The 1,086,779-nt window shown below is 37.2% G+C and overlaps 9 protein-coding genes, 5 long non-coding RNA genes and 2 pseudogenes across 90 annotated transcripts; 7 read left to right on the top strand and 9 right to left on the bottom strand.

Moving 5' to 3' along the window:
• Positions 1 to 10,681: 10,681 nt before the first annotated feature.
• Positions 10,682 to 31,345, bottom strand: LOC144295684 (uncharacterized). Its single transcript, XR_013362762.1, has 3 exons — positions 31,156 to 31,345; positions 15,449 to 15,530; positions 10,682 to 12,043 (listed from the first exon to the last, which is right to left on the bottom strand). It is a non-coding gene; the product is annotated as an uncharacterized LOC144295684 (long non-coding RNA).
• A 229-nt stretch (positions 31,346 to 31,574) lies between these two features.
• Positions 31,575 to 40,913, top strand: CCNA1 (cyclin A1). 6 transcript variants are annotated; one of them, XM_077868060.1, is made up of 9 exons: positions 31,575 to 31,699; positions 32,833 to 33,021; positions 35,541 to 35,787; positions 35,974 to 36,098; positions 36,717 to 36,958; positions 38,111 to 38,315; positions 39,230 to 39,343; positions 40,238 to 40,371; positions 40,648 to 40,913. In XM_077868060.1, the coding sequence occupies exons 2-9, from the start codon at positions 32,857 to 32,859 to the stop codon at positions 40,697 to 40,699; spliced, it is 1,284 nt and encodes a 427-aa protein (XP_077724186.1). In that variant the 5' UTR covers positions 31,575 to 31,699; positions 32,833 to 32,856; the 3' UTR covers positions 40,700 to 40,913. The 6 variants fall into 6 exon arrangements, with proteins under 6 accessions (XP_077724186.1, XP_077724187.1, XP_077724185.1 ...); XM_077868061.1 differs by lacking the exon at positions 31,575 to 31,699 and adding an exon at positions 32,141 to 32,158; XM_077868059.1 differs by lacking the exon at positions 31,575 to 31,699 and adding an exon at positions 32,176 to 32,331.
• Positions 40,914 to 59,204: 18,291 nt separating this feature from the next.
• LOC144295685 (uncharacterized) lies at positions 59,205 to 89,858 on the bottom strand. Its single transcript, XR_013362763.1, has 3 exons — positions 89,774 to 89,858; positions 62,179 to 62,248; positions 59,205 to 59,338 (listed from the first exon to the last, which is right to left on the bottom strand). It is a non-coding gene; the product is annotated as an uncharacterized LOC144295685 (long non-coding RNA).
• Positions 89,859 to 136,056: 46,198 nt separating this feature from the next.
• Positions 136,057 to 273,898, bottom strand: LOC144295682 (uncharacterized). Its single transcript, XR_013362761.1, has 3 exons — positions 273,659 to 273,898; positions 158,876 to 158,993; positions 136,057 to 136,304 (listed from the first exon to the last, which is right to left on the bottom strand). It is a non-coding gene; the product is annotated as an uncharacterized LOC144295682 (long non-coding RNA).
• Positions 239,401 to 276,980, top strand: SERTM1 (serine rich and transmembrane domain containing 1). Of its 32 annotated transcripts, XR_013362750.1 has the most exons (9): positions 239,401 to 239,538; positions 241,162 to 241,407; positions 252,971 to 253,071; positions 254,206 to 254,263; positions 254,480 to 254,503; positions 269,377 to 269,501; positions 270,911 to 271,049; positions 272,465 to 272,563; positions 274,103 to 274,306. XR_013362750.1 is itself a non-coding variant. In XM_077868055.1 (7 exons), exons 2-6 carry the CDS (start codon positions 241,385 to 241,387, stop codon positions 273,898 to 273,900), a joined length of 231 nt encoding a protein of 76 aa, XP_077724181.1. In that variant the 5' UTR covers positions 239,401 to 239,538; positions 241,162 to 241,384; the 3' UTR covers positions 273,901 to 273,911; positions 274,103 to 274,306. The 32 variants fall into 32 exon arrangements, 22 of the variants coding, with proteins under 22 accessions (XP_077724181.1, XP_077724177.1, XP_077724180.1 ...); XR_013362755.1 differs by lacking the exon at positions 254,480 to 254,503; XR_013362759.1 differs by lacking the exons at positions 269,377 to 269,501; positions 270,911 to 271,049 and adding an exon at positions 273,876 to 273,911.
• LOC144295681 (uncharacterized) lies at positions 249,169 to 252,281 on the bottom strand. Its single transcript, XR_013362760.1, has 2 exons — positions 251,768 to 252,281; positions 249,169 to 251,635 (listed from the first exon to the last, which is right to left on the bottom strand). It is a non-coding gene; the product is annotated as an uncharacterized LOC144295681 (long non-coding RNA).
• A 69,071-nt stretch (positions 276,981 to 346,051) lies between the features above and the next one.
• On the top strand, positions 346,052 to 381,188 carry RFXAP (regulatory factor X associated protein). Its single transcript, XM_077869692.1, has 5 exons — positions 346,052 to 346,081; positions 370,390 to 370,528; positions 370,617 to 371,416; positions 376,901 to 377,008; positions 379,161 to 381,188. Exons 1-5 carry the CDS (start codon positions 346,052 to 346,054, stop codon positions 379,269 to 379,271), a joined length of 1,188 nt encoding a protein of 395 aa, XP_077725818.1. The 3' UTR covers positions 379,272 to 381,188.
• A 16,222-nt stretch (positions 381,189 to 397,410) lies between these two features.
• SMAD9 (SMAD family member 9) lies at positions 397,411 to 473,070 on the bottom strand. Of its 15 annotated transcripts, none has more exons than XM_077868003.1 (11): positions 472,798 to 472,884; positions 462,381 to 462,588; positions 455,372 to 455,458; positions 437,671 to 437,756; positions 437,364 to 437,552; positions 424,949 to 425,741; positions 418,492 to 418,755; positions 415,056 to 415,166; positions 413,306 to 413,527; positions 406,213 to 406,469; positions 397,411 to 400,877 (listed from the first exon to the last, which is right to left on the bottom strand). In XM_077868003.1, the coding sequence occupies exons 6-11, from the start codon at positions 425,358 to 425,360 to the stop codon at positions 400,734 to 400,736; spliced, it is 1,410 nt and encodes a 469-aa protein (XP_077724129.1). In that variant the 5' UTR covers positions 425,361 to 425,741; positions 437,364 to 437,552; positions 437,671 to 437,756; positions 455,372 to 455,458; positions 462,381 to 462,588; positions 472,798 to 472,884; the 3' UTR covers positions 397,411 to 400,733. The 15 variants fall into 15 exon arrangements, with proteins under 15 accessions (XP_077724129.1, XP_077724132.1, XP_077724131.1 ...); XM_077868006.1 differs by having other exon boundaries at positions 437,382 to 437,552; XM_077868005.1 differs by lacking the exon at positions 437,364 to 437,552 and having other exon boundaries at positions 437,629 to 437,756.
• Positions 473,071 to 487,855: 14,785 nt separating this feature from the next.
• On the bottom strand, positions 487,856 to 536,510 carry ALG5 (ALG5 dolichyl-phosphate beta-glucosyltransferase). 4 transcript variants are annotated; one of them, XM_077868017.1, is made up of 10 exons: positions 536,302 to 536,510; positions 533,496 to 533,667; positions 533,064 to 533,110; positions 531,994 to 532,062; positions 530,079 to 530,171; positions 525,597 to 525,710; positions 507,813 to 507,872; positions 499,443 to 499,594; positions 490,170 to 490,255; positions 487,856 to 488,058 (listed from the first exon to the last, which is right to left on the bottom strand). In XM_077868017.1, the coding sequence occupies exons 2-10, from the start codon at positions 533,632 to 533,634 to the stop codon at positions 487,943 to 487,945; spliced, it is 876 nt and encodes a 291-aa protein (XP_077724143.1). In that variant the 5' UTR covers positions 533,635 to 533,667; positions 536,302 to 536,510; the 3' UTR covers positions 487,856 to 487,942. The 4 variants fall into 4 exon arrangements, with proteins under 4 accessions (XP_077724143.1, XP_077724142.1, XP_077724141.1 ...); XM_077868016.1 differs by lacking the exon at positions 536,302 to 536,510 and adding an exon at positions 536,052 to 536,295; XM_077868015.1 differs by lacking the exon at positions 536,302 to 536,510 and adding an exon at positions 535,371 to 535,528.
• LOC144295670 (stress-induced-phosphoprotein 1 pseudogene) lies at positions 504,957 to 506,792 on the top strand (annotated as a pseudogene).
• Positions 533,564 to 543,557, top strand: EXOSC8 (exosome component 8). 2 transcript variants are annotated; one of them, XM_077868019.1, is made up of 11 exons: positions 533,564 to 533,677; positions 537,752 to 537,788; positions 537,936 to 537,999; positions 538,746 to 538,819; positions 540,034 to 540,079; positions 540,783 to 540,888; positions 540,976 to 541,021; positions 541,838 to 541,934; positions 542,181 to 542,301; positions 542,888 to 542,994; positions 543,341 to 543,557. In XM_077868019.1, exons 1-11 carry the CDS (start codon positions 533,652 to 533,654, stop codon positions 543,454 to 543,456), a joined length of 840 nt encoding a protein of 279 aa, XP_077724145.1. In that variant the 5' UTR covers positions 533,564 to 533,651; the 3' UTR covers positions 543,457 to 543,557. The 2 variants fall into 2 exon arrangements, with proteins under 2 accessions (XP_077724145.1, XP_077724147.1); XM_077868021.1 differs by lacking the exon at positions 533,564 to 533,677 and adding an exon at positions 536,526 to 536,629.
• SUPT20H (SPT20 homolog, SAGA complex component) lies at positions 543,469 to 583,444 on the bottom strand. Of its 20 annotated transcripts, XM_077867977.1 has the most exons (27): positions 583,011 to 583,196; positions 582,060 to 582,184; positions 580,879 to 580,976; positions 577,640 to 577,675; positions 576,930 to 576,988; positions 576,596 to 576,662; positions 573,652 to 573,781; positions 572,572 to 572,675; positions 569,722 to 569,838; positions 569,433 to 569,486; positions 566,344 to 566,483; positions 564,267 to 564,423; positions 564,116 to 564,172; positions 562,126 to 562,197; positions 561,334 to 561,491; positions 560,151 to 560,177; positions 559,569 to 559,601; positions 558,964 to 559,081; positions 557,687 to 557,789; positions 557,390 to 557,548; positions 555,367 to 555,673; positions 554,672 to 554,826; positions 551,949 to 552,004; positions 549,236 to 549,355; positions 546,328 to 546,433; positions 544,738 to 544,841; positions 543,469 to 543,973 (listed from the first exon to the last, which is right to left on the bottom strand). In XM_077867977.1, the coding sequence occupies exons 3-27, from the start codon at positions 580,879 to 580,881 to the stop codon at positions 543,836 to 543,838; spliced, it is 2,580 nt and encodes an 859-aa protein (XP_077724103.1). In that variant the 5' UTR covers positions 580,882 to 580,976; positions 582,060 to 582,184; positions 583,011 to 583,196; the 3' UTR covers positions 543,469 to 543,835. The 20 variants fall into 20 exon arrangements, 18 of the variants coding, with proteins under 18 accessions (XP_077724103.1, XP_077724104.1, XP_077724105.1 ...); XM_077867978.1 differs by lacking the exons at positions 582,060 to 582,184; positions 583,011 to 583,196 and adding an exon at positions 583,307 to 583,444; XM_077867979.1 differs by lacking the exons at positions 582,060 to 582,184; positions 583,011 to 583,196 and adding an exon at positions 583,210 to 583,228.
• On the top strand, positions 582,939 to 1,012,643 carry LOC144296591 (uncharacterized). Its single transcript, XM_077869690.1, has 11 exons — positions 582,939 to 583,677; positions 685,667 to 686,059; positions 703,536 to 703,644; positions 705,145 to 705,217; positions 705,603 to 705,651; positions 777,869 to 777,979; positions 808,101 to 808,207; positions 920,796 to 920,937; positions 995,695 to 995,814; positions 996,686 to 996,997; positions 1,011,286 to 1,012,643. Exons 1-2 carry the CDS (start codon positions 582,939 to 582,941, stop codon positions 685,882 to 685,884), a joined length of 957 nt encoding a protein of 318 aa, XP_077725816.1. The 3' UTR covers positions 685,885 to 686,059; positions 703,536 to 703,644; positions 705,145 to 705,217; positions 705,603 to 705,651; positions 777,869 to 777,979; positions 808,101 to 808,207; positions 920,796 to 920,937; positions 995,695 to 995,814; positions 996,686 to 996,997; positions 1,011,286 to 1,012,643.
• LOC144295677 (rRNA-processing protein FCF1 homolog) lies at positions 708,694 to 710,481 on the top strand (annotated as a pseudogene).
• Positions 880,926 to 903,453, bottom strand: LOC144296421 (uncharacterized). The gene is made up of 3 exons (XR_013363542.1): positions 903,314 to 903,453; positions 901,419 to 901,537; positions 880,926 to 881,185 (listed from the first exon to the last, which is right to left on the bottom strand). It is a non-coding gene; the product is annotated as an uncharacterized LOC144296421 (long non-coding RNA).
• A 32,372-nt stretch (positions 1,012,644 to 1,045,015) lies between the features above and the next one.
• Positions 1,045,016 to 1,086,577, bottom strand: POSTN (periostin). Of its 4 annotated transcripts, XM_077867994.1 has the most exons (23): positions 1,086,406 to 1,086,577; positions 1,084,978 to 1,085,076; positions 1,080,268 to 1,080,332; positions 1,072,372 to 1,072,529; positions 1,069,839 to 1,070,003; positions 1,068,787 to 1,068,933; positions 1,068,129 to 1,068,270; positions 1,066,717 to 1,066,929; positions 1,066,187 to 1,066,321; positions 1,064,903 to 1,065,051; positions 1,063,211 to 1,063,347; positions 1,062,699 to 1,062,829; positions 1,062,053 to 1,062,183; positions 1,061,846 to 1,061,948; positions 1,061,671 to 1,061,738; positions 1,060,978 to 1,061,023; positions 1,057,326 to 1,057,406; positions 1,053,829 to 1,053,918; positions 1,053,036 to 1,053,125; positions 1,052,224 to 1,052,301; positions 1,051,762 to 1,051,845; positions 1,046,923 to 1,046,964; positions 1,045,016 to 1,045,866 (listed from the first exon to the last, which is right to left on the bottom strand). In XM_077867994.1, the coding sequence occupies exons 1-23, from the start codon at positions 1,086,522 to 1,086,524 to the stop codon at positions 1,045,829 to 1,045,831; spliced, it is 2,511 nt and encodes an 836-aa protein (XP_077724120.1). In that variant the 5' UTR covers positions 1,086,525 to 1,086,577; the 3' UTR covers positions 1,045,016 to 1,045,828. The 4 variants fall into 4 exon arrangements, with proteins under 4 accessions (XP_077724120.1, XP_077724122.1, XP_077724121.1 ...); XM_077867996.1 differs by lacking the exon at positions 1,051,762 to 1,051,845; XM_077867995.1 differs by lacking the exon at positions 1,057,326 to 1,057,406.
• Positions 1,086,578 to 1,086,779: the final 202 nt, after the last annotated feature.

Here is a 1,086,779-nt window from a genome sequence, read left to right as displayed (position 1 = left end):
TGAAGTCCTCGAGGTGCCTTTAAGAACTGGATCCCTTCAAGGCTGAAACTGCTGTTTTCATCAGTGTGGTAAATCTAGATTAGACATTTTGTGATTTGTGATGTAGTTGTATACACTTACTGTGGAGCTGCTGAGACAATAAACATTAACGATGGCCCCTCTACACGATGATATACCTGCCAGAGGGGCCAGAGAAAGTGGCTTGGGGAGAGAACAGCTGTCAAGTCCTTGCCTTGCCTTTGCTTCTCATGAAAACATCAGCATACTACAGAAGCATCCCTTTCCCCCAAAGATTAAGTGAGTCCCATCACCAGCAAGCCCAGACATACTCAGGTTTCTGGGGAGAGGATACTTGATGACTGGTGTACCTCAACAAGCTGGAGCCCCTGGTGCATCAGACGACCAGGGTACTCCCTTTCTAAAGGGAGTCAGATCGGTATAAACCAGAATATTCTTTCTAAATAGAGAAATGCTATTAGTCATGAAAATGATTTCACCCCTCAATCTCAAGTCTATGAATAAATATGTGATAATAATAATAAAGATGGTGACAATGGCTCAATTCTTATTCATCTAGGGATCCACATTGCTTATTCGCAAAGTCACATTCCAGTGGCAGAATTCAGCAGCCACGAGTTTTACAAAGTGTTTACTTTCTTTATTGTGACTCACTGAAGAGCATTAGAGGGATATGATTCATAATGTAGGCCAACACCTTTTAAATGTCCCTTCCTCCACTCTCCGAGTTCTCTGTATGCTCCAGGGTCTCTCCCAAATCAATGTTTCTTCTTACACTGAACTCTTCCTCTTCTTTCCTGTTCTTAACTGTGCTAGATACCTTGACTTCTATTCCAGCACCCTCTTTAAGAGAAAAAGAAATGGGGATAGCTGGATAGGCACTGTGTTTACTGTGTTACTGGACAGGGTTTTGGAAGTGGAGGATCAGGAAAGGTATCCTACTTAATTAATCATTTTTAAAGTTAACAACTTTTGTTGCAACACAGTAGCGGCCTTTCATTATGCTATTATCACACTGCCACCACATAGTAGATGTAGTATTTGTGTTTTGTCATTGAAGTCTTACCAGCCCCATTATAAAGGAGACACATCTGAGATTCAGAGAGGATTATTAATATTCCCACAGGCACGCTGCCTAAAAGTGAAAAAGTCTGGCTCCAAATTAAAATCTTTCTTCCTCTAGAGTCTACACATCTGCCACATCTGTCACTATGCCTGTTATCCTAAAGAAGTAATTCAAGGGAAAAAAGTCATTTGTACGCATCATTTAGATTACACACTGGCCAAAGGGTCAAGGTACAAAACTATGAATATGATTAAGTAAATTATTATCCAGCAACTTAATAGACTCATGTGGCCATTGAAGCATTATAAAGTAGATTGATAAAAATTAAGTTTCGTATACATATAATTACAATAATTTAAAACTAAGCATACACAGGATTAAAAATCATAAAAGTCATAAAGATGGCGAGATATGTCTATTAAAGTGAAGGGAAAGGGGTCATATGTTTCTCCAAGATTAAACTTTAAAAGACTTCTGTTTGTCTTTTGAAGGGAAGGTTGTCATTCCTGGGTGTACTGATTCTGTTGCCCACAAACTTTAAGAGCTAAACTCCCATTAAACTGATAGATTGAGACATTTCATATTTTTCATCTTCATAGCTACCCACAAAGAACTTAACGGTGAAATAACCAAAAACAAAACCAGCCAAACCTCTGCTCTCCTCCCTGCAGGGGGCACTGTGGGCTTGTTTGAACAGAAGACTGGCACTGGTTGCTCCAAACAAAGTGGTCAGTTAGCAATTTGACTTTCCTGCTCCGGCTACAATCAGGACTGTTCTCTGATACCCGCACTGAGCATTCCTATCGTCCCTTTTCCTGCTCCACTAGAACACTCTGCTAGTCATCCAAGGATAAAAGAGCTCGTATATAGAAGTGTAACTTGGAGAGACTTATGTCAAACCTTGAAGCCTTGCTCCTAAGGGAAGTAGAGCCCCCAAGCTGATGGGAATTTGAGGTGCTGTGAAGCAGCAAGGAAGATACATTTAAAGCTAGGTTCTCCCTGCAGCTCAAAATCACCATTCTGCTGGTGGAAAGACTGCCTTCCTAAGGGGCTGTATCCTCAGAGGAAGATCTTTTTTTTCTTTTTCTTTTAAATAATCATTCCGGTGTTTATCACTTTCATGAAACAGCAGATGTTGAAAAGGAGACTTACCACTGTATATAAAATAGCCTGTTGTGTTCGCAGGTCAATTCATGCATTCTCTCTAAAGAAGTACCTCTTTATTCTAGAGGTGCATGTTAGACAACTGGCTTGAAAGTTGAGGATTATTTAACAACTCTACCATTCTCTTTGGCAGGTTTACTTTTTTTTTTTTTTTTGATTGTATCTATCCATTCATGAGAGATGGAGACATAGGCAGAGGGAGAGAAGCAGGCTCCCCTTGAGATCCCCTTGAGCAGGACCCCAGGATCATCTCCTGAGCTGAAGGGAGATGCTTAACACTGAGCCACCCAGGTGCCCTGACAGGTTTACTTTAAATTCAGTTTTTTTCTTTTATAGTTCATCATAAGAGGCCTCACTCTGCTCCAAATGTTAGACTTTGTTTCTGACTCTAAGGTCCCACAAGGTAAGGCATTCTATGTGTCTGGGCAAGGGCTTGTGGTTGATGGTTGATGGTGTGTGATTCATCCATCCATAGACACTTAGGCTGCTTCCATATCTTGACTATTGTGAAAAATCCTGCAGTAAACATAGGGGTGCATATATCTTTTTGAATTAATGTTTTTGTTTTCTTCAGACAGATACTGAGAAGTGGAATTGCTGGATCACATGATATTTCCATTTGTAATTTTTTTTGGCACTTTCATACTGCTTTCTGTAGTGCTAAACCAATTTATATTCCCAGCAACAGTGCACAACATTCCCTTCTCTCTACATCCTCACCAACACACTTATTTCTTCTTTTTGGTTATAGCTATCTTAATAGGTGTGAGGTCCTCTTTAATTGCTGTTTTGATTAGCATTTTCCTGATGACTAGTGATGTTGAACACCTTTTCACATGCCCGTTGTCCATTTGTATGTCTTTTTTGCAAAAATTTCTACTCACATTTTCTGCCGATTTTAATCAGATTTTATTATTTTTCTTTTTTTATTATTTATTTATTCATGAGAGACACAGAGAGAGGGAGAGGCAGAGATGTAGGCAGAGGGAGAAGCAGGCTCCTAGCAGGGAGTCCTGATGCAGGACTCCATCCCCAGACCTGGATCATGCCCTGAGCCGAAGACAGATGCATCCCTGATTTTTTTTTTATTTGAGTTGTATGAGTTCTTTATATATTTTGGATATTAACCCTTCATCAGATATATGATTTAAAGATATTTTCTCCCATTAGATAGGCTGCTTTTTCATTTTGTTGATGGTTTCCTTCGCTGTGCTTTTAGTGCTTTTTAGTTTGACGTAGACCCACTTGTTTTTGTTTTGGTTGCCTTTGCTTTTGGTGTCAAATGACTGTGAATATTCTTAATGCTACTAAGATCAACTTTGACTATGTCTTCCTATAGATCAGCTTGCCACTTCCAAACCTAAAATGCCTGTCCTGATATTTGTTCCTAACCAATTTCCTTGCCTCGTTCTTAAACTCCACATAGGCACCCTACCCATGCTTATGCCAGAAGCACCTGACCAGTCAGGCTCCCTTCTTTTTCATCTGGCTTCACCCGGCAACCTGAAATATTACCTTGCCTGAGATTTTCACCCTCCGTTCATGCAAGGACTGTCCCTCCAGCTGTGACTGGGAGATTGTATATCTTGCTTTACTGTCTCCCTTTGGCTTAGATTCTTTCCTGTAGGGGCTCAACTTTGCTGCTCCGTTTGTTTGAGGGATGACAGAACAGATGCATGTGCCACACACTTCCTCTGCCTTATTACTGTCCCCAAATCCCAGTACACATGTGTTACATCTGTGAAATTAGGCTGGTGGCACTGCTTGAAATAGCATTCTCTTCTTTTCAATAGATTCAGACTTTTGTGAAAAAATTGATACTTATGATTTAGGAGGAAGTGATGTATTTACCATATTCATCTGTATCAAATGCTAATCAAAAACCTCAGTTCAAGGCAGCCTGGGGGCTCAGCGGTTTAGCACCACCTTCAGCCCAGGGCCTGAACCTGGAGACCCGGAATCGAGTCCCACTTCAGGCTCCCTGCATGGAGCCTGCTTCTCCCTCTGCCTGTGTCTCTGCCTCTCTCTCTCTCTCTCTCATGAATAAATAATCTTTAAAACAAAAACAAAAACAAAAAAACACCTCAGTTCACTTATGATGAAGAACATTACATGGCATATATTGGTTGGAGATGACTACATCCTCATCCTGGTGACATGTCTCTATTTCAGGGGTAAAAACTGCTAGATCCAAGTGTCCTGCTCTCTCTTCCCTTAGACCACTGAGTCTGCAATGCAGCTTCAAAAACAACTAGTTGTTATGAAATATATCAAACCATAATAGGATTCTTCATTACTTAAGAACAATAAACTGTTATATGCTCAGTTGGAGAAGGTATTGCTTTCAGAGGAAAATATTCTGATAATGAAAGTATGCTTGACTTGATAAGATATATTATACACCCTGCCATCACAAATATTTGTTGAGAGTGATGGTGATTCCAGTAGGTGTAAATAAGCTTGGTGCCATTTAGACTTGTCATTAGCTACTATAAAAATATTCAGGGACGCAACTGATTTTATATTTATTCATTCAGGCACTCATGCATGGATTCCACAAACACTATTGAGTGTCTGCTGTGCGTCAAGCACTCTAGGACCTGATTCTGGTGGTAAACACAAGAGGGTGAGTCTGAGGTTCTCTTTCTTTACTTTCTATTCTTGGAGTTTACATTTGAAATATTCTTGGTCCCAGCCACCTCTAAAAGCCAACGTTCTGGCTCACAGTTAGGCCAGACACACTGGGAACTGTCCTATTCTCAGCCCAAACATTCTCAGTCCTATTTCTCTTTCTTACATGATTTCTCTGGCTCCTGACACAAATTCCTACCTTTATCCAAAATAATGCCCATGGATGAAGTCTTGTAAAAAAAAAAATCACCTTTGAACTGTAATACCACTTGTCTGCCCTGAAATAGGATAAAGTGTTCTTTTTTTCTCTTTCTGAAACTCTTTCAGGAAACCTAAGTCATCACTAGAATTCTGAAATTTGAATATGTATAATCTTTTAAGTTTGGCTGATGTGAATCATAGAGCATTAGAGAAATTAGCTTTACAATCTTTCTTGCTAAAAGTAAATTCAATTTTCTTTTAGTCTCTGCCATATAAATTGCAAAATGGCTGAAGGGATTTTTGGCAAAAGGCAAATCTATTATTATCACATTAGGATTTATTGAAGGCAAAAATGGGACCATTAGTTAGAAACTATGATATGGACTATAATTTGGTGTTTAACCTTTCATTGAAACTGTAAAACAGACAATCCCTGTTGGAAAGAAGATTTTAGAGTAGCAGGACAATTTTAAGATCTATTGAATCCATCCCATTTGAGAACTTTTTACAAAAAAGATAGTTTTTATGAAATTCTAGTCATCCTTAATGGAAGAATGCTAATTACTCAAGGAGTAATTAAAAACTTGTACAAGCCCCAAGAGATTGCTTATGTGGACAACTGAAAAAAGTAGAAATTTCCTTCACAGCTATAATTTGGGAAGAAAATTTCTAAACCATAAAATTTACAAAGGCTTCTTGCTTCCTCTTTGGAAAAGAGTTGGACTTTATAGAACACCTACCTGGTGATGTGGGATTTTGAAAAGTTTCAGCAAGACATGAACATCACCAGCACTATAAGTTGGTTAACAAGCATCCCCTGGCACTGGAAACACAAGCATTTCTTGGTTTCACTAGTAATCTTGTTGCTACTAGGACACACTCCCACAAATTTAGTGTTTTAAAACACACATTTATTCTCTCACAGTTCTGGAGCTTAAAAGCCCAAAATGAGCCTTACAGAGCTACAGTGAAGGTGCCCTTCTGGACCCTCCAGGGTCTCCGTTCCTTGCCTCTTCCAGGTTCTAGAAGCTCCTACATTCCTTGGCTCATAACCATTTCTTCCCCACACTCCAATCTTTTCCTTCCCTCATGGAATTTTCTACTGCTCTCTCTTATAAGGACCCTGGTGATTCCCAACCAGATAATCCAGGATCATCTCTCCATCTCAAGATCTTTACCTTAAACACATCTATAAAGTCCCTTTTACCATGTAAGATAATATTCACAGGTGCCAGGGACTAGGATGTGGTTATTTTTAGGGCACCATTATTCAGCCTATCAACTGAGCAACCAGAGTCATTAACTTCTGCAAACCTCTCAAATGGAGGGAAAAAAACCATATTTTGTAAACTCTAGGAGGATGATACCCATGTTAATATTTATGCCATCTCTAACTCTGTGGATCTACGAAAATCTCACCCCAACCAAAAGAGTCTGCATCACTGATTTTTTTCAGCTTTATTTAGGCATAATTGACAAATTGTACATATGTGTAGTGTACAATATAATGTATATGACATACATATACTTTGTGAAATGATTACTACAATTAGGTTAACATATCTATCAATCTATATAAAGCTACTTTTTTCTGTGATAATGTTTAAGGTCTACTCTCTTAGCAAAGTTCAAGTACACAATACAGTATTATTAACTAATCACCATGCTGTACATTAAATCCCCAGACCTTATTCATCTTCTAACTGAATGACCGTACCTTTCACCAGCATCTCCTACTCTTCCACTGTTCTATGAGTTCAACCTTTTATTTTTTTTTAAGATTCCATGGTTAAGTGAAATCATATAGCATTTGTCTTTGGCTAATTTCACTTAGCATAATGTCCTCCAGATTCATTCATGTTGTTGCAAAGGCAGGTGTTACTTGCACAGCAATTCCTTCCCAGCTGGAGACTCTCCTAAAACTCTTATTGGTTTTAACCAAAAAAAAAAAAAAATGGGTTGAGTTGGGCCAGGGGAGGCGGTGACTCTTATGTTTGATCTTAAAAAAAGAACCCAGCATCTCATTGCCCATAATGCTGGGACAAGCTGTACAGAGGGTAGGGCTCAATAAACACCTGCAGCTGAATGGAACTGCACACCATTATACTATCATCTGGTTCTTTTTGATCAAGCCCTGTCCCATGGGCGAGTCAAGGTATGTTGGATGAGTGAGAAATTATACCGGGATTATAAAATGTGGTTGGGGAGGAAAAATATCCTTTGGCTTCTACCTAACCCACAAGTTCAGATATCCCAGAGCAAATTTTTATTCTTACCATCACAATATGCCGCCAGTTCTAAAATCAGCAGTAGTTGATCCAGTTTGGAAATGTGAGGATGGATGTAACAGAATGGAACAAAGGGACATGGTGGTAAGGCAGTGAGTGTTGAGAATGGTATGTGGATTGGAGAAAGAATTAGAGGACAGTTGAAGTTCCGATCAATGACACAGCTGGGGGATCCCTGGGTGGCGCAGCGGTTTGGCGCCTGCCTTTGGCCCAGGGCGCGATCCTGGAGACCCGGGATCGAATCCCACGTCAGGCTCCCAGTGCATGGAGCCTGCTTCTCCCTCTGCCTATGTCTCTGCCTCTCTCTCTCTCTCTCTCTCTCTGTGGGACTATCATAAATAAATAAAAATTAAAAAAAAATGACACAGCTGGTATTTGCTAATTAATACTATAGCTGTGAAATAAGAAAAAAAGAAGACATAGCAAGTTAGTGATTATTTCAGGATGACTTACCAGTACAATAATTATTTAAGCATTGGTTTTTACAGAATATCATGCTCATTAACAACTTTAAAAAGTGACAAGATTTAGGACAGTCTGAAGCTGATTATTAATTAGTACCATATATATTTTATAATGTAACTAAGAAGAAACATAAATTTAGTAACAAAAATGTAATTATACACAAAGGTTACAACTTCTTTTTGGGAGGTTGATTGATGGTGTTTGAAATGCTTCCAATTGGGGATCTCTGGGTGGCTCAGCGATTTGGTGCCTGCCTAGAGTCTTGGGATCGAGTCCCATGTCGGGCTCTTTGCATGGGGCCTGCCTTCTGCCTGTGTCTCTACCCCTCCTTCTCCCTCTCTCTCTCTCTGTGTCTCTCGTGAATAAACGAAAAAATGAAATGGCTCCAATTATTTTTAAAATCTGTTTTTTTGTTATGATAAACCTAAGGATATTTAAAAGTAAGCATTAGGGGTGCCTGGGTGGCTTAGTTGGTTGAGGGACTGACTCTTGATTTCAGTTCCAGTCATGATCTTGGGTTTCTGGGATGGAGCCCTGCCAGTGTGGGGGCTCCACTCTCAGGTTGAGATTCTTTCCCTCTGTCCTTCCCCCCACTTGCACTCTCCCTCTCTCTCAAATAAATAAATAAAATCTTTAAAAAAACAGCATTGATATTTTTGAAAGTACAAATCCATGGAAATTTTAAAACTGCTTCATAAACATTTTATTAAAATCTGTGGAATGCTAATGTACAGAATTCCAGACCATTGCCAATGAACAGAAGTTATCGGGATGAAGCTGGTTCTATTTATTTTAAAGCCTTCAGATCCAAAACCCATAAATCCAAAATATGTATCTGTAAAATTCTCTCAGTGAGTTATAAAATGTTACCATTGGTTCATGGAGTAAAAGGCAACTAGCTGTTCAACGAATCAAAACTTGAGGAATGTACTCCAGGAACAAAATTCAGAGATTTACAACTTCATGCCGCATAGCTGGATATAGGGTGGAGGAGCTAAGAGGAGGATGGGTATTTTTTAGGACATTTAGATAATCATATCTATTATCACAATAGAGATATTGCCAAGGAGAAACTTTCTGGCAGGTGAGGATTATCTTGGGTAAATTCAGAGTTCTCAGTTTTGTTAGGCTCAGAAAAATAAATATTACTGGTTTGTTTGAAATTGATTAAATTCTGGGGGGTTGATTCATTCAAACCAAAAAAGAGACTAATAAACTTGAAAAATGTTATTTATACTGGGAATAATAGCTGGCAGAATAATTTGGTACCTGCCGTTTGCTCAGAGCACTCCGTCCTGGTATATGCTCTGAAGAGTGAAGCAAAGGCTAAGCACAGAGATGAAATGAAGGGGGTGAGTTACTGACCGATGATGAATGCTCTTTGCAACTCTGGACATGCTGGACCCTCCTCAGTAGTCTGCTAATATCTCAGGTAGTTGAGGGCCTGTCTAGTCTCCTTGAGAGCTTTATGTTAGACCTCTACCAAGCGTATCTGGCTGATGCATATTTATGATTAGATTATTTTGAGGTTGGTTAACATGATCAGCACTTCATTAATTCTCTGGTTTTTGTGTTAGGTGGTCATATTTTCTGAACTTACCCTTAAATTTTCAGATATTTTCTTGCATTGCTCTACAGATTGGCTATATATCTTAGTATTCAAATGGAAATCCTGTCTTAAAAAAAAAAAAAAAAAGAAGAAAAAAAAGGAAATCTTATGGTCTACCTTCCACACCAATGGCTCATGATAGATCTTAAAGGCACTAACTATATAACTTCTCAGCTTAAAAAGCCCTTCAATGATTTCCTGCTGTCCATGCAGGAAGGCCTAAACTTCTTAGGGTGGTAGACAAGGGCTTCATGGGCTGAAACCTGCCTTTCTCCCCAGTCTTATCTTTTGCTATGGACTCAACTCTTCCTTTTTCATGCTAAGGCCATGTGAAACTTATTTGACCAACATGTCATATGATTCACATCAATCCTCCCTTCACACACATGCATACTTCTACCAAACATGTCCTTGATTTTCCCTGCTGGCTTGGAAATACTTTTTCTTTTTTTAAAGATTTTATTTGTTTATTCATGAGAGACACAGAGGAGGCAGAGACCTAGGCCGAGAGAGAAGCAGGCTCCATCCTAGGACCCTGGGATCATGACCTGAGCTGAAGGCAGATGTTCAACTACTGAGCCACTCAGGCATCCCGGAAATACTCTTTCTATGAAGTTTTTTCAGTCTCCTCAAGTTTCAGAATCAGTCATTCCTTTCCTTGATCTGATTATTTCCATCAGAGCATCTCTGGTGCTGTCTTCCATATACTTATTCATACGTGTGTCTAGACAGCAAGATGTTTTGTATCTTCACTGCCTGAAACAGCTCTGGCTTATAGCAAGCATTCAATGAATATTTGTTGAAAACATGAATAAGAGTCCTGAATCTATAAATTGTCAGTCTACAGCACTGAAAGGAGAGAGGAGAAAAAAGGAGAAAGAGGGAGGCTACATGTTAAAATATTTGAAAGATGAAGCCAAAGATGGCTCAGATACTGGAGAATTCCCATGGCTAAAGAAAGGAATATGATGGAGGAAAAATTTCTGAAGCAGTTTAAATGCTCTGATGATCCTACCATATTTTATCTCCCAAATTATGATGTCATAATTGTGTATATTTATCCACATTTGCAAATTTCTTTTATCTCAGTTCTGCCTTCTAGAACTTTACTTCTTTCTGAATTATATCCTTAAGAAAATGTCTTTTTTAAAAAATGTACATTCTCTTTTCTTTATTATTTGTAAGAAATTTAGTATAGTTGACACACAACACTACATTAGTTTCAGGGATACAGCACAGTGATTCGACAAGCTCATGTTATGCTATGTTCCCCACAAGTGTGGCTACTATTGGCCCCCAGACATCACTACTACAATGTCCCTGACTATTTATGTTGTTCCTTTTGTTCCCATGACTTACTCATTCCATAACTGGAAGCCTGTATCTCTCTGTCCCCACTCTCTCCACCTACTTTTTCCAACTTCCCATCCTTCTCCTCCTGGCAACCATTAGTTCTCCGCATTTATATGTCTGCTTCTACTTTTTGTTTGTTTATATTCCACATATGAACAAAATAATGGTATTTGTCTCTCTCTATAGGACTTATTTCACTTAACATTATACCTTGTAGTTCCACCCATGTTGCCTCAAATGGCATGATCTCATCCCCTATCTATGACTGTGGAATATTGTACTGCCCATATATACATCACATCTTTATGGTCTATTGATGGACACTTAAATTGCTTCCATATCTCGGCTATTGTAAATAATGCTGCAATAATCATAGTGGTGCACATATCTTTTCAAATTAGTGTTTTTGTTTTCTTTGGGTAAATACCCACTAGTGGAATTATATCATATGATATTTCTATTTTTAATTCTTTGAGGAACCTCCATACTATTTTCCACAGTGGCTGCACCAACTTACATTCCCACCAACAGTGCATAAGGGTTCCTTTTTCTCCACAGCCTCGCCAACACTTGTTATTTCTTCTCTTTTTTTATTTTAACCATCCTAACAGGTGTAAGGTAATATTTCTTTCACTGTGGTTTTGATTTGCATTTCCCTGATGATTAGGGATGTTGAAATCTTTTAATATATCTGTTGGCTATCTGTATGTATTCTTTGGAAAAATGTCTATTCAGGTCCTAAGCCCAGAAAATATTTTTCTTTTGCTCATATTCTTGACTCAAAGTTTAGCTAGGTAAATTATTCTACCTTGGTGTTATTATCACTCAACATCTTGTGGAAATTTTTCTGATTTCCATTGATGGATGCCTGCCTTTAATCAATCCTGGAAATTTATATATATACATGTAAATATATATCATATATGTTAAGTTCCTTATGTAAAAATAAGAAATACATATGTTATGAAATGCATATCAAAATAACATTGAGGTAAGATCCATATAACAAAATCAACCATTTTAAGGTGAACAATTCAGTGACTTCTTTTATTTTGGAGTATTGTCTCTGTCCTCTTCTATTTTTTCTGTCAGGAACTCCAAGTTACATTAGATTTTCATATTCTACTCTCTATGACTCTTATTTCTTTTACATTTTCTGTTTCTTTGTGGTATGTGTAATTTCTTCAGTTTTATCTTTGACTTCAGTAAATCTCTCTTCAGCCGTGACTATTCAGTTGTCTAATCCACCTACAGAATGAATAATAATATTTTCTTGTGATGAGAACTTTTAAGATTTTTTAGATTGGCAGCTTCCAACTATACAATACAGTATTATTAACTATAGTCACTATGCTATATATACATCCCAGAATTTATTTTATAACTGGAAGTTTGTGCATTTTAACCCCTCCTCACCCATTTTGCCCACCAACCCCCCCTCCCACCCTAGGCTCCGGCAACCACCAATCTGTTCTCTGTATCTAGGAGTTAAGGGTTGGTTGGTTGGTTTTCGATTCTACATACAAAGTTAAGGGTTGGTTGGTTGGTTTTCAATTCTACATACAAATGAGATCACACATTAGTATGAATATTGTATGAATATTTGTCTTTTTTCTGACTTCATCCATTGATGGACACTTAGGTTGTATCCATCAATAAATTTTTGCTGTTTAGAAGTTATATTTGTTTTTTTCCCCAAAAAACTTCCTAGTCATTTACAATACTATTATTCTTTACTCATATTTTTGATTCCTTTAAAGGAAGTAAAATGGGGCACTTGGGTGGCTCAGTGGTGGAGTGTCTGCCTTCAGCTCAGGTCGTGATCCCAGGGTCCTGGGATCGAGTCCTGCATCAGGCTCCCCATAGGGAGCCTGCTTCTCCCTCTGTCTGTGTCTCTGCCTCTCTCTCTCTGTGTGTCTCTCATGAATAAATAAATAAAATCTTAAAAAAAAATAAAAGAACTACAATGAAACTGACAGCTGGCCTCTGTAAATATTTATTTCATATTATCCGTGTGATAATTTCAGTATTTGACATTCTTTCATGTCTTATTCAGCCATTTTAGTTTCTGATGACTTTGGCCCATGGTGGTTTATTTGCTCATGTGTTTCGTCATTTCATAGTGGGAGCTGTGTTTGGCTGATATGGGGTGTCCTGAGTTCTGAGCTGAGGGCCTCCTTTTCCACAGAGGACTGGTATTTGATTCTGCCAGGTGCTCTCATTCACTACCAACCTGATACCCCTTCAAAAGCTTAGTGTTTCCTGGATGCTGTTGGTAGTGTAATTTGAACCATAAATCCAAGTAAAAGGGTCATGTGGCTCTGACACATGAGTGGATGGGTGTACACTGAGAGCAGTTCACAGAAAAACTGTAGTTTAAATTATGTGATGTCAACACATCTTCTTTGAAAAAGAATCCACTTAAAAGGAGCTGACTGTCCCTGAAAGGTAATTTGATATAAAATCCACATAATATCTAATCTGTCATGTTTCATACAAATTCTCTTAATAGATAATAGATACTCTTTACCAGAATATGCCACTTTTTATTTTTTTATTTTTTTAAAGATGTTATTTATTTGAGAGAGAGCATGTGCACATAAGTGCATAAGGAAGGTGAGCAGCAGAAGGAGAAGGAGAAGCAGACACCTTGGTGGGCAGGGAGTCTGATGGGGGACCCTGAGATCATGACCTGAAATGAAGGTAGACGCTTAAGTGACTGAGCCACTCAGGTGGCCCTGGTATGCCACTTCTTAGATGCTAAAACTTTTTTTTCCAGATTGCGATTAAATGGGAATAAGCCAGCCACTTTTCACGTAAAGATTTTGGTAAAGATTATGGATCTCTGCAGGAGTTCCTTGTTTTCCAGGATAGAGAGCAGCTGGAGATTAACCAAAAGAATCTCCTAAGGATATCTAGTTTAGATTTACTTTGGGGTCTGTGGAAGGAGCCTTGGTGTCCATCGAAAGATGAATGGATAAAGAAGATGTGGTTTATGTATACAATGGAATATTACTCAGCCATTAGAAACGACAAATACCCACCATTTGCTTTGACGTGGATGGGACTGGAGGGTATTATACTGAGTGAAATAAGTCAATCGGAGAAGGACAAACATTATGTGATCTCATTCATTTGGGGAATATAAATAATAGTGAAAGGGAATAGAGGGGAAGGGAGAAGAAATGGGTAGGAAATATCAGAAAAGGAGACAGAACATGAAGACTCCTAACTCTGGGAAACGAACTAGGAGTGGTGGAAGGGGAGGAGGGCGGGGGGTGGGGGTGACTGGGTGGCAGGCACTGAGTGGGGCACTTGACGGGATGAGCAGTGGGTGTTATTCTGTATGTTGGCAAATTGAACACCAATAAAAAATAAATTTGCTATTAAAAAAATAGATTTACTTTGGGGAACCACTAACTCATGCATATTGGGACAAAAGGAAGTGAGGCTCCCTTGAGGCAGCTTCTCTATTTCAGTATTTGTAGAACCCACCAAGGAGTTGGGAATCCTAGCACATCATGGTAAAAGGCTCCCTCTCTGTAAATGTGAAAGTTGCAACATATGTAGATTTTCAGGGTACTTATTAATAAACTGACTCTATGGAAGAAGGAAGAGGTGGAGGAGGAAAATGGAGAAAGAAGGGGGTGGGGGAGGAAGAAGAGGGAGGAAGAAGAGACAAGGCTCTAGTTTGCCGCTGTTCTGATACCTTGAGGTCAGCTGAAACCTCATCACCAGGTTATTACTCAGATATTAGTCTTTTCTTCATGTAAGATCCCTAGGCATTCTCTTGCTTTTGTATGATCTCAGCTACACATTTTTTGTGAAATATATCTGGCATCTGGTGCTCTGTTGCAGGAGGATTAAAAAAAAAACAACAACAAAACACCTGTCTGCTCTACCGCTAGAAAGCAGACTACCTTATTCTTGATTCTTAGTAGGTAAGTGTGGTGCTTTGTTAAATTCAAAAATAAGCACATTCATGGTGCCTGGATGGCTCAGGCGGTTAAGTGTCTGCCTTTGGCTCAGGTCATGATCCCAGGGTCCTGGGATTGAACCCTGTGTCAGGTTCCCTGCTCAGTGGGGAGTCTGCTTCTCCTTCTGCCTCCATCCCCCACTTGTGCTGTCAAATAAATAAATAAAATCTTTCAAAAAAACCCCACAAAAACAAAAATAAGTACATTCATCATATCATTGTTAAAAATAAAAGTTTGAAAGATACTGTCAGCTTCATTTCTGAGCAGTGGTTTGTCCTAAATACAAGCATTTCATCCACTGACCTTTTTGTTCATTGTATGGCTTTGGAATTTCAAGAAAACCACTTAAGAGAAATAGCATCAAGTAATTCCACATGCTCTTTTAATTTTCCTTCTAAAGCAATTTAGATAACATACTGCTGTTTGTAACTTGGCACCTTTTCTAGAATGCTTTTGTCTTAGCAAACAAATTTTTAAAAAATCTCTGAAGCCTCCAAAACTCTGAAATATTTTTCTTAGAGCTTCTATGGTAAATCCTTAGTGTAAGTAAATCTGAAAAGCTTTGCAGACAAATGTTGGAAAATGAATTTTATATCATTTCTACAATCTCACAAGGGAAATTATCTCTAAAGAGATCAATCTCATTGACTTGGCAGCTTTATTAAACCTTAATCACCTTTTCAAGATTTTGAAGATAAAGATTTTGAAGATGTTGAAGAGTACATATTCCCATAAGGTAAAGATTCAGTCACCTAGAGCTTGAAAGATAAATATATAATATTCATAAAGGTCATGTAATCCTTACACAGTGGTCGAATAATAACAATTAAATTAGTACTGTCAGCACTGAATCTATCAGTGAGACCAAGAGTTGTAGCGAGTGACTTATTTCAACAAACTGTACCAGCAGAGTATCATAAGAAAACTGACTCAGATTAGTTGGGAAGACAAAGCTTCAAATCTAATTAATCCTGATATACTATTTAATTACTCAAATCAACTGTCATGTCATACTAATTCACATCCCTTCTATCACAGGAAAAAGACCAAAAAAACCCCAAAAAACAAAAAACCCCACCAGTTTATTTAAGTATAAATTGACATACAAAAAACTTTACATATTTGATGTAGTCAGCTTAATTAATTTGGGAATAAGTATACAATAGTGAAACCATCACCACAATCAATGCCAAAACATATGTATCACTTCCAAAAGTTTAAGAATACAGATGTTTAAGAATACAAAACAGTATTGTTAGCTATAGAAACTATGGTGCATAGTAGATGTCTAGGACTTACTCATCTTGTATAACTGAAACTTTGTACCCTTTGACCAACACCTCCCCATTTTGAAGGGATCTTAATTTGACCTGATTTTAAAATCACCCTCATTCAGAAAAGGTATTCAATCTTAATTTAATTCTTCATCTAAAAGAGAAACAATGATGTCTACCTATTTTGAAAAGTAAATTGTTGTATGTAATTTCTAAGTGAAAACCAATTAGTGAGTCAATAGTCCTATTTAACCACAAGAGAATACACACATCTTTCTGTTCTTAGAAGTAAGTAACTGATTTGGGACACCTAGCTGGTTCAGTTGGTTAAGTGTCTGACTCTTGATTTTGGCTCAGAGCACAGTCTCAGGGTCATGAGATTGAGCCTTGCCCTGAGTTCCACACTCAGTGTTGAGTCGGCTTGAGATTCTTTCTCTCCGGTTCCCTCTGCCATTCCCCCACTCTCTATCTCTCTCTAAATGAATAAATAAACTCTTTAGAAACAAGTAACTGCCTTTATCACTCTACAGAGGCTGTTGAGCTCCTGCTCTTCCTAACATTCTGGGCATGGTGGAGAACAACCCCATGTTGGCCTGACATCTCAAGAATCCAAGTATCCCATGTTGGCCTGACATCTCAAGAATCCAAGTACTGGACAAATGAAACATGAGATATAACTACTACCTATAAGCCAAAAGGTGTACTTAAAAAAAAAAGTCTAAGATTATGATGGAAAAGAAAAAATTAATATTTCTCCTTAACGCCATTATAATAGATACAGAATAATATACATTATTAAAATGCATACAATGTATAATAACCCTATTTAATTCAGTGTAAGAAAACGTCAGTCTACACAGAGGAGCTTATGGTGTTACCTGACTTTGCATAGATGCGTGAGCCCTAGATCTCTTCCAACAGATGAAAGTATGTGCTGGATCCAGGCCTTTCCAGCTCTGAACATGGCCTAGCACATCTACTGTCAGGCTCTCATCCCCTCAGAGACTGAGAAGAGAGCCTTCTCTGCCAAAGGTCCTATCACTTTTTTGTGCTGCTCACTGGGACAATCTCAATTAGACCTTCTTTTATTATTATTATTATTTTTTAAAGATTTTATTTATTCATTCATAACAGACACAGAGAGAAAGAGAGAGGCAGAGACACAGGCAGAGGGAGAAGCAGGCTCCATGCAGGGAGCCAGACATGGGACTGGATCCAGGTCTCCGGGATCACACCCTGGGCTGAAGGCGGCGCTAAACCGCTGGGCCACCGGAGCTGCCCATCGATTAGACCTGAATTACTTCAGGGAACTCTGTGTTGAATGGGCCTTTATATATACGGTACTGTATTGGATTGCTTATGTTCAAAGATTAATCATATTGATAATGACTTTACTCCATAAAAATATGTATTAGTGCTCACATAATATCAAAGTGAAGTTAAATCCATTTAGCTGGGGATCCCTGGGTGGCTCAGCGGTTTGGCGCCTGCCTTTGGCCTGGGGCTCGGTCCTGGGGTCCCGGGATCAAGTCCCACGTGGGGCTTCCTGCATGGAGTCTGCTTCTCCCTCTGCCTGTGTCTCTGCCTCTCTCTCTCTCTGTCTATCATGAATAAATAAATAAATAAATCTTTAAAAAAATAATAAAAAATCCATTTAGCAAAAACACAGACTATGTGTTTATTTATGGATTTGAAAATAATAAATTAATGAGTGTTAATATTTAAAAATCTATATGTTGATTAAAAAGAAACCACCGTAAATGTGAGCTGATCCTCTGTCTTCATAATGAAAAGGTACAGAGAAGCTTTTTGGTTAACATGAATATATAAGCATAATGGAAGTTAATTAAGATAGTCAATGTTTACTTGAACTATGTAATAATGAATTTGGTTACATAATCATATCTAAAATAATCTTATAAAATATGTCCCTTTAGAAATATTCTCATTGGGGCACCTGGGTCGCTCAGTGGTTGAGCGTCTGCCTTCAGCTCAGAGTGTGATCCCAGGGTCCTGGAATCGAGTCCCACATCAGGCTCCCCACAGGGAGCCTGCTTCTCCCTCTGCCTGTGTCTCTGCCTCTGTGTGTCTCTCATCAGTAAATAAATAAAAGCATAAAAAAAGAGAAATATTCTCATTTCAGAAACAATTTTGCTCAAATTCTTTACTTGCATTTTGACACGAGTCGTCACCTTCAGAAGAATCACTTTCTAAGCCACCTAACAGTTTCCCAGCTGTAGGTCCATTGAAATAAAACAATCTTTAAGTGGAGATAAAAACTGAATTGGCATCTGATGCTATAGTTGGGAATTTTATCCTCGGCAAAACAGCCAATTTTTAAGTAGTAAGAAGGTTGTTTTTCATTATCATGTTTGTTATTTCCACAAGATAAACAACTTATTAAGTTGCTTTTAAAAAACGTGATCTTGGTCATCTCTTTACATCCACATGCCAACACTTAAAATCAGAAGGTCCTGACTGCAATAATGACTAGGTCTGTACTAAAAGCCTTTGTCTCCATTTCCTGGTTCCATTAGAAGACCTTAGAAAACTCCCAATACAACATCGCTTCAGACCTTTCCAGGTTAACGCGTCTTTATAAATAGCTTTCTGTAATTTAACTAGAGTAATTGAAAGAATACCACCCCATCATATGAGAGTTTTTAAAAGGACTTTGAATATTCAGTAACTCCCTTTTCTTTGAGGACTAATTTTGCAAAAACACAAAACAAACAAAACATGCTTCACAAAAAACTTGCCTTATATTCTAACTCAGATAGTATTTATTCATCTTCTGTGCTAGTTTTGACTTTGATACTCCTTATCACACCTTGGGGGAGGACTTTTCAGTCATCAAAGTCCCAGAAATTGTCTCTGCTGTTTAACATGTACATGGGGTGGTAGTTTTAAAACACAGTCATACATTCTCTGACACTTTTCCCAAAGATAGAATCTAATTCCCCTCCTTCTGAATATGGACCAACCTAAGTGACTCACTTTTCATACATAAAATGTTATGAAAGTGACACTGTGGGGCTTCTGAGGCTAACTAGAAAGGTGACATAGTCTTTGCCTGGTTTCTGTCTCTATCTCTAACCTCTCTTTGAACCAGTCACCACGTTGTGAAGAAGCTCAACCCATGCGAAGAGGCCTTGCACGTATGCTCTTTTGGCCAACAGCTCAGCTAAGGTCCCAAACAACAGCTAGCATTACCTGCCAGGTATGTGAGTGAAGGAACCATCAGATGAGTCCAGCTTTTGAGCTGTTCCAGCCAACACCAAGTACAGCCCTGCCCAAGTTGTAGATTTGAGAGCAAAATAAATCTTGTTGTTTTAAGTCACTAGGTTCTGGTGTGGCTTGTTCTACCACCGTGGATAACCAAAATGGGTTATGAAATAGTACACATCTTGCTCCAAAGAAAATGATGCTGATAAAATAAGTATCAAGGCAACAAAATTTCTTCTAAAGGCTCTCTAGGGAGGGGTACCTGGGTGGCTCAATTGGTTAGGCATCTGCCTTCGGATCAGGTCATGATTCCAGGAGTCCTGTATCGGGCTCTCTGGCTCTCTCTCTCTCTCTCTCTCTCAAATAAATAAATAAATAAATAAATAAATAAATAAATAAATAAAATCTTTTTTAAAAAAGGCGCTAGGGATAAAAATAAAATGTCTTTCTTCTGAAAAGTGTTTCTGATCAGGACAAGTAAAACTGTTCTTATTCTGCAATGAGTATAACTAAACAATAATTCCATGAAAAAGAGCAGTGTAAGAAAGAAAACAAAACAAAGGCAAGGTTAAGGATATCAAATTAAAAACTGACCCAATCTCTTCTTCTTGTGAGTCACACTTACCTGATGTCTTACAGTACTCAGTGTGTTGGCACCACATCTCCCACTCCCCAGCAATTTCTTCGTGTTTAAGACCAAGACTGTATCTCCCAGTCCTAAACGTAGTATCTCACACAGAGCAAATGCTTAATCAAAAATTCCTAAATAAACACATGAACATGAGCTGTAATAAATCAAATGTCCTTTTTTTGGATGGCAATGCTGATACATATTTTTTTTTCTGGCATCATTGTTTCTCAAACGCTCTGTATGAACTGAGTTGTGTCCCCCTAAAATTCGTATGTTGAAGCGCTAACCCAGCATGTGACTATATTCGGAGAGAAGGACTTTGAAAAGGTAATTTTGGTTCAATGTCATTATAAAGATGAAGCCTTAATTCAACCGGTTAGCCCTATAAAAAGAAGGAGAAACTACAGGAGTGCATGCATGCCAAAAAGGCTATGTGAGGATACAGGGAGAACATGGACATCTCTCAGGAGACACCAAACCTGCCTGCACCTTGGTCTCAGACTTCCGGGACTAGGAGAAAATGAATTTTTGTTGTTTCAGCCCCCCAGCCCTAGCAAACTAACGCAGGTGCCCAGCAGGTTCCCTCTCAGGGTCTCTATACTTGCAGGTTCCTCTGCCTAGAGCTGTTTCTAGATAGCCAAGGGTTTGTTCTTTATTCAGATCTCTGCTGATAATGTCACCTCATCAGAAGTCTTTCCAGGCCACCCTATAAAAGGTGGATTCTCCTCTTTTTCATCTCTCACCCTGTTTTAGATTTTCTTCCTAGCACTTATTGTTCTCATTATATAGTTATCTGTTTTTGTTTTCCGGAATGAAAAGTAAAGGCCTCGACAGCAAGAACTTTGCCTATTCTGTCTTACTATGCTATCCTTGTCCCAGTAACAGCTTCTGGCACAACACAGCAGCTCAATAATGTCGAATAAATAAAAGAAAAAAATGCACAATTTGAGACTGATGAAGAAAACAGGATCTGGTTTCAGAAATAACATCCTCATAAACTTAAAGTTAAAAAAAAATACATATTTTGTGAGGTTGCAAAAGTGTTCTAAATTTTACCAAAAACATTCTAAGCACTACAGGGAGATCAGCAGGGGGCAGCAGAGAGCTACAGCCTGAAGCTGCTGGAGGAGGAAGGACAACCGGAGGCAAGGAGCCCAAAAAGTGAAGAACCAACAACCCTAGAGTCCTGTTCTCATAGAGGACATGGTTGCACTAGAATTGTGGTTGCAAGAGCGCCTAGGTGCAACCACAGGCGCTCTTGCCCATTAAGGGTGGCCAGCCCATTAAGCATCTGCCTTCAGCTCAGGTCATGATCTCGGTCCTGGGACAGAGACTCACATCGGGCTCCTTGCTCATTGGAGTCTGCTTCTCCCTCTGTCCTTCTCCTCCCCCTAACCCCACTTGTGCTCTCTCTCAAATAAATAAAATCTTAAATAAAACGTAAATAAAATGAAATTCCGGTTAGAACACTGGCCTTGGGTGCTCTATCATGTCTTTAATATCCACAGCTAATTCTGGCCAGAGAGACCAGGAGAGGAAGAGAGAGAATCTCAAGCCGACTGGGCTCTGAGCGTGGAGCCCAACCAGGGCTCCACCTGGGGACCAACCCCAGGACCCTGAGATAACAAACTGAGCCACCCAGGCACCTCTCATCCAAACTTTTTTATTTTATTTTATTTTATTTATTTATTTTATGATAGTCACACAGAGAGAGAGAAAGAGAGGCAGAGACACAGGCAGAGGAAGAAGCAGGCTCCATGTACCGGGATCCCGACGTGGGACTCGATCCCGGGTCTCCAGGATCGCGCCCTGGGCCAAAGGCAGGCACCAAACCCACTGCGCCACCCACGGATCCCTCATCCAAACTTTTTAAAAGGTCTACATATAAACTAAACACATCAAAGATAGTAGTAGAAGCTAGATTTGAGGGTATTTTAGAAGCATCATGGAAATCAAAATTTGGGGAGGCTTATGCTTATTTTAGTTCTGAAAAACAGTATTTAATAACAGCAAAATAGTTCCTATTTAATACACATATAGAATATAATAGATTTCAATTCTTAAATTACAAAATTTCCCAGATAACATGCAATATACATTTTTCCCCCCAAAGGAACATAATGGTCAGAAACAAACTGGTGTTCAATTTTGCATCAAAAAAAAAAAAAAATTTTGCATCTATGTAACTGCCCAAAAGTGCAGTTTCAAAGTAGAAAATTAAGGTGAAATATAGTTTATAGAAAAAATGATTAAGTCTTTCTGATTAATGACTTAAATAAAATTTTAAACACTATGTTTAAATCCATTCTACCCTGAAACACTCTTGTATACATTGCTACAGATTATTAATTCATTTCTATGTGTTAGAATTTCCATTTTACTCATTGCATAAAAAGCACTGCTACTGTTGAACTGACAGATGGATGGTTAATCCTCAACAGATTAAAGTTTGTCAACACTGGCAGTTAAGGCAGAGCAATGTATGTGGGGAACATGGCTTGCCTATTCCTCCCGGATTCAGAAGCTTCTCTCCTTTATTTCTCCCTCTGGGATTCAATTCTTGTCGAGTGTTTCTCCCTCAATATTGCTTTGGTCTTTGCTTGAAATCAACAGAAAAGAAGTTTCCATATTGGCTATTCCTCTTGATTTACCAACAAAAAATTGGACCCCCCCCCCCATATTCCTTTAGTAAGAGGATCAAAAGCTAACTTTTTACAAAACAAAGACAACTTAAAAATGGTTCAATTCTAGTGGGATAAAATGTTGACTGTGGTTTCAAAGCAAGCAAACAGAAACAAAGTATCTGTTATTTTCATCACCCCAGATATTGCTCAGAATATTCTCTTATTGCCAAATCTCATTTATAAAGTACATATAACTTCACCACTGTTTATTTGAACTTGTTTTCATTTACTGGGTAAATAAGTTTTTGATTATTTTCCCAAAGAATTGGCACAGCAACATGCTGGTAGACTGATCTCTCTATCTTACTAGCTGCCTTTCCTTCCCTCCACCCTAAATTACAAACTTTCCATTTCTCTTCTTTTTTAGCAACTGTTTCTGCCATCTTCAGTAAAAATTTGTAATTTGTTCTAAATGAATTATCTTGGATTTGAAATCCAAAGAAACTCATAATTATAGCTGTATATCTTCTATGTTCATTGTAATTAAAAAGATTTCTCCAAGAAAATTTGTAGCCAAAAAACACATCTTAATAACGTTCCAAATGTATTCCCAGCACATCTCTAGAATTTTTAATCAGTATAGTGATTTAAATGCTTTATCAAGTACATGAACATGAGGGGAACCACTATGGAATTTATAAAAAATCAACCCCACAATCAAGGGAACCCATGATAAAAATTATTTGTTTCCAGCAATATCAAGAAGTAGAATTGTGAGCATGAGGCTGCTGCATAAATTAACTACTTATTTTCTGGAAAACAGAAGTGTGTTCTGTTCCTATAGATAAAATGTCTCCTCAGTTAGGAAGCAAGAAACAAAACAATAGATCCCAAATAAGGACAGATCTTGGGTGCTGATAAGGTGTTGGTGAAGAGATTAAGACTTCACAAACACTGGTATTAGTCACAAAAGTGAATTCTTAAAGTAGGGAAGGAGAGTATGAATTGAGAGTATGAATTCTTAAATTAGGGAAAGAGAGTATTGAACTTGAGTACAAAAATGAAGCTTAAGCTTTAAGTTACACGAACTGTTACACCAGCATTCAGCAAACCTAAGTAAATAGTTATATCTATAAAATTAAAGAAAGTTTGATTAGTTCACCAGATTAACAGGATCTGAACTGATCTTTCAGTTGTTCCAGTTCTATCTCCGAACAATTGCCTGACTCGGAAGAAGGATAAGCATGTCGTTTTTAACAAGGAACATGTAATTTCTGGATAAACTCTCCTTGTTCATTTATAAATGGGTCTTCTTTATAAACTGCATGAACTCAATGTTTCTCAATAATGATTACGTGGTCTTATCTCATTATTTGTTGGTGCACTTTATCCCAAGGTATGTGAAATACAAGAATAACCTATAGAAGAAATACAACTTAAGCTAGTCAAGAAAACCATTCATATTTGCAAATACTGTAGAATGAGTCTATTTAATGCACTGTGACTGCTCCCAACCACCAAATATTTTATACTGCCTTGGCCAATATGGTAACTGCATGTGTCTATGTAAATTAAATTAAAAATTCAGTTCTTCAGTCTCACTGACAAATCAAATGCTCAATAGCTACATCTGACCACTCATCATACTGGACAGTGCAGATAGAAAACATTTCCATCACTGTAGAGTTTTATTGGACAGTACTGTTGGTCTAATCCTGTAATTTGCCATGATAATTTACCTCTTTAATAATGTCTTTTTTTCTTATTGAGCGATTAGTATTGTTTATGACAGGAAACAGAAATATAGAGAAACCAAATGAATTACACTATAATCCTATGATACACAGATAACTACTTAATATTTGGTATGTGTTATTGGTGCTTTTTAAAAAAGATTTTAATTTATTTATTAGAGAGAGCAAGCCAAACAGGGGAAGGGGCAGACAGAGAAGGAGAAACAGGGAGCCAGATGCAGGGATCCAGACGCAGGGCTCAATCCCAGAACCCTAGATCATGACCTGAGCCAAAGGCAGATGCTTAACCAACTGAGCCACCCAGGCGCCCCCTTGGTGCTTTTTCTAAGCACATAAAAATTTCAAACAAAAATGCAACATGCTAAACTTACTAGTTTTTACCTTATGTCATAAAATATATTATGAACATTTCTGTATGCTATTTTAAAAATCTGCATTGGGGATCCCTGGGTGGCTCAGTGGTTTGGCACCTGCCTTTGGCCCAGGGCACGATCCTGGACACCTGGGATCGAGTCCCGTGTCCGGCTCCCGGCGTGGAGCCTGCTTCTCCCTCTGCCTGTGTCTCTGCCTCTCTCTATGTCTATCATGAATAAATAAATAAATCTTTTTTAAAAAATCTGCATTATTTTACATGGCTATATACATAATACTTATTCAGATTATTGCCATTTTTGAAGCTATTTATGATCACTTCCTTGGTATAAGCCCTGGATTTAGGATTCATGGTTGTTAATTTCTGTAACTTCACTTTCAGGAGTTGAATTTTGAAAGAGAAGTCTGAACCCAAGTGTCCTTACCTATATAGGGCAAGGATTAATGAAATGACTTCCAAGGATTCATCTTGCTTGCCAGGTCTAAGAATTTTTTTCAGTAAGTGCCCAAGTCTGAACTTACTAAAAGGGAGAAAAAAAGATCCCATACAGTCTTGAGAAAGCAGTTTAAAGAAATTAATGTTTCCCTCCTTGTACACCTACAGTATGGTGGGTTCAGGGACTTGGGAGTCCATCAGGGGAAAAGATATGACCACAAGGTGGCAGTAGCACACAATAAGCTTCATTTGGGTGTGTTTTGAAAGGTTTGCATGGGGAATGGGGGGTAGAGGAGTGGATGGGAAAGGTTTCTCCAACTATGAAACCTTCCAGAGACAGTGGCGTGGGGCCACCACCCAAGAGTAGAAGAAAGCAAGGGAACTCTGGTGGGAGAGAGGAATCAGAGATGGGAGGTTACTTGCCTAGGTGATATCACTCTGCAGCATAAAGGGGGAGTCTCTCAGTCAGACCGCTGGAATGGCAGCAGTGACTTGGGGGCTTTAATAATCCCAGGGCTTGTTTATCTAAGGCTAACAGATGTTGGGTGCAGTTTAATGGGATATGTAAAGCAGACAGGCTCCAAATATTTAAAAAACATTTAAAATAATTGCATGTGCCAGAATTCGAGTTTGGTGCTAATAGACTTTTGAGGGAATGGTCCTGGCCTGCTATAGACAACATAGGGCCAATATACAGGGGTCACTATTGGCTCATTGATGCAACAAGTGTAAAGTAAATCTTATGACTCAGTTATTCAATCAACAAACATTTACTAAGTGCTTGCTGTGTTCTGGGCACTGTGCAGGAAATGATCTTACAAAGAAGATTCAGTCCCTGAATTCAAGGAGCTTATGGTCCTGGAAGAGGACCTCTTGAATAGAATAGTGGGATCCTGAAACAGGAGATAGGAAGCTTTTGATCTTTTATTCTTCCTGGTTTTTCCTGGAATAAGTATCTAAATACTAATAATTACTTTTTGCTGGGAATACTAGATCAACGATTGAAAACTGTGTTACTATCTACCTCTACCTCCAATCCCATCATCAACCCTTGAAAACAACTACAATATTCAACACCATCATAACTCATACATACACAGGGTTGGAGGTAGAGGGAAACAGTAGTGGTTCTGGACAGTTATTAGAAAAGACTCCTTTCATTATGATGTCCAAAATTAAACTCATTCTTCACATCCTTTTTTCTCTGAATCCAGTTAATCTGGCATTGTATCTTATTCTGTCCACCCTGCTATTTCTCCATCAACCTGACCTAGAAAGTGTAAAATTATTTGCCCGCATCTTCTTCAAACCCAACATACAATCAGTTGCTAAGTCATGTAAACTCCATGGTCATTATGGCTTTCTTGAGTCTTTTTTCTTTTATGTTCCCACATCATGGTCCTGACTCAGGTCCTCATTTCCTCTAGCAATTGTTTTCCAAAGCATCTCCTAGCTAAAATATTGAGCTATTCATTGGTCTCAGATTGTTTTCCTATAAATATAGTTCTAACACCATCATTTCTCTGTTCAAATGTTCCACAGCAAACTCCTTACTCTGGAATTCAGGACTCTACAAGATGTTATCTCAATGTTCTTTTTATTTTTTTAAAGATTTTATTTATTTATTCATGAGAGAGAGAGAGAGAGAGGCAGAGACACGGGCAGAGGAAGAAGCAGGCTCCATGCGGGGAGCCCGACGTGGGACTTGATCCCAGGTCTCCAGGGTCAGGCCCTGGGCCGAAGGTGGCACTAAACCACTGAGCCACCCGGGCTGCCCTATCTCAATGTTCTGAACTGTCCACTATCATCAAACTATACCGTATAGTATAACCTCAGTTGACAGAACCATCAGCATTCCCCAGATTATATTTTGCAATGTCTTCCTGTTGTTACTTACACAGAATTCTCCCTCTTATTGAAATAGACTCCCCAAACGAGGCCTATCCAAAACCATATTCAAATTTCAAGACTAAACACAAAAGGCCATCTTTAAGAAACCTTAATTAACTGAAAATGTACCTGGATTTTAGCCAGAACTTCCTTTGGACTTCTTAGACAATAGCCTTACTCTATCTTGTGGCAAATCATTTGTGTGTATTTCTTCTTCTATAAGCCTGAACTTAATTTAAGTAAGACTGTTTCTTACTCATTTGTGTAACCCCTATGTCTCTCACAACTAAAATGTGTTGTGCTCTTCATATACAGAACACAATGCACTTCAGATGGATACAGTGGTTTTGACTGCCTGCTGACTAGATAAATGGTTCATTAATGATAATAAACAATTTTGGTAAATATGAACAAACCACCAAGCTGCCTCATTGAGTCAGAAAATATATCAAATGCCTAAAAAAGAACACATATACATGCAGACAACTTGATGACTCATTGTTGCTATAGGAAAAGTTTTATGCATTTGAGATTTCTTCTACCCAGATAGAATTTTCACAAGTGAGGACTATATAAATTCTTAAGGCTAGATAGTTCTTATAGTAATCAAAATGTTTTAATAGTTCGGCAATAAGGTTTGCATTTTTTGTTTGTTTTTTTGTCTCTAGCATGGAAAACCTTGTTTTTCTAACAAAGTTTACAGTAGGAACTAATGTCATTTCCTGTGACCATTGATACTATTATAGATGAACAATAAAAGGACTGAGTCGATACAAAACAAGTTTTATAAATATTCTGTGATTTAGTGGCAGTAGGATTTAATTAACAAAAATATTAACAAGCAGACAATATTACTAAATGGCTGATGGAGTTAACAGGGCATGAGCCTGTCCTCAGATACAGTATTTATCTGAAAAATAAAAGACACAGGCAGCTGACAAGGAAATTTTATAACATTTTCAAATTAGAGACTGAGACAGAGATAGACATGAAACACAGGAAACCTATTTTGTGTAATCCACTGTGTCACAGAACTGATGGTACAATAATTAATTGATTTTCACAGAAAAACTGGTATAAATAGGGCTGTTAATCAAAGGACATAACCAGTAAATGACAGCTAACTTTAAGTATGCAATGACCTCATATTAACATGAGTTACCAAATGAATTTTAGACCTATGAAAGACTGTGCAAAATCCAGGTTCTTGACTTCTTCTAACAGATTTTCACTAAAGATCTGGCAACTAATGATTTAAACTACAATGGCTCTATCATCCCCCTGAAACTTATTTTCTCTCTTGATGCAGAGTCTTGGAGAGGATACTGTCTGAGAACCCACCTCTGCACTCACAGGTATCTGATTTTAATTGTGCACATTATTAAGGACTGTGTCTTGGTGACTAGAATCACCAGAACCTTCTCCCTTTTACCCAAGTTCCTGGGGAGGTTGACTTCATGAGATAGTTGCTGTGGAGTCTGTCCCAGAGCCAGGAGAGACATACTTGAGGGATATTTTTGGACATCACAGTTTATTGCTCTCTCTTGGAAGGTACTGGATAAACACAGCTGAAAATTCTTGTTCTTTGGGCTCCCCCTTTCTAGGATATATGTAGACTATGCCATCTGCCCTGCCAATTTTTTTTTTTACTCTAATCATCTTTATTGTCAGTTCTAGATACTGCTTCCAAATCTCCACAGAATGCATTATTCCTTTTCTCTAAGCTCCAACTGCTCCCTGTTTATACATCTATGTCCCCCATGGTGAAATAAACACTAATTATGCTGCACCATAACTATCTGTTCACCATCTCATTGCCTGGAATAAAAAGCTCCTTGAGGGCAGGAATCCTTTTTAATTGCTGTTCTATACCCAAGCTACTCCCTAGTACAAAATGGATACTCAAAAAATATTTGTAAATGAGTGAATGAATAGTAGACTTTGGTTATTCTTGCGTATGAAGGGATCCACTTCGTACCATCTGAGGCTATAGGCTTCCTAAGGTTATATATTTGGGGTTGCTTCTCAAATTGGACTTCCTTGATCCTTTGGTCATCTTCCCTGGAACTATGGGCTAAAATGTCACAAATTGCCCACCGGCCCCAACATCTGTCCCTCACCTTACTATGTAGCTATTTTCTGATATTAAATCTATAGAATGGCAGTGGTATGCCCACAAACAGGCAAAATACGTCCCTAAACAGACCTCAGTCCTGGGGAAAAAAAGGGTGCTCTTCTACTTTTTCATCTCTTTTTTTCAGCCTTATGCTGAAAATCAACTTGATTTCATACAAATTAATGAAAACTGAAATGTTTGAACAGGAGGTTAATTACTAGCTACCATGAGCAAATGTAATAGAAGTAATAACAGCTTCTGAAATGCCAGGTAATTACTGGCAAACAGAAAAGATTGTCTTTGAATTGTAATTTAGAGGGGAGAGGAAGTGATTTTAACAGGACCCTTGGGTTTTCAAAATTCCTAGTAAAGAATTCAGCTGTCATCCTCATTACGGAAATTAATCCCAGTGTCAAAGCTAGCTGAGTACGGAATATCAGGCAGAAGTGCCGACCCATTGTTTTTAAGCTAAGAAAGTGTTATATCGGTAACTTTCCCCAAATATTTTAGACATTAAAGATTTATAATTAAATGTATGGTTCACTTCTCAATACCTTAACATGCAGAGATTTAAAATTGACCTTTGAGTTCTAATCCTGATTTTGCTGTAACAGCTAAATTAAACCTGTGCAGCTCACTAAAAGTGCACAGTCTATGAGAAAGTCTGTTCTATCCTCTCTGCTATTTTTCTAAATGATAAGGCTGTTTCTCGTTTAAATGTTTAATGAAAATTGTGCACCTATTTATCAGTTGTTTGTTTTTTATGACATACATCATTACTTGTTCAAATACTTAAGAAAGCCATAATATTGCATGTTATACAAATATTTGGATTTATATGCATACACATAAACATATATATAAATATCAGTTCATCTGAATTACTCTCCAATTTAAGATCTGACCGGAGGACTGCAATGATTTAATACTTCTAAGATAGCACAGTAAAATAAGCCATTATCACTTTCCTTTGCCAAGTTTAACAAAGTGGAAGGAGAGGATAGTAAGATGTAGTGATAATATTTCATATGTATTAAGGGAAAAGAACTATGAAATGATGGTAGGATCTCATCTTGTTAAAAAAGTTATTTTCAAAAAAAAAAAAAGTTATTTTCTTTTTTAAAGGTAGTTTTCAGACTCAAGACAGCTGAGTGAGACTATACACCTTAGTAGCCTGGTCTTCTCGTCCTGACTAGGTTAAGGTCGGAACACTGAACTTCAGCCGGCTGCCTCTGCTGCCTCTGCAGGAACCCAGGGCTACCCTTTCCCCTTCCCTGCTCAAGCTTCAAGCACAGAGAAGAGAACCAAAACCACAGGTGCAGTAACAAACATTGCACTAGCTCCTTTGTTTCGGAAGAAAGGCAGAGTGGGGTTTCCCATCATTTTTTTGTTGAGGAAGCCAGATCAAAAAGGACGTAGTGGAATGTTGGGTCACATGAATGCAGAGAATTCTTGAACCTGCCAAGGCCACCAAGGCTCTAGGCCAGACTTGCTCCCTCCCTGATGGAGCTCACCACTTGAGGCCTTCATCGTCCTCAGAAGCCACAACAGTGTCGCCAGGTGGGGAGGGCTCTTGGAAGACTTCCAAAACCCCTGCCAGGCGAGTGCAGAAAGCTGCTTTTCTTCCATTAGGCAGAGGCACCCTGCGAAGCAGAGCTTTTGGTCGCTGCCTGCACCTGACTCCTCTGTTGCCAAAATCAGGATGTTACCGGGGACCCTGTGTTGCCTTCAATTTCAAAGGCACAGGAATTCCGGGGTGCAGGAGGACTGCTGCTCCCCACTGAGGTCAAGACGTGATAAACGTGATAAAAGTTAGTTTCATCCTAAGCAAGATCAATTTCTGTGCTCCTCCAGCACTTGGCACTGATTTCTAAGATGCTTCCCAACTTCCTTGACAGCTAACTGATCAGACGCTTTCATCGCACTTTCTGTAGAATACTTCCATTTTCCCACGAAATAACGGCATCCCAAGCTCACTAATGAACACTTAAGATTTTGGGGGGGGGGGGGTAAGACTGACAATCATTTCCATTCGGAATCAGGAAGAAGGCGGTAACTAACCATTCCTTAGAGTGGACATTTAAACGGCCTTTGGGGGTCTGCTTTAGAAATTTAGGAATGCGTGTTTTAAGAAGACTCAGAAAACAAAACGCAGAGCGCGCACGCAATATATTGTGTGTGTACACACACGTTCATGAAACCGTAACGACGATTATTTGACCACGAGGCCCTGCGCCGTCTGCGCACCCGGGGCCGCCGCCAGGCCCCCACGGCCGCCGCCGCCCCCTCGACGGCCCGGCCCGGCCCGGCGCTGCCGCCCGCGTTCCTTCCCCTTCCGGGCCCACCTCGCTGCCCCCGCCCGCTTCACGCCTCGGCGGGGGCGGCCTCCCACGCACTGCATCGCGCCGGCCAGGGGCGGCCTCGGGCGCACGAGGGCCCAGGATGGGCGGGGCCGAGGCGCCGCCGCCGACCGGGAGGCGCGGGCTCGGGGCGGGGGCCGCGGCGCGGCTGCTCGGCCGCCCTGGGGGCGCAGGTGTGAGCCGCGGCCGGGAGCGAGCGCGGCCTGCGCAGCCCCGAGGGCCCCGCGTCGCCCTCCCGAGCCAAGGTTCTCAGGAGCGGGCCGGGGGGCGGGGGGCGGGGGGCGGGGGCCGGCGCCGGGGCCGGGGAGACGTTAGGGCTGTTGGGGGAACCGGCCCGGGGGAGCCCCTTCCAGAGCCCGGGCCGTCGCGGGGCGGCCGCCTCCCTCCCCGCCCGGCGGCGGCCTCCAGGGGCGCGCGTGTGCCGACGGCGCCCCCCTGCCCCGGCACGCCCGGGCCGCCCCGCCCCGCCCCGCCCCGCCCCGCCCCGCTCCGCCCCGCGCAGGGGGAGCCGGGGCCGCCGCCCGTTGGCCCCGCCCGGCCCTGAGCCCCCGGGGGCGCGGCGCCGCGGCCCGCAGCGCGTCGGGTGAGGGGGTCGTCATGGCGAGGCGGCCCCGGGGCGCGCCCGCCCGCTGCGGTTGGCATGGAAGCGGCCCCGCGAGGCCTGGCCGCGCCGCCGATTGGCGGGTTCAACAGACGCGGGGGAGGTGATTAGCTGAGCGCCGCGGCCACCGCCGCTGGGAGCCCGGCGCCCCCGCTGGCACGTGTCGGCGCCGCGTCCCCGCCCCCTCCGGCGGCCCCGCAGCCCCGGCCCTCGTGTGCACTTGCTAATTGTCGGAGACTCTGTAAAGACGCCCAGCGGAGGGGAGCGAGGCCCGCGGTAGTTCCAGTCGGGGTTTGGGGCCTTGTGTCTGGTGGAAGGAGGGCCGCGGAGGAGGACCCTGCTTGTCATTTGGGAAGGGGACGTACCTTCCCGCAGTGATGTATACACCGGGTCTTTTGTTTGCAAGGGGGGGGGGGGGCGGGTAGAAAGGATGAGAGAAGCACCGCCGCGGTGGGCGAAGGCTCGGGCTTGTAGCTGTAGGCTCCCCAGTGAACGCCGGACTCCGTATCCTTGCTTGGAGGTTGTCAAGATTAATCTCTCCCTCCAGCCTCAGTCAGGTCTTAGAAGAAAGCCTTGAGAGATTCAAATCGCTGTTTGGGTTCAAAGGCGCTTGGATCCCTTGCAGCGTGGCTCTTGCCCTTCCTTTCAGCAGTAACAATTGCAGAGAAGATGATACGCTTTAGTGTTCTCCCTCCTAGACATTCATTGCATGCTTGGAGCCCATGATGGAAGAGCGTGGACTAACCATTGGGTTGTCTCTTTTTCCTTACCTAATAGTTGCATTCTGTGGCGACGGAGGGTATGCATCGCAGCAGCTCCAAGAGTGGAGTAGCCCTAGCTCCGGTGTCTCGAGGTCCCGATGCCTGTCAGATGATAACCAGAGCCCAACTCGGCCAGGATCCCCCGCAAAGAACAGTGCTAGGGGTGCTAACTGAGAATGGGCAGTACGGGAGGACCTGTGGCCAGGTAATGAGTGACAAGGGCCATCACGTCATGGTAGGAGGTGGGTTTCTCTTGGAGTCGGACCTAGAATACCCTGGAGTATTGCAGCCCTGGAATCTGGACTGTAGGGACACTGACTTTGGTCCCCTTTTTCAGCTAGAAAGAGTGAATAATTTATTATTTTTCCAATGATATCAAGGAAACAGGTCTAGGAACTATTTGAATTAAGTATATGTAAAGCCATGTAAGTGCTGGGCCAAGAGCAAGTGTTAACACACCAAAATAAACTATGGAACTGGGGGTTCCTCCAGAGCAGAGTGGCGTTCAGACTGATCTAGACTGCCTGAAGCAAACCTGAATTTGCTATGCTTTACTATGTTCGTTGCAAGTGGTGTTAGACTACAGATTGGGTAAGGCTAGATGAAATTACTTCTGAAAGTGTGTTTTGAAAGTAGACATCTCCCCAGTCCGTGAAAAAAGGCAGGTGGGCAAATGGATAATAGATATTAGTTGCTTTTGCTGGACTCATCATAGGTAGGTGAATAGACTCCCTGAATAGATTAGAAACAAAATCAGACACCTAAAATGCAAAACAAGGGGTTTGGATCCTTAAGACTGAATTTTGGGGTAGAAAAAAGCTTCCCTTAGTCTGTTATTAGGCCCCTCAGAATGATGCCTTAAGCTTATATTTTACACCTGTAATGGAATCATGCTGGCAATAGTCTAGTGAAGTAGGTAGGTCAAGAATTCTTCCCATTTAATAGGTAAGAAAATTTCAAAGATTTAAGAAAGGTCAGAAAGAAAGAAAGAAAAAAAAAGGGTAGAGGCCAGATTGGAGCCCTTCATCCACTGACCACTCAAGGTATCTGCCTTTTGGTGGCATCTGATCAGTGGGAGAAAAATACCCAAAGTGATCTCTTCAAAGCTTTCGGAGGAGGGGGGTGAAATTAAGTGAAAGTGGTTTTAACAAACTTAATTTGCTTAGCAATACTTACTTTTTTAAAACGGAAAATCTGAAACCTGGTTCTTACGAATCATCAGTTCTGCCCAGTGAGCCCGGGCTTAACTTAAATTCAGAACTATTAGTTAACCTTTTATGTTGCCTAGCACTACTTCTCCATTCCCCTGCTCTATTCCTTTACCAACTTCTCAGAAATCTGTTTTATAGATTTCTTTTTAATCCTCCCAAACCTCTACCTTCCTTCCTTACTCTCAGTTGATGGCCTTGTGATCCTGTTATCTTAAAAATATAAAAGGAACCAAAAGGGAATTTCTGCACGTTCCCACGTGCCATATACCCTACCATCCCCACCCTGCTACATGACTTACACTTCCTGCTCTCAGGCAGGGTGACTCTCACACATGTAGTATACCTCATGTCCTCTTGCTTCTTCAGGGATGCTGAGAACTCTCCTTTCTCAGCCTTGTCTACTGGTCAAACTCATAAGCATATAAATATATTGTATTCTTTTTTTTCCATCTTTAAAACCTTTAAACTACAAAGCAGTGACTGTTCATTTTACAGCCAATAATTCGAGAGTTTATCCTGCTAGATCATAAACTCCCATCAGGATGAGGATTGGGATTTGAGGCTCACTGCTGTATTCTCAGTGCTTCGAACAGTGTTTGGCCAGGGTAGCTTGTGAAGATTTGTTGAGCGAATACTCTCTTGTCTTTAATTCTTCTCTTATTCTCTTTTGACTCCTTTTTTTGTCCATTCCTTACTTGACTAATCCAGCAGCCTTTGACACATTTGATTATTCTTTATTCCTTGAAATCCTTTCTTCTCGCTCGGCCTGGAGAACCATACTCTCTTGGTTTTCCACCTTGCTCATTGGCCACTCTTCCTCAATATCTAAAAGAGTGCTCCAGGACTTGGTATTTGATCTGAATATGCACTCACTCCCTTTCAAACTTTCAAGCCTCTTAGCATTAAATACCATCTACCTGTGCTCATACTTTTATCTCTGATAGATTTCCTCAAGGGACATTATGTCATACAAGAGATTCTGTGGCTTTGTAAGAGAAGTTAATGGTAGGAGTTTCTAAAACAATCATGTTTCTAAATATCTGAGTATAAAATGGAAACTTTATAGGCACTTACTTACTGAAAGCTGTTTAAGGAGGAAGACTGTAGGAACTCAGTGACTATATATCAAGAGGTACTTATAAAATCCTATAGGCTAGAAGTATGAAAGCCAATTAACAATCTCCCTCTACCCACTCACCCATGCAATACCTATCCTCATTTTGGAGGATAGCTATGGTTTCTTTTTTTTTCTATAATCTTGAGTTTCCTTTGATAGATATATGAGGAAGATGACAAATTATAGGTAGGTCTTTTCCCAAATGTCAGATGTAGACAAAGATAAGGGAGAAGTCATATTTCAGAAGCTTCATTTTCTGAAATTAAATTGCAGACCTAGATATTTCAATTTAAGCCTGTTCGCATCTTTCTGGCTTGCTGGCTTGGGTCACACAAGCTCATATCACCTATACTGTCTTCAGGGTGGCCTCTCACAAAAAACTTAATCCTCTTCCAGGGGATCACAACAATCCGGTGCTTCTCTGGATCAGAAAATGTCGTCCCTCCAGCTGGAAAGAAAGTGTTCTCTGACTGCAGGGTCCAGGTGCCAGCCAAACAAGGATTTCATATCTACATGGATGAGGCTGAGCAAGGAGACAGAGACAGCTGCACTGGGAGAGAGGGGATGGCATTTGAGGATGTGTGTGGGGTAGACACCAGCACACTCAAGTCAGACCTTCACTTCCTGCTGGATTTCAACACAGGTAATCTGACTCACCTATGGCTGGTGGTACTCTGTACTCATAATCGCCTGCAGCATTCAATAGCATGTAACTAGCAGGAGAAAACCATGAAGTAATGCCTTATTTTCACAACTGCCTGTGGAGGGTTAGTGAATGCAATGAATTTTTAAACTGAATGTCTTACCTGATAATGTTGAACCCCTGCAGTTTCCCCTATGCTGGTAGATTCATCTCTCCATTCCCAGTCTGAAGATGCATCAGATTTTGGTACAGATGTGATAAATGTGACTGAATATGCTGAAGAAATTCATCAGTACCTTAGAGAAGCTGAAGTGAGTTTTCCCAAATTCTATTTCAATTTCTAGCACTCAAAACACTTAATAACAAGATAGCTATAAACTTCTGGCCAAATCCACTAGTGAATAGCATTTTTATGGCATCCAAATGTAGGAATATCTATGAAAAAGAATAGGTGTGGGGTGCCTGGGTGGCTCAGTCAGTTGAGCATCCAAATCTTGATTTCGGCTCAGGTCATGATCTCAGGGCCTTGGGATGGAGCCCTGTGTTGGGCTCCTCAGTCAGTGGGGAGTCTGGTGGAGATTCTCTCTTTCTCCCTCCCTGCCCCCCAAGTAAATAAATCTTAAAAAATAATAATAGTTGTGAGGCAAGTAGCAATTACTTGGACTATTTCTCCACAACTCAAAGGGTTTATGTATTCAGTATTTCACTCTTAGGAATAACCCATATTGCTATTCCCTGCCCCTCCTCCTTTAAGTTATTTGTTGTTACCTAATTGCCTTACAGAACCAGAATTTCATACGTTCTTCCACATAGTAAAGATGTGTTTGGCTCTTGATCAGTTTCTTCCTAACCTTTGATCAGAGATTATTTGTTAAATAGCCACTGTACCATGGAGCGATCTTTCTGATATACAACTATTTAAGTATTAGAACTCTTTTCCCAAACAGATAAGACACAGGCCCAAAGCACACTACATGAGAAAGCAACCAGACATCACAGAAAGCATGCGAACAATTCTGGTGGACTGGCTGGTTGAGGTCGGCGAAGAGTATAAGCTTCGAGCAGAGACTCTGTACCTGGCTGTCAACTTCCTGGATAGGTTTCTTTCTTGCATGTCTGTTCTAAGAGGGAAATTGCAGCTTGTAGGAACAGCAGCTATTCTTCTGGCTTCGTAAGTATTCTTTCAGCTTAAATAATGTAAAACTGCAGCCTGTCAAAACACTTGATTTTCTTTCCCATTTGTTGAAGAAATGCTCAATAATTAAGGCTTACTCATGCCTCCCTTGATAAAGTATCATTTTTGCAGTATTTACTGAGAAACTGAATCTTAACATGCAATCTTAACACGTGTTCACTCTTCAATTCCGATGTTTAAGATTTATAGCAACAAGTTCAATATCATGAACAGATAACCATCAGCTCAAATTCAAGATCCAGTTTAACTATTTTGCAGTGTGGTCTTTTGACTGCATTCTAATACAAAAAGATTGTGGTTATAGAAAATATTTTGATTATACAAAAGCCATCGTCATGATCTAGCAAATGACCTGTAGTAACACAGTTTATTTGGTTCCAGTGAATAAACTATCCCTGTGTACAAAAAGAGCTGGCTTCTGCCTGAACTGTCTTAAATTCAGTGACCTGTTGGTAGATGGCAGTGTCTTCAATTCTTCTGGTCTTGGACATTCTACTTATTAATGCCCAGAAACTTGCCAAAATTCCCCCATAGAAAGCAGAAACTAAAGCAAAAGAGTTGATAATAATGAAATTATATCATTATCTTACTCTTGGATACATAGCATCATTTGCTAATCCAATTGAGAAAAATTCTGAACATGATCTTTTTATTTTTATTATTTATTTATTTTGAACATGATCTTTTTAAAGATCTACGATCTAAGGAGCTTTTATTCTACCCTTGTGTTCAATATAACATTCTTTTCCAAAAAAAAAAAAAAAAAAAAACATTCTTTTCCACAAGATGAGTGAGGTATATAGAATTAAGAGCAATTTATCTGTATGTCTGTCATTCAGAATCTTTCAGCATATCAGAGGCCACAACCTAAAATTCTCAGTTGGAAATTGTCTCTGTTACTACTCCTAGCAGTAAGTACAACATATCCTTGCAATACTCATGCTCTTGTTCTGGCATCAAGATCTGAATATTTTCAAGGTCGGTACCATTTAGTAATATTTAAGTGGATATGTGGATGCAGAGGAAAGAAGTCTTCAAGGGCCATGCAAAAGGCATGGTTGTGATAGCAGAGGAAGGAGCTCCACAGCTTCCAAGATTTACTTCCGAAAAACTCTTTACCTTTCATAGGAAATATGAAGAAATATATCCACCTGAAGTAGATGAGTTTGTCTATATAACTGATGACACTTACACGAAACGACAACTGTTAAGAATGGAACACCTGCTCCTGAAAGTCCTAGCTTTTGATCTGACAGTGCCAACCACCAACCAGTTTCTCCTTCAGTACTTAAGGAGACAAGGAGTGTGCATCAGAACTGAGAATCTGGCCAAGGTATGCTACCTGACTTCCAGGAACTTGGGAACCAAGGAGAATAAAATTAGCCTTTCCCCATCATCCTTCAGTTCTTTCTTCCTTATCAGTTCTTTGTCCTGGGTCCAGAAAAACTTTTTTAGCAATGGAAGAGAGCTAATTTTAGGATCATGATTTCTGGTTATGAGACATCACTGTCCATCACATTTGGTAGGCATGGGTTATCTGATCACCCAGCTCTTAAAAGAAGTTTAAGTTTGGAAACCGTTCCCTTGTCAAATACAGACTACATGTAGGCAAATACCTCTTCTTAGTTAACAGAATGGAAATAAAGTAAATGCAGTTTGATTTGGCTCTCATCTTACCCTAACTATGAAGTAATAAAGCATTATTTGGTCATCTGGGGTTAGTGTACTTTAGTTGAAGGCACTGAAGTATTAGTTTGGAAGACTTGGTTTCCGTCACTGTGATCCTAGCATATCTGGAATGTATATGCTATGCAAAGAGTAATGAGGATCTATGTATAAATTTCCCAGTATGTTTCTTCTAATCTCGCAGGGACTGTTCTAGCCTCTGAACTACATGCATTTGCCTGACAAATCCGTAGCTTCTTACGGTCGTATTTTGCTACTTTATGTGACTGGTATACACCTGTACCCACTAGTAGAAGACAAGAAAAGTAACCTATCATATATACTGTGTAGGTGGGCCAAATCCTTGTATATTGGCCCGTACTACAACACCAGTGCTATTCTGGTTATGGATAGGCATAGCAATTATTAACCCAGTGAATATTTTGAACATCCGTTTCTGTCCACACATCACTAGATACAGGATGGACAAAGATAAGACAATTTTTTCCCTTCACATTTCTAGGTTTACTTGTAACCTTAGTCAGATTCTAATTCCACTGGGATTTTCTCTCTTGTGCTTAGTATGTAGCAGAACTGAGTCTGTTGGAAGCTGACCCATTCTTGAAATATCTCCCTTCACTGAGAGCTGCAGCAGCTTATTGCCTGGCGAACTATACTGTGAACAGGCACTTCTGGGTAAGATTCCAATGAGTTCTCTACACGAAATGCAAAGCCTATCTAAGAATCTGTCCAGTAACTCTCAAGGCTTAGTATGGACTGGCCTCTCATGAGGGAAAGTTAGTTTAATAAGGAACTGGTTGTCTTGCCAGCAGATGACAACATGTCACTGAGTGTTGCAGGTCAGCTTTTATGGCTTTGACTCAGTGGCCTTGGGGTAGAGATTGCAGGAAGGCAAGGAGATGGTGTTTGCATGCTTATTCAAAAGAAGCAGGCCTGGAAACCTCAATGCCCACCTTATGCCAGGAATGTCCTTGTGGTGCAAGCATTGAGCACTTCAGGCAAAATTTGTTGACTTTTGTTCTATGTGTGTAAAACAATCTGGATCCGTTTAGGATGGTCGGAAATTTGCATCAAGTTTTCGAGGAAAGGGAGCAATTAGTGCTGCCTCTTGGTCCAAAAAGAGGCGAGTTTAGAAACGGACCCTTCGATTGGGTTCTGAAGGCTCACTTTTATGCTAAAAGAAGTAGAGTATCTACTTTTATATTCTAGAATTCTTATTTATTATTATATATTCTGCATCCACTAAGAATCTTTCATATGTAAGATGTAAATAGGGTGTTTAGATAAGAAGAGGCTCTTTAGGGACCAGTAAAAATCCTGCTCATGACAGAATACATAAAAGTAACCTGCCCCCAAATTGAGCATTATAAATACACAGTATGAACAAATTGAGAACTCTGGCTGTTCTTCCTAATATTTCATTTCTAAAGTCACTGAAGGAGGATTACAGTTTCTCTTGAAATGAATGTGGATACTTCCTAAGTAATTAACTTCCTTGATTTCAGATTTGTCTTCAGCTTTCTGATATAAAGTTATATGATGCAGTTTTTTTCTTTTTGTCTTGATTAGCCAGAAACTCTTGCTGCATTTACAGGCTATTCATTAAATGAAATTGTGCCTTGCCTGAGTGAGTTACATAAAGCATGCCTTGATATACCCCATCGACCTCAGCAAGCAATTAGGGAGAAGTATAAGGCTTCAAAGTAAGTTTCTGAAATTTTCTTCTCTGAGCTTACTAATTTAAGGCTTTAATAGGTTATAGTAATGTCAGCATTAAAAATAGAACAAATTGGAAATCTCAGTGCTAGGCTCGCATGTTAAATCAGGAAAATCGGTTTAGAGAGGCCTAGATTTATAATATGTCAGCTTGGAATACATAGAGTCAGAAAGCGTTCTTCCTTTCTGTTTAAACTACTGGAAAGTTCTCTGTGGCCTGAGATTTTATAAAACCGAAGTCCTTTGTTTGGGTCTCATTGCAGGTACATGCACGTGTCTCTCATGGAACCACCTGCAGTTCTCCCTCTACAATAAGTCTCTTGCTGAAGTAGTTCCAGAACTTAACCTCCATATCAACAGAATTCATCTTAACTTTTATAGGTTTCTGCAGGTTGGGTCAACTAGTGTTGCTACAATATAGATGACATATTTTTTAAAATGTAAATGTAGTCAAGTTCCCTTAGATTTTAGTAGTTTGTAATATCATCTAACATTTTTTAAAGAATAAACAACTTGCCTTGTGACCACATGTTAGACTTGTTTACTAATTAGGATGGCCCATATGCTTGCCTGGAATTGTAGTGGGGAGCATTATAAATGTCGTCTCTGTTTCAAGAATTCTCCTAAACTGGTTTCATAAATCTGGTATGCCATTGGGATTAAGTGTTTTGAGGAATTCAGAGATTTTCATGTTTGGTGTCAGTGGCTCCCCTGAGACTTTTTTCTTCCCATTGGTTTACTTTTTACACAGCTCTCCATAAATTGGCGAAGGAGGGAACTCCAAGCTTAGACTCATTAGTGAAGGGATATAAACAAGTACAATCTCTTCTAGTTTCCCTTCAGGACCCTAGGGAATAAAGGAAGTGAGTTGAGGACTAGATGTGATCAGGTACCCCTGAGCAGTGACCGACATGTAATTTTAATCCAGGGATGTGATGCTCATTTTGTAGATACCATGATGTCAATGTTCAGTTTTCACTTAGTCACCCATCAAGCATATATTTCAGCCTTAGAAGATGCTCAGAGCGGTAGAAAAAGCAAATTTCACCACAGGATGGGACTTCAGATTTTAATGAAGCTAACCCCTCCTATTTGTCCTCTGTAAGATATCCAAACTAAGCTCTCCTCTAGCTCAAATTATTCATGATCCTACAGATCACTATACGTCCATACAGGACCCTTTGCAACAGCAGTTACAGAGTTTGCAAGGTGAAGAGAACTGAATAACCAATCAACCAACCAAACACTTGTTTTAACTTTTTTTTAAAGCTTGGAAGGAAATTCCAGAGTACACTTGGCCTGATGCAAAGTGGTGCTTATTGGGGATTGAATATAAATTGTGTAAATCTCAAACCAGTAGTCCCTGGAGGCACATAAGCTTCCTGTGCTGTTTGTCCTGCCTCCAGGCCTGCCCTGGGGCTCAGCCCAGATGGCTCCATGGAGGTAAGAACAACAGGAACCGTGTTTTCTAGATTCCTTTACATAGAAAAAATTAGACCCAGATAGGTTTTGGTAAAATGATAGTAGATGAAATTAACTCCAAATTTTATGTTTGTTTCAAGCTTTAATGAAATTATTAATATGGAAATATAGCTGTATTTTACATATTTTGTGAAAACTTTTTCTTTAAGTACCCATAAACTCTTAAAAGGTTTAGCAATGCCTTCTTTTTCCCTCTGCAGATAAACATTCTCAAGGTGTCTTCATTTCTGGTTCCACTGAAGAAATCAACATTTCCTTAAGTATTCTGTGATTTATTTTGCATAAGTTTCACAAAGGGGATATAGGACCTATATCACTACTGAATTCTCTGTTTTTATGTTATATAATCGGCAATTTGTAATCACATTCTAACTTAGGACTGGTTGTATTTCTGTTCACTGCATACATAGGCTTACCTTTCCAAGTATTCTTTTGCTCTTGACAGCATAACAGACATGCATGCTGTATGTTTGCCATAAAATGACCCCCTCCTGAGAAGACAGTGGGAGAGGGCGATTCTGGCTAAGACTTTGATGGTAGAAGTGCTGTTTATCCATTTTGGGCCTTAAAGATTTGAGGGACCAGGCCAGGGAAGCTTCCTCTCGATCTCTGCCAGTTTCCATGGGCTAACCACCGCCTTGTGAAATTTGCCTATCTCAAACTGCAGTTTGGATTCTGACAAAATAACATTTTCTGTCACTAGCAATATTTTTATTTTAGAATGTTTTGCTTCATCTAGAAAGGACCTGAGAGATAGTCCTTCATTATGAATTATTTTGCAAAGGAGGATTTTGTTGCTAACCTGAATCCAAAATTTAACCTTGACTTTAGGTCACAAAACCACACTATAGGACATAGAGGTCTAAACTCATAATTCTTATGTTCTTTGCTATCAGCAATTTGCACACACTTCCCAACACCCAACACACATACCTACCAGTTGCAAAGAACTGGTCTTCAGCTTAGACTTGCTTGTCTTATTTTGTGTTCTTGAAATACTTTATTTAGAACTAGAATATAACTGTCACCTCTGGACCTCTCAGTCAGCTTGAGACAGAATAGCAGCCTTCGTTCAGTGTGTCCCTCCTTTCATCCTGTTCTTTTTCTTCCCGGAATCTGGTGTTGATCACATGGTTTTTAAACTTCATAAGCACCTGTCTATAAACATTAATGCTTACTTCTAAAATTTAATGGTTGTTGACTATCTTGCATATCCTTCAGTGATATGTGTTTTAGGCAGCACTGAATTTTGAGATGATCTGTGTTGAATAAGTAGAGTCCTTGGTATTTATAGTATTGTGGAATGTTAAATGAATGTACTATGATTTATCTGTTCTCTTGATTTTTTCACCTCTTTCTCCCTGCCCCACCCCACCTGCTACTTGCCAGCCAGTGTGGAGACTGGTTGGGACAGGGCTATGGATGTGGGAGTACCACACCTAGCTGTCTCTAGTCTCTTTGGCCAGTGGCTTCAGGCAGATTCAGGCCCTTGATGAAGTGGGCCATGAGAAAGGACTATGGGAACAGCATTTTCCCACCCATCATCAGGAGCCCGAGAAAGAAGCTGAATATACCCAAGCTGTTGTTTCTGTCATCCTAGTAAGCTTTCAGCACCAAAGAAGTAAAACATTTAGACCTGATTTACCACTAAAACCTTGAAACTGAAGCCCACACTTGGGCTGAGAGTGCTCTTGCCCCAGCTACTGTTAGGCTTTCTGTTTCCTGTGTCCAGATTGGAGGGATGGGATTTACTCCTCAGGACTCACGGCTATGCCCCCATTTAGCCTCCTGCCTGCTGGGCAAGGCCTAGCATGGAAAACCCTAAGACCCCAGTTATAGTTATTACTTCAGGGAGGACTTTCCCTCAGAAATAATAACTTTTATTAGTGATTGTTGGACTTGATGGCCAATGCTTAATTAACGAGCATAACAATGAAAGAGGCACAAGTGGAAAAGCATGAGGTAAAGGGGCTATGGGAGGGAGATTGTAGGTGACATAAGTTAAAACCAGTCAAACCAGGACCTGTGGATAGAGGGTCTGTCATGAGAGGAAGCTTACCAGGGCACGTAGTCAACTGACTGAGCATATATGGTCCCATTTACCTTCTAGGGTAGGTGTTTACCCAGGCTACACATGTTAGCTTCTCTTTAGTTGTCTCCTCTCCTTCACTCTGTCTAGATTTTCCAATTATATCAGTCAAGATATTATTTGCTACCTTTAAACTTGATTAACTAGGTAACTGGTGTGGCTGTTGACCCACTATAGTGAACATAGTGGAATGTTGGCTGGTCACTATGTAGTTTCAGCCACACACTACAAATACATAAATACTCTCATAAATGTCTTTCCACATCCTCCATGGTTGGTCTTCACATTGGTTGTTCGCATCATCAAGAGTTACTTGCAGAAGCATCCTCCATGTAACTCCCATTTTTATGCCCAGTGCACAGGCTATCACATTCAACGACAAAACCAACCCTTTCCCCCCCTGGTTGGTAGGCAAAGGGAGAAAGAGGATACCAAAGTCACAATCCCAGCAGGGAATCTACTGTTGGGCTGCAGTTGTTAATGCATATGCCCATCCCCCTGTGCCGGATGGAATTCCTTTTCATTACATGGACAATTCATCTAGTACATAAAACTGAGAAGACAGCTGAGCTTACTCTTTACCAAGCCCAGACTCAGCTCATGGAGGCAGTCAGCCAGGTCTGTCATCACATTCAAATCCCACAGTGGTAGCCTGGACTCTAGAACTACCAGCTGCAGGAGCTGTACTATCTTCTGGCCCACCTGTTTCTCTAGGCTGCTGATGCTGTGGTTACAGACTCAAGAATAAAAGGAAGGTGCTATCAGGATGCATGCTCTGCTGCCCGGGTCTCACACTGAACTAGAGATAAGCTGTCAGGAAAATGTCTGGATCGGGTGCTGGAGGGAGGGAATGGGGCCGGTTTGGGCTCATCTGATTAAGCTCAACCTATTGGGAAGGGTTTTCTCTCCTTAGTTTAATCAACAATGAGAAAAAACTACATCCAAATATCAGTTTGTGGAGTTGAGTGTGTCAGTCTTCAGAGAACTCATTTCAAAGTTGTGTCACCTAAAATGTGCTTTCTACTATTCTGGTGACTATTGGCAGCTCACTGTTTTATGAGATTGAAACTTAGAGGCAGATGCATGCGGTGGAAGGCCAGTACAGGCCTTCTTTTCTCATCCAGGAATTTATCCTTAACAAAGACCCTTAAGAGATCAGAGTCCTAATTCCAACTTGGCTATTAAATGAGTCATGCTGGTGGTACTGGGTAAGTCGATTGCTTTAGCCACTCCCAAATCTGTGTGGCATGTCACATTAAAGGTTTATCTCTTGTGTCACTCTCCAGCATGTATTAGGAAAAGGGAGCTGTTGTTTTCATATGACCATCCTTCCCTAGGCATCCCCCGCTGAATTCTTGTTTGCAGCAGGTGAGGGAAGAGAATAAACAGGGAGAAGACATCCCCATTATTACTGCAAGGGCCTGGGAAATGTAGTTGGGCTGTGAGCTCTGGGAGCAGAGGGGCATTCAGTATGGATAAACAATCAGTCCTTGACAGTGGGCATCTCACTTAGTGCCCTGATATTAATCCCATCATGAATTTTGAGTTTGATTAGATCAATCTTTGTTGATTTTGAGCTACTTATCCATTTTTATGATTTCTCTTACATCTAAGTATCTCCTTTAAAATGACTGACCTTTTAAACCAACCTTTTCCGAACAGTAACGTTCCTTAAATAATGGATGTGATATGCTTGTTACATATTTTCTAATACATATTCCAATATATGATTACTGAACGTAAGTCACTTAAAATTCTGTGTGGTATGTCACCCCTTGGGAAATACCAGATTCAATTATCTGAGATTCTGTCCAGTTCTGTTGAAAATTTGTAATGCTTCAAAAAAGTAAATGCCAACAAGAATTTACTTTTTAAATGTGTCTTAAACTTGAGGGTAACTTGGATAGGAAATTTGAAGGTTGGTCATGAACTACATTGAGTATGGCACTATCTTAGATGATTAAGGGCCACAGAGAGGGGTGATGGGGATTCACGCCTTCAAAATAATGGGACAGCATCTCATTTCAGCCTTACTTCTTTGTCCTTTCCCTCTTCCTCAAGCACTAAAAGCAAAAGCCAAGGAAGATGGAAGATTGACATATCTGTTGAGAATGGACACTTTGATGTAGCAGTTCTGACATTTAGGGGAAGAAAAGGGCTGGGAAAGGTGCCTAAATTTGAGATCATACATCACACTTGAGTTTCTCCCAGAAATAAAACATAATAGGGGTTATTTTCCTGATGCCAGCATCCATCTCTGTCCTCCTCCTGCTGTCACTGCCTCAGCTGAGACCCCATCATTTCTCATCTGCATCAATCACTACAGTGACTTCCTCATTGCTTTTCAGTTTCCTTTTCCATTTCCAGAGTTTTCTGAAGTAAAACTGATATCTCTTTATTGCATCTAATTCTTCAATGTTTCATCACCAGGGGGATAAAAATAGGGGGCATACAGAGGCCCTTCATTAGCCAGACCCTGCCCACCCTCAACAAACAGCTTCTGCTTTAGTTAACCCCACCAAAAGTTACTTGTGGTTCCCTGAATAGGCCATGTTCTCCCTTCCCTTATTCTCTCCCACAGACTACTCTCTCTGAAAAATATTTCACACTTTCCAATACCTTTTGGCTACTTCTGAAGTGATTCTTCAGAACCAGTCTTTGGCTTCACCTCCCCATTAGCCTCAGGGTAAGTGTCTCTTACTACAACTGGCTGTTACTTGTCTGGTTGCCCTTGTCTGTCTCCCCCCTAGAGTACGTATTTAATCCCTGTACCTCTAGCATTGGGCTTTATGCTAGAGATTCTGTTATATTTTATTGAATGAATGCATTATACTTTTTATAGACAATTGCTAACCCTCAATCAATTATAAAGTGATATTACTGAAAAGTATAAAGCTTTTCAAAGTACATTCAGATAAAATGAAGTTAAAAAGAGAAGTTGAGAGGTGCTTGGGTGGCTCAGTCAGTTAAGTGTCTTGACTCTTGATTTCAGCTTGGGTCATGATCTTAAGGTTGTGAGACCTAGCCCCTTGTCAGGCTTCATGCAGGACGTGGAGCCTGGTTAAGATTCTCTCTCTCCCTCTCCCTTTGCACTGCCCTGCCCTCCCCAGCCCCTGCCAAATGCACATGTACACACACTCTCTCTTTCACTCTAAAAGAAAAAAAAAGAAGTCATGATTGAAGGCAAAAGTAGATGGTATCAATGTACTCTTGTACAACATTCATTCTTTTCATAGTTCTTAAATTTACTATAGCATAAGAAACTAAAAAACAAAAGGAAAACTTTCATTAGGGTCTTGAAACAAAAGGCATTTCTTAGATGAGAAGTGGGAATACAGTGGCTTTTTGAGAGATCTAGGGTTTTGGTGTCTTTTTGGCCTTTACATATTTCTTCATTTGCCTTAAAGGGAAGATTTTTGCCTTCGAAAGAGGTCTTCCTGAGCTGCCACTTAATGAGAAGCAACAGCTTTATTTTGCATGTGCTCTGATCTATCTTAAATCATACTTGCTTTTGAAATGCATACAGAAAAGCCCTTTTAAAGGAATGATTTATTCTTTGATGCCTTAAAAAAAAAAAGAAAAGAAAAGCTTTGGCTTTGTGGCAGAAGGGTAGGGCTTTGTGGCAGAAGGGTAGAACTGCTTATGGAGCAAGCAGTTAAGTAGCAAAGGCCACAGCAACCAGTATGAGCTCAGCCTGGGGAGCAAGGGTGCTGAGGACAGTGATTTGGTGGGTAGTGGATAGTGGGTGGGCAGGAAATAGGTGCAGAGAAAGGGGCTTTTAAGTTGTAAGGAAGACTCTTCTAGGGCTCATTTATCATGAAAGATACTTCTTCCTTAAATTCTGGTAGATGGACAAGGACCTTCTTGTCATAACAGCCTGGAGCTAAGCTTTTAGCTTTTTGAAAGAAGCTTTGCAGAATTCATGTCTTCCTATGAATCCTGTATTGTATGGATTGTGATACTAGTCAGCTTAGGCTAAACTGTGCTGAAAAAGCAAAGAAGGCCCAGATTTCATTGGCTTGAAACAAGCTGGCCAGTCTGCCTGTGTACTTGCTTTACACAGTGACCCAAGCCCCAAGTAGCTTCCATCTTTCAGCTCTGCCACCTGGAGATCTTTGTTTTCAGATGCATCTGTGGATAAGAGAAGATGGAGAAAACACACAGGAACTTAACTACCCTCAGGCTGGAACTGCACATATTTCTGCCTCCACAAGGGCTGAAAAAAGTAGTTTGACTTTTTGCCCCGAGGAATGGAAATGGTTAGAGGAATACATACCAAGGGCTGCAACAGTTAAATATCTCTGTAGATTCTCTGTTGAATTTGAGACTTAGGAATTAGGAACAGAAATAGCCTGGGCAGTAAAACTGGATTCTGAACTGCAATGAAAGTAAAAAGGTTCTTCAACCATTGAACAATTACAGTCAAGGATGGTAGGCAAGAACAACAAAAGAATCAAAACAAGAATGGAATCGTTACCCGGGTGTAGTGTTTCCCAGGCTGTATTCTGGGGGACCCTAGTGCTCCTTGAGATGCTGATGAGTGCTCTTTCGTGGAGGCTGACAGGGAAGGCAGGTGCACGTGAGTAGCAGTGAGGCATTTTGTAGCCAGATAAGCCTGATGGTTAAACAGTTTAAATGATTTCTCTATTATTGGAATTCTCACACAGCCTTTAACTGGCTAATGAGCTGTGGTGGCCATGATAATGCACCCCACACCATTTCCTTTTGTGAGGAACATAACTGACCAAGGATCCAGCTATTGTGCTCTGTAGGCCCTTGCTATGTTTGCATGGAGGAGGCCTACTTCCCTATAGCTGCTCCTGATGACTGGGGACAGCAGGGGTACTAATGGAAGATCATTTCCAAAGAGATACGGGATTCTGACTGGTGACTCTGGCTCCAGGACTCATGACAGTCTCCTGAATACTTTCTTAGCACTGTACCACAGTGAGTCTTGTCATTTCCAACCCTCTGTTCTTCCTTCTCCTTCATGGGGCCTGCACTGTGGTCTGAAGGCTTACCCTGCTTCCCTCCAGCTCCATCCTCTTTTTTGTCTCACAGGCAATTACCCCAGTAAATCTCTTGCACATCTACTGTCTTGGTGTCTGCTTTTGGGAGGCCCCAAACTAGCACAGGAGTCTTGTAAACCTGAGAAGGGGGTATAGACAGTGTTTCCCAAATGTACTTGGCTAGAGAAAACGTTCTTTACACACACCTGCCATGTAAAAAAAAGACACTAATATTTCAAGGAACATGGATTGGAAATGCTGCCCCAGAGAAAAGGGATTAATTAATAATTAAGCCAATCTACACTTTAATTTGTATGTTATTTATAATTTGATTTGTACACATATATTTAAATTATCTGTGAATTTGTGTAATTCTTTCATAGTCATCTAATTTCAGTTTTCTGGATTAAAACAGTCCTTCAGATGTTATTAGGAACCCAACCACCATTATAGTTATTGTCCTGGTGCCCAGGGCAGGACCAATGCAGCAACCTTGTACCTTCTGTCCCTTGGGGGTATTCTGTTGAATGCTGGTAATGCAAATCACCAAGTTAGTGACTATATATTAAGTATCGATGCAAGAGGGATTTCTGGAATCCCTAAGACTGTCTAATATGTTATTAGGCACTTGGAGATTTTAATATAATGTCACATTCAGGAGAAATAAAGTTTTGGCTTCTAACATCTGACAGTATGGAATGCTAAAAATTTATAACTCCATGGCATTGGCTTTTTGAAAAGAACTGAGCCCCCACAGCACATATTAATATTGCATCTAGGAGAATCCTTCCAGCGTTATGTTTGAAAATTATTCAAAGATTCTTATACTTATCTAAAAAGCAGCATCCCAAAGAATTATTTATACATGCATATTGATAGTAGCATTATTCATAGTAAAAAGAGGTGGAAGCAATCCAAGCATCAATCAGTGGATAACTGGATAAACAAATTGTGGCCTCTACATACAATGCTTTATTATTTAGCCTTAAAAAGGGAGGGAATTCTAACTTAGGCTACAACATGGATTAACTTTGAGAACATTTTGTAAGTGAAATAAACTAGTCACAAGAAGACAAATACTGCATGATTCCACTTTTATGAGGTATCTAAAGTAGTCAAAATCAGACACAAAGTAGAATGATGATTGCTAGGGGCCAGGCGAAGGGAAAGCAGGAAGTCATTGTTTAATGGATATAGTTTCAGTTCTGCAAGATGAGAAAGTTCTAAGAACTTTTCTCACAATATTGATATTGGAGGATCTAGGCAAGAATGGTCTGTATCCATGGATATGTGTTCCATGGTTGAAGAAGTCAACAGTTAGTATAGCCTCAGTGTGTTAAACATGCTACACTATCACACAGAGCTTCTGTAGCTCGGGCTGGGAAAAATAGTCATTGCATGTGCTGATGGGGCAACAGTACCTGGTAATTCAGTGCTACTGTGGTTGGAGAAAGAATTAGTATCTCGTACGTTTATTGGACATACACTTATCAAAGCACTTTCAATTACGTTATCTCATTTGATCCTCAACAAGGCTTTGCAACATCAAATAGGACAGGCACTATTAGCCCCATTTTATAGAAAACTAATCTAAATCTTGGCAAGTTTAGGATTTCCAGTGGTAGTTAACAACATTGGCTCAGATTCACTTATTTCACTCATTCCTTGACGATGAGCAAGTAATTTAGTGTCTCTGGGATGCAGTTTCTTCATCTGCAAATGGGAAGGAAAATAATTGGGTCTTGCCCACAAGCTAGATGGTACATGTGAAGACTATAGCACAGTGGCTGCCTGCACACAATAAGAGGTAACACTTATTAGCTAACTATGCTTACTGACAGATCACATAGCTAATATGTCATCACATTAGACCTAGGACTCAAACCATCTTCAGGTTCTAAGTCCAATGGTCTTTTCATTATGCATCAGTGTGAGTGATTTTAGATACATTTCCAGCATCATCTCCTTCAGGAAGCATTTTCTGATCCCATCCCATTCCTGACTCTGTGCCCCAACTCTCTTCTTAATTGCATTCTGTATATGTATAATTGCATTCTCCACACTGTGTATGAATCCACTGATTCTAAGCTCCCTCAGAGCTGGGATTATGCCTCCTTATTGATCTTGGTATCACCAGAGTTGGATCATTGCCAGCACATAGTAAGCACAATGAGTGTTTGTTAACCTGAACTCCAGTATGGTGTACCGATCCAAATTTTGATAGGAAGAAGTCTTGCTTTCAACCTTTGCAGCCGAGACCACGCTGTATCCTCCTTTCATTGTTTCTTTGCCCTTTAGTCTTTTATCTCTTCTCCTAGAGGCCTATTTATTATCTATGTCTATAATTCTCCAATTCTCACGCAGAGTTTGAATAAAATCACAGTTTAGCTCCAGCTGTGTAGATTTCTACAACCCAACATGAATCTCTTGCCTGCTACTGAGAAAACACACAGATGCAATTTATAATCAGATTTCAGGGGAATGTGGCACATTGTTAAGGTTTCATTTCTGGCCAAACAGGTGGGAGGAACTAAAAATGGGGCTGCCAGAACAAGATGAAAATGTCAGGTGCTTAAAAGGAAGTACGAAAGTCAGACTTTAAACAACTAGATGATACCACAACAGCCTTTTGTTTATTTTTGCTTTGTCTGTCTGATTTTGGGAAAGTGAATTATATTTCAGCAAATCAAATTAACTGCAGATTATACATATATGAATGCACAGAGATACCTACATATATATGGACATAGATGTACATATGCCTTTGTTTTCTGGAATTAGAAATGTTCATCCTATGTAGCAAAGCCTGATATATAAGCCCATATTGGCTATATATAAATAAATTAGTCAAAACTCTTATTGTGATATAGCAAAGATCATAATCATAACCCATTGTCAAGCATTAGATATTGCTATTATATACAACACATTGAAAGATGTGACCATTAAGCCATTTATAAATGGATTTAAACAATGGATCCCCATTGTTTAAATAGTTTTAAGGAGGGATTTCATCAGCTTAGGGGAGTATTCCAGGGCAACAATTCATTAACCAAATATCAGCAATCTTTTTCTTCCATACTAGAAATCTTGTTGCTTTGGACAACATATTAAAAAAATAGTTCTACTATTTTTGCAAGTCATCCATGAGAAAGGAAAAAAAAAAAACAACAGTGATTGCTCAATTTGAAACTTCCAAAAGGATGGAATATAATATTTAGAGCTACTTTAATATATGAAATACAAATAAAGGCTTTCTGGATTGGTACAACTATTTTTAAGTTCTATCCTTATGGGAATAACAATCTTGCTTAATTTAAAACATCACACCCCCTGAAATTCCTTAGTTTGAGAAAATATAAGCAGATTTGACTTCACATTATTTGGCAAGAGCATGGTTAGCTGATGAAAGGTGGGATGTGACATGTTAGTCAATGACAGCCCAAGATAACCATGAGATCATCTGAGTAGTTTTAAAATCAATTGGTAACACAGTCCCATGGAAAGTCAAGGGATAATTTTCTCAGACACCTAATGTTTCAAAAAATGTTACGCTCTTAATTTTGATTATGGTTCTAATTTAAACTGGCTCTCCAATTTAAAAATGATTACATAAAAGCATTGATTTGGTGCCTGAGACACATTTGCTCAGAAAGCACATTCAGGTGAAATGAGCAGTTTTTAAAAGTGTAGTGTATGTTGTTTTCACTTTATTTTTATTTTTTTAAATTTTTACTTATTTATGATAGTCACAGAGAGAGAGGCAGAGACACAGGCAGAGGGAGAAGCAGGCTCCATGCAGGGAGCCCGACGTGGGACTCGATCCTGGGCCTCCAGGATCACGCCCTGGGCCAAAGACAGGCGCTAAACCGCTGTGCCACCCAGGGATCCCTGTCTTCACTTTAGAAAATAACTAGATACATATTCTTTTCTTATGGATTCTAGCAACCCAAAGCTTTATTTTAAGATTTTATTTATTTATTCATGGTAGACATAGAGAGAGAGAGGCAGAGACACGGCAGAGGGAGAAGCAGGCTCCATGCAGGGAGCCCGAAGTGGGACTTGATCTCGGGACTCCAGGATCATGCCCTGGGCCAAAGACAGGCGCTAAACCGCTGTGCCACCCAGGGATCCCTGTCTTCACTTTAGAAAATAACTAGATACATATTCTTTTCTTATGGATTCTAGCAACCCAAAGCTTTATTTTAAGATTTTATTTATTTATTCATGGTAGACATAGAGAGAGAGAGGCAGAGACATGGCAGAGGGAGAAGCAGGCTCCATGCAGGGAGCCCGAAGTGGGACTTGATCTCGGGACTCCAGGATCACGCCCTGGGCCAAAGGCAGGCGCTAAACTGCTGCGCCACCCAGGGATCCCAACCCAAAGCTTTAAATGCATTTGTCTCTACATCAATAATCATCATCTAATTTCTGATACTGGATTAGCTACACTACAAGAAAAAAGAGTTTATTTTCTGTGAGCGACTCTAACAACCCTCCATCTCAGAAGAAATGCTGAAAGCATTAACACCCCCTGAGTTCTGCCATCAGGCCTTGAACATGCTCTTCTTTCACTGTGTGATTAGAGAATTTTGCGATGAGAGCAAGAACTATTGCTTGTTTGATACCCTTCTGGTTGTCTTTTACTTAATGTTTGCCCAGAGCCAGATTTAGTTTGACTGATAGCTCCTGGGGTCTCAGTTTATATAACTTTGATTGAGGTAAGGGAAGGATGGAGGAAGCACCCCATCAGGCAGGTTTAAGAGATGTCCAAGCTTTTAAGTCACCTGGGCGACTACCAAAAGAGTTCTATGTTTCAGGGGTCCTGGAAGGCAGGATTCCAGGCCAATTTGGAGAAAGGAGAACAAAGAATGAAAAAAAAAAAAAAAAAAAAAGAATTCCAAATGAAAATAAAGCCAAAACTCTTTTTTTAAAATAAATTTATTTTTTATTGGTGTTCAATTTGCCAACATACAGAATAACACCCACTGCTCATCCCGTCAAGTGCCCTCCTCAGTGCCCGCCACCCAGTCACCCCCACCCCCCTCCCTCCTCCCCTTCCACCACCCCTAGTTCGTTTCCCAGAGTTAGGAGTCTTCACGTTCTGTCTCCCTTCCTGAAATTTCCTACCCATTTCTTCTCCCTTCCCCTCTATTCCCTTTCACTATTATTTATATTCCCCAAATGAATGAGACCATATAATGTTTGTCCTTCTCCGATTGACTTATTTCACTCAGCATAATACCCTCCAGTTCCATTACGTCAAAGCAAATGGTGGGTATTTGTCATTTCTAATTAAAGCCAAAATTCTTGATGGGAAGTCAAGGGTACAGTTCAGGAAATCTGTTTGAAGTATGAGTAATAGATTGTTGTTTTTTAAAAAAGATGTATTTATTTGAGAGAGAGAGAGAGAGCACACGTGCACAGAGGGAAAGTGAGAGGGAGAAACAGAGTCCCCACTGAGCAGAGAGCCTGACATGGGACTTGATCCCACGCCCTGAGATCACAACCTGAGACAAAGGCAGACGCTTAACTGAACCACCCAGGTGCCCCTATAGGTTATTGTTACGCTTGGTCTCAGAGGAGCCCTGATCCAATCTTCATTTTAGCCTAATCCTGTCCCTGCACTCCTGACTTGTCACTGTAGAATACCAGACTGATCACTGCTACAGCTCACTAAATCAACTGGGATTTTCCCACCATTTCCTAGGAGAGGTAAGAATGTGAGGAGGTGCGAAAAGGATGTGCTACTTAGTATTTAACAACTAGGTCTGTGAGATGGGGTTGAGGAGTGGGGAATATACCTATGTTTACATACATAAGTTTATTATAAATTATACTAGTATAAATAAAGGATATATAGCACACAATTTATTAACAATAATAAAATACATAATACTCTTTGTTATAAATCCCATACAGCTAATTGATTCTTACAGAATATTGTTGATTTTTGCCAAACTGTTGTTCTCTATGGTTGCCATTGAGAACCAGATATAGTTCTTACATGAATGTTAGTGGATGCTTTCATTTAAGTCAGCAAGACTAAATAAAACAAGAAAGATGATGTTGGAACTCACTTATTTGTTTGTTGATGACTTTGACTACTGGAAAAATACTGGAAGAATATTTCCTCATTTTTTTATTCACAATGTAATAAACATGTGATGAATTTAAAAAGTTTAATCTGCATTATTTCATTTTTCTCTACCACTTTCTTAAACCTAAACCAGGGATTAGGCAGTGTTTTCTGCTAAGGGCCAGATAATAACTTTTTAGGTTTATAGGCCATAAGGTGTCTATCTTAACTTTCTCTCTCTGTACCATGCTGCCATCAGTATGAAAGCAGCCATAAGCTGCATGTAAACAGATAAGCATGGCTATATTCAACTCAAACTTTATTTGTGGACACTAAACTTTGAATTTAATGTAATTTTTATATATCAGGAAATATTCTTTTTCTTTTGATTTTTTTCAACAATTAAAGATATAAAAAACATTTTTAGTTCATAAGCCATACAAAAACAAGCAGTGGGCTAGATTTGGTTTATGAGCTGTAGTTTGTCATTCCCTTATCTTGTTCGTCAACAAAGCAGTAAATCGAGCCTAAATTTGTAGCATTTGGCAATCCCATGATTTAAAGATTACCACTGTCGCTGATTTTAAGCTACCAGTGTGACACCATTGAATGTTGGGAAAAGATGAAGAGTAGGACAACATTAGATAGTATTTCCACCCGATAGATACAACAGGTAAGAATAAGCTCGAGTGCATAGTTAATAGTAAGATAATTAGAAATTCTGAGTTTCGGTATTTATTATCTTTTGTATTATTTACTTATTTGTAAGATTATATAATTTCATTTTTTAAAAGATTTTATTTTATTCATTCATGACAGGCACACAGAGGCAGAGACATAGGCAGAGGGAGAAGCAGGCTCCCTGCAGGGAGCCCGATGTGGGACTAGATCCCGGGACTCCTGGATCACGCCCTGGGCCAAAGGCAGACGCTCAACCCCTGAGCCACCCAGGCATCCCTATATAATTTCATTTTTAATAATGGCAACACCAACTTGCAAAATTCTTAAAAACTTAACAATTGGCTTTTGCAAGTTGGTACCAAGCTGGCCTCACCAAACCACTACATTAAGCATTTATTCTAGGGTACACTGCAACTCTTGACTCTGAGATTCCCCCACCAACACTGATTCTTCTACCATAGAGACAGATTTATCTTTCAGAACTGACAACAAAGTAGAGAGACTGTCAGGAATCCTAGACCCTGAGTCCATCTAAGAAGCTTTGGCTGATTCTGCCTCCCACATAGAAATGAAATGATGGGGGCACCTAGGTGGCTCAGTGGTTGAGTATCTGCCTTCAGTTTAGGTCATGATCCTGGGATCCTGGGATCTAGTTCTGCATTGGGCTCCCCACGGGGAGCCTGCATCTCCCTCTGCCTCTCTCTCTCATGAATGAATGAATGAATGAATAAATAAATAAATAAATAAATAAATAAATAAATAAATAAATAAATAAATTCCATAAATGAAATGATGGAAACGTTCACTGCCATAGGTGACTTAGGTTTTGACATAGGTCTTGACTTATCTCCCAAATGGGAAAATTGTTATAATAGTCATAATAGCTGGCATTTCTTGAGTATTTACTCTGGACCAGGCACTGTTCTCAACTTTTATCTGTACCAATTCATTGGATTGCCACTCAACCCCAAGAGGGAGTTTCCATCATTATCATTTTACATTTGAGGATATTGAGACCCAGAGATGTGAGGCTGCTTGCCAAGGTTACAGATGCAGAAAATAAAAAGTTCCAACTTCCCTAAACACTAGCTCATTTTCTCACTAAGTTGCATTTGGGAATATCAAGTATCTGTATGTATTTATTTATTTATTTATAAAATTTATCAATCAATCCAAAAAAATTATCAGTAAAATTCAGTAGGTCCCAAACTGGGACCTCCCCAAATCTGTGTCCACTATTCTCTTTTCTGTGTGTTTGCTGTTGTTCCTGGTACCAACATGGCGCACTGGCATCTTGGACTCTTTCCTCCTCATGCTACACAGCTGCCAATCCTGTCAGGAAACCTCTAATAGTACTTCCTGTGCCGCCTTCTCCTTTTTATTTTCATTCTCCTTCTAGTTCATGACTCCAGTACCTCTCATTCATATGATTACAGAAGTCCCCTCACCATCACCCAGTTCCAAGTTACATACTGTGTTGCTAGATGAAACTTCTGAATATGATATCTGTCTCTTGCTCACAAGCTGTAATGATTGCCCACTGCCTACTCCTCAAAGCTTTCCCCTTCCTCCTCCTCTTCACTCATTTTAAGCTGCAAGCTTACAGAACTTTTCACAATTTTTCACAGACACTCAATGCTTGACCCACCTCCACGCCTTTGCTCAAGCTGTTGCCTCTGCCTGGAGTGCCCTTCTCCATAACTTTGTATGTCTGCTCTCTATTCTTTTTTTTTTTCAATTTAAATGACCCAAAATTTCTTTGGTCTCCCAGCCAGAAAAAGCTTCTCCCTCTGCTGAAACTCCATAGCATTTAATCTATCAAAAGTGTTTTTCTATGGCACTTTTAGCTTTTCTCATCCTAATATTCTTTTTGTTTTTAAGATTTTATTTATTTGTTTGTTTATTTATTTATTTATTTATTTATTTATTTATTTTAGGGGAGGGGATAGAGAGAGGGACAAGCAAACTCTGCACTGAGCATGAAGCCTGATGCAGGGCTCAATCTCATGACCCCGAGATCATGACCTGAGCTGAAATCAAGTGCAATGATTAACCATCTGAGCCACCCAGGCACTCCCTAATTATTCTATTTGTTCTCTTATTTCTCCTGCTTGACTCGAAATTCCCTGAGAGTATGATTAGTTTTCCATCTATCCCCTATAGTTGCTTATGCACTAGGTGTTTAGCCAATATCAGATGGGTGAATGAGTAAAATATGGCAAAGGCAACCTCTTACAACCTTCTATTGTTGTTGTTTAACATTCCTTTTGTGCAATATACCATGCACATCGTAGAGCTGCATTGTCCAACGTGACAACCACTAACCACATGTGTCTGTTGAGCACTTGAAATGTGTCACTGGTCCAAATTGAAATATGCTCTACATGTAAAATATACTCTGAAATCTTAGGATGAAAACAAATCTCAGTCCTTGTTTTACATGTTGAAATTATGACTGTGATATACTGAGTTAAATAAAATATAAAAATTATCACCCGTTTATTTTTCCTTTTTAAAATGTGACTACTGGAAAGTTTAAAATTATGTATGTGGCTTGCATTATATTTCTATTGGAAGCTCTGTTACAGTGTGTGCTCATGATACCTTTGAAATGTCTGTTTTCTAGACTGACAGTGTGTTGTCAAGGAAAGTATTCTGAGAGCTTGTCTCAGTTCCTTAAATTTTTGGAGTCTGTTTCCTTGATTTTAAAATGGGGGTAGCTTGTGTTTTCCTTACACAGTGGTTTTGAGTGTTTAATAAGGTAGTACACATTAAGTTGCCTGACACTTTGTATGTATTTGGTAAGTACTAGTTTCTTTGACTTTCTGAACCAGAACAAACATACTGCATACATCATTCCTACCTGTCATTATCAGTATATTAACATCATTGCACTGACCAGCACTGATCATTGTTTTAGGTCAGCTCCATATATCTTTCTATTATCTCTTACTGCTGCTTTAAGTCTCATAAACCTAGCAAGAATACATGGGAAGTGCAATTATTACCTTGAAAACATGGAGAGTTTGTAGTTCTTCTCCTGCTTACATTTTCAGAGTCTGGTTCCAAATTACAACATAAGCAGCTTGAGGCTTACCTCCCTGGAGGAAAGATATGTTCCCATCTGCCACATTGTTCAATTTGAGGGGGTCAATTTATGTTATACAGTATACTATGTTGTACACCAACAGTACCATGTAATGATCCTTTCTGGACCCGTGCAACACTGGAATATTGAATACCATGCTGCTGTTCTCATTGGTATAATATGATTGATAGGGTGGGCGAGGTAGGGAGGAATCATGTACAATTCATTCTCCATTTTAGGCAAGACCATGAACCGAGTTTCTGAGGTCCTTAAAGATTACAGGGTTATTATCAAAAAAGTAAAAGAATTATCAATGCTATATATAAATGTCAATGTTATTTTCAGAACAGATATTACCATTGCAATATACTGATTTTAATACTAACCAAAGATTTCTGGGCAAATTCTCCTTCATCAATAAAGGATAGAGTTGTCATTGCTGTCATTTTCTACGGGGTAAGCACGTCCTGCATCTGCTTGTCTCCTCCACAAATGGCTCATATATCTAGAAAAGGTGAGGTCTTCACTATGGGAATAGGAAGATTGTAAGTCTTCATTATCAATGTAGGACAGGTAATTTTAGATCCCAAGATAATCTAACAATAGAGAGATGATGGTGTTTATCGTCTTAGGCTGTTGGTGCATGAATATTTTTAATCATAAACCTAATCCTGAATATCTTGGGACTGCAGCAGAGTTCCAGGATTTCATTTCCTAATGTCTTAGTTACAGCTATAAATCTCAAATAAATACAGTAATTACAAAGAAACATCAGCAGCTGGGGTAATTAAATACTATTTGCCTCTGCTATGCTGAGACTTACATTAAGCAAAATGTGTGCTCTTCATTACAAAAGAATTCTTTACAGGTAAATGTTCTATAGTAGCAATGAGAGATGTTGCTCCTTCTGCCAAAAGGAGCAACTTACCAGGGAAGATACCATCCCTGGGGTCTCTGGATATCCAAATAGAGATGCTCAAGCTCAAATGCGAAAGATAAATGGGACATGAAATTTTCCTGCCCCTGGGGCTCCACTAATCAGATGATTGGGCACAAAGATGGGTCTTCTCTTCTCAGACTGAAAACGTATTTGCAGAAAATCAACCAAGTAATAAAAAAATATTTATTGGAGACAAACCACCACCATCATCATCAACTACAAATACTTATTTTAAAAATGTGTGTAACACATATATTACCAGGATTAGGCCACAGAAGAGCAAAACTCTAGATTGTAATAAGGGAAACTAAATATGATACAAAGATAGTAACACATGCATTTCAACAGAAAGTACTATACAGTAAGAGGTAAAGGGATAGCCACGTTAGTGGGTATTACTCTAGAGTCATGATACATTTAATGAGAGTATAAGAACTGATCTCTGTGCTTAGGGAATCACAATTTACTTGGGGGATGAACTAAACATAAAATAATAAGAGGACAATAGGAAACTATAAAGAGCCTAGTTACAGATGTGGAATGAAGACCTGTGAAGACTGGAAAGAAAGAGAGCAGGCAACATGATGTCAATGGTCAGGGATGGTTCCATGGAGAAGAGAGGATGCTTTATGAATCCTTTAAAGTCAGAGACCATTTGAATAAGTGAAAAGGATAGGGAGAGTTCAAGTTTTCAGGTAAAAATCTCTTCAGTTCTGGTAAACTTTGGAGAGTTGGTCAGCAAATCACTTAATCAACACCAGCATTCTGATGGAGGAATTGGACTATTTTGAATGGGAAATGAACAGGTCATTATGTCTATAACTTCAGGTTCTACTGATGGGCACACTCTTGGGTTTGGCAGTTATCCTTTTGTTCGTTCAGTAAACACTGACTAAATACCTGGTATATGCTAATATTATGCTAGGCTACATAGGCAAGACAAAATACATATCAAGGATATGGAAAAGTTAATAGGTTTAATTACATACAATGTGATCCATGTTCTCACAAGGGCAAATATAGAATGTTAGAGGAACATAGAGAAGAAACCCCAAACTCAGACTTGGGAAGTCAGGAAAAGTTGGGTTGTGGAAGATAAACAGTGTTTATCTGGGACAAGGGACATGGGATTGTAGGAAGCATGGGCATGAATAATTTGGGTAAAAAGCCTACTTGGCTAGGTTTCAGAATCCAAAGTTGTTCTTTTTGGCTGGAATGAAATCAATGAGACCAGTGATATAGGCCAATCCCAAATGGTAAAATACTTTTAAGCAATGATAAGGAATTTAAACTTTGTCCTGAGGACAGTGGAGAGTCCATGAATAAACTGGGGATGGACATGATTGCATCTGTTTTGAAACATCATCCAGGCTGCAGTGTGGAGAATGGATTGGATGCTCCAGGGTCAAAGCTGATGTTATCATAGCATTTTCATAACCACCAAAAATGAGAAAAGGAAAAACATGTGTTGTCCAGTCTCCTCTGTCCCTGCCTATTGTCTGCCTCTTGACTCAAGATTGCAAACTTTATCCTTAGAGGCATGAGATTCTGATCCTCAATATCTACAAAAAGGTTTTTCTGATTCTATCTGGTTCCACCCAGCAATTGATAGGTGACTGCTCAAATTTCTGTCTGCTCAAGTACTAGCCTGATCCAAAAGGAGGCTACTTGCTAACACATATAGCAGTCATATAATTCAGCACAATTATGTTGTGGAGGGCAAAACATTAGGGAATTAAAGTGATTCAATTTAATATCTGCTGAAAGCTTTGATAAAGGTTTATGTGGCTGTTCAGAGAAATCACATGTAGTAAGATTGCCATTGCCATAACCACTGAAGAACACTTGGTATTTTGACAAAATTAAAATGCCCTCTCAGGAAAGGCTCTATTCTTCCCCTGAATAACTTTTTAGGTCTTGAGGTAAAGGCAAAGGATATGTGTGGTGAGAGATTATGTTCATATTATACACAGCTCTTAGCTTGTATTCCAAATTTCTTTTTTCTTTTCTTTTTTCATTTCAGTCAGTGTAAGAACAAAATTGATCTAACTTCACAAATTGTGCTTCTAGCAAATTTTAAAAGTACTTAAAACGTTATCTTTGAAAATGAGATAATAAAATGGGACATCTGCACATTATTTTTATTCTAGGTTTCTGAAATAGTAAGCATCCCAGCAGCCTTCCAGGTTAATAGAATCTATGTGTGATTGCAGCTACTTAATATGCATAATTAATTAAGAGCTGATCCCAATCATCATGCTGCCAGATATAAATACTATCTGGGAAGGGTTGTTTTATAAGATGACAAGTCTAATAGTGCAAATGTTGCAACATCATTCAGAGGAGGAAGGAACCCATTCTGGAGTTTTACTAAAAATAAGATGCTTGCACCAAGAAAGGAAATTATAAATGCATATTCTACCCACCTAAGTTGGCCATCCATTCCATTCCAAAGAGGAGCACTCATTTCCAAACCACTCTCTGAGATAAAAGGAGCTGCAATTGAGTAAGAATAAGAAATTGATAGATCTTCTGTTATTTGGATAAATGATCCTTTCTCCTTTCCTTTCATATAATTGCACTACTTAAATTGAATAAACAAGAAGTTAGTGGATTAAACATTAATAAGAGGGCCTATGAAACAAAGGTTACATCCTGCAATATTTAATATGTATTTCTTAAAACAGACATACACACTTAATTTTACTCTATGAACAGATTATTTTCAGTGCATTTTGGGAGCTGTATTATTGTTTTGATCCATTACTTTGAGGTTCTTATCCTAACTACATGGAACTATCTAAACAGAAAGAAACATCATCTTGAAAAGAGAAGATAGTAAAAGTTTATATCTGCTATTTAGACACAAGAAAAAGCTGTTTATTGGAGGGTATATCCCATGAAAAGCAATTTATTTCTAGCATGGCAAGGATACTAAACTTCCTTATTTTTGGCACATTTAATCCATGTTTGGAAGCTAGACCAAAAATGGAATACTTTCAGGGGAAGAGGAATTGAAGTGGATAAATCACTTTTGAGAATTTTGCAGCAATACAGGTGAGAGATGGTGGTGGGAGAATAGGAGATGGTGAGAAGTAGGTTGATTCCAGATACACTAAGAAAGTCATGGTGCAAGAAAAAGAGAGGACTCAAGGATGATTCCAGCATTTCTTAAGCAGTTGGATAGTAGTGGTGCTAATTAAAGAGTTGGGGAGGGGCACCTGGTGGCTCAGTTGGTGAAGGGTCTGACTCTTGATTTCGATTTCGGCTCAGGTTGTGATCTCAGGATCTGTGCGATCAAGCCCGGGTCAGGCTCCGCACTCAGTGGGGAGTCTGCTTGACACTCTCTCCCTCTCCCTCTGCTCCCTCCCCTGCTCAAAGGCATGTGTGTGTCCTTTCTCTTCTCTCACCCTCTCTGTCTCCAAAATAAGACTTGAGAGAGAGAGAGAGATGGGGAATATTTGTGGATGGGATAAAGGCTGGAGGAGAGAACACTTGAATTCTGCCCTGCCATCCCTGCCTTTCTCTTGTTCTCCCTCCCTACTTCGTTCTTAGCCTTCCTTCCTTCCTTTTTTCCTTCCAAGCAGCAAGGGAAGGCAATTGGGCAGTCAGGAGCCTTCATGGCTGAGTATCTTAGGGGGTAAGAGGCCTTACTGGGCTGAGGTTTACCTTAGGAGGTTGTGCAGAGGCAGCCTGGTGGGATCAAGAGTTTGGCTACATGAGCAGGATTGAGCCCATGAGTAAATATACTGGTGACACGAGGAGCCAGGTTTCTTACTGTTGGAGAATTTACAAATATGGAAAAGAGGAGAGCTAAGTGGACCCTGTGGTGTTGGGAATGCAATCAGAGGTGCCTGTGTGAGCTCATGGCTTCTGTGCCTGTACACACACACATATCTACACACATCATATGTATACACCCAAATGTATATATGTGTATGTATTTACATATGTGTGTGTATATGTACATATATTTCCTAGATCTGCCCAATGCCCGCACTAAAAAAATACAAATAAAAGCCACACATTTTCCCCACATACAGCTATATTGTGTAGTAACTGGAATACTGTTCAGAGCAGCGGCTAGGTTTAAACACTACAACAATATACAAAGAAAGAACCTAGTTAGCAATGATGCCCCAGTAGCAATGGACATATCTTTGTTTCTAAATATCACTCTTCACTAAAACACTAAAACATTCCTTAAAGAACTGACTCTCTCTAGGGCTGGACAGGGAAAAGAGTAAGACGAACTTAGAACACCCTTTTGTATCAGAAAGTAAGGAAGTGCTCATAGAATAATGGGGCTATGTCAAAGAGACACAAAGACCTTCCTGAAGAGGCTTCCTGTGGTCAAGTCTGAGTCAACTTGAACATCAAAATAAGTAAGGACAACAGTGGATTATAATTCATTAAATAATAGAGGAATACATGAATTCACACTGATATAAGTAAATGGCCAAAAAAGGAAAAAGCCTCTTCACAGGGGAATGCCAAGTAATAAATGTAAAAATAATAACAAAATTAAAGAAACACCATTTGTTAACCATCATCATAATAATTGATTCAGGAAAAAAAAAACATGGATGATGCTAAAGCTAGTGGGCAAAAGTGGGATGGGGAAGGGGATTTTATCATAGTCTTAAAATATCTCTTTGTGATACATAATTACTAAGAGGGAAGTATAATTTCACAGTGGGGAAACCTAATAGAACCTTCTTCATCAATAAATCAAAGTTAAAATATGAGGAAATGTCAGACAGACTCATATGCAAACTCATTCTACAAAATGACCTACCTGTAACCTTACAGGTCATAAAGGGAGGAAGGTCAGAATCACTGAGGAGAATACAGAAATGTATGCGGCAACAGAATTCAACATGTGATCCCAACTGGGTCCTTCTGCTATCAGATGCTATCAACATCACTGGGATAGTTGGAGAAATCTGAATGGGATTTTTGGTGAAGGGTATTCAGTTCTTTACACTCTTCAACTATTCTATTCTTTAAGTTTGAAATTATTTCAGTATTAAAAGTTAAAAAAAGTTATGTTTTGATAGGTATGTGTGTGGTAGATAATGAGTGGGAAAGTCATTTTTTTAAAATTATTTCTAGTTTTCTGGATTTTTGTGTGTGTGTGTGTGTGTTTTGTTTTGTTTTGTTTTGTTTTGTTTTTTAGGCCTCATATATTTTACACAAGGCAGTCTAAAAGTGGATGGTGTTTTCTCAGTTTATTTTCCCTCAACACCACTAAATGAGATCTGCAGACCAGAAGCAAGGCCATCACTAGGGAACCTATGAGAAATGCAAATCCAAGGGCCCCAGTCCATTCCTGCTGGCTGAGATTCTTTGGGGACTGATTGGGGTCTGTGTTTCACCAAGCTCTCCAGGTCACCGATGCTTACTGCAATTTGAGAAGCCCTACTTAACACTGGATAGGGAATAGCTTTTCATTAAAAACAAACAAACTTCTAGCTTTATTTACTTATTCTTGTTTTTAAGCTGATACCTACATAAAGAAAAATATTCTAAGGGAGATTATATATATATATATATATATATATAATTTTTTTTTAAGATTTTATTTATTTATTCATGTGAGACACAGAGAGAGAGAGAGGCAGAGACACAGGCCAAGGCAGAAGCAGGCTCCATGCAGGGACCCCGACGTGGGACGTGATCACAGGTCTACAGAATTAGGCCCTGGGCTGAAGGCAGTGCTAAACCACTGAGCCACCCAGGCTGCCAGGATATTTTTATTCAATATTTTTTATTTTAATAGTTCTATATATTAAAAAATAGTTCTACATACATAGTCTTCCTAATATATATTGAAATAGATAGCACATCAAACCTGCAATTTCACAGATAAAACTGGTTGAAGAAATTATTTACATTTAAGAGTGAGTCCATTTAAATAAAAATATTAGGGGGATGCCTGGGTGGCTCAGTGGTTGATTGTCTGCCTTTGGCTCAGAGCATGATCCCAAGGTCCTGGGATCAAGTCCAACACCGGGCTCCCCTTGGGGGCCTGCTTCTCTCTCTGCCTGTGTCTCTCTCTGTGTTGCTCATAAATAAATAAATAAATAAATAAATAAATAAATAAATAAATACATAAATCTTTAAAAAATAAAAATATTAGATAAATAATAGGACAGGTGGTTCACAGACAACGAAACAATCGTGAGGGTGGCTGACAAATGACAAAAGCTTGGGGGATGCCAATTTTATTAATCAGATTAACTAGTTATTTGAAAGAGAAAGTATGTAGGAAAGACATATTAGCACGGTAGTGGGAGGAGAGTTGGGAAGACTTGGGGTTGGGGGGGTGCCATTGAGTCTCTAGGTCCCTGAAATCTGATACAACATGTTAGTAAGTGGGGGATAGAAGATGAGGAGGGCCACAACATGGGATATGGAAGAAAAGAACTTTCTTTCTTCTTGGAGCTGTGCAGGCCTGGCCTGGCTTTGGGGAGATAGTGGTCAGCTTTCTTCTCGGCGGTGGACAGCGAGCTTGCACGAGGAAGGGACAGATCTTTGTAGATGTCTCTGCAGCTAAGACAGACGCTCATTAGAGGATTGATTTGGGTACCTACTATTGCAAATGCTGCCCAGGCATCCCCAAAGACATGATGGCATCCCCAAAGACTGACAGATGAGAATTAAATGACAAGCAGGGCCGGCAGGTAGGAATCCTGTTTTTCTGCAATAATAGCTTAAAGATTTAGCAAACAAAAGCATTTCCCTGGCTTCCATTTTACATCACAAGTGTTCATAACACCTTTGAAGATGAAATGCCCCAAGTCTGCAGAAGAGCTGGCCCTTCCTGAAAGTGATGCCATCAGTGCCTTTGAAGCCCTGTCTTTTCCAGGGCCTTACCATTCTGGGTTTCATGCAAACAAAAGCTTTCATAAAGTTCTCCCAAACCTCCCTGGAGCCATCCTTATTACTCTGTGTGCTGAACAATAATCTCAGCTCGGAAAGCAATCTTTTGCTGAGGCAGGAATCACGTGTCACGAGTGCTTCTGAGCTCCAGACAGAGCAGGGGGACTTCCGACCTCCCACTGCAATGTGTGGACTGAATATGGAAAAACAGAAACCGTGACTTGACTGTTGTAAGGCCAGTTCATTTTAAGGTTCAGATGTTTCTCCCACCCCGACTCCCCAATAACAAGACCCAAAAACCCAAGCTGCTCACTTGAAAATTAACTGCTCCAATTTGGCTAATGTATCTGAATGCCCTTTAGAGGAGTGGCATTTTTATTCCTCAAGGTCAGCTAAACTGTGTAATTAGAGTTTCAGGTTTGTGACTACACCAAGAACCGCCAGGCTGGGTCAGGCACAGCCACTAACTAGCTGCGAGGCTTAGGTGGATGCTGTCTATCTTTTCTGGGCCTCGGTTTCATCCTTTTCAAGACAGAAGTTTCAACCAGATAATTGATGACTGCCCTCCCACCGTAAGAAGCTGTGTGCCAGCACCTTTCCAGAGGTGCTGTCAACTTGTCTAGTGTGTCAGGTGCAAGAAACTGGGGCTCAGGGAAGGAAATGGAGAAGATATTTATGTCTCACACACACAGAGGAAGGATTTATGCATGTCTGGTGGTAACTGTCCAAAGTCAAACTGTACAGAGTCCTCTGATACAGCAGGCACTTCCTTGTGAGCAATGAATAAATGAATGTTAACAAAATGGAAGAATAATTCTGGTCATAGAAGTGGCCTCTGACAATGTGCAGGTGGATAATAGCATCTTATTATCCAAGGCATTATTCAAAATAGTAACCTGAAAGCTTTTTTTGTCTTGTTTTCTTTCTTAAAGCTTCTTTGATTTGTCCTTGTATCTAAAAAGACTCAGCCAGTATCTGCCTGTTTACTTTGTACCCTAAGGAAATGTGAGTTTGTGTTCATTCTGCTTAAACACATTGACATTTTGTGTTTGCTGACTGCTCATTCTCATGAGGGGTCAAGGTGTATGCAGTCTTTAAGGAATCAAGTGCAAGGCCCTCCTTCCTTGAAAGAACTTGAAGCCTGAGTAAGGAACACAAATCCTGTTTGTAAGCCTTTTCTACAATTTCAGGAATTAATCTCTTCCTGCCTATTATTTTGGAATTGGTATTCCCTGCTTTTAGCTCTTTAAAGAATATGTATTTATTCATCTATCCATTCATTTGTAAATAATTAGTTCCAGTTTGGTGCCAGCCCCTGGGCAGCATCATGGGTATAAAAGTGACTCTGCCACAGACCCTGACTCTGAGAAATCACTGTTGAGTTTGGGAAGAAGTCATGTAAACAACTCATTAAAGAACTATATTAGTCAGGATTCTTGGTTTGCTTATGACAGAAACTCAACTTCAAACAGCTCAGGCATACGGAGGAATTTATTACATCAAGAAAAGAAAGAGGGGCAACCAACATTCAGATTTTTTATTTTAACATAAAAGTCAGAATTTTTGTCTTTTTTTTTTTTTAATAGGGTATTCTAGAAAGACTGGCTTGCATTTCTGGAAGAAAACTATAAGTTATAGCTGAGGAGTGGGTCCCCTTATATATGGCACAAGTGCTTTCTCCCTGGCCCCAACCCACCACTTGTACTGTGTTTGCATATGTAATTATACTCAGCCCTGGTCACTCATTTGTGCCTCTTCTTTCTTCTCCATAAACATCTGAATTATCAGACCCTTGGATCAGAAGGTCAAACTGGAGGTGGGACGACTAGTTGGTAAGTTATTGCAACACTGCCTTGAAGAAAAGATGATAGCAAAGCAGATGGAGAGTCAAGAATAGTGGCAAGATATTTTGGTCATGGTGACAGAACTTGGTCACTGGAGGATTACATATTTTTACTTCTTCAAAAATATTTTTGGAATCTTCTGGATTTATTTCTTTTATGTATTTATTTCACACTGTTTATAGAAATCGTTCAGACATTATGTATTATTTTTTTCTCAAGGAATAAACCAGGATCCTGGACAAAATCAGTCACAGGTGGTCCAGAGGGGGACTGGCTAAGCATCCTTCAAACAGTAAGCTGGTCTAGGCCCAGGTCCAGTCCAGGGAGACTTGCTAAAGGAGGTGGAGGCAGCTTTTCTGACTTAGGGAAGCAAAGTCAGATCCAGAGACTCAGATGTCAGGCACAGTATCAGGGGTTCAGGTAACAACAATCCAAGGCCTTGGCTTTAAGGTCAGTGACACATCAGAATCTGTTGAAGAGTCTAAGTAATTAATATTCATGATATAGTGTGTGTGTGTGTGTGTGTGTGTGTGTGTGTGTGAAATGAACTGACCTTCCCTTTTCACCTATTCCTGCTCCCATTTTGACCCCCGTTCCTACAACCTCTACACTTCTCTTAGGACTGTCTAATAGAGACTTTGGCATTACTGCTATTTGGTTTCCAGACATATTTTCTCTTGATTTCTCTGTTCTAGCTAGATTTGGGCCCATGGATTCCCACTATCTTGTATGTATTCTGTTTCCCTCTAGTATATTGTCTCCTGGGATCTTGCTGGGTCTTGGACCCAGACAGTTCCAAAATGTGGATATGAGTAACTTTGTCTTGAGCAATCAGAAAAGACTTCACGTAGGTTGAGGTGACATGCGATGGGGGCTCTGAAGATGAGAACAATTCAAGGTAGAGATGAGAGAGGACACAAGGTACTTTAAAGAAAGAAAAAAAGTATGTGTATAAGGCATAGTTTATTTGGGGAACTGTGAGAAGCTTATGTCAGTGGAGCAAATGGTGAGTAAAAGGTGAAGTCCAGGTTTAGTCTGCAGTGGGGCGATTTCTCTTCTATTAATTGTTTCACATGTAAATGACTCTCCCTGGTTGATGTCCAGACCCATTGGAAGATAACTGTAATAGTAGAAAAGAATGTCTCAGTTCTGATAGGACCACATGAAAGAGTCTTGAATCCTCTTCAAGAGTATTTCCTGAAGAGCAGGTCTCCTCAAAAATTTTGGGGGGTGGGAGAGGGGGAGAGCGAGAGAGAGACAGAGGGAGAAGGAGAGAGAGAATCTTAAGCAAGCAGGTTCCACACTCAGCATAGAGCCCCACTCAGGGCTCGATCTCACAGTCTGAGATCATGACCTGAGCTGAAATCAAGAGTTAGTCATTTAACCAACTATGTAGTCCTCCCCCACCCAAGACTTTTTATGATTCTTTCCACTGTTTTCTGAATCTATTGGTCAAAGATTTCTTCTTTCCAGCAAATATCTGATTTTAAAAAACATTTTAGGTAGAATAAAAAAAGTTTCCAAAAAGTTTAGAGGGTCCTTTAAGGGTTTAAATATTTTAAACTTATTTTAAATCTATACATTAATTTCAGAACATGGGAAATTACCAATAATAGTCCCACCATCTTAATATACTACTTAAGGTTGTAGAGTATTTCCAGTCTTTTTTGCATGCTCAGTGATTTTTTTTCTGAACTAAAATGAAATCATTTTCTATATGTGATATTTTTATCACTTATATTCTTAAATTTTTAATTGACAGTAATGTAAACATCTGAGAAAAAAAAAACTTTGGCTCCATTGTACATTTTTTTTCTCAAGTATTTGAACAAAAAATGCTTGGATTTTTAAAGTTGGACTTCTGGAAAAGTCATGGGAAATGGTGTAATGTTCCAAGTGGTTCAGAATAAAATATACCTGAAGCTTAATATCAATTTTTGTCAATTTTAGATTTTTAAAAGAGATTAGCTGGCACTAGAATTTAATTTATCCTGGCTGTACCACCCATTATCTGCGTGATTTTGGACAAATCATTTAACCTGTTGTGCCTCAGTTCTCTCATTATTAAAATGAAAATATAATAATCATCATCATAATAATAATATAAGAATTTAGTAAATTAATAGTGTTTGGAACAATGCCTATCACATAGTAAATATCAAGGTTAGTTACATGTATTTTAAAAAGTTTTACCTCAGACATCTCAGGAACTATTATGTGTATTACACTATTGCTGAAAGTAATTAAGTTTCAGAGTAAAAATGTGTATTACACTATTGCTGAAAGTAGTTAAGTTTCAGAGTAAAAATTTGAATCTACTTTTCAGTGTAATAAGATTCAGAAATACTCTGAGTATTAAATTTTAAATAATTTGTTAAAAATATATTAACGTTTTCTATGTCTCTCTGAGAGGGAGAAAACTTTCACCTCAGTTGACAGGGTCAAAGAACATTCTCCCTTCCATTAACATACAGGCAAGTTTGCAGCATTTTAATCCAATCTGAAGAGACAAGAAATACATTCATGTTCTCTCACATCCACATTCCCAAGAAATGAAATGTAGCAAAATCTAGCACCACTGGCATCTCCTCATTAAATTTAGGAACAGAACTCATCTTTAATTGAATTCTTATCTAATGACTCAGAGCTTTAAGTCAACCTGAGAACTTTAATTTTGAAGTTTATTATCTCTGTTAATTAGGACAGAAATTGCAATTATCTTGTTCTTGTCTGCCTTCTTTCACCTTGTCCCTTATATACCACATCACTTCTCACACCAAATATGTTTACTGCTGATTAATGAGAGTGAGCATTTTTTCTGAGAAGGACATATTAGAGCTAGAGGTATCATTTATCCTTCCTTCTTTCTCAAAGGATTGGTGGTGATTTAGCTCTTGGGTTGATCAGGTTGAGAGCAGAAGCCATGGTAAGGTATACAAACAGCAGTGATTTGGGGGATCTAAAGGCACTAGTGTTCAGGGAGAAGGTTGCACTCTGACAGGGAATAAATAAATGTTTACATAATTCTACACCTCTCAGACCTTAAGTGATAACAAGAGACCTTAAGTAGCAATGTTTCAGTGAAACTTTCCATGGTTGGGTGTAACAGGAAAAAATGCTGACAAGCAAAAAAGCATATCTGTACAAGAGACTGAAGAAAGGAAGGAAACTATATGTCAAAATGATAAATCCAGAAATCCAGATTTATCACTTATACATCGAAAGACTGGGCTATTCCTGGTCTTTCAGCATGTCAGTTTGTTGCTAAGTGCTACGTGGCAGGAAGTCTTTGAAACTTGGGAATTTTGTTTAGGTAGTGTGTGAGTGTTTTCCTGCCAGTATACAATTACAGTGCTAATGGCAACAGTTTCTTAAGCTGTATCTTCTAAGACTGTCAATTCGTGGAGTTTAATTCTCTCCTTAGATCTCAGGATCCTACATTCTTCCTGTACCCATCTTATAACCTTTGAAGTAATGGAGTTTTACTTAAATAAATCTTGCCTAGTTAGTTCTGCAGTGGTTGTGATAGCTGTACTTTTAGCTACTGAGAGACCAAGAGTATTTGTTATGAATGTTGATTTGTGGGTTCTAAGAAATTATAGAAGAAACCAGAAGTCCTGAAGCTGACTTACCATAACTCATGTTACTCAGCTGAGTTACATAAGGTTGCCAAGCTGTACAACCTCTGTTTGCAGATATGGATTTCCCTCTTCTCAGGTTCCCTTCTTTACCTGCTATACTCTTCCAAGATCCTAGGGGAGCACGATCCAACCGAACCTTCTGCCGCACTGAAAACATTCTACATCAGCACTAATATGGAAACTACTAGCTACATGTAACTACTGAGAGCTTGCAATATGGGTTGTGTAACTGAGGAACTAACTTTTGCAAAACAATTTTATTGAAGTATAATAGGCACACAATAAATGACACATACTTAAACATATATATAATTTGGTAAGTTTTGACGTATGAATACACACATGAAAATATGACCTAATTAAGATAATGAATATATGCATCACCTCTAAAAGTTCCCTTGTAATCTTTTTGTTTTGTTTTAATATTTTATTTATTTGTTCATGAGAGACACAGAGAGGCAGAGACTCAGGCAGAGGGAGAAGCAGGCTCCATGTAGGGAGTCTGATGTGGGGCTTGATCCTTTTCCAGGATCACACCTTGGGCTGAAGGCCCCTTTGTAATCTTTTTAAATCCTTCCATCCTCTTCCCCTATCTTCAGGCCACCACTAATCTGCTTAATAAGTTAAAGGTTAGTTTATGTCTTTTAGAATTTTATGTAAATGGAATAATAATGGATATACTTTTTAGGGGGGGATCTGGGTTCTATTTTTAGATTCATCCATGTTGTAATATATGTCAAGGGTTAATTTATTTTATGGCAGAGTAGTATTCCATTGTATGGATTTACCACAGTTCATCTCTTCACCTATTGATGGACACCTGGACTTTTTCCAGTGTCTATTACATATAAAGCCATGAACATTCATGTTCATGCACAAGTTATTGAATGGACAGATGTTTTCTCTTGAGTAAAAGTCTAGGACTGGAATGGCAACACCATGTAATAGATATATACTTAAATTTCAAAGAAATTGGCAATCTGTTTTTTACTTGCTGTTTATGAGACTTCCAATCTCTTCACATTCTCACTTTATTTATTTTTTTTATTTTTATTTTTATTTTTTTTTCACATTCTCACTTTACTTGGTGTTTCCAATCTTTTTAACTTTGGTCATTCTAATAGATATGCAATGGTATCTCATTGTGGCTTTAATTTGCATTTAACCTAATGAATGATGGTGCTGAGCACCTTTTCATGTATTTACCTACCATTTGTATATCTTTGATGAAGTGTCTATTTGGATCTTTTCCCCATTACTTTCTGGGTTATTTTCTTATTGTTAAGTTTTGAGAGTTCTTTACTCTGATATAAGTACTTTATCCAATATGGTCTTCAAAAACTTATCTTAGCTAATTAAATGTCTTTTCATTTCTTAATGCACCTTTTAAAGAACAGAAGTTTTTAATTTGCAAAAAGCCCAATTAAAGAAGATTTTTAATAGATTATGTTTTTATTGTTCTAAGAAATCATTGCTAACTTAAACTTGAAAATATTTTCTCTTAATGCATTTTCTAGAAATTTTTAGGTTTTAGATTTTACATTTAAACCTATGACACATTTTATATTAATTTTTGTATATGGTGCAAAATACAGATCCAAGTTGTTGTTTTTTTTTTAATTTGGATATCCAATTTTCCCAGCACCATTTGTTGAAAGACTATTCATTCTCTACTGCATTGGTTTTGAAACTTCGTAAAAAAAAAATCAGTTTTATATATGTGTATGGATTTATTTCTGGATTCTATTCTGTTTCATTGATTTGCCTGTGCCAAAACCATGCTGTTCCGATAACTGTAGCTTTATAATATTCTTGAAATCTTGTGCTGTTAGCTCTCCAACTTTGCTCTTCAACATTATTGATTATTCTCGGTCATTTGCATTTCCACATGAATTTTAGAAAGTATGTCAATTTCTATTTCTAAAAACCCTCCTGAGATTTTTATTGTTAATTGTGTTGACTTTATATGCCAATCAACTTAATATATCAATATATATAATTATTATTAAGAATATACATCTTAAAATTTAACCTCCTGATACATAGATACAGTATCATTCCATTTATTTTGGTCTTCTTTATTTTCTTTTAGTAATACTTTGTAGTTCTCAGTGTCATTCATATTCTTTGGCAAATTTATCTTAAATATTTTTTGGTGCAACTGTAAATAGCTTTGTATTTTTTATTTCAATTTTGGATTATTCATTGCTAGACTAGATATATATTTAGTTGTTGTAAATTGATCCTATATCCTGCAAGACTGTTTAGACACTCCATTAGGTTTTCTACATATTCATGTTTCTGCAAATCAAAATAGGTTAATTCTTCCTTTCCAATCTTGATGCCTTTTATTTCTTTTGCTTGTATTAGTGCAATGACTAGAACATTCAGTTCAAAGTAGAAGTGATGAGAGTAGAATGTTTGTCTTATTCTTAATCTTAAGGGGAAAATAGTTTTTCTCCATTAATATGTTACTAGTTATACATTTTTCACAAATGCCCCTTTTAATGAGAAAATTCCTTTCCATTCTTAGTTTCCTGAGAGTTTTATCAGGAATGGATGTTGAATTTTGCAAAATGTTTATATGCATCTATTAAAATAATCATGTGATTTTTTTTTTCTTTTAGCTAGTTTGCTTATTAAAGGGGGAGTGAGGAGCAGAGGGAGAGGGAGAGAGAGAATCTTAAGCATGCTCCACACCCAGCACAATCTGAAGTGAGGCTTGATCTCACAACCCTGAGATCATAACCTGAGCTGAAGTCATATTCTGACTGGGCCACTCAAGTACCCTTAGTTTATAAATATATGAATTACATTGATTTTGAATGTTAAAATACACCCCACCTGGTCATAGTGTATTTTTAATAAATTTTACTTGCTATATTTTGTTTAGAATTTTTGTATTTGTGTTCATGAGGGTTTTTTTTTTTTTTTTTGGTGTTGTTATTGTTTTATAATTCTTTGCCTGAGATTGGTATTAGGGTAATGCTGGCCTTATAAAATGAGTTGGGAAGTAGTTTATCCTCAAATTTGAAAAAAAATATTGTGCAGAATTGATATTATTTCTTCTTTAAAGGTTTGGTGGAATTTACCAGTGAAACTATCAAGGCCTAAAGCTTTCTTTGTGGGGTGGTTTTAAATTATAAATTGAATTTCTCTAATAGATATTGAGCCATTCATGTTGTTTATTCTTGAATAAACCTTGAAGGTTTGTGTCTTTCAAGAGATTTGTCAATTTTATCTAAATTGTTAAATTTATTAGCACAAATTTGTACAAAATATTCTTCTAGTTGAGTCACTTTATTGTACACCTAAAACTAATATAATATTGTATGTTAATTGTAATTAAAATAAAATACTTAAAGAATTTTAAAACCCCAAATATTCTTCTATTATCCTTTTAGTATCTGTAGAATCTGTAGTGATGTCACCATTCTTATTCCTATATTAGTAATTTCTTGTCTTCTTTTTTTCCTGATCAATTTGGCTAAGCATTCATCAATTTTATTGGTCTTCTAGAAGAATCTTGTGGTTTTGTTGATTTTTTTCTTGTTTTGTTGCTTTCATCTCCAACTATAACTGTGAATTTCTTCAATTCTCCTTCCAGTTCTATCAGTTCATGTATTTTGGAGTTCTGTTATTAGGTACATAGACATTTAGGATTTTTATGTTATCTTAATGAATTGATCATTTGTTTTTTATGAAGAGACCATCTTTATTTCTGATAATGTTCTTTGTTCCAAAATCTACTTTTTTTTTGTTTTGTTTTGTTTTTTGTTTTGTTTTGTTTTTGTTTTGTTTTGTTTTGTTTTTGTTTTTGTTTTTTTTTGCTGCAAAATCTACTTTATCTGATATTACTGTAGCCACCCTAGGTTTCATTTGATTAGTATAAAATAATATGTCTTTTCACATTCTTTTGCTTTTAACTTATCTGTTTTTATATATTTAAAGCATTTTTCTGGTAAACAACATATAGTGAGGTCTTGCTTTCTTATTTTGGTAATCTTGGTAGCTTAGTTGGGATGTTCAGACCATTTCCATTTAATAATGTTATTATAGATTTGATTAGGAGTGCATCTATTATTTTGCTATTTATTTTCTGTTTGTTTTATCTGCTGTTTTTTCTCTTTTTCTTTCCTTTTTTGGATTAATAGTTTATACTTTTATTATTTAATTTTCTCTCCATTGTCTTAGTAGTGGTTACTCTTCGTTTTTGTTTTGTTTTTCTAGTTGTTTCCTTGTAACCTATAGTATACACAGTCTACTTGTCACATTCTAGCCTCATGTAAGATTATATGACTAATCACAATAGTAAAAGAGACTTACTATATATGCTTCATTTCCCACCTATACTTTGTGTATTGTTGTTATACATTTTTAAATTATATATATTAACCTTGCACTGCCTCCTTATTATTTTTATTTAGAAAGCCAATTTTCTTTAAGAATATTTAAATAATAAGAAAAAAACATATATTTACTCTGTAGTTACCATTTCTAGTGTTCTTCATTCCTTTGTGTACATTTAATTTCAATCTAGTATCATTTTCCTTCTGAATAATAATGTGGGTGTGCCAAGGATGAATTCATTCATCTTTCAAGTTTGAAGAAGACTTTATTTTGCCTTCAGTTTTTGAAAGGTATTCTTGCTGAGTATAAAACTCTATGTTGGCCATTCTTTCTTCTTTTAGCACTTTAAAGATGTTACTTTGTTGTCTTCTCACTTGAATTTTCCAGTGTCTTAAAAATCACTGGACAATGACCTCTGTGGGAGCTTTCAAGGATTGTTTCTAATTGACTGACAGGTCAGTACAATGCTGCCATGATTTTATAGTTATGAAATGAAAGCTCATTTCTTCCAACATGTTAAGGAGTTAAGAATTGACACTAGTAAGTGAGACACTGAGCATTTTTGCATTCACAAAATGCTCAAAATGCTAGCCCTAAACAACTTAAAACTTTTTTTAAAGAGAGAGAGAGAAAGAGAGAGACAGAGGCTTTTATTTCTAAAATCAATTATTCTCTAGTCAGGAATGCAAGTTACACTTGCCTGCTTAATTCATTTCATTTAAGACAGCTCAGGCTGTCTGTCAACTTATACTGAGTATCAGTTTATTGTCTAGTATTAAAAGGATATCATGTGCTTTGATGTGATAGCTTCTCTGAATCATAAGTCTGGCAATAGCTTTTTATTACAATTGAGTATACCAGAAGGATTGATTCTATTTTTTGAAGCCTCCATCAAAATAGAAGACATGTTTGAGACTGATTCATCCAAAAACTATTTATTGATTCTTTACTATGTTCCAGACATTGGAGATAAAATAATGAACAAAACAGATGAAAGTCCCTCACTTCATAAAAATATATATTCTAATCAGAGGAAATGGTCAACAAATAAATATTAAACAAATAAATTAAATATATACAGTGTGAGATTATAATAAAACCAAAAGGGGAAGCAGAGAGTTCCAGATGGCTGCAATTTCTAGTAGTGTGGTCTAGAAAGGCCTACTGAGGAAGTGACATTTGAATAGAGGATTGAAGGAAGTGAAGGAGTAAGCCATTAAGATATTTGGGGAAGGACGTTTCAGGTAGAAGAACAGCAAGAGTAAATGTCCTCAAGCAGGATTGTACATGGCATGTGTATATGCAAGCCACAGCAAGGGAGCATTTCAAACAGAGGGGCACACCTTTAATTTTCCAAATGTGTAACAACAGATTCTGATAACCTCATCATTCACCTTCTATTATCATATAGGCATGCACAGAGTCTTTAATTTATGTATTACTTTAGGTATTTATGGGTTTATTTTTTATACTGTGTTATTCTAAAAATGTCTATGTAATTTGTAGTTAGACCTTTTGGTTTCTGTTTCTTTTCCCTTGAACACAACTATTAGAGTAGTTTTCCTCAAACAATGTTTTAATCATGTTCTTCTATTTCTCAGGAACCTAAAACTTCTTCTTGAATCAAATCCAAAATTTTAATTTTGCTTATCAAAGTCCCATGTCAACTGGTACAATTTATTTTCACACAGCCTACCTTTGTATTGTTTCTCTATATGTCATATTTATTCCCACCCGTGCACAAGATCATTCTGGTCACCTTGCCTTGAGATCCTCCATTTCTCATTGCTAATTAATTTTCCACATATCCTTGTGAACAAAACTCATATATGCCTCACTTATTTATTCAACAAGGCATTTATTGATTATCTTCCATATACCAGGCATAATGAAACTTAATGTGATTAACATCAACCCCAAATGATTAGTTTTTTCCCTCTACTCCTACAGCAGTCTAAGCTATACAAAAGCACACTGTGTTTCATGAACTACAATTTCTTGCTAAGTTTCTATTTTCTTGCTAAGTTTCATCTGTTCTCCACAGGTAAGTCATAAATTCCTCAAGGGAGTAGCTTTGTCTTTTGTTACTTTGCATTTTCCACAATACATGGTATAGTAGAAACAAATTAAATATTTGTTCATAGCCTGATTTAACTCCAAAGGGTTTTTAGAAGCTGTCATAGCAATCCTCTGAGGTATTCTTTTAAAATTATATATAATTACTCTTCTATCTTATTAAGTAAAAATGGCACCTTATGCAAAACTGTGATAAGTGGAGGATATTTCATTGGCCAGAGAGTCTCTTATAACAGTAAATGAAAGATATATTCACTTTCTCTTTTCAGTTGATGCTATTTTGATCTGTACAGAAAATACAGGATATCAGCTGCTTTAACAGTGATAAATGTGGGCTAATGCATATAATGTAGAGTGCTGTGCTCCAGATGAACCCATTCATCAGTGTCTGTCTCTGTGGGTGGGTGAACAAATCCCTAGGCCCCCATTGTTCATGATAGGACAAAACATTTCTATGTCTTTCACAGTGCAGTATGATTGCTATTGAAATTTTCATGGCATCTGTGAGATATCCACAAAACTGTCCCTTACAAAATGATTATATGCTGCAACTAGACTCCAGCCACACTGAGCCCCTTTCTGTTTCTCAACTATGTGAAGTCCTTTCCTAACCTCATGCCTTCTAAATTTGCTGTTCTCTCTGCCTGAAATGTTCTACCCTCAGTTCTGCAAAGGTGCATTTTCATTCTTCAGCTCTCAGCTCAAATACTGTTTCTTCTAGGCAGTCTCCCCTGACCACTTTTATTTTTAAAAAATGTCCTCCCCTGACCTCTACCAACACCCTCCACTATTATCTCTCTCTCTTTCTTTCTTTCTTTCTTTCTTTCTTTCTTTCTTTCTTTCTTTCTTTCTTTCTTTCTTTCTTTCTTTTCTTTCTTCTTTTACAGTTTTTATCCCAATATAGCCTAGCAGAGGTCCAGTGCTTGGTAGGTCCTCAGTAAAAATTTGTTGAGTGAAAAAAAAAAAAGTTCGTTGAGTGAAAGAACAACCAACTTTTAAAAATAGCCATATGGTATTTAACAGCATTGTTTATCACATCATGATTCATACTAAGACTGAAGTACACAAACCATCTATATAGTGTTTGATTCTCAATTTATAGCTTTAATAAATACTATTGCTTTCGTGTCAATAAGAGTAAAATAAAATTAAAAAAAGAAGTACCCTATCTATCCATATCACTACTCTGTCCTGTTTTTGCTCTCTAAATAGTCTTAGCTTTCCATCTTACTAATGTCCTGGTTATCTCTCAGCTCTGTGTGTTTAACTCTGATTAAACTAGTTTAATATTTCTCTCATATACAAGGTGAGTGCTATATGAATCAGAATTCTTCATTTGTGTTGTGCTTTACTGCACAGAAAGCATTTGTATCTTTATAACAGCTTTGTGAGTTGGGCAGAGTGATGTTCTCCATTGTATAGATATGGAAGAGGTTCAAAAAAGTAAATGATTGAAGTAAGGTCACACAGGTAGAAAATGAGAGTGAAGGCACAGATGCGGCAAATGAAACTCTTGCTGGATCCAGAAGTATGATTTCATGGCACTCTGCAAACCTTGTCTGTGTCTTCCTGGATGGTTAACACTGAGAACAGACCACTAAGAAGAGGAGCTTCTATATTGTGTGGAATAAAATCATCATCACCCTCCATGCTCGTCATGATCACAAAACCGGTGGTTAGTTTAGAAAAGCAGAACTGTTTCCATGCTGTCTGCTATGTCTGTTTGGTTTTCTGTCCTTCCCTCTGCTGCCCACTATCCCTTTTGTCAGTTGGCTTGTATTTCTCTTAAGTTAATTTGGGCATTCTGCCATCAGCCTATCTTTCTGGATGTTCTTTTATTATTAATTTAAGAGTACATAATATTATATCAAAAGCTGTACTTCCAAATGGAAACAAAGTTTCACTTAAGTGAAAAAAACCTTCCAAATTACAATTGTCCTCAGTAAGGTTTTGAGATTTTTTTCTAAAGCAGAATTACCTAAAAGAAAGGGAGAAAGTGGGAGGGGAGTCTAAGAGCATGTCCTAGTTAAAATATTAGGCTCACCAGGAAGATGTATTATGTCTGTGATTGCATGGACATGGACATCCACATTTCTGGTCCTGGTCTATGGATGGCAACACTGAAGGTGTTATTAAAAGAATGCTGAGTAGGATTGAGAGGAATGCTCTAAGGCTGCTGAGCCTGCCAGGAAAGGGATCCTTTGGCTTCTTTAATGCCTACCTGAGATTGGTATGTGTTTGGGGCTCTGCCTTTCAGGGTATGTAACTGCTGTGCCCAGAAATCACATGAGGGGTGGCTAGTCCCAGCCCCTTCACTGACCACGTTCTGAAGTCAATCGCCTTTCCTTTCTGGGTCCCAGTTTCCTCTCCTGAGGAAATATCATCACTGCCTATACTATTTGCATAGTGGTGGGGGAATCAAGTAAGAAACATGAGGGACAGAATTTTGGCATTCATTAAAATCTGCACAGGAATAGGTTTTCTTCATGTTATTCATTCAGATAGAGATTACTTCCTGCTAGTTCTGCTAATGACTTCAATGTGTCCTTTTGGCGTTTCTTCAGCTCTGCCTTTTAATGGTGACATTATTTCAGTTCAGGATATGAAATCTGCTTAAGGATCCTGCTCATCTGTTCCTTCCTATGTCTAGACTGGTGAGGCAGACTTGCATTAAATATAATTTTGACACTGACAGGCCAGCTGCTGTTGAAGATATCATAGAATGAGACCTTACATTGCTTACAGATGTTAAATACTGTTTGCAGGTGACCCAGCAATTCTGTCCATGTCTCTAGTCTGCATACTAAGTCTCTCCATCCCTCAGAAGCAAGCATGCAGGGTAATCTGTTTTGCTAAGGGTCCCATGGGAATTGCTGCTTATTGCTGACATAAGAAAAAGGCAAAAAAGAAAGGCCAATTTATTTCCAGGCTTTTGCAGAGTAGCAGATGTTTCTTGTGCAAAAGTAATATCATAGCAGCATGTTATATTTACAAAGGATCATATGGTTTTAAAAAACAAACTTTTGTTTAATAATTATACAAGGAATCATGAATATATCCTCATTGAAAAAAATTCAAACAATATAGAAATAAATATAGGAAATGGCTTTTTCTGGGAAAAGAAGGGGAACTTCAGGTGATATTGGTGATATTGGTTGAAAGAGGCTCTGCATTTTGCCTTTATATTGAAATTTTGGCATGTATTCTTTTATAGTTTTTATAAGCATCTGTATACATGTATGTACAGATAAAAATATATAAAGAAAAAATCTTTAACATCAATGGAATAATACTAAACATATTGTTCAGCAATTTTTTTCCTTAGTATGACTTAAAGTGCTTTCTAATTCATTACAAGTACATTTGCTGCATTAAAAAATGTATAGCTAAATGGTATTCCTAAGATATGCCATTAATTAATAATTATAACATGCCACTAATCACTTTTTTTTTTAAGATTTTATTTTTATTTATTCATGAGAGACACACAGAGAGAGAAAGAGAGGCAGAGACAGGCAGAGGGAGAGGCAGGCTCCAGGCAGGGAGCCGGACATGGGACACGATCCTGGGGCTCCAGGATCACACGTTGGGCTGAAGGCGGCGCTAAACCGCTCAGCCACCCGAGGTGCCCCCATTAATCACTTTCTTAGAGATGGAAATTTATTTTATTTTTTTATATAATAATGTTGCCATAAGCATCCTTGTACATATGTACCATGTCCCCATGGTTTTCCTTGTGGCACTCAGTGCTTTCCATATGGATGCCCCTTAAATGCTGAGACACAGAGGAAGCAGGGATCTCCAGGCAGGCTCTTAAAGACAGATGATCTAAGCTGCTACTAAGGACTTTAGATGCGAGCACCCACTCTCTGCCTTGTGTCTTCACATGACTACATAATTTTCTCTTCATTCATCTGTTCTATTGTCTGAGTAGGCTAGTGTCATCTCTATAGACTGCAAGTCCAGAAGGGAAGGACTTCATGGGTCAGTTTGCCTTGCCCTGACCCTAAGAAGCACTTGATGTGTTTACTAGATACTTTTCAATTTAAACAGTGAGGAAAAGGAAATGTGACAGACCCAAACTTAGCCCTTTGATCTCTCAATTCTTCCCTGAAAACCTCTGCAAACGAATCCATGCTGTTCATTATGCTCGCCCAAGAACACGATGAGCTGTTCTCTGAGGCCAGATTTTCAACCTACGATTCTCTGAGAATAGTTCCCATATTGTGGAAGAGATGACTATCTGGTCCAATGAGTCAAGAAGGATAAAAGCACAATCTATTTGGAAAAAAAAAAAAAAAAGACATGGCTTGGTGGCTAAAGAATGAGAATCCAGCTTTTATCCTGGATATGACATTTAACTCAGTGCCTTAGGCACACCATTTTATGTTACAAAAAACTTAGGAAATGTTACAGCTGCTTAGGTGCTGGGTTGCTCCCAAGAGTTATGCCTTCAATATGCTTTAGATTTCAATTCAGAGTATGAAATCACATAGCTGCAAATGCTGATGTAAGTCTTGGCTTTTTGGTTGAATTTAGGATCTTTGAGATTTCCTTACGTTTCATTTCTAGGCTATCCTTAGAATCAACGTGTGCTCCTGTGCATCTCTTTCTGATCGCACAAAGAACTCTCTCAACATTATCCCTGACCCCTTTGCCTCTTTTGTCCCAGGAGAACAATGTTTTGAGTCCCTGCTTCTGTCTCCTTCTTCTTGCCTTATTTCAGTATCTGTGAAAACACCAGTCCTTATACCCAGAGAATTCTCCTACTTTTTCCCTAATAATAACTCCTCTTACCTCTAATTTTCCCGTCTTATTCCACTTTTCAGATTTCCTTCACTCATTTTTTAAAATATTTTATTTATTCATGAGAAATACAGAGAGAGGCAGAGACTTAAGCAGAGGAAGAAGCAGGCTCCCTCTGGGAGAGCCCGATGTAGGACTCAATCCCGGAACTCTGGAATCACCACCTGAGCCAAAGGCAGACGTTCAACCACCGAGTCACTCATCGAAATGATTTGTAAATCATTTCAAATATTTACATTTATGGACTTAGGCATGAGTTCTTTCACCAGCCATGACAAAAACATCTCCTTTTGCTTTCAGCACTTAGCACATTGTCCACTATATACTACACGCTCTGTAAATATTTTTTGAATAAATTAACGAATACCTGCCACTTCACCAATATAACTTGATTATAAAATGTGAAATGGGGGATCCCTGGGTGGCTCAGCAGTTTGGCGCCTGCCTTTGGCCCAGGGTGCGATCCTGGAGTCCCGGGATCGAGTCCCGGAGTCTGCTTCTCCCTCTGCCTGTGTCTCTGCCTCTCTATCTCTATCTCTATGTCTATCATGAATAAATAAATAAATCTTTAAAAAAATGTGAAATGTGAATGACAGATGCATGCCTGTTTATTGGGACAATAATGATATCACATCCAAGGGGCATAGGACTCTCTGCTGTGCAAGAAGCACATTGTTGCTTCTCTCTGGAATGACCTCACCTCACTCAGGAGCTCCCCAATTCCTCACTCCTCAGCACTTCTTATCAGTCTTTCAGAACTTAGTGTAGGGTTGCCCTTCGGAAAGCTTTCCCTAGCTGCTAAGGCTGAATGAAGCTTTCTCCTATGTGTTTCCAGAACAGACACTGCACATCTCTATTTAGCCCTTATCTACTGGGACTGGTGTTAACTTTTGTCTCTCCTCATCTCAGTAGACCAATTTACTCTTTCTTCACTGAAGAACAGAAAAATAAGCAATGCGAGTTTGTAGAATAGGTAAATGAACCTGGTAGGGATGACTTTTGAGAAGTGGGAGCAAGGAAGGAGATAGGAAACCTTTTAGAAGAGGACAAAGAGATGGGAAAATGGTTATCAGGGTGGGAGTAAGACCACAACTGAAGGCCTGGAGAATTTTCAGGAGATGGGGGAAGCTCTCTCAAACAAAGTCAGATACTGACAGGTGAGGGCTGCAGAGAGCAAAGCCCATTTCTTCAGGTTATGCTAGAGGATGTTGCCTTGGTGTTTCTTCCCTACTTGGGTGTTTCTGTCCTCACTACATATTGCAGTGTGGAATTGTCTTCTCTTTTCCTGCTTTTGGAACTATCCACAATATCTTAAGCTCCTTCAGGCAGGAAAGAACAATGTCCTGGAGTTGTGTTATGCATGGTTCTGTGGGCCAAGTGCTCAGCAAAGACCTTCTTTCTCCTTGACCAGTGTTTCCTGATTGGCTTCCTTTAGGGATAGGGGGGCATCTATTGTAGGCCCAGGACTTATGTTCCAGAGGTAAATTTTCCTGGCAAATGATTTTTACAATTATGCTTGTCATGAGTATTTTACAATTAAAGCCCCAATTCTGTTCTCTAATTGGTGAAGGTTCAGGTGGCTTGGCTTACATATACCCTGACTGGGCTACCCCCTGATTTCTTTCTTTTACTCTCATTTTCTTTCTTTATGAGTTAAAGAACCCCCAGTAGCTGCTGAGGACCAACATTGCTGTCATGTGTCCACACAGCTTTCATAAAATACTTGCTTAATCCATCAGGGAGAGAGGCTGTATTTGGCCACATAGAAACTCCATCACTTTAATATTCAGAGTGTACCTTCTTTTGGGTTAATGAATAATTTCAAATTTTCATCTCATCTGTATATTAAATAGCTACTTGTTTTCAAAAGCTTTAAATGACACCAGCTCCAGACATCTTATCCTCCGTGGCAGGCCTCTGAGACAGTGTATTCAGAGAAACATGGTTTGGAGCCCCACTGACTTTTCTGACATTTAAAACAACAAACAACAACAACAACAAAAGCTGCCACAACCTCCTCTCCAGTTTTTTTTTTTTTTTTTTTTGAAGTTCAGGGAACTTGAAATGCTAAAAGCAGATGCCCAGAAACACACAGACTATAGGACTTAGAATTTTAAAAGGCATTCCAAAGCTTCTAAGAGACAAATCTGGCTTTAGAGTAGACGATTCTTACTTTTCATAAACCATGTATCCAGTCCCTAGTCACAATCAAAAATGATTTGTATTAAAAAATACAAAGTCAAATATGAAGTCATGAAATAATCAATTCCCTTTCAACCTGTATTCTTGCTTCTGGTATAAGACGTTGGGCTGGTGCTCCAGTCACTGTGGTCTTGACTAACTCAGAATGAAAATTTCCCTAGTGCTTATCTTGATTATTCTAAGAGTAATTATACCATAAGGAGCCAATGATACAGAGTATTTGAGTTTGTGTTTCCTAACTTTGCTGCTATGTAGAGAATTTTTATGTATGGACACAAATTTGGATTCATCTAGATCGGTAGTTCCTTAGGACCCACATTGATGGTAGTTGTGTGTGTGTGTGTGTGTGTGTGTGTGTGTGTGTTTTGGGGAGTGGTATGAGTATTATTTTCGAGACTTCAAAAAGCTTGATGGAAACATCTCATGTGTGTGAAATCAAATTATACAGTCTAACTAAACAATGTGTTTCTTGGCTGTGGACTAGAATTCTATTTGGAGAAGCAAGATATAGAAAGGATGAATACATTTTAAAGCCAGAAAGATGTGGGTTCAACTTGCCATTCAGTCATGTTCCCACTGTGTGATGTTGTGCAAGTTATTAACCTCTCTGATTCTAAGTTTTCCCACTGGGAAAATGGGAATTATACCCACCAGGCTGAACCATTACAAGATTAAATAGAATTCTATTTGTAGAATGTCCAGTACACATTAGCCACTAAACAAATGGCAGTTATGGTTATTTTGATGACCATTGTTCAAAACAGTGCAGTAATGCACCACATTCTGATCAGAAGCTTTACTAACAAATAGCACTACCTTTTATGGTTCTCTCTGTTCTAGGTCCCATGGTAAGAGATTATTATAAGTTATCCCATTGAATCCTCCTAACAACTCTGCAAGATAGGCACTATTGTTATCCTCATTTTCTAGAAAAGAAAACAGAGGCTTAGGAAGATTTATAATTTTCCCATCACAGAGGTAGTAAATAGTACTGTCAATATTCAAATCCAGCTGATCTGACTTCAGAACCATAGGCTTAACTAGTGTAATTAACTGAGGTCCAGTCATATATGTCTTTAGAAATATACCCAAAATGTGGGGGGAGAGGGAGCTATTGTTTCTTTTTTAAAAAATATTTTATTTATTTATTTATTTGATTGAAAGAGAGTGAGCGAGAGCGAGCATGAGTGGAAGAGGGGTAGAGGGAGAAGCAGACTCCCTGCTGAGCAGGGAGCCCAGCATGGGATTAGATCCCAGGACCCTGGGATTACAACCTGAGCCAAAGGCAGACACTCAACCAACTAAGCCACCGAGGTGCTCCAGGGAGCTATTGTTTCTTAAGATGTACACTTTACTATTTAAATTCCTTTAGGAGCATCTGGGTAGCACAATTGGTTAAGCATCTGACTCTTGATTTCAACTCTGATCATGATCTCAGAGTTGTGAGATTGATCCCCACATCAGGCTTCACACTAAGCATGGGGCCTGCTTAAGATTCTCTTCCTCTCTCTCCTTCTGCCCCTCCCCACTCTCTCTCTCTCTCAAATAGATACTTTTTTTTTTTTTTTTTTCCAGAGAGGGAGAGACTGAGAAAAAGGAAAAAATTTTAAGCAAGCTCCACACCCAGTATGGAGCCCAGCATGGGGTTCCATCTCATGACCTTGAGGTCATAACCTGAGTTGAAATAAAGAGTTGGATGCTTAACTGACTCAGCCACCCAGATGCTCTAATAAATAAATATTTTTTTTAAAGATTTTATTTATTTATTTATTCATGAGAGACACACCGAGGAGAGGTGCAGAGACACAGGCAGAGGGAGAAGCAGGCCCCATGCAGGGAGCCCGATGTGGGACTCGATCCCAGGTCTCCAGGATCAGGCCCTGAGCTGAAGGTGGCGCTAAACTGCTGAGCCACCCGGGCTGCCCCAATAAATAAATCTTTAAGAAAAATTTGTTTTAAACCACAAGGGCCACAAAGTAAAGAATAATGCATTGGTCTTAGGTGATGAAGAGGTTGTGAACAGAAATGCTCTTTTCTCTAGACTAGTTTGAAATAGGCTGTGAAAAACCCAGGGCATAAAATAGGTTCAGATCAAGTCTTCTGAAGAAGAGAAAAATGAGAGCAACAGAGCCTCCAATGTAAAACATATTTCTGGGAAATGTAAAACCTGAGACTGGAGGAGCTTGATGTAAACCATGCTCTATGACATGGAAAGTAGGGCATCTTCTAAAATCGAAGCTGAGGATGTTCACTTATAGTAGTCAACTGTCTGCCAGATTCTTAATAAGCCACACATTAGTTAGATGTTAAAGAAGTATCACAGAATTATTATTTATTAAATACTCCACAGCCTGAAATGTATGGGTAATTGATGTATGTAACTAAACATTCCGGGAGAATAATTACTCATGAATGATTCAGTCGACGTCAAAGTCACTAGGTCTCTCTTGGTGTGACAAGCAACTGTTCCAGGCTGTTGCATTATTACAGATGTATAGCATTAGGTCATCAAAACTGACATACAAAGAGGTGGACATTATTATTTTTTGTTAAGATTTTATTTATTCATGAGGGACACACAGAGAGAGGTAGAGACATAGGCAGAGGGAGAAGCAGGCTCCCTGCAGGGAGCTGGATGTGGAACTCGATCCCCAGACCCAGGATCACGCCCTGAGCCAAAGGCAGATGCTCAACCTCTGAGCCACCTTAGCGTCCCAGAGGTGAGCATTATTATTAATTTAAAATCTCATTTATTGAGGTTTTATTTATGTACAGTAGATGACATTCAAGTGTAGATTTGATGGTTCTTGATATTTGGATACAGCACCAAATTATTGTTTCAATAAAAATACAGAACATCTCCATTACTCCCAGAAATTTCCTTGTGTCCCTTTGTGGTCCTTCTATCTCTCCACTCCTGGCCATGGGCAACCACTGATTTACTTTCTGTCACTACAGGTTAGTTTGCATTTTCTAAAGCTTTATGTAAATAGAGTAAAACAATATGAATTCCTTTTTCCTCTGTTTTTTTTTTCTTACCCAACCTAATTATTCTGAGATTTATTTATGTTTATTGCTTATAACAAGGATTAATTCCTTTTAATTTTTGAGTAGTATTTGAGGTATAAATATACTTTGTTGTTATTGCTGTTATGAACAATCATGTACAACTCTGTGCATGGACATTTTTTTTTCATTTCTCTTGAATAAATACCATAAGAATGGGTCACATGATATACACGTTTAACATTTTAAGAGAATGTCCAATGGTTGTTCAAAGCAGTGTTACATGAGACTTCCAGTTGCTTCACATCTCATCAATACTTGTATCATCAGTCTTTTAAATTTTAGCCAGTCTAGTAGGTGTAAGAGGTCTCTTGTGTTTTAGTTTACATTTCCTTAATAACTGATGATGTTGAGAACTTTTTATGTGCTTGTAAACTATTCATATATCTTCTTTCTAAGGTGTCTGTTCAAATCTTTTGCACATTTAAAACATTCCATGTTCATGGATTGGAAGAACAAATATTATTAAAATGCCTATGCTACCCAAAGCAATCTACACATTCAGTGCAATCCCTATGAAAATACCATTGACATTTTTCACAGAACTGGAACAAAGAATCCTAAAATTTGTATGGAACCAGAAGAGATCCCATATAGTAAAGGAACGCTGAAAAAGAAAACCAAAGCTGGAAGCATTACAATTCTGGACTTCAAGCTGTATTACAAAGCTGTAATCATCAAGATAGTATGGTACTGGGATGCCTGGGCAGCTCAGCAGTTGAGCGTCTGCCTTCAGCTCAGGGAGTGATCCCAAGGTCCAGGGTCAAGTCCCCACATCAGGCTCCTTGCAGGGAGCCTGCTTCTCCAACTCTTCCTGTGTCTCTGCCTCTCTCAATGTGTATCTCGCATAAATAAATAAATAAATAAATAAATAAATAAATAAATAAAATCTTAAAAAAAAAAAGATAGTATGGTACTGACATAAAAACAGATACATAGATCAGTGGAACAGAATAGAGACCCAGATATAGACCCTAAACTATATGGTCAACTAATCTTTGACAAAGCAGGAAAGAATAGCTAAAGGAATAAAGATGGTCTCTTTAACAAATGGTTTTGGGAAAATTGGACAGCAACATGCAGAAGAATAAAACCAGGCGACTGTCTTAAAATATACACAAAAATAAATTAAAAATGGATGAAAGACTTACATGTGATACAGGATCAAAATCCTAGAGAACACAGGCAGTAACCTCTTTGACCGTTGCCACAGCAACTTCTTGATAGACATATCTTTAAAGGCAAGGGAAACAAAAGCAAAAATGAACTATTGGGACATACAAATGGTCAACAGACACATGAAAAAATGCTCAACATCACTTGTCATCAGGAAAATACAAATCAAAATCACAATGAGATACCACCTCACACCAGTCAGAATGGCTAAAATTAACAACTCAGGAAACAACAGATATTGGCAAACATGCAGAGAAAGAGGAACCTTCTTACACTGTCGGTGGGAATGCAAACTGGAGCAGCCATTCTGGAAAACAGAATGGAGATTCCTCAAAAAGTTAAAAATAGAGCTACCTTACAAGTCAGCAATTGCACTACTAGGTATTTTTCCAAAGGATACAAACATAGTGATCCGAAGGGGGTACCTGTATCCCAATGTTAAAAGCAACAATGTCCACAATAAGCAAACTATGGAAAGAGCACATATGTCTATTGACAGATGAATGGATAAAGAAGATATACTCAGCCATCAAAAAGAATGAAATCTTGCCATTTGCAACAACGTGGATGGAACAAGAGAGAATTATACTAAGTGAAATAAGTCAGAGAAAAGGCAAATATCATATGATTTCACTCATATGTAGAATTTAAGAAACAAAAAGATGAATGTAGGGAAAAAGAAGGAAAAATAAAATAAGATGAAAACAGAAAGGGAGACAAACTATGAGACTCTTAACCATAGGAAACAAACTGAGGGTTCCTGGAGGGGAGGTAGGTGGGGGTTAGGGTACTTGCTGATGGGCATTAAGGAGGGCAAGTAATGGAATAAGTACTTGGTGTTATACGCAACTGACAAATCACTAAATTCTACCACTAAAACCAATAATACAGTATATGTTAATTTAATTGAATTTAAATAAAAAAATTTTTAATTGAGATGTTTTACTTCTTATTACTGAGTTGTAAGAGTTCTTTATATATTCTAGATACAAGTTCTTTATATATTCTAGATAGATACAAAATATATATATTATATTTTTGAAAAAAATATTTTATACTAATCTGTGGCTTGTCTTTATTTTTAATGGTGTCTTTTAAGGAGTATATGTTATTAATTTTAATAAAGTCCAATTTATGAATGTTTTCTTTTATAGTTCATGTTTTCTGTATTCTAAGAAATCTTTGCCTATTCCAAGATTATGCAGATTTCTTCTTTTTTTATTTTGTAAGTCTTACAGTTTTAACTCTTACATTTTGGTTTATGATTCATTTTGATTTATTTTTATGTATATTATGAGTATATTAGCTATCTTTCTATTGCTTTATAACAAATTACTCTAAAATTTAGCAGCTAAAACAATAAACACTATTTCACACAGTTCATGAGTCAGAAATCTGAGCCTGGCTTACTTGGGTGATTCTGGCTCAGGGTTTCTCCTGAGGTTGCTGGTAAACTATTGGTCATGACTGCAGTCATCAGGAGCCTGACCAGAGCAGAAGGATGTGCTTTCAGGATGGTTCACTCACATGGCTATTGGCAGAAGGCCTCAGTTCCTCACCAAATAAGACTTTGCAGGGTTGTCTGGGGGTCCTGACAGCATTGCTGATGGTTTCCCATAGAGTAAATGATCTAAGCAAGAATGAGTGAGGAGGAAAATAATTTATCTTTTACAACCTAGTATCCAAAGCTACACACCATCATTCTACTTAATTCTATTAATTATAAGTCAGTTTCTAAGTCCACCCCACAGGGCAGCCCCAGTGGCTCAGCATTCTGCCCAGGGCATGATCCTGGAGATCCGGGATCAAGTCCCATGCCGGGCTCCCTGCAGGGAGCCTGCTTCCCCCTCTGCCTGTTTCTCTCTCTCTGTCTCCAATAAATAAAAAATAAATAAATAAAACATTTTAAAAAATCTTTAAGTCCACTCCACATTCAAAGGAAGTAGAATTAATTTACACTTTTAAAAATGGAGGAGTACCAAAGAATTGTGGACATATTTTGAACTACCATATGAGGTGAGGTTTAAAGTTCATTTCTTTACTATTTAGATATCCAGTTGTTTTACTACCATTTGTTGAAAAGATTCTCTTTTCCCTATGGTTGGCATTATCTGTCCTACTTTCTTTTCTGGATGAGTATCATTAATGGTTATAATTCAAACCGAATTTTTCTAAAAAGTCAAACTTCTAGCAAAAATGATTAAAAATAAAGTTTATACATATATAAACCTTATATAATATAAAGTTCCTATATGTATGGAAAGATTCAAATGATGGCATTAATTTCTAATGTAATTTCTGCAAGTTTGCATTTTTACTTTGCAATTGCAGTAATTAGTACAATCTTGGGACATCGATGTTGGAAGACCTTAGAGACATTAGCTAATTTATCTCAGTTGTATTAATGATAACAGAAGCAGGAGTGCTGGGAGATGAAATGCATGGCTGAGCACATATTGCAAAACAAAGGCAAATCTGAAATTATTGGCTCTTTTGTCTCCAGGACCCATAATCTTCCTAATACAGAAAAACTTGAAAAGTCCTTGATATGAAAAGTCAAAGCCTTAGTCTCTGAAACTATCACATCAAAATCCATAAAAGGCACATTTAATCTCACTTTATTAATTACATTCCTGTCAGTCTTTTTTCCTCCATTCCTTCCCTTATTCATTTGGTTTCACCCTCCCACTCATCCAACCAGCCACTCTCTTACTGTTTAATTCATAATATTTGTTGAATATCTCCTATGGGCCAAGCATTCATCCAAATACTCATTATTCTATAAGCACATTGTCTTTGCCCTTAAGAAACACAGTCTAGCTTTCTCCTGTGAGCACAAATGTGTCATTTCTCTCTCTGAGATTAGCTTTTGGACTTCAAGGTCATTTGTCTATCAGGTTATCACTTAGTGTATTAGTCTCTTTGGGCTGCCATAACAAAATACACTAGACTGGATGACTTAAACCATAAAAGTGTACTTTCTCACAGCTCTGGAAGCTAGAAGTCCAAGATCAGGGTGCCTGAATGGTTGAGTTCTGGTGAGGGCCCTCTGCCTGACTAGGAGATGGCTGTCTTCTCACTGTGCTCTCATGCAGGAGAGAGACTGATCTCTCTTTCTTTCCTGATAAGGTCACTAATCCCATCAGGTGTATCTTACCTTCATAAACTCATCTAACCATAATTACTTCCCTAAGGCCCCATCTCCAAATACCATCAGATGAGGCTAAGGTTTCCACATGTGAATTTCACAGTGATATAAACATTTAGTCCATAATACTGAGAAACCAAAACCTCTGAGAGAAATAGTATTTCTTAGAATTATGAGGATTGCAGATGCTTGCCAGTACTCTGTGTGAAGGAATGAGAGAAAGACAGAAGCCTTCTGTCACCAGAGTATATTTTCCCCCTGCTTTCACCAAACTTCCTAAAGAAATCTGCAAAAGAAAAAAGCTAGGAAAAAAAAAAAAGCTAGGATTTTGGGGGATTAATCACAGGGATATTACTTGCAGCTGGCATAACTGGGGTGAGTATCATCTATATTGCGTGCTTGAGTATGTGTTAGTATTTGAGTTACATATGGGTGATTCACTCTGACACTCGAATTAAGGTGCTTTGGTGGGATGCAAGCATAAAAATTCCCCTATGCATGATGAAATTCTGCTTTCTCAGAGGAATTGTACTTTATGAAGCTTTATTCCATGCCTTTTATGTTTCAGCCATCATCAGAGTGTGCATGGAGGAAGACTTGGAGATAAACCATATGATAGTAACTTCCCTTTGAACTTCACTTCAGGCTGCTGCTCATAATTATCCTGAATGGGTATCCACTAACAGAAACCCTGTGAAGCAGTTACATGTCATTTCTTCTTTCTCTCAGCTAATGTGAATAAAGAGTATTAGTAAATCCCATCCATTGTTTTAGAAGAGAGGTCTACTTCCAGAGTTGGTACTGTTTAGTCATGGTATAAAGTCTAGGAAATAAGGTTGCTGTTTTTTTTTTTTTAATTTTTATTTATTTATGATAGTCACAGAGAGAGAGAGAGAGAGAGAGAGAGAGGCAGAGACACAGGCAGAGGGAGAAGCAGGCTCCATGCACCGGGAGCCCGATGTGGGATTCGATCCCGGGTCTCCAGGATCGCACCCTGGGCCAAAGGCAGGCGCCAAACCGCTGCGCCACCCAGGGATCCCAAGGTTGCTGTTTTGATGATACAGCTGCCCTGTGCCCCACCAGGGACAGCTCAGTGGAGGGCATAAAGGCAGAGGCCACTCTAGAGGAGGCTTAACCTGAGTTCTACTATGGATGGAGAAAAAAAAAATGAAAGTTAATTGGCCAAACTGTCCTTTAATAGAACTAGAAGGAAAAATGGAAATTAAGCCAATGGAAATAGAAAGTATCAAACCCAATCTCTGGACTTGTGTCAGAAGGCTAGGGAATACAACTTCCATTCCAAAGGAGGCGATTTTTCCTCTGAGAATAGTTTGTGACATCCCTTACAGAAGGATAAGAGGGTTTTGAGTTATAACCAGAGAGTAAGTCTGGCAAGAAATTTGTCAGAGGGGTAGTGCATGCTCACAGAATCATGGAGAGAACTGGGCTTAAGAATGTAGCCATGAAAGACCGAAAGTCACACTATGCAGCAAGCTAGGTGAGAACACTGCCCTGCAACTGCCGAACGCTGGAGGGAGCAGCTTGCACTGTTACCAATGGCCCTGGATTTTGGGCACCTACTCCTACTGTCACCAGAAGACTCTGAATCCTTCCTCCTTTGCCTTAAGGGCTCCCAAGTCAAAGGCTAGGGTCTGACTGATGAAGCCTAGGTCGCCTGACTGTGCTTGACCATAAGGGAGGCTGGGAGAATGACTGTACAGCATTTCAGATTCCATGTGGAAGGTAAGCCCTGATTCTCCAAAATTTATACAGGATAATGGAGAGAGGATTCACAAGACAAAGGTATAGGTTTCAAACACTGGGCAACTCTCTTAAGACAAAAGTCATTGATTTGAAAAGTTCTAGTTTCTGATGAGGAAGAAGAGGGTAGTGGTGGCATTTCAAGTGTAGCTGATGACTTGGTGGGACAGGACTAAGTAGAAGAAAGTTCAGTACCCCAGAAAAGAATTTGGGAAGGATAACAATCAGTGCTTCTCAATCTTGGCTTCAATTAGGATCACCTTGAGAGCTCTCAAAAACTATTGCTGGGGCTCCATTCTAGACCAATTGAGTGGAAATTCCTGGAAGTGAATTGTATTTTAAAATCTCCATAGTGATTCTAATGCGTGGGTAGGGTCAAGAACCACTGAATTACACCTAAGGCACCTGGGAAGAGAGACAGATGCCCCCTAAGAGATCATGGTGAGCAGATGTTGAGAGGTGTCCCTTTCAGCAAGTTTGGTATTTTTGTGATCTCGTGCTGATGAGTAACAGCAGGAATCATCTTGTAACTCACAGGCATTTTTAAAGGCCTAATATGACACAGGCATGTGAGGCTTTTTCAAACTGCAAAACATTGTTGCATGATTAATAAAACCTCTCTTCTCCAGGCAGTGGAGGAGGGGGAGCTGTGTAGGTTGAATCTCAGCTCTGCGCAGCTGTGGGATTGGAAACCAGAGCCAGAGCCCCCCACCCAAACTTTTTCATTTGTCCTGGAATGACTCATTCTATGTGGAGGTACGTGGGTGGAGAGTGAGCCAAACCTGGGTTTGGTCCTTACAAGAGATTCCCTAGTGTGCACAGCTGGGCAAAATCCTCCAAGCAGCCCAGGTAGCCTGTTCAGGAAATTCAGAGGGAGGCAACAGTAGGTAGGGGAAGCCATCTCTAAACTGAATGCCTTTGTGAATCACACAGACTTCCTGGCTCAGTGCAGCCTTTGCCTCAGCCAGGAAAGATCTGGAATACCACATGCCTCCAGATTCACTTAAGAACAGTACCTGGGCAAGAGGGAGCTTTGGAATCAAAGTGAATTTCCACACGGATAAATTTGCTCTCTAATTTCACATGGAAGAGAAGGAAAGTTATTAAGGAAAGAATGTGTATCAAGGAGCCAAGCATTTAATGAAAAAGCCAGTAGCAGCAAGGATCAATATTTGCCTTCCAAAGCAAATATCTCAGAGGAGATGTTTGCAGCAAGATGGGAGAGGCACTGAGCACAGCAAGCAGAGTGTGAACAGCCCTGCCCTATGCGCTGAGATCCCTCATCAGTCTGTATTTGCTGGTTAGGAGTGTGATGGATGAAGCCACTGTGTGCAAAGCTGCCATCTCTGCCCTTTCGTGATGGCCCATTAAAGTGGTTTGGATGTAACCTTGGAAGGTAGATTCTGAAGGGCACCATGCTGATGGATGCTCCCAATTCAGCTACCTGACAGCCACTGCCAGTGAAACCACCCAACTGCTCACATGTCAATGCCTGTTTAAGTCCTCTTTTGAAATGTAACAATGCTGCTGGAATTAATAAGGACAATAGAAGCCTTCCTAGTGCTGGTATATGTTTTGGAAGAGAACTAGTGGCTCCAAGAGGAAACAAACAAACAAAGACCATTAGGAAGATCAGTAGAAATGCATGGTAATAATTAGGCTGTGATGGTACAGAGCACAGAGATTTTCTAGACCTTTTGAATGACTTTAATTTGACAGTGACATTATTTAATGTCATAAATTTGAGTAGGAAAAATAGACCTTCAAAGGGTGGGTGATTTTCTTTGATATTTATGGTAAGGTTGAGTTTGGCACATAATTTAACAAACATATATTGTCTATGCTATGCACTGTTGGTGCAGGATGAACTTCAAAGTTCCTGTTCTTGCAAAACTAACATTCTATTATGAAAGAGCAAAGCACAAAAAGTTAATTTCAATCAAATAGAGTTAGTAATAGGATTGAGGAAGCAGTGAGAGCTGAGATGCTATGAGAGATTTTAGAGACAGGGAGCAGGTGATATGTAAGCTGAAGTCTAATCTGATACCTTCTTTGACAAAGGAAGGCAAAGACATCTGGGCGCTGCGTGTTCACGTGCATGCACACAAAGGGTAGGTTTATTACAAGCAGTTTGTTACTTATGCACCCTAAAGTGCAAGTCAGGAATTTGGAGATGAAGATCAAGGAGGGGTGCATCTCTGAGGGCTCTCCATGTCTCGCTAAGCAGTTTGAATCCTTCCTGGTACATCAGAGGATCTTAAAATGTATTTTCATTAGGATCATTTAAAACCTGACAAACACTACCTCAGCCGTGTGATCCATGTGATCAAGGTCAATATCAAAAGTGAGAAACCATGTTGGCAGTAGGTACCCTTGGTATGATGTGATGAAAATGGCACTTTGTCTGTGGTCTTCCTCTCTAAAACCCATAACCTCTGTCTAATCATGAGAAGACACCAGGCAAATCCAAACTGAGGGACATTCTGCCAAGCTTTTGCCGAGCACACCTGTAAACTGCCAAGGTCACCAAAAACAAGGGGGAAAAAGAATCCCTTAGGATTCTGCCACTGAGTGTTGTTCCCAGACCAAGAAACCATTAGAAATACAGAATCTCACCCCATTTGCCACACAAGTAGAATATGCATTTTAATCAAGTGATTTCATATGTAGAGTTTGAGAAGCATTCACTGAAACAGCTTATTGGAAAATAAAGATTCTGTGATTCTTAGTTTGGTTCACTGGACTTGGGGTATGGCCCTGGCACCTGCATTTTTTCTCTTTCTTTTTCTTTCTTTCTTTCTTTCTTTCTTTCTTTCTTTCTTTCTTTCTTTCTTTCTTTCTCTTTCTTTCTTTCTCTTTCTTTCTTTCTTTCTTTCTTTCTTTCTTTCTTTCTTTCTTTCTTTCTTTCTTTCTCTTTCTTTCTTTCTTTCTTCTTTCTCTTTCTTTCCTCTCTTTTCTTTTTCTTTTTCTCTTTCTTTTTTTTCTTTTTTCTTTTCTTTTCTTTTTTCTTTTTTTCTTTTCTTTAAAGTATTTATTTGAGAGAGAAAGAGAAAGACCACAAGAGAGCACAAGCAGGGGGAGTGGGAGAGGAAGAAGCTGGCTCCCTGCTGAGCAGAATCTCAGGACTCTGCAATCATGATGGGCGCCGAAGGCAGGTGCTTAACTCACTGAGCCACCCAGGCACCCTTGGAGCCTGCATTTCTAACAAGCATGCCAAGTGATCCTACTGCAGGTGGCCCAGGATTTTAAAGACCTATATACCCAGGCCTTACCTAACCAACTAAATCAGAACCTCAGATGTAAAATCCAGGAATTAGTATTTTTTTAAGTTTCCTGGGTGAGTTGTAGGTACAACTGAGAACCACTGAATTAAAAAGTTGTAAGCAAGGATGTGACAGGGCCAGATTTTCATTTCTGGTACTGTTTACAAATAAAATTCAACAGAGTAAATTTAAATACCTAATTGGTGTTGTTCAGGGATTCATGAATAGGGGCAAAATCCCATAACAAGTAAAAGGAGCTCTGAGAAGCTGTATAAACTGAAAGGTTTTTATAGAGGAAGGCAGGTGAGGGGAGGAAGTTCTTAACAAAAGAGAAGAAGGGATTATTTCAGACAAATTCACTTTCCCTTAGGCGAAGATAGAGGGTCTTAACAAACAGGCTATCTCCCTAGTGATGATCAGAAAAATTCCAGACTGATTAGTTTAAAATTCCACTCCTCGGAGAGGCTGAAACTGCCATTAAGGTTAGTATTAAGTCTTGGTGGGGATTAACAAAAATGACTCCATTTTGGTCCTTTCTTTTTAACAACAGATGTTTTTAGTTTTTCTAACCTTTCACATCTATTATCTCAATATTCCTTAATGCTTTGTACATGTGATATTGTGATTTCTAATCTAACAAGATATGTATATTTGATCTTTATCTACTGTCTCTTGCACACCGCTCCTAAAGCCACTGCAACTTCCAAGGGGCATCCTTGGCATAATATTTAGTTTTGTTCCTAGTTCCTGAAATAGCTCCAGAGAGATAAAGGTGAAATGAGAGTTTTTTGTCATTCATACAAGCCTTTTTCAATAACACTTGAGTTTATGTCAATTAGGTGACTTTTGGAAAGCCCCTAGGGATGAGGAAGGGGTGGTTGCCCGGGAATCAACCATGTGATTAGAGGGTTGGAGCTTTCAGCCCACCTCTGACATCTAGGGCCAGAAAAGGGACTGGAGCTCAACTTAATCACCAATTGCCAATAAATTAATCAATAGTACCAATGTAATGATGCCCCCATAAATTCTCAAAAGGAGAGTGTCCAGAATGGTGAACAGGAGAAGGTGCTGAAAGAGTGGTACCCCCAGACAGTATATGGAAAATCCATGCCATTCCTTACATGCTTTGCCTTATGCATCTCTTCCACTTAGCTGTTCTTGAATTATGTCCTTTTATGATAAACTAGTGTAGGGTTCAGAAAGAGTCAACCCAAGATGTGCTATTTTGGTATGTCGGTTATTTTGAGCTGAAAACAATCAAAGCCCAAAAGACTCAGGAAGAAACTTTAAGCTTCCACCTCATTTCCTAAAAGAATTTAGATAGAGGACCTACTCCAGGAAAAGAACCATCACTGTAGAGAACTACATTATGATATGAGCTAGGTGTGGTAGACAGGAGAAACCTAGCAAGGCCTGTTTGATAAAAAGTCCTCTCTATGTCCCATTGTTTCTGGATGGCCCAGCATACATTTGTTTTTTGTTTTGTTTTGTTTTTTCAAACATTTGTTTACAAAACATTTACTCTTTCCATTTTTCCTGTGAATTGTCTTCCTTTCCTTTGAAGCTCCAGACCCCTACACCCTTCTCCTTAGTTGAGTAAAACATATACTTAATTTTGCCCTTTTATAAAATCTCATAAATTTACATGCAGGTTCCCTGTAAGTTTGTAATTAAATTTGATTTTCTCCTATTAATCTGTCTTATGCCAAAGTTAATTCTTAGACCAGCCAGAAGTATCTTGAAGGGTATAGGAAAACTCCCCCCACCTCAACATTGTAATCTAGTAAGTAAAGTACCTTAGTTCTGTGAGCCCCTGTCTAGTAAATTAATCAAACCTCAGGAGAGGATTATGGGAACCATAGTCAGTTGGTCAAAGGCACAGGTGACAACCTGGACTTGTCACTGGATAAAGTGAGTGTGTGGGTGAGAGGGGCAGTCTTGTAGGGCTGAGCCCTCAACCTGTGGGGTCTACATCAACTTCATGTAGACAGCATCAGAATTGAGTTACATTGCTAGACACCCAGTTAGTGTCACTGAATTGCTTGGTGGAAAAAAAACCTCCCACATATTTGGGAACCAGAAGTATCAGAAGTGAAGCAGTGTTATAGTAGAGTATTGAGAAAACACACAGAACACACAGGAAGCATTTTCCTTAACTATGTGGAAATAATTCTATCAGGCTGCAAAATTTTGCCAAGAAAACTTATTAATTATAGGGACATTAATTATCTTCAAAAGGTGATTTCATATACCACCATCATCTGCAGTAATTTAAATTCTAAATAGAGATAGCTCTGGAGAAAATTAAAAATTATTTCTAGGACTCCTATTACACAAGTATTAGGCCACTTGTCTTTTATACTCCAAGTGAGGTATTGTTACAGGATTTCTTTTCCCTTATTAATTGCGGTTCTTGGTCACACTGCTTTGAAGAGTGAAGAGGTAAATCAGACCAAGAGTGGTGAGCAGCAAAGCAAAGTTTATTGAAAGTACAAACCTCTCAAAGAGTGGGGGGACCTGAGAGGTTGTCACCAGTTTCTAAGTGTAGGGCTTTTTACAGGCTTATTGGCAGGTTGTTTTAATCTGATTAATCCTCCCTGTGCCTGTCCCCCAATCAGGTTTTTGTCATCTACCTCACACAAAGGAAAGGATGGAGGGGAGGGCTCCTGGTAAAATCCTTTTAAGGGTGGTTTCCTCTTACAGCAGGGGGCCCCTTCTCCCTGCCTGCCTTTCTTCTGACTATACTGCATTGGTATCATGAATAGAATTCAGCCAGCTGCAGGACTAGTCCCATTTCTGCCAAGTCTGTGTGATTGGGGATGGGATAAATTCCTGACTTCAGTTAATTCATCTCTAAGATGAGGATAATAAAACTTTACCACATTGTGTAGTTGTGAGGACAAAATATTACTGTACATGAGAAAATATATTACTGTTCTCATTACATCAAGAATTTTAAATATTTTTGTATGAAACAGGCAAAGTTCAAAAATACTATACAAAGGTCCTAACTCAGGGCACCTGGGTGGCTCAGTGGTTGTGCATCTGCCTTTGGCTCAGGTCATGATCCTCTGGGGTCCTGGGATCAAGTCCTGCACCAGGCTCTCTGCAGAGAGCCTGCTTCTGTCTCTGGCTCTCTATGTGTGTCTCTCATGAATAAATAAATAAAATCTTAAAAACAACAACAACAAAGGTCCTAACTCTAACAAAAATAATCTTGATATTGAGAATTAAGATAACCACAAAGTCTTATGATGTGTCTGGCACTGGACTAAGAATTTTACTCTCTTTACCTCATTTAGTCCTTGGAATGACTAAGAAGGCAGTTCTTTTCATTATTCCAATTTTACTGAGAATATAAGTAACTTTTCCATGCTCACACAGCTAGAAATAGTGGAACAAGGATTTGAGTCCAAGTATTTGATTCCAAATCCTACATGTTTAAGCAATTTTCTATAATGTCTCTGAGTTTCATCTGAATTTAAGCTTTATGTTTGGGATGGTATACATCACCATATAGTCCTTCACTTAGGATAAATATTGAATGGTAATCCCACTTAACATTGGCTAAAACAAAAGCTTAGTCCATAAACTCTCTACCCAAGGACCTGAAAGGCAGCTCTGACCATGGAAAGTCTGGCTAGAACCTGAAACCCAAAAGTTAATGGAAACAAGCAGGAAAGTGGGTCTAGATCCACATTACTTCACACTCTAGCTGATTACAAGTAATCTAGAAGCAATGCATATGTTATTTAATTCATTCAAGTACATTTGTGGACAGATGTACTGACCTACTCTGAATGTTGGCAGGGAAATTGGAGTTTCAAGTAGTAGAGGCCCATTAGCAGCCAAGGAGCTTGTGGCCAGAGCCAGAAGTCATCCAGGAATGGATTGATGAGGGTAGAGATGGTCTTCCCAAAGAGATTACAGAGGCTCTGAGAATAGGCCTGGAGAAAAATAGCAAGATTCTAGGGACTACCCAAGAGAGAATTAGAGGTAGTCAACCAGACAAATAACACTAACACTCTCATGTTGGGGGAAATGGATTATTCAATTTGTGTACTCCTCCAGACTTCAGCCAGATTGATGCTTAAGCAACAAGTTTTCATCTCTGGGAGAAAAAGTACAGCATATAAGGACTATACTTATGGTTCTGAGTATAATAGATGGGGCACCTATTGTTATGGTAATATCACATATACTGTCTCTGGGGCCACCCTGGGAGTCAAACAGGGCAGCTGCTTTTTCCATGTTAATCAATTAGTCAGCAAATCAATGAAGAGTTAAGATGGCAGAATAGTAGGGGGACCCTATGCTTGTCTCCTCCCTTGAACACAGCTAGAAAAATATTAAATCATTCCAAACACCCAGGGAATCAATCTGAGGACTGTGAGAACAAACTGCACAACTAGAGGAAAAAAGAGGTTACATTGTGGAAGGTAGAAGGTGAAAGGGAGAGAGGGAGAGAGAGAGTAGCATACAGGGGATTGCATAAGAAAAATACTTCCCCAAAACCATTGACTGGGAAAACAAGAGAAGCTGATTACTGTGAGCTTTAATAACCAGTAAAGCACAAAGACTGAAGTTTTGGACTGGCTTATGTGGAGCCCAGCAGGCATAGCAGTGCTCCTGTGGAAAAGGAGGGCAGAGGTCTGGAAGCAGATAGTATGGATCTGCTGGGTCATACTGGGAGAGACAGTTCCCCTTCTTGGAGTTACATTTGGGACAGGTGGTACAAATTCTCAGGTGACAAAAGAGCCAGCAGTCACCATTATACTGCCCTGCTCCCTAGCATAGGGGCAGAGACACCTGCTGAGGGCAAATTAACCTGGATGCTGGCTTTTTGCTGTTTTACTCTAAACTCCAAGCTCCTGCACCTTTGTGTGACTTCCCTTCTGGGACAAAATAGCAACAGCCCGAGCACAGTGAGACCCTTCTCCAGAGGATCAGCATGGGTCTGTGCTGTGCCAGGTCACTCAAATTTGGAGTTTTGAAACTCAGATGGCATGCCTGACATCAAAAACTATGCTGCTGAGTGGGCAGACACCCAGACAGAGACAGAGTAAAGGCAGAGATCTGAGGGATGCCTGGGACACGTGAGGGGAGATTGTTAATTCTTCTGTGAGGGATTCACGGGCATGGGCATGAACTCTCCTTCCTCTCCAGGGAGGAGAGAGCAGGCTGGTACCATTTTTATCCACTTACTAGTATGGAGGCATTTCAGTAAGCAGCACAGCACCCACAGCACTCAAGTGGATGCTTGAGGCGCTTATACCCAGCCCCATCCCCCTGCACTCTATAGCTGCTCTTTTATTGCGCAAAGGGTGCCTGAGAGCCAGAGCAGCCACAGGACCCTCTCCCAGAAGACCATCACAAACCTCCTCCAGCCCCCACATGCAAACTAGATTTAGACAAACTATATTTTAAACCAAAAACTATAACATAAGGGCAGCCTGGGTGGCTCAGAAGTTTAGCACCGCCTTCAGCCCAGGGCCTGATCTGGGAGACCCGGGATTAAGTCTCACATCAGGCTCCCTACATGGAGCCTGCTTCTCCCTCTGCCTGTGTCTCTGCCTCTCTCTCTCTCTCTCTCTGTCTCTCTTGAATAAATAAATTAAAAATCTTAAAAAAACAAAAAACAAAACAAAACAAAAACCCCCCAAACTGTAACATGAGATGACAAGGAAAACTATATGATAATAACAGGGTCTGTACAACAAGAAGATCTAACAATTGTAAATATTTATGCTCCTAACTTGGAAGCACCCAAATATATAAATAAATTAATACCAAACATAAAGAAACTCATTGGCAATAATACAATAATAGTATTGTATAATACAATAATAATACTAATAATTGTATTATAAGACTTTACAATAGAAGACTTTAACACCCCACTTACAGCAATGGACAGATCATCTAAGCAGAAAATCAACAAAGAAATAATGGCTTTAAGTGACACACTGGACTAGATGGACTTAACTGATACATTCAGAACATTTCATCCTAAAGTAGCAAAAGATGCATTCTTTTTGAGTAAACATGGAACATTCTCCAGAAGAGATTGAATACTGGGTTATAAATCAGGTCTCAACAAATACAAAAAGACAAATCATACCATGCATGTTTTCCAACCACAAATGCTATGAAACTTGAAGTCAACCACAAGAAAAAATTTGGAAAGATTACAAATACATGGAGGTTAAGCAACATCCTACTAAAAAAATGAATGAGTTAAACAGAATATTAAAGAAGAAATTTTAAAAATACATGGAAGCAAATAAAAATGAAAATATAGCAGTCCAAAATCTTTCAGATGAAGCAAAAGTAGTCATAAGAGAGAAGTATTAAGCAATAGAGACCTACCTCAGGAAGCAAGACAAATCTTAAATACATAACCTAACCTTATACCTAAAGGAGCTAGAAAAAGAACAACAAAGCCTAAAGCCAGAAGAAGAAGGGAGATAATAAAGATTACAGCAGAAATAAATAATGTAGAAACAAACAAAAAACCAATAGAATGGATCAATGAAACTAGGAGCTAGTTCTTTGAAAGAATTAATAAAACTGGTAAACCCTTAGTCAAATTTACCGAAATGAAAAAAGATCCAAATAAATAAAATCATAAACGAAAGAGGAGAGATCACAACCAACACTCCAGAAACACAATTATATATGAGAATATTATGAAAAATTATATGTCAGCAAATTGGGCATTCTGGAAGAAATAGATAAATTCCTAGAAACATGAACTACCAAAACTGAAACACAAAGAAATAGAAAATTTGAATAGACCCATAATTAACAAAGAAATTGAATGAGTAATGAAAAATCTCCCAACAAGCAAATCTCTGGACCAGATGGCTTCTCAGGGGAATTCTACTAGACATTGAAAGAAGAGTTAATATATATTCTTCTCAAATTGTTCCAAAAAATAGAAATGGAAGGAAAAGTTCCAAACTCATTCTATGAGTTAGCATTATGTTGATTCCCAAACCAGACAAAGACCTCACTAAAAAGGAGAATTACAGACCAATATCCCTCATGAAAATGGATGCCAAAATTCTCAACAAGATAATAGCAAATTGAATCCAACTGTACATTAAAAGAATTATTTGCCAGAATCAAGTGGAATTTATTCCTGGCCTGCAAGAATCAATCAACATGATATATTTGCAAATCAATCAACATGAGATATTACATTAATAAAAGAGAGGATAAGAACCATTATGATCCTCTCCATAGATGAAGAAAAACCATTTGATGAAGTACAACATCCATTCATGATAAAAATCCTCAACAAAATAGGGATAGAGGGACCATACCTCAACATCATAAAGGCCATATATATAACATGAAAAGATGCTCAGCATCACTCATCATCAGGAAAATACAAATCAAAACCACAATGAGATGTCACCTCACACCAGTCAGAATGGCTAAAATCAGAAACACAGAAAACAACAGATGTTGGCAAAGATGTAGAGAAAGGGAAACTCTCTTACACTGTTGGTAGGAATGCAAACTGGTGCGGTCACTCTGGAAAACAGTGTGGAGGTTCCCTGAAAAGTTAAAAATAGAACTACCCTACAATCCAGCAATTGCACTCCTAGGTATCTACCCAAAGGATACAAAAATACTGATTTGAAGGGATACATGCACCCTGATGTTTATAGCAGCATTATTAACAATAGCCAAACTATGGAAAGGGCCCAAATTCCACAACTGATAGATGCATAAAGAGGATGTGGTATATATACACACAATGGAATATTACTCAGCCATCAAAAAAGAATGAAATCTTGCCATTAGCAACTATGTGTATGGAGCTAGAGAGTATTATGCTAAATGAAATAATTCAGTCAGAGAAAGACAACATATGATTTCCCTCAACATATGTGGAATTTAAGAAACAAAACAGATGAACATATAAGAAAAAGAGAGAAGTAAAGCAAGAAACAGATTCCTAACTATAGAGAACAAACTGAGGGTTGCTAGAGGGGAGGTGGATGGGGGATAGGCTAAGTGAATGATGGGTATTAAGGAGGGCATTTGTTGTGATGAATTGCTAAATTCTACTCCTGATACCAATATTACATTATATGTCAACTAACTAGATTTAAATACAAACTTGAAACATATGCAAAAAATCAGTCAGCAAATCGTCTATGCATTCCAACTGGCATACCACCATCTCCTTCTCATACCCTACCTAGTGTGCTTCAGAGTCCCCCTGACAGTTTATCACTTCTGGTCTCACCCCTAGAGTATGCGCTTCACTAGATTGAGGTATAATTTGCATTTCTCTCAAGTTACTAGGTGATGCAGATATTGCTGGTCTGGGGGCCACACTGAGGATTACTAGTGAAGTAGTTACTGTTTTGCCCAGATGCCTTTTGGGACTGAAGGATTTATTCCCCCAGCTTCTGGGGATGTGGCTAACTGCAGCTTTCAGTCCCTCCACAAATTATCCATAGGTGACTTTGCCTAAAGTCATACCCCTCCCTGGGCAGCCTGCATACAAGGATGGATACATGCAGGCCCCCTCATCTCAGGTTGAAGACTCAGAAGGGCCATCCTAGTGTCAGAGTCTCTGAGTGGTTAACTATAGCCCTTGTCATAAGTGCACTGAAACTCAACTTTTCCCTGGGCTCATTTCTCTGGTCACATAGGAGCTCCCTTACAACCATTATTAAGAAAGGACAAACAACTGACCTTGGTTCATGGACAGTGTTAAAAGATAAAATGAGGCATATTAAACATTTTAAAATAATTTTTAAGTTTGAGAAAATTGACTCTAATTTTTAAGTTTGAAAAAAAATTTTTTTAATAAATACAATTCAGGGTTTATTAAAAACCAGGGGTCCCCTGGCACTGAGTAAATTAATAACTGGAGAGGGCACAGCTGGGGAAAGGGGAAGAAATCAGATCTCAAGACAGACTCTTTGAACTACCCCTCACTTTCCCAACTCCCACCCTCCACTATGGCTCTTGGGACATAGCACCAGCAGGTATCTCAGTCCTGGGTAGAGTGTGGCTGGCACCAAGGCATGTCTTCCCTGCCCAGGAGAGGAGACAGACCCTGGGATCACTTGTTTCCAAGCCCTTGGTGACCCCAAGACCTGCTCCACCCAGGGGCCAGGGCTGAAGCACCAATAGGAGGCCCCTGAGGGTAGGAGGGAAGGGGGGAGGGGGAACAGAGGCACAGAACCTAGGCAGCAGAAGAGGCTGAAAGGGAGTCTAGCCCCCTCTCCAGGTCCAGCCAGTTCCCAACTGAGGTCAGTTCCATCCTCCCTTTCTCCTGAGCCCTGTCTGCACTCAGCTGAGGATCTTGCGGGGCAATTCAACAGAGGCACGGATGGAAGACGGCATCATCCCGCACACAGTTTCGCTTGCGGATATCCTGGTGGGAGATGAACTTGGGATAACCAAGTTAGGCAGAGCCAAACTGAAAGTCATTAGCACTCTACCACCAGGAGCTAGGGGTCAAGACTTACACGGAGAAGATGCAGAAGTAATGAAAGGAAATAGTGTGGGATCCCTGGTGGCGCAGCGGTTTGGCGCCTGCCTTTGGCCCAGGGCGTGATCCTGGAGACCCGGGATCGAATCCCACATCGGGCTCCCGGTGCATGGAGCCTGCTTCTCCCTCTGCCTGTGTCTCTGCCTCTCTCTCTCTCTCTCTGTAACTATCATAAATAAATAAAAATTTAAAAAAAAAAAAAAAAAAAAAAAAAAAAAGAAAGGAAATAGTGTGACTGGCTATAGTTTAAAGTCTAGTTCCTGTTTGTGATTAATTTTCCTTAGGTTTCCGGGCTTCTTTCTTTCTTCTTTCTTCTTTCTTTCTTTCTTTTTCTTTCTTTCTTTCTTTCTTTCTTTCTTTCTTTCTTTCTTTCTTTCTTTCTTTCTTTTTCTTTCTTTCTTTCTTTCTTTCTCTTTCTTTCTTTCTTTCTTTCTTTCTTTCTTTCTTTCTTTTTCTTTCTTTCTTCTTTCTTTCTTTCTTTCTTTCTTCTTTTCTTTCTTCTTTCTTTCTTCTTTCTTTCTTTCTTCTTTCTTTCTTTCTCTTTTCTTCTTTCTTTCTTTCTTTCTTTCTTTCTTTCTTTCTTTCTTTCTTTCTTTCTTTCTTTCCTTCCTTCCTTCCTTCCTTCCTTCCTTCCTTCCTTCCTTCCTTCCTTCCTTCCTTTTTAGAGACAGAGTCTGTGCCCAGAAGCAGAGATGGGATGTGAGGGTGTGGGGGTGGGGAGGGGCAGAGGGAGAAAGAGAATCTTAAATCTTAAGTAAGTTTCACATACAACAAGGAACTGGAGGCAGGGCTCAGTCTCACAACCCTGGGATCAGGACCTGAGCCGAAATCAACAGTCAGATGCATAACTGACTGAGCCACCCAGGCTCCCTGGCTTTTAGTGTTTTAACTTTCAGTAATTTACAGACTTAGGTTGCAGTTTGCTTATGTAGGCCACCAGAGCATTAGAGCCACTTCAGTCTAAGGGGCTCCTTTTTATTTAATTTAACAATGGGTTTATTTGGTTGGAGGGAGCAAGACAACAAACAAGCATAGGTGCAGGACTCCCACTCAGGGGTTACATTGAAACACAGTGGCAGGAGGAAATCCCCACAATGAGCAGACTCCATTGACATAGCTAAGCCCCAAGTCAATGGGACAGGGCTATAGACTCTGCTTCTATGGAGGCACTACAAGCTATAAGCAATCAGGTGCATAATTTTATTATAGGAAAGTAGTGAAGGATTGGGAACAACCTAATCTATCACAGGTTGAGTGGACAATACGGATACGTAAATATTTTTAATAGTGTATGAGAAGCATGACAAAGTAGATTTGTAGAGGGTATCATAGGGATACAGCCATCTACTCCAGTCTGGAGTGAGTGGCAGAACTCCAGGAAAATTATGGTGGAGGAGGGAGATCGGGAGAGGTAAAAAATGAAGTTAGAAAGATAGGGAAATGACTGGGTCATGGTATACTCTGAAGGCCTCACAAAGAATTCAAAATTTGTTCCAAGATATTGGAGAGCTACTGAGAGGTGTTAAGCAAAGTTCATGATTAGATATAGGTTTAGAAGTAATTTTTCTGGCAATGAGGTGGGAAATCGGTTGAAGAGGAAAGACTGGTAAACAAAGAGAGAAACAAATCTGCAACTTCTAGCAATATTCCAGGCAGTAGATAGAGCAAATAGGTCTTTACCCTTAAGAGCTTAGGCTTCCTGAGATGGACTGATTGGACCTCAATTCCAGCTCTGCCATCAAGGTTGTAGGACCACAGGTGAGTTAGCCACCAAGCTAAACCTTGGTTTCCTCATCTGTAAAATCAGTATAGTAGCACCTATTGATGGAGTTTTTGTAATGATTAAAACTGAATGCCTAGAATGGGATTAGTTCAGTGTCTGAAACTAATAAACCCTTCCATGTTAAATGTCATTAGTATTCTTGGAGGGTGTGAACTAGTCTAGAAGTCAAAGGGCTGGGAAGGAGGGAAACTACTACTTTCTAAGAATATACCCAGTGTATTGAAAAAGGAGGTTATAGGATGGTCCAGAGCATGAGTAAGAGGTACAGTTGGTTCAGGCTCCTAACTTGGCTCTGCTTTTAGGAACATCAATCCCTTGATTAAGTAAATATTCCCTGAGCATTTACACTGTGCTGTGAAGTGGGATGGAGTTGTGACTCACACATGAACACAAGACTCTTGTGCTAAGTGGTCTCTCTTCAGGGACTTGTAAACTTACTCAAGACTGACATTACATGTTTAGTAATGTCTTCATTTCCATCTAGTGGGAGCTTTACTATCCCAATTCATGTTTTCTTGAAAATTAACAGAGAAAAGACAAATATATTTCTTCCTCCTTCAAAAATCACCAGTGGGAGGGTTGTAACTATTTGAGGATGCAAAAGTGTTGCTTGGGATTCAAAGCCTTTCAGCTGTTTGTACTGACAGGTAGTTCAAATCTTAAAAGCAACTGTGGAAGTAATTGCAATGAAGTGATCTGCTATTGATCTACATGTATTTACAAAGCCCAATCCATTTAAATTGTCATGGTTCATCCAGTGTAATTCCAAGTGGTTTTGCATTCTGTATAATCAGGTACACTGTTGTATCTTGGCAGTTGTACTTGTAGAAAATAGATAGGCTGACAAGATCTACAGCAAAACCTTTCTCATTTAGGAGGGTTTCTTATTATATCAGTTCTATAATCTTTCCTCAGGAGCCAAGTATTGCTCTCTACTGGTATAAATATGGGTTCCTTTATCTGTACTATGGAAATCTATGAGATGCTAATGACATCAAATTTAATTGTGGGTATTAAAACCCTTCAATTACCATGTTACTTGTCTGACAACACATTATGTTACAATAATTCTGTAACCAGTAAGCTGGTTGGAAATGTGCAAAGTAGATTATATCTCTACACTTAGCCCAGCTTTTTTTCCCAGTGAGGAAAAGTTTTGGGAGACTAAGGGCACATAGAAACTTCTTTTGCCTCTGCACACAGCATTCTCTCTGCGTGGTCATTCCACCCTTCTACCCAGCTTTTAAAATCTTGCTTACCTGCAAAGCACAGCTCAGATTCCATCATCCCTGTGCAGATTGCTGTGATTCTTTCTCTTCCTGCAATACTCTGTTAAACTATCTGTATACTAGAGAGGGAAAGTATGGAGACAGGACTGGAGGTCAGTGTGAAATAAACAAAGACCAATGAAAAGAGAACAACAGGCAAAGGCTATTTATTCAGAGCTTGCTCTAGCAAGGGAGTCAGCCATCACTCTTTGCAGACACAAAGGCAGGAAGAAGAGTGGGAAAGCTTCATGGTGAAAGAAAGAGAAGACTTCAGTTATCCCTTATTGGAGGCTCTTGGTACAGGGAAGCTGTAGGTGGACTAACAAGAAGTGGGTGTTCCTCTGTGATTGGGTATAGGGTGTGTATTTGGCTTTCTCTGTTTGGTTGTAAGTTGGAAGTGAGACAAAAACTACAGAAACCTTCAATTATTTATTAAGTCTTGGTTGTTTGGGGCCAATTGTTACAGAAGTTACTGTTAGGCTTCCTGGACTGTAACTAGAGATAATGTTTTGACTTCCTACAAGTGTGACTTGCAGATAGTAGACCATCTTTCTGGGCTGGTTAGTGAAGTTCATGGGTTGCTTTTCTGGTCTGATTGTTGCAGACTGTGAGTCAGAGTTCTGTCTTTACATATATTCTGTCCATTTTCTGTTTGTAAATTTAGTCTCTCACCATGAAGGAAGTTCACAAGGGATTTACTGAGATCACTGAGAATATAGAAGAAGAAATAAAAGGACAAGATCTGATAACACATGAGGGTGAGGGAAGACTTCAAAGACCAGAATAGTGGTTAAAACTCTATTGCTACCACACTACCTGGATGTAAATCCTAGCTCTGCCAGTCACCCACTGAACATGAAGATAATAATAGTACCTAAAGCATAGTGTACTATTAGTGCTAAATAGAAATTAAGTTAGCTATTTATGTAAAGTGATTAGAACAGTTTCTGACCCAAAGTAAATGTTAGCTGTTCTTAAAAAAAAAAAAAAAAAAAAAATGTTAGCTGTTCTTAATACCCTGGAACAAGTCATTAGCTAACAGCCTATCAGGAGGAAGAGCAGGCTTTGAAGCAAACTTTAGAAATGGTTAGACGTTTAGGTGGCATTTAGGAGTGAGACTGTTTTTTCCCAGGATCTTGAATGTTAAGGATTGAATGTGTCCCCTCAATATTCATATGTTGAAGCCCCAATCCCCGGTGTAATGGTATTAGAAGAGAGGCCTTTGGGAGGTAATTAGGCTTAAATGAGGTCATGAGGGCTTTGAGATTAGTGCTCTTGGAGACCAGAGAGCTTTTTCTCTCTGAGTATACGCACCAAGGAAAGACCATATGAGGACATAACAAGAAGGTGACTATCTGTAAACCAGGAATTGGGTTTTCACCAGACACTGGAATCTGCCAGCACCTTAATCTTGGGTTTCTCGTCTTCCAGAACTATGAGAAATAAATTTTTGTTGTTGAAGTCACCCTGACTATGGTATTTTGTTATAGCAGTTTGAAGTAAGATAGTATTTTCTTCTGTTTTGGTTAAGCTGTCTCCTTTAATTATAATAGCTATTGGTCTGTGGTTTTTGTTGTTTTTTTCCTTCCCCCAAGGAATTAGCAATACTCGGCCTCAGACAAACAGAATTATTGGTCTGAAAAACTAAATTGCCGGAATGATGAGTAAAATGTAAAATATGTGGAAAAAGAAAAAGATTGACAATTTTAATCATAAAGACATCTTACATGTGTTTAGTGCTTTACAGTATACCAATCATTTTCTGTTAGTGATCTCAGGCAAATAAAAATAATTACTTTTGACTGATAAGCATGCAGCACAAAGATACTAAATTACAAAATCATTCCATTCCCTCTGATACCTGGCTTTCAGTTAATTAGCACTTCAAATTTACACTGGTATTCTTGACTGCCATTTTTATGTAGAAACTGATTTACTTTTCAAGTATGATTCATAAGCATACATTAATGCTAATAAGTTATTTACTAGCCTTGAATCTTATTAAGACATCTTGTCTCATCTATATTTATTTGTTTACAAAGATCTATTTTGATAAAATGAAAGGCAAAGATTCTGTGTAAACATGGTCTTTCTTAAAGTATTATCTTCTACATGTGCTGAAGGGGCAGGGTTTTTAGGAGACTTCTCCAAGAACAAAAGAGCTGACGGTTGCCATTTCTCCACACACAGGACCCCCCCGCCTCTCCCTCCAAAAAAACCTAAAGAGGCAGACATCTACTGGAATCAGTGGAGCCAGACATCTGTTGGAATCAGTGCAGTTGAACATACCTTGCTAACACAACATACCCTGCCCCTGCATTCTTCTGCAGATCCTTCTCATCCAACCTGCCCTACTTGGCAGGAGTCTCTCAAAACTGGCTCTTGCCACATCTCATCTTGCAAGCAGGCCTGGCCGAGGCCAGCACCACTCCAAAACCACTCCTGTCCTGGAAAGAGGGGAAGATAACCACACACACTAGCACACTAGCAGTCCCAGCAGCCAAACCTTATAACTGGCAGTGCAGAGAGTGCCCTGCTGATCAGTATGTCTGCAACCCCAGCAGAAGGACTGGGGGTAGGCACCTGGTGTCTGCTGGCCCCACTCATCAAGGAAAGCCTCTCAGTGCAGGAAGAGTACACAGCAGCTCAGTGTAAGCAAAGCTCTAAGAAATGGGCTGAGGACAGGCATGTGGTCTGACTATTGACACTGCTCAGCTTTAATGGCCTACAATGGCTCCAGACTGGCCCCTTAACAGCACAAGGACCAAATCTGACCCATAACAGACAAAGTGGGCCATTGCAGTCAACAGAACTGAAGGCAAAATTAGGCTTAGCCAAAACAGTAGGGCACATGCAATCCACATAGGAGACACCCCTGAAGTGTATCATTCTAATGAATAGGGGAGATCGTACTACCAGACACCACAGGAACTATTCTTCATAAGTCAATTACTTTCAAGGTCAAGATACATAACTGACTTTCCTGACACATAGAAACAAACACAGAGAGTTAGACACAATGAGGAAATAGAGGAATATGCTCTAAATGAAAGAACAGGACAAAATCACAGCAAAAGAGCTAAATAAAATGGAAATAAACAATATGCATTATAAGAAATTCAAAGTAATGTTCATAAAGGTACTTAATGGACTTGAGAAAAAAGTGGAGAAACTCAGTGAAACCTTCAACAAAGAGGTATCAAATATAAAAAAAAAGAACTGATCAGAGATGAAGAACTCAATAACTGAAATAAAAAATACACTAGGTGAAATAAATAGCAGATTAGAGGAGGCAAAATGATGGGTCAGTGAGCTGGAAGACAGAGTAATGGAAAGCAACCAAGCTGAACAACAAAAAATAAAAAAAATAATAAATAATGAGAATATATTAAGGGAACTCAGCAACATCATCAAACATAATATTTGCAATATAGGAATAACAGGGGGAGAACACAAGGAAAAGGGAGCAGAAAATTTATTTGAAGAAATAAAAACTGAAAAATTTTCCTAACTTGGGGAATGAAACAGACATCCGGGTCCAGAAGGCACAAAAAGCCACCAACAAAATTAAACCAAGGAAGTCCACTCCAAGGTATATAATTAATATGGCAAAAAGCAGTGATAAAGAATTTTTAAAATAACAAGAGTTATTACATACAAAGGAAACCCTGTACAGCTACTGGTTGATTTTTCAGCAGAAACTTTGCAGGTCAGAAGAGAGAGGCATGATATATTCAAAGTGCCAAAAGGAAAAACAACAACAACAAACCTGCAACCAAGAATTCTCCATCCAGCAAGGCTATCATTCAGGATAGAATGACAGATAAAGAGCTTCCCAGACAAACAGAAATTAAAAAGAAAATTCATCACCACTAAACCAGCCTTGTAAGAAAAATTAAAGGAAATTATCTGAGTGGAAATAAAAGGCCATAACCAGGAATAAGAAAATTAGGAAAGGAAAAAAAAATCACAGATAAATACGAACACAATAAAACTAGTAGATTTATCTTTTACAAAACTAGTATGGATGTTAGAGCCCCAAAACAGCAAAACCTGTAAAAGTTTATATCTGTAAAAGTGAATCAAGGGATTCACAAAACAAAAGGATGTAAAGCATGAGAGACAAACAAAAATACAGACTCAAATATAGAGAACAAACTGGTGGTTACCAGAAGGAAGGTAGATGGGGAGATGAGTGAAATAGATGAAGGAGATTAAGAGTATAATTATCATGATAAGTACTGAGTAATGTAAGAATTGCTGAATCACAATATTGTACACCTGAAACTAATATAACACTGTACATTAATTATACAAAAATTTAAACATAAATTAATTAAAAATAATAAATAAATATTTTTTTAAAAAAGGATGTAAGGTATGACATCATACTTTGGGTGGGAGGTGGGAGTAAAACTTTAGTGCTTTTATTTTTAAAAATTTTTTAAAGATTTTACTTATTTGCGAGAGAGAAAAAAAAAGTGTGAGTGGGAGCAGGGCAGAGAGAGAGAATATTCAAGCAGACTCCCTGCTGAGCATGAGCCCAACGTGGGGCTTGATCCCATGATTCTGAGATCATGACCTGAGCTGAAACCAAGAGTTGGATGCCTAACCAACTGAGCCACCCAGGTGCCAAAAATTTAATACTTTTAGAATGAGTTCAAACTTAAGCGACCATCAACTTAATATAGACTGCTATTTGTATAAGATATTATATATGAGCCTAATAGTAACTACAAATAAAAAAACTTATACTAGATACACAAAATTTTTTTTTAAAAAATCCAAGCATATCACTAACAAAAGCCATCAAACTACAAGGGAAGAGAGAAAGAGAAGAAAGGAACAGATTAAGACAAAAAACAGCTGTAAAACAAGTACATACTTATTACTAAGTACACACCTATCAATAACTACTTCAAATGTAAATGGACTCAATGTTCCAATGAAAAGAGACAGGGTAACAGAATGAATGGATAAAAATGCAAGACCCATCTATATGCTGCCTATAAGAAACTCATTTCAGACTTAAGGACACATACAGGTTGAAAGTGAAGGATCAGACAAACATTTACCATGCAAATAGAAGCAAAAGAAAGCTGGAAAAGCAATAGTTATATCCAACTTTAAAAGTAAGACTAATAAAAGACAAAGGAGGATATTACATAATGATAAAGGAAGCAATTCAGCAAGAGGATATAAAAATTGTGAATATTTATGTATCTGGCATGAGAGCACCTAAATACATAGAGCAACTTTTAACAGACATAAAAGAAGAGATTTATAGTAATATGATAATAGTAGAGGACTTTAACACTCAATTTACATCAATGAATAGATTATTCAGACAGAAAATCAACAGGGAAACAGTGGCTATGAATAACACATTGGACCAGAAATCATAACAGATAATTTCAGAATATTCCAACCCCAAACAGAAGAATACACATTCTTTTCAAGTGAACATGGAACATTCTCCAGAACAAATCCTATGTTAATCCACAAAACAAGTTTCAATTCAAAAAGACTGAAATCATATCATGCTTCTTTTCTGACCACAATGGTATGAAACTAGAAATCAATCACAGGAAAAAACCTGGAATGAACATAAATACATGAAGGCTAAATAAAATGCTACTAAATAATGAATGGGTCAACAAAGAAATCATAGAGGAAATTTTTTAAAAAACATGATGAAAGAAATTGAAGATGACACAAACAGATGGAAAGACATTCCAAGCTCATAAATTGAAGAACCAATATTGTTAAAATGTCTATATTAGCCAGGGCACCTGGCTGGCTCAGTGGTTGAGCATCTACTTTCAGCTCAGGTTGTGATCCCGGGGACCTGTGATTGAGTCCCACAGTCAGGCTCCCTGCAGGGAGCCTGCTTCTCCCTCTGCCTATGTCTCTGCCTCTCTCTGTGTGTCTCTTATGAATAAATTTTTTTAAATGTCTATAGTAGAGATCCTTGGGTGGCTCAGCGATTGAGCGACTTTCTTCAGCCCAGGGCTCATGTCCCAGGATCGGGTCCCACATTGGGCTCCTTGCGAGGAGCCTGCTTCTCCCTCTGCCTGTGTCTCCACCTCTCTCTTGCTATGTCATGAATAAATAAATAAAATCTTAAAAAAAAAAGTCTATATTACCCAAAGCTATCTATATACTTAATGTAATCCCTATCAAAATACCAACAATATTTTTCACAGAACTAGAACAAACAATCCTAAAATTTGTATGGAACCATAAAAGACCTCCAATAGCCAAGGCAATCTTAAAAAAGAAGAACAAAGCTGAATGCATCACAATCCCAGATTCAAGATATACTACAAATCTGTAGTAATTAAAATGGTATGGTACTGACATAAAAACAGATACATAGATCAACAGAACATAATAGAAATCTCAGAAATAAACCTGTTCTTTTATGGTCAGTTAATATATGACAAAGGAGGCAAGAATATACAATAGGAAAAAGACAAATGGTGTTGGGAAAACTGGATAGCTATATGCAAAAGAATGAAACTGAACCACTTTTTTACACCATGCACAAGAATAAACCTCAAAATGTATTGAAGAACTAAATCTGAGACCCCAAACCATAAAATTCTTAGTAGGTAGTAATTTCTTTGTCATCAGCTACAGAAACTTTTTCCCAGCACATCTCCTCTGTCAAGAGAAATAAAAACAAAGTTAAACTGCTCAGATTACATCAAAATAAAAACCCTTTGCATAGCAAAGGAAACCATCAACAACACAAAAAGCAACCTACTGAAAAGATATTTCCAAATGCCATGTCCAGTAACTGGTTAATATCCCAAATATAGGAAGAACTTATGCAACTCTTCACCAAAAATACCCCCTAATAATTCAATTAAAAATGGGGCAGAGGACTTGAATGGACATCTTTCCAAAGAAGACATACAGATGGTCAACAGACAAATGAAAAGATGCTTAACATCACTAATCATCAGGGAAATGCAAATTAACACAACAATGAGATAGAACTTGATAGCTAAAAAACAAAGAAACCCCACAAGAAATAATAAGTGTTAGCAAGAATATGGAGATAAAGATGCCCTTATACACTATTTGTAGGAGTGAAAATTGGTGCAGCCACTGTGGAAAACAGTATGGAGTTTCTTCAAAAAACTAAAAATACAACTACCATATGATCCAATAATTCCACTGCTGGGTATTTACACAAAGAAAATGAAAACACTAATTCAAGAAGATACATGCAACCAATGTTTACTGCAGCATTATTTAAAATAGCAATTATATGGAAACCACCCAAATGTTCATCAGTAGATGAATGGATAAAGAAGAGATGGTATATATATATACATACACAATGGAATATTACTCAGCCATACAAAAGAATTAAATCTTGGCATTTGCAACATGTATGGACCTAGAGGCTATAATGCCAGGTGAAATAAGTCAGTCAGAGGAAGACAAATACTATATGATTTCACTCATATGTGGAATTTAAGAAATAAAACAAATGAACAAACAAAAAAAGAGACCAAAAAGAAAAAAACCCAGACTCTTAAATACAGAGAATAAACTGGTGGTTGCCAGAGGGGAGGTTGTTCAGGGGATGGGTGAAAGATAAAGGGAATTAAGAGTACCCTTATCTCGATGAGCACTAAGAAATGTATTGAGGGACATCTGGGTGGCTCAGTGGTTGGGCGCCTGCCTTGGGCTCAGGTTGTGATCCTGGGATCCGGGATCGAGTTCCGCATTGGGCTCCCTGCGAGGAGCCTGCTTCTCCCTCTACCTGTGTCTCTGCCTCTCTCTCCTCTCTCTCTCTCTCTCTCTATCTATCTCAGTCTGTGCCTCTCATGAATAAATAAGTAAATCTTTTAAAAAAAGTATTGAATTGTTGAATCAGTATACTGTATATACCCATGGAACTAATATAACACCATATGCTAATTATACTTCAATAAATAAATAAGCAAAAAGAAAAAGAAAAAACACTATCTCCTATCCTTACATCATTTTACTATAGATGAGGAAAAGGAAAGGATGTAGTAAAACTCTGAGAATCTTAAAATTCAAACCTCTTTGTATCCATATGAATTTCACCTTTTTTTTTTAAAGATTTTATTTATTTATTCATGAGAGACACACAGAGAAAGAGAGAGGCAGAGACACAGGCAGAGGGAGAAGCAGGCTCCATGCAGGGACCCTGATGTGGGACTCGATCCTGGGACTCCAGGATCACTCCCTGAGCCAAAGGCAGTTGCTAAACTGCTGAGCCACCCAGGGATCCCCCAAATTGCAGCCTTTTATATAAAAGAGATTCAAGAAGCCTAATAATTTATTCTATGCATGTATGGTTGAATTATCATCCATAGTATGGATAGCCTTGCTCAGAAAATAAACAAACATTAAGTACTAGCTAGTGTTATTAATTTTCCCAACAGCCATATGCATACATTATAGATTCAATGAACGGGAATTTGTTTTACCATCATTATATAAAACAAGAAAGACAAGAAAACAAGAAAGAGGAGTTTAAATACCTACTGGATAAAGGCAAAAAGTAGGTTCTGTTTTTCTTTTAGAATTTCTATTAGGCTAAAGAACACATGGCAACTAATCATTCAATTTGCTTTACTACTAATGAAAGGGAAGCAAGATAAATTCTAAAAAATATTTTCGTGGTGACTTAATACATTTGCAGTAATACATCTCATCCTTACATGTCTTAAAAAATAATCCAATGGAAAAAAATAATCCAATGCACCTGTGGTTTGAAAGTGCTATATTTTCCAGAATGTTAGCCAATAATGCAGTTAACTTGCCAGGCTATTTCACTATGGAGTTTGATGACCTCTGTCTCTGGACCCTTACCCAACCATTTGAAGCCACCGTTTCTGTGATTGTGACCATTCAGCTAGATAATTTCATAATTAAAAAGAAATTTCCTATGAAATGAGTTCTTTTTTCATTTACAAATGTCACAAAACCCTTATTAAGTGGTAACCTGTATGTGCAGGTATCTTAATAACAAGGCAAATAAATATTGCTTGAATCACCTGCTGGTTAAATGAATCTGTCTCAATCCTGTTGCTCCTTTCATGGCTACCAGTGAAATTAGCTGGTTTCTAGATAGATTTAAATTTCCAGCCAATATTTTCCAGGGTGACTTAACTTTGCTTAACAATATGAGACACACTAATTTTGATGGGGTTGCTAGCTCTGGATAAAAGGAATAGCTTAGCTCTCCTTAGCCCTTTGGGATTTTGCCCAAATTTGTAATGTTTGCCCTTTTATGTCGAAAGATGATTGGTTTTAGGAAAACTCACTGAAACCTTTGACTAAACTCCATAAATATTTGTAGTTTCCAAGGACCCACAGCACTTTCTTCTCCATGTGTTTCCAGATTATGTTCTTTCCTCTCCTGTGATTTTTTTTTCCTGCAGTTTATCTTTGGCCCAGAGTGGATGACACTGAATATATGTGTCCCTCCAAAATGCATATGTTGAAATGCTTCCCCCTAGATGATGAGTTTAGGAGGGGAGCCTTTGGGAGGTGATTAGGTCTGGAGAGTGGAGCCATCATGCTGGGATGAGTGTATAAAAGAAGCCCTAGAGGACCCCTTTTCTCATCTGCCATGTGCTGTTACAGTGAAAAAAAAAAATAGTGATCTAGGAAATGGGCTCTCACCAGACACTGAATTGGTGAATTGGCCAAATCAGCTAGTGCCTTGGTAGCCCAGTCTCTAGACTGCGGGAAATAAATTTCTATCATTTATAAGCCATCCAGTCTCTGGTATTTTGTTATAACAGCCCAGATGAACTAAGACATGGGTTGAGAAGAGCTCTGGTAAGGATACAATGGAGGCAGCTGACACTGTTGTCTGGGTTAAGTTTCCTGAGCCCCTTGTGTTTTACATTCCCAGTTTTCCCAGCTCTAGGATTCCATGAAAAATGAGAGGGCTTATCATACACAGGAAGGAATTTGTCATACACTGGATTTTAATGAGTGTGCACAGCTTTATCGGACTTTCTATTAGATGTGTTTAGCCATGCTTGATTTCAATAGCAGAGTTTCTGATATAGTCTGATGGCCAATTGAATTTTAGAAAACTCAGGCCTCACAAAAGTGGTGGCACAGGACCTAATTCTACAAAATGAACACTAATAACTGATAGTAGCTCTGATTATTAAATTTTGTGAGTCATGGAACTGAGCTTCCATCTAAATGTATTTTCTCATGACTGTTATTTTACATAAGTCAGGTAGATAGGGGGATAGAGAGACAAATAAGTAGATAGAGATAGAGAGAGTGTGTGTACATGTGTACATGCAATCCAAAAGAATACCATGCCATCTCAACCAGGATCCTTTGCCTTTATCAGGAAGAGATTAAAAACTGTCAATAATCTGGGTAAACGATAGGGACTCTGGATTCATGAAATTAGTGAATTAGTGATGGACATTTGATTCTCCTAGATCAGTAAACAGTAGCTCTGTGCACATACCTTTCTCTTGCTATTAGAAGAGGCAGCTTGTTCAGGTAGCAAGCACGAACCAAGAGCCTGAGATGGTAAGACAAAGGTGACAGAGGCTCTACCCAAAGCAGACCAGAGTTTGAATCCCACAACAACCTCATATTAACTGTGGGGTACTTGGCCCAGAAATTAAACCTTACCATGCTTCAAGGTTTTTTTTAATCTTATTTAGAAAGTGTAGATATAAAAATAACCATCTGTAGGATAGTTCTGAGTATTAAATGAGATATTACTGTATAAGTAAGCAACCAAAAGATACTTGTTTTTATTTTTTTAAAGATTTTATTTACTTATTCATGAGAGTCACACAGAGAGAGAGAGGCAGAGACACAGGCAGAGGGAGAAGCAGGCTCCATGCAGGAAGCCCAACTGAGACTTGATCCTGGGACTCCAGGATCACACCCTGAGCAGGCACTGAACTGCTGAGCCATCCAGGCATCCCAAGAGACTTGTTTTTAAAAGGTGGATTCCAATCTCTATCTTCCAAAAAACATCTATCTTCTAAACAGCTTATAATTGTTGCATCTTCTTTTCTTGCCTGGCAGTCTGGGTAGGAGTGTGCCCACACTTGCTACAAGGGTAGCAGAGGAGTTGGAATTGGGAGGGTGTGTATTATTCATACATGAACATTATTTCCCAGGGAGTAGGAAGCCAGGCGGCAGCTGGCTGATTCCTTAGCTTCCCTGGAAAAGGAGAAAAGTACAAAGGGTGGTCTTTCTGCATCAGTTTTCTGGTAAGAGAACCTCACCCGAAGTCTCACAGACATGGAGAATGAAATTAAGCAGAGCCCAACAAAATGCTAGGCCACTCAATTTTCTTCCAATTGCCTTAACAGTCCATGCATAATGAATTAGTCCAACTGACGATAATGTCTCCCTTCTTAAGTCGCAAAATATGCTGAAATTTGAAAAAGGAGAATAGCAGATAGCAGCACTCAGGCTCTTCAACTTGCAGCAGCTGTTTTGGCTTTCCAAATACCTTCCAATGTTAATTGATTAATCACTCTTACAAATTTATCATCTTTCTAAGCAGTTTTGAAGACAATAAACAGTAAGGTTGTGCTCCTTCCACCTAATACAGGAAGATACAGATACAGCACAATCATAGTAAATTTGTGGCAGAGAGAAGAACCTGTTTTGATTCCCAGTCCTCTCTAGTAAGCGCCAAAGTCTGCTTCCCATGAGACAGACAATATCTACCCTCATATTTAGAAATAAGAAGATTGCATTTAGACCATTTGATAACAGTGCTTTCAGCACTCATACACACTCCCACTTGCCACTTTGGAGACTCATAACTCATCTGGATTATTTGTTCTTGGAAGAAACTAAGCACAAAAAGGCAGAAGACATATCATAGGGACATGGATAAATACATCTAATTATAGACTGCGCTATTAGCATGACATGTATTGCTGTTTCTGAAAATGATCTGACAGCCAGCAAAAGCTCGCCTGTCACCAGCTAGCCTGTCTGTTAGCAAACAGGGCTCTGCAAAGAGCAGTCACTGCTATGACACTCTCCTCAGCTGGGTCTATGGTTCTGTGCTTCTATGTCTCTCTCTCTGCATTGCTCATGAAAATGAGTTCATATTTCAAGCCATTTCTTCTTTTTTTTTTTATGGATAAAACATAGCCTTCCTAGATATTATTGATGTTTCTCAGTTTACTTAGTCAACAGTTAAAACCCAGCTAGACACAGGCTAAAGGCAGAGCCCATATATTTAAAGCCCTTGGCTCACCCTGAATGGAGAATTTACAAATCCACTCTGCAGCACCTCCTACATAGGGATACCTCCATGTCCTTTATTTGTTTGACCCTCACAATCCATTTAGATCAAATGAAACACTAGTTTATGCCAAAATTCCCTGTGTTTAGTGACTACCAAGTGAACACATATTTGTCTTCTTTGGATTCTATTTTGTAGCATTGAGACCAATGATAAGATTTCCCTCCTCTGTTTACAAAATATCAACCCATCCAGGAAAAGAGGTAAATGATTTTGGTGCTTGGGCTAAGACCTGGTGTGTGTTAACAGATGTACATGGCATACAGGACTTTTCACAAAAGTCCAATGGGTGCTCAGCCTCTGGTTGAGTTTATTTGGGAAAGAGGCTCTCAAAATATTTAGGCATAATTTTGGAAACAAATATGGAGCATATAGAATTGGTGGGAGTGAGGGTTTTATCTCCAACAGGGGTAGTATTTAAAATTCATTAATGTGCTTTTTTTTTGCCTACTGAACTCTTCACCTTGGTCTTGGTTGGCCCAAGGTATCTATCTATATGCAGGGATGGGGAATGGTTCGGGAAATATTACAGAAAGACTTCAAAGAGAAAGCTGGACATAATATTTGACTGCTCCCATGCAAATTAGGATTTTGCAACAGAGCAGTAGCCCTGAAAACCAGATGACTCTAGAATGATCTTTAGTATGTCAGTAGCCATGCCTGAAAGACTCATATTATTGGGTTTCCTTCTAGTAAGAAGACAGCAAAGCCAGGAGGCCTGATAGCTAATGACATAAAACCTTCTTAGAATTTGGGCTTGGAGATGGACAGGTTCACTGGCTAACAGATGATACCATTAACAACTCAGGAAAGACCTCTAGGGCAGCCCGGGTGGCTCAGTGGTTTAGCGCCGCCTTCAGCCCAGGGCGCGATCCTGGAGACCCGGGATCGAGTCCCACGTCGGGCTCCCTGCATGGAGCCTGCTTCGCCCTCTGCCTGTGTCTCTGCCTCTCTCTCTCTCTCTCTCTGAAATAAATAAATAAATAAATAAATAAATAAATAAATAAATAAATGGAAAGGAGCTTGTAGTAAAGTTAAAAAAAAAAAAAAAGCTCAGATGTTTAAAAAAAAAAAAAAAGGAAAGAACACCTGTTAGGATGTCCTACTAGCAGCAACAACTTAAGTTAGGCTGCAGGGTCAGACAGAACAGAGGTCTCAGGTTTAGCTTAGCTGGCTACTGCCGGTGCCCACAGGCCATGGCTACCAAACTGATAGCCAGTGAACCTGCCAGTCAGTCTGCTGTGACTGCAAGGTGACGCTGTGGTGTGCTGGACCAAAGTTGTAGCAGATGCTCAAGGGTCTACAGATAGCTGGAGTCAAGGAGAGTCCACTTCATCTGGGGAGAGCTTCTGGGCCTTCCCCAAGCTAAAAGAGACCATATTATAAGTTAATTCAGCCAGTCTAGGGGTCAGTAATACCCATGAGGGATAGGTACATCAATCTGGAGAAGGGAGACACCAACTAGCCATACTCAAGGACTACGCAAGTCTCTTCTCCAAAGTAATTGAAAAAAGAAATAAGAGTCTTTTACACAAAACTATACTCTATCTATTGTAGGTAGAGAAGCAGTGAAAGTGGGAGAAGGAAGGCTATCTAAGGGACTAAGTATTTTTCCTAAAGTGCCCAAAGATTATCTGAAGGGATGCACATGCACACAATGGAGCAGATTAAATTTAAACAAGATTGGACATTTACTTAACAGAATTCTTGCCAATTAGTGGGTAGAGGCTTGGAAGAAATGCTGGTTCAGAGTTCTGCTAAAGGATTTGGCAAACAGGCAGAATTATATTCCTCATTTGCTAAAAAGATGCCACTATCTTTGGGATGAGCTGAGACATTCTACCTCTTTGCCAAATTTGAGTACCTCTGAGATTTTTTCTTTTCTATTTTCTTTTGTGTGATTTGCTTTTAATTTCTTTACTTTTCAACCTTTTTAAAATTTTATTTACTTTTTTATGTTTAAAGATTCATCCTAAATCTTCTCAAGGAAAAAGAAATCTCATATTTAGCCAAATTAAGCTTTACTATAAATAACCCAGGATGCTCTATCAAGTTAGACAAAGGCTCGCAATTATTTGGGTAATAAATTGGTTTGCTCAGAAGCAGCTTTGGGCTGAGTTTATTTGGGAAAGAGGCTCTCTTGAAATTTCTAGAAATGACTTTGGAAATAAATACAGAATATGTGAAATAGGTGCTTACTTATGGAGCTTACACAAGCAAACTCATGTAATTTGTTGAAAGATGACAGTGACATGTTTCCCTGATGCCTAAGAGCATGATCTTGAGGTCCTGTGGATTCTGGTTCTCAAGTACTCCTTCCGTTGGAAGGAGGCAGTTACTCAGTTCAGAGTCAAAGGGACCTGCATTTGTTATTAGCCCCTCATTTCATTGCACTGATATATTAAATGAGATAATGCACGTAGAATCAAACCTTCCACAAATGGAAGCTGTTATCATTGTGATCATTTTTTTAATATGCTACCTGATTATTGATGAAAGGTGATTTGAGTTTTACTCAAACAGCAAAGGTAGAAAGAAGCAAATTTCTCTTGCTAACTTGCTTGTAAGCATCCATCCTATCCTAGGGAACTCTTGGGATCCCAGGCTCAAAGTCCAGGAAAATGGTAGACTTTATATCCATATATAAGACAAAGTGATGATAAAAGAATCATAATTGCTAGTGTTACTGAGTAGTTAGTACGTGTGAATGTCTAGGCGCTTTATAAGAATTATTTCATTCAATCTTCAGAGTGACTCTGAGTTGGGTGCTGTTTATGATCCCCACTTTATAAATTAGAAAACAGAGATTTGGAGATATCAAATAACATGCTCAGGACTAGCAGCTCAAAAACCCAGGAGAGTAGAGTGATAGCTGAGTGTAACACCAGTCAACAATCCCAGGAAAGTCAAAGCAACAATCTTCTGTCTCATGCTAGGCAGAAACCTGTTGTCCTGTCCCCCTCCACCATATTATATGCAACAGGACCCTAAATTTAACTCTGCTACATATTAGATGTACAGCGAAAATATGTCCTTATTGTGTCTACAATCTGGTCTTCCCACTGGTGAGCAAGGACACTATAAACTAAGGGTTCCAGGCAGGGGCGGGGGGGGAAATATATATATATATATGACAGAAGGAAAGGAGAAGGTAGACTTGGAAGGGTCTCCTGGAGGACAGGAGGACTTTTGAGTCACCAGAGAAAAAGCCCATGAATCCTATGTACCTGTCAGGAGAAGGAGAGAAACCTTCAGAATGGATGAGGGCCAGAGAGAGAAAAGTGACAGATTTAAGAGCTTCCCTCACATAGGGATCCCTGGGTGGTGCAGCGGTTTGACGCCTGCCTTTGGCCCAGGGCGCGATCCTGGAGACTCAGGATCGAGTCCCACATCGGGCTCCCGGTGCATGGAGCCTGCTTCTCCCTCTGCCTGTGTCTCTGCCTCTCTCTCTCTCTCTCTCTCTCTCTCTCTCTGTGACTATCATAAAAAAAAAAAAAAAAAAAGAGCTTCCCTCACATAATCTAGAGACACCTGCCTATGTGCGTTTGTGCTGTTAGATAAAGGCTATGCAATCAGAGAGAGAGGAAAGATCTAGGAGGGAAGGAGTATGCAGGATAGTTCCTATTATTACTATAAATAACCACTCACATTTGTATACCACTGTACAGTCTTTGCACTTTACAGTCTATGATACATTTTCATATACATAATCTCACTAGATACTCCACTAATAATTATTCCAACTTATTGGTCTTTTCTGTGTGTGGGGCCAGTGGAAAGCAATTAGCATGTGCATGAAACTAACACTGTTTACACTTCATGCTTCAAAGCTAATAATTTCCGGGTAGTTTTCTTCATTCATTTATTTTAATGTAAACTGTACATTGTGAATAGACTTGGGGACAGCAAGGGTTACAGCATATCAAAATGTCCTCAATTACTCTAAAATGCTGATATTTATCCTTTGGGTAGCCCTGCCTGAGACATCGCTTACTCTTACCAAGGCTTGTGAGTCACAAGACCTGATTTTAACACGTCATTCACTTTGATAAGGGAAGCACAAACAGACCCCAATTAAGAGTTTTCTCACTGTTCTTTCAAGCTCTGTACAAATTCTAACAGGTTTTTGTCATGGATGATACTGGGTAGCTGTAACATATTCTATTTTGCAAAGAGTGGGTACAGTTAACCACCAACTTTCTGCACATGGATTACCCAGATGGCAAGGATCATGCTTTCACTTCCATCTGCTGGATCACCCTGAAGTCAGGGCTGTGCGGTTTTCCCAGCCCGGCTCCTCCACCCTAAACTGGTGGGAAGATTATCTGGTTCTCAGTTACCCACTAACATGCTTCCTTCCTTGGGAATTATCTGTTTATATTCCTCCTAACCCCCACCTCATATCAGATTAATGACAAGGCAGTAAAAGATATGAAACGATTATTATTTCACTGAGATTCAAAGAGAACAGTGGACAGAGAGTATCACTTCATTTATATTGGCAGATTTCCACTTGGGGCTTCATTTACTAAATGTTGGCATGGGCACAGTTGGCTGCCAATGTGAGCTGAGTTCCTATCAGTTCCTATCATGGTTGACTGGTGGGAGCGGCACATCCCACAGGGGACTCCAGCCGCAGCAGACTGTATGCTTCCCACTGGGGCAGACCACAGCCTTTCAGAGAGCAGGTGGGCCCTTCATGGGACCAAATGCAATGCTACCTCTCCCACTTTTTCCATACTCCCTCACGGGTGCAGTGTGGTTTTAGGGGTTCTCCTACCACCATGCACAATTGTCCTGATTGATGTTTAAAAACAAAATATGCAAATGTATATCTATCTAGCTATATGAATATATGCATAAATATATGTATGAATCACAAAAATAATCTTGTCAAAAGTGAGACTATGAGCCATAATTAAAATCTCATTTTAAAAATTGTTGGTGCTGTTATTCTATTTTGGTTCCTAACAAATGAAATATTTGTCCTTCTTACTTTTGCCCATTTCTACTTGAGCAAACATACCTTTTCCCAGGGGACCAGAAAGATAGCCTCTTAGATTCACTCCTGTAGGTGGTAAGGTTTTCTCAGAGAGGAGGTAGAGGCACTGCATGGTATTTTCCAGGGACTTGGAGGAAAGCATTCTTAAAGCAAAATTGTTCATGCAAAATAGTTTCAATATATTGGGAGGGGACACATAACCATCAGATCTAAATGCTGATTTACATGTATTTATTCATTTGTTCATTCAATGCATATTTATTCAGAGGTTCTATATTCCCTCTGAGGACACAGACAAATCTGTGTGAGATATTTCCTCCAAAGTAACTTATGATATACATGGAGGAAAGAATTCCTCTACTGGTATCACCTTAAACCACCCCCAGGAACATGTATCCATACAAAAGCAGATTTACAGTAAATGTAGGAGGACTCAATAAACCTGATCCCTGTGGCCTGGCTGACTTGAGGTGGGAGAAGGAAGCCAGCAGAGCAAGGAGGACAAGGGCAGGAGTGTCTGCATCTGCCTTTGTTTGCTGGCTCCCAGAAAAATGCTGGAGATTAGTGGGCTATGCTTTGTAGAAGAAAAAATTTCAGGATTTTCAAAGTGAAAAGATGTGAGTGTGGATTGATAGGGGAAGGTTAAGGGCTTTGGGAGTTGTTCTTAAGTAGCTTCTGTGGAAATAATGGTGATGAACAAGGTCATGCTATTTGCCAAGGAGTCTTGGAGATGGCAGGAGAGAATTCCTGACACAACCTCCATCGATTGCTCAACTCTGAACCTAGCAACTATCTTTCACTCATTTGCTTGGAATTTGGCAAAGAAGCCATTTTCAGCTCCACTCAACAAATATTTACAAAGCACTTACTCTATGCCAGATGTGGTGCTATTTATAAGGATACAGTACTGAGTGATGCATATAGAGCCTCAACCGCATGGAGCTCACAGTCTAGAGGAAGATAGAAATTGAACCAAAATCAAAGTAGGATGAGTGTTATAAAAGGTTACAAAAAATATAAAAAAGAAACACACACCCAGGAGCAGCTAGAGACTGTATGAGCTCTAGAGCCAGATAGTCACCACGTGAACCCAGCTCTGCCATTTACGAATTATATACTTAGCCTTGCTTAGCTTCATCTGTAAAATAGGATGTTAATAAGAACACTTACTTCATAGGGTGCTGTGAGAGCTAAATGGGTTCATATGCATATAAAACAATTAGTGTGTGGCATATAGTAAATTCCTAACAGATATGAATTTTTATATAAGTTCTTCCTTGGTCTTGTGGGTCATTCTTAAAGAATCATATCCTATTCATTCTTTGTGGGGTGTTAACTTTAGGAGAGAAAGATAAACTACTTTCTGCCTCTGCTACAGCTAATTTTATTCTTGACAATCTTCTTGAAGAATAGATTTGGGTTGAGGTTGGAACAAAATCCCCAGTTGCTATCTTTTATGCAGAAATGAAGCAAAGCACGTCCAGTTTTCTGAGGGTTGAGAAAGAAATATGACCCAAGGCTGGCCCCCAGTCAGAGTACAAACAGATAACTAGAGAGCAGAGGTCTTAAGTCATTAAATGAGCAAGCATGATGAGTGAGACTCTAGAAATTGGCCTCAAGGGTAGCACTGATTAAATTCTCATCTTAAAGGTGACCAAAGACATTTTTTAGAGAGAATAAAGGTTAATTAATAAAGGTTGACTGTTGTTCCTGGTAATGAGAGTTTTAGGGCATGCACTGGGGGAAAATAGAGTGATATTGACTTAGACTTGAAGCCAGATGTTGATGGGGTGCCTGAGGCCATCCATACAACACAAGCACTCTCCTGTCATTTCCCTCTCAATAGAAAGAGCAGAAATCTGCCCACATTTTATTCAAAGATCTTGAAAGACTTTAAAAGGACACATCAGAAATGTTTCTGATGATGATGCAGCCTCTGAGAACAAGGAGTTCAAGTGTGTTTTCTGGTCACTCACAGAACCTCACACCAGCCAGGAGAGCTGTCTTTGAGATGAGAGCCCAAGGCTCAATCCTCGAATTCAAAGACCTTTCTACTCCTTTTGTTTGCATAAATTAAACATTCTGATGTTGTCTTAGTCATTCACACTGCTGTAACAAAGTGCCACAGACTGTGTGGCTTACACAACAAACGTATTCCTCATAGTTCTGGAGGCTGGGAAGTCCAAGATCAAGCAGATTTGGTACGTGGTGAAGTTCTACTTCCTGTTTCATAGATGCTGTTTTCTGTTTATATCCTCACCTGGTGAAGAGAAGGGAACAGCAAGCTCCCTTAACAACTCGATCTCATTAGGGCATTAATTCCACTCATGAGGGTACCACCCTATGACCTTATCTACACCTCATTTTCTCCCAAAGGCCCACCTCCACAAGGCTAGGGTTTCAACATGAATTTTGAGGAGCCACAAATATTTAGCCCATAACAGATAAATTCATTCAGAGGTTGTCCAGAGTTTGGATTTGGAAGGACCTTAGGAATACCATTAATCCAAACCCTTTGTTTTACAGAGGAGGCAACTGAGGTCCAGAGAGGGGATGACATGTCCAAAGCTCCAACTGGTAAATGCCAAGGCAAAGGCTAGGACCCAGATGCCATTAGTGGTCCGTAGCCGGTTCTGACTTCTTGGGTATTGTTTGCCATCTGTGGGCTGGTTCTCTGGCCATTGTTTATAAGCAACTGGAAGGCAAGGATGATGCCATGGGGTGATGGTTGCCACCAACTGATGGTCTCAGACTCACAGAGTTAGCACTCTCTGGGAGGTTATTACTTTTAGCTGCTTGATGGCTCACGGTGGGCAATGTCTAAGATTGCATGGTTTTAATAATTAGGCTTTCCTCCAAGAGAACTTTCTGCCTTCTCACATACAGTTCCCTCACTTCTGTAGCACTTCTCCCCAGCATGGTGGCTTCTCCTTCAGGTCAACTCAACAGTGCCTGCCTTGTGCCTCTGTCTAGGTAGGTTCCTTCTTTTGGGCTTTGTCTGATGTTTAGATCTGTCCCTCAGGAAGCATGAATCTCATTCTTTTTTTCTTTTTTTTTCTTTCATGTTTTCCCATTAGATCATATGCTCCAGGGATCAGAGGCCACAACTTTCAATTTTGTTTCCCTGGAGCCCAGTCTGTTGGCTGAAGGACAGTTCATCCACCAGAGCAAGAGGAGAGACAAAGAGTCTGGCCACTGGCTCAGAAAAGCAGATAAGATGGTAGGAAAATGTAGATGTTTCCTTCTGGTTTCCTCTGCTCACTCTGTGGAATAGAAAGCAGTTATCTTCATCTGAGAGTGAAGATGGGTAGGGGGAAAGTCTGGAGGTTAGGGGAGAGTGTGGAGGCTGAGAAAATTAAGGCCGTTCCACTTTAAGTTCAGCGTTATCACAAGTACAGCCATCCCAGGCCCCGGTGAAGAAGAGCTGAACTTTACCTTACTTCAGTTACAGGAAGAAAACAGCTTACAGCTTGAAGTCCTAGAAAGCCCCATATTAGAATAAAAACAGAGCCCAAGCCAAGGGCTGGAAGCCCTTTTAGAATGAGAACAGAGTCCAAGCCAGTGGCAGGAAGCCCCTGTTAGAATAAGAACAGAGCTCAATGCCCTTGAAGGCCCCATACCAAAATGTAAACAGAACTTGAGGAATTGCTCCAGCCCTTCTGGAGGTCCCCAGACCAGTCCTTAAAACTAAGCTGAAACCCACCTCGGGGTCCAAGTCCCTGCTCCGCTGTGTCGGGTACACTTGGACCCAAGCTCGAGCTTGTAAATAAACCCTCGTGTGTTTGCATCGGTGTTGGCTCCTCGGTGGTTTCTCAGATTCACAATCTTGGGCACAACAGAGAGAAGAGAAAGTATTAGGGAGGACAGGGACTAGACCAGGGATGTATAACAGTATCTCTAAGCAGCATGAAGGCCCACTTGAGGTTAAAAGTCAGAAGTTTCAAGTGAGACCACAGACAAGGCTGGATGTGTTTTCCAGATGTACTGACTTGTGCAGATGGAGATTCAGAGTTGATAGAGGGGGTGTACTTTACAAGGGTTAGGGTTTTGCCAAGCACCAGCCACAGTGGAGAGAGAGACAAGGATGCAGAGTAATGCCAATGAGTAATTATAGTGATGGACCACACAATCTCAGCTGGGTGGGAAGCAAGGTAAGACACGAGGAGGTGGAGAACAATGGTTAGTCCCTATGAGGATCAATTACTGAGATCAGTCTGCTACTGGGGAGATAGAGCAGATGCCTGCGAGGATACTGGAGAATGGCTAGAGGATTCAGTCTATGGAGGCTAAAGAAGAAGCAAATTCTCCTTTTTAAATGCTGTCACTGAAAGCAATTCAAACGGTCTGGAGCCATATTGTAGGAAGCAGAAGAATGATTCCCATAGGCACTTGCCTAAAGAGTATGGGGTTCTCCTTCTTTCCACATTCTTTTGTTCATCCTTTGTTCATTACACAAATACCTATTGAGACCAGGTCAAAGTCCTGAGATGAGTTAGGGTAGATGAGTCAAAGCAGGTAGGAGGAGGATGGGGAAGCTCACAAGGAGCCAAGCATTGTTCCCTCACTTGCTCACTTTCGTATAGGGTATTATTCCCCCTATTTTACAGATGAGGAAACCGAGGTTCAAGGAAGTTACATTATATGCTAAAGTTCATTTCACACAGCAAATACATGTGCAGGGTGCTTGGCCTCATACTCAGCTCTGTTAGTCTCTTTGTGCTAGGCTAGAGAGAACTGGGCCACTGCACAAATACCCTAATTCCACTTGAATTTATCCCATACGTTCCTCCAAGTTGGAATTTTTTTGCTATCTCCCAAGATTCAGAAAGAGTAGCAGATCTGAATGGTTTACAGAGATAGAGAACACTGGTTTCCAAGAGTTTGGCTGATAGCATTGGTTTGTGACAAAACTCAGAACATGGAGAAAATGTAATGTTTTTGTATATAGGACAGGACTGACTGCCTCTTGTGCTAACCTTGTTCTTTGACTTTACAACACTTTGGTATGAAGATATCCCTTAGCTTAATTCCTTTTTGGTATTAAAACATCCTTCTTATTATGATATGTGGGCAAATGGTAGATCAGCGTTTGTTGATTTGCTTGTTTTAATGTCCATATGAGGCAGAAGAAATAGTTGATACTAGATCAGTCCTATATTGTTTTTAGCCATTTTGCCAGTCCATGAAGTTAGAAGTCTGGGAACTACTTGTCTAGAGCAAACAGAGCTTGTGAGCCCATCCTGAAGTGATCCAGCACCAGGCTCTGCTGGGGGGGGAGGGGGGGGGGCTTCTCTGTCTTCTCTGAGCAGACAGAAGTCATGGAGACACTAATAGGCTTGAGGACCATTCACTTTCCCTTAGCATGTGTACAAATCGGTGCCTGAGTTCTCTTTTCTGGATCATTTACCCTACAAGCAGATTTGAAGTTAGTGTGTTTTCTCTTTTGTATCTGAGTGATCTGAGGATGAAATGTCCACACAGTCTGACATCAGGACAAAATTTCTCCGGCTGTCTCCGGCTGGGGCTGCCAGAAAGCTTCAAGGGAGGGGTGTGGAAATCAGAGCTCCCAGCAGTTGCTGCCTGGGGACCAGTGAATGCTGGTATGCCTTTCCTATCAGAGGTTTGTTTCCTGATGTGCCACACTGGATATGATGGCAAGTGTTTTCTTGGTCTTGTGGTAATCAGCAAGGAGACCCATAATAACTACAACTCAGACAGTGAGGAGCTCAAGGTCAAGGAAACAATGTTTTACTGGATCAGCTGTGGCACATTACCTTAGTTTTACTCGTTTGGGCTCAGGGAGGGCTATCCATCACATCCTAATGAGAAAAGATGAGAAGATCAGAGGACAATGAATGACTTCTGCTCAGAAATGGCCACTGACTAATGGCTGTCATGACGGTTTCCTTAAACCAAGTTGCAACAGGACACAGAAATTGCTAGGCTTGAAAGAAAAGGCTTTGTCACATTTCAGTTTCATCCTTTGTTTCTCTCATATTCTCTCCTTCACTAAAACCTATGTCATCATCTTCTCCTCCTTCCTTGCTTAATTTATAGACTTTTCATTTAGAGCAGTGTGTGTCCTGAGTATAGGATCTGGATTTCTGGGGTTTTCCTACTGTTGCTATTACATACCAATGTTTTGATGTGGGGCATGTTGTTTAGTCTCTCAGGGCACATTTCCTCATCTGTAAAAGGGGATAACGACAATAGCATTCATTTCTCTGGTATTGATGTGGATATTAAATAAGAAAATGCCTACAAAACACCATAAGTGCCTACCACAGAATAAGCATGCAATGTTAGCCATATGATTATCTCTAAAGCTACACAATATATAAGGAATGGGTTGTACAGACTCATGGCAGCAAGCATTTATTGAACACATACAATTGTCTGGCATTTGGGAGAGAATAGCAGGACTGCAGATATTCTTATTTCCTTGTGTCATGCTATCTGTTCCACTGGTTTAGGTTATTAAAATATAACTAACTGCCTCCCTAGAATCCTGCCTTTGGTTCTCAGTTGTGAGGACAACCTCTAGATTATTATCCTCTCTTGCTTTACTGTCCTAAACCATCAACCATGCAGATTTCCAGGTTTAGTACCAAATGAGAGCTTTTGGGAAACCATTTTATACATCCACATCAAAAAGTAACTCAGAGACTTTAAAAATAAATCAATGTAGCTTTCAAAACTATCTACCTTGTTTTGGTGACAAAAACAGAAAATCTGGGGGATCCCTGGGTGGTGCAGCGGTTTGGCGCCTGCCTTTGGCCCAGGGCGCGATCCTGGAGACCCGGGATCAAATCCCACGTCAGGCTCCCGGTGCATGGAGCCTGCTTCTCCCTCTGCCTATGTCTCTGCCTCTCTCTCTCTCTCTCTATCATAAATAAAATAAAAATTAAAAAAAAAAAAAACAGAAAATCTGACTGAATAATTTTTTTCTAAAATATATGAGTCTATCTTATAGAATAATTTGGTTCTCAGCTTAGATCCAGCAGCCCTGTTTCCCTTGGGACAGAAATGGGTGTACTTAGAAGGGATGTTATATTTGCTAAATAAGTAAACACTGCTCTAACTCCAGTAGCATGTGAAGCCTAAGACACTCGAGAATATATATCATGCTGGCTCTGTGAAGTGTTCAAGGACTGAGATGAAATACACTTGGAAAGCTTCAGTGTATTGGGTGATCCTGAGCAGGGACTGTGTATTGGGTGATCCTGAGCAGGGATTCCTAATGCACATCCTTATTAACAAAATGGCTTACTAATTTGGAAACACTTCACTGCTTTAATTTCATCAAAGTTTACCAGGAGAGTTCGTATTGCATTACAGATGTAGTTTTTTCTTTCATTAATTTAAATACATAACATTTGTTCACAAATGCAAAAGGAGTCAAAATTTTAATTTACCCTCAAATGCTCAGTAGCATGGCCATCTTTGAATAAATTGATTTTAACTTTGTTTTATAGCAAGATGATTTTGCTCTCATGAAATCATTAGAGATGTGGTGCTCCAATCGATAAGCTTTTACTGTGAAGAAACACTTTCATTCCAGAGTCAGTGCAACAGCTGCACTTCAGTGAAGCCCTGATAAAACAACCCTTTCAATTGATACAAACTTTAGACTTATTCTTTGATTTGAAAAACCTTTACAAGAAAAGAAAACCAAGTGAAAAGATCAAGTAAACAAGATTTCAAACATTTTATCCTGAATTCTACGTGGTTAAAGAGGATTCTGTTTGTGATCCACAGGGAAGAATATAGGGCTTTTTTGATCAGCCATGAAAATAAAACTCAACAAATCATGTGTTCTTTCAGGGTTTAAAAAAAAAAAAAACCCGGGAACTCTGTAAAAAGTGGAAGTATTTTAATCATGGTATACAAAATATCTAAGTTTTGTGAATTTTGTACCATGTATTTTTATTTATAATTATATAAAAATTAATGTAATCTAAGTATCCGAACTTGTTTTTCTTAATTTTTACTGTTTTAACAAGGATCAGCCTTCCTCATCCTCCAAAAATGCCCAGGACTTCATAAACAAGGATCTTTTTTAGAAAAGTATTTTTCAAGTTTCATATAGAAAAATGTACTCTTTGTGGTATGAAGTTTTATGGGTGTTTAATAACATACAGAGTCATGTATTCAACATGACAGAGATAAATTTCATCACTTACAAAAATTCCCTCTGCTGTTGCTTGGTGGTCAGCTCCCCACTGATTTGTAACTGATTTGTTTTCTGTCTGTATAGATCTGCCTTTTCCAGAATGTCACTTAAAGGGAATCACCTAGTACACAGCCTTTTGGGTCTGGACTCTTTTACTTAGCAAAATGCACGTGAGATTCATCCGTGTCGTTTATTGTATGAATATTCCATACTGGCCATTGCTAAGTGGTATTCCATTACATGCTCATACTGCAATTTGATCTTCCATTCACCTGTTGATAGAAACTTAGGTTGTTTTAGTCAGCTATGAGTAAAGCTAATTATAAACTATCACAAATGGGTTTTTATGTGAAAATAAGTTTTCATTTCCTTTAGGTAAATGCCTAGAAGTAAGGAATCTGGATTACTTGGTAATTGCATGTTTGACATTATAAGAAGCTGCCAAACTACTTTCTAAGATAGCTGTACAATTTTGCATTCCCTCCAACTATATATGAGAATTCTGTTTGCTCTGCATCCTTGTCAGCACTTGGCAATGTCCAGTTCTTTGCACTTTAGCCTTTCTGACTGAAGTACAGTGGTATCTCATCGTGGTTTTAATCTGTATTTGTATTTCCTTATCACTAACAATAATTGAGCATCTTTCCCTATGTTCATGTGCCTCCTGTATGTCTTTTTTTGTAAAATATCTGTTCAGATTTTTGTCTATTTTTTTTATTGGATTGTTGTTTTCTTATTGTTGAGTTTTGAGGGTTCTTTATATATTCTGGATACAAGTCTTGTCAGATATGTGATGAGCAAATATTTTCCTCCCAGTCTGTAGTTTGTTTTTTCATTTTATTAAAAGCATCCTTTACAGAGAAAGAAGTTTTAATTTTGGTTAAAGTTCAATTTGTTGCTTTTTTCAAACTCTTTTATGTATCGATCATGTTTTTGGTGTTGCATAAAAATTTGTTCTGACTCAAGTCAAGAATTTCTTTTTAAAGTAAAAATTTGTACAACTCTTCAGAGAGTTGTAGTTGAGCTCTTTAGTATCCATTAATTTAAAAAATACATAATGACAATTTTATTTTATTACAATTTTATTTTATTTATATTCCAGGTTCTCTATGGTTTTGAAGAACATGATTATCTCTCCACATCTCATAGATTTGAACCTTCAGTTTCACATGCAAATCCAGAACGCTCATCATTCTAATTGTGAATGCCCCATTCAACCTCCTCCTGTCTCCCTGCATCAGTTAGGATTCTTTGGTAGCAACAGAATCAGGATCTGGTCTAGCTTAAGTTTATCTGGCGTTCATGGTATATTAGTGAGAAGGATAGAGAACAATGCTAGAAAATAGGCAGGAATTAAAGTGGTTCTAGCAGTTTCAGGAAGCTATAACTATGGCTAATAAAACAGGATATTAGTTTTGTTCCGCCACTATATGTTCAGGCCAATGTGGTTTTCACTAATTAACTCCTGACATTTTTAGACTTTTTACTCATTGACTCAATATTCAAATTCCAAACGGGGATGTGACAAATTGCCCTTGTAGCTGTTCCTGTGCTATTAGAATTTGGCACTCAATTATAGATGCCTAGGTAGTTGTCTTATTTGTAAAGTGTAGCCCTAGTATCAGACACTATGAGAACAGAAACATCCTTTGTTCATTGAACCAGGAAGCTGAAAATTCCTATCAATATTCGATTCAAAAAACACTGATTAAGGGTGTACCACTGTATGAGCAGGGATAATATAAGTATTATACAGTTGGTATATACCATGAAAATACTCAAAATGTTGTGATTCTTCTGGCACTGTGACTCTTCCTAGGAAAGTCAGGGTAGATGGAGTTCATAGATGATGTGACATTTAGAAGAATAAGTAGGGGTTACCAGGGGCAGAAGAGAAAGAAAAGGTATTTCAGGAAGAAAAGGATGAATATGTTGCTGTAGCATCGGGAGAGGGGTAGGGGGACTGGATGGTTGAGGGAGAAGGCTGGAATAACAGGAAAGAGTCAACTTTAAGAGGCCCAAGTTTGGACTTGCTGCTATCAGCAAGATGGAGAAAATCTCCAACCTGTTCTCTTGAGGGTAACACATAGAGTGAAGCAATCATAGAAATTGCTACAGGAATAAGAAAGCCTAAATTTTCTTATGTGTTGTCCTTGAGATATTAAAAAAAATGCTATTGTTTTGATGATGCCTTCTTGCCAAAGTTCAGGATGGAATATCACAGAACTACAGAACAGATGCAACTTTAGATACTGTCCAGAGGTATCTAACTTCTTTATGTTTCAAAAAGAGAAACTGAAGAGAGGTGCAGTGATTCACCTGACATCATCTATAGTAATGATGCAAGGTCTGTTCTATGGCCATGGCTCACAGCAGCCTGCATCAGTCCCAGTGGCAGAGCTGGGCTCATAAGAGAATGTCTGACTTGAAGCTCCTGACTCCCACTTTCCAGGAAATCCCAAAGTGAGCTATACAGGACATTATTTTTAGGAGATATCTGCAAGGGAGGGGTTCTGATGTCACATAAGTTGAGAAATAACTATGTATCAACTCTCCAGAGTACACTAACATATTAAAGATTCTAAGGAGGTCCATAGTAAAGATATTTGTTTAGCTTTGTTTCAGTGAGATTTCCCAAATTTATTTACCTGTGGGATCACATAGTCTAACACCTATGAATACAAAAAAATGGCCTGTCTGATGGTCTGAGTCATAGTCCAGAATTGGGAGATGATAAATCTACAAGCTGGAAGCAGAAGTCCTAGGTGGTTACCACTCCTGGAGGAAGAATGAAGCTCTTGAAGGCTCACATTCACCAGGCTATAAAAATGAACAAAACTCCTGTTTTCTCAGGATCCAAACATAACTGATTAGTTTCTTTTTCTTTTTATGAAACACATGGAAGATGGTTATCAATAGAGTTAATATTGAATATATACATATGGCTTAATCAGGGCATAACCTTATATAAGATATTATCTAAGGCCACACACCATGTGTACTTATGGCATATGGACTTTGCTCCTGTCACTTCATGTTGAAGATAACTATGAGTAAGAAATGGTGCCCCCAGTAAGAATCTTAGGGCCTGATATTCTCAGGATCAACTGGAGAGAGGATCATCATTTTCTTGGTTCTAATGCCCATCTAATGTCCAGAATCCAGGTTCCTGGAGAGCCCAGGGCTCCTCTGCTTGCAAACATACTAGTCACAAGGTATGAAAGAAACATCTAATATTAAGCAAAAAGCAGAGATGGAGTCTGATGCCTTTCTTTTAAGGTTTTCAATGTCCTCCCAGTTCTGGCTCAGCCTCTCCTGCTGTCATCTGTGGGTCTCTCCTGGGGGTTCTGCTGCCCATTCTTCTGGCAGGAGCTTCTCTCAGGTGGGTCTCTGGATGTAGCTTCCTGCCAGCACACCTCCTGGCTGGCTGCCTTCTTCATGCTGAGCAGCAGTCTGGAGCTCTTTCCGGACATTACTAAAAGAGTCTCTCATTTCTAGTGGAGCTACTGCCAGGCTTGTTCAGAGGAATAAAAGGCTAGATCAATGGCCTTCTCTTCTGTTTGATTGAGTATCTAATAGGCACTATGCCAGGTGGTAGATACAAAGGTGGATAAATTACTGTTCCTGACTTGAAGGAATTTATGGTCTATGGGGTAGTAAGTCATATTCACATATCACTTAAATTATTTGGCATGTACTACAGTAGAGATACAAATAGTATTATGAACACTGGACCTAGTCTTGGAGTTATAGATGGATGCCTTCTGCCTCTCATACAATTTCTTCTGCTGGAATATGGCTGTGCACCTAGCATACAAAAGGTTGCTAAAAGGTAAGACTTATTTTCTTAAAGAGAAATAATGTCAGATATAGATTTCCTTTTTCTCTGATTTCACTGTCACAAACCCCATCCCCATTAAGGGTATCTCCTTCTCCAGAGGAGTGGTGTTCTTTCAAACCTAGAATTCTGGTTTTAAAGGATCACATCTGCTGTGTCTGAGGGTTGGCTTAGCTCTCCTGCTGTTTGTCTGTTCCTTCTCTTGAAGCACAAGAACAAAAACACTTACACTCTCAAATCCACCATTGTTTATACTGCAAAAAAGATTAAGTAACCTTCAGCATAATTGCAGTATAAAATTCAGGTTTATACTGTGCTCTAAGTTTGTAAAATAGTCATCAGAATATAATGCTCAGGACACTATCAAAGTGATGAGTTTTTTAGAAACAAACATCAGAAGCTACATAAGCAAATAATTGTCACTTTTTAAAAAATAGTTATGCAGGGCAGTTATAATCATTAAAATTATGCTATTAGAGTTTTATACAAATCTCATAAAAATCAATTTTACTTTTATAACATTTTATCCCATTTTTGATGCAGTGTCACTTACTATGATCATCCAAATTATTTCTCTGACTTTGTCTTTTTCTTTTAAAAATGTTTTTTTTTCTTTTTAAAGATTTTATTTATTTATTCATAGAGACACAGAGAGAGAGAGAGAGGCAGAGACACAGGCAGAGGGAGAAGCAAGCTCCATGCAACAAGCCTGATGTGGGACTCGATCCCAGGTCTCCAGGATCACACTCTGGGCTGCAAGCGGCGCTAAACCGCTGTGCCACCGGGGCTGCCCTAAAAAAGGTTTTTCTTAAAAAAAGACTATTCTTAGCAAATACAGTGATAAATCTTATACTTAACATTCATCTGAAGATGATTTTTCACTGTTCTTCAGATAAAGATTAAATACTTAGCATTCTTAAGTAGATTGTATTATTGTTACCAAATATTTGCTCTTCCTGCCATCCCATTGATATTAGGCTCAGCCATAATACTTATATTGTCCAATGCAGTGTGAGTGGAAGTAAATATGCCAGTTTCAGACAGATGATATGAAAGCTATATGGTGGCTCACCAAGATTCTTTTGTTTCTGCCATGAGGGTGGTATGTTCCAGTTAGGAGTTATTCCTTTGGTCCTGAATGAAGATGTAGAGAGGGTCACAGTCACCCTCCTATGAATATGTGACATGAGCAGGGATAATCTTTTATTGTTCTAAGCCACTGAGTTATGGGACATGTTTGTTATCATAGTATAATGTAGCCTAGTGCTGACTGAGACACATGCTTAGAAGACCTTGTATCATCTGCTGCCCCATTCTTCCCACCTTTCTCTCTTCCTCTCTTCACAATTCTGACCCATTCAATACATTCTGACCTTCTCTATATTTCTTAAAAATTCCAAACTCCTTTCTGATTGAGGGCCTTTACACATGCTATTTATTCTGCCTGGAATCTGACTTTTTTTTTTTTTTTTTTGGCTGCATTCTCCTGCTCTTCTACCTCCCTCATATGGCAAATGTTTACTCATTTTGTAGGTCTCAGGGAAGCTGTCTTTACCTTCTCCAGAAAAAAAGTGTGAAAATAGTTATTATATAGTCCATATGTTCAAAAACTGAGAGACATGTAGGAAAAAAAGGCCCACATAGAATTTCTAGAAATGTAAGCTACAATGTCTAAAGTAAAGTGAAAATATATCAAATAGCATCAAATTGATTATCTCTTGCAGAATAAGAGGGTATTGAACAGAAAATCAGCAAGGATATAGATGAGTTAAGCAATATGATCAACAAACTTGACCTAATTCATAGAACACTGTACTCAACAACAACAGAATACACATTTTTTTCAAGTGTACACAGAACATTTACTAAAATAGACCATATTCTAGGCCATAGAACAAATTAATCCATTTAAAATAATTCAAGTCATACAAAATATGTACTCCAACATAGCAATTAAGCTGGAAATCAAAACAGAAAAATTCTGAAAAATTCTCAAATATTTGTAAACTTAAAATATATTTCTAAATAACTCATAGATCAAAGAAGAAATAAAGAAGGAAATTAGAAGCTATTTTGAACTGAATGAACATGAAAACACAGCACATCAGATTTTGTGGAGTGCTACTAAAACAGCACTCAGGGGAAATTTCAGTACCAAATACTTACATTGGAATAGACAACTGCTTCAGATCAATGACTTCAGCTTCCACTTTAAGAAACAAAGAAAGGAAGAGCAAATGATAATCAAAGTAAGCATAAGAGAGGAAATAATAAAGATCAAAGGGAAAAATAAATGAAAACAAATAACAGAAAAACCATAAAGAAGATCAATACAATCAAATGTTGGTTTTTGAGAAGGTCAATAAAGTTGAAAAACCTCTAGCCAGAGTAATCAGGAAAAAGAGAGAGAAGACACAAATCACAAATATCAGGAATAAAGGTATTTTACAGATATTTACACTACACATTCTACCAGTATTAAAAGTGTAATAAAGGAATATAATGAATAACTTTATGCCAATAAACTTAAAAACTTAGAATGAACAAATTTTAGAAAGATAAAAATTAACAAAACTCTAACAAGAAGAAATATATAACTTAAATAGCTCTATTATATATAGAAGAATTTTTAATTAACCTACCACAAAGAAGACAGTAAGTCCATATGATAACATTGATGGATTATGCCAAAAACTTAAGGAAGAAAAAATCAATTCTATACAATATTTTCAAAAATTAAAGACCACAGAATGATTCCCAACCCATTCTATGGGGTCAGCATTACTCTGATACCAAAACTACATAAATACATCACAAAAAAGCAAACTATAGACCAATATCCCTCATGAACAAAAATAAAAATCATTTAAAATTTTTAGCAAATCAAATCCAACAAAATATAAAAACAGATACATACCATGACCAAGTGGGGTTTATGCCAGGCATGCAAGATTGACTTATACAAAAACAATTGATATAATTCACCATGTTAACTAAGAAACGATACAAAACTGTATGATTATTTAAATAGACACAGAAAAACCATTTGACAAAACCCAACATCCATTCTTCTCAGCAAATGTGGAATAGAAATGAACTTCCTGACACTATAAAGGTCATCTACGAAAAACATACAAGTGGGGCACCTGAGTAGCTTAGGCTGTTAAACATCAAACTCTTGATTTTGGCTCAGGTCTTAATCTCAGAATCACAATATTGAGTCCCATATTGGGCTCCCTGCTCAGCATGGAGTCTGTTTAATATCTCTCTGTCTCCTTCTCTGTCTTCCCCTCAAATAAATAAATAAATAGATAAAATCTTTTTGTTTTTTTTTTTTTAGATAAAATCTTTAAAAAACAAAAACAAAAACGCACACATGAAACAACATACAAGTAATATCATACTTAATGGTAAAAGACAGAATATTTTACCACCAAGATCAGGAATAAGGAAAGGATGGCCATTCTTACCATTTCTATTCAACATTACTGAATTTAACATTCAACTGCAGGTTCTGGCCAGTACTATTAAGCAGGTATTAAAAAAAAAGGCATGCCAATGGGAAAGGAAGAAGTAAAACTGTCTGCAGCCAAAATGATCATCTATATAAAATCCCTATGGAATTGACCTAAAAAGCTGCAAAAACTGGTAAGTGGATTTAGCAATATTACAGGATATGAGATCAATATACAGAAATCAATTATATTTCTATGTGGTAGCAATAAAATATACTGGAAATTAAAATTTAAAATGTCATTTATAATAGCATCAATCAGCATGAAATATTTAAGGATAAATCTGAAAAAAAAATAATGTGAATAATCTGTACACCGAAAAAATGCAAAACATAGTAGAGATAAATTAAAGATCTAAATCTAAATAAATACTTATATTCTTGTTCATGGGTCAGAAGACTTAATATTGTAAAAACGTCAATTCTCTCTAGGCTTATAGTTTTTTTCTTTTTAAAGATTTATTTATTTATTTATTTATTTACTTACTTATTTATTCATTTATTTATTTATTTATTTATTTATTCATTCATTCATGAAAGACAGAGAGAGAGAGAGAGAGAGGCAGAGACACAGGCAGAGGGAGAAGCAGGCTCCATGCAGGGAGCCTGATGTGGGACTTGATCCTGGAACTCTATCCTGGGACTCCAGGATCATGTCCTGGGCGGAAGGCAGGTGCTAAACTGCTAAGCCACCCAGGGATCCCCTTATTTCTAGTTTCAATGCAATCTTCGCCAAAATCTCAGCAGGTTTCTTTTGGTAAAAATTGACAAGCCAATTCTAAAATTTGTATGAAATGCAAAAACCAAGAAAAGCTAAAGAAATCTTGAAAAAAAATCTTGCAGGATTTAAAATACCTGATTTCATTACCTACTATAAAGCTAATTAAGCATTTCTGCACGACCACAATTTTTTGGCCTTGAGTTTTTGGGCTTCTCCCCCGAACTATGCCTAAAGTAGTGTCCCGGTCGGTAGTGTGCTCCGACACCAGGGACCGGGAGGAGTATGACGACGGCGAGAAGCCCCTCCATGTCTACTACTGCTTGTGTGGCCAGATGGTGCTGGTGCTGGACTGTCAGAGAAATTGCCCATGAGGCCCCGGGATCGGTCCCGTGTGATTGATGTTGCCAGACATGCCCACAAGTTTTGTAACACAGAAGATGAGGACACCATGTATCTTCGGAAGGACACCACTCACAGTGGATTAAGGGCACATTCTGCCTATCTACATGACCTCATCATAACAACGACCCTCTTTCCAAATAAGGTCACATTCTGAGGTTCCTGGAAGGACATGGCTTTAAGGGATACCATCCAACCCAGTACAACCAGTAAACAAGCAAAGAACCCTGCCTGTATGGAGCTTGTATTCTACTATTGAGCTAGGAAAAGTGACAGGCTGACATGGTACTATATTAAGAAACCAAACTCTTGTCAACCCATACTAAAGAAAAGAATCAGAAGTACCGCTAGGTGACATTCAATAGCAAATCAGGCCTTGAGCACCATTTTGACAACTGGGCTTCTAGAATTGTGCAGCAGAAGAGAAAGTTGGTTATATACAAGATACAACTTTAGGCTGATAATACAACCAGATCATAAAATTTGATGAAATCTACAAAGGAATATCCTTTGGGATACATGGGGAAACCCTTCATTATGATATATAGGAAGTTTACAAGTAAGATGTTCAATCTAAAAAAAAAAAAAAAAAAAGCTAATTAAGACACTGTAGTACTACATAAAACTAGGTTAATAAGCCAAATGAACATAACAGAGTCCAGAAAGAGGCCCACACATATGAACGACTGATTTTCCACAATGATGCATATAGACAATTCAGTGGAGAAAGTACTGCTTTCAACAAATGGTACTGAACAACTGAATATCCATACAGAAAAAACCAACTTCAATCCATAATTTGCACCATCTACAAAAATTAATTCAACAAGGATCGTAAACCTAAATGTAACCCCCAAAACTTTATAACTTTTAGACAAAGACAAAAGAAAATATCTGTCATCTTGGATTAGACAGGGGTTTCTCAGATATGATACAAAAAGCACAATACATAAAATTTTAAAAATTAACAAATCTGACATTATCAACATTGAAGTCTTCATTTATCAAAAGATATATACTAGGAGAATTAATCAGCAAGCTACCTAGTGGGTAAGATATTTATAAACTACATACCTGGAAAGGATCTATATCCAGAATCTATTTTTAAAAGCCTTAAAAGCCAAAAGAAAACAAACTGGGATGCCTGGGTGGCTAAGTAGTTGAGAGTCTGTCTTTGGCTCAGGGCATAATCCTGCGGTCACGGGATCGAGTTCCTCATTGGGCTGCCTCCATAGAGCCTGCTTCCCCTCTGCCTGTGTCTCTGTCTCTGTCTCTCTCTGTGTGTCCCTTATGAATAAATAAATAAAATCTTTAAAAAAGAAAACAAACTGAGTTGTTAACTGAGTTATAAAAATAGGTAAAATTTTTGAACAGATACTTCATCGAAGAGGATATATAGGTGGTAAATACATATTAGCACATGAAAAAATGCTTTGACATCCCATTGACCATTAGAAAATGCAAACAAAGCCCACAAGATGCCATACACACTTGCTGGAATGGCTAAAATTAAAGACTTACCAATGACCTAACAATTTTACTCCTAGGTTTTACCCAAAAGAAATTAAGGCATACATTCACACAAGGACATGTACACATATTTTTGGAACAGCTTATATGCTGTCACCAAAAAACTGAAAATACTTAAATGTCTTTCAACAAATGAATTGTAAACAAATTGTGATATAACCACACAATAGACTACTGCTCAGCAGGAAAGAGGAATTAACTACTGATACATGCAGTAACATAGATAAATCTCAAAATAATTACAATGAGTTAAAAAATTATGATAGGGATCCCTGGGTGGTGCAGCGGTTTAGCGCCTGCCTTTGGCCCGGGGCGTGATCCTGGAGACCCGGGATCGAATCCCTCATCGGACTCCCGGTGCATGGAGCCTGCTTCTCCCTCTGCCTATGTCTCTGCCTCTCTCTCTCTCTGTGTGACTATCATAAATAAATAAAAATTTTTAAAAAAAGTTAAAAAAAAGAAATTATGATAAGTTAAGCAAAAAAATGTACATACCATATAATTCCATTAGTATAAAACTGGAGAAAATGCAAACTACGCTATAGTGACCTTAAGCAGATCATTGGTTTCTTAGAGGGTTCAGAAAAGAAGCCAGTGGAAAGCAAGAAAATAGAGAAACTAAGCTTTTAACTTTGTATTCCCAGTGCCTAGTATTAGGTCTAGCACAGAGTGTGTGTGCATCATATATAAATGTAATAAATTTTTGAGAGAATAAATATTCATGTACAGAAATATTCTTTGATTGGCATAATGCTTAAGAATGTAGATTCTAGGGTGCCTGGGTAGCTCAGTGGTTGAGCATCTGCCGTCAGCTCAAGTTGTGATCCAGGGGTCCTGCATTGGGCTCCCTGCTCAGTGGGGACTCTGCTTCTTCCTTTGCCTCTCCCCTTACTTGTGGACTCTGTTTCCATCAGATAAAGAAATAAAATCTTAACAACAACAAAAAGACTGTAGATTCTAAAATCAGACGCATGATTCTGGCCTGCCAGCTGTGCAAAATTGGGAGTGTAATTTAACCACACCATGCTTTAAAAAAAAAAAGTTATTAAAAAGGGGAAAAATAGGGATGCCTGGGTGGCTCAATGGTTTAGCGCCTGCCTTTGGCCCAGGTCCTGATCCTGGAGTCACAGGATTGAGTCCCACATGGGGCTCCCTGCATCGAGCCTCCTTCTCCCTCTGCCTGTGTCTCTGCCCCCCTCTCTCTCTGTGTGTCTCTCATGAATAATAAATAAATAAATAAATAAATAAATAAATAAATAAAGCATTTAAAAAAGGGGGAGAAATATTATCTACCTCTCACAGGTATTATGAGGATTAAATGTAATAATTCATTTATAAGTGCTTGGTACAGGGTGGTTCAACATAAGAAAATCAATCAATATAATACATCACAGTAACAGGATGAAGGAAAAAACTATATGATCTCAGTTCTCACAGAAGAAAAAGCATGTGACAAAATTCAATACCCTTTTATGATAAAAACACTCATAAAACTAGGAATAGAGGAGAACATTCTCAACATGATAAAGACCATATATGAAAAACTCACAGCACCACATTCAAAGGCAAAATACTGAAATATTTTCCCCTAAGTTGAGAAACAAGGAAACTATGCCCAATTTTACCACTGGTATTCAACATGAAATTAGAAGTCATATCCAAAGAAATTAGGTAGGGAAAAAAAGGCATCCATCCAAATTGTAAAGAAAGAAGTAAAAATATCTTTATTCACAGATAACATAATCCAATATATAGAAAACACCAAAGAAGCTGCAAAAAACTATATGCACTAATAAATAGATTGAGCGAAGTTACAGAATACAAGGTCAACACATAATCAGTTAAGTTTCTATACACCAGCAATAAATAATTTGAAAAGAAAATTAACAATTCCATTTATAATAGTATCCAAAATAATAAAATACTTAGGGATACATTCAATCAAGTTGGTGAAAGAATTGTCCACCAGAAACTATAAAGCACCACTGAAAAATATTAAGGAAGACTGAAATAAATGGAAAGACATCTCATGTTCATGGATTAAAACACTTAATGTTACTAATATAGAAATCTACCTAAAGTAATCTACAGACTCAAAACAATCTCTATCAAAATCCTAATAGACTTTTTTTTTTTTGGAGAAATGAATAAACTAATCCTCAAATTCATATGGATTTAAAAGGGGTTCTGAATACCTTAAACCATCTTGAAATAGAAAACAGAGAACTCTTATTCTCTAATTTCAAAACCTATGTCAAAGCTACAGTCATTAAAAGAAGGTGGTACTGGCATATAGACAAATAGTTCAAAAGAACAGAAGAGAATTGAGAGTTCAGAAACAAACGCATGCATCTAGGTCAACTTAATTTTTGACAAGGGTAGTGAGATCATTCAAGGGAGAAGTAACAGTTTCTTTAACAAATGGTACTGGGACAACTGGCTATCCATATTGAAACAAATCCCTATCTCACAGTTTATAGAAAATCAATTGAAAATGAATCAACAATAAAAATATAAGAGTTGGGGCACATGGGTGGCTCAGTCAATCAAGCATCTGATTCTTGATTTTGGCTCAGGTCATGATCTCAAGGTTGTGAGATGAAGCTCTGTATCTGACTGCATGCTCAGTGGGAAGTCTGACTGAGATTCTCTCTCTCTCTCTGTTTGCCCCTCCTTCCCAGTCACGCACACTGTCTCTCTCTCAAATAAATAAATAATTTTTAAAAAAAATATAAGAGCTATAAAACTATTAAAAGAAAAGATAGGAGTAAATCTACTTCAGGTTTGGCTATGGATTCTTAGATATAAGTGAGCAATAAAAAAAAGAATTGGACTTTGTCTAAATTAAAAACTTTTGCATCAAGGGTATCATAAAGAAAGTAAAAAGACAATCTACAGAATTGAGAAAATATTTGTAAATCATATAGCTGATAAGATCTAGCATCCAGAATATCTAAAAAAAACTCTTACAACTTAGTAATAAAACACATAAATAACCTAATTAAAAAATGGGTAAGGGACTTAAATAGACATTTCTCCAGAGAATGTATACAAATGGCCAAGAAGCACATGAAAAGATGTTTAGCATCATTAGTCGTTGGGGAAATGAAAATCAAACAAGATACTACTTCATACTCACTAGGGTGGCAATAGCCAGAGAGAGAGAATAACTAGGTTATCAAGGATATGGAGAATCTGGAACACTAATACATCACTGGTATGGATATAAAAATGTTCTGGCTGCTGTAGAAAGCAGTTGGGAGTTTCCTCAAAAAGTTAAATGTAAAATTACCATATGACCCAATAAAAATCAACAATTCTGTGAAGTATATAACCCAGAGAACTGTGAACTGTAAACAAATACATGAACAGCTGAAAACAAATAGCACAAATACATGCAAGTTCATAATAGCACAATTTACAAAATGCCAAAAACTGGGAAAAAAAAAAAAACACCCAAATCCATAATTAGATGAATGAATAAACAATCATGGTAATATATATTCAATGGAATATTATTTAGCCATAAAAAGAAATGAAGTACTAATACATGCTGCAACATGGATGAATTTCAAAACATTAGGCCGGTGGGAGGGGCAAGACGGCAGAAGAGGAGGGTCCCCAAATCACCTGTCTCCACCAAATTACCTAGAAAACCTTCAAATTTTCCTGAAAATCTATGAATTCGGCCTGAGAATTAAAGAGAGAACCCCTGGAATGCTACAGTGAGAAGAGTTCGCGCTTCTCTCAAGGTAGGAAGACGGGGAAAAAGGAATAAAGGAACAAAGGCCTCCAAGGGGGAGGGGCCCCGCGAGGAGCCGGGCTGAGGCCGGGGCGAGTGTCCCCAGGACAGGAGAGCCCCGTCCCGGAGACGCAGGAGCTGCACCGACCTTCCCGGGCGGAAAGGGGCTCGCAGGGAGTTGGAGCAGGACCCAGGAGGGCGGGGATGCCCTCGGGCTCCCGGGGACAGTAACAGACACCTGCGCCCCGGGAGAGTGCGCCGAGCTCCCTAAGGGCTGCAGCGCGCACGGCGGGACCGGAGCAGCTCGGGGGGCTCGGGGGCGGCTCCGCGGAGGGGGCTGCGCGGCCCCGGGAGCAGCTCGGAGGGGCTCGGGCAGAGGAAGAGGCTCCGTGCGGAGGGGGCTGCGCGGTTCCAGGAGCAGCTCGGAGGGGCTCGGGCGGCAGCTCCGCGGAGGGGGTTGCGCGGCCCGGGAGCGCGAATCCACCAGCGCAGGCTCCGGAGCACAGGGCGCCGGGACACAGCCCAGGATCCCGCCTCCCCCGGGACAGGCAGAGGCCGGGAGGGCCCAGGACAGCGAGGACGCTCCTGCCCCAGCTGAGCAGATCAGCGGCCCCGCCCCGGAGCCTCCAGGCCCTGCAGACGGAGAGCTCCGGAGCTACTGCGGGGGCTGACTCCAGGGCTCAGAGCTGGCCCCGCCACTGGGGCTGTTGCTCCTGGGGCCTCACGGGGTAAACAACCCCCACTGAGCCCTGCACCAGGCAGGGGCACAGCAGCTCCCCCAACTGCTAACACCTGAAAATCAGCACAGCAGGCCCCTCCCCCAGAAGACCAGCTAGACGGACAAGTTCCAGGGGAAGTCAAGGGACTTAAAGTACACAGAATCAGAAAATACTCCCCCGTGGTTCTTTTTTTGTTTTTTTGTTTTTTTTTGTTTTGCTTTTTGATTTGTTTCCTTCCCCACCCTCCTTTTTTCTCCTTTCTTTCTTTTTCTTTCTCTTTTTCTTCTTTTTTTTTCGTTTTTTTTTTCTTCCTTTTTTTTCCTCTTTCTCTTTTCTTTCCTTCTTTCTCTCCTCTCTTTTTCTCCTTTTCCCAATACAACTTGCTTTTGGCCACTCTGCACTGAGCAAAATGACTAGAAGGAAAACCTCACCTCAAAAGAAAGAATCAGAAACAGTCCTCTCTCCCACAGAGTTACAAAATCTGGATTACAATTCAATGTCAGAAAGCCAATTCAGAAGCACCATTATACAGCTACTGGTGGCTCTAGAAAAAAGCATAAAGGACTCAAGAGACTTCATGACTGCAGAATTTAGAGCTAATCAGGCAGAAATTAAAAATCAATTGAATGAGATGCAATCCAAACTAGAAGTCCTAACGACGAGGGTTAACGAGGTGGAAGAACGAGTGAGTGACATAGAAGACAAGTTGATGGCAAAGAGGGAAACTGAGGAAAAAAGAGACAAACAATTAAAAGACCATGAAGATAGATTAAGGGAAATAAACGACAGCCTGAGGAAGAAAAACCTACGTTTAATTGGTGTTCCCGAGGGTGCCGAAAGGGACAGAGGGCCAGAATATGTATTTGAACAAATCATAGCTGAAAACTTTCCTAATCTGGGAAGGGAAACAGGCATTCAGATCCAGGAAATAGAGAGATCCCCCCCTAAAATCAATAAAAACCGTTGAACACCTCGACATTTAATAGTGAAGCTTGCAAATTCCAAAGATAAAGAGAAGATCCTTAAAGCAGCAAGAGACAAGAAATCCCTGACTTTTATGGGGAGGAGTATTAGGGTAACAGCAGACCTCTCCACAGAGACCTGGCAGGCCAGAAAGGGCTGGCAGGATATATTCAGGGTCCTAAATGAGAAGAACATGCAACCAAGAATACTTTATCCAGCAAGGCTCTCATTCAAAATGGAAGGAGAGATAAAGAGCTTCCAAGACAGGCAGCAACTAAAAGAATATGTGACCTCCAAACCAGCTCTGCAAGAAATTTTAAGGGGGACTCTTAAAATTCCCCTTTAAGAAGAAGTTCAGTGGAACATTCCACAAAAACAAGGACTGAATAGTTATCATGATGACACTAAATTCATATTTCTCAATAGTAACTCTGAATGTGAACGGGCTTAATGACCCCATCAAAAGGTGCAGGGTTTCAGACTGGATAAAAAAGCAGGACCCATCTATTTGCTGTCTACAAGAGACTCATTTTAGACAGAAGGACACCTACAGCCTGAAAATAAAAGGTTGGAGAACCATTTACCATTCAAATGGTCCTCAAAAGAAAGCAGGGGTAGCCATCCTTATATCAGATAAACTAAAATTTACCCCAAAGACTGTAGTGAGAGATGAAGAGGGACACTATATCATACTTAAAGGATCTATTCAACAAGAGGACTTAACAATCCTCAATATATATGCCCCGAATGTGGGAGCTGCCAAATATATAAATCAATTATTAACCAAAGTGAAGAAATACTTCGATAATAATACACTTATAGTTGGTGACTTCAATCTAGCTCTTCCTACACTCGATAGGTCTTCTAAGCACAACATCTCCAAAGAAACGAGAGCTTTAAATGATACACTGGACCAGATGGATTTCACAGATATCTACAGAACTTTACATCCAAACTCAACTGAATACACATTCTTCTCAAGTGCACATAGAACTTTCTCCAGAATAGACCACATATTGGGTCACAAATCGGGTCTGAACCGATACCAAAAGATTGGGATTGTCCCCTGCATATTCTCAGACCATAATGCCTTGAAATTAGAACTAAATCACAACAAGAAGTTTGGAAGGACCTCAAACATGTGGAGGTTAAGGACCATCCTGCTAAAAGATGAAAGGGTCAACCAGGAAATTAAGGAAGAATTAAAAAGATTCATGGAAACTAATGAGAATGAAGATACAACCGTCCAAAATCTTTGGGATGCAGCAAAAGCAGTCCTAAGGGGGAAATACATCGCAATACAAGCATCCATTCAAAAACTGGAAAGAACTCAAATACAAAAGCTAACCTTACACATAAAGGAGCTAGAGAAAAAACACCAAATAGATCCTACACCCAGCAGAAGAAGAGAGTTAATAAAGATTCGAGCAGAACTCAACGAAATCTAGACCAGAAGAACTGTGGAATAGATCAACAGAACCAGGAGTTGGTTCTTTGAAAGAATTAACAAGATAGATAAACCATTAGCCAGCCTTATTAAAAAGAAGAGAGAGAAGACTCAAATTAATAAAATCATGAATGAGAAAGGAGAGATCACTACCAACACCAAGGAAATACAAACGATTTTAAAAACATATTATGAACAGCTATACGCCAATAAATTAGGCAATCTAGGAGAAATGGACGCATTCCTGGAAAGCCAGAAACTACCAAAACTGGAACAGGAAGAAATAGAAAACCTGAACAGGCCAATAACCAGGGAGGAAATTGAAGCAGTCATCAAAAACCTCCCAAGACACAAGAGTCCAGGGCCAGATGGCTTCCCAGGGGAATTTTATCAAACGTTTAAAGAAGAAACCATACCTATTCTCCTAAAGCTGTTTGGAAAGATAGAAAGAGATGGAGTACTTCCAAATTCGTTCTATGAGGCCAGCATCACCTTAATTCCAAAACCAGACAAAGACCCCACCAAAAAGGAGAATTATAGATCAATATCCCTGATGAACATGGATGCAAAAATTCTCAACAAGATACTAGCCAATAGGATCCAACAGTACATAAGAAAATTATTCACCATGACCAAGTAGGATTTATTCCCGGGACACAAGGCCTGTTCAACACTCATAAAACAATCAATGTGATTCATCATATCAGCAAGAGAAAAACCAAGAAGCATATGATCCTCTCATTGGATGCAGAGAAAGCATTTGACAAAATACAGCATCCATTCCTGATCAAAACTCTTCAGAGTGTAGGGATAGAGGGAACATTCCTCCACATCTTAAAAGCCATCTACGAAAAGCCCACAGCAAATATCATTCTCAATGGGGAAGCACTGGGAGCCTTTCCCCTAAAATCAGGAACAAGACAGGGATGTCCACTCTCACCACTGCTATTCAACATAGTACTGGAAGTCCTAGCCTCAGCAACCAGACAACAAAAAGACATTAAAGGCATTCAAATTGGCAAAGAAGAAGTCAAACTCTCCCTCTTCGCCGATGACATGATACTCTACATAGAAAACCCAAAAGTCTCCACCCCAAGATTGCTAGAACTCATACAGCAATTCGGTAGTGTGGCAGGATACAAAATCAATGCCCAGAAATCAGTGGCATTTCTATACACTAACAATGAGACCGAAGAAAAAGAAATTAAGGAGTCAATCCCATTTACAATTGCACCCAAAAGCATAAGATACCTAGGAATAAACCTAACCAAAGATGTAAAGGATCTATACCCTCAAAACTATAGAACACTTCTGAAAGAAATTGAGGAAGACACAAAGAGATGGAAAAATATTCCATGCTCATGGATTGGCAGAATTAATACTGTGAAAATGTCAATGTTACCCAGGGCAATATACACGTTTAATGCAATCCCTATCAAAATACCATGGACTTTCTTCAGAGAGTTAGAACAAATTATTTTAAGATTTGTGTGGAATCAGAAAAGACCCCGAATAGCCAGGGGAATTTTAAAAAAGAAAACCATATCTGGGGGCCTCACAATGCCAGATTTCAGGTTGTACTACAAAGCTGTGGTCATCAAGACAGTGTGGTACTGGCACAAAAACAGACACATAGATCAATGGAACAGAATAGAGAATCCAGAAGTGGACCCTGAACTTTATGGGCAACTAATATTCGATAAAGGAGGAAAGACTATCCACTGGAAGAAAGACAGTCTCTTCAATAAATGGTGCGGGAAAATTGGACATCCACATGCAGAAGAATGAAACTAGACCACTCTCTTGCACCATACACAAAGATAAACTCAAAATGGATGAAAGATCTAAATGTGAGACAAGATTCCATCAAAATCCTAGAGGAGAACACAGGCAACACCCTTTTTGAACTCAGCCACAGTAACTTCTTGCAAGATACATCCACGAAGGCAAAAGAAACAAAAGCAAAAATGAACTATTGGGACTTCATCAAGATAAGAAGCTTTTGCACAGCAAAGGATACAGTCAACAAAACTAAAAGACAACCTACAGAATGGGAGAAGATATTTGCAAATGACGTATCAGATAAAGGGCTAGTTTCCAAGATCTATAAAGAACTTACTAAACTCAACACCAAAGAAACAAACAATCCAATCATGAAATGGGCAAAAGACATGAAGAGACATCTCACAGAGGAAGACATAGACATGGCTAAGATGCATATGAGAAAATGCTCTGCATCACTTGCCATCAGGGAAATACAAATCAAAACCACAATGAGATCCCACCTCACACCAGTGAGAATGGGGAAAATTAACAAGGCAGGAAACCACAAATGTTGGAGAGGATGCGGAGAAAAGGGAACCCTCATACACTGTTGGTGGGAATGTGAACTGGTGCAGCCACTCTGGAAAACTGTGTGGAGGTTCCTCAAACAGTTAAAAATATACCTGCCCTACGACCCAGCAATTGCACTGTTGGGGATTTACCCCAAAGATACAAATGCAATGAAACGCCGGGACACCTGAACCCTTCATGTTTATAGCAGCTATGGCCACGATAGCCAAACTGTGGAAGGAGCCTCGGTGTCCAACGAAAGATGAATGGATAAAGAAGATGTGGTTTATGTATACAATGGAATATTCCTCAGCTATTAGAAATGACAAATACCCACCATTTGCTTCAACGTGGATGGAACTGGAGGGTATTATGCTGAGTGAAGTAAGTCAGTCGGAGAAGGACAAACATTATATGTTCTCATTCCTTTGGGGAATATAAATAATAGTGAAAGGGAATATAAGGGAAGGGAGAAGAAATGTGTGGGAAATATCAGAAAGGGAGACAGAACGTAAAGACTGCTAACTCTGGGAAACGAACTAGGGGTGGTAGAAGGGGAGGAGGGCGGGGGGTGGGAGTGAATGGGTGACGGGCACTGGGGGTTATTCTGTATGTTAGTAAATTGTACACCAATAAAAAATAAATTAAAAAAAAACATTATGCCAAGTGGAAGAAGCCAGACACGGAAGGCAGAATTCTATTATATGATTCCTTTTATGTGAAAAATTCAGAACTGGTAAGTCCATCAATATAATGCAAGTTAGTGGCTGCCAGGAGCTGGAGGAGGGAATTAGGAGTAACTGCTCAATGGGTACAGCTTTATTTTGAGGCGATAAAATGGTTTTGAACTGTTTTAGAACTAGATGGAGCTGATAGATGCACAACATTGTGAATGAAAAAAAAAAAACATTGTGAATGAGCTAAATGTCACTGAATTGTTCACTTTAAAACAGTTAATTTTATGTTACATGGATTTCACCTGAATTTTTTTAAAAAGTGACATACTGCCTAGCACATTATAAGCACTAAAGAAAAACTAACCATTAGAGTTTTTATTATAGTTTTACTTATAATAACAATATTAGAAGCAATATAAAAATGAAACAATAGGAAATTAAATTTAAAAATTGAGGTACATCCACATGTCGAAATATTTTGCAGTCATTCAAAAACATTTAAGGGCATTTAGTGATAATGGAAAACACTCAGGATGTTAAGTTCAGCATTTATAACCAGAAAATCTCGGTAAGTATTATGTTTAAAATGTAAAAGCTTGTTCACCATATTTCACGTTCATCTCAAGTTTGATTTTAACTGTCCAAAAAGCCGAAATATTCAATTTTGCAAAATTAGAATACTCAGAATCCACATCAATTCAAGATTAAATGTATTTTTGTATTTTTGTATCGAATTAAAGTCCAGAAGCCAAGACCTGGCATCTGATTTCCACTTTGTAGCTGAACTTGACTCTCCAGCTTTATTTCTTAGATTCTCTACTCATCTCTATGTACCACTCTATGTCCTGCCTACTCTCAACTGCAACTATTTCCTCTTCTCTCTCCTGCCAGAAATATCCTTACTTACAGTGCTATCACTTCCTGGAGGAACCTTCTTTAATCCCAGCTGCCGGCTGTCCCTATTTGTTCAAGGCTCTCTAGAGATCATGCAGACTTCTCATTCTGTCTGGTGTTGTGATTATTCCTGCACACGTTTCACTTCCTCTGCCAGGCCAGGCCTGTGACTTACTCATATTTATAATGACTAAGGCATCTGGCAGAGCACTGTGCTGTGAACGTAGTAGGTGTTCAATAAATGTTTATGAAATTGAATGGAATTTCTGGAACAGATGGGTAACGATTCAGATGTCAGGATATAATGCAAACTGTTTCCTGTAGTGCCTACGTTTAAGCAGACAGTGCTCTGCTCTCTGCATTGTAAATGCTGCCACATGCTTATTCAATATAGCATTCATCAACACTACACGGTAATGTTACAGAGACATGTAATAGGCCAACTGGGGATGATTTAGATAATTTATAGGCAAATCACCATTAGCATTTACCACTTTTCACTTCAAATCCCCATCAAGATCCCTTTTGCTCTCTAGTGTGCATGCATACAGAGGGCTCTTCTCATAGTCACATAATCTACCCCTCAGATTACTAGACACATTGATCAAGTTACCTTCCTATGTATGGAATATAGAGGGTGTAATCCACAAATTTGACATTAGTAATGCTTCCTGGTTTGCTTTATTGATTTTTCAGGTTGACATTTGGATAATGAAGCATCTCATTAGGGACTAGAAAGATGAGTTTTTTCTCATTTGTTAAATCTGTGCAGAGCTAGATTAAGGGCAGACCACTGGGGCAGGTTTGCTGGGGTGCCAAAACACTACTGTGTTTTAAAATGGTGCCTGTTAACTTGTGTTTCTGGTGAACTCTAGCTTATTTTGTTCCCCCTAAGTTAGATAGTACGCTGTAGGTGAAATAATAATAGAAAATAATAATAAATAGAATAACAGTAGACCTAGCACTAATGCAGAAGAAGTAATAATACTCCTCTGCTGACCTACTTCCATGCAAGTTGCATTTATATCTATAGGAGACACCACTAGCCCTGATGTCAGCATGTTGACAGTTGATTCTTACAGGCAATTATGGTCAACAGAATTCTGAAGCCAACTAGTGCTTCACTTAATGCTGTTTACTGGACATGAGGTATTTATTTTAATATGTGAAGCAAAAAACTTTTAATATGCCTCCCAAGACATTCATTGATTCCAAAACTAGCAAAAGAAAACTGAAAAGGGGTTTACTGGCAAGAGAGCCAGAAAGTATGTTTAAATATAATTTGAATTAGACTTTTTCCTCTAATCATGTGACTGCTCCACTTAGTAATCATGGGGGACTATTGTTACAAAGAAGCAGGGGGTTCTAGGGAGAAAATATGTGGGTTCTGAAGTCAGACCAGACTCAATCCAATCTCATTTCTACCACTTAGTAGAAACTATGTGTCTTTCAGCACGTCACAAAACCTAGGTCTCAGTTTCATCATTTTGAAATTGGGGATGATAATGGTGTCTCACACAGGACTGTTGTGAGCATTAAATAAGATAAATCATACAAAGGAATCCGTACCAGAAAATAATAAGCACTCAGAAAATATTAGTCTCTTATTATTCAGCTATGAACTGAAAAATTATGAAATGAAAGATAACTGTAAATAAGATGTTATGCTCTCTATCTTTAATATGTTTTTTTCTTTTATGATAGAAAAGTAGTTTTTTTTCTGCACCACTAAATCAGTGTTAACCAAATATTTAAAGGAGTTCGGTTTTTTTAAAGGCACCAAATTGGTAGCTTTCCTGAGGTATACACAATGCCTCAGCCCAACCCTGAATGTATATAATATGGCTCACTGAAAAATATATATTAAAGGAAATAAACTGTAAAGACAATAACTTGCCAAACAAAACAACAGTCCTGAACAATTTTGTATGTTAATTCTACATGACCTCCAGTTTACTAAATCTCCAGCAGGATGTACCATTTCACCCATTGGAAATGACTAAACCCTAACAAAACAGTTCCTATTCCACATTATCGATCCATCATTTTTCACTTCAATTCTTACCTGTTTATGACAATGAATCTTTATAGGCCAGGGATCCCAAGCCCAGGCAATACAGAAAGACAACTTTTTGGTTGTTGTAGATCTCTTGAAGTGCTATGTAAGACAACTTTCATGAGACCTGCACAGAAGAGGATATCAATTAGACCATATTATTTCATTCCTCAATGTGTGCTCATGACATCCTGCAGATGATTCATAGGTACCCAGGTTTGTTTTGTTTTGTTTTGTTTTGTTTTTTTAATACTTATTTATTTATTCATGATAGACAGAGAGAGGCAGAGACAGAAGCAGGCTCCATGCCGGGAGCCCGACGCGGAACTTGATCCCGGGACGCCAGGATCGGGCCCTGGGCCAAAGGCAGGCACTAAACCGCTGAGCCACCCAGGGATCCCCCCAGGTTTGTCTTAGAAGCCTGGGGGAGCAGAGGGTAAGAAGGAAGGATACTGCCAATGCTGCCTATGTGATCTTGGACCAATTACAACTGGTCAAATTTCTCACCTGGATAACAATTTTAATTTACATACTTGGCACTTGGTTTAACTAAAATGTATACAAAGTGTTTTTGAAACTGTTAAACTTATGAATGTTAGTTACTCCTGGAGAGAGTGTAACTCTCTGCCCCTTTCCTCTCTCTTACCCTCTAACACCCACACCCATGCATACACACAAACTAGCTCCAAACTTTTTCTCAAGGCTATGAATCTTTCACCAGCACCCACATGACTTGGTCTTCTCCCACCTTTAGGGCAGTCAGAATCCAAGATGGATGCAAAAGAAGGAGCTGAGTTCATCCTCAGTTATCTTGGTCAAGATTTTGGCATAAAAAGAAATCTAGCTCTTGGGTGTTTTGTTTGGACGATTTTAAAAGGGTTTTATTGTGCCTGTCACCACTCTTCTTTCTCAGGATTATGGTTAATAATGTACCACCCCAGAGAACAAATAACAAATGGGACCCAAAGCATTTATGTTATTTATCCCATAATCTCCTATACTCTCTGAAGAAGAACTCCATGAAAAAGCAGGAGACATGGCTTGAAACCTGAAGTCATATTGGGGCTTCCTACTTCTTCCAATGAATGGAAACCCTGAGGCTCATGAGGGAGGTGTAAACTGTCCACCCAGTCAGGCACAATGACTGCTAGACTATTCATGAGGAACACACAGAGGAGTTCTGTGCTTTCCATATAGGATGAGACAACATAGGAGAACCCAATTTTCCTACCAGGAAGGCACATGTCTTCGTGTGTTTTCCAGGAAGGAATGGATATGGGTTATGGCTGGCTGCTCCACCTCCATTCTCCTCCTTGATACCTCTATGAGCAAGGGCACTGGCAGGATAAATCCTGGGACCATGTTTATAATATGTAGCCATAGGATAGAGTAGCCAGTAGATAACCATTGCTATCATATATAATTAAAGGAAAAGTAAGGGTTTGAGGCTCTATTTTTAAAACCTCTTCATTGAATATAAGTATTTGAAAAAAAATCTTTTTAGTTTTAAATCTAAATTTCAAAATTTTCCCTTTGGATGAAAGGTACTATATCATGGTTCTCCAAGAAAAGCAGAACGAATTGGAGATTTTGGCAATTTCTAGCAATTCCCAAGATTGGCAAGGTGAGTTGGCAAGCTAGAGACCCATGAGAGAGTCATTGATTTAGTTCCAGTCTGAATCTGAAGGCATGAGAACCAGGAGAGCCAGTGGTGTAGCTCCAGTCCAAAGTAAGCATGAGACCTGGGAAGAGCTGATATCTCAGTTCAAAGATCACCAGGCATGAAGAATTCTCTCTTACTTCAGTAAGTCGGCCTTATTGTTCTATATGGACCTTTAACTGGTTGGATGATACCCACACACAGAAGAGCAACTGCTTTGCTCAGTCTACCAATTCAAATGTTAATCTCATCCAGAAACACCCTCACAGACACATCCAGAATAATGTTTGGTGAAATGTCTGGGTACTTGATGGCTCAATCAACCTAACATAAAATTAACTGTCAAAGATAATAATTAATATTTACAACTTAAATTTCTTATCTAAGAGCCTTAAGTATTATGACTCCATTAGCCCTACAAGTTTCTTAATATTCATATTTTCTTATTTCAAAATTGAGGAGAAACTACTTGATTACTTCCTAAATTATTAAAGGATCAAAGTAACTTTCTCCTATTTTAATTACAGAAGTTTTTATATTTGCACTTTATTACTTTTCCACTCTGCTAACTCCCTTTCCTTCAGAGAACACCTCTTACAGGAACTGATGACTGAGTAGTCAAGCTTTTTTAATACTTTCTGTGCCAGATAATATTTCAATGGAAGATCTGCAAGTAGATCAACTTATTGCCTCATCATAATTCTGGATACAATAAACTCTTTTCAATGGTCTCTCAAGAGGTGATAATTAGCTTTCATTAAACATAATAAATATTAATGCAAGCCAGAAACAAAGTACAGACAGAATTGTACTATGCACATTAATAATGCAAAGATTCAGTCTTTGGATTATATGGAGCTCCCTGGGAATGACAGGCAGTCTAAGACAACACTGAAGATGACTGATTTACACAAAGAAAGTTCCCTTTTCATGTGGCAACACTGAAGACTGACTTTTCTTGAGTTTTGAATTCAAAAGGAATTGAGACATGTACGTATTTTTTAAGCTCTTTAACTCTGTGTCTATAGCACTGCTTTTTTCTTAAAAAAAGAAAAAAGTCTATATTATGACATCAGGGGCTTATATCAAGCAATATCAATATCTACTTAAATAGCAATAAGTATAAGAATGGCACTGAGAGGAGGAGGGATGGGTATCCCCATTGAGTATACAAAACTCATGTTAAAGTTTAAAAAAAATCTAACCCACAGTTAGTTATCAATGTACTGGGATGGATGAAATTAAAATGACTGACCACATTAAATGTTGATGAGGATGTGGAGGAATTGGAACTGAAGAGTGCACTGTTTAAGGAAAGGTGGGTATAGGGATCCCTGGGTGGCTCAGCAGTGCCTGCCTTTGGCCCAGGGCATGATCCTGCAGTCTCAGGATAAGGAGTCCCACATCAGGCTCCCTGCATGGAGACTGCTTCTCCCTCTGCCTGTGTCTCTTAGGCTGCTATATATATATATAGCATATACAATGGAATATTACTCAGCCATCAGAAACAATACCCACCATTTGCTTCGATGTGGATGGAACTGATTATGCTGAGTGAAGTAAGTCAATCGGAGAAGGACAAACATTATATGGTTTCACTCACATGGGGAATATAAAAAATAGTGAAAGGGATTATAGGGGAAAGAAGAGAAAATGACTGGGAAAAATCAGAGAGGGTGACAGACCATGAGAGACTCCCAACACTGGGAAACGAACAAGGGGTAGGAAGGGGAGGTGGGCAGGAGGATGGGGTGACTGGGTGATGGGCACGGAGGGGGGCACTTGACGGGATGAGCACTGGGTATTATACTATAAGTTGGCAAATCGAACTCTAATAAAAAAAAAGAAAAGAATGTGAGAAAACAAAAACAGAAAGAAAAACCAAAAAAAAAAAAAAAAAAAAAAAAAAAGGAAAGGCTGAACCCAGGCACCTGGTTCTCTCCGGAGTGGAAAGTCAGAGCGGGAGTGGTCAACATCAGTTTGCCTTGAGTTAGACTGTCAGTAACTAATTGTAAAATCCCTCACACCCCATCTAACTGAAGGAGAGATAACTTAAACTTTCATGTTGTGAGCATGATTACTCAACAGAGGAGCATTAACATTTCTAATAATCTGCTCTGTTTACTTAAGTGCTTTAATCTACAAAAGGATTCCACACTGAGAGTTTATGTTGAAACATTTTTAAAAAATCCAGTGGGAACTTTCAACAAATTGTGCGTAACTGGGAAAAAGTGAACCTGGATGCTTACTTCAAACAATACATGAAAATGAACTCAAAATGCATTGTACACCTAAATGTGATAGGTAAAATGGCCAAACTTGCAAAAGAAAACTTTGAGGTAAAAAAAAAAAAAAAAGAAAAGAAAAGAAAAGAAAAGAAAACTTTGAGGTAGGCAATGATTTTTTAAACAGGATATAAAAGCACAAATCAAAAAATTAAAATAGATAAGTTATACTTCACCAAAATGAAAAACTGTTCATCAAAAGCCACCATTGAGAAAGTAAAAAGATATGTTAGAAGCTGGAAGAAGATAGTCTTAATAATATGTCTAATAGAGGATTCATATCCAAAATGCATTTTAAAATTAGACCACAACACTATAAGGGAAAAGACAAAAAACCTAACTAAAAACAGGTTAAATACATTTAAATCACAATTAGTTACCACTCTATAATAGAATGGCTAATAATTAAAATGACTGACTACATTAAATGTTGGCAAGGATGTAGAGGGATTAGAACTCTCATAAACTGCCCATTGGAATGTAAAATGTTACAACCACTTTGGAAAACTGCTTGGAGTTTCTTATAAAGTTAAATATAAAAAAAGTAAAATGAAATCCACACTACCATATGACATGTTCCAGCAATTCTACTCGAGTATTTAGCTAAGAGAAATAAAAACATATGTGTATACAAAGATATACCTACACAAATGTTCATAAGAGCTCTATTCAGTTGTTACTTATGATAGCAAAAAATTGGAAATAACCTGAATGTCTATCAACAGATGAATTAATAACCAAATTGTGTAACATCAGTACAACAGTTCAGTGATAAAAAGGAATGAACTATTACAGACATGCCTCAAGAGCATGGTCAGTGAAAGAAGCCAGACATGGGACACCTGGGTGGCTTAGCAGTTGAGCATCTGCCTTCAGCTCAGGGCCTGATCCAGGGTTTGGGGATTGAGTCCCTCATCGGGCTTGCTGCAAAGAGCCTGCTTCTCCCTCTGTCTGTGTCTCTGCCTCTTTCTCTCTGTGTCTCTCATGAATAAATAAATAAAATCTTTTAAAAAACGAAAGAAAGAAAGAAAAGAAAGAAAGAAAGAAAAGAAAGAAAGAAAGAAAGAAAGAAAGAAAGAAAGAAAGAAAGAAAGAAAGAAAGAAAGAAAGAAAGAAAGAAAGAGAAACAAGGGGGAGGAGCAAGATGGCGGAAGAGGAGGGTCCCCAAACCACCTGTCTCCACCAAACTACCTAGAAAACCTTCAAATTATCCTGAAAATCTATGAATTCGGCCTGAGATTTAAAGAGAGACCAGCTGGAATGCTACAGTGAGAAGAGTTCGCGCATCTATCAAGGTACGAAGACGGGGAAAAAGAAATAAAGGAACAAAGGCCTCCAAGGGGGAGGGGCCCGCGAGGAGCCGGGCTGAGGCCGGGGCGAGTGTCCCCAGGACAGGAGAGCCCCGTCCCGGAGACGCAGGAGCTGCACCGACCTTCCCGGGCGGAAAGGGGCTCGCGGGGAGGTGGAGCAGGACCCAGGAGGGCGAGGATGCCCTCGGGTTCCCTGAGACAGTAACAGAGCAACTGCGCGCCCAGGAGAGTGCGCCGAGCTCCCTAAGGGCTGCAGCGCACGGCGGGACCCGGCGGGACCCGGAGCAGCTGAAGGGGCTCGGGGGCGGCTCCGCGGAGGGGGCTGCGGGGGGGGAGCAGCTCGGGGGGCTCGGGCAGAAGAAGAGGCTCCGTGCAGAGGGGGCTGCGCGGTTCCAGGAGCAGCTCGGAGGGGCTCGGGCGGCGGCTCCGCGGAGGGGGTTGCGCGGCCCGGGAGCGCGAATCCACCAGCGCAGGCTCCGGAGCACAGGGCGCCGGGACACAGCCCAGGATCCCGCCTCCCCCGGGACAGGCAGAGGCCGGGAGGGCCCAGGACAGCAAGGACGCTCCTGCCCCAGCTGAGCAGAGCAGCGGCCCCGCCCGGAGCCTCCAGGCCCTGCAGACGGAGTTCCTGCCGGAGCTGACTCCAGGTTTCCAGAGCTGCCCCGCCACTGGGGCTGTTCCTCCTGCGGCCTCACGGGGTAAACAACCCCCACCGAGCCCTGCACCAGGCAGGGGCACAGCAGCTCCCCCAACTGCTAACACCTGAAAATCAGCACAACAGGCCCCTCCCCCAGAACACCAGCTAGACGGACAACTTCCAGGAGAAGCCAAGGGACTTAAAGAACACAGAATCAGAAGATACTCCCCGGTGGTTCTTTTTTTGTTTGTTTGTTTTTCTTTTTGTTTTTGTTTTTGTTTTGTTTTGCTTTTTGATTTGTTTCCTTCCCCCACCCCCTTTTTTTCTCCTTTCTTTTTCTTTCTCTTTTTCTTTTTTTTTTTTTTTCGTTTTTTTTTTTCTTTTTCTTCCCTTTTTTTTTCTCTTTCTCTTTTCTTTCCTTCTTTCTCTCCTCTCTTTTTCTCTTTTTCCCAATACAACTTGCTTTTGGCCACTCTGCACTGAGCAAAATGACTAGAAGGAAAACCTCACCTCAAAAGAAAGAATCAGAAACAGTCCTCTCTCCCACAGAGTTACAAAATCTGGATTACAATTCAATGTCAGAAAGCCAATTCAGAAGGACTATTATACAGCTACTGGTGGCTCTAGAAAAAAGTATAAAGGACTCAAGAGACTTCATGACTGCAGAATTTAGAGCTAATCAGGCAGAAATTAAAAACCAATTGAATGAGATGCAATCCAAACTAGAAGTCCTAACGACGAGGGTTAACGAGGTGGAAGAACGAGTGAGTGACCTAGAAGACAAGTTGACGGCAAAGAGGGAAACTGAGGAAAAAAGAGACAAACAATTAAAAGACCATGAAGATAGATTAAGGGAAATAAACGACAGCCTGAGGAAGAAAAACCTACGTTTAATTGGGGTTCCCGAGGACGCCGAAAGGGACAGAAGGCCAGAATATGTATTTGAACAAATTCTAGCTGAAAACTTTCCTAATCTGGGAAGGGAAACAGGCATTCAGATCCAGGAAATAGAGAGATCCCCCTCTAAAATCAATAAAAACCATTCAACACCTCGACATTTAATTGTGAAGCTTGCAAATTCCAAAGATAAGGAGAAGATCCTTAAAGCAGCAAGAGACAAGAAATCCCTGACTTTTATGGGGAGGAGTATTAGGGTAACAGCAGACCTCTCCACAGAGACCTGGCAGGCCAGAAAGGGCTGGCAGGATATATTCAGGGTCCTAAATGAAAAGAACATGCAACCAAGAATACTTTATCCAGCAAGGCTCTCATTCAAAATGGAAGGAGAGATAAAGAGCTTCCAAGACAGGCAGCAACTAAAAGAATATGTGACCTCCAAACCAGCTCTGCAAGAAATTTTAAGGGGGCCTCTTAAAATTCCCCTTTAAGAAGAAGTTCAGTGGAACAGTCCACAAAAACAAAGACTGAATAGATATCATGATGACACTAAACTCATATCTCTCAATAGTAACTCTAAATGTGAACGGGCTTAATGACCCCATCAAAAGGCGCAGGGTTTCAGACTGGATAAAAAAGCAGGACCCATCTATTTGCTGTCTACAAGAGACTCATTATAGACAGAAGGACACCTACAGCCTGAAAATAAAAGGTTGGAGAACCATTTACCATTCGAATGGTCCTCAAAAGAAAGCAGGGGTAGCCATCCTTATATCAGATAAACTAAAATTTACCCCAAAGACTGTAGTGAGAGATGAAGAGGGACACTATATCATACTTAAAGGATCTATTCAACAAGAGGACTTAACAATCCTCAATATATATGCTCCAAATGTGGGAGCTGCCAAATATATAAATCAATTATTAACCAAAGTGAAGAAATACTTAGATAATAATACACTTATACTTGGTGACTTCAATCTAGCTCTTTCTATACTCGATAGGTCTTCTAAGCAAAACATCTCCAAAGAAACGAGAGCTTTAAATGATACACTGGACCAGATGGATTTCACAGATATCTACAGAACTTTACATCCAAACTCAACTGAATACACATTCTTCTCAAGCGCACATGGAACTTTCTCCAGAATAGACCACATATTGGGTCACAAATCGGGTCTGAACCGATACCAAAAGATTGGGATTGTCCCCTGCATATTCTCGGACCATAATGCCTTGAAATTAGAACTAAATCACAACAAGAAGTTTGGAAGGACCTCAAACACATGGAGGTTAAGGACCATCCTGCTAAAAGATAAAAGGGTCAACCAGGAAATTAAGGAAGAATTAAAAAGATTCATGGAAACTAATGAGAATGAAGATACAACCGTTCAAAATCTTTGGGATGCAGCAAAAGCAGTCCTAAGGGGGAAATACATCGCAATACAAGCATCCATTCAAAAACTGGAAAGAACTCAAATACAAAAGCTAACCTTACACATAAAGGAGCTAGAGAAAAAACAGCAAATAGATCCTACACCCAAGAGAAGAAGGGAGCTAATAAAGATTCGAGCAGAACTCAACGAAATCGAGACCAGAAGAACTGTGGAACAGATCAACAGAACCAGGAGTTGGTTCTTTGAAAGAATTAATAAGATAGATAAACCATTAGCCAGCCTTATTAAAAAGAAGAGAGAGAAGACTCAAATTAATAAAATCATGAATGAGAAAGGAGAGATCACTACCAACACCAAGGAAATACAAAAGATTTTAAAAACCTATTATGAACAGCTATACGCCAATAAATTAGGCAATCTAGAAGAAATGGACGCATTCCTGGAAAGCCACAAACTACCAAAACTGGAACAGGAAGAAATAGAAAACCTGAACAGGCCAATAACCAGGGAGGAAATTGAAGCAGTCATCAAAAACCTCCCAAGACACAAGAGTCCAGGGCCAGATGGCTTCCCAGGAGAATTTTATCAAACGTTTAAAGAAGAAATCATACCTATTCTCCTAAAGCTGTTTGGAAAGATAGAAAGAGATGGAGTACTTCCAAATTCGTTCTATGAAGCCAGCATCACCTTAATTCCAAAGCCAGACAAAGACCCCGCCAAAAAGGAGAATTACAGACCAATATCCCTGATGAACATGGATGCAAAAATTCTCAACAAGATACTGGCCAATAGGATCCAACAGTACATTAAGAAAATTATTCACCATGACCAAGTAGGATTTATCCCTGGGACACAAGGCTGGTTCAACACCCGTAAAACAATCAATGTGATTCATCATATCAGCAAGAGAAAAAACAAGAACCATATGATCCTCTCATTGGATGCAGAGAAAGCATTTGACAAAATACAGCATCCATTCCTGATCAAAACTCTTCAGAGTGTAGGGATAGAGGGAACATTCCTCGACATCTTAAAAGCCATCTATGAAAAGCCCACAGCAAATATCATTCTCAATGGGGAAGCACTGGGAGCCTTTCCCCTAAGATCAGGAACAAGACAGGGATGTCCACTCTCACCACTGCTATTCAACATAGTACTGGAAGTCCTAGCCTCAGCAATCAGACAACAAAAAGACATTAAAGGCATTCAAATTGGCAAAGAAGAAGTCAAACTCTCCCTCTTCGCCGATGACATGATACTCTACATAGAAAACCCAAAAGTCTCCACCCCAAGATTGCTAGAACTCATACAGCAATTCGGTAGCGTGGCAGGATACAAAATCAATGCCCAGAAGTCAGTGGCATTTCTATACACTAACAATGAGACTGAAGAAAGAGAAATTAAGGAGTCAATCCCATTTACAATTGCACCCAAAAGCATAAGATACCTAGGAATAAACCTCACCAAAGATGTAAAGGATCTATACCCTCAAAACTATAGAACACTTCTGAAAGAAATTGAGGAAGACACAAAGAGATGGAAAAATATTCCATGCTCATGGATTGGCAGAATTAATATTGTGAAAATGTCAATGTTACCCAGGGCAATATACACGTTTAATGCAATCCCTATCAAAATACCATGGACTTTCTTCAGAGAGTTAGAACAAATTATTTTAAGATTTGTGTGGAATCAGAAAAGACCCCGAATAGCCAGGGGAATTTTAAAAAAGAAAACCATATCTGGGGGCATCACAATGCCAGATTTCAGGTTGTACTACAAAGCTGTGGTCATCAAGACAGTGTGGTACTGGCACAAAAACAGACACATAGATCAGTGGAACAGAATAGAGAATCCAGAAGTGGACCCTGAACTTTATGGGCAACTAATATTCGATAAAGGAGGAAAGACTATCCATTGGAAGAAAGACAGTCTCTTCAATAAATGGTGCTGGGAAAATTGGACATCCACATGCAGAAGAATGAAACTAGACCACTCTCTTTCACCATACACAAAGATAAACTCAAAATGGATGAAAGATCTAAATGTGAGACAAGATTCCATCAAAATCCTAGAGAAGAACACAGGCAACACCCTTTTTGAACTCGGCCATAGTAACTTCTTGCAAGATACATCCACGAAGGCAAAAGAAACAAAAGCAAAAATGAACTATTGGGACTTCATCAAGATAAGAAGCTTTTGCACAGCAAAGGATACAGTCAACAAAACTCAAAGACAACCTACAGAATGGGAGAAGATATTTGCAAATGACATATCAGATAAAGGGCTAGTTTCCAAGATCTATAAAGAACTTATTAAACTCAACACCAAAGAAACAAACAATCCAATCATGAAATGGGCAAAAGACATGAACAGAAATCTCACGGAAGAAGACATAGACATGGCCAACATGCACATGAGAAAATGCTCTACATCACTTGCCATCAGGGAAATACAAATCAAAACCACAATGAGATACCACCTCACACCAGTGAGAATGGGAAAAATTAACAAGGCAGGAAACAACAAATGTTGGAGAGGATGTGGAGAAAAGGGAACCCTCTTACACTGTTGGTGGGAATGTGAACTGGTGCAGCCACTGTGGAAAACTGTGTGGAGGTTCCTCAAACAGTTAAAAATATACCTGCCCTACGACCCAGCAATTGCACTGTTGGGGATTTACCCCAAAGATACAAATGCAATGAAACGCTGGGACACCTGCACCCCGATGTTTCTAGCAGCAATGGCCACGATAGCCAAACTGTGGAAGGAGCCTCGGTGTCCAACGAAAGATGAATGGATAAAGAAGATGTGGTTTATGTATACAATGGAATATTCCTCAGCTATTAGAAATGACAAATACCCACCATTTGCTTCAACGTGGATGGAACTGGAGGGTATTATGCTGAGTGAAGTAAGTCAGTCGGAGAAGGACAAACATTATATGTTCTCATTCATTTGGGGAATATAAATAATAGTGAAAGGGAAAATAAGGGAAGGGAGAAGAAATGTGTGGGAAATATCAGAAAGGGAGACAGAACATAAAGACTGCTAACTCTGGGAAACGAACTAGGGGTGGTAGAAGGGGAGGAGGGCGGGGGGTGGGAGTGAATGGGTGACGGGCACTGGGTGTTATTCTGTATGTTAGTAAATTGAACACCAATAAAAAAAAAAAAAAAAAAAAAAAAAAAAAAAAAAAAGAAAGAGAAACAAGCCAGACAGAAGAATACATACTGTATAATTCTATTTATATAAAATTCTACAGCAAGTAAAAGTAATCTATACTAACAGAAAGCAGATTAGCATTTGGCTAGAACTATGGATGTGGACATAGACTGCAAATAGGCACAGGCACAAGGGAGCCTTTTGGGCTTATGTCTTGATTGTGGTGGCAGTCACATAAATACATATACGTGTCGAAATTCATCAAACTGTACACTTAACATGAGAAGGTTTATTATATGTAAATTACATATCATTAAAGTTGATTTGTTTTTTATAAATTCGTCTTTTGCAAATTGGCTAATGACTTGAACAGGCACTTCACCAAAGAAGATATCCAAATGGCCAATAAGCATATGAAAATATGCTCAATATCATTACTTATCAAGGAATTGCAGATTAAAACCACAATGGGATGTCACTACATATCCACTAAAATGGACAAATTTTAAGCTTTTGACAAATTCTGGCAAGGATGTGAAGTAACTGGGATGCTCATACATAGCTAGTAGGAGTATAAAATGGCACAACAACTTCAAAAAACTGTTTGGAAATTTCCACTAACACTAAACACTGCTTGTCCTATGAACCAGCAATTCCACCAGTAGATACATGCACAAAAGAAATGAGTGCCATCATCCACCACAAGACAGACACTAGGATGTTCACAGTTGCTTTATTCCTAATAAACAAAAACTGGGAACAATCTAAATGCAAATCAACAGAATGAATAAATAAGTTGTGGCATATTCTTATAATGAAATACTATAAGAATAATGCAAATGTGTGAGCTGGTTAGCCACCATGAATGAATCTTATAGATACTATGCTGAATAACAGAATCTGACAACAAAAATTCTGTATGGTCTCATTTAGTTCAAGAACAGGCTAAATTAAAACTCTTCTCCAAGATGAGAAGTGAAAAACTAATCAATAATGATAAAACTCAGAATATGGGTTACCGCTAGAGTGGTTTAGCCTGGAAAGGACACAAAACAAACATCTGAGGTACTGAAAAAATCCTGTATCTTGCTCTAGATAGGGGTATAAGACTGTATGCATATTTTAAAGTACCATCAAACTTTAAAAAAAAAATCACCAAACTGTACATTTAACATTAGTGAACTTTACACACTTTACTATGTGGATATATATGCATCAATCTAAAAAATCCATTGGGACCTCTTAATACTTGAGTATCTTCTCTTATAAAAGTAAAGATATCACTGGTGATAGGAAGAAAGGTGAAACACTTGATTTGTTAATATGAGACTCCTTTTTACTAAAGGGACACATAGTGCACAAGACACACAGTGCACAAAAATATATAATAAAAATTCGTTTTTTTAATGAAGCAAAGTTTTATCTCAAATTCAAGTAGAAGGATTCTGAAGGGGATCCCTGGGTGGCGCAGCGGTTTGGCGCCTGCCTTTGGCCCAGGGCGCGATCCTGGAGACCTGGGATCGAATCCCACGTCGGGTTCCCGGTGCATGGAGCCTGCTTCTCCCTCTGCCTGTGTCTCTGCCTCTATGTGTGTGTGTGTGTGTGTGTGTGTGTGTGTGACTATCATAAATAAAAAAAAGAAAAAGAAAGATTCTGAAGTAATATTTGAAGTCCAAAAGTCCCTTGCAGTGACTAAAATTATTAAACATTTTCTTACTACAATCACTTTGTTCTACTTATGCTCCTACAACACTCTTCCTTTATTTTTTTTCCTTGATAAGCTTAAAATATTTTCTTCAAGGTGACAGGAACCTTGCCCTGAAATAACTGGCGTCTCTCCAGGGAGGTGAAAGATCACTTTTAAGCAAAGGCTGAGAGATGTGAATAGCAATATTAACCTACAAAAAGATCGTGGATATTTGGGAATTCAATCTCCAGTCTTGTTAAAACCCGACAGAGCCTGGGGAAGGAATGCAGATTGGAAGAGAACAGATTTCTGCCCATCAAGAAAACCAAAGGAGGAGTTCATGAATATGGATTCTGGGCCTGCCTTCTTGCTATGGAGAGAATTGCAGACACAGGGCAATCCATATCTCAGTGCCTAGATCCAGTCCAACAGCACACTGCTGTAGGTTATAAACAACTCATCAAACTGCAATCTAGACCTATTTCTTCACATGAAAGTGAAAGAAATCATGTTTCTGAGGATAGAATCCATTTTGCAAAATTGTTGATAAGTCCTATTCTGGGAACTTTAAGTTAGAGCCCAAGCAAATTAGAGTCTGCTATATACAAAGTGCTCAAAAAAATGCTCACTACATTGGTGAGCAACAGGGCAGAATTTCCAAGCCAATATATTTTGCAGGTGGAAGATGGTGGATGGAAATGATTTAGGAAGAGATCAATAGAAAGGGGGCAGAGCAAAGAGTTGTTGGCTAGTTATACTTTTAACTTTTTTTTTTTTAAGATTTTATTTATTAATGAGAGACACACACACAGAGAGGTAGAGACACAAGCAGAGACACAGGCAGAGGGAGAAGCAGGCTCCATGCAGGGAGCCTGATGTGGGACTCTATCCCAGGTCTCCAGGATCACGCTCTGGGCGGAAGGTGGCGCTAAACCGCTAAGCCACCTGGGCTGCCCTAACTTTTTCATCATGTATCAGAGTTCTTTTGTGGAACATGTAATCTGTCCTTAAAGAAAATGGCAGATTTCATAATTAGATTTTTTTTCTTGTTTTTTTTTTTTCCCCAGGAAAGGTACAATCTAATTGGTACTATATCCAGTTTACCAAGGACTGAGTTAGACATTTCTCTTTAAATATGCCTGCTGAATAGAAGCCAGGACTCAAACAGCACACATGGTGAGTGTTTCAAGGCATACTGTTGGTGATGAGTTATTAGCAACTTATTATGTTGAAAAAAATTCAGTTGATTCACAACAAAAAGGAAGAAACCCTAGATGGAGATTTTTACTGTTATAAAAGAAAGTAGTCAAGTGGTCTTTCTGATTTCTTTGCTCAAAAACTGCCATTTGTTACTCCCTGTATTTTAGCAACCATAGTGTTTCAGAGGGTAAAACGATAGTGAACAAATCTTGTCTTTTTTGTATAAAATTGCTTTTCAAGTATTTGAAGGCAGCTAATGTGTCTCCCATTAAAACTTCTACAGGCCAAAGACTCATGGTTTTTTTAATTGTCTCTTGAAGAACACTTCCCTTCTTGGCCATCTTATCCTGGAGGCTTTTTGTTTGCCAGTATCCACCTTAAATTGGGGTGTTCAAAATTGAAAGCAATATTCTACCTTTAATCAGACCAGTGAGAAACCCAGTGGGATTATATTGGCTGTGATCTGGACACACCACTAGCCTATTAATGCAATTGGGAATTTTTTTGTTTTTTTGGTTTAGCAGCTACATCTGATTGTTGGCTTATGCTATGGACAAGCAGAATACTCATATCTTTTTTCACATAAACTGCTGCCAAACCACATCTCCCTGTTTTGTACTAAGGCATTTCAAAAGTAAATACAGAAGAAAACATTTGGATTTTCCATATCACTCCAACCTGTCAAGACTATTTTGAATCTTTATTTTATCATAAATCATATTCACTCCCTTTTCCAGCTTCTGTCATCTTCTAACTTGATAAGGATATCTTCTATGACTTTAACAAGTCACTTACAAAAAATCTCTAACAGGGGTGCCTGGGTGGCTCAGCCTGTTGGATGTCTACTTTTGGTTCAGGTCATGATCCCAGGGTCCTATGATTGAGCCCCGAGTCAGACTCTCTGCTTAGCAGGGAGTCTGTTTCTCTCTCTCTCTCTCTCTCTCTTTTTCTCTCTCTCTCCCTCTCTCATGCACATGCTCTCTAAAATAAATAAATATGTCTTTAAAAATACAATTTTAAAAAGTCTCTAACAATGCAGAGCTCTGTAGTTTGACTCTAGAGATTTATCTGCGAATTAATGAGCTTTTCCACCAAGTATTTCTGAGCACCAGAAATACTGTGTATTCTGTGTATTCTGTGTACCAGAAACCATGTCAAAGCACCCCCCAACCAAAAAAAAATTATCTGAAAAAAAAATATGATATCTGGGCTTAGAGAATGTTTTTCATTTGATAGATTGTAAAGTGCTATCAATATTTTTAGGGTGAAGATTTTTAAGCAACAACTATTCCATGAAATTTTGATGTTTTTGCATTATATCACACAGGGCTTGTGCCCTGAGAGACATGGTCAAACACCTAACTAAACCATACATACTAGATCTCTATACTTAGAATATTACTGAAAGATAAAGTAAAATTATTTTGAGCAACATTATCTTAGTAAAACGCTTACTGATCCCCACATTCTTTGTAAAATGGGCAGGAAGTATAGACTAGTATTAGAATTCTAGTTCCAGCATCTACCAGCTATATGACCTGAACAGGACTGATTTCTCAGACACTAAGTTTCTTCATCTGCATTGTGGTAAGGGCAATGAATACATTACACAATTATAATGGGGATCAAATTACAAAAATACATGCATTATCATTAAACATTAGCTTTCTTGGGGCACCTGGGTGGCTCAGTTGATTAAGCATCTGACTCTTTTTTTTGTTTAAGTGAATGTGTTTAATGTGTATAAAGACATAAAAGACATATTTAATGTGTATAAATACATAAAAGGAAGAATGACAATTTAAGGAGTTAAGAGACCATTGAGAAAGTGAAAAGCAGCCTCGGACATCCAAGAGCTGGCTTAACACTCACTGCTGGGCCATATAGTTGTGTTGAACATAAACAATTTCACAGAACATTAACGTTAGATAAAGTCAATCTGTGACCAGGATGGATGTAGATAAAGGCAAGGCCCTATCATAAATGTGTATAACAAAATATGGAATTGTCCTAATAGAACAATGACCAAACATCCCCCACCTTGGCTGAGTGACTGCTATTGTAACTTTAGTCTTGGTCTCATCTATATTCCTTCTATTTTTTTTTTTTTTTTAATTATTTTATTTTTTTTTTTTTTTTAAATTTTTATTTATTTATGATAGAGAGAGAGAGAGAGAGAGAGGCAGAGACACAGGCAGAGGGAGAAGCAGGCTCCATGCACCGGGAGCCCGACGTGGGATTCGATCCCGGGTCTCCAGGATCACGCCCTGGGCCAAAGGCAGGCGCCAAACCGCTGCGCCACCCAGGGATCCCTATTCCTTCTAGATAAGATTTACTGATATCTAGAATTATCCTACTTCCTGACAGCATCCTCCCCTCCACTAACCCTCAATTTGTTTCCTATAGTTATGAGTCTCTCATGGTTTGTCTCCCTCTCTGATTTCTTTCCACTCTGTTTTCCCTCCCTGTCACTATGATCCTCTGGGCTGTTTCTTATATTCCACATAGCAGTGAAACCATAAAATAATAGTCTTTTTCTGACTGACTTATTTCACTTAGTGTAATACCTCCAGTTCCAATCATGTCAACATAAATGGTAAGTATTCATCCTTCATGATAGCCAAGTAATACTCCATTGTATATGTATATACAATATGCATATATATGATATGCATATTTATATTATATCTTCTTTATTCATTCATCTGTTGATGGACATCTTGGCTCTCTGCATAGTTTGGCTATTGTGGGCATTGCTGATATGAACACTGGGGTGCAGGTGCTTCTTCAGACCATCACATTTCAATCTTTTGAGTAAATGCCCAGTAGTGCAGTTGCTGGGTCATAGGGTAGCTCTGTTTTTAACTTCTTGAGGAAGCTTCACACTGTTTTATAGAGTGGCTGTACTGGCTTGCATTCCCACCAACAGTGCAAGAGGGTTCCCCTTTCTCCCCTAAGCATGCAACCCTTGATTTCAGCTCAGGTCATGATCTCAGGGTTGTGAGATAGAGCCCTGAAGCAGGCTTTGTGCTCATTGGAGAGTCTGCTGGAGAATCCCTCCCTCCCTCTCCCCTCTACCCACTCAATCTCTCTCTCTCTTGCAAATAAATAAAAAGTTTTTAAAAATTAGTTTTATTTTTCCTAAAAGTCCATTCACCATTTGACAGTCTTTTCTTTTTTAAAAATGTATTTATTTATTTATTTATTTATTTATTTATTTACTTATTTTTTACATATTTTTTTAATTGGAGTTCAATTTGCCAACATATAGAATAACACCCAGTGCTCATCCCATCAAGTGCCCCCCTCAGTGCCCATCACCCAGTCACCCCCACCTCCCACCCACCTCCCTTTCCACCACCCCTTGTTCGTTTCCCAGAGTTAGGAGTCTCTCATGTTCTCTCTCCCTTTCTGATATTTTCCACTCATTTTTTCTCCTTTCCCCTTTATTCCCTTTCACCATTTTTTATATTTCCCAAGTGAATGAGACCATATAATGTTTGTCCTTCTCTGATTGACTTATTTCACTCAGCATAATACCCTCCAGTTCCATCCATGTCGAAGCAAATGGTGGGTATTTTGACAGTCTTTTCAAGAATTTTTCCAGAACTTAAAAAAAATAAAATAAAATAAAATAAAAAAAAAAGAATTTTTCCAGAACTTAATCTTGTTAGTTTTTTTTTTGGGGGGGGGGGGTGTTTTGTTATTTATTTTTTTATTGGAGTTCAATTTGCCAACATATAGAATCTTGTTAGTTTCTATTCTGAATTCAACCATTTCTGGATTCATCCATCTTTTGCAAAGTAGGATAACATATCTCCATCTTCAGTTTTTCATCCCTTCCCCATTCTCCATGATTGTGCCATAAGATCTTAGAGACCATATCTGAGATCACATCTGTGGTTCCTTCTGGGCTCTGGTATGTTCTTCTCTGGCTCTAGAAATGAGAATGCTTCTTCTAAGTAACCTTTATACAACTTCTCAGTTATGTTGGGCTATAGTTTCTTTGTTGTATGTTTTTCTTCACTTTTCTATTTGAATTCCCCTCTCCTCCTTGAAGACCATGGAAGTAAAAACAGGAGCTTAGTGGTTCAACCTTCTTTCTGCAATGGACTAACTCAGAATAGCCATGTTAACTTTAAAAGCTTATGGATCCATTAACATTTCTAATCCTAAAAGATTATGGACATGTTAGTCTTGTGAACTCCAAAAACAAATGGATCTATACTTATGGATTCGACTTGCAGCTACTTGTCAGAGAATAAAGTCTCACCATTGGCGCCGCCCAGTGCTTTCCAAAAGTTTGGTTGAGAGAAATAATATTTGTAATGTTTTGCCTGAATGGTTTGCAATCCATCCATTCCTCTAATACTCTATACTTCCATTTCCCTGCCCTACTCTGAAATTTTGTTTATTCTTATTTAACATTGTTCAGGTTGATAATACTTACTGTCTATTCAAAAAATATAATTTCCATAATGATCAGTAATCATTCAACAACTAAACAAATTCATTGCTCATTATGAGCCCCCTCCTCCTATCTCTTTATTCCTGAGTTCTTCATTTTGAGTCTTTTCATTGTCTGGATTTCTTGTCTAGTTGTTTTTCCAAGAAAATCCTCTATGTACTAAACTCTGAGATGCTATTCTCCTGAGAAAACTGTTTCTTTTATACTTGAATGACATTTTCATTTTATATGATATTCTTTGGTCACACCACTTTTCATATGTCTTATAAACTGTTCTACTGTCCCCATTACAAAAAAGTCTACGGCCAGTCTGATTTATTTCTTCCTATAGGGTAACTTCTTTTTTCCTCTCTTTCTCTCTCCTTCCTCCCTCCCTCCCTCCCTCCCTTCCTTCCTTCCTTCCTTCCTTCCTTCCTTCCTTCCTTCCTTCCATCCTTCCTTCCTTCTTTCCTTTCTTCCTTTTCTCTCTCTCCCTCTCTCCCTTTCTCTTTCACTCTCTCTTTCTCTCCTTTAATAGATATATTAAGAATTCTTTAGCTATGATATGTATCCCCCCACTGAACATACTGTATCAAAGTTTCTAGAATCTAGTAATATTCTGATCTATAAAGTTTTTGTTTGGGTACATTGTCTTCTATTTATCTTCGAATACATTTTTTGTTCTTTTTTTCGCTTCTTTACTTCAAATTTATCAATTATCCTTATGTAGGACCCTTGTCTGTATCAGTTTCTTACTTGGTTTACTCTGTGTATCTTTCATCTTAATTTATTGTGATATCTCAAGTCTCTCCTCTAATTGTCAGGATTTAATTTTAATGGAGTCTATTCTCTCTTTTAGTGTTTTAATTTAATTTATTAGTCATTTTAATACTCTATTTCCTTAGTTTTACAATATTTTCTTAATCTCATTCAGTTACTTTAACATCCTTGTTTTTCAGCGTATTAATGCTTTTATTAAATTATTTTACAGTATGAAGCAATTATCTTACATTTCCTATTGTATCTTGACTTGACCTGTGTTTTCTTCTAGGTCTAGTGCTGTCCTTTGTGTGTGTGATTTAGTCGTTGATGTTTTGTATATTTGCTTTGCTGTTCCTTTCCACCCAGTTCATTTTAGAGTGATTCTGTCTAGACATTCTATTGCTCTTATCCCTCCTCCTATTCAATCCAACTAAAATGTTTTCTGCTTCCAATCTTGTTAAGGACTTAACAAATCATATTCTAGCTACTTTTCTAAAGCCTGAGGAAATTGTGGGAAGAAGAGAAACTATGGTCTACATTCTCCTTTGAGAGTTTGTTAGAAGTCCTATACCTGAGTTTACTATACTTAACCTGAGAATTTATCTGATTCCCAAGGAGAATATCCCCAAACTTTTCATCCTGTGTGGCTCCAGTGCCTTTATTTCTTTTAGAGTCTGCCCCTAAAATTTCTTCTGTTTCTCTTTAGCTATTATACCCACTATTCCTCATTCAAGAAAGTAAAAAGATAAAAGATAAGAATACATGTTCATTCTGCTTCTCTCTGGATTTGGGGGTATTTGTGCATAATCTCAGCATTCTCTCAACATATCAATGTGCCATCTGGAAAAAGGGGCATGTTAGGAATCTAGCTGCCCTTATATACTGTACTCCAAAATCTGTATCTTTCCTTAGCTTCCAGGTTTTAAAGTTTATTGCATTAGATTTTCCCATTCCTTATTAGAATGCTCTTGGGAAATTTTTTTGTTGTTAGTTTTTACTATATTTTGCTCATCACATTAGATATTGGGGAAGGAAAAATCTAGGGTGTCATTTCAGCCCTGCATTTACTTGAAAGCCCTAATGCCATCGTTTTGAAAATGCAGAGCAGAAATTTCTCTTCCTCAAGACAGGGAAAGCTGCACTTCCAAGCAAAAGGTTTCTTTATCTCATGGATTCAAATAAACTGAGTAACCAATTATGCTTGTCACTTAGAAACTAATTTGAGACCCATTTTTAGCAAAGTGAATAGTATCCTAGCACATGTATTTTGGTACTTTCGGTATACTCGACTTCATCTTATTTCTTTATCCTTATTTCCCTTTCTCACTTTTTAAAAGATCTTGCTTTACTCTAAGAGCCTTTATTTTTGTTTGTTTTTAGAGAGAGACAGTTTGCTTGAGCATGTGTGCAAGAGAGAAACATCAGGGGATGGGCAGAGGGAAAGGGAGAGGGAGAGAGAATTTCCATGACCAGCCTCAGCGTGGAACCCAACTTGGGGCTCAATCTCATAACCCTGACTGAGATCATGACCAGCAGAAATCAAGAGTTGGATGCTTCACCCACTGAGCTACCCAGGCACCCCAACTCTAAGTGTCTTTGTAAATAACCTCTGATCCTTTATGGAAGGCTGTGAAGTATAAGTATATAAATAAACAGTGTGTACCAACATTCTCTCCAAGGTGCTAGATCTATTTCCTTGTTGTTCTATCTTTGACAAAAGTCAAAAACAAATGCTTTGTTATTATCATCATTATGCATTGGGAACCAAGGTTACTTTAGCTCTTCTGACATTAGTCTTAAGGCTGATGCCAAAATTATGTTTGTTCTTGGTTATGTGCCCTTCCTTCCATCTGCATTGAAATACAATTTGCTTCTGCTTCTCTTAAAATATCTGGTTCTCTTTGCACCCTAATACAGTTTAAAGATCCATAAGCAGCTTAGGTATAAGGTGGACAAGATACCTGGATATTAATAAAGTCTCTAACAATATCTAACAATATAGTAGCACAAAATTTTGAGTCTTGAAATTATTGGTCTTTAAGAAGAAAAGCTATGTAAGTGTTTGATATGCCATCTGAAACTTTGGTAATAAATAAAGCCAGAAATATTTTAAAATCCTAACATGTTTTATCTTTTAAAAATAAAATAAAACATTGTGGAAAAAGTTGCAATCTCTTTGACCCTACCCTTACCGCAGTCCCTTCCTTGCTTTAGACTCTCATTATCATGAATTTGGTGAATTTATTTGTGTCAATATTTAACAGTCTTATATACATAAATGTGTCCCTAATTAATACAAACCTACATACTAGGGTTTCCTTTTTGTTACTATGGATAGATTATTGTGCTCCAACCTAGGGTCATTCCTCACCCTGGGCACTGGATCTGGGTCTTCATCAAAAATACCACTCCACCAATTATTCCTGTGTCTTCAGTATCATAAAATTTCCCCCTCTCTATTGAATCATTATGAATGACATACAAATATGCTTAAAAATGTCTATCTTTCTATCTAACCCACGTTCCTCCCCTAGCTCCCATCATGACCCTCTCTTCTCATTTACTACAGCACCTCAAATTATGTAGACACATCTGTATTCAATTCCTCCTTTCTCACATACCCACTGTAGATTTTCCTATTTATCCCTGCACCAAAACAGCTCTCATCAGTGGCAGCTTCCTGCTGCCAGATCCAGCTATCAGTTATCAGTCCTTATTTTACTTAATCATTCTGAGTAATTTTACAAAGCTAATTAGTCTTTGCTTTTTAAATATTTCCTTCACTTGGCTTTCAAAACTCCACTTATCCTTGACTCTTGTTTTAGTGGCCTTGCTTTCTGTTTCCCCAACTTCTAAATAATAGAACTCTGAGGGCTCATTTTCTTCTCTTCTTTCTCTATACTTATTCCCTAAGTGATCCTACACAATTTGCTGGCATCGTTACCATTGACACACCAATAACTCCCCAAATCTGCACTTAATTATCCATCTCCCACTCCATCCCTGCTTTTTGTTTTGTTTTGTTTTGTTTTTCCTGCTAGAAGTGGAAATCTCCTCTCAAAACATTCCAGCACACCAGATACCTAATAAGTTTCTTCTGGGAGATAGTCTTGTACTGGTCTTTTGTTCTGGCCATATTTCTCCCTAACCCACTGTACATTTTCACCCCAAGATCTTCTTTCAGCTCTCTTCTGTCTTGGATTTCTTGTCTCATGGACCACAAAGATTTCACTTTCATGTTTTATTTTCCTCCTTTCGTAGAGCAGTCCCCAACTACACCTGTAAAGGCAGGTAAAATGTTTGAGATCTTTGCATGTCTGAATACACCTTCATTCTCATTTCATCTGGTTTGAATATTTGACTTAGCATAGATTTTAGTTTAGAAAGTATATTCATCAGAATGTTTTAAAAATTTCTTATAGTGTAGCTATTTTCCTTTGTATATGACCTTTTGTGGAGTAGTTTTAATATAGTTTTTTTTGTTTGTTTGTTTTTTGTTTTTGTTTTTGTTTTTTTACTCTTTAGAAGTCCTAAAATTTCTCCTTGAGCCCAGTTCTAAAATTTAATGAGGGTATATCCTGGTGTGGATCTTTATTCTGCCATTACTCTGGGCACTAGGTGGGCTCTGTCAGTCTGAGGACATGTATCTTCTGGCTCTGGAGAATGCTCTTTAATTATAAAAATTAATTTCCTCCTTCATTTTCTTTCTTTCTATTTCTGTACTATTATTCAAGTGTTGGACCATCTAGATTGGCCTCTAATTTTATCTTTTATATTCATCCTTTTACCTATTTTCTACTTTCTTAGAGATTCTTCTTCCTTTATTTTCCAAACCTTCTATTTGACTTTTCATTTCCGTCATATTATTAATTGCCAAGTGTTCTTTTCTGGTCTCCAAATATTGTTTTTAAAGAAATTCTGATTTTGCTTCATGGTTGCAATATCTTACCTAGTTGTTGTTGTTATTATTGTTGTTGTTTTTAAACATTTCTTTTCCAATCTTGTCTCCATCTTCTTTAATTTCTTTTTCTAGTTTTTGTTAGTTATTTGGAGGAGGGGAGCATTTGTGTTTTTCATGTTGGGAACTTTCCTCTGCTGGTGATCAGTGGCTCTCTCATCATATTAAAGAGTTATGCAGTCAAAGGTGATTAGAACCTTTGAATAAATCAGTGAATCTGTAGGTGATCTGACCAGGCTGTTTTACTCTGGGACACATCAATGTCAGATCTTTACTCTCAGCAAGTCAGAACTCCTAGGGAAGAATTTTTCAATTTCTGCTTTGATGATGTAAATTTGGCTGCTATAAGCAAAGGAAGGAAGGGTCCACTCTTGTTTCAGAATGTGAATTTCTTCCCATTTCCAGTATTGTATCTTTTCCTTCCACTGGGCCTTGTGTCCCCTAGTCTAGTGTCCTTCTGGTTTACCTCCTCCAAAGTGTCAAACTTCTAGTCTTCTTCTAGGGTAATGAAAGGTCCTTCTCCCAGTTGCTAATAGGGATTATGAAGACCAAGAAGCTCTCTTAGACTTTCAACCACTCTCACCTTTTGGGCCTCCAAGTTTCCTTCTTCTCTCGTTATCTGGTACTACAAATCCCTGGGTCTTTCTGTGATACCAAAATATTGTTGCTGTGCACTTCTCTCCTTATTTTTTTGTCCTTGTGAAGTTTCTACTTTTTTTTTTTATCCTTAAAGTGTTATTTAGTGAGATTCAGAGAGGTAGTAGAGGTAAAGATGTGCTTTCATTTTCTTTATTTTTAATTATTATTATTAACTTTTTTTGCAGAAGGAAAGACATTGCTTTATTGGTTAGGGTGGTTAATAGAAGAGAGACTTACATGCCAAGAAGATAAACAATTTGGCAAAAACAAGATTGGAAAATCTAACTTTCTCCATATTTTTTCTTTTAATAATTAAAATATTTTCACAGGTAGATTTTCTAATCCTCTGGATTTACTATTTAAATATGGTGTATTTAAAAATATTTTTTTCTGTATAAGAATCTAGCTGTTCCAATACCATCAATTGAATGATTCCCCTTTCTTTCACTGATTTTTAATGCTACTTCTATTATAGTCTACTTATATTATATTATATGATTGGCTCTGTTTCTGACCTTTCTGAACTCTCATTTTGATCTGTTTGTTTCTACATCACTATCACACTATTTTATTACAGTTATGCAATGTGTTTAATATCTGGAGTAACAAACTCCCCCTCCTTGTTTATTATTCTAGGTTTCCTATTAATTATGATAGAACTTTCAATCTATCCACCATTCTTCTTAATTTATCTCCAATATTTTCTATCGCTTAATTCTTCTCTGTTGTGTACTTTTCTTCTGTCTTATTAGGTTGATTTTCTCTTCAACTGTATTAAATCAACTGTTAATCATGTGTCTTTTCTTTTTAAAAATTTTATTAAAATTTTCAAGATTTCCAATGGTGCTTTTTGTTTATATCTGCATGTTTGTGCTACATAACTTTTCTTTTTCATTGAAAAGATGGTACTAGCTTTTTAAAACATCTCTACACACTCTCTCAGTATGCATATTTTATAACCCTTTTTAACTTTTTTTTATTTCTACCTCATTAGGTATGAATTCTTCCATTTGTTACATCAGCTGACCGCCTCTCTTAATGATACATTTCCTCCTGTGTTTATCACTTTTGTCTGAGATCTCTTATAGAGGAGCTTATAAAGGAACTTTTCTTCTCATGCAAATTCCTCATTTCATGTGGTTTTTTTCAGTTGCCTCAAGAAGGTCCTCCATGTTGAACAAATCAATCCTTATTTGGAGGCTTTTTGGAGGCTTCATTCACATGAGTAAAACAAGTTTGGACCTCATGCCCACATGCTATCTTGGATAAGGTGTTCTGATGGATGCTTTTCTGTTCTTTTAAGATCACAGGAAAGTGGCACATTGTTGCCATGTCCTAAGGGTTCAAATAAAATTAATTCAGGCCATTTCAATGTTAGTAGAGCTATCTGGCACCCAGCTTCATTCCACTCTTTGGCCATAAAAAGGCTATGGCCATCAACTATTTCTGTCTGAGAATTTTAACATTCAAATCCATTTTCTGCATCTATTCACTCTTTTCTGTGGGGTCCCATTTTTAATCCCCACTATGCCCTTTTTAGTGTTCCTGGAACATGGAAATTCCTCTACTATTCCTTTTTTTTAAAAAAGCTATTTATTTTAAATATTTTAATATATTTCACATTTAATTTGTATATTTTAATATTTAAAAATATATTTCATTGAAATTTCTGTTCTTTGAGAGCAAAAACGGATGATTTTGTATTTGCTCACTCAGGCATATTAATTGATGTCCAAATCCACTTACCAAATATCTTTCCTTTAAGAGTATTATATGTGCCAAATTATTCCTCTTTACAATGATAAGAAGCCAATAAAGCCATTCTTTGGAATAAGAACCAAACTCCCACAAGACAAAAGTAAAAACAAACAAAAAGAAAGATCTGAAGAATCACTACTCTACTTTTTATTTTTTGAAATTTTGAAATATCATAAGATCATATGCATCACATAAAAATAAGAATAGTGATTTCTTTTTGTCCTATTTGGAAACTATTAAATATAGATTTCTTTTTTCATGAATATTTTCATGTATCTTTCTTTGCAGTATACTGTCAAAGTAATTTAAACAATAGATATAATTCTAGTATTTTGAAACTATTCTTCACTTAATAATTACCGGATATAGACTTACAGTTATTTGGTTAATTATTTGATTGATTTTTGTTAAGAATATTTTCCCCTTGGGGATCCCTGGGTGGCGCAGCGGTTTGGCGCCTGCCTTTGGCCCAGGGCGCGATCCTGGAGACCCGGGATCGAATCCCACATCGGGCTCCCGGTGCATGGAGCCTGCTTCTCCCTCTGCCTGTGTCTCTGCCTCTCTCTCTCTCTGTAACTATCATAAATAAATTAAAAAAAAAAAATTAAAAAAAAAAAGAATATTTTCCCCTTGGGACCCTGGGTGGCTCAGCGGTTAAGCATGTCTGCCTTTGGCTCAGGGCCTGATCCTGGAGTACCAGAATCAAGTCCCACATCGGGCTTCCTGCATGGAGCCTGCTTCTCCTTCTGCCTATATCTCTGCCTCTCTTTCTGTGTCTCTCATGAATAAATAAATTAAATCTTAAAAAAAAAAAAGAACATTTTCCTCTTGCTCTAAAACTTCACGTGTATGTACACAGGGAAGTTGTACTTGGAACAACTCCCTCCTACAATAAAGGTTTTGTTACAGAAACACACATAGAATTCTGCTATGAACTTTGAACTTTATAGTAGATGATAGTGCATAAGGTAACGCTGATCTTAATGAAGATTAGGATAAAAAATCTTAATTTTCTTGCTTTATGACTGGCTTACCTAAAAAAAAAAAAAAATACAATCCCTTTGCTCCCTTAAAATCTAGACATTATAGTTTAAATACATTTATAGTTTAGTTTCACGGTTTAAATTTTAAGCACATAGCAGAATAAAAATCTTATGACTCAATAAAGGATCTATAGAGTATTCCCTATTTGTTTTGCTGAATATGACTGATCTCCATCTATTTGTGAGTTCCCAGATACAAAATGAAATTCTAAAAATGGTTTGAGGCCTTTCATTTATTATCTTTTTAGTCTGTAGCCTCTGAAAGAATAACCTGTCTTTCATTTCTAGTCTCAATGACTAATGTTCTCTCTCTTTTCTCTTGCTTGGTCCAGCTAAGCATTTGTTGAATTTAATCTTTTCAAATAATTATTATTTGACTTTGTTGGTTTTCTGTTTCTTTATTTCTACCTTTTTTGTTGTTGTTTAAGCTTTGTCCCTATCTTTATTATTTCCTCTCTTTGGTTTACTTTTGGTTTAATTTATTCTTCTCTAACTTCATAAGGTGAAACATTAGGTGACTGGTTTTATATTTTTCTTTTTTAGAAAATATAGTCACTTAAAATTATTTTTCCCTTCAGTCATTTCTTCAGCTGCATTCCACATGTTTTGAGAGTCACCTTATCATTATCATTCAATTCAAAATATTTTCTAATTTCTCTTATATTTCTCCTTTGATCTATGATTAATTTAAGACTTATTTTTAATTTCCAAATATTTATAGTTTCCTCTGAAACAAAATTATTCTTACCGATTGATTTATGATTTGTTTCATACTAAAATTACAGTTCCACTTCCTATAGTATGTAGAAATCCTGCAACTATGTAAGTAAGGCCTTTTAACCTTTCCATCCCCTTTCTCTTTTATGGATCTATTGTCATATGCATCATATCTACAAACACTAAAAACTGCATAAGTCAATGTTATAATATTTTGTTTAAACAGTTATATGTATTTTTAGAGAATTCGAGAAAAAAAGTTACCTATATTTACTCAGATTTTGTAATTTCTGATGTTTTTTATCCATTTCTAAAGATCCAGATTTATTTCTGGGACCATTTCCCTTCAGCCTGAAGAATTCCTTTAGCATTTCTTTTAGAGTAGCTTAGCTGGTTTTCATTAGAAGACTCCATAGGGTGATTCACAATGAAAAGCAAAAATTGATGCTAGAGATCTTTTTTTCTTCTAAAATTTATTACATGTAAGTAAAATGCTAAACACAGTGCTGCGACTTTTTTAATGTTATGTGATTGGTTGCCTTTAGATGATACATGATGAAGACATACGTACAATCACCTGAAACAGGAAAATTTAAAGCTCAGCCCACGCACAGGTAGCAGTTTCTTTTAACTAATAAGTATCTATTTAAGATTTAATTAACAATAGGGGATCCCTGGGTGGTTCAGTGGTTTAGCGCCTGCCTTTGACCCAGGGCGCGGTCCTGGAGTCCCGGGATCGAGTCCTACGTCGGGCTCCCGGCATGGAGCCTGCTTCTCCCTCTGCCTGTGTCTCTGCCTGCCTCTCTCTCTCTCTCTCTCTCTGTGTGTCTATCATAAATAAAAAAAAAAATCTTTAAAAAAATTTTAAAAGAAAGATTTAATTAACAATAAAACTTAAAATTCAGTTTCTCCATCTCATGAGTCTCATGTCAAGTGTTCAATAGTCAACATGTGGCCAGTAGCTGTCATACTGGAAAGTGCAGATGTGAGGAGTTTCCTCGGGGCAAAGAGTTTTATTTGACAACATCACAGAGAGCCAGCACTATCAAGAGCCACAGTGTTTCAGGAACAAAGATATGGGACACCCTACTAGATAAGAAGTACCAATTAGATGAGGTATTGGCTTTCATTTCGGAATGATTCAATGTCTAAAGTGTTGATAATAAAATCCTGGTTCATGCTCATGAGTAAAGTGTCCACCAGCATCTAGAATTTGAAGGATTTGAAAGTAAGAATTATCTTCGTAACCACCCACCGGGATTTATGGATGGCAAAGACATAAATGAGAAACTTGCTCTCAGAGGCCTGGGGGGTTTGTCATGAAGCTTTTCTTCACCTTTCTATGCTTTGCTTTTGTGCAGTTAATCCTTTCCTCACGCATCTTCTTCCCTCGTAATCCCAAAATGGCTCTGGCAATTCTCAAGGCTCTAGGCTTTCTTCAAGTCAAGAAGGGAAAACGGCATCCATGGCCCAGCATTCCAAACAAAAGTCTTGGTACTCTAACAAGACTACAGCTTTTCGACTTCCCATTCCAAACCCATTCCCTGTTAAAATTTGTAGTTTAATGTGCTGATTGGTTTAAACTATTCAAGGTCATTTCTAGGAGCTGAATGTGATATCAATCTCATAACCATAACATTGACAACATGTCTGTGATACCTTTTCTGATGCTACTCTAATGCAAAGATGCACTGACTTCTGGGTGTTTTTTTTGTCAGCATATTACATAAAAGAGTTAAGAAAGTTGGAGAAACGACAGGTTACAGATAATAGTTGGGGTTATGCCAGGTTACACCAAAAGACAAGATGCTGTGAGAAGGCAGAATGGAGACAGAAACACCCCTCTTCATTTCATAAGGTGGCATCAAAGACAAAATTATGGGCCCTGAAATTAATGTAAGACAAAGCTTAATATGTCATTCATGATGCTATCAATATTCCCTGAATATTCAGGGAATATCCAATGGGATACCCCATTTTCTCAGATAGGCTGAGAAGGAAGAAAGAATAAGCATATGTCCACACAAACACTTGTACATAAATGTTTATAGCAACTTTACTTGTAACAGTCAGAAACTGGAAATGACCCAGTTGTACATATTGTATATGTGAATACACATGTGTATAGGTGAATGGATAAGAAATTGTGGTACATATATCGGAAGGACTATTAACATATAATATTAATATATAATATTATATTATGAAATATATAATACATATATGGAATGTTACTCAACAATGCTTTTTTAGCGAGCAACTTTTATTTAGTCTTTTCAAAGCACTTAATTTGGTTTTCATAGAAAAAAATCTTTTTATTTACTCCCATAAGAAATAGGGGCTTATATATTATTTAATTAAATCATAAATAACATGACCAGTAACATCGCCATGAATAGATTTTGAAAGAAACATAGCTGACCTATGCTGAGCAGAGAATTCAACAAGTGGAAGTGAGAATATGCAAGCAGACCAGGGAATAGCCTCCTAGGTGCTCCTCATGAGGTAGGCATCTGTCAGGAAGTTTTACAGAAGAGGATGGCTAAATCTGACAAGTTGCTTAATTGGTGGTCAGTTGAAAGAGCCTCTGCTATATTGCTAAATTGCCCTTCAGAAAGAGGTATAGATTTACACTTTCACAATGAGATTATGAAAGTCCTCATTTCTTACAACCACTAAATGTTTTTTAAATCTTCGGTTATTTTAAAATAATTAAAAATAGTATCCCACTGTTATATCAATTTGCATTAGATTCCTAGTGGTCATTTTTAGTACTTGTCAGCCATTTCCTGTACAATTGGGACATGCAGATTGTTCACAGCAAGGCATCTTGGGTCTTCTGCATCTCCTGGTGGGGCTGTAGGCAGAGGCAGCCATAAAAAAATAAGGATGGAAAGAGGCCTGGAGTCTCTGTGATTTGGGCATTGTAAGGCTCAGTAGTCAATCATGCAGGTTTGTGTAACTTTCTCTCGTTTTATAATGAAGTATTAATTCTAGTTCAGCTGATAAAAAAAAATCATTATTTAAATTTGGACTCTACTAATTTTTAAGTTCTGAACTAAAAGAAAAAAAAAATCGGGTCTCTCACATGTTCCAGTTTTCTTATCCTGAAGCCTGTCATTATTCTATTATTATGAGTTTTTGCTGAGGAGAGGAGAAAAAATAGATTATAGTTATCTCACATTTATTCCTTATAAACCTTAATTAGAAAGGTTTCATGGTAATGCTTTCAGCTTACCTAATCCATTTCTTCCTTATAAACCTTTTAATCTTTGCACAGGAATGGCTTTTATCTGGTGCACAAATAAAATCAAAATAAAAATGCAGATTGAGCTATCAGCTTCCTAATACCAGTAATCCTAGTAGTGCAGAGCAGTGGGTGAATAATGATAGACCCCAAAACTGGCAGAAAAGGAAAAACAAGCTGTATGTAATTCACCAAACTTTCCAGGATTCTTGACAACAAATCAATTCACTCTCTGAAATATTTTCTTGTGGCTTATTTTCTTCATGTCACTAAGGAATTTTAAAAAATCCTGTCCTTAAGCATATAATTTAAATTTTATACTGTACGTAAAGACTGATACATTATCATCTAGTAGCATTTTGGAGGTAGAACAACATGTTACCTACCATACAATACATGGATATTTGTGGGTGTTTTAAAATGTAGTGTGTTAATAGAAAAAGTGAGGTATAGTAAGGCTAACAGATCTGGAGATGCTTGCCATTGAAAAGACAGTTTGTTATACCCACAGTTCTCCAAAGAAGGGGGCATGCCACATCATGGTGGCCCCACAGGGAAGCACTCGGGTTTGTCAGGAGACAGAGAAAGGGAGGAACTGTGGGGAAGAGTCTTTACTATGATTTCCATGAGAAGGAAGAGGTAAGGCAGGGCAGCAGTTTAAGATTGGTTAGTTTGAGTAATTTCAGCAGGTTCCAGGGTGTAAAGGCTGTCCCTAGTTGCCTGGTCCTGAGGTGACAGGAGAAGGGAGGTAGTGGCCCAGTATGAGAACCGAGAGAGGAGATGGTTGGGGTGTAGGCTCTGGATTGGTTGGTTTGTATTTGGTAAGCATGCTTTTGGGCCAGTTGTTCACTGTCTCTAGGAACTGGCCCACCCTGGGAGGGACAGCCCCTCCAGGGTCAGCAAAATCCAAGATGTCTAAACATCAGAATACAGAACACAAAAGACGTAGCTAATATGGTAGATGTTCAGTATTCATAATCCCACTCATCTCTGTATCACTTTGTAATTCTGTTACTCCTAGCACAAGACAGATTTCTACATTTCAGTGTGTGCACTATTTATTCAGCCCTCTGGGTCTCAGAGATACAAACAAGGAAAGCTTTCTGTTAACTTAAGCTGGATAAAAATAATAGCAGCTCTGGAAAAAAAAGTTAATTCTCTACATTTTCATGACACTACACTTGTGCTAGAGTAGAAATTGCATAAAATAGAATATCACTGACGTAAATGCTTAAGATACATCCAGAAAACCACAACTACACACAGCAAAAAGAGATGGGAGAATTTTCACGTTATCTATCATTTGCTTCCAATATCAAGAACAGCTACATCTTCGTATCTTCAAAGTCAAGTAAAATCCTAAGCATTTTGAGAAATACACAGGAATATTAATCTTAGGATTCACATGGTCCATGGTAATATATATAGTAGACTACAGAGAAGCTTAACACCCAAGAAATAAACTGGACAATTCCCGGTTCACCTCAGACCAAATACATGTCACTCAAGTCACAACCTTAATTTCCAAGAGTGTTGTCTAAAACCCTGACTTTTGGGGAAGGGAACCAGGGTGGAGATGGGCGGGGTGGTCCATGCAAGGATACTGCCTCATTAGTAGCCGGGCCCTCAGAACGGAGTCTCAATAACATAATAAGACCTGGTTTAATAGCCAGGTTTCAGGAGTTTTGAAATATGTCTTGTCCTTTCAGTCACGCTTTTACACGACAGGAGATTAAAAAAAAAAAAAAAGCTGGAGTTTAGAATAGTGGCACTGGGCACCTTCCTCAGAGGCTCATGGAGCTGACATGTGACCAGTGGCTTTTTGAAATCCCTGACTGACAGTATTATGAATGCCAACCAGATCCAAATGTGGCTCTGGTAACTGTGGTTACAGGGTTGGGAGAAATGAAAAAAAAAAAAAATACTGTGATAAGACAGACTGGGCTGCCTTATTCAAATGAGAAAGAGAATTATAAGTTTCCTGTAATTTGCAACATCATGATGTTGGGCTGCTCCTGTGCAATCAGAAGGGGAAATCTGATACATTGGGCAGGTTGGGAACATGTTCCTCCCCTCTCTAAGTGCTGTGGTACTGGCTGATTTCCTCCCTATTTGCTAATTCCCCAAAAATAGACAGAATGCTACCATCTCCATCACATGGAGGGAACAAAGGCTCATGGAGGTTAATGACTCAAGGACTCAGTGTACAACAAGAAAGTCAAACAGATCTCATTTCATATCAGATTCTTCTTACTGTACCTTAATTGTCTTCCTGGCCATCAGTTAGCCTATTAGAAATACCATTCCACTAAAAAACAGAAGGTAGTGTCAACTGAGATATTTAACACCCAAAGCAAGCATACTCAGAAAATACCTTAGAACTTATGAAATAGTTTTATACTGGTAAAAGCACAGGACTTAACAAAGAAACATAGAAGCAAGAAATATAGAACTTTGGCTTCCATTACCAAACTTCTGTTATCAAAGGATTTAAAATATTTATGGGGGACTTAAAAATACATTGTAGAATGAAAACTCAGGCAGCTATTTGAATAAAGGGTCTTTTTATATAATGACAGTAATTCTTTGGCTTTCAATTTTTGTTCCAGCACAATTCTCAGTCCTCCTCTTTACAGATTTTACAAAAAGCAAGAAAATTCCCAGTAAAGTCAATTATTGATCATAAAGTTGATAGCCTCTTTCCTTTATCTTTGGTCTTATAAAATAATGAACAGAAAGCCAAAATACATACTTTAGATTTGAAGTCTAAGCTTACGAATTCTTTTTACATTTTTTCTTTCTCCCAATTTCTTCTTTCTTCTAATCTTTCTCCACCACAGCCATCAGGATATTCTTTTTGCAATATCCTCACTATCTCAAGAACCTATAAATTCTTCTGTCTAAGAAAAATCCACACAGCCCATCAAAATGGAAGAGGAGGCACAAGTGGTAGGTCAGAGATAAATTTTGAAATGCACACATATTTTGAAATGCACAATCTACTCCTCCACTCACCCAGGCTCTCCCAGCCACATTGCAGACAAGCAACACTGCTCTCTTAGGTCACCATTTGAAATCCCAATACAAAAGGCAAAATGCAACTTCAAAATGCTTTCTACATTTTCTTTGCCTTTCTTTCTCCACAATTTTTGAGGATTTAATTCTGACAAGGAAATGTAATGAAAGAACTGATTATGGTTGAACACATCTAGGAAATATATTTTGTAGAATCCAATCTTCTCAGGGATTGCATGGCTCAGTTCTTTTTCATCAGTCATCTTATTTATCTAAAAAATTTTCTAAATTGACATATTTGTCTTATTTTTACTGTAAACTACACTAAAATTCCTAAGTTTTAAATACTAGCATTAAAAGATATTTTAAATATTAGCATTTATGTTCTCATATTCAAAATATCAAATAGTCTTCAGATTACAGGAAAAAAAAACTGGTAAAAGCTAGACAGTACATAAAGACACTACCACAGAATGCAGACTCATACCCAGAGAAAATCTGTGATGGCTCAAAAGTACATTACTTAATCTCCTTATCCTAAACAAAAAAAAAAATCTCTGTTCTGTTATTAGAAGTCAGTTCTTAAAGGGCTCAGAAATCAAGAAAGAAAATTGATAAATTAAGGCTAACCAAAAAAGGGCCCTTAAAAATATGGTTAAATTTTTGGGGAGAAAGTATATACTCAATGTCAAGGAAGATGCCCTAGCTCCTTTAGATTATTATAGAATTACTTAACAGGACAGCTAGAGGCTTTTGCAACTAGAATAGATTTCCAGACAGTATGTTGTAAGAAACCATGCTATTCTGGCACATACAAGGACCAGATGATCTGTTAAGTCTTCCCACCATTTAACATCTCTAATACCATGATGTGCAGGTGTATAAAACCCTTATATAAACTTCTGGGCATTCCGAAAGATGGGGGAGACAGAAGCACTTCGTTGATCTTAAGGAAACTCAGGTCTGCACATATTTCAACACCAAAGCAATTTCTAGCTTTATGCCAAAATGGATTAGGTTTTAGTCACATCTATAAATTCTCTGAAGAGGCTGGGGATTACAGTGGTTTAGAGTCCTTTAAAATTACTGAGAGTGATTTTAAATTTTACCCTCAGTAATTTTAAAGGAGTAAAGGAGAGAGAAACAGATTTTGGGGGTGTATGCCACCACAGCCCCTGGGGTTCTGACTCAGCCCTGCTGGTCAGGCAGGTTATGAAATTGGCTATAGTGGGTTGATTAAAAATTAATTCTGCATTATTCCATTAATGAATCTTGATCTCATGTGTATTTTGTATGCATTTGAGGAAGAAAGACATCATTTTCTGAAAAACTGTTTACAGGAAATCAAGAGTAAGCCAAATACATTTTTAAATCAGATTCACCCTAATACCCCAAATCATTTTGGGCTCTCTAAGAAGATGAAGGCCTTATCCATTTCAGGGCTGGACTTCAGCTTACTGTCCCATTGTAAATCCTTTTGTGATGCCCCATCCAGAAGTCACTTTTCCATCTGAAATCTCAGTACTTGGGTTTATTCTTGTAAGGTCATCAGGCTATTGGTAAGCTCTTTAACTGTCTCAATATTTAGCTTTTGAAAATCACTTTTAAATCACCTATCACCACTGATTATGAAGGAACACAGAAAGGGGACTGGCCTGACCTCAGGTCAGCATCAAAGCTATAAGGGGTCAGGGCAGGCCAATGGCCCTACAAACTCTAATCCCAGAAGGTTATTTCTTTAAAGCCAATTCCACAGATATTATTTGGACAGACTTGAGTTTCCTCATCTCTCTCTTTTTTTTTTAACAGATTTTTGGGATTTAAATGTAAAACAGGTTAATTTCTTGGCTTGTATTGGGATCATACCAGTGAATACAGCTAAATACATGATTATTCCAAACCAGAGTTTTTTTCCAAGTGCATAACTTAAAAACAATGACAAATATGTTTTAGGGCTTGTCCCATGGTTCTAAAGTAATGTATTATCAATGTATTTCAGAAGTCATGAGCTCACTAAAATTGTACTTGAAATTTTATACATATCGACTACGTGCAATTTTCATCAGAAACTCAGAGTTCTCTGGCCCAAAACAGAGTTAAGAACCACTTAAGTGTGGTGCTGTGAGGAAACACTATTTTCCCAAACAATGATATAACTGAATTCATTTCTTCAAATAATTTAGTCATATCTTTGCTGGATACTTTACTACCTACTGGAGATACATGAATAGGAAGGGAAAATAGTTTATTAAACTCCTACTGTGTGCCACACCTAGGCCCATGGCATTTCTTGTACTTACCTCCTTTAGTGCTCACACAAGTGTTAGGGGTTAATTATAATTATATGGAATTTACAGATATGGAAGTCGCCTGCTCAAAGTCACAGAGTATAAGAGGTGGAGTGAGACCAGTGAGAATGGGGACAATTAACAAGGCAGGAAACCACAAATGTTGGAGAGGATGCGGAGAAAAGGGAACCCTCTTGCACTGTTGGTGGGAATGTGAACTGGTGCAGCCACTCTGGAAAACTGTGTGGAAGTTCCTCAAAGGGTTAAAAATAGACCTGCCCTACGACCCAGCAATTGCACTGCTGGGGATTTACCCCAAAGATACAGATGCAATGAAATGTCGGGACACCTGCACCCCGATGTTTCCAGCAGCAATGTCCACAATAGCCAAACTGTGGAAGGAGCCTCGGTGTCCATCGACAGATGAATGGATAAAGAAGCTGTGGTTTATGTATACAATGGAATATTACTCAGCCATTAGAAATGACAAATACCCACCATTTGCTTCGATGTGGATGGAACTGGAGGGTATTATGCTGAGTGAAATGAGTCAATCGGAGAAGGACAAACATTATATGTTCTCATTCATTTGGGGAATATAAGTAATAGTGAAAGGGAATATAAGGGAAGGGAGAAGAAATGTGTGGGAAATATCAGAAAGGGAAACAGAACATAAAGACTCCTAACTCTGGGAAACGAACTAGGGGTGGTGGAAGGGAAGGAGGGCGGGGGGTGAGGGTGAATGGGTGACGGACCCTGAAGGGGGCACTTGACGGGATGAGCACTGGGTGTTATTCTGTATGTTGGCAAATTGAACACCAATAAAAAATAAATTTATTATTTAAAAAAAAAGGAGGTGGAGTGAGGATTCAAAGAAGTTACTTTGATCTGAATCATCCATGCTTGCTCCTTCCATGCTGCCTCCCTGATGATATAATACAAGGCAGAATGAATGCATTAAGTGCCGAATAAATGCAAGCAACATGCTACTCCAAAAAGATTTCTCTTTTCTCCACCCTTTCCAACTCTGCCTCTATCACCCTAAATGGAATCATTATATATATCCCCTGGATGAAGGCAGCAGTGCTTTTATGTGGTTTCCTTGATTCCACCCTTGGTTTGGTCTGGCGTCATTCTTCACACAGCAGCCAAGGTGATAACACATCATGTTACATCCTGGCTTAAAACCTGCAGGGGGTTCCTACCGAGGATAGCAGTGATCATTTATCATATGCCATACCATCCTTAGACCAGACAAGTGAGATACTCAGAGGACCTCTACACGTTGAGGTGCCTTCCCTGAAAGTTTCTAAGAACCTCCCAAGTTTCTGAGACCAGTGGGGGCCAACAGAGATGTCAGGGTGGGGTAATCCTAGCCCAGAGACTTATGTGGGCACTGGTCCCATTTTCTCTCCCTTGGGAGTACTCTCCAACACACCTATATGAGTATCCTGAGCTGGTGCTGATTAGATTCCAAGAGGGGGACCTGGAGTGAGAAGATCCTCCTACTGGCCAGAATGGTATTTTTTTAAGAGATCTTTTTTTTTTTTTTTTTTAATTCTTTTTTTTTTTTTTTTTTAAGAGATCTTAAAAGACTGGACTGTGCTATGAGCAACTGCTCTCAGGTAAACACCCCCTTCCCTGCCCCAAGAGTTGCCTTACAGAATATGAGTTCTGGAAAAAGGGTTATTCCAGACCGTTGGAGCAAAGTATTTTCTCTATTCCCTCATAGCTCAATGAGCAGCACCAACAAAAAGTGAGAAAGAGGAGTCCATTGACTAATTCTTCATCTCTTAGAACAAACTTCAGTGTGCATAAGAATCACCTGGGGAGCTTGTTAAAAAGTATAGATTTCCAATGAAATTGAATCTATGAGACCAGGTGCTTATATTTATAGACTCTTTGTATATTTCTAAAGCATAGCAGGGTATGAGAACCTGGCTTAGGAGCCAGAGGCAATTTGGGTCTTGAATGCACAGGACTTCCCAGGCCCTGCCACTCTTGAACCTCAAGAAGAAGCAGTCTTCTCTTTCCCAGCCCTCACTGCTCTCTACTGCAAAGATTCATGTGGAGAAGGGGCTACTGTCATACCTGGCCATGCTTCTATCACCCTGAAATTGCATGACTGTGTGTGTCCAGGTTGGTGAGCAACCGCCTGAGTGCTGGGAACCTGTCTTGTTTGCCTCTGCATTCCCAGTGCCAACCCCAGACTTAAACTCTGTAAATGCTTATTGGATAATTTAATCAATCTCATTAGTGATCCCTATCTATCTGCGGCAGTAGTTCTCAACCTTCAACATGCGAAGAATCAGCTCAAGTACTTGTTAACAGATCACTGGCTTCACCTCCAGAATTCCTGGTTCACTAGATCTGGGCAGGAGTCAAGAACTTGGACTTCTAACAAGCTCCAGGTGGTGGCCATGCTGTCACTAGTGATGCAGTGATGCAGGCTCCTACCTGGAGAACCCCTGTATCAAAGTTCTTCAGCTTTTTTATTTTTTTTTGTCTATAAAATTAGAAAAACAGAACCTGCTCAAAAGGCTTAAGAATAACTTGCAGAATCATACAAAACTGTCATAGCTCTAAGTGTCCAATCACATCAGTCCACAAATTTGTATGTAACAATATCCATCTTTAGTACTCTATTACTGAATTCATTTTAGTTCAAAAGGTCCCCAAGGGCAAGAATCTTTTGTCCCTGCTGTATCCCAAGAATAGTCTTGGCACATAGTTGGTTGCCTTATAAATGTTCATTAAATAGATGAACAAGAGATGCCAGCAGTATCCTCTGGTCTTCATACCTTACTTGTTTCAGGGGTCAGGCTATGCCCTGTTGCTCCTGTCACCAATGATCATAAAGGGTGCGATTTCTGATATATTCTTTTGGCAAGAGTGAGACCACACTCTTGTTCTCCCCAGCCTGGCACACAGCCCTCAGTAGAAAGATGGTGGTTCTCTGCTCTCAGAAATCATGGTGGAAAATCTCTAATTCTCCAGCCTTTTTTTTTTTTTTTGGAAGAGAGAAGAAAGAAAGAGAGAAAGAAAGAAAGAAAGAAAGAAAGAAAGCAAGCAAGCAAGCTTACAATTCAAAAGTCTTTGCTTTTAATTCATTTTTTTTGGCTTTGAATTTCATGCACTTAGTTTGGAACTCAAAGCCAAAAATTGGCCCTTGGTTAACAATAGATATTTCTCTATCCTTTTAGAGCAAGGAGACTAACTTTTATAAGTAAAGGTTTTTTTAAAATAATTAAATGGCCTTAGGCCTGTTTAAGGGCTATAATAAGTAAAGGGAATGAAAGAAGAATCCATCAATTAGTATTTCAAAATATTATCCAACTACACTTTATTTTGATATTACATAAGCACATAAGATAGTATCATAATATTTTATGACCATATTATCATTACAACAAAACAAAATCCCATAGAAAACTTTTTTGTGTACATAACTTACACACCGTTGAAAAAGATACGGTAACATCATCTAGCACCAGAGAGGATCCACCCCATTCTCTGCCAAGCTTTCCTGGTGCAGCCTGAGATTGGAAGGAAAGCTCACAATTTTTTTTTTTCTGTCACAATTTCTTCAATGGTACAAACAGTTCATTTCTTTTCAAGGAATTCCTCAAGGAAATATCATTTCAAGAAGCCCTCCAGTCATAGCCTTCTCTGTGGCAGCTCATTACGAATAAGTAACATGGTCAAAAACAGGTTTGCTCTGATGTCAGGAAAAATGAAAATTGGCAACAATAGCACTTGCAAAGGAACATACCTCCTGTTACCATCTCTCTCCTGTTATTATTAACTCAGACAAAAGAAATCAGAGCATAGACCAGGAGAACTTGAAAGAAATGGATTGAAAGAGGTGCTATGAACTATGGGTCCACTGGTGTGGCCGGCTTCTGCTCCTCCCCCAGAATGCCCAACCTGCAGGCTTTGGGAGGACTGTGCAGCTCTGTAAAGACAGATGTAAGATGATGGAAGAAGAGACTATTTAGGATCTATCACATACCACAAGTATTTAAGCGCTCTGCAGACATTATCCTACTTCATTAAAGCAGCTCAAATGCAAAACCAATAATTCAGGGACACATTTTACAGATGAGAAAATTGAAGTTTGTGGAGATTATGTAAGTTGCCTCAGCCTACACAAAGCAAAATCTAAACTCTGGTTTGCAACATCAAGCCTTTGCTTTTTCCATGACAGCATGAGGTTTCTGCCTTCAGTAGTCATGATTTGGTTCAGATGAAAGAGTACAGAGTAGTCAAGGCTGTTAAGTGGCAACAAGGAAACTGAGCCCTTGTCAGAGGCCACAGTTTGTGCTGGGCTTTTGTGTGAGGACACGTCTCGTTTTTTTTCCCCCCTGTGATGCAACTGAGTGCAGGACAAGGAGGAGGAGCCTGGGCATAGTCAGAGAAAGAACCAGGATTCTGTTTTGTGGTGACCTTTTCTGTCAGAGGTGTGAAGAGGAGGCCACACCCACCAAGGGAGAAGAGCCAGCAAAGGAGCTCTCCTTGGTCTCTCCCACAATTTCTGAGATTGGCTTTGCACCACTCCCACCTACCACCCACCCTACAACTCCCCAAGCATGGAGATCTTTAAAGTGAGCTCAACATTGTTGATTCTCCAGGTATGGGAATAAGAGGGCAGGATATTCTTTTTATATCCAGTTGTAGAAGGGAGTTTCCTATGGCACTGAAAAAACCAAACCAGAACAAAACGCTTCAGCTTACTTGGAGATTCGTTCAAGTGTACAGGGACAGTTTAAGGATAAACATTCCTTAAATTCCATTTGAGGAAATGTATTCCTTCAGACTCTCCATACTGTGACCTCAGGGGACCTCCCTGACTTGGGTGGGTTTCACCAAGGACCCATTTGGGGAAGGGTGACAGCCTTGAAATCTTGCCCAAGCTCTGAGACAGCCTGTCTGAGTGCTTCTCCAGACTTTCTCACTTGACTTTCACAATGCACCCTAAAGGTCATCCTGGGCAAGGAGGGGTGAACTCACCTACTGACAGGTAGAGAAACTGCAAAGTCTTCCTGCCGATGTGAGGACAGATGATGCTTCTCAGAGGTGCTCACGCTCAAGAGCTGTGCTCCTTCTAATAGCAACCTCTGCTTCAGGTATCTTTTCTGTTCCTATTGCTCTGTTTTATGCCAGCCTTGTCTGTACCTTTCTACATCTCCCCTTCCTCAGGTTCAGCACAGTTGGATTTAGTTGTGAGAGCTCTCATACACTGTTTGCATTCCTCCAAAATTACCTGAAGATCATATTGCCTTTAGTTGTTCTTTTCTTCCCTTCAAGGAAAACTCATCTCTCTTACAAGATTTCATAATAATAAACTCTGCTGTGATTTGTTAATGATCTGTTTAGTAACTGCTATTAGTCTGTTTCTCTTGAAGTTGAGTATGATGATGTTCACATTCTCTTCCTCAACTTCTGGTAATGCCATGTGGTAGAAACAGAATGGCTACTGAATCAAATACATTTATTAACCAGAGGAGTTTGAGAAAATTCCATAACCTTCCTGAGACTAACTTCCCCATCTTCAAAATGAGTGTATGAATAATTACTTGATATGGTTGTAGGAAAGATTAAATAAGATAAAGTGCTTATTGCAGTGCTAGGTTGCCAAGTATCTGAGGTAAATATAAACTCTATGCCCTTTTCTTTTCCTCTTTAAAATATATATTTTTTCCAGAAAATGTCATGGTTCTTTCTCTGAAATCTGTCTTCACAAGCCAACAACTCATAGCACATTGCTATCAAGTAGAGTTTGCAAAGCTTGTCTTCCCAAAGAACTCTGTGAAGGGAGCACAAACTCTTCAATTTATCTCTTCCTAGGGCATATCCGAGAGCTAGGAGAAAAAAATTTCAATGACTGGTCTGTCAATAAAGCCTTTTCTATAGAAAAATCCTATTAAAGTAACATTTACTGGTTTTTCAAATGGGTTTAATCAATAGGGTAAAACCACAAATGCTTTTATATTTGCACTTTCAAATTTTCTCTCCCTGTCCATCCCTTGATAATAGCTGATGCAGACCCCACAGCCTTCCTATCACTTCCAGCTATTTAAAGGGAAAAAGAAAAGTTTTATTCAGGTGCCTCATTGACTTTTGCATAATTAAAAGATCTGATCCCATCTTTATCAAACTTGAACCTCATAGCCACTTCAAGGCTTCTCCCTCCACCCTTACCAACTCAGGGCTTACCCTCAGCTGAAAACTTTATGGTAAGGAAGAGGTGATGCAGGAACTTTTGTTCCTTCTCCATCTAATCTTCTGGCTCTTTCAAACTAGGGAAAGGGAGGGGTTTCGAGAAAAGCAGGCAAAGGCTAATGTCACCAGTGCTCTCTCCTGGCTAGTTGTCTGTCATCTCTCTCATCTGGCAGGCACACAAATGCTGATTTTGTCATGGCATCATTTAGAGTTCTTTGGAGCCCTCCCCTCATTCCTACACCATAGCTCTAGTACATTTGCATTCTCTGCCATGGGTAATAAACTCTTCAGCAGACCTTTAGTGACTTCTTTCTCTCTTGGCTCCAGCCCCTGGCAGCCCACCCCAAACCCCACCAGGGTTGCAGCTGCTCAGCTCAGCAGTCAATCCTTTAAGCAAGGCCCATCAAGACATCTTGAGCCTGGTAGCTGTTGGCAACTGCCATATTTTTTTAACTTGAGGAGCTCTTGCATCTTTCCACAACAAATGGGGAAGACCTAGGTCTTTTACTGCCCTACGTCCACAGGTTAAACTACTTCTCCAGCTGTCTTCTAATTGTCAGAGCATTCCAGGCAGAAATCAATAGCCTTTATGTTTATGCCCCTAGTCCATGGGAAACCCATGCCAATCTCTTACTGCAACCCACTTCCTCCACTCCAGGGCACTTGAGAGTGCCTACGGCTCAGTGACTGGAGAGCCAGGAGATGCCAAATGTCTCTCCTTGCCATACCCTACTCCAGGTGAACATGTCTCTCAGACCCAGTTACTTGGCTTGAAGGGTCAGAAATGCTTTGCTAATCCCACAAGGCTAAGAGTTCTCTTTCCTGGGTAACCAACTATCTTTCCTTACAATAGGCTGATGGTGGCTAGAGGTGGGGGATAGTTTAAATGGTTACCAGACCAGATCTAATATCTTTGAGTAGTTCTAGCCTAGATGTGCTCACTTCATTTAGAATGCAGAGGCATCTTTTGCCTACTTTCTCTGCTTTAGGGTTTCAACTAAAATTCCAAGAAAATAGAAGGAACAGTCCCATTCAACATCCCATTATAAATTCATACAGTAAATGACATCATAATTACTACTTATGTACAATATACAAACCACATTTTAATTGTTTTAGGATACAACAAAGGCACGATTTTAAGACAGAACCCAACTATCTCTCTCAATTCAATCTTTTAAAATCACTGCTTTATGAAAACTTGCCTGTAATTTCAGCTTTAAATAATTTAAAGCTTCAAGTATGTGGTGCCAGGAAAGAGTCACCTAGCTGCTGCAGGCCAATCATAACAGTAACCCCTTTTATTCAGCAGCACATGTCAAGTGTATATTAGATGCTTGGCAATGTCTAATTTTTTTTTTAAATTTATTTATTCATGATAGTCACACGGAGAGAGAGAGAGAGAGAGAGGCAGAGACACAGGCAGAGGGAGAAGCAGGCTCCAAGCACCGGGAGCCCGATGTGGGATTCGATCCCGAGTCTCCAGGATCACGCCCTGGGCCAAAGGCAGGCGCCAAACCGCTGCGCCACCCAGGGATCCCGGCAATGTCTAATTATTAAACCAGTCTTGCAAAATGGGTATTCTCCCTCCATTTCTTTCATTCTACAGATGAGGAAAATGAGACTCTGAGTAAATAACTGGATCAAGGTCACACAGCTTAGTAAATACTCAGCACTGGAATTCTGCTTGTCTAATTCTAACAGGTATAATCTTTCCATATATGTTTTATAGCCCAAATGGCTGCTTACAGCTTAAAGCCTATAGAATAACAGCTTTTAAAGAGTTTTCCCAAACTGCAATGCACCAAACATTGTTCAACAACAGGTAAAAAAGGGTACTGGGGAGAGGGGAAGGTATACCTGGAAGGTATTCCAGGGCCAGATAAATTTGAGAAATGTGGGTTAATAAAGTAAAATAATTTATTTATTCATTTATTTTTTAAAAGATCTATCCATTTTTTTTAAAAAAAGAGAAACAGAGAGCATAGCAGGGAGGAGCAGAGGGAGAGAAAAACTCAAGCAGACTCCATGCTCAGAATGGAGCCTGATGTGGGGCTTAATTCCACGACTCCAATTAAATAAATTTTTTAATTGTACCATTTCTTAGAGGATTTATTTTTTAACAACTTTGCTGAAATATCTTGAGATATATTTTCTATATAATAATTATATATATTGAGACACCTGGGTGGCTCAATCAGTTAAGTGACCAACTCTTAGTTTTGCCTCAGGTCATGATCTCATGGGTTGTGAGATCAAGCTGCTAGTTGGGCTCTGTGCTTGAAGATTCTCTCCCTCTGTCCCTCTCTCCACTCGTGTGCTCTCTCTCTTTCAAATAAATAAATAAATCTTTTAAAAAATTGTATATACTTAAGGTATAAAACTTGATTATTTTTACATATGTATACATTTTTAAAAAATCACAACCAAGCTAAATAACTTATTTATTGCCTCTACATTGTGTTTGTGTGAGCTGAGAAAATTTAAGATCCATCTTCTTAGCAAATTTCAAGTGTACAATATTATTAACTATAGTCACCATGCTGTACTTTAGATTTTCAAAACTTGTTCATCCTGCATAACCGAAACTTTGTACCCTTTACAAACATCTTCTTTACTCCCCCTGTCTTAGAGATTTTTCTTTTTTAAAAAAGATCTATTTGAGGGAATAAATGTGGGGGGAGGGGCAGAAGGAAAGGGAGAGAGAAACTTAAACAGACTCCCCACTGAGTGCAGAGCCCCAAGCAGGGCTTGGTCTCACAACCCTGAGATCAAAACCTGAGTCAAAACTAGGAGTTGACACTTAACCAACTGCACCACCCAGGCACTCCTAGACTCTTTTAATACATAGATAAATATTCTGACTGGTTGCAGGAGGTGACGGGGAGATAAGCAGTAACTTATAATTTTAGAACAATCCTATTGACCTAATTCTCCATCTCTAAAGAAAAATTTCTTTAAAGTGAAGTTGATAATCTGGCTTTCATTCGGAGCTCCTTTAGAGGCCTCACTTTTTGTTTTTCTCTTTGTGTGTATTTGGAGACATTTTTTCTGACATGCAGAACAAATTAGTTTTAAAGCATAATTATATAAGCATTTTTTACTCTGATCTTCCACAGCATTTTCTTCTTTGGCCACAGTGCCCACCTGTCATCCTTTCCTTCTGGGAATCTATCCCACTCACTCCTCTGGCCCTAGCCTGTCCTCTTTAGAGGCCAGTAACTTGAACCACATCAATTCCACTTACAATTCATGATGCTCAAATTTGTATTTAAATAAACTTATTATTTTATTTTTTTAAGTATTTATTTATTTGTTTATTATTTGAGAGACAGAAAGAGAGTGCGCATGAGCAGGTGGAGGAGCAGAACAGACGGAGAGAGAATCTCAAGCAGATTTCCTACTGAGCATGGAGGCTGATGCAGGGCTCAATCTCACAACACTGAGAAATCAAGAGTTAGACACTTAACCGACTGAGCTACTCAGGCACCCCAAATAAACTTTTAATTTTAGAATAATTTTAGATTTATAGAGAAGCTGTAAGAATAGTACAGAATTCTCATATACGCCACACCTACTAGCTTCCCCTACTGTTATTTTACATTAGGAAGGTATATTTGCCACAATTAATAAACCAACTTTGATTCATTATTACTAACAGAAGTCCCTATTTTATTCAGATTTCCTTAGTTTTTATTTAATGTCATTTCTCCACTCCAGGATCCCATATTACATTTAGTCATCGTGTCTCCTCAGACTCTTCTTGGCTGTGACCTTCCTTGTGTTTGATGATCTTAATAGTTTTGAGGAGTGGGGTTCAGGTGTTTTGTAAAATGTCCCTCAATTGGAATTTGTATGATGTTTTTCTCATGATTAGACTGGAGTTATGAGTTTCTCAGAGTAAGATCATAGGGAAAAGGTACTATTTTTATCATAACATATCAAGGATATGAAAGTACTATTGGTACTAAAAAAATGACTCATTACTGTTGATGTTGAATTTGACAATCTGGCTGAGGTGTTTGTCAATCTTCTCCACTGGAACATTTCCTTTTTCCTCTTTCCATACAATATTTTTTGAAAAGAAATCACTATGTGCAGCCCACACTTACGGAGGAGAGTTATGCTTCCTTGAAGGAAAAGCATCCACACAAATTATTTGGAATTCTGCGTGGGAGATGTATCTCTTCTCTCCTATTTATTTATTCATCACTTATAATAATATGGACTTATTTAACACTTTAATTGATAAATCTAATACTACTCCCATTGCTCAAATTGTTCTAGCATTGCCCATTGGGACCTCTTTCAGTTGGCTCCTGTGTGTCTCTTTTATTTACTCCCTCATTCTGTGTTTTTTCTTTTTCTCTTCCTTCCTTGCTTCCTCCCTTTCTTCCTTTGAGTGCTTCCTTGCTTCCTGACACTATAAGTTGCTCCAAGCTCATCTTCTGTATTCTCTGATACCATGCTCTAATTTGCTGTCACTTTTCTCCAGATTCTGTGCCCGCATCTCATAGTGCTTAAGTTAGGAACACAAATCCTAGAGTAATTAGTATGTTTTTGAATTAGTACAATGATTTGATATGACAGACTGCTCCAGTAATCTTTAATGTTAATGAAACTGCATTTAGAAAAGATAGGAATTAGATTCATTATGAGTTATTTACTTATACAGCCAATTATGAATGGTATGCATGAATGCAGGGAAGAAAAGATAATGGAAAAAAGAGATAAGCTAAAGAAATTTCTATTTCGCTTGAAATAGTCAGACTTCCACAAGTAGATACCTGCCTACTCCTTCCTTAAAAACTTAAAAACAAAGTGGTAGGTCCATCTATCTCTATCCTGAGATCTGGCTGAACAGAAATTGAGGAAGGCCTCAGTTGCTCCAAAAACTGTATAAAATAAATATTCAAGAATTGCTAAGAAATGACACATCAAAAAATAAAGCTATTGTAGAAATACAGCACATTTTATCTGGTTTATTTATTTATTTTTAAAAGATTTTTAATTTATTTATTCATGAGAGATAGTGAGAGAAAGAAGCAGAGACATAGGCAGATGGGGAAGCAGGTTCCCCTCAAGGAGTCCAATGCAGGACTCAATCCCAGACCCCGGCCTGAGCCAAAGGCAGATACTCAACCGCTGAGCCACCCAGGCGTCCCTTATCTGGTTTATTTAAAAATAAATATCTGGTGTCAGGCTAGGGACTCTTTAGTATGATGCATAACATTTACAATGGACCATTCGTTACTGTCTCTACCCCAATCCAAAACTTTCTCACTCAAACTCCAATTTTCATAAAATGGTTAATGATGATGGTGAGCAAAGGGATTCTCAGTATCATGAAATCTGATGATCAGCAGTTAAAAGAAGACTGTAACTGTCTTGGTGAATTAATATGTATGGCAAATTAAGGAAATGTTAATTGCCAAATTATATTGAAAGAAAAGAAATATAAGATTTTCTTAATAGCTCCATTTTCTAAGAAAACAGAATTATATGTAATATTGTGCTTCCATTAGCAAGAAAAAGCCAATAAACTGACAATATGGAGTAGTCTCTAAAGAAAAATAATCAGCTCACTAACTATGGTCTGAAAAACAAATTAGCCTTAACTCTTATAAAACCACAGACATTACTGTAAGCAGATATTCCCCTACATTTTATTAGTTTATAGAATTGTTACCTATGCCCAGTTAATATTTTGAGTTTCCTGGGAATATCTCTTACAACTAACTGATACTGTCTGAATCATCAGGAAGCTCCTTATGCTTCAAACAAGATTGTCTTGGTGGACAGGATCACAAAACAACTTAATTCTACTCACTATCACTTCAATTTTATTCACCTGAGACAGGTTTTTTCCCCCCTCTTTATGAAATCTCTAGCAATCTCACAATATTTTGGTTACTTTCAATATTACAAAGTCCTATAATCCGGGATCCCTGGCTGGCTCAGCGGTTTGGCGCCTGCCTTTGGCCCAGGGCGCGGTCCTGGAGACCCAGGATCGAGTCCCGCATCGGGCTCCCGGCATGGGACCTGCTTCTCCCTCCCTCTGCCTCTCATTCTCTCTCTGTCTATAATAAATAAATAAATCTTAAAAAAAAAAAAAAAAAGTCCTATAATCCCTCTAAGGCGCAAAACAAAATTTCAGTTCAGAAATTAGAAAATTCACACTCATGTATTAATCAAAACCTCAACCTTATTCAAGCAACCAGTTTCCCCTCTCCATGTTGAATCATGTTCTGTGGAGGCCAAGAAAAATTAAGGCCATTCCACCTCAAGTTTAGCATTAGCGCAAGTACAGCCATCTTAGGCCCTGCGAATAAGAGCTGAACTTTACAGGAAAAACTGCAGAATGTCCTCAATGTCCTTGGCAGGGAATCCCATATCAGAAAGACAACAGAGCCCACACCCGTGGTAGAAATTCCCATATTAGAATGAGAACAGAGCTCAATGCCCTTGAAAGCCCCATATCAGAATGTAAACAGAACTTGAGAAATTCCTCCACCCCTTCTGAAAACCCCCTAGACCAGCCTATAAAAAACCCAGCTGTAACCCACTTCGGGGTCCAAGTCCCTGCTCTGTTGTGTCGGGTATACTTGGACCCAAGCTCGAGCTTGCTAATAAACCCTCATGCGCTTACATCAGTGTCGCCTCCTCGGATTCGCAATCTTGCGCACAACATTCACCAACTCCCCCAGCTTCAATTTCCATGAATACACTGAGGACTACCAATTTGTATATCCAGCCAGCCCAGATCTCTTTCCTAGACTCCAGATTCATCTATCCAACTATCTCCTGATGACTTCACTGGGGGATAGAAAGGTAGCTTTAATGATTTCATTATATTTTTCTGTATTTTCTAAATTGTCTAAAATGAGAATGTATTTCCACAGTAATTATAAAAAAATGTTATTAAAAGCTACAGTGTACAAAATATAGTCAATGGTATTATAATAGCATTGTATGGTGACAGATGGTAGCTACACTTATGGTGAGCACAGCATAGCATATAGACTTGGAAATCACTACGTTGTACAGCTGAAACTAATGTAACATGGGCATCAACCAGATTTCAATTTAAAAAAGAATATACTTTGAAAATGAATGCAATCATACTGGGGATTTAATGTAGAACACTGTTAACAGTAGTTAACACTGCTATATGGTATATTTGAAAGTTGTTGAGAATAGATCCTAATAGTTCTTAGCACACACACACACACACACACACAAATCCCACATTTTTTTCTTTTGTATCTATATCAGGTGATGGATGTTAACTTATTGTGGTAATAATTTTCACAATATATGTATGTCACCTAACTATGCCGTACATCTTAAGTTTATACAGTGCTGTATGTCAATTACATATCAATAGAACTGGAAAAAAATTTTAAAAAAACTAAAACTATGAACTAAATTATTTAAGGTAATGTGATAAGAATTGTTCTGTCCCTTACACCAAAAACAACAACAAAATGTTAGTTGAAAAATAAAATAGCAGGCATGAGAGAATGTTAAGTTACTCCTTATTGTCTGGCTGTTCTATGACAGTTATAGTGCTAACATATTGTATTTATTCTGGTATGTAATCCCCTCTACAACTGTAAAAGTGGGAATTATTATCTTCATGTAACAGAAGAAACTGAGGCTTAGAGAAGTCAGGGTATAGCTAACAAATTAAAGAGCTTGAATTGGAACCTAGAACTGTCTGGCTTCAGAAGCTTTGCTCTTTCTCATGCATGTCCTTTCTCAGCAACAGTGCAGACTCAGTGGGGAAGAAAACAAAAACAAAATTTTTAAAAGATCCAATTTATGCATATTTTTCTAAAGTCTTTTACTTAACCTTATATTTAGCATCCTTCTTTGCCATTTATTCTCAAGTGTTAGTCTTCTAACCTTCTCTAAATATTTGACAAAATGAGCTGGAAGACCACTTTACAACCCCTTGCTCTTTTCAAGGAAGTTGTAGACTATTAATCCCTACTGTTCAATCTGAAATTCTCTATTATTTTTATCTTAAAAATAATCTGCTCTATCATTCCAATGCATAGATTAACATTTCAAAAATATTTACTGAGCATCTGCTTTATGTTAGGCACAGTGCATGGGGTGTGGTTACAAAGATGGATAAGACAAAACACATGTTCTTTACCACAGAAGGGGGCACATAAGCAAATAATCGTGATATAATTCAGTAGGTGATTTAACTTAAGTAGGCCCTGAGGAAAAGACATCTAGATACCTGATGTTCAGTAAGAAATGACAGCCAAGCCAAATTCTGAAAGATAAGCAAACTAAGGATGTGCATTTGGGAGTCATCAGTAGACAGGCCATGAATAGATGAGATGGCCCAGATAAGGCTATGTGAATAGAGAAGTCCAGGAGTTGAGGAAGGAGCTCTGGGGAGATCAAGAAATTGGAGATAGCCAAGAGAACTATGGAAGGAGGGATTAAAGAAAAGTAAGAGAGGTAGTAGAATTGGTAAGAGATTTTCCCCAGAAACCATGAGAGTAGAAAATTCTAGGGAAGTAGGGAATAGCCAACAGTATCAAAGACAGCAGAGATATTTAATAACAAAACTGAAAATTATTGTTCAGATTGGACATTATGACATTCATTGATGATCTTTGCCAAAGACCTTTCAGTCAGGAGGCACAGACAAGAGGCAGATTACAGACAGTGTAATGCAGAAATCAAGAAATAGACCTAACCATTGTAGATTAACCTTTCAAGAAGCTTGGATGAAGGGAAAAAGAGGTGGGGCAGTAAAGGGACAATGCAAGCCCAAGGGAGGGAGTTTTTTGGGTTTGATAAACTTGACTTAAACCCAATTTTATAAATTTTATTTTTAAAAAAGCCAATGATGAGGGGATCCCTGGGTGGCTCAGCAGTTGAGTGCCTTCCTTTGGTCCAGGACGTGGTCCTGGAGTCTCAGGATCGAGTCCCACATCGGGCTCCCTGCGTGGAGCCTGCTTCTGCCTCTGCCTGTACCTCTGCCGCTCTCTCTCTCTCTCTCTCTCTCTCTCTGTCTCTCATAAATAAATAAATAAATAAATAAATAAATAAATAAATAAAATCTTTTTTAAAAAGCCAATGACGAAAACAAATTTGAAAATATAAGCTCCAAAAAGTAATTGATAGAATAATGACATTTGAAGAGCAAGTGGTGGAGTCTGGCTTTGTCCAGGAGCAAGGATAAATCCTTTGAAACTAGAATTCAAGGATAAATACAGGTACAGTAGGTAAGTTTTTAGGTGGGAATGGGGACAGCAAGTAGTTAATAGGATAATATACAAAGAATGAGAAATCTGAAGGTCAGGGACTAGGGAGGGAGCTGGAGGACTGAGGAGGTTTCAAGGGTAATAAGTAGGAGAACAAGGCTGACTCTAGGGAAAACTTCAGATGAATGATGGCAAAAATCTCCAAAGTTCAGTGATTTATTTTTATTTTTATTTTTTTAGCAGTTTTCAGTAGCCCTAAGGTAAGAGTAGAAGATTGTGGGAATGATCTGGGGCTACCTCAAAAAAAAAAGGCTGGTCTGAACAGGGACATAAATGAGACTAGATGGGGCTGATGATCAGCTATCAGGTGACTATTCACAGGGAATTTAATCAAGAACCAGGTGCAATGCATCTATGATACCCAAACCTTATTACAATAATTACTCCTCCTAATTGTTAAAGTCACCAGAAATCCCCCAAGATCCATCTTAATCAATCCTAAGCATACATTAGAGTCACCTTTGGAGCTTCTTAAAAATATAAAATGTATATCCCAATAACAATAATCTGGGATAAGGCGAGAGCAAAAGCATTTTTTAAAATATCCCAATGTTTCTAATGTATATCCAGAATTTGGAGCAAATGGTTTGGATAGCCAGTCTTTGATTATCCCTGTCAAGGGCAAGTGGGTAGAGAATTGAGGTGTGGGAAGAACGTAGATAACTGAATTCTATAGACATCCTCAAATCTCATTTTCACTAATGGCTTCAGCCTTTTTATTTTTTAACTAAGTGGTAATTAGTACCAAAAATTGACTGCCATGATTTTCTTCCTTTATTTCTGTCACTCATGATAACATAGAGGTGCTAATTAACAGTGAAATGGCCTGAAGGCCGACAAAAGGCAAGAGAAAAAAAGAAAAGAGAAAGGGTGTGGTCCCATAAATTGGATCTTCTTCACTGTAATAGTAGAGCTAAAGTGCATATGGTACTAAGCCAGGTTCTATCCCTAGAGTTCCACAAATAACTTAGTTCTTACAACAGTTCTATGAAGCAGACTCTTTTACTGTGTTCATCTTACAGTTGAGGGAACTGTAGCACAAAGATGATACCGCACGAAGTCATAAAGCCAGCCATGGGGGCAGGGGATAAAACTGTACCCAGGTTCTCAGTTCTCTGATTCCACAGTCCTCTCTTAACCACAGCACATATGAATTTAAGAAGCTAGTAAACTCATTGAAAGAAAGAGGTGAATATATTTAAGAAAGGGAAAAGTGAGAGAATGATGTAGTTATTGTTCAGAAAGTCTAAGAAATATATTTCTGAATGAATCTTGAATGGCTAAGATTTTTCTAGCCATATTGCTGATTCACAACATGGCACTGCTGTCTGAACTAACACTTAAAAGAAATTACTTTTTCCGATGCAAAGCTAGTTTTTTTTTTTTTTTAATTAAATATTTTAGTCCCCTGAAAGGTAACACAATTTACCCTAAAACTAAATCCCTGGGTGAAGTGGTTGATAGATTATTGTCATTGTACTAAACATACCTACTTAAATGAAAATTAAAAGTAATCTTTCCACATTCCCCACTTGTACAATTTTCCTCAATAATAAAAATCCCATCTTGTCTACCTCATTTGTATTCATTGCACCTATCAGGTAACCTTGATTCAATTAGGGTTTTATTAAACCTTCATCATGTAGTTAATTTTATATCTCTCAAAATGTCAGTATCTACTGTCTTATCGTGAGCTGTCGATAGTTTATTAGCGACCTGGGTGTTCATGGTGTGCTTTGCTTTCCTTCATGTTACTTAAGTTACTTGTATAAATTATTGCAGATTGTCCCAGATAATAGAGATCTGGCAAATGTCTGAATGCTCATTAATATTTTTTCAACACTTATGGGAAGAAAAGCATTGTCATTTTCTCCATGGTCCTCTCTTTCTCTTAAGTGGTCCCTAACCTTGGATGCACAACAGAATTGCCTATAGAGTTTAAAAAAAAAAAAATACTGATGTCTGGATCTCCCCTCCCCATTCCCCTGCCCAGAGATTCTGATATCATTTCTCTGAGCATAATCCTGGGCATAAGGATTTTTAAGAGCTCTCCAGGTGATTCCAGTGTGTAGCCTGAATCAGGAATCCATTTCTCAAGTGCTAAGACTGTAGATAAGAGTAATAAATGAGACTATCTTCCAAAGTTACTCACAATTTCTTTTTATATTACCTGAGTCTGTCAAAAATCTCTGGGTCTGCCACCCAGAGGTTATGAACTGTTTTTTTTAATGGGTATAACCTTAGTATTTTATCTGTATTTAGTTCCCTTGGGTAATTGTACTATCTACTTATAAAATAACTCAATATTTTACTTGAGTCATTGAGCCATTGCCTAGACCAGTAATTCATTAGGATTAACTTGTACATGCTAGGAGCTCTGAAGCATTTTGATTGAGAGATTTTGCTTATGGTCTAGTGCTCCAAAAGTCAGAGAACCACAGTGACAAGCAAGCTGCCATAAGTGTTCTTGCAATGATATGAAGTTATGAACCTGTACTTATTTGATAGCACATATCCATTTTACTTAACATAAGTAACTGATTTAATAGATTTTGAAGAGGAAAAATACAATGTCTTTCCCTCAAACAATCACTAAAAGACATGCATGTGTTCCTTCTCTAGTTCCACAATCCACCTTCAGAAAGAATATGGAACACATTCCATAGGGAAATGACACAGCATCCAGGAGACTGTTTACTGACCATAAGATCTTTCACATTCATTCTTTTCCCTGCCCGTCTCCTGCAACCTTAATAATTGGGTGACCGTGAACTAGTACTAGAAGCCATCAACTTCACCCAACAATTTAGTTGCCTCTAATTAAAGCAGGACTCTAGAAAATGTGGGAGAACTGGCCTTGGTAGGCATAAGGGGCAGGGGATTCAAAGATCCATAGCAGGAGTCCTTGGTCTTCTTCCTACTAATATTTAAAGGGATTAAAGAGGCATCTTCTCCACCTACTGGTCCCATTCCATTTCTTGAAACTCATTTACCTCATTCTTCAGAAGTGTAAACTCCATGAAAGCAGGGATAATGTGTATTATATTCAACAATATACATTCACAATAATAAACCCAGAGTCTGGCACCCAAGAAGTGAGCAACAAAATATTGGTTAATCTGGAAGTCCCAGGGGAGGGGTAAAACACTCTCAGTTAGTAACACTGTAGCTTAAATTAGACCATCCAGTTTAGTTCTGTTGCCTAGTAGTTCTCAGTTGTGTATAGAGAATGAAGAAACTGTGATGGGGGCAAAGGATACAATAAGCTTGGGGGCTGCATGGTGTCCCATCCACAGGGAAAATAGCCTTCCACAAAAAGAAAAGATAGCATGGGGTTATGGGTCACCCAGGAGCAGCCAAATTAGTAAAGACCTAGTCAAATGACTATAAATGCCCAGAAGAGGATGGAAACCAAGAGAGTAGAGACAAACAGGTGAGATTAGTGTGTCAGCTGTGGAGAAGTTTTAAGAGAGGAGTGCAGAAAACAAAAGAAAAATACTATCATCAATTAACTAAAAATTTCATTAACTAGGTTTATTAGTCTGCTCAGGGTTCCATAACAAAGTATCACAGACTAGGTGTCTTAACAACAGAAATTTACTTTCTTACAGTTCTGAGGGCTGGGAGCCCAAGACCAAGGTGTCAGCAGAGTTAGTTTATCCTGAGGCCTCTCTGGTTTGCAGATGGCCATCTTCTCTCTGTATCCTCACATGGCCCTTTCTCTCTGTGAGCACATCCCTGGTATGAATCTCTCATTTTGTAAAGACACCAGGCCCATTGGATAAGGCCCCCAATTCACTAGGACCTCATGTAGTCTTAATTAACTCCTTAAAATTCCTATATCTAAATACAGTCACATTGAGAGTTAAGGCTTCCACATATCGTTTGGGGCAGGAACACAACTCAGCCGATAACACCAAAGTTTGCTGAAGACTTGTCTATGTGAAAACAAGCTCTAGAGTAGCAGTTCTCATAGTGTGGTCTCCTGTCCAAAGGCATCAGCATCATCTGGGAACTTAGAAATAAAAATAGGGGGGCCTGCTCCATATCTAATGAATCAGATATATGGGTTGGGGGCTGACAATATGTTTCAACAAGTCTTCTAGGTGATTTTGATACAGACTAAAGCTTGAATACTACAATCTAGAGTAAAATATCTACTCAAATACATGGGCACAATGAAATTGGTTCTGTATCCTAGTGAATGTGCTGTGGTGGGGAAAAAGTACTGAAAAAAATCTTCACAGCAACCATGCGAGGGGTAATAACATGAAATCCATTTTATGTATGAAGAAACATGGGCACAGTTCCATAACTGAGTTACCCAACACCATACAGTATTGCACTATAGAGGCAGCAGCAGGGGGATGCCAGGTTGGCTCAGTTATTGAGCATCTGCCTTTGGCTCAGGGTGTGATCCCAGAGTCCTGGGATCGAGTCCCACATGAGGCTTCCTGCATGGAGCCTGCTTCTCCCGCTACCTGTGTCTCTGCCTCTCTCTCTCTCTCTCTCTCTCTCTGTGTCCTTCATGAATAAATAAATAAAATCTTTAAAAAATAAAAAATAAATAGAGGCAGCAATAGGACTCAGGTCTTCTGATTTAGTGCCAAGACAGTCAATGCTTTCTATCAATCTCCTCTGATACATCCAGTTCTTTTTTTTTTTTAATTTAAATTCAATTTCCCAACATATAGTATAACACCCAGTGCTCATCACATCACATGTCCTCCTTAATGCTTGTCATCCAGTTACCCCATCACCCCACCCACCTCCCCTTCTGCAATGCTTTGTTTGTTTCCCAGAGTTAGGAGTCTCTTATGGTTTGTCTTCCCCTCTAATTTTTCCCCATTCAGTTCCCCCCCCATTCCTTTATGGTCCCTTTCACTATTTCTTATATTCCACATATGAGTGAAGCCATATGATAACTGTCTTTCTCCAACTGACTCGGCATAATTTCACTCGGCATAATATCCTCTAGGTCCATCCACATCAATGTAAATGGTGGGTATTCATCCTTTCTGATAGCTGAGTAATATTCCATTGTATATATAGACCGCATCTTCTTTTTTTTTTTTTTTTGGTATATTTTTTTATTGGAGTTCGATTTGCCAACATATAGTATAACACGCGGTGCTCATCCCGTCAAGAGCCCCCTCAGTGCCCATCACCCAGTCACCCCATCCTCCCACCCACCTCCCCTTCCACTACCCCTTGTTCATTTCTCAGAGTTAGGAGTCTCTCATGCTCTGTCTCCCTCTCTGATATTTCCCACTCATTTTCTCTCCTTCACTATTTTTTATGTTCCTTGAATGAATGAAACCATATAATGTTTGTTCTTCTCCGATTGACTTACTTCACTCAGCATAAGACCCTCTAGTTCTATCCACATTGAAGCAACTGGTGGGTATTCGTCATTTCCAATGGCCAAATAATATTGAATTGTATATATAGACCACATATTCTTTATCCATTCATCTTTCAATGGACACTGATGCTCTTTCCACAGTTTGGCTATTGTGGACATTGTTGCTATAAACATCGGGGTGCAGGTGTCTCAGTCTTTCACTGCATCTGTATCTTTGGGGTAAATCCCCAGTGGTGCAATTGCTGAGTCATAGGGTAGCTCTATTTCTAACTCTTTGAGGAACCTCCACACAGTTTTCCAGAGTGGCTGCACCAGTTCACATTCCCACCAACAGTGCAAGAGGGTTTCCCTTTCTCCACATCCTCTCCAACAATTGTTGTTTCCTATCTTGTTAATTTTCCCCATTCTCACTGGTGTGAGGTGGGATCTCATTGTGGTTTTGATTTGTATTTCCCTGATGGCAAGTGATACAGAGCATTTTCTCCATTTTCTCATGTGCTTGTTGGCCATGTCTATGTCTTCTTTGGTGAAATTTCTGTTCTTTTTTTTGCCCGTTTCATGATTGGATTGTTTGTTTTTTTGCTGTTGAGTTTAATAAGTTCTTTATAGATCTTGGATACTAGCCCTTTATCTGATATGTCATTTGCAAATATCTTCTCCCATTCTGTAGGTTGTCTTTTAGTTTTGTTGACTGTTTCTTTTGCTGTGCAGAAGCTTCTTATCTTGATTAAGTCCCAATAGTTCATTTTTGCTTTTGTTTCTCTTGCCTTCATGGATGTATCTTGCAAGTAGTTGCTGTGGCCAAGTTCAAAAAAGGTGTTGCCTGTGTTCTCCTCTAGGATTTTGATGGATTCCTGTCTCACATTTAGGTCTTTCATCCATTTTGAGTTTATCTTTGTGTCTAGTGTAAGAGAATGGTTTAGCTTCATTCTTCTGCATGTTGCTGTCCAATTTTTCCAACGCCATTTACTGAAGAGACTCTTTTTTCCACTGGATATTCATTCCTGCTTTGTCAAAGATGAGTTGACCATAGAGTTGAGGGTCCATTTCTGGGTTCTCTATTCTGCTCCATTGATCTATGTGTCTATTTTTGTGCCAGTACCATGCTATCTTGATGATCATAACTTTGTAATATAGCTTGAAGTAATGCATTGTGATGTCCCCAGTTTTGGTGTTCTTTTTCAACATCCCTCTGGCTATTCGGGGTTCTTTTTGTTCCATACAAGTCTTAGAATTATTTGTTCTAACTCTGTGAAAAAAGTCCATGGTATTTTGATAGAGATCACATTGAATGTGTAGATTTCTCTGGGTAGCATAGACATTTTCACAATATTTATTTTTCCAATCCATCAGCATGGAATGCTTTTCTATCTCTTTGTGTCTTCCTCAATTTCTTTCATAAATGTTCTGTAGTTTTTAGAGTACAGATCCTTTACCTCCTTGGTTAGGTTCTTTCCTAGGTATCTTATGGTTTTTGGTGTAATTGATACATCCAGTTTTATATATCACACTTGTGGTCTCCCTAGGGCAACTCTTTTGACTTTTACATCAATTATCAATCAAATTATTATCTTATTTTAAATGAAAATTTCTATCTAGTCATGACTTCATGATCAAAACAGTAATTAATAAGTAGAGCACAAGTTATTACAATTAATTTAGGACTTCATGTTTATAGTTGAGAATTGGATGCAGAGAAATTTGACTACATCCTAGAACACCATGGATGGAAAAAAAATCAATGAACATAAATTTAGCAAAACAAAAGTAATATTAGAGCTACGGAGGGTGGGGATTTTGTGAAAGAAGAGAGGGACAGGACAGTTGAAGACAGTCAGCACTTAAAAAGATGCATTTAAATGTGGTCCTTTTCTACCGGGAACATCATTTGGCTTTTGTTTTCTTCTGAGAAAATCTCCACCTCCATCAGCAGTGTGCTCCAGGAAGTCTATGATATGTGAGAGCTCAATTCAAACCCTGGGGAAATAAACATTTAGGGAAGCCAAACGTTGTCTTGAAAACTGGCAAGGGTAAGAAAATTTGGGGGCAGTGCAAAACAGTAAAACCATCTCCTAATTGCTTCCAAGTCCTTTCCATGTGATGCCTTTTTTGGCATGCCAGCGGTTGTGCTGGCTACATTCATAAAACAAAACAAAACAAACTGTAAAATGTACTTTTATTCCCAGAATTTTTACTGAGATTAAATGCCCATCCCCTAAATTTCTGCCTTGCTGATTTAATTAAGGTAGAACAAATCAACTATTTTTACATATGTCAGTTTTAATGTACTTTAAGGTAGTGGTTATCAACATTTACTGCACATCTGAATCAAGTAAGGAGCTTTTAATAATCCATCACCCAGGTTGCACCTCAAGCTAATCAAATCAGTTTCTGGGATGAGCTTCAGAGATTGGTATCTTGTAAACTTTCTAGGTAATTCCAGCACACAAAATCTACAACCTCTGCTCAAAAGTCATATTTCTTTTTCCCCAACTCTCTCATGACAATTACAAGAAAGAAACGAGAAAAGAATTTAATTGACAAAGATAAAATTAGAAAAATTCACCCTATAGAGAATACAAAGAAACTGAGTAGTAATTATATCATTTTCAGCCCTTGCCAGATTAATGACTATATCAAATCTAACTTCTTTAACTAGTATAGCCCTTACTGTTTTATTCCCTGGCAGCTGGCTAGAGTCTAATCTAGGAAAAAAAATTATAAAAATCTTTCCATAAGATGTATCTCCTAGCATGGGAGGAGGGACACTGCAATCAATTAAACCTTAAGAAGAAAACAGAGCAGTCTTCAATGTAGCTGGAATGGTTTCTTTTAGACATACACTCTCATTCGGGCTCAAAGTCTTCATTCTAATCATCAAAGAGTTTTGATCATTCCTAAAATACTGGTTTTTTTCCAGGCCAATCAGTGAAAAACAAAAACAAAAACAAAAACAAACAAACAAAAAACCCTGACTAGTTTCACTGTGTCATTCCTCCACATCCTCCTGAAGAAAGACCAGCATTATGTGGGAGATTATGCAGGATAATCCTAGAGGAGGAGAGGACGGAGAGGATAATCCTAGAGGAGGTAATGTCACTGGCAACAGGAAGACCTGAAGGAGATTCCAAGAGTTCCTTCTGCTCCTATACTCAAAAAGGCAATTGAACAGGGAAGAGTTAGCCAGTCCCTCCACTCCCTTGGAGTAGAGATGCTAGCAGGTGCCAGAACTTCTAATGGATTTCTGCTCTGGTCATGGAGGTGTGACTAAAGACTCAGTGCTTGGCCTTGGTCCAGAGCAGCAGAGCTGCCCACCCTCTGGAACCATGTGATTTTGGACACAGTACAGTAAAAAATGAGAAAGGCTCTTTCTTAGATGTTGAAATGTTTTGTCCACCTAAACATAAAGGAAGGGGACTCCAGTATAACTAGGATGGAATTTGATTGTATTCTGGTGGGATAGAGGCCTGAAGAAGATTAATATTGACTTATGGTTTTTAAAAAATGTGAAATTTTTACACTCAAAATTGTAGAGTAAAATTCACACCATTATTCTGGTATTTCAAAGACTGACCCAGTCTCAAGAGTTGAGGGCTGTACCCATCAGAGCATATTTAATTCCAGTTTCAAGATCAAATCACCAATATAAAAGGAATGGACTCCTAAACAGAGTTGCCTACTTTCAGAGACATTACCAGATTTTTCAGGAGAGGCTTGAGACACAAAGATTAATCATCAAACCTAGAAACCTATGTACTTGATAGACATAGTTTCACTTTCACCTCTGGCAGTTTACAAAGCACAGCTAAGCAAGAAATACGGACATAATTTGTAGCTTCCTCTCTATAAGCAGTTCTCATTTATTCTTCCAATAAACTTTTCTGGGTATCTACTAAAGGCCAGGGGCTGGGGAATAAAACTGAGGGCTATACTGGCTAAGGAAATTGGATTTAACACAAGCCTTCACATCTCTTCCCTCTTTAGTTCCTATTAATGACAACTATTGATATAAACCACAGGGCAAAGAGCATTGGAGCTGAAGGACTGCCATGAGCACACGGAAGCTAAAAATCAAATAGAGAAGCACTTGATACCTTAGACAGATAAAATCTATGCTAGCAGAAGTGGAACTAGGAAGCAATGTGATTTGTACCACAAATAAGGAATTGACAGTACCAGCTACCTCTAAAAAGAGGGGTAAAAGCAAGGCTGAAAATGGAAAAATTGGTTAAAAGAACATTTAAGAAGCAGCTTAACCAAAGACTAAAGACAGAAGGGGTGGTATTCTGGACTGTACAGCTGACAATGGGTGGGATTATCACAGTGAATAGGAATTAGGTGAAAGTGTACTAAATGTCAAGACCCCTTCCCAGCTCACAACCTCTGGGAGCCAAGGCCCAGGTAGGAGAGTAGAAGATAGTTCTAGGGGAAGAATCTGACCAGCCCATGGAGAAGAATTGGGGGTCCCTAGTGAAAGGGGACCAGCAAGATCACTAGAGTCAAGCCCAACAGACCTTAAACCCTAAACTTGCATTTAGAGCCTCCAATTAACAACTGGATAGCCTCATTCTTAAATATGACCAGAAAGCCAAATCTTTAAGATTTGTATGTTTGAGATATAAAGCAAATATACAGGGAGAAGAAGGTACTTAGAAGAAATAAGAACAACACAAGGACAAGGTAATTTTAAAAAGATCTATCATCAATATCTCAGAGATATAAGAGATTACATTGATGAAGTAAGAACAGAAGGAAATACTCAGAGAACTAAAAACAAAATTTCAATAAAAAATAAATGCAGGGATCCCTGGGTGGCGCAGCGGTTTGGCGCCTGCCTTTGGCCCAGGGTGCGATCCTGGAGACCCGGGATCGAATCCCACATCAGGCTCTCGGTGCATGGAGCCTGCTTCTCCCTCTGCCTGTGTCTCTGCCTCTCTCTCTCTCTCTCTCTGTGACTATCATAAATAAATAAAAATTAAAAAAAAATTTTTAAAAATGCAAAGAGAGTGCTTTAAAAAAAATTTTAAATAATAGAAATGGAAACTTGATTAGTAGGGGTACAAAATAAAATTCCGAAACTCTCCAGGAAATAGAACAAAATCAAGAGAAGGAAAAAGGAAAAGAAAGGATAACAACAACAACCAGAGCCTCTTCAAATAATAAAAGTTCCAAAAAGGTTAAACAGAATGAAGTTAAATGCAAAAATTTTCCCACAAGAGGAATATGAATTTGCATATTATTTGCTACTCACAATGGATTAATGTAGAACCAAATCAAGACATAGCATTATAAAATTTCTGAATATTGGGCTTAAAGAGAAAATTCTAATGCTTTCCAGAAAAAGAAAAAAGAACAGGAAACATACAAAGCAGTGGGAATCATACGGCTATCAGACTTCTCAACAGCAACACTGGGACCTGGAAGTGGTGCCTGCCTTTAAAAACTAAGGGGGAAATATTTCCTTTCAGAGTTCTATGCCCTGAAAAGCTTTTATCAAGTGATTGTCTAAAATATTTTATTACCATGTGCATTTATTTAGGAAACAACCGAATGATGCGGTACTACAAAATGGAACAAGAGACCAAATAAAAAAACCCATAAAACCCAACAACAAAAACTGACGAGTCGGTAGAAAAGAATATGGACTCCAAGAAATGGGGCATCGTAGAAAGGCAAAGGGAATTTCCAGAATGCCAGTGAAGTGAGGGCCAAGCCTAGACCAGGCTAAGCAAGAAACCAGTCCAGACTGGAATAAGACAATATAAGCCGTGTCTTCAGGAAGATGGAACCAAAACTGTGATATGGCTGTGTTGGAGAAATGGGGACAGTATAAGTTTAGAGGGGAACAACTGAAAGAATTAAACCCTTATCTTCCAGAAAACAGTGTCAATAGAGAAAAATCTAAAATGTAAAAACCAAGACATAGAAGTATAGGCACTTCTATGTTTTCTGTAACTGCAGAAAACAAACAGCCAAAGCATTAAAGTGACTGCCTGCTAGGTGGAGAAGGAAATGGAAAGGATCAGGGAGACAGGACACCTCTCTCTTATTAAAGTATAGTTAAACTGACAAATTTTAGAAAATCCCACTCTTACCTCAGACATCTCTGTCCCTCTGTCTTTGCAGAGGTGCATTCAGTGTTACACAAAATTATTCCATGGCATTATCAGAGCAATCAGAAAGAATTCATGCTAAAATATGATGGGTTACTGTCAACAAGGCACAGATATGCAACAGGCTCTGTTTTAAAGTTAGGTGGTACATTACTTTTTGGATGAGAAGCTAAGGCAGTAACTCAAGAACAACACTGAGAAACTCTGTGTTCTAGACCTAATTTAAGTAGCATGCAGTATAACCTGGGACAAATCATTCTTCCTCGGAAACCAGAGTTCTAAAATAAGGATTATAATAATATTGACCCTGTTCACAGGAAGGTTATTAGGATAAACTTAGAAATAATTATAAAATGGCTTTGCAAATATTGTATTAGATGAGAATACCTAACCCCAGGCAATATATCTGTGCAGTTGAAATAAAGTTGAAATATCTTTGACTGTTCATCATGGCCATAAAAGAGAATGGAATACAAACCCATTAGCAAATATTAAAGTTGCCCCTAATGAGTTCATTTGTATTAATGGACTACATTGCTCATGGCACTACACAAATCAACAAGATCTCAGTTGAGTGTATCAGGTCAATGGCCAAATCCAGACAATTTTTTTCAAAGATGATTGATGGCTTTTGTCAAATAAATTATTAATTTTAGAAATTCAGATCTAAAAATAGTGTATTGGACAGAATTCTGGGAGAAAACAAAGAATCCATCTTGGGTGGATTCATTTAAATGTGGGCTAAGATAAGGAACTGACTTGAGGTATTGATGCCTTTAGAAACTAAGCACAGAAGCATGGTTACCACCCTTACACCTCAGGGGCAACAGTAGGTAAGCTATGTTGGGAACTCAGGGATTTTGAGCACGTGGAAGCTGAGGGGTGGTAATGGGAGTGCGGTTGAAGAATCCAGACTTTGCCAGAGAATTCTGTTCAAAGTGGGAGAGAGAAGAGAAGACACAGCCCAACTTCACTCTCCCACCACTTATCACACTTTATTCAACATTTTTATTGGGTTGTAAAATCTTTGCTGATTCAGATCACAAAATTCTAGTCCTTCTGCCTTTGTAAGACAATCCATAAGTCAGGTTTTAGAGTTGATGCACAATTAGATTAGATATGTTTGGGAACTAAACACACATTCAAGTTAACAGCATAATTTTTTTTTAAAGATTTTATTTATTTATTCATGAGAGACACAGTGAGAGAGGCAGAGACATAGGCAGAGGGAGAAACAGGCTCCTCGCAGGGAGCTTGATGCAGGACTTGATCCTAGGACTGCAGAATCACGACTTGAGCCAAAGACAGGTGCTCAACCACTGAGCCACCCAGGTGCCCTTGGGCTAACTTTGAAAAGCAAAAATATTAGTTTTAAACATTGGTACTAACTCTAGTCACTAGATTCAGGAACACAGAATAGTTATTCTAAAAAGGAAAATCTAGTTCTTGTTAAGATATTATTTTCTGTACCTCCCAATCTTCTTCTCCTATTGGTACTTACCACTGGTTGAAACAGAAGCCAGAGGATCAGGAGATACAATTCATAGGTCAGCCTCTCAGGGCACAGAGGAGGCCAGAGGGGACAGAGAATGTATCTCAGGGGTGGTAATGGAGAATAACCAGCATAATAAATTCAACTCCCAGAATTCTGAATATACCCTATCAGCCCAGCTTTAAAGATAAGGTTTGTATCCTGGTACAGCCTCTTTGAAAAACAGTATGGGGATCCCTGGGTGGCGCAGCGGTTTGGCGCCTGCCTTTGGCCCAGGGCGCGATCCTGGAGACCCGGGATAGAATCCCACATCAGGCTCCCGGTGCATGGAGCCTGCTTCTCCCTCTGCCTGTGTCTCTGCCTCTCTCTCTCTCTCTGTGACTATCATAAATAAAAAAAAATAAAAAAATAAAAAAAAAAAGAAAAACAGTATGGAGTTTCCTCAGAATGTTAAAAATAAAACTACCCTATAATCCAGTAATTGCACTACTAGGTATTTATCCAAAGCATGCAAAAATGCTGACTTGAAGGGGCACATGAACCCAATGTTTATAGCAGCCCTATCAACAATAGCCAAAATACGGAAAGAGCCCAAATTTCCATTAACTGATGAATGGATAAAGAAGATGTGGTATATATACACAACAGAATATTACTCAGCTATCAAAAAGAATGTGATCTTGGCATTTGCAATGACATGGATGGAACTAGAGAGTATTACACTAGGCTAAGTAAGTCAGTCAGAGAAAGACAAATAGCATACGATTTCACCGATATGTGGAATTTAAGAAAGAAAACAGATGAACATAGGAGAAGGGAAGGAAAAAGAAAAGAAAAAAACAGAGGGAAGCAAACCAAAAAGACCCTTAACTACAGAGAACAAACTGAAGGTTTCTGGAGGGGAGGTAGGATGGGGGGTTGGGCTATGTGGGTAATGGATATTAAGGAGGGCACTTATACAGAGCATTGGGTGTTATATGTAAGTGATGAATCATTAAATTCTACTCCTGAAACTAACACTACACTATATATATTAACTAACTTGAATTTAAATAAAATAGAAAGACTGAAGAAAATAAGGTTTGTGTCTTCCTTTTAACTTATTCATAAGCCATTGAAATATTCTACTCTACATTATTCTTGGCAGCAAGCAACAAATTCTATATGAGCCTGGGTTTTGATTAGGTACACACTTTGATAGGGATGTTACATGACTAAGTAACAGAAAACCCAATTCCAGTGACTTAAATAAATGGGATTCACCCATGAGATGTTTGGAGGCAGTAGGCTGTGGCATTGTCTACTCTCAGAGACATCAAAGCCAGACTCAGTTATTCTCTGGGCTTTTACCTTATGCATTTCACCTCAAAGTTGTAAAACAGCTATTGCAGCTTCGGACATCAAGGTTTCAAGGAAGGAAAAAGGCCGAATGGAATGGAGAGCAATGCCAGCTGCGTCTGTCTATTTTTATCACGAGAACAAATGCTTTCCTAGAAAACTCAGCCAAATTCCACCTTTGTTTCATTGACCACAACTCCAACACACTTCTAACTGCAAAACAAGCTATGTAAGCATAGATTTAGGTGAATGTTCCTACCCTTCATAGAATCTGGATTCTGGCAGCAAGAAGGAAGTGAAAAGATATTTAACAGGTAACTAAAAGTGTCTTCCACAGTTAAATATCACTTATATATTTTATAATTTGTTACATTAGATACTCAAAAGAAGCTCATTAAAAACTCTTTAAACGTTAGATAAGAAAAAGCAATGTCCACTTACTCTTTTGCTTCTCTAGTGAATGAACCAAAGGGGTAGTGAGTCTATCATCTGAAAGTTGTTATCCTGCCTACCTCCATCAGCCTATTTCTTATAGCAGTTAGGAGAGAACTGATTTAAAAAAAATATCTCAAATGAAGAACATGATTCTGTTGTTTTTAGGTTCCTGTATCTTAGTCATTGCTAGGGCTTATATTTAGTACTGATAGTGCTAACATATTTGCTTGTCAAAATTAGCCCAATTATACTGTTATAAAATCTTATTTAGTTCACAAATACACCCAGTCTTGCATCAACTCTATAAGACTGTGTTCTACTGATTGGCATGAAAAGGCAGCAACACAAGGATTTATAAAACTGAATTGGCAGAGGCTTTACTGTAATTAAAAATATTGAGTAAGATGTCCCTAGATACAGCATTTTGATCAGTTACAAAGCAGAACATGCCACAGACCAAGAGATCCTACACTCCAATTATTGCCTTATACCCAGTAATCCTACTGCTTGTCACAAGAAATAGCTGCCAAGTAAGTCATTTAACAGAGCAAGGAGACACAGAAACCACATTTCAGACTTCCCTATGGCAGTAATTCATCCTGCTTGTACATCTCTAGTGTGATGTGTGACCTTGAGGTGCTATCATTTCAGTGGGTTTTTAATTTTTTTTTACCATTGTTTTATTCTGTATTACACTGCATCTATTATTCATGTGAATCTTGGAACAAAGCTAATCTTCCTGCCACATCACCTTGTTTTCTGTCACACTTCCTTCCTTGGCCACTTCTGCCCCAGAGCATTCTTGATGGAAGCATTTTGTTATACAATCTGCCTACAATGTAAACCTCGCCCTATGGGCTTAACTCTGCACTGACTTGCAAAGGGGACGGAAATTCATATTTTGCAGTGTAGACTAAAATCTGAACAATTCTGGTATATCCACAACACCGACACAACAGTATTTCAAAGGTAGCCTTATGCAAAACACCGAGTGATATTCAATTTAGTAATATTGTTCTGTGTTTTAGTTAATCAGTATTGTTGAACCATAACAGAAAAAAGATTTCATAATCATAGAGAGCCATAGCAGACTATAGGTTATAACTTTAATGATGCTTGAAAAATTAAGTTTGAAATGGGGTTGTATGATAATGAAGGTCAGTCCTGCATTTAGTGTGTGGACAAAATTACCTCAGGTATCCCCTGAGATGTTTCCTTTAAGACAGCTAATAGGACATGCCACTATTTTGACCTTTTTTTCTTTATTATTTCCTCCATCCTGCTGCTGAGAACATGGTTGGAGCTCTTGACACCATCTTGGATCATGAGGAGGAAAGTCATATCTTAGGAATGGTGGAGTAGTGAACTGGAAAGGGTTTGGGTCCCTCAAGACCTTGAGGTCCAGCTCTGGGGTTTCTACTTGGAGATCTCTACATGAAAAGGAAATAAGCTTCTATTTTGTTTAAGCCATTCCTGTTGTGGGTCTTTAGGGTTCACTGCTAACAGATATTAGCCAAGTAATAGTACTAACTTTGTCAGATACTGTGCTAAGTACTTTATTTATGCTATCATCTTTAATTTGCATAACACTTCTATGAGGCAGGTACTATTATTTTACAAAGGAGAAAATGAGAATTTGAGGAAGTTAACCCACTTACAAGGTGATGCAGCCAGTAAGTAGTGGAAATGGGATTGGAGCTCAGGCATCTGACTCCAGCACCCATGCTTAAGACACTAACCATGGGGGAAAATATCTCTGTGACTTTGACTCATGTCTCCTCTATATAGTTCCTCTTTATCATTTCAAGCACTGTTCTGTGCTTTTCCTTTCCTTTTATCATTTCAAGCACAGTTTTTTAGCCTTTCCTTTCTCCAAACGTCCTACCTATTAAGCAAATACTTTAATAGGTTACAATACTCCATGTTATCTAAGGTTAAGGAAGGGAGGGATGGCATTTATTCTGATAGAGCATATATATAATTGGCTTGTGCTTTGCAGCAAAAACAATTTAATTTTCCTTACTGCTCTACAGTGGGGAAAAATAAGTAGAAGGCAGAGAAAACATCCTGAAGGGTGATTCAGTAAGTTCTCTGTGGTCAGAGAACAATCTGCAGCCAGTAATGTTCCAAAGCAACCCTCCACAACATAATATTTAAAGTTCTTTTTAGGTCAGAATCTAGAGAAAGAAAGAAAAATAAGCTTTAAAAGTGTGAAAAGAGAAGTGTCTTGCCAAGAAAAAGTTAAGAATAAGCTTTGGTAGACTAGACCACAATACCTTTGTTTCTCCATTATTATAATGAATTCTTTAGAGTGTCTAGTCTGGGATAACTTTCTTTCAGCCTCTACTTGGATTGTTGACAAAAATCTCAAAGATTTTCCACCAAATTCATGTTTTCCCTTCATTCATTATTTTTAGTAAATATTTATTGGTCCCCTATAAAGCGCTAGGCTTTGTGTTGGGCTCAAAGATGAGTATGAAAATAAAGAAGACATTGCCACTGCTCTACTCTGCTTGGGGAGAGAGAGAACATAGTGTGGGCTAGGGGCCAAGAAAGGGATGACCTGCAGGGGGGTAACACAATGGGCTATTCTGGCTGGCTGAGAGGTCTGGACACCATCCAATGTCATGGAGAGCCACCAAAGGATTTTAGGCAGAGGATTAACAACAGTTTTGTTTTAAAACTCTAATTCCACACAAAAGCATGAAAGATAGGTAAAATGAGATGAGTTTGGAGGCAGACATTCCAGCTAGGAAGATAAACTACAATAATCCAAGAGAAAAATGATTAAGGCCCAAACCAAGGCAGTGAAATACGATTTAACAAAAAAAAAAAAAAAAAAAAAGGGACTGAATTCAGAGAGATCTCATAAAGAAAATCACCAGGCTTAGGATTTGAAGAGATGAGAGTGGGGACTGGAGAAGGAGGGGAGGAATCTATGAAGATTTTCAGATGTATGGCTTGTTGGATTGATTCTGATATTTAATAGGTAGCTGAAGTAGAAAATAGAGCATCTACAAACTGTGGTTGCTGAGAATATTTTTTCCTTGCCTCTAGCAGCAGCTTAAACCTCTGTTTACTCATCTGTATAATGAAAATAATTTTTTCTTAGAATTTTAAAATGAGAATTAAATAAGATAATATAAGAGAAGAACAAGCAAAATAGGCCCTAGAACAAAACAGGACCTATGTCAGTCAAGATTCAATTCAGGAAAGAGAAACCGCACAAGGTGTATCAAGCATAAAGGCATTTAGTAAAGGAAACAAGGTGTTTGCAAAATAATTACAAAGACTAGAGGAATGACTGATATAACCAAGAGACATTTTAGGTACACCAATGCAGCTATAATCTGGAGGTCAGAAAGCTGGTGTTGCTGCCACCGAGAAGTCCGGAGGCTTCAACAGCTGTCAATGACATAGGTGCTGTGTCACCACCAAACTGATAATTGGCAGTGAAATGTAAAGCCCAGTCACTGTTTACATCTGCGATGGGCCATGTGTCAACCGCCACTGTAACTGGAGGGAGAATGGCTCTCCCTCCCTCCCTTTCATCTCCCAAACACATGCAAGTGCATTTGTTTTGATAGAAGATCAACTGCAACCAGAACCCTACATGCAATTCCCAGGTCTGTATCCTCAAATATAAGGCCAAGTATAGAAGATAGTGGAACTGAAAAATTACCAATAAACAACACCTGACTCAGTTTGAGAATGCCTGGCATTACTTGTTTAAATATTTGGTAAAATTCACCGTGGATGCCATCTGGTCCTGGGCTTCTCTTTGTCAGAAGTTTTTTGATTACTGACTTAACCTCTTTACTCATTATTACTCTTTACTCAGATTTTCTATTTCTTCATGATTCAGTCTTGATAGGTTGTATTTATCTAGGTAGGAATTTATCCATTATTCTGGTTGTCCAGTTTGTTGGCATTTAGCTATTCCTAGTAGTCTCTCATGATGCTTTTGTATTTCCGTAGTATCTTCCATTTATATTTGGTTTGAGCCCTCCCTTTTTTCTTCTTGGTAAATCTTGCAGAGGTTTGCCAATTTTATCTTTCCAAAAAACCAACTGTTTTGTTAATCTGTGTTATTGTTTCTCTATTATTTATTTTAATTACTTCTCTGATCTTTATTATCTCCTTCCTCTGTTAATTTTGGGGCTAGTTCGCTCTCCTTTTTCTGGTTCCTTGAGGTATAAAGTTAGGTTATTTATTTGAGATCCTCTTTTTTGTTAATATATGCAATTATCATCATAAACTTCCCTCTTAGAAATGCTTTGGTAGCATCTCCTTAGTTTTGGTATTTTGTGTTTCCATTTTCATTTGTTTTTAGATTTTTTACAATTTCATTGTTCATTTATCCTTTGAATTGATTGTTCAGAAGTATATAGTTTAATTTAGACATATTTGTGAATCTTGCAGTTCTTCTCCTGTTATTGATTTCTAGTTTCATACCATTATGGTCAGAAAAGATACTTGTATGACTAATCTTTTTAGGTTTGCTAAGATTTGTTTTGTGACTTAATATGTAATCTATCCTAGAGAATGTTCCATATGTACTTGAGAAGAATGTATTCTGATGCTGTTACAAATGGAATGTTCTGTGTATGTCTGTTAGGTTCATTTGTTCTAACATGTAGTTCAAATCCAATGTTTCTGTATTGCTTTTCTGTGGATAACCTGTCCATTGTTGAAACTAGGGCATTAAAGTCCTATTGTATTGTTGTCTACTCTTTCCCTTAGATCTGTTCATATTTGCTTAATATATCTAGGAGCTCCACTCCTGGGTGTATATACATTTACAATTATTATATCCTCTTGGTGAACTGAACTCTTTATCATCATGTGATAAACTCTGTCTCTGGTTACTTTGACTAAAAGTCTCTACTGCCTTGGGACACACCTGAGTGTCTCAGTGGTTAACTGTCTGCCTTTGGCCCAGGGCGTGACCCTGGAGTCCCAGGATTAAGTCCCGCATCAGGCTCCCTGCATGCTTCTCCCTCTGCCTTTGTCTCTGCCCCTCTTTTTGAGTTTAATTAAATAAGTATAGCTACTCTTACTTTCTTTTGGTTTCCACTTGCATGGAATATCTTTTTCCATCCCTTTACTTTAAGCCTCTGTGTCATTAAAGCTGAATTAAGTTTCTTATCAGCAGCATGTAGCTGGGTCCTGTTTTCTAATTCATTCACCCACTTGGTGCTTTTTCACTGCCAGAGGAATTAGGCAAGAAAAAGAAATAACAGTATCCAAATCAGTAATAAAGAAGTAAAGTTATCCCTGTTTACAGATATTATGATATTACATATAGAAAATCCTAAAGAGGAGTGCCTGGGTGGCTCGATGGTTTGGTGCCTGCCTTTGGCCCAGGGCGTGATCCTGGAGACCCAGGATGGAGTCCCGCGTTGGGCTCCCTGCATGGAGCCTGCTTCTCCCTCTGCCCATGTCTCTGCCTCTCTCTGTGTCTCTCATGAATAAATAAATAAAATCTTAAAAAAAAAATCCTAAAGACTCCATCAAAAAAACATGAGAATTAGAAACAAATTCAGTAAAGTTACAGGACATAAAATCAACATACAAAAATCAGTTGCATTTCTATACACTAACAATGAACTATCTGGAAAAAGAAATAAAGAAACAATACCATTTACAACATTAGTAAAAACAATAAAATACTTAGAAATAAATTAAACTGAGGAAGTAAAAGATCTGCACACAGAGAACCGTAAGACACTGATTAAAGAAATTGGAGAAGACACAAATGGAAAAATATCCTGTGTTCATGAGTCATATGAACTCAGGATATATGTATCTATATATCTATGTGGTATTGACATAAAAACAAATACACAGACCAAAGGAACAAAAGCAGAGTCCAGAAATAAGTCCAAGCATATACAGTCAACTAGTATTTGATGCAAAGACAAGAATATTCAATGGGGAAAAGATAGTTTCTTATATAAATGGTGTTCGGAACCCTGGATATCCACACTCAAAAGAATAAAACTGGGTGGGAGAAATGGGTGAAAGTGCTCCAAAGGTACAAACTTCCAGTTATAAGACAAATAAGTTCCGAGAATGTAATGTACAGCAATGTGACTATAGATAACAATACTGTATTGTAATATAGACCTCTTTCAAATCATTATGTTATACACCTTAAACTAATATAATATTACATGTTAGTTATTTAATAGACCTCAGGGAAGCACATCAATTAACACATGTGCACATGCATACACAAACACACACATACACAAACAAAAGAAAAGAAACTGGACCCCTCTCTTAAACCATTAACAAATATTAACTGAAAAAATATTAAGAATTTAAAGATAAGGCCTGAAACTCTAAAACTCTCAGAAGAAAACATAGGGACAAAATCTTTGACATTGGTCCTATCAATGATTTTTTGAATATGGCACCAAAAGCCCAAGCAATGAAAGCAAAGATAGATAAGTGGGACTACATTAGACTAAAAACCTTCTGTACAGCAAAAGAAACAATCAACAAAATGAAAAAGCAATGATGGAAGAAATTATTGACAAATCATATATCTGATAATGAGTTATATTCAAAATATATAAGGAACTCATATAACCCAATAGCAAACAAATAAATAATCCAATTTAAAAATGGGTGAGGGACTTAATGACATTTTTCCAAAGAAGACATACAAATGGCCAATGGATATATGAAAAGGTGCTCAACATTAATATTCATCAGGGAAATGCAAATCAAAACCACAATGACATTATCACCTCACACTTGTTAGCATGGCTAGTATCACAAAGACAAAAATACAACAAATGCTCTGAGAAAGTGGAGAAAAGGGACCCCCTTGTGCACTGCTGGTAGGAATATAAATTGGTGAACCTTGAGGTTATTATGCTAAATGAAATAAGTCAGACAGAGAGAGACAAATACTATATGATCTCACTTAATGTGGAATAAAAAAATAAACTCAAAGAAACAGTAGATTGGTGGTTGCCAGGGGCTATTATGCATGCAAAATGAGATGTTCATCAAAGGGTGTGAACTTTCAGTTATATGATGAATAAGTTCTGGAGATGTAATGCACAGCATGGTGACTACAGTTAACACTATATTGTATACTTGAAATATACTGAGTAGATCTTAGAAGTTCTCACCACAACAATAGCAATAACAAAAATATGGTAATTGTGTGAGATGGAGAATGGGTTGGCTAACTTTATTATGGTAACCATTTTGCAATATATACACTTATCAAATCCAATATGTTATACACCTTAAACTTACACAATGTTACATGTCAACTTTATCTCAATAAAACTGGAAAAAAAAGTGCTAACCAACAGTCAAACAAAGAAAAGAACTAAAAAGTTTCCATTAGCTTTATCAACGTGATGTCATCGTTTACCTTAGTATTAATGACAGAGGCAAAATTAGGCTTCATGTTGTAGGGACTGGGAGACTTTGAAATGGACTCTTTCAAGAAGTATATCCACAGAGGAAAGAGATGAGACAGGAGGAAAAAAATATGTTTTAAAAAAATAGCTCTGCCTCATAAAAAAGAACTCCTAAGATGTTAATAAAGTCTTTTTGGCTTCTAACTATCTTTGGTAGTTATGTTTCTATGTTATGTATTCTAAAAATACTTCCTTAAGTCTGGGATGATGATCACCCAACCTTATAATGGCTATTCTGGATGGTATCATCTTCTTTCACTTATCTCTTAGCTTGAATTCTTTATAATGAGCATAAATTGTTTAAACAAAAGCAAGTGTTATTATCCTTTAAAGAAAAATACATTTTTTCCATACTTAGGGTAAGTTTGTATTTATGGTCATTTTATACAAATGGTATTTTGTTGATAAAGTCTAGGATAAGGAAACCCAGTTTTTATGTAGGTATCAACATTTTTCTTGGACTCAGAGGTTTTTTTTAATATTTATTTTTTTTATAAATTTACTTTTTATTGGTGTTCAATTTGCCAAATTATAGAATAACACCCAGTGCTCATCCCATCAAGTGCCCCTCTCAGTGCCCGTCACCCAGTCACCCCCACCCCCCGCCCACCTCCCCTTCCACCACTCCTTGTTCGTTTCCCAGAGTTAGGAGTCTCTCATATTCTGTCTCCCTCCCTGATATTTCCCACTCATTTTTTCTCCTTTCCCCTTTATTCCCTTTCAATATTTTTATATTCCCCAAATGAATGAGACCATATAATGTTTGTCCTTCTCTGATTGACTTATTTCACTCAGCATAATACCCTCCAGACATGATCAGAAACCTCACAGAGGAAGACATAGACATGGCCAACAAGCACATGAGAAAATGCTCCGCATCACTTGCCATCAGGGAAATACAAATCAAAACCACAATGAGATACCACTTCACACCAGTGAGCATGGGGAAAATTAACAAGGCAGGAAACCACAAATGTTGGAGAGGATGTGGAGAAAGGGGGACCCTCTTGCACTGTTGGTGGGAATGTGAACTGATGCAGCCACTCTGGAAAACTGTGTGGAGGTTCCTCAAAGAGTTAAAAATAGATCTGCCCTAAGACCCAGCAATTGCACTGCTGGGGATTGACCCCAAAGATACAGATGCGATGAAACGCCAGGATACCTACACCCCGATGTTTCTAGCAGCAATGTCCACAATAGCCAAACTTTGGAAGGAGCCTCGGTGTCCATCAAAAGATGAATGGATAAAGAAGATGTGGTCTATGCATACAATGGAATATTAGCCACTGGAGGACTCGGTTTTTAAAGGTAATTATGCTATTAGAATATCTAAAGAGAAATACAGGATGAAGGATATTGGAAATTAACCCTAAAACTTATTCCACATGGCTAGAACCTTGCATCCAATACTAGTTTCACAATTTAATATTCAGAATTTTGAAATGGAGGGAAATAAAGAGACCATAATTCAGAGCCTTAAATTACAAATGGAAACTGAGGCCCAGGAAAGACCTGGCCATAATCACACAGTTAGAAGAATGAGAAGTCAGATCTTCCAGCCTCTGACCAACTTCACACATTAGGCCAAAGGGCTTATGAATGATGTAGAGAGTTTGAAGAACCTCAGAAAGGGCTGAGGACTAGAAAACAGGTGTAGAATGAAAAGTCGGAGAATTTGGGATTATTTATATTGGAAAAGGAAAGACTGAAGGAATGCTTAATAAGTTCCTAGTACAAAAGGAACAATCTTTTTTATCTCTACTAGTGAAATAAATACCAAAGTTTTCTCTACACTTTGCCCATGCTGTTCTTTCCATTTAAAATAATGCTTTCCTTAAAAAAATTTTTATATGTAATTTATATGTATATAATTTTTACATTTATATATATTTATAATTTATAAATTATATATAATTTATATATATGTATATGTATATATATATATATATATATATATATATATATTTCTTTGCTTTACTCCCCACCTACCCAAATACAACCATTTCCCTCCAATGCCACCCAATGTCATTCAATGAGTCCCACTCTTTCTGAGCCTCCCCCAGATGAACTTTATCTTCTCAGGTCTCCTCATTTATGATGGCTGGCATGGAACCACAAAGGCTGACATGCACATTGACATTATGCGTAACTGTTTCACTAGAGTATCCCTTTCTTCTTCTGAGAGATTTATCCCAATCCTTCAATCTGTAACCCTCCTGACTTCAGTCATGACCTAACAGAACTTTATAGTAGTAGATAATAAATATTTGCAGAATTTAATTAGACCATGATGTTGTAATTTATATTAAATATAAAATATATCCTTCCAATGGCAAATATTAAGTAGGATACAAATACTCTGCCCATTTCTCAAAAAAAAAAAAGATATATTATTTATCTAGGAAATTTAAGGATGGAGGCACAAGGTTACACAGATGAACTGCAATCCTTTTTCAAGTTTGAGCCTTATGATTCTGTCATTTTCTACATTGAATTACAAAGTATGCTTATCTCAAATATACTTCATCAAGAGATGAATGCAGAAGTTTCAGCTCTCTGTAAGACTGATTCAAACCACTGCAAAATCAAACTGATGAATCACTCAATTGATGATATATTTGTAATGATTTTCCATAACATATAAAGAAAACAAATCATCTGAATGATTGATTCAATCATCATATTATCAGAATGTTCTAGTTTTATCCCAGTAATGAGAACCACATATGAAAGCCACCTGTATTGCTCTAATGTTAAAAAAGGTGATCAACCATAGATGTTTATATATAAACACTGTTTATGAATGGCTAATCTATTTATTACATCTAATATTTGTAAAATGTAATTTTTTCACAAGTTTCACAAGTCTGTAGGCTATTTTTTTTTTTTTTTTACATTTTCTTATTTCTACTCATGCATTTACTGAATTCAGTGACACAATGAAGACAGGCTATCACTAAGTAACCTTGGCAGATGGAAAGAAAAAAATCACTTATAAGATACTGCCTAAGACTATTGTTTTAACTAAAGCCATTCTAATTTCATGCTTCTAAGGTCTTACTTTCACTATAAAACATATGCCTGGGGCTTGCCCTTTTATTAGGATGTAAATCAATTAATATAATAAACATGAAATTTGGGATAATGAATTACCTGCTCTCCAACAGAGCTCACTAAAATGTTGCTTGTAAAATTGCCTTCCTGAGAGGCAGACCTTCTTAAAAAATTAATGGGAGTCATGAATCAAGTTTTTTAAATCTGTAGTATTTCCTTTTAGTAATGGCTACAACTTTCCTATAGATAAACATGGCATTTGGTGCCCTCTGGGATGTTTCCATGTCTAATAATATTAAATATAATTTTAGAATACGTAGAGCTTTTAAATGTCATTTGAAGTATGACACAGCTTAATGAAAGAAACAACCAAATTGTCTTTGTCACTTCAACATATTTCAGGCTTCAACTTTGTATAACTTAAGGTCACTTGAAAAATAGCCATGCTCTACAGCAGGATTTGAGAGGTGGCTATGTTTAGAACAGAAAGTTCTCCCAACATAAAGATATATCTCCAGTGAAGCTAATGAAGCTGCCCCTTCAGGGACCTCCTTTGCCTCGTGCTATGAATGTCACAGCTGCTGGGATTTAGTGTCCTGGAAGGGAATATAAACTGGCTTCTAATTAGGAAGCATTCCGATGTGCTCATTTCTGGAAATAAGCCTGAAGAGATCTCGGAATCTTTAAGCCTTCCATAATTTGTTGTGTTTTCTCATTTTAACTAAGATCATTTTTGTAACTCCATATATTTTTTTCCTAGAGGGATTCCCAAATCATGTAAGTTTCAGGCCCTTTAAAACAGCATGAAAAATTTCTTTGCAAAGAAAATAAATCTTAAAGAATCTTTTCAGTTGACATTTCTGAGTTTCATTAGCTTCACCAAAGCCAGGCAAGTAGTCTGCATAAATCATCCTTGGGATATCAGCAGTTAAACCCCAATTGCCAAAGGCAACTAAGTTGCAGAGGCAAATAAAAGCCCTACTTCAGATGTAGCAGCACAGACCTTTATAATAACAGGTGGATCAGTGCAACAAAAGTGCCCTGGCAGGATGTTAATTCCAACCTCGCTACTAGGTAGGGTACTCTCACAGGGTCTGCATGAAGTTCTGAAGCATCAAGTAAATCAGGGGGCATCCCAAAGTTTATAGCAGCAATGCCCATACTAGCCAAACTAGGAAAAGAGCTGAGATGTCCGTCAACAGATGAATAAAGAAGATGTGGTATATTACTCAGCCATCAGAAAGGATGAATACTTAGCATTTACATTGACATGGACAGAACTAGAGGGTATTATGCTGAGCGAAGCAAGTCAGAGAAATACAATTATCATACGTGGAATGTAAGAAGCAGCCCAGAGGATCATAGGGCAGGGAGGGAAAATGTAACAGAAAGAAATCAGATGGGGAGATAAACCCTGCGAGACTTTTAACTCTAGAAGACAAACTGAGAGGGTTGCTGAAAAGGAGGTAGGTGGGGGGATGGGGTAATTAGGCAATGGGCATTAAGAAGGGTACATGATGTGATAAGCACTGGGTGTTATTTCCAACTGATGAATCAATGAACTCTACATCTGAAACTAATTATGTACGATATGTTGGCTACTTGAATTTAAAAAATAGATAAATAAATAAAAGTCAGGGGGAAAAGTATGATCTACCCTGAAATCTGTCAGCAAAAACTGCATTCAGTGACACAGAAAATTTAGAAGCCAGGGCATCCCATAATGGATAATGTGACAAAGAGATTCAAACCAGTATGGGAAAAAAGATATCAAAGAATTGCAGGGTCCTCTGAACACCATCTATCCGATTGACTCTATTCTGCTGAGCTGAAGATCACAACTTGAACATGGATCCAATTCTGATGTATTGATTCTTGTCAATTATCCTGTAAGAGGGGGGCTAAGAACACATAAACAGCATCTAGTAAGGAAAAAAAATTCTGTTAATTTCATGACTTACTAGCATATCTGGCACTGCAGAAAATTCACCAACTATAAGAACAATGATAGTCCTCCACTGTAGTTAAGATACGGAGCATGTTATTTTTTAAAACGAATTAATTTTTATCATCTGCAAGAAATAAACTTTCAATATTTAAAAATAAATCTTCTAAAATTTTTCACAAAACCAAAGCCAGAAGAAGAAAATCTCCCCACAGAAAAAAATTATAACTGCTCATTCTAATCCTTAAAAGGCATTGGTGGTAGGAGATGTTGGGGGTGGGGATCCAGGAGCAAGAATGGAAAAGGGAAAGGGGGTATGGAGATGGGAGATAAAGATCAAGGTTAAATCTTATGAGAAGACTTTTTCAGAAGAAACTGCCTTCCAGCCAATGCCCAGTACTCTACACAAAGGCCACAGAACTCTGAGGGTCTCTGAGGAATGTTCAGAGTATTTAAAAACTCAGAACTATTTTTATAATAATACTAAGACATTATTTCACTTTTTCATTGCATTTTGCATCAGTGATGCAAAAGCAATAGTGGGTAGAACTCTTGGCTTAGCACGAAGCAAGGCAGTGGCCCCAAACTGTAACTGGTAAAATGTACCAGTTTAATGTTAAATTATTGTACTAGTATAATATACATTGTACTTCACTGCCACTCACTGGCAGGAAAAAAAAAACAGAAAGGAGTTTCACTTTAAATATCTAGTATAAAACAATACAAATATTTAATATGTATAAATATCAGCCCTTTAATAGACATGTTTTTAATATTCTCTTTGATGAAATGGGAAGTATGAAAAAATAAATACTGAACTATAACTCTTTCAAGGAAAAGCACTTGTAAGATTGAGTTGTGAACTGAACTAGCCACTTTTTTGAGAGAATATCATTTTACTTGAAGAACCATGTTTATTCAGACTTGGGTATTTAGTTGACATTTTCTTAATAATGAACCAAGTAAGACTATCACTTCAAGGAAAACAACTGACAGTTTTGTTGCCAATGATAAAATTCAAGCTTCAAAATAAAAATTAGAATTTTAGACAAATTGTACCTGCCAATGTAAGCTTGACAGTTTTCCAGTACTCAGAGACTTTTCTGATGACATAGTAGTGATATTAATGAATATAAAATTTTATAGTGTACGGTGAAATATGCCAGCATTTGAAAGATCTATATAACTCGGTGAATCAACATTATAATGACTAGTGTATCATGTAACAAAATCATACATGGGTAAAACGTCCATTCAAAGTATAAATAAATCAGATAAATCAATACATTTTAATATATCTTCAAGGTTCAACAACTTCCCAATACAGCATCAGGCTTCTTGTGGATCACAGATCATGTATTACACCAGAATTTGGCTAAATCTGCCCAAAAGGCAATCTGCCAATTTATAAATAAAGTTTCTCTGGAACACAGCAAGGCCTATCTGTTACACATTGTCTGTAGTCGCTGTAGGCTACAATAGCACAAGGTAAAGTTGTCACAGATACCATATGGCATATGACTCCAAAAAACTTAAAATAGGTACTATTTGGTCATTTACAGAATAAGTTTTCTTACCCTTGTATTCAACTGACATTCTACCTGTCTCATAAGGACACCAGATATACTGAATTAAGGGTCTCCTCTCTTCTATTATGACCTCATCTTAAATCTTGATTACATCTGCAATAAACCTATTTCCAAATAAGGTCATATTCTCAGGTACTAGGGGTTAGGACTTCAACATATCTTTTTGAAACATGTAATTGAACTCATACACTCACAAATTTAAAAATTAGCTTTAAAAAGAAAAACTGAAATGGGACAAAGAACTAGGAACAGAGAAATTGACAAACGTGAGTAAAACTAAAAAAAAAAAAAATTTACTACATAGAACCATGAAGAAAATCTAAATTGATCATTAAAAATAAAATTAAAATAGGAAAAAATTTAAATATAAGATAGGGTAGCTATCAAAGCTTAAGTTATCTAAGATATTTAGGGGAAGAATAAGGGTATCAAATCGTTTTAGTCTTTCAGTGGAATGTCTAGTTTAAGATTTGAAGAGCAACCTCTGAGAGAACAGAGAGTATATATTCCAAACAGAGGTTGAGAAAAAGTGTCATTAAAAAAACAAATCATTCCAAACAAACAAACAAACAAACAAACAAATCATTCCAAAAGTAGTCAAGAAAGGAGGAAAAAACAGGTAGTATTAAACATACACACACACACACACACACATAAATAATTAAGTGATAGCAATAATTCCAAATATATCAGTAATCATATTAAATGTAAGTGCACTAAACTCTCCAGTTGAAAGGCAAAGATTGTCAACTAGACAAGAGGTGTTACAAGAGAAATACCTAAAATATAAAGATATAGAAACATCCAAAGTAGAAGGATAGAATAAATGTTATTAAGTCAGTCTTGATGCAGATATATTAGTATTGGAGAAAATACTTTAAGGCAAAATCATTATTTAGAGATAAGAAGAGATACTATAAAATTATAAACAGTTAAAATTCACCTTGTGATAGACAATTCTAAATTATATATGCCTAACAATGTGGTCTCAAATATACAAAAGCTGAAACTACTGGATTTATCTTAAGATAGTTCACTTATAGCATTTTAAAACTCATCTCAAAAACTGATTAAGACAAAAAATTAGTAAGAACATAGAAGATTTTACTTGAAAATATAATTAATAAACTTGATCTTATGAACATCCTACCAATAAGAACGCACACTCTTCATAAGTATCTACAAAGCATTTTCAAAAACTAACCAATTAATAGACCACAAAGCAACTCTCAACACATTAAAAGAATCAGCATGGATATATTTTGAAGATTTAGAAGATGGATTTTTTTTTTTCTGGGTGGATTGGACATAATAATAAGAAAAAGAGGGATCCCTGGGTGGTGCAGCAGTTTGGCACCTGCCTTTGGCCCAGGGCGCGATCCTGGAGACCCGGGATTGAATCCCACATCGGGCTCCCGGTGCATGGAGCCTGCTTCTCCCTCTGCCTGTGTCTCTGCCTCTCTCTCTCTCTCTGTGACTATCATGAATAAATAAATAAAATCTTTAAAAAAAAAGAAAAGAAAAAGAAAAAGAGAGGTATCAAGGGTAACTGCTCAATTTTGGTTTAAAACCTGAGCAAATGATTACTCCATCAATTGAGACTGAGAATATGGGACAGAATACAGGTATGGGGTTAGGAGTGGGGGTAGGGATTTAGAAATCCAGAATTCCATGCTGACCAGTTCCATGGTAGACTGAAGATATCCTGTTGGATATAAAAATGAAGATGCCAAATAGGTCCTTCTGGAAAGAAATCAAATTTGATATGTAGATTAGAAAATCATTAGCATAAAATTGGTGTTTTAACTACCAGATAAAGTACTCAAAGAAGGTGTCTGTTGATAAGAAAGAGGAATTAAGATTTAATCAGAGAGAACTCCAAACTTAAGGTAAAGATGAGCAGAAGAAAGGCAAGAGATTAAGAGGGAGTGGCCAGTGAAGTGCAAGGAAAACCAGTGGAGCGTAGAGTCCTAAACACCAGGATAAGCTCTCCGGAAGGAAGAACTGATAAATGGATCAGTTAGATAAGAAGAGAGAAGTAGCCGTTGGATTTGGCATCATTGTCCTTAATGAAATATCTCCAGGGAGTGGTATGGAAGAAGTCTCTTTGGAATGGACTGGGTGGAGAATGTAAGGTAAGGAAGTGAAATGGTAACATAGGGAACTCTTTTCAGAAGTTTATCTATGAAGGAAAGTAGAGATATGGGGAGGATTAGTCAGGGACATAAAGTGAAGGGAGAGGTTTTTTAAGACAGGATATGTGAAAGCACAGTTTTTTTTTTTTAATTTATTTTTTATTGGTGTTCAATTTACTAACATACAGAATAACCCCCAGTGCCCGTCACCCATTCACTCCCACCCCCCGCCCTCCTCCCCTTCTACCACCCCTAGTTCATTTCCCAGAGTTAGCAGTCTTTACGTTCTGTCTCCCTTTCTGATATTTCCCACACATTTCTTCTCCCTTCCCTTATATTCCCTTTCACTATTATTTATATTCTCCAAATGAATGAGAACATATAATGTTTGTCCTTCTCCGACTGGCTTACTTCACTCAGCATAATACCCTCCAGTTCCATCCACGTTGAAGCAAATGGTGGGTATTTGTCACTTCTAATAGCTGAGTAATATTCCATTGTATACATAAACCACATCTTCTTTATCCATTCATCTGAAAGCACAGTATTAAGTTGATGGGAATAATGTGACATAAAGAGGTATTGGTAATGATATAGGTAGTAGGAGGTAACTGCAGGGACAGTATCCTCAAGGAGATGAGAGAGGATGGGGGACCAGGTCTTAAGAGGAATGCAGACTTCCACAGGAGCAATGTCACCACAGTAGTAAGTGGGGAAGCAAAGCATGGATACAAATGCAGCTTGCTGGAGAGAGGATGAGGAAGTTCTTATTTTATTTTTTTATTTCAACTATTTTCTCAAGGAGCTATGAGTTAAAGTTCCAAGTTGCTAGTTGAGATGTGGAGGCAGTGATACAGGAATTTTGAGGAAAGAAAAGAACGTGTGAAATAATTGTTTTAAAGTAGAAACTTGAACATGCCAGACTAGTAGGATTGCTAGGCAATGTAGTACATCCTTTAGAGTGTTGTAATCATGGATTGAATGTGAAACCATCAGCATGATCTCATGTTTCTCTTCAGTAACAGTGAACTGCCTGAGTACAGATATGGAATTGGTAAATAGTTGGGTTGAACCAGGTTAGATTTATGCCTGATGAATACAATGACAGGAGAGAGGGACAAAGGACTTAAAGGAGTTTGGAAGAGAATAACTACAGCATTGCATGGCCTTCCAACTCTTTTGCTTGAAACCCCCGTAAGAGGAATTTTGAAAAAGTATGTATCCTCCATACATTTTTTAAAAAAATTTTATTTATTTATGATAGTCACACAGAGAGAGAGAAAGAGAGAGAGGCAGAGACACAGGCAGAGGGAGAAGCAGGCTCCATGCACTGGGAGCCTGACGTGGGACTCGATTCCGGGTCTCCAGGATCACACCCTGGGCCAAAGGCAGGCGCCAAACTGCTGCGCCACCCAGGGATCCCCATCCTCCATATATTTTTTAAGGTAACATCTAAATTTCACATTATAAGTTGAAATATGACACACTTTTTGACACTGAATGCACTTCAATATATAATTTTTCAGAAAATGTAAGTGTCGAGGCCATTGGTAATGCTATAACCATTCGTAATGCTGTAGAATACTACAGACTGGGTGGCTTACAAACAACAGCATTTATTTCTCACAGTTATGGAAGCTGGGAAGTCCAAGATCAAGTCATTTGTAGATTTGATGTTTAGTGAGAACCCACTTCCTGGTTCAGGGATGGCCATCTACTTTCTGTGTCCTCACACAGAGGAAGGACTTGGGAGTTCTCTGGGTCTTTTTATAAGAGCACTAATTTCACTCATTAAAGCTCCACCCTCATCACCTAATCATCTCTCAAAGGCTTCACCTTCTAATGTCATTACATTGAGAACTAGGTTTCAGCTTATGAATTTTAAGAGGATGAAGACATTCAATTTATAGCAGTAACCAATGAATTATAATACCATATAAATTTGGTGTCCATCACCATTAAAAATACATTGAAAAATGCTTCCTAGAGGTACCTGGGTGTTTCAGTTGGTTAAATGTCTGTCTTCAGCTCAGGTCATGATCCCAGTGTCCTGGGATAGAGCCCCACATCAGCCCCACACATCTGGCTCAGCAAGGAGTCTGCTTCTCCCTATCCCTCTGGTTTGTGCTCTCTCTCTCTCTCTCTCTCTATCAAATAAATAAGTACATCTTTTTAAAAAATGAAATAAAGTAAAAGGGCTTCCTAAATTGAAATTTTACATCATTTTCCTTCTACTTGAACTTATACTTTCAGTATGCTTACTCTCCCTGACAACTGAATTTTATAACATATTTTTGTACTCACAAGTTTTTTATTTATCACCTTCACACATTTCTCTGCAATAAACATGTATAGAAATTGAAGCTTAATGTAATTTTTAAATTTTCTTTGAGTATAAGGCTCTAAGTGTTGAAATTTTTCTTCCAGATTAATTACCATTATAGTTATTAATACTAATATACAATGAACCAAAATAATTTTCATATATTAACTTTTTACCAAAACATAAATATATTTTAAAATTTGATAAATAACTATTAAACATACAAACACTTCCTGAAAATGAAAACACTTTTTGCCAATTAATTATTTTTACCCATAGGCAAATGTTACTTATTTCTAGATTAAATTGTAGAAAATATAGGCCATTTATTATATTTTTATTTTTATTGTTATACATATGTACTGAGAAACTTTTTTCTCATAACTAAGTAGATTGAAAGGGAAGAGTTTATAGAAATGCCACTCATCTCTTAGAACTTCTGAGTTGAAAAGCAAATTTAAAAAAAGTCATACAAAGATCTATCATAAGAAACATAATAATCTATCTTCTCACAACTCAGTTTATTGAAAGCAAAGAATTGGAAATCCCCAAACTTGCAAAGTGATTTGTTATCTGGTTATTAGAAGCATTTTTTTTCTCTTCAATTTCTGGGAAGTATACCAAAAGAGCTTTACCAAAGCTTATCTGAATATAAATCATACTTGCTATTCTTTCACTAAGAGGGACTTTGTTTAATCCAAAGTACTCAGAATGAAATTTAGAAAAGTGGATATTATTAATTTCATTACACCTTTGTCCATGCAGTTTGGTTGATGAAATGCTGTTTAATTATGCTTTTTTCATTAAACTTATTTTGAGGTAACTATAGTTTCGTATGCAATTGTAAAAAATAATACAAGGTGTCCCCCAATTTTCTGTATTTGGTTGCCCCCTCTAATCACATGTTTTTATATATTTTCATCAGTCACCCAAGCCATAGATCTAGGTCGTTCAGTATATGGACAAAGTCTCTCACACAATCCAACTGACAAAGCCAGTACTCAATGTCAAATCAAGCAGCAATATCAGAATTAGTTGCTTTCAGAAAGAGGTTGACTTCACTTTAAAATCATGCTACATATGTATTTTTAGGATATTAAAATATTGAGAAAAAATTGCTGAATATGTTTTGCCAACTATATTACTTGTTCTGCAGATAAGATTTAAATGATATAGAATCAATATAATTATTTCATAATCATTTCTAATCAGCTATAATAAAAACAAGACAATAATAATATTGTTTCTTGATACTTATTTTGTAATAATGCAGTGTGATGGCTAGCTGAAATGGTTAGTTTTTTTTATGACATGAGGCATGTGATAAGAACACATGGCTCTATTTTGGTAAGTAAATTGTATATGTGTATCAAGTTTTGTTTTATATGCTTTAGCAGTGTTTAAAGGAAAATTAATATAAAATCAGAAATAATAATTAATTTTGTTATACATAGTGATCAGAGGAAAGTCTGAATTTATTAAAGGAAAAAAAAATACGTATTACTCAAACTTCACCAGTCCAGTAGTCAACATATAGCATTATTTTTTGTTAATAGGAGGTAGAAATTATTGAACATTTTATAAGATGAAATAAGATGAATATTAATAGTAATTGGAACACATATTTCATGATTTAGTAAAAAAAATATTTTTAACTATCTTATTGAAAGGTGCAAATGCACTTACATCACAAATTTTCTGCCTTAACTATCTAAAGAATCAGTAGTCTTGAAAAGCATTCCATTGATATTTATAAAAATCAACACCATAAATCTATTCTCCTTGGGCAGTTCAAAGATTCTTTTTGTTTTGGCTAATAAAAAGTCCCAGAAATGGGGAAAAAAAGAGTAGCTTTACAGGAGCGAGACCTGACAAACACTACCTGAGGTAGGTGATCAGGTCAACATCAACAGTGGTAAATCATGTTGAGTGTTTGTTCCCTGGATATGTGTTGAAAATGATACTTTACCCATACAGTCTTCCTCCCCAAGCCTTATAATTCCAGTCTAATTATGGGAAAAACATCAGACAAATCCCAACTGAGACATATTCTACAAAATAGCTGACCAGTCTTCTCAAAACTCTCAAGACATCAAAACCAAGAAAGCTGGAGAGACTTTAGCCCAGAGGAGACTAGGGAGACATGATGATTAAATGTAATGTGGGATTCAGGAACAGAAAAAGAGTATTAGGTAAAACACACAAAATATGAATGAAATATGGGTTATAGTTAATAATATTGTAACAATATTGGTTCATTAATTATAAAAATATACCATAATAATGTAAGATATTAATAACAGGAGAAACTGGGTATGCAGTATATGAGAATTCTGTACTGTCTTCACAATTTTTCTGCAAATATAAAATTGTTCTAAAATTTAAAAACTTTGGTTCTTAAAAAAAGTACGAGATAAGTATCTTGAATACCTAAAGTAAAAAAAAAAAAAGAATATAAAAAATGTTTTTAATCTTCAGCACTTTTTCCCTTGCTTTTCTCTCAAAAAATTCTCCTTTCACACTGATACCAGATCAGAAATAAAAGAGGCAGAATCATTAAACAAAAATTGTTAAAGCCACCATTCCATTTCTATCCAATATCTGAATTCAGAACATTCTAACATGTCATATTGTTTATACTTACACTGTCTATAAGATCATGTTTCCCCTTAACCAAACTACACGGAAAGCAGGGAAACCAGGAAAATCTTAAGTGTTTCACTTAATTATTTTTTTAACTTTCCCAAAATTAATATTTTGATTTATTACTTTATTTGGCACTCTGAGGTTTTATACTCCAGTTGAACACACCCTAGCAAGATTTGGAGTTAGCGAGGATATGCCTTTCTCATGTGTAGCAGAAGCAGTATTATAAATGCCTGTGAGTTCTCACTCAGATCGATCTAAGAAAAATAATTGACATGAAGGTTGATGGGTTCCTTAAAACTATCTCTGCACAAGTCCTCCTTTGGAAAGTCTTCCTATACCTTATGGCCACCTGGTTGGAAGACCACTAGAATGACGAACTATGGAATCTCAGATGGGTAAGGAGAAAAAGCACCCAATATGGGGCTTGAACTCATGACTCCAAGATCAAGAGTCACATGTTCTACCAACTGAGCTAGCCATACTGCTGGGTTTTTAATAGTTTTTCCTCAAGAGCGAATATATTTTAGTCATGCTGAAGGTTCTTGCCTAGGTAGACTTTCCCAATAGTATTTGAGGGCTAGCCTGAGAAATGGATAACAAAACTGTCTTGCCAACCACTGGGAATTCCTAGAACTAGATATTATGGGGTAGAATTCAGCCTAAATATTTCATATCCCTTTAACTCCTTCACAATTCAACACCCCCCTCCCCAATTTCTTGTTAATTCATTCAAAGTTAGCTTTTCTATCCTAATACCTCCAGTTGCCATTTTGCTGTTATGAAATTCTAATCCATGTCAAGGAAAACCTATCTTTGAGAAGTACCTAAGTGGCACATTATGAACTGCAAAGCTCCCACAGAGCAATTTAAAATGATGAATATCCTTTTCAAACATCTTTTTCCAAATTGCACATGGACTTCAGCCAGTCACAAGACGGAGATGTGGAGGATGCATTAAACTCCCCATCTGCTCTTCACATTGCTCAACATTGATTTATAACCCACAGTAAGTCATTTGGCCACACAAACAGAGCTGATGGGCAAGTACAGCACCTAGCGGCTAAAGCACACCCTATGAAAAGTGGTGTCCGTGGCATTAATATTTTTCTTCTCCCTTCACCCTGATGTGACTCACGGCCATTCCAAGTATAGTTCTACCCACTGTTCTCAGAAAAACAAACAAACTCTGAGGTACATTTTAGACTTTGAGAACATAAATCTCTTTAGGGATAACTTCAGACTCTTGCTTTCATTAAAACAGCTTCAATGCATTTTCTCTCCTTTCAAACACAGCAGCATGTGTAAATTCCTTCCTACTTGTGTCATGTCCTTTTAAGAGAATTACTTTTTTGCTTTCTAGACTGTGTGTCATTCGCTGATTAGGTCAGACATACAGATTTTTCTTTTTTTCACAAGCCATGAGAGGGCACTGTATGTTACGGAAGATAAAACAAAGGCCATGGACTCATGCAAGTAACCCCAAGGTATAATTAATGTTGGTATCATTTCCGAGTATTATCTCAAGATGGGCATATACGATAGTCATCTTTCTCTGCCGCTTCAGCCCAGCCCCATCTCCCATAAAAGCTGAAGCAGAACAAAAATTATGCAAGGTCATACTCTGGAACTGGCAGAAGGTAGACTGCGAAGTGAGAATGTTTGGTGTTAGTGTCCACCTTGTTGTATGGCTGCCATTTTGGCCCTACTGTTCCCTGGCACTCTTTACATTGGCTGCCACCAGGACCTTCCCTTATAGGAATATTCCATAGGATAGTTCTTTATAATGTTCCAGGGACTCTCATGGGCATTTTCTATTATATCTGCTCTCCACTCTTCCCTGTCAGTGCCCAATTTTTCTGCTCTATACCTAGCTGAACCCCTAAGTATCAGGCCCTTAAGAGTTCAAATTTAAGAATGAACTCATATGATCTGCTCACATGCTAATGGCTAATGTAGAGAGAAACACCTCTGGCTTTTCATTCCCACAAGAAACTTGAGTACATTTTAAACAGGGGCTTCTGATAAACCATTAATTTTTCAGCCCAGAGGAAGGTCCTCTTGGAAATTTCAAGTAAGATATGAAAAAAAGAAAATACATTTTTGAAGAGGAAGACCAGTGACTTTTAAGATACACTATTTGACTGTTGTTTCCTGGGTCCTAGCCATATCATGCCTGCAATCTTCAGAATGCTTTGGTCATATAAAATAGAGTCTTATCCTGGTTACTTCAAGGAATAAGGGAGTTTCTATAAAGGTATACATCACAATAAGAACAACTGGAATTTCAAAATTTCTGATTAACTCAGAAATAGCCAGGGTTAATCAGAAAAGGAAAACTAGTTTGGAAATTGGAAAATAGTACAGGATTCAAGGCAAATCTAGGGATTGGGTTAGCCTGGAGTCCCCTTGAGAGCAGGGTTCACTTATTCCCTCACCATCATGTGGACTCAGTTCCTCTTGCTTCTGTTTCCTTGCTGCTCTCAGCCAACCACCTCTTCCTCTCCTCTGCATGTATGTAGATTTCTGCTAACTCATAACTTTTGCTTATTCATAACTTCTGCTTACTCATAATTCCAGCCTACACATAGTCCTTGCTGTCTCATAGTCCATGGGTTGTGTTTTTAGCTTCTGCTCTGGATTTCAATTGACCAACTGTAATATTTCCAATTTGAATGTCCTAGCAGGAGAAGTTACCTAAATTAGTTAATTAACATTCTTCTTATTGAGGTAGAGCCTTTATACCGAGTATATACAGAGTATTCTTAGTAGCTAAGAATTCATTTGGCTAGTTTAAGCAAAAATTGAATTTAATGAAAGGATACTGGACCAGAGAGAAGCTCAAAGAATGAACAGAAACAGGGAACATCCAGAAGCCCAGCCAATCATACCTCCAAATTAGACACGTGAGATCACTGAGCAGCAGAAGCCATAACTTGCAACTGACACCTGGGCACTGGAAACCCAAGCTCATTGCTCCTCCCCTTGCTGGCCCTAGAAACTGGACATTGTTGCAGTCACTGCTATAGAGAGCTCTTCTCATCTCGGCTCCCTTGTATGACCAATTCCCAATTCTAGGTCTAAGGAAGGCATTTTATTGGCCAAATTGAAGTTACATGCTCTCACCCTAGCTGCAATTGGGGTTGGAGTGGACATGGGAAAAATGAGAATGTGTATATGGTCTTTTTGGCTTCACCAATTAAGCCCATTTTGAGTAATGAGCTCCGCTCAGGCATAGAACATGGATCCTCACTCAGCAGGGGACTGTGGGCAGGGTGGGAATTTTGATTGGCTGGTCCAAGACAACCTCATAATTGAAAAAGTAAAGGAAATTCTTTCATGGGCACTATTGGCTTAAAGCCCTACAAGGCACGCTTATATTCAATTTAGGTATTTATATATCTGCCAGCCTGATTGGACTATAAGCATTTTAGGGCAGAGACTTTGTCTTCTTTATTTTTATCTCCCTAGTGCCTGGGGCACTGCTTGGCATATAGCAGATGCTCCAAAAATGTCTGTTGAATTTAATAGTACTTGTGGCTCTAGGAATTTTTCCATAGCATTAGATAACATAAATTTCTCCATGTTTTCAGGAGGACCATGATTTAAACAAACAAAAAGGACTTATTGACACATCATGAAAATGTAAAAGTATTAAGAATTTTTATGACCTACTCTCTTCTTAGAGTAAATCTCACTTTCTCTACAGGGCACAGAGCTCTGACATTGTGGCAGATGGAATGTGAGAACTGCTGGAAAGAAGAGAGATTAAGCCATGAGAGATAGGATAGAGTTTGGAGAGGGAGCATCACAACAGGGCAGAGATGAAGGAATCAGGGAAAGGGAGCAGAGAACTAGTCTAGGGAGTGTTAGGAACAGAACACAAGCTTCCTGATAACCTAGATGGAAATTAGAGAATGGACAAAGTAATTCTAAACGTTGCTTTGATGACAGCAAAGAAGGAAAGACAGAACTAATAATTTTATGCACTTATTACATGCCAGACAATAGCTAGGAACTCGGTGTGTGTGTATGCATGTATGTGTATTTAAACTTTAAAACAACCTATTAATGTGGATACTATTATTGCCATTTTGTACATAAGGAAAATGAGACCCAGAGAGATGAAGTGATTGGCTTAGTTACAAAGATCATAAGTGACAGGATCAGAATTTAATGATTCTGACTCCAAATACCACAGTTAAAACAAACAAACAAACAAAACACAAAACCAATCTATCCATCTCTGATAAGACAGAAAAGGACTGGAAGTGGGATGATCATGCTCATTAGAAGCTAGAACTATTTCTCCAAACTGCCTGTGAACTCCTAGGAACTTGAGTGGTGAGACTGACCTACTTTTGAAGACACTCTATGTAAGTGAATTTGACAATTAACATTCTCTAGATCATTTATATACGAAATCAAGAATAAAGATGAAAGCAGCTTTGTCTCTCATATTAGTTTTTTTTTTTTTTTTTAACAGGTCATGGTCATTTTTCACAGCAGTCCTAGGCAATTAAGCTCAGGAAATGTCAAGAAAAGACTAAACAGATTACTTATTTATTACTTACTTATTTTGCACTGAAATACAATTGGTATATAACAAACCAATGATTTCATGGATATTACTATTAGAGAGGAGGCTCAGTATAAATCTAAGGTAAAACACGGAGGGATAGACAAATGTAACAAACTCATGAAAGTGACATGTGAACGTGTCAAACGGAAATGTGTTGGAAGAGAAGCAGGTCTCTGTCCGCCCTCTTCTCCATGCCGCTCATTCTATGGCCCTGCATTTTAGAAGATACAAAAAGATTCACGTAGAAAAGATGAACACAAACCCACAATTCCCCTGGAGGAGGAAGAGGGAGAGAGAGAGAGAGCCTTTGCTCACTTACTAAGGGGGCCTCAGAATCTGTCTCTATCTGGAGAACCCCTGACATGAGCACAACTAGCATAATCCCAGGAGATGGGCGCTGGTAAGTAGGAGTGTTTGTACAAGTTTACATGGTCACTAAAACGTGAGCATCATCCTTCTATACTGATTTACATGATTCATTTTCGTAGCCACAGGTGGACGGTCTCCGGGTGGATGCAGCAGGAGGGAGCAGATGGAGGGAAAGGAGCCGCACCAGCACCTCGCGGGAGCTCAGCCCTTCCCCAGGCCAACAGGCCGGAAAGCCCATTGGATCATGGAATGTCAGAGTAGAAGAGGCCACAGACATCGAATGATCAGTTGAAATAACAGTTTTTCAGCTGAAAAAAAGAGGAATTCCAGAGTCTTTCAGTGAAGCTCACGGGTCCCACTGGTCCCTTGGCGGCGCCCTTCCCAGAGTTCTTTCAAGGTCTGTGACCCTCTCGAAGCCGGGTTCCGCGAGGGGTTTTTACCTTTGCCCGGTCCCTGGCAGTGCTGGGAACTGCCGTCCGATTCATTTCATCTCTCGATTTGGCGGAGTATTCGGAAGGGGCGAGAGATGAGGCGTGAAGGGAGGGACGCGCGCGACCACGCTCCCCGCAGGACGCGGCTCCGGACCCGGCGTCGGGGCTCCGCGGGACCCAGGTGTTCCCGAGGGGAAGAAACTGGCAGAAAGTGGATGCCTCCGCCCGCTGCCCCCCCCCGCCCCCCCCCCCCCCCACACACACACAGGTAACGGCACCACAGCTGCCTTCCGCACACGCGGCTCCCGGCGCCAACGCCAACGCCTCCGCGCCCTCCGGGACCCTCCGACCCCGGCTCAAGCTCCTCCCCGCCCGCGGGCCCCGGCGGCGGCGGCGGCGGGGAGCGGGGAGCGGGGAGCGGGGAGCGGGGAGCGGGCCGCGCTCGCTGCCATTGGCTGTGCGGCCCGAGGGGCGGGGGGCCCCGCAGTCCCGCCGGCTCCGCGGCCCCGGCTCCCGCCCGCCCTCCCGCAGCCGGTGCGCTCGAGCCCAGCGCTCCCCGGACGGCCGCGCGGGGGCGGGGCGCCGAGGCGGGGGCGGGGGCGGGGCGCGGCGGGGCGCGGGCGGGGAGCTCAGCGCTGCTCCAGTCCGGGCCGGGCCGGCGCGCCGCGGGAGGGGAGGTCGCCGCGCGCGGGCTCGCAGGTCAGTGCGAGGCTCCCGGCGCCGCCTCGAGCGGGGCGGGGCGTGGGGGCCGGGGCCGGGGCCGGGGCGGGGGCCGGGGCGCCGGGCCCTGGGGGCGGGCTCGCCCTCCGCGGGGAGCGCCCTGCCTCCTCTCCTGGGGCGGCCTCCGCTCCCTCCGAGCGCCCCCCCCGCCGGCTCTCCGCGGCTCCCAGGGGTGTGGCTCCGTCCTGGGAGCCCCCTGAGTGCATCCCCTCGGCGGCCAGCAGGCTCCGCGGGTCGGCGGTCGCGATCCTCGGGAGGACCCGGCGGGGCTGCGCAGGGCCGCGGCCCCGGGACGACCCGCTCCTGTCCCGGACACAGCCGGGAGGATCTGCCCTCGCGAGCGCTGCTGCGATTGATTGATTGATTGATTCCGCCGTCAAGTGTAGGCAGTTCCACACTTTGCGGAACGCGCTTCTAGGTGCATCTGTTTGCTTTTGCCTTTGTGGTGTGTGCGGTCACCTCTGTTTGTTTTGCTTCTATCTGGGTTTACAGGGTCGTCTGTCCCCTCCGGGCACTCCCCGCGTGCACTGCCGGCCTTGCACCTTCGCGCGCCCGCAGAGCCTTTGCACCCGTCTTAGGTGCTTCAAATCCGGGTAAGTTTTACCTGGCGGTGAACACTTGCGTTCCCCAGCGGTGGTTTCTGAGTTCCCGAAAAACCTACTAGACCCCCCCCCCCCCCCCCCCCCAGCTCCCGGAATGCTGTCTCCCTGCCGAGGTGCTGGATTACGGGCGCGCTGAGCTCTGCTTAGCCGAGGGGAGTCCCTGCGGCCCGCGCCGGGCAGCGCTCGCAGAAGCCGCGGGTTGAGGACCGGGCTTGCGGGCTCCGCCGCGGGGCCGCCCGGCTCGGCTCTGTCCGCCTCCGGAGGCACGGCTTGTTTCTTAACCTCCTTCATTTCCTCTGCCTGTTAAATTTCCTTTGGAAAATTCTTTGCTGAAGTGTTGAAGTAGTTAGGTGGTTCTTTGCGGCCGATAGTGTATTCCGAAGGCTCTGGACATTCTCAAAGGCATCGCATTTGTTGGGGCCCACGCTACAGGTGCAAAGGGCGCAGAACGGGCAGTTACGGTGTCCCGGGGCCAAGCTGAGGGACCACCTCTTACAGGGTTGCTCCTCAGGAGCTTTTTGCTTTAGATATTTGTAGATTCATTGTCAGACAGCAGCCCATCAACAGGAAAAAAGGCAAGTGATACCTTTCTCTTAAAAGGTTTACTTCTTAACGCAGCCTTGCTGCCCAATGCACCCACCTTAAAAACAAAACAAAACCAACCAAAAAAACCCAACGGGTATTTAATTAGTTTAAGGTATGCAACTAATCTGAGTGTTCTAGGTTATTTGTAATCTAGCTCCTACAGATTCTTGCCTCTATTTTGTAACTGAAATGCTTCATTTCTCCAAGTATGGAGGCGTCTTACCCCTATCCCCACCTCTCGAACACGTACATACTTTATAAGCAGCACCTAGTCGATCCCTTAATCACGTTGCTTTTTTGAAGCGTATATTGGTGAGTCTGCCTTGTAACCGAGTTGCAGTGCCACCACTCCCACAGGACATGTCCTTCAAATGCTGGGCATTGTGGGGATGGAGAACCATCTGCCAACCTCCAAAGTATTCTGGGAATACGGAATTCCAGAAAACGGGTGGGGTATTACATTTTTGTGTTTTGATTTTGAGGCTTATTATTTATTTGGCTTATGTATTTATTATTTTTGATTCCTTTTACATAAGGCAGAATGCTCTGAAGAGATTGACACATGTTCATGGTTCTCATTAAAGAAGCTTCATGTAAGGTAAGATCCATTCCATTTTCCCTGCTGTTAGTTCAATTCAACAGATTTTATTGGATGTCTATGATGTGCACAAGCTTGTCAGGAGTTAAGGGATAAATAATGGTGTGATGACATGTGGCATCAAATCCATCAGAGGATTTATTTGCAGGTTTCCTAAGAGGTTTCTTTTCATTTTTTTTTCTTTCTCTTTTTCTTTCTTTTTTTTTTTTAATGAAGGCAGATGAAGGAGGACAGCGATTGGTAAGAATGTTTAATCATACTAATCATTAAGTAATGTCATACATCTATTCTAAGAATGAAAGATTAACCCATCCCAAGCAAAACTCTCTGATTTGGCCTCTATTTAGATCTAGTCTCAGCCCATTTGATAATATTCCTTCTTCTCTAGGCTTGCTCTTTTCCCTGCACTTTATTTTAATATCCTTTTTAAAAAAATTGTAGACTTTATTTAAACACTTTTATATTTAATTTGTTATTAGGGAGAAGCAAAATGTAAAATTATGACTGAATTTTTGTGTTTTGCTCCTTTGAGTTTATTATTTATTTATTTATTTTGAAAGATTTTTATTTATTTCTTTATGAGAGACACAGAGAGAGGTAGAGACACACACAGGCCGAGGGAGAAGCAGGCTCCCTGCGGGGGACTGGATCCTGGGACGTGATCCAGTATCACAACCTGAGCCCAAGGCAGACTCTCAACCACTGAGTCCAATCCAAGTGTCCCTCATTTGAGTTTTTTTAAACAGTAATTTAAGAACCTGGAAAAATACATTCTTAAAAGGCCCTTGACATCAGGTACTGTGGTAGGTCCCACTTGCCTGGCTCTTGGCAACCATGAGCCATTCAGTAAACATCTGTTAAATGAAGCTAGAAGTCAAAAAGTACTGTTACAGAAGAATGCCATTTTCTTCAAATACATATGTGGAGCATATTGTATTATTATATTGCTATGTTAATATAAAGCATCACAGGCTTAACTTTTATTATTATATATTATTCCTGATGACAGCTAAAAAAATTTTTTTAAAAACCTTTAGTTAATAGAATAGGGAACCTAATAAAGAAGAAACTGAACTAAGTGCATGAGTTGGCAGGATTCCTTCTAGCTAACGGATGTACCTCAAGAAATTAAGCCACAAGTTAGGCACAGAAGTCTATGATACATGCACATGTGGACCAGCCTTTGATTTAGAACTCAGGAAGTCTATCTATGCATTTACTGATCATTTCAGATACACGGTAGCAGGCAATGAGCCAAGTTCTGGGACCTCTTCAGTTTTGATTCGGATTTGTGGCAGATTCATTCATGGGATATAGTGTTCTGAGTTGCTCTGTCATAGGACACAGAATGCCTCCTTCAGCAGTTCTTTATGTATAGTATCTATGCTCATGTTCACATTTGGAGCCAGGAAATCATCACTATTTAGTCTAAGTTTTTTTGGCAACAGCAACAACAAAAAATGGAGATTTCTGAATAGTTAAGTAGCCCTATACAAGTTAACAGTATCTCTAAGCATGAAACACACAACCAAGCCAAAACAGTGCCAATATTTCAAAGCTCTGAATTTGTATCAGGAATAGGATAGACTATCATTAGTTCCTAACTTTTAAATTTTCATCTACTAAGTTATATTAAGATAGGAGATCAGTCAGTCCAGACTTAATAATTTGCATTACGGGCTTGATTGTTGATGCCATGATATTGTTGATTCTTTGATATTGCTAAGGATAATAGTGAAAGGGTCTGGAAGCTGTAAGCTTCTAATACTTGTTAAACAGGATAACTTATGGTAATAGGCCTGAATACAATTTTTGATAAGGATAAGATGGCTATAAGGACCTGTTTCAAATTCAGAGAGACAGAAAGATGACTTACACCACAGTTAAAACACTAAGGCCATTCATTCAACATACAGATTCACTCCTCAGGGAAAGCCAAAATAGCAGCTTTCCTGATTAATTTGCCACACTACTCTGGCACTGATTAGAACTGCCTGGGAATCTATTAACCATTGCCAATTAAACTGGTATTGTTCTTACCCACTTTCAATTTCCCCATGACCAGGACTATAGCAACTGGATCTATTCTCTTCTTAGATAAAACATTCACAATATCCTATGAAATGCAACTATAATACAAAAAGCATTTAAGCCCCACTAGGCAGATTGACTTTCTTGTCTCAGCCAGAGAATCTTAAACTTTGAAAGAAAAGGTACCTATGAACCATTTCAAATGTTTTGTATAATATATGCTGGTAGTATATGTAAGTATATGCAGTACAATAAAAGGAGGAGGAGGAGTGGGGATGGGAGAGGGAAAAAAGAGGAGGAGGGGAAAGAGTTCTGGGCTTAAAAAAACCACTCAAATAATTCATCCAACAAGTAGTAGACATTCCTTGCTATGACCCAGAATATCTTTTATATACCTGGCACATGATTTCTCTACATATGCTGTCATTAAATTTTATTTCTATTTTTTCTAATGAAAACACCTTTATTGTTTTTTTTCTGATTATAAAACAATATATTTTCTTTGTATCAAAATTTAGATACATGCACAAAATAGGATGTAAACAAACATACATCACCTGCTAAAAAAAATGTTAACAACTTGGTGCATAACCTTGTTTAGTTTATTTTTGCATGCCTTTGGCTATACATGAATTAAAGCCAACCATTGTGTATGTGTGCCTAGTAGTAGTAGCAGTACTAGTAGTTGTTGTTTTACAAAAATGGAATCATACTATACACTATTCTGAAGCTTACTTTTTGACTTAGCCATACATGTCCAGCATCTTTCCATATAAGAAAATGTAGTCATTTTTATAATATTAGAGTCCTACATTACATGATTCTTCTATCATGTATTTAACCAATCCTTGACTGATGGATATCTTCGTGGCTCCAATGTTTAGCTACAGAATATGTCTTTGTGCATGTGCCTTTTAAACTTACCTAGTCTTCTCCCATGGGGTAAATTATCAGAATGTATTATTTGTATTATTAGCCTACAATACCATACATTTTTGTTTTTTTTTGTTTGTTTGTTTGTTTTTGTTGTTGTTGTTGTTGTTTTTTTAATTTATTTTTTATTGGTGTTCAATTTACTAACATACAGAATAACACCCAGTGCCCGTCACCCATTCACTCCCACCCCCCGCCCTCCTCCCCTTCTACCACCCCTAGTTCGTTTCCCAGAGTTAGCAGTCTTTACGTTCTGTCTCCCTTTCTGATATTTCCCACACATTTCTTCTCCCTTCCCTTATATTCCCTTTCACTATTATTTATATTCCCCAAATGAATGAGAACATATAATGTTTGTCCTTCTCCGACTGACTGACTTCACTCAGCATAATACCCTCCAGTTCCATCCACGTTGAAGCAAATGGTGGGTATTTGTCATTTCTAATAGCTGAGTAATATCCCATTGTATACATAAACCACATCTTCTTTATCCATTCATCTTTTGTTGGACACCGAGGCTCCTTCCACAGTTTGGCTATCGTGGCTACCATACATTTTTGGATGAAAAAGGAAGCACTCAAATAATTCATCCAACAAGTAGTAGACATTCCTTGCTGTGACCCAGAGTATCTTTTATATACCTGGCACATGATATTTTCTGCCCTTAAAAAGTACATTTTTAAATTCATATTTAACAGTCATATAGAGAAGTACACACAAAGTCATAAGTATATAATTTATGATTCATGTATTCAACTTGAAAATACCCTTGTAAATGGAACCCAGGCCAAAAAATATATATTTACTAATACTCTCCTTAATGGCCTTCACATACCTTGGCAACCTGTCATTTTAACTATTCCTCATGAGAAAGTCCTTGGTGAGCTTGCTGACCTCAATTTCCATGAGTCAGGTCCAAGGTTAGGGGGCACTGTGACTTTTAGAGTGACCAGGAAATATTAATGGGTTCTCAGGCCTTCAAAAGGTCTACTTTTGTTTACTTGCCAACAAAGTTGGTCTGGTTTACTGGAATCACTTTTTGAGATCTTTCCTCTGTTCCCTCTTTATTATCCCTATATGTTTTGGTCTCATATTTGGACCCTGTATGGCAAATATTTTGATTCATATGATGAATTAACCTCTGAATAACAAAAGAACCCAAATAACATGTTTTTCATCTAATTTCTTGTTGGCCACCTGGCTTAGCTCTGAATCTAGAGTAGATTTGGAGCCAGAAAAAGAATTCTGGGTTCCTTATTTGTGATTTCAATCACCAGCTATCTCCTTCTGCCATCGTTTTCCAGAAGGCATATAAACAATGACCTTCAAAATTTAATTTACTTAACTTTTGGAGACTTCAGTTTTCTGATATTTAAGGACTTATAGCTACCCAATTCAATGAAAAATGATTTCCTTTTGTGGTTGCTTGGTTGATTTTTGTTTTGGTATTGTTTACTTTTTTTTTTTTTTTTTTTAAATAGAGGAAAGTTAATATTGAGAGAGGCCATAGGAAAAGAAGGAATAACTTAGATACATGATAAATATTTTAAATCAGTTCCAGAACAAATGAAAAGAAAAAAGTTTGCATCTTTTGTGCTCATGTGTTTTTATTGCTTTTATTATTTTTCCAGGAAGCTGAGGTCTGGATTAGTTTCCTAGCACCATACTGCTTAGGATATCACTGCTCACAACACCATGGCTATGATCTAAATGAAGTGCATACAGTCCATGTACCTAATTAATGCCAGCCCTTGAATTGTTAGTTACTCACCCTGAGATATGGAACTTGAGCCAGAATATAAATCAAATAAAGCACTAAGCACACTTTGTAGTTTAGCTGATTTTTTTTTTTTTTTTTTTTTTAAGCAAGACATTCTGGATGCAGGAAGCAGTGCTTTACAAGTTCCTCATCTCACAAGGACTCATAACCCACATAATTCCTAAGGGAGGCATGTGGCTACTTTGAGTAGCAATGATCTCCAGTGTGGAGCTTTGTAGTTAAATTGTGAAATTTATAAAAATATAAACATTTCCCCTTTCTGTGCTGATTTTCTATTGAATTTTGTTTTTTGTTCTGTTTTGATTTTGTTTTTTTTTTGTTTTTTTGTTTTTTTTTTTTGGAGGTGAGGGTGAATTAATCCTTGAGATCGAGTGACTAACAGAGTACATGGCATATAATGTTCCTGAATGTACTGAATTATAATAGCCTTCCTCTGTGGGTATTGGAAATTGGGTATTGTCCTTGACCCTTTTTATCTCCCCAGATGAACACAGTGCTAAGGGTTGTGATTATAAGGGATTTAGTAATTTTCAAAGGATGGGATTATCATGAAGTTTAACTTAAAGAACATTTGAAATTAAAAACAATGTATTCTGGGGCACCTGGGTGGCTCAGTCAGTTGATCACCTGACTCTTGATTTAGGTTCAGGGTCCTGATATCAAGCCCCACGTCAGGCTCTATGCTTAGCACAGAGTCTTCTTGTCCTTCTCCTTCCCCCTGCTTACAGTCTCTGTCCACCCCCTCTCAAATAAATAAATAAAATCTTAAAAAACAAAACAATGTATTCTGTTTCACATCCAGTCAGGTCTTCATTGACTCACTATGGTAAACTCTTGTAATTTTTATTGTGCTCTTCAGAATACATTTGTTACAACTCCTCAGCTATGTTCACAGTAGTGAATTTAATATTTATAGTGGATTCTTATATCCTTTCCTTGGTTATCCCAGTAGATACTTGACTAAATAAAATTTTTGTTGAAAGAGACAACTGCTTGATAAAAAGTATGCTGAGTTTGCTCTGGAACCTAAAATGATAAATTTTATTGCCATAATTAAAATACTTATAAAATTTAGGGTGTGTTCACAATTATTCTTTAATATTGAGTACTTTGAGTAATTGATATGATTTTATATGAGATCATTTATTCATTCATTCAATAAATATTATGTTGCATTCCAAAATAAAACAAACATGGAATACCTCTCCCAGAAGCTTTAAATTTCTTCATTCCTTTACTCTTTTATTCATGCAACTATCCTACAGATGCTTATTGAGCATCTTTATATAAATAGACACTGTGCTGGTTCATGGTTATAAAGATGAGTAAAATGGTAGTCCTCTGTTTTAGGAGTTCATAGCCCATCAAAGCTTTAGGCCAACGGGTAAACAAATATAAGAAGTATAATAAAATGTGAGAAATGCTAGTGTAAAGAGATACAGAAATTATCACAAGGATACAGAAGAAAGATCCAGAATTTGTGTAGAGAAAGTAGGTGGGGATTTGTATTATGAGTGAATAACTAGATGAGACAGAGGAGGGAAAGTTTGAGTGAAGTCTTGAAGAATCAATCAGCAAACTGGGTTTTGGGTGGAATTAGCAAGAAAGACATGTGCAAATATAAGGATTAAGCATACATATTTTAAAAAATAAAACTATGAAAAATCAAGAATAGTTTGATTTACTTGGACCACCAATCTTAAGAACGATGGGAAAAAAATTGAGACTGGAAAGGCAGCACATGGCCAGATAAAAATGAACATATAATATAACACAGATAATATAGGAAAGGTCTTTTAGATTTCTTACTCAAGATGGTCACTATAAAAATTGTATGGGCAATAGACTCTTGCATATAAGATGATATTTTATCACCTTCCTATACATAGTTAACAAGTATTTGTTGAATAAATAAATGAATGCATTAAAAAATATAGTTTTTCTTAACCAAAGGCAATACCACTGTCCATTACTTGTATAATAGAACAGTACTGCTTGTTTTTTCCCATTAGGAGTAACGAGTTAGTCTTAATATCTTTACTATCTCTCACCTATTCCCGCTTGAAGTTGTGTATGTTAAGTGACAGCTGCTCAGGACTATCCTTATACAGTAGTGTACATCATGCCCTGGCTTTTAGGCAATATGTTTTGACTATACCAGTGGCTAATTCTCATCTCTTTAAACCTCACTCTTACATGAATTAAAGCTAATCAAAATGTCCTCTACAACCTTCTTTCTCACCAGTGCTATAAGGGGGTTTTAATATATCACATAGACAATTCATGCAACTCTCAATTATATTCAGAATTTGATTTCTTTATAGTCAGTTTCTTGAATATCCAGCATAACCTCTGCTGTCATAGTACAGTAAGATCTTAGTCAGTAGAAGATAGATTATGGCTTAAAACAACAAGTGCATTCAGTTTTTACACTAAGTATTAAAAAGGCCAGCAAGGAATGAAGGTGCTCACCCAGTTTACCTGGGACAGAAGCTGCCCCATACTTAATATACAGTTATTGCATCTCACACTTATATTTCTTACATTTTCTACACAGAATGACATGTCACTTTTCCCAAATTTCATCAGCCAAAACACAGGGGATGGAAACATACAATCTTACAACATGCCTGGAAGGAAGAAGAAACAGCAGAAACACACGAACAGCACGTATGGCCACAAGTCTTGAAATTATCTCTCATTTAACCTCAGGCTCCCCAGAGAGAAGAGATGTAATGAGCATGGAGCATCTGGAGACATAGGGATATAGATTTGAATTCCAGTCCTGCCTCTAAGTGGCTGGATGACTTTGGGGTAATCTTTTAAATTCTCTGATCCTTAATTTTCTCTTCTGTTAAAGAAAGGTGAAGGATAATAATAACTATCTTAAAGACCTGTGAAGATTAGAAAAAATACACATGCACCGTGTGTGCACATGAACACACATGTAAAATTAGTATATGCTTTTATTTAACAAATATTGGCCACTGTCGTTCATGTTGATATTACTGTTTTCCCAAACTATTGTGCTGGACATTCTCCTACATAATATCCTGGGTGTACCTTCTGCCTATGATGTTCTGAAGATGTTCCCATTCCACAATGATACAGGGACGTTTCTCTCACCTTCTTTCTTTCCCTCTACTTTCCACAACTTTTCTGGCAAGATTACCCCCTACATCCCAGCCCACACCATTGAAATAAAAGAGAACTAGATATAAGAGTAGTGAGTGACGTGTGAACATGTGTTTCTGACCAAAGCTATTCCGACAAGTGAATAAAAAACACAGAGCCTACCACCTTAAGGGTAAAGTACAGAGCTCCATTCTGATAAAGGACAAAGCCAGTTAAATCTCATTTAAAAGATACTCATGGTTTCCTTGAATAAAACCATATTTATTTATATTTTTAAAAGAATACATAACTATTTCAGTGATCTGTTTTCTTTAAGTAATTCCTAGTTGTTTTTTTTTTTCAATTTTACCTCCTTATATATATATTTTTTGAAGATTCTATTTATTTGAGAAGGAGGGAGAGAGAGTGCAGGGTTGGGGGTGGGCAGAGGGAGAGGGAAAGCAAGAATCTGAAGCTGACTCCCTGCTGAGTGCAAAGCCCAATGTGGGGCTCCATATCAGGACCCTGAAAACATGACCTGAGCTGAAATCAAAGTTGGATGATGCATAACTGACTGAGCCACTCAGGCGCCCCCACCTCCTTACATTTTTAAGTTTAACACATTTTGGGAGAATTTGAGCCTACACTTGTTTATTGCTTCCCTATTGTCTCTGACAGATTCTCGTCTTGAGTTATCTAAAATGACAACAAACTGCTGAGGACTTGATTTCCTCCCACACTTGATAGCCTGCCATATCATTTTGTTCCATGTTACGAGGAACATGTAGACATTTTCTTTGTTAGCCAGACGTTTGAGTTCACTGTACTGCCTGAGAGAGAAACAAAAAGAGAGAGCATTGAGACAAGCTCTGCTCTTTGGTTCACACCAAGAATTAGCAGGACCATGGGAAATCCCACATGGGAACATGCTCTCCTGATGAAGGACATAATGTCCTTTTCTGTCCCCTGCCCTCCCTGGTATACCTGGAAATCCTGGTAGATGAATAGTTTCAGAGCCATAAGAGAGGACTTTGTCTCCTTATAGGATTGGTGTTTTATATAACCTCTGTCTAAAATCTGACTCATCTAGTACTCATCATTTTAGGGTACCTAGCTATATTTGCAGTCATATGATTGATGATGACTGGCAAAAGCACCATTAATATCAGTATCCTCTATTTTTTTCATTTGTAGCTGCATTTTGCATGATGATTCAATTTCTAAATTGTTTATTGGCTCCTATTTCAAAAAACATAGATCCTGGACTATAAGAGGGTTCTTGTGGTCAGACTTAGCATCTTGCCACCCTGGAGGACTCACCAAAACAGGGTGATCAGGGAAGTGGCGGCTGGGTTAAGAGTTGTAAGGAGTAGGAGTTCTTTGATCTGTGGAACTTACTGTTTGAAGCCTGTTTGACATTTGCTGCCTAAAGAGTCTCCCACTTGTACTTAAGTTTCTTTGCTGCTATTGTTTCCTGCAGTCCCTGTGTAGAATCTGGGCCTCACTGACTACTGTGGGCTCCCACTGGGCTTCCCAGGAGTCCAACTCATTTGTCTTTGTTAGAAAACTACTCTTTCTTGCACCTGAGGGCATTATGCTAAGTAAAATAAGTCAGAGAAATACAAATACCATAGATGTCACTTATATGTGGAATCTTAACAAAACAAACCTAAAGTGAGACAGGGGGAACAGACTAGTAGTGGTTGCTGGAGGCCGGTGGTGGGGGGCTGGGTGAAATAGGTGAAGGTGTTCAAAAGGTACAAACTTCCAGTTGCATATTAAATAAGTCATGGGGATAAAGGGTACAGAATAGTGACTATAGTCAATAATACTGTATTATTTATTGGAAGTTGCTAAAAGAATAGATCTTAAAAGTTCTCATCACAAGAAAAAAAAACTATGTGAGGTGATAGATGTTAACTAGATTTAGTGTGGTGATCATTTTGCAACATACACAAATATCAAATCATTGTGGTGTGCACCTATGTAATACTGTGATTTATAATAAATATATATTTGGTCTTCCTCCCCATTTCTGGCACCCTAGAAATTTCCTACATGATGAATGCCACAAAGGTGTCTTTTGTTATGTTAATGAGGTGACTCTTGAACCACACCTAATGGTTGGGGGCTGGTTACTAAAGGAACCCACCCCTGTAATTAGAGGGTTGGAGCTTTCAGTTCAAGGGAAGGGAAGGAGAGAAGGGCAAGAGGTTGAATCAATCTCCAGTCATTGATGATTTAATCAAATGTGCCTATGTAAAAAAAACAAAAGGACAGAGTTCAGAGAGCTTCTGGGTAAGCTTAGAACATGGACATGCTGGGAGAATGGCATACTTAGCAGAGAAGCTCTATGCCCTTTCCCCATCGCTTGCCCTATGCATCTCCTCTGTCTGGTTATTCCTGAGTTATATCTTTTTATAATATACCGGTAACCTAATGAGTAAAATGTTTCTCTGAGTTCTGCGAGCTACCCTAGCAATTTAATTGAACCTGAGAGAGGGGCTTGGGAACCTCTGATTTATTGCCAGTCAGAAACACAGGTAACAACCTGGGCTTAGGATTGATGTCTGAAGTGTGTATGTTGTGTGGGAGGATCTTGTAGGATCGAACCCTTGACCTTATGGCATCTGATGCTATCTCTCAATAGATAGTATTAAAATTTAGTTGAATTGTAGGGCACTCAGCTAATGTTCCTAGAATTGCTTGTTGGTGTAGAGAATGGCTCCCAGTCCCACCTCACAAGTTGGAACTGGTATCAGAACCTATTTATTTAACCTGAAACTAATATAATGTTATATGTCAATTATATCTCAATTAAAAACAAAAAAAAAGGGAAAAGAAAACTATTCTCTTTTGACCCAGTATACCTCCAAAGTCCTTATCTTTGGGTGTTTACACTATAGGAGAGGTATCTGTGGCCGCTTCTGAAGATGACTTGATGATATAAGATGAACATAATTAGATTCCATGATTCTGGAGGTCCAGACTGAGTTTCAGACCAGTGGTTGATAGCAGCAGTGAAGTCATGAGTTAGGCTGGCTAGCGAGTCACCATTCCTGGTCTTTAGGCAGCATCTCCCACCACCATGGATCCAGTTTCCTGGGCATATTAAATTTCCTCTAACTCATCCTCTCATGCTTCACTTCTAGTACCCATGGCTAATTGGGCATAAGGAGCTCATGATAGCGGCAAATAATTGAGCTTTTCTAATGCAATTGGAAAGCTTCCTTTGAAGAACCAGGTTCTATCATTGTGTTTCTTTAGAAGCTTCTAACATTTTAGCTGATTTACTGCATATTATGCCAAGCATATTTTCTTTTCTTAGATTTATTTATGTGTTTATTTGAGAGAGAGTCTATGTGGGGGGTGGGCAGAGGAGAGGAAGAGAGTGCAGAGCCCAAAGCAGGACTCCATCTTATGACCCTGAGATCATGACCTGAGCCAAAACCAAAAATTAGACACTTAACTGAACCACCCCAGCACCCAAAGCATATTTTCTTAATATCTTCAGGGATAAGTCATTTTTTCCCCAACTCATATGCTGAGAAATTCCAAATCTATTGAAAAGTTGTAAAAATAGTAATAGACATTTATATATTCTTTTACTAGTTTAACCAATTGTTAACATTTTGACATATTTACTTCATCATCTTTCTGTATGTATATATAAATGTCTGTACTGTTTTTTTCTTTTGGCTGAAATAGCTGAGTGTTAGTTGCTGACATGACATTTATGGCCACAAAGTTTGACATGCATTTGCTAATAGTAACATTCTCCTATATCCAACTTAGAGAATTTAATTTTACATAATACAGTTATCTAATGTGCAGTCTATATTTAGATTTTCCCAGTTGTCCTAATAATGTCCTTTATAATGAAGCTGTTTTTTCTTTTAATTGGTCCAAGGATCTGGCACTGCATTAAGGGGCTAGATCTTGAAATCGGCCTTCTATTTCTTTTTCTTAGTATTCATTTGACTCCTAAATCATGTAATATGGCCAAAACTGGATGTATCCAAAACAGCCTGCCTAAGCTGCCAATTACTACTCATTCTTTCTAAAATATCCACTTTACTGTGGAAAGCATCATCATACTTTGACTGTCAGCCATTGAAGACTGAAAAAACAAGACAACTTATTTAGCAAAATTCCTACATATATTATGCTAAACACTGGGCTAATACCCAGAAGAGATGGGTAATTCACACACTATGTAATCAACTAAGGTTCTATTTGTAGTTATATTATGAGGGACAATGGTTCATTAATTCAAGTAAATGCTGTGCCTTGATTAAAAATGTCATCACATAGAAAACTTTGTGAGCTGCAGACTTAAAATGCAAGACCTAAAACATTTATATACATTTGTGATATTCCAATCTATTTTTAAGGAATAAACTATAAAGCACCTTAGCTGAAACAAATACATGACTGTAGTTGTCAATAAAGATAGACATGAATAGGGGCTTGCTTAATTAATTTGCTAATACTGAAGTTCTTTTCAGACAAACTATGTCATCACTATTTTTTTAAACTGTATTTGTGCATGTGATTTTATGAATAGAGGATGGCTATTAGTCTTTGACATATTCCTGTGTGCAAAAATAGAGAATTGGATACATCATATAATTTATATTCCTCTCTTCCCTCTACCTCAATTATCAAAATATTTTAAGTAGAGATGAAGCTTGGAGTTTAATTTATGGAATGAATGAAATATTTACTATATATCCATTCTTATAAATTGGAAGTTTATGAGATGAGAAGAAGTTACAAGAAAATGTATACAAAACAATGACAGGCATTTATAGAAACATGCAAACAGAAAGGTCCTCATTAAACACATTAGCTTGGATACCCATGGGAGATGGAAGGAACTGGAATGAGAAATCAAGATAAAGAGGAATCAGTGATGACAATGAGCTATGAAGTGAGGAATACATGTATTTAAAGAGGAAGGCAGCAGTAGAAATAAAAATATTGTTAGGGAGTAATATAATATCATGTTTTCCTCTGATTATTGTGAGGGGCATTATGGCCCATGGCTGCCCACTTCTGAGGAATCTGCTTAGATTTAGAGTGGACTTCATCAAATGGCTATTGAGAAACCAAATTTCCAAGCTCTACCCTGTTCTCTTAAAGCAGCTTTAGAGGAACCCAAAGTTCCCTGGAGCCTGAGAGAGTAGACTGGAGATACCTAGAGGTCTACAATGTGAAGGTTTAAAGAAAATTGTGACAATCACAAAATTACATTTATAAGAACAAACTCTTTCCCAGTGTCATACTGTATAAAGGGACTGTTATGAGCAATTTCTGATTAGACCAAAAATATATTGGATATAAATTATTTTAATTCTAAAGGGAGAATGAGAGACAGTGGAAAAGGGGAAAACACCATTCCATTCTTCTACCAGAGCATAGTTTAATGAGAATTTTTTTAAATGTATCTAGACTTACTAAAGTAAGTCAGATTTTTTTGGTATACTAATGCTCTGATTTAACCAATTCTAGCTGCTCCAAAACAAATGTTTTTCGTATTATATTTCTAAAATACTGGAAATGATCAGATCTGGGTGGAGGGAGAGAAATGACCTGAAAGCCCTTACTAAAAATACTTTAACATCTTGAAAGGCCAGTCTTCTTACCTTCTTTCTTCCCACTGATTCATTTTGACCTTGCCTATGATCTTCAAGTCATTATTCCTCTGGCTGTTTGCTTTTTCTTTAAATCAAGTGTTTAAACCAGTGACCTTTTCTCTCCTCCCTAAAAGAAACTTTCATTGTTTTGCTGCTGCTTAAACAGCTCCTGCTTCCTTCAGCCTTCAAGCTGCTACTTTTCTCATTTTGATTTAGACTAATAATGTTAGCCAAGAGGGGTCCAGTATCCCCAAAAGGTAGGACAGAGCCCTCCCTGGTCTTCTCTAAATGTCATAAAAGAATCATGAAAATGCTACCCCTAGACCGTGGCTTTGTATTTGACCTATGTTTTTAACAGGAAATTATCCATTTAAATTATCTTATTCTAAAGGAGTGTCATTCTTAAATAATCATTCTTACTAAGGCAGTGTTTTGGACATAAAATCTTCAAATGGAATATAAATATAACACCAATTTATTAAGAATAATACTTTGATTTTTCCAGGAAAGCAGTGATATATAAATGCAAGAGAGGTCTTATCTACAATTACATGTGAGGTTGTACAAGGAGGATGGTCAAATAGTCACGTTCATATCCCTTTTTGAAATACTTTCTTGTGTGTGTGTGGTTTTTTTTTTTAATTTTTTTATTTATTTATGATAGTCACACACGCACAGAGAAAGAGAGGCAGAGACATAGGCAGAGGGAGAAGCAGACTCCATGCACCGGAAGCCCGACGTGGGATTCGATCCCGGGTCTCCAGGATCGCACCCTGGGCCAAAGGCAGGCGCTAAACCGCTGTGCCACCCAGGGATCCCTTGTGTGTGTTTTTTTAACTTCACTCAGTACATCATTTTATCTATTAAGAAAGGTATATTCTGAATATATTGTAAATTGTACTTTATGTGGATAACTAATTTTTAAAGAAATTAGGACAAAAATAATTGATCTAGCTTTTTTTTTTTTTTTTTTTAGATTTATTTATTTATTCATAGAGATGCAGAGGGAGAGAGAGAGAGGCAGAGACACAGGCAGAGGGAGAAGCAGGCCCCATGCAGAGAGCCCGACGTGGGACTCGGTCCCGGGACTCCAGGATCACGCCCTGGGCTGCAGGCGGCGCTAAACCGCTGTGCCATCAGGGCTGTCCTGATCTAGCTTAAAAGTATTCTGAGTATATTTTTTTTGCTAAGGAAGTCTTTTACTGAGCCCAAAAGTAATCCAAATAGACAAAAGTCATCACCAGGGTAGAAAAATACAGGAGACTGGTCTGAATCCAAAGCAACTTAATGACCTATCCTAGAAATCAATTATTAAAATATTTTAAAATAAATTTTTATCTGATATGAAACTATTACTTTGTCATTTTTAAAAAGTTTTTACCAAAGTACTATGAAAAAACTCTCTGTTTTCTGATCATTCATTTGAACAGTGGGTAAAGAGAAATGTTAGTTTTAAATTTTTGTCTTACATTATCCAGTTTAGATCCATGAATTCCAGTGTATTATTCAGACTCTTCATCTACATTTCGTCTCATAAGATGGTACTCTGATTCAATATTTGATAAGAGAAAGACTCAGTTTATTTCCTTACTTAATTTTATTTTTTTATTGGATAGTTACATGGAACCAGAAACAGAATTCACATACAATTCTACCCTCCTAAAACAGTATACCAATAAGTAAGAACAGTTATCAGATATATGGATGGATGAATCATCTTTGAATAAGGATAGCACATAAGGTAATAAACTTTATTTGCATTATAGCGAGTCCAGTGGGTAAGTGTTTGCCATTGACTGCAAGTGACAATTTATATTTAGGAAAGAGTAGATGGGGAGTATGTATGTCAGCACCAACCTTCTCTCATCTAACATGACCTAAAAGGCCATCAACCAAAGAAAAAGCATTAAGAGAGAAGATAATTGTGCAAATGGGAGAGAATGGCTCTAGGTCTCATACAAAGCATACTATTTTCTAAGTAGAACTGAAAACAGCTTTGCTTCAACATGATAAGGTCGCTACTCGGTTTTGGAAATGGTAGTTTCTATGTGTTCTATAGAGAAAGAGATCCAGTATATCATTACATTATAATATCAAAGTTTGTATTTGTAGACAGAAACAGGCATTTTGCCATGTCATGTTAATACTTTATCAAATCTATCAAATCGTTACTAATGGTTTGAGAGGACTGCCTTTTGGAGAATGACATAGCAGGACTTGATAATGATAAAATTTTGATTCGACATCCTAACAGCCAGGGCACTCTTTATATCTGCAAAGCAACAAAGCATCTTATCCCAGTTTTCTACAACAAAAAACCTCTCAAATAGTTGTTACTCCCATAGACATGTATTTGAATAAAGTTCAGAAACTCAGAAATTGCAGTGCCAGATTTGAGGCTGACTGTAGGCTGAGTTCCATAGCCATTATTTTACAGAAGTCAAAGCCATGGCCTAGGCTTCGCCCTCCTGCTGGCCACCAGAGGTCTCTCACTGATTAATTGTGTGAGCAGACTCAGAGATTGGGGTCTGTTGGCTCTTTTTCTTTTTACCAGGCATGAAGGTACATGTCAGAGTGTACGTTTTTGTTCGTCTAAAACTTTATGATTCTCATAATCACTCCGTGGGAAGGAAAGCTTCCATCCTTCCAGAGGAGGCACAGAGGCATGCTGCTGAGTGTCATGGAACCAGAGACCCTCAGGTCTGTCTGTTATCTGCTGTCTCTCCATCTCCCCACCTCACTGGGCTCATAATGACATTACAGTTCCACTCTTCCTCACTTCCATCGGTGACTGACTGCCTTTTGCAGATTTCTTCCCAGCACAGATTTTTATTACAAGAGACAAAGGGAAAGAAGCTATGAACCAGAGCATTTACACAGATCTTCATTTATAATGTTATGATCCAGCTGTCTCATTTTCCTTTCTCCAAAGTCACATTCTGAGGATGGCTCAGAAAAGAAGCATCATAATGCCCATGTGGCTTTAGGTGCCACCAAAATGACAGTACGCTGGTGCTGCCCTGAGACAGGTCAAGGCTACACACTTAAGATGAAGTCTCTCTCTTCTTTTCTTTAAACCTGATCTGTTTGCGGAGAAACAGCCCAAGACGCATCATCTTGAAACATACTTGTTCGATTTCATTTTCACAGTGCCACCTTTGACCTCATTCACATGGTCACAAGTCCTGAACACATACAACTGGCTTCATCCTGAACATTATAGATAGACTATCAAAACATTCACCAGAGAGAAAAAGGATTTATCAATTTTGAAGACTTCAATAAGAGAGTAAGAATCAATGCCATCAAATTAAAATGATCTTTAACGGTGCATATGTTCTGTTGTTTCAGAGTAGAACAGTGAAATGAAATTTTTGTGTCTGTCATTTAAAATTACAAAGTATTCTGGAAATGATATTAAATCTGAAATACTGGGAGAACACTTAAAGGAGAATATATTTAATTGAGAAATGTCAAATAGTGACACAAGATTTCATTTGTTCATGTCCACCATTCTACCAAGAGCACTTGGAAGATGAGGTGCTTTCCCCAAATTCTTAAGTCTCATGTCCTATAAACTATTCCATAGATAGCTGAAGTTCACAGTGGGACTTTTGTCTGAAAGAAGGAGATCTTCAGGATATGAAATGTATTCTTGGAATATTTACATATAACAAAATGCCTTTGTTTTAACAAGTCATCTGGTAGCCAGTCATGAGCTCTGTCTCTAAATTGCTGATACGCTAGTGACGCTGTCTGCACCTCTGGCCCCACCCCCAGAAAATGATTTGGGTAGTGAGTCCAATTCCAGCTGAATCTGTGACCTGCACATGACAGAAATGTAAGGCTAGCAGAGACTTTGAAGGTTCCTTTAGCCTTTCTAGGCATTCAGAAGGAATTACCTGTCTGCTGGGACTTTACTTGGGATAGCCTTTTATAATTTCCTAAGGATGGTTATGGAATGTTCTCACAGCCTACCTCAGGACCTCTTGGCAAGGTAGGAAAGGTGAACGTTATTGCACAAATGGGAAAACTGAAAAGACTAAACTGTGAGCTCGCTCAGGGTAAGTGGCAGATAGGAACTAATGGCACAAGTCTTCATAATTTTCCTCTTTCCGTTGCAGTTGAGAAAACTAAGAACATAGTTAAAGCATGGAGTCTAGTCCCTCCTCTGTCACTGTCTAGCTGTGTACCCTGAGCAAATCATATCTTTGTGCCTCAGTTTCCTCATCCACAAAGTAAGAAGAATAATTCCTACTCTATCTGCTCTACCAAGGGTCTGTGAGAAACACAAAACGCATAGTCCCTTCACCTATGCTAGGAAGAGAGGATGTAAAATCCTTACAACTCAAATGATAGGAAAATTGAGACCAGATGGCATAAAGAATTGGGATAAGCAAAAGCCCAAAGTCCTGGCTTATTTTCTAATGAGATGTTTCTTTTGTCAAATCAATTAGCTTTTTGTCTCTCAGTTTCCTTCCTGAAGACTTGGGAGGTCTTTCCAGAACAAAGAATATTTCTTCCTATTCAGCCCATAAGGTTTCTATCCTAGTTTTCTTTCCTATACTTCATGTTGCCTCTGAAGCTCTATTTTCCCTAAAGATGAATGGCTAAGACATTTACATGCTATAAAAAGGCAAGGGATTGCCAAATCAGTGTGACACATTTGAGTCCCACTGTGATTCTCTCTCTTTTTTTTTAAAGGATCGTTAGGAGCTTGTAGCAGCCTAATGGAATTAAAATCACCAAGCAAAGCATAATGAGGAGTAGGAGTCAAATTATTTTAGGAACTACTAAGACACGGTATGTGGCCTACTCTGAGGAACTCACTAAGATCATTAGCCTGCATGGTATCACAGCCTTCTCAGAAGTGTCTCCTCCTTTCCGGAGATCATTAATGCTGCTCAGCTCTGGCCACAGCAGCCAATGTCAACCCCTCAAAGAATCAGTACTTAATTAGATCTGGAGAACAGAAGGGAAAGGCAAGCTTTCAAGACAAAGTGCAGGGTAGAGTTTAGGGAAAGGGAAAGCCAGGGGGGCAGAGTGGATCTTTTCATGTTAGCATTTCACTACCTCTGATACATGAAGATTTAAAAATTTACAACAAAAGGATCCAATGCCATAAAGAGCTAGGGAGAACATCTTTTCTGGACTTGAGTCATCTGCCCGGAGGGATCATCCTCCCTCAGGCTGTATTCCTCACCCCCAGGTGGACTTAAGTGGGCTGGAGGCCCAGGCAGAAACCGGCTGTGACTTTTCCAGTCATAGAGGAGAAGGTGTCTGAGACACATTGCACCCACAATGGAAGCCTGGGGAGTCATGTGGTATCCCACTCGCTACCTACCTGTCTGCTTTGCTTCTGGTGTTCCTCACAGGGACCGCATTAGGAGGGAGTATATGGTGAAGAGCATTCTTTGCCTCCTGGCCGAGAGAAAACTGTTCCTTCTCCACACCCATTAACACACACACACACACACACACACACACACACACCATAACTTTTCTTTGGGCCCAACTCTTTACAATTTACAAAGTGCTTCCATGCCTATTTTCTTGATCCCTGAAAAACATAGTGAGATTATGGGGCAAATGCTATACATTTTGCAGATGAGAAAAGTGAAACTCAGAAAATGTAGGCCATTTGCCCAACTCCCCAAAGGTAAGGGGGAATTCAGGCCTCAAACCTACATCTCTTGACAGGGAACCTTTTACTTTCTACCATTCAGAGGGAATCTGATCTTTTTTCTAAATTAATCTGAAGTTTTTTACTCAGTACTGAAGTATGCAGAACGTGCACAGGAAGAATGAAAAGAAATATGAAGAAATGACCCCTCATTTCAAAAGATGAATTTTTCTGAACAAATCAAATTATAAATGCTCAACAAAAAGCAAACTTACATTACATGCGTGGCGTGATTCTTCAAAGTGTGGTAGAGATAAATACTGGCTGGGAAGGTGCTCATGGGCTGGAGGTGTACAGAGTTAATTTTCTGGAGAAGGAAGGCTTGGCACTGACTTTTTGGGTCCTATTCTCAGAGTATCCACTTGGAGCATCTGTTGAAATCACAGCAGATGGAGCACATCAGAAATGTATTTTCCTTTTTATTTATTTTAGTTCCTTGGAGAATCCTGGCACCTAGGTACTGTGGAGGTAAAATAAAATAAAAATTCATTTTTATATCATCATTTGTAATATTATGACATAAACATTATCTGTTTCTGGAGAAGTAATTTCATTCTCTTCCCTTCTTGAAGTGAAAACTAGAAACGAGACTTAAATGTGATATTTTGTGAATAATGCACTCAGCTGTTCTTTTGTTGCTTATTTGTTTGTTTTCACAGTGACAAAGGACACCTGATCCCCTGCTGCCTTTGTTGGAAAACGAAGAAGTTTTGTTGTGCTGATTTAACTGCCTGCAATCTTTGCTGATGCGATCATAAAAAAAAAAAAAAAATGCTGATTCTGTCCTTTTTAACCCCTGTGTGAAACTGACTTTTAACATACTTGTGCATTCTTTGATCCTCCATAAAGATGTCTGAACCTGACTCTTCATCTGTATTTTCGGGTAACGTGGAGAATGGAACTTTCCTTGAGCTATTTCCCACATCCCTCTCCACATCAGTGGACCCTTCCTCAGGCCACCTGTCAAATGTCTACATCTATGTGTCCATATTCCTCAGCCTTTTAGCATTTCTGCTTCTGCTTTTAATCATTGCCCTCCAGAGGCTCAAAAATATCATCTCCTCCAGCTCCTCCTACCCGGAGTATCCAAGCGATGCTGGAAGTTCTTTCACCAACTTGGAAGTCTGTAGTATTTCCTCTCAAAGGTCCACTTTCTCAAACCTTTCCTCATGAAGATGATGGAAGGATTCCTGAATGCTGCAGCAGCCTAGGTTTTCCCTTGCAGGAAGTGTCATATCAAGCAGTTGCTTCATGAAAGAAATAACCCCTTTCTTTTCCAACCAATTAGAGCTATTTCTTCTCCTCCACCCCTCATTTCTTGTTCCATTCATGATGCTTTTCATTTGTGAATGTAGGAGTTGATGCGGACTCAGAGATATGTGTGCAAACCTCAAGGGGCAGAATTTCACACAAACCACTTGACAAGTCGGAGTGGACCTCTTCAAGGTGGATATCAGTTCATTTCACTCTGCTGGACGCTTGAGGTAGAACTCAACTGAGGCAGCCTCACAGTGGGTGCTGAATATGGACTCTTGTGCTTCATTTCTCTTACAAAACCGTGACACCAACCAAGCTAGCAGAAACTGGCAAAATTAAGTCTGATCTCCTTAGAAGATAGTCTCCATATTTAAAAGATAAAGTGGAAACACCAAATTAAAAAAAAGAAAAAGGAGTCAATTTAGATTTAATATATAATATTCCTAAAACCGGAGGCAAAATATGCTAAATGTTTTATTTTCAATATAAAAAATGAAAATCACATTTATTGATGAATTAAGTCATGGAAAAGTTTTGGAAGAGTTTAACTTTTAATAGCAAGGCAAATATGCGTTATGATGCAGTCTGTGATGTATTTTTGCCTCTTGAGGTTTTTTTTCCTACTTATGTTATAGTCATAATACCCCTACAGTTGTATAATTCTTTGTGATAATTGCTGTTACGAAGAGAAACACCCTAAGAGACACCAAGGAGTTTTATATCTATACTTTCCATTAGTGGAAATTAAGCATAAGGAAAATATTCACTTAGTTCTGTTTTCTGCAGTAATAACTCCTAGCAGTCATGTAAGCATGTTCCTTTATTCAGTTTCATAGTTTTTATAATTTTAGTGCAGAATTCTGTTAAGGCTCCCAGATGTCAGATGCTTGTTCACTCATTAGGTTGCAAAACTTAATTGACTAAATTACTAATATACATGTTATTATATACTCCACGAATGTTACATGTCTCTGATAATTAGTTGTTCTATGTCAACATAAGACTTTGCATTAGAATTCTAGGATGTATGTTTTTATTAAAAATCATAGACAGTCAAGTTATATCACTGCTGGGAGCTTAGTGATCCTGGGAGCCACCATACTGTGGTTGCCCATGCCCTGAGCTTGGGGGCTTTGTCCATGAAATGAAGCATATATGTGAGCACAGACTTGGAATATGGAAGAAATCAAGTTTCCCCTAAAAACAAAACAAAGCAAATAAACTACAGCTTCTTCAGAGTAAGAATTTTAATTTAATTTTAAAAATAAATGGCCCACAGCATAAACACTGAACTTCGTCAGCCTACAGAGCCCACTGCATCACTATGCCCTGTTTTCCCATGGCAACTGGATCATTCTTGTTCAAAACATTTTCTAATCTTAAGTAGTGGAGCTTCAGTAAACCCTGTGGATTGACTGTGCAGGTGATACTCTCTAGTAACTCAAACAGAATAAAGAATTCAACATTTTTACAAGGTATATCTTTGTCAGGCTAACATGCTAAGAGAGATGAGGACTGGTAATGAGGATCCAAAGGTTTCTTTTTCTTAATCCAGAAGCTTCACTTAAATCAGACCACTTATATCAAAAATGTCCCCAGACACTGTAAGACCTGCACAGAGTTGCTGCCCTAAAACGTGTAGTTAGTGAAAAATTTGCCTTTGCTGCCATTTAAAGTATGGCAGTACGTTGCAGTGTTATGTAGTATAAATGCTGGACTAGAAGAACTCCACTATTTTAGATCATTATCAGCAGTGTCTCAATATGTGTGTGTGTGTGTGTATGTATGTGTATGTACTAATGTATATATATTTTTCACACACTCCCAATTAAAAGTTGTGTGAAAGCTACAGAATTACAGAGGCATCTGTGTTATCACTTTTGCTTTTTGATTAATAATTTTGCGCTATTTTGGTTATTAAGGAAGAAAGGATATGGATACAGTGATTTAAAAAATAATAATAAAGGAACAAGTTTGCCACACAATAGGACAATCTGAGTATGATGTGTTCTAAGGGGTAACTTTATACTCTTTCCTTCTGAAAGTAAAACTGCTTTTTAAAAACTGCAGGCATACCCCTGCCTGCCCCCCACTGCCGCAATGGTTCTTGCTCTCCAGGTTAAGCAATGTAATTAGAAACAACATTCATGAATAAAAATTAGGACTTGTCAGGTTGACCAAGATAAAAGATTGTACAGTTTGAGATGAATTTATGTTGTCTAAGAAGTTCAGAAAGGTTGGAAGACTGGTTTATAAATAAAGAAGTAGAGTCCGTTGAAATTCTGGTTCTTCTCTTACTGTGTTCAGTGAGGTGGTCTACAATCTGCTCTCCTAAGGAGGTTTTTCTGTCATTCTCTCTGAAGAGAGAATCCTCTCTGAAGCAGGGTCACTAATGAGTGACCCCAATGTCAGCTTCCCTCTGCCCCTGCAAGAGTGCCCTAGCCTTGGAGCACTGAGTCCCATACTTCCCTGATCAGAGGATTCACTTGGATGCTTGGAAAATATCCTGGTTCCCAGGCCACAGCCCAGACCTCCTGAGTGGAGCTGGAGAACTAATAGTTGTAACAAGGACCTCAGGTGATGCTTATGATCAGTGTGACACATGGTGGCAAAGGAAGGGTCACATATATTGCTCTAGGGTATTTGTGGAGACAGGTCTTACCTCTCGTCCACTGCCTAAGCAATTGCTGTTTCTCCAAGCTAAGTTCCCCTTCCGTGCGCAGCTCACAGCATCTCCCACCCCAATCTTACTCACTTTCCTGTAAGACTGAATTCCAGCCCACCCCCCCTCAGTGGAAAACTGCCGCAATCATACTCGGCTCAGTATAAGAGGGACATGAGGAAAGTTACCTCCCTTCTTTCTCACAACACCACTTTCATGAGACCATGCACATATAACAGATGACGTTAGAGGACTAGGGGCAAACTGATGGGATTTATAAAATCAGAGAAGACATTTTATACTGTATTAGTATACCAGATTGTTCTCACAATCCAAAGGCAACAGTAGCACATCTAAAAAATGAATCATTCTTGGGCTGCCTGGGTGGCTCAGTCGGTTAAGCCTCCAACTTTTGGTTTCAGGTCATGATCTCAAGATCATGAAAAGGAGCCCTGTGTTGGGCTTCAAGCTCAGCATGAAATCTGCTTGGGATTCTTTCCCCTCTTTCCCCTCTGCCCTCCCCCTGCTCACACAGGTATGTGCACACAGTCTCTCTCTAAAATAAATGCACAAATAAAATCTTTAAAAAAAAGAAAGAAAGAGAAAGAAAGAAAGAAAGAAAGAAAGAAAGAAAGAAAGAAAGAAAGAAAGAAAGAAAGAAAGAAGAAAGAAAGAAACATTCTCAGGGAGAAATGCCAGCTTCTAGAATTGGCTCTGCCTGAGGTCTGCCTTTCCCTGTTGGAGAGGCTGCCACTTCAAGTCAATGCCAGGTCTCACTTTGCTTTGGAAAGTCCACCAGGATCCATCCCAGGTGGTATAACACAGAGAACCAAGCCTTTAGTACCACATTTCCCAGAGCCTGCATTACTCAGGGTAGAATGCTCCAAGGGTGTGTGTGTGGAGGGGGTGAGTGTGGGTGGGTGTTGGAGGGAAGGCTGTGGGGGAGGAGTTCAAGGGAAGCTCCAAGTCTCCCAGGACTTGGAATCTCTCCATCTGTGAGAGAATAACTGTGCTTCTCTTTCTTCTGGTTATCCAGTGGGCAGCTCTTAAATCCCACATGTGTCTGTGTGCATGTACATAGACTCAAACACAGAGAAACTCACGCACATACACTTTCTTCCATACACATACAGCACTCCCATGAACAAACAAGAGTTCTCGAGGTTTAAAGACCATACCTCAATTTTCAGAGTCCATTTACCTCAATTTCACCCTGCCTTTAATGGCAAGCAGAGTACAGTAGTTCCTATGCTCATCCTTCTACTTTAAAACTGTGCCTATATGTCCACCTTTTCAAAGGAATAATCACTCCTTTTTTGTTGCAACAGAGCTCACTGACCCCCCTAGTCACATATGACTATATAAAGACTTCCTTAAAGCATTGCAAGCACTGTCTGCTTTTCTTTATCTCAGAAAAGATCCATTTTGAAGTAGGGTCTTTGCCATGCTGAACACTGTAAGGAGACATAAGTCCCTTGGCACTGGACATAGCAAGCAGATATGGTACGTGCCCTCAAGCTAGCTTACAATCTAGTGAAAAAGACACAAAACAAATGAATAAACAAGATGCATAATTACAGTTAGCATTAGGAAGAGAATAAAATGGTGAAATGATAGACAACAAGGGAAAGTTATTTAAGATAGGGTGGTACGGGAGGACCTTTTTGATGAGATCATACATATTGAAGTATGTTGGGAAGAATATTCTCCCAAAAGAAGTAGAATGTACAAAGGCCCTATGGCAGGAAATGTCTCAGCTTATGGGAATAGAGAAGTCACAGTGCTGTGGTGCAGAGAAGGGAGTTAGAGGTGCACCAGGATGGAACATGTAAGGCTTGGTAGGTTATAGTAAGAGTTTGGGATTTATTCTGAGTGCAGTGGGAATCCACAGAAGGATTTTAAGCAGAGCCATTAAATAATTGAATTTATGTTTAAGAAATATTACTCTAGCTGTTTTGTGGAAAATATGCTAGAGATAGACAAAAAGCCCTATTCAGATCCAACCTGGATGGGGTATGGGAGTGGGTGGAGACTTATTCTCCCTGCTACAAATATCATATCTGCTCATCTTCTAGCCATGGAAACGGTCTTAGCTTAGAATTAGTGTTAGCACACAACTCTCTTCCCTTCCTCCTCCACCACACATTCACCTCCCTTCCTCCTTTCCTCTATCTCTCTCTTATACACACACACACACACACACACACACACACACACACACGCACCTCTCCCAGTCCCTTCCTCTCCTCCCTTTACTTGTCCCCATTTGGCCCTTGCTATACTCTCTGAATCATTTTTAGTCCATGATAACTCTTATTCCAGTATTTTCAACATCATGTGTGACTAATGTTCCAATAAAACTCTAATACTTGAGTAAAGTTGAAGCATTAAAGCATTTAAAATTTTACTCCTTTAAAAAATCCATTCCCGAGAAAGCTATCATTCTTTATGCACTATATGGCTTATCCCTTATGATTCTAGCCTCTTGTGAATAGGTGACATTTTTGAATAGTTCCTCAACTACCTGCCTGCCTTATTTAACTAACTCTACATGCCACAGAACACAGGGTACGGATTCAGAGCTTTGTTCAAATCCCTAAGCCCTAAATATTACCTCTGTGACCATCGGCAACTTCTCTGAGCCTCCAGATCTTAGTAACCTAAAGAGATTAGTTATTTCCTTATAAGTTGTGAGGATTAAGTAGAAATTGTATGTAAGCTGACGCTATATTGCTCATTATGTAGTGAGTAAATACTGTCTATGCAAACATCAAGCAAACATAATTTAGAACTTTTGGCACCTGAAGGTTCAAATCCCCCCACCCCTTTTTTTTTCTGCTTACCATCTACTTTCCTAGCCTTCATGAATTTAATCTCTTTTCTATTCTTCTTTATTCAACCTCTACTATTCTGCTTTCATTTACTCCCTATATGAGTCTCTCCCCACAACCTCAGTGAAGACCCATGAAGGGAAGAACTCAACAGCAGTATTTACTTATTTCAGCCTATCCCCTTCCCAAGGACTGTGCATGTTAGGGACAGAGTAATGTGTCATAATGCAAGCAATAATGGTAGAGAGATCAAGAACCAAAACTGCTGGTGAGCACCATTTGATTTATGAAGCATAATAAATATGCTGGAGGGATTTGTGGTTACAGTCCAATGAATGATCTAGGAAAGTCAGATTGAGATGAGTCAAGCAACATGGACACCTCTATCTATTTGCCCAAATCATCCAGCGTTGGCCTAATTGACCAGCACCTCTGAACTCCCAGTATGAGCTGTTTGGCTGCACAGAATATTGTTGATTTCCAGACTGTCCTTATTTCCTTATATTTAGAGTAGTCTTCGTACTAATTATCCCTTGCATTCAAGAATATAAACTTATTAAAGCATTTTTGCACATTGCTACCTATGGATTACTACTTTTCACAAAAGTAGCTTCTAGTTTCTTTTGACCATAAAATTCACTCAACCCCAGAGCTGTAGTAACCCTGATAATTCAGAAGATAATTCAAGATGTCCCGGGGACCCAGACATATAACATTATAAACATAATTTTTTAAAAAAGATTTTATTTATTTATTCATGAGACACACACACACAGAGGCAAAGACATAGGCAGAGGGAAAAGTAGGTTCCCTGTGAAGAGCCTGATGTGGGGGGGTCTCGATCCCAGGACCCCAGGATCACAACCTAAGCCAAAGGCAGACGCTCAACCACTGAGCCAACCATGTGCCCCTAAACATTATTTTTGTGGTCTACATGCATAAATACCAGTCCAGAGGGAATACTGGTTAATAAAATGCCAGATTTGAGACGCCTGGGTGGCTCAGCGGTTGGGCTTCTGCTTTTGGCTCAGGGTGTGATCCTGGAATGCCTGGATCTAGGCTTCCTGCAGAGAGCCTGCTTCTCCCTCTGCCTGTGTCTCTGCCTCTCTCTGTGTGTCTCTCATGAATAAATAAATAAAATCTTTTTAAAAAATAAAATGCCAGATTCATTTACTATAATATCAGTTGTAATAAAATTAAAAATATCTAAACATGTTTACCACTAGTAATAAAAGTAAACTGGTTTAGTTCAAGGCCATTATTCAAGCAGGAATAATACATAGTATTAATAGCCAACACTTACAGAGTCAAAATCTTTTAAGAGTTTTATGTGTTCACTCATAACACTCTATGAGGTAGGTATCATTCTTATTCCCATTTTACAGATGAGGAAACTAAGGAAATCACAAAAGTAGTAAGTGGCAGAATCAGAGCTTCAACTAAAAAGAAATTGGGCTTTAAGTTCTACAATTTCATTATTATGCTTTACTCCTCTCTTCCTTTCATTCAGAAATAGCCATTTTTAATATAAATATTTGGGAAAATGTTTACTCACAAAGGCAGGTTGAGGAAGAAATAACTAAACATTTAAAGTTTATAGTACGCCCCAGACCAGTATGAACACGTGGTCAATGAAAATGGAGAAAAGAGCACCAGGTGTTGTTCTCCTACCTAACTATGGACCTAGGTTCCACATGGCCCCCTTTGTCATTGACGTGCTTGAGGCTGAACCTGTGCATACTAAGAAAGAGCCCTGCTTCTGGAGTGTGAACACACATCTCAGACCCATGGACAGCCTGGGAGCATGGGGACAAACATGCAAGAGCCACAGGGTACCCCTTCTTGCAGCAGATTCATTTCTGATGAAAAGAAGGTGTCCATTCATTTAGCAAATATTTCTTGACCACCTATATACCAGTCATTGTTTTTTGTTCTTGGGATCCAAAAGTAAACAAAACACAAAAATCCTTCAAGAAATTTACATTTTAATGAAGGACAGACAATAATAAGATAAACAAGTAAAATATATAGTAGGTTTGATAATTTAAGTGAATAGGAGAAAAAATAAAGTAGGAAAAGGAGATAGAAAGAATTAAATGTGATTGAAAGTTTAGACAGGAGTAGAAAGTGAGACTTTTCTGAGGAGATGCTATTTGAGTTACAAAGAAGTCCATCTTCCTCCAAATTAAATTTTAAATTATTATCTAAAGGATGATCATCTGAAGATTACAGAGTAAAAATGGTTATTGAACCTCTATAATTTCAATCACTCAGATTCAGCCAACAAATCTATAAACCAAGACAAAGCTTTCACAGATTTATGTGGGAGGAAAAGAGAACAGGAAAAAAAAAAAGATTCCTTACGCAGCGAATTGACTTCTTGCTCTGTCTTCCATCTACTGATGTGATCTACATGCTCTCCTTACTCACACAAAGGATATATGTATGAAAACAACTGGTTGGCAACTTAAAAATAATATTAACCACTTGCTTTTGCTATCCAATTCCAAATGTTTTGGTGGTTGTTTTCACTTAATAGAAATGAATGCATGGTGTCATGCCAACCCAGACTCAGCTGAATGACTACAAGTGAAGACAAACTGCTATTAGAACTTAGTAGTTGTAAAAAAAAAAAAAAAAAAAAAAAAAGGAACTTAGTAGTTGTAAAACTAGCTCTAAAGGAAGTAAGGTTCAGCAGACACACAAACAAGGAAGTCTGTTCCCAAGTGGAGGATGCTTGAGTCAGCTGTTTGCTACATGGATGGGTGCTGAAGAAAGTATTCCAGTAGCAACACCGAGTCCAAAGACATGGAGGTCTGAGTGGGCTTACTTAGCATGTTTGGGAATTGTATAGTGTTCCACGTCATTAGCACATAACACACAGGCAGGAAAGCAGACCATCACAGGACCACCTTTCAAAGTGTCTCAGCCTTCTACTCCTGGTATGACACCTTAATTCTTGGTGTCCTGGTCTCTGAACAGCACCTTAGAGGCTGTAGCTAGATACCCTCCAGGGCACTTTTACTGGGTAGAGAGAAGGAACCTGAAATACAAGATCAAGAGCAAAGAGTTTATGTGAAGAGGTCACTCCTTTCCATCTTACCCCCATACACCTCCATTTCTGAGGATCTGAGGGTAAGCCTCCTGCTGATGACCCTGGGATGACAAAATTGCTAGTTATGGCACTTCCAAGGACTGGTGGGAGACAGTTTCAGACAGCCAGGGCTTAAATCTAATGCCATATTAGGTTCAGGCATTATCTTATAGCTGGGGATTGCTGCTGAGCACTCATAAGCAGGAGAATGACATGATCATCTGCTTCACACATTTATTTTAGAGTTGGAATAATAATACATTTGAAAGTGCTTTGCAAACCTTAAAGTCTTACTTTTTTCCCCCAGTTCTTGGCACATAAGATGGCTTAGTAACATTTGTAGAATGAATGAGGGAGTGAAAGACCAACCACGCAGAAAACAAATTCACTCTACTCCCAAAAGAAGACCAGCTTTAGGGCCCTTAAACCTGTGAGGAAAACTGATCCACAATGATTTCATAGGCACCATCTACAAATTTGATAGAAACTACTTGAATTGGAGGGTTTCTAAGGATCGTTCCAATGTTCTATTTCATCATGGAAATTATAACAAATATTCTCTTGCTTAGAAAAGTGAGCGGAAAGAAGTCAAACTGGAAGATAGGTAACCATGGCTTGGATCACTGAGTTTTTGAATTGAGAAGTAGTTTGATAAAGTAGGGCATACCATATGTCATGAAAATGTTCATGAGGACACAAGGAAAGTAGGAATAAGCCAAAGAACCCAACAAATTGTAGAATGGGAAAAAGGATCCTATTCAGTTCAATAAACCTGGCATTTATGAGACTTAAAATTTTTCTGTCTGTACTATTGATGCTCTCAATCAGCCCTTCCATATAAATATCAAAGTATTTCAAGCTTATTTGTACTCTTTGCTTCAGTGACCGTGCAGACAGTTTATCCTATACCCCTTACAGAGCTGAATGAAATCCACAGTTCTGCCTGAATTCCTTTTCCCTTTTAGAAATTTTGCTGCCTCCTGGTTTGGGTTCCTTCCAACTTATGAGAATAATGTGTTCCACCACATGATCTCCCCCCTCCTTCGGACGCTATCCTTCATTAATTGCAAAGTTTCCTCTTCTCCATGGATTCCACTGACTTCTTCAACTTTTCCCAGGGACAAAAAGCCATCTCACTTAGAGACTTGTCTACCTTGTGCTCAGAATCAGCAACATCTGTGAGCTTGTTCTCCTGTACTTGGACTACTCACAACTGTCCTGACTTGTAATCCCAGCAGAACTAAAGTTCAAGGGGACATTTATGTTCCAATCTTCCAAAAGCTTCTCCATACAATTTGATTTATGATTACAATGCCATGAGAAAGCATTGATGGAAGAAATTGATTTATGAAATCAGTATGCAGGATCCAATCATTTGTGACAGAGCTCACTACCTCATGATAAAAAACATTTAGAATGATTAGATTTGCTTTGGTGATGGAATGGCTTTTTCTTACTCTCAGTACTACTTCTATTCTAAAATATAGCTAAAATATCTTAATAACACTCTCTGTTCCCACATTTATGCCACTTTCAGTATATCAGATTTGACACAACAGTTTAGCCAAAGAATCTCATCATATATGAAGAGCAGTGTTTTTAAAAGTGCTCATTTCCTTATAATACACTGTTATTCTCTGGATGGGACTCCCTTGTCCTAAATTAACTCAGGAGGGAGAGAGCAAGTAGGAAAAATGATAAGACCTTGGGAGCATCACTCAGGAATTAGGAGGAGACCAAGGTTGCCAGGAACAGTCAGAGCAGTTGTGGAGGGAAATTATCCAGTCAATAAAGGCTGGTCTTTAAGAAGGTCCTTGAGTGAGTCAATGCAAATTGTCCAAGGCAGCAATTGGGATCCCAGCTCTCACTCTTTTTCCTCCTATCATCTAGATTTTCTGAAAGAGTTGCTTCCACTTCTTGGCTTCGTTCACTCCTTTTTTACCACAGTCTGGGTTTTGCATTCACATACACCTTTGACTGAAATTGTAGTGCTGACAGTCACCAACTTTTTTGTTATTAAGTCCAGTAGACAAGTCTCTGTTGCTCCATTGTCTGAACTCCCTGCAGCATGTGACACACTGAGATGGGAGGTTGAACATCCCCACCTCAAATCTCTCTCTTCTCCTTGCATGATAACCCCATATTCCCCAGGCAGTCCTCTGGTCACTGAGTTCCAATACCTTTCTCTGCATTTTTTTTCCTTGACTCTTAAATTATTAGTGTCCCCCAGATATTTGCCATTGATCTTTTTTTTTCTTTTCATTCTACATAATTATACCCACTCCCATGGAATTCATTTCCATTTTCCTGCTGATGACTCTCAGCCAACCTATAATTCAACTACCTCCTGACCTAAAGTCAGCAACCTAAAACTAAATTCTTCATCTTCCTGACAATGCCCCCCAATCTGTTCCCTCTTATATCTACCATGCTGACTCTTCCTATTGCCTCAGTGGCCCTTAGTCACAAAATCCTGACCATCAGACCTACTAAGATCTAGAAGTCAGTCACTTCTCCCTTAATCCCACTGTTCTCTTTCAAGCTACTTTTCTCCATTGGGTCTTCAGCTTCCACTCTCATTTCCCTCCCATCCATTCTACAGTCTGCAGCCAAAGTAATCTTAAGAAAATGCAAATCTAATCCATCATTTACCATTCTTAAGTGACTTTCCATTAAACTCAGAATAAAGATAAATTTTTTTCTACTGATTATAAGGCCTTCAGGCATGCCCTTCATTCCTTATCTCTTACTATCCCAGCCTTTTCTCTGGGTCCTCCCACTCAGTCCTGCCCACATGTTCCTCCCACTTCAATATGGAAGGAAGGAAAGACTTGCAATCTCAATTTATCAATCTCTCTGTTTTTTATTTTTATTTTTTTTTTCTTTTCTGCCTCTTCCTCAGATCTTTGCACATGCAGCTTCTTTTGTCTGGAAACACCAATTCCTCTCCCTATCCCTAATGTCGGTGAGATATATATATATATATATATATATATATATATATATATAATCACTGTGTTGGTTCGTGTGTCTCCCCTCCTTGTAGGCAAAGCTGCAGGTTATTATCAAACCCTGAGGCTGGCACATAAGATACTCTCAATCAAGAGTCCACAAATAAACAAGTAATAATCTAATAAAAACAGAAAAATTTTCCTCATGCAATTAATACTTCAATATTGAATTCATTTAGAGTAACCAAATAAAATTTACCTTTACATGTTTGTTTGTTTTTATAAACTACACAATAACTCATAAGACAAGTGAAAACAAAACAAAACAAAATCTAAGTTTAAATGGCTTTTCCAAGTCATTTAACTGCAAAAAGCTCAGGGTAGTCCTTTTCAGTTTTTGCACTTCTGACCTGTAAGCTGCCCAAGGCTTTGGACCTATTCCTTTTAGCTTCTTTTGAGGCTATAAGCTCCATTCCATGCCCTTGCTATTGACTGTATGTGCCCCCAACTATCACTAATTCTCTACTGGACCTACTTTCTCTTTGTCAAAGGAAGCTCTGTAACTCACCAGCTTACAGCCTGCCTTCTTAAACAAGTAGATCTTTTTGCTCAAAGCGGATGAACACAAATAACCACTACATACCATACAACAATTAAATTAGGAAAACACTAAATAGATGTCTGCGTAATCAGATAAAATCTGCTTATAAGCTGGAGGTATCTAGGATCATTATTTTTTTCTCAGTGCAAGGTCACAATCCAGCCACACTTGTCCCTATTGTCATAATGAATGCTAAAATACAACAAATAATTCTTCATAAAGAAAGTATGCTCTTAAAAAAAAAAAAGAAAGTATGCTCTTAGTCCTCAGTGCTCTGATTTTTCCTCCCACAGGAAAATGATATTTTACCAAAAATAATTTATACCTTGGCATCCGAAGTAATGCAAATTGATGAAAATATAAGACTTCATTAAAATTAAGGATATGAAATCCTTTGGCTCACACAATGTGCAGATTGAGAATTCTGGTGAATGTTAGAAATGTGGGCTGCGCATTGTGTTCTGAATACACTAGTAGAGGTTACATAGGTGGTCTGTTCCCAAAACAAGTGAAAATACACCCTCAGAAAAACCCTTAATGAATATTTACTGCAATGACTGTACAGAATTTATCCTAAATTCGTACTTCTTTGTACTTCTGACAGTAGGAATACAGAAGACTAAAAGACTGGCAGCCTCAAAGATTTTTAAACCTGGATTTAAAGGGTCTATTTTTAAGGTCTTAATTATATAGATTCTGTGATTCACTAAACAATTACACTTCATCAAAAATAAGGAAATTGCAGACCCTGTCCTCAGGTTGCTCACAGTCTGATGGGGAAAGGAGGAAAAGGAGAGAAAAAGAAAAAGAAGAAACAAATATATGCTGAGTGTCTGCTTCAGGTCAGGTATTCTGTAATATGTTATTTATTATTTCATTTAATCTTCACAATAACTCTGTGTGGTTGGGATTATTAGCTCTGTCACAGAAAGAGATTCTCCAAGATTGTCCTGCTGTAAACTTGCTCTGATCTAATGTGATAAGAGCTATACAGTCCAGAGAAGGAGGCAGCCCCATGTAACTGAGTGGTTGATAAGAAATAAGAGGGTGGGAAGGAGAGTTGCATGGTTAGACATTAAGAATTTGGAGATCCCCATATTTTGATGTCTCTGTTCTGAGAAGACAGCCAGAAATATGGGCCTGGAGTTCAGGGGAATTCTAGGCTGAAGGCATGAAAGAAATACTTAGGGATTAGGTACAAATCCAGCAGAGAAAAGGCTGAGGATGGAACTTTGGGTTTAAAAACAAAACAAAACAGCAACAACAACAAAAACATTGCTTAAGAAAGAAGAATTCATCAAAAAGGCTAAGATGGAATTGTCTGAAATGCGAAAAACAGAACAGGAGAACACAGTGTCATGGAATAAGGACTGCAAAGTGGAAGCCTATGTCAAAGGAGGGCTACATAGATGTTTACGTTTCATGTTGGGGGGTCTGGTTGAGTTATGGGCTGAGGGGGAGTCTGCTGATATGGAGGGGCAGAAGATGGACCAGAAAGCAGGTAATGTGTTGGTTTGCAAACTGGCCCCTATACAGGGAGGGCAAGGAAAGACCAAAGAAAGAGGCAGACCATTCCAGATTGGTAGATAGCAGCTCTCATAAGTAGTAAGAAGTAAGTAAGTGAACTTCTGAGGATTGTCATGGAGGCTGCAGGATGAGTAGATCTGCACACCTGCCTGTCAGAGATTAAACAGGGGCCTTAACTGGGTTCAGTCATGTATATCATCCAGATGGTCTCAACAACATCTTACTATCTTAAGGCTGTGACCTTGAGGCAGCATCAGTGTGAAGAAAGCAGGCAGAATGCACACTCCAAGGACAGGTGAAGAAGTTAGGGTCCTTTGATTACCTAGGTCCAACTCTCAGGCAACTAAAGGTCACATCCTCCTCTTGATGACCTCCTCCAACACAGTTTTCTCCCACTCGGTGGCACACCCCAGACCTAGCAAAGGGCTGTGTATAGAGTCTCATAAATGTTTGTTTAAATGACTGAATGGATTTAATTAATTAATCCTTGGAGGACCCCAGAGAAGATGGGAGGAAATGAGATCCAGAGCACAGGACTGAAATCAGCCTTGTACAAGAGGGATGTCACCTCTTCTTTTGAAGCTGTCATTCACTAACAGTAAGTATACTGAATAGAGGAGACACTCAAATGTTTGTGGATAAAAGGAAGGAAATGATATTAAGGGTGTCATCAAAATATAGGTTATCAATGTTCCTTAATTTGTTAGAAAATTTGATTTTAAAAAAGTCTACCAAAGTTGAATTTTGGTAATCAATGACAATTTTGTAGTAGGCATGCTAAAATGGCCTTCTCTTGATTTTTCACCATGAATGATACAGCCTTTCACTGTTGATGGTTTCATACTATGCTTGAAAAAGGAATATTGGGTACTGTAGAAATTGTTATGCTTAATAATGATGAAGATTCTCATGCTGTTATAATATAGAATATGTTCATGGATAAAGAATATGAGATGCATAAAAATAAGAATGAAATGTGGAAATTTGCTCTTCTAATTTGGTGTTTATCCAACAAGTAAAGACAGAGGCCTAAGAAAATATGTTAAGAATTCTTTAAAAAAATATAACCTACAGTGGGCTTAAAATCCTATGGCTATGTCAAAAGAAATGTAAACCTGAAGAGAATTTAGATATTGCTTAGCAGGGCTTATCTTTTTTATTTGTGTCCTTCAAGTGCCATCTGAGACAGCACTTACTGGGACCCCACCCCAGGTAAGAGCAGATTCTGCAACGCATAGCTCTCTGTCATAGAAATGCTAGCTATCTCATTTCCCTCTGGATTGAAGTTTTCTTCTCTGACTTGGAAAGTCTGCATTCCACAAATACTGGCTTCTATGCACCGTGTCTAGGCTTCCACTGACAAGAATGCGAGAAGTCAGACATTTTTAAATGACGCAGGTTATGGAACACTGGAGGATCATGTTACCTTCCCAACTGTTCACCGGAAAACTTGTTTAGCTATTCTCTGAGATTCCTAATGAGACCCCAATTTTCCCGATCCCCCCCCACCAATGTTTTCAAGGAGTGATATTTGGATAATGAGCGGTAATAACCTAATTTCCTTTCCTCCCCATTCTCATTGTTACCACATGGTCAGCTGGAATTGAAGAACTGCAAAAATTTCAAAAATTGCTACAATCTGCAAGTTGCTTTCTTCCATGTCTCATTTATTCTCTACAATGCTGCCAGATCAATCTTTCAAACACATACATAATTTACCATGTTGAGGTCCTGTTGAAGAACCTACAACGGCTCCTATCGTCCACTACATTAAGTCTTAATTCCTTTGTGCAGCTTTTAAGACCTTCAGAATTTGGCTCTATTCCTACTTATATTTCTTATATTTATATTACTTAAACTCCTGTACTCCAAGGCACCCTCCTCCTGAGCAGAACCGTCTCCTTTCTGTTCAGGGCCATTCTTATATTTGGCCCATCCTATCCCTTCCTGTTCTCCAACTCTCTGGAGGGTGTAGAGCTTACCCTGGCCTTAGAGGGTTGGAGAAGGAATTGGGAGGAGGTTGGAGGGGGAAGGAAAGCATTCCATCTGGTAGGGAAATAGGAACCAGAGGTAAACCATTGTGGCCTCAGAGCTAAAGGGCAGGTGCCTATTCTACAGTCAAGGCCTCAGTAAGTAGTTAGGTCTCTTACTTGCTTTGCCCTTTCCCAGAATGCGTAGGTAATACAGAAAGAAACTTAAGATGTATTTCCAAAGAGGTCCCCAAAAAAGAGCAATTGTGTGTGCTATCTCCTTCCCAAATGTTACTTAGTTTTGACTTTGTTTGCCACTGGCAGGAAGGGTTACCTCTGGTTGAAGGTCAGTAGCTGGAGAACTAGTTACTAACATTCTTACTACAAACCCAAGTCTCACATTACATCTTTAGAAAATGCAAAACTATAACTAGTTCAAAGAGAGCTTTTATGACTTCATTCAGTATTAACCAGAATGAAATGTTTGCCTCAATGGTTCTCATTGCTATCTCAGAGAGGTGCTGTTGGTTTGGAATTTCTGCCCTATTTTAAGTGTGATAAGAAGCTAAAGAGAAGAAATATGTGGGAACTTCTAGCTGTGGAAACTTCAAGCTTTAGTCATCCCCAACTCTTTCATGTCATCTGCTAGCCTGGTCATGTTGCCTGCAAGAATTTCCATGACTGCAATTGGCACCATTTCAGGGCTACCGAAATTTAGTGCCTGTTTTAATACTTTCGACTCATTTAGGAAAGACATGGCTGATGTAGAATGAAATGGAACTTGGGATTCTTGGTTGAACTCATCCTATTCATCGATGCTTAAAGAAGATGTAGGCCTTCCCTAGACTTTCCTCAATCTGTTTCCTCAATCATTTCAAATATTAGAATTAGCTTCCCCCTGGATTTTTATTTTAAATGTTAATTATAGATTAACAGAAGAATCAGAATAAAAAGCATTTATATTTTTGGTTTTCTGTGATTATTTATGTCTCTGCTTTCAGAATGAAATCATTTCCTTCCTGACTAATCAGAAGGCTGAATTTAGGTAACAGAATATAGTTGTGGACTGAAGCTGGATTTCTAAAAAGAAAAATAATTTCATAGCTGACTAGGCATGTCTTAATTGAATGCCATTCTATACTCCCTGGTAACCACATATTCATTCTTCAAGACCCAGTTTGAATGTCTTTCTCTCTGTGAAGCCTTCTCTAGCTTCCCCAAGCAAAGTTTGGCATCTCTCCTTCATATTCCAACAGCACAGTCTTTGATTCCTTGAAGTCACAAATATTTACTGAGCACCTACTTTCTATTACTCAGTGTCTTATACCCTTGCCACAATATACTTTATGGAATTTATCAGTTCGCCCATCTGTCTCCCCCTCCCACTCAACTTCCAAAGGGTGAGTAGTATGTTTTACTCATTTTCCTATCCTTCTGCAAAATGCTTGCACACAGTACATGCTCAATGGGGATGATTTACACCATAAAATATAGGAGGCGGTGGTTCCTAAGCAGCTACATGAGTAACATCAGAGACAAGAAGACCAATTCATTAGGTCTGAGGTTTTAAGTAGAAGAGTTTGTCTGGGCTTTTAGCCTTGGTCACCTGAGGGAAAGGTTGGGAAGATGGAGGTTAGCCCTGAAAGTCCGAGCTGTCAACAGAAATCATCTAAATAGCTCCTGGATTTGCCTCCTACAACCTATTACCCTGCCTATGGCTTCTTCAGACATTCCTCATTTCTTGCCTGAATGTACTGATGACATTCTAAATTGGTCCCCCTAACTCCATAGTATTCTTTTCCTCCCTAGTTTCTTCTAATCCATTTTTATCATACCATTAGCCTGATCTTTCTAAAAACAAATACTTGTTTGCTTAAAATTCTTTTAGCACTTAAAATCCTTCAGTGATCATACACACACACACATGCACACACACACATGTACACACATTGCCTTCAGTTTAAAATCCAGATGCCTTGTTGTGATGTTCAACTCCATCCATGGTTCAGCCCTTCCTTCCTCACTACTGTTATTCCTCCATACACACACTGTTCTCCAATTATACTCAGCTACTGAAGTTCCCTGAAAGTTCCAAACCATCACACCTTTACACCTTGGCATATGATGCTTCTTTTTCCTAGATTGAAAACTTTCATCCTTTGTCTCACCAACTAACTCTCACTCAAATTTCAGGTTATAGCTAAGGTGGTACGTCATCTGAGATGCTTTCTTTAACCATCCCCCCATATCCCAACTGGGTTAGGTGCCCAATGCATGGGCTTCCATAACACTCTGTGCATTCTCCTAATACAGAATGCCTCACAATGGTACAGCACTTGCCTGATTTGTCCAGGACACTGAGTTTCTTGGAGATAGGCACACTTTCTTAGCTGCATCTGTCACTGTCTCAGTGGTTCTTCCCTAATCAGCCTTCTTCACATAGTACACAGGCACGCAAGCATGCATGTGGGTGCACATGCGCGAACACACTCGCACGTCTTATTTGTATTCCCTGCTCTATATTTCTCTCTGTAAAACGTATCACCTTATAATAAACTACATAATGTACTGACTCATTTTGTTTATCATCTATTTATGCACTAGAAGTAATTTCATAAGAGCAAGAATTTGAAAGACTGTATTTTGTAAAACTATCTTAAATTTCTCCGGTCTCATGTTGGCTTTTCCCTTCCACTTGGTTACATTATGGTTACATTACTAAGAAATAATCATTTATACCTTTCTGAGAGGAATTATGGGAGTCTTTTTGTTCTTTCACATGCCCACATATATCACCAACATCCTATTTTGCTAACATTTGAATGCCAGGATGCTTGATATTTTGCTCTGGTTTTTATTGTCAGAATTTCAGTTACCTATTCACAGACTGACTCCTTTTAACAATATAAAAAATTCTGTCCCTGCTTAGTCACTTCAAAGCAGCTGTTTGAGAAGGCATGGCCCCTGCTTCCAGTCAAGTTAATAAAGAGAAACATTTACTCTTCCATTTTGTGTATTTTTTTTTTGCTTGTCTCAAAAGATTTTGTGCTTCCTTCATTGCTAGATTCTAAGAGTCTAGAACAGTGCTTGACCATAGAGCAGGGGCCAATGCAATATGTTAAATAAATGAATTTGTATCTTCTGTGTTTGGTATGACATCTAGCACATAATAGACCCCCAATACATGTTAATCGAATAAATTAATGTTGGATTTTAAGAAACAGTGATGCAGAATCACATTAAGGGCAAAGTGGATAAAAATGCCACCCTAGACTTCTCCTTCCCCATGTTCTGTACCTAATCAACTGCCACACTGTGATTTACTTCTTAAGAGCCTTCCTAATATTTTCTATTCTTTTCCTGCCACTTCCACTACTTCATTCATGTCCCTGTTATCTCCATTACGGACTATTACAGTATTCTAGCTAGTTTCCACACCTTCAGTCTTGCTCCTCCAGTTGATCCTACTCCTTCCCATCCTTACCTTCTACCCTACTCTACCCTACCCCACATCTGCTCTGCACTCCTCCCTTTCCAAATGATTGCAATTTTCTAAGCACTTCTTTCATGTTTCTGTGATTCTGTTCTCTTTGCTTGGGGCAGCCCTCATCTACTTTGTACACTTGATAAAATTTATCTTCCAAAATTTCCCTTAATGTTGCTTCCTCTCTGAAATCCTCTTTGGCCCCCAAGTACAACTGTTGCTCCTTCCTCTGCCTTCCAAAGCATTCATCACCCAGTAAACTGTCACAGCCCATTCATTATCACTCTTGGCTGTGACTCCCAAAGCCTTCCTGAGTTTCTCAGAATTCATAGGTCTCGAGAAAAACCTCTTGTTTGGATCCATCAAAGGCTTCCTTCTCCATGAGCAAAATCATCTAAGTGATCCATTTAAAGTTTTCAACATGGGGATCCCTGGGTGGCTCAGCGCTTTAGCACCTGCCTTTGACCCAGGGCGTGATCCTGGAGTCCCAGGATCGAGTCCCATGTCAGACTCTCGGCATGGAGCCTGCTTCTCTCTCCTCCTGTTTCTCTGCCTCTCTCTCTATGTCTATCATAAATAAATAAATCTTAAAAAAAAGTAAAGTTTTCAACACGAATTAGACATTCTTTCTGAGAAGGCACAAAGAAATCTAAATGATTTTAGATTTTAGAAATCTAAAAGATTAGCGTGAACCTTACTAAAACTGGAAAGAGAAAATGATGCCTTGCTTTGAGATTGTGCAAGAGTCTTATTTAACTGCCCAGAGCAGTTATCAAAGGGTTTAAGAAACATGTCAAGAAGTCCAGTGTAATATGGGTGCTGAGCGATAACTGATTATAAAACTGGGCAGAGGGCAGCCCAGGTGGCTCAGCGGTTTAGCACTGCCTTCAGCCCAGGGTGTGATCCTAGAGACCGGGGATCGAGTCCCATGTCGGGCTCTCTGCATGGAGCCTGCTTCTCTGCCTCTCTCTCTCTCTGTGTGTCTCATGAATAAATAAAATCTTAAAAAAATAAAAATAAAAAATAAAACTGGGCAGAATTTTTATTTCCCTGAGCCACTCAATATAAAAATATTTAAGTAATCTCTTCAAAGAATAAATTATGATGGAATAAATAAATTGCAACTGCAGTAAGTATACAGGTTTTGGCACTTTGTTTTTTTTTAACTGAACACTACTTATTCCTATAGATGGCCTTAGAAAATACTCTCAAGGGATCCCTGGGTGGCGCAGCGGTTTGGCACCTGCCTTTGGCCCAGGGCGTGATCCTGGAGACCCAGGATCGAATCCCACGTCGGGCTCCCGGTGCATGGAGCCTGCTTCTCCCTCAGCCTGTGTCTCTGACTCTCTCTCTCTCTCTCTCTGTGTGACTATCATAAATAAATAAAAATTTAAAAAAAAAAAAAAAAAAGAAAATACTCTCAAATAAGTATGGCTTCTCTTCCCTAGCATAATCACTATCAGGGAGAATATGTGCTACCCCTCCAAAAGTATTGTCAGTATTTTTCCTCACTTCCTTTTAAAACAATGCTGTTGCTAAAGTTTGCTGAATAAAGAAAATATGCCCTATTGGGTAACCATTTGCAAATAGTGTACTTTCTTCTCTTAAAGCTATTAAATTAAATCTATTTATATACTATAATTAGGATTTCACACAATGAAATAATTACTTTGGGCCTTGGATTCCCAAGAAATTCCATTGCTGAGAAGAACAGTGCCTGGTCAAGAGATGAAGGGGTAGGTTTTAAAAAATTATCTTATCTCCTTATTCCCAGAGTTTAAAAAAGAATGATCAGAATAGAAAATTATATCCTGATTTCCAGATCAAGAAATGCCAGTGTAACCAACACCACTATGTAATGGCAAGTAAGAACCCACTATGAACAGAGCAGGGCGTGGTGGTGGGATGCAAAGAAATTTCAGGGATGGGCAATGCCATCAGGGAGTTTACAACTTCTTCCTATCACTTCAGTCAGCCTAGCTCTTTCTGCCTCTAGACCTTTGCCTAGGCCATTGCTTTTACCTTCAGTAGCTGTCCCAAACCTCTGACCTGGCAGACTTTAGCCTGTCATTGATCGTCAGCTTAAACACCACTTTACCAGAGTGGGGGATGGGGTTGGAGTTATTCCCTATCTCTCTAAGATGAGATCCTTCATTTCTAGCATGCATCTACCATGATTGTTATTTTTTTCAAAGATTTTATTTATTTATTCATGAGAGACACACAGAGAGTGAGAGAGAGAGAGGCAGAGACATAGGCAGAGGGAGAAGCAAGCTCCATGCAGGGAACCCGATGTGGGACTTGTTCCCGGGATGCCAGGATCATGCCCCGGGCCAAAGGCAGGTGCTAAAATGCTGAGTGTTATAATATACAGATATTTGTGAGGATTTTTTTTTTTACTAGTGTCATTTACTGATTATCTCTCCAGATAGAGACTGCAAAGTCCATGAGAACAAATAATTGTGCTCACTACTCTACCCTCAGCCCTCACACCATTGCATGGTACATAGTGGGGTCTCAGTAAATATTTGTAGAGTAACTTCATTAATGATATGAATACAAATTGCTAAAAAGCACTTCAAGGTAGCATGGCTGAGGTTCAGATGATAGCTGCATTGTGAGATTAAGGGAGGGAATATCCAACCTGAAGCTGAAATGGTCACTATCAAGAGAAGAGCTGAGATGGATCTAGAAGAAAGAATAAGGTTTGTTCCAGAGAAGATATGGGGAAGTGTCTCTGGATGGAGGAACAGAATAGTGCATATGGCAAATGATGGGGGAACATGAAAACACTGGTATGGTTGAATGGGAGGGTCTATAGGAAAGTGGTGGGATTAAGAAGTTGATTAAAGCTTTTCGGCAATGGATTTGCTGCCAGAACACAGGTGACATGAACACCACCACTAAACCTAAACCAAAATGGGAAAGGAAAAGACTCACATCAACATTGTCATCATTGGACACATGGATTTGGGCAAATCTATCCCTACTGGTCATCTGATCTACAAATGTGGTGGGATCAACAAAAAATCTATCGAAAAATCTGAGAAGGAGGCTGCTGAGATGGGAAAGGTCTCCTTCAAATATGCCTGAATCTTGGATAAACTGAAGATGAACGTGAACATGGTATCATTGATATGTCCCTGTGGAAATTCAAGACCAGCAAGTATTATGTGACCAGCACTGATGCCCCAGGACACAAAGACTTTATCAAAAACATGATTACAGGCACATCTCAGGCTGACGGTGCTGTCCTGATTGTTGCTGCTGGTGTTGGTGAATTTGAAGCAGTATCTCCAAGAATGGGCAGACCTGTGAGCATGCCCTTCTGGCTTACACACTGGGTATAAAACAATTAATTGTTGGTGTTAACAAAATGGATTCCACTGAGCCACCCTACAGCCTCATATATTGAAGAGATATGAGAATATCGTCAAAAAGTCAGCACCTACGTTAAGAAAATTGGCTACAACCCCGACACAGTAGCATTTGTGCCAATTTCTGGTTGAATAGTGGCAACATGCTGGAGCCAAATGTTAATATGCCTTGGTTCAAGAGATATAAAGTCACTCGTAAAGATGGGAATGCCAGTGGAACCACACTGCTTGAGGCTCTGGATTGCATTCTGCCACCAACTTGTCCAACTGATAAGCCCTTGCGTCTGCCTCTCCAGGACGTCTACAAAATTGGTGGTATTGGTACTGTCCCTGTGGGCCAAGTGGAGACTGGTATTCTTAAACCTGGCATGATGGTCACCCTTACTCCAGTCAAAATTCGACTGAAGTAAAGTCTGTCGGAATGCACCATGAAGCTTTGAGTGAGGCTCTTTCTGAGGACAATGTGGGCTTCAATGTTAAGAATATATGTGTTGGGCAGCCCGGGTGGCTCAGCGGTTAGCACCGCCTTCTGCCCAGGACGTGATCCTGGAGACCTGGGATCGAGTCCCATGTCAGGCTTCCCGCATGGAGCCTGCTTCTCCCTCTGCCTGTGTCTCTGCCTCTCTGTGTGTGTCTCTCATGAATAAATAAATAAAATCTATAAATAAATAAATAAATAAATAAATAAATAAATAAATAATAAATAAATAAATAAAATCTTTAAAAAAATGTGTCAAAGATGTTCATCGTGGCAATGTGGCTGGTGACAGTAAAAATGACCCACCAATGGAAGCAGCTGGCTTCATGGCTCAGGTGATTATCCTGAACCATCCAGGCCAAATCAATGCTGGATATGCACCTGTGCTGGATTGTCATGTAGCTCACATTGCTTGCAGTTTTCTGAGCTGAAGAAGATAGATCGTTGTTCTGGGAAAAGACTGGAAGATAGTCCTAAATTCTTGAAATCTGGCGATACTGTCATTGTTGAAATGGTTCCTGGCAAGCCTACGTGTGTTGAGAGCTTCTCTATCCTCCTCTGGGGTGTTTTGCTGTTCGTGACATGAGACAGATGGTTGCTGTGGGTGTCATCAAAGCAGTGGACAAGAAGGCAGATGGAGCTTGTAAGGTTACCAAGTCTGCCCAGAAATCTCAGATGGCTAAATGAATATTATCCCCAACACCTGGCACCCCAGTCTTAATGAGTGGTTGAAGAATGGTCTCAGAACTGTTTGTGTCAATTGGCCATTTAAGTTTAATAGTAAAAGACTAGTTAATGATAACAATGCATTATAAAACCTTCAGAAGGAAAGAATGTTTTCTGGACCATTTGGGTTTTGTGTGTTTGTGTGGCAGTTTTAAGTCATTAGTTTTCAAAATCAGTAATTTTTTAATGGAAACAACTTGACCAAAAATCTGTCACAGAATTTTGAGACCCATTAAACGAAAGTTTAATGAGAGGGGGGAAAAAAGAAGTTGATTAAATTTAGGCAAATCTAGGCTTTGATGGTCCCATTAAAGGTTTTGAGCAAAGTGATTACTATATAAACCTAATATTTTGACATCTAAATTACAAAGCAGATAAAATAAAGGGTTTAATTTCCATTATAAAGATCTTTTAGCAAAGCTAAAAGATTATGGAAGTATTATTTTAGACAAAATCACTTTGGATAGATTGAAATATTTGTTTACAACTAAAAGAGTTGTGAGAGATTAATAATTAATGAGCAGAGTGACTGTTAGTAACCACTGCTAGTTAAAGATCATTTAAAAATTAAGGTAATATTTCAATTCTAATTGAAAATTGACATTTGTTATTTAATTTACACAATTTTTATTTATGTAAAACTTCAAAATCATATCTACTGCATTTGGCAAAGTATCTTTCAGATTCTAAAATATCACTTGCTGAAGAAAATTCCAGAATATTTTCAAAAATATAGTCAATCAGTTACTCTGCTAATTACAGAAAAATAGAAATGCAGCTCAGATGCCAGCCAAGGCACCCTGCCTTCATATAAAATTGACAGTAAAATACCTGCTTCTTCTCAGCTTCCCTAGGGATGACAGGGCTGGCTTTTGCCTAGAGACTTCTCTCTTGAGTCTCTTGTATTAAAATAAGTTGTCCATTTTAAAAATACTACATCTCCCCAAATGTGGAACAGGCGGCCAACTTTTTTAAGGGATTGATGAATATAAAATAAACTATGTAAAGGAAATAAATGTTTAACATCCACCCAACTCTTGATTCTTAGACCAGTGCCCCTGAAGTACAGTTCCCTCTTTCAACTTCCATAGAACATGTCTCCACCCACCACTGGAGACTTATAGTTTCATATGGCTCAAACTAATATTGTCCTTCCCTGATAAGCCATGTATCTGAAAAATGCCTCGATGTGGTCAGAGGTTCCAGAGAAATTCAGAGACCTATTACATGCTATTACATGCTATTTCTTATTCTCAACTAATGGCATAACTTCAGTGATCCCACAGCAAATCTAAAACATCTGACCCATGAAATATACTTCTGAAATATTGTCCCTTTTTCAAGATTTAAGTAGGACCTAAAAACTTACAAAGTACAACTATTTTGTTACAGAACCTAAACACTTGGCTGTGGAGAGACAAAATGAAAATGATTTTCAAGCTGAGATGTTTACAAAAGTGGTTAAAGGACCTTTTGAGTAGAGATGAATATAACTGACTAAAACAAGTTTCGGTATTGTCGGAATACAATTGGGGGATTTAGACTGAGCATTTTCATTAATTTAGTATTCAATCACATCCACTGTGGAAATCTCTAGGGTTAGTAGGCTTTTTCATCCCAGGCATTGTCTTCCTAGGTATGAGCACTAGAGGCCACAGTATGGGAAAAAAGCTGAATTGGGAGATGGTGATTCTAATTTACATACATGGCGATTTGCCTGGAGATTTCTATTCAAAATGCTCTCCTAGAGTCTCTCCTAGGAAGAAGGAAAAGCAGCTCATTCATTACTCCTAGACTTGACTGGAATATCAGATTGATGTGTATGCTGTGAATTTAACTTCAAGGAAGAAAAGGTAATTTTGGAAATATGAATATTTTAGAAGCATCATAACAGATCCCTAAGGACAGTTTCTTTGCTTGGTGAAACATATGACTTTCTGTTACAATTCCAGACCCAGGCCTTCCAGTGTGTCACAAAACAGCGCCTGGCCTTTTATGAGGTTGTGCTACTCCTATGACAGGAGAATCTATAGCACAAAGAGCCCAGTACACTCTAAGAACACATATGGGACAATCTGGATCTCTCCCACTCACAAATACTCTAAAACTTGTGCCACCTAGTGTAGCAGCCACTAGCCACATGTGGCTACTGAGCACTTGAAATGCAGCTAGTCTGAACTGAGATGTGCTGGAAATGTAAAACACACACCAGGTTTCTAAGGCTTAGTACAAAAAACATACATACACATACATATATATGTAAAATATCTCAATATTTTGCATCGATAAAATGTTAATATAACAATATCCTATCATATGATGATAGTTTATGTTAAATATACTACTAAAATTACTTTTACCTTCTTAAAATGTGGCTACTAGAAAATTTTAAATCATATATATATATCATGCATTATATTTCTACTAGACAGTGTTCCTTGAAAACTGAAAATCCATTCTCTTCCTAACTACTAGGGCTGGACAGAACCCAGCAGGCATGCCAGATTTGGAAGCCTGAGCTGTAACTTTTGATGGTAGATGCTGTAATGAAGGCTTGTGTGACAGTGCAATAGAATTTACCCTGGTAAGCAAGGTGATGGGCAAAGAAATGGTCTAATGACTGTTTCCATGACTGTTTCAGAAAGGAAGCTATAGTTCTCAAATTGTGGTCCTCAGACTAGCAGCAGCAACAGCATCACCTTGAAACCTGGTAGATATGTAATTCCTCAAGCCCATCCTTGAACTCTGAGGATGGGACCAACTAATTTCTGTTTTAACAAGCCCTCCCAGGTGATTCTGATGCACTCTCAAATTTAGAACCAAATTTTAGTTGTAGCTCATTTAACACCTCACCTGCTTCAGCAGTTGCAATTAGTTACTATCTCACTTAATAAGTAAACTGTGTGACAAAAAAGAAATGTACCCTAATTACATAGCTATTAAGTGGCAAAAAAAAAAAAAAAATCAGGATTTCAACTCCTGTGTTTTTAATCCTAGAATGGATGATCTTAATCAGATGTCCTCAAATCAGGACAGGGAAGGAGAGGAGGAGAAGAGAAATAAGGAATCTAGAGGAGTGATGATTAAATATTTTGGAGTAATCAACCCAAGAACCTGATGAAACTCTGGTGGGTCTTCCACAAGAAGCAACAAGTGTTGGTGAGAATGTAGAGAAAAGAGAACTCTCCTACACTGTTGATAGGAATACAAACTGGTGCGATCACTATAGGAAAACAGTATGGAGGTTCCTCAAAAAATAAAAAAATAGGGGTATCTGGATGGCTCAGTCAGTTAAGCATTTGCCTTCAGCTCAGGTCATGATCCCAGGGTCCTGGGATCGAGCCCCATGTCAGCCTCCCTGCTCAACCAGGAGTCTGCTTCTCCCGCTGCCACTCCCCCTTTCTCATGCTAGCTCTCTCAAATAAATAAAAATCTTCAAAAAATTAAAAAATAGAAATACCATATGATCCAGTAATTGCTCTACCGGTTATTTACCCAAAGGAAACAAAAACAGTAATTCGAAAAGATACAGGTACCTATGTTTATTGTGGCATTATTTACAATAGCCAAGATATAGATATAGAAACAACTTAAGCATCCATCAATAGAGAAGAGGTCAGTCTCTCTCTCTCTCTCTCTCTCTCTCTCACACACACACACACACACGACGTAGGATGTTACTCAACCATAAAAAGGAATGAAATCTCTCATTTGTGACAACATGGATGTACCTAGAGGGTATTATGTTAAGTGAAATAAGTCAGACAGAGTAAGACAAATACCATATTATTTCACTTATGTGTGGAATTTTAAAAAATTGAACAAACAGTTAAAATACAGAGAACAAACCGGTGGTAGGGGAGAGAGATAGGTAGGGAGATGAAGGGGATTAAGAGGTACAAACTCCAATCATAAATAAATAGGAAAAATACAGCATAGAGAATGCAGTCAATAATATTGTAATAACTTTGTATGGTGACTACATTTATCAGGGTGGGCAATGAGTAATGCAGAATTGTCCAATCACTATGTCATACACCTGAGATGAATATAACATAGTATGTCAAGTGTACTTCAATAAAACAGTGTTTTCTCCATTGGCTTAACTAGGAACAAATCTTCATTAGTGATTTATAATCCCAACTGCCTTTTAGCAGAGGGAGTAGCAAGCATTGAACTGATCTTGAAATCTGAAAGGGGCACGGTCCTGAGGAATAAGGCAGGCCACAGACCTTGATCACATTTGGCTGTAATGTCAGAGCACTGCTACAAAACAAGTAAAAAACTTTGCTAATAGTATCTGTCTTTCCCACTTGAACATAATGTTAATGACAGGAATTTCTACCTGTGTTGGCATTAGGAACAAATTAGGCTGAAAAATGGATGTACAATGAACATGCCTTTGTATTTGTGATGCAGAGGGTATTTGCAGAGTCTGAAGCTCTTTGATAAGCACAGTACAGCTCATTTTTAACCTAACCTGGAACTTTTATAATTTATTTCCAGACAATGGTGATCAAGTGCTTAGGGATGGTGAAGGAGGGGAGGCTTGTCTCTTTTTATCAACCTGCAAAAATAAAGCTGAACATTTTATTCTTTCATAAAACAGAAAGCAGGTTATCTTGAATTGTATTGGTAAATCCTTATTGTTTCTTTAATAAGTAAGTCTACATTTCAGAAGATAGGAAAATATTAAGGGTGAATACATAACCTCTGTTCATTTGGCATTTGTTTAATGACTTGGAGTAATAGGCAGTCACTGATTTAAATGAACTAAGTTCCAAAATTCTATGCTGGGGAAACTTTTCCATAAAAATTATAAATACTAATACAATTGAAAAAATATATACACACAAAAAATACATATATACACACTATTATAATCATATATAATTATATATAATTACATTAATAGTTTTATATTTGTTTTTCTAACTACATCAAAAATTAGTTAAAATATATGCTTTTGGAATCAATCTGCAAAATCTAACCATTATTTATGGCACTATTTCTGTGGTGAAATGCAAATTATGTTAGAATCCTATTTAAACCTACCATTGGCTAAAAGAGGGACTTTTAATGCTTCCTGTGACTGGAAAACAGATCAGGGATTTTTCTTTCGCTTGGCTCCTGTGGAAGCACTTTCCCCTCTTTGGCAGCTCATACTGCAAAAAAGAAGGAAATGCGCCCCCTGGTGGTGACCACATACATGCATGAAATATTCATAAACAGGTGTTTATATATTATAAACTGTTTATGCATTCCTTTTCTTTCCCACCATGAGATTTTAAAGTACATCCTTAATATCCACTACCTGCCCCTGCTCCACTGCCTTTACTTACAGTTTTTCTTTGGCTCCTTTTTCTTTCTATATTGTATTAAATTTCATGGTCTAACACTCCTCTCCGGCAATATGAACAGTCACTCTTTATCTCCTGAATATTGAAAACCTAGAACATGCAATGATATAGGGGCTGTGATCTCCCTTGTGTTCAAAAACAAAAGCAAAAAAAACAACTAAAAAACCCTTTCTGTCTGAATTACCTTACCTGGACTATATAATTAGCACCTTCTTATATATTACCTTACCTCTAATTTTTTACCCACACAATTCAAAACATTATGTCATGTTCAGATGTTTCTAAATTATATCATAAGTTTCTGGGTAGAAAACTTTTTTTATACTTCTACATTTATTCATTCACCTCAGGAATTATCACATTTGTTCATTCATTCACATACTCCACTCATTCAAATAATGACTATCTATGAAACATGAATGAGACACTTTTGGTGATGTCACTGGTTTCACGGAGCCTAGTATAGGGCTATCCTACATCATCTATGAGTTGGAAAGCTTGTTGCTATAAAACAAAAACAAAAAAAGTCACTGCAAAAAGATGTTTCCCAGTATTCTGATATAATGACCCTCTTTTCTGCCCCTGTTTAATATAATCTTATGTCTAGCTGAGATCTTATTTTGTGTGTCAGCCAAGTGGCATAAGTGGTGGGAAAACATAGACTCTGAGGAAAAAAAATTTGGAGAAAACTCCTGAAAAGTTCCAACTTCTCACTGTGAAACATGGGGGAATGTCATCTGCTGAGAAAGGAGGTCAGTGCTTAAGGAAAAGTACCCATGAAGTAAGTGAGAATCTACTTCCTAGAATCACTTTGAGTGTCTCACTGAGATTTGAGGACCAAAATTATATAGTAATAACAAGCTGTGATTTCCTCCAGCAATATTCAACACTAGGTGTAGGGCAGAAAAGGTCAGTTTTACCTTTTAGCCAAGGTCAGGACTTGGGAGGCTGATATCACTGGAGGAAAGTAAGGCCCAGGAAAGAGAATAGTCAGAGAAATATTTCTAGCCAGGAAAGGGGGAGAAATAATGAAGGTCTAGGAGCTTGAGGGCCTAGGAAACTCAACGGGGCATGGTAGGTGAAAGTTGGATGACTAAGAAGCTATGGTCAGAGACAATGCTTTGTTTTTTTAAGATTTTATTTATTCATGAGAGACATACAGAGAGGCAGAGACATAGGCAGAGGGAGAAGCAGGCTCCTTGCAGGGAGCCTGCTGCAGGACTTGATCCCAGGACCCCAGGATCATGCCCTGAGCCGAAGGCAGATGCTCAACCACTAAGCCACCCAGGCGTCCCTAGACAATGTTTATACTGGAGTTTCCAACTTCAGAAATGATTGGGGAAGATGAAGTTGAGGATGGGTTGCTCGTATAGAATGGAAGTTGTTTTGTTAAGGGAGTCAAGTTGAAGCTTGATGGATTTCCTCACCAGAATGATGATATTATCTATGATTATGTCAAGAGTTCTGGAAGTCACGACTCCTGTGAGTTGGTGCCAAAATCTTCAACGAATGAAGGCTTATGGAAGGGAGAGTGTTAGAACTACATGGTACAAAACTCAAAGAAGAGTCATCAGAAAAATGCAAAAGGGAATTTTGCCTGTTAGTGAAGTTTAACTGGTTTACAGTTTGTTTCATTCTATGAAGCTGCTTATTTTTCCTATATAACAAGCCAGAAAACATAAATGTGGTTGATAAGAATATGAGAAGTATACAAATTCAGAAGTAAATACTTGGAAAGAACTTACGGTTTTATTTTGTGATTTTTTTTTTTTTAATGAAAGGTAATTTGCCGGTCATCATACATTTCCTATCTCATTTAAAAGTCACACAAACTGACATTTTATTAATACATTATGCCTGATCAAAATCATATTTTGTTTAATCTAAGATCCAGGTAGAGTTTTAAGTGTTATAACTGGGAAACTTGTTTAAAAGGATTAAGCCTAAGATTAAATTTTTAAACGATTAGATGGGAGGATGTTCTCTTTCTGCATCACTTCTCACCCAACTTAGGATAGAAAGTACAAAACTTATTGCAACATAACAAAGGTCCCTGAGCATTACAGTCTTATTTCAAAACTGAGAAAATGTCATACTAAGTTCTTTAAACTCAGATTAAAAGAACAGTATGGGAACTCAAAGTGATAATGTTAAATGCTAAGCATAAATCTTTATTTCTTCATCAAATAAATGAGGAAGTACAATCTATTGGTTAGAACATTATAAATGATCTCTATTTTGTGAGACAGCCCATGGACAGGGTTGTCACTTCTATAGTTTATACTCTTTTAAATTCTCAAGACTATCACTTGACTTGCCTAAATAATAACCAGGTTACTATTGAGAATTGTTTGTCCTCAGCTAAGCAATGACCCAGGAAAGATCATGGCATATAGTTACAATTCCAAGTGTATAAGATACAAGAGGGAGGCAGTGAACTTCCTTGATATCAAGTCAGGCATTTTCATAGGGATGGGCAAGTTTGGGAGGAATGGGAGCAGGCAAGAGAAAAGGCGGCAAGTTAGTGGAGTTGGAATGGTGACTTGGTTCTGGCTAGTTCTCAAAAATCTATAGGCCTACCCTGATATAAACTTGAGCTTCTTGCTAGGCCTTTGAACTATGCAAGAACACTTAGAAGAAACTTGGCCAGCCAAATATCCCCATGTGGTTGTACTCTAATGCCTCAACCACATCCCCAACTCTCTACTTGTTCCTCTGTTCAATTCTCCTCATCCATCACATACCAATGAAGTCATCATTGTGAGTAACTTCATGGAGCACATTAATTATGTCCTATGCATACAAATTTAAAACTATCAGGCCTTACCCCCCACCAACATGAAATGGGGGTGATGTTGGTGTAAAGTCTCTTAATATCTTTGCTATCTTTGAGAAAGCTGAGGTTTACTTGAAGATGAAGCCACAAAGGTCCTCATCTTTGTCCCTTCTGTTGATCCCCCCTGTGTGCAATGGGAATTCCCATGTGCAAGGAGAAACATGAGAATTCTCAAGATTGTCATCAATGTCATCTAAACTACCAAATGCATGGCCCTCTTGCCTATGATCATCCAGAAATTTTCAAATCATGGAGGAACTCATAATCACAGTGCATGCCATCAATGCCACCCACAGGCTGTGGGTGTCCCCTCTGGCAAACCATGATATATATCATGGTCATGTGATGGTCATGGTGCTGTCCAGAGTATCATCCTTGTAATCAACAACACTGCCAAGAGTCTGTCATGGATCTGACCTGCTGTTTAAAGAAAGCTTCAAAGTTTTACATCAAGAATGTGGTAGAGCAAGTGATGGGAAGTCCCACAAGAGAATCCTGAGCAACACTGAAGACTAGATTGTCTCCCATGACTTTAACAGAGTCATCAACTCCTCCACCTTGATGCAGGGCCTGGCATTGCCCTCAGTGATCTCTTTGGTAAGCTTATTTGTAGGTAGGGATTTGAGTACAGCAACCAGGTCGTAGACCCTCATTGTCCATGTGGTTCCACAGAGTAAGATTCCCCTGGACAATAAGTCCAAAAGCCTTGAGGTAGAGAGCAACTCTCAGCTGCTGGGAAGTTGTTGCCTTATCTCTAGCCCCTAATACACCGAGAAACTCCCAACCATTCACAGCTCCCATTACAAGCCCCTGAAGAACCCTACCTTGGCATGTACCATCAGCACAATCAGTACCATACACTGTGCCCAGAGAAGGAAAATCTACAAGGGTTCCCCACTGAGAATCACATCCAAGCTCTTTAGTATGGCCTTTTGCTTCCTTATTAAGCTCTCAGATTACTTTTCTGTGCTCATGTCTAACCATTCATTCAACCCAATATCCCATATTCTTCAGCCATACTGGCCTTTGTGCTGCATTTTATTAACTCTGTTTTTGGTGAATATTGTTTTCTTTTCTTGAATGTTCTTTCTATGATCGCTGTATACCTGACAAATGATAGATCATCTTGAGGTATTTGGTTTAACAGTGCCAAAGAAAAGTCAGAAAGGGCTATGGAGAAAGGTCTTGATAATAAAGAGTTAGCGCCATGTTATTACTTTTTGATGAAGCAAATCACTGATGACTGTTGGTTGTGAAATAGCTAGACACATGATGCTACTGAAGAGGCATGACCCAAATGTCCCCTATTCTCCATTGCTTCCCCTAGCCCCACTCCCCATCTCCCAATAAAATGCCTTCCTGCTAGAATTACTTTCCCCTGTACTTTAATGAGAAACCATTTATGAGTTCCTTCATTTCTAAGATTCTAATGAAGAAATCTAGTTTCTTCATTTCTAAGGTTTACTTGGAAAAATCCCATGCCTTCCAGACTGTTCTCTAAGTCCTTCTTGTAACATTATATTCATCTTTTCCCTCTTTATTGGGGTCTTTCAGTTTATCCACAAATATGCACAGATGCCTGTATCCTAAATCACTTGATTTTAGTGCCCTTCTAGGTAATATCATACTTCTTTTTTTTAATTTATTTATTCATGATAATCACAGAAAGAGAGAGAGAGAGAGAGAGAGAGGCAGCGACACAGGCAAAGGGAGAAGCAGGCTCCATGCAGGGAGCCCGATGTGGGATTCGATCCCGGGTCTCCAGGATCGCGCCCTGGGCCAAAGGCAGGTGCCAAACCGCTGCGCCACCCAGGGATCCCTAATATCATACTTCTAACCTTCCACATCCAACACCTCCGGTGAGCAATATATTAGTACTGCCTCCATTTTGTTATAAGCCATTTCTCCACTGCCCTATTTAGCTTCCTTCTTTGTCTTCTTCACAATTACCCCAGCTCTCTCAAGGTTATCTGATGACAACAATAATAACGACAAAAAAAAAAAAAAATCAAGATACCAAATGCAGTGCCTTATTTTCAGTTTCCATTCAATATAGGTGATCTATCCTAGATCTTGAAATGCTTTCCTCTTAGTCTTTCAGGACACCACAACTCTTTACTTACCTCCTACCTTTCTAAGCCTACCCTTTCAGACTCACATAGGTTCCTCCTCTTCCTCCTCCTTCACCATAGGATGTCCTTGATTCTCTTCTCATTCATCAGATATTTCACTTTCACCTTGACTACCATTCCTGCATGGTCCTATATACAAGTCTTGACTCCTCTACCATGCTCTGGTTCTGATTTCTGTCTGCCTGTGGACAATGTCCACCTATAGAGACCACCAACACCTGGAAAACATCCCTACAACTAATTTTCATCATCTCTTTTCCAAAGATACCTTTATGTCTATCGCTTACATATCCCTTCTAGAACCATATTAAAATTATAAAGGAGATAAAAGGTCTCTTTTACTTTAAAGGCTTTCAGAAACTATAACTTCCTAAAACATCTTTAGCAAACAAACTTTATAAACCAGGCTACAGAGAACTAAGGGGAAAATGACATTTTTTTGCACCTCAAGCTAGATACAGTTCTGCAATTTAAGGCTCTAGACCAAAAAAAGTCTCATTTTACAAAGAAAATCACTTCTAGGGAAGCACATAAAGAGGGATGGATGGATTCTTAAAAGACTAGAGAGGCTTAGGAGTACTTACCTTAGAATTATTTGTTTAAGACATAAGGCAAAAAAGAGATCTTAGAAAAAATAAGATGCTATATGAATGCAAAGATTGTTTCTATTCTAATTATGCTAATTTAATTCATTTACTCCATGGTTATAATGCCATTAAAGAGTTCAGAAGATTTAGTCATCTTCCTCTGTTATAGAACTACTTTAAATCTTTATTTTTTTCAGCCATCTACCTTTTGGTGTAGTATCCTTTTGTACAAAATATTCCCATTAGAAGAAATATTTCTGACTAACCCTTTAAAATATGAACAAAATAGCATCTATTCTGGATTGCTAGCTGCTCTTTGAATAATAAGTGTTCCTACAGTTAAAAATGGATAATTAAGGCCTGTTTTAGAGACTTGTTTTCAGAGAAAGGAAGCTCAGTAATTAAAATGAAAATGGAAATGGAAACTGATCAGGAGTGAATAACAATTTTCCATTTCCATTTAACAGAATCTCTCAGGCACTAAGTTTTATTCAAATTACCCAGGAGGCTACTCAAACTATTTGCTTTCCAAATAACCTCAGACTTTGACTAAAGAAAATGTAAGCTATGTTATTTTGGTTCTATAACAGAAATAGGAATGAAATGTAATTCAAAGTTCATGTTTGCAGTGGAGGTTGAGAAAGATGAAAAAAAGAGAAAAAAAAGAGCAAAGATGTGTTGATCAGAAGTAACTGGCCAAGCCCCTCTGCTCCCTCCCCACCACAGCCTCTTCCTGGGAGAATCCCAGCCAGGAAAGGTCACCAAGCAGTTTTCAGGTTGCTATGCCTTCAAAGCCCATCTGCCTCTCAACCTCCACAGCTGGCAAGGAACTGCTGCCCATTAAGGGACCACTGCAGTTCTCCAGGATGGCCTCTTCTGGCTAAAGGCCACAGACATAACCAGCATCAAAGATGCCCTTTATCTACTCTCATAGTGTGATGGTCAAATATGTTCAGCCTCAACAACAAATGAGAATCACTGAACACCATAGGCCTGGGAGAGAACCCCCAAACACCTGAAACATCCTCTCCAAGAAAATCTCAGAATCTCATAGACATGAACAGGAGAGGGCAATGAAAGTAAATCTCACTTCTTGTTTTCTAGACTAATAATGTTACATTTCTAATTACAATCCACAACATTCACACCAGCTAAAGTGATTAATTTATCTTACTTGTCACCTTCATAAAATTAAAGTCATCTCTCTACCTGAGATGATTGGAGAACAGCTTAGCAAAAATCAAACAAACAAAAACCAAAAACAGTAATTGCCTAGTATTATTTGAAGGAGCTTCATTTTTCATATAACCTTTATTCCCAAAATCCTGTTTAATGAAGAAAGTAAAGTATTACAGACATCAATCCTTATAGGCTTCAGACCCTATTAAAAATCTAGAGATAATCAGAAAAAAACTATTATTAAATGTCACGCATGGGAGGCTACATGTCTGTGCAGTGTTTAATCTGTTGGCTGATCTTGCACACGCTATGTTTAACCATTATCTTTTTATTAACATTTTTTCCCAGATAGCTTTGAGTGTTATAAAGAGGTATCTTTCCAAATGATTTTCATATAATAGAAAAATTGTGCTCAAAACATTGGATGGTTTATTTTTGTTCCATTATTTTCCCCCATATATGCATAAACTCAATTGGATTAACATACTTGAAACTTCTCATAATAACAATTCATTTCAAAAAATATCTTAGCATTGTAAGTTACAGAACAGTATAGTGTGACAAGTAGAAGGCACAATCCTTGATGTGAAGAAAGTTTTATTTGGATATACAATCAGTCTTGAGCAAAGCAAACAATTAGGAGATAACTACACAATTTGAATTATATAAGTCTTAACATAAGCAAGTATATTTGACTTAAAATTAACATTTTTAAGGTCACTGTCATGTTTTGTTGGATATACTTCTAATTCTTAATATTTTTTGATATTTTAAATGGCAAGTTTTATTTAACCATAGGTCTTAAATATTTCTGGTATACAGAATGCAATTTATCTTTTTTATAGAAAGTGTATCTAGTGAACTTGCTGATGTCCCTTATTAATTTTTTCCCATTATCTTTACAAAGCTTTATTGGAACCTGTATGTCATGATGACAATAATTCAGTGTCTGGAAAACAGTGACAAAAAATGGGTATCCCAGACCCAGGTTTACCCAAATAAATACTGGAAACCAGAGAGCTCCTTCCTCCATCTCCCAGCAGGAACACAGGGCATAACAGCAGCTTCTGCTGACTTGGGGATAGGAACCTGCCATTATTTGAGGTCTGTTATTAGTGATAATAATGTGCCACTATTTTCTCTTTTTTAACATAGACAATCATTATCTATGAGTAACTCCAACTCGATTCTTTCTTATCCTTATATCTTAAAAATTTTTTTAAAAAAGATTTTATTTATTTATTCATGAGACACACAGGAGAGAGGAAGAGACTTAGGCAGAGGGAGAAGCAGGCTCCCCACGGGAAGCCCTAGACCTCCAGGATCAAGCCTTAAGCTGAAGGCAGTCGTCCAACCGCTGAGCCACCCAGGCGTCCCTTATCTTGATATCTTTTATATCATTTTCTCTTTCCTTATTTATCAGTTGGGACCTCCAATTCAATGCTGACTTGATGCTGTTGTAGCAGGCATCTTTGTCTCATGCTGATTTTAAAGGATATGATGTTTCTAGTGATCTATCAGTAAAGATGATATTTGCTATAAATTTTTGGTAGGTACTTTTTAAGTTATTTGTTATATTTTTTTATTCACTGTGATAATTTTCAGTAACTTAGTATTCATAGATAGCTTGAAATCAAAATGAATATGTGCGCCCTCCTCTAACAAAAAGATCTTAGAAAGCTTCACCTAAAATTACTCACCTCACCAGTTATTCCTACCCCAATTCCAATTCTTTTTCTGTTACCCGCAAAATTAAATATATTTGTCATAGACACAATAGTTTACATTTATCCATATGTTAAACTTTGCTCATCATTTCTTCTTACATTTCACCCACATTCTTCTTTTTTCTTCTTCCTAAAGTCCTTTAGTAACTCCTTTAAAGAGGGTCTATTGGTAATAAACTCTCAATATTTATTTGTTGAAAATGCCTTTATTTTGCCCTTTATTTTCATTTAGTGAATGAAATTTTAACTAGGTATGTATTACCATATAGACAATTCTTTTTTTTTCAGCATTTTGAAAATAATTTTCTCCATCCTAAGACCTCTTTCTATTGTTGATGTTGAAAAGTCTGGGATACCTGGGTGGCTCAGTGGTTGAGCACCTGCCTTCGGCCCAGGGCGTGATCCTGGAATAGAGTCCCACATCAGGCTTCCTGCGTGGAGCCTGCTTCTCCTTCTGCCTATGTCTCTGCCTCTCTCTCTCTCCCTCTCTCTCTCTGTGTGTGTGTGTCTCTCATGAATAAATAAATAAAATCTTAAATTAAAAAAAAAGTCAGCTCTCACACTAAGTACCTCTCAAAAGTCTGTGGAGCTTGTTAGAAAGGTAGATCTCAGATCCCTACAATGACCAATTGGATAAGAACTTTAAAGTGGTAGGGACATGTCTACATACTTATTTACTAACTTTGCAGATGATTCTGGGGCATATTAGAAGTTGAGAGCCTAACAGTAATTTATGTATAGAGAACTTAATCTCCTCCTACTTTTAAAATCTTCAGGATATTATGATATGTCTAGATATAGATTTATTTTATTTATTGTGCTTGAGAATTTTTATTATTCTTGCATCTAAAGATGCATGCCTTTCATTAATTCTTGGAAATCCTCAGCTATTATTTTACCAAATACTATCTGTCCGACATTTTCGCCTTCAATAACTCCAATAACATGTGTTCTAAACATTTTCATTTTTCCTTCCCTATAGTTTTTCATGTAGATCTCTACACATTAATATTCCTGATGTTTTCATAGGAAAATAATTTTTGGAGAATCTGTAAATGACTACATCTGCATAAATTTAATTCAACAATTTACCCAGCAAATACTGAGTGACTTGTACACACACTTCTAATCCCAGAGTCAGAAAAGAACTTTCCACTAAAATTATATAGCATTTTATTATTACTGTAGTACCTTAAAGCTTAACGAGAGGAGCATCACCAAAAAATATACTGTAAAATGGAATGAGACCTTTCTAGTGTATATTCATGAAGTAAAATCTTTTAGAAGACATTCAAGGCAAGCTTACACTATCTATATTTTCACATCTCAATGTGTTCTTTCACAAAAAGGTCCCTATGTATCATATCTTTGTTAAAATGCAGTAACTTATGTTTAAAATACTTCTCAGAGAAGAAACAGCTAAGCTGAAAAAATACAAGATATTTTCCTTTGACTTTAAAATTCATTCAATTAATAGTTGTATTCATCGACTTCACAGAAAATCTGTTTCTTGATATTTCAGGGACCTTTCATCATATTTGGTGATTCAATTATTTTCACAGAAAAGAATGTCAGCAGTTTTAGAATGCCAGAACAATAGCTTCATCTGAACCTCTGGGTGTTTCCCCTCCACTTGAAAATATGAAAAGGACAAAGAGCTTCAGTAGAAATAAAATCAGACATAGAACCTAATGGGGGAGAGGGCATATGGTTCCTTAAAATGCTGATGGATGAAATGAGAGATTTAAAACTTAATTGTTTTAAAAGCTAATGCTTTTGAGGCTAATTATCTGTAATGACAACATGTCTGTGAGCTATGTAAATAAGAACCTACAATGAGACACATCTGTCATAATGAAATTGTGACATAGGAGAGATTAGACTAAAGCTTTCCCTACAGTGAGTTTTTAGATAAACTTTTTCTCTGATTAATAAAATGACCATTGTTTGAGATGCTTGCAGTGAGACTTGGAAAGAAATAGGATTGGATTGTTACAGGAATTCTTTATGGATGAATTATGCAGATTCAACCTGATTATTTCATTTATGCTCAGCAGAGGCTATGATTGCTCCATCTGAATCAGCCATTGCCAGATTCTTTGTAGACACACAGGATCTTCTGAGAACTGAAGACTAGTACCTGACATTATTATATGAGCTTATTTACATAGAGAAGCTCATTCAGAAGAAATTCTTTTCTCTCTCTCTCTCTTTCTTCATCAATAGACCATCATAAAACAGACAGAAACTACTTTGATCTGAGTCTTACCCTGTCTCACATTCTTCTCTCACCTTAACTCCCACCTGTCCCTTTCTGCTGGCTCTTTCCCATTAGCCTAAAAATGTGCACATGTCTCAGTCATCTAAAAAAAAATTAATTAACAAAAAAATAAAGAAAGCCCTCTTTAAATTCTGCCTATCCACTCACACTCCACTCGCTGAAAGAAGAGCATATCTCCATCTTTGCTTTTAAACTTCCCTTTCATTCTACAACCCCATAGTCATCTGGCTTTTGCCTGGATTAGAAATCTTGTTAAGACCTCTAATAGCAACAAGGACTGAGAAATAGACAATAGAATGTCCTTACCTTGTTTGACCACTCCAGTGCACCCAACATTATTAATGACTCTTTCTCTTCATGAGGTTCTTTACATTCTTGGCATCTAGGACTGCTTTTCCTGCTACATCTCAGTTCTACTCTCTTCCCTGGTCTCCTTTTTTTTTTTTTTTTTAATTTTTATTTATTTATGATAGTCACACAGAGAGAGAGAGACAGAGAGAGAAAGAGAGGCAGAGACACAGGCAGAGGGAGAAGCAGGCTCCATGCACCGGGAGCCCGACGTGGGATTCGATCCCGGGTCTCCAGGATCGTGCCCTGGGCCAAACGCAGGCGCTAAACCGCTGTGCCACCCAGGGATCCCTTCCCTGGTCTCCTTATCAACAATCCTCCCACTAAACACTGGTGAGCCTCAGACTTCTATCATGAGGCCCCTTCTCTTCATATTCTACCTGGGCAATTTCATCCTTGCTCACAGTTTTTCCATAAGGCTGAGAATTCCAAAATCTCCATCTGCTATTCAAACTCTCTCTTCAGCTCCTGAGCTCTGAATCTATACATCCCACAGCTCACATGGATGTGAAATAGACACCTCAACTCAATGTACCAGAAAAGCTTTACTTTAAAACAATAAAAGGTGTTTCCTGCTATATTCTTTATCCTCTCAGCTCTTCAACCAGTTGCCAAAGAATCAGCTTGTCTCTTCTCTTTCCCCATTGTCTGATCTCAATATAAATCTTGTTGATTCCCCCTACCTCCTTCTTCCATTCTCAGTGTCTTACCTATTCCCCTGTCTTCTTTCTCAATGTCGCTGCTGTAATGCACACACTCATTATCCCTCGCTTAGAATATTGTCTCCTAACCAATCTCCCCGTCATTACATTTACTACTTTCCAGTCCATTCAATTCACTGCCACAACGAACTGCCTAAAATTGCAAATCTCATTCTGTTGTCAAAAACTCTCTACATTGGATATATCTTATGCTCCCCCTCAGACCTTCCAACCTCCCTGTTTCCCAGGCCTCTGTCACTTGCTCTGTCTTAACTATAGCTACTCTACACATCTCAATGCATGCCTATAAATATCTTCTGCCTGAGGCCAAAGCCTGGAGCTTCTAGCTCCCCACCACCAGTTCCAGGCTCAGATGGAAGCACCACACTGGTGGGCCAGGTTCTCCAAGAAGCAAATACCAAGATTCAATTAAACATGTGTTACAGATCTGATTCTGATTGAAGGAGAAAGGGAAGGAAGGAAAGTTGGATAGAAGCATCTTAGACTCTAGTGCAGTTCTAATGAAATTCTGGCAGGACCACCTCAAGCTAAAATCTGTTAGAGACATCCCTGTCTCCTAGGAATAGACCTGCCTTATTATCTCTGCTATGATCAATCGCTGGGACATACAGAAGAAGTGTGGACTCTGTACAACACAGCATGGTCTCAGATCCTCCAAATCATACTGTTGGATAGACACAGCAGCAATCTACTACTGTATGATGGAAGTGGCACATTTGTGATGGGGCTGGCGCAGGTCCAAAATTATGAGTAAATTATTGTCAGCTGCTGGCTGAGACTGCCTGCCACCTACTTCTACTACATCAAGGCCTCTCCTTCAACCCATGAATTTCTGGGCTGACCAAGTCTTAGAGGAAAAAGACACAGGACTGGCTCATAGTTGTTAGAATGCTATGTTGGTGTAGCTAAAAATGGATAGCTACTGCATTATAGTTCAAAGTGTGGGTGACTCTGAAAGATGGTCTGACAAAATGACCCTAAATAGTCTCCTTGACCAGCCCAGTGCTTACACAATAAGCCACAAACAGAGTAGATAGGGTAGCAGGGATGAAGATTATGCATGGGCCTAATAACAAGGGCCTCTTATCATCATGGCCAATCTAGCAACTGCCACTTATGAGTGACCAATGTGCCAGCATCAGATGGCCCTCAACATGTCATCATCCCTTTAGGTGTCAGCCAATAATTTATCTAGTGGTGAATCAATTTTTCCATGTTGGAGGGGACAGTAATTATTAATCTGTATCAAAATTGATACATATTCTGGATATGTGGTTGCTTTTCCTACCTGTCGTGACTCTATCTGCATCACCATCAAAGCACTTATAGAATGCTTTATCCCTCAGCATATTTTCCACACAATGTTAGCTCCATTGCGGGATGTTTGTCCACAGCCAAAGAGGTGCAAAAGTGGACTTGTTACCAGGAGACACAATGATAAGGAAATGAGGGAGGAGGGGCAAGATGGCAGAGGAGTAGGGTCCCCAAGTCACCTAGGTCCCCACCAACTTACCTAGATAACTTTCAAATCATCCCAAAAACCTACGAATTTGGCCTGAGATTTAAAGAGAGAACAGCTGGAATGCTACAGTGAGAAGAGTTTGTGCTTCTATCAAGGTAGGAAGACGGGGAAAAAATTAAAAAATAAAAAGCATCCAAGGGGGAGGGGCCCCGCACAGAGCCGGGCTCGGGCCACCCGGGAGCACCCCCAGGACAGGTAAGGCCCATCCTGGAGAAGCAGGAGCTTCACCAACCTTCCCAGATGGAAAGGCATGCACAGGGAGCTCAGGCAGGATCCCAGGAGGGGCGGGGATGTCCTCAGGCTCCCGGGGGCACTAACAGAGGACCCGGGCCCCGGGGGAGAGTGCGCCACACCCTGCAGCCGAGCTCCCTAAAGGGCTGCAGCGCGGGCACGGCGGGGCCGGGAGCAGCTCGGTGGCGGCAGCTCAGGCGGTGGCTCGCATGGAGGGGGCTGCGCGGCCCCGGGAGCGGGATTCCAGCGGTGCAGGCCCAGGAGCCCAGGGTGCCAGGGGACATACCCCAGGATCCGGTGCTTCCCCCGGGACAGGTGGAGGCCAGGAGGACACAGGACAGCAAGGACGATCCTGCTGCCGGGCAGCCCTGAGCTGTGCAGATCCGCACCCCCCGACCCCGGAACATCCAGGCCCTTGAGGACTGGGAGCTGCAGTAGTTACTGCTGGAGCTGACTCCAGGGCTGCAGAGCTGGCTGCCACCACTGTTGTTGTTCCTCCCGGGGCCTCACGGGATAAACAACCCCCACTGAGCCTCACAGTGGCCTCACAGGATAAACAAGATAAACAGCTCCCACTGAGCTGAGCACCAGGCAGGGGGCTGAGCAGCTCCCCCAGGTGCTCACACCTGAGAATCAGCACAGCAGGCCCTCCCCCAGAAGACCAGTTAGAAGGAGAGAAGAAAAGCAAGTTATTGACCAAAGAGCACTGGAAAGTTCCAGGGGAAGTCCAGGGATTTATAGTATATAGAATCAGAGGATACTCCCCCTTGTTTTTTGTTTTCTGTTTGCTTCCGCCCCTTTTTTCTCTTTTTTTTCTTTTTATTTTTCTTTTCTTTTTTCTCTTCTCTCTTTTTCTCCTTTTCCCAGTACAACTTGTTTTTGGCCACTTTGCACTGAGCAAAATGACTAGAAGGAAAAACTCACCTCAAAAGAAAATCAGAAACAGTACTTTCTCCCACAGAGTTACAAAATTTGGGTTACAATTCAATGTCAGAAAGCCAATTCAGAAGCACAATTATAAAGCTACTGGTGGCTCTAGAAAAAAGCATAAAGGACTCAAGAGACTTCATGACTGCAGAATTTAGATCTAATCAGGCAGAAATTAAAAATCAATTACATGAGATGCAATCCAAACTAGAGGTCCTAATGACGATGGTTAATGAGGTAGAAGAACGAGTGAGTGACATACAAGTTGATGGCAAAGAGGGAAACTGAGGAAAAAAGAGAAAAATAATTAAAAGATCATGAGGATAGGTTAAGGGAAATAAATGACAGCCTCATAAAGAAAAATCTACGTTTAAATTTTTATTTATTTATTTATTTATTTATTTATTTATTTATTTATTTATTTATGATAGTCACACACAGAGAGAGGTAGAGACATAGGCAGAGGGAGAAGCAGGCTCCATGCACCGGGAGCCCGATGTGGGACTTGATCCAGGGTCTCCAGGATCCCGCCCTGGGCCAAAGGCAGGCGCTAAACTGCTGCGCCACCCAGGGATCCCGAAAAATCTACATTTAATTGGGGGTTCCCGAGGGCGCTGAAAGGGACAGAGGTCCAGAATATGTATTTGAACAAATCATAGCTGAAAACTTTCCTAATCTGGGAAGGGAAACAGGCATTCAGATCCAGGAAATAGAGATTCCCCCCCCCGCCCAAAATCAATAAAAACTGCTCAACACCTCGACATTTAATAGTGAAGCTTGCAAATACCAAAGATAAAGAGAAGATACTTAAAGCAGCAAGAGACAAGAAATTCCTAACTTTTATGGGGAGAAATATTAGATTAACAGCAGACCTCTCCACAGAGACCTGGCAGGCCAGAAAGGGCTGGCAGGATATATTCAGGGTCCTAAATGAGAAGAACATGCAGCCAAGAATACTTTATCTAGCAAGGCTCTCATTCAGAATAGAAGGAGAGATAAAGAGCTTCCAAGATAGGCAGAAACTGAAAGAATATGTGACCACCAAACCAACTCTGCAAGAAATATTAAGGGGGACTCTGTAAAAGAAAGAGGAAGTTCAAGGGAACAATCCACAAAAACAGGGACTGAAAAGGTATCATGATGACACTAAATTCATATCTTTCAATAGTAACTCTGAACGTGAATGGGCTTAAAGACCCCATCAAAAGGCGCAGGGTTTTAGACTGATAAAAAAGCAAGACCCATCTAATTGCTGTCTACAAGAGACTCATTTTAGACATAAGCAGCCTGAAAATAAAAGGTTGGAGAACCATTTACCATTCAAATGGCCCCAAAAGAAAGCAGGGGTAGCCATCCTTGTATTAGATAAACTAAAGTTTACCCCGAAGACTGTAGTAAGAGATAAAGAGGGACACTATATCATACTTAAAGGATCTATCCAACAAGAGGACTTAGCAATCATAAATATTTATGCCCCGAATGTGGGAGCTGCCAAGTATATCAATCAATTAATAACCAAAGTTAAGACATACTTAGATAATAATACACTTATACTTGGTGACTTGAATGTAGCACTTTCTATAATCGACAGGTATTCTAAGCACAACATCTCCAAAGAAACAAGAGCTTTAAATGATACACTGGACCAGATGGATTTCACAGATATTTACAGAACTTTACATCCAAACGCAACTGAATACACATTCTTCTCAAGTGCACATGGAACTTTCTCCAGAATAGACCACATACTGGGTCACGAATCAGGTCTTAACCAATACCAAAAGACCGGGATCATCCCCTGCATATTTTCAGACCATGATGCTTTGAAATTAGAACTAAACCACAAGAAGAAGTTTGGAAGGATTTCAAACACGTGGAGGTTAAGGACCATCCTGCTAAAAGATGAAAGGGTCAATCAGGAAATTAGAGAAGAATTAAAAAGAATGATGGAAACTAATGAGAATGAAGATAGAACCATTCAAAATCTTTGGGATACAGCAAAAGCTTTCCTGAGGGGGAAATACATCACAATACAAGCATCCATCCAAAAACTGGAAAGAACTCAAATACAAAAGCTAACCTTGCACCTAAAGGAGCTGAAGAAAAAAACAGCAAATAGATCCTACACCCAGCAGAAGAAGAGAGTTAATAAAGATTCGAACAGAACTCAATGAAATAGAGACCAGAAGAACTTGGAACAGATCAACAAAACCAGGAGTTGGTTCTTTGAAAGAATTAATAAGATAGATAAACCACTAGCCAGCCTTATTAAAAAGAAGAGAGAAAATACTCAAGTTAATAAAATCATGAATGAGAAAGGAGAGATCACTACCAACACCAAGGAAATACAAACGATTTTAAAAACATATTATGAGCAGTTATACGCCAATAAATTAGGCAATCTAGAAGAAATGGACACATTTCTGGAAAACCACAAACTACCAAAACTGGAACTGGAAGAAATAGAAACCCTGAACAGGCCAATAACTAGGGAGGAAATTGTAGCAGTCATCAAAAATCTCCCAAGACACAAAAGTCCAGGGCCAGATAGCTTCCCAGGGGAATTCTGTCAAACGTTTAAAGAAGAACCATACCTATTCTACTAAAACTGTTCAGAAAATTAGAAACAGATGGAGCACTTCCAAACTCATTCTATGGGGCCAGCATCCCCTTAATTCCAAAACCAGACAAAGACCCCACCAAAAAGGAGAATTATAGACCAATATCCCTGATGAACACGGATGCAAAAATTCTCAACAAGATACTAGCCAGTAGGATCCAACGATACATTAAGAAGATTATTCACCATGACCAAGTGGGATTTATCCCTGGGATGCAAGGCTGGTTCAACATTCGTAAAGCAATCAATGTGATTGATCATATCAGCAAGAGAAAGAACAAGAACCATATGATCCTCTCAATAGATGCAGAGAAAGCATTTGACAAAATACAGCATCCATTCCTGATCAAAACTCTTCAGAGTGTAGGGATAGAGGGAACATTCCTCAGCATCTTAAAAGCCATCTACAAAAAGCCCACAGCAAATATCATTCTCAATGGGGAAACACCGGGAGCCTTTCCCCTAAGATCAGGAACAAGACAGGGATGTTCACTCTCACCACAGCTATTCAACATAGTACTAGAAGTCCTAGCCTCAGAAATCAGGCAACAAAAAGAAATAAAAGGCATTCAAATTGGCAAAGAAGAAGTCAAACTCTCCCTCTTTGCAGATGACGTGATTTTGTACATAGAAAACCCAAAAGACTCTACTCCTAGATTGCTAGAACTCATACAGCAATTTGGTAGCGTGGCAGGATACAAAATCAATGCCCAGAAGTCAGTGGCATTTCTATACACTAACAATGAGACTGAAGAAAGAGAAATTAAGGAGTCAATCCCATTTACAATTGCACCCAAAAGCATAAGATACCTAGGAATAAACCTAACCAAAGAGGTAAAGGATCTATACCCTAAGAACTATAGAACACTTCTGAAAGAAATTGAGGAAGACAGAAAGAGATGCAAAAATATTCCATGCTCATGGATTGGAAGAATTAATATTGTGAAAATGTAAATGCTACCCAGGGCAATTTACACATTCAATGCAATCCCTATCAAAATACCATGGACTTTCTTCAGAGAGTTGGAACAAATCATCTTAAGATTTGTGTGGAATCAGAAAAGACCCCAAATAGCCAGGGGAATTTTAAAAAAGAAAACCACAGCTGGGGGCCTCACAATGCCAGATTTCAGGTTGTACTACAAAGCTGTGGTCATCAAGACAGTGTGGTACTGGCACAAAAACAGACACATAGATCAATGGAACGGAATAGAGAATCCAGAAGTGGACCCTCAACTTTATGGTCACCTAATATTCAACAAAGGAGGAAAGACTATCCACTGGAAAGAAAGAAAGTCTCTTCAATAAATGGTGCTGGGAAAATTGGACATCCACATGCAGAAGAATGAAACTAGACCATTCTCTTACACCAGACACAAAGATAAACTCAAAATGGATGAAAGATCTAAATGTGAGACAAGATTCCATCAAAATCCTAGAGGAGAACACAGGCAACACCCTTTTTGAACTTGGCCACAGTAACTTCTTGCAAGATACATCCATGAAGGCAAGAGAAACAAAAGCAAAAATGAACTATTGGGACTTCATCAAGATAAAAAGCTTCTGCACAGCAAAAGAAACAGTCAACAGAATTAAAAGACAACCTACAGAATGGGAGAAGATATTTGCAAATGACCTATCAGATTAAGGACTAGTATTCAAGATATATAAAGAACTTATTAAACTCAACAGCAAAGAAATAATCCAATCATGAAATGGGCAAAAGACATGAACAGAAATTTCACAGAGGAAGACACAGACATGGCCAACAAGCACATGAGAAAATGCTCCACATCACTTGCCATCAGGGAAATACAAATCAAAACCACGAGATACCACCTCACACCAGTGAGAATGGGGAAAATTAACAAGACAGGAAACAACAAATGTGGGAGAGGATGTGGAGAAAGGGGAACCCTCCTGCACTGTTGGTGGGAATGTGAACTGGTACAGCCACTCTGGAAAACTGGGTGGAGGTTAAAAATAGATCTGCCCTACGACCCAGCAATTGCACTGCTGGGGATTTACCCCAAAGATACAGATGCATTGAAATGCCGGGACACTGGCACCGATGTTTTAGCAGCAATGTCCACAATAGCCAAACTGTGGAAGGAGCCTCGGTGTCCATCGAAAGATGAATGGATAAAGAAGCTGTGGTCTATGTATACAATGGATTATTACTCAGCCATTAGAAACGACAAATACCCACCATTTGCTTCGATGTGGGTGGAACTGGAGGGTATTATGCTGAGTGAAGTAAGTCAATCGGAGAAGGACGAATATTATATGGTCTCATTCTTTTGGGGAATAAAAAAATAGTGAAAGAGAATAAAGATGAAAGGAGAAAAAATGAGTGGGAAATATCAGAAAAGGAGATAGAACCTGAGAGACTCCTTATTCTGGGAAACGAGCAAGGGGTGGTGGAAAGGGAGGTGGGCGGGGTGTGGGGGTGACTGGGTGACGGGCACTGAAGGGGGCACTTGATGGGCTGAGCACTGGGTGTTATGCTATACGTTGGCAAATTGAACTCCAATAAAAAATAATAAAAAAACAGATAAGGAAATGATTTATTGTCTTACTGAATTAATTAAAGAGTTGGTGTTACCACCCAGAATGGCATGGCTTCAAAGGGGATAATGTCTGAAACCCAAGGGATCCACTGGGTCTTTCTCAGTACTTACATACCCACTATAATGGCTAATGGAAAAATGCAGCATCCATGACCTAAAAAGTACAGGGCAAACAAAAGGTCAGATCACTTGAAGTTCTAAGTCACCTCATCAAAAAAGCAACATGGACCAGCTAAAGTTGGCCCAGGATGAGGGAAGTATAGAATGTGTGATAGAGGAGAGAGATGTTAAATATCAATTAGAGCCTCAGAACCAGCCCCAGTACAGAGATTAGAGCTCATTTCACTAACCCACTTATCTTCTTTCTGGAAACCATAAGTTACCTTCCTGAGAGGAATTCTGTGACTGACTTGTTCCTCCTTTCAGGAGGGAAGCAGTAAGGGCAATTTGTTCTCATAACAACAGAAGCCCAATATTATATCAGAGAAGCCACACATAGTAGAAGGTCACAAGCATATCCAAGGAGCACAAGAGGTCATCTGTACTGCTTCAGATTCTCTCAGTCTCACCTGTCAATCAGTCCTTGGCTATTTGTTCTCCCTCAACCACTGCCACAATGACCAATTCCAGATTCAAATGGAGTACCACACTGCAAGGCATATACAGTCTGGCTCTCTAGAAAGTCCCAGTGATGCATTCTGAAAGTAGAACGTAGTTAATACCCCAGGGGTGAGCTCTGTTCAATGGGAGACAGAAGGGAAAATGCTAGCAAATGAATTCTCTTTCCATACATCCTCTGATAGAATGCTCTGAGACACAACTTTTTTGTGTAGCCTATTTGGAGCTGTTTCATGTGGCTGAGAAACTGGCTCTGTTTGTGAAGTGATGGCCAGCTTCGTAATGAAGACCTTGTGCTACCTCCTATCCTTCTCTGATTTATTGTACTTTCCCTCAAGTCTCATTGCTTTCAGATGATCTCTCCAGGGAAGCATTAGCATTTAGCCCTCACCTCAGGTTCTGTTGGATAAAGAACCTGGGCTAAGTTTCATTTCATCACTTGTTCCGCCTAAAGAAAACCTCAGATCTGGCTCCTGCTGTCATTTTCAATCTCATTACCTATGGTCCCCTTACACTCATCTGTTGGTGATCAAGCAGAGTTATTCACAAGTTTCCAAGCTGCCCACCTTTTTCACAGAATCACATATCTGCATCTGCTCCTTCCTCTGCCTGGAGAATGCTCTCCCACTCACTCCTTCCAATGAACTCCCCCAGTGCTGGGGGTGAAGTCACACAATAATCACTTCACAAAACTTCACTACAATTAATGAAAATGTTTAGAAGCCTTCTTTGAGGAGGTTGCATAATACTGCATAATACTGAAAGGTTAAAAAGAAAAAAAAAGTCACAGATGATTGAATAAATACTTATTCTTCCTATTATGGTAAAAAAAAAAAAAAAGAAAAGAAAAACTTGAAATACAAGAAAATCACTATGGAAACCAGCTGAAATGCATTCCTATACCACCAAATGTAACTCCAAGATTCTCAGCAAACATTGCTGAAGACGTAAAGAAATAAATATCCAAATAAGTTATATACTACAGGTTTTCTGTATAGACAGAAAAAAGTCAAGCTCTTGCTAATAAATCAGCTTATGATATTATTCATCTGGTTTAAAAAAAGAAAGACAAGATAACTCATTTTCTTATGAACAACTAAAGGAAAACATATACCAAAGAAGATATATTCTCAATGGTAGCTTCTTTTTTTTTTCTTAAAGATTTATTTATTTATTCAGAAAGAGAGAGAGAGAGAGAGAGAGAGAAGGAGGGAGAAGCAGGCTCCATGCAGGGAGCCCGACGCGGGACTCGATCCCGGGCCTCCAGTATCACACCCAGGGCTGCAGGCGGCGCTAAACCGCTGGGCTACCAGGGCTGCCCCTGGTAGCTTCTTTAATAGAAACAATGATTTATGAAAATTTTTGCTTTATGAAATGGCTACTTTAAGGAGAATAAAAAATATCCTGGGATGAAGTCATGGAAACTTTCACATATGAAATCCTGCACTGCATCATTCATAATCAAGATGTTACAGCAAAGAAGTTAAACCCAGAAGAGCACCAAGTGCTAGAGATGTCAAAAATGTAGTTAACTTTCCCTGGAGATAAGATCTTTAAAATAAAGACTCCTGTACAATACTTTGTAATGACACGAGGAATAACCTTGGTAATCTTTTGAATGACACAGAAGGGTTTTTTTTTTTCTATTTGTGGTAAAATACATAAACGATTTGTTAAATATAAAGGTATTACACATCTTTATTATATAAAACACCATGCTCCAAATTTGTCATCTTTTTCGGGGTTGACAAGTGGCTGTAAGAATACGTTGTTTGGAAGATATTTTGAAAGACATGAATGAATACCCTTAATCACTTCCTTCCGAGATGGCAGGGTGAAGCTGCCATTTCGATAATTTTTTTTTTTTTTTGCCATTTCGATAATTTTAATTTTGATAATGAGTGAGAAAATAACAGTTTCTTGAAAGAAACATACTCTGGGGAGAGTATTTTGAACAACGGATGTTTGAAATTATTTCCATTATTATATGATCATATGATCATACAACTGACAATGATATATGCCACCTATCACAAATCTCTCATTTACTCACGTTTTAAAAGTTGACAATTTTTCAAATTTTCCACATGTGAAATTTCAGTGAATCTATACCCACTTACAAAAATACATAAAATTCAGGACTTTTTTTATGAGTTTGCATAAATTACTAATTAATATCATGAAACATGGACATCTGATGGGTGATTTTTTAACTAAAATTTTGCATAATTGGTGAATGGAGTTGAAAACCAGCATCTTGATCGAGCAGGCATAACCAACAATGTACATCTTTAATTTGGATAGATGTGTCTTTGTGGGGTATTTTTTTACTATGACCACCATTAGAAACAACTATGGAAAGAAACTGAGATTTTGCTTGTCTGTTTGTTTGTTTGTTTGTTTGTTTGTTTTGAGAGAGAGAGATCGAGCATGAGTAGGGGGATGAGCAGAGCCTGATACAGGTCTCCATCCCATGACATCAAGATCATGACCTGAGCCAAAATCAAGAGTTGGATGCCTAACTGACTGAACCACTCAGGCACCCAGAAACTGAGTTTAGATTCAGAACTTAAAACCAAGTTTTTTCAAAAATAATGCACATATCCAATCACATGTTTTCAATAACTTTTTAAAAATGTAATTGCTTATTTCATCTTTGTCTAATCCTTTTATTAAAGTTCAATTTGTTTTGGTTTGGTATATAATTCATGTATATAATAAATATACATTAAGGGGATCCCTGGGTGGCTCAGCAGTTTAGCGCCTTCCTTCAGCCCAGGGCGTGATCCTGGAGTCCCAGGATTGAGTCCCACGTCAGGCTCCCTGCATGGAGCCTGCTTCTCCCTCTGCCTGTGTCTCTGCCTCTCTGTGTGTGTCTCTCATGAATAAATAAATAAAATCTCGGGCAGCCCCAGTGGCGCAGCAGTTTAGCGCTGCCTTCAGCCCAGGGCCTGATCCTGGAGACCGGGATCAAGTCACACGTCAGGCTCCTTGCATGGAGCTTGCTTTTCCCTCTGCCTGTGTCTCTGCCCAACCACCCCCCCCCCCCCCGTTTCTCATGAATAAATAAATAAAATATTTTCAAATAAATAAATAAATAAAATCTTTAAAAATAAATAAATAAATATTAATTAAGAGTACATTAAGTACATTAAGACTATTTGGCAATGATTTCCTGGATATAAAATTAAAAGTGTAGGCAACAAAAGAAAAAAAGTAGATAAATTAAACTTCCCTAAAATTACAAACTTTTGTGCATCAAAAGACACTATCAACAGAGTAAAAAGACAACCTATAAAATGGGAAAAATATTTCAAATCCTGTATTTGATAAGGCATTAATATCCAGAATACATTTTTTAAACATCTATAACTCAACAACAGAAAACAAACAACCCATTTCAAAACTTGGCAAAGGACTTAGATTAACATTTCTCCAAAGAAAATATACAAATGATCATTAAGCATAAGACGCTCAAAATCACTAGTTACTAGGGTAACACAATGAGATACCATATTCATTAGGATGATTATTATTAAAGACAAAACAAAACCAGAAAATAACAGATGTTGGTGAGGATGTGGAAAAATTTGAACTCTCATTTGCTGCTGGTGGGAATGTATCACGGTGCAGCCACTGTGGAAAACAGTATGGCAGTGCTTCATAAAGGTAAATATAGAATTACCATATGATGCAGCAAGTCCACTTCTAGGTATATGCCCAAAGAAACTGAAAGCAGGGACTCGAACAAATAATTGTACACCAATGTTCATATCAGCATCATTCATAATAAACATATATATAAATATTTATTCTATTACTAATATATATTAATAATAATACAATTATTTTGTTATATATTAGGTTATATTTTTGTGTATATTTTATATAAACACATAGACACACACAATGGAACATTATTCAGCCTTAAAAAGGAAGGAAATGCTGAACAAGCTACAATAAGAATGTACCTTAAAGACATTATGTGAAGTGACACAGAAGGACAGATATTATATCATTCCACTTATTTGAAGTACCTGGAGTAGTCAAATTCATAGAGACAGGAAGAATGTTGATTGCCAGGGCCTGGGGCTAGAGGAGAATGAGTAGCTGTTGCTGAAATGGATACAGAGTTTCAGTTTGAGAAGATGAAAAATTCGGGAGATGGTTGTACAACAATGTAGATGGACTTCATGCCACTGAACTGTGAACCTTGAAGTGGTTGACTTCTACATTATATCTATTTTACCACAATAAAAATAGTAATAAAAAAGAGTATATGACTAAAATGTCTGTACATCTGAATGACAGACAATAAGGGTCGATGATGGAGCATTCTTCATCCTGAGCACAATTGCACATGTTCAATCAAATGATTGTGAAAAGAGAAAAGCGGGAGGAAAGGAAGTCTACCTTGGAATTAGGGACGTGGAGGCATTATGTCCTTTGTATCTCTTTGAAGGATACAAACATTGGGTGCCCTGGAAGATTCCAGCAATATGTTCTCCTGGAACATGGAGACTTTTCTCAACATCTAATCTGCCCTTCTCCATCTTCCTAAATTCTGTCCCCACAGTGTTTTCAACTTCACAACAGCTGCCAAATTCGTAAAAGCTAAGTGGAATTTCTGATAACCGAGAAGCATGCCTCAGTGAATACAGTAGGAAAATTCATACCACCTTTCCTAAGCATACAAAAAGAGCTGCATTCAGGCAAAAGCCTCCATTGGTATCACTTAGAGAAGAGAAGGAAAGTGTGCCCACATGCCTAACACCATTCACAGACAAGCTCAATGTATTAAGTATCTCAAATTTTCTGAGCCATGATCCAGGGCTCATCATTATGATGAATTAAAAAAAGAAAACTTTGCTCATTTTTGTTCTCCCAAATTCTATGTTTAGAACCTTATTCTAATTAAAACCTTTGGAATTAAATGCTATTAACATTGATACATACAATATGTGATAATTCTTTTAAAAGATAATGAAGTTTAAAAACCCCATAATGCTCTCAATTTAAAATATTTTTCTATGCCTAGGGCAAACATCAAAGAACAGTCTCCTTTTATTAAAGATCACCTGGAAGATAGAAAATACTTAATATGTGTGATGGTAAATCTATAAAGAAAAAGAAACATCAAAAGGCTGCTGTTAGAATCTATGGCATTCCGGTATTAAACACTGAAAAACCAATAAAGTGTCATTTCATATTTAAAGCAAGCATGCTAACCTCCAGATACAGAAGTTATAGGGATGCATTCTTCCTTTAGAAGAAAAATGATATTCTGACAGAAACTTCTTATATTAATGCATTTTCCTTTACAAACAAAATTGATATTGGCAGCTCTGCTGGCTGGGCAACAAAATTTAAAAGCAAAGGGAGGAAATAAAATAGGAATGTGAAATGGAAGAACCCTTGTTTTGTCATTATTTTATAATTTCCTCATTAGAAAGTAAGGAGGGCAGAAACCATATCATTTTGCCCATTTCTATGTCTTCGTAGGTAGTAGTCCTAGTAGGTATTTCATAAATACTTATTAAATGGATAGGTAAAAGTACAAAGTTAGGCATTCATTAAATGTATTTCAAAGAAAAATTGCCAAAAATAGGCCAAAAACTTGGTTAGTTACAGAACTGAAACCTCATCTCACTAGGATTGGCATATGACTTATTTGTGGCAGAATTTCAACTTAGACTACTGTCTTTATTCCTTTCCCCTAAAATTTGTGCTACAGCTTACAGGAACAGAGTGAAGACTGCCCCTTATGTTGCTATACCAAACTCTTCTCTATCTGTTCCCCAACAGCTGAGACAGGAAATGAGACAAGGAAGGATGAATGTCCAGCTTTCTTCAACCACCAAGAATAAAAGGAAAAAGCAAAATGTCAACAGGAGTGCAAGCAGATCTTGAAAGAAAAGGGGAGAAGAGGAAAGAGCCAGAAAAGTACCACCCTTACTAGATCTGAAGATTTAGCATCATTTCACAATTCCCTGATTCCAATTCCAATTGGTCTTAATATTCTCTGGGGTCCTTCTCAGTACTAGCCTTGAACATCAAAGAACTGATTACAGTACTAAATGTCTTTTCCTCCACCAAATGTGTGCCATTTGAACCTAAAGGTGATGTACCACTATACACCAGGTCAAAGTAATATTTCACATAATTAGGATTTTATTTTTCTGACTACATACTTTTCGGGTAACAGATATAGTTACATCCCAAGGCTTACTAAAATGTCTAAATATTTCTATTGTATTGAAAAAAATAGAAGTTTCATTTTTATTTTTAAAAATGTCAGGGTTTTTCTTTCGAAAAACAATTGTAAGGCACAGACAATATTTAGATGTCAAAGAAAATAGGAACATCGCATTTGCTTTTATTTTTTTTTTCACTTTTTTTAAGATTTTATTTTATTTATTCATGAGAGGCACAGAGAGAGAGAGGCAGAGACACAGGCAGAGGGAGAAGCAGACTCCATGCAGGAAGCCCGACATGGGACTCGATCCCAGGTCTCTAGGACACGCTCCGGCTGAAGGCGTCGCTAAACCTCTGGGCCACCAGGGCTGCCCTGCATTTGCTTTTGAATAAATTATAAAAAGAGATGATCTAGTTAGAAAGCACTGGTCAGTACATATGGTAGAAAAGCAGTACCTGTCCTCTGTCCTGCCATCTTTTCAGTTTTAGTAGAGCTAATGCTGAGATTTATCATCAGTCATTATCCAAACCCATCTGTAGGATTTCCTAATTCAGTCATGAATATAAGCATAGACTTCAGGTACCAGGGAGGAATACAGTTCTAATTCCTTCTTCCTCTATGTTGTAATTATTTAGTTTTCACAGCAATCTTTTTAGAAGGATTGGTTGTAAGTGAAAATGAAATTTGTTTCCAAGGAAATGCCTCACAGTACACTCAATATAAAACAAAGTGCCCTTCTCCCAACATATACTTAATAAGTGCTGGTTGATACCTTCTTTACCTGGAGTAGATGGTTCTGATTCTCTTTCTACACAGCAGAGACTGTTATACTGGCCAGTTGTTTCCAAATTCTACCCCTTGAGAATTACAAAAAATGTTAGTAAATGCTACAAGAAAAACAAAATCTGTTTTAAAAAGTTTAAAAGACCCTGGCTTAGAGAAAATAAGAATGATTTGTTAGCTACCAGCTTTTAACACTCCCTTATAGCTAATACAAATAGAGAATCTCCGAAACAGGGTTCTAATACAAACTATTTTCCAAACTTTTTTTGGCACCTTTTTTTCTCAAAACATCTTGGGGACAAAATGTCTTTTTCTCTTTACCTGTGTCAGAAAAGGCACTTTAAGCCATTCTTAGCTTTAATTTCCTAGTGGAAATCAATTCTCATATTATTTCTCTATTCAAAATCTGCCAGCAGTTTAAAATACTTCAGGTTAATTTAAGGATATAACAAAAAATCCTTATTTTAGCTTGTAAATCTGACCCTTTCCAAGGAATGGCACCTCCTGGTGCCCAGTCTGGTCTGAGTTCCTCATGCCTGTGCTTCCACCATGCCACAGTTCCAGTGACTGTTCACTTCTGTCTTTCACAAGCCTTCTGCATAACAGGTACTGTATAAATATTTGTTGAAATGGATGGGTGAATGAAGAGTCCTCGTCTAACACAAGTGATGGGGATACAGGGTGGAATTTAATGTCAACAGATTATTAAAGAACACTCCACTACTAAACTCTTGGTTTTCCATGTGACATACTGTACAGCTTATTTAAATCACTAAGGAACTGGCCAAAACTCTACCCATTTATGGTAAAGAGAAAATTTCACTTTTATTTTTAACCATATCAGACATATAAACATCCTATAGTATAAAATCTACACACATCTATTCTTCCATCCACTGGTGGTTAGTCATTCATCTATGATTCTACTTTTCTATTACTACTAGATTCCCTTTCTTGACATTTGAGAATTCTAATTAACAAGAAGCTGGTATTTTTGAGTATCATAGAAATGTTTTTTAAGGAGAAGGAAAAATATGATTCCAAATAAATATCAGACCACTGGTAGAGTGGTACATTTGTGCCTTATGAAGCAGGACATAGAGGTCCCAGTGGGTTCAGGATATACTCATTGGGAGTATATCAGGATAACTGGGATATTATCCTATGCAAATGAACTAACATTGCCAAAAGTCTATGACTTCATGCTTGCATGAAGCCTCCAAATCCTAATGAGCTCCATCGCTGCAGCCAAGAGCTGCAATCTGACAGGGCTGCCAACAGCCCTACCAAACTGCTAATGGATTTTCCTGCTTCTCTGCTCAAGTACAACAGAAATGTTGTGTGCTAAAACTTCCAATTAGGAAGAGGGAAGAAAAAAGAACTGCAATAATTTTCTGAAATCATAAACTAGGAAATTTACTTTTTACTTCCTTATTCTGTTGCTTTTGTTTCCCTTTTCAGTTTAATACAGTCCTGAAGTCTAAGACATGTTCTAACTTGTTATTTATATGGATTATGGTAATCAGAATCAGGATTGCATTTATGCATGGAGGGAGTAACCACCTATTTGGTGTGATCACCTATATGGTGTGCTTCCTTTCTCAAAAATAATACCCCTTCTACATATTCTGAAAGCCTGAAAAACTGAGAGCTATAATATAAGATAGTAAAGACCTGTCTTCTGGAAGAAGTCCTTTGGGGTGGCCTTATGCCATATAATACTTTATGTTAACATTATATTTGACACTCCTCTTATATACACAGTCACATAAGTATGAAGGCACTAGATACCTAAAGGGTAAAAATACAGCTATGCCCCTAAAGTCTTCATCTACTTCATAGTTTTGCTTAGTGATAGAATTAGTTTAAATTACATATGTACATAATTCATTTTTGTCTGTCCATTTAATCTATCATAGTGCTAAGCACTCTATAACTATGTGCTTAACTGAATAAATCAATGTTTTTGACACAAACAGGATTAAAAATATTTAAAAACAAAATGAAGCAAAATCAGAACATTCTTCTGCAAAAGTGTTAGAATTGATTAGTGTTAAATGTGTCAGAAAGAAGGATAGCCCTTGGAGTTATGGGATGAGTATGTCCTGAACCTGGGATAATATAGATTCACTGCACTGAAAGAAGCAGGTCTGGTTTGATTCTGCTCTGAAAAAATAGATAGTACCTGGATGGTATGTCTCTATCTCTACACTAGTTACTGAACAGAATATTGAATTAGGTATGATCTTTGCTTTGTACACACTGATTTAACACTAATTATCTCTTTCTAGTTTACCAATCCTGAGGCAAATCGAAATATTTCAAGTTCAAAATATTACTTATGACTCTTAAGAACACTTATTCTAAGATGCTGTGGTAGATCAAAAAAAAACAGCTTCCCAAAAGATGTCCATGTCCTAGCTCCTGGAACCCGTCAATGTTACCTTATTCGGGAAGATAGTCTTCGCAGATGAATTAAATTCAAGATTTTGAGATGGGGAGGTTATGCTGGATTATCTGCATTATGCCATTACATGTATCCTTGTAAGAAACAGATGACAGACAGACACAGAGAGGAGAAAGTAATGTGAAGACAGAGCAGAGCCTGGAATGATGTGGCCATTAGCCAAGGACTGCCAGCTGCCTCCAGAAGTCAGGAGGGCCAAGGGAGGGTTCTTCCCTAGAGCTGTCAGAGGGAGTGTAGTCTTGCTAACATTTTGATTTCAGACTTCTAACTCCAGAACCATGAGAGAATTTCACAGTTGTTTTAAGTTGTGTTGAGCCACCAACTTCCTGACAATTTGCTGTAGCAGGCACGGTAAACTATGGTGCAATTTTCCTTCAAGGAAATGACAGATGAGGAAGGGCAATAATGCAGATTCGTACATAACAAGAGTATGAAGTAGCATGTCACAAGTACCCCAAGAAAGTGCAGAGAGCTATTCTTGGAAGTTTCTCTTGTAGAAATTTATAACATAAGATAGGGGGACCCTAACTGGCAATAGGAAGATCTCTTTGAAAAGTATGGTTTTACTGCAACATACTAGATAAGTGCCTAAAACTTATTATCTACCCTCAGTTTGAAACATACTAACTGTAAAATGTTGGCAAGACATGTACATGATAATGAAATTCAGGAAGCACGAAATTTAGAATAGCCCAAGAGAGACATTGGGGCTGGATGTGTAGGTGCAGACATCATCCATAGATGTGATAATTACAGCCAAGAGATGGGGTAAAATTTATAAGAGATAGGGTGTAGAATACTCAAGTAGAGAGAGAAGTGTGGAGAATGTCTCTCTGGAAAATGTAATAGAATTACCCAGGAGTTTTCAAAGATATGCCATTGTGAGTCAAGATGTTACTGAAGCATCCATCAGGTATACTGAGGAGGAACAAAACTGAGAAGAAATGGTATAGAGAGAGCTCCCAATCAGCATGCCCATGACACTGTGCCTTAAATGGGCTGCAGGTCTGTGGCAAGAAATTGATACTCTCAAGCTTCATTATAGCTAGTAGGGTTTTTTTTTTTTCAGTAGATTCTTAAGGGGTCAGAGCTATCCAGTTTTCTTCAGCCACAAACAGCTTCAATGTGAAACTCCTTGCAGAGTGGCCAAAGCAGAGCAGGATCTGATAATGTGCCCTGTGGAACTCGCACTGTCCCGTTGTGGCCATCAAGAATTTGAAGAGATAATTATTTTAAAAGTCTTGGTTAGGGGGACATAAACCATAGGAGACTCTTAACTATAAGAAATAAACTGAGGTTTGCTGGAGGAGAGGTAGGTGAGGGGATGGGGTAACTAGGTAATAGGTCTTATGGAGGGCATGTGATGTAATGAGCACTGGATGTTGTAAGCAACTGATGAATTACTGAACTCTGTATCTAAAACTAATGATACACTATATGTTAACTGATTGAATTTAAATAAGATAAGTTATATAAAAAAGGTCTTGTTTAGGAATTGCAAGCCATCCAAATTTATTCTATGAGGTCAGCATTACCCTGATACTAAAATCAAATAGAGACTCCACTAAATAGAGAACTACGAGCCAATATCCCTGATGAACATGGATGCAAAAATTCTCAGTAAGATACAAGCAAACCAAATCCAACAGTACATTAAAAAAGTCATTCACTACAATCAAATAGGACTTATTCCCGGACTGCAAGCATGATTCAATATTCACAAGTCAATCAATGTGATGCCCCACATTAATAAAAGAAAGGATAAGCACCATATGATCCTTTCAATTGATGTAGAAAAAGCATTTGACAAAGTACAACATCCATTCATAATAAAAACCCTCAACAAAGTAGGAATAGAGAGAACATACCTCAACACTATGAAGGCCATATATTAAAAAACTCACAGCTAATATCATCCTCAGTGGGGAAAAACTGGGGGCTTTCTCTCTGCGGTCAGGATTAAGACAGAGATGTCCAATCTTGCCACTATTATTACTATGGGAAGTCCTAGCCATAGCAATCAGATGACACAAAGAGATAAAAGATATCCAAATCAGCAAGGAAGAAGTCAAATTTTCACTATTTGCAGATGGCATGATACTCTCTATTAAAAACCTAAAAGACTCCATCCAAAACCTATTAGAACTGATACACGAATTCAGTAAATTCGCAGGATACAAAATCAATGCACAGAAATCTGGTGCATTTCTAAACACCAACAATGAAAGAGCAGAAATCAAGGAATCAATCCAATTTAGAACTGCACCAAAACCATAAGGTACCTAGGAATAAACTTAATCAAAAAGGTAAAAGATCTGTACTCTGAAAACTATAGAACTGATGAAAGAAACTGAAGATAAAACCAATAAATGGAAAAACATTCCATGCTCATGGTTGGAAGAACAAATATTAATAAGATACCTATATTGCCCAAAGCAATCTACACATTTAATGTAATTCTTATTAAAATACCAATAGCATTTTTCACAGAGCTAGAATAAACAATCCCAAAATTTGTATGAAACTACAAAAGACCCTGAATAGCCAAGGCAATCTTGAAAAAGAAAAGCAAAACTGGAGGCATCACAATTCTAGGCTTCAAGTTATATAACAAAGCTGTTGTGATCAAGACAGAATGGTACTGGCATAAAAATGGACACATAGATCAATGGAACAGAATAGGGAATCCAGAAATGAATCCTCAACTATATGGTCAATTAATCTATGACAAGTCAGGAATGAAAATCCAATAGAAAAAAGACAATGTCGGGACACCTGGGCGGTTCAGTGGTTGAGCATCTGCCTTTGGCTCAGGGCTTGATCGCAGGGTCCTGAGAACGAGTCCCACATCAGGCTCCCCACAGGGAGCCTGCTTCTCTCTCTGCCTGTGTCTATGCCTCTCTCTCTCTGTCTCTCTTGAGTAAATAAATTATTTTTTAAAAAAGAAAAAAAGACAATGTCTTCAATAAATGGTGTTAGGAAAACTGGACAGCAACATGCAAAAGAATGAAACTGGACCACTTTCTTACACCATACACAAATTCAAAATGGATGAAAGACCTAAATGTGAGACAGAAAACCATTATAATCCTAGGGAAGAACACAGGCAATAAATAAACTCTTTCATATTGACTGTAGCAACTTCTTACTACATATGTCTCCTGAGGCAATGGAAACAAAAGCAAAAATAAACTATTGGGAATACATCAAAATAAAAAGCAGGAAACTATATACAAAACTAAAAGGCAACCTATGGAATGGAAGAATATATTTGCAAATGATATATCCGATAAAGGATTAGTATCCAAATTTTTTAAAGAGCTTATCAAATTAAACACCCCCCATAATGAATAATCCAGTTACAAAATGGGCAGATGACATGAATAGACATTTTTCCAAAGAAGACATGCAGATGGCCAACAAATGTATGAAAAGATGCTCAACATCACTCAAGGAAATACAAATCAAAACTATGATGAAATCTCATCTACCACAAATCAGAATGGCTAAAATTAACAACATGGGAAACAGTAGGTGTTGGTTGAGGATGTGGAGAAAGGGGAAGTTGCTTATACTATTGGTGGGAAAGCAAACTGGTGCAGCTACTCTGGAAAACAGTATGGAGGTTCCTCAAAAAGTTAAAAATAGAATTATCCTACAATCCAGGAATTACACTATTTACCCAAAGGATACGAAAACACTAATTCAAAGGGATACATGCATCCAGTGAACATACCAATGTTCATAACAGCATTATCAACAATAGCCAAATTATGGAAAGAGCCCAAATGCCCATCAACTGATGAATGGATAAAGAGGATGTGATACACACACAGACACACATACACAGGGATATTACTCAGCCATAAAAAATGAAATCTTGCCATTTGCAATGATGTGTCCATCTGTCCTATTACCTGGGCTCAATTTCGTTTCCTCCAACTCCTTCAGGAACTTTCTCTATCAAGTGTATGCCTTCATCTGCAGTTACAAATATCTCATCTTTAAACTTGCCTCTGCACTGGCTATTTACCTTAGAAATACACTCAAGTCTGACATCCCCTGATCCAGCTAGAGAATATTATGTGTCTAGCTAGAGAATATTATGCTAAGCAAAATGTTGCTTGGAGATTTTACTCATATGTGGTATTTAAGAAATAAAACAAACTAACATGGGGAAAAAAGAGAGGAAACCCAAGAAACAGACTCTTTTTTTATATATAGGAAGAATTCTTTTTTCTTAAGATTTTATTTATTTATTCACAAGAGACAGAGAGAGGCAGAGACACAGACAGAGGAGGAGCAGGCTCCATGCAGGAAGCCTGATGTGGGACTCGATCCCGGGACTCCAGGATCACGCCCTGGGCCAAAGACAGGCGCCAAACCGCTGAGCCACCCAGGGATACCCAAGAAACAGACTCTTAACTATAGAGATTATTATTTTATGGTGTGGCCCATGATATGAAAAAGGTTGAGAAGCACTGAGATAGACAAGGGGTATAAAATCAGATCCTTCTGAAATATCTACATTACAGAAGAAGAGATAGTGAGGAAAAGACACAAAGAGAGTAGGTATCCAACATTTGGGAGCCAACCCCTGCCTCAAAAGGTATAAAATTCTCCAAAAGAAATGGATGTAGATGCTGGGCCACCAAAACAGGTAACACTTGTCCAAAACAGCTGAGCAAAGCCAAATGTCACAGAAAAGTGAAATAAAGACTGAAAAATATCTACTGGATTTGATAATTAGAAAGCACTAGAAATTCTAGTAAGGTCAGTGACAGGACAGGTAAGGACAACTCTCTCTTCCACACCATAGAGAGATGGTGGGGCAAATGGGAGAAGATGTGGACAGAAAGAATAAACTGTTCTTTTAAGAAGGTGATTTTGAGAAAAGTGGTGGAAGTGGAGAGGGCCAAGATCAGGGGATGTTAGACTTGAGTATATTTCTAAGGTAAATAGCCAGTGCAGAGGCAAGTTTAAAGATGTGATATTTGTAACTGCAGACGAAGGCATACACTTGATAGAAAAAGTTCCTGAAGAAATTGGAGGAAACAAAATTGAGCCCAGGTAAAAGAACAGATGGATAGATGTTCACTGGCTGAAGAGAAGGCAGGCAAGGATATTGCAAATAATTTTACCAATGGGAAATTAGGAAGTTGAGGTGGCTGTGCCTGGGATATCTCTTTTCTCTGTTTTCCAGGGATATAGACAAAGACATATTAGAAATGTAAAAACTGGGTTTGGCAATCAGAAGGTCACTTGTGACCTTTGCAAAGGCAGTTTTATTGCTTTATTGAGCCAACAGGTATTTATTATACAGGTGAATAGGGTACTAGACTGGAGGTCCTGAGATAGGAGTCCTAAATTTTAGATTTAGCTTTTCACTAAATTAGTTCTTCATAAGTGAAGGTATCTTTGGGGACTTACTTCCCCAGAATGAAAGAACTGGAGAATATGATGACTTCAGCCATGTTCAACACTTAAAATATTGTCTACTATATACAAGGCGCAGGACTGGCCAAGTTTGAAATACAAAGATGCAATAAGAGGCAGTGTTAGGACCTCAAGGGCATTGTTACCTCCAAAAGCAAATTTTACTAATAAGAAGTCATTTTGTTCTAGGAAGTGTTCCTTCCTGGGTAAAGGTCAGTTGTCAGGGGAAAAGCATTGGAATTTACATTTGAAAAGGAAAAGTGTGACCAATTACTAGTATGATTTTTAGAACTCCTCAGTATCAAACCTGGATTAAACATTTCAAGAGCTGGGATGCCTGGGTGGCCCAGGGGTTTAGTGCCTGCCTTTGGCCCCAGGGGTTATCCTGGAGACCTGGGATTAAATCCCACATCAGGCTCCCTGCATGGAGCCTGCTTCTCCCTCTGCCCAAGTCTCTGCCTCTGTGTGTGTGTGTGTGTGTGTGTGTGTCTCATGAATAAATAAATAAAATCTTAAAAACAAACTTCAAGAGCTTTGGCAACCTAATAATGTTATTTCTCAACATGAGAAATCTGAGAAAGAAACGAGTCACAGATTTAGGGGTCTTAATAAGTGGGAAAATTGGGTATTACTTTGAACACCACAATTATTTTCTGACTCTGTCCCTTGGATATTTAGCACAATACACTAAATGGAAAGTTGTGACTGCATATGTTCTATTTTTTAACACAATATAGATTCTGCCAACTTCTGAGCTAAAGGAACAGAAAATATAGGCATACATAATGAGGACTGTCGAAATTTGGTATTAAAAAAGATGTATTATGTTATCTGATACATCTTCCCATCAACATTTTCATTATAATGCATTCTTTTGTTCTATCCTATTGAGAATTTCTAGCTGTCTGTTTGTACATTGATTTTGTACCTCCCACCACAAATCTTAGGAACATTGACAAGCACCTTCCCATACTCTAAAATGCTGCAGTATGAGGAGGAGGACATTTCTATTGCTATAATCTTCATAAAAAATGCTCACGTGGCTAATGCATTCAGTCTTTCCTATCTTGTCACCCCTTTTGAATGTAAGGATGTCGAGGCTGAGTTCTTTCTCCCAAAAAGGATCCATAGTACAGCTCTGATTAGATTCAAAGTGCTACCGAGCTCTTTATGGAAGAAAGAGTATGTTAGGAGTACAGATTATTCCCGAGGTGTGTCCATACTATTTTAATCGATCATTATCAAGATGTGCAAATCACCCACCATTGATAATTAATTCTCTGTGGCAAATTAGTTTGTGATCGCTTACCTCACCTCCTCCCAAAGTTCCAGTTTCTATGTCAAACATCACTGAAATTCTCCCTAAGGGGATGGAGTTGCTTCCTTGTTTCATGTCTTAACACATGACTGTTGAATGAGAGGCAGTTGGGCAGCCAACTGACTGCAGAACTGAATTCAGAAAACCTAACTACAAGCTCCTCTCCTGCTACTTATAAGCTGTGTAATGTTTAGCAATTACTTAATCAGAAGTTCAATTTATTCCTCTGTAAAAGAAAGATTAATAAAACCCACCTAATCTATAACATGGGGCTGCTGTGAAGAAAAAAAGGAAATAGCTGACATAGAACATTTTATAACCTACTCTTATGACTTGACTTGTTACGGTGGGACAGCAAAGACAAGTAACCTGAGTGCTGGTTTTCTTTCAAGTAGGCCAGACCTTTCCTTGTGCCTGGACTGCTTCCTCCTCTGAGCAAGGCCACCTGGGACCACCCCTTGAAGGTTAATGGATGCAAGGGCCAACCCCGCTTCCTACACACCTGTCCCCATATTCTGGTGTCTCAGGGACATTAGGGCTGGTTTTTTTTTTTGGGGGGGGGGGTAATTTCAAATCTCTGTTCTGGAGCCCTATTCTTCAGAATTAGAGAAGTAAGAATAGTAATTTGAAGTAGATTTTTATATTTTATTTTATTTTATTTTATTTTAATTAATTAATTTATTTATGATAGTCACACAGAGAGAGAGAGAGAGAGAGAGGCAGAGAAATAGGCAGAGGGAGAAGCAGGCTCCATGCATTGGGAGCCCAACGTGGGATTCGATCCCGGGTCTCCAGGATCGCGCCCTGGGCCAAAGGCAGGCGCTAAACCGCTGCGCCACCCAGGGATCCCGATTTTTATCTTTTATATAACAAAAAACACTATTCAACAAGGAATCATTGGTGTTCACATCAAACAAAATTATGACACTTAAATTTATCTAAAGCTTCCTGTTTCTGTTCAACATACTTACCAAATCAGTGCACAGCTCCATCCTATTTTGGAATCTGGGATGGGGCCCAACCTGGTCTAAGAGTAGCAGAGCACAATAGACTATTGGATTTTTTCCCACCAAAAGTCACTGCTGTTATATTTATATAATGTGATGAGCTTCAATTAAAACTCCTGAAGTAAATTTTCAAATATTCTGAACCCACAGCTATCCTCTTAGTCAAATTAGGATCCCAATGATAGACAAATTCCCTATGTTAGTGAAGATCAGTTATGACTGTGTATCTGTTCCTAGAGTAAAAGCTGAACCATTGACTTCAGAAAATAGCATCCAGTATCACTAACATGAATTGCCCTATGAATATGTCTAACTTCCAAAGAAAGAGATATCTCCTCAAAAATCAATGTTTTAAAAAACAGTTATCTTATATTAATCTCTTGAAATAATATGACATTTTATGATACCACGTTAGTATCCAATCACTTCTTTTAGAAAGTATTTATATTTCTCTTAATTTCATTTTCACCACATGATTCAAAATAAATAGCATTCAATTATAAACAATGTTGTCACATGTATTACCTCATTTTAATCTCAATTACTGTCCCTATCTCACAGATAAGGTCTCCATGTCATAGCATAATGCTCATGCAAAATATATATCTGAATGAATGAATTAATAAATCAATCAATTTTAAGTGACTTGCCCAATCTTTAATAGCTAGAAAGATCAGACTTGAACCTATAATTTTGACACACTGTTCTTTTCCACTGCATCTTACCCCCCCCCCCCCGCTCTTGCTAACAAAAACGTTTAAGGTAATTGTCATATATAATACAGATTTACAATCACCTGATTATACTTCCTCTCAAGCACATATGGAAGTGCTGATTCCAGATTCCAAGGATATACTGAAATGGAGTTCATTATGATTAATTTTAGTATATGTGCTGCCGAAGCGAGCACTCATTATGATTAAGAACTAGAAATTCTCTTGCCTTTCTCTCTTCCCTGGATACTCCAAAGAAAGTGTAAATTTTACATTTCAAAACAGATTGTTCCCTTATTCCAATCCTAGAACTCTTACCATTGTTGAGAATCCTAGTAAGTCACATGTAAACATGTAGTTGCAGGCTAAGGATTAGGTAGGAATGTAATTCGGCAATAACTGCTTTAGAAATCAGCTAGATATGTTATGTAGATTGTGCATCCCTTTCCCAGTAAGATCTAGGAAGGAAACACAGCAATCATGCAATAAAGAGATTTCAATTTCCTTCCTACAGAGCAAAATTTCTTTAAAAATCTGAAGGTCATAATTGAGAGGACTCCTTTATCAGGCTACTGCTAGATATCATGTTATAATATCATCACACTGAACAGAGAGAGAACAGAGTGTAAAGTGTGATGAGGAATTGAATGACCACTAAAGAGGCCAGGTGTCCTGATCTTAGCCCTTTCCATAATATTTTAAATATAATCACAGGGGCGCCTGGGTGCTCAGCAGTTGAGCATCTGCCTTTGACTCAGGGCGTGATCCCGGAGTTCCGGGATCAAGTCCCACATCAGGCTCCCTGCATGGAGCCTGCTTCTGCCTTTGCCTGTGTCTCTGCCTCTCTGTGTGTGTCTCTCATGAATAAATAAATAAAATCAAGGGGCAGCCCAGGTGCCTCAGTGGTTTAGCGCCACCTTCGGCCCAGGGCGTGATCCTGGAGACCCGGGATGAGTCCCACACGTCAGGAACCCTGCGTGGAGCCTGCTTCTCCCTCTGCTGGTGTCTCTGCCTCTCTGTGTGTGTGTGTGTGTCATAAATAAATAAATAAATAAATAAATAAGTAAATAAATAAATAAATAGTCTTTAAAAAATATATATCACAAAGCAAGTTCTGGGCAAACGCCAATGTAAAATACAGTATACCTCATACCTCATTACATATCTTTCACAAAATAATGATCCATTTTCTCCTGCATTAAAGACAGGATAAATCAAATAGTACTACATTACCTGATGAGATTATACCCTGACGAACATAACTCTAAGCATATCCCATTTATTGACTGGCATTGAAAGGCAGGTAAGATTTTACCCACTGAAAAAAAAGATAATCAACAGCCTGTATGTGCTATATTCATTTTTCAAAGTAATTGAAGGGCTGAGATCAATTTCCAAGTTTTTACTCACACATTCATAGACTCGGAGTGAGGGTTAGGACTCACAACCAATTCTTGAAACATATGGGTGAAATGGGATATTAATGAATCCTTGATATGACCTTGATATTCTTTATAACCAGTCGCCAAACACATTGGATCCACTGCAGTGCGGTGGAACATGTGTGCTGTGCCATTTTTGCCTTTGTGGTTGTTATTCAAGACATTCAAGAGTGGAAATGTACAATTTCATTTTGTCAGAGAACTTACAAGAAATGTATCCTCCATCTCACCCTCTCTGCCCCAATAAAACGCAAAGAAATCCTGCATACTTCTGTTGCTCACTTCCATGTGATGTGGCACTGAGCATTGCAAAGCCTTAGGCTGTGCATATACTTTCCTAGTTCCTCTAGGGGGTGGGGTGTGCTGGGAGAATGCATGAGAATCACAGATGTATATGGTCTCCAACTGCAAATCCCCTTGGCAGCTTCCTGGATTGGGGGTGTGTATGGCCCTGTAGTAAATGAGTGAAAGGGCTATGGCAAGTCTAAACTTGATCCTTGCTTCCATATGGAGTCTTCCTCCCCCTGTCCCCCCACACACAGAAAAAAGGAATAGACATCATTAAGTCATATACCTTTTAGCAGAAGCAAGTGTAAAATATGCTATGACCTAACTGAGCAAATTAAAAAAAGAAAAACATTTAGGTGATGAATTACTTTGGTTATGGTATTTTCCTGCTAATTAAAGATTTAGCAAAAAAGTTTCTGTTTAAATGCTTGTTATTTTACGTATTTCTACATTATATTAGTTGATTTCCTACCTTAATATGTACAGCATATTCAAACTGTTCTATGACAGGATTACATAGTTCACAGGAAGAGTAGAAGATGGTACCATGATGAGTATTACACAAAGTGTTATGAGAGTATAGATTAGAAGCATAGGATGCTTATCGAACTCAAAGGGGTAAAAGGTACAGGGAGAGAGAGGGAATGTCTCTGTTTTTAGGCAGTGGTTCTTAATGTTCTGATGGCCATAAATCCCTTCTCTGACAAACTATATACACAGATGAAATTCTGTATATAATTCCGCCTGAAGCTATCTATGGAAACTGGGTCATATATTCTTAACTCTTAAAGTTCCTTTATTTATTAAATGTATAAAAACTAATTTACTTCGGATACCTAGGTGGCTCAGTGGTGGCTCAGTGGTTGAGCATCTGCCTTTGGCTCAGGTCGTGATCTCGGGGTCCTGGGATTGAGTCCTGCATCAGGCTCCCCGCAGGGAGCTTCTCCCTCTGCCTATGTCTCTGTCTCTCTCTATGTCTCTTGTGAATAAATAGATAAAATTTTTAAAAAACAAAACTAGGGATCCCTGGGTGGCACAGCGGTTTAGCGCCTGCCTTTGGCCCAGGGCGTGATCCTGGAGACCCGGGATCGAATCCCATGTCGGGCTCCCGGTGCATGGAGCCTGCTTCTCCCTCTGCCTGTGTCTCTGCCTCTCTCTCTCTCTCTCTCTGTGTGACTATCATAAAAAAAATAAAAAATAAAAAAAGTCTTAAAAAAAATAAAAAACAAAACTAATTTACTTTCAATTTACTTTTTCCCATTTCTCCAAAGGGTGACACACAGGAAATAAAAACAAAAACAACTTTTCATCTTCATTTCTAATTAATAAAGCATTACTTTTAGCCTTACATTTACCTAGTTATTTTTCTTCATAAGATATTTATTCAAATATGTTTTTTAAAACTCCTCTAGGACCCCAAAAAGCAAGTAGGGAAAATAGTGTTAATTTATACTTCATAGATCAGACAACAGAGCGCATGGAGTTAAGTTTCAGAGATAAGACTAAAACTCTTTGCCCTCTGGCTTGGCTTTCTTTCTACCAAGTCAGCATTCAAACTACCCTCTGAGCACCCTTTTGGGAATCCATGGAGATAGGGAAACTCAGCGTTTGGGTTTTACCCATGATATCCACTTGTTTCTTATTTCTACATGTTGGGTTTCTATGTTAGTATTTGAATAAAGAGTTACATTTATTTGGTTACATTAAACATTTTTTAATTAATGCACTTATTTCTTCTTTATTCCATATAGTATTTATTATTTACTGTATAATGTGAAAAATGTAAATACTTGGGTAAATGTCAAATCTATGATATAAAAACTATACAAAGTGTCATCATAAAACCCTAGATTAAAAGAAGCTAGGCCCCTTCCTTGGTAAGACTTCTGAACTTGGTAGGAATGAACAAGTTGAAATGAAACAAGTCCAAGGACTGATCCCAGTCTCTGGAATAGTAGGTGCTGAAGTAATGGGCTACATCTCAAGTAAGAGCTTAGCTCTCTTTCCTGGATATAGCAGACCAAGCCTACAAAAGGCAGCAACTGAACCAAAACTGAATAAAAAGTTATTAGAAAAAAAAGGAATAGTGAGGGAGCACTTAGGCTGCGGTTGGGAGGATGGGGGAGTGTGGGAAAACAGTTCACAAAATTGATGAGAAGGAAGAGAGTTGAAGAAAAAACAGAAAAATACATGAGAAGGAAAACATGATAGCTTTATGATTCATTGTTTATCAGGAGAAGGAAAAATAAAGGAAAAGAACAATTTCCAGATTTTCAGTTCCATGGAATAGGTATATGCTAAGCCTGAAAATAGCAAGAAGCAGTGAGTCTGGGGAGGACGATGAAGAATTTAGTGTGGGATATGCTTAAGGTGAGTGGCTGTAGGATATCCATGGAAAGATGTAGATCTGACAGTGCGTGTATGAGTACCTAATGGAAAGGTCTACGTGAGCTGAAGATATTTAGGAGTCACCAGCATCCACATGCCTATTAGAGCTATGAGAGCAGAAGAGAAAAGCCAAAGAGTACACGACCTGGAAAGAAAGGAAGCCAGGGAACACCATGAAAGGGCCTGTGACAGAAATGATAAGGGGAAGCTGAAAAGATGGGGGTGGGGGGAAGCAACTAAGTAGTATAAAGAAAAGGGAGTTTCAAGAGGAAGACATTCACATTCAGCAGAAAGGGCTTCTACACATTGAAAAGAATCCTTTGAATTTAGTAATTAAGCTGTTGGTAAACTTACTGGGGGCAGATTGATAGTGTGAGATGCTGGAGTTTAAGAAATTTGAATTGGAAAATTCAAATGACAATAAAATCCAGTGGGAGGCGGGGTGCCAAAGTAGTAGGACTCTAGAATAGAAAGAAATTAAAATCAATAGAGTTAAAGGCACAGAACTAGATGTTCTGTTGAAATATTCCAAGATGGCTAGTTGGGAGTGAATAAATAAGGTGCCAGTCTCCAGTGGAGGTTGCAGATAACTGGCCCACTTATTGAAAGAGTGTGGAGGAAAGGACAGGGTGTAGTATGGTCACATTGCCTAAGCGTTAAAAGAGGACAGGAACTGACATGAGAAGTGGAGTAAGATAATAAGAATCAGCAAATGGGGATCTCAGTTGATGCTGAACAATCATACTCTCCACTAGCAGCAAGCCTGAAATTTCTTGGGTATGGGAAAATAATAATTCCTCCCACTGGAGCTGGAAAAGATATGGTATCTTGTAGGGATGACAGGTAAAGAGAATGTTCTATGAAGATGTCAAAGAAATAGAGGGTGTTCCTTAGAACATGATTCCCCAGTCCCTACTTGGAGTAATTGTGATCCATTAAAGTGTAACAAGGAGATGGGGTGCTGAGTTGAAGAGTAGTGGGTATCTATATAAGAGATGATAGGTGATGAGGATGAGATGTGAAGGAACTTGACAGGAAGCAGGGATGGAACTGATTGGCCTCAACTTCCCAACACAGGCTGTTTGGGTGTCCAAGTGGACCTAGCATCCCTCATGGCAACTGGGCTTAGATAGGGTGGGAGGGATGGTGTGCCCCTTCTAGCTGCCTGACTGAATCTGTTTGCTTCTGACCCTGAGAGAAAATGATTAGAAAGAGAAATGAGATTTAGCAATTCAGAGTTTTGTCTCTAGGATGGTTAAGTCAAGAATAGGATAAATAGAGACGAAAAGTTCATCTCAGCATTTGCACCTTTCTATTCCCTCAGGGTTACTTTTTTCCTCCTTGAATCACCATCATGACACTTTTTCAAAAAACTGGTTTTCATTTGCCAACATGGCTTCTCTGAAGTCAACAGAAGAAATATCAGGTATCCATCCCACCTTGATGCCCAGAAACCAAGGAACAGTAACTGACAGGGGTGGAGAAGGGGAAAGTCAGGGGATTCCTGGGGGGATGGTCTAGATGGGGAGATGTCATTATTAGAGGAGGTGCAAGTGTTTTTCCTTCATTCCAAACTTTTCATATTTTATTGCTACAAGGATCAAGAAAGAGTTCTCACTACTCTTAAAAGTTCTATGTGCTTTTTTTCACCATGCCCTTTTCTTCCAGAGTCATAAACAGTCACCCACCATCCCCCTTCCTTCACAAATACCTTTATACTCACTGGGTATTTCTGTCTGAGCACCTCACTGAGCTCGAGACTTAAGGGAGCATATCAAAATGTCCTTAGTATAAAGGGGCAATGATGGCTGAGAGGTAGTGGGGAAATAAAGCCCTGGAGATGGAGTAAGAAAGCCTGGGTGTGAGCCTTAGCTATTCCATTTAGTAACTTCATGGACTCAGGCAAGATATCTAACCTGATTACTTCAATTTTCTCATTTGTGTAATGGAGATAATAATGTGTACTTCAGAAGGATTTTATGATAATTACATGTCATGTGTCAAATTGCTTTTGAAATTATAAAATCCCTACAATGAAATATGGTAGGTGGAGGAATAAAAGTCCCAATAGAATTATTTGGATATTTGTAGAAGACAGCGCACTCCCCACCATATGTTATAGCTGATACTTGACTTATGGTTTTACTATTTAACAGATATAGAAAGACCTTAAATCACAGTTCCATGTAAACAGTCTCAGAATTTCTTCTCAGGTAAAGTAGGCCAACAGTCTGCTCAGTAGTATTTTGTAGGCTAAAACTGCAAGTCACAAATACTTACTCTTTATTCCTTGTAAAGGGCTTCCTTAAGTCAGGCAAGATTCAAATAAATAACTTCATTTATTGAACCATGGGAAAGACAGACCAAACACCTCCTATAGAGATAGGAAAGTCTTACATTTTGTTAGCCTCAAAGAACTTTTGGTTGTAACCATATAGATGTCACTGTGAGAGTTGAACTTTTTCATGTATTGCTATCCTAAGCCCCCTTATACCATTGTAAAGTCCTTTCCAACACTAAAAATCTGAATACATGAATAATTTTTGAATTGCAGCAAGTTTTCACACTTGTGAGTAAAAGCCAACCTCATTAAAAAATTACAAAGGAATACTGATTCCAGTCCAAGAAAGGCATTTTATCTGAATTGCTTAGAGCACTCCTTATTCATACTGTGAATCATGGGTGTAAAAATACAGATTAAAAAAAAAACTGTCAGAAAATGCGAATGTCTTTAAAAACATCTTTATGTGAGAAATTATTAATATACGATGGTGAGACATCAAGTAAAAATGAACTGCAGAGATAAGCATAAGCAGACATTACTCTTAAAGCAATTTACATAGGATTTGTATTTATTTAAATTTCAATGATTACTAACATGTATCAAATATTTGCTTTGTAGAAGGTATAATTATAGCCATTATACCTTTATTAATTCACTTAATCCTCACAACAACCTTCTGGGTTTGAGGAACCACCAAGCTGTTTTCCACAGTGGCCACAATCATTTTTTTTTTTTTACTTCCTTTTTTTTTTTTTTTTTTTAATTTTTATTTCTTTATGATAGTCACAGAGAGAGAGAGAGAAGAGAGAGAGGCAGAGACATAGGCAGAGGGAGAAGCAGGCTCCAAGCACCAGGAGCCCGACGTGGGATTCGATCCCGGGTCTCCAGGATCGCGCCCTGGGCCAAAGGCAGGCGCCAAACCGCTGCGCCACCCAGGGATCCCTTTTTACTTCCTTTTAAGGTATTCAGTTTGAACATTATAAATAATACAACATAGTATTTTGTTACTATAGTATTATCATAGTGCTTGATTAAAAGTCTGCAAATCTTTGTAGTAACATATTTTAAGTTGAAAAATTACCTCAAAAAAGTATATATGAAATTGTCAAACTCACAGAAGCAGAGAGGAGAATAATTGTTGCCACAGGTTGGGAGGATATCATACAACATAGTGCCTATAGTTAACAATATAGCATATTATATACTTAAAATTTTACTAAGAGGATAGATCTTATGTTAAGTGGTCTTTTTATACATACATACAAAATATATTAATAGTAAATAACAAGGGCAGGAGAAAATTTTTGGAAGTGATGGATATGTTTATGGCATAAATTATAGTGGTGGTTTTTTTTTTAATTTTTATTTATTTATGATAGCCACAGAGAGAGAGGCAGAGACACAGGCAGAGGGAGAAGCAGGCTCCATGCACCAGAAACCCAACATGGGATTCGATCCCAGGTCTCCAGGATCGCACCCTGGGCCAAAGGCAGGCGCCAAACCACTGCCCCACCCAGGGATCCCATAGTGGTGGTTTTTAAGAGTATATACTTATCTCCAAACTCATCCAGTTGTATGCATTAAATGTATACAGCGTTTTTATATTTTTTATTTTTTTAAAAGATTTTATTTATTTATTCATGAGAGACACAGAGATAGAGAGGCAGAGACACAGGTAGAGAGAGAAGCAGGCTTCTTTCAAGGAGCCCAATGCGGGACCCAATCCCTGGACTCTGGGATCACGCCCTGAGCCAAAGGCAGATGCTCAATCACTGAGCCACCCAGGCGTCCCTATACAGCTTTTTAAAAAAGATTTTATTTATTTATTTGAGAGAGAAAGAGAGTGCATTCAAGTGGGGCAGGGGCAGAAGGAGAAGCAGACTCCTTGCTGAGCAAGGACCTCAGGATCACAACCTAAGCTGAAAGCAGATTCCCAACCAACTGAGCTACTCAGGTGCCCCTGTCTAAAGCTTTTTGTATGTCAATCACACTCAATAAAATCATGGGTTTGCACTAAAGGAAGCAAATGACCACAATAATTTCAGGCATCTAAATATTCCAAATGTGAAATATCTTTTAAAAAATCAGCAAGTTGCAATATGCAATCTTAATTTTTTTGAAGGGTAGAGATGCTTCTAGTTACTTAACAATCCATTTTATCTCCTGTCTTGATTGTTGATATCTCCTGGTCCTTCCAAGAGAACACTTGTTAGAGGTGAAATAAAATGACTCTTTTAAGGATCTGAGGGCCTCATTACTACCTGAGTCTGGTGTACATGACTGCTGTGGGAGTTTTGATAAAAATTCCAGATCTCAGCAGGTGAGTGTATGTGGGGAGAGTGTTGCCTGTTTCTTTCTCTTTCTGAATCTGGTATTCTTGCCCTTTCACTGCTTCTATGAAATCCCAACATCCTTCCCATACACTGTTTTCTGTAATCTCAGCCAGGGTGGGTTTCTTTTGTTGTCACCAGAGAAGCCACCATTCTCCTGGCCAGCTCCTACTGTTCTTTCAGGCCCCAGCACATATGCTGTTATTTTTATCCTGTCCTTTACTTCTGTCCCTTTCTTCCCCTACTTCAAATGGTTAATGAGAGGAGTGAACTCATATTACTTATATATTATTATTCATTCTCATAACTCTGTTTCCTTATTTTCAACAGTTTTGTTTTATGTTGAATTTTTTGATTATAGTTACACAGTAGCTATATATGCTTAAGACCCTATACTTCATTGATTTTGGTTTTCTACTCTTCGGTTCTTAATTTTGAACCCCTCAGTCAACAGGGTATCCACAAGCAGTTTCTAGGCCTCTGTCTTTGCACAGAAACATACTTTGTCTGAGAATGGAATTTTTCATTACATTTCCTCATCTTAAAATATTTACAAATTTTCCATTATATTTAGGAATTCAGTATTGCAAAGAAGTCTGAAAAAAGCAACTTAATTTTGTTCTCTTTTAAGGACAGCTATTCCTCCTCCTTGGAAAAAAATATATGCAGGATTTTATAAATATTCTTGAATTTTTTTTGACAAGGCATGTCTATTCTGGATATTTAGAATTAATTTAGAATTTGCTTGGACTCTAATGAGCCATTTTGCCAAATTGACTGCTTTTTATTTTTTTAGCATATGGAGTTATTCTATTTCCTGTATTAATCAGGGTATAATCAAGGATACAAATTCAGAGGGAATACTATTTATTACCAGGAGAGAAGCTTTAGAGTTTCAGGAAAAGTCTTTCCTTAAAAGAGGCAGAGTTTTAGCTGCACTATTTCTCTGCTTCTACTATGTTTTTTCACCTAAATTGGCAAAGATAGTAAAGTTCAATGTGTATTTCACAAAGCAATGGCATATGAGATTTCAGCTTTAAATTGTTAATGTCAGGCTCACATAGGTAGTACCAGATCTCTCACCTCTTGAATTCTATTCTACATTCAGAGCAAAAGAGGATTTTTTAGAGAGGTTAATTTTAGACTCATGAGGATTGTCAACAGTCTTGAGTCACCCAACAATGCAGAATCAAGTTGGCTTCAAATTTAATTCCATGAGCTCAAACCCAGGCTTTAGGATTCATTCTAAAATTATGGACTCAACCATAAAAGGATGATAGATTTTATTAATAAAACAATAAGGACAAATGGGCATTTATTGAAAAATATGCCATCTTCTTATATTACACTAGAGAAATAACTGAAAGAAATTCTTGCTGACCCAAAGAAAACAAAAATGCTGACAGGTTTAGAATACTGTCTCTAGGGAACATGATTGCTCCAAATACCACAGGAAAGCAGAAGAGAATTAAAATAAAGGAAGAGACAGGTTACGGTAGAGAGAAAATATTTCCTTAGAGTAGGGTTGAATCTTAGGGGACATATTAAAGAGAAATTAAACTAAAAAGGAGATCTTAATGGCCTTCAGATATAAAAAAGAAAGGAAAATGCAATAAGGTCTAACTGGTTTTAAAGAGGATATCAGATTTAGGGAAGATGTTTAGTTATCATTAGGTCAGAAACAATGAGTCAAAAAGTTTCAAAATTATCCTAAAAAAATCTATTATAGACTGAACTGTGTCCCTTGAAAATTTATATGTTGAAGTCTTAACTTCCATTGTGACTGTATTAAGATAAAAGGTCTTTAAAGAGAATAATTAAGGTTAAATGGGGTTATAAGGGAGGGTCACTGATCCAATAGGAGTAGTATTCTTGTAAGAAGAGGAAGAGATACCAGGGATGTGGACACAGAGAAAAGACCATGTGAGGACACAATAAGAAGAGACACCTGGAAACTCAGGGGCTCTCGCTCTCTCTATCCCTGTGTGCACAAAGAATAGGCTATGTGAGAACAGAGCAAGATGGTGGGCACCTATAAACCAAGAGAAAAGGCCTCGGAATGAAATCTACCTTGCTGGTACCTTGATCTTGGACTTCCCAGTATCCAAAACTTTAAATAATAAATTTCTTTGTAAAAGCCACCCAATATGTGATATCTTGTTATGGTAGCTCTAGCAGATTAATACAAAACTGAGACCAAAAAAAAGTCCACTAAAATAACACATGAGAGAGCTAGGGTGCAGGAAAGTATTAAAAGGTAGATTCTTAAAATTGCTAATTGAGAATCTATAGTAAAATTAATTGATTTCCTAGCCTTCCATTCTATACCCCTCTAATCCACTCATTTCTAAGAATCTAATTGTGACAGTTCCTTACTCCAAAGCCCCCCCCCCACACACACATACAAAAGCCCAAACTAATTAGCTTAAAAGACAAGCCTTTCCAATACCTTGCTCATCACAAGTGCCCTCCTTTATGCCCTTCACCCATCTATCCCAGCCCCCCACCCACTTCCTCCATCAACCCTCAGTTTATTCTCTATTGTTAGAGTCTCTTATGGTTTATTTTCCTCTTTTCCTTCTCTCCGCTTTCCCAAATGGTCATCTGTTTTCTTTCTAAAATACCACATATGAATGAGATCTTATGATATTTGTCTTTGACCTGTTTCATATAGTATAATACATTCCAGCTCCATCCATGCATGGCAAATGATAAGATTTCATTCTTTTTGATGGCTGAGTAATATTCCTCTGTGTGTGTGTGTGTGTGTGTGTGTGTGTGTGTGTGTGTACACATATCTTCTTTATCCATTCATCAGTCAATGGACATTTGGCCTCTCTCCATAGTTTGGCTATTGTTGATAATACTGCTATAAACATCAGGTGCATGTAACCCCTTCAAATCTGTATTTTTGTATCCTTTGGTTAAATGCCTAGTAGTGCAATTGCTGGGTTGTAGGATAGCTCTATTTTTAACTTTCTGAGGAACTTCCATACTGTTCTCCAGAGTGGTTATACCAGTTTGCATTCTCACAAACAGTACAAGAGGATTCCTATAAGGGGCATTTTTGGTTATCACAAGATTGGGGGTTTGGAGGAGCACTATAAACATACAATGGGCTGTTCCAGGGATGCTAAATACCTTGCAATATGCAGACAGTCCTTTATAAAAAAAAAGGCATCATGTCCAACTTTTGAATGTTCCACTAGACTTTCATGTAGGTGAAAAACTTATTTATAACTGAGTTGAGATTCAAACTCTGGTTTATATATCACCCAAAATATGATTGCATGCTGTTATATAATGAATTCACAGGAATATAACTACTATCTAAATTGAGGAAAGAATGTACTTGGTTTTTGTTCAGAACTTTACCAAGTTATTCCCATTTCAGAAAGTCCGGTTACCAACAATAGCACTGTGAGGGGTATTTGAGTCAGTCTGTATTTGTCACTAGAGAATCATGGTGATTATAAGTAAATGTACAAATTTCCTTGTTTGGATCTTATTTCAAATGTCATACATAAATTTAAAATGTAGGCAAATATTCAGTTAAGTATTTGAAATTGAATTTTATAGCTATTTGAACAAATGAAGTCACCAATGTACCTACTTTGCCAATTCATTTTTCTAACCAAGCTAACGAACCCATTCATATTAAGTGACTGTTTTACAAAGGAACATGTTGATCAAATTGGAAAAGAAACATACATATTTAATACATACATATTGGAAAATACCGAAAACTGCAATACCATCACTGGAATGTATGACAATGTTCCTTGCAAAAGAAGATAGATCTCGTTTCCTTCAGAGCAATGTAAATGATCACAAAATATACTATGCTACACAATATTCAAGAAAAATTAATCTTAACAGCTGTCTAAAAGACTACTACAAAATGATGAAAATAAATCCTATTAAATGATTTCCTCTATTCCAATGTACTATTGCCTTAAGAAAGTTACAAAAGTTGAAACCAACTGAACAATAAATCTTTATTACAAGTAGATGAAAAGCATCCTGTCTCACAGAGAGGCTTTACCATTTGCATATGTCAAGTTAGAAAGGGCAGAAAAAATTGTAGAGAAAGTGTTATTTTCAAAATTACTGACAGTGAATAAGAAAGAATTATCAATTTTGAAACCCTCAAAATTATTTAAAAGAAAAAAACACTTTCCAACATCATAGCTTATTTAACAGAGCATTAGCAATGATAGTTTAGAGCCAGGACACCTGCACCCCAATGTTTATAGCAGCAATGTCCACCATAGCCACACTGTGGAAGGAGCCTCAGTGTCCATCGAAAGATGAATGGATAAAGAAGTTGTGGTCTATGCATACAATGGAATATTACTCAACCATTAGAAACGACAAATACCCACCATTTGCTTTGACATGGATGGAACTGAAGGGTATTATGCTGAGTGAAGTAAGTCAATCGGAGAAGGACAATCATTATATGGTCTCATTCATTTGGGGAATATAAAAAATAGTGAAAGGGAATAAAGATGAAAGGAGAGAAAATGAGTGGGAAATATCAGTAAGGGTGACAGAACATGAGAGACAAGGGGTAGTGGAAGGGGAGGTGGGAAAGGAACAAGGGATAGTGGAAGGGGAGGTGGGCGGGGGGATGGTGTGACTGGGTAAAGGGCACTGAGGGGGGCACTTGACGGGATCAGCACCAGGTGATATGTTATATGTTGGCAAATTGAACTTCAATAAAAAAATATATACAAACAGAAAAAAAAAGTGTGTGCATTTATTTCATTAGTAAACAATACTTTCCATCTCCACACATTTAACCCTTAACAAAAGATAGAATTACATTAAATCTGCATCTGTAGAGAAGATGAGTTCAGAAAATGAGCTTAAGAACATAAAGCAGTGGGATCCCTGGGTGGCACAGCGGTTTAGCGCCTGCCTTTGGCCGAGGGCGCGATTCTGGAGACCTGAGATCGAGTCCCACGTCGGGCTCCCGGTGCATGGAGCCTGCTTCTCCCTCTGCCTATGTCTCTGCCTCTCTCTCAATGTGTGACTATCATAAATTAAAAAAAAAAAAAAAAAAAAGAACACAAAGCAGTGTGTTTTCTTTGGGAATAAATAAAATGATATATGAAAAAATGTTCTGTTACTCTTACTTTCCTCAACACAGTACTGAGCTTTGCCTACCTGTTAGGAATACAAATGAAAATGATTTTAATATCCGAGGTATTTCCTCATCTTCAGTTATTCTCATACATTGCCACGATGTATACCTTCTTGGGCTACCACCTGAAAGTATTTTTAAATTCAACTCATGTTTAACTCAGCATTTATGTTAAAAAGCAATAGTCATGAGATCATGAATTTGATATGCTAAACATACACTACTCATCAAAATACAACTATTAGTATTAAAGTAAAATAAAAAAATATATATAGGTTAAAAAACTCAACTGAAATGATAAATAAAAGACAGACATTACTTGGGGTAATGACATTTATAAATTTGTTCATTTTCTAGTAAATTCACATTAAAATAAATGCCAATTTTGAATGCCAATATTAGCAAAATTAAAAATATATATATTGATATATAGCTGTCTAAAAACTAAACACAATTTTTCTTGCAAATGTTCCTTACTTCTCATATAACTACAGTAAAATTCTTAATTTAGTAGTGTAATTATATGTCAGATTTTTAAAATTATATAATTCTATAATAAATATGTTTCACAAATGCATGTAGAAATAATTAATTTCAGAAATATATTTCTACTGTCTAATTGGTTCTGATTTGAGTTATTATGTATCATTAATATTCCCTATAAAATCACAGTTTGCAAATAATAGCTGAGATGCATCATATATACCTAATACTTAATCTGAAGTACTGATTTTTCACAAAATGTATGTTCTTAATAGAAGGGAAAAGTATGTATTTTGAATATATATATAGCTTATACTAAGTGATAACTATATTTGCAAATGTGAATATTAAAGGAAATCAGGAAGAAAGAAGCACCAAATGTTTTTAAAAAGTCATTTTGTTATTCATCGGTAATAATTACTAAGAATTTTTGAGATAGAGTCCACGGATCAATGAATGTTCAAAAGTAATCCCTTCAATGGTAGATCATCCATAATCTATCAAATGTCAATAAGGAATCTGAATGTCTTATCCAAAGAAGATGGTTCTCGACAAATTTTTTAAAGAAGATTTGGATCACATTATGGACTTCTGTGGAATTTTTTGATGTAGTCAATGAAAAAATAAATATCAAATTTGAAATAATGCAAAAGAGTGAGGTACATCCTCCAAGCCATATTTGAAAAGGTCCTTCTCTTTATTCAATTTATAATTATTTTAATTTACATATTATATTTTAATATGTATATTTTTAAATAGACAGAAAAGCTGAAAAACCAGGACAATAAACACCTATATCCCCACTACCTGGATTCAAGAATTTTAAGTGTTTTGCCTTAATTGGCTCCTATTTGTATGTATGTATATTTTGGCTAAAACGTTTTAAGAAATATGTAGATATCATGCTGCTTTAACCCCTAAATTCTCAAACATAAATCTCCTACATATATGGATATTCCCTTATATGGCCACAACAGCATTACCACATCTACAACAATTTGGAATAATTTACCATATCATTTTCAAATGTCTCCAATTGTCCTCAAAATACCTTTTATAATTTTTTGTTTTTAACAGGGACCTAATCAAGGTTCACACTTTGAATTTGTTTTGTTACACAATTCTTCCAGTCTCTTTTAATCTAGAACATTTCTTGAACCTATCTTTATTTTTTATAAAAGATTTTATTTATTTATTCATTAAACATACAGAGAGAGAGGCAGAGACATACGCAGAGGCTCCTCGCAGGGAGCCCGATGTGGAACTCAATCCCAGGACCCAGGATCATGCCCTGAGCTGAAGGCAGACACTCAACCACTGAGCCACCCAGGCGTCCCTTGAACCCATCTTTAAAAAATAAATTGTAGCATTGACTTTTTTCCAGTAGGCCACTTGTTTTTTACAATTCCACATTCTGGATGTTTCTGATTGTCTCCTTGTGATGTAGTTTAACTTATTCCTCCCTCTCTCCCCTGTAAATAGGAAATTCGTTCTACAGGCTTAATTAGATTCATGTTTAACGTTTTTGGCAGAATACATTATATGCGATGCTTATCTTTCATAGGAGGTAGGAAAGAGCAATTCTTCCCATATTAAACTAATGCTATTACATGGGTAAAGAGGGACAGTCAGATGTCTCCACTGGAAAGATTTTTATAGCATCAATGAGCTCCTTCTTAAATTTTAAGGAAAGGGGACCAATCTTATTAAAGTTGAAGGGAATTCTCATGGCTTTTTCAACAAATGAAGTAAAAAATAACCTGGCTCACTGAGGACTTTCACAGTTTTCAGCTTTGCAGTATAATCTATCTCACATGAAGACAGATTAAAAGATACTTGACTCAGAAAGATATTGCTCTCATTTGGATGCAATGATAATTAGACTTAAAAACAGTTAACATTTTACAATAGCAGAGAGGGCAGTTTTAAACAGATATAGAATATGTCAGCCAGCATTTTCAAAAGAAATGAATTTATCTTCAAAAGGACTTGAAGACAAACTAGGACTTAATAAATCTAATTAAAAGGTTTAGGATCCACCTAAGACTTTCACACCCATCTGTCTGAAAATAACCCAAATTATGGCAAGCACTTCCTGCTGTCTATATAGTTGAGAGTGGTTTCAGTCAGTATGCTCATTGCAAAGATGTGACAGGACATTTTAAACTAACTTTAATAGACTCAGTACAAAATATTAAAACACAGACATCTCATTGAATTTCAATGAAATTTTTCAAATATTTCATACTTACATATGTTAAAAATTTTTAAGTACTCTTATAAGACATACATGTTATAAACTTATATTTTGAAACTATGTGCTTATTTTTTGGTTACTTGTTTTGTTTTGTTTTCTATTTAACTCTGATACTGAGGTCCCAGAGAGAGGCTTAATCTCTCCATAGCCTCTTATATGACTACTTCTTTTACTAGTCTATTTTTTTTACTAGTCTATTTTTATTCATTGTTGCTTATTAAAAAGTAGTCTTTGACATATTTTTAACTTTTAGAAGCTGAGTGTATAACTTAATAAATTATAGAATTTTTAATAGAATAAATGTTTTCTGAAATGTCTTATTTATCTTGGTATTCCCAAGGCTTATACCACTGTGTAAATAATAGAAGTTTAATAAATGTTGCTAAAAACAAAACCACACACCATAAATGGCATCACTTAAGATAGGCATCACAAGGTCCCAAGTCAGTAAGCCAAGACTTTTTTTATATATTTTTTTTAATTTTTATTTATTTATGATAGTCACAGAGAGAGAGAGAGAAAGGCAGAGACACAGGCAGAGGGAGAAGCAGGCTCCATGCACCGGGAGTCTGATGTGGGATTCGATCCTGGGTCTCCAGGATCGCGCCCTGGGCCAAAGGCAGGCGCCAAACCGCTGCGCCACCCAGGGATCCCCAAGAGTTTCAACCCACCAGAAATATAACCTTTAACCAGTCAACCTGGGGATTTCCTGGTCAGTACTAGGAAATTTACTGACCACTTTGGTTTCCCCTTAGGAGGGTAACTTTGCCTAAAACAATGGTTTTTTTGCTAATAATTTCTTCTTTTCCATTACCTCTACCATTAAAAACCTTTCCTTTTCTGTAGCCCCTTACATAACTCTAAATATACTAAAAAAAAAAAAAAAAGTTGAAATGTATACTGAAAATAGGTGAACTTATGGTATGTAAGTATCTCAAAGTTTTTTTTTTTTTTTAAAGAATTATTGACTGATTAAATAAATCACATAACTTGTAGTTCCTAACCTTGACAAGTCATCTAGGACTTTATCAAAAGTCTGGCCAATTATGATTTTATTTTTTAAAAGATACTATTTTTTTAAAGATTTTATTTATTTGACAGAGAGAGAGAGAAAGAGTGCGCATGCACAAGTAGGCAAAGCAGCAGGCACAGGGAGAGGGAGGGCAGGCTCTCTGCTTAGCAGAGATGGAGGCTTGATCCCAGGACCCTGGGATCATGACTTGAGCTGAAGGCAGACACTTATGGACGGAGCCACCCAGGTGCTTCCAATTATGATTTTGTAATTTCATTTGAAATGTTAAGTATTCTCAGATTATCAGATACATTTTATATCCAAAGCAAAATATAAATTACAATTTTACTTTACTTAACCATTCAGAACAAACTTTATTCAGTGCACCAATTCAGCAGCATAATATAAATTCAAGAGAAAGGAAATACGGAGTCATTTTCTCCTATATCAATAACTTACATGAAGCTCAAACAAGAAAATTATACTTAAGAAGTAAGGAATAACTTGTTCAAGGCAGGTGCCTTGTGGGCACAGCTCCACAGAAACCTGTTATAGTGAACATAAGGAATATGCCTCTGATATCACCTCAGGAGGAGTTGGTGTGTTTCCTGAGCTGGAGCCAAGGTTCTGTTGAATCACACTACCACTGGATCTTAGATCCTTACCATGCCAGGGGAGGAGCTGGTGCCCTCTGCTTGCAATTTAAAGCCCCATAACCCAAGGGCCTTGGATGGATCCCTCTCCTAGTATCTGGGAGGTTAAATAACATGCTATTAATCAATGAATGGGTCAACCCGGAAATCAAAACATACTTTGAAACAAATGAAAATGAAAACAACAGTTCAAAATTTCTGGGATATAGGAAAAGCTGTCCCAAGAGGAAAATTTATAGCAATACAAGCCTACCTGAAGAAGCAAGAAAAATCTCAAATAAACAACCTAATCTTATAACTAAAGGAGCTCGAAAAATAACAAAATCCAAAACCAGTAGAAGAAAGGAAATAATAAAGATTGAAGCAGAAATAAACAAAATAGAAAAAAAAAAAAAAAGAACAGAACAATGTAATCAGGAGCTGGTTCTTTGAAAAGATCATCAAAATTGAGAAACCTTTAGCTAGACTATCAAAAAAAAAAAAGAGAGAGGAGATAAAAGAAAAATTAGAGAGAGAGAATTCAAAATCAGAAATGCAAGAGGAGAAATAACAAACAACACCACAGAAATACAAAAGATTACAAGAAAATATGAATAGATGCCAACACACTGGACAACCTTGAAATGGATACATTCCTAGAAACATATAACCTACCAAAACTAAAGGAGGAAGAAATAGAAGATTTGAAAAGACATAATCACCAGAATTAAATTGAATCAGCAACCAAAAAACTCCCAGAAAGGTCCAGAACCAGATGGTTTCACAGGTGAATTGTACCAAATCTTTAAAGAAGCATTAATATCTATTCCCAAACTATTCCAACAAAAAAAAGAGGAGGAAGGAAAGCTTCCAAATTCATTCTGTGAAGTCAGCATTACCCTGATATCAACACCAGATAAAGACATGACAAAAAAATAACTGTAGGCCAATATATCTGATGAACATAGATGCAAAAATCTTCAATAAAATATTCTCAAAACAAATGAACAATATATTTTAAAAAATCATTTACCACAATCAAGTAGGATTTATTCCTGGAATCCTGGAATACAAGGGCGGTTTAATATTTGCAAATCAATCAATGTGATACATCACATCATTAAGAGAAAGAATAAAAACCATATGATCATTTCAATACATATGCATAAAAAGCATTTGACAACATCCATTCATTGATAAAAAGTCTCAGTAGTAGGTTTAGAAGTCATTTATGAAAAATCCACAGCTGGGGCACCTGGGTGGCTCAGTGGTTGAGCGTCTGCCTTTGGCTCAAGTTGTGATCCCAGGTTCCTGGGATGGAGTCCTGTATCAGGATCCCCATAGGGATCCTGCTTCTCCCTCTGCCTGTGTCTCTGCTTATCTCTCTGTGTGTCTCATGAACAAATAAATAAAATCTTAAAAAAAAATAAATCCACAGCTAACATCATACTCAATAGTGAAAGAAACTGAGAGGTTCAGGAACAACACAAGGATGTCCATTCACACCACTTTTATTCAGCATAGTACTAGAAGTCCTGGTTATTGGAATTAGATACAAAAAGAAATAAAAGGCATCCAAATTGGTAAGGAAGAAGTCAAACTTTTACTCTTTGCAGATGACATGATACCATATGTAGAAAATCCTAAAGATTCCAAAAAGAACTACTATAACTGGTAAGTGAATTCATTAAGCTTACATGATACAAAATCAATATACCGAAATCCATTCTATTTCTCTATACTAATAATGAAGTAGCAGGAAGAGAAATTAAGAAAATATTCCCATTTACAACTGTACCTAAAATAATTTTTATTATTTAGGTATTTGTACCTAATAAAAATATCTAGGAATAAACTCAACCAAAGAGGTGAAAGACCTATATTCTTTTTTTTTAAGATTTTATTTATTTATTCATGAGAGACACAGCGAGAGAGAGAGAGAGAGAGAGAGAGGCAGAGACACAGGCAGAGGGAGAAGCAGGCTCCATGCAGGGAGCCTGATGTGGGACTCGATCCCGAGACCCCAGGATCACGCCCTGGGCCGAAGGCAGGCGCTAAACCACTGAGCTACCCAGGGATCCCCAAGACCTATACTCTTAAAACTATAAATCACTGATGAAAGAAATTAAAGATGACATAAACAAATGGAAAGATATTCCATGCTCATGGATTGCAAGAATATTGGTAAAATGTCCATATTACCCAAAGTAATCTACAGATTTAACGTAATCCCTATCAAAATACCAACAGCATTTTTCACAGAACTAGAACAAATAATCCAAAAGTTTGTATAGAACCAAAAAGACCTGAATAGACAACACAATCTTGAAAAAGAACTAAACTGGTATACTGAAATTTCAAGATATACTACAAAGTTGTAGTAATTTCAAGATATACTACAAAGACTTCAAAGACATACTACAAAGCAATAGTAATCAAAACAGTATGATACTAGCACAAAAACAGACATATGGATCAATAGAACAGAACAGAAAGCCCATAGCTAAACCCACAATTATATGGTCAATTAATGTGCAACAAAGGAGGCAAAAATATACAATGGGAAAGACAGTCTCTTCAACAAGCGGTGTTGGAAAAACTGGATAGCTACATGCAAAACAATGATACTGGACCACTTCCTTACACTATACACAAAAATACACTCAAAATGATTTAAAAACCTAAATGTGAGATCTGAAACCATAAAAATACTAGAAGAGAACACAAGCAGTAATTTTTCTGACATTGGCCATAGCAATATTTTTCTAGATATGTTTTCTGAGGCAAGGGAAACAAATGCAAAATAAAATATTGGGACTACATCAAAATGAAAAGCTTCTTCACAGCAAAGAAAACAATCAACAAAACTAAAAGATAACCTGATGAACAGGAGAAGATATTTGCAAATGACATATCTGAAAAAAAAGGTTTGTATCCAAGATATATAAAGAACTTATACAACTGGACACCAAAAAAACAAATAATCCAATTTAAGAATGGGCAGAAGATATGAACAGACATTTCTCCAAAGAAGACATACAGATGGCCAACAGACATATGAAAAGATGCTCAACATCAGTCATCACCAGGAAATGCAAATCAAAACCACAGTGAGACATTACCTCATACCAGTCAGAATGGCTAAAATAAGAAACACAAGAAAGAATGTTAACAAGGATGTGGAGAAAAAAAAGAATCCTCTTGCATTGCACTGTTGGTGGGAATGCAAAATGGTGCAGCCACGGTGGAAAACAGTATGGAATTCCTCAAAAAATTAAAAATAGAACTACCATATGATCCAGTAATCCCCCTACTGGGTATTCACCCAAAGAATATGAAAACCCTATCTGAAAAGACATATGACTCATGTTTATTGTAGCATTATTTACAATAGCCAAATTATGGAAGTAATTCAGGTGTCCATCAATATATGAATAGATAAAGAAGAGGTGGCACATATATACAATGTAATATTATGTAGCCATAAAAAGAATGAAATCTTGCCATTTGCAACAACATGGATGGAGCTAGAAGGTAGGATGCTAATGAAATAAGACAGTAAGAGAAAGACAAATATCATATGATTTCATTCATATGTGGAATTTAATAAACAAAAAAATGAAATAAAAAAGAAACAAACCAAAAAAAAACCCAACTCTTAAATATAAAGAACAAACTGATCGAGACCAGAGGGAAGGTGTGGGGAGATGGGCAAAATAAGTGAAGGGGATTAAGAGTACACTCATTGTGATGAGCACTTAGCAATATATAGAATTGCTGAATCAGTATATTGTACTGCTGAAAGTAATACAATGCTGTATGTTAATTACAGTGAAACTAAAATTTAAAAAATAAAATATAATTTCCCAAGATTGGACACCAGCCATTCATCATCCATAAACATACTAATGCTGCCTACCTGTTTGTCTCTGTTATCTGGCCTTCCCTCACCAAGAGGCTGTGACATTTGCCTAGTTTGAAGACTGGCCCCATACAAAGTTCCAACAGAATGCAAGATTGGTTTTCAGTACCCTACTTGTCACATAAAGTCCCCTAGAATTTTGAAGGCAGAACCTCTGATCCACAGGATAAAGAAGTTTCCCTTACCTTGCAGGAACATTAGAGTTATATTTAGACTGAAACCAGGTCTGTGAGTCAGTGTTTTGGCTTGGGTATCTGAAGACCAATCCTTTTATATGCTAGATGGATTCATATTCTCAGCTTTTCTCTTGGAATCAATGTATTCATTGCCTACTGCTTTATAATAGTAGACCATAAAAAAATATATGAACAATCTAAGTGGCACAAGATAGGATTTCCAAAATTACAACGACTTTCCTTCCTGTTGTCTCACAGTTCCTGCCGAGCCTCCAAAGATGAGAACAACAGGTATTAAGTGCTCACACATAGGCGCCAGGATATCAATGTGGTTCCAAGCTGGTTCTGTAATCTGAAACCCATTCCCGACTGTCATCCTCCCTTTGCATGTAAGAGAATTTAAGAGTATGACAAGAATGAAAAGGATTGAAGAGGATTTTTGGAAGGGAGTTGCACGTGAACTGTGTGTTTTCCCGTTGCATCTTTCAAGATGAATGTTCTGAGCTTAGAATATTTCAGAGAAATTGAACATATACCCTAGAGTTCAGGGGATAACAAGGATTGTTAACTGAATCTTCCTTAAAAGTGGCTGAAGCTGTCTTCATAACACAGTGAAAAGGTAGGAACAAGAACCAGTACTCTTCCATCCATCAAGGTAGCTGACCTTGAGTTATCCTGAAAGGACCATGTCCTGTGTTTTGAGGTATACCGATCTGTTAGCAGAAAGATGCTACAGAAATGATATCACCAAAATCAGGAGAACAGAACTCACTAAAGCACCCACCAGAAATAAGGCCAGCATTAGCGCCTCTATCACATGAAGGACTCTACCTGTGGATTACAATAACACCTGCCACATAAGCTTTTGTTCTTCAAAAGCTCCCCTTATTCCTATGCCTGACTTGGAGGGGTCAGAAATAGCAATTATAAATAGGGAAGAAAGTGGAGGGTGGGAGAAATGAAGTTTTGATATTATACTTTATCTGGGGTTAAAATCTGAAAATGAGACTGTTCATTAATCTGTGAAAGTGAACAGAAAACAATGGGATATTCCCAAAACATTGTCCAGGGGTGGAAAAGAAAGCAGATACATGAGGTTTAAAAACGGCAGCAGAATATGTAAGTACTTTCCAAATCCTACAATTCAGCTCATTTAACAAACTGCTTAGCCTGCTGTTATCCTTAATTGAGCACTTATTAAGTGCCAGAATCTTTTATTTTTTAATGCTTATAGTAAACATATGAGACAGGCTAGTTCTCACAGTCTCCTGCTAATTTAGGAATAATATTCTTTTGGGGTTTATTAAAAAGAAATTTTAAAGGGATTTCATAAAGAAAAAAAGAAAATATAAAGATGAGCTCCATTGATGAGGAGCCAGCACAACCATGTTTTCAAATGCTTGGATAACAGGTAATCCTCTCCCTAAGATAATTCCAAACCCGATCCTCCCAAGTGGGTCCTTAAATAAAACATTTCTTCTCTGAGAGGCAAAGCCTCCAGTTCACCTCTTATCTGGACAAAGTACTTATGAATTGAGGTGGATTTACACACAAATGATGATGATTAAGCTCTGTATTTCTCTTTCTTCCTGTCAAAGGCTGGGAGTGGAGCAGCAATGTGTTCACATGGGCATATGTTTTTGTAAAATTTGCAGAAGTAAGTGATTTAATCCTAATTGAGACCCCTGTCTTTTTCTACTTGGACTTCCCTCCTGTCACATTTCTTCTTTTGCTGGGTGGTATTGAATAGGCTCTAGGCATGTGGGGATCTGATTGGGGGAAGTTGAGTTGTAATACAATTAATTTGGGTTTAGTGGGATATATTTATGTGGTTCATAGTTAAGGGATTGCTAACTCACTTTCTCTCGTAACTCTTCATGTAGTAGAGTTTTCAGGAATGTTCCTACTGACTCTTTGGGCACCAAGACAAGAAAGTGTAGGATCAGAGGTCGAGTCACAATAATGATGTGACAAATGTGTCCTATGGCTCCTAACATGAGACACTGGAAGACAAAAAGGGTTTGAAATGTATGGATCCAGGTACCAATTGGAAAATTATTCCAAGTGCAGCAATTTTCCACCAAGTGGAAAATTATTCTAGTCAGCAAACCTGTAATATCATAAGCCCAAGATTTGGCTTCTATCAATAGCTAGTCAAACAGAAGTTCTCTCCTGTTATGAATATGGCATATGCAATTATAAATATAACATGTATTTCCCCCCATTTTTTATGGGAACTGTACAAAGTAGAATTTACCAGAATGCTGTGTTTTTAGGCATAAACCTAGCAGTACAACCAACAATAAGTACATCAATAGGTGAAATACATGTTTTATGTATCATACGATTGTGAGTCTTTCCCTGGCTTCCTATTCTCTTTCATGTGTCCTTTCAAATCACCTGATATTCCCTTGGTGAAGCTGTCATGCTAAGGCTGATGCCAAAACAGAGCTTAAGGCCATCAAACTGAGGTGTCTCAGAACAAACGTTACTTCATACATTGTGCTACCAGAGTTTGTCTCTTTAATCTGTCATTAGCATGATGTTTGTTTGTTTTGTCTAAAAATTATCTACTAAGATGGACCATTGATAAAGTAACCCATTCACACTTTTGGAAAAAGTAATGCTTCTATAAATTGATGGGGTATAATGTCTTATTTCAGTTAATCTTAAAAAATCCTGATTACAAAAACAATTTAGTTGTATAATTTAAACTAAATCATGAAGCCCCCAGGAGTTTTTCATGTTCTCCCTGTCTCCACACACAGCTCAAGCAGGATGAGAAGATAACCTGTTTTTCAATGGAACCCAGACTTTTACCGCCATACTAGATGGGTCCAGTTGCCAGCTCTATGTTCATATAGTCAAGTGCTGCCTCTCATTATTCTTCCTGGGACCAAACTTAACTGAATCACTTAGAAATAGTTTTTTAAATGTTTCCCTGTTTATGTTCAAATGAGGACTCAGTTTGGTAGTATATCTGATAACATCACAAATGCTATGAATATACATCATATGGTGATAGAAGAACTCTCTGTTTAAAGAACCAGAGGAGGTCATCTTTTTTTTTAAAAAAAAGAAGATTTTATTTATTTATTTGAGAGACAGAACACGATGGGGGGCTCAATGGCAGGATTCCAGAATCACAACCTGAGCCGAAGGCAGATGCTCAACCACTGATCATTGAGCCACCCAGGTGCCCCTAGAGGAGGTCATCTTGTAGAGATTCCCCTGCTCTTCTGTATTTTACTAATATTTAGGTAATATATTTTGTGACATTTGTGTTAGGCTAGATTCAAGGATGATTTAGGGTATGAAAGATCAAATACATAGGCATGTAACCTCTGACTAAAGTCAAAACATCAGGCACTAACAGGAATATTTCCTCTCCTAAAAGTCCTCTACTCTTACACTCCTAACATAAATATCAAAGTATTACATACCCAGCAACTCTTTGAAGTCCTTTTTCTTTCTTTTTTTTTTAATTTTTATTTATTTATGATAGTCACACACACAGAGAGAGAGAGAGAGAGAGACAGAGGCAGAGACACAGGCAGAGGGAGAAGCAGGCTCCATGCACTGGGAGCCCGAAGTGGGACTCGATCCCGGGTCTCCAGGATAGCACCCTGGGCCAAAGGCAGGCGCTAAACCGCTGCGCTACCCAGGGATCCCTGAAGTCTTTTTTCAAAGGAGGTTATCTCCTAGCTCTCCTAAACAAAATGCACACAATGTATCGAGAAGTCTAAGCATAGTCTGTTTTTTGCTATGGTCATGCATTTATCTATGGACTGATAGATACAGGAAATATAAATATGGTCTTAATAAGCCTTTTGCTTATTCTAGTTGGCTAACAAATAGGGTAATATTAGTGTGAGGTGTAAAATTTAGTGATTCATCACTTACATATAACACCCAGTGCTCATCACAAATGCCCTCCTTAATACCCATCACCATAAATCATTTTCTTAAGCAAAGGAAGAAGCCTAAATCAGAGTTAAGTTATATTAACACTGAGAATGGACGATTAAAGCAGTGCAGGAGTCAATTGGTCCCTGCTGGCCCATATCATTAAGTTGCATGCTTACCATGGGTTGGGTTTATGATACGTAAATTATCTCAATAAAATTAAAAAAAAAACCTGCTGTCATTTATTGAATACCATAACAGGAATTTATACTACGATTTAAATAAAACTGCCCTCAGTGATACGCTTTGTAAAATTTTTAAAAGGAGTTAACTGATAGAAAAATGTTTAGCGTATGTTTTACAAATGATAAAAATCACAAGGCTCTTTATTGTAAATTCCATACACCCACACTTCAGTGTGACTTGCTACTTCTTGCAAAATCCACTATCAGTTTTTATAATTATTTCACCACAGCAGTGTCATGAATTCAAACTATAAATAAATGCTTGATTTTTATCCAATACAGCAAAGAAGTTGTTCACATTACTGACAGAGTGTAGTTCTGAGATGAATGTTGGCTGATATTTTTGCTTATATGAGTAAAACAAAAGTGAAACAATGATGATGTGTTCCAGAACTTATTCTTCAATGATGTAATAAGCAACTTCTTTGCTGAAAACATAATAGTTTCTAAATACTGAAAGAATATTTCCTTAATTTTGGGAGGCTACTGACAATGTGACAGCCACAGACATCAAACATTTTAAGTTGAATCTTCATTAACATTTTCACTATCACTTTAAGTCTGAAGACACTCGACAGGGAGTTAAGTTCTGCTTTGTGCATCATTTGACAGTTTCGATAGTACCAAATACTCTTAACCATAGGTAGTTTCAAGCAAGCAATGTGACATCCCTGAATGCAGAGTTGGGACGAGATGCACAGTGTCGCATCACTAGATTTGGGATCCCGGGGTGGCTCAGCCGTGGAGCGTCTGCCTTCCGCTCAGGGCTCAGGGCTCAGGGCTCAGGGCTCAGGGCGTGATCCCCGAGTTCCGCAACCGAGTCCCACATCGGGCTCCCTGCAGGCAGCCTGCTTCTCCCTCTGCCTGTGTCTCTGCCTCTCTGTGTCTCTCATGAACAAATAAAATCTTAAAAAAAAAAAAAGTGATGAGTTTTGAGATTTTAAGCTTTTAAAAATAATTTGTTTATGTAATTTAATTTTTAATAATGACAGTGTTTAACTTCCGGCTCATTAAATTCCTGATATTTTAACAACTGGTTCTCATCGATTTGGTCTAGCACACCACTGCCTGACCCTTTCACCACTGAGAAAGCCAAAGCTCAGAGGCTGTCACTAACTAGACCTGGTCACACAGGGCAGTGCCACCCAGGTCTGTCTAAGGCCACACTTTCTTCTACCCGCCGTACCTCTCTTGGAAATGCAGCTGCTGATCTACTCACACATCAGCATCTAAACGCCTTAATGTGCGCGCACTTATCACTGGTTGGATAGTCATCGCTTTCCTTGGCAAAAGGTGGAGTGCAAAACCCGACGAGGCAAGGAGCAAGGGATAAATGGAAGGAGCACAACCCCTTGACAGTTTCGTTCAAGACCTGTCAGGATCATTTCCCCCCCGTGAGATTTGGCTAATTTAAGATTTAGCAACCAGCAAGTGGGCAACAACTGGCAAAAATGACAGATCATTTATTGTTCTCTTTTTTAACATTTGTCATCCACGGTTGCCTTTCACGCATTTTCACTGCTATGAATGAAAACGTCATTAAAAGACCTACCCTAGCAGTCACAGCAAATGACAGTAAATGTCAAGAGAAAAAACAAATTTATCAGGAACAAATCATGTCGGATCTCAACACAAATTGAACTTGGGCCCCAAGTGTCCTTCTCCACTATCCCATTTTCAAACGGGCCGCCTCTGCCGTCCTGGACTGATGCCCCGAGCCCCGGGTTGGGACACCGCCCACCACACCCCAGCTTCGCATCCCCGACTCCAGGCAGCGTGGGGCGAACGATGGTCAGTAGCGTCCGAACGCCGCAGACATGAAATCGCTCAGGAACAAACTCTGCACCGTGGAGTTCCAGCTCACAAGTGTTCTGAAACTTTTTAAACACAATAGGTTGCAGCAAAAAAGCGCCGTCTTACCGGGCGCCCAGGAGCTTCGCGTCCACACACAGCGGGCGGCGCGGCCGCTGCGGCGCCGACCAACCCGCCGCCGCCGCCGCCGCCGCCGCCGCCGCCAGCGCCGCGCTTGCGCAGTCAGTTCCTGCGCGGGGGACTGAGCCCCGCCCGTCAGAGACGCCGCGTTCCCAGAAAGGCCCCTGGCGTGGGAACGCTCCCGCGCAGGCGCAGGCCCAGGCGCAGGCGCAGGCGCAGTCGGGGCTGCCCGGCGGAGCCGACCTGTTTCCCGCCGGCTTGCGCGGACTCTGGGGTGCGGAGAGCCGTTGGGCCCTGCGGGTGCTGAGGGGCTGGGGTCGTGGACCCCGCAAGGTGTCAGCAGCACGGAGGTGCAGGGTGTGGTCGACGGTGCGGGGCCGGGCGCAGCCTGCGGCGCGCTCCGCCCCGGGGCCCCCACCCCCGCCCCCGCCCCCGCCCCTGCTCCGGGCCAGGCCCTGGCTCCGGCCCCTGTCCCGGCCGCCGCCTCGCAGTTCGCCCTCCTGGTGATGCACCCCTGCGGCGGGCAGGACGACTCCGCGGCCGAGGGCGTCCCGAGGCGGGCTCCGGCCCTGGGGGACGGCGCCGGGGCGGGCAAGCCCATTCGGTACCTGTGCGAGGTGGCGGGGGCCGGCGAGGAGGAGGCGGGGGACGACGAGGCCGACCTGCTGGACGCTTCTGACGCCCCGGGGGGAGGCGAGAGCACGGCTAGTTTGGAGGACCTGGAGGACGAGGAGACCCACTCCGGGGGCGAGGGTGGCAGCGGCGGAGCCCGGCGACGGGGCGGCGGCGGGGGCAGCACGAGCAAGACCTGCACCTTCGAGGGTTGCAGCGAGACCACGAGCCAGGTGGCCAAGCAGCGCAAGCCTTGGATGTGCAAGAAACACCGCAACAAGATGTACAAGGACAAGTACAAAAAGAAGAAAAGTGACCAGGCCCTGAACTGCAGTGGGGCCGCCCAGGCCGGCAGCACAGGAAACGTCAGACTGGAGGTATCAGACCTTAGCCGGGGCCTTGGGCTTGGGGGAGTGGGAGGTGGTTAGAAGAAACTCCACTCTTAGCCGCCGCCCCAGATGGGCCGGGTTGCTGTAGCTGGACTTGTGGCTGAGAGTGAGTGAGTACTTGTCCTAAATTAAAGTTTATACAGACATGTGCAAAAGCCTTAGCAGTTCTGTTGCATCCTTGTGAGAGATGAATAGATGTCCGCGGAAATGATGTGACACATCAGCAGCTCCGGCATTTCAAACATCTGGGATATGGGCTGGAAGGACAGATAGTAAGTGATTGATCTGGTTCATCGTTAAAGGAGCAAAGAGACAGGAACCTCGATGAAATCGTACTTTGGAGAAGGTGATCTTTTTCTGATTTCATTACCCTATTCACAGCATCCTGTTGTCAGTATCCCTATTCTTAAGCAAGCTGTTCTAGTACCCCTGTGCTTGGTATTCTGTTCTTGGTGTCCTGTTCTCAGTTAATCTTATTCTTTGTACTGTGTTCTCAGTAAATCTGGTCTCGGTAGCCTTATACTTAATAGACGTGTTCTCAGTACTCCCATGCTTAGTACCCTGTACTTTATACCTTGTTCTCAGTATCCTTGTTCTTAGTACCCTATTCTCACCTTTTTTTAAAGGTAATAATTACAGAATTTTTATTTCTTTTAAGTTTTTTTTTAAGATTTTATTTATTTATTCCCGAGAGACAGAGAGAGGGACAGAGAGAGAGAGAGAGAAAGGCAGAGAGAGAAACAGCCTCCATGCAGGGAGCACAATGTGGGATTCGATTCCGGGACTCCAGGATCAGGCCCTGAACTAAAGGCAGACACTCAACCACTGAGCCACCCAGGTCGTCTCTGTCCCTTACTAGATCTTTTCTTAGTGCTCTTAGAAAAGAAAATGGAATAATAATAATGAGGTGTAAATCTCAGAAAGATTTTTGGAGTGTTTGATTTGAACTGTGTTGAAGGTTAAAGCCAATGCTTTACAAAGCATTGCTTTTTTTTTTTGTTGTTGTTTACATGCATTTATTTTATTCTATTCACATTGTACAATTGTTATACAACCTACAAAAAGTACAAAAACCTAATCCATTTTCCAATGCCAAGTCAGAGCAAAGTTACAAGGAGAATTTGGATGTCCTGCACAATTCATACTGCCTGTCACATGATGTATTTAAAGCTGTAAGTATTGCCACAGGAGAATCTCTTGTCTTTGCAGCGACCGCACAGATCCTGTCGATGAGGCCTCCTTAGATCAATTATGTCTTTTCTTTTGAGGACAGGAACAAGACTTTGAACAGGTCTGACATTGGATTGCTTCTACTCGATAAGGGTTAAAACTCTTTTGGCATTTGCAACATGGTTGTTTGAAATAAACCTTATTAGTTCCAGACATCTCCATTCTATCATTTGCTGGTTGTGTGACCTTGAACAGGCTATTAAACTCTTAAGCTCAGCTTCGTCTGTAAAATGGGTATTAAAATGGTATGTGGTTCATAACATTGCATCGGATATTTCACATTGAGGGTTCACACAGTATCTAACAGAAAGTAAAAGTCAGTAAACCTTAGCCACTATTATTGTCATTATTAGTGGTATACTTAGAAGTTATAGATAAGCAGGTATTTCATCCTGTGTGCTTTCCTCCTTTTAATAAAAGCTATAGTTCCTCAGTACATTTTCATTAAAATATTTAATTTTGTTAAAAATGATCCAGAAAATTTTTTAAACTGATAGCTATCCTACGATGTATTTTCAAACTCTTTAAATTTCTTAGTTTTTGCTAGACTTGAACAGCTGCCACATTGCTAAAATTTTAGACTTTGGAATAGTTTATAAATGTGATGTTCTAAAGATTTTTAAAATCTATAGTCATCAGTATGTCACAGTTCCCACTGATTAGAGTCCGAGTGACATCTCTTTCCTTTTCATCCCATTGAGTCTTAATCTGTTTAGGGTAAAATGACTTATTTGAGAATCTGATGAAACCTAATGGACCCTTTTCCCAGAAAAATACACATAGGTAGGCACTTAATTTTGCATACACATTATAGAGTTCAGGACCCCTGTGGATCTTAGGTTTAAAACCTGTATCCACATCCTTGTAAAATATATTTTAGCAAATCTTGGATTACACGTAATTATGGAAATAAGCATTTCACTTACTACAGACTTAGTAAGGGCCATTGTTTGCCCTCTACACATTCCAAATTCACTTCAGAATTCTTCACAGAAAGAAAAGATAATGCACTTCTTTTCAAGAAAGAAGTATTTTATTTATAGCTACCTTCTCCTTCTAACTATCCAGCTTTTACATCTACTGTTTGAGGAAAATGTATTAAAGGCAAATAGATACTGAATTAAGTCTCCCTCACCACCTCCCACAAAAAGAACCCTAATAATTTTCCTATTCTAAAATAATTTATATGAGTTTTTTTTTAGGAAAGAAAAGTAACTGCTATAAGCAAAAATTAATACCCTGTTATACCATTTGTCTTATGTTATGGGACACTCTACCAGTTCTGAAGAGATGTCAAGAGCTATAAGTCTTTGTTGAACTGGGTTGTAAACACAATAACCAGCAGAGACCATCAGGATAGTTAATAAGGGCCAACTATGTAGTATTACTTTAATAGTGGAGAGGATAGATCATTATAGGCTGGGATACTCTGGAAAGGCTGCAGAGAAAATATAACTCAGTGTACACCAGAAAGGGTGGCTAATAGTTTATGCTTAATCAGCTAAGTTTCTTATGTGCCAGGCACTGTGCTAAGCTATAAATGGAGTCTCATACCCTTTAGCAATGCTACATAGATGCTATATATTTTTTTCTCTTTTTTAAAAGATTTTATTTATTTATTCATGAAATACACAGAGAGACAGGTAGAGACATAGGCAGAGGGAGAAGCAGGCTTCCCGCAGGACTTAAATCCCTGGACCCCAGGATCATGACCTGAGCCAAAGGCAGACGCTCAGCCACTGAGCCACCCAGGTGTCCCTAGGTGCTATATTTTATGGAAACTAAGGTACAGAGATTAAGTAACTTGGCCTAGGTCATATGGCCAGCAGGTATTCAAACCCAAGCAATCTGATTCTAGATCCTTCGCTCTATACTATATTGCTTCCCTCAAATTTTTTTTTTTAATTTTTATTTATTTATGATAGTCACACAGAGAGAGAGAGAGGCAGAGACACAGGCAGAGGGAGAAGCAGGCTCCATGCACCGGGAGCCCGAAGTGGGATTTGATCCTAGGTCTCCAGGATCGCGCCCTGGGCCTAAGGCAGGTGCTAAACCGCTGCGCCACCCAGGGATCCCGCTCCCCTCAAATTTTGATAGATGAAAGAGATACACCTCTTAGTAAAGAAAGGGAAGTGGGAATACAGAAGACACTTTTGGGAAGAAGCAAGGAGACCATTCTAACTAAAGCAGAATATTTATGTGGAAAACTCATGAAAAATAAATTTGGAAAGAGAATTTGAGGCTAGTTTTTGTATAGTATTGAATGCCAGACCATGAGATTTGGGTTTGGAGTCTTCAAATGAAGTTTCTAATTAGGAAGTAACAGGGGATCTACTCTAATAGGGTAGATTAAAGTCAAGGCCTATATATTTATAGATTCTTTAGGAGATTATTGTAGTAAGACTGATAAGTGGTGATAGGGATCTTCTGTAGTGTGAAAAGCAAGATTAGAAATTAAGGTTTTAAAGTCATTTACATAAATCAAGTTTAATAAGGAACAAATATATATGACATTTAGTCCATGCATGTAAAAGTTATGTTATAGAAGAGACACATAAAGGAACTGGGGTTAGAAGAATAGAGTTAGGAGAGTGATCATTATCCTTAAATATCTAAAAGGCTATCATTTGGAAGAAGCAGTAGGTTTATTTTGCATAGTTCTATGTAACTAGTACTTTTAGGTGAAAATCACCAGTTCAGTCTACCCAAATGTTGGAGTTATTTAAAACTAAATGGGATGCCTCAAAAGTTGCTGAGCTCCTTAGGACAAAAAGTGTTGAAAATTTTTGAAAAGAGAATCCCAACATTGTAGAAATTTGGACTAGCTGACTCAAGGTTATTTCTGTGATTTTGTGACATTAATATTGTGAAGCTACATCATGCTTTGAGGTTGTAAGAATATAGGGTACTCTGCCATCAAGTCAGTTTCATGATTCCATTTCTTCTCCACATAAAAATGAAACTGCCACACATAGTTAATCCAGTGGAGAGAGAGGAAGAAATTATTTTTGTTTTTATCTGGTTATCAGAATGATAAACTTCCCAGACTAAAAGAGAGAAAGTAGAACTTAGAGGCCAGTCGAGAGAGGTCAAGAGAAGAACAGAGCTTCAGTAACCACCTAAATGAAGAGCAAAGGGAGAAGAATAAATTTACGTATGGAATTGCTTGATGGTAAAACACTTATAGTTTTAGACTTGTTTAGATGTTCGTTTATTTATTTATTTATTTATTTATTTATTTATTTATTTATTTATTTATTTATTTATTTATGATAGACACAGAGAGAGAGAGAGAGGCAGAGACACAGGAGCCAGGAGCCTGACGCGGGACTCAATCCCAGGACTCCAGGATCACGCCCTGGGCCAAAGGCAGGCGCCAAACCGCTGAGCCACCCAGGGATCCCCAGTTTTAGACTTGTTTAGTCAGAATTTTTGGATGTGGTCAGTATTTTATGGTTTTATAAGAATCAGAATATCTCCATTAACTACAGTATTTAGTTATGCCAGGAAAACTGTAAGTATTTAAAATTCTGTCAAGTAGCGGGATACAATAATTAGGGCTGCTGATTTTGTTTGGGTAAGCATGTCTTCAGAGAATGGTTTTCATTTTAGGACTTGGCTATTTTGTCTATACTAGTGGCAGGAGATTATTTGTACCAGTGCTTTCCAGTCTTTTCAAATCCAGTTTGTCATTTTTTTCCTAATGACTTCCAAATTTTGAAAGCTTTGTATCGTGTTTCTTTACTATTTTACTGCCCCCCCCCACCCCATTTAATTGTCCTTAACTGGACAGAAAAATTATCAGTGTCTCTAGCAATATGTAAATTGCCTTTGAGTTTATGTATTCCATCCAAAGGCAGGCAAACTTTGTTTTGGCCTGGATAGCTTTATCAGAAGGGAATGTTCAGTTTCCACCTGGCATTTTTAGTGGTACTGAAAATGGCTCACAAATAACTCTTTGGTCCTCCCACTTTTGCCTCAAAATCTATTGATTTTGAGACCTTCAAGAGACTGGAGATCTGTGGTTGGAAATAGTGGAGGGAGATGGAGTGAGGAGTATTCTGTAAGATTAATTGCCAACATTTTATCTATGACTTAGTGAGGGATTTTCCCAAAGTTTTACAGGGACCGGGCAAGAAGGAAGAGAAGCTGAGGACCCATTCATTACATCATTAAAAGTGTACAGTCATGGATTATTATGTTGACTGTTAATCTTATTTACATTTTTATGATTTATTCCAGGAAAGTACAGATAACATACTCTCCATTGTTAAACAAAGAACAGGAACCTTTGGGGATCGTCCTGCAAGACCTACTCTTTTAGAACAAGTGTTAAATCAAAAAAGACTGGTGAGTATCTGTAAAGTACTTACAAATTTATTAACAAAAGTTGTTAGAATTATTTAGGTTTTTGGGATTTTAAAACTTGTTAAACTGGTCATCAGAAGAATTGTTCCTCTGCTAGTACACACTGGAATCTCCTAATGCTTTCTCAAAACTATATGAGCAGAAACACCTTTATTCCTATATCTTCATTGACTAAACCTTGAATATTTGAGCAAGATGGAGTTTTTTGTTTTTTTTTTTTAATTTTTATTTATTTATGATAGTCACGAGAGAGAGAGAGAGGCAGAGACATAGGTAGAGGGAGAAGCAGGCTCCATGCACCGGGAGCCTGATGTGGGATTCGATCCCGGGTCTCCAGGATCGCGCCCTGGGCCAAAGGCAGGCGCCAAACAGCTGTGCCACCCAGGGATCCCCAAGATGGAGTTTTAAAACAGACTTTGTTCTGAATTCTGTGGTTTATGGAATAATGCTTTAGTGGTATGGAAGTAGAATGAGACCAACATTTGATAAAGATCTCTATTAGAAATTTGCTAGAAGGCATCAGAATTCAATCAGAAAAGGAGAGATTTTTTTCAATAAATATGGAAATAATTGGGTAATAATTTAAAGACAAAAAAGAATTTAGCCATATCACTATACAGCAAACTAAATTCCTGATAAAGATTTTAAAATAAAAAAATAGAATTGAGACTTAATCTTAAAACTTTTTCTAGCTTGAAAGAAATAGACGAAATTATAAAGAAATGAATACTGTAGTCAAAAATGGTGGTGAAAATACAAACTCCAATATAGCATACAGGAAAAATATTTGCAACACATATAAGACACTATGGTTAATATGGTTGACATTTTTAGCTTACAAAAAATATTCATATAAATTGATAAAAAATTTTTGGCTTCAATACATTGCAAAAAATATATACAGAAAAAAAGCAGAAATGCTCTCATTAAATGATATAAAAAGGTATTCAGTGTCAGTAAAAATCACAATAAACAATACCACAAATGAAAATTATTTAAATGATCGCAAACAGTGATGTTAGGGTCTTCATGAAATGGACACTGTTGATGGTATTGTACATTCATATCAGACTTCTAGAAAGCAGGTGTTATCAGGAGTCTCTAAAATGGTCATCCCTTTAGCTCAGCAGGAAATAAATCCTGTATATGGATAAAGTTAAGCATAAAGATGATGCCAGAAATGTAATTATCACAAATAGAAATAGTTGAAACAACTAGCTGAGTATACTATCACACTTTTACTTAATAGAATATTGGTACATCTTTACAAATAACTTTTTTATTGAAGTATAGGTGACTATAAGTTTTAAACAAAACAAGTAACTAAAAAATGTACTGTGCTGTAATGTTAAATTTTTAAATCAGTGTTTAATGATAGTTTTTCCACCTTGCTTGGTTTATCTTTTTTAATTTTGGGGAACCAAATTTTCTTTTCCTCATCAATATATATAAGTATTTTATTATAGTAAAAGCATATTAATCACAGTCTGTTATATTTGTTATATGACTATATTTAAAAATGGTAGGTGTACAAAACTATATTTTTTAGATCATTGTCTTTTCTGAAATTTTTGTGATATGCTAATACTGCTTTTATTAATACCTGTATACCCATACACACACACACACACACACACACACACACACACACTCTTTAATTTCTTCAGAAAGACTTAATAGGCTAAGTCAGTGAAATTGAATCCTTAAATGGGTCTCCAAACTGTCATCTAACTGCCATTTTCACAAGTGGCCCCTTTTCATAACCTTGTTTTTCTTTGCTGTAATCCTGGGCCAGTGCTATTTTTGGCTGTTTGCTCTTATGCTTCATAGATAATATATATGCTGGCATCACATAAAAAGCATTTCCTTTGTATACAGAGTCACTGATAAGATTAGGCTTTACCCATTACTCTTAGGTTTTAGTATTTGATGTATGACATCAAATTTTATTATCATTAGCTTGCAGTTTAATACAGTGCATTGGGTGCAAGTGTGAGTTCATTTCAGGCACAATTTGTTTTATAAGCGTATTGTGCCTTGGTAGAGAGACCTAGCAGAGTAATTTTATAGCATGAAGACAATCTAAGCCTGTAAGAATGATGTTAATAAGTATATTTTCTTTCTTCTTTTCAAGTCATTACTAAGAAGTCCAGAAGTGGTGCAATTTTTACAGAAACAGCAACAACTATTAAATCAGCAAGTTTTGGAGCAAAGACAGCAGCAGTTTCCAGGAACATCAGTGTGAAAGAATTTATCAAGAAGATTCACATGTTTTTTATTTTGTATAGTAGATGGACATATTTTTATACTAAAGATAAATGGGATAAGATATTCTAGTAAAGCATAAACAGTCGTTTTCCTATAAATGTATGTGTGCATTTGGGGATAAATAAGTATTGCACTTTGTGCATCTAATCCTTCCATATTGCCATGAATTTGAAGAAACAGCCTATCTTTCCAAAGTAACATTTAATTACACTTGTTTTTATAAGCATAGTGTTTCACTTCAGTCATTGTTACTGAAGGTAATGAAGCAGTTACTTTCTGTGGAAGTCACAAAATTAGTACATATTAATCTTTGATCATTAGTTCAGTGGTTCTTATTAAGGGCAGTCAGAAAGGATGGATATGTTTTTGGTAGTCACAGTGACCTTGAAACTCCTAGTTTTTAGTGAATGGATCAGGAATCCTAAATGTCCTACCATGTCTGGAATGACCGTTCACAACTAATGATTATCTCACGCACAATGCCAGTAATCCTCCTCTTAAGAAACACTGATAGTTTGAAAATGAGTGGGAAATATCAGTGAGGGTGACAGAACATGAGACACTCCTAACTCTAGGAAACGAACAAGGGGTGGTAGAAAGGCAGGTGGGCGGGGGGATGGGGTGACTGGGTGATGGGCACTGAGGGGGCACTTGACAGGATGAGCACTGGGTATTATGCTATATGTTGGCAAATTGAACTCCAATAAAAAATATACAAAAAAACCCTACTGATAGTTGTGATACTACTTGTGGTAATAAAATGTAGTTGGGGTACCTAGAATTGGGTTCTTGAAATAACTTTTTCTTCACAGTTAAGACTGGAGCTGTCAAAGAGGTAAGTGTATTTTAAATATATAAGGAAAATGATCATTGTTAGTTATCTGTGAAATTAGGATGTGTATTTCTTTCCCAGAGATGTGCTGGTAAAACCTAGGAGAGGAGTTTAATAAGTACACTGGAATGAAAGCCTCTCTCCTAAAGTTGGCTTCTCGCTTCATATTAACTACTTGTGTTACTCTTTTAAAGCAGACTTGTTGAATTTGTGAACAGGTATAGATGTATCTCATTCTACCAATGTCAAGACGAAAACCATTTTTTAAAACTCATTTCCTTTTCAAAGTAAGAATAACACTCCCGCATTTTTTCAGGAGCTTTCAAAATTGAGCTAATTTAAGACCATGTTATTCCTGAAGTAATGTTCAAAGAATGATGGGTCATCTGGATAGATACTTTTTTCTTGCATTGTCTCCTAGGAAAACTTTTAAAAGGCAAACCTATCAATAAGAGTCAAAAATCAAATGTCAAGAGAGTATTTCCGGGCAGCCTGGGTGGCTCAGCGGTTTAGCGCTGCCTTCGGCCCAGGGCATGATCCCACGTCGGGCTCCCTGCATGGAGCCTGCTTCTCCCTCTGCCTGTGTTGCTACCTCTCTGTTTCTCATGGGTAAATAAATAAAATCTTTTTTAAAAAAGCATTTCCAATGTTAGATAATTTATGTTTTTTAAGTTTGTGCAAAAGTGTGTTGGTTTCTTAGGTTTAAAGCCCTAAAATGTATATTAAAAATTTATTTATTTATTTATTTATTTATTTATTTATTTATTTATTTATTTATTTATTTATTTATAGATTTTTATTTATTTATCCATGAGACACACACACACACACAGAGAGAGGCAGAGACACAGGCATAGGGAGAAGCAGGCCCCACAAAGGGAACCTGACGTGGGACTCGATCCCAGGGTCCAGGATCAGGCCCTGGACTGAAGGTGGCACTAAACTGCTGAGCCACCAGGCTGCCCTCTATTTATTTTTTATGTGTGTTTTGTGTCTGTATATATGTGCAAAAACACAGATTTTACCAAAATTATTCATTAAAATCTAGTTGTAGACCTTTAAGTTGTCTGATTCACTTATTCTGTTCTTTAGTTTTTTTCATCCTGGGTGCAGAGGAATTCATTTACACTTGTTATTAACTATTCTCTTAGTTCTAGTGTTGGAGCTTAATTGAATCCCTACAGTGTAAGTTAACTTTTATAGTGGCAAAAAAAAATAAGCTTATCCTTCAAATAGAATAGGAGGGTTAGGAAAGAAGGGACAGTAGTAGGCCAGGGAATGCTGAATTAATACAAGAGCGATTGAATTTATGTGTACATAAATCCTTATCTCTGTATATGCTTACAGATAGATCTTTAAAGCAGTACAGTTTTTACTTATTTTGGGTAGATTTATTGCAGTATGTCTCTAATTACTTACCCTTCCTATACTCCAGACTTGTGCAAAATGACTTTGCCACTTCTCCCACCAAGAAGTTGACTTTATTCATCTACCGTTTAAATCTGAAGGACTGGCCTTGTGAGTAGGTTTAGCCAATAGAATGTGGAAGAAATAATACATGCCAGCTTTGAGTAGATTTCCAAAGATTTTGAACACTTCCACTTGATCTTTTAGAAACCTACTGAGCTGCCGTGGTAAAGAGCCAGACATGTGAGTGAGGCTGTGCTAGACTAGCTGTCCCCCAACTAATCTGCCACCTGACAGTAGATGCATTTGATCTCAGCCCAGATCAACCATATCTAGCCCAGATTTGCAGAACCACCCAGCTGCCCTGAGGACTTGTAAGGAATAATAAATATTTACGATTGTAAGCCACAGTGTTTGGGGGTCATTGGTTTTGCAGCATTCTTGAGAGTAGGTAACCGATATACCTAGCTATATAGTTCTTGCTGCTTTAACAATGGTGTAAAACAAAAATTTGTTACCTCCCATAGTTCTGTATATAATTCTTAGAGTTTTAAAATCTGTACAAATGCTTTCAAGCTAGGTGTGGTATAGACTGTACTTCCTAAAGATGGCTACCACTAGGTCTCCCACTCCACATGCTCTTACGTGATATGGCCCAATAAGAATCGGATTTTATTTTCTACCCCCTTGAATGTGGGCAGGCCCTGTGACCGTGTTAACAGAATATAGCAGAAGGAATGCTGTGCTAGTTCATTTGAGGCTAAAGGAAAGGAGATATTATAAATATAGATGTGGTATATTTGTAGCAATAAGAGCATAAAGGAATTCACAGCTCCCATTTTCCAACAAAGTCAGAAGTCAACTGCCAAGGTGGAGTGGGGAAAGCTTTAGGAAAAAGGGGAAAATTAGGAATATACATTGAAGTCAATGAGAGAGATGGCTAATAACTAGTAGCCTGCTAATAATCCCCTGATACCTGTTTTTCCTTTCTTTCATACTAATAGAATTTTGTGTTGGGAATATAGCAGCCACACAACAACATAGCTGATTCTCACATAATACCATACCAAAGAATCCAGACACAAACGATGTGTGGATGATTCCATTTATGTAAAGTACAAATGCAAGTGAAGCTTACTGTCAGAATGCAGGCATGGTTAGCCTTAGGAGGGGTCAGGGCCCAGGAGGAGACAGGGACCAGGAGGAGGCATGAAGAGGCTTCTGGGGTTTCTAGTATTCTTCTTGTCCTAGATGCCAGGTATGCATGTGTATTCTGTTAATGAAAGTTCAGCAAGCTAAACATTTTATATATCTATATATCTGTGTGATTTTTACATTTTCCAGTATATATTTTGTATGGCAAATTTTTTTGAAAGGTTTTCATATCTTCATTTTTATTTGATTCTTTTTTTTAATTTATTTTTTATTGGTGTTCAATTTACTAACATACAGAATAACCCCCAGTGCCCATCACCCATTCACTCCCACCCCCCGCCCTCCTCCCCTTCTACCACCCCTAGTTCGTTTCCCAGAATTAGCAGTCTTTACGTTCTGTCTCCCTTTCTGATATTTCCCACACATTTCTTCTCCCTTCCCTTATATTCCCTTTCACTATTATTTATATTCCCCAAAGGAATGAGAACATATAATGTTTGTCCTTCTCCGACTGACTTACTTCACTCAGCATAATACCCTCCAGTTCCATCCACGTTGAAGCAAATGGTGGGTATTTGTCATTTCTAATAGCTGAGTAATATTCCATTGTATACATAAACCACATCTTCTTTATCCATTCATCTTTTGTTGGACACCGAGGCTCCTTCCACAGTTTGGCTATCGTGGCCATTGCTGCTATAAACATCGGGGTGCAGGTGTCCCAGCGTTTCACCGCATGTGTATCTTTGGGGTAAATCCCCAGCAGTGCAATTGCTGGGTCGTAAGGCAGGTCTATTTTTAACTCTTTGAGGAACCTCCACACAGTTTTCCAGAGTGGCTGCACCAGTTCATATTCCCACCAACAGTGTAAGAAGGTTCCCTTTTCTCCGCATCCTCTCCAACATTTGTTGTTTCCTGCCTTGTTAATTTGCCCCATTCTCACTGGTGTGAGGTGGGATCTCATTGTGGTTTTGATTTGTATTTCCCTGATGGCAAGTGATGCAGAGCATTTTCTCATATGCATCTTGGCCATGTCTATGTCTTCCTCTGTGAGATTTCTCTTCATGTCTTTTGCCCATTTCATGATTGGATTGTTTGTTTCTTTGGTGTTGAGTTTAATAAGTTCTTTATAGATCTTGGAAACTAGCCCTTTATCTGATATGTCATTTGCAAATATCTTCTCCCATTCTGTAGGTTGTCTTTTAGTTTTGTTGACTGTATCCTTTGCTGTGCAAAAGCTTCTTATCTTGATGAAGTCCCAATAGTTCATTTTTGCTTTTGTTTCTTTTGCCTTCGTGGATGTATCTTGCAAGAAGTTACTGTGTCCGAGTTCAAAAAGGATGTTGCCTGTGTTCTCCTCTAGGATTTTGATGGAATCTTGTCTCACATTTAGATCTTTCATCCATTTTGAGTTTATCTTTGTGTCTGGTGAAAGAGAGTGGTCTAGTTTCATTCTTCTGCATGTGGATGTCCAATTTTCCCAGCACCATTTATTGAAGAGACTGTCTTTCTTCCAATGGATAGTCTTTCCTCCTTTATCGAATATTAGTTGACCATAAAGTTCAGGGTCCACTTCTGGGTTCTCTATTCTGTTCCACTGATCTATGTGTCTGTTTTTGTGCCAGTACCACACTGTCTTGATGACCACAGCTTTGTAGTACAACCTGAAATCTGGCATTGTGATGCCCCCAGATATGGTTTTCTTTTTTAAAATTCCCCTGGCTATTCGGGGTCTTTTCTGATTCCACACAAATCTTAAGATGATTTGTTCTAACTCTCTGAAGAAAGTCCATGGTATTTTGATAGGGATTGCATTAAACGTGTATATTGCCCTGGGTAACATTGACATTTTCACAATATTAATTCTTCCAATCCATGAGCATGGAATATTTTTCCATCTCTTTGTGTCTTCCTCAATTTCTTTCAGAAGTGTTCTATAGTTTTGAGGGTATAGATCCTTTACCTCTTTGGTTAGGTTTATTCCTAGGTATCTTATGCTTTTGGGTGCAATTGTAAATGGGACTGACTCCTTAATTTCTCTTTCTTCAGTCTCATTGTTAGTGTATAGAAATGCCACTGATTTCTGGGCATTGATTTTGTATCCTGCCACGCTACCGAATTGCTGTATGAGTTCTAGCAATTTTGGGGTGGAGACTTTTGGGTTTTCTACGTAGAGTATCATGTCATCGGCGAAGAGGGAGAGTTTGACTTCTTCTTTGCCAATTTGAATGCCTTTAATGTCTTTTTGTTGTCTGATTGCTAAGGCTAGGACTTCTAGTACTATGTTGAATAGCAGTGGTGAGAGTGGACATCCCTGTCTTGTTCCTGATCTTAGGGGAAAGGCTCCCAGTGCTTCCCCATTGAGAATGATATTTGCTGTGGGCTTTTAGTAGATGGCTTTTAAGATGTCGAGGAAGGTTCCCTCTATCCCTACACTCTGAAGAGTTTTGATCAGGAATGGATGCTGTATTTTGTCAAATGCTTTCTCTGCATCTAATGAGAGGATCATATGGTTCTTGGTTTTTCTCTTGCTGATATGATGAATCACATTGATTGTTTTACGGGTGTTGAACCAGCCTTGTGTCCCAGGGATAAATCCTACTTGGTCATGGTGAATAATTTTCTTAATGTACTGTTGGATCCTATTGGCCAGTATCTTGTTGAGAATTTTTGCATCCATGTTCATCAGGGATATTGGTCTGTAATTCTCCTTTTTGGTGGGGTCTTTGGTTTTGGAATTAAGGTGATGCTGGCCTCATAGAACAAATTTGGAAGTACTCCATCTCTTTCTATCTTTCCAAACAGCTTTAGGAGAATAGGTATGGTTTCTTCTTTAAACGTTTGATAGAATTCCCCTGGGAAGCCATCTGGCCCTGGACTCTTGTGTCTTGGGAGGTTTTTGATGACTGCTTCAATTTCCTCCCTGGTTATTGGCCTGTTCAGGTTTTCTATTTCTTCCTGTTCCAGTTTTGGTAGTTTGTGGCTTTCCGGGAATGCGTCCATTTCTCCTAGATTGCCTAATTTATTGGCGTATAGCTGTTCATAATATGTTTTTAAAATCGTTTGTATTTCCTTGGTGTTGGTAGTGATCTCTCCTTTCTCATTCATGATTTTATTAATTTGAGTCTTCTCTCTCTTCTTTTTAATAAGGCTGGCTAATGGTTTATCTATCTTATTAATTCTTTCAAAGAACCAACTCCTGGTTCTGTTGATCTGTTTCACAGTTCTTCTGGTCTCAATTTCGTTGAGTTCTGCTCGAATCTTTAACAACTCCCTTCTTCTCTTGGGTGTAGGATCTATTTGCTGTTTTTTCTCTAGCTCCTTTATGTGTAAGGTTAGCTTTTGTATTTGAGTTCTTTCCAGTTTTTGAATGGATGCTTGTATTGCGATGTATTTCCCCCTTAGGACTGCTTTTGCTGCATCCCAAAGATTTTGAACGGTTGTATCTTCATTCTCATTAGTTTCCATGAATCTTTTCAATTCTTCCTTAATTTCCTGGTTGACCCTTTCATCTTTTAGCAGGATGGTCCTTAACCTCCACGTGTTTGAGGTCCTTCCAAACTTCTTGTTGTGATTTAGTTCTAATTTCAAGGCATTATGGTCTGAGAATATGCAGGGGACGATCCCAATCTTTTGGTATCGGTTCAGACCCGATTTGTGACCCAATATGTGGTCTATTCTGGAGAAAGTTCCATGTGCACTTGAGAAGAATGTGTATTCAGTTGAGTTTGGATGTAAAGTTCTGTAGATATCTGTGAAATCCATCTGGTCAGTGTATCATTTAAAGCTCTCGTTTCTTTGGAGATGTTGTGCTTAGAAGACCTATCGAGTATAGAAAGAGCTAGATTGAAGTCACCAAGTATAAGTGTATTATTATCTAAGTATTTCTTCACTTTGGTTAATAATTGATTTATATATTTGGCAGCTCCCACATTTGGGGCATATATATTGAGGATTGTTAAGTCCTCTTGTTGAATAGATCCTTTAAGTATGATATAGTGTCCCTCTTCATCTCTCACTACAGTCTTTGGGGTAAATTTTAGTTTATCTGATATAAGGATGGCTACCCCTGCTTTCTTTTGAGGACCATTCGAATGGTAAATGGTTCTCCAACCTTTTATTTTCAGGCTGTAGGTGTCCTTCTGTCTCAAATGAGTCTCTTGTAGACAGCAAATAGATGGGTCCTGCTTTTTTATCCAGTCTGAAACCCTGCGCCTTTTGATGGGGTCATTAAGCCCGTTCACATTCAGAGTTACTATTGAGAGATATGAGTTTAGTGTCATCATGATATCTATTCAGTCCTTGTTTTTGTGGACTGTTCCACTGAACTTCTTCTTAAAGGGGAATTTTAAGAGGCCCCCTTAAAATTTCTTGCAGAGCTGGTTTGGAGGTCACATATTCTTTTAGTTGCTGCCTGTCTTGGTCGCTCTTTATCTCTCCTTCCATTTTGAATGAGAGCCTTGCTGGATAAAGTATTCTTGGTTGCATGTTCTTCTCATTTAGGACCCTGGATATATCCTGCCAGCCCTTTCTGGCCTGCCAGGTCTCTGTGGAGAGGTCTGCTGTTACCCTAATACTCCTCCCCATAAAAGTCAGGGATTTCTTGTCTCTTGCTGCTTTAAGGATCTTCTCTTTATCTTTGGAATTTGCAAGCTTCACTATTAAATGTCGAGGTGTTCAACGGTTTTTATTGATTTTAGGGGGGGGCGGATCTCTCTATTTCCTGGATCTGAATGCCTGTTTCCCTTCCCAGATTAGGAAAGTTTTCAGCTATGATTTGTTCAAATACATATTCTGGCCCTCTGGCCCTTTCGGCGCCATCAGGAACCCCAATTAAGCGTAGGTTTTTCTTCCTCAGGCTGTCGTTTATTTCCCTTAATCTATCTTCATGGTCTTTTAATTGTTTGTCTTTTTTCCTCAGTTTCCCTCTTTGCCATCAACTTGTCTTCCATGTCACTCACTCGTTCTTCCACCTTGTTAACCCTCGTCGTTAGGACTTCCAGTTTGGATTGCATCTCATTCAATTGATTTTTAATTTCTGCCTGATTAGCTCTAAATTCTGCAGTCATGAAGTCTCTTGAGTCCTTTATGCTTTTTTCTAGAGCCACCAGTAGCTGTATAATAGTGCTTCTGAATTGGCTTTCTGACATTGAATTGTAATCCAGATTTTGTAACTCTGTGGGAGAGAGGACTGTTTCTGATTCTTTCTTTTGAGGTGAGGTTTTCCTTCTAGTCATTTTGCTCAGTGCAGAGTGGCCAAAAGCAAGTTGTATTGGGAAAAGGAGAAAGAGGAGAGAAAGAAGGAAAGAAAAGAGAAAGAGAAAAAAAAGGAAGAAAAAAAAAACAAAAAAAAGAGAAAGGAAAAGAAAGAAAGGAGAAAAAGGGGTGGGGGAAGGAAAATCAAATAGCAAAACAAAACAAAACAAAACAAAGAACCACGGGGGAGTATCTTCTGATTCTGTGTACTTTAAGTCCCTTGGCTTCTCCTGGAACTTGTCCGTCTAGCTGGTCTTCTGGGGGAGGGGCCTGCTGTGCTGATTTTCAGGTGTTAGCACTTGGGGGAGCTGCTGTGCCCCTGCCTGGTGCAGGGCTCAGTGGGGGTTGTTTACCCCGTGAGGCCGCAGGAGGAACAGCCCCAGTGGCGGGGCCAGCTCTGAGCCCTGGATTCAGCCCCCGCAGTAGCTCCGGAGCTCTCCGTCTGCAGGGCCTGGAGGCTCCGGGGCGGGGCCGCTGATCTGCTCAGCTGGGGCAGGAGCGTCCTCGCTGTCCTGGGCCCTCCCGGCCTCTGCCTGTCCCGGGGGAGGCCGGATCCTGGGCTGTGTCCCGGCGCCCTGTGCTCCGGGGCCTGCGCTGTTGGATTAGCGCTCCCGCCCCGCAGCCCCCTCCGCGGAGCCGCCCCCGAGCCCCCCGAGCTGCTCCCGCCCCGCAGCCCCCTCCGCGGAGCCGCCCCCGAGCCCCCCGAGCTGCTCCCGCCCCGCAGCCCCCTCCGCGGAGCCGCCCCCGAGCCCCCCGAGCTGCTCCGGGTCCCGCCGTGCGCGCTGCAGCCCTTAGGGAGCTCGGCGCACTCTCCTGGGCGCGCAGTTGCTCTGTTAGTGTCCCGGGGAGCCCGAGGGCATCCCCGCCCTCCTGGGTCCTGCTCCACCTCCCTGCGAGCCCCTTTCCGCCCGGGAAGGTCGGTGCAGCTCCTGCGTCTCCGGGACGGGGCTCTCCTGTCCTGGGGACCCTCGCCCCGGCCTCAGCCCGGCTCCTCGCGGGCCCCTCCCCCTTGGAGGCCTTTGTTTCTTTATTTCTTTTTCCCCGTCCTCCTACCTTGAGAGAAGCGCGAACTCTTCTCACTGTAGCATTCCAGCTGGTCTCTCTTTAATTCTCAGGCCGAATTCATAGATTTTCAGGATAATTTGAAGGTTTTCTAGGTAATTTGGTGGAGACAGGTGATTTGGGGACCTTACTCTTCCGCCGTCTTGCCCCTCCTCTGTATGGCAAATTTTAAAGTGGTGTTTTTTTTTTTTAAAAAAGACTATTTGTTAGCTGTCATTGAAATTCACTGAGACCGCGTGAGTAAATTATGGCCAGTGAGGTAGAAGCAGAAGTGATGTGTGTAACTTCTAGCTAGTGCCCTGTAAAAGAAAGCAGGCAGCCCACTTTCCTCTTCCCCCTATCTTGCTGTTTAGAGTGTGGACAAAGCAGCAGATCACCTGTAAGCCAAATGAGGATAATTCACTAGGAATAGGGAACAAGGTAGGAGGAGCCTATGTCCTTGGATGGCCTCGAGGAGCGGAGCTATCATCCTAGCCTGAAACCCCTTGTTTTTGGAGGACTACCTGAAAGAGAAATGGAATATCCCAGGTCTGCCATGATTATTATGTTTCCGTTATATTTAGCCAAACTATATCTTAATACTGTAGGTAAAAGGATTACTGAACAGCATTAAAGATTTGGCATACTGGAAACCAGGAATCTGTAATGTCATTCTGCAGTCATGTGACGCTATTTCATAGGGCTCAACCAGCCATCATAGGAAAGATATATTGCAGGCTTGATCTTGGATTCATTTAATGGAAGAAGAGCACAAGGAGTTTAGGATGCTTTTGAGAGAGTGCTTTCAGTAACAGAGTTCAGGCTGAGCAGAGAAGAAATGAGGCCAACAAGGAAGGGGTTCTCAATGAAATTGCCAAGCCAAGTTTCAGAAGAATGAGAGAACACAAGATATTTAAGCTAGGAAACTAGCAGTATCCCTTACAATGGATTAGTGATGTTATTATATTCTATAACAATACATTTCAGTAAATCAAGCTCTTTGAAATCCTTGTAAGACTATTCCCAGGCTTCCACTTGAGCTTGATTTGGAGGGGTGGATAAACAAGCCTGTAGGATTTCATGACAGAAACATCATTCCAGGAGGGGTCACTTCAAGGAGAAACCCAGAGTGATCTATTTCAGCTCATCAACCAGCAGCTCTAGAGAATTACAAAAACTTGCTTAAAAGTAATAATAAAAGAAAAAAGAGAAAACTATAGATTTTTTGCTTCAGAATAGTTCATCCAAACTACTGTGAAGAAAAAGACAACCAACCAGATGGCCTCAAAAGAACAGTCAAAGGCAATATTGGCCAAAAATTATGTGTATTTTAAGTAATTATAATTAATAAGACTTAATTATGAATAGACAAATGCAAAGGATTCTAACCAATCTTACCAAAAGTAATATATAAAGATATATTTGTACACAGAGAATTTGTATTCAAAACTGGGAGTTGCTTCCATAAAGGAAATTTGGGGCACTGGTGGTACGGAGTAGAAGAATGGAGATGGAGATTCAGTGGTTAGGAGACCAGCTTTTATCAAAATAATTCTTTGTGCTACTTAAATTTTTACCAGTGCATGGAGGACTTTTCAAATATGTTTTTATTGCAAACTGAAATCCTGTTACAAATTAAGAAGAATATGCTGTTTATGCTTTTTCCTTTGCTTTCTGAAGAAATGTTCTTAGTAATCTACATTTCCATATACTTAGCACTTATTTATAGTGCAGTTTCCCCCTGGAGTTACCTACCATCCGTTCAGAGGCCCAAATGTAAGCTTCCCTCCTGGAGGTGCATAAAGAAAGGAGATTATAATCTAAAGACAGCATGACAGAATGATACCATTTTCTAGCATTTTACACTTTTCAAAAACAATTCTGGCTACTAAGTCTTCACAACAACCCTGTAGTGTATGCACAAGGGTTATTTTGTAGATGCAGAAGCAAGCTTGCAGAGGTTGTCACTTGCTCAAGATTGCATAACTAGCTGGATTCAAATCCAGGACTTGTGACTCTGAGTTACTTACTGCACACTGTTGTAAGTACTGTGAGCTGTGCACATAACCACGGGGAGACCAGTGCAGTTTGAACCTGGATTTGACAATGGATGCACTATCAAATAAATAAAGCTTTTGTATATTAATCCTTGAGTTTTGGAATGTGTTAGAAGACAAATATAACTTCCACCTGGTTAAATATAGATATATTTTAAGGATTTATTTATTCATAAGAGACACAGAGAAGCAGAGACAGAGAGGGAGCAGCAGGCTCCCAGCGGGGAGCCCGGCAGAGGACTCAATCCTGGGACCTTGGGATCATGACCTGAGCCAAAGGCAGATGCTAAACCACTGAGCCACCCAGGCGTCCCTTCATCCCAATTATATTACTTTATTTTTTAAAAAATATTTTATCTATTTATTCATGAGAGACAGAGAGAGACAGAGAGAGAGGCAGAGACACAGGCAGAGGGAGAAGCAGGCTCCACACAGGGAGCCTGACGTGGGACTTGATCCCAGGTCTCCAGGATCACACCAGGCAGTGCTAAACTGCTGGGCCACCGGGGCTGCCCCCAATTATATTACTTTAGAAAGTACTTTATGTGTTGATTCATTTGAACCTCAAAACATGGCAAGTCTCGTCCCTGTTTTTGGATGAGGAAAGAAATTCAGAGAAGTTAAGTGACTTATAGAACAGGTCTGACTGTTGGTTGCAGAGCCAAGACTTGAACTTAAATCTTGTCTCCAAAAGTGATGCTCTGCCCACAATAGAATGTTGTTGCTAAAGTAGGAGCTAACACTTCTAAGTGCCTAGTTTCAAACACGGAAGGCACTTCAATCTACGCTAAATGTTTTCAAGTTTCTGTATGCACACACATACATAATTTTATACAAGTACATGAATCATATTGCATATACTGAGGATTTCTGGATTAGGCTCTCCCTTTTGTTTCATTTTTTGGTTCCCCACTCTTATCCTTCCATGTATTGTCCAACTTCAGATAACCTATGTCCACAACCTAGCATGTATTCTTCCTTTTCTATATTTTGTAAGACACATAGGTACACATATAGCAACTGTTGGTTACATAAAAATGTGAGCATATTATACACATCAGCATATTACTTTTTTATGTCCCAGTACTGTGTAGATAGAAGTCCTCCTGAGTCTCTGCTAGAGTTCTGATTCATTCCTTTACATGGCTTCAGAGCATCTCATGATGAGAATGTATCATCACGTTCAATCATTCTATTGTCAATGGCATTCACTTGCCCAGTTTTCTGCCACTATGAATAATGCCACCTCCCTGTAATGTATCCTTATGTACTGGTATGTACTGGTAGTTCGATAGCCTTGGAATAGATTCTCATAATTGGGATTGTTGGGTGGAGGGAATATATAGATTCATGTTTAGATGATATATTTCTTTCCCCCTAAAAAGGCTCTATTACTGCAAATGTCTACTAGCAACAAGGGAGCATTTCTTTTCCTATCTTTGCCAGCAGGAATTACTGTTCTTTTTTAACCCTTCCTTGATAGATATGGACTGCTCGTTGTTACATTTATTAGCATTTCTCTGAATAGTGGAAGATTTGAGTACCTTTTCCTATGTGCTTGTTGGTTATATAGATTTGTTCTTCTGTGAATCACCTAGTCCTATCTTTTGTCTATTTTTTCATTAGGCTCCCTTTGTCTACTCAGTATGCAAAAGTCTGGTGAATATTATCAAAACTCTGTCATTTTTAAAAAAGATTTTATTTATTTGAGATAGAGAGCCAGCACATGAGTGGAGGGTGGTGCAGAGAGAAAGGGAGAAGCAGGCTCCCCACTGCGCAGGGAGCCCAATGCGGGGCTCCATCCCAGAACTCTGGGGTCATGACCTGAGCCAAAGGCAGACACTTAACCGACTGAGCCACCCAGGCAGACACCCAAATTTTTATTTTTCATTTTTTCCCCAAATTTAAAATTTGCCTATTTACTTCTTTTGTAGTATTTTTGCTATAAGGTTTTAGTTTTTGTATATTTCAATATATCTTTTGTGGCTTTTGGTTTCCAGTGTTGGTTTAAAAGATCCAATTTCGGACCTTTCAAATGATTGTTGATTTATAATTTCCTGTTTCTTTTTCTAGAATTAGAAAAAATAATTAGTACAGGTATGTCAAATTGTCTTCATTTATTTTCTGTAACTAATTAACATGGAAAATTTAATACTCTTTTTCTTTTACCTTTGTGACTCCTTCAGCTTCTCATTTTCTTTCATTCATCTAAAAATATTATAGTCATGACAACAGATGCTGTTGAATGGCATCTACATTTACCCATGTTCAGATAGCAATTTATTAAAAAAAGAGCAATTTATTTTAAAATGGGCTGAACTGCCCCACTATAGAAAAAAGGTCTGATTAAAATGCTGTTTTTATTGAGTTTAAAGTTACCATGCTTTTAAAACTATTTTAGTGAAGATATTTGAACTATTTAATAGATGAGTTGATCTCATCTTCTACTCAGGACATGGACTACTTTCCTCTATTAACATTTATTACTTCCCTTCCAAATAATCACTTGTATTATTCTAAAGCATTAGAGATGAACAGTTTTTGTTATTGTATACTGCAGCAAAATAAGTCTTTCATCTTTACAGCTTTACCCTAGTGATATAGAAACGCCTTTCTTAAGATGTGAAAAACAACCATAAGAGAAGTTATGGCTAGTGAGATTTTGTCTTCCTCTCTTGTAATTGCACCTTGTATCATTTGCTGTCCTCAAATTGGAGACCACAGCACTAATAAGATTACTATAGGTAGCAAATGTCTGTGACTAGTGAGTAAAGGGTGATTTTGATTGTTGCTGGCACAAAAGAGGTGAACAAAAGATAGAAGGGACACAGGAAACATGTAAGGAAAAGAAAAGGGAATCTTGATATGAGAGGAATGCTTGGCTTTCCTCAGGCACATTCCTGGACACAAGGATCTACTCCTGAGCACAAAAGGCAGGGTGTTCATGCCACAAAGTCTATTTTATTGTAGGTTTTTTTTTAAGATTTTATTTATTTATTTAAAGAGAGGATGTGCTCGTGCAGGGGGAGAAGCAGAAGACGAGAAGGGGGAAAGACTCTCAGGCAAACTCCCCACTGAGTGCAGAGCCTGACACTGGCTCAATCTCATGACCCTCAGAGATCAAGACCTGAGCTGAAATCAGGAGTCAGTTGCTTAACCGACTGAGCCACTCAGGGACCCCCCCCCCACCCCGAAATCTCTTTTAGAAAGAAAAGGCCGGCTTTTAAAGTATAATAGCCTGGAAAAAAAAAAAAGTTCTCTGAGCACAACCCTGCTAAAAGCAAACTTGAGTTTTCATAGTAGCAGACAACTTTTGAGGATCTTAGAAAAATACGGGTTTCTCTAAGACTGTTTCACTTTCTGAAGGAAATAATGCTTGTCTTAGTTACAGTCCCCCTACAGATGATTCTAATCAATGTGACAGAGAAGTTTAGGTATGTATGTGTATTTTTATATAATTATAAGTAGTAATACATTTTTGTGCAAATGTTTAATATTAATATAATACTATTAATATATCCTGTTTATTAGATCTTCAAAGGCAACTGGTATAAAATCATATTAGTGCTGACTGTGGTCTCCAATTTGAGGACAGTAAATGGTACAAGGTGCAATTACAAGAGAGGAAGACAGAAAATCTCACTAGTCATAACTTTTCTGGTTGTTTTTCACATCTTAAGAAAGACTGTATACGTTTCTATATCACCAGGGTAAAGTTATGAAGAGGAAAGATTTGTTTGTAGGTACTTTCAAATAGGCATGCCTGCATTTTGTGAGAAGAAGCTACTCTCCCCTGAGGCCTCCTGATGAATCAAAGACAAAGTTCCATCAACATTCCAAACATAAGAACGATGGTTATGACCACTGTTTCCATTATTCAACACACCACCCCAAAGCATGATGGCTTAAAATAACCACCTTTTTTGTTGTGTTACTTACATGCTGTGGGGCGGCTGAGCTCAGCTGAAGGGTTCTGGTGATCAGGCTTGGGGTCCCTCATGAGGCTGCATTGAGATGGGAGCATGGCTGTGATTGGAATGTCCTCTCAATCCTCCAAGTAAGACTTGGCAAACCATTACACTCTGCCCTAGGCCAAATCCGACACGCAGCCTATTTCTGTTCTGCCGCAGGCTAAGAATACTTTTTACATTTTTAAATGGTTGGGAAAAATCAAAGGGAAAATGTTTCATGATGTGAAAAATACTGAAATTCAAATTTTGGTGTTCATAAAATTATATTGGAGCCCAGTCATGCTCACTGTTTACATCTTGTTTACAGCTGCTTCTGCACTGCAGTGGTGGAGCTGAGCAGTTGCAACTTTTGGTTGCCACATCAGAATTCCTTATACTTCTTTCTAGTCTTTACCAAAATTCACATTTTAAAAATAAGTGCTTGGAATGAAAATAATTGTAACTGTTTAACTGTCAGAACTACCTTTCTTTGCTACTGCAGTGCAGCTAGTATCTATTTCCAAACCAAATTATAAGCATGCGGCTCATACCCACCAACTCCAGCTCCAGCATGGTCACTGGGCATACAATTGGAGGGCTGCCATTATTTTATTTCAAAGAGGAGAAAAAAGGGGCGCCTGGGTGTCTGTCAGTTAGGTATCTGCCTTCAGCTTAGGTCACGATCTCGGGGCCCTGGGATGGAGCCCGACTCATTGTGTGTGGGGGTGGAATCCCTGCTCAGTGGCGAGTCTGCCTCTTCCTCTCCCTGCCCCCCTGCTCATGTACTCTCTCCTTTGTGCACAGTCTCTCAAATAAGTAAATAAAATCTTAAAAAAAAAAAAGGAGAAATGAAATATTTGCTGATGTTTAAAAAGGGGAACTGGAAACAAATATCAATTCTGCCTTTACAATGTGAACCCCAAATGCCTTTCTAAACAGTAGCTGGAAAATGATGAACATGAATAGATACAATCCTTGCCCTTAAAGAGCTCCCAATCTGGCAGACAGTTGGACAAGAAAATAGTTTGATGCAGGAATTAGTAACTGACATTTGATGAGCACAAGTATGATGGCAGCACAAAAAGGAGGCATCCAACCTGGTTAGGAAGGTCTTGGATGACTTGCTAAGGGAACTGATGGTAAGGAAGACAAATTGGATTGGTCCAGAAGCCTTCCCAGGTGCCTACCTTGGGCCTGATGGAGATGTCACTGCTTGTTCCCCCAGCAACCTGCCACAGTTGATAATGCAGTGACCTTTATTGGCATACTCGTTCATCTTCCTCCCCAAACTGGGAAATTCCTTTCAAGGCATAAACTGTGTTGTTATTGCATCTACAGTGCCTGCTGTACATTTATAGTGGCTCTGCATAAGAACGATCTGATAAATGAATATGCACAGGTTTCTAGGATGATGAAAAGATCCCTTCTCTAAGATAGGTTAATGTTTAAAGACTGTCACGTAGGTCTATGCCACGATATATTACCAAAAAAACCTGTACTGGTTAGTGTTTCAAGTGCCAATACCAAGCATTAGAGGCAGGAACAGGGTCAGGAACCATGAGGATGCAAAAGCAGATAAGACATAATCACTGTTCTCTATAAACTCAGTTTAAACTGGAGGTCTCATAATCCCTGTCTACATCTAAACCAGAATAGCCTTTCCTTTGCTTACAGTTTGGAAGTCTACAAATCTCTTTTGAATAAAGGCCATACTTAAAAAAATAAAAAAAGGAAAACCTTGATCAAGTTAGTAAGAAGGCTAATCTTTCGAAATATTTACGTGTTTTCCCCTTCATTTTAAAACTAGAGGGAGGGCAGCCTGGGTGGCTCGGCGGTTTAGCGCCGCCTTCAGCCCAGGGCCTGATCCTGGAGACCTGGGATCAAGTCCTGCATTGGGCTCCCTGCATGAGCCTGCTTCTCCCTCTGCCTGTGTGTCTCTGCCTCTCTGTCTCTCAAGAATAAATAAATAAAATGTTAAAAAAAAAAAAAAAAAAAAAAACCAAAACAGAGGGAAATGGAAGGAAGAGAATTTCTTCCTGAATTTTATCTTACCTTTTCCTCACTAGTCATCCTTAGCACCTTTCCTGGTATGTAATATATGTATAATGAACAGATGTTTACAATAATAAAATTGTTCTTTCCTATATATAGCAGTATCACTTAATATTTGCCACTATCCAGGAAAAAAAAGCTTCTATGCATATCCTCTAAAATCACCACAAAGTATCTTCAAGATTCTATATTTAATGCCAGGGATGCCAAGATGTTTAATTTAAAACCATTACCTAATTTCTCTATAGCATGTTGGATTTTAAAAATATCTCATTTTCAAAGTAAGATGGTTTAAGATCATCTTAAGGACCCATATGCAGTGACGCTTCTATGATGTTTGTAGGGAAAAATGAACCAGAAACTATATAGGTACAGTATTGTTTATTATAAACAATCATATAACAGTATATAAGTGCATCTGAAGGATAACTGAAGCCTAGATATGATCATCAAAAGCATTACTTGAATCGAAAATAGTTCCTTTTTTGTTGGTTTGTGTTACATTAATTTGAACATGTGCCAGGATCCTCTAGCCTTGTCATACAGTTCAACTGCTAAATCATAACAGGGGAAGACAAATTTGGAATGCATGTTATATTTTGCTTTAGTTGTTGAATATATATACCAGATATTCAGGACATATTCAAAGTTAAGCAGGTGTTTAAATTCTAGCAGGTTATATTTACAAAATGCTGTTTGTGTTGCTTCTAATCCCTTTGTTATTGCTTCTAATCCCTTAGAAGACAATGAAAGGGGGGATTCTAAGTGCTAGTGCTATGTTGTTCAATTTTCCTGATTTATACTGAATGTAAAAAAACAAAAACAAGTGACATCTTTATAGTTCCAAAGCACTGGCAGATAGTAAAATATCGTTTAAAACAAACTTCTCACATCTCAGTTTTTAAACAGGAAAGAACAACACAACAAATGTTCTGGGGTTAAGAGCAGGCCAAAACGTCATTCTCTATTGCACAACCCTTGTCCATGGCAATCTTAAAAATGTTTGGCATTGTTGGTGCCTTTAAATGGCTTAGCATGTCCACTTTGCTAGTTATCCTATAAAAGAATGCTATTACATTTTTTTTGATTGTCCATCTCAAGGAATGAATGCTAAATGAGCAAATGTAGAAGTCTGAAGGCAAACGCTGCATTACAACTTTGGACAATTCTTGCCAGCAAAAATGTTAAAAGGCTGAAGAGAATGTGACTAGTTACGGTGACTGAACGGTTAACTTTTTTGAATTTCACTGTAGCCTAATGTGGACTTTTTGTGAGATAGGACTGGTGATGATGCAAATGTACCACTTTAATCATTTGTTTTTCAAAGGAGTAACACAGGCTTGCTGGAATATTTTGTCTTGGTTTCCCAAACCTGCATGAACATCAGGTTTGTTTATTTTTTTAATGTAATTTATAACTAATCAGTTACAATTAATTCTGCAAAGGTATAAGGTTATCAGAAATTTGAGCATTTGTGAAGAGATCAAGAAAGCTATGTTAGGTCTCTGGAGCAAAAACCATGTGTCCTTGATATTCTCACAGACCTGTACTCATATGAGGAAGACTCACCATATTTATGCCTTTTCCAAGAAAAGGGGAAATGGGCAAAAATTGGAAAATAAGGGAGTAAGGGGAGAAAACAAACAATTTTGAAGCACTGAAGAAAAGTAGCGTCTATCCGAGGAAGACTTCATCCCTTACCTGATTGCTGAGAAGAGAAGGGAAGTAAGTTTCAAAATACAGACAATTAAGAAATCAGTTATATTTTTTTCAAGCAAAAATAAAGATCGTAGGTTTGGCTTTGTATGAAAAGTTCTGAAACATGAAGATGTTTACTAACAGGTTTACTAACAGACTCTCCAGAATCTGGGACTGTCTCTGGTTTACACTTGATTCCACAGTACCTAACACTGTTCCCCGCCATATAGGGGCACAGTACATAGTTGATGAACCAATGGACTACAGGATTTTCTAAACACTAAACGGACCACCTAGTTTTAATGTAGGCTGTACTATTTTCTATTGCATATAGGAAAGTTTCTATTAGATAACACTAGTCCTTACAAGAGGCAACCGTAGGAGCTCACGCAAATATATCTTTTTCACAGGATCATTTCTACCTTGAATACAATTTAATGAGAAGCAACTACTGTGTGCACTAATGCTAAAAAGAGCGGAGATAGGATGCATAAATGAAGAAACCTCTTGGATTACTGAAGTACCATCTGTTACAAGTATAATTACCTTCTTAAGCTATACATTTTCGAGAGGGTGTGAAATATTTCTCGAAGCAGTGCAGTGTTTAGTGGGTAGGGATTTTATATATATATATAAAATTATATATATATAAATATATATTTATATGTAAAAGTACCTAGAAATGTGGGGAATGTTCCTCTCCTCTCTTATCATCCAAGAGTAAATAAGAACAGGTTTTTAATACGTATATATATATATGTATATATATGTATATATATTTATTTATTTAAATGTCCCACTCTTCAGTACCACTGTTCCCCAGAAATTCTAGGGGTTATGAAATTATTATTTCATTTGGGAAGTTATTTCCAGGTATGAGGCTTCAGCTTTATAAGAGCCTACCAGATGTGCTCAGCAGACCGAGACACTAAGTTAAATAACTCCTACATTTGACCCCAGCAATGTGTCCAGATTTTCTCAAGGCTTCACCACGGTTTTAGTCATCTGTAAATAGTATGTGCCAACATGTAGGGGAAATGTGCCCTTGCTTCATAAAGTCTTTTAATGGGAATGTGAGAAGGTGTGAATAAACATAGGATGCTTTTGTCCAACCGTCTTATTTTACTGCTTCGTCCCCATCCAGAAATTACGCACACGGTCCTCCAGCTCCCTGTGCAGACTCAGAAGTCTGCCAGACTGCCTGACTGGAAGAACCAGGAAAGCAGGGCCCTGGTTCTCCTACGTGGAAAGCAAGTGTCTCCCTGGGTGATTCTTGGACTATGTTCTGGTCTTATTCTGTAATTTGAGAATATACCTCATTTCATGTTATTTTCATATGAATCTTCCCATGTATTAGACTCTTTTCTTTTTATAGTGGCAGATCTTGAAACAACATTGACTCCCAGCTTCACAGTCTCTTTTCCAATCACAGTTTAAATTTATCTTAAATGTACCATTAATATTAGCACAATAGTCCAGCTATAGGTATTTCAACTTGAGAAATAAAATAATTTATGTGACTCATCTTACATAATTGATTTTACAAGCTTGGGTTTTTTCCCCTTCTTGCCAATAGCACTGAAAGTGAGATTGTTTAAGTGATATGGGTTTGGTTGCTTTCTTTTATCCAGAAGTGTTACTTGCTTTAGTGCTGCTAGTACCCTGATTTGCAATAAACAGTTTTGATATTTTTCTGGTAGGCCACACAACATGCCTTATAATGACATGGCTGACTAATGCTGCCTTTTATTCTGCCAACATTTTTCAAATTCTATTGACACAGTTGCCTTTTCTAATCACGTTGTACTGGCACCGGGTTAACTAAAAATTCTAGCACAAAAAAACTGGTGATAAAAATATGAACAGTATATATTATATGTATTTACATATGTACTTAGAAACTTCTGTTAGTTGCAAATCTGAAATGGTATAAGCCACTGCCTGCAATAGCATCTATTCTATAGAAATGTAGATTAAGACATAACGGGCTGTTAAGACACTGAAGAAATCGGGTTATGTGGAGAACCCATCTGAGTGAGAACTTTGTCCAACCACTGCAGTGGTCCGTGAAGATGAATCTCAATCCAGCAGGGGGTGCTTGTGACATCCTGGCGATGATACTCCGCTCCCCAGCCCTGAAAAGGAAGAACAGAGCCTAGAGTGATGGTGTCTGACTTTCCTGTCAACCTCCAGAGATGTGAGCCAAGCATCAGTGCACACAGAGCCCATGCACCAGAGCAGCTCCTGAAATCTGAGAGGGCATGCACTCTGCCCTCCTGTAAGTACAGGACAATTTTTGCATTGAGACATCCTAAGATGAGTCCAAATCAGAAGATTCCCTCTGGGCTCACAGCTAAATACATGGACATAAAGATGGTCTGGTCTCTAATCACATCAGAAACACTGGCAAATCATTTTTCTCTTCTACAAGGAAAGGAGCCTGACCTTATGTTCAACCCCTTACTGCTGAAGACAGTGTTTTACACAAAACAGATGCTCACTACAGACCAGTGACTGGATCTGAAAGGCGTAAAGACAGAGTGAGGGTGCTTTTGATTATTCAGGGTTGGTTAACAAAACTTGTTTCTTCTCTATCTCTTTCTGGCTCACTTTTATTACCATTCATAGGAGAGGCTATAAAAATAAAAAAAATTGTCTATCTTTTTTCTCTATTATACATCAGTGACAAATTACTTTAAAGATGAAGAGAGAGGGATGCCTGGGTGGCTCAGTGGTTGAGCGTCTGCCTTTGGCTCAGGGTGTAATCCCAGAGTCCTGGAATGGAGTCCTGCACTAGGCTCCCCGCAGGGAGCCTGCTTCTCCATCCTCTGCCTATGTCTCTGCCTCTCTCTGTGTGCCTCTCATGAATAAATAAATAAAATCTTTTAGAAAAATGAAGAGAGATCACAAATCACTGTTATTGGGAACAGTGATTATCAGTAGTACAGAAAAAATTGGATCTCAACACAACCATGCTGCCTGATGATACCTTACATTCGTGACTGCAAGCCTCAAGGGCACCTCTGATGCCACCTGCAATTGAATGACACTCCCCCAGTCCCTGTGCTCTCCAACTACCCCCCCCCATGCCCCAAATGACTGCTCACTCCTGCTCCTTTTCCCTAAAACCTCTAACACCTACTCCCCAGTCTGTTTGTGAATGATAATATTTATTTTTAAACTTTATTTGAATTCAATTTAGTTAACATATTGTGTATTATCAGTTTCAGGGGTAGAATTTAGTGATTCATCAGTTGCATATAACAGCCAGTGCTCATCACATTGCGTGCCCTCCTTAATGCCCATCACCCAGTTACCCCATTCCCCCACCCACCTCCCCTCTAGCAACCTGTTTGTTTTTAAAGTTCAGTGTCTCTTATGATTTGCCTCCCTCTCAATTTTCATCTTATTTTAACGAAGCATGAAGCAATCAGAAGAGTTTCTATAGCATCTGCACCAAAACACTCAGCCTTTTTTACTTCTCACTACAGATTATCTGTGCTTCCAAATAAGCCAGTCCATCTAGTGGTGCATAAGACTCAACTGCCTTCCCAAGGACATAATTCCAGCAAATCTCCCCACTCTCTCCTACAATATTTTTTTTTCTGCTGGATCATTCCCATCAACATAGGAACATGCTGAAATATCTCTCATCTTCAAAATACTTCTTTTGGCTCTAACACTCCCACTACTTACTGCCCTATATCTTTGACCCCTTTTCTAGCAAAAACTCTCAAACGAGTTGTCCAAACAGGCTGTATCAATTCCTCTCCTTCCATTCCTTCTTAATTCCATTTTGATCAGCATTTCAACCCCAGCCTTTAACAAAACTATTCCTGCTAAGATAAAAAGTGACCTCTATATGCTAAAACTAATGATCCACTCTCTCAGTCTTCGTGTTACTTGGGCAGTATGTGATTTAGTCCATCCCCTCTCCTCACCATACTTCCTTCTTTTGGTTTAACGAGCACCTAACTTTCTAAGTTTTACTTCGGCATTGGTTACTTTTTCTCAGTGTTCTTTGCCAGTTTTCTCTTTTCCCCCATCTTTTAAGGTTGAAGTGTCCTAGGGCTCCGTCCTAGAACCCCTGATCTTCTCTGTTAAACTCAAACTGTTGGCAATTCCACCCCAGCTCACAGATAAATACTGTGCAGATGCTGACAATTTCTAAATTGACATCGTCAGCCCAGTCCTTCTCTCTCCCTAAATCCAGACTCGTACATCTAACTGCTCAGCATCTCGACTTGGATGTGTGTTGGACATCACAAAGTTATTCTAAGACTGAAGTCTTAATCTTCTATCTATACCTGACCCACCTGCATTTTCTCCATCCCAGGTGGAGGTAACTTCATCTCTCTCACTCCTTTCTTATACCCCACATGGAATAACCTGCACAACTCAGAATCGCTCCCCTTCTTACAACTTCTGTAAGAACGCTCCTAGTGGGAGCAACCATTATCTCTCATCTGTACACTGCAATGGCCTTCTAGCTGGTTTCTCTGCTTTCCTCCTTGCCTGCATAATACCTGCAATCCATGTAGCAGCTACAGTGATCCTTTAAAAATGAGTCAGATCATGAAATTCTCTGCTCAAATCCCTGCAGGTGCTCCCCATTTTGTTAGAGTAAAAGCCGAAATCCTTGTGGTGAATCTCACCCTCCACCCCCACTCTCAGCTCCCTGGCTCACACTCCAGGGACCCTGGCCACCCTGCTCTTACAAATGTCAAGGGTATGCTCTTGCAGTATTGTTTGCCCTTCCCTCTGCACCTACTGCTTCCCCTCCAGATACTCTTATGACTTAACTCCCTTGTCTCCTTCAAGTCCCTGAGGCCCACTCTGCCCATCGTTTTAAAACTTGCAACCTACCCCTCCCCCAGCACTCTAATTCCCCACAGCCTGCTCTAAGTTTCTCTTTCCATTCACGTTCTTTGTTATAGCTGTTGTTTAACATCTGTCTCTCCCTCCTGGAATATTGATTCCATTAGGGCAGAGATGTTGACTGATCACTGATGTACCTCAATGTCTAGAATGGTGCCTGGTGTGACACATGGTAGGTGCTCAATAGTATCTTATTGACTGAGTCCTAGACTCAGTTAAAAATCAAAGCTAAAAGATGCCTTAAAGATGATCTAGTCCATCACCCCTCAGTCGTAGCCACCAGTGTTTAGTCTTGTAATTTCTTTTTTAATTTTAGTAATGTATTTTATTCAATTTGATATATCTAAAATATTATATCAATACATAATTGATATGATATTACTAATGAGATATTTTACATTATTTTTATTTGTACTGCCTCCCCCCACCAGCCCTGGTTTAGTTGAGATATATTGATAGACACTGTGTTAGTTTTAGGTGTACACATAATGAGTGGATATATGCATACATTGCAAGATGATCACCACAATACGTTTAGTTAACTTCTATCACCTCATATACTTACACATTTTTTCCTCCGTGATGAGAACTTTTAAATTTCTTTTAAACTAATCAGTTGTGTTTTCTGTAAATTATATAGCTTTATGAAATAGATCTAGCTGATCTTAGGGCAATCATATATGCTGGGTTATATGACAGTGAAATAATTACTTCTGATGTATTGGCATTTCATCCTCATTTTAAAAACATGGACCTGGAAAAAATAACTGTTGAAGCGAATGATTGTTCATTAATGGCAATTCAATGCCCTCTGCTGGCTGCAAAGCATCAGAACATTTAAAATGATTTCTAGGTATTTGCTAATTGCTTTACAATATAAAAATGCTTTTAAAGCCTAACAGTAAATTTGAGTAAAGCTGCTTTGTCATCATGAAAGAAATGGTTTCAAAAAGCCATTTTTAAGTTGGAAACTATATTCTTGATTGCTATTTTTACAATAATTACTAGAATTAGAAATACAATAAAAATAAGAGTATAGGGGATCCCTGGGTGGCTCCGCAGTTTAGCGCCTGCCTTTGGCCCAGGGCGTGATCCTGGAGTCTGGGGATCAAGTCCCGCATGGGGCTCCCTGCACGAAGCCTGCTTCTTCCTCTACCTGTGTCTCTGCTTCTCTCTCTCTGTGTGTCTCTCACGAATAAATAAATAAATCTTTAAGAAAAAAATAAGAGTATAGAAAAATAGGACAATTATTTTTTTTAATTTTTTAAAAAATTTACTTATGATAGTCACAGAGAGAGAGAGAGAGAGAGAGGCAGAGACATAGGCAGAGGGAGAAGCAGGCTCCATGCACCGGGAGCCCGATGTGGGATTCGATCCCGGGTCTCCAGGATCGCGCCCTGGGCCAAAGGCAGGCGCCAAACTGCTGCGTCACCCAGGGATCCCAGGACAATTATTTTTCATGGTAATTTCAAAGGATTAATAAATCTTACATTGAAAACAACCCGGAAGGGATCCCTGGGTGGCGCAGCGGTTTGGCGCCTGCCTTTGGCCCAGGGCGCGATCCTGGAGACCCGGGATCGAATCCCACATCGGGCTCCCAGTGCATGGAGCCTGCTTCTCCCTCTGCCTGTGTCTCTGCCTCTCTCTCTCTCTCTCTCTCTGTGACTATCATAAATAAATTAAAAAAAAAATGTGTTTAAAAAAAAAAAAAAAAAAAGAAAACAACCCAGAACAAGCCATACTGACTTCTTGGATGGATATGCGACAATGTGAAAACTGTCACATGTAACCAGATAGTTTGATAAATAAACTCAGATATTCAAATATTAGAATTATCTGCAATTATCTGCTTTGCAAGAGATAAAACAGCCAAAGACTTCAGCATGCAAATCCAGTTGGTTGTCTTTCCCACTAACTTCCTCAGTTCTCCAAAGCCTTAAGATCCACGTCAGTAAGATCTAATTTGAGAAATTCAACAAATATTCATAAAGAGAACATCTACTAGTCTCTCAGAGTTAATCACACTCACCCTAATATTTCTATCCCAATTTGTTTGTGCCTCATAACAGCACTTAATGTACACTACATTGTATTAGAGCCACTACTGTCTATTTTGTAGCTTATTTATAAATATTATCTCTCTGTCAGCCTGTATGCTTGCTAAGAGAAAGGGCAATGTTTTAATTCAGATAAATTTAGCCACATTTATTAAGAGACAACAGTGCTCTTAACAATGTGAGAGATTAAAAAAAAGCCTCTGTGGCATGAAATCCTATAAAATTATCATTGTCACTTTATCTTCTGCATAAAAAAATCAGATTACTACCTTAACTGGTTATTTCTTCAAAAGTGAAATGTTTAAGAGTGTTTTTGTAACTGCTAAACAAGAGAGCTGACCCTCACGGAGGAGCTCTTCCCAAAAACAACTATGGAGTTCCAAAGGAAAATCCCAAAACAACAATAAGAAAAACACCCTGTTGCCTACTTATACTGGCTGTATAGCTGCCACATCACCCAAAGAATGCTTTTTGGTTCGTCTTATTTTGTTTTTTACACTTTCTGTCTTAATATCTGAAAGCAAGCACTCCTTACCTTAACAAAGCTCATGCGGATAGTGCACATCTTGGTTAACTCATACACGACTTCGAATCCGTGGTGAACTGACTGAGCGAGCAGCTGTGCGAAGAGCTGGTTGTTGAAGATCTTCAGACTGCAGCCACTGGGGATCTTGCACACAGTGGCTGGGTGGAAGCCATGCTGATAGTTGCAGTTCCGGCTCTGCACAAAGATGCTGCTGTCACTCACACACTCGGCGTACACCTCTCCCCCAACGTAGTACAAATGCACACCTACGAGGTACAAACAGGATCCTCAAGCACCAGCACCGTATTTAGTTTTAGGTTAACACCATTCCCTTGTCATTGCGACCTCAAGGTGTGTGACTGATTACTGGGAAGTTAATTTTAATTTCACCAATCATGGTAAGAAGTGATCTACATGCCAACTTGTTCTAATTTCAGTCTGTTGAGTTTTTTCCCATGAGTCCATTTAAAAGTGAACTGTAACCCATGTTTACAATGGTTGCCAAGGCTCTTGTGTGCCACTCCTTCCATCACTCTTGAATTCCTGTTAATTCACTCTAAAAGTAGGCTCTCGGAGGGCCTGGGTGGCTCAGTGTGAGCATCTGCCTTTAGCTCAGGTCGTGATCCCAGGGTCCTGGGATCGAGTTCCGCATCAGGCTTCCCCAGGGGAGCCAGCTTCTCCCTCTGCCTGTGTCTCTGCCCCTCTCTCTCTCTCTCTCTGTGTGACTATCATAAATAAATAAATAAAAATTAAAAAAAGGCTCTCATAATATTAGATGCAAAGTAAATACACAATTCAGAAAACATCACAGAGTCCTTCAAGTATGTGTATCAATAAAAAAATAAAAATTGGGCACCAATAGTATCATGGAAATGTCACTGGAGTGCATACACTAAACCTGCTTCAGAGGAAACAATAAATGCAGTTTACATTTTATTTTAACAATTATGAATCCATTCCTCTTAACAAATACCTTAAAGAGATTAATTCCATTTAAAAACTTGCCCCCTACTATGATAGATAACAGAAATAATGCCTGTATTTTACTTATGAACAACAAAATTCTTGCCACCGTTTTAGCTGTAAAGACTCACAATCAAAATGTAGCTTATGCTACTTTATCTCACCCTCTGGGACTTAAAAAGCAAAACACCATCCTGAGATTAGTGCTGCCCACACTAATTTTCATTCCAGATTAAATCTGAGTTGATTCTCTTCCTCCAAGTGTCTGGGTTTAAGACCTAACATGCACTATGGCAAGGGACTGGAAATAGATAAAATGAAGAAATTCTAGCCTAGTAAATATTAAATACCAGCACAATTTTCACTAGTTCTAGCCTCGTGAATATTAAATACCAGCACAGTTTTCCTCAGTAGAGGAAAACTCCACAGTTAACCTTTCTGCAGAAACAAAATTCTCCAGCATCATGTGTGAACGTGACTATAAACACAATCACCATGTGGTCACAAGGGGTTCACAGAAATAATCCAGAATATACTTCGAGTGATGTGTTTTGGATCTCCTCAAACTGCAAATACTCATTTTTCAATAACAGAATTTACAGACCTCCAAGGGGTCCTGCAGAACTGTGCATGTAGGAAACCAGAGCTGGCCAGCTGCTCAGGTTCTAAGGGGCACTTGTAGCGACTAGGCATTAGCTCTGACTGCCTCCCAGCATATTGTTTCCTTTTCCCATCTCCTCTGCCTTAACACAATTTAAGAAACGAATGGTTCTCAGCACTCCGTATTCCAGCCACATGGCTGAAGAAACCGCTCAGGAGTCACAAAGCTAAAAGCCCAGCACGTGATGCTCAGTCCCAGGTTCCCCTTTCACCACCTACTCTGGACGGGCCTCCCTCCTCTTTTTTTCCTTAGCTTTCAGATTCCTCTTTTTTCTCGTGTCCCTTCTCACTCTCCCTGAATAGCCTGGGGTCTGGCACCCAGGGCCCCAGCTGTGAGGAGTAGGCGTGATGATGGTCCTCTTGGGCTAGGCCGTAGTCACCTGGCTGCAGGGACGTGGTGGGGGGGAGGCAGGGGCAAACACAAGCAGACCTCCTTTGCCAGGCTCTGCGAGCTCCCAGGGAAGGCCTGCCTCTGCAGTGGTTGTGGTTTTTCAAAAGAGGGTGAGCCAGGAAGGGAGTCAGAGAATGAGATTGCCAAGGGTTCAGTATGTATTTGAACTGAATGACTTTCAAATTTATAAACCTCCTAGAACCTACTAAGGAGAATGGATAGGATTTTTGTTATCTGACTCTGGTCTTTACTCCGAGGATGATTTTCAATCCTATTGAAGTGTTATCCACAACCACAGCACAGTTGGCAGTGTAAGGAAAGCAAAGAAGAGCAGGGGCCGGCAGGCAGTAGTTTGGTGTTCTGAGTGAAGAGAGAGGGCAGAGCGAACAGGATGAGCACCCAGAGGCCTGAGTTGGCTCAGAACAGCAAGACGAGGGTGGAATTGAACCCCAGGGTGAAGGAGGCTGGGCTCTGGCATCTAAAGAAGGCAAGTAGGTAAATGATTTAATTTACATCCACTTGATAGGCCAAAAACAGTGGCTTTAAAGGACTTGTATTTTAGATTCAAAATCTCCATAGAGAACAATGAGCAATAAGGATGTCCAAAGAAAGTGCTTCCTGAGATGCCAGAGAGGACCGGGGCAGTGTGGTCCTCAGGCAAGCCCTTCTCATATCTCTTGGGCTGCATCCCTCTATATCTGGCCTTCCCATTGGCGGTGAATGCTGCTCACGTTTTATGGGATGAGGGATGAGGTTACTTAGGACCAGAGACATTGTCAGTTTGATTTGGATCTGCTAAGTAAGGAAGCAAGCGTGGTCCCCTTTGGTCCTCTCCTATAGACTTGAAAGACAGAGAAATGACAGGAAACACTGGGAAGAATGTGGGTTGCTTAGTTTGGAGAGCCAGTTCTGCGGCTCTGGACCCTAACGGGGGAAAGAGAAAGTCGGAGTCCAAGAGTGTTAGAAATGCACGTGGGTCCCCTGCTGACTGGGAGGGATGGGCAAATACCAGCACAGCAAGTCAATCTCATTACCCCACTGTCCTGCTCAGAGACTCCAATGCCTCTTCATTCCCCTTAGGATAACCCCAAACTGACTGGCACAAACTCAAACCCTCATTATAGGTTTGTAACTGACCTTCCCCCTGCCTTTGGTGCTCTGTCTTCTGCATACCATTTTAAAAACCTGGCTGAATAACTGGAATCATCAAGAGCTTTAAGAAAGTGTGTATTTCTGGGTATAATAACGGTACTTTTAGAAATTCCTTATGTAGCTATATACATACTTAAATCTATGAAGAAAGGATATGAAGTCTAAGATTTACTTTAAAACACTCATGCAAAAAATCTTGTGGAGGCACAGAGGAAAAAGAATGCACAGAACGTGAATCATCACTGAAGCTGGAGTTGGTGATATGAATAGTCATTACGTGATTCTGTCTACTTCTGTATATGGCTAAAATTTTCCAAATTAAAAAATGTTTTGGGTAGCCCGGGTGGCTCAGCAGTTTAGTGCCGCCTTCAGCCCAGGGTGTGATCCTGGAGACCTGAGATCGAGTCCCATGCCGGGCTCCCTGCATGGAGCCTGCTTCTCCCTCTGCCTGTGTCTCTGCCTCTCTCTGTGTTTCTCTCATGAATAAATAAATACAATCTTTTTTAAAAAATGTTTTAATGTGTGATCAAAAAAGCAACAACATAAAAGCACTGACTTCCAGATCCATGCCAGGGCTTTGGTTCAGAGGACAGGGCCTCCACAGGATGGTGCCTGCAGCTGTGCACTGCAAGACTTCGGGATGTACTTCGGCCTTCCAAGATTTCTATCATCGTTATGAAGCTTCTCCAGAAGATGGCAGTAACTTCTCTAGAGAAAGGGACTCCTAATTCATTCACACAAAGCCATCTCTGGGCTGGTGGCAAGGTCAGTCCCCTAAATCTGAATCTGAAAACTTTAAGTCTGTTTGGACAATATGATGAACAAACAGGTTTGGGTCCAATTGACTACACTCAACAGCCTGCCTCAGTCCTCATGCTCAGCTGCTCTCCTGGGCCGGGCTGCACCGTGATACTTCTCTCTCAGCACAGCTACAGCAATCCCGGCCTGTCCTTACAGACCACGTCCCATCCCTCTCCCACCCTTACATGAGCAAGAAAGCCCACTACAGAGAATTTAGAAAATACAGAGAAGGGCAGCCCCGGTGGCGCAGTGGTTTAGCGCTGCCTGCAGCCCAGGGCGTGATCCTGGAGACCCTGGATCAAGTCCCACATCGGGTTCTCTGTATGATGCCTGCTTCTCCCTCTGCCTGTGTCTCTGCCTCTCTCTCTGTCTCTATGAATAAATAAATAAAAATCTTTAAAAAAAAGAAAAATACAGAGAAAATTCAGAGACTTAAACTCAGTCACAGTGCACAGACCAGAAATAATCAAAGCTAACATGTTATATATACCTTTCAGTCTTCTTTCTTTTTTTTTTTTTTAAGATTTTTAATTTATTGATTCATGAAAGATACAGAAAGAGAGGCCGAAACACAGGCAGAGGGAGAAGCAGGCTCCTCGCAGTGAGCCCGATTGGGGACTCAATCCCAGGACCCTGGGATCATGACCTGAGCCAAAGGCAGACGCTCAACCACTGAGCCACCCAGGTGCCCCTCAGTCTTCTCTTTCATGGGTGTGTTTTAAACCTTTCACCCTTCCCCTACTAACAATTTAATTTTATTGTAATAGCCAGGGGATCCTTTTAAATGGAACATTCAGATCTGTAAACTCCCATGATCTGGTCTTGTCTTCTCTTCTAGACTTTCCCATTCCCTTACTCATTTTATTCCACTCACCCTGGCTCCCCTGCTGTTCTTATAGTATACCAGACAGGCTTCTAAGTGTCTCAATTAATTAACTCCAAGAACAAGTTAACTTATTCACTCATCTAGGAGGGCATTTTGCTGCAAACTTATTCAGGCAGGTGTTCCAGGAAGCCATGCTGCTCAGAACCAAATGATCCAAGGTCAGTCCCTTGATCTCATAAAAGACTGATAGGTCTTCCTTTAAAAATATTCTAAGCCGGGGATCCCTGGGTGGCGCAGCGGTTTGGCGCCTGCCTTTGGCCCAGGGCGCGATCCTGGAGACCCGGGATTGAATCCCACGTCGGGCTCCCGGTGCATGGAGCCTGCTTCTCCCTCTGCCTGTGTCTCTGCCTCTCTCTCTCTCTGTGTGACTATCATAAATAAATAAAAATTTAAAAAAAATTCTAAGCCGGGCGCCTGGGTAGTTCAGTCGGCTAAATGTCTGCCTTTAGTTTGGGTCATGATCCCTGGGTCCTGGGATCTAGCCCCACATTAGGCTCCCTGCTTAGCGGGGAGTCTGCTTCTCCCTCTCCCTCTGCCACTCCCCCTACTTGTGCACATTCTCTCTCTTTCTCTGTGTCAAATAAATAAAATCTTAAAAAAAAATATTCTAAGCCAACTTTTTTTTTTTTTTTTGCCATGCTTTATGGTATGGCTTGTAAGCTCCCCTAAAATTTTTTTTTCCAAATTAAAGCACTTCCAAAACAGCTTTCTGAGAAAACTGTGACTTTGCCTTGGGGACCACACGGGGGTGGAGTGCCCTTCCATCCAGCGCGCACTTAGGTGGACCTCAGGGTTTTCACGAAGGGCCGTCAAATCCTAGCCCTTGTTGTTCCTATGGTTTCTTAACTTGGGGATTAGCTCTCGGCCAGTAATGCAGAACCTCCACTCCCCATGTACTCAGCAGCAGCACTTTCAACAAGCTACCTGCAGAAAGATTCCCAGAAGGCATTCAATACTCTTCATATTTGAATTCCATCTTTGGATCAAGTGGCATCAGCAGAAGTCCAAACACAGAACGATGTGGAGAGCAAAATTTTTATCACAACCACAAAGCTGACCTTCAGTTGTATTCTCCTTCCCTGCTCCCCCCAACCCCCAATTTCTGATTTTCTATTTCTCATTTATCATTTCACTGCAAAGGTTTCCTATAAGCTACTTCAAAGTCACTATGGAAAAATATAGGATAAAAATAAACAGAAATATCACCAGTAGAGTCAACACCAATCAATGGCTGGTAGGTCTCCTACCAAAGGAGACATTTAAGAGGTATTTTAGGAAGAATATTAGAATGTATTACCAAGTGCAACAATGAATCTCCCCTGGAAATTTGAAATAAAAGGTTTGCAGGGCCACCTGAGTGGCTCAGTGGTTGAGCATCTGCCGTCAGCTCAGGTCCTGGGATCGAGTCCCACATTGGGCTCCCCGCAGGGAGTCTGCTTCTCCCTCTGCCTATGTCTCTGCCTTTCTCTGTCTCTCTCATGAATAAATAAATAAAATCATTTTAAAAAAAAGAAAGAAAAGATTTGCAGCTATCTTCCTGAGGTGGTCGAAGGGCTGGATGGGGAGAGAAAAGATAAAATGACTCTAAAGGTTCTGTACACCGATGATTCCACCACAGTCATCTGACATAAGAGTGGACAACCAGGTATCAGACACTACCAATTACTCTAATATAAAGAAAATGATTTAAAGATCAACAATGAGGCCTCACACTCAGCTGGGATTTATTACTGTTGGTCACGCTGATGAGACAGGATTCAAAGCTTCATTGGCCAGACCTCAGTGAGGCCTATGCCCATCTGGCTTCCTAATAATGTCTGACCACAGGAGAAGCAAATTACTATCAGAGGTTTCCATTCAGAAATAAGTCATGATTTTCACTACCCAGCTTCTATGTCTCCAAAGGTCACTTTACCTGATATATATACCCAGCCAGAATTCTTCTTCTGAAGTTATCTTATTTAGCATCTTTAAGGCAATTTGAAAGTCATTCATGATACTTCTATTTAATAATTTCATCCTGCTTTCATATTTATCATCTGGTTTGTTTTCATAATACTCATCCTACGCCACCCTCCAGAAGACGCTATGCTGACCCCAGAAGCAGGAAGACCAAGACCCTGAAAGCCTATATGCTCTCTGCAGGTCTGCGACCATCCTTCTAGGTTATGCAGCCAATACGTGGCTGGTTTCTCTCCCCACGTTTTAGTTCAGAAGAATATAGAAAGGAATTATGTATTTGTTTTTACCCTTTCCTATGTGTCTCCTGGTGTTTTCTATTGTTGAGTTTCTGTTTACGTTAGAAAGAAGTCCAAGGCAGAATCTGTTCCTGTTATTTGAAGGGTCTGTGAATCCATCTATAAGCACACTTCGGGAGGATGCCTGGAACGTCTCCCCAACTCGGTTGTTCAGTTCATAGTAGGCAACCGAGCACCAGTGCTGAGGTTCCTCATAGCAAACTGGTCGAAAGTCTGAAAGAAAGAGAGCCGATAGCACATCACTACCATCATGCGGGGCTTCCCATCTCACGATCCCACCTGGATGCTTATATTAATGCTGTTAACCAGACAAGGATGCTCTCTGTGATCTTTTCAAACCTGTCACTTGATGGAAGCTATGTGCAGTTAGCTCATCTGGTTAACACACTTGTGGCATACACATGAGGCATAGAGGCCACGGTGCTGTGACTCTGCCATGCTTAGAGCACTTGTGATCATACTTAGTATTGAGGGGGTCTGACAAACAATGATATGAACAGATCAGCATAGATTCCATCACCCCTAAAGGAGACAGCTCCAAGGAAGGTGGCATGTCATCTTCCTCTCTACATGTGAAAGATGGCATATTACTGTCACTGTACCAAACAGGAGTCGCTGTGACAAGAGTATGTACCATTTTCTAACAAACTAAGGATGAAAAGTAAAAGTTTATGTATGATAAAAGCCAAATCAAAAGCACTGGATAGGACTTTAAATTATTAAACAAAGGGAAAAACTTCTATGTAGACTCCCATTCTCCACTGTATACATATGGAGTATGTATGTGGCATAAAACATTTTTCAAGACAGCTGTATCTGCCATTAGGAAATCCTAATGGATTTCCATTTCCTAATGGAAATCCTAATTTTCACCTCGATTTTTCAAAGCTAAGTAAGTTGCCAGTAACCAAAGTTCAGAATTCTTTCTTTGCCATGCACACTCTTTCTCTTTTTATTGATTATATTAACTCTCTTTTCTTTGAATATCCTAGTAATTCTTATATCTAGAGTGTGTTCCTATGTGCACTAAAACAGAAACTTGTGAAACATAAATTAGAGGGTTATCATTTGATTTACAAAAGGAACTTTACTTATAAAAGACTTCACCCTGGCAGACTTTAAATCATAAGTTCCGTTAGACCCTCTCTATTCAATGTGGTTCCTGGAAGGGTAGCCCCTGCATCACCCGGAAGCTTGTGAGGAATGCAGATTCTTGGATCCCACCCTAGATCCAAGGAATCAAAATCTGCATTTACATAAGATCGCCTTGCGGTGTATGTGAACGTTAAAACTGAGCAGTATTTATTTATCTAGCCTATTTAAAGAAACAGGTAAAATTCTGTAGAAACCCTACTTATATGTTTGCATATATTTCTAAGAGCACCCCTCTAAGCTAAATCAAAGACAGCACCACAAAACTATAGTATAAACACAACTGGACAAAATTTCTAACTTAAATACCTATTTCTGTACTAGACATCAAGAACTACAAGTATCTAAACATTGAGGTTGAAATTAAAAAATAACTTATTCTAGTAACCAGGATGATAAACATTCACTCTATGGTGCTGAGGAATGCCAAAGTTAAAATGCAAAGCCATGCTATGTGCCCCTTCAAACACATGTGAAATAGCAGGCTGGCTACCTTTTGTTTTATTTTTTTAATTTGTTTTGTTTGGGGTAATGGGAGATGCACTTCAAAAGCTGCTACACTGAGCTAGCTGTTCATCTACAAATTTACCTCTTTTAGACACTGACAGCACTAAATGACTATCAGTTGTGGCATCTACTGGCTGGCCATTCTGGGTCCCTGGGGCTCCTGTGGCATGATAAGGCAGGGGTGGTGTGTCAACTAAAAGAAAGCAGTAAAACAGAGGCATGTCAAACTGATAAACTACACGAAGAGAGTCAGATCCAACCTTTCTTGCTGTGAAACTACTGGGCTGGGTGGATAGTGTTATTGTTCAAGAGAGGCCTGTAATGTAATAAGGCTATTCTGCAGTGACTTTGTGAGTGTCACACAGAAGAAACTGGTTATCCTGACATCCTCACTCAATGGTTGATTAGTTTTGCCCTCTGACTTATGAGTTATCTAAGTTCCAATGACCTGCATGATAAGATTTTCAAATCGAGGAGCTATTCTAGCTTTCTCAACAGCACAGGCGTCTGTTTGTCTGGCTTTCAAAACAGAAAGCTAAATCTTCTTTGAAGTCAGCTTAATTTTTTGATTCCTCTATTGCTATGGATTGTACAATGGCCACAGAGATGCTCTGTCTCTGAGATGTTCTAAATATGCCCCCAAAAATGCCTTGATTATAACCTTGTGCCCAAGGTATACGAAGGGCTCCTCTCCCCAAATGTCAGTTCCTGTAATTGGACAGTGATCATGGTTAGGCACATGCTGTGCATTCTGTAGATAATATCTTATCAGAAAGCAATTCACAACACAATAAAAACTCCCACAGCAGAGGAAAAACTCTTGAGTGAGAGTCTCAGAATAGCTGATTCCTCTTGTATACGTTCCTAAATGTCAGTTCAGAATAGTCTTGTTAACGTTAGTGGTGGATGGAGTTCAGTGGCATGAAAAGTTGAATTGGTCTAACTTTGTTGAATTGAATTTTATCCATTCAAGTAGTTCCCACACTTAAGTGTGCATAAAAGTCACCAGTGAAACTTGTTAAAGATGCAGATTCCTGGTCCCACCCCTCAGAGAGTCTGAGCCTGGAGATCAGTGGTTAGATGTAGTCACATACATTTAACAGGCACTGCTGTCAATTCTAATGCACACCACTTTGTACAACCATGGATAAGGCATTTCCTCCTGAGAAAATAAATTATGACCTTGGTAGAAAAGTTATAAAGCAAGGTCGCTTTTTCTGCAGGTCCTTGAGTAAGTCTATCTATAAAATTCAGGGGTTGAACCATAACACCGTATCTACTCCTAGGCATATGCCCAAAGGAGCTGAAAGCAGGAACTCAAGTAGATGCTTGCAAGCCAGTGTTTATAGCAGAATTATCCACATTAGCCAAAAGGTGGAGGGAAAAAACCCAAATATCCATCACCCAATGAATGGATTGTTTTTAAATGTGGTATACCCATACAGTGGAATATTGTTCAGTCACAAAAATGAAGTAACTGACACAGGCTTCCACATAGTTGAACTATGAAAACACTATCCTAACTGAAATAAGCCAGACACAAAAGGACATATATTATATGATTCCACTTCTTTGAGGTACCTAGAATAAACTAATTCATAGAGACCATAAGTGGATTGGAGGTTATCAGGGCTGGAACAAGGGGGAGGGAAAGAATCAGGAGCTACTGCCTAATGGGTAGAGTTCTGGTTAGGATGAAAAAATTTTGGAAATAGATGGTGGGGATGGTTGCACAGATCTGTGAATGTGCTTAATGCCACTGGATTGTACACTTAAACATGGTCAAAATGGTAAATTTTACATATCTTCCCACAACTAAAAGGTCAACATATGAAAAATTACTACATTGCACACTTTCAGTGTGTGAACTGTATGATTTGTCAATTATATCTCAATAAAGCTGGTAAAAAAAATTAAGGGGCTGAACCAGTTAATTTCAAAATCTCCTATTAGTCTCACCTATCTATGGGTCTGTTACTCAGGTTGCATTTTGCTGTTAATCATTCAGAAAAGAATTAATTTTCTTTGAAATTAAAAGAGCCATTCCCTCAATGAAAATGAACCAGCTTCTGCATAAGATATTGAGTATACTTCCTCAAATTCTTTGTCTTCTTTGCCCATCTGCACATCCCTTCCTTAGTTCACTCCTTATCATTACTTGCCCGGACTGTGACAGCCTCGTTGCTTTTTTGCATGATTGTTCTCAACAGTTATTACCTTTTGAGGGTCAGAGGCTATTGTCAGAATGAATCATCACTGTACCCCTAGCAGTAGCACACTGCTTGGTGCTTCATCAGGGCTCAGTCATTACTTATGGACTCAATCAAATCTGTATCTATAACCCTGCGTTCCAAATGCCCGTGTGGTGAGTCATTTACTCTGCAATCACCTAATGAGTAACTACTGTGTTTTAGGGTCTGCATTACACAAATAAAAGATGACTGGCAGTTGAATGGGGGAAATACATAATGAGGAATATTATCATGTAGTGTGATAAATGCAATAGCAGATGTGTATGGAAACAGGAGCTGTTATTGCTGAGGCAGCAAAAGGAAGACCTGAATAACTTAGAAAGGAAGGGGCAACTCCTATCTTCCCACATTTTATAAGGTCTGTGAGGACAGGGGCAACTTTTACCAATCTTTTAAGCCTCCTTTCAGCTGCCTAAGGCAGTACTTGAATGTGATAAAAGTTCCATAAATATCTGTTAAATAAAAGAATATATGAACACATGAATGAAGCAGATTATAATGTCTAGCACCAAATGGGTTTATGCATGCCTTCAAGAAATTGTCACTCAGGATATAATTTATTTCACACTCACAAGGTGCATATAAATCTCTTCTTCATCATCTAACTTAGACCTACTTTATAGGCATGGCAGCCCGTGCAATTACGACAATGTCCTTAATCTCCCTTTTGCACAGGATATTCCTTCCATAGGCTTTCTCATTCAGCACACGTTTACTGAATAGGTCTGTCTTCAAGATGCTGTGCTGGCTTCACACAACGCAAAAGGAGAATGCAATGACTAGGTGAGGCCTGCCCCTGCCCCAGTGAAGCTATGCATACTTCTTTTGGAGGCAGGGACTCCCTGTGTTTACTGAAAGAGACAGCCAAAGAAAAGGCCAAGTACGGACCCCTGGACCCCTCACGTTGCTCGCTCTCAGGCCAAGTCTTCCTGCTTGGGGTTAAAAGAAGCATTTTATAATCTTATTTCTGCTACCTTAAAAAAAAAAAATTCCTGGAAATTCCCAGAGATGTTCAAATCCATTTAGTTTCTTCCAGAGGATTAGAACCAGAAACCACATCAAAGATATGTTGTAGCTCCAGAAAAACTGTTCCCAGATGGCCCCGATCTTAGAGGTGGCAGGGTCCAAAGGCCCACAGGACCTTGCCATATAAACTGTAAAGTTCCACGTGAATCCTAGTAACAGGGATTGTAATTATGATGGTTCCACCATAAATATTTGAGTTGGGTCATATGCCACGGAGACAGACAGTGAGCTTTTACTGACCTGAGTGTTGATAGGGGCTCTCTGGCTCGGAGGGGCTTCCTGGGGAGTGAGGGTAGCCAGCAGTGCATGGGGACTGTGAGAACACGTGCCCGGGCCCCGGCGAGGGAGGGAACGCACTGCACGGAGGCTGCTGGAAAGAGTCAGGATAGGTGGCGTTGTGCGGCATGAGAGGCTCACTGTGGAGGGAGGTGCTGCGGAACTTGGCTAGCAGGCTGAGCTGGGGGTTATATTCACTGTGCCTTGGCACGAGTACAGGCGGCAGCACTAGGATGAGAAAGGAACCAGTGGATTAGAACTGAACATTGGCTCGTTGGCACAAAATCCGGCAGACGCTTGCTATTTGTGTCTGTCCATTTTTTGATAATAAAACCCTGATTTCTGGGAACTACCCATCCACCATTCTTTGTGCTTATTGTAAAATTGTCAATTAAGGTCCCATCGTTTCCCAGAAAGTGATTTTGGGAAGCGAGCTAAACACCAATGTTTAACATTTAAACACTCTTTTTGCAAACTGCATATTAAACAGGGTATCGAAGAAAAAAGTTTAGAGGAGAACCATTCCACTGTCAGCACTCTAAAGAGACTGCCTATTCAATCTTACCACAGAAATGACCAGAGCTGCCCTATTATCTGGCTTTCTGCAAACCTAATTGTGTCTTCCTTTGATTCTGCCAATAAAGTGGTTTGTATTTTTTATAAAGGCAAAATCGGTTTCTAAGTGATGCCCAAAATATTTTTCTTTCTTTTTTTTTTAAAGATTTTATTTATTTATTCATAGAAACAGAGAGAGAAAGAGAGAGGCAGAGGGAGAAGCAGGCATCATGCAGGGGGCCCGATGCGGGACTCAATCCCAGGTCTCCAGGATCACACCCCAGGCTGCAGGCAGCACCAAACCGCTGCGCCACCGGGGCTGCCCCCAAAATATTTTTCTTTTACAGACCATGTTGAATTATTCAGACGGCCAACCTGGATTTTGGGCTCAGTAGTGCTGCTAGAGTTCAAAACAAACAAACAAACAAACAAACAAACAAACAAACAATTTGTCTTTACCAGAAAGATTTAAAGGTACCTAAAAATGTTAAGTAAAAGAAAAACAGAGTAATAAAAAATAAGTAAAAGATAAGCAGTAATAAAAAAACATAAATAGGGGGTCCCTGGGTGGCTTAGTGGTTTGACGCCTGCTTTTGGCTCAGGGCATGATCCTGGAGTCCCGCATCGGGCTCCCTGCATGGAGCCTGCTTCTCCCTCTGCTGTGTCTCCGCCCCTCTTCTCTCTGCGTCTCTCATGAATAAATAAATAAATAATCTTAAAAAAAAAAGAAAAAGAAAATATAAATAAAGCCTACACTATGTAGTGTTTTTTTTAAATCATAATTCTATACAAAAAGTCAACAATGGATGCAATTCTCAAGGGCAAGTATTATCCAGCTATTCCTAGTTCCTATTGACTTCTAAAGTGTCACAGTGCCTGGCAGAAAGAAGATACTCAATAAATGTTGTTATGGTATAACCTGTGACCAATGTAAGTTCTAGAAAGAGGAGCAGGGAAAACAGAGAGAGGAGGTGGTCAAAGGCAATTGCAAAGCTCTTCTAAGGGAAAATAATTCTTACCGCCAGCTCCCACGATAGAAACCAACAAGAGCCAAAAAATAACATAAACTGTAAACTAAAATATAGTTATCAGAGATTTAAAAAGAAGAAGGAATTTAATATAAATTAGCTAAATTCTCATCTTTTTTATTAGTAAAATTATCTAAAGGTGCAAAGTCTGGAAACAGATCTGTAAGGCATATTATATGTAGGGTTATCTCCAAAATTTTTAGCAATTAATGTATAAACATTGTCTAGGTATGTAAGTGTATTACCTAGAGTTATTTCCATAATTTTTAGTAATAATGGAGGAAACAAGGAAAGGAACTAACCAAGAATGATTAAAAGAGGCTGTTCTTAATTATACTACTGATGTGTTACCACACGCAAGTATTGATGAAAACTTTCATAAAAAGTAAATGCTGGGGATCCCTGGGTGGCTCAGTGGTTTGGCACCTGCCTTCATGCCCAGGGCGTGATCCTGGAGACCTGGGATCGAGTCCCGCATCAGGCTCCCTGCATGGAGCCTGCTGCTCCCTCTGCCTGTGTCTCTGCTTCTCTCTCTCTCTCTGTGTCTCTCATGAATAAATAAATAGAATCTTAAAAAAAAAAAAAGTAAACGTTTTGGAATAAACAGACAAAAACAGTAATAAAATAACAGTAACATCAATCACAAAGGCTTCCCTACCATCATACCTTTATGTCTTTCTTAATAAGCAACAGTTTTTTGTTCTGTTCTTCTTTATTTTCTACCTTTCTTAAGGTAGAAAACATCCAAACATTTAAATGAAAAGTTTTAAACTAAACCACCACAGTTGAGGGCAAAGAAACAAATTATTTCTTCCCCCTTTATTTTTAAGAATATTTTTAAAATTTATTTATGGGACTCAATCCCAGGACCCCAGGGTCATGACCTGAGCTGAAGGCAGATGCTCAACCACTGAGCCACCCAGGTGTCCCTTCTTCCCCCTTTAAAAGCCAGTATGTGCATATACACGTGTAATGAATGACATTACAGAACACTCAACATCATCATGCAAAAATGAGCTGGATGATAAGCCATTAAATTTCCTTTTATGTGTTCCATGAATATGCAGCATTAAAAAGATGACTCTCTCTGTGGATAGTCTGAAAGTGAAGGCCTAGCAAAGTAAACGGTATATGGTTTCTTTTGCAATGATGCTTCATCACAATGCTAACAAGTTTCAAATAAACATTCATTTTTCTTTTCTGGGTGATGAAGAATTGGAATAATCTCTGTGATTTCAGTTGTAATGTAAAATACCTACAATGTATTCCTAACATTAATAAACATAAAGCCTCACACTGAGTGGAGACTTCTGTTTCTTTATGGGCTGAAGATCTGAGACACCAAAAGAAAGAAAAAGGGTTTGTTTTCTTTTCTTGAAACAAATGTCTTGATAATGTATTTTTACCATCCATGTAAAACCAAAGGCAGTGATTTTTGTAAAGAAAACCGATGGTGTCATCCTGGTTTTTACTCAGCTTGACTGGCTAGTTTACCTTACATTTACACTGATCATATTTTTAAATACTTCCACTCAAAACATAGCTGTCCTAGTCCATTTGGGCTGTTATAACAGAAATACCATAGAGCGGGTGCTTTATAAACAATAGAAATTTCTTTCTCCCAGTTCCAGGGGCTGGAAAGTCCAAGACTGGGGTGCAGCATGGTCAGATTCTGGGGAAAGCCCCCTTTCAGGCTGCAGATTCCAATCTTTCATGTCCTCATGTGGTGGAAACGGATGAGGGATCTCTGCGGGCTCTTTTAGGAGGGCACTAACCCCATTCATAAGGGTCTGTCCTCATGACTGAATCACCTCCTAAAGCCTTCACCTCCTAGTACCATCACCTTAAACATTAGGTTTTCACAACAAGTAAATTTGGAGGAGAGGACATAAAACGTTCGACCCATAGCAATAGCTATCCCTAATCACTAAATTCTATTTCTAGTTCAAAACTACTGCTTACCAATATAACATAGTGAGATTACAGACATTGGTTTTGATTTTATGCCACCTTCTAAATACAACACTATCTTAACAACAAAGCATTATATGGGTGAGAACAGTAGCAGGAGTTACTGCCCATATGGGGTGCAACTTAGAGCTGAAAAGCTTTTGTATCTCTTTCAAAAGTCATGTGGTTTTGAAATACAGGTATTTTATGTAAAGAAGAAATTATACTTCATTTTGAAATAAGCTCCACTTGCATGGAGTAAAATCAGCATATGCTGTGAAAACACTTTTTGCATAGAAGCTAGGCCGAAGCCATTCAAAGTGAGATTCCAGGACTGGTAACACTTTACCAGCTGCTGGGTACCAGTCAAGGAAGAAATTGAAATTGAGAGTAAACATTTAGAAACTTTAATAGCAATTTGACAGAGTAATTTTATTCTGTTGAAATGCAGATATTTTTAAAGTAAAAACAACAACAGCAACAAACTGGGCTTGCATTTGTAAGTATTTTTAAAATTTCATTTGCTAGTAATCATTTGTATTACAAAAATATTGATATTTGAAGGATTGGAAATTTAAGAATGAAAACTGGTCCTACAGAGAGTTAGAAAAGAACTTAAATAGATAACTTAAGTGGTTGTGTGAGTAAAAATAAAATCAGAGTGCAGCCTTCAATGTTCCTAAAATGGGGGTAGGAGTGTCAGAAAAATAGATTTCAAATGCAAAACTTAATTAAGCTTTATGAAAACTAGGAACTCAGTAAACTTGCTTAACATTCTCATCCTCAGTGTTTTCAAAATATTTACTTTAAACATGGCCAGAAAGTTAAATATAAATTTACCTTTCCTGACAAAAAAATCAAAGTTAGGAATAAAAAATCCTGGGGTAGCCTAACTATTAAACTTAAAATTAATACAATCTCCACCCATCTTTCATTTCAGAAACTCAATAAAACATAATGATATGAGATCTATTGGCCATATGTAAAAATATTCACATTGTCATTTCTAAAAAAAACCTTATATAAACTAAAATACCAAATAAACCTTTAAAATTATGTTTTCTAGAGGTGCCGGGGTGGTGCAGTCAGTTAAGCGTCTAACTCTTGCTTTCAGCTCAGGTCATGATCTCAGGGTCATGAGATCAAGCCCCATGTTGGGCTCTGCGCTCAGCCTAGAATCTGCTTGAGATCCTCTCTCCTGTGCCCCTCCTCCACTCGTTCTCATGCTCTCTCTCTCTCTCAAATAAGTCTTTTAAAAAATTAGAAAATAAAAGTAGGTTTTCTAGTATTCATAAAGAAAACCAGAGACACTTAACAAAATATTTGCAATGTACATTCCTCAGGAAGAGAGAAATTATTACTTAATGAACACTTTTTTCCCTGGGGTACATTGTAAATGCTTAATATTCAAATTTTTGAAACAAAAAGATGTCAAGTCATTGTCATAAACTCGGACCTGAATGACTTTTTTTTAGTATGCAGAGAGAGCCCAGAGAGAAGCAGGAAAGAAAGGAAGAAAGCTAAGACCTATACAATCTAGTGAAAACTTTTATCTGTTTTATCTGTTCCAATGGATTGACAATTTCTCCTGCTTTCAACTGCCTGGCTTGGCCTGTAAGAGGCATCTCTTTGCATGTACTTGAGACACAGAACTACATTCACATAGTCCTGTAAGATGCTCTGCAAAAAAATTTGTGAAAATGCATCATCCCGCTGACAAAAATCATTCCACTAATGTCCCTTTGCTCCCCACCTATCAAATTTTGTGCCTTGCTACATACACAATAAATTTTTTGCTTTCATGCTGGGGAAAAAAAAACCCCCAAAACCTTGCCAGGACTTTCTCAACAGTCTAATACAGGGACTCAATCCTGGGATGAAGTGACCATGAGAAGTATCCATACCCAGGCAGTGTTACAATACAAGAGCAAGATTTGGGAGCCTGAAAGGTCGCCTCCCTAAGATCACAGGCAGCTAGGAATGACTTCTCCAGTACTGCTGTCAGGTTAAGTGAACCCTGGAGCCAGGCAGCCGGCTGGACTCCCACCATGGCCTGCCTGCTTGACAGAGCCATCTCTTCATGGACACAGGCCATCTCCCAGAGCTCATGTGCCAGCCTCTGGTCTCCTGGAATGAGGCAGATGGCCAAATAGGGAGACAATGCTCCTATTAGAACTGTATCCGTGTAGCTAGTGAGTGGGGAACACTCAATCCAAAGAGAAATGTCCTCAAACCGTTACAGCCAGTGTGAAGGCCAAAAGTAAACACCAGACTTCAAAAAGGGGGTGAAATGTGTGTCCACACACACATATATGGGCCTGTAAAGAGTTACAGAACCATACTTTCTTATATTTAAAGCCACATTTAAGAACGATTGCCAATCTCACCTAACCCCTGTTGCTTTCATTCCTAGGAGGATTTCCAGCAGTTCTTTCACTGTTCAGCCCCAGATATGAGATACTTCCCGTACCTGAGCCTGGGAAATGACAGCAAAAACCTTCTTTAGCTTACTTCGGTTTCAGTGAGGGAGAGGGGATGGGAAGGAGGATGCTCCTTTTTTACAGTTAATCATATCAAGGCCATATTAAGACCTTCTAAGACCCTAAGAACTGGAAAGACCATGACAATGGTAACTCCAAAATACATCAAAGCATCATTTTTTCAAAATCACACAAAACTTCCAGGTATACCAAAAGTAATTTCTTTATAGATTTTTCTGACTACAAAAGTTTGGATTACTTCCTCAAAACTGCACCCTCTTCTCTTCCTTTTCTTTTGGTGGTGGTGAGCAGAAGGGGTCTTTGTCTTGCTGATGCCCCCTCAGTCATCAACTGGGACTTAGCTCCTTAACTTTTAAAATAAACCGTGATATCGGGAAGAAAACTCACCTGGAGTCTCCACCCGCCGGTAGTGATAGGGGTTAATGCACACCTCTTTCTGCTTGGAGCCGAAAGGGAACTCACAGCATTCCAGTGGCTTCAGCTCATGGTGAGACTGGAGATCAGGCCAGCGCCACACTCGGCAGTAAATGACATGGGGCAAACCCTTGCGGTGGGACACCTGAAGCCGCCCGTCCAGGGACCGGGGAATTGTCACACATTTACTGGGCTGCCCGGGACAGCTGAGGGCCCTCTCCAGTTCATCCATGGCTCCTTTCTTTTTCTTTAACTTTTTCACTAAAGAGTCTACCGCCTTCTCTGCCCACTTTTCCTCTTCATCTCCCTGCTTCCAGCCTAGCAGTCTCTTCACTGCTGGGCTGGTGAAGGAGAAGAGGGAGCTGATGGGGGTGCTGGAGTGCATAAGAGGTGCACTGTGGGCGTCCAGGGCAAACACAAACTGGACAGACAGCCCTTTAGGGGCTCCGGGGCCTGCAGGAGGTACGAGGCAAGTAATTCTGCAGGGATGTCATAGGTACAAGCTCCCTAGGGATGTCACAGGTACAAACTCTCCAGGGATGTCACAGGTGCAAGCTCTCCAGGGATGTCACAGGTACAAGCTCTCCAGGGATGTCACAGGTACAAACTCTCCAGGGATGTCACAGGTACAAGCTCTCTAAGGATGTCACAGGTACAAACTCTCCAGGGATATCACAGGTCTTCCTTTTCTTCTGGAAGTAACTGACCGATTCAGGTTGGGAACTGTGTCAACTTTCTCCTAGGCCCTAAAATGGGCCGGCCAACTCTGAAAACAACAAGACAAAACTAATCAGCTTCATCAGGATAATTTTCAGAAAGAATGAAAGGTTGGATATGAGGGAGAAAAGACTTCAAATGGTTCAGACTTGAAAACTCTTAGTCGTCTTTGGCTCTTCCCTCTCTGCTATGCCCCTTACCCAAGTCTTGGTAATTCTACCTTTAAATGTCTTTCAGATTTTGAAACTTCCTCTCTGTTCCCACCAATATCTGAGGCCTAGCCCACCTCACCATGCCCCAGATTACTGCAACAACCTCTGAAGTAGCTCTTCTCTTCTAATTCTAATCCATTTACTCCCAAATACAATTTTTAATGAATCATTTTACTATTTGAGAAATTACAGTGGCTCCTTAATTTTCCAACTATAAACTTCTCTGCCTGGATTTTGAGAGCCCTATAATCTTTCCTCAACATGCTCATGCTTCTTCCTTTCTCAATTATAGTTTTTGCAAGTAATCCATCTTCACTGTTGGAAAAACATATAAATGGAATGGGAAAAAATTAGAATACTAATCATCTCACAACTCATGTATATTCTTCTGAACTATTTTATAGTACACTGGTTTTCAAAGGACCAGAGTTCCCATCGGGGGGCCTCAAGGTCTTTTCCAACTACATATCTGTGTGTGCTAGATTTTCTTCATGTGTTTCAACTTAAAAAAAATATATCACAACAGATTATATGCAAAAACAGGTATGACAATCCAAGTATCATCTATTAACCAGGCATTAAAGGAGGTTTGCAGAGATGTAAAACAATAATAGTCTTTTCAATAATTTTAAAATAATTTTTGTTACCATATAATGGGTTTATCATTCTCTTTTAATGCATCAATAAATATATTTTTTAAAGATTATTTATTTATTCATGAGAGATACAGAGAGGGGCAGAAATACAGGCATACGGAGAAGCAGGCTCCCTGTGGGGAGCTCGATATGGGGACTCGATCCCAGGACCCTAGAATCATGATCTGAGCCAAAGGCAGATAGATGCTCAACCACTGAGCCACCCAGGTGCCCCATGAATCAATAAATATTTTTAAGTTTCTCAGTCTTAATTCCCAATGTGGCAAAGATTGATAGATATAAGCCACGTAAATGAAGGTTCTTTGGAGTTCTTAATAATTCTTATGAGTAGAAAGGAGTAATAAGACCAGAAAGTCTGAGAACTGTTTTTTGAAAAGTTACACAGTCATGGTACATATGTACCATACAGCAGCAGGTACTGCTGTCACATTTGTTATTGCCTGAAAATCAGGTGAATTCTTCTTTGCCCTATTATCCAAAGGAGACACTCTTTCCCAGTTATTCAACAGTCCCATTTAAATTTCCTGAGGTAGAACCAAACTTCCTCCTCTGTGAAAGAGTTGGCTTAAATAAAATTCTTTTCTTCTTCCATATTTCAGAAACCAGCTACCTTATTAACGTTTAAAGTGTCTGTTGGTAACATTGTGGAGCAAGTGAACTCATTTTAGTATTTTAGAATCAATCTAGCTCAAAATCTCCAACAAGTGCTTGTTTAGTATGCATTAAATATCATTTTCTCCTCTACTTCTCTGGAGAGAAAGTTGCACCTTTCCGAGTACAATTATATAAACTTCTCCCAATAAAGGTGCTACATAACCCCCTGCTGTCGTGATAGTTGTTAGGCACCCCGATGAGAAGGATATCAGCCTGGTTACACAGAAATTGATGAATTTAATAAATATAAAGCAACACCTGTATCACTTTATTCTTTGTACAGACTTTATTTAGCATCCCAGAGAGAGGTAAACTGATGGAAAGGAGACTTGAGGGCTTGATAGCTGGGTTTTTTTGCCCTTGGCAGTTTGACTTATACTCAAAGGAAAGGTTGATTTTGTGGCTTAACGATCATGAATTTATAGTTAAGTTACTGTGTTCAAGTTCTGTTTATTTAATCAAGACAGGCTGCTTTAAAGCAATGAAGAGGATTAGAAGCTTTAAAGAGAACACGACGCAGAATAACCTGGACCCTCAAAGAGCTTTGAATTCTGCTTAGTTTTACATAGGACTTCTAGAAGTAAATTGTGACATGAATATTTGTTTAGGTCAAGGATAGACAAAAGCTTTTTTTTTTTTTTTTTGACAAAAGCTTTTTATAAAATGTTCAGCAGAGTTAAGCCAAATATACCCTTTAAAACAACATTTGTTCCATGAAATAGTAACAGTTCTCTAAACCGGAGTTCGTTGTTGTTGTTTTAAACTATGGGTTCCTATGTATTAATGCATGTGAAATCAATGTATTCAAATAAAATAGTTTTGTAAAAACAACAAGACGGACTATATTGTGGTGCAGCACACAAAGAAAGAGCATTATTTCATTAAAACCTTCATTCAGAAGTATGTGCTCTGTGTGCGTAGATGTACACGTGCATATGCAGAGGGTCACCATGCAATTTGCAATGCACAGTGAAATGCAATTTGGTGTTGCGTATTACAATCAAGAAAGCTTAAAAAAAAAAAGAAAGCTTGAAAAGCACCACCCTTAAACCAGAGACCTTCAAACCATGTCTGTTCGAGGTTCACCTTGATGAGTGACTTTCTGGGCCACTATCTCTCCTCATCCCTTGGGGCAACACCGACTAGTCAAGAGCATAAGGTCTGAGGAACCCTGACTCGGTAGTCTGATCTCACTGCCACATTCTGAATCTTTATAACAGTCTCATGGTGCCTCCAAAACTATGCTTTTATTGATACAAGACCCAGCATCTGTTGCATTACACAGAGGATCTGGCATGGAGGAGGACCCCAAAGACTCAAATTTAGAATCTCAGGATATTTAACACCAAATTTGTAATAAAAGCCTCTGGGGTAGGGGAAAAAGAGGACAGAAAATATCAAAAAGTCAAGGTTTATTAAAGCTGCCTGGTGGGTACCCAGATGTTCAAATAATATTCTCTACACTTGCTCCTCTGTTTGATATATTTTTTAACAGAAAAAGTTAAAGTGAATCAGACTTGGACTCTCACTAACACTAAGGCTTCAGTTCCTCTTTGTCCATGGTGCCACTTAAAGCTCATTAAGGCTATTCCATTCTCACTCATATAAAGTTTTTGTCACTAACAGAACAAAGAGCCCCTTGTTTATTTCCAGCTGGCCATCACACTGACATCAACAGTGGAGCCACCCCACCCCCCACCTCATGCAAGCTTGTTCAGGAGTGTCAACCTGGCTCAGAACAGCTTTCCACTGTCAGATAATTTAGATGCCCATAGACTATCTGCTCAAACTTACCACGACCTCCTGAAACCACCACTGCCCTGGCTCACCATAATAATTAAAAGAGAGCACTCCCAGGGAGGCTATTAAAAAACTGTTCTACAAATAGAAGGGAGGGTTGTTAATACTGCTTATAGTTACTATAGTTCCTGTAAGGTACAAAGAAGAATAAAACAAAATAGACTATAAAGATGAATGTATGTGAAGGATTTATAAACAAAAATCTGACCAGATAATTTCTGCAAATCTAACAAGAGCTATGGCAGAGAGATGCCAGAGGTGGTTACAAGAAGAGTCCTTGGCCCTACACTGGGGGTTCTGGAAGGATTTTGGAGATGATAATTGAGCTGCACTTAGGATTTAGCTCACAGTTAAAAAAAATAAGCTAACTTGGCAGATTAGGATAATTTTTTCCTAATTCTTTTTGTGGTTAAATTCTCACTTTCCTAAAAAATCTGTCTGTCCCTTGTCACAAACCAACTCTGTAGTTTCTCTGGGCCACCTCATTTCCTCATCTGCAGATGAAGCGGGGGGGGCTCATCCTCGCAGTAAGGGTCTGTCTGGGCAATGGTTCCATGACTCCATGATTATTGGCTGTACCTGCCACATGGGACTGTATGACTCATTCTACTATTAACACTCTGTTATCCCTCCCTGCACCCACTTCAGGATAGTCCAGTCTGAGACTGAACTGAAACCTTCACTCATGGAACTATACTGCATACAGCAGGGCAAAACAAGAGTTTTTTTCCCCACAGTTGTCAAATTGACCCTTTTTATAGCAAATGTCACCTACCAACACAACATGATCTTTACTCTTCTTTCCAGAATTTTGTTTCTTTCTAGCATTGTTTTTTATTACCACTAAGGAATAAGAGTGAAAATGTATGCTTGGCATTACTGTGTTTGACATCACTTGTTGCACCTCCATCAAGGCCTTCATCACACCAGATCTCCACAAATGCCATCTGTTGGCCATGAGAGCTTTCCTTCTGTGGGCGGAAGGATAAAAGCACCATGCCCATCCCTCATCTGGTTACTCATGGTCCACTTCATGCACAGCACGAAAGAGTACTTTCTTTTTCAGGCATATGAGTATTACCCAACTGAGGGAGCAAAAAACTCATTTTCAAGTGTTTAAAATAAACAGGACCACTTAAAAGAAGAGCAGCACTGAACACACGCACACACCATGAGATTTAATGGTACATAATTCTAGAATCCAATTTGTCAGGCTGGATAAAAGTTTGGGAGATGTGAACCTTTCATTTTTAAGTTGTCATTTTAAATCAAACTCCTGTTAGCAGTTACTCAAGGTTATTTTTACTTACTGCCTCCTTGGAAGATTCAATTGGTGATTTTAATTCTGAAGAAACAAAAATTCAAGAAATTACCATTTAAGAAGAATATGTTGGCTACCTACCCTGGAGCATGCCTAAGCTCTGCATACACAAAGAACCTCTGAACAATCCTGCATGGGCACTGCTTCTTGGTCAGTGTCGCCAAGAAAAGTCTACATCATCTATCAGGCCATATGCCATAGTCAACCCAGGGGATCAGGAGGCAATCGTCTATTCTGCAAGGGACCACTCCAGAAACACTCACCATGACAAAATGTTGTTTCACCATGTGTTTTGTTTTCCTATTTTTCAATCTTATCAATTTTGACCCTCTAATCCATGGTATCTCTTCAAAAAAACAGTACACTAACCAAATTCAGAACTTGGACAACACTTGCCAAAGGAACATTCCCTTAAAGGAAAAGACTGTTTCCTTGACTACTTTTATAGCACTTTTTGTATAGTAGTAATTAATATGGTGATAACAAGTGCTTTTAAAGTGTAAAAACAGATCCAAAAAAAAAGTCTACCTAGAAAATAGTTGGTTGTTATCATCCCTATTGGTACATATATCATGTGTTATTATTCGGTACACCTGAGGAGAAATCAGGCTTCAAACCACACACACACACACACACACACACACACACACACACAGGATGTATATTTCATTAATTTGACTTTATCTTCACTTAAATTAGCCTGTCATCCCTATGTGTTTCAAATGAGTGGCAATTACAAGTTTGCATTGTAAAGTGTAAATAACTACCACATACATATACCAGTTTAGTGTCACTGGATAAACCTACCAGTTGTGTATAAATGGAAATGGTATCATGATCTCATATTCTGGGAAAGAGGCTTTTCTAGCTGTGTTTTGAGCTTTCCTACAAATCCGTGAGGGGCAATTCCTGTTCACAGCCTGCTAGTTAGCATCTTGTTGTAGTATAGAACATCTTCCGACCACAATACCAAAGAAAGATGACAGAGATGCATCTTTATAATAAAGACTCTATTCAAGAGGGCCATGGTGGGGCTTCAAGTCATCTACTGGATATCTGAATTGTCTTCTCATTTTGAGTGATTGTTCATATATGGATTTTTCTAGGGAGACGATCCATAGGAATTTTCCCGCAAATTCTAAAAAGAACCTGTGACCTCTGAAAGGTTAAAAAAAAAAAAAAAAAAGCACGGAGTTAGAAAAAATGAGGAAAAGAAAAAAGTAAGAGAGAATAACAAGCTGAAGAGACTAAAAAGAACTGTTGATTAGTCTAAGATGGAGTACAGCCTTCAAAAGACTAGAGTCAGAGGGTTTTAAAAAGACGGCAGAGTATGAAGCACCAGAAATCTGTCTCCCCATCTAGATGATGATTATTACACTAGCAGGATCTGTATAACATAGCTACTTTGGAACTCTAGAACCAACTGAAGTATTGTAGCTTCCAGGGGAAGCGTCTGATGGTAAATGTGGCTCTTTTGGGTCAATTTCAGTTCTTAGCCCAGGAGCAATGACCAAACCCCTGCTGATTGGCAGACAGCTGTGCACGTGGTCCTGTAGCAATTTTGCACTCACTTTGTAGAAGGCAAAATGGACCTTGTCCTCCAAACATCACGGATCTATGTTCTGTGACCACTGACTGACTGCTGTTTTTGATTATAGAGATATAAATGGGAGGGCAGCCACTATAGTTGTACTTTCCCCCACTGTTGCAAGTCTCTCCTCCTCTGGATAAATGTGGCATTTAGAGCCAGCACCTTTTTTCCACCTCTTCCCTCCTTTTTTTCTTTTTCTTCTTTCATAAGCCAGACATTAAAGGCTAGGATATTCAAAAGCAACTCCGTATATGGGGAAAATTAGAAAGTGACTATGCATCTCTAGGGAAAGGAGCAGGCTCAGAGAAGACTTGAAAAGGAAGACCTTGAGTTTTACACCTCAGGCTGATCTTCAGCACAGAAACAGCTTACAACATTAAAAAAAAACAAAACAAAACAAACCCAAAGGCAATGACAAAAACCCTGGCAAAGGGAGAGAACTCTGATTTCCAGATTTTCCACATCATCAGATTCAGATGTTCAGGCTTCAATAACAAATCACAGGCATACAGAGAAATAGGAAAGCATGACCTATTCAAATTGAACTGTTCCTGAGAAAGACCCTATGGCAGATCTATTAGACAAATATGTCAACCCAACCATCTTAAAGATGCTTAAAGAACTAAAGGAAGACATAGAGAAATTCAAGAAAATAATGTATGAGGAAATGGAAGTATCAATAGAGATAGAAAACCTAAACAGAAACCAACATGAAATTCTGGAGCTGAAAAGTACAATAACAGAAATGAAAAATTCACTAGAGGGATGCAAAGTGGGCCAGTAATATTCAAAGTGCTCAAAGCGAAAAACTATTAACCAAGAATCCTATATCAGGAAAAACTGTTCTTCATCAGTGAAGGGGAAAATAAGACATTCCCAATCAACATTCCCAACTAAGCGAGTTCATTACCACTAGACTTGTCCTACAAGAAGAAGAAATGATCAAGGGAGTCCTGCAAGGTGAAATGATGGACATTAGACACTAATGTGAAGCCATATGAAGAAGTAAAGATCTAAATAAAGGTGAATGATGCATGGGCAATTGTAAAAGCTAGCATTACTATAACAAAGGTTTGTAACTCCACTTTTTGTTTTCTATATGATTTGAGACTAATATATATTTAAAAAATATTAGTCTAAAAGCTAGCACTACTGTAACTTTGTTTTGCAATTCCCTTATGTTGCTTTCTGTATAATTTAAAAGACCAATGCACTTAAATATTAGTTTCCTTCTTGAGGTATACAATGTATAAAGATGTAATTTTGTGAACAACTGAAAGGGATGGGCCTGGAGCAGTAAAAAAGCAGAATTTTGTATGTACTTCAAGTTAACCTGGCATGAACTCAAATTAGTATTATAACTTCAAGATGTTTAATGCAATTCCAACGGTAACCAAAAACAAAACAGCTGAATATATACAAAAGGAAATGAGAAAGAAATTTAAATATTTCACTTAACAGCAAAATGAACATAACACAAGAGAAGACAGTAATGCAGGAAATGAGGAACCAAAAAAGCTATCAGGCATATATAAAACAAACAGCAAAATGGCAGAAGGATGTCTCTCATTATCATTAATTAATTGTAAATGGGTTAAACTCTCCAACCAAAAGAGAGAGACTGGCAGGAGAGTAGAGTAAGAACACATGATCCAACTACATTCTGTATACAAGAGAGTCACTTTTGATCCAAAGACACAAATAGATTGAAAATGAAAGGTTGAAAAAAAGATATTTCATGCAAACATCAACCAAAAAATAGGGATTATTGTATAATATCAGACTAAATAGATTTAAATAAAAAGTGCCTACAAGAAAAAAAAAAGGCCTACAAGAGATAAGCAAGAACTTTATATAATTAATAAAAGGCTCAATGTGGCAAGAAGATATAACTATAAACTTTTATAAACAAATAATGGCAGTCCAGCAAAATTTATGAAGTAAAAACTGATAGAACTGAAGGGAGAACAAGAACAGTGCTACAATTAGAGTTGGAGACATTAATACCCTACTTTCAATAATGGATAGAACCATCACACAGGGTAAGTAAGGAAACAGAACTTAACATTTACAGAACAATCAACCCAACATCAATAGCACATCTACTCTTCTCAAGTGCACATGGGACATCTCCCAGGATAGACCATGTGTTAGGGAAAAAATTAAATAGATATAAAAAATGTAGTTTTCATACAAAATATCTTCTCCGACCCCAACCGGATGAAGTTAGAAATCAACAGCAGAAATAAAACTGGAAAATTCACAAGTTTGTGGAAGTTAAACAACATACTCATAAGCAATGGATCAGAGAAGAAATCACAAGGGAAATCAGAAAATACTTACAAATCAATGAAAAAGAAAATGCAAACACCAAAACTTATGAGATTCAACAAAAGCAGTGTTAAAAGGGAAGTTTATAGCTATAAACACATTAAAAAATAAGATATCTCAAATCAACAATCTAACTTAAAATTTAAGGAACTAGAAAATGAAAAACAAACTAAACCCAAAGCTACTACAAGGTACAAAGCTGTGATCATCAACACAGTATGGTACTGGCACAAAAACAGACACATAGATCAATGCAACGGAATAGAGAACCCAGAAATGGGCCCTCAACTTTTTGGTCAAGTAATATTCGACGAAGCAGAAAAGACTATCCACCGGAAAAAGGACAGTCTCTTCAATAAATGGTGCTAGGAAAATTGGACAGCCACGTGCAGAAGAATGAAACTAGACCATTCTCTTACACCAGACACAAAGATAAACTCAAAATGGTGGAAAGATCTAAATGTGAGAGAAGAATCCATCAAAATCCTAGAGGAGAACACAGGCAATACTCTTTTTGAACTTGGCCACAGCAACTTCTTGCAAGATACATCTATGAAGGCAAGGGAAACAAAAGCAAAAATGAACTAACAGGACTTAATCAAGATAAAAAGCTTCTGCACAGCAAAAGAAACAGTCAACAAAACTAAAAGACAACCTACAGAATGGGAGAAGATATTTGCAAATGTCCTATCAGATAAAGGGCTAGTATTCAAGATCTATAAAGAACTTATTAAACTCAACAGCAAAGAAACAAACAATCCAATCATGAAATGGGCAAAAGACATGAACAGAAATTTCACCAACGAAGACCTAGACATGGCCAACAAGCACATGAGAACATGTTCTGCATCACTTGCCATCAGGGAAGTACAAATCAAAACCACAAAGAGATACCACCTCACACCAGTGAGAATGGGGAAAATTAACAAGACAGGAAACAACAAATGTTGGAGAGGATGCGGAGAAAGGGGAACCTTCCTGCACTGTTGGTGGGAATGTGAACTGGTACAGCCACTTTGGAAAACTGTGTGGAGGTTCTTGAAAGAGTTAAAAATAGAACTGCCCTACGACCCAGCAATTGCACTGTTGGGGATTTACCCCAAAGATACAGATGCAATGAAAAGGCAGACACCTGAACCCCAATGTTTATAGCAGCAATGTCCACCATAGCCACACTGTGGAAGGAGCCTCGGTGTCCATCGAAAGATGAATGGATAAAGAAGATGTGGTCTAGGTATACAATGGAATATTACTCAGCCATTAGAAACGACAAATACCCACCATTTGCTTTGACGTGGATGGAACTGAAGGGTATTATGCTGAGTGAAGTCAATCGGAGAAGGACCAACATTGTAGGATTTAATTCATTCGGGGAATATAAAAAATAGTGAAAGGGATTAAAGGGGAAAGGAGAGAAAATGAAGAAATATCAGAGGGTGACAGAACATGAGAGACTCCTAACTCTGGGAAATGAGCAAGGGGTAGTGGAAGGGGAGGTGGGCGGGGGGATGGGGTGACAGGCACTGAGGGGGCACTTGACGGATAAGCACTGGGTGTTATACTATACGTTGGCAAATCAAACTCCAATCAAAAATATACAAAAAAAAAAAAACAAGCTAGTACAAGGAAGGAAATAATAAAGATTAGAGCAGATATGAAGAAATAGAGACCATGATTCAGCCAATAGAAAAAATATTCAATGAAACCAAGAGTTGGTTCTCAGAAAAGATCAACAAAATTGAGAAACCCCTTAGTTAGATGGACTAAAAAAAAAGAAAAGAAAGAGAAGACTACTCAAACTACTGAAATACAAAATGAAGGTGTGGACATTACAATTGATTCTACAAAAATTAAGAAGAGTGTAAGAGAATACTACAAACAACTGTATGCCAACAAATTTGATAGCCTAGATGAAATGGACAAATTCCTAGGAACACAAAAGCTATGACTAAATGAAGATTTTTTTAAAAATCTGAATAGATCTACAGGAGACTGAATTAATACTCAGGGATTTCCCAACAAAGAAAAGCCCAGGACCTGTTGGCTTCACTGGGGACTTCTACCAAACATTTAAAGAAAAACTAATACCAATCCTTCCCAAATTTTTCCAAAAAACTGAAGAAATGGGAACATTTCCTAATTCATTCTATATGGCCAGCATTATCCTGACACCAAAGACAGACAAAGGCATTACCAGAAAAGAAAACTATCGGGGCACCTGGGTGGCTCAGTCAATTAAATGTCTGCCTTCTAAACATCTGCCTTTGGCTCAGGTCATGATCTCAGGGTCCTGGGATCAAGCCCCTCATTAGGCTCCCTGCTCAGTGGGGAGTCTGCTTCTCCCTCTCCCTATGTCTACCACTCCTTCTGTTTGTGTTCTCCCTCTCTCTGTCAAATAAATAAATAAAATCTCTAAAAAGAAAGAAAAGAAAACTATACCCTTTACAAGCATTGATGTAGAAATTCTCAACAAAATATTAACAAACTAAAGTCAGTATAGTAAAAGGATTATACACCATGATTAAGTGAGATTTATTCCTGCAATGGAAAGATGATCCAACATACCAAAATCAATCACAGTAACAGAATAAAGGGGGGAAAAACATGATCATCTTAATTGATGCAGAAAAAACATTTGACAACATTCAACATCTTTTTGTGATAAAAAAAAAAACTCAGTAAACTAGGATAGAAAAAACTACTTCAACATAATAAAAACCATCTATGAAAAATCTACAGCAAACATACTCAACAGTGAAAGACTGTCGAAAGCCTTCCTCTGAGGTTAGGAACAAGGCAAGGATGTCCACTTTTGTCATTTCTATTCAACATCATACTGAAAGTTCTAGCCAGAACAATTAGGCAAGAAAAAAATAAAAGGCGACCACATCTCAAAGGAAGAAGTCAAATGATCTGTACTTGCAGATGATTTGATCTTCTACGTAGAAAACCCTAATGATTTCACATACACATAACAAGAAACAAATAAACATGTTAGAATAAATTCAGCAAAGTAGAAGGATACAAAGTCAACACACATTTCTGAGCACTCACAATGAACAATCTGAAAAGGAAATTACAGTACCACAAAGAATACAATACTTACAGGCCTCAGAGCCCTCACCAGAAGCTTGCTGCTTGTATCTCCTCTGCTGTGTTTCTTCCATCCTTCCCAAGTGCCTAGTTGTCTGCAGAATTTCCAAGAGTAGGATGAAGACTTTCCTCTTGAAAATTATTAGGAAAATATTTTTCCCTTAGCTAGATGCTGTGCAGCAGGTAGAGGAGGCCCTGGAAGCTGTCAAAAATGCTACAGATGAGCGAGACCTTGCAACCCCTTTAAAGAGCTGGGGAAAGAGAAGGTGAAACTTAACTATGTAGTAGCAAGAAGACAACAGGAACAGAAGGGTCCTCACTGGTGGGATGAGATGGTAGCCAGGATAGAAGAATACCACAATGCTGCACACGGCCTCCGAAGTGTTTCTCCACCACCCAGATGTTGCTGGAAAAAGAGCCAATTGAGATTAGGTGTTTATAAAGGTCTAGGAGGCCACTGCTGGCATCTCCAAAGTTGCTCAAGCCACCTTGCCCACTGATGAAGCCAAAGGCTACAGGGCCATTGATGAGCTGAATGAGGCTATGAATGAGTTTGATATTAATGGTAATCCTGGACTCCATGACGTTCAATGAGGCCAGGTTCCAGTCTTTGCTTTCGGAGATGCTGAAGAGCATCATCAGCACACCTGGGGCTCATGGCCCACTAATTCCTCATGTGGTAAAGGGCACGAGGGGATCATAGCTGAGTGTAAGACCCTCCAACAGGCCCTGGACCTGGCTCAGTGAGTACATTAATAACCATTACAGAATGTAGAGATATAAGCATCTGAAGATCTCCAACAACACAGTCACAGATCAAGATATGGATTCTTCATAAAAGAATGATATTCTTAGGAACTTACTGTGTTCTCAACCCTGATATAAATATCATTATGGTACAGACTCTAGGGAATCTTTGATTTCACACATAGCCTAACTGGGGAGAGATACTCATACAATTGGATTGAGAAGAATTTGAAGCCTGTGTATTAGTATGGGCTAAAGAGAATATGGTACTTTTAAACACGTAGGGAAGATCCTTGTATTTGTAAAATGCTATCACATCACATTCAATGTTTTTTTTTAATAAACTATGATTAGTTTTGAAATTCAAGGGAAAAAAAGGAATAAAATATTTAGGAATTAACCAAGGAAGTAGAAAACTTATACATATGAAAACTATAAAACATTGTTGGGAGAAATGAAAGAATACATAAATAAATGGAAACACATCCCATATTCATGGACTAGAAGGCTTAGTATTGTCAAGATGTCAATACTTTGTAATCTACTGATTCAATGCAATCCTGACCCAAATCCCAAAGTTTATTGTAGAAATAGAAAAACTCATCCTAGAATTCATATGGTATCTCAAGGGACCTTGATTATTGAATAGTCAGAATAATCATGAAAAACAGGAACAAAACTGGAGGCCTCACACTTCCTGATTTCAAAAATTACTACAGAGCTACAGAAGTCAAAATGTGTGGTACTGGCAGAAAGACAGACGTACTGATCAATAGAATGGAATAGAGGGTCCAGGAATAAATTGTTGCATATACGGTCAACTAATTTTTGACAAAGTCAAGATCATTTAATGGGAAAGAATAATCTTGTAAACAAATGGTTCTGGGAAACCTGAATATCCATATGTAAAAGAACGAAGTTGGGCCTCTATCTTATACCACATACAATAATCACATGAAATGGATCAATGACTTAAATGTAAGACTTAAAACTATAAACAACTTTTAGAAGAAAACATAGGGCAAAAACCTCCTGACACTGGATTTGGAAACAATTTCCTGGACATGATACCAAAGGCACAGGCAACAAAGAAAAAAACACACAAACTGCATTTAATAAAAATTTTAAAAATTTGTGCATCAGAATAAAAAGGCGACCCACAGAATGGGAGAAAATATTTGAAATCATATGTCTAATAAGGGATTAATATCCAGAATAAGGAGTTTTTAAAACTCAACAAAAATCCAAACAACCTAATTTAAAAAAAGAGGACCCAAAGAAGATAGACATGCCTAATAAACACATAAGAAGATGCCTGGGGTGCCCACATGGCTCAGTCAGTTAAGCATCTGCCTTCAGCTCAGGTCATGATCTTCGAGTTCTGGAATTGAGCCCTGGTCGAGCTCCCTGCTCAGGACAGCTACTTCTCCCTCTTCCTCTCCCTGGTCCCCACTCATGCTCTCTCTCATTCAAATAAATAAATAAAATCTTTAAAGAAAAAAGATGCTCGACATCATTAATCATTGGGGGAATGCAAGCCATAACTACAATGAGATACCACCTCACACCCATTAGAACCACTCAAAAAAAGAAAAGAAAAGAAAAGAAAAGAGAAAAGAAAAGAAAAGAAAGAAAGAAAGAAGAAAGAAAGAAAGAAAGAAAGAAAGAAAGAAAGAAAGAAAGAAAAAGAAAGAAAAAAGAAAGAAAAAGAAAAGAAAGAAAAGAAAGGGATCCCTGGGTGGCGCAGCGGTTTGGCGCCTGCCTTTGGCCCAGGGCGCGATCCTGGAGACCCGGGATCGAATCCCACATCGGGCTCCCAGTGCATGGAGCCTGCTTCTCCCTCTGCCTGTGTCTCTGCCTCTCTCTCTCTGTGTGTGACTATCATAAATAAATAAAAAATTAAAAAAAAATAAAACCCATAAGAAAAGAAAGAAAAAAAGAAAAGAAAAGAAAAGAAAAGAAAAGAAAAGAAAAGAAAAGAAAAAAGAAAGGAAAGAAAGGAAAGGAAAAGTCGAAATGTTGTTGAGATTGTAGAGAATTCAGAACCATTGTGCACTGCTGGTGGGAATGTAAAAATAATACAGACACTGTGGAAAATAGTATGGCAATTGCTCAAATATTTTAAATATAAGTACCATATGATCCAGTAATTCTACTTCTGAGTATATACCCCCCAAAAATGGAAAGCAGTGATCTGAGGAGATACTTGTAAACCAATGTTAACAGCAGCATTTTCACAATAACCAAAAGATGGCAATAACTCAAATATCCATCAATGGATGAATGTGATATTCATCAATCAAATGTGATATTACACATCATGGAATATTATTCAGCCTTTAAGAGGAAAGATTCTAAGACATGCTACAATATGAATGAACTTTGAAGACATCATGCAAAGTAAAGTAAGCTAGACACAAAAGGACAAATATATGATTCCATTTATTTGAGGCTTCTAGAGTAGTCAAATTCATAGACAGAAAGTAGAATAGTGGTTGCCAGAGTTTGCAGGAGATGGTAGGGAGGAATGGCAAGTTATTTTAAGAGGTACAGATTTTTAGTTTTACAAAATGAAAAGAGTTATACAGATGAATAATGGTGGGACGCCTGGGTAGCTCAGTGGTTGAGTGTATGCCTTCGGCTCAGGGTGTGATCCTGGAGTCCCGGGATGGAGTCCCACATTGGACTCCCTGCTTGGAGCCTGCTTCTCCCTCTGCCTATGTCTCTGCCTCTCTCTCTCATGAATAAATACATAAAATCTTTAAAAAAACAATGGTGATGGTTGCATAGTAATATGAACATCATCATGAAGGTGTACAATATTATGAATGTATGTAATACCACCGAACTATTAATTTAAAAATGGCTAAGATGGTACATTTTGTGATATGTGTACCTTATTACAATATATATATTTTTAAAAGACTAGAGTTAATGGAAATAATGAAAACAAAGCTGAGGCTATGGTAGGCTTATGGCTAACACACTGAGTATTATATTAAGTTTTCACATGCATTTCCTTATTGAATCACTGCAACTGCTGTGTGTGGTTATTATAACTCTACTTTATATTTCAGAAAACTGAGGCACAATAAAATTAAGTAACTTCTCCAAGATCACAGAACTACTAAGTTGTAGAGCCCAAAGGAGATGGGAGGAAAGCAACAATGGGTGTCTCCACCACCATGTTTAGACTGGGAGCAAGAGAGTACATGAACCCAAGGCCGAGTCTGAACTCTGTACTGAAATAGAAGACGATGACAGAAGGGGCATGCATGATAGGAAGGTAGGATAGAGGCCTTCCAAGGACCCCTCAATCTCCAAAATAATGCAACTCTAAAGGGACATGCAGTTCAAGTAAAGGATTGGCTTTCTGTTGTAAAAGAACAAGCTCTGTATCTAAAAGATATAAAACCAGAGCCAAGCTTCATTTGTTAACCAGCATTCACGCATTTGCATATTTCAAGAAAAATACTTACCATCAATGCTTACTTTGTGCCAGGCACTGCCCAGTGGTGGAAAAGCAGACAGGGTGCTTACCCTCACACAGCTTAGAGTCTTGTCTGAATATTAAACAAGGAAATATTAATGAACCATAAAGTACTATGCAGTAAACGAACACAGTGTTGGGATAGAGAAAAGCAGAGGCGAGAGCCCTCCTTGGACTCACTGGGGAAGACTTCACTGAGGAAATAATAATTAAACCAAGAGGAAGAGGAAGTGTCAGCCTCTCTAGAAGCTGTGGAACACTCATTCCAGGCAAAAGCTCTAAAAGGATGACATAGGCATGAGTAGGACTGGTGCCCTTGAGAAACTGTAGGGAAATCTGTGTAGCCAAGGAGGAGTGGGCAAAGGGGGTGCTCAGCTAAAGGTGAGGCAGGGGCTCAGAGCTGGAGGCCGCTGGGCTGGACCTTGAAGACAATATATGGAAAATGGATTTTATCCTAAGTACAAAGGGGAGCCTTGAATGGATTTAAAAACAAATATGTTTAGTGATTTAACGTATTTTTAAATGATCACAATGGCTGCTCATGTGGAGAACAAATCGCATGGGAGGCAAAGCATAGAAATCAACTAGAAGATGTCAGTAAAGTATGGGTGAGAGACCGTGGGCGCTCTAACAGGGTGGTAGCCATGGAGGAAGGTGAATTACTGGACTATTGTTTTTGCTTTGTTTTAAGATGGGGCTTCTAAAGAGCATCTTACATATTAAGAAGAATTAATCAGTAAAAGGGAGACAATCATGTTGCAGAAGATAAAGAGGAAGTGCAACCATGGACAGAAGAGGAGAGAAAGAACAGTATGGTCTCGGACCATCTGGTCATGGGAAGAATGAAGAGTATTCCCTCTGAAAGATTTTAATGTCTTGATGAAGTCTGAGTAAGATTGAGAGGAGCAGGGGTGATCAATCTGAGGAGCAAGGAAAAGGTGGGAAGTGGGGAGAGAATGGGAAGGCAGGCGAGCGTTCTGAATTATGAGATAGAAAACAAAAGGCAAGCTCCTATAGAGGACAGCCAGCTAGCATGACTGACAACAAAGCCTTTCTAGGTTCTTACTCTGAAGAACTTCAGGAAAAAAGAAATCTACTCTTGGAAAATGAACACTGCTCATTGCTCAGTCTCAGTGCTCCTCTAATCCCTGGGGTCTTTCCCCTTTATGACACAAGAAGGTGACCAGAGCCGAGAAAGAAGCAGGACAGCCAAGCAGGTTCTTGGGCACTTATCTATGAGAGTCCCAAAAATATCACTACAATAAACTCTCAAGGTATAAGTTGGTCATGTTCCTAAAGTAGGCAGTACCTTCAGGTGGAGAAAAAAATAATACATTATAAACACTTTTTTTCTGGAATGTGCATGCTACTAATCAATCAGCACTTGAAAGTTAGGAAGACAGAAAAAATTCTGTAATGGTGATATACAGTATTTGTGCTCCTCACGGAAAGATAGGATTAACTTGATTTTCTTTTGAACACTTCAATAGAATAGCTTAGAGGAAGGGGCTGAAGATGAATATTTTCATTACTCATGAAACTGACATTAGTTGCTTTTGGGAAAGAACTACTGGTGCCTAGAGAGAAGAGTGAAAGATATTACTTCTCTATTTCTCTGCATTTTGTGTATACTGAAAAATAGCTCGAGTCAGAAAGATCCCGGCAGAAAACAGAAGTGAACAGTAGAAAAATGGAAAGTATTTTGCCCATTGTTATTCCAAGAATTGATTTTTCATACTTGAATCTCTTTCTGTATAAATTTTTCATTCATCAAGATGGGTATTTCCCACCCTTCCTCAACACATTTTTGAAGCAGTACCATGCAATTAGTCTCTCTGAAGTACTCCCCTATTTTGGTTCTGCTCTGGTTAAAACCACAGGAAGATTGGATTTCCCATATCTGTTCAGAAAGTGGTGTGCTACCACTCTGAAATATGGTTCCATGTTTCCCTCACTCCCAAAATAAGTCTTGCATTCCCAGTTAGACAGACAGTAGGTAGCAATCTTATAAATAGGGATGACCCTTTTTATATCCTATCAGGAGCTCTCATTAGTCCTAAAACTGTAACTGCATAGCCAGAACTCAGCAAAGAACCAAGATTATAAAAGCAAAGTAGGCCTTTATCTCACAGTAGGATCCAAACAGGGTATAACAACAGAGACTGTATGTTACTTAGAGCCTATTCTTAATGTATACCCAATTCCAACAGGCTTTATTATGTGCATTAGAATACTTTGACCGAAATTTCACTAAGCAGATATGTGTATCATCACATTACTGATAGTGCAATTACTTATTCTCTCTATATTTGTAACCCTTACTGTGTTTATAAAACATTCCACATTCTCAAGGAGAGTAAGAATCAAGGCCAACTAACTCAGCATGAATGATTTATCAATTACAAATTGAAGATCCTTAGAGATCTATTTTTACTGAATTGTTTATAAGTGGTGAGTAACTGCTGCCTTAAAAAAAAAAAAAAAAAACTTTCTGTCCCTTAGCAACCCCAGAAAGAATAAATCAGATCTTAAGCAATACAAGGCATCTTAAAGGTGTCCTTACTCCTTGCAATCCTGACCATGAAAATCTGCGTTTACCACAAATATAAATTTGAGAGAGACTACTGGTCTTACCAAATGGATCATAATAAATGTAGAAGTATTAGTCAATTTAGAAAATTCTCATTTGTATATAGCTTTTTTCAGGAATACATATCCTTCCATTTCATACATATTTACCAAGTCATGTTGCAGTTCCTAGAGTTAACTGCTAAACTTCACAAAGTTGACTTCTAAAGGTATCTAATTCTTTTTCTTTAAGATTTTATTTATTTATTCTTGAGAGAGAGAGAGAGAGAGAGAGGCAGAGACTTCAGCAGAGCGAGAAGCAGGCTCCCTGCAGGGAGCCCGAAGTGGGACTCAATCCCAGGACCCCGGGATCACACCCTGAGCCAAAGGCAGACATGCCACTGTTGAGCCACCCAGGTGCCCCTGGATGTTACTTTTTAACCCTGAGGAGTGTTTAGGAACAACAGAAATGAGCTTCTCTTCAACAGATACAAACATCCAGGCGGCCTGGACAGCTCAATCAGTTACGCGTCTGCCTTCGGCTCAGATCATGATCCCGGGGTCCTGGGATGGACCTCCGCGCTGGGCTCCCTGCTCAGGTGGAGCCTGCCTCTCCCTCTTCTCCCTGGTCATGCTCTCTCTTGCTATCTCTGTTTCTCTCTCTCAAATAAATAAATAAAATCTTAAAAAAAAAAAAAAACCGACATTCATTCTCAAGTTCTCTTTCTCCCCACACCCCCTCCCTCCTCACCTCCTGCCATCCCCCTCCTCCCCTCCCTCTCATTTTCTCTAAAAAAAAAAAAAAATGCAGTTTAGTCCAAATATGGGGAATGTGATCAGGCGGCAAGGCAGGAATAGTACATCACCGTCATATTATGCAGAGGACAGAAACACGTATTTCAAGACTTCCCCTATTTTTCATTCAGAGACTCTCATATGTCAACACATAGGTAATGTATATGAGGCATACTAAAAATTTTTTTAATTAATCTCCATAATTCCAGTCTACAATTATCTTAAACACAAAAAATGATATCACTTTTCCTCTTTCTCACTTTGGTCCTTTGAGAAATACAAATCTACAGAAGAACGAATGGCTTACCAAAAACATTTCACTACCCTCCCTTGGGCTTAGGTGCACTACAAAAAGTAGGAATTATTTCTAAAAAGCCCTTAAAAATATCCTCCGTGAAGCCATTCTGAAGTAATTCTCAAAGTTTTTAGATTTAGCCTCTACTACGCACTGGGCGCTGTGCTGTGTGTAGTGTATGCTAAAACTGCACAGTAACATCCCAGATTAAAAACTTTCATTACCTAAGGAATTAAAAGAATTTAAGTCAGGACACAATGCCATTAAACTGCTTCAAAATATTTAGTCTTAAACGAGTAATAAAGAATATTTGTGTGGCTATTTTTGGCTTTACTAAATGGCTTATGGGAAGGTATTATTTTTATTTTATCTTTATTTGAAGCGTAGGTGGCAACAGAGTGATTTCCATCATAGAGGGTCTAAAACTCTGGCCCAGCCCAGAAGCATGTGTTTTCTTCATTGTACTGGTCTGGTGAGATTCACAATTGAAAAACTGGTACCCAAAGGACTGTTTCCCTGTTTCCTAGACCAAAGCTGGATGGACTCTAGGGCATGAACTTGAGCTGCTCCAACTTGTTCCATTTCTCCAGGTGGAATGCTTTGCAAATGCAGACATTGTATAACTGAGGACATGACGCCAACTAGAGTCCTAATGTTTCTGCATGTCAATTCATTTACTACTTCCACTCCACATCACATCTGCTAACCACTACTTTCCCACTATGCAAGCAAGTGCTTCTTTAGACATATAGTGGATTCTTACCATTGAGAAGGAATTCTAGAAACTAAACACAAAACCAAAAATTGAATATTTGCTAGAGAAAAAGAGAGCACATCCACTGTGATGTGATCTGTATATTCTCAACCCAGAAAAACACACATCCCAGAGAATGACAGAGTGCAAGACCACACTGCAAGAATATCTGTCAATGATGTTGACGATTTTGTTGAAATCTACACAAAATGGCATTAGTGGGTGACTAAGCTTGACTGTACCACTGACTTGAAAGATTAAGCTGTAGGGAAGCCAGCTGCATCTGATAGGCATAAGACAAGTGCCTTACAAGGTTACAGCTGACCACCCATTAACCAAGAGGATAGCCATGAATAATGAAATTAGTCACTGTGCAGAGCAAAAATTCTTCTTATGTAGACATAGTTAATGCACCCAGGCTACCAAGTAGATTTTTACATGCTAAGGAGTCATGAAACACAGCAAAAGTCAGGAGAGAATCCACCCACACACAGATGCAAAGAAGGAAAGACATTCTCTACCTTAAAAAAGATGACAGGGCCTATAGACAAGCTACATAAAGTTCTTACTAGTGCAGTCTTAGATTTCAGGCTGGGAGTATAAAAGGCCATATTTTGGCAAAATTGAACCAAAACTGCTCATCAAACAGCCTGCTTATATACATTTAACCAACCCTTTGAGCTTTAAAATTGACATCATCAACTGTCCATAAAAATTTCAGTCTTTTTTGAATGAAATATGTCATACTATTCAGGGACAACATAGCTATTTTCTCAATAAGTTTAGAGTTTACTTAGCAGACAATTTCTCAGTAATGTTTAATTATAAAATAATCAAGCACAAGGCCATGGCTGAGATAGATCAATAATTGCATATCTGAGCATCAGAGCAAACAGAATAACAAGGAAGATATACTTTTAAGCAAAGAAAATGTGAGACATCCTTAAGCAAACTCTCAGAATACAGGACAACTCCGTATTCTCCAGTCTCTTAGAAGTCCTGGCACTTTGTTCAGTAAGAAATTTTTAGTTGTAAAATTAGAACATATGTAAAAATAATATATCTTCATTTGGTTTACTAAGTTAATAGACTTCTTGCTGAAAACCTAATTTTGTCTGAAATATAAGTGTTGATAAGAATATGATTAACCAAATTGGTACGAATGGATGGATCACGCACTTTGGAAACAATCTGCCATCAATTTTTAAAGTTAAAAATTTCGTATCATGAGATCTAACAAATTTCACAGCCCACTATATGTACTAGAGTAGTTTTCAATCCTCAGAGAGAAACGATTAGTGAAATTTATTTATTTATTGAGTTTATTGAGTCTTTTTTAGCATTTTTTAAAACAGGCTGGATTTTATCAGAGACTGCTCAGAGTAGGGGAGAATATATCAAGTTTTTAAAGAGACAGACACATAGAGAGATAGAGATATTTATGTCCTGTTGGATTACAGTTAAAAACAAAACAGCTCGAACGTCACTACCCTAATGACACTATTGGACATACTATAATATTCATAGCAGTATTATTCAAAATAGCAAAAATGCAGAAATAACCCAAACATCCATCAACTAGACATGTAAATCTCACAGTAGAATATTATATAGTAATAAAATACATTAACTATACCCACAAGGATTAATCTTAGAAACATAATGTTAAGTGAAAAAGAAAGTATAGCCTAAAAGACTACACAGAGTATGGAATCATTTTTATAAAGTTTAAAAACAAATATTAACTATCTTGGAGATACATATATATGTGAATAAATTATAGTTAAAACAGGGTAATGAAGACACAAAATTCAAGATATTAATACTTGAGGCAAAGGAGTAGCACAACAGGAAAATATAGCATCAGTAATGTTAATGTTGAATCTTATATTATTATATTACCATATATTATAATAATGTTCCTAATTTTTATGTATGCATCATATATTCTTTTGAAAGTACTATTATATAATAAAATATTTAATTAACTTAAAACAAAATATCAGAGGACATGTATAACATGGTCCGTCTTTGTTAATTAACAGTATTTCTTAGTAAATCAAAATTTAAGAACCAAAGTCCAATCAAAGATTAAGAATAAGAAAAGATTCTACTCTACAATCAGAAGAGCCTCAGAACAATGAATAAAAAGATGAAGAACAAGTATTTCTTAAGCATCCACTGAACACAAGTTATAAACTTACAAGCCACACATGGAACACTGAGTGAGCCTCTAAGAGTTCATTATTTGTTATGGATCATAGCCCGTCCCACCACTCATGCCCTCTGTACTTCAAGACCTCCAGAGAGTCTTCTTATCCCCTACCTGAATATGATCCCTACCATCGCTGGTGATGCTCCACACTTCCCATGTGTCCCTGACCCTGTGTGGCCTCCCACTGATTCAGGTCCCAGCAGAGAACTTGACCTCCTCTGAGGCTATGATCCCTTTCACCTCCACATGAAGTCGCCCTGGAAATTCTGAGGCAATCCATTAAAAGATGGCAGTGAGGGCTCCTGGGTGGCTCAGTTGGTTAAGTTTCAGACTCTTGATTTCAACGCAGATCATGACCTGAGACTGAGCCTAGCCTGGAGCTTGCATAAGATTGGATTCTCTCTCTCCTTCTCCTTCTGCCCTTCCCTGCCCCCGCCTCCACCTCGCACTCTCTCTTACTGAAAATATATAAATAAATAAAAAATAAAAAGATGGCAGTGATCCACGCCCTTGATAGATTTGCCACCCGAAGAATACTCCTTGGCTGTGATTTATAATCAGTTCATCTACATCACTCTCTCCTTCACATTCCTGATAATGATGGCTGTCGGCTTTCTCTGCATGATCTGGTAGTGAGGGACTCCGAACTGCCCAGCAGCCACCCACCCCGTCTCCTGCAGTCAGTTCCAGCCAGCACTTGTTGGCCTTAGATTAACCAGCTAGATCTCTCTACCACTCCATCAACCTTAAGTCCTCAAAAATCTACATCTTCCTCAGTTTCCCAGGTCATCCTTTTTCTAATGAGTCCCAATGCTCTATATCCACACAGACCAACCATTCCTCTACTATAAACAATATTCCAATTATCTGGATATATATCCCCTTACTAAAGCTCCTCTAAGGGTCTAACAGAGGTTTCTCAATCTCAACACTACTTCATTTTCTCCCTTTGATTTTAAAGATTTGGGGTGAGGGATCCTGCCCATTACAGGCTGTTTAACAGCATCTCTGGTCTCTATCCACTATATGCCAGTAGCACACCCTCTGCAAGATGTGACAACTAAAAACGTCTCCTGATATTGTCAAGTGTTTCCTGAAGGGTGGGGGGGTGTAAAAATCACCACTGGTTTAACATAAACCATAATTCTGCTCAATAATCACAAGATCTTTAAAAATTTAATTTTAGATTATTATCAAGTGAAAATGAAATAGAATTCCAGAGAAAGATGTGTTTACTGTGGTTTAAATAATCAGAGGGAGAGAACTTGTTCTGCAAATGGTTCCACGTTAAGTTTTGAAATCTGGGCACCGCAAATTTAGTGCTTTATTTTTTTTTTTTTTTAAGTTATCCTAGGGAATGTTACCCAGTAAAGTTGTTTAGGCTGAAGATAATAGAAAGGTATGGATCATGGTTTCTGTACTCAGATATTAATCCATTTAAAAGAAATAGTAGGGCAGCCTGGATGGCTCAGTGGTTTAGGGCTGCCTTCAGCCCAGGGCTTGATGCTGGAGACCCGGGATCGAGTCCCACATCGGGCTCCCTGTGTGGAGCCTGCTTCTCCCTCTGCCTGTGTCTCTGCCTCTCTCTCTCTCTCTCTCTGTGTCTCTCATGAATAAGTAAAATATTAAAAAAAAATAAATAGTATTTTCCTGGGCAGCTTGAAAGTTTGTGATTTAGTGTTATTTTGAACCACACTGGCAAAATCCAAAGGGTGCAGACATGAGTTTTTGTCACAGAAAGAGAAGAATCACAGTTGTACTTCCATCAAAAGAGTAATGCAATTACAAAATAGATTTGAAATGACTTTGTTTTAAATTGACAAATATAAAAAAGAGAAAACTGACCTCTTCCTCATTCTCTTGTTCCAATCCTACCAATCTTACCAATCCTGTGCATTGTTTACTTTCTAAACATCCTTCAAAGCCATCTCTTCCTCTCTATCCCTCTCAGTTCCCTCCATTCCTCCCAAAAGTCTTCTACAAAACATCAGGTTTCTAACACACATCTTACTAACATTCTCATTTAAAAATGTACCAGAACTCTCTGCAGCATGTTTGCAAATGTTAAGAATTTCATATCTTCTCTTCCCTTTCCTATCTTGTCCAGTCTTTCCTTCTTTTTTTCTCCTTTCCTTCCCTCTTTAATTGGGATAGAAAGGGCATTTTCTCTCGATTTAAAATACAATTTGTGGGCAGCCCCGGTGGCGCAGTGGTTTAGCGCCGCCTGCAGCCCAGGGCATGATCCTGGAGACTCTGGATCGAGTCCCGCGTCAGGCTCTCTGCATCGAGCCTGCTTCTCCCTCTGCCTGTGTCTCTGCTACTCTCTCTCTCTGCATCTCTATGAATGAATAAATAAATAAAATCTTAAAAAAAAAATGCAATTTGTGTTCATGAAAAAAACTGGATATGGAAAAAGAAAGTTCAAACAGCCACTCTTCATCAACACAGAGATAATAATCACTGTTAACATTTTTGTGACTTTTCAAATCTTTTTTTTGTAAATAAACATATTTTTAAAAGAGCATTTGTTTATAGATATGTCTCATATTCTTGTTCAATGAGAGATACATTGTAAGCATTTTCATGTTAGTAAATATTTTCTTTTTAAAGTTTTGTGGTAGTCAGAGTAATATTCAACTTTTAATTCTAAGTTGCATTTTTACTTCACTTGCAATACTTTCATGTGCCATAATTTGGAAAAACAAAACAGAACAGATTTAGAGCACTCCTTGTACAGATTTTCTGAGCCTGCTTTCTAGAGTTTCAGAGTAATTGCTAAAACAAAAACAAACCCAGATGCATTTTGCCTCTAGTCCTATGTAAATCAGTCAAGTCACTTTATAGTTCTAATTACATAAGTCCCACATCAAACTACTATTATTACAAAAATTAAAACATTATAGATAAGGTTAAGTTTCATCTGATCATCAACCACAATGCTCAAATCTTCATGTACTTCTTGATGTGACTACTGTTAGAAGTTTGAACTTATTTTTAGGTATTTTACTTGCATATTCATCTACAGATAGATACAAAAAATATAGCATCAGTTTGAATTTTTAAAATGTTTAATCATTCTGCAATTTGGCTGAGGGTATTTTCTATGTTAGTAGTATATAAATCTACTTCATTCTCTTTAATTGCTGCAGAGTATTCTATCTTATGACAAAGTCATTTTCTGCTTAAGCACAAACTGCCATTCAAATAAATCTACTACAGTGCAAGAAATCTAAAATATATTCATGTCTGCCTGTTTTAAAGCTGGCATCAATTTAAGGAATGTGGGGTATCCTGAGAAGAAATTCTAAAACAAATTTGACTCTTTAGAAAACAAACTGAGAGTTGCTGGAGGGGAGGTGGGTGGGAATGGGCTAGATGGGGGATGGGCATTAAGGAGGGCATTTGTGATGAGCATTGGGTGTTATACGTAAGCGATGAATCACTAAATTCTACTCCTAAAACCGATATTATACTATATGTTAGCTAACTAGAATTTAAATAAAAACTTAAATAGATAAGTAAAATAAAATAAATAGCAACATATAATAAAATTTATCATACATTTTTGACGCTAACAGATGTATACAGTATGTATGTATTTGGTTGCACTGCAATTGATTCACAATTTTGGTTTTTAGATTATTTCCCATTTATCTTTATTTTAAATAATGTTACAATAAAAATTGTTTACTTGTCAAAAAATGCAGAATTTGATAATCTATTTTGGTAACCTAGAAGAATGTCTATTATTTATTTTAATTTCTACTTTTTGGGACACCTGGATGGCTCAGTGGTTGAGTATCTGCCTTTGACTCAGGTCATCATCCCAGGGTCCTGGGAAAGAGTCCTACATCAGGATACCTGCAGGAAGTTTGCTTCTCTCTTTGCCTATGTCTCTGCCTTTCTGCGTGTCTCTCATGAATAAATAAATAAATATTCTTTAAAAATTAAAAAATAAAAATAAAAAAATTATATTTTTCCTATTTTTGATAAATGTTAATGAAAAAAGCTACCATGTAATTGGTTTTAAAAATAGGTGTATTACATTTGCATTTTCAGTTATAATTGCTTAATTTATACAGAGCCTGAATTACAAAGAGGTATTTATACAAAGTTCATTAGTGGGAACATTTGGGGGTGATGGAAATGTCCTATGTCTTAATAAAGGTGTGGTTTACATGGACATATACAACATAGTTAATTTTTGATCTTACAGAGAAAGAAATTGAAGTTTTTTTTTTTTAAGATTGAAATTCTGAAGTGCCTATATCTATTAAAGAAATTGAATTCGTAACTAAAAACTTTTCCTGAGCCTAAATTCCTTCATTGGCAAATTCTATCAAACAATTAAAGAAAAAATAATAGAAAGACAAATTTTTCAGAGTATTGAGGAGGAGGGAAACTTCCCAACTCATATTATAAGACCAGCAGATCGACGTGGATGGAACTGGAGGGTATTATGCTGAGTGAAATAAGTCAATCGGAGAAGGACAAACATTATATGTTCTCATTCATTTGGGGACTATAAATAATAGTGAAAGGGAATAGAGGGGAAGGGAGAAAAAATGGGTAGGAAATATCAGAAAGGGAGACAAAACATGGAAGACTCCTAACTCTGGGAAATGAACTAGGGGTGGTGGAAGGGGAGGAGGGCAGGGGGTGGAGGTGACTGGGTGGCGGGCACTTGACGGGATGAGCACTGGGTGTTATTCTGTATGTTGGCAAATTGAACAACAATAAAAAATAAATTTATTATTAAAAAAAAAAGTAAGACCAGCAGAATCCTGAAACAAAATCTGATTAGGATATCACAGGAAAACACAAATATTACTCAGGAACACAGATGTAAATATCCTTAACAAAACATAAGCAAATCACATCCAGCAGTATTAAAAAGTCTAATACCTCATGACCAATTAGTATCTAACAGAGAAATCCAAGATTGGCATTACATTTGAAAATAAATCAATATGCTTCACCACATAAACAGAATAAAGGAAATATGCCACATTATCATCTTATTTTTAAAAGACATATTTATTTGAGAGAGAGTACGTGTGCACAAAGCGGGGAGGCGTAGACTGAGAGGGAGAGAAAAATGCAAGCTGACGCCTGCTGAGCACAGAGCCCAACGTGGTGTGCGTGTGTGTGTATGTGTAATCATACATAATACAACAATTAGTTCATCAATTCAACCATTAGTTACTCTGAATTGTTTTTACTTTTGGACTATTATAAATAGTGCTGCTATGAACATTTACATTCAAGTATTTGTTTGAACCCCTCTTTTCAATTCTTTTGGGTATAAACCTAGGAGAATTGCTGGATCATATGGTAATATTACAGTTAACATTTTGAGAAACTGTCAAGCTATTTAGAAAATAGCAGCTCAACCATTTTACATTCCCAATAGAAATGCATGTGTTCCAACTTCTCCACATCCTCATCAATACTTGTTATTTTCCATTTTTTTGTGTATTACAGCCACGCTAGTAGGTACGAATTGGTATTTCATTGTGTTTTGATTTCCATTTCCCTAATGATTAATGGAGTTGAGCATCTTTTCACATGCTTATTGGCCATTTGTATATCTTCTTTGGAGAAATGTCTGCTCAAGTCCTTTTCTCATTTTATTTTATTTTTTATTTTTTTCAAACAGGGCTTGAACTCACAACCCTGAGATCAAGACTTGAGCTGAAATCAAGAGTCAGATGCTGGGACACCTAGGTGGCTCAGTTGGTTGAGTGTCCGCCTTCAGCTCAGGGCATGATCCTAGAGTCCTGAGATAACCTCCCAGGATCAAATCCCAGGACTGAGTCCCAGGACCACATCCCACATCGGGCTCCCTGCAGGGAGTCTGCTTCTCCCTCTGCCTATGTCTCTGCCTCTCTCTGTGTCCCTTATGAATAAATAAATAAGATCTTAAAAAAAAAAAGTCAGATGCTTAACTAAGCCACTCGGGGTCCCCTCTTTACCCATTTTTAAATTGTATTTTTTATGTGCATTCTACGAGGTTTTTTTTTTCAATATATTCTGGATTTATAGATACTGAGATAGATGATTTGCAAATATTTACCCCTTTCTGTATACTGCCTTTTTGCTCTCATGATAATGCTCCTTTACATGTAAAATTTTAATTCTGATGATGTCCAATTTATTTACTTTTTCTTCTGTTACTCATGCTTTAGTATCATATTTAAGCATCCACTGCCAAATCCAAGGTTATGAAGATCTATCCCTATGTTTTCTTCAAATAATGTTATGGTTTCAGTTCTTAAATTTAGATCATTGATCATTTTCATTTAATGTCTGTATATAGTGTATATAGTGTTTGTATAGGGGTCCAACTTCATTGTTTTGCATGTGGCTATCCAGTTGTCCCAGCACCATTTGTTGGAGACTATTCTTTCCCTAATGAATGGTTTTAAGACCTATGTCAAAAATCTACTGAGCACAAATGCTTTGGTTTATTTCCAGACTTTCAATTCTATTCCAATGATCTCTATGTCTATCCTTTGCAAATTCCACAGTTTTGATTACTATACCTTTCTAGGATGTTCCAAACTGGGAAGTGTGAGCCCTCCAACTCTGTTCTCCCTTTTCAAGATTGGTTTGCATTTTACTTCTTTTTATTGTTTATTGTCTCTTTTTCCTCCCCACAATATAGACTCTATTAGGATGTGAATTTTTTGTCCACTGCTGCACACAGAATAGAGCCTAGTATATAGTAGGTGTTCAATATTTGCTAAATGAATGAATGGGTTCTTGAGAAGATAAGAGTCATTTAGAGCTCCCAGAGAAGAATGGAGGTGGGAGGAGGAGAAGAAAGGGAAGGAGAGGAAAGAAGAGAAAACCATGGTTGAGCAATTCCTGTCAAAGAAGAGTTGAAATGGCAGGAAGGAGCGGCGATATAAGGCCTGAGGCCCCAGCACCAAGGGACCTTTCACAACCATACTGGCAGGAAGGCATAAGCAGCAGTAGCCACTCTGGTGTGTAAGTCAGTCTTTGGCAATTCAAATGTGCTACAACTAAAATTCATGTAGTTACTATCAGGTTGAACACTTTATATTAGTCAAAAACAAAACATCAGATAAATTAAACAATAACTACGAGTTGTTTTCTGTGAACTGAAAGGGCAAACAGCTTTTGCATCTTACCTCAAGGGTCTCCACAGCTTTCAGTATATGTAAATAATTATTCTTGATAAGTTAATGTAATTTTACAATCGGATCACACAACATTCCCTGCAATGTAAAAGTACCATACTGACCATTAAAAAAATTCTGAACAAAATCTTAAATAAATACATCTATCACATTTAGTCAAATTAAGTAACTGGGTAGTGTCATTAGCAAGTCTGAACACTACTGTACTAATGGGACCAAAGCCAGTGAAGAAATAGCAGAGCTAGAGTACATGTAGAGCAGTTTATAATAAATGCATTGGCAAATTTTCTTTGGTGTTCATTATTTTCTTTTTCAATTTTCCAAATTTCAAAAATGTAGATCATTAAGGAAGAATGAAGAGATCACTCCTGTCAAATATATATTATATAAACTTCCAATGAATAATTGTATTTTTCTTACATAATAGCAAAATTGCTACCATGAGATTAAACAATATATTGCTACTCCACAAATACAGCCATATGGTTCCATATGTTTCTAGGTTCCATTACAGTACACTTACCAGTTAATAAAGAAACTGCTAACCACAGGATGCAAATATGCCTCTTATTTAACTTTTTCAAAATCAATGAAGTGTTACTGATATAATTTGGCAGAATCTGACTTATTACAGGATTTAGATATGCATCTTCTTATCCTCTTGGCACTGATGATGATTTAACACAGTATGTGAAATATATAAACTAGCACTAAAACTGCACAGCTCTGGGATTTGCCAGGTGCTAATTGCTCTACTTAAGCCTCAGGGAAAATGCACAATTGCCCTGGGCAGTCATCCTAGGTTTAATTATGGTCTGGGAGTTCTATTCCCTGGACAAAGGTGACAGCCTGGAGAGAGCTTTGTCTCAACTTGGTCTTCATCTCAGCAACTACAAAAAAGACCACAGGCAGTTCACCACTTCCCCTGCAAATTCCACTCCAGCGAGCAAAACTGTTATTTATCCTTCAAATTCAGCTCAGGTAACATAGGCCTCTGTGACTTCCCCAGGTGGAATTCTCTTCTCAGTCAATACCTTATGCACATTACTATTTTCACTTTTGGATCATAATTTATTTGTTCATAGATCTCTCTTCTTTTAGATGACGAAGTCTTTAAGAACTTGACCATCTCGTTCATCTCTGCAGCTCCAGTACTTTGCATAAGATTGGCACTTAATAAATATTTATTACTAATTACATTAAATGACTATGTCACCTAGTGCTGGTGCCTGGGAAATAGTCGACACTTAATAAATTTTAACTATCAGATATTTTCTTCCTCTCCTCTACTCAAAATTTCACTTTTTTCTCCCCTTATCCCCAGTCTGCTGTTAGAACTCAGCTCAGGCTCTCATCACCTTAGACCAGTGTGGTTCTCAATGAGGGATGACTTTGCTGCCACTTTTTTTGGAGATATTTTTGGCCGCCACAAGTGGGATGAAGGGAATATTTGGTATTTGGTGCATAGAGGCCAGAGACGTTGTTAAACATCCTATAACTCAGAGAACAGTGCTCATTACAAAGAATTATCCTGTCCCCACTGCCTTCTAGACTTTAACTTCTTGAAATTGACTCCTGGTCATTTCCCTCTAGCCCTATTCTTTCTCTCCTCTAATCTATCCTTCCTAAAATCTCCTTTGATTGAGATATAATTGACATAAAGCATTATATTTGTTTCAGACGTATGACATAATAACTCAGTATTTACATATAGTACCAAATGATCACCACAATAAGTCTAGTTGACATCCATCACCATCTTTTTCTTGTGATGTAAACTTTTAAGATCTACTCTCTTGGCAAGATTCAAATGTACAATGCAGCATTATTATTATTACCTATCTCACTATTCCATTCCATTCTTGGTTTGTCTATTTTATAACTGGAAGTTTGTACGTTTGGTTCCCCCTTCACCCATTTTGCCCACACCACATCCCCAGCCTCTGGAAACCACCTATCTATTCTGTAAATATCTATGAGTTTGTTTTGTTTTTTTTTTTTTTTAAGATTCTACGTGTAAGTGAGACTAAAAATAAAAATATTTATCATCCTTTTCCTGTTCAAAAGGTCTTACACTTTTTTTTTAAATGTCTTTGGTTTTTGGCTTAGTTGCTGATGGATTTTCAACGCTATCAGTATGTCAAAAGTGGAACTGGAACCAAGTCTTAAAAATTCCTATTCCTAATTTGGGTGCTTTACAACTCTCATGAAAACTTTTAAACGAGAAGGACACAGAGGGGAAAAAACAGACTCTAAGGGATGGCAGCTAATTTTTCTTCAGTGATCCAAATTTCTAAACCTTGTACAAAGGCCAAATGTCCCTTCAAATTTCATTTGCAGTTTAAATTCTGTGTCACTGAAAGTTACATCACACACTGAACTGCTATCTCTTATGCTGGCTAACTATCCCCTAATCTAACCATGGTTTTGCTCAAAATTAATGTGATCTAAGACTGGTGGGCTTTAAAAACAAAGAATTTTTAAAAAATATGTGATTCCATTTATATGACCACATTATATGAAATTCCACAGAATTATTTTTTTCCCACAGAATTAATTCTTAAACATGAAAAATCACATACAGAAGTAGATGGAAAATATATACACAAAATTTTTTTAGAAATTTTCCATTAAAAATAACACTCCATGTAAATCAATAGCAGATCAGGGATTCATATCCTGAATATATAAAGAACACCTATAACTCAGCAACCAACCAACAAACAATTCAAAAGTGGACAAAGCACATAAACAGACATTTCTCCAAAGAAGATATATAAATGGTCAACAATAGGATTGCATGATAACATCATAACATCAAGAGTCATTAGGGAAATGCAAATGCAAACCACTATGAGATACCACTTCACAATCATTAGGATTGCTCTTGTCAACAAAACAGAAACTTACAAGTGTTGGCAAAGATATGGAAAAATGACAACTTTGTGCACTGAATATAAAATGGCTTAGCCACTGTGGCAAACAGTTTGGCAGCTTCTCAAAAATTAAATGTCGGATTACCAAATGACCCTAACTGTACTCCTAGATACACACACAAAGGAACTGAAAACAGGTACGCAGATACCATATACCAATACTCCCATTAGTATTATTCACAACAGCCAAAAGGAGAAAAACCACCTAAGTTCCATCAAGAAGTGACTAGATAAACAAAATGTGGTATGTATGCACAATGCGATATTATTCAGCCTTAAAAAGGAAGAAAATTCTGATATAGGCTATCTAATAATAAAACTTGATGATGTTATATTAATTAAGTTAGCTAGGCACAAAAAAGCAAATTTTGTTTGATTCCACTTATATGAGGTAGCTAGGATAGGCAAATTTTGTAAAGATAGAAAGTAGAACAGAGGTTAACAGGACTTGGGAGAAAGGAGAATGGGGAATTCTGTTTAATGGAGACAGATTTATAACTTGGGAGGGTGAAAAAGTTCTGGAGAAGGGTGGTAGTGATAGCTCACAATAATGTGATGAATTTAATGCTACTAAACTGCACACCTATGGTAAAAATGGTAAATTTAATGTATTTTTACCACAATAAAGAAAAATTTTACTCTAAATGTTATAATAATTTGCTTTATCACTAACTTGAAGGGATTTTACAAATAGTCTCCCTCTACCAAGATTTGAGGTTTTGTTTTTTTTTTTAAAGTCTAACTTTGAGATGGAAAATGTCATTGGTACATGGAAGCCTTGGAAGAAATTAGAATCCCTGATAACATAAAACGCAAGGAAATCATACACATCCCAGGCCCTATTATATAGGATAATCTCCTTCCAAAAGCCCATACTCATTGAAGGACAGGCATAGTTTCATGTAATACCTGGCACTCTCTGCCTGCCTTTCAGATCCTTTCTTCCACTTAATGTTGATACTCATAAACATACCAATTTTCTATGATGGTCATAGCTTAGGAGAGAAAAGAAGTACTATTTTAAAAATCCCATTTGCTTCTACATAAAGAAAAAGGGAAAAATATGGAACAATGTCCAGAAAGATTATTTTTTCAAATGAGATCTATTTTCTATCCCAGAACCAACCAATAGCAATTTTACATACTGTCAGTCAATGTTATTGAGCTTTATTTTCCTAGAATCAGTTATTTTTATAATATGAACTATAAAATTCCTTCAGTCAAAGCAAATAATTATATTCAATATCCATAGATTCAAGGACTGTGAGCATTCTGAAAGAAAACAGAAATATAAATCTTTTCATGCTTACACATCTGATATTCATTTAGTTATTAAAGATTTTATTTATTTGAAAGAGAGAGAGCTTGGGGGGGATGGGAGGAGGGGTGCAGGGAGAGGCAGAGGGAGAAGCAGACTATACTCATCAGGGAGGCTGAGGCGGGGGCTTGATCTCAGGACACTGACATCATGGCTTGAGCTAAAATTAGGAGTTGAATGCTTAACCAACTGAGCCACCTAGGTGCCCCACATTTGATACTTAAAGTTGTATTAAAATCTACTAATATTCCAAAATCCATATGCCTTCAAATCCATTAGAAGGTCTACAGATTTATGGGATGCCTGGGTGGCTCAGTGGTTGAGCGTCTGCATTCAGCCCAGGGCCTTATCCTGGAGACCAGGAATCGAGTCCCACATTAGGCTCCCTGCATGGAGCCTGCTTCTCCCTCTGCCTGTATCTTTGCCTCCTCTTTCAGTGTCTCTCATGAATAAATAAATAAATCTTAAAAAAAAAAGATTCGCTCTAAAAAAAATAATAATAATAGGCAGCCTTGCGCTCATAACATGAGGTGCTGAGGTTAACTGATGTCGTTGGCATTTATTCTTTTTTTTTTAAAGATTTATTTATTTATTTATTTACTTATTTATTCATGATAGACACAGAGAGAGACAGGCAGAGATACAGGCAGAGGGAGAAGCAGGCTCCATGCAGGGAGCCCGATGCGGGACTCGATCCCGGAACTCCAGGATTGCGCCGTGGGCCAAAGGCATGCGCCAAACCACTGAGCCACCCAGGGATCCCTGGCATTTATTCTTAGTAAGCCACTGGGAAAGTCTTGACTTACATTCACTTAAATCCCTGGGAAATGGTTCTCTTGACAACTTGTCTAGTTTGATTTTTCAGCTAGAATGTCAGTGTTGATTGGACATTATTTCTTAGGTTTCAGTGAGGATTTAGAATTATTTTTAAAAATAAAGAGCTGAGATAAATTTTTAATTTTTTTTATTTATTTATGATAGTCAGAGAGAGAGAGAGAGAGAAGCAGAGACATAGGCAGAGGGAGAAGCAGGCTCCATGCACCGGGAGCCCGACGTGGGATTCGATCCCGGATCTCCAGGATCACGCCCTGGGCCAAAGGCAGGCGCCAAACCGCTGCACCACCCAGGGATCCCCTGGGATAAATTTTTTATTGTTGCTCAGTATCACTTCTTTTGGAGACAGAATTATTATTCTCTTGCCTGTTTGATATTTTGTTTATGCCAAATGTAGTGAAAGGGAAGAACAGGCAATAGAGCAACAAAGAGCGTTTCTAACAAACATGCCTAATAATTTGGGCCATTTTTAAGGTAGATTCAGAATATTATACATGTTTTTCCATGTATATTGTGAATATTAAGAGCACGATTGAAAATTTTAAGGATAAGTAACTCATAAAACTGTTGTAAGAGAATGTCAACACCATCTTGGGAAGATTACAGCATAAGTTTCTAGCATTTCCCACTATATTCTTCACATTATCAAGATATGCTTGGAGATGTTATACACCACCCCACAAGTGTGCTATTTTAATATTCTAGTTATCTCCACCCCACAAGTTTGGTATTTTAATATTCTAGTTTAGTATATGTGCTGCCAAAGTGAGCACAATATTCTAGTTTAAAATGGCCCATAATGTAAGCAGTGCCTCCACAAACAAGAGGCAACATGATATATTGAATATTTGGAGGAAGAAAACTTGAGTCTGAATGCTAGAACCATCTCTGAGTGTGACCTTTAAGTAATTAACCACTTTGGTCCTGTTTCCTCTTCTGAAAAACTGAAACAAAAATCATCACTTTTCATACTGAGAGGAAATGTGCAAAAGCAGTTTGAAAACTGTACACTAATATAAAGATACTATATTTCATTATTAACAAGTAGTTCTATTCCTTATTCCCCCTGTACACCTCATCGTACAAGTAAAAGGTGCCGAAAAAGAAGAAAAAAGAAGGAAAAAGTAAAACAATCTCAGAAAAAGAGCAGAGGCAAAAAAAAGGAAAAAAAGGGGGGGATAATTGTTGATATAAAAGGAAAAATAGTATGTCAACTATCTCAACATATTAGCATCACATTAGAAATCAAAATTATGACATCATTTTCTTCCTACTCAGCATGCAATGCTACTCTTCACCCAGCAGAGCTGGTGGACAGATATTTCAGAGGCCGTAAAACATACTTTCTATATGATTCCAGGACCAGTCAGAAAGAAGGAGAAGGCTGAGAAGATAAACAGACCCCGACAGAAATGAGGTGGTCACTGTGTAAAATTCGACTATCCAGCAGTTCCATCTGTAGGAAACCTAATTGTGAACAAGCCACAAGCAAGAAAGGGTTCTACCTGCCAAAACAGGTGTTACCAAGTCTGTACAGAAAAGATCACATGGAAGCCTTGGAAGAAATTAGAATCCCTGATAACATAAAATGCAAGGAAATCATACACATATGGACCTATTTGCAACTATTTTGGGCTACGTTTAAAAAAGCATGCTTTTACAATTTCCAAGTTTACAGCATATCAGAGCAGCACACTGGGAGAAAGATGAGGAGATGCTAGTAGGGGGCACAGGACAGCAAAGGGTAACCAAAAAGGGGAGCTGTATCCCAAGTAAAGGGACCCAAACAAGCCAAACCAAACCAAGCAAACAAACTACTAAAAAACAGCAGGTCTCAAAGGCACAAGAATTTGAAGTCCCTGCTTCTGGGAGAACAGGACCAGCCCTTCCTTCCAGCTCTAGACTTCCTTACCATGCAGTTTGTAAACGGAGTTCTTCAGGATTCTGGAGACAGTGGAGAGACTCGGTGAGATGCAGCAACCAGAGAACAGCCGAACGGAGCTGGGCACCAGCGGGGTGGCGGATAGATTAGACTCTAGCTCTCTGCAGATGCCACCTTCCACCCAAGCAGCTCGTCTTCATTCAGCTTTACTTAATGTGGCCCCTTGGATGAAAGGGCCCTGTTGGTTTAAAAATAAAATTTTTTCATTAAAATTTGACCACTACTAACCCTCACACTCCAGGATCCTTAAATGCAATTGGTTCCAATGTAGCAATGGAATCTGTGCCAGGAGTTGGGGAGAGGGAGGCATGGGTGGGTAGAGCAGAGAGGACTTTTAGCGCAGTAGGAACTATTCTGTATGCTACTACAGTGGTTGATTCTATCATCTGCACATTACACATTTGTGCAAATCCATAGAATGTACAACACCCTATGGACTTTGAGTGATAATGATGGGCCAGGGTAGGTTTATCAGTTGTAACAAATTAACTACTCTAGGCAAGGTTGGGGGGGCAGGAAGTATATGGGAACTCTCTGTACTTTTCACTCAATTTTTTCTGTGAATCTAAAACTGCTCTAAAAAAAAGGTTTACTTTTTTTATTTTTTAAAGAGAAAAAAATGTAACCTATGGAACCTGTAAGCTTTCTTAAACCAGGTTTTCTTCCTGCGTTCCATATTTTCTGTTAACACCACTCTGCATCCACTTGCTCAAGCTAGAAAGAGAAAAATCCCATGGAAATTTTATTCCTCTTCTTCCTCAATCACACATTCGATAGGTCATTAAATCCTGTGGATGGACCCTCCCACATATTTCATTGCTATGCCTAATCCCAGGCATCCCTAATGAGTCTGCTCCTCACAGGCAGCTGTGCCCTACTGAGCCTCCCCTTATCCACCCCTGTCCCCCAAAGAAAGTACCCCCTTTTGGGCCACTAATGCCCTGTCATTCCAAGTCCAGAGCAGATCCTGTCATGCTTTTTAGGGACACACCTTTCTGTGAGACTGAAGCAGAATGGGACATTAACTCTTTGCCGGGGATAAGATGAAAAGTATTTTATTTGTGCATTAAAATGTTTGTTATCATAAAAAATCACACACACAAATTTGTCACCAAATTTCTCTTTTTTAAAGATTTTTATTTTCTTTTAGTTTTGTCTCCAAGTTTCTTTTCTTTCTTTTTTTTTTTTTTTTTTTTTAAAGATTTTATTTTCTTTGAACTAATCTCTGTATTCAGTGTGAGGCCCAAACTCACAACCCCCGAGACCAAGAGTTGCATGCTCTGCCAACTAAACCAGCCAGGCAACACCCTCCCCTCATCTCCAGATTTTTACTATGGGCATGCATTTATATATTTTACATGAAAAAAAAAAGGAAACAAAAAAACAAAAACAGTATCCTGGGTAAGACTTAATGCTTTAGCATCACTTTCAAACTGGGCTCTTCACAATCTTTCTCCTCAGATTACATTCCCAGTCTCATCAATCCTCACTCCTTTTGTACTTCACAGCCTCCCCTCTGCCCTGAGACCTGTGTGCAGCTACATCCTGGAAACCTTCCCCGCAGCCCAAGGCAGTAGCATTAATCAGCTCTCCACAGCTCCTCTGGCTTCCACAGCACCTACCATATACGTTCAGGAGAGCACAATGACACTTGGCTTCCTTACATTGGTTATTTGTTTTCCCCAGAGACACACTCAGCTCCTTACGAAAGCCACAGGCCACGCCACAGAGTGGTCTGAATTGCCTAACACTATGTCTGGCATGCAATAAATGTTGGATGAATGAAGGTAAAATCCAGTTTCATCAATAACGTTCACTACTGTATTATTAAGCCCTATATAATTAGGCTACCTTTTGACCTACAGCCCATCGCTTTGCTGATGTAGTATAACAAATCCCTTTGACAAGTAGAAGCATATAATGCACTCCCTCCTTCCTGTGCATTTAGCAATCTTTCTACTTACAGCATTGTTATATAGAACACTAACCTGTATATGAATACCTGCAAAGTGCTAAACAGCTATAAATAATATTTAAAATTTTTAAAAAATGGTGTGTGGGTAACTTCTAAAGTTTTACTGATGTGTGTGTATTGTGGGAGGTTGAATTTCCTGGCCAAGGGCTGCTTGAGTGGTGGTGATTATAAACTGATGGAGGAGAATCACTCATAACTGTGTTATGAATCACTGTTTAGGGAAGTTCAGCTTTTTATTTATTTTTTTTAATTTTTATTTATTTATGATAGTCACAGAGAGAGAGAGAGAGAGAGGCAGAGACACAGGCAGAGGGAGAAGCAGGCTCCATGCACCGGGAGCCCGATGTGGGATTCGATCCCGGGTCTCCAGGATCGTGCCCTGGGCCAAAGACAGGCGCCAAACTGCTGCGCCACCCAGGGATCCCAGTTCAGCTTTTTAATTGTCAAAAGCATTCGTGAAGCAGTGGAGATGGTGTGTCAACCACCATCTCACCAACTTCCCTAGGTGTTGATGTGGCCATTTAGAAGCACCATGCCACTTCAATCTTTCTTCAATCTCTTTTTTAAATTTAAATTCAATTAGCCAACATATAGTAACATCATTAGTTTTAGATGTAGAGTTCAGTGATTTAGCAGTTGCATAGAACACCCAGGGCCTGTTACATCACGTGCCCTCCTTAATCTAACCATCTGTCTTCGATCTCTTTCAAACTCACCTTTGATGATGTGATTCTCCTGTTCAAATCCTTTAGTATTTCTCTTTTGACCACAGGCTAAAATTTAAGTTTTCTCTTGCCTACAGATTAAAATCCAAGCTCCTTATCCTTTCCTCTGCCTTATCCTACAAAACACCAAAGTATCTTAGGGAAGAAACAGGATGGTGGTTGAAGGGAGAAACTAAATGTAACAAGTATCAATGATGAGCCAGACACCAATGCCAGGTACTGGTATTTTAAGATAAGACACAGTCCCGTCCCTCTCTGATATCACAGTCTACAGGGGAGACAGAAATCTAAACACATTATTGCCAGACAGGTGATAGATTATTATAACTGATATTAAAATGGTCAGGGGTGGTTTTTTTGCGGGGGGAGCCATGCACACTCACTCTTGAACCAGTAGAAGGTAAGGGGAAAAACCAGAGAAGCAAAGGCTCTCCTCTTGACAGACACAGTAGTACAATTTTAGGCCCAGGGACGTCTTCAGCATCCTTCAGTTCTAAACAAGGATTTACTGCAGGAACCTTTATTCCCATTTTGTATTTCACTTTTATTTAGAGCCCTAAGCTCCAAATGGGACTATTGTAATTATCCTTGTCAAGGGTGACTCAAAACTCACATGCAGTAAAAATGGAATTCTAACCAGGAAAAATACAGAGAAATCCAAACAGATTACTTTTTTTTGCATAAATAATATTGGATACATATTCTGATATTTGCTTTCCTGACCTCTCTTTCTAATTAGGCTATGAAATCCCGGAGATCAAGATTTTGTTTCCTTTGGTACTTTATTTTGTTATATGGTCCTTAAAGTTTGGGGCCTCATAGGCAGTGTAAGTATAATAGGCACAGAATAAACAATTATTGAATGAGTGACCTATATAAGACCTCCAAATTTGTAAGTCTTACTTTCTAGCACAATTACTACATGCACAAAATCACATTTTAAAACCCCAAACGTAATCCAGACAATATTTTGAAAAAAATTAAAAATGTGTATTTGCAATCAACTTAGATCAATGACAACAGAAAGGAAGTGCCACTCTTTGAAATAACACCTAGGCACCGACCTGCCATTATTTGCAAACACTGCCAACACCTAATGACTGCTTTGTGTAAAACAACCAACAAGCTCTAAGGGAAGCATTTATGAACACAAGGGTTCTCTTTGACAAACACCTGATCTAACTCTTGCTCCTAAAAATGAAATTCTACTACCACCAAGAAATAGGGAAAGAATGATATAAATGCATCAACAAGTGAAAGAAAACCACAGAAGAACTAAAATCTTTTTTAGCTTTAACACATTTTCTCATCTTCCACATTCACAGGCTTCTAATAGTCATTCACATCATTAATCACAGCCATTAATCATAACTGTAACAATAATCACTCATATTATTAATCATAACCATTAATCACTGGCAGTACCACTTTATGAGCCAGTTGTGCCAATTTTTTTTTAAATATTTTATTTATTTATTCTTGAGAGACACAGAGAGAGAGGCAGAGATGCAAGCAGAGGGAGAAGCAGGCTCCATGCAGGGAGCCCGACGTGGGACTCGATCCCGGGTCTCCAGGATCACACCCCAGGCCAAAGGCAGCGCTAAACCGCTGGGCCACCACGGCTGCCCCAGTTGTGCCAATTTCTGGGTAGTCATTTGGAAACTGGAATTCATTTTCCCAGAAAAACAGTGCCCTGAGGGCTGATATATTCCCCGGCCAGGCCACTGAGGTCCTCTGAGCTCCTGATACAGGCAGCTTCTTTTTTTTTTTTTTTTGATACAGGCAGCTTCTAATACTGCTAACACCAGCCCAAATAAGCAATGTAAGCGTTTGGCACAGGTAAGCTTGCCCAAGCTAAGGTGTCTCGAACCCTCGCAACTGCCCCAATGCACAAAGTTTTCAATGAACTCTTCCTCCTTCCTACTCCAGCCAAACTCCAGTTCCCTCCTGTGTGATTCCCAGCAAAGACAAAGAACAATATGGATCAATGAATTTATAATGAAGCATAAACAGAAGTCCAATATTCTACCATGAGATGGGAAACTCCGTTAGAATCTGTGAATCCTTTTCCGAGTTATTTTCTAAAGTGTGTGGCTCCCAAGTCGGTTAAATTTAGATACAAGAATTCAGAAAGTAACTCCCAGCACTTCAGTTGAACTTTTCCATCCATCAAACTCTCCCGGAAAAAACAAAATCTGCAAATCTGATCTTAGAGCCTCCACAGCCCACAAGTACTTAGAACAAATCCTTCTAGGCTTCTGATCAATTGTCCCAAACTACAGTTCTGGATCTATCTCTCACCCTACCCATGTCGCAATTTCTGCATGTCATCAAATCAAATCAAATCAAATCATAGTCATACACACTACCAAAGCAAATCTCCGTGTGATCAGCTTCCGAGCAATTTAAGAGATTAGAAATGAAAAATTTTAGGCCACGTGGAAGATGATATTCCTGGAGTTAAAGCGGGTTGGGATAAAGTGGACTCATGGCCCACTCCAGCAGAGGAAGCACTCTCAGGATCAGTGAGTGAATCTAAGCTGTTGCTACTTACAGAGTGTTTATACTTCCACTTCTCCCAAAGCCTCTCTCTAGGTTGTTTCAGAAGGAATCTCCAGTGTCAACACGTCTGGGTGGCTCCCAAAGCACACGTACACTTTACAGATAATTTGTCTAATGGTAGAAAACTAGAGTTTTCTCCAGTTCACTGGAGTTCTGGGATGAATGCTCATCCCTAGTAATCTCAGTGTTTATAAACCAAAGACTGCTTTGCACTAAACCCATTTCATGACTGAGGAATCCATGCTTTCCATTTAGAGTCCTTCAAAATTAAATTTGAAAAGGGGAAAAGAAAGTGTTCAAATATTAAATTTCCCCAAGAGGCAATTCATATACCAAAGCAATTCCACCAATGATATTATGTAATCAGAATACAGAGACAGAAAAAATCTGATATTTAGTATTTCCCCCCCCAGAAAGAGAATCAAAATTGTCTTTACAGGAAAAATCAGAACTTTGTAGGACTTCCTTACATTTATTTTATGGGTTAAATTTTTATCTTTGAATTAAATATGAGTTAGAACATGAAGGGGAAGAACCAAAATCTTTTATGTGTTTATGTTTTTAAGATTTTATTTACTTGAGAGATGGAGCACGAGAGAGAGACAGAGACAGAGAGACAGAGAGAGAGAGAGAAAGAAAATGAGCAGGGGGGAGGAGCAAAGGAAGAGGGAGAAGCAGTCCCTCCAGTGAGCAGAGAGCCCCTTACAACACAAAGGGCTCAGTCCCAGTACCTCAGGATCTGACCTGAGCCAAAGGCAGACACTTAATCAACTGACCCACCCAGGAGCCCCCTTTTCAGTGTTTATGACTTCTTAAATGATAACAAAGCTCTACACACACATTTATAATTCATTTCTTACTATTTCTGCATTTCATTTTAAGTTTTGAATTTAAATTTTATGTCAGAGTCTCTTTGATTCTTAGAAAACTGGTTTTGAGTTGATCATACTTCCCAATTAAAACTGTAAAATTCAACGTATTATAGAGGCATGATATTTATACACAAATTATATTTTTACATTATACTATCCCTATTAATTATGAGTCACTTAACAGAATATGACGCATTTTAAGAAATGATTTAGTATTGTTTGGTAACACAATGAGCAAGGCACAGAGGGAGATTCAGCTCTCTGAAAAGGCTGATAAGAAGACCCTTTATACATCCAACCTGACCAAAACACCTCATCTCAGTAGCAGTCTTTTTTTCTTTTGTGAGCGTAGTTTGAAATATATACACTAAAAACAGTATCAATTTTTATCTGGCTGGGGTGGGGGAGAGGGATCAGCATATCATGTTAGCAATTTTCGGTGGAATCACATTAGAGTTTCATTGTGGTAGCCGTATCACATTAAAATCTGTTTTTTTTTTTTCTAAATGCTTTCCATTGTGTATTTAGTGAATCTGATATGGAAAATTGCTAATGCAATAAGAGTATCATATAAGCTTTCCTGACTGTAATGCTCAGCCACAATATTCAGGAGAAGACGTTCAACTAGACTGGAGGCATTTCAGAGCTAGCTCTCCACAGTCTCTGAACAAAGACCTCAGCTTAAGTTCAACATTGGCTTCTGGAAAGATGGGCCGCTGAGACCTACTGTATGGGGGAAACTCTTTTACAGATTTTATTTCTGGAAAAACCATGGGTTCAGTGAAAGATGTGTCATTTAATTAATATTTATTGACTGAGCACTAGGCTGGACACTGCGATTGGCATTACAGAAATGAAAAAGATAGATGAAACATGGTCCCTTCCTTCACAGATCTTGAAAGCACTGACTGATGAGAAGAAATAAATGAGCACATGAGTAACTTAAGATGAGATGTGGCAAGAGTGGAAGATACAAAGAGCCATAGCAGCTGAAAGGAGAACACACCAAAGCCAGGGTCATCAGAGAAAGTTCTGTGAAGGCAGCACCTGGACAGGGCCATAGAATGTGAGGAAGACACAGATAATCTAAGGATCTGATGCTAGGTTGGGAAGCAGGGGATGGCATTCTAGGCCTTAGCATGAGTAAAGATGCAGAGAAAAGGAAGCCTGGGCATGTGTAGGAAACTATAATTCATTATTTTAATGACAGCATAAAATATGGAAGGAGTGGGAAGATAAATCCGGAAAAGTTGTCTGGGGTCAGCCTGAGGCTGCCACCAAAGGAGAGTAGTGCAGAGTGTTTGGGATGGTTTGGGGTGGAAGTGACAGGATGCAGTCCACTGGCAAGATTAACACCCAGCTTTCACGGGTATGATGGCTTTTAATGCTAACAGATCTTGTGAAATCTTAACAACTTTAGTTAGCACACGTTTCTTGAGACACAATTTACAGGAATATTTATTTTAAAAAGTTAGTTTATTGCCAAGGGGTAATTGTTTATTTTTTGTTATGGGACTACTCATAACATGGACCTTCACCAGCTTAACAGAAAAAAATATCTATAAAGCATGCTCAAACTATTAGAACTACTTATGAATTTACCGTTTGCTTTTTTTTTTTTTTTGCTTTAGAATAACTTTTCAACTCACTAGCAACAGTAACCAAGGAAATATAAATCCAACAGCCTAGAATTACAACTATTTGAAGAGATTCATGCTTTCAATGTACTGCTATATTTATTCTTTTATTCTGGAAGCTTCTCTGTTTCTGAATTCCCCTCCAAATGTTAGAAGCAATAAACAAAATCTGCACTCAGGTTTAAAATGTAATTAGTATGTTTTGCAAATTAAAAAAAAAAAAAAAGGTCTTAATTTTCCATAACCTTTACTTTCCCTTAAAGCAAAGTACAGTCTGCGGGTAAGTACTATTTCTGACTTACTAAAGGCGAATATGATGAAATTGCTGTTTTATTTACTGCAAAAGGAATGTGAGATATAAACTAGTTAGTTGCCTAAGTGCCATAGTGACCACTCCTGAAACATCAGCTCTCCCAATCTGGCAAAGGAAACTGAACTCTCATTAATCGGAATTAAACTATCCACAACACCTAAAACGAATATTTCAATCTTTATGAAATAATTTCTCGACAGATTTCTTTTCTCCTTCAACTGGCCACATGGACAGAAAGGATAAACAAATTTGCCTGCTGTTTATTACTGATAGATATCCTTGGCAAGGTTTCGTTAAAAACAACAACAACAACAAAGCTCTTCTTTCTCATACCATGTCTTGAGCAATCAGGGATGTAGTAGTTGACATCTGTGAACATTCTCTGATTAGCCATTAACTGAAGATATAGAAATAAGAGAAAAATATTTTAGAGGGAGAAAAGTCATATAGTTCATGCTGACGTTAAGACACTGATGATGATATCTCACAAAGATGTGAGAATCATAAAGTTCTTAGGCGTTTAACCTAAAATTTGCTTATACCTTTGATCTTCAGTAAACACTGTACTGATAAAAATGAGTTTGTTCAGATTAAGAATATGTTGGCACTCTCTTAAACATAGCTTAAAACCACAGAGCTGAAGCATAAAACAACTGGGACAAAGATAGCCAGTCAAGCATAAAAATGGGAGTTGGTTGTGTCAGAATAGATTAAGAGGCTGAGGGCTGTCTGCTAAAGACAGTTGTCTTGCCATCAATGAAGGCAATTATTATCACTAAATGTTATTTTTCTGATATATTATTATTTTAAACTTTTGTCATATTACATTTAAAAATGCCCCTTATTTATAAACTATTACATCATTTTCTTATCTGCAGTGTCCGTCTTGGAAAACCACAAACTTGAAAACAGTCCAAAATCTTGTTCATGGTTTCCTACAAGCATAGAAAGATTCACTTACTGAATTTGGAGTTAGGAGAATGTATTTGGGTTTTACTTTTACTTCCTTTTTAAACATAGATCGCTATTTTAAAATATAAACATCCGATGGCATTCCCTCACACCGACAGGACTCCTGAGGCAGAAGATAGATTTGTAGCGTGAACATTTCACTCACTCAGAGGGGTGCCCCAAAAGCTCTGCTTAGTAATGGCCAAGGAGGTGGCACTATTAAATGCCTTATGACTTTACAGTTATCCTTATGTATCCTTACAGTTATTCCTGCAAAAACCACACTTGCAAAAGATCATCCGAGAAATTCGGCAAACCACTGAAATGCACTTGTAAACTGGATCCATTAAAAGCAGCCCACAGCATCTTGCGCGTGTGCATCCCGCTGTTAACTACCGGGTAGATCATTCACAAGCAATTTTATTCTGAAACTAGATTTGCATTCTTTGCAGGCTCTGTCTCAGGAGTGCCCCTCCCAACCCAGAAACGAGTCAACGCAGTATTTCTAAATTATCGTCTGAAATTTCCACTGTCAAGGGTGGGAGGAGGAAGGAATAGGAAGGGAAGAGGGTCGGCGATTAGCCACCCGTGAAAGTGTTTTCCCCTCGCGCTCCTCCCTGCGCTCACAAGGCTGGCGTCAGGGAGTCTCCCGTCTGTCCCCCGCCTCGCCCCCTCCTCTCCCCGCGGCGGGCACCGAATGGGGGCGGAGGAAGGGAACCTCGCAGCTCCCCACACGATCCAAGCGCCGGCCCGAGACACTCCAACAACATTCCGGGCTTTTTTTTTCTTCCCGCTTCGCGTGTCTCAAAGGTAAGCAGAGCAAGAGAGCCCAGGACACGGAGGCCAGCGAGGCCGGCTGAGTCACAGTCACCGCCCCCACTCCGGTTGCTCCACTGCCCCCCGCTCTTGCTCAGCTCCGAGTCTGGGCGTCCACGGCGCCTGTCCCCGGCGCCCGTCCCCGGCGCTCGACCGCCGCGCGGTGCCCGGCCCGGCCGCCCGGGGCCAGCGCGCATCCCTGCCCCCGCCCCGGCCCCACGCCCCCGCCCCCGCCCCCGCCGCGGGACGAGCATCTGCCGCAGGTCCCAGGTGCCCGCGGCCCGGGCGCGCCGCCAAGGCTCCGAGCTGCCCCCTGCGGCCCCACCCGGCCCCACCCGGCCCCACCCGGCCCCACACAGGCTCCACCGAGAACCGCGGGGATGCAGAGTACAAAGAACCGAGTCACACACCGAAGGGCCTCGAGACGTCCCCGGGGAACGACGCAGCCGCACACGCGCGCACACACGCGCGCACACACGCACACACACACCACAAGCGCGCGCTCGCCCGGAGCGGGCCGGGAGGGCATCGCTTACCTGTCCCCGCGGTGCCACTGCTCCCTCCCCCCCCCCCCAGGCCTGGCTGCCCCCCGCCCCCGCCGTGGGTCCCCAGCCGCCCGCTCCGAGCGCCGCGCACTCACTGCGAGGCTGCGCGCGCCCAGCGGCTGCAGGGCCCGGCGGCGGCGGCGGCGGCGGCGGCGGCGGCGGCGGCGGCGGGGACCGAGACAGCGGCTGCGGCGGCGGCGGCCCCAGCCGGCGTCAGTCAGACTGGAGCCGCGAAGCCTCATCGCCCGTATTAGTGCGCCGACCTGGAAAGCGGCCAGCAGCCCTGCGCACGGGCCCGCCCCGCCTGCCGCCGCGCGCCCCGCCGCCGCCCCGGGAGCCCGCGAGGCGGGGGGAGCGCGGCCTGCCCCGCGGCCACGTGCGCGGAAACTTGCTGCGGCGGCGCTCGGCGCGGCCCCGCGCTGCCCCCCCCCCCCCCCCCCCCCGCCCCGGCCCCGGCCCCGGCCCCGGCCCCTGCGGGACCCCGGGCTAGCCTCGGCGGCTGATGGAGGCCCCGGCCGCCCCGCCTCTCGCCGCCCCGCCAGTCCCGAGATGTCTTGTGTCCGCCTGGAGCCTGGGGCCGGGAGGGCCGTTGCCAGAACTGGAGGCACAGAACAGCAGATCGCGGTGGACCTCCCTCCCCCACCAGCCACCCTTTCTGACACGTGCCGGGCCCCGACGGTTACCGTTACCTGCCGTTCGTTCCTTACCCGCTTTTCACGCTAAAGGGATCATTGCCCCCATCCGCAGCACCAAGCAACTGGTTTTGCACCGGCACGGGCAGAAGAAAACCTAATCACTGTAAGTGGTTAGTGGTGGTAAAAACTAGTCATGTAGTTATGTGGATTCTCATTTCTTTATTTATTTGCTTAACACCCTAGCATATGATATATAATATTATTTAATAAAGATACACCCTGTGGGCGCTGAGCAACGTTAATGCACCAGCTTCTTGCCTCAGGGCCTGGCTACGCCCTAGGCAGCTTGCTCTTTGAGGTCGCTGTGGACTCCGGGAACCTACTCAATACATTTAGGAAAAGCCCTCAACATACTGATGTTCCCCATCAGCCAGTAGCCCTTCACGGAAAACATAGCATTGAGCATCAAGAGGACAGTATTCCTTTTGCTCCTATGTATAGAAAAATCATACCTCCAAAAGGCCCTGATGCCTGAAATGTAAATGCAAGGCTTCCAATTTAACTGCTTTTTCTACTTCTGAAAGCACTGTGCTTTCTTCCCCTGGCAGATGCCATTTTTGCATTATCATACTGTTGTGATTGACCAATGACCTTGTATGAAAAGGCATTTGTGTTTGAACCTTAAACTCGAATTTAATTAAGTCCTACACCTGACCCATTTACCTCTATCTCTGCTCCAGGTCGGGTGTTAGGATTGAAACTGCTATGGGTGTGAAACACCAGGAAACGTTTGGACTGCTAAATGCTCCAGATAGGGCTTGATGTGCACTTTATGACAAGTAAACTGATTAGGTCCTCAGAATTAATACCTTGTGGCTCACAAGGTTGATTTTGTTTTGTTTTTAATGTTATTGAGAAAAGAAATGGCCAGTCACTATTTCAGCTTCCGTATGTGCATTAGATGATGTAGAGGACACAATGCAGAGCAAGAAATTATAACCTCTGCAATGCTGGCTCATGCTTCTGGCATGGAATCTTTTTAAGTTCACAGAATTCTCTTGGCTCTTGGCAGGACTTGGATTTGCAGATTCTTTGTGTGTCGTCTGTTTGTTTGCTTTTTTTTTTTTTTTCTGTACGTTATCATTTACATACCAAGAAATTTTGGCACCTAAAAGTTAGCTTGTCACTTATGCAGTTCCTATCATTTACTCCTGAAACCTAGTATAGAAAGTTCATCCATTGTATACAAGAACAATAAGATCTGATAAGCTCCAAGGAGAAAAGACCCACTCCTGGAAAGAAGGCCCAGTGTTGACACTCCATTTTTCAGAAGCTAACTATCCTTGTGATAAGAAATCCAGACCCTGCTGAATTTTTTTCCTCTTGATTTCTTGATTAGCTGCAATGTTACACTTGTTAGAAATTTTACCAAACAACTATGTAATGGGAATCATATGAGGGGTGAGACTCAGTCACAGGTTGTGATTTGGTGGAACCTTCAATAAAATTTTGGTGCAAGACCTGAAAATCACAGTGAAACTAAGCTCTCCCTTTTCTGAATTGCAAGGACTTGGTGCAGCATGAGCAACTATAGCCTAGAGAACAGTATTAGGAGGTGTGTCCTTACCCATGAGAGAGTATCTGTCCTTTTCACTTGTTATATATGCTCAACATAGGACATGATTATGATAAAGGCTGTAGTCATCCATCCATACAAAGATTCTGCTCTGTGCATCTGCTGTGCCTGATGTTTGTTCTAGCATTATAATTGTTTCACTCAGAACCACAACTACGAATTGTTGCCTACACATCCCTTTCACTTCTAGTTTCTTTCATATATTTCATCTGTAGTTCTGCCCTAACTTGGCCCTTTTTCTGACTCCCTCTTGAACTTTTCTTCAAGCCATCATTCAGTCATTAACCAGTATTAAACCCTTTCCTGAGCACAGGTGCCTGGGCAAGTCACGTGGACACAGAGCACTGGTCTTAAGGAAACTAGGTCTCATTAGGAAAGACACGTATCAATGATTATCATACAACTTCAGTGTGTCACTTAGGGGTGAAGGCACAAGGGAGGTGTCAGGGAATCGCCACAGAAGCAAAATTCAGCTACATCCTTGGGAAGTGAATATGAATGACCACTGTCTCATAGCCAGAGAACCCCTCCCATACTCACAGTCTGGGTAGATGCAGCCCTGTGGGTGCCAGCTTTGTAGCAGAGTGCAGCTGCATTTTAGCCCCCTTGGCCAGGAGCTCTGATGGAGGCACGCAATGCAAAGGCAGTCCAGAATGCCTACTATGTGCAGAATACTTGAGGTTTTTATGTATGAAAACCTGAGTTCCTAAGAAAACTGTCAAACTAGTTGGATAAATAGAAAAGTAATGTTGTTAAGTCAAACGAGATCGGGCACGTTCAGGTTGGTATGGCCGTAGACAAAATAACATTATTAGATAAGAATATCACCAAATAAGCATTCTGGGATTGCAACGAGGGAGTCATAAAGCATCTTGATTTGGTGGTAAAGAGTGAAAGCTAGTTCTTATTGTGAGATTCTCCCTGCCAGGACCAGGTTAGGCTTTATGCACATCATCTTGTTTCACCTTCATGATGTCTTGGGATGGGAATTATCCTGTTTTGCAGTTGAGACATCTGAGGCATAACCAAATGTCCCCAAGTAACTGACTCAGAACTCAAACTCCAGTCTGCCCGACTCCAAAGCCCAGACGTTTAACCTGTGACTACACCTCACTGTCTTCCTGGAACTTGAAGTTGAATTGAAAAGTGAGCAGATACGATATGGGTGCAAGTTAATATTGGAACTAATCAGATTCATCCATTCAATTCAATTGTTGCTTAGTAACATATTATTTAGTGACTAGGTAAGACTGAAAAATTTTTGTCTTCTTAACCATTTTAAGTATACAGTTAAGTAAAGTATATTCACGTTGTTGTACAAGAGATCTTTATAACTTTTCATTTTGTGGATTTGGTGTTCCACAGTCATAGCCATTAAACACTAAATCCCCTCCCTAACCCTTGCCAACCACTTTTCTACATTCTATGATTTTGACTATTTCAAATACTTCATATAAGTGGTATATTATTGTACTTGTCTTTCTGTGATTGACTTATTCACTTAGCATTACGTCCTCCAGGTTCATCTACATTGTAGGATTTCCTTCTTTTTTAAGGCTTCATAATATTCCGTTGTATGTATATACCACATCTTCTTTACCCAGTTCATCAGTCAGTGGACATTTGGGTTGCTTCCACCTGTTGGGTAATGTGAATAATGCTGCAGTGAACATGGGTGTGCAAATACCTCTTTGAGATCCTGTTTTGAATTATTTTGGGTGTATACCCAGAAGTGGGGCTGCTGGATCATATGATAATTCTGAGTTTAATCATTGATGACCATTTTACATTCCCACCAATAATATACACAGGTGTTTCAATTTCTCTGCATCCTTACAAGCACTTGTTATTTTCTTTTAATAGTGGTCATTCTGATGAGTGTGACAGGATATCTTATTGTGGTTTTGATTCGTCTTACTCTTAATTTTACTAATGTTGAATATCTTTTCATATGTTTGCTGGCCATTTGTATATTTTCTTTGGCGAATTGTCTATTCAAGTCTTTTGCCCATTTTTTAATAAGGCTATTTGGGCTTTTTTGATGGGTTGTGGGAGTTCCTTATATAGTCTAGATGTTAATCCTTTATCAGATATGTGATTTGCAAATATTTTCTCCCTTTCTGTAGGTTGCCTTTGCACTCTTTTGATTATTTCCTTTGATGACAGAAACTTTAAAGTTTGATGTAGACATATTTTCTGTTTTGCTTTTCTTGTCTGTACTTTCAGTGTCCATATGTTCACTGCTAGTATATATAAATAAATTGTTAATAAATGTTTATCTTATATCCTGTGACCTTGCTGAACTCACTTATTAGTTGTAGGATGCTATTTTTAAAGATTCTCTGGAGTGTTTTTATATAAACAATTGATCATATAATCTACAAATATACACAGTTTTATTTCCTACTTTCTCACTTACATTCCTTTTTCTTGCCTTATTGCATTGACTAGAACTTTCAGCATTATATTTAATAAGAGTGGTGAAAGGGCATCCTTGCCTTGTCCCTGACCTTAGAGCAAAGTATTAATTTTTTCCCTATTACATTTAATGTTATCTGTAGATGCAGATTCACTTTATCAAGTTGTGGAAGTTCCCTTCTAGTCCTGTTTTTCTGAGAGTTTTTATCATGAATGGATGTCAAACTTTCCATTTTTTTCTGAAATAATTGACAAATATTTTTTCTTTTTTATCCCATTAACATGATGTATTATATTAATTTTTTTTCTTAAGATTTATTTATTTATTTATTCATGAGAGATATATAGAGAGAGGCAGAGACATAGGCAGAGGGAGAAGCAGGCTCCCTGCAGGAAACCGGATTCGGGACTTGATCCCAGCACCCTGGGATCACGTCCTGAGCTGAAGGCAGACACTCAACCACTGAGCCACCCAGATGCTCCTATATTGATTAATTTTCAAATATTGATCCATCCTTGCATCCTATAATAAGGCACACTTGATCATAGAGCGTAATTATTTTTACATACAAAGTAATTTTGTTAATGTCTTATTAAGGATTTTTGTGTCTATATTCAAGAAGAATACTGTTCTGTAGGGTTTTTTTTTTTTTTTGCATTTTCTTTGTCTGGTTTTGATATCAAGGTAATCTTTCATGAAATGAATTGGGAAGTGTTTCCCTCTTTTCTATTTTCTAGACCAGAGTATGTAGACTTGGTGTTAATTTTTTAATGTTTGGTAGAATTTTCTAGTGAAATTATAGAAGTCTAAAGATTTTTCTTTTAAATTTCATATCCAATTCCTTTTAGTGTGGGGCTATAACTAATCAAATGATCTGTTTCATTGGTGCATTATATTATGTGTTTTTCCAAGGAAGTGGTCTGTTTTATCTTAGTTGCCAAATTTATGTGTATGGAGTTGTTTGTAGTATTCTCTTATTATCTTTTTGATGTCTGTAGGGTCACTACAGCATTATATTTAATAAGAGCGGTATCTCATTAAATAATTATTAAATATCAAATATTATTCAATTAAATGTTAAATATTAATAGTGATATTAAAGTATAACCACAGTGATACTTTCTCTTTCACTCCTGATACTCATAGCTGTGTCTTCTCTCTGTTTCTGTCATTCTTGCCAGTGGCTTGCCAATTTTATTGATCCTTTCAGAGAAGATCTTTGTTTCGTTGATATTCTCTATTTTTTTTTCTGTTTTCAATTCCATTGATTTTTGATCTTTATTCTTTCCTTCCTTCTGCTTACTATGTTTTGTTTTTTGTTTTTTGTTTCTGCTTTTATATTAGGTTGTTGAGGTGGGAACTTAGATTATCAGTTTGAGACTTTCCCTCTTTCCTAATGTATTCATTGAATGCTTTAAATTTATCTCTTAGCACTTCTTTGCCTGTGTCTCACAGATTTTATTATGTTCTATTTTCATTTTCATTCACATATATATTAAAATTTCCCTTGAGACCTCCTTTTTGGCCCATGCGTTATTTGGAAGTGTGCTGTTTAGTTTCCAAATGTTTGGGCAGAGATTCTCCTGTTCTGTTTCTGCTATTAACTTCTGGTTTCATGTGTTGTATTGTTGAGTACACTCTATATGATTTCAATTCTTTCATTTGTTGAAGTTTCCTTTATGGTCCAAGATATGATTAACTTGATATATGTTCAATATCAGCATTAGAAGAGAATATATAGCTGCTGTTTCTGGGTGAAGTTTTCTATAAATATCTGTTAGATCCTGTTAGTTGGTGGTGGTGTTTTCTATATTCTTGCTGATTTTATGTGTAGTTTTTGAAAAATCATTTATTGAGAGAGGAATATTGAAGCCTCTAAGTATAATTTATTTGTTTTCCCTTTCAGTTCTATCAATTTTTGCTTCATATATTTTGTTACTCTGTTGTTTGGGGCATACACATTTAATATTTGTATATCTTCTTGGTATGTTGAATCTTTTTATTATTTTTATATAATGTTCCTTTATGTTTCTGGTAATTTTTGATTTAAAGTCACTTTATCTGATATGATACTCACTCCTGCTTTCCTCTTTGATTCAGTTTTATATGATATATGTATTCCTATTATTTTAGTTCAGCTATGTCTAAATTGTTATATTTGCTGTGAGTATCTTGTATATAGTATACAGTAGGGTCATGTTTTATAAATCCTCTCTGCAATCTCTGTCTTTTATTTGTTGAATTGAGACCATTTGTATTTAATGTAACATATTATTGATATGTTAGAACTTGTCTGTTATTATATTTTTTGTTGTATGGTTGTTCTGTTTTGTTTTCTCTGTTTCCTTTTACTGCTATCCTATAGGTTACTTGAACAATTTTTAAAATTCCATTTTGATTTATTTGTAGTCTTTTTGAATATATGTATGTATAGCTTTTTTAGTGATTGCTGTAGATATTACATTGTATATGCATAATTTTTCACAACCCACTGGTGTTATTTTACCAGTTAGAAGGAAATACAGAAATCTAATCTCTGTTCTTAGTCCCTCTATACTCCTTTATGTATAATTATATAATTGTGTTATATATTCTTCTACATACATTTACAACATCAGATAGTTATAATATTTGTCTTTGTCACCAAACATAATTTTAAAAGTCTAGGGGAAAAGGAAAATCTTTGTATTTACCAGTATTTTGCTTACCATAATCTTCCTTCCTTCCTTCCTAATGTTCCAGGTTTCTTTCTTTTGATGCTTTCTTTCTGTTTAGAGAACTTTGTGTAGCCATTGTTTTGGTAGGTCTGTGGGTGCCAAATTCTCTAAGCTTTCGTTCTTCATCTGAGATTGTCTTAATTTCCCCTTTATACTGGAAGGATTTTTTTCCCCTAAGTATAAGAAACTATGTTGATAGTTCCTTTCTTTTAGCATTCAGAAAATATTGTGCCACATCCTTCTGACCTCTCCATGATGTCTGATGGTGAATTCTGTAATTCTGATTGCTTCCTCACTACAGGTAATATGCCATCTTTTTCTCTGGTGGTTTTCAAGATTTCAAGAGTTTTTCTGTCTGTAGTTTTCAGAAGTTTAATTATGTGTCTTTGAGGAGTTTATCCAATAAGGAATCAGAATCTGTAGGTTTATGTTTCTTGCCAAGTTTGAATTTTTGGCCATCATTTCCTCAAGTACTTTCTCAGCCCTTGCAGGGACTCTGATGATACAAATGTTAGATCTTTTTATAGTTTCACAGGTTCCTGAGGCTTTTTTTTTTTTCATTTTAGTGTCTTTCTTTTGATCAGATTGAATAATTTCTATTTATCTTTCAGGTTACTGCCTCCTTCCTTCATCGCCTTCATTCTACTGTTGAGCCATCCACTAAGCCTTTTATTTTATTGTGTTTTTCAATTCTAAAATTTCCATTTAGTTTTTGATAACTTCTTTTACTCCACTGAGATTTTCTTTTCTTTTCTTTCTTTTTTTTCCTAAGGCTTTCTGTTTTTTCATACGTTTCAAGCATGCTTGTAATTGCATTGTAGCATTTTTATGATGGCTACTTTAAAAACATTGTCAGATAATTCTAGCATTTCTGTAATCTCAGTGTTGGCATCTATTGATTGTTTTTATTCAAGTTAAGATTTTTCTGGTCCTTGTTTGACATATGATTTTCTCTTGAAACCTGGACATTTAAAAAAAAAATTGTTTTTGTAGACCCTGGATCTCATTTAAACCTTTCTTTTTTAAAAAAATTTTTTTTTAATTTATGCATGAGAGACAGAGAGACAGAGGCAGAGACACAGGCAGAGGGAGAAGCAGGCTCCATGTAGGGAGCCCGATGTGGGACTCGATCCCAGGTCCCCAGGATCACACCCTGGGCTGTAAGGCGGCCCTAAACCGCTGAGCCACTGGGCTGCCCCTCATTTAAACCTTTCTTATTAGCTAGCTTTTTCTGACACTACTCTGACAAGGGAAGGGGGAGCATGTCTTATTATATTGTCAGGTGGAGGTAGAAGTACAGATTCCCCACTTGGCCCCTATTGATACCAAAGGGAAGAGAGGCTATTTTTTACTATTGGAGGAATGGGAGTTCTGGCTACATGGTCTTCATTGTGAGGGTTCCTTTATTACTGCTGGATCACTAGAGTTAATGATGCCTTCTCTGACACCATGTCAGTGAGGAGGAGGTAAAGCAGCTTGTTACCCTGTGAGGAGGGTGTGGGAGTGGAAGAGAGGCTCCTCTGGTGATCTCCACTATGTCATAAGGTAGAGGACTCATTACTGGCTGGTGGGAATGAAAGTCCTGCTCCTTACGTGGCATTCTCTGACTTCACCCTGCTAAGGGTGTTTGGGTGCCTTATTATAGCCTCATGAGGGTACCAGTCTAGGCTCCCCATTTAGCCTTTGCTATTGTCAGCAAGGTTAGGGTCACCATTTGTTTTCTGTAGTGTTTGATTGGAAGGGAGCAGTTACTGTCTGAAGGTTTTCTGTTTTGCTGACCTTGCTCCTTTCATGGTCTTTTGGCAAGAGAGAGAGGCATTTTAGGATTTTTTTTTTTTTTTTTTTTTTGCCTGTGCCCATTAGCATTTTTAGTGACTGCTTCTCCTACAAGTCTGAGATATATGAGACAAAAAGAAAACGTAAGGAAGTCACCACTGTGTCCTTCTGTATGTCTCAAGGTCCCTAGACAGTCTGCCTTCTTCTTGCATCTTTCAGAATCTACTTCTGTTTCTTTTATATATAATGTCCAGGGGTTTTATTTGTGCTTAGCAAGAGAGAATAGAGTACATTTATTTCACCTTGCTACTTTAATTTTTTTTTTTTTTGGTCGTAGAACAATTATCCTGCTTTAGCTTTAGCTGTCCCTTCCACTAAAGCTTTTAAGAAAATATTTCTTTAGATCTCAAGGAATACAGTTAACACTATAAATGAGTGGGACTGCTATTCTAAGTTTATTTCGGAAGAATGACAAAGAGCAAAAGGAACTGGGAGGATATAAAGTATCTTCCCAGATGGAGGTGTATTTACTTCTATCGAAGCTGTACATCATGCATGGAGAGTCCTATAGAAATATAATAATTTAGGGAAAATTTTCCTAATTTTCAACTGCAAAGATTTAATTTTCCTCAGAACATATCTGGCCCCTTGATTTTTACATTACTTGAATTGCTATGTAAATGCTTCACACTTTCTTTCCAAGTAGATTGTTCGAGATTAGACACCTTTAAATGTGATTTCCTCCGAATTACATAATAAATCCATCCAATAATGCTTGGGAGCTAGGCATTCAATATGTATGTACTCACTGAGTAAATGATAGAATGAATGAGTTATTTATAAAAGATATATATATTTTTAAGGATTTATTTATTTATTTGAAAGAGAGCACTGTGGGAGGGGCAGAGAGAGAAGGAGCCAGAATCCCAACCAGGCTCCCCACTGGTTGGACCCTGAGATCATTATCTGAGTAAAAACCAAGAGCCACACATTCAACCAATTGCACCACCCAAGCTTCCCCCAAAATAATCTTTTTCTTTTTAATTTTTATTTATTTATGATAGTCAGAGAGAGAGAGAGAGGCGCAGAGACACAGGCAGAGGGAGAAGCAGGCTCCATGCGCCAGGAGCCCGATGTGGGATTCGATCCCGGGTCTCCAGGATCGCGCCCTGGGCCAAAGGCAGACACCAAACCGCTGCACCACCCAGGGATCCCATCTTTTTCTAAAGATTTGGTAGTGTACACATTGTTAGTTTAAGGACTTGTAGTTTCTCTTCAATTTTATTTTGGAGGATTCAAATTTAAATTCATATACTAGTGTGTGTTTGGGGCATATTTATGGGCACTATGTATTTTGAGGCCTAGGTTTTCCTGTTCCTGCACTCATAGTGGAATGAGTTGCATTGACAATCACCTACCCTCTACCTTCATCACATACACACATATATTACACACACAATTGCATATGCATGCCCATTTTCTTGTTAATGTAAACATTTGTGGGTCAGAGGTAGTATACATAACTTCACTTTCCAGGAGTATTTCTGAGGTGCATTGTGATACTTTTCAGATAAAGATCACCGCTGTCACTCTTGGTCCTTTCTCTGCCCTCAGTCCTTTCTGTAGGACTAATGTAGTCTTTTCTATAGGACTACCTTTTGATGGAAGAAACCTGGAGGCAGGTTTCTGCTGATTACCATGGAAGCCCTTGCTCTACCCCGACCCTCCTAGGTGGGGGAAGTTGCCCAGTGTCTGCAGAAGCTTCAGTGAGGTTTAAACCCACTGCTGATGTGCCTGACTTTTCATTGGGATTCCTAGAGGCTGTGGGAAGAGACAGTTTCTGGCATTTCCACTTGGAAAATGGAAAACAATTTCTCCACAGAAATAGCATTGCAAAACACAGTCAGGTATTACTGCAGACTAGTACAGAGTAGTTCAGGTATATTATAGACTTATTATACATGTTTCAGACTGCTGTAAGGACTTAACCATACTTTTCTAATATTGTTTTCATGGGAAACAACTTATGAGTTCCAAACAACTGACTTATGAGCAGGCGTGGGTTTATAAATAGAAGACAGGCTGAGTGCCTCCAGGCATGTGGTTCTACAGGTGGGATTGGCAGGCATCGTGCCCTTAAAATGCAAAGTTCTCAGAAGGCAAGGATAGGATCTGTTTTGCTTGCACATGTAGTGCACTCTATCACTGTATTAAGTGATCCTGGGATGAGTTTTTTTTTTTTAAATCTATGTATTTATACATCTATCTGTTCGTATTGTGTACAGAAAGAACACCTACATGGGTTCAAATCTGCTTTTTTGTGACCATCAAAATACTACCTGGAGTTTTACTTAAAATCAGTGAATTAGGGGATCCCTGGGTGGCTCAGCGGTTTGGTGCCTGCCTTCCGCCCAGGGTGTGATCCTGGAGTCCCGGGATCAAGTCCCATGATTGAGTCCCATGTTAGGCTCCCTGCATGGAGCCTGCTTCTCCCTCTGCCTGTGTCTCTGCCTCTCTCCCTCTCTCTCTCTGTCTCTCATGAATAAATAAGATCTTTTAAAAAAATAAAATCAGTGAATTATAAATGTATCACTTCATAGAGTCCTTTATTGGATTAACATAATGAAATAATTAATTTGTAGATTTGATGGATTTTGAGATTGCACAAAAAACAAAGCATCCTACCAGACTACTATTTCAGGGGACTTAGCTGTCAATAAAGTGGATAAACTCACTCATATATTTTTTTTTTGACAAATAAATTGAAATGGTGGCATTATCTGTTTACTTTGGGAAACTTTATTGAATAATCACAATTTAGAATGTGTGTAGACACAAATTAAAGGCAAGGTGTCTGCTGTGAAGGAAATTATAACAATAAAGAAAGTGGAAAATAGAACTGGAAAATCAACCATGAATGGCAGAAGTGCATAACTATGGAGAGAATGGAATTACAGATGTCAACACATTATCATCCAGATGGAATCTGAAGTCAAACAAACTCTGTATTAAAATATTCTGTAAGAATAAGTCAGAAGGTAGAAAATAAATGGTCAAGTTCTGATTATAATAAGATTGTCCTCTCATTTTTAATCATGTCCCACTATCCTTTATACTTTCTTTTATTTAGAAGTACAACTATTGGCTACTTGTGGGACCTTGGGCAAATTACTTGCCTAAGCCTAATTATTCATTTCTGAAGTGTGGGTAATTATTCCTATAGGATACATTTGTTTGATCAGACTAAACTAATGCATGTAAAATTCTTATCAAACTTTCTTATACATAGGTAAAATAATAGTAGCCGATATTTTCACTTTTGCTATGGCTGCTTGTTATATTGTTAGCAGGTTCTGTAATGTCAACAAGTCAAACTACATTTTTTTTCTCACAGAGTGCTTCAGATTCTACACTATGCTGTTAACCTAGGTGAAATGAGTTTAGAAAGGTGAATTTGCATCAAGGATACCAGAACCCTATCTTAATAGTATTCATGGATGAACTACATAAAAGTATTGATACTTCCCCCTCAGAATTCCTATATGCTTCAAATATGCATTTTTATGCTAGCTTGCAAAGAGCAAGCTAGCAGGCATATGTCGAATATATCATGGGTTTGATTCCAAACCACTGCAATAAGCCAAAATTGCAATAAAGTCCATTGATTTTTTGGTTTCCCAGTGCATATAATAGTTGTGTTTACACTACTCTGTAGTCTGTTAAGTGTGCAATAGCATTGAATCTAAAAAAGTTATACACACCTTAAAGATTGCTTCACACTGGGTGTTATTCTGTATGTTGGCAAATTGAACACCAATAAAAAATAAATTTATTATTAAAAAAAAAAGATTGCTTCATTGCTAAGAAATGCTGACCATCATCTGAGCTTTCATTGAGTCATGATCACTGATCACCATAATAAATAATGACAAATTTTGAGGTATTGTGCGAATTACCAAAATGTGATGGAGACATGGATTGAGCAAATGCTGTTGAAAAAATGGCACTGAACCTTGCTCGACACAGGGTGACCAAACCTTTCATTTGTAAAAACTATGTGAAATGCAATAAAATGAAGTATGCCTGTAAATTATTTTATTTTTAGTATAGTTTCATTAAGGATCTTATTTTTGGCTTGGGTTTGTACTTTAAACTCTTGTAAATGTTCATGATCATTCTTCTACTCTTGGCTTTCTATCATTTCTACTTGCATAAGCCTTGCTTTGTTCTTTTCATTTAAGTGACTTTAAATGCTCTTAAAATCTGGTAATAGGGCAGACTGGGTGGCTCAGCAGTTTACTGCTGCCTTTAGCCCAGGGCGTGATCCTGGAGACCCAGGATCGAGTCCCACATCGGGCTCCCTGCATGGAGCCTGCTTCTCCCTCTGCCTATTTCTCTGCCTTTTTCTCTCTCTGTGTGTCTCTCGTGAGTAAATAAATAAAATCTTAAAAAAAAATAATCTGGTAGTAAATTAAGTTTGTTTATTCAGTTAATCACCAGTCAGTATCTACTATAGGCTAAGCACTGTGCTAGGGATTCTAATTTGAGTAAGAAATGGTTTCTGTATTCAAGGTTCTTATTGTCTATTGCAGATATGATCATATTACTGTTGTTGAAACCAGGGAGGAATCACTTTTCAGCTTATTTACTTTTTCACTTGAGTTTTGTCTTTAAAATGTTTTAAGGTACTTCTGAAACTTTTTGATATTTCCAATTTTCATAGCTTCAGAATCTCAAGTAGCATAGTCCTTAGAGCGTAGGCTTTGGATCCAGACAGACTACATGGACTAGAATCATGACTCTTACTATTTCCTAGCTGTGTGACCTTGGGTTAAGTAACCACTTTATGCCTCAGTTTCCTCTTCTATTGTAATGAATTATTATATACTAAGTGCATAGAACAGTGGCAGGCACACAGTAAGCATTGAATAAATGTTAGGTATTATTATTAGTTTCTTTAAAACATCAGGAAATCTAATTCTGAATTTTAGGGGTAAATTATTTTATAATTGCTATTTTATTAGTCTTTTTTTTTTTTTTTTTAATATGTTATCCATCCATTCAACAGAGAGAGAGCAAGCACAAGCAGGGGAAGCAACAGAGGGAGGAGAAGCAGGCTCCCCACCAAACACAGAGCCTGATGTGGGGCTCGATCTGAAGACCCTGAGATCATGATCTGAGCCAAAGGGCAGACACAACCAACTGAGCCACCCAGGCGCCCCATATTAGTCTTTATAGTATCTCAGAAACAGGCTTCTGATGTTAAGTGTATACAATTATTAATATTACAAGAACTTTCTCTTTTTTAAAAGTAATCTCTATACATAGTAGGAGGCTCGAACTCACAGCCCTGAGATCAAGAGTCACATGCTTTACAGATTGAGCCAGTCAGGTGCCCCCAAAACTTTCTTTTTAATAAAGGATTTTTAGTTTCTAATAACATGAACTCAAGAGCAAGGTGTTGCCAAGAGAGAGACCATTTAAGCAAGTGAAGGCCTTTGTGACAGAACCTATGTCCTTTAATATATAATTTCTTAGAATTTTTTAAGTTGAAATATGGACTTAATATTGATAAATTTATATATATTTAAACATGTTAATTTGATTTTTAAATCTCTGAGCACAGATATATGATTTTGGTTTATATTTAAGTTCGGGAGAATTATGCAGGTACTTTAGAGTAAGATTCTCTCTTCTGTTTAAAAGTTGTATTTCTCAGAATCACAATGAGAGTTAATCTAAATACATAAAATTGCTATAGCAAAAGAAAATCTGACTTACAAATACCTTATATTTTTTTGGTCCAAAAGAGGTATAAGCATTTTGAGTTATGGCATTTAATTATTTAAAATTACCAAAAGGCAGACAATGTTTATTCCAGGTTTATTTAAAATTTTAATTTCAAATGAAATGTGAGACACTGATACATAAGAATACAAAGATGGCAAATAACCTAATTCATCTTCCCGGTTTGTTCAAGCCTCCAGGCACCAGTCAAATACCGAAGTCGTATAAAAAGTAGATCCTTGCCCATTTGTAGCCAGCTCCAAAATGGAACTAATTTAGAACCTATGATTAAAAAATAATTAAAAACGAATTAACTTAAACTCTGGAGAAAATATATTAATTAAAATTATATTTTATATTCAGTCTTACATGACCTTTGTGACCTTCCGGTTACCTTAATTTACTTTTTATATTATGTATGTATGCATATATTTATGTATATATTTAATTCCATCTGTACATTTAAAAATGACTTTTTAGGAAAATTTTCATGTTTCACATGCTACTTTTCAGTTTCATGTACTGCAGAGAAGTAGGTACATTTCCATACATAATATAAATTAATAATCTGGGATAAGAAATCCAAGACAAAAACCCAATTTTTATTCTAATTCTACTAAAGACTCTCAATCAGCTAAAAGAAAAACAATTTTAGCTAAGACATCTTGTCCAGTGGTTGCGAAATGGCAGTGTGCCAAGCCCAGTTGACTACAGGAGATCTGCCTCCTGGAGCATGTTTTAAAAGCTTGTATTCCTTGATTTTATCCTGTGGAACTGTTTTTTTTAATTAAGTCAAGGGTAGACTGCAGGTCGGGTAACTGGGGTGCTGGATGGTAAAGTGTCATGGCGAAGATCAAAATACCAACAATTTTCTAGATTTAAACCCAAATATGCTAGCTTCTTCCTCTTCTCTCTTTTCTTCCCCAACTTTATTGAGGTAGAATTGACAAATAAAATTGAAATAAATGTAAAGTGCAGAATGTAAGGATATATATATCCACATATATATACTTATGTACATATACTGTAAAATGATTACCTCAGTCAAGTTAATTAACTCATCCATCTTAATTTTATTTGCATCATTTTTTTTTTTTATTTGCATCATTTACAAAAGAATTAAACATCTTCAAAGCTGAAGTGAGTGGTTTCACTAATGACAAAAACAAAACATCTTGGAAGTTAAATGAAATTGGGAATGATCTAAATTGTGGAGATTTCATATGGTCCTATTATAGGGAGGAGGGACTGAGTATATATGGGCAAGGATTCTAGAATGACTAACAGAAAACTACACATTGAGTGTCCATTAACAAAAAGTAATACACAACTGTCTCTGAAATGCACATGAGAAAATGATGTAAATACGAAACACATTTTTACTTTTTCCCATTTCAACTTCCCATAGAGTCTACGCTGGGCGCAGATCAACACATCAGATCCTTACAAGTCTGAGCAATCCTTTACCAGCTTCTGAATCCCCTTTGACCTAGGCCGCTACTGTGGAGAGTAGTTAGATTTTTCTAAGTTAAACTGATTCAGCAAGATTCCAAGAGGTTTGAATTTGTTTTAGACTCTATAGTTTGTATGATTCCCAGACTAGTTCTTAATCTTCTCCTGTCCCTAAACATTCATGGTTCCAGAACAATAATGGCATACTATAAGAACTACTTTCTAAGTGGAAGCCATGCTCAGCTGGGGAGGGGTGACTCTGAAAGTCTCCAGTTGACTGTTAACTGCTTCCATACTATGAATTAATTTTGATGCATTCTAAGGTAAGCAAAGGGGAAAACTAGAATATATTTTCAGTTCTATAAATTATAAGCTAAGCTTTTTCAAACAGGAATTATTAAGAATTATGATAGATTTCACATTATTAGAGATCTTAGAGATTTTCACATTTTTTGGATATATGTACAGGTACCAGTTAAAGATTGGCTCTGAACAGACTATGGACATTTGGAGTAAAAACAACTATAATTCCTTATTTTGCTCTGCATGGTGGCTTATAGGTACTCAATACCTACTGAGTAATGAAATAAGACAATAAATGAAAGGTGATACAAACAAAATTTATCTCAAAAGACTTAATCAAGCTTGTTTCTAGCCTCAGATTGCCATGATCCTGTCCGTTGTAGAAGTTTTACTGAATTTCATGGGCCGGGTAGGAGGCCTATTGAAGACCCCAGGAAGAGACTGCATGGATAGAGAAGGCAGGATGCCATCTAGAGGATGGAGGGGATTAGGAGGCAGAACTCTCTATGGAACTGCCCCTTCTCAGTCAAGTCAGTTGAGTAGGCCCTGATGGGGGCAGCCAGCTAACTTTACAACTGTATTGTTACCTACCTCCACCACCACTTAGTATCAGCTGCCACATGAACAAATATACTCACCTTCAATTTCAGTCCAGTTCACAGCAATCTCTGCTATTGGAATTTTAAAGAATTGTGCTATGTAAAGTAATTCTACATCAAAAGCCCTGAAACAGAAAATATATTGATTTTTATTCTTAAAAAGAGAAATAGAATGTAATTAAATCTCTACCTGGACATGTTTTAAAGAAACTTATAAAGCAGATATATAGCTTATATAGTAAAACTGAAAGTCAGATTCTTAGAAGGTCAAATAAAAGGTTAAGTAGTTCAGGAGCTTCAAGGTAAATAATTTAGTGTGTCACTGCATAACATTTAAATGAGAAATATGGTGTCCCTATCATAACTCAGAAGCTCCCAGGGGTAAAATTGGGCTGTAAGAGAAGATTTAATCATGCAAATTTTCAAGATTGATGGTTTTCAATCCCAGGCTTAACTAGCTGAAGGTATAGAATTGATAGCATTTTCAACTGATTTAGAGAGCTGATAAAACAGAACTCTAAGCAGCTCTTGGAGAAATGTCAGTCACTTTAGAGTAACTTGATTACATTCTCTACCATCAAAGGATCAAGGATTCTTTTTTAAATACAGGGTTGCTTAGGGCCTTGCCTTTTCCTTTTCCTTTCCCCATGCCATTCTGGGCAAGACAGTACTGCCAGCTGTGGAAAGTGAAAAGCCACCTTAGATTAGTCTGAAATGCTCTTTGGGTATAAGCAAATATATACATGGGAATAGATATATTGTCTCATTTTAACTTAATCATTAAAAGAATTTCTAGTCTGAATTCCCAGTTCATCCTTCCTTCTCCCAGTAGAAAGCTCTGAAAGCTCCTCCTCAGTTACCCCTTGGTTTAGGTGAAATCTGCTTCCCCTAAAGTTTCTGAATCCTGACTTAGAAGTTCTCCTGGATTCCACTTACAAATTCTCTGAAGCCAGTTTCTTTCTCTCACTGGCAGTGAGCTCAGGGAGAGAAGCCCCACTACCTGTTAAATCTCCTTCATGCTCTTCAAACCAAAAGCGCTGGGGTCCTTTACTGTTTTGCTTTCATCTTGTGCCCGTTAAGCAAGCCCCAACCCTCACTTTCTAGACTGCAAGGGAATACACTTCAGACTTCCAGGGGTTGGTTTCAAAGTATTAGCACAAACAAAAAAATACCTAAAATCCATTTCTATTTGATTTTCCTCCCAGAAAACTTGAATTTGGGAGCTTTGTTTTCTTGGCCACAAAACTACTACTATGCACTCTGTGACTAGTTTAAATCCCAAGTATTTATATAATTCACTATGAAAACTATTTTTTTAAAGCACTTAATTCTTTTTCTTATCCTAATAAAATATTTACTTAAGATGATAAAACAATCTACAAAAGCTTTCTTTGTGTTATTAAAAAGATTGCATATAAGTTCTGTTAACTAGCATGGGACACTCAAGAAAGGAGGAAATTATTTGAATATTAAGCCTGGTTAACCCTTAACCCTCTCCTTTAACACAAAACAAAACAATACCTAAAAGGCTGAATTAGTTCTAATGATATTCAATAATCTAAACAAGATTATTAAGTATTCTAAGGATATCAGCATATAGAGTGACTTATCAAAGACGTAAAACAACACAAGGAGTGGGGGGAAGAAAAGCACTAATTAATTGAATTTACTTTATATTAACAAAAAACTGAAAGGGCTATTCACCTTCTACTTCTACTATTACTTTTACTCTATCCTCTTTTAACATTTTAAAACAGACATGAAGATGTTTACTTAAAAAAAAATGTATCGTTCACATCATCATATTATAAGAGACCAATCTGTTACCAAAGCAAACATAAGTAACATACCAAGTATTTCTGCATAGAGCCTTATACTATTGTACAGAAACAGTGTAAGGGTTAATTTCCAAATCAGATGCCTTAGTGTTTTGTTTTGTTTTTTTTTTAAAGATTTTATCTATTTATTCATGAGAGATATACAGACATAGGCAGAGGAAAAAGCAGGCTCCATGCAGGGAGCCCAATGTGAGACTTGATCCCAGGACTACAGGATCACGCCCTGAGCCAAAGGCAGGTGCTAAACCACTGAGCCACCCAGGCGTCTCAACCTTTGTGTGTTTTTGCAGATGTGGGGAAGGCAGAGCCACTGTTTTCTTTTGTTACTCAGTTCCTGGTATAGCTGTGACCTCACAGATACATTCCTTAAGAACAAAGAGTGTGTTGATACTCTGTTAAACATAGCAGACATACACATATCCTACTGCTCCCTCCTGAAACCCCCCTAAAATTAAAACAACAGTGATGGAATAAACACATAAGAACAAAGAAGAAATGAAAATAATTTTAAAAAATTGGGAAAAAAAATCTGAAACTTGGAAAGTAGTTGGTCAACCAGCAACTAAGAAAAGTAGATTGTGACAATGGGAGAAGCCTAGAAGCAGATGAATGGGTACTGCAGAGTGCCCCTCAAGGCTTAGGCATCACTAGCTTCTCTGCAAGTGATGTCTGCAAGTGGTGCAGGTGGGGCATTACAAGGGAGGGCCCACAGAAAATCTCTATGAGATTTTCCTTTGCTCAAGTTGGTTCTGTAAATGCTGGCAGCCGGGCTCATACTTCCCTGGCAGGAAATCGAGAGATCCACTTTAGTGAAAACAACCAGTCCAAAGATAATGATAGTTGGGATTTTACCGCACAAAGTGGCCCCACTACTTAGTCTGCAGTAAAATCTACCAGTTGATCAGAGTTCTCTGACCATGCACACTGCTTCTGATGAAGCTATACTATACTATACACATGTGAGGATAGATTTTAATGACTGAAAATATGGAAAAAAATTGGAGCAACAGAAACAATGTAGAAAGAAAAAATGTCCAAGTTTTAAATAATACATTAAGTAATGGAAGATGCTGTTGTCATGAAACAAGAACAGGTTAAAAGATTAATACTGGAAAACAAAAGAGTTGTAGAAAATTATAATTTCTGATAACAGAAATACAAATTTAATCAGGATAGAGTTTCCACATCTGTTTTATAAGAGGGAAGAGAAAAAAGAGAGAGAAATATTTAATGATTAAAGGACATTTCCCAGAACTAGAGTATGGACTTGCAGATTTAGAGTGGCTACTGCAAACTTAACAAGATGCATGATAAAGAGCCACATTAAGTCCCCAAAATCATGGTATTTTGAAACACTGTGGAGAAAAAGCTTCCAAAGGGGGATGGGAATAACACCAAACAAAGAATTGAGATTTAGATTATTGTCGGAATTGGACTTCTCCACAGAAACACCGAGTGCCAAAGACAATACAGCAATGCTTTCAAAATCCAGAAGAAAAATGATTTCCAACCTAGAATGCTTTCTCCAGCTAACTATTAGGCAAATGTGAGGGAAGACTAAAGGTGTGTTTCACACACAATATCTCCAGGTTTCTTTCTTAAATGCTTTGGCAGTTTAACAGAGGATGTAATCTACTGCAATGGGGTGCAAACCAAGGAAAAGGAAGAACAGGGACTGTGCAGCAGGCCAGAGAACTAGAAAGGTGAGAGCTGACGAGACGTCTTCAAGAAAAAGGTGACACTGATGCATAATCTGGTGCATCAGAACGTATAGGGAGATATTTTCTACTCCTCACAGAGTGGGAGCCTAAGTGACATGTCCATAGTAAAGGAGTGGATAGAAACTCCAGATATTTATTATCTTCAGGAAAACAGAAAGTACAATAATCATATTGCACAGTATGTCTCAAATATGAATTATCTTTACACAGCTATACCAATCAGTAGTGATCCAACCACAAATTATTTAGAAACTGTATTAGCAGGGTGTGGAGCGTGTACAGGCGTTTAAGAGAACTAATTACATATCTATCAGTTGATTTATTTTGGAAGGTAATATCTAAAACTGAAGAGAGACAGGACTATGCAAACCCATTATTCTGAAGATGAAAGCAAATTCCACAAAGAAACAGTGGAGAGTTCAAAGTGGCTGTAGTTAGGGAGAAGGAACTGGGGACAGAAGGGAGATGGGGGAAGGGACAATGATTTTTTTAGTATAAGCCTTATGGAACTGACTTTAAATTATTAACATGCATAACACTGATTTAAAAAAAAAGCATTCTTGGAACGAATAATCATAAGATTTGTGTGGAATCAGAAAAGACCCCAAATAGCCAGGGTACTATTGAAAAAGAAAACCAGAGCCGGGGGCATCACAATGCCAGATTTCAGGTTGTACTACAAAGCTGTGGTCATCAAGACAGTGTGGTACTGGCACAAAAACAGACACATAGATCAATGCAATGGAATAGAGAACCCAGAAATGGGCCCTCAACTCTTTGGTCAACTAATATTTGACAAAGCAGGAAAGACTATCCACTGGAAAAAAGACAGTCTCTTCAATAAATGGTGCTGGGAAAATTGGACAACCACATGCAGAAGAATGAAACTAGACCATTCTCTTACACCAGACACAAAGATAAACTCAAAATGGTGGAAAGATCTAAATGTGAGAGAAGAATCCATCAAAATCCTAGAGGAGAACATAGGCAACACCCTTTTTGAACTTGGCCACAGCAACTTCTTGCAAGATACATCTATGAAGGCAAGGGAAACAAAAGCAAAAATGAACTATTGGGACTTAATCAAGATAAAAAGCTTCTGCACAGCAAAAGAAAGAGTCAACAAAACTACAAGACAACCTACAGAATGGGAGAAGATATTTGCAAATGACCTATCAGATAAAGGGCTAGTATCCAAGATCTATAAAGAACTTATTAAACTCAACAGCAAAGAAACAATCAATCCAATCATGAAATGGCCAAAAGACATGAACAGAAATTTCACCAAAGAGGACACACACATGGCCAACAATCACATGAGAACATGCTCCGCATCACTTGCCATCAGGGAAATACAAATTAAAACCACAATGAGATCCCACCTCACACTAGTGAGAATGGCAAAAATTAACAAGACAGGAAACAACAAATGTTGGAGAGGATGAGGAGAAAGGGGGACCCTCTTGCACTGTTGGTGGGAATGTGAACTGGTGCAGCCACTCTGGAAAACTGTGTGGAGGTTCCTCAAAGAGTTAAAAATAGAACTGCCCTATGACCCAGCAATTGTACTGCTGGGGATTTACTCCAAAGATACAGATACAGTGAAAAGGCAGGACACCTGCACCCCAATGTTTATAGCAGCAATGTCCACCATAGCCACACTGTGGAAGGAGCCTTGGTGTCCATCGAAAGATGAATGGATAAAGATGATGTGGTTTATGTATACAATGGAATATTCCTCAGCCATTAGAAACGACAAATACCCACCATTTGCTTCGATGTGGATGGAACTGGAGGGTATTAAGCTGAGTGAAGTAAGTCAATCGGAGAAGGACAAACATTGTAGGGTTTAATTCATTCGGGGAATATAAAAAACAGTGAAAGGGATTAAAGGGGAAAAGAGAGAAAATGAGTGGGAAATATCAGTGAGGATGACAGAACATGAGAGACTCCTAACTCTGGGAAATGAGCAAGGGGTAGTGGAAGGGGAGGTGGGCAGGGGGGATGGGGTGATGGGGTGACGGGCACTGAGCAGGGCACTTGATGGGACGAGCACTGGGTGTTATGCTACATGTTGGCAAATCGAACTCCAATAAAACAAACAAATAAAAAAGCATTCATCAGAGAAAGTACATTTTAAGGAATCCATTTTTAAAATTACCGTAAATTCAGTCCAATTATACTTTAATATTAAAAGGAAAGAATTTAGATGGGATACAGTTCTGAGGATGGAGATTATATATATACTTATATGTAACATTACATATATCTTTATTGTTTACCAGAACCCATACTCAGGTCTGTTATTTTGAATCAGAGATGCCTGCCCAGTCTTTCTACTGTAGCTTAATGTTTTCTAATACCTAGCAACTCTACTTGATTTGAATTTCCTGAAAGTTATGAGAAAAATGACAATGAATTTTTGGGATAAATCCTTAAAATGCCAGTCTGAGGTGACACATGGAGATAAAGAAGAGATGTGCAACTTGCTTTCTATAAGTTATGCTGCATAAGAAAGAAATACATTTGTTCTTTAGTCTTTCTTGATTCTAAGTCCAGGACAAAGATGCTTGAATAAAAGTCAGTGATGAAACATTAATATAGTGAAGGGTATACTGCTAATCAAGTTGATATATGCATATTTGGTGGTTCTCATTACACAAAATAAACATATTTGGACCCCAAAGAGAGATGTAAGAGGCTGAATTTTAAATTAGGTCAATACTATTGTTAATCAAATCCAAATAAATATTAAAAAGGCATGCACACAAACATCACATTTATTTATTTTTTTTTTAATTTTTTTTTATTTATTTATGATAGGCACACAGTGAGAGAGAGAGAGGCAGAGACATAGGCAGAGGGAGAAGCAGGCTCCATGCACCGGGAGCCCGATGTGGGATTCGATCCTGGGTCTCCAGGATCGCGCCCTGGGCCAAAGGCAGGCGCCAAACCGCTGCGCCACCCAGGGATCCCCAAACATCACATTTAAAAGAGAAAGTATGAGCATGTTCTTTAACTTAAAAAACCCCCCAAAACTCTAGAATTATGATATCCAATACTGTAACCAGTAGCCAAGTGTGGCTACTGAGTGAGCACTTGAAATGTGGTTAGTGTGATTGGAGGTGTACTTTAGTTTGAAGACATAGTACAAAGAAAAATATGTGAAATACCAGATTATTTTTTCATACTGAGGGCATGCCAAAATGAATTTTTTTTCTATAAAGATTTTAGTTACTTATTTGAGAGAGAGTATGCCCAGGCACACATTAGCAATGGGGAGGGGCAGAGGGAAAGGGAAACACAGAGAATCTGAGAGGGAGAATCTCCGTTGAACAGGGAGCCCAACACAGGGCTGGATCCCAGGAACCTGAGATCATGACCTCAGCCAAAGGCAGATGCTTAACCAACTGAGCCACTCAGGTGCTCTGAAATGACATTTTTATATTGTGTTAAAGTACACTATTAAAATAAATTTCATGTGTTTCTTTTTATTTTTTTTAATGTGGCTACTAGAATATTTAAAATTATATAAATGTCTCAGATTATATTATAATGGCCATTATATTACAGAACAGACATTATATTGCTAGAACAATTCTGACAAGAGAAGCTTTATGAGGGGAGCCGGGGTGGCTCAATAAGCATCTGCCTTCGGGTCAGGTCATAATCTCGGGGTCCTCGGATCAAGCTCAGCATCAGGCTCTCTGCTTAGTGGGTTGTATGCTTCTCCCTCTCCCTCTACTGCTCCCTCTGCGTCAAATAAATAAATAAAACCTTAAAATAAAAAAAAAAAAGAAAAAAAAAACTTCATGATTTTTAAGTTATCAACCCTAATTATCAACTCTAACCCTAAATGTCCTCAACCCTCAGTCCCCAACTTCCTTTCAAACTACAGAGAACCTAGTACTTTGACTCTAGTTCTGGACCAAAAGCTGATTGAAAAATATCTAATGTAGAGGGAGGGCTTTATTTCTAGAGTGGCTTCTTCAATTAGATTCTCTGATTGTGGAGTCAATTAACTATCAATCTATTTTATTTTTTAACATAACAGAAACATGTATCTGAATTTGAAGATCAAATATACATTACTTAAAAATTTTCAATCTATGAAAAAAAGATTAAAAACCATGTATGAGAATTTTAATTCTGAAATGATAGTTTCTTACAGTTATGGGGGGGTGGTCATATGACACCTATTTCTAGGGAGATAATAGATCTTTGCAAACAGATGCACAAAAGTTATAGAAACTATAAAAGTGAACATCCATTGGAATAATTATTCAGATTCTCACCATGAACACAACTCCCACAGAACCAATGGGTAATACTAAGTATTAACTTTCCAACAATATTTATTGAGCAGCTGTAATGTGCCAGGTACTGTTAGATAGTGGGATATACTAGCAAGCAAAATCAGATGGGATTCTTGTCCTTTTGGAGCTTGTTTTAATAGAGAAAAAGAAAATTCTGCAAATAAAAAGAAAACTACAGGTGTGACCTGTGAAGAAGGGCTATGGTACTGCAACAGCACACAATTAGGGGTGTCTGATTTGTTTGGAAAGAGAGGATTGGTTGCTCTAAGGAAGAGCTGAAGAAGTTGGGAAGGGAAGGGTCCCATGTGGAGACACAGGTAGGCTGGATTATGCAGCATCTCTCAAGGCCACGGGAAGGCACGGAAGGATTTTAAGAAAAGAGGTGCATTTGATTGATCACTTTTAAGTTTTGAAAAGACTCCTTGGGCAGCATAGGCAATGATGGGTGTGCTGGATGCTGATGGGGAAGATGAAGAGAAACAAAGGGACACAAAAGCTAAAATCAAGAGGCCTGGGCCATGAACTGGGGAATGTCAGAGCTGACTGCAAGGTTTCAAGCTTCTGTGTATCAGTGTTATTCACTAAACAGGCAGAGAGCTGAGGCGAGGTCTGGGATAAAGATAGGCCGGAGGACCAGGATATGTCAAGAGAGTGCTCAGAAGTATGGAACACTGCTGATGGGTTAATTAAGACAGTAAGTGGTCATATCACATGACCTCTCGGTTTCATGACAGGAGGTCCCTAGATGCTAAGATGGAGGGATGGGGAAAAATCCATATTGAGGTGGGGTGAGACATGAGTGGGAAGAGAGAAAACAGAAGACACAGGGCACTCTTTCAATAAAAGGCTGGCTGTAAAAGAGGTCTGGAGCTGGAGGGGCACTAAGCGGGTGGTCAATGGAGAGAGGTTTTGTTTGTTTTTAATGGTAAGAGAAATTGAAGCTTGTTTTGAAAACGGATGGGAAAGACAAGAAAAGATGGTTGACAGGAAAAGACAAGACAAGTAAGTGAACAGGATGAAGTTCTTAAGAAGGCAGAAGGGGATGCAGAGGTTGGTCACAGGCAGGAGAAGGAACTTACTACTAAAAAGGAAAGAATGAAAAGAAAACAGGTGCCCTCTTCTGTTTTGATATTTATGGGCTTTTTTTTTCTTTACAGGAAGATATAGACGCCTAAGGAAACAGGATGTTTCCAGGCCTTTTGATCTATACGGTCCACAATTAAAGTGAATAAATTAACTTTATACCATGTGTTTAGTTTGAGATTTTGAAAACAAGATCCAACTCAGGAAAAGAATAAAGGCATAGATTAACTTTACATATGTAAGTGTCAATTTTGTTTAAACCTCAATGTTCCTTCTGAGAATGTAGGGCTGCTTCTTATGACCTGGAATAGCTGCTGTGTAAGACATGCCCAATACATCTGGTTAGGAACTTACCATCGTTCAATGTGTAGAGATGAAAACGTCCGTGAAGCTGCTTCTCGAGTAAATAATTTGAACCCACACTGTGTGTCTCTGATTCCTTTGACACAAAGGAACCATACCAGAAAGTGGAACCCATACATGAGCAGAGTACGGAAGTAAGAACGCTGAAACAAAACCAAAATATAAATGACTTTTCCATTAATCTATAAAGGACAATTGAAAACACCTGGCTGCAGACAACTGCATTTTAATATTTAATTGGCTGTGTAGACCTTACATATGACACCACTGTTTCATTAGCTTCACTGGCAAAGTATAGTGAAGAAACTCTGAGGATGCCTACTCCTTACCACAGGGCAGAGGGACCAGGGAAGTAGCTATTCATTTTGCGAAGATTCAAGAAGAAACAGACAAGAAGAATCACAGTACATGTGAGAGGCCAGGGCTTTAATCTACCAGGAGATTATCATAACTCTTTTGGGCTGCTAAGAACCCGGAGAGCATCTCATTTGTCTACATACTTTGTGCTTTGGATATATTTCAGTTTCAAAAACGGTGAGAGAGAGAGTTGGGACACCTGAGTGACTCAATTAAGTGGGTGCCTGAGGCTCAAGTCATGATCTCAGGGTCCTGGGATGGAGAACCAGGCTGGGCTTCCCATTCAGCAGGGAGCCTGCTTCTCCCTCTCCCTCTGCCCACCCCTGCCCCACCTCACTCATGCTCCAGTGCTCGCTTTTTCTCAAATAAATACTTAAAAAAAAAAGAAAAAAAAAAAAGAAAAAAAGGTGACACCTACTGGAACATCTTGGAAAAACGAAACACTATGATTTAAACCTAGAGTTCTATGCCTAGTTAATGAGAATACTGATCAAAGAAGTGCAGCAGAATATCACAAAAGTCAGAGTAAGAAGGAGTCTGAAACGAGTCTTTCTAACTAGAAATAGATAATGGATATTCAACTTAAGTAGTCTTTAATTCTACTTGAGTGTTCATATTATTAGTAATTAATTTTGTTATGAGTAGTAGCATGACTTAATATTCCATTATTTATTAAATATTGCAAACTTTAAAACTAAGAATAATGAAGCATTATTATCATTGTATTCAAGACTCTCCTAGTTAGGATTAAAAGGATCTCTTAAAATTTTCTATAATGTAATAGATCCATGGAATGATATACTATATATGCACACTGGGAACCTAATAAGAGTCTATGTAGAACATTTACCATTTCATTTTATTATTTCCCTTCCTTCTTTTGGTTCTTGCTTTTTATAACTGTAATCTTTAGTATCATTCTTCATTTATATGGCTTTTTCTATCATTATCAAATGGAACCATGACTAACCAGTGATAACACAACAAAGCAGAGAAAGCTACTGACCTGAGCAGACCTCAGGTCTATATTTGAATCTTGGCTGCAATAATATTTAGCAGGGTGACCTTGAGCAAATTATTTCAACTCTTTCCAGCCTACTTTCCTCATCTATCAAATGGGAAAGAAAATGCCCACCCCACAATGTTATTGTAAAGATTAAATGAGATAATATTCAAGCCTTTAGCCAACTGTTTGGCACAGACAGTAACAGGAACTCAATAAATGTTTTTAATAAAGGAAGAAGGCTTGAAAGCTCACTTTAACCTCCTGACCACAATTTCACTTGTGCATTATATAGGGCAGGAAGGGAAGGAAAAATAAAATAATTATCTGTAAGGTATGTGAAACACAGTTTTTAAGCATGTGTGTATTTCTCTATGTTTTTATTATATTTCATATCAAAGAGGAAAAAGTCAAATAACACAGTGAAACAAGATATCTGCAGTACATGTAACTGAAAATGAGTAGTATCCATTCTTTCTATGTTAGAAAAATAAAATTTTAGAATTCTCTAGAAATAAAAAATAAAAACGAGTACAATCCTAAAGCAGACTGGACACAACCTAAGAGTAGCTCATAGAAAAGTAGCCTTATAAACATATTAAACAATGGTCATTCTCATTAGTGACCAATAAAACCAAATTTTAACTACAGCATGACACCATATTATACCAATCAAACTGGCCAACTCTATAAAGAATCACAGCATTAAATCTTTTGTTAGAATATGGAGTGTTGGGGATACTCCACTAGTGGGAGTATAAATTGATCATCACTTTGGAGAAGAATTATGCAAAATGTTTGTAAACTGTAAAATAAACTTTTTGGAAGGATCTAGCACTTCTCATTTATCACCTAGAATTATTAGTTATGTTCTGATATAAATAGGTCTTACCTCTCTAAGCAGATAGGGCAGAAACCTCATCTTAAAATACTTTGGTAATCTCACAACAGCTTGCTCAGTGCCTTCCATATAAAATATTTCCAATAAATGCTGGTTGACTGATTAAACCTCCAAAAGAGCATTTATGCTTAGGAAAGGAAAAATTGAAATCGAAAGATAGAAAAATTAAAATTAAAAGGTAGAAAAAATAATGCCTATAAACTATTCTTGAATGATTTTTAATGCGATTTAGGTGTGCTTACTAGTTACCAGATGAAAATATTCTATGACTACTTTTGCTTGGATCTTAATAGAAGATTTTTATTTGCTTTAGGATAATGGTTATTTTTTAAAAATCAGAAACACATGGAGATCACATGAGGACCTTATTTGATTTCTAACATATTGAAAGCACAACAAGGTAAACGACAAACAATAAGATCTCCCTTTACTTTTTATAACCTTGCAAAATATCTTAAAATTTACAAGATATCTAAAATATATTATGGAACAGACTTAGTTCAATAAAACTAACAAAGTCATAGAGTAATATTATATAAACCTCTGAAGTAGACATTTAAAAATATGAAAAAAATTCACTGCTTTAATATTAATAATAATCTGATGTGGATAAAATGAAAACAAGGAATTCAGGTGAAATTTAAAGCTGACTGGTACTTTCAATATCTTAAAATAAATTCAAAGAAGTCCCAAGACTTAAGCTAAGACTTTAAAGAAAATCTGAAGACATCAAATAAACACTAATGGATTCTATTCTGAATCCTTTAAAAATGATAAGTGCAAGAATACTCAGACAATATAAACATCCCTGGTATAACTGTTATAAAGAACATGTGGCATACAGATTCACTGAAGATGGTAAGGACTCCAGAGAAGCTGTATCATGTTTGTCTTCCAAGGGAGCAGTAGAACAGATGGTAGGATTAACAGAGAATATGTCTAAAAGTATTCAGGATAGAGAGATCTGAAAACTATGCAATTAAGCTATTGAAGTTGCTGTTCACTATCTTCATTAATTCTTTTATAATTTCCTCACTGTCCACAGACTAATCACCATGCAAAGGTTTATACTGTGTATAGCACCTTAAGAGAAACCTGGAGTGGTTCAGGAAGAGAACACCATACTGCACTTTCTTCCACATGTGGCAGGTGGAGATGACCTTTTCTAAGGTAGGCAGGGTTCTATGACAGTAAGCAGGACTACTTGAACTACAAACCTACAGAGCAGCAGTCATGTGTAACATCTGCAGTAGACAACTGCTGGTTTCTCACCAGTGGATCAGTTTTCCTTCCTTTCTATAGTGTAGCAGCTGATTCTGTGGGCTTCAAGATTTTTTTTTTTTTTAAGATTTTATTTATTTATTCAGAGAGAGAGAGAGAGAGAGAGAGGCAGAGATACAGGCAGAGGGAGAAACAGGCATCATACAGAGAGCCTGACGTGGGACTCGATCCAGGGTCTCCAGGATCATGCCCTGGGCTGCAGGCGGTGCTAAACCACTGCACCACCAGGGCTGCCCTGATTCTGTGGGCTTCAAAGGCTCTAAATCAATCACTAAGTTTTACAGATGGAGGAACAGATGAACGGATGACAAAATAAATGATAAATACAAAGATCCTGGGATAGTTCCCTTGAGGTCTAGCTAAAAGCAGCACTAGATAAAAAGGAAATATAGACCACAGCACAGCCTTATTTAACTACTATCACTAGGAAAAATTCAGAGTTTTCAACTAATGGAAGTTCTAAGTGAAAAGAATTTACACCATTAAAAACAAAACCAAAAACGTGGTTCCTTTCTACTGCCGCCATATAAATATTTGGAACCTAAATATAGGTCCCAGCTATCTCTTGCCTAGAGATTATTTCATTAACTTTCTAATTACTAAAAAAAAAAAAAAAACAAAAAAAAAAAACAAAAACTTTCTAATTACTCTCTTGCTTCCTATTTTGTCGTATCCTTTTTTTCCTTTACCAAATATATTATCTTTTTTCCTCCTATTATGTTTTTTTAAAAGAAAAAAAATTATTCATAAAACCATTAAATACCAGCCTAGTCTTAAGTGTTTTTGTTTACAGATATTTTTGCATAAATAATTATGCTGTATTTATTCTTTTTTTCTCATACAACTTAATATTTTGGGTATTGAATGGGTATTGAACAGCAAGTTGAATGGTTCACAAATGCATAATTTGGAAAAGTTTGTCTTATATTAAGAACTGAATGGGGACTCTAGTATCTTAAAAAATAAATAAATAAGAGCTGTTTGCATCTTAAGTCAAAGTAAAGTCTACATACTTTTTGTATACTTATTTAAAAAAACCCAATGTGGGGATCCCTGGGTGGCTCAGCGGTTTAGTGCCTGTCTTTGGCCCAAGGCGCGATCCTGGAGTCCCGGGATCGGGTCCTGCGTCGGGCTCCCTGCATGGAGCCTGCTTCTCCCTCTGCCTGTGTCTCTGCCTCTCTCTCTATGTCTATCATCAATCAATCAATCAATCAATCAATCTTTAAAAAACAACAACAACAACAACAAAAAAACACCAATGTTATTATATAGTCTCCACGGTCATCTGTTTTATTGGCTGCATGGTATTCCATCCAGGAGAAATATCTATTTATATTTTCTATATTTAAAATTTAGTATTTTATAGTTTATTGTTTTATAATTACAAAATAATGTAAACATCTTGGACATATACTTTTCCTTTCCTTATCCCTTGTTTATCAGCAAACTGATGAAGTTGGACTAGCTAATCTCTAAGCAATCTTTCAATTTTAGATTTCTAGGAATATGATATTCTCTATGGTTAATAGCTTACCTTTTTCAAATATCACTAAGAGTCTACAGAGGCAGAGAACACTGGATTACATTAGAAGACATTAAAATAACTGATTTTTTAAGAGTCTAGGTTTCCACACTTGAGTATAATCCTTAAGAGGTTCTATGACCCTGCCATCAGTGTATGTTAAAAAAAATTGTAATTTCTTCACATCTTATTTCAGAATCATTGAGGGAAAGATTTAGCCTTTTATTCTGTTAGTTCTCAAACTCTGGTATGCATAAGGTTGGCCTGGGAAATTATTAAAAATATAGATTCCTGGTTCATCCCTATAATCTGATTCAGTGTGTCTAGGACTGGCTAGAAATATGCATGTTAAAACTAAACAAAACTCCCCAGGTAATTTTGACCTTGCATTAAAAAATACTGCCTTATTTTTTTTATCTATTTGACCACTCTAGTAGATGAACTATTAAGAATATAATGGACAGGTTGGGAAGGCGTAGCGGACGGAGTCGATTCAACGGGGTTCCGGGCTGGGCTATGGAGCAAGTAAATGAGCTGAAAGAGAAGGGCAATAAGGCCCTGAGTGTGGGCAACATCGATGACGCACTGCAGTGCTACTCTGAGGCCATTAAGTTAGATCCCCAAAACCATGTGCTCTGTAGCAATTGCTCCGCAGCATACGCCAAGAAAGGAGACTACCAGAAGGCTTATGAGGATGGCTGCAAAACAGAGGACTTAAGGCCCAACTAGGGCAAGGGCTATTTGAGGAAGGCTGCAGCCCTTGAGTTCTTAAACCGATTTGAAGAAGCCAAGCAAATCTACGAAGAGGGTTTAAAACATGAAGCAAAAGCAAATAATCCTCAGCTCAAAGAGGGCTTATAGAATATGGAGGCTCGGGTGGCAGAATGGAAATTCATGAACCCTTTCAACATGCCCAATCTGTAACAGAAATTGGAGAGTGATCGCAGGACAAGGACACTGCTCGCTGATCCTACCTACCGGGAGCTGATAGAGCAACTACGAAACAAGCCATCTGACTTGGGCACGAAACTGCAAGATCCCCGGATTATGACTAGACTACTCTGAGCGTCCTGCTGGGTGTGGATCTGGGCAGTATGGATGAGGAAGAGGAAGTTGGAACACCTCCCCCACCTCCTCCTCCCAGGAAGGACACCAAGCCAGAGCCAATGGAAGAAGATCTTCCAGAGAATAAGAAGCAGGTGCTGAAAGAGCAAGAGCTAGGGAACGAAGCCTACAAGAAGAAAGACTTTGACACAGCCTTGAAGCACTATGACAGAACCAAGAACCTGGACCCCACCAAAATGACTTACATGACCAATCAAGTAGCTGTGTACTTCGAGAAGGGCAACTACTGTAAATGCGGGGAGCTTTGTGAGAAGGCCATCGAAGTGGGGCGAGAAAACTGGGACTATCACAGATTGCCAAAGCTTATGCTCGAATTGGCAACTCCTACTTCAAGGAAGAAAAGTACAAGGCTGCCATCCATTTCTATAACAAGTCTTTGGCAGAGCACCGGACCCCAGATGTGCTCAAGAAATGTCAACAGGCAGAGAAAATTCTGAAGGAGCAAGAGCGGCTGGCTTACATAAACCCAGATCTGGCCTTGAAGGAGAAGAACAAAGGCAATGAATGTTTTCAGAAAGGGGACTATCCCCAGGCCATGAAGCATTATACAGAAGCCATCAGACGGAATCCAAAAGATGCCAAATTGTACAGCAATCGAGCTGCCTGCTACACCAAACTCCTGGAGTTTCAGCTGGCGCTCAAGGACTGTGAGGAATGTATCCAGCTAGAGCCGGCCTTCATCAAGGGGTACACTCGGAAAGCAGCTGCCCTGGAGGCAATGAAGGACTACAGAAAAGCCATGGATGTCTACCAGAAGGCGTTAGATCTGGACTCCAACTGTAAGGAAGCAGCAGACAGTTACCAGCACTGTATGATGGCCCAGTACAACCGCCACAAGAGCCCCAAAGACGTGAAGCGACGGGCCATGGCTGACCCTGAGGTGCAGCAGATAATGAGTGACCCGGCCATGTGGCTTATCCTGGAGCAGATGCAGAAGGACCCTCAGGCACTCAGCGAACACTTAAAAAATCCTGTAATAACACAGAAGATCCAGAAGCTGATGGATGTGGGTCTGACTGCAATTCGGTGATGACTTGCTCATCATTCCCTTCTCTTCGCCCTCATGTGGAAAGAGGAGCTGGGATGGCGGCAAGTCCCACGGAGCATAGGGGAGAGCAGGGGAAAGTGAACAACTTCTCTCTATATATTTATATAGACCTATGTGGAAGACACAGAGACTCGTACTCATGTTACACTGCCGCTGCCTCTGGGCCCTCCCAGCACACGCATGGTCTCTTCCGCTGTCCCCTGGGTTCCCTGTTCCCTTCCCCAACTTCAGTCACTGTCTAAGCTGCTCTCCCATAGTTGGTTATTTTTTATTTGGGGCAGTGGGCATGTATGGGGAGGGGATGCTATTCTTCCCCGACCTCAGGTCCCAATTGTCCTCATGTTGTTAACTCCACATGCCCTTCTCCAATAAAACAAACCAGTTGGGTGTGGTTATATATATATATATATATATATATAAAAAAAAAAAAGAATATAATGGACAATTACTGGGCTTGACACACTGGACCCAGATATTTAACCCAGATATTTAAGTGAAAATATAAATAAAATAATTTTTTAAAAATTATACATAATAATTCCTTAATATATTTTTTCCTCCCAATATATTCCAGCTTTTCTAGCCTAATATACAAATAACAAAATGAAGAATTTAAGGCCTATGGTGAAGGTAGTCACAATTTCTTTAGTTTTAAAGTACAGCACTTTTCTAAGAGGAATAAAGTTAAAAAAAAAAAAAGATAACAAAATACTTTAAATGAAACCCAAAATATAGTACTTGAAGTATGCCAATGTCAGAAAAACTATAGGCAAGTCGAATGGCTCACAAATCCATCATTTAGAAAAGTTTGTTTTATATTAGAACTGAATGGGGACTCTTGTATTTTAAAAAATAAATAAATAAATAAATAAATAAATAAATAAATAAATAAATAAAGAGCTGTTTGCATCTGAAGTCAAAGTCTACATACGTTTTGTATACTTATTAAAAAAACCCAAAAACTCAATTCCTAAACATGCTAATCTTTCACAAACTTTCCAATAAAAAAATTCCTTTGAAAGGAAACTCATTTTTATAAGATTAAATATGAAAGCTTATTTTTTGCTAATAAGTATTAAAAGAAAAATAATCTGCTGATCCATGCCAGTTAGTGAAAGCCTTACCTGAGCAATTGATTCTTTTTCCAAATGAGCTCGAGATCCACATGCAATAGCCATTTGTTCCTGAAGAAAAATAAAATGATTTTTCAGTATTTGAATATTGTATTTGAATATCAGTATTAAATATCATTAATAAAAATATTTTCAATCCAAGTCATCTCATTTTTTAGATACTATTTTTTTAAGGTCACATTAAAATCTTTATTTATTTTTAAAAGATTTTTATTAATCTATTCATGAGAGACAGAGAGAGAGAGAGAGGCAGAGACCCAGGCAGAGGGAGAAGCAGGCTCCAAACCATTGAGCCACCCAGGGATCCCACAGTAAAATCTTTCAAGGTTTACTTAGATGTTCAGAGTATGTACAGCTTCAAGAAGCCAATTATACTTAATAAGAGGATAATATTCAGGGCTAAATATCAGGGACATGTACTACTTTAAATTCATATTTTTAAATGATTTTTCTGATTAAAAATATATTAAGGTCATTAGAAGGAAAAGGTAGTGGTATTAGAAAAATGGTATCTTTCTTGGGTGTTGACTTAATAAGTTTTTTTTTTTAATTTATTTTTTATTGGTGTTCAATTTGCCAACATAGAGAATAACACCCAGTGCTCATCCGATAAAGTGCCCCCATCAGTGCCCGGCACTCAGTCACCCCCACCCCCCACCCACCTCCCTTTCTACCACCCTTGGTACATTTCCCAGAGTTGTAGAGAAAGCAGAACCCTCTTGCACTGTTGGTGGGAATGTGAACTGGTGCAGCCACCTGGAAAACTGTGTGGAGGGTCCTCAAAGAGTTAAACATAGATCTGCCCTACGACCCAGCAATTGCACTGCTGGGGATTTACTCCAAAGATACAGATGCAGTGAAACGCCGGGACACCTGCACCCCAATGTTTATAGCAGCAATGTCCACAATAGCCAAACTGTGGAAGGAGCTCGGTGTCCATCAAAAGATGAATGGATAAAGAAGATGTGGTCTACGTATACAATGGAATATTACTCAGCCATTAGAAACGACAAATACCCACCATTTGCTTCGATGTGGATGGAACTGGAGGATATTATGCTGAGTGAAATAAGTCAATTGGAGAAGGACAAACATTATATAGTCTCATTCATTTGGGGAATATAGAAAATAGTGAAAGGGACTAAAGGGGAAAGGAGAGAAAATGAGTGGGAAATATCAGAGAGGGAGACAGAGCATGAGAGACTCCTAACTCTGGGAAACGAACAAGGGGTGGTGGAAAGGGAGGGGGGTGGGGGGGAGGGTGGAGTGACTGGGTGCCGGGCACTGATGGGGGCACTTTATCGGATGAGCACTGGGTGTTATTCTATATGTTGGCAAATTGAACTCCAATAAAAATAAATTAAAAAAAAAAAAAGAAAGAAAAATGGTATCTGTAAATGGTATGATTATACATAACCATTACATTCTGGAAAACCCAAGATTATCAACTGAAAAACTACAAACATTAAGGAAATTTAAGATGATGAGTGGGCATAAAATGAATATATGAATATATATATATATATATACACACATATATATAAAATTAGTCTTCATATATACAAACAATAATCAGAAAACATAATGGAGACAGTATTTGTAACATCCATAAGAAAGAAAAATCTTAGAAATAAACTTTACAAAAATGTGGCAATATCTTAAGTAAAGAAAACATGTACATGCTACCAAGAGAAACAAAAGAATCCAGAACAAAGAAAGGCATACCATGATCATGAATGAGAAGATGTGATGATGGTATCAAAAATCAATTCTCCTTAAAATTAATATTTAAGTCCATACTAATAGAAATGTCAAAATAATTTTTCACTGAACTAGATAAGCAATTTGTAAGACTTAATATTGAAAAATAAAGAATCAGAAGAGCCAGGAAAAATCTAATAATGAGGAAGGACCAGCCTTAAGGGATTTAATATATAGTATAAGCTATAATAATTAAAACTAAAGTACTAGAATGTTAATAGATAAATTCATGGACCAGAATAGAATGCAAAGACTAGAAACACACACACACACACACACACACACACACACACACACACACACATACACGGATAACTAGATACAATAAAGATGACATTTTCAATCAGTGGGGAAAAGATGAACTGATAAATGCTGTGGGACATTGGGTAGCTTCTTGGAAACCAAATTAAGTTTTATGAACCTGAGCCTCATACTGAATAGTATTTAAGTGTAAAATATCAGGAATGATTTTTAAAATGATCTCAAGGACAACATAAGTACATGAAATCTATAAGAAAAGGTAAATCAATTTGATAATAAATTTTTTGAAAATTACATGGCAAAACAAAAATCCAAGCACATTCAAAGTTAAAAGACATATAAATTGGGGGTAATTCTGGTAATTTATATTACAGACAAGAGGATAATTTCCAAAATGCTAAAGTACCCCTATGAATTATTTAAAAAGTACCCTGAGAACTCAGTTGGAAAAGAGGCAAAGTTTATAAACAGAGTGTTCATAAAAGAGGAAGTGAAAATAGCTCTTAAACAACTGAAAACATCCTTAATCACATGTATCCCAAAAGCAATGCAAATAAAACCTATCAGTGTTTACAATATGGTGCCTACACACTCTGCAGACAGCAATGTGAAAACTATCAAAATTACAAATATACTTATGGTCTGACTCAGCAATTCCACAACTAGGAATTCTTCAGGTAAAAACTTGGAGATGTGTGAAAGGACTTTCACACAGGGTTAATCATTTCAGTGTTGTCTTAAGTGGGAAACCTGTATATCTATCCAAAGGCATTAGTTATGACTCTGTGAAAGAATGAGGAAGCAGTTTGCTGTATAAATATGACTCAATCCCCATGTTACATTTTTTTTAAAGATTTAATTTATTTATTCATGAGAGACACAGAGAGAGGCAGAGACATAGGCAAAGGGAGAAGCAGATTCCCCACTGAGCATGGAGCCTGATGCAAGCATTGATCCCAGGACCCAGGGATCATGACCCGAGCCAAAGGCAGACACTGAACAAGTGTCCCAAGAGTACATTGTTAAATGGAACAATAGAACAGTAAATAGTGTTACAATTTGCATTTTTTAAAAAGATTTTATTTATTTATTCATGAGAGACAGAGAGAGAGAGAGAGGCAGAGACACAGGCAAAGGGAGAAGCAGGCTCCATGCAGGGAGCCCGATGTGGAACTTGATCACAGGACTCCAGGATCACACCCTGAGCCAAAAACAGACACTCAACTGCTGAGCCATCCATGGTTAGAGTCAGGCGTCCCTCAATTTGCATTTTTAAATAAAGAATACAAATACACATCTTCTAGAAGGATACACAAGAAATAAATACACTGGTTACTTCTGAGAGTAATTGGGTGATTCAGAAATGAAGGGCTTGCCTCCTTTCACTGTTTATCTTCTTGTACCATTTGACTTTTGAACTATTCAACAAAATGAACAAAATTAAAAAGTGCATACTGTAAAAAAAAAAAAAAAGGCAAGCATCTAAATTTGCATATAACTTTACTATAAAAAGTCACGTATAATCTCCCTACCTAAAAGAAGGCACTGATAGTATTTTATTTTTCCCTTGAGTTTTTTCCCCTCTGCATTTAAAACTGTAGCTGAAATTCACCTACGTATCAGCTCTTTTTCACTTAAAATAATCTAAAAATTTCTTTATTCAAGTTCATTGTTTTTCAACTTTTTATTATGGGTATTTTCAAACAATACATAAAAGCAGAAAAAGGGCTGCCCAGGTAGCACAGCGGTTTAGCGCCACCTTCAGCCTAGGGCGTGATTCTGGAGACCCGGGATCTAGTCCCACATCAGGCTTCCTGCATGGAGCCTGCTTCTCCATCTGCCTGTGTCTCTGCCTCTCTGTCTCTGATGAATAAATAAATAAAATCTTAAAAAAAAAAAAAAAAAACCAGAGAGAATAGAAAAATGAAGCCCCCATGTATCCATAGTCTGGCTCAATAATTATCAATAGATTAAAAAAAAGATAAAATGAAAAATAAAAACAATACATGGCCAATCTTGCTTCCTTTTAAAGCCCCTCATCACTATTCCACCTAACAAATTCTGGGCATCACATACTATAAATTGCTGTATATGTCAGTCACAAAAGTACCATCAAAACTAAAACATTAATAATTCTTTAATATCATCAGATACAGTTTTCAAATTTGTCCAATTATCTCTTAAATGCATTCAGTTTATTTGAATCAAACCAAGTAAAATTCTTACAAGTTGGCTGATGTTTCTTTTACCTGTGGATTCCCCCCTACTTCTGTTTATTTTTTTTCTTATAAACTATTTGTTGAATAAACTATGTAACTTGTTTTGTAAACCTTCCTAGACTTTGGATTTTGCTGACTGTACCCACCCTGGTGACATTTACCATGCTTCTCTGTCCCTTGTATTTCCTGTAAACTGGTTGTTAGAAGCTTGATAAAATTCAGGTTTACTTTTCAAGAACTTATCATAGCAGTGTTGCATGTCTATCTTTCTTTTTTGTGTCAATGGTCAGGGCAATATTATATTTCATCATAAAGATGTACCATATTTTCACTAGTTTGTCTGTGTTTACTATTTCTAATTTCATGATTTTAGAAAGGTACCCAAAAGAATATCTTTGAATATAATAAAACTCTATTTGGATTTCCTTCTTTGGAAAAAGTCATAGAAGTAGAATACTAAATTGAAAGCATGAATGTTTTAAATGTATATGGCCAAATTATTCTTTAAAAGGCTCTATATATTCCCATTAAATGGGCATAATATTGACTACTTCATCAAATCTTTGCCAGTTCTAATTATTCTCATTTTCAATTTCCTAATTTTATAAGGGGAAAATATAACCATATGTGATCTCATTTCCTTTTCTTTTTAATAAAAAGAAACTTTGGGGAAATTTTAGTGTCTATTATATTTTCTTTTGGAAATTATGTGTTACCTACTTTCCCTACTATTTAGTAGTAGAATAATTTCTTCCCTTTTTCTGGCAGAGGTACTTTGCTCAGGAAGAGAGAGAATACTTTTCTTAAGAACCATGTAAAAAGTTCAGACAGTGTATGGCAAATAAGATTCAACTTTAAATCCAAAAAGAGCAGTAATGTTACTATTAAAAAAAAAAAATAAAGGACCTCCTCCCACCTTTCAGACACTGAGTAGAATTAAAATGTCACTTAATTAAAATATAAAAATAAAGTGTCACTTCATTAAACTAAAAACAAACAAATGAAAGCTTTCATTTAAAATCTTTTTCTCTCAGTCTAAGTCCCTAAAAGCTTTTAGAAGAAGTTTGTATTTCTGCAGTTCGTATATAAGAATTGAATCCCTGGTACTGTCCTCAATATTGCAAGGAATACATCTAAATAGCTTTTAGAACAGTTAGCTGTTTTTTTTTTTGTTTTTTTTTTTTGTTTTTTTTTTTTTTTTTTAGTTAGCTGTTCTTTAGGAAAAGATATTCTTGTTTTTAAAATTGCTCATATTAGAAAATGTAAACATGGAGTCTCTTTTAAGCTGCTTTTAGAGTATTGCTAATTTTTTGTGGGTATTGAAAAATGAATACTTCAATTACTGTGACAGCTTTTATTTTTTTTTTTAAAGATTTTATTTATTTATTCGAGAGAGAGAGAGAGAGAGAAAGAGAGAGAGATGGGACACCTGGGTGGCTCAGTGGTTGAGCATCTGCCTTCGGCTCAGGGTGTGATCCTGGAGACCTGGGATCGAGTCCCACGTCGGGCTCCCTACATGGAGCCTGCTTCTCCCTCTGTCTGTGTCTCTTCCTCTCTCTCTGTGTCTCTCATGAATAAATAAATAAAATCCTTAAAAAAAAATTAAAAGAGAGAGAGAGAGAGAGAGAGGCAAAGACACATGCAGAGGGAGAAGCAGCAGGCTCCATGTAGGGAGCCTGATGTGGGACTCAATCCCGGGCCTCAAGGATCACGCCCTGGGCCAGAGGCAGGCGCTAAACCGCTGAGCCACCCAGGGATCCCCAACAGCTAGCTTTTAAAAGTGGCAAAAAGTGGTACTGTATTGTCTTCTAGAAAGAAATGCTCAATCAGAATTTCTCTCACCTAGTACTTCTCCATTTAAGTATTTCCACACAATTCATGGGAGAGAAGGAACGGACTAGAAGAACTAGGTAGATCTAATTTATATGAACAATTACAAACAATGACGTAAGAATCCTCTCTGAAAATCAAGCACAAAGACTAATGTTAATAATTAGAGATAATGGTTATTGAGTGCTGAACACATGCTAAACACCTGACCACATATCTTAAAACATTTTAATAATTCTCTCAGGATTATGAACTTAGGCTCATTGTCCCTATGTCAGTGATGAGGAAAATGAGGTGGATGGATTAACTTGCCCAAGGTCACATGCAATTTGAACCTAGATGCATTTGAATCCCACACCCAAAGTTAAGAAACATAAATGAAGTGGAAATGGAAATTGACACAGGTACTCCATAAGGCAAACCTGACTCCAAATGAGGTAGATATATAAAGTTGCAACAATTTAGAAATTGGTAAAAGAATACTCAGATAGTGGAATTAGTCCTATTTAGCCAATGTGGGCAGAAATGGAAAACTTAGAATATAAAGTGAAGTAGTGAATTTTTTTTTTTTAAGATTTTATTTATTTGTTCATGAGAGAGAGAGAGAGAGAGAGGCAGAGACACAAGCAGAGGGAAAAGCAGGCTCTAGTCAGGGAGCCTGATGTGGGACTCCATCCTGGGACTCCAGGATCATGCCCTGGGCCAAAAGCAGGCGCTAAACCACTGAGCCACCCAGGGATTCCCTGAAGTAGTGAATTAAGAAAAAGTTTTATGGGATCCCTGGGTGGCGCAGCAGTTTAGCGCCTGCCTTTGGCCCAGGGCGCGATCCTGGAGACCCGGGATCGAATCCCACGTCGGGCTCCCAGTGCATGGAGCCTGCTTCTCCCTCTGCCTATGTCTCTGCCTCTCTCTCTCTCTGTGACTATCATAAATAAATAAAAATTAAAAAAAAAAGTTTTATTAAAAAATTGTTTTGACTTAAAAAAAATCTTATCCCCATTTTTTCCTCAAAAGCAATAAATATTCATAGTTAAAAACAAACAAGGCATGCCTTGCTGGCTCAGTTGGAAGAGCATGCAATTCCTGATCTTATTCTCATGAGTTTGAGCCCCATGCTGGGTACAGAGATAACTTTTTTTTAAAAAAAGATTTATTTATTTATGAGAGACAGAGAGAGAGAAAGAGAGACAGAGACAGAGACAAAGGCAGAGGGAGAAGCAGGCTCCTCACAGGGAGCCTGATGTGGGACTTGATCCTGGATCCCGGAATCACAACCTGAGCCCAAGGCAGGCGCCCAACTGCTGAGCCACCCAGGCATCCCGGATGCAGAGATAACTTAAGAAACAATTAAAGAAAAACAAAAATTTGAAAAGATATTCACAGTCCCACAATCCAGAGACAACTGATGTTATTATTTCATACATAGATAACTAGATACAGCTCTAGCTACCTATCTGTATATATCTAGATGTTTAAAATTTATTTTTTCTTGCAAGAAGTTACTGTGGCCAAGTTCAAAAGGGTGTTGACTGTGTTCTCCTCTAGGATTTTGATGGAATCTTGTCTCACATTTAGATCTTTCATCCATTTCCATTTTGAGTTTATCTTTGTGTTTGGTGCAAGAGAGTGGTCTAATTTCATTCTTCTGCATGTGGATGTCCAATTTTCCCAGCACCATTTATTGAAGAGACTGTCTTTTTTCCAGTGGATAGTCTTTCCTCCTTTGTCAATTATTAGTTGACCATAAAGTTGAGGGTCCACTTCTGGATTCTTTATTCTGTTCCACTGATCTGTGTCTGTTTTTGTGCCAGTACCACACTGTCTTGATGACCACAGCTTTGTAGTACAACCTGAAATCTGGCATTGTGATGCCCCCGGCTCTGGTTTTCTTTTTCAATAGTACCCTGGCTATTCAGGGTCTTTTCTGATTCCACACAAATCTTAAAATAATTTGTTCCAACTCTCTGAAGAAAGTCCATGGTATTTTGATAGGGATTGCATTAAACGTGTAAATTGCCCTGGGTAGCATGGACATTTTCACAATATTAATTCTGCCAATCCATGAGCATGGAATATTTTTCCATCTCTTTGTGTCTTCCTCAATTTCTTTCAGAAGTGGTCTGTAGTTTTTAGGGTATAGATCCTTTACCTCTTTGGTTAGGTTTATTCCTAGGTATCTTACGCTTTCGGGTGCAATTGTAAATGAGATTGACTCCTTAATTTCTCTTTCTTCAGTCTCATTGTTAGTGTATAGAAATGCCACTGATTTCTGGGTATTGATTTTGTATCCTGCCACACTGCCAAATTGCTGTATGAGTTCTAGCAATCTTGGGGTGGAGTCTTTTGGGTTTTCTACATAGAGTATCATGTCATAGGCAAAGAGGGAGAGTTTGACTTCTTCTTTGCCAGTTTGAATGCCTTTTATTTCTTTTTGTTGTCTGATTGCTGAGGCTAGGACTTCCAGTACTATGTTGAATAGCATTGGTGAGAGTGGACATCCCTGTCTTGGTCCTGATCTTAGGGGAAAGGCTCCCAGTGCTTCCCCATTGAGAATGATATTTGCTGTGGGCTTTTCGTAGATGGCTTTTAAGATGTTGAGGAATCTTCCCTCTAACCCTACACTCTGGAGAGTTTTGATCAGGAATGGATGCTGTATTTTGTCAAATGCTTTCTCTGCATCTATTGAGAGGATCATATGGGTCTTGTTTTTTCTCTTGCTGATGTGATGAATCACACTGATTGTTTTACGAGTGTTGAACCAGCCTTGCATCCAGGGGATAAATCCTACTTGGTCATGGTGAATAATCTTCTTAATGTATTGTTGGATCCTATTGGCTAGTATCTTGTTGAGAATTTTTCATCCATGTTCATCAGGGATATTGGTCTATAATTCTCCTTTATGGTGGGGTTTTTGTCTGGTTTTGGAATTAAGGTGATGCTGGCCTCATAGAATGAGTTTGGAAGTATTCCCTCTCTTTCTATCTTTCCGAACAGCTTTAGTAGAATACGTATGGTTTCTTCTTTAAACGTTTGATGGAATTCCCCAGGGAAGCCATCTACCCTGGACTCTTGTGTCTTGGGAGGTTTTTGATGACTGCTTCAATTTCCTCCCTGGTTATTGGCCTGTTCAGGTTTTCTATTTCTTCCTGTTCCAGTTTTGGTAGTTTGTGGTTTTCCAGAAATGCATCCATTTCTTCTAGATTGCCTAATTTATTGGCGTATAGCTGTTCATAATATGTTTTTAAAATTGTTTGTATTTCCTTGGTGTTGGTAGTGATCTCTCCTTTCTCATTCATGATATTTGCAAATGACCTATCAGATAAAGGGCTAGTTTCCAAGATCTATAAAGAACTTATTAAACTCAACACCAAAGAAACAAACAATCCATCATGGGAAAAGACATGAACAGAAGTCTCACAGAGGAAGACATACACATGGCCAACAAGCACATGAGAAAATGCTCCGCATCACTTGCCATCAGGGAAATACAAATCAAAACCACAATGAGATACCACCTCACACCAGTGAGAATGGGGAAAATTAACAAGGCAGGAAACCACAAATGTTGGAGAGGATGCGGAGAAAAGGGAACCCTCTTACACTGTTGGTGAGAATGTGAAATGGTGCAGCCACTCTGGAAAACTGGAGGTTTTCCAAAAAGAGTTAAAAGAGTGGAGGTTCCTCAAAGAGTTAAAAATAGATGTGCCCTACTACCCAGCAATTGCAGTGCTGGGGATTTACCCTAAAGATACAGATGCAATGAAACGCCAGGACACCTGCACCTCGATGTTTATAGCAGCAATGTCCACAATAGCCAAACTGTGGAAGGAGCTCGGTGTCCATTGAAAGATGAATGGATAAAGAAGATGTGGTTTATGTATACAATGGAATATTACTCAGCCATTAGAAACGACAAATACCCACCATTTGCTTCGATGTGGATGGAACTGGAGGGTATTATGCTGACTGAAATTAAGTCAATCGGAGAAGGACAAACATTATATGGTCTCATTCATTTGGGGAATATAAAACATAGTGAAAGGGACTAAAGGGGAAAGGAGAAAAAATGAGTGGGAAATATCAGAAAGGGAGACAGAACATAAGAGACTCCTACTCTGGGAAATGAACTAGGGGTAGTGGAAGGGGTAGGTGGGCGGGGCTGGGGGTGACTGGGTGATGGGCACTGGGGGGGGCACTTGATGGGATGAGCACTGGGTGTTATTCTATATGTTGGCAAATTGAACACCAATAAAAAATAAATTTATAAAAAAAAATAAATAAAACGCAGCACCAAAAAAAATATTTTTTCACTTAATTATATTTAATGAATAGCATTTTATATAATAATGAATTTAACCTTTGTAAATGAGTATTTAAAATTTCAAATGATTTCTAATTTTTTCCTTTTACTAAAAAACATTGCTATTAAAAAAAAGAAAGCAGCAAAAAATCCTTGAAAATGGACACACCTGGGTGGTTCAGTGATTGAGCATCTGCCTTGGGACGCATGGCATAATCCTGGAGTCCCAGAATGTAGTCCTGCATCAGGCTCCCCATAGGGAGCCTGCTTTTTCCTCTACCTGTGTCTCTGCCCCTCTCTCTGTCTCATGAATAAATAAAATCTTTAAAAAAAAATTAAAAGAAAATTTACTTTTATATACATTCTCATTATTTCCTTAAGAAAAATTTCTCAAAGCCAGGTTAAGGGATATGTATTATTAGATCAACGGATGTGAATTAAACCTTTTCTTATTTTCAACTTGTTCCATAAAAATATTGTATGAATCTACAGACTCAACAGATAAATTTGGCAACATTTACTTTTTCTTCCTTTTATTTGATCAAAGATGCCTTATTATTTACCTGCCTTTTATTTTTATTTTTTAATGATTTATTTAAGAGAGAGAGCACGCATGAGAGAGCCTGCATGCATGTGCGTGCATGGGCAGGAGGGAGGGGCAAAGGGAGAAGGAAAAAATCCTCAAGTGGACCTCCCCACCTGAGTAGGGAGACTGATGAGAGGCTGGATCTCATGACCCTGAGATCACAACTAGAGACAAAATCAATTCTGACAGTCAAATGACTGAGCCACCCAGATGTTGATCCCTGCCTTTTAAAATTAAGAGTTTTCTCTTCACAATTATGAGGACATTAAATTTATGAACATTTTCATGGTCATATCAAGGTTTCAATCTTCTATAACAAGGTTGTAAATGATGGCCTGTGGGCCAAAGCCTGCCTGCTGCCTTTTTTTTTTGAATGACCTATGAGCAAGAATGGTTTTTCAAGTGTTGTTAAAAAAAAGGCGGGGGGGTGGGGTGGAGACCATATGTGGTCCACAGAGCCTAAAATATTTACTCTCTGGCCCTTCAGACAAGTTTGCTTTCCCTGTTCTTAAGAAATATCCACTTTCAAACCATGTTTGTTGGCTTTATACACATGCTTGGTAGGCAGCTCGTGTTGTTCAAAGATCTGGGAAACACACTTCATGATCTGCTGAGACAGACTGTCCTGAAAGTTTCATTGAATATCATCTACCTCTTTTTACATTTTCAAGACTATCTTCTTAATTTGTGTATTCTGCCTTGATTTTCATAGAGAGCTCAGCAAAATGCTTGTGTAACTGCCAGGTCTATAAAACAAATGATTTGGGAAGTCAAGGGATCTTTTTTTGGATGCTTGGCCATCTGAGAAGGTGACACAAATATACCTGGCTCTTAGACCTGCCCATGGTCCACAAGAAAAGGGGAAACAGCAAATTGTCACATTCTCATTTATGGAAAAAATAAACCACTCCTACGTGTATGAAGTGTTGGTATACCAAAACCACACTTGGCCCAAGGTTACTATACTGAAGACAAAGGAACATTCAGGGATGTCAGCTAGCAATCACTGTAGACTCAGGGGTATGTGTGTTGAAGGTGGGGTGGCTAGTATTTATTTCCTATAGTTTTTCTCAATGCAATTTTGCTCCATATATGTTACTTTTCATCATGTGTGGCCTTCAAAACCTAAAAACTAAGTTTACTGAACTATGTCTAAGTGAGAATTCAAGATCCCAGTCACGGCCAGAGGAATTACTCTACGGTTATGGAGTGCAGACTTCTTGTCAGCTATTTTGCTGTTTAGGGAATTTTAATTCTATTTGAATAGTTAAGCCACTAAACAAGTGATCATCATATATTTTGCTTAGAAAAATTACTGTAAAATTAAGCATATTTTATTAAAAGAGGTAGCATAAGTATTGGTTAAGAAATTGGGAAGCTGGGAGAAAAGTTTTCCACTTAAAGAAAAAAGATGACACAGATAACAATATTCAGAACTAAACACAAATCCCTATTTTATTTGTGTGTCATAAAATCTCTACTTAAATTACATATGTTTAGTTTAAAACCTTAAAAGGTCTTCAGAGAAGAAATTGCAAACAACTTTTCTAAATTCGATAAGAATAATCTGACCAGAACTCTAAGTGAAAATACAAGCACAAAGTAGGAGTACATTTCTTTTTGCTGCATTTAAAAATAAAGTCAGCTGAGAAAACATTAGAAACCATTACAAACTTTCTGGAGAGTCAACACACTACTGTAAAAGATATTTAAGTTAAAGTTAACTACTGCCATCTAGTGAGTTAGTCATGTAGTCATTACAGAACTTGACTACTAGAAACCCACGTTGTTGTTTCACTATTTTCAGAATGGTTCTAATCAACTTTTATTAGGTCTTAAGGGAATATATATAAGCCATGCTTATCAAATTTGTGACTTAAATGAATTGAGAACGGAATGGCAATTGCATAAAAGATAGAAAAAGAGTCCTACACTTTGAGAAATGGAAATCGACCATGGTAACGTTTAATACAGTCACACTTCCATTCCTAAATAAACCAAGGCAAAAGATACATAGTTTGAGGATGTGTTTGTGCCAGCTGGAGGACTGGGGAGACAGGGTGCAATGGCAATGCATCCAAAAGAGTTGGTCATATGTGGTAGCTATGTAAATGTGCTAACCAGATCCACACTAACTGAAGCACCTTTAGGGAAAAATGATCAGGATAAGAAAAAGAAATACGCTGCTTTATAAGCTGAAAGAACTATTGACAGCCTAAAATAAAGACACATGGAAAGCAGTTTTAACTGCCTAAAGGGCCGTTACAAAAAAAGTACAAGACCATTTTTTATAGCTCTAAAAAACAGAACCAACCAAAGGGGTTCTGGAGTGATTAAAAGGAGGCATTTTTGCATTTACCGTAAAGAGGAACTTTGTTACTGAGATGGATGGGCTGTTTGGGTTCCACTACAGCTATGCAAACAGAGACTGAAAGATCACTGGGTAGTTATAAAAAGTTTCCAATACTGGATAAATAATTGAATTAGGGTCTGTAATCTATAGCCCATGGCCCAAATCTGGCCTGCTGCTTGGTTTTGTGAATAAATTTTTATTGGAACATAGGCATGGTCATTCAGTTATGTATAATCTGTCTGCTTTTGTGCTACAACTGGTTTGAGTAGTTGCAAGAGACTATATGGCTTTAAAGATGAAAATCTTTACTCTGTGGTCCTTTACAGAAAAAATTTGCCACTATCTGAATTAGATAATTAAGAAGATTTCTTCTATTTCCTCTGTGAATGTTAGCTTTGTAGTGCAAGTCTTCTGAGAGCAATAACTGGCTATTTAAGGCTTTGTCAGGATGATGAGTAGACAGTGGTCCCAATTCAAAAATAATTATTACTGAGTTGATCCACAACGGATTTTGTAACTTTATCACTTATGTGCATCCTTCCCACCTCCTTCAAAGAGGTGAGATGCATATAAAAAGAGTCATGAGACTCTTAAATAATTAGGCATACCTTGAGGTGCTGTAGACCAAGGCTGTAAATTAGATGTTTAATCATAATCAAATGCTTTAGTTCTTTATAACTCAACATTTACAGTAAAAGGCAGTAAATTAGATTATGATAAGGAAAAAAGATGGCATCAGAACTTCTTTCCCTTACAGAGTTGTATAAAGGAAATTAGATTCACAAGAAAGTTCAGATTTTTCTCCTGTTTATTGTTTGGTTTACCCTATAACTTTGGCTACATCATTTAATTTTTCTTTGCCCTTGACATAAAGTCAGCTGCAAACAATCTGACACCGTCCACCCTCCTCCTACTCATGGCTCCCCTAAGCCAGAGGCATAATGCAGAAGAAATATTGATAATCTTTGTGGGTTCTCTGGGAAGAACTAGGATATCAAGCCCAACAATTGTACTAGTTAGATTTTCTTTTAGCATATCATGATTCACTAAGAGGTGGAAGAAGAAATATTTTTTTAGTAAGAGTGAATATGTAACATATCCAATAATAACTTCATATTATATAATATAAAGTAGTAATGTCCAACATACCTTTGTGGTGATGCAAATGCTTTATATCTCTGTTAGCCAATAAGACAGCTACTAGCCACAGGCATTTGAAATGTGGCCAGCGAGAATATTTAAAATTTAGTAAGGAACTAAAATTTTATTTAATTTTGATTAATTTAAATAGCCCCATGTGGCAGGTAGCTACTTTTTTTTTTTTTTTTAAAGATTATTTATTTGAGAGAGAGTGAGAGCAAGAGCAAGAAGGAGAAGTAGACTCCCCGATGAGGAGGGAGCCTGACACAGAGCTTGATCCCATGACCCTGGGATCATGACCTGAGCTTAAGGTAGACGCTTAAACCACTAAACCACCAAAGTGCCCCAGAAGTCGCTGCTTTGAAGAGTGCGGGTAAAAGGGATATTTTCAGAGAGAATTCTTTTAAGAATTATATTAGTTAATTCATTTAGTGTCTTTTTTTTTTTTTTAAAGATTTTATTTATTTGAGAGGGACTGAAGAGGGAGAGTGCGTGCATGCGCGCAAAGGTGCGGGCCGAGGGAGGAGAAGCAGGCTCTCCATTGAGCAGGGAGCCAGATGTGGGGCTTAATCCCAAGACCCTGGGATCATAACCTGAGCCAAAGGCAGATGTTGAACTGAATGAGCCACCCAGGTGCCCCATTTAGTGTCTTTAAAGAAAAACTGCTAGACAGAAAAGAGAGGTGGGTGGTGGTAGAAAGAGAAAGGGAACACTTGTAAAAAGCCATGAAATTAAATAAATATATGATTATTTTTAGGAAGGAGATGAGGTTTTTTTAATTATTAAATTTTCTGCTTTTGGGTGTTTTGCTTTTTTTATTGCTCAGTTTTTGCTATAATAAATAGGTATTATTTTAACAAATCTAACAATAATTAGTTCTAAATTATTCATGAATAACTATTTCATTCATGGATAGTCCTATTCATTGACCTTATGTTGGCCTTCAATTTGTTTCTTGGCTTCTGTAATTTCTCTTTTAATACCATTCTGTTGTTCTGTCATCCCTCCTTCAAATGCCTCTGTTGAATTATCTTATTTCTTCAGCAAAAATACTTTCATACAATTTTATACTGTTTCTTGGATTATATCGGGTTTCATTTGGAGTCTTTCTTTTGTATGAAACTTCAGTTCTTTTTCTACGGTAACAGGTCAGTGTTTTGTTGTGACTAACATAGGTGGCTCTTGTACAATAGAAGGAATTCTCCTTGATATACAGGTATCCCCTAGTCTTCAAAAATTCACGTTAGGCCACACAGCTTTTACAAAAGACCAACATTAGTACCTGCTCTTGCTAAATGAAAGAGATATAAAGAGGATTTTTGCTTTTACAAAAACAAACACCAGAAAGCACAAATAGTGTTCCACATTTGCTTTGTGGCAAACTGTTAGACAGGCAGTGCACTGAGCAGTGAGAGCCACCCTGGTAAGCTCCCTTCCCAGAACTACACTCAGCATTTCAGCGGCAAGCTGCCACTGCTTTGAATGGTGTAAGCATGTCTACTTTATCTTTTTTTTTTTTTTTTTAAGATTTATTTATTTATTTATTCATGAGAGACAGAGAGAAAGAGAGAGGCAGAGACACAGGCGAGGGAGAAGCAGGCTCCATGCAGGGAGCCCAACGTGGGACTCTATCCCGCGTCTCCAGATCACACCCCAGGCCGAAGGCGGCGCCAAACAGCTGGGCCACCGGGGCTGCCCATGTCTGCTTTATCTTGATTTACTTTGTGTATCTGTTAGCAAGATGTGTCTTAAGGTGTCAGAAAAGCCTGACAGAGGTTATTTTTTGGGTCTGGGAACACTCAAAGAACTTGCCATGTAAATTGATGGCAATTGCTTCTTTGCTTTATGCCATTTGGTTTAGGAATGAGAATGTTCTACTTTTGGATAGCAGGGGTAACTTGAACTTTTACCTTTTGTAGACCCTGTTTGTCCTCTCTGAACTAGAGATTCAAGGCCTGAATATTATACCTGGGGGAAGGAGGGAGCACATCTAAAGTTCAATAAAGCTTTGTTGGGGTATTTGGGTTCCTTGCTGTTGTGAGATTTTGTCATGTCCTATACAAGGATACATGTCACTGAGAATAGATTTAATCAACATGGATCTGTGCCCTAAACTTAGCCTGAAGCCCTGAAAATAGCAAGCTCTAGCAATTTTTCTTGCTTCTGTTGAAATTCTGAAATACTATGTGATGATAGGTAGGTGTAATATTTAATGTTCTCCAATGGTGCTTACTCATTCTCTTAGTCTGATACTCTCCAGGTTGGAATTATTTGGTAAAAAGCTCAGAATCTGGTAAATTTGTCTATTCTAAATGGCCTTTATTTATTTATTTATTTTTTAATTTTTATTTATTTATGATAGTCACAGAGAGAGAGAGAGAGGCAGAGACACAGGCAGAGGGAGAAGCAGGCTCCATGCACTGGGAGCCTGATGTGGGATTCGATCCCGGGTCTCCAGGATCGCGCCCTGGGCCAAAGGCAGGCGCCAAACCGCTGCGCCACCCAGGGATCCCCTAAATGGCCTTTAAAAAGTGGAAATGGCAGGCAGCCCAGGTGGCTCAGCAGTTTGGCGCTGCCTTCAGCTCAGGGCCTGATCCTGGAGACCCAGGATTGAGTCCCACATCAGGCTCCCTGCATGGAGCCTGTTTCTCCCTCTGCCTGTGTCTCTGCCTCTCTCTCTGTGTCTCTCATGAATAAATAAATAAAATCTTAAAAAAAAAAAAAAATTTTTTTAAAGAAAAATGTTGATATAGACTTTATGCCTAATTGTCCAATCCTGGAAATAACCTGAATGCCCTTCAACATTGAATGGATAAACAAACTGTCATACTCTCATACAAAGACAGCAGTATGGATGAATCTCAAATGCATTATGCTGAGTCAAAGTCAATCTCCATTTTCTGAAATTATTGCATGAAGTTGCATATAATCTTTTCTGAGTGGTTGGTGCTTGGGTTTGTTTCATCAAAAACAAGCATAGTGTGATCCAGTTTCATTTCACACCTTTACTTGGGAGGTCCAGTCTATGCTTTTAAATAAAAGCCTAAGCTGAATATATATAATAAACATTAAAACTCTGGTAGAAGTGATTGAAAATTGAGAGAGATGGCTAGCTAGAATGTTAAATAAATAATTGTCAAGTAAATCTCAGATCATCAGTAAGTGTTTATAATAAAATGATTAGCTTTTCTGTGGAGGAATTTCTGTACAGGAATTTCACACCAAAAAAGCACCAATTTTTTAAACTTGTATGCAAATCCCATTTTCATGTTAAGACTACCTGTTTTCTTGATTGAAGATCATTTAATCTATATCTTATACTCACAGGCCAAGGCTGTAGATCATTCAGTCCCTTTTCTAATTTCTCAATATCTGGAAACTGTGTGGCTCCATCAGCATCTGCCATAAGGATCTTTTCTCCTCGAGAACTGAATATACCCTGTATTTAAACATTTCAATTAAAAGAAAGTCACTTAAAATTAAGGTTAAATTTGTTTTGCTTTACTTAAAATAGCTAATGTTAGACAGTCTAATACCTAATATTAGGTGTGAAATGGCCTAAGGAGACCAAAGTTCCTTGGAAACCCATTATATTGATAAGATTCTTCCAAATGCATCTAATGCTTATTTAATGATTTTAAAAACTGTGAGATAATACCACTAATACTTTGTAAAATATGCTAAGAAAATAGATTTGGACAAATAAAAGATATCCTACATCAATAAGAACAAAAACCATAAAATATATATTATATATGTATTGTCTATGTATCTATTTTAGGGCAGCATCTGAAGAACATATTTATGGGTGGGTTGCACAAACATATACAAATTTGCTGTGAAACACATCCTAAGATGATAGATCTTTAGTATTTGTTATATGGAAATTAGTTTTTTTTAAGATTTTATTTATTTATTTGAGAGAGCAAGCGAGTGAGCATGAGCAGGGGGGAGGGGCAGAGGGAGAAGCAGATTCTGTGCTGAGCAGGGAGCCCAATGTGGGGCTCAATCCCAGGACCCTGAGATCATGACTTGAGCCAAAGGCAGACATTTAACAGACTAAGCTACTCAGGCATCCCTGGAATCTAAAGTAGTATAAAATAATTACTAAATAAGGAAAAATGGAATGTCACTAAAATTTGGGAAATGTGGATATATCCAAATACTATTTTATGTTATTTGAGGAATCTGATACTTAGCAAAATTACGCCTCTCAATATTGAACTTTTTCCCTGGTCTTTTGTACAAAATCGGGCTCTACGAGTGTGTATTTTACATGGTAATAAATTATATATCAACTCTTAATTCATGGTCCATTTGAGTGAATTCATTGTTTCTTAAGTATAAATATATGTATGGTTTGATAGAGAATACAGTTCGTGATGTCACTTAACAGTATGAATATAGATAAGATATATACAAATGTAGATAAAACTTTAATCATTTATTCTAAGGGATAAACCCGCTAATTAGTTTCTGTAATTTTTTAAATCATATCAATTAGAATGCAGGTAAAAAGGGCAGAATAAAAATATTTTATTTAACATCTAGACAAAAAGCCAAAAAAACCCTCAAAAACCAAAAACCAAAAACCAAAACCCTAAAAACCAAAGGATTATTTCAGTGATACATGTTAAGGGTGAGCTGGAGGTTAATTACTTAGCATTATGGAAAAATGCCTTTCGCTTTTGATCTTACTTAAGCCACTTTATTATTATTTTTAAAGGAGGGTCTTTAATGACTGCTCTCCATTCTACCAATGATGGCCTTCACTTCACTGCCAAACTTGTTGAAAACAGTCTATGTTAATGCCTCCCATCTTTATCCATTCAATCACACCCTATCCTCTCTCACTGCTTGGACTGTTCTTCCTTATGTGCTTCATTTGCCCAAAGCTTGGTTTCTGGCTGTCTTTTTTCTCTCTACCTTTTTCCTTGCCAACCTAATGGTTCAACTATCATCTGATGCACGTGGATTATTCACTCACACTCACTACCAGGCTACTCTGGATAGTTGGTATCTCAAACTTAATATGGCTCAACCTCAATTAAAGATACTGTCTTTTATTTAAGATTTTATTTATTTGACAGAGAGAGAGAGAGAGAGAGAGTGCTCAAGCAGGGGAAGTGGCAGGCAGAAGGACAGGGAGAAGCAGGCTCACCACAGAGCAGGGAGCCTGACATGGAGCTGGATCCCAGGATCCTGGGATCACGACCTGAGCCCGAGGCAGACATTTAACTTTCCGAGCCACTCAGGCTCCCCAAAGATACGGTCTTTTAAACCAGCTCCTTCTGCAGTGTTTCATTCCTTCTATAAATGACATCCTCCTCCTCTCAGTCACCCAAGGCCATAAATTATTCCTCTCCCTGAGCACCTGATACAATTCTACCTCATTTTTAATCCATTTCCCCTCCACATTTGTCCTCTCCTCTTCTGCTGTGTCACCATCATGATCCAAATAATAATTTACTGTACCTTGCTTATGCTACTGCACTGGCTGCTGTCACTCTGTCAAAAGTCTGAAAGTTCCTAACCTAAAAGTTCAGGATCTGAACCCACCTAACCCTCTGACCTTTTCCCTATAAAGCCAACCACATGTACCACTAACAGTTCCTCATTGTGACACTTTCTTTCCTATCTTTGGTCATGTCCCTCCTCTGCAAGCTCCCTACCCCAACTTTTGCCTGGGTAATTCCTAGTCTTCCTTGAAGATCCAGCGGAGAATTTACCTCTTATGGGAAGTCTCTGCTGCTGCTCCTCCCAGACGGAAGGTGGTGCCAATATTCTGCATATACTTCTATTACAACGTTTACAACACTACTAAACTATGATATCCTTAAGGATAGGATGGTTATCTGTCTTTCATTTATTTATTTGCGAGAGAGATAGAGAAAGAGAAAAAGAATATGCACATGCAAGTGGGGATAGGGGCAGAGAAAGCAATCTTCAAGCCTCCTGAGTGAGGAGCCCCATGTGGGGCTTAATGTGGGTCTCAATTCAAGACCGATGAGATCACGACCTGAGCCAAAACCAAGAGTTGGACACTCAACTGGCTAAGCCACCTAGGTGCTCTGGTTATTCTTCATCTAAGTATCTCTAATAAAGTTGTAGACACTTATATTAGGCTGAATTAAGTGAATGGATGGATTCAAAGGCCATCATGATACTGCATCTATTTTCTTTTTCTCCTTTTTGCATATCCTATGCTCCAGTCAGAGCAAACTCACTGCTCCTGATACATACTCTAAGAGTTCTGACTTCTGTCTTTTCTTACTTTGGCATGCTCTTCTCTCAACTTTTCCCGCATACTATCAGCAAGATTCATTTAAGAGCATGGATTTCAAGATACTAACCTAATCTAAATCTTCATTCTACCTATTATTAGTAACTATGTGACCTTGGGTAAGTTACTTTACCTACCTAAACATCACTTCCCTCATCCAGTAATTGAAATAATAGGACCTAACTCACGAGACAACATGAGGATGGATTAAATGTGATAATTATGCTGAAGTGGTTAATTGACTCAAAATAACCAACTGAGTGGAATAACCAAGTGGAAGCCAGTGTTCATCACTGTGGGAGGCTTGACTTCAGTGATTTCTACTTTGTTAAGTCTGCTAACACAGGCCTGAGACTGCTAGTTACTTACTCAATATCTATTCTTTCCTTCTTTTTTATTAATGGATCTCTGATTAGGTCAGGAATGGAAATGTTAGAAGAAACATTTCTCAGCCACCCTTGGAAATAGGGGTGGCCTTGTGACATTATTCTGGCCAATGAGAATTAAGTCATTGGGTAGAGCTTCTAGGAAAGCTCTCTAAAAGGGGCCAAATCAGCCAGCATAGATCTTCTGCCTCTGTCCTGCTCCTTCCTGTCTGGAATGCGGACACTCCAGGAGTCATCCTGTATGCATGAGGAAGAAGAAGTGCAAAGTTAGGCAGCAGGGTTTCTGGTAACACCATGGAATTGCTGAACAAGGCCTGGGCTGCCAATACTTAGACTTTCTTCAAATGGGGGTAGGGCGGGGGCGGGGGCGGGGGTGGAGGGCATAAAATAAACCTCTAAATCATGTAAGGCACTCTTTGTATTTTCTTTCACATTAACTATCTTGATTTGTGGTTTTTCTTCCAAGTATCTTGACTCTGAAAGTAATCTATTCCTTTTGGAATTTCTATAGCACTTCATATGTACTTTTTATAAGTACAATCATTTTTTCTAGTAGACCACAAATTTCATCAGGATAGACCCACATCAGATTTTATAAACTGCCAAAAAAATCATTTAACCTTATTATCCAGTGACTATATCAAAGACACACAAAGGCACATGGTAACATTTTAAACTTTGATTTAGATAAGCATATTCTCCTGAATTACCCAGTATGTTATAAATATGGTATAGTTTTTAAGATTTGATGTTATATATACATAAGTGTATGAAGTTCTTATTAAAACTAATTTACCACTAACTTCAAAGGGTAGTATTCAACTAGCCAGCTATAGAATACAAATGTACTATAATCTGCAAAAGAAGTCATTAAAAAATGTTCATATTTTAAGGTTTTTTTTTTTTAAATTTATTTATTCATGAAAGATACACACACACACACACACAGAGAGAGAGAGAGAGAGACAGGCAGAGGGAGAAGCAGGCTCCATGCAGGGAGCCCAATCCCGATGCGGGACTCAATCCCGAGACTCCAGGACCATGCCCTGGGCTGAAGGCAGACACTAAACCACTGAGCCACCCAGGGATCCCCCAAAATGTTTATATTTTAGATAAAAATGTCAAAATTATGCATTACCATCTTAATAGCTCCGCCTTTCCCACGATTCTTCACCAGTGTTATCACTCGTACCTTGTCACTTCCATACTTCTGGCAATATTTAAAAGCTACCTGTCAAATTATATAAAAGTCAGAATAATATTAACTTGGATTCCAAGACAGTAACATAAACTGGGTTTCTGAGTTTGACTTAAATATTGCTATTTTAGTTGCCTTCTTCTTGTGACTAGATTATACTTACTGTACATTTTAGTGTCCAGAGTTGTTGAATTCCTGGTGCCAAGAACCAACAATGACCCTCCAAGTTGAAATCACAATTCATTTCCCTGTAGAGGTCCCAACCAGAATAGGCAGTGGCTCTGTCTTATTCTGACTCTTTTATTTAAGCTAATGAGTTGCTAGAGAAAATAAAATCCATGCGCTGACAGATACACACTTGTGATTGCCACCTGCTTATTTGTCAGCAACTGATCTTACTCCCCAGAGTTGTTCATATCTTAGACCATTTTCCCCAAATCTTTTCACTCAACTGCCATTATTATTATTATTATTATTTAAGATTATTTGGGGATGCCTACATGGCTCAGTCCACTAAGCATCTACCTTTGGCTCAGGTCATGATCCCAGGGTTCAGTGGGGAGCCTGCTTTTCCCTCTCCCTCTGCTGCACTCCCTGCTTGTGCGCTCTGTCAAATAAATCACTAAAATCTTAAAAAAAAAAAAAAAAAAAAAGAATCAGTTGATTATTTGAGAGACAGTGTGTGAACAGGGGGGAGGAGCAGAGGGAGAGAGGAAGCAGACTTTCCATTGAGTATATATACTGATGTGGGTCTCCATCTCACGACCCCGAGATCATGACCTGAGCTGAAACCAAGTCAGATGCTTAACCCACAGAGACACCCAGGCATCTCTGCCAGTTCTTTTTGATTTATACTCAAAGCCATGAAACAGTGATACGTATTTGCTGTGTTCATCTCTTCAGCACTGTCATCAGTCCACTGTACTATGGTCCATACCCTTTGCTTTTCCACATTGCTTTTCTATATTATCTCTCTTCATCAACAGCACCCTCTTTATTTTTTATTTTATTTTGATGTAGGTTCCACACCCAGTGTGGAGCCCAACATGGGGCTTGAACTCACAACCCTGAGATCAAGACCTGAACTGAGATCAAGAGCTGGATGCTTAACCAACTGAGCGACCCAGGCGTCCTACCCGCCCCCCCCCCCTTTTTTTTAAGTAGGCCCCATGCTCAATGTGGGGCTTAAACTCACACTCTAAGATCAAGAGTCACATGCTCTGCTGACTGAGGCAGCCAGGCACCCAATAACTTTCTCCTTTGGACCCTAATTTCCATAGGGAATGTGACATTATTCTCATCTGGTGTTTGCATTCCTGACAGACCAGCTTTTATTTTTTTCTAGCAGCTCAGTAGCTATAGGTCTAAGAACGCAAGAATGTGAGAGGATGATACTCTAAGACACTTGTTACCTTCCATAGGTAAATCTGGATGGAAGTATGCTAAAGGACATATCTGATACCCAGTGCCAGATATGAAGGCATCCTATATTTGCATATTACTTTAGAAACTGTAAGGCAAGGTGGAGCATAAAGAAAAAAAATTGTGTTTAGGAAAAAGGAACCAAATATTGATAGGCAAAGAAGGTTCCCAGTGGCCATGGTGAATTGTTGTGCATGTTTTCTCCTGACTTGGTGATCTTCAAAGCTTCCCTGGTCTTAAGGAGTGAGGAAATAGCAGGTATATTTTCCAGCTTTCCATTGATGAAATTTCTGTTTTGGCTACTCATGCTGTAAAGTAGAGGGTGCTGACAACAGCTTTAGCATTCTCTGATGAGTTGAAGTAAGACTTAACAACTGCAAATTATTCTATTTCTTTTCTACCTAGTAGCAATCCTAAAAGCAAGTTTACTTACTTTTGAAGTCTGGTCTTTGCTGCCATCATCAACTACTATCACCTCATAAGTGAACGTAGGATCTTGCTTCTGCAAGAAACAAAAATAAAACACCACAATTTGGCATAAGTGGCATCAAGAATTCTGATAAAATTGTAAGGAGTTTAAATAACAATTGTTTTAGTGTGATGCATATTAACATGAATATAAATAAGTATGCAAACCACATAAAATAAAAAGGCCAACAACTAAAAGGAGGAGAGTGGTGGGACAGGAGGAGAGGGCAAACACTGACTCTTGCTCCCCCCTTGACTGCCTACCCACACCGCATCTGTGGAGTAGCCAGGTGCTTGTGGTGCTGAGCACTTATGAGAGAGGATACAAATATGTATGAGAAAAAAAGCCCATGAGGTTAGAATGTGCAATTCTAATCTGGCCACACTATTTCTAACCTTATGATATTGGATGAGTTAGAGTTTTAGCCTGTTTTCTCATTTAAAAACCCCCGCCAGACCAAAAAAAAAAAACAAAAAAACGGACCAGCCACAAAGCTCATTTTGTTTCCTTAAACTCTCCAAGAAGATTCCAGCAGCAGCTGATGATACAAAACAAGGACACATACTATTTTTCTTCTATTTATGCAGGGAAAGTAGAGAAAATAAATGAGCGGAACTCCTCTGAATAATAAAGAAAAACAATTTCACTCTAAGTCTTTTTCAAATAAATGTTTTAAAAAGTCACTAAAGTAAAAACAGCATCGTGTTGCCACACAGTCTGCAGACATACTTAATTTTAAATATATCATCAGGCAAGAGCATACAAAGTGGTTGGGAGGGTACATAAGAAATTTCTGCTTTCCGTTTGTTCTGGGTTCACCCACCTGCGTGCGTCTGGAGGTAGCGTGTCATGTGCTGGGCTTGCATGCTAACCCGTGATGGAAGGGGACAAGCTGAGCACAGGAGGCCCGGTGACCTCGACGGCTTGGGCATGGCTGGCACTGCCTCTCTCAACAGATCTAGCCTGGGATCTCTAAATTGGTGATTTAGTCTAGTTTTAACTAGGGACATCATATTGAAAGAGAAATATGGTACCTGTCTCTTTTCCAGATAGCCCAAAGCTTCATCCATCATTACAGGCACTTAAAGAAAAAAAAATACATCTCTGAAAAATTGTTTTCGAAAATGATTTGCCAAGCCCCCACTCAGTTTACATATGGAAAAAGTCTGAATAGTCTAACAGAGCCCTCTCGGACCTCTTCCAGCGGCCCTTCCCAACTAGAAGGCCTGTTTTCTGTCCACAACTAGCTTAATGTCTCTCTAGAACACTTCAGTCCTATGACTTCATGATGCTGACCGCATTCTTTATAGCTGGCATTTGTTTCCGCTCTCATGAACTACAACTACCAACTATGCACTCATCAGAGCCCACATCTACTAATGTTCTCACAAAGATAGTAAAGTTCATACTTTAAATTTCCTTTTTTTCCCAATGGCCCCATATCCCAAAAATGAAATTGGGCTTACACCGTTTTTCTTCATTGTATGAAGGCACAACAACGGAGAGCTGTTTGGTAGGCGAGTCCCATACGCTGGGCAAAGTTTCCTTCTGTCCTTTGGCATTTAAGAAGAACTTCTCCTCTTCATGTTGATGGAGATGTGGCATTTTTGTAGCAGTTATAAATGCAACAAAGGAAATCTAAAAGTAGGTATGTTAACAAGAAACTATATTATGTAAGATTACATCATTTATGTGATTTTTATTGTTGTTGTTAAATGTTCACTCTCAGTTTTTAGTCCATTAAGAATGGTCTGGAGGTGACACCAAATTCAAATCCCTTACTTATGAACTAATAATTGTCCTTCTTCCATTGGTAGGAACTAATGCCTTAGGAGCTGTGTCTTCCCACCTGTCATCCCTAGGCCTCTGTCATCCCAGATTTAATAGGGAATAGTCACCAGAGAAGTGCAATCCACTTTAAGATGCCCTGAATCTCCAACCCCTGGCTAATGATGACAACATTCATTTAGCATTGTTTTAAAGATCACACAACATAAAACATTGAATACAATACCCCCAAATTATAAGTCCTCTATAAATGTTAGCTTTTTAAAAAATTATTTTATTTTCATTTATTCATGAGACAAAGAGAAAGGCAGAGAGACATAAGCAGAGGGAGAAGCTGCCTCCCTGCGGGAAGCCCAATGTGGGACTCGATCCCAGGACCCCGAGATCACGACCTGAGCCCAAGACAGATGCTCAACTGCTGAACCACCCAGGTGCCCTAAATAGTAGCTCTTATAATCACAAGCTGGTAGGATCAAATACTTCCAGTTCATCCTCAAAATGCACCCATTTAATTCTATAAAACAGATAGATCAAATAAACAGAGTCAATTTAGGATTCTGTCAAAACTCTGCCCCCACCAAAAACCTGAGAAAACCTTGAAATCTCCATCTACCCCTAACGGAGAGAGAGGACTCCTTTCTGACCCCGACACAAATCACCGAAGAAGTCAGGACACGTTGCTTTTTCTCTATAAGTTATTTCTAAACTGTGAAGTGTGCAAACCCGGCAAGGCGGAAGAACGGCCTTCCCAGCAGTGCTGTCAGGGGGGCTAATCTGGGTGTCAAGGAAGCTGGAACCTCTCCACGTACTAACTGGATGGCAGGCTCGTTCCAAATTATAAGGGAGAAAGCTCACTTGGCAAACCATTACTAATGAACCAGCAAGTGCTTACAATGTTTGTTTCCAGAGTGATGGCAAAGAAAATCCGAGTCTCAATTCTACTGTGCCCTCCTTTAGAGGCAGCGAATTTAGGGTGTTTAATCCTGGGACATAGGGACTGCCAGACAACGGTAACAGCAGGCCTGCGTGCCTCGGCCTTACTGTGTCCCTCCTGGGTCTTCTTGATCCACTGATTCACCCCAATCTCTAGCAGATGGCTCTCGTCAAAGCTGTCACCACCTTCTAGTTGCTTCCCCGCATCAGGAGGGTCAGTCCAGGGAGCGCAAACCTCCTGGGGGGCTCGAGACCTTCCCGGGTGCAGCCGGAACTGCACAGGCTGCAGATGCAGGAGGAAGGGGTGGAGAGGTCGGGACTGACAGGGCAGAGGTCGGGGGCGGCGGGGCCGGTGGAGGCTGACGGGGGCGCACGTCCCCCGGGGAACCAACGTTACAAGGGCCTGGCCGCAGAGGGAGGTAACGCTCCAAAATAAAGACAAAGAAGGGAAGAAAGGGGCTGTGAAGTTCTAGGAGAGGAAATCCTGGTCAAGTTTCGGGGGAGAGCGTGGGGGGAAAGGGACGCGTCGAAGCGTGCGGGGCAGAGGACAGGCTGCGTGGCGGCCGAGTCTCTGAGAGGACGGAGCCCAGGCCCGCGTCGGTCCCCAGCCCTCTGCTCACCAGCGTCAGGGCGGCGGCCGCCAGCGCCACGCCGAGCACAGCCAGCTGCAGCAGGAGCGCAATCATCGTCCATACCCGGCTGCCGCGCGCCCTCCCCAGCGCCTACACACACGCGGAAGCGCCGCCGCGCAGCTCCGCCTCCCGCCGGCAGAGCGGCCGAGCCCGCCCGCCGCCCGCCGCCCGCCGCCCACAGCGCCCCTCGCGGCCAGGCGGCGCACACGCCGTCCCTGGCGGCCAGGCTCGCGCGCAGAGGCGGGCGCCGGGTTCCCCGCAGGGCTGACAGAACCCGCAGGCACACACAGGATTCCACCCAGTCGGAATTTCAGGTAGGCAGTGAGCGGCTGTTCGACAGCCGTCTTAAGACAGCACTCACGCACCGTGCAATCCACCCATTAAAAAGGTTTTATTGTATTCCATGAGTCTTTAAAAACTGAGACAGCATAAAATTTGCCATTTTAACCATTTTAAGGGTACAATACGGTGGTATTGGTTACATTCACAATTTCCTGCACCCATTATCTATTTCTAAAACATTCTTCGCTCCCAGCCGCCCCCGCCCCCCGCCCCGTAACAACTAATAACATGTACTATTTGGGGTATACTCATAGTGGGGAAAAATTAGCTTGTGTATCTGACATTAAAAATTAATTGGATGTTCTGTATTCCGTCTGGCAAACCCACCTAGGAGGGAGGTGACGGCTTTGAGAACAAACGCAGCCCACGGCACAAGCTGCTCCTCAGGAGCCCCTCCGGGACCCGCAGAGTGTACCGCGGGGCGATCACCAGCGCGCCCAGAGTTTACGTGATTGCTCAGCAACTGGAGCTCCAGGGAGCCCTTCCCTTGGGGTGAGGCACGCCCAGGGCCCAGCCTGAGACAGAGGCGGGAAAGGACGCAGGAGCTCTGGAATAATGCCCCACACTTAATACTCACTCAATTCCTGGCAATAAGGTCGGCTTTCCCTTAAACTCCTGAGCTAGCATACCGTTTTTCTAAAGAGACACACCCGTCTCTTTCCCAATAGCAGATTCGACAAAACGCGTCCGAGGCCAAGAAGCCTAGAGGCGCGCTGGGCTCCTCCGAGCGGAGGCGGAACGAGAACCCCCTCGCGGCCACCAGCCCTCGGCCTCTGCAGCAGCGGACGAAGGGCGCAGGCGCGTCTGTCGAAAGTTTGGAGGCGGGGTAGGCGCGCGGCCCGGGGGCGCGGCCTCGCCTGGCGCAGGCGCACGCGCGCGGGCGGGAAGATGGCGGCCGGGTTCAAGTGAGTGTGGGCGGCCGGCGGGCGCGTGTTTGTACTCTGGCGGTTGGAGGCTCCCTTTAACCCTTCGCTGGGATTTTTTTTTCACCTGGAGGCCACCCTGCCAGATTCCGGTTTGTTTCCGTCACGGCAGTAGGCGACGGGCAGAAGGACCTGGAGGTGGTCGTGGCGAAAGGAACGGGGGCTTTTTCTCCGCAGTCCGACGGAAGATGGAAGGGACCGTGTGCGGAGCTCGGGGCCGAGGCGAGCGCCGCTGGCGTGTGTGGCGGCCGTGCGGCCCCAGGAGCCCGCGTCGTAGCCTTCTCATAGGTGTTCTGGCAGAACCACGTGCCGCTCTGTTCTCCCTCTCCCTGACGTCCTTCTAAAAGGATTGTGCCTTGTTGGGAAGGTTTTACTTGAGCCTTTTTTTGGTGTCACTCTGGGGAAGCCCGTAAATTTTTGTCCTCACAAATTTTTCATTGGGTAAACTACATAAGATTCCACAGGAAGACCGTCGTATTGACGCAGTTATCTATTTGCAGAAACTCTCGAGTTATCGATACAGTGATATACATGTGCTCCTTTAAAAATTAGCATTCTTAAACAAGCTCTAGCTAGTGGGGAGTCTAGGAACTCCTGAATTCCAGAGTAACGCGTCTGCACGTGACCTTCGACAACTATAAAGTAAAAACGAAAACATTTAACCTCTGTGGTTGTTAAGTTGCAGGTACTAATATAAAGGCTTCTTTCCTTGGTCATAATTAAAGAATATGCTAAGTTTCAGTTACAGGACACTGAAAATAAAGATGTAATTTTTCCTCATGTTGAGATAATCCCTGCTTCAGAGCGAAAGTGACATCATTATTTTGTAATAATTGGATTAATTCTTCCAAAGATGTCCAAAGGCTCGGGCTCCAGCCTGTGTTTGTTTAAGGTAGCGTTAAGGACAGCAGTTGAGTCTGATTACGACTGCAAGAGCACCTTTTAATAGTTGTATGGGGCAGCATAAACATCAGAATTCATGAAAGGAAGTCACAAATTGGGGAAATTTATGCTGCATCCTCACACTCCTAAGATCTTTGCCAGTTTCTGGATTTATGTTAAGATGTACTAACTTACCTCAGATACGTTTTTAACATGTTTCAGGACTGTGGAACCTCTGGAGTATTACAGGAGATTTTTGGTGAGTAAAGGTTATGTGTATTGTACCTTTTGAGAACAGTATCATGTGCATCTTTTCAAATTATGTGAATTAACGAGGTTTAATGTGTTTTTCTCTGGTGTGTGTAAAGTATAAATGTAATCCATTTTCATGTAAATGTCTATTTAGAAAGAGAACTGCCGTCCTGATGGAAGAGAACTTGGTGAATTCAGAACCACAACTGTCAACATAGGTAAGGATATTTTGAGTTCTAAAATAGGTTATTGAAGTTGCTTCAGAATTTTTCTGTTTTTAAAGCTTTTATTTATTCATGAGACATAGAGAGGCAGGCAGTTGACATAGGCAGAGGGAGACGCCGGCTCCCTGCTTGGGAGCCCACCTCAGAACTCCATCCCAGAACCTCAGGATCACGCCCTGAGCCAAAGGCAGACGCTCAACTACTAAGCCAACCAGGCATCCCTCTTTTTTTTTTTTTTTTTTTAAATAGAAGTATTCTTTTTGGTGGTTTTTAAAACTCACTGTTGTGTCAATTGTGTCAATGTTCTTCTTTTAAATTTTGAAGTAACAGTAGTGTTTTATCCCTTCTTTCTTCAAAGCCTCCAAGATACGTTTTTTTTATGTCTTATTAAACTTTCTGTTCGAAACACAGAATTTTCCAGTTTAACTTGTATGACATTCCTGAGTTTTAGCCTGAGCCATTGAAACATATTTCAGCCAAATTCTACTATATCTAAAGGAATCCAGTAATGTTTTGTCAAGAGATTGTTATCTGTAGAACAGTTCTGTGACTGAATGAAAATGACTAACTCAAATTCAAGGACAGGTGAATAATTCCTAAAACACTAATTTTTAAATAGTTACATCATTTAAAAAAGAGAACTAAATTTTCATAGGCTACTGAGATATATAGCAAGATAAAATCATGTGTAGAAAATGAAAACTTTCCATGTATTGTTTATTTTGCTTTTATCTTTTCAGGTTCAATTAGTACTGCAGATGGTTCCGCTTTAGTGAAGCTGGGAAATACTACAGTAATTTGTGGAATTAAAGCGGTAGGTTTAATATATGTCTTACCAAGATTTGATTTGCCAAATTATTTTCATGTACTTATTATAATTTACACCTATAATTCTGTTGATTAGGCAGCCATGTGTCAGTTTTTTTAGTGTTTTTCATTTCCTAAGAGCTTTCACCTTTGAGTAGAGAACACCCAAAGTAGATTAAAAACCCAAATCTAAAGACTCTTGTCAACATGCATCAAACGTGCTGAAATGAAAGTTTTTAAAATCCTCACTACCTTTAAGTTTTTAAGAACTTGTTATTTGAGAAAGATTTTTTATATCCTCTTATCCAGTGATAACATTTAATCAGTCCAAATAATGTAGAAAATTGAGATTGCTCAAAAGAGTTTGAGGGAATAATAGCCACTGTTTACTGAGTACCTTTTATGGCCCAAGAACCTTAAATTGGGTGCTTTATTACAGAATTACCAGTTTAATCATGAGAACAATCATTTGAGGTAGAATTTTTCTGCCTTCTGTTTTAAATGAGGTTCAGTAACTTGTCCAGGAATATACCATAACTAGAACTTGGATATATAACTTTGACTCCAGCTTGTGCTTTTTTCACTATGTCACACTGTGAATTACTTAACCTAAGTTCAGATTCTTTCTCAGGGTGATAAAGCTGGGGTGATATTGACATCTGAGCACTTAATTGTTGCCAGCTTTTATGCTGGGGACATACCTCATTTGACCCTTATTGAGAGTCCCTAAAAGTAGGTCATATTAACTTCTCATTTTACAGATGAGAAAGTTGAGTGGTAAGAGTTTAGGTGATTTGACTAAAGTTCCTCAGCCAAAAAGTGTGGGTCTGACATTTGAACCAGGTCAGTGATTCCTAGACTTTTGCTCTTGACCACATTATCACTTCCTAAATCTTGCTAAGGATTAACATTAAATTTAAATTCAAGCTTGTTACTGAGAGGAAGAGAGAAAGAAAATGCATTTTTTTTTTTTTAAAGAGCCCCCACGTAATTTTGGTTAGTAGCACTAGAATGTAGGCAACTGAGCTATGCTGCCTTTTTACTTTGCAGACCAGACCTAGCCAATGTCCATATACAGTCTGATGGGACTCCCTACGCATATTAGATGCTCTTGATGTAATTAGCTAAGATGGTCTTTGCTGAAGGCTTCTATAACTAATTGCTAAGCTCTCTTCACAAATATCGAGTAGCTTCTTTCATAGAACATATTTGTTTCTATAGGAATTTGCAGCACCACCAACAGATGGCCCCGATAAAGGATATGTTGGTAAGTTAAATGGTTCTGTTATTTTAATACAAATACTTCAAACACATTTAATGATACTGTAGTTCAGTCCTAGTAGTTGAGTTGAAGAAAATGTAGAAGATTCAGAAATACCTAGGAGTGAAGCATAATACATTCTTGAAACATTTTGTTAGAATGTAAGACTAATAGCACAATAGAGAATTTTACAAATTTTTCAGCTTTGATCAGTTGTTTATACATTCAGAGGTCATCAAACAAGAAAATAGAATCTCTTAGGAAAGTGTTGTAATCCTAAACTTTTATATTTCCATAAATATTCCTCATTTATACCACTATGGAATATTATTCTTGCTGCAGACCATCTGTTCTTTATAGTAGGTACCAACATTTTAAAAATGCAGGCAGGTGGATTTAAGAGGCTATCTACTGATACAGATTGAGGTATTTTGGAAGAAATCTTAATTTTCTGAAGGATTTAGGATTGAGGCCTTCCTTAATAGATGCTTATTTTTTTTGGCATTTCTGTGGGGAAAAAAAAGGAAAATGTATATTTTATCTAAGCCTGTGAGTCTTACAAAGACCAAAAAAAGAAAAAATTGATTTTACAACCTTTGGAAATCCTGTCTATGGCTATAATCACCTTTGCAGTGGATTGAGAATATCTTTAAGACTTCCACAAACCAGAGGTAAAGTTTAGTTCATAGCTGCAGAGTGTTTCTTTCAGTTCCTAATGTGGATCTACCACCTCTGTGTTCATCGAGATTTCGATCTGGACCTCCTGGAGAAGAGGCCCAGGTGGCTAGCCAGTTCATTGCAGATGTCATTGAAAAGTAAGATCATCCTGATAACATTTGACTGTCATTTATTTTTAGATAGCTTTTGACCTTTAATTTATTGTGCTTTATTATTAAATCAAGTTCACAGATAATTCAGAAAGAGGACTTATGCATTTCTCCAGGAAAGGTAAGATGAATAAGGAAGCTATGAGGTTTTATTAACTCTGAATTGTTTTTTATGGAAAGACAACAGGGAAACAAAGAATAAGCCACAGTGGGCTTAAATATGAACGTCCTAAGAAAGATGGAATTTAGTTAAAAAATCCAGCTTACTCTGTAACTATCTAAAATGAACCATGTAGTTCATAGAAAAAGTTTTTTGACTTTAAAGCTGAGGAAAAAATAATAAATTAAAAAAAAATAAAGCTGAGCTAACTTTTTTCCCTCTTTTACAGTAATTCAGCCATTTGTTTATTCTGTATAGATTAGTATCTGATCAGCTGATGTGTTTAGGGTAAATCCACAGTATACATTTCTAGTCTGTTAGTTTCACATCTAAAATTTAGAACTAAGTTAACTAGGACTTAGAAGCTTTTCCGGTTTCATTATATACAGATTTATTAGCATTGTAAAGCTTAGCCATATCATATATTAAGGTTTTCGTGGGAAAGTACATTTTGGACTTCATTTAGGACTTCCAAAAGCATTTCTTTTACTGCAAACTTAGCAAGAATGGAAATTGTTTATACTTCTATAGCTATCGATGGAAATCTAGAAGTTATTTATCAGCTTGGAAATTAAAAAAAAAAAAGCCAAAGTTTTTAAAAACCAAACCTGCTTTGTTGGTTATATACTTTATAAATAAGGGTAGCTTTTAAGTTTTTGAGCTCTGAAGGTATCATGCTTGTCTAACCAAGGATTCTGCGGTTTGTAGGCTTAAACAGTTACCATGTTCTACCCATCAGAAGGCTTTAATTCGTATTTTGTATAAATTCTGTTCTAGCTTTCTTGGGTTCTGTACTGTGATATCATTTGCCTTGACTATGATGGGAACATCTTGGATGCCTGTACATTTGCTTTGTTAGCAGCTTTAAAAAATGGTAAGCAACCTTAAGATTGTTTGCTAAACTTTATCAATACACTTTTTAAAGTTTTAGTTAATAGTGATCGATCATTCATGAAATTCTAAATTAAAGAAAAAGAATGTTTATAGCCACTAAATTTACCTTAATTATCCTAAGATAATTAAAAAAAAATACTTCTAAACAATGTAAGCAGAGAAAAGTTTAAAGCATAGAAACCTGTATTTGTTTAGAGTGAGACTTATTTCATGTTTGCCTTTCTAGCACAGCTGCCCGAAGTTACTATAAATGAAGAAACTGGTTTAGCAGAAGTTAATTTAAAGAAGAAAAGTTACTTGAATATTAGAACTCATCCAGTTGCAACTTCCTTTGCTGTATTTGATGAGTAAGTTAATCAAATGTATTTAAAAAATTACGTAATTAAGGTAATGTAATGGATTGTTACTCTGCTTTCTTACTTTTCAGTAAATGCTTAAGGTAACCATACATCCTAGTTTGGATTGTTATTACTCTGCTCTCTTACTTTTCAGTACATGCTTAAGGTAACCATACATCCTAGTTTGCCCTGGACATCTAGGTTTATAACTGTTGTCCCTGCAGTTATTATTAGCTAACCCTTATACTTTCAAAACTGTCCTAACTTTATGATGAATTTTTGTATTTTCCCAGTTTTTCTTATTCCTGCCTAATGTTAATCTTCAATATTTCACAGATTTACCTTAAGCTATCTTCTGATTTGCCAAGGACTTTAATATAGTCATAAATCGAAGGGCAAAGAAGATTTGCCCTACTTGTAAGAACAAGTAGTAGAATGTTAAGTTGCTATTAACTTTTCTGGTTTCCCACCAGTTCTAGTCTGTCATCAACACTAAGTTAATCTGACATCTAATACTAGGCCACAGTTTTTATTCTTTGTAAATAAAATTTGTTTCATAGATTGGTAATTTATGTTTTTCTTGTATTTTAAATAGCACTCTGCTCATAGTTGATCCTACTGGAGAGGAGGAACATCTGGCAACTGGAACCTTAACAGTAGTAATGGATGAGGAAGGCAAGCTATGTTGTCTTCACAAACCAGGCATGTTCCTTTCATTTTAACCCTATACATGTAAAATTAAAAACTCATTGTGAGCTTCTTTGTATTAGGAAAGGCCAAATAGAATGTGAGGTTTTATTATTTACCTAATACAAGTTTACTGCAGTTTATCATCTCAAATTCCTTACTTTTCTATATTGTCTACCAGTGGTTCTTAAACTTACGGTATGCATTAGAATCACTTGAGGGCTTGTTAAAAAAAGAACTTGCAAATCTTGAGACAGTCTCACTGGCTTACATTATTGAATTTTTTGTTTTATAACTTGGTGTTGGTTTATTTATTTTACAAGTAAAAATAACATGAAAAGTGTTGTCAATAATCTTTCAGGTGGAAGTGGCCTGACTGGAGCTAAACTTCAGGATTGTATGAGCCGAGCAGTTACCAGACACAAAGAAGTAAAAAAACTGATGGATGAAGTAATTAAGAGTATGAAACCCAAATAAACAACCACCACATTTTCAAAACGGATTTGTAAAAACTGTATTTCTTACACTGTGCACAAACCTTTTATACTAAATAAATATCAAACTACATTCTTCAGAAAGATGTTTCTAGTATTTTTCTTAGGTCACTTCCATATGTAGTATGTACAGTGAGACCACTTTTTAAAAAGCAATGACTTAGGCAAACCAACCCTAATGGTTTGTTAGACCATTTCCCTGTTTTTAATTAAAAATCCTAGGGTTGTGCTTCTGTATAAAGTTTGTACATTTCACAATGTAAAATACTGACATTTAAAAAAAAAATGAAGTAGAAACTCAAGAATCCTTTGATTCAATGCTCTTATGGTTTTAAAAAAGAGGAAAAAAAAATAAGCAAGACTCAGAATTTTGGAGTGGTTGGCGTGCCTCTCTTCATTTTACTTTTTGACTGGCTGCCTGTATGCCGATGCCGATGTAGCTGAGCTGTTTGTGCTGCTGCTGCTGCCATAGCCATTTGATGCTGTAAGAATCGCAACTGCTGCAAAAGGGAGGGGGGGAAAAGTCAAGGTTACATTAATTGTAGGCAGGTATGGAAGGGTGCTTTTCCTGAGAGATGAAAACAACAAAACTGAAAGGGAGAAAGCACCAAGATAACAAAAAGGGACTATACCACACTGAGACAACGCACAGTCAAACAGCACCAGTGGCACAGAAGCCTGCTAAGGGCTTTAAAAATGGGTTCTTGGTGAACCTTCAAAAATAGTTGTTACTTTGCCCTGCCAATCTATATTGTAGTAACTCAGCAACTTCAGTTACTATTTGTTGTATGATAGTTTATAGCAATATAAAACCACCCTGCATATCAAAGATAGTCAACCATAAAATGCTGACTTCCTACAATGATGGAATAACATTTTTCTAAAACCAGTATGACATTTACTAATAGGAACACTAATATACTTGCCTTTATCTGCAGTACAATATCAAAAAGCTAACCATTGGCACTTAAAACTATCTGTTTCAAAAAATAACTGGAAACTGAAAAATGTATGTTAATGTGCCACCAGCACTTCATGTAAGATTTTAAATTAGGGAAGAGTATGGCTTAAATGTACAAAATATGTTCAGTGCTCCAAGATGACTGGCTAAAATGTCAGACTTTTAAGTAAAACTTGCTAAATTATTTACCTACTACTATATAGTCTTAAAGGACAGTAAAATAAAACTAGAGTAAGGTATGTTGAACTACTTTTGGAGCAGAGTATCTTTAAAAATGTAATCAGAGTGAAGTTGCTGGATTACTTGTATCTGTTGCTGCTGCTGTTGAAAGGCAGAGGAGAGCTGGAATCTCTGCTGAGGAAGGCTTTGCTCAGGTCTGTTCTCGCCAGAGCCAAGCTGAGACAACACTACAGAGAGGAGAAGGGGAAAGCAGGCCAGTCAAAAAGTTTGAAGGCTACCAGGGTTAGAAAAGGACAACACAGAAAATGAAATAATAGAAAAGTTATCAGTATGATTAATCTTAAGTATCAAATCACAGACATTTCAGGATAAATTTAGTATAGTCTCCTGTTAGTTGAGGGTACCACTGATGATTGAACCTCCTGAATATGAAAGGGAAGGGAGTGCCTGTGTACCAAAGCACTGTATCCCTCCTCCTTGCATTACAATGAAATTTGCTATTTTGCTGAGAAGGTTTTCTGGCAAAATGTAAACAAAAGCATGATGCTTTAAAATATAATCAATGAAGTAAGGAAAAGTGGGAGAAGTCCATTCTACATAATGACAAAACTGGTAGACAAGTGCTTTAAACAAAAGATACTGTGATGAGTTCCAAACTAGACTACTACTAGCCAACAATGGTAGTAAAATGAAACTGCAATATTCCATTTCTTTTCGAGCTGAAGGGGACCAGAGTAATCAGTTTAACCTTCTCAACATACAGATGAAAAAAATTTCAGGCAAAGGCCAGAGATGGTCTGAATGACACACTCAAAAGAATTACTATTAGCAGGTCTAGAGCTAGAAACATTCTCATTACTTTTTAGCCTAGAATTTCCACTAAAATATACAACAGCCATTTTAGGAGATTTTATAGCTCCAGTGGTAAAGGTTCATGATCACAAATTTATATTTGGAAATTCACCAGCTCTAAATACGGCATTATGCAAGACCCTGCTTATTCTAAATTCAGACACTGGGAGTTGTTTAGGACAGTAAGTCCAGTGATAATTCAAAATGTTGACATTGTCCACTCAATCTTCAAACTATCATGACTTACTTATACACGTGGTTAGTGACTTTAATTAAATATTAAGTTATAATTACTGTTTTTAAATGACAAGATACCTTCATTAAAGGTAATTCTTTGGCTCACCACTTACTGCTGGAAGTGGTGAGCATTTAGCATATATATATATATATATATATATATATATATATATATATATATATATATATATATATATATATTACAAATGATAAAAGTGGGTTATAAAAGTTAAGCTGACCAGTAAGTCTTGATTCATGCAAATGCAAGCTACCAGAATGAGATAAAAGATTATGGAATCAAGAAAAAGGCAGTCTCAACCCAGGAGAACTGAAGATTTAATAGCTTTGTAGCTTTGTAGTAAGCTGGATAATTGTATAAAATTCTGCCAACTGTAATGTGAGAAAACCCAACCACTATTTATATGAAAGTAAAAACCCTTTTAATCAACTGTCAAATTAACAACAACAACAAAAATCTTAGGGCCATCAAAATCAATAGTGCATGCATTAAATAGAACCATATTTTTTCCTGCTACTGCCTGCAAGAGAAGGAAAAGAAGTAACACTGAGATCTCTAAATGATCAGTTATTTTTAGTAACATATGAAGGTATAAAGATACCAACCAGCTGCCTGTGACTGCATAAAACTTCCTACTCCAGCAAGGTTAATAACAGCAGCGTGCTGAGCAGATAAGGCCTGTTCTTGACTGGTTGAACCTTGTTCAGAACCCTAAATAAAAAAATGATACATGACTTGTACAGAAAGAAAAACAATTTTGATTTGTTTTTTTTTTTTTTCCTGTATGAGGTAAAATACCAACATCAGATTAGGTCTTGTAAAAAGAATAAAGAAAATATTTAAAGCTATGTAGAATTAGCAAGAATAAGTATGTGGTATTTTGCGTTTATCTTTTAAGTAAGCTCTACACCCAACGTGAGGCTTGAAATCACAACCCCACGATAAAGAGTTGTACACTTGGGATCCCTGGGTGGCGCAGTGGTTTAGCGCCTGCCTTTGGCCCAGGGCGCGATCCTGGAGACCCGGGATCGAATCCCACGTCGGGCTCCCGGTGCATGGAGCCTGCTTCTCCCTCTGCCTGTGTCTCTGCCTCTCTCTAGCTCTCTCTCTGTGTAACTATCGTAAATAAATAAAAATTAAAAAAAAAAAAAGAAAAACCCTTTAAAAAAAAAAAAAAAAAAAAAGAGTTGTACACTCTATTACCTAAGCCAGCCCAGGCATCTCAGTATATTGTATTTTGAAACCAAGAAAATAAAACCTAATTTTTTAGAACTAATTCTGTATTGGTTTATTGTTTGATGATATATTAATAATCCTTAAGGCTTCTATAAAGCTTTATCAAAACCATTTTTTTAAAGCTTAAAACACTAGCAACATAGCACTAGAATTTCTAATGATTACAATTAGCAATAAAAAACAAATTAATAAGCATACAAAGAAAAAACCTGTTCTTATATGCAAATGGCATGACTCGAAAATATTGAGGAATCTACAAAAAAGCTCCTAAAACTAATAAACAAGTTCAGTAAGATTGCGGACTATAAGATCAACCACAAAAATCAATTCTATATGCTATCAGTGAACATGCAGAAACCTGAAAATTAAAACAGTACCTACCCCATTTATAATTCCAAAAAAGGAAAGAACACTTATGTGTAAACTACAAAACATATACAGGATTTTTGTGGTGAAAAATTGCTTTTTTTGGCTTAGGTAGAGACATTCTGCGTTCATGGACTGGAATATTCACATATTAAAGATGGTAAAGTCACTCTCAAACTGACCTACAGATTTAACTCATTTCCCTTAAAAACCCTGACAGGTTCTTTTTTTCTCTGTTTCTATAGACAATTCTAAAATTTAGTTGGAAAAGCAAAAGATCTAGAACAGCTAAACAGTTTTGAAAAATAAAATGGGAGGATATTGTCTGATATTAAGACTTATTCTATAGTTGACACTAATCAAGGCAGTGTGGTACCAACACAAGGATAAGTACATAGAAAAGTGGAAGAGAACAGAAAACAGAGAGAGCCATGCAAATACATCTTGCCAAAGGTTCAAGAGACTCAATTGATTAAAGATGGCTTTTTCAACAACTAGTGCTGCAGCAATTGGACAACAATCCCTTTTGCCCACCGCCAAAGAACTCTGACCTAAGTCTTACACCTTATACAAAAATTAACTAGAAATGGATCACAGATTTAAATGAAAAGGTGTACAATTATTAGAAGGAGAAAATGGTTACTATTAAAAAAAAGACCCAGAAAATAACAAGTGTCAAAACTTGTCAGGATATTGAGAAACAGAAACCCTGTACACTAGGGAGAATGTAAAATAGTATAGCTATATAGAAAACAGTACGTAAGTCCCTTAAAAAATTGAAAATCTCACTCCTGGGTATTATCCAAAAAAAAAAAAAAAAAAAAAAGAAAAGCAGGGATTTGGAAAAGAGCTGTTTGTATACCCATGTTCATAGCAGCATTATTTATCATAGCCAAAAGATGGAAGCAATCCAAATGTCCATCAACAGAGGAACAGATAAATGTGGAATACACATACAATGGAATATTATTCAGGCTTAAAAGGTAAGGAAATTCTGACATACACTACAACATGGATGAACTTGAAGACATTACACTAAGTGAAGTAAACCAGTCAGAGAAAGACAGATATTGCCTACAGTAGTCAAATGCAGAGAAATATAAAGCAGAATGATAGCTGTCAGGGCTAGCAGGAGAGGGAAATAGGTAGGGAATTACTTGGTACAGTTTAATGGGTATACAATTTCAGTTTTGCAAGATGAAAATGCTCTGGAGATTGGATGCCTAACAATATGAATATATGTAACATGATTTAAAATACACACTTAAAATGATGAAGATAACAAATTATATGTATACTTTACAAAATTAAAAAAAGTACAAATCAATTTTATATCTAGCCAAGTAATCCTTCATATGTTAAAGAATAAAAAAAATAGTTTTGAATGTGCCCTTCCTGAGAAACTACTGGCAGATGAGCTTTACCCAACCAACACTTACCTGGGGAATCTTTGTGAGCTAAGAGAAACTTGGGTTGGGACCTGAGAATAAGTATTTTTAGTTCCTGAATGATTCCAAAGTGTAACAAAGATTCAGAAAAAGTTGTAGTTCCCTTCTACTTTAATTTACTGCAGTTCTTTTTCAATTTTATTCTGTTCAACAACCTACAAATATTTTTGTCAATCTTCCCTCTCCCCTAAGCTTAATAATAGTAAGGACATCTCTATTCCAAAAGACACAGAACACTGCAAACAGAAGGATAATGACTGGACAAAAAATGCATAGGCTATAGGGGCAGAAAAAGAATTTGAAATAGGCACCCAATAACTGATCACTACTACTGTTAATAAAAGCAGAACAGGAACTACTACCTGTATGAACAAACTAAAACCATGTCAAATATACTTTAAACATATGAAAAAAAGTTACAATTCTATAATGTAAAGCAGGTAGGGAGCTGGAAAGCACATACCTGCTCCCCTGGTTGTTGAGGACTAGAAGTTGTGGGTTGCTGAGGCTGCTGTGGTGTAAATTGAGAGAGCTGCTGTTGCTGCTGCTGCAGAGTGTTAAAAATGAGTGAGCCACCTGGAAGCTATTAAAGAAGAGCTAATTAACCCATCTCACATTTTAGAAATTTCTTTATTCCATAAATACTTTTAGAATATTCACTATGTATCAGACATTCTTCTGTGGATTGAGGAAACAGGTAAACCAAACCAATATCCATGACCTTAAAAAAAAATTTACTTAAAAAAAGTTCTTAATTGCTATTATTTCGGGTTCTCAAATATGTAGGTAATCCCAAACATATATCTTTTTGCTTAATAGCTATCCAAATATACATATGGCTTTTATTTAAACCTTTCTTACACATCAATAAATACAAAATAGCATTTTTTTTAAAAAAATATTTATTCATGAGAGACACAGGCAGAGGCACAGACAGAGGGAAGAGCAGGCTCCCTGAAAGGAGCCTGATGCGAGACTCCATCCCAAGATCCTGGGATCACACACTGAGACGAAAGCAGATGCTCAACCACTGAGCAACCCAGACATCCCCAAAGAAACTAACGATAGTCAGATACAATTAAGAAAACTTATTTAATTTGTTCCAGCTTTACACAGCTTTACAAAGACCCGAAATGCATGGGTTTTTATATAACACAGTAAGGAATTCCAATGCTGTAACGGAAATACAGTAGCTATCCATATGTTTAATTTAAGGGTACTACTTGCTGCTCTGTCATTCTGTACCTAAATTACTTCAAAAAAAAAAAAAAAAAAACAAAACAACCCAAAACTTTTTAAAGCACCCAGAAAGCTCCATGTTAAAAATTAAAACTTTGGTTTCTAAATGCATCAGAAAATAAATGGCTTTTCCATTTATTCTATATGGGTTTAAGTTATAGTAATCTCCCTTCATGCATGGTTTTGCTTTCTCTGGTTTCAATTACTACAGTCAACTGCAGCTCAGAAGCAGATGATCCCCCTGACACGGTCAGGTCAAGAGTAGCTAATGCTATGTCACAATGTTTACGACATTCACCTCACATCATCTTATCATGTACACATTTTATCAACTCACATCAAGAGAAGGGTGAGTACAGTACAAAAGATATTTTGAGAGAGAGATCATATTAACATAACTTTTATTACAGTGTAGTTATCAGTGTTCTATTTTATTAATCATTGTTAATCTCTTACTGTGTCTAATTCACAAATTATACTTTATTGTAGGAAAATATTCTTCTCTTCTTTTTGTTGAACTTGCCTATGGTTTTGTCATAGCTCGCTTGGCCCAAATAGCAATTCTCTGAAATTCCCAAATAAATCTACTTTGCTGGTAAAATAACCGACAATTTTATTTTTAAGGTTAACAGTATGTACGCAGAGGAAAAAACAGTATGTTATACAGGGTTTTGGTACCATCCATGTTTTAGGCATCTACTGAGTATCTTGAAATGTATCCTCTGCAAATAATGGGGGACTATTGTATAAGCACTTTGAAAACTTTAAGAGAAAGTCCAAGCAAATAAATACCCAACTACAGAACTCTGCATAGCCATAAACAAACAAAAAAACAAACAAATAAGTAAAAAAGTGTTCTTAGGTCAGTATCTCTAAACCTCATTGTAAGGCAAATTTGGACTTAGCAGAGGTCAACTGTTCCTTCCTCAATCAGTTAGATAATAAGTGTAGCAAAATATAATTTATAAGGTAGCCTTATGATTAGTGCTATTAAGAATTCCACTCTTTTCCAACAGCAATCTGCAGAAAAGTTGGCTAAATAAACCAATGTGACCTGTGGTCTATCCATATTATAAGTGGACTGTTCTGTGATTACATTCTATTAAGTATAGATACTGTTTACATCTTATATAAGAAATGTTTAAGTTTTGGCTTAAAATATGTTTCCTAGTTTGTTACTCCTGAAACCAGGTTGATCAGTCTGGTACTACTGCTTTTTCCCAATAATCCAAAGCTCTGCCATTTTGTGTCCAGACATTCAAGTCTACCTTTTTCTTAAAGTTCTCTGTAGACAATACCACCCATTTTCCAAATAGGCAGCGTCATACTGGATTTCATCCTTAAATTAAAGGACCTAGCATAACACCCAGAATATTGTCAGTTCACAACATGTACTAAATTTCCCACTTCTAATCTCTTTTTGTATGTTGACACTGATAACACATAAGTAAAGATACATCATTAGACACAAACTATAAACTGACATTTATTGAATGACTAGGAGCGTGGCATTTTGTTAAGAAATCATATTCTCTTAGGAAAAGAACACCTACCTATTTTTAAAATATTTAAGCAAAGAGTATTACATACCATGTATACATTAAATGTCTATTGAAAGAGGAATTCTTTTCTAAGTATATTTATCAATGTTATTGTAGGCAAGTGTAGTCCTTTGTAGTTGTCAATTCTCCCCATTGGAGCAGCCAGTGCTTGGTTAGGCAGGGTGTTGGAGCTAATGAGTGCGGTTTATAGGATACAAATTCTTCTCCTTATTCACCTTCCATGTGATCACACAAAGGAAGTAATAATGAACCACATCCTTAGAAGATTTTGAACAGACTTCAAAATTTCAAATGCTTATATATATGATCAGATATACATCATTAAAAAAGATACCAAGCATAAAAACTTCAATCAAAAGCAGTATTTCTCATTACCTGGAGTAGATTTAAAGGCCTGAGACTTGAAGTATTTTTTAATCCAAAAGGAACACCTGTTAAATAAAACGCATGGTTATAACAGAGAATTAAAATTTTATTACACTTCAAAATATTTTATATTTTAGCATATATAAACACATTTTAAGTACTTTTTGCATAGATGTGTTTATTTTTTCTATACCTTTAAAATAAAAAAAAATTCATCAGCACCTATTTTAACACTATTATCTTACTCAAAGATGTGGTGCACCAGATGTGCATTTTATAGGCATACCTCAGAGGTATTGTGGGTTCCAGACCAAAGCAAATAAAGTGAATATTACAATAAAGCAAGTCAAATGAATTTTTTGATTTCCCAGTGAATATGTTTACATTATACTGTTGTCTATTATGTGTGCATTAGCATTATGTCTAAAAACAAAATGTATAAACCTTAATTAAAATATCTTGTTAAAAAATACATCAACTGGGGCAGCCCGGGTGGCTCAGTGGTTTAGCTCTGCCTTCAGCCCAGGGCCAGGTCCTGGAGACCCTGGATCGAGTCCCACGTCGGGCTCCCTGCATGGAGCCTGCTTCTCTCTCTGCCTCTGCCTCTCTCTCTCTCTCTTTCATGAATAAATAAAAAACCTTAAAAAAAAATCAACTGAATTTTCAACGAGTTATAATCACTATTGCAGAGAACTATAACAAATGTAATAATAATGAGAAGATTTGAAATACTACAAGAATTGCCAAAATGTGACCCAGAGATATGAAATGAGGAAAAGTTATTGGAAAAATGGCATCTATTGATGCCTTGCTTCATGCAGGGTTGCCACAAATCTTCAATTCATCGAAGAAAATGCAGTACCTTCAAAGTGCAATAAAGCAAGGAATGCCTGTATTCTATTATTTCAGAAATGATAACCTCTTTTATCACTATTTTGATTTTTGGCTAGAGAAAGAAATCAAGAAGTATGCAGACACCATGAATGTAATAAAACTACATTGTTGTGAAAACATATTTCAGGTAGTGACATCTATTTAAATTTCTCAAAGGTTAAGGAGCATACAATAAGAATCATATCTCCAAGAATCCATGTACTGTTTGCTATTTTTTCAAGTACAAAATTGTAATATTAATAATGTTTAAAAAAACACTGAATTTTGTGCTTCAGGGTCAAAACTGAAAGTCAGGAAACATTGCTATTATTTCTGAACATAATCCCCAAAATCTTTAGAGTGCATCATAATACAAGGATTGGCAAACTTTTTCAGTAGGCCCTGTGGGACACATATGGCCTCTCTGGCATATTCTTCCTCTTGCCTTTTTTTTTTTTTTTTTAAGACAAACCTTTAAAAAAAGATAACCATTCTTGCACTTTGCTGACCATGGCCTCAAAGTCCACATAAACAAAATATACCGATCTGAACACTAATTAAAATGTATCTGGTCCTCTAAGCATATAGTTCAATAAAAAAAGGATAAAAAGCAGAACTTTTACAGGTGATGATATCAAAGCCTTGTGAAAGAAAATAAAAAAAGCATAAACACACTAAAATATTACAGTACTGATTTATCCCCTTCAGGAAAAATTCTCATGGAAAGCTATAACTCCCTTTAAAAATGGATGACATCTATATAATGCTTGTAGCTTACCAAAGGCACTTCCAAATCACTTCATTAATGTCTCCTAAGTACCATCTGAAGTTAAGATATTTTTACTCCCATTTTTGAGCAGATGAAACTGAGGCTAGGGAGAAAAAATAAGTGACTTCTTTTGGGCCCCACACTGAACATCTGGAGCCATATGCAACTAACTAGCAGAGGTATATGCAAATATAAGCAAGCATCCTAAATTCAACACCTGATTCCATTTTCCAGGGCTTCTGTCACTAACTTTTATTAAAATTGAGATCATCAGATTTAGGAAATCACAGCAATATGTTACATGTTTAAATTATACTCTTTGTGTTTGACCTCTTGTAATTCAGAAATTTTTTGATAAATTTTTCTATGCTAAGTTTGTTTCCCTGCTAATTATTTTCTCAGGAAAACAATTATCCAAGATGTTATAAAACATTATTTTAAACAGCATTAAAAAGTTGTGTAAGTTATTAGAACTCTTCTCCAATATATGTAGTAATAAATAACTATTGCACTAAAACTATTACTAATTATGATGAGTACAGCAAATTTTTTTGAATGCTTATTACGTCTCAATTTAAAGTACATCATTTATGTTTACTCAATCTTCACAACTATGAGGCAAAGCATTATTATTATTCCCTATCTAACAGACAAGGAAAGTGAGGTGACTTTCCCATGATTGTACTGTTCAGTAAGTTGCACAACTGTGATTCAAACTCAAGCAGTCTGGCTCCAGAGCCTAGTCCTTTTACTGCCATTCTATGTTACCTTTCTTATACAACCTGTTTCCAAAATGTATTTCTTTAACCTGGAATAGGGCTACACTGACAATAAGGCTATCAAAATTAATTTATTATGTTTGGAAGGCAGATATAATTTGCAGAAACTTACCAAGTTTCTTCATAGAAGTTAATTACTAAATGCTTTTTTAATTCAAATATTGGAACTTCAAGGGTTTTATAAACAAAATACCTGTGACATAATGCTTCAAGAAATAAGGATGTTAAGCGCATATAATATGCTTAAAATGACATTTTTATACTAGCATATACTTTAATTTTTTAGAGATTATGATTTCCAATATTCTGACCTGCTTGAGAAGCTGCCTGCATTGCACTGGGCAATGCATTTGGTAGCAGACCTCCTGAGGGTAGAAGGCCACTCAGGTTTATTCCTGCAGGAGTTATGGCACCAGTGTTACAGCCCAGCATAGGATTTGAACCACTCATCAAAGCCTGAGCTCCACTGCAGAAGAATAAGATAAAGCATTAAACCTGCACTACAAAAGAAAAACTACAGTCACATAATAATTCCTTGGATTAAAAAACAAACTACTACACAAACACAATTAGGTATCTTGGTTTTAAACATCAGTTTTGGGGTTCTGTTTCATTTTTATGCTAGATAGTTACAGCAAGATTATCTAAAATTAAGTACTGTATATTTACCAGGGTTGAAAAGATAATTTGAAAGAATAAAAGCATTAATCAAGGGATTAAAAGATGGCAATGCTGAGGATAAACAGGAAAATCTATGCTGCTGTCAATGTGTAATATTAGGTTAGTGCATGTAATACATGTATTACCTAAAACTAAAACAGATTTGTTGAGATAGTTTCTATCCACATGTAAACTATTTTTCAGTTTCAGAAATATGCAATTTGTTAATTTCACAAAAATTTCTTTACATCACAGTGAGAGTATCTTAAAAAACAAACAAACAAACAAACAAAAAAAACAAAAAACAAAGCAAAGAAACAAAACCAGGGCATCAATGCAAACTTACCAAACAGAGCCCACTACATTGATGAAGTTAAGTCCAGCAGAGTTTGCCATGACCTGGGTGGCCGTGGTTCCTGTAGTTATGGATGTTACCATGGTGGAAAGAGGAATGGTCGTTACAGGCATTGCCTGGCTCAGAGACCTTTGCTGCTGAGCAAACTGAGTTAACAAAGTGGGCTGAGGGGTGAAGCCTGAATCTTGGGGAGTAAGGGTGGCTGAAGGGGTAATAGGAGTTGAGCTCTGAGCATCAGGAGGGTGTGGGGTCGATGAAGGGGTTGGTGTAGGAGTAGATGGCTTAGGAGTTCCAGATCCTGCTCATTGAGAAAAATAAAAATTGCTAGTTTGTTATAAATGGCCAGTCCTTTTTAAAATAAGGTTAATGGAATCTTACTTAGCACTGACAATTTGTTCCAGTTTTTTTTTTTAAGCAGTTAACTGCAAGTGTTAATTTCTACACATGATACATGAGTGTTGCTACACTCAATTACAATTAAGGATGCAGTATATCACCTAAAAATTCCATCAGAGATGCTATTACAGTAACAGTAAAAATATACATTTGTATTCTACCACAATACCCATTTAAAAGTTAATTTCCTACATGCTACCTTTGGCCTAAAAACTTTAAGAGGAATTCAAATTAATTTTTGTTATTTACGATTTCACTAATTTAGAACTTCACTTAAAAATATTGCTTCTTTTCTGTAACAGTCTGAGATAAACTCTGAACATACTTAATAAATTACATATGGTTAACAATCATAATTGGCACCTAAATGTACATGTTTAATTCCTAACACATCAAGTTTATCCTGACAAACAAATTTACAAAACGCAGTAATAAAGCAAATATTTGATAGATAATACTGCATCTTTAACAGTAACTGTGTACTTCTGTTTAAATGTAAGAATGTATAGAAAATCTGTTGTGAATGAAGTATGCACAGTTTATCAACTTTTAAAAAAAAAAACAAAAACAAAAAACAAAAACCAAAAAAATAAAACCAAAAGCTCTTGAGGTGTTTTCTTTTTTAGCTTTCATGTCCTGCAGAAAGAAAGGAAAGAAATGTGAATGTCCAGAAGCTGTCACTCAACCCTTACTTAAAGTAACAACTGTGTGCAGTAGATTAACATAATCCATACCCACAACATAAGAAGTGTGAATAAGACTTCCAGGAAATTTATAAATTTTTCTTTGTGCAAAACAAGAAGGCAGAAAAATTACACCTTTTGAGCTATCAAGATGAAGATGTTTATATCTAAGGCGAAGACCACTCTATCACTGTGCAGTGTATAAAACTTTCAGCACACTTTAGTTATCTATAAAAAAATCTAAAAAACTGGAATGCTTTTTTTCAAATTGATACCTAAATATCTCAGAAATCTCTAATTTGAAGAAATCTTCCCAATTGAATGCTAGAATTCTTGCATAAGTCTTCTTGATGTTAAAAAAAAAAGTATTCAGTAGTAAAAATTACATTTTAATATTTTCAGAATAATGCTTTATGATTACCACATTTTAGTAACTGATTACAATTTTTAAGAGTGTAGGAGTGTTTCTGAAAAATCAGCTTTCAGTTTATTCTATCACCACCTTGGAACTAGTTGGTTTCTTACATACACAAATAGGACTGCAGCAACAACTCGTATGACATTTTTCCTTTCATATCAGCTATATAATTTACATAAAATGTAACATGATCCTAGGGTACACTGGAATAAAAAGTATTTTGGAATCTTATTGCCACATTTGGCTAACATCTTTTTAAGGATATGTGTAGGTTGTAAGTCTATAAGGTATACACACAGTGCATACACAGATACAGAAAAACAAATACAATTACAATAAACACAAAATACATACAATCAACAAGAGATTTGCCTGAAGCTTCTCAAAATTTATACATTTTGGGTACATAGTACATTTAGATTTCAATTTTACTGGTCAAAAAAAAATAGCTGTTTTAAGAAACACTAAGTACAAAAAGCTAATGAAGAGCTTATGAGGAATTTAAGTTATAACTCACTTTGTGATGAGCTGGCAGGTGACAGGGCAGCTGGAGAAAGCATGCTAACTTGATTGAGATCCACAGATGACTTCCGAGAAAGACTTGGTGGCTTGGAAGCAGGAGGAGGAGTTGGAGATTTTAGAAAGCTGCTGGCCTGTTGTGGTGTAAAATAGTTACCTAGAAGAATATAAAAGTTATTTTCTACACTTACAATTCAAAATTCTGTTAACTAAGTCATTATATGAAGTTTTAAAAACAGATTTTGACTGTGTGACATGTTTTACTCCAGATTACAGACAACAAAGAATTTAATACCTGAAGAACTATTTCCTGAGCTTGAGGGAAGTTTGATGGGTGGAGGTCGATGTTTTACTCCCTTTCCCAATACTGAAGACTGAACTGACACAGTCTCAGGCTGCTAAGAGACAGGGACATTAAATATACTTGTTAAAATTAAATTAAGCTCAAATCAGAAATCCATAAATTAATGCCACTATAGCTTCTAGATGAGAACACACAGTTTAAAACTCTGCAAAGTACTCTTATTGTAATAGATTGGGTGTGAGAGTTAAAAAAATACATAATTTCACATAAGAAGATCCATGAAATAAATTATAGTATATATAAAAAATGAAGATTTCTAGATAGTAAGGTGGGCAGACAGTTTGAGGAAGGTCAGATAGGTAAACTTCCACTCTAAAGCAAAGCTTCCACTCTTAAATCTTTCCAGGGAAAATAGTAAATTGTTGAAGCCAGGTGATTAATATGCACAGATAGATGTTCATTATACCCTTCTACCTTTGTGTATACTTGAAAGTTTACATTATAAAAAGTTAAATACTTGAACTGGTATAGCCACTCTGGAAAACTGTGTGGAGGTTCCTCAAAGAGTTAAAAATAGATCTGCCCTACGACCCAGCAATTGCACCACTGGGGATTTACCCCAAAGATACAGATGCAGTGAAACGGCAGGACACCTGCACCCCAATGTTTATAGCAGCAATGTCCACCATAGTCAAACTGTGGAAGGAGTTTTGGTGCCCAAGGAAAAATGAATGGATAAAGAAGATGTGGTCTATGTATACAATGGAATATTACTCAGCCTTTGGAAACGACAAATACCCACCATTTGCTTCGATGTGGATGGAACTGGAGGGTATTACTCTGAGTGAAGTAAGTCAATAGGAGAAGGACAAACATTATATGGTCTCATTCATTTGGGGAATATAAAAAATAGTGAAAGGGAATAAAAGGGAAAGGAGAAAAAATGAGTGGGAAATATCAGAAAGGGAGACAGAACATGAGAGACTCCTTACTCTGGGAAACGAACAAGGGGTGGTGGAAAGGGAGGTGGGCGGGGGGTAGGGGTGACTGGGTGACGGGCACTGAGGGGGGCACTTTATCGGATGAGCACTGGGTGTTATTCTATATGTTGGCAAATCGAACTCCAATAAAAAAAGTACACAAAAAAATAAATAAAAAAAAATAAAAAGTTAAATACTACACAATACCCCCATCCCTTGAAAAAAAGTCTTTAACATTTCTTAGATTCTTTGAAAAACAAATAAGGACAAAAGAGTCATCAAACACACTTCTGTTTCTTTCCCTGGAGAAAGCTGGCTCAAGCTGGCAGAGCCACTGGAGCTGTGTGACATTTTGACTGGACATTTGGCTTCATTCTGGACCAATTCCTGGTACTGATTGACTACCCTGGAATATGAAGAGTAAATGAGTAAAGATTAGCTAACTCTGTTCTAAACACAAATTTATAGGAAATAAATAACTGTTAACAAAAAAATTCCACCAAAATTAACACAAAGATTCAAACTAGACAATTTATCTTTGTACCAAAGGTACATTCTTCTAGTCTTTTCAACAAGCTACTCAAAACATTTTGCTAATAAACAATCTAAAGATAAACATATAGTATCTTCCTTCTAATACAGGAATTACAGGGATTATTTAACCAATTAGCAGCTAAAGAAATTACCCACTGACTTTCACTCACATTCTGATTATATACTTAGAAATTATCCTCCTGAGCTACCATAGATATTTTATCTATGCTTTCTTATTCAAAATACACTGTATTTTAAACATTATTCTTGTGTTATTTTCCTAATTCCATAAGAAATCCTTTAAAAGTGAAGTTTTTAATATCCATCCAGATTAAAGATAAAAATGCAAATATTTTTACCTCTCAGCATCAGTCTTCGATCCAATAACAAACCTGAAGTGTTTAAAAGAGAGAAAAGTATTATGTTAAGAGTTGTCTTAAGGAGCCCTGGGATACTTTTGAAGGCTTCCATATTTTAGTGACTGTAGTTTTATAAAATGAGTCAATCTACAGAGATATTACAAAAAAAATTATTAAATACATTTAAACTTATGAAGCAATGACCAAGTTTTGCATGCATTATAAAATAATTCTGTGGATAATTTGGCTGATTTAAGGGAGATGTATTTTGGCACAAAACTGATGTATAAAAACAAAATCTGGGCTGAAAGTTACCAAGTGCTATATATACTTGCAAGTGTCTGCCCTACAGCAAAATTCACTGAACTACTGTGTCCAATGCCTTTGGCTTTCCTCTCACTTTAACCTTTGATTTTTGAAGTCATTAATGTCTACAGAGCAGATCTTAGAATATATTTTAGACAAGGAAGGTAGTTTGTTGCCAATTCAATAAAATGTCTTTACCAAATCTTTTTAAAGAATTTGACATTTATATGATTTCTTAACAGATTAAAATAGTGAATTTGTTTATTTTTTAATTACCAATTTGAATGATCATCTGTGGAGGAGCTGAAATATAAAATGTAAAAAAAAGAAAAAACTTGGTTAATGCAGCTCAAACTTTAATTTCATAGTTATTAATTCAAGTAATTTATGAATATGGAGGAATGACTGGAAGTAACAAATCATGCAGCATTTTTCAGCATCTCCCTGATGTGAAGGCAAAAAATTCAATTCTCTTGTTACCGCTACTCAATTGGCATTTGAACTGATTTTTTTTTAATGAGAAGAATTAATATTATCTCTTTGTGTTTGAGGAAAGTTTATGATTTAAAATGACCAATGTCTGTCTAGAAAGGGGAGATTTCTAAAAATAATGGTAATCAAAATATCTGATCTATGTGGTATTCAACACTAGGAACTGTTAATGTGAAAAAATAACTTAGTGATTCCCCAAATAAAACTATTTCTTCCCACTGACTTTAACTTAGATACTGGTGAGGTTGTTCTTTAAAATCCATTTCTGCTATAGTTTCAATTCATATTTTATGTTAAGTAAAGACTTCATAAACAATTTAACATAAGCCTGACCCCTGCCTTTTTTCTTTTAAGCTCCTTTCTGTAGTCTCTTCTATTTGAAAGAGCAACCTGATTGAAAAACAAAATAAACTAACAATGAAAACAAAATACTGTTACCTTGTACTGAATAAGCATAGTCCATAAGTTTTGGAAGATCAAATGTGTATTATTTTTTCAGAGCCAAAAACCACATTAAGCACCGAGTCTTTGTCCTTACAAGCAGTGGTGCAATACCAAGGATCTTTTCATTTACAGTAAGCTTGTTACCCATTTAAACAAACTACTTCTCAGAAATGCTTCAACTTCATGCTCACAGGTTGAAGTCACATCCACACATAACTATAACAAGGAAATGTCCTTCAAAGCAAGTAAGGAATTATACTATAGATTTTTAAAAAGGTATTATTATTATTATTTTAAATAACTCCTGGACAGCCTGGTAATTGTTGTAGTTTTTTTTTTTGTTTTTTGTTTTTTTTGACAACATGGTAATTGTAATTTAGGTCTACTTATATCCACTGACAAATCTAAATTGGAGTACTTTAATAACAAATGAATCTCCAAAGGGAAATTTTTATTCATTGGTGGTTGCTAGATAAATTCTGAGGTCTAATTTTGTCAACTACATGCATTTAACAGAACTCACTGGGATGGAGACATCTGGCTGTCATTTTCTTCATCTTCTTTACACGGCTGTATTTTACCATAGTAAAGTGGATCACCAAGTGACTGCAAAATGGTCAGCTTTGTTTTCTGATACTGATTACCAGCTTCACATTCAAATACATAATCATCTTTTACATCCTGGAAAAGACAGTGTCCCAGATACTTTCTTCAGTCAATACACAAAGTTAACAAACAACACATTAACTTGTAACTGGCAATAAGACAGATCACATTTTGACTATAGACTTAAGCCCATCTAAGAAAATAAAGTCCAGGATTCTTTTTTACATAGCACTTTTCAGGATGAGAGTTCCAATAGAGTAGTTAACCAAGCCCAAGAGAAATAATAGCAGAATTGCATATACTGTACATACAAATGCAAATACTAAATATTAAAGGGGTAAAAGTTTTGGAGACAGAACTACTTCTGTTTGTCACATATAAAGAATTATTACTGCACTTAGGGAAAATTACACAGAACATTCAAAATCATTGTTAGAATAAGTTACTAATTAGAAACAGAAAACAAATCAGAACTACCAATATGCTTCTGAAACAGAAAAATGCAGTTACACAACTGCCCTTTACAATGAAAACTATACTTTATGAAAAACAAAACAATTTTTCTTTCCTTTAATTCACCAAACCCCCAGGATGTACTTTATATAAAAAAACAAAAAATAAAAAACAAAAAACTTCAAGTAAAAGCACTTTATGTTTAATAAATTCAGAAACAGCCTCATCAGAAAGGAGACTGCAATGATGGACTTACATGGGCTGGCCAGACTGTGGGTTGTGAGTCATCAGATTTGATGGACTTTTCCACTTTAGCATATTTCTCCACCTAAGTAATCAAATCAAGAGACAGCAGATGTAATGGAATCAGTATTGTGAACAAAGGGAAAGACCTAAATCACTCAACAATACAATACAGTTTCAAGCACAAAAATTCTTAAATTACTGATAACATTATTTAAACTCTAGTTTAAAACTCTCCTGATACATTAATTTCACTATTTGGCTTTAATAACAAATTAGAATCTCTTTTGTCATTAAATAGGTGTAGTAAACACAAATGCTTTTTTTTGGGCAGTTCCTCTTCTTTTATCCCGTAAGTTGATATCATCACATTTATCCTTTAGGAAAGCTAGAAAGTCAAAAAGAGAATCAGGACCAGGATCTTTTCCTTCAGCTGGGTTTTCATGGAACAAGAGTTCTCTTAAGAGTGGTGACAAAACTGGGGGAAGTCTAGGGAATTTATATTGAAGTGGATAAAATTTTTGTTAATGTTTTCCATTTTTTAATCGGACATGGACCGTATATTCTGCATCATCTCCTACTAGCCCATGTGAATCAAATATTCTCATCTTTCTGGCAACCATGACCTTAAGAGTAAATCAGATTCACCTGGGAACTTGGTAAAGATACAGATTTCCATGTCCTTCCCCTGGAGACCTGACTAAATTAGAAGATCTGGGGCCTGAAACCTATATTTATTTGGCATTCTAGATGATTCTTCTGATAGATTCAGACTGAGAAACTTTGTATTAGTTTTGCTACTCAAAGTGTAAGCTGTGAACCCAGCACCCTCCACCACCTCCCCCTAGTACCATGCAACCTGGGAGACTGGCAAAACTGCAGCATCTCAAGTGCTAGCTCAGATTTCCTGAATTAAAATCTGCATTTTATCAAGCAAGCCCAGGTGATTAGGATACACATTAAAGTTTGGGAAGCAATGCTTTGGATATCCAGTCTACTTTCCAAAGCTAAATCCCACTCTTTGGTATTTATACTAACATCTCTTCTCAAGCTGTGTTCCTCCAGAAACACCTAAATTATCAAAAAATAATATAGTTTACCTCCTTTAGTCATATATATATTGTACTTCTGATGGTTTTGGATTTGTACTTTTCACAATTTTTTTTTTAATTTCCAGAAAATAAGAATAGTACATTTGCTAGCTTAGGAAGGATGCAAAAGAAAAGCAAACATCCATTAAAATAACAAACCAATTTTAAAGAGTTGAGCAAAGAACAAAATGGAACACAGGAGAAATAGGAAAGTAAAAGAAATAAGGGACAGGTCATCAAAAGGTCTCTTTCATGTTTTTGATCATTTATAGGTCATGAATATTATGGATCAGCAGAAAATAACATCAAAGTTTCTAATTTTGGCCACTGCTCTAATATTGTTAATTTTTACATTTAACTAATTCAAGAAAAGTAGCATTACCAGGAAATTATAATGAAATACTATGAAAAAAGAATACATCTTATACGTATTATGTAATATTACCATCTTTTTCTATATTTAAAAATTCCTTGGTTATTATTCCTACTCTAAACAGACTTTTTACAGCAATACAGATGTATTAAGCAGTTATTCTTACACAAGTTAATGTGAAAGAATATTCTTAAAATATTCTAAAAATGAGTTACTGATTAAAAAAAAATCATTACTTTGTAAGTTAAGTGTTTGTTTTCCTAGAGTATAAGCTGCTACTAGTTAAATTTAGGAACCTTATATGAAAATAAGTGCAGGGATCCCTGGGTGGCGCAGCGGTTTAGCGCCTGCCTTTGGCCCAGGGTGTGTTCCTAGAGACCCAGGATCGAATCCCACGTCGGGCTTCCGGTGCATGGAGCCTGCTTCTCCCTCTGCTTCTCCCTCTGCCTGTGTCTCTGCCTCTCTCACTGTGTGCCTATCATAAATAAAAAAAAAAAAAAAAAAAAAAGAAAATAAGTGCAATTCATGAACTGACTTACATCCACTTCAGAAGGTATGGCCAAATTACAGGGACTCCGCTTCCACATATCTACACACTGAAAATTAAAAACAGTATTAATACGCTGAAAGTTCAAAGTGAGCAGAGCTCTGACATAATAATAAGCTTCATTTAAAAAAACACATACTTACATTTCCTGCTTTAGATATCTTGAGATCATAATGTTGACCTGCCTTTCTTTCCTTCCTTTTTTGTAAGAAATCAAGTAATTTTAGCTGTGGAGGAGGTGGACAATGAGACAGATCCTGTTGCCGATTCAGAGACGACCTGGAATACCTCTTGAAACATCTGAAATATTAAGAGTCAAACTAACAAAATTAAAGAAATAAAAAATCTCTAATTAGATCAGTAAGCATTATATATATAAATCACAGATATCTGTAGAACACTACCTCTTGCCAAGCAAAGTCCCAGGCAATGGTAAAACAAAAATGAACAAGACCAACAAAATTCCTGCCACCATGGAACTAAGAAGTCCAGAGGGAGAAAAAAAACATTCATATGTAAACAGGTAAGATCATTTCAGAGAGCACTGATCAGTAGGAGGAAAAACAAAACAAAAGAAAACCAGGGTACTGTGGTGAGTCAGAGATAGAGAGGGCAACATTAGGTAAGATAAAGGAAGGACTGACTGAAGAAATGATGTGTGAGCTGAGACATGAATGGCAAGAAGGAATTGGCTATGAAAAGATCATGGAGGGCACCTGTGTGGTTCATTGGTTGGGCGTCTGCCTTCTGCTCAGGTCATGATCTCAAGGACCTAGGATCAAGCCTTGCATTGGGCTCCCTGCTTGGTAAGGAGTCTGCTTTGCCCTCTCCCTCTGCCTCCACCCACCCCTGCATCCCCTGCTCATGCTCTCTCTCACTAGCAAACAGGTAAAATCTAAAAACAAACAAACAAAAAAGACAAGATCTGGGAATGAGTATCTGAAGTACAGAGAAAAACGTAAAAACTAAAAAAGAATTAATTAATTAATTAATTAATTAATCTGTTTTAAAGACAGAAAATAGATGTGGCCACATTAAATAGATGAGGTCAGAGAATGAGGAACGGGCCTTACAGATCAATGGTGAAGTGTTTTGATTTAATGTGAAGTACAATGAGAAGCTTTTAGGGAAATTTAAGGAAGCAGTGGCATAATCTCCTTTGAGGTTTTTAAAAGATATTAAGGTTTGCTGACCTGGCAAATAGACCAGAAGGGAGCAAAGATAAGTAGCGGGAAGATCGGTTGAATAGAAATTTACTGCAGAAGTCAAGATGAAGATGACGGTGACTTTAACAAAAAGATTTAGCAGTGGGCATGGAGATGTGGAGAGAAAGAGAGATTTTATAAGAACTGCTGACTGATCTTATATGGACTTATTTCACTATTTCTGAAATTGTATCTTTTCTTTAGCATACACTGTTTACACAATAAATTTAGGAATTTAGAAATTGGGTTTTTGAAATCCTTCAAACTTGAAGATTATCCAAAGTGAGCAATTCAAACAATTATGTCAAGAGTACTTAATGACGAACGAATTAGAACTGTAGCCCAAATTAATGTAAGTAGAGGAGATAGCTAAGACATTTAAAGACAAATTACAACGTTATAAAAGGGGCATCTGCTTATAAACTAACTTGCCAGGCTGTGATATTTTACCAGATCTCAAAAATAAATTCAAATTGTTTCTTTCTTTCCACAATTTTATTTACTTGAGAGAGGGAGAGAGAGCACAAGTGGGGAGGAGGAGGAGGAGAAGCAGACTCCCTGCTAAGCAGGGAGCCCGACTAGGGTCTCTATCCCAGAACCCCTGGATTATAACTTAAGCCAAAGGCAGATGCTTAACCAAATGAGCCACCCAGGCACCCCCACATCATTTCTTGAAAAGCATTATTATCAAAACAAACAGGTTATTGGTTATTAGTAATTAATAAAGAAATTATTCTTTGTTTATACTTGTCTCTTCTCAGCCTCTCTTTGGTAAACACTCTAAACTTTAGAAGTTTATTCTTTCACAAAATGCAGAGAATGTACCATTTCAATATAAAGCAGACAGTATTTAAAAACCGTAATACACAAAAAAAGTAATATAAGGCCATTAAATTCCTATTTAAAAAAAAAATCAGAGCACTTACTTTGGAGGGAAAAGATGCCATAAATAGGGAAGTTTAAAGCTACTTGCCTAGGAGCATCCTTTGGTTTACCTATCTACAAAGGCAATTACCGTTTCATTGGGCGTGTATTCATCTTTTGCTTGTTATAAAGCAGTCTGTTTGCAGTGCAGGTTACTGCTATAGAAGGATCAAGACACAGTGGTTCAGCTGTAGCGAGGATCAGTTGGCTCTCAAGCAACAGTTTATCTTCCTAGAATGTGTTAAGAGCAAACGTCAATAACAGATACAAATTTTTCAAAATTCAGTAATTTGTCCAAAATGGTCAAGTTGTAAGAGTGCCTATTCATTAATTCAACAAATATTTGCTGAGCACCTAATGTGTTAGGGCCTATTCTAAGCATTGAGGATTAAGTAGTGAACAAAACAGATAAATCTGCTTCCACAAAGCTTACAGATTCATGATGGATCATAGAATTTTCATTAACACAGAGATTAACACTCCCATTCTATACTTAGCTTAACTTCATTACAAAAATAAAAATGAACACACTAACACTGTATACACTCTATATGCCCAATTTCAAATTGTATACAAGTGTTTTACTGGTATTGCTTTACTGCATTCCATTTTTTGTTGCTTAATGATTAAGTTATTTTAATAGCAACAACTAAATTTTTTATGGTCAATGAGTCAATTAATACTATTGCTGAATAAGAATTTTTGCAAACAAAGAAACACTGCTTCTTTCAACAGTTCAACTTTTTATTATGGCTATTTTCAAACATACACAAAAAAAGACAGAAGTATAGTGACACCCATGTACCAACATTCATTTCATTTAACAACTGCCCCTGTAACATATTTGTTTAGCTGGAGTAATTTAAAATAGGTTATATTATTTTATCTGAAAAAACTTAAGCATGCATTGCTAATTGATAGGAGCTCTAACATCCAGTCTGGCTTTAAATTTCCCATTATCTCCAGTGTATTTTTAGTTGGTTTGTTAAAATTTCAGCTCAAAGTCTATAGTTATATTTGGTTTTTATCTCTTAAACATCTTTTTAAAATTCTGTAATGATCACCTCTTTCTCATTTTTTTCCCCTTTTCTCATGCAGTTGTTTATTGGATCTGACCAACTCTTTCCCTGTGGACTTTAACTGGATCTGACTGATTGCTTCCTCACTTTGTCATTTAATAGTTTCTTTTACTTCCTGAATTCCTAGTAAACTACTAGATCTAGAAGCTTAATTTAATTCTTGTTCTGCCTTTTAAGACAGTAATTCTTGTCTAATAGGCACTATCTGTACTTTCTCTTGCATCACACCAGGAGAAACACAATGAATGACTGTCCCCCTTCTACACCAGTGGGGTTAGTCAGATCTCTGCATTATAAATACTATGAACCTATGATCTAATGGTTTATATACCTAAGAATTCTAGTTGTCTAGATTAATACTTCTAAATTGATGTTTTAAAAAATCCATTATTTATTTCTTTTGTACCTATTAGCTGTAATTATTACCCCCAGCCCTCCTTGAGGCTATGTATAATATGTGCTAAGTAGTTGTGAGTGTCAGCTTTTCAATTGTGGTAAGATTACCCATCAGGCAGGAATGTTATGGAGCTTACATCAACATTTAATGGTATAAAATTCAAGGAAAATTAAGTTGAGATACTATTAATATCTATAATATGTGAAATCACAACAAAATTTTTGCAATTTGGAATCCTTAATTACAAAAGCACCATTTAGAATGCATCTCATTCAAAGAAATTCAAATACTCTCCAATATCGGAAATGCAAGTGGTCTTCTATACTTCCTGATTCTTACTGGAACCTTTTAAAATCATTAATAAAGCAATATTTGAATGTATTATACTCTCAAAAGTTAAGTCTAAATCCATGTTTATATGAATGCAAATTTAGAAAATAAACTTTTGTGTAAAGATGCAGGTAGTATTTTTTTGTTTGTTTTATTTTGAGATCTTATTTATTTACTTGTGAGACATAGGCAGAGAGAAAGAAGCAGGTTCCATGCAGGGAGCCTGATGTGGGACTCGATCCCGGAACTCTAGGATCATGTCCTGGGCTGAAGGCAGGCGGTCAACAGCTGAGCCACCTAGGCATCCCCAGGTAGTAGTTTTCAAAGACAGAAACTATGCATCTGCCTGTAAGAAATGTCCTCTACTAACATTTACTTTGTATCAAGATAATTCTGTATGTTCTCCCTCTTTTCTACTGAGATGTAACTGACACACTATTTTTAGGTGCAGGAATGATTTGATATTTGTATACACTGCAAAATGACCACATTAAGCCTAGGTAACAAGTATTACTACATACAGCTACAAAAGTTATTCTTCTTGTGGAGAAAAATTTTAAGATCTAGTTTTTCTAAATAATTTTCTCCTAATCACTGATTGGCTATCTAACATAGAGTTCATACAGGAAAGGCAGAATAAAAATGCTACAATCTCTCCCTTTATTCATCAACATTCAAAATAAGAAACTGATATCCTAGCAACTTCTTATGCTGACCAATAAGGGTTGGTTTTTTTTTTGTTTTTTTTTGGTTTTTAATATTCTTTCAATAGCTTTTAACCTTGCAGGTGAAGATTACAGCCTAAACTAAAACACAACACTTGACAGTTACTGATGATTGCATCTTATTCATAACCACATTTTGCAGATAATTTTCATTATTGATATTTTCTTGGGTTTAGTAACTCTTCTCCTCTATAGCAGCAGAGTGGTACCTAATATACACTGAGCCAGCACTGGAGAGTTAATTGGCTAGGCTTTTTGCCTAATAACAGGCATGAATGGCAAAAAGATAGGCTAGACCTGCTTTAGCATCCTAGATAATAAAAAAGCAGCATCTATTGTATCCATGGTATAAAAACAAATATTTTTCTTCTATTTGAATGGGGATTAAAAAAAATTAAGTTTCACACGTTGTGCAGATGAAGGCATTCTGACCCTGTTTCACCATCGTCCTAAAGCAAATGGGACTGAACTATTTAGTTCCCTGAGCAATTACTGCATGGATGAAGAGACCCCTGACTTCTAAAGCTCATAAAGGAATCCTAAAACTTACTCATGAATAAAATTATGAGTAAAATATCTTTTGTTTAACTTAATGGTAAGTACTGTTCTACCCTTTATTTTGCCTGTTTGGGATTAAAAAACAACTAACCTGGGTCCATTTATGGTTATCGCTTGTTATTGAATGTACATCACAGATTAAAGTCTAAAAAAATATAAAATTTAAGAAATACATTAATATGTAGACATGCAAACATATGAAAATATTTAATAAATAAAACTTTAAGTAAAACTTAAAATTCCCTTTTTTTAAAGTTTTGTTTTTAGGTAATCTCTACTTCCAAAGTGGGGCCTGAACTTACAACTCTGAGATTAAAAAAGTCAACAGCTCCACTGACTGAGCTAGCCAGGCACCCGTAAAATAATTAAACATTCCTTACCTGCATTGTTGGTCGTAAGAGAATATGCCTACTTTGGTAACCAGGAGATTTCATATTACTGGACTGCCTGTAGTCACGTATTTCTGCTATGACACATCCACAATGAAAAATATTAACCTGTTTTAAGTGAAAATATTTAATTGTCTTTTTTAAAAGACTACATAAGTATTTTTACATTCAATGTTCAGGTTCTTTACATGCTTATGCAATGCTTCTGACCACTCACATAATCTTAAGTGGACTTCCTTACTGGTGGATTTACCACTATATAAACTTTTCCAAGGAATTATTTTATGGTCATCACTATGACTCAAGAAGCAGTTTAAAATCATTTAATGGCTTCTAATTATAGATTTGAGTTTTGGCATTTATATTCTATTAATGTTATAAATCACTGGAAATGCTGTTCTTGATGTTCACTGGCCCACTGTTATAATTTGCTAACTCTGTCATTGTTATAGTTTGTCTTTGTTATACACTGTCAATCAAATCTGCCAGAGTTTCGGCTTCTGATTTTCAGAAATATGACTGTCTTTACTAACAAAAGAAGCTAACTAAAAATATAAATAATAATTTTCAGCTAAACATACCATTTTCCAGGCCAAAGGTAAGAACATTTATCACTTAAGTCTTGCTAAATACAACCTGCTATAGGCACTTATAGTATTAGGTTTTTTCACTCTTTCAGAACTTTTACTGGGAACTGTGACTTTCTATGCTAGGAGTTGTTATTATGCTCATTCTTTTAAACGAGTATTTATTGAAAACGACAATGTGAACTATATGCCAGGCACAATCCAAGAAGCTTCACAGATACAGAGATGGTGGTGGTGGGATGACATTTACTCTTAATATGGGAAGACAGGGAATAAACATGTACAGAAATAAACAAGATAATCTTAGATGATGATAAATGCTAGAAAGGAAATAAAATAGAGAGGAGCTAACTTAGATTGTGTGATCAAATAAAAAACTCTTTGAGGGAGTGACTTTCTGGCTGAGGCCTGAATCATAACAAAGGGCCAGAAATCGGCACAGATCATCCAAACAGAAGGAACAGCAGATAAAAAGTCTTAAGGTAGGAATAAACTTGGTGTGTTTTAATATGTAAAGAATCATAGATGTCTGCAGTGTAGCGAGTAAAGATAAGAATCAGGAGATGAAGAAGAGAAGGCAGGGGTTTTGTACAGTGAGAAGACATTAGACAATTTTAAGCTAGGAACCTTTTTTTGTTTTTTGTTTTTTTTTTTCCAATTTTTGTTTTGTAAGCTTATCTAACTCTCCATGGAGAATTGATTTCTGGGGTTCTAGAGTGAAAGCAAAAAGTTCAGCAAGGTAACTACAACAGGTCATGACCATAAATATTTTGAAGGTACAGCTGACATTTGCTGATGGACTGAACGTGAAAGGTGAAAGCAAGATAGAGATTACAGAGATTGAAACTGGTATGAAAGCTTTATTCTTGTCATGGTAAGTTTGAGGAATCTATTACATACCCCAGTAAATAGAAGTTTGGACCTTGACGGAATGAACAGTCATGCAGAGAGATATAAGCAACAAATTAAATGTCATTTTAAAACCCATGACACTGATTGACATCCTCCGGGGACAGAGTGTTACTAAAGAATGGGGGGGGGGGTAGGATTGAACCCTGAAAACCTCACACATTTATGAGTGGAATAGAGATGACAGTAAAGAAGATGGAAGGAATAGAGAGAAGAGGAAAACCAGAATGTGAGGTCTCAGAAGCCAAAAGAATGTTTCAAGGAGGAAGCAGTCATTTGCACTGAATTTTGCTGAGACCAATTAAAATGAGAACAGAAAAGTGACCAATTGACTTTGTGCCATGGACGTTACTGGTGACCTTGACAAAGCCACCTCTGTAGAATGGTGATGTTATAAATGCTGAAACAGGTAGGTAGTGAAAAGAACTGGATGAAATAAAATAGAATGATAACAGACAACTTTGTGAGTAACTCTATTGTCAAGAAAAGCAGAATTATAGAACAGCAACTGCAAAAGGACATGGGGTCAAGAGAGGATTAAGTTGAGATATAGTACAACCCACTTGTATTCTTTATCTAGTAAAAAGGGGGTAAACAGATGCTAAAAGAGAGAGGGGTCATAGATGCAAATTGAGAAGGAAGAGAATCCAGAATACAAGTAGAGGGGATTTCAAGAGAGAGGTTACAGTTGCAAATCCTTGAGGAGGAGAATCCAGAATACAAGTAGAGAGAATTTCTTAGGAACAGCAGACTTCATTTTAACAGAAAAGCAGGCAGATAGTATCAACACAGCTGTGGATGCTAGTTGACTAGGACTAGGAGAAAATCGAAAATTCCATCAGATGGCTTCTTTTTCCTAAGTACCTAGTACTGCTGAAGTAAAGCCAAGAAGTAGTTTCTCCCATAATCTTGATTGCAGGTATAGGGATATGTGTGACAAATCAACTGTTAAAGCAATTTTAGAAGAATCAACTAAATCTACACATTTCAGTACAGCCTAAAGGATGAGTATCCCACGGTAAAATGGGTTACCATTTAACTATATATATAATGTCTCATTTCATGTTCTAATCACCATTGAGAACATAATTATCACTTATAACAAAGACCATAGAGTTGACAAATTTAATGACATTATACATTTATTCAAGATTTTATTTATCCGAGAGAGAGAAACAGCACAAGCTGGGAGAGCAGCTAAGCAGGGAGCCTGACACAGGGTTGATTCCAGGACCCTGGGATCATGACCTCAGCCAAAGACAGATGTTTAACTGACTGAGTCACCCAGATAACCCTCTAATGACATTTTAAAGAAAATGACATTTTAAAGAAAAAGATTTTGTACCTGAGATTTTTCTAGGAGATCAACCAAAATAGGAGGTAATTCTTCTGCATCCAAGTATTCAAGCAATTCCCCTTCTTCATAAGGCAGTCGAATGGTCTCAGAATCTTAATATTAAAACAAAGTTTCTGAAAAATGATCAGGCTCACTGCAAACCTTACATACATAATTTAAATGAAGTTCCATAAAAAATGAGAATAAATCTCCAAAACTTTTCTAAAATCCTTTATTTAAGCCTTATAAATGAATCACTTCATGTACTGCTAAAAGGCTTTACCAACTGTATACAATTTTAGGCCAGAAAGGAGAAAATCCCCAACACACCATGGAAAAGAATCTGGCGTAACAACAAAATGCAAACCACAGCCAGCAGTACAATAATCAGAATATGATAAAATTCCAACCCTGGTAACTGAAAGTCCCTTGAAGACTACAAATCTAATCTAAAAATCAGTACGATAATTTGCTACCTCATCTGAAAAATGGTCACTTACAGAACAAAATTCTCTGTTACATTTTATAACTATCAACAACACAAAAAAATCCTTAACTGGATGACTGCCTTATAGAACCCATATCATCACCATATCAAATTTCTAGATGTCTCTTTGATAAAATCTAAAAATACTTATATTTCAAAACTCCATTTTCAAGTTTACATTAATAGAAATAAATCTTACCAAATAAGAAAATTATTCAAAAGGCAGTGAGTCTGCTTAATTTCAGACTCAGAGTCTACTCAAAATAAAGAAGAAAAACATAAAACACCGTATGCTACCTTAAAATGTAAAATAGTAATAGACAGGAAATTGTGACAATTATTTAAATGTTAGGTCTTTTATAATTTAACTTCCAAGACCTACTGCAGTTGTAATTCAACTGCACATTCACAAAGGTAATCATCTTACAGATATTTTCTAATAAGACACGTTGTAAAAAGGAAAATTTGGACTCACATCTTCTTTTATCATCACTGATCTGAGGAACAGACCACCTAGTAGGTTGAAAAACTACTTCTAAAACATAGCACATCCTGCCTTGCAGATGGATTTTTTGTGGCTACAGCTCTCTGCAGGTTCTTACCTGATCCATTTTTCCCCCTGAGCATCAGAGAATATCCCTCATTTCCTGGGTATAGGTTGACCACTAAACAGGATAAGGTCTCTTGCATAACAAGCTTCTCTAATAAATTCACATTTCTTCTTAATTTCTGCTTTAAAAAGAGGCAGAGCTCATGAAAATAATCCAGCATAACCTTAACAAAAATGCTATGGTCTAACAAAATCAGATCTGAATTAATCTTTTGTGCTCCTTCCACATATGATCCTGAATATATGGGGAAGATTCACAAACATGACAGCCATCAAATACAGGATGCCTAAGTAAACTCAATTTTGATCTAATTACTATGTTTTCTACAAATTAATTCATACCACAAAAAGCAATCTATAAAAAAATAAATAAATATATAAAATATGTATCTTTGCATACATAAGCAGAATATAACAAAAATATTTAAATGAGTAAAATATAAAACCATTAAGCGCAAATATATAAAGCACAGACATCATATACTTACTGTTAAGTATAAATCTACACATAAAGAACTTGTGGTATTATCTTAAGTTGTACTGTTATTGTACTTTTTAAAATATTTTCTGGCATAAAATAGATCATAAAATTCAACAGCTCTAGTTAGTTGTAATGCTAGGCTCAAAGATACCTAGCTGGTAAGGGGAAATAAGGAATTTAAGTGATTTCCTATATAAATTCAATATAATAGCTCTTTACAAACCATCTTGTTAAGAAAATCATCAGGAAATACAGTACACATACCTAAAAGTCCATTATTTTAGAAACACACATTTTAAAATGAACCTCACATATATAGCTGTTAAAATTCATTTCATCAAATTTTACTTATAAAAAAATTGAGTCCATGAATATTTTTGCAGGATCTCAAAAATACACTTGAGTATTGTATATTAAACATGTATATATACAGTCACATGCAGAAATAAATGATAAATTGATTTATTGTAACCATGGAATAAAACCTCCCCAGCATTTTGAAAATTAAAAAAATGATTAGCAAATTAACAATTTAACTATTTAAAAAAAATTAGTAGAAGGGTGCCTGGATGGTAGAGTTGGTTAAGTGTCTGACTCTTGGTTTTGGCTAAGGTCACCATCTCAGCTTCATAAGCTCAAGCCTCAAATCGGGCTCTGTGCTCAGTGAGAAGTCTGCTTGAGATTCTCTTCCCCTCTCCTTTTACCTCTCCCCACTACATGCTCTCTCTCAAATAAATAAATAAATCTTAAAAAAAAAAGATTAACAGAGAGAGACTAAAATTTTTAAGTATTTTCAAGTGTAGAGAAAACCTAATAAGACAGAACAGTCAGATCAATTGTGACAGCATTGAGTATCTCTCCCCACTTACTTCTGGGGTGAGTAAAATAACAGGTCAGAAAATTTCTTGTTAAAGGGCTAGACAGTTTTAGGCCTGTGGGCTATCAGGTCTGTGTTACAAATATGTAACTCTGCTATTGTACCCGGAAATCAGCGACAGACAAGACATAAATGAATGGTTGTGGCTGGATTCCAATAAAAATTTACAAAAACAGGGACGCCTGGGGGGCTCAGTAGTTGAGTTTCTACCTTCGGCTAAGGGCATGATCCTAGGTATGGGGACTGAATCCCACAGTGGCTCCCTGCAGGAAGCCTACTTCTCCCTCTGCCTATGTCTCTGACTTTCTTGGTCTCTCATGAATAAAAAAAATATCATTAAAAAAAAATTTACAAAAACATGCAGTGGGCTAGATTCAGCTGGCAGATAGATAATGGCTGCCAACCTCAATTTAGAATCTTTATGTATCCTGTCTTAGCTGTGTCCCTAAGATGACAGATGTGTTTGTTATATCGATTGTGGTGACAGTTTCACGGTGACTATGTCAAAACTTAGAAAATATAAACTTTAAACACATGTAATTTATTGTATATCAAATATACTTCAACAAAACTTGTAAGAAACATATCATAAGGTTTATTCAGTAATTATCTATCATCTTTCCCTATGTTAAGATTTTAAAAGCTAGATATTACTGGCATTCCACTTATTTTCTGCCTAAAACTAAAATAGTGTGTATATATATATATATATATATACTAGTAAAAATGTAAAATAGTGTATTTATATACTACATATATATATACTACACACATATATACGTATATATATATATATAATTTTTTAAAAAGAGAGTGCACAAGGGGCAGATTCTCCGAGGGAATCTTAAGCAGCCTCCACACTCAGCATGGAGCCTAACATGGGGGCTTGATCTCAGGACCAAGATCATGACCTGAGCAAAAATCAAGAGTTGGATGCTTATCTGACTGAGCCACCCAAGCCCCAAATGGATTCATTTTTAGTGTATGTGCTGCAGAAATAACACAATGGTATTCATATTTAGAGAAGTCATAGAGTCTTTTAAGGCTCTTATTACTCAAGAATGCAAAAGATATCAAAAAATCAATTTGTTACATTATATTGCTCATACTTTTATACTAAATAAAAATGAGTTAAGTTAACCTGGGCCAGAATTAATTTTTGTGACCAAATTCATCTTCTATTATCACACCTGAATTTCCTACACATCCTTGTAATAGCTTTAACTTTCCAGTACAAATCATCATGAGGAAAAAGGCTACTTTTTTCCTCCTGTCTTCAGTCTACAAATCACTTGGGGGTGGGCAGAGCAAAAGATAATATACAGGGTAGCTTTGCTTCTTTGGGCTTCTCAAGGAAATATTTTCCATTATTCAGCAAGCACTATTCATCTCTCTTACCCAAGTAGATAATCCATATCTGGTGCCAGATTAGCCAAGGCTGTGGGTCAGCTACAGAATAGGCTACCGTGTAGCTAGAAAAGATGTTAGTCTACTCACAAAAGTATAGATCATGATCTGCTTCAAATGTCCATCTTCCTTTACAGTTCAAAAACAATAACATAAAACATTTATACTTACCTTAACCTCGGGCTCTTTTTCACATTCTTCAATATATAAGTCATAAAGTTTTTGAAATACAGATTTTCTAAAATTTAATGAAACAAAATAATGTGATTATTATAATTATCACAAAATGAAATGTTAATTTGGATTTTTCTCTAATTCCCCCCCCCCAATTTCCCCCAAATTGGGAGTGAAGTTGGATTGGATATAGTAGCTAATATCAATTTAGAAATTTCTAATACATATAAAGTACCTATAACATTTCTGGCACAGTGCCCAGAGGGAATGCAATAAATGGTAGCTATCATCATACTTTCAATAATCTAAGATATCAATCAAGTATTTATACCTTCCACTAGACAGGTATTTCCTTTTAGGAGGTCTCTGTCGGGCACTTTCAATGACATACTAAAAAAAAAAAAAAAAAAAGTTTATGAAAACAGTTTGCCTTTTGCTTAGTGCATAAACAGCTATATTTTAAGTATACTTAAAACGTGTTAAGACTAAGAAAATCAGTCACTCAAGTCTCTGATTCACATTAAATTATACCTTGTGGGAAAAACTACTTAATTTCTAGATATACGTTATGAACAAGTGAAATTTAAACTGCACTAAAATTTAGCACAGTATTTCACTGTGTTACAAGCAAAATCATACAGTTTCAGAACTGTGATTTCACAGGTCAGAATTATTCTCAAAATGTTTTATGGTTGTTTAGAATATGCCTAGCATATCTAACTGCAAGAACTCTCCATATTCTTGGACTATCTTTCCCTTTAATTGAACAATTAGAAAACTTATCAAAACAGGAAAACAATTTTAAAATTTCTATGTCTTTGTTCAATAATTTTTATTCCACATTATCCAAGAATTCCAAATAACAGATGACCCAAACATCATCACAAAGTATTTCTATATATTTATAACTAAATTATATGCATACTTACCCTAAAATTCTGTTAATGTACTCCTTTGACAACCACAAAGAAAAATCTCTTAGAATAGTTTTGTTAATTAAGACATAAACACTACTTAATATGTAACTTAATCATATCTCACCTCAGCACGATCCAAAGCTAGTTCTAAAGCTTGTTGCTGTAAAAAGTAAACAGTTTATCTCGTATTATTCTTACAAAAAGTAATTTAATATACATGTAATATTTTAAATTAAATGTTTAAATAGATTTTATTTTCTAAAGCACATCTAACATATTTTCCTTTATTTGATATCCTCAACCCACCCCACTGTATGTTCAAGATATATTACAAAGAAAAAACATGTCATTCTCGGGTACCTAATCATGACAATAAATTATACAAGAAATGCTAAAAGGTTTTTTTCTGGCTAGTGCTTATGGCTGATACAGAGCAAAGGTTGTAGATAGGAACTACTACCACTTTATAAACTTCAAGTTCTTCAATATTAAGAGCACCATTCAAGTATTAAAATATATGGCCATCAAGTATGCAATTAAAGTGAACCAAAGATAAAGTCTCCTAATCCACTAGGAATGCTGAAAATTGAGGGTGCTGACATACTGGTATCTAACACCAATTTAGAAATTCCTAATTCCTTAATGCAGAGAATCAGTGCCCAACAGAAATGCAATAAAATGATAACTATCATTACCATGTTTCAATGACTTAAGATATCATCAACTGTAAGTATGCATCAGTATCCTAAGTAATATTAAGAAAAAAATGCAGCCAATTATAATTGTAAGATGCCCTTGATCATAGACTCAGTAACATTAAAATGTAAAAGGAAATGCATCTAGAATGAAATAATAGTTTTATTCCTGCATGTAGGGTTTGAGAACTTAAAGATTCCCACCCTTCATCCATTTCTTTGAGACTCTTTTATCAAGGCTAGAGAAAGAAGGGAAGTTCTCCCTTCATTTATAAAACTTTGTTTTGTAATGACATCTAAGAATAAAAAGTATTAGTTTTAAATAAGCAAATTTAACACCAATGATATCTCTAGAAGAAGTGGTTTGGGTACCATACAGGATTACAGTATTTTTCAGTAACAACGATAGTCTTTTTAAAAACAATTATTTATATATTTGAGAAAGAGTGAGAGAGCATTAGAGAGGCAGAGCAAGCCCAAGTGGGGGGTCAGTAGGAGGGGGAGAAGCAGGTAGAGGGGCTATATCTCAGGACCCCACCTGAGATCATGACCTGAGTAGAAGGCAGATGCTTAACTGAGCCATCCAAGTGCCCGATAGTCCTCTTTAATTCATTTTCTTTCTTATTTAAATTCAATTTGCCAACATACAGTATTAACACCCAGTGCTCATGCCATCAAGTGCCCTTCTTAGTGCCAATCACCCAGTTACCCCATCCCCCCACCCACCTTCCCTTCCACAACCCTGTTTCCTAGTTAGGAGACTCTCATGGTTTGTCTCTAATTTTTCTCACTCAGTTACCCTCCTTTCCCTTATAATCTCTTTCACTATTTCTTATATTCCAAGTATTAGTGAAACCACATGATTGTCCTTCTCCGATTGACTTATTTCACTCAGCATAATACCCTCCAGTTCCATCCATGTCAAAGCAAATGGTGGGTATTCATCTTTTCTGATAGCTGAGTAATATTCCACTCATGTGAGTAATACACCACATCTTCTTTATAATTAGTTCCATTGAGAGGCAGAGAACTTTTCATTTTTTATTTACAAGGGCCTAAATTTTTGTTTTATTTTGTAGACTCTAGTAATTCAACCTACTAAATTCCATGGGATAAAAACTAGCATCCACCAAAATCCCAATAAAGCAAAAGGAAAAATAAATACTGCCAACCTTTGGAAATCATGTAAAGGTTTAAGTGGCCCTGCTACCCTAGTCCTAGGAATGGAGAATTCATGATTACAAAATAGCTGGTCTTTTTAGACTGCAATTTAAAAAAAAAAGAAAAAAAAGAATACTTACATTACTAAACATCTAAAATGAAAAAGTGAAAAAAGTCTGAAATATGCCATCATTTCAAAAAGTTCAGTTAAAATAAATTTATATTTTTTTATGAAAAAAATCTTGTAAGCAGCAAATTCCTAGTGAAATTGGTTCCCAGGTTTCAAGAGGAGATTCTTGAATGTAAACCATTTTCCACCACAAAACCATAACCCTTGATATTCCCTCTCAACAAATATATAAGGTTCTTTTAATTGTTTTGGTCTTAAAATCTTAAAGTAAGTTTATATAAAAAAATGAGAATAAACACAAATATATACTCTAGAGCAAGTGACTATTGTTAATCTTCTCAAGCAAACTCATCTTGTGAAATCAAAACTTCAAAAGCTCTAGTGAGATATAACTGCTTGTATTTGTAAGCATCATTTATTCATTATCTCCTTCTAACACTTAAGAGGAAAGTAACAGCTAATATGAATGAAAAATCTAAATCTAAGTGGAAGTCAGCACCTCGTTGCAACAGTTCTAATTTTCTCTAACAGGGCAGTGGTGGAAACACAAGATCAGAAGAGTATATATATAAATGTTTTCAAAGGTTTATTCAACACTGCGGTCAGTGTTTATTACTGTTTCTTTCAAACACAATAAAGTGATTTTTCCCCCTTTGTCTTTAAAATTTTTAATGGCAAAAGGAAAATGCCTTGCCCCAAGTATTTTTAATGATTCTAAGTCAGTGAACAAAAATGTGCGATTAGAAGGCAAACACTGGGGATGCCTGCGTGGCTCAGTGGTTGAGCATCTACCTTTGGCTCAGGTCTACCTTCGGCTCAGGGCGTGATGCCAGGGTCTGGGGATTGAGTTCCTCACTGTGCTCCCCACGGAGAGCCTGCTTCTCCCTCTGCCTCTCTCATGAATAAATAAATAAAATCTTATAAAGGGGGGAGGAGCTAACACTGATGCTGCTTAAAATGTTATTTGTAGTAAGCAGGTTACATTTGTTTTTAGACCAAAAAAAAAAATCTAAAATTATGAGGAACTTTAAAATATGAGAAACCTGTGCAACCCCCCCCCCAAGTCATTTGTATTTATACCCATCCTCCTTGCCAGTGATTTGACTATGGCAGACTGAAGTATTTTTTTAATGCTTCACAAACATAAGGACAGATAAATTATCTTTTTTGAGTCAGACATAATTATAACACTGAATTGAGAGATGAGCCCCTTATTTTCTAGAGAAGATTTTGCAGGTGATTGCTAAGTAATTTCCCAGGGAGGGTTCACTTGGGCATACATGACTATTTCTGTACATGTAACACTACTATTTTTATAGAGATAAAGGAAGAGAACATTCTAAAACACAAATAAGAACATAATGAGCTATAGCTTACCATTGTGGTATAAAATAGGGGTCCAGAAAGAAGAGAAAACTTATGTGCGTTGATGAAGAGGGGTGAAAACCATGTCTTTAATATAAATCTTTATGGTGCTAAAAAAGCAAAAACAATAAAACCCCCACATTAACATAAACCTATTAAGAAAAATGAGATTATTTCATTATTAAGGTAAATGACCTGAGAAATAGAAACTTATGAACGCTTTTTTAAATAATCAGCAACTATAAAAATCACCTATCACAATCTTTCCAATTGTTGAAAAGTACAGCTTTAACTAGATAGAGTAAAATAAAGTTTGCATTACTCGTTTTCTTCAAAATATTTAACATCCAGGATAGAAAAGAATAAATGCTTTCAAATTTCTCTCCTTCACCACTGTTGCTGTTCTCATTGTGCCTCTTGGATTATTGTAATAATCTATCCACTAACCTTCATCACTATACAGTTCACTTTACAAATCATGCATTTTATCATACCTGCAGATAAAAATCCTTTCAAGATATTCCCCCAAACATCCCAAGCTCCATTTTGCAGATACAGTTCCAGCCCCTCCAGCACTTGCCCTCCTCAAGCAAACTGGATACACTGAAGAATCTCATTCCTCTAACACATGGGTTCTCACCCTGGCAGCACAACAGAATAACCTGAGGAGCTTTAAAAAGTGGCACACTCAGGTAGCCCCGGTGGCTTAGTGGTTTAGCGCCGCTGTCAGCCCGGGGTGTGATCCTGGAGACCCGGGATCGAGTGCCACGTTGGGTTACCTGCATGGAGCCTGCTTCTCCCTCCGCCTGCGTCTCTGCCTCTCTTTCTCTCTGTGTCTCTCATGAATAAATAAAATCTTTAAAAATATTAAAAAAAAAAAAGTGGCACACTCATGCCCTACTTTCTGATCAACTGGTCTGGAGTAGGGCTTAGGGATCAACATTTTTTGAATCTCCTCCAGGGGATTCAAAGGCTAACTCCCTCTAACTTGTATGTCTCCACAACTAAGCTCTAAAAAGCACTTCCTCAAGGGACAGAAAACAGTATTTTCCATGTGAAATTGTTTTGGCTTTTTAGGGGCCCCCAAAGCTTAGGTTTTGCCAGTTTGGGTTTAAGAAACAAACAAAAAATGACAGGCACCATACAAGTTCCAGGAATAATAATTTAAAAAGTGAGTAAGACATTAATCCTACCTTTCAACAGTTTGTGGATTTATTATGAGTTTAAATTAAGGTGAAAATTCCTGATCATTGAATCTAAAGATGAAGGTAAAGCAGGTAACAGGCAAAATGTCATGACTTTAAAATTAGATCTGTCACTAATTTGGGGGAAACAGAAAGAGGAAGGAAGGCTTAGTAACTTTAAATATTACAGACAAAAACCATTGACTACGTATACAACTTACAAACCCAACTTTATGACTTTACATAGGATTTACCAGAACTCTGTGAAAACACTGTAATTACCGTCTCCATTTTACAAACTGAGGCACTCAAAATGAAGGGCTTTCCCAAGATCACACAACAGCCTGGAATCCAGACCTCTCTCGATTTTTGATCTTAGGTTCTCTGTACTAAAACTTACGACCTCCAGGCCATCAAACCAGCCCTCGTTTTTAGATCTTAAAAAGCAAAGCTAATAAAGACCCGATTTTGCCTAGACTAATGGACATCTTTTCTTTCTCTTAATTTCGATCTACCTTGCTATCATGCTTCTCAACCTTCACACACTGTCCTCAATCTAACCCCGAAAATCTTGCTAATCACGGTCTATTTTCTTGCCAGGGCCTTTAACGTACGGAACTCAGGAAAACGCAGCCCCTACTGAGGCGGCGGTTCCAAGAGATGCCCTCCAGAATAGCTTGCTATTAAGTTAATTCCTGAAATCCCGGGAACCACGGCGAGGACCAGCAATTAATCCGGCCGTAGAAGTCGCAATCGAATCCACTGCTTTTCCTGACCGACCTGACTCTTCAACTGTTCACAAGTTTTTGTCTTTGTTCTTTTAATCAACTTAGGCTTTACCAGCGTAGCGCCACAACTAATCAACCGGGCCCACAGCCTTGTCACAATATGGATACCAAGAAACCCTCCCCCAAAGAAGCGCTAGGCGAAATTCTTGGGAATTTTCGGAAATACCTGTACCTGGAATCCACAAGTCAAAATTACAACGGAAAGGGTAGCTTCAAAACACTGGGAGAGGTGACCGAGGCGACTCCCAGGCGACGCGAGGGCTCAGCCCGGCCCGGCCCGGCCCGGCCCCCCGGTCTCTGGGAACACCTCCCCCCGCGGCGCTGCGGCTCTGGCAAGCCGCGAAAAGCCGCTCCGGAAGCCGCTCGCTCACCTCCGACCCCGGCCAAGATCTCGCGCGCCTACCAGTCCGCGGCGGGCACGCCACTCTCCCCTCCTCCCCCCGGCCCCCGGCCCCCGCCCCCGCCCACCTGGGCGGGACGCAGCCGCGCTGGGTCTCAGGACCGCGCCGCTGGCTCGGCCGGGACGCGACGTGCGGCCAGTGGCCCCGCGCTGCAAGCCGCACGCTCGCCCCGCACGCCCCCTCGCGGGCGTGTCGCAGCTCAACCGACGGCCTGCTCCGCGCCTGCACTTCCGCCTGGCGCGCTGGGCGGGGCGAGTTGGGGCCTGAGGGCGGAAGAGGAGGAGCTGAGGGGGCCGGGCGGCCCTGAGGAATCCGAGCCGGCGGCTGGCGTCGCCGGGGCGGGTCCCCCTCAAAGCCCTGGGGGACTCGTGCCCGGAAGGGGGGGCGGCGCCCACAGGCTCCTTCGCTGGCAGGGCCTCCAGCTCCGTAGAATGCGAGGTAGGACGTGGCTATGTGGTGTGTAGGGTGCCCTTTTGAATTTCTAGGGTGAAAGAAACTTGGAACGAGCGTTTGTTTGTTGCACAGCCCATCGAATGGAAAGGGAACGTCGCCATTCCTTCAGTTACTAGTCCAAGCCTTTCAGCCCCCCGTAGTATGTTCACACGGCAGTGGGTTTAATGTGTAACAAATCCCAAAAAACAAATAGAAGCAACCTCACTCAAGAGTTCTAACAATTCAGAAAGGGAATAACTAGCCGATATTACAATGTCTAATTGTCGTTCTGCACCTTTAAACAACTTTGGTTGTTGGTTGGGTGTAAACTTTATTCCTATTGAGGTGAAATTCACAGAACAGAAAATGAAACACTTTAAGAGTCTAATTCAGTAGCATTTAGTACATTCAAGATGTGCAAATTCCAACTCTTAATTCCAGAACATTTTTATCATTAAGCATTTAGTCTCCATTTTTCCCACTCTTAGGCCTTAGTAGACATCTAATACTTTCATCTAATACTTTACACGATGTGGATATTTCACAAAACATGGAATATGTGGCCTTTTTTGGTCTATGTTCTCTCACACTTAGCATAATGTTTTCCAGGTCTATCCACCTTATGGTAAGTATCAGTACTTCATTTCGTTTTATGCCCTATATTCTGTTGCATTCTGTGTATATACCACAGTTTTATGTGTTATATTCTGTGTGTATACCACACGGTTTTATGTGTTGGTCCATTGATGGCCATTTGGGTTATTTACACAATTGAACTATTGTGTATAGTGCTGCTGTGAATATTTGTTTGGAAGTATTTAGTGCCTGTTTTTAATTTGGGGGAAGGGTAATATACTGTAAAAGACAACCAGAGCCTGACATAGTTCAAGTGGTAAAAACAGATTTTATTTAGGAACTATTGCAAAAGAAGGCAAGAGGCTCTGTATAGAACTGGGCTCAATTCCAAGTACACAGCATGAACAAGTAGTGATTTATAGCCAAGGAAGAGAGGTGGAGGGTAAGTGGATGGAAGTTTCTTAACATCTGGCTAAACTGACTTGATGGGATTCTGACTGAAGGCAGATCAGGGTGATCAGACACCAAGGGTGGCGACTAAGAGTTTGATCAGATATGGAAGGTGATCAGATATCCAAGTGGATCCAGATACACAGTTCTCTGTAAATGGACTTAGGTTTCTTGCTACAACTGGTTGATAAATGTCCCACAAGGTGGACTAGAGTCATGGAGAGAGCTTGTCATTGATTCACTTTGAGTTAGTTTTTGTATATGTTGTGTATTAGGGATTCATTTCATTCTTTTGCATGTTGTCCCAGAACCATTTGTTGAAAACACTATTCTTACTCCCGATGAATTGTCTTGATCTCCATAGCAAAAATCAATTTGCCATACACGTATGGGTTTGTTTCTGGACTCTTAATTCTAATCCATTGGTCTATATGTCTGTTCTGTATCAAAGTTTGTGTTATGCCACTTTGCTTTTATAAAAGGCCTACATTAGTACCTGCTTTCATTAATTGAAAGAAATCTGAAAAGGATTTTTGCTTTTACAACAAAAGGTTAAAAGACAAAAAAGTGTTCAGCATTTGTTTTATAGTGACCCTTTAGAGAGACAGCATGCACCCTGAGCCTCAAGGGTGGAACAACATTGGCAACTACATCTTGGTAACAAGCTACTGTAGCTTTACACGGTCTGTGAGCATCTGTGCTTAATCTTGATTTATGTTGTGCATCCATTAGCAAGATGTGTCTTAAAAGTATTGGAAAAACCTGAGAAAGATTATTTTACGGGTCTGAGAATGTTTTAAAAAATTTCCATGTAAATTAATGTTAATTACTTCTTCACTCTATGCCATTTCAGTTTATTAAAGTTTTCATAGGAGCTCTATTTTTGGATAGCAGGAAGAAATCTGTACCACAGTTTTCATTACTGTACCTTTGGAGTAAGTTTTGAAATGGGGAAGTGTAAGTTTTCTAATTTTGTTGTTCTTTTCTAATATTGTTTTGGCTGTCTTGCAGCTTTATATGAATTTGAGATTCATCTTTTCCATTTTTACAAATAGATCGCAAGGATTTTGAAAGGGACTGAATCAGTAGATCACTTTAACAAGTATTGCTGTGTGAAATTATTCAGTGTTCCAATTCATGAGCATGATGTCTTTTCATTTCTTTAGATCTTTAATTTCCTCCAGCAATGTTTTGTGGTTTTCAGTACACAAATTTTTCACCTCCTTAGTTAAATTCATTCCTAAGTGTTTCATCTTCTTACATGCTATCTTAGTCTGCTTATGTTACTATAACAACACCACACACTGGTTGTCTTAAACAACAGAAATTTCTTTCTTATAGCTCTGGAGACTGGGAATCCAAGACCAAGGTGCTGACCAGTTTGGTTTCTGGTATGAGGTTTCTTCCTGGCTTGTAGATAGTTGCCTTCTCACTTTGTCCTTCCTTAGTGGGAAAGGAGAGAAAGAAAGGGAGACAGAGTCTCCTTTTTTCTTAAAAAAAAAAAAAAAAAAAAAAAAAGGGATTTTATTTATTCATGAGAGAGAGAGGCAGAGACACAGGCAGAGGGAGAAGCAGGCTCCATGCAGGGAGTCCAGTGTGGGACCTGATCCCAGGACTCCAGGATCACGCCCTGAGCGGAAGGCAGGCACTAAACCAGTGAGCCACCCAGGCATCCCTATCCTTTTTTTTTTTTTTAATAAAGATTTTATTTATTTATTTATTTATTTAATTTATTTATTTGATTTGACAGAGAGAGAAAGAATGCAAGCAGGGGAACAAGTGAAAAGAGAGGGAGAAGCAGGCTCCCTGCAGGGGGCTCAATCCCAGGACCCTGGGATCATGACGTGAACTGAAGGCAGATGCTTAAGGATTGAGCTACACAGGTGCCCTTCTGGTATCTATTCTTATAAGGATACTAATCTATCAGATTAGAGCCCTACCCTCATGACCTCATTTAGACATAAATTACTTCTTTATAGGCTCTATTTCCAAAAACAATCACATTGGAGATTAGAGCTTCAACATATGGATTTTAGGGGGATATTATTTAGTCCATAGCAGATGGTATTATAAATGGAATTATCAATTTCCTTTTTAGATTATTCATTGTATTAAAAAAAAAACATGTTTCTGAGTGTTGATCTTGTACTCTGCAAATTTGCCAAATTTGTTTAATTAGCTCTAATAGTTGTGTGTGTGTGTTTATGTTCTTTAGAGTTTCTGTATATAGGATCATAGCATCTGTTAATTGAAGTAGTTTTATTTCTTCCTTACAATCTGGATGCTTTTTATTTCTTTCCCTTGTCTGATTGCTTTGTCTAGGGTCATTCTTTCATTTTAAGGAATCGGCTTATTCAGTTGTTGTTGAAGCTGGCAAGTCTGTGTTTGTAGGGCAGGGTAGGAGGCTGAAAACTAAGGCGGGACTTAATGTGGCAGCCTTGAGACAATTTGTTCTTCTGCAAGAAACCTTAGATTTTGCTGTAAAGACCTTTGTATATTACCAAGGTTGATTGAAAAATGCCCACCCATATCATTAAGAGTAATATCCTTTACTTAGAATCAATCAATTGTAGATGAGTAACACATCTACAGAATTCTTTCCCAGTAACACCTGGATTAGTGTTTGATTAAATAGGTGGGTAGCAAAGTTGACACATAAAACCATCACAACCAGAGAGGTAGTTTTATTAGTTCACAATTTTTTAAATAAAAAAATTTCACTTTTCTCATGTCTTCAGCTTGGGTAGGATCTATTTCCCCCACCCTAGTGACTGCATTTTTCCATATGACTTGCTTTGGCCAATAGAATATAAGTGGATGTAACATATGTCCATTAGTTAGGAAACTAGATGGGATCGTGGAGAGAAGGGAAAGACATGTATATTCTGAATCCTTTGGCTGTGTGTGTGTGTGTGTGTGTTTGTAGGCAATGATATAGTGTCCAGCTTGAAATGGCTCCTACTGGCAAAAGAAGCAATACATGGGGCACGAAGGACAAATAAAAAATTTTTTGACTGCAGTGGATTGAAACACATTAAATATGTTTAAATACATGAATATTTAGCATTTCTTTAAAAAACTCATGAAAAAACATACGGATTGCTACATACCAATTCATTATTCTGAAATTGATAAATAAAAGTTAAAAAACCAAAACAATTACCCTGCTTTTCCTACATAAACTGAAATATAGGGCAACCAAATTGACTGTGAAGAAAACTTTTTTATAGAAGAAGTCCAGTGAATAAATGAGGGAGGAATGAAATAATATTACCATTTTACAACCCATAAAAAGAAAATGTTTCTAAGAAATAATAAGTCCAATTCCATATGTAAGGAGCTCAGAAGTTGCTACTGCATCCTAACAATAAGTAAAAAATGAACAAAACTGAAAAATCAACAACTCTTTTTAGATCTGCAAGGGAAGTGAGGTCATAGGGCACACAGTTACCCCCCAGATAGAGAGAACTGGAGCAGCAACCTCCTGGAGCCAGTGCTGGGGTAGGGAAACCTGAACTGCAATTGATGAATTGTTGGAGGCTCAGTGTGGACAATTCTACACTTAAAAACTCCAGGGGACCAGTCATGAGGCAGCCCCCACACTTGTATATACTTCCAAGAACTCTACCAGTTTTTCACAGTAAATATCAGAGAAAAATCTTGTGCTTCAGACAGGAAGAAAGGAAAGGAGCCATCTGAAAACAAACCAGAGAACTCTGTTCTCTTAGTAAAGCTTGCCCTCAGGAAACTAGTTAACCAGAGTCTAACTTGTTGGGGTTTTATCAGAGCTTAGATGATCTGCAGGGAAGGAAATAAAACTCTAACCCACTCTAACCATCCTGTCCTGCATATGAGAGGAGGAGGGAGGAGGCTGAGAAGCATTTGTGAAGTTCACAGTTCAGAGGCATAGGCTCACTTGTGGGGCTGTAGAATGCTTCATCTACCCTAAACCTCACCACTACATTACTAAAGGTCTGTTTACAACAGTTCTTTTTATTGTCCAGCTATCAAGAAGAAAATACAAAACATTCCAAAAGACAAAAAATATAGTTTGAAGAGGCAGAGCAAGCATCAGAACCAGACATAGCATGGGTATTGGAATTACCAGACTGGGACTTTAAAACTATGATTAAATGCTGAGGGCTTGGGACATCTGGGTGGCTCAGTAGTTGAGTCTGCCTTCGGCTCAGGGCGTGATCCCAGAATCCCTGGATCAAGTCCCATATCAGGAGGTCCTGCGAGGAGCCTGCTTCTCCCTCTGCCTATGTGTCTGCCTCTTTCTCTGTGTCTCTCATGAATAAATAAATAAAATCTTTAAAAAAGAAATGCTGATAGCTCTGATAGATAAGGAAATAGCATGCAAGAGAAGATGGGCGATATAAGCACAGAAATGAAAGTCCTAAGAAAGAACCAAAAGTAAATCTTAGAGATCAAAAAAAATGTGTAAAAGAAGTGAATGCCTTTGGTGGGCCTATTAGTAGACTGGACATGACTGAAATAATAGCTAATATTTGCCAAATAACCATTAGGTGGAAGGTTGAAAGGGAACTTTATAAAACATGAATCAGGCTGACAACACTTGATCAATCTTAACAGTACTACAAGTGAGATGATCAAGTATTATGTGCCTCCTGATGTGATACATTTCATATTGTTACTACTAATGAAATATTTTCACAAAACCAGAAATTAAATCTAAATCTAAAGAAGCCTCCAGATCTAGCAACCAGTTTGCTTGAAAAAAGAGGCACAGAGTAACACGTTAAGTAACACCATGATAATAGAATCCATCCAGTACATAATGTGATAACCACTTTAGGAAAATGGAAGGTGCACTGGCCATGTTAACTGTTATAGAAAATTCTTATAAATTCTGTCCCCTGAAAATTCATATACTCTAGCTTGAACCCCTGGTACCTTAAAACATGACTGTATTTGGAAATAGAGTCTTTAAAGATGTGGTTAAATTAAATGAAGCTGTTAAAATGGGCCCTAATCCAATATGATGGGTACTGTTATAAAAAGAGGTTATGACACATAGAGAGACACCAGAGACATGAGCACACCAAATCTGGTATTTTGTTATGACAGTCCTAGCAAACTAGTACAATAACATTAGGTGGAATAATGACTTTTTGGTTATAAGAGTAACAAAAATGGACCCTATCAGAGATATAAAATGTAGTGTTTACAGGTGAAATTATGAATTGTGGGATTTGGCTTAAAATACTTAAAAAATACATGGCAAATGAAATAAGAATGGCAAATTTTTGGTAATTATTGAAACGGAGTAAGAGATATTAGAAAGTGCATTGTATCTCCACTTTTGTGTATGTTGAAAGTGTCCAAAATAAACAGTTGAACATGTATGCACATGCACACACATATACATATATGCAACATGCAAATATATATCATATGTAAATAGAGTGTTTTCTCAGAATTCTGGCTTAAATTCATCCACTCTTATGGATTTGCCTACAGCCCATGTGCTAAAGATTTGCAAGTCTGCAGTTTTACTCATTTCTGGTAACTCAACATTTTTACTTGCTGTACCAGAGGACTTTCACGTGTAAAGTGTCCAAAATGAATTCACCATCTTTTCCTTGAGATTTACCATGTTTTCCCTGCTGGTGATCATCACCTTCCCACAGACAAGAGTCTGGCTTAGAGATCTCCTCTTTTAATACCCATATCTCTTCAGTCTTCAAATTCCTGGAGTTCTATTTCTAAATACCAATCAGGTCTCGCCTCTCCTCTCTTATGGTGTCATTTCCATGGGTCTCTCTCCAGTTCACTGTAGTCTTAACTGAATTGCCATAGGTCCCTCTTACATGCAGTCCTTGCTTCCTTTCAAATCCTGGGTCTCCCTCTCCTAGTTTTGTTAATGTTGTTGATAAAGTTGTTTTTTTTTTCCTCATAACTTTTTAAAGGATGTTGGACAGATAATACATGAACATGAAGCAGCACAAAAGTACAGAACATTAGAAAAAAGTGAGTCTATTATTATGGCACAATTTATGATAGCACAAATCTAGAAGAAACCAAACTTTAATGAAAAGATAACCTGAGTAAACCAGGGTAGGGTCATATAATGGAGTAATCTATGGCCCTAAAAAGGAAGAAGGAATGTATCTCTCAATAGCATATATTGTTGTGTGAAGAAATCCCCACACTTCTGGTGGGAAAGTAGGGTACAACCTGACACTGATAGTGTTTGTGACTTTCGGACTTGTCATTGCTTCTAGGTACTTTAGTGGACAGTGGTAAGAAATAAATATAAATATAGATATAAATATAGATATAAATATAAATATAGATATAAATATAGATATAAATATAAATATAAACATACATCATGAAATTTATGGACACTCCAATCTAAATTCAGTATTTTGGGGTTTTTATTTAACCTCTTTATCTTATTTGTATATAGCCTTTCTCCCACAGTGAAAATGCTGGTCTCCAAGCACACCAAAATAATGACTCATTGTTTTGTCTTACATAACATTTGCAGCTGTCTCAGAATAACAACATCAAAACTACTGTCAACAATATGATCACTCTAACAAATATTTTTTTAAAAGTTTTTTTGTCCTTAGAATATATACTATAAGAAATACATATATACTTTAAAAAAATTTGAAATAATTTCAGGTTGGTTATGTTTTGTTTTTGTTTTTAGGAACTGATTTAATAATTTACTTTTATAAGAATATGAAATAATTATGTGCTTACATATCAAATCTACAAAATTTGGCTAAGCTCAGGACCTCTAGCTTCTTTTTTTTTTTTTTTTTTTTTTTTTTTTTAGGACCTCTAGCTTCTATTTCAGCTCCTTCATCCTGTACTTCGTTCCCTATGTTAAGCAATATATTTTATTTCTAATATAGTTACTATATATATATATATGTATGTTACACATGCGTAGTTATTATGTATTATATGTGTATATATGTGTCTTTTATTACTAAATAAAATAGAATTAAGCATTTATTTTGTTTTTGTAATTTTCTGTACCATGAGGGATTCAATTAATTTATGATTAAAAGTGTCTTTTTAAAGAATAAAAGCTAATAGAACTTCTGGGGAGGATGGTGGAGTAGGAGGACCCTAAGTTCACCTCCTCCCACAGATACACCCAGATAGCACCCACCTCAGTGTAAATAACTCAGAAAATGACCCAAAGACTGGCAGAATAGACTCTGAATAGCTAAATGTAGAGAAGAGGCCACATCAAAAATGCTAGGAAGGGTGGAGACGCAGTTAGGAACAAAACTGACTTGCCATACTGTCCACAGTGTCCACAGCAAGCATGGAGAAGAGAAAGAGCAGACCCCACCTCAGTCACCCCAGGCACAGGGGATGTGCACTGGGAAGATGAATCCTCATAACATTTGGCTTTGAAAGCCAGAGGTGATTAACATCATCAGCTTTTATAATCAGTGAGGTTTAATACCACTTAAATAGCAGTGACTCAACCCTGGGAGAGCTAGAGGGCAATAGGAAACTGAGTACTCACTTTAAAGAGACAACATAAGAAACATCCCCATTATGCCCCACTACCCATTGAGCATAGAAGCAGCAGTTTGGAAAACTTGTGAGGTATAGGGGAAGGAGATTTATATAATAATCTCAGGACATGTGCTAGAGGGGCAGGGATCATTAGACTTCTCTGAGGATAAAACAGCTGACAGGCACCAATTCCCTCTCTTGCCCCCCCCACCCCCCCAGCTTTCATACATCTGCAGGAACTAGTGCTAACACTTTGCACCTAGCTTGCTAACCATACCACCTGCCCCTACACTCTCTTGTAGACATGCCCCTTCTCTCCCCCACCCCCCCAAACCTACCCTCTGTAGGAGTTTTCCAAAGCTGCTTCAGGTTTCCTCCCATAGCAGACTCATACAAACCTTGCTAACACCAAGTGCCCCACCCTCACATTCTCCTGTGAACCTGCCCTTTCCAACACATCTTTGGCAGGAGTCTGTCCAAAGTGATGCTACATGCCTGGCAATGTGTAAGCATCCCTGACAATCCCTGACAGGGGCATCATCACTCCAAAGTGGCTCCTATCCTGGAGAGAGGGGAAGAGAACTGGTTTGACTCTGGCCCCAGCTGTTGGCTGGGGGCAGATATCTGGTCTGACTGCAGACCCCACCCATAGGTTCTCAGAGGACAAACATGGTTAGTGCCCTGCATTGAGGTGTGACCATAGCTCTGGCAGACTCAAGCCCAAGGAAGCCCCAGACTGGCCCCTTAACGACACATGGACCAAACCTTGCCCACACAGGTAAAAGAGCCATTAAAAGTGACTCTGAAGGCAAATGTGGCTTAGCCACAATGGTGAGTGCACACAGCATACAGAGGGGAGAGACATCCCTGAAATGCCAGGGACATAATATTGCAAGACACTATAGGAGCTCTTCTTCATAAAGCCACTGTGTTCAAGAGTAGGAGACAAAGCTGACTTTCTTAATCTATAGAAGCAGATACAGAGAATTAGGCAAAATAAGGAGACAGAGGAATATGTCCCAAATGAAAAAAAAAGCACAAAATCACAGAAAGAGAGCTAAATGAAACAAATAATAAATATGACTAGTAGAGAATTTAAAGTAATGATCATAAAAATATTCACTAAGAAAAGAGTAGAAGATATTACTGAGACCATCAACAAAGAATAGAAAACAAAAATGAATCAAAGATGAAGAACTCCTAAATCAAAATTAAAAACACACTAGAGGGAATTAGTAGTAGACTAGAGGAAGTAGAAGAATGGATCAGGAGGACAGTAATGAAAAGCAATAAAACCGAAAAGGGGAAAGAAAAAAGAATAATAAAAAATGAGATTATGGGAAGTCAGCAACACCATCAAGTATTAACATTTGCATTATAGGGATCCCATTAGGAGAAAAGAGAGAAAAGAGGCAAGAAAATTTCTTTAGTTTCACTTAGAGGTGAAAACTTTGCTAAACTGGGTAAGGAAACAAATCCAGATCCAGGAAGTACAGAGAACCCCCAACAAAATCAGTCCAAGGAGGTCCACCCCAAGACACATAGTAATTCAAATGGCAGAAAGTCATGATAAGGAGAATTCTGAAAGCAACAAAAGAAAACAATTACATTCAAAGGAAACCCCATAAAGCGATCAGTAGAATTTACAACAGAAACTCCGCAGGCCAGAGGGATTGGCATAATTTAGAATATTATTCACAATAGTGGGAGAGATAAAGCATTTTCCAGACAGAAGTTAAATGAATTCATCACCAAAGCCCTATAAGAAATGTTAAAGGGGACTTTTTGAGTGGGAAGGAAAGACCATAAGTAAGAGAAAAGTAGAAAACATAAAAACAGCAGAATTAAGTGTATCTATGAAAATCAGTCAAGAGATTCACAAAAGAATGTAAAAGATGATACTATATGCCTAGAACATGGGATGGGGAGAGGAGTAAATATCTAGTGCTTTTAGAATGGGTTCAAACTTAAGCAACCATCAAATTAATATAGACTGCTATATGCTTAAGATGTTATATATAAACCTAATGGTAATCACAAATCAAAAAATGAAGAGAGAGAGAGAGAGAGAAAGTAACTCAAATATATTGCTAAAGAAAGCCAGCAAATCATGAGAGAAGAGAACAAGAGAAGAAAGGAACAGAAAAGAACTACAAAAACAACTATTCAACAACTAACAAAATGGCAGTAAGTATATACTAGCAGAAAAAAAATAATAAAGATGAGAGCAGAAATAAATGATACAGAAAGTAAAAAAAAGTGTAACAGATAAATGAAACCAGAAACTAGTTCTTTGAAAAGATCAACAACATTGATAAACCTCCAGCCAGACTCACTTAATAAATAATAAAATAAAAAAAAGAGAGAGAGTGAAACCAAATAAACAGAATCACAAATGAGAGAGGGAAAAAAAAATCCACAACAACCAACACCACAGAAATACAAAATTGTAAGAGAATATTATGAAAAATTATATGCTGACAAATTGGACAACCTAGAAGAAATGAATACATTCCTAGAAACATATAAACTACCAAAATGAAGCAAGAAGAAATAGTTTGAAGAGACTGATTTCAACAATGAAATTAAATCAATAATCAAAGAACTCCCAACAAACAAAAGTCCAGGACCAGGCAGCTTAACACAATACTATATATAGAAACTTGAAAACCACTAAAAAACTGCTAAAACTGATAAATAAATAGTGTTGCAGAATACTGAATCAATGTATGAAAATCTGTTACATTTCTATACACCAATAATGAAGCAGCAGAAAGAGAAATTAGGGAAACAGCCTCATTTCCAATTGCACCAAGAATAATAAGATACCTAGGAATGAACCTAACCAAAGAGATAAAATATGTACTCTGAAAACTGTAGCACACTGATGAAAGAAACTAAAGATGATATAAATAAATGGAAAGACATTTCATGCTCATGTATTGGAAAAATTAATATTGTTAAAATGTAGTCTACACATTTAATGCAATCCTTATCAAAATATCAATAAATAGTGTTTTTCACCAAACTACAACAAACAACCCTAAAATTTGTGTGGAGCCACAAGACCCCGAATAGCCAAAGCAATCTTGAAAAAGAACAAAATGGAAGGCATCACAATTCTGAACTTCAAGTTATATGACACAGCTATAGTAATCAAAACAGTATGGTACTGGCATAAAAAATAGACACATAGATTAATGGAACAGGATAGAAAACCCAGAAATGAACCCACAACCATAAGGTCAATTACTCTTTGACAAAGGGGGAAAGAATTTTCAATGGGAAAAAGTCTCTTCAACAAATGGTGTTGGGAAACCTGGACAGCTTCATGTAAAAGAATAAAACTGGACCACTTTGTAACACCATGCACAAAAATAAATTAAAATGGATTAAAGTCCTAGATGTGAGACTTGAAACGATAAAAAACTTAGAAGAGAATGCAGGCAGTAACATCTCTGACGTTGGCTGTAGCAACATTTTTTTCTATATATGTCTCCTGAGGCAGGGAAAATAAAACGAAAATAATCTATTGAAAATAGTTTCCTGCACATTGAAGGAAACAATCAACAAAACTAAAAGGTAACCTATGGAATGGGAAAGATATTTGTAAATGACATATCTGATAAAAGTTTAGCATCTAAAATACATAAAGAACTTAACACCCAAAAAACAAATAACCCAATTAAAAATGGACAGGGATGAACAGACGTTTTATCCAAAGATGACATCCAGATGGCCAACAGACACATGAAAAGATGTTCAACATCACTGATCACCAGAGAATACAGATCAAAACTGTAGTGAAATATCACCTCACGCCTGTCAGAATGGCAAAAATCAAAAATACAAGAAACAAATGTTGGCAAGGAAATGGAGAAAAAGGACAACTTGTGCACCATTGGTGGCAATGCAAACTTATGTAGCCACTGTAGAAAAAAACAGTATGGAGATTCCTCAAAAAATTAGAAATAGAACTACCTATGACCCAATCACGCTACTGGGTATTTACTCTAAAACAAGAACACTAATTGAAAAGGAGAGATGCATGCCTATGTTTATTGCAGCATTTTTATAATAGCCAAATTATGAAAGTAGCCCATGTATCCATTGATAAAGGGATAAAGAAATGGTACATATATACAATGAAATATTACTCAGCTGTCAAAAGGAATGAAATCTTGTCATTTACAACATCTATAGAATTAGAAAATAAAAAAAAAGAATTAGAAAATAAAATGCTAAGTGAAATAGAGAAAGACAAATACCATATGATTTCACTCATTTGTGGAATTTATGAAACAAAGGAGCAAAGGGGGAAAAAAGACAGACAAACCAAGAAACAGATTCTTTAGAGAACAAACTGATGGTTACCAGAGGGGAGATGGGTGGGGGAATGGGGGATGGAGATTAAAGAGTACACTATCCTGATGGGGAAAAAAATTCACAAACACAAGTAAGAAAATAAGTATTGGCAAGGATGTGGGGAAATCAGAATCCTTACACTTTGCTGGTGGGCATGTTAAAATGCTGCAGCTACTATGGAAAACAATATGGTGGTTCCTTAAAAAGTTCAGTGGAAGTACTATGTGATCCAGCAGTTGCACTTCTAAATATATTCCTGAAAGAGTTGAAAATAGAGACTTTAGCAGATACTTGCACACCATTGTTCATAGTAGCATTATTCACAATAGTCAGAAGGTGGAAATAACAAGGATATCCATCAAAAGATAAACAAAATGTGTTGTTTGCATACAATGGAGCATTTTTTAGCCTTAAAAAGGGTTGAAATGCTGATACATACTAACACAGATGAACCTTGAGCATTATGCTAAGTGAAATAACCTAAGCACAAAGGGACATCTATTGTATGACTCCACCAAATGAAGTACCTAGAATAGTCAAATGCACAGAGATAGAAAATAGGACAGTTTACAGGGGCTACGAGGAGGGAGGAATGGGTCGCTTAATGGATATAGAGTTTCCATTTTGTAAGGTGAAAAAGATCTGGAAATAGAGAATTCCACATCTGTTTTTCTGTAATATTTGAACCTTTGAGGTTGGGAACCATGTTAGGGCTTCAAAAAATGTTTGCTGAAAAGAATTAAAATGGTTTGTTATACATGGAGAGTTTTCATGTATATAAGTGACACCTTGTGGCATCAAGTGGAATAGTCCATACTATATTGGTATTTTCTTTGAACAGATGGCGCTCTTTTTAAAAATCCCAGATTCTGGCAATTCTCCACAAAGGTGTTTGTTGTTTGTTTATTTTTGTCATTGTTGGGTTCTTTGGTTTGTTTTGAGATTTTATGTAGGTGAATTTATTTACTTTTTAAAGATTTTATTTGACACAGAAAGAGGGAACACAAGATGGGAGAGTGGGAGAGGGAGAAGCAGGCTCCCCCTGAGCAGGGGTCCTGGCACAGGGCTCCATTCAGGCCCAGGGATTGTGACCTCAGCCGAAAACCAGTGCTTCACCACCTGAGCCACCCAGATGCCTCAATGTATTTGTCACTGTTGTTAAAAAGAAAAAAAATCACAGGCTGAAAATGTCACTTAGGTTAAGGCCTCAAGTCAGTAAAGCAGCACTTAATGCCTCACCTACCTGCATCAATCCCACAGAAATGTAGCCTTCAACTAGTCAACATGGAGATTTCCTGGTCAGCCCTTGGAAGCTTACTAATAGACCCCTTCATTCCTCTTAGAAGGAAAACCTAGTCTAAAACAATGGGTTCTTGGCTAATCATTTCCTTTTTTCCCACTACTTCTTCATGTTTAAAAACATTTCCTTTTCTGTAGCCCATTGAAGCTCCCCTCTACTTGCTGGATGGGATCCTGCCTGACTCATGAATCAATTAATAAAGCCAATTAGATTTTTTAAATTAAAAAAAAATCCCAGATTCTACATATCTTCTTTAAAGTTCACTTGAAATAACCATGATTGCAGTCAGAGGATAATAGACTAATGGCATTGCTAACGGATGCTTTTGTATACACGAGTGGGACCTACCTGGGACAATTCCTAAACACCTAAATCACCATAACCCCTACCAGGTCTGGAAACTCACCACACTTTTAAGAGATTCTCTAAATCAAAATTACTAATTTTTTAACAATAAGCCTAAAGATGATAGTTGAAACCAAAGAAAAGGAGACACATGCATATTGGTTATTATAAGCCAAGGGGATTTGCAAAGAACCCTGAGAAATGTCAGTTGTATTGTTAATTTTCTTGAGGGAAGATTTTGGGCTTGAAAAAAGTATTTACAGTTGCCAATGTTAATTTTCAATTTATTAAAATTATAAACTTGTAAATTTAGATCTTTTAAACCTTTAAGTTCAATATGCTAATTTTATTATAAGGTTAGTAAGTTTTGTTTCAAATAAAAAGTCATTTTTTTCTAATTCCTTAGGGGATTCTTAAGTGCTCTGAAGTTTGAGAACCATAAATAGGGTTTCTAAATTGCAATGAATTAAACACTAATTCTTGAATTATTGTCTCAGCAAGGTAATCAAAAGGAAGTTTTATAGATTTGGCATGAGATTCTGTAGCATGTCCAGTTCTAACAGGCACAATCTAAACTCAAGTTTCCTTTAGCCATCACTGGTGTCAGAAGAATGTGTCTGCCTTGAGAAAGAAAGAAAAAGATACAGAAAAATTAGAAATGGAAAGCAGAGTAACACACCAGTCCCCAGTGTAGAATTTGACTTATTGTCTGTGCCCATTTCATTTTTTTCCCCAGCAAACTATTGAACAAGTATTGGTAAAACTGAGCCACTACTCTGAACATTCCAGGACTTATTCTGATTCACATTTGCATCTCTACTGGCTATTGAAATCTGAGGGCTTAATGTTCATTCATTCATTCACTTAGCAACTATTCACTGAGAGCCTATAATAAACTAGGCATGATTCTAACTGCTGGGGATGTTAGCAGTGACCAAACAGACAAAAATCCATGGCTTCATAGCGATACATTCTAGTGGGAGAGGCAAACATTAAAGAAATAAGAAAAACACATAGTATGTTAGATGTATTAGTATCCTTATAGGTGCAGACCAGTGGGAACACACTTGTAGTTGAATCACTTGGGTTTATTGTTGCAGTGAGGGAGAATTGTCACCATGGAAAACTGTGGGGAGGCTCAGTAAGAGTGTTAGAAAGAACATATTATAGAATTTAGGTTGGGTAATTTTGGAAAGGGTCTAATGAAATGGAGATTTGCTGTGGATTGGATATTATCAGAAAGCAGGGATAATTTTAAAACTGAATGTCCTTGTCTATTGTTAATACTCCATGAGATTATTTATGTTCAATGGGAGACCACCATGGCCTAACTGTAAGCATCAGGCCAACTTCCAGATGTCAGAGACTTGTTTTCTTAGATGATAATGAATGCCATGAAGAAGAAAAATAAATCAAGGAGAGGGAAGGGATAAGGAGTAATATGTGGAGATAGGCAAGAGTGATTTTGGTTTTTTAAAAAGTATAGTCAACAAAGGACTCTATGAGTAACATGTGCAAGGATCTGAAGGAGGTGAGGGAATGAACCCAACCAGTGAAAAGGTGAAGAAATGAGTAGGAAGGAATGGCATGTTCTAGGAACTGTAGACCTAAAAATGATTGGTTAACAAAGGTAAAAGAAATGACCCAAACTAAGATATTGTTGCTAGATCTATTGTGTCTCACCCAGTTACCCAACACTGAGTGGAGTTCATACTGATTTCAGCAGGCCTTGAGTCAAGACTGGACCACCTTTGATATACTAATTAGGGGTATTGATCTGGAGTTGGATTAGTCAACTGGATTACTTTATTATTTTTCGAGAGAGAGAGTGAGAAAGTGCAAGTTGTGGGGGAGGGGCAGAAGGAGAGGGAGAAAGAGAATCTTGAGCAGCCTCCATGCTTACCATGGAGCCTCTATGCAGGCCTCAATCTCCTGATCCTGAGATCATGACCTGAGCCGAAATCAAGAATCAGCTACTTAACTAGCCTAGTCACCCAGGTGCCCCTCAACTGGATTACTTTAAATAGCAGGTTTTGACAGACTATTTCCTCAGCGTTGTCTAAGAACAGTTAGTTCCCTAAATAGGTGTAGAGCTTTGTGCTCGCACATGGTGAGCACTCAAACATCTGCTGAATGTGTTTACCTAGTTATAAGGCCTCCCTAAACAAATTTCACATGGATAACTGAAATTGCCTTCAAATATATATTTTGTGTGAGAATTCTGAGTTACAAATAAATGCCTCTTCTAGTTTTTCACTAAGGTCTTTCATAACAATGTTTTAAACATTTATTATGCAGTATATATATATATATGTGTATATTTGAACATTTTAACTGCCTTGTGATATAGGGTAATAATTTTCTTATTTTATATTTGACCAAGAAAAATGGCATTTGCATTTGGCCCAACATGAAAGGTGAGGAAATTTGATAGGTTAATATAAACAAAGGAGAGTTAATGGTAGAGTGTAACAGCTCTTACATTTATGTCTCAATCCTGGACTACTGCCTTGAACTTTAGACTCAGTTTCTCCTCTTGAAAATCTAATAACTATTTCAAATTTAGTATGGTGAAAACTGTTTCAATCAAAAGACATAGAGTGGCTGAATGGATAACAAAATGACTCAACTATATGCTGCCTACAAGAGATGTTCCAGCTTTAAGGACATATACAGACTGAAAGTGGGGGGATAGAAAAAGATATTCCATGCAAATGGAAACCGAAAGAAAGTAGGCTAGCTATACTTACATCACACAAAATATACTTAAGGTCAAAGAGTGTAATGATAGGAAAATAATGATAAATCCAACAAGAGGATGTAAGATTTGTAAATATGTACTCAACAGTGGAGCACCTAATTTCATATAGCAAATATTAACAGACATAAAGAGAGAAGTATTCATACAATAATAGAAGACTTTAATGACCCACTTTCAACAAGAGATAGATAAGACAGAAAATCAATAAGAAAACATTGGACTTAACTTACATGTTAAACTAGATGGGCTTAACAGAAATACACAGAATATTTCATCCAAAAGCAGCAGAATGTACATTTTTATCAAGCACATGGACATTCTCCAGGATGGATTATATGTGTTAGGCCACAAAAGAAGTTGAGTTTAAGAAGACTGAAATCATATCAAGTATCTTTTCTGAGCCAAGAATATAAAACCAGAAATCAATTATAAGAAGAAAATGTAAAATTCATAAATATGTGGAGATTAAACAACATGATACTGAACAACCAATGACTCAAGGAAGTAATCAAAAGAGAAATAAAAACTACTTTGAGATGAATGAAACTAGAAATATGACATACTGAAAGTAATACCACAAGCAGTTGTAAAAGATAAGTTCATAGCAGTAAATGCTTACATTAAGAAACAACTGAAATGAAAAACCTAACTTTGTGCTCGCTTCAGCAGCACATATACTAAAAACAAACAAAACAAAACAAAATAACCCCTAACTTTATACCTCAAAGAAGTAGAAAAAAAGAACAAACCAAGCTCAACATTAGTAGAAGGAAATAACAAAGATCAGAGCAGAAATAAATGTATTAGAAACTAAAAGACAACAGAAAAGATTAAATTGAAAGCTGACTTTTGAAAAGAAACAAAAATAGCTAGACTCACCAAGGGAAAAAGACAGATGACTGAATTACATATAATTAGATATAAAAGAGGATACATTATCACTGCTGCCACAGAAATACAAAGGATCATAAGAGACTAACATGAGTAATTATATACCCATAAGTAGGACAACTTAGAAGATATGGATAAATTCGTATGAACATATAATCTTCCAAAGCTGAATTGTAAAGTGGAAAATCTGAACAGACCAATTGCTAGTAAGTTTATTGAGTCAGTAATCATAAACCTACCAACAACAACAACAAAAATCTAAAACCAGATGGCTTCACAGGTAAATTCTAATTATTTAAAGAAGTATTAATGTCAATCCTCCTCAAACTATTCCAAAACATAAAAGAGGAGGGAACACTCCCAAAGTCATTTTTTGAGGCCACCATTACCTAATACTAAAACCAGGTAAGGACATAAGAAAATTATGGGCCAATTTCTTGAGTGAGCATAGATGCAAAAAATCCTCAACAAAATAGCAGACCAAATTCAATAGTACATTAAAAGAATCATATACCATGATTAAGTGGGATTTATTCCAGGGATGCAAGGATGGTTCATCATGTGCAAAACAATCAGTGTGATAGACCATACTAACAAAATGAAGGATAAAACCATAAAATCATCTCAATAGATATAGACAAATCTTTGATAAAATTCAATATCCATCGTGATAAAAACTCTCATCCAAAAGAGTTTAGAGAGAACATACCTCAACATCTTAAGGGCTGTGTATGACAAACCCATAGTTAGCATTATACTAAGTGATGAGTATAAAAGCTTTTCCTCTAAGATCAGGAACAACACAAAGATGCTCATGTCACTTTTATTCAGTATAATGCTGGGTCCTAGCTAGAGCAATTAGACAAGAAAAATAAATAAAAGGCATTCAGATTAGAAAGGAAGTCTATTTGCAGATGACATGTTATGTAGAAAACCCTAAAGATGCCATCAAAGAACTGTTAGAACAAAAAATCAAATTCGATAAATTTGCAAGATTCACAATTTGCAAAAAATCAATGTGTTTCATACACTAATAATGAACTATCTGAAAGAGAAATTAAGAGTACAGCCTCATTTACAATTGTATCAAAACTGGGAATGAATTTAATCAAGCCAGTGAAAAAGCTGTACATTGAGAACTGCAAGACATCAATGAAAGACGTGAAGATATAATTACATGGAAAGATATTCTGTGTTAATGGATTAGAACAATATTATTCAATGTCTGCACTACCCAAAGCAAGCTATAGATTCTTTGCAATCCCTATCGAATTTCCAATGTCATTTTCATAGAAGTAGAAAAATTATCTTAGAATATAGAACCCAAAAAGACCCCAAATAGTCAAAGCAATCTTGAGAAAGAACAAAGCTGGAACCATCACTTTTCCTAATTTGAAACTATATTACAAAGCATTAGTAATCAAAACATATGGCATTGGAATGAATATGAACACATATCTCAGTGAACAGAATGGAGAGCCCAGAAATAAATCCATGAGTATATAGTCAATCAACTTACAACAAAAGAGCCAAGAATATATAATGGAGAAAAGAAAGTTTCTTCAATAAATGGTATTGGGAAAACTGGACAGCCACATGCAAAAGAATGAAACTGGAACTCTGTCTTATGCCATATGCAAAAATCACCTCAAAATGGATTAAATATTTTAACATTACACCTGAAGTCATAAAACTAGAAGAAAACATGGAACCTGAGCAGGCTCCTTGACAGCAGTTTTGGCAATGGTTTTTTGGAAATGACACCACAAGCTAAGTCAACAAAAGCAAAAAATAAGTGGGACTACATAAAAATAAGAAGCTTCTTTACAGTGAAAGAAACCCATCAAGAAAATGAAAGGGTAACATCAAATGGGAGAAAATATTTGCAAATCATATATCTGATAAGGAGTTAATATCCAAAAAGTATAAAGAAATCATATAACTTAAAAAAGAAACCCCACAAACAATATGATTAAAAAATGAACTGGAGTGCTTGAGTAGCTCAGTCAGTTAAGTGTCAGACGTGATTGCAGCTTAGGTCTTGATCTTGGGATCATGAGTTGGAGCCCCACACTGGGCTCCTCTGATGGGTGTGGAACCTATTTTTAAAAATGAGAAACTGATTAGACATTTTTCTGGAGAAGACATACAGATGGCCAAAAGGTACATTGAAAAGGTCTTCAGCAAACCAAAACCACAATGAGATACAACCTCATACCTGTTAGAGTTGTTCTAATCAAAAAGACAACAGATACAAGTGTTGTTGAAGATACAGAGAAAAGGAACCCTTGTGCATGTAAATTGGGGCAGCCATATGCAAAACAGTATGGAATTTCCTTAAAAAATTGAAAATAGAAGTACTTTATGATCTAGCAGTTCTACTCTGTCATATATTTGAAGAAACAAAATCACTATCTTGAAGATACAACAACTTCTCTTCCCCTCAATATTCATTGCAGCATTATTTACAGTAGTTAAGACATGGAAACAAACCTAAATATCCATCAGTGGATGAAAGAAAGTGTATATATTTACAATTCAATGTTATTTCACCATGAAAAAGAAGGAAATTGTGCCGTTCACAACAACATAGTTAGACTTTGAGGACATTACACTAAGTGAAATAAATTCTATAAAGAAAGACAAATACTGTATGACCTCACTTATATATGTAATTTTAAAAAGCAAACTGAAACTCACAGAAACAGAACATATTGGTGGTTGCTGGAGGGGTGAGGGAGTAGGGGAAATGAGTTAATGTAGTCAAAGGTGGTCAAAAGGTATAAATTTCACATTGTCAGTTCTAGAGCTATAATATACAGCATGGTGACTATGGTTGATATACAATACTTGAAAGTTGCTAAGAGAGTAAGTCTTAAAACTGTAGCTATATGAGCCGATGAATGTTAACTGGACATTTGGATCATTTCATAACATATCTGTCAAATTTATTATGTTGTACACCTTAAGGTAATATATATCTATTATATCTCAATAAAACTAGAGGAGAAAACCATGATAAAAACTGAACTTTAGACTTCCCACCAAATCCTCTCCTGTCATCTTTCCCTTTCCAGATGGCATCTCCATATTTCCAATAGATCAGGCTAGAAAACTGTGGCCATCTTTGACTCCCTCTTTTTATCATATTCACATTTAGTTATCACATTTGTTCACATTTAGTAAATCCTAGTTCTACTTATGAAGCGTAACAGAATATGACCACTTCTCACTGTGTTGTCCATGCCACCACTTATTATCCTATATAATTGCAACAGCTTCCTAACTGATTGCTTTGTGTTCACCATTGCCTGTCAACAGTTATACTTTCCATGCAGAATGACCTACTACATATCTAAATCTGATTATATTATTCCTCTGCTAAAAATACTCTAATGGGTTTCCATTTCACATAGCTAAAGTCATTAAAAATCCTATAAAATTCTATGTTATCCTACATGCTCATGACCGAATTGATCTCACCCTCTTAAGCACATTTCTGCATTAGGGCCTTTGTATCTATCGTTTTCTTTACTTAAAATTCTCTGATATTTTAAAAATTCTAATCGTAAGTACTTCACTATATATCTAAGAGACCATTTAAAAAGTAATCATAATATCAGTATCACACCTTAAAGTTAAACTATAATTCCATAATGTCATCTTTTTATTTTTTTTAAAATTTATTTATGATAGTCACACAGAGAGAGAGAGAGAGAGAGGCAGAGACACAGGCAGAGGGAGAAGCAGGCTCCATGCACCAGGAGCCAGACGTGGGATTCGATTCCGGGTCTCCAGGATCGCGCCCTGTGCCAAAGGCAGGCGCCAAACCGCTGCACCACCCAGGGATCCCTCCATAATGTCATCTGATAGAATTTACCTTTCCCTGGTTTTCTTCTTTCTTTCTTTCTTTCTTTCTTTCTTTCTTTCTTTCTTTCTTTCTTTCTTTCTTTCTTTCTTTCTTTCTTTTCTTCTTTTCCTTCCTTCCTTCCTTCCTTCCTTCCTTCCTTCCTTCCTTCCTTCCTTCCTTCCTTCCTTCCTCCTTTCCTTTCCTTTCCTTTCCTTTCCTTTCCTTTCCTTTCCTTTCCTTTCCTTTCCTTTCCTTTCCTTTCCTTTCCTTTCCTTTCTTCTTTTCTTTTCTCTTTTCTTTTCTTTTTTCTTTTTTCTTTTCTTTTCTTTCTTCTTTTCTAAGATTTTATAGGCAGAGACACAGGCAGAGGGAGAAGCAGGCTCCCTGGGGGGAGCTTGATGCAGGACTCAATCCTACGACCCCGGGATCACACCCTGAGCCAGAGGCAGACGCTCAACCACTGAGCCACTCAGGTGTCCCTGTTTCCACAGTTTAAAAGGAAATTTGTTCAGATTAAGATCCAAACAAAGTTTACACGTTGAATTTGTTTAATATATCTTTTTTGTATATTTATGTTGATATATTTTTAATGTATGACTTACAGTGTTACATTAGTTTCAGATATATAGCATAGTGATTCAACTTGTCTATTCCTTAGGCTATGCTCACTACAAGTATTGTTACCATCTGTCACCATACAATGCTATTACAGTGTCACTGACTATATTCCCTATGCTTGTGCCTTTTATTCTCTTGATTTATTCATTCTATAACTGGAGGCCTGTATCTCCCACTCCCATTCACCCGTTTTGCCCATTCTTCCCCCGTTCTTCCCTCTGGCAACCACCAGAATGTTCTCTGTACTTCTAGTTCTGATTCTGCTTTTTTGTTTATTTGTTTTTATAAGATTCCTCTTAAAACACTTTTAATCTTTAAGAGTTTTCTTTCCCACCACTTTTTTTTTCTGTTTCCCTCCCTTCCTTCCTCCCTGTCATCCTTCCTTCCTTCTTACCTTCCCTCCACCCTTGTCTTTTTCTTTCTGGAATGGATCTGAGAGAGGATAGAATTTCCCACACTCCAGATTGGTGTTGTTTACCTTGTTTATCTAGCTTTCTATTTTTGCTAACCTGGTTGTTATATTAGACCTAGAGGTTAGATCAGATTCAAATCTGATCTTTTTTCCTTTTACAAATTTCATAGGTGGGACTATACATTCCCTATTGTATTATATTAGGGAGGTATACCTGTCTCTTTTTTGATGTTAAGATTGTTTAGTATATTCAATTATTGAATTAATTCAATTTAGCCACTAGAGGTCAGGACTTTATTTTAAAAATAAATACTGTATTGGACTTCATGAAGGATCTAGACTTTTATAAAAGAGTGGAAAAATTTTTGTTAATGAGGTATCATTATTAGGAATTTCTGAATAAACTTCTTTTATGTCTTAAATATAAAATGTTGATTGTCTTAAAGTTTAAATATAGCTTTACAATATAATTTTTCCATTTTAAACCATTATCACTATAATAAAATTATGTGTTTCCCTAGACTTAAACACTTCTGTACCCTAGAAGTTAAAGTCAGTTTATATGCTGTTTTAACTGTATGCAATACTCTAGTTAAAATGGTAAAACAGGAAAAATAGGACAGTAGGAAAAATACTGGTGAAACCAAGCTTGGAAAAAGGGAATGAGCAGTAAAGGAGAGAAGTATAAAAGGCATGTCTGTGGCTATCATGGGAATCTATGGCTGTGTTTTCTCTCTGGGACTGTACTGAGGCCTATTTCTCAGTACTATCTCCAGAACTTTGAATTGTGCCCTGCTATTGACTGGGTAGCCTCGTGGGTCCAAAGAAGTTTTTCAATTTAATCGTAGTAACAATTAAAAAAAAAAAAAGATTTTATTTATTTATTCATGAGAGACACAGAGAGAGAGAAAGAGAGGCAGAGACACAGGCAGAAGGAGAAGCAGGCTTCACAAAGGGAGCGTGACGTGGGACCCTATCCCGGGTCTCCAGGATCACACCCTGGGCTGAAGGTGGTGCTAAACCACTGAGCCACCAGGGCTGCCCAGAATTTTTTATTAGAGATGCTGATAGAGGTAGATATGTGTTATTTGTGTTCTTCACAACTATTATGGTAAATTATTCCCCAAAAACTTAATGTCAAGGCAATAGTATGATAATAGCAATAATTTATATGTTTTGAGAATCACATCTTTACTTCAATTATGGTCTTCCAGGGGTGGAAAAACATGGACTAAATATAGAGAGTGTAGGGTTTAGATTCTGGCACTATTATGACATCTTGTAACATGACTACTTTGAGTATCTGTTTACCTGTATGTATCATGGAACCAGTAAGACCTAGGACTATAGTTAATAATACTGTTTTATTTATTTGAAAGTTGCTAAGAGAGTAAATCTTAAAAGTTCTAATTTCAAGAAAAAAAAAACTGTATGTGAGGTGATGGATGTTAATTAGCCTTTTATTATTATCTATAGCTGGGCCTGATCTGAATCATGCTAAACTATTTGAGTTTAGCTAAAATGGCTTAGGAATTTCTTAAATACTTAGCTAATGTATTTTTCACTTATTTAAAAAGAGAAGTCTTAAAATTCTCTACTATTACTCATTTCTAATAAGTTCTCAGAAATTATTTTTAGAAATATGTCTCTTCATTTCAACTCTATCAGTATTAAACCTTTAGGTTTAGTTTTAACTACTTAGAAGAACATTCTGAACTATCTGATTTTTTATCCAGATGTATAAGAATATACCTGGAAACATTTAATAGTTTTTGTTGTTGTTGTCACATAGGTAGAGAATTGGTGAGGTAAAGAAAAAAATGAAATGATACCTTTTAAAAAAAACAATTTACTAAAATAACTGAAAGCAACATCACATTTTTAAGATATTCCAGTGTTCTGTAAGTACACATAAAGTCAGTTACAGAGTTTATATATTCATTGGATAACAAATTTTATTCTAGCCATATATATTCATTAGCTGAATAAAGGAGAAACCATATTACTTTAAAGAACCATATGCTTCTTTAAAGAAGCATGACCCTTGCAGTCAGTCATGAAATTATAGAGTTGAAGTAAAATCTCTGCTTATAAAGATTGTGAAGTTCATTGTCTGTCTTTCCATCCATTCACCATCCATTCATCCATCCATCCCATATTGAATGGATGAGATTCAAATAAAACATGGTAAGCTTTTAGTCTAGTGAAGAAGCAGATAATTAATCAGGGTTCATGGTTCAATGAAATCCTAGTGTGTGTAGATGCTACATCAGTACAGTGGAGGAGATCTAAATCAGGTTGGAGTAGGGAGGATAACTCCTTTCTCTGAGCACATAAACACCAGGAATATGAGTACCCTAAGAAAATTGGGGTCTGATGGGCCATGCATGCATTAAAAAAATAATATGCCATGTCTATTAAGAAGGTTCTGAGAGATTGGTTTCTTTTCTTTTCTTTTCTTTTCTTTTCTTTTCTTTTCTTTTCTTTTTTCTTTTCTTTTCTCTTTCCTTCCTTCCTTCCTTCCTTCCTTCCTTCCTTCCTTCCTTCCTTCCTTCCTTCCTTTCTTCTTCTTCTTCTTCTTCTTCTTCTTCTTCTTCTTCTTCTTCTTCTTTCTTTCTTTCTTTCTTTCTTTCTTTCTTCTTCTTTCTTTCTTTCTTTTTCTTTCTTTCTTTCTTTTTCTTTCTTTCTTTCTTTTTTTTTTAAAGAGATTTTTTAAAAAATTTTTATTTATTTATGATAGTCACAGAGAGAGAGAGGCAGAGACATAGGCAGAGGGAGAAGCAGGCTCCATGCACCGAGAGCCCGATGTGGGATTCGATCCTCGGTCTCCAGGATCGCGCCCTGGGCCAAAGGCAGGCGCCAAACCGAGGCGCCACCCAGGGATCCCTCTTTCTTTCTTTCTTTCTTTCTTTCTTTCTTTCTTTCTTTCTTTCTTTCTTTCTTTCTTTCCTTTCTTCTTTCTTTCTTTCTTTCTTTCTTTCTTTCTTTCTTTCTTTCTTTCTTCTTTTTTCTTCTCTTCTCTTCTCTTCTCTTCTCTTCTCTTCTCTTCTCTTCTCTTTTCCTTTCTTTTCCAAGATTTTATTTATCTATTCATGAGAGAGAGAGAGAGACAGAGAGAGAGACAGAGACAAAGGCAGAGGGAGAAGCAGGCTCCATGCAGGGATCCCGATGCGGGACTCCATCCCGGGACTCCAGGATCACAGGGCTGAAGGCAGGCACTAAACCGCTGAGCCACCCAGGTGTCCCAAGGGAGATTGGTTTCTAAATCATAAGATTATTTTAAAATTTACAGAAATTTGAGCATGTCTGTGTTCTGAAATCTTTTTATCATTTAATAAGTTTCCTGAGTATGTTGAAGAGAAGGGATTACAATGAGTAAACTAAAGTGGGAAATAAAAGCCTATGAGAGGTACTTGGAGTGATTGATGGATAAACATTCTGGTATGTTTATATTTGGATTGAGTCATATTTTAAGCACCTGGATTTTAGTTATCTGTTTCCCAGAGCAGTAATGTTCTCTGTATGTGTATAGCTGCCCAAAGAAGACAAAGATAGACTGCCAGCACTGAGGCTAAATCAAGTGTTCCTTTATATGAGAGTTAGAGTTAAAGCTGTTGGTATTGGAATTTAAGCAACACATACTTCTTTCTTTCTTTCTTTTTATAATATTTTATTTATTTATTTGAGAGCGAGAGCAAGAGAGGGAGCAAGACCATGAGCGGGGAGAGGGAGAGAGTAGACTTCCTACTGAGCAGGGAGCCTGATGTGGGCCTCAATCCCAGGACCATGGGACCCATGGGATCCCATGGGATCCCATGACCAGGATCATGACCCAAGCCAAAAGAAGACCCTTAACTGCCTGAGCCACCCAAGCACCCCTAAGCAACACATCTTTCCCCTTTGATTTTCTTTCATAGAAAATGTTAATAGGAACTTGAAAATCTTAACCTGGAAGTTATAAAATACTCCATGTTGAATTTTGTAAGAAAAAGGATATTAATATGGTGAATAAAAAGAACTTTCTAAGAGTAAAGGTTATTGAATTCTATAATAGGTTACCAAAAGGTTGTAGAATTTTCTGCTTGTAAGAGCCTTAAACTTACAATATAAATCCGTTTATATTTTAGAACAACCTATGGCTTTGTGTACATGTCCAAAAAACCTATGACTTTGTGTACATGGCTATACTAATGTACTTTCTATGAACTAACTCAATCAATACTTTCCCTAAACTAAGCTTTTCCTTAGTTATCCATGCAGATTTGACTATTTCTTCCTTAGCATCTTCATGTCACACTATCAAAATACCTATGAAATTTTAAGATAGTTCTTTATGTATCACTCTTCTTTTACCAGATTATAGTTTTTGGAGGGCAGAGTTGTGTGTCAAGTTTCCAGCTGAATGATGAGAAAGAAATAGACAATCAGTATTAAATAAATCCCCTACCTCTCATTCTAGCTAAGTTTGTCATTTCGTTGCTCAAGGAGCTGGCCATAAACATTCCAATTTCTTATGTTTACACCATTTACCTTATTTTGGTGTGCACTTTCCTCTTTACTGTTTGTATGACTCTTCAATTAATTTTTGAGCATCTAAAACATGGGGATCATGCCTCATCTCTACTGCCCCAATGCCTAGTGCAGTGCTTTATTTCAGAGTAGCTGGGGTAATGAAGGAGGTATGAAAATGGCTAATCTGATAATGTAAAGAACTTTTTGCTGAAAGTATTGTTTCTAAAATATGTACACAATGGAGAAAGGGGACCAACATTTCCAATACTATAAAATAATGATACAGGTCTCCATGCCTCATCCAGAACCCCTGGGGCCAGACTGTTTTGGAATTTAGAACTTTTCCTCTTCACTGAGTATTATTTTCCACTAATATTTTTATAACAAATGAGTTAATAAAGACAGTAAAGTCTATAAATATCCTAGGTTTTAGTTAATAGGTTTAGTTAGGTTTTAGTTAATAAAGTGAACCTTAGTAATCTGAATTGCATAGATTGTGAAGTCCAATTATTTGTCTGATGATTAATTTGTTAGTCATATTGTTGACCTTGTAAATTGGTCATAGTCTGAAATTTAGCCTTTGCAGTTCATTTAGGTTTTTGTTTGTTTGTTTGTTTGTTTTAGTTTCAGGGGGGAGTTGCCATGTCAATATAAATATATAGTAAGAAGATTATAAATCGGGACTTCAGTATTCAACAGACAATTCTTAGAGTTTGGCTGACTCATACATATGGAGTAATATATATATGTCTTAGCTATTTTTTGATGAGAATTCTAGCAAGAAGTTTTAAGGCTCCCTATTCAAAAGAAACTAACTGTTCAGATAGAATGAGCTTGAAAGATAATAAACTTCTAAAGTAGAATAAAAAATTGAGTTAATTAACTCTCTCAAGAGCACACTGCTGAGGATTTAGAAATTAACTGCATTTCTATTTGACCTGAACTGTATATGGCATTTTTAACTTTCAGCCGCTACTCTTCTTGGCTAGAGTGTAATTATATTTTCTAATCCAACATTTATGGGTTTAGTTGAGCAATTCCTCTTGGCATGTGTTTAGGTAAGTTTATTTGTTCACAAAAATGAAGTCACTGTCATATGGAAGCATTTAGTGTATTTTTTAACTAATAAATTGGAACAATGAAACCTAGAAAGCATTTTTATCAAGTTAAAATATCTAACCACAAAGTTTTCACTTTTTCATAAAATTTCACTTTTATCATAAAATTGCTCCTAGGAATTGTGCTGTAATATAAAATTTGCTTTTTCAAACATGATTTAATTTTCAAAAATAAAAAACTCCCAAAGTTTGATAGGGTGGGCCCTGCACAAGATAGTGACTTAACTGGACTTGTAAAAAAACTTTCAAAAGAGAATCAACTGAAAGAATGGAGGAGAGGGATTAGAGGTGGTAGGTTAGCAAGAGGAGGAAATACTGAGTGGTGAGGAGAGAGAGAGAGGAGTCTGGATTGAATACAGTGGCAGTGGGTTTGACAATATATTTTACCACATTATTAGGAGCCACATGATAAAGAGTGACTGAAGACTGTTTTAACCAGATCTATGAAAGATGTGACTGTTGAAAACAAAGTCAGCATCAGTCCCTAGGGGCCCTGAGAACAAAAGAAGCAAGCGATTATGATAGTGGATCAAAGTAAGTTGATAAAGGAAAAGGGGCAAGTTTGATAGAAATGGGGAAATTGGGAAGGGATGATTATTGGTTGTGATAGGTGATATGTCTTACTAGTTTCAGGCAGTTGACAGTAATACACGGTAGTTTTGTATATATTGCATCACCTAACCGTGAAAGAATAAGATGGACCATTTTGACAAACACAAGGTGGCTTTATTTCTGTATTGTGACCAGGTCAGTCAATCTGCACATCTGTGTGGCCACACCTCCCCACAAATTACTTGAAGGCAGCATAGTGCTTAAAAATGTTGACTAATTGGGAATATTATTACAGTTATTTAATTAATTGAGGTTAAAAAAAAAGACAGAAAAGGGAAAAGAAAGAACATAATTCCTGTCCCACTGAACAGTATATAGTGGTGGAGAAATATTTTCCCTTTCCTAAAAATGACAATGGAGTTGTGTGAAAATGGAAGTAAATTAGATAAAATTTTTTCCTTATAAGTGACAGAAACCCAACTTGAACCAGATTAGGCAAAAGTAGAAAATTTATCCATCCACATAACTGAAAAGTATAGGAATTTACTGCTTCAGGCCTGGCTGTCTCCAGATGCTTAAATAATGTCGTCAGGCATTTGTTTCTTTTTCACCTGGCTCTATTTTCTTTTTTTTTTTTTTTTCCTGTTTTCTTACCTTTTTTTCTATTTTCTTTTTTAAAATAATTTTTTATTGTATAAGTTCTTTATATATTTTGGGTAGTAACCCTTTCTCTGCCCATTTTTTAATTCGGATTTTGTTGTTATTGAATTGCATGAGTTTAAAAAAATTTTTTTGTAGTTTCACTTTTTTATTTAAATTCCAGTTAATTAACATATTTAGTGATTTACAACACCCAATGCTCATCACAAGTGCCATCCTTAAAACTCATCACCCATTTAATCAATCCCCCTGCCCACTGCCCCTCTAGTAATGCTGTTTGTTCTCTCTAGTTAAGAGTCTGTTTTATGAAGCCTGAGTTCATTATATATTCTAGATATTAGTTTCTTATCGGCTAATGTATACATAAATATGATTTGCAAATATTTTCTACCATTCAGAACATTGCCTTTTTATTTTATTAATATTTTTTGTGCAGAAACTTTTTAATTTGATTCAGTCCCATTTGTTTTTTTAGCTTTCATTGCAATTACTCTATTTATTTGTTTTTATTTATTTTTTCATTGCCATTACCTTTAGAGTCAGATCCAAAAAAATATTGCCAACAGTGTGTCAAGGAGCTTACCACTGATGTTTTCTTCTAGAATTTGTATAGCCTCAGGCCTTACATTCACATCTTTAATCCATTTTGAATTTATTTTGTGTATGATGTAAGATAGCGGTCCTGTTTCATTCTTTTGTATGTGGCTGTCCAGTTTTTCCAACATCATTTATTGAAGAACTGTCTTTTCCGCATTGTATAATCTTGCCTCCTTTGTTGTAAATTAATTCACCATGTATGTGTGGGTTTATTTCTGGGTTCTCTATTCTGTTCCATTGATCTATGTGTCTGTTTTTAGGATAATCCATACTATTTTGATTGCTATATCTTTGTAATATAGTTTGAAGTCAGGGAGCATCATACTTCCAGCTTTGTTCTTCTTTCTCAAGATTTCTTTGGCTACTACTTGTTGTCTCTTATGGTTCCATACAGATTTATAATTATTTGTTCCAGTTCTGCGAAAAATGCCATTGGAATTTCAATAGGGATTGCACTGAATCTGTGGATTGCTTTGGGTAGTATGGGCATTTTCATAATATGAATTCTTTTAATCCATGAGTATAGAATATCTTTCTGTTTGTGTCTTCTTCAAATTTCTTTCATCAGTGATTTAAAAATTTTCAGTGTAGAGGTCTTTCACTTTCTTGATTATATTTATTCCTATTTATTATTTTTGATGCCATTGTAAATGGTATTCTTAATTTCTCTTTCTGATATTTCACTATTAGTATGTAGAAATACAACCAATTTCTGTATATTGGATTTGTATCCTGCAACTTTACTGAATTAATTTATACTTCTAGCAGTTTTTTGGTAGAGTCTTTTCAGTTTTCTATATATAGAATCATGTCATCTGCACACAGTGACTGTTTTACTTTTTCCTTTCCCATTTGGATGACTTTTTGTTTCTTTTTTCTTAAGTGCATGTTGTATTTTTTCAAATGCTTTTTTCTGTATCTATTGAGATGATCATATGATTTTTATCCTTCATTTTGTTAATGTGTATCACACTGATTTATGGATATTGAACCATCCTTGACTCTCTGGAATAAATCCTTCTTAATCATGGTGTATGATCCTTTTAATGTTTTGTTGAATTTTATTTCCTAATATTTGTTAAGGAATTTTGCATTTATGTTCATCAGGAACTATTTTCTTTCTTTTTTAAAATTTTATTTTAGAGAGAAGGAAGAGGGGCAAATGGAGAGGGAAAGAGGATCCCAAGCAGGCCTTATGCTCAGCACAGAACATGATGCAGGGGAGATCATGACCTGATATATAATCAAGGGTTCAGATACTTAACTGACTGAGCCATACAGGTGCCCTTCATCAGGGACTATTTTCTGTTGGCTTCACTTCTGTTTCAGGTTTTCATCCAAATGATAGGAAAGATAGTTTCTAGTATAATCAGATCCAAATGGTCCCTAAATGTTCTACTTTTTTTGCATCCATATTAGTCCTGAAAAAAAAAAAAAAGCCCAACAATTCTGAGGGCTCTTCCTTGGTGTTTGTGCTTACAATAGACCAATCAACCATCTATTGAGTCCTGCAGAATAGGATACTCTGACTGGCAAGCTTGGGTCTTATGGCTGTTTTCTGGGGTGAGAAGGCAAGGTCTGATGATTGGCAGCCCCCACTGGAATTACATGGAATGGAGAAAGTGGGGCCTCTAAAAGGAAAGGATGTGGGACTGAAATCAACCACAGGAGGGTTTAACACTATGAAAAGCAATATAACAAAATAATACTGATATTTGGGAGCTTGGGAAGGAGAGAAACCTAATCAATGCTCATCAACTACAAAGGGATTTGAGAAAAACTCAGAATAATTCAGGACTCGCCCAAACTTAAGGAAAGACATCTAGTTTTGTTAGATAATTTCTCTGGACAATGCTCAGGAATCTCTGAATATATTTGCAGTTTAGAATGGCTGTAAAGTTATTAGTAGTTTGATATGTGGCTCAAAGACTTAGGCCTGATGAGAAACAAACATCTAGCCAATCTAGGAGTAGGGCTTTGTCTTTCTTACTTGTTTGTAGTAGCAGACAGGTCTGTGTTGAATGGGACAGAACTCTGAGTTCAAATAAATGATAGTGATGTAGCAATGATATGTCTAGTAACAAATTCAAGTGCTAGAAAGAAAGGAAGAGACTGCCAGAATACGACAGGTACTATGGGCTAGGGAAGTCAGAGAAAGAGTAGGAATTGGGCTAACCACATTATGTGTAAATCTTGACACTAAGGCAGAGGCAATTTGCTTCTTTTTTATAGATTCCTCACTACTGCAGTCTTTCCACTTGGTCAGCAGTTAAATTCCAGGCCCCTTTCCAGACTCACTGAACTCAGGCTTTCTGGGCAGGGGCATGGGAATCTGAATTTTTACAAATGCTAGGCAAGCCTAAGTTGCTTTAAGGCCCATGGCTATAGGGAAGATGAGGACATTTGGTTCTCACCAACTTTTAGGAAATGTATAGGTTGAGTGACATAAGTCTGACTAGAAAATGGGACTGTTTCACAAAGATGTTATAAGCTCTGCTACTATCTTCCCTAGTCTCCTTCTAGTTTTGTCCCCTCTGTCACATGACAATACTATTGTCAATACCATTTCATTGATTACCAACTTAAGAGGGAAAATTGTGGAACTTATTTTCTAACTGACATCTCAAAGTTCCTAGCACCATTCCAGACTTTCCAACATCAAGTTTAAGACTGTTATTAAAGATTCATTTAGTTTTATAAATGAATCATTTTAGTTTTATAAATCAGAGGACTGGATTCTTACCATATAGCTATTGACTTGAAAGTGTGTTAGAGTGAGGAATGAAAAAGGAAAAATACTCTTAAATCATTTTAGGACTCAAGGCAAAAGAGAAAATCATTGCAGTGAATTTGGGCCAATTCAAGGCTCTAAGGAGATAATGTGCTTTCAGCACAAAGGAATATTCTCAAGTTTCTGATTGTGATGCTTAATTTTACATGTCAACTTGGCTGGACTAGATATTTTGTCAAACATTATTCTGGGTGTCTCTATGGAGGTGTTTTTTGATGGGATTAATATTTAAATCATTGGATTTTGAATAAAGTAGATTGCCTTCCATAATGTGGTTGGGCTTTATCCAATCAGTTGAAGGCCTGAAGAGACAAAGACTGATCTTCAAGAATGAAACTGCCTTTAGACTTGAACTGAAACTCCTCCCTGGATCTCTAGCATATTGGCCTACTCTGAAGATTTTGGACTTGCCAAGCTTCCATTATCACATGAGCAAATTCCTTAAAATAAATCAATCTCTCATTCTCTTTTTGCATATATATGTATATGCAAAGAGTCAGGCCTTCTCTGCTGATACCTTGATTCCTTTGGGAAGACAAGAGTTTTTCTTAATAACACAAGCCCCTTTATGAGTTATTCTTTCAGTTCTCAGTGGAGTAGCCAAGATGTAGGTGTTTATGAACATGCTCTAGAGACGTAAGCAGATAGAACTGGTTTGTGGGACAGGAGCGGCTTGCTCAGGAAGAGGGAATGGTGCAAGTCTTTTACTGGAAGGCTTTTATTATGGCCGTGATAGTGACATTGCCCTCACCATGATCCTTCTCCAATGTGGTCGTCTTTCTTTACCTTGTGTCTTCTCTTGTAAAAAATGAAACTCAAAATAAATGTGTCAAATTAAAAAAAAACTGGAAAAGCAAACGAATTGTGTGAAACTGCATAATGCTGTAATGCTAACCTACAATATGTAATGCTATCTTGTATGTGGAGTTTGTTAATGTACCACACAAGTGCAAAATAAAGACTGACTCACATTAAACACACACACACACACAAAAAACAAAAATGTACATATATATATACATATTTGTGTGTGTATGTATACCATATATATAGAAAGAATATATATGCATACCTATGTATATATGGATATATACACACACACAAAGACACAGATCTATTTGTTTGCTTTTTCTGGAAACCCTGACTAATACATCTATCAATGTACTTAATTCTATTTCTGATTGAATACTAGGATTTGTAGAATTAAGACTAATAATATCAAGTCCTTAATTCTCTGTCCTTTCCCTGAAATACTGAAACTCCAGCTAACAAGGACCATCCATAGCAACCTGTTTTTGGTGTTCTTCCCAGTGTGCCACAGTGTCCTGGTGAACTATGAATGAACTGCTTTTGGGACACTACTTTAGCAGCCAGTTGTAAAATACACCCCATCCCTATCAAAGATAGGGAGGAAGTGAAGCTACTGAAGGAGTGTTTAATAGTGTTTCTTCCAAGTATGGAAGTAAGGGTCAGAAATTCAGGGTGCACAGAGGTAGCTTAGTGATGCATGCAACCCAGCCATTCTGAGTGGGGTAGGCAGCTTCTGAAACTTCTGAAATGGTTCCCAATGATCCCCACTTTCTGTCTCTTCATGCCCTTGTGTAATCCCTTCCCCTTGGGTATGGGTTTATTCTAGTGATGTGTTTTTTGTGATGATAGGACTGCAAAAGTGATGGGTGTCATTTCTGAGATTAGGTTATAAAAGACTGTGGCTTCCATCTTGCTGTCATCTACACTCTTTTACCCTCTCTGATGAAGCCATTTGCCATGTTGAGCTATCCTGTGGAGAGGCCCACATGGCAAGGAATTGATAGAGACCTCTGGTCAGCAGCTTATGAGGAACCAAATACCATTGACAATCACATGTGTGAACTTAGGTGCTTCTTCAGGTAAGCCTGGGATGACTGACTGTAGCCCTGACTGGTACCTTGATATGAGTTTTGTGAGAGACCCAAAGCCAGAGAAAACAGCCCAGTTTTCTGATCCACAGAACTAGATGCAGCAATAGATACCTGGTACACTGGGAAAATAACTCATCAACCCTAGGCAGGAAAAACATTGGGAATCCCAGTGGAATTGGTAGGCCATGGTCATGGAAGGAGCAGCTGCAGGATAGCTGAGAGGGGACAAGAAGCTGAGAGTCGGTGATGGCCTAGAGATCTTGAGGAGTGCATAAAATGTGTCTGATACATTGGCCAAATTTTCCATTCTCAGAAGTTTTGCAGCATGGTGAAAAGAAAATAGACCCTATGATCAGAGAGAAGTAGTAAGTTCAAATTCCAGCTTTGTCATGAGTTACTTAATTTGTCTTAACCTTGGCTTTCATCTTAGCTAGGTGGATGGACTCCTATTTAGAGGACTGGCTGAGCTGCACATGTAGCACAACCTGACACAAAGGGGTTCATAACACATTATTACGTGGATTATAGACTGGTAATGTTTGGTGACTTGAACAATTTCTCCTTATTGAAACTTTTCCCAGTTTTATCTTATTATCTCATTCATGTTCTGGAGATACCAGGGCTATTTCTCCTATCTTTCCGACTTTTACCTTTGCTAGTTTCTCTTTCCTCACCTGTTTCTTTATCATTTGTTTTCCCTAATATTTCACCATTGGCCTCCTTTTCTCATTCACCATACTCTTCCTTAGCAATATTATCTTTAGGTGAAACATTCTTTGCTATCCTCAAATTCATTCTGGTCATAAATAAGAACTCCCATTAATACTTTCATCCATTTAGAACTCATTGGGAGTGAGTTTTCATGTTCTCCACACCTCTAACCTCCTCTTCTGCCCAGGAGTGAGAGTGACTGTTTTTTGGTGAGATTGAGAAAAGATACTCAATGTATAATCCTGGTTGACTAAAGTTATCTGTCTCCTCTCTCTCTTCTTCCTGCCCCTTCCTCTTCCTCTTGACCTTCTGTCCCCAGATCTTTTGTGGTCTCTTTTTGAAGCTTAGCATATAAGGGAAGTCTGGAATTGCCTAAATTGGGCAGGTAAGTTCAACCATGTTTAAAATTAAGGATACAGAGTCAGAATAAATATTGTTGACACAAGTACTTTAAGAATTCAAAATATAAGACTGTGGCATTTGCCATTCATTTCAGATAAGAAAAATTAAGAAAAGACTGAGTTTTATTTTTAATCTAACTATTATAATCTATAATATTAAGACTGTTAACCTCAAGGCTTATCCAAATGTTTGTTGTAGGAAATTGTGTTGGCTTACTAAAGTTACAAGCTGTATTTGTCCTAGGAAATTGAATTTGCTCCCCACCTTGAGATAATTAGCACATTGACTATGATCTCGTTGATGTTGCTAAAATTGATGTTTTTCATATTTAAACTCTGTAAATTCTCTTCAGATAAGAAACTCCCTCAGATTCTGTGTAGATTTTTATTTTTGCTACTTGTATAGTTAAAACAAATGCCAAATCTCATTCCTACACAATTCCAAATGAGGTTCCAATATAGTTTTTCTAATAATAAAAACTATGTTTCAGTGCCCATATGACAATTTTTTCATATATCTTGGTCAATTCTGAATCTGGAGAGGAGGACTTTGATAAATTGGTCTTTTTGAATCCTGACATAGGTAAATTTGGGGACTTGTTTTCATCTTAACATGCCATGTAATGTTGGGGAGGAGGCATGAAAGCTCCACTATATTATAACATGGGTAGATACAAACATTTCCATAAAGAACCTACAGGACATTACCAAGATGTTAATATAGGCTTCTGAATTTCCCTCCTCCCATACATGCAACATATATACAACTACACATGGACCAGTACTCTCTGAGAGAAATCCAGAAACTAGCTGAATGACTCCCACACTTTGGGTGGCTGAGGAAATACCCACATGAAAGTGAGTAGGAAACACTGAGAAATACTCTGATCATGAATTCCACCCTTGGAGCAGTATCTTACTATTGAGAGGGAACCCTCAATATCCACTTTTTCATGGAGGAGCTAAGGGTGTGGACCACACAATAACAACCCAACTTTTAAGACTGCCACTTAAAGAACAGGCCCCCAAATCGTCTAGCTCTGAGAGCCAATGGGGCTTGTATTCGTGAGTCTCATAGGACTATAACAAAGGAACAATTAGTAGACATGTAAGCACTCCCCATGGCTGTCAGTCTGTGCAGAGAGAGCAGAAAAAATTGCCCAATTCTCACTTTTTCCATGGAAGGGGTTTGACCTCATACTTTACCAATTGTCTGAGCGTCCAGCTTCTATTTAAACCACATTTAGGTACTGACTGGAGCCTGAAAGAGCTGGAGAACACTTTCCTTGCCTTCTCCCTTTGGCTTGTTCCATCAGTAAAACAAAGTTACCACCTTCTCCCTGGAAGGAGCTTGCCCACACAGATAGCACCCCTGCTGTTTTGGCTGCCACCCAAGAAACTGTTTCCAAATGACCCAGGCCTAGGAATTTACAGAGTTCAGCATTCATGAATCACCCAGGACTACATAAACAAAAAGGCAGTTCTATTTGGGCATAAGCACTCCCAGTAACTATTCCCTCTGGCTTAGCACAGAGTGAGTATGCAAAAACATTCATTCCTGATTTATCCCTAGTAGGTATTAGACTGCGTTATCTAATCTCCTAACTTTCCCAGCTGCTGCCTGAAGGTTGAGCTTCCAATTAGCCTCCATTGTGGGGCTAAAGGGGTAAGCAATTAATAGTTCTCTGGGATCCTGAATAGGCCTATTAGTATTTCACACTTTGGGAAACTGACAGTCTTGGCACATCCACAATTACTGGAAACCACTAAGAACAAAGATGGCAATTTAAACAGTCGCAAAGGTTTGAGAGGCAACCAGGAGCTTGGACTGCACTGACTGATGAAGTGCATATTCTGCATGAGGCCGGACGACCAAGACTAGGAGAGGTGTCTGCTATATCTAATGCTGAGAAACTAACAGAGGATAAAGCAAGATGAAGAAACTAAGGAATATATGCCAAACAAAAGAACAGGCTAAATTTACAGAAATTGGCCTTAGTGAAATGGAGATAAATGATTTACCCAACAGAGAGTTCAAAACAATGTTCATAAAGATACTCATGCGGTCAGGAAAGGAACGCATGACCAAAGTTAGAATTTCAACAACCAGACAGAAATATAAGGAAATACCAAAGAGAAATCATAGAGCTGAGGAATACAATAACTGAACGGAAAAATTCAGCAGAGGGGTTAGTAGCCCAGTAGATCAAATGGAAGGTAGGATTAGTGAGCTTGAAGATAGGGCAGTGGAATTCACCTAATCAGAGGAGCAAAAATGAAAAAAGAAGGCATCGTCCCACACTCTTCCCCCTTCCTTCTCTTCCAAAGCTTCATTTGGTGCCTTATCTGAGCATGTATCTTCCGGAACATGTATCTACAGAAGTCATTGCAATGTTTTGATTAAAGTGTACAAAACTTTCTGCTTTTTTTGTTTCTGCTTTGTTAAATAGATTATAAATTCCCTGGATGCAGAATGCAAAGTGTACAATACTGTTTCTGCTTTTTTTGTTTCTGCTTTGTTAAATAGATTGTAAATTCCCTGGATACAGAATGTTATGCTTTTTATTTTTATAGTTTTAGTGCTTGGTATGCTCTTAGTGAATATTTATTGAAAATGAATAAAATTTAATGAATAAACTTTTAAGTACAGTGACCAAATGCTTTTGATCAATCTCAGTTTATATCTTTATCCTGGAATAATTATTAATGGTATATCCTTTTCACACTCAAAAGTGTTTAGTTTCAATGACAAGAGTTATGGGTCACTCTGTGTATAAGTATACTTGGGGGAGATGTAATGCTGAATTGCTTTTCTTTGCATTTAGGGAATAGTTTTGTCTTGTGATTCTTTGGAGAACAGAGACAATGATTATTATAATTTTAACAATGGTACTATCTCAATAGTAATTTTCTTATCTACAAAATGAAATTAGCCAACTGGTTCCCAGAATTCTGTGAACACATGTATATATTAGTTTGCTGGGGATACCATAACAAAGTAACAGTTGGGGGGCTTAACCAATAGAAGTTTATTTTCCCACAATTTCAGAGGCAAGAAGCCTAAGATCAAGGTGTTGGCAGATTTTGTTTCTCCTTGATTTGCGAATGACCACCATTTCATTGAGTCCTCACATGGCCTTTTCTCTGTTTCCACCCTGGTGTCACTTTTATAAGGATACCAGTCATATTGGATTAGGCTCCCCTCCTCATTGTATTATTTAGCTTTAATTACTTTCTTAAAGGCCGTATCTATAGATAGTCACCTTGCAGGTTAAGGCTTCCACATAAAAAATTTGAGGGGACACAATTCAATCCATAATTTGCATTTATAAATACAAATTATATAAATTTTTTATATTCACACTAACATATATATTGTGATCATTATATTTGTGTGATGTGTGTATGTATTAAAAAACTCATTTTAAAAATGATATGATATGAATACCTTTCTCTTTTGGACAGAATAATCTAAATGTGTAGTAGAAGATTTTTTATTCAACCTCATACTGTCAGATTATTTTACTTTAGCTTTTATTTATTTTATTTTATTTTTTAATATTTATTTATTTGAGAGAGACAGAGTGCTCACGAACAGGGGAAGAGGCAGACAGAGAAGCAGATTCACCACTGAGCAGGGAGACCAACTCAGGGTTTAGTCCCAGGGCCCTGGGATCACGACTTGAGCCAAAGGCTGACACTTAACCAACTGAGTCACCCAGGTGCCCCATAATTTAGCTTTTAAAACAACTTCATTATTCAATAGCATTACTCATTCAAAACACCTAACACTTCTAGTCCTTGGCAAGAGAAGTTCTTCTTTGAGCACCATACTTTTGAGGCCTGTTCTAGCCCTCTTTTTTGTGGGGAAAAAGTTCATAGGCTCAAGAGGACATGTGGGTACCACAGACCCTAGAATTCTCTGCCCAAATGTTCTTGAGCCTGCTCTGGGGTCTCTTCTCAGTCTCCATCTTCCTGAGTGTGTTCTACCCCATTGTGTGCACACACCTGGGCACAGGAGAGAGCTAAGGGCAGTTGTTGCTTAGGAGAAAGGTTCTGGCTGTCTCTTAATTGCCATATTCTGATGTGGAACTGGGAGGAGTCCTGGGTCATTATGAGACTATATAAATAATAACAGCAATAATGTATAAATATATAATATTACATTATATAAAATAGTTACAAAAATATATAGTACATATTTGTTTATTGACTTGCTTATATACCTTTAAGATATCTAGAAAATATAAATATATGCTCTTGATGAAACTTATCTCCTTGACTAAACGTTAGGCTCCTTGTAGCCTTCTTCTCAACTAGGCCTCGACTTTGGGCCCCAATCCTTGCTAGGCCTGTATAGCTCAGCTTTAAAAAGATTCCACTAAGTTAGTTGATGAAGAATCACCCCATCCTTGATCACCTTGGCCTACCTTCAGCAAGATTTCTGTTAAGTCAGTTAAGCAAGATTCTTATGTCTTTCTCCTCTTAGTAAATTTCCATCCACTGACCATCTCATTTTGTTTTTTGGCTATAGATTTCTACTTATTATTCTTGTATTCAGAAATGAACTGAGTTCCACTATGAAGTCTCTTTCCCTTAATTATAATAGTTTCTGCATAAAATTGATCTTTACTACTTTGACCACTGTGTGTCTTTGGGTCTTTCTGACAGTATATGTTGAAGGCCTATAGCTGGTGTATTAAGTTAAGAATATGCAGATTATGGGCAGCCCAGGTGGTTCAGCGGTTTAGTGCCACCTTCTGCCCAGGGTGTGGTCCTGGAGACCCAGGATCGAGTCCCATGTCGGGCTCCCTGCATGGAGCCTGCTTCTCCCTCTGTGTCTCTGCCTCTTTCTCTCTCTCATGAATAAATAAATAAAATCTTAAAAAAAGAATATGCAGATTATGACTTGGTGACTAAAGAGGCACAAGACACTCACATGACATGGTCAGTAAGCAGGTAGCTCTGTCAGCATCTGACCTCTCACTTTGAGGAAATGAAAACCCTGGGATCATTTGGATTGAAGGTGTGATTTCAATATAGTCACACAAAGAAAAGTAAAGTCACAAGATTTATTACTTACAGATACTAGAAATGGGGGGAGTGCACAATGAGCCAGGGTGATATGGCAGTCCTCCATCCTAGATCAAGAGGAAGTAGGAGTAGAGAGCAGGGTAGTAAGCACCTATTGCTTGTAAGGTGGTTGGAATGGCAGTCCCTAACTTTTCATGGGCTCTATGCTAAGTGGTTATTTTAAAAGGTGCTGCCCTGGGACTAGTTTGAGGAAAATAGGTATTAACTCTCCTTTAAATGTTTGGTAAGGAAGAGTTCCAAATATATTTTATGAAGCTAGCATTACCCTGATACCAAAACCAGACTAAGACACCAAACACAAAAAAACCCAAACCTCAAACCAAACCTACAGGCCAATATGACCGATGAACATAGATGCAAAATCTTCCACAAAATATTAGCAAACCATACTTAACAGTACATTAAAAGGATCATTCACTGACCATATGGAATTTATTTGGGGATATAAGGCTGGTTTGATATTCACGAATCAACATGTACCAACATCAACAAAACAAAGGATAAAAATCATACGATCATCTCAGTAGATTCAGAAAAAGCATTTGACAAAGTACCACATCCATTCATAATAAAAACTGTTGATAAAGTGGGTTTACCTCAATATAATAAAGCTCATATATGAAAACACATGTATTATTATTCTCGATGGTGAAAAACAGTTTTTCCTCTAAGATCAGGAACAACTGATCTATGTCCCTCTCACCATTCTTATTCAACATAATACTAGAAGTCCTACTGATAGCACTCAGACAAGAAAAAGAAATAAGGGCACCCCAGGTGGCTCAGCGGTTTAGCGCGGCCTTCAGCCCAGGGTGTGATCCTGGAGACCGGGTATCGAGTCCTGCATCGGGCTCCCTGCATGGAGCCTGCTTCTGTCTCTGCCTCTCTCTCTCGCTCTTGCTCTCTCTCTCTCTCTCTCTCTCTGTATGTGTGTGTCTCATGAATAAATAAATAAAATCTTAAAAAAAAAAAAGAAATAAGAGGCATCCATATTGGTAAAGAGAAATTAGCCTATTATTATTTGCAGAAGACATGCTACTATACATAGAAAGATGCCACTAAAAAATTACCAAAAATAATAAATGAATTCAGTAAAGTTATAGGATACAAAATTCACCCAGAAATTGGTAGTGTTTATTTTAAAAAAATTTTTTAAAGGAGGGACACCTGGGTGACTCAGCGGTTGAGCATCTGCCTTCAGCTCAAGTCTTGATCCCAGGATCTGGGATCGAGTCCCACATCAGTCTCCCTGCATGGAGCCTGCTTCTCCCTCTGCCTATGTCTCTGCCTCTCTCTGTGTGTCTCTCATGAATAAATAAATAAAATATTTTATTTATTTAAATTTTTATTTATTTATGATAGTCACACACACAGAGAGAGAGAGAGGCAGAGACATAAGCAGGCTCCATGCACCGGGAGCCCGACGTGGGATTCGATCCCGGGTCTCCAGGATCGCGCCCTGGGCCAAAGGCAGGCGCTAAACCACTGCGCCACCCAGGGATCCCTAAATAAAATATTTTTAAAAAAGATTTTATAACTGCACATTTTTAAAAAGATTTTATTATTTATTCATGAGAGACACACAGAGAGAGGCAGAGACATAGGCAGAGGGAGAAGCAGGCTCCTCACAGGGAGCCTGATGAGGGACTCAGTCCCAGAACCCAAGGATCACATCCTGAGCTGAAGGCAGATGCTCAACCGCTCAGCCACCTAGGTGCCCTGCATTTCTATACACTAATAACAAAGAAGCAGAAAGTGAAATTGAGAAAAGAACTCCATTTATTGCACCAAAGAGAATAAGATACCGAGGAATAAGTTTAACCAAGGAGGTAAAAGACCTGATCTCTGAAAATTGTAAAATTCTGATGAAAGAAATTGAAGATGACACAAACAAATGAAGAGATATTCTGTGCTCATGGATTGGAAGAATTAATATTGTTAAAATGTCCTTATAACCCAAATCAAGCTACAGATTCAGTGCAATCCCTACTAAAATACCAAGAGCATTTTTTTCAAAACTAGAACAAAGAATACTAAAATTTGTGTGGAACCACAAAAACCTCAAATAGCCAAAGCAATCTTGAGAAAGCAAAACAAAGCTGGAGGTATCACAATTCCAGATTTCAAGATATACTACAAAGCTGTAGTGATCAAGACAGTATGGTACTGACACAAAAATAGACACATAGATCAATAGAACAGTATAGAAAGCCCAGAAATAAACCTATGATTATATGGCGAATTAATCAGTGACAAAGGAGGCAAGAATATCCAATGGGGAAAATACAGTCTCTTCAATAAAAAGTGCTGGGAAAACTGGAGCTACATTTAAAAGAATGAAACTGGGCTACTTCACACACCATACACAAGAATAAGATGGATTAAAGACCTACATGTGAGACCTGAAATCATAAAAATCCTAGAAATAGCGCACAGGCAATAATTGCTCTGACGTTAGCTGTGCAAACATTTTTTCTAGATATGTCTTCTAAAAGGTGCCCTGGGGAAAGCAAAGTGGGCACCTGGGTTGGGAAACTTAAGCTCCAGGTGTGAGCAGGGTTGTCATACTGTAAAATGCCTAGGCAGCAACTCAAAATTGCTATTTTTTCATCACATACTACAAGACGCTTCATTTGTATTCCTCTCTAGTCTCCACAAATACTAAGGTTGGGCCTTTGTATTGAGCATTTATTATTTGCCAGTCACAATGTCAAGTGTCATTTATTTTTTGATCCAAACAATAGTCAATTGGTAGGTCCTCTTGCTGACCTTAGTTTATAGACAATGAAACTGAGGCATAGGGAGGTTAGGTAGCTTTGTCAAATGTCCCCCAGCTCAGAAATGGCAGAGCTGGGCCTGGAATGGAGCTCTGGCCTGAGAGGCTGAACCTTTAGCCACTGTACCTTATTATAGGGCTGTTAGAATAGCAATTAGGATGCTCATTCATTTTGAAGGGAATAAAGTATAGACTCATTAATTACAAATAGTGAGGTTGGCTGGATATAAGTTGCCTGAGAAATGCTACAAATTGTTCAGGCCCCAATATTTGCCATTTCAGACATGAGACTAATTATAAAAACTGTTTGCATTACCTTGTAATTAGTTCTGCCTTAAGTAGTATAACTGCACAGTGGGAAGAGTAGGTAGTCTTGCTCAGATGGGAGTTTCCTCAAATAGAGGAACAAAGGAGTCAGGAATCTACTTAAAATCCGAGAGGAAGTTGCTCTGTATTATTTATCAAGGAGTGGAAAAGGTTCGAGGAGTTAGCCTTTTGCTTATCTTGAGATGTAATGAAAGCGCTTGGGAATTCCATCAACTTACACATACTTTTACTCTTCATATTTAAAATGTATGCTATTGCAGGCAGGATCTACACTATGTGTCTTCAAGTACTGAATATTAGAACAAATCTTTACCCAAAAATGCTAGAATTGTCATCTAATTTGAAACAGAGTGTTCTGTTGCTCCTTGTTGAAGCATCACCCGGGTGGATACTTTATAGACCTAGAGGCAAGGCCAGTTTAGTGGTCTGCTTTTTTGCTCATCTTATTTGTTTATTCCTAATTAAGATCAGTTTTTAATTTGGGGAATAGTATCTTTTTTTGGCTCTTCACATGAGCATGAATGTCCCAAGCTCCCAATGATTTTTAAACCACAAGATACAGCAGCTGAAAGGCATTCATTTAATAATAAATACAGGAAATGGTTTGATCTTATAGAATATGCATTATGCAAATATCTTACACTGAATACTGGTCTTAATAGTGGCAGTGTTTCAGCCACAGCTGATTTTCCAATGTACTTCAAGAGAGTTTTTGCATGTGATTTTAAAATTCCAAGTTATTTCCAGGATAACTCAGTCTCTAAGATTTTTTTTCTGCTTGCCCTTACCATGTTTTAGCTTTCACAGTGTTGCTAAATAGTTCCCCAAGCAAAGCATGAAAGAGATCTTGAATCATAGACAGAATCAGCAATGGAAGTATCTGTGCTATCTCAATCTCCTAAAAATGAGGAAAAGGAGAAAGATTTAGGATGGGCTGAAGGGCAAGGAGACCATCAAAGGACACCTTGGAGGTAGATAAAGCCAAATAATTGTAGAGGAGGAGTCCATTGAATTTGTTGTCTTTTAGGCATCCCCACAAGCATTTCCTTTTACATATTTGTATCTCATAGGCATCTCAGACTTAACACAGGCAAAACCAAACTCTTGATCTTGACCTGCCCCAAACAGACCATGCCAAGGCCTTCCCCATATCAGTTTATAATAACTTCCTCCTAGTTGTGCAGCCCAAACATTAAAGTCATTTTTGATTTCTCTCTCTCGCTGTCTGTCTCTCGTTTTGCAGGTTCTACCTTTCATTCATGTATTATTTTTCATCACAGAAATGATCATTTTCTAAATAATTTAATTTACTTATTTCTTTTATTTGCCTTTTACAGTATAGATTCCATGATAGTAGGAGTTTTTTATCTATTAGTTCACTGATATGACCTCAGCAACTAAAACATTATTTGGAATATAGTAGGTTTTAATAAATAAATGTTGAATGAGTAAATGAAGATATGAATGAACTGTATTGAAATATGACTGTGACCTAATCTCTCCACTATTTAATTCCTGCATGAGGGCCCCAATCAAGAATCGATAACAACCATTTCCAGTTGGGTGTTTATGTATCAGGACATGTCTAAGGTTAAATGTTAGTAGGGGTAGAAGAAAATTGGTTTGTTATATTTTTTTTAAAAGATTTTATTTATTTATTCATGAGAAACACTGTGAGAGAGGCAGAAACATAGGCTGAGGGAGAAGCAGGCTCGCTGCGGGGAGCCTGATGTGGGACTCAATCCCAGAAACCCGGGATCATGACCTGAGCCAAAGGCAGTTGCTCAACCACTGAGCCACCCAGGTGCCCCTGTATGATTTGATAATTTTTCCTGTGTTGTATTACTCCTCTTTTTCTATAATATGGATAACAGATTGATTATGGGACTTTAGAGGTAAAGATTTTATAGGTAAAAACTATTTTTATTTAGGATTTTTAGTCAAATCTCAAACCAAATGAATTCAAAGAAATGCAATGGGAAGGCTTCAGAACTTTTTTTAACAGGATGCATATGAACAAATCTGTATGTATGTGTTGTGGGCAGTGATGCTGGTACTGCTAGATTGGGGTGAAAAATGTATGTTTCTGAACTTCTGTGATTCATATCTGACTAGAAAAATAGCACTGTACTTGTCTGCTATATTCTTCTAGTAAGTTTCATAATGGACCTACAGAATCCTTGGTGTAGATGACGTTCCAAGAAGGGGAAGGTGTGAAGAACTTCGGAGGTTCCATTCAATTATGCATTAATAAAAGAGCCATCCTTCCTTCTTTTCCTTGCTCAGTTTATGAAGGTCTCCCTGCCATTTTGCAAATTTCTTTTTGTTTTTTAATTTCTTTATAACAATTTGTGACTTATCTGGATTTTCCATTAACATTTTGCATGTTGAGGTACAGTGTTTTAAGTCTGGTGATTCTCCTGTGCTGAAACTAAATTTCTAAATTATATCATACATGGGAACTGTAGCCAAAAGTTAAAAATCTGGCAGTTAAAAACTTGAATTCAGTACAGGTTTTCTAATGTTCCTTGGAATCACTCAATATGACCTTTTGTTGGGTGAGCGTCTCACTCTCTGTTTTGTAATTCCTAGGGGTTTCAAAGTTGGAAGGCAGAGAAATACAGAACTGATGATACAACTTTATTTGGAAAAGGTATCATTTTATTTCTATGTATTTCAGATGTGTATGTGTATTTTATGACCAATTAAAGCTGTAAATATATAAAGCTGTAAATATATTAAAACTACATATAAATCTGTGCATATTTTTAAAAAATCTCTTAGCTTTAAAGCATAAAATATGTCTTTGTGTGTTAGATTTCAGTATGTTTTTTTTATTACCCTACAGGAGATTCCCAACTTGGGAACAAAAGCATTTGCACATGTGTTACCGAAATTTGGTTGAGGGAATAGAAAAGAGAAGAGTTAAAGACAAAGAGCTAAGAGAATTTTTTTTGAAAAGGTATTATTGTTTAAGTATTACGTTAGATGCTCCACTCACCTTATTCCCTTTAATATCACAATCCTATGAGGTAGCTGTTTATTTCCCCTATCTGGGTAAGGGAAAATAACTGTTTTTTTTTTTTTTTTCCCCTTTACTGAATAGGGAAAGTATGTCTGAAATTATGTAGCTGGTCTAAGATTGTGTAGAAATTGTGGCTATACTGGGATCAAAGCTGTCTAGCCTTATATAACTCTGGAGCTCATATTCTTTCAACTTCATCATGCAAAAATGGGAAGCCCAAGCATTTGAATAATAAAAATATTCTTGTTTGCTGACCCAATCGTTGGCTCACCTGCTTCCCTAGCCATTATCTCTACATGGTTTATTGTGAATCGTGGTACCATCTCATAGGCTTTTCTCTGCCATCTCTGTGGTCATTTCTTTATTGAGTTTTATCAAGATTTTTTGTTTTTGTTTTTCTGTTAGTTTAATTGAAAGACTTTTTTTTTTTTTTTTTTCTTTTCCCGTGGAATCTTTTAAGTATAAACAGGATTCCACATAGAAGCTCTGGTAAAACTCTGGCTAAACAAAGATTTAAGTAAGATTTAATGAAAATACGGAGGGAAACCAGACATAAGTGGTTCTGAGCACTTTCTCAGAAGAATTGGAATAAGCACCAGCATAAAAAGCTGTATCATTTTAAGTATATATCCTCCCTTCAATATTCTCATGGAAATTCACACTGCAAATAACGAAAAATCCAAGGTTATTTCATTTTATGAGGTATAATAAAGAGATGGGAGTTAGGAGCTGAGCACATCACAAGTTAATGTTCCTAAATTTTCTAATCTCATCAACCTAGGCAAGAGAAGGAGCTAGTATAAGGTATGGGTAGGCATAGAAGGTTATACAGTGTTTTAAATTATATTGGTTTATTCAATTTTTATAAAAAATGTGTGAAGTAGGTAGTGCAGTTGGCTTTGCAACAGTAACAACTCCTAAATTTCAGTAGCTTACAACAATAAAGTTTGTCAATTAAATTTTATGGAGGATGTAGAACAGCACATCTCTGATTTCTGTGTTCTCTTCATTCTAAAATCCAGGCTGAAAGGGCAGCGTCCTTATGGGTATGTTATTTTAGTAGCAAGAGGTTGGGACAAATATCACATTATATTGGACAAAACATGTCATATGTTCAAGTCCAAAGACAGTGTGTGTGAAAATGTATACTCCTCCCATGGACAGATAGTAACATAATATATCACAGTCAAATTTTATTATTGTGATTGTCCTTCTTATTTTATGGAAGTGGAAACTAAGGCATAGAGAAGTTAGATGAATTGCCCAAGATCACAGTACTGACTGTGATTGAGGCCAATTTGAAAGTCAAGTTTGACCCAAGGTAATTACTTTATGTATTATACCAACAAGAATGGCGTTTCTTTCATTTATCCATTTACTTTGTTGATGACATTTGCCTTGGGAACAGTTTTCCTCCTAATGACCTACTAGAAAATTTATGTACTTAACCCAGTGTCCATTATCCTTCCTTTTCTCCCAATCTTCCAAGTAATGGCTTTAACATAAATCTTGCAATTCAAATGATTTCTATGTGAGAGATTTTGGTATTTGAAAGTTACAGATGGTCCAGTTTTCAACAAAAATATAAATTAAAAAATAAAATCCATTTTCAAATCTGGAACTGAAATAATTATAGTTTAATAAAAATCCTAAATCCCGTATTTCTTTGTATCAGTTAAAGACATTGTCTATGAAAGAAAGCCAAATGTAATTTATAATGGTGGTTGTGTGGACTTTCACTGATAAGGAATTTTGTGAGCATCTTCAGAATAGGGAGCATTATTAACTGAAGTGGTGATGTGACCCTTGTTTATTTCCAACCCAGTCTCCCTGAATTCTCTAAACCTGAAGCTAACAGGGCTGCTAACTTCCCAGAATACTTAGATCTCTCCACTTTCTTTTCTCTGGGTCTTGGCTTAGTGTATTGTTCCCTTAGCCTAAAATGCTTCCAGCCTGTTCCACCTTCCCAGTCAACCAGGTCTGATCCTAACGGTCTTTCAGGCTTCATCCTTATATGCTTTGTGCTCTAGAAAGCCTTTTCCCATCTTATCAAATACAAATAGAAATCATAAAAAAATGCTTTGCTTAAACTCTGATATTCAAAAAAAAAAAAAAAAAACTCTGATATTCTTTCTTCCCCCCTTGCCCAATACCTTTCCCATAACTGATCTGTGTAACAAATACATTTTTTTTACGTAGAAGTAAATTGAACTACTGTATTTGCTAAATTGAAGTTTTCATGTGGAGTTGATGCATGCATCTATTTATTCAGCAAATAGTTATCAAATGTCTACATCTATAACGCACAATTAACTTGCTAAAGGTGACTTAGCTATAAAGTGATGAATTCAGGATTGAAATCAAGGTGTCTGACTCCAGAGCCAGTAATCTTAACCACTACATAGATATCAAAAGCTAGAGATTCTTGAATGCTAGATAGCTTCATTGTTGGGCAGATATTAATCTTCTTTCTTTCCCTTAAAAACTCTATAAAGTATTTTTACCAATGCCTTTTTAAGTTCATATTTTGTCTTGTTTTCAAAATTGGCATTAAAACCATTTTTTTCCCTATTAATGTAAGATGTTTCCATTAAAAGTAAAATAACATTTTCTGTACAGACTGTTTTGAGTAAAAGTATACTACCCAGAGGGATATTCACATCCCCAGTTTTGTGGCTTGTGAGCTTACATTTTTTTTCTGGCCCTCTTTAAGAAAGAAGAAGAAAAAACTACAAACATTTTTTTTTAATGACATATTTAACATACAAAAAGAAATCATGACAATTTACTTAAACTCGAGGTTCAGACCCTTTTTTCCCCCAAGCTATCTTTTTTTTTTTTTTAAATATTTTTTTTCCTTTATTTATGATAGTCACAGAGAGAGAGAGAGAGGCAGAGACACAGGCAGACTCTATGCACCAGGAGCCCGATGTGAGACTTGATCCTAGGTCTCCAGGATCGCGCCCTGGGCCAAAAGCAGGCGCCAAACCACTGCACCACCCAGGGATCCCTTCCCTAAGTTCTCTTAAGGCAATTTACCAGAAACACTCACTTAGAAAAGCTTCCTTATTGACACTTGGCTTCTCCTTTTCACCTGGAATACTTCACAGCTCCTGGCTATGCGTGTGAAGTTTTATTCACTTCACAGTAAATCTACCCCTGGTCCTGGCAATTTAAGAATGATGGTCAAAGGGCAGGCTGGGGTAGCTCGGCGCTGCCTTCAGCCCAGGGCCTGATCCTGGAGTCCCGGGATCAAGTCCCACGTCGAGCTCCCTGCATGGAGCCTGCTTCTCCCTCTGCCTGTGTCTCTGCCTCTCTCTCTCTGTGTCCCTCATGAATAAATAAATAAAATCTTTTTAAAAAATGATGGTAAAATTGCATTGGTTTTAGTCTCAGATGAGTTCTTTGTTTTTTAAAGATTTTATTTATTCGTGAGAGACACACAGAGAGAAGAGGAGACACAGGCAGAGGGAGAAGCAGGCCCCCTGCAGAGAGCCCAATATGGGACTCAATCCCAGGACCCCTGGAACACACCTGGAGCCAAAGGCAGACGCTCAACCACTGAGCCACTTAGGCGTCCTTCAGATGAGTTTTTGAGTTAATTTTCTGGACTGCTTGTTATTTTTTTCCCCAGGAAATGGAGATATTTATTAGGAATTGCCTTTGAGACACAAGTTTCTTTCTAATTAAAAATATGTTTTTCCATAGTATTGGATGAACTATTGTCATTGTAGAAACCATTTGGTATGAATATAGTCTCTTTTTGGAAATATTTATATAGAACATAAAATAATGAAAATCTGTTATTAAATGAATAATGCTGTCACTAAGAGATTTAACTGAAGTTTATGTGGCTCAGACTGTGTTCAGAATATTATGCAGAATCAATCACTTTGATTTGAAAAAGTCTTGTAAATGACTATACTTTGTTGAGGATTTAAAGTAATTTTTTTTCCTTAAAGCTTTGTTGAAGTATTTGCCTGCAAAGACAGAAACTGCTGGAAGTTGATCTTCTTGGTGTAGTATTAAAAAACTGGCAGCAGAGGGCCTCATTGCAATGTGCTGGTTTTCTTCCTTTTTTTTTTTTTTAAAGAAAGAACATTTTCTTTCCATTGCTTAGCATCTCTTCTCTCATTTTGAAACTTGTTTATTTGAAAAAAAAATCATTCATTCATTCATTCATTCATTCATTCATTCATTCATTCATTTATTGAGGGACACAGAGAGAAAGAGGCAAAGACACAGGCAGAGGAAGAAGCAGGCTCCTTGCAGGGAACCCGATATGGGACTCGATTTCGGGATTCTGGGATCACGCCCTGAGCCAATGGCAGATGCTCAACCACTGAGCCACCCAGACGTCCCAAAAAGATCTTTTAAATACCAATTTTACTATATTGAGAATGGAGGTTGCATTTTAAACTTTAAAAGCTATTATCTTTTCTCTCGGTTTCTCTGAAAATGTTAAAGTTTTGACATCTTCCTTCACTTCCTTCCACAACAGTAAGGAATTGTATACTCTCTTGACTTTTCCTTGCAGACTGTTCCTTTCTTTCTTAAGCTCATCCAGTTTTTTGGCAAATTATTTTGAGAACACATTCAAGTAAATTATGTTACTTTATTCAGAGGATCAGAAAAATTAAATGGCAGCAGTTTATAATATATTATCACACTCACTATATCTTCCAAATGCATTTCAGATAATTGTGCTCAGGTTCTAACAAAGTTACTTCCTATAATTAAAAAAAAAGAAAACTGTAGGTTAGAACTATGTCAGATTGTCAAAATGAGTGAGGTTGAGTATGTGTGATCCATTAAATAAAACTGCCTTCCTTATTCTATGGGCTCATCTTGTGATTAATTTGACTATGATCAGGACAGATAATGGCAGAGAAAATAAAAGGATTGGCAGAGGTGTAGGTTAGTGCAATTGAATGTATAGACACGGGTTTGTGCTTAATTCCAATGAATTCCTTTTTAACACTGTTGTCTAGCAGACTACAAATAGTTTTGATAACTCTGGGTTCTGTAGTCAATATATTTATTTTTGAAGTCTCAACCTGGTTTCTTATAATTATGTACATAGAGTTTTTTTAATCTTTTCCAACCATTGGAAAAGATACATTTCTAGAATCTTGTTTTATGAAAAAAAGATTCTAATCATCCTTCAAAACGGACTTGTTTTGAGATGAAAGAGTTTCAGAATAATGATTTATTGTTTATTACCAGCTTTCAGGATCCTTGTGTCTTAAGGTACTTGAATAATTTAACTATTAAGGAATATAAACACTATATAGAAAAGAACCAATATTTTATTAAGATTAAATGAACATGTAACATATTATATAGAAACACATAGAATAAACATATAAACATGATATAGAAATGTTATGTAGGAAAGGACCTTCATTTAGATTTTAGATAGGAAACGTTTAAACATTATATAGAAAAAGGCCAGTATTTATTGAGATTAAGCATTTAGTTTGTATATATTTATTGTGATCCACAAAACAAAATGCTAATAATCATGGCTTCCAGTTAGACATTTAGAATATGCCCCACTATTAACTTTCTATGATAAAACATCATATATTCTGTTCATGTTTTCTGATTAAAGCATTATATAACAATAAAACTAGACAAAATTGTTGAAAACAACTAGTTCAGGGCTTTTGAATTGATCAAAGGCATACGACAAGTTGAGAAGCAATTACTACAAAAAAAAAATATTGAATGTCAAATAAGAACAGTAGGAGTCTGGCATTTTTGCCTGAGGCTTCTCCCATCCACACCCACACCCAAGCTGGGTCTGAGCAGAAATGTACAGGGCACTGCAAAATAAGAAAGCCAGCAGCTTTCTCCAAAGGGGCCTCACTGGTTTGGAGCGGAGTGTGGAAAAACTTCTTATTTAACAGTGTTTGAGTAAAAGTACCGATTTTGGTGACAAATGAAGGAGGAAGACCAATGGTCAAGGTAGCATGAGGTTACAACAGTGGACTAGCAGACTAGGGCTATACTAAGCTCTCCACATATCCACTCAGGAGAGACTGGAGAAGACCCCACATTCCCATATCCCTAACCAAGCATGAGACTGTATGCCTACACAGAGCTGATGCCAGAAGGCCTGGTGGGAAGTAAATGTAGAGCATTATTGAAAACTGATTAATTCAATGATAAAACTTTCTTTAGGTTATTTAATTAGGTTTAAAAGGCCATGATAGGATTATATAATTCCTTCTATTTTGGTAAATTCTTTGTAATTTCTAAATATTTGACTTAGGAAATACTAAGAATACTAAAAATGGGAATAGTTTTTTAAGCTCTGAATTGTGAATATTTGAAATCTTTCTCCCCACCTACAGAGTAAAACTCTTAATTACCTTTGCTGCTTATTTTAGAGTTAGAGCAATATCAATAGAGAACTTCAGAATATTGTAATGGCTAATATTTATTGAGCACCTATTCTTAAACCAATGCTATGCTACTTTACACATTTTATGCCATTTAATTCTGCAGTGTCCTTGTTGTAGATTACTCCCATTACTTGGTGGGAATATTGGAGCTTAAGTAGAATAAATAATTTTCCTAATACTACAACAGCTAAGGAAGGAGTGGAGACAATCTGATTTCCAAATTCATGTTCTTAAATACTATGCTATATTTTCAGATAATGGTGATATAGCATATTAAATATTTTTCTATGACTATAATAACATAATCTCATAGTAAGCTAGTTAACTTCTGTAGAATTATTGGTACATTAAGCAGGTATATGCTTTATAATTGATCCTTTAAAAAAACTTTATATTAAGGAGAATGTCAAACAGATACTAAAGTAGATAATATAATAATCCTACATGTATGTATCCATCACGCAGATTTGAACTTCTATAAATGGTTAACTTACTGTTTGCTACCTTAATCTATTACAAAAGGGAACTAATTATAAACTAATTTTTGTAGGGTAAACACTAATCACTTTTAAATTTGCAATGAAGATTTTTAATAATTGATTTTACTAATTATTTAGTGAGTATTTCCTTTTGTTTTATTTATTTATTTATTTATTTATTTATTTATTTATTTATTTATTTTTGAGTATTTCCTTTTGGAATGGACACACATGTTTTCAAAAGTTGACAACTCAGTGAAAACAACATATGGAGTAGGATGAGTAGGCAGGTGGAAATATTCAGTGAATATTTTGATATAATGGAGTAAACATCCAGAAGGTAACTGAATGGAATTGCAGAATTTGTTTCTTTAAGACATTGTCTCTGGAGTATATGGGTTCATCAATCACCCATGGTCTGGTTTTGTTTTTACTTTTGTTTTTTTAAAAGACTAATTTTTAGAGCAGTTTAAGTTCACAACAAAAAAGTTGAGCAGAGAGTACAGACAGTCCCCATATATCCCTTATCCCCACATGCATAGCTTTGCCTACTGTGGACATCCCCTACCAGTGTGGTCCATTTGTTACAATCAGTGAACTCATATTGACATATTAACACCCAAAGTCTATAGTTACATAAGTGCTCATATATGGTTGTACATTCTTTGCATTTTGACAGATGTGTAATGACATGTATACTCTATAATTGTGTCATAGAGTAGTTTCACTGCTCTGAAATCTGGGTTAGTCTTTTATTTATAACATTTTCTCTTCTGTCATATATTTCTAATAATCATGTTAGGCTTTCAGTGACTTTTGGGGTAGATAGCTAACTGACAATCATTTGGAATTACTGGAACCTCTGTCCAGTGGTATACAACAGAGGTGTGTTGGCTTGTGGAACTGGAAGGAATTAGTAATATGATCAAACCTCATTCTTTTAGGCCACCTAGAGAAGTATTTTGTTGCACAGAGCATTTAACTTCTTTATTCCAAACTTTAGGACCCTTGAATAGAATGTGATATTTTAGGCCATATGTTTCTGTAATAATCTTTCAATTCCAAATGTCAAATCTATTTACAATAATTCTGGCTTATGACAGAAACAATTTTATAGTTCTGTCTGTTCTTTGGCTTTATATTCTGTCCCCCATTTCAGTAGTGAATGTCATTGGTAAAACTTTGATTTATTTCTGGGAAAGTCCTCTTGGCTTTTTCTGCCTGATTTCCTCAAGAGATTGGAAGCTATGCATATCCAGACTGTTTTCATTTTATTTGACAAATCGTTTGCATTAAAAGAATTTAGAATGATTTCGGTTACTAATATCTGACTTGCTTCTCTCCTAGGCATCTGGACTCTGGTTTGCCTAGAAGCTTAGAAACCGTACATTTTGATATGTCCATAACTTCTTTACCAGGTTACAGTATTTGGCTATTTAAAATACTATTGTCTTTTGCTGTTCAAGAAAACTCAAATCATGTTACTTAGGCCTTCTTCTTTGACTTTGTAGATCTGGAGTGGATGAGCCCACTGCTCATCAGAGTATAGTTTCAGACAATATTCCTCTTCTATTCTATAGCACAGGTTGCCATGTATACAATAGAGTTGCAAGGATCCCAAAAATTCTGTTCTGCTAAAGTTATTGCTGCCAGACTGGGTGGATTTTACTCAGTTTTAACATAATTTACAGATTTCTTTTTCTGTAATTGTGAAATTTTTCAGATGATTTCAAATGGAATGTTTTTCATTGTTAAGATTTTATTTATTTATGTGTTTGAGAGAGAGAGAGAAAGAGTGAGAGTGAACAGGGGGAGGTGCAGAGGGGGAGGTCAAGGAAGGAGGAAGAATAGCAGACTCCATGCTGAGTGTGGAGCCCAATGTGGCTTGATCTCATGACCTTGAGACAAACTATATGCCAACAAATTGGACAACACTGAAGAAATGATTAAACTCCCAGAGATATATAAATTATCAAAACCAAAACAAGGAATAAAAGATTTCAACAGAATAATAACCAGTAAAGACATTGAATCAGTAATAAACAAACTCCTGATAAACAAAAAGTCCAAGACCAGATGGCTTCATGAGCAAATTCTGCCGAACATTTAAAGAAGAGTTAATACCTATTCTTCTCAAAATATTCCAAAAGAAATAGAAAAGGAAGGAAAACTTCCACATTCATTCTGAGGCCGGCATTATCCTGATACCAAAACCAGATAAAGACACCACAAAAAAAAGAGAACTTCAGACTGTTATCTCTGATGAACATAAATGATACAGAAATCCTCAACAAGATATTAGCAAGCTGAATTCAACAATACATTAAAAAAAGTCAGTCATCATGCTCAAATGGAATTTATTTACTCCTGGCATGCAAGGGTGATTTAATGTGATACATCAACAAGAGAAAGGATAAATACCATCTGATCACCTCAATAGGGTACAACATACATTCATGATAAAAAGCGTTAAAAAGGTAGGTTTAGAGGGAACATACCTCAACATAATAAAGGGCATATATGAAAAGCCTATAACTAATATCATCCTTAATGGGGAAAAACTGAGAGCTTTTCCTCTATGGTCGGGAACAAGACAAGACTGTCCACTCTCCCCACTTTTATTCGGCATAGTACTGGAAGCCATAACCACAGCAGTAAGACAACAAAAGAAATGAATCATCCAGATTAGCAAGCAAGGAATAAAAGTTTTACTATTTGCAGAAGACCTAATACTATATATAGAAAACCCAAAAGACTCTATCCAAAAACTGCTAGAATGGATAGAAAAATCAGTATAGTTACAGGACACAGAATAATGAAGCAGCAGAAAGAGAGATCAAGGAATAAGTCACATTTACATTTGCACCAAAAATAAAAAGATACCTAGGAATAACCTTAACCAATGAGGTGAAAGACCTGTACTCTGAAAACTGTAAAACACCGATGAAAGAAATTGAAGATGCAGAGAAATGGAAAGATGTTTCATATTCATACTGGAAGAACAAATATTGTTAAAATTTTTATTCTGCCCAAAGCAATCTACACATTTAATTCAATCTCTATCAATATACTAACAGCATTTTTCACAGAGCTAGAACAAACAATCCTAAAATGTGTATGGAACCACAAAAGATCCCAAAAAGACAAAACAATTTTGCAAAAGAAAAGTAAAACTGGAGGCATCACAATTCCAGACTTCAAGTTATATTATGTTTTAGCCATCAAAACAGTATGGTATTGGCCATAAAAACATACACACAGATCAATGGAACAGAATAGAAAACCCAGAAATGAACTCACAACTGTATGGTCAGTTAATCTTAGACAAAGGAGGAAAGACTATCCAATGGGAAAAAGACTGTTTCTTTAACGAATGGTGTTGGGAAAACTAGACAGCAACATGCAGAAGAGTGAAACTGGACCATTTTCTTATACACAAAACTAAAATCAAAATGGATTGTAGATATAAGTGTGAGACCTGAGACCATAAAAATCCTAGAAGAGAACACAAGCAGTAACATCTTTGACATAGGCCAAAGCAACTTCTTTTTAGGTATATCTCCTGAGGCAAGGGAAAAGCAAAAATAAACTATTATGACTGCATCAAAATAAAAAGCTTCTGCACAGCAAAGGAAACAATCAACAAAACTAAAAAGCAACCTATAGGTTGGGAAAAGATATTTGCAAATGACATATTTGATAAAGGGTTAGTTTCCTTTTTTTTTTAATTTTTATTTATGATAGTCACACACACACACACACACACACACACACACACACACACCCAGAGAGGCAGAGACACAGGCAGAGGGAGAAGCAGGCTCCATGCACCGGGAGCCTGATGTGGGATTCGATCCTGGGTCTCCAGGATTGCGCCCTGGGCCAAAGGCAGGTGCCAAACCGCTGCGCCATCCAAGGATCCCAAGGGTTAGTTTCCAAAGTATATAAAGAACTTATAAAACTCAACACCCCAAAAAACTCAAACCCTTTATTCAATTAAAAAAAAAGACAATAGACTTTTTCCCAAAGAAGACATCCAGATGGCCAACAGACACTTTTTTTTAAGTGATACACGAATTTTGTGTTTCATTTCTTTTTTTAAAAGATTATTTATTTATTCATGAGAGATACAGAGAGAGAGAGACAGAAGCAGAGACACAGGGAGAGGGAGAAGCAGGCTCCATGCAGGGAGCCTGATGTGGGACTCGATCCCGGGTCTCCAGGATCACGCCCTGGGCCGAAGGCAGGTGCTAAACCGCTGAGCCACCCAGGGATCCCTGCCAACAGACACTTGAAAAGATGCTCAGCATCACTTATCATCAGGGAAATGCAAGTCAGAACTACTGTTAGATATCACCTGACACCTAACAGAATGGCTAAAATCAGGAACACAAGAAACAATAGGTGTTGGTGAGGTTGTGGTAAAAGGGGAACCCTCTTGTACTGTTGGTGGGAATGCAAACTTGTGCAGTCACTGTGGGAAACCTTACAGAGACTCCTCAAAAAGTTAAAAGTAGAACTACCCTATGATCCACCAAATGCACTTCTAGGTATTTACTCAGAGAATACAAAAATACTAATTCAAAGGGATACCAGCATCCTGATGTTTATAGTAGTATTATCGACAATAACCAAATTATGAAAAAGCCCAAGTGTCCATTGATTGATGAATGGATAAAGAAGATGTGGGATATATATATATATATAATATTCCATTGTGATATATATATATATATATATATTCCCAAGAAAAAAAATATTCCATTGTGAGATATATATATATATATATATATATATCTCACAATGGAATATTATTCAGCCATAAAAAGAATGAAATCTTCCTATCTGCAATGATGTGGATGGAGCTAGAGAATATTAAGCTAAGCGAAGTAAGTCAGTGAAAGACAAACACCATATGATTTTACTTGTATGTGGAATTTAAGAAACAAAACAAATGAGCAAAGGAAAAAAGAGAAGCAGGGAGAGGCAAAGCAAGAAACAGACTCTTAACTATAGACAGTGAACTGAGGGTTACTATCAGGGTTGTAGGTGGAGTATAGATAGGTTAAATGGGTGATGGAAATTACAGAATGCACTTGTTCTGATGAGCACCAGGTGTTGTATGGAAATGTTGAATCACTGTACTGTATGCCTGAAACTAATATTATACTGTATGGTAACTAACTGGAATTTAATAAAAACTTTAAAAAAGTTTCTCTTCTGGAACTAAAAACTCACATACTAGCTTTAACACTTACAAGCCAAGCAGTCCTAGGAAAAGTGAGTTTTGCTTTTGTTCATTTTCATGAAGGAGATAATACCAAACTCAAAGTTGTAGTTAGGATTAATTGAAATAATGCATGCAAAGCCCTTAACTTGGGCTGGTTTACACTGAATCCTCATTGTAACCTAGAAGATTGAATGTATACTTGGATTTATAAAGACTCTTTCTCCTCTTTGGATATAATGGTCACTCTCCGTGCACTCCCTAAAGTTTTGTTTTTGTTTTGTTTTGTTTTATCATAGCAGTTACAGTACCTTGTTATTTTTATGTAAATCCAGAGACTAAACTGGCTTGGCCTAATGTAAATATTGAGACAATATGGGTGGAATGATAAGTACATATACTTCAGCACAGAGTGACTGCCTGAAATCCAACCCCATGGGCATTATCATTACATCATCATCACCATCACCACCATCATCACCATAATCCCATTATTTCCACGTTATTCTTTCAGACCTGTACCAACTCTGGGAATCCAAAGGGTCAAAAGATAAGGTTCTTTCCTGGAAGGACTTAAAATCATTATGGGTGAAACCAAACAAAAACATAACATAAAACAAATACTTCAAAGTAGCACATGTTAAGTGTTCAATGAGAGGTACATGCTATAATTGTGGGTAGTATTTATTTATGAATGAAAGCACAGGAATTGCAACTATCTAGTCTTGTTTTACATTTAGCCATTTATTTCCTATGTGCTCCTCAAAAAATTATTTAATTTTTATTCCTTGTTACTGAATTTTAAAAACAGGCTTTTTTTTTTCTTGGGAGTTGCAAAAGTGGAAGTGCACAGAATGTGTTGGGGTGTCTGAGTGGAGTGGCTGAGTCAGTTAAGTATCTTGACTCTTGGTTTCGGCTCAGGTCATGATCTCAGAGTTGTGAGATTGAACCCTATGCCAGGGCCAACCCTCTACACTCATTGCTGAGTCTCCTTGAGATTCTCTCTCCCTCTCCTTTGCTTCTGTCTCTTCCCTCACACTCTCTCTCAAATAAATAAATAAATAAATAAATAAATAAATAAATAAATAAATAAAATAAATATTTTTAAAAATGCATAGAATGTGTTAAAAATACTAGAACTCAATCAGCAAGTTGTTAACAGTCCTGTAGAAGAGAAGGTCATCTATGGGGGTTGGAGATTTCATAGGAGGAGAACAAAGAAAACATATTAAGGACAGGATTAAAAATGACTTCCTTACACATTACCTCAGTTTTCTGGAATCAGTTTGCAAATAACATAGGACAGGTTGATGCAGAGTAGGGAGGAATATATGGTGTGTTACTAAATATCAGGTGACTTATATTCTCATTCATAGGAATTTTTGGTGAATGTTTCTTAAATAAAGCATAGCATAATTTTTATTTATCAACTTTCTGAAGCCTGAGTTGAAATTCATATTCTTCACTTCCCAAGAGGTAATTGATATAATTAACAAAAATATATAAAGTGGAATAGTATTGTGAGATATCACTGCAGTCAAAGTTCTTTAAATCAGTACTTTTGCAATTACTATAATATGCCCCTGAAAAGGAACAGTATCGGGATGACACTTTCCAAATATTATTTGTGGCTAAAATAAGTATTCATTTTTTTAAAAATTTTTATTTATTTATGATAGTCACAGAGAGAGAGAGAGAGAGAGAGAGAGAGGCAGAGACATAGGCAGAGGGAGAAGCAGGCTCCATGCACCGGGAGCCCGACGTGGGATTCGATCCCGGGTCTCCAGGATCGCGCCCTGGGCCAAAGGCAGGCGCTAAACCACTGCGCCACCCAGGGATCCCTAAGTATTCATTTTTAATGTTTTATTGGACAAGGTAATTCCTACACATAGTAAGCAATTCACAGAGTAAAAATTTGTCCACAGTAAAAAGTAAGTTTCTTTTGAACTCCTTTTCTTTAGTTCCCGGCTTCTCCTCCTCAGAAGGAATCCCTGATCTCCCTGATATCTAGATATATCCCCCTGTTTTTAAAAACACAAAAAATCTATAGTTGTGCCTATTTCTTCATTTTCACTTAATATTTCTTACACATTTTATATATTTTTTTGATTAAGAAATTTATTTTTTAAAGGAAATGTAATTTTTATTTTTTAATAATTTTATTTTTTAATAAATTTAATAAATTTATTTTTAAAAATATTTTTTTGATTAAGAAATTTATTTTTTAAAGGAAATGTAATTTTTATTTTTTAATAAATTTATTTTTATTTTTAATTCAATTTACCAACATACAGAATAACACCCAGTGCTCATCCCGTCAAGTGCCCTCCTCAGTGCCCATCACCCATTCACCCCCACCCCCCGCCCTCCTCCCATTTCACCACCCCTAGTTTGTTTCCCAGAGTTAGGAGTCTTTATGTTCTGTCTCCCTTTCTGTTATTTCCCACACATTTCTTCTCCCTTCCCTTATATTCCCTTTCACTATTATTTATTCTTAAGGCTGTATAGCTTGATACATGCCATTTAAAAATAGAATTACTCTAGTGAGATACTACAATGATAATATCTAGAATTTGTTGAATCCTTAATGTTTTCCATGAAGTTTACATAGATTATCTCATTTATTTCTCATAATAAATGACCCTAGGAGTGGGTGCCATTATTGTGCTCATTTTATGGATGAGAAAAATGAGGTCTAGAAATATTAATTATCTTGCCTATGATCACAGAGCTAATAGGTTGTGGAGTCTAAGACTCACATAAGGTGTTCTGACTCCAGAGCTCACACATTAAATGCTCTGTTGGCTCTAAGATTTCATACTTTTCATTTTCAAGAAGACAACTAACTACATACATTATTGTACAAAAGAAATAGAAGATAGTGAGAGAATAACAATGATGGTGGTGACAGAAATGGCTAAAGCCTTTGTCAGTGTTGAATGCATATCTAAGAAGGAAGGAAGTCCTTGGTACACCAGATAGCACTGAAGACTGAAGACAGCAGATAAAGCTGCTGAAGGTGCTTGGCTCCTGAGTGGTGTCAGGGGCACCAGTGGTTATGGAATCAAATGATGCCACCAAATCTGAGGAAGTTGTGATGGACACAGCACATAATTCATAATAGCTGATGTATAATAGTACTCTTGTGAAGATGATATAGTTAGTCACAAGTTGGAAAACTAAAGTTCTGGTAAATTTCCTTGTGTCTCACAGAACTGGAAAGTGACAGGACCCAGGCTCCATAGCCTAACTCCAGTATCTCCTAGAAAGAATCGCCCTGCTTGCAGCACCTGGTAAGGCACCCTAGCCTTGAAAACACAGCTTTTCTTGGTCACTTATTGGAGTGGTTTCAAACTTTTTCTTTTTAAATTTTTGTAACATGTTTTAAGTAACAAGTTTGTAAGAAAGTACAATATGAGATTGAAGTAAGAATGAGTATATCCTTGTCATCTTCTTAACATTGTCTACCAAGAAATGGCTGCCTTCTTAGATATCCTACCCTTCCTCTAGGATCCCCCAAAGAGTTCTAAATAATCAAATTTGAAACTATAATTTCTACTCTGCAATGAAAATTATTTCTGACATCAAAATATGTTGGAAGTATTGCTATTTATTATTTAAAAGGCTGATATGGTCTGGTCAGATTTCATGTAAACTTCTGTCCTCAATTTTGCTTTTGTAACGTTAACTTGGACATAATCTGGAGCTAAAGATGCTGTTGCTTCTCAGAATGTAGTCAAGTCTCTTAACCATTCTGAGACTCTAATGTAACTCTTAAGATAATAACAGTATTTGATAGGCCTTTGTTTAAGTTTTTTTTTTTTCTATCATACCTTCTCAAATTCCAACAACTCAAGGGCTAATCTTTGCTGTGTCTCAAATGGTGAATGTTAGAATATAGTTTACATGCTAATTTAATTTCAGAAATAGTTTTTACAAAGCTTCTCTCATCTGCTATTTTAATGTTTGTATGAACATGCAAAATTTTACTCAAGGACCTCTGGCTTTGGTCCTAGCAGTCTGGAAGCTGTGAAAGGTGTGCTGCCAGATGTATCACATAGCATGCCTATACAACTGAGCAGAAAGACAGACTCTCATGAGGAAGCAAGTGAAATAATAAAGAACTTCCATAATTCTCAAAGATACCATCAAGAGTACTAAATGGAAAAAAAAAGATTACTAAATAGAATTACTTATACTAGGCAAAAGGGAACACAGCTGCATTTTCAATGATACCCTTTAAAATACTGGAAATGGCAGAACAAATTAAAAATTTAATATAATTACATTATATATAAAATACAGTATATTTTATAAACCCATAGTCTTTTCTCATAACTGATATAGTGAAAGGAGCTTTGGTTGTAGATGGACAACTGAGAAGAACTCAGTTCAAGCTCTAGATCCTTTATTTAATAAATATGTGACCTTGGTCCAAGTAATGTTTCTGAACCCCAGTTTCTTTTGTAAATTGGGGCCAATACTCCATTTCCCCTGGTTTTTGTGAGGCTTGAATAGATAACATGTATAAAGTACTCAGCACATAAAGTATATTAATTATATGATTCCCAATGTCTAAAACTTAGAAGCATAAAACAATCTGAAAGGAATATTAGAGGACATTCATATATGCATATTATCTTTAACATTTAAAAATCATTGTTCCCTCTTTGGACATTTCCAGCAATGGGCGCATAATATTTAGGATGCAGGCCATTCCATATTTGGCAAGTTTCCCAGGTTGAGTTCTCTGGAGGCAGACTGAAAGAGGGAAATGAGGGTGCTGAGCATTTATTGGGAAGTGCCCTTGGCATCCTCACCTGAGGAAGAGAGGAAAGGAGGCAGGATTGGGCGGAGGGAGAAGTCCAGCTCTCGTGTAGTCTCAGTGAAAGCTCCTGCTGAACCCACAGTGAGCTAAGGGTTGCAGTGGCCTGTCTGAGTTGTCATAAGTTGTGCTGAAGTGCTGGGCCTTTATGCCCCATTATTGACCAGTCATTGGATTTTTAGCAAGGCAGTTTGGTTCAGCTGAGGCAATCCTCACAGAAGATAAAAAGCTGAAGTTCATTTTCTGTAATTAGTGGAACAAGTCTTTTCTTCCTCAAGGGGGGACCTGGGGCATCACAGCATCAACTAGATAATCCTGCAGGCAAGACAATTTGCTTTATATTGAGTGAAAATCTTCCTCAATATGGCTGTCATATAAGCCACTCCCATTTGAGTCCAAGTCTTAACAATATTTTTCTAACATAATTCTTTAATATATTCTGGCAGCAATAGTAGTATAATACTGATACACACACATTTATGTATATATTTCACATATATATAAAGTGATATAAAAACTATGTATACAAACATACACACAAAGCTCAAATTTATATTTATATCTGTACTCACATTCATATATACCATAATCTGAAGAAATACACTTTGAATACTCTAAAAATATGTTAACAATTGAGTGAATGATGCTCAACTATACCTGACACCTAGTTTTTAGTAGCCATATGATGTCATTTATAAAATGATATTCATTTATAAAATGAATCTTCTCTCCAAGGAGAACTAGGTTGGGAGATCATAAATTCTGCCTTGGACATGATGAATGTGAAACCCTCTCAAGATATCCAAAGAAAAATGTTGGGTAGGCATTTGAACATATGTACTTGGAGTTCAAAAAGAAGTCTACACTAGAGATAAGTAATTGAGGGTTGATGTTTATATAGTAGTTAAAGTTATGTTACTGCATGTGAATAATGTATATTATTTAAGCTCAGTTTCCACTGTAGATGTATATTTTCCCTTCACTGGAGAGGTTTTTTTGGTCTGCTTTATTGTATTATGTTAGCTTCTGAGGCATCTTAGTGGGCACTCACTGGGGGAGGAGAAGGGGACCCATTACTGAGATTTGAGAAAATCCAACATTTAAAGGTTGGTAGATAAAGAGAGGTCTGGAACCGAGCTAGAAAAAGAGTGGCCAGAGAAGTAAAAGGGTACAGTAATAGAAGCAAGGGGGTTAGCAGTGTTAAATGTTTCAGAAGCATGATGCCTGTTGGTGATGAAGATGATAATCTTAGGGAGGATGGTTTTGGTGAGATTGGAAGCCAGATTGGAGTGGTTGAAGAGTAAACGAAGGGTGAGAAAATGAAGAAAAGTATGTGCACAATGCTTTTGAGAAGTGTAGTTTTGAAAGTGAGGACAGAGATAGGGATTATCTGGAGGGAAGTAAGATTGTGTTGAAATGGGGCTAAATTGGTGGGTCTGGGAATTGTAAAGTGAGGAAGATAAATAGAAATATCCCCATACATCAATGCTTTAAATATCCTCTTTTAAGTTATTTGAACTATATTCTGAAATGTTAGAGAAATGAAAGATATTAGTGCTTTATAAAAAACAAACAAAACCAAAGTACATGGGTTGTGGACAACTTGCATCAGATTTATAGCTCAAATTGAAATGGAGAATAAATATAACATAAAGGATTTTCTCTTTGAATTATTCAGTCCAATGCGTCACATGGTTATTTTGCTTTTAACTAAGAAAATCTTGTCAGATGTGTTATTTAACTCATTTATCATTTTAAGAGAAGTCTTTTAATTCAAGTCTCACTTATTGTCCAGGTAAACAGTATCTTTGACAAAAAGGAGAGGAGATATTTTTTGCATGATCTTAGTGCAAAGATGTATTCTCAATGTGACTGATGCACTGGTTTTAAAAACTTTTATTTCCTGGGACACCTGGGTGGCTTAGTCGGTTGAGGGTCTGACTCTTGATTTTGGCTCAGGTTATGATCTCAGGATCATGAGATCAAGCCCTGAGAGGGACTCTATGCTTAGCTCAGAGTCTGCTTGAGATTCTCTCTCTCTCTCTTTATGCTCCTCCCCCTGCTCATGCACTCTCTCTCACTCTCTTTAAAGCTATAAAATAGCTTTAAAACTTGCTTTCTACCATAAAAAATAAATAAATAGGGCAGCCCCGGTGGCGCAGCGGTTTAGCGCCACCTGCAGCCCGGGGTGTGATCCTGGAGACCCAGGATCGAGTCCCACATCAGGCTCCTTGCCTGGAGCCTGCTTCTCCCTCTGCCTGTGTCTCTGCACCTCTCTCCCTGTGTCTCTCATGAAATAAATAAATAAAATTAAAAAAAAATAAATAAAACTTGCTTTCATATATATGGAATAGGAATAAAAGTATGGATTTTCTTCGCAGAAACATTTTATAGATTTTTTTTTTTTTTTTTGTGGAACACAATTATCATGGATCACTGTGGCTCTCGCCCTTAATTGCTCAGCAGAGGCATTCAAGTCCCATGGCAGTTCTCTGAAGAGTCCCTATGACTCTCCAGGTGCTTGACAATATTTCATGACCTTATGCTGCTCTATTGGGTGCTTTGGTCTGTCCTTGGCATGGCATGGTAGCTGCTGGGCTGCTGCTCAAACCCTACTGACTTGTTGATGACTTGTTCACTCCAGACAGAAGGTGCTCCAGAATCTAGTTTTTCCCATAGGTGGTGGCCCCAAAGCCCTCAAGCTGTGATGATTTATGGTGGAATAAGGGATTGGGAATGAAAGATCCTTTCTCCTTTTGTGTTAATATCTGTTAGAGGGTTTTAGAGCAAATTATTTTAGGCTCCAATGTGTTATGTAGGGAGCAGCTGTTTCTTATTGTTTATGGTTCTTTCTCCTTAGAGTCATAGGTCTGGTTCAGCAGCTTCAGCAGAGAATTTCTCTACCTTATATTATCTTTGACCTAAACAGTCATCAAAATTAATGGATTCTCAGTTTCACCCATTGAATCACCAATACCATAAGTTTCTTTCAGTTATTTGCATTTTTATCAAATTCCAAAGAGGTTTGTAATGAATCAGTTGATCTATCTATCTGTCTTTCTTCTTATCTAACTATCTATCTGTCTATGTATGTATGTATGTATGTATGTATCCATCCATCCATTCCTGGTTAAAACCATTGCCCTATTTATTCATTATATTGCTTCCTCTCAAGAAGTAAAGGCAGTTGTTACTTTATCTTCAGATGGTTTTTATACTATCAAATGTGTTTATTGTTCAGTTCTTAGTTCTTTACCTTCTCCAACCAACAGGTCTTTTTAAGTTTAGGTTCCAAAGATAGAGCTGAGTGACAGCTATGCTTATGAACTTAAAGCCCGCACATTGCTTATTATTTAGCTATCCTTCTAGATTGAATGTTTGTGTTCCCCCAAAATTCCTGTGTTGAAATTTTAACCCCCAAGATGATGGTATTAGAGGGTAGGGGTCTTTGGGAGGTGATTACATCATGTGGGGGGATCCTCAAGAATGGGACTAATGCTTTTATTGAAAGAGGCCCAAGAAAGCTCCCTTGTTCCTTTTCGATAATAAGAGGTTATAGTAAAAAGAATCCATGTAGGAAATGAGTCATCCTTAGATGCCAGATCTGCCAGCTCCATGATCTTGCACTTCCTGGTCCCTAGAACTATAAGGATAGATGTTTGTTGTTCATAAGCTATGTAGTTTATGTTATTTTGTTACAGCATCATGAATGGACTAAGATTCTTTCTTTCTTTCACTCTCTCTCTCTTCCTTCCTTCTTAAATCCTTTCTTTTCTCTCTTTCTTTCTTAGTTATATAATAATTTACATAATATAAATTTATTCATCCATTTACATTATATTGTATTTGTTGAATATCTGCTATGTGCTAGGTACTGAGGATACAATGGTGGGCTGGTCCTGGGCTTCAGAGGAAAGAAGTCATTAATCAAATGTTTACATAAATATGTACTTATATACTGTGATAAAAGCCACAAATTACTATGAGATTGTCCAAGAACTTTGTGTCCAAGAGCTTCATATCTGGGTTGGTAAGTTCAGGGGAGACTTTACTAAGAAAATAACCTTAAGCTAAAAGCTGAATGGTGAATAGTTGTGCTAGGGCTATTGGAGGTAGGCATATATTTTTAATCATTTCCTTAAATGAATCATTTCCTATCAGAAGTGAAATTTTGGGGTCAAAATTTTTATGACTTAAAAATTATTTAAATATTTTCTTATAATTTTTCTCTAATTTAAAAAATTTTTACAATTCACTTAAAATTTTTATATAATTCACATTTTCATAGCAGTTGCAAATACGGTACAAAAACCTTTTGTCTCCTGAACCATTTAAAAATAAGTTTCCAATATGATGCCCCAGCACTCCAGAATATGTGCATTTCTTTCAAATAAGGGTGTTTCTTTTATATAAGCACAATATGACCAAATTCTAGAAACTAACATTGACTTATTCATACCATTTAATCCTTAGACTCATTATTTTTCAGTTTTCTCAATAAGATTTTTTATAACAAAGAATCCTGTATAGAATCACATGTTGCATCTAATAGGTCTTTTTAGTCATCTTGTTAAGAATACTTCCTCAGACTGTCTTTGTTTTTCATGACCTTGACTCGTTTGAAGAGCTGGCCAGTTATTTTGTAGAATGTCCCTCCAATTGGGTTTGTCTGTTGATTTCTCATGATTAAGTTGAGGTTATGCATCTCTTGCAGGAATATCACAGAAGTAATATCACATACACACACACACACACTCACACATGCACACATGCACACACACACACTTCTATATCTGTTTTTGGAAACCCTGACTTCACATAATGTACTCAAATCTAACAGCATGGAGTTTGTTGTAGTTTTCTCTCTTTTCTTTTTTGTTCTTCCCTTCTCTGACAGTGAGAAATCTGGCTTCCATTATCTTAACATATTTACTTGGAGACTGCATGTAACCAATATCCCATTGCCACTGCTGTCCCTCTCCCTTTGTGGATGCTCTCCTCAACCAACTCAGGCACCAACACCCTACACTAAGATTACTTTCAATGACCCTTGCCCTTATATAATCCTCTCCCCTAGGGGTGTGAGTAGAACTTGTGATGAGGAAACCTTTTCTGTGATGTCACTGTATGGCAAAACAAAGATTATCTTTAGTGGGCCTAGCCTAATCAGTTAAGTCCTCTAAGAGCAGAGAGGTTTCTCCATTCAGTCGCAGAAGGGGATGTCAGAGTTTCAAAGCAGCAGAGACACACCCCAGCTGGCCTTGAAGAAGCAAATGCTGTCATAGAAAGGGCCCCTTAGAAGGGAGCAGTGGGAGGCCTTCAGGAGCTGAGAATGCCCTGGTTGAAACCAACAAGAAAATAGAGACCTCATTCGCGAGATCTACTGTAACTAAATTTTGCCAACAATTAGAATGAATTTGGAAGTAGATTTTTTTTCCAGAGCCTCTAGATAGAAACTCAGTTCAGCTGACATCTTGATTTCTGCCTTGTGATACTCTGAGTAGAGGATCCAGTCACACCATCCTAGACCTGTGAACTACAGAATTATAAGCAAATTAGTAGGTATTGTTTAAACTGCCAAATTTGTGGTAAGTTGTTGAATGGCAAAAGAAAACTAACACAAAAACAAAACAAAAATATTATCTACTTTTTTTGGGTGTGATACTGTGCTGATACTGGTTTTCAGGTGCTATCACTCTATTTAGGTCATGTATGTATAATAAAGTGTGATTTCAGTGGTGAGATAACATAGCTGGAGTAGATCTCTCATAGTGGAAAGGTGGTTTCTTTAGGAGAGGTTTACTTCAAAACTTGCAAAATCTAGGAACAGGTTAAAGAAAGGATTTTTTTTTCCATACACATTCTGAATGTGATTGCATATATTTGGTTTCACTGTTTTTTTTTTTTATCATTAACATTTCTATGAACATGGGGTTTAGAATAGTCAGCTAATTCATTAGTCACTTTAAGTCTTGATAATAATTCATGTCTTGACCTCAATAAACTGAAGTATGTAACTCAGATAACCATTTTGTAGCGTTTACTTTAGAGTTGCTGAGGGCTAATTCATTATTTTGGTAAAATGTTTTATGTTGTAATGTCCTTAGCCAAGAGTAATTTTTCAAAACCTTTTAGTAAATTCAATATAACAATTTGAAAACTCAGAATTATATTTATTTTAAGAGAGGTAGGTGGAATAAACAATCCAAATGTGTAATGTAAAAGACTTCTTGAGAAAAATATAAAATCAAATTTAATTTTATACTTTATACTGTATTTTCATCCCCTATTATGAAATGTTAAATATTTAATTTTTAAAAACTTTAACACTGACCTCTGCACAGGTCCTTTCAGCTCTGATGTCATGCATTTTATTTAGGAAGTAATAGCACATTGTATTAAGATAAAATAAGTTAATGATTTCTTTGTGCTTTTTTTTTTTTCCATTTTTGAGAAAAGACATTTCCTCTTTTTTTTTTTTTGAGTTCAATTTGCCAACATATAGCATAACACCCAGTGCTCATCCCACCAAGTGACCCCTCAGTGCCCATCACCCAGTCACCCCAACCCCCCACCCCTTCCCCTTCCACTACCCCTTGTTCATTTCCCAGAGTTAGGTGTCTCCAATGTTCTGTCACCCTCACTGATATTTTCACTCATTTTCTCTCCTTTCCCTTTATACCCTTTCACTAATTTTTATATTCCCCAAATGAATGAGACCATATAATGTTTGTCCTTTTCCGATTGACTTATTTCACTCAGCACAATACCCTACAGGTCCCTCCACGTCGAAGCAAATAGTGGGTATTTGTCATTTCTAATGGCTAAGTAATATTCCATTGTATACATATACTACATCTTCTTTAACATTTCATCTTTTGATGGACACCGAGGCTCCTTCCATAGTGTGGCTATGGTGGACATAGCTGCTATAAACATTGGGGTGCAGGTGTCTTGTTTTTTCACTGCGTCTGTATCTTTGGGGTAAATCCCCAGCAGTGCAATTGCTGAGTCATAGGGTAGTTCTATTTTTAATTCTTTGAGGAACCTCCACACAGTTTTCCAGAGTGGCTGCACCAGTTCACATTTCCACCAAGAGTGCAAGAGGGTTCCCCTTTCTCCACATCCTCTCCAACATGTGTTGTTTCCTGTCTTGTTAATTTTCACCATTCTCACTGGTGTGAGGTGGTATCTCATTGTGGTTTTGATTTGTATTTCCCTGAGGGCAAGTGATGTGAAGCATTTTCTCATGTGCTTGTTGGCCATGTCTATGTCTTCCATATGAAATTTCTGTTCATGTCTTTTGCCCATTTCATGATTGGATTGTTTGTTTCTTTGCTGTTGAGTTTAATAAGTTCTTTATAGATCTTGGATACTAGCTCTTTATCTGATATGTCATTTGCAAATATCTTCTCCCATTCTGTAGGTTGCCTTTTAGTTTTGTTGACTGTATCCTTTGCTGTGCAAAAGCTTCTTATCTTGATGAAGTCCCAATAGTTCATTTTTGCTTTTGTTTCTTTTGCCTTCGTGGATGTATCTTGCAAGAAGTTACTGTGGCCGAGTTCAAAAAGGGTGTTGCCTGTGTTCTCCTCTAGGATTTTGATGGAATCTTGTCTCACATTTAGATCTTTCGACCATTTTGAGTTTATCTTTGTGTATGATGCAAGAGAGTGGTTTAGTTTCATTCTTCTGCATGTGGATGTCCAATTTTCCCATCACCATTTATTGAAGAGACTGTCTTTCTTCCAATGGATAGTCTTTCCTCCTATATCGAATTAGTTGACCATAAAGTTCAGGGTCCACTTCTGGGTTCTCTATTCTGTTCCATTGATCTATGTGTCTGTTTTTGTGCCAGTACCACACTGTCTTGAGGACCACAGCTTTGTAGTACAACCTGAAATCTGGCATTGTGATGCCCCCAGATATGGTTTTCTTTTTTAAAATTCCCCTGGCTATTTGGGGTCTTTTCTGATTCCACACAAATCTTAAAATAATTTGTTCTAATTCTCTGAAGAAAGTCCATGGTATTTTGATAGGGATTGCATTAAACGTGTATATTGCCCACGGTAACATTGACATTTTCACAATATTAATTCTGCCAATCCATGAGCATGGAATATTTTTCCATCTCTTTGTGTCTTCCTCAATTTCTTTCTAAAGTGTTCTGTAGTTTTTAGGGTATAGATCCTTTACCTCTTTGGTTAGGTTTATTCCTAGGTATCTTATGCTTTTGGGTGCAATTGTAAATGGGATTGACTCCTTAATTTCTCTGTCTTCAGTCTCATTGTTAGTGTATAGAAATGCCACTGATTTCTGGGCATTGATTTTGTATCCTGCCACGCTACCAAATTGCTGTATGAGTTCTAGCAATCTTGGGGTGGAGACTTTTGGGTTTTCTACGTAGAGTATCATGTCATCGGTGAAGAGGGAGAGTTTGACTTCTTCTTTGCCAATTTGAATGCCTTTAATGTCTTTTTGTTGTCTGATTGCTGAGGCTAGGACTTCCAGTACTATGTTGATTAGCAGTGGTGAGAGTGGACATCCATGTCTTGTTCCTGATCTTGGGGGAAAGGCTCCCAGTGCTTCCCCATTGAGAATGATATTTGCTGTGGGCTTTTCGTAGATGGCTTTTAAGATGTTGAGGAATGTTCCCTCTATCCCTACACTCTGAAGAGTTTTGATGAGGAATGGATGCTGTATTTTGTCAAATGCTTTCTCTGCATCTAATGAGAGGATCACATGGTTCTTGGGTTTTTTCTTGCTGATATGATGAATCACATTGATTGTTTTACGGGTGTTGAACCAGCCTTGTGTCCCAGGGATAAATCCTACTTGGTCATAGTGAGTAATTTTCTTAATGTACTGTTGGATCCTATTGGCCAGTATCTTGTTGAGAATTTTTGCATCCATGTTCATCAGGGATATTGGTCTGTAATTCTCCTTTTTGGTGGGGTCTTTGTCTGGTTTTGGAATTAAGGTGATACTGGCCTCATAGAATGAATTTGGAAGTACTCCATCTCTTTCTATCTTTCCAAACAGCTTTAGTAGGATAGGTATGGTTTCTTCTATAAACGTTTGATAGAATTCCCCTGGGAAGCCATCTGGCCCTGGACTCTTGTGTCTTGGGAGGTTTTGGATGACTGCTTCAATTTCCTCCCTGGTTATTGGGCTGTTCAGGTTTTCTATTTCTTCCTGTTCCAGTTTTGGTAGTTGGTGGCTTTCCAAGAATGTGTCCATTTCTTCTAGATTGCCTAATTTACTGGTATATAGCTGTTCATAATATGTTTTTAAAATCGTTTGTATTTCCTTGGTGTTGGTAGTGATCTCTCCTTTCTCATTCATGATTTTATTAATTTGAGTCTTTTCTCTCTTCTTTTTAATAAGGCTGGCTAATGGTTTATCTGTCTTATTAATTCTTTCAAAGAACCAACTCCTGGTTCTGTTGATCTGTTCCACAGTTCTTCTGGTTTCAATTTCGTTGAGTTCTGCCTCAAATCTTTATTAACTCTCTTCTTCTGCTGGGTGTAGGATCTATCTGCTGTTTTTTCTCTAGCTCCTTTATGTGTAAGGTTAGCTTTTGTATTTGAGTTTTTTCCAGTTTTTGAATGGATGCTTGTATTGCGATGTATTTCCCCCTTAGGACTGCTTTTGCTGCATCCCAAAGATTTTGAACGGTTGTATCTTCATTCTCATTAGTTTCCATGAATCTTTTTAATTCTTCTTTAATTTCCTGGTTGACCCTTTCATCTTTTAGCAGGATTGTCCTTAACCTCTAATGGTTTGAGGTCCTTCCAAGCTTCGTGTTGTGATTTAGTTCTAATTTCAAGGCATTATGGTCTGAGAATATGCAGGGGACGATCCCAAGCTTTTGGTATCAGTTCAGACCCGATTTGTGACCCAGTATGTGGTCTATTCTGGAGAAAGTTCCATGTGCACTTGAGAAGAATGTGTATTCAGTTGAGTTTGGATGTAAAGTTCTGTAGATATCTGTGAAATCCATCTGGTCCAGTGTATCATTTAAAGCTCTCGTTTCTTTGGAGATGTTGTGCTTAGAAGACCTATCGAGTATAGAAAGAGCTAGAGTGAAGTCACCAAGTATAAGTGTATTATTATCTAAGTATTTCTTCACTTTGGTTATTAATTGATTTATATATTTGGCAGCTCCCACATTCGGGGCATATATATTGAGGATTGTTAAGTCCTCTTGTTGGATAGATCCTTTAAGTATGATACAGTGTCCCTCTTCATCTCTCACTACAATCTTCGGGGTAAATTTTAGTTTATCTGATATAAGGATGGCTACCCCTGCTTTCTTTTGAGGACCATTTGAATGGTAAATGGTTCTCCAAACATTTATTTTCAGGCTGTAGGTGTCCTTCTGTCTAAAATGAGTCTCTTGTAGACAGCAAATTGATGGGTCCTGCTTTTTTATCCAGTCTGAAACCCTGCGCCTTTTGATGGGGTCGTTAAGCCCATTCACGTTCAGAGTTACTATTGACAGATATGAGTTTAGTGTCATCATGATATCTATTCAGTCCTTGTTTTTGTGGATTGTTCCACTGAACTTCTTCTTAAAGGGGAATTTTAAGAGTCCCCCTTAAAATTTCTTGCAGAGCTGGTTTGGAGGTCACATATTCTTTCAGTTCCTGCCTGTCTTGGAAGCTCTTTATCTCTCCTTCCATTTTGAATGAAAGCCTTGCTGGATAAAGAATTCTTGGTTGCATGTTCTTCTCATTTAGGACCCTGAATATATCCTGCAAGCCCTTTATGGTCTGCCAGGTCTCTGTGGAGAGGTCTGCTGTTACCCTAATACTCCTCCCCATAAAAGTCAGGGATTTCTTGTCTCTTGCTGCTTTAAGGATCTTCTCTTTATCTTTGGAATTTGCAAGCTTCACTATTAAATGTCGAGGTATTCAACGGTTTTTATTGATTTTAGGGGGGGATCTCTCTATTTCCTGGATCTGAATGCCTGTTTCCCTTCCCAGATTAGGAAAGTTTTCAGCTAGAATTTGTTCAAATACATATTTTGGCCCTCTGTCCCTTTCGGTGCCCTCGGGAACCCCAATTAAACGTAGGTTTTTCTTCCTCAGGCTGTCGTTTATTTCCCTTAATCTATCTTCATGGTCTTTTAATTGTTTGTCTCTTTTTTCCTCAGTTTCCCTCTTTGCCATCAACTTGTCTTCTATGTCACTCACTCGTTCTTCCACCTCGTTAACCCTCGTCGTTAGGACTTCTAGTTTGGATTGCATCTCATTCAATTGATTTTTAATTTCTGCCTGATTAGCTCTAAATTCTGCAGTCATGAAGTCTCTTGAGTCCTTTATGCTTTTTTCTAGAGCCACCAGTAGCTGTATAATGGTGCTTCTGAATTGGCTTTCTGACATTGAATTGTAATTCAGATTTTATAACTCTGTGGGAGAGAGGACTGTTTCTGATTCTTTCTTTTGAGGTGAGGTTTTCCTTCTAGTCATTTTGCTCAGTGCAGAGTGGCCAAAAGCAAGTTGTATTGGGAAAAGGAGAAAAAGAGAGGAGAGAAAGAAGGAAAGAAAAGAGAAAGAGAAAAAAAGGAAGAAAAAAAAGAAAAAGAAGAAGAAAAAGAGAAAGAAAAAGAAAAAGAAAGAAAGGAAAAACAAAGGGTGGGGGAAGGAAACAAATCAAAAAGCGAAACAAAACAAAACAGGAAAAAAAAAAAAAACCCACAGGGGAGTATCTTCTGATTCTGTGTTCTTTAAGTCCCTTGACTTCCCCTGGAACTTGTCCGTCTAGCTGGTCTTCTTGGGGAGGGGACTGTTTTGCTGATTGTCAGGTGTTAGCACTTGGGGGAGTTGCTCTGCCCCCTGACTGGTGCAGGGCTCAGTGGGGGTTGTTTACCCCGTGAGGCCCCAGGAGCAACAGCCCCAGTGGTGGTGCCAGCTCTGGAGCCCTGGAGTCAGCCCCCGCAGTAGCTCCGGAGCTCTCCGTCTGCAGGGCCTGGAGGCTCCGGGGCGGGGCCGCTGATCTGCTCAGCTCCGGGCAGGAGCTCCTTGTGGTCCTGGCCCTCCTGGCCTCTGCCTGTCCGGAGGGAGGCTGGATCCTGGGCTGTGTCCCGGTGCCCTGTGCTCTGGGCCTGCGCTGTTGGATTCGCGCTGACGCCCCCGAGCCCCTCCGAGCTGCTCCCGCCCCGCAGCCCCCTCCGCGGAGCCGCCCCCGAGCCCCCCGAGCTGCTCCCGCCCCGCAGCCCCCTCCGTGGAGCCGCCGCCCGAGCCCCCCCCCGAGCTGCTCCGGGTCCCGCCGTGCGCGCTGCAGCCCTTAGGGAGCTCGGCGCAGTCTCCCGGGGCGCAGGTGTCTGTTAGTGTCCCGGGGAGTCTGAGGGCATCCTCGCCCTCCTGGGTCCTGCTCCACCTCCCCGCGAGCCCCTTTCCGCCCGGGAAGGTCGGTGCAGCTCCTGCTCCTCCGGGACGGGGCTCTCCTGTCCTGGGGACACTCGCCCCGGCCTCAGCCCGGCTCCTCGCGGGGCCCCTCCCCCTTGGAGGCCTTTGTTCCTTTATTTCTTTTTCCCCGTCTTCCTACCTTGAGAGAAGCGCGAACTCTTCTCACTGTAGCATTCCAGGTGTTCTCTCTTTAATTCTCAGGCCGAATTCATAGATTTTCAGGAAAATTTGAAGGTTTTCTAGGTAATTTGGTGGGGACAGGTGATTTGGTGACCTTACTCTTCCGCCATCTTGCCCCTCCCCCCCGAAAAACAGCCTTTTTGATAATGAATTTTAGTTTATAGTTCTGCAAACACCAGTAATGGAAGTTTTATTTGTCTGGCATTTATTTCTCTGTTAAGTATCCTGTAATGTATACATTTGAAAAGATTAAAAACTGATGTAGTAGCCTATATATCACATAATATGTTATGTAAATGTAATGTTGATCTTTACACTTCAATGTTATACTTTTTAATCTTTTCAGTGTTCAACTTAATGTAATAATAATAATAATGTATATATGACTCTCGGGTCAAGGAGAATTTTATTCCTTTTCTTTTGTAGCAACTAGCTGATATCAGGACTGATCTTTTTGAGGCTGGCCCCCTAATGGAATTCAGATGGCTTGTTCAGATAAGTAATTTTGGGGGGAACTCATTGTAAACAGAATGCTTGAAAAGATATAAGAAAGAGCAAAAATTAGGCTATTAAAACAGAGTTTATCTTTTTCTATGGAAAAAACTTCAGGCTCCTAGTATTTTACTTATCTCCTAAGTATCTGAATGTGTTATTCCATAGCATAAATACAAGGATGATTTTGCTTTTTAAAGGAAAATGCCCTGAGTTTTCAAACTCCCAAATCTTGAAAAGGTTCAATCTTGAAAAGATCCATATATTCTTTTTTTTTTTTTTTTTTTTGTGGTATCTGCTTTCAAGGTGAGTATAGACTGTTCCAGCAAAGTTTTTATAAAAACTATGTGGAATAAATGAGAGGTGATTGTTTATTGGGCAACTGAACACCTGGGCCTTAGTGTTTCGTGCAGGGAGTAGAATTCCTTTAGCCACACCAGCCCTCCAGTATTGTCTGTTGTCATCTGTAACCTTCCCTTTTGTTAAGTTTTTTAGTAACTAGATGGAAATGAGACCGCCAAGGCAAGCGAGGGTCCAAGAACAGATTTTATTGCAGGCACCCTCGGGCGAGGTTCCATGACTCATGGGGGAAAGAGAGTGAGTCGAGGAAGTCGCCCCAAGACAAGGTGGTAGGGGGTTTACATAACGTTGTAAGGCAGAACGGTTTCCTATTGGTTGGCTCATATGCAAAGGAAGGATTGCAATCCAACCAGAGTGACCCTCACTATGCAAAGGAAGGATTGCAATTCGACCAGTCAAAGGTGACTTCCTCCTCTGGGGTTTGAAGGGCATTGGGTTCGGTTGGGGAAGTCCAAAGGAGAGGTGTAAGGGTCTGCTCAAGCTGTCGTCCCAAGTGGAGGTGGTGACAGGAACCTCAGCCATTTTGGCTTATCCACCATCTTGAGGAGTTTCCCTTCCCGCCTGGCCCTAACACCTTTCACCAAAGCAGGCAAATTTATGAAGGAGTTCACACAGCTGTTCTGGGTTCTTAAGGTTGCTAAGGCCAGCTGGAATATGCTTTATTCACTGTAACACTCTTTATTTTGTAAGAGTTTTCTATTCCAGTGAAAACTAACAGTTAATTCTCAGGGTATAGATTTTGATTGTCATTTGTCATGGCTGGAAAGAAATTAAACAAGTTCTAGGAGGATCAGACCTCAGTTAAAATAAACTTCTCACCTCTAAAGTACATTGATGAAGTCTCAAAGTTACAAGTATTTTTTTGAATTCCACTGACTCTTCTTTGCTAATTAATAACATGACTTATTTAAGAATGCATCAAGTATTTTGATAAATTGCTTTGACTTACTAATTTTAATATCTCTGTTATATCCCATGACATCTTTCAGTTCTAAACTTACTGCTTACAAATACACAAACTGTGGACAGGATTAGTGTTGTTTATGAAACAAAGTTTTGTTAATATCATGTATATGGAGTATATTTCTGGGCAGTTAAATGTAGGAAGTAAATAGTATCTTCTTTCTAAGGCCATATTGAAATTCTATTTTAAAAAAGTATGTGATAAAAAATTGATTTGGGAATGCAGTGGGTGAACTGATTCTGAATCCTACTCCATGTGTGGAGCTAGGTGGATTTCATGGTACTGGTTTTGGGGGTGTGGATGGTATATTTCTGTGGTGTAAATAAAGCCTAACAATTGCTCTCCTATACTTTTCCTGCCTATGTGTGTGCTCTCTGAAATAAGTAACCTGGCGTGTGCTATTGAAAGGGCTGGCAGGCATAGAGCTAATGAATATTCAACAACTTGGCTCTACTTATCTCCTCACTTTGTTTCAGATGCCATGAGAGAAAAGGGTGAATTCAACGTGTATTGAGAGCTATATTTTCATTCCTTACTCAAAAAGACATTATTCCCAGCAGCCTAAGAGATTTGTCAGCAACACTTCAGAGCATGAGTTCAGGTTTGTGCTACTGAACTGTTCCTTGTTGAAGAATCACCTTAATGGCTGATGGACCTAGAGCTCAACTGCTTCAAGTAAATCCCTGATTTACATCAGATCTTTAGATTTACAGACTATCAGAGCAAGATGCTGCAGATGCTATACCAAATGAGAGGCTATACATGTAGGTTTGGATTATTTACTTTGTAGTAGAAATATTCAGTGTTTCATGGATTCATGTTTGTTAAGATTTAGGAAAACTTTTTTAAAGATTTATTCAGCATATTGCTGCTCTCCATTTTTTTTTCCCTTTTGGTTCACCGAAGGTAAATTCCTTTAGGCCCTGTGACTAACTTCCCTAGATCCAGAGATTTTCTAATGAATTCTTTAGAAAACTATGGAACAAAATTAATTCAAGATTTACTGAGTGACTAATGTAATCATATCTCTGGGGAAATAAGCTGGCTCCTAATTTACTGGTTAGTTGCAAAAAATTCTGGCAATGAACTGAAACAAGGATAAACATCTATTATTAAGAAAAAAATAAAACACATCAGGGGCCCTTGATGTCCATATAAGACATCGATAGCCTCAGTTTTAAATTTTCTTCCAAAAACCCACATTTCTTCCTTGGCCATCAACATTTATTTGTTGATAAGATTTGCCATGTGCATTTATGAAACTCTGATTTATGCAAGTTAAGATGTAGACTGGATCTTTATTGTGTAAAAGCTTTTAATGGATTCTTTTTGGAGAAGTAACTGTGAAAAGGAATGTTTGCTTAGAGCACAAGTTGAGAAAACATATGTAACCACAAAGACTGTCATTGGAATAAAAGAAAAAGGAACATCACCAGATTCATCTATTTCAAACTTTAGTGCATCAGATTCAGTCTGTGTTCCAGAAGGTATTTTAAATTGTCATAGGATATTTTTCCATCAGACATTTTTGTATTTAGGTAATGCTTCAAATGTTTTAAAAGAACAGAGAAATGCTGTAAAAAAATGATAAACATCTTTGCTCTTTGTAAATTCTAAATGATCATAACTCAGAGTCCTGGGAAGAATTTTGTTTTGTTTTGTTTTTGTTTTTAAGTGATAGGTAGTTCTGATATAAGTGTCACATTAGTTTCAGGTGCCCAACATAGTGACAAGTCTGTACATTATGCTATGCTCACAAGTATAGCTACCATCTGTTATCATACAGTGTTATTACAATACCATTGACTATATTCCCTGTACTGTACCATTTCTCCCCTTGACTTACTCATTCCATAACTGGAAGCCTGTCTTTCCCACTCTCATTCATCCATGTTGTCTATCCGCACCCCCCCCCCCCCATCTTCTTCCCTCTGGCAATTGGCTGTTTTTGCTTTTTTGTGTATTTGTTTTGTTTTTAGATTCCCCATATAAATAAAATTATATGGCATTTGTCCTTCCCCATCTGACTTAGTTTACTTAGCATAATACCTTCTAGGTCCATCCATGTTTTTGCAAATGTCAACATATCCTCCTTTTTTACAACTGAGTAATTTTCCATTGTCTATTTATATCACTTTTTTATCCATTGGCCTATCAATGGACACTTGAGTTGCTTCCATGTCTTGACTATTTTAAATAATGCTACAGCACACCTAAGGGTACGTATATATTTTTGAATTGGTGTTTTCATTTCTTTGGGTAAATCTCCAGTAATGATATTATTGGCTTGTATGGTATTTCTATTTTTAATTTTTCGAGGAAACTCCATACTGTTTTCCACAGTGTCTGCACCAATTTACATTCCCACCAACAGGGCATGAGGGTTCCTTTCTCTCCACATCCTTGCTAATACTAATTATTTTCTATCTTTTTGATTCTAGTTATTCTGCCTGTGTGAGGTGATATCTCATTGTAGTTTTAACTTGCATTTCTCTGATGATTAGTAATGTTGAGAATCTTTTCATGTGTCTGTTGGTCATTTATATGTCTTCTTTGGCAAAGTGTCTAGTCAGGATCTCTGCCCATTAAAAAAAAATCAGACTATTTGCTTTTTTTTTTTTTGGTCATTGAGTTATATGAGTTCTTTATATATTTTGAATACCAGCCTCTTACTGGATATGTAATTTGTGAATATCTTCTTTCATTTAGTAGGTTGCCTTTTCATTTTGTTGCTGGTTTCCTTCACTGCGTAAAAGCTTTTTATTTTGGTGTAGACCCATATGGATCTACAGATTTTATTATTGTATGTTGATTTTATATCCTGAAACTTCACTGAATTTGTTAGTTGTAACAATTCTTTGGTTGAGTCTTTAGATTTTTCATTTTATAATATGTCATATGCAAATAGTGACATTTTTACTAATTCCTTTCTGATTTGAACGCCTTATTTTCTTTTTCCTTGCTTAATTGCTCTGGTTAGGACTTCCATCCACTCTTCTTCTTGATGTTACTAATCTGAGTCCTCTCAAATGCTCTTTTCTTCTTGATTTTGTGTTTGGAACACATTCCTCTGTTTCTTCATTTTCCTTGCCTGTGTGTGTTGGTTTTTATACATTAGATAAAACAGGCACCTCTCATGTTCTTGAAGGTGTGGCCTTATGTAGGAGATGAATCTTATCATTCATCTTTGCCCTACCTTATAGTTGTCTCTCAAATCTTTGTGATTATCTAAGTAGTCTACTTTTTTCTTAGTTGCTTCCAGTAGTTGAGGGTGTGCCAAGACCTGTCAGCATTCCAAAGGGGTAAGATCTCAATCAGCACCTAGATGCAGTCTGATTAGAAACTAGACTCTCAAGCAAGAGCTTTTAAAGTGCAAATATACCTGTTTCAGGGAGGACTGGAAGATGGTTTTCTGTCTACTCTCTCTGCCCTGGGCTCTGACATGATAGCCAGTTAAGAACCATATTTTTGTTTGCTACAATCCCTTTGAACCCATGAGCACAAACTCTGCTGGCCACCAGAACTAAGGTGTCAAGGGATGTTTCCTTTGGGTGGCAGCCAAAAAAGCTAGGACACAAGACATGTGTGCTGTTGTCTGCATTTCAATACAAATATATGCAAAGAGAGAATATAAAATTTCTTCTTTATTCTCTCCCCATTCTCCTCCCATTACTACAATTTACAGTTTATTGTGTATCTTTTTAGTCCTTAGCGCACACAGACATTTAAAAAAATGTATTTTGACTTCCAATTCCACTATTTTTTCATTTCACTAATATTAGTCTCTTCTTTTTTTTCAAAAAGAATAATTAGCATCTTTTAGGTTAAACATACTGGCCTAACAACCAGAGTAAATATAGTCCTTAGTATACAGAAATTGATTTTGAATTTCAAATGTCTCAACTTGGTAGCCTCTATTCATATAGAACTCTCACAACACTTCATATTATTAGGAGCTTGTAAAATACTTGAGGGGTGGCCTCCAAAAGAGTATGTCCATGTCTTAAGTCCTGGAACCAATGAATGTTATCTTTTTTTTTTTTTTTTAAGAGTTTTTGTAGGTTTAAATAGTTTAAGGATCTTGAGATGCAGAGATCATCCTGGAATAACTGGGTGGGGTCTAAATTCAGTGAAAAACGTTTTTTTAATATAGATATCTGAGGAGAAGGCACACACAGAGGACAGGGCAAATGTGAAGGCAGAGGTAGAGAATGGAGTAGTGTGGCCAGAAGCCAAGGAAGCCAAAAGATTCTGGACATCATTTGAAGGTGCTAGAGGCAAGGAATGATTCTTCTTAAGCCTCTAGAGGAAGTGCAGCTCTGCTGACATTTTGATTTTGGATTTCTGGCTTCCAGAACTGTAAGAGAGTAAATTTCTTGTTTTAAGTCACCTACTTTATGGTACTTTATAACAGCAAATACAGGAAACTAATACAACAAACAAAATACTATGCTCCTATTACCTAGAAATAGAAGAAAATGAAACAATTGACTCATAAATGTCACTCTTAAATAAACAACACTAACAACTTTTATTGTTATAAAAAATATCCCTCAAATTATAATTTTGATAAGCTTCTATTTGGAGTTTTATAATTACTTAACTGTAATCTGAAACAAAAAGATTTATTTCTGGATCATTATTTTTTAAAAAGATTTTATTTATTTATACATGAGAGACACACAGAGAGAGGCAGAGACATAGGCAGAGGGAGAAGTAGACTCCCTGTAGGGAGTCCAATGCAGGACTTGAACCCAGGACCGTGAAATCATGACCTGAGCCAAAGGCAGATGCTCAACTACTGAGCCACCTAAGTGCTGTATTAATAAGAAAGACATTAAATAGCAACAATAAAATATCAAATTAACATTAGGGCTTAAAGATAGGCATTTGGAATTGGATTACAATTAAACTCATAAAATGGAAGCAGTTTATTAATGCGACTTATATTTTTACATGTACATTTCTAAAATAGTACCTTTGGAATTAAAAATCTATCGAGTTTCTATTTAGACTATTATATAGTCACTTAACTAAGAGAAGGAAAAATCCAAAAAGAAAAATTCAAAATTATTTTAGAAGAACAAAAAATTCTTGCTCTGTGTTTGAATTATTTTATTGGACTTATTAAAAACAGCAAATTTACTGTAATTACACTATTTACAATATAATACAATGGAAATGATTTATAAGATTCACATTACAATAATCACTCTACTAAGAATTATATAATTCTAATAGATTTCCACTTAAGCCATTGTATATATATTTAGTAAATAATGATAAAACTAAAAGAAAAAATTATATGAGGCACAATAGAACACCTTTATGTGATCCTAGGTCTTTAGAAGTAAGCTTATTGGAAGGCTAGATCAAATCACTTCTATTTTTAGGTTATAGGACAAAAGACAAAATCCAGTGGCTGATGGACAGACATTTCTTGTGCCAGCAGAGGACGAGCTAGGATAGGGAAATCACTTGATGGGGAAGTTTCTTAGGAAGGGCTATACTAGCTTTACAGGGGAGAATAAGAAACAGGAAGTCCTCTTCTCAGGAATTGTCCTCTGGCATCTTCTGTGGCATTTTACGTCTGACTAAAGGATGCAATGGAGGAACAAAACCTGGCTAGCTGTGTCCCATTCAGGTAGAAGCAGTGAATCAGGCGGACTTACATGACCAAGACTACCCATGGTGTCATTTCTACTGGATTCGTTTTCTGAAGATGGGCCTCTATGTTATCGAATTAAGGCATAGTAAAACTGACAAGTTCTGTTGGTTCTGAGAGTAGGGAACGTCAGGAAAAATTCTGCATTGCACTTAGAGTAGAGGAATTGCTTGATCTAGGATAGAGTTGGCCTACAGAAGGATCCTTTTCCTATGGTTCTGCTCCCATAGTGATGATGTCCCTGAATCAGTGAACCATCCTAGCTATATTAATTTGGTATGCCTGCCAAAAAAAGTACCCCCAATTGGGTGATTTAAACAATACAAATATATTTTTCTCATAGTTCTTGAGGCTAAAAGTCCAAGATCAAGGTATTGTCAGATTCAGATTCTTTTGAGATGTTCCTTCTTGGCTTGCATTTAACTGCCTTCACATTGTGTTTCTCATTGTCTTTTCTCTGTGCACCTGTGCCCCTGGTGTTTCTTTGTGTGTCCAAATTTCCTCTTCTTGTAAGGACATCAGATTGGATTGATGACTTTATTTTAACCTAATCACCTTTTTAAAGGCCCTATTTCCAAGTATAGTCACATTCTGAGGGACTGGGGGTTAGGACTTCAACATGTAATTTGGAGGCAATATAATTCAGGCCGTAACACCCACATAATGCTACTCCTTTTTTGATGATCTGGTAATCCAGGGACTTCTCTAGATCCTGATTCATGGTGGGACTATTTTTCAATTTTACTCAGCACCAAGATTCAAAATATGCAGTTTTGCTCTGGGGATCAGGGATGCCTAGGATAGCAGATGCTGTATTGCCTTGCTTAGATTCTGGAGGCCTTTTCAGTACTGTGTTTTCTGGCTGACTTCAACTGCCAATATTAGATGAGGGCTCTCCATGCTACAGAAAGCTTTTTCCTTGTGAGCATGGCAGGTTGAACATGCTGAGGAATTAACAACTCCTAGGAGCTGCTTTCAACTAATGAGGGAAATAGGTATGTAAATATTTCAGCCTCTTTGTCCTTCAGGTAGGATAATTCTGATGCATGTATTTTATATCATTTTCCAGATATTCCCCAAAGGATTAAGCTCCATTTACCCACTGTGTTATTTAGTTTGATAATGCACTCTTCATTGACTGTTTCATTTTCCCTTTCTCACATCTTCCCCCTGCCCTCATTTACTGCAACTCCTGCATAAATATTTGCATTTGGTTATTTTCTTTGGGTCTGCTTATGGATCGTAGAGAATCCCAAAATAAGGAAATTTATACCAGAAATTATTCTACAAGGCAGATCTTCAAGGTAGATTCTAGAGTAGGATCTCTTGACATTTTGATTACATAAAAGACTCCATTGCTAGTTTTTTTGGGGGGGGTGGACTTAAACTCTGGCATGTTGTAGCATTATAATCACTAAGACTCTTATTGTTGGGCATTGGGGTGGGATGAGGTATAGGGTGATGCACTCACTGTCTTATGCAGTATCTCTGGAATTTGAGAGATGGTGGTAATGGTAACAACTAGGACTATGGATTTAGTCACTTGCTGTTAAATGGGCATTGATGTGCTGAAAAAAGAAAACCATGTACTCAAACTAGCCAGTCCTGAACCATGGGTATTGAGTCAAAGTCAGAAAATCTCTTTGACAGTATCTAAGGCAGCTCTCATTTTCTAAAGCTTAGAGGATAGACTGTATTGAAAATTAGGCCCAGAATTCTGATTCTTTTATACTAGAATTACAAAGAAGGCTGAATAACAACTCTGGCAAGTCTTTTTCTTTATTTTCTCTACCAAAAAGAGTGGTACCCTGATATCTAAAATGGATTGGCTTGAGAATATTGAACTTCTTTAAGACCTTCATGACTTCTTGGACTTACTGAATTTCTCTTCCAGATATCCTCCAACTCTTGGCCCTGCAGAAGTTACTATTCTTTTATAAGAGGAAAGCAGTTACTTCTACTCCCAATTCCGCCTTATCTGGACATCATGGAGAGTCACCATCACCTGAGGCAGATGTTTTGCAAGATAATATGCTTGCAGATATATTTACCTCAAAGTTTGCTCCAACTGTCCCTAAAGTATGTAAGCCAAAAACTAGGCTCAACCTCATCATGGCCTAACTGGCGAAGTACTATGTCTGACTGGAAAGAAAGGTACTATTAACCAGATGAGTTGTAGGACCTGGCTAAAATTATGCTATCAGGAAAGTGTGCCTAGAGATCAATCTTGAAAGTGCTGCACTAGGAATTACAAAATATGTCTGGATAAGGGAGAGTTTACTGATAAGAACGTTCTTATGTGGCTCAATATTTAGCATCCTGGCGAGGGCAACAGGAATCAGTTATAATATTCTGTTTCAATGATAGAGATTCTGGAAGTGCCTTGGCAAAGTACTGAGGAGGAGTCAAGAGACTTAGAAAGGTGGGCATATTAGAATGGATTTATATTCCTTGCTTTAACATGGTTCTGATATGCATGAGTTTCACTTACCACAGTTCTGTTAAATACCAGTGCTCCAACCACACAGTTCAAATTTAAATTATCAAGATATATTAACTGGGAGTAATTGCATAAAGTACAAACCTTTCTGGCTCTTCAATAAAGCCACACAGAGCACTTCGTAAATAACAGATGCACATCATGATCAAGGAATGTGTCATTTTCTCTTCAAAATCTATAAAGTAATCAGTTATTCAGTTTATGCACAGATGGCAAATGTATAGTTGTGTATCTCCCAATGAGAAAGCCATGTAACATTTTATAAAAATGGACAATTGAAGGAGAGAATTGACCACTGCAAAGTAAAGAAACTAAAGTGATAATTGAAGAAGTGAAATTCTAATTGAATATAAGTGGGGTTATGGAAGAAATAGCTGACTATGAGATTATTGACACTGCTGCTATTTAAGAGATTCCAAACACGTCATGATGAGTACTGGGCAATGTATAGAATTGTTGAGCCACTTTATATTGTATACCTGAAATGAATAATGCTGTAAGTTAACCAAAATGGAATTAAGTAAAAAACTTAATTAAAAAAAAGAGAGAGATTCCAGATATGCAATCAGAGGAGCTTAGTGAAGGCAACTTTACCGACATAATGAGAAAAATGGTCATGACAAAATGATGAAACTATCTCAGAGAAAGTGATGCTAATGGAAAGCTTTACAATCATGGAATTCTCAGAGATAATTCACCACATTAAAAGTGGAAAGGATAAGATGCTAGAAGCTGATTCAAGCTTAAGAAGTAGTATGGCAATTTGCCAAGGCATAAAAAGATGCTTGATCCATATCATTAACTATAGGACAGAAAGAAGGAGGAAACCACTGTTCAAACTACTCCTCATAGTTTTTTTCTTTCTACAAAGAAGTAAAACACTTTAATTCTCAATATTTTTAGTAGGGACAAGATAGAGGGGCACCCATGAGGTTATTGTTATACCTCTACATAAAAGATCAGGAACAGGTATTCTAAATGGTCATGTCAGCTGCCAACAACAAACAAACAAACAAACAAAATAATGATCCCTTATCCAGTTTCCAGATCCGAAGCTGTTCTCTCAGCATTGATTGAAGGGAATGATGAGGTGTCTTAATAAAGAACTTTGTAGTACCTCAAGAAGCACAGACAGTAATGATTTCCCAAGTCTTTTCCTAAAGAGATCTATAGCCATTTACTGGAGCAATTATGTACTAGGAAAAAGGAAATAACCATATATTTCCAGAGCTGGTGGATACAGTGTCTGGACTGACACTGATACCCTCTTAAAGAGGGCATGTATGGAGTTCAGGTCTGTTTTGGGTTGAACTGTGTCCTACAAAAAAGATATGTTGGAGTCCTAACCCTCTGTACTTTAGATTGTGACCTTATTTGGTGATAGAGCCTTTACAGAGGTTGTTGAGTTAAAATACAGTCATTAGGGTAAATCCTAATGCATTATGACCGGTATCTTTATAAAAAGGGAATTTTGGACACAGAGTCAGACAGGGAGAAGAAGATGGATGTCTGCAAGCCAAGGAAAGAGGTTTGGAACAGATCTTTTCTTCATAGCCCTCAGAAGGAACCAAACCTGCTGACACCTTGATCATGGATTTCTAGCCTTCAGAACTATGAGAACAATACATTTCTGTAGTTTAAGCTACCGAGTTTGTGGTACTTTGTTATGACAACTCTAGTAAACTAATGCAAACTCATAAATGAAATCATAAGTTGAGTCCTGGCTTGAGTCCACCTATTAGAGAGTACAAAGACTTCTGTGGTCATTTTCTATTCCTTCGGCTCATACTTATGATGAAGATATTTAGTAGCTTGTAGAACTGTGCATTGATTACCTGATCTGTAGAATGAAAGCAACCATGGTAGGAAAGGCCAAGTAGAAGCCCTTGAACTTTCCTCACCTTCTTCCCAACCAAGACAAAAAATCAGAAAAAATAATCCCAGATGGAATATCAGAGATAAAAAGCACTCCTAAAGTATGTTTCAAGTGGCCATCATCACTAGTCTTGCTTCTGGAAGAAAAACAATAGATGGATCAGAGCAGACAATGTGGACCTCTGAAAATGTAACCAAGTAACATACTCAATTACAGCTCTGTGATGGATGTGTATCTTCACTAGAACAGATCAATACAGTCTCTTATATTTGGTGTGATCTGGAGAATATGTTCTTTGCATTCCATGCCAGCAAAATGGGTCAGAGGCAGTTCACATTCATTCGGAAGAGATAAAAGTATGCATTCATGGACTTGTTCAAAGTTATGTTTGCCGTTCTACTCTCACTAACAACATAATATAAAGGCAACTTGATTATCTGAACCTTTTGCAGAAAACTCATATTGGTCTGCCCTTTTAATGACATCATGTTAATCAGAGAGGCCGTAAATATTCTAGATGCTTTGGTAAGACACATGCCAGGGTGAGGGGAGACAAATTTTATAAAAATTTAAGGGCCTCTGACATTGTTGAAAGTTGTAGAGATTTTGTGGTCTGGGTATGACAAGATATCTCCACCAAGTTAAAAAAAAAAAAGCCATCATACGTTTCCGTTTCCTAACACTGAAGAAAATGCACAGCACTTGAAAGGCTAGGTGGTTAGGGATTTGGAAGGAGTGAGATTAGAAGATCAGTTAAAAAGAGATTTAGGAAAGAAGAATGTGGATTGATGAATAGGAATAGGCACAAAGTATTGGATTTTTATATAACGGCACTATTTACCAGAAGTCGTCCACATCAGGGAAGACACTGAATAGAAGAAAAGGATGATTTTTTTAGGAGAAGTTAGTGAGCCTCTCTTGGCTATCCCAGCATGTGCACACTGGACCCATGAATGGAGTAGTCTTGTGGTAGGAATGCAGGTGATGCATGGGCCCAACAGCAAAGGCTTTTTATTAAGGTTAATCTGGGTATCACTAATGTGGAATGTTCAATGTGTGTGTCAGCAGTAGAAACTGATGTTGAGCTATTTGTATGGTCCTATACTTTGAAGACACCAATGCTAGGGAGGCAGCCATTTATCCTTACTGGATTGTTACATATTCCAGTTATTAGTCTGCTTTCTCTGCCCCAGTGCTTCAGTCAGCACCATCATCTGAGGGGTCAAAGTGTCTGACTTAGAGTTATAGTATGTCTTATAATTTTTTTTTGAAACGGACTGATTTATGGTAAAGAGTAAGTATATGTGTGTGGGATCTACTGCACTTGCTCTCTATCACCCAGAAGCTCCCAATTTGAATGTTGAAAAGGCCACTTAAAAGTAAAACAAAGGCATCTGCTTGGAGTCGTTGGATGCTATCTTTAAAGATGTATTCCTTGAATCAGTACATACTGCTACATATCTCCTTTAGATTGAACACATGGATCCAAGGCATGGAAGCAGAAGCTGCCCTTAAGCCATTTGCTACAAGTGACCCACTTGGGAGAAAGTATGTTTTCTATTCCTACAACTTTAATATTTGTAGGATTTGAGGTCCGGGTTTCCAGGAACAAAGTAACATTCCACTAATCTTCAAGTTAGAGCAACTACCTAGTCATTTTGGGTTCCTCATATAATTAGACTAGAAGGGTTAGTTTGTTGACAGAGTGATTGAAGGGTTAGTATATTGACAGAAGTGATTGATCTTGTTTATTTTGAGGAGGTAGGATTGCTACTACGAAATGGGGACAGTGAGAAGTATGTCTAGATTTACTTGGATTTGCCTTCAAACCCGATGATTATCATAAATAGGAAATTACAGGAACAGTATCCTGACAAAGCCAAATAACCAGAGGTGCAGATTTCTCAGGTGTGAAGGTATAGGTTACCCCACTGAGCAGCCAGCTTGGAAGAGTAGAAATGCTATTTCAAGAGTGAGAAAAGTCTAAAATGTGTTTTGGAAAAGAGGGATGCTGAATATCAGTTGTGGCCTTGGGACCAACTGCAATAGCCAGCCAAGACAGTAGCTTATACCAATATTAAGCTAGAAGTTCTTTTCTTTTTAAATCAAAATTGTGACTGGGTACCAATTTGAAGTACTAACTAAATTAACACGAGGGTAAAGTACCTCTGATTAGTGCAAGGGATGGGCTATAGTAGATATACTCAGGTCCCCATCCATATCTCTGGGAAATCCTGCTCATTTATGACTGCTAGTATTTGCATCTGTGACTAAGGCTCTTTTTTTCTGCAACTGTAGAGAGCTGCCTATACACAAGACAGACTGGAAATGCCAATGAATGATCAATTTCTAAAGGGTGGCTCTCAATTAGTGACTCTCATAAGTGGGCATATGAAAATCTGAGCTCCCTCTTTCCTAGAGCTGGACAATTTTCAGGTCTATTTTTTACATAAATTCTCAGAGTTTTATTCTGGGATTAAGCTTTAATTGCTCACTGTGGAATCTTGGTGTCATAATAGTGGAGCCTTTATGGGATGCATTCTTCTCTTGATACTAATTTTTCATTCTTTACCAGTGTTGCTTATGCTTTCCAACTAAACTACTCTCATTCAAATTCCTTTTTTTAAAAAGACTTTATTTGTTTATTCATGAGAGAGAGAGAGAGAGAGAGAGAGGCAGAGGGAGAAGCAGGCTCTGTGCAGGGAGCCCAAAGTAGGACTCCATCCCGGGTCAGAGGTGAAGGTGAAGGTGGCGCTAAACCACTGAGCCACCCGGGGCAGAGTAGCATCCCTGTGTGTGTGTGTGTGTGTGTGTGTGTGTGTGTGTGTGTAATCTTCTTTATCCATTCATTTGTCAATGGATATCTCAGCTCTTTGCACAGTTTGATACCCAAACTGTGGACATTGCTGATATGAACACTGGGGTGCTGGTGCCCCTTCGGAACACTACATTTGTATTATTGGGGTAAATACCTAGTAGTGGGTAGGAGAATACCTAGTCGTACAGTTACTGCATTGTAGGATAGCTCTATTTTTAAGTTCTTGAGGAAATTCCATAGTGTTTTCCAGAGTGGCTGCAGCAGCTTGCATTCCCATCAACAGTGTAAGATAATGGGAATCATCATCCCCTTTCTCCACATCCTTGCCAACATTTGTTGTTTCTTGTCTTGTTAAACATTATATTTTAAAGATCTTTTTGTATTGTTGTATGTATATATATTTTGTTGTTTCTAATCCCTACAAGGTATTTCATTGTATGTATTTACCACACTTAACTGTTTATACGAAGTTTGGTGAATACCCTGTCTGCTCCTGTAGTGAGCTGATCAAGAGGGGTTTTTGTTCTTGTTTTTTGGATATATATCACAAAATAAGGTTGCTGCATTCAGAGTTTATGCCTATATAATTCCATTAAGTAATTTTAGTATGTTCTTCCAGGTTACTCTCAAGAATGGTTGTAGAATATGCAAGTGTTTGTTTCCTCGGTTGGCTTCATCAACACTTTCTTTAAAAAAAAAAGATTTTATTTATTTGAGAGAGGTAGAGAGAGAGAGAGAAAGAGAGTACACAAGCAGGGGGAGAAGCAGAGGGAGAGGGACAAGCGGACTGCGCTGAGCATGGAGCCTTATGTGAGGCTCAGTCCTATGACCCTGAGATTATAATTTGAGCCAAACCCAAGAGTTGGATGCTTTAACCAATTGAGCCACCCACATGCCCCCAAATTTTCTAATTTTAGCCATTCTGATACTGTAAAATGGTACCTAATTGCTTAGTCACATATCTTTGATTATGAAGAAGTATTAATAAGTTAAAGTCTCACTTCATGCACCCTTAGGCTTATGGAATTATGGCTTCGTATTCTGCAATTGTTTATGCATATCTTTGTTTTTCATTGGACTTCCTGTCTTTGTCTTTTTGATTTGCAAAGGTTCTTTGTGTATTTTAAATAGTGATCCTTTGTGGTTTTTCAAAATTGCAAACATCTTCTTTACTCTGTTAACTTCAAGTTGATTTTTATTGAACTGAAATCTTTTTTTTAAGTTTTTTTAAAAAAATTATTTGTTAATGAGAGACATAGAGAGAGGCAGAGACATAGGCAGAGGGAGAAGCAGGCTCCATGCAGGGAGCCTGATGTGGGACTGGATCCCGGGACTGCGGGATCATGCTCTGGGCTGAAGGCAGACACTCAACCACTGAGCCACCCAGGTGTCCCTGAACTAAACTCTTTAATTTTGATCTAGTTAGTTCCACAAAGCTTTTTAAAATTATTTTATTTTTAGTTGTGGTTATGTAATTGAACAAATGTGAGTTTGGTCCTTGGTGAATCAGAAACTGTACCAGGTTGAATTGTTGCCCAAAGAAAACTTACTTGCAGCAAATAAGATCACAGGGAGTAACTTCCAAGCCATGATTCCCCAGCAAGGGTGAATGCATTCCTTTTATTTAGGGTTAGATTAAATATTTCAATAGGGAAGCCTTGTCATCATATGTAGAAGTAGGCATCTTGGAAGATGCCTATAAATCCATTGTATGTTATGTAAATTAGGCTGTGGCTCTTCCTTGGGGGTAAATTTTAGTATCATCAAGATGTAAAGGTTGTCATCGGTCACTCTGGAGATCAATCCATAGTCCATCTGCATAGGCGTGAGTCAGAGGTTAATCTCAAACTGGCATGGGTGGTCTGGGCTGGCTGGGAGTCTTGCCAGGGCAATGGCTACCACTCTGGGTGGTTTCAGTTTCTATTTGCCTGAGTTAAGAGATAAACTGGAAAGAAGAGCTTAAGGAAAAATGTGGGACACAGGTCAATAAGTATAAGCGGGAGGTGGGCAATAAAGGTCAGGTCTTGGGGTCTAGTTAGTTACAGTTATAATCAATAACAAACTTACCATCTTAAACATTTTTAAGCATACTGTTTAATAGTGATGAATATATTCATGTTACTGTACAATAGATCTCCAGATATTTTTCATCTTACAGAACTAAAACATTATGTCCATTAAACACTAATTCCCCATATTCCATCTCGCTAGCCCTTGGCAGTCCCTTTTCTGCTTTATGTTTCCATGATTTTGACTACTTTAAATATTTTATATGAGTGGAACTGTATAGTATCTTTCCTTTTGTTTCAGGTAGTATAATGCTCTTAAGTTTCATCCATGTTATAGCACGTGACAAGATCTTCTCTTTTAAGGCTGTGTAATATTCAATTTAATACCATGTTTTCTTTATTCATTCATCTGTTGATGGACATTTGAGTTGTTTTTACCTCTTGGTTATTGTGCATAATGTAATATACCTGGATATGGAAATATCTCTTCAATATTCTGCTTTGATTTTTTTTGATATATACCCCAAATGGGATTGTTGGATCACATGGTAATTATATTTTAATTTTTTTTGCCCTCCTGCCCCGCCCTATTTTAATTTTTTGAAGAAGCACCATACTGTTTTCCATAGCAGCTGTACATTTTTCATTCTCACCAACAGTGTACAAGGGTTCCAAATTCTCTGCATCCAAACCAATATTTGTCATTTTCTATTCTTTGATGGTGGCCATCCTCATGGGTGTGAAGTGTTTTCTTATTATGGTTTTGACTTGTATTCTCTAATGATTTGTGATCTTGAGCATCTTTTCATATGCTTGTTGGCCATTTATATATCTTGTTGGAGAATTGTATGCTCAAGTTTTTTGCCCATCTCAAACACGGGTTATCTGCTTTTGTTATTGCTATTGAGTTTTTGACTTCCTCATGTATTTTTTTAAATTTTTATTTATTTATGATAGTCACAGAGAGAGAGAGAGAGAGAGAGAGAGAGAGAGAGAGAGGCAGAGACACAGGCAGAGGGAGAAGCAGGCTCCATGCACCGGGAGCCCGACGTGGGATTCGATCCCGGGTCTCCAGGATCGTGCCCTGGGCCAAAGGCAGGCGCCAAACCGCTGCACCACCCAGGGATCCCTCCTCATGTATTTTGAACATTAATCCCTTACGAGATATATTATTTGAAATATCTCCTCCTCTTCTCTCACTTGCCTTTTTACTTTGTTGATTGTTTTCTTTGTTGTGCAGAAATTTTTAAAGTTTGATATAGCCCCTTATCTGGTTTGCTTTAAGTTAATTTTTCTTTACTTATTTTTCTTCAAGTATTTGGTAAGAATTCTCCAATGAAGTCATCAGAACCTGGGCTTTTCAGAACAATTTCTATCTCCTTATTAGTTATAGATTTTAGTTTTTTTAATTTCTTCATGATTTGGTTATTTTTGTTTTTATGTTTAAGAAATATATTCATTTCCTCTAGGTTATACAGTTCTTTGGTATATAATTGTTCAAAGTAGTTTCTTGTGATCCTTTGTATTTCTGTTACATCGATTGTAATGTCCCCTCTTTAATTTCTGATTTTAGTTCTTTGAATCTCGTCTCTCTCTCTCTCTCTTTTTAAGTTGATCTAACCAACTGGTGGTCAATTTTGTTGATTATTTCAAAAAACTAACTGTTATATTCTTTGATTTTCATCTTGTTTTTTCTATTCTCTATTTCATTTATCTCTGCTCTAATCTTTATTATTTCCTTCCTTCTGCTAACTTTTGGCTTAGTTTTCATCTCCTTTTTCTAGTTTCTTTAAGTGTAATGTTAGACTTTTGATTTGAGATCTGTCTTCTTTATTAATGTAGGGTTTTACAATTCCATGAAGTTTTGACATAGTGATCGTACGTTTCTTGGATTTTTAAGAAAGATTTTTACATACCAGCTGAGTCATAAAGATATAGTCTATAAATTTCTTTTCCATAAAGTTTAACTTCATGCATTTATGTCTTTAACATATGTGGAGAACATTCTTGTTTATAGTTTAAGATAAAGGGTTCATGTTATTTTTCTTCATACAGTGAGCCAATATTCCCTGTACCATTTACTAAATAGTTTATCCTTTCTCTGCTGTTTTGTGATACTATCTTGATCAAGTTTCATTTTCTATTTCTATACATGGCTCTATTTCTGGACCCTTGATAATTTTTTGATAATTGACCTACTTTTCTGTTTCTAGCATGTGGCTTTGTAATATGTAATATGTAATATGTAATATGTCTAATACTTATATGGCAAGACCTCTTTTTTACTATTATTTTAGGAAATTAGCTTAGCTACTTATGAATCTTTGTTTTCCCTCATGAATTTTTCATTGTACCTGATCTTAACAACAAAAAAAAAAAACAGCTGGAATTTTTATGAATCGTTATCTTTTCTCCAAAGTTGTCTTGCCCATATACATTACATACATCCATTTATTTAGGTACTTTCTACATCTTTCAACAGTTTAAAATCTTTATTTTAAAGATCTTGTATATTATTTTTATGTTAATATTTTTAACAGCTTCACTGAAGAATAATTGATAATATTTTTAGGTTAATATTTAAAATATAGTTTTTAATAGTTTTCTTTTAAAATACTGTATATTACCAATTTTCTGTTATTTTTTTGTATAAAAAGAATTTTTTGTAAGTTGACTTTGTTTCTGGTAGCCTTAATGAACATTTTAACTTGTTCTAAATGTCTCTTGATTCTGCTGGGTTTTCTATGTAAATAAGATCATTTACATAGAAATGTAAATAAATGTCATTTGCAGATCATGCCTTACTTATTTTTTATGTTTTCCATATTGACTAAGAGTTCTGAAACCATGTTAATAAGCATTGCCTATGGTAGACATGTCTTATTTTTGAGCTTAATTAGGAATGTGTATGAAAGCTTACTACAGAATATAATACATAATGTAGGATTTTCTTTTTAGTATGGGTTTCATCAAGTTAAGGAAGAGCTCTTTTTTTCATATCTTTCTAAGAATTTTTATTTGAAATATATATTTAACCATTAATGTTTTTTTGTTTTTCTCTCCTATAGGTAATTGTCTATTTTTTTCCTTTTCTATTCATTATTATAGTGAATTATATTGAAGACTTTTCTGATGTTCAAATACCCTTTTACTCTGGTATAAACCCTATTTGAACAAGGTATTTTAAAACCATTATTGGATTTATTTAGCTAATGGAGATTTCAGATTTTCTCATGTACATTGATAAGGGAGCATGTCTTAGAATTTTCTCTTCTAATGCTTATCCTAACTTGAAATAAGGATATACCAGCCTCATTGTGTGAATGGGAGAGCTTTCCTGAGAATTATTTACTTTTTCAAAGTTTTGTAAAAATTCACTTATGAAACTATCTAGGTTTGGGGATTTTGATTTTTGTGTAAGGAGTATTTTATTACTGTGTAAATGTCTTTAATGGTTATTACCCTATATTCACACTTTCTCTTTCTTCTTGTATGAAGTTTGGTATTTTAAATTTTTCATAAATTTATTCATTGTGTTTAGGTTGCAAAATTTATTTGCCTTTAATATACTAAGGGCCATAAAATTAGCATAAGAAACGTTATAGAAATTATTATACATTATTACATTGTTATTTTAATTGCCATTGTATTTGTAGTTATATCCCTTTTTCCATTCTGTATTTGTTCACATGTATCATTTTACTTTTTCTTGATATATCTTAACAGAGGTCTGTCCTACTTTTTCAAAGAACCAACTTTTTTTTTTTTTAATTTTTTTTTTTTAATTTATTTATGATAGTCACACAGAGAGAGAGAGAGAGAGAAAGAGGCAGAGACATAGGCAGAAGGAGAAGCAGGCTCCATGCACCGGGAGCCCGACGTGGGATTCGATCCCGGGTCTCCAGGATCGCGCCCTGGGCCAAAGGCAGGCGCCAAACCGCTGCACCACCCAGGGATCCCAAAGAACCAACTTTTGGTTTTGTTAATCTTTTTCTCTCCCAATATTTTATTTTGTTTGGTGTTTATATATATATATTTTTTAATTTTTATTTTATTTTATTTATGATAGGCACACAGTGAGAGAGAGAGGCAGAGACACAGGCAGAGGGAGAAGCAGGCTCCATGCACCGGAAGCCCGACGTGGGATTCGATCCCAGGTCTCTAGGATCGCGCCCTGGGCCAAAGGCAGGCGCTAAACCGCTGCGCCACCCAGGGATCCCTGTTTGTTGTTTATATTTAATTGATACCTTTATTTTAGTTATTTCCTTTTTTTCTTTTTTTTTTGGGTGTTCTCTTATTTGTAAGTTTATGAGCTCTGGAGATGAATGCATACCTTATTATTTTTAAATATTATCTATTTTCTGATAAATACTTTTGAAGCTATAAATTTACCTCTATAGCTTCAGTTGGGTCACACAAATATTGGCATATGGTATCTTAATTGTTTAAGTATTTAAAAATTTTCTTTATTAGTTGTTCTTTAGCCAAAAGATTATTTAGGAGCATATTATTGAATTGACACACAAGATTTTATATTATCTATCATTTTGATGAAAATTTCTAATTGTATTGAGTAATGAATAGAAAATTAGTCTTTTTTTTAAAGGCTTATTTATTTATTCATGAGAGACACAGAGAATGAGAGAGAGGCAGAGACACAGACAGAGGGAGAAGCAGGCTCCTCACAGGGAGCCCGATGCGGGACTCGATCCCGGATCCTGGGATCACGACCTGGGCTGAAGGCAGGTGCCCAACCGCTGAGTTACCCAGGCATCCTTAAAATTTAGTCTTAATTAGGCTGACTAGTTGGATTTTGTTTATATATTTCTTGTGGTCTAAAACATTATAGATCAATAAAAATGTTTCATATGTGCTCAAAAAGAAATATATACTTAAACCTGTTATGGTTGGATTGTGTCTCCTCTCCCCATTCTTAAATTCCTAAGCCCCAATGAGACTGTATTTGGAATAGGGCCTTATGGAGGTAATTAAAGTTTTTTTTAAAATTTTTTAAATTTTTATTTATTTATGATAGTCACACAGAGAGAGAGAGAGAGAGGCAGAGACACAGGCAGAGGGAGAAGCAGGCTCCATGCACTGGGAGCCCGACATGGGATTCAATTCTGGGTCTCCAGGATCGCGCCCTGGGCCAAAGGCAGGCGCTAAACCACTGCGCCACCTAGGGATCCCGGTAATTAAAGTTAATTGATATCAAGTGGGCCCTAATCCAATAGGACCAGCGTTCTAATAAGATGAAGAGGTACCGGAACTTGCTCTCATGTGCTCTTTCTCCATCGTCCTCATATGGACAGAAGAAAGGCTATGTGAAGACACACCAAGAAGGTAGTTGTCTATAAACTAATAAGAGATTTTATCAGAAATCAAATTTGCTGGTACCTTAATCATGGACTTCTAGCTTCCAAAACTATTTGAAAATAAATGGCTGGTATTTAAAACATCCGGTGTGGCATTTTGTTATGGCAGCTTGAACTGACTAATATACTGCTCATTGAATATTAATCCTTTGTAAATATATTGATTTGGGTCCATTATGAGTTATTCACAACTTCTATACCTTTACTAATTGCTTTTATTGTTTATTTTATGAGTTTATTTACAGGGCGATGTCAAAATTATAAACATATTTAAATTATCCATTTGTACCAGTAGCTCTGTCAGTATTTTCTATATATGTTTGAAGCTTTTTTTATTAGACATATTTGTGTTCATGATCAATGTATATTCTTGATCTCTTTTTTCCTTTTATTAATACATAATATTTCTTTCATCTCTCATAATAATTTTTGTTTTGGTTTAAATTTTGTCTTACATTAAAATTGCTGTTGTTGCTTTTAGTTTAGACTTACCTGATATGTTTTAAAAAGGTCTCCTCATCTTTAGCTTTTTGCATTCTTTAAAAAAAATGATATCTGTTTTTGTGTAAAGTGTAAGTAATTGGTCCAGTTTCATTTTTTTGCATATGGCTGTCTAATTTTCCCAATACCATTTGTTGAAGATACTGTCATTTTCCATTGGATATTCTTTCCTGCTTTGTTAAAGATTAGTTTACCATACGTATAGTTGTGGGTCCATTTCTGAGTTCTCTATTCTGTTCCATTGACCTATGTTTGCTTTTGTGCCAGGACCATACTGTCTTGATGATTACAGCTTTATAATACAGCTGTAAGCTTGGAATTTTGATGCCTCCAGCTTTGGTTTTCTTTTTCAACATTACTTTGGCTATTTGGGGTCTTTCCTGGTTTCATACAAATTTTAGAATTGTTTGTTCCAGCTCTGTGAAAAATCCTGGTGTTATTTTGATAGGGTTTGCATTGAATGTGTAGATTTCTCTGGGTAGCAGAGACATTTCAATATTTGTTCTTCCAAACCATGAACATGGAATGTTTTCCATTTCTTTGTATCATCTTCAATTACTTTCATAGGTGTTCTGTAGTTTTGAGAGTACAGATCTTTTACCTCTTTGGTTAGGTTTATTCCTAACTATCTTATGATTTTTGGTGCAATTGTAAATAGGATTAATTCCTTGATTTCTCTTCCTATTGCTTCATTGTTGGTGTATAGAAATGCAACAGACTTCTGTGCATTCACTTTATATCCTGCAACTTTGCTGAATTGCTGTATGAGTTCTAGCAATTTTTTGGTGGTCTTTCAGGTTTTCTACATAGAGTATCATTTTGTCTGCAAAGAGTGAAAGTTTGATTTCCTCTTGGCCAATTTAGATGCCTTTCTCTGATTGCTGGGGATAGGACTTCCAAGTACTATGTTGAACAACAGTGGTGAGAGTAGACATCCCTATCATGTTCCTGACCTTAGGGGAAAAGCTCTCAGGTTTCCTTCACTGAGGATGATGTTTGCTGTGGGTCTTTTGTATATGGCTGTTAAGATGTTGAGATATGTTCCCTCTATCCCTACTTTGTTGAGTGTTCTTATCAAGAAAGGGTGCTATATTTTGTCAAATGCTTTTTCTACATCTATTAAGAGGATCATATGGCTCTTATCCTTTCTTTTATTAATGTGATATATCATGTTGATTGATTTGTGAATGTTGAACCGCCCTTGCATCCCAGAAATAGATCCCTCTTGATCATGATGAATAATCCTTTTAATGTACTGTTGGATCTGATTAGCTAGCATGAAAGACCTAAATGTGAGACTGGAATCCATCAAAGTCCTAGAGGAGAACATAGGCAACAACCTCCTTGACCTTGGCCACAGCAAATTCTTGCTAGACATGTCTCCAGAGATAAGGGAAAGAAAAGCAAAAATGAACTATTGAGACTTCATCAGGGTAAAAGGTTTTGCACAGCAAAGGAGACAGTCAACAAAACTAAAAGGCAACCCACAAATGGGAGAAGGTGTTTGCAAATGACAGATAAAGGGCTAGTACCCAAAATCTATAAAGAACTTACCAAAATCAACACCCCCAAAATAAAAAATTCAGTCAAGAAATGGGCAGAAGATGTGAACAGACATTTTTTCAAAGAAAACATACAAATGGCCAACAGACACATAAAAAATGCTACACATCACTCATCATTAGGGAAATACAAATCAAAACCACAGTAAGATACCACCTCACACTGATCAGAATGGCTAAAATTAACAACTCAGCAAATGATAGATGTTGGTGAGGATATGAAGAAAAATAAACCCTCTTGTTGGTTGAAATGCAAGCTGGTGCAGTCACTCTGAAAAACACTATGGAGGTTCCCCAAAACGTGAATATAGAGCTATTCTATCACCCAGCAATTGCAACTAATAGGTATTTATCCAAAGAATACAAACACAGTGATTCAAAGGAGCAATGCACCCCAATATTTATAGCAGCAATGTCCACACTATGGAAAAAGCCCAGATGTCCATTGACAGATGAATGGATATAAAGGAGATCATTTTATATATGATATATAAATAATGGAATATTAGCCATCAAAAAATAATGAAATCTTGCCATTTACAATGACATGGATGGAACTAGAGGGTATTGTGCTAAGCAAAATAAGTCAGCCAGAGAAGGACAAATACCATATGATTTCAGTCATTGTGGAATTTAAAAAACAAAACAGATGAACATAGGGGAAGGGAGGGAAAAATAAAATAGGATAAAAACAGATATAAAAATACCCAGGTAGACGCTACGGGTAGTTTAGGTAGGATCATGCTCTGCGCGCTGCTTGGTGATCTGATTTACTCAACACGTACTCCCCGCAGTCTGCGATGATCACCTTCTGCTGCGGCTTCCTGTCCTTGCTGCCCTAGGCCTCTATCTGCCGCAGGACATCCAGGCCTTCCGTGACCTCCCCGAACACCACGTGCTTGCCATCCAGCCAATCCATCTTGTCACACGTCAGGAAGAACTGGGAGCCATTGGTGTTGGGGCCAGAGCTGGCCATGGAGAGCAGGCCTGCTGTCAGGGCAACAACGTCTAAACGCAGCAGCATGTGGATGCGGCCGCCGGCTTGTTCCCAATCTTGATGTCCTTGTACACCTGAGGATTTGACCAGGCCTTTTTGGCAGCGGCCTCTCCCTGCAGACCCCAGTTCAGAGGCAAACCATAGGAGACTCTTAACTACAGAAAACAAACTGAGGATTGCTGGAGGTGAGGTGAGTGGATGGATGAATTCGGATGGGCATTAAGGCACTTCATGTAATGAGCACTGGGTGTTATATATACAATTGGTGAATCACTATATTCTACCTCTGAAACTAATAATACACCACATGTTAACTAACTTTAAAAAAATGAAAATGGCATTTGATGACAACATATTGATAAATATATAATAAAATGTAGTCTGATAATCTCTCTTTTGGTTTGTGAGGTTAACCTTATTTACATTTGTATTTTTATTCCATTAGAACACCTTTCTGACATGTTTTTTTTTCCTATTTGCGTTATTAATAGTAGGTTTCTTTTTTGCTTCTTCCTTGTGTTCCATTGGATAGATTTAATCTCCTTTTGCTGATTTGAAATCCTCCATTTTATTTTTATTTTCTAGTGATTATGCCTAATATATTAAGGTCCAGTTTTTTTTATTTTTATTTTTTTAAGATTATTTATTTATTTATTCATGAGAGACAGAGGCAGAGGAAAAGCAGGCTCATCGCAGGGAGCCTGATGTGGGACTCAATCCCTGGACCCGTGATCACACCCTAAGCCAAAGGCAGATGCTCAACCGCTGAGCCACCTAGGCATCCCTAGATCCATTTTATTTTTACTTTGTCTTTTCAAAGACTTGAAATTATCAATATCCATATGACTCTTTTTCCAGGATGTATAGTCCTTTAGCATACTTACCTCTTCTATTGTTCTCTGTAACTTTTCCCATTCCACTTCTGTGGTGGTGGTACCCAGAGTTTTGGTTCTATATTGTTTTAAATATGCTTTCATGTTTTTGTCTCTTAAAAAACTCTAAACTTTATTAAATTATTATTCATCTATTTTCCAAATATCTTATAGTGCCTTATGCTTCATAATTTATTTCTCTTCTTTTTGGAATACTTCCAAGAAAGCTTCCAAAAAGCCTTGTGTAAAAAATGTCTTGAGGCCTGGTATGTATGAGATTATCTTGATTTCAATCTTACATTTAAATGATAGTTTGACTAAATATACACTTTTAGGATTAAAATTATTTTCTTTAAACATTTTGAGGAAACAATTCCATATCATTATCTTTATAATGTAGCTGGTGAATCAGTCAAGCTGATTATTTTTCCTTTAAACTTGACTTATTTCTTCAGATGGCTTGGATTATTGCTTTCTTCTTTTTCTTTTTCTTGTTCTTCTTTCTAAAAATTACCTTATTGAGATATGATTGCTATGTAAAAAGACGTACACATTTAATATATACAACATAAAAATATATATATATATACAACATGAGTTTGGAAATAAGTATACGTTCAAGAAACCATTATCATAGCCTATGCCATAAACATATTCATCACCTCAAAACTTCCTCCTACTCTCTTTTTTTATGATTATTATTATACTGCTTTCTATAGAAGATTTTTCTCTTTTGACTTCCATCGATATTTCCTTTATGGTCCGGAGGGGGAGAGGCAGAGGAATTTTAGTTCACTTGCAACTGTTATCCGCTGTTCTTGTCTTGTTCTTCTATTTTTAAAAATTATTTGCTTGAGAGAGACAAAGTGTGAGCAGGATTGGAGGGAGAAGGAGGAGAGGGAGAAGCGGTTTCCCTGCTGAGCAGGGAGCCTGACTCAGGGCTCAATCCCAGGACCCTGAAATCATGATCTGAGCCAAAGGCAGATGTTTAACCAACTGAGCCACCCAGGCACCCCCAAAGGACTATTTTAATGTTTCCCCTGTGGTGTTCGGCTGATACTGTGGTTTTTCTATCCCAGTGTGACAACAGGTAGGTTAAGGTGGCAGCAAGTAAAAAACAACAACAACAACAACAACAAAAAACTAGAAAAATTTCCCTGAACCTATATCTACATTGTATGCTAAGCTTTCTGCCCAAGCAATTGTTTGTCCCCTATGCTACACCCAAGTTTGTAATTGCTCCCAGGCTCTACAGGGGCTCCTCACAGGCTTTCCTTTATTTCTTCAGATGCACTTTATTTCTGTGGCATCAACAGTTGGTTGGGGCAGGGAACCAATAAATTGTAGGAGTTTGCCATCTTGCAGGAACCCTGAGCATTTCTTTTTTATAATTAAATGGCTAAGAAATACATAAAGTGGGGCTAAAGCCATTCTATTCGAATATTAAAGGCAAAAAGATATCAGAATTTTGAAGGTCTAGTGTTAAATCTACTTGAGAAAGTCATTACCTTTTCAATTGTGTAGCTTTGGGGGGAAAAGTACATAGAACTATGTAGGAGAAAGATACACAAACCTTATTAGCCTGGTCAGACAAATCAAGCAGTGTGATTGATCAATTGTATGGCAAATGTCATAGTCAGATACCCTCAATCTGGTACTTGGTGACCATTTAAATGAAGAGATGAGGAAGAGAAAGGTTAAGAATGAAATTTCTAATCCAGATGACAGAAGTGATTGGGTCACAGCCATTAACTGAGATTTTAAATATAGGAAGAAGAAGGTAATATATATGTAATCCACACAAAAAAGAATAAGACTGCCATGGTGACAGCAGAGTTATCTGGAACATTAAGAAAAATGAATTTAAGAGTGGTTTGGTAGAGATGTTTTGCTGCTAATGAAATGAAACTATGACCAAAAAATCCCAATAAAATTTTTTAAACACTTGACAACTATTGTGCCAAATTGTCTAATTTATAATTGAAAATAATTCAGAAAATCTGGTACTGTTTTGATAAATTGGTATTAACATGCTTTTAGTTTTGCTTTGATTTTTTTAATTTCAAGTTTTTGTTTAAATTCTAGTTAGCTAACGTATATGGTGAAATTGGTTTCAGGGGTAGAATTTAGTGAATCATCACTTACATATAATACCCAGTGCTCATCATAAGTGCCCTCCTTACTACCCATCACCCATTTGGTACAAAAACTACAAACTCAGTTTCAAGGATGTATGTTGAACAATTTCAGACTAGAATTGTTTACAGCAATATTAACTTTTGTGTATAGTTTCCATTTGACGTTATAAATCTCATTGCTAAATCTCCACTTTACATGGGATGAATCACTTGGAATTCATTCCAGATGTGTGACCTCAGAGATTCTCAGTTAGTTAGAACTATGAAACCGATGGGATTTCCAGTCTCTTTTGGAGTTTTAGTTCTAGTGAGCATTCTCCTCAAACATTATAGGAGACAGGTTTTTTTTTTTTTTCCCTCTAGTTTGGATGTGTGGTATAATTTGCCAGGTTGGAAAGTTTTACTGATAAGTTAAAACATTTTTACAAAGTGGTCCAATTAAAATGTACATATAATACACATCATATATAACATTCTATTCATGCTTTCCTAATGGCAGACAAATGCATTAGCTGAGAATGAACATAAACATACAGGCATGTTATCATGATATTGAAACAGTGGGTTCATTACAAAATGTTTTATGGAAATGTATTTGTTTCAAATATGGTATAGCTATAATGAGAAAAGTTTTTCTGTCAAAATGCTTTTTGTGGCATTTATCTGAAGGGCAGCTAGGGAGGAGTCCCAGAGAAATCTGAATCTATATTCTAGGTTGACTCTTGGAGTGTTACATCTCTCTTAGGGAACACCTTGAAGCACTTTTGTTTCTCTCAATTTTTTGTTGTGGACTTAAACATCTAATTGTGATACTAAAAAAAAAAAAGTTGATTCCATGATTTAATGAAAATCTTCCTGATCTTGAGTTCACGGATTCTTTCTTTGGCATCAAGAATATGTCCATGATTATTCTAATTCATGATTATCAATACCTAAATCTAACTGTCCTTGGTCTATTGTATTTTTCTGTGACATATTCCATGCAGTTTTGCTGTGGGCCTCATCAAGTCAATTACCTGGACTACCACTCTCCTTTCACATGATTTATTTATAGCTGATGAGTCCTTTTCTAGTTGCCACATCTTCCCTTACAGCCTTCCTCAATCCTGACAGCTCTGTTTCTCCTTACTTTCTGACCACTTATTTTATATAATGTCTTTTTGGCATTGTATTATATACAAACTTATTTTATATTTTGAATTATTTCATGTATATAAATCTTATTGACTAGAATGGTATAATTCCTTGAGGGTAAAAATATGAATTATAATTTTTAAAATTAACACCTGCTTTTCTTTTTTTTTCTTTAAAGATTTTATTTATTCATTCATGAGATAGAGAGAGGCAGAGACACAGGCAGAGGGAGAAGCAGGCTCCATGCAGGGAGCCCGACATGGGACTCAATCCCGGGTCTCCAGGATCCCACCCTGGGCTGAAGGCAGCGCCAAACCACTGAGCCACCGGGGCTGCCCAACACCTGCTTTTCTTTAAACACTGCTAGGAATCTAGGAGGTGCAACATTAGTTTGCATTTTAGTGGTCTAATTGAATTTTGTTGGCTAATTTCAACTCCACCATAAACTGTGATTTTTGAATGGACTTTATTTTTTTTTTGTAAGTTTTACTTATTTAAGTAATTTCTGCACCCCCATGTGGGGCTTGAACTCATGACCCTGAGATCAAGAGTCATACACTTCACTGACTGAGCCAGCTAGATGCCCCCTGAATGAGATTTTAAATTGAATTTATTTTATATAGATATAGTATAGGTATAGTCTTTCACTTATTTATCAATTTTGATCATTAGTCTTTTCCATTTTTTTCTTTAAGAATTTTAATTGATTTTTAGAGGTGATGAAGTGGTGTGGTATGAATCCCATCTTTTAGGAATCTTCTTAGACGTCACCTTTCTGAATCTTACCCATTCTTAATCCACTGCTCTAAGCTTTCTCTTCAGTGCTTCTTTTTCTTTTATTTTCTCTCATAACCTCACATATAGGAAGTACTAACTGACATTATAAGTCTTAGCTGTCTGTTTCCTCTACCATACTCTGAATTTATTGAGGACAGGGATCAATGGCTTAATTTTCTATTTTTAATATATATAGTCAGTGCTTAATATATAATAGGCATGAGAATGACTCCTAAGAATGAGTCACATAAAAACCATTCTAACAAGAATCCTGTGGCATAGTTTCTATTTTATAGAAACTGAAATGCAGAGTCTAAGTGACTAATCCAAATTCACACAGCAGTAACTGCACATACAAGAATTGAATCCATAGTTCTGATTTTAGGTTCAAAGGTTTCTTATATATAGGCTATGAATGCCAGAAATGTACTTTCTTAATGAGGATCAGTCTTATTTATAGTTTTTAATTGATTTGTGATTTTGAAACCAATGAATATGTTACTTACATTTTTCTTATTCAAGGCAAATTCTTAAGGTATAAGGATAATTCAGTAATCTGTGCTCTGTAAGTTTAATGTCCCATTAACCACCTTTAGAAGCAGTTCTTTTTACTTTTGTCAGTAGGTTGGGGTGTCTGGCTTGCTCAGTCAGAAGAGTGTGTGACTCTTAATGTTCAGGTTGTGGGTTCAAGCCCCATACTGGGTGTAGGGATTACAAAATAAAAAGTGCTGTCAGTAGGTTAATTATTTCCAACTAAGAACATTTAAACTTAACCTTGTTAACTAAGTGATTTGAGGGGAGATATTTTAAAACTGAGATGCTGAGTATTGTAAATGTGCACATAGTGGTTATAATATCATTTACCCAGGTGTGAAAAAAATAATATTTTTAACTTTTTAAAAAACTCTGTTTCAATCCCTGTGATAGAACACATAGTGAATTCTGGGTAAACTTAGAATTTTTTCATTCAAAGCAAATAAGTGTACTTTTACATGATGGCATTGGGGAGCATGGCTGACCTTGGCTGTTGGCATCTATCCAGTATCTCATCTGTTGAGATAAAACTTTCTCTGTCTGCCACCTTAGCATGTTCATCCTCCTTATGATGAGGCATGATGAGCACACTCATGCACTTGGTACTCTTATCTTACCAGAAGGTCCTTTAAAGGGCCTGAAGGGCTTAGTCTCAGGGATGAAGGGAAATACAAAACTATGTAACTTCAGAACTGCAGGAGACTTGGTTGGGTGGCAACAGGCAGTATTTGCCTTCATCCACATGCTGCCAGCCAGCTTCTTTCCTCTCCATTAAGGAGGTATTTTAGAAATTGGCTTGCTTCTCCAGACACCTGCCATGAAAAGAGCAAAGGTTCTTTCTACCATCATTGCCACAAACTCCTCTGAAGCTTCTAATTTATTCTTTCCTTTTGAAGCTAACTCTGGTTTATTAGGGGTGAGGAAGAAATGCAGGGCATAGAGACTCCTGCAGGAGTCTATTCATTTCAAAATGAATGTATGATATCTAGGGATACATCTACTACAGTCATATAAATATAGTCTTGAAAACTTTGTCTGAAAAAGACAAACCCAGATTTGAATAAACGTTATCTCTTGGGAGGGAGAGAGAACAAGATTGCAGAGGACTATGACTTTATTGGTTTTATTTATTTATTTATTTATTTATTTATTTATTTATTTATTTAATTTATTTATAAAGATTTTATTTATTTATTCATGAAAGACACAGAAACATAGGCAGAGAGAGAAGCAAGCTCCATGCAGGGAGCCTGGTGTGGAACTCGATCCCAGCACTCCAGGATCATGCCATGAGTCGAAGGCAGATGCTCAACTGCTGAGCCACCCAGATGTCCCTATTAGTAATATTTAAATGCTTAATAATCTAAGTCCAATATGGCAAAAAAAATAGACTTCATGGAGTTTGGTGTACATTTTATGACTCCCTATAATTGTCCTTATGCTTGTAACATTTCATAATGAAACTATTTCTAAAATAATAAAGAAGAACTCTCATCTAGTTTGGGTGGAAAGTTACTAGTATATGAAGATACAAACCATAAAAAAAGTTGAGTAACATGAAGAGGCAATCCAGCAGCGGTCTCATGTATTACTTTGACAATAGAAGAGCACAGCTCATGAGAGTAAACTGAAAGGAATAAAATATTGCTGTTGACTTACTCGTTTATTAAATAAATTTGAATAGATATGTGGTGAATATTCCAGATATTAGGATAATTATGATGATAACTTACCAAAATAATTTTAATATTTGTTGGTAATATAGCTAATCTATTGTATTTCTTTTGGATTTTGACAGCAGCATTCTCTTTATTAGCTATGGCTTTTTACAGTGGTATGGATTTTATACAGTGACAATCATACTATCACTAATTTATTTTTAAAAAATTAGTGCACATGAGCTGTGTTGAAGTCAAGATCTGGATGGAGCAGTTTGAAATTTTCTTCAGCAATCAAGTAACTACTCCAACATTGAGTATCAGTGATCTTGAATGAGATTATACATTGATAACACAGGGATATTGTATTGAATTTGAGTCTTTATTCTCAATTATTCTATTAAATATTTGATGTTGCTGAAGAGGTGTTAATCTGTCATAATGAATTGGAATAGTAGAAGTTATTTTTTAAATTGGTTAAAGTAAAATAATTTATGGGATATTTGCACATATTAAGATTTTATATCATACATCATTCTTTTTATTTGGTTAAGTCTTATGAATAATTTCTCAATCTGAACTCACTCTCCTGTGCTTAATCGGAGTGAGTTAGGGAAGTAGGAAATATACTACTTCAATAGGAAGTTGAACAAGTTTAAATGAGTCAAAATATCCTGATTACCACTAGTAACACAGCTGATTGATGAAGATATGGCAAAAATAATGAGTCCAAGGACAGTCTCAGAGAATAATGAAAAACAGTTGCTTAAATTTACCTTCAGAATCAGGGTTATTATAATCATGTAATACATTCCAAGGCTGAATGTACATGAAGTTGCTGTCAGAATCTGCCTAAGGGTATTTCAACTCTGAGTAAGTGTAGATTTCATTTGTAGTCAAGAGTACACATATTCAGTCGGAAATAGTTTTGTCTCCCATTAATAGACCAGAGTAAAGCAAATTGATATATTCCCAGTGCAATAATATGCATTTTTTTCATAGGTTCTTCTGAAGTACAATATGGTGGTAACCACTTAATTTCTTAAGTGTCTAGAGCTGTCAGACCGGTTTTACCTTATGTGGTACTGCCTGACTAGCTGTATGGAGAACGATCTCCAGGCTGGTTCTGCCTTACAGGAAAAGGTGCAAGAAACAAGTGGTTAGTACCTACCTTGTGGCAGGGGTAGAGTGGCAGCTTGTCCCATCTGGCCTCTTGGTACTAACAGAGGTGGCACACAGGTTCACATCTTTTAATTTTGATATAATTTTGTAGATAAACTGCAATGAAACAATGGGGTATGGCAGAATTATTTTGAGGAATGGATAACTTCAGTATTTTACTAATTAAAATAATAAACAGGGATCCCTGGGTGGCGCAGCGGTTTGGCGCCTGCCTTTGGCCCAGGGCGCGATCCTGGAGACCCGGGATCGAATCCCACGTCAGGCTCCTGGTGCATGGAGCCTGCTTCTCCCTCTGCCTGTGTCTCTGCCTCTCTCTCTTTCTCTCTCTGTATGACTATCATAAATAAATTTAAAAAAATTAAAAAAAAATAATAAACAAAATATTATTTTCTTTACCCGTTATTAAAGGGTTGCTTACTTATCCCTCTGGGCTGAGCACAAATGTTGTCATTGTCATGAAATCTTTCTTGACACCCTCACTGAATTGTGATCTTTTCTGAAATGGATTACTGTAGCAGCAATTAATTTGTACCCTTTGGTGATACTTCACATATTCTATTTGTATTAATTGTGCATATGCCCTTCTTCCCAATTACTTTGCAATGGTAATACTTTCTGGTATCTGCATAGTTTTGATAGCTTTAAAAGTGTACTTTTTAGAAAATTTATTCACATTATCTTACTAATTCTCACATATACTTTATGATTCAATAAATTATCCTCAGTTTATTGACATGAAGGATGTAAGGTGGTACAAGGGCCAGCATGAGAAGACAGATTCTAGCTTCTACTTTGTTGTGTCTGTTTTGTGATCCATGAATAGGCCCCCTTACACATGTGACATTTTAGCTTTCTCTTCTGGAAAGTATGTAAGGTGGATGCAGGGCTGTGAGAGTCCATTGCCATATAACAGATTTTATAATTTTCAAAATACCAATAAAATGGTACTAATTTACTACCATTGAGAGATTGTAATCTCCTCAGGGTTAGGAACTGTGTCCCTTTTTCATCTTTACATTTTCTAAATGCTTAACATTGTACCTAATGTATAGTAGGTGTTCAGTAAATGTTGGTTGAGTGGATAAATAGGACAGGAATCTGCAGACTTTTTCTGCAAAGGGACAGATAATAAATGTTTTAGGCTCTGGACCATATGGTCTTTGTTGCAACTATTTAATGCTGCCCTTGCTGTGCAGAAGCAGCCACTGACAATATCTGAAAATATAAGCATGGGCGTGTCCCAATAAAATTATTTATGAACACTGAAATTTAAATTTAATGTAATTTTTCACATGTCATGAACTCTTATGATTTTTCAACCATTTAAAAATATAGAAATCATTCTTAGCTCATAGGATGTACAAAAACATAATGTGTCTGATTTCATTTACAAGATGTAGTTTTTTCTAACACCTGGAATAAAATATGAATATCACTTATATTTTTAAAAATGGACTGTATTTTTTAATTTATTGCGATGATTATATGAGCATATTTTGTGTAATATTACTGGAATAGATGAGAATATTTAATCATTCACTAATAGTATGAGGATAAAAATTGTAGTTAGAGGCAAAATTGAACATGCTTTATTGGGTTAAATATGTTTATCTTTCTTGTATTATGCTATATAAATTTTCATCATGTATTATTGGATTTTTAACTCACTTCTGGACTCATTTAAAAGTATTTCGGAAGAAATTGAAAAGGAATGTATTTATTGAGGAACAATTGATGAGGCAATAAGATGATGTAAACTGCTTGGTGTTACAGAAAGTCATGAAATTGTGCAGACTTACTCACTGCAAATTTATGCTATCTAACTTCATTTGGGCTCTTAATGCTACTTGTCAATAAAGAATGCAACTTTCCTTTTTCTTTGCTTGTTAAATTCTTATTGCATTCCTCATGGCAGCTGTTTTAGATTTTCCACACTTTTCAACTTCCAATCCTATGACATCTCTCTCATTCTAAAAGATGACCCCTGCACCTCCTATACATGTCATCCAACATGAGCTCCAGCAACTCTTCTGCCCTTGTCCTCAGATGGCTCTGCTGTCACTCTTTCCCCATAACCTCTTTTTCCTCTGTATCTTCACCTCTTTTTCCCCCCTTTATATCACAGTGGAAAAATATATCTCTTCTCTTTCCATGACTAAATTGTCACTTGAGCTCTCTGTACCATTATTTTTTAACCTCTTTCAAAAATTTTTTTTCAGACAGTGATCTCCTTTATCATGTTAGTGTCTCTCTGCCTCTTTACTGGCTTTTTTAAAACTCTTTTTTCCTATAAACATTCTCAGTTTCTCCCTGTTCTTAAAAACAAGGCTCATTCACCTTTCTGCACTGCTGTAACCTGCCAGCCAAAATCTATTCCGATTGGCCAATATGCTGTTCTCACTGGGAGGTGCCTGAGCATATCACCCTTATATCTTTGCCTTAGAATGATCAAACAACAAAATCCATGTCAAAGCTATTCATCTGTTTATTTGAGCCTACTGTCGAGTTTCTTTTATGGTAAACCAATTAATGTCTTAACAGTATGGTCTGTACTCAAGGCCTTATGCTGGATGACTTACTTACTCCTTTAGTCCTTGCAGTCTGCCTTCCTTGTTCTCCATTTTTTAAAAAAGATTTTATTTATTTATTCATGAGAGACACAAGAAAGAGATGCAGAGACATAGGCAGAGGGAGGGGCAGGCTCCTCACCCAATGCAGGACTCGATCCCAGGACCTCAGGATCAATTATGACCTGAGCCAAAGGCAGGCACTCAACCATTAAGTGATCCAGACATCCCAACCTGTTCTCATTTTTTGAATCTGTTGCCAAAGACCACCAGTGAGCTTTTAGGGAATAAATACAATAATTTTTATTAATAATAATCTTCTTTTACTTCCTTTGAAGTTTTTATTCTTTGGCCTTTGGAAGTGTTCCCTTCTTATCCCAGGCTGTTCGTTCTCTGAATGTGTTAGTTACTTTTTTTCCTCCCTGTTCAAAGATTAGCATTCTCCAAAGTCACATACCAGTCCAACTATCCAACACCCTCTCATTCTCATCCTATCTTTCACCTTTAAGCTGATGGTTGTCACATCTCTCTTGCTCTCTCTTTCATATGCTCAATTCTACATTGTCAGGGGTCTGGTGGACATTTCCACCTGGATGTCATATAAGCATCTCAAATGCATCATGCCTGTGACTGAATTTAAGATCTTTTGAATGAATTATCTTTCACTCTCCTAACTCATTTCCTGATTTTTAAAAGGTAGGTTCTCTTTCTTCAGTGATGAAATCCTAGAGCCATCCACGACTCATTCTTTTTTATTATCTCCCAAAGAAAATCAATCCTTAAGTCCTAACAAATTTACCTTTGGAATATTTCTGACATCTTTTCCTTCCTCTACTTTCCCACTGCTACCACTTTATTTTTTTTAATTTTTATTTATTTATGATAGTCACAGAGAGAGAGAGAGAGAGAGAGAGAGAGGCAGAGACACAGGCAGAGGGAGAAGCAGGCTCCATGCACCAGGAGCCCGATGTGGGATTCGATCCTGGGTCTCCAGGATCGCGCCCTGGGCCAAAGGCAGGCGCCAAACCACTGCGCCACCCAGGGATCCCCCACTGCTACCACTTTAATTTAGCTCTTTGTCACATATCTTTAAGAATTGGTGGCATTCTCTTTATTGGTTTCATTTTTTATAGTTAGCCTTCTCCAGTGCATTTTGAAACCCAAATCTTTGGTTTATGTTACTTCACTACAGTTCTATTACTTTTAGCTCAATTCTAATAGCTAGCAATTATGGAGGGCTTACTATATGTCAGGTACAGTTCTAAGCAGTTTATGTGGATAGACATTAATTAATCCTCACAAGAATCTTTGTGAGTACACTGTGAGAATTGTGAAGTACACTGAGCCTTATAGAGTTCAGCAACTTATTTAAAGATTAGATAGCTTGTAAGATACAAAGGCAGGAGTTAAACTCTGGAGGTACCCTGTGTGTTGGGGGGGGGATGGGGGCAGCAACTAGGCTCTTAATTCCTATACTGTAATGCCTCCATAAATGACTGACTAAAGTTCAGACTCACTAATTTGGCTTTCAACTCTCTGATCTCCAACTTCTTTTAATTTTCAGAAATATATAACACAAAACTAGTATAATGGCTTATCTGTTCTATTCATAATTCCATATATTTGCACTGGGTTTTTGGCTCATATAGTTTTATTTATACTGTTTTCTTTAACCCCTCATTTTCCCCCTTATCCTCACCAAACTAAAAGTCTTAGGTATAAAATATCTGCATCATCTTTCAACACTTATTAAGCACTATAGGATCTACTTTACCTAGGAGTGACCCTTGTCCTCTGCTTACCAATTATATTTATTTATTTATTTATTTATTTATTTATTTATTTATTAAAAATATTCATTTATTCATGACACACAGAGAGAGGCAGAGACACAGGCAGAGGGAGAAGCAGGCTCATGCAGGGAGTCCAATGTGGGACTCGATCCCCAGACTCTGGGATCACACCCTTAGCCAAAAGCAGATGCTCAACCACTGAGCCACCCAGGCATCCCAAGTATACCTGTTTTAAATGCATTTGTAATTATAATGAATTTTGTCATTTATGTTTCACATACATTGGGTGGTATTTTGAATATTGATGTTTGTGTGTTATTCTCTATGAGACTGTAATTTTTGCATGTATTAGAATCATATTAAATAGCTGTAAAATAATTTAAATGGGTCAAATATATTTTCTGATTATCATTTTTAATTTGAATCCAAAAATTCAATTGAATAAAGAGAAACAGTAGCTTTCCCCCTAAATGCCAAATGATCTCAGATGATGTCACAGTTTCTGGTTTTTAGTTACTATTGGATCTCAAGTACTGTTACCACAAGAATGGAGATTTTCCAATAGTTGTAAACAGAAAGTACAGTGCCAGGAATCTGGCTTGAAAGTCTTGTCTCATGAAACTTTTGGTCCTAATGGTTGAGCTTTTTCATACTTCTTGCTAAATCTTTTCAAATGTGCTCATCATTTTCTATTACACCACTAGTTGGGACTCTAGAATATCAGTTCCAAAACAACAATCAAATGGATAGAAACCAAATTTTATGAGACTAAAAGACAATCTCCCTGAAAAATAGAGCTGTTAGGTTCATGGGATAATGTGGTTGCAGTGATATACACAGTTGGGTGATGAAGAAGCATCAAGCTAAAATGATGCAGGACTGTATTTCCTTCTTTTAACTACTTATTTTTTTTTCTTTTAACTACTTTAAATGCAAGTTGCTCTTTCTCTTGGAACACTGGTCTACTTCGGGGTTTACAATTCTACAACAAGATAGATTTTGACTCAGTTTTCCCCTACTATGCTTGAGGCTAGCCAAACTAAACCCTTTTTATTAGGGTCTCCTTGAAAATTCATATTGTTATCTGATTTTTTGTTGGCCATGAACTTCCTAAAATTAAATTCAGAATGATAACAAGAGCTACTAAGCTTGTCAAAGTTTAGGCTTTGACAATGCTGATACTTTTTAATGTTTTTAATACCCAGCCAAGCATTTGTATTACATCTCCTAAATGTATTTGTATTACATCTCCTAAATGCATTCTTGAATGAAATTTCTAAGTTCTTCTCCCACTTTTGAAGTAGATCAGCAAAATGGGAAAATTTTGCATTTTATGGTTTGTATGGCAGCCCAGGCACCTTGTAGATTTCAATAAATGCTTGTCAACCATGCCGTTTTAAAAAGCAAGCTGTTTAAAATGACCAAACATTTTCAGAGGTGAATGGGAGCAATCCCTTTTCTTTCTTTCTTTCTTTCTTTCTTTCTTTCTTTCTTTCTTTCTTTCTTTCTTTCTTTCTTTCTTCTTTCTTTCTTTCTTTCTTTCTTTTTTTTTTCACAAAGCAATCCCTTTTCTTATATGGGATTCAAGACCTTCTATTCTGGTGTTTAGATAATTCAGATGCTGTGTTCCATCCAAGTTGCTTTGACCTGGGTTCTGATTTTTTTCATGCTTCTTTCCCTGTTTCACTGTATTCTATTTAGGATTCTAGATTAGAAGGCATATAATATGAAAGGAAAAGTACCTATAAAGGGTTTGAAGCATTTCAGATGATGAAAAGAAGAACTTTTGGTAGAGGTGAAGGTTAGAGAAGGCTTTATAAAAAAATCAAGGCCAGGAGGAAAAAGACCTGAGCTGATAGTAATATACTCTGAAGTTACAAATCAGTGTTTGGTATAACTAGGTATTTAGTAAACTGAATAGATAATCTTCTAGGAAGATACTTTAAAGTCAAGTTTAAGGACACATAAATTACATACCTCATAAAATTTTTTTAGGTGTTAGCCATTAGTTAGTAAAACATATTTTCTGTCATTTACCAGTTTAAAAATAGTCCTTTTTTGGAGCACACACTAAAAAGATTGAAAGAAAGAAAAAGATACCTTCCATCAGTCCTTCAAACAAACTATAAGTCAACACTACATTGACTAAGAAGAACCTGCAAAGCATCTATCTCATGTGTATTTTTGCCACATCTCTCATTCAGATTGATACTTTTTTCTAGGCAGTTCAAAGAATCATAACATTCAGTCTGTGTTTTAAATTATTTACGATTGAATTTAGCCAAAATAAATGCCTTCCAAGTGAGATATGTGCAGAATTCCTCTTAAATACTTAAGAGACTCAATAGCTTACTAGATAGAACACAGTGACCAGCAAAAATAAAGGCTTTGTGTGTCTCCAGTGCTTTACATGTTCAAATTTAAATGATTTTCTAGTTATAGTCCCCTTGATGTCCAAACCTCCCTCAAGGGTCGGTGATACAGATCTGTAGGGTCATCATACTGACCTCAGAAACTACCAAGAGTAAGAGAGGACAAAGGTTGGGGATAAACTTTGTTCAAGAGAGATGACTAAACTACCTATATTTATGATTAAACTAGAGGACAATACTGTGGTCCAGAACAGAATTTTGAGCAAAATGATGAGAATCTAGGTCAGAAATGGAACAGGAGGCAAGGTCTAGTGAAGTAGTCCAGTGTAAGTCTGTGAACTGAGCTGTTATGAGTCTGAGGATGTTTCTATGGATACCTACCACATGACTTCATCTTGGTTTACAGACAAGGGGTAAGACCAGAGAAATCACTAGTGATAGACAAACTGGGCAACTGGCCCTGTGATAGCCAGCTAGTCTCTCTGAATATTGTCTCAGAATATCACCCTAATGAATTAATTTAAAACTCTCCATTATCTGGGGTGCCTGAGTGGCTCCAGTCAGTTAAGTATCTGCCTTCAGCTCAGGTCATGATCTCAGAGTCCTGAGATTGAGCCCTGTGGCTGGGCTTGCACTCAGCAGGGAGTCTACTTGACCCTCTCCCACCCTCTCCCTCTGCTGTTCCTCCTCTCTTTGCCCCTCCCTCCACCTCCACCCCCTCATGCTCTCTCAATAAATAAATAAATAAATAAATAAATAAATAAATAAATAAATAAATAAAATATTTAAAAAAACTCTATTATCTGATTTTGAAGTCCCCACCTCTGTCTTTTAAGTTACTTTAACTAAACTACTTATATAGTTCTCACCTTTTTTAGAACCTAACACTCCACCTGCCCTTTTCTGTCTGGTAACTCCTATTCATCCTTCTTTAACCAGCTCAAGCAACACATTCCAAATCAGTCCTAGGCTGGTTTGGGTAATCCTGGGTTCTTCCATAGAATCTTATGCCCAGGTGATTTTGGTGTACATAAATGATTAAGGCCATATCTCCATGGTTATCATATTTATTGTAATTATCTCTGTGTGTAACTTCCTCTATCTCAGTTGAGCACACTTTCAGTGAAGAATCAATGTTTTAATCATCATCAAATCCTTAGAATCTAGTTTAATGCTTGCAATATGGTGCATACAAGCATATATTTATTGATTCAGTTAATGAATATTGGCATTAGACTATTTCTATGAAAAAAAAACTGTACAAAATTTATTAGTTTAACCCAAAGGCATAGTATTTAAAGGCAGATGAGAGTCATTGCTTATTACAACATGTTACTTTTATGTTTAATTCTCCTGCTAAAGGCCCTTGAAAATTATGAAAACTTTGTAAACCTCATCCTAATCTTCTCTCTCTATCTACTTTCTTCCTCCACAGATTATTCCATTTTTCTCTTCTCTCTGTCCTCTAGCTCTTTCTTTTCTCTTAATTCTCTCACAGTGAGAATTTGCAGTAATATAGAATTTTTAATTAATTTTATTGGGGTATAATTTGCATAAAGTAAAATATATCTTCAGTGAGTTTTTATATATGTCTGTGGCCATCGAACCACTGCCACAATCAAGTTCGAGGACATTTCCATAAGCCCCAAATTTCCCTCATGATACTGTTTTACATTACTTGCCCCTCCCCCTCAGCCTCTGGGAAACACTGATTTGCTTTCTATTGTCATAGATTTGATTTGTCTTTTCTAGAATTTCATAAATACAATTATACACTAAGTACTCTTTATGAGTGCTTATCATAGTTTTAAGATTCATCTATGTTGTGTGTTTCAGTAGTTCATTCCTATTTATTATTGATTAGTATTCCTTTGTATGGATATACTACAGTGTGTTTATTCATTCAGTTATTTACACAGGTTGTTTTCCTGTTTCTGAGTATTATGAATAAAGCTACTCTGAACATTTGTACTTAAGTCTTTGCGTGGACATATGTTTTCATTTTTCTTAGGTAATTACCCATGAGTTGAATTACTGGGTATCTGATAAATTTAAATTTTTTATTAGAAACTGTCACACTTTTCCAAAGTGGTTGTGCCACTTACATTCCCATTAGCAATGTATGACAGTTCCAGTTTTTCCATGTCCCCATTGACACTTTATATTGTTAATTTTTATATATTCAGTCATTCTAGTAAGTTTGTAATGTGTTATCTTATGGTTATTTGTTCTGCATTTCTCTGATGTCTAATGATATGACCATCTCTTCATGTGCTTATTGGTCATTTTATACATTTTATTTTAATTTATTTTTAAAGATTTTTATTTATTTATTCATGAGAGACACAAAGAGAGAGGCAGAGACATAGGCAAAGGGAGAGGCAGACTCTCTGTGGGGAGCCTGATGCGGGACTCAATCCCAGGATCTCAGAATCACGACCTGAGTTGAAGGCAGACACTCAACCACTGGGCCGCCCAGATGCCCTCATTTTATACATTTTAAATGGCCTATTCTAATCTTTTATCTATTTAAAGTATATTTAGTTTAATAATATTATTGTGAATTATAAGAGATCTTTATATGTCAGCAATACATAATTTGTTTTTAATTTAAAACTTTTGTTTTTCTGTTTAATCAGAGTGGACAAATCCCTGATTTAATTCAACAATTCCTGTACTTTTGCTTATATCTAAGTCAAGTGCAACAATTAGCCAAGTGGAAAATCTGTCATGTGGCCAGAAACTTCTGTAAGACACTTCTTGATAATTGTCTTTTACCTTTGCAAAGGATCTGAACCTATTATAAGTATTATGTAGTAATATAATCAAGAGAAATACATCAGTCAATGAGTAGTTTACACAAGCCAGCTGTCCCACATGGCTTGAATGATTTGATAATACTCTTGTATAGCAAATAGAGAATTTGATTATAAAAAACAAGATAGCACATAAATTTGTACAGCTAAATTGGCGAACAATGTAATAGTATTGAAATATATGTAAAAATAAATGCACATAAAGCCTGGGGTAAGAATTAGCTCTCTGTCCTTTTGGAGTGCAAACTTAAGTCACTGTGATACCTCAGTCTCATCATCAATGTCTAGATATAGTATATTCTTGATATTTGTGGTAGTTATGTTGTATAAAGTTGCTGTAAACACTGAATTAGCACACATATTGAATTAGCTCCTAGGGAAGACAAGCAAGAAAACAAATAAATAAATTTATATAGTTCACATACTGTATATACTGTATAATCTTTAACCCTAAAAGTAACTCACCCATTCTAGATGCCATTCTCTTCATTTTACAAAATAGAAACCAAGATATAGAAGTGTTAAGTGACTTGTCTGAGGCTGTCCCACTAACAGGTGCCAGAGCTGGGATTCAAACTCCATTCAACTGGCTCCAGAGCCAGAACTCCCCACATCACACTGCACTGCCCTTACCATCTCCATCCTCTGGTCATCTCTTCATTAGCGTGAACAAGAAAGGAGAGCATTGTCTTTGACCTCAGCTGAAAATGAGTGCTTTGAACAGCCTAAATATTTTACTGTCCTGAGCATGTTCATGGGTTATCACAAAAGTGATAGGAATATTGATTTTGGGGTTCACAAATAAATTTTGGAAAGCAGGTGAATTCACAATTATAGGATCTTTGAAAAGTGAAGGTTGAATATACATGAGAGCATAAATGCAGAGATTCACATACATACAATTATATGCAGTTTTAGGAGGGTGGAAGTGGGGAAGGGCAGGGTATCAGGATGGCAGACAATGGTCTCTGAACTCTTTCATTCTGCCTTAAATTGGATGTTGGTAAGATTTTTTGATCATTTTTCAGATCTCTGACTTATGTCCTGACTATGTCTAAATGGCTAATTGACTATTTGTGGGTCAAAAATGAAGCAATCTGTTGGCTAACAGAGTTACAAAATCAGGGTCATATATATATATATATATAATTATTTAGTTGTCTTTTATATAGCCTCACATCTCAAGTTAAGCAAATGTTGGTAGATTTGGTCAGTCATATTGATATAATTTGAATCACAAAGGATAGAAGACTTTCAGTAGCTGTCATACCTTTACTTTCTTATTTCTTTATTTGAGGTCATTAAAGGTCTATATAAGATGATTCCAACTATTTCCATAGCTCAGTTTGAGAAATGAGGTAATGACATTTGGCAGAAACATTAAAGCTATACTAACTTCATACAACTGCTAACTCTCAGAATATTATTCCAGACAACTTGGACATAGGAAGCAATTGGAAGAACTCAATGAATCACACAACTGGAGCTGGTGAAAGTTTCTCAAGGTGGAAAATCATTTAGGTGTAAAATCTATTGTTTTAGATTTTTTTCCCTCATCCTTGTATCCTTCACTTAATACTTTTGAAAAAGAGAATTATTTTTGGAACAAGACTTTTTTCACTAAATGTTTATTCTTTCTAGAATGTGTTGGCTGTAATTTGAATGGATGAATGAATGAATGAATGAATGACTTTGCTGGCTTGTTATTTTAAAAGTAAAAACATTGCCATGGCAATGTATAAATCATAAGGAATAGAATACCATTTTTAACCTGTAGGTTGAGTATTTAATAATTTAATTTTATTTAGTAAACATTCATTCAATATTTGAGGGACATTTCTAGACATTAGGGATATTGAAAATTAATAATGTGTTGTCTCTGGCTTTCAGGGATTTACATTCCAGTGAGATGATTGTAGAAACTGCTCTGTAGAGTATGGTAAGTGCTCTATTGGTATCACAAGCCAATATATCTCTCTTTTTTTTTCTATATGTAGAGCCAGTATATCTCATATGAGCTATAGTAGCAGCTAAAGCCATGGATAAAGTTTCACAGAGAACTTTAAAAAATTCATGAGGCATAGAAGGGAAAGTTGGTTTAGATGGGAGGCATTTTAGACAAAGGGAACAACATTTAAAAAACACAAAGCATAAAAGGTACTGTGTTTGGGATTATGCACTATAATGTTATGATACATGAGGAGGAGTTTTTATAGGAGATGAAACTGGAAAAAATAAGTTGGGGTAAAATTGAAAGTAGTTTTAACAGCCATATTAAGAAGTATAAATTTAATCTAAAGCAACATGAAGACCTCAAAGATCTTTAAACGATAGTGGACCCAGTCCTATATTTTTTTTTGGAGATAATTCTAATGATATTGTAAGGGATGGATTCAAAAGAGGAAAACTAGGAACAAGGAGACCAGTTTTGAGGCTGTTACACTGTTCAGTAGGAGAGGATGAGGATCTCAGCTAGGGCTATTCTAAAGGAAATAAAGAAAAGGGAACAGATGGGAGAGAAATTGTTCACATAGAATTGTCTGGGAGCAATAATGGTCTATCATAGTAATGAGAGGCTGAGGAACCAGGGAATATTTGAAAAAGCATTCATAATAGAAGCCATTTGACTGAGTAAGGGCAAGAAGATGCAAAGTGTAGTTTTGTTTGTTTTGGTTGAGAAAGAAGGACAGTTTTCACTTTTTTTTTAGAAAGACAAATTTTGTTTTTGTGGTTTTAAGATTGGGTCAAAAAGTGCTCCGAGAGAGAAGGATTAGAATAAGTAGGGGAAAAAGACATCAAGCAACCCCTCTTGGTCTCTCGTTAGCTGTAGATTGGTCCAGGCCATACAGAAGTGTATGAGCAACAGTCTAGAATCAATGTTCAATTGGTCTATTTGGCACATGTATTTCTGCGATTTTTTTTTTTTATCATAATACCTTGCTATTGGCCTGTATTGGCCTTTATTTGCTGTTTTCTCTTACCTGGTTCTGGCCTAGTCTACTTCATCACCTATGACTTCTCTCCTTGAAGTCTGTTTACATTAATCTGATTATAGTGAGCTGGATGAGAAAAATGAAATTTATTAGGAGAGTACAGAGGTGTTTCATAGAACTCAAAGGCAGGCAGGAGAATCCTTACTTACTAGACTTTGTGTATCTGCAACTTTTTTTGTCTCTGCAGAACGGAGCCAGTGTGATAGGTAGAAGATGCCAACCCACAGTACCCAAGTTTCATGTATATGTAGTCTAGTTACATGAAAAAAAAACTACTTTCTCTCAGCCAGTTCCAAAAAATCAATCTCAGAACTTTTTGTAATCTAGTCACCTCTTAGTCTTCTAACAGTAGAGATATTGTTCTAATTCTGTAGAAAATGATATGTTTTCATTGGAATAATGATCTAAAATATAGATTAATTACAACCTGGGATTCTAGGCTTTCCTGTAACTAATACATTGAAAATAAGTCTTTTATTTGTCCACATGAACCTAAAGTAACAAAGAAATTTCTTCTAAGAGTCTCTAGTACCCTGTGCTGTGGCCAGGCTACAAGGTTCAGTTAAATGACTGATGTATTTGTCCACAATAATTGGTGATGTTTGTGATGTTTGCTAGGTCTCAACAGGACACCTTGATTTGAGACTGAGACTGAATTTCAGAATTTTCCCCATCTATCCCTTTCTGTCATAACTTGGCTCATGTATCAGATGGTTATAGACATATGGACTTCAAACTCTAATATCTCCTATATGCAGTTTCTTTCAACTCATAAAAAAAACAAAGAAACTGGGAGTAGGAGAAAACTTCTGGGATAACTTAAGTTTGAGGAAGGAGGAGGCCTCGTTTCATCATATCAGGGACATATTACCAGAGGTCACAAGGCAATAAGTCAATTATTACAGTTAACTTGTATTTATGTAAAATATAAGTAAACAATAGTATTAGAAATGATGTTTGGGAAACAACTTTGCAATCTCCTTAAAAAATAGGTTGGTAGATATAATTTGCCATTAAAATAAGGGGACTGGCACCATAGTATAGAGCCTCTTCCTTTTTTGACAAGTCAAGTCTCATAATGCAGAAAATTAACAATATTATAAAATTAAAAGTCAATACATAAGTCAACAGATACTTGTACCTGATAAAAGGACAGAAGAAAATCAATCCTTAGACATACTTTTAAGTTCCTTATATGCTATATATTTATATTTTATTGATTGAGTTTATCTCCACACTCCACTTACGCTATCCTGATCCCAAATGGAAAGAGAAAGGATACAAAAGATGAACTACTTGCAGGGAGATCTGATCTGACTCATCCACAAAGTCACAGATGCTTTAGTCTGGATAAGCCTTTTAATATGGCAGAAACTTTTTGTGCTGTGATTCTGGTTTTGTTTATTTATAAAATGTCCAAACGGATGTCCAGTGATGTGACTAATGATGTGTCAGCACCAGCTTCATGACATGCAGAGGCAGGCCCCCTGTCAAGAACACAGGTCCTTTGGGGAGACCATGGAGGGTTTCTTGCTTCCTAAAAGGCCTGGAGGTGGCTCACATTGCTCTTACCATCCTTTTTCCCCCACCTCAGGTAAGTTCAGGAAACCACACCCAATTTCTGAGGAACTGAGTGAAGGTGACAAACAGGCAGTGGAAATCTGGCTTTGCAGCTAGGTATTGTGTTGTGCATGCTTTGGGTGAAGTCCACCTTTGGCCATTTACAAGGACAATTGAATTTAGAGGAGAAAGTGTATTTCAAATTTTACATTTGAAAGTTACATTAACTTAGGTGCCAGGGTGGCTCTGTTGGTTAAACGTCTGCCTTTGGCTCAGCTCATGATCCCAAGGTCCAGCCCTGCATTGGGCTCCCTGCTTAGGGAGGAGTCTGCTTCTCCTCCTCCCTCTGTCTGTCCTCCTCCTGGTGGTGCTCTCTTTCTTTCTCTTTGTCATTAAATCTTTAAAAAAAAATTAAAAGGTCACATTAACTTAAAAGCAGATGCCCTTGCATACTTTCCTTGAATTTCAAGAATACAACCGACAAATCAGAACAATCAGAACTGAAGAAACAAGAGCACGGCGTGAACACGGGGAAGCAAAAGAAAGCAAGAAAGTATGCGACCATGAAGCGAATGCTTAGTCTCTGAGATCAGAGGCTTAAAGAGAAGGATAGATTAAAACCTAATAAAAAAGAAAAGAAAGATCCCACTGCACTCAAGGAAAGAGAAGTCCCCCAACATCCTTCCTGCGTATTCTTCCAATATAACACACAGCTGGGCCCACCTTACCACATCCTGGTTGATACCAACTTTATCAACTTTTCCATTAAAGCCAAACTTGACTTAATACAGTCAATGATGGACTGTCTGTATGCCAAGTGTATCCCTTGTATAACTGACTGTGTAATGGCTGAAATTGAGAAACTGGGGCAAAAATATCGAGTGGCTCTAAGGATTGCCAAGGATCCAAGATTTGAACGATTGCCATGCACACACAAAGGAACCTATACAGATGACTGCTTAGTACAGAGAGTAACTCTGCACAAGTGTTACACTGTGGCCACAGGACCTTAAACAAAGGATCCAGAAGATCCCTGGAGTTCCCATCATGTACATTTATTTCTCTTTTTTTATTTATTTATTAATAGAGAGAGAGAGAGGCAGAGACACAGGCAAAGGGAGAAGCAGGCTCCATGCGGGGAGCGGAGCCTGACGTGGGACTCGATTCCGGGTCTCTAGGATCACACACTGGGCTGCAGGCAGCAACTAAACTGCTGTGCCACCAGGGCTGCCCCCATCATGTACATTTCTAACCATAGGTACAACACTGAGCAGATGCCAGATGATTATGGAGCCCCTCAGTTCTAATTCTTAAAAGATAGAGTTTTTCTGCCTTCTTATCCCAACTTTTTCTGTTGCCAGTTCATATTAGCAATATGCTATAGTATGAATTACTCTTCTTACCCATTTGCTCTGTTACGAGCTGAGTATGGTTAAATATACTCATTTTTTGATGTTTTGAAATCAGTATTTTGTATCATTTTAAGTATTGTTGCATCTTTCTATAAATCGGATGATTGCTTGTATAATTTGATGGTTGTTTTATATTGATTTACTCAACAAACATTTATTAAAGTTATATTAGGTACTTAAAAAGAACAATCAGAACTGGAATTATATAACATTCATTCGTTAATTTATTTATTCAACAAGGATTCAGTGCTTTCTATGTGTTAAGCTGTGCCATTTCCCGGGGCTATAATAACAATACAGAATGAGGGATCCTGACTTAGACAGAAATGATTAGGAAACACCATGCAAATGATAGCTAGGAGATACCTAGTAAAGAGACAGAAGATAGAGCAAAGAACTCCAGGCAGAGGACCTGATGAAGAGTCAAAGATGGGAAAGGTCATAGGGGATGAAAGAACTAAAGACCAGAAATAATTGGAGTAGCAAAAGCAAAAGTGGGGAGATGGGATAGGTGAGGCAAGAGAGGTGGGCAGATCATGCAGTTTGCTGTTGATCATTTGAGGATTGTGGTTTCTTAATCGAAGAACAATGTGAAGCCATGGAAAGATTTTCGGTAGTATATTGTCTATTTGCAGGATAATTGTTTAAAAAAATAAAATCATGATTTTCATACAAATATAAAATAAACGCATGTCAGAGATATTATTTAATCATTAATTAATGATGTTCCAAGTGATTCAAAGGAGAATCCAAAAGCAGATATATATATATATATATATATATATATATATATATATATATATATACATACACCCATAGACTATCAGGAATGCTGAAATGCCATATTATAGTCATCGAGGAGTCAATTCAGCTTACATTCAGCTTGTGAAGTTTGGATCAGCGGGACTCTATCCTGAGCCATTTTTCATTTCTATGTCTATAATCTTGCTTTGGTTGATCTTATTTACTAACATAACCTTTATGTGCCATCTACCCACTGAATACTATCAAATTCTTAACACTTACAGTAATTCCACTGACTTGTCTTCTGGTTGGTTCAAAATTAAGGTGTAGCAAACAGAAATTGTGATCACTGTTTCCTTCTCCATATGCCAGTGGCTCTCCCCCCAGATCTCCCTAATTTTGTCCACAGTACTTCTATGCATTTGGAAAGTCATGCCAGAAAGAAGAAGCCATCTCCAATGCCCCTCTCTCCTCTACTTCATATCAAATCTAGCACACACATACACTTCTTTCCATACCCTTTCCCACTGTTCTGATTCACAACAGTATTGTCTCTTCAGTGTAGTCCATTTTCTTTTCTTGATATATAATTCATATATCATTAAATTCACTCCATTAAAGTATACAATTGAGTGGTTTTTATTGTATTCACATTTCTGTGCAACCACCCTCAAAGTCTAAGTTTAGAACATTTTCATCACCCTAAAAATAAATTCCTAATGCATTAGCCGTCACTCTGCATATCCATCCCTACTCTCTCCTAGCCTCAGGCACCAATAATCTTTTTTTTTTTGCACTTAAAAATTTTATTTACATTCTAATAATTAACATACAATGTATTCCTGGTTTCAGAGGTAGAGGTCCATAATTCATCTGTCTTATATAACACCCAGTGCTCATTACATCAAGTGTCCTCCCTAATATCCATCACCCAGTTATCCCATCCCCCCATCCTCCTCCCCTCCCACAACCCTCAGTATTCTTTCTTTCTTTTGTGTGTGTATTTTTTTATTGGAGTTCGATTTGCCAACATATACAATAACTACCAGTGCTCATCCCGTCAAGTGCCCCCCTCAGTGCCCATCACTTAGTCACCCCATCCCCCCACCCACCTCCCCTTCCACTACCCCTTGTTCATTTCCCAGAGTTAGGAGACTCCACTGTTCTGTCACCCTCACTGATATTTCCCACTCATTTTCTCTGCTTTCCCCTTTATCCCCTTTCACTATTTTTTTATATTCCCCAAATGAATGAGACCATAAAATGTTTGTCCTTCTCCGATTGACTTACTTCATTCAGCATAATACCCTCCAGTTCTATGTGGATACATTGAAGCAAATGGTGGGTATTTGTCATTTCTAATGGCTGAAAAATAGTTCATTGTATATATAGACCACAGCTTCTTCATCCATTCATCTTTCATTGGACACCGAGGCTCCTTCCACAGTTTGGCTATTGAGGACATTGCTGCTATAAACATTGGGGTGCAGATGTCCTGCCATTTCACTGCATCTGTATCTTTGGGGTAAATCCCCAACAGTGCAATTGCTGGGTCATAGGGCAGCTCTATTTTTAACTCTTTGAGGAACCTCCACACAGTTTTCCAGAGTGGCTGCACCAGTTCACATTCCCACCAACAGTGCAGGAGGGTTCTCCTCTCTCCACATCCTCACCAACATGTGTTGTTTCCTGTCTTGTTAATTTTCACCATTCTCACTGGTGTGAGGTGGTATCTCATTGTGGTTTTGATTTGTATTTCCCTGATGGCAAGTGATGCGGAACATTTTCTCATGTGCTTGTTGGCCATGTGTATGTCTTCTTTGGTGAAATTTCTGTTCATGTCCTTTGCCCATTTCATGATTGGATTGTTTGTTCCTTTGCTGTTGAGTTTAATAAGTTCTTTATAGATCTTGGATACTAGCCCTTTATCTGATACGTCATTTGCAAATATCTTCTCCCATTCTGTAGGTTGTCTTTTAGTTTTCTTGACTGTTTCTTTTGCTGTGCAGAAGCTTTTAATCTTGATTAAGTCCCAATAGTTCATTTTTGCTTTTGTTTCTCTTGCCTTCATAGATGTATCTTGCAAGAAGTTGCTGTGGCTGAGTTCAAAAAGGGTGTTGCCTGTGTTCTCTTCTAGGATTTTGATGGATTCTTGTCTCACATTTAGATCTTTCATCCATTTTGGGTGTATCTTTGTGTCTGGTGTAAGAGAATGGTCTAGTTTCATTCTTCTGCATGTGGCTGTCCAATTTTCCCAGCACCATTTATTGAAGAGACTGTCCTTTTTCCAGTAGATATTCTTTCCTGCTTTGTCGAATATTAGTTGACCATAGAGTTGAGGGCCCATTTCTGGGTTCTGTATTCTGTTCCATTGATCTATGTGTCTGTTTTTGTGCCAATACCATTCTGTCTTGATGATCACAGCTTTATAGTACAACTTGAAATCCGGCATTGTGATGTCCCGGCTCTGGTTTTCTTTTTCAATAGTCCCCTGGCTATTTGGGGTCTTTTCTGATTCCACACAAATCTTAAGATTATTTTTTCCAACTCTCTGAAGAAAATCCATGGTATTTTGATAGGGATTGCATGAAATGTGTAAATAGGCACCAATAATCTACCGTCTGTTTTTGTACATTTGCTTATCCTGGCCATTTCATATAAATGGAACTCTATAATATGTGATCCTGTGTTATTGACTCCTTTCATTTAGGATAGTGTTTCAAGGTTCATCCACATTGTACTGTGTATCAGTACTTAATTACTTTGTATAGGTGAATAATACTCCATTGGATGGATACAACACATTTTACATGTTCATTCATCACTTAATAGACATTTGGGATATTTTCACTTTTGACTATTTTGAATAATGCTGCTGTGAACATTTGCTTACATATTTCTGTGTGAACATTTGTTTTCATTTGTATTGGATATAGATCTTGAAGTGGAATTGTTGGGTGATATGGTAACCCTATGTTTAACTTTTTGAGGAACTGCTAAATTCTGTAACAAAATCACCACCAGATTTGCATTCCTAATAGCAGTGTATGAAGGTTCCAATTTCTCTGTCTTTACCAAAACTTGCTATTATTTGATTTTTTATCATAACCATTTAAGATGAGTGAAGATGAATTATAAAGATAAAAACTCATTATAGTTTTGATTTAAATTTTCATAATGATCAATGATGTGAACACTTTTTTCATTTGCTTATTGGCCATTTATATGTCTTCTTTGGAGAATATGTGTTGAAATCCTTGACCTACTTTTTAAATAGATAATTAGCGCTTTTTTATTGAGTTGTAAGGATTCTTTATATGTTATGACTACAAGGTTTTTATCAGATACATGACCTGCAAGTATTTTGTCCCATTCTGTGGACTGTTTTTTTTCACTTTCTTGTTGGTTTTCATTTGCAGGACAGAAGTTTTAAAATTTTGAATACTCCAACATAATTTTCTTTTGTTTTTTATGCTTTTGGTATTATATCTAAGAAACTATTGCTTAATCCAAAGTTATGAATATTTACTCCAAGTTTTATTATAAAAGTTTTATATACTTAGTTCTTACATTTAGATTAGTGATTCATTCTGAGTTAATTTTAGTTTTAATTTAAAATAAGGATTTATTGTCATTCGTTTGCCTGTGGATATTCATTTGTCCTGGTATTATTTGTTGAAAATGTTATTATTTCCCTGTTGAAATAGTCTTTGTACCCTTTTCAAAAATCAGATGACCCCAAAATGTATGGATTTATTCCAGAACTTTCAGTTCTATTCATTATACTATATGTCTATCTTTATGGCAGTACCATACTGTCTTGATTATTATAGTTTTACGATAAGATTTGAGATTGAAAAGTGTGAGTACTCCAAATTTGTTCTTCTTTATTGATACTATTTTATCAAATTTGTGTCCCTTGCATTTCCGTATAAATTTTAGGACAAATTTGTCAATCTCTGCAGCAAAGACAGATAGGATTTTGATAGAGATTGTGTTAATCTGTGGATCTGTTTGGAGAATATTGTTGCCTTAATAATATTAATTTTTCTGATCATGTGAGGTTTGTTTTCATTTATTTGAATATTCTTTAATTCAAATTGCAAATAAACCTATTAAAATTATGACAATAATGTGATTATCTTTCACATCCTCCAGAATGGTAAATATTATATAATGTCTGGTAACTCTAAGGGTTGGTGAGGATATGGGAAAGGGGTTCAGTTAAGGACTAAAATTAAAGTATAAATTAGCATAATGCAATTGGAGAGCCATTAATCAAAATCTAATAAAATTAAAGATGCACATGCCTTACATTCAGCTAGTATATCTGCCCTAGATGTACCTATCTACCCTTAGGAACTCTCATATGTTACAGAAGAAGGCATGCAAAAAATATTATTGTAGGTTATTAGTAATAAAAAATGGGAAATTATGGAATTACCCATCAATCTAAGGACTAATAAATAAACAGGTTTGTGATTACTGTGGAACACTTCACAAAAAAATGAAATAAAGGGCCAGATGGCTTCCCAGGGGAATTCTATCAAACGTTTAAGGAAGAAACCATACCTATTCTACTAAAGCTGTTTGGAAAGATAGGAAGAGATGGAGTACTTTCAAATTCGTTCTATGAGGCCAGCATCACCTTAATTCCAAAACCAGACAAAGACCCCACCAAAAAGGAGAATTACAGACCAATATCCCTGATGAACATGGATGCAGAAATTCTCAACAAGATACTAGCCAATTAGATCCAACAATACATTAAGAAAATTATTCACCATGACCAAGTAGGATTTATCCCCGGGACACAAGGCTGGTTCAACACTCGTAAAACAATCAATGTGATTCATCATATCAGCAAGAGAAAAACCAAGAACCATATGATCCTCTCATTAGATGCAAAGAAAGCATTTGACAAAATACAGCATCCATTCCTGATCAAAACTCTTCAGAGTGTAGGGATAGAGGGAACATTCCTCAACATCTTAAAAGCCATCTACGAAAAGCCCACAGCAAATATTATTCTCAATGGGGAAGCACTGGGAGCCTTTCCCCTAAGATCAGGAACAAGACAGGGATGTCCACTCTCATCACTGCTATTCAGCATAGTACTGGAAGTCCTAGCCTCAGCAGTCAGACAACAAAAAGACATGAAAGGCATTCAAATTGGCAAAGAAGAAGTCAAACTCTCCCTCTTCGCCGATGACATGATACTCTATGTAGAAAACCCAAAAGTCTCCACCCCAAGATTGCTAGAACTCATATAGCAATTTGGTAGCATGGCAGGATACAAAATCAATGCCCAGAAATCAATGGCATTTCTATACACTAACAATGAGACTGAAGAAAGAGAAATTAAGGAGTCAATCCCATGTACAATTGCACCCAAAAGCATAAGATACCTAGGAATAAACCTAACCAAAGAGGTAAAGGATCTATACCCTAAAAACTATAGAACACTTCTGAAAGAAATTGAGGAAGACACAAAGAGATGGAAAAATGTTCCATGCTCATGGATTGGCAGAATTAATATTGTGAAAATGTCAGTGTTACCCAGGGCAATTTACACGTTTAATGCAATCCCTATCAAAATACCATGGGCTTTCTTCATAGAGTTAGAACAAATTATTTTAAGATTTGTGTGGAATCAGAAAAGATCCCGAATAGCCAGGGAATTTTTAAAAAAGAAAACCATGTCTGGGGGCATCACAATGCCAGATTTCAGGTTGTACTACAAAGCTGTGGTTATCAAGACAGTGTGGTACTGGCACAAAAACAGACACATAGATCAATGGAACAGAATAGAGAACCCAGAAGTAGACCCTGAACTTTATGGTCAACTAATATTCGATAAAGGAGGAAAGACTATCCACTGGAAGAAAGACAGTCTCTTCAATAAATGGTGCTGGGAATATTGCACATCCACATGCAGAAGAATGAAACTAGACCACTCTCTTTCACCAGACACAAAGATAAACTCAAAATGGATGAAAGATCTAAATGTGAGACAAGATTCCATCAAAATCTGGAACTGGAGGTTATTATGCTGAGTGAAGTAAGTCAATCGGAGAAGGACAAACAGTGTATGTTCTCATTCATTTGGGGAATATAAATAATAGTGAAAGGGAATATAAGGGAAGGGAGGAGAAATGTGTGGGAAATATCAGAAAGGAAGACAGAACATAAAGACTCCTAACTCTGGGAAACGAACTAGGGGTGATGGAAGGGGAGGAGGGCGGGGGGGTGGGGGTGAATAGGTGACGGGCACTGAGGGGGGCACTTGATGGGATGAGCACTGGGTGTTATTCTGTATGTTGGTAAATTGAACACCAATAAAAAATAAATTTATTATTTTTATTTTTTTTTAATATTAAATCTTCTTTTTTATTTTTTATTTTTATTTATTTATGATAGTTACAGAGAGAGAGAGAGAGGCAGAGACACAGGCAGAGGGAGAAGCAGGCTCCATGCACCGGAAGCCCGACGTGGGATTCGATCCCGGGTCCCCGGGATCGCGCCATGGGCCAAAGGCAGGCGCCAAACCGCTGCGCCACCCAGGGATCCCAAAATAAATTTATTATTAAAAAAAAGAATATAATTCTTGTAGTTGATCCATTTTTTTCTAGTTACTGCAGTTAGAATTTTGGCTTGCTGCCACCTACAATATTCTATTCCAAAGTGGAAATCCTATGGCATAATTTTGGATTGTGTTCCTAGAAATCCATACTCTAGTCAGGTTCTATAGCCTTCTCAATGTTCTTTTAAGCCACAGAAAATCTCTTTATAGCTCTTCTTCTCTTCCCCACTCCTTCCTCCCACCCTACCTGTGCCTGTTGAGGCAGAATCTACTGTTGCTCATGACAAAGAAACTTGACTATTACAATAGAGGTTGAGGATGGGAAAAGAAAATAATGAGAAAAGTCACTGATCATAAGAAGACTGAGGTTGGTATAAGGAAGTTGTAGACATTTCAGTACTGGAAGGAAACTGAAGTCTGTTATTGTCAGCAGCACATGAGTCTAACTTTAAGTAGACTGAGTAGGAATTACTGCATCTTTATGCATACTACTTTAGGGTATGCAGTGACCAGGTAGGTCAGAGTACATCTTAGCGGGTACAGTGAGAACAGGGATCACTGCTCTGACTAAATGGGTTGAGTCATGCAGTCAGAGGAAATGATGAGGACCAGTCACTTCCTACCCTTTGCTGATAGGAAATGTAAGTTTTTCTCATACCTAAAGGCCATGTTGGGAAGCAGGAGTTAGAGAAATGAGTATTCTGAATAGACTATTTTCAAATAAAGCCACTAGGATACATTTAGCTGGCAAAATTGGAAAGTCAGATTGAGGTCCAAGATGAAATAAGTAATTTAAAATATAGAAAATCATATTTCTACATGTCTGAGTGTATAGACTGTAAGTTTCAACCCCTTGGTAGTACATGGTGAGACATTGTCTAATGTCGGTGCAGGAATATATATGTAACTTTAGCTATGGTAGACAAGAACTAAAAATTCAGTTCAAGGTTATCAAATATGTATAATCTTAATCATAGATTTTACTAACAAAAACTGTGGTTTTTTTTTTTTTTTGCCAAATTGCATTTTATCTGAAAAGGTAATACAGAAATATTTGTTTACTGTGAAGTGAATGATTACAGAAAACATTGCAAAGCCTATCCTTTGATAACTTTCCATGTAAGGAATGCACAAACTCTAAGAATACTTGCAATTTTCATAATTATTGCTTTCTGTCATTGAAAAAGCAAACTTGGAATTTTCTTTGTCTGCCTCATCACCAAAAAAGCTGATAAAAATGACAACAGATAATCTTCCATTGATTTAAAATTTTCAATCTTTCACTGAATTAAAAAAAAGGGAGAGAGAAAGCTAGTAAGATATCACCTCCTTATTTACTAAGAAGTTATCAACAAAATAGGCCCTAAATGAAAATATCAAAGCTCTTTTGTTTGAGCTTTTCAAGAGAATAGAGAAATATTTCATATTAGTGAGTGAAGGTTTATTGTAAATGTAACCTGTTTATTAAATGAACTGGACTTAATGGTGTACAACTAGAAAATAACTGTCTCTCCCTGCCCCACCCCAGCTTCAAATATACTGCATCACATCTCCCTTCCCACACCTGAATGACAGCTCAGGAATATCTCATAATCTTTTATTAACTTTTAGCCTTGAGGATTTTCTTAATTTCTAATAACATACCAAGAATGTATTATTATACTAATATACTAATTATATATCCAGCTCAGACTAAAGTTTTAATATCATACTCAGTTCAAAGATTCTGCCTCTTTACTTTTTTTTTTTTTTTAAGATTTTAATTTATTCATGAGAGACACACACAGAGAGAGAGAGGCAGAGACAGGAAGAGGGAGAAGCAGGCACCCTGCAGGGGGACTCAATCCCAGGACCACAGGATCACAACCTGAGCCAAAGGCAGATGCTCAGTCACCGAGCCACCCAGCTCCAACTTCCACTGTTTCTTTTCACACAGCTCCATCTTCCACTCTTGCACAGCCAGATCTGGGGCCCAAAGATTAATAATAATGGTCTCTTCCTGCATCTCTTCTTACTACTCCACTTTCTAGTTCATCCAGAGTCTAGGCAAAGAGAATGGAAGTTAGAGGAAAAGGGATAACACCTTTTACTTAGCTGGGGCTCTTCCTCCTTTGGCTCACACTCATTTCTTTATGATAGGAGTCCAAATACTTTCTCTTCAGTGTGATGTATTACTAGGTTTTTCTTAGTCACTCCCTTTTCAACCTTAACCTCCATACTAATGCATTCCCTGATGCAGGCAGTACAGTTTATGGCTAACTTACTGTAATATCCTTTCAGAACCAGCCCTATTGGGTAACTCTTGAGTCTTTTACAGTGGAATTTCCTGCTTATCACCTACTTTTTTGGGGCAGGGTCTCTCAAGACATTTGAGGTACTTTTGGAAGTGTCTACCTGCCATTTAGCTTTGAGAAAGAGAGGAATATTTAGAAAACTAGGAAAGTACTTTGGCATGAAAGGAACTCTTAAAGTAGATTTAGATTAGCAGCAATTAAGATTCCACATTAATTTTTTGGGAATCAAAAAACAAGTCCATTTTAGTCTTTCTACTTAATTTTCAGTTCTAAGATCGAAATATTTCTTTATCTGTAGTTTAGAAACTTTTACATTGCTTATATAGAGTTGTTGAATCAGTATATTGTACACATGAAATTAATATAACACTGATAACTAAACTAGAATTAAAATAAAGATAAAAAACTGAATTTAAAATGAGAATGCATGCCAAGGAGAAAATTTTTAAAGATTATTCAATATTACATGGTTTGTATTAGTAACAGTAGAAGAAATACTGCATAGGCCCGTAAATTAGGAATGCTTCAATAAATTACAGCCATTCAGGGGATCCCTGGGTGGCTCGGCGGTTTAGCACCTGCCTCGGCCCAGGGTGTTATCCTGGAATCCCGGGATCGAGTCCCACGTCGGGCTCCCTGCGTGGAGCCTGCTTCTCCCTCTGCCTGTGTCTCTGCCTCTCTCTCTCTCTCTCTCTGTCTATCATGAATAAATAAATAAAATCTTAAAAAAAATTACAGCCATTCATTAGATGGAATATTATGTGGCAATTAATAGGACATGTATATTTAGTTCCTTGAAAAGGATCTCTGAAACTTTTAAAAATATGTAGAAGAGATATATAATGTAAATTTAATCTATCTTTAAATCTGTAAAAAAAAAAAAAAAAAGGTTGGGGTAGGAGAGAAAAATGCAAAATTGGCCTAAAATCTAAGAGAATTGCAAGTAGTCTGCATTTTTCTTGGAAGAATGGGAAATATGCTTAAGTCTTAAGAAATTTTTGATATGTGTACATGGATTTAAAATATTTCACTTAAAACATTATATGGTCTCAAAAAAAAAACATTATATGGTCTCATTCATTTGGGGAATATAAAAAATAGTGAAAGGGAATAAAGGGGAAAGGAGAGAAAATGAGTGAAAAATATCAGTGAGGGTGACAGAACATGAGAGACATCTAACTCTGGGAAACGAACAAAGAGTAGTGGAAAGGGAGGTGGGCAGGGGGGGTTGGAGTGACTGGGTGATGGGCACTGAGGGGGGCACTTGACGGGATGAGCACTGGTAGTTATGCTATATGTTGGCAAATTGAACTCAATAAAATAAAATAAAATAATAAAATAAAATAAATAAAATATAAAATAAAATAATAAAAAATAAAAAATAAAATAATAAAATAAAATAATAAAATAAAATAAAATAAAAATATTTCTACTTAATAAACTCACTTTTTGTTTCCTTTTTCACTTTTTTTATTTTTTTAAAGATGTTATTTATTCATGACAGACTCACAGAGAGAGAGAGAAGGAGAGAGAGAGAGGGAGAGAGGGAGGCAGAGACACAGGCAGAGGGAGAAGCAGGCTGCATGCAGGGAGCCTGACGCGGGTCTCAATCCCGGGTGTCCAGGATCACACCCCGGGCTGAAGGCAGCGCTAAACCGCTGGGCCACCGGGACTGCCCGCATTTTTCACTTTTAGACCTTGAAGAATTATAAATAATAGGTGACAGTGGGGGTAAATAAAGTTAAAATTATCTGACAGAGAGTTTCACCTCAGTCATTATTGTTTCCTTTGGACAATTATCATACCCCCTCAAATTCCATCTTTATTGCTACAAGGCACTTTTGCATATTTTTTCCTCAAAAATTATGCTGCATAGAATAAGTCTGAAAGAAGAGTATCTGTTATACTCAACTTTGAGGCAGACTACATGTATAAAACTTTCCTGTGGTAAAGCCAGATACAAATACAGAGTGATTAACAGAAATGAGAAACACAGAACTTGACCACATGTATGGAGTTTCTCCTTTCCTGTGGGAATTTATTTAAGCAGGTGATATCTTTTTTGGAAAAAAATCCTTCCACAGTATGAAATGCATTTATCATTCATGTGTCATGGAGACTGTTTACTTGGGCAAGAAATTCTTTTGAGAAATTCAGACTCTAGAACAAAATAAACAACTTAAAATTGAAAAATATGCCAAAGGTTGTCTTTTACTTTTTAAAAAATTGTATGCTTAATTTTACTAGCCTTGGAAATATGTGAGTGTATATATACACTATGCTTAATTGTTCAGTACTTTTGCATATGAACATTTTTCTTTCTAATAAACTTAAAGAACATTTTAATATCCATAAAAAGAAATAGTAATTTGCAATATTCTATAGCCTTATTTCTTTCAACTTGAACATAATATGTCTTTAACACCCACTCCAATGCTATAATGAAAATAATATTAATTATAACTCAAATTCTTGAATGCTTTCTGTATGCTAGGAGGTTGTTCATAACAATTTACATATATTCAATAATATCTTGACAGTAACTATGAAGTAGATGCAAGTAGATGCTAATATTATTTCTGGGTTTTTCAGCTGAGAAAAATGAGGAATGGAGAAAATTTCTCAGGGTCACTGAGAGGGCTAGTGTGACTGAGCCTGTAGTGGAACCAAGCTACATGTCTCCCAATTGTATGTCTTTAAGTTCTACCCTACACTTAAGTTGTAAAATGAGACGTGGATATCAAAAACATTCTGATTAATCAGAGTCAATAATAGTCAGTAGGTATATATTAGGTTTTTTGCTTTAATTTCCACTTTTCATTGGAATTTACACTTTATTTTGATTATTTATTGTTATGGCAACTTTGAGACAAGGCACAGAAAATAAAGTGAAGAACTACAGGAGCACAGTAAAAGCAAGGATTGACAAAGTTATCTCAGGGACTGTTAGCACCACTTATTAAAAATACTTCTTATTCTGACTTATGGAGATTCTGATTTGGTAGGTTTGGGATGTGATATAGTTATATATCTAAATGTTAAATCTCCCCTGGAGGTCTGGGTATGATTTAGATCAAAGAATTCTAAATCAAAATTTTCTGAGTTGTTACATGGTTATTATTTCAGTTTCTGAATTTTATATTATTAAACTGTAATCCAAAGTTTTACATTTTAACTCATTTTTTAAAATTTAATTAAATTTATTAAATTGGAGCCTTTTCCATGAAGGGACCAATGTAGTTTTGCCTTAGAGAGAGCAATGGTTTAATGGAAGTATATAGTTTTTATTTCCTCTATTCAAAGCTGCCTTTATTTTCTTTTCATCCTTATGTTTCTGAAAGTGCATACCTATTACAGTTGAAGGCTATGTGTAAAGCATATTTCTCTACTTTTCATTATTATTAAATCAGTAATCATTTTGACTTAGGGAAACAGACTGATCCTACTTCCTGTACAGTGCACTTCCTCCCAAGAAATGTAGAAACTCTGCATAATATTTGGGTAGGGAGGCAGAGTTACAAGAGCTGGAGACTTTTGAAGCTATGGTCAGTGATTCAAGAGGTTGAGGTTGCATCTTTGGGGCAGTAATGAAACCCAATCCAGATATATTACAAAGTCATCACTCCAAATGGCCAGTCTAAGGGGGAATAGAAACACAAAAGCCAGTCTGGGTTAAGAGAATATCTAATACAGACAGGAAACCTGGGACTAAAAGAATTTTCTGAGTAGCTAAGGATTGTTAAAAGTTGATTTTATCAGGTATACCCACAAGCTTAGCTCTGGATGAAAAGAAAGTCCTGATATAAGTCAGAACTCCGTCTAGAGGGTTGTCTTTGCAAAGATGGAGAAGATGAATTGCAATGAATTGTATTGATAAGAATTACTAACCACCTTTTTATTTGTTTCATATAGAAACCAACAACCGCTGTTAAAAGTATAATTGAACAGGATAGTGCTCATATTCATTTATTCATATATATTCATAAATTGCTTCCATTCCTCAGTGATAGAAGAGTCAGAAGTGAATTCTGAGCCAATGGAAATTTGTTTTCTGTGTCATCAATATTTTATTGATGCAAATGATTTTCACATTGCAAGGGGCTGTGTGTGGCCCCTATAACCCATAATACCTAGTGTTTCCAGGTAGAGAGAACAAATTCTTTCTCCATTACCTTATTTTTTTCTGTTGTAGATCTTGACTACCCATATTAGTGTTGACTGACTTTTCATACCATATTTATCAGATCACATAGCATTTGGAAAATTATTACCCTGAAAGAATAAAAAGGCTTTGGAACAAAGCCACCTATTTGAGAACACACGTGGAGGAAGACTCAAATGATTTTGTGCCTGTGAAAGAAATATATAATTAAAAAGAAAAAGGCTAGATGAGTGAAATAAGTCAATCGGAGAAGGACAAACATTATATGGTCTCATTCATTTGGGGAATATAAAAAATAGTGAAAAGGAATAAAGGGGAAAGGAGAGAAAATGGGAAATATCAGAAAGGGAGACAGAACATGAGAGACTCCTAACTCTGGGAAACGAACTAGGGGTGGTAGAAAGGGAGGTGGGCGGGGGGTGGGGGTGACTGGGTGACGGGTACTGAGGGGGGCACTTGATGGGATGAGCACTGGGTGTTATTCTATATGTTGGCAAATTGAACACCAGTAAAAAATAAATTTTTTTTAAAAAAGTAAAAGGCTAGAGAAATCTGTAGCAAGGATCGGATTTTTCCAACAGGAAGCTTAAAAGAAGTTCAGACTTCAACAAATTCTATAATAGTCAGGATTGATTTTTTTTTATTTCAGTATTCCTTGAATCTGATTACAATGGAGTTGCATTTCAGAGGGAGAATATGAGAATGGAAAAAACATGAGAAAAGATCTTGAATTTCTCTAAGTCTCCGTTAACTTAAAAAATTGATGTGTTTTTGGTTGATTGTTGTTTTCTGTATCTTATTCCATATTCAATAGAGAAGGAAATCATGTAATTTGGAGCAAGTATGGTTATTCCAAAAGCTGATGTTTCTTTGTACTCTTTCAGTTGTATTAGCTGCTAGCTTATGTGATTCATAAACTTATATATATATATATTTTTTTTTAAAACCACTAATTTTTGTATATGTTAAAAGATTTCCAGACATATAAAAATATAGATGTGCATTGCTTATTGTATCAACTTTTCTTAAATTTTGTTGACTTTATTTCATTAGATTGTGAAGTGGCTCACTAAATACATTTTTTATAAAAATTTTTAATTTCCTGGTATGAAAAGATAAATAGAGATTTGCCAAATTTATACAATGTGTTAATAAGACATTTGAATTTAACATATATGTGATTACAGAATAGATTCTTTAATGAAGTTACTCACTTCAATTACTTATTTTCCTATTTTCTATGTAGAATATTTGAATACTAAATAAATGGTTTAGCTGGTAGTGTTTAGTCTTTAAAAAACAAATATACTCACTTCACCTTATTGATTTATCTTCAAAATTTAGTTCTCTTGATAAAATTTCACTCTAATGTTGGAATTTTATTTTATTTTTATTATTTTTTTTAATGATAGTCACAGAGAGAGAGAGAGAGAGAGAGAGGCAGAGACACATAGGCAGAGGGAGAAGCAGGCTCCATGCACCGGGAGCCCGACGTGGGATTCGATCCTGGGTCTCCAGGATCGCGCCCTGGGCCAAAGGCAGGCGCTAAACCGCTGTGACACCCAGGGATCCCATAATGTTGGAATTTTAAATAAAGCACTCTCAGGTTGCATCAGTGTGGGGAGATAGTAGCCTATGATTCAAAAATTTGTGATAATTTGAAAAGGAAAATACAGTGAAGTTTTTTTGGAATAGATTCTGTTTCCAAAGAAGTTGCAGCAGCTCTCATAGCAAGACAGTTTTGATATATGATTCTGGGAGTTATTTCTAAAAACAGCTTTATTGATTCTATTCTTTGCCACATGAATGAAGAAGTATAAAGGGTATTGCAACTTTGACTATAGTAATTGGGCCAGTTTTCTGTGTGATACAGAGATGTCTTCCTAATGAGATCTATAAATAAGCCTGAAGTTCAGTTCTTTAGAGTGACCAGAGTATACTGCATGTCCAGTTATAAAAGCTAATGAATATAGACAGGATCACCAAGAAATAAAAACCCTCAGGATATAATGTTTGGGTCAGTAAGGAACACTGGCTGGGATGTTTCAAAATTGTTTTTATAACTAGGTGTTTAAAAATATCATGTGAGGGGTTCTGATTCAAGATGGTAATGTAGAGGGATCTTGAATTCATTTCCCATAGACACAATGAACCTATAGCTACACATACAAATTTCCTCTGAAAGAAACCCAAAAACTAGCTGAGCAACTTCTATACATGGAGCAAATAGGGGGGAGGGGGACCCACATCAAAGTGAGTTGGAAAGGCTAAGATGCAATCTTGCCATAATTCCCACCACTGGCACAGTTGCCCATAATCAGGAGAAACTCACATTCAGGCTTCTCCATGAGGAATGAAGAGTTTGAATCTTGCTTCTCATGCCCCAACTTTTAAGACCCCCATCTGAAAGATGAGTCTGCAAAACACCTAATGTTAAAAGCCAACAAGGCTTGGTTCCATGAGACCTGCACTGGTAGAGCAAACAAAGTTTTTATTTTTTATTTTTTAATTTTTTAAAAGATTTTATTTATTTATTCATAGAGACACAGAGAGAGAGAAAGAGAGAAAGAGAGAGAGAGAGGCAGAGACACAGGCAGAGGGAGAAGCAGGCTTCATGCAGAGAGCCCTACGTGGGACTCGATCCAGGGTCCCCAGGATCACACCCTGGGCTGCAAAGGGTGCTAAACCGCTGCGCCACTGGGGCTGCCCCAAACAAAGTTTTTAAAGGCTCACGTGATTTACCTAGCTACTCCACAGGACCCAGTACAGAGGTGGCCTACTGAAAAGTACTCGGCCTTTTTATGAAAGAGGCGTATTTGCTTATCATAAAACTTCAGCCTGATGAGCAGGCATCTTATCTAACACATGTCTGGGAATCTAGTGAAATACTTTCTAAAGATGGAAGCCAGTGAGTACCATCTTCACATATTCCCTGTATATTGCTCCAGGTGGTCAATATCTCCTGGAATGGAGCTTGTACACATCAAGAACCATGATTTTTGTGATCCCATCCAGGGTACACTCCATGATCTTTTAGCTCTGGTGACCAGTGGGGCTTTCCTTGGAAGGTTTCACAGGACTGTGACAAAGAAAGGGTTTTTAAGCAGTTCCCAATCATCCTGATTTTAGATGCTGACAGATCCTCTCCTTTTGGACACTGACAGGTCTTGTTCCCTCAACCACAGGGAACCACTAAGAATATAAAGTAGCCTGCTTCAACAATCACTTGGTTTAAGAGATAGCCAAGAGCCAGAGCAGAGTTGAATGATAAAGTAAAAAAAAAAAAAAAAAAAAAGATAAAGTTCATTTACTACACAAGGCCACTCCTTCAAGACTGGGAAAGGTGGCTATTTCATTTAATGCAAAGAAAACACCACAGTAATCAAATAAAATGAAAACACAGAGGAATTTGTTCCAAATTCAGAAAAAAGATAAAACTTCAGGAAATAAACCTTAATAAAATGGAAATAAGTGACTTACTTGTTGATGAGTTTAAAATAATAGTCATAAAGAGATTCATGAGGTCAAGAGAATAATAGATGCACAAAGTGAGAATCAAAAAAGAGAAAATATAAGAAAATACCAAAGAGAAATCACAGACTTGAAGAACTATTGAAGAACAACAGTTGTTGTTAAAGAACAACTTCACTGAAAAATATAATTGTGGAGTTCAACAGCAGATTAGATGAAGCAGAAGAAAGGGTTAGTGAATGCAAAGAAAGTCAGTGGCATTCATCTGATGAAAACAGCAAAAGAAAAAGAATTTAAAGAGTGAAGGTAGCTTACATGATTAATGGGAGAATGTTAAGCAGACCAACATTCACATTGTAGCAATACCAAAAGGAGAATAGAGAGAAAAGGGCAGAAAATTTGTAGAAATAATGGCTAAATACTTCCCTAAAACAGGAAAAAACAGACTTCCATAATTGGGGCCCCATAGAGTTCCAGATAAGATGAACCTAAAGATATGTACAAGACATGTTATAATTAAATTATAAAAATTTAAAAACAAGGAAAAAAATCTTTCATTTATTTATTTATATATTAGAAGAGAATCTTCAAAACACGAAGAGAAAAATATATTATGTACAGGAAAATCCTAATAAGACCATGAACAGATTTTTTAGCAGAATCTTTGGGAGGCCAGAAACAAATGGCACAATATATTTAAAATGATGAAAGAAAAAAATCTGACAGCCAAGAATACTCTATCCAGCAATATTGTCCTTCAGAATTTGAAAGAGGCATAAGAAGAGCTAAAGGAGTTCATTACCACTAGACTAGCTTTATAATATTAGAGGACTGCTTTAAGTTGAAGCAAAAGGGCATGAATTAGTAATAAGAAAACTTATGAAAGTATAAATCTCACCTGTAAAGGTAAATATACAGTAAAATTCATAATTAAATTTATAAAGGTAGTAGATTAATTACTTATAAAGCTAGTGTGAAAGTTAAAGATGAAAGTAGTAACAATAATTATAACTACATTGATTTGTTCTTGAATACACAAGATAAAAAGATGCAAATAGTGACATCAAAAACATAAAACATCAAAAACATAAAGCATTGTGGGGAATGAATAAAAATATAGAACTTTAGATTATATTCAAACTTAAGTTGTTAACTTAAAATAGACTGTTATTTTTTTTTAATTTATTTTTTTATTGGTGTTCAATTTACTAACATACAGAATAACACCCAGTGCCCGTCACCCATTCACTCCCACCCCCCGCCCTCCTCCCCTTCCAACACCCCTAGTTCGTTTCCCAGAGTTAGCAGTCTTTACGTTCTGTCTCCCTTTCTGATATTTCCCACACATTTCTTCTCCCTTCCCTTATTTTCCCTTTCACTATTATTTATATTCCCCAAATGAATGAGAACATATAATGTTTGTCCTTCTCCGACTGACTTACTTCACTCAGCATAATACCCTCCAGTTCCATCCACGTTGAAGCAAATGGTGGGTATTTGTCATTTCTAATAGCTGAGTAATATTCCATTGTATACATAAACCACATCTTCTTTATCCATTCATCTATCGTTGGACAGCGAGGCTCCTTCCACAGTTTGGCTATCGTGGCCATTGCTGCTATAAACATCGGGGTGCAGGTGTCCCGGCGTTTCACTGCATCTGTATCTTTGGGGTAAATCCCCAGCAGTGCAATTGCTGGGTCGTAGGGCAGGTCTATTTTTAACTCTTTGAGGAACCTCCACACAGTTTTCCAGAGTGGCTGCACCAGTTCACATTCCCACCAACAGTGTATGAGGGTTCCCTTTTCTCCACATCCTCTCCAACATTTGTTGTTTCCTGCCTTGTTAATTTTCCCCATTCTCACTGGTGTGAGGTGGTATCTCATTGTGGTTTTGATTTGTATTTCCCTGATGGCAAGTGATGCAGAGCATTTTCTCATGTGCGTGTTGGCCATGTCTATGTCTTCCTCTGTGAGATTTCTGTTCATGTCTTTTGCCCATTTCATGATTGGATTGTTTGCTTCTTTGGTGTTGAGTTTAAGAAGTTCTTTATAGATCTTGGAAACTAGCCCTTTATCTGATATGTCATTTGCAAATATCTTCTCCCATTCTGTAGGTTGTCTTTGAGTTTTGTTGACTGTATCCTTTGCTGTGCAAAAGCTTCTTTACTTGATGAAGTCCCAAGAGTTCATTTTTGCTTTTGTTTCTTTTGCCTTCGTGGATGTATCTTGTAAGAAGTTACTATGGCCGAGTTCAAAAAGGGTGTTGCCTGTGTTCTTCTCTAGGATTTTGATGGAATCTTGTCTCACATTTAGATCTTTCATCCATTTTGAGTTTATCTTTGTGTATGGTGAAAGAGAGTGGTCTAGTTTCATTCTTCTGCATGTGGATGTCCAATTTTCCCAGCACCATTTATTGAAGAGACTGTCTTTCTTCCAATGGATAGTCTTTCCTCCTTTATCGAATATTAGTTGCCCATAAAGTTCAGGGTCCACTTCTGGATTCTCTATTCTGTTCCACTGATCTATGTGTCTGTTTTTGTGCCAGTACCACACTGTCTTGATGACCACAGCTTTGTAGTACAACCTGAAATCTGGCATTGTGATGCCCCCAGATATGGTTTTCTTTTTTAAAATTCCCCTGGCTATTCGGGGTCTTTTCTGATTCCACACAAATCTTAAAATAATTTGTTCTAACCCTCTGAAGAAAGTCCATGGTATTTTGATAGGGATTGCATTAAACGTGTATATTGCCCTGGGTAACATTGACATTTTCACAATATTAATTCTGCCAATCCATGAGCATGGAATATTTTTCCATCTCTTTGTGTCTTCCTCAATTTCTTTCAGAAGTGTTCTATAGTTTTGAGGGTATAGATCCTTTAAATCTTTGGTTAGGTTTATTCCTAGGTATCTTATGCTTTTGGGTGCAATTGTAAATGGGATGGACTCCTTAATTTCTCTTTCTTCAGTCTCATTGTTAGTGTATAGAAATGCCACTGATTTCTGGGCATTGATTTTGTATCCTGCCACGCTACCGAATTGCTGTATGAGTTCTAGCAATCTTGGGGTGGAGACTTTTGGGTTTTCTATGTAGAGTATCATGTCATCGGTGAAGAGGGAGAGTTTGACTTCTTCTTTGCCAATTTGAATGCCTTTAATGTCTTTTTGTTGTCTGATTGCTGAGGCTAGGACTTCCAGTACTATGTTGATTAGCAGTGGTGAGAGTGGACATCCCTGTCTTGTTCCTGATCTTAGGGGAAAGGCTCCCAGTGCTTCCCCATTGAGAATGATATTTGCTGTGGGCTTTTCATAGATGGCTTTTAAGATGTCGAGGAATGTTCCCTCTATCCCTACACTCTGAAGAGTTTTGATCAGGAATGGATGCTGTATTTTGTCAAATGCTTTCTCTGCATCCAATGAGAGGATCATATGGTTCTTGGTTTTTCTCTTGCTGATATGATGAATCACATTGATTGTTTTACGGGTGTTGAACCAGCCTTGTGTCCCAGGGATAAATCCTACTTGGTCATGGTGAATAATTTTTTTAATGTACTGTTGGATCCTATTGGCCAGTATCTTGTTGAGAATTTTTGCATCCATGTTCATCAGGGATATTGGTCTGTAATTCTCCTTTTTGGTGGGGTCTTTCTCTGGTTTTGGAATTAAGGTGATGCTGGCCTCATAGAACGAATTTGGAAGTACTCCATCTCTTTCTATCTTTCCAAACAGCTTTAGGAGAATAGGTATGAGTTCTTCTTTAAACGTTTGATAAAATTCCCCTGGGAAGCCATCTGGCCCTGGACTCTTGTGTCTTGGGAGGTTTTTGATGACTGCTTCAATTTCCTCCCTGGTTATTGGCCTGTTCAGGTTTTCTATTTCTTCCTGTTCCAGTTTTGGTAGTTTGTGGCTATCCAGGAATGCGTCCATTTCTTCTAGATTGCCTAATTTATTGGCGTATAGCTGTTCATAATATGTTTTTAAAATCGTTTGTATTTCCTTGTTGTTGGTAGTGATCTCTCCTTTCTCATTCATGATTTTATTAATTTGAGTCTTCTCTCTCTTCTTTTTAATAAGGCTGGCTAATGGTTTATCTATCTTATTAATTCTTTCAAAGAACCAACTCCTGGTTCTGTTGATCTGTTCCACAGTTCTTCTGGTCTCGATTTCGTTGAGTTCTGCTCGAATCTTTATTAACTCCCTTCTTCTCTTGGGTGTAGGATCTATTTGCTGTTTTGTCTCTAGCTCCTTTATGTGTAAGGTTAGCTTTTGTATTTGAGTTCTTTCCAGTTTTTGAATGGATGCTTGTATTGCGATGTATTTCCCCCTTAGGACTGCTTTTGCTGCATCCCAAAGATTTTGAATGGTTGTGTCTTCATTCTCATTAGTTTCCATGAATCTTTTTAATTCTTCCTTAATTTCCTGGTTGACCCTTTTATCTTTTAGCAGGATGGTCCTTAACCTCCACGTGTTTGAGGTCCTTCCAAACTTCTTGTTGTGATTTAGTTCTAATTTCAAGGCATTATGGTCTGAGAATATGCAGGGGACGATCCCAAGCTTTTGGTATCGGTTCAGACCCGATTTGTGACCCAATATGTGGTCTATTCTGGAGAAAGTTCCATGTGTGCTTGAGAAGAATGTGTATTCAGTTGAGTTTGGATGTAAAGTTCTGTAGATATCTGTGAAATCCATCTGGTCCAGTGTATCATTTAAAGCTCTCGTTTCTTTGGAGATGTTGTGCTTAGAAGACCTATCGAGTATAGAAAGAGCTAGATTGAAGTCACCAAGTATAAGTGTATTATTATCTAAGTATTTCTTCACTTTGGTTAATAATTGATTTATATATTTGGCAGCTCCCACATTCGGGGCATATATATTGAGGATTGTTAAGTCCTCTTGTTGAATAGATCCTTTAAGTATGATATAGTGTCCCTCTTCATCTCTCACTACAGTCTTTGGGGTAAATTTTAGTTTATCTGATATAAGGATGGCTACCCCTGCTTTCTTTTGAGGACCATTTGAATGGTAAATGGTTCTCCAACCTTTTATTTTCAGGCTGTAGGTGTCCTTCTGTCTAAAATGAGTCTCTTGTAGACAGCAAATAGATGGGTCCTGCTTTTTTATCCAGTCTGAAACCCTGCGCCTTTTGATGGGGTCATTAAGCCCGTTCACGTTCAGAGTTACTATTGACAGATATGAGTTTAGTGTCACCATGATATCTATTCAGTCTTTGTTTTTGTGGACTGTTCCACTGAACTTCTTCTTAAAGGGGAATTTTAAGAGGCCCCCTTAAAATTTCTTGCAGAGCTGGTTTGGAGGTCACATATTCTTTTAGTTGCTGCCTGTCTTGGAAGCTCTTTATCTCTCCTTCCATTTTGAATGAGAGCCTTGCCGGATAAAGTATTCTTGGTTGCATGTTCTTCTCATTTAGGACCCTGAATATATCCTGCCAGCCCTTTCTGGCCTGCCAGGTCTCTGTGGAGAGGTCTGCTGTTACCCTAATACTCCTCCCCATAAAAGTCAGGGATTTCTTGTCTCTTGCTGCTTTAAGGATCTTCTCTTTATCTTTGGAATTTGCAAGCTTCACAATTAAATGTCGAGGTGTTGAACGGTTTTTATTGATTTTAGGGGGGGATCTCTCTATTTCCTGGATCTGAATGCCTGTTTCCCTTCCCAGATTAGGAAAGTTTTCAGCTAGAATTTGTTCAAATACATATTCTGGCCCTCTGTCCCTTTCGGCGCCCTCGGGAACCCCAATTAAACGTAGGTTTTTCTTTCTCAGGCTGTCGTTTATTTCCCTTAATCTATCTTCATGGTCTTTTAGTTGTTTGTCTCTTTTTTCCTCAGTTTCCCTCTTTGCTATCAACTTGTCTTCTAGGTCACTCACTCGTTCTTCCACCTCGTTAACCCTCGTCGTTAGGACTTCTAGTTTGGATTGCATCTCATTCAATTGATTTTTAATTTCTGCCTGATTAGCTCTAAATTCTGCAGTCATGAAGTCTCTTGAGTCCTTTATACTTTTTTCTAGAGCCACCAGTAGCTGTATAATAGTGCTTCTGAATTGGCTTTCTGACATTGAATTGTAATCCAGATTTTGTAACTCTGTGGGAGAGAGGACTGTTTCTGATTCTTTCTTTTGAGGTGAGGTTTTCCTTCTAGTCATTTTGCTCAGTGCAGAGTGGCCAAAAGCTAGTTGTATTGGGAAAAAGAGAAAAAGAGAGGAGAGAAAGAAGGAAAGAAAAGAGAAAGAGAAAAAAAAGGGAAGAAAAAAACGAAAAAAAAAAAAAAAGAAGAAGAAGAAAAAGAAAGGAGAAAAAAAAGGGGGTGGGGGAAGGAAACAAATCAAAAAGCAAAACAAAACAAAACAAAAGAAAACAAAAAAAAAAAAAAAAAAAAAGAACCACGGGGCAGTATCTTCTGATTCTGTGTACTTTAAGTCCCTTGGCTTCTCCTGGAAGTTGTCAGTCTAGCTGGTGTTCTGGGGGAGGGGCCTGCTGTGCTGATTTTCAGGTGTTAGCAGTTGGGGGGGCTGCTCTGCCCCTGCCTGGTGCAGGGCTCGGTGGGGGTTGTTTACCCCGTGAGGCCGCAGGAGGAACAGCCCCCGTGGCGGGGCAGCTCTGGAAACCTGGATTCAGCTCCGGCAGGAACTCCGTCTGCAGGGCCTGGAGGCTCCGGGGCGGGGCCGCTGATCTGCTCAGCTGGGGCAGGAGCGTCCTCGCTGTCCTGGGCCCTCCCGGCCTCTGCCTGTCCCGGGGGGAGGCGGGATCCTGGGCTGTGTCCCGGCGCCCTGTGCTCCGGGGCCTGCGCTGGTGGATTCGCGCTCCCGGGCCGCGCAACCCCCTCCACGGAGCTGCCGCCCGAGCCCCTCCGAGCTGCTCCTGGAACCGCGCAGCCCCCTCCGCACGGAGCCTCTTCCTCTGCCCGAGCCCCTCCGAGCTGCTCCCGGGGCCGCGCAGCCCCCTCCGCGGAGCCGCCGCCCGAGCCCCTTCAGCTGCTCCGGGTCCCGCCGGGTCCCGCCGTGCGCGCTGCAGCCCTTAGGGAGCTCGGCGCACTCTCCTGGGCGCGCAGTTGCTCTGTTACTGTCCCGGGGAACCCGAGGGCATCCTCGCCCTCCTGGGTCCTGCTCCAACTCCCTGTAGCCCCTTTCCGTCCGGTAAGGTCGGTGCAGCTCCTGCTCCTCCGGGACGGGGCTCTCCTGTCCTGGGGACACTCGCCCCGCCCTCAGCCCGGCTCCTCGCGGGGCCCCTCCCCCTTGGAGGCCTTTGTTCCTTTATTTCTTTTTCCCCCGTCTTCCTACCTTGAGAGAAGCGCGAACTCTTCTCACTGTTGCATTCCAGCTGGTCTCTCTTTAATTCTCAGGCCGAATTCATAGATTTTCAGGATGATTGGAAGGTTTTCTAGCTAATTTGGTCAAAATAGACTGTTATAAATATAAGGATAAAAATAGCTGTAAATGACACATTAGAGCAAATGGACTTACCAGATATACATGGGACATTCTATCAAAACTCAACAGAATACATTCTCCAGGAAAGACTACAACAGAACTCTTAATAAATTTAAGTAGATTCAAATAATATAAAGCATTTTTTCTGACCACAATGGCAGAAGCCAGAAATCAATTATAAGAATTAAAATGGAAAGTTTACAATTATGAGATTAAACAATACATTACTGAACAAATCAATGGCTCAAAAAAGAAATCAAAAGAGAAGAAAACATTTAACACAAATGAAAATGATAATAACACCAAAACTTACACTACACAGCAAAGAAGTTCTAAGAGGGAGTTATTACACTTAGAAACAAGAAAGATTTTTTTTTAAGATTTTATTCATTTATTCATGAGAGACACACACACACAGAGAAGCAGAGACACAGGCAGAGGGAGAAGCAGGCTCCATGCTGGGAGCCTGACATGGGACTTGATCCCGGGTCTCCAGGATCACGCTCTGGGGCTGAAGGCGGCGCTAAACCACTGAGCCACCCAGGCTGCCCGAATTATTTCTAATAAATAACTTTACACATCAAGGTACTAAACAAGAAGAACAAATTAAGCCAGAAGTTAATAGAAAGAAGGAAATAACAAAGATCAGTGCAGAGATAAATAAACACTACAAGACAATAGGAAAGATCAGTGAAGAATTGGTTTTTGGAAAAGAAATAACATAGACCTTTAGCTAGGCTCACCAGGAACAAAAGAAAAGAATTTAAATAAGTAAAATCAGAAACAAAATAGGAAATGTTACAGCAGATACCACACAAATACAACGAGTCAAGAGACTACTATGAACACTATGTACCAGCAAATTGGACAACCTAGAAGAAATGGATAATATACAATCTTCCAATAATTAATCATGAAGAAATACTTATAAGGTGAATCAGTAATTAAAAATCTTCCAACAAATAAAATTCCAGAACCAGATGGCTTCACTGGTGAATTTTGTCAAATATTTAAGGAAGATTTAATACAATTATTTTCAAATTAATCCCCAAAATAGAAGAAGACAGGATATTTACAAACTCCACAAAGTTAGCATTGTACTGATACTGCAACCAGACCAGAACCCTACAGAAAAAGAAAATTATAGGCCAATATCCCTTTAATATCATCTCACTTACTTGTGAAATCTAAAACAAAAACAAAACACGTACCTCATATATGCAGAGAACAGATTGGTTGTTGTCAGAGGTAGTGCGCAACATGAGTGAAGGTAGTTAAAAGGTACAACTTTCAGTTACAATAAGTAAGTTTTGGAGATGTAATATACAGTGGAGACTAACATTAACTGTATTGAATATTTGAAAGTTGCTGAGAGTAAATCTTAAAAAGTTCTTATCAATAGGAAAATTTATAATTGTGTGGTAATGGATGTTAACTGTGATGATTATTTTGCAATATATTGTTACTATGTTGTACTACTGAAACTAAAATAATGTTATATGTCAATTGTATTTCAATTTAAAAATCATATAAGAGGATCTGAATTGCAATAGTGAATTTAGTACTTTAAAATTAATTTAATATACATATTTGGGTTTGCTTTTTAAAAAAGATTTATTTATTTATTTTAGAGAAAGAGTGCACAAGAGTGGAGAGGGGTAGAGAGAGAGATTTTGAGAGAGAGAGAGAATCCTCAAGAAGATTCCCTGCTGAACTGGGAGTCTGATGCAGGCCTTGATCCCAGGACCCTGAGATCATGACCTGAGCCGAAATCAAGAGTCACATGCTCAACTGACTGAGCCATTCAGCCACCTCTGGGTTTGCTTTTCTTAAGATCTTTTTTTTTTTTTAAAGATTTTATTTATTTATTCATGAGAGACATACAGATAGAGGCAGAGACATACGCAGGGGGAGAAGCAGGCTCCTCACAGGGAGCTCAGCTCAGGACTTGTGGTCTGGGATCACACCCTGAGCTGAAGACAGATGCTCAACCAGTGAGCCACCCAGGCGTCCCTGTAGTCTTTGTTTTAAATTTTTTTTTTAAATTTTTATTTATTTATGATAGTCACAGAGAGAGAGAGAGGCAGAGACACAGGCAGAGGGAGAAGCAGACTCCATGCACCGGGAGCCCGACGTGGGATTCAATCCAGGGTCTCCAGGATCGGGCCCTGGGCCAAAGGCAGGCGCCAAACCGCTGCGCCACCCAGGGATCCCCTAGTCTTTGTTTTAAAGTCTACTTTGTCTTATATGAGTATTTCTACCTTACCTTTTTTTTTTCTTTTTCATTTGCATGGAATATCTGTTTTAATTCTTTTACTTTCAGTCTGTATGTGTCTTTAAGTCTGAAATGGGTCTCTTAGAGGCACCATATAGATGGGTCTTTTCTTAATCCATTCAGTCACCTATGTCTTTTGATTGGAGCATTTAGTCCATTTATATTTATAGTAATTATTCATAGATTTATGCTTATTGTCATTTTGTTAATCATTTTCTAGTTGTTTTGTAGTTATTCTCTGTTCCTTTTTTTCTTTCCTTGTTCATTTTGCTGGTGGCCTGATGGCTTTCTTTGGTGTTATGCTTGGATTCCTTTCTTTTTCTATGGTGTGTCTATTACTGGTTTTGTGTTTATCATTACCCTTGGGTTCATATATAACATCAAGATACTTAATCGCATCTGAAAAGTCTGTAGTCATAGTCATAGTACATAGTCATGTATTAACAGGTTCTAGGGATTTGAACATGGACATCTTTGGGGAGCCATTATCTAGTCTACCACATTCTCCTTGGTTTATTGACCTTATAATATCCTCAAGAATATTAGACTTCTGCTAAAAAGGCAAATGAAATTAAAAATTTATCATCAATAATTATTTTTTATATATATTACCTTGAAAAGAAACATTTGCTTGAACTGTGCTGCTAAAATATTTCGGAAGTCTCTGTTGATAGTGACCTTAGTTTCTAGAACATCTAGGTCAATAGTACATAAGTGACAATAGAAATCTTAGTTCGCTTAGAACATTTTGTACTCATACAGCCTTCTGCTGTTTGTTCAAAATGTCCCTGGCTTATTTAGTTATTATAATCATTCCCTGGAATCTATAGTAATTTTGTGCTAAATATTTAAAAAAGTGATAGATTTTATAGATGGAAGTTCACTTATTTATAAATAATCAGTTTTGTCCTTTGAGCTTTAAAAAGCTACTGCATTTTATATGCTTCCTAAAGATAAAACTCTCTTACATTTTGGTCTGCTAAGTGGCAAGTTATAAGCCTGACATTTTATTGTGATCTCATACTTGAATTCTGAAAATGTTTGCATTATTCCATATTATATTAGAGCTTAAAATACAAAAATCTGTATAGAACTATTTAAAAATTAATTTACTCATATCCTTTTACTCAGATATTTGAAAATAATTGACGTTCTAGAAAGATGTTACACTTAAACTATATTTTTATTTTTTACCACCTGGCATAGCACTGAATCAACTCCCCCCTACTTTTTTTTAACCTGAGGTTGAAAAGCACGAGTAGAAAATTATGGGATTTTAACTCATAAAACCTGGGTGCTGCTAATTACCAACTGTGTAATCTTGGGAAAGTTATTTGCTATGGTTTGAATGCTTGTGTCCCCTCTCACTTTAAATGTTGAAATCCTAATGACTGAAATGGGTCTTTGGGTGATTAAGTGAAGGTTCTGCTATCTTGATGAGTTAGTGCCCTTGTAAAAGAGTCCTCAGAGATGTAGTCCCAAAGGTTTAATTTTGCTTTTGTTTCCTTTGCCTGAGGAGACATCTCTACAAAAATGTTTCTACAGCCAATATTAAAAAAAAAATTATTGCCTGTCTTCTAGGAGTTTTATGGTTTCAGGTTTCACAGTTAGGTCTTTTATCTTGAAATCTGGGATGGTGATGCCTCCAGCTTTATTCTTGTTTCTTTTTCTTTTTTAAAAAGATTTTATTTATTTATTCATGAGAGACCCAGAGAAAGAAATAGGTAGAGACATAGGCAGAGGGAGAAGCAGGCTTCCCGCAAGAAGCCTGATATGGGAATTAATCCTGGATCCCAGGATCACACCCTGAGCTGAAGGCAGACACTCAACCGCTGAGCCACCCAGGCATCCCTTTATTCTTGTTTCTTGAGATTACTTTGGCTATTCAGGTTTTTTGTGGTTTCATACAAATTTTAGTATTATTTGTTCTAGTTCTATATCAAAATATAAAGCATTTGCAAAGGGAAGGCAACATACTGAATGGGAGAAGATATTTGCAAATGATATATCCAATAAGGGGTTAATATCCAAGCAAAAATATAAAGAACTTATACAACTCAACACCAGAAAAGCAAATAACCTAATTTAAAAAGAGGCAAAGAAAAAAAAAACAAAAAACAAAAACAAAAACAAAACAAAACAAAAAAAAAGAGGCAAAGGACCTAAATAGACATATTTCCAAAGAAGATATACAGATGGTCGACAGACAAATGGAAAGATGCTCAGTGTGTCTAATCATTAGGAAAATGCAAATCAAAACCACAATGAGATATTACTTCATAGCTGTCAGAATGTCTAAAATCAAGACAAGAAACAACAAGTGTTTGTGAGGATGTGGAGAAAAGGAATTCTTGTAAACTGTTGGTAGGAATGCAAATTGGTACAGCCACTGTGGAATATAATATAGAGGTTTCACAAAAAATTAAAAATAGAAGTGTCATATGATGTAGTAATTCCACTACTGGGCATTTACCCAGCGAAAATGAACAAAAACACCAATTCAAAAATATATATGCACCCCTATGTTTATTGTAACTTTATTTAAAATAGCCGAAATATGGAAACAACCCAATTGTCTATTGATAGAAATGGATAAAGAGAAGTGATACACACACACACAAACACATACACACATACTGGAATATTATCAGTTATAAAAAATAATGAGATCTTGCCTTTGCAACAATATAATTAGATCTTATGGTTATAATGTTAAGTGAAATAGACAGAGAAAGACATGTACCATATGATTTCACTCATATGTGGAATTTAAGAAAACAAATGAATAAAAAAAGAAAGAGACAAACAAAGCAGAATATTAAAAACAGAGAACAAACTGGTGGATGCCAGTTTGAGGGGGTGAGCAGGTGGGTGAAATAAAGGAGATTAAAAGTACATTTACCATGATGAACACTGAGTAATGTGTTGAATTGTTCAATCATTATGTTGTGCACCTGAAACTAATACAATGCTATATGTTAATTATACTTCAATAAAAGAAAAAAATGAGGCCTCAGAGAGTTTATCTCCCCTTCCCTCATGTGAACATACAAGATGTCTCTGAGCAGAAAGAGGGCTTTCAACTCAATCATACTGGCTCTCTGATGTTAGACTTCTAGCCTCCAGAACTCTGAGAAATACATTTCTGTTGTTTATAAGTTACCCAGTGGTATTTCTTCTATCAGAAAATGGTATTTTGGGGATCCCTGGGTGGCTCAGTGGTTTGGCGCCTGCCTTTGGCCCAGGGAGAGATCCTGGAGTCCCGGGATCAACTCCCGCATCGGGCTCCAGGCGTGGAGCCTGCTTCTCCCTCTGCCTGAATCTCTGACACTCTCTCTCTCTCTCTCTCTCTCTGTGTCTATCATAAATAAATAAATTAATTTTAAAAAATGGTATTTTCTTTCAGCAGCTTACACAAACAGAACTCCATTTATCCTCATCTGTAAAATGGGAATTGAGGTAATAGTTAACAAAATTAAACAATGAATGTGGAAAAGATGCATTGTAAACTGCAGTGGCTCTAGTTTTTATTTATTCATCGTTTTTGAAATTGGAGTTTGATTACTAGGGGCTTTTCTAGGCTTAATAGATAGGAAATTCAACCCAATCTGGGCTAAGATAAAAGGGAAGCTTATTAGTTCACATGACTCAAAGTTCCAGAGTAACATCTGATACAGAAGCAGTTTGATGAAGGGGCTGAAATGTCATCAGAACCTACCATCTATCTCATCAGCCTGCTTTCCTGTATAGTTTGTTGCATTCTACTTTCATGTGGTATCAGTATGACTGCCAACAGTTTTAAACGTGTGGTCTCCTATGCTCAAGTTCAGAAAAAAAGAATATGTCTTTCAAATAGTTTTTTTGTGAGAACTCTAGAATTTCCTCTAAATTGGACCAGGTTCAGAGATGTTCCCATCCCTGACTTGACCTGATTTGGTCATAAGACTTAAGACACTGAACCAGCATGAATCACACCACCCATCCTCAGAGCCTAAAAGAGGTCTCTGAACCACAAGTATCAGGAGTGGCAAAAGATTTGGGGTGTTATAACCAAAAGAAGGGAGATAGGTTCTAGACGATAAAGTGTCCATTCCATGTGTACTTAATGTTTCACAAAAAATGTCATTTTATCCTTAGTTTCACCTACTCTGGAGAGAGAATTTTCATGGAAGAAACTATGCTTTTTGTTTTAATATATTCTTTCTCCCTTTGTTTATCCGTAGCTCATAATTATAACATGCTGTATCTCTTTCCTTTCTTTCTGGCAACCAACTTGCTCCCATCTGTTTTTTATTGAATGATGTATGGGAAAGCCACATTTTCCTAGCTGGGAAAGTTTGATGAACCATTCTCTGTCTCTGTGCATTCTGTTTAATGCATTCCTATTTTTAGATTTTTGGGAAGATTTATACAAATGATTGGTAGCCAGTATTTGCTCTTAAAACTTTTTTTTAGACAATTTAAGGTTTCATTTATTCTTAAGCACTTTTCCAGGCTACTTAGGACAGTGTTCTAAAAATATATGAAACTATAGTGGGCATAGATATACTTTATATATATTTTATGGACATAATACAAATTTTTTCTCTAGCTAATTTCACTTTTACTTTTAAGATTTTATTTATTTATTCATGACAGACTCACAGAGAGAAAGAGAGGCAGAGAGACACAGGCTCCATGCAAGAAGCCCGACATGGGACTCGATCTGGGGATCTCCAGGATCACACCCTGGGCTGAAGGCAGCGCTAAACCGCTGGGCCACTGAGGCTGCCCTAATTTCACTCATTTACTCATGTTTATACAAATACTAAATGCAGACAAGTAAAACAAATAACATTTTTTTTCCTTTTCTGATAAGGATAAGTGATCATAGTTTCAAATGAAACTATCTGAAGAATTCATTTTTGGATAGAAGCATTGAAATTTTCAGTCTCCATCACTGTTCATTGTTACTCTCGTTAAATTTCATTGGAAGATAGCAACTTAATTAGATGATCATTAGTAGTACTTTTTCTTCTAGTATATTCTCAAAGTTTTACAAGGGCAAGTTTTTGGTGTTTTGAATCTCATTTAGTAATTAATGCTTTTTGTTACATAAATTATTTGTGAACAAATGCATAAATAGCTCAATTGATCAAAATAATCTCCATTCGTATAAAAAATATATTTTTTTTACTTCACTGAGTTGCATTCATTCAGTTGTGTCTTCAAGAATAAGTTAATAAAGAACGTCTTTTGTTCACTTTGCTTTTGCCAGCTGTGCTCAGCACATACAAATGAATAGGTGGCATTTGTCTTTGTCTGGTTATTTATTATGTGTATAGGAGATAATACATGATATGAAAACTATTCATTACCCCCCCCCCATCACCCAGTGGGATATTCTTGCAAAAGCGTAGGGGAAAGAATTTGAAAACTTTTCTTGAATCCTTATCTAAACACATAAGTTATAAGAATCAGGTGCTGTGAGCTGCTTCCATACTTTGAATTGAATATTGAGTTTACCTATTCCTATCATATGGCCTGTGGGAATTCTTAATTTTTCTGTTCTAATTTTCCAGATATTTATTTATTTATTTATTTATTTATTTATTTATTTATTTATTTATTTAAATATTTTATTTATTTATTCATGAGAGACACACAGAGAGAGAGGCAGAGACACAGGCAGAGGGAGAAGCAGGGTCCATGCCGGGAGCCCGACGTGGGATTCGATCCCGGGTCTCCAGTATCACGCCCTGGGCTGAAGGCAGTACTAACTGCTGAGCCACCCGGGCTGCCCTAATTTTCCATATCTCTAAAATAGGTATTATAATATAGCTTTCTAGGACTATGGTTATGATTAAAGGAGTTATACCTATATGGTATTGAGACCAGTATCTGTACAGTGTTAAGAGATACTATGTATTCTGTAAATGTTGACCATTATTGTGGAATGGAATACAGCATGGCAGGTAAGAGCAAGGCTTTAGAGTCACACTTGCTTGATTTTTTTTTAAGCTCTGCCTTGGGCAAGATATTCAAACTTACTGGGGCACAATTCTCTTATTTATAAAATTGGTATAATGGTACCAAATTCAAAGGGTTGTTATGACTTTATTTTTTTAAGATTTATTTATTTATTTATTCATGATAGACACACAGAGAGAGAGAGAGAGGCAGAGACACAGGCAGAGGGAGAAGTAGGCTCCATGCCAGGAGCCCAACGCGGGACTCGATCCCGGGACTCCAGGATCGTGCTTTGGGCCAAAGGCAGGCGCTAAACTGCTGAGCCACCCAGGGATCCCCTTGTTGTGACTTTAAGTAAGATAATTTACACAAAGCACTTAGAATAATAATTCCTGGGGTAAATAAGCATTCAACAAATATAAACTATTATTTGCAGCATTTGTGTTGGGTTATAAATGCCGCCAGAACACATCCAAGATATTTCTTAATTTGCATAGATTTTAAGAAACATTATAGGTAAATGCATCCAAATATTAAGTTTTAAATTTGGATTAGTTGTGCTTGATTTTTTTTTCCACTTCATCACCCAGTATTCTGGTAAGTAGTTGAATTCTTCTAACAAATATAAATAAGCACATATGTACTGAATATGAAGCAGTTAAACAGCAAAGCACTGTTACATAGACTAGGCTCAGCTCCAGAAGAAATAGATCCTGAACCATACAAATATGTGTATCAAAAGTCAGGAAATAAAAGGAATGAACTTTATGGGATAAAGGAATGGAAGAGAGTCTCAGAGAAATCTCAGTATAGACAAGAACATATTCACCTTAATACTTTCCTCTTCAGTGGCATAGCATAGAAGATGTTCATAAACATTCAAACAGTTTGTGATGGATGGACTTAACTACTGTAGTTTCTGGGTTGTGCATATTAGTGCAAATACAGCAATAAAGGGAAAAAATACTAGGATAAAAGTGATAGAAATACAGTTTATGAACTACATGTAGATGAGACACTAAACCCATAGCTTGTTAATTGAACTTTCAGCAATTGCAGACAATACTTTTTTTTTTTTTTTCAATTGATATATCAGCATTGGTATCAGGAAAATGACCAGTGGGAGGTAGCCTAGAACAAACAAACCTCCCCCATACCAAAAAAAGTTCATGCAGGCTGAATACTGCTGAAATAACATCAGAAGAGCAAGATCATGACCAGGGCAATTATATGACCCAAATTATTCATAACCAGGGGTTTTATAATCTTAGTGGGTACTTACTAAATACCAGGCACTGTGCTCAGTGCTTTAGACATATGATTTAATTTAATCTTCATTTCAACCTTTTAAACACTATTATTGTCAATTCCATTTATAATGGTATAAGTTTTTCAGTGTTGTTTCAAGGTTAAGGATGATTGAATTGGGGTGATAGTTCAGACTTTTTGAGTCCAGAATCCATGTTTTAATAATTGTTCCATACTTTATAAGATCCATTATAGAAGAGGAATTCAGAGTTTTCCAAAACAAAAAACAAACAAAAACCCTACACTATAATTATAGCCATGTTCACATTAATTGCTAGAGATACTTAATGATGCAGGTTCCCAGATGAACAAGAAGGACTAGCAGAACAGTGAGCTTGAGGTTGTGGTTGTGGTCCCATTTAAGATAAACAATGAACTAGTGGATTAGCTGGGAATTTAATAGAGGCTTCTAGGAAGTGCAATAGTCATAGGGTTTGATAAGTTCTCCACATATATCAGGTTAACCTTGGGCTGTGTTCATGCAAGCAGAGACAGAAATGGGCCCAAGCCATACATATATTCCTGGGTAATAGAATGTCACATGCATAGGGAAGATTCAAAAGATCTTGGTAGAAAATAAGAGCTGGAGGAAGCTTGAAACTGTCCTGGACTTTGAATGTACAAGGCCACACACTGATCCATCAGAAGAGCAGAGAGCCTTATTGGCTTGAGATCTTTGAGCACAACCTATGAAAAATTGTTGCATGAACAGTGAGCTATATGTATACTCTGATTCCTGGGAAGCTAGGCTTAAAAATGAAAACAAGAAAAAAATTAGTAGAGATAATGAGACATCACAGATTTAATTCAGGCTAGTTATCAATCAATAACAACTCCCAGTAAAATAATAATGTAGAGTTGGTATATTATGTAAAATTTCCAGTACTCAGTAAAAAATTAGAAGACATGCAGGAGAAACATAAATTATGTTCCATACCCAGAAAAAATCAAGTGGAAGTTTCTCTGAATTTCTCAGATCTCACATTTTGCTTACAAAGACTTTAAGCAATTCTGAAAATACTATTCAATGACCTAAACAAAATCATGTTTATAGAATGAAAAGAAAGTGTGATAAGAATGATTTAGCAAAATATGTGAAGATAGTGGATTGATATTTTACTAATAGGATTCAACAGCAGATTTGACATGGCAGAAAAGAGAATCAATGGCCTTGAACATTGATCACTAGAAGCTATCCATTCTGAAAACAGAAAAATAATTGAAGAAAATGAAAAGAACCTTAGAGAACTGTGGGAGAACATAAAACATACCATATAATGAGAATCCCAGAAATAGAGGGGATAAAGAGGCAGAAATAACATTTGAAGAAATAATGGCTGAAGATCTCCATTTTTTATGAAAATTACTTATTAAAGAGTCAAGAAGTGCAACAGAACCCAATAAAAATAAAGTTATAAACCTAGACACATCATAGTCAATCTCTTGAGAAACAGAGAATATTTTGAATGAAGCAAGAGAAAAGTGTTTCATCAAGTTCAGGGTAACAACTAAAAAACCAATGGCTAACTTCACATTAAAAGTAATGGAAGTCAGAAGTTAGTGGCATGCCATATTCAAAGTGTTGAAAATAAAAAAGCTGTCAAGATCATTTTGTACATAGCAATGTCATTCTTCAAAATGAAGACACAATAATGAAAACCAAAATAAAGATGGAGACAATTAGTTGCCAACATATATATCTAACAAGAAGTACTAAAGAAAGTCTTTTAGTCTAGAAAGAAGTGACACCAAACAGTAACTCAAATCAGCTGAAAAATGAGGAATGAAAGAAATGGCAAATGTGTGGATAAATACAAGATTCTATTAATATATTTATTTCTTTTTAAAACTCCTTCAAAAGAGAATTCTATAAAGCAATAATTATAACACTGTAATGCTGAGTTGTAACATGTTGAGGTGATAGATATCATAATACTAATATTAAGGAATACAGACTAAAGGAGATATATTGGAACAAAGTTTATACCTTATGTCAGTTAAATGCATAAAGTTAAAATGCATAGAGCAACAACTATGAAAATAATTTAAAAATATACTAAAAACAAAGGAATTAAAATAGTACAGACTCAACACAAAATTAGACTCTAAACAACAAAATGTGTTGAATCAAAAAAGACATTAGACATAAAGAAAACAAAGAGAAAAATGCAAATATAGATCCTAACATACCGATATTATTTTAATGTGAATGGATAAACACACCACTTAAAAGATGATTGTCAGACTTGATAAAAATGCAAGACACAACTATAAGTTGTCAATAATAAGAGACACATCTTAAATTTAAAAACATGAATAGGTTGGGAGTAAAAGAATGGAAAAAGTCATACCATGCAAACAAGTAACCATAAGAGAGCTAGTCATTACATTAATATCATACTAAATAGACTTTATGATGAGAAATATTACTAAAGAAAAAGAAGGATACTTTATAATGATGAAAGGGACAATGCAGTCAGGAAGATATTTTTGGGATCCCTGGGTGGCGCAGCGGTTTGGCGCCTGCCTTTCGCCCAGGGCGCGATCCTGGATACCTGGGATCGAATCCCACGTCAGGCTCCCGGTGCATGGAGCCTGCTTCTCCCTCTGCCTGTGTCTCTGCCTCTCTCTCTCTTCTGTGTGTGACTATCATAAATAAATAAAAATTTTAAAAAAAAAAAAAGGAAGATGTATTTGCATCTAACAACAGAACCCTAAATACACGAAGCAAAATATGACAAAATAGAAAAGAAGAAAGACACTTAACTACCATAATTGGAGATGTAAATACTCAATGAAATAGAATAATCAAGAACAATAGAGAAAATTAGTAAAGCCAAAAGCTGTTTATTTGAAAAGACCAAATTAGAAAAACCTTTAATTAGAATTGCAGAGAAAGAAAAAAAAAAAAAAAAAAGGAAGAGACTCAAAATAACAAAATAAAAAATGAAAGGTATGGTATAACTATTCTACAATATTTTTATTGTAGAAATTGTAAGGGAATATTATAAAAAACAATCCCAACAAATTAGTTTAGATGAAACACAGATTTCTAGAAAAATACAAATTACTGGAATGGACTCTATAAGAGATAAAATCTGATTAGATCTACAAGAAGTACAGGTATTGAATTAGGTATTAAAAATCTTTTCATAATGAAAAGTTCAGGCCTAGACTGGTGTTATTAGTCAGTTCCATCAAACATTTAAATAGGGATCCCTGGGTGGCGCAGCGGTTTGGCGCCTGCCTTTGGCCCAGGGCGTGATCCTGGAGACCCGGGATCGAATCCCACATCAGGCTCCCGGTGCATGGAGCCTGCTTCTCCCTCTGCCTGTGTCTCTGCCCCTCTCTCTCTCTCTCACTCTCTCTCTGTGACTATCATAAATAAATAAAAAAAAGTTAAAGAAAAACATTTAAATAAAGAATAGTACCAAATGCAAACTTTCTAAAAAAAAAAAAAAAGAGGAAGGAACAATGTTCAAGTCATTCTCTCTTTTTTTGTTTTATTGAGGCTGAGGGTTTTTTTTTTTTTAAGATTTTTATTTATTTATTTATTCATGAGACACACAGAGAGAGAGAGAGAGAGAGAGAGAGGCAGAGATATAGGCAGAGGGAGAAGCAGGCTCTGTGCAGGGAGCCCGATGTGGAACTCGATCCTGGGACTCCAGGATCACATCCTGAATGGCAGGCAGATGCTCAACCACTGAGCCACCCAGGAGTCCGTGTTCAAGTCATTCTCAAGTCAGTATTACTTTTATACAAGAGCCAGACAAAGATAGCAAAAGAAAACTGCAGATCAATATCATTCATGAACATGGATATAAAAATTCTAAAAAAGGAATTAACTACTCAAATATAGCAAAATACAAATGAATTAATACACCTCACCTTTATTCTGGGATTTATTCTGTGAATGAAAGATTGATTTAATATTTGAACATCAAGTAAAGGGGAAAATTACATGTTCATGTAAATGATCACAGAAAAAGCATGTCACAAAAATCTAACATCCATTTATGATTAAACCCCTTCCCTACCACCACCTCATGCACATACAACTAAAAGTCTGGATATACAAGGAAACTTCCTTTATTTGTTAAAGTTACTCAATGAAAAATCTATTACCAAAGCCAGTTTCATGGTCATGGCTCTATGCAGTCACATAGAGTCTGTATTTAGCAGGGCTCTGAGGTCATCTACTTGGAATTCTTAATATTTTATCTTTGAAACTGTTTTGTAAGTTAAGTCTAGTAGGACAATGTAACATCATTTGAGCAGATCTTGTGCAAGATGTCCACTGTTTCTGTCTGCTCTATTTACATATCATTTGTGTAAGGCCTATTAACATAGAATTCTTATGGACTCACAGGCAATTCAGTGAGAGTAAAAGCAAGTACAAGATGAATGTATTTTGTTGCATCTGCAATAAGTAAACTGGGATGCTGACAGCCTTGAGGGGCCATGCTTTCCATTGGAATGGGTACTTGGAAAAACAGAAAGAAGACAATGGCATTCTAAGAAACACAAGCAACCAAGGAATCATTATCTTTTCTTACTTTTGTTACTTCTAAACACTTAATGCTGAATATGATGACATAGAATGAACTTTTAGAAGAGAACATGGGAGCAAATCTTTGTGCCCTTGGATTAGGGAACAATTTTTCTTAGATATGAGGCTGAAAGTTTGAGCCATAAAAATGAAAATTGACAAATTGGATTTTATAAAAATTAAAATTTTCATGCTTCAAAATATACCATTGAGAAAATAGAGAAAAAGCCATAGACTGGGAGAAAATATTTATGAGTCTTATTTGATTATGCACTTGCTTGAGAATATAAAAAAATTCTTAGAAGTCAAGAATAAGCAGATAACCCAGTTAAAAATGGGCAAAGACCTGAATATACATTTTACTAACAAATATGTATGAATGGCTGAGAAGCACAAGCAAAGATGCTAACTAACATTATTAGTTGTTAGGGAAATGCAAAGTAAGACCAAAATGAGGTACCACTGCACACCTAATAGTATGGCTATAATAATAATAGTAAAAAATAGATAGATGATACCAAGTATTGGGGAGGATGTGGAGAAACTGGAATCTTCATATGTCGTTGGGAATGTAAAATGGTATAGCCTCTTTGGAAGATTTTGGTAGTTTCTTAAATAGTTATAAATGTAAACTTACCATGTGACCCAGGATTTCACTTCATTTCTGTACTGAAGAGAAATGAAGACCTATAGCTACAAAAAGGTGTGTATGCAAATGTTTATAGCAGCATTAGTCATAAAAGAGAAAGACTGGAAATAGTCCCAATGTCCATCAACTAGTGACTGAATAAACAAAATGTGCCTTATCCCTACAATAGAGTGCTATTTATCAGTTAAAAGGAATGAAATACTGGCTCTTACTATAAGATGGATAAAGCTTCAAAACTAGTAAGAAAAAAAAGGCAAATACAACCACTGAATATTATATGACTCATTTTACATGAAGTGTGAAGACAAAGAAAATTTACTGTCATAGAAGGCAGATCCGTGATTGCCTATGGCTAGGATGGGAGCACAGAATAACTGTAAATGGTCTGAAGAAAATTTTTTCAAGTGATGAACATATTTGAGAATGGGATTATGGTGTTAATTATATCTGGCATTTTGCTACATAAATTTATTTACTAAAAAACTTACTGTATTGTGCACTGACAATGGGTAAATCACATGATATGTAAATTATCTATCATTAAACCTGTAGAAAACACTGTCACCAACACAAAATGCCAGATACTATTGAGTAGCCTCAACTGATCAGCCCTAGAGACATGCATTTACTATTTTTATGATCTAATTAAGAGAATACAGAAAACTCTTTTTTGAAAAACACTCAATGAAAATGAATGAATCTCCTTTTAATTAATTCTTCTTATTAATGAATCCTTTTCAGTAGATAATGTTTATCCCAATTCTAACTTTTCTCACTTTGAAACTACTTAGTGTGTACTTTGATAATGATATTTGCAAATGTGGTGAGTTTTATGGTTATAAGTTAAGTCTCTGTGAGTATGTCTTTCAGAATGGATGTATGTTGATAATGGAAGTAAATGAATGCCTATTTGTTTATTTATTCCTTCGGTACGAATTTATTACAAAAAATATTTACTCACTTAGTGCCCACCATCTGCCAAGCTCTAGAGAGGAGATATAGGCGAATAGACCAGGAAGGCTTATTAGCAAGGTACAGAAAATGTAGTCACAATCTGAAAATTTGTAGTTTGTTCATGAAGTGTGTGTGGTTGAAACATCAGCAGGAGGATTTCCTGTTTAATTATGACTTTGTAATGCAGTAGGTGTGTGCATTAGGTTTTCTAATGGTTAAGTGGATTGTTTGTGCTAATCATTATTTGAAAAGAAAAATTAAAAAACACAAGTTTTAACAGGAAAAGATTTTATGAGGCATTGAAATAATAAAATGAGAAGTACTACAGTATTTATGAATTATGATGGAATGAAATGTTATTATATAATAATTTATATAATTTTATGCCTTGACAGTTCAGTCTGGATGGCACATTTTTGTAGACTTACTGTTCCCAGAAGAATTGAGATAGACAAAGATGCCAAATGTTTATTTGATATATTTATTTGAAATGTTTTATAATTCAAATATTAAGTGCTTAGAAAAAAAATTAAAAATCAGGAAAAGCTATATATCAATCATACACTGATCCTGGCCAAATAAATTATTACTGCTTGACTATCTTTCATTTTAGTTATTTTCTTCTTTGTCTAATTTCTTCTGACATAATTGCAATCATGTTACATAAGTGCTAAATAGCTTACTTTAATCATAATTGCTTTTCATGTCATTTCAGTCTTCATAAGCCATACTGTAAAGTAGTTGGATAATCATTGAGGACAGGTTCTATACTTAACTATTTCTGCATCAATGATCATTTAGATAACCTTCAAATTTCTACATATAAAGTGTAAGCCTTTTCTGGCATTAACATTATTCATTGAAATAATGAAATAACTTTCACTTTATAACATTTTTTAAAGGATTTATTTATTTATTTTAGAGATAGAGAAGAGAAGGTGGCAGGGAGGAGCAAAAGGAGAAGGAGAGAGAGTCTTAAGTAGACACCCTGGTTAGTATGGAGCATACCACAGGGCTTGATCTCACAACCCTGAGATCATGACCTTAACCGAACCAAGAGTTGGATGCTTGACTGGCTGTGCCACTTAAGTACCTGCCTCAGATATTTTATCATTTTGATACATGTTGCCAAATCATTTTCCATAAAATAGTATTTTCCACTCTGCTAATATATACAGTTCATTTCCTCTTTTGTGAGTTACTTGTTCATGTCATTTGACAGTTGAACTTTTAATGCCTTAGTATTCCTGTCATCAATTTATAGGTTATTATTATGGTTAAACTGTTAAATTCTTGCTATAAATACATTTTCTAATCTGTTTATCTTTTAATTTTGATAATTTTTTTATGTTGTCAGAGAAATGTTCACATTTCTATATAGTCAAATCTTCCAATTCATTTTCTTTTTTCTAAGCATTTTTTTTTCTATGTGTTAAAACTTCTTAGGGATGTTGGTTACTTTTGTTTTGTTTTTTGATTTTTCTGTTTGATTTTGGAATGTACTCTATTTTACTGCACAGTGTTGAGTTGAAGTGATTTTTTTCCATTCAATTACTAACCAATTATTTCAATGTCATTTCCTCCATAATTTTTTTGTTCTCTGTAAATTTCTGATGACACCCTTGTCATTGGCAAAATATTTACATATAAAATGTTTTTGGGTTACTTATGATTTTTTTATTAACATATCTTCAGTCTGTCTATTAGATCAGTAACTATTTGTAAAATCCATCTGGAAAGAAAAGGTAAAAACAGGAGGAAAAAATCCTATGAATTATGTTTATTTTGCCTTCCACTCATTCTTGGTTCATGCCTAGAACACTGCCTTTCATAAGATAGGCACTCAGTAAGTATTTGTTAGTAATTGAATGGATGAAAAAAAACTCAGTAGAATGGGATTAATTTAGCATGATTCTGAAGCTTTTAGAATGAGTATCTTTTCAATACATCTCTCAGCTAATTTCTCAATAACCTATAGGTAGAGATTGAATCTAGATGAGAAACTGAATGACAACCTGTGATTACTAGTCAGTACTCACAGAGTGTGGACTTCTGGTGGACAGGGACAAATTTGTCACTTTTTTGCATCTGGATTCTTGACTGATAGAGGGCCATTTATTTTTATGAAGTGGTTCAGATGGCAGTAATACTGATATTGTGGTACATCAATTTGTTACAGTTTTCATGAGTTTCCATTAATAATGTTTCATGGAACATTGCTATGGCATATATCCCATCTCCCAGCATCAATTGCAATCTAAACAACAAAAAATACATGTCAAATACAAATCTATGGTGAGAAACTTTAATTAAAAGAAAGTCCTAGGGATCCCTGGGTGGCGCAGCGGTTTGGCGCCTGCCTTTGGCCCAGGGCGTGATCCTGGAGACCCGGGATCGAATCCCACGTCAGGCTCCCGGTGCATGGAGCCTGCTTCTCCCTCTGCTTCTCCCTCTGCCTATGTCTCTGCCTCTCTCTCTCTCCTCTATGTGACTATCATAAAAAAAAAAAGTTCAAAAAAAAAAAAAAAAAGAAAGTCCTATATTGTACACCTAATATTAAGTATGTAGGAAAATTTCTAGATAACTACCGGCAGCCATAAATAAACAACAGCTTTCTCTTTTGTGATATATAAAGCTTGTTTCTGGTTGTCACCATGACCTCTCATTTTGTTTTGAGTATGTCCCCATTATAGTACTCATTATGAAACTGATAATTCTGTTAGCCTTTGCTAATCTAACTAGATCTTACATTGAAGTGTACATTTTCGTCTTTAAAGATACTCCATATTATGGCATGGTCATGAGATACTCATCTAAAGAAGGATGCTATCTTTAGGATTTGCTGCCAATTGCCCATATTTGAAGTGAGTGAGAGAAAGCTAATGAGATTTAAGTTAAAGGTATTAAATTCAATAATTATAATGAAGTCTCAAATGAAAAACTTTTAGAGGGTAATTCGTTATTGTTTCTGTTATTTAATATCTATATAGGAGATGGAGCAGTACAATTTCAACTCAAAAGGACAACACAGACACAAATTAGTATAAATTAAAGAGGTTTTATTTACAAATGGATTATTTTCAAAGGTTTGGACTGAGTGTAGGAGAACAAGAGGGATAATTAATAACCTACAGTAGAAATGGTGGGGGAACTGTATCATTACTACTTGGAAAGGAATAAGGGAAGAATCCAGAAGCAGAGAGTTTTGAAGAGGTGGCAGTCCTGAGAGGTACAGTGACCATGGGGGATACAGCCAGGGGAATAAATATCCTGATTTACTTTCCTCCCTCCTTCTGATCACCTGACTTGGCTCTTCATTGGCTGAATCTAATAAGCCAGAGGACACAGAAATCTGTTGATGTTGTGTACACAGATCACCCTCTTGGGGCCAAAGATCGGAAAGGAGAAAGAATTTGGAGAAGGAAATGGAAGTGTTCAGTACAGATGAGGGGGTGGCAATGGGGGTGAGTGGTGGAATTACCTGATTTGCATCATGTCATGTGCATGTTCTACTACAAATAACCTCAACTGTGGAATGAAGTTTGATAAAATTATAGCTTGAGAAGTCCTTACAAGGTTTAATTCTGAACCACTATACTGTGAATAATTCCCAATATAGAGGAAAAAATAATAACCACATTTATTAATTTTAATAAATTAATTTTAAAATAATGTTATCAATTAATAATTAATTCAAATTACTTCAGTTGAAATATTGTTTTTCATGAGCATTATGTTTCTTTTGGAAAGATCTGGATCAGTTTTCCTATAGGTTAAGTTTTCCATTGATAGAAAGGAGAAGATACAAAGAGGTAAAAAGGACAAGTGAGAGGACACTGCTCAGATTTTGGCTTTGAGCTTCAAAAGAAAAAAAAAACTTCTATGAAAAGAAAATAAGGCAGAAAGATATGCATAGTGTGAGAAATATAGCTTTTTCTTGATTTCTTTTATAATTTAAAAAATTATATTTTCATGTAAAGAGACACAAAAGAAATGCAAATTGATGATAATTATTTTTAAAAGTCAACATTACTAACACACAAATGCAAATTAAACTCGTGGTGGAACTCAACTTTCAAACATTGAAAAAAGTTGAATTTCCTCAGTGTTGGCAAGGTTGCATTGAGACAGGTTTTCAGAGTCCTGTGGGAATATCTATTGTTACCATCTTTCTGGAAATCATTTTGAGAATACAAATTACCACCCTTAAAACAGTTCATACACACTGAGTGTAAACTTCATTTAATTCCATCAGAGAGAACTTAAATGTTCAACATTATAGATATGCTTGAGAGCGTTATGTATTACCCATGAAATGGACTATTATGCAGCTACTTACTATGTGTGTGAGGGTTTTTTTTTTTAAAGTTCTTAATGCATAGGAAATGTTTATTATATCTTGCTAGGTTAAAAAATATAAATTATATTTTCAATAATGTGAATAGAAGGACAGAAATTGATTAAAATGCCAATAGTGAACGTCTAACGACAATGAAATAATGGGTGATTTCTATTCTTTCTACTTTTATGTTTTTTATAGTTTAAGGGGGTTGTTTTATTTTAAAGTGAATTCAATTTTTATAATATACAAATAATCATAAACATATTTTTAAAAAGTTGTTTCTTTCTGTTGCCAGTTCTGTGAGCAGATGTGAAATGTTTGACAGTTATAGGCTTTGGTGTTTTCCATTCTTTCTTTGTAAAAAACAAGAGTGGAGAAATTAAATCCAAACCATTTTGGGAATCACATCAAATTTGAGCCCCAGAAATATTTATATTTATAATCCTTTTTGAAAATACAGAAGTTTTGAGAAGAGAGTGATTTTAATATTTTTATTACTTCAATGTGTTTTCCAAGTGACTATAATGAACATGTCACTTTTTATAATTAGAAAACCAGTTTTATATAAAATGTAAATTATGTAAATTGGTCATGGTAGGAATAATTAAGTAGTTAGGCACATGAAAGTTTTTCTTTTGTGTGCTTTGAAAGTAATTTATAAGCTCATCATAATTATACTTACTGCATTTGGTTATTTTAATAATAGAATGTCTTTAGAGAAGCAGAAACCATGAATAGCTACTCTCAATTTTGAATATTATGCAGATGACAACCACATGATCAAGATTTTCTTTTGCTTTCTGAAGGGCTAAACAGGGAAGAGGTATAGAAAGAGGGGGACATATGGAAAATCTTCTTTTCTTCTCTTATTCTCTTAATACTGAGTTACCATGTATAGCAAATAGTATGTGTTTCAGAGAATTAAATAACAGAAAACATTAGATTTTAAAGAAAATTTGTTAGAAAAGCAAGTATTATTCATTTTTAGATAATACTCAGAAACATGAAAAGAAAAGGGGAAAGGCTAGCTAGCTGTCATTCCTCCTTGTTTTCTCTTTACTGAATTCTTCAAAGAGATTCTGATACCGCTTAGTGAACTCTCCCAGTCTTCATTTCTTTTTGCTCCCTGCCAATTAATTTGCATCTTCTTTTTTTTAAATCTGTCTCAATTTCACTCTCTCCTTCTTGTTCCCTCTCATATTCTTTCTCTCTTCCATCCCCCCTCCACCTCTTCTCTGTTTCTGGTTTTTTTCCCCTAATATAGGCATTGTATTTTCCTAAGGCTGTTGTATTCTCTCACAGTTCTAAAGATCAGAGGTCCCAAATCAAGGTGTCTGCTGAGAGAGAAAATTTATTCTGTGCATTACTTTTAGCTTCTGATGGCTGCCAGAAATCCTTGATGTTTCTTGTCTTCTAGATGTATTACTCCAATCTCTGCCTCCATTGTCTTCATATCACCTCTCCTCTACATGTTCTCACCTTTTCTTTTCTATTAAGGATACTTGTCATTGGTATTAGGGCTCACCCTAGTCTAGAATGATCTCATCTTGAGATTTTTAATAATACCATTGAGAAGACCCTTTTTAAAATTTTAAAAAATTGTTTAAAGATTTTATTTATTTATTCATGAGACACACAGAGAGAGAGAGAGAGAGAGAGAGAGAGAGAACAAGGCAGAGACACAGGCAGAGGGAGTAGCAGGCCCCATGCAGGGAGCCTGATGTGGGACTCTATCTGGATCTCCAGGATCATGCCCTGGGCTGAAGGCGGTGCAAAACTGCTGAGCCACCCGGGCTGCCCCGAGAAGACCCTTTTTAAAAATAAAATCACACTCACAGATTCTGGATAGACATATCTTTTGGGAGCCACCATTCAGCCCACTACAATAAGAGATCTTTTCTGGCAGCATTTTTTTCTTTTTGCTATTCTTCCCTCGGCCATGTAGGATTGGAACCTACATTTTCTTTTGCATTTTCTTTTGCAGTCTCATGGCACAGTTATGCTAGATATGCCCTTTGGAAAGTTCTAACATCAAACCAATTTGGGAAATGCTGCATTTTCTATCTTCCTGTTGGAAATTCATGATACACATTACCTTATTGAGGGGCTGAGAAGTACTTCTGTCCTAACTCTATAAGCCATGGAGCTTCTCCAGCATAATATCTAGTAGAATTTGTGATACTTTGCTTTATAGGACACACTTTGGGAACCAGGAAGGGACAGGTTTCTTTCTTCCAATGCAGTATTACTTTGGTAGCTTTTTAAAAAATCTGTTTCTTGGATATCTCTGAGCAGGTCTCAATTTTTGTTTTTCAATACGTTCTTACTTTTTTGTAAAAATTATTATTATTATTTTTTTTTGTAAAAATTATTATGTTGTCCGTTGGCACCTGGGTGGCTCAGTCTGTTGAGCGTCTTCCTTTGGCTCAGGTCATGATCCCCTGCTCTGTAGGGAGTCTGCTTCTCTCTCTCTCTCTCTCTCTCTCCCCGCCTGCCACTCCCCGTGCTTGTGTGTGTGTGCGCACTCTCTCTTTCTGTCAAATAAATAAAATCTTTTAAATAAAAAAAAATTATTTTGTTGTCCTTAGAGTTATTGCCTCATATTTGTGTAGGTGACTGCTTAATTCACATCTCTAGGTTTGATCTATATTGGTTTAAATTTTCTACATTTCCTACCCAGTATTAGCAGAGAATAAGCAATTCCTTTCTTTTTCTAGACTTTTCGCTGATTTAAACTTGTTTTCTATCATTAAAAAAAGTAACAGCCTTGAATAATTTAAAAAAGAATTTTTGCTTCAAATTTCCTGTAGAGAGACAAAAGAAATTAATTGATCTAGAACTTTTAGTACCTTTATGTGAACCAATAAAGCTTCAAAATGTTTTAGTAAATGGCTTCTAGAGCAGATCATATTGTATCACTAAAGCTTCAGAAAGAAAATGTAAAATGGCTGCATATTTAGATACATGGCTGAGGCATTTAGGCTACTTCCTTTATTCATGGGGTTTTCTGCACATTTGGAGTTAGTGTTGGAATTTTGAAAGGTAGTAGGCAACAACATATTGATATTTCAAAGCTCATTCATCTTTATAAATTACATGTTTCTTAGTTACTTTTCCATATAACTCTGATAACTTTTGTTTCTACAGACCTAAAACAAAAAGTTTAGTCTTTTAAAATGACTCTAAAATAAAATTTAAATCTCTTAAAGTAAAATATTTTTCTTTCTGAAATAATATGCTTAAATTACAGTGCTCTTCTGAACTATGTAACACCAAAGGACTGTGTGGTGGCTGAGACTTTATTCTTTAGATAGTCTTAAAACCTCTAATACACTGAAATGCTGACAAATTAGTCAGAGTGTCATGTAACTCTCTGATCCTGAGTTTCCATTATCATAGATGGCACATAAATTTGGTTTTCTTTACATAGACCATTACTCCATTTATTCCATTGTATTTGACCCCATCTAACAAGCTTCTGGTTGTACCCAGGGGCAGTGCTTTGAGTGGCTTGCCAACTTCTTATGAAATACTTAGGTGTTTGCTGAGCCCCGTCTGACAGCTGCTGTTCTCATTTAATGATTTTGCCATGGACTCAGTAACTCACTTTGCCATTGGCTTCAGTTTGCATGTATTCTTGCTTCTTATAATTTTAAGAGTATGGAAAAAAAGCTTTCTTATCCCAGGTTAAACCAAATGAAAAGAAACCTTACCCTAGGGAAGGAGGGAATGCTGTACAAAGCACTTGGCCAAAATTTTGATATATCTATGGAATATGAGAATCTTTAGAGATGGAGATTAATAAAATAATTCTATCAAAATGGCATTTGGGTGGTGATAAAGCTTAAATTTGAATTTAATTTCCCTTTCTTTCCCATTATTCCAGAAATTGACTGAAAGAGAGGTGACCAAATTCCAAGGTATTTCTTCATAAAGATGAAAACTTTAAATTTTCTTTATAAGTAAATTGGGGATAGAGCTGGTAGGTTGTTCTGGATCCATGCAAACTAGGTATGGTAGATTTATTGAACTGGTTAGTTACTTTTATGATTGCCAGGAGACAATTTTCTATGGTCTCCTGTATCTGCACATCTTGTGAGCAGAGGGACTAACTGCTCTTTTGTTCCACATTATATTTTCAAGGATATCTGTATAAAGAATAGCTTTGGAAGATAAAGATAATATCTACTTCTCTAATAGACAGCAGATGTACTTATTTTCTAGTATAATAAAGATACTGTCTCCTTCCAGAGCAAAGAACAGGCAGGTTTTCTTACTGCTAATTATAAAACATTTCCTCATTATAAAATAAGTATAGTGTTCTTCAAATCTGACACTAACCCACTGTGTGCGTAGCATCTACCTGACCCACTTTGCATTATTCTTATGGGACTTGGGGGTTAGAGGACAGACACAACCATAGGTTGAGTTTTCATGAGTAAAAATGTCTTATGTCTTCAATACAGGAGTCTTTTCTCAAATCTATAAGTGTTAATTTTTTAGGCTAACTTTAAAAGGCAACTACACTTTCCCTATTTCAAGGGTTTCAGAAGGCTGTTTATAATGGTCTTTTTTACTGTTTCATAGTACTCAACTCAAATGACTAAGAATTAAAATTGTTTCTAGTTTATTGAGAATTGGATAACTCTAAGGTAACTTCATACTTCATCTTACACATGATTAACTCAGGCTGTTCCCATTTTGGGTATTGCCATCTGAATTTGTATACTCCTGATGGCAGACAAAGCAGGAGATAAGCCAAGTGGAGAACTCCCACCCACCCTTTTATGCCTTGACTCCCATCACTTCCTCTTCATTGACTAGATCTAGTCACATGACAAAGTGGTTGAGGGTTTTAGAGGAGACCATGGACATTTGGTAAATGTCTGTTAATTTTAAGGATATCTTTGCAAATACTTTTAAATGTAGGTTGACTGGCTTGAGACTTGCCTGAATAATCTAATGCTAGCACTGCATTTTAAAAATTATAGTTTCCTAAAAAATTTCAGTTAATGTTATATGTGAATCTCTACTTCCTTTAAAAAAAAGTGTCTCTGCTATTTTTGTCTGATTATTCTTCCACATGAAATTCAAAATCCTTTTGGGGCATTAAAATTCTCCAAAAAAATTGGCATTTTTATTGGAATGAAATTAAAGCTGTAAAGTAATTTAGGAAGAACTGATATTTTTGCAATATTAATCTTTCAGTGTAGAAACAGGGCTATAGTCTAGTTTATGTAGCAATATAGTTTTATAATTTCCTTCCTAAGATTCAAATATATTTCTAAAGTAATTACTCATAGGTATTTTAGGTTTTTAATTGTTTCTTATGAGTATTTCTTTCTTGTTGCTTTAATTGTTTCTTATGAGTATTTCTTTCTTGTTGCTTCATACATTTTATTATGAGAACTAAAATATGTTTCTTTGAACAGATTGATAAGCTAAATAAACCTATAGACAAGTGAATCAAGGAAATATAGAAAACAAAATGTAAATAATTATATACATATATAAAAATAATTTGAAAATCAAAAGTAAATGTTATGAACAATCATATACTAATTAGAAAACCAAAATGACATGATTACATTTCTGAAAAAAATAAAAAATGCTGAAGTTGGTTCCTAGTCAAATAGAAACAGAAGTAGAAAAGAAGCAGAATAGTTGAAAAGAAAATGACCATAAATAAATTGAAGTGGCAATCAAAACCATGCCTTCCTAAAAATCTAGAGATTTTTCAGGCTAGTTCTACTGAACTTTCAAATGATAGATAACCAATACCACCTTACTTTAGTATATGCAAGAAAATAGTAAAAGATGTAAAATTGCTTGATACCTTTTATGAGGCTAGATAAAATACCAGATACCAAATTCTTAAAAACAGAAAAAGAAAGGAAAATCGTAGGTCAATCTCACTTATGGTTACAGATAAAAGAAACCTATAATAAAATCATACAGTAGTAATTAAATGAGTTACACCTGCGGCTTTGACATTTTGAAGCATATGGTAAGATAGCTATAATGGTAAAAGTACACTGGAGTTAATATTATCTTGATTCCCCCACACTTACTGTATATGTAGAGTATGTAGAGTTAACTAGGTACTCCTAAATGAGAGAATAATGGATATAGTTAAGATTAATGTGATAATTCCTCTCAGAAAATGGGAATATGAGCAGCATTATTGTGTGGCAGATCTTTTTGCAACTAGTTGGTTTTCAATTCTGTGTTTTCAGCAGTAGTGGGGAAAGACCTAATTGAGTTTCCAACTGACTTATTATGAAAAGTGATTTTTTATTTTTTAAAAATATTTTATTTATTTATTCATGAGAGAGAGAGAGAGAGAGAGAGAGAGGCAAAGATCACGCCCAGGATCACACCCTGGACTGAAGGTAGCGCTAAACCGCTGAGCCACCAGGGCTGCCCGATTTTTTTTTTTTTTTTAAGATTTATTTATTTATTCATTCAGAGAGAGCGAGAGAGAGGCAGAGACACAGGCAGAGGGAGAAGCAGCTCCATGCAGGGAGCCCCATGTGGGACTCGATCCCGGGTCTCCAGGATCACACCCCGGGCTGCAGGCGGCGCTGAACCGCTGAGCCACCGGGGCTGCCCCCAATTTTTCATTTTTAGATTACCATAAGGTTTTGGTGAAGTAGTACAAAGAATTGAAGGACATTTGCTAAAGAAATAAACTCTTTCCATTATTTTCTATTTGTTTATGTGACTAAAGTTTCTCAGCACTTGGGTCTATAAAAATGGAAAGTAGAAATAGAATGGACTCTGTTATCTCATTTTAGCAATAATAAAATTCCACCATGAATACATTAACTAATTGGGAAACAAACAAAAAATACTCTTGCCTAATTAATTGAGAAGTACATTTTAAATACATTTTACTTTTATGTTTAAAATGTATTTATGGGGATCCCTGGGTGGATCAGCGGTTTAATGCCTGCCTTTGGCCCAGGGCCTGATCTTGGAGACCAGGGATCGAGTCCCACATTGGGCTCCCTGCATGGAGCCTGCTTCTCCCTCTGCCTGTGTCTCTGTCTCTGTCTCTCTCTCTCTCTCTCACGAATAAATAAATAAAATCTTTTAAAAAAAAATAAAAAAATAAAATGTATTTATGAAAATTTGTAGTGTTTTGATGAACTGTGCATTAATAATAATAATTATAACAAATCAATCCAAACTGAAGTCTTTAACCCATTTTTGTTCCCTATAAGCTCCTACTTGATTACAAAGCTGCTGGTTTGTGTCTGCTCCTAAAAAAGAAGGTTCTAATATGCTTGAGAAGTTTGTAATTGTATGGAAAAGTCCTGTCACACAATGAAGGCAATAAGGAGACTGTGGTCCTGTGTGTTCCAATGAGATGAGGCCTAGGGCGTCGCTCAGAAAAAAATGGAACTGTGAACACTAACCAAAGTCTAAGTCAGACACTGTTGTGTATGAGGATGACATGAAGTTGACATGATCAGAAATACAATTTAGTTTTCTGAAATCAATACCTCATGAATTAAAGCACAAAATGAGGGAAATTGTTATTTTTGCACAGACACCTAAACTTTTTCTTTATTTTTGAAGTACAATCTTAACTCTTGAAGTACAATCTCTACTCTTAAGGCTGGATCAAATACTTGCTTTATTAAATGATGCTTTCAATATAAGCTTATTGAGTGTTTTAGATCAAAACAATCAGTCTTTTCATGAGTAGAATTTGGGCAAAATTTGGGTATACCTGTACCTCTTTGACTTGAGTTAGAGGTGAGGGCTTTAATTATGAGAGTCTGAGTACACATATAAAAACCTCGTTACTCAATATAAAAATTTACTGTGTACATGTCAAATTGAATTTTTAAGCTTATGAAATGAGCTAAAGGTAAAAATTTTATTTAAAAATGGACTAAAGACTTTAGTTATTAAGAAATAAAGCATAATTGCTAAATTATGTCCGTAATATTCCAAACCTAGATGTGTATCTTGAAAATATTTAAGTTGTGATGTCCTTATATTGGAAGGATTCCTGGAAAGCCTATTCTTGCCTTTAGACAACTTTATACTTAAATAGTTCTAGTGGGATGTTTAGCGTTTGTCTGTTTTCATGAGGGAATTTAAACTTTTGACATTTTTACTCCCACGGTGAAATCTTTGCTGAATTAATAGACCTAGTAGAAATTTGTTCCACCTGTTTCACAAAGATAGTCTCATTCTGAATTGTGTAATACCAATTTGAAAATTACATTATTCATTCATGATGTGGTCAAGAGAACAGGCTACAAAGTCAGACTGCTAATGTTGAAATTCTAGCTCTATGATTGAATAGTTGTTTAATCTAAAGCAAGTTTCTTAATTTCTCACAGCTTCTGTTTTTCTCATATGTAAATTGGAAATAATACTTAGGTTAATTAAATGACACATGTAAAACACTTAGCATAGTTGGTGGCATAGATAAATTACTTAATAAATGTTAGCTCTTATTGTTATTGTATGTAGCCATCTATTCATTTATTTATTCAGTCTATATTTATTGCATTCCCAGAGGTGGGAAATCAGAGATGAAGATTTTACCCCAGCCATCAAAGAACTCACTGTCCAGTTGGAGATATAGACATGTAAAGAAATTAATATAATTCAATACCACAAGTGGTAAGACAGAGAATATTATAAACCATCTAATCTGGATGGGAAGTGGAGGCCATGGAAGATTGCTTGCAGGAGGTGATAACTAAACTGAGGTTTGAAGGACAAGTGAGATTTATAGGTCAGTAGGTAATAATGCTCTGGGTAGAGGTAATACGATTGGTGATTAAAAATATATCTGAATGATATATTATCATTCATGTAAAATCTTGTTTTAAAGTTTATTGATAAAAAAATAAAGTTTATTGATAAGATTTGTAAAATTGTTTAGTTTTTAAAAATTTGTCATCCTCTGTTCTCTCACTCTCCTATATTTAATTTGAATCCTAATGGACCATGAGCTCTTTGAGGTAGGATGGTGCCTCGGTGACTAATACAATGGCTGGCATATGGTAGGAGACAATAGGTATTTATTGAATCAAATTAAATTAGTCTTAGGAGGGGAAGTCTTCTAGAATTAAAAATATAAAACAATTTCTAATCCTAGGAAAGGTTAGGAAGGGGGAGATTAATTATAAGTGTGTGTTGCAGTGGGGAAGTAACTCAAATTCAGGTGGAAAAACCCAGCAACTTTCTAACTTCTTTTGGAACAGAGCAATCAAAATGCATTTTTGGAATATCAAAAAGCATTTTAAAGATAATTTAAAGTATTTTCAGTATTTCATTTGCTTCTGTATATTAGTATAAATAATTGAGAAATATGTATAGTCTCATATATTTGAGATTGAAAATAAATATAAGAACATAGTTTAAAATATATAAAAGAAAAAAGAACATGTAAAAAAAGACTAATGTAGTGAGCATTAAAAGATAATCACATTTAGGAATGACAACATGAGAGACCTTTCAAACTCTTTGTTTTAGAACCAAATATTTTATCACTAAGGAACAGTTTTCAATGTTTTTATATTTTCTGAACAGTGTAGAATCACTAAGAAACAGTTTTCAACGTTTGTATATTTTCTGAACAGTGTAGAATCTAAATAGGTAAATCTCAAGTGAGAACTTGTGAACATTTAGCTGTATTGAAAACGAAGGTCTGAAATAGTAAATTGACTTTCAAAGGAAATTTTTAGACTTTGATTTTTTTCACTTGAGAGCATTTGTACTTATCTTTTTATCTCTGTGCTAAATACAACCCCTGTATAATTGTACCAAAAAAATGAAATAATCTCAAATACTTTTTGTGAGCTCAATGATTATTCAATTGTATATCAAATTATACAAAGTAAGGTGAATAAGAAGAACAGGATCTAGGCATTGGTGGTTTGCATTTCATATACTGCCAAAGTTAGTGGCAAATAAAATGATTGAGTCAACCTTACTGTTCTCATCTTGAGTAGATTTTAGACAGGTTCTTTCTATGTCTTGGCCTCTGACCTTTTTATGTGAGCATTTACATTGGAAATATTGTACTGTCAATTTCCCCCCTGTTTTATTGAGATGTATGTAAAAACCTCTTGCCAGTTTTATAACCCAGGAGTGTCTTTCTCAAGGACAAGGAAGCTCTCATCTGTGGCCTGTTAAGAGCAGCATAAATGAATTCTTATTTAAAATAATGAAGTAAAGCCAGACTTAAAAATCTTTTTCCCTCCAGACAAAGCTTAGGAAAATGATGAAGTAGGAGAACCCTGATCTCAACCTGTCCCACATTTTTAAAAAAGATTTTATTTATTCATGAGAGACACAGAGAGAGAAGCAGATACACAGGCAGAGGGAGAAGCAGGATCCTCTCAGAGAACCTGATGCCAAACTAGATCCCAGACCCCAGGATCACCACCTGAGCTGAAGGCAGATGCTCAACCACTGAGCCACCCAGGCATCCCTGTCCCACATTTTCAATTAGATGTCATCCACATCTAAGCCAATAAACTGGAGAGGAATCTGAAGACTGGCAGAACAAATTTCACAACTAAATACTGAGAAGAAGGTGCATCAGAAAGGTTAGGAAGGTCGGAAAGGTTGAGGGAGGCTGCCTGCAGGAGGGAGAGAGCTTGCATGCATGCATAGAGAGGACAGAGAAATGAGCCTTTGTACAGGGGATTCACATGAGGAAGACTAATCCCTATAGCATTTGGCTTTAAAAACCAGAGGGGCTGAATTCCATGAGTTAGTAAAACCAGTGGGACTTGGAACCTGGAGCTTTTGGAGGTCAGCTGACTCAGAACTGGGTGAGCTGGGAGGGCCAGTGATAGCTGGTAGCCCTCCTTAAAGAGACAACAGCCTGTGTGAAGAGGCACCATAAAAACAGCAGTTTGCTGGCAACCCCGGGTGGCTCAGCGGTTTAGCGCCACCTTCAGCCCAGGGCGTGATCCTGGAGACCTGGAATCAAGTCCCACAATCCCATGCAAATAAAAGCTAAAGGAGTTTGTGACCACTAAACCAGTTTTGCAAGAAATATTAAAAGGGAATCTTTAAGTGGAAAGGAGAGACCAACAGTGCCACTGTAGAGGTAGGAAACACAAAAGTAGTAAAAATGAATATTTCTGTAAAAGAATCCAGGAATTCACAAAAAAAGGATATAAGATATAATATTATATATACCTAAAATGTGGGAAAGAGAGGAGAAAGAAAACACGGTTCAAACTTAAATGACCATCAACTTAACATAGACTGCTATATGCAGAAGAGGTTATATAGAAATCTAATGGTAATTGTACATCAAAAGCCACTAATAAATATGCAAGGAATAGCAAGAAAGAAATCAAATATATTACTAAATAAAATTAACAAAACACGAAAGAGAGAAAGACAGGAAAGGATCAAAGAGAATCTTAGGAAACAACCACAAAATATGTAATAAAATGGTAATAAATACATATCTATCAATAATTACTCTGAATGTAAATGGACTAAATGCTCTAATCAAAAGACATAGGGTGGCAGAATGTATAAAAAAGCAAGACCCATCTATATGCTGCCTACAAGAGACTCATTTTAGACCTAAAGACATCTGCCGATTGAAAGTGAGGGGATGGAGAAACTTCTGTCATGCAAGTGGATGTCAAAAGAAAGATGGAACAGCAATACTTATATTGGATAAAAGAAACTTAAAAACAGGCTATAGGGATCCCTGGGTGGCGCAGCGGTTTGGCGCCTGCCTTTGGCCCAGGGCGCGATCCTGGAGACCCGGGATCGAATCCCACGTCGGGCTCCCAGTGCATGGAGCCTGCTTCTCCCTCTGCCTGTGTCTCTGCCTCATTCTCTCTCTCTCTCTGTGACTATCACAAATAAATAAAAAATTAAAAAAAAAAAACAGGCTATAATGAGAGACAAAGAAGGACACTATATAATCATAAAGGAAACAATCCAACAGAAGATAAAACAATTCTAAATATTTATGCACCCCGCATAGGAGCACCTAAATACATAAAGCAGTTAAAACAAACATAAAGGAATTAATTGATAATAATATAATAATAGGAGAGGAAACAAACACAATAAAGAGCATCTATGAAAAACCCACAGCTAACATTGTCCTTAATGGGGAAAACTGAGAACTTTTCCTCTAACGTCAGAATAATATAAGGATTTCCACTCTTACCACCTTTAATCAACATAGTACTGGAAGTCCTAGCCACAGCAATCAGACAGCAAAAAGAAAAAAAAGGAATCCAAATCAGTAAAGAAGTAAAGTTTCACTCTTTGCAGATGACATGATACTGTATATAAAAAAAACCCTAAGATTCCACCAACAAACTGATAGAACTGATAAACGAATTGAGTAAAGTCACAAGAAACAAAATCAATATATGGATATCCACAGTATTTTTATACACCAATAATGAAGGATCAGAATGAGAAATCAAGGAATCAGTCACATTTACAATTGCACCAAAAATAACAAGATACCTAGGAATAAACTAACCAAGGAGTTGAAAGACCTGTACTCTGAAAACTATATAAAAAACTAATGCAGGAAATTTAAGATTACACAAGGAAAAGGAAAGACATTCCATGCTTATGGAGTGAAAGAACAAAAACTATTAAAAAGTCTATACTAGACTTTAAGATCCAGTTTAAGATCCAGTGCAATTCTTATCAAAATACCAATAGTACTTTTTAACAGAACTAGAACAAGCAATTCTAAAATTTGTATGGAACCACAAAAACCCTGAATGGCCAAGCAGTCTTAAAAAAGAAAAGCAAAGCTGGAGGCATCATAATTCTGTACTTCAAGTTATATTACAAAGCTGCAGTAATCAAAGCAGTATGGTGCTGACACAAAAATAGATCAATGGAACAGAATAGAAAATCCAGAAATAAACCCCCAGCTATAAGGTCAATTAATCTTGACACGCAGGAAAGAGTATGTAAGAAAAAAGCTAGTATCTTCAGCAAGTGGTGTTGGGAAAACTGGGCAGCAACATGCAAAAGAATGAACCTGGATCACTTTCTTACAGTATACACAAAAATAAATTCAAAATGGATTAAAGACTTAAATGTGAAACCTGAAACCATAAAAATCCTAGTAGAGAGCATAGGCAGTAACTTTACATTAGCCATAGCAACTTTTTTTTTTCTAGATATGTCTCCTGAGGCAAGAGAAACAAAAGTATAAGTAAATCATTGGGACTACATCAAAATAAAAATCTTCTGCACTGTAAAGGAAGCAATACAAAAAGCAAATTGAGGCCTACCAAATGGGAGAAGATATTTGCAAATGACATATCCAATAAAGAGCTAGTATCCAAAATATATAAAGAACTTACAAAACTCTACACCCATAAAACAAATAACCAAATTAAAAAATGGGCAGAAGACATGAACAGACATTTCTCCAAAGAAGACATCAAGATAGCCAACAGACAAAAAAAATATGCTCATTATGATTCATCATGAGGTAAATGTAAATCAAAACTACAATGAGATATCACCTCATACCTGTGAGAATGGTTAAAATAAAAAACACAAAAAACAACAGGTGTTGGCAAGGATATAGAACAAACAGAACACTTGTGCATTGTTGATGGGTATGCAAACTGTGGATGGTGCAACCACTGTAGAAAAAAGTGTGGAGGTTTCTCTAAAAATTAAAAATAGAACCACCGTACAATCCAGCAATTGCATTACTGGATATTTACCCAAAGAACATGAAAATACTACCTCAAAAGGGATACAAATACCCTTATGTTTATAGCAGCATTATTTACAATAGCTAAGATATGGAAGCAGCTCACATGTCCATAGGCTAATGAATGGATGAAGAAGTGATATATGTATTATATTCAGCCATAAAAGGAATGAAATCTTGCTATTTGCAATGACATGGATAAGCTAGAGAGTATAATGCTAAGTGAAATAAGTCAGACAAAGAAAGACAAATACTATATGATTCCACTCATACATGGAATTTAAGAAACAAAACAAGCAAAGGGAAAAATGATAAAGAGTCAAAGCAAAAAAAAAAAGACTTTTAGTTATAGAGAACAATCTGATGGTTACCAGAGGGGAGGTGGGTTGGGGGATGGATGAAATAGGTAATGAGAATTAAGTAGTACAATTGTTGTGATGAGCACTGGATGTTGTATGGAAGTGCTGAATCACTATATTTTACACCTGAAATTAATATTACACTGTATGTTAACTAACTGGAATTAAAATAAGAATTAAAAAGATAAAAACATCTACTTTACTTATGGAGTCATTTTGTAAGACCTTTATACATAGAAGACTCTCAAAAATAATTTTCTCACTAAACACAAAATACTTCTTCCTCAAAAAATGTACTGGTATAACTAAAAATCATTAGGGGAAAAAAAAGACTTTGGCTTAAAAATGCTGGCGCGAATTAAACAATGCAAACAAAGGGTTTGTGGCTAGTGAAAGAAGTGAGGTTTCCACAAGTTAGGATGGCTTTGCTTAGAGAGAGGATGTGGACAGCCATGGAAGAAGATGTGGAAGTGTACTTAAAATTAAAAAACCTCCTTCCTGCCTTTCTGTTTTCCTTTCGGGGTCAGGGAAAATGAGTTTACCACATTTGGAGCCTGCTGTTGGGGGTGAAAGAGTAAGAAAAAAGATGAAAGAATCCTAAAAATACTAAATACCTATTAATACAGGAATAAACAGGGAGAGGAGGAGAATTAGACTAGATCTTCTGAGGGAGGCAAGGAAAGAGATGAATTTAGAGCTAAAGAGCATCTGGTCAAGTTCCCTTACCAAACTGTGAACTGTTAATCAGGGACCAAAAGACAATGCAACCCTACCCCCTGCAAACCCCACTTTCCTCTCTTCCTCTTTTGAAGAAAAGAAGTGGCTGATGGAAGAGTAAAAGTGAAATGCAGTTACGGAAAAATTCAGGCTGATCTTGATGGAGCTGTTTCCAGAGATTCACATTGAATTGGAGAATTATTTGAATTTCAAATTATTCACACTAGATTAAAATAAACTCAAGATTAGGTAGAGAGAACTAGAGCAAAGAATATCTATTTGTCAGTCTTCCTAACAAAGACTACTCACACAGCCCCAACTGAAACTTTTCTCCAAACCCAAACAATAAGGTTTGGTAAATAAAACTGAAAGCTCAGTGTGGAAAGGGAGTCAGGAAGAGTTCATCCAGATTCTAGCAGGCCAAACAGCAGAGGCTGATTCCTTTGTTCAGTCACCTTCCTTGCGTGAGAAACATGCCAATGAAACAAAAACCAGTTTGCCAGCCTAGGTATATGTAAATAAATTGTATTAAATATATTATGGAAAAGATGGGAGGAAAAGAAAGAAAACATCATTGAAGACAAGATAACAGATTTTGAAAATTTATTCTAAAAGTAGTTGTAAGCCAGGGAAAAGAAGGAACATCTCTATGAAAGCATCATTAAATAATTTACTAAGAATATCAATTTAACAAGAGAATCTCAAATATAAGAGCATAAAATCAGACTTGGAATGAAAAGGAAAGGTTGTCCAGAATAGCAGTCACACTGAAGACAGAGAGTCACTGTTCCATAACTAATAAAAAACTGCAAACAGAAAAGATATGACTTAATGCTTTTTTCATAATAAAATACTCAAGGTAATGAAAATAAAGGTAGGAGAAAAACACATGAATATTAAAGCAATTAAAGAGAACTTATTTACTAGAAAGAAGAGATAAAGATAATCCAAAAAAAGGACAAATGATGTCCCTAAAGCAGAGAATTCAACAACTAGAACAGTGAATGTACTCAAGGCATATTATGAAAGACTTTCCCCTTAATTAGACAGAAAACTGTGTAGATTGAAAGGAACATTCCATTCTAGGAAAAATTGATTGCATTAGGAGATATACTTATATGAACTCTAAACCAATAACCTTTCATGGTAGTTGAATCTAATTTTGAAAATATATTTTCTTTTCTGCCATTGGATTGCTGGTACATTTAATTTGAAGAAACCGTAACTAAACAAGACCCTACCCCAAAAACATGCTTATAATTTATATTTGTGGCTAATCTGGATTTTTCAAAAATGTTAGAATTTGAGATAGTTAATTCTCAGGGGAAAATCAATGAAAGGATAAATTATTGCTCCTATTTCATGTACAGATTTAGTGACCATTTTCTCTGGACTTAAAGTGAGACACATGGTGTCAGAAAAATGTTCACATTTTTTTCTACGTGTTCTTTTTGGTCTTTGAGCATTTTTAAGAGACTATTTTAGAGAGGGGTTTATCAAAGTTGAGGAACTGTGGCATTTAGAAATGCAAAGAGAAGTAAATCATTGGTCCATCCAGTCATTTAAAAGCCCTTTGCTGGATGCTTACTATGTACAAGAGTTTGTGTCAGAATCTCTTACATCAGGGGTCTTGTAATGTGTGAGGCCAATCAGAAGGCAGTTTTACAGTGTTGTGTAATAAGTAGTACACAGTACTTACTTACAGTAATAAGTGTGCTATAAGAGCATAACTCTACAGGGTCAGGATATGCATTATCCCAGAGAAGTTGACTTCTAAGTACAATCTTACTAAGGAGATGATTTCCATTTTACTACATAGCCTCCTTTAAAAACTAGCTTTAAAAGAATGTCTATTGGTTTAATATTTAAATGAGGAATTGAGTTTCATAACTTTTAATGTATTTCTGTATAACTGAAAGAATAATAGATTTCCACTTGTTTTATAAGTAAACTCTAATTTTGATTTCTCTATATATAGGACAATCCTTTTTTCCCTTCATTCCAAGGAAGCATATAATTGAAAATGATTTAATTGTGGAGAAGTTACTGAAGATAACCTTATCCTTGAAAATAATTTGTTCTGTCCATAATGCTCCTAGGGTATACTGTTCATTATCCTTTTAGGATAGATTGTATTTGATTATTTGATTATTTGATTATTTATATACATCTTGACTCCTCCTTCCAATACTTCCATCCACCAAAGATTGTAAATGCTTCCAAGAAAAGGAAGATACCATACTTAATTTTGTATCTTATCACATAGTAGAGAGCCTTACACATAAGAGCTCTCAGACAGTTAGGAGAATATCTTACCTTTCAACAACCATTAAAGCATAATATCTTGGACTAAACAGATTACATTTCTGTAATACCTTCAGGTGACCAGAGAATTATTTTGTGTGTGAAGTGAAAAGAATATCATGGAGTCCTGTGATTTTTTTTAATCCATTGGCAAGTGAAATGTTTGCCTCATTAAATGGAAGACCAAGAAAGTTGTGTTTTCATTATATCTCAGTTTGTTCTTATTCTAATTATTGTTACTTCTTCTAGTAAGTTTTCTATCTTCCCTCTCCTCCTTTCAATTTGGTCAAAGCCTCAGCAAAGAGATTGTGTAGATATGATCTTGTTTTGTTGAGAAAGGGTTCATTTTGAGCATGTAGGATACCCAGCAGACATATCTGGGTGATTAGATATAGTAATAAGAGGCCAACTTTCCTAAAGCAGGGCAAGGAAGGAGGAAGAGGCCATTTATGCATCTACTGTATATCTTCCATAGTTCTCTGAGTCCTAGATAGACTCTGTAGTAAACCCTCAGTCATGGGCTTAGAGCATAACTTCAAGAACACTTTCAAAATTAAGATTAAAGACTAGTTAGGCAAAGTGCCGGGCAATCATATTTTCCTTTAGGGTGTTCTTGTGCAATTTTAGTTTATTTTTTAGACAAATAATGTGTTCCAAAATTAAAATAGCAAAATGTCTGTGGAAAAGGCATGTGCATACTAGGCCAGGGGTAAGATAGAGCACGTGTTGCCCTGGGAATGCCAGCAAGCTCATGTTCTATCAGCCTCATAATTAACTTAGTGATTTTATCTCATGCCAAATTGTGGTCTTTATCTTTCAGACTTGGAAATGAAATTTGGCAAGCCAAGTTCAAAACACTGATATCTAAAACTAATGTGATAACTTAATAATTCACAATGAGACAAGAAAAAAATCTCATGGGGAATAGAATATTTGTACTGACATCAATGCTCTTTTCTTCATGCCATCAGGAAACCTAGATAATAAAATTATAAGCAAAAGTTTCTTGGTACAAAGACCCAGCATGAAGTGACATTGGTTGTGGGCTTCTGCAGTCCCAGTGATGCTCCCACAGGATGGTGGTTATGAGTGTGTCCCTTTTTATCTGTTAGCCACACAGTTGTTTTATGCATTCTTCCATATACCTGATAGTTCACAAAAGATGTTTAAAAAAAGGAATATAAAATATCTGAAATTGTAAAAATACTATTTATGTATGAAAAAACTATAAGGAAATACATTAACATAGTAATGCTAATGATTTCTGCTGGTATAATTATTTTCTTTATAATTTTCTAGTCTTTGAAATTATTATATGTGGGTTTTTAAAAAATCATTTTGATACAGTTTAGCTTCATTTGTTTCTTTTAAAAACCTTTTTATTTGAATTCAATTTAATTAGCATATACTGTATTCTTAGTTTCACAGGTAGAATTTGCTGATTCACCAGTTGCATACAACATCCAATGCTTTTACTTGAAGTGTCCTCCTTAATACCCTTCACCAATTACCCCATCCCCTCCACCCCTTCTCCAGCAATCCTCAGCTTTTTCCCTGTAGTTAAGAGTCTCTTATGATTTGCCTCCCTCTCTGTTCATTTGTTTCTATTTGTAAAAATACCCTTTTAGAAGGGGAAATGAGTCTAAAAGTTTTAACAAAGGAAGAAAATTGTATGAAATTTTTGTATGCCTTTATATTGTACCAAGAACTCTCAAATATTTAAAAGATTCATTGAAGGCTTGAATAAAGAAAAATAATAAGTGCAAGCTTTATACTATTTTTCATTGCAGATGAACAGTGTGCTAATTTTAGTTTTGTGTTTACCTAAATCATTCATCAGGTTTTTTAAAGGCTCACACTATGTCTCAAGTCATGAAAACTATAATGAAAAGAAAGAAAATAATGGAATAGCATACCTCATTCAAACATCCCTTAAAATGCCAAAGCTTTTCTTTTTAGCTGTCACAAACTTTCTTAGTATCTTAGTACTATGGGTAGTAGTACTCACAAACTAAGACAAAACAAGCCTACTAACTGGCAGGCAGCCTCTTTGCCTGGTGTGATTTCCATTTTTCCCTAGCTTACAATAACACAAATTGCATTTATATATACATCTTCCTTCAGATGGTACAGCTTCAGCCCTGCAAGGGTTGTGGTTTTCCTAAAAGTGAGGAGGATAAACAAAAAGCTAAGAAGATTCTTCAAAGTAGCTTTTGTGCTGGGTTGTGCTCCTAGGAACAGCCTGTTTCCTGAAGATGAAGAGGTTGGAACATTTCTGAGCCCTGCCAGGATTCTGCTTCGCTGCATTTCAGGTTAGGCTGGCAACGAACCCCCTACCTGCTGTGAATCCCCCAGACTGAGACAAGCAGTAGCCCCAGCTGGTCTTTATAACAGAGTCTGTTTGGAGAACTTCTGTCCTCCTACTTGTTTTCTGGGGCAACCTGGGTTCTCAACAACTGGAACAGGACAGGTCCAGAGCAAACTAGGGGGTAGGAAGTACAAGTGTCTAAGGATGACAAGGTGAAGAAGAAAGGAGGTATTAATGGTTAATTTATCTCATCCCTGGCTCCCTTTCTTAAAACAATAATTCTTTTAATCTTTTTAAGCTAATAGCTTACATGAGCACAAGATATAAATGCTAACCATACCTATAGATTATAATCTCTAAAACCAGAAAAAAAACTTCCTACAAAAATAGCTCAGCACATTTACTAATAAATATGATGACATTGCACTGTATGGTAATTTGGAATAAATGAAAGGTAAGATGTTCATAAAGGCTACTGTAATTTCTGTTACTTTTATAATGTCAAAGTATTTTTATGTTACATCTTTTAACTTTGTGACTTCTCTAGCTTCTGTTATCATCATCAGTATTGATGTTATTCCTTGAAAGCCTTGTGGCATTTAAACTTGTGTGTATGTGCACACACACACTTCACATCACACACCATGCAGGTTGTTTTCTTGACTTTTACTTCTACTCCCACCACATTTTAAGACCTCATCCTGTATCTACATATCCATGTTTTGTATTGGCCGTTCTCCTCCTTCTGAGAGCCTCTGTACCTTTGGAGATGCTCAATGATTTGGCTGAGCAGATGCTCAAGGAACTTTGGAGATTTTCAATGATTTGGCTGAGCAGAAATATAGATCATGAGACTGTGGACTCCCTGACCATAGAATGACAGTGTGATCACCTTCCTCAGAAGTAGGAACAGAAGATTCAGGTGGAGCGATGGTACAGGAAAAGAGGATGTTTTTGAGGAGGCTGAGCAGGGAAGACCAGCATCATGTCAGGCATATAGCATGAACAAAGGCCAGGAGATGTAAGAGTTTTCCCTGTTCATGTGCTATTATGAGTTGAATTGTGTTTCCTTAAAAAAGATATATTGGAGTTCTAATGCCTAGTACTTTAGAGTATGACCTTATTTGAAGTTAGGGTTTTTACACAGATAATCAAGTAAAAATATGGTCCTTAGGGTGGGCCCTAACCCAGTATGACTGGCAGAGGGGAGATGATATGAAGAGACACAAAGGAAACATGTGAAGACAGGCAGAGATTGAGGTTATGCAGTCATAAGCCAAGGAACTTCCAGGGGTACCAGAAACTAGAAGAGGCAAAGAAGAAGCTTTCCTAAGTATCTTCAGCGGGAGTATATCCTTACTGACTCCTTGATTTCAGACTTTTGGCTTCCAGATCTATGAGACAGTATATTTCTGTTTAATCCACTCAGTGTATGGTACTTTGTTACAGCAGCTCCAGGAAACTAATATAGGTGGGTATTGGTGGTGTTCTCGTGCTAGAATGATATAAGAGTCATAAGGGCTTTGGATGACATGCTAAGGACATTATATTTTACTCTACAGGCAAGAATTGGATGGGTGAAAAAAAAAACTGAAGCGAATGTTGAGCTATTCAAGGTATTAAAGAGGAGAATAGCATGATCAGATGTATCCAAAGAAGTATATTTGAAGATGCTCTGGCAACAGTATGTTTTGTGAATTGAAGTTTTCATCAGCATAGACAGTCTGGCAACAGATAGTGAATTAGAAAGGGTATGAAACAGTGTAACAGAGCCTAATTAGGAAGCTTTTGCCATAATTTAGGTGGTGAGGAAATGGCATTATACTAAGGCAGTGACTGTGAGAATGAGTAGAAAAGGCAGTTTTCAGAGCCATTATATAGGATGATTTAGAGAACTTGATGATGAATGGATGACTGGTTTTGAAAGAATTTGATTGAAAATATCCTAAATGTCTTAGCTACAGGAAAATGATTAACCAGAATAATCCTCAAAGAAGAAAGATTATGTTTGGAGAATAGATAATGAGTGCAATGTTGAGATGCCTGTGGACATAGTGACATTTAACCGGCCATTTTGGAAACTTGAATTTGAGAGACTAAACTCAAACCTTTTTGTTCCTAGTCTAAGGCACATTCAGCTTATCACACTGGCTGTGAGAGGAACTGATGGACTTCTGCTCTATGGTGGAAAGTATATAATAAACACTTTTTTTGCTCCAATATTATGATGTATTAGTATATACTAGTATTAGTATATTGTGATATATACTAGTATTAGTATATTGTGATCCTGTGGTTATTTGAAGTATATAGATTGTTCCTAAACAATTGCGTTTGGATGGACAGTATGGAATATAAAGCACATTTTAAAAGTTATATATATTTTTTCTCTATGTCCTTCAGACATGAAAAATAAGAGTGAGGAATTAAAAGTAAAGTTCTGTGAAACCAGAACTAAAATGAGAAGTAGGTGTTTTTTTTGGTGGGGGGGGGGGAAGGGAGGCTGTTAAAAGAAATTTTTGAACTTGAAAACTATGAAGACCTATATAAGAATAGGAAAAATATTGCTAGGCAAATCCCCAAGTACACTGGATTTACAGAATTTTGGAACCAAAAGAGAACATCTATTGATATTGGACACTTTGCTTAAGTTTTCATTTGTAAAAAAATCTTAAATTCATAACTCACCTCTATCACTTATTTAAAAACTAATCAAATCATGAGTGCAGTTGAGCAAGTTGAATTGTCTGGGATATATGGGATATAGTATGGATTAATGGCATTCTTTAGAAAAGCACTAAAGGAATGATAATATTTTACTATCCTTTAACATGTAAATAAATAACCAAATACTGGCTAAAATGTATATCTATAATGTGGTTTTCATTCTTGCCTTTTGCCCTTGTTGGCCTGAAGTACCCTTCTACTTGAAGGATGATTAAAGAAATAGGCAGCCTCTGACACCCAGAATAGGATATTGCAACAAGCAAGTAGCCTTGCAAGTTAGATTACTCTCTGAAGGCAGGCTTTTAAAAATTTTGTTTTCTTTCCTTTGGATGATCAGCCACAAAGCCTGGAGAATACAGGCTCACAGAATTTCACTTCCATACAGAGATGATATTATTCTGCCTATGGCAGTAAAGTAGTGAAGCCTCTGCCCAGTGGGAGAAGGTGGGAATGACACACAGAAGGTAAAACAAAAAAGCAACTTGCTTCCTTCCCATCATGAAAGAATTGGGGGGAAAAAGAGGAGAGGCTTATCAGGCAGATATATGTTTTGATTTTCTACTCTCCAAGCTTTGGACTTGAAAAAAAAAAAAAAACCCGGTATATTAATTGAGTGGATGGAACAAAAGAGGAGGAAGCTTTCTTTGACCCCCACGCTGCTTCCAGACCTACCTCCCGCACATCCACCATGATACCCATTTAGAATTCTGGGAAGTGATGGCCTTTGGGTGGAGCCAAACTGACTGGGTTATACTACAGGGAAGCAAAGGGACTCTGGTTTTCTAGAGACATAGATGGCTCTTAGGAGAGTCTGGCTGGGTTGAGCTTGCCAGAGAGGCTCACCTTAGCAGGGCAAAGTGGATGCCCAAAGGGGAGATAATAAACTGCCCAGACTGCAGATAAGTGGGGGTCTTAGTTGACTTTAAACAGTAATTAGCATTTGTGGGGGCTGAGGCAAGGCTGAGTCAACCAGGCAGTGCGAGTGTGGACTTTAACAAACAGATAGAAAATGAGTAGCTTCAGGAACAGTCTATTGCCATGAATGCCAAAGGCAAGCAGCACCAGGGTAGAAAAGGGCATTGCCCCAAGATCAGAGGAAGTAGGGGACTACTGAAGGTAATACACTTCATAGCCCTCCCCCAGATGTCCCTACTACAATATAGAGAACCAAGCAAGGGGAAAAAAAGGTTTTCTGAGAGACTGAGCATGTTTGTCCAAGAGAGAGTGCACTAGCTAAAGAAACAGTTAGACTGATGTTTAGATCAGACTAAGTTTAAACTAGAGTGGACATTTATTTCATCTTCCCATGTACATTCTTTGCTCTTCCTCTAACCAGAGTGTTGAAAATAACCATGAGGGAGATCAGATAACCTCTGGACAAAACTACCAAGTTGAATTTTCTTCACATGAACGAGTGGCACTTGGTAACATCTAATTTACTAATTGTGTAAGTAGAATTTGTATTTCACTAAATACTAGTGAGGCTAATTGTGTCTTCCTGGGGATTTTGTTTTTTCTTTCATGCATCGTGTATTCATGTACTTTGTCCTTTTGTCTGCTGACTCTTGCTTTTTCTTGCTGGACTGAAAGATACTTTAGTATATATTTTTAAATGATTTTATTTATTTATTTGACAGAGAGAGAGAGCACAAGCAAGGGGAGCAGGAGAGGGAGAAGCAGGCTCCCTGCCGAGTAGGGAGTCTGATGCAGGGCTTGATCCCAGGATCCCGGGATCAGAACCTCAGCTGGAGGCAGATGCTTAACAGACTGAGCCATCCAGGTGCCCTCTTTAGTATATTTTCAATACAAATCCCACGTCAGCTTCTGATGTCACAGACAACTTTCCCCAACTGGTCTGATGAGTTTTCATTGATGACCTATATTTAATAGAAATCTTTGAGGTAATCAAATCTATATAGTTTAATTTATATGTTTTGTTGTTGTGTTTTTTTAAGAAATCACTTCCTACTCTGAGATTCTAAAGGTATTTTCTGTATTTTCCCCTGAAAGCTTTATAATTGATATTTTGTATTTAAACCTCTGAGCATTTTCATGGAAGGCCATTTGTGCTCACTGTTTCCTTTATTAATCATGGACAACCTTGTTATTTCCAAAGGGCTGTCTCCCTCATGGCCTATTTTTTTGTACTTCTCCTCAGTATTCATTTAATTTATTATGAATTATGATTGAGTCCTTCTTCTCATTTTATGGATGAAGAAAGCAGCCAGAGAGACCAATAGCTGAAGGATGACAAAGACTCCAGCGGATGTCTTCTTAAATACTTGCTAAGAGACTTCCTTTGCCCAGAAGCAGCCGTTTTGGGCTTATTCATATGTTTAAAAATATAGATTTAAGGTTTGATTTTTCAAGATATTGCCATTGGGGAAACTAATATACTAGAAAATTGGGCAAGTATATAAATAGGCAGTTTATAAAGGCAATCAAAAGAAACTTCACTGAAGTTTTTTTTTTTTTTTTGAGAAAAAGAAGTATCTGGGAATCCCCAGGTACCTGTGTCAGAGCAAATGAACCTTGCCTAGTGTGTATATACAATTTGGTCTAAAGCAGTGGTCCTCAACTGGGTTTGGGAGGGAGAGGTGATTTTTCCCCCTTCCTCTATTCGTCTGTTCTCCCTAGACATTTCACAATGTATGGAAACATTTTTGGGTGTCATTATTGGGAGAGAGGAGAGAGGGTGGTAGGAAGTGTTGTTACTGGCATCTAGGGAGTAGAGACTAAAGATATTACTAAGTATCTTATAATGCACAGGACAGTACCTTACAACAAAGAATTATCTGTCCCCAGTTGTCAACAGTGCTGTGGTTAAGAAATCCTTTTTAAAGAGATCATTTAGTGCTTAAATAAGCAGTGACCCAAACAGGTGACATAAAGTGATAATTGTAAGAATGAGGAGAATCAAGGTGAAAGTGTACCTACATTGGAGGCTATGTGAACCAATGAGTATCCTTTTTGGGAGATACAGCTTTAAGCAGAAATTTAAAGACTAAAAAGGCCAAATCCTACCTGAAGCAAAATCATGTATATATGATTATTAATGTTAAAAACCTGTTTTAGGATTGCTATAAGAGACCATACAAGGTGACCTGGAATCCGCCACACTGGGTCTTTCAGAGAAACCTCAGAATGCTTCCCACACCCATAGTTTTTATCTACATGTTGCTGTGTTCTTGTCTTAGTCCTTTTGAACTCCCATAACAAAATACCATACACTGGGCTGCTTATAAACGATAGAAATGTGTTTCTCATCCTTCTGGAGGCTGGAGGTCTAAGTCAGGGTGCTAGCATGGTCAAGTGAGGACCCTCTTCAGGGTTTCAGACTTCTCATTGTATCTTTACATGGTGGGCTCTGTTGGGCTTCTATTATAACAGCACTGATGTCATTTATGAGGGCTCTGCTCTCATAAGCTAACCTCCTCCTAAAGTCTCCATATCCAAATGCTCTTACACTGGGGATTAGGTTTCAATATTTCAGTATTAGGTTTAGGTGAGGTGGACACATAAACATTCGGACCATAGCAGCTCTATTCACTGAGAATCTCCTCTCTCTACTCTCCCTACCACTGGCCTCTCCTAAATTCCAGCAGACATGGATAACTCTATAGAAAACTCCATAAGTCATCTAGCTATATCATTTCCAAGAGCCAAAATGTGATCTTTGGCCACTGATAAATGACAGCCTAATCAAATTCATCAATGGGAAAGTTTGAATTTTGTATCTGTAGAATGAGACTTGGTTAGCAACTGTGAAGAAAGAGGAAAGAGAATCTTTTCCTGTGTGTCAAATTAAACTGAAGTGATTAAGAATGGGCCAAAATCTACTATTGGCCTGGTTCAGTTCTCAAGGGCAGGATACCATACGTAGAAGTCATGGGCCAGCATCCTGAGAGTCAGGGTAGTACTATTAAATGGAGGAAGGGAACTGAAAGGAGAGGCAGTAAACTGTTCAATGGATAGGCTTGGAGCTTAAAGTTTGCTGCCCTTTGCTTTCTCTTTAAGTATTCTTTGGGGTGGGTAGGTAAAGATAGGCATAGTCAATAAGTGGTTTCTGGCTTTCAGGCTGAAGCAGGGTTCTCTCTACCAGTTTCCATGATAGTGACTTTGGCAGTAGATAGGCCACTGGATGCTCTGGGGAGTCTACCTGACTCTGAATCATATGTACCTTTACCTAGTCCGTATTGTGGGAAAATATTTCAGAAACATACATCCTAGGTGCTGAGGGTTTAGAGATAACTAATGGGTGATATAGTTCTTTGTTTTTTTTTTTTAAGATTTTATTTATTTATTCATGAAAGACACAGACAGAGAGAGGCAGAGATACAATCAGAGGGAGAAGCAGGCTCCATGCAGGGAGCCCCATGTGGGTCTCGATCCGAGGACTCCAGGATCATGCCCTGGGCCGAAGGCAGGCGCTAAACTGCTGAGCCACCCAGAGATCCCCAGTTCTTTGGTTTTCATAAATATTATTAAACCTATCAGATTATGGGATATTTATGGAATATTATTGATAACTCTCAACTTTACTAAATTCTAGATAGCATCATTATAATTTACTGAATTTTCCTATGTGACAAGCAGATTCGTTTTTGGGCTAAAGAGCAAAATCACCTTCCCTTAATGGAATTTGAAACTTTATCTTTGGATCCAAGGAGTAAGAACTAGATACTGTGTTTCTAAAGAGGAATTCTGTCTACCTAAGAGAGGGGAAGTCAGGTTTTCTATTGCAATTATTATTGGAAGCTATTTTATTTTATTAAAGATTTTATTTATTTATTCATGAGAGACACACAGAGAGAAGCAGAGATGTAGGCAGAGGGAGAAGCAGATTCCTTGCAGGGAACCTGATGCGGAACTTGATCCCCAGACCTGAGATCAGGACCTGGGCCAAAGGCAGACGCTCAACTGCTGAGCCACTCAGGCGTACCTTGGAAGCAATTTTAAATAGGAGATCACAGACTTTCCAAATCAGATATCAAGGTCAGTGTTATTAGAGAAAAGAAAAGAAATATGGAAATAAAACCATGAAGAAAGCAGAAGTGGAGATGCTTGGAAAGGAATGGAAGAAAGGCAGGAGGAAGAAGGACTCTACTTGCCAGGGGCCTACAAGCTAAGAGAGTTCCAAGAATGGGGTGTCGCCTTAGGAGGTACTGGCAAGTGATCAACAAGAATTTCTGCTGTGGCTACTGTTCAAATGTTTAGAGGCCTGTTGTAGCACAATCCTAAATAGCTAGCCAGTGTCATCATTTGAGTAAGAACTTCTCCTTATTCACAAAGTACTTCACCCAGTTATTGTGGGAGAGACACATACAGGCTGAGCTTTAGCAACCATAGAGGATATCTCCTGAATACCTATTGTGTGGTAAGAAGAGGCTGTCTTGGACTTGAAAGCCAAAATGGGCATGCTAACCAGCCTGCCTATGGAAAGGAGTGGATACTCCGAGGATACATGGGGCCAAATGAACATGAATACTAAGATGCTGCCCTTAGAGAAAAAATAGAGCTGAGATAGGAAGCTCTGGAGACAGACTTGCCTGGATGTTATCCTAGCCGTCTGCTTGCTAGCTATTGTGGCCATGAGCAAGTTGCAGAATGTCTTTATACCTCAGTTCCAAAATTTGTGGGGTAAATGAGGATAAAAAATAATACCAACTTCATAGGTATCAGAATTAAGAGTTAATACATTGAAAGAATTTAGAACACCATTGGTGTTGGGGGCAGGAGGACACATTCCTTGCTGGAAGAAATCCTTCCAAGTGAAAGGAACTTTATTTTTTATTTTTATTTTTATTTTTTTTTTGGAACTTTATTAACATATGGCTTTTCCCTGCCCCAAGCATCTCTCCAGGGAAGGAGTGGTTTATGATGGTTGAATTCCAGTGAGGAACTGGGGATGCTTAAGTAAACCCATTCTTCCCTCCTATCCTTGACTGTGGGTCAGTCTGACTAATTCTATGGCTCAACAACACCTAGCCGTATTTTCTCATGTAGCCTTTTCTGTCTTAACTGTTTGCTTTTTTTCTTTTTTAAGATTTTATTTATTTCATTGAGAGAGAGGGAGAAACATAGCACGCACTAGTGGTGGGGAGGGGCAGAGGGAGAGGGAGAAGCAGACTCTCCACCCAAGCTGCATAATACCAGGACCCTGAGATCATTACCTGAGCTGAATGCAGATGTTTGAGTGACTGAGTTACCAAGGCGCCTCTTAACTGTTGGCTTTTTATTTATTTATTTTTTAGACCTTTTTTTTTTAATAAATTAATTTTTTATTGGTGTTCAATTTACCAACATACAGAATAACACCCAGTGCTCATTCCGTCAAGTGTCCCCCTCAGTGCCCGTCACCCATTCACCCCCACCCCCCGCCCTCCTCCCCTCCGACCACCCCTAGTTCATTTCCCAGAGTTAGGAGTCTTTATGTTCTGTCTCCCTTTCTGATATTTCCCACACATTTCTTCTCCCTTCCCTTATATTCTCTTTCACTATTATTTATATTCCCCAAATGAATGAGAACATACACTGTTTGTCCTTCTCCGATTGGCTTACTTCACTCAGCATAATACCCTCCAGTTCTATCCATGTTGAAGCAAATGGTGGGTATTTGTCGTTTCTAATGGCTGAGTAATATTCCATTGTATACATAAACCACATCTTCTTTATCCATTCATCTTTCGATGGACACCGAGGCTCCTTCCGCAGTTTGGCTATTGTGGACATTGCTGCTAGAAACATCGGGGTGCAGGTGTCCCGGAGTTTCATTGCATCTATAAAGAACTTATTAAACTCAACACCAAAGAAACAAACAATCCAATCATGAAGTGGCCAAAAGACATGAAGAGACATCTCACAGAGGAAGACATAGACATGGCCAACACGCACATGAGAAAATGCTCTGCATCACTTGCCATCAGGGAAATACAAATCAAAACCACAATGAGATACCACCTCACACCAGTGAGAATGGGGAAAATTAACAAAGCAGGAAACCACAAATGTTGGAGAGGATGCGGAGCAAAGGGAACCCTCTTGCACTGTTGGTGGGAATGTGAACTGGTGCAGCCACTCTGGAAAACTGTGTGGAGGTTCCTCAAAGAGTTAAAAATAGACCTGCCTTACGACCCAGCAATTGCACTGTTGGGGATTTACCCCAAAGATTCAGATGCAATGAAATTGTTGGCTTTTTAATGGTTTCTGACCTTTGGTCAAGAAAGGGGGAAATATTTATAGAGTCTCTCAAATTCTAGGAGAGTCAATATATTTGTAAGTGAGCAATTTTTTAAGGTGTTTTACATATGTTAGTTTTCTTCTCTCTGCCTTTCAGCTGACTTTTTTTTTTTTTTTTAACAAGTCTTACTATCAGTGATTCCTTACATGTATTTAAACCAGTCTTTTCTATCACAGGCTGTTTCCTCTTATTCAGTTTTCAGAGGAAATAAATTGATGGTGGAAGGAAAACAGCTGGTTGTAATTTCTTTGAAGTCTTTTCAGAAAATTCCCTGGTTTATTTTAGTTGGCTTCATCCTAGGGCATGACTATTTAGATTGAACATTTGAATATCTTTCTCAAAATTTCCACCAATGATTAGCAACTGAAAGGGTATGAACTTATAAACTAGAACTGTTAGTGAGAATGAAAGGGAAACCTTAAACATAACTGAATTAAAGATCCTCCAATGTATTTAAACTCAATCATTATATAGACTTAGGAAACTAGAAATATCTGTCCTTGGGAACCGTTGTACAAATGATACATTTCTGCATTCTAATATACTACATTAAAGGGGAAAGCACATGAATAGGTTATTACTGTATCACTGGGGACTTTGTTTCCAGAGTTTTTTATGCCATAATTGAAACTTTTTTGTGACTAACACTGCTTTGGTTTAAATTTTTGTCTTATAGGCTTCTCACTTATATATTTATTCATGCATAGTCTGACTTTTTCTGCTTAGGTCAAGAGAAATGATAGGAGAAGCCCTACAATTAAGAATTAAACAGATGTCTTCTTTGGATTTATCAAGATGACTATAGCTGCTCACATTTACTGTAACCATTAGTACCCAGTTTACTTTGGGCAGATACAAACTCAGTGAGAAAAGAGCAGAAAAAAATGAAGTCACACGGGGATACCAAGTGTTAAAAAATTAATATGTTCTAATGTTCTCTCCTTCCACTTAGCTGTTCAGCCTAATCTCTACAGTTCACACAGTGATTTTTCTAAACATTAATCTGTTTATGTCATTCTGGCATAAAGCTCTTCAGGGACTTCCTGTCTCCTACAGGGTCAAGTTCCAGTTTATTAGCTTTGCATACAAAATTTTGCAGGAACTGTCCTCTCATCAGCATGTCCTCCCCAAACTCTAGACTGTCAAAGTATTTATGCTTCACAGTGTTAGTTGTGAGGAAGGCAAACATCATTGGTTCCTTTAGTTAGTAGGGTTTTATGGTGAAGATGTGTGGGCAAGTGTGGGAAGTCTCACATTCTATTGGCTAGCTTCATGGGGAGCAAGGACTATTGTCTCAGATCACTCAATAGCAATCCCATTGTCAGCTCCTCAGAAAAGGGCAATTGTGGTCTCTCTTCTAGGGTCTATCATCTGGTCTCAGTTTCTCTCTGCCTCTTTGTCTTTCTGCTCTTTTTCTGACTTCCTCTGCCAGGGTCTCTTTATGCTGCTCCATCACTGTTTGCACGTGAGCAACAGAAAAAGCAATGAAGGAGTGGTAACTGAACATCCTTTCCTGAGCAACTTGGACAGGAGCCTTCCACAAAAGAGCTCAGGATTTGATTACTCTATAATGAGACTCAAAAGAGGAGATTGATTGCCCTACAAAGGAACTCATGATCAGGTACTGGGCCATGGGGATCTTTATGGGCAGTTCTATTAGGGTCCACATTATGATGTGTCTGTGACCGAAACAAATACCACTCTCTCTTTCTCTCCCAGTGAGTCTGAGATGAATTGGACAGTTCCAAAAACTTTTACTCAGAACTCTTAGCTTTACAGATAGGCAGGAATAGGGGTTAGGCTGAGATCCCTCAGATCCTTAAGAGGATTGGAGTTCTTATGCCAAGGTCAGGGTTCAGTGGGGATGTGGGGAAGAACTTCTTGTGCCTTTCAGATGCTGATTCACAGATGACTGCAATCCTCACAATCCTTGGTACCAGGATGAGGGGAAACAGATAATAGTTTATGATTTTAGTCTCACCAAGGCCCTTACCCAGGGCTTGACTGTGTATAGGTACTTTTGTGTTCTTATAAATCTCCATTGTTATGACCTATACTACCTAATGTATTATTGGTTTAGGTGTATCATTTATGTGCACTTAGGCTCACCTTTACCTCCAGCCCCTAATGGGAATTACTTCAAGCTGACATTGTGACTGCCTATAGGCTATTGCTCAAGCCAAGGGAACTTAGTATGTGGCAGTTGATATCTAAAATGCACTTCTCAGCATTGCAATAGTGACAGTTTAACTTCTTTACCAATGTGGTTCTTTCTTATTTCTTTTTGTTGTCTGATTGTTGTGGCTAGAACTTTCAGTACTATGCATACTGAATAAAAATGGCAAGAGTGGACATCCTTTTCTTGCTCCTGACCTTAGAGGCAAAGCTCTCAGTTTCTCACCATTGAGGATAATGTTAACTGTTTTTCATATTAGCTTTTATTATGTCGAGGTAACTTCCTTCTAATACCATTTTGTTGAGGGTCTTTATCATGAATGGTTGTTGAATTTTGTCAAATGATGTTTCTACATCTATTGAGATGATCATATGATTTTTACACTTCATTTCGTTGGTGTAATGTATGATGTTGATTGATTTGCAAATATTGAACCATCCTTGCATCCCAGGAATTAATCCCACCTGAACATGGTGAGTGTTCTTTGTAATGTATTGTGTTATGCGGATTGTTGATATTTTATTGAGAGTTTTGCATCTATGTTCATCAGGGATATCGGCCTGTGGCTTTCTTTTTTTGTGGTGTCTTTGTGTGATTTTGGATTCAGGGTAATGCTGGCCTAGTAGAATATATATGGAAGCTTTCCCTCCTCTTCTAGGTTTTGTAATAGTTTGGGGAGAATAGGTATTAACTCTTCTTTAATATCTGGCAGAATTTACTTATGAGTTCATCTAGTCCTGGACTTTTATTTTTTGGTAATTTTTTTGATTACCAATTCAATTTTGTTACTTGTAATTGGTCTGTGTAAATTTTCTATTCCTCTCTGGTTTGGAAGCTTGTATGTTTCTAGGAATTTATCCATTTCTTCTAGTTCATTCAGTTTATTGGCATAAGCTTTTTTATACTATTTTGTTATAAGCATTTGTATTTCTGGTAGCAGTCATTACTCTTCCTCTCTTATTTTTGGTTTTATTTGGGTCCTTTCTCATCACTTCTTGATGAGTCTAAGGGTGTGTCAATTTTGTTTATGTTTTCAAAGAACCAGCTCTTGATTGCATTGATTTTTTTTTTTTGTCTCTGTGTCATATATTTTTGCTCTGATCTTTATTATTTCCTTCTTCTACTCATTTTAGGCTTTGTTCTTTTTCTAGTTCCTTTAGGCATAAGGTGAGATTGTTTGAGTTTTTCTTGCTTCTTGAGGTAGGCCTGTATTGCTATAAGCTTCCTTCTTTGAACCACTTTTGCTATGACTAAAGACTTTGGACCATTGTGTTTTTATTTTAATTTGTCTCTGTATTTTTAAAAAAATTTTCTCTTTGATTGCTTCATTGATTTTTTAGTATCATGTTGGTTAATCTCCATTTGTCTTTGTTTTTTTTTTCTAGTTTTGTGTGTGTGTGTGTGTGTGTGCATGAGATTTATTTTTAGTTTCATACCATTGTGGTAGGAAGAGATGCATGGTATGATTTCATTCTTCTTAAATTTATTGAGGCATGTTTTATGGCCCAATATGCGATCTGTTCTGGAGAGTGTTCCCTATATATTGGAAAATAATGTGTATTCTGTTGTTTTTGGATGAAATGTGTATATATATCTGTTATGTTCATCTGGTCCAATGTGTCATTCAAAGACATTGTTTCCTTATTAATTTTTTGTCTGTATGATCTAGTCGTTTGATGTAACATATGATCCATACTAGAGAATATTCCATGTGCACTCAAGAAAAATGTATTCTGCTGCTTTTGAATGGAATGTTCTGCATTTGTCTATTGTTGTTTAAGACTAATGTTTCTTTACTGATTTTCTGTCTTGATATCTGCCCATTGATGTGAGTAGAGTATTAAAGTCCCCTACCATTATCGTATTACTTTCAGTATCTCCCTTTAGGTCTATTAGTATTTGCTTTGTATATATAGGTGCTCCTTTGTTGGGGGAACATATAAATACATATATATAAATGTTATATCTTCTTGCTGGATTGACCCTTTATCTTATGTAATGTCTATTTTTGTTTTTATTTTGTTTCTTTCTTTTGGTTTCCACCTGCATTAAACAACTTTTGGTTTCCCCAGCTTTCTTTTGGTTTCCACTAGTATAAAACATCTTTTTGCATCCTTTCACTTTCAGTCTCACATTTCTGTATCTGAAGTGAGACTCTTGGAGGCAGCAGATAGTTGGACCTTTTTTTAAAAATACATTCAATCACTCTGTGTCTTGATTGGAAAATTTGGTCCATTTACATTTATTTATTTTTATTTTTTTTAAAGATTTATTTATTTATTTATTTATTTATTTATTTATTTATTTATTTATGATAGACATAGAGAGAGAGAGAGGAAGAGACACAGGAGGAGGGAGAAGCAGGCTCCATGCCAGGAGCCCGATGTGGGACTCGATCCTGGGACTCCAGGATCGCGTCCTGGGCCAAAAGCACACACTAAACTGCTGAGCCACCCAGGGATCCCTGGTCCATTTACATTTAAAATAATTATTGATATATATGTACTTACTGCCATTTTGTTCATTGTTTTCTGGCTGTTTTAGTATTTATTTGTTTTTTAATAATAAATTTATTTTTTATTGGTGTTCAATTTACCAACATACAGAATAACACCCAGTGCTCATTCCGTCAAGTGCCCCCCTCAGTCACCCATTCACGCCCACCCCCCGTCCTACTCCCCTTCTACCACCCCTACTTCGTTTTCCAGAGTTAGGAGTCTTTATGTTCTGTCTCCCTTTCTGATATTTCCGACCCATTTCTTCTCCCTTCCCCTCTATTCCCTTTCACAATTATTTATATTCCCCAAATGAATGAGAACATACAGTGTTTGTCCTTCTCTGATTACCTTACTTCACTCAGCATAATACCCTCCAGTTCCATCCACATCGAAGCAAATGGTGGGTATTTGTCATTTCTAATGGCTGAGGAATATTCTATTGATACATAAACCACATCTTCTTTATCCATTCATCTTTCGATGGACACCGAGCCTCCTTCAATTTGGCTATTGTGGACATTGCTGCTAGAAACATCGGGGTGCAGGTGTCCTGGAGTTTCATTCAATCTGTATCTTTGGGGTAAATCCCCAACAGTGCAATTGCTGGGTCATAGGGCAGGTCTATTTTTAACTCTTTGAGGAACCTCCACACAGTTTTCCAGAGTGGCTGCACCAGTTCACATTCCCACCAACAGTGCAGGAGGGTTCCCTTTTCTCCGCATCCTCTCCAACATTTGTGGTTTCCTGCCTTGTTAATTTTCCCCATTCTCACTGGTGTGAAGTAGGATCTCACTGTGGTTTTGATTTGTATTTCCCTGATAGCAAGTGATGCAGAGCATTTTCTCATGTGCATGTTGGCCATGTCTATGTCTTCCTCTGTGCGATTTCTGTTCGTGTCTTTTGGCCATTTTATGATTGGATTGTTTGTTTCTTTGGTGTTGAGTTTAATAAGTTCTTTATAGATCTTGGAAACTAACCGGTTATCTGATACGTCATTTGCAAATATCCTCTTCCATTCTGTAGGTTGTCTTAGTTTTGTTGACTGTATCCTTTGCTGTGCAAAAGCTTCTTATCTTGATGAAGTCCCAATAGTTCATTTTTGCTTTTGTTTCTTTTGCCTTCATGGATGTATCTTCCAAGAAGTTACTGTGGCTGAGTTAAAAAAGGGTGTTGCCTGTGTTCTACTCTAGGATTTTGATGGAATCTTGTCTCACATTTAGATCTTTCATCCATTTTGAGTTTATCTTTGTGTCTGGTGCAAGAGAGTGGTCTAGTTTCATTCTTCTGCATGTGGATGTCCAATTTTCCCAGCACCATTTACTTAAGAGACTGTCTTTCTTCCAGTGGATAGTCTTTCCTCCTTTGTCGAATATTAGTTGACCATAAAATTGAGGGTCCACTTCTGGATTCTCTATTCTGTTCCATTGATCTATGTGTCTGTTTTTGTGCCAGTACTACATTGTCTTGATGACCCCAGCTTTGTAGTACAACCTGAAATCTGGCATTGTGATGCCCCCAGACATGGTTTTCTTTTTTAAAATTTCCCTGGCTATTCGGGATCTTTTCTGATTCCACACAAATCTTAAAATAATTTGTTCTAACTCTCTGAAGAAAGTCCATGGTATTTTGATAGGGATTGCATTAAACGTGTATATTGCCCTGGGTAACATTGACATTTTCAGAATTTTAATTCTTCCAATCCATGAGCATGGAATATTTTTCCATCTCTTTGTGTCTTCCTCAATTTCTTTCAGAAGTTCTATAGTTTTTAGGGTATAGATCCTTTACCTCTTTGGTTAGGTTTATTCCTAGGTATCTTATGCTTTTGGGTGAAATTGTAAATGGGATTGACTCCTTCATTTCTGTTTCTTCAGTCTCATTGTTAGCGTATAGAAACACCACTGATTTCTGGGCATTGATTTTGTATCCTGCCACGCTACCGAATTGCTGTATGAGTTCTAGCAATCTTGGGGTGGAGACTTTTGGGTTTTCTACGTAGAGTATCATGTCATTGGCGAAGAGGGAGCATTTGACTTTTTCTTTGCCAATTTAAATGCCTTTAATGTTTTTTTTGTTGTCTGATTGCTGAGGCTAGGACTTCCAGTACTATGTTGAATAGCAGTGATGAGAGTGGACACCCCTGTCTTGGTCCTGATCTTAGGGGAAAGGCTCCCAGTGCTTCCCCATTGAGAATGATATTTGCTGTGGGCTTTTCGTAGATGGCTTTTAAGATGCTGAGGAATGTTCCCTCTATCCCTACACTCTGAAGAGTTTTGATGAGGAATGGATGCTGTATTTTGTCAAATGCTTTCTTTGCATCTATTGAGAGGATCATATGGTTCTTGGTTTTTCTCTTGCTGATATGATGAATCACATTGATTGTTTTACGGGTGTTGAACCAGCCCTGTGTCCCAGGGATAAATCCTACTTGGTCATGGTGAATAATTTTCTTAATGTACTGTTAGATCCTATTGGCTAGTATCTTGTTGAGAATTTTTGCATCCATGTTCATCAGGGATATTAGTCTGTAATTCTCCTTTTTTGGTGGGGTCTTTGTCTGGTTTTTGAATTAAGCTGATGCTGGCCTCATAGAACGAATTTGAAAGTACTCCATCTCTTTCTATCTTTCCAAACAGCTTTAGGAGAATAGGTATGGTTTCTTCCTTAAATGTTTGATAGAATTCCCCTGGGAAGCCATCTGGCCCTGGACTTTTGTGTCTTGGGAGGTTTTTGATGACTGCTTCATTTTCCTCCCTGTTTATTGACCTGTTCAGGTTTTCTATTTCTTCCTGTTCCAGTTTTGGTAGTTTGTGGCTTTCCAGAAATGCATCCATTTCTTCTAGATTGCCTAATTTATTGGCGTATAGCTGTTCATAATATGTTTTTAAAATCTTTTGTATTTCCTTGGTGTTGGTAGTGATCTCTCCTTTTTCATTCATGATTTTTTTTTAAGTTTTTTTTTATGATAGTCACAGAGAGAGAGAGAGAGAGAGAGAGAGAGGCAGAGACACAGGCAGAGGGAGAAGCAGACTCCATAAACCAGAAGCCCGACGTGGGATTCGATCCCGGGTCTCCAGGATAGCGTCCTGGGCCAAAGGCAGGCGCCAACCGCTGCGCCACCCAGGGATCCCCATTCATGATTTTATTAATTTGAGTCTTCTCTGTCTTCTTTTTAATAAGGCTGGCTAATGTTTATCTATCTTATTAATTCTTTCAAAGAATCAACTCCTGGTTTTGTTGATCTGTTCCACAGTTTTCTGGTTTCCATTTCGTTGAGTTCTGCCTCAAATCTTTATTAACTCTCTTCTTCTCCTGGGTGTAGGGTCCATCTGCTGTTTTTTCTCTGGCTCCTTTATGTGTAAGGTTAGCTTTTGTATTTGAGTTTTTTCCAGTTTTTGAATGGATGCTTGTATTGTGATGTATTTCCCCCTTAGGACTGCTTTTGCTGCATCCCAAAGATTTTGAACGGTTGTATCTTCATTCTCATTAGTTTCCATGAATCTTTTTAATTCTTCCTTAATTTCCTGGTTGACCCTTTCATCTTTTAGCAGGATAGTCCTTAACCTCCATGTGTTTGAGGTCCTTCCAAACTTCTTGTTGTGATTTAGTTCTAATTTCAAGGCATTATGGTCTGAGAATATGCAGGGGACAATCCCAATCTTTTGGTATCGGTTCAGACCCGATTTGTGACCCAGTATGCGGTCTATTCTGGAGAAAGTTCCATGCGCACTTGAGAAGAATGTGTATTCAGTTGAGTTTGGATGTAAAGTTCTGTAGATATCTCTGAAATCCATCTGGTCCAGTGTATCATTTAAAGCTCTCATTTCTTTGGAGATGTTGTGCTTAGAAGACCTATCGAGTATGGAAAGAGCTAGATTGAAGTCACCAACTATAAGTGTATCATTATCTAAGTATATCTTAACTTTGGTTATTAATTGATTGATATATTTGGCAGCTCCCACCTTCGGGGCATATATATTGAGGATTGTTAAGTCCTCTTGTTGGATCGATCCTTTAAGTATGATATAGTGTCCCTCTTCATCTCTCACTACAGTCTTCGGGGTAAATTTTAGTTTATCTGATATAAGGATGGCTACCCCTGCTTTCTTTTGAGGACCATTTGAATGGTAAATGGTTCTCCAACCTTTTATTTTCAGGCTGTAGGTGTCCTTCTGTCTAAAATGAGTCTCTTGTAGACAGCAAATAGATGGGTCCTGCTTTTTTATCCAGCCTGAAACCCTGCGCCTTTTGATGGGGTCATTAAGCCCGTTCACATTCAGAGTTACTATTGACAGATATGAGTTTAGTGTCATCATGATATCTATTCAGTCCTTGTTTTTGTGGATTGTTCCACTGAACTTCTTCTTATAGGGGAATTTTAAGAGTCCCCCTTGAAATTTCTTGCAGAGCTGGTTTGGAGGTCACATATTCTTTTAGTTGCTGCCTGTCTTGGAAGCTCTTTATCTCTCCTTCCATTTTGAATGAGAGCCTTGCTGGATAAAGTATTCTTGGTTGCATGTTCTTCTCATTTAGGACCCTGAATATATCCTGCCAGCCCTTTCTGGCCTGCCAGGTCTCTGTGGAGAGGTCTGCTGTTACCCTAATACTCCTCCCCTAAAAGTCAGGGATTTGTTGTCTCTTGCTACTATAAGGATCTTCTCTTTATCTTTGGAATTTGCAAGCTTCACTATTAAATGTCGAGGTGTTGAACATTTTTTATTGATTTTAGGGGGGGAATCTCTCTATTTGCTGGATCTGAATGCCTGTTTCCCTTCCCAGATTAGGAAAGTTTTCAGCTATGATTTGTTCAAATAGGTATTCTGGCCTTCTGTCGCTTTCGGCGCCCTCGGGAACCCCAATTAAACATAGGTTTTTCTTCCTCAGGCTGTCGTTTATTTCCCTTAATCTATCTTCATGGTCTTTTAATTGTTTGTCTCTTTTTTCCTCAGTTTCCCTCTTTGCCATCAACTTGTCTTCTATGTCACTCACTCGTTCTTCCACCTCGTTAACCCTCGTCGTTAGGACTTCTAGTTTGGATTGTATCTCATTCAATTGATTTTTAATTTCTGCCTGATTAGCTCTAAATTCTGTAGTCATGAAGTCTCTTGAGTCCTTTATGCTTTTTTCTAGAGCCACCAGTAGCTGTATAATGGTGCTTCTGAATTGGCTTTCTGACATCGAATTGTAATCCAGATTTTGTAACTCTGTGGGAGAGAGGACTGTTTCTGATTCTTTCTTTTGAGGTGAGGTTTTCCTTCTAGTCTTTTGCTCCGTGCAGAGTGGACAAAAACAAGTTGTATTGGGAAAAGGAGAAAAAGAGAGGAGAGAAAGAAGGAAAGAAAAGAGAAAAAGAAAAAAAAAACAGAAGAAAAAAAGAAAAAAGAGAAGAAAAAGAGAAAGAAAAAGAAAGGGAAAAAAGGGTGGGGGAAGGAAACAAATCAAAAAGCAAATCAGCACAGCAGGCCCCTCCCCCAGAAGACCAGCTAGAAGGACAAGTTCCAGGAGGAGCCAAGGGACTTAAAGTACACAGAATCAGAAGATACTCCCCCGTGGTTTTTTTTTTTTTTTTAAGTCCCTTGGCTTCCCCTGGAACTTGTCAGTCTAGCTGGTCTTCTGGGGGAGGGGCCTGCTGTGCTGATTCTCAAGTGTGAGCACTTGGGGGAGCTGCTCAGCCCCTGCCTGGTGCAGGGCTCAGTGGGGGTTGTTTACCCCGTGAGGCCCCAGGAGCAACAGCCCCAGTGGCGGGGCCAGCTCTAGAGCCCTGGAGTCAGCCCTCGCAGTAGCTCCGGAGCTCTCCGTCTGCAGGGCCTGGAGGCTCCGGGGCGGGGCCGCTGATCTGCTCAGCTCCGGGAGGAGCGTCCTCGCTGTCCTGGGCCCTCCTGGCCTCTGCCTGTCCCGGGGGGAGGCCGGATCCTGGGCCCTGTCCCGCGCCCTGTGCTAGGGGCCTGCGCTGGTGAATTCGCGCCTCCGCCCCGCAGCCCCCTCCGCGGAGCCGCCCCCGAGCCCCCCTGAGCTGCTCCCGCCCCGCAGCCCCCTCCGCGGAGCCGCCCCCGAGCCCCCCGAGCTGCTCCGGGTCCCGCCGTGCGCGCTGCAGCCCTTAGGGAGCTCGGCGCACTCTCCCGGGGCGCAGGTGCCTGTTAGTGTCCCCGGGAGCCCGAGGGCATCCCCGCCCTCCTGGGTCCTGCTCCAACTCCCCGCGAGCCCCTTTCCGCCCGGGAAGGTCGGTGCAGCTCCTGCGTCTCCGGGACGGGGCTCTCCTGTCCTGGGGACACTCGCCCCGGCCTCAGCCCGGCTCCTCCTGGGCCCCTCCCCCTTGGAGGCCTTTGTTTCTTTATTTCTTTTTCCCCGTCTTCCTACCTTGAGAGAAGCGCGAATTTTTCTCACTGTAGCATTCCAGGTGTTCTCTCTTTAAATCTCAGGCCGAATTCGTAGATTTTCAGGATGATTTGAAGATTATCTAGGTAATCTGGTGTGGACAGGTGACTCGGGGACCCTCCTCCCCCGCCTTCTTGCCCCTCTGCTTCTGGCTGTTTTATAGTTTATCTTTGATTCTGTGTTCTTTTCTTGCTCTCTCCTCTTGTAGTTTGATGCCTTTCTTTAGTGTTATGTTTAGATTCCTTTTTCATTATCTTTTGTATATCCACAGTACATTTTGCTTTGTGGTTACCAAGAGGCTAACATACAACAACTTCTATGTATAACAGTCTATTTTAAATTGACAGCAAGAAAAAAAAAATAAATAAATTGACAGCAAGTTAAGTTTGAAAGCATTCTAAAACTGTATTTTTACTCCTCCCCACACACATTTTATGTTTTTGATGTTATATTTTACATGTTTTTATTTTGTGTATCTCTTCACTAACTTGCAGGTTTAATTTTACTACTTTTCTCTTAACCATACTACCTTTATAAATGATTATTCTCTCCTGTGTATGAATACACTTTACTGGTCTTTGCTTGTCTCATAATTTTTGTTTTTGTTGTTGAAAATTGGACATTTAAAATAATAATGAGATAGCTCTGGAGCTCACATGCCCCTTTAGTGTTTGTTGTTAATGCTATTCATTATTATAGTTGTTACTGATGCTCGCTCATTTATTTAGTGACTCTCCTGAACAAATTTGTAAAGTCTCTATTCTTTGTCATATGTAGCCACTGAAGTATCTGTTTTGATAGCTTTGTTGTTAGTTAATGATTGGACAGAGATGTTTTAAATGACTTGAATCACTCCATCACCAAACTTTTGTAATAGGGCTGGGTACAATTTAGGGCATGCCTTTGGTGTTCCAGTAGTAGTCTACAACTCTGTCTTAGCTTTTCTTTCCATCTTGTGTGGAGACATGAGGTCAGCCTGAGGTGAGAGATTAGGTCCTTTTCAGGTATTTCCTTGCCATGCCTATAATTCAGCTGTTCTCTGTTCTTTTATGTGATGATCAGTCAGGCAGAGCCATAAGACAGGACACAGGAGAGTCTCAGTTCCAATAAACAAAGTATATTATACGCACAGATTCTATAAACAGGAGGCCTTGGCACACCACACAGGAACATATGAGGAACACCAGGTTGTGTCAGGAGACAGAAGACAGGAGCAAGGGGAAAGTCTGGGCCAGAGCTTTCATAGAGGTTTCCTCAGAAAAGATGAGACAGGTTAGGTTGACCAGTTTGAATAATTCCAGTTGACTTTGGGCTACGGAGATTCTCTACCTACTGTTATCTTACCTGGGACTGTTCAGGCAGAGCAATATTATCTCTTGAGCTAGATGGAGGATGTATGGCTCTGGATTGGTTAGTTTGCATATTAAAGGTGTGCTCCTTCTGAATCCTTTGCTGTCTCTAAGAATTGACTAATCCCAGGAGGGGCAGTCTTTCTCCAGCCAGAAATATTCTTAAGATATCAAAACATCATGATATACATAAAATAAAAACATAAACAGTACATCTGCATATTCATGTGGGCTTCTAAATTTCCAGATAATTTTGGAGTTTTCACAGCCCACTATGGATAACACATTCCTCAGCTTTTCCTTTTGCTTATTTTGGTCAGCTTCTATTTTGCCTCAACTGTTATTTCCACCTTATTCAGCTGTGTTGTTAGACAATTGCTTGTGATTGTTGACAGTAAATGCCCTGGGGAAAGCCTGTTTGTAGCAAACAAGCTCTCAATTTTGTCACACAGAGATGAGTCCTGCAAATGAGAGGTTCTAGGGGCTACTAGACAAGTTAAATGACAAGTTTGTGGCAATTGGGATATTTTAGGGGCTCCAAACTTGTACTTCCCTCTCCAATGGCTTCTAAGTTTATGGTTTTTGCATCTACCCTATATTGTGAGGCTGTTGATTTTCATGATTATTGTGAAACTAGGGAGAGGAGAATGAGAAGGGTGTATTAAAATGCCATAAAGCTTGCTGTTCATTCTTCTTTTTCCCTTGAATATTCAGTGTTCTCCCTTGAATAAATTCTCCTAGTATCATTACAAGCTTCCAGTTAATTTCTAGAGTTCTGAAAATGTTGATTTTTAAAACTTTTGATATTCTTATTGCTTTTAGGGAGGAACAGATTTTTTTTTTTGAGATCCTTACTTGGCCATTTTGGAAGTGTTCATCAGATTTTTTTTTGTTGTTGTTGTAGTCTGTATGTGTTCTTTTTAGAACTGTTACATCTTTCAGATGATGAAATTGATATAGGGAAAGATGGCTTTTTTTTTTTTTTCCAGTTTACATACTACTGGATCGACCATTTCCAGGAATTACTCTCAAATCTGATAACATACATTAAGTTTGAAATTGGACCTAATCTTGGCAAGTTCACAGAGTAATAGGAATGAGATGATTTATCTCTACTTCAGTGCAATATGCATAGCTTTTCTTCAATTTCTGCTTCTAAAAGTGAAAAATGGCCAGCCTCATAAAGCAGTTCACCCTGATTCTTTAGTGGGAGATGGAACCCCCTTTCAACACCACCATTCCCCCATTTCTCTCCCTACATATTTTACCAACCTTTCAGAGATAATTTAGTTTTCCAACTCAAATGAGGGACTCAAATGATGAATATTTGAAGTACGTTAGATAAAAAGGTGGGAAGTACCAAAGAAAGTAAGAGGAGAAAAAAACGTTGAGATAATTTAGATTTCTGTAATGTCTCTCAAATCATACTTTTTAGATCATTGCTTATTCTACTATGTTTAAGGCTAATTAAGCCTTTATAAAATCACTCTATCTCCTAATCTAGGGTGTAATTTGTTCTTTCCAAATAGAAGTCTAGTAACAGTTTTGAAAGTGAACCAGTCAAAATTCCAAATTATTGCATTAGCCGAATTTGAATTAAAACTTCTCTAGTGAACCACATCATGGACTTGCCAATGAAAGCAGCAGGAAGTGCCAAGCTGTTTAAGAGGATCTCAGGCATATTTGGACTTGCTTGGCATTGGTATTTGTTTCTAATCACTCCAGGAAGTGGTGTGGTGGAAAATAAATCTGAAAAGTGTGCCAGAAAATCCAAGGGAGCCTCTGGGAACAATTAAAACACAGGCTAAGCCTTATGGTTCCTGATATACCTTCAGGATACCATGTCCTGCTTCTTTGAGCTATCATTTCACAAAAGAGAAGCCCTGCTTTCTTTTACTCCAGCTTTCATGTTGGTTTGAATCCATAGATTATCTCCTGCAGCATTTAAAATGCTTCATGTGCAATGCCTGCAAAGGAGTGATTATCACTAGGTTATCCTGATCTGTACAGTGTCAAAGGAAAATTTCTCTAATTTTGGTAGAGGTTCCAAGGCTTGGGCTGATGAAGCACATGTACACAATGATTTTAAGGGTGAACTAAGACCATTTACTGATATACTAGTTATGTAGCTGTTGGTCTTCTAAATTGTTCCCTGAAAAGGTGCCTTGAAGATTAAACAAATCCTTTAAAATTGATTTTAGAAGAGCTGTTATGATATCAAGTAAATTATTTTATTTGACTTAGTATGACTGACATCCCCATAGGTTTTTTTTTTTTTACTTTGGTTTACAAAACTTATTTTTTAAAAGTTCTGATTGTCTTGATATGTATATACTGATAATGGCTACTGTGCAGCAGAAGGAAATGAGTCTGGGTCATGATTGGTTCAAAATATCATTATACCTCTTCTTTCCTATGACTCCTTAAACAAATTACTTAGCCTTCTGAGCCTTAATTTTTCTTCTTATAATGTGGTTAAGTACTAAATTATATTAAATGAAATTGTTTGTGAACCTATTGGCTCCTTCCTGACACACAGTGGGCACTTTATAAGTTATTTTGAATTTGAATCTAAGCTCTATTGCTCATCCTTCCTCACCTCCATGGATCATCTAATAGCAGTGATTTCTGAATCACCTTTGTAATCACAGGGTTACTGAATGGCCTTATTTACCACCAATTATTGTGTTTAGGAAGCATACTTTTTCCTCTAGCCCTTTAGAAAAGTAAGAAGAGTAGAAATGAATATATACCCAATACATACTAAGTTTTAGAGTTAGGAAGACAAATGTTTGTTGGTATCTAACTGGTACTGTTGACAAGTGCCTAGATCATGGTAGGTTGTTCCATAAATAGTCTGCTACCTGATTGCCCCAGTGTCAGGCTCCTTGTACATTGCTAATGGTGGAGGGGCTTCATTTCCATAGGCTTCATCTTTCCTTATAGAATGAGTTCCATGAGAGTAAAACTGGTGTTTTATTCTATCCTCTTCCTCGATGCTCCTAAGGTGATGGATGAGCTTGGAAAGATTGGCGAGTTTGGAAAGAAGAATTTTGCATATGTAGCCTAATTCTTTTTTTTTCTTCCCTCTGGATTTGCCTGCAGAAAGCATGCATTCTGTCATGACCTTCCTTTCCAGACTGCCCCTTTTGGGGAGGTCTCCAGCCTTTAGCACTTCCTGTGCCAAGATGATAACTATTTAATTTGGGGACCCGGTATTAGGAAATTCATAATTCCTGAACACCCAAACCGCATTTCTCAATTCATTAGTAATAATATTGGTGTTTTGTTTTCTTCCTTCTTTTCATTACTTAATCATTACTAGGTTGAGAGGGGAAAAGTTGATTTCATTTATTAGCTTTCTAAATTCCAGTATACATTTAACCCCGAATCTGCTGATATGCTAGCCTCTATCTGTTATATAATAGCAGAATCTCAATCTATCACTCTCAATATATATATTACTCAGTTATCCCCATATATTTCCAAGCTGGTGCTTCAAAATGTCCACATTCTAGATATAGTTGTCACTTGGTAACAGTCTTTGTATTCTTATGTTCTAGCTCAAAAGTATATAGAATTACTGCCTGAGAAGGCTCACTTGCCACTTTACATCATGAGAACACTATTTTACTCTGAGAAAATATCTGCAGATGACTTTTCAGGCTATAGCCTTTGAGCTGCCAAAGTATTACAGGGTTTTGGACAGTGGTGGGAAAAATGGTCTCTTCTTCAATTTTATTCCTAAGCATTTAAAAAATTGAAGTTTCGGAGAACCTCTTTTTGAGTCCAGTAATTTACAGACTCTTTTGTACAAAAAAACGTTTAACCATTTTTGGACCCCACCCCACTAATCATTGAGGTTTAAACATAAAACAAAAATTCTGTTGGGAGCAAACATAATAGCATCTTTGCCATCCTTCTTCCTTAGTATTAGACTTCAACCACAAACTCCATTCTCCTATTCTACTTACAAAAAAGGAACTCCTATGTATGTAACTTACTGCACATGGATACCTGGGAAGTGCGTGTGGAATGAGGGTTGATGGATGCTGATCTAGTGATAGGAGCTCCATTTTAGCTAACCACAGATTGTGTAGTTTTTGTTGTTTTCACTATTCCTCCGAATAGTATTGGATGTTTATTACTATTATAGGAGACATGTTGTATTTGCCTTTATCTCTATAATCTGAAGTATGTGAACTCTATTTATTTAGAAAAACTGTACTGTTATGAGAATTTATCTCCTAGGAAATGTATATATATGTTTTGGAAATTGGCTGTTAATAGCTGTAATTAATCATAAATATTACTGCATGTGATATAAGTGTTTCATATATCTGTACAATCTTTGAAGTTCACAGAGTTTTAAAAAGTAATTTTTTTTTACACATTTAGGAATCTTCTGACATCTTCAACTGTTCCTTGAAGTCTACTACAATATACTGTAACTAAAGTGATTTCCTACTCTTTTGGGGAGAATATCTTGCTCTGCACATGCCACATACCTGCATTTCATGCTTTCCAGTTCCAGATATAATGGGTAAAGGTCACATACTTTTAAAGTAGATATATAGGGATGCCTGTGTGGCTCAGTGGTTGAGTCATGATCCCAAGGTCCTGAGATCAAGCTCCACATCAGGCTCCCCATAAGGATCCTGCTTCTCCCTCTGCCTGTATCCCTGCCTCTCTCTCTGTGTCTCTCATGAATAAATAAATAAAGTTTTTAAAAAAATAAAGTAGGTACACAGACAACTCTCAATTATTCATAACAATAGAGAGAAGTAATAGAGAAGTTGTGGCAAGTGTAGGTTTGGGTATGTTGAATCAATTTGTTCTCTTTATTAAAGCTTATTGGGTGCACAGTTTCAAGAAGCACTTTTAAAAGTGTTCAAATAAATTAACAAATGTAGATTTAACAATTATATGAATAAATATTTAATACTTTTAGGTATGAAAAGTGTACTTGTCACTATGCAAAATGTATAGCAACACTATTCCTTTTTTTAACTTTTTAAAAAATATTTCATTTATTTATTCATGAGAAACACAGAGAGAGAGAGAGAGAGAGAGAGGCAGAGACACAGACAGAGGGAGAAGCAGGCTCCATGCAGGGAGCCGTACACGAGACTCAATCCCAGTTCTCCAGGATCAGGCCCTGGGCTGAAGGCAGCGCTAAACCGCTGAGCCACCCAGGCTGTCCAGCAACACTATTCCTAAGTAGTATCTCTGCAGTTGAGGGATAAGAAGGTTGAAGAATGATGGCAGAATGTGCTGGGATACATTTGTGCTTTAAGTCAAGTTACGTTTCATTTTTTTTCACTTTGTGGAGCTATGAACCAAGGTCTGTTTTTTTTTTCCTAGTATAAGAAGGAAAATATTTAGACATATGGGTCACAAAAGCCATTTATGCTCAAAGTATCTCCTCAACTCCATGATCAAACTATCTCTGGCATTACGAGGTCCTGGAAAAACCCAGAGTGTACTTTTCTGATTAGACCTGGGACAGTGTTCCAGCGGTCCACTGTCATACTTCCCTTAAATGAGGCACATTTTCTGTACAGTATGTTCAGTACTGTTTGGCTGCTGCTTCATTACTAACAACTGTGTCAGTTGCACATGTGAGGTGGCTGCAGGGGACCTGGACCCACGGAATCCTGTCTGAGTGGATTTTTCCACGCGATGTTTGTTTTGGCCTAGTCCACGTGATGATGTCTTGCCAGACCTGCGAACTCCTGTCCGAATTCCCTCATTCCTGGATGGGAAACATTCCTCATGCTGTTGTCAGAGAACCCTGATCTTTCACTGTAAACCTGGTGGTTTGTCTGTTGGCCAGACCAAAGTATCAAGAAGCCATAATTTTCTCTATGAAGGATGTGTCTTCAGTGGATGGTACTTATTCTAGTAAAAGCATTTAGGGTTATGATGTTGGCCAGCTTTATCCACTTAAAAATGAGAAACTCATAAATGCAGCACTGAAAAGCCCTCCATTTAAAATAATGAAGGCAATGACTGTTCCCGTTTGGCAGCCAAAGTAAAACAAGGTAGGATACAGGATGTTATCTTAGAAACTGAATTTTGTGTTTAGGTCTACAGTCTTAGAAAGTTAGCAAAGTGTTCTTTTATAAAGCAAGCATGGCACATGGGCATATGCAGCTGTGCCAAGGGTGTGGTGATTCTGGCACAGGCATCATGTCTGATGCTTTACTCAGCCCTCTTGCACCTGTGAGGATGAATTGGTTTTTATATTTTATTCCTGTGTCAAGATCTCCATTTTTTTTTCTTTTTTTCTTTTGGATGTACTATATGTATGGCAAGTGAAGTCCATAAATTAAATCAGTAGATATTTGTTTCCTTTAACTAACATGGTATGGAGCATATAATTTATTATTGTTTAAAGTAAGTACACAGATCATATTATACAACTCTATATATTTTCACAGAGTGAACACACTCATATTACAACTACCCATGTCAAGAAATAAAACAATTTTCAGTACCCCAGGAGCTCCTCTTGTACCTTTCACAGTCACTACCCACCTCACCTCTCCATAAATAATCTCCATCCAGTCTTTTGAATTTTATATAAATGGAATCATATAATATGATGTTTTGGGGGGACCGGTTTTGTTTAAAATTAAGTTTATATGATATATCCATTTAATTGTGAACAACAGTAGTTTTTCATTTTTCATCATAGGCAGTCTTCTGTTGGGAAAAATTATTGATTTATTCTACTCTGAATGGCTATTTGGGTGGTTCCCAAATATTTTACTATTAGTTATAATAGTCAAAACTATTATAACTAATGTTGCTGTGATTATGTATATATAGTTTTTAATGAACATTTGCATGCATTTCTGTTAGGTATTGAAGTAAAGTAGAATGGCTGGGTCATACGATGTATATTTTGCAGTTATAGAAAATATTAACTGGTTTTCCAAAGTGGCTGTATCACATTGTGCTCCAACAAGCTATACGTGAGAACACCAGTTTCTATTGTGCATAAATAAGTCTTACTATTATCAAGATTTCCAAATTTAGCCAGCCATACTTGTGAAGTGGTATCTTGTTGCATTTCTCTAATAACTAATGTGGTTGTGCACTTTTGGTCATTTGTATGTGCCTCATCCCCTTTTTAATGATTTTTATCAAGTTTTCTATGGGTTTATCTTTTTCTTATTGATTTATAAGTGTTCTCAGATTATTTGGAATCAAATCCTTTGTTGATTATATGTTCTTCCACTCTTTCTGCTACCATGATCATGTTTCTTGATGAAGAGATGATTAATTTGTGTGTGTATGTGCTTATGTGTGTGATCCTACTTAAGAAATCTTCCTGTATTCCAAAGTCATGAATATATTATGCTATATTATAGCATACATATTGCAGAAGCTTTCCTCTTTAATCTTTACATCTTTGTTTCTCTGGCTACTTTAAAATTTTCTTTTCATCTTTCTTTTTCAGCAGTTTTACTATTTTTGTTTGTTTTGTTTGTATTTAGCCTGCTTGGATCTCATGGAGGTTCTTAAATGTGTAGATTAATGCCTATTGTTTTTATAATATTGTTAGGAAACATCATATAAAATTTTGCCTCACTAACTCCTCTCCTTTTAGGTCTTCAATAATTTGCCTAGTATATCTTCCTATACCTTTTATTTTTCATCTTTCCTCTCTTGTTCTTAAGTTTGGATATCTTAAATTGACCTAACTTCCAGTTCTACTTCTCTTATCTCCTGTTTAATGTCTAGAAGTTTCTTAATTTTAATAATTGTCCTTTCCAGTTTAGAATTTATTTATTGGTTTCAGTTTATGGTCAATTTCTCCATTTTCCCATCTACTTTCTGAAGGTGTTAATCACAGTTACTTTTAACATCCTTGTGTGAGAACTCTGAAGTTTGCGCCATCTTGAATGTTTCTTTTTTAAAAGAATTTTTCTTGATTTCTGAACTTTCTCTCTCCTAGTATGCTTAATAATTAAAAAAATATGTGAGATATTGTATATGAAAAATCATAGAGATAAATTTGTGAAGCTCTACCTGATATTAACTTTCTTTAGAGAGGATTTAATATTAATTTACTCTGCACTTAGAGCAGGAACAGATGACTTTTACCTGACCTTGGATTGAACTGGTCAACACTGAATTTTTATGAAAGCTTTGCCCTTAATCCTAACGTTTGGGCCCCTTCCAAAGTCTCTTTGGAGGTCTAGACCTTTTATCCGGGGCTGTCTGATTTGTGGGCTCCTAAACTCCAATTTTAATCCCCCTGCTCTCATAAGACTATTCAAAACTCAATTTGGCATTTGGCCATTATCTCTGTTTTGCCTCGTAGCCTCTTTATCTTGTCCTTCTTGTAGCCTAATAAGTATCTTGAAAGGAAAAGTACTACAAGATACCTCCCCTCTCTCCAGGATCTTGGATACTCAAATTATTCTATTTTCAAACAGATGGGGTTTTTATTTTCCAACTTTCCTAGTCATTTCAGATTAATCCTGTGGAAATTTTGCTCTGCAGCAAGCCACTCCACCAACACTAGGAACAGGAAATCCTGTAGGATTTTTCTATGAGGGGAGTACACTAGGTTTATTGTTGTATTCCCAGTGCCTTCTACAGTTCCTGATACATGAATGTACTCAGAAATTTTTTCAATGAATAAAAATATACAAGAGAAGTAGAAACAAGCCCATATTAAGGTGATATTTTTGGCTTAATGAAATAGCTAAAACTTAGTCAAGGGTCTTTAATGCTTAGTTTAATTACAGTATATTTCATAGCATCTTTCTTTACAACTTGAATTCTCTTTTATCTTTTTCCCCCATTGTAAAACATTTGGAACCCATTCTACAATTTATCTCTCAGTCTTATATTGTCTTAATAGTATGTTTGATGTTATAAGCTGGCAAATATGTCTGTGATATTAGCATTAGGTAGGCTCCCTAAGACAGGCTCTGTTACACTTTTGCTACATTCTTCAGTATATCTCAAGTGGTGCTAAACACACTGATTCTTTAAAATGTAAGACAGTCAAAATTAAAGTGTTACTTTTTTTTTTTAAGATTTTTTATTTATTTATTCATGATAGTCACAGAGAGAGGAAAGAGAGGCAGAGACACAGGCGGAGGGAGAAGCAGGCTCCACGCTGGGAGCCTGGCGAGGGACTCAATCCCCAGGATTGCACCCCGGGCCAAAGGCAGGAGCCAGGGATCCCCTAAAGTGTTACTTTCTGAAGATGTTAATCACAGTTACTTTTACCGTCTTTGTGTGAGAACTCTGAAGTTTGCATCATCTTCTATACTTCAGGGATTCAACAAAAGTATACCGTAGCATGTATTTTTTAAATCAAAACTTTGGATGTGTACATTTAGTAGATTTTGTATAGATTTTAATGCATAGATTTTTTGGGGTAGGCTGCATGTGAACCACTATACTTATGAGTAAGTGTCCCAGTGCTCTATCAGTGTCATTCACAGTTGCCACCCTGGCCTGATTAAAGGAGGACAGAATCATTATTGTTAAAAGTAAGGAGATTTGTTTACTATGTACTTAATATGTGATGGATACCATGGCAACTATTTTGCATAAAAATTCTCCCATTTAATCTTCATGATAACCCAGTTCAGATACTATTGTTATCCCAATTTTTAGGTAAGGAAACTGAGGGAGAAAAAGGTTAAATCACTTTCCCAAGGTTATGGCACTAACAAGTGAAAGAGTGCTTGGATAGTGCTTGAGATTGTATGAGGCCCTAACAAAGGGTGTTCCACTATACTACTTTCCATTGAAAATTCTCCAATCCCTTGTCTTGGTAATGAAGGGGAAGCAGAGAAAGAGGTATGATTCAGTTTATTGTCTCATTGTCCTCAGCACAGCAATACTGAGAGGAGGGGAAGGAATGCTTATTTTTAAGGTTATCTTTCATTTTAGGCATACATAATTATCTGTAGGAAATACGTTTTACAATGAAGATTTGGTTCAACAATTTGTTTCTTTCAAATCCTGGTTTTTTTGTTTTTTTGTTTTTCACTGGAAAATTTAGTTATACTCAGGAAATTTATAACACAACATTAAAAGTGCCAAAGAAGTACCCTAAAAGCATCAAATGGGAGAGGGTGTCTGAGTGGCTCAGTCAGGTAAGCTTCTTACCCTTGATTTCAACTCAAGCCATGATCTCAAGGTTCTGAGATGTAGCCTGGTGTTGGGCTCTGAGCCACTGGGCTCTGTGCTCCTTGGGGAGTCTGCTGGAGATTCTTTCCCCTTGCTCCTCCCCACACCACCTCTCTCTCAAATAAATAAATATGTGTATAGAAAAAAGAATCAAATGGGATAAAAATGTTGCTTTGCAGTGACAGACTAAAACATTAGACTTCCTTTTAGTTAAGAAGAATAAAAGTCGAATGGATGTCTTTAAAGATTTTTTAAACTAAAAATAACATTAAGTGAAAGAATAATATTGGTAATATTTGAAATGTCTAGAGAAGGAAAAAATCATGGGTTTTCATTAGGAAGAATGGAGACCAGTTAGCCAGGTGGAAGTGATAGCGAAGTCTGTTTTCACAGAAATTTAAAATTGGAAAATTGAAGATTGCAATGGGTTCTGTTTTTATTAGATTGATTATAACAGTGGTGAGAAGGAGTGAGGGAGCATCTTTGTTTCAGAATTATGGAGATAAATAATGTCCTGAGGATAACTGGGAACTTAAAAACAGATACAGGTATTACACATCTAATTTGGATGTTGCAACTAGAAACATGTTTGTTTTTTTTTTTTTTTGTGGGTTGCAAACAGGGTGATATATACTTTTATACTACTGCTGGTTGTAAAACATAAGCATTTCAGGAGCATGTATTCTAAGAGACTTTTTAATTGGTCTGTTTACAGTGGGATAGCATTAGAATTCAAATTAATCAAGTGGTGGTTGATAGTAGGTTAGGATAGTGAGGAGGAACAGGAAACCATACTGAGGAGTTATATTTTTAAGTTTTCTTTATTCTGTATATGAATATTGGTGTAAATTTTGCAAATGATAATATATAAAAAGGAAGTTCTGGAATTAGCCAGTATTTAGGTTTTCTTACAGAGTTTATAATCACCTTGATCTCATTCCTTTAGTTCATCAGAAAAGGAGATAAGGACATTCCTGAGTTGTTAATGGAAGCTTAGATTATATATTAGTGATCACAAAATTTGATATGTCAGGGATGTGAATTTATATTTATTTCTATAGGCTAAGTAACCTGGCCAAGATGTGTAGACATCCAGTATTGCTTTTCTTCTTGGATATGTATGCAGCACTTTTTTCTCTTTTCTTCTACCTTCTCCTGTTAACAAGCATCAACCTTCAATGACTTTACATCCTTTATTCACATAATCAATTATTTTAGCCCAATAGATAGTGTTGGTACCTTTGTGATGACAAGAGTGATAATACATAAAACCTCAGATTCTTTACATTTGAGGTAATTTTAGAAGTGTAGTTATTAAATCTCTCAACCTAAGGTAGGTTTTACCACAACTTCATAGCTAGGCATACTATTCTCTTTGAAAACTTCCACATCATTCAATTTTCTGAGAGCTCTTGTATTTTGAACTATATTCCATTAATTAAAATAAGATCCATCTACTTATTACCATTACCTGTTATGTAACTTCTCTTTTGGAACTCTTCTAAAAATTTTAACTCTTCCAAAAATTGTAACTCTCTCTAAATTGTAACTCTTTGTCATAGGAAATCACTATAAGTTTTTAATTCAGCTCATGTGAGTCTAGGTTAATTTCATTCTTCTAAAATGATTACTTCATTTGACACAGTTATGGTAGGGTTCAATGGTGGATATAAAAATGAAAGTAATTTTTAAAGGTTGGAAAATGATTTTTCACACAAAAAAACCTCAAGGCATCTTATAGCTTATTGTTTTTCTATTCTCAGGGTCACCTCCTGGTCCACAATGGCTTCTTCCCCTGTTGGCTAGCATGTTCATATTCTAGACAGCAGGTAAGAGAGAAGGCCAAAGGAGAAAAGAGATCACAAGCCAGGTACCTTTTCAAAAAAGTTTTCAAAAGTTGCCTCAATAAACTTGTGCTTATATCTTATTGACTTGAAGAACCAGGTCACTTGGTCAAATCTACTTGTAAAGGAGTCTATTTTGGGTGCTCAAATACCCAGTTAAAAATAAGATGTTTTGTGGGAGAACAGAATAATTTTTGGAGGACAATTAGTATTCTCAAGAACATAGAATTTCTAGGATCTTTTATAGGTAAATTGAGTTTTCAGTCACCTTAGTGTCCTCCTAACAAACAGTAATCTGGGCTGCATGGAAAAGAAATGGAAGTGGAAATGAGTGGAAATGTTATATGCTTTGGTTTTCAACACAAATAGTAGGTAACTGTTTTAGAATCAACATCTTCACCATGAATTATAGGTATAGGTAGGTAAAAAGTTGCCCTCTTCCTACTCTGGTCTCCCTATTTTGTGAAGTGCAAGAAGTTCAGGATGCTTTCATGTCACTTAACAAATTTTCAAATATTTTCTGAAAAATTTTAAGTTGATTCTTCTAAGCTACATGAAGGAATGTGTCTTTTTCTTCCTACTTGGTTAATTTAAGGTGAATATGTGATCAAAATCATCATTCTGATTACCTGCTATACTATAGTCACTGTATTAAGTCCTTGACACACATTGTATCTTTTAATACCCTCAACAATCCTGGAAGGTATGTATTTTTGTATTCACGTTAGAGCTGTGCATACTGATCCTTAGAGATTTAAGAAACTTATCCTAAATCTGAAAAGTCATGTCAGGGTTGAGATTAAAATTCAACTCAAAATCCGTACTTTTAATCACTCTGCTGTATTGACTTTAATCTTCTACCCTCTCCTAAGATAAATTAACATTGGTTAAAAAGAGATAGTTTTCCATTAGAGATAAATATGTATTTTTGCTCAAAATATTACACTGCTGTCTGTATATAAACATATACACATACATATACACACAACCCCCGTATGGGTTATGGCAATATAAAACATTTTTTTCTTGAGCATCTGAATTATTGTCAAAACTGTCTTTTGGGTATGTTTATAAGGCGAGGTTTGTAAGTTTTATAGATGAAAAGTTTTAGGTCTTTAGTTATTACCCATGGATTCTGGGGCTTTGTGAAAATACACAGTACAGAAAATTTCTGCAAGTCCAGCAGAAATCAACTTTATGGGGATAGATTGGGTAGAAAAATTAATGGAGAGTATAAAGCCACTGCAGAGTCCTTGGATTACTGGTGGATTTGAAAATGAACAGGTATTTGTAAGAACAGTAGTTTGACTGCTTATTATACTTTGCTCTCTTTTCTGATTATATTACATGATGTAACCCAATGATTCAGAAATTGGATCTGTATGGGGAAATGTGGATGACCACAATTCCCTACTAGTCAGTGCTTCTACAATGAGGTATTCCAACATTCCAGGAATCATTTTGGAAATCAACCAGAACTCAAGATTTGTTAGGGAAGTTTGCTAAAACGCTTACAGATAGAGCACACAGTGCTGATCTGATGTCTGCCCCAGAGATTTCTGCACCTGACCTCCAAATAACCTTCTGCATTGAAGTCCTTTGTCTTATACAGTCATGTTGGCTGTCCTTACTTCAAAGATGCACTGTATCTCCATGATGTCAGTATTTGTTCTCAGAGACATGCCTATGTTAAATTCTACTGTCTGTATGTCTATAAGAAGTGGTCTTCATCCATGTTGTTGGTATTAGGTCTGCCTATATATATAAGGCAAAACTGATCTAGCTGGTGGGATTTACTCATGAATGATGGATAGTACTGATATGTACACTCTTTATATTCTTACAGTACTTGGTAGTTTTTAAGATTTTATTTTCATTAGATATAGCAGCTTTTGATTTAGATATAAATTAGTTTTCTTTTAGTGTGGTTGTTGGACTGTTAGGACGAAAATCATCCAACGTGCTCATTAAAAAGGTAGGATCTTAGGCACCGTTCAGAATGACTGAGAATAGGGCTCAGGATCTGTATTTTAAAGAAGTTTCCCAGGTGATATGATGCACGTTAAAGTTTGTAAACTGCTACCTTGGAGGAATAAGTACCTGTGACAAGATGTTTAACATAAGGTGCTTAGAATTGACATCCTTCCTTCTTATTTTGTAGGAATTCCTTCCTTTCTCTTTGTCTTCATTTTTTTTTGTCCCCAAATGTAAATAAAATTTTTAAAAATCCATAGGGACTTTCAAGATCTATTCTAAAGCTATCTTTTGACATTCAAAACATATTAGATCTGGGGCTGATCATATATAATGGGATGTTTAAATGATTTGAAACTTAGGACATTACCAGGTTTCTCCTTTCTGTGGGATCTAACCTTTTAGCCTTCGTTGGCACCACCATTTCCCTCCTCTCAGAAAGATATTAAAAAAGTAAATGTCATGTCTGCGGGTTACATGGTGGCTTTCACACTTGTTCAGTTACAGGGTACATGGCAAGCATAAGGTTCTAAAAATCTTTACTACATGATGCCTGGGTGATTCAGCAGTTGAGTGTCTGCCTTTGGTTCAGGGCTTGATCCTGGGTCCAGGGGTTGAGTCCCACATCAGGCTCCCTGCAAGGAGCCTACTTCTCCTTCTGACTATGTCTCTGCCTCTCTCTGTGTGCCTCTCATGAATAAATAAAATTTTTAAAAAATATTTAAAAAATAAAAATTCTTATTATTAAAAATATAAGTTCAAAATAGTTATATATGTATATGTGTATATATATAATTATATAGTAGTTTATGTGATCTCTTTGGTGAATAATTCAGTTTTTAGATTACAATATTTTGATGGTAGAATGCTGCCTTTATATTCTTGAGGTTTGAGATTCAAAGGAGAGAAACAGGAGAAAATACATTAGTTGTCAGTAAGTTTCTATGATCCATCAGCATTACCCATGAAAGAAGACAGCATTCAGGATGGTATTCATACCTTTTTGCAATGCTCAGTAACGACATTGGCATGTTGATATCTAAATTTAGCTATAACAAAAATAATTGTGGTTATGTTGCCTGAATGTGACATAATATGGTAGCTGTTTCTGTGAGACAGTTGCCATTAATACTGGCCTAGACAATCCTTTTGTCACATGTCCCAGGCTGTGATCCTCAGCTCAGAGTGAGTGTATGATCCAAGCTGATAAAATCACAATGAGTCTCAGAGTTCTTGGGGACCTATTAGAGAAGTGGCTCTCTTTTTCTGCCATAAAGATAAGAAGCTCATGGTTGTTAAGCTACCTTGTCTCCATAAGGTGAGAGCCAGTTTGGATAATGCAGCCTACCCGGAGAAGGGGAACCAAAAGATAAAGACAAAGGAACTAGTTTTGTGGGACATTTAAATTCATGCATCAAAAATCACTTGAAGGCAAATGTATGCCCAAGGTTTTCAGTTGTATGAGCTAATACATTCACTTTTTTTGTTTAAGTCAGTGTGTGTGTGTGTGTGTGTGTGTGTGTTTTCCCACTGGCAACTGAAAGAGTCCTGACTGATTTACCCTCTAACAGTGCTTATTACACTTCATTATTATTGCTTATGTTAAAATGTGACTTCCTTGCTACACTGTTACCTCCATGAGGGCAGGGCAATGTCCCTATTGTCTGTTGTGTCCCACTGCCTACCACAATTCTAGCACAGGGTAAGCATATGATAAACATTTTTTTAAATTTTTATTTATTTATGATAGTCACCAGAGAGAGAGAGAGGCAGAGACACAGGCAGAGGGAGAAGCAGGCTCCATGCAACAGGAGCCTGACGTGGGATTCGATCCCGGGTCTCCAGGATCACGCCCTGGGCCAAAGACAGGCGCTAAACTGCTGCGCCACCCAGGGATCCCGATAAACATTTTAAAATGTGAACACACAATATATTATGCTTCTTGATAAGGCTAATATTGCAACATTTTTGTGTTATAACAATTTGTTCCGCAATTTTATTTATTTATTTATTTATTTATTTATTTATTTATTTATTTATTTATGATAGTCATACAGAGAGAGAGAGAGAGGCAGAGACACAGGCAGAGGGAGAAGCAGGCTCCATGCACCGGGAGCCCCACGTGGGATTCGATCTCGGGTCTCCAGGATCGCGCCCTGTGCCAAAGGCAGGCGCCAAACCGCTGCGCCACCCAGGGATCCCCGCTATATTCTTTAAAGGAAAAAAAAACAGCCCTACATACCACATCCAATTTCTCTGTCTTCTGTACTGATGATCATGATACATCTTGCCACCCACATTGTTTTCTTCTCTACCTTACTATAAGCAAAAAATGAATCAGAGCAACTCTTTTGCCTATTGATTTTTAACTAGTTACTTCCTGATTAAAAAAAAAAAAAGATTTTATTTATTTGTCAGAAAGAGAGAGAGAGCAGGAGGAGTGCTGCTGAGCAGGAAGCCCTATGTGGAACTCAATCCCAGAACCCTGGGAGCATGACCTGAGCCAAAGGCAGACGCTTAGCCAACTGAACCATCCCCAGGCATCTTGATTTTTTAAGGAGTTACTCCCTGCTTTTGTAGCCATTCCTTTGTCTGTGTTCAAATGACATTTTATTTATATTTCTTTCTTTTTTTTAAGATTTTATTTATTTATTCATGAGAGACACACACACACACACACACAGAGAGAGAGAGAGAGAGAGAGAGAGAGGCAGAGACACAGGCAGAGGGAGAAGCAGGCTCCATGCAGGGAGTCTGACGTGGGACTTCATCCTGGGTCTCTAGGATTACACCCTGGGCCAAAGGCGGCACTAAACCGCTGAGCCACCCAGGCTGCCCTTTATTTGTATTTCAATTGCAGCACATTTCATGGTGTATTATAATTAATAATTCACGCTTTGCTTCTCTTTGTTCCTAAAATTATGTATTCTTTGAAAATAGCAACTGAATTTTTCTTTACCTTTATATTGCATTTTACATTTGTGTTTTTAAAATGCACTTTTCTTTAGTTTCTGTTTCTACTCTCTTTAGTGTTTTATGCCATTAAATACTGAACTGAATAGCCCTGGAATTTTTGTATTCCCATTTGAAGGTTGTCATCTATGTGGTTAACTCATCAATTAGCATATTGCACATTTACTTCAAAAGGAAGTCTAGGAATGGCCAAATTACTGTGGATGGAGGCTTGAAAAAAATAGATTTTAACAGTTACCATTCACAAGCCCCAGTTTTGCAATTACTTGGAAATTATAGCCCATATGAAAATGGAAACACAAAATCCAAGAACTAAACTAAAAGCAGAGACCTTTGAGAATGTTCAAAGTAAGGAAAGAATCCTTGTGTTAAAGATATTTTGGACTACCTAGGCTTTCAAAAATACTTCATAATAGTGATGTTCTAGTGGTAGTGACTATTTCATTGCCTATTGAATGGTTATTCTCCAGCCTTTCTTTCTTGACACATTTGCTTAGGGAATGCACAGGTAATGCATTCCAAAGGTATGTGCTTAGGAAGGTAGTTTCCTTTTCCGCAGTGGAGAGGACATGTTTTGAACAAGTTATGGGAATGTCATTCTTTCCTGTCAATGACTGTTCTAATGATGAGCATGTAATCCATCTCAGACTAATGAGATGTAAGGGGAATTCTACCTGAGGATTTTACGAGAAGTTTTCTAATAGAAATAGAGAGAGAGAGGAGAGAAAGAAGAGAGAGAACTCACCAACCTTTTGCAATATGTCATAGATTCCAAGATGAATATTAAATATTAAGGAAAAAGAGAAATAGGGAAATAGTAAAATAGAGGCTATCAAAAAGAAATTTTTATAAATTGGGAACTCTTCAATGGTAGCAATTGGCTATAGCTCTAAGATAGCTAGTCCTAGGAAATAATAGACTATTGCTCTACATGTTATTGGAAAGTCCTCACCCTGAAATGTAAACAGTCTAAGAGAATTTATGAGCTTCAGCATAATATTATTGAAAGAAGAAAGATGTAGTAATATTAAATATAAACAGATAGGATATGATTTTTTTAAATTCCAGATAAAGGGGATAGAAAATATGTTATTATATGTTCAGTATAACACAAGGAGAAAATAACCTGAGCCACTGAAATGAACATCCTGGTTGGTTTAGCACTTACATTCCCTAGAGAGAGACAGGTAGAAGCAAAGGATTACTATAGCTTGATAAAATATATATTCATTTCAGTTTGCCCTGACTTGATTATCATTAAGCAGAAATCTGATTATTTATTAGATTTCCCAAGTACCTTCATTCTAGAATGGTGAAATTTTTATTATCTGACTGATACAGGTGGTAGTCCATGGATATTGAATGATTGTAAAACAGTAGGCCTTCTGGTTGATATACCTACTTCCTATTGATTAGGTTAACACAAATCCTGTTCCTTAGAGTCTATGTTAGAGCTATAAATTGATGCTCTGGTATATTTCATTGCTTCATTCAGTCATTATTTACTGATCTCAGAGCTTCAGGACAAGCAGTGGGGAAGTACCCAAGTGCTTGGCTGCTAGCTTTCAGAAGGATTTGAAGCAACTCTAGTTGCCTTTAAGAACAATTTCAATTCTAAGCCTAAAATTGAGAGGGAGATACAGAGACTTCCAATATATTTGCTCCCATGCATAGCCTTTACCATTATTATCACCCACTAGAATGGTACATTTTTTACCAAGGATGAAACCACACTGATACTTTGTAATAACCCAAAGTCCATAGTTGACACTATGGTTCATTCTTAGTGTTATACATTATTTGGGCTTGGACAAATGTATAATGACATGTATCAATCATAAATATTATACAGAGTATTGTCACTGCCCTAAACATCCTCTGTGCTCCAATTCATCTTTCCCCTCCCACCCTTGGCAACCACTGTTCTATTTTTCCATAGTTTTGCTTTTTCCAGAATGTCATATTCTTGGAATCATACAACGTGTGGCCATTTCACATTGGCTTCCTTCACTTGTAATATGTATTGAAGGTTCCCCCATGTGTTTCCATAGCTTGATAGCTTATTTCTTTTTAGAGCTTAATTATACTCTGTTGTCTAGTACTATAGTACTATTGTCTAAGTATTATAGTTTAGCCATTCACCTACTGAAGGATATCTTGGTCGCTTCCAAGATAAAGCTGCTATAAACATCCTTGTGCACATTGTGGTGACAAGTTTTCAACTCCTCTGAGTAAATACCAAGCACTGTGATTGCTGGATCACATAATTAGTTTGTATGTATGTTTAAAGTTTGGTAAGTTTAGTTTTGTAAGAAACTGTCAAACTGTCCTCTGAAGTGGCTGTACCACATTTTATTCCTACCAGCTATGAATAAGAGTTCCTCCTGTTCCACATTTGGTATTGTCAATGTTTTGGCTTTTGGCCATTGTAATAGGGGTGTAGTCATGAATGAATATTGTGTCCATTTTCATTTTCCTGACAACATGTGATGTGGAATTCTTCTCATATGCTTGTTTCTTTCTGCATGTCTTCTTTTGGTGAGATATCTGTGAAGGTATTTGGCCAATTTTTAAATCAAATTGTTTCTTTATGGTGAATTTTCAGTTATTTATGTACGTTGGATAATAGTCTCTTATCAGATATATTTTTTGAAAATATATTTTCCTGTAGTCTGTGACTTGTCTTCCTTCTCATTATCTTGACATTATCTTTCACAGAGCAGTTTCTAATTTTAATGAAATATAGCTAATAATTTTTTTCATTGATTATGCCTTTTGTGTTATATGTAAAAGGCATCACCATGCTCAAGGTCATCTCGGTTTTCTCCTCTATGTTATCTTCTAGGAGTTTTATAATTTTGTCTGTGATCTATTTTGAATGAATTTTGTAAAGGGTATAAGGTCTGTGTCTAAATTCATTTGTTTGCATGTGGATGTCCAGTTGTTACACCACCATTTGTGGAAGAAAGTATCTTTCCTCCATTGTATTGGCTTTGCTCTTTTGTCAAATATCAGTTGACTGTATTTAAGTGAGTCTATTTCTGGGTACTCCATTCCTCTTCACTGATCTATTTTTCTATTCTTTTACCAATACCATACTGCCTTTAAAAAAAAAAAAGATTTTGTTTATTCATTTGAGAGAGAGCACATAAGCAGAGGGAGAGGCAGAGGAAGAGGGAGAAGCAGACTTCCTCCTAAACAGGGAGCCCAATGCAAGGCTCAATCCCAGGACTCTGGGATCATGACCTGAGCCAAAGGCAGCCCCTTAACTGACTGAACCACTCATGAGCCCCAACCATACTGTTTTGATTACTGTAGCTTTATAGTAAGTCTTGAAGTTAGTGAGAGAGTGTTACTTTTCCAACTTTGTTCTCCTTTAATATTATTGGCTATTCTGGGTCTTTTGCCTCTTCATATTAAGTGTTAGTTCGGTTTGTTGATATCACAACAAGGCTTGCTGGGAATTTGCTGGGATTGCCCTGAATCTAGGGAAGGGTTAGGAAGAACTGACATCTTGATAATATTAAGTCATCTTCTCCAGGAACATGGAATATTTTTCCATTTATTTAGTTATTTGATTTCATCAATCAGAACTTTGTAATTTTTCTCATATAGATCTTCATATTTTGTAAGATTTATATCTAAATCATTTTTGAGGTGCTAATGTAAATGATATTGTGTTTTTATTTATTTTTTATTTTTTTAAAGATTTATTTTTATTTATTTATGATAGTCACAGAGAGAGAGAGAGGCAGAGACACAGGCAGAGGGAGAAGCAGGCTCCAAGCCGGGAGCCCGATGTGGGACTAGATCCCGGGACTCCAGGATCGCGCCCTGGGCCAAAGGCAGGCGCCAAACCGCTGCGCCACCCAGGGATCCCCGATATTGTGTTTTTAATTTCAAATTCCACTTGCCCATTCATGGTGCACAGAAAAGTGATGGACTTCAGTTTATTAATCTTGCATTCTGCATCTTTGCTTAAAATCACTTATTAGTTCCAAGAAATTTTTGTTGATTCTTTCAGATTTTTTTATAAAGATGATCATGTCATCTGTGAACAAAGACAGTTTTATTTCTTTCTTCCAAATCTGTATGCCTTATACCTCCTTTTCTGGCCTTATTGCATGAGTTAGAACTTCCAGTACAATGTTGAAAAGGAATGATGAAAATTAAGGAAGCTACGAAGTTGAGGAAGTTTCCCTCTATTCCTAGTTCACTGAGATTTTTTTTTTTATCATGATTGTATGTTAGATTTTTTAAAATACTTTTTCTGCATCTAAGGATATGGGCATGTGATTTTTCTTTGTTAATCTGTTGCTATGATGAATCAAATGAATTGAGTTTCAAATATTTAACCACCTTGCATAACTGGGATAATTTCCAATTTGTATGGTGTATAATTCTTTTCAAACATTGACTTGTTAATGTTTTGTTGAGGATTTTTGCATCTATGTTCACAAGAGAGATTGACTTACAGTTTTCTTTTCTTGAGTGTCTTTGTCTGGTTTTGGTATTAGTGTGATGTTGACCACATAGAATGAGTTAGAAGCAATCCCTCCATTTTTGTTCTCTAAGAGAGATTGTAGATAATTGATACAATTTTATATTCTTAAATAATTACTTAAATTCACCAGTGAACCCACCTGCTTTTGTGCTTTCTGTTTTGAAATGTGACTAATTATTGACTCAAGTTATCTCATAAATATTGGCCTATGGTATTATTTCTTCTTGCATTAGTTTTGGCAACATGTGTTTTTCCAGAAATTTGTCCAGTTCATCCAGGTTATAAAATTTGCAGCTACTTTTCCTCTTCTTCTTCTTTGTTTTTTAAAGATTTTATTTGTTTAATTCATGAGACATAGAGAGGCAGAGATATAGGCAGAGGGAGAAGCAGGCTCCCCACAAGGAGCCCCATGTGGGATTTGATCCTGGAACTCTGAGATCACACCTTGAGCCTAACGCTCAACTGCTGTGCCACCCCTCAGGCATCCCTATTTGAATTCTTTTATTATCCTTTTAATGTGCATGGGATCCCTGGTGGTGTCTCCTCTTTGATTTCTGATATTAATAATTTTTCTCTTTTTTTTTCTTAGTTACCGGCTAGTAGCTTACCAATTTTACTGATCTCAAAAAATCTGATCTAGGTTTTATAGATTTTCTCTATTGATTTCTGTTTTTCTAACTTATTAATTTCTGCTTTAATTCTCACTCTTTCTTTTCTTCTGCTTACTTTGGATTTAATTTGCTCATCTTTTTCCTAAGGTAGAAACTTAGATTATTGATTTTAGAAATGTCTTTATATTTAAAATATGCATTCAATGCTATAATTTCCTACTGAGTATTAGTTTCACTGCATTCTACAAATTTTGATAAGCTGTGTTTTCATTTTCATTTAGTTCAAAACATTTTAATTTCTCTTATGACTTCTTCCTTGACCCTTCCTGTGTTATTTCAAATCGTTATTTAATCTACATGTATTTTGGGACTTTTCACTCGTCTTTCAGTTATTGACTTGTAACTTTATCCTATTGTGGTCTGTGAGCACACGGTGTCTGATTTAAATTCTTTTATATTTGTTAAAATGTTGTTTATGGCCCAAAAGATGGTCCATTTTGGTGAATGTTCTATGTCAGCTTGACAAGAATGTATTGTCTGCTTGTTTGATGAATCTATATATGTCAGTTACATCCAGTTGATTGATAGTGTTGTTGATTTCAACTCTGTCCGTACTCATTCTCTGCCTGATCGATCTGTTCATTTCTTTTCTTTTTTCTTAATTTAAATTCAATTAGCCAACATATAGTACAACATTAGTTTCAGATGTAGTTTTCAATAATTCAGATAGAGGGGTGTTGAAATGTCCAACTATGATAGTGGATTTATCTCTTTGTATCAGTTTTTTGCCTGATCCATTGTTACTGTTACTTTTTTTATCTTTAACTTACTGTTATAAAGAAGAGGACTGGATGTTAACATTTTTCCTCTTGCTTCCATCTTCTCAATATGTTTATATTGTGGCTTTGAAGTAAACCAATATTAAGTATTAAGAATAGTACAACTCTAAATATGCATATGTGTATATCACAATCACTTTTTTTCTGTATATCATTTTATTTTTCCTGCACTTCATAATTACCTCAGTTTTTAGTTTGCTTAGTTTTCTATATTACTCTCTAAATTTCAAACTCCTCTCAATAGAACCAAAGACAGCAGGATATTTATTCATTGTCTTTAAATAATCTTTTAATAAACAACTGTTTAAAAATTTTAATGCAATCAAATTTGTAGTTTTCTTCCTCCAAAAGCACTTTCGTGTTTTAAAAAGACATCCTACCATACCCACCCCTCAATATCCTATGTTTATTTGATAACATTTTTAAATTTTGCTTTTACTTTTAAGTCTATAACCCATATGGAATTGACATTTTGGCTTAGTATTAGATAAAGATCAGTTTCTCTTTTAGACAAGTAAGAAATTATACCAACATCATTTATTGCATAGCACTGCATTTCCCTACTGATTTACAATACTGGTTGTCATAAATCAAACTTTAATCTTTTTTTTTTTTCTTGTTTTACTCCTTTCTTACAGTGAAGCATATCCTGCATTAGTTTTCTGAGAAAGGCTATATGGAGAGGGTGCATTTCAGATCGTGTATGCCTAAAAATGCTTTATATCTATCCTCTCACTAGATTGATAATTAAGCTAAATATGCAATTATAAGATGGATATTATTTTTCCTTCAAAATATACTTTTTCTACTATTGCACTTAAAATTTCAGATGCCTTTCTAATTCCTAAACATTTCAACCTGAAAAATAATTTCCTTCAAATTTCTACCACTCTATGCTATCTATCTCTGTTTTCTTTTCCTGGAACATTAATTAGTTTAGTTCTGGATATCCTTAATGGAATTACTATCAAAAGAAATCTTTCATTTCCTATTTTCTTCCTTTTTGTCTTTTGCTCCAGTTTCTGGGAGATTTCCTCTACTGTAGTTTATAAATCTTACATTGATTTTTTTTTACAATTATATTACTGATGTGAGAAACAAAGGCAAAAGAAAAAATTAAATTTCCTTACTACCTACAATCCACTGACAAGTCCTTGAAACAGGTAGAGTGACCCTTCTTTAGGAACTTAGCTGCCTTGATGCTGAAACTTTGCTAAGGGCAAAAGGCAGTCTTAACATTATCCCAACCTCCAATTATCCTGTATGTCTACTTTAACATATAAAAATTCCTTTGGAAACTTCCTTTATTTCTAACCCTCAAGATAAATGTTAGCTAATGTATACTATTTTCCTAATAACTAACCCCTTCAAGGTCCTGGAAATCTTGTTTCCAAAAATTTCTTAGAGATTTTATGCTATCCCTAACCCTCCCAACTTGAAAGCATATAATCCGTCACCCATCAAAACCCCAGTGCAGCTCTTTCTACCCACAGGTTTGTCCCCATGCTTTATTAAAATCACCTTTTTTTTTGTACAGAATACAGTCTCAAGAATTCTTTCTTGAGAAGAAATATTATCTACATTACTGCTACATTTAAAAATTTTTAATAGTTCTTTCTCATTATGTGAATATTTTAAAACATTTTTATTGCCACCCTTGTTTCATAGTTGCAATATCTTCTCTTATCTGAAGTTCATAATTAAGTTTTGAAAAAATATTTTCTTCTGCTTTCTGCAGCATCTTCACTTCCTTGTTTTGGTGAATATCCTTGAAGTTAGATGGTGTCTTTAAATATTGGGTCATTGTAGGCTGTCCATTTATATTTAAGAATGAGACATTAAAAAGATTATTGGAAGCCATGTGGATTGGTGCATCTACTGATAAGCTAATTTTTTTGTCTTTTGTTCCAGTTTCTGGGAGATTTTCTCTACTGTAGTTTATAAATCTTACATTGATTTTTTTACTAGCTAAATTATAGGGCTGTCTATGATTCTTTTCCCTTGGGTTGATCACTTTCTTTAGAATCCCTGCCAAAATCCAAAATCCCTGCCTTGTGAGTACAAGGACATTCATGGTCTTAACTATTTAATATATTAATTTTTAAGTAATTCCCCTGGTTTTGCTTTGGTATGTCTTCTTTGAATTTAGCTCTGTTATCTTTAGCTCAGAGCTTCTCTAGAAGAGTGTATCTCACATTTTTAGCCAGGGCAGCAGAGGGATGCCTGGTCTCATAGGATTGTGAAAGGCTTGGGAATCTATTTGATTTTTAAAATGAGTTTTTCTCGTGTTATACCCAAACCATACACTCCAGAACACCTAATGTTTGCAAAGCTTGCTGTAGCACACATTGTCATCTGTCTGTTTTGGGCTTTCTCAGATTAGCTACTTAGGTAGCACTCCCCCATTAGTTTTTCAATTCTAAACTTGTTTCTTTCACTTATTTGCTATCCTGTGTCCAATTTTTTTTGACCTTGTGATCTTATCCCTTTTAAAAATTTCTTGATTCTCTGTTAGTATGATTTTGATATGAAATAGAGATAAATATGCACATTTAATCTACCATGTTTACCTGCAATAAATTAAAAATTTATTTTAAACTACTTCCATAAGGTTTCGGACTCAGGGATGCATTTCATATTTTGTTCTGTGGTCTATTAATGCATCAACCTAAAATTAGTATGATTTCTTTTTTCAGTAAACTGAAATATGATCATGACCTATATGTTCCCTACTACATCCAGTCACCTACTGTGCAGAATTGCTACTAGAACTGAACATCTTCATGAACTTCTTATATATTTTATGGTTGAGAATGATCTTAGTTTTCTTTATATGTCAGTGTGTGTTTGTAGGTATAAAAGTATTTTCAGTTCATTTAATTTCTATTGATACTAGAAATATTGCTCTTGACACATATTTGCCATCAAGGCAAAAACTTTTTTAACACCATAAGGATTTGACTACTTGGTAAATGGACTGGATATACCTAATTCTCAGTGGGATTTTAATAATTGTTATTTAACTATTAATAATAGCAGTTGGATAAAAAATGACTATGGAATTGGCTGAAGAAAATATTACAGATGTACTTTCAAACCTTAAAAAGTAATCCTTGCTAGGTTTAACAAAATGTACTGTTGAAAGACTATGGTTTTCACCGAGGGAAATGGATGGAATATGTTATGCATTAAGCTATTCCAAAAGACTGCATATTTGAGAGCTTCAAAGATCAGTTTGGCACTGTACCATAGTTGATTTGGCATGAAAGAATGTTTTCTAGTTCTGGCATACTTGCTTTCATTATTCTTCTGTATCTCCCCATAGAAGTCTACTGAACTGCAAAGAGCAAGTTAAAAAAAAGTATTCAGCAAAACAAACCAACACAGACTTCCCAATTCATTTGGATTGCTTTTACAGCTGTAAGATCATATTTTACCAAGTTTAAAGAACTTAATCATTGAAAATACATTAATGTTGTGTCAGTAAATTTGCCTTTTTAGTATCCTTTTTAGCAAAGCTACTGATTATAGTAACTTTTAATTATGAAATTCACAATTATTTTAGGTATTGGTAAATGATATTAAATTCAATTCAGCAGAATTAGATTTATTTATTAGATGCATTAATGTTCCAAACTCAGCCTGTTCAAAGGATAAAAGACAGAAGAGTAGCAATGATAGAAAACTTTACTCTTTGAATGGCAATGCCAGACATTGAGTCTCTTGTGGTCATTCCCTGGAAAAAATGCCTTTCCATTTATATATATTTAGATCTGAGTGGGCATTTATACTCATTGTACCAATCATAGACTTCAGTCCCAGAAGCAAAATAGTTCCTGTCCCTGATAGGATATTATACTGCACTCTGAGAGATTAGCTTTGTGAATTACCTCAGATTATTAAGTATTTAGTCTCTTGATAGTCTTAACTGTGGAACACAATTTTAAATATAAACTACGCAGAAAAATCCACTAAGTCAAAATTACATTTTCAAAGTGCTATACCTCATACTTTTATTCCAAAGGCCCTAATTTAGGGCTTATATCAGTGAATTAGCTTTAGACATGATCTTAGAATGTTTTGTTAAACAGTGTTTCAACTTTCTGATGGTTAATGGAATGAGAGGTGTGAGATAGTAAAAATCTTTTAGAGATTGAAGTGATAGGTGATAGCTAATAGTTTGTTAGCGAGGGAGATAAAAGTCATGTAAGTTAACAAAAGAATTATAAAAGTACAGAAATTTTGGGCCACAAAATGAAAGAGTAAGCATATCTGTTTATCTAAACCATTGTTGCATATTTTTTTCAGAAAAATGGGGTGTTAATTAATGTTTAAATAAGAACTGATCATTATTAGGGCATTACCATTAGTTAGCCAGAGTCCTTAGGGCCAAAGAATGTTTTTTTGTTTTGTTTTGTTTTTATTATTGTTTTTTACCTCTAGTCACTGTCCATTTTTTCATACAAAAACTGCACACTAAAAAAAAAACTGCACACTAGGCAAGTGGGACACTTGTTATTTCCTGGCAATGCCATATTCTTTTATGCTTTTATGGATTTGTTCATTCTGAATTCCTTGTTTGGAATTCAGAGCTGGTCTATTTGCTGAACTTCTGCACATCTCTTAGAGACCAACACAAACAATTTCCTCTGACACTGCATCCTTACTCTCTTCTGGCGGAATGAGCATCTAGCATTAAAGTTCAAAACAACAGCAAAATACACATACACATTAGTATATGTATATATGTGTTATGTTGAAATAATGAAATTACACTTTTTTAGGTTTATATAAAATCAAATATTGGCAATTTCATATAGTTCTTTGCCCTTTGGCCATCCTGATTTTGGAAGATAAGTGCCAATACTTTATGAATAAATGAACAAAATAGATCTATATTTGCTAACTTTATATATGTTTTCCTAATGCCTATAATTTTTAGGAATTTCAGAATCAAAATGGGAAAGTGATTCACTGGTAGACACTATTTTAGATGACATACACCCTAATTTGAAATTCTACCACTTGGAAGGCAAATGTTTGTAATACTGTAAAAAAAGATCTAAAAAGTCATATCCTTAAATAGACTATGAGGAATACAATGTAGAAGGGAAAAATACATACATATGCATATTATCTTATTATAGATAACATCCATTAGATTATTTATTCTATTTCTCCTATTAGGTTATAAATTCTATAAGGGAAAATACCATATCCTATTCATTTTTGTAGGATCTTTCAATTAAAATAATGAACTTCCAATGTTAGAAAATAGTGCTGAGACAGACATTATATTGATTATGGCCTTTATAAGTAGTCCAAAGTTCACCAAAGTCCATAGTTTACATTACTGTGTATTCTTGGTGTTGTAGATTCTATGACTTTGGACAAATAGATAATGACATATATCCATCATTATGGTAACATACAAAGTATTTCCATTACCCTAAAAATCCTCTGTACTCCTAATATTCATCCCTCCCCACACTCTCCGTGGAAACCACTGATCTTTTTACTGTCTACATAGTTTTGCCTTTTCCAGAATGTCATAGAGTTGGAATTATGGCATGTAGCTCAGTTTCTTCATGTACTTTTTATGAATATATAATATGAATTTGTCACCATGATAATTCTCATGAATTCCTTTCTGGAATAATATTATTTACCTTATCTCTTTTCCCATGTCATTTGATGGATAAATCTTGATATAGAAAGGAATTTTTTAGCTTTTTTGTTTGAGAGTTCTTCAACATGAAAACAATTGCTCTTAATGTATATTAATCAATATTCTGTCTTTATAAAATATTATTCAATTTTTCTTTAAGCATACTGAAAATTCATAGGCAATGTAGCCAGCGTACACACATCATTTAAAAGTTATCAATAAACTTCTCCAGGTAACACTTTACTATAAAGAGAAGGAGAGGTAATCAAATTTACAATAAAACAATATGTATTTTAATTGATATGTTTGGGCATAACTACAGGAAGTGATAATGAACTAGAAGATGTTTCAGATATTTAAAATGGATATGTTTAGGATAAATAAAATCACAAGCCCATCTGTATTAAATGTACAGGAAAATGAAAGAGCAAAGATATGTATACACACTAAAAACTGTAGGGGCACCTGGATGGCCCAGTTGGTTAAGTGTCTGCCTTCAGCCCAGGTCATGATCCCAGGGCTCTGGGATCAAGCTCTGCATCAGGCTCCCTGCTCAGTGAGGACCCTGCTTGCATCTCTCCCTCTCTTTCCCTTTGCTGCTCCCCCTCCTTGTGCTCTCTTGCCCTCTCTCATAAATAAATAAATAAATAAATAAATAAATAAATAAATAAATAAAATCTTTTTAAAAATAAGTAATACATACTCATTTGTATATAATAAGAAAAAAAGGGAAACAATCTCCAATGAATCATTGGTAGCATACCAAGACTAACTGGAAACTATAGGAGTAAAGCAAATGAGAAGGTGTAATATTTTTGAGACTAAGCTAAGCCTTATTTATAAGTGTAGTGTCAAGGACAACCCCAGTGGCTCAGTGGTTTGGCGCTGCCTTCAGCCCAGGGTGTGATCCTGGATCCTGGGAACCCTGGGATTGAGTCTTGCATCGGGCTCCCTGCATGGAGCCTGCTTCTCCTTCTGCCTGTGTCTCTGCCTCTCTCTCTCTCTCTCTCTCTCTCTCTCTCTCTCTCTGTCTCTTATAAATAAATAAGTAAAATCTTAAAAAAATTATTCCCTGTATTATTATATAGGAGAGAGTAGTGATTCTTTTAGATAACATTCCTTCTAACTTAAACTCTCACTCAGGATGCATACATTTAGTCACTATACTTAAAAGATTATGGAGGATGGGGATGCCTGGGTGACTCAGTTGGGTAAGTGTCTGTCTCTTGATTTTTGGCTAAGGCCATGATCTCAGGGTTGTGGAATCCTGCCCTATATGGGGCTCCATGCTCAGTGGGAATTCTGCTTGTCTCTGTCTCTCTACTCCTCTCCTCTCACTTAAATAAATAAATAAAATCTAAAAAAAAAAAAAAAAAAAAAAGGAAATAGAGGATACATTGGAAAAATAAGCAGCAATACAAGGAGCTGTGAGAAGTTGCATAGTAAGCCTCTGGGACAGTATCAGAAATAAAAACAATAAACAACCCAGCATAGATTTCTAATCATTGTAAATTTTGTAAACAAAATTTTTAAAACAATATAAAAAATATAGGGTGCATATATATACATATGTGTATATATGCAGTTGTTTCATTATTAACTGCACCACTGCTCTGAAACTATACCATTTCAATAGGGTGTGATTGTTTGTGGTGTGTGTACATGTGGGTGCCTGGGCAACACTTCAGCATTTTCAAAATAAACATTTCCCAAAAGAATTAACTTAAAGTATGCATAAGTAATCAATAATGTTGACTCTTTGATTAGAAATGTATGGCAGCTTTCTCCCATTTTGTGAAATATTCCATTAAACAGCATGACTAATCCTTTTTTTTTTAAGAATTTTATTTATTTATTCATGAGAGACACAGAGAGAGAGAGAGAGAGGCGCAGAGACACAGGCAGAGGGAGAAGCAGGCTCCATGCAGGGAGCCCGACGCGGGACTCGATCCAGGGTCCCCAGGATCACACCCCAGGCTTCAGGCGGCACTAAACCGCTGCGCCATCAGGGCTGCCCAGCATGACTAATCCTTAATAAAGTCTTCCAATTTGATTTTGATGGAAAACCTGAAAGGAAAAAAGCCCCAAATGTGGAATTCTTTTCATAAAAACCTTATTACAATCTAAAAAGAGTGGTGAAAATAGGTTTTTCTGTGTGTGTGTTTAAAGGTATATATTTCTAAATTCTAAGGAAAACATTCATATATATATATATATTTAGTAGTGGTGGTGGTAGTAGTAGTAGTAGTAGGGAGGGTGGAGTTATGAATGAAAATTAACTGTCTTCATTAGAAGTGAGGTGTGGGTAAGAATTACAACATGGAATACAACATTGGGTTCAAAGAATAGAAGAAAGTTCTTGACTGGGCGGGTTTCTTTCCCCCAACCCCCAGCTTTATTGGATATAATTAACATATACATTGTATAAATTTAAGATATACAAAGTGTTTATTTGATTTCATATACATATATTGCAAAATGATTATCATCATAGCATTAGTTAACACCCCCATAATCTCACATAATTACCATATCTTTTTATGGTAAGAACCTTTAAGATCTATTCTGAGAGTGATTTCTTGAACCCTGTAGAAAATTATGTACCTAATAAGAAAGTTGCAGATTTATCAACTAAGTTAAAGTATGCATTATACCAAAAAGATTTAGAAAAGGAAGACAGAATCAACTTCAGTTTTTTCTCTCTGTATGTGTTATACATGTAGAAAACTCAATTCTAATTCATTGTTTTTCCCTTTGTATGTATAGGAGCTATTATGATAGGTTACAAATAGTGGATACCTAACGTGTACTTTGTTTTTACTAAATCAGAAGAAAACTATTAATGTTATTAAATTATTGGCAAATATTGTCAAGGGATTTGGAATTTTTAAATATGAAGGACATCTTGAGGGAAGATTTAAATAACATTTATTTAAACTATGGAATTACTTAGCAAAATTAAGGAAGTTTGTCCTTAGGAAAAAAATTATTTTATAGCTCCCTGCTCTGCCTTTACCAATTTCAATGAAACAATTCTTTCTTATTTCCTGGATAGCCACTATCATTAAAATCTGAACTCAATTGTACACTAAGGTGTGTCACACTCATAATGGTATAAAGTTTATTTTTTTCCAGAGTGATCCCATTTTAATAAGTGTAGCCAAACTCTTTTGTGAGTTTTTTCTATGTGCTGCAATATAAGAAGAGAAATTAAAGCCAACAATTCTAAAAACCTATCCATGGAAACTAAGTTGTAGGCATTTTTCTTTTTTTTAAGTTTTTATTTAAATTATAGTTAACATATAGTGTAATAATGTTTTTAGCAGTAGAATTTAGTGACATCATTTCTGGTGTATGCTGTTGTGTTTTGGCTGCTCTATCCCTATGTCAGTTGTCTGCAGAGTTTCTCCTTACCTGCAGTGGAGAGTGTTTGGACCTTGTCCAGTATGTGGTGAGTTTTAACTAGATGTGTCTTGGTCTGCTTGTCAAGAGAGGCTAGATCCTATTTCCCCTACAGCTTAACTTTTACAGCACTCTGTGGTCAGTAGACTTGGTGTGTGGTGGGGGTTTCTGCTAGTCTTCTGCTTCTGTGACTCTCAGGAACACTTACTCTAGTTCAGAAGCACCTGTAGAGACAGGGCAGGTGGGGCTCCTGTAAGCGGCTCAAGTCTCTACTGTAGGGTGCTCTACTGCTCACTGACATCCACTGGTGCTGATGGGAAAGAGAAGTGAGATCAACTGGGCCTCATCCCTTTAGAGGAGTTTTTGTGCTTGCCAGTCTTCAGGAAGCCCTCACAGAAGAGTGAACAATCTCCCCTCATTTGTCTCAGGCTTCTCTTAGATCCCTGCTTTCACCCTGTCTGTGTCCAAGCTGTCTGCCCACCGAGCAGTGTAGTGCACCTGTTTTTTAATCTCAGCCCCATGGGCTAGGTTTTAAAACTACAAATTTTAGGGACCTGGCATGGTATGGACTTGCACTGATCATCTGGGGGAGGGTCTTGCCACTCCCTGGATTGTGCCACTTTGTCTCAGAAGGGCAGTTGCATGAATGTGGAGGGACTTTGGGTTTGTTAGTACAGCCCAGCAAAAAGCCAGCATCCAGGTTAGCTGCCCTCAGCAGGAATCTCTGCTTGTACACTAATGTTGGGACAACTCAATGGTGCCCACCAGCAATTTTTGTCCCTGGAGTGGCAGTCCCAAATGCACTCCAAGAAGGGGAGCTGTCTCTTCCAGTGCAACCCAGGGGATCCTCAGAACACAGGGTCCATTCCTGGGCCTCTTCCCTCCTCTACAGAAGCACTTCTATGCCCACCAGGCTCTACCTGGCAATGGTGGAGACTTCTAAAACTTTAGTCTTTGAGCTCTACTGCTTGTAAAAATCTTGCAATTATTAGCTCTTCTCTTTTTCATTGTCAGTGGTTTTCAGGAGGTGTTTTTCTTATGCAATGCCCTACACTCTGTTTTTACCTCTTTCTCTTTCTTTCTTTCTTTTTAAGATTTTATTTATTTATTTGTTTGTTAGACACACACACACACACACACACACACACAGACAGAGACACACACAGGCAGAGGGAGAAGCAGGCTCCATGCAGGGAGCCCAACATGGGACTCGATCCCGGGTCTCCAGGATCACGCCTTGGGTTGAAGGCAGCACTAAACCGCTAAGCCACCGAGGCTGCCCTTTCTCTTTCTTTCTCCCCTCTCTCCCTGATCAGGGCTCCCTTGCCTCCACAGTACCAGTGATTCCTGTCCACATGACACATGTCCACATCTCCTACCTTCCACATGACCTTTTTCCTCCCTCTAGTTGTGCAGTTTGTCCTCTCAGTCCTTAGATTGATTTCCTGGATATTTAAAATGATTTGATATTTATCTAGCTGTGTTTGAGGGATGAGGCAAGCATAGGATCCTCCCACTATGCTGCCATCTTAAGTCCTCTTGCCAATTCTAAGCAATTTTCTTAAAGAGCATTTCATGGTCTGATGTTTGGGAACATTATCCCTTTATTGGAAATTCAAAACTCACTTTAGAATAAAGACTGTTAGAAAGTTTGTAAAAAAAAAAATTCTTTAATTCTGTTTAATGTAGCATCTGGCAATTTTATTTGACTATGAAAGCCAACTGTTAATTGTTCATTTCTATATCACCTATTGAATGTTTATCAGAATCATTGGGTCATGGAATACATTACTGGAAATGCTGATTAGGGACTTGGTCCATTGTCTCCAAATTCATACCACATAAGCAGTTTCTCACTATGACATTATTGGGATATAAGAGTGTGATTTTTTTTCCACAGAGAACAAAGAAAAAATTTAAATTTGCTAGTTTACCAGTAAGAACACTTTCCTGACATTGAGTATAATTTATACTTTGAAGTCATGATCTGGAGAAGCTCCGAGAACTTTAGAATAAAAGCAATTTTTGATCTTTTTTTGGCTAATGTGAATGCAAGATAGTGTATTGTCCTTATTGTATGGGACATACATGAAAAATTTCAAAGTTTGTTCAAAGAGAATTTATCTTACTGTACTTTATTCATTTTAGTACTCAGATAAATACTATCTTCCCCCCTGCTTTATTTTTACCACAGCATTTATCATCATCTGATATATATATATATATATATATATATATATATATATATTATTTATTTTATTTATTGCAACTTATTCCTACCTTAACTGGAATAAAATCTTTTTTTTAAAGATTTTATTTATTTATTCATGAGAGACACACACACACACACACACACACAGAGAGAGAGAGAGAGAGAGAGAGAGGCAGAGACACAGGCAGACTGAGAAGCAGGCTCCATGCAGGGAGCCTGACGTGGGACTCAATCCCAGGTCTCCAGGATCAGGCCCTGGGCTGAAGGCAGCCCTAAACTGCTGAGCCACCACGACTGCCCTGTAATAAACTCTTTATAACGACAAAGGACATTTCTTTTATTCATTCTGTGTTTCCAGCATTTAGAATAGTGCCTGACACATAGAAGGTAATTAAAAATGCTAGCTATATTTGTTAAATGAATAAAGCAAACTCTGATGTAGATATTAATCTATACTGAAAGGTTTTATCAGCACATTGGTAATAGATATATTCATGACAATAGATGAAATCATCCAGGGAAGCTATATAGAATGAAGTGGTAAAAATTCTTGAGTTGAAGCTTTTGAGACTTACCTGCATTTACAGGGAGGCAGAGGTAGAAAAGTCCACATTGGCACTGAGAAGGAGAAATGAGAAGATACATGGAGAATGAAATGAAAAGGTGCCTTAGAGATAATTGACCAGACCATCAAGAAGAAAAATGTGTTGAAACTACAGAGATATTAGGGACTTAATCCATTGTCTCCAAATTAGGTATGATAAGCGTCTCTCCTCTAAAGACATATCTAAAGAGATTTTAATTATCAAATTTTCTAAGTGGCACTCTGTACCTAATTTTATACAATTTGTACTAGAGAACATCTTTCAGCAGCTCTTACAACATTAAAATTATAAAGAACTTCTTAGTAATGTTATAACTTTTTAAAATATATAAAATATTCTTTTTTAAAGAGATTTTATTTATTTATTCATGAGAGAGACACAGAGAGAAAGGCAGAGACACAAGCAGAGGAAGAAGAAGCAGGCTCCATGCAAGGAACCCGATGTGGGACTCGATTCCAGGGATCTGAGATCACACCCTGAGCCAAAGGCAGAGAGACGCTCAACCGCTGAGCCATCCAGGCATCCCCCAAAATATATAAAATATTCTTGATTTCAGAGAACAACGACATGATTGAGCTTACCTTAGGTGGGTGGCATTGGAAGTGAGAGAGTTCATTTTTGGCATTTCTCTAGTTCTAGAGTAAGTGGGGAGGTATATGAGGAACAGAGCAGTAGTCTCAACTCTGTATAATTTCAAATCATACAATATTCTCCTGGGGCCAATTCTGATCATTTTTCTGGTGCCAGCTTTCATTTCCCTTGTCTTGTGAAGTGGGCTCTGTATGTAATGATGACAGATGTCAATTTTTAATAATGCTGTGGGAGTTGAATTCTCTTGACCACATGTGCAACACATGTCAAACCTATTTATGGAGACTGTTAGACCCATTGGTACTTAGTTTGTAATATATTAACGAATTGGGGTATTATGAATTTATTATGGATATTATTTTTTTCTTTCTGGATAATGTTTATACATCTGGATTTCTTTAGTATTTTGAATAGTGGTAATGAAATTATTTATGCTCGGCACTGTATTTAGATTGAAAGCATGGTAATCTTTTAAGCTCAAGAAGGAGGAGTGTAGAAATTTATATTTCTGGTGATCTCTAAAAATACTCAGTCACTGTCTTTATAACCAATGGCAACATGCATGCTTTAGGAGGTGACTTCTACCATTCTCTTAATGATTGAATTCAGTGAAATTATAGTTTACTACTTTGTACTTCAAAATTATACATGAACAAAGAAAGATTGAGAGTCTATAAAACCAACTACTTTTGGTCCCATGTACTATTTCTTTATAGCTGTATTAATGTGTTATGTCAATCATAATAATTTAATCAATGTCAGTTAACGTAATTACAGAATTCATAGTGATTTTTAAAAATAAGTCAGGATATGACACAAAATACAATTCCCTTGCTGCTATTATACTTTACAAAAGCTAGGCTGAACTTTAATTCCATAAAAAGAAAATGCTTTTGCTTGAAAGATTTATTTGTATTAGTTGTGGGTATTTTATCTGAAATTTGACACAAACAGCATCTTGATATAGTGGAAAGAGCATTAGTCTTTCAGTTAGGATCCCTAGATTCTAGTCTCTGTTCTGTCATTTATTATGTATTTTCCTACTGACAGTATCTGGGTCTCTGTTTATATGATTTCTTTTTTACTCCTCTATATCTTTAATGTTTTATGATTATAAGTTATTTGGTTGAATTAAAAGGAAATGTATGTCCAAATTTGGATTATGTGTACATTTGGATAGTCTGTTGAAATTGCTTCAGGTTTTTAAGAAAGATGAATTAGAGATTTTACTTTTAATTCCAGAGAACTCTCATAGAATAAAAGATTGTCAACTCCTGTGTTAGAGAATGTAAATTTTGTTTCACCAACAGCCAAGTTCTTCTGACATGTGTTTTGTTTTTGCTGTTGAGGGGCTTTTTGAAGTTTCTTGGAAGGAACTCTCATGCTGTATGGAGAGACAAGCCAGGGCAAGCAAACTTAGTAAAAGGAATGTGTCACATGTGCTTAAGGCTGCTAGTGCTGTTTGTCATTTCTTGCAAAAGCCTGGTGAAGCTTTAGTTGCTGGTAAGTAGAGCTTGAAGTTCATCTGTTCATGGAAACATTAAGCCTAGACTAAAGAATTGCTGTCATTTTAGCTAGTACCTCGTTTTCTATACTTTAAAAATATAAACTGTTCTTAATCATTTTTACAATCATTTTTATGACTGTTATCTGTGTTGGAAAACACTGGGGAAAATAATAATAATAATCTGAATTCTAGATTTTTGGGCACTGTTGTAAATTTCTAGGTGTTTTTGTTTGATATTTTTAAAATTACTTAATTGGAAAGAAGATCAAAAGAAAACAATGTTTCAAAACATTTGCAGTTCTTGATATATGACTCAGAAATGAGTAAGGCTAGGGATAGGTTTGTTTGATGTGCCAAAATATATTTTAACGTTGCATGAAAAAAACCCAGCTCTTTAATGTTGGATCTCAGGAGTCTCACTAAATATTTTTTTGATGAAATAGATAAGACCATTATAGACTCTGGGCTCTAGTCCTTGGGCTCGTTTGTTTGTGGGTATAAACATGCCCTTTTTCTTTTGAAACTTTTGAAGAATATTTTCCAGATACAGTTTTTATTCATTTTAGACACTGAAAATATATGTCTAGTTTATACAGATCTGTGAGAGCAGTCTTGAAGAAGAAAAGTGAACTTTTGAGTAAAGTTGCCTTGAAGAAGCTCACAATCTAATTAGGGGGCACTATTAACACAGATTAAGCAGAGTCAACTCTACAAAATAGTGTTAAATTACGGACTATAGGAATTCTGGAATATGGAAATAGCGCTCTGCTACAATTTCCTTTTCGTTTATTTCCATTGTTGGAACATGCAGTATCCCATATAGCTACATTTTTCAAATAATTGAAATTTTATCACTTTGATATTTTAAATTGTATTGATGAGGTTTTATCAAAATAATTAATATAATTTCTTTCTAAATAAACATCTTCCTTGATATATGTCAGGATCATCATTAAGTACCTAGACTCTTTGAGTTAGAAATAAACTTGTAGAGGATCTGGTCTATTATTTTCATTAGATAGTTATGGAAACTGAATCTCAGAGAATTTTCCAAGGGAAAACAACAGGGTCAGCTTTGCCAACTCTTGGGATTTTATTATTGTATCATATTGTGATTTTGATATTATCTTCTGGGGTCTCTGATATATGTAGGGCTAATTTTTCCCCATGGTAGATGATTCTAGACTTTATTATTTTATAATTTTTTCATTGTTATTTACGGTTTTTATTACATTTTTCTCCAACAGCCCAACAGCAGTTATGTTTTAAGGCTTTAATGTGCCTCTGCTTTAAACACAGAGGCACCTAGTTTTCTTGAAAATGAAGCCAATAAGTACTACGAACAAAGGTGATACATTTTATTCCGTGGATTTGGAGGAAGTTTGGGCATGTGACTTCCTGTTTGCCTCTCCACTTCAATTTCTACCTTCATCCTGGGTGACTTTAATCAGCCATGTTGATGAAGGATCCAAACTCTGGATTCTCAGTTCTAATAGTTTGTGCAACAATCACTTCAACAACTTTCTTGACATTATCCTCAATAACCTGAACCCATTTTCCTTCTTTGTCTGTGGTAAGCAACTTTTAATTAGTCCACCTGGCTCCTTTAAGCCTCTATGAGGAAGTTATTGAAAAGTTGAATATCTCTAGGATTGATGCTGCCTTAAATTCAGTCTCTAGATTCATATGATTCATATGGTATTTTAATACTACCTAGAATTCTTCTGTATTTTCCTAGACAACTCTTTCTCTTATTTTCTAGAACTTTCAAAATTCTCAGCCCAAGGAATGATCCTGGAGACCCAGGGTCGAGTCCGGTGTCGGGCTCCCTGCATGGAGCCTGTTTCTCCTTCTGCCTGTATCTTTGCTTCTCTCTCTCTGTCTCTAATGAATAAATAAATAAATAAAATATCAAATAAATAAATAAATAAATAAATAAATAAATAAATAAATAAATAAATAAATGATAGTTTTGTTTCATTCCTTGGACAGCTTTCCAGGATCCCTACCCTGTCACCTTTGTCATGGAGTGATAGGAATAGAGGTCACTGCTCTGTACCTCTGGATACCCTGTGGATACTCTGTTATATCATAATCTCTTCTGCTGGACTATAAACCCCATGTAGCAGGGGCTGCTTTTGCCCCACTGTATTTGAATCATCTAGCATGTATCTTGCTCATGGTATGATTACTCAACAAATGTCTGATCAATTAACCAAAGAGTAAATGAATGACTAAGTCTGATTTCAATTCTCAGAGGCCCTTTTATTTTCATTTCTGTCTCTTATCTATCTTCCAGAGTAACATTAGTATCTGAAAAATAATCCCTAGAGAGCAGATTGCTGTATTTCATCGCAGTATCTTTTATCTAGGAATCCCAGAGAAGCTTAGAAATCTTATCTGTATAATGTCTGCTTTTCTGACTTTGTAGTTTAACTATCCCTAATGAGGATAGATAAGGAAATGTTGTTTATGGGGAAAAAATAGTAGTTCTATGGAATTAAAGTTTTAATTTTTACAATTTTTTTTTAAGCCACACTGAGACCTTTAATGTCTCCAGAAGGTCCTGAGTTAGGGACAATGAAACATTTTGGATTATCAAGCAATTCTGTTATAGTGAATATTCTGAAGTTTTGAATCAACAAATATTCTGAATTTGACATCTTTCTTCTATCACCTGAAAATTGTCTCTTAATGATTCTTGCCTCTTTACCTGTGCCTTTGGCTTTCTGGTTTATTTTCTTTTGATTCTCTGAATACTTGTGCTTTTTACATCTGTTGAACTATGTTTTAGACCTGGATACAAGCCTTATGTCTGCATATTACTTTTCCTTTTTTTCTGATATTCAAGATCTGGACCCAGCCAGTTGCTTCCCAGTTCTCCAGTATGTAACAAATTTTCCAGAAGAAAAAAAATTATGGAAAAATGTGCATTTATAGAAATAATAGTTTCTTGTTACTTCTATAGGATTGGTTAGAAATTTATGGTTTTAAAAATGTAAGTAACAATCTCTGCTTAGAAGTAGTTCCACAAAATGAATCATGCTTATCTTTGAGATTTGAATCATAAAATATCAAAATTATTCTATAGATCAATTTTAGCAATTAAAAAAGGAGAATTATCCAAAAGGATGACTTAACCCTTAGAAAGATACTAAAAATCATACCTAATTGTGTGAGAAAAACTTCATCAACCAACTTTGTATGAAATCAAGCAAAATTTAATTTGTGATAATCATGACTATGATAAACTGTTTGGTACCTACTTATACTAAAGAAAAGATTAGTTCAACTAGAGTTCTGCTTACTTGACTTTCTCAAATATAGCATACTGGAGTTATTTTTTACCTTGGCTTTAGCTAAAATGGTTCCTTCTAGTTTTCAGGAGGAAACCTTTGCCAGGAAATAGATTTCACTGTCCAACTTCTAATGGGTTACTGTGATCAGTGAGTTCATTTCTCTTTAGCTTACGTAATTTTTTTTTTTTACCAGCAACATTTAAAAGGCATAAAATATGTTTAAATTACCTCTCCTCCATTTTATGAGACCAAATAAATTTACCTCATGGTATAAACTAGTTAAATTTAAGAATAATTTCTTTTTTTAAAGATATTATTTATTTATTCATGAGAGATAGAGGCAGAGATAGTCAGAGGGAGAAGCAGATTCCCCACAAAGAGCCCGAAACGGGACTTGATCCCAGACCCCAGGATCACACCCTAAGCTGAAGGCAGACACTCAACTGCTGAGACACCTAGGTGTACCAAGAATATTTCAAAATAAGCTTTGCATTTTAAAAATAGTCTAGATGTCAAATATGCACTGATACTCAATTTTCAGATAGAGTGAAGTAAAGCAACAAGAGTAGATACATTTTATCTGACACAAAATAGTTCTAAGTAGTAATCATTATTGTTATTAATTGCTATTATTTTTTTTTAAATGAGATTGTCTTTCAGTTGACTGTGGGTATTGAAAAGTTTCTTTTGGGGATTTAATTTTGCTAAAGTCCAGTACAATTAACCTTTGGATATAAAATCTTACAAGACTGTGATATGATTGAAACACTGCAACAATTCTGTAGGTTTGAACTGGAACCCATAGAAAGGAAGAAGGGAAGAAAGGTAGAATGAGGAAGGAGATTGGAAATTTTGAATGAATATTTCTACAGAGGCTGAGGGAAAAAAATAGTTTCCTCAGGACATGAAAATAGATAGCCTTGGGTAGATTTTTTTTAAAAAAAACATGGAAACCCCAGAATCCTGGGGAGTAAGTAACCCAGTTATTCCTTTCAACTGCTTTTGTTAGTGAGTGTGTGAAGACAATTTTGAGGATATTTAACTTTAGCATAAATTACTATATCTTCCTTTACCAATACTCTGAATCCTGCTTCCTGCAGTTTCAGAGTGGCATTTCTCTATGGATCACTGTTTCTGTTTTCTATGCCTTCAATATCTTTGTTTCTGTAAGTTCTTCCACCCAGGTCATAGGCATACTCAAAGCGCTCCCTTCTAAATATCAAAACTCCATATTTCCAAATCCCACTGTTTTTTTTCTGCTGTTCTTTATCTTCATTGTAGCTCTCTTTTATTTCTTTCTTCCAAGTCCATATATATCTTATTTATTTTTCTTGTCTTATTGCCTTAGCTAGGATTTCCAGTAAAATATTGAAAAGGAGTGGTAAAAAGGACATCCCTGTATTGCTCTTGATCATAGCAAGGAAAGCATCTGATCATTAATTATGATGTAAGCTATAGTTTTTAAATAGATGTACTTTATCAAGTTGAGGAAGTTCTCTTCTAATCCTAGCTTTCTAAATGTTTGTCATTATTGTTGGATTTTGTCAAATGATTGTTCTGCATTTTTGATAGACTCATATGATTTTTTATTTTTATTTTTTCTTCTTTAACCTGTTGATGTGATAGATTACATCAGTTGCTTTTCAAATGTTGAAACAGCTGTGCATACTGTACTTGGAATAAACACACTTGGTCATGGTGTAATTCTTTTTTAATATATGTTGTTGAATTTTATTTGATAATTTTTTTTTCAGGTTTTATGCATTTATGTTCAGTGGAGATATTGGTTTTTAGTTTATCTTTCTTATAATGTCTTCACTCTTGGTATTAGGCTTGAGGATAACTCATAGGATGAGTTAGGAAGTATTCCCTCGGCCTCTGTTTTGTGGAAGAGATTGAAGAGAATTGGTGTAACTTTCTCATTTAGTGTTTGGTAGAATTCACCTGTGAATCCATCAGGCCTAATATTTTTGTTTTATTTATCAATTTCTTTAATAGATACCAACCAATTTAGATTGCCTAGTTATTCCTGCATAAGTTTTGGTAGATTTTATCTTTTAGGGATTTAGTATCTTTCATCTAGGTTATTAAATTTGTGGGCAAAGAGTTGTGCATAATGTTCCTTTATTATTTTATTAATGTCTATGAGATCTGTCATTATTTCCCCTCTTTTTGATATTGGTAATTTCTGTCTTCTTTTTATTGTTAGTTAACCTGGCTAGAAGTTTATCAGTATTATTAGTATTTTCAAAGAAGCCACTTTTGATTTTGTTGACTTCCATTGTTTTTGTTTGTTTGTTTTCAATGTCATTGATATCTGTTCTAATTTATTTTATTTAATTTACTTATTAGAGAGAGAGAGCACATGTGCAAGTGAGTGGAGAGGAGAGGGAAAAGGAGATGGACAAGTAGACTCCATGCTGAGCGTGGAGCCTGACACAGGGCTCGATCCTAGGACCTGAAGATCATGACCTGAGCTGAAATAAAGAGTTGGACACTCAACCTATTGGAGCCACCTAGGCACCCCCTCTGTTCTAATTTTTATTATATATTTCCTTCTGCTTACTTTGAATTTATTTATTTATTTTTATAAAATTTATTTTTATTTTTTTAATATTTTATTTATTTTTAAAACTTTATTTTTTATTTTTTAAATATTTTTTATTCCTTTTTTAAATTTTTTTCCTTATTTTTATTTTATTTTTTTAAGTTTTTTTTTATTGGAGTTCAGTTTGCCAACATATAGCATAATACCCAGTGCTCATCCCGCCAAGTGCCCCCCTCAGTACCCATCACCCAGTCATCCCAACCCCCTGCCCATCTTCCCTTCCACTACCTCTTGGATTTACCCCAAAGATACAGATGCAGTGAAATGCCGGGACACCTGCACCCTGATGTTTATGGCAGCAATGTCCACAATAGCCAAACTGTGGAAGGAGCCTCAGTGTCCAACAAAAGATGAATGGATAAAGAAGATGTGGTATATGTATACAGTGGAATATTACTCAGCCATTAGAAACTACAAATACCCACCATTTGCTTTGACATGGATGGACCTGGAGGGTATTATACTGAGTGAAATAAGTCAATTGGAAAAGGACAAACATTATATGGTCTCATTCATTTGGGGAATACTTTGAATTTAATTGGCTTTTTTTTTTTTTCTAGTTTCCTAAGGTAAAAGCTTAGATTATCGGTTTTGGATTCTCCTTTTTAATGTATGCATTAAATGCGATAAACCTCTTTCCAAATCTTTTTGTATATGTAGATACCACAAATATTGATAAGTTGTATTCATTTTCATTTGATTCAATACATGGTTAAATGTCCCACAACTGCTTCTTTGACCCATGTGTTACTTAGAAGTGTGTTGTTTAATCTCCAAGGATTTTAGGATTTTTCCAACTATCTGTATTGATTTCTACTTTAATTCCAATGTGGTCTGAAAGCAAACTCTGGATATCTCTTATTCTTTTAAATTTGTTAATAAATGTTTGTGACCCAGAATGTGGCTTATCTTGGTTTCCTATGAGGTTAAAAAGAATGCTTATTTTGCTATTATTGAATGTCAGTTAGATGTCCATTAGATCTAGCTGATTGATGGTGCTTTTTGTTTCAGCTACATCTTTGCAAATTTTTTGCCTGCTTACTCTGTCAATTATTGAGAGACAGTGTTGAAGTCTCCAACTATAAAGTAAATAATCTTTCCCTTGAAGTTCTGTCAGGTTTTTATTAACACTGTTTTGTTATACCACACATATTAAGGCTGTTCATTTTCTTTGAAAATTGACCCTGTTATCATTATGTAATTCCTGTTTGTATACCTGAGAATTTGTCTTGATCTGAGTCTTTTTGTCTGTCATTTATATATATACTCTAGCTTTCTTTGATTAGTGTTATCATAATATAAATTTCCCCATTCCTTTCCTTTTATCAATTGCTTCATATTTAAAGTAGGCTTCTTACAGACAATATATAACTGGGTCTTTTTTTCTTATCTACTATGATAGTATCTTTTAATAGGTAGACCATTGACATTTAAAGTGATTATCAGTATAGTTGGGTTAATTTCTGCCATTTTTAAAATGGTTTTCTAGTTATGCTTTTTTTGTTTGCGTCCTTTCACTCTTTCTGCCTTCTCTGGTTTTAACTGAGTATTTTATATTATTTCTCTCCTCTGTTAGCATGTCAAGTTTACTTAAAAAGAACTATAGTGATTGCCCTCAAGTTTTCAATATACATTACAACTACTCTAAGTTCACTTACAAATAGTACTCTACTGCTTCATGGGTAGTGTAAGTACCTTATAACAGAATATTTTCAATTCTTCCTTACCATCTTTTATATTTCTGTCACTGATTTCACTTAACTAAAAGTTATAATCACTGTATACATTATTGCTATTGTTTTGAGGAAAAAACCCATACTATCAGATCAATTAAAAATAAGAAAAAGGAAAGAATCTTTTGCCTTCACTTATTCCTTAAGATTCCACTTTTCTTTACATAAGTCCAAGTTTCTGACCTAAATCTCCTCCCCCTTTTTTATTTTCTTTTTGAAGAACTTCTTTTAACATCTTTTGCAAGACAGATTTACTGGTGGAAAAAACTCTCAATTTTTGTTTGAGAAGGTCTTTATTCCTCCTTCACTTTTAAAGAATAGTTTCACTGAACAAATAATTTTTGTTAGTGGTTTTCCTATTAACACTTTAAATATTTCACTTCAGTCTTTTTTGTTTGCATAAAGAAAAATGTGATGTAATTTTATCCTTCCCTCCTTTCCCCAAGTTGATTTAACATTTTCTCTTTGTCTTTGATTTTCTGCCCACTAAATGTGACATACTTAAGCATACTATTTTTATTTGTTCGGGTTTGGTTTGGTAGTTTTATTTTGTTTTGTTGTTGTTTATCCTACTTTGTATTTTCTGAACTTCCTGAATATGTGGTTTGGTGTCTGTCATTAATTTTTAAAAATTCTCAGCCATTATTGCTTCAAACATTCCCTCTCTTCCTTTCTTTTTTCCCTTCTTCTAGTACTCGAATCATGTATATATTGTACCATTCGTAATTGTCCCAGATTTTGGTATGGTGTTTCAATTCTTCAAATTCTTTTTTTTTTCTCTTGGATTTTCAGTTTTAGAATTTCTATTAACTTTTTTCTTTTTAGCTCACTAGTTCTTTTCCTTGTTGAGTGTTGTCTATCGATGAGCCTATTAAAGTCATTCTTTATTTGCATTGTGATGGTTTTGATTTTGAATATTTCCCTTTAATTCATTCTCAGAGTTTTCATATCTCTGCTTAAATTATCTATCTGATGTTGCATAGTTACCTACTTTTTACATTAGAGTCCTTAGCATGCCAATTATTGTTTTAAATTTCTAATCTGATAATTCCAACATCTCTATCATATCTGAATCTGATTCTGATGCTTATTCTGTAACTAAAGTGTGTTTTGTCTTTTAGTATGCCTTGTAATTTTTGTGAAAACTGAACATAATGTGCTAAGTAAAAGGAACTGAGGTATATAGGCCTTTGGTGTGAGGTTTTATGTTTTTCTGGCTAGGAGTTATCCTGTGATTACTGTTTGCTATAGCTGTAGGGGTCAGGGGCTAAAATTTCCTCTGGCATTCTTCTTGTTGTCTTCCCTGTTATCTTTTGTTTCCCCTCCTTCATTCAGATACTCTTCTTTCCATTGTAATCCCATTATTATACAGGAGCCCTCAGATGTGGTAGTGAGGTGGGAGGGGAGGGGGATTGTTTTTTGGACCTTTGATTAAATCCTGACATTTTAGTGATCCTGTGCCTCCAGTCTGTGACCTACACAGGTACTTCCATTTTTTTCCACCCTTAAGTGAGATAAGAGGAGTAGTTGGGACTAGAGTTGAGTATTTCCCTTCCCCTGGGTCAGTGAAGCTCTGATAAAATCTGAATCTGTTAGGCTTTGGTAAAATAGTTCTATTTAAGAATAGGCCTTGCTAAGAACAGAATGTTCTGGACTTATTTCAAAATGGTTATTTTTTTATTCCTCTGCTAGAAGCTTGGAGGACTTTTCTCTGATCTCCACTGAGAATATCCGGTAAGGTACCTGGTAGAGCAAATTCATGAAATTGTGTGGCCCCTCACCTTAATTCTGGGAACCCCTAGAATTTTTAACTTGTCGGTCTTGTCCACATTCAACTTTCAACAATTAATCAATTACACTTTAAATTTGCTTGCACTAGTACTGATTCATGATGAGATTTTTCCTTCTAGGTTTCTATGCTGATGTTATGATTCTCTATATTTGCCTATCTGCCTTTCCAATTTGGGGGACAGTGGCTTGCCCTATGATCTCTTTCTTTGACATATCTAAGAGGAGCTCTTGATTTGCAACTTGTTCAGCTTTTTTTTTTATTATTATTGTGAGGATGGGAGTGATGATTTCCATGCTTCTTTCATGCTGATTGGTTCTTCCTTTCTTTTAAACACCTATGCTTATTGAAAAAAAAAAAAAAGGTCTATACTTTATTTCTCATTTGTCATCTCCTAGATATCCAGATTTTACCCTCACCATCCAGTAATGTGGCTTTTAAAAAAGTGACTAATAAATTTCTTATTGCCATCTCCATCCCTTTTAATTGTTCCTCTCTAGTCCAACCATCCATCCTCTCATATTTAGACTCTTAAAATTACTTTAACTGGTCTCTTCATTTACAAACTAGCCCACTCCAATCTGTTTTCCACATAATAATTAGAATGATCTGTTAAATATATAATAATGAAATATTTCAACTCTCTCTCCTTCTGGGCACTTGGAGTAGTACAGAGTTTTTTCAAGTAGTTAACCTTAGATGTAGTCCTGTGACTTGTCAATGATTTGCAATATGTAAATGGAAACTTAGAGACACTGTATATTATTATTTGCTGTTATGTAACAAATTATCCCAGAGCTTAAACAACAATTTTTTTTTTAATCTCACAGTTTCTTTGGGTCATAAACTTAGGAATTGCTTAGCTGGTTGATTCTGGCTCAGAGTCTATAATGACTATATTCTTCTGGTCAATAGAATACAAACTAAAATGTTGGAAGAAAGTTTCCACAACATTTTTAAAGGATAGCTGGCACATGTCTCTTGTTTCTGTTTTCTTTGTTCCTTCCTCTATCTTACTGCTTGAAATATGCTTATGATGGCTAGAATGAGAGCACCTACCTTGGTCTTTGAGGACATTTAAGGACATTTCTTAGGTGTGGTTGAATAGTTAGCTGAAAGGATTCTGAGTCCCTAAAGTTTACTGAAGCCAGAAAGCAATCTGCTTAGCTGTGGACTTCATGTACATAGAAGAAAGGAACAAATTTCTACCTTGCTTTAAGCCACTATTGTGCTATTAACACTTTAATGGCTTCCCTCTGCACTCAGAATATAATTGAAATTCCTACTATGATCAATAAAGCCTGAATGATCTGGCTTTTATCCAAATCCGCAATCCTTTTCATTCCTTGTTTCCTCTGCATCATCCGTACTGACCTGCTCTTTTGTTCTGTTACAACACCACTGCAAGCTAATCTGGGCAGTTAATAATAACCCATATTCTCTAGCTCAGTGCTTCTCAACCTTTTTGAATTCATGCTATCAGTAAATGTAGAAGGTGTAAGCACAATTTACTCTTTCAGTTTTTGGTATTTTTCTAAGGAGCAAAGATTTGGTTTTAATACCTATAGTTAGTATTATCAAAACAAAAATATGTTATTATTTGTTAAAGATTTTACTTATATGAGACAGAGAGAGACGGAGAGTGAACAAGGAAGTGGGAGGAAAGGGAGAAGTAGATTACCCATTGAGGAGGGAGTCCAACACAGGGCTCAATGCTGGGATTCCAGGATCATGACCTGAGCCGAAGGCAGACACTTAACCCACCCAGGTGCCCCAAAACAAAAGTATTTTAATCATCTTCCAGATATAACATTATATTCTGGTATTTTCTATTCTGGTATTTCTATCCAGTGAAGAAATGGATTAATTATGAAAGACCAACACATATAGCTGCTATAAATTCCCAGTTTATCTTAGCTGAGAATACTGAAATTAATAGAAAATGAAATAACTACACCAAGCAGGAGCAAACACAGCCAAGTCTCTTGGTCTTTGATTTCTAAATGGTGACAATTTCTAGAATGTCCTGCTATAATTGAGAAAGAAGTCTATTTCTTCCAGTACCACTGTCTTATATTATCATATAAAACAAGCCAGAGCTATATTGTTTTTGCTTGGAAAGAAGCTTTTCTCCCCTGTGTATATTAACAAGACAAAACATTTAAAAAGTTTTAACTTTATGTAGCAATATGTCAGGAGACTTGATTATACCTGAAATATATCCAATAACTGATTTTTATGGCTGAATCATATCCCTGTGTGTGTGTGTGTGTGTGTACACACTACCACATCTTCTTTATCCATTAATATATCAACGGACACTTGGGTTGCTTCTATATATATGTTGGCTATTGTAAATAATGCTGCAGTAAATGTAGGGATACATATATAATTTCAAATTAGTACTTTTATTTTATTTGGGTTAATACCCAATAGTGGAATGACTAGATCATAATGATATTTCTGTTTTTTTAATTTTTTGAGGTATCTCCATGCTGTTTTCTACAGGGGTTTACACCAATTTACATTCCTGCCAACAGTGCATGAGGGTCCTCTTTTCTTCACATCCTTGTCAACACTTATTTCTCATCTCTTTGGTGCTACTCATTCTGACTGTTGTGAAACAGTATATCATTGTGGTTTTTGTTTTTAAAGATTTTATTTATTTATTCATGAGAGACACACAGAAAGAGGCAGAGATGCAGACAGAGGGAGAAGCAGGCTCCTTATAAGGACCCCAATGTGGGACTTGATTCCGGACCTGGGACCATTGTTCAGGTTTTCTGCCCATTTTTTAAACAGACTATTTTTTTTTTATGTTGAGTTATTTAAGTTCTTTATATATTTTGGATATTATCCCCTTATTGAATATATGATTTACAAATATATGATTTACAAATATCTTCTATTTAGTAGATTGGGTTTTCATTTTGTTTATTTTTGTTTTGTTTTGTTTTTTTGCTGGGCAAAGCAATTTTTATTTTCATGTATTCCCAATAGTTTATTTTTGCTTGTTTCTTTTGCCTGAGAACACATATTCATAAATATATTGCTAAGGCTGATGTCCAAAAGACTATCACTGCCTATGATTTCGTTTAAGAATTTTATGGTTTCATGTATCACACATTTAGGCCACTAATCCATTTTGAGTTAATTTTTGTGTATAGTGTATGAAAGTGGTCTAGGCTCATTCTTTTGCACATAGCTATCTAAATTTTCCAGCACCATTTGTTGAAGAGTCTGTCTTTTCCCAATCGTGTATTCTTGTCTCTTTTGTTGTAGATTAGTTGACCATGTAAGTGTGAGCTTATTTCTGGAATCTATCCTGTTCGATTGATCTGTGTGTGTGTGTGTGTGTGTGTGTGTGTGTGTGTATGTGCCAGTACATATAATATGTTTTGATTACTATAGTTTTGTTGTATCTTGAAATCTGGGATTGCAATACCTCCATCTTTGTTTTTTCAAATTTGCTTTGGCTATCCAGGGTCTTTCATGGTTCTACACAGATTTAAGGATTATTTGTTCTGGTCTGTGAAAAATGCTTCTGGAATTTTGATAGGGATTTCATTGAATCTATGATTGCTTTGAGTAGTATAAACATTTTAACAATATTAACTCTTCCACTTCACAATCATGGTATATCTTTCCATTTGTTTGTGTCATATTCAATTTCTTGTATTTATATCTTATAGTTTTCATAGTTTAAGTATTTTTCCTCCTTGTTAATATTTATTTTTAGGTAATTTATGATATTGGAGCAATTATGAATGCAATTGTAAATATTTTCTTAATTTATCTTTCTACCACTTTATTATTACTGTGTGGAAACAATAGATTTCTATATATTTTTTTTTTAATCTGGAACTTTACTAAATTCATTTGTCAGTCGTAATAGTTTTTTTTTCCCCTGACTCTGGAGGATTTTTTTTTTTTTTTACATAATATCATGTCATATGCAAATAGTGATAGTTTTTACTTTATCCTTACCAATTTGGATACCTTTTCTTTCTTTTTTTAGTCTAATTGCTTCAGCTAGGACATTCAGTACTGTGTTGAAAAAAGTGGTGAGACTCAGCAATCTTGTCTTTTTTTCTGATTTTAGAGGAAAAACTTTCAGTTGTTCACTATTAAGTATGGTGTTGGCTGCAAATTTTTTTATGTGGCCTTTATTTTGTTGAGGTATGTTCCCTCGAAACCCACATTGTTGAGAGTTTTCATCATGAATGGACATTATTGCACTTTGTGAAATGATTTTTCTGCATCTATTGAGATGATCATGTGATTTTTGTCCTTCATTTGGTTGATGTCATATATCACATTGATTTGCAAATATCAAACCATTCTTACAACCCCAGAATAAATCCTATTTGATAGTGGTGAATGATTATTGCGATATATTGTTAAACGTCATGTGCTAGTATTTTGTTGAGGATTTTGAATGTATGTTCATCAGAGATATTGGCCCATAGTTTTTGTCTTTTGTAATGTCCTTGGTCATTGTATTTGGACCTTACAGAATTAATTTGGTAGTTTTTCTTCCTCTTTTATTTTGTGGAATAATTTGACAAGAATAGGTGTTAACTTTTCTTTAATTGTTTAATAGAATTCATCTGTGAAGCCATCTGGTCCTGGACTTTTATTTACTGGGACTTTTTGATTACCAGTTAAAATTTGTTACTAGTGATCAGGCTTTCAAATTTTTTTTCTTTCTTATTCAGTTTTAGAAGATTGTATGTTTTTAGGAACTTATCTATTTCTTCTAGTTTGTCTAATTTTTTGGTATGTAATTGGTCATAATATTCCCTTATCATTATTAGTATTTCTAAAGTCTCTGTTATTTCTCCTCTTCTATTTCTGATTTTATTTATTTGATTTCTTTTATTTTTCTGGATAAGTCTGGCTAAAGGTTTATCAATTTTATTTATCTTTTCAAAGTGCCAGCTTTTGGTTTCATTGATATTTTTCTATTTATTTTAATCTCCATTTTATTTATTTCCATTTTTATATTTTTATTTCCTTCCTTCTAAATAACATTGGGTTTTGTTTGCTCCTCATTTTCTTGCTATTTTAGGTATAAAGTTAGATTGTTTGATATTTCCTATTTCTTGATATAGGCATGCATCACTGTAAACTTCCCTCATACAACTGCTTTTGCTATGTCCCAAAGATTTTGGATCGTTGTGTTTCCATTTTCATTTGTCTTCATATATTTTTAAATATTCCTTGATTTCTTCATTAATTCATTGGTTGAGCATGTTGTAGAATGTTCTTTAGCCTCCAGGCATTTGTGTTTTTTCCAGCTATTTTATTGTAATTGATACCATTTCATACCATTATGGTCAGAAAACATTGTTATAATTTCAATTTTCTTAAATTTGTTATTTCATATCAATTTATTAAATTTCTTAAAAACAGTGACACTTGTTTTTAACATGTGATCTATCCTGGAGAATGTTCCATATACACTTGAAAAGAATATGTATTCTGCGGTATTTAGTATAATGTTCTGTTTATATCTGTTAAGTCCATCTGATCTAATGTGTCATATAAAGCCACTATTTTCACCAATTGTCTGTCTGGATCATCTGCCCACTGATGTAAATGGAGTGTTAAAGTACCCTACTATTATTTAATTACTGTCAATCTCTATTTTTATGTCTGTTAATATTTGTGTTTTGTATTTAGGTGTTCCTATGTTGGGTGCATAGATATTTACAACTATTTTACATCCTCTTGTTGGGTTGATCCCTTTATCATAGTGTAATACCTTTTTTTTTTTGTCTCTTGCTACAGTCTGTTTGAAAAACCGTTTTATCTGATATAAATATTGTTTTCCCAGTTTATTATCTCTTCCATTCATGAATTATCTTTTTCTAGCCCTTCACTTTTAATCTGAATGTGTCTTTAGGTCTGAAGTAAGTCCTTTGTAGGTAACATAGAGATATATCTTGGCTTTTTATTCATTCATGTACCCTTTGTCTTTTGATTGGAGCATTTAGTCCATTTTGTTTTGTGGTTGTTTTTGTAGTTTTTCTCTGTTGCTTTCTTTTCTTGCTTTCTTCCCTTGTGGTTTGATGGCTTTCTTTGGTATTATGCTTGAACTTTCCGTGTGTTTGTGTGTGTGTGCGTATTATTAGCTTTTAATTTGTAGTTACCATGGGGTTCATATATAACATCCTGTATGTATAGCAGTTATATTGATAGGTGCTTAAGTTCAGACACATTCTAAAAGCACCAAATTTTTTACTCCTCTGTCCACATTTTACATATATAGTGTCATATTTTGCAATTTCTTCTTTTGTGTATCCTTTGGCTAATATTTATAGATATAATTGGTTTTCCTATTTTTGTATTTTAACCTCTGTACTGACTTTTTAAGGAATTAATTTCTCCTTTTACTATGCATTTGCTTTTACCAGTGAGTTTTTTTCCTTTCATAATTTTCTTATTTCTCTTTTTTTCCTTTCCTCATTTATTTCTTAAATTCTTTTCTTTTAACTTAAAGAATTAAGTTATATTCTCTCATAAGGCTGGTTTAGTAGTGTTTCCTTCTAGTGTATTTTTCATTTCAGTTATTGTCTTCTTCAGCTCTAACTGGTTTTTTAAAAATATTTTTATCTCTTTGAAATAGTCTCACTGAGTTTATCCACTCTTCTCTCATGTCCCATGAGTATTGTTATGAATATTACTTTGAACTCCTTATTAGTCATATTGCTTATCTCTGTTTGGTTTAGCTCTTTTTTTGTGATTTTATTCTTTTCTTGCATCTGGGACATACTCTTCTGTCTTCTCATTTTATCTGACTCTCTGTTTTTGTTTCTAATTATTAAGTAAACTTCTGCCTCCCGGTCTTGAAATTACTGGTTTTCTGTAGAACAGATCCTGTGGTGCCCTGTAGTGCAGTCACTCCCAGTTCACCAGTATGGGCTACATGTGCTCTCCTGTTGTGCCTCAATCAAGGTTGTGTGGTCACGTTGGTGGGTGGGGCTGATCCTAGGCCATCTGGCTGCAATGATCTGCTTTGCCTACTGGAGGTGCACTGAGAAGGTTTTGCTCCCAATTGCTGTTGCAAGACCTGGCTGCTGGAAATGTAGGTGTGCTAGTGTGTGAGATTTTGTCTCCCCTCCCCAAGGCAGGAGTTGCTTTAGAGGGTCACCAGTCCCTGCCAAGGCTGTCTGCCAGGTGTGGTGTGGAGGATCAGCTTTGGAGGGGCACACACTGAAGTGGACAGGTTGAGTGAACCAGGATCACAATGGAATACCAGGGGAAGGCACATGGCTCCCCTAGGCACCTGGCTATCTACATTGGCAGGGGAAGAAAAATAGTGCTCGAAAGCACTTTTGTTTCTGGAGAAGTCTGCAGCTCCTTCTCTCTCCAATACACATCCTAAAATTAGTCAGTAAATCTTTACCTATACCTTAAGTGCTATTCAAATTGCTGCTTCTGTGTTGTCTCTGGCTGAATTATTTAGCATGCTGGCCCTCTAAATCAGAAAACTCAGTTTTCTATAGCCTTCTGGCTGCCCAGAAATTAACAACATTATTTATTTACTTACTTATTTATTTTTGAATAGGCTCCAAGCTCAATGCAGACCTTGAACTCACGACCCTGAGATCAAGACCAACTGGCTTGATCCAGGCACCCCAGCACCATTTTTAAAAAGTATTTTTAAAAAAGTATTTTAATTACAGTTAGTTAACATGCAATGTTATATTAGTTTAGGTGTACTATATAGTGATTCAACAATTCCATACATCATCCAGTGCTCATCGCAACAAGTGTACTCCTAATCCCCATCACCTGTTTCATCCATCCTCCTGCCCTCCTCCCCTTTGATAACCATCAGTTTGTTCTGTAAAGGTCTATTTTTGATTTCTCTCTCTTTTTTCCTTTCCTCATTGGTTTTGTTTCTTAAATTCCACATGAATGAAATCATATGGTATTTGTCTTTCTCTGACTGACTTATTTCACTTAGCATTATAGTGTCTAGCTCTATTCATGTTGTCACAAATAACAAAATTTCATTCTTTTTTCTTGCTAAATTATATATATATATATATACACACACACACACACACACATACATTCTTTACCCATTCATCAATAGATAGACATTTGTGCTGTTTCTATATTAGACTATTGTATATAATGCTGCTATAAATATAAGGGTGCTGGTATCCCTTTGAATTAGTATTTTGTGTTCTTTGGATAAATACCCAGTACTGTGATTGCTGGATTGTAAGGTAGTTCTATTTTTGACTTTTTGAGGACCTTCTATACTATTTTCCAGAGTGGCTACACCAGTTTGCATTCCTACCAACAGTGCATGAGAGTTTGTTTTTCTCCACATCCTTTGCTAACACTTGTTATTTCTTGTAAGCACCACAGATTTTTAAAACTCATGGAGTTAAGCCCCACTGCTTTTCTAAGCCACATATTATGGGGACTTGTCTTCCCAGCATGAGTCTTCAGGGTTGGGCATGCCTGGTGAGGATCTGATCCCTTTGCTCCTCCATGCTTGTTATTTCTCTCTTGTTTGTGGTTAGTCACACTGGTGTCCTTTCCAATGTGGCCTTATCTCTATGACTAGCTGTGGAAGATCTGTTCTCCCAGCAGGTCATTTTCAGAGTTAGTTGCCTGTGTAGTCGTTGCCTTGGTATGTCTGTGTGACAAGGTGAGCTCAGGATCCTTCTACTTTGCCATCTTCCTTGCTCTTATAGTGTGAATTCTTAAATCATTGACTATGGATTGAAGAAACATCTTGATATGAGATTTTTTTTTTAATTATAATTTTGGCCAACAATTCTGTTACACTGTTTCCTACAAGTACATACCATAGGATTGAACAACTAGTTGTTCACTTTTCCATTCTTTGGCTTTTTATATTTTAGAAAATAGCCTTTTAAATTTAAGTACTCTTACTCAGATAAATAGCATAATGTTTTCTAAAATTTTCCTTAGACGACATAATCGTAATAGCAAGGCACTACAGCACACAAGAGAAGCTAAGCACCAGATTATGTTTGTAAAAATGAAATGTTCCTGACCATGTTCACATGCTTAGAGATGAGCTAGTGCACAAACTAAAGAAAAAAATATTCTCTATTTTTGTGCCCCACATTTTATTTTTTATTTAGTTTATGGTTTGTTTTGTGAAACTCTCCCTTTTTTTTTTTTTTTTTTTCTTGTAGGATAGCTGTTCTCAGTCAACAGATCACATTCCCTGAAAAAACAGAGTTACTACTGGGGAGCATTCATCCTTCATTGTATGCCAAACTCTGTGAAAAAAAAAAATGTTCCTGGAAACAGAAAAATGAACTATAATATCCTCCTTTGCTGGCAGGGGAAATTGCCACATGGGGAGATTTTATAAGTCAGAATATATTCAGGATACTCATTGGAAAGTACCCTACTTAGTTCCTGAATTCCTAAGAATTTATCAACATGTTTAGTTTTCTCTTATTTGGAAAAAAGCTGTTCCACACTCTCTAACCTTTACATGCATAAGGGAAAAGGAATCCTGTTCTATCACCCATATTTGGGGGGTCAGTTTAGGTTATTGGAGTTTATGTACATAAAACCAATGTTGGGGGATCCCTGGGTGGCGCAGCGGTTTGGCGCCTGCCTTTGGCCCAGGGCGCGATCCTGGAGACCCGGGATCGAATCCCACGTTGGGCTCCCGGTGCATGGAGCCTGCTTCTCCCTCTGCCTGTGTCTCTGCCTCTCTCTCTCTCTCTGTGTGACTATCATAAATAATAAATAAATAAAATATAAAAAAAAGATTAAAAAAAAACCAATGTTGATTTGTTTGTTTATGACAGGGCTAATTGTAAAGGAAAATAATTTCCTTTTAAAAAAAAACAAATTATTTAAATTCAATTTAGTTAACATATAGTATATTATTAGTTTCAGGGGTAACATTTAGTGATGATCAGTTGCATAAAACACCCAGTGCTTATTACATCAAGTGCCCTCCTTAATGCTCATCATCCACTTATCCTAATCCCCCATCCATCTCCCCTCCAGCAACCTTCAGTTTGTTTCCTAAGGAGTCTCTTATGGTTTGCCTCCCTCTCTTATTATCTTATTTTATTTTTCCTTCTTTTCCCCTATGTTCATCTGTTTTGTTTCTTAAATTCCACTTGTGAGTGAAATCATATGGTTTCTGTCATTCTCTGACTGAATTATTTCACTTAGTGTTAAATTCTAGCTCCATCCATGTTGTTGCAAATGGCAAGATTTCATTCTTTTTGATGCCTGAGTAATATTCTACTATATATATAATATATATGTATGTATATATTCCACTATATATAATATTCCATTATATACTTTATATTCCATTATATCCATTATATACTATATATATACATATATGTATGTATATATATACATACATATATGTGTGTGTGTGTGTGTGTATATATATATACACATATACATACATATCACCTCTTCTTTATCCATTCATCTGTCAGTGGACATCTGGGCTCTTTTTACAGTTTAGCTATTGTGGACATTGCTGCTATATATACTGGGGTGCAAGCGCCCCTTGTAACCACTGTGTTTGTATCCTTTGGATAAATACTTGGTAGTATAATCGCTGAATTATAGAATAGAGTAGTTGTATTTTTTAACTTTTTGAAGACTCTTCATACTGTTTTCCGAGTGGCTGTACCATTTTGCATTCCCATCAACAGTGTAAGAGGGTTCCTCTTTCTCCACAAATCTCCTTTAGAGTTCTAGAGTCTCCCATTTTCCTCTGACTGAGGATTAGTTAATGTGACACTCTCACTCATTTATTTCTAGTCTGGAGCAAATAACTATAAATCAGATAATTAGGTCAAGGTCTTTTGATTTTATTTGCTACCATTTATTCATATTTGTGTCCTTGATGAGGGTATAAATTAAAGGTTATTTTGATATTAAATTATCAGAGTAACCCTCAGTACAAAGCATTTAATAATATTCTATTCAGTTATATGATCATTTATACATTTTCTTAGAGAAAAAATAAGTTGTCTATTGAATCCTAGCTTTTAACAGCTTTAGACTTTGGAGTAAAATGAAAAAAAATGCAGTTATCAAAAGAGAGCTTTAAAATTTTTTTTAATTGATATTCTTAGGAAGATATGGGAAATATCCTAAAATACTTCAAAAGTAGAGGAAAGTAGTATTGAGTAAAAGCAAAAGATTCTAGAAATTAAAAATGAGAACAAGAATGAAAAAAGTTGGAAGATGTTAATTAAATTTTATAAAACTGAAACAAAAAGATAAGGAAATGGAATAAAAGAGAAAGGATAAAGAATAAAAGAAGTGGATGGTCAAGCTAGGGAGTCTAATATCCAACTAATTGTAATCTGAAAAAGAGGACAGAGATTATGGGAAGAAGAGAAATAGAGACATAGTACAAGAAAATGTGACATAACTCAAGGCATGCATTTCTAGATTGAAATGTTGTACCCAGTATTCAATCCTATACATGAGAAATGATTCATGATGAGTTCCATCACTGTAGAAGTCCAAAATACAAAGGAAAAATAGAAAATCCTAAAAACTTCCAGAGAGAAATGAAACAGAGTACATAAACAAAACAAAACAAAAACAAAACTAAACAGAAAACCAGTAATTAAAATGACTCAGACTTCTTTATAGCAATAATGTCAACTTTGAGAAAGGATCAAGTCTGCAACAGACAATAACTTTTTGACCTATAATTCAATATCCAGCTAAACTGTACATATACATGCAGTTGGAATATGACAATTGATATATGGAAAATCCACAAGAAATATTCTTCCAAGGATTTTTCCTCAAGAACAGATGATCTTTACAACAAAAGTAAAGAGAGACCATGAAAGAGGAAAATCTGGGGTCCAAGAAACATAAAATGAACAGGAGAGAAGCTTTGGAAATGCCAGGGTGATGGTAAGGAGAAACATGGCAACAGCTGAGCAGCAAGCATATCCTGACAACAGACCAGGCTGAAGCAGAGGAGGAAGTGGTCCTGGAGCAACGCAGTCAACAAAAGTAAAATGGAACAGATGGATTAAGAGGTGTGTTTGATTATATCAAGAGGAGTTTTACAGTTCTGTCAGAGAATTTGGGGAAGAATTAGTGATCGTCATAGAAAATAAGGCAAATGTAAAAAACGGCAATTCCAGGAAAAACGAAATATTGGTTCATGATGTAGATCACCTACAGATAATATTTAAATTCTATCCATAATATTTGAATATTATACTTAAATTCTTAAATTACTAGAATATTAAATTCTAAGCTATGACAATTGACTGAGAGAGATGATGGCAGAAGAAGAGAGTCTGAGAGACAGAGACAGACACACGCACACAAAATGAGAGATGGGAGAGAGAGACAAGGACTGTGGGAATGTAAAACAGCTCGATCCTCATCTTTCATAATGAGAACCTGAGAGAAGATGTCTGAAACTGTCCAGAAAAAGGTATAAAAGCCTGTCATTTAGAAATATAGAGACAGATACCAGAAGAAAGAGCTAAAGAGAACTGAAATCGGTTTCCTTCAGAGAGATCCTGAGAGGTCTGAATGGGTGTGCGAGAGACTTCCTTTTTTCTTTTTTTCTACTTCTCTCCCACCTCACCTTTTTTCATCATGAGCATTTAAAACTGGGTACACGAATTTTCTTGATAAAAATACCAATTCATCTTAAAACATAAAAGAGTACGGTAAAGCCCTGAGTCTGTGTTGTTTTGTCTGTATGCCTTGCTGTGTGGCTCGTGGGGTGTTTCATGATGGGCTGGCACTGGTTTAGCGCTGTGCCAGTGACGTGCAAGGAGCTTGTGTGACATGAGCAGACTCACAAGTTCCCTCTGGCATTGCTGCCCCCTTATGTCCTTGTGATGGACACTCAGGTCTCAGTACACACTCTCCCGCTGTTGACAGCATGGCACACCAAGCCCTCAGCTGGCAGCTCCCTGCAGGGATCGAGGGGTCTGGAGAAAATCAACCTGAGACACACTTCATTTCCCTTCATTTTCATCATTTTTTTACTTCACAGAGATGACCTGGAAATCCCACCTCAAACAGACTTCCACAGAAAACTTGTTTAAATGGGAATAGAAAGACACTGGAAATATGTCTCTTATCTGCATGGCTAGGCCCATCCAGTTGTGAAGTGTGGTTATACCAACTCTGAAGACCAACTCTGAAGACTATCCTTGGAGTAGTACGCATTTACATGCTTTGGGTAGTTGCTGGATATGATATGGAGGAGGAGAAGAAAGGAGCAAAAGGAAACTGACCTCCTTTCCATATCCTTGTGTAAAGTTTGAGGGGTCCATTGAACTCATTGTACGAAAATTGTTTTAAAGTGTTAATTAAGAAAATAACATCCTACTTTTTGTAAAATCACCACCACATAACTCTGATCTAGGTTATGTCTTGGTTAAGTCTCTTCTAGATTAGATGCATGAGCATGTTCAGTCAAATTGTTAAATAGATGTTTTCCTCAGCAGCCTTCGATTTCCAAAAGGGGCAGTAAGTCACTGCGAGAAAGGTTGGAGCTGCACATCCTCAGTGAGGTGCTTTTTCTGCCAAGAACAGAAAATTAAAAGTTGAATAAGACCCACAGCTAAGAAATACCAAGTTAGGTCAAATTAGAAAATGTGCTAAGTAACTATGATTCATGTAGTTGAATTTCATCACTGATCTGCAGGGGAGAGGCAGCCAAACTGTCAAAATGAACAAAAGAAATAGCTACTAAATTGGCCTCAACTGGAGGGCCAGAGCTCAGACTTCTTGTTTGTAGATACGGGAGCACACAATTGTGAGCCTCTTCGCTTGAAATTAAAAAAATGAAAGTAACTCTTTTTTCTTTTCCTATAACAAGTTATTACTATAAATTTGAACATGAATATAATTTTAAATAATTTTTATATTATAAAAGTATATTTCCCAAATGCATATAAGCAAAAGAGAAGAAAATCACTAAGAAAATTTAATCTATGTCTTTTCAGAAATTATAAATCAGCTTATATCAAGATATATACATGATTATACAGTATTACTATTTACCTACTTTTTTCACTTTTGAACATCAATTCTGTTCGCTAAGGACAAACCTAAAATTCTGTAAATGTGACAGGTGCCTGGAATCATCCACAAATTTATGAGGTTATTTGTCTTGTAAACTTCAGAGGGGTGGGAGGAGCAAGATGACGGAGGAGTAAGGTCCCCAAATCACCTGTCTCCACCAAATTACCTAGAAAACCTTCAAATTATCCTGAAAATCTATCAATTCGGCCTGAGATTTCAAGAGAGACCAGCTGGAATGCTACAGTGAGAAGAGTTCGCGCTTCTATCAAGGTAGGAAGACGGGGAAAAAGAAATAAAGAAACAAAGGCCTCCAAGGGGGAGGGGCCCGCGAGGAGCCGGGCTGAGGCCGGGGCGAGTGTCCCCAGGACAGGAGAGCCCCGCCCCGGAGACGCAGGAGCTGCACCGACCTTCCCGGGCGGAAAGGGGCTCGTGGGGAGTTGGAGCAGGACCCAGGAGGGCGGGGATGCCCTCGGGCTCCCCGGGACACTAACAGGCACCTGCGCCCCGGGAGAGTGCGCCGAGCTCCCTAAGGGCTGCAGCGCGCACGGCGGGACCCGGCGGGACCCGGAGCAGCTCGGAGGGGCTCGGGCGGCGGCTCCGCGGAGGGGGCTGCGCGGCCCCGGGAGCAGCTCGGAGGGGCTCGGGCAGAGGAAGAGGCTCCGTGCGGAGGGGGCTGCGCGGTTCCAGGAGCAGCTCGGAGGGGCTCGGGCGGCAGCTCCGCGGAGGGGGCTGCGCGGCCCGGGAGCGCGAATCCACCAGAGCAGGCTCCGGAGCACAGGGCGCCGGGACACAGCCCAGGATCCCGCCTCCCCCGGGACAGGCAGAGGCCGGGAGGGCCCACGACAGCAAGGACGCTCCTGCCCCAGCTGAGCAGAGCAGCGGCCCCGCCCCGGAGCCTCCAGGCCCTGCAGACAGAGTTCCTGCCGGAGCTGAATCCAGGTTTCCAGAGCTGCCCCGCCACTGGGGCTGTTCCTCCTGCGGCCTCACGGGGTAAACACCGACCCCCCCACTGAGCCCTGCACCAGGCAGGGGCACAGCAGCTCCCCCAACTGCTAACACCTGAAAATCAGCACAACAGGCCCCTCCCCCAGAAGACCAGCTAGACTGACAACTTCCAGGAGAAGCCAAGGGACCTAAAGTACACAGAATCAGAAGATACTCCCCCGTGGTTCTTTTTTTTTTTTTTTTTTTGCTTTTTGATTTGTTTCCTTCCCCCACCCCCTTTTTTTCCTCCTTTTTCTTTCTCTTTTTCTTTTTTTATTCGTTTTTTTTCTTCCCTTTTTTTTCTCTTTCTCTTTTCTTTCCTTCTTTCTCTCCTTTTTCTCTTTTTCCCAATACAACTTGCTTTTGGCCACTCTGCACTGAGCAAAATGACTAGAAGGAAAACCTCACCTCAAAAGAAAGAATCAGAAACAGTCCTCTCTCCCACAGAGTTACAAAATCTGGATTACAATTCAATGTCAGAAAGCCAATTCAGAAGCACCATTATACACCTACTGGTGGCTCTAGAAAAAAGTATAAAGGACTCAGGAGACTTCATGACTGCAGAATTTAGAGCTAATCAGGCAGAAATTAAAAATCAATTGAATGAGATGCAATCCAAACTAGAAGTCCTAACGACGAGGGTTAACGAGGTGGAAGAACGAGTGAGTGACATAGAAGACAAGTTGATAGCAAAGAGGGAAACTGAGGAAAAAAGAGACAAACAATTAAAAGACCATGAAGATAGATTAAGGGAAATAAACGACAGCCTGAGAAAGAAAAACCTACGTTTAATTGGGGTTCCCGAGGGCGCCGAAAGGGACAGAGGGCCAGAATATGTATTTGAACAAATTCTAGCTGAAAACTTTCCTAATCTGGGAAGGGAAACAGGCATTCAGATCCAGGAAATAGAGAGATCCCCCCCTAAAATCAATGAAAACTGTTCACCACCTCGACATTTAATAGTGAAGCTTGCAAATTCCAAAGATAAAGAGAAGATCCTTAAAGCAGCAAGAGACAAGAAATCCCTGACCTTTATGGGGAGGAGTATTAGGGTAACAGCAGACCTCTCCACAGAGACCTGGCAGGCCAGAAAGGGCTGGCAGGATATATCCAGGGTCCTAAATGAGAAGAACATGCAACCAAGAATACTTTATCCAGCAAGGCTCTCATTCAAAATAGAAGGAGAGATAAAGAGCTTCCAAGACAGGCAGGAACTGAAAGAATATGTGACCTCCAAACCAGCTCTGCAAGAAATTTCAAGGGGGCCTCTTAAAATTCCCCTTTAAGAAGAAGTTCAGTGGAACAGTCCACAAAAACAAGGACTGAATAGATATCATGATGACACTAAACTCATATCTCTCAATAGTAACTCTGAATGTGAACAGGCTTAATGACCCCATCAAAAGGCGCAGGGTTTCAGACTGGATGAAAAAGCAGGACCCATCTATTTGCTGTCTACAAGAGACTCATTTTAGACAGAAGGACACCTACAGCCTGAAAATAAAAGGTTGGAGAACCATTTACCATTCGAATGGTCCTCAAAAGAAAGCAGGGGTAGCCATCCTTATATCAGATAAACTAAAACTTACCCCAAAGACTGTAGTGAGAGATGAAGAGGGACACTATATCATACTTAAAAGATCTATCCAACAAGAGGACTTAACAATCCTCAATATATATGCCCCGAATGTGGGAGCTGCCAAATATATAAATCAATTATTAACCAAAGTGAAGAAATACTTAGATAATAATACACTTATACTTGGTGACTTCACTCTAGCTCTTTCTATACTCGATAGGTCTTCTAAGCACAACATCTCCAAAGAAACGAGAGCTTTAAATGATACACTGGACCAGATGGATTTCACAGATATCTACAGAACTTTACATCCAAACTCAACTGAATACACATTCTTCTCAAGCGCACATGGAACTTTCTCCAGAATAGACCACATATTGGGTCACAAATCGGGTCTGAACCGATACCAAAAGCTTGGGATCGTCCCCTGCATATTCTCAGACCATAATGCCTTGAAATTAGAACTAAATCACAACAAGAAGTTTGGAAGGACCTCAAACACGTGGAGGTTAAGGACCATCCTGCTAAAAGATAAAAGGGTCAACCAGGAAATTAAGGAAGAATTAAAAAGATTCATGGAAACTAATGAGAATGAAGATACAACCGTTCAAAATCTTTGGGATGCAGCAAAAGCAGTCCTAAGGGGGAAATACATCGCAATACAAGCATCCATTCAAAAACTGGAAAGAACTCAAATACAAAAGCTAACCTTACACATAAAGGAGCTAGAGAAAAAACAGCAAATAGATCCTACACCCAAGAGAAGAAGGGAGTTAATAAAGATTCGAGCAGAACTCAATGAAATCGAGACCAGAAGAACTGTGGAACAGATCAACAAAACCAGGAGTTGGTTCTTTGAAAGAATTAACAAGATAGATAAACCATTAGCCAGCCTTATTAAAAAGAAGAGAGAGAAGACTCAAATTAATAAAATCATGAATGAGAAAGGAGAGATCACTACCAACACCATGGAAATACAAACGATTTTAAAACATATTTTGAACAGCTATACGCCAATAAATTAGGCAATCTAGAAGAAATGGACGCATTCCTGGAAAGCCACAAACTACAAAAACTGGAACAGGAAGAAATAGAAAACCTGAACAGGCCAATAACCAGGGAGGAAATTGAAGCAGTCATCAAAAACCTCCCAAGACACAAGAGTCCAGGGCCAGATGGCTTCCCAGGGGAATTTTATCAAACGTTTAAAGAAGAAACCATACCTATTCTCCTAAAGCTGTTTGGAAAGATAGAAAGAGATGGAGTACTTCCAAATTCGTTCTATGAGGCCAGCATCACCTTAATTCCAAAACCAGACAAAGACCCCACCAAAAAGGAGAATTACAGACCAATATCCCTGATGAACATGGATGCAAAAATTCTCAACAAGATACTGGCCAATAGGATCCAACAGTACATTAAGAAAATTATTCACCATGACCAAGTAGGATTTATCCCTGGGACACAAGGCTGGTTCAACACCCGTAAAACAATCAATGTGATTCATCATATCAGCAAGAGAAAAACCAAGAACCATATGATCCTCTCATTGGATGCAGAGAAAGCATTTGACAAAATACAGCATCCATTCCTGATCAAAACTCTTCAGAGTGTAGGGATAGAGGGAGCATTCCTCGACATCTTAAAAGCCATCTACGAAAAGTCCACAGCAAATATCATTCTCAATTGGGAAGCACTGGGAGCCTTTCCCCTAAGATCAGGAACAAGACAGGGATGTCCACTCTCACCACTGCTATTCAACATAGTACTGGAAGTCCTAGCCTCAGCAATCAGACAACAAAAAGACATTAAAGGCATTCAAATTGGCAAAGAAGAAGTCAAACTCTCCCTCTTCGCCGATGACATGATACTCTACATAGAAAACCCAAAAGTCTCCACCCCAAGATTGCTAGAACTCATACAGCAATTCGGTAGCGTGGCAGGATACAAAATCAATGCCCAGAAGTCAGTGGCATTTCTATACACTAACAATGAGACTGAAGAAAGAGAAATGAAGGAGTCAATCCCATTTACAATTGCACCCAAAAGCATAAGATACCTAGGAATAAACCTCACCAAAGATGTAAAGGATCTATACCCTCAAAACTATAGAACACTTCTGAAAGAAATTGAGGAAGACACAAAGAGATGGAAAAATATTCCATGCTCATGGATTGGCAGAATTAATATTGTGAAAATGTCAGTGTTACCCAGGGCAATATACACGTTTAATGCAATCCCTATCAAAATACCATGGACTTTCTTCAGAGAGTTAGAACAAATTATTTTAAGATTTGTGTGGAATCAGAAAAGACCCCGAATAGCCAGGGGAATTTTAAAAAAGAAAACCATATCTGGGGGCATCACAATGCCAGATTTCAGGTTGTACTACAAAGCTGTGGTCATCAAGACAGTGTGGTACTGGAACAAAAATAGACACATAGATCAGTGGAACAGAATAGAGAATCCAGAAGTGGACCCTCAACTTTATGGGCAACTAATATTCGATAAAGGAGGAAAGACTATCCATTGGAAGAAAGACAGTCTCTTCAATAAATGGTGCTGGAAAATTGGACATCCACATGCAGAAGAATTAAACTAGACCACTCTCTTTCACCATACACAAAGATAAACTCAAAATGGATGAAAGATCTAAATGTGAGACAAGATTCCATCAAAATCCTAGAGAAGAACACAGGCAACACCCTTTTTGAACTCGGCCATAGTAACTTCTTGCAAGATACATCCACGAAGGCAAAAGAAACAAAAGCAAAAATGAACTATTGGGACTTCATCAGGATAAGAAGCTTTTGCACAGCAAAGGATACAGTCAACAAAACTCAAAGACAACCTACAGAATGGGAGAAGATATTTGCAAATGACATATCAGATAAAGGGCTAGTTTCCAAGATCTATAAAGAACTTATTAAACTCAACACCAAAGAAACAAACAATCCAATCATGAAATGGGCAAAAGACATGAACAGAAATCTCACAGAGGAAGATATAGACATGGCCAACATGCATATGAGAAATGCTCTGCATCACTTGCCATCAGGGAAATACAAATCAAAACCACAATGAGATACCACCTCACACCAGTGAGAATGGGGAAAATTAACAAGGCAGGAAACAACAAATGTTGGAGAGGATGCGGAGAAAAGGGAACCCTCATACACTGTTGGTGGGAATGTGAACTGGTGCAGCCACTCTGGAAAACTGTGTGGAGGTTCCTCAAAGAGTTAAAAATAGAGCTGCCCTACGACCCAGCAATTGCACTGTTGGGGATTTACCCCAAAGATACAGATGCAATGAAACTCCGGGACACCTGCACCCCGATGTTTATAGCAGTAATGGCCACGATAGCCAAACTGTGGAAGGAGCTTCGGTGTCCATCAAAAGATGAATGGATAAAGAAGATGTGGTTTATGTATACAATGGAATATTACTCAGCTATTAGAAATGACAAATACCCACCTTTTGCTTCAACGTGGGTGGAACTGGAGGGTATTATGCTGAGTGAAGTAAGTCAGTCGGAGAAGGATAAACAGTATATGTTCTCATTCCTTTGGGGAATATAAATAATAGTGAAAGGGAATATAAGGGAAGGGAGAAGAAATGTGTGGGAAATATCAGAAAGGGAGACAGAATGTAAAGACTGCTAACTCAGGGAAACGAACTAGGGGTGGTAGAAGGGGAGGAGGGCGGGGGGTGGGAGTGAATGGTTGATGGGCACTGGGGGTTATTCTGTATGTTAGTAAATTGAACACCAATAAAAAGTAAATTAAAAAAAAACTTCAGAGGAATTTTTCATTTTTTAAAAGATTTTTACTTTTTAGAACGGAACATTGCATTAACCAAACCTAATATAGGATTTCTTTGTAGTTTGTAATATGGTTAAGATAGGAATAAGCATAGCCTTTTAACCTATCATTCCAAATGTGGGAAATTTTCTGAAAGCATCTGTGATATTAAATTTATGTAAATATGATACAAATAGCTTATTATTTATCCAAATTATAAACCTGATAAGTAGTCTCTACTGTTCAGTGGAGACAATTGAATAATATTTTTAATCTGAAAATAAGTTTTATTATGTGAAAATATATGTTTAAAGATTTATTTATTTATTTTTTATTTTTTTTAAAGATTGTCTTTCTTTCTTTTTCTTTCTTTCTTTCGATAGACATAGAGAGAGAGAGAGAGGCAGAGACACAGGCAGAGGGAGAAACAGGCTCCATGCCGGGAGCCTGACACGGGACTCGATCCTGGGGCTCCAGGATCGGACCCTGGCCAAAGGCAGGCACCAAACCGCTGAGCCACCCAGAGATCCCCTTATTTTTTTATTTTAGAGAGCGAGAGATCATGAGCTGGAGTGTCAGAGGGAGAGAGAGAGAGAATCCCAATAAGACACTATGCTGAGTGCAGAGCCAGATTTGTGGTTCAATCCCATGACCAAGGAAATCACAACCTGAGCTGAGACCAAGAGTTGGAAGCTCAAGCTACTAAGCCACCCAGGCACCCTGGAATATGAATATATTATTAAGAACTTAAAAGATATGTGATTTCCAGATCCTTTTCATGTTTTACTTTAAGAAACATATGATCACTGTATAGATGTCAGCACTGGATGACTGTGTTCTCCAAACACCTTTTCCCTAAATATTAGAGGCTGTTGATTGATCTTTATTTTTCTTTGAAATAAGGAGTAATAACCAGAACCTTGTATTCTGGGATACAAAAAAGTATTTATGGAAATTCTTCCTTTTCTACTTACAGAACTTTTCTTATAATCCAACTTTTGCTTTATTTGAGGGGTGATAGAAATGGGCTTAGTTCATGTATGTGTGTGTGTATGTGTGTGTGTAAGTGAACAAAAAAATATCTGTTAGGTGATATTCCTTTCTAGTTTTCTACTATTTTATTTCTCTTTTTAAAAATAGGAGCCTTAGGTATGCCTGGGTGCCTCAGTGGTTGAACGTCTGCCATCAGCTCAGGGCGTGATCCTGGAGTCCAGGGATCGTGTCCCACATTGGGTTCCCCACCGAGGAACCTGCTTCTCCCTCTGCCTGTGTCTCTGCCTCTCTCTCTGTGTCTCTCATGAATAAGTAAATAAAATCTTAAAAATAGGAGCCTTACTCATTAAAAGGAAGTTATTCTTTTATGTTTTTCACCCAAATACCTCTCCTCTCTGCATCAATAAACCAAGATCATATGCATTCATTAATTCATTTATTCGTTCAACAAATAGTGATTGAGAGCTGTGTGCCAGGTGATTAACTGCTTTCTTTGAAATTCAGTGATTTTATTAGAAGAAAAAGAAAAGCAGCCAAGTAGAAAGACATCACTTTCAATGCCTACTCTTCTCGGGAGGAGAAAAAACAAAGGGTTCTTTTATGTGAAAAATAGTCAAGAAATTGATTATGTGAAAAATTTCTTTATTTTATATTAGTAGTAGCAAGAAGTAGTTGAAATAAACTCTTTTAAGTTAATGGCACTCCAGATTATAAAAATAGTAAGATATATAATACATCAATAGACTTCAGTCAATATTGCAAAGTATCATGTGTGGTATAGTTTATTAATATTAAATTTATCAAGGACATGTGTTTATTTTCTTTACCCAGTTAAGCATTAGTATATTTTTTAAAATATTCAATAAATTTGATATGAAATATTGTGTAAGTACAGTACACATGTTACTTTGGTACATTCATATATTGTTATATGATTGCCAAATGATATTTATCACGTGGCATAATCATAGTATAATATTATTGTCTATATTCATTATACTATGTATCAGTTCTCTATGGCTTATTGACCTCTAGTTATAAGTTTGTAGCTTTTAAACACCATCACTCTTACCTCCCCTACTCCTTCCTCTGGTAACCACCATTTTACTCTCAATCTTTTTTTTAATAATAAATTTATTTTTTATTGGTGTTCAATTTGCCAACATACAGAATAACACCCAGTGCTCATCCCGTCAAGTGCCCCCCTCAGTGCCCACCAACCAGTCACCCCCAACCCCCCGCCCTCCTCCCCTTCCACCACCCTTAGGTCGTTTCCCAGAGTTAGGAGTCTTCCATGTTCTGTCTCCCTTTCTGATATTTCCTACCCATTTCTTCTCCCTTCCCCTCTATTCCCTTTCACTATTATTTATATTCCCCAAATGAATGAGACCATATAATGTTTGTCCTTCTCCGATTGACTTATTTCACTCAGCATAATATCCTCCAGTTCCATCCACGTCAAAGCAAATGGTGGGTATTTGTCATTTCTAATGGCTGAGGAATATTCCATTTTATACATAAACCACATCTTCTTTATCCATTCATCTTTTGATGGACACTGAGGCTCCTTCCACAGTTTGTTTATTGTTGCTGCTAGAAATAGCCATTGCTGCTAGAAACATCGGGGTGCAGGTGTCCCGGAGTTTCATTGCATCTGTATCTTTGGGGTAAATCCCCAACAGTGCAATTGCTGGGTCGTAGGGCAGCTCTATTTTTAACTCTTTGAGGAACCTCCACACAGTTTTCCAGAGTGGCTGCACCAGTTCACATTCCCACCAACAGTGCAAGAGGTTTCTCTTTTCTCCGCATCCTCTCCAACATTTGTTGTTTCCTGCCTTGTTAATTTTCCCCATTTTCACTGGTGTGAGGTGGTATCTCAATGTGGTTTTGATTTGTATTTCCCTGATGGCAAGTGATGCAGAGCATTTTCTCATGTGCTTGTTGGCCATGTCTATGTATGCCTATGTCTTCCTCTGTGAGATTTCTGTTCATGTCTTTTGCCCATTTCATGATTGGATTGTTTGTTTCTTTGGTGTTGAGTTTAATAAGTTCTTTATAGATCTTGGAAACTAGCTCTTTATCTGATACGTCATTTGCAAATATCTTCTCCCATTCTGTAGGTTGTCTTTTGGTTTTGTTGACTGTATCCTTTGCTGTGCAAAAGCTTCTTATCTTGATGAGGTCCCAATAGTTCATTTTTACTTTTGTTTCTTTTGCCTTCGTGGATGTATCTTGCAAGAAGTTACTGTGGCCGAGTTCAAAAGGTGTTGCCTGTGTTCTCCTCTAGGATTTTGATGGAATCTTGTCTCACATTTAGATCTTTCATCCATTTTGAGTTTATCTTTGTGTACGGTGAAAGAGAGTGGTCTAGTTTCATTCTTCTGCATGTGGATGTCCAATTTTCCCAGCACCTTTTACTGAAGAGACTGTCTTTTTTCCAGTGGATAGTTTTTCCTCCTTTGTCGAATATTAGTTGACCATAGAGTTCAGGGTCCACTTCTGGATTCTCTATTCTGTTCCACTGATCTATGTGTCTGTTTTTGTGCCAGTACCACACTGTCTTGATGACCACAGCTTTGTAGTACAACCTGAAATCTGGCATTGTGATGCCCCCAGCTATGGTTTTCTTTTTTAAAATTCCCCTGGCTATTTGGGGTCTTTTCTGATTCCATACAAATCTTAAGATGATTTCTTCCAACTCTCTGAAGAAAGTCCATGGTATTTTGATAGGGATTGCATTAAACGTGTAAATTGCCCTGGGTAACATTGACATTTTCACAATATTAATTCTGCCAATCCATGAGCATGGAATATTTTTCCATCTCTTTGTGTCTTCCTCAATTTCTTTCAGAAATGTTCTATAGTTTTTAGGGTATAGATCCTTTACCTCTTTGGCTAGGTTTATTCCTAGGTATCTTATGCTTTTGGGTGCAATTATAAATGGGATTGACTCCTTAATTTCTCTTTCTTCAGTCTCATTGTTAGTGTATAGAAATGCCACTGACTTCTGGGCATTGATTTACTCTCAATCTTTTACAGGTTTGACTTTTTTATTTTTTATTTTTTTTATTTTTATTTTTTTTAATTTATTTTTTATTGGTGTTCAATTTACTAACATACAGAATAACACCCAGTGCCCGTCACCCATTCACTCCCACCCCCCGCCCTCCTCCCCTTCTACCACCCCTAGTTCGTTTCCCAGAGTTAGCAGTCTTTACGTTCTGTCTCCCTTTCTGATATTTCCCACACATTTCTTCTCCCTTCCCTTATTTTCCCTTTCACTATTATTTATATTCCCCAAATGAATGAGAACATATAATGTTTGTCCTTCTCCGACTGACTTACTTCACTCAGCATAATACCCTCCAGTTCCATCCACGTTGAAGCAAATGGTGGGTATTTGTCATTTCTAATAGCTGAGTAATATTCCATTGTATACATAAACCACATCTTCTTTATCCATTCATCTTTCGTTGGACACCGAGGCTCCTTCCACAGTTTGGCTATCGAAGCCATTGCTGCTAGAAACATCGGGGTGCAGGTGTCCCGGCGTTTCATTGCATTTGTATCTTTGGGGTAAATCCCCAACAGTGCAATTGCTGGGTCGTAAGGCAGGTATATTTTTAACTCTTTGAGGAACCTCCACACAGTTTTCCAGAGTGGCTGCACCAGTTCACATTCCCACCAACACTGTAAGAGGGTTCCCTTTTCTCCGCATCCTCTCCAACATTTGTTGTTTCCTGCCTTGTTAATTTTCCCCATTCTCACTGGTGTGAGGTGGTATCTCATTGTAGTTTTGATTTGTATTTCCCTGATGGCAAGTGATGCAGAGCATTTTCTCATATGCATGTTGGCCATGTCTATGTCTTCCTCTGTGAGGTTTCTGTTCATGTCTTTTGCCCATTTCATGATTGGATTGTTTGTTTCTTTGGTGTTGAGTTTAATAAGTTCTTTATAGATCTTGGAAACTAGCCCTTTATCTGATATGTCATTTGCAAATATCTTCTCCCATTCTGTAGGTTGTCTTTGAGTTTTGTTGACTGTATCCTTTGCTGTGCAAAAGCTTCTTATCTTGATGAAGTCCCAATAGTTCATTTTTGCTTTTGTTTCTTTTGCCTTCGTGGATGTATCTTGCAAGAAGTTACTATGGCCGAGTTCAAAAAGGGTGTTGCCTGTGTTCTTCTCTAGGATTTTGATGGAATCTTGTCTCACATTTAGATCTTTCATCCATTTTGAGTTTATCTTTGTGTATGGTGAAAGAGAGTGGTCTAGTTTCATTCTTCTGCATGTGGATGTCCAATTTTCCCATCACCATTTATTGAAGAGACTGTCTTTCTTCCAATGGATAGTCTTTCCTCCTTTATCGAATATTAGTTGCCCATAAAGTTCAGGGTCCACTTCTGGATTCTCTATTCTGTTCCACTGATCTATGTGTCTGTTTTTGTGCCAGTACCACACTGTCTTGATGACCACAGCTTTGTAGTACAACCTGAAATCTGGCATTGTGATGCCCCCAGATATGGTTTTCTTTTTTAAAATTCCCCTGGCTATTCGGGGTCTTTTCTGATTCCACACAAATCTTAAAATAATTTGTTCTAACTCTCTGAAGAAAGTCCATGGTATTTTGATAGGGATTGCATTAAACGTGTATATTGCCCTGGGTAACATTGACATTTTCACAATATTAATTCTGCCAATCCATGAGCATGGAATATTTTTCCATCTCTTTGTGTCTTCCTCAATTTCTTTCAGAAGTGTTCTATAGTTTTGAGGGTATAGATCCTTTACATCTTTGGTGAGGTTTATTCCTAGGTATCTTATGCTTTTGGGTGCAATTGTAAATGGGATTGACTCCTTCATTTCTCTTTCTTCAGTCTCATTGTTAGTGTATAGAAATGCCACTGACTTCTGGGCATTGATTTTGTATCCTGCCACGCTACCGAATTGCTGTATGAGTTCTAGCAATCTTGGGGTGGAGACTTTTGGGTTTTCTATGTAGAGTATCATGTCATCGGCGAAGAGGGAGAGTTTGACTTCTTCTTTGCCAATTTGAATGTCTTTAATGTCTTTGTGTTGTCTGATTGCTGAGGCTAGGACTTCCAGTACTATGTTGAATAGCAGTGGTGAGAGTGGACATCCCTGTCTTGTTCCTGATCTTAGGGGAAAGGCTCCCAGTGCTTCCCCATTGAGAATGATATTTGCTGTGGGCTTTTCATAGATGGCTTTTAAGATGTCGAGGAATGTTCCCTCTATCCCTACACTCTGAAGAGTTTTGATCAGGAATGGATGCTGTATTTTGTCAAATGCTTTCTCTGCATCCAATGAGAGGATCATATGGTTCTTGGTTTTTCTCTTGCTGATATGATGAATCACATTGATTGTTTTACGGGTGTTGAACCAGCCTTGTGTCCCAGGGATAAATCCTACTTGGTCATGGTGAATAATTTTCTTAATGTACTGTTGGATCCTATTGGCCAGTATCTTGTTGAGAATTTTTGCATCCATGTTCATCAGGGATATTGGTCTGTAATTCTCCTTTTTGGCGGGGTCTTTGTCTGGCTTTGGAATTAAGGTGATGCTGGCCTCATAGAACGAATTTGGAAGTACTCCATCTCTTTCTATCTTTCCAAACAGCTTTAGGAGAAGAGGTATGATTTCTTCTTTAAACGTTTGATAAAATTCTCCTGGGAAGCCATCTGGCCCTGGACTCTTGTGTCTTGGGAGCTTTTTGATGACTGCTTCAATTTCCTCCCTGGTTATTGGCCTGTTCAGGTTTTCTATTTCTTCCTGTTCCAGTTTTTGTAGTTTGTGGCTTTCCAGGAATGCGTCCATTTCTTCTAGATTGCCTAATTTATTGGCGTATAGCTGTTCATAATATGTTTTTAAAATCGTTTGTATTTCCTTGGTGTTGGTAGTGATCTCTCCTTTCTCATTCATGATTTTATTAATTTGAGTCTTCTCTCTCTTCTTTTTAATAAGGCTGGCTAATGGTTTATCTATCTTATTAATTCTTTCAAAGAACCAACTCCTGGTTCTGTTGATCTGTTCCACAGTTCTTCTGGTCTCGATTTCGTTGAGTTCTGCTCGAATCTTTATTAGCTCCCTTCTTCTCTTGGGTGTAGGATCTATTTGCTGTTTTTTCTCTAGCTCCTTTATGTGTAAGGTTAGCTTTTGTATTTGAGTTCTTTCCAGTTTTTGAATGGATGCTTGTATTGCGATGTATTTCCCCCTTAGGACTGCTTTTGCTGCATCCAAAAGATTTTGAACGGTTGTATCTTCATTCTCATTAGTTTCCATGAATCTTTTTAATTCTTCCTTAATTTCCTGGTTGACCCTTTTATCTTTTAGCAGGATGGTCCTTAACCTCCACGTGTTTGAGGTCCTTCCAAACTTCTTGTTGTGATTTAGTTCTAATTTCAAGGCATTATGGTCTGAGAATATGCAGGGGACGATCCCAATCTTTTGGTATCGGTTCAGACCCGATTTGTGACCCAATATGTGGTCTATTCTGGAGAAAGTTCCATGTGCGCTTGAGAAGAATGTGTATTCAGTTGAGTTTGGATGTAAAGTTCTGTAGATATCTGTGAAATCCATCTGGTCCAGTGTATCATTTAAAGCTCTCGTTTCTTTGGAGATGTTGTGCTTAGAAGACCTATCGAGTATAGAAAGAGCTAGATTGAAGTCACCAAGTATAAGTGTATTATTATCTAAGTATTTCTTCACTTTGGTTAATAATTGATTTATATATTTGGCAGCTCCCACATTCGGAGCATATATATTGAGGATTGTTAAGTCCTCTTGTTGAATAGATCCTTTAAGTATGATATAGTGTCCCTCTTCATCTCTCACTACAGTCTTTGGGGTAAGTTTTAGTTTATCTGATATAAGGATGGCTACCCCTGCTTTCTTTTGAGGACCATTCGAATGGTAAATGGTTCTCCAACCTTTTATTTTCAGGCTGTAGGTGTCCTTCTGTCTAAAATGAGTCTCTTGTAGACAGCAAATAGATGGGTCCTGCTTTTTTATCCAGTCTGAAACCCTGCGCCTTTTGATGGGGTCATTAAGCCCGTTCACATTCAGAGTTACTATTGAGAGATATGAGTTTAGTGTCATCATGATATCTATTCAGTCTTTGTTTTTGTGGACTGTTCCACTGAACTTCTTCTTAAAGGGGAATTTTAAGAGGCCCCCTTAAAATTTCTTACAGAGCTGGTTTGGAGGTCACATATTCTTTTAGTTGCTGCCTGTCTTGGAAGCTCTTTATCTCTCCTTCCATTTTGAATGAGAGCCTTGCTGGATAAAGTATTCTTGGTTGCATGTTCTTCTCATTTAGGACCCTGAATATATCCTGCCAGCCCTTTCTGGCCTGCCAGGTCTCTGTGGAGAGGTCTGCTGTTACCCTAATACTCCTCCCCATAAAAGTCAGGGATTTCTTGTCTCTTGCTGCTTTAAGGATCTTCTCTTTATCTTTGGAATTTGCAAGCTTCACTATTAAATGTCGAGGTGTTGAACGGTTTTTATTGATTTTAGGGGGGGATCTCTCTATTTCCTGGATCTGAATGCCTGTTTCCCTTCCCAGATTAGGAAAGTTTTCAGCTAGAATTTGTTCAAATACATATTCTGGACCTCTGTCCCTTTCGGCGCCCTCGGGAACCCCAATTAAACGTAGGTTTTTCTTCCTCAGGCTGTCGTTTATTTCCCTTAATCTATCTTCATGGTCTTTTAATTGTTTGTCTCTTTTTTCCTCAGTTTCCCTCTTTGCTATCAACTTGTCTTCTAGGTCACTCACTCGTTCTTCCACCTCGTTAACCCTCGTCGTTAGGACTTCTAGTTTGGATTGCATCTCATTCAATTGATTTTTAATTTCTGCCTGATTAGCTCTAAATTCTGCAGTCATGAAGTCTCTTGAGTCCTTTATGCTTTTTTCTAGAGCCACCAGTAGCTGTATAATAGTGCTTCTGAATTGGCTTTCTGACATCGAATTGTAATCCAGATTTTGTAACTCTGTGGGAGAGAGGACTGTTTCTGATTCTTTCTTTTGAGGTGAGGTTTTCCTTCTAGTCATTTTGCTCAGTGCAGAGTGGCCAAAAGCAAGTTGTATTGGGAAAAAGAGAAAAAGAGAGGAGAGAAAGAAGGAAAGAAAAGAGAAAGAGAAAAAAAAGGGAAGAAAAAGAAAAAAAAAGATAAAAAAAAGAAGAAAAAGAGAAAGAAAAAGAAAGGAGAAAAAAAGGGGGTGGGGGAAGGAAACAAATCAAAAAGCAAAACAAAACAAAAACAAAAACAAACAAACAAAAAAAGAACCACCGGGGAGTATCTTCTGATTCTGTGTACTTTAAGTCCCTTGGCTTCTCCTGGAAGTTGTCCGTCTAGCTGGTGTTCTGGGGGAGGGGCCTGTTGTGCTGATTTTCAGGTGTTAGCAGTTGGGGGAGCTGCTGTGCCCCTGCCTGGTGCAGGGCTCAGTGGGGGTTGTTTACCCCGTGAGGCCGCAGGAGGAACAGCCCCAGTGGCGGGGCAGCTCTGGAAACCTGGATTCAGCTCCGGCAGGAACTCTGTCTGCAGGGCCTGGAGGCTCCGGGGCGGGCCGCTGATCTGCTCAGCTCGGGGCAGGAGCGTCCTGGCTGTCCTGGGCCCTCCCGGCCTCTGCCTGTCCCGGGGGGAGGCGGGATCCTGGGCTGTGTCCCGGCGCCCTGTGCTCCGGGGCCTGCGCTGTTGGATTCGCGCTCCCGGGCCGCGCAACCCCCTCCACGGAGCTGCCGCCCGAGCCCCTCCGAGCTGCTCCTGGAACCGCGCAGCCCCCTCCGCACGGAGCCTCTTCCTCTGCCCGAGCCCCTCCGAGCTGCTCCCGGGGCCGCGCAGCCCCCTCCGCGGAGCCGCCCCCGAGCCCCTCCGAGCTGCTCCTGGTCCCGCCGGGTTCCCCGTGCGCGCTGCAGCCCTTAGGGAGCTCGGCGCACTCTCCTGGGCGCGCAGTTGCTCTGTTATGTCCCAGGGAACCCGAGGGCATCCCCGCCCTCCTGGGTCCTGCTCCACCTCCCCGCGAGCCCCTTTCCGCCCGGGAAGGTCGGTGCAGCTCCTGCGTCTCCGGGACGGGGCTCTCCTGTCCTGGGGACACTCAGCCCGGCTCCTCGCGGGCCCCTCCCCCTTGGAGGCCTTTTGTGTCTTTATTTCTTTTTCCCCGTCTTCCTACCTTGATAGATGCGCGAACTCTTCTCACTGTAGCATTCCAGCTGGTCTCTCTTTAAATCTCAGGCCGAATTCATAGATTTTCAGGATAATTTGAAGGTTTTCTAGGTAGTTTGGTGGAGACAGGTGATTTGGGGACCCTACTCTTCCGCCATCTTGCTCCTCCTCCAGGTTTGACTTTTTTAGATTTCACATATAATTGGTACCATACAGTACTGTCTTTCTCTGTCTGACTTAATATTTTTTAAAAAGCTTTATTCCTCAGGATGTATTAAGATGGCATAAATTCCCATTCTCTACGGAAATGCTATATTGATTTCAGTTCATAAGTTATGTGATATTTCAATATTGTTTTAAAAAATAGTGAAGTCAGCAAGTCAATATCCTCAATATTATTTTAAAAAATAGCGAAGACAGCAAGTTATGTGAAAAATTTGCAATCCACGGCACACAACTTCTTTGGATAGTTTTGAATTTCACAACATGAGGGCATAGTTCCAGAGGGAGCTAGAAAAGATATGAGCCAACAGATGATGGAACATTGTATTATGCCTCTGTGTAAATTTCAAATCCTAATGATAAAAAAGGAAAAATAGAATATATTTCTGTATGGTCTCAATGTGAGGTGTTAGTGACACTTATTTTATTTTACTTTAAATAACAAATTCCTTTTGCATTCCATTTAATGTCTTACCAGTGCTTTTCTCAGAAATGTGAATTATTGTTGGGTGGGTCCCTAATGTGAGACAGGGGTTTCCAGGTCTCAGCCTACCTTCAGGGAAGTCAGTAACCATGTATTGTGCATAAAGCTGTTTCCTTTAGGCATACCGTTGGCTGACTGACTGTGGAAGAGTGATGGGTAGGGAGTAGACAGAGGTCTGTTTGCCTTGTATTAGTACAGTGGGCTGAGAATATATGTCCTGGCACTGCTTTTTTCCCTTAATGTACTGCCAAGGCATTTCTGCCTGAATCCACTCAGACCAAAGATACTATGTTAAAAGGAAATTTGTTTTCCAAGCCAGATTAATCATTGACCTTTTCACTGAATCTCAGCTCTCTGTGACTGCGGTCAAGAAGCTGTCGTGACAGGCTTATATGGACAGGTTGCCTTCCACTTTCCTTCCCACCTTTATCTTCACCTTTGGTCATCTGGTCCTATGAAATCTGTTTACCCCTCTGAGAATCAAACAGAATTATATGTGACATTCAGGTAAAATTTAAATATTAGCTTTATTATTGCTAAAGCTAGATTGGAAAATGAAACTTAAATCTGTGATCAAAATGAGGCTTCCTACTACTTTACCTAAGGTCTTGATCTCAGAGCTCATCTGGGAAACCACCACATAGCATAGGAAATCATAGCCTGCTCATACCCCTGAAAAGAGACATGTGAACAAGGATATATAAAAAGATAGGAGCCTGCTGACCTGTCTCAAAAAGGAAGGAAATCCTGCCATTTGCAACAGCACGGATGGACCTTAAGGGCTTTATAGTAAGCAAGATAAGTCAGATGGGAAAGACAAATACTGATCCAGTTATATGTGGAATCTAAAAATAGAGAGTAGTATGATGATTATCAGCGGCTGGCAGGTGGGAGAACTGGGGAGATATTGTTAAAGGGTTTTGAACTTGCAACCAGAAGATAAGTTCTGGAGATTTAAGCGCAGCATAGCGGTTATAGTCAATGATATGGTATTATATACTTCATGGTTGTGAAAAGGCTACATCTTAAATGTTCTCATCCAAAACAGAACTGATAATTATGTGATGTGTTACAGATATTAGCCAAAGCTACTAAGATGGTAATCATATTGTACTATATGTGTATCAGATCGACACATAGTACAACTTTAACTTATACAATATTATAGGTCTTTATATCTCAGTAAAAAAAAAATTTAAAAAGACAAACTCAGAGCTCTGACATGGTTTGCTTACAGTATGGAGGACTATGGTGGGAAGAGGGCAATGAACTCTTCTATTTGTAAGCCTATCCCCCAAGGTCACTTCTTTTCTTCAATGGCATCTTGGAAGCCACTTTCCAGTGTGTGTGTGTATGTGTGTGTGTGTGTGTGTGTGTGTAGTATTTTACTTTTATGGGTTATTGATGGAAATGTGGTTAAAAGGGGAAAAAGTGTACAACTATGTTATTCTCCTTAATCATCAACTTAGCTCAGGGTTTCAAGATATCTGCATTGAATTTATGACTATTCTGAATGCATTTAATATCACCCACCAGAATAATGTTCTTTTATAAACTTGATCATATCACCTCCCAGTTAATATTTCCTAACTGGTTTTCCATAGCTGCTTGGATAGAATCCCAAATCCTTGCTATCTGGCCATGGCATTCTTGGCTCCTTATTATCAGGTCCCTGATAAACTATTCAGTCTCATTTTTCATCACACTCTCTTGGTCAACTTTTGCTTCAAGTTTATCAAATCTTTGAGGTTTCTCAAACATCCATATTTCCCCCTACTTCTTCACCTTCACTTTTTGCTGCTTTTTTTCCCATAAATATCTTCCCTTCCTTTTTGTACCTGCATAGATCACCTAGCCATAATTAACTTTTACTGGACATCTTCACTAAATTATTGAGACACATCCACTTTCAGGCTGAGTTAGGTACACTCCAGAGTTCCTTATTGTATTTTGTGCTAATTCATTGAGAATAGGGAACAGGTCTTTCAGATCTGCATATTCATACAGAATATGAATATGAATTCATTCATTCATCCTTTCCACCCATGCAACTTTTTTCCTCTGATTTATTCACCAAAGATTAATTTTACCTGCTCTAGAATTTCATATATATGTGCCATTTTATATTCAACTTCTTAAACACAGCACAATATCTGTTTTATTCATTTTTTATAATCAGTAATTCTGATTATAAACAGTTCTGTTTTGTTGCTGAAATGTATTCCATTCTGTGAATATACTATATACTATAAATTATGAATATACTATATACTATAAATTATAGTATATAGAATATACTATAAATTATGTATTCTATTAATGGACATTTGAGTTTTTTCGTCTTAGAGCTACAGTGAAGCTACTATGAATATTTGTGTACATGTCTTTATGTGGACAGATGTTTTCATTTCTCTTGAATAAATGGAAGTGGAAGTGCTAAGATATTTAATTTTAGGGAGAGATATTTAACTTTACAGGAAACTGAGAAACACTTCTTTAGAGAATTGTATCATTTACATTCTTATCAGAACATAGGGGAGTTTCAATTAATCTGCATCCTGTGCATCACTTGATATTTTCAGTTTATTTAATTTTAGCTATTGTAATGGGAATAAAATAGTATTTTATTGTGACTTTAATTTGAATATCCCATTGTGTAATGATGTTGAAAAGTTTTTGATGTGCTAGTTGGCTTTTTACATCTTTCTTTGTAAAGTCTTTGTTCATATTTGCTCATTTAAAAAATTCAGTTGTTTGTCTTTTTATTATTGGGTGGTAGGACTTTTTTAAAAGATTTTTATTTATTTATTCATGAGAGACACAGAAAGAGGCAGAGACACAGGCAGAGGAAGGAGAAGCAGGCTCCATGCAGGGAGCTTGATGTAGGACTCAATCCTAGGACTCCAGGATCACACCCTGAGCCAAAGGCAGATGCTCAATCACTGAGCCACCCAGGCGTCCTGAGTGGTCTTAATGTATTTTGGACACATGTTCTTTGTAAGATATATGTCTTGTGAATGTTTTCTCCTGTTGTTTGATTGACTATTCATTTCTGAACAATGTCTTTTGAGAACAGGTATTTCAACACTGAAGAGGGCCAATATGTTAGTATCTTCCTTTATTGTTACTATTTTCTGTGTCTAGTTCTAAATATTTCTATACTCTCAAGTCGTAAAGTTGTTCTATATTTTCTTATAAAACCTTATGAACAGTGGGATTTTCACTTCTATCTATGATTTTTCTCAAATTGACAGTTATATGTTGTGTAAGTAGGAGTTTTCTGTCTCATTGATCAAAGAGATTTTCCTTTCTCCATTTAATTGCTTCAGTGCCTTTGTCAAAAATCAATTGATAATCATGGGTCTTTTTCTGGACTTTATTCTCAATTTGTCTATCCTTAGAAATCCTAAAGTGATTTCAGTACTGTGGTTTTGTAGTAAGTCTTAAAGTCAGGAGGTACAAGTCCTCCAAATTTGTTCTTTTACAACATTGTTTTGCCTATGCATTTTTATATAAATTTTAGGAGCAGCTTCTTTGTATTTAAAAAATCCTGCTTGGGTATTGAATCTATAAATCAATTTGAGAAGTGACATTCTAACAATATCATACATTTCTATCAATGAACAAGGTATACCTATCTTTTTTTTTAGGTCTTTAGTTTCAGAAATGCTTTGTGGGTTTTTTTTTTTTTTTGAGGTCTTATGTGTATTTTGTTAAATTTATTCCCATATGTATTAAGTTCTTGATCATATGGTAAATAAACTTTTTAAAAAAATGTTGTTTCCCATATGTTTGTTGTTGGTATATAGGAATAGAATTATATTTTGTATGTAACCTTGTATCTTGCAGTCTTTTTAATTCACATATTAGTTTTGGTTGTTTTTTAAACTTGTATTTGTATTATCATATTATCTTCAAATTGAGGCAATTTTACCTCTTTCTTCCCAATATTTATGCCTTTAAATTTGTTGGTATAATGTCGTTCATAATATTCACTTATTATACTTGTAATATCTATGGAGCTGTGGGGACGATCTCTTTTTCATTCCTGATATTGGTAATGTGTATTTCTCTATTTTTTCTTTATTAGCCCTTCAAAGGACTTACAATCTTTCTAGAGTCAACATTGTCTTTGATAATTTTTTCTATAATTTGTCAATTTTCTGTTTCATTGATTCCTTTATTCCTTCTGCTTAATTTGGGTTTAATTATTGTTTTCTAACTTTTGTTGGGAGATACCTAGATAATTGATTTTAATTTCCCCCTTTATCTATAAGCATTTAAATATATCATTTTTTTTCTAAACACTCCTCTAGTAATAGTTCACAAATTTACACACACACATACACACATACACACGATTCTTTTGCCATTCAGTTCAAAATATTTATCTTCCATGCAGTTTTTTTTAATCTATGGGCTGCTTAGAAATTAGTAGTTTAAATTCTAAATGTTTGGGAAATTTTCCAGATATATTTTTATTAGTTAAATTCTGTTGTGATCAGAGAACATGCTCTGTAAAATATCAGTCTTTTAAAATTTATTAAGAATATATTATAGCCCAACACATTCTTATATTGGTGAGTATTCTATGTACACTTTTTAATAATGCATATTTTGTTCTTGTTGGATATATAAACATTTCATTGCTTAAAATTGGTAGATATAGGTATCTTATTTTTACCTTTTTAAAAATCTCATTGTTTACTAAATTACCAAGATTATTTATATTTTATTTATTTACTTTTTAAGATTTATTTATTTATTTTAAAGAAAGAATATTTTTGAATGAGGGGAAGGGGTAGAGGTAAAGGGAGAAAATCTTAAGCAGACTCTCCACTAAATGGGAAGTCCTAGGTGGAGCTAGATGCCATGACCTGAGCCAGTATCAAGAGTCCCATGCTTAACCAGACTGAACCACCTAGGCTCCCTGACTGAGAGTATTTTTAAAAGCTTCAACTATTATTGTGAATTTCTCTATGCTCTGGCTTATAGCTTTCTTTTTGGTTTTGTATGGCAGTTTAAATAAGTACCTTGTGAAAATGTATGGCAACTTTTAACATCTTTCATAAAATAAAGATAATAGACAGCAATTAGAAATATTAAACAGTGTAAAATACTCCATAGATATGCCAGTTAAAGTCATTATACTTATTCATACATTAAACCTTTTAGAATCTACTTAGTGCCGAGTCACATGGTAGATAGATTTAACGGAGTCTTGCCCTTGAGAGTCTCCCTCCTCATAGAGGTAAGTAAATAATATAAACTCTTAAAATATAATATTATATATTTGACAACAGAAAACATCATTACAAAAGACAATTATTATGTCATTAAATAAGCTCTACTTAAATTAATTCATATTTATTCCAGTACTTTGAATTATATTTAGACATTACATGTCTGGCATAATGAGAAATATCTTAGTTTTATAAAAATACTGTTGAACTGGGTGCTAGAGGTGAGTTTGAATCCAGATCCTATCACTAACTGATTGCTTAACCTTGGATAGTGGCCCAGCTGGGTCTCAGTCTCCTCAATTATTAAAAGAAATAAATAATTAACATACATATGAAGTAGTTTTTAAGACTACAAGAAAAATATTTAAAATATATCAGCAAAGTGTTGCCTAGTGTAAGATATTATTAATAATCCTAAAGCAGATTGGGAATCTGCTCAGCTGCAAGCAGGTACAACCCACGGCAATCCTCAAACAATACTCAGGGCTAGAAATCACTGTAATGTGTCTCAGGTTCTCTGTCCTTGGTAGTGGAGTGAATGATTCTGAAGTGTTTCCACATGGTTTCTGCAAAAGCAGAATAATCCCCCCTTCAAATGTCCACATCCTACTCCTCAGACTCTGTATGTTACCTTACGTGACAAAAGAGACTTTGCTGATGTGATTAAATTAAGCCTCTTCAGATGGGGAGTTATCCTGAATTATCTAGGTGGTCCCAATATAATAACAGGAGTTCTTATAAGGAAAAGAGGGAAGCAGGAGAGTCAGAAAAAGAGATGTAATGATGAAGTAGAGTGATGCCATTGAAAGGGCCACAAGCCAAGGAATGTGGGCAGCCTCATGTTTTACATTATTTTTATAGTGGACTATTCAGTCTATATTTCAGATTCTGAAAGTTGATTCTTATGACAATAGACCATGATAATGAGTGAGACTGCCTGAGCTGAGAAAGAACTTTCATTGTTTTCAGTCAGACTCAAAGGTAAATGTTGACTGAAGGCCTTCTAGTCTTCTATATTATTCCAGTTCTGGAATTTTATTATTTTTTAAAGATTTTATTCATTTATTCATGAGAGACACAGAGAGAGAGAGAGAGGCAGAGTCATAGGCAGAGGGAGAAGCAGGCTCCAGGCAGGGAGTCTGATGTGGGACTTGATCCCAAGTCTCTAGGATCATGCCCTGGGCTGAAGGCAGGCACTAAACTGCTGAGCCACCCAGCCATCCCAGTTCTAGAATTTTTTAAAAAAAGCCCCTCTCTCACATCTCTGCCCAAAGGAAACTTACATACTTGTGTTGGAACACAGCAGTATCAAAATAAGTAAGTAAAATGTTTAGTAGATGGCAATAATGGCTAAAGAGAAGAAAAAAACAGGAAAAAGAAGATAGAGATTAGGTATATGGTAGTTTTAGATAGTGGCCCAATAGAAGGACTAGATTTGAAGGAGGTGAGAGAACAAATGGAGAAGATATCTTGGAGAATGTTTAAGACCCAGGTGGGTGAAATATACTTCTCAGTTTGCTTGGAAGATTCCTGATTCATGCCTGTTGTCCTAGTCCACTTATTAATAGTACTTTTTAAACACTTTACTCTTAGGCTTTATAGGGTATGGCTTTTGTACTGACCATGATAAGACATGAAAGTAGTTTCTCATCAAAGGAATGGCATTATCCGACTTACACTCTAACAAGATCAATCTAGCTGCTGTGTTGAAAAGACAATAAAGGAATACTTCTATTTTTTCAGAGCAAAAGGAAGCAAGGGCACCAATTAGTGTGAGGATAGGCAGCAAAATGTTGGAGTTTTGAGGATGGAGAAGAATAGTTAGAAATTGAGATTTTGGTAGGTCTATAAACATTGGTAGTGACAATTTCTAGGCTATGACCATGAGAGTGAGTGGTTGAGGCAGTATGAAGGATGAAGTTATTGGAGGAGAAAGGGGATCAAGGAACTGAGAGCCAGAATTTTGGAAGCGATATCTATTCAGACAAATGTAGTTAGAATCATGTTGGAAGATCAGTATGGTAAACGTAACAGTAATTAACAATAAATGCCTTCCAATGAAGAATATAATTTCAAATGTGATTTTCTTTTTTTTCAAATGTGATTTTCTGATATACTTCTCAAATGCCATCTGCAAATAAACAAAAGAGAATGAAAGTTTTAAGTTATAAATGAGGAGTCAAGGGAGGCAATAGGATCAATATTGTGTCAGCCCGATAGAGTCATTCAATAAAATGCCTTCTCTGTAATTAAAATTCAGCTGTACTGATTCGTTATTATTTATTATCTTTTGAAACAAAATCTGGCAGAAATAACAAAAGAGGTATCAAGTTACTTTTCCAGTGTAATTGCACACTACGATTTAGTTTCCAGGCAATCTGTTCTGAAAATTTGGAAAAATAAGCACAGCATTAATACATGTGGTAGGATCTGGGAACTCATGGATATGTGAAGAGCAACATCATCCTTTATAATTCATTGAATCACCATGTGCAGGGTTCTTGTATTCTTCATGGCATTATGTTGTTACAGTCATAAACAACCTTATAAGGTAGCTATCTATCCTCTTTTAAGATAATAAATTAAGAGATAGGTTAAAATGACTTGCCCAAGGTCCTCCACCACTTCTGTCTTATTCTAAATCTATTCCTTTATTTAATCAACAAGTATTCATTATTCAGTATGTGGTAATGCTATACACTAGCATGGGCAAAGAAAAAAAAAAAGATACCCCTGCCCTCATGTAGGTACAGCCTATCAAGAGAAATATTTATAAAATATTCAAATATTGCAAAATGATACATCAATCTATTATATTCTTGCTATCAGAGAAGAGAGTATGACTAATTAATTGATTTACTTACCTCTTATCTAAGAGTTTGCATTGCTGAAATCCTCTCTGCATTCACAGGCAGTGTTCTGCCATTAGCAGTGGTTGTAAACTATCTATAAATCTTCATGGCATTTGGAGGCCATTGCCTTTTGTTTTGAAGACATAGTGGAGGAGATGTGGAGAAATGTTCAACATTTGAGTATCAATCGTGAATAACAATCATGAGTGTCAATCATGAAGTAGATTTTTAAGGAAATGATTTGCACTGTGCAGAATTAGGTTCCTATTCTAGTGACAGAAGCTCCCATGTGCTTCTTAGTATGTCTTGTATATGCACATATATATGTGTGCTTGTGTGTGTGCATGTGTTTCTGATATGGAAAAATGTCTAAAATGTGGGGTTCAGCAGAGGTCCCTCTTCTGGGTCTAATGGTAGTGCTGATAGGAAATATGACTAGAAAGGTATGTAGGTTGAGACCTTGTTGTAACAACATTCAAAATTTAAGTTCTTATCATAAAAGCAGTGAAAAGCCGTTGACATTTGTTAGGATCACTCTTAACTGTACTGTGGAAAAGTAACTAGAGGAATAAAAGTGATTTTTTTTTTTTTGCCACATCAATATTTATTCTGCGAGTCCGGGTCTCCCCCCGCCCCCCATAAAAGTGATTTTTACGGAAACCGGCTATTAAACTATTGCAGGAGAAAACAATGACCAGGGGATTGGTGAAATGTGCAGAAAAGCCTAATATTTAGGAGGTAAAACAAGACTTGCTAATAGACTATATGTAGGAAGATAAGAGAATATAAGGAGCCCATGACCACTGTACAATTGGATGGACAGTGGTGCCATTTCTATAATGAGAAACACTATAAAAGATTAAATTTGGGGGGAGAAAATTATCACTTAAACTTTTAAAATGGTGATTTTGAAGTGATTTTGAGAAAATTGAATGGAGATGCCAAATAGTCAATTGGTTATAACAATTGTCTAAATTTTAAAGGACAGATAATAGTAGGAAATGTAAAGGTAAATGTAAATCATCCAAATGCAGGTGGTGATTGAGGTAATGGAAATGGATGAGCCCACCTAAAGAGAAGGTACAGAATTCAAAGAGAATTTAGCACTGAGTCTTCTGGAACACTGATACCTCAAGCTAAGCACATTTCACTAGCCCCAGGGCTGCAAATTCCAGTCTAAATTGACATCATCTCTCACCTGGCAAACAGCCCCAGCCTCTTTATTAGTCTGGAAGTGACAGTGAAGGACCATTAGGATACCAACATCTTAGATTGAGTGGCTTAAAGAACAAATATCTTTTCCTCACAGTTTTGAAGGCTGAGAAGTCCAAGATCAAGATACTGGCAGATTCAGTTCCTGTTGAAGACCGTCTTCATGGCTTGCAGAGGGCCACCTTCTTGTTTTATCTTTACATGGCAAAGAGACAGGATGAAAGCTTTCTAATGTCTCTTTTTATAAGGACACTGACCCTATTCATGATGGACTCAATTGTCATGACCTAATTATCTCTCAAATCTACCTTCAAATACCGTCACACTGGACTATGATATATGAATTTTGGAGACCTAAACATTCAGTTCATAATACCAACATTCCCTCTGCATCCTGAGGTACTTGATTTGAGCCATCACTTGAAAGGGTGGCAGAGAAATGGATATCTTCAGGCAAATTAAGGCTAGCATGGAGAAGGGAAAGCTAGAAAAAGAGATTGAATACTCAAAGGAATTTTCTGATTATACAAAGGAGATTCCTGAGTGACAGGATTTGGGAGGTGGAACAGATACAATTTGAATTTTTGATATTAATCAATGAAAACAAGAATGAAAAATATGGTGATTTAGTGTTATCAGTCTCTCTGAGGGAAGATATTGGGCTTAGTATCCAGGTAACATTTTTCCAATGGTAAATTTGAATGTACTTCTTGTACATTCTACACATTGGTGCCTTAAAGTCACCAAACATTTATTGAGTAGGTCTTTATGTTAGTAGCTATCAAACCGCAGTGTGCATAAGAAACATCTGGAGAACTTGTTAAAACTTTACGTTTTGTTGATCCAGCCTAAAGTTTGTTTTGGAGTATGAGGAGTGAGGTCTGTGAGTATGCACTTAGGCAGTGGACACTAGGGCAAGTGGTTTTCATTGTTCTGTGAGGCAGGCACTATTCTACGTCTGGTGGTGCACATATAAATAAGAAATGTTCCTCAATATCAAAAGACTTATATAATTTCAATGCAATGCAGTGACAAAATCTTTCCAGCATTTCATGTGGCCCCAAGCAGAATATTTATTTTAAATTAAGTATAATTAAAATACACTGTGTTTAAGACAAACACTTTTTTTTGGACCTATATAAATTTTGCTGCTAGACCTTTATTTTAAATGATTCTATCATTATTTTCAATTGGTACCATATTATAGAGATGTGGGATTATATCACCGTCTGATTTTTGGAGTTTTTGAATGTTAGCATTAAATGAATTTGGCATTCCACATTTGGTGACTTCTATTATTGTGCCTTTTAATTTTTTATTTTTAAAGATTTATTTATGTATTTATTTATTCATGAAAGACAGAGAGAGAGAGAGAGATTGGCAGAGGGAAAAGCAGGCTCCATGCAGGGAGCCTGATGTGGGACTTGATCCCAGGTCTCCAGGATCATGCCCTGGGCTGAAGGCGGTGCTAAACCGCTGAGCCACCCAGGGATCCCCTATTATTGTGCCTTTTAAAAGGGAGTTATTTGTGATCTGTATTTGCTTTCTTGTGGGTTTCTTATTATCTTATTATATCTTATTATTTTATCTTATCTTTTCTTATTTTTCTTATTATATTCCAAATTTATTCTTAAAATTATTACTTCAAATATTCAAACATTTTGAGAAGTCTCATTCAGTCCTACCTATGCTTCTAAGACAGATTGACGAAGACACAGATAATTTAATGATTGTATATTTGATTTTCTTCTTCAGTAAATTCAGTAAATTCATTAGTTTCCTTTACCACCTGAAATCTAGGTCAGGCTCATTCTGAAGGAATTGTCTCACATGTTGATAGAAGAAATATTTTTTCTGTCATGATTCACCCAGACTGGAAGATGATAGGATGAGAAATTTCAGACTGAATGTGGTTTTAAATGTTATCATTTAAAATTCCCTGGAAAAATAACTCTATTCATTAAAAACAAATGATTATCTCATCACTAAGGAAACTATTTCCTTACTGGGAAGAGAAAAATCTATTTCTAGTTCTAAAGAACTCTTTATTTGAAGTGCCTCTAGAGAGAACCCTCATGGAAGTTGGACAAACTGGAGTTTGGTTAGTGAGCAAGTGTGGGTGATAGAGAAAAATGTCCAAACATCTGGATAAATTTATCCAGGAAATGAGAGAACCAGTAAAATAGAATAATAACAATTCAACCAGTCTAAGAGAGGGAAGTCAAAAGAGAGAGCAGATGTTTAAAATTGAGTGATTTTATTTTATTGAAAATTTTTGTGTTACTTTCAGGTATAGTGAGCTTCATTCTCACTAACAGACATTTCCAAGGACCAGAAGAGAACATAGGAACTATTGTAGGAAGGGCTGTGACCCGTCGCTGGGGGCAGGGATTGTCTGCAGCCTAATAAACTATGGGTGACCATGTCTGACATTCAGGAACACGCCTTATGTAGATAATCTGGAGGATATCACAGCATGAATCAATACTACATAGTTTCAACTAAAATTCAGTGCAGTATGTTTCTAAGTAAAACATATTTAATAAATTAGCATTACTGAGTCATCAGTCTCTTACTATTTAATTGACGAGTTCATACCACTAAATGTGGAATGTCATGAGTCTTAGACATAGGGTATTCCAATCCATTCTTCTCTATTCCCTGCCCCTATAAGCTCTCCCGTTGAGCAGGTTACTTGCTTTCAGGCAGTCAGTGAAAATGATGTAACAATTCTGGAGGAATTAACTACTTTCCCACAATATTGCTATTAACCTGATTGTCTCCTTATTTTTAAGGGAATATTTGTATCCTTTAGATAATTATATGGCAGAAATTTCTGATTACTTTTTAAATCTGGGAAAGATAACTAAAATAAATGCTAGATTACTGCAATTTATTTTAGGCTACACTTTACATCAGTATAAGATTATCTTTTTGAGGATCAGAAAGCATCATAACTTTTCAACTTTATACTGTCATTTTTATAGTGTGATTTACTGTTTCAAAATGGTGCAAGTTACAAAAAGTGTCAAACACAAATGCAAAGGTAAGTATAAAAGGATATTCCAAATTACATAGAGTATCTGGCATCCTGGATTTTTTTATCCCATGTTTTTTTTTTCTCCAGTAGAGTTTGAAATCTAGTCTTGTATATAAATACATACACAAACTTTATATATTCATATTCTTTAGTATATGTTATAGTGGAAAATATATTGAAAGTTAATACATATTATGCAGTCAGATAGTGAATACAGCCTTGCACAAGTTACCTAACTCTTCTGCCAGAAAATTTTTAAAAAACATGTCAATTTTTTAGATAGTTCTTCAAATTGTTTGATATTGCCTGTACTTGGCTCTTTGGTGTGACAAAGATTTTGGAACTATAAATTTTGAGTGGTCTTTGAGAGATTTTCAAATATAGTAAAATTAAGTTGTATAAAAAATAATACAGGGACACCTGGGTGGCTCAGCAGTTGAGCGTCTGTCTTCAGCCCAGGCGTGATCCTGGAGATCTGGGATCAAGTCCCGCATCAGGCTCCCTGCATGGAATCTGCTTCTCTGCCTGTGTCTCTACCCCTCTCTCTCTTTGTTTCTCATGAATAAATAAATAAAATATTAAAAAATAATACTTTTATGAGATTATCCTAAGGGAAACTGAGACTCAGATTAACATACTAAAGTTACACATGGACAGTCTGAGACTTTATCCCTTTTTTTCTGAATCAAAATCCTGTATTATTTTCTATTTCTATAAAGCTCTTAAGAATTTTATGAGCAGTCAGGTATTCAGTTAATTGCCTATGTGACTTTAGACAAATAAAAAAGCATCTTAATTTTATAGGGAATTTCCTTGTTGATTATATATAGGTCTCCATTCCAATCACTCTCTGTATACTATCTCCTTCTAATAGTAGTTTACCATGGAAGGGGAAAGAACATGAATTTTGAATAAAGACAGGTTTTGGTTTGGAACCTCTCAAACATTATTTACTTGTCTGTCAAATGCAAATAAAATGCACCCTCTAGGGCTTTCATGAAAATTATAGACAACGTTTATAAAGTTATTGAATCCAGCACCTCATTTTGCCTCTTTCTACTACTGGCCTCCATCCTAGAGTCCTTTCCCAAAACTCATTGCTCCATCTGGAGCCTGAATTTCTCTTGTTAAGGCAAAGAGAAATCCATGGATTCTCAAGAAAGTGTTATAGGGAATAAATTTTTTGTGCCTTAAAGAATATTTGCATCTTAAAAGAGGACAAAATGAAGGGGACATTTTTCTTTTAATGATTGGTAAAGGTGGAATATCAGGAACCAGTCAGCTGAAGAAAACTATTAGGCTAATTATTCTTTTTTAATGTTTTCCAAGTAACACTTAGTGGCAACTAAGTCATCCACCAGTGCACAAGTTGCTTGTGCTTGGAGTATAATGATTCTGATTGGGAAAGCAGCAGGGTGATAGCATTGGATCTTCAATTTAAGCAAGACAAAAGTTTAAATTATGCTTCACGTTGACTAAATCAGTGCCCATAAATATCAGCTGTATAGGAATTAGTTCTTTATGAACTATAGTCTTTTTCTTATGAACTATATTCTTTTTTATGAGCTATATTCTTAGAAAATAGTTTGGGTATATAATTCACTAGCTTTTTAAACCTTGTAAGAACATAGAATCAGAAAAATAAGTGACATTTTTTCCCCATCTTGAATGTTGGTGTTCTGTGTGAGGTTTGCTGGTAGATAGCTTTGCCGGGACTCCATTTCTGATTAATATTAGGCTGTTATTCTCAAATGTCAGAGTTTATTTTGGATGCAAAGCTTTTTGTAACATATAGGCTATTAGTGGATGTTGAAAAATCCTTCAAGTTTTTTCACTTTTCCCTGCAAACATTTGGTGTCCTTTGTGTATTTAACAACATACTCTTCTTGAAGAGGGAGGTCAGTGGTTCAGAGCAACAATGTGGAATATGAGAGTTTGGTATACACCTGGGTTCTAGGGCTGCAAATATACTGCCTTTATTTCATTCAAACATTGAATGCAGTGGTAATTTCATGAAAGAAAACAAATCCAGAAAGCAGAATATCCTCTAAGTCTCATGAATATGTAAAATAAGATTTTAGATGACAACATCTATTGGAGAGAGGTGCTGATTTTAACTGGAAATATTTTTTGCATGAAACATTTTGAAAAATAAATGAGTTATCATTTTTTTCCAAAGCTGTTTACAAAAATATTTTTGTAAAAGTTCTACCAGGAACTTGTATGCATATTACACAGATTTCCATTGTGTGAAAGGAAGACACACAATGGATTTGAAAGCCAAGACCAATGGAAATGATTGTGAAACTTGCTTTCGGTCAGACGGGTGTGGGCTTACTTAGGAAACTTGTATTTTTGCTGAAAGGTCTGTTTAGAAAATCTTCCTACTATAGTTCTGTTCACTAAGTTGGATAATTACTAGGTAGTCCAATCTGGCATGCTCTAAAATTATACCTTTACATGTAGCTCCGAGTAGAAATCATAGAATCCTTTCCTCCTCCTAATTAGAGTCAGGGCTCCATCTTATCTTAGTTATGCTTTCTGATTAATAAAATATTAAAAATCATATCAAGAGGCAGCATAACTATGGATTGTGGTCTGTGGAGTCACACAGCCTAAGACTGAACCCCAACTCTGATAAGCTGTACCACCATGAGCAATTTATTTGATCTTCCTAAGCCTTGGTTTGCTCATCTGCAAAATAGAGATAATATATTGTACCTCCCAGCATTGTTGTGAGAAATAAGATACTGTATATAACTCATGTAGTGACCGGAACATATTAATTTAGTAATGATGATAGTGGTGATGTTGATAATCTAAATTAATATGTTAACATTGTAGGCTATTTTCAAGTTTGTAGGAGCCACACGTCACTACATTTTCTGTTCTCCTAAGACAGAATTGACTTAGAATGATAATAGTGAATAATTTGCAAATGAAAGGTGACACATGGTAAAATATATCAAATGCATTTTTTCATATTTTTATATTTATAATAGAGGTTCAAATCCAAGCTTTTATGTATAACTTTTTAATATTCAGTCTTCCTAAATTCTAGGATATAGCATGCATCATTCCTGTCACTATAGAGGAAGTTACAAGTTTTAGGAAGTTAAAAATATAAAGAAGTCATATGAAAGCTTAAATGAATAATTATTTTTTATAGAATTAAACTTACTTAGTTCAATTTAAAGAGTTTGTAAAGGGAAGGAGAAGAATGAAATAATTACTCTTGAAAACAGAATCAGTTTGCCTTGTTCAAATTCCCAAATTTCCCTAGCTATGTTAACAGCTCTAAAGAAGTAAACAGTACCATTTGCCTCTGCAAATTAAGAAAGCACTTATCTCCACTTTCATTGTGTAGAAGAGCCTCAATTAAACAACTAAGATCCTATTTACAATTTGAGTCAGAGACCCTTGGAAGGACTGTCCATTACCCAGTCCATTAACCTGGGACTGTCACCTTTCACTTTGTGGCGGACATTTAGTGTTGGTTGAATGAATTATTAAGTGGGGTCTAGATTTTCTAAAAAAAGAAAAATAATAATTAATGCACTAATTTGGTAAAAGTGGTTGAGATAATTTTGGGCAAACAGATTATAATACACACTGGCCATCTGTGCGACTTATGTGACAAGCCAATCTTTCTGGCATTTCTCAGGAAATTGACTATTAAATCTGTAATGAATAAGTGATTGCAAAAAGAATTTTGATAGATTAGTGCTTATTTATGCAAATTGTTTTGCAATTAAAATACTTTCTAATGTAATTCAAATTCATATCCTTTCAAAAATACTTTGTCCAAATATTTGTTTTCCTTTAGACATCAGGAAAATTATTTCCTTTACAGGCATAATATAATATACATTGGGCAGATACTATTTACTTAATGGCTGCAATTTGATTTCTTAGAACCAAGAAACATGCATTGTCCTAACTTTGGTTATCAGTTAACATTTTGCTTAATCCACATATTGAAAGTCTGTTTTGCGTAACAAATGATAAATCAATAGTTTCTTGGCTTATAAGTCTCTGTGAAAGATATGGAAAAGTCTTATTTTCGATCTTCAGCAGGGTCAGATCTCCAATTAAAGTCTTTTTTCTCCTTTTTACTTTGTTGTTCTTTATTCTGACTCAAAATGGCTCTGTTCTTCCCTCTACCCTTATATTCAGCAACCTGACTCTGTTTGAGAGATGATGCATCTTATTTCTGTGCTTTTCTCCCACTTCACAATTTCAGACTATCTCATCATCTAGTGCAATTACTTCTGTCAGTCTTGCCTCAACTTTGTGTGCACAGCTAGCTGACTGAACTTCCCATGCACCATGTGCACACCTATCTGGGCTCAAGGGTCCAGCAGACTTCCTATTTCCTAAAGAAGACTTTCAAATTTCAAACTCACAAATATTATCATTTGTGCTTGTCTTCTCCTTTAATGATTTTTACACAGCCCCCTGCTCCTGCCAAAGTGGTTACCTGTGCTCCAGTTCTTGATTTGTGCCTCGCTCCCATGACACCATTCCTCCCCTCCTTTTCAGAATGTTGACATCCTCTCACCATTCTAGATCCAATTCTGGGTTATCTATTCCAAGAAAGCTTCCCAGACTTCCCCCATGATTCATCTTTTCTGATCCTCCCTTTTCTAAGTACCAGAAATCTTACTGTGTCTGTCACTAAATTGGTAACTACCTTTTGAGAGGGAAGATGGCAGAGGGAGAAACATCTCTTGAGCATCTGTCATGAAGCACTATGATGGTGCCTGGCATAGGTGTCAGCTAATTGTCACTGCCTATGGAAACAGAGGCTCCGGCGGGGGGCAGGGGGGGTCAAATGATTTTAATATATGGATGAAGTGGTCCCCTCAGGATTTGAAATCAAGTCATCTGATATCAAAGTTCAAATCCTTTTAAATACCATCTTAGTCACTCCAAATACAGTAAATGAAGGGTAGGGACTGTGCCTTTGATTTGAAATGTCTACTCATCATTCATTTGGCCAATACATATTTAGTGAGCACTTATAATGTGGTAGACACTGTTGTACCTACTTTGAGAGGATTCAGATAATGATGACAAGGAGGAGGAGGTGGATGATGATAGCTGTACTAGTTGTTAACATATTTATAGTATTTATGTGCCAGGAGCTGTTCTAAATAACTTCTATAGTATATCTAATTGGTTGTGGGTTTTTAAAAATATTTTATTTATTTATTCAGGAGAGGCACACACAGAGAGAGGCAGAGACACAGGCAGAGGGAGAACCAGGCTCTCCTCCGGGAACCCAATGCAGGACTCGATCCCAGGACCCCAGAATCATGACCTGAGCTGAAGGCAGATGCTCAATCACTGAGCCACCCAGGCATCCCTAATTTGTTATTTACAATGATTCCATGAGGAAGGTTCTAACATTATTCTTTTATACATGAGGAAACAGGTATGGAGAGGTTAAGGGACCACAACATCACACAGCTAGTAATGAGCAGCACTGGATATGAATTAGGAGCACTGGCTCCTAAGCACAACACTGCTCCACAGACAAAGAAGACCTAATCCTTGTCCTCAAGAAGATAGACTTTGTATCAGTTTATTCTTATTTCTGTCCATGAATAGCTAGCTAAGTAGGACAATGAGTAACATGCATAAGTGTTTTATTATTTATTCTGTAGGATTTGAATTCAGGACTTTCTTCATTTTTATATATATCTTAATAATAATTTAAATGGGTAGCTTTTCCCTCCTGATATAAATCTTAGATGCAAACCTTCCCTAGAACATCATTTGTCCCATGGCCATGGCAAGGCTTGAGTAAACGTTTATTCATTGACTAAAATCAACTTCCCTCAAGTTGGCAAAATCAGCAAATAATGCCAGAATAAGCTGTTTCTTGTATACATATATACATATATACATATATATGTATATGAAAAAAATATATATTCTCCAAATTGTTTGCTTGTGTTATCCAGTCCCAACCAAAACAAAGGTTGACTAAACTTGGTTACTAAGCACTTGGTAAAATGCTGTAAAATAATAAATGCCATATTTAGCAAACTTTGTAGAGGACACAAGCCTGGTGAGTTCTTTCTCTCATGGCTTGAAAGATATTGTTAAAGAAGAACAGAGAGATTTTCTTACTCCTGATTAAGGGGATATCTGCCCACTCGGATACACAGTAGCCCATACCTGGACTCCCAAGGCATTTCTGGCTTCACTCAGATACTGTAAGAAATGTGTAAAGGGTACTCTTGTTTTTCCAGTGACTTCAAAACCTCTCTCTCTCTCTCTTTTCTTTTTTATCTCAAACAGTATATCGACTCATATGTTTGGGTAAACTTTTCTTTTTGTACTCATCTATATGGTAATAACAAAAAATATTTCTAGGAGAAAAATGAACATTTTTGGGTGTGCATTGGTTTGTATTTAGAGACTGTTATTTCCTGGATTCTTGAGTTATAGTGCATTTTGAAGGATAGTCTGGCTGGGCTTTGGTTCAACTTGAACAGTCGGGCAAAATACAGCAATGTTGGTAGATAACCATTCATATCTATTTTCTTTTAAAAAGAACGGTCCTATCAGAAGTGCTATTTTTATTTTTACATCTACCACCAGGCTCAGTAAATAAAGGAGACAAGTAACATTTATTAAGCATAAGTACCTTCCATAAACTATACCAGCTCTCGATGAGCACATCATCTTGATAACTTTATTTATTCATAGGACCTTATGAGATTAGCATATTATTGTATTCATTTTACAGAGACACAAAATGAGAGAGAGTTAAACGTGGCCCAAAACAGCATAGTTGGGGTGACACAAACCTAATCCAAATTAACTTTAATCAAAAAAAGAGTCTGGGGGGGCAGTTGAATCTGGGGATGGAACTGTAACAAGCACAAACTGATTGAGAGTCATGGATGTTTTCTCTTACTCCCATTTCCACTTGCCTCTTTCTCCTTGTCCAGCCTATGTTTCAGTTACATTTTCTTCTGGAGTTGGCCTCATCTGTTTTCAACTACACATGGGCTTTCTCCATAAAAGGCAATTAATGAGGAGGCTGAGTTGCCATTAACTATCTGACATTGGTTGAGAGCCCTATGTCCTCTCAGGAGCCCCAGCTGTAAGTTGAAGGGCTGAAACTGGGATGACCTTCTCACTCTCGTTCTTAAATGCCCACCGAGAGACCACCACTCACACCCTTCTTTCTCATCTCATCTTGCTTTTATATGTTTCCTCTAATGATTCCTAATTTATCTATAGCTCCAGGAACTAATGCCATCTAAGAGAGATAAACTATAAAGTCTGCCTCAGTTTTACTATTTGAAATTAAAAAGCAAAGCACTAAAATCAAAAGGAAGGGGCACTGGGTGGCTCAGTTGGCTAAGCGTCTACTTTCAGCTCAGGACCCTGGGATCGAGTGCCTCCCCTTCCCCTTTGGGCTCCCTGCTCAGTGGAGAACCTGCTTCTCCCTCTCCATCTGCTGTCCCCCACAACTTGTGCTCCCTGGTTCTCTCTTTCTCTGTTAAATAAATAAGTAAAATCTTCTAAAAAAACTGAAAAGGAAAACAAAGTTGCAAATATAAAATATTACCATCAATGAACTTGCAAATCATTGACCCACATATCTCTAATGGGGAAAAGGTGAAAGAATAAAGTCAGAAAATTGACCCTCAATCTAAATTTACTGCTTATTTCCAAGTGGCTTTGGCATTCTTCTTTGATAAGCATGAGAATTTCTAGGATTATTCCAAATTGAGAAGGTGGCAACCAGTTAGCACCTCGATGGTCACCTGCCTGATGGTCACCTCAATGCAGCTAGGCAGTTGGCTCCTTTGGGTTTAGCTACTTCAGAAGAGAGAGCATTTCTCTTTTAAGGTCTGAAAAGATCACTTCAAGGAAAGGGCTCTCATTCTTGGGTTACATGCCTATTTCTGGACCTATCACTACATTTAGGATATGATACTTTGATTGGTCAGGCCTGGGTCAGGACAGAGGTTCCTCCTGATGAACTGTCTGCATGAGTACCTGTGTATGTGTGGCTTTATTTCACAGTAAAAATTTTCCTGAAAGGTAGTCCTACTCTAATTTATAGAAAGAAAATGTTACTCTGTGGATCATTAATTACAACAAAGAAAAGTAAATTTCCAATAGAGTCCTTGTACAAGTATTTTCACATGTACTAATTTTTTCCACAACATTGAATTTGTAGACAGCAAGACAACCTAAAACATTCTTTTTTGAAGGAGGGAGAGTAATTTCAGATTATAATTACTATTATTTATGTTTCTTTTGTGCAATGTTTTTAAAAACAAAAGCCTTTTCCTAAGAATTGTTCAGAGTATATAACTGAGCATGAAAAGAGAAAGAAGGTACTGGTCAACACCCTAGACATTCATATATACCTTAAAAATAGGATTTGGTAGCTTCTTAAGTTTTTGTAAAATATAATTCTTGTTTCAAATTAATCTTATAAATGAGCATTTTGATATATTTTGACATAATCTCACTAAGATGAGTGTGGCATGACCTTCAGATGCAGAAAAGTAGTAGATAAATAAAGTGACTAAAGCTTCCATCCACTTTTTGTCAAGGCAGGATATTTTTCCATGAAAAAATGACTTTTCAGCAATGGTCAGAGGAAGCTAGCAAATCAGATTCTGAAAACTCAACGGATCTGGAGAAATCATTAACCTATTACGATTGTGGTCAGATTGAAGACAAACTGAGAGCATAGCTTTGTCCAAAATGTATAGCTGGGCCATCTGACATATACTGCCAAGGGAGGAGTTGTTCCTTTGGAGCTAGGATGTAGAGTGGGCTTTGATTCTAAGCTATATACACGCATAAGCAAAAGCAAGATGGACTCTTTTTCTTAGCTCTGCGGGATCTCATCTGGTTCTATTACTTTAACTGCTCCCTTAGTAGACTTATTTTGAAAATAAATTCATTCATTTAATGAATGAAAGGTCAGTAATGACCTTTACTGAGTAGCTATTTATACCAAATATAAACATGAGATATTCAAAGATGAGTAAGAATCTACAGATTGCTATCAGGCTATTCTCTTACAGCTTATGTTCCACTGTAAAGCAATAGAAAACAAACAAATGATTCCTATGCAATTATGACAAATATTTCAAGGGGTGATAGTAATAGGGATTAAAATCAAGCAGTGTAATAGGATTGAGAGTGACCTGACTTAGTTTGTTTTAGGGTGATCTGATGAGGTGAGACGGAATTCAGTGAAAACAGCCACATTAATAACACCTGGATAAAGAGCATGCCAACCAGAGGAGAGAGCAAGTACAACAGCCATGAGGCAGGTTCATTTTTTGGTAGATTTGAAAAGCAGCAAGAGAGCCAATACAATCACTCCTGATTGTAGGAAAATCAGGGGTAACATGGAAGAGAGATCTGAGAGGTAGCTGGTGAACTTGGGTAGGGCTTTGTAGGCTGAAGTATGGGCTTCGATTTAATTCACAGTGAGATGGGAAGGTATGAGAGGAGAGAGCCCAATCAGAACATGATCTGACTTAAGTCCTACAAGGATCTCCATAGGGTGGGATGGTGGTGGGAAAAGCAGGATCAACATCTGGCTGCTATTGCAATAGTCTGTAGGAGGATAATTTAACTTGGATAAGAAGGGTTAGTACTGAAGTGGGAAGAAGTGGTTGATTCAGGATATATTTTGAGGGTAGAGCATGATGACTTGTTGATTGATGAGTTGGATGTAGGGTGTGAGAAAAATAGTCAACGATGACCTCAAGACTTTCATCTGAGATGTGAAGTTATCATTTGCTAATATGAATAAGAATGAAGAGAGGCAGGTGGTTGGAGGATGATTAGAAATCAAGAATTCAGTTTTGTATACATTATGTTTGCTCACACTCATGTGCATACATACATACACACAGTTAAGTAGAAGTGTTTTCATAGACAGTTGAAACATAATTCTGAAGTTCAGGGAATAGGTCCACCTCGAGTGGGATTTGTCAGTATATAAATGGCATTTAGGCCATCAAAATAGAGTAGGCCACTCAGGGACCCAGAGGGTGAACTTTGCATCACCTTCAGATATAGTAGATTATGAGTAAAAAAGTATGGGAAAAACACAATCTCACACTACCTTTAAGTTATTTATATCAAATTAAAGATTCATCTATTCTCATTCGTTTATAAATCCACTAATATTTAATAAATATTTGGTGCCTAGCCAGGCACTGTACCAAGGATAGTGAATAAAAGCACTGACATACTTGGTTTGGACAATCCCATGCTATAAAAATCATCTACAGTGTACTCCAAAGTGTCAAAATTATTGTGATTCCAATGATAAGCTTTTAATAGATATTTCACTTCTAATTTTACTATTTCTTTTATTAACCTTTTTATCCCTAAAGAATAATGATAAATACCATGTTGTTAGAATTATCTGATATGTGGCTATAAATGCTTGCTTTTGTTACATAATAGATGTAGTGCTAATATTTTGAGTGGAAATAAGATTTTGAAAATTCAAATTTTTAATCTCTGAGGTTTTTTTAAAAAAAATCCTAGTGTTTTCAAATCCTAGAAAATAGCATATATATCTTTTGGTCTCCCGGATATAATGCTGAGTTTGGAATCCTTGGCTGTCTTTACTGAAATAAATTCAGGGGGAAAAATGAATTTATTGTATTATAGGCCAGGGCTGTCTGAAAATAAGCTAACTGCACATTTTCCGTATAGTTTATAAAATATGGTTTCATGACTCATGAGACAAGGTAAGCTTTAGTAAATCCACTGGGTTGAATAAACATGAGTTTCTAGAAGAGATGAAGTTGCAGAAATAGAGCAAGAGGTAACATGAAAGCAATGTGAATGATGATGTTTATTTATAGTGTAAAAAATTACCATGGCCTGATTGAGATTGACCTGTAGCCTGATCTTTTCTCATGTAACTGAGGCTTTTTCCCCAGGGATACCCAAGCTTGAGGCCAGAGTCTTTCTAGTCAGACATATTTTTCCTGGCTCAGAGAGGCTACCGTCTATTTCAGTCCAGAAAGTGAAACATTAATGACTCTTCATGTAAAAAGTTATAAGATTACTGGAAAGAGAAATTGGACAGATGCTCTGGCTCTTTTTAGATACTTAAAAAACTGAAGTCCAGTTAAGAGTTTGCCAGCAATAGGTCCTACTCAATAGGTCAGAAACCACTTCCATATGATTTCAGCTATTGGCTGTGTATCCCTAATTATCTGTGATTTTAATCAGTTTAGGCAGCCAGTCAGTCATTTCAAGTGAGGAGAGAGACACACAGCACACACTTCAATACACAAAATAAACAAAAATAGTCAAGACAGTTTTTGTTTTATTTACTTGCTTGGACATTCATTTAAGTTTACCTATATACTATAGGAGGTTACATATCTGCTTCTGTGGCCTCTGATTTCAGAATTAGGTCTCCAGCCTTTCTCTCATCCATATGTTTTGCACCATTCTGACAGAATTATCCCCGCATGTTATCAAACCTAATAAGCACAAGCTAAGAAGTCTTTAGTGCCTCTCCATTGTCTACATAATAGAGTTACACTTCTTTAGCCTGGCATTCAAAACCCTTTACAACCCTAAGTACCTTACATTTATTTAACAATTTAGGTTTTTTTTTTTTTTTAAGATTTAGTTTATTTATTCATGAGAGACAAAGAGACAGAGAGAGAGAGAAAGAGAGAGAGAGAGAGAGCACAGACACAGGCAGAGGGAGAAGCAGGCTCCATTCCATGCAGGGAGCCTGACGTGGGACTCAATCCCCAGTCTCCAGGACCACACCCTGGGCTGAAGGCAGCGCTAAATCACTGAGCCCCCGGGGCTGCCCAACAATTTAGTTTTTAAGCTCCTGCTCTACATTTGGCATTGTGCTTGGAGCTGGATATAGAGCAATGAACTGAAGTGTCATATCCTCATGGGACCTTATCATCTACTGTGAAAAGCCTGCAATTAAACAAATGGCCACACAAATAATTGCAAAGTGAAAACAAGAACATGCATGAAAACTGAAAGGAGCCCTTGGCTTTGGCAATTAAGTTATTGACATCAGTTATGTTATGACCTTAAGGAGCATGAGATCCTATTACCCTTTTAAATCTCTGGGCTAACTGGATACAAGGATAGGACAATAAAGATTAGAGCAAACAAAAAGGAAATAAGTATAGAGCAGTGTGCAGCTAGAGAAAATGATTTTTTTTTAATTTTTTATTTATTTATGATAGTCAGAGAGAGACAGAGAGAGAGAGAGAGGCAGAGACATAGGCAGAGGGAGAAGCAGGCTCCGGGCACCGGGAGCCCGACGTGGGATTCGATCCCGGGTCTCCAGGATCGCGCCCTGGGCCAAAGGCAGGCGCCAAACTGCTGCGCCACCCAGGGATCCCGAAAATGATTTTTTTAAAAGATTTTATTTATTTATTCATGAGAGAGAGAGAGGCAGAGACACAGCCCGACGTGGGACTCGATCTCGGGTCTCCAGGATCAGGCCCTGGGCTGAAGGCGGCACTAAACCGCTGAGCTACCGGGTCTGACCGAGAAAATGATTTTTAAGGCAGATTCTATTCATCCTCACTTGTAGTATCTTACAGTGATGACTCTCTCTCACCTAGGCGCCTACCTTGCTCTGGAGGGCAGAGATTGCCTGTGATCCTCGATGTTACCAGTTTATTGAACAAATTGGATGCAATATGAAAGAAGGCAACATGTTTCTCATTATTCTCCATTAGACTCACTTTGTCAAATAGCTCCTACACTGCATCTGGGTCTTGACCAAGTGCTATGATATTTCTGGTTATTGTTAAACAATGAAAGGTCTATTTATTTCAGTGTAATCACATTATCTTGCACACTAATGCAGTTTTAAGTTTTTCTCTATCCCCAGGTCAGGCTTAGAAGACTGCAGTTTTAAGGGGTTAATAAGGTCAGTGTCTTTTCTGTTTTTCCATCTTCTGCTCTATTCATTCTCCATTATTTCTTCATGCCATTCTGTATGGCATGTTTCTCTTCTGAGTTTAAAGCAGGAAAGGGAGGAGACATAATTATAGAAAGGTCTTATTTGATCAAATGAATCTGTTATTGATGCCTTCTGGATGATGCTAATTCACAGTGATGATTTTTTTATTGTTCCTGTGGAGTCTTTTGTAATTCTTCGAGGGTCTCTTCTCAGTGCCTTTGACACAGAAGATATTGCCTGTTGCTAACTGATTACAATCTCCCTCCAAGGCCCCTGGATTCTGATGGAAGGTTCTAATGATCCCTGCCACATCCTCTCATGCCTCCAGGCCCTCCTCTTCAGCAGAGTCCTATTCAGGATGAATCAGTCCAGCTTCTTTGTCTGGAGTCTATATCCAACCCGAGGGAAATTCACCAAGACTTAAAGGCACAAGCCACTACCAATTTATCCACCTCTTCTTGCTCTAATGCCTCAGGGCAATTGGCTAAACTAAAGCCTTTGTTTTTAAGGAGACCAATATCAGCCATTTCTCTCTTAAATTTCAGGGAATATATATTGGGCTACACAAAGTTGTTCTCTTCCTCAGCTTGAGAGAAGAGGGGGGCATCCCATTTCTCTTCCCTCGGAAGAGGGGAAAAATACACAACACTCTCACAAATATCTGCAAAGAAATTCTTACAATACTCATACTCTTTAAAACCTCTCAAATAAATTCATCTGCCTTTATTCATTTAGCCTGAAGAGGTGAGTGATGGGCTGAGGGTAGAATTTGCTAGAAAATCTTTTAGGCCTTCCTGCATAGGTAGCCCAACTCTTTGCTTTAAAGTATGAAGATACTTGGTGTTTATTTTTTAATTTCTCTGTTACTGAACCCTCATCTGAAACTCTGAGAAAACAGGAAATGATACATTTAACATCCTGTTCTATTTTCCAGGTGTATTTTAATATGAGTTTAGATTACTTAAAATCCCAAGTCAAGTCTTAGGAGGTTCTAGAAGAAATGGAATGCCCCTCTCCTGCCTATGTAAAGTCTGCTTTTGAAGTTCTGATAGTTTTTATATGGATCTTCTTCTAATCCACTGAATTACATCAGGAATGCCTTCTGATCTGGGAGACTCCAGTGTTTTTCTGTACTGGTCTTTGCTTTAAAGTCTCAACAGGACAACGTATCAGAGTACAATGCAGTAAAACTGGCAGGCATGCAAAAGCATTATAGCAACTAGTTCTCTTGTTGGAATGATTCTTCTTTTGCCTATTGACTTGTTCGTCTTCATGATGTTTGGCTAAGAATAAGGTTTTGGTACATTGTCTCAGAATACCATGAAACAGCTAACTGGTCCACAAGGGGATTGCAACTGACTCATAATTCTCTACCAAACTAAGCAGCACAGATTTCTATAAATAGCCTCCCTGTAAAGGAATATATTATCTTTAATTAATGGTTGGATTCAAGACAAAAAGCAACTTTTAAAAACTAATTAATTTCTAACAAATTGTTAATATTTTAAAATAACAGTGTTCCTTAAAAGATTAATGGTTTCGGAGATGCTTTTCAAGAAAATGGGCATGTGGGATCCCTGGGTGGCGCAGCGGTTTGGCGCCTGCCTTTGGCCCAGGGCACGATCCTGGAGACCCGGGATCGAATCCCACATCGGGCTCCCGGTGCATGGAGCCTGCTTCTCCCTCTGCCTGTGTCTCTGCCTCTCTCTCTCTCTCTCTGTGACTATCATAAATAAATAAAAATTAAAAAAAAAAAAGAAAATGGGCATGTAAAGTACTTTTGTGAAGGAAATAGTTTCATTTCCTGTAGTATTTAACCAGTATCTTGCATTCCAAATAAATGAAGTAATTAATCATTCTATTGTTTGTACACAAATTTCCCAAGATATGGTTTTTCCACTGGCACTTTTAAACATTGAACAACTGCTGTTTTGTGATAATATTTTTGGGAAATTTTGACCCTAAGCCTTGAAACTTCTAAAATCAATTGTAATTGTTCTACTGGTAAAAGTATGTCTCTAAATTCTGGAGACAGAAAATAATGTATTTTCCCCAATGCCCATAAACATGGATTTAGCTGAGAAATACTACAGTGTTTTAAGAATTATTCATGTCTATGTTGATGCTAATAATAAATGTTCATTTGTCTTATTTGGAGGAAAAAAAAACCCAGGCAGATTCCAGTGTTATTATAATATTTAGCTTTGTTTTTTTTCTGCTTTTCTCATCCCAGTGACCCCCACAGTGGTGTCACAGGGCCCGTCATCTGCAACCTCATCCTTACCTGAATTCCCAAGTCTTTCCAACTGTGTGATGGAGCCTGGATCCAGATTTCAGAGTCCTGGGAAGGAGGGTGGTCACTTCTGTAGCTCCATTGCATTTCTCCTTCCTTCTGCTTTTGTCCTGTTGATGGATGGTTGCCTACTCAGTTCACCAGGGGCCTGACATCCTATCTTTTCCAGTGAGCCTTACCTTGAGCTATTACCTCTGTCACTGGATCAGAGCCTATCAAAGCCTTGCTAACTGCTTTGAACTAAGCCCCACCTCCACCCCTCCACCCCTGCCATTTCCTATGCTCTGACTTAATGTGGAACCTAATCCTGACTAAACTAGATTAAATCCCACTAATATTAATAATTTGCAAACCACATCTGAATTCACTTGTCCCAAGCAGATATTCTTAGAGTTTACTCTCTACTTCCTCCCTTTATTCTCTCCCTCACATTTCTAAGATTTTGAAACACTTGTGTCTGACAATTAAGGGAGACATTATAAAATTATCATTATCATAGCATATCTGGAATTTCTAAGGATTTTGAAGATGTAAGCAGGGAAATCCTATTGACAAAAGGGAATAAAGTAGGTTTTAGAAAATACTGTTTGATGGTCAGTGTCTTTTGGTAGAAAAAAACAAACTGTTATCAAATCTGGGTTTGAATTTCAACACTGCCAATTTCTAATTTTATGATTTTGGAAGAGTCACCTTGCTATATTAAACTCCATTTTTTTCCATCTGTCAAAAAGAGACTTGTAATAGGTAGCTACCATACCTAATATGAGGATTAAATAAAATAACAGAGGTATAAGCTCATCACTTTTGGTGATCATGTACAAAGTGTCTAATAAATATTTGTCCTAATGCTAGCCTGGAGAGATGTCTCTAGTGGCGTCCAGGGGACTTAAATTTTGGTTCTAATTTGTTCAATATTATTGCCAATGATCCAAATGAAGATATATCTATGAAATGTTTAGATGACGTAGAAACAGGAATAGTTAATAGCAAAGTTATAGACTGAGATAAGTAGACAGAACTGATGGAATAGAGGTCTTGGTTTGCAAGGAGGGGAGAAGTGGAACCGTTTATATGAAAGTGACTTTGTATAATTAATACATTTAATATTACTGGCTTATAGGAGGTTTTCATTATCGTCTTTGTATATGAAGGTTGAAATGGCTTTATTTCATCTAGTACTGGCCCCCAACTGTGTTACCAAACATTTTGCCCCCCTCCTGAATGGTAGGTCTCATAAGAACATTTTGGGCACCAGCACAGATGTATAAAAGTGAATTATTCATTTGGAGAAAGCCACATAGGCAGGATGAAGGAGATTCTTTCAGGAGGTGTTGAGAGGTGTTATATAATATAAATGAGACAAAAAGGGCCTCTGTATATTGGCCCTTAGATTGTTTATTTCTTCCTGCAGGCTTAGACCTATTAACTCAAAAGCCTGCCAGTGCCAAACTCAAACTTTTCCACATCTAATTATTTTAAAAATATTCCATACAAGCATATTTTTAGCTGTTCAGAGCCAGCCTATTTTGCCCAACTTGCAAAACCTCATCCCACACCACTGCTAGCAATACATAAGCCCCAGCCCCAGAGATGCTGTTGCCCCCTTGGAACTCTGATCCAGAGACTCCTCATCTTGGGAGCAGATATCACCTAGACATAGTTTCATCTACAATTCCTTTGTCCCTCAGGAGTTCCTTGCCTTCCTCCCCTTCTGCATAGGGTTCCCTGCATCATAGCATCTGGGCATACTACTACTATGAGAGATTTCCCCCACATGAAACCTGTCCAAGTGTTGTCCAATAAAGTTTTGTGTGTTACTGCCTCTTATAGTCATTTCTTTTTTTTTTTTTTCTTGAATAGCTCCCAAATCTTCCAAACCTCCTTACCTCTGAAGTAAGGTTGGAGAAGAAAAAGTTAGCTTGACTTATATATTATGCTGATATATTGGAGTATTTTTTGTGAAGACTGTAAGCAAGAGAGGAACATGTTCCCCTTTATATTTTAGGAAGTTCATTCTGATTGTGCTGTCGAGAATGAGGTGAAGGAGGCAGGAGTGGAGACAGAGATAATGATGTCATAATCTAGTAAAGTAATGCTAGAGACCAGAACTAGGAAGAAGCAGTACATAGGGTTTAGTGGACAACTGGAGGTTGGGGGGTGGGTGAATGAAAGAGAATGAAGAGTCAAAATGACTCCATAATTTCTGGCTTGGGTATCTAAAAACTGGTGCAGTCATTAACCTGGAAGAACAGTAGAAGAGCAGATGAGATGAGAAGGATGATAGTGAGCGTAGGGTAAGGTGGTTTTTATAGGAAAAGGTGAGTTGACTTTTTAAAAATAGATAAATCCTCTCAGAAAATTGGGCACAGTGTGATGTTAAGGGGACTAAATACAGACACTTAAGAAATTTTAGGATTTAAGAAATCTGCCAAAGGAAATCAAGAGTCTGCAAATGCAGCTGGAAAGGAAGGATATGCAGGGTAGAGGGAAACTCAGAATATTGTGCTATTATAGAAGTTAGTGATGGAATATTTCAAAAAGGAGAAAGATCAACAGGTCAAATGCCACAGAGTTCAAATCACAGAACGACTGGAAATTGTCCATGTAATTTTGGCAGCCTGAGGATATCTGAATTTTTTTTTTTTGAGAGCAGTAGGGTTTGTATCTCTGATCACCTCACTGACAGAACAGGCACTATATGACTAATTAATATTCATGAATAATAGAGATGTGAATAATTGTTAATGTGTTGGGTAATTGAAATGTTTACATCAACCGTAAATATCACATGAAGATAAGTTAATAGAAATATATGTTACTGCATCTGAGAAGAAAACAACACTCATGCATTGCTTCATTTCAATTTTGCATTTGACCTAGAAGATTTAGACACCCTTGAAGATTCTAAGCAATACGGCAATTTGGAAAGTATGGGCTACTTTCTTTCGCATTAACATATGTGCCTTATTATGATTATTGCCATAAAATGTTTGAAAGAAGAATTTTCCACAAGAGTTTATCATGTATATCATACATATAATTGTTGCTATAGATATTTTATTTTGCTAAAGTTATTTTCAACCTTTATGTTTAGGCAGTAAAATTTGCAGTAATTATTTTTCTTATTAATTATTATATTAAAATATTTACATACAGTCAAGTGATATAGTGTTTTTTCCCCCAAAATTTCAGTATGCAGATACCATCCCTAAATAGTACCTCACCATTATGTTTCCAATTGTTTTCTTTCACCCAGACTTCTGGTTACAGTAAATATTTCCCTTGCACTTTAAAAAATGCTCTGGATTGTATCTGTATGTTAGTTGGAAACCACTGTTAAGTTCTTACTTTTCTAGGGGGAGGAAAAATGGAATCATATAAAACTGAAAAATCAAATCACCTAAGTAAATAAGAGAGGATTCGTAGGTATACAATGTTACTGTGGTAAATATTTCCAGTCTGCCTTGAATATCCTTTCTCTCTATTCTCTACCCCCATTCTTTGCTCTTTAACTTGCAAATCTTTATGTATTCTTTAAAATATACAACCATTTCTGTTTCTCTGTAAAGTCTGCCCTCACTCACCTAGGCAGTATTGATTGCCCCACTCCTTGTGCTCCTGTATTAGTTCACTTACCGCACTGTTTTTGCTGCATATTTGTATGTTTCTCTAAACCGTGAGCACTTTGAATATCTTTTCAAAATATATGTCACCATCTGACAAAAGTTTAAAAAAAATCTAATTTTTTAAATAAAATCTTTTGGTTTTAATTGCTTTTATTACCCTTACAATGATACTTGTAAATAGCAAGGAATAAAACTAAAGCTTTAAATTCCAGTGTAACAGATGGATTGAGTTATGTATGAGTTAAGGATGCAGTTTATGACTTTCAATCTAAATCCGAAGAACAATCAACACTTAATGTTTCCTTTAATTATGGTTTTGGTAACACTTCTAGAAGTAGTTTTTAGTGAGTTTCTGTATTCAATTATGCGTGTGAAAACTAATAAAAGCTGAGCTATTTTAAAATATTTTTACAGGTGCTTTTTGGCACTGAATGAGGCAAGATATTGGAATCACATTTATAACTCATGTAATACTGTTTAGCCTATCAAGTTTTCACTCTCTATCACAATGTAGTAGCTATATTTACATAAATGTGCTTACTTGATTTAGAAATAATTTCAGATGTTAACTTCTTGCTAATAGGTGTCAGGACTTGACTAAAGAGAATTCTTCCAGTCAGAACCTTAGGGCACAGTATAAGTATCATTGTTGCAGAAGAGTAGGTACACCTTTTTTGTTGTTAAAGGTAAACAAAAGGCACTCAGTAAATGTGTGCAAGTTTCTAAGAGTAAGAGAATTCTGTAGCAATTAACTGCTATCAAAATTAAATAAGCTTAAGCTATACGGAACTGCTCAGTATTTGTTCAGAGAAGGTAATGATCTTGGCCAATAAGTTTTACATTTTACAGACTAATACATAGCAAACCATGCCAATTATAATTTTCTGTTAAGTCAATTAGTCCAATCTGTCTTCAAAACAAGAACTGTATTTATCTATTCTCAACCTGTGTGGAGATTCATAAGACACATTTCCCTTACTTTAAGCCCTATGATTAGTAGCAAAAGACTTTTATATTATTATATTATAGCAATATAGGAATATATGTAAATTCTGAAGCATGAGAAAGAACAAATCTACAACTTGCACTTTTAAAGGCACATGGAATGCACTCACCCATTAAGCACTGATGAGGTTTGGGTTATAAAGTGAACCTTTTAATCTTTTCAAGTCAATGCCTAAGATATATTTATTATAAGTGTGTGAGACAAATTCTTTCTTTTGGATACATTCCAATAAGGCATAAGGTATTTGATTCTGATGAGAGAAACAACAATTGAAACTAGATATAGAGATGAAATTGAACTTAAAAAAAAAGTGAGGGATAAATAGTGATTCTTCCTTGTAAGTGAGAAAAAAAAGAACTTTAGTGTAAGACGAGGTAGAATGCTTTCTTGTTAGGTGCCTGTATTGTGGAGACCTGGCTCCAGGCCAGTCCTCCTTTGGTGATTTGGATGTGAATGAGAGTCAGGTGCCATTGGAAAAAGGATGGGAAACTAACATTCCTCATAATTTACTTCGACCAACCAACTGAGCCATCTAGGTGTCCCTGCATTTGGTGCCGAAGAGGTTCCTCCCACAGCTTTTAAGTTGAAAAATAAATGCCTATATGGAGAAACTAATTAAACTACTGTTCTTTAGGGGCACCTGGGTGGCTCAGTTTGTTGAGTACGGGTTCTTGATCTTGGCTCAAGTCATGATCTCAGGGTTGTGAAACAGAGCCCTGCTTCTGGCTCCCTGCTTGGTAGGGAGTCTACTTGAAGATACTCTCCCTCTGTGTACCTCCTTTCTCTCTCTCCCAAATAAATAATCTTTAAAAAAATAAAAAAGAACTGTCCTTTATACTGAGACGGTGATCTTTTTAGTATTTGGTACAATATATAGTTTCTTTTATGAAGTGAGGGCTAGGAGAGATGCTAGGATATTTTGTGTAGTTTCTTTCTCCTCCTCAACCTTTTCCTTAACCTTCTCTTCCTTTGTTTTTCTTATTCCTCCTTGTTTTAATTCATTTGTTTCCTAATGTCTTAACCTGGCAAAATAAAAAATTCACTTGATGTCATTTCACTCTTTTTCTTTCTTTCAATATTTTACTGGTTCATGAATTTAAAAGCTTGGAAATCCTTGATCCACTGTAACAGTATAGGTTCCTGAAACCTCTGTGTCAAAATTATTCTTTTACATATCAGATGTGTGGACTTGGGCTTATTACCTTCCTAACAGTAAGTTGTTTTTAAAAAATGTTTTTAATATTTTTATTAAAAATATTTTTATAAAAGAAAGCTTACGTCCTCAGGATTGATATGGGAAACAGATAAGATCATATGATAAAACATTAGCAAGCTGCTTGGTCGAAGTAAATTATGAGGAATGTTAGTTTCCCTTCCTTTTTCCGATGGCATGGGAAACAGTAAATTTCCTATCCTAGGCAGTATGAGACAGTACAACTATACTACATAGAGAAGGTTTATAACACAAACTGTCTAATGATTAAGAGCTTGGACATTGTTTTCAGATGACTTGGTTCAGTTTTAGATCCTGTCTCAACAAATTTTTTGTTGTTGTTTTATAACTTAAAATACATTACCTGAGTTAGTTCACTGATGAAATGGAACAGTAGTAGCATTTATTGATAGAAGAAACAGGTTTATACAAATAAACAGGTTTATACAAATCAGAACTGGCTCTATTCTTTATTTTAATGTAAAAAGTAGTGATGTGTTTTTATCTTACCCAAGACAAACCAAAAAAAATAAGAGAACAAAAGTATGTACATTTAAGAAATATATAATAATTTATAGATAAATAAAGACTATATTTTTCAAAAGAAGAGAGGAATACATAAGAGTAGGTGGTGTACATAGTTGGGTGGGGTAAGAAGGCATTGTTCTTTGGAAAGCGCAATGCTACACCATCATCTACATTAATTTTTATTTTTAGAGGAAGTGACTGCATTAGTTTCCATTGCTGCTATAACAAATTGTCACAAACTTAATGGTTTTAAAGAAAACAAAGGTATTTTCTTAGAGTTCTTGAAGTTAGAAGTCTAAAATCAAGATGTTGTCAGGGCTGCATTCCCTCTGGAGTCTTCAGAGAGAGAATCTATTTACTTGTCTTTCTTTAAAAAAAAAATCTTAATTATTTATTTTGAGAGAGAGCATGCATGCCCATGCTCTCATGAGTGGGGGGAGGGGCAGAGGAGAGGGAGAAAAAATCTCAAGCAGGCTCTGCAATGAACATGGAGCCTGGCATGGAGCTTGATCTCACAACCCTGAGATAGTGACCTGATCTGAAATCAAGAATCAGATGATTAACCAACTGAGCCATCTGGGGGGCCCTATTTCCTTTTCGTTGCCAGCTTCTAGAGTTTGCCTGCATTCCTTGGTTGATGGCTCTTACTCCATCTTCCAAGTCAGCAGTAGTTTGCCAAGTCTTTCTCAATCCCTTTGTCTTCCTTTTTTAAAGACCCTTATGATTACTACATTGGGCCCATCCAGATAATCCAGGATAATTTTCCCATTTCGAGAGCCTTAACTTAATCACAGCTGCAGAGTCCTTGTTACCATGTAAGGTCATACAGTCATTGGTTCTAGGAATCAGAACATGGACATCTTTGGGGAGCAAGATAGTTGGTTACCCTGTACTCAGATATCTCTTAAAAATAAAATTGTAGGATAGAAAAACACCTTTAGGTAAAAAAAGAGTAACAGAAATGTTCTCTGAAATTTATGTATTGTCAGAATAGATGGAAGATTCAAAAAAATTATGACCTTGTCTCCTATCTCGCTTGGTATATGTATGCAAGGCAAGTATTTAGGATTTATCCAAACATATATGACTCATGTTTTTTCATATCTTTATTAACTGTATACTTCTATTGAGAAGATTTATTAGCCTTTACCCAAAACTATAATGTTGAAATTCATTTCTAATAGTATACTTTATTTGTACTCTGGAATAAAATCTCATTATACTTAAAGACATGAAGTCACTGACTAAAAAATAGTATTACTTTCCAAATATTTTTTTGGCAGAAAGATATAAATAATACAGTTGTTAAAAATAATCTTTATTGTCTGTCTGCCTTACAAGCTGTTGGAGTGAGCAGTGTGATGTGCTGCACTCCTGTCACAGTTTGTGAGCCTGGAATGGTGGTGATTGAAATAGACCACTCTATCACCTTTATACAAAGAAACCACATTTGCTGTCTTGTTATACAACAGGCACAAAAAAGAAAATGAGAACTGCTTATGCCCTTGTTCCACTTGGACTGACCCAGATGCTGGAGGGTCCAGGCCCAAGGGACCACCCTACTCAACTTTGCTGTTACCTCAATGGATTAGTTAAGTTGTACCTGTTGTGATTTTTCCACAGAAACTACTTAAAATGGTCGATTTTTCTGTCTCATATATTTTTCATTGTTACGAGCAAATAGGTAAAAAAAAAAAAAGGTTTAAAAATAATCTTTATTCATTAGGAGGTTTATGTTAGTTAACCTGAAATGTTAAATTAAGGATAGAGAGCAGAAGCAAGGGCAGAAGATGGTAGAGTAGAAGGGTCTTACCGTGTTCCATGGATACATCTAGATAACATCCATGTCAGTGTAAATAAGCTAGAAAACACCCAGAAGCTGTCAGAATAGACTTTCTGCAGCTAAATGTAGAGAAAAAGCCACAGTGAAGAAGGTAAGAAGAAGAGAGATATGGTTCCAAGCCAGATGGACCCAAGAGACTACTCACAGGAGAGAAGGATGCCTCAGGTGTGGAGAAAGGAGGAGCAGAGCCCCCATGAAGTCCCCCAAGCATGGGGGACCAGCACTGGGAAGATGAATCCCCATAATATTTTGGCTTTGAAAACTGGAGTGGCCTGAATTGTGGTTCTACAATCAGTGGAGTTAAATATTTGGAACCTTAAAAATTTGTAGGTTGTCTTCTGGGAGAGCCAGAGGATAGTAGGAGACTGACTCTCTGCCCTTAAAGAGACAGCACAACAAATAGGCCTGCTGAGATATAGCATAGAAGCATCAGTTTAAAAAATGCCTGGGGTATATAGGGAGGAGATATATTTATTGATCTCAGAGCATGTGCTGGAGGGGCAGGGATCTTTGGTTGACTTCTTCAAGAACAAAGGGCTAAATGGGAGAAGACATTTGCAAATGATATTTCCAGTGAGAGGTTAGATTCTAAAATATATAAAGAATTCCTATAACCCAACACCAAAAAACCCCAAATAATGCAGTTAAAAATGGGCAGAAGACATAAACAGACATTTCTCTAAGGGAGATATATAGAAGGCCAGCAGGCACATGAAAAGATGCTCCACATCATTCATCATCAGGGAAGTACAAATCAAAAACCACAATGAGATATCACCTTACGCCTGTCAGAATGGCTAAAATTAAAAACACAAGAAATAACAGGTGTTAGTGAGGAGAATGGGGAACCTTCTTATACTATTGGTGGTAATGCAAACTTGTGCAGCCACTGTGGGAAACAGTATGGAGATTCCTCAAAAAATTAAAAATAGAATTATCATGTGATCTAGTAATTGTATTACTGGTATTTATCCAAAGAATATGAAAACATTAATTAAAAATATACATCCCTGTATATTCAAGCATTATTTGTAAGAGTGAAATTATGGAAGTAACCTAAGTGTCCATTGATAGATGATGGATAAAGAAGAAGTGGTATATATATTCAATGGAAGATTGCTCAGTCATAAAAAAGAATGAAGCCTAGCCATTTGCAACAACATAGTTGAGCCTAGAGTGTATAATGTTAAATGAAATAAGTTAATCAGAGAGAGACAAATATCATGCGATTTCACTCATACGTGGAATTTTATTTTATTTTATTTTATTTTATTTTATTTTTTAAAGATTTTATTTATTTTTTCATGAGAGACACACAGAGAGAGAGAGAGAGAGGCAGAGACACAGGCAGAGGGAGAAGCAAGCTCCATGCAGGGAGCCCAATGTGGGACTCGATTCCGGGTCTCCAGGATCATGCCCTGGGCCAAAGGCGGTGCTAAACTGCTGAGCCTCCCAGGCTGCCCCTATTCGTGGAATTTTAAAACAAAACAAATGAATGAAGAAAAAAGAGACGGACCAAGACATAGACACTTAACAATTGAGAACAAACATTGTTGCCAGAGGGGAGGTGGGTGGGAGGATGGATGAAATAGGTGAAGGGGATTAAGAGTATACTTATCATGAGCACTGCATAATGTAGAATTGTTGAATCACTATATTGTACACCTGAAATTAATGAAATATTGTGTTAATTTCACTGGAATAAATATAAAGGATGAAATAAAAATTAAGTGCAGTGAGGAATTCAAACAAGACACAGAAGATATTATTGATAACTACATCCAGCATTTAAAACACTGAAATATATTTTGAAATCACTGTTGCATGTAACCTCCATTTATGCTTATAAATCTTTAAGTGTACTGGAGAAGAATCCATAGAGATGGGAAACTTTTCCTTCACCAATCAGTTTCTTTCCAACCCATATTACTTTCTTAGCAAAAAGTGAGAGCCTTCTCCCCAATCCCTGCTGAATATACTCTGCTCCCCATAATTCCATTTCTTCTTGTCCTTTGCTTACACCTTGTGGGACAAAGGGAGAAACATGACCTAAGTTAGGCCATTTTGTCTCCCAAGAATTTGAATTGATGTTGGACAGATTGCTTATTTTGCTGTGGGAATGGGGTTATAAGGATTTCCGAGTGAGCATGACCATGTTTGGGACATATGCTAATAAATTGACTGGTGGAGCCAGGGTGGAGAGAGAAAGAAGAAAACTCAGAGAAGAAGCAGACCAGACATTTGGCCTTAGAGAGAGAAAAGCCAAAAGTAAATAACCTTGTTCCCAGCAGCTTTTTCCCCCTTGGTTTTAGTCCCTCGGTTCATACTGTATTTTACTTTGAGTTTGAGTTTTATGAAGTACCCATTTAGTTTTCCATATATATATATATTTTTTTTTTAACCTAGATTTAAGTTATCTATCCAGCCCTCACCTCACTAATATGTAGGTGAAATCTGAAACACAGAGAAGTCAAGTATTTGGAAGGTGCAAAAGCAAGTTATCTAAACTTCTGGGAATAGATCCTATGACTTGAGGTCTGTGTTCTTTGAATTCTATGCCAGGGAAACCATGGGCAGGATAAGAGGGAGGGGAAAGTAATCTCTATGATGCTCATCTGGACACTTATATAAAGGCTATATGTTTCCTTGAGAATTCTGTGAATGACATTTAATTTTCTATATACATTTTCTTACATGTTAGTGTTTGGTAGTCAGGTTATCCAGGTTATTGATTCTTGAGCCTAATTCTCTTGTGGAGATTAAATTTGTAATCAGAAGTGGAGATGGAATTCCTCTCAATAAGTGTTTAAGATGCATGCATTCCTAGAATTAGCAAATTGGGTAAATGAACATTATGAGACTCAACGTCTCTAACATAACAGGAAAGTTAAAATAATATAAATATCATATGTACATATATTCTGATCGCATATAAGGGATTTAGTCAGTAAAAGTAATTATTTTTATATATGAAATATTTGCAGTTTCTTTAATGTACATTCTTGAGATTTTCCATGTTAACATAAATATTAAAGCAAGGCAAAATTTAGTTCACCTATTTTCCTACCAACTGTTGAAGAAAATAAACTCTACCTAGTTTAATTCACAAAATATGGTTACCATCTGAATTCTTACTATGGAAATGTAAGAGTAGTTTTGAAAATAAAGTGCAGTCAAGATACTGTTAGATCTAACAAATAGTCATGTAGAAAAAAATAAAAGTATTTCTTAGGACCAATTGGAAACATAGTTTTAAAAGTGAAATTTATAATTATTCATTAAGAGAATTTTGAGCATTTCCTTTTTCTGGAATTAGAATTTTTAAAAATCATTTATTTGTGTTTGTTTGCAATTGCTGATTGAATTAGGCTGGCTCCTCATGATGGGTAATATCCTTTTTCAAGTGCATTACACACTTTTCTTTATTTCAGTCCTGAAACTAAAGATAAACACACACATATACATACATAAATATATAAACATATATTTTCAGTGAAAATTTGACTAAAGTTTGATTTGATATCAAAATGTTTTTAAGTATTGGGAGAGTTTTTATGCTTTTCATTTTGCTTTCAAACTATTAAAAAAAAGTAACAGCTAATGAACATTTTACTATAATTTACTCAAATAAGAAGAAGACAAAAATTTCACATAACTGTCTCAGATAACCCTACTGACATGAAAAAAAGGCAATTTAAGTTCATGGACAAAAATTTTAAACAGTTAGAAGCAGTTATGGACTTAGCCATGGTTTGCCAAAAATGTAATAAACAGAAGTTAAAAAAGAAACCCACAAATGAATGTAAAAGAAGATGAAAAAAAATCTGACTGAAGTCATTTCTGAAAAAGAATTCAAGTAATACTGAAATTGCTAGATATCAGAATATAAATCTTGATTGGATCATTTCCATCATTATACTAATATACTTTTTAAGAACTAATATATTTTTTTATTTCCCATTAAAACTATAGAGCAGCCACAATAAAACTTTTTTCTTTCCTCACAGACTCCTCTAGGAACTTCCCTTCTATCTGTCCCTTTTCATGTTTCTCTCCTCCTATTGTCTCTACTTCCTCCTTGTCCATTTACTCTTTGTCCACTCCTGTCTGACCTTGGTGCTCATTATGCCATCAAAAATGCTCTTGTCAAAGTTTACAGTGACTTGCCCAACAATCACTCCTTAGTCTTTGTATCTTACTTGACTTCTCAACTTCATTCAACACAATTGATATGCACCCCCCACCTCTGCCTTCTCCTTCTCCTCCTTCTCCTTCTCCTCCTTCTCCTTCTCCTTCTTCTTCTTCTTTTGAAAATCACCTATCTTCTCTTCAGGGGCACTAAATTTCCTGGTCTTTATTTTCTAATCATTAGTCTCCTCTTTGTAATCCTCTTTCACCTGCATCTTCTCTTCTACCAAATGCTAAATGCTGGAGTTCCTAAGGAATTGGCTCTGGGGTGTCTTCCTAATCTCCTCCTGGGTGATCCTATTCATTTACATAGCTTTGAACATCATGTATATAAAGACATCTCCAAAATTTTATAATTGCCACCATCACTTTTTATCTCAGGTTGAAAATCACATAATCAGTTGCTTGTCTGACAGCTACCTGTTAGAATCTCGACCTTAACTTGTCGAAACAGAATTTCGACTTACTTTCCCTTCATCATACCTTGTCTAAATCTATACTTCTCTGAGTAAATGCACTATTAAGTCAGAAGTGGGATTTTTCTTTGAAACTTCCCTTTCCCACCTCATACATTTTTATTGCTAAACGCTACCTGCAAGCCAGAAACAAATGTTAAACCTGTCAACTTCTCTATTTCACTGCTAGATCTTGCTCAAGACACAACCATCTCTAATTACACTCTTTGGAATGGCCACTTGTATTCAGTCAGGATGGGCTAGGTTATGCTACAATAAAGGCCTGAGGATCCTATCACAATGTATATGTATATCAAATCATCACATTGTACACTTTAAATATCTTACAATTTTTTTGTCACTTATACCACAGTATAGCTGGAAAAAAATAATGGTCCCAAAATCTCAGTGGTTTGTAACAATAAAGATGTACTGAGAGGCACCTGGGTGGCTCAGTGAGTTAAGCATCTGCCTTCGGCTCAGGTCATGATCCCAGGATCATGGGATTGAGCCCCACATCCTGAGCAGGGAGCCCTGCTTCTTCCTTTCCCTCTGCCTACTTATGCTCCTTCTCTCTGTGTCAAATAAATAAAAAAAAATATTTTTAAAAAGATGTACTGAGGACATGCTTTTTGTCCATCATAAATAGGCTGAGATTCTGCTGCACATCTCTGAACTCTATGTCCCAGACAAATGGATCAGGCATCATCACATCTAACATTGCCAGTTGTGTAGAGAGAATGAGTGAGAACCCTGGATGATCTCACACTGGCAATTAAATGCTTCAACCTGGAACATAAAATGGTTATTCCTTTGATGACTCAGTGACTAAAATGTTACACGGTCTCTTCAAACCACAAAAGGGCCAGGAAGTGTAATCATTTCATGTATGTGGCAGATAGCACTAGTGACTGTCACTTTCTAATGAGACTCCCTACTTCTAACCTTGCTCTCTTATCAATTCTATGAATAGTAGCCAAAAGGACACCTTTCCTTTTTATTGTATTTAGGATTAGATCCAAAATTTCTGTGGCCTACAAGGCCCTATGTATATACTAACTCTGTCTATCCTAATATCCTAAACCTCTAAGCCACTCCCTGCCTCCCTTGTGATGTTTTCATCATACTGAAATTATACTGTCTTTCCTAGGACATGGAAAACAGGCTGTCCTCATCAGGTTCCTTCATTGTGGCTGCATTATTATACTTTGATTCTCAGCATAAATGTCTCATTATCAAAAAAAGATCATCCCTTATCTTACTATTAGAAGAATGTTTTCTGTATTATCTTTTTTTTTTTTTTTTTAAAGATCATTGCATCCCACTACATCCCACTTATTTCCTCTGACATACTGCTCTACCTTCTGGAATTGTTTTACTTGCTAATTCATTAACCATTTCCAACTAGAATGTAATAATAAAGATATCTTCTCATTATTTTTATCACCTGTCATCCATAACTAACTTGTATAATATTTTTAATTGAATGAATGAATGGATGATTAAAAATCTAAACCTTTGAAAGCAATGATATTGCCTTAATAGATAAAGAAGTGTTGGAATAGAAATAGAATATATTTGAGAGCATGACCAGATCCCAAAATATATTCCAGACAGAATAAAAGATTTAAAAACTGTATCCATCTGGTCCAATATGTCATTTATAGCCATCATTTCCGTGTTGATTTTTCTATTCAAATAATCTATTTATTATTGCAAGTGGGGTGTTAAAGGCCCTACTGTTATTATATTACTATCAATCACTTCCTTTATGTTTGTTAGTAGTTGCTTTATGTATTTGGGTGCTCCGATGTTGGGTGTAAATATTTACAATTGTTTTATCTTCTTCTTGTATTGTTCCTGTTATGATTATGTAGTGACTTTCTGTGTCTTCTGTTACAGCCTCGGTGTTTTTGTTGTTGTTGTTGTTGTTGTTGTTTTAAGATTTTACTTATTTATTTGAGAGGGAGCAAGTATGCAAGAATGTACAAGCAGGGGTAGAGGCAGAGGGACAAAGAGAAACAGATGCCACGTCTGATAGCCTTGCTGGGTAGAGTATTCTTGGTTGCAGGTGCTGTTTGTTTGTTTGTTTGTTTGTTTTTTCTTTCAGCACTTTGAATATATCATGCCACTCACTTCTGGCCATCCCCAACATGAGGCTCAATCCCAGGACTTTGAGACCATGACCTGAGCCAAAGGCAGATGTTTAACTGACTGAACCACCCAGGCACCCCTACAATCTTTGTTTTAAAGTCTGTTTTGTCCAATATAGGTTTTGCTACCCTAGCTTTCTTTTCATTTCCATTTGCATGATAAATGCTTTCCATCCCTTCATTTTCAGTCTGCATGTGTATTTAGGTATGAAATTAGTTTCTTATAGACAGCATATAGATGGATGATGGATCTTGCTTTTTTGTTCATTTAATCACTTTGTCTTTTGATTGGCATGTTTAGTCTGTTACATTCAAAGTAATTATTGGTAAGTATGTATTAATTGCCATTTTGTTGCTTGTTTTAAGGTTGTTCTACATTCCTTTCTTCTCTTGCTCTCTTCTTATAATTTGCTGTCCTTTCTTTAGTGTTGTACTTGGATAACTTTCTCTTTATTTTTTGCGTATCTGAGTACCAGTTTTTGATTTGTGGTTATATTAGCTTTATATTTAATATCATGCACATAGCAGTCTATTTTAAGTTGATGGTCACTATGGTTGAATCCATTCTAAAAGCACTAAAGCTCTTTCTTTCACATTTTATGTATATGATGTCATGCTTTACATCCTTTTATTTTGTGTATTCCTCAATTGATTTTAATGGCTAAACTTAATTTTACTCTTTTTATGCTCTTTTTTACTCTTTTTATACTTCCTACTTTACTACTCCTGCTTATTGTCTCTCCTTCCATTCAGTGAATTCCCTTTAACATTTGTTATAAGGCTTGTTTAGTGGTGATGAATTCCTTTAACTTTTGTTTGTCTTGGAAACTCTTTATCTCTCCTCAAATTCTGAGTGATAGCCTTGCTGGGTAGAGTATTCTTGGTTGCAGGTGCTGTTTGTTTGTTTGTTTGTTTGTTTGTTTTTTCTTTCAGCACTTTGAATATATCATGCCACTCACTTCTGGCCTGTAAAGTTTCTGCTGAAAAATCAGCTGTAAGCTTTATGGGGTTTCCATGGCATGTAATTGTTCTTTTCATCTACTATCTTTAAAATTCTGTCACTTTTTTTTTTCTATTTTCATTACCATGTACCTCCTTGGGTTGATTTTGTTGAGGACTCTCTGTGCTCCCTGGATCTGGATTTCTGTTTCCTTCTCCAGATTTAGGAAGTTTTCAGCTATTATTTCTTCAAATACCCTTTTTGTCCCCCTTTTCTCTTTTCTTCTGGAATTCCTATAAAGTGAATATTGTTATGATTGATGATGTCATTGAGTTCCCTTACTCTATTTTCACTTTTCATTATTCTTTTTTTTCTTTCTCCTGTCCCACTTAACTGACTTGTAGCACTGCTTTGGACAGACTCTTGCCAAGGCCAGGTCCACAGGAAATTGTAGGGGACAGAGTACACAATGTTAGCAAGATTTGTGCCCATTTGCTCTTGGAGTAGACCTGAGCAACTTTGGAGAATCCTGCTGAAAGTAGATTGGAGGGAGTGGGTCTATTGGGTGCCTGGCAGCAGGGTGCATTATTAGAAGCTAGGTGGATAATGTTTATGCTGATTCCTCCAGATATGCAGGGACCATTTTATAATAGGTAGTATGAATATTGGATTTTAAAAATATCTGAGAGGGACACCTGGGTGGCTCAGTGATTAAGCATCTGCCTTTGCCTTGGGGTGTGATCCTAGAGTCCCAGGATCGAGTCCCACACTGGGCTCCCTCCATGGAGCCTGCTTCTCCCTCTGCCTAGGTCTATGCCTTTCTCTCTCTCTGTGTGTCTCTCATGAATAAATAAAATCTTTTAAAAATATCCGACAAAAATAAAGATATTTTAAATAAAGAAAAAATGTTAGTGGAATGCTTTATATTTGAAATCAAATTTAACAGAGTTTCATTCTAGTAGTTGGCATGTTGCACAGCTCTCATTATCCAAAAATGAGGTGCTTAGAAATTTGTCAAGTATATTTATATTTTTAATCTGGCCCTGAGATTAGATGGAAATTTTTATGTGGATGTTTTCATAAAGGACAAAATGAGTGATGCATATGATAATATTTTTACAATAATTAGAGACAGTTTATGAAATAAACTGAAGTATATGAAAACTGAAGGTATAATATGAGGTCGAGCACAGCATGTCCTATTATTTGTGGCTTTATGGATATCTGGCTTAATGTAGGAATCAGGTTTGGAGATTTTAAGAGTACATCGCTGCTATGCCAATCAGATATTTGGGTCAAGTATTTACCATAGATGGAATGAGTGATTTGAGATGGAAGTTTCTAGTAAGAAGCTAGAACAGGTGAACTAGAGATTCATGTTGGTTGAAATAATATTCTGATGTGGAAATTTCACTGTTTTCTTCGTTATAGAGAGCTATCTCATATCTTCATAAGGGCAGTCCAGAAGAATGCCTACAACCAGTTGCAATTTAGAGCCTTATAAATGATTCAAAAAGAGGCAAAATGTTTACATCTAAATAATATCAGAATGCCTATATCTACCATGGCAGAAACTTAATATGGCTCTTGTAACATTTATTTCATGCTCTGTGTAGAACTGCATAATTGGAGAGGAGTCTTCTAAATAATTAATATATTAACATTTGGGCAATAGATGGATTCCAATGTAACTGCCATAGTGAATCTGCTAAAAAGTATCACAAACAACAACATAATTATGCCACAATTTATTACTATATCGTTTTCCAGACAAAAATTAACACAAACAAAAAAAATTAACATAAACATCTAACATTAGTTGAGCATTTACTATGTGCCATGCCTAAGTGAAAAGCTTTATAGAGACTATATGATGAGATCCTTATAACAACTGGAAATTGTTTCATTCCCCTATTTTATAGATAAGGTTAATACAAACTTGCCTGATGTCACACAAATAGCAAATACAGACTGGACACTTTGATTCTGGAGCCTAAATTCTTAGTCACTTAACTATCTTACTTCCTGTGTCATCTACCTCTTGGATGGTTTGGAAACATGAAATTTCAGATATAAGTAGCATTTTTATCTTTCTATTTGCTATCTCTGAAGAACGTATGAAAAACAGGTTTAGGGCAGCCTGGGTGGCTTAGCGGTTTAGCACTGCCTTCAGCCCAGGGAGTGATCCTGGAGACCCGGGATCAAGTCCCATGTCAGGCTCCCTGCATGGAGCCTGCTTCTCCCTCTGCCTGTGTCTCTGCCTCTCTCTTTCTCTCTCTCCCCCACCCCCATGTCTCTCAAGAATAAATAAATAAAATCTAAAGAAAACTGGCTCTTTAAAAAAAAAAAAGAAAAAAAACTGGTTTATGTACTACTAAGTAGATTTGGTACGGATTAAAAAGTGTTGTATGTATGTGGGAGAATGGGGATGTGTTGTGAAATATTTGAGGCAGAACATAGAAGAAGAAGCAGGGACAACAATTTATGCCTGTATTACTCCATCTTAAAATAGGGATTAACCTAAAAAGTAATCTTAAAATATATGAATATCTCTTGAGTGTTCCTAAGGGTGAAGATCTGTTGTTGTTGTTGTTGTTGTTGTTGTACTACCAATTGGCTATGAAGATAATTATGTGTATTACTTCACTGGGAAGCAAAGAAAATAATAATTATGATGGTGGACCCTAAAATCAGATTTCCTAGTGTCAAATCTTGGTTCTGCCAATATCTTAGCCTCTTTAAACCTTGGTTTCATCTTTTTTTTCCTAGATCATGAGGAATACCTGAAATAATGCACATGAGACATTTATCATAGCATCAGTCATACTTGTCTTCTATCAAAATGAGAAATTTTGATTTAATATTGGGAAGTTATTTCTGGTGACTTTTTAAAAGTCAGCTTGTTAGGAAGGATGGTTGTACTCCATAATCTAAAATGACTGATGTGTGATTTTGCCTGGATTTGGGTGCACATATCAGATGAGTTTCAGAGGTCATCTTTAACCCTTTGGCCTACTTCTCTACTTCTCTTTTTTTTTTTTTTCTACTTCTCTTTTTTAAGTTACCTATTATTCCATTTTTGTTGGTTTCTCTCCAAAATATGATCATGTAATTCATTCCATTTCTAATGACTAAAAGGAGTATTTATTAATGCACACTCATAAATTTCTTAGGGACCAGTTTCAGTTTGAACTACACAAAAAACCATAAAACAGTCACACACAAAAAAGAAATGTTCCTTTTTGAAACCAAATAATATATTTGAATAATTTTAAATAAATCTAAATAAAATTTAAATTCTAAATAATAGTGGGGAAATTGCAGGAAAATGCTAGGTGAAAAATGACAGGTCATTGCATTGAGTTATTCTCTTGTATCTTTATTCACTCATTAACTCATGTATTCATTTGTTCTAGACACAATGATCACAAATTTACCAAATGACCACTGCATGCTATGTTGGTTGCCAGGGAAGATGCAAATCTGCACAGCCCATGATTCTTGACCTGAGGGAGCTTGGAAAAATTTTGAATGTGAAAGCAGCATGACAATACAAAGGTAAATAAAATTTCGAGAAAATAATGTAGAAGACGTTTTGAGATAGCATATCATAGTTTTCATTTTTATTTCAAAATAATATGAATAAACATAAGAATAACCACAACTCATTTAGTTCAGCCATGCTTCGGTCAGCTTCTCTCTTTTGCTTCCTAAACACGTTAAACTCTATGATACAAATTTAATTTTATAGAATAATTTGTAAAAGGCGTAATCCTGCTTCTCTCAAACTAAACTTTTTACACGTAAGTTGTTTGGATGAATTAATTAAGGGTGAAGACCAAAATGCTAGTTAAAATAAAAAATGGAGATACATATGAACTGTCATTTGGATTTTATTAAAGTTTTCCCTCTTGTGAGTGGTCATGCTGGGTAAGGTTTTTCATAAAGCTGGGTATCTCCATGAAATATAAGAAAATGAAAAGTCATAAATATATAGGAACATAAAATTGTTAATTTTTAAAATTTTAAAATGTATACTACTATATGCTAATGTCTGGTGTCAGGTACTACTAAAAAAAGTGATATATTCCTCATCCTCGAGGAGGTCATATTAATGTATACATATATACAAAGAAACAAGTTTATGTGTTAAGTAGGATGTGGGCAAGGGAATGATGAACTTTTGGGGAATCTGATCTAATATTTCACAGAAAATGAGATATTATGCTGTACCTTGAAGGAGCGTTTCAGGATTTTATTGTTTTTGTCCATGTGTGAGCCTCATCAATCCCTCCTCTAATGAGGGATTAGAGGTTTACAGTGCATACTTTGATCTATAGTGTTTACTTTGGTCTACAGTGCTTACTTTGTTCATAAAGGGCTTAATACATTAACTTTAGAAATCATTAAATAATAAACATGCATGGTAAAAGTTCAAGGGTTACCAATTAAAAAAAACGAAAGAGAAAGAACAAATTGTATATCTTCTACATGGAAAACTAATAGAAGAATAACAGAGAAAAAAGTTAATTAACCCTAGAAAGACAGGACAGGAAAAAAAGTAGTAACAATATAAAGCAAACAAGAAGGTGGTAGAACTTACTTACTCACAATACATATATAAATGGGTTAAATTCCACAATTAAAAGACAAAAATCAGATAAGATGAAGTGCAAATTTTTGTCATATGATATTCTTAAGAAATATATCTAAAACAAAAATAAACTAAAAAGTTAGGATATAAAAATGATAAAAGATTTTCTGGAATAATTATTTTAATGTAAAAAGAAGAGTCAACTTTAAGCTTACAGAGTCCAATAAGGTATACAGAGAGGCATGGCCTAATGACAAACATTTAAATTTATCAGAAGCACAACAGCTCTGGCATATGATATATGTTCTCAAGAGAACTTCTTCAAAATGTATTAATTAAAAATTTCCAGAAGTCTCTGGTAAAAGTAAAAAGAGGAGAATTAATTATATATTTATAAGAGAATGAGGAAATAAACATATATCTTTGCTTATGGTTTTCTAAGAAAACAAAAACCTCCTTTTAGTCAAGGATTTAATACACAATTAAATTTTCATTTATCTATAAATTCAACAGGAAGACATCCTCAGATATAGATGGCATAAAATAACTTACCATATACATACTAAAAGATGAGTAAATTCAACATATCAAGAATTGGGATGTAAAATGTTTGTAAAATTAAAGGACTTATTAGAAGTGAACATTGAAACCAGTATAATATAGAGGATTTAACTTGTAGTTAAAGAATATTTACAACTCTCAATACAAATGGCAAATCTTTGATTGGCTGAGTAACATTTACCACAAATAATTTTAGTTGAAAGTTCCAGATAATACTAGTAAGCATTGTAGAGTAAGAATAGTCCTGAATATTAGGGAGAATTCAATCAAAGAAGCAAAACTAGCAAGAGACAATCTATCATCTATCTATCTATCTATCATCTATCTATCTTAAAGGTTTAAACTTATGAAAGTTTTGGAGCTGCTTAAACAGTCTTTGCAACACTTGTCTCCTTGTCTGATGCTGAAGCTTGATGCTTATAGGGCTAGCATTTAGGAAACAAAGATTGAAGTAAAGTGAGAGAGAGACAAAACAGGCTGGAACAGAAGTGCCAAGGAAATTCAGTGGGGAAAAGGATAGAATTGGCAAGTGGTTCTGACAATTGATTTGAAAAAAAAAAAAAAAAAAAGAACTGAGATTCATACCTCACACCATAAATAAAAAATAACTCATAGTATGTTATAGAGCAATATGTAGTAGCTAAAACTTCTGGGTAGATCATATAGGAGAAAATCTTTATGGCCCTAGATTAGGTACAAAGTTCTTAGAAATGACACCAAAAGCAAACCAAAAAAGAAAAAACAATAAATGTGTATCATAAAAATTAAAGACTTTTATGCTTCCAGAAACACTCCAGCTATAAACTGAGGAAAATATTTGCAAATCATGGATGTGATAAAGGACTTGCATCTAAAATATATAAATAACTCTTACAACTTGATCATAGTAAGACAAACAACCTAATTTTAAAAATGAGCAAAAGACTCAAACAGATCTTTCATTACAGAAGACATACAAATGGCTAATAAAAATAGGCAGAGGTGCTCAATAATAATGTTATTAGAAAATGCCGATCAAAATCATGAGATACCAATGTATACTCACTAGAATAGCTATAATAAGAAAGATAGTTGATAACAAATATTAGATTTGGAGATGTGGAGGAACAAGAACCCTCATATATTGTTGGTTGGAACGTGAAGTGGTATAGTGTTTGGAAAACAATTTGGCGGTTTCATAAATAGCTATATAAACTTATCGTAGAATCCAACATCTATTTCTATGAATCTAATGGCAACATATGTTCATGCAAAAACTTGAACAGAAATGTTCATATCATATTCAAAATAGACAAAAATCAGAAATATTTCAAATTTCCATCAACTCATGAACATATAAACAAAATGTAGTATATTCATATAATAAAAAAGAATAAAATATTGATACATTCTATAACATGCATGAACTTCAGAGCTAGTAAGCTAGATGAAAGATGTAAGATCCAAACAACTATATATTGTATGAAGCCATTTATATGAAATATTCAGAAAGGGCCCCTTTAGAAATATTCTAAAACTGGATTATGCTGATGGATGCACATTTCTGTAAATTTACTAAAAGTCAATGAATTGTACACCTAAAATTGGTGAATTTTATGAAATGTAACTTGTAATTCAATAAAGCTATTTTTAAAAAAAGAACAACTTGGAATGTACAAGTATAAGCTGGATCCACAAGGATGAACTTAAATGCATTAGTTTTTGTGCCTGTGAACTTGATGATGTGGGTGTCCTGCAGAAACCAGGGCCTTCATCACAGATCTAAACACACACACCTTGCCACCACAATAGGAAGGGACAGAAGGGAACCTAAATTTATATAAGGAGATGACTTAAATGCAATACATTTATTCTTTGTTTTGAGCAACACTACAATGAAGTATATTTAGAAGAATCTTTAACCACTACTTCCAGAAGGTTTCCAAGAAACTTAACAAATAAAATATAGTTCATATAGCAAAGAAGAGTGCAAAGGAAAACAGAAGATATGTTAAACATGGAAAAATGCTTGCGATATAATTTTAAATATAAAATATGGGATATATTAACATTTAATAAGATGTACTGGAATATGATTTTGTTAAAATTTCTGTGATGGGATTATGAGTTTTATTTCTTTATATTGCATTTCATACATTTTTTGAACTTTTAAAAAAGTGAGATATAATTGGGACACCTGGATGGCTCACTAGGTTAAGTGTTTCAGCTCACATCATGATCTTAGGGTTGTGGGATGGAGCCCTGTGTGGGCTCCTGCGATAGGTGGGGAGCCTGCTCTCTCTCCCTTTGAGTCCTCATCCCAGTTTATGTGCTCTCTCTCTCTCATTCTAAAAAAAAAAAAATATTATAAGTGAGATATAACTGGCACCTAACATTAGTTTCAGGTGTACAGCATAATGATTTGATATTTGTTTATACTGTGAAATATTTGTATATATTGTTAATTACCGTAAGTGTAATTAACATCCATCACCAAACATAGTTACAATTATTTTCTTTAAACATTTTTATAATAAGCAAATATTATTAAGAAGATATTTATGATTTTATAAAATGCTTAAACTCCAACCAAATAATCAGGTTAAGAGTATTTATTAAATAAAAAATGTTTATTTTGCTTAAATGTTAATAATATTTTCCTTATAAAACAATAAGTGACAAATACAACAAATATAAAGATGTACAACTGAATGCTTGTATTTTTAGTTAGTTGTGACATAACCACTATAAGTTATTTTAGCCCTTTTAAAGGGATAAAAATAGGGATCCCTGGGTGACGCAGTGGTTTAGAGCCTGCCTTTGGCCCAGGGCGCGATCCTGGAGACCCGGGATCGAATCCCAAGTCGGGCTCTGGGTGCATGGAGCCTGCTTCTCCCTCTGCCTATGTCTCTGCCTCTCTCTCTCTCTCTCTCTGTGTGTGACTATCATAAATAAATAAAAATTTAAAAAAAGAAATAACTATATTGTTAAAAAATAAATAAATAAAGGGGTAAAATACATTTGATAATAGATCATAGTGGCATTGTTTGTGGGCACATGATCAATGGAAAATGCACATCAAACAAAACTTCCCAAGTAGTCCTGCCTTTTCTTATTTACAAAAATGCATTTTGTAACAGTTTATTTCCATTTCAATGGAACATACAAATCACATCTTTAAAAAAGAAAAAATATGTTAAATGGTTGGAAAAGCAATTATGTTAAATGAAGAGAATTGAATTTTTAACAGATTTTAGAGCATCTTTTAGGTTGGCCTTTTATAACTGGTTTTTGAGGATATATTCAGGAAGATGTATGTGAAGCCTTGTTTTGGTGCTATAGGACTCTAAGGTGAGGGACTGGGTTAATCTAGAAATCAAGCAGGAAGGTCCTGTTGCTCATGGGGCAGGTTGTTCTTTTCTTATCCATCTCTGCCCCTTAAGGTACAGAAGGGAGCAACATGTCTTCATCATTCTTGGAATCTATTTACTGAATGCTCAGATGTTACAATTTCTCAGGCTTCCAGAAAGATGCTATGTCACAGTGCTGAGGAGCATGGTATTGAACTTTCTGCTATCTAAGGCATTATCAGCATGTGTCAGCATCTTTGATTTTCTGTTTTCCTTCTGAAAAGTTGGCATAAACATGAGAACAAACCACAGTTTCACTTTGTACAGCAACAATGACCTCACCCTCAACTTGTCTGCATAATCATGTGACTATAACTCATAATACACATATTTTAAAAACCAAAATGAGTCTCATGTGTCTGGCCCTGCTTCCTTGGAGCAAGTCATTGAAGATGTGCATTTAGGGACGCATGGGAGAAAATGCTTTTCCAAGTCCCTGCAATTTGAGTCAAAGTATCCTAAATTAGATGAACAAAATAGACATTAGGTATAGCATTGAGTGGTAAATCTATATGAGCATCTGATAATCTTCTTTTCAGAAATATCCCTTTGGGCCTCCACAATGTCACCTAATAGTTTTGCCCTTCCTGTGGCATCTCATATAGAACCATCATATTTTAGGCTCATACCAGTGCCTCACACATACTCCACCCTAGTAATGAGTACTTACTTAACTCAAAGATGTGGCTCTGACAACTGTCAAAATTTCACATTTTATTTTAGATATATCTAATTCAGCATATTTGTATATAGCTTTCCTGTGACTTGACTTTGTAAAGTTTGGAGAGTGGATTTGAGTATCACCTCTATGGGGAGATTAGACTATTTATACCCTTCCCAACACTAGGATTCCATATTTCTATGGCTTAGTACTTAACTCTTCAATCCTCCCCAAAACATTTCAATTATTTCCTTCTTTTCTCTTTAGCTTTGCCTTAGTTGTTGGTGTTTTAAGCAGGATGGCGGAAAGGGAAAAGTAGCAATCTGCTCTTGCCTTTGAGATATATCTCAGAACTTATTTACATCATCTTCCCTAACACCCCATTGATCAGACCTTTCCACGGGGTCACAGCTAGTTGCAAAGAAGGTTGAAAAGGTTTGCCTGCACCCTCATCCCTGCTCCCTGCTCTCATGTTTAACGGAGGATTTCTATTATTATTGGAAGAAAGGGGAAATGCTTACTAAAATATACATAGCACACTCAGATACTATACATACACTTACACACACATACACAGAGGTTTTCGAGAACATGTCACCATTTTACCCTCTTTAGCAGATAGAGAGATGTATTTTCCAGATGTCAATCAAAATTTAATTCAATAGAAATGAATTACATGTCTGTTTTGAATTGCAGCTTACCTAGTGTGGCACATCAACTTTTGCCAGAGGTAGCTATAGTGTTTTCACTTGCTGCTGTGTGGTTTGAGCAGTTAACCCCTGTAATTCTCCATTTCCTACCTGAAAATGGACTTATAATATATATCTTGTGAGGTATTGTCATATTTAAATGACAACTTAAAGTGTTGTACAGATAGCAAATACTCAATGAAGTTAGTTTAAGTTTAAAAAATTTTCAAGTACTGTGAAAATAAAACATAAATGAGTCGTAGTCCCTTCACTAAATGACTTTATGGGCATTAGATCAGCTTAGCCTAGAGAAGAAAGAGTGAAAGTAAGAAGCAGTGAAGAAATGTATAATTCTTAATTCTTACCTAATTGTATGAGCTTGAGCATGTTACTTCTCTTGAGTCTGAGATTTTTCATTTGAAAAATAGCATCAATTATAACATATGTTAGAGCTTCTTGAAAATTGTGCCGAAATACTATCTCATTTAACCTGTTTAAGAATTCTATAACATGGATATTATTATCTTGGTGATTCCCCCAGGGAACCCATTCTGATTCCTCCAGGGTGAAAAAAAAAGAAACTTAAAGTCCCAAGATCAGAGCATGGTTTGTTGGGGGAGCTAAGCATTCAGACCTAGGTATACTTGTTTCTAAAGCTAATATTATAAATACATTTTATGATACTGGTAATACTGGTGTATTTCATTGCATTGTGAGAATGTGCTGAGAACAATGGATGGCTCAAGTTAGCCAGATGATAGAGAATAGAGTGGAATAGTGAAAGTCAAGACTGACACTCTGGAGACACTATCTGAAAAGCTTTAAATTTAATAATGAAGATTCAATATGTAATTGAGAAAGAAGTAAATAAATTATAAAGTTATGTCACAATCAGAATTCTGGGTTTTCAGAGTTCTCCCTGAGCTAGACCTTTGCCATATTCTCCTTGTTTCTTCTTGCTTGCTTTAAATCCATCTTGAATTTTGGCACCTTTAGTTTTCCTGGACTTTGACCTCTTTATTGTAAAATGTAGGTATTCTTATTCAGATATGGCGAGGTCAACAGATCAAGGGAAGAGTTCTATTGGAAATATAGTTTGTTACTCACAGTTCCTAAGATGAAGGGACATATACCACACAGGGCCACATGGAGGATCCACCCAGTGTTGGTCAGAAGGCAGAAGTAGCAAAGGGAAAATGTGGGCAAGAGCCTATTATATGGTTTCCACAGGAAGTAATGGACAAGACAGGGCAAGCAGGTTTAGGATTGTCTTGTTTGAATAATTTCAGTGGGCTCTGGGATGTAGGGGCTGTTCTTAGTGTTACCAGACAAAGGCTTGTTGCCCAATGTGCATCAATTCAAATACTGACACCAGTGTCTTTTGTGGCAGAGAAGGTTTTATTGCAGGGCACCAAGCAAGGAGACCGATTTCTCAAATCCACCTCTCTGAAGGGTTGGGTTGGCATATTTAAGGGTAAAGGGTAGGCTGAATGAAGTACGATGATTGGATATATGGACAAAGGAAGGGTATCCTCCTTTCTGAGCATGTGCATTCAGGAATCATGCCTCTTAATGGGATACTTGTTCAGAAAATGGTGGCATAAGCATGATGGTGGGTGTAAGATCTCCAGGTGGATCTTCACAGAGGCTACTTTTGTTCTTTCCTTATCCTTTCTACATAGCTGCAAAAATTCTTCCCAGTTTGCTTTGATTTTAGCTAGTCCTAATGGTGGTCAGTTCACTTCTGTAAGATAGGCTCATAAATCAATCAAGCTAGCCAGTTTCATTAGGCTAGAGTGGTAAAACATTTGTTATCTGAACACGTGTTAGTTTCATTAGTTGTCTGTTTTCTGGCTCTGGGGTGATTAGGGCAGGGGAACACTGGCCTAGAGTGTGAGAGCCAATAAAGGAGGTGGTTGAGGAGTGGGCTCTAGATTGGTCGGTGTACTTAGAGAAGGTACACTTGCAGGCCAGTTTTTTACTCTCTTTGGGAATTTGCTGGCCCTGGGAGGGGCAGTCCCTCCAGGGCCAGCAAGACACTATAAAGGAGAAAAAATTAACTCTTCTTCTACCTTTCTAGGTTCTTGTGAGACCCTTCTGTAATAAAGAACAGATTAACAGAAGTAAACCAAAAGTATAATAACATGTACATCTCCTGTATACCTAGGAGGTACCCAGGAAAACTGAGTAATACCCAAATAGCCCAAGTCACCATTTTAAATGCCATCTCTAACCAAAAACAAAAGATGTTGGGATGAGGGAAGCCAGTTATGGGAAGTTATCAGGCAAAACACAGTAAATAAGGATATAGTTGCTATGCAAATTTAAGTCATCATCTCATTCAGGAGTTTCTAGAGATTTAGACGGTCTCCTTTTCCTGACACAGAGAGGAAGACATGCTTAGAAATGGAGATTTCCCTGGCAAATGTAAATGTCTTTTACAAAAGGATAATTTCTACTGGTTTTCAGGGCTTTTCTTACATCTATTTCTTAAAAATAATCAGCCTTAAATAGTCTTTATACTAAAAAGACGTATTTTGGGATGGCATGTTCTGTTCCCCTTTAACACCAACATCTCAAACTATCAAATATAGAAACTAGGAAATGTTGTTACACTCTGACACTCTACTTTTCCTAACTCATAATTGATCCTTCTATCCTTGACTCAGCAAAGTCAGACTTACTAACAGACTTTTTGCGATTTCTGGCTTAATCAAAAGCATTTCTTATGGGCAGAGGAGGTGGGGCAAAATAGATCCAATGAGCAAGTCTCAAATCAATATAATGGCTAACTACTTGGCTTTACAATGAGAAAGACTGTGAGACATACAACTCAGGATATTTAAAACAGTGTGTCACAATCTGTATGTGACCTTCTTCAGTAGTTAATATACAGAATAAGTGTATGTTCTGTACAATTGTTTTATACACTAAAGTAATGCTGTATTAGAAATTAGGAGAATTCAGTCTGTTCTCTGTATTGACACTATATGTGTGACTCTAAGTAAGTCCCTTTGCTTCAGTGGCTTTCAGTTTCCTTTTTTGTAAAGAAAGGATTTAAGTGATCTCTAAAGTCCTTCTAGCTTTAGCATTCTGTTACACTGACAGTGAAAATGAAAATTGTAGAATACATACAGTGCATTACCTATAGCGATTTCATTTCATTTTTAACTTGGTATGCCAACTAGACAGACTTTTTTAGCTTTTGGTTCAAGTATTCTATTACATCCCTCATCCTTCCCTTCAAAAGAAATGCAATGTTAGGGAATTTATTACACATAACAAACATGTGTTTATGATTCAGCATGAGAGAACCCTCTGTCCTCCCCACCCCCAATATTGGGTAAAAAACAGCAGCTTAATCAGTGATTATGAATTCTGAGCTCAGCTTTCCATTTACAAACAGTGAGGCTGAAAGCTATAAACATTCTGACTTCTGCCTGGGGAGAGTCGAATGTTCCAGGAAATGTACATTGCACTGGAAAATCCAGGATTAGTTTTCAATTCCATAACATGCTGTTTCCACAATTACTCCTCAAGTTAGCAGAATGTCCTCAGGATTTTGGATATTACTGTGTCCTGGCAGGACTCAGGAAGCTTTGCTTCCTCAGAGCTGGACACACTGAAATAAAGCTCTAAGAGAGTTAGGAACTTGTTTAACATTACCTTCCCACACTTTTTAAATACCTCTTTGGTGAAATAAGGTGGACAAAACAGTCTATTGACTTGTAAAAGCCTAAAAGATATGTCTTTTAAAAATCACTTAATATATACATTTGCATCATGGATGAGGCAGGGCTGCTTATTCATACTGGCTGAGGAGCAGTCTTTGAATTCATATTATAATTTTAATGGCTAAAACAGTGGAAGGAAAGTAGTTGAGTCTATGAATGATGGTGATGAGAAGTAGTACAAGGAGGGCATACAAAGAAGGCCTAGTTGAATTCTCAAGGGACATCTATTTGATAATGTTTTCTTAACTTGAATTACAGGAAAGCTCGGTAATATTATTTATTTACTTATAAATTGTTAATAGAGTGTCTGGAAGGTTAACTGTTCAGAAATGCAAATTAATAGACTTTTAATGGTGGGTGTTTCTTTATGAATACTCTAGTCTCATATTTTTCAATACCACTAGGGCAAAGGCAATGTTCTAGAAACTAAATATGCCTATCTTCTTGGAACATCAGTTTTTACTTGAGGATTATTTTTATATTGTTAAAAAGAAAACCACAGGCTCAAGGTGAAGTCACTTGCCCCAGGTCAGCAAACCAAGATTTAGTTATAGTTTTAACCTTTCCAGGAAATTTTAAGCCAACCAATCTGTCCTTTTTGGTCAGCACCAATGAGATCATCTGTCACAGGGGTCTTCTCCATACCCTCCCTTACCCCCAAAGGAAGATGAAGTAATCCACCCCCTGCCCTAAGGGAATGTGACCTGGCCTGGAATAGCCTTTTCTTTTATTTTGCTAATAACTTCTTGCTCCACACTCCTTCTTATAAAAACCTTACATTTTGCACAACTCCTCACTCCTCTACTTGCTAGACTGGATAGTGCCTGATTCATGAGTTGCTTAAGAAAGTCAATTAGATCTTAAAATTTACTTGGTTGAATTTTGACTTTTTAACAATATTAAAATAAACATTATGAAAATGAAACAATGCCTATATTTAAAATAAAACATAGGGGGGATCCCTGGGTGTCTCAGTGGTTTAGCACCAGCCTTTGGCCCAGGACGTAATCTTGGAGTCCCGGGTTTGGATCCTGCATCGGGGTCCCTGCATGTGTCTCTGCCTGTGTCTCTGCCTCTCTCTGTGTCTCTCATGAATAAATAAATAAAATCTTTAAAAAAATAAAACATAATAAAACATAAAACTTAAATAAAATTTCCAGTGGTAAGAGGCTGTTTCTAGTTATACTCCCTCACCCTCTGTATATAGTTTAAATGTTACTGATCTAGATCACCCCTTTTACATTAGAGTATAGATGGTGAGTTGCCATGGCAACCTAGATCTAAAAACTCCAATGCTGTTCATTCATTTGTCCAATAAATCTTAAATAGTCACTCATTATGTCCAAGATATTCTTCCTTGGTTTTCCTGTCAGGCAGTCTCCACCTTCATGGTCCCATGATGATGGAAACCATGCTGCAGACCTTATAATGTCTCACTTTCACATCCAGAATAAGAAACAAAAATCTGTTTTCCACAAATAACAAGAATGGTTTGCATCTCATTAGTTCTTATTGGATCATGTGTTTATTACAAATCAATTCCTCTTTCTGGAGAATTATAATACTTTGATTTGCTTATGCCAGGTCAAATGCTCGATCTCTTCCTGGGAGGAAGAAACATATTCAAAGCATATGGACAGAAAATAAGAGACAGATTGGCTTCCCATAAAGAAAAGTAGGTTATGATTATGAAAGGAACAGTGAATACATATTGGCTGACAAAACAAGAGATGTGCAGTAATAATACTCCTGTGACCAAAATAATGATTGTTATTTTTTTAATTCAAAGAGCTTAATTTTTCATAATGCCATGGCAGAGATTATAATTTGGCAGTCTTTGGGCCAAATTTAGCCTGAATAGTGTTCTTAAAAAATAAGTTTGAATGGCTTTAGAGGTAGTATGCTTCCACAAGTCACTCCTTTTTTGTCTTCTACCACTAGCCACTAGCAGCTTCATTCATGCACATTACTTACAATATCTGACTCCATTCAAGGCATACGCTAGGAACTCTTTGAGATCATAATTAACCTTTCTATCTTAGACATTGTGACTGGTCTCTCTGCTCTGTATCCTGATGGTATTGTCTTTGTTTTGTGACTCTCTCAGTAACTCTATCAAATTTTACTAAGTTATTCTGTTTGGGAGGTTTCTAGCCTACAACTGATTATTAAAAATAACTATTGATTGATTGATTGATTCATTCATTCATTCAATCAATCTATTTGTTTTAATGCAATGGTTATTTAGTCTGACTGTGGTGATATGCTGAATTGGTAATAAACTTCTTTCTTTCTTATAGTAAAAAAATATGAAGGGACACCTAGATGGCTCAGTTGGTTAAGTGTCTGCCTTTGGCTTGGGTTATGATCTCTGGATCCTAGGATGGAGCCCTGTGTCTGGCTCCCGCTCAGTGGAGAGTCTGCTTCTTCTTCTCCCTTTGCCTCTCCCCCCCAATCATGCACTCTCTTCCTCAAATAATTAAATAAAATCTTAAAAGAAAAAAAAGAACTATGGAAAAGCTTAAAATAATAGTTGCCCTAGATTGAAATCAGAAATATTTTGTATAAGTTCCTCATTTACAGATAAAGGAACCAAGGTTAAGTGGTAGAAGAAATTCAAACTAGCCTTTCTGATTTTCTAATATAATGATATGGTTAAAGTAGGATATGCATATATACTTTTAATACTATGGGTCGCCTTTGAATTTTATTTTGGCAACTAATACAAAGTCACTGCTCATAGAAAATACATTTCCTTCTAAAATTACTAAAATGCTTTTTATATTTTAGTAGGAACCTTAAAAGCAAATGGAGTGTATCTTTTTGTTTGTTTATAACCAAAATATCTAAATAATGATATTTTAAGAGAAACAAAGACAGAGAAAATTGACCACAAAATTGAAAACAGAATTCTTTTCTGATAAAACAAAGCCATTTTTTTTTGAATTAGTAAAAAGTAAGTAACAAAACAGTTTGTCTCTGGCTATTATATTCTTTTAACTTAAACACAGGGTGACTTCCTGCTCCAATAAGAGTACTAGCACTGTGTGGAGGTTCTTGCTCTGTTGATTGTATGGTGAGTTATACTCTACAGAAACCAGGAAAAAGGGCACTTGCTTAGATCAATCACATGTGGATTTAAAATATTGTACAAAATAGCTTTTAAGATACATATTTGTTAATGAACTTAACAGATATTCATAAAACTGACTTTTAATATACTTTCAAACTAAAGCACATTTTTATTCCTTTCTAAAAATCAAAATTCCTCCTCCAAGTTGAAGCTTCAATTATGCATTTACAAGGAGGAGATATGATCCAGGTTTCTGAGTAATGTGATTTTAAATCCAAATCATAAAAATAAATATGACCACCAATTAACAATTGACTGAGGTCCCACTAAGTGCATAAAATGACCTAGATTTCTTTTCTAGGTTATTATTTCAAAGGGAACTATTACCCTCTAGTTGAAAATGTTTATAAAAAAAATAGAAACCAATGGAGTCACTTCCATGATGGACCACCTCTAACTTCAGAATCTGAGTTTGCTTTCAAACTAATCATGTGTTCTGCCAGCAGTGGCTTGGGTGGGGAGTGAGAAAGGGCTGTGGGTTGTGGAAACTCTGGAGATTGTGGGAAGCAAAGTGCACAGGAAGGCAAGACAGAGTTCCACAAAATTAGAGATGGCAATGACATGAGTTGGTAAAACAGGGGTGATCCCTGCTGGCATGTATGTTTCCTTCCACCATGCTTTGGTCTGGGCTTTGTTCTCTGAACATTCCCATGCAGCTTTAGATGTCTGTCTCTCACTTTAAGAAAAGGCCTGATTCAAGGGAAATTCTAGATGAGCCTTGATGTTCCAAGTACACTGCTATTACTTTTTGTCTCACCATCCTTCATTTCATATTGAGTATTTCATCCACATGCAAACGTGGCTAAAGAGCCAGATACCAACTAAGCACTAAATGCATGTGCCTACAAATGCTACTTTATTCAGAACTGGTTTTAAGTAAAGCTTTTTCAACTTGGTATATAAAGACATATAACAATTTGTAAAAAAAAGTCAAAAGTTTTGTTAATTCTCTTATTATTTTGAAATATCTAATTATATTTCATGTTATAGCTCAAATATCTTCATGCTATTTTTGTCTCTTTCCATATTTTTTGGAGTTCAGTATATAAAGGTTCAAACTCCTAATTGCCTCTTAAGTCTTCACTTTAATCATTTCATGTGGAGTAGATACTTTCCAATTTCATCATTCGCATCCAAGTAATGTAAACCCTTGTAAGTGCTGATTTAATTTTTTTTTAATGTTGAACTTTATTCCACTTGCTAAACTTGACCCGGGTTTAAATTTAGCCTAAGATAAAAACTAGGTCCTTAAGGGTTAGTATCTTTTGCAGTTGTTGATATATGTGCCTCAAATTGATTGTGGACCCAAGAGGTCAGACAAATTTGAATGTTAGTAATGGAAAAACATTGAGGTGACATTTATTCAACATTCTCAGGACAGCATAGCCAAGGAGGAAATCCCTTGGTTCTCTTGGGGGAATTTCGCGACTTCCTTTCCTAGTTCATAGAGTTATGAGTCAAGACATAGAATAATATTCTAACTTGGCTCCATCTGTGATCCTTGCCTATATCCTCAGCTTTCTCCTCACTGAAATTAGGATGTCATTTTAAAATTATATTTGTTGGGGGATCCCTGGGTGGCGCAGCGGTTTGGCGCCTGCCTTTGGCCCAGGGCGCGATCCTGGAGACCTGGGATCGAATCCCACATCAGGCTCCCGGTGCATGGAGCCTGCTTCTCCCTCTGCCTATGTCTCTGCCTCTCTCTCTCTCTCTCTGTGACTATCATAAATAAATAAAAATTAAAAAAAATAAAAATAAAAAATAAAATTATATTTGTTGAAGATTATTTTCTTTTACCAAGAACTACATATAAGCCCCTTTATTTTAGCTTTGCCATCTACATTTCCTCTCAGTATTATCACTTTATGATAATGCTCAATAGCATAGAAGTTGCTAGGTGCTTGGGGGCATAGTGGTTTTTGTGTGATTGACAGAACTACAGTGTCAATTTCCTCCTAAAAACTTTGGCCTTCACATAGAGCTATCTATATTCTTTTAGTGTAATTAATACAGATGTCAAAAAAGAGAACATTTTCATATGAACACACAAAAGTGTTAATACATAGCCTGTCACTTAAAATAGTACTAATATAATAGTTTAAGCCAGAACATAACTAGTGATGCAATAGATTTTAGAAGGACAGATAAATATGATACTTTCAATTGAGAAGTCTTTATTGAAAGATAGAATTTTTAACTGGGCATTGAAAAATAAATAGCATTTCACCAGAAATAGAAGGAATAGAAAGGGATAGTGCATAAAAATATATGGCTTTTTAGGGAATTGAGTAAACTAGTGAACTTGAGCATAGATCAGTGATAGGGAGTGGTGCGGTTATAATGGGAGAGGAATGGCAGAACAAATTATGGAAGACTTTGAATGCCATTCTACTGAGTTTCACACTTAAACAATGGAAAAACCTTTAAGATTTTGTTAAGGAAGTGACATAATTTTTCTGGTTTTGGTTAATGCTTCAGTTATGACACAGATGGCATATTCTAATCAGATATTTCAATAAGAATTTAATAAAGGGATTCTGTAAAAGATGTTGGCAAATGTACGGAAATCAAAGAAATATAGCCTATAAGCCTTGAAACTGGGGCTGGAGGCAGGGTCTTACCATCTACAACTCTAAAAAATAAAATCTGGAAAGAGAGCTGTGTAAAGAGGGCCACCTGATTGATCAAAGACATCAACGCAATAAATAATCCAGTTTCATTTTGCTTACCTTTTGAATTCTTACCAACATTTCTGATTGGCCAAAACCAATCAGAAACTAAAGGACAAGAATTATTGTTGATGTATTCTATATACCTCAGTTTCCAGGGGGACAGATCAATATCTGGAAGGGTAGAGAGTAGATTTGAAGGGACAAATGGGAGAGATCCAGAACAATTTGGAAAATAGTTTGGGATGGTAAGAGAATAAGCAAAGCAATCAAGTGAATAAAAGAAATTCCTGTAGTAGTTCAGGCAAAGCTATTGAGAGTCTAAAACAGATCAGCATTAATGACAAGACAAGGGAAGAGAGGATAAATGGCATATGGAGATAGAATTATCAAGACTTAACACTTTGGATGTAGGAAGTGAAAGTGAAGAGTAAAACAAAAACGACTGTTGAATACTCTCTCGTTTCCTCCAAATATAGGTTACAGAAGAAAGAATTGATGTTTTTACATGCAATAAGTTTAAGTGTGGGTAAGTGAAAATTGGACATTTGTCTCTGGGTTTAAGAAAAGAGGTCAGAGCTAGAGAAGTATACTTAAACAGAGTCTGCTTTGGAATTGACAGCTGAAATGCATGAATATTGTCTAGGGAGATGATTTAGAAGATGTGAATCAGGCCAAGTGTAGGAACTTGGGGAATACCACCCAAAAAGGAGAGGGCAGAAGTGTGAATCCTCAAGGAAGCCAAGAAGCAGCTATAAGAAAGTATGGAAGGAGAGCAGTCAGATACCAAGGAAGAAGCCAAGATGTGACAAAAATTTCAAGGATGAAAACCCATAACTTTCATATATACTTACAGTTAGAGAAGGCTTGGGAGTAGAGTCAATCTTGTTTTCTTTAGTGTAAAATTTTGGATGACTTTGCCAGTTATTATCATTGGATATTTCTCTTCAGAGAATAGTTGATACTTTAACTTCTTAAACAAACTTCTATTGAGCATGTAACTTTGAGCTCTAAGATGAGCAATACTGAGGTTATAAAATTGACATAGAATGTATAGTTGCTCTCTAAAGACTTATAATTTTACTGAAATTGCTGGAACAGAACACAAGGCAATATATGTAATACAAAGCTAAATGGAATATTTTTAAATGATAAAATATATGGCCTAGAGAATTCTGTTTTTGCTCAGAAGAAGTAAACTTCTAGTTTTACTTGAAGGTATTATAAAATATGCATCAAGATCTCCAACTCACAGTTCACTAGAATATAAGGCCACCTCAAAGAAATACTGCCAACATTTCTTTTGTATGACAGTGGGATTTTTTTTCCTCATGAAGTTGAAAAAGGTAACCTGAAGCATGAGTTAACAGTAGAATTGCTTGTGATGAGTGAAATGTGAAGGAGAAATTGGGACAGAGGCATAGACATAGGGAGAACTTCATATAAATATTAGAGTTTTGTAACCACAAGCCAAGGAACTACAAGAAGCTAAAAGGGAGGCCTGGAACAGATCCTTAGAGTGTTCAGAAGGAGCTGCTCCATGCCTTCATCTCAGACTTCTAATGTCCATGATTGTGAGACATTACATTTTTAAAGATACTTTGTAATACTTTCTTAACAGCAGTCCTTGAACACCAGTGCATCACCTTATCTATACCTACGGTTTCAACTGCCATCATAAACCTATAATTTTCCAGGGAAGAGATTTCCAAAATGTGTGCCTCCAGATGTTATGGGCAAACATCTGGAGTTTTAGAAGACACTGTAAAAAGGTGGTTCCACAGGAGTTCTGCAGTCAAGAGTCAGAATTCCTCCCATACATGACCATACAACATGTTCTCACTAAAGCATGTCTTGAGAAATTTGTTCTGGGGCCATGCAGCTCTAGTGCAATGAACTGTAGGCTTTCAAATTGTTACTGTTGCCTGATTTAGTAAACCTCCCAATACAAAGCAATTGATTTCATAAATATATGTTTTAAATGTATACTTTTTAAAAATGTGGACAATTTTGACAATCTTTGTAATAACTTTTAGTGCCTTTGCATTTCCTCAAACACATTTTGCTAGTTGCTATTCTAGAGACATCTTAAACATGATTTCGGATGGTATGTTGTGTTCTGTGTGCGTGCATGTGTTCTAAAATACATAATTACATATTTTGGATCACTAAAAGCACAGTAACTTTTACTTAAAGTATGACTTGTCTTAATTTATTTTTGTAAATAAATTGGAGAGTTGAAATAATTTAGGATGAACATATGAACCTAAAACTGTAGTTCTCCACTTTTTTTTTTTATAAACACTGCTTTAAAATAAGCATATTGGGGATCCCTGGGTGGCGCAGCAGTTTAGCGCCTGCCTTTGGCCCAGGGCATGATCCTGGAGACCTGGGATCGAGTCCCACGTCGGGCTCCCGGTGCATGGAGCCTGCTTCTCCCTCTGCCTGTGTCTCTGCCTCTCTCTCTCTCACTGTGTTCCTATCATAAATAAATAAAAATTTAAAAATAACATAAAATAAAATAAGCATATTATTTGGATAAACTTCAAGAGTCAACTTTTCCTATCTTCAGGATAGTACCAACCTCTTGATTGTTTTTATCCATCATAATTCTGAAAGGGTAAAACAAGTTTTTTTCTTGGGAACATTTCCCTTTATTTTCATTAAGAGGATATTTTCCCTAATCAGCGTCTTAGAAGTCACTGAGTTCCACTTAGAATTAATTGGTGATCATTTCCTTTTATGCTATTTTAGATAGTTACATCTTTCTGTCTTATTTTATTTTATCTTGTTTTTTGTTATGTTTATGGGAAGCATCAGTTATATTTCATTTGCTAAATCTACTGCTAATTTGCTCTTTTGCCCTTACGCTCTTTGTGTGGCATCTGAATCAACTGCTGTACAAATGTTTCTTTAGCCACATAGATGCAACTTTGGAACAGAATAAATAGGCAAACATGACCATATAGACACTAAGAAAGTAGAGCATTAATAATCAGTACTTAAGTCCACCAGGGTTTTTTCCTTTAGCACATACTTCTTATATTGCATTGCAGTAATAATTTGTGACAAATGTTTATACCAGAAATGTAGGGAGACAACCATAGCTTTGAATACTTTGTACTTCTTATGAAGTCTTAGCTTGTGGGGTTGGCAGATTTGAATTTTATTGAAAGAAAATAGCTAATTATCACACCATTCTTTTCCTAGATAAGTGGGATAGTTTTAAAAGAAGTCTAGCATTGCCTCACACATAGCAAAGGAAGCCACGAAGGACAGAAGATAATTTCCAACTCTACATGACCCTGTGGGTCCTGTGTCTATAAGTATGGATGGCTCAAAGCCAATAAAAATAAACATCATATAAAATTCTTGGCCTTCTATGGAGTAGTACTATTGACCATTATTAGGGGAGAAAGAGCTTACCAAACTAAGCTTGTGGTAAACTTAGTTTACTTTATCATTAAAGGTTTTGATTCCAAGGTCTAGTATTTTCTTAACCAAACATCTTTAGACTACATAGTCTTTACTAATCATTATGTTATGTCCACGATGAGTTGCTTTTCCCCTTCCCAATCTAGATATCATTCACAGTCTATAGGGTGTGTAAGAGGCATGCCTAAGCATTTATAATTCTGCACTTTTAGCACAGAGGTGACTTTAACAATATTTATACTACTCGAGGGGTTAATTTTGTGTATTTGGAGTTCCCTGAGTCTGTTAAATTCTTCAATCAGCTCTTTGCCTGCTTTGCTACTGTAGCAAACTTTAAAACTGCAACCATTCCTAACTCAGTTGTCAGGGGCTTGGCAGTGTTTGAAGGTCAACCTTCTCAACTTCTCAACTTACAATTGGCCCTCAAATACTTCTCATTTATTCTCTCATAAAGTGGCCAGAAGTTTAGAGCTGCATGTGATGGATTGAGAAAGCAAGAACCTCATTTTTCTTATGAATTCATGTCTGCCTTTGTTGGTAAGGATGAATTTAACATTTTCTTCACCTTGCCAACCTAACTTTTTTCAAAGAAATATGCAAATACCCTCTTATAATGAAGCTGCTGGGCATTATGTAGCTTTTTTGTCATAGAGGACAGTAGGCAATCTGCATGGATTTTACAAGGGATGTGTGTTTAGGGGTGTGTGTGTGTGTGTGTGTGTGTGTGCATGTGTTCGAATCTGTTGCCTGTGAGTGCTTGATGGAATGAGAGAAGGAGAGAGAATAGAGGGGAAAAGTGGTAGATTCAGGAGGGAGTTAAAATGGGATGAAAGAAGAGATGCATAAAGGAGATACTTGGGAAGATACATGAACAATATATTTTCCTCCTCTGTTTCCCCAAACAATACAATAGAAATCTGTGTTTCTTCATTTCCCTTGGTTACACATTTTAAAAATTTAAAAAGATGGAACACTTGTATACTCTTTACACAGATCCACCTATTTCTATGATTTTGCCACATTTGCTCTTCTCCCTCCACACACAAATGTTATTTGGTGAATCATTTGAAAGTAAATTGTAGACATCGTGGCACCTAACCCCAAATACTTTAGCATATAACTTCTAAGAATGAATATTCTCCGATGCAGCTATTATTGAGCATAAGAAAATTTAAAAATATTCAATAATATAAAATATCATCATCTCATTCAAATTTCTCCAAAACCCTCAAAATTATTGAGAGCTAGTTCTTATATATATAATACTATTTACATTATATATAATATAATATAGATTTAATTATATATATTCTTATATATATATTTTTTTAATCCACGATCCTTTCAAGATTCATATGTTGTATTTGAATGGCTATGTCTCTTTAGTATCTTTCCACCTAGAACAGTGTCCTGCCCACCCCCATTTTTTTCCCCAGACATGGATGAAGGAGAGAGAGAGAGGAGGAGAGAAGAGAGAATTGTCATATAAAATTTTTCACACTATGGGTTTATCTGATTATTTCTTCATGATTAGGTTAATCTTAAACATTTTCGGCAATAATTCTAGATAATGTTATGTAATTTCTATTGTATCACATAATTACCAGATATCCAACTGTCATTTGGTTAAGCTGGTGAATATCAGTTATCTCCGTTGTAAAAGCATATTCTCTCCTTTCTAATTGTATGTAATTTATGGGGCTTAAGTCCATAGAAAAATTCTGTTTTCAATAATCTTTCACTCAACAGACTTGGAGGTTATAAAATTCATTTTTTAAAAATTCTATCAATTTTTCCATATTTATTAGTTTTTCTCTCTTTTTATCTGTCTCAACTATGTCTATTAGCTCATGGCTTCCCTGCATTATTATCCATAACCTTTATTATTATTCTTTTTTAACTGAAGTATAATTAACATACAATGTTATATTAGTCTTAGGTGTACAATATAATAATTTAACAATCTGTACATTACTCTGTGCTCATCAAGGTGAGTGTACGCTTAATCTCCTCTATCTAATTTCACCCATCCTCCTCTCCTCCTCCCCTCTGGCAACCTTTAACCCATAACCATTATTATTTTTGATGCTCAAAGTATGCAAAACATTTCCAGTTGGAGACTTCAAATCTCAACCTTTTTTTTTTTATTGTGGTAAAAAAAGACATAAAAATTACCATCTTAATTGTTTTTAAGTGTACAATATAGTAGGTTGATTATGTCCACATTGTCGTGCAGGAGATCACTAGAGCTTTTTCATCTGACAAAAGTGAAATAACACTCATTGAATAACAACTCTTCTTTTTCCTCTACTTCAGCTCCTAGTTAATGACATCCTACTTTCTGTTTTTAAGAGTTTACTTAGATATCATATAAATAATATCATGCAATATTTATTTTTTTGGACTGGCTTATTTTACTTAACATAGTATCCTCAAAGTTCATCTGTGTGGTAGCATATGACAGGATTGTTTTCTTTTGGAGATTGAATAATATTCTATTGTACTAATATACCACATTTCTCATATCCATTCATCCTTCAATGGACATTTAGGTCACTTACATATCTTAACTATTGTGAATAAAGAGAAAGTGAATATGGGTGTGCAGATATCTCCTTGAGACTGTGTTTTTAGTTCTTTTGGATTCATATCAAGAAGTGGGATTGCTGGATCATAATGATAATTCTGCTTTCAATTTTTTTAGGAATCACTATATGTTTTCCAAAGTGGCCGCACCATTTTACATTCCCATCAACAATGCACAAAGGTTTTCAATTTCTCTATATCCTCACCAACACTTTTTATTTTCTGTTTTTGATAGGTCATCCTAATGGAAATGAGGTGATATTTCATTATTGTTATGATTTGCATTTCCATAATCATCAGTGATGTTGAACATCTTTTCATATGCTTTTTGGCCATTTGTTGTATCTCTGGAGACATGTCCATTCAAATCTTTTGCACTTTTTTTGATTGGGTTATTTGTTTTTGTTGTTGTTGAGTTATAGTTATTTTATTTTTTTTTAAGATTTTATCTATTTATTCATGAGAGACACCGAGAGAGGGGGGGCGGGGCAGCGACACAGGCAGAGAAGCAGGCTCCATGCAGGGAGCCCGATATGGGACTCGATCTCAGGACTCCGGGATCACCCCTGGGCTGAAGGCAGGCGCTCAACGGCTGAGCCACGTGGGTGTCCCCCTATTTTTATATTTTTTATATTAGCCCTTTATAAGATTTGTGGTTTACAAATATTTTCTCCCATTCCACAGGTTGCCTTTCTATTTTGTTGATGGTTTTCTTGCTGTGTAGAAGCTTTTTAGTTTGATGTACTCCTGCTTATTTTTGCTTTCATTGCATATCCAAGAAATCATCACCAAATCCAATCTCATGAAACTTTTCTCCTGTGTTTAATTCTAGGAGTTTTATAGTTCCAGGTCTTACAAATAAGTATCTTATCTATGTTGAATTAGTTTTTGAGCCATTTGGCCCTACTCACTTTCTTTGCATGTGGATATCCACTTTTCCCAGCAGTATTTGTTGAGGAGGCTATCCTTTCCCCATTGCATTGTCTTAGTACCCTTGTTGTAGATCATTGACCATATATACAAAGGTTTATTTCCAGGCTCTTTATTCTGTTCTATTAGTTTATATGTATATCTTTTTGCCAGTTTCATACTTCTTGGTTTACTATAGTTTTGCAGTATGTTTTGAAATCATGAAGTATGAGATTTCTGACTCTTTTTTTCTTTCTCAAGATTGTTTGGGCTTTTTGGGGTTCTTTGAGATTCCATGTGAATTTTAGTGTTTTTTTCTTATTTCTGCAAAAAATGCCTTTGGGATCTTAATAGGGATTGCATTGAATCTGTAGATTGCTTTTAGTAGTATGAGTGTTTTAACAATATTAAGTCTTCCAGATTATGAACATGGATGTCTTTCCATTTATTTGTGTCTTCTTTTTTTATTTAAGCCAATGTTTTGTCATTTTCATTGTACATTTTACTCCTTGGTTAAGATTATTTAAAAGAATTTTATTCTCTTTGATCCTATTAATTTCCTTTTCGGATTGTTTGTTGTTAGTATACAGAAATGCCAAATTTGCTGAATTCACTTATTCTAAAAATTAGTTCTAATCGTTTTTTATTGAAATCTTAGGGTTTTTCATGTATAAGCTTATGTTACCTGCTAACAGTTGATTTCTTGCTTCCCAAATTGAATGCCCTTTATTTCTTTTTCTTTCCTAATTCCTCTGGCTAGGACTTCAAGTACTATTCTGAATAGAAGTGATGAAAGTGGGCATATTTGCCTTGTTCCTGATCTTAGAAGAAAAGCTTTCAGTTTTTCATTGTTGAATATAATGTCATCTGTGGACTTTTCATATATTATGTTAATAATAATTTCATATTATTATTGGTAATTTCCTTCTATACCTAAAAGGAGGATTTTTTAACATGAAAGGTTACTGAATTTTGTCAAGTGTTTTTTCTGCCTCAATTAAGAGGTTCATGTAATTTTTGTCCTTCTTTCTGTTAACGTGGTGTATTAAGTTGATTGATTTTTATATTTTGAAACCCTTGAATAATCCCACTTGTTTATGATATATGATCCCTTTAACTACTCTTGAATTCCATTTGCTAGAGTTTATTGATGATTTTGCATTAATATTCATCAGAGTCAGTGGTCCATAATTTTCTTTTCTTGTGGTATCTATCTAATTTTGGTATCAGGCTAATGCTGGCCTCATAAAGGTGAATTTGGAAGTGTTTCCTCCTCTGTAATTTTTTGAGTTTGAGACTAATTACTTTTAATTCCTCAAATATTTTGTAGATTTCTGCTTGAAGCAATCTGGTGCTAGGCTCTTCTTTGTTGGGAGATTTTTGATTACCAATCTAATCTCCTTATTATAGTTAAGTTTGTACAGATCAAGGCTTAGAAATCAGAAGAAATCAAGGCTTAGAAGCAGTTTGCTTGAAGTTAAAGGGAGGTCATTCTCGGTAGATCTGACCTAATCAGGTGAGCTCATTAAAAGAAGTCTCATGCTTTTCATAAATTCAGAGACTGGAACCAGAACCCTCTTTCTTTCTCTGTCAGTTTCTCTCTATCTCTTGTTCTTTGCTGGCTTTGAAGAAACAAGTTGCCATGAATTCTACGATTGCAAGAAAATTCTGACAATATTCTGAGGAATCTTGGAAGTGGTTTATTTTCTAGTCAAACCTCAAGATGAGAACACAGCTTAGCTGACACTCTGATTTTAGTTTTGTGAAACCTTGAGTAAATAATCCAGTTAAGTTTTACTTAGATTCCTGACCCACTTAATAAATAAGTTGTTTTAAGCCAATAAGTATGTGATATTTTGTAATGCTGCAGTAAATAATGAATACAAAAGCTGAACATATATATGCAGCAAACATATATTTAGTAGCCCCTAAATATATAACTCAGTGACTGATAAAAATTTGAAAATAGATGAGTCAAAATTGATGTGATGAGTTTGAGATACTTTTCTCAGAAAATGATGACCAAAACAAATTTAAATATAAGGAAAGAGACAGAAGGCTTAAATATGATCAACAAACAAATATATATTTAGGTTATAGTCTTATCTGAAACCCGCAAGACCAGATGAATTTCAGAATTTAGATTTTTTTTGTAATAAAGAAAAATGATATAAAACATATGCTATATATTATCCCTGGAGGGATCTAGCACAAGACTCCATGATCAAATCTTAATATTTCTACAGCTAAAAAAATAAATAAAAATAAAGACACTAAGTACCTGCCTATCAGTTCAGGATAGGTTTTTGTCACTGAATCTATTCAGGGCAGCTTACATTTTTCCAACAAACAACTTTTTAAAAAATCTTAACTTTGGAGATTTTTGAGTTTTAGAACTACAAATAAAATGTTATAGGCATGTATTCTATATATGACTTTACATCCAAAAATATGAGAATCCACATTCTTTTTGGGTACATAAAGAATGTTTACAAAAATTAGCCTTGCATTGGACTTTTAAAAAATCCCCAATATATTCTAAGGAATCAGGGACAAATAGACCATGTTTTCCAACCTTGATGAAATAAAAGATGAAGTTAATAACAATTGGAAAGCGTAAAAAAGAACATCACATGTCTGGAAATAAACTGTTAAATAACCTTCAATAGAATAGGAAAATCTAAAATAATTATGGAATGCAGCATAGCAATATATTAGGAGGTTATTTATTACCTCAAATGTATAAGAATGTAAATATTGAAAAATAAGCTAACAATACACTAAAACCCAGAAAAAAGGCAACAGAGAAAAATTGAGAGGTCAATACAAATGTTGGCTAAGCCCTCAGAGTATGGCCTTCTTAGCTGAGTGGGAGATGGAGTCAACCCTGCAGAATGATATATATGAAAACAGGGGAGTAAGAGTTCTCATCACAAGGAAAAGAAACATTAATTTTTTAAGATTTTGTTTATTTATTCATGAGAGACACAGAGAGAGATGGAGGGGCAGAGACACAGGCAGAGGGAGAAGCAGGCTCCACACAGGGAGCCCGACATGGGACTCCATCCCAGGTCCCCAGGATCACACCCTGGGCCAAAGGCAGCGCTAAACCGCTAAGCCACCTGGGTTGCCTGAAACATTATTTTTTTCTAGCTATATGAGATGATAGATGCTTAACTAAACTTATCGTAGTAATCATTTCCCAATATATGTAGGTCAAATCATTATTCTACCCCTTAAACTTACACAGTACTATATGTCAATTTTATCTCAATAAAACTGGGGAAAAAAGATTGGAAAAACAAAAAACAAAAAAAGAAAGAAAATCATCTTCCCAGTCAGCCCATCTGACAATATCCCAGCAGTGAAACTGCAGTACCACCTGCTTCTGGCAGTGGAGGATTTACCGCCCTTTTAGGGCAGGGGAATGGAGCCTCATTCCATTTATTTGAGGTGTGCAGTGAAAGACCAGCTCCTCACGTGGCCTATTAAACCTGTGAGGTAAGAGTGAGTAGAAGGGTTTTTTCAATGGTATTTGGCTTGTGTAAAGCAGGTATTGCCGAAATTGTCAAGCTACCCTTTCTTCAGTCCCTTAGTTGGTTGGAAACAGGCTTTTTTTTAGAGCTTATCTTGTCTCTCTGTTGTTTGTTGTGGCTTAGAGGTTTCCACAGCACCTCTTCTGAGATGCACAAGAGTCAGCAAGGAAACTCAAGGAACCCACACACCTCTATGATATTCCTCAAGTTCTGAGGTCCCTAATCTGTCAGATTTCTTTTGTCTTCCTTTCAGGGTTTCCTGTACTTGTTTGTCGAGTTGTATCCAGAGATTCTAGTTGTAAGAGGAAGGAATGAGGAAGAATGAGACTATGCCATGTTGGTGGCACTGAGAGTTTTCCAAGTACTGTGATTTTTATTGTTGGAAAAAGTGAAAGGTAACTTTGTTCCCTTTTCTATGGTACATATTGTTAGAGAAGAGGTTTCCAAATCATGCTGTTCTGTTGACTTTTTAGTGAGAGATTTCAGCATTATTCTTTATAGTTTCTATTTTCTCTAGGACCCAGGAATGCTTCCAATGAGGAAGGGGCTGTTTAGAAACAAGCCCATGTTATGCCATACTGAGAATCACTCCTGCCCTTCTGGTTCATTCTTACCTTGGAGTGAATTCTTTCAGGAGGTTTGTCAGCCTTCATCCAATAAGACTTTGATTTGCCTAGCCCAAGGTTTTTTAACCTCTGCACTATTGACATTTTGGACAAGATAATTCTTTGATGAGGGGGGTGCTTTCTTGAGCATTGTAGGATATTTAGCAACATCTCTGGCCTCTACCCACTAGATGCCAGTTGCAATCTTCCTCACTCCTCCAGTTGTAACAACCAAAAAGTCTCTAAACACTGAAAAATGTACCTTGCAGGATAAAATTTCTGGTGGTAACCACTGGTATAGCCTCTTTGCCAGACATGTCCAACATGTCTAAATGTCATTTAGTTCAAGATATTATCTCTCTTTAATGAATCACATCTATCATTATTTTGAATATCTATTCTTACTGATTTGGGTAGAGATGGGAGGTGATTATTTAGAAAAGCCTACTTTTGTTGAAAAGAATCCTTCATAGGCACAAACAGTAATTTATAAAAATAATTCAATAAATTCAGTGCTCACTCCATGCAGAACAGAAGGAATGGTTTTAGTAGTATTATGTGTAATATTATGAGTAGTATTATGAGTTAGTACTCAAGAGCACATTCGTAGATGATTTTCAGGGGAAGTACAGACTTTCCTTGGTAAATCTATGCAGCCTGGGAGTTATTCAAAAGAAATTGTCTCTTCCATTAGGGGCAGGCCTAATTGAAGAAGAAATTTAAAGAAAATAGCAAGATTTTATTTCCTTTATTGTTTTCATTGAGTTCTTCTCTCTATGCCCCAGATGGAAAGAGATTTGTATCTAATATTGTGGCTTTATTTCTGGGAACCCCAGAGACTTCTCTATTAGTCTCTACTGTCTTTGCTATTTTCTTTGTAAATTAAACATTTTCTTTAATATTTGAGAAGCTTTTTATGGAATTTCATTTTATCCTCCAAAGAATTCTATGCATTCCAAAATATATTATTCCAAATCAATGTGCCTAAATTGAATAAAAATAATATGCCTAGGGGATCCCTGGGTGGCTTAGTGGTTTGGCACTTGCTTTTGGCCCAGGGCGCGATCCTGGAGTCTCAGATCGAGTCCCGCGTCGGGATCCCGGCATAGAGCCTGCTTCTCCCTCCTCCTGTGTCTCTGCCTCTCCCTCTCTCTCTCTCTCTCTCTTATAAATAAATAAATAAATAAGTAAATAAATAAATAAATAAATCTTAAAAAATATGCCTAAATTGAATATAAATACAAAAGCACAACTCATTCTAAAATGATATGCCTAAACTAAATTTTAAAATAAAAAAAATGTTGCAGCACAATTTGTACATTATGTGACCTAGAACAAAACACAGATAGCACAGATAGCACCTATCTCTCTGAACCCGGTGTTAGCAGTTAGGGCAACATTTTATTTCAGCATAGAATATGATCTTATATTGTCGCTTGAGATGTGCTTGGGGATAAGCTTGACCAGCAGGCAGCACATAATCTAGACCCAGTCATGAGGTAAGACAGAAACTTAGACACACACACAAAAAAAGACCTAAGTGATGAGTGATGGTTCCATCTGGCAGGACAAATAACCGCTCCAGAGCATATGACAAGGTATGTTATAGAATAATCCAGATAGTAGGCTGTATGATATTTCTAAAAAAGCAGATGGCATAAAATGGTTATGAGGTTCCAAAATAAAGGTTCCTATAGGAGTTGTCACATAGCAAACACAAGGTTTATGAACTGTTTTTAGTTGGGATCTGGTTCTTAGTTGGATTAGAAAATGGAAATAGTAAGGTCTTAGAGAAATGGGAAAGATTGTAGGGCAAGAAATCTTACTTAGAGAGACAATAGATATAGTCCATGAGTGAAAACCAAGTGGAGTGATGTTTCAGAAGCAAGGTAGAAGTCCTATTACAAAAATTTTGTCGTTGAAATAAGCCTACTGCTGCCAGAAATTCTCTTTCTCCCTCTACCTCTGCCCCATCTCCCTTCTCTCTCTCTCTCTCTCTCTCTCTCTCTTTTAAACAAAAACAAAAACCTTTTTTAACATTTCTTGTATGGCAAGGCTACTCACAACAAATACTTTTTAATTTTTGTTTGAAAGTCTTTATTTCTCCTTCACTTTTAAAGGATAATTTCTCAGGGTTCAAATTTTAGTATTTTTTTAACACTTTAAGTATTTACCTGTACTGTCTTGTTTGCATGGTTTCTAAGAAGGCAGATGTAATTTTCATCTTTGTTCTTTTATTACTTGAGGTGCTTTTTCCTATAGCTTCTTTTAGTATTTTTTTAAAGATTTTATTTATTTATTCATGAGAGACACACACAGAGAGAGAGAGGGAGAGAGAGAGAGAGGCAGAGACACAGGCAGAGGGAGAAACAAGCTCCATGCAGGGAGCCCGACGTGGGACTCGATTCCGGGACTCCAGGTTCACACCCTGGGCCGAAGGCAGGCACTAAAATGCTGAGCCACCCAGGGATCCCTTCTTTTAGTATTTTTACTTTATCTCTGATTTTCTGTAGTTTGAAAATGATATGCCTAGTTGCAGTTCTTTTTGTATTTATTCTGCTTGGTGTTCTCTGAGCTTTTTGAATCTATTGTTTGGTGTCTGACATTAATTTTGGAAAGTTCTCAGTCACTATTACTTCAAATTTTCTTCTGTTCCTTTCTGTCTTCTTCTAGTATTCCCATGATGCATTTGTTCTACTCTTTTAAGTTGTCCCATAGTCCTTAAATATCTGTTCTGATTTTTTGCTTGTTTCAGTTTTTGTTATCTTTGCTTTTAATTTCGGAGGTTTCCTTTGAGATATCCTTAAGCTAAGAGACTCTTTCTTCAACTGTGGCCAGTTAAGTAATTAGCTTATCAAAGGCATTCTTTATTTCTTTTACAGCATTTTTTATTTCTAGCATTTCTTTTTTTATTTTTAAGATTCCCATCTCTCTGCTTACATTGCCCACCAGTTTTGTATTGGAGTGAAAGAATTTTCTGTGCCCTTCAAGGTCCTTCTAGTTGGACTAAGAATCAAATTGACATAAGACAGATTAACAGGAGAAAATTAAATTTAATAGCATACATATAGGGAATCCACACAGATAGGGAAATTCCAAAAACAGTGAGGCATCATGATTTTTATAAAGCTAAGGAAAGGAATAGAGGTTTAAGTAACAAAGGGGAGAGAGACTATTAGCAGGAAGATGAGCAGAGATGTTTAGAAAACAAAGGTTGAAGGACAAACATTATATGTTCTCATTCATTTGGGGAATATAAATAATAGTGAAAGGGAATATAAGGGAAGGGAGAAGAAATGTGTGGGAAATATCAGAAAGGGAGACAGAACATAAAGACTCCTAACTCTGGGAAACGAACTAGGGGTGGTGGAAGGGGAGGAGGGCTGGGGGTGGGAGTGAATAGGTGACGGGCACTGGGGGTTATTCCGTATGTTGGTAAATTGAACACCAATAAAAAATAAATAAAAAAAAAAAGAAAACAAAGTTTGCCCTATTATGCAGGTAAATTTCTTAGATAAAGATGGATTCCTGTTAATAGCTCTCTTCCTGGTACAAATAGGCAGTTGAGGAAGAGGTGAAAAACTTTTCCTGAATCTGCTGAGGTTTGATTGATCTTAACCCAAAATGTTTATGCCCAAGGGGATCATCTTGAGGTGACCTATCCTTAACCCCTGTATTTGCATGCTTCCTACAGTATCCATTAGAGCCCTTAGCATAATAATTATAGTTTTAAATTCCTGGTTTGTTAATTCCAACATTATTGCCATGTCTGGTTCTGATGCTTATTCTGTCTCTTTAAATTGTATTTTTTGCCATTTGGTTTGCCTTGTAATTTTTCTTGATAGGTCAACATGATGTACTAGGCAAAAGGAACTGCTTTAAAACTTTGAACTTCATAAATGTTTCTGTCTTTTTCTCCATGTGTAGGTGGGACAGGATTGCTGGAGTGGGCTGGAATTGGCTATTTACTTCTCCTAGGTCAGTTAAGCTCTGATTAGATACAAACAGGTTAGCCTCTGGTTAACCAGTTTTTTTCTGAGTCAGTCCTTGTTAAGAACATAGTGCTCAGGGATCCCTGGGTGGCTCAGTGGTTTAGTGCCTGCCTTTGGCCCAGGGCATGATCCTGGAGACCAGGGATGGAGTCCTGCGTCAGGCTCCCTGCATGGAGCCTGCTTCTCCCTCTGCCTGTGTCTCTGCCCCTCTCTCTCTCTCTCTCTGGGTCTCATGAATAAATAAATAAAATCTTAAAAAAAAAAAAAAAGAACATAGTGCTCTGGAGTATATCTGAGTGATTCTTTTCCTTCTCCCCCTGCAAGAACCGTGAGAACCAAGCTTCTTATGCATGTAACTGGTCCTGAAGGTCTCCTATCTTTCTTGATGATTATATTTCAAAGGAATGGCTCCAATGTCTGTGAGAAAAGGTTGTAAAACTGGCAAGAGACTGGAAGAAGATTTACATATCAAAGAGAGAAAAATTCACAATTGCAAGTTTTCTCAAGTTAATACTCTAAGAAAAGGGAAGTCAGGACTTAACAGTCATGAAGAAATCTATTTAAAGTTTAGTCAAACTCAGAACATGAAGACTCCTAACTCTGGGAAACGAACTAGGGGTGGTGGAAGGGGAGGAGGGCAGGGGGTGGGGGTGAATGGGTGACGGGCACTGAGGGGGGCACTTGACGGGATGAGCACTCGGTGTTATTCTGTATGTTGGCAAATTGAACACAAATTAAAAATAAATTTATTATTTAAAAAAATTTAAAAAATAAAGTTTAGTCAAACAGAGGAACTTTAAGACTGTTGTTCAGAGCAACAGGATGGAGTGGAAAGGAGAAAATACTATTTATTATATACTGAATATGAATTCTATAAAGTAGATACTTATTTGTTTACAAAAAAAGTTATTTTTTAAGAGAGATTAAGAACATTACACAGACAGTAGGAGATGTAGGCAGTATTTGAATCAGATATCTCTGGCATTTGCTGTACCAAGTAAATCAAATCTTAACTCTTTTGAACTTCAAAACCATCTGCTTTGTTTGCTCATATAGTTATGATAGAAATTTCTGCATATATATATCTGGATATTATTTACATATATTTCACCTTTTATTACTTTTAACAATACTAGCAGTCTGCTATTCACACTTACTTATGGTATCACTATTTATGAACACTTAAAAAAATCTCCCCTTATCCAGGAAAGTTTAAAATCTGTTATTAACATATGACAATGTGTCATAGGATCATCCAGGATGTTTGGAGAAGATTTGAATTTTTTCAACCCATAGATCTGAAAAAGGATATTGTGACTTCAATCGGAAAATAAAATACTGTGTTAATATAAATATGTGTCTCATTATAAGACTATTGTAGGCATTCTTAATGATTGCTTACAGCAGTGCCATGCCATGAACTCACATAATAGCATGGATTCCAAGCAAGAAAATCTAATTACACCTACAGGCATTATGGCTAAAATAGTACTGACATATGTAGTTCTTTATCCAACATCACTCTTGCATTTCATGGTGAAAATGAAAAAAAAAATGCAGCCAACATTAAGAAAAATTTCCTACAAGTGTTCTAGAATAAACTGTTTACACATTTTCATTTTGCCCTTCCACAGTTGTTTAAACAGGAATAAAGTGGGTGAAAAGAAAAGAACTTCACAATAATCACACGTCAAGTCTAATTTATATAATGATGTCACCTACTTTGGCCAAAAATATCATAACCAGACACGGTTGTCATTGTCTAAATATGCTATTCCTGATGATCCCAAATTGTAAATAATACAAAAGCATCATATTTCTAAAAGTAATTTATTTTCAAAGAATTTTGGTAACTAAGAAGGACATAGATATTGACATTTTAATTAGTGGTGAATAACCAAAAGTCATTTTACCTAATTTTATTTATTTTTATTTTTATTTTTTTTATTTTTTATTGGCGTTCAATTTACTAACATACAGAATAACCCCCAGTGCCTGTCACCCATTCACTCCCACCCCCCCCTCCCCTTCCAACACTCCTAGTTCGTTTCCCAGAGTTAGCAGTCTTTACCTTCTGTCTCCCTTTCTGATATTTCCCACACATTTCTTCCCCCTTCCCTTATATTCCCTTTCGCTATTATTTATATTCCCCAAATGAATGAGAACATATAATGTTTGTCCTTCTCCGACTGGCTTACTTCACTCAGCATAATACCCTCCAGTTCCATCCACGTTGAAGCAAATGGTGGGTATTTGTCATTTCTAATAGCTGAGTAATATTCCATTGTATACATAAACCACATCTTCTTTATCCATTCATCTTTCGTTGGACACCGAGGCTCCTTCCACAGTTTGGCTATTGTGGACATTGCTGCTAGAAACATCGGGTTGCAGGTGTCCCGGCGTTTCACTGCATCTGTATCTTTGGGGTAAATCCCCAGCAGTGCAATTGCTGGGTCGTAGGGCAGGTATATTTTTAACTGTTTGAGGAACCTCCACACAGTTTTCCAGAGTGGCTGCACCAGTTCACATTCCCACCAACAGTGTATGAGGGTTCCCTTTTCTCCACATCCTCTCCAACATTTGTTGTTTCCTGCCTTGTTAATTTTCCCCATTCTCACTGGTGTGAGGTGGTATCTCATTGTGGTTTTGATTTGTATTTCCCTGATGGCAAGTGATGCAGAGCATTTTCTCATGTGCATGTTGGCCATGTCTATGTCTTCCTCTGTGAGATTTCTCTTCATGTCTTTTGCCCATTTCATGATTGGATTGTTTGTTTCTTTGGTGTTGAGTTTAATAAGTTCTTTATAGATCTTGGAAACTAGCCCTTTATCTGATATGTCATTTGCAAATATCTTCTCCCATTCTGTAGGTTGTCTTTGAGTTTTGTTGACTGTATCCTTTGCTGTGCAAAAGCTTCTTATCTTGATGAAGTCCCAATAGTTCATTTTTGCTTTTGTTTCTTTTGCCTTCGTGGATGTATCTTGCAAGAAGTTACTATGGCCGAGTTCAAAAAGGGTGTTGCCTGTGTTCTTCTCTAGGATTTTGATGGAATCTTGTCTCACATTTAGATCTTTCATCCATTTTGAGTTTATCTTTGTGTATGGTGAAAGAGAGTGGTCTAGTTTCATTCTTCTGCATGTGGATGTCCAATTTTCCCAGCACCATTTATTGAAGAGACTGTCTTTCTTCCAATGGATAGTCTTTCCTCCTTTATCGAATATTAGTTGCCCATAAAGTTCAGGGTCCACTTCTGGATTCTCTATTCTGTTCCACTGATCTATGTGTCTGTTTTTGTGCCAGTACCACACTGTCTTGATGACCACAGCTTTGTAGTACAACCTGAAATCTGGCATTGTGATGCCCCCAGATATGGTTTTCTTTTTTAAAATTCCCCTGGCTATTCGGGGTCTTTTCTGATTCCACACAAATCTTAAAATAATTTGTTCTAACTCTCTGAAGAAAGTCCATGGTATTTTGATAGGGATTGCATTAAACGTGTATATTGCCCTGGGTAACACTGACATTTTCACAATATTAATTCTGCCAATTCATGAGCATGGAACATTTTTCCATCTCTTTGTGTCTTCCTCAATTTCTTTCAGAAGTGTTCTATAGTTTTGAGGGTATAGATCCTTTACCTCTTTGGAGAGGTTTATTCCTAGGTATCTTATGCTTTTGGGTGCAATTGTACATGGGATTGACTCCTTAATTTCTCTTTCTTCAGTCTCATTGTTAGTGTATAGAAATGCCACTGACTTCTGGGCATTGATTTTGTATCCTGCCACGCTACCGAATTGCTGTATGAGTTCTAACAATCTTGGGGTGGAGACTTTTGGGTTTTCTATGTAGAGTATCATGTCATCGGTGAAGAGGGAGAGTTTGACTTCTTCTTTGCCAATTTGAATGCCTTTAATGTCTTTTTGTTGTCTGATTGCTGAGGCTAGGACTTCCAGTACTATGTTGAACAGCAGTGGTGAGAGTGGACATCCCTGTCTTGTTCCTGATCTTAGGGGAAAGGCTCCCAGTGCTTCCCCATTGAGAATGATATTTGCTGTGGGCTTTTCATAGATGGCTTTTAAGATGTCGAGGAATGTTCCCTCTATCCCTACACTCTGAAGAGTTTTGATCAGGAATGGATGCTGTATTTTGTCAAATGCTTTCTCTGCATCCAATGAGAGGATCATATGGTTCTTGGTTTTTCTCTTGCTGATATGATGAATCACATTGATTGTTTTACGGGTGTTGAACCAGCCTTGTGTCCCAGGGATAAATCCTACTTGGTCATGGTGAATAATTTTCTTAATGTACTGTTGGATCCTATTGGCCAGTATCTTGTTGAGAATTTTTGCATCCATGTTCATCAGGGATATTGGTCTGTAATTCTCCTTTTTGGTGGGGTCTTTGTCTGGTTTTGGAATTAAGGTGATGCTGGCCTCATAGAACGAATTTGGAAGTACTCCATCTCTTTCTATCTTTCCAAACAGCTTTAGGAGAATAGGTATGGTTTCTTCTTTAAACGTTTGATAAAATTCCCCTGGGAAGCCATCTGGCCCTGGACTCTTGTGTCTTGGGAGGTTTTTGATGACTGCTTCAATTTCCTCCCTGGTGATTGGCCTGTTCAGGTTTTCTATTTCTTCCTGTTCCAGTTTTGGTAGTTTGTGGCTTTCCAGGAATGCGTCCATTTCTCCTAGATTGCCTATTTTATTGGCGTATAGCTGTTCATAATATGTTTTTAAAATCGTTTGTATTTCCTTGGTGTTGGTAGTGATCTCTCCTTTCTCATTCATGATTTTATTAATTTGAGTCTTCTCTCTCTTCTTTTTAATAAGGCTGGCTAATGGTTTATCTATCTTGTTAATTCTTTCAAAGAACCAACTCCTGGTTTTGTTGATCTGTTCCACAGTTCTTCTGGTCTCGATTTCATTGAGTTCTGCTCGAATCTTTATTAACTCCCTTCTTCTCTTGGGTGTAGGATCTATTTGGTGTTTTTTCTCTAGCTCCTTTATGTGTAAGGTTAGCTTTTGTATTTGAGTTCTTTCCAGTTTTTGAATGGATGCTTGTATTGCGATGTATTTCCCCCTTAGGACTGCTTTTGCTGCATCCCAAAGATTTTGAACGGTTGTATCTTCATTCTCATTAGTTTCCATGAATCTTTTTAATTCTTCCTTAATTTCCTGGTTGACCCTTTTATCTTTTAGCAGGATGGTCCTTAACCTCCACGTGTTTGAGGTCCTTCCAAACTTCTTGTTGTGATTTAGTTCTAATTTCAAGGCATTATGGTCTGAGAATATGCAGGGGACAATCCCAATCTTTTGGTATCGGTTCAGACCCGATTTGTGACCCAATATGTGGTCTATTCTGGAGAAAGTTCCATGTGCGCTTGAGAAGAATGTGTATTCAGTTGAGTTTGGATGTAAAGTTCTGTAGATATCTGTGAAATCCATCTGGTCCAGTGTATCATTTAAAGCTCTCGTTTCTTTGGAGATGTTGTGCTTAGAAGACCTATCGAGTATAGAAAGAGCTAGATTGAAGTCACCAAGTATAAGTGTATTATTATCTAAGTATTTCTTCACTTTGGTTAATAATTGATTTATATATTTGGCAGCTCCCACATTCGGGGCATATATATTGAGGATTGTTAAGTCCTCTTGTTGCATAGATCCTTTAAGTATGATATAGTGTCCCTCTTCATCTCTCACTACAGTCTTTGGGGTAAATTTTAGTTTATCTGATATAAGGATGGCTACCCCTGCTTTCTTTTGAGGACCATTCGAATGGTAAATGGTTCTCCAACCTTTTATTTTCAGGCTGTAGGTGTCCTTCTGTCTCAAATGAGTCTCTTGTAGACAGCAAATAGATGGGTCCTGCTTTTTTATCCAGTCTGAAACCCTGCGCCTTTTGATGGGGTCATTAAGCCTGTTCACATTCAGAGTTACTATTGAGAGATATGAGTTTAGTGTCACCATGATATCTATTCAGTCCTTGTTTTTGTGGATTGTTCCACTGAACTTCTTCTTAAAGGGGAATTTTAAGAGGCCCCCTTAAAATTTCTTGCAGAGCTGGTTTGGAGGTCACATATTCTTTTAGTTGCTGCCTGTCTTGGAAGCTCTTTATCTCTCCTTAATTTTGAATGAGAGCCTTGCTGGATAAAGTATTCTTGGTTGCATGTTCTTTTCATTTAGGACCCTGAATATATCCTGCCAGCCCTTTCTGGCCTGCCAGGTCTCTGTGGAGAGGTCTGCTGTTACCCTAATACTCCTCCCCATAAAAGTCAGGGATTTCTTGTCTCTTGCTGCTTTAAGGATCTTCTCTTTATCTTTGGAATTTGCAAGCTTCACTATTAAATGTCGAGGTGTTGAACAGTTTTTATTGATTTTAGGGGGGGATCTCTCTATTTCCTGGATCTGAATGCCTGTTTCCCTTCCCAGATTAGGAAAGTTTTCAGCTAGAATTTGTTCAAATACATATTCTGGCCCTCTGTCCCTTTCGGCGCCCTCGGGAACCCCAATTAAAGGTAGGTTTTTCTTTCTCAGGCTGTCGTTTATTTCCCTTAATCTATCCTCATGGTCTTTTAATTGTTTGTCTCTTTTTTGCTCTGTTTCCCTCTTTGCAATCAACTTGTCTTCTATGTCACTCACTCGTTCTTCCACCTCGTTAACCCTCGTCGTTAGGACTTCTAGTTTGGATTGCATCTCATTCAATTGGTTTTTAATTTCTGCCTGATTAGCTCTAAATTCTGCAGTCATGAAGTCTCTTGAGTCCTTTATACTTTTTTCTAGAGCCACCAGTAGCTGTATAATGGTGCTTCTGAATTGGCTTTCTGACATTGAATTGTAATCCAGATTTTGTAACTCTGTGGGAGAGAGGACTGTTTCTGATTCTTTCTTTTGAGGTGAGGTTTTCCTTCTAGTCATTTTGCTCAGTGCAGAGTGGCCAAAAGCAAGTTGTATTGGGAAAAAGAGAAAAAGAGAGGAGAGAAAGAAGGAAAGAAAAGAGAAAGAGAAAAAAAAAGGGAAGAAAAAAAAGAAAAAAAAAAAGAGAAGAAAAAGAGAAAGAAAAAGGAGAAAAAAAAGGGGGTGGGGGAAGGAAACAAATCAAAAAGCAAAACAAAACAAAACAAAACAAAAAAAAGAACCACCGGGGAGTATCTTCTGATTCTGTGTACTTTAAGTCCCTTGGCTTCCCCTGGAAGTTGTCCGTCTAGCTGGTCTTCTGGGGGAGGGGCCTGTTGTGCTGATTTTCAGGTGTTAGCAGTTGGGGGAGCTGCTGTGCCCCTGCCTGGTGCAGGGTTCAGTGGGGGTTGTTTACCCCGTGAGGCCGCAGGAGGAGCAGCCCCAGTGGCGGGGCAGCTCTGGAAACCTGGATTCAGCTCCGGCAGGAACTCCGAGCTCTCCGTCTGCAGGGCCTGGAGGCTCCGGGGCGGGGCCGCTGATCTGCTCAGCTGGGGCAGGAGCGTCCTGGCTGTCCTGGGCCCTCCCGGCCTCTGCCTGTCCCGGGGGAGGCGGGATCCTGGGCTGTGTCCCGGCGCCCTGTGCTCCGGGGCCTGCGCTGGTGGATTCGCGCTCCCGCCCCGCAGCCCCCTCCGCGGAGCCGCCGCCCGAACCCTTCCGAGCTGCTCCGGGTCCTGCCGTGCACGCTGCAGCCCTTAGGGAGCTCGGCGCACTCTCCCGGGGCGCAGGTGCCTGTTAGTGTCCCCGGGAGCCCGAGGGCCTCCTCGCCCTCCTGGGTCCTGCTCCAACTCCCCGCGAGCCCCTTTCCGCCCGGGAAGGTCGGTGCAGCTCCTGCGTCTCTGGGACGGGGCTCTCCTGTCCTGGGGACACTCGCCCCGGCCTCAGCCCGGCTCCTCGCGGGGCGCCTCCCCCTTGGAGGCCTTTGTTTCTTTACTTCTTTTTCCCCGTCTTCCTACCTTGATAGAAGCGCGAACTCTTCTCACTGTTGCATTCCAGGTGGTCTCTCTTTAATTCTCAGGCCGAATTCATAGATTTTCAGGATGATTGGAAGGTTTTCTAGGTAATTTGGTGGAGACAGGTGATTTGGGGACCCTACTCTTCCGCCATCTTGCTCCTCCCTCCCATTTTACCTAATTTTAGATAAATGCTCCTAGAACATCTATTTTCAAGTTCCTTTTTTAAATTCTAAATTAACATTTATATTTGTTTCTGTCTTACTTGTTTATATTCACTTATATGGGTTCTCTTTATCCCTGAGAGGAAACTCTCTACTTCATCTATTTGTTAGTTCATAATGCTTCAATGAAATAATTACAGTTTAGGGTGTCTTTGAATCATCATACTCAATTCTTATATACTTGTTTTTGATAAGGAACATTAAGAATGTGGCCTATTGCTTTTTCCATTCTTTGATCTAGTAAATTAACAGCTTACACACTTACAAACTGTGGCAAAGACCCTTGTAAAGACCTGTCAAATCTCCAGACCCATTGTGAGCAGTGCATAAGGGGAGGGAGGAAAGAAGAGAGTCAGAACCATGGAAAATGCATGGTTGCCAATAAAAAGTGTTGGGGCTGAATCATTAGGACACTCACAATGAATAAAGTCATGAAATGGGCTTAATATCCAAATCTCAGAGGATTAGTTCATATTCAAATCTTGTTTGTTCTTTCTATAAAACACAGACAATTGCATATTAGAAATAAAGTCTATTTTAATGATACTGATTATTATCACCAAGAAAACTAGACAGAGAAGAGATTGGAGTCTTAGCAGTCCTCATCAGCAGCACGTCCACAAAATAAAATGATGATAGAGTACCTGTAAGATCACTTCTGCATTTCAATTTTTATAAATCTATAGGTCTATAACTATAATAAATTACACATATATAAATCCGAATTTTACAAAAACATTTGTAGGTTCATTTTATAAGCAGGTGTATAAATTCAGAATCTGAACCCCAATATTTTTACATATTGTTTCTTCTCATTCTATTTGTTTTACCCCCAATTGTCCTTCTTTGACTCTTACTTTTCTGAGTCTTTCCAAGTATAGAAAAGGCAATCCATTTGCTTGTCAACTAGTACAATTCATTGTACTCAGGAAATTCTACCTTACTACCCTCCTCTTGGAAGGAACTCTCCAATGAAGTTTGCTTTGTCAGCCTCTGATGAATATGTGGGAGGTTGCTTCTTTATAGTTTTGCTTGAAGTATGACTAAGAAATGATTTTAAATATGAATGTTACACATATCAGGCTGAATATGGACTTTTCATTGTTCATAGTTAAATGCACAAGCAATCCTACATTGTTATACAAAAATAAAAGAGAAGAGATCTCATGACCTGAGATCATGACCTGAGCCAAAATCAAGAGTTGGACACTTAAGCAACTGAACCACCCAGGCACCCCTGTATTTCTCTTCTGTCATCTAACTCCTCTATTTCATTACTACTGCCTCTTTCAAGCTCCCTTTGCTTACTGTTTAGGTCATTGCAATGAATATCTAAACTATCTCTTACTTCAGTTTTTCCTCTCAATTCATTCAAGACAGAACTGTCTGATTAATGTTCCTTAAGCTTCTGGCCTACCAGAAACCCACTAATGGCTCACTATTTCCAAATAGGTAAAAAGCTTATAACCTAGCCTGACAAAATTCAAATCTTTCTTTTAAAATTTTTTGTCTCACTTTCCTCCTAATTCCTCTGAATTAGTGTAAAGTCAGGTTAATTATACTAATTATAGTATCTGCATATTTTATATAATTTTCTACCTCCATTTCTTTGTCCAAGTTCTTCCTGTCCCCTGGAAAATTTCTCCTTTCCCATGTCTAGGTTCCCAAATCATAGCTATAACTGGGAAACACTACATAGTGTCTCTGAGGATAGCTAAGATCTTTCCATTTTCTGCTCTTCTACGTGACTTTAACTATAGTCTCTTGATGATACTCAGTGCTTCCTGTATTGTATATTAATCATGTGCACATTAAGACCTTCTTCTGGGAGACCATAGCTCGTTGGTATAGATTTAAAGATACTTCATTTTGTATTCGGGATTGAGAAATACTTACTTTGTTATCTCCTAAAGTGTCCAGATACTCAATAAATGTCTGATAAATGTTTGAGGCACCCCTTGAATCGAAGCATGAATAAATAAATGAGGAGGAATATTTTGAAATGGACATTTGAGTATGTTTTGAAGTGATGGTGTTGCTTTTTCACTCTTAAGCAGTTATAAGATTGTTATTCTTTAGAGAGAAAAAGGAGAATAGGAAAAATGTTTTTAGGTGACAGTTGGACATTTTTAAGAACAGATGTAGCTTGTGGTCACATTATATTTAATAAAGGAATAACACTACATGCTACTTTCCATTGTGGTTCAAACTTAAGTGTTTCAGGTTAACTTGGTTTCTAAAAATTTTCTCATTAACATTTTCTGCTAAGGCTCAGAATTTGAGGCAGTGCATAATGGAAGAATCCTATAAGTTTAATTAAAAATCTGTTTTACCATGCTAAAAATAGTCTTTTTAGACTTAAAATAACTATAAATGGATAATGTGGAGGACTATACATAGAGACCAAAAAAATGTAAATGATAACAAAAAAAAAAAAACCCTTTATAATCACCCACTACACACTGGATACCAAATTTGACAGAGTATGAATTTATATGGTTGCTTGTTCTCTGTATACTTAGAAAGAGGCCAGGAGATACAGTAAGCTGTTCATTCAGGTTAGACAGTTATGTCTATTCAGGTTACGCTATCATCAAAAGAGCAAGCTCTTTGAACTGGAAGGGTGAATTATCTCTATCAAAGTGAATCAAAGTGCTATTTGATAATGCTTGCTTCAGCAGCACTTAGATAAAGTGCTATTTGATAAGTATTGTCTATTTCTACCTAAGGATAATATATTTTTATTTATTTCTCTTATGGATTTGTACATATGTGAAGCTTTAAGGAACAGTGATTATTAATGAACAGAGGAGAAAATTACCTTGGTCATTCATTTCAAGGAAATAATTTGGTGACTAATTCTTCTGTCATGGAGGAGAGTAGTTTTCACGTGGCCTATTTTAAGGAGGTCTCTCACCTCCTTAAAAATTCCACAGAGGATGATTGCAAAGTGACTAGCATTCATGCAAATGGGTACAATATCTATGTCATTTTGAGAGCCAGAAACTATCAACTATAAATTATAAATTTCACATTTACTGACCGATCTGTGCCAGAAACTGTGTTATACTATTGTACACATATTAACAGCATACATATTGATCCTTACATAATTCTGTAATTTAATTCCCACTTTATGAATAAGGAAACTCAGAAAGGATGGAAAATAATGCAGAAAGGACAATTCTGTCACTGTTGTCAATACTGTACAATATTTTTTAAAGATTTATTTTTATTTATTTATGATAGACATAGAGAGAGAGAGAGAGAGGCAGAGACACAGGCAGAGGGAGAAGCAGGCTCCATGCCAGGAGCCCGACGCAGGACTCGATCCTGGGACTCCAGGATCGCGCCCTGGGCTAAAGGCAGAGACGAAACCGCTGAGCCACCAGGGATCCCCAATACTGAACAATATTTATATGATGTTTTGTCATTCATATTTTCATTTGAATCTTGGATTAATCCAGTAGGATAGGCAAAGCAGAAATTTTGCAATTGATACAAATGAGGCATTGTCCAAGTTTACCCAACTCATACATAACTGAACCTACAAACAAGCACAGGTCCCTTGATTGTCCAGTAATCATCTGAAGCATACATAATTGGTTAAACCCAAATGACATAGAAGTGGGGAGCAAATTTTGAGGAAGAAAGCTTGGATAAGAGAACTCCTACCATGAGTAAAACTTTCCTCTGAATTAGACTCCTTTTGAAAGGAGACATGTGTTTGCTCACTGCTCTCCATCAAAAAGTACAAGTCAGGTCACCCTTAAACTGTCTACTTTGGACCTGTGTATTATACTTTGAGAAGGACACAAGACACAGATCCATCAGGAGGGAAAAGGTCAGCTTCATGAAAAAGACTTGAACCTCTATCATATCTGTGAATGTTAGAATCACCAGGAATGTTCAGCCTGAGGAATAAAAAGTTTTGTCGGGGAGAATCAGGATCATGTGTACAGAATAGATCCAATCTTCAAGCCCTATGGGAAAGTCCAGGAGAGAGGATTAAAATAACAGAGAATGAACTTTCTTTTAACTCAGAGAGTAACTAAAATACTTTAATTTCTCAGTTGAGGAGACTTTATTTTAAAGTATCTAGAGAAGGCTAAACTTTATTAGTAACACAACAGCAACATCAAGCAATAATTTCACTGGGTGTTATTACTACTATTATTGAAGTAGTGCTAACTATACAATGTAGAAATTTATTTGCACTTATAAGTGAGAACCCAAGGTTCAGAGAGGTTAAGTAATTCATTCAAACACAGCTAGCAACTAGCTACCAGAGTTTTTGTACTAGTTGTGAGGTTGGACTAGATGACCTTTCACCAATTAGACGCTGTTATTTTATAAAATACTTTCGCAATTGAATGCTTCAAAAGAACCAACCTAAAAGACACTCAGGGATCAGACAAATAAATAGAACACTATTGACATTGAAACACTGATCCTTCATAAACCAACTGTAGAGTTAAGTATGGGTTCAAGAAATTAATAAGAATAAAATGATAACCACCATTATCTCATTCCCCAAAACATGAAGTGAAAGAAGGTACAGACTTGGAAAGAGCCGGTTGTAAATCGTGGGACTAGTTTTCAAGTGGAAGAGATGTTCAGTTGATGATTTCATAAATAAAGAACTGACAAGGAAAAATGCATAGTTAGAAAATAGGAAAAGGGGAAAACTAGAAAAGTTGCTGAGGTATGTACACTTGATATTTGGTTTCTGGTAGCTCTTCATACATATGAAGGGCAAAACAGCAGGAGAATGAGCCCTGCCTGCACTAAGCTTAAATTCAAGAGACCATAATTTTTATTCCTGTTAAAATAAAATGTCTAATCCTGATTTTATAATTATATCTGTAAACTGACCTTGGTCCAGCACCTATCCTCACCCCCAGGCCCATTTCCGCCCCTCTAGTTCCTTGTGTATGCCAGTAATAGAACCCAGTGGGTAGCATAAGATCAATGATTTAAGATATTTCAACAGTAAAGTCCAGATGGTTTAGCAGAAAGTTTAAGTCATTCCTTAGGACAATAAAAACATAAGATTATCAGAACTATGTGTGTGGTGACTCTCCGACATCTGAAGGCTAACATATGAAACTTGGTTGTTCATGGGAAGAATTAGCAGAGAGGTTCAGCTGCTTAGACCATTGAACCAAAATAGCAGTATCTTAAACAAAACAGAGTTTCATTTCATGTAAAGTTGGAAGAGAGTAGCTCCATTTGGTTTCCAGTGACCCAGGAGATTTCATCATGTGGCTACACCATGTGTCTGGTGTTGTTCTGATCCTTCTGGTTTTCTGTACTTCCTTTCCACATGCACTTTTCAGGTAGCAGGGTAAAGAAAGGGAAAAGGTTAGGATATGTCTCTCCACTTTTAGCTGCAGTCATTTATTCCATTAGCTAGAACTTAGTCAAATGACACAGCTACCTGCAAGAGAGACAGAAATAGTCTTTATTTTAAGTGGTAATATGATCCAGAAAAAAGTTACTATGAAAGGAAAGAATGGATTAATGAGGTAAACAAGTGTCTCTATGGAAACTTGGCCATCCTTGCCTATAGTTTCTCTCTGTATTTCTCTCTCTCTTTAGCACTGTAGTTTTCAATAAAACCACATTCTAGTCATTTTCTAAAAAGTGCTTATTAGTGTTCTTCCTCTATAGACATTCTCAGTGTTTTATTTGGCCAGTTTATTAAAGGCAGCCTTTGGGGCAGGCCATATGGGTGTGTTTAGCTGCAGTGAGCCAGTCATTTTTGTAAAGGAAATGTCTGTGAAATGAAAGGACATTTCTGAGAAAGCCCAGTATGACTCGAAAGGACAAATACTGTCTTTTGCAGACTACATTAGCTGCATTGATTTTTGGTCAAGTGGGTGAAATTTGATGCTCTAATTAGGGAAATGGTGAATTATTGTAAATTTAAAATCATGCCTCTAAATGGGCAAAAAGAACAGCCTTTTCTTGATAGAATTGTAGATGAATCACAATCTCAATGGTAGCTGATAATGATTAGACTGGCTGGAGAATTATTAGGAGACAGAAGGAACAATCTAAAAATATTAAGGAATGTCCAGTATTAGCTGGGAAAAAAACCCTGAAAACTAAGGCAATAATAAAAAAAGATGAAAAACAAGTGGTTCATGAGGAATCCAAAGTTGACAAGAATACCATAATATTCTCCAGAAACTTCAACTCAGTAGAGCCCACTGACGAAGTGATACTCTACCCTGTACATTTCACAGTGTATTTATGTTTTTGTATTTCAACCTTAGAAAATAAGAAAATAAGCCATATTCTGAGCAACAGTTCATTGAGTGTAACCAGCTTTTGGCAATTATATTAGCAGCATTTTTAGGAGAGTAAGATTTCATGATGATATTATCAGAGGTTGGGATTACTTAAGCTCTTCTTGACTCTTTTCTTTATATCTCTGAACATTTAGAAAGAACTCTTTTACTTGCCAGTGAAAGCACCTGAGAAAATAAAATCCCTTGATTTTTATATGGTTTCTTCCAAATATTTTGCTGCAGATGACTTTTTATTAAACTTGGATTCACTAAAAAAGAACTTTATAAATATACAAAGATGGCTTTCATTCAGCTTACATCCATATGTATACACGACACACATATGTGCAGATGCTATGCAAAGGAGAATTTACTAATTATTTAGCAATTGCACACAAATTTTGCTGAATATATATAAAATGTAGGCTTTTCACATAGTTTAAAGAATTAGGTTTTGTTTGAATTATAGTAAACAATTGGGTCTATTGTCATACCTGAAGAATACCATCAGAATTTTCTCTTCAAAATTTGGCAGTTTCAAAGAACTAGGATGAGAAATGTTTTACAAAATACATATGTATTTTAAATAACCTATTATAGATATTTTAAATAAACTGTTAGGTAAATAATTTCTGATGAGATTTTCAAATAATTCCTAATTAAAATTTTCTCTTCCCATAAATAATGACAGAAACTATTTATTTCAATTCTATTTCTCTCCAACTCTGTGTTTATATGTGTAATAGAATTTTTGTTTTTCCGATTCTACAAGGCATGACTACTTATCATTAGCATTTTGAAGTTTATGGATCTTTTTAGTCAAAATTTTATTATCGTGGTCATTTTTTTTTTCATTAAAGCAGTAGTCTAATTGAAAACAAAAAATAGAGGCAGTTGAGTGTTCATTGTGGATTATAATCTATTTCTGGAAGCAGTCAGCTGGAAAATAACAAGAGAAAGGATTCCAAGCTTTTGATCAGCATCTTTAAAATACAAGACCTCATTTTCCTCAGGGAAACAATGAAATCAAGTGATGTCAAAGTCACTTAAAAAGCAAACAAAACAAAACAAAACAAAGAAAGAAAAAAGAAAACTTCAGTGGAGAACTTTCACAAACACTAAACCATAAAAATCAACTTTGAAGACAATGATTTAACTAAGTCTGTTTCTCTTTAAAAATGAGCCAAGACATATTTGTGATATGACTTATAAGTAAAATCAGTTAAATTTTTTATTTTTATGTCATTAGAATCTAAGAATGAAAAAGTGAGACAACCAGTGAGAACAAAGCCATGGGAAAGCACATCATCATTTTTGTAGGTTCATTTCTTTTCTTCAGGGGTATAAACAATATTTCTCTCAAAAGATTCTGATATTAACTAGCATGCTTTAGGAAGAGATCTTTCTGTATACTAAATTCAGGCTTACTAAATCAATTGCCCCATTTCTATGTTGAGAAGCAGTCAAAGCAAGTGAGGAATAAGCAGGCTTATTGATTGGCTACTCTCCTTAGCCCTCTGAAATCACTGCTGCATGCAAACCAAAACTTAAAAAAAATGAAAACTCCTGTGAGAGTCAGCTGTAGTGCTGCCCAGGAAATGCCACATCCTCACCAACTCACTCTTCAGAAAGTCCTCTGGTGGCCTCTGTTCACAGTGTTCCTTTAAAAAAGGCAGTTCTCGGGATGCCTGGGTGGCGCAGTGGTTTAGCGCCTGCCTTTGGCCCAGGGCGCGATCCTGGAGACCCGGGATCGAATCCCACATCGGGCTCCCGGTGCATGGAGCCTGCTTCTCCCTCTGCCTGTGTCTCTGCCTCTCTCTCTCTCTGTGTGACTATCATAAATAAATAAAAATTTAAAAGAATAATCTAAAAAAAAAAATTAAAAAAGGCAGTTCTCGGGAGGAGGGGCAAGATGACGGAGGAGTAGGGTCCCCAGGTCACCTGTCCCCACCAAATTACCTAGATAACCTTCAAATCATCCTCAAAATATACGAATTCGGCCTGAGAATTAAGAGAGAACACCTGGAATGCTACAGTGAGAAGAGTTCGCGCTTCTATCAGGTAGGAGGACGGGGAAAAAGAAATAAAGAAACAAAGGCCTCCAAGGGGGAGGGGCCCAGGAGGAGCCGGGCTGAGGCCGGGCGAGTGTCCCCAGGACAGGAGAGCCCCGTCCCGGAGACGCAGGAGCTGCACCGACCTTCCCGGGCGGAAAGGGGCTCGCGGGGAGGTGGAGCAGGACCCAGGAGGGCGGGGATGCCCTCGGGCTCCCGGGGACACTAACAGGCACCTGCGCCCCGGGAGAGTGCGCCGACCTCCCTAAGGGCTACAGCGCGCACGGGGACCCGGAGCAGCTCGGGGGGCTCGGGGGCGGCTCCGCGGAGGGGGCTGCGGGGCGGGAGCGCGAATCCACCAGCGCAGGCCCCGGAGCACAGGGCGCCGGGACACAGCCCAGGATCCCGCCTCCCTCGGGACAGGCAGAGGCCGGGAGGGCCCAGGACAGCGAGGACGCTCCTGCCCCGAGCTGAGCAGACAGCGGCCCCGCCCGGAGCCTCCAGGCCCTGCAGACGGAGAGCTCCGGAGCTACTGCGGGGTTGACTCCAGGGCTCAGAGCTGGTCCCGCCACTGGGGCTGTTGCTCCTGGGGCCTCAGGGGGTAAACAACCCCCACTGAGCCCTGCACCAGGCAGGGGCTGAGCAGCTCCCCCAAGTGCTCACACCTGAGAATCAGCACAACAGGACCCTCCCCCAGAAGACCAGCTAGACTGACAAGTTCCAGGGGAAGCCAAGGGACTTAAAGTACACAGAATCAGAAGATACTCCCCCGTGGTTTTTTTTTTCTTTTTGATTTCTGATTGCTTCCCCCACCCATTTTTTTCACCTATCTTTCTTTTTCTCATTTTCTCTTTTTTCCTTTTTTTCTTGCTTTTTTCTTTTTTCTTCTTCTCTTTTCTTTCCTTCTCTCTCTTTTTCTCTTTTTCCCAATAAACTTGTTTTTGGCCACTCTGCACTGAGCAAAATGACTAGAAGGAAAACCTCACCTCAAAAAAAAGAATCAGAAACAGTCCTCTCTCCCACAGAGTTACAAAATCTGGATTACAATTCATGTCAGAAAGCCAATTCGGAAGCACTATCATACAGCTACTGGTGGCTCTAGAAAAAAGCATAAAGGACTCAAGAGACTTCATGACTGCAGAATTTAGATCCAATCAGGCAGAAATTAAAAATCAATTGAATAAGATACAATCCAAACCAGAAGTCCTAACAACGAGGGTTAACGAGGTGGAAGAACGAGTGAGTGACATACAAGACAAGTTGACGGCAAAGAGGGAAACTGAGGAAAAAAGAGATGGAAAATAAAAAGACCATGAAGACAGATTAAGGGAAATAAACGACAGCCTGAGGAAGAAAAACATACGTTTAATTGGGGTTCCCGAGGGCGCCGAAAGGGCCAGAGGGCCAGAATATGTATTTGAACAAATTCTAGCTGAAAACTTTCCTAATCTGGGAAGGGAAACAGGCATTCAGATACAGCAAATAGAGAGTCCCCCCCAAAATCAATAAAAACCGTTCAACACCTCGACATTTAATAGTGAAGCTTGCAAATTCCAAAGATAAAGAGAAGATCCTTAAAGCAGCAAGAGACAAGAAATCCCTGACTTTTATGAAGAGGAATATTAGGGTAACAGCAGACCTCTCCACAGAGACCTGGCAGGCCAGAAAGGGCTGGCAGGATATATTCAGGGTCCTAAATGAGAAGAACATGCAACCAAGAATTCTTTATCCAGCAAGGCTCTCATTCAAAATGGAAGGAGAGATAGAGAGCTTCCAAGACAGGCAGGAACTGAAAGAATATGTGACCTCCAAACCAGCTCTGCAAGAAATTTTAAGGGGGACTCTTAAAATTCCCCTTTAAGTTCAGTGGAACAATCCACAAAAACAAGGACTGAAGAGATATCATGATGACACTAAACTCATATCTCTCAATAGTAACTCTGAACGTGAATGGGCTTAATGACCCCATCAAAAGGCGCAGGGTTTCAGGCTGGATAAAAAAGCAGGACCCATCTATTTGCTGTCCACAAGAGACTCATTTTAGACAGATGACGCCTACAGCCTGAAAATAAAAGGTTGGAGAACCATTTACCATTCAAATGGTCCTCAAAAGAAAGCAGGGGTAGCCATCCTTATATCAGATAAACTAAAATTTACCCCGAAGACTGTAGTGAGAGATGAAGAGGGACACTATATCATACTAAAGGATCTATGCAACAAGAGGACTTAACAATCCTCAATATATATGCCCCGAATGTGGGAGCTGCCAAATATTTAAACCAATTAATAACCAAACTGAAGAAATACTTAGATAATAATACACTTATAGTTGGTGACTTCAATCTAGCTCTTTCTACCCTGGATAGGTCTTCTAAGCACAACATCTCCAAAGAAATGAGAGCTATAAATGATACACTGGACCAGATGGATTTCACAGATATCTACAGAACTTTACATCCAAACTCAACTGAATACACATTCTTCTCAAGCGCACATGGAACTTTCTCCAGAATAGACCACATATTGGGTCACAAATCGGGTCTGAACCGATACCAAAAGCTTGGGATCGTCCCCTGCATATTCTCAGACCATAATGCCTTGAAATTAGAACTAAATCACAACAAGAAGTTTGGAAGGACCTCAAACACGTGGAGGTTAAGGACCATCCTGCTAAAAGATGAAAGGGTCAACCAGGAAATTAAGGAAGAATTAAAAAGATTCATGGAAACTAATGAGAATGAAGATACAACCTTTCAAAATCTTTTGGATGCAGCAAAAGCAGTCCTAAGGGGGAAATACATCGCAATACAAGCATCCATTCAAAAACTGGAAAGAACTCAAATACAAAAGCTAACCTTACACATAAAGGAGCTAGAGAAAAAACAGTAGATAGACCCTACGCCCAGCAGAAGAGAGTTAATTAAAATTCGAGCAGAACTCAACCAAATCGAGACCAGAAGAACTGTGGAACAGATCAACAGAACCAGGAGTTGGTTCTTTGAAAGAATTAATAAGATAGATAAACCATTAGCCAGCCTTATTAAAAAGAAGAGAGAGAAGACTCAGATTAATAAAATCATGAATGAGAAAGGAGAGATCACTACCAACACCAAGGAAATACAAATGATTTTAAAAACATATTATGAACAGCTATACGCCAATAAATTAGGCAATCTAGAAGAAATGGACGCATTCCTGGAGAGCCACAAACTACCAAAACTGGAACAGGAAGAAATAGAAAACCTGAACAGGCCAATAACCAGGGAGGAAATTGAAGCAGTCATCAAAAACCTCCTAAGACACAAGAGTCCAGGGCCAGATGGCTTCCCAGGGGAATTTTATCAAATGTTTAAAGAGGAAATCATACCTATTCTCCTAAAGCTGTTTGGAAAGATAGAAAGAGATGGAGTACTTCCAAATTCGTTCTATGAGGCCAGAATCACCTTAATTCCAAAACCAGACAAAGACCCCACCAAAAAGGAGAATTACAGACCAATATCCCTGATGAACATGGATGCAAAAATTCTCAACAAGATACTGGCCAATAGGATCCAACAGCACATTAAGAAAATTATTCACTATGACCAAGTAGGATTTATTCCTGGGACACAAGGCTGGTTCAACACTCGTAAAACAATCAATGTGATTCATCATATAAGCAAGAGAAAAACCAAGAACCATATGATCCTCTCATTAGATGCAGAGAAAGCATTTGACAAAATACAGCATCCATTCCTGATCAAAACTCTTCAGAGTGTAGGGATAGAGGGAACTTTCCTCGACATCTTAAAAGCCATCTACGAAAAGCCCACAGCAAATATCATTCTCAATGGGGAAGCACTGGGAGCCTTTCCCCTAAGATCAGGAACAAGACAGGGATGTCCACTCTCACCACTGCTATTCAACATAGTACTGGAAGTCCTAGCCTCAGCAATCAGACAACAAAAAGACATTAAAGGCATTCAAATTGGCAAAGAAGAAGTCAAACTCTCCCTCTTCACCGATGACATGATACTCTCCATAGAAAACCCAAAAGTCTCCACCCCAAGATTGCTAGAACTCATACAGCAATTTGGTAGCGTGGCAGGATACAAAATCAATGCCCAGAAATCAGTGGCATTTCTATACACTAACAATGAGACTGAAGAAAGAGAAATTAAGGAGTCAATCCCATGTACAATTGCACCCAAAAGCATAAGATACCTAGGAATAAACCTAACCAAAGAGGTAAAGGATCTATACCCTAAAAACTATAGAACACTTCTGAAAGAAATTGAGGAAGACACAAAGAGATGGAAAAATATTCCATGCTCATGGATTGGCAGAATTAATATTGTGAAAATGTCAGTGTTACACAGGGCAATATACACGTTTAATGCAATCCCTATCAAAATACCATGGACTTTCTTCAGAGAGTTAGAACAAATTATTTTAAGACTTGTGTGGAATCAGAAAAGACCCCGAATAGCCAGGGGAATTTTAAAAAAGAAAACCATAGCTGGGGGCATCACAATGCCAGATTTCAGGTTGTACTACAAAGCTGTGGTCATCAAGACAGTGTGGTACTGGCACAAAAACAGACACATAGATCAGTGGAACAGAATAGAGAATCCAGAAGTGGACCCTCAACTTTATGGTCAACTAATATTCGATAAAGGAGGAAAGACTATCCATTGGAAGAAAGACAGTCTCTTCAGTAAATGGTGCTGGGAAAATTGGACATCCACATGCAGAAGAATGAAACTAGACACTTTCTTTCACCATACACCAAGATAAACTCAAAATGGTCGAAAGATCCAAATGTGAGACAAGATTCCATCAAAATCCTAGAGGAGAACACAGGCAACACCCTTTTTGAACTTGGCCACAGTAACTTCTTGCAAGATACATCCACGAAGGTAAAAGAAACAAAAGCAAAAATGAACTATTGGGACTTCATCAAGATAAGAAGCTTTTGCACAGCAAAGGATACAGTCAACAAAACTCAAAGACAGCCTACAGAATGGGAGAAGAGATTTGCAAATGACGTATCAGATAAAGGGCTAGTTTCCAAGATCTATAAAGAACTTCTTAAACTCAACACCAAAGAAACAAACAATCCAATCATGAAATGGGCAAAAGACATGAAGAGAAATCTCACAGAGGAAGACATAGACATGGCCAACATGCACATGAGAAAATGCTCTGCATCATTTGCCATCAGGGAAATACAAATCAAAACCACAATGAGATACCACCTCACACCAGTGAGAATGGGGAAAATTAACAAGGCAGGAAACAACAAATGTTGGAGAGGATGCGGAGAAAAGGGAACCCTCATACACTGTTGGTGGGAATGTGAACTGGTGCAGCCACTCTGGAAAACTGTGTGGAGGTTCCTCAGAGAGTTAAAAATAGATCTGCCCTACGACCCAGCAATTGTACTGCTGGGGATTTACCCCAAAGATTCAGATGCAATGAAACGCCGGGACACCTGCACCCCGATGTTTCTAGCAGCAATGTCCACAATAGCCAAACTGTGGAAGGAGCCTCGGTGTCCATCGAAAGATGAATGGATAAAGAAGATGTGGTTTATGTATACAATGGAGTATTACTCAGCCATTAGAAATGACAAATACCCACCATTTGCTTCAACGTGGATGGAACTGGAGGGTATTATGCTGAGTGAAGTAAGTCAGTCGGAGAAGGACAAACATTATATGTTCTCATTCATTTGGGGAATATAAGTAATAGTGAAAGGGAATATAAGGGAAGGGAGAGAAATGTGTGGGAAATATCAGAAAGGGAGACAGAAGGTAAAGACTCCTAACTCTGGGAAATGAACTAGGGGTGGTGGAAGGGGAGGAGGGCCGGGGGTGGGGGTGAGTGGGTGACAGGCACTGAGGGGGACACTTGACCGGATGAGCACTGGGTGTTATTCTGTATGTTGGTAAATTGAACACCAATAAAAAATTAATTTATTAAAAAAATTGAATGGTATTAAGTTGATGACCTAGTTTTTAAGTTGCTAATTTTTTAGGAAATTTTAGTATCTAATAAACTGTTAGTAATAAAAAAGAAAAAGAAAAAGAAAATAAAAAAGGCAGTTCTTAAGACCCGTTAGGTAGAGGCCAAATTCTTTCCTGTTACAAATATGCCCATCCCTATATATCTTTGACATTGAAATGCTGTTTTTTTGGTCAAAACTGCCTAATTTTACCTTTTCCTTTCGAAGCCTAGATTCTTGAATTTTCAAGAATTTTGTGAATCTGTAAGATATTGTTTCTTTACTTGTGAGCTGCCTTTTTGTTTACTAAACCCCCTCTGGTTGGAAGATAATGCAGCAAAAATGTATAGGACAGAACACTCTCAGAGACAGTGCAGCCAGAGAGAGATGCTCCAGCATGTGGAGAGAGACCCACATAGTTCAAGTAACCTGTATTTGTGGAAAACAACACTTAAATCATACAGAACTTCATTCCAAACATATTGACAATTAATATATTTTAAATGAGGAGAATGCAATTCTGTAAAATGATATAGAAAAATTAGGTGATCTTGTTAGCAGAATTGTTGGCAAATACTGTGCTTTAACCCTTTGAAGGGAGTCACTTAACAATTGAGTTTCTAAAGTCAAAGTTGCTGATGCTCTGTCCAGGTTTTCCTGAGAAGAGCTCCTTTGCAGCCAATCATCTTCAGCCAGAGGCAGCCTTGTTGGCGTCCTGTGTGTCATGTCAGGAGAATTGTTGTTAAACACTACCTGAGGTAATAGACTATCTCTGTCCAAAAAGAAGCAAGGTCACTTCCTTGGAAATATCTGAGTTGCAAATACTATCAGAAGATCAAAAGAAAGCCTGCTATTTTGTTGTTCTCAGAACAACATACATGCACATACCCCTTTATCCCTCTCCTCAGAAAAAAAAAAATGTTGTATTGGAGATTAATACAAACAGGGAAGGAATAAACAGACCTTTGAGAAGACATCTGATCCTCTCATTGCCAAATGATTGAAGCATGTAATAATGGAAACTTAGGAATTAAAACAAACATTTTTTTTAAAAGATTTTATTTATTTATTCATAGACAGAGAGAGAGAGAGAGAGGCTGAGACACAGGCAGAGGGAGAAGCAGGCTCCATGCAGGGAGCCCGATGTGGGACTCGATCCTGGGTCTCCAGGATCACACCCCAGGCTGCAGGCAGCGCCAAACTGCTGCGCCACCAGGGCTGCCCTAAAACAAAATTTAAAATAAAAAAACAAAATTCACTTTCTACTCCATTGATCAATAGTACCCATAGAACACAAAATATTTCAAAAAATTCTTTGATTCAGAGGCCTATTTTATCTTTGAAAATGGAAAAATAAAAACATCGCCACTTTATTGGTGTTTCAATACCAAAGCATTGGTCATTACCTAGGGATGGAATTTCTCATTCAATTTAAATGTCCCCTTTGAGGTAAATCTTTTGGCAACTGCCTATGGACTTTTCATTTTGAGTCAGCTGAACAAAATTTCTGCATCTATTTGCTTATTTAAGATGGGATGAAATTCGTTAGACTATTTTTGGTTTATTCTTTTGGTGAAGATATGACATTAATATTTTGGAGCTAGAAGGAAATTCCACTTTTGGTTTTCAGTGTCTGATTTAAAGATGTAAAGGGGAGATCCCTCGGTGGCTCAGCAGTTTAGCGCCTGCCTTCAGCCCAGGGCATGATCCTGGAGACCAGGGAATCAAGTCCCACATCGGGCTCCCTGCATGGAGCCTGCTTATCCCTCTGCCTGCTTGTCTCTCTCTCCCTCTCTCTCTCGCCCTCTCTCTCTCTCTCTCTCTCTGTGTCTCATGAATAAATAAATAAAATCTTTAAAAATATAAAAAATTAAAAATAAAGATGTAAAGGGTCCTATTGGGCAGAATCTAATCCTGGTCAAAACAGACCTTTCTACTTAGATGATTTGGAAGCTAAGCTGAAGTAAGTATGGCTAATTTAAAGATTTCACTTAATCCCCCTACTTCCTATGATACATATATCCAGGGCTGTCACTAATCATATATGTGATTTCTGGGAAGAAGCATAGGGATATAACCAAGATAAAATCTAAGACAGTGGTGAGCAACTTTATTTTTCCACATTGCCCAATAACCTCACTCTCCACTCCTCAAAAAACAGTATCTGACCACATTTTTAAAATTCAAAATGAATAAAACATATTTGAGTCCCATAGGTAAATTCTTACGTCTTAGACTGTCTTCACTGAATAGATAAATTTCAATGGGGGAAATTGGCACTCACTTAAGGCAATAAAATTGTACATCAGGCCACTTTTAAGAATTAGTCACAGGAAGGCAGTATTCCATTATTTATCCTGTAAATTCATTTAGTTTTTTAAAAAGAATTTATAAGTGAGTTTGTACTCACCTTTATTTCATTTTCAGATTAGGAAATTGAAGCTTAGAAAGATGAAGTAACCATGACTCATAAAGAGCTTACCTAACTATAAAAATATAGTTAGAGTGTTTCCACTAATGGCAGTGTTCACACAGAAGGCATGTTTGGCACTGTGCCTAGGCACTGATGACACATCTTGTTACTCCCAGCCCCTTTAAACTGAGTCTGTTGAGGGGCTACCCACCTTTCCCTAGGTTGTCTTATGTCCCTTATGTTGTAGCTTATCAAGCCCTATTGGCACCCTAGAAGGCTGGATGGTGAGGCATTCTGGCTACTCTGAAAAGTTACCCTATTTGGGGCTGGCTCATAGAGCCCTGGGGTCAAGCCCGCTATGGACCTCACCCAGATGCCTATCTCAGAAGCAGTGGCACAGTGTTTGTGGCCCATGGGTTGATCTGTTTCTTAAATCTCTCATTGTATCCCCTAGGCTGAGAAATCACCCTGAGGTTTTTTTCCTCTTAATATTTACTGGATGAAATCATTTTGGATTGGATCACAGGCTGTTCAGTGGAGTTGGGAAGTCTGATTATGGCGCGTGTAGATCAAATTCCTTTTGAGATGAAGTTTGCTTTTAACTCCCTTCCACCTCTCCGAGGCTAAATATTAGCTATTTTACTTATGCTCTTTAATATTTTACATTCATATATTATTTTATAATTGTCAGTTTCCACATACAACTTTTCTTTTAAACACACTAATATTGTGTGACAAATATAATCTCTTTTATAGATTAGGGATCATAGATTGTAAAGTCCTCCAGGGCAATCTGTCTTGTACACCATTGTGTCTTCATGGCCTCTCATGTTGTATGTGCTAAATGATTATTTGTTGACTAGAGGAAATGAGGAATAACTTGCTCAGGGTTCCACAGTTGACAAGGGGAAATATGGCCTTTTATCACTGACAAGTTGTTATTTAACATTTGCTCAAACATATTCAGAATATGTTTATTCTGAATAATTATTCTAGAATTATTCAGAATAATTCATTACTTTCCCAAGTAGCTGTGGTGCATGTTATTTTAGTTTGGTCTGGATTTGGTTTGGTTCATTTATTTTTTCCCTGTTTGTTTTTGCCTACACAGCTACCTAGTGTCCTCTCTTCTGCTTAGAGTGATTCTGCTGATGTCAGTCATGGTTGCTGTGATGTTATGAGCAGGCATTAGACTCCGGATAGGTTTCTCACAGCATCCATCCTTCATTGTCTATAATGATTGGTCTAAAAAGTAATTACCTAGGGAGCCAAGCAGACCCCTTTACAGTTCTCTTATAACAAGTGGAAGATGGAAAATAGAGAGCTGCTTTCTTTTCTCTGTAATTTCAAGCTCTGGTCAGCCTGGTTCTTCCAGTGGGTCTTTATGTTCTCCTGTATTAAGAAGCCACCTAAGAAAGAAACCAAGCAAAAAAGAGAAGAAAGCTCAGAGTCAGAGAGCATAATGATACTTTTTGAAGCTCTAAAATGTACTATGCTCAAAGGTTTCCTGAGTTTGGGAGTCAATAAGTCCCCCCATTTTCCTTCCTTTTTTCGGGGGCTTGTCTTCCCACTTGTAAGCAAGAGACCAGACTAATATGGCAACCTCCCCCATAATGATACAACTTTGGCTTTAAGAACATTTTTTCTCTGTATGGAGCCTGAATGTCCTTTTATGAGATAGGCAGAACACATTGGGCTACTCTTTCAATAAACAATGTTTTTCACACTTAGAGAAAGTTGCTGTCTTCTTTCCCTGGCATTTGCCTGAGTTTTTTCTTCTCCGGGCTCTATGTTCAGTTCCTCCAATTTTCTTTATGTGATACAATTTCCCATATCACCTTATTTGCTAGCTTCTCAATGTTTTTTCATTTGCCCATAGATGTCTTAACATGACAAGAACAACATACAGTAGTGTGATGATTTTTTTTTCACGCATAGTATTCTTTTACTGCTCTGTTTGTTTAATTTTGTGGCACATAATTGACTCAATAGAAGTATCATTAATTGAAACTCCCAAAATTCATAAATTTGCTGATTTTATCTCCCATAATTTTTAATATTTTTTTCTTTTTAACTGATTTTAAATTTATTTCAGCTTCTATTCAGATAGAAGTTTAAATACCCATTGATATCTATTTTAAGTCTATTAGGAAATGTATTTGCTATTTCCTTTGATTTTCTATTTTTACAAAGCTATTTTTAAAGATTATGGTTTTCATTTTTATTTTTTTTGTTGTTACAGCATCAAGGAAGTTAAAAACTTCTATTTATTTGTCTAAGTATTTAACAGTTTCTTTAAATGAATGTAAAATCTAATAGATTTATATGTGAATTTTCACTTTTGTAAATGTTTATTTACCTTGAAGTTCCAACGACTATGAGTATAAAAATGTGATTTCCATCTGAGAAACTCGTGGGGGGGGGGAGGCAACAAAATGGGTTCTTTGCTTTATTTGCCACGTATTTTGCACAGTGCTTATTTTTTATTTCCCATATGAAGTGTAAGAAAAGACTTGTTGGCACATTATAAATAAGCAAATAATACAGAAAAAGGAATGACTTCTAATGCCAGCATTTCTCCAGGAAATAAAGAAGAGATAAGATCAATGCTCCAGAGATTCTACAAGTCTCTTTATGTGTTTTTTTTTCCTCCTTCTCTGTTTATGCAGGATAAAATAATATTTGAGAAGAAATCCAGATAATTGAAATATACACATGCTGCCTTAGTTATCTCAGTTTTTCATACAAAAAATATGCTTGGTTTGGATTATATTTTTAACCTACATGTTTTAGTCATCATCTTGTTCATTTATAAAAGAAGGAAACAGGTAAAAAATGAAACGAAAAGACATCCTGAGGTGTGTGTTTGTGTGTGCACTTCGATAACAGGAGCAGAAGCACAACTCAAGGCCATTAACTGCAGTAGTAGCTTTTAACTTAAAGGAGTCCTCTTTAACAAATAGTTAATTTTATTTTAAATTCTATTAACTTTATAAAGCTAGTTAATATAACTGTGTTTTTAGTTTGATCTTGACACATGCTTTTGGAAAAAAAATTCTTCCATGAAGACTTATTAACAAAAATAAGACTTTTAAAAATAAACAAACAAAAAAATGAGTTACTAAGTGAGGTTGAGAGAGATGCCAGTAAACACTGAGCTATGGTCACTCATTTTCATGTCTTCTTAGTCATTAACTCTAGATAAAAGGCAAGTTGTTTCTTTCTTTCTTTCTTTCTTTCTTTCTTTCTTTCTTTCTTTCTTTCTTTCTTTCTTTTCTCTTTCTTCTTTCTTCTTTCTTCTCTCTCCTTTTCCCTCCCTCTTTCTGTCTCTTCTTGTGCTTCAGGTGTTTTTGCATTAAAAAAATCTATGGGAACCCTGGGTGGCTCAGCTGTTTAGTGCCTACCTTCAGCCAAGGCATGATCCTGGAGTCCCGGGATGGAGTCCCACATCAGGCTCCCTGCATGGAGCCTGCTTCTCCCTCTGCCTGTGTCTCTGCCTCTCTCTCTCTCTCTGTGTACCCCATGAATAAATAAATAAAATCTTAAAAAAAAATCTATGTGCTTCTAAGAAAATGCATCATTTTCATGGCTTTTAGTAATTTGGGGGTATAAAAAAGATAAATTTAATTGTATAGACATATCTCTGGAAAAAGTGGGTTATCCAGTCTTAATTTGTATTCTTATGATTGAAAAATAACTTCCTCTCTGGCAATATTATAACCATAGATGTAAATTTGTTCCATAAAAATTTGTGATTGAGAGCACTATGTAAAATGGGAATATATTTCATACGTCTTTGTCATCCATACTAAAAAATCATGTGTCATAGGGATATTTTCATATCTCTTCATTTCAAATCCACTCAACACCTTAAGTGAGCAATGTAGATTTATTTTTTTTTTTTAATTTTTATTTATTTATGATAGTCACAGAGAGAGAGAGAGAGGCACAGAGACACAGGCAGAGGGAGAAGCAGGCTCCATGCACCGGGAGCCCGACGTGGGATTCGATCCCGGGTCTCCAGGATCGCGCCCTGGGCCAAAGGCAGGCGCCAAACCGCTGCGCCACCCAGGGATCCCAGCAATGTAGATTTAAATGAAGATTCTGTGAGAGCGTGATATTTATCCCATACCATAAATTCTCCCTCATTAAATATTTGTATTATTTTATAAACTTTAGTGCAATAGTGTTTTCCATTATCTTTTTCTTTTGACCAGCCTGTGTCTCTTCTCACTGACTCCTTTATTTAGTTATTCAGATTTTTTCTTCAGAATCTCAAATCCTTTACCATTTCCTGTCTGGAGTAACTTCCCCACTACCTTTTGTTTAGGCAAGCAATCCTTTCCATCCATGTATTATTTTGGTTTAGAAATCTTCCTTCTAAACAAATACAAGGTTTTTCCTGAGAAGGATTTTGTTTTCTTTTTCTATGTCATTATAGATTACTTTATCACATTACATTTCATTTTTCTTTTTTTAATTCTGTAGTTGAGGATAATTGTAAAAACTAAAAAAGCAGGACCTGGAGGCTATTTCTCCAAACTCATTAACTTTATTGCTCTGGAACTAAACTTCGAGTTTTAAGAAATTTAACAGTAAAGAGCTACTTATAGCAATAAATCATCAGTAATTTGTATGTAGACTTTGCTTTTTATGTGGCCAACTTTTATCTGAAACTGTTTTCTAAGTATAAAGGTTAAAAATAAATCCTAGTCTAGATTCTGCTTAAAGTAACTTCTGTTCTAATCTAGGATCTAACCACAATCACTCTCTTGAAAAGGGAGGAAGAAAACAATAAATTGGCAGGATATCTGTTTAATTGACATTTAATTGAAATTGATTTCCCTGAGGGGACCTGGGTGATTCAATCTTTAGGAGACTGCCTTCAGCTCAGGATCCTGACCTGTGCTGAAGGCAGGTACCCAGCTCAGCAGGGAGTCTGCTTCTCCCTCCCCTTCTCCCTTTGACCTTCCCCCCACCTGCTTGTGCTGTCACTCTCTCTCAAACGAATGAATAAATAAATAATCTTTTCTTTAAAAAAAGAAACTGATTTTTCTCAGAAGAAATTGACTTAAGGCCTTTGTGTGTGATATGTTTATATGCAGATAGCCTCTAAGATTACAAGCCCTAAGAAACAGGAAGAAACTTTGAAGTACAGAACTTTTAGTTCTCTTCAGCATATTCCCTGGTGGAATTTTAGTTTTGTATTATGCTTTTCCAAGTTTTCCTCCAGATGTTACACAGTAGTGTTTTACTTCAGGGAAATATGGCTTGGAGTGTGATGGTTTAGACATCTTGTGTACAGACATCGAGATCAAGAAATGGAGACATGAGCTCAGTTTTACAAAAATGTCTTATAGTATCTTATTAAGGAATGTTGGAATCATTCAAGCAGGCTTCTTCTAACCAGTTTCTACACTCTCCACACATCCTCCCTAAAGTCCTACATAACCTCTGGCCTAATGCCCACATTAAGGAAAGAAGATCAGTAGTTAAAGACTTATTCAATCTTTCTGAGGCTTGAAAATACTGATTAATTAGTAAAAGAATCAAAAGAACACTCTCACAAAAATCATATAGATGATAGAGTGCCCAAAAATCGTTTTTAAAATAGTGAAACATAGTTTGTTTAGTATACAGTCTGTAGGAGAGGATTATTCATTATATGTCTGAGACTGGAATGATACCTCAGATCCCTGTGCATTTTTTTTATGGAGAATAGAGACAGCTGTCAGGTTTCAAATCATTGGAGACAGAGACCTAATTAAGCAAAGGTATGGAGAATTTGAAGGGAATAAATAGACAAATTTGGCTAAAGAAGATGCCATCCTAGTATTTGTTGGAGTGTTAATGTAAATTTAAGATTAATGCATCTTAGCTAGAAAGAAATAATGACAAATTAATATCCTTTTCCCTTTCCCATTTGAACAGTGTAATTAAGCAGTACATTTGTCTTAGTATACAAATAACATTTAACCAGCTTATATTAATTTAGTTATATTAACAAATTTGGCCCCCAAAAGCTAAAAAGAAAATCAAAAGGAACAAGAACATTGATTTTTCACCCCCAATTATATATAATTAGTTTAAAAAATTTAAGTAGAAGATTTTTGTTGTATTTAAGTGGAAAAGGGAAAGGAGGAAGAAAGAGTTCCTATTCTTGGAATGCTGCTCTTTTCCAGGTGCTATACCAGTTATAATGACCACATTAACTTATTTACTATCTCAGCAGAAGCTGCATTAACAACAATGAATGAGTCCTTACCTGGTGTATTTACTTTTGGCTTGCCAGGATACTCTTGACGGGGAACAGTCAAAATACGTTTATTATAAAACTACAAACAAGCTCTATTATACAGCTTTGATATGTTAGGATATGCTTTGAATCTGTGACTTTAGGGCTTAGAGAGGATAGTTTCAGATGTATTTATGTGCTGACCTGAAAGTGTTTTCAATGAGGGCTCTGAAAGCCATCAGTTTCTCATTTACATAGGCAGATGGATGCTTTCTTAAGTGCTCATGGGCTCTTGAAGGCTTTCTCTCTCTCTCAACAGGGTGAGCTGAAAGAGATATTATATAGAATGGAGTTTTGCCTTGGCAGGAGAAACCAGAGATTTCAACAAATAGACACATGCATATGTGAATTGATTGATGATTATTTTTTCTCTGAAGTGACTAAGAGCCCAGTCATCATTAATTAGTAGGTGGTAAGAGAGAAAAAGAGAGAGAGAGAGAGATTTCTATTGGTGAAATTCTTAGGTTTAGACTAAAATAGGCCTAAGAATGATGAGGCAAAAAAAAAAGATATATACACTGGATGTGGAGAAAGAAACAACACAAGTCTTGGCAAAAAATCAGAAGTTTGACATCTCTGAAAACATTTAAATCAGCTGAGATCAGATTGATCTTTAAGGTCAAAATATGGTCTTCATTCACATAATCCTGATAATTTAAACCAAAAATAGGTAAGATTTATGTATAAGAAGAAAATAGAAATATTTTGTGGGACTTGGTCTGCCAACAATTAGCAAATTAGCAACTAACTAATTTGCTAATTAAATAATTAAATTATGCAACAGATATTTTTTGAGCATCTCCTTAGGCCAGGAATGTTCTAGGCAATGAGGAGAGAAGGTCAGAATAATGAATAAGATAAATAAGGCCCTTATGGAACTTATATTTTACTGGAGGATTTTTCATCTTTACTAAAAAATTTTCCTGCATGCCTTTAAAAAGTAGTTGTGATTTACAATTTTGTTTCTTTCTTCTTTCCATAATTTCCTCCTTTGCCAATTTTAATAGAGCTTGTAAATATTTTAAAGAGAGAAAAGTGATTTTTAAGTGAAGCACTAACATTTAGGACCTTTGACTTTCTGTACTTAAGGTATAATCATCTTTTGTCCAGAAGAGAAACACTGCATTCCTGTGGTCCTGATTTCCTGCTGAAATCCTCTTACAGGTTCAGTGGCATTCAGTGTTGAGTATGAGAGCCTCTTCTTTGGTCTGCATTACTTATCTCCCTAGGAAATCCTGTGCAGGCCACAATTTCTGCCTCCTTAAATAGGTAGCTAGATCTAAGCTGTATTTCAAACCTGAAATTTCCCCTCCCATTGCCATTAAGTCTTTCTAAATTTTTCCCAAATACTGTGAAAACTCAAGGAGGAAGGAAATATTGTCTCTAAATGATTGTATCTGTTGCTTTGCAATTAAACGTATTAATCTAATACCTGCTGTTTTTCTTCATGGTATCTGCACTGGATTAGACCACAGTTTACATTTTCCATCAGCAATTTCTTAAATTTCCTTGTACTTGAAGGAGGTAGTGTTTGTGCTACTCAAAACAAGTGGAGAAAGATGATTAAAATAGACTGAATGATGATCAAGCCAGGAACAAGTTGCAAATTAGAGGCAGTATAATGTAGTTGAGACCATGGACCATGGACCATGGGACCTACTATCTTAGTTTAAATCCCAATCAATGTTGGACACACAGTGTGCTGTGTACGTCACAGGATTGTTGTAAAAATGAAATTGATTGCCACATGTGACTCACTTGGAGAATTGCTTGGCATAGGGCAAGTCCTATTTATTAAGATGGGATTATAGTTCAAAATGGTGAAATGACAGTTCTAAACTAAGAGGACAAAAATTTAAGCCTTTATAGAATGAAATTTGGAATTGACTTATGGGTTATCTCTGAAGTTTTGATCAATGACAAAATATTCAGTGTGTCACCAAATAGAAAAATAACTTTAATTATTAATGTGATCTCATAAAAAGAAATAGAATATCGAATGTCTGTTTGGCTAGGAATGATACAACTGACAATTTGAGTTTCCTCTTTTATGAATTGCTTTTTCATATCATTTGGAAGGTTTCTATTTTATGTTCTCTTTTTTATCACTGCTTTAGAGAATTTCTTGGTATACTCTGCATATTATGAAAGGGTTTCCACATTTTTTTTTTGTAGAGAGAGAAAGTATGCATTGTGAGCAGGGCAGGGGCAGGGGCACAGGGAGAGGAAGAGAGAGCATCCCAAACTGGCTCCACACTCAGCACAGAGCCCAATGAAGGGCTTGATCCATGACCTTGAGGTCAAGACCTGAACCAAAATCAAGAGTCAGACACTTAACTGACTGAGGCACCTAGGGACCTCGGGTCTCCACATTTCTGACCTAATTTTTCCATGTGATGAGGTGTCTATAGAATTGGCATTTTTGGTCAAGTGCAGGACACATAAGACAGGTCTGTTCTGTACTATGTAGCAAGGCACCTGTCCTTATGGGAGAGACCCATATTTGTCCAGCTGTGCCAGCACCAGGTGGGTAATTCTAAATCATAATGAAGTATTTTTTAAAAAAACCTCATTTAACTGCAGATCTAAAACCCTTGTTTTCTTTATTATTCAGGATCATGGTAAGAAATAGATGGACACTCAGGTCTTTCAGGAGAGTTAATAAAGGACCATTTATAGAGATATAGACAGTTTAAGAAAACCAGTGAGTATTGGGCAATACCCTAGGGATTTGAAGCACAGGAACTATTACTACAGTAAGACCTGAAAGGAGAGAGATGGAAAGTAGTTGTAGGAAGAATGCCTGGTGGGAGCTATGTAGTTGCAGGAAACAAAGCCCTATCCATTATACTAACTTTTCAAGGTGATGCCAGTTTAGATATACTCTAGTATACTCCAACCTGAACTCTGAAATGCTACTTACCTTCAATGCTCTTCCACATAAATTAGTAAGGAAATAAAGGGAGGAAAAAACCAAGTAGGTAAAGAGCAGAAAATAGAGATGTCTTAGACCCACTTCTATAGCTAGTTTGTGAGACTTGAGACTTTTATACTTCTTCCATTACCATGTCCCCCTTACCATCTCTCAACACCTTGGCCAGGTGGAGTTCTTTATCTGATGTTGTATCACAAACTTTCAGTTGTGCTGGATTTAAATGTTTGATGCTGTCTTCCTTAGGCTGTCCCAATTTTTCATTGACTGTGATCATGGGTCAAGGGAGTGTTACAGGGGGTCCCAACACATTCCCTGGGTTTCAGAGATAGCCTTTTTTACCTTAACACAATTTGTCGTTTGCAATTGGGATTGATCAACCTGGGCAGTATATTGATCCCTTTCTTTGCCTGTTGGAAGACAATTTACAATGGCATGAAAAGCTCCAAATGACCAAAGCAGCATTAGCATCCAATTTAAGAGATGTATGAATGAATATATTTTCTCACTTTTTCCTTGGCACCAGGACTTCCAAAACACGGATCCCAAGTCCATGGCAAAAGAAGAAAATAGTGGTTACTCCTTGTTCTCAAAAAAGTGCCTCTGGCTCTGGGGAGTTGGCATACATATATTTGCTGTTGACCATATATACTGCATTTTTCAAGGATAGCATTCTAACCTCAAAGACTTATTTTTCAATTTGTGCCATAATCAAGTCTTTAGAAGGTATTTACTGTTCAGTGAGCCATTTTCTTAACTGGTGGTTAACACTAGTCAATTTAGTGAGCATGAGTCCATTGTTTCACCTCCTTTACTTTTGTGTCTTTGTTCAAAGGTTATTGTTGTGTAGAGTAACTTGGCAATGGATAAATGAGACATTCTCTAAGTCCGTAGATGGTCATGCTGATAGAAAATCTGCTGGTAAGGAAAGAAAACCTGACTTAAACTATCTGTATATTCCTTTTTAAAAAAAAAAAAAGATTTTATTTATTCATGAGAGGCACACAGAGAGAGAGACAGAGAGAGAGAGAGAGAGAGGCAGAGACACAGGCAGAGGGAGAAGAAGGCTCCATGCAGGGAGCCCGACTGGGACTGGATCCCAGGTCTCCAAGATCACACCCCGGGCTGAAGGCAGCGCTAAACCGCTGAGCCACCAGGGCTGCCCTATCTGTATATTCCTATGAGGAAAATTGCTGCTTATAATATGATAGAAGTGAACTATTATAATCAAACTGCCACCAGGTGACTAGCCATTCTCCCCAAGGGGATGGTTACTTAACATTAGCCTTTGTTTCTTAGTAGATTGGGCACTCAGCAGCAGTAGTAGCCAAATTAGCTTTGATGAGAGAAAGTCCATATTGTTGAGACCATTAATAATTCAGTCCCTGCTACCGAAGCATCTTTATACATGGGTTTTATGGAATAAAAGAGGCTTCTGTAGCATAATTCATGATATAGATCATCTTCTCATTATAATAGAGAATCTCCTTTGCAGTGGACTCAAGGATCTTTACATTCTGCATGCATTTCTATAGTGTAGAAAGATATACTATATAACTTTTATCACCAATATTTTAATTTTGTGCTTTTTAAGTCTCTGACCCTGAAACAGGATGGTGTATACCTCAGACTATCTTTTCTTCCACACAAACTTCCTTCCAACCAAATATTGGATCCTGGAGTTCTTCCATAGGAAATGTTTTCTTCATTAATGTCTTTCAGTGGTGCCATCTGAGGGCTGTAATGTGATTGATTCACTTTTGACTAGTTCTTGCATGCCTTACAAATCCATTGCTAATCAGGCCCATTTTTAAAAGTATTTTATTTAAATTTAATTTGCCAACATATAGTATAAGACCCAGTGCTGATCCCATCAAGTGCCCTCCTCAGGGCCCATCACCCAGTTACCCCCCCCCCCCACACACACACACACACTTTCCTTCCTTTCTGCAATCCTTTGTTTCCCAGAGTTAGGAGTCTTTCATGGATTGTTGTCCCCATTCTTTTTCCATTTCTTTTAAATGGTCTTAGGGAGCTTCCAATGAGACCATATAGATATTCTGAGGAATAGGTGAAAAAGCAGTAGGGATAGATATTATGGGAGTCTGAGCCAGCTACTTATGGAGTTTACTAGTGACTTTGGAGTCTTCTAGGACCTAGTCTTAAAATATACTGTTTCCATTTTACAATGCAATTCTGCTGTGCATGTCCAACTTTATGATTTGGTAAATTTTGTAACATCTGTTCAGGATGAGCAATCTGTGTTGCATATTGTAGAGTCACGTTTAGTTCTTACTGAGGCTCAGCAACATGTCTTTCAAGTAAAGAATATTTGTAAGTGAAAAAAGGCATGACTTTATTACAAAACTTTGGGCTATGTGTTACTATTTTTTTATTGAGGTTTGCCAAAGATCCTATACATTATGTCTGTTGATCATAAACTTTTCCAAAACTGTTGAGTCTGCCCCCACCATTTCAGAGACAAACAATATATCCCTCCATACATTTTACTAAGTAATGTACCTAGAAAACTTGTTACTTCCTGCTTGCCAGGATCAATTAATTAAATGTGATTAATATTATGGTTTCATGCAATGCTTTACGGGATATCATAATGACCCAAATCCTTCTAGATTATATTATGATGCAAAGCCGGCACACATATAGCCCTAGGAAAAGCTTTAAAGATTTACTCTTATCCTTGCCACAGAATGGCAAACTTTATTAATTGGCTGTAGTAAAGATACAACTGTCATCATGACCTGGTTATCTTCGATGAAATCTGTACCAGGATGTTCTCTAGGAGTCCTATCACTCTTGCACAGGCCAAAAAGGGCTTCTATTTATCCCTTCCCATGCGGGTCTTGGGACCAGTATTGTAATTCTGTCAGTTACTAGATTTGTTTATTTCCATTATATATCCTGAGACTAGGAAAATACCTACTGTGAGATGGATTCAGGCCAAAATTCTGCAAGATACCCTCCTTAACTCTGCACTGTGACAGGGGATGAGTATGACAGATCAGATCTTTGCCACAGTTCAGGGAGAATTATATGAAGATAGAAGTTTTACCATGTAATTCAAATTATGTAAATAAATAAATAAATAAATAAATAAATAAATAAATCTATCCTCACTTTCTGTTTCTTATTGAGTCAATATAATAATTGCCTTCTTCTACAATATTAATCATTTCTTCTAAGTCTTTGAATTATTGGTAAATAGTCATCCATAGTAATTGCTTATATTTTTAACCATCTCTACTATAAGTCATCAGCATTTTAATTCCCTATATTTTTAATATTTTCCTTTGCTCTTTCATCTTTGATTAATCATTCAGAATATTTATTTTTTAATTGATATTCTACAAATAAACTTTGATTTAGCTATTTCTATTTTATCTTTGTTTTATATTTCATTAATTTCTGCTATTATTTTAATTTGCTCCTTTCTTATACTTTCTTTTATGTCATTCAATATATTAAAAAATTTTTTAAATGGAAGTTCAGGTCTTATTTTTCTGCTTTTCTTCTTTAGTAACGTAAGAGTTTAAGACCATAGGGGGTCTGGATGTCTTAGTTGGTTAGGTATCCAACTCTTGATTTAAACTCAGTTTGTGATCTCAGTGTTGTGGGATCAAATCCGGTGTGGGTCTCCATGCTCAGTGCATGGAGTCAGCTTAAGAGTCTCTCCCTCTCCTTCTGCCCCTCCTCACCCCCTGTGCATGTGCTTTCTCCCTCTCTCAAAAAAGAGAAGAAAAAAAAGAATTTAAAACCATAGTTTTCACTCTAATTACATCTGTAGTTATGTGACAAATTTTAATAATTAGTATTATTCTTATTATTTAGTTATATTTTCTAGTTTTCACTATGATATCTTTTTTTCGCACATATGTTATTTAGAAGTACTGTATTATACACTTGAAACTAACATAACACTGTATGTTAAGTAACTGGACAAAATAAAAACTCTAAAAAAAAGATAAAAGAAGCATAATTCTTCTAAATTTTCAAAGCTACATTATTTTATGTTCAGATTTGATTTTTTTACTTTTAATTATGTTTTAAATTTTGAGGTAATTTTGGATTTTCATGTGGTACTAAAAAAAAAAAAAATAGACATTCCATGTGTCCTCTACCCAGTTTCCCATAATGGTAGTATTTTACAGACACTAGTACAATTTCACAACCAGTGTACTGACATTGATTCATCAAGATTCAGAACATGTTTCTCAACATATGTTGTCCTTTTATAACCATATCCATTTGTTTTCTCTCCCTCTTTTCCTGTCTGTCTCATTTTTAAACCCCAGGAACCACTAATTTTTTCTTCATTCCTATGATTTTGTCATTTCAAGAAGGCTATCTAAATGTAGTCATATCATATGTTAGCCATTTGTTGTTGTCCATTGCACTTAGCATAGTTCTCTGGAGATCCATTCAAGGTGATGCATGTATCACCAGTTTGGGTTTTTTTTTTTTTAATTGCTGAATATTGGTGAATATTCCATGATATGGATGTATCTCATTTGTTTAAATAGTCACTGTTGACGGATACTAGATTATTTCTACTTTCTCACTATTTTTTTTTAATTTTATTTATTTATGATAGTCACAGAGAGAGAGAGAGAGAGGCAGAGACATAGGCAGAGGGAGAAGCAGGCTCCATGCACCGGGAGCCCAACGTGGGATTCGATCCCGGGTCTCCAGGATCGCGCCCTGGGCCAAAGGCAGGTGCCAAACCGCTGCGCCACCCAGGGATCCCTACTTTCTCACTATTATGAATAAAGTTTCTATGACATTCACGTACTTGTTTTTGTGTAAGCATAACTGTTTATTTTCTAGAATAGAAAGCCTGGATGACAGTTGCTTAGATTGTATGATAGTTACATACTAAATCTGTAAACAACTGTCAAATAATTTTCCGGAGTGGCTTTATCAATCTACATCCCACATCAGCAATGTATGAGCGAGCAATCCATTTTATCTGCAATCTTACAGCCTTTGGCATTTCACTTTTTTTTTTTTTTTTTTTGGCCATTCTAATAGGTGTGTAGCAATTGAAGTTTAATTTACATTTCCCTGATGGCTAATAATGTTGAATATCTTTTCGTGTACTTATTTTGCCATCTGTATATCCTCTTTGGTGAAGTGTCTCTTCAGAATGTCTTTTGCCTGTTTTCCAATTTGATTATTTGTTTTTTCATTACTGAGATTTGGGACTTCATGTATTTTAGATGCTAGTCCTTTGTCAGATACATAGTTTGCAAATAGTTTCTCTCTGTGTGTTCTTTTTTCACCTTCTTAACAGGGTCTTTCTCAGAGCAGAAGTTTTATGTTTTGGTAATGACTAGTTATCAGTTTTTCTCATATGGATCATGCTTTTGTTGTCAATTCTAAAAACCTTTTTGTATAGAATTGTTGAATCACTGGGTTGTACATTTGGCATTGTATATACATTGTATAATACTGTGTGTCAACTATACCTTGATAATAATAGTAAAATGTAATAATAATAATAATAATAATAATAATAATAACCTTTTGCTTAGACCTAGATCCAGAAGATACTCTCCGAAGTTTTTCCTAAAAGTGTTATAGTTTTACATTTAATTTCATCATCAATTTTGAGTTAATTTTATATGAAGCATGAGATTAAGGTCAAGGGTCACTTTTTTGCCTATGGATGTCCATTTACTCCAGCACTATGTTGAAAGACTATCTTTTCTCTATTAAATTGATTTTGAACACTTGTCAAAAATGGGTTGGGCATATTTTTGGGGATCTATTTCTAGGTTGTCTGTATTACTTCATTGATCTATGTGTCAGTTTTCTACCAGTACCATGCATTTTTAATTGTCATAGTTATATAATGTCTTGAAATTTAGTAGTCAGATACTTCTCACTTTATTCTGCTTTTTCAAAATGATTTAGGTTTCCAGTTTCTTGACCTTTCCATATAAGTTTTGGAATAGGTTTTTTTTTTTTTTTGTATATACAAAAATTTTTGTGGTGATTTTGATAAGAATTGCATTAAACCTGTAATTTGGAGAGAACTGACATCTTTACTATGTTGAGTTTTTCAATCTGCAAACACAGTATGTCTCTCTATTTTTATATCTTCCTTGATTTCTTTCATCACCATTGTAGTTTTCAAGTCCTACAGACATTTATTAGACCTACAACTATTTTGTAATTTTCTAGTTTTGTATTTGAATGTTTCATTTTGGCTTTCTGTGATGTTAAGACAAATCATATTCCTATTTTATAGAATGTAAGCATGTCTATAACATCTAAGACATTAAGTCTTAAGAATAAAAAGTCTAAAAAAATAACACAAATTCCCCGCCCCCCCTAGATTTTAAAGTGGGTAGCTGGCACACATTTCCAAAGCATTTGAACAGTATTTGAATACTGTGTTATCATCTTTTTTTTCATAGTGTTCTCTTCTGCTATGACTTAGGAAAAACAATTCTATTTATGCTTCGGTTTTACTTCCATTAACGCGATTAGTGTGAAAACAAAATGGATTATTAAACTGATATTGTTTTCCTCATTTTAAAGTATGTAAGAAAATTATGATTTAAGGAAAGTTCTCTATGAATCATATATTTTTCCAAGAATTTTGTTAGCTAATTTTCAGAATATCGCTCACTTCTTTGAGAGAGGGAAATGACTAACAAAAGACCTTCATATTTGAGTGAGGGCCCATATCCTGAATCAAAGTACAAATTTAAATATTCACTACTTCCAGCACTTTTTTTTCCAACTAAAGAGCATGTGAAGATTGTAAACAGGCTTCTTAAATTAATTCATTCCATTGAGAATACTATTTATCTTTTAAGAACAAAAAATTGCTGTTAAGGGTTATTCACTTTTTCTTTTCTTCTTTTGGGATTTTACAGTCAGAAATTGAACATGCAGAGGAAGTTCTATTTATTGTGAATCTCATTATCTCTTTCAAAGTTCAGATTGACTTCTAAGTGGAGTTGTGGCTACGTTAATGCAGACAAAATTCTCACTAACTCTAGGCTTTTTACTAATTACACATCAAAACAACAGTTGAAGGCCTGCCCAGTACTGGAGCTCTAGTTTAAAAAACGGTAATATTTTTTATGTAGTAATACCTTATGTTTTCTCTTGGTATGTTTAGTGATAGATAAGGAATAACATTAAGCTTTTCCTCCTCATTTTTAATAAAAATATTTCTAATGATATAAGCATGTTAATCATTTCTTCAAACATTTCTTCAGTTTCTTCTGATTCCTTAACATTTGATTAAATCAAACTTTTCTAACATTGGAAATGAAAGAATGAAATTTGCAAAAACCTAGTGCACAGTTAATACTTGGAAAGATTTTTTTTAATTTAGTTCATTAGTGCAAGGTTGATATATTTGAACCTGAAAAGTTAATAAATTGTCAGTATTGTCAGCTAGACTGATAAAAAAATTTTCAACCCAAAGAATGGGTTATTGACCATTGGTGTTATGATAACTTTGACTTATTTTCCTTACTCTGAAGAAATAAAGTATAAATTCCCATGGTTTATTCCATAAATAAAAACAAAGGGAAAAGAAAAGGAACAGATACATTTTTACTTTAAATAGATTGATTAGGGAGCAGATCTGGTCAGACAGACCTGGTTCTGAACTTTGCCTCTATCATTTACTGAATATGACTTTGAGCAACTTAACACTGTTTGTATATATAAAATATACTAACAATATCTTCATCAAAAAGTCGTTGAGCTGACTAATCAAGGCAGCATATTTGTCTCATAGTGCATGCTAAAATGGTATATATGTATCTGGTATTATTCCATATAAAATTCATAATTAACTAAGTTTCATTTGTCTTTTCCCTTTTGCTGACTTAATACTATAGTAAAAGAATTGGTAAATTTCTTAGTATGTTTACTCTTGCTCAGTCAAAACACATAGTAATTAATGTGATTAAGCAAACTAATATAAATGTAATCTATTGAAGCTAATCTAAAGGAAAATGAAGAATCTCTAAGATCTTAAAAAGTGCTATTTTTTATTTCAAGGATAATTGATTTCTGAAAGCCGAATAATTATAAAAAGGCAGTGATCAATAAAACCTATGTCCTACAAATCCTTTTTTTTTTTTTTACTTTTATGTATCTTTATGTTAAAGTTACCTGTGCCTAACAAAATGTTGAGCTTATAAAACTAATCAAATGCCATTAAAGCATATAACTATATTTTTGGCTCAAGATTCTAGTTTGCCCTGAAGTTATTCCATTAATAAATGTAAACATTTTGAAAAATGATCAGAGTAAGAAGAGGAAAGGAGAAGGATTAGATTTCCAGTTCACTGACATTAATCAGTGTTTAATGTTTTCCTACATTAAGATGGGACTGCCAGGATCTGAAGGTGAGATATTTAAGTGTTTTAGTTTTTGCTAACATTGTAATGAAAATAGAGTAGCCTTTGATGACACAGAAATACCCCTCTTTATGCTTTGTTTTCCAAACATATTTATCTAATCCCATCCCTTCTTAGGATAGAGTAGTAAGCATGGGAATTTTGCACTGCTTCTTATTTCTCATGTCCCTTTCTATTTGTTGTACTTCTTTCAGTTTTCTATGTCCCAAATAGTTAGCATTTGGCCGTTAGAAGTACTTGGGAAGAGTTACTTTGAATTATTTGCTCTTAGTCATCCTTTTAACACACAGAACAGAGGACTCATAGCTTCATGCAACCAAATCATGTTGTTTAAGTCTCCCTTCTTTTTTATAATTCCCTTCACTGTCTTAATGGTCATCTATTGTGATGGAAAACTATTTTTGTGCATAGGTTTGTGTTTACTTTAAGATCCATTAAGACTTTCTTTCTTAACTGAATATTTCAACTTCACATAAAAGATTCTGTTTTGCACTATAATTGTCTCTTCCCTGATACAATTTGAATCATGAAAGTAAAGATGGTATCTTATTAATATTATCCTGGCATGCCTAAAACTACTGCTGAATGTGTAGTGGGTTCTCAGTAAATTAAACTTTAATTGAGGATGGAAGACATGCAGTCTTGGCAGTATCCTTCATTTATCAAGATCTAAACCATGTTGCATATGGAATTATACATAGTACAGCACAAATCCAATTTACAGGCTGTTGCAAGCAGAAGTTGGAGAGAAGGGAAAATCCAGTAATACTGACATGAAAAAAAAAAAACCAATAGCACTGACTTGAGTGCACATAAATATTCCTGTAGAGAGATGACAAGTAAGGAGAATTTCATATAGTGGCTTCAGTTTGTGCTTGCAGAAAAATCCTCCAAGATTAGAGTATGCAAAGATGCCTACAGACCACAACTACAGGAAATCCAGGATAGAACTTTTGTTTTAAAATTATTTATTAAAGGTACAAGAAACTATAAATGCATCTGTGGTACTTTCTTCTTTTCCTTTAGCCCAATTTGTCCTCATTTCAGTGTCTCTTAATTAGCTTACAAGAAGTAATGAAATTCTGTTTTTTATTCATTCTGTGAAGAGCAAGAGTGGGATGAGAAGAATTATCCAGATTTCAGACTAAATGATTCAAGAGTCTGTGTGATACATTAGAAAACTCTGAGGAAAAGTCTGGGAAACTTGAAGGAAAAAAAACCTTCAGGAGAAAGATAAGTTAAATATGCAGAATTTTAGATAAAATAAGCATATGAGCTAAGAAGTGTTTCATTTCCATAAACAATTAGAGATAAGAACAGCCTCCTGTCACAAGCTTAAGCTTTGGAGGAAGAAAGTGGTGGCGTAAATAGGAATGATGCACCCAACACTCTTTCCTTTTGTGGAAAACCACTGACTTCATCTTGAAGGTATGTATATATTTAAAAATATATGTTTCTTTCCCAATTTCCTATTTTTTTCCTTTAAACTTTCTAATTTGCTGTTCTTTCATCAGCTAGGTATGCTCCTGTTGCATCCTTTCCTGTCATGTTCCCTTTCTTCTCATTGTTCTCAGTTTTTTGTTGTGGCTCTTCCTCTTCTAATTCTCAGACTAACCAGAAAATCTCAACTCGTGAAAGAATCAAACTTCTAGACAATGGTGGTAGCTTGTGATGAGGGATAGAAACAGAAAAATATTAACCTTTAGCCCAGAAGGCTGACCTATAGCCTGCATAGTTCCAATAAGGATTAAATATATCCTGGTTGCTACATTCTTAAAGGGTCTCATGACTGCTTGTACATTTCATGGATAGTTAATATCTAGTTGAATGGTAAGCACCAGAGAAGTCTTGCAAAGGTAGTCGTATGAGTAAAAATTTGAAGAAAACATTTATGATCTAAAACTCCTTGCATGTCCCTTGAACACTAAGCAGAACACTAAGCATCTAACCACCAGCTTCATTCAACAAAAGCGTGGCTCTTCCTGCCACAAGTCCTGTCCCTGTGGTATAATAAAAGCACCTTTTTGCACCAAAAACATCTCAAGAATTCTTTTTTTTTAAAGATTTTATTTATTTGTTTGAGAAAGAGAGAGCATGAGCAGGGGTAGAGGGAGGAGCAGAGGGAGAGATTGAAGCAGACTCCCCATTAAGTGGGGAGCCCTACTTAACTCCGACTCTGGGCTCAATCCCAGGACCCTGGGATCATGACCTGAGCTAAAGGCAGATGCTTAACCAACTGAGCCACCTAGGTTCCCTTCAAGAATTCTTTTCTGACTGTTCACTTATGGTCTTACATCAGTTTGAACAGCCCCTAAGATGAAGAATCAGAAGCTTAAACTATCCAGTTCTTTGTGCTAAGAGAATTTGGTCCTCTTTGCTGAAAAGGAACTCCAAATTTTTGAGTCCTCAATGAAGCCTGTTTAGCAGAAGACTTAAATGGCACTTGTTGTTCATTCTCTTCGATGGAACTGATACAAGTAAAGAGAAGATTCAGTCTTGCTCTCAAGAGAATTAAGATCTTGTTATGAACCACCATATTGACTAAAAATATGGAAAACTTCAAATTAATATGATGAAATCCAACATATGAGTGCTGGATATGTGAACCAAGGTAAGTATGGGCAGCAATGAAGAGCTGGAAAGAGATGCCTATTGTATATCTATCATAAAATGAATTTAAATAAACTCAAGAACATAGATAATAGTGAAGTGTGTAAAAAAATAGAAAATGATGAGTTTGGAGTATTTGTTATCTTTGTTTTTAATGTAATTGATTTCATTGTAATTTTATATGATCTTTTAAATTAATTTTATGATTAGCAACCAGCTCTTAAAACTCCTGAAAATTTAATAGTTGGTTCTCATGAGCTGCCATGAGCCAGCTCCAGCATGCACCTGTCTCCGTCTACTCTCTTAGCTTCCCTGATTATGGCATATTAATTGTGTGCCTTAACATGGTCAGAATTGACTAAGTTATCAAAAAACTTTTAAACTACGTAACTTGAATGCTACATGTAAGTGACATACTGGGGCCCAATTATATAAGGAATATAGTGTTTTTCAATAAAAGGAAAAAGATCTCTGTGTAAGTAAATGATAGTAACAAATTGGCCACAATTAGGCCTACTAATCAGGGCACTGTGTAATATATGGTGAATGTATCAGGAGCACAAATTCTGGAATACCACAACACGAGCTACCAAAGTCTCTGTCAATTCAAAATAAAATGAAATAACAGCTGGCTAATATACAGATATTAAAGTGTTCTTAATATGTTCTGTGTTGAGAGCTCCTCTGGGCACTGGTTTGCAAAGACTGTGTGAGTGTGGTAAGAGTAGTAGGAAACCTTTAACAGGCAGTTGCACCCTTATATGTCTTTTGGTGAAGGAAAACAGGTGCTGTGGGAACATGGAAGCCTTGACATAGGACAGTCCCGACCCCTATCATCACCACTGCAGACTCAACCTGCCAGTAATACCAGCAGAAAGCTATGGCTAGAGTAAGACTGAGTAAAGAGAGTCAAACTATAAGCAAGAGAAATGCGAGCACTTCTTGTAAACAGAGTTCCAGTTAGGACTGGGTATAAAGTGCTCTCTGACAACAGGTCTAAGCAAGCTCCCCACATATCAGCAGTTAGTGGTCCAGAGGCAGTAGTGATCGTATAAGCTGTGAGCAAACTTGTGGTGTGACTATAGCACTCATTGCTTGAGCATGGATGATGAGTGAGAAAAAATATCCACACAGTTATTTCAGGAAGGCCTGTATAAAGAGGTGCAAGACAGTAATGCAACTCTTGTGCAGTTGGAGCTAGAGCTTTTGCTTTGTTTTATTCAAGAAGGTTACAGAGGAGATATATTTTCAGAGTCTCAAAGTATCTGAAATTTTCTTGCTGTCTGAGATAAACTCCAGTGGTGTGGCTGGATGACCAAAATCACATGCTTTTAAAAGCCCATGTTTGCGCTAAAGCTTTCTCTGTTGTTACCTGAATTTTGAAAAGCTTCTTGTGGAGTTCCTGAGTTTTGTTCTTCAATAGATCCTCACGGTTTTTGAAAATTCCATTTCTGCATGGATGCATGGAAGTATACTTTTAATCTTAAACTAGATAGGCTATTTTTCCAGGATGTGTCTAATTTGAGGGTTTTTTCTTTTCATTCTCCTCCCCCCTCAGAATATAATAAAACATCTTAATCTACACACTTAGGTCACTTTTTAAAACTCAGCAATGTGTTTTTCATTATATCTTTGGTTATTATTTCTGGTTCACTTACTCTATTTTCCTGTAGGAGCACCTGCAATTCTTAGTTTGCGCTTTTGTTCTTCATCCTCCATTTATTCTACAATGTTAAGCTTTTTCTTTTTCCTATAAAGTTTGGTGCATCTTTTTATATTTGTGGTCTATATCATAATTTTACTTCTTGAAGATACAATTCTGTTCTTTCTAATTCAGTACAAATTTCAATTCTTTTATGCAACAGTTTCCTTGAAGTCCTTACTCTGTCTTATTATTACTTCTATACAACTGCTCAAAGTGGCCCATTCATTTAAAATGTTTTCCTGACTTACATCATCTTTGTAACTGATCTGCATTTTAAATTGTCTTCAAAACTTAGCCCAAATCCAACCACTTCATATTTGTTACATGAATCTAATCTAATTGTTTAAAAATTAGAATTATATGTGGATACTTAAAGTATAGATTTTAAATATTTTTAAAAAATTCTTAGTGAAAATATCTGTATATCTGTTCTCTGTATTTATCCAATTCTTATTATAGTCTTTTCCTTTTTTGGATACAGACAAATTGTTAAACCAAGCACCTTCCCAAATTAGAAGCACAAAATACCATTCAGATAAGTCAATTTACATTGTGTTCTGCTAAGTAGGTTGCATTTTCTCACACTGAGTAAAATCTATTGCTTACAGATGTGGGAAAATAACTTGTACTTTTGAAACTCACTAGAAATGTGCTTTATTTTGACTAAGACGCGACCTGAACACTCTTTGTTTCTTACTTTCTTTCTCTTTTAAGGAAAAAATTCGAAAATTTGGTTGAACTGAAACTCTTGACCATTCAGTAGTTGTTAGAACTGTATAAAAATAAAGAGTTGATTGAGTATTGTGATTCAGTGGGAAAATATTTGTATCTTGACCTCACACTTTAATTTTTTTAAATTTTTATTTATTTATGATAATCACACAGAGAGAGAGAGAGAGGCAGAGACACAGGCAGAGGGAGAAGCAGGCTCCATGCACCAGGAGCCCAATGTGGGATTCGATCCCAGGATCACACGCCACCCAGGGATCCCTTGACCTCACACTTTAAAAGTTAGCTTATATATTTTTTTATTTTATTAAGTACATTTTCATCTTCTTTCTTTTATATCCAAAACACATCTAATCCTTGACCCATTTTCACTTCCTCCTCTCCCGACTCAAAGGACAGGAGTCAGCTCGTGACAGCAGGGCTAACTTTTCATGTCCTTTGGAGGAGTTAAGAGCATGGACTTTGTGATTGGGTCCTGCTCCACAATTTATAATGTGTATAGCCTGGGCAAATTATGTAATCTTCCTCAGTCATAATTTTCTTATAAACAGTTTATTCTAAGGACTTATTGAGATGCCTCTGTAAAGTGGGAAGAACCATGTCTGTCAATGACTGCCGCAAAGCAAGCATGTGGTAGGGATGCTCATTACAGTATTCTTCTGTTTCCATTAGAAATTCATCCCTTCACATACACTGTTTCTCTTCAAAATCTTTGATAAGTCCATCTCTGCTTTTCTTTTCTTCCTTTGAACATATCTAAGTTTCTCCTGTGAATAAAAGCCTCTGTGATTTGTTTTCCCAATGTTTATCTTATTTTTTTTTCATTCACTAAGAGGCTTTTTTCACCCATGTTGTTTACACCTGCTCTCTCCCTTTAACCCTTTTACACTCTTAGTGTCTGTGTATTGTTTCTTATTGCTGTCATAACAAAATGTCATGAAACAGTGGCTTACAGAAACAGAAAGGTATCCTCTTACAGTTCTGGAATTCAAGAATCTAAAACTCAGTTGCCAGGCCTGTGTTCCTTGGACATTCTAGGTATGAATTCTTTCCTTGCCTTTTTCATTTTCTAGGGACTGCCTGCATTCCCTGGCTTGCAGCCCTGCATCCCTGTGACTTCTGCTTCTAATGTCACATATTAATTCTCACTCTTATCCTCTTGGCTTCTTCTTATAAGAATCTTTTTTATGGCATTGGATCCACAAGAGTAAGTGAGGATTATCTCTTCAATTTAGGACCTTTAACTTAATCACACATACAAAGTCTTTTTGACTATTGGTCAAATAGTCATTGACTATTGTTATGTAGGGTAACATAGTCACAGAGTTTGGGGCTTAGGACATGAGTCTTTTGGGGGGTCATTATTCAGCCTATCACAGTCTGTTTTCTGCCTGTCTCTTCTGGCCTTATTACAGGAATATAGCTGACTATTACTAAATTCTCAGAAGTCTCTCTTCCTGTTCTGTGTGACATTACTACCTTTCCTCCCAGGTTATCCTGGCTCTGATACTGCTTTTCTGACTCTTTTTTCACTCAAATCTTTGTTTCACACACTTCCAGATTTAATGTCACAAAGTCCTATAACTCCTCCATGCAAAACTTCTAGTAGCTTTCCATTATTACTAAATTATTCTACTTTGTTAACTTCGCACATTCCACAAGCTTTTACTGAGTGCTTGCTACATTCCATGTAGTCTGTTTTCTGTGATAAGGATGCAGAGATTCATGGAATACCAACTGTATTGAAGGTACAATCAAATAAACAAACAATTTCAAAGCTATTAAGAATGTGAAAATTGAGATGAAATCATTGAGATGAAAATGGAGATTAAAATATACACACAGTATTATGGAAACCCTTGAGCTCGCCTTCCAACTTAGCCTGAGGATGTTAAGGCAGGCCCCTTGGAGAAGCTAATACTTGAGCTGGTCTTTTACAGAAAAATTGCTAATGCAGCACTGCAGAGAAAAGAACAAAGGCAAAGGTCTAAGGCATATAATGGCACTAACTGTTCAAGGAATGGTAGGTTGATTGTTATTACTGAAATGAAAAGTCATAGGAAGAAGCAAAATAAAACTGGAGCTTGAAGATGAAAGCAAAGTGAGTAGAAGACCTCATTAAGAAGGTCAGATGGTATAAACAACAAGTGATATGATACCAACTTCAAGACAGATGAACTTTCATCTCCTTTTGGTCTTTACTGGAGGGCCTAAGAGTTAAGAAGAGTTCATGTTACCAATGTGTGTCACTGGACAAGTGGAGCAGAAGTTAACAAATGACAGGAAAGCAATAGAGTTAAGAGTGGACTACTATATAACAATCTTTGATTTAAAAGAAAAGTGAAATAAATAAAATAAAATAAAATAAAATAAAATAAAATAAAATAAAATAAAATAAAATAAAAATGTGAGAAAGAACATCCAGCAGAGAAAAATGCATGGGCCAGGAGGATATTTATTAATATGAGATATAAATGAGAATCTTTAAAACAGATGCTAATAGAGAAAGAATAAATGAAAATAACAGGGCTGAGTGAATGATTATCTTACTAGATTGCTACACAGAGGATGAGCCTGAGAGAAGCATGAAACTATTCTTCCCCCCTCCACCACCCTGAGCCTGGTGGAAAATGAAGAGAAAGTTGCTCCAGATATAAAATAGGGAGCAAGAAACTCAGGGAGATCATGCTTGAAGGCCTTGATTTTCTCAGGGAATTCGGAGGCAAGATCATTACTGAAATGGAGAGGTACTGGTGGTGGAGTAAGGCTACCCTGAGATATCCTCCATTTATCTGCAGGTCTGCTTAGTGACTCTCAGATCTTCCATGCAATTCTTGGGCCAGCTCTCCCACTCACACCTAACCCCTTCTCCTTCACTAGAAGAATTTTGTGTTGTTTTGTGTGTAATGTATGTATAATACAAATTAACAAAGATTAATGTCTCAAAGTATTCCCTAATCGTCTGTAATTATAGTAAATCATTTACTGTGAGAGTATTACCAAGGGAACCAAGAATAATTTAAGAACCAGACTCCCCCTGCCAAGCCAGCTTCCAAGAGAGTATAATGTTTAAGTGGATCCCATCCATCTTCTTTGCTTAAAATCTTTCAATATCCAGTCATCATCTAAGCTAAAGGATGAATTCTAAGCTTTGGAGTTCAGCTCACAGGAGGCTTCAAAGTCTGTCTCCTTTCTACTCCTTTCTGCATAAACACTGTATGTTCCATGCCGAATTGATTGTGGTTTTATCAAGGTTACAGCATTTGCCATCTCTTCTTCTCGTTCCCTTCCTTCCCTTCCTTCATTACAGCTTCCCGTGTTGCCACTCTTCTTTCAGAGTACTCAGATGACAAAAATTTTGTGTATGGAAAAGTATTTTATCATCTGGCTCATTGCAAAATTGTTCATTCTCGCATCAATTCAGTGATACTGTATTCACACATCTATTGAGGCTAGGGATTGTGGTTTTGTACATTCTGCTTAGCAGTGTATTTGGTTTGTGGTAGGTATTTGATAAAGTGTGAAAGTTTAGTATTAATTTTAAGAATATTTTTATTTGTGAATAAATTAAAAATGTTTCTTTTTCCCTCTCTCTAATCTTTTGATTGATTTAGTTTATTTGGTTTCATGGGCCTTCCCAATTAGGGACATGCTTATTTTTGTTTATTAAGGCAAAATTGTAACAAGTGGAGATGTTCTACAGATGAACACAGAACTAAAATCTCCTATGAATAAATTTTTTTTCTACCTAACAATTAAGAATTGGGGTTTGGAATTAGGAATTGCCAGGTTTTCAAAGTAGAACAGTATTTATTTTAACCTAAACATCTTTAGGACTACGAAGAGGGCATTAGTTGGATATTGATGTGGACTCTAACTCTGACTCAAATCATATGGTTGGCTGGTTTGTGTGATGAGCCATATCTGGAGAGGAATCAGGATAATGAGCCATCCATTCAGTGCTTAGATCAGATTAAGTGTCTCCTTACATTTTCTGTGCAGTAGTCCCTAGACTTTCTAGATCTGGTAACACTGAAGTTCAGTTTTGTTCAAACCACTTCCTGTTCTAGGTTGAGTAAATTAAATTGCTTTCCAGATCATCAATGGCGATTTTATTAGGAGAAATTTTTGCAAGCATAACCCTTCCACTGAAAGAAAAAACATCTGATTAGAAAACATCAGGTAACTAGACTATTCCAGTGTTGCTTTGACTAACCTTTCATTCTATAAGTATGTATCAAACAAATTTATGTGCTACACTTTAGAGTTTTCCAAAGTACTCTATGAGAGAGGACTAAATATTTTACCTAGAGATAAGGGGACCAATGCAGAGTCACCTGGACCTATGCTTCTCAAAGTTTAACGTACACAGGGATTTTGTTAAAATGCAGATTTCAATTCAATATAACTGAGATGAGTCCTGACATTCTGCATTTCTAACAAGCTCCTAAATGATGCAGTGGTTTCTGATCAGGGGCCTACATTTTGAGTAGCAAGGAGAGTTGATAATTCAGTCTATGGCTCCTTAGGAAGATACCTGAGAAAAAGGACTCGAGGAGAGGAATAATTCCACTATGTCTCAATCAGAGATCTGGAATATCTCTAAGAACTATCTATCTATCTTAAGAATGTTAATTTTCAAATTTAATTTAACTTGTAAATAAAATTTCATTTATTTAGACATAACTTTTATTATCAAACTTATGCACAAAATTTTACAAAGGCAATTACTTCTAGACAGGACTTTTCATGAAGAATAATAGTTTCTTCTTCCTATTCCCAGTTGCTACTCTACAAACAGTTTCAACTAGTCTAGTGAATTCTTTTGGCACTTGAATCCCTGTTACTAAGGAACATTCTGATACTGTTATTTCCTGGCTTTTTTGGTTGGAAACACTTACTGACTTCATACAACAGAAAATAGGATCAAACTCTTATGGCCCAGCTTTTCTCCTCCTCATAAGCATATACTTTTTCTCAGCTCTAGAGGAATCTCATTCTAATTTTTATTAGATTCGCATTCTCAGCTGGTTATACTATAGATTATGAATGTATAATTATAATCCATAGTTAAGCTACTGACTACAGTTGCTTTTTTTGAACAAAAATGTATGTTTCATGGAGTTATTGTTTGTTTTTTCTTAGCTTAGTATTATCCATACAGAATTTTTTTTAAGATTTTATTTATTTATTCATAGAGGCACACAGAGAGAGAGAGAGAGAGAGAGAGAGAGAGAGAGAGGCAGAGACACAGGCAGAGGGAGAAGCAGGCTCCATGCAACAAGCCTGATGTGGGACTTGATCCCGGGTCTCCAGGACCACACCCCGGGCTGCAGGCGGCGCTAAACCGCTGCGCCACCAGGGCTGCCCTATCCATACAGAATTAACATGTAAATTCTCTGTCGGAAGTGTGATTCTCTTTTCTTATCTATAGGCATATGAGGTCTTTAATCTATTTCGTCCTTTTCAAGAAGAAATTCTATCTGGAGTTCTTATTTTTCTGCTTCACTATTCTTCAGACCCTCTGAAAGACTTTTATTCTAAATCTTTCACCTCACTGGGGGCACTCCTGACCTTTGTCTGTACTTCTTCTCATCTCCTAATTCCATGTCTTCCTTTTCTGTGGCTAATTTCCTTGTATAATATATTATCTAGTAACTTCCTGATATAGGGTCCATGGGAGGAAAATACTTTGAGCATTAGTATGTTCCAAAATGTCATTATTTTCCTCTCGCAACTGATGGATGGCTTGACAGGGTATAGCTTTTAGGGTTGAAAGATATTGAACTGTTGTTAGTGAAAGCACTGATCCATTATCTTTCAGATCCTGATGTTGTCATCAGGAGGTCCAAATCTGTGCTTTCATTTCCCAGTGCTGACATCTCCTCTTCTATAGCCTTTGTTCTTATGCCTCTTCCATAAAGGTATAAGTCAACAAGGACAAGATGGATTCAAGAAACAGTCTATAAACCATAGAGATAAAATAAATTTCAGATTTTCAGGAAAGAAAGGATTTTTTTTATTGGAGTTCAATTTGCCAACATATAGCATAACCTCCAGTGCTCATCCCATCAAGTGCCCCCCTCAGTGCCCGTCACCCTGATCTTCCCTAGTCTGTAACTTTGGTGCTAAAAGTCTGTCAGGTTTCCCAACAAGAGGTAAACTAAAATTCTTTAAAACCCATCTGCTGCATTCTTCATATGTGTAATGTTATTTAATCTCTTTAATAATCTCAAGGTAAGATATGGGTGTACAGAGGGATTTATAAATTTGCCTTAAGAAAGAAAGTGTCAGAAATTAGATGCAAATTCTTTCCCTGAAGGACTAGAATAAAAGATCCTCAGTATAAATAGAAATGCAATGTCTAGAATACAAAGATGAAGTCCTAACTCTGCTGAGCTGTGACTTACCAATATGTGTTCTAACCAGTGCAAAAGACATTTTGTACCTTTATCCTTTGTTTCGACTGATGGAGAGCTTTTTAACACCAGGTTTTTCTTTGTCTACAGCTTTATAGACTAGTTACATTTTTATTCTATGGATATCTTGAGCTAGCACAGAATCTTTTCCTCAATAAATGTTTACTGATTCTTTACTATGTAATAATTTTCTGTGGTACCAGTAGTTATGAGGTTAGGGACAGTGCCCACTGGATAACATGTTATTACTTTCCCCTGCTCCCTCCAGATCACTGGATATGGACCTAAATTCCCATTAGCTGCCATCAATCATGTAAATGATGTTTCTTGGAGGAAACTTTTATGAAGTAGAAAAAGCAAAATCACAAAATTTAGGATCATCAGAACAGCAGGGCAACTAAAAACCCATAGCCTGATTTTGGAGTAAAGATGATGTTTGAGGAATATAGTAATGAAAATTCTTTATTATGGGTGGAGAAGCTTGGAGAAAGTGCATTCATTGTGTAAAATATTCAAGAAACCAATAAACCATGGGTTGAGCCAACCACGGACTGTCATCAGACACACATGGTCATGTGGTAAACACTTGTGGCTGGCTGAGATGTGTTTCTTTGCTGAGTGAGACACTCCAGGGTTTATGCCCAACATATGATTCTTCCTTTCAGGTTTCAAGTTCTGTCCCACAATTTTCCAGTAATTCTACAAGGAACGAAATCCCTAAGCAAAAACTTTAGGCTAACAACAACAGTAAATATTTAAGATGTATTTATTTTGTGTTGTTTTTATTTTCTTCCTACCTGATATGTTAGGGGGGAAGGAAAAAGCGCTGAAAAATTCTATTTCCTCAACTTCTTGAATGATCAAGTATTTATTATTTTCACTGTCAGTGTATTATTTGGCCAGGCATTTTCCTATTTTCCTTCTCTATTTTGCAATGTTCATTAGGATGTTAATATGGAAAATAATATATGATTTATGTTGATTAGAAAGGTAAGATTCTATGTGTAAAAAAATTCTGACCTCAAATTAGGAAGATGAAAATTTCCTATAATCCGCTCTTACAAAAGTTACGAAACATTTGTATGGTTTTTTTTAAAAACTCTCAAAACCATGATTAATTCATGCATATTATAGAAAATTGGGGGAAAAAATGAGTTTTGTCCAAACTGCACATATTGTCGTCTTGATTATTATGTACTAAAATGGTGGCAGAATCAGAAAATATGGAGACTAAACATTACATATTAAACAAGAAATTCTTAAAGTTATAAAAATGAAATTATAATCTTAATTTTAAGCCAAAAAATCCAGTTGCAGATGCAAGTGGTCACTTAACAATTTACCTTAGGCTGATTGACTACCCTCAGGGAAAACTTAAGTGACTCAGAAACTATAGTAAAAATTCAAGTAACCTCTTACCTTGAGTTCCAGAGGGACAGTGGGAGTCCCAGTGGACACCTTGGAGAATTTAGACCCTCCTTCCACTTTACTCTGCAGTTAGAGTCTACTACTAAGATACTAATTTTTGAAAAAAGAGGATGAGACTAGGAGTATGAGTAAATAAGTAAACGGATAAAAAACTGGAGAATCTTGGGCACCGAGAATAAACTACTTGATCACCAAAAATAGCAGTAAGAATATCCCCTTCACAATTTGTACTAGTATCAGTCATCACGAGGGGCTAATCAATTCAGAATCCTTCTGAAGAAATGAACATGTTCTTTCAAAATGAAATGAAGATTCTAACTAATGGGTACTTGCCTTAGAATCCTTAAAGGATTTTGTTTTGTTTTGCAAAACAAAAACATATATATTACATATATATTATTATTATTAGTCCTCCTACGATGATATTTGTTTCATTAATACCAAATTCCATCTGTGCTGCTCTTTTCTTGACTCTAAGAAGATGAAATAATAATAAATGCAATATTTTTAAAATACTGTAAGTGGAAATTATATGAAATACATGAAGTACAAACAAAGCATGTAACTAAAATGAACAGATATGAGCAAGTTCATACATGTGAGACATGAGGAAGTGATAATTTCATCATAATCATAATTTCATTGTATCATGCCTAGATGATAGTGATTATAAGCCAACACTGGTGATAAGATGCATCCTGATTTCAGAGATGTGAAAATGCAATATGTGCATTTTAGAATTGATGAAATATGACAATTCTCTTTTTGTATTGGTGTTTACAGTTTGGCTTTTTTATTGAAAGTAACTTATTATAATAACTATTTTTTACAGCTTTATTGAGCATAAGTTATGTAGCATAAAGTTTACCCATTTAAAGTATATTGATTCAATATTTACAGACTTGTACAACCATTCACTATAATGTAATTTTAGACATATTAATCAGACCTCAAAAAAATCTTGTACCTCTTAGCCTCTTTTCCCATTCCCCTGATTCTCCTTCATCCATTTAATAAGATTCTTCTTTAAAAAAAAAAAGATTTTATTTATTCATGAGAGACACAGAGAGAGAGGCAGAGACATAGACAGAGGGAGAAGCAGGCACCTTGTGGAGAGCCTGATGCAAGACTTGATCCCAAGACCACGGGATCACAACCTGAACCAAAGGCAGGTGCTCAACCACTAAACTACCCAGACATCCCCATTTAATAAGATTCTTACATAAATATTTTAATTTATTTTTTACATACATACTTGTTAGCCTGTTAAGAACTATTTGTTTGCCTGTTATGGTTTAGTGTGTTTCATGGACACAGCCCCATTGGCTTTCAGAGTTAGATGTTTTTTGTGGGGAGTCTTTCAGGTGGGAGTCTTAAACTTGGAGGCCTAAATGTGGCATCCAAACCCTTTGCTCCATAGGGAGAAGCTGGAAGTTGGGAGTTTCTTCCCAATTATATGGTGTTTTGCAGGTGGTGGGGTTTGTGTCAAGAGTGTGTCTCAGCCTTTCCTACCCATTTTGATGTGGGTGATGGTAATTTCTCATTCATCTGTTGTGTAGGAGCCACTTAACAAGTTCTGGATTTCTTTCAGAGGGAATGGCTCTCTCTCTATATAGCTGTAGATTTGGTATGTCTATGGGAGGAGGTACATTCAGAAAGTTTTCATGTTACCATCTTGGAATTTTTTGAAGTCGATGTTTTTATTTTGGTTTGGAGTATTGAAAAATAAAATCTGGCAAAGCTTTTTACGTGGGCCTGGAAGGCATGATGTTGTTTTAAAAGTGAGTATGTTAGTATGTAGGATGCATTAAGGAGGATGAATATAGGATCAGAAGATTTGTGTAGATATTATCCTAGTATCCTATCTTAGTAAAGGAATTACTAAGGATCTGGAAAAAAGTAGTAGCAATGAAGTAATAAAGTGAAGTTATTGGCTGTTGTAGGATTGAAAATTATGACCTTTTAATTGATGTCTATTTCCCAGTTTCTCTACTAATTCACTCATCTCTCTTAGGCTATAGTAGTCTAAGACAGGCTAAGTAGGCTAAGTAAGTCTTTTGTTTTACTTACGACAAAAAGCTAAGTTAGTATTTCTGAAAGCCTAGTATATATCAGAAAATATGTCCAGCATTTTGTGTATAGTTGTTACCCAAAACTGGGTTTTTCTCTTGGTGGATGTGAGTCAAAAGACACAATCGAAGCTGAAGATTAGAAAAGGAAGGCTTTTACTCACAACAAGTAAAAGAGTACCCTGGGTATCTTTCCCAAGGCCGTGTTTCCCTGAACAACAAAATTGAGGGTGCATACACATTCATGAAGGGCCTTGTGTGGGTAATACTGCATGGAATTGAGGCAAAAAGTCATCTTAAGGTGACTGAATCCAGGTCAAAGTCTTGAGGCCTGGGAAGGGTCAGCATCATCAATTCTCTGACCCCAATTGGTCTAGTATATGAGTGCCCAAAGGGGTTTAGATCCCACAAAGATAATTTAGGAGTTGCTTCAGGTCATCCTCACTTTTAAATATGATTATAAGTGGTTTGGAGTGTTAGGGTTTGGAGCTGATGGCCAAGAAAAAATTCTTAAGATATCTTTGATGCGAAAAGGTCGTTTTATTAAAGCATGGGGACAGGGCCTGAGTACAGTAAGAGCTCCCCTGGGGCTGTGAGGAATAACCAGTTATTAAGATTTTCTATCCTATACAAAGGTAGTGATCTGAAGGGGCACCTGCACCTCAATATTTATAGCAGCCAGGTCCACAATAGCCAAACTATGGAAAGAGTCAAGATTTCCATCAACAGATGAGTGGATAAAAAAGAGTTGGTGTATATATATATATATATATATATATATATATATATATATATATAGTTGATATATATAAAAATATTTTTCATCAAAAAATTATTACTCAGCCATCAAAAAAAATGAAATCTTACAATTTGCAATGATGTGGATGGAACTAGAGGGTATTATGCTAAGTGACATAAGTCAATCAGAGAAAGACAATTATCACATGATCTCACTCATGTGTGGAAGTTAAGAAACAAAACAGAGGATCATAGAGGAAGGGAGGGGAATATAAAATAAGATAAAATCAGAGAGGGAGACAAGCCATAAGAGATTCTTAACTATAGGAAACAAACTGAGGGTTACTGGATGGGAAGTGGGTGGGGAAATGGGGTAACTCGGTGATAGGCATTAAAGAGCAACATGATGGGGCAGCCCAGGTGGCTCAGCGGTTTAGTGCCACCTTTAGCCCAGGGCGTGATCCTGGAGACCTAGGATTGAGTCCCACGTCAGACTCCCTGCATGGAGCCTGCTTCCCCCTCTGCCTGTGTCTCTGCCTCTCTCTGTGTGTCTCTCATGAATAAATAAATAAAATCTTAAAAAAAAAAAAGAGGAACATAATGTGGCGAGCACTGGGTATTATATGCAACTGCTATATCACTGTACTCTACCTCTGAAATTAATACGTAATTATATATTTTTTTCAGAGATTATAAAATGTGTATTAGATTTCATACGCAGTGGGGATACCAGCCTCACAGAGGTTAAGAGTTCCAACCCTGTGCCAACAGCAGTAAGCCACCCCAGTCTAGTACCAGCCATTCATCTAAGACAACACTGGATGGCTGCTGCCCCTGGACTGAGATTTTCTCCTCTTTGCTGGTGGGGGCTGGCTGGAATCAAGGGGGGACATGGCGGGAGTCTCAGGTCCCTTGGGGGAGCCATTCTGTTTCCGGAAGGCAGCTTTCTTGGAAGGCTGTGCTGGCAACTGCTGCTTTACTTTCTTTATATATTTATATTTTATATATTTCTTTATATATTATATATTTACTATATGTAAAAAAAGTTTTCTAACCTATGGAAGGGAGGTGATGTTGAATGTATAAGTTTCTGGAGATTGTTTTTTCTGGTAAATTGTTAAGACAGTTGCAAACTGAAACTCATGTCCTACAGGACTGTAATCTCTATCAGTTAATCATTTGTCCCTTTTCTTTGTTCTAGGGCAGCCAGCAGTGCCTGAGGAATGTCACATATATCCCACCTTGGAGGATGGGTATGGTGAGGTGTTGGCTTGTGCTTTGCCCTCAGCTTTCCTTCTCCTTCCTCAAGTACACTATCTCCTGGCCTGATGGTGGCTGTTTGCTCTTACATTCTTTCACAAGATGGCCAGGGGCTGCAATGACTTTTCTTACGTCAGGAAAGCTATGTCTTTCTGTCTTTATCCGGAGAGTACTCTTTCTGCTTACACTGTGTCTGATTTAATGCTTACAATAGTCCTGAGATAGATGGCATGATGCCTAATGGGGAGGTCTCTTGATCAGACGGGGGTTCCAAAATGTGGGATGACTATCATGTGGAAGCCCATGGTGCAAGAGGTGGAAGAATTCACCTGAGGCCAAAAAAAGGAGATTGAAATTTATTGAATATGCCACAAGGGAGCTGCTGGCAGGGACAGCAGAGGAGTGGCTGTCTGCAAGGAGGTAGCAAGTGGGGACTGTATTTAAAGGGGAAAGATGAGGAGGTATGACGACCTATGGAATTCTTCCTTTTTTTGGTAACTGTGCCTGATTGTAAGTAGCTCATTGGTCAGTTAGGGCCTTATGGATATTTTGAGGTGGGTTACCTCATGGGCCTGTCTATAATCTATTGCTTAAGTCTCTTTGCCTAAAAGTGGCCTCTATAGATGGGATTGTCTCAAATCAAAGATGAAGGAACTCAACCCATGGAAGATTATCAAGATTAAGGAAGTGGAGAAATAGACATGGATCCAGAATTGAAACCAGATAGTCAGGTTTTAATGTCCAGTTCATTTCATTATTCCATGAGACTTTTAAAAACTATTTTTTTAACAACTTCTTTTCAATAATCTAACCATACTGAGATAGGGAAACTGAAGGACTTCATAAAAATCTGATTTTTTCTCCTTTCCTCCTTCTATTCTTGCTAGAACCTGCACCCCCACTTTACACATGCCCCATAATGCACATAGCCTAAATCCTTATAAGTGACAAGAAGATAGTGATCTCTTTAGAATAGATAACATTTAAGGAAGAACCAAGTGAGAATGACCAGACAAAGCCATCATATGCTCATTCCAGATTGCTGGAGCTAGACATCTTGATCCTAAAATCCACTGGCTCCAAGGAATGATTGACTTATGAAGGATACCTGGGCACTCATTTTTGTTCTAACCAGTTCCTGGATGCCTGAGAGGACACATACATCAGATGATAATCCTCAATAAAAACCCAAGACCTTAAGCAAAGACCAGACTCTCTCTCCTTTCCTTTCTGAGTCTCTTGGACACTCTGTATCTTTGCACTCTTTATACCTTCAATAAAATCTGCTCCCATCTCCTACTGGCTTATGTTTGATTTTTATCCTGCATGTAGTCAGGGAACCTCTCAGGTGGACCTGTGGGACCACTCTCTGGGTCCTCTGACCCAGCCTGCCTACATCAGTAATCCAGCAATTCCACTTCTGGATATTTTCCTGAAGGAAACAAAAACACTAGCTTAAAAAGATACCTGCAACCCTCATGCCCATTGAATCATTATTTACAATAACCAAGACATGGAAGAAACCCTAAATATCCAATCATGCTTTGTGAAGTAAGTCAGACAGAGAAAGACAAGTACCTCCATGCAGGGAGCCTGATGTGGGACTCGATCCCGTGACTCCAGGATCATGCCCTGGGCCAAAGGCAGGTGCTCAACTGCTAAGCCACCCAGGCATCCCATAAGGGAAAAAAAATGTAACTATGAATGGTAATAGATGTTAAATAGACTTACTCTGATGATCATTTTGCAATATATATAAATATCAAATCATTACATTGTATGTACACCTAAAACTAACATAATGTTATATGGGGGATATATTTAAATTTAAAAAAAGAAAAACAAAATACATTCCCCATTTGGTCAAATTATAGTGTTGTATATAAGCTATAAACTTTGTAGATGTCCTTATCATATTATTCTCTAATCTATGTGGTTTTCCACTTTGAGGCATTTATGGCAGCCCTCAGAGGTGTAGGAGCACCTGCCACAGAGATGTTAGAACATTTCACACTTGGGAAGTTCCACTTCTTTCACAGAAGTGTAGGTCGGCTTGTCCTGGAGATTGGTTTTGGAATGTTTTGTGGTGGTTTTTTTGTTTTTCTGTTTTTGATGAGAACAGGGTCAAACACCAAAGATATTAAGCTTTGTTCATTATTAACCAAAAGCTGGAACTCAGGTCTCTTCACTCAAACTTTATAGAGGACATATTATTTCCTCCTATATCTCTGTCGTTTCCTCATGAGGAATAGCTTCTTTTTGAGAGTACGTTTTTCATATAACCTGTGCTAATAATGGTAACCCAATTGATCTTTCTCATTCTCACCGATTCTAGCTGACATTGCTGATGAATTTAGCATTTAATTATGAACTCTCTCTTATATTTCATAGATTTTCATATTTTCTTATTTTCCACCTGTTATACATTTTTTAAAGCATAGTTTTGATGTGGGAATGTTAGGGATAGATGGGGCTAGTCAGGGAAAGATAAGGGAAAGGCCCAGAGTTGGGCTCCCATAAATCTCTGGGCTCCCATAAATCCCAAAGACAACATAGTCCTGACTCAGGCACCTACCCATCCCAAGGAAACAGAGATATGATAGTAAAAACAGAAAAGAAAATATATTAGTCTCCCTAGCTCTGGGGTGTTAGGGAGTATCTCCCTTTGATGGTTACCAGAAAATCCCAGAGATTCACCAGACCTCAAAAGAGTCATATGTCAATCACTTGAGACAGCACAAAGGAATCTCAAGGCCTTGGGTTCCCTGGTTAGGTTCCCAATTAAAGATCAGTCAAAAAAAGCCCTCAGTGGCAACCCTGTTGGGGCCCCTCTCACTTCTGAGAGCTTTTTCTGTACTCAATAAACTTCTATCACTTTACTCACTCTCCCATGTCTGCGAGATTCATTCTTTGACTCCTTGAGACAAGAACAAAGCTCTCCTGTATCAGTTTCCTGATTTTTGACAACTACGTATACTCTAATCAAGCTAATGTATACACTACAAAATCAAGATATTTAACACCCTGAAAAATTTCCTGTGCTCTTTACCTCATTCCCCTACCTCCTTTTATAAGCAAGCACTAATCTGCTTTTTATCACTGTAAATTAGTTTGCATCCTTAATAAAGACAATATGAATATACACTCTTTTTAAAAATACAACTTCTTTAACTCAGCATAATGTTTTGAGATTTATCCTGCTGCATGCATCAATAGTTTGTTTCTTTTACTAATAGGTAGTGTTCTGTTGTATGGATGTACCACATTTTGTTTATCCACTAATTTGCTGATGGATATTGGGTTGTTTTTATTATTAAAAATCAGATTGCTGTGAATATTTATGTACATGCCTTTTTGTGGGCATAGGTATTTATTCCTATTGGGTAAATACCTGAGAGTGAAATGACTGAGTTGTACAGTAGGTGTATATTTAACATTTTAAGAAACTGCCAGTTTTCTGGTCACTACCATATTGCACTCCCATGGGCAGTTCATGAAAGTTGCTCCACATTCATGCATTTGTTGTTTGTCTTATAAATTTTGGCTATTCTACTGGTGAGTATTCCTACTCATTATCATTTTACTTTACATTTCCCTGATGGCTAATGGTGTTAAGCATTTTTTCTTGTGCTTATTGGCTGTTTATGTGTCTTTAGTGAAGTGTCTGTTCAAATCTTTTGCCTATTTGTTTATTGGATTGTTTATTTTCTTATTGAAACTTCTTTATAGATTCTAACTGTAAGTCCTTGATTATAAATGTGTTTTGCAAACATTTCTTGGCGGTTTGTGGTTTTTCTTTTCAATCTCTTTCAAAGATAAGAACTTTTTCATTTTAATAAGGTTCAACTTACTATTATTTTTCTTCTATTAATCATACTTTTGTTTATTATACATATAAATCACAACTTTTCTCTCATGTTTTCCTCTAGCAATGGTTTGTCTTACTTTTCTTATTTTTTCTACATTGCCTGTAATTAAGGCTTATTACTAATCATAAAATTAAAGTCACTTCATTTTTTAGTATATTTATATTCAAATTTTATTTATATTTTGTATTTAATCACATATTAAATTATGTATTATATTTATTATATTACTATTTATTTTATTATTGGCTTATGGGAAAAAATAAATACTATTGTTCTGAAACCTATTCTGCAATGAAATTTACATATTCACATAACAAGGTAACAGCTAAAGATCAAAGAACAGTTAATTGACATGGCTTGGAGATTGATGGTCACATTCCTTTAAAGATAACACAAACTGTTAGCGTTCAGAAGACTATAGATGGAAGTCCTTAAATAACATTGAAATCAATATTTATAATTACAGAAAGACCAGAAGAAGGTCATAAATGTAGTAAAGATATGAATCTCTCAACCAGATCTTTTTCCTTTAACATGGGTATATATATATATATTTTTTCTATATATATTTTTTCCAATCTCTCAGCCTTATTTTAAATGATTCTAAATTGCCACACTACCCAGATTTCTGCTTCAGTTAAGTAAACTTATCAAAAAATCTCTCTCTTTGTAAAACTATTTCCAATAAGGTAATTAATTAGAGGCCTGGGTCTGATACATGCTAATATTCACTAGACTGCATTGAAACCATGAATCATATATATGGATAATGGAAAAGGGCTTTAGTATGGATAATAGTTTCCATTCAGTGATTTTAATTATAATTACATCATGACTACAAATGTAATCATAATTTCCTACATTACAGTATAGGTATTATCTTCAAAATTAACTTTCTCCAAAGTTTCTTCAATCATCTCCAAACTCCATGGATATTTCTTTGTTATGTCATCTTAGCAGTACACAGTATTTGTTTTGGTCTTTCTTAACATATGCAAAGCAGGAAAATCATATCCATGTGCCTTTCTTTCCCTAGTTTCTTTCCCTTGAGAGCAGACATTGATTTTTCTCTCTGTTTTGGATCACTTATAATAATCTAGTCTGGAAATAGAAATTAGTGTAATGAAGTTGTTTTGTCACATTAGATACCAACCTAAATCTGTGGGGAGATTTATTTGGTATGTTGTGTTTCCATTTGATGAGCGTTCTTGGGGTATATCCAAATATTGAATATATCAAATGCTTTTGGCAAGTACATATTACTCATACTTAATATAGAGGCACGGTTTGCATGCTATTGTGCTAGACATTGGGAGTAGTAAATAAATATAAATATAAAGATGGTGCTCTCTGCCTTCATGGTGAGTTTAATTGAAAAGGGATTTGGGGTAAAGTAGAGCATATAGACCAAGAAGCAGTAAGAAGCAGTAGCTTAACTTTTCAAGGGAAACAGCAGTGGTGTAACTTGTGTAAACTACTACCTCCTATAATGGTAAAAGAAAGTGTTTGAGTGTATTTGGAATTATGACTTTGGGTTGAGTACATACAAAACCACAATTATAGAGAAAAAATTATTGTCTTAATTTTACTATCTCATTATGAGTGAGAAGGGATCTGCAGTATCTTGAAAAGACTCAGTTATGTATTCAGTAGTTTATTAATGCATATACTCACCTAATTATCATCTATTCATTATTCCAAAATTTACTAAGTATCTGCTATCTGCCATGTTCTCTTCTAGGTATTAGGAATACATAGGAAATTGATATATCATATTTATTGTCATATATGATTTCACAATCTACTTGGGAGAGATTCATAATCTACTTTGAATAAGAACAAGGCCAGTCCTTGTACTAGAGGACCACCAATGGTCCAGGCCAATTCCATTGTCCCAGGGTATCTATGGCAGTTCCTATGTTTCCACCATTATTATTCCAATGTTTTAGGACATCAAAACTTGTCATCTTTATAAAATCCTTTTTAGAACAGAAGTAATCATTGAAGGATCACATTCAGATTATTGCTACCTAATTTATATTATCTGGGAAATTTTTGGAAAGAATTAATTAGATGCTCAGAATAAAAATGGGGATCAAAGTAGATTCTCAGCAGAGGTCACAAGGACACTAGCAGAGCACTAGCAGAACTCAGCAGAGATCACAAGAACTAGCAGAGCCAATCCATTTGTGATATACTTCAACGTTCTGTGAAGAAGAAAATGACAACCAAAAATAAATGATGGGTGTCACCATATAAAGAAATAATTAAAATGCTATCTTAGAGTTATTATTATGGAAAGATACTTGTTCACAGTATGCCGTAAAGTGAAAAAAATGTTAAAAACATATAACATATGAATAAATCTTTTTTTAAAAATCAATCTTGGGTAGATTTCTGTGTGAACATATGGTGTTATCTTAATGTACAAATCGGTGAATTATTTTTGTGGCTAATACATGTTGGTGCACAAAGTTCCAGATATTTAACTGAATCAATATTTGTGAATGTACTTGTAAACCTGAAATACACCACGGAAATGCAAATAATTATTACTTTATGCTTCTCTGAGAAGCAAAGATATTAACTGACTTGCTTCTGATTTTCTTTTCATTTTTTTAGTTAAATGATACTTATTTCACACAGTTTAGGTTATTCATGTAGTTAACAGAATACAGCTCAAGGCTTTTTAAATGATGACATTTTCCTATTCCAACACAAGGACCAGAGATTTGGCCATTTTTGTCAAAGTGGATGACTAGTTTGGAAAGATTACAGTTTAGATTGGATGCTCTTTCCTTAAAGAATCTGTGCTTGTCAGCTTCCCAAACTGGTCAAGTCAGAGACCAAATCCCCATGAGACTGCACACATGTAAATGTGATATTTGTAAAATCTCGCAGAGTTAATGAATGTGAAATTTATAGCAGCTTCTCAGTTGGGGAACTGGCCTTTTGGATGGATATCAGTTTTAACGCAGTAATTACTTCTCCATATTTCTCTCAATTCCTCTCAAAGCACAGTATTTTCAAAACTGGAAGGCAGCCATATGTTATTTGAAATCATGATTCTCAGATTTTGATTTAATGAAGTACAACTAAAATTATGCCGATTTTGAAAATATATTATTTTTTCATATATGGCAAACATGAAAGGAAGTTGGTTAAGGGAAAATTTAAGATATTGGCCAAGAGCTTAAAAAGTATATCATTTTACTTCCTCTTTAATAATAATTTAAGTTAACTGACAAACTATGAGACCAACTTGTATCAAAGAAGAATGCTTCTACAAAACCTAGAGGGTTTGAAAAGAACAAAATAACCCTGTATATACTAATATGGAAGATCTTTACAATATAGTACTATTTTAAAAAAGACTGGCATAGGAAATAGGTTTAATATGCTACCTTTGATGTATAGAATAAGTGTAGATATGCTCATATTTGCATATTTTTTGAAGAGACACAGAAAATTAGAAGAATAGCTAGGGATAGGAAGGAGATTTTCTTTTTTAAAATATGGTCATCTCTATTTTGTATTTTATGCCATATATATTTATTACCTCTACCAAAACATATTTTGATAAAAAGAAAACAATACTTGGACTGTACAATTCAGGACCTTAAGAAGAAAGTCAAACCTATAAACCCTTGATTCAGATATTTAAACCTTGCTTTCTAATGAAGTTCCCTTCTTTCCATTTTGTCACACTGTCACTCAGAGCCACAGTCCTTACATAAATTGTTTTTTATTGCTTTCTTCTCTAGTGTTTTTCAAATACATGTTAATTAGTGTCTGTGACCAATCATTCACAGTAGGGGTGATCGAGTCAAGTATATGGAAAGGCAATAGATTCCGTTAATGAAGGTGCTTTGGATTCACAATAGGTTTTTGTTTTGTTCAGTTGATGTCAGAGCCTATATACAAAGGTCAATAAATCAGTCACCTAATTAGTTTATAATCTTCTCACAGGTGTTATGTTGCGCAGAGAAATAGTCAGTATTGCTATTATTATTACATGGCAAAAACTTTGTGGGGTTTTTTTGATGCTTGGTGTTCTGCTTTGTAAAAGTCACTGTTTTAAAAATCAAACTTTTAGCAAACATTTTATTTACTATTTCTGTATTATTTATGTGTAACCCAAAGTAGGTTCAGTAGAAGATAAAAATCCAAATAAAAACTTAAAATTTAAAAGGTCATCAAGGTGAAATACAATCAGATGTTTATTTGAACTTTTACATAATCCTAATTTTGAGCAGCTGGTCCCATACAGTAGAGACTCTACTAAATCCATTCTTTCAACTTAATGATTTTTCTCTCCTTTATAGGTTCCAAGAGTTTATAGTCAATTAGTTTCAACTCCACTGAATATTCCGAAGAATTACCTTTTGTTTTATATTTTGTACACTCTCTTCAAATTTATGCCACATTATTAGTCCTTCCTGCTCTCTCACTCACTCTTCTGAACCCTATTTTTCTACCACATTAAGACCTCCTTTTTAAAAATCTAGTTTCTCATGTAGCTTTTAGTTTTTTGTTAACTCCAGAATATTTAACTTTGCTTCTCTAGCATTGTCAACTCTCATAGCCACAAATTTTTTCTTGTTTCTGCTCTCTTGATCCCTAAAACTACATAGTAAAACTTTTTTGTACCTCCTGGCTGCTATGAGCTGATGAAGAAAATCACAATATCTTTAGGATCATTTGCAGTATAAATATGTGGTCTAAATTGGAAAGTTACCAACAGCAGAGGGTATGTGTGGTGCCCTTATAGATATTTTGAAAGCTAGTGTGGCATATTTTATGTGTAATTCAATATTCAGAATAGAAAAAAAATTTACAAATTTTTATTGCCTTGTTTGATGATACAAATCAAAGAGTCAAGTTTAACAAAATTTTAAAGCTTATAAAACAGGTAGAGATAACTTTTTATTTCTGGGTAAGAAGCAGTTAATTGCAGACAAATGTTTCCATAAAAACAAGAGAAAGTTGGAAAAGTTACATAAATCATATTTCATAGGGAGCTTTAAAGAATGAATACTAGATGAGATAATGTTCCAGAGATTAGAGAACCTTTCTGTTCTTCCAACCCTAGGGACATTTGCTGATTCTTTGGGAAAGTTAATGATTGGGCTTAATCTTGACAGAAAATTTTTGTTGGAAACTGGAAGCTAAAGTAGCACCATTAATGGTCATGCTAAGCTAGAGTGACAGTTTGGAAATTTGAGATGTATTCAGTATTTAGGGGGCATTTGATAACTCTGGGGCCCCGTAGAAGCTGGGGAGCTAGCATTGACCTTCCAAAAAGACAGAATGAAATCTCTGACAGTTTTACTGACTTTAGGAAGCCAGCCCTACAAGTGGAAAGGGGCCAGCTGAATCTCATTGCCAATCTCCACCTCAAGACATCTGCCGATTTTGAAACTATATTGGCAAGAAGTTGGAAAGCTTGGCTGGAAATCTTTAATATGCATTTAATTTTCAATTCAAATGTTAATTGTTTTTAACATTTAATATTTTAAATGCAGAATTTGAAGACTGATGAATAGATATCTTCCAGTGTTTTCAATCTAAAGCCAAAGACATATATGCAAGAAAAACAGAATTGACCCAGAAGTGGATAGATTCAAACTAAATCTCTAAGGAAATGCAGAACAAGCTTATTCTCAGAATTTACTAATATGGCCAGTAATTTATATCATTTGCCTAACAGAGGAAAAAGGCACCATTCTGGTAGAAGATATGATGTGTAGTCTCAGGTTTTCTTTTGTATATGGAAGTTATTTATCCTGAAATCAGATATTTATAACAATAAGAAAATTTTTTAAAGATTTTTTAAAAATTTTTTATTTATTATTTATGATAGTCACAGAGAGAGAGAGAGAGAGAGAGAGAGAGAGGCAGAGACACAGGCAGAGGGAGAAGCAGGCTCCATGCACCGGGAGCCCGACGGTGGGATTCGATCCCGAGTCTCCAGGATCGCGCCCTGGGCCAAAGGCAGGCACCAAACCGCTGCGCCACCCAGGGATCCCAACAATAAGAAAATTACAGAAATACGACTATAAATGAGAATTTAAAGAATAACTGACAATAAAGGCATAGTTAATCCAGATGTTGTAGTTAGCGGTAGATGACTTTGAAATAACTTGATTGTGATATTCAAGGAAATAAACAAAGGTTGGGGTACCTGGCTGGCTCAATTGGAAGAGCATGTAACTCTTGATCTTGGAATTGAGTTTGAGTCCCACAGTAACAGCAACTGCGCGCCCAGGAGAGTGCGCCGAGCTCCCTAAGGGCTGCAGCGCGCACGGCGGGACCCGGCGGGACCCGGAGCAGCTCGGAGGGGCTCGGGGGCGGCTCCACGGAGGGGGCTGCACGGCCCCGGGAGCAGCTCGGAGGGGCTCGGGCAGAGGAAGAGGCTCCGTGCGGAGGGGGCTGCGCGGTTCCAGGAGCAGCTCGGAGGGGCTCGGGCGGCAGCTCCGCGGAGGGGGTTGCACGGCCCGGGAGAGCGAATCCACCAGCGCAGGCTCCGGAGCACAGGGCGCCGGGACACAGCCCAGGATCCGGCCTCCTCCGGGACAGGCAGAGGCCGGGAGGGCCCAGGACAGCGAGGACGCTCCTGCCCCAGCTGAGCAGATCAGCGGCCCCGCCCCGGAGCCTCCAGGCCCTGCAGACGGAGAGCTCTGGAGCTACTGCAGGGGCTGACTCCAGGGCTCAGAGCTGGCCCCGCCACTGGGGCTGTTCCTCCTGCGGCCTCACGGGGTAAACAACCCCCACTGAGCCCTGCACCAGGCGGGGGCACAGCAGCTCCCCCAAGTGCTAACACCTGAAAATCAGCACAGCAGGCCCCTCCCCCAGAAGACCAGCTAGACGGACAAGTTCCAGGGGAAGCCAAGGGACTTAAAGTACACAGAATCAGAAGATACTCCCCTGCGGTTCTTTTTTTGTTTTGTTTTGCTTTTTGATTTGTTTCCTTCCCCCACCCCTTTTTTTCTCCTTTCTTTTTCTTTCTCTTTTTCTTCTTTTTTTTTCGTTTTCTTTCTTCCTTTTTTTTTTCTCTTTCTCTTTTCTTTCCTTCTTTCTCTTCTCTCTTTTTCTGTTTTTCCCAATACAACTTGCTTTTGGCCACTCTGCACTGAGCAAAATGACTAGAAGGAAAACCTCACCTCAAAAGAAAGAATCAGAAACAGTCCTCTCTCCCACAGAGTTACAAAATCTGGATTACAATTCAATGTCAGAAAGCCAATTCAGAAGCACTATTATACAGCTACTGGTGGCTCTAGAAAAAAGTATAAAGGACTCAAGAGACTTCATGACTGCAGAATTTAGAGCTAATCAGGCAGAAATTAAAAATCAATTGAATGAGATGTAATCCAAACTAGAAGTCCTAACGACGAGGGTTAACGAGGTGGAAGAACGAGTGAGTGACATAGAAGACAAGTTGATAGCAAAGATGGAAACTGAGGAAAAAAGAGACAAACAATTAAAAGACCATGAAGATAGATTAAGGGAAATAAACGACAGCCTGAGAAAGAAAAACCTACGTTTAATTGGGGTTCCCGAGGGCGCCGAAAGGGACAGAGGGCCAGAATATGTATTTGAACAAATTCTAGCTGAAAACTTTCCTAATCTGGGAAGGGAAACAGGCATTCAGATCCAGGAAATAGAGAGACCCCCCCCTAAAATCAATGAGTTTGAGTCCCATGTTGGGTGTAGAGATTACTTAAATAAATAAAACTTAAGAAATGGACAAAAAGTTGGACAAAACAACTAAAGGACAAAAATCATATCAGAAAGTTAGGGGATGAATAATATTAATATTCTACATCTGAAAAACTGTGGTATCTAAAACTAACAAGTCAAGATGAGTATATCAGTGGTTTAGATGCATTAGAAGACAATATTAGTAAAGTGAAAAAGATACCAATAGAACATATCTGAACTGAAGAGAGTAAAAAGCATGGAAACTACTGAACAGAGAAGTGTCTGACATGCTAGAATAACATAACATACATTTAACTGAAGTCTCAGAATAAGGGAAAAAGAATAAGAACAAATACTAAAGAGTTAACAACCAAGAGAATTTTATAAACCAATGAAAGATATAGCATACATGTTCAAAACGACCAGAGAACCCAGAACTAACAACAACAAAGGAAACAATAAAAAAAACTAAAAGGCAGCCTATGAAATGGGAGAAGATATTTGCAAATAATGTATCTGATAAAGGGTTAGCATCCAAAATCTATAAAGAAGTTATCAAACTCAACACCCAAAAAACAAATAATCCACTTAAGAAATGGGCAGAAAAAATGAATAGACATTTTTCAAAGAAGAAATCAGATGGCTAACAGACACATGAAAAAGTGCTCAGCATCACTTATCATATAATAATTCCAATTGTCAATTTTACTTCATTGTGTTAAATGCCATTGATGAATATTTAGAATAATTTTGACCAGAAAAAAGTACTTTTTAAAAATCAGACTGAGTTATTTAGTTTCACAAGTTTTGCATTTGTCTGAGTTGTCCAAATGAAGATCTTGCCTGCCCCAAATGACCCTGACCATAAATAGAATAATGTCAAAAACTAAATATCAAGCCTAAAAAAGAGAGAAATATAAGAACACCACATATCTAAAATATTTAAAATGTATACATGATTAGAGAAAATTGTTTTAGGTAAATTATTTTCTACATTTAATTTTAATAATTGTCATTTTCTTTAAATCCCTTTCAGTATAAAAAAAACCCTAATTTCTATATGTTTAACTCTATTTCTTGACATGTAAATTATATTCTTGGAGGGAAGCTTTATTTGTTGTTATTTATAAAATAATGCAATCTCACTGTGGTGGCAGTTGAGAATTCTGTTTTGAATGTAACCAAGATGACACAGCTGTTTGAAGAAAATCAGAAGTTCGGATCCTCAGTTTATTTCTCATTGAGCCAGGAACCTGGCTTAGAGAACAGGTTGAGAACTGAGTATGTGCTGTGAGATGAGGTGAGGTGCAGGCTTAGATATTACAGAGGTGGAGGGAGACATGGCAAATGAAGATGGCCTCAGGGTGTGGCGGCTATCAGAGATGGATTTATCCAGAAATAACAGGAGTGAGAAGGCAGGAGACCTATAAATCAAATGACTTCACGTTAGTAACTGTAGCTGTAGAAATGTATTGTCTGAGAGATGCTAAAGCTTGTTTTTTACTGCGGTTTATTCTGTTTTCCTATAGTGCTCAGCCCACATGTCATTGCGATAAATAATTCTCAAAATGACAAGCAAGCTCTCTGTGTTTGGGATCTATAAACTAATCAGAGGGTAACAGAATAAGAAGTTGAATATACTTTCTTTCTCTTTCCCCTTTCATGACAATCTGAGTGTAAAAAAAAATTCTGAGTGTTTTTGCAGGAGGCAGATTGCTTTATTATCTGTTGTTCATTTGTAGAGAGCAGAAGGTGTGAAAAGAGAACTTGAGTAGGGAAACAGAGGTGAATAAAATACATATTTTGAAGGCCTAATCAGTTTTGAAAATGTATACATTAGACTGTGCCAAATGTTATTTTTGTTATTTTGCCCTATTTATTTAAAGGATGAGGAAACTTTAAGCATTTTGTTTTGTTTTGTTTTAATGGTAGCATCAAAAAATATGCCACATCAAAACTTGCAGTGATCATTTTGCTTGAAATAGTCAAAAAATAAGAAATAAAACTTTTCTTCAAAAAATATGCAGTCCATTTTGAGGAAAATATGGTTATTATTAATGTTACTTTTTATTTTCCTCCAATTTTCTATTTGATTCAAGCAGTGAATTTAAAATTTTTGTTTGGTAAGTTATTGCAAATGTGCCAGAATTTGACATCTGCAATTCTTAGTATATGCTATGTTAAGAGTTCTTTTAATTAGGTATGATTTCAGACCCATAAACAAAACAGTGAAGTAATTTTTTCCTTTGCTTCCCAGGAATGGATGTCCTAGTAGTTCTCAAATAGTTCTCATATTGAGATTACGATTCATTTGGGGAATGTCTATAGATTGTAAATGCTTCTTTTGTCTCTGTAGCCTTGCTTCTCTATTATCAGTAATCTTTCAAAATCTGAAATATGATCATGTCTCACTATTTCCAGATATAAAGTTTTCAGGATAAAGGTTAAACTCCTTACATTAAACCATTAATTCAGCCCCTCCCTACTGAATATCTCCTCCCAATTCATTCATCTTGCACCATTTACCCAAACTACAATGATGTACTCCGTATATTCTGTCTCTCTCCTTCATACTTTCGCAAATGCTTAGAATACACAGTTGCTTACAATGCTCTCTGCAATACTCCTAATATTCTCAAACCATACTTGTAGATATACACTGCCTTCTCTAAGACCCCCTTTTAAATTTACTCATCTTTCAACTCTCAACCCAAATGTCATCTCTTCTAGGAAGTTTTCCTTAATCTGATTCCAGAAAGTACATTTTATGAATCATAGCACACATCTCACTGTATCATAGCATTGGTTTTCTTGTCAGAATTGGAAGAAAACAGAAAATATATATTCAAAAATATATGATAACAGATAATCATTCATAATGATATATGAACAGAAAGTTCATGGTTCATGAACCTTGTGGGACCTGGACAAAGCATAATAATGCCTGGCAACTGTTCTTAACATAGGGTATAGCAAAATAGCTAGAAGGAAGCTAGAAAGGGACCTGTCATTTCTACCTTCAGAATATATTTTAAAACCATTTTCTTCTCTTCATCTTCATTACCACTATCTTTGTCTAGGCCACCAGGAATTTTTACCCAGGTGGTCTCAGTAGCTTTCCATCTGGTCTTCATTTTCCTTTACAGTGGACAGTATCCCAGATGTCCTACTTCAATCCGTTTGAAGAAAGCTTTACAGAGTATTTGCACCTCCTTTCTGCTTTTATAAACAGAAAATTAATGCAATGTTCCCTACCTTTCCTTACCTTTGCTTTCATAAATATCACCACATATTCTTTCACATTTGGATGGAGTACATGTAAACATATTAGAGCATGAAATTAAATAACTAGAGATTAATTTCTATAAATCTTTTTATTTTAATAGTGATGCTTTTCAGTTTTTAAACATTATGTAACATAAAAAGTATAATGTTACCACGAAAGATAATAACTTTTAAGATACTGCCAAAAGTTGTATTTTTTCCTCTGCATACATATTTTACTCAAATGGATCCATTCTTTATGTTCTTTGTAGTAACCTGTTGTATAACATATTATTCTATTGTTCTTCAATCATTCTGTCAGATTCTTTAATAAAATCATATGAAAACATTTTCTGCCTGAATATTATTATAATAACCATAATTTAACCATTCTTTTGAAGTCTGACATGAAGGTTATTTCCATTTTCCACTGTTATGTATATTTTTAAAGATTTCATTTATTTGAGAGAGAGAGAAAGCATATGGAAGTGAGGATGGGGTAGAAGGAGCAGGAGAAGCAGATTCCCTGCTGAGCGGGGAGCCCAACATGGAGCATGATCCCAGGACCCTGAGATGATGACTCAAGCCAAAGACAGACACTTAACCAACTAAGCTACCCAGGCGCCCCTTCCACTGTTATAAATAAACCTGTGGTGAACATTTTATTAAGTGTGTAGTTTGCCTTTCTGATTATTTCCTTTGAATAAATTATTGTAAGTTGAATTACTGGGCCAAAAGTTTACATGTTTGTAATTTATAATGGCCCCTAGAAAAACTAACTCTATTTCTGCTTTTACCACCAGAATATGAGAGTACCCAGGTACATTGTCAGGATAAGGTGAGAGGAAATGAGCAAAACCACATCTTGTAAAGAACATTACTAAAGTTAAGATCATAAAATACTTTGTAACTTCTGTGATAACAGTAACTTTTCTGTTAAGACCCAATCATCAGAATGTTATAACCATTGTGCTGGGTATGTGGTGGCCATAAGCCCATAGGTTTCAGTGATAAGCATTAGGGGAAAATGTCTAAAATTCATGAGAAACAATAGTATTCTATTAAGCAGACACTAGCTTGAATAAGTCTCAGCTTGTGATTTAATATGCACTTGGTAGTTCTTTGGAAATTTGTCTTTGGTTAAGAAGTTAAAACTTGTGTTTTTGATGATGAATGTTAAAACTAAGTTCCAACAACTATTTTCTAAAATAAGAAAGATAATTTCCCCTTTAGACTATATGATATACCCCACTAAAATATTCTATAGCTAGAAGGATCTGAGAAAGGACGCCTGGGTGGCTCAGCGGTTGAGCGTCTGCCTTTGGCTCAGGGCCTGATCCTGGAGTCCTGGGATCCGGATGAGTCCCACGTCGGGCTCCTTGCATGGAGCCTGCTTCTCCTCCACCTGCCTGTGTCTCTGTCTCTCTTTCTGTGTCTCTCATGAATAAATAAAATCTTTATTAAAAAAAAAAAGAAGGATCAGAGAAGTTGATAGTGGATTTTTAGATCACTCAGGTGCAAATTAAGAAGATCCAGTATGGAAAGGGCTAAATATGACCTTGATGATTTCTTATAATTGATGTATATCTTCATATGCTTCTTACATTTTGAGGTGTAACTAATATTTTAAAAGATTAAATTTTGCTTTAAAAGATATAAGAATCAGAAATTAGAATAAAAGTTTTCACAACCCACAATTCTTTACCTGAATTAGGAAACTTGTTTAGAAAAAAGCAGTGAAGGCAAGTCCAAGGGCCTCAGCTCAAGAGGCTCGTGCTGCACAGGATGGGTGCAACATCTTCAGCCACAGATGAGGGGCAACAACAGAAACCTCCAGCACCTTTCACCTTCTATTTTGGGAGAATGTCTGAACTATTATGAACCCTTTCAGTACCCAGAAGCTCCATTTACCTAACCATACATGTTAAAATAGTATCCCATTATTAAGTTCCCTCCCATGTTGTTCAAACTTCATTCTCTCCATGAAGCATGGACTCTCCTGATTACTCTCCTATGTTAACTTGCACTTTCTCTCCTGATTTTATCACAGAAGTCCCCAACATGTTACACATTGTTGTACATTGTGGAAGCTTTTTCTTGGGAGAGATCTGGATCTTCATAAAGTTATATGCAGGGCAGCCTGGGTGGTTTAGCGGTTTAGTGCTGCCTTCTGCCCAGGGCATGATCCTGGGGTCCTGGAATCGAGTCCCACATCGGGCTCCCTGCATGCTGCTTCTCCCTCTGCTTCTCTCTCTCTCTCTCTCTCTCTGTGTGTCATGAATAAATAAATCTTTTTAAAAAAAGTTATATGCATCCTTATTGCCATACTCCTTCCCACAGTGAGTGGTCCAAAGAGTGGATATGTAACTCAGGAAGATCAACTGGTCTTCTTTGTAGGCACTGAAATGTAAAACCACTCTTTCTTCTGGGCTTTCTGGGCTGGGATTATCAGTAACCATGTTTCATACCGTGGGAATGCCCAGAGACAAAAAACAAAAACAAAAAATCCAGGAAGAGCTAGATCTTATTTGCACTGAGTTTCCAGTTCCATTTTCTGAGGTTCTGGTCTGAAGCTCTATTTTTGAAACTTAGGAGCTATTTTATTATATTTATTAGTCTATAAACTAAAACTTGTATTGTTCTGATTCAATTTATTATGAGTTGACTTTTTGTTGTTTACAAGCTAATGAATACTGAATAATACATGAATATAAAAACTAAGAAGCTTGGCTTTAAAAAGTGATGTGTAATATTCAATTAGATAATGTGAGAGTGTAGTATTTTGATTAATTTTTTCTAGCTCTTATTTGTAGTAAGTCTCAAGAACCAAATAATTTCTCAAACGCCCAAAATGGTGAAAATATGTAGTCATTTCAAAGTAATATTTCTGTGTGAATTGTCCTTCTTTCTGAAGGAAAGAAAAAGGGCTTCTGGAGTTCCCAGAACTATGTTCAACCTGATATTGCTTATGAGCTTTTGCACGTTAACAGTACAAAAAATACAGGAAGACTCAGAGCAGGAAGCCAAGTTTTTGTACATGGGAAGGGCTAGTATGCCCAGGATCTAATGATGGTTGGCTAATATAACGAGACTGTGAAGGAGAACTTAAATAAAACTTGTTTCCTGTGACCAATAATGACCAACAGATGTGTACAGATGAACAACAGCTTGAGAATATTCTGAGACCACTTTTTCCCCCACAAATGTCTTGTTTACAGCCTTCTTGTTGAGAAATGACTGCTAAAAATGAAGACAAATTGGACTGATTCAGAACTGGAAGCACTACAACTTTGATTTAGGAGAAATTTCTGAAAAGTATTCAAGAAAATTTTGACAAAAGTTTATTTCAGTCATCATTCATTAAGTATAATCTATGTGAAACACAGCCAACTAGGAGCTATAGGGATATTAAGAGTACAAAAAAGTAGCATTTTCTCTAAAATCTAAAATTTTGTTGGAAAAATGGCATGAATATATAGCTTTATATTTACTGAATAAATTAACACAAGAGAAATTAAGATTGGCTATAATGTGTGACAAAAGAGAGGTTCTACTAAAACAGTATGTGAGATCAGAAGAGGAAAGGATGGTTGACTAGAGAAATCAAGATGGATGCCATAGATAATGTGTCATGGATTGAACTGAGGCTTCACAACATGAAGAGGGAAGAAATAAAGTGTGGTAAATATCAAACCAGGAATGTGTAGGAAGTCAGGAGTAATACAGTTAGGTTAATATATTCAGGATTTGTCAAATTAGTGTGAAGTTAGGTTAACTTTGAAGGGCATCTTGTATTCTTGTATGCCTGAACAGAAGTTTAGATTTTCTTCTATAGCTAAGTGAAAGTGTTTAAAGTTGTTGAACAATGGACTGATACTATCAGAGTTGGGTTTTAGGAATAAAAATGTTGATTTTTTACACATGAAATCAGACAAAGGGAGAGACCCAAGAAAAATGATGCCCAGTTGGGAAACTTTTGCTCTAATCCATAAAATAAATCATAAGGATCCAATGATAGTAATGGAAACCAAGGCCAAATTCAGGGAAAACTGATAAAAGAGACTGAGCAACTGGAACACAGTTCCACAGAAATTAGTCTTGCCATTAATAAAACCAAAAAGCTTTTATGTGTACCCATGTGTTAATCATACTACCAGACTTTTCAGCCACATTTCTATTCAGAAGAAATAAAATTAGGAAAGAGTAGATTTAAACAGGAAAAATAATGATGAAAACCAAAATTTATATACTCAAACCAGACACATTAAAAATACAGTATTTTTGTCTGTTGATATCAACACTTTTCCAGTTGGATGTCTAAGTGTGTCAAGAAGGACCTAAGGGGGAAAAAATAGGGACCTGAAAATAAAACTCGAACTCTTCATTAAAAAAAAATATATAGGGGATCCCTGGGTGGCTCAGCAGTTTGGCGCCTGCCTTTGGCCCAGGGCGCGATCCTGGAGTCTCGGGATCGAGTCCCGCGTCGGGCTCCCGGCCTGGAGCCTGCTTATCCCTCTGCCTGTGTCTCTGCCTCTCTCTCTCTCTCTATCATAATTTTTTTTAAATCCTTAAAAAAATTAAAAAAATATAGAGAGAACAACATATAAGGTAAAATAAAATCGCCAATCAAGATATTCATGTTTAATATGATATAAGATTATTTTTAATCAAAAAGGCAATCCTACATTCCTTCACATATTGATGTGTTGAAATTCTTGAAGATTATTATTTTTTTAAAGATCTTATTTATTTCTTCATGAAAGACACATGAAGAGAGAGAGAAAGAGAGGCAGAGATATAGGCAGAGGGAGAAGCAGGCTCCATGCAGGGAGCCTGATGCGGGACTCGATCCTGGGACTCCAGGATCATGCCCTGAGCCGAAGGCAGATGCTAAACTGCTGAGCCACCCAGGAATCCCCAAATTCTTAAAGATTATAGAGTAGGTTAGGTGGTTTTAGTTTTGTTTTCTTTTACACAGAAGTTGAACAATTCTAACATATTAAGAAGCTGATCTTACCAGTTAAAAATTGAGATAAGTTAGCATTTGTAAAGATGTTGCCATTTTTCCCAGAAGCCTTGAGATTATTTCTTTTTAGAAACCATGCATTAGTTCATAATATTAATAGTTATATTTGATATGAATCTATGTTGCTGTGAAGGACACCATCAGCGTTACAGTGAAGTTCCTAGCCTCTAATTACTCTTGTGTTAAATAAAAATAAAACTCATTACTTCTGAAAATGAGTAAACATGCAAATTTTTATCTTTGTATTTACATTTTACTGTTATTTTCAGAGTAGTTTCTCTGAGAATAAAATAGATAAAGTCCAATATGTTCCCTTATATTCAGGGTCCATCTCTGATCCCACCATGTGTAGTGATGTCTCTGGGAAAGGAAAACCTCCCTGATGCCTGGAGACATCATTCCATCCACTAGTTAACTTAATTCTGTTAATTTGGCTCCTTTAGCTCAAAGCATTAATTTTTTGTAAGTAGTCTATCATGTAATTAAGAGCTCAGACTATAGAGCCATGCTATGTGGATTCAAAGTCTATTTCTGATTCTGGCTAACTAGGGCAAGTTATTTAAACTGCCTATGGTCCAGTTTCTTCTTTAAAATAGATAAAAGTCATACCTATCTCATAGAATTTTCAGGAGGATTCATACAAAATGCTCAATAGGCTCTGTCATATAAAAAGCACCTAATGGATGTTATCAATTTCAAAAATCATTCTTATTTGTAACTTCTGAGTTCCACTGGAAATGTCAGATGGTCTGGGTGGTGATTTCTTATAACTGTGAGAAGGAGAGTCCTAGCTATTTCCCAGTGTGAATTCATAGTGAAAAAAAAAACATATATTAAATATAATCAAGTGATTAGCAAGAAAGATGAACAGATTTATTAGAACAAAGGCACAGATGATGACACAACAGCAGAGGAGACCAAGAACAGTTAGCCAGGGTACCTAGAAGAATGAGGCAAAGGATTTGTCCAGTGCAGATGAGGCAGGGCATTTAGGGAAGCTAAGTGTAAGAATTAGAATTAGAGGTAGATGTTGAATTTTTCCTTTTTGAAGTTCAATTCTTGTTCAAGGGCATGTCTACTGTCTTGGGGGTCTGCATAGGCTCCTAGTTGAAAGAACAGGTCCACTTAGGGAGGTTACACTTTAAGGTATCATCCCTAATTCATGCTTTTTTTATAATTATATTGTTTCTGCCAGCCCTTGTGTAAGGCAAGAGGAGCACACATATGACAAAAACATACATCTTTTCCTTGATAAGAAGACAAGTGTTTTATGTAATGCAAACTGGGATACGTAAGAGAAGTGAGAATATGAAAGTATGGTAGATAGTATGTATAGTGGGAAGAGGATGCGGAGAGAAGAAAATGTGCCAACAGTACCCCTTTTATACTTCCATTTTCATCAAAACTTAGTATTATTGTTTTTAATTTTGCCCAAGTTTAGTACTATATTTTACATGTTTGTCCTCTTGGGATGGTGGTTTAGTGGTTTGGGGTTTTGGCAGAATGGGACTGAGAAAATCTGGGTTTCCTGCTGCCACAGAGAGTCAGGAACATGAACATGAACATAGAACTTTGTTCCTAAGAAGAGCAAATGGAATGGTACAGCAACATGGACCACACTGGCTAGAGACAAGGTGGGAATGTGTAGATCTCCAAATGTGCCAATGTGGACAACTGGTAAGAGCAGGGAATAATAAACTTATTTACTTATTTATTCATTCATGAGAGAGAGAGTGAGAGAGAGAATGATCAGAGAAAGCAGCTGAGGGAGAGGGAGAAGCAGACCCTCTGCTGAGTAGGGAGCCTGTCTCAGGGCTCAATCTCAGGACCCTAAGATTGTGACCTGAACTGAAGGCAGACACTTAAATGACATGGGTACATGTATCCCTGAAATAAATAAATCAATCCTTAAAAAAGTGATATTTCAAATTTGGCCACGGTTCTAAAGGTGCAGGTACTTGAAGAAGACTGCTCCCTCTGCCCCCACCACTGACGTATCCAGTAGTGTCCATAAAGAAATGAATTATCATTTCCTGTATCTTACTGATTATATGCAAATTACACAGTATTATTCTTACTTTATTTCATACATTGCCATTCTTTTTCTATTGCTGATATCTTATAAGAATTCTGAATTACCATAAGTCACCAACTAACACACAAATCTCTTTATTTTTTTTTTTTTAATTTTTTTTTATTTATTTATGATAGTCACAGAGAGAGAGAGAGAGGCAGAGACACAGGCAGAGGGAGAAGCAGGCTCCATGCGCTGGGAGCCCGACGTGGGATTCGATCCCGGGTCTCCAGGATCGCGCCCTGGGCCAAAAGCAGGCGCCAAACCGCTGCGCCACCCAGGGATCCCCACAAATCTCTTTAAAGCAAGGGTTTACATTTGTATAAAAGGGACTGATTTTTTTTAAAGATTTTATGTATTTATTCACGAGAGACACAGACAGAGAGAGAGGCAGAGACACAGGCAGAGGGAGAAGCAGGCTCCATGCACCAGGAGCCCGATGTGGAACTCAATCCTGATACTCCAGGATCATGGCCTGAGTTGAAGGCAGATGCTCAACCACTGAGCCACCCAGGCATCCCAAAGGGACTGATTTTTACATGACATTTAATTCCAACCTGGTGTGTAAGTATGAATTCAGTATGTGAGATGTGTTAAGTACAAAATTATGGAAAGATTCCCTAATTTGGGATCTCTACCAGAGATTGGCACTTTTCTTTCTACGAAGAGCCAAGCAGTAAGTTCATGGGCCGTACGGTTCATAGGCCGTACTGTTTCTGTCACAATTATTCAACGTAGTCCTTGCAGCATGAACGAGGCTAGAGACAGTACAGACACAAATAGGCTTCGTTTGTTTGAATAAAAATTTATTTACAAAAACAAGTAGAAGGTTGGATTTGGCCATAGTTCATCTACTCTTTCATCTGTGCTCAAACTAGATCAAGCTATTGTTTTTGGTTTGGTAGAACTCCTATAATTACATTCAAGATTATATCACTTTTGCATGTGAGGGAATGCAGGGAGTTACCTGTCCTATTATTCTGACCTATGTAAAGGCATACTTATAAAAACACAAAGATAATAAAGGACTGAGGAAATTACCTAAATAATGCAGGCATAACAAGTATTTGAAATATTCAAAGAGTATTGTAGCATAAGCTGTGTTAATTTTTGCTTCAATCTTTTAGTATGCTGTATTAATTTTTCTAATGCATTCCTGTGTTTGGCAGTGAAATTAAAGAAAACTGTCATAGCAAAACAAAATTCATGTTTTTTTCTCTTTATGTTTGTTTTTCTGAAAATCTATTTATATTGCAGTTAAGAATGTGGTGAATATGGGAGGGCAGCTTTGGGTTCCCAGTGATAATAATGTAGTTATGTTTCAGCAGGTCATTTGCTGTCTCTGATGGTTGTTTGCATGCACATCATAAATCTTAAGGGTGTAAGAGATTATTATTTTATTGTAGTAAAAGAAGCAAACAGAAATTGCCATTCAAGTGCTTGAAATTCAAGTAATGATGGAATTTAATGAACTTTAGGAAAAATGTAATTGCCTGGGTGGCTCAGCTGTTGAGCATCTCTCTTTGGCTCAGGGCGCGATCCTGGGGTCCTGCCTGGGATGGAGTCCAGATCAGGCTCCCGACAGGGAGCCTGTTTCTCCCTCTGCCTATGTCTCTGCCTCTCTCTGTGTCCCCCATGAATAAATAAATAAAATCTAAAAAATAAAATAAAACCAAATGGTGGTTATCTGTATTAAGTAAAATATATAGATTGATTTTTATGTTAAAACTTTAGCCAAATAAATAATATCTGACGTTTCACCAAATTAAGTTGGGATTACTCTTCAGAAATAATTCATTCAGGAAGCACTTGTTAAAATTCCTTTAATTGAGTTGGATACTTAACTTATACATTGTTTATTGGTCCTCTTTTTGTTTGTTTTATTTTTAATTTACATGGGATATTTCTTATATTTTCACATTAAGTGTTGTCAGTCACTTGAAGCTTATAATTATGAAATTGTTTGATTTATCTTTCATGGGCTTCCATAATTACTCTTTATTTTTAATATTTTTCTTTATTACCGTAGCTTTTTGTGATACTTCATAAAAATTCAGGAAATGCAGTAGTTAATTGCATTAGTGCTGAAAGTGAAGGTCCTCTAACAGGCTTATTCACATATGGACTAATTTTCCAACTGTTGTTTTTGGAACTTAGGTTGGTTAGAAAATTACCAGTCTTTTCTCATCAGACTGTAGAAATCAATGAATATTTATTAAATGTTACATAAAACCTTCCAAAGACCCCACAGAAGTGAAGACAAAGAACCTATTTTCAAAAAAAAATGGATATGCTTAAAACTTTAAGAACTATTATTTTCAGTGTTTATGGATGAAAAGAAATATCTATTCAGATAAATACAAAAGAAATCTCAGTAAATAAAATTTAATACTATTTCCCTTTGATCATTTCTTATAAGTTTATATATAAGTACATTTGCATGTTGTATAGCAATGATTCTACCTCTAATATATTTTATCTTAAATTCCTTTTCTGTTACTTATGAGACATCTGTGGGTATCCCTTCAACATTTTCCCGTCTAGCTGTTAGGATGAGCGTTTTCCAGTTGGTTGCTCCTATCTAAAGTTGGAGTTTGTATTTTGGTAGAGATCACATTAAATCTATAGATCACTTTGGGTAGCATGGACATTTTAACAGTGTTTGTTCTTGCAATCCATTAACATGAAATGTCTGTTTCTTTGTGTCATCTTCAATTTCTTTCATCAGTGTTTTATAGTTTTCAGAGTAACTGATCTTTTACCTCTTTGATTAGGCTTATTCTTAGGTATCTTATTATTTTTGGTGCAATTTGAAAACAATGGAATTATTTTCTTAATTTCTCTTCCTGCTGCTCTTTTATTAGTATATAGAAATGCAACAGATTTCTGTACATTGGTTTTCTATCTTGTGGCTTTATTGAATTTATTTATCAGTTCAAGCAGGTTTTTTTTTTGGTGGTATCTTTCAGGTTTTCTACATATAGTATCATTTCATCTGCAAATAGTAAAAGTTTTACTTCTTCCTTACCAGTTGGGATGCCTTTTATTTCTTTTTGTTTTCTGATTACTATGGCTAGGATTGTATTGAATAAAGTTGTGAGAGTGGACATCCTTGTCTTATTCCTGATCTTAGGGGAAATTGATGGTGCTGGCTGTGGATTTTTCATACATGGCCTTTATTATTTTGAAGTTAAGTTCCTTCTAAACCTATGTTGTTGAGAGCTTTTCTTATGAAAAATCCTAGAAGAGAGAAGAGGTAGCAATGTCTCTGATATTGGCCATAGCAGCATTTTTCTAGATATGTCTCCTGAGGCAAGGAAAATAAAAGAAAAATGAACTATTGGGACTACATCGAAATAAAAAGCTTTGCACAGTGAAAGAAACAATCAACAAAACTAAAAGGCAACCTACAGAATGGGAGAAGATGTTTGCAAATGACATATCTGATAAAGAGTTTGTATCCAAAATATATAAAGAACTTACTCAACACACAAAACCCCCAAATAGTCCAATTAAAAATGCTCAGAAGTCATGAACAGACATTCCTCCAAAGAAGACATCACATGACCTACAGACACATGAAAAGATGCTCAGCATCTCTCATCATCAGGGAAATGCAGAAAAAACTACAAGGATATATCACCTTACACCTGACAGTATGGCTAAAATTAAGAAACAGCAAGTGTTAGTAAGGATGTGGAGAAAGAGGAACTCTTGCACTATTGGTGGGAATTCAATTTGGTGCAGCAACTGTGGAAAACAATAAGAAGATTCCTGGAAAAGTTAAAAGTAGAACTTCCTACTATCTAGTAATTGTACTACTAGATATTTACCAAAAAAAATACGAAAACACTAATTCAAAGGGATACATTTTTCCCTATGTTTATAGCAGTGTTATAAACAATAGCCAAACTATGGAAGCAGCCCAAGTGTCATCAACAGATGAATGGATAAACAAGAAGTAGTATATATATTCAATGGAGTATTAGCCACAGAAAAGAATGAAATCTTGCAATTTGCAACAACATAAATGGAGCTAGAGTTCAACGCTAAGTGAAATAAGCTAGTCAGAGAATGACAGAAATGATATGATTTCACTCATATGTGGAATTTAAGATGCAAAACAAGCAAGTGGGAAAAAGAGAGAGAGATTGAAACTGAGAAACAGATTCTTAAATACAGAGAACAAACTGATGGTTACCAGGGGAGAAGGGGTTAAAGGGATCGGTTAAATAGGGTTTGGGGATTAAAGAGTGCATTTGTTGTGATGAGCCTTGGATGATGCATGGAATTGTTGAATCACTATGTTATACATCTGAAACTAATATAACACTGTATGTTAATTTTACTGGAATTGAAATTTTAAAAAATAAAGGAATACTTAAGTAAAAACACAAAGTTATAATTCATTATTATGAAATGGAGTTAATAGAACTAAATAAAATGAGAGAGGATCTTTCACCCCTGGGAAAAATGGAACAGTAGAAACTAGATTTACTCCTGACTAAAACAATTTAAAAAATTATCAAGGAATGATTTTCAATACACTGAGCATCAGGCAACAAACGACAGTGATTCCTGAGAGGCAGGATACAAATGAGGCAAGTTCTATGATTGTCTTAGCATTTTGGAGAGACTTTCCAGTCTATACTGCAGGCAGTAGGAATCCAAATGGAGTCCTTCCTGCATGCTCACAGAGGTGGTGAGATGGAGCTAGCAGTGAAGGGAGACCAAGAAGGCTAGAATTCACAGGACAGAGGCTCAGAGAGGAGGCAGCTGCACAGAGAGAGAATTCCGGAGATCTTCAGAAGGCCCCTTGAGTATTCTGCAGGTTGCTGATGAACACATGCATTTGTGGAAACTAATAGCAGTGAGAAAAGAGCCACCTGAAAGGATTAGAGGGAATAGAATCTCACATTCACACAGGGCCTGTAGTAACACCTGTTCCCACCAGCCAGATGGGCAAATATCATAATTCACTGGAAATTGGGAATAATATTCAGGAAGCCATGCTTAAATAGCAGGGAGTAATTAGCCCCAGATAATACATAGATTTTGCCCTGTCTAACAAATCTTAACTGCAAGAACCCAATGGATCAAACTGTTTCCAATTAACCTAACTACATCCTAGAGAAAAGTTCAAGAATAGCATAGGAATACCAAATATCTAGCAACCAACAAGGCAAAGTTTGCAATCTCTGGCAACCTGGGATCGAGTCCCACATCAATGGAAGCATGAAGCCTGCTTCTCCCTCTGCCTGTGTCTCTGTCTCTCTCTTTCTCTGTGTCTCTCATGAATAAGTAAATAAAATATTAAAAACAAAGAAGAAGAAAAATGTGGTATGACCTAAGGGTCAAATTATGTTACAGAAGAAAGGGTTAGTGAATATGAAGACACAAAAATAGAAACTTTCTAAAATGAAAGGCACACAGATAAAAATAGGAATTAAAAAAAAATGAAAGAGCAACAGTGAACTGTATTACAATTTAAGAGCAGCCAAATATATATGTAAAGAAGGGGAGAGAACAAATGGTTGATAAGTGAAAAAAAATCAAATTTGATAAAAATTCTAAACTTACAGATCCAAGAAACTTCACAAATCCTAGGAATAAGAAACATGAGGAAAATGACCCCAGGGCACATCATAATCAAATTTTTCAAGACCAATGATAGAAACAAAATCTTAAGGCAGTTGTGTAAAGGGGGAAAAGGACATATAGAAAGCAAATAAGAAACCAGACAAGCAAAAATATCAGTGAGATAACATCTCTAAAAATAGCATAAATAAAAATTGTCAATCTAGAATTGCATATCCAGCAAAGATATTTTTCAAAAACAAAGGCAAAATATTGATCTTTTTCAGACAGAAAAAGTTTATTGCCACCAGATTTGCACTAAAGGAAATGTTAGGAAAAAAAACGATACTAGATGGAAATATGGATATACCAAAGGACAAAAGAGCCCAAGAAATAGTTACTACATGTATAAATAGATATTTTATTATTTCAATTCTTAAAAAGATAACTTTTTAACCATATTTAGAAAGAAAATTAGAAAGTTCGTTGAAGTGAATGAAAATTAAAATATATTTAAAAATCTGTGAGATACCAGTAAGCAATACCTAGTGAGGAATTTATGCCACTAAACTCTCATACTAGAAAAAAGAAAGTTCTTAAATCAATGACTTCAGCTTTTACCTTAAGAAACTAGAAAATCGGGATCCCTGGGTGGCGCAGCGGTTTAGCGCCTGCCTTTGGCCCAGGGCGTGACCCTGGAGATCCAGGATCGAATCCCACGTCGGGCTCCCGGTGCATGGAGCCTGCTTCTCCCTCTGCCTGTGTCTCTGCCTCTCTCTCTCTCTGTGTGACTATCGTAAATAAATAAAAATTAAAAAAAAAAAAAGAAACTAGAAAATCAAGATCCAATTAAAATTAAATAAAGCATAGGACAATAATAGATGGTGAAAATCAATGAAATAGAAAACAGAAAGAGAAAAAAAAAAAGAAAACAGAAAGAGTACAGAAGAGTACAGAAATGAAACTAAAAGCGTATCCTTAGAGAAAACCAATAAAATTGATTGATGACTAGCTTGATTGGTTGGGAAAAAAAGAAGAAAAAAAATTACCAAAATGAGTCTTGAGAGGTGACATCACTATTCAAAAGATAATAATGGAATATTTTTAACAATATGCCAATAAATTTTTAAATTTTTTGAAATGAACAAATTTCCTGAAAGATACAAAGTGCCAGATCCTATTCAAAAGGAAATAGATAATCCAAATAGCTCTATAGGTATTTTTTTAATTTTTATTTATTTATTCATGAGAGACAGACAGAGAGAGAGAGAGAGAGGCAGAGACACAGGCAGAAGGAGAAGCAGGCGCCATGCAGGGAGCCTGATGTGGGACTTGATCCCGGGTCTTCAGGATCACTCCCTGGGTTGAAGGCAGGCGCTAAACCACTGAGCCACCCAGGGATCCCAACCTATAGGTATTTTTAAAAATTGAATTTGTGTCTAAAAATCATTCTTCGAAGAAAATGGTAAGAGTAGATGTCTTCGCTGGTGAATTCTACCAAACATTTAAGGAGGAAAAATTTATCAGTTCTACATAGACACTTTCTAAAAACTGGAGAGAAGAGTATTCTTTCTAACTCATTTTGTGAGGCCTGCATTGCCATGATAGCAAACTCAGACAAAGAGATTGCAGTAAAAGAAAATGATAGACAAGTCTCTTATGAACATACATGTCAAAATGCTTAATAAAACTTTCACAAACTGAGTATGTCATGACTAAGTGGAATTCATCCCAGAATGAATAACTTAAATGGGATGAGGTTTTAATATTCAAAATTAAATCCATATAATTCACCATATTAACAAACTAAAAAAGAAAACCCACATGATCATATCAAAAGATCTATATCATTGGTAAATAAATAAAATCTTAAAAAAAAGAAAGTGCTTTCATCAACCTGGTAATAGGTATCTATGAAAGAACAGAAAACGGTGTTGCTAACATCAAATTAAACATCATACTTAAGATTAAAAGACTGAATGAATGTTTTCCCTCAAGATCATGAAGAAAAAGAATGGTCACTCTTGCTACTTCTATTCAGCATTAAACTACTATTCATATTCAACATCAATCAGTGAAATTAGGCAAGAAAATGTCAAAGGCATCCAGATTGCAAAAAAAGTAAAATTGTCTTCATTTGCACACAATATGATTGCCAATGTAGAAAATATGATGTAGTCTATAAAAAGTTACTAGAACTGATGAGCTTAATAAAGTTGTTAAATATAAGATCAATAACAGAAAATAATCATCAATTGACATAAAATCAATGCCATTGGTAATACCATAAAAGTAAATATTAAGTACTTAAGAGGAAACTACAAAAGAAGTAGAAGACCTAAATACTCAAATAAACATTGGTAAAACCTAAATATTCAAATAAAACATTGTTAAGGTAATTAAGGAAGAGCTATATATAAACTGAGAGATATATTTCGTTAATGGTTTGAAGACAGTATTGTAAAGATTTCAATTATTCTCAAATTGACCCAAATATCCAATACAATCTCAATTCAAAGTTCAGCAGATACCTTATTTTTTTTTGTAGGAATTGCCAAGCTTATTTAAAAATACATGTGAAAATGCAAATAACTTAAAATACCCAAATCAACTTTGAAAAAGATGAGCAAAATTTGAGGACTAACCCTACCTGATTTAGTGACTTATTTAAAATTACACTTATCTAGTCATATGGTGTTTCAATTAAGATAGAGAAATAGACTAATAGAACAGAGTGGAAAGAAGGAAAAGAGAAATAGATTCATATATAGATGTAATTTTGACAAAGATGTAAAGGTATATTAATAGACAAAGAATAATCTTTTCAGAGAAAGGTGCTAGCATAATTGGCTATCTATAGGAGAAAAAACCCAACTTTGATTCATACCTTATACCATAAACAAAAATTAATTTAAAATGAAGGATCCCTGGTGGCTCAGCGGTTTAGCGCCTGCCTTTGGCCCAGGGCACAATCCTGGAGTCCCAGGATCGAGTCCCGTGTTGGGCTCCCGGCATGGAGCCTGCTTCTTCCTCTGCCTGTGTCTCTGCCTCTCTCTCTCTCTGTGTCTATCATGAATAAATAAAAAATAAAAAATAAAATCTTTAAAAAAAAACAAAATGAATTATATACCTCAGTGTAAAACCTAAATCTAATAAAGCTTCTAAAAGAAAACAGATAAGAATTTTTTGTGAACTTTGATTAATAAAAAGATTTCTTCAATATGACACCCATAAAAGAAAAAAATAAGATAAATTCAACTTTGTTATCTTCATAAAGTCTGCTAAGAGACTGAAAAGATAAGCCACATACTGGGAGAAAATAAGTGCACCTTATATAGGTAATAGAACTATATAAGCCACGTATTTATATGTGTACATATATATTGCCATAATATATAAGGAATCCTCAAAACTCAATTTTTAAAAACCAACCCAATTAAAAATTAGTGAAAGATTTGAACAAACACTTCACAGAATGTATACAAATGTTCAATAAGCACATGAAATGCATACATCAGGGAGATGCAAATTAAACCACGATGAGATACCAGTACACACCTATTAGGATATCTAAAATTAAAAGATTGTCCATATCAAGTCTTGGCAGAGAAACTGGAGCTCCCATATACTTCCGGGGGGAATTTAAAATAGTAGAACTCCTTTGAAGTATTGCAGTTTTGGGCAGCCCCGGTAGCCCAGCGATTTAGGGTCGCCTTCAGCCCGGGGCATGATCCTGGAGACCCGGGATCGAGTCCGCGTTGGGCTCCCTGCAAGGAGCCTGCTTCTCCCTCTGCCTGTAACTTTGCATCTCTCTCTCTGTGCCTCTCATGAATAAATAAAATGAAATCTTTTTTTTTTTTTAAGAAGAAGTATTGCAGTTTTAATTATTTACCTTCTATGTGGTCCTGTCATTCCACTCCTACATAGAATCCCAAGGATTGGAAAGACAGACAAAGAAAAAGCCATGCACATTGTGTAATTCAATTTATATAAAGTCTAGAAAATGCCATTATCTAGAGTGACAGAAAGTAGATCAGTGGTTGCTTGGAGACAGGAAGGCTTATTTGAAACTGCAGTCCTAACATCAGTGTGCTCAAACCTATATGGCACTTGTGAGGAGCATGGTTTGAAAAAAAGCTGAAATCAGATAGTAGAGTCTGCACAATTGCAAAAACAGATGTTTGCTATACTCAAGTTTGTACTTGTGTGATAGACATGTGGTAATTTGATTGATGGCATGATTGAAGAGTAGAAGGCAAAAAAAGTTACATTAACTAATTGAGCCTCGTTTTTTCATATAAAACTAGAGATAATAAAACTTCAAAATTTTTGAAGGATTAAATATTGCATGTAAAACCACATACTACTCTGCTCTTCAATTTATAGAAAGTATTTGAGTAGGGTATTTATTTATTTATTTAACTACTTTAGAATTATTATTGGGGTTTAAATTTATTTTTTTATATCATATTTTTTATTTTTTACTTTTAAAAGATTTTATTTATTTATTTGACAGAGACACAGCTCAAGCAGAGGGAATTGCAGAAGGAGAGGGAGAAGCAGGCTCTCTGGACCCTGGGATCATGTCCTGAGAGCCAAAGGCAGACGCTTAACCGACTGAACCACGTAGGTGCCCCATCTTCATATATTTAAATTTTGTTTTTTATTTGTATTATTTTCCTTATTTAAATTTTATTAATGATTCTATAAAATTTACCTTTAAATATATTTACATGTGTCATTTGAAAGACTGTCCTTCACCAGAGAGTTATGCTAGATTTTTGTATGTGTACTAACCAAAACTGATTTCTTTTTTTCTCTTTTGGTGGAATTAAAAAAAAAAAAAGGCAGGGCTCTAAAATTATCAGTCTTTAAAAAGACTTTAACCTCATTCCAATTGTCCCAGACTAGCATATTTAAAGTCCAACTCTGGAACACCTGGCTCGTCATCAAATGAAAACCCTGAAGGGGGCAAAATGGATAAGCTGACCTACTATTTGTTCAATGCAATTATCTTGGGATTTCAAGAGGCTCATGAACAACATGATGTGTGTGAAACAGTCATCTTTGTTGATGAATGCTTAGTATATTCTATCAGTACCACCTTATATGACCACGTCCTCTGAATCACCTTGGGATGATCATAGCCACACTGTTCAGTTGAGATAAAAGTCCCAACATTCTCTATATAAGTACTGCTCTGCTGGGGCATTTTGCTTCCTGGTAGGGGTTTTATTCTTTATTTTTAAAGATTTTACCTATTTATTCATGAGAGACACAGAGAGAGGCAGAGACACAGGCAGAGAGACAGACAGAGAGAGAGAGAGAAAGGCAGAGGGAGAAGCAGGCTCCAGGCAGGCAGCCCCACGAGGAACTCGATCCCGGGTCTCCAGGATCCTGCCCCGGGCTGAAGGTGGCGCTAAACCGCTGAGCCACCCCGGCTGCCCCTGGTAGGGGTTTTAAATGCTATACGTAAATCTCACCACTATCCCAGACTAGAAAGCATTCTGGAAAACCAAGGCTACTGAGCACTTCTGCAGTAAGAGTCACTGCCAGAATTTTATATTTTACTTCCTCATCCCAATTGCATCTCAAAGAACCAATGCTTTCACCTACTCAAAAATTTTCCAGATTCCTTAGTGGTACTTTAGTACTGGACCTCTGATCCAAGCTGGACATCTGTGATCAAGACTGGTATCTCTAGTCTGTCTTTCCTCAGTTTTACAAGCTTGGTGTAATATTATTACACCGTCACTACTCAGTTCCTCATCAGTATGCATTCTGTTCTGCAGTTGCTTTTATTTCAATTAGACCAAGTGAAGATAGTACTTGTTGAGATCCGAGTAGATCAACTGATCTCTTTATTGTTTTCTGCAAATATTTTTCTTCCCCTCTTTTGACATGCAGTGGACTCTTAAATTACTTCAGTTTTAGTTAACTTAGGAGCATCTCTGTGCCTTTTCCTATATCTAACAAAAATCTAGGAAAAATTGATTGATACTTGTGTTTGTGTGGTACTGTTTATTTTCTACTACAGCTTATGGTGCATTTGTGAATTATTGGTGATTTGTCTCTTTACCCTTTGAGAACAGTATCTGTCTGATTCATGTTTTGGATCTTCACAACCTACCATGGTTCTAGGGTTATATTAACTACTCAGTTGATGCTTAAATGATTGCTTTATTGTGTAATGATTCTTTATATAACATAATAGCTTTAAAAATTCAAGAAACAATAATTTCATTCAATTTCCTTTAATGAATATTTGTTATAAAAAGAAGGAGGTATAAAGTCCTGTTCCCAAGTCCAAATCACTTATTAATTTAAACCTTGAGTTTTCTGAACTACCCAATTTGAAGTAATCTGTTTATAATTGAAAAAAAAGTTTTATTGAAATGTTTGAGAAAAAAATATGTGTTGCAAAAAGCATATGACAAAGATTTCAAGAGTATAAAATTAGTTGTAGAAGTAACATAATTTACTGGTAAACCCACATTGTATTAGAAATGTGCAAAGCCTTTTATTGTAAAGGTTTTGTTGTTTTTTTAATACTGAGCACCCATTTTTATAAATTAGCTTCCCAAGGAGAAGTAACTGCTTGCATGCATTTTATCTATTTCTTATATTCAAGATTCAATCTTCTTAATTGAATGTGAGGTTTAAGTTATAAGAAATCCTTTGACAAGAATTTTCTTTGATGGATTTCAAAGTTAGCTAGAATTTTTAATGTCAGGATGTAAAAACCTGTATATATGGTGTTCTATTTCCTTCAGTTCCTATCCCACAGGAGACTAACCCTATAATTTCATTCAGAGAAAAAAAAAAGATGAAATTTGTATTCAGAAGTGTTCAATGATTGCTTTTTTGTGCTGGTGGTTCATTTTCCTGAAGTCAATGTGGCTCTCATAATTATCCTTTAAGATCAGGTTATTGATTAGAGTTGTATAAACTTTGTTGCCTGGTTGCTGGATTTTCACTGAGAACGACCTTCTCTTGATCTTCTTCTAGATCCTGTTAGGAAGAAGGGAGAATGCATAGATTGTAAATGTGATGGAACTTTAGAATTTAACAATGTGATATTTTGTGTATGACTGTATCCATAAAGACCATCATTTCTTATTGTAATACACATTATGTTTTCTTAGGTATATCCTCTGTTTATGAGGATAAATTCAAGGTTATCTTTTGATCAAAAGTATATGAAAATAATAAAGTTTGAGAATTTTAGTTCTTTTGGAAATTTGGATGGATTAGGATGTGTAGAAGAAATCCCTGACAGAACCTTCAGTTAGAAATCATTTGTGCAATTGATTTTTAATTTCAAATGTCTACATTGGATTGGCTTAAAATCAGATGTACCTGTAGTGCATTTATAAGCCTTGCAATTTATTTTGACCATTAGTATGTAATTATTTTAGAAGTTCCAAACTTGTAACTTACTCTAAGTTCCACATGGAAAATCTTTGATTATTTAATGTATCAAAATGCAAGGTAACTTAAGTGAAAGATTAGAAAATGCACATAAATATAATTATGAAGAAAATTATAGTGCATGGGTGATATATACATGTGTATAATCTACACATTATATCAAAATTTTGTACAAAGTTATATTAATAACTTTCTACATGTGTAAAAATTTTAATTTACTTGTGTTTCAAGTAAATTTACCTTTGTTTCAAGTAAACTGTAGCCTGATCTCAAATAATAACATTTTTAGAGAGTTCAGGTTCACTAGCAACCGACTGTTGCTTGGCTCTTATTCAAGGATTTCTTTTTAACTTAGCTCTACTTGAGTCTACCTCGGTGGTTCCAAAAATCTAGCAGTTTACATGAGTATAATTGCCTTTCCTTTAACATTCACTATCCTCAGATTTTACTAATAGTGCAGAGCATGAATAATTTATTTTCTGATTTTTGTCATCAAAATACTTTGCCTCAAATTTGCTAACTTTTCTCCCTAAAAGACAATAAAGTCCAATAGAATATATTAAAACTCTATCCTTTGATTTTTCTTAACATAACAAAACATGTGTGCCATATGCACATTACTATCAATATATTTACCTTGAACTCTTTTGTTTGCTTGTATCTTCTTCACAGGTGTGTCTAAAATTAAATAGTTGTAGTGAGAAATACTTTGAAATTATTTCTAACATCAGAAAAGAGACCGTAAGTAAAGAAAAGTATGAAGTCTTAAAATAAGCATTGCTTAAACATGTAGATTTTCTTTTGGAATAGTGGAACTTTTTCATTGGCCACACACAGAGGTTTGTTTTCTACATATCAAAATGAATGCTCACTATTTGCAAAACATTGTTTCATTATTGTATTCGGGGCCCCACAGAGTAAGTGACTTACATGACTTTTTCACTTTTTTAATAAAAAGCATTGCTTTATGATGAAGGGATATTTAACATTATATAAAGCTTAGTAGAAGTATCTTCTCAGAGATATCCAGTCATTTCTCCAGTCACTCCTATTTGTGATGTATCAGACTTCTGCCTCTGTAAAATTCTCCTTGTAAATTAATTCATGATTAAATTAGAACATGAGGACAATAGCATTGACCTAATAATTCTAGAAATATAATATTAAACGATTCAGGAAATGTGTGCCAACATACTGCCAAATTTGACTTTAATCCTACAAGACCATTTATAAAATTAGTTAAAAATAATAAAATAAAAAAATAAGTTTTCTTATTTAAGAATTTCAAGTGTTTCAGAGCTATGCAGTTTTTTGTTGTTATAGTTGCAAAATATTTCCATTTTTTTTGTTTTTCTTTAACTCATCAGTTAACCTAATTCACAGTTTGACTCTGCTAATGGATGCTTAAGATCAAAGAATAAATGTGGTTCCTACAGTGACTTCATTTTTCTGCTTACCTTTAAAAAATATTTTTCTCCAAATTTTGACTTTTTGCGTTTATATATTATCTATAGTCAATCAGGTAAAGATTTTTCTATTATATATATTTTTTTCAATTCTCTGAAATTCCATTAAAAAGTAAAGCAAGAAACTACCACCAACAGTAATGTTGGCTGTATGTCACCAAGAAACATTTTTAAAATGTTTGAATGAGTTTGTTTCTATGTGGCACATTCCAACATGCTCTTTTTCTCCACAAAATATATGATTTATAACCATTTATAGTATCATATTAATAGTAGAATACAGAACCATAGAAAACCTCATTAGATTGGATAGTAGGGGAAAGTTTACTTGAGATAGGAAAGCCTGAATTATGGAATATGCTCCAATTGATATATTTTTATTAATTTCAGGTTTATTTGGTAACAAAATAATGGCTTATAAAATATAGTAAAGAAAAGATGGGTCTAAATTTTAATCAGTGACTAAGATCTTTTTTTTTTAAAGATTTCATTTATTTATTCATGAGAGACACAGAAAGAGAGGCAGAGACACAGGCAGAGGGAGAAGCAGGCTCCCTGCAGGGAGCCCGATGTGGGACTCGATACCTGGACCCTAGGATAACGACCTGAGCCAAAGGCAGGTGCTCAACCACTGAGCCACCCAGGCGTCCCAGACTATTGTTTATAATAGCCTTATTAAACTCCAAATGGCAGTTATTGTGTAATTTAAAACAAGGTCATAGAAGTATTTGAGACATTACATTTCAAAAGAAGCACTTACACTCAGATTTTCTTTCATACACTTGGCAACATCCAATTAAGTAATTTGTTAATTTATTACTATTTTGCTATGATAATACTAAAATAAGAAGTATTAATTACGGCAAAAAAACATCTTCAGAAGAAAGCATGAATAAAGTGCAGAAAATCAGATTTGTCTCCAATGGCTCTCTGCTCTCTCAAAATGAATGAGAGTCATATCATGTTGAGAGAAACAAATGGTTGGAAGATAAACCAATCATATGAATGCCCCTCCCTACTACATTTCGTGAAACATGCAAAATGCTTCAGCCCAATTATTTATAAGACTTGCATGTTTATATGGCTATGGCTCTCAGAAATTTAAGTTAGGTGTAAAATACTACTATCATAAGTTTATATTATATGTTTATTATGTAAATATAATTGGTCGTGATACTTACTGGGAGCTTGTATTTGCAGAGCATTATTCCAAGTACTTTTCATACATTAACTCATTAAGATGTAGGTAACATTACTATTCTCATTTTCAGATGAGGAAACCAAGTAGAAGAATTAACTTACTTAAGTAGTTTGAATTAGAGCCCAAATCAAAAGCCAGACCTACAAGCTGATCCCTATTCCCTACACAGGCTTTACATGTTATATTGGCAGATTTGTCAAAACCATCTAAAATGACTTCTTTTTTGTTCCTTTCTCTATAGGTTGATATTCTCCCTTAATACTTTAGTAGGTTCAGTAAATATAGCTTTACCTAAGATAAATGTGAAATTCTATACATTTCATGAGAATATTTTCAAGTTAAGGGCTCTGAAGTACTTCAGCAATAAATCACAATATTGGTACCAAGAGGACCACTTAGCCATGCTACCAGTCATGACTAAAATAATTGAGGAATACACTCAACTCATCAAAATGTACTATATGTATGACTATGAGCAGTGTAGATTGAAAACTCCAAGCTTTGAGATAAAGACTATAGTTTTCACTGAGGAGGGCACTCGACGGGATGAGCACTGGGTGTTATTCTGTATATTGGTAAACTGAACACCAATAAAACATAAATTTATTTAAAAAAAAGAAAAAGAAAAAGAAAAAACAGAAACAAAAAATAAATAAATAGGGATCCCTGGGTGGCGCAGCGGTTTAGCGCCTCCCTTTGGCCCAGGGCGCGATCCTGGAGACCCAGGATCAAATCCCGTGTTGGGCTCCCGGTGCATGGAGCCTGCTTCTCCCTCTGCCTATGTCTCTGCCTCTCTCTCTCTCTCTCTCTGTGTGTGACTATAATAAATAAATAAATAAATAAATAAATAAATAAATAAATAAAGTCCTTGTCTAGTAGATCCATCATTAAAAAAAAAAAAGACTATAGTTTGGATAGAGAACAATAATCTGTATTCTGAAAGAACAAAGGCCAGTCTTGCAGGATATAATCTTTATTCATAGCAGCTTCTTGTAAATAGGAGTCTCAGGAACTAGACACTTGTAACTCAGTGATGACCCATTGATTTTAAGGGCTAGAAAAAAACCCTACCATGCCCAATTAGTGTCCAGATACAAGTAACTATACTTCTTATATTGTCTTTATTATGTGCAGAAAACCTTAGAAATGTTTTGATAAAGAACTTATGATGTGGCATTGTGGAAATTAATACTTTATAGATGTGTAAAGAAACCAAATGTTGGGAACTAAAAGAATCAACCCTCTGGGATAAAAGAAACAGGAGTTAAAGAAAGATTTCATTAGCTAAAATTTGAATATCATATTCTTTAGCAGATATGTTTTCTTTTGCCTGAAGTTATTGTTATGTACTTAGTTCATTGTTTGTAGTCAATTTGTAAAGTGGCACTTATTAAAGGAGAGGAAAACATACTTACCTGAAGTTTAAGCCTAAATAAAGTAAAGTGATGTATATATATTGGTGCAGCTACTAATTGATTCATTCTCTAAAAAGCACTGCCATTCTACAAAGCTGCCTACTATGGTAAGAACTTAAAAAAAAAAAGAATTCAATTTAATCTTCATAATATCTTCACCTCTTCCCTCCAATCCTTGTTTTCCTAGCAATTAAACATTTGTGAATAGATGAGTGAATTCTGTATTAGATCATACAGAAAACCTCCAATCTTTGATGGCTTTGGCTGTGTCACACACTCCCTCCAGTCTGAAAGGAAATCTTGTATTTTTCAGACACATATTTTCCTATAGAGGGGAAATTCAATCATCGGTTCAATAAAAATTATTTATTACCAAACAGTCTCAACACTATATAAAGAGATTTTTACTTATGTTAAAGTAAAGAATAAAGAAACAATTACCTATAATATGCATGGTTCCAAGAGAATTTACATCATCTTGAACATAGGGATACAATTTAAGCAGAAAAGCCATCTTGGATGATATTTTGGATAAATACTGAAATGCAGTTGTGCTTCTCAATTCATAGTATATTTCAGGAAACATATTTGATTTTTCTGAATAATTTAAAACTTGCTTCTTTAATTTGTCATCTAAATACTTTTGTTGTAGTAAAATGAACTAGATGTTCAATTTTCAAATGCCAATTACCCAAATTATGTTTTATTAGCATTTACTATTTGAATAATTATAATTTATAGTTTGTGTAAGATTTTGAATTCTTTTTTTTTCTTTTTTGCTTTTAAAAGTAGTTCATTTTAATGCCATAGACAGAGAACATTCCGTACTTTAAAGATTAATTTCATATGCAAAATAATTTACATATCCAGGTATAGATTATCACTCAAACTGTTAGAGGAAACAGATATCCATTCTCAAGAATGTAGTTTGGAAAAGAAAATTACTAAATGCACTGTTTTTTTTTTTGCTAGATCTATGCACTTAAAAAAATCCATACACATGCCTTTTATTATTGTTCTGGGGGCAGTGAATACATTTTTTTAAATATAAAATATATGTCAATTTGGGCTTCTTTAAAAAACTACCAATTTGAAAAGTATTCCCTTGCCAGATACTTAAAATATCCTTACAGTTATCTGTATCAAAGAAAAAAAATATTCATTGCTCCCCAAGTTTTATACCATAGAACTTTTTAAAGACTTTAAGCTAGTAATCATTTCTTTGTTATTATTACTTAAACTATTATCAAATCAATCAATCTCTTAAGACAACACATCATGTTGTCTTTTTCAATCTTATTAAAAGAAAAACCTGAATGCTTAGTCTTTAAAAAGTTGAAGAACTCCGTCTCCAGGACCTGTTAAGCGGGTTAGTTATTTCCCTTTTACTAACCTCCCTGAAGAAGTCTTTTAATTTCTTCATCTTCAAATAAATGACCATCACCACCTTCAATGAATTTGGTGACCTTGGTGACCTCTGAGAGGATACATGTTTATAGCAGAAATTGGTTTATGTAATAAAAACACAGGGCACTTGATGCGATGTAAAATGGCATCTGGCTAACAATGAATTCCAGACCAACACTTGATTCTTTCCCCAGTTGTAGTGCGGTTTTTGATAAGCCAACATTTTATGAAGTTATTGAACAATATATAACATATATAACAAAACAATCAATATGACTGTCATTTGAGTTTAATTCTCTATCTTTGGACATTTTCATGTGTTGGCATGGAATTCAAACAAAGGAATGACATAGAGTAGAAAGTATATAAAAGGCCTCAACAATTATTTTAGACTTTGAAACAGATAGCTTAGGTATAGTCACATTCTTATTTTTCTAGACATGCTGACCTTCTTGCAACAATTTCTTCAGAGTTTCTTCTGTTTCTCCACCACCAGTAGAAATCCTAGTATATTTTATTTCAGGACCTGAAAGAAAGAGATTTAAAAAAAAAAAAAGTTCTAAAAGAGCGGTAGGCAAACTTCTTCTCTATAGGGCCAGATAGTAAGTATTTTTAGACTTTATAGGCCATATGACTCACGTTGCAGCTATTCAAATAGTCACTGCAGGATAAAAATAGTTATATACATTAAATGAAAGGGATGGTCATACTGGGTTCCAGTAGAACTTTAGATACGTAGGTGGCACAAGCCATAGTTGCTGACTGCTCATTTAAACAAAGACTTGCAAAATAGCTGATTTAAGAATTTTAGGCTAATTCATTAGTGGGAGACTGACACAGAGATTCACTAAAATTATGGATCCATTGCCTTACACAATGTTGCCTATATGCATGTAGAGATGTAGTGTAGGCCTTAAGCAAAATAGAAAATCAAAGGAGGGAATGGTTTTTCTTCTAGGATTTATTAACTCATTAATAAATAGCAAAGTGAAAATATTATATAGCATGTATGAATCTGCATAATGAAAATGCATGCTTATAGATTTATCCACAAATTTCAATTCAGAGAAAAACATAGATTACATATTTAGAATAATATGTAATCTACGTTTCTGCCAAAAAGAAATAATTTCAGTAACCACCATGAAAATGACTTAGTCCATTTCTCTAATGATTCTTATAGAGAGAGATATTTTAAGATTTACTATGGTTTTAACTTTATAATTTAGGCAGAGTTCCATGTTCGGAATCAAAGATTACCTGTAATGATTCGTTCTTCCCTTGTCTCTTTTTCAGTTATTTCCACAGGCACTCCATCAATGATTTTAGTGTATTTTTTAATAATTGGCTCTAAAAGTAGGGGAAGAAAAACACAGCTGATGTATCCCTTATGGTATCTAAACTGCCATTTTAATGATTAAATATGTTTCTTGAAGCAATACCATTTAGAATTCAATCATAATCATTTTGAGGACATATCTCGAGCAGATTCAACAAACATCTAAAAGGTAGTGTTACGTCCTGAATCCTGGGTGAGGGAGAGAGCCAGCTGGCAAGCTAATTCTCCACGTCATATTTGTTTTCTGACTGTGGAATGAGTATTTAGTGAGAATCCAGGGAATTATACATAGAGTGGGAGCCCTATCATAAATCTCATCAATGACTTAATAGTAATGTTAACATAATGGCCATTTTTTCTACTAAGTCCAATAGATTTCTTTGTATTGATATTATTGTTATCATTACATTTCATATTCATCACTGGCATCTACACAGTAATGACGATTTTATTGGACCTGGTGACTTAATGGGTAAATTAATTTCAAGTAGTTAAATTACTTTAACTCATTAAAGGTAAAGTGTATTTTATTTGCTTGGAAGAGATTTGAAAAAAAAAAACACTTAACGGGAAGAACCTATAGATGAAGTGAATATTCCTATAATTTATACAAATGTCAAGAGAAAACATCAAATATTCAATATATTTAACCAACACTATTTCAAAATAATCACAGTGACCCTAACTAGGCTTTAAGAAATACACATAACATACCTCCATGGATCACTTCAGTTACTGTTTCACCTTCTTTAACCAGTCTGAACTCAGGTTCACCTTCAATTTTGACCTTTGTTATTGTGGGTCCTGAGTCATTGTTTTGGGAGACAAATTATCACATTAAAGCGGTTCTTTAACTTTAGCAGAACAGGAAATTTATTTCAACATTTGATGTTATTCAAACAAGTGGTCTCAGCCTTTATGAAATCAGTTTTAATAATTTCCCATTGTCTTCAAATTAGGCAGTATTTATGAGAACAAATGGCTCAATTCACTGGTATGCTGTTAAAATTACCTTCATCTGTTTTAGCAGTTAGCATTTCCATCCATTTGTTTGTAGTCATAAAGTAGGATCACACAAGGTATTATATACTTTGTGCATCATACAATATGTACAAATTTGAGTTGCTCTAATGATAGCTAGTATAGATCTTACTTTACTATAATGGGGTCAACGATTACTCTTTCCCTATTAAATTAAATTAAAATTTTAATTAGTATTGTACACTTTATCCAATGGAGGTAAGACTGAACATTTAAAATTTTCAACTTCATGCCTATATTTAAGGCACTGAATTTCAGGTTTTATGTGAAAATAAATTTGAGTACTTACCTTATATATGAAAATGATGCAAGAATTTGCTAATTAATAATTAAATGGTCCTTCAAATACAAAAGTTAAACAGTGTTGCATTTGGTTTCCAAAATGATTTTGCTCCCAGAGAAAATCATTTTGAATGTTAGAAAGCTGATTACTACATTAGTTAACTAAGACTATTTCACAGAGAAGAAAAGTAAGGTTCAGTACATTTAACTCATACTGTAATACCCTTCAACAGTTGAATATCACCATATTTGCTTTATCTTTGAGAGGATTTATTTGCTTGTCCAGAAATTGTCAAGGTACACCATTACCCAGAATTAGTCTAGAACAATCTAAAATAGTGAAAACAATTGTTCTTTCAAATAAGGAACACTTCATACCATACTATGGTATCAAGGGATCTTGAGTATCAAATGTAAGGCCAGGTTTTTAAGGTTTAGAAATTTCAAAAGAACATACACTTAAGGAGTTTAAGAGCAGGAAATGAGTTAATAAAATATCCAAGTCGACATTTCATTGGGAAAGCTTAAACTGAAATTTCAGAAACACCGTCTTACATTACACTCTATGAAGGCAGGGATTTCTATCAAATCTTTTTTTAATATTTGATAAAATACGAGTACCTAGTAGAGTGTCCAGCACAATAATAAGATGCTCATTAAATATTTGTTGAAATGAATTTCAGTTGATTTATTCTTAATTCTGTAATTTGGTTAAGGACATTTTGTAAGAAACTTATTTTTTTTTTAAGGTTTTATTTATTTATTCATGAGAGGGATCCCTGGGTGGCTCAGCGGTTTAGGGCCTGCCTTTGGCCCAGGGCCCGATCCTGGAGACTCGGGATCGAGTCCCACGTCCAGCTCCTGGCATGGAGCCTGCTTCTCCTTCCTCCTGTGTCTCTGCCTCTCTGCCTCTCTCTCTCTCTCTCATAAATAAATAAATAAATAAATAAATAAATAAATAAATAAATCTTTTTTAAAAAGTCTATTTATTCATGAGAGATACACAGAGACATAGGCAGAGGGAGAAGCAGGTTTCCTGCAGGGAGCCGGATGTGGGACTCAATCCCGGGACCCTGGGATTAACGCCCTGAGCCTAAGATAGATACTCAACCACTGAGCCACCGAGGCGCCCCTATAAGAGACATCTTAAAATTGTGTTTTGGAGCCTATTATATTTAGTAAGAATTCAAGAATCATTAAAGAACCTGCAAAAAAAGAAAAAATAAAGAACCTGCAAAAGTTAAATGAGAATGAAGTGCAAATAGCAATCTTAGAGCTGGACAATTGTAAATGGCTGCCAAGATAATCATTTTGTTTCCTTCAGTATGTTACACAGAAGTAAAACTTCTGAATTTTTGAAGTGAAGAGTTTTTAATGCATAGGTGACCTGACTCCATTTTTCATCCTTTTTCCTTTATAGGAAGAACCCAGATAGAGTTGATGCTTCACTGTGTTCCTAATTGAAGAAAGATTAATATAGTGGATTCTCACTGACAAAGATTGGGAAGATAAAGAAGCTTGGAAGGAAAGATAGGAATCTTTGAAAATAAGAACAGCACATGTGAATCATTTTGATTACAGAAGCTATCTATGATTATACAAAATTTTAGGGAATCTAATTTTAAAAACAGCACAAGAATGTTAAAGACAAATGTATTACCAAGGACCATTTGATCATTTTTCATTAAAATGATCAAGAAACATTTTGTTAACAAGAAAATTCTATGATTTAATTTCTTAAGACACCAAGTTCTCATCAAAATATAAAAGCAGTGAAATGACCACAAGTAGAGTATTTTTTTTTTTAGATAAGCACAAATTTCAAAGTCTACATCAATTTTAGGTCTTAAGAAGAAATAAAAATATAGATAACTAATTAGCTAGGAAATAAACTATTGCATACATGTTTCCAATATCTAAATGTAAATCTAGGTTTGCCTTTAAAGGAATAGTCAAAAATATTCAAGAAATTGCCATCTCAGTTGATAGAATGAGAAGAAATATCAAAATCAAAGATAATTAATATAAGAATTTTTTGAGATTCAACTGAAAACATGAATTTTTCCCTTTTTTTTGGAAGACTGTTTCTATCCTTCTTAAAAAATAAAGAAGAAAACTTGGTCTTTTCTTTGTGGTGTGTCACCACATTAAAATGCTTAGACATAAAAAAAAATCATTTTTAAGGTCTGACCCTTGGTAATAATTAAAATACATGAAATGAAGATAGCATCAAAGATGTTGGAGTTGGCCAACATAGACAGTAAGGGTAGAAGTTCAGGACTGCAATTAAGAATCTTAAGGTTTGACTCACTGCACCAGCTACTTATTCCCTCTTCTGTTTCTGGTAGTCTAACTTAAAAATATATCATATGTGGTTGTAATTTTTAAAGCCTTCATCAATGTATAGCTTCAACGCTCTCTTAGATTGTTGAATGAAAAACGCCTGTATTTTTTTGAAGAGCTTCTTATAACAAGACATCCATGTGGGGAGATTGGAGATGAAGCTACAAAAAAATACTCTGGTGTAGTCTAACTTCAGTAAAAAAATAAAATAAAATAAAAAATTAAATTAATTCATTAAAAAAGCTCAGGATTTATTTGTTTGTTCGTTTACTTATTGATTCATCTGGGTACTAGTGTTAATGCAATGGCCAATTAGGTTCAAATGAAATCAAGTAAAAGCAAATGTACTGAAAGTATTAGGAATGCACCATCTACTCTGGTAAATAATTTGCATTCCGCATTCTACAATTACATGAGCATGCCATTGATATAGAAATATTTAGCATGTTAGTTTAAAAAAGAATGTAGATACATTCATAGAAATCAGTCTATTATTTGGATTTTTTTCCACAATAAAAGGAACCATGTATAACATTGATTTTTACCTTCAGTTTTGATAATAGGCTGAAGACTGCCTTCAATCACTTTAATTTTTGGTTCCACAACTTTGGTTATAATTTTAGTTGCTGAAAGTATAGAAAGTGGAACATAAATGATGTTTACATTAAAAACAACCTGAACAAAACTGTCTTTTTTTTCAAATCTTTGTTGAGTACTAAGGTATAGGTTGTGGTAATATGTTCAGGCAGTCAAATACAAGAAATATTCATGTTACATTTTTCTATTATCTTCTCACGTCCAGATGGTGTACTCCGAAGTCCAGTGACTTGGATTTGTTCCAGTGAAATATATACACACTAAGTGAGGAATTCTATCTAGAACTCTGTGATTTTGAACTGCACCACTAAAGCTCTTTACCTTCTTTTGTACTTCTTGAAAATATTGGCTGCATAGCAACAGAAGACAAATAAACATGATTAATTTCATGCAATTCATAATATCTTAAATTGCATTGATGGATTCTTTCTCAGAAGAAAAAATGAAAGACAAAGACAAAATATTTTTCATGCATCTGATAACAGTGATACAGAAAGGAAAATATGAAAAATAGTTCAGAATAATTAAAAATAAAAATAAATTTCAGCCGGCCAAATATGAGCTCTATGCAACAAATATGATATGATCAATATTTAAGTTATTGGCTAAAATGTCTTTAATTTTCAGCTTTAATATCATGATCATTTATTTTTAGATTTTATTTATTTACTTGAGAGAGAGTGAGAGAGTGAGAGAAAGAGCACAAGCAGGGGGAGGGGCAGGAAGGAGAGGAGGAAGCAGACTCAAAACTGAGCAGGGAGCCTGATGAGGGAGGGACTCGATCTGAGGACCCTGGGATCATGACCTGAGCCAAAGGCAGACGCTTAACTAACTAAGCCACCCAGGCACCCTGTCATCACAATCATTTTTTTTTAAATGAGGGTATGTATTAAAGTGTGTGTCATTCACCTAACTAAGACAATAATATGCAAAATTTATTTAAAATAGCAAACTATTTGTTTAGCTTTTGGTTGTACAGATTAACTGGAAAAGTGCTTGTGGAGCCATGGAACCAGAGCTACTGCTTTTTGTCATTTCTAATTAGAAGCCTTAAAAGATAGCTCCATTAGACAGTGGGGCTGCACTATATAAAGTTAACTGGGCAATCAGAACAGATTGTGTTGACACATTAGAGGTGAAGTGTTAGCACAATTCAGGTTTCTGTCACGTTCTCACCTCAGACTTCTGAAATGTCAACTTTTAAAAATTCATATGGGTTCTAGATCCTTTTTAAAAATATTTTATTTATTCATTCATGAGAGACACAGAGAAAGAGAGGCAGAGACACAGGCAGAGGGAGAAGCAGGTTCCATGAGGGAGTCTGATGTGGGACTCGATCCTGGAACTTCAGGATCATGCCCTGGGCCCAAGGCAGGTGCTCAACTGCTGAGCCACCCAGGCATCCCGGGTTTTAGATTTTAATTATGGCAATATTTTAGTCAGATCAAATATTTTTATCTTGAATTCTTAAATTATGAAGCTCTGAAATATATCAAATCTATGCATCCGATTACTGACCCTACAGGTGGTCTTGCCACAGAGGAACCTTTCCATTAAGTCCACATCGCAGGGGTCTGTGCTGCTACTATCTAAAGGGCTTAATTACTTTTAGCTTAAAATTTTCCTTCTTTTTTTTTTTTTAAATTTATTCAGAGGCAGAGAGAGAGAGAGAGAGAGAGAGAGGCAGGCAGAGAGACAGAGACACAAGCAGAGGGAGAAGCAGGCTCCATGCAGGGAGCCAATGTGGGACTCGATCCCGGGTCTCCAGGATCACACCCCAGGCTGCAGGCGGCGCTAAACCGCTGCGTTACTGGGGCTGCCCAAAATTTTGCTTCTTATTAAAGAAGTTGAAGTGTAGGATGTTTGGTTGGTTTGTAGTTGTGTTTCAATCTTACTTGTCTCAAGACGTAGTTTTGACAGGTCCCAGGCTGAGGATTAAATACAGATTTTATTCTGTTGTACCTTAGATGCTATATTGTTGGCATCATATCCTACAGAGCATTTTTCTCCACATTACGATTGAAATGTATGATATTTTGAGGACAACAGTAATATGTATCAAGGAAATTAAGAAAGTTTTAGAGATAAGTCAATGAAGGAACATAAAAATGAAATCTTAGGTTTAATTATTCTCTATCTCTATTTGAAGTATACCTCTACATAGCAGCATACCCATCTGGGGAGGAGTTAAAGAAACATCTGGCATTGGAATGTAAATCCCAGAGCTCTTAGATCTTTTGAGTAGATAGACACGGTTTATTACTCTTGAATAATTTTATAAAATACATGAAATTATTATTATTTTCTGTGAGTGAGGATCCAATTTTAATAGAGGAAAATAAAGGAATTATATGACTGGCTCATTGTAAGCAAAATATGGCATTGGCATATATATAGAAAGCAGTGGACTGATCATGGGTAAAGTAGGAAAGGTAAAGAAATATAGTGCAGGTACACAACTTTGAGAAAGATGACATAACATTTCTGATGAATAGAGCCCATAATGATTCTTTAATTTATTTTAAGATATGTACAAGATTGTATACTTCTATACTTGAATTTATACCATGTTGAATCATAGCTATTCCAACTAAATCTTTAAAACAGTGCTGAGCTGGCCAGATACTTGATTTGTATATGTTATTCTTACATAATTGAAATCAGTAAGAGCAGTAGACATTTTGTTTTGCTCCTTACATTGTCTTTATTCTTTTTCCATACCTGGTGTAAAGGAAAAAAATTTTAATACAATAACAATGCTCATATTATAAAATAGAATTATTTTCTAGCCAGGATAAATGTGGGAATTGAAGTAATGATTTTACTATTGGTACATTTTGAGTGTTTAATTGTAGAGTCAAAACAAAATGAAAATAATTTCTGCTTTGAAAGCTATAAAGAAAGAAAGAAAAAAGACAAATGAAGAAAAAGCCACACTGAAAAAGGAGTACTACAAGTTACATTTATGAGAATGGAATACCCTTTACCATTGTTAAGTCGTAGAGGTTTAGTTTTGATAATCTGGTAGAGTCAGAGATAAAAGAACCTTGGCATCTAGAAATTTTAGGTTTAATGCCTGGAAAATTCTTTGTTCCTTTGTCCAATTTTGAATGGGGAGAGTTTTTGAACTGCTAGATCGTAAACATTAGGATTCTTTGGCACATCACCTCCTACCTTGTCCTTAGAGAGCTGACAGCTTGAGGCTAGAATGAGCTACAAATCCTTCAGCAGTGTTAGTTCTGTGTTTACACATCTGAATTTTCAGGTGACTCTGGAGTGCCTTTTGTCTCCTCTTTGTATGTTTGCATGTCTTTTTTTCCTTGCCTCTTTTCGATATTTTACCATATTCTCGTATCTTATCATTCCTGTTTTTCTGATGAATGGGGAAGTATTTCATAGGATCTGACAGGTAGGGCCCTGGCTGAGAGGCCTCATCCAGATCTTAAGCCTGCTTCAAGTGGGATGAAATTTGCCATTGTTTGGAATTCTAAATACCAGATTATCAAGAATTTTTGCTTCCAAGTGCAAAGAAGATTATTGTGTTTTCTTTTTTTTTGCATCTTGCCAATTGCATGTGACAAATATTCATTATGTACTTACTGTAGACAGTCATGGGGATTTCTTTGAAGGTGCTACCACGAACAAACTGAAAATAATATTTGTATTTAGTAACATGAAATCAGTAGTTTTATTAACAAAATTATGGCATCACTTTAATTTATTTTTCAATCTGCAAATTGGGCCAGAGGGCATAAAGACTATTGGATTTGTTACTCAAAGTCTTAAAAATGATAAAAATAGTTTATCTAAAGTTAGATGTTTATTAAATAGTATTTCATATGTTTTCCAATACTTTGAGCCTACGAGGACAAAGAAGCAAAATACTTTTTTGCTTTTAACTCTAAACTGTGATTAGTGACAATTTTTACAAGTGATTACTTTACCTTATGTTCTGTAGCAAAGTATTTAATGATAGAAAGATTATGTTTTTTTTTTATCATTATGTCTTTTCTTTCCAATTGGACTGTAAATTTTTAAATAAAGGGCCATCTCTGATTCAACTTATATTTTGCATTACACTTAATACACTGCTTGGGCCCACATACCAGATACTTGTTGAATAAAACCAAAAAGAAATTATGTCATTTATTCACAGATGGGCTAGTGGTTCATAATCTACAAAAAGCAATCCAAGTCTAATGGAAATCTACCTATTGTATACATTTCTGGTCTTTTATGTTAAAATCGCAATCTCTTCAGCACATTAGAAATAAATGCAGTAATGTTCTGTACCTTAATTTGGATGTATTTGATCAGTTTGTTAAGTATTTCCAGCAGCTGATCATTTCCAACAGGTGTGTCTATGCAGAGGAATATTAAATGAGTATTGGTAAGAAAGTGTGAAATGAAAATCTAGGTTTCTATTGAAAAAGGATTTAATTCATTAATGAGTTCCATAATTACCAACCTGCTGGGTAGAGGAGTTTATCTACAACATGAATGACACCATTTGTTGTCATAATGTCCGATTCTTTTGATTTCACCTCATTCACCAGAAGTGTATCATTTACCTATCAAAACAAGGGATAATATCAATGATAAATTAATGATAATTAACATTAAGATAATTGATCAATGGATGAATGCTATCATAAATTCATTCTAGAGAACTTACTCCTTTCAGGTAGATTTTACTTCCTTGAGTGGTCTTCAGAATGTTAGTAACACCAGGTTCAAATCCTTTTCCAATGAAAACTCCTGGTGTTAGGTGATAAAGGATGATGTTTTGAAGGGCATTTTTGTCTCCTGGGGGGCAGGGGAAATGTATATTTATAACATGTCATATTTTTTGATATTTTGATACTGGAAAGACCAAGGATAAAAATATTTCTTTGTCTTTTTTTCCGCACTATAATTTCTCATCATGTCATTGTTCTCTCAAGTTGCTATCAACACCATGTCAAAACAGTCACTTCAGTCTATTCGATCAAAATATTAGCCAACTTAACTTACTGGGAGGAGAGAAAATCAAATTATTTTTGGAATTGTGACTACTTTTGTTCTTTGTCACCTAATTGTGTGGACTTTAACAGAAATAGCATAAATGAACATCTAGCTCAACAACCACGACAGCAAGCTGTTAATTTAGAACATTAATGAGTACTCCTCCAGGAATTCCAAGTGAAATTAAGGGAAACTGGTTTAGACATGAATATTAAAAAGGGGGCATTTTTGAGGCTGACTTCTGGTCAGGAATGCTTGAGGAAGAAATGAGATCCTGAACTCAGGTGGCAAATAATCTGGTATTCACTTCTACTCACGAATCAGAATTTCCTTTTCTTCATTTGTCATTCCCTTAAAGGCATCATTGGTTGGAACAAATAACGTCCAATCCCCAGGTTGTGTCAGGAGCTCTTTCAAGTCTGCAGCTTCAAGTAGGCTGAGGAAGGTGCTAAGCAGGAAAGAAACATGTTTATTCTGTTAGATTTAGATTTAGGCATGCTCACAAGCAATGCATGGAATAGAATACAATCCATTTATGGTGGAAATCATGAGAAATTGTTCATGCATTCTCTTTTTCTTTCTTTTTTTTTAGATTGTTAGATTGTTTCACTCACCAAATCATATTATGGTGCACCAGGAAGCAAAACAGTGTTAAGAACATATTTTTATTTTGAAGACATTTGCATGGACTTACTCTAATTACTATTTTCAGTAATACTGAATACTCAATGCCTTTTGGAATACTAACTCTGAAACAAAACTATGTCAATAGTTCTCACTTTGTGTGTGTGTGTGCGTGTGTGTGTGTAACTGAGACCAATAGGCTTACCTAAAGCGCTTATCTTGTTTTAATTGTTCATGAAGGGATTTCTCTGCTGGCTTGATGATCTCTCGGAATATATGAATGGCACCATTTCTTCCTTGTTTGCTTCCTCTCACCATGCATGAATTTTCAATGCAGACAGCCTAGCAAAGAAGTGAAAGATACAACTGTCCATTTCCTTACTTGAAATGTCATATGTGGAAGTAGATGCATAGTTGAGTTAATAGATTGACTCTTCTAAGAGGTCTCCTGACCTCTCCAGCTAGAGGAAAGAACATCTTACTTCTGTTTTTAAAGTCTGGCACAATCTGACCTTACACTTCTTATTCAATCAGGTTTTCTACTACTAGTTAAGCTAACCTATGTGTCAGGCAGGTAGTTTCATCAGTAAATAACAAGAATTTCATGTCTACATTTTTCATCATTCTTCTGCAGGTTTGAACCATTCTTCCATACTCTCTTTAAGAAACTTTCACCCTGGGATCCCTGGGTGGCGCAGCGGTTTGGCGCCTGCCTTTGGCCCAGGGCGCGATCCTGGAGACCCGGGATCGAATCCCACATCGGGCTCCCGGTGCATGGAGCCTGCTTCTCCTTCTGCCTATGTCTCTGCCCCTCTCTCTCTCTGTGTGTGACTATCATAAATAAATAAAAATTAAAAAAAAAAAAAGAAACTTTTACCCTTTAACTCTTTAGGATTCTCTTGAACCATAAAGTTTCCTGACTTCAGTGCCTTTTGTGATCTTTGCAGGTATTTGCTATGTTTTCCTGATTGTAAGATTCTATCAATTATGTCACATTATTGATTTGGTTGTAGTGTTTTTGAACAAACAAGTATATACAGGCCACTTTCTGCATCCTGTAAAATGTGTGTCTTGGGATTGTGGAACTATAGTGAGCAGCTGCTTTGTGTTATATCAGGTAATACTTGACTTCCTGTGAAATCTTTGAGCTCTAGATGCATCTGTTGCCAGGACAGAAATTGAACAGCACAACTGTTCTTGCATTGCAATTTTCAGAAGCAATATTTTCTAGCAATATTTCATCAGATGAAGTACATTAGAACCATTTTATAGAGTTCAGAAGTCTTTATGTGCCCATAGAAAAAGTACCATTTTGTTTTGTTTTGTTTTGTTTTGTTTGTAAACTGCTTGGGAATCCAAAAATCAAATTTGTTTTAGAGGAGTTTTAGAGATTTATAGAACTGAAATAATTAATGTTTTATTTTTTTAAGATTTTATTTATTTATTCATGAGAGACACAGAGAGAGAGAGAGAGAGAGAGAGAGAGAGAGGCAGAGGGAGAAGCAGGCTCCAAGCAGGGAGCCTGACGTGGGACTCCATCCCGGGTCTCCAGGATCACACCCTGGGCTGAAGGTGGCCCTAAACTGCTGAGCCACCCGGGCTGCCTTAATTAATGTTTTAGAACAGAAAGTTATTTATAATGAAACAAATACAAATTATCTGAATTATTAATATGTGCATTTTCTATGTCTTTTCATACATTACTCAGTTCCCTATGAATATTTACTATTATTAAATATTCTTCCTATGAAGAATGTTCTTCTACTCTTCCTATGAATATTTACTATTACAAAAATAAAATTTTGGAAACATTTGTTGTAACAATATTCTTAGACAATGACGTGTCATTTGACATTTAGGCCAACGTGGTTATTTTATCATTTCCTGATTCACTTACTGTACGATAGACAAAGACTCTGAGCTGTTTGCCTCCAATGGTTTCGAGCTTTTGTCCATTGTAAAGCTCGTTAAGGCCAACTTTTACTTTCAATATGTGATTCTGCAGAATTAATTTAAGAAGCCGTTGATCCATGCTCAGAGTATCATCTATAAATAAATTCATGAAGAAAAAGGATTATTTAGAAAGCATTAAAATTGCTCATAGTAAGGATATTATGGATTCTGCACTCATAAAATATCTGAATCAAATAAATGCTCAAGGCTATGAATTCCATGCACCAATTAGAAACTCTGTGAGCTCTTCATCAAATGACTAACAGCATTCTAAGGGTTCCAAACAATGGATTTCATATCTGTAATGGCTACATAGCTTTATGTAGTCATTGGCACAAGTTAAACTCTACTATTGGCCAAGATTTTTTTCCGAGAATTTGATAGACATCAGTCACATGAAACACTACTGATGAATCATTTGTAAATTTATATTTACTTCTGAAGAGAATATCAAAACACATACACCCTCTTAAAGGTCGGTTAATGTCCCACACATATGGATGTAGTTATTACAAAGAAGAATAACAGCATTTCTAGGAATCCAGATTTTTCATTAATTTCTGCATCACAATGTAGCATTCGGAAAAATATTTTTTAAATAATACTTATTCTTTAATGGCTAAATTTTGCTTTGCAGTTTAAATATGTCTTTGTGAAATCACTTTTCTAGAAAAAGTAGCAGGTTGCATTAATCTAAACACCATCCTTAAAAAAAAAATCTAAACACCATCCTTGAATAGCAGCTACTAGATTAAATACTTATAATAATTTACATCATAATATGGAAGTGTATAATAAATCATCTATTGCTTTTATTGATTTATAATTTGACATCTTTCATCAAATTTGGAGATGAGAAAGATAACTACGTATTTTCAATTATTATGTTGGTGTTAAATAAACAAATTAGATTAAATTTTTCTTAAGATCTATTAATGCATCCCTTATGTGTGCTGGAAATATGATTAGAATCATAGAATAACTGAATATCCTTTATCACAAACTTTCACTCTCTGTAGGCTATTACCTAATATAATGAATTGTTTTGAAATGAAACACATTTTAATAGAGACAATGTAGTGCTAACAATGTGTAGGTAATAAAGAAATAATCAACACCTTGTAAAATGCCTATTATTACTTAATGCAAACAATCATGATGAAGAAAAAATGTGTATGTGAGGATTGATGGGGGAGAGAGAAAAGGAATGACAGTGTCCAGTACATACCTGAAAATGCATTATTCACAGGTGCCAGCAAAGTATATTCTCCATCTGGCCGCAGAGCAGATGCCAAGCCTAATTGAGCCACGAGGTCCGTGAAAGTGGTTTGCTGATTTCCAGCCAGCTCAATAACTTGTTTGGCTATAAAGTAAACCATCACCATCCCAACAATGTCATCTTTGTTATTATCATCATCCTGAAATTAGTAAATCAATTCTTGGCTGTTCTCTACAAGCTATTTGCTACAATTACAATGTGATCCAAAGCTGACCATTTGGCTATATCTTTCCTTCTATTTTCAAGAAAAACTATAGTACTGTGAGAACCTTTATAAATATTAAGAAGTCCAGGAAAGCCAAAGTTGCATGTGTGGAGTGCCTGTGACTACACAGGCTACTTCATACTCACTTCACTATATTATACACGTGTTTCACATGCCTTTCCTTATACTACACATTCATTTTTCATGGATTTACTCTTGAGGCATCATTATTGATAAACAGTAGTAGGTGGAAGAATATGAAATCATTGCTTACCAGAATCAGGAATTAGGACCTGATCAATCAAATGGATAACACCATTATTTGTCACAATATCTTTTTTGTTCACCATTTTTATTCCATTTACTGTTATGCTGTCACCATCACATCCTATCTCAATGGTGTTTCCTTCCAGAGTCTCAAAGACTGCTCCTCCCATGATAGCTTCAGAACATTGAAGGGTGTTCAAAAGGTGGTACTTCATGAGAGCTGGAGGACAAATTAAAAACAGCAAGTTTTAAGATCAAGGGAAATTGCACTTAACCCTTAAAAGACACGTTTCACTGTGGACCTAAGTTTCCTAAGAAATATAATACATCTAAAACCTAAGTCAATACTTTGGTTATTGGTTATTGGTTATATGGTTATTATCAATACTTATTGACCTAAGTCGATACTTTGACTGAAGGTTTTTAAATTCTGTTTATGTTCCAGGGCCATTGTTTCAATTAACTGCATTAACTATACAACAGAAGTGGCTCAGCTCAGGAGGAAGTAAGAGAAATAGCTCAGCTCAGGAGGAAGTAAGAAGAGAAGATCAGTTTTATGAGGTGAATTGTGTAGTACTAGAAAATGTGTTAGAGCAAGTTCCCACTATCATAAGAAAGTAATTTCTGATGTGAAAACAAAAAGAATGGTTTCTGTATTTATTAGTGATACCTATTCCTAAACACCCAAGCAGCATCTTGCATTAGCAGCTCATAACAGAATAACTGCATATTAAAAAGATTAATAAGACAAATAATTCCCTAAAGAAAATATCTGGAGAGTAACCAAAATAAAGATGATTTCTTGTAAGATATCTGAAGGAATCTATTCCTCACTGTATTATATCTATATCTGCATCATCAAAATTTCTCATTTTAAATTGGTTAAATGTATTTTGGGAGAGGCTGAGTAAGTTAAATGTACTACTCACAATGTAAAATCTCTTTGAAAATAAAAAGGGAGAATAGAATGAAGCCAAATTCTGTGTATATGTGAATAGTGGCCCAAGAGAACTGTGCAATTTTCTCAACTTAATTATACCTTTTAGCATAAATTTAGAATTAAAAGCATTACATAATATGTATATGATGTTAAAATTTGATGATCTAATTTTTCTTTTCAACAATGGCTAAATCCTTTTTAATGCTTGCTAATTATTTTATTTACTTGAAAGCATTAAAAATGATGTGATCTTTCTGATATTCTTATTTTTAAATTAATTATTAATTATTTAATTACTCTGCTGACTCTTTCATGGGCTCTGTTTTTTTAAGATTTTTTATAGTCTTTCAGAACAAAAGTTTTTCTTTGCCTTCGCTTATCAAAGATGATAATATTGTCATGACTTAATCATTTTTTAAAAATTTTCTTTTCTTCTTGGAATTCTGGGAGGCTTTTCATAGAGGAAGACATTTCAGTACCTTCAGAAGCCACTTTGTCTCCCATGATCCTTTCCAGGACACCTCGTGGAAGTTTCTCAAAAGCCTCATTAGTGGGAGCAAAGAGTGTGAAGTGACCATCTCTTCCAAGGGACTCCAGGATATCAGATGTGATAGCGGCTGCCTGAAACACAAATGTGCTTTTTAGAGGCTTGCAACATTGTAAATCCAAAAGAAAAATACGATACACTTAACCTGGGCCATCATGAGGGAGTTGAGTCTATAGAAAATGATAGAAGTTTGCTCTTGTCAGATCTCTAAAACATTACTTTTTGGCACAACCAACTTGCCCTTTCCAATTTTCCTCAAAACTCTTTGTAAGAATGCGAATCCTGCCCATGTTTGTGGAACTGTAGCAATATCCAGCAGTACATATAGCTGATATGGACATATACTAAATGCCATAAATAACCTATAGGCACATAACTAACCATTTTGTGTCTGTTGTGTCCACACAAGTATTATTATGTCATATAAGATTATTTCTTCAGTGTAAAATAAAACTCTTTTTATTTCAAGAAACACATTTGTTACATTTCTGCCAGAGTTTTAAAACAGCATTTTTATTATTAGGTTCTGACAGACAAAAAGGAGAAATTTCAATGATCCAAGACAATCTGCTGTTTTTTCTTGTATTTACCCTAAAAGATGACAGGTCATCTTCTGCTTCAATGAAGTCTTGAATTGAGGTACCAATTTGTGTAAGGACACGGTCAATGACATGTACAACACCATTTGTTGCAATCTGGTTCCCATGGATGATTCTAGCGCAGTTAACAGTGACAACCTATAATTATTTGGGAAAATCAAAGTGCAGAAATCAGAACGATCAATTGACCACTGAGACCCTAAGGACATTATCTATTTTTCATTTCTACTAGTAAATGTACCATGAAGGAGCCAACATTCTAAATGAATGTTGAGGTTAAAGACATATCACTCTGTCTAAAAATGAACCTAAGAGAAAACAGGATTGGTTGAAAATGCAATCCAGTTACATTTAACATATCTAGAAACTAAGGCAAAAAAGCATTTTTTTTTTCATTTGAGTTATTGCTTTTATTTCTTTCTCTACCCTTTATAGAGATAGTCATAAACTATTTCAATAGCAGGTCAATGCATTACATAAAAATGTTTATCAGTCTGAAAGTAAGTTCTGAGAGAGAGAAATAGTTATTGCACAAATTAATCAGTTCTATTCCAGGCATTTCCTAATTATTGCCTTATCACTGACCCTTTTCATCCTTGGAAATTTGTTGAAAGAACCCTATGACCCTGTTGGAAGTTTCCCATGAAGACTTTTATCTAAACACACAAGAACCTAAATCAGCATAGTAGCTAGAAGATGAATAAAGGAATACTCATTCTCTGATTATCCTTTGATAAATTCTTATTTACTATTTTTTCTTTGGTTATTATTTTTCAAACACATCAACTACTAAAATTTCCATTTTTTAGGACATCTAAGTCTACTGTCAATCAACTGTGAATTTAATTTCTTCCTCAAAATCACTCTCCAGTAGAAGTCAGCCACTAAATTAGAATTTAACATGCTCTAAATGTGGTGAAAGGGCATAAGATAGTACTTACATTCACTAACATTTTGCTATTTATGTGAACATTATATTAAAGATGAAGAAAAAATTAAGGGTAATATTACTTAGCAATTTACTTTTTGTTCATGAAACTTACCCCATTAGGATAATGGTTAATGAAAAGCCCCAAATTGTTATACATGGAAGGAATAATCATGCCATTTTTTAAGTCCTTGGTCAACATTCTATTATTAACCATATGGCTATGTAACGCGTTCAATAATTCAACATTTACATTGCTCTCCAAACCTCTCCGGATATCCTAGGAAAAATTGAAATGATAGAAGTTTGTTTTATTGTAGTTCATCATTAAAATACTTATAATCACTCTATTTCTTACTTTCTTGTTACTTTTTTATTGCATTATCCAGATGGCCAAACCAAAATAACAAATAAAATTATATTATCTCAATTGATTAGGGAATTTTGTAAATTCAGGCACTGAGTTAAGGGTCCTGAATCAGATAGAGTGCTTGAACATTTTTAGAGACAAAACAAAATTTTTAAGTAAATATATTGACAAAGAGACGAGCTTGATGTAAATTAAAGGTTTAGGGCAATATGAAATTGTCATATGTTAAAAATATTTTGGATGGTAAACAAAACAAAACAAAAATGGCATATTTATGCAAAGCATTTGAGTTTTAATAAGGATTTTATGTTTATTTCATAACAAATTCCAGAATTTGACCAACCTATACCTTTTTATTTTTCCAATATATATCCTATAAGTATAATGTATAACATGTGTGTATCATGTAGTATATGACATTATATATGGTGATATGGGAAATATAATAAGTCAAAGTATCTTTAAGTAAAGATACTTAAAGATAAGTATCTTTAAGGTATTTATCATATGGGAGCAGTTAAAAATAAACATAGTAATATAAAGAACAGAAGGCAAAAAAAAAATGCTTCTAGGGATCAAATGAGGAAGGGCAGCTATTCTAGGCTTGGGGATAGGCCTTAAAGGGTGGATAGGATAGGAATGGTAGTCATCATTCTAACTCCAGTTGCTGACACAGGGGGAATGTTGGAAGAGCAGATGTTGTTCAGTTTGGTTAGCCCATACTTTTATGTTTGTTAGATAATATTAAGAAAGAATTTTAGCAAAGATGATAATGTGGGATGATAATGTGGAAGACTTTAATGCCTGCATAAAGCACAAATTAAACTGGCAACAAGGAGCCACTGATGATTTTATGGCATTGGAATATAATGATTAGACTGGGCTTTGGGAAGGTTAATCTGGTGATAATGCATAGCAAAGGTGAGGGTATTAGTCAGGAGGATTAAACATGAGACATGGATGACTAATAATAGTTTGAAAGAATTAGAGACAGCAGAAGTAGAATGACTCACAATTTTCAAGTCTAAACACTTAAGATGGGTACTGCCAGTTATGGAAAAAAAGGCAGCAGAAAAGCAATTGTTTGTGGGGAGAAAGAAAATGGCATATGTTATAGATAACCTTTTTTTTTTAAAGATGCAGTGGTGTATCTAAGGAGAAATATTACTCCCCTGAGGTCCCAAGGAGAACAACTAAAGAAACAGATTTCATGGTTATATGACTGAAGTGATAGCTGAGCCATTAGAAGTGTATATAAAGGAGGTCCAGGTGGCTCAGTCAGTTAAGAGTCTGCCTTGGGCTCAGGTCATGATCCCAGGGTCCTGGGATGGAGCCTGGCATTGGACTCCTTCTCCCTCTACCCCTCCCCACTGCTTGTGCGTGCTTTCTCTCTCTCTCTCAAATAAATAAAATCTTTTTTGAAAAGTATATATAAAGAGCAGAGTCTAATTCCTAGAAGAGACTTTAATAAGACCCATTCTTAAATGAAGAAAGGAGTCAGAAAAAGAAACCAGAAACAGTCAAAGCAAGCAGCAGAGTTCTGTAAAGCAAGTAATTAGCCACACACTTAATGTAGCAAGATAATATCTAAAGGAATCTGCCTAAGTTTTACTAAGTAGTATTTGACTCTAGTAGTAATTATCAATTCACCTTCATATCAAGTAGAAAGTAGGAATATATTTATATACGAGTTTTACAGATTGGAAATTTAGTTGTATTATAAACCAGACTATGTGCTCGCTTTGGCAGCACATACACTATAAACCACACTATGTATAAAATGTCTGGAAATCAAATGCATTGTTTATAATACTTCATTTAAATATCCATAGACATTTATAAATATGTCAATATCTAAGCAGCCAAATATGTTTACATATAATTAAAAATAATTAATTACATCTCTATAAGATGCCTTATAATAAAATGTAAATTCCACTAGGCTTCTTAACTTACCTTTCTATTAGATATGTCATCTAAAATTTAATATATTTCTTCCAAATCAAAAAAAGGAAAGGAGTAAAATAAAATAATGGTAAATACCAGTTCAGTCCACTCTTAGTTTGCCTTTTTCAATTAGTCTATGAACCTGCTGGAGAGTTATTCCATTTATGGATGTATTAAAATGCTTTAATCCTTACACTTAATAGCTCATTCTTTTATGTATCCTAATACATGTATAATGAAAAGATCTAAAATTTCTATTAACTTCCAAGTTAATAAACCAATTAAAATGAATACTGATAAAATAAATATATTAATAAGCATAATGAATTACAGAATCCAGGTTGTCCCAAGCCTCATTACTCGGTGCAAAGTAAGTGAATGATCCCTTTCCTTCAATCTCTTCTCTCAGTCTTGAGACATCAGAATAGCGCTGTGTTGTGGTGGCTCCCACAATGCCCAGAGTACCATAAACATGGTCAATAGGCAAAACTGAAATAATCAAGAAATGAAGATTTACTTAGAATAATATTTCAAGAATATTATTTCACTATCATTTAAACTTTATACTAAGCTCCTCAATATATTCAATGGATAATTTTAGCAATATAATTCTATGAATTGTCAATTTTATGAAGAAGTTGTCTTTTGAGTGCGAATAACCTTTGAAAACTATTTTGTCATAAATCCTTTGTGTGGAGGGAAAATGAATTTTTAATTATCATCCTGGGTTAACATTCAGTGTATGTAGGTGTGACTCCTGCTATGTCAATAATAATCAATTATAATTATCAATAAATATTTCTGATTCACTGGAAAAATAAAAAGATGTTCTTCACTACTCACTGAAAATGGCAAAGGTAATACTTTCTTTCATGTTGCCTTAAACTCCTATATGGTATAATATTGCTAGGTATTGGAGTATTAATTTTTATAGATTTCTAAAAGAAATATGTAGACCTTCTCAGCATGATTTCAGGAAGGAAATAGATGGAAGTATCTAATGATTCCAGAATATTTTTCCTGAACTTTAGAAGAAATATTAATATATGAATGTCAACCTGAAAATTGATGCAACTAATTTATTCATTTTTTACCTTATCTTATTTGAAGGTTCATATAATTTGGATAATAGTATAGGAGAAATGGTTATTACATTTCTGAATATATAAAGACTAGGTGACACAATTAATAAATTAAATGATAAAATCACGATTTTAAAAGACCCCTAAAAGATGAGGAAAATACGTCAAAATTAACAAGTTAAAGGTAACTCCATGTATGTCTTTACACCGAAGTTGAAAAAATAAATCCTAGAGAAAGACCTGACTTGAAAGACCTGTAATTAATTTTAATTGATCATAAATTCATTATGAGTTAATGATAGGATATGGTTCCCAAAGACATTAACTAAAGTTCAGGAGCCCCCAAAAGTGAAGTATTTGTCATGATTTTATTCTCAACTCTTAGAACCCATACAGAATGCAGACACCAGTCTAGGATCACATTCAGAGGGGGCAGGGCGAGATGGCAGAGGAGTAGGATCCCCAAGTCACCTGGCCCCACCAACTTACCTAGATAACTTTCAAATCATCCTGAAAATCTATGAATTCGACCTGAGATTTAAAGAGAGAACCGCTGGAACTGCCCCACCCCCTGCCAGGTGCATGACTCCCATCTGCCCCCCTCTTTTATCTCATTTAGGTTTTGGTGGTCAATGTTGGGGCCTTCTTCAAGTATTTCTGGTTTATATAAATTTGGAACTGAGCATCTTCTAACATACAGAACTTAATATACCCAGAAACAAGAGGATCGCCCTCTAGAACCCCTCAGGTAGGCTACATTCTCCCTACACTACAACTTCTTCACCACCACCATCTCCCAGTCCCCCCTATTTTTTTCTTCTCCTTTTTTTCTGTTTCTTTTCTTTTTCTTTTTTCCCCCCTCTTTCTCTTTAGGATTTCTGGCCTTTTATTTTTTACTACTAAGTTTTAAAATTTTTCACTTTAGTGGTCCTGTTGTTTTATTTCGTTTTGATCTTTGTTTTCAATTACTGGTCTCTGACCTCGGCAGAATCATCTAGGGTGAAACGTACTTATGTCGTGGTTGATATTCTTGATGCAACCCACTCATACAGCCACTCTGCACTGAGAAAAATGACTAGAAGGAAGAACTCACCACTAAAGAAAGAATAAGAAACAGTACTCTCTGCCGTAGAGTTACAGAATTTGTACAGATTACAATTCAATGTCAGAAAGCCAATTCAGAAGCACAATTATAAAGCTACTGGTGGCTCTGGAAAAGCGCATAAAGGAATCAAGAAACTTCATGACTCCAGAATTTAGATCTAATCAGGTGAAATTTAAAAATCAATTAATTGAGATGCAATCCGAACTGGAGGTCCTAAAGATGAGGGTTAATGAGGTAGAAGAACCAGTGAGTGACATAGAAGACAAGTTGATGGCAAGGAAGAAAATTGAGGAAAAAAGAGAAAACAATGAAAAAACCATGAGGAAAGATTAAGGGAAATAAATGACAGCCTCAGAAGGAAAAGTTTACATATAATTGGGGTTCCAGAAGGTGACAAGAGGACAGAGGGTCAGAAAGCATATTTGAACAAATCATAGCGGAGAACTTCCCTAATTTGGGGAGGGAAACAGGCATTAAAATCCAGGAGATAGAGAGCCCCCCTCCCCCGCTAATATCAATAAAAACGGTTCAACGCCTTGACATTTAATAGTGAAACTTGCAAATTCCAAAGATAAAGAGAAGATCGTTAAAGCAGAAAGAGAAAAGAGATCCCTAACTTATATGGGGAGAAATATTAGATTAACAGCAGACCTTTCCATAGAGACCTGGCAGGCCAGAAAGGGCTGGCAGGATATATTCAAGGTCCTAAATGAGAAGAACATGCAGCCAAGAATACTTTATCCAGTAAGGCCCTCATTCAGAATAGAAGGAGAGATAAAGAGCTTCCAAGGCAGGCAGAAACTGAAAGAATATGTGACCACCAAACCAGCTCTGCAGGAAGTATTAAAGGGGACCCTGTAAAAGAAAAATGAAGCGCAAAGAAATAAGCCACATAAACAGGGACTGAATAGGTATCATGATGACACTAAATTCATATCTTTCTTTTTCTTATGTTCTTTTTTTTTGTAAATTTATTTTTATTGGTGTTCAATTTGCCAACGTATAGAATAACACCCAGTGCTCATCCTGTCAAGTGCCTACCTCAGTGCTCGTCACCCAGTCACCCCCCCCCCCCCGGCCACCTCCCCTTCCACCACTCCTAGTTAATTTCCCAGAGTTAGAAGTCTTTCGTGTTCTGTCTCCCTTTCTGATATTTCCCACTCATTTTTTCACCTTTCAATAGTAACTCTGAACGTGAATGGGCTAAATGATCCCATCAAAAGATGCAGGATTTCAGATTGGATAAAAAAGCAAGACCCAACTATTTGCTGTCTACAAGAGACTCATTTTAGACCTAAGGACACCTACAGCCTGAAAATGAAAGGTTGGAGAACCATTTACCATTCAAATGGTCCTCAAAAGAAAGCTGGGGTAGCAATCATCATATCAGATAAATTAAAGTTTATCCCAAAGACTGTAGTTAAGAGATGAAGAGGGACACTATATCATACTTAAAGGATCTATCCAACAAGAGGACCTAACAATCATGAATATTTATGCCCCAAATGTGGGAACTGCCAAGGATATCAATCAATTAATAGCCAAAATAAAGACATACTTAGATAATAAATACACTAATACTGGGAGACTTCAACACAGTGCTTTCTGCAAATGACAGATTTTCTAAGCACAACATCTCCAAAGAAACGGGAGCTTTAAATGATACCCAGGACCAGATGGATTTCACAGATATTTACAAAACTTTACATCCAAACGCATTTTTCTCAATTGCACATGGAACTTTCTGCAGAATAGACCATGTACTAGGTCACAAATCAGGTCTCAACCGATACCAAAAGATTGGGATTGTCCCCTGCATATTTTCAGACCATAATGCTTTGAAACTTGAACTCAATCACAAGAAGAAATTTGGAAAAATTCAAACACGTGGAGGTTAAAGAGCCTCCTGCTAAAAGATGAATGGGGCAACTGGGAAATTAGAGAAGAATTTAAAATATTCGTGGAAACTAATGAGAATGAAGAAACAACCATTTTTGAATCTTTGGGATACGGCAAAGGGAGTCCTAAGAGGGAAATACATCACAATATAAGCATCCCTCAAAAAATTTGAAATAACTCAAATACAGAAGCTAACCTTGCACCTAAAGGAACTGGATAAAGAACAGCAAATAAAACCTACACCAAGCAGAAGAGAGTTAATAAATATTCGAGCAGAACTCAATGAAATAGGGACCAGAAGAACTGTAGAACAGAACAACAAAGCCAGGAGTTGGTTCTTTGAAAGAATTAATAAGATAGATAAACCATTAGCCAGCCCTATTAAAAAGAAAAGAAAAAAGACTCACATTAATAAACTCACAAATGAAAAAGGAGAAATCACAACCAATACCAAGGAAATACAAACGATTTTAAAAACATATTATGAGCGCTATATGCCAATAAATTGGCAATCTAGAAGAAATTGACACATTTCTGGAAAACCACAAACTACCAAAACTGGTACAGGAAGAAATAGAAAACAGGAACAGGCTAATAACCAGGGAGAAAATTGAAGCAGTCATCAAAAACCTCCCAAGACACAAAAGTCCAGGGCCAGATGGCTTCCCAGGGGAATTCTATCAAATGTTTAAAGAAGAAACAATATCTATTCTGCTAAAGCTGTTCCAAAAGATAGAAAGGGATGGAATACTTCCAAACTTGTTTTATGAGGCCAGCATCACTTTAATTTCAAAACCAGACAAAGACCCCACCAAAAAGAAGAAGTATAGGCCAATATCCCTGATGAACACAGATGCAAAAATTCTCAAGATACTGGCCAAGAGGATCCAACAGTACTTAAGAAATTATTCACCATGACCAAATGGGATTTATCCCGGGGATGCAAGGCTGGTTCAACACTCATAAAGCAATCAACGTGATAGAGTATATCAACAAAAGAAAAAACAAGAACCATATGATCCTCTCAATAAATGGAGAGAAAGCATTTGACAAAATACAGCATCCATTCCTGATCAAAACTCTTCAGAGTGTAGGGATAGAGGGAACATTCCTCAGCATCTTAAAAGCCATCTATGAAAAGCCCACAGCAAATATTATTCTCTATGGGGAACCACTGAGAGCCTTTCCCCTAAGATCAGGAACACGACAGGAATGTCCACTCTCACCACTGCTATTCAACATAGTACTAGAAGTCCTAGCCTCAGCAATCGGACAACAAAAAGAAATAAAAGGCATTCAATTTGGCAAGGAAATCAAGCTCTCCCTCTTTGCAGATGACATGATACTGTACATAGAAAACCCAAAAGCCTCCACCCCAAGATTGCTAGAACTCATATAGCAATTCGGTAGTGTGGCAGGATACAAAATCAATGCCCAGAAATCAGTGGCATTTCTCTACCCTGACAATGAGACTAAAGAAAGAGAAATTAAGGAGTCAATCTCATTTATAATTTCACCCAAAAGCATAAGGTACCTAGGAATAAACCTAACCAAAGAGGTAAAGGATCTACACCCTAAGAACTATAGAACACTTCTGAAAGAAATTGAGGAAGACACAAAGAGATGGAAAAATATTCCATGCTCATGGATTGGCAGAATTAATATTGTGAAAATGTCAATGCTACCCAGGGCAATTTACACATTTAATGCAATCCCTATCAAAATATCATGGACTTTTTTCAGAGAGTTGGAACAAATCATCTTAAGATTTGAATGGAATCAGAAAACACCCCAAATAGCCAGGGGAATTTTAAAAAAGAAAACCATAGATGGGGGCATCACAATGTCAGATTTCAGGTTATATTACAAAACTGTGGTCATCAAGGCAGTGTGGTACTGCCACAAAAACAGACACATAGATCAGTGGAACAAAATAGAGAATCCAGAAGTGGACCCTCAACTCTATGGTCAACTAATATTTGACAAAGGAGGAAAGACTATCCACTGGAAAAAAAGACAGTCTCTTCAATAAATGGTGCTGGGAAAATTGGACATCCACATGCAGAAAAATAAAACTAGACCATTCTCTTACACCATACACAAAAATAAACTCAAAATGGATGAAAGATCTAAATGTGAGACAAGATTCCATCAAAATCCTAGAGGAGAACACAAGCAACACCCTTTTTGAACTCGGCCACAGTAACTTCTTGCAAGATACAACCATGAAGGCAAGAGTAACAAAAGCAAAAATGAACTATTGGGACTTCATCAAGATAAGAAACGTTTGCACAGCAAAGACAACAAAACTAAAATACAGCCTCCAGAATGGGAGAAGATATTTGCAAATGACCTATCAGATAAAGGGCTAGTATCCAAGGTCTATAAAGAACTTATTAAACTCAACAGCAAGGAAACAAACAATCCAATCATGAAATGGGCAAAAGACATGAACAGAAATTTCACAGAGGAAGACATACACATGGCCATCAAGCACATGAGAAAATGCTCTGCATCACTGGGGTTCAGGGAAATACAAATCAAAACCACAATGAGATCCCACCTCACACCAGTGAGAACGGGGAAAATTAACAGACAGGAAACAACAAATGTTGGAGAGGATGTGGAGAAAGGAGGACCCTCTTGCACTGTTGGTGGGAATGTGAACTGGTGCAGCCACTCTGGAAAACTGTGTAGAGGTTCCTCAAAGAGTTAAAAATAGATCTGCCCTACGACCCGGCAACTGCACTGCTGGGGATTTACCCCAAAGATACAGATGCAGTGAAACGGCAGGACACCTGCACCCCAATGTTTATAGCAGCAATGTCCACAATAGCCAAACTGTCGGAGGAGCCTCAGTGTCCATCAAAAGATGAAATGATAAAGAAGCTGTGGTCTATGTATACAATGGAATATTCCTCAGCTATTAGAAATGACAAATACCCACCATTTGCTTTGACGTGGATAGAACTGGAGGGTATTATGCTGAGTGAAGTCAATCGGAGAAGGACAAACATTATATGGTCTCATTCATTTGGGGAATATAACAACTAGTGAAAGGGAATAAAGAGGAAAGGAGAGAAAAACGAGTGGAAATATCAGTGAGGGTGACAGAACATGAGAGACTCCTAACTCTGGGAAATGAACAAGGGGTAGTGGAAAGGGAGGTGGGCAGGGGTGGGGTGACTGGGTGACGGGCACTGAGGTGGGCACTTGATGGGATGACCACTGGGTGTTATGCTATATGTTGGCAAATCGATCTCCAATAAAAAATACACACCAAAAATTATTGAATATTAAAAAATAGGATCACATTCAGAAAGAAGATGCCTGGATTAGATGCTTTTTATGCATTGCTGTCCAAAATGGTTTGGGCTCTAAAGTTTATGTTATATTAGATATCTGTTGAGGAAAAGAGGGTAAGAAATCTGTTGAGGAAAAGAGGGTAGCCAGAGGAAGTAGATGATGATTGGTGTTGAATATTTGAACAGGTAGTTCAAAGAGGAAATAGATTAACTATTTTTCCTTTAGTTGGCAATTTTAGAAACCAATTTTCAATATGAGGGATGTTATAAAATTAGAGCTGTTCAATTACAGAAGATTATGCCTTCCCAACTAGTCCACTCCATGTTTCTAGACAAATTCAAAGACAGGGATTTTGTAGAGAGGATTTTCATTCTTGAAGGAAAGTTGAACTAATTTAAATTTACAATCAAGCTTCTGTTGTATGGTCCAATGTTCAGTGCACGAGAAGTATGTTTTAATACTTTATCACCATGACAACTTCATGATTTACACGAAGATGGCAGTATATCTTAGGATTTATCACGGTGCTAAATACACACACCCATACACACACACACACGTGTGGCTTCTCTACAAGCTGAGCTACCTCAAATCTTTTCTCTCACATAAGACTAGTTCCTCATTTGTGAAAATGTCAATGCTACCCAAGGCAATTTACACATTTAATGCAATCCCTATCAAAATATCATGGACTTTTTTCAGAGAGTTGGAACAAATCATCTTAAGATTTGAATGGAATCAGAAAACACCCCAAATAGCCAGGGGAATTTTAAAAAAGAAAACCATAGATGGAGGCATCACAATGTCAGATTTCAGGTTGTAATTGAAATTTTACCTGCTGGACAGCCTTTCATTCCTTCCATTCTCATATAACCAGGGCAACATTCATATAACACAGTCCTGTATATCAGAAAAAAATTAAGATTAAAATTGGGAACTACATAGAATTCTTTATACATAATCTTAGCAAAAATATACCACTTGTCATGATTTGTGAAATTCTAAAATTGGGTTATTTTTCCCCAATACGAAGTTACTTATATTAGTTTGATTTCTGTATATACTGTCATGACATTGTAGAAAAGTTCCAGGATCTTAAGGCAGAAGAATGAGTTCTGGTTCCCAGTTCTGTCCTTGGTAGATGTGTGACCTTGAGCAAGTAATTTAACAAATTTGAGTCTGTTTCTTCACCTATTTAATATGGCAGTCGCAGCTATAATATCTACTCAGAGGCTAGTTGTGAGTCTCAAATAAAATGATGCTTTGGATATCATTTCTAGACTATAAGTGGTTAGAAATATTAGTTAGCATAAGGTTATTAGAAACTAGAAACATCAGTAAATATATTAACCCATTCCAATCAATAAGAGCTATTTCACTGCTAATTAAAATAACATTTTAGGTTTGAATTGCCAGTAGAGTTATTAGTCTGATCATATTAAATACAATCTTTAAAATCTTCTTCAGTATTCAAGAAAATGCTATTTTGTTCAAAGTTAACAAAGTGCATTAAGTTATATAAAGGCATAATTAAGGTAACAAACCAGAAAATTCAGCAAACAATGACATATCCAAAATAACTTTGTTAAATTACTATATTTTGTGGGAAAATAGTAACCTGAAATCATCTATGTAATTGCTTTTATTTCTTACTTTATTAAAAATATAATTCTGATCTTCATTTTATCAAATTTCATTTGACATTTTTTTGGACTTCTTCAAAATCTAGTAAGGGTAATATTTTTTATCAAAATTTTATATAATGCTCTGTTTCCTCTCAATAGAAATATGAAGGTGATACAAAACAAAAATTGTAAGTAGGGCAATATTATAAGTAAAGAGGAAATAAGACTATTTTGTAGTTTTTAATTAATAAATTTTATGTCATGCAGTTTAAGATAACTACTTATAGACTACTTTATATTTAGCAATTAAACACGCATTGACTAGTTCAGATATTATTTATTTCTGTTTTTTTTTCTAGTTGTGTTAATTGTACTCAAAAAGTATGAATGACTGAAAGAATTTGGATATTTAAGAAAAAGATCACTATAAGAATAAATAATGTTTTCTTAGTATGAAAAAATTACAATAAAAACAAAATTTTTAAAAGTATAATTATTAATGATATTAATATATATTATATATAATTATTATATCAAAATTATAGAAATTATAGAAATTTCTATATAATTATAGAAAAGTCTTCTATAGTTTAAAAAGTAAATAAGCTTTTCAAATTAAAGCCAGGTCCAGGGATCCCTGGGTGGCGCAGTGGTTTGGCGCCTGCCTTTGGCCTGGGGCGCGATCCTGGAGACCCAGAATCGAATCCCACATCGGGCTCCCGGTGCATGGAGCCTGCTTCTCCCTCTGCCTGTGTCTCTGCCTCTGTCTCTGTCTCTTTCTCTCTCTCTCTCTCTCTCTGTGACTATCATAAATAAATAAGTAAAAAATTAAATAAAATTAAAGCCAGGTCCGTTAATGGATTATCCATGATTTGTGGTCTTGTTTGTGCTCTTAGATTCCTATTTCTCTATTTTCTTGGTGTCAATTTAAAAAGTACAATGTAACATTATTTATGCATATTCAGTAAAATATGAAAGATGAATGAGAAAAAAGTGTCTGGCATGGAAAATTGACTAAAGATGGTTGATAGATAAAAAGATATCGACAAAATGAATTGGGAAATGTCAATTTCAAATGGTTCTTCAATTTTAAAATAGTTTCAAAAATAATTGTTGTAAGAAACATATGGAAATTATATGGGAGCTTTATGCAAATCCTAAAATGGCCCCTGAAACAATTTATTTACTTAGATTCCCATAGAAATAAATTTGAATACTTTGATGCCAAAGGACTGATTCAGAATTGCTTACGTGTTAGCTTTAGCATATATTATAAACAATTAAAAAATGAAATACATATGTATTGGTTCAATATTGATCATACTAACTGGAAGTAAAATAGTGAATAGAAAATTGTTAATGTAACAAAACTTTTTGTAATACATGCTAATATGCCCCAAGGATTAGCCTTAATGTAGACAATTAGTGCACCAGATGGAAAATTTATCTTCATATTCTGAATAGTTATCTAAAATCTCATGAAAATGACAGTTGAAAGGAAGTCTACAAAATACTATATTATTTGACCAATATAAGTTGTGGAAAGTATCTTAAAATTAGGAGACTCATGTTTATCATTAGACCTGCTCAATTTCTTCCTTCAAATCTGCAAAGCAACTGTTCAACCAAAGGGCAAACATTTCTGTCAACTGAAAAAAAAAAAAAAAGTCCTAAAGATGTCTCTGGAAATTTTAGCAGCTGCAAGCAGATGGCAAAACAGGCATTCCTCTTGTCAATGTTATTGATTTATTTGATTATTTGAAACTCACAGCTAGCATTTACATTTATTTCAGAGCACAGATGTAAATGTGTTTGTGAAAATGAAGCTACTTGGGGGAAATAAGCTAATTAAACAAAGGCGAGACTGTTATGTTCCTGGTAAAAAGCCAGGCTTCAAAGCAGGATTTTTTTTTAATGGAGAACAAGAAAGAATGTTGACATCACCTTTGTACAAGCCTTGGCATCATCTCTAATATATTTAGATGGTTAAAGTGAGATTATATCATACTTTCCTAACCCCCAGGAAGAATGTAATAAAGCTATCCCCTGAATATTTCAGACAGCAGGTCCTAGTTGGTATGCCTTCCAAATATGCCTCATGTAACCATGGATATGAGGAACAAAGCGGGGAGAATCGAGGGCCTTAGAGTTGCCAACTGGGGTCCAGCCTGCATCATGGCCAAGATCATTGCAGCCACTGACTTACACTGTAATCGTGTGAATGACTCACAAGTCTAGCAGATGTCTGCTGACTAATGGGAATAAGGTCCAGGCCAAATAGTAACATCAGCCGAAACTCTATTAAGCAAATAACAGGAACAGGCAGCAAAGTCCTGTGATGTGCTAGACCTAGCGACCATGGGGAAGTCCAGCTAAGGTTATATGCATTGAATACATGATGTTTGTCTGGAAATAAAGATAATCTTGTGCATTTTAGATAGGCATCCAGTCACAACTCCTTTTCCCACCCACATATATCCATTTGTTTAAGTACTTTAAATTTAAGGACAATTGATATTGTAAGTTACTGAGCGATTCCACATTCATCAAATCAGTCTACCCCCCAGATATTCTGTAAGTATAAAATCCACATTTTGCAGGTAAAGAAACAAAGGCTTTGAGAAGTTAAGTGGTGCTATGTTTAGTATTTATTCCAACATTTTTAAGTTATGAATAAGTTTTTAACAATCCCTCAATCCTTCCACTTATTTAGAGTAACTGAAGTTTGATGATGATGTAGTAAACAGGTTTTCATTCAGATGCTTGGTTCTCAAGGCATCTTTCATTGAGGGTGGAGTCCAAATTGATGGGAAGCACTATTTTCTTGATCAGGAATGGTATCTCTAATCTTTTTGATAGAGATAGTAACTTATTCTATGACTCCGCTCCTTTACTTTAAAATGAAGAACTTGGACTACATGAGTAATTCTCAACTTTTATATGCTCAGGATTGTATTTTCCTATGGATAGGTTAAACCAATACACATTTCTACAAAGTAATAAAATATTTAGGTTAAACCAATACACATTACTACAAAGTAATAAAAAATATTTTCTGATTTTAGGTTAATTAGTGAAATATACAACTAAGTAAAGAGTAATTGTCTTTTTGGCTATTGAAATAGTATATACGATGATGAGCTTTATCAGCTTTGTGGACTCCTGCAGATCTGATAGTTTGGGATGGAATAACTGGATTAAGTGAAGAGATGAATCTTAACTTCTTTCCACCTTCAAGCTTTGATGAAAAATTTGAGGTAAACGGGAGTAAGTCATTCAGATCAGATAATTTCCAAATGATTGTAGGCAAACATTAATAAGTACTTCAAAAATCCTGATATTTTAGATCAATTTGTCCTTCTGGCCTTTTTTTTTTTTTTTTTTTTTTTTTATGATAGTCACAGAGAGAGAGAGAGGCGCAGAGACACAGGCAGAGGGAGAAGCAGGCTCCATGCAGGGAGCCCGACGTGGGATTCGATCCCGGGTCTCCAGGATCGTGCCCTGGGCCAAAGGCAGGCACCAAACCGCTGCGCCACCCAGGGATCCCTGGCCCTTTTTTTAAAAAAATAAAATGAGGAAACCATTTTTGTAAAAAGAGGCATCAAGGTTAAGTGTCTTGCCCCAAAAATGAGGGCCAAACCAGAGGTAGAAACGACAGAGTCTCACACTTGACTGATTCTATATATCGCCATGAGATTTGTTTCCTTTGGACCTTAGTAACACATAAACTCAGGGCTCATGAGGAGCCCACTAGGCAGAGGGAGAAATGCGGGAAGAATGCCTTTATTCACGTTTATTATCATTTTTTTTAAAGCTTGCAATTTGGGAGAGTATTTTCAATGAAAAATGTTGTGTATGTCCTGGGAAAGACATAGTGTTGTCTTTGGGACTGGCACATTAAGAAAAAAGGTGAGACTTACGTTTTCCTTCCACAGATGGCACCTTGATACCAGTTCCTACAAGTGCTGAAGTATTTCTTTTTTGTGCCTAAGATCTGTTGAAGAGCACAGACATTTGGGCTGGAAGACAGATGGAAGAAAAGAAAGTTAGTGTCCTAATGACAATGAATTTTTCCTATCTTCAGGTCAGACGGTTCAGAAAAAAAAGTTAACATGTGGACTCAATTTTCAAAGATGTGATTCTAGTCTTGCACAAATCTGCTTCTTGATCCAAGCATACTGAATCATCAGAAAAACTAAAGTCTATTGGAAAGAAAAAGAGAGAGAAAATTATACATCCTTTAAAGGAAAACATGGGTGTTTCAAAAGTTAACTTAGGAATATTCAAACAGCATTAAATTCAACTTTATTTTGTTTTCATTCTTATTACTTTTAATAGTAAGATAATCTACTGACCCATTTTAAACTAAAAATAGGCTCGTTTTGGACTTTAATCTGGAACAATGGACTCTGGAACCATGAGGAATCAAGAGAGCAAAAGAGACAGGTTTTACTAGGTCCAAAGACATGATATCCTGTAATTTTCGAGATAAGTAATCACAGAAGCAAATGAGTGATAAAATTAACTTATAATATGGCTGCGCAAAGGAAAATCTTTCTCTTTGATTAGAAATAGTAGATCAGAACATCCTCTGCCAGAATTTTAAGTGTCTTTCTCTCTTAAAGCAATAGGAAGTCTTACTTGCACTGTAAAGCAAAGGAACTTTTAAGCATTTTGAAAATCCCTCTGAGACATTGGAAGAAGTGCCAAGAACTATTTCATTTTTTTTTTTTTGCCAAGAACTATTTCAAAAAAAAAATTATAAGTGGTTGGTTAGATTACTAAATCATGCCTATTAACTTTTTAAGAATGCTAACTTGTAGTTGAATTAATTTCAAGAAATATGTTATTCTTGCAAATTTTACAAACTGCAGAATTTAAAAACATTCTTAAATGCTTTAAAATATTTTAAAAAACTAGTTACATTTTTCATTTAATTTTCATACATAACAATGAAAACTTTCCTATCATGTGAGATACTTCAAAGTTGTATACATAATGAAAGCCCTAACCTTATATTTTTTATTTTGATACCTCATTTCAGATTTTTAGAAGGCAAATAAAAATACAAATAAATGAAATAATAAAGAAATGCCCTGTTAAATGTTGTCAATTACATTAAAATTACATAATGCTTCAGAAAAAGCAATTACATACACATTATTTTGACAGTAATTTTTAAAGCTTAAAACACATATGTAAATCACAAAATACTCATGTTTTTTCCTTTTTCTTACTACTTTTTAATTAGAAAATAACCCTTGGTATATTTAAGGAAGTTTTTGCATACATTGACATATAATAAGCTAAGGAAAAAAAAGATGTATAAAACGTAACCACTGACTTACCCCTGATCCCGGCCCCTGATTCGGCTATGAGCCAAGATCTTGTCATAATGGCCATTGGCGTTTGCAGGGTTAACAACAACCAGCAAGAGTAGAGAAAATATGGGTAAAAAAGGAATCATCTTTTGTCTCTCCGTTGCAGTTAGTCCACGAAGAGAACTGGCAATGGGCTTTGGAGAGCTCAGAGTTTATATACATGTCAGAGTCGTGGGAGGGAACACTGTATAACCTAGGAATCTGAGCTCTCTCCAAAAAACATCAGCAACTTCAAGTTGGCAGCTAAAATCCACTTTTCATAGTTATGTTTACTGAACACATTGAGCCTCCTTTACATCTCATTCTGAAGAAGATTTTTATTTTTAAATTATTTATATTCC

The sequence above is a fragment of the Canis aureus genome, chromosome 24, assembly GCF_053574225.1.
Source record: "Canis aureus isolate CA01 chromosome 24, VMU_Caureus_v.1.0, whole genome shotgun sequence".
Lineage (NCBI taxonomy): Eukaryota > Metazoa > Chordata > Mammalia > Carnivora > Canidae > Canis > Canis aureus.
The sequence above is the reverse complement of the archived record's forward strand: the minus strand, read 5'-3'. Positions and strand labels throughout refer to the sequence as shown.

Excerpts from the sequence above, each read along its gene's own strand:
- POSTN (XM_077867994.1), bottom strand. The coding sequence starts at position 1,086,524 with ATGATTCCTTTTTTACCCATATTTTCTCTACTCTTGCTGGTTGTTGTT. Across the intron at positions 1,085,077-1,086,405 it reads ATCAGGGGCCGGGATCAGGG|CCCAAATGTCTGTGCTCTTC; the intron begins GTAAGTCAGTGG and ends TCTGTCTTCCAG. Across the intron at positions 1,053,126-1,053,828 it reads AACTGAAGTGATCCATGGAG|AGCCAATTATTAAAAAATAC; the intron begins GTATGTTATGTG and ends CCCTACTTTTAG.
- SMAD9 (XM_077868001.1), bottom strand. The coding sequence starts at position 425,360 with ATGCACTCCAGCACCCCCATCAGCTCCCTCTTCTCCTTCACCAGCCCA. Across the intron at positions 406,470-413,305 it reads CAGGAGACACATAGGAAAGG|GTGTGCATTTGTACTACGTT; the intron begins GTAAAAACAAAT and ends TGTACCTCGTAG. Across the intron at positions 400,878-406,212 it reads TCCGCATGAGCTTTGTTAAG|GGCTGGGGAGCGGAGTATCA; the intron begins GTAAGGAGTGCT and ends CTTCCTTTTCAG.
- EXOSC8 (XM_077868019.1), top strand. The coding sequence starts at position 533,652 with ATGCAACAAAGGAAATCTAAAAGTAG. Across the intron at positions 538,820-540,033 it reads TAATTTGTGGAATTAAAGCG|GAATTTGCAGCACCACCAAC; the intron begins GTAGGTTTAATA and ends TTGTTTCTATAG. Across the intron at positions 541,935-542,180 it reads GTTAGCAGCTTTAAAAAATG|CACAGCTGCCCGAAGTTACT; the intron begins GTAAGCAACCTT and ends TTGCCTTTCTAG.
- CCNA1 (XM_077868060.1), top strand. The coding sequence starts at position 32,857 with ATGCATCGCAGCAGCTCCAAGAGTGGAGTAGCCCTAGCTCCGGTGTCT. Across the intron at positions 36,099-36,716 it reads AGTACCTTAGAGAAGCTGAA|AACTCTTTTCCCAAACAGAT; the intron begins GTGAGTTTTCCC and ends TTTAAGTATTAG. Across the intron at positions 39,344-40,237 it reads CTGTGAACAGGCACTTCTGG|CCAGAAACTCTTGCTGCATT; the intron begins GTAAGATTCCAA and ends TGTCTTGATTAG.
- RFXAP (XM_077869692.1), top strand. The coding sequence starts at position 346,052 with ATGAAGAATTTAGTGTGGGATATGCTTAAG. Across the intron at positions 346,082-370,389 it reads TAGTGTGGGATATGCTTAAG|GTTGCAGCAAAAAAGCGCCG; the intron begins GTGAGTGGCTGT and ends TAAACACAATAG. Across the intron at positions 370,529-370,616 it reads GCCAGCGCCGCGCTTGCGCA|GCGCAGGCCCAGGCGCAGGC; the intron begins GTCAGTTCCTGC and ends GCTCCCGCGCAG.
- SERTM1 (XM_077868035.1), top strand. The coding sequence starts at position 274,293 with ATGTCTGAACCTGACTCTTCATCTGTATTTTCGGGTAACGTGGAGAAT.
- ALG5 (XM_077868015.1), bottom strand. The coding sequence starts at position 535,436 with ATGATTGCGCTCCTGCTGCAGCTGGCTGTGCTCGGCGTGGCGCTGGCG. Across the intron at positions 533,668-535,370 it reads CGGCCGCCGCCCTGACGCTG|ATTTCCTTTGTTGCATTTAT; the intron begins GTGAGCAGAGGG and ends ACCTACTTTTAG. Across the intron at positions 530,172-531,993 it reads GCAAAGACCAGACTTCAAAA|GTAGCTTTTAAATATTGCCA; the intron begins GTAAGTAAACTT and ends ATAATTTGACAG.
- LOC144296591 (XM_077869690.1), top strand. The coding sequence starts at position 582,939 with ATGGATACCAAGAAACCCTCCCCCAAAGAAGCGCTAGGCGAAATTCTT. Across the intron at positions 583,678-685,666 it reads CCAGCTCCGTAGAATGCGAG|TCTGCGATGATCACCTTCTG; the intron begins GTAGGACGTGGC and ends TACTCCCCGCAG.
- SUPT20H (XM_077867978.1), bottom strand. Across the intron at positions 573,782-576,595 it reads AAAAAGAGCCCGAGGTTAAG|CAGAAATTAAGAAGAAATGT; the intron begins GTAAGTATAAAT and ends CTCTTTTTAAAG. Across the intron at positions 559,082-559,568 it reads TCGAAGACTGATGCTGAGAG|GGTAGTCAATCAGTACCAGG; the intron begins GTAAAAATATTT and ends TTCATATTCCAG.